This window comes from Pongo abelii, chromosome 5 (genome assembly GCF_028885655.2).
Source record: "Pongo abelii isolate AG06213 chromosome 5, NHGRI_mPonAbe1-v2.0_pri, whole genome shotgun sequence".
In the NCBI taxonomy this organism is placed as follows: Eukaryota; Metazoa; Chordata; class Mammalia; order Primates; family Hominidae; genus Pongo; species Pongo abelii.
Window position 1 is genome coordinate 130,292,189 of NC_071990.2, and position 1,153,433 is coordinate 131,445,621.

Below are 1,153,433 nucleotides of genomic sequence, written 5' to 3' on the forward strand. Positions count from 1 at the left end.
TTAAAGAGTCCATGTGTGGGTGGGAAAATGATTCTTAAGTCTCTCGACAGCCCTAACTCCTGCACCTTTTTGATTAATCAGAGTTGGGAGGTGCCTCTCTCACCACTCTTCTCTTCCAGACATCTTTATGACCTTTCTTTTGACATTCCACTATTTTCTCTCTGCCATCAACGATTTGCTCAGCTCTGCATCAATGAGATCTTTGTGATTATAAAATAACATAAGGTGTGCATGGAAAGAATTTGTTGCATATCACTATAAATGAGATGTTGCTCATATGAGGTAATGTGATATGGCAAGCCCCAATCACTGGAATGTTCTTGGTGTATTATTGAACACAACAAAAATGGAACAGTTACACCATGCACATATGACTTTGCAAATTTATTCTCAGAAATGGTGAAGTAGAAACCCTAAATAGCTGCTTATAATTTGCTGTGTTATATATAAATACAACTAAGTGTAGACTTATCTCCAGCATCTGGTTTAGTAAATGGGTTATCAGCTATCTAAGGATCTTTGCTATTATATGAATACAAAATTTGAGAATGCTTGGTTGAACTTTTCTTTTGTGCTCCTTAAAGGTAGAAATAGTAAGCAAGAATATTGAAACATTTATGAAGAAAATAAATGTTGCACAAAAAATCTGTATAGAAAATTGGACTGTTGATATAAAATTGCTGTCACTCTGAATATTTTCATATCATTATCTCAGAGTTTTTGAATATATCATTTTCTAAGTTATTCTAAATAGCAAATGGGAATCATGTACCCAGTTAATTGACAATTTAATTAGCTGAACTATGATAGTATTTTTCTGATGAGTAACTTGAAATATTAGTTAAGGCAAGCTGATGTATTGTCTGCATTTATTCTGCAGGCAGAACTGTCCTTTTACTTCTACTGACAAGAAAAATTTTTTTAACCCCTGATTTGTGACAAAGAAGGTAAGACAGTCATTTTTCTCTAACAATATCTGTGGTTGTTATTCCCAAGAGAAATTGCCTAAAGGCCCTCTTCTCCAGTTATAAGCTTTCTCAAAGACAAAAAAAATCAGTCCCTCAAAAGCCATGAAGAGCCATGGGCAAACTAGGCTTTTCCCAGTGGGTTTTCCCATAGCATTCTAGGACTACTGCTTCAGCTGTGCCCCTCACTGCTATTCAACTGGTTCTTATTTAGAAACTGAATAGAGTTATAAATTGTTAGGACAAGAGAGACTATTTGGAAATATTGGTGAGATCAGTTTAACAGTGACCAGTATGCAGTCTATGCTCTCTCAATGCTATTTAAAATTAATTAAATATGATGGGAGGCAGAACCCTAGAAGAAAAGAAAATCAATACAACTAGATATCTTTACTACTGTTTTTGATTGTTTGTTGGTTATTTTATAATGGCAAATGTAATGAAGTGAGGATTATGTGTAGAACTTTTGTGTGTGTACTTACATACACTTTGTTACATTAAGAGAACTGCTAGCTTCAGGGTGGTTCCAAGATGGCCAAATAAGAACAGCTCCAGTCTACAGCTCCCAGCGTGAGCAACGCAGAAGACGGGTGATTTCTGCATTTCCAACTGAGGTACCAGGTTCATCTCACTGGGGCGTGTGTCAGACAGCGGGTGGAGGACAGTGGGTGCATCCCACCGAGTGAGAGCTGAAGCAGGGTGAGGCATTGCCTCACCCGGGAAGTGAAAGGGGTCAGGGAATTCCCTTTTCTAGCCAAGGGCAGCCATGACAGACAGCACCTGGAAAATCGGGTCATTCCCACCCTAATACTGCACTCTTCAAAGGGTCTTAGCAAACAGCACACCAGGAGATTATATCCCGCATCTGGCTCAGAGAGTCCCATACCCACAGAGCCTTGCTCATTCTAGCACAGCAGTCTGAGATCTAACTGCAAGGCAGCAGTGAGGCCGGGGGGGTGGAGGCGCCTGCCATTGCTGAGGCTTGAATAGGTAAACAAAGTGGCTAGGAAGCTCCAACTGGGTGGAGCCCACTGCAGCTCAAGGATGCCTGCCTGAATCTGTAGACTCCACCTCTGGGGGCAGGGCATAGCCAAACAAAAGGCAGCAGAAACCTCTGCAGATTTAAATGTCTCTGTCTGACAGCTTTGAAGAGAGTAGTGGTTCTCCCAGCATGGAGTTTGAGATCTGAGAACGAACAGACCGCCTCCTCAAGTGGGTCCCTGACCCCTGAGTAGCCTAACTGGGAGGCACCCCACAGTAGGGGCAGACTGACACCTCACACGGCTGGGTACCCCTCTGAGATGAAGCTTCCAGAGGAACAGTCAGGCAGCAACATTTGCTGTTCAGCAATATTCACTGTTCTGCAGCCTCTGCTGCTGATACCCAGGCAAACAGGGTCTGGAGTGGACCTCCAGCAAACTCCAACAAACCTGCAGCTGAGGGTCCTGACTGTAAGAAGGAAAACTAAAAAACAGAAATGACATCCACACCAAAACCCCATCTGTACATCACCATCATCAAAGACTAATGGTAGATAAAACCACAAAGATGGGGAAAAAACAGAGCAGAAAACTGAAAATTCTAAAAATCAGAGTGCCTCTCTCTCTCCAAAGGAATGCAGCTTCTCGCCAGCAATGGAACAAAGCTGGACGGAGAATGACTTTGACGAGTTGAGAGAAGAAGACTTCAGAAGATCAAACTTCTCTGAGCTAAAGGAAGAAGTTTGAATCCATCGCAAAGAAGCTAAAAACCTTGAGAAAAGATTAGATGAATGGCTAACTAAAATAACCAGTGTAGAGAAGTCCTTAAATGACCTGATGTAGCTGAAAACCATGGCACAAGAACTACGTGACAAATGCACAAGCTTCAGTAACTGATTTGATCAAGTGGAAGAAAGGGTATCAGTGACTGAAGATCAAATGAATGAAATGAAGCGAGAAGAGAAGTTTAGAGAAAAAAGAGTAAAAAGAAACAAACAAAGCCTCCAAAAAATATGGGACTATGTAAAAAGACCAAATCTACTTCTGATTGGTGTACCTGAAAGTGATGGGGAGAATGGAACCAAGTTGGAAAACACTCTGCAGGATACTATCCAGGAGAACTGCCCCAACCTAGCAAGGTAGGCCAATGATCAAATTCAGGAAATACAGAGAACACACAAAGATACTCCTCGAGAAGAGCAACTCCAAGATACATAATTGTCAGATTCACCAAAGTTGAAATGAAGAAAAAAATGTTAAGGGCAGCCAGAGAGAAAGGTCGGGTTACCCAAAAAGGGAAGCCCATCAGACTAACAGCGGATCTCTCGGCAGAAACTCTACAAGTCAGAAGAGAGTGGGGGCCAATATTCAACATTCTTAAAGAAAAGAATTTTCAACACAGAATTTCATATCCAGCCAAAGTAAGCTTCATAAGTGAAGGAGAAATAAAATCCTTTACAGACAAGCAAATGCTGAGAGATTTTGTCACCACCAGGCCTGCCCTACAAGAGCTCCTGAAGGAAGCACTAAACATGGAAAGTAACAACCGGTACCAGCCACTGCAAAAACATGCCAAAATATAAAGACCATCAATGTTGGAAGAAACTGCACCAACTAATGAGCAAAATAACCAGCTAACATCATAATGACAGGATCAAATTTACACATAACAATATTAACTTTAAATGTAAATGGGCTAAATGCTCCAATTAAAAGACACAGAATGGCAAATTGGATAAAGAGTCAAGACCCATCAGTATGCTGTATTCAGGAAACCCATCTCACATGCAGAGACACACATAGGCTCAAAATAAAGGGATGCAGGAAGATCTACCAAGCAAATGGAAAACAAAAAAAGGCAGGGGTTGCAACCCTAGTCTCTGATAAAACTGACTTTAAACTAACAAAGATGAAAAAAGACAAAAAAAGCCATTACATAATGGTAAAGGGATCAGTTCAACAAGAAGAGCTAACTATCCTAAATATATATGCACCCAATACAGGAGCACCCAGATTCATAAAGCAAGTCCTTAGAGACTTACAAAGAGACTTAGACTCCCACACAATAATAATGGGAGACTTTAACACCCCACTGTCAACATTAGACAGATCAACAACAGAAAGTTAACAAGGATATCCAGGAATTGAACTCAGCTCTGCACCAAGTGGACCTAATAGACGTCTACAGAACTCTCCACCTCATATCAACAAAATATACATTCTTCTCAGCACCACATCGCACTTATTCCAAAATTTACCACATAGTTGGAAGTAAAGCACTCCTTAGCAAATATAAAAGAACAGAAATTATAACAAACTGTCTCTCAGACCATAGTGCAATCAAACTAGAACTCAGGATTAAGAAACTCCTCAAAACCGCTCAACTACATGGAAACGGAACAACCTGCTCCTGAATGACTACTGAGTACATAATGAAATGAAGGCAGAAATAAAGATGTTCTTTGAAACCAACGAGAACAAAGACACAACATAACAGAATCCTTGGGACACATTTAAAGCAGTGTGTAGAGGGAAATTTATAGCACTAAATACCCACAAGAGAAAGCAGGAAAGATCTAAAATTGACGCTCTAACATCACAATTAAAAGAACTAGAGAAGCAGGAGCAAACACATTCAAAAGCTAACAGAAGGCAAGAAGTAACTAAGATCAGAGCAGAACTGAAGGAGACAGGGACACAAAAATCCCTTCAAAAAATCAATGAATCCAGGAGCTGGTTTTTTGAAAAGATCAATAAAATTGACAGACTGCTAGCAATACTAATAAAGAAGAAAAGAGAGAAGAAGGAAATAGACGCAATAAAAAATGAAAAAGGGGATATCACCACCGATCACACAGAAATACAAACTACCATCAGAGAATACTATAAATACCTCTACACAAATAAACTAGAAAATCTAGTAGAAATGGATAAATTCCTGGACACACACAACCTTCCAAGGCTAAACCAGGAAGAAGTTGACTCTCTGAATAGACCAATAACAGGCTCTGGAATTGAAGCAATCATTAATAGCCTACCAACCAAGAAAAGTCCAGGACCAGATGGATTCACAGCCAAATTCTACCAGAGGTACAAGGAGGAGCTGGTACCATTGCTTCTGAAACTATTCCAATCAATAAAAAAGAGGGAATCCTCCCTAACTCATTTTATGAGGTCAGCATCATACTGATACGAAAGCCTGGCAGACACACAACAAAAAAAGAGAATTTTAGACCAATATCCCTGATGAACATCAATGCAAAAATCCTCAATAAAATACTGGCAAACTGAATCCAGCAGCACATCAAAAAGCTTATCCACCATGATCAAGTGGGCTTCATCCCTGGGATGCAAGGCTGGTTCAACATACATAAATCAATAAATGTAATCCAGCATATAAACAGAACCAAAGACAAAAACCACATGATTATCTCAATAGATGCAGAAAAGGCCTTTGACAAAATTCAACAGCCCTTCATGCTAAAAAGTCTCAATAAATTTGGCACTGATGGGAGGTATCTCAAAATAATAAGAACTATTTATGACAAACCCACAGCCAATATCATACTGAATGGGCAAAAACTGGAAGAATTCCCTTTGAAAATTTGCACAAGACAGGGATGCCCTCTCTCACCACTCCTATTCAATGTAGTGTTGGAAGTTCTGGCCAGGACAATCAGGCAAGAGAAAGAAATCAAGGGTATTCAATTAGGAAAAGAGGAAGTCGAATTGTCCCTGTTTGCAGATGACATGATTGTATATCTAGAAAACCCCATCATCTCAGCCCAAAATCTCCTTAAGCTGATAAGCAACTTCAGCAAAGTCTCAGGATACAAAATCAATGTGCAGAAATCACAAGCATTCTTATACACCAATAACAGACAATCCGAGAGCCAAATCATGAGTGAACTCCTATTCACAATTGCTTCAAAGAGAATAAAATACCTAGGAATGCAACTTACAAGGGATGTGAAGGACCTCTTCAAGGAGAACTACAAACCACTGCTCAACGAAATAAAAGAGGATACAAACAAATGGAAGAACATTCCATGCTCATGCATAGCAAGAATCAATATCGTGAAAATGGCCATACTGCCGAAGGTATTTTATAGATTCAATGTCATTCCCATCAAGCTACCAATTACTTTCTTCAAAGAATTGGAAAAAACTACTTTAAAGTTCATATGGAACCAAAAAAGAGCCCACGTTGCCAAGACAATCCTAAGCCAAAAGAACAAAGCTGGAGACATCATGCTACCTTACTTCAAACTATACTACAAGGCTACAGTAACCAAAACAGCATGGTACTGATGCCAAAACAGAGATATAGACCAGTGGAACAGAATAGAGCCCTCAGAAATAATACCACACATCTACAACCATGTGATCTTTGACAAACCCGACAAAAACAAGCAATGGGGAAAGGATTCCCTATTTAATAAATGGTGCTGGGAAAACTGGCTAGCCATATGTAGAAAGCTGAAACTGGATCCCTTCCTTACACCTTATACAAAAATCAATTCAAGATGGATTAAAGACTTAAATGTTCGACCTAAAACCATAAAAACCCTAGAAGAAAACCTAGGCAATCCCATTCAGGACATAGGCATGAGCAAAGTCTTCATGTCTAAAACACCAAAAGCAATGGCAACAAAAGCCAAAATTGACAAATGGGATCTAATTAAACTAAAGAGCTTCTGCAGAGCAAAAGAAACTACTATCAGAGTGAACAGGCAACCTACAGAATGGGAGAAAATTTTTGCAATCTACTCATCTGACAAAGGGGTAATATTCAGAATCCACAAAGAACTCAAACCAATTTACAAGAAAAAAACAAACAACCCCATCAAAAAGGGGGCAAAGGATATGAACAGACATTTCTCAAAAGAAGACATTGATGCAGCCAGCAGACACATGAAAAAATGCTCACCATCACTGGCCATCAGAGAAATGCAAATCAAAACCACAATGAGATACCATCTCACACCAGTTAGAATGGTGATCATTAAAAAGTCAGGAAACAACATGTGCTGGAGAGGATGTGGAGAAATACACTGTTTTTACACTGTTGGTGGGACTGTAAACTAGTTCAACCCTTGTGGAAGTCAGTGTGGCGATTCCTCAAGGATCTCGAACTAGAAATACCATTTGACCTAGCCATCCCATTACTGAGTATATACCCAAAGGACTCTAAATCATGCTGCTATAAAGACACATGCACATGTATGTTTATTGCGGCACTATTCACAATAGCAAAGACTTGGAACCAACCCAAATGTCCATCTATGGTAGACTGGATTAAGAAAATGTGGCACATATACACCACGGAATACTATGCAGCCATAAAAAATGATGAGTTCATGTCCTTTGTAGGGACATGGATGAAGCTGGAAATCATCATTCTCAGTAAACTATTGCAAGGACAGAAAACCAAACACTGCATGTTCTCACTTATAGGTGGGAATTGAACAATGAGAATACTTGGACACAGGGTGGGTAACATCACACACCAGGGCCTGTCTTGGGGTGGGGGGAGGGGGAATGGATAGCATTAGGAGATATACCTAATGTAAATGATGAGTTAATGGGTGCTGCACACCAACATGGCACATATATACATAGGTAACAAACCTGCACGTTGTGCACATGTACCCTAATTTTTTTAAAGAACTACAGTCACATCACCTTGACTGTTGATGTATTTGATGAAGCCAGAAAAAAGCCTTACTAAAATGGGAGCCACAGTCTGTACGAAACATGCTAATGCTGATAATTTATTTCTACTTCCTTTGCCTTTCTTAGTCTTTTCGTCAAGACTTGGACCACACTAGCCTTGAACACAAGTTAAGTTTGGAGTAAGAGTTACAGAGACATCAATCCCTCAGCCCCCATCTGGCACTGTCACAGGTGCCCCATGTCATTCTGCTCACTTAAATACTTATGTTTTCATTTACTTATTCTCTGAAAATCCTCTTTTTTTTTTTTTTTTTTTTTTTAGATGGAGTTTCACTCTTGTTGCCCAGGCTGGAATGCAATGGTGCACTCTTGGCTCACTGCAACCTCTGCCTCATGGGTTCAAGCGAATTTCCTGTCTCAGGCTCCCGAGTAGCTGGGACTACAGGTGCCCACCACCAAGCCTGGCTAATTTTTTGTATTTTTAGTAGAGACAGGGTTTCACCATGTTGACCAGGCTGGTCTTGAACTCCTAACCTCAGGTGATCCACCCCCCCTTGGCCTCCCAGAGTGCTGGGATTACAGGCATGAGTCACCATGCCCAGCCTCTTCTGGTAATCTTTCGCTGTGGCAGTTGCTTCCGTTATCATTGAGAAGCCCCTAGAGGACTGTGAGGGCCCATCCACCATGTCTATCCTTAGAATATTAATGCAAACTTATTTTTCTCACCAGTACTCACATTTTTTCCTCACCTAACTGCTATCACAGAATACTGTAAATTCACAGAATTGCCAGAGATTTTCTTGATTGATTTCAGCATGACTGACCAACAATGTGTCATTGTATTTCTCAATGATTACTGCACTTTATCTTCAGCTTTATAGTCCTTTTCATTGAGGTTACAAAGACAAAGCGTAACAAAATATAAGAATACTCTAAAAAATATTTTCAAAAATGTTCCTTTGGCACTCACGTATGTGGGCCTTTTGAATCACTCTTCAAGAAGAACTTGCTGTTTAACTGTAAGTAGTGCAGTGAGCTGAGAGCCTACAGCTGTGAGCACGTTCAGTATCTTTTGATCCAAGTCCATACTATTCCCAAACAGCCCCTAGTCAATGACTGAGCATGGTCTGGGTAGTGGTCCAGGTACATCTGCCCAGAACAGGACTCCACTAAGGGACAATCTTTGCTCCAGAGTTCCCTGTTGAGTTGGTTGAGATTTCATCAGATCTGTGTCACTGCTGAGAGATATCCCTGCCCAATCCTTCTTACAGCTCATTTTTCCTTTTGTAAGTATGAGATTTTCTTTGTGACCACAAGCCTCTCTCTGCCAGATTCTGCTTCTTTCAACTCTTATCTTTTATGTGTATTGCCTCTCAATAAAACTCTTGACTGCCTATATTTGTCTGAGTCTGCTTCCCAAAGAACATAGAATTTTACCTGATTTGTTTAATGCTTAAAACATTTGCTGTGATTTATAATCTAATTCCCATTTTACTCTCTTAAGTTCTTCAAGAAGCAAGTTTGAGACCTACATCTGGAGAGCTTATTTGCTAAGTTATTCTAAAGAATAGGAGTGGACGCTGAACAGAATGAAACAGATAATCCAAGAGTAGTTAGTCAGGTGGTCACTGTGAGCTACTGGAGCAAAGTACTATTAAATACCTGTTGAGGAGGCTGGTCAAACCCTTTCAGAACTGTTTGCTGGAAGAATGGAAAGAGGGAGTTGATATGACTTGGATGTCTTTCCTTACCCAAATCTCATGTTAAATTGTAATCCCCAGTGTTGGAGGAAGGACCTGGTGGAAGGTGATTGGATCATGGGGATGAATTTCCCCCTTGCTGTTCTCATGATAGTGAGTAAGTTCTCACCAGATCTAGTTGTTTAAAAGTATGTAGCACCTCCCACTTCACTTTCTTCCTCCTGCTTCTGCCATGCAGGACACGTCTACTTCCCCTTCGCCTTCTACCATGATTGTAAGTTTCCTGAGGCCTCCCCAGCCATGCCTCCTGTACAGCCTGCAGAACCATGAGCCAATCAAACCTCTTGTCTTTGTAAATTACCCAGTTTCAGGTATTTCTTTCTAGTAGTGCAAGAGCAGAGTAATACAAGAGTGATTTTCATCACCCCCCGTCCCTACTTGGTCAAAGGTTGCCCTTAGGGTGTTAACTCATTTGTACTGCCTGGTTTAACCTGTGTATCCTTATATCCAAATTATTGAATGGATTCCTGCTGGCAACTCAGGAGTGGGATAGCAGATAATCCTTTGCCAGGAAGTGAGAGACAGGAGGAACACCTGAAGCAAGATGCTATCATTTATACCTCTGTACAGCTGTTTGCTGTATTAATGGTTAAAATTAAAAGGCAGGTCAAGAGAATATGATGTGTGCCCCAAGAGGTGCCTAATATACCTTCTTTGGAAGCTTCATTACAAGTTAGGTTCAGTTTCTCTTATCTTAAGGACTTCTGGCAATTTTCCATCTTTAAGCCTCTTTTCACCGTATTAAGAAAATTTTGAATAAATACAATTATAAAAAATGATGTAATAGGACGCTACGTACCCAGCTTTAACAACTGTCAATATTCCGCCACTCTTATTTCATCAATTGCTACCTCACCTTTTTTTCTGGCACATTGTAAAGCAAATCCAATGCGATATATTAATTTTTATCTATAAGAACTTTAGTATATATCTCTATCAGATAAGAACTTTAAAATCTAATCACAATATCATTGTTACACTTGGCAAAATAAATGTGATCTAATGCCAAGTTCATGTTCATTTTTTCCTTTTTCCAAAATGCTTCTTATACAGTTGCTTTATTTGAATTAGGATCTTAATATTTCATTTGGTTTGATTTTTTTTCATTTAATATATAATATTGTGTGTGGGGTGTGTGTGTGTGTGTGTGTGTGTGCGCGTGTGTGTATACCTAACACCTCATTTATTTGTTGAAGCAACAGCAACTGGATCATGTGTCCTGTGGAATTTCCTATACTGTCTCACTGGCTGTTAATGATTCCATGGTGTTTGTATAAGATACTGCTCCCTAACAGAGTTTTAAACCTGGGTATCTCAGATCGATAGAACTCAAGGAGTCTATTACTATGGATTGGATAAAAAGCATCTTTATGTTCCCTGATGACTAATAGAAATTTAGCATTTCCTTTATATCGAATGTAGGCAACCAATCACAGAAATATTAGCACTGCTATATAGGCTTCTATTTGTCACAAGTAAACAAGTAAATATTTCCATATAATATTACAGTTGTTGCAGATATCTTGAAATGCTATTTTCCTTTATTATTCTTCTATTGATTATTTTACATCAACATTTAACTGTGGATATTAGATACCCTACTAGAATATAAGTAATCAGTCTTCTTGTCCACAATCCTCGTTAGCCAACTAGGAACCAAACCTGAGCCTAATGATTATTTATCGACAACACCATGCCTTGGTTTGGATAGACTACATGATAGTACTCAACTCTGTTTGTGTTATTAAAAGGCAGTCTTTTGTTATACAAGCTATGAATGTAGACTATGCAAGTTCAAACATATCTTACAGTTGAGGTAAATACCATGTTTGCTATTTAATGTAACTTTTTATTACTACAATTAGATTGTGTACTTCCAGCTCTAAGCTTTGTGAGTAGCAGAGGCTTTTCTTGTTTATCTTTTTTCTTGGGACCCTTTGAACACTATCTATGTCATGAAACAAAAACTTTCACATACTAAAATATTAGCAGTGAAATTCAATTTCAGGGAGACTCTATATATGTGAGAAAAATCTTGGAAATTTATGTGTTGAAATGGATTCTGATGTATTTCTTTTGACAGGTCTAAATCAACTAAAAATTATTGCACCCAATCTGTGTCACTTGGAGATGAAGAAAATAAAAGGCAGTGAAAAAATATTCTTTGTTAGAAAGAATTCCTTTTTACCATTTTATTTAAAAATGTATAGAAATTCTTAAGTTGTTGAAAATTATTTATCAAGTTATAGGTGGCAAGAAAACATTGGGGATTCTTATTGTACTTGTCTTTCCTTCCATATAGTTCCTAGGTGAGTAATTTTCTTTCTTTAGTAAGAAAAATAAAACATGATAAAATGATGAATTACTTCTACATGATAGTAAGGTGAGTGTATATTTTATCATTTTTTCCCTGTATTTTTAAAATTTTCTCAGTATTAAAAAAACTAAAAAACAATGACACCATTGCTACCCTCAAGGAGCAATGCAATAAAGAAGAAAAGCAAGTAAAACACCAATTTGGAAAGTGTGTGACTCATGCTATGTTAGAAGGACAGACTATGTGCTATGAGAGCAGAGAGGTTGGGTGCCTAACTGATAGGAACTAGGGAACAGCTTCCCAAACGCATGGCCAGCAATTAAGAGATGAGAAGGAGTTGATGAACTGGGAACTGCAGGTTGAGTTTCTGGTGAAGGCAGTAAGAAGAGTATTTACAAAGGGAAGACAGCTGGAGAGAACATGATATTTTGGAGGAACCGGAAGGAATTTTTAATGTCTCGGGTTCAAATGGTGTGTGAAGGAGTTGCGAGAGTAGGGGCTGGAAAGGCAGGCAAGGGTGAGATGCTGAAAGGAAGTAGATTCAACTCTCAGGAGTTTCAAGTTTATCCTGGGTGAGGGAACCCACCAGACACTTTTCATTAGGGCATAATATTACCAGGTGTAGATTATAGAGAGATCATTGCAGGGAGACCAAATAGCTTGATCTTATAATAGGCTATTTGAGAAGTGATTGTCTGAACTAGGGAGAGAAGCAGTAGGGCATAGGGGAGGAAATCAGATGTAGGAAGCGAAAACTGTAGGACTAATTACATGTGACTGTGTGGAACAGAAAGAATAAGCAGATGACTAGGTGAGTAATTTTGAATGAACTAGGATTTTTATCATTGTTTGACAAGTGTTACTAAAGGTATGCAGTATAAATGTGACCTATTACCCTGCATATTTTTTGAAAGACCACCTTAAATATTTTAAATGTTAACCAAAACTAGATTTTGAAGAAAGTTACAACTTCTTAATAATTATCAAGATTTAAGTACTATAATATTAATGAGTTGCTATTTGCTACACTGTAAAATTTAGAATCCAAATGATAATGACAACTTTGCATTTTGACATCAACTGTTATTAAAATAATACCTGAAGGAAATCATTAAATGTATTTATGAGATAAATAGCTCCTTCTCGCCACATACTTTTTCAGTCATTCATTTAATGTTGAAATTCTCAGATTTGTACTGAATCTAAATCAGGGATTCTCAAACTTTAGCCTGCATCAGGGTCACTTGAAGGCTGTTAAAACTCAGATTGCTGGCCCAGAATTGTTAATCCAATAAATTTGGAGTAGCATTTGGGAATGTGCCTTTCTCAGAAGTTCTTACTTGATGTGGATGCTGATGGGCTAGGAACCACACTTGGAGAATCACTGTTGTAAAATGTTATGTGAGTTTATTTAGTCGTTAATTCAACCACTGTATGCAAATTTAGAATAAGTACCTACTATGTATCAAAACCTAGAAATAAAACAGTGGGAAAGCTATATTTTCTTTACTGGAGGTGATTATTCTGAGTGAGTGTGTCAGTTTGGTTTATATCACAAATTAATCCAGTGTTTAGCTACTACTTGCACTTTCATGTTTCTACAGTATTTTTATGTCACTCAATATTTTTCTATATGGAATGAATCAGTATTTTATTTATCAAATCAAGACAATCATACTTAAAATGAAATGTAAAGCTATTTCACTAAATCTGAAAATGAGATAGATCTGTAGATCTTACATTTATAAATAGTGATTAAGATACTGTGTTAGCTTACTACGACTTTTATAACAAAATTCCACAAACTGAGTGGTTTCAACAACAGAGACTTATTTCTCAGAGTTCTGAAGATGGAAAGTCTAAGATCAAGGTGTTGGCAGGACTTACCTTCTTGTAAGGCCTCTTCTCTTAGCTTGCAGATGGCTGTCTTCATGCTGTGTTGTCACATGGCTTTTTCTCTGTGCCTGTGCCTTCCTGGTGTTTCTTTCTCATCTGACGAGGACGTGAGTCATTTTGGATTAGGGCCCCACCCTACTCGCCTCATTTTAACTTCACCCTGTCTTTGAAGGCCCTATCTCAAGTACAGTCACATGGATGAAGGTCCACACTTATGACTTCATTTCACCTTAATTACCTCTTCAAAGGCCCTATCTCTATACACACTTACATTCTGAGGTACTGCGGGTTGGGACTTCAACATATGAATTTTGGGTAAATGCAACTCATCCCATAACAGATATTCACAGTTGTTACGAGAAAACATAACCTTGAAGTACAACTTTAAAATTGCCCCCTTTGAATTTGTATCTAAAACATTTTCTTTTCTTTTTCCTACAATCAGTCCTTCTATAGCCATATATTAAGGGCTACTACATTTCCAGGGCTACCATAGGAGCCAAGGGAATAAACGAAGCTTATTTTGCCTTCATTTTCCAAGGTTATTTCTAAATATTTATTTGTAAATTTGCCTATTAGTGAATTACAATGCATAGTCCTATAGGAGGCATATTTTGTTAAAGGATCGGTTTCTCAGAAGATCTAAAACAGTACATTTAATTTATAATGAGATTGAACTCTCATATAACTCACAATATAAACCAACCTAATCCCAGTTTGGGCTAAGGATAAATTGGATTTTCTTGATGCAAGTGGTGAAACAATTCACACAAGGTTGCTCAAAGGAAGACTCCTCTGTAAAGTAACTATTTAGGGAGATGTGGACAGGGTTGAGAAAACAAATGAGATCCACTGAAGTGCACCAAGCCTAGCCATTACCACTCTTAGATCAGAAGGTTCAAAGGCAGGAAAGTCTGTATTGGAGCCCGCTGAAAACTGGAATGAATCATGGAGGAAGGGACACACAGGGGGAGCTGTAGACAGGTGGGTGAGTTAAACTACTCACAGAAATATGGCCCAAAGCAATGGAGTAGTGAAAATATAACACTTAATTTCTCCTTCTTTCTGCCCTCTGTTCCCCTGATGGTGCATTCTTTTACTCAAATCCCATAAGAAGCCAGGCAACAAAGGAACTTGTGTGATGTATTCCACTGGGATTGGCAAAGAAAGAAGTAGAATACATGAAGACAGGGGAGGGCCAATGAATAACAACAAATAACCAGTACAGAAGCTGCAGTGAGTCTGAGATTACAGTCAGCACAGCCATTCGATATGTTATTTACAGACAAGAATATGTGTATGTCAACTATTGTTGGTATAAAATAAGCTTGTATTCTTCTGCCTCTGAAATTGAATCACGGAGAAGACTAAGAAATATGCACAATAGATTACGAAGCCAAAAAGAATAAACAATCATGAGCTAAGTCATGTACTGAGGAAAAAAAAAGTGGAGGCTCAGTCCAGGAGAGTCACTGGGGGTCACAGATTTATATTTTAACAATAATCAGTTGACCAATTTATTTAATGATGGCTTAACTGGTCTCCTGAGCTTATTATGCTCAGTGTCATGGTAGCTCAATGGTTGATGTAAGATATTTCCCCAATCCTTGTGGAGGATATGCCCTACTGGAATCTACTTCTTTGAGAAGCCTTTGACAGTAAAGTCTTGGCAGTATTCTCAGAGTGACCAAGTCTTTCTATCTTTGGAAAGAGTTATACAGTTTCAGAAACTGCTAAGGTAGCTGTGTGGTACTTGAGCTCTATAGGTGGATAGTGTAAATTTGTTACTTGAGAAGATAAATGAATACCATAGAGTAATAGGAAATCACCAAGTTTTTTTTTCCTCTGACTTTTAAGTTCAGGGATACATGTGCAGGATGTGCAGGTTTGTTACATAGGTAAATGTGTGCCATGGCCACACAAATCGTCTCATCACCTAGGTATTAAGCCCAGCATCCATTAGCTATTATTCCTGATGCTCTCCCTCCTCCCAATCCCCACCCTCCAACAGGTCGCAGTGTTTGTTATTCTCCTCTGTGTGTCCATGTGTTCTCATCATTCAGCTCTCACTTATAAGTAAGAACATGCAGTATTTGGTTTTCTGTTCCTGCATTAGTTTGCTGAGGATAGTGGCTTCCAGCTCCATCTATGTTCCTGCAAAGGACGTGATCTTGTTCCTTTCTATGGCTACATACTATTCCATGGTGAATACATTCTACATTTTCTTTATCCATTCTATCATTGATGGACATTTAGGTTGATCCCATGTCTTTGCTATTGTAAATTGTGCTGCAAGGAACATATGCGTGCATGTATCTTTGTGATAGAATGATTTGTATTCCTTTTGGTATATACCCAGTAATGGGATTGCTGGATCAAATGGTATTTCGGCCTCTAGGTCTTCAAGGAATTGCCACACTGTCTTCCACAACAGTTGAACTAATATATACTCCCACCAACAGTGTAAAAGCATTCCTTTTTCTCCACAACCTTGCCAGCATCTGTTGTTTTTAGGCTTTTTAATAATAGCCATTTTGACCAAGTATTTATATACATAAAAAAGCAAAAATTAGAAATACCTTCATAAAATATTTTTACCTCATTTATCAAAATAGTTGGAACAATTATAAGTAAGAGAAAATCCACCATCTGATTAATTAACTCTTATCTTTGCACAGTTTCCAGGCTTTCTAAAATGCAACATATTATTGACAAAACATTCCATCTTTTAAACAAATTCTACAACTTTATCTCCTCTGACAAATATTTCTAAGTTCAACCTAACTGAACCCATAAGCACTAGAACTCATTATTTCTTTAGTGAATCATTTGGACAAATATACATCACTGCTGGAAATAATTAGCTAAATTACTACATTTAATTCTATTCATATAATTGTTTGATATCTGTCTCTTCAAATATTTGTAGTAATTATTTTATTTTTATTTTGCTAAGTTTTAAATTGGAAAAGGACAGATATGTTGGGAAGACTCACACAGTGATTAATCCTGTAGGCTTGCAGTAGAGTCCACAGATTTGAGCTTTGGCTCCCTTCTTGCTGGTTACTTTAATGAAGCTTTTAAACTTCTACAAACTTTACTTTATCTGTAAAATGAGGAATAATAACAATATCTCTGCAAGAATTATGAGGAATGCATGAAAAATATATCTTGATTGGTCAGCAATTTAAGTATTTAAATTATTATTGCTATTGTTAGTACATATAGCTAATGTTATACACATCTAAAATATCAAAATGATAATATTTACTTATTTATAAGTATGTAGTTTTTTGATGTTTATATCACTGGATATTATCACAAACAACACAATATGCAATATTCTCATACTTTAGACTGACACATTACTTAATTTAGTGTATAATATGCCTATGAATAACAGTAAATTAATATTTTAGACTTAATATTTCTCTTTTACAATTATTGATCTTTTAAAATAATTTATTACTGGTGAATTGAGAGATAAGATTTTAATATTAAATAGTCCATCTTATAAAAAACATATAATAGCTTAGTAATTTGGGTGGAATTTTAGAGAAAATAAATTCCAAAATGTTAAGAGCTTCCTGGCTGGGCATGGTGGCTCACACCTGTAATCCCAGTCCTTTAGGAGGCTAAAGTGGGAGGATCACTTGAGGCCAGGGGTTTGAGACCAGCCTGGGCAACATAGCATGACCCCATCTTTACAAAAAATAAAATAGAAAAATTATCCAGGCATGGTGGCACATACAAGTAGTCCTAGCTACTTGGGAGGTTGAGGTGGGAAGATCACTTGAGCCCAGGAGTTTGAGGCTGCAGTAAGCTATGATTGCACCATTGCACTCCAGCCTGGGCAACAGAGTTAAGCCCTGTCTCTAAGAAACTTTGTAAAAAGTTTCCTCTAGTCAAATTCTGAGGTGTTCTAACAAATCAACATTTCCATCTGTTCTTTCTATCATTAGTAAAGCAGGTGGTGTATGTAATATCCAAGGTGAAGTAAAAATCATTTGGGCTTTCAAAAACTCTAATATAAGTTTGTAAGAAATTAGTACTACTCCTGTTTAGAGAAATTTTTTAATGGAAGATAAATAATTATAGTAATAGATATTTTATTTTCCCCCCATAAAAACAGTGGAAGACCTTAGGCCATTTGTGCCTAATCTCATGTATTTAAAAAGTAGGCCTCCAAGGAAAGATAATTCTAGAGATCAGAAATTCATATCCACAACTAGTATGCCTTGGCTTTTCTACCATACTTTACTGCATTCCTCATGTTGCATGTAACATACAGACACAGACACCCAAGAGAAAGTGGCTTAAACATTAAAGGGGATTTATTGGCTTTCATAAATATGTAACCCTGGAAGCCCCTTGACTTTCTGAGTTGGTTTTGATTCAACAATCTAATGGCATCTTTACGGACCCAGTTTTTTTTTTTTTTTTTTTTTTGGTATTTATATTCGCCTATAGTCAGCTTTATCTTAGAGCTTTCCTCATGATGACAAAATTGCTGCAGCAATTCTAGTGTTTATAACCATACATCATCCTGAAATAAGAGTGTTTCTTTCCCAGCATTCTAAGCAAGAGTCCTAAAATTCACTTGTCAAAGTTCAGCTTCTGATTGGATCAGTTAAGATTACCTCCATACCTTTGAAGTAACCACTATGCAGGGGATTAGAAATGTGCTGATTGATTTAGGTCAATCAGATGCCATGCTCTCAAGTTTAACTTTCTTATAGTATCTGGGCTACATAGTGGAATGGTATATATACAAACTGAAATTCATAACGCTTTTAGGAAGGAGAAAGGAGTCAATAGATGCTGACTAGGTGGCCAATTAATTCACTGCAGGGACTTTTTTCAAAGTCAAAAAAAATCACAAAATTCAAAGAACCCAATCTCAGAGATTTTGCTAATATAACTACATCTTAAATTACATCTAGAAATAAATAAAAACACATGTAAAGAACAGGTCTACTAATATTACAGTAATTATTTAACTTTTCTTTTTCTCAAAGCGAGACTGTATTACCAAGGGTTATCAATTTTTTTTTAATGTAGATCTTACTGAAGCATATAGGTCTTGGGATGCAAAAGTCTTAAATGACTGTGACCAAGTGTATATTGGGCAGTGTGTTGCAATGGATTGTACTATTAGTTACATAAATTGGGTACATTTAAAAAAAACTCCTAATAAATAAATAATATAATAGATAAATCTTCTAAAAATATCCACTCCTAATGGCATCTTGGAGACACTTGTCATGTGAATCCATCATGCTCAGTTCAGATACCTTTTCATCTGGAAACATGATAATATTGGATTTCTAGTTCTGGTTTAATACTGGATGGTTTAAGAATGCTAAAGTATAACATATATGAAAATTATATATGGTTTTATCTTTCCCATTTCTCTGGTGCCATCAACAATCACACCCCTATTTCAAATAGACCTCCAGGACTGACAACTAACTGTGTATGAAGAGGGAAGGAAGAGTTAACATTCCTCTTCTGTCTTTTTGGTTTTAGCACAACCACTCTGGATGGGTTGAGGCAAAACTTCAGTTAGAAGAGGCTTGAGAATATTGGGCCAATACACAATACACATATTAGTCAAGGTTCTCCAGATAGTCAGAACCAATAGGTACTGAATAGAACTTATGAATATTATAAGGAATTGGCTCATGCAATTATGGAGGCTGATGAGTCCCCAGATCTGTAGGTGGCAAGCTGGAGACCCTGGAGAGCTGATGGTTTTGTTTTAGTTGAGTCTGTAGGCCTGAGAACCAGATGTAGTTCTAGTATGAAGGCTAGTAGGTTTCAGACCAGGAAGATCCAGTGTTTCAATATGAGTCAGAAGGCAGGAAAAAACCCATGTCCTAACTCAAAGGCAGTCAGGCAAGAACACTTCTCTTACTCAAGAGAGCCTCAGCCTTCTTGGTCTATTCAGGACTTCAACTGATTGGGTGAGTCCACTGGGTGGGGACCCACCCACATTATAGGGAAGACAGTCTGATTTTCTCAGTCTACCTATTCAAATGTTAATCTTATCCAGAAACACCCTCATAGACACAATGATGTTTGACCAGATGTCTGGATATCTCATGAGCAAGTAAAGTTGACACATAAAATTAACCTTCACACAATATAAGCTCAGGATGGTTTATGTGAAAAGTTAACAGATGCTGTGAATTCTCCTTTAGGGACTGAACAAAGCAATTCTGTTCAATTCAAATGTACAAGATATGAAGTTTTGCTCCAAATTTTTTAAGGCTTTAGAGCCAAAATTCTTCAGTACTTTGTATATTTTTATCCACATGTAATGACCTACACAGAACAAATAAACATGAGTTTGTATATGACTGCATTTGGAGGAAAGAATTAGGAGGATTAGGAGGATTAAGGATATAGAAAGTGTTATTTAGCCTAGAAAGGAGTTCCAAAAAGGACACCTTGAGAATGTGCATATCTTCAGGCCAAACTATGCTTAAAACTTTCCAGAAAGTTTATTGGTGCTAATATTTCTTAAAATCCTCCAGAAGAGTAGGCTCAGACAATAATTTGAAAAAGGGAATTGCTGGTAAGTTAGGCCATGCATGAGCTGATTTACATGAAGAAGAAAGGGCTTGGTGGTAGTTTATGCTTGGTTGATGCTGGAGGTTGGAGAAGTGCAGAGAAAGACCCCCTTGACTGCATCTCAGCCTATGCACAGAGAGGCAGCAGCTAGTAATTGAAAGAGCCCTTTTTATAAAGGATTCCATGAAACAAGGGAGGCTTGAGCATTGTCAGTTCAGGCCTCTGGTCTGAAATGTGACTGAGAGAGAGCAGTATATTCTACTTGTTTATTTTTTCTAAGCAACACAGTGTGACATAGACATAGAGAAGACTGAAGGAAATTCAGTGTCATTTTGTTCCCTAGTGAGTTTGCAGCTTTGTAAGCAATAAGAGAGGTTACCCTTCTCTGGAAATAATATTTTCATGAAGGGCACACACAGCAGCAGCAGTGTGAGGGGCCACCCTCAGAGTGCTTTGGTCGAGAGGGAAATTCAGGGAGATGCTGGACTAAGACCAGAGAATTGGTTGTAAGCTTACACAGGACAAAACAACAGGGGGAGAGGACTGGGTGGGGATGTGGGATATTTTTTATAGACAGTTGGAGTAGTAATCCAGTGGTATTTGAGTTGTTGCTGTTAATAAGATTACTTCATATTGGCAAGGGATGTATTCAATAGCCCATTTTTTAGCTTTATGATCGTAAAAACTAAACAAACAAATATAAAAAGAGATAATTAATGAACCTCAAGGCAAAGAATACTTGTACTTATGCTATGGATTTCAAGGGAACTCTGTTTTCCTATTACATTACTTCCGTGTCAGTGACTTCTAACGTCAGTTGTAAAAAGGATTGTGGATTACTTACCTTCAGTTTAGAGGTTAGTTTGATTGCCTGAGGCATGGAGAATTAAATGAATAAAGGAAGACCCAGGAGTTCTCTTTTACATTGTGGGAAGCTAGCATTTGATATGGAAACCTTTAGAGAGTAATTCTTCTGATTGGCTAACATTGTTAGAGATGAGAAATAGTTACTTATGAGAAAAACATGGAATGTCTTTGATGGGTTGGCATAAATGACTTCTCTACATGGCCCTAATTCTGATGTTTTTTGATGTTTTAAGTAGAACTTTTTTTTAGTAAATTGCAGTATGTGAACTATACAATAGTCTTTCAACACTTTTCTTGTTCTGCTTATATTAGAACTGCGGGTTTCAGGTATTCAGACAAGAACTGTGTCTGGTAAATGGATCATATTTTCTATGGAGTTGCTAAAAGACACATACAGCTTTAACACTTGAGTATAAATAAATTATTGAATTTGATGGGATTTGGTTCAGACTGGTTCTTTTGACTCTGAAAGTTTTCTTTTCTCATGTTCATTGCCTCTTGACTCCATCAACTTTGTTTTAGAACTGGTTTCAACACAAGAGAAGAAAGAGTAAGAACATGTTATTCAGTAGATTGAGGCTCAATATTATCATAATGGTCATCAATCTAGCTCTCATCTTTTACTTATTTCTGAAAATTGGAATTCTGACTTGCTCCTGTTAATAGGATACAGGAATTAATTAAATTAACTCATTTTTCAAGGATGTGAACATGGTCAAACTCCCTACAACAATAACATCGTGGTGTCCAAGTAAGTAAGTTTGAAACCGTCCTTAACTCTACCTTCTACCTCATACCTTCTATCCCATATTTAGTTGTTTATCAAGATCTATGTTTTCAATGTTCTCGTGAACATTGATGGTGTTTTGCCCATATCCCCTTGGGTTTTCTTGTCCTTTCCATGTAAAATGACCTGATTTCCAAAGGCCATTTTTGTCTAATGGCAGCCCTTGTGTTGTTGAATCCATTTTGCCCTCCTGCTACTGAATCCACTTCACAAAGTAAGAGTTGGAATGAAGAGATAAAGAATAGAGATTCCTGGGAATTAGCATCCTTCTGGAAGGAGCCCTTAATTGCTAAGTAGCATATTGGCTAAGGGTCTGCTCTTAAGGGAACTCCAAAGTTATACACTTCTTCAAATGTTTTACCATAGCACTTTTCCTCTGTGTTTCTTAGATTTCATTATAGAACATCTATTAGATCTTATCTCTTTTGCCTCCTCCTCTCGACTGCTCCAGCAAAGGGACTTATCTCTGCATTTCCACGATCTTGGGCTAAACTTGGCTTATGATGGACCTTCAACAAATGGCTACTGAAATGAACTGGGATTATCCTTTGTGTCATCGAAATCCCTCAATCACCCTTTTTAGTCCTCTGATTTCTCTAGAATTGTGGAGTGTTTGACCCTGCATGGACCATAAGCTTCTCTTTCAGGGAATGGACTCTTGTGCCTGAAGTTCCAACTCACGACTTTTGCCTTCTAATTGATGACAAGTTTCATTTTATTTGTTTTTCTGATTTTCGCTTTCCTGGCTAGTCTTTCAAAAAAAAAAAAAAAAAAAAGAGAAGAAGAAGAAAACAGAAATGAATTAAGAAGAAAGTGAATGAGAAAAAAAGAAAAGGAGAAAATAAATGAACGAAATGAGAGAGAGATGGCAGTGAGAAGGAGGGAGGAAGTAAGATGACAGGAAAATTAAAATAGAGAAGAACGTTGAGAGTTCGTGTTAGATGTTCTTCCTCTTTTCAATAAAGTTGGAGAGAAAATCAATTGTCGAGATAAAGAGGTAAGAAGATATAGGTTTGAGTGGAGTGGAAAAGGCTTGAGAAACCTGAAGAGGAAAACAGTGCAGATAGATAAACAGCAGTGAGGCACAGTATTGGCATTTCTTCAATCAGTGAAGAATTACAGAACACCTATTATGTATCCTGTCCCATACTGAGCATGACTGAGATAAAGAATACACATCCGTTTCTTTATATCAGTATTTTCATTCTATTATTCCGGCCAAGTTTAGCCTCCAAAGCATCTAAATAATACTATTAGTCAAAAATATGAAAACACTTATTTAAAAAGCACAACATATATCAAATATTTAAGCCTTGAAACTAAGCGTTCCTCCATTACATAGAGCTGCTACCAATGTCAGAATCTATTATTTTGCTATTTTGTTGTCCAGTAAAGAGAAAAATACCTCTGGCAATATCACTTTCTTTATTATCTTTCCTGAAGTTATCCAGAAAGCAGGATATTGAGTCATTGTCCCAAAGCAGAAAAAAATACCTGCTGAGGTCTGCTCAGAGGTTTACAATATATTCTAAAGTAAAGTATAATTTTATAACTAGAGTCTTTTGACTCAATTTCACAATTCTAAGAACTTTTAGGCCTATGGCCAAAATCTTAATCTACTGGTTCAGGTTTTAAATTCAATCATAATCTTACATTCTTCTTCCATATGACATTTCCTTAGTGCTTTATCAGTTTTCCCCAAGAAAGAAGGCAATATTATATGTCAAAATTACTATGTACACTATTTACACTTTAAACCTTGTGCAAAGTTAATTATGCAATTATAAACAATGTACATAATAAGTAAAAGGGTGGAATTGGCATCGGACACACCTGAAATGAATTTTTTTTCTGTCACTTATTAGCTGCGACCTCAAAGAAGCTATTTAATCTTGTTATATTTTAGATTCTGCTCCAAAAATGGGGTAAATGGAGTAATGTAAGAACCAAATGAACTAATAGATAGAAAACTAATAAAAAAGTGGCTGGTAATAGCACAAAGTTGATAAACGTTAACAATTTATACTGAATATTTGCTTTTCTTTTAGTTTGTTTTAAGCTGTTCATTATGTGGTCTACTTTCCCATATACTGAGAATTTCCAACCTAAAACTCTTGGTGAGGGAGTCTACTTTCTTATATAGAAATGTAAATGGCAAGCATTTATGATGTTTTCTTGTCTTGCCTCTCTCGCAGTTAGGCTTGGAAACCAAGTGCCGTGTGGCCTATACTTTGAATTAAGATAATGTTGCAAAGAAATATACACGGAGGTGAATCTGTCTTGCAGAAGAAAAAGACAGCCATAGCAGTGACAACTACCTTCCAGAGGCAGCAATAGCTGCCCAATAGGAGTCCCAGCAGACATTTAGAATTGTTAGTGGTGCTTCCTGTGGCCTTGAATGTGTTTCAGCAGTGGCAACAGTGGCAAGAAAAGTGGCAAGTTCATAGGGTATCATTTTGGCTGCTGGTCTAGCTGTGTGGCTGCTAAGCCTGGTTCTCTAACACCACTGGAATTATTTCAAAACATGCTTTTCTTTTGAATCAGCCAGGGTTAGTTTTTGTTGCTTTCAATGAAGAGCCTGGATTCATATAAAATTGGGACCAGAAATAATTGCAAGCAACAAGCCTAAGGGAAAATTAGGGATGGATGTTGGGGGGTTGAGAAGTCTGGGATTTGTTAACTGGCTTGGAGGCAGAAAAAAAATCTAGTACTAAAGGAAAGAACTTTGGTAGTCAATGGCATGTGGTACCCAAGCCACTAATTAAATTATCCCCTGTGGTCATCTACTATGAAATAACCATTCAAAGAAAGGCTGTGACAGACCCAGTGGCTATTACAGTATAGTACGAAGGGCAATTCAATTAGTATGGAAGACTTTTTTTCTGGATATATGGACATCCTAAAAAAAGAGAATGGTTTTCTCAAATTCCAAAATTCTTGGCTTAAGGCACAGACTGTCAGGGAATTTCTATGTCCATGCTGATAGACGAAAAGATATCTATCATCTTTTGCTACACATAGCTAAGACACTGAAAACAAAATGTAAACTTGAGTTTATGTATTGCTGAATTGTGTTGAGTAAATTCATTGTTCATACTTCTATTAGTGCATGCAAAACACTGTCCAGATACAAAGATAAATTAAATAGGTGTTGCTTTTCAGTACAGAGAGGCACAAACAACTTAATCATAGTTGTTTAATCACCCAGATGAACCCATCTGTTTCTGTTAGGATTATATTTGCCTGGAAGTAACAAAAGTCCAACTAGTGTGGTTTGTACCTAAACCAAGAAGCCCCGAGGTAAGAAGTGTTCAATGTGTTCAAAAGCTCTGTGGTGTCAGGGCCTATGGCTCTGTGTTTCACTTTGATGTTCCCTCATGTCAAAGGATGGCCACTGCAATTCTTACCTCTTCATTTACGTTCAAGGTAGGGCCATGTTAAGAAAAAAGGGGCTAAATCTGCTGTGTATTGCCCCTTTTATCAAGAAAGTAAACATTTCAATACCATCAATCTTACACACTTCTGCTAAGGTATCATAGTTAGAACTGAGTCATGTGTGTGTGTCCACCCTGACAATAAGAAAGTATAGAAAAAATCAGGGGTTTGTCATGATGCATTCCATTGAGCTACACACATTGCTCTCTGAATCAAAGTGAGAGTGTTAGCAAGAATGAGGTAAAGAATGAATATTAAGTTGTCAACTAATAAGGTATGCCACATTATCGTGCATTTATTTTGCCAGATTCTGAGTATATGATTGGAATACATATTTTTAGTAACTTGCAGCACCTCCATTTACTCATCAAAACCATGGAATAAAGGTCACTATGACAGAAAGGACCAAATGCAATCTATGGTGCTTTCGTTTCCTAGCAAGATAATGAATTGAAACCAATACCCTATCCCTGGAGAAAATACCATTATCGAAGACTTGAAAGAAGCCCAAGATACAATAATCTGCCATTCTTTGGAAAGGATCTACTGGCATGCCTCAGACTACTGATATATCCCCCACCTCCACCAAATTTCAGTGATATGGTAGACCCCTGATTTTTCGTAGAATATATTTTCTCTCTTCTGCAGCTGGTTTTTCTCACCAAGGTTTCCAGAGTGATTGTCTCTTATTGCTTATCTGGCATCTTTAGCATAATGTCATTGATGTATAAGTAAACTCAGTTTTGTGCAGTGTCCTGGGGCTTCAGGTCCCCTCAAACTATATTGTAAGTGTGTGTGAGAGTTAACAGAGATGAAAGACAAGCATTTAAATGTATATGTCAGGAGTCACATCAGTGTGCTTACCTATGCTTTGGGTTTGAGGGCCTGGTGAACGAGTCACTTGAGTGTTTTGTGTGTGTGTGTGTGTTATTATGGGTGTGTTTGCAAAGACAACTCTAATACAGTTACTGGTTTATTTCTAACTATTTTTTCATAAGTTATTTGGGTTTTGGATTACCATTCCTAAAGGGAACACATATTGTATTTTTAATTAGATTGGTTATTAGGCCAGCCCATACAGGCCAACTTAGTCTTGTTAGACTATGAAGTAGGTATAGTGTGATTGCACTAATGAGCATTTTAGGTCCAATGAAAGGGAAATCATGAACTGCAGTGGAAGAAGAAAACAGAGGCATCTTTCTGTCGTTAGGACTAAAAAAAATAAGAGAACCAAAACTGTTTCTGTTCTACTTCCTGGTTATTGATGTGTGGCAGTCATCCAACTTTACTGTAAGATACAAAGGTATACACATTCCAAAATTATTGACTTTTAAAAATTAATTTACACAATATTTATAGCACTGTATTTGCTAGTAAATATGAAGATGCTTTACATTTGGGTTCATAAAGCGCTATTTTGGTAGGCTGGCTCTACCTATAGGTCTACCCCCAAGGTTGGCTCGCCAGACCTCTTCTGCTTTCTGCACCTTCTTCTTTTTTCCAATTCTAAATACATAGATAATTCTGAAACCTTATCTTCTGGAGATTCCTTTGGTGGCACAGCTTGGCTTCTAAGAATTGGGACAGTGGATAAAGGTAGATGGTTAAAATTTTGGGATTATCTGTACATTGAGTTTTAGTGAAACTGAGGCCTGTTTAAAAAAATTATCTTCATTATTAAGCAGATATTGTCATTAGAAAGTCCTAGTAGTTTTATTCAGAGGCCCCTGATGCCCTAGGAGCTGCAAGAAAGCGTATTGCGGACCTCTGCAAGGCAAAGAAGGAAAAGAGGAGAGAGCTGTTCAGTGGGCAGGGCTCCAGCTGTCTTCTTTGCTTGAAGAGTTTTGCGAAGCACTGGATGATATTTAATGCCCATTCCGACTCCAAAATTCAATAGCTTGATACTTACAAACTCACCACTTATAAAATCTTAATTTTTTTGAAATGTGTATATTTTGTGAGTATTGAAAAATATTTGGTGAATTTGAGAGAATTAAGTAAAATGAATTTTAAAGTTTGATTATTTTTATTTATAATTAAAATCAGTAATAGATAAATACATTGAATTTTAGAACAAAATAAGAGTCTTTTTTTTTCTTCCAAGGCTTGATAGATTAAAGCAGCATTAAATCCCTATTCCACCATTTCCCAGCAACGTGAACTGGAAAACTGTCTTGAACTTTTTATTCTTTAATTTCTTCATCTGTAAAATGAAGATAATGATGGCATCTATCTAATGGTAGGAAAAAAGTCATAAGACATTTAAAAGCTTTAGGAGAGTGGCTGAAAGATAGCAAGCACTCAATATAAACTATAATTTTTATTATTGCTTATAGTGAAATTATCAACTTGATATGGCTTGACCACTGAAAATTAGAGTGACTAATTTATGCAATTGCAAAAAAAATAGGACATCTAGAATAGTTTGAAGTAGAAACGCAAAAAGGAAAACAGATGGGCAATATCCAGTAAGAAAATTTTGCTCAGTATTGCCCATCTGCTTCTCTCTGCCTGCATGCTTTGCAGTAATATAAATTTTCAAAGAGCCAAGTAATATAATTCTCAATCTAGTTTAATTTGTGTTTGCACTTCATTGGCTACTGGCAAGGGAATGGTTAGATTCAGATTTGATGATAATGCCACATAGTCCTCATGTTTATCCCATGAGAGGCAAAGCTGTACAAAAGATTAAAATTAGTAGGAGGCAATTATTGTCCTTATTAATCAATTCTAGACACATTTGGCAGCTTTTTTCTTGCAACAGAAGTACTATTCAAATAAAGGCGGTAGAGACTCTTTTCAAAAATGTTATTTTAATTGAAAGTGTCAAGCTCTCTTTAGTAGACCATAACCTTCTTTGCCTAAGAATGTGTTAAGATTAGTATTTTTTCATTTAAAAATTGCATAGTTTTCTAAAAGCATGATCATTATTCATTTTATTATTACCTTAAAGCATGCTTCTTCACAGTGAAAATAAATAGAAGCTTATTTGATTCAGGAATTACAAAATAATGCACTTTCCACCTAACAGGAAAAAGTTGGTATTATTTTGATTTCTTTTAATAAATGGCCACTCATGCAGATCCAGATTAGAAATTGGATGACGGTTTTCCTAAACGCAAGACTGAAATAAAGCTTCTATATTTAGTAAGTGGTTGCCAGTTTTTGCAGAAATAAAGACAGAGATTAAGTCTGTAGATTACTAGGCCACATGATCATTTTTCTGTTTTAAGAAGTCCATTCAAGCAGGCACTTGGGAATGAAAAATAAAAGACAGTAATTTTTGGTTTACTTGTACTCCAGAAGGGGAAAGTGTGCTGAAGGCTTTTCCTCTCCTTTCTCCTGGATAATTCTTAGTAGGGATAGGCATGTAGGGATAGGAAGGTAAGGATAGGAATGCTGTACTGCAATCAAAGACCCCAACCTCTCAAGGTCTAGCAACAGCAAATGTTTAGATTTTATTTACACTACATGTCACTTAAAACGGCATGGGACCCAGGTACTGCCTTCTCCGGACCACTGCTAGTCTTCATGACAGAGTGGGGAAAAGCATGCTGAAGAACACAGAAATGACAAATACCACGTTTCTTATTTCACTGGCCAAAACAAGTCACATGGCAAGCCAGGGTTCAAATCAGTGAATTGTAATGTCCCCAATGGTAGGGTCAATGAATTACCCCTTTCAGCACTTATCGCAAATACAACTGAAAGAGACCTTGTCAAATCCTCTGCAGACCTGCATCAGAAAAGTAGGAGGAGAGAAAAATTCTAGTTGTGTTGTGTTGGTCATTTTTCTAGTGTGGGAAGAGAGAGAAAAGACCCAATAAGAAGTAAAAAAACTTAAAATTGACCTTTATCCTCTAAGCCTTTCCCAAATTACTCTGGTTAAGAGTGTTTTGAAATTATATGTCCTGACATGAACAGGGTGGTTCAATTTTTTAAGGGCAATTTACTCACTAACTTAAAATTCAGAGTCTGTCAAATGATTTTCTTTCTCAATACCTCTTTTGATACATGTGTTCTTTCAGTTGAAAATTTTTGTAACACTATGCCAGTTACAATGAATCTATAAGTACTTCATAATTCTTTCTATATTTCTTGTCATAATTTTTGCCTCCATGTAGATAATGGATATATTTTGATCCTAATTGAATTATAATATGGTGTGAGGTAAAATAGGTTGGTGGGACATTTGGCTTCTAAAGAATATTATTTGACACTTAAGATATAAATTTCAACCCTTTTTTCTCCTTCAGAGGAGTGCTGATTCAGGGAGCCATTCTACATTCTTGAACCTCTAAGTCAGGGTTAATGATGTATTTTATGTTCCATACAAGGGTTTTATCTACTGCAGAACTTTTGGAAAACAGTCTGAAAGAAAAGAATTTCCTTTACAATGGTAGAAGCTGTTCTACGGCATGTGTTGTCAATTATATTCATAACTAGGAGCTCATTAATTATTTTTTGAAATGTTTTTGCCTTTTTGTGGCAGCCTTCTCCTAATTAAAAATTAAAATCCTCACTGACTCTTCTGGTACACTTCTGCCTTTCTCAGTTTCCTGACTGTCTTTTCTCCAGGAGAAGAGGAGAAAATTATCTGGTTGATAAACTGAGGAGTAGGAATTGGGCATGTAACGCTGTGGCTTTGCTATTTCTGATATTTGACTGCTTGCTCAGGTCCTCTGCTCCATAAATAAGTTTTCTTTGGGTGGAGCTCTGTGAAGTGGTGAGGGTGATGCTTGTAGTTTCCTGGAATTGACTGCTAGTTGGTGGAAGTGCCTCACTCTGGGATTTGGTATTGAAAAGCTCTCCTGGTTACACAACAATACTATGGTACTTTCCAACAATACGATGGCATATACTGATTTTTTATTTCTTCTCTGTCTGGCTCCTTTGTCTATCTTTTAACAGATACTGAACTCAGGCAAAGAGAAAATTTTTCAAATCCTAAACATCCATTCCTCCTCTAACCAGCTCCATCCTAGGTTCACTGCTACAGATTAGTCCATCCAATTTCCCTGCTACTCTTCACTAACTGAACTGGAATTGCTGGAGGTGGGTCTGGAAATATATATTTTCAGAAAACTCCATATATATTTTGATATGCTCACAGGTTAATGAAGATGTTGACATATTGATTATATGTGTTGCATATTTTTTCAAGTTTATATTTATGTTTTCATATTGTTTATGATTTTTGACATAAAGGTTTGAAATTTACTGATAAGGCTATTCACCTTTATATTTTTCCATTTCTATCTTACTCTTTTCTGGGAGTTGAATATTTTCCTGCAGATTTTTAGGGTTTGAATTTAAAATAGGTTATTTAAAATCACTATATGAATGCCTGCATATTGTTTAAAAAGCCCTAAATTGTATAGAAACATATTTATTAAAACACAAAAATTGCCAATTAATAACACTTCCAGCCTTACAGGCAACCATCAGGAACAATTTGGTATATGCAGATATAGCTTTGTATTTCTAATTTTAATGTTAACATATATATTCCTTAATAACTTTCAAAAGTGTTTTTAATTTTGTCGGTACATAGTGGGTATATATATTTATGAAGTACCTGAGGTGTTTTGTTACAGGCATGCAATGAATAATAATCACATCATGGAAAATTGGGTATCCATTTCCTCAAGCATTTATCCTGTGTGTTACAAACAATTCAATTATACTGTTTTAGTTATTTTTAAACATACAGTTAAATTATTATTGACTATAGTCTAACTATTTTTTTGTATACATCAACCATCTCCATCTCCCCACCCTCCATCACCCCCTACTACCCTTCCAAGCCTCTGGTAATTATCCTTCTATTTTCTACCTCCATGACTTCAATCATTTTGATTTTTAGGCCCATAAATAAGTGAGAACATGCAAAGTTTGTCTTCCTATGCCTGGCTTATTTCACTTAACTTAATGACCTCCAGTTCTATCCATATTGTTGCACATGACAGGATCTCATTATTTTTTATGGATGGATAGTACTCCATTGTGTATCTGTACCATGTTTTCTTTATCCATTCATCTGTCAATGCACACTTTGGTTGCTTCTAAATTTTACCTAGTATAAACCATCCTTGTATTCCTAGGATAAATCCCACTTGGTCATGATGAATGATTGTTTTAATGTATTGCTGAATTTGGTTTGCTAGTATTTTGTTGAGAATTTTTGCATCAGTATGAATCAGGGTTATTAGCCTGTAGTTTTATTTCTTTGAGGTGTCTTTGTCTGGTTTTGGTATGAGGGTAATACTGGCCATGTGAGAATGAGTTTGGAAGTATTACCTCTTCCTCTGTTTTTTGAAACATCTCGTACATCAGTATGATTGATATTAGTTCTTCTTTAAGTGTTTGGTAGAAACAGCTGTGAAGCCACATCAGGTCCCAGGCTTTTCTTTTTTGGAGAACTTTTATAATGGCTTTATATTCTTGTTACTTGCTATTGGTCTGTTCAGGTTTTGGATTTTGTTATGGTTCAATCTTGATAGGTTGTATGTGTCTAGGGATTTATCCACTTCTATATTTTCCAATTTATTGGCATGTATTTGCTCCTAGTAGCCACAACTAATCCTTTAAATTTCTGCAGTATCAGTTGTAATGTCTCCTTTTTCATTTCTGATTTTCTTTATTTGGGTCTTCTCTCTTTTTCTTAATCTGGCTAAAGGTTTGTCAATATTGTTTTCAAAAAACCAAATTCTTGTTCATTGATCTTTTATGTTGTTTTCATTTCAAATTCATTTATTTCTGCTCTAATTTTATTATTTCTTTTCTTCTACTAATTTTGTATTTGGTTTGCTCTTGCTTTTCTAGTTCTTTAAGATTCATCACTAGATTATTTCTTTGAAGTTTTTCTTTTTTTTTTTTTATGTAGGCACTTACAGATATAAAGTTTCCTCTTAGTACTGCTTTCACTGTATCCCATAGGTTTTATTTTCTTCTTAATTTCTTCATTGACCTACTGGTCATTCCAGAGCATATTGTTTAATTTCCATGTATTTGCATAGTTTCCAAAATTACTCCTGTTATTTATTTATAGTTTTACTTCATTTAAGTCAGAGGAGATGCTTGATATTATTTCATGTTTTTGAATCTTTTAAGACTTATTTGTGACCTAATTTATGGTCTATCCTTGAGAATAATTCCTGTGCTGAAGAGAAAAAATGTGTATTATGCATCCATTGGATAAAATGTTCCATAAATGTATATCAGATCAATTTGTTCTGTAGTACAGATTAAGTCCAATGTTTCTTTGTTTATTTTCTTTTTTGGAGATCTGTTCAATGCTTAAAGTGGGTGTTAAAGTCTCCAGCTATTATTGTATTGGGATCTATATTTTCTCTCTTTAGTGCTAATAATGTTTGCTTTATATATCTGATTGCTCCAGAGTTGGGTGCACATATATTTAAAATCGTTATATTCTCTTTCTGAATTGATCCCTTTATAATTATATAATGACCCTTTTTGTCTCTTCTTATATAATGACCAGTTTTTATCTTGATATCTATTTTTGTCTCATATAAGTATAGCTACTCCTGCTCTTTCTTGGTTTCTATTGGCATGGAATATCTTTTTCCCTCCCTTTATTTTAATTCTATGTGCTTCTTTATAGGTGAAGTGTGTTTTTTGTAGGCAACAGATCATTGGCTCTTTTTTTTTTTTTTTTTTTTTTTTTTTTACCCTTTCAGCACTCTGTCTTTTAGTTGGAGAATATAGTCCATTTACATTTAATATTGTTATTGATAAATAGGGTCTTACACCTGCCATTTTGTTATTTATTTTCTGTTTGTTTTGCAGCCTTCTCTGCTTTCTTTCTTTCCTTCCTGACTTCCTTTAAGTGAAGGTCATTTTCTCTGGTGATATGCTTTCGTTTCCTTCTTTCATTCTGTGTGTGCTTTGGATGTTTTTCAATTTGAGGTTACCATGAGACTTGCAAATATTATCTTATAACCCATTATTTTAAACTGATGAAAATTTAACTCTCATTGCCTAAACAAACATGCAAAATTAAAACTAAGAAAAACTCTACACTTTAACTTCGTCCCTCCTCTTTTTAGCTTTTTGTTGTTTCTCTTTATGTCTTTTATACTATGTTTTGAAAAGTTGTTGTTGTTATTATTTTTTATTGTTTCATCATTTAGTTTTTCTACATAAGTCAGGAAAAGTTTACACAACATAATTACAGTGTTATACTATTCTGTGTTTTTACTATTACCAGTGAGTTTTGTACCACCTGATGATTTTTTTCTTGCTTATTAAGATTCTTTTCTTTCAGACTGAAGAATTCCTGTTAACATTTCTTATAGGACAGGTCTGGTGTTGATAAAATCCCTCAGCATTTGTTTTTTTGGGAAGTTCTTTATTTCTCCTTCATGCTTAAAGGATATTTTCACTGGATATACTACTCTAGAGTACAAGGTTTTTTTCTCTTAGCACTTTAAATATGTCATGCCACTCTCTCCTGGCCTGCAAGGTTTCCACTGAAAAGTCTTCTGCCAGATGTATTGGAGCTCCATTTTTATTTGTTTCTTTTCTCTTGCTGCTTTTAGAAGCCTTTCTTTATTCTTGACATTTGGGAGTTTGATTATTAAATGCCTTGAGGTAGCCTTTGGGTTAAATCTGCTTGGTGTTCTGTAACCTTCTTGTACTTAAATGTTAATATTTTTCTCCAGGTTTGGAAAGTTCTCTGATATTATCTCTTGGAATAAACTTCTACCCCTATCTCTTTCTTTACTTCTACTTTAAGGCCAATAACTCTTAGATTTGCCATTATGAGTCTATTTTCTAGATCTTATAGACATGCTTCATTGTTTTTTATTCTTTTTTTTTTTTTGGTACCTTCTGACTGTATTTTCAGATAGCCTCTCTTCAAGCTCACTAACTGATACAGTTTGGATATATGTTCCTGCCCAAGTCTCATGATGAATTGTAGTGCCCCCCACTATTGGAGGTGGAGCCTGGTGGGAGCTAATTGGATCATGGGGTAGATTTCTCATGAATGGCTTAGTACCACCCACTTGGGGTGTCCTCATGATAGTGAGTTACTTCTCATGAGATCTGCCCATTTAAAACCATGTGGTAGTTCACTTTCTCTCTCTTGCTCCCGCTTTCACCAAGTGACATGCCTGCTCCCCTTTCACCTTCTGCCATTCTTCCTGAAGCTTCCCTAGAAGCTGAGAAGTTGGTACCATACTTCCTGTAAAGCCTGTATAACTGTGAGCTAATTAAATCTCTAATTTTATAAATTACCAAATATTAGATTTTGTATAGCAATACAAGAATGGCCTAATATACTAATTATTTCTTCTGCTTGATCAATTCTCTTAGTAAGAGACTCTGATGCATTCTTCAGCATGTCAATTGCATTTTTCAACTCCAGAATTTCTGCTTGATTCTTTTTAATTATTTCAATCTCTTTGTTAAATTTATCTGATAGAATTCTGAATTCCTTCTCTGTATTATCTTGAATTTCTTTGAGTTTCCTCAAAACAGCTCTTTCAATTCTCTGTGTATACATCTCTCAGGATCAGTCCCTGATGTCTTATTTAGTTCATTTGGTGAGGTCTTGTTTTCCTGGCTGATCTTAATGCTTGCAGACGTTCTTCACTGTCTGGGCATTAAAGAGTTAGGTATTGATTGTAGTCTTTGCAGTCTGGGCTGTTTGTGCTTGCTCTTCTTAGGAAGGCTTTCCAGGGTTTTGAAGGGATTTGGACCCAAAGCCCAATAACACAGGGATTTTTGCAGACTCGTAGAGGCCTTAGAGGTCTTGCATAAGATCTGGAAGAATTATCTGGATTACCAGGCAGAGACTCTTATTTTCTTCCCCCTACGTTCTCCTAAACATAAGGAATTTTTCTCTCTGTGCTGAGCCACCTAGAACTGGGGGGTGTGGTGATACAAGCACCCCTGTGGCCACCAATACTGGGACTTTACAGATTCTGACCTGAAGCACAACATTGGGCCTTATCCAAGGCCCTTCCCTTCAGGGTGTCCAGTTCCTCCAGGTCCCGAGCATGTCTAGAGATGCTGTCAGCGAGCCAGGGATTGGAGTCAAAATCCTTAGCAATTTATCTAATGTTCCATTCTATTGTGGCTAAGCCGGCACTCAAGCCACAATACAAAGTCCTTCCCCCACTCCTCCCTTCCCTTTCCGTAGGCAGAGGAGCTTCTTCCTGTGGCCACCACTTATTCATGGGTTGGGGGGTTTCTGCTAGGCCACCACCAATGTTCACTTAAAGCCCAAAGGCTCTTTTGTCAGCTTCTGATGAATGATGCCAGGCCTCAGACTCACTCTTTGGGGAGTTGGCTTTTTTCTGGCCTAGTACAGTTCCAGAAATGCTGTCCAAGAGCCTTGGTGTAGCCTTGGGAACCCCAAGAGCCTGCTTGTTGCTCTACTCTACTGTGGCTGAGCTGGTATGTAGGGTATAAGACAAAGTCCACTTTAATTTTCTCTCTGCTTTTCTCAAACAGAAGGAGTCTTACATCATAGCTACCATAGCCGGGAATGTGCTGGGTCTCCCCTGCAACCAGGAGTTCTCAGAGCCCGTGGCCCATGGCATTCCCTTCTGGCCCACCAAAGGGAGCCCTATTCCTTGAAGGTTATATCTAGAAATGCAGTCTGGGAGCTAGGGCCTGGACTAGAAGTCTCACAACTTTGCCCAGTGCCCTATCATGCTATGGCTGAGCTGATATCTAAGATGCAAGACAAAGTCCTTTTTACTCTTTGATCTCTTCTCCTTAAGTAGAAGGAAGGAATCACTTCTATTACTGCAAGCTGCACTGCCTGGGATTGGAGGAGGGATGGCACCAGCCCTCCCTTAGCTGTGCCAGCTAGTGTCTTCCTAGGTCGTGTGCCACCCTACTTTGCTGGCTCTAAGCCCAGCCCAGCACTAGGAGTTGCCTAGTTGTCTTTGTGTCCTAGGTTGCCCTTCACGTTTACCTAGAACCACAGAGCACTTTGCCCTGCAGTGGAGAGGTTTGCCAAGGTGTGCCAAGAAACTCAAGTTCTGATGGCTGGAATGGACCGTTCCTCTCTGGATAGTGCTGGTTCAAATGCTCTCACCATGCACAGGCACTGGCTGAGCTCAGTATGACTTTATTTTCTACTGTGAAAGGGCAGCACTGAGTTCAATATAAAGTCTCCTGGTTGCTGTGCTCTCTCGACCCAAAGAACACAGATTCTCTCTCTGTGTGCCACTGCCTCTGCAGGGAGAGATGGGGAGGGATGGTGTGGGTGATTCAAGACTGTCTCTCCCGCCTTCCTCAATCCCTGTTTACATGATATGAAGTTAAAACCAGGTACTGTGATTGCTCACCTGATTTTTGGTTCTTGTGACAGTGCTTTCCTGTGTTCAGATAGTTGTCAAAGTTTGCTGTTCCAGTGGGGGAGACAAACAGTACTGGCTTCTATTCTACCATCTTGCCTTAGTAACTTTTTAAAATTAGTATATCTTGGTGAAATTTCCATGCCTATGGAACTACTTCCTTTTGATAATGGCGCAGTATTCTCTAGAAAGGAAAGACCATAATTTTTAAAATTCCCCCACTGATGGACTCGAGGTTTCCAGATATTGACTATTGCAGACACACCTTTTGCAAGTACAAGCTTTTTTTTTGAGCTCCTAAAAAAAGAGCCTCATGTTCTTCAAATTAGTGCAATTAGGATGACATGGCATAAAATAGGATTGTGGTAGACCACTCAATGACTGTGCACCTTTGAAACTAGAGCACCAACCAAAACAGAATATGGTACTTGGGGAAATAATGTGAGCTGCCCAGGCAAAAGAGCTCTTGTGTTTGGAGGCTGTCACAGTGGATATTAAAAATGTACAAAATCACTAAATGGAAATGCTGAAGAGTAGGTGCTGAAAGAGTGCAGTTGAAGAAGAGCTGTGAGCTGGATGGAGGCCCTTAACATGGGCAATGAAACCTTTGTTAGATGAAGGCTACATGAGGCTGAGGGCAGGTCATCATGGGAAGCTGGCTGCAGGCGCTGCTTCTTAATGGAGTCCTGATACTATTGAATCAGCCCAGCTGTAGGCTTTTTCCTTTTATACTGGAGGTTGTATTTCTATTCATGCTTTCTGTACTTCCTTTGGCTGGAAAAAAACCATGTGTTAACCCTACACAGATTCTATGTGATATTTGCACCCATTATCTTATTTATGAATCAAGTACTCGTAATTCACATTAGAGAAACATGGGCTGAGGTAAAACAGACTGTATTTATGAATCATATGTTTCTACAAGAGGAATAATTAGGACAAAGGAGATGTATGTTTTAAATGTTGTGGATTCTGCCAAATTGTTCCCCAAAACAATGATAATAATTTACAACAACAGGGTTTGAGAATATTTTTTCTGCATGTTCATCAGCACTAGGTAGGATTAACTTTTAGGTTTTGTTTGATCAATTTATTTCACCCACCAGAGTAAAAATAGATACTTCATAATTAGAAAATATCTTATCTGAGATAAGTAGTTGAAAATTTTTTATGTCTTTTTTCCAATTGAATCTTTGTTCTTGTGAATTATTTATTACTATTCTTTGCCTACTTTTACATTGGCTTGCTTGCTTTCTTCTTTGTAGTTCACAGAAACTTAAAAAAAAAAGTATATTAACAACGCACCCATTATATGTTGAAAAACATTCCTCACAGACTTTGGTCTGTAACTTAACATTGCATGTGGGTTATTTTCACATGAAAAAAATTTAACATTTTTATGTGAAAAATTATGCTAATTTTTCTCTGGTGGTTTGGAACTTTATAATTTGTTTAGGAAGTACTTTCCTACCCCTATATTATTCACATATTCTTTTATAATTTTCATGTAGACTTTTGAAATGCTATCATATTGTTAAAATTTGAATTTATTTGGTATTTATTTTTCTGTAAGATATGCGATAGTCATCTGTTTCCTTTTTTCCCTCAATTGATACATAGTCAATGGTCATAGAGCCAACCTTCCTCCCGTAATTCATAAGGATTTTACCTATAAATCTAAACATACACTATTAAATTGATTTATTTCCAATTGCTGAAGTGTTAATGTCTTCCCTGGTTGTTCTTCTTTTTTTAATTGAAATTTTGTTTTGGCTATTTGTAATCCATTTCTCCCCTAAAAGAACTTTTTTAAGGTAACTAAGACGCCCTCCTTGAGCAAACCTTAGTTAGGTTCTTATGAGCCCTCTTCTGGATAAGGCCTTGACCCTGGACTTCCATGTCTGTTCTTGCAGAGTCCAGGTTTAGCAAGAATCCTGCTAAGTCTGAGTGAATCCCCCACCCTGATATCAGATCACTCTGGCATAACTTTAGCAAGAATCCTGTTAAGTTAGTTTAGCAAGAATCTCCCTGCCCTTGATGTATCCTTTTAGTAAGTTTTCATCCACTGACCCCACAATCTACTCCTTGGCTATGAATCCCCACTTGTACTTCTTGCATTCAGAATTCAAGTCAATCTCTTTCTCCTATTGCAGCAGCCTTGACACATACAAACAGTCCTCAGTTAAGTGTTCTTATCTTTTTAACAAATGTCAGAATAATTTTTTCTTTAACAAGAATCAACTTGTCAGATTTCATAAATAATTCTAGGGTTTTAATTAGTATTGATCAATTTTGAGAATAATATATGTAATATTTGATTTTTTCTTCAGGGCACATAGTCTGTATCTCTATTTTAGCAGGTCTTGAGCTTCTTTAAAACAAAATCTGTTACATGAGTATAATTTTATTTTTATAGGTCTAGGTATGTGCATACAAATACACATTGTGTAGTTTTAAGCTTTAATAATATCAGAAGTATAGGCATAAACTTACAAAACATATTTAAACATTCATTTAATTTTTCTACTTTTTTTATTTTTGGGAATTTGAATAATACATTTTTAATTCTTTTTAGTCAGTTTGCCATCTTCAATCAGAAATACTAAAACAAAATTAAAAATAAATTTATGATTCATTAAATTAAATGCATGTATAGGAAATGTAAACAAATAAACTTTCAAATGATTTTGGGGATAGGTTTGTATAACTTATAAAAAGGCACAACATTTCAAAGTAGATAGAGGGGAAAGGCTTTTCTTGACTTTTTATCCTGAAAATGAGACTAAAAATATAAAACAAATATTTATCTTATGAAAATAAAAGATCATTTTAACTGCTCTTATTTATGGCATACTGAAAGAATGAAATGAGAGTGTTTTGTTGTAAATTTTTCTGATAATGTTGTGTGAAAACATGATATAAAATCATTTATTTCACATTTGGCATTTGTAACAAGGTCCTTAAACAGGCCAGTTTTACTTAAGTATGCAAGCTTGGTTTGTTAAGCACTTTGATCTTAAAATCATTCTCTTTTAAAGCATTCATCTTGTTACTGTCCTTTTTCGTTTCCTCTTCTTTAATTGCTAACTGGACTAATTTAAAATGATCTGGTCTGTACCTTAGGTAGTTCCCAAGGTCACTTTCAGTGACTTCATGCAACATTATAGTTTTCGCATAATTTTCATTTTCATATTATAATTGATTTGTATTGTATTTTTTACTGTACTATTAGAAGTAATTTCTAATAATCAATAAGAGACTGACCAATAATTTAGCGTGACATGCAGGGATATGCTTCACTGAAGTTTGGGAACTAATTTTAAAATCGAGGTATTAAAATAGACTATTTTAATGTTATAATGATTTAATAATGACTTTATTTTTTTCTATCTAATCTTACAACTGTGGAAACTCAGATAACTTTTACCCACACAATCATATCCTTTCATCACGTGAATATTATCCTGTGTTTTTTTCAGTCAACTTCCTTTTTTGGGTAACTTTTATATTACATTACATATCTTTCCATGTTAGGGCCTAAAAATATACTTTGTTCTTTTATGTGGTATATATGCTTCATAGGTTTATCAACTCCTCTGTTGGTAGATATTTAGGAGACTTCCCATTTTTCACGAGTACAAAGAACACTGTGCAGTGTTCTTAAAATTATTATTATTTATTATTATTATATATTATTATTATTTATTATTATTATTATTTTCTTTTTAGAGGGAACACCCAGATCATAGCTTTTTTTAGTTATATGAGAATATTTCCTGGTAATAGACATGAAATGAACTTGCTGGGTTGAGATGTTAGGTATTTTACATTTAAGCATATTTTGTCAATCTGTACTCCTCAATGTGTTTGAAATTTTTGCATTTCCATAGACAGTACATGAGCGTCCCATATTATGCTTTGTCCAACTCTTGAATATTTCCAACTTCTTGTTTTTTGTTTCCAGCCTGATGGATGAAAACTGGCATTTCATTGTTTTAATTTGTGTTTTCTTACTAACTGGCAAGGGTGAGCATCTTTTTCTATGTGTATTACTCTTTCCATTTTCTCTTTTGTGAATATCCTCAACATATATTTTGCTAATTTTTTCTGTTGAATTCTTTGCCTTCTCTTGTTCATTTCAAAGAATGTGATACATGTTTGAAGTACTAAGCTTTTATCTCATATACGTTACATATACTTTCTACCTGTCTGTTGCTTATCTGTTAATTTCATTTATTGTAATATTAATATTGTTTATGGCTTTTTAATTTTGAGGTGTTAAGCCTTCCCTATCTTCAACTATATTTTCTTCTAATGTTTTTATAATTTTATATTTAACAGTTTTAACATTATCTTTAAAACTTAGCTTTAAGTTAAGTTTAGGTTCTTAATGTCCTGGAATTTTGATTTTGTGAAAAATGTGAAGCAAGGAAAACCTGTGGGCTCTATCTTTAAAATATGCCTAGTATCCGTCTCTTCTCTCCACTTCAGCTACCTTCTGGTTGTAGACACCATCACAGTTACAGATTTCTGCAATAGCCTGCTAAGTGATCATCTTTTGTCTGTGCTTGTTGCCTTCAAGCTATTTTAACACAGCAGCCAGAGGTATCTTTTAAAAATGTAAAATACACATTGGGAGGCTGGGTTGGGCAGATCATGAGATCAGGAGTTTGAGACCAGCCTGACCAACATGGTGAAATCCTGTCTCTACTAAAAATACAAAAATTAGCCAGGCATGGTGGTGCACACCTGTAATCCCAGCTACTCAGGAGGCTGCGGCAGGAGAATCGCTTGAAACCGGGAGGTGGAGGTTGCAGTGAGCCAAGATCACACCACTGCACTCCAGCCTGGGTGACAGAGCGAGACTCTTTCTCAAAAAAAAAAAAAAAAAAAAAGTAAAATAGCAATAGCTGCTGTTTTCACTCAGAATAAAACCAGTGTGTTCATAATGGCTAACATGATCTGGCCCTATTCTCACTGACCTGTCTTTTATCATTTTGCCCACCCTTTTCTTCATTCCTCAATGTCTTAAAGTCTACATTGGCTTTAATTTATACACCACCTCAGCTCTATGCACATATCCCGCTTTCTACGCAGAGCACCTAAGGACAACCTGCTCTGTTCCCATAGGCCTCAAGCTAGGTTGCTGCTATAACAGCTTCTTCTGCTTTAGACTGATTGGCCTGCTCTTGCTGCTGTTCCTGGTCCCTCTTTAACGTATGAGCACAACCTTTCTTTTGCTTCTTTTTTAGGGTTCCTGTGTTGCCACTAAGTTTCAAGACATGGGCAGCTCTTCGCTCTTCATTTAACTAAGCACCCAAACTTGTGCAACTCAGAAGTGTGGGGAGTAATTCCTAAATGGCGAACTTTGACAAAAGGGTGATGGAGTCAGTGGATAAATTATTTTTCCCTTTTCCTCGTTTTGGAGGCAGAGTAGCTTAATGAAATTTCTGAAAATGTCTTGCATGGCTAAGCAATTGGCTAACTATAAATCTGTGTCCAGCTCAATGATATTTTCTTTTATTGTCTTCTGTCTAATTCCCTGCTTTACTTCATTTTTCCAGCATTCCTGCTTCTCTGGGATTGTACTTCATAATAAAATGTTAGCACAAATGTGTTTCCTTCAGGGTCTGTTTTCTACAGCACCATGGCTAAGACATACTTTTCTGCAATGTCATACTTTCACTGAAGCCTATCGCAGCCACCTACCTATTCCAGGCACTGCTCACCCCCACAAACCTCTTTGACTTTTTCATTTATTGTTATCTAATGTATAATTTACTTAATTATTATAATTATTACTTGTATCTTCCCTCCTTCCCCATAATAAAAGCTTCAGTTTATAGAGAAACAGAGATCTTTGTTTTGTTGATAGCTGTATCCCCAGCACCCAGAACAATGCTGGGCACATAGTAGGCCCACAATTAATATCAGTTGAATGAACTGAATTGAGGCCTGTTATTGATACTACTGATGAAGCATCACCAACATTTCCACTATAATAAATTTGAACTTACCTCTGCTGCTTTATACTATCAGATGTAGGTTATGAGGCCTGTTTGGGCAGGAGCTTCTGATTGGCAATATTTAACACTCTTTCCCTTATCAGCTTCCAAGAAAGTGGTTTCTTTTCTGTATTGGATGACAAGGCTCCTCTTTCTACCAAAAATCAAATAATAGTTGGTTTCCCAAAAGAAGGATGAGCTGAAAAAAAGAAAAAAAATTCCTTAAAGGATTGCATTAGATTTACAAATTAATTTGGAAGGACTCTTTTTTTTTTGTTTTTTTGTTTTTTGTTTTTTTTTTACTTAGAATAGGGGTATATTTATTTAAAATTAGCAACTTCTACCCAGTATTTGGTGAATCTAGACCAGTGGTTCTTTTTTTTAAATTTTATTTTATTATTATTATACTTTAAGTTTTAGGGTACATGTGCACAATGTGCAGGTTTGTTACATATGTATACATGTGCCATGCTGGTGTGCTGCACCCATTAACTCCTCGTTTAGCATTAGGTATATCTCCTGATGCTATCCCTCCCCCCTTCCCCCACCCCACAACAGTCCCCAGAGTGTGATGTTCCCCTTCCTGTGTCCATGTGTTCTCATTGTTCAGTTCCCACCTATGAGTGAGAACATGCGGTGTTTGGTTTTTTGTCCTTGCGATAGTTTACTGAGAATGATGATTTCCAATTTCATCCATGTCCCTACAAAGGACATGAACTCATCATTTTTTATGGCTGCATAGTATTCCATGGTGTATATGTGCCACATTTTCTTAATCCAGTCTATCATTGTTGGACATTTGGGTTGGTTCCAAGTCTTTGCTATTGTGAATAGTGCCGCAATAAACATACCTGTTCATGTGTCTTCATAGCAGCATGATTTATAGTCCTTTGGGTATATACCCAGTAATGGGATGGCTGGGTCAAATGGTATTTCTAGTTCTAGATCCCTGAGGAATTGCCACACTGACTTCCACAAGGTTGAACTAGTTTACAGTCCCACCAACAGTGTAAAAGTGTTCCTATTTCTCCACATCCTCTCCAGCACCTGTTGTTTCCTGACTTTTCAATAATTGCCATTCTAAATGGTGTGAGATGGTATCTCATTGTGGTTTTGATTTGCATTTCTCTGATGGCCAGTGATGGTGAGCATTTTTTCATGTGTTTTTTGGCTGCATAAATGTCTTCTTTTGAGAAGTGTCTGTTCAAGTCCTTTGCCCACTTTTTGATGGGGTTGTTTGTTTTTTTCTTGTAAATTTGTTTGAGTTCATTGTAGATTCTGGATATTAGCCCTTTGTCAGATGAGTAGGTTGCGAAAATTTTCTCCCATTTTGTAGGTTGCCTGTTCACTCTGATGGTAGTTTCTTTTGCTGTGCAGAAGCTCTTTAGTTTAATTAGATCCCATTTGTCAATTTTGGCTTTTGTTGCCACTGCTTTTGGTGTTTTAGACATGAAGTCCTTGCCCATGCCTATGTCCTGGATGGTAATGCCTAGGTTTTCTTCTAGGGTTTTTATGGTTTTAGGTCTAACATTTAAGTCTTTAATCCATCTTGAATACATTTTTGTATAAGGTGTAAGGAAGGGATCCAGTTTCAGCTTTCTACATATGGCCAGCCAGTTTTCCCAGCACCATTTATTAAATAGGGAATCCTTTCCCCATTGCTTGTTTTTCTCAGGTTTGTCAAAGATCAGATAGTTGTAGATAGGCAGCGTTATTTCTGAGGGCTCTGTTCTGTTCCATTGATCTATATCTCTGTTTTGGTACCAGTACCATGCTGTTTTGGTTACTGTAGCCTTGTAGTATAGTTTGAAGTCAGGTAGCGTGATGCCTCCAGCTTTGTTCTTTTGGCTTAGGATTGTCTTGGCTATGCAGGCTCTTTTTTGGTTCCATATGAACGTTAAAGTAGTTTTTTCCAATTCTGTGAAGAAAGTCATTGGTAGCTTGATGGGGATGGCATTGAATCTATAAATTACCTTGGGCAGTATGGCCATTTTCACAATATTGATTCTTTCTACCCATGAGCATGGAATGTTCTTCCATTTGTTTGTATCCTCTTTTATTTCATTGAGCAGTGGTTTGTAGTTTTCCTTGAAGAGGTCCTTCACGTCCCATGTAAGTTGCATTCCTAGGTATTTTATTCTCTTTGAAGGAATTGTGAATGGGAGCTCACTCATGATTTGGCTCTCTGTTTGTCTGTTATTGGTGTATAAGAATGCTTGTGATTTTTGTACATTGATGTTGTATCCTGAGACTGCTGAAGTTGCTTATCAGCTTAAGGAGATTTTGGGCTGAGACAGTTGGGTTTTCTAGATATACAATCATGTCATCTGCAAAGAGGGACAATTTGTCTTCCTCTTTTACTAATTGAATACCCTTTATTTCCTTCTCCTGCCTAATTGCCCTGGCCAGAACTTCCAACACTATGTTGAATAGGAGTGGTGAGAGAGGGCATCCCTGTCTTGTGCCAGTTTTCAAAGGGAATGCTTCCAGTTTTTGCCCATTCAGTATGATATTGGCTGCGGGTTTGTCATAGATAGCTCTTATTATTTTGAGATACGTCCCATCAATACCTAATTTATTGAGAGTTTTTAGCATGAAGCGTTGTTGAATTTTGTCAAAGGCCTTTTCTGCCTCTGTTGAGATAATCATGTCGTTTTTGTCTTTGTTTCTGTTTACATGCTGGATTACATTTATTGATTTGCGTATATTGAACCAGCCTTGCATCCCAGGGATGAAGCCCACTTGATCATGGTGGATAAGCTTTTTGATGTGCTGCTGGATTCGGTTTGCCAATATTTTATTGAGGATTTTTGCATCAATGTTCATCAAGGCTATTGGTCTAAAATTCTCTTTTTTGATTGTGTCTCTGCCCAGCTTTAGTATCAGGATGATGCTGGCCTCATAAAATGAGTTAGGGAGGATTCCCTCTTTTTCTATTGATTGGAATAGTTTCAGAAGGAATGGTACCAGTTCCTCCTTGTACCTCTGGTAGAATTTGGCTGTGAATCCATCTGGTCCTGGACTCTTTTTGGCTGGTAAGCTATTGATTATTGCCACAATTTCAGAGTCTATTATTGGTCTATTCAGAGATTCAACTTCTTACCGGTTTAGTGTTGCGAGGGTGTATGTGTTGAGCAATTTATCCATTTCTTCTAGATTTTCTATTTCATTTGCATAGAGGTGTTTGTAGTATTCTCTGATGGTAGTTTGTATTTCTGTGGGATTGGTGGTGATATCCCCTTTATCATTTTTTATTCCGTCTATTTGATTCTTCTGTCTTTTTTTCTTTATTAGTCTTGCTAGTGGTCTATCAATTTTGTTGATCCTTTCAAAAAACCAGCTCCTGGATTCATTGATTTTTTGAAGGGTTTTTCGTGTCCCTATTTCCTTCAGTTCTGCTCTGATTTTAGTTATTTCTTGCCTTCTGCTAGCTTTTGAATGTGTTTGCTCTTGCTTTTCTAGTTCTTTTCATTGTGATGTTAGGGTGTCAATTTTAGATCTTTCCTGCTTTCTCTTATGGGCATTTAGTGCTATAAATTTCCCTCTACACACTGCTTTAAATGTGTCCTAGAGATTCTGGTATGTTGTGTCTTTGTTCTCGTTGGTTTCAAAGAACATCTTTATTGCTGCCTTCATTTCGTTATGTACCCAGTAGTCATTCAGGAGCAGGTTGTTCAGTTTCCATGTAGTTGAGCAGTTTTGAGTGAGTTTCTTAATCCTGAGTTCTAGTTTGATTGCACTGTGGTCTGAGAGACAGTTTGTTATAATTTCTGTTATTTTACATTTGCTGAGGAGAGCTTTACTTCCAACTATGTGGTCAATTTTGGAATAGGTGTGGTGTGGTGCTGAAAAAAATGTATATTCTGTTGATTTGGGGTGGAGAGTTCTGTAGACGTCTATTAGGTCTACTTGGTGCAGAGCTGAGTTCAATTCCTGGGAATCCTTGTTAACTTTCTGTCTCGTTGATCTGTCTAATGTTGACAGTGGGGTGTTAAAGTCTCCCATTATTATTGTGTGGGAGTCTAAGTCTCTTTGTAGGTCAGTCAGGACTTTCTATATGAATCTGCGTGCTCCTGTATTGGGTGCATATATATTTAGGATAGTTAGCTCTTCTTGTTGAATTGATCCCTTTACCATTATGTAATGGCCTTCTTTGTCTCTTTTCATCTTTATTGGTTTAATGTCTGTTTTATCAGAGACTAGGATTGCAACCACTGCCTTTTTTGGTTTTCCATTTGCTTGGTAGATCTTCCTCTATCCTTTTATTTTGAGCCTATATGTGTCTTTGCACATGAGATGGGTTTCCTGAATACAGCACAATGATGGGTCTTGACTCTTTATCCAATTTGCCAGTCTGTGTCTTTTAATTGGAGAATTTAGTCCATTTACATTTAAAGTTAATATTGTTATGTGTGAATTTGATCCTGTCATTATGATGTTAGCTGGTTATTTTGCTCGTTAGTTGATGCAGTTTCTTCCAACATTGATGGTCTTTACAATTTGGCATGTTTTTGCAGTGGCTGGTACTGGTTGTTCCTTTCCATGTTTAGTACTTCCTTCAGGAGCTCTTTTAGGGCAGGGCTGGTGGTAACAAAACCTTTCAGCATTTGCTTGTCTGTAAAGTATTTTATTTCTCCTTCACTTATGAAGCTTGGTTTGGCTGGATATGAAATTCTGTGTTGAAAATTCTTTTCTTTAAGAATGTTGAATATTGGCCTGCACTCTCTTCTGGCTTATAGAGTTTCTCCCGAGAGATCTGCTCTTAGTCTGATGGGCTTCCTTTTGTGGGTAACCCGACCTTTCTCTCTGGCTGCTCTTAACATTTTTTTGCTTCATTTCAACTTTGGTGAATCTGACAATTATGTGTCTTGGAGTTGCTCTTCTCGAGGAGTATCTTTGTGGTGTTTTCTGTATTTCCTGAATCTGAATGTTGGCCTGCCTTGCTAGATTGGGGAAGTTCTCCTGGATAATATCCTGCAGAGTGTTTTCCAACTTGGTTCCATTCTCCCCATCACTTTCAGGTACACCAATCAGATGTAGATTTGGTCTTTTCACATAGTCCCATATTTCTTGGAGGCTTTGTTCATTCTTTTTATTCTTTTTTCTCTTAACTTCCCTTCTCGCTTCATTTCATTCATTTCATCTTCCATCACTGATACCTTTTCTTCCACTTGATCGTATCGGCTCCTGAGGCTTCTGCATTCTTCACGTAGTTCTCGAGCCTTGGCTTTCAGCCCCATCAGTTCCTTTAAGCACTTCTCTGTATTGGTTATTCTAGTTATACATTCATCTAAATTTTTTTCAAAGTTTTTAACTTCTTTGCCTTTGGTTTGAATTTCCTCCTGTACCTCAGAGTAGTTTGATTGTCTGAAGCCTTCTTCTCTCAGGTCATCAAAGTCATTCTCCATCCAGCTTTGGTCCGTTGCTGGTGAGGAACTGCATTCATTTGGAGGAGGAGAGGCACTCTGCTTTTTAGAGTTTCCAATTTTTCTGCTCTGTTTTTTCCCCATCTTTGTGGTTTTATCTACTTTTGGTCTTTGATGATGGTGATGTACAGATGGATTTTTGGTGTGGATGTCCTTTCCGTGTGTTAGTTTTCCTTCTAACAGACAGGACCCTCAGCTGCAGGTCTGTTGGAGTTTGCTAGAGGTCCACTCCAGACTCTGTTTGCCTGGGTATCAGCAGCAGTGGGTGCAGAATAGCAGATTTTTGTGAACCACAAATGCTCATGTCTGATTGTTCCTCTGCAAGTTTTGTCTCAGAGGAGTACCCGGCCGTGTGAGGTGTCAGTCTGCCCCTACTGGGGGGTGCCTCCCAGTTAGGCTGCTTGGGCGTCAGGGGTCAGGGACCCACTTGAGGAGGCAGTCTGCCCGTTCTCAGATCTCCAGCTGCGTGCTGGGAGAACCACTGCTCTCTTCAAAGCTGTCAGACAGGGACATTTAAGTCTGCAGAGGTTACTGCTGTCTTTTTGTTTGGCTGTGCCCTGCCCCCAGAGGTGGAGCCTACAGAGGCAGGCAGGCCTCCTTGAGCTGTGGTGGGCTCCACCCAGTTCTAGCTTCCCAGCTGCTTTGTTTACCTAAGGAAGCCTGGGCAATGGCGGGCGCCCCCGCCCCCACCCCCAGCCTCACTGCAGCCTTGCAGTTTGATCTCAGAGTGCTGTGCTAGCAATCAGTGGGACTCCGTGGGCGTAGGACCCTCCGGGCCAGGTGTGGGATATAATCTCCTGGTGCGCCATTTTTTAAGCCCATCGGAAAAGCGCCGTATTTGGGTGGGAGTGACCCGATTTTCCAGGTGCCTTCTGTCACCCCTTTCTTTGACTAAGAAAGGGAACTCCCTGACCCCTTGCACTTCCCGAGTGAGGCAATGCCTCGCCCTGCTTTGGCTCACGCACGGTGTGCTGCACCCACTGTCCTGCGCCCACTGTCTGGCACTCCCTAGTGAGATGAACCCGATACCTCAGATGGAAGTGCAGAAACCACCCGTGTTCTGCGTCACTCACGCTGGGAGCTGTAGACCGGAGCTGTTCCTGTTCGGCCATCTTGGCTGCCACCTGGAAGGACTCTTTATAACTTTGAATATTCTTATCTAAAAGTATTGAATAACCTTTTACTTATTTAGGTCATCTTTTATGTTACTTGGATGTTTTCAAAATATTGCTTTATATCTTTGCCTTATGCATTTCTTGTTGTATTTATTACTAGATAGAATTTTTCAAAACTAATATGAATACACTCTCATTTTCTAGTTGATTGTGTTTGGTATGTACCACAAATGTTTCTTATTTCTATAATAACTGTGTATCTATCTTCCTTGCCATACTCATTATCATTGTTTTAACTAATTTGACATTTCTCACATTTAATTACTCAACTTATTTGGAGTTTTATGTATGACATTTAGTGAAGATCTAACTCAATTTTATTTTTCCAATTGCTCACCCAATTGTCTAAGCCGTTATAGTTGATACTTCTGTTTTCTCCTCATTAATTTATGATGCAAATGAGCATATACTAAATTATTTTGTGTTTAGGCTAGCCATGTTTTTTAATTATGTCCTCCACATTCATTCCTCAACTTCATAGAGAAATCTATCCCCTTGATTGTGTGCTCTGTCCCTAGATGACTATGAAATGCTTTCATAAGAACTAAAAATAACCATCTGGACATCTCCAATGGCAATTACTTCAACATATCTTACTCACACATGGCAGGCTTTCTCTATGTCCTATCTCAGTTATTAACACTGCCAGATGTCCAGTTGCTCCAGCCAGAAACTTTAGAATAATCCTCAAATCCCTATATCCGGTTGGTTAGGAAGTCTTGTGGATTCACTGTCCCAAACATGTCCAAAATATTTTCTCTCCTCTCCACTGACACTGCATTCATTGTACTCCTGTCGGCTGTCAGATCTCAGCTTAAATGTCACCTCCTGGGAGAGGGTTTCCTGCCACCCTGTTAAAGAAGCCTTCACCTTATAGTTACTGTTATATCACCTCATTTCTTTCCTTTATAAATGTTCTAACAGTTTGTAATGACTCATTTAAAACTTAAAACTTTTTATTTTATTAATTTATTATTTATTTCTCCAGTAGAATGTAAGTGCTGTGACAGTGGGCCTCATCTATTTTGTTTTCTATAGTAACTACAGTGTCTAGTTTTTAGCATATAGCAGGCACTATGTAATTATATGAGAATGAATGAATGAAAGAATGAATGACACAATGCCTTTTTATTAGGTTTATTTGCTTCCACCTGTCTTAGTCATTTTCTTCCAAACAACGTCTGCACTGATAGAACTGGTTACCAAAATAGAGATCTAATCATGATAAATGTCATCTTAAAAACCCATCCCTGTCTCCCTAAGTACAAGATAGATACTACCTTCCTCAGCCTATAAAAAATGATAGAACTGCTTTGAATCTACTTTAAATGAAGTTTTGAGTAGAATTGAATATATGATATTAGATCAAAATCTTAAAATTCATATTTCTGTATTAAATTCTGTATTTAGAAAAACTGAGTAGTTTTAGAGGGAAAAAACCAACATGAGTTAATCCAGATTATGTGAATCCTTTCATCAAAGATGTTTCCAACTTATTTTTTCTCACATATTAAATTCTTTTATTTCTATTCTCCATAGGGATTTTTTTGTTTCTATTAATTTTTTTCTATATTTTAGAATCTTAACCCTTAAACACTATTTGTTTTTCTAGGTAGAACTACAGAAATCCTACAGAAAATAATCGTGTTTTGAGATTAGACGGTGAGGTTGATTTCTCTTATGCCATTTTTCCTTCTACGGATAATAAGCCAGCACTGTGCGATAAAACTTTCAGTGACAAGGAAAATATGCTGTGTTCACAAATACTGTCCACATGTGGCTTTTGAATATCTAAAATGACTAGGTGACTGAAGACTTGAATTATTAGTTTTATTTTAACTTATTTAAATTTAGCTAATCATGTGTAGCTAGTGGATACTGCATTGGACAGTACTAAACACTCCAGGAAGAAGGCAAAAATTATCAGCCTGTTTGAAAAAGCAAGATTCAATTATCAGCTGACTATAGGAGACAGCTTTTATACATAAAGATGGAGGGTGAGAAAAATATGCAAAGCAAAGATTAATTATAAAAAATATAGAGTGGATATATGAATATCATGCAAATGGATTTTAACAGAAAAAATATTACCAGAGATAAAGAGAGATATTTAATAGTGATAAAAGATCAGATTTTGAGGAAGATATAACAATAGTAATGTGTAGACACTGATAATAGAGCTTCGTCATGAGTAGAAATATTATGATGAAGAACTCTTAATCTTAAAATGAAGAAAAATCTTATAAGATTGTGGTGGTTTTAGAATATATTCACATGTTTTCTGATCCTCCTCCTTTGTAAGGTGTAACCTAATTTCCTGTTTCTTGAGTGTGATCTGTACTTATTAATCTACTTATAGGAAACAGAACTTGATGGAAGAGGTGATGTGTGACTTCTGTAACTAAATCACAAATGGCATTATGGATTTCTCCGTGCCCTCTTTGTCTCTCATATCATTTGCTCTAGTTAAGCCAACTGTCACATCATAAGGACACTCAAGGACCCTTATGGTGAAGCACATGTGGCAAGAAGCTAAAGCCTCCTGCCAATGGCCATCTTAGACGTGGATCCTCTAGCCCCATTCTCTAGCCTTCAGATGACTGTAACCCTAGCTAACATCTTTATTGCAACTTCATGAGAGACCCCGAGTCAGAACTACCTGAGTAATTTATTTCTGAGTTCTTGATCACAGTAACTCTGAGATAATAAGTGTTCACTTTTTTAAGCTGCTAAACTTGGTAGCAATTTTTTATTAAGTGATAGATGACTAATAGAAGACATAAAAGGTGAAATAGAAATAGCCACAATTATAGTTGGAAGATTTCACCATTTATCTCTTAGTAATTGATAGAACAAATTAACAGCAAATGGTAAGTATAAAGAAAAATGCTATAAACAAACTTGACTTAGTTAATGTTTATAGAACACTCCACCTAAGAAAGGCAGAATACTATTGTTTTCAAGTGAATATAGAATATTCACAAGTATAGATATACCATATGCTAGAATAAAAAACAAGTTTCAGTAAGTTGAAAAGTATTGAAATCATGCAGATTATGTTCTCTGACCATAAATAAATTAATGAGACATTAATAACAATAAGGTATTGTTATATCTATCAAAAGATTTTTGCTAGAAATTTCTAGCAAAAATAATAATAACATTATTATCACCAATAAGATATTGTTATTTCTAGCAAAAGCTCAAAAAATTGAGTATTAACAACATACTTAAAAATAACATGTAGGTCAAAGAAGAAAACACAAAAGAAATATTTCAAGTTTTTTATTGAATAAAAAATTTTTAATTTTCAAATTTGTGTGATACATCTAAGACTCTACATAGAGGAAAATTTAGTGCTTTAATACCTAGGAAAGAAGAACAGTCTACAGTCAATGTAAGCTTCCACCATAAGAAGCTATAATAAAACGATGAGTGAAGTAATCCCAACATAAGTAGAAGGAAGGAAATTTTAAATATTGAAGTAGAAATTGAAGATACAGAAAATTAAAAAACAATAAAATAAAAACTAGTAAAGCCAAAAGCTGATTCTTTGAAAGAATCAACAAAATCAACAAGCCTCTAGTTTGACTGATGTTAAAAAAATTGAGGAGAAACAAATTACCAATATCAGGAAAAGGGGTTATCATTAAAGATCCTATAGACATTTAAAGGATAATAAAAAACTATTTTGAATAACTTTTTGCCAATAAATTTGATAACCTAAACAAAATAGATGCATTCCTTAATAGGTACAAATCACTAAAACTGATACAAGAAGAAATAGAAAATCTGAATAGTAATTCTATATTTACTTAAAATATCATGATATGATTTGGCTCTGTGTTCCCACTCAGATTTCGTTTTGGATTGTAGCTCTCATAATTCCCATGTGTTGTGGGAGGGGCCTGGTGTGAGATAATTGAATCATGGGGCGGTTTTGCCCATACTGTTCTTGAGATAGAGAATAGGTCTCATGAGATCTGATGATTTCATAAGGGGGAGTTTCCCTGCACAAGTGCTCTTTGCCTGCTGCCATACAGGTAAGACGTGACTTGCTCCTTTTTGCCTTCTGCCATAATTGTGAGGCCTCCCCAGCCATGTGGAATTGTGAATTCATTAAATCTCTATCCTGCATAAATTATCCAGTCTCAAGTATGTCTTTATTAGCAGCATGAAAATGGACTAATACAGTAACCTGGTACCAGCAGAGTACAGCACTGCTGAAAAGGTACCTGAAAATGTGAAAACGACTTTGGAACTGGGTAACAGGCAGAGATTGGAACAGTTTGAAGGGCTCAAAAGAATACAGGTAAATGTGGGGAAGTTTGGAACTCCCTAGGGACTTGTCGAATGGCTTTGACCAAAATGCTGATAATGATACGGATGATGAAATCCAGGCTAAGGTGGTCTCAGATGAAGATGAGGAACTGCTTGTGAACTGGAGCAAAGGTGATTCTTGTTATATTTTAGCAAAGAAACTGGTGGCATTTTGCTTCTGCCCTAGAAATTTGTGGAACTTTGAACTTGAGAGAGATGATATAGGGTATCTGGTAGAAGAAATTTCTAAGCTGCAAAGCATTCAAGGGGTGACTTGGGTGCTGTTAAAGGCATTCAGTTTTAAAAGGGAAGCAGAGCATAAAAGTTTGGAAAATTTGCAGACTGACAATGCAATAGAAAAGAAAATCCCATCTTCTGTGGAGAAATTCAAGCTGGCTGCAGAAATTAGCATAAGTAACAAGGAGTTGAATATTAATCACCAACACTATGGGGAAAATGTCTCCAGGGCATGTCAGAGACATTTGCAGCAGCCCATCCCATCACAGACTAGAAGGCCTAGGAGAAAAAAATGGTTTGTGGGCAGGGCCCAGGGTCCCTCTGCTGTGTGAAGTCTAGGGAATTGGTGCCCTGTGTTCTGTCTGGCCCAGCTGTGACTAAAAGAGGCCAAGGTACAGCTCAGGCCATGGCTTCGAGGGTGCAAGCCCCAAGCCTTGGCAGCTTCCATGTGGTGTTGAGCCTGCCAGTGCACAGAAGTCAAGAACTAAGGTTTGGGAACCTCTGCCTAGATTTCAGAGGATGTATGGAAGCGCCTGGATGTCCAAGCAAAAGTTTGCTGCAGGGGCAGGGCACTCATGGAGAAACTCTGCTAGGGCAGTGTGGAAGGGAAATGTGGGGTCAGAGCCCCCACACAGAATCCCTACTGGGGCACTGCCTAGTAGAGATGTGAGAAGAGGGCTACTGTCCTCCAGACCCCAGAATGGTAGATCCACTGACAGTTTGCACTGTGTGCCTCGAAAAGCCACAGACACCCAACACCAGCCTGTGAAAACAGCCAGGAGGGAAGCTGTACCTTGCAAAGCCACAGGGACAGAGCTGCCCAAAATCATGGGAACCCCCGTCTTCCATCAGTGTGACCTGGATGTGAGACAACCAAAGGAGTCAAAGGAGATCATTTCGGAGGTTTAAGATTTGACTGCCCCCATGAATTTCTAGCATGGGGCCTGCAGCCCCTTTGTTTTGGCCAATTTCTCCCATTTGGAATGGCTGTATTTTCCCAAAGCTGTACCCTCATTGTGTCTAGGAAGTAACTAACTTCCTTTTGGTTTTACAGGCACATAGGTGGAAGGGACTTGCCTTGTCTCAGATAAGACTGTGGACTTTTGAGTTTATGCTGAAATGAGTTAAGAGTTTGGGGGACTGTTGGGAAGGCATGATTGGTTTTGAAAAGTGAGGACATGAGATTTGCTAGGGGCCAGGGGTGGAATGATATGGTTTGGCTCTGTGTCTGCATCCAAATCTCATCTTGAACTGTAGCTCCCATAATTCGCATGTGTTTTGGGAGGGACCTAGTGGAAGATAATTGAATGATGGGATGGTTTCCCCCATACTGTTTTTGAGGTAGTAAATAAATCTCACTCAGATCTGATGGTTTTATAAGGGGTTTCTACTTCTGTGTCTGTCTCATTCTCTCTTGCCTCTGCCATGTAAGAAGAGCTTTTCACTTTCTGCCATGATTGTGAAGCCTCACCAACCATGTGGGACTGTGAGTCCATTAAACCTATTTTTCTTCCCAGTCCCGGGTATGTCTTTATTGGAAGCATGAAAATGGACTAATACATATTATATTTGAAATTTATAATGAAAAACCTCTCAAAAAAGTAAACTATAGCCCAAAATGGTTTCACTGGTAAATTCTATCCAACATGATGTAGGGAAGGAATTATAGAAATCCTGTATGAACTGTTTCAGGAAGAAGTATGCTCCAACTCATTATGTAAGGTCATCATAACCATGATACCTAAACCAGATAAAGATATTACAAGAAAAATTACGATAGACTGATATCCCTTATAAATATAGAAACAAACATACTTTCTTAAATAGAAAAAGCTTTATTCAAGTATAATTGATATACAAAACACTGTACATATTTAATGTATACAATCTGATGAGCTTGGACATATACATACACTCGTGAACCAATGCCATAATCAAATAGACATGTCTATCACCTCTAAAAGTTTCCTCGTGTCCCTTTCTTCTGTGTGTGTGGCAAGAACAGTTCACACGAGATCTGCATTATAAAATGTTAAGTGCACAGGATAGTATTGTTGACTATTAGATACAAAAATACTTAACAAAATATTAATTAATCTACTCAGGTGCACTCAAAATGGGTGCACTAAAATCTTAGACTTCACCACTATATAATTCATTCATGCAACCAAAAGCGACATGTATTCCAAAAGCTTTTTGAAATAAAAAAATTATTTGTTTAAGAAAAAAATAGTAAATCTAAACTGGTGATGTATAAACGGATAATACATCATGACTCATTGGGGTTTATTGCAGGACCGTGAATTTGATTTAATGATGAAAATCAGTCACTATAATTCATCATATTAACCAAACAAAGAAAACAAATCATGTTTATTTAAACAGATGCAGAAAAAGCATTTACCAAAATTTAATATTATTTTGTCACAGAAACTCTCAGCAAAAGAAGAGAATTTCCTCCACTTTATACCGAGCATCTATTGAAAACCTAGAGCCGTCATCATAATGGTGAATGAATGTTTTTTCCCTCTGATAAGAAATTAGGCAAAAACGTCCACTCTCACCATTTCTATTCAACTTTTTAACTGGAAGTCACAGCCAGAACCAAATAGCAAGAAAAAGTGTAAAAAGCATACAGATTGGAAAGACAGAAATAAAACTGCCTTTATTTTTAGATAGCATAATCCTATATATAATAATCCTAAAGAATCAACATATAAACTACTTACAAGTGATTTCAACAAGTTTTAGGATCTGATGTATATAACCTATATCACTTATATTACTATGAAACTAAATTTATGAAAAACTAAATTGAAAAATATTTACAATAGCACTCAAAAACTTGAAACACAAGTTAAATTTTAGAAATCATGTTGACATGTACATGAATGGGAAGCCAAGTTGGGAGGATTGCTTGAGCCCAGGAATTCGAGAATGGCCTTGGCAACGTAGTGAAACCTTGTCTCTCCCCCCGACCAAAAAAAAAAAAAAAAAATTAATTAGCTGGGTATGGTGGCATATGCCTATAGTTCCAGATACTCAGAAGGCTGAAGTGGGAGGATTGATTGAACCCAGGAGGTTGATGCTGCAGTGAGCCATGACTGTGCCACTGCACTAGAGTCTGGGTCATATAGCGAGACTCATCTCAAGAAGAAGCGCAGTGGCTCACGTCTGTAATCCCAGCACTTTGGGAGACTGAGGTGGGTGGATCACTTAAGGTCAAAAGTTCAAGACCAGCCTGGCCAACATGCTGAAACCCTGTCTCTACTAAAAATACAAAAATTAGGTGGGCCTGGTGGCACACATTTGTAATCTCAGCTACTTGGGAGGCTGAGACAAGAGGATGGCTTGAACCTAGGCCAGAGTGAGATTCTGTCTCAAAAAAAAAAAAAAAAAAGAAAGAAACCCAAAAGACATGTACATTCAAAACTATAAGGCACTGCTTAGAATATTAAAGATGTAAATAAATGAAGATGGAAGTCTAAATATCAATTATCAGATATCAATTATCCCACAATTTATCTGTAGGTCCAACCTCATTACAATCATGTTCCCTACTCTCCTTTTTTGGGTAGAAATTGATAAGCTGATCTTTAAAATTATATGGACTTAAGAAAACTAAACATATTCTTACCATATGATCCAGGCAATTGTGCTTCTGGGTATTTACTCAAAGGAGTTGGAAACTTGTGTCCACACAAAAACCTTCACACATGAAATATGGGAATAGTTATAATCTATAGTGACAAAATTAGATCAGCAGTTGCCTTTTTCTGGGAATGGAGGTTCGGGGATTTATTGCAAAAGGTCAGATGTTGATAGCAGTTGTATCAATAATCGTCAAAACTTGGAACCAACCAAGGTGTTTTTCATTAGATGAATGGATGAGTAAACTGTGGTACTTCAAGATAATGAAATATTTTTTCAGTGCTAAAAAGAAATGAGCTATCAAGCCATGAAAAGGGGACACTTAAATGCATATTACTAAGTGAAAGAAACTAACCTGAAAGGCTATATATTGTAAGATTCCAAATATATGACCTTTTGGAAAAGGTAAAACTAGGGGGACAGTAAAAAGATCAGTGGTTGCCAGTGTTTGCAGGTGGGAACAGGGAGGAGGCATGAATAGGTGGAGCACAGAGGAATCTCAGAGCAGTAAAATTACTCTATATGATAGTGTAATGTTGGATACGTGTCATCATAAATTTAATGTAATTATAAAGTACATTAAACCCTAATGTAAACTATGAAATCTGAGTGATAATGATATGTCAATGTAGGTTTTCAGTTGTGACAAATATATCACTCTGATGAGACATGTTGATAAAAGGGGAGGCTAGGCATGTGTTGGGTCAGAGGGTATATGGGAAATCTCTGTACCTTCTGCTCAACTTTGTTGTGAATCTAAAACAGCTCTAAACAATAGTCTATTAAAATTAAAAAATAAAATATTCAACTTTACCAATGAATAGACTTTTACCTAAATATTACATAACATGTGAAGAACCTAAAATCGTAAATAAAGATAATTTTGTTTTGTAAAACAACATTATAGGATTTACATTACCTAACTTTGAGGCTCACTATAAAGCTACAGTAACAGAGACTGTGATAGTGGAATAAGGATATATATATATATATATGCCAATGAAAAGGGAGTCCAAAAATAGACCCACACATGGTCAATTGACTTTTGAAAAAAGATCCAAGGTAATTAGACAAGGAAATTATAACTTTCTCAACAAATGATAATGAAGTTAATGGATGTCTACATGGAAAAAGAAAGCCCTTACCTAAGCCTTTACTTCACAGCAAACACCAAAATGTGCTGGAAATAAATCATAGACCAAACTGTAGAAGCTAAGACTATAAAATCTCTAGAAAAAAAATAAAGAAGATAATGTTCACAATTTTGGTGTAGGCAATGATTTCTGAAAGGTACAAAAATTATTAAGCATAATGAATGATTTAATAAATTGTATTTAATCAGAATTAAACACTTCTGTTCTTTGAAATTACTCCAAATGGAAAGTCAAGCCACAGATTGAGAACAATACATATTATAGTAAATGTACTTGACAAAGGTCTTTTCTCTAGGATATGTATTTAAATCTTATTAATAATCTGGCAAACAAAGCAAAATGAGCAAAGATTTGAAGAATTTCACAAAATAAGATATACAAATGACCATTAAGCACATGAAAATATGTTCAGCATCATCAAAGAAGTGCAAATGACACCACCAATGAGGTATCACCACACAAGCACTAGAATGGCTAAAATGTAACAATATTAGATGTTAATAAAGCCATGGAGCATCTGGAACTCCTATATATTGCTGTGGGAGGAATGTAAAATGATACAACAACATTGGAAAAGAGGTCCACAGTTTCGTATAGCGCTAATTACATACCTGATAATATAACTCCTAAGACTTGATAGGAATAGAGAAATATGAACATGTCCATGCAAACACTGTGTTTAAATAATCATAGCAATGTTATTCTTCATAGCCCCAAATTGGAACAACCCAAATGTACTTTAATAGTTGAATGTATTAAAAAATTGTGATATATCCATATGATATAGAATGATAGATACTATTAGAATGATAGAATATTACTCAGCGATGAAAAGGAATGTACTACTGATATAAGCAACATGACTATACCTCCAAAACATGTTGCAAAGTGAAAGAAGCCAGACACAAAAGATTACTATTTTATTATTGTATTTACATGAAATATGAGAATAGTTATAATCTATAGTGACAAAATTAGATCAGCGGTTGCCTTTTTCTGGGAATGGAGGTTGGGGGATTTATTGCAAAAGGTCAGAAAGAAAACTTTTTGAGATTATAGAAATAGACTATATATTGGGTACTTTGTCAGATGAGTATTTACATCTAAAAAATGTTTCAAATAAGCATATTTATTGTGTGTAAATTGTACCTTATTTAGGTTTATTTGGAAAAAATATAGCTCTAAATATACTGGTTCATTTTAATTTGGGTTAAATATTTAAGAATTTTTTTCCATGTGCTGAATCAAACAAGTAGAGTTGACAGTGGAGATCGTAGTCTTACTCTCAAGGCATTTTCATGTAAAATGGGAGCTCAGGTAACTGCAGTAACTGCAGAAAAGCAGGTACAAATATTAATTATAAAATCCTGGGAAAATGTAAAGAGGAAGGGGATAGAGGGAACACGGTATATTTTCATTCCACAATTAGAGTTAGCAGCTGCATCATTCTGATTTTCCTTTTTATTCATTTCAGATTAACTAATTTGAGTTGAGGCCACAACACGGTTGAATAAAAATAATCATTCTGAGAATAGCAATAGGTTTAGAAGGTTAATTTAGGGTGCCTCTCTGTTATTAGATGTATCTGAAAAACACTTTTAGGCAAAATTAGACCAAATTAAAAACACTGGGGTTTCAATTGTAATAAACTCTCAAATATAAGTTTTATTATTGTTTATTATAATAATAAATAATAAATAACGTACAAGTGTGCAGACATGGGCAGACTACATTTTGCAAATTTCCACAGTAAGGTAAAAGGATTATAAAGTTTTCTGGTATAACATTAACAGAACTAAAAAACATGAATAATATTAAAGAATGGGCTTTGGCTAGTGATTTTCAATAAATTCTCTTCGAAGCAATACTCTGTTAATTTTACTGAAAGAAAATTCAACTTTAATATAATATTTAGATAAATCAATACAATAGCTTAACTATAAAATAAAAAAACTATCTATATTAGACAATATGTATTTCAATATATAAATGCTTGGGTAAAACTACCTTAGGAGGCAAAATAAAATAAAAGTTTGCACCTATTCTTAGATGACCCCAGTGTAATCGATGGGGTGTTGATATTGTGCTGGTGACTCAAGTACCATGGGCAAGGTTGTCATCAGTGATGTGCTTCTCTGAAAGCACATTTTTACACTCATTGACAAATGGGTGTAAAATCCAAAAAACACAAAGTAAATTATCTTCTCAATGTATATAGTAGATGCCTCATGGAAAAAAAAACACACACACACACAAAAATTTGATGTGGAAACAAACTTAAATTAGGTTTCAAATATAAGGCAAGGTTTTGTTGTTTTGTTTGTTTGTTTACTCACTACATAAATGACCAGTGACCCATTCAGAAGTCTAAGGACAAAATATGTTGTAGGACTGTCCTGACCACTGAGGGACAGCTCACACCCTGACCCCGCAGTACACTAAGGCCTGCAGTACCCACCATTCCCGGAGTAAACCAAAAGACATCCTGCGACTCACAAAATCCATTAAGGAGTTGTTTTAAACCTTATGAGAACCACTGACCTAGACCATAAAAAACAAACGAAAAAACAACAAAAACTAGGAATGGCAGTAGTTCTGTTGAGTTAAGGAGGAGAAAGAGGAGAAACCAGGACTGGAAGAGATGAAATTGTGAGTCTGGAAGGAAACTATTGCAAAGGACTTTATTACCTTTAAGTAAATGTCTCCTAACTGAACTGAAAGCCTTCATTCTAACCATTAGTTTGGTCAGGAACATTTCAGGGACGCCAGGGGGGCTGTTTTATTTTGCACTCCCTTTACTGCCCTCCCAGCAGCCTACCTAGCAGTAAGTTCCCCAGCCTGCAGTGTCCCCAGAGGGCACCTACCCTCGGCTAGTAACTTCTCAGACACTCTGGCCTTGGGGACGTCTTGGATCTTCTAGGTAGACAGTGGCTGCACACAGTTTTGCCAGGCCTTTCTCAAGAGGTAAAAGTTCCTAGCTGTTTGCATTTCCCAGAAATAATGTTTTCCATGTGTAGGGATTTTACAGATTTCAAAGTGCTTTTATGTCAATTACTTTCTTTAATTTAAAAGAAGTTCAGATACCAGGTCAAGCTAGGAATGATCCGGTCTCAGAGGGAAGGAGCGCTCTAGGAAAGGAGGATCCTTTAATAGAGGGCCGTCCTGGGGCCGCGTGCCCGGGGAAGGCGAGAGTGGAGGAGTGTCCTCTTTCTCCCCCACCCTCAGGCGGCGGCCCGGCCAAAGCCAGAGGGGGCTGTCTCCTCCTCTTCCCCAGCAGCTGCTGCTCGCTCAGCTCACAAGCCAAGGCCAGGGGACAGGGCGGCAGCGACTCCTCTGGCTCCTGAGAAGTGGATCCGGTCGGGGCCACTACGATGCCGGGAGCCGCCGGGGTCCTCCTCCTCCTGCTGCTCTCCGGAGGCCTCGGGGGCGTACAGGCGCAGCGGCCGCAGCAGCAGCGGCAGTCACAGGCACATCAGCAAAGAGGTACAGTCGAGGCATGGGTTTGGGTTGCATCCTTTGCCGGGACCGAGACTCCTCACTTCTTCCACTCTTCCGAGACTTGCTGTCTGGGGACTGCCGTCTTGCTTTGCCTTCAAAGAGTGCGCTTTGGGGCAAGAGGAACTTGAAGCAAGTTCAAGTTCAATGCCTTGAGAGAGTAGTGTAAGGGGGAATTACCTAAGTCCTGCAAAAGGAACGGGGAGTGCTTTTCATTGTTCATTCGTTTCGAAGAGGTCTTGCTATCACGATACATCCTGTAAATTGATTTTTGAAATCTTTCCAAGAGGAAAACTTTTTCTAATTGGAAAAAAAAGAATTTCTTCAAATCAGACCCCATCCTGCAAAGAAAGGTTTCCCAAGCTGTGTGGTTCATCCTGGGACTTCAGGGAGGGTAGCTGATGCATCTAAAAAAAAATTACATACATATATGTAAGTTTTACAGAACTTTGTTTTCAACTTTTAAAACGGGATTTCTAAAGAAGTTATGTGTTTTTTTTTTCTTTCATGGCAATGGCGCCTCCAGCCTCACCTTTTTCAAACCCACATCTTATCTTCATATCCTATTTTACTGTAGTGAAATCGTGAAATTTCTCCTTTTGCTTAAATGCAGAGGAGACTTCTATGTCACGTGTACTTTAAGGCCACAGTGACTGGATATACACTTTGGAGGACTTTGGAAGATGGCTGTATTTAATGTAACTTAAATAACTTATTTTCCTCAGAGCCTCTTAGTGTTTATGTATATATATCTCTCTCATTTCTGAAACTTTGGGGAGTCTTTGAAGAGTTATTTTATTATCATGAATTTTACAGGAAGCACATGTGTAGCATTGTAAGACATACTTTGTAACACATTATTTCAGCAAACAATTCTTTAAGTTGGAAAACTTGTATCAAAGTAAAAAAAGAAAAAGAAATATTTATTATTCGGTTTTAAATATCAAAATGTTTAAGGTAAGAGTACAAAATCTGTAGGTTAGAAGCGTTTAAAAGTTTTAATGAGGCTGAATCTGCTTAAGTTTTGAAGTATATTATCCTTCTTCCAGTTAACTTCTAGCCAAGTCAATAGTTCTGATATTTGTTCTTATAATCTAGCATTTTTAGCAGTACTACTTTTTAAGGAGTAAAGAGATATCCCAAGCTCTTTCTATAATAATAACTCCCTGATTAAAATTCTTGGAATAAAAATGACCTTGCATTCACTATATAACTTTTTTTCTTCTATTTTTGCTTTTACTTCTCTGAGAGGTAAAATGGGGCCAATATGACTTAATTAATAGAATTTATGAGAGTGATTTTAAGAGTATCTCTGGCCACTTATTTTTAAAAATTCTACTTTTAACTATTAAACTTTGCTCAATTACAAGATGTGTTTAAACAAGACATAATACTTTAATAATGTTAGGCAGCTGGGAGAAATGAGGGGCCAGGGGCACCAATCCTTATGTCCACTTGGAATGGGGCAGAAACTCAAAGCATGCAGAGTAGGGATCAAGTAAATTGTTGCTAAGAATTATCCTGAGCACACACAGGATTTCTCTTTTTTCCTCTCCCTTCTGATTTACTCTCTTTTCAAATAGGTAATATTAACTCTGATTTCTATGACCCAGGCATAAGATGAAGTGAATTCAGGAGGAAGGGTTTATACTACCATTTTGTCAAGATACCACTTAAATGCTACATACAATAAGGAATTTTATTCAAAATAGCTACAACATACAATCTACTATAGGCTGCTATAATCTGCATTCTAGTATATATTATTGTCTTTGTCATAGACCATTTACAATATATCTGGAGGTTGGCTCAAGGATAAATGACTTAAACCTGTTAATGTTAAAAGTATGTAAAATTCATGAAACTTTAAAATTGGATAGTGATTTATGATTTAAAAATGCCTTATGTACATGATCTTTATTTGCCTTCAGATACTATTATTCTCAAAGAACAAATTTAGAACTTAGACTTCCAGTAGTTGTAATTTAAGTTTACATAAGAATAACTTCATTTTCAACAACTAAAACACTTCCGGTATTGTTTGTGCTGAATTCCCTTTTTTATGGTTCCAAGGTTCCTTTCCATTAATTTTTTAGGCCGTGTTTTCTTTTCAGTGTTGTTCCATTGAAGCAAGTCCTCTGTGAAAATCATGGGATATGAGTTTGACTGGAGAAGGGTTTTCCTGGCTATGATCAGCTTTTCTGTTTTCGATTATACTAGCACTGACCTTTCTAGGCAAGCGCTAATTGTGCAGAAGTTCTATTTCCCCTTATAATTCGACGCCAATTTATTAAGAATTTTTGACATGAATCAACCAATTTTAGATGTTGCAATTGAGTTAGAAACATAACCAGACTTTTTGTTTTTTACTTTTTCTTTGAAATCTTATGTGGTTTCTATAGCATACTCGATTGTAGTATGAATAGCATTGATTCAGCAAGAATGATATTCCAAGGAAATTCTTTAGCTATATTTAAAATTGACAAAATAGAATGATGTAATCAAAATGACTCTGCATTTCAGCAAGGCAGTGTCTAAAATGTTTTCGGATATTCTTGTGAATAATAAGTGGAAACTGAAGCATAATGGTAGGTAAATTGCAACTGATTGAAAAATAGTTCACAAAGAATATTGCATAGTGGATTAAGGTCAATCCAGAAAGAAGTCTCTAGCAGTGCAACAGAGGTTTTCTTATGCTCAGCTATCTTGGTAATGGCTTGATGGAAAATGTAAAATCCAAGCTTATCAGAACTGCAGGTGGTCCAAAATTGATACAGGTGGCTAAGCTGGTTACTAGCAAGTTCAGAAATTTTAAAGGTCTCTATAGCCTGGACCATGAATGGCATCTACATGAAGTTCCTTTTATTATTCATATCCACATGTTAAAAAAAAAAGTCCATTTGTGCTCTTCTGGAATTTAGTTATATCCTTTATATGTTTAGGAATGAATATGAAGACAGGAAGAGAAAGGCCACTCTGAATTGCAGCAAGTTCGATATGAACATATAGTGTAATATAGTGACAAAAAAGGTTGGCTCACTTTTATACAAAACTCATAGAAGCACATAGGTCTGTTGGTTAACACACATTTAGGTATTTCATTGACAAATGGGTGTAGATGCAGAGAAGGGAGAGCAGAATGGTTAAGAGTCTGAGAAGATTTTCAGAAGAGGAATGTCCCTAGTAAAATCTTTCCATCTGAACAAGGAAAGATTTAGGGAAGGCAATCATAGGAAATGTCCTCAAATTTTCAGAAGAGTCGTTATGTTAAAGAGGGACTATTCTAAAGGCTGCAGGTGGATCCATAGAAGAACATGACAAACAACCAGGTTTGAATTTTATAATATGGAGAAAACGGCTCCTCTCCTCACTTCCTCCCCACATCATTTTGAGTTGTTCAGAAATAGCTGAATTGTGTTTGAGCAGCTTGCTTCTGGAAATGACCATGCAGTGATCAGATGTACAGTTAGTGAGGGATGCTTTATGAGGGAATGCCTCTACTGAGAGGAAGTTAAGACTCATCAACTGTCTAGCCATTTTTCAATTCTGAGATTCTAATATTATAGTCTATTGCTTTTAGAGTGCATACTTGTATTTAAATTTCTGAATTCTTAAAATGTCAAGAAAATGTTAAATATATAAAAATGTGTTTTTAATTCCCTTCTGGGATTTAAAATAAAAACATGTTTGAGACAATCCTCACACATTTTTGGCAAGAATACTTAGATATTTAGCATGCATTTTCCACATCACCATCAATTGCACAGTTCTAAAACATCTTGTGTTATAACATGCAAGAATACTTTACAAATTACCTGAGAAATTTTCAGGGGATTCATAGTGGCCATAAACCTGGAATTAATTTTTTTAAATATTTTTCTTTGCTGCATATGTAACTTTTTGGCTTGTTTGCCATATACTGACCTAATCGTTTAGTAAAAATGATTCATAACAGATAAAATGCATGGCATTTCAACATATTCAAAATATTTATATGAACATATTCAACACTGAATATTATAGATGTGATAGAATTAATAAAATTTATATAAATTTTATATTATGTTATATTTCACATATCAATGTGTACAGATTTCTGGTCTATCTTAAGATTTTTCTACCCTAGGATTTCATGCAAACTAATGAACTGGATCTATATCAAGAGATGCTGGGGGCTGGGCAAGGTGGCTCACTCCTGTAATCGCAGCACTTTGGGAGGCCTAGGTGAGTGGATCACCTGAGGTCAGGAGTTCAAGACCAGCCTGACCAACACAACAGAAACCATGTCTCTACTAAAAATACAAAAATTAGCCAGGTGTGGTGGCATGTGCCTGTAATCCCAGCTACTCGGGAGGCTGAGGCAGGAGAATCACTTGAACCCTGGAGGCAGAGTTTGCAGTGAGCCGAGATCGTGTCATTGCACTCCAGCTTGGGCAACAGAGGGAGACTCTATCTCAAAAAAACAAAACAAAACAAAAATTTAAAAAGAATTGCAACTTATCATCTGTCCAGTTTACAGTAGGGCCTTATTTAGCATCTAGAAACCATGTGAAAAAGATCAGGAAGAAATTATTGTAAATAATTATTGTAAATGGTTGCACAAGTGGTTTAACTCCTAATCTAGAAGATTCGGGTTTAGGATTTGTTTACAGTTGCAACTTGAAACTTGATAGCTAAGCAGGAATTTAGGCAGAAGCTCAGTTTCAGTAAATGAGAAAACAAGATAGAGTTTAGAGAAAGATAAAAGTAGATTTTCCAGGCTTAGTATATACCAAGCAGATAGAAATAAAACTAATTCTAGGCTTTCTCCATTGGTAAGACTGAATTTAGAGGTCAGAAGTTGTGAAGGAAATTGGTGGGGTTGGGCCTATATGCATTGGAATGTGGTAAATGAATGAATGTTTACAGTGAATAAAGAAGATAAAAAAAATTCCTGCTCTTGTGGAACTAATATTTAGTTGGGATGGAGATGAGCAGACAGGACTATGATGAATATATAATGAAGCAACATAAGAACACCTATGTTGTATAAAATGTAGTTGATGAAAAATGCCCTGGACAAACAAATACAATGGGGTAACGACAGTCAGGAGTTCTAGGAATGGAGGGAGGTTGATGGCTATTTTAAATAGTTGGTAAAGGTTGACCTCTTTGAAAGGATCTCACTTGGGCAAACACTTGAAGGTGACGTGGGAGTGATTTGTGCAGTTATCAGGGGGAAGAGTACTCTCTGTACAGGGAGCAGGCCTGTGAGGATCTAAGCTTGGAGCATGGTGAGAAGGCTCAGAGGAGAAATGGGAAACTGGAACACATAGCATTGTTGACCTTAATTGTAAAGATTTTGCCTTTTTGTCTGAGTGAGAAGAGGAGGCATCGGTGGGTTTTAACAGAGTTAAATAAATGAATAAAATCACAGTTATTTTTTTTCTCAAATACGCACTAATCTGTGGGACTAGACCAACAGTCCAAGCATAGAATTATTTTAGATTTATCTCTTGTCCCAAACACTCCATTGATAGAACACATTTAAGTGACTCTACGTTCAAGAGCATTCCACTTCAACCATCTTATCATGGTGAAGCTCAGATGCGTCTTTGTAACACTTCTTTTCTTCCCTTTGGCAACGCAGTGCTATTCCATTATTCAAAATATATCAGAACCTCAGAAACAACTTGTGTGCAGGGAACTTCCACAGCTTTTAAAATTTTTGCTCCAGTGTAGTTAGAAATATGACAGATTTTTAAGGGTAATTTTAAATAGTATGCACTTTAAAACAAAAATGAATTATTCACAATCCCGCATGGACATATAGGTACTTTGGAGTTCCCTTTTTTATTATCTATTTCAGTATGAAACGCTAAAGTTTAGACCCAATTGTTGAAAATGACATAGTGATGTATTGATCTGATGATTTCTTTTATGATATGAAATTTGAAATGCTACCTCTTTTACATTCAGAAACTTATTCTATGTTCTGTTTCCATTTTTGTTACTGTTTTAAGAATCACTTGTAAGCTTTAGCAATAACCTTTTGGAGTATAGTAATGCAATTTTGGCCTAATTTAATTCTGTCATTTAGAACAAAAAATGCAAAAAAATTGGATAGCTTTTCCTTCTCTCTCCCTCTCTTCTCTTTCTCCCTTCCTTTCTTCCTTCCTCCCTTTCTTTATTTTCGTTTTCCTTTAGTATTCTTCCTGTGAATAAAATAAGGTAATTAAAATAGATAATTCTAACAAATATAACATTTAGGAAGATAGTAAGGCAAAACTTTACTTAAATCTTTCTTATTAAAAGCCACAGGTAATTACTATCTAAAGATAGCTTGAGACATATTTTCAGGGTTAGTTAAAGCTAAAGACATTTGCTTGTCAAAGATGTATAATATGGGTTTAAAAATGTTTTTCTCCTAAGTAATCTTGAGTGTGGATCTTAATATGGGAACTTTATGCTATTTGGATTTTATTTGGACATGTGACATTTGCAAAAGATCGTTGAGGATTGCCTATTAATGGGTTATTATTCATAATATCGGCCTCTGCGACATGCCTAATCTAGTTCAAATAACAAGTTAATCTATGCAAATTCCTGATGATGAAAACCTCAGGAGCTATTTAGTGCCTGGCACTTAGGAAATGTACCTTGTGCAATGTTAAGTATGTCTCTGTATGTGTAGTCCACTCAACTGACCCCCGAACTGTGTACCTCCCCAAGGCTCTTCATTTAGCTGCGTCTTGAGTGCCAGATGGTTTAGATTGGTATAATAATATGTAGTGCATTGTGAGCATTAACACGTTTACTTACATAGCAGAGCTGTTTAGTAGATTAATATAATTATCCTCAGTTTGTAGAAGGAAAATATGCCCAGCAACTTGTCAAGGACAAACAAAAATTCCAATGCTTATTTTAGAGTTAGAAATTAAATTACGGTCCTGGTCTTGACTTTGTGGATCCTAACTATCATCTGTTTTGGACTTTTATATATTTATGTTTTATAAAATACCCTGAGGAAAAAAAATATCCATTTCTGAGTTATGTTAGTCTATCATAACCAGAGATTCATTTGGTAATATGGAAGAACAAAAAATAAAATGTGTAGTCTTGAAGGGTCTTTTTCATTTAAATATACACACACACACACACACACACACGCTGCTTATTACTATGTAGACATATACACACGTGTATTACTTAAAACTATGCATTAATTCAAATGCATTCATCAGATTTTAGTGTTTACATCCTTAGAACTTTGATTACTGGACACTAGGCTATAAGAAAATATTAATTGATTCTTTATTGGCTTTTCTGAAGTAACTTTACAGAAGTTACTTCAGCAAGCTAGAAACACAATGGTATTTATTATACTGTATAATGAACTCTTTAAGAACAGTCAATGTGTAAATGTCAGTAAATGAAAAGAGCAAGAACCAAACAGATATACCTAAGAATCAGAGCAAGGTTAATCTCAAAATTCCTTCTGAAAAGATGAAAAACTTTGACATGTTCATAAAAACATTTAAAGACTTTCATTTGAAGTTGAACTCAGTTAAGACAAAAGTTTTCTAATCTCCCAGATTTTGAGAGGGTGTGTTTGTGTATGTATGTAATTGCAGCACCAGTGCACATGTACCATTTACAGCCTAGCACTCACAGGACCTAATTTGTATATTTAGTATGTTGTCTGTTTGATTTTTGTTGTCTTAAGGTATTAGATTTTGTTTATCAAAATCTTTGAATAAGAAAATCTAAAAATTGAATTTCTAGAAAACTCTAGTTGCCTTGACAAATGATTATGGACCAAAGAATAAATTATAAATGAGACAATTATAATATTCCATCCAGTAGCTATACTGTTAAAATTCCAAGGTATAATCCCTTTCGAGTTGCTTATAACTTAGAAGGTCCTATTCAATAGAAGAAATAGAGTTACTAGAGTTTGCTGCATCAAATATATTTTTTCAAATGCCTACATATTATAGTTGACACAATTTCCTGGCTTATTGCCTTCTGTGCAATTTTCAATTACTGGATGAGACTGAAAGTTTGAAAGAGAATATGAAGCAGTGCAATTGTCATTTCAATGAGCTACCTCGTCTCATTGGTTTGTCGTGGTGCATATGTAAAACACTGAATATAAAACATGAAACATCTAGTAATGCCTCAATAAATGTTCATTTTCAAAATGTCTCAAAAAATGAATTAAACCTAACAACCTAACATGACATTCTCTGGCTGAAAGAAACACTCTTCTCCAACATCATCTGGTATACCAAATTCAGTTGAGACTGTTTGTGAACGAAGGAATTTGCTTATATACTTGAACACACAAGTATTTGAATTCTGTTCTAATTAGAATTTGTGCTGCAGTATTTCTTTATTCTCAACTTTATAGCTTAGCCTACAATAAAAACTCTTATCAATACGTACCTCTTTATACCTTTAGTTTCCACATACAGTACTCTGCTTTGGAGGTAACTGAATCGTAGAAAACGTATGGACTTAGGAGAAGGCTAGAATCGGATTCATACCCAAGTCACCACTTTACTAAGATCAAAAGCCTGAGTCAACGGAGTTAAATTTTCTATTTGTAAAATAGGTTTAGGTTAGATAGTAAATGTGAAAATACTTGCCAGCTAATCAGTAAATACTAGGTCTTTTCTTCTTTATTTTATGAGCATAAAACTAAAAGAAAAATATTTGCTTTGCATATAACATATCCTTTTTGCTTAAGAACGGCAAAATATTCTAAAAATTTCTTTGAGTAGACCCTAAGAGACTATAGATGGCAAGCTATTTATCTCATTGCCAAGAGATTGAATAATTCTGTTGAGGTTACACAGCAAGTCAGTAACAGAGATAAGAAGAAACACAAGTTCCTATAATTAGCTAACAGTTATATTAGTAGCTCTGTGTGAGAAGTGATTTAAAACAGGCAACATGATGGAAATTTTTGCAATAATTTGTAGTTATTCATACTTCAAATGTGATACAATAAACATTTTTTCTAGGAATCTCATTGTTGAATATGTATTTATTTTGTTGATAAACTATTTTTTAAAAACTTCTTTAATACATATATGTTTAGATAAATATATGGCATATAGTAAGCACTTCATAAAGGTTAGTTATTATTCTTAGTCTATGAAGTATATGTTTTCATTGACACCTGCTTGGGTAGAGATGACAATTTGGCATGTTTGACACACAATGTAAGTTAATTTCAGCATGGCCTTCAGTGGAAAGTCTAATTGGATTGCAGAAAATCTCTCAATATAGATTGTCTTTATTTGGACTCTCCCTAATTACTATAGCAAAAAAAATTCTTGGAATACATTATTTAATACAACTCTGGATAGGGAGGATTTTTAGTGTGTCTACTTGTGTATTAAATTTTTAGTGTGTCTATTTTGTATTAAATCTACTATTAAACAAAAAAACCACCAAAAAACAAAACCAAAAAACCTACTTCAGAAAATCATATACTACTCTAACAAATCTCTAGAGAAAACTGCTTTTCTAAACTTGAGAACGCTGGATTTTGAAAATATTTCAGACAAAACACTTCTTAAAGGCCCGTTTACCATCAAAAAGTTTCAATCTTGCCTAACACATAATGTGCAACTATTCATGTTTTCATTCTGATAAATTAGAAAAGTCACTGGATTTGTAATTGGAATTCCAGAATATAAATTTTCCCTCTAGCTCTTCCTAAAGAGATTACCTTAAACATGGATAAGTCATTTAACTATTCTGAAATTCAATTTTCCATCTAAAAAATGACAATATAATGTTCGAATCTATTTCATGGGGTTGTTATAAGGGTTAAATAAGGCAGACCATACAAATACCATTATTAATACTAATAAATGACAGAGTTGGCCTTAGGCATCATTGGTTATGAAGTTTTCCTCCACCCCCTTTCTTTGTTTTTTTTCCCCAGTGGCTCCTAACCATTTGTTATTAATTGATAATGTTATGTATTAATATACATATATGTATTAATAATGTTAATAATGTTAAGTATTAATATACTTAGTTCTCCTGTTTTCAAGGACCCATGACACATAGCTTTCAAATATGGCACAAATTATTTGTTTAGTAAACATATACATACTACTGCATAAGAAGAAAATATGGTATCTGAAAATGTACATCAGTTTCCTACAAACAAGTAGCAAATAGTAAGTATTCAGTGAAATTATAAAACTATCATAAAAATAATCTAGGAGCTCTGAAACATTTTGTGTCAAGATTCCTTTTTATCCTCTTAAAATAATTGAAACTTTGATTTATGGTATATCTACTATTTGATTGTATTAAAATTAAAATTGGGAAATTTTAAAATGTTTACTTATTAATTTAAAATACCAGTAATAAAACAATTACATGTTGACAAAAAGAACATAACTTTATGAAAAATAATTTTATATCCAAAATAAAACTCTTCAATGTCTGGCTTAATAGAAGAGAACTGGATTCTCATTTCTGCCTCTGCATTCAAATTATTACATGTTATTTTAGTTTAAATTATTTTGGTTTAAGCATATTAAGAAATATATAACAACAAACATAGATAAGCTGTTGGAAAAAAGAGGAGTCTTTCAGTGCCTTTTAAGATAGCTGTAAATATTCTTTGATTCTATACCAAAACTCAGTAAGTGGTAGTTTTCAAAAGATTGGCTGCAGTGTGGTATCTGAAACTGCATCAAAGATATTTTTGTACTCTTTTATATCAAAATCCACAGATCTATCTTGCACTTGGAAAGAATTTTACCCATGTGTGATGTTATAGCATCATTCATAGATCATTTGGAAGATACTGATTTACTAGTTATGCAGATCACCCACAACTTGACAGATTTTCTTATAAAATATTTTTAATCACATTTTTCATCACTATTGATCTCACCAGAAAAGTCCCTAAATATTAGAAGCTGTTAATCTCACAATGGTAGAGACAAGTTTTTCGGAATTTTTATTTTCATTTGTAAGTTCACGTAGTTATTGACAAATTTTGTTATTTTTCTTGAAATACAGTTACTTTATTCATTCTTAAGAAAATGTTTATCAAACAAATGAGTCTTAAAAACCATAGTCAGATACTTTTTGTAGTACATAGGGTATTCCACGAGAGAAGTGGCTAGTTTAGCTTGCAGCTGAAAACAATTGTACAAATGCTTTTCCTCAAATCAACCATCATGCTTCAGTATACAGTTGATGTTAAAAAGATGTACCCAAGATTTAATAAATTTAATCATTGTTACTACTTCATCAAGTACATTCATCTATGAAACTAGTTGTTTATTCTTCTGGGAGTGTGTGGTGGTGAAAAGTAAACTGACCACTAGCATGGTTTAGTACCCCTGCCCATCAGTGTTTCCCACCACTATTGCTTTTGCACCATCAGTGCACATGTCAACACAATGAAAAGGCAGATAATAATTAAATCTTGTTACTAAAAGGATTTTTGAACTTGTGTACCTATGGATAACATCTTGTGGACTTCCAGGGATTCACAGATCTTTCTTTGAGCTCTACAGGGTTGGACTATAGTTAAGTTCCTCACTGCCTGCCTCTTCACCAATTCTACAAAATCTATAGCCATATGAAGGTAAATTTTGCAATCAGAAAAAGCCAAAACCACTTCAGTTTTTACCTCAGATCTAGTCTAGGAGAGTGATACCATTTCTTTTTAAGGGGGAAGAAATCCAGAAAAGCTTCTTCTGTGGAAAAAGCAGGAAGGGTTAAAACCAGCCAGACATACATAATAGAAATCAAAATCTCTGCCATATCATCTGCCCTTCTTTCTTTCCTTTCACTTGCCCAAACTAGAGTAGAGATAGTGTACTTACCCACAGTTGGACATAGGATGTTATTCCTAATAGATTTAAAAAGTGAACTCATGGCCGGGCACGGTGGCTCACGCCTATAATCCCAGCACTTTGGGAGGCCGAGGCGGGTGGATCACGAGGTCAGGAGATCGAGACCATCCTGGCTAACACGGTGAAACCCCGTCTCTACTAAAAGAAAAAAAAAAATGCAAAAATTAGCTGGGCGTGGTGGCGGGCGCCTGTAGTGCCAGCTACCCTGGCGGCTGAGGCAGGAGAATGGCGTGAACCCGGGAGGCGGAGCTTGCAGTGAGCCGAGATCGCGCCACTGCACTCCAGCTTGGGCGACAGAGCGAGACTCCGTGAACTCATGAGCAAGGCTTAGTACAAAGGAAACATACTAATATCTGTAATTCTGAATATTAGCAGAGGAGATTTTTATTCCTTGCTGAGCTCCTGAACTCACATCAGGAGGGGTCCTTTGTACTTTTCATAGAAAGAATTCCTGTTGGAAGCACTGGATATCGTATTTCTCAAAATATGGAATTTCCTTCATTTATTTCTAGCCTTTGAAGTTTTGTGATTTCTAAAGCATTTAAAAGGTTTTGTAATGTTGAGAACCTAAAACGTGATTCTTTTCTCTGTGCCCATCTCATACCATTATATGTGTGTCAAATGGTGGATCTGGTTTCTTTTTCTTATTTGTTGGGAGATGTCCAGAGACTCAAGGATCTATCCTTTGACCACATTTTTCACTCTTCAAGGGCCTCATACTGCTCTGATTTCAGATGTAGAGATATATTGCTTATCAAACACTGATGGGTCTGAACATGAGTGGTAGTAAGATATTTCCAGATTAAGTAGACAAATTGCACAGAACTTTTTAGTATCACAATTTAAATGACTAAATTTTTGAGGTTTATGTGTTTCCAGCCCAATATGTCCTCTCCTTATCTAGTATAATTTATCTTTAAAAATTAGACTGGCTTTGCATATGTCAGATTTTGTATTTAACAGACTTTTTGTATATTTCTTTGTTAGGAAGTGTTCAATGTTAGACAAAGTGAACAGATTACTTTGGAATCCGTGTCCTGGTCCTGCTGAATAACATGCCCTCACCCTCCTTCCATTTTTTTTTTTCTGCCATACACATTCCAGTAAAATAGAAAGAGTTAATTGATGTGTCCCATATTTATTGTTTTTGTAAATAGCTATAGATACACTTTGCATGTAGATGATGGTATGTTTTAAAATTCTGCAAAAATACCTTTTCAATTCTCTTTGCTCTCTTTCTCAAGCTTTGATAAAATATTTTTCATTCAACTTTTAGGGACCGATTTTCTCCATAGAGTTCCTGATGTGGTGCTACTGGAGTGATGCTGAGAAAACATTATTCTAAATGTTTTTTAGAAACATTTTTTAGAAAACATCATTCACCTAGAATCTGAAATTTTATCTTTATTTATTTATTCCTTTGGATAAAACATTGCCCTCACAGGCTATTCTTTTCTAAGATGTTTGCTGTGCTGTTATTATTCACTTTAATGGAAATTAATTTATCTGCTGACCCTTTTTGACAGTTTAGGACTGTATTAAGTTTTCAGATCTGCTTGGTGAGAAATAGTGAAGTAAAACTAGTTAACATCTATGGAATACCTAACTATGGGCCAGCACTGCTGTAAGCATGTCTCATGCCTTAATTTATCAAAGGTAGATACTATTAATCTCATTTAACAGAAGAGAAAACTGAAATGCAAAATGTTAAGTAACTTTTCAAAAGCCAAACAACCAGTGAACTGGTAGAGACCAAGATTTGGACCAAGGTAGTTCTACTTTGTGGCCCGTTCACCTGCCCATGGCAGCGTGTGACCTCAACCCTGAAAGAGCACAAATTAGTAAGTAAAGGGCTTCCTTTAGTGACATACTGCAGAGGTGATTTTATTTCCCATTTTTGTGAGGTTTCCTATGAAAAGATTAACAATTTAAACAATGTTTACCATTTAGATTCAGCACTATGTCCTGATATATCAGAAGAGTCTATGAACTTTTTTTTTTTAAAGACTCCTTGGAGATAGCAATGAATAAATTCTTAACTGTGTCAGGCATGCCTGAATTTTTTGAGTCATATAAGAGTTTGTAGCACTCCTAGAATTGTTAACTTAATTGGTAAGAGTATGCTTTTTTTCTCTTTGTTGTTGTGTGAAGTGTTAAAGCAAAAATAATCAAGGCCCACGGCTTTTCCTGGTCAATTAATGGATATATGACAAGTGATGGCAAAAGGATAGTTAAAGTTATTAACTTAATCATTAATTGGCCCAGGGTATCCCCAAAACCGCAGCTGGAACTGAAGTGCTACAAAAATGACCGTTTTGTTGTTATAGCTTTTCTTTACATAAGGAAATAAATAAGCAAAAAGAGGGAGTATCTTATCTATTTGTTGATCAAATATCTTGTAATTCTGCTTATGGTAACTCCCAGAGTAGAGAATATCATCCAGTTGGCCCCCTTTATGAACTTGGATTGCAATGGAAGTCCTATCGGCCAGTTTACTGGTTAACAGGAGCTGTAGTACTGGAGCTATGACTGCATCAGAAGTCCAGCAGTGTGGGCACAAAGCAGCACAGCACTTTTGAAGTTAGACATCGAGAGTTTGAGTCCTAGATTTCACAACTTCCTGGCTGAGTGATGTTGCAATAGTGCTGTTGAGCGAGTTAACTTCTTTAAACCTGAGCATCCTCACCTTTAAAAGAATGAAAATAGTAGTGCCTTTTTAAGGATTAAATGGAATTAAGTATTTAATTTGTATTCAGAAGAGGATGGAATCATCATTTAAAGACTTTACAATCAGTGGTGTTTTCAGCATGGACAACTGGAGCTTTAACTTAAAAGATCTAGAAACTGGGCTTGTTGGCCATAGTTTTAGTGTGATTAGAGGTGGTCATAGGCTAGTCTAAGCTGCCGCTATCCTGGTTATGGATGGTAATAGAGCTGCCTATTTATTTGATGTCTTCGCTTAGTTGTCTCTTAGGTCCTTCAAAGCGAACATTTGCCAGGATTGAACATAGGTACTCCGCATTTCCTCAACTCCTTTCCCATCAGCTTTTCCCAACTCAGAAAATGGTACCATCATTCACCCCTTGAATCAAATTTGACATCTAGAAGTTACTATTAACTTCTCTCTTTCCTTCACCTCCCAGATTGAAATAATCAGCATATCTGTCATCCACACCACCAGAGTTTATTCCATAAATATCCACATCTTTTTGTCCCTATTGCCTTCTAGACCACAGCACTCTTTTTTTGCCTATGCAACTTCAGCATCCTCCCAGCTGCTCTCCCTTCTTTTCTCTTTTCCATTTCACAATCAATTTTCCACGCAATAGGCAAAGTGAACTCTGAAAATAGTAAATCAGATTAGGTCTTTCCTCTGCTTAAAACCTTTCAATGCATTTCTATTATAAGAATAAATTCTAAATTCATTAGATTTTAAGGCTATTCATGACAGCTCTTGTAATTTTCTCTGATTTCAAATTATTCTCTTTTTCTGCTATTTTCCAGCAACGATAAAGACTTTTTTTCCATCTCAAGGCCTTCGTCTTTGCTGTTCCTCTGTCCAGAGCATTGTGCCATTAGATCCCTGATGGCTGTCTCCTTCTCAATATTCCAATCTCATGTCAAATGTCACCTCTTACAGAGGCCTTTCCAGAGGACCACTTTAAATTAGCTTCTGTCAGGCACTCATCTCCCTGTTGTAATTTCTTTGAACAATTAAATGTTTATCTTGAATACCCTTGTTTATTTACTTTTCTTCTTTGTCGTTTGTCTCCCCAGACTTTTGGAATATGAATTTTGTTATAAAATGGGCTTCGTCTCCAGAGCTGAGGAGATACATAAATATTTTTTATTTTGAATTAACACATGGCTGTGTTCAGGCTCTTCTGAATGTAATCCCATGGAGGAGGTCAAAAGTGGATTCCTGTACGTAATGAATCTGTCCTGTTTGTGATTTTCAGTTATATAATGAGTTTGAAGACCAATCCAATCATATTTCAGATAAACCTCAAGAGCAATTGCTATGGCAGAGAACTAGAAGGGTATTTAATCAACTAGTTCCTCTTCCAAGATCTTTAGCTCTTTAACAGTTATAAATTAATAAAGTATGTTATATAATGCTAGGACTTTTTGTCTTTCATTGTTTCTGTTGCTTTATCTCCAGCTTCTAGTCTGACATATGGTAGGCACTCAAAAATTGGATGAAGAAGCAGCTCTTTTTGGACAGACCAAGAGTGTTGCCTTTTAAAACATTTTATGTGTACTTTTTCCCCTTGATCCTTTTATAGTATGAATGAATGTTTGTATAAGACATAAATTTCTACAAATACTGAAACACAGTATGGACAGATATGAGTTATTATTATTAATATCACCTAGATAATAGATAAAATATTTTAGAAAGTGAGGCTACCTTAAATTATCTTGCTTCTTAAGTTTTTTTTTCCCCTCTAAGGATATTCCAGTAAGAGTTGAGCAGTATTTAAGCTTTGGATAAGGAATGCATATTTCTTGGCTTAGTCAGAACTTTTCTGGATGGAAGGTCTTTTTGGATGAGAATTACACTACACAAGATTAAAATGCCCATTTAAGATGTAAATTCTAGGGATAAAATATAGATAACTCACATGGGGTGATTTGATTGACATCTGTTTTCATTTTTCTTTGTTTCTTTTTAGATACCACCAAAGTCCTTCCTATTTCAGGCAAAAAGATATGTTTTAAAAACCACTCACAAGGCCTCTACGTATGTCAGATAATGCATGTGCGTGCATGTCCTTGGATGTGTATGGTCTCTTGCTTGAAGTTATCAGCCAGCAAAATGGTGAAATACTTAGAATTAATCAAACGTCTGGAGGTCAAGAAACACAGTACCTATATTCCTGTCCTTATTTTGAGAATGAAACTAATAAAAAATAAGGCAGAGCTGGCCCTTCAGCAAAGGAGGGATTTTTATTATATGAGTGAATTTGACAGAAAGGGGGACAAGAAAAGACCTTTGAGATCAGGGCCCAGGTCTGTTTTGTTACTACTGTATTCTTACTGCATAACACAGTGCCTGGCACCTAGCATGGTCACAGTAAAGATTGAATGATAGAAAAATAGAAAAGGAAGAGCTAACTTTTAGGAAGGAACACTTACTTCCCACTTATAGTTATTGAAAAAAATATGAAGATGGTTAACATTATGATACTGTCAGATGTAGGCAGTTACAATTTCTACTCAACAATAGAAAAAAGAACTAAAGAGAATTTACCACGACATGAAAGAAAGGTGTAAGATCATGGATTCCTGAAACAGGATGTTCCAATTAAATATTTAAATTTAAGTGAGGATTGTAGGAGTTTAACAGCTATTTAAAATATGCCCTGCTGCTTTCATTCTTAGGTTCTCCACACCTTCAAAGCTCATCACTTGGACAAGACTCCTCTTTACTTTTTCCAAGTTAATCTGGTTCATCCATTTTTTGCAAAAATGAAAACTCCCCTCTTTCACTAAGGTATTTGAGCCATCAAGAACACCCTCCTGTCTAGGCATGGTGGCTTACAGCTGTAATCCCAGCTCTTTGGAAGGCCAAGGCAGGAGGATGGCTTGAGGCCAGGAGTTCAAGACCAGCTTAGGCAAAATAGTGAGATCCCTGCCTCTACAAAAATAAAATGAAAAAATTAGCTGTGTGTGGTGGCACATGCCAGTGGTCCCAGCTACTCAGGAGGCTGAGATGGGAGGATTACTTGAACCCGGGAGATCGAGGCTGCAGTGACCCATGATAACACCACTACACTTTAGCCTGGGCAACAGAGCGAGACCCTATCTAGGAACAATAAATAATTCATTATTCATTATTTAATCCAAAACAAAAACATGTTATAGATTATAGATTCAATTTTCAAAAATCCTATGCTTCTCATCTCTAAATATTGTTATAATGCTGCAATTTTCAAATTAGCTTTCACCTTTAAGAAATGCTACTTTCCATATTGGAATGAATAATTAATATAGAACCAAAATGCATGTCTGGGATTTAGAAAATCTTGGGATTCTGTTTCTATCCTTGGTTATTTTTTATTAAGCTAAGTCATTCATTTTAAGAAGTGATCCCCTTTACCCCAACTATAAAGGTATATACTACCTTATATACTACTATACTCAAAAGGTTAGTGAAGAGGCATAGAAATAGTGAAACAGTGAAACCTTGTAGATGCCAGATGCTATACAAATGTGAAGCATATGACACCAACATGGTGAAAAAGGAAGCTAATTAAGACCATCAGATAGTATTTGATTTTATTTTTCCATAGAAATCATGATAACTATAGTTACTGAAATTTAGATATTAAGTTTCTGGAATCTCTCTCACAGTTATATTAGCTAATCACTAAACAGAAATTTTAAAAGAAGTATTTAATATTAATTCTCAGTCTTAGGATAATATTTAACAAATAATTCTACAGTTGACTGCAGAGTTTATTCATTATTTCATTCATAATGTCTTTTCAATCACTTTACTGTTTCTTGATTCATGAAGAATACATACCAAGTATATTAGCCTGTTCTCACACTACTGTAAAGAACTGGCCAAAACTGGGTAATTTATAAAGAGGTTTAATTGACTCAGTTCCGCATGGCTGGGGAGGCCTCAGGAAACTTACAATCATGGCAGAAGGGAAAGCAAACATATTCTTCTTCACGATGTCAGGAAGGAGAAGTGAAGAGCGAAGTGGGGGAAAAGCCCCTTATAAAACCATCAGACCTCATGAGACTTACTCACTATCATGAGAACAGCATGGGGGAACCGCTCTCATGATCTAATCACCTTCCAGGGGGTCCCTCCCCCAACACATGGGGATTACAATTTGGATTACAATTCAGGATGAGATTTTGTGAGGACACTGAGCCAGACCATACCACCAAGAGAATAAAAATTAACACAGAATGCCAGTTTTCTATTCCCTTTAAATATTTCCAGTTGAAAGTATTTCCATGACCTAGTGAGTTCTTATAGAATTCAATCACTATTGATGTCCCAATTGGTATAATAAAAGAAGAAAACTCATAATTTTGAGACAAATTCCACCTTTCCCACACTCTCAGCATATAAACACATAATCAAAGCAAGAAAAATGAGAAAAAAATCAAATACATAATATGATGAAGAATTTTACACTATTCGTTATGATATTGGGGCGAAAGTGACAAAAGTAATTGGACAAAGGTAGACTCAGCAATGAGGACTTGGAAGAAATGAGCTTTCAGCCCTATTTTAAAGTAGAAGAGAAGGTAGGGTATCAAAAGTAGGGTGTGCTAAGGAAAGTGGAGGGTATTTTTGTTGTTGTTGTTTTTAGAGACAGGGTCTCCCTCTGTCACCCATCTTTGCCCATTGCAGCCTTGAACTACTGGGCTCAAGTGATCCTCCTGCCTCAGTCTCCCACAGTGCTGGGATTACAAATGTGAGCTACCCAACGCCCAATGTTTTCTTGATTGTAAAAGAAAATTGATGGTTTCTCATGTTCACCGGAGGGAAACATCCATTCATTTTATCAATGTGTTTAAAATAATTCTTACTCCTTCTTTCACTTTAAAGTGTTTAATTCATTTTTGTATTCTATTCATAAGTATGACCAGTCACAACTTAGAATATGTATACTGTATTATTTCATATTAACACACATTTTGTTCTTCCATAATAGATTTGGGTATGGTTTCATATATTAGAGTGTTAAATGTTGAATTTATTATAATTTACTTAGTGAAATATTGATGTTAACATCTAGTATGTTTATTTGAGGGATATAGGAGGCTTACAGTGAAATCATCCTTTCACTAAGATTTCTTTGTAAGACACTATTACTGGAATTGTGCTTTGTGCATTATATTTCATTGACGTAATTTTAAACTTCCATTCTACTTCACTACAACTGGAATTTCATTATATCTGACTCCACAATAAGTGGGTTCCAGAATCGTTGACATTTAGTAGAATTACAGATCTTAGTGTCTTTGTATATTCCACATTAAAATGCATTATGTGCGCTTTCAATTCTGTTTTAAAGAAATTGCCATTGATTTACATAGTCGTATGGAAGAGTTTTGTTTAAATGCCATTGCCTGATTTCCTGGTGGCTTTTATTTTCCTTCTGAAATCATTTACAAATATTTCTTAGGGTATTGGCTATTGTTGGTTTGAAATGAGATAAAACTTATGGATTATAAATATGTTTGTGTAAATTTTCTCTAGCAGTAAGTCTTTCTAAAACCTTTGTGGACATTAAGCTGTAATTGTAGCTTTCTCTTGCAAGTTTCTTTATTCTCTGCTTTATTATTCCCTTGTAGGAAATTAAGTATTTTATATAATAATGCTTAGAACATCTTTCTCTTTTAAAGAGGGACATTAAGATAAAGAGCTTGGCAAATATAGGATCTTTCCTGGATTGTATGTTTCTGAGATTTGGTGACAGAGCGTCTGCTGTGGAGGATGGGGAAGGACAGATCTGGGCTGAAGAAGTAGACAGAGACAGTGGACTTTGGTTTTAAGAGGACTGCTGCTGGGATCTTCTCATCCATCCCTAGCAGAGCTCAGAAGTAGGCATCCAGCTGCAGGTAATTGTGTTCTGGGCTCAAAGGAGCCCTTAGAGTGCCAGACCTAAAGAGGCAACTCCCGATAAGAGTTTCAATAGTTTTATCCATTCTAGAACCGCCATTTCCTTAAGAGTCTGAGGCCCAGGGACCAATGCCCAGGACATATATACACTTTGATAGGAGGAATATTTCAAATCCATCCAGGTCAAGATCACTCACTAGGTCTTGTGCACCTCCTCCTCCTCTTTTCTGTCTGGAGTTAGTAACCACCTCAAAAGACAGCTTTCTGACTCGTCATTATACCACCCACAGTCTTACTTTTAGCTTGGTTTGAGGGTGTCCTGTTCATTACTTACAGAAACAGATTTGGAGTGTGAATGCCCTTGATACCAGCTTTAATAAGCATTTTTAATTCTACAATAATGTGATTCAGAGAATTTTTTTTCCTTTGTCTCTATCTCCCTAGATAGAAACATGTGGAGGTTGGATTTCCTGCTGAGTTTCTTTATTTTTTTCCTTTCTTTCTTTTTTTTTTTTAAGATGGAGTCTCACCCTGTTACCCAGGCTGGAGTGCAATGGCGTGATCTTGGCTCACTGCAACCTCCGCCTCCCGGGTTCAAGCGATTCTCCTGCCTCAGCCTCCTGAGTAGCTGGAATTACAGGCGAGCGCCACCATACCCGGCTAATTTATTTTTGTATTTTTGGTAGAGATGGGGTTTCACTATGTTGGCCAGGCTGGTCTCGAACTCATGACCTTGTGATCTGCCTGCCTTGGCCTCCCAAAGTTCTGGGATTACAGGTGTGAGCCACAGTGCCCAGCCTTCCTGCTGAGTTTCTTAGCATTATTGCCAGGTCGGAATTTAGGCATAGTAACATGAAACATGTTCTGCATCTGAAGGCCAGAATATAATAAGCATTGTTAATTTAGTTAAAGGAAAAGGCAGCTGTTGAAGGTTAGACTTCTTGTGTATGTGTGAGAGATAACAGGATAATGTCTCTTTTCCAAGATGCATATGGTTTTCTTTTGCTTATGTGCCAATTTTAATCAATGGAGAAATTAATATGTTAAATGAAATAATTAACCATTTTATAATTTTAGTTGGATATTGGTTGACCAGTACTTATATGATGGTATAAAGTTCTAGAAACTGGATAACTTTAAAATCTTTCCATATAATGCATTATATTCTGGGTCATAGTTTCCTATAACTACTAAACAAGATAAACCAATTTTATTTTCAAAATCAATCTTTGGGGTAACTTCTACTTAGAGCCCTGACCTAATAAATGATGTACGTGTTTATTTCTGACATGTATTTTGATAATCATTTAGATTAGTCTTATTTATGTGGATATGTGTAATAAGATTTCTTTGGAAAATATGGTTTGTTTATTGAGTTTAAACCTCTTATCTCCATTTAGCTTTCCTAAATTTTAACTATTTTTTCTGTTCTATTGAAGGCATAGTACCAATTTTGTGTCAGGCATTTTATTCATTTTGTTTCAACTGTTCTTGAACTCCCTGAGGATTAGGACTATTGTATTGCAGTTATAAGTCTATAACTGAGGAAAAGAAGCTTATCTGGACAGGAAGATATTTACAGTATGATATAAAGACACAGTCTCTTTTTTAAAAACAACATTTTAAAGGTATAATTTCTACAAAATAAAGTTTTTTTACACATAAGAAATGTATGTGACATTTGACAAATATATATATACCCATATAACCGTCAGCCCAACAACAACAAAAAATAGAACATTTCTTCTTTTCCAGAAAGCCCTTACTGTTTTTTTGCTGTCTTCTTCCACAGCCCTGAAACTCTTATCTGATTAGTTTCATCTGTCCTAGAATTTCCTTTATATGAATCACCAACTATGTACTTTTTTCTGTCTGCCTTCTTTCACCCAGTCTGCTGTCTGTAAAAATCATTCATGTTTTTGCATCCATCAATATTTTGCTCCTTTTAATCGCTAACATTTTCCGTTGTATGAATGTACCTCTATTTTTATTTTATTGGCCTGTTGATGACATTAAGACTGTTTCCAGTTTTTAGTTATCATGAATAAAGTTGCTATATACAAGTCATGTACAAGCTTTTTTATGAACATGTGTTTTCATTTGTCATATTTATCTAGGAGTAAAATTCCTGGGTTGCATGGAAAAAATGTTCATTTAATTTTAAAATAGACAGGTTGTTTTCTAAATAAAGGCATGATCTTAATCTAGTAATTTTTATTTACTTCTATCAACATATGTGTTTGGTAAGTTAATTTTTTGGATAATGAATGATACCATAACGGATATTTTTTCTCACTACTTCTTCCTTTCTCCCTCTTTTTACACATTTAAAAAAATAAAGATAAAAGTTGGCTCTATAGGGAAAGATTTTATTTTTTACGTTTCTGGCAAATTTGACATTTCTATAAAATTCTTCATAGGCATATAAAACAGAGTGAGTATACTTTGTTTAGCTTTTAAACCAGGGTATTATTCATTTGTTAGTTAATTGTTTAAAATCTATTATAATTATGGGTAAGGCAATGATACAAAAGGAAGAAAAGAAAAATCCCAATTTATTCATTAAATAAGAATGTGTCAATGCATTTTGAATGAGAAAAGTCATTTTACACTCCAAATTCAAAGATGAGCAAGACAATTTTTTAACCTCAGGAATGGTATAGTAGGGAAAAAAGTAAATGTATATATATGATTAGATTCATACAGTCAGACTGAATGTGGAAAGGGATTTAAGAAAGTTATTAAAATTGTTTTTAAATTCTAGGGAAGTAGAAACATTTCCATCTAACGGGAGTAGGGCAGTTTCACAGAGGAGTTGGAATTTGGACTGAGTTTCGAACAGAAGAGAATTTTGATGGGCAGATCAGGAAAAGAGCAGTTCAGGAAGAGGGAATGGTGGGCTGTGGAGCATGGGCGACAAGAAAGGCAGATTAAGTTAAAATAGGGTTGACAAATTGGGAGAACACAGGATTAAGGGACTGGAATTTAAGTTTAGATTTGCTTTGATAAAGAAAAATGTTACTTTGTGATGAGAGAAAATACACTAAAAATTAAAAATTTAAAAACGTATCCACTCTGAGAGATTAAGAAAAGTAAAGATGGGGTCTGCTAATGTGTTACTGAAGTGAACTGCAGAGTACAGTCACTGGCATTGATGAGTCTAGATGCTGTGAGAAAGATCATTACCGCATTGACAATTCTAAGTAGCTGGAGACCTTTTAAACTTTCAACTTCCATATTTTTAGTAATTTTTCAAATGTGATTAATTTAGCCCATGAAGACACACCCCATCATTGATATAACCAATCATTATAATTATTTATTTGACTGGTGTACTTTGTCTCTAAATGACACATTTCTATGAAAAAAGATCAGTTTCACTAACTCCTCAGGCTTCTGGCTGTGACTTTTCATAAATGTCTGTATGAACGTAAGCTATAACTTTGCTTCATTGTTGTTTAGATGACATTAATAATTGGTTTTACTTACTGACTACAGTCGTCTTAATACAAGATTCCATTTTAAAAGTGTGTACTTGTAGCTTATCGCAACACAGTGACCAAAGACACCATATTCTTACTTCTGGAATCGATTTGTGGGCATTGTTAACAGTATCTTCACAACTGCACTGGTCAAGCAATCAGAGCTAAGCTTTCAGAGCAGATTAGAGGAAGCTTATTAGCAATAAAATATAGTCAAAATATACCAGGCATAATCATATTTTTATGTAGTGGAATTACCTCAGCACATAGAGAATCTAAATTAAATGAGTTTATAATTGAGGTTTGTGTGCAAAAGAAAAGAAAATTCATCTGTTATGGAAACTCTATATATTTTTTACATTATAGCCAAAGTCTTAGTCACCTTTTGAGGGTATCTGTAGGTGCCATTAAATTCAGCTATCCTCTTCTACTGTGGGTATAAGCACATGGCAAACCCAGGCAAAAATTAGAAAAATTAAAAGGATTGTAGAGAAATGGAATATAAAAAATTAATAAGAGAAGAGGCAAGCTAACTCCCTTATCCATTTTTTTCCTCAAGGTTATTAACAGAAATTATTTCCAACATAAATGTCCATAAATAGTTTTGAAAAACTAGAAAGAAATTGCATTTCTACTTTAAAAATAGCTTTCTATGGCTGAAGGTTTGCTTCAGTTGTTTTACTGTCACAACTCCCAAAAGCCAGCTGGTTCTGGAATGTCGTAACAATTTGATACTTCAAACCAATAGTTTGTGCTCATTGGCTTCCTGGTGCAAACAGGGAGATAAATGCTACTTAAATAGTAGGTGAATGTAATTTTGCACTTTAGAAAATGTCTGCATGTTTATTAGAAAAGTGAATGCTGAAATCAGCGAACAAAATGTAAAGTGAGCAACTAAGAAATACTACTTATAAGAGCTCACTTGTATTATTTAACTGTGTAATCCTCTATCTCATATATATGTAATACTTGCTTCAAGTTCATTATAGCTCCTGGGCCCAGTACATCCTAGTCCAGTTCCAAGCATGTCTAATTTTAAAATAGCTATGCTCACTTCAAACGAAGATGTTGCTATAGCTTTATTTTATTTTATAGGCTTCAATTTTAAAGTTGTATCACCTATAGATAACAAAGACAGCTTTCATGGACACCTCAATTTAGAAGAGTCTTATAGGCACTTTGTGAGATAAACTGTAAGTGTATGTGCTAATCAGATAATTCTTTTACTAGAGCTTTTAGGTGAAGATAGCAAATCTTCTAAAACAGACTGATAATTAAACTGGGTTGATCATTATTGGGTTCATTATTATCAAATTTAAATATGCTTTATTTTGTCATGTTTAAAATGTGTTCTTAAATTCAGTAGAATATTAATATTATATTATACTTTTCCATTTTTAAATTGTATTAAAAATAGCAAAAATATTACTTCTTCAAAAATGCTTTATACTTCATGTACATTACTGATTTTAAGTAAAAGAACAATTAAGACAATTAGCCAGACCTATTTATGAGTAGCTCTAATTGGAGCAGCTTGTTGCTGGACCCTATTTAGTGGTAGAGATAAGGTTGAGATGGCTGAATAGTTCATCTAATTTGAAATATTTTGGTGTCACATGGACCTTTTCCTGAATACCATAGCTATGTACTTGCTATTTGGCCAAATGCTGAAAATGAACATATATTTGCCTACGTCAAAATGTTTTGTAAATGTTCACTAGACATTGACATAAACAAGGCAGAAAGATTAATGGAAAAAAAATCTTTTTCTTTAAAAAACTACATACACGTACGCATTTTCTCTCTTTCAGTTGCTAGCCTGCTTTTTAGATTAGTCCATGGTTGTCTTGGAAGAGGGGTGGGAGAACAGAGTGAGAGCTAAGGAAGGAATTCTACCCAAAGCGTTTCTGATTCTCTTAGTATTTTGTGGAACAGCATGAGACATGTCTTCCAGTTGTGTAGGATAAGTACAGCCCACTGAACGCTGCTTACCAGCAGTTTACCACAAGCTAGTTATAATGTCAAAAACATCGGAACCCTTTCTTTTCTTCTATATTTGAATAATGATAAATGCCTTCATGCTGTGTGAGCACTATTGAAGTGTGTTTCTCTGCAGGTAAACTTGGCAGTGTCTTATATAACTACACTCGATGGGAGTATTACTTAAACAGTGTGAAATACATTGTCTGATAAAAATTGTATCACAATTTGGAATGATGTTTATGCAAGTGGATAGTCTGCCAGTTACTTTATAGTTTAAAAAAATGAACCTGTAAGGCTACAATATAAAATCCAAGACTTTATAGTTGTATATTATTTGTAGTGAAAACAACCGTGGGGGAATAATATAAGCTTAATCATTTGGTGATTAGTCTACCAACTATTTATGATGAGAGATAACCTATCTGTTCTTTATTTCTAAAATAAGATGTGTAATACAACTAATTAGTCACTATTTTTTTTTTTTTTTTTTTTTTCACTCAGCAAAGATTTATTAATTGTCTATTACATGCCAGACTGTGTTGAAGGTGCTGGGACAACACTGAACAAAACAAAGTCATTCTGTTTGTGGAATTTCCATTCTGGTAGGTAGGGAAGATAGATAATAAATATGTATCATGTTAGATGGTGATAGATGTTATGGTAGGGTGGTGGTTGTTGCTGTGGGTTGCTCTAATTAGTCACTATTTTAAAAGGAATTTAAATATGGTTTTCACTGAAATTCAAATATTTAATTGCATGTGTACCTAATGCCTAATTATTTACATGTTGGCTGATGTTCTCTATTATCTAACTGCTGTGCTGTTCTTAATTGCTGCTAGTTCATCTCCGCCCATCTCCCTTGGTAATGATAGTCCTGCATTTCGTGGCAATTTTCAATAGCGGTTTAATGGTCCTAAGTGGGTAGCATAATAGCCAGGTGAACAAAAAAAAAATTTTTTTTGACTAATTAGGATATGAGAATTGAGGCCAAAACTTTTAGTCCTTGTGAATTTTTTTTAAAACTTCAATTATCTTGATTCATACTCCCATTTGTTGGGTTGGTAGGCACTCCAAAATAAATATAATAATCAGAGAGAACACTAACTGTAGGTACTAGTTTTAGCAACTGAAACAACTGGCGTTAAAAATCGCTGAGCTTCTGTTACATGAATACCTGAGTATTATGTGGCTACTTCTGAAATGGAGGATGCAGTGCTCTTATAATTGGGCATTTCAGTTGAACACTGCTTCAGTAAAATAACTGGCATTTCAAGTCTTCCTTCTGTAGTGATTGCTTTGTCTTTATTCAATGATTGCTTTTTTAAGTTAGAATCTGGTTGCATAGTGCTCCATGGTTCTTTCCTATGGAGTGGTGTTTCTCAAATAGTGTCGATGTGGAGAAGACAGGAGACATCCTACAATTCTGAGAAGCATTTGATGTTGGCAGCAGTGGCTGTGAGGTAAGCCCATGAACTTAGGACTAGAGGTGAGTCTTAACCTTCCGATTCAGCATCTTTTCCATCTGAACATTCAAGTCAAATTGGACACCTGTTGGCCCTCCAGCTGGATCTTTCCACTGTTTTAACTGGAACGAATTGGATAAGTTATAAGGCAGATGGTAAGATTGGATCTGATGGGATGGAGTTTGGCGAAGTGGAAACTTTTAAGCATTAGGTTTGAGATAGCTAGGGAGTGTTGACTTCTCTTTCGCCCTGACATTGTCCTAACATTTGTTTTTATTCCATCATATCTACCTTGATCCACCTGATTCTTGTTTTCGTTTTTTTCTTTCATTCTCTTTGTGCTGTCTTTTTTTCCTTTTTTAAAATCCCATGGTATCTCATCATCTCTTCTTATCCTCCCATTCTACAAATAGAACATGAAATTGAAGCCCGTCTTTAAAAAAAAAAAACTAATTACAGAAGTAATATATGTTTACTATGTACTTACTGCAATTAGAATCTATATATAAACAAAAAAGAGAGCTTGCCCATCAATCCACATGTGAAACTGGTTGAGTACCTTGAAGATTTGTAGTAGTATAAGAGAAGAACATTATTTTTCTTAACTATTTAAAAGTGTGTTCTGCATTCTCAATTAAAAGTCATTTTATCTTTTACTTTCTCTTTTATTCCTTTTTATGCAACAAATGAATTAAATTTCCATTGTTTTATATATGGCCTATTAACCTCAATGGAGAAAGAGGCTCCCCTTGCTTGCTTCAGCACTTACATATTGGGTTTTTTTTTAAATTTATTTTTAATTTATTTTTATTTTTTATTATATTATTATTATACTTTAAGTTTTAGGGTACATGTGCACAATGTGCAGGTTAGTTACATATGTATACATGTGCCATGCTGGTGTGCTGCACCCATTAACTCGTCACTTAGCATTAGTTATATCTCCTAAAGCTATCCCTCCCGTCTCCCCCCACCCCACAACAGTCCCCAGAGTGTGATGTTCCCCTTCCTGTGTCCATGTGTTCTCATTGTTCAGTTCCCACCTATGAGTGAGAATATGCGGTGTTTGGTTTTTTGTTCTTGCAGTAGTTTACTGAGAATGATGATTTCCAATTTCATCCATGTCCCTACAAAGGACATGAACTCATCATTTTTTATGGCTGCATAGTATTCCATGGTGTATATGTGCCACATTTTCTTAATCCAGTCTATCATTGGTGGACATTTGGGGTGGTTCCAAGTCTTTGCTATTGTGAATAGTGCCGCAATAAACATACCTGTGCATGTGTCTTTATAGCAGCATGATTTATAGTCCTTTGGGTATATACCAGGTAATGGGATGGCTGGGTCAAATGGTATTTCTAGTTCTAGATCCCTGAGGAATCGCCACACTGACTTCCACAAGGGTTGAACTAGTTTACAGTCCCACCAGCAATGGAAAAGTGTTCCTATTTCTCCACATCCTCTCCAGGACCTGTTGTTTCCTGACTTTTTAATGATTGCCATTCTAACTGGTGTGAGATGGTAGGACTTACATACTGTTATAGTTAGTCCTTAGGTAAATGAAATGAGAACAGCTTCACATCAGCACTAGTTCTTCCCCATGGAATTTTAATTTCTCCACAACCACTTTACTGAACGTGTATAATTGTAAGAATTATTTCATTTTCTTACAACTTTTTATCTTTATTTTATACTCTCACCCTATTATCTGTCCTTTTTCTTTTCTTTTTTTTTTTTTTTTTTTGAGACAGGCTCTTACTCTGTTGCCCAGGCTGAAGTGCAGTGGCAGGATCATGGCTTATTGCACCCTTGACATCTCAGTTTCAAGCGATCCTCCCACTTCAGTATCCCCACTAGCTGGGACTACAGGCTCTTGACACCATACCTGGCTAATTTTTCTATTTTTTTTGTAAAGATGGTATTTTGCCGTGTTGCTCAGACTGAACTCCTGGGCTCAAACAATCCTCCCCACCTCGGCCTCCCAAAGTGCTAGGATTATAGGCATGAGCCACTGCGCCTGGCTTTTATATTCTTAATATTTCTTGTTTCTTCTATTTATTTTCTTTGCTTTAAACTCATTGTTATCAAGTGGTATGGGTTAATCAAGAGTGATGGAAAGATTAGCTATTTTTTTGTGTGTGTGAGTGAAAGATTTAGAAGTAAGAAAATATAACTATTTTTCTTCCCAAAGTGATGATGTTTACCAAAACACTGGTAACATTACTTTAAATTTCCTAAATTTATAATTCAATTTAGTAAAGCAGGACTTCTGAAATGGATATTTAGATATATTGGGGAAAAACAATTCAGGATCTAAGGTAAACTTTTTAGGATGTATATATATTTGCATGCCATTCATGGTTGTGTTTATCTGAAAACCTAATACATTTTTATCATAAAAATCTACATAATTATAAATCATCTCAAGTGAAATTAGAATTAATATAAAGAAATAAACAAATATTGGAAGTTAAAATTTGCATATTTATTAGGTGTTAAACTGAATTTTTCATCTTCTACTCCTATCCTTCCATAAATACTATCTAGAAAATTGTCACCCAACCTATTGTAGAACTAGAAACCTAGTAGTCTTCCTCATCTTCATTTTCTTCATTATTTCCACTACACGAAACATTCCCTTGTAACAAATATAATATTCACAGCATTGTGCAAAAAATGTACATTTTAAATTTCTAGTATAAAATTTGATTTGTGACTCTGAGCCCCCAGTTTCCTTAGGGCAAAAAATGTGGGTGCTTTCAGTTAATTTTAGTCCAATCCAGTAATTTTTCAGTTACTTTTCCATTTAAAACAAGCAGTTCGAGGTTCAGCCTTCTGATCGTTTTCCTGATATGGAATCGGGGAGCAGCAGGGAACATAAGTAATGTCACGGTGTCAGGATTGGGAGGTGTGCATTTTGGATCCTGATTAAATGTATCAATGTAGGTAATATATTGTGATTGTTTCAAATAGTGGAGATCAGAAATCCTTCCTGGTACAAATTCTGTTCCCCACAGTAACCTCAAAATTGACTTCAAACCTACTGACTTCAAATCTGACTCATGATGTTTCTCCTCTCCCATCACTTTTCACTGTGTTCTGCTGATCTCCATTCTGTTTCCTCAATGATGGGCCCACAAAAATGCTGGAAGTTTTCTTCTATTTCCCTCTTTGAGAATCATGGGGCACTCATTGGGATTGTGGTTCTGGGGTTGTTTCCATCTTTTTTGTGTGTATTTATGTATGAGCCATATACAATCAACTGTTCTCTCAATATCAAGAGGTAGCAATTTTAGGTGTTCTATGTTTTAAACTTTAATGTATAACTTATGTCAGTCAATCCCGATAATACCACTATTCTCACTAGTCATCAACATCATTATCATCATTGTCATCATCATCATGTAACAATTATATAATGGTTAATATTGGCCACAAATCCATCCTAGTTCCTTAAAATCTATTAGTTGAGCCTTATGAAACTGCCCTTTTTGTCGGTTCAAATGGTGAGTAGAAGCAATTTCATATGGTTCAACTTATCATTACTTCAATTTCCTTACAGGCTTACGACCAACACAGTGATTCAGGCCACCGTCATCTCACAACTAGAAATCATCACTGTGGCCTTCTAATGGATATTCTTGCTTGCAATTTAGCCCTCCCTCATTTGTTTGTTGTACTTCAGCTAGATTAAGCTTTATAAAACACAATAGTATTGAGCTATTCCTCTCTCTAAAATGCTGTCATGGCAACTGATTGACCTGAGTATAAAATCCAAGCTCTGTTAATGTGATTTATAAGTCATGTAGCCGTACATCCCAGTTAGTCTCCGACAGCCCTGGTTTACAACTGCTGCCCCAACCTAATTAATAGTGGTGCTCCCTTTATTCTCAGAAGTGGACTGGTTTAGATGATGAATTATATGAACACCTTATTTATGAGGTACCTCATGCTCTGGCCTGTGCAGTTCTCTCCAGCCTCATCTCTCACCACTTTTTAAATCATAAAAATGAGCTGTATCCATTCTGAATTCCTTTGGATTTATAGAATATATCACTGTCTCTTTCAGTTCAGAGCCTGTGCCCATAATGTTGCCACTGCCTAAAACATCTCTCTGTTAACCTGACTAATGCATGCCAATTTTCATGCTCATTTTTCTTTTTTTTTTTTTTTTTTTGACAGAGTCTTGCTCTGTCACCCAGGCTGGAGTGCAGTGCTGCGATCTCAGCTCACTGCAACCTCCACCTCCCGGGTTCAAGCGATTCTCCTGCCTCAGCCTCTAGAGTAGCTGGGACTACAGGCGTGTGCCACCACACCCAGCTAATTTTTGTATTTTTAATAGAGACAGGATTTCACCATGTCGGCCATGTTGGTCTCGATCTCTTGACTTCGCAATTCCCCCGCCTCGGGCTCCCAAAGTGCTGGGATTACAGGCGTGAGCCATGGTGCCAGGCCCTCATGCTCCATTTTTATAGTTTCTCCAAGAAGCACTTTCTGACCTCTAGACTAGTTTGAATTTTCCTATTTTTTGTACCCGTATTGGCTCTATTCTTCCCCTAATCAAACCCTTTTCCCAATTAACCATGTTTATATCCTAGTTTATATGCTTCCTTTTAGCATGTACCATTATTTCTCTGAGGCCTTGTAAGTATTTGTTATAGAGACATCACATATATATATATTATATATACATGTGTGTATATATATGCATATATATGCACACACATATATGAGAGTATGTGTGTGCACACATGTTGAACAAATTCATGAGACAAAATACAACTTTAGGTTGCTTTTGGACTTTGACATCTGCTTTTGACTTTTTATGTTGAGAAAGGGATGTTGAGAGTATGAAGCGCTATAACAAGGGAGAAGAAGAGAAAGAGAGACCAGAAAAGGGCTGATTATTGAATATCAAGAAAGGAACACATAGAAAACAAGTGAGAGGCTTTGAACTGACAATTTGGATGGACAACTACATTCCATTTCTGATCATTGATCCTGTCTTTGCACTGTTGCTTGCACTTGTCTTAGCAGGGGCACTTAAAAAGCCTGAAATGCATATCTTGCCTGCAATGTACAAACTTATCAGAACATCTTATATAGTAACATAATTTTCAGTATAAGTATAGATAGGAATTATGTTTGAATTTGAGTAAGTATTGGACTAAGATTATCTCTCCTTTTTTAAAAGTTGGTAAGTTATGTTAAACAAAAACAAAACAATTTCTAAAATAATGACTAAAAGTAAGGGTTGTTTAAATCCATTTTATAAGATTTACTTCCAGAAGATGAAAGTGGGAAGCTGTAGTGGCATATCATTTCTAAGCTATTTTTGTAGGTTGAATTGCATCCTTCAAAAAGAAATGTTGAAGTCTTAACCCCAGGTAACTATGAATATGACCTTATTTGCAAACAGGGTCTTAGCAAATGTAATTAAGTTAAGGTGATGCCATACTGGTTTAGGGTGGACTGTGATCCAATATGACTGGTATCCTCATAGAAGAGGGGAGGAGATACAGAAGTACAGGGAGAAAGCTGTGTAAAGATGGCGGCAGAGATGGGAGTGGTGCATCCACAAGCCAAGCAATGCCAAGGAAAGAAGCATGGACATTTTTTATTACTGTGTCTAGAAGGAACCAACTAGGCTGACATTTTGGTTTCAGACTTACAGCCTCCTGAACTGTGAAACGAATGTCTGTTGCTTTAAGCCACCTAGTTTGTGGTCATTTATTATGGCAGTCCTAGAAAACTAAGATAACTAAATTAGGAAACAAATGTAACTATTTTAAAAGGTGAAAATATATCCAATATATTTAATACAGAAAGGATGAAGATATAGATAGTAGAATGATCAGAGGAATAATAATTTTTTTCCCACTGTTCTCAATATCACTGCTAATTCCTATAAGAACACAATTACTCAATCACTAATCTGCTGTAGTAGTCTGATCGATGCTAAGCCATGCTGCAGGAATGAATAAACCCCCAAATCTTAAAAGCTTAGCATTACAGAGGTTTATTTCTCAATGATGCAATGACAAATACAGGTCCATCTGGTGACTCAGGGTCCCAGTTGTCCTCCGCTTGTGATGTTTCCAACTCAGGAAATGGCTTTTATGGTTGCTATGGCAGAGGAAGAGAGGAGTGGGGAGCTGGCACCTAGGTCTTCAGTGCTTCAGCTAGAAAGTCATAGTCATGACTCCGCGCCACATTTTTACAATCTAAGAATAGTCAGATACCCCTCTTAACTGCAAGGGGCTGAGAAGTGTAGGGAACACAAGAATATTTTTTGAGAGCTGCTATCTCTGCTTACATATAATGGCAGAAGAAAATATCCTCCAAAATCTATTAAAATCATACTATGCTCTCAAAGATTCTAGCTACTCCCTTAATTTGATTTTTTATCCCTGTTATAGTTTTTACAAGCTTCTTTTCGTATATATATACACACACACACATATATATGTATTTATGTGTGATGTATGTATACATAGCTATTACCCAAGTCTTTCCATTAACATGGTGTTATATTTGTCCTTACCAGAACTACTGACTACTGACAACATAAAACTCTTTTCCATCCAAAATCATTCCTATTTAAACATTTATTAGTGTTCAATTCTAATACCATTGAACTGCTCATAAAGGAGAAAGAGGAAGAGAAGGAGGAGGAGGAGGACAAGTTTTCCAGTTAAGTTTTTAGAGTAAAGGAAACAACACACCATTTTGATTGTTTTGAGTATCAATTAAATTATCAGTTAATAATTCAAGGAAATATATCCCAGGAAAAAAAATCCCCTATATAATAAACTAAAGCTTTTTTAACATCCTTCTTAATCCCTCATATGAAAAATTTATACTCCCCTCTTAGATATTAGTAAGAGCTCAATGTACAGGTAGCTAGGGTGCCCCCTCATCTTCCCCGCTGGATTTGTAGGTTCCGCTCATGCAGAGGGGTTATTTCCCAGCATGTGGATGCTCTGTTTGACTCCACTGTAGGCCAACCACCCCTTCTCATCAATCATGTTGCAATTATTCTTTACACGATTACATCTTCTTTTAGAGAAGAGAATTATTTAACCAGAAATAACATCAACAAGCCTTTTACAGAATATACATGCTTAAGTTTCACACCATATTGTTGAGATATTTTAAGTGTTTAAAAAATAGTATGTGAATATATTTCGGTTGTAAAAAATTCAAAGGAAGCTTTATACCCATTAGGATGGCTGCCATAATTTTAAAAATGGAAGGTAGAAATTGGTGAGGATGTGAAGGAATTAGAAGCCTTATGCATTGTTGATGGGAATATAAAATGGTGTGACAACCATGAAAAACAGTATGGAGGGTCCTCAAAACATTACAAATAGAATTACAACAGGATCCAACAATTCCACTTCTGGGAATATGCCCCAAATAATTAAAAGCAGGGTCCTGAAAAGATGTTTATACATCTCTGCCATAGTAGCATTATTTACAATGGCCAAAAGGTGGGAGAAACCTGGCTGTTGACAGACGAATAGGTAAATAAAATGTTGTGCATGTATACGATGGAATATTATTCCGTCTGTAAAAGAGAGGAAATTATGACACATGCTACCATATGAATGGACCTTGAGGACATTCTGCTAAGTGAAATATACCAGTCACAAAAAGACAAATACTGTTATGATTCTACTTAACTAGAGTAGTCAGAATCATACAGACAGAAAGTATAATGGTGATTACTAGCGGCTGCAGGGAGAGAGGAATAGGGAGTTATTATTTAATGAGTACTGAGTTTCAGTTTTGCAAGATGAAAAGCATTCTGGATGTGAATGGTGTTGATGCTTGTACAACAATATGAAGGTACTAATACTACTGAACTGTACACTTAAAAATGGTTACAATGATGAATTTTATGTTATGTGTATTTTACGATACTTTAAAATAATTCAAAATTAACATCCTCACTCACAGTGTTCTATACAGAGAAAACCAATGTCTTTATTCTTTAGTTCTGCATTTACATAGACACAAATTCTCACATAGCAATATATGGTTTATTCTTTGATTCATTTTGTTTTTCACATAAATGCTATCTTAATGCATATCTTGTTCTGCATGTTCAACAATGTCTCAGTCTTGCTATGAGAAACAGAGCAGGGAAACTTCCTGGGCCTAAACTGAATAGGCCATTTTATTCTCTTCTCTGCCACGTTCTTTGTGGTTCTGTCTCCACTGGACTGGGACTCTCCATTGGTCCTTCACCAATGAGCCATTCTATTCTCATGAAATATTCATGAGAATATTTCACCAGATCTAGGATTTCTACACAGTACTTCTAACATTTCAATATTTCTTTGCCTAAAATTTTCCATTCTATTTGAAAATTGTGTGCCTTTTTTCTTTTTCTTTTTATCACCTACATGGGGAGGTAGAGTGTTGGCTTTCAAAGGTGAAATTGCATTTTTCCACAACTCTCAGTTTTCTTAGTTTTGAGTCTGTTCTTACCTTCTTTTAAAAAAACTCTTTGGTCATGGTGGCATTAGAGGTTAGAGTATGAACACCAACTCCTCTCGTTTAGGTCTCTGTTCTTTAGATATGGTCATTTTATCGCTCCAAGGATCAGAATATATCACATCCCAAATTTATAATCCCCAGAGGTAACTCAGATATGTATAATTCTTTAATAATAATCTGATTTGTTCTCAATATTTAAAGTGAACCCAAGATGAAGAGTTGGAAAGAAAACTTTTAAAACTCTAATGCTTTAGTAGGCTCTCAAACTGCTGACAGCTCAAATCTTCTGTTTCTTTGGCAACATATAAAAATCCAGAATAACAGTTAAATATTCCATAGCTAACTATTATTTAATACTAATATTATGTCTTGGTTAATGGAAGACACCATAGACCATATTTTGAATATTTATGCTCCTTTTTAATATTGGTAATCCTCCTTCTGAGATAAATTCAGGAAATCCGACCTTTCTCCTCAGTCCTTTTGAAATAAAGACCACTTTTCCAATTAGGAATATCTAATGTAGTGTTAAAGCTCAGAGTTGAAAAGATGTTTTAGTATTCACCAGATATAATGTTGTAGTATTATTGGTAAGATTGTGAAACAAATTCCAGTACACTTCAGCTCTGCTAACAAAGATGAAAAAGAGAATAAAGTAGGTGTATGCTGAATCTTATTAAGGTTGACATCCAGTTTGAATACATTCATCCTCTAAGGTATAGTTTTGGGTATAAACCATCGAGCAAGCACAAAATAGTGAAGCTGAGAGCTGCAGAACATAGAGATCTGGTGGATTCTAAAGGACTGAGAATGATCGATGGCTACTGAAATGAAATGTGAAATGGTATCCATGGCTGATATTTGTCTTTAACTGATAACATGACTAAAGCATTTCCTGGTCAACATACCACTCTCCCTCCTCTCTTCTCATTCCTCTAGAACAGTGGCCTTCAAACTCTTTTCTTGATAAGAAATGCACTTAAATTGGAGAATCTCTCTCTTTCTAACACATACACACATAATAAAAATGTCATGAGATGTCTTAAATACTTAGACATTTTACATTCAGTGTACTCCAATATTTCTATTTTATATTCTTTTTTAAATACTGGTTTTGACCTATTAAATGGACTTCAAGAAATTTTTCAGTCTCATCTAGGCACACAGATTTAAATATTACTTCTATGTTAGTGACCTCTTCTGTGAGTAAGCTCCGTCTCTAACTTTCTATCTCCTTTGGATATCCTTACTCGCATATTCCTTCCAGAACTTACAGCTTAACATGGCTTAAACTTAACAGCTAAACATTCTCCCTCTGAAGTATCCCATTCTTTCCACAGTCCTCACCCAACTCCATCAAGTTATTTTCCTCCTATTTCCAAATTTCTGCTGAGGGTCCCATCAGTCTCCCAGGTATAAACCATTAGATTCCTACTAGATCCCTATCTTTCTTCCCGTTATTATATCAATGAGCAAGGTCTTGATTCTATTTCGTTTTTTGTCACAATTAATTTTTATTAATAGAAAATAAACACTTATTCCAGTTTCAAAGTTGTTATACTTGAAGTTGCTAATTTTAAAAAATGAATTTTAAATAATCACTTAATAATCCTGCTTTGACTAAGACAATGAAATGTGGCTTTAAAAAAAGTAAACAGCACCATTTGCTCATAGGTCTTTCAGAATTTGTCCGTAAAGTTTCTGGAACTTTCCTCTCTGTAAAGTACAGGAAATACTGAGCTACATTGGAAAGCCTCTCTGGGACAGGCAATGGGGAGTTAAGCAGTCATCATAAAGGAATCAATGTACATTCAGCATAGTGACTTGGACTACACAACAATTCCTTCTCCTCTACGGTAGCTCAAGAGAGACATGCTTCTAAGCACAGAGGTATGAGGAGTCTCAGACTGTTATTTGCTGTTAGAATTGATCTCCCCATCTAATAACAGTAAATCTCTGGCACAGATGCTATTGGTCCTTAATGTCCTGTGATTTTAGGAGATAGTTTGGATTTAGTTTAATTTATTCAGAAATCAAACATGTTTAATTAGGTTCACTACACTGTTAGAGTAAGGGTATGCTGGTTTAGTATCTTTAGAATATATACATAATGTGTAGGTTAATCATAGTCTTAAATCATACTTAGAATACTATATTATTTAAACCAATATCTATTTCAACAAAATGTTTATAAATAAAAACAGCTGATGAAACTAAATCCAAAGGTATGACAAAGAGGACTTAGCTCTATGTTGCTTAAAGAACATTAAAAAGCATGTGCCCATAAAGCCATTCCAGGAGAGGGAAGGAGATCCCCTTCTCCTTATTCTTACGATAGAATTCCTATTGGGGCTGGGCCAGAAATGAGCACTTCTAAGTATTTCAGAGAAGTCCAAAGTGTTAAAAAGTCTTTTATGCAAAACAGCGTCTTTCTGAATCAGTGAATAGTAATGCTCATCAGAATTTTCTAATAACACAAAAACAAAGCCAAGTCCATACATTTGATCAGTTGTCAAAGTAATGGGAGGTGGACTATTAGGTCAACCTTAGTCAGAGCTCCTGCTGGCTTCTTCCTATACACTGTTCACCAATTTGTGTAAAGTGGACTTTGTGAGAGAATAGTGTTTGATGGCCAGGACCTCTTTTGGGCATTTCTTCCTAAGTGGAATACACAACAGATAAGGGAGTAGAGGAGGTAATACAGGGAAGCTACTCATTCCAGCTCAGAAGGAGCAGAAGGAGTTGGATGAAGCCCATATATGCATTCAAGAAGCCAATGGCATCCTCTAGCTGTGGATAGTGGCTAATGTGGTCATCCAGAATCCACACTGTGGACCACAGCAGCGTTTTCCCGTACAGCTCCAAAAACTCTGGATAGGGATTTACAGGTTCCAGTGGCCAGTAGATAAAATGAATGGGGATAGTTACAGAGGCAAGAGCTCCCACCCAGCGCCTTCTGAGCTTCTTTCTCTGATTGATGTACTGTAAGAGACCGTCAATGGCTAGGTTCCCGTCATTGATGCGGATCCCTGCCCACATGTCCCACAGCTCACTCTCACAGGGCCAAGTATACTGCCCAAAGACTGGGGTGAGACCTCGAGAGAATACAAAGTTCATCAGTCGTGTGAGAATGGGTGATAGCACACCTCCATCTTTGAGTAGCTTTTGGAGAAGGAGTGGACGGTGAGTCTCAGGAAAGATACCTCCATTTGGCAGTCAGACTCTTTATGGTATGCCGACCAGATCGATTCTGCTTGTACCTGTAGAGAAACTCCTGAGCGACAATTATCTCCATAGTCATGAGACTTGATCCTGCGATTCTGGAGCCCCAGATGCCGCAAAAGCGCTTCCACGATGCTGACCTGCTCAAATACGGAATAATGATGTGGTCTCGGTTTGTCACTGAAGCCAACGCCTAAGAAATCAAGGGCAATCACCCGATGAAACCTCAAGGTCAGACCATCCCAACTCTTGTACCAATCGTAGCTGGATGTTGGAAAACGTGTAAAACCACAACTGTCTCCTGACTTCCAACCACACCCACAGAGTCTTGGTAGAAGATACGCAGCCTCTTGTAAGTGAAAAACTTGCCTGAAGATTTCCATGAGTGAAGATCAGGTGGCAGCTGAGTGTGTGGGATGTGCAGGTACGCAGCAAGCAGGAGCACGGCCCACAGCCCCACCTGGACCCACCACTCCCTCATCCTGCGGAGGCGATCTCTGCGCACGGCGGCGTTATCCCATGCTGCCAGCCGCAGCGTTGCGGAGCACGGGGCGCCGTGGCGCCCGCAGCCCTGCAGGGCCGGCCGGTAGCGGGGTCTCCATCAGCAACCCACAGCCAGCACAGGGCGACGCTGCGCCCGGCAGCTACAGCCACTCTGGCGTGCACGGCGGCACTGCGTTTGCTAGGCGCGACTGCCACAAGGGAAGTGCCCGGGTGTGCTGGTTGCCGTGGCCTCTATTTCTAAAGTATTTCTTATATTTTCCTATTTCTTTTCATTCCTACTGCTTACACCCTCATTGACTGAACTATTGCAACCGCCTCTTGAGGTGACTGAAATATTCATAGATATTCCAGTTATTCTCCTTTTGGGCATATAGTAGGATTACATTTGCTCACCTCTGAAATTAGGCATAGGCACAGTCAATGAAATGTGAACAGAACTGACATGCTTTACTCTTAGATTGAGTATGGGTTTTACAAGCCAGTGCATAATTCGCCATGCTATAGAGACAGATGATCTTCCAGATGGATGCCTGAGTGTAGAATATATAGATCAGTTCCCCCCAGCCTTCACACATGGGCCCAAAATGTACACGGAGCAGGAGCAAGAAATACACGTCCTTGCTATCTTTGTTAGTTTAATCCACAGAGACTTTGGAGTCTGCAGTTACACAGCATCCTAGCCTGTCCTGACTGATATGATCCCTTAACTGATTTGTCTACTCAAAGTCTCTTCTCCCTCCGATTATTCTACATCACTATCATATTAATCTTTCTGAAATAGAAGTCTAATTATATAAATTCCTTATGAAAATCTTTCAATATTTCCCTGTTATCTTCACTGGCTTTCAAGACCATCACAGTGTGCATCTCAACTTCCTTTTAAGACACCCACGGTTTCCCTACATGTACACACACACTTTCTAACACGTTGGCTTTTCTGTTCCTGTGATTCTAGGATGCTGTCTGCTAGTCCTGTCTAAGTGCTACCTATTCTTAAGTAACAGTTCAAATGCCAGTATCTCTTTGAGGCCTTTTCTGGATCTCTGCAAAAAAAAGGGACAAGAAACACCTTCCTCCCAAAGGAACAAAGAATGGCAATTACTTATAAGTAAGCCAGATTTTAGCAATTGGACCATTTTTGTCTTAAATATAACTAACCTGTCTCTATAGCTTACAAGGTATTCATAAATTCTTCAAACAAAAGAAATTTATCATAAAGGATACAGGTAAATAAAATTTCTGTGAAATTGTTTAAAAAAAACTAAATAAATGAATTCCCAAAGGACTTTGAGTCTTTATTGTAGTTCTCATCACACTTTGCAGTGGCCATTTCTAGCACTTTTCAGGCAGTAAATAGTCTTCTTTCACTTCCACATTATTGAAAATTCTTTTGCATAACGCCTAGCAAATATCTTAATGTTGAATATCTGAATGAATGAATGAAATTAAGGTTACATTTTATTTTAAAACTGCCGCTTTTTTCTTCAGAAGTCACAACGAGGAAAATGTTGCCAATAAAATAGTTATTAAGTTAAAAAACATAAATATCTGAGAAATGAACTGAGAAAAGGAGAAATCCTTACAGGACTTGAATGGTACAGGAGAATAGTACATATCAAAGGGTGAACTCTGGGTCACAGCTTGTGGGATCAGGCAAGAACATGTCTAGTCATAATCTTTCAAACAATCTTGTCAAAAATTATTTTTTCTAAGATCCACTTTTACTCTTTTCTCTGACTAATTTTATTTGGCTTTCAAGCATTTCTTTGTGACTTCAGTTTTTAAACAATTTAAACAAATAAAAATTACATTACAGAATTGTTACTTTTAAACTCTTACTTTCCACTGGGAGTGTTATTGTAAAATCTGTTCTTATTCTTTTAATTTAACTCCATTATTTTGTTTTAAATGTAATGATTTTTCATTATATTTTTCTCCAACTGCTTTAAAAGCACCAATACTTCTTTTCTGTATATGTATCAAAGTCCATAAATATTCTTTGACATTATCCTAGCCTTGAATAATAAAAGGAAAAAAAACCTCTCACAACTTTTTATTCTACAAAGTAGTATTAAAATATGCCCCTATTTTTACTGTAAATGTAATCTTCACAGCAACAGTCAAGAGAACTAGACTGAGTCATTCTTCATCACACATTGCAAGGGCTATGCCTCTTCTGTTGTGAGCCCTGCAGCAATATTCTCACAAGTGGAGCTCTGGGTCATTGACTGCACTTTTGCTAATGAGAAATCTTCAGTAGGAGTGACTGGGCCTTATGCAAATCTCTCCAGTAGTTTCTTCCACTAGTGGTGCCTTAGAGCCTCAGAATCAATCACTCAGCAAGTGTTTACTGAAAGCTTACTGATACCTAGACCTTAAACTCTTACTAAACAGAATACCAGATATAGGATATAATTCCAGCCTGAAGAGTTTATGCTCAAGACAAGACTTACATATATTACAAAGAAGCATAACAGAGCAAATGATTAAGTTCTAAATTTCACTGTACACCCTAAAAAAAGGATAAATTGATATGGAATACGAATAGTATAGGAAAATGGTCCTTAGGGAGGCCAGACATGAGAGGGTGAGCTCTAGGTGACCACCTGTAGGATCAGGAAAGAACATATCTAGTCCTGGAGTTAAGATTTCTATTTTTTCTAGATTTATAGAGATATAATTGACAAGTAAAAATTGTATATATTCTAGATATGCGTGATGATTTAATATACATATACATTGTGAAATAATTACCACAACCAAATTAATTAATATGTGTATCACCTCACATAGTTATCACTTTGTGTGTGCGTGTTTGTTTACGCATGGAGGACATTTAAGATCTGTGTTTGGAAAATTCCAAGTAAACAATACAATATTATTAACTATAGTCACTATTCTGTACATTAGATCCCTAGAAGATCCTTATTCATCTTATAACTGAAACTGTGTACCCTTTGACCCAAACCTCTCGTTTACCCCAATTCCTGGCAACCACCATTCATTCCACCATTCTACTCTCTGCTTCTATGAGTTCAACTTTTTAGATTCCACACGTGAGTGAGATCATACTGTATTTGTTTTTCTGTGTGTGGCTTATCTCACCTAGCACAATGCCCTTCAGGCTCATCCATGTCGTTGCAAATAGCAGGATTTCCTTCTCTTTTACGGCTGAATAATATTCCTCTATCTCCCTCTCTCCCTCTCTTTCTGTGTTTGTGTGTGTGTGTGTGTGTGTGTCTGTGTGTCTGTGTATGTGTGTATACCATATTTACTTTATCCATTCATTCACTGATGGATACTTAGGCCATTTATTTATCTTGACTGTTGTAAATGATGCTGCTATGAACATGCAGATGCAGATATCTCCTTGAGATACTGATATCACCTTTTAAAATATATAGCTAGAAGTGGGATTGCTGGGTCATATTGTAGTACTATTTTCATTTTTTGAAGAATCTCTGTGCTCTATGCTGTTTTCCATAGCAGCTATGCCTATTTACATTCCCACCAAAAGTGTAGAAGGGTTTCTTTTTCTCTGTTTCCTCACCAACATGTGTTATCTTTTGTCTTTTATATAATAGCCATCCTAATAGGTATGAGGTCATGTCTCACTGTGGTTTTGATTTGTATTTCCCTGATGATTAATGATGTTGAACACTTTTTAATATACCTGTTGGCCATTTGTATGTCTCTTTTCAGAAACATTCTGTTTTTTAGATATGTTTAAGTCCTTTGTCCACTTTGAAACTGACTTATTTTGTGTTTTCTTGCTATCGAGTTGTATGAATTCCTTATATATTTTGAATATTAACTCTTGATCATATATATGGTTTGCCAATATATTATCCCATATCACAACTTGCCTTTTTATTTTGTTGATTGTATCCTCTGCTGTAGAAGTTTTTAGTTTTCTGCAGTTACATGTCTTTGTTTTTGCTTTCATTGCCTGTGCTTTGGGTGTCATACCCCAAAAATCATCACCAAGACTGATGGCAAGGAGACTTTTCTTTATATTTATTTTAGAAGCTTTATGGTTTCAGATCATACATTTCAGTCTTGAATCCATTTTCAGTTGATTTTTGTGTATGGAATAAAATAAACATCCAAAATCATTCTTTTGCATGTGGATATCTAGTTTCCCCAATACAGTTTATTGAAAAGACTATTTGTTCCCCACTGTGTAGTTTTAATGGCCTAGTCAAAGATTAGTTGGCCATATATTTGTGGGTTTATTTCTGGGCTGTTCTGTTTCATTGGTCTATATGTCTGTTTTTATAGCACTACCACACTGTTTTGATTACCATGGCTTTGTAATATTGTTTGAAATCAGGACCCATGATGCTTCTGGCTTTGTCCTTCTTTCTTAAGATTGCTTTGGATATTTTGGGTCATTTGTGATTTCATTTGAATTTTAATTATTACAATTCTTATTCTTTTTTTTAGAACTGTTTTATCTACATTTTCTTTCTTTTTTTCTTTGTTTTTTTGGGGCGGAATTTCCCTCTTTTCGCTCAAGTTGGAGTGCAATGGTGCAATCTCAGCTCACTGCAACCTCTGTCTCCAGGGTTCAAGTGATTCTCCTGCCTCAGCCTCCTGAGTAGCTGAAATTACAGGTGCACACCACCATGCCCAGCTAATTTTTTTTTTTTTTTTTGTATTTCTTAGTAGAGATGGGGTTTTGCTATGTTGGCCAGGCTGGTCTCAAACTCCTGACCTCAGGTAATCTGCCCACCTCAGCCTCCCAAAGTGCTGGGATTACAGGCATAAGCCACAACACCTGGCCATTTTTTCTACATTTTCTAAAAAATTGCCATTGAACTGTTGAGTGACTGCATTGACTCTGTAGATCATTTTGGGTAATGTGGACATTTTAACAATATTAGTTCTTCCAATTCATGAACACAGAAAATCTTTCCATTTATTTGTGTCTTCTTCCATTTCTTTCTTCAATGTCTTATAGTTTTCAGTGTACAGATCTTTCACCTCCTTGGTTAAATTTATTCGTATATATTTCATTATTTTTGATGCTATTGCTTTGGTTTCTTATTATTATTATACTTTGAGTTCTAAGGTACATGTACACAATGTGCAGGTTTGTTACATAGGTATACATGGGCCATGTTGGTTTGCTGCACCCATCAACTCATCATTTACATTAGGTATTTCTCCTAAAGCTATCCCTCCCCCAGCCCCACACCCCCACAACAGACCCCAGTGGGTAATGTTCCCCTCCCTGTGTCCATGTGTTCTCATTGTTCAGCTCCCACTTATGAGTGAGAACATACAGTGTTTGGTTTTCTGTCCTTGTGATATTTTGCTGAGAATGATGGTTTCCAGCTTCATCCATGTCCCTGCAAAGGACATAAACTCATCTTTTTTCTGACTGCATAGTATTCCATGGTGTATATGTGCCACATTTTCTTTATCCAGCCTGTTATTGATGGACATTTGGGTTGGTTCCAATTCTTTGCTATTGTGAATAGTGCCGCAGTAAACATACATGTACATGTGTCTTTATAGTAGCGTGATTTATAATCCTTTGGGTACTTTGTTCTTTTTTGGATAATTTGTTGTTAATATAGATGCACAACTGATTTTCATATGTTGATTTCATATCCTGTGACTTTATTGAATTTCTTTATTAGCTTCTAATAGCACTTTAGATGGAGTTTAGGGTTTCCTTCATGTAAGATCATGTCATCTGCAAACAGAGACAATTTACCTTCTTCCTTTCCAATTCAGATGAATGTTATTTCTTTTTCTTGCCTAATGGCTAGCCACAGTACTATGGCTAGGACTCATAGTACTATGTTGATTGGGAGTGGTAAGACTGGGCACCTGATAATGTTAGGCTTTATGTCCCCACCCAAATCTCATCTTCAGCTGTAACCCTCATCATCCCCATAATCCCCAAATGTCAGAGGAAACCAGATGAAGGTAATTGAATCATGGAGGCCAGTTTCCCTGATGCTGTTCTTGTGATAGTGAGTGAGTTCTCATGAGCTCTGATAGTTTTATAAGGGGCTCTTCCCCCTTTGGTTAGCACTTCTTCTTCCTGCTGCCTTGTGAAGAAGGTGCCTTGCTTCCCCTTGGCCTTCTGCCATGGTTGTAAGCTTCCTGAGGTCTCCCCAGCCATGCTGAACTGTGATTCAATTAAAACTTTTTCCTTTATAAATCACCCAGTTTCGGGCAGTTCTTTATAGCCTTGTGAAAACAGACTAATATAGCACCCTTATCTTATTCCTAATCTCAGAAAAGCTTTCAACTTTTCACTATTCAGTATGATATCAGCTGTGGACTTGTCATATATGTCCTTTATTATGTTCAGATACATTCTTTCTATACCTAATTTGTTGGGAGCTTTTATCATGACAGGATGTGGAATTTTGTCAAATGATTTTTCTGCATCTGAGATGATAACATGATTTTTATCCTTTATTCTGTGAAAGTGGTATACAGTAGTCCCCCTTTATGCATGGGGGATACATTCCAGGACCCCCAGGGGATGTCTGAAACTGCAGATTGTACTGATACCTACATATAGTATGATTTTTATTCTATGTATATACCTATGAAAAAGTTTAATTTATGTTAGGCACAGTGAGAGACTAACAACAATAGAGCAATTATAACAATATACTATAATAAGAGTTATGTGAATGTTGTCTCTCTCACTCCCCCTCAAAATATCTTATTGTATTATACTCATCTTTCTTCTTGTGATGACGTGAGATGATAAAAGGCCACCATGATTAGATGAACTATGGTGAACGACACAGGCATTGTAACATAAAGTTAGGTTATTATTGATTTTCTGATGATGCATCAGAAGGAAGACCATCTGCTTTGAGCGACCCTTGGTTATTGAGCTATGACAATGTTGATGGTTGGATGCCAGGTGCATATGATGTCAATGTCCAACAGGTCACTTGTGATACAGTTTGGATACCCTGGAAAAAAGGAATGGTTCATCTCCCAGGTGGGAGGAAACAGGACAGTGTAAGATTTCATCCTGCTACTCAAAATACACAATTCAAAACTTATGAATTGTTTTTCTGAAATTTTCCATTTAATATTTTCAGACCATGATTGAGTATAGGTAACTGAAACCATGGAAAGTGAAACAAAGCATAAGTGAGAATACTATGTCACATTTATCGACTCACGTATGTTGAATTATCCATTTATTCCACGGATAAATCCCTCTTAATCATGGTGAATGTTCCTTTTGATATGCTGTTGAATTTGATTTGCTAGTATTTTTTTGAGGATTTTTATATCTGTGTTCTTCAGAGATATTGGCCTGTAATTTTCTTTATTTGTAGTGTCCCTATCTGGGTTAGCATTATATAATAGTGACCTCATATAATGAGATTGGAAGTGTTCCCTCCAAGTGTCTGGTCTTGGATTTTTCTTTATTGGGAGATTTTTTTTCTGATTTATTCTCCTTACTCATTATTGGGTACTCATTATCCAAATTTGCTCAGATTTTCTATTTCTTCATCATTCAGTCTTGGCAGATTCTATGTGTCTAGCCTTTATCAACTTCTTGTAGGTTATTGTATTTATTGGTGTATAATTGTTCAGAGCAGTCTCTATGATCCTTTTTTATTTCTGTTGCAATGTCTCCTCTTTAATTTATAATTTTATTTAGTTGAATCCTCATTCCTTTTTTCTTGGTTTGGCTGAAGGTTTGTCAATTTTGTTTATCTTTAAAAAACAACTCTTAGTTGTATTGATCTTTTCTATTCTCTTTCTAGTCACTATTTTATTTATTTATGCTCTAATATGTATTATTCCCTTCCCTTTTCTATCTTTGTCTTAGTTTTTTTTTTTTCCTATTTCCTTGAGGTGTAAAGTTAAGTTGTTCATTTGAGATCTTTTTTTTTTAATATAGGCATTTATCAATGTAAACTTCCCTCTTAGAATGTCTTTTGCTGCATCCCAGAAGTTTTGGTGTGTTGTATTGTTATTTTCATTTGTTTCAAGATACTTTTGATTTCTCTTTGGATTTCTTCTTTGACCCATTGGTCATTTTGGAGTGTGTTGCTTACTTTCCATATATCTGTGCTGGGATTAATATTTCTGACTTTTTAGCCAGGCAGCCTGTATTCTAATTACAACTTCACCACTTACAAGGTGATTAGCTTTAGGTAAGCCATTTAAACTCTCAGCGCCTCAGTCCCCTTATCTGTAACAATGAGGAAGACAGTGATGATAATAATAATAAGAAGAAGAAGACTATCTACCTCCCTGACTGATTGTGAAGATGAAATGCAATCGTCAGTAGAAAGTAGTTAGAATAGTTTACAGCATACAGTATTTATTCTTTTTATGTATAACTAATGTTTTATGAGGTCCTTAGAGTGCTAGCCACTGTTTGCATGAATTATTTTACATGATCTCACCACAACCTTATAAAAAAGTTTTTATTGTCCCATATTTTAGACGGAGTAGTTACAGGAGTTACTTTCAGCCACCAGTTAGTATATAGAGAAGCTGCTAGGCAAACATAAGATTTTTTTAATCTAGCACAAGGACCTGAACTTTACCACATCTGTCTCCCCTGTTGACTATGAATTCAATGCCTAGATCCCATGAGGGAAGGGTCAAAGCATTTGATGTTAAAATGTACAACTCATGCTTCTCAGAGGATGTCCTTCTGAGAAGTATTCTTTCTCTTACTTATGTTTTGTTAATTTTTGCTTGGTTTTGATTGTTTATAGACATCAGTTTGTAATCAGAAGTGAAGGGAAGGTCCTGGGAGTACCAACATTTAAGAGTGACCAAAAGAATGGAAGCCAGCAAAAGGGATAGAATTCTATCGTCTTGACTCCCAAACCTACTCCGTGTTGATAGTCTTAATCTTAGTTAATGATCCCTGCTGCTTGATCCAAAAACCTAACAATGACTTCACTCATTTCACTCCTTCTGCACTGTTGTTACCTCTTCAGAGACAAAACTTCAATACTTTCCACTTAGACTTTCACTACTGACTTCTAACTCATCTTTTTGCTTTCTCTTATTTTGAGCAGTTATTCAGCTTACCCTAAGTCCAGAGTGAATTTCCAAAAAATCAGAGGTTCTGCAACTTTTCATTTCTCTTCAATTCCAACTCAGGTTCACACGTTTATCACCTAGTCTAGAAGGGCTATCCTCCACAATTTTGCTTGGCAAACTCCTTTTCATCCTTTAAGACTCAACAAAATTGTTGCCTTTTCATGAAAATAGATACTCTTCCATCCTTCTGATATTAACAATTTTTTCTTCTTGTGTCCATGATAGACTTTGTCATAATGTATTACAGTTTATCCTGGAGGAAAGCACCACAAGACCAAGAATTTCCTTTTTTTTTTTCATCCCAATGCTTGATACATAGTAGGCATTTGATAAATGCATGTTGAATGAAAGCATGAATTTATAACATATTTACCTTCACTTGACTTGGAGTTTCATAAGGAATGCAACAGCTTCCAATTCATGTACTTTCTTTTTGCTTAACAAAGTATCTGACACATAGTACAAAAGTTAAATATAATAAATAAAAGATTAATTGCATAGATGTTTTTAAAGGAGAGAGAAAAGATTTTAATATCCAGGAATTCCACCCAAAGATGAAAGACCTATAGGTGGTTACAAGTAGGTAAGCACAGTCCAAAATGTAGGGTCATTTTCAATGGCAGAGAGGAACAGGAGAGTCAATAAGAAGCAAATGCTCAAGGAGCTTGAGTAGAGACTGGAATAGGCATCTCTTTATTATCTTATTGGCTGATTTATACTTCTTGTAAAATAATTAGCTTAAGCTAATTATCTAAGAAACAAGAATCTCTCCTAGGCAGATTAAGTTGCCTTTCCTGATTCTCCCTGAGTGCTCTGAGTAAGCCCCACCATTGCCTTCTAGAAAAACTTTCTTTCTTCTTTCTTGCCCACTCCAATCTGATCCCTTCACTGCATCCAGAGTGATGATCCAAAAGTTTGGGTCCAAATGTGATCCAAAAGTTTACAGTGGTCTACCATGATTCCTTTACAAAAAAAGACCAAAAATGTTCTGCCTTTCTTGCTCATCATGATTTTGCCTCAATTTTTCAAGTTATGTTTTGTTCATAATGGATTTTTTTTTTTTTGGTTTTCTGAATGTGTTCTGTTCCTTCTGCTGCCTTAAAAAGCCCTTATCGCTGAGTCTTCCTACTACTTCCTTCACCTCCACTTACCCTACTGAATTTTCAAACTGCAAGTCAAATATTACTTCCTTAGGGGAATCTCATCAGACTGTCTCCCTAGAACACCACACCCCACCCAACAACTAGATCACCTCCCTTTATTAGGGGTACTATTTTTTCAGTATAATTGCAATTGTAATTTTTTTATTTTATTATTATTATACTTTAAGTTTTAGGGTACATGTGCACAATGTGCAGGTTAGTTACATATGTATACATGTGCCATGCTGGTGCACTGCACCCATTAACTCATCATTTAGCATTAGGTATACCTCCTGATGCTATCCCTCCCCCCTTCCCCCACCCCACAACAGTCCCCAGAGTGTGATGTTCCCCTTCCTGTGTCCATGTGTTCTCATTGTTCAATTCCCACGTATGAGTGAGAACATGCGGTGTTTGGTTTTTTGTCCTTGCGATAGTTTACTGAGAATGATGATTTCCAATTTCATCCATGTCCCTACAAAGGACATGAACTCATCATTTTTTATGGCTGCATAGTATTCCATGGTGTATATGTGCCACATTTTCTTAATCCACTCTATCATTTTTGGACTTTTGGGGTGGTTCCAAGTCTTTGCTATTGTGAATAGTGCTACAATAAATATACGTGTGCATGTGTCTTTATAGCAGCATGATTTATAGTCCTTTGGGTATATACCCAGTAATGGGATGGCTGGGTCAAATGGTATTTCTAGTTCTAGATCCCTGAGGAATCACCACACTGACTTCCATAATGGTTGAACTAGTTTACAGTCCCACCAACAGTGTAAAACTGTTCCTATTTCTCCACATCCTCTCCAGCACCTGTTGTTTCCTGACTTTTTAATGATTGCCATTCTAACTGGTGTGAGATGGTATCTCATTGTGGATTTGATTTGCATTTCTCTGATGGCCAGTGATGGTGAGCATTTTTTCATGTGTTTTTTGGCTGCATAAATGTCTTCTTTTGAGAAGTGTCTGTTCATGTCCTTCGTCCACCTTTTGATGGGGTTGTTTGTTTTTCTCTTGTAAATTTGTTTGAGTTCATTGTAGATTCTGGATATTAGCCCTTTGTCAGATGAGTAGGTTGTGAAAATTTTCTTCCATTTTGTAGGTTGCCTGTTCACTCTGATGGTAGTTTCTTTTGCTGTGCAGAAGCTCTTGAGTTTAATTAAATCTCATTTGTCAATTTTGGCTTTTGTTGCCATTGCTTTTGGTGTTTTAGACATGAAGCCCCTGCCCATGCCTATGTCCTGAATGGTAATGCCTAGGTTTTCTTCTAGGGTTTTTATGGTTTTAGGTCTAACGTTTAAGTCTTTAATCCATCTTGAATTAATTTTTGTATAAGGTGTAAGGAAGGGATCCAGTTTCGGCTTTCTACATATGGCCAGCCAGTTTTCCCAGCACCATTTATTAAATAGGGCATCCTTTCCCCATTGCTCGTTTTTCTCAGGTTTGTCAAAGATCAGATAGTTGCAGATATGCAGCGTTATTTCTGAGGGCTCCATTCTGTTCCATTGATCTATATCTCTGTTTTGGTACCAGTACCATGCTGTTTTTGTTACTGTAGCCTTGTAGTATAGTTTGAAGTCAGGTAGTGTGATGCCTCCAGCTTTGTTCTTTTGGCTTAGGATTGACTTGGTGATGCGGGCTCTTTTTTGGCTCCATATGAACTTTAAAGTAGTTTTTTCCAATTCTGTGAAGAAAGTCATTGGTAGCTTGATGGAGATGGCATTGAATCTATAAATTACCTTGGGCAGTATGGCCATTTTCATGATATTGATTCTTCCTATCCATGAGCATGGAATGTTCTTCCATTTGTTTGTATCCTCTTTTATTTCACTGAGCAGTGGTTTGTAGTTCTCCTTGAAGAGTTCCTTCACGTCCCTTGTAAGTTGGATTCCTAGGTATTTTATTCTCTTTGAAGCAATTGTGAATGGGAGTTCACTCATGATTTGGCTCTCTGTTTGTCTGTTATTGGTGTATAAGAATGCTTGTGATTTTTGTACGTTGATTTTGTATCCTGAGACTTTGCTGAAGTTGCTTATCGGCTTAAGGAGACTTTGGGCTGAGACAATAGGGTTTTCTAGATATACAATCATGTCATCTGCAAAGAGGGACAATTTGACTTCCTCTTTTCCTAATTGAATACCCTTTATTTCCTTCTCCTGCCTAATTGCCCTGGCCAGAACTTCCAACACTATGTTGAACAGGAGTGGTGAGAGAGGGCATACCTGTCTTGTGCCAGTTTTCAAAGGGAATGCTTCCAGTTTTTGGCCATTCAGTATGATACTGGCTGTGGGTTTGTCATAGATAGCTCTTATTATTTTGAGATATGTCCCATCAATACCTAATTTATTGAGAGTTTTTAGCATGAAGGGTTGTTGAATTTTGTCAAAGGCCTTTTCTGCATCCATTGAGATAATCATGTGGTTTTTGTCTTTGGTTCTGTTTATATGCTGGATTACATTTACTGATTTGCATATATTGAACCAGCCTTGCATCCCAGGTATGAAGCCAACTTGATCATGGTGGATAAGCTTTTTGATGTGCTGCTGGATTTGGTTTGCCAGTATTTTATTGAGGATTTTTGCATCAATGTTCATCAAGGCTATTGGTCTAAAAATTCTCTTTTTTGGTTGTGTCTCTGCCCGGCTTTGGTATCAGGATGATGCTGGCCTCATAAAATGAGTTAGGGAGGATTCCCTCTTTTTCTATTGATTGGAATAGTTTCAGAAGGAATGGTACCAGCTCCTCCTTGTACCTCTGGTAAAATTCGGCTGTGAATCCATCTGGTCCTGGACTCTTTTTGGTTGGTAAGCTATTGATTATTGCCCCAATTTCAGAGTCTGTTATTGGTCTATTCAGAGATTCAACTTCTTCCTGGTTTAGTCTTGGGAGAGTGTATGTATCGAGGAATTTATCCATTTCTTCTAGATTTTCTAGTTTATTTGCGTAGAGGTGTTTGTAGTATTCTCTGATGGTAGTTTGTATTTCTGTGGGATTGGTGGTGATATCCCCTTTTTCATTTTTCATTGCGTCTATTTGATTCTTCTGTCTTTTTTTCTTTATTAGTCTTGCTAGCGGTCTATCAATTTTGTTGATCCTTTCAAAAAACCGGTTCCTGCATTCATTAATTTTTTGAAGCGTTTTTCTGTGTCTCTATTTCCTTCAGTTCTGCTCTGATTTTACTTATTTCTTGCCTTCTGCTAGCTTTTGAATGTGTTTGCTCTTGCTTTTCTAGTTCTTTTAATTGTGATGTTAGGATGTCAATTTTGGATCTTTCCTGCTTTCTCTTGTGGGCATTTAGTGCTATAAATTTCCCTCTACACACTGCTTTGAATGCGTCCCAGAGATTCTGGTATGTTGTGTCTTTGTTCTCGTTGGTTTCAAAGAACATCTTTATTTCTGCCTTCATTTCGTTATGTACCCAGTAGTCATTCAGGAGCAGGTTGTTCAGTTTCCATGTAGTTGAGCAGTTTTGAGTAAGTTTCTTAATCCTGAGTTCTAGTTTGATTGCACTGTGGTCTGAGAAACAGTTTGTTATAATTTCTGTTCCTTTACATTTGCTAAGGAGTGCTTTACTTCCAACTATGTGGTAAATTTTGGAATAAGTGCGATGTGGTGCTGAGAAGAATGTATATTTTGCTGATATGAGGTGGAGAGTTCTGTAGATGTCTATTAGGTCCGCTTGGTGCAGAGCTGAGTTCAATTCCTGGATATCCTTGTTAACTTTCTGTCTTGTTGATCTGTCTAATGTTGACAGTGGGGTGTTAAAGTCTCCCATTATTATTGTGTGAGAGTCTAAGTCTTTTTGTAAGTCTCTAAGGACTTGCTTTATGAATCTGGGTGCTCCTGTATTGGGTGCATATATATTTAGGACAGTTAGCTCTTCTTGTTGAACTGATCCCTTTACCATTATGTAATGGCTTTTTTTGGTCTTTTTTCATCTTTGTTAGTTTAAAGTCAGTTTTATCAAAGACTAGGGTTGCAACCCCTGCCTTTTTTTGTTTTCCATTTGCTTGGTAGATCTTCCTGCATCCCTTTATTTTGAGCCTATGTTTGTCTCTGCACATGAGATGGGTTTCCTGAATACAGCATACTGATGGGTCTTGACTCTTTATCCAAGTTGCCATTCTGTGTCTTTTAATTGGAGCATTTAGCCCATTTACATTTAAAGTTAATATTGTTATGTGTGAATTTGATCCTGTCATTATGATGGTAGCTGGTTATTTTGCTCATTAGTTGATGCAGTTTCTTCCAACATTGATGGTCTTTACATTTTGGCATGTTTTTGCAGTGGCTGGTACCGGTTGTTCCTTTCCATGTTTAGTGCCTCCTTCAGGAGCTCTTGTAGGGCAGGCCTGGTGGTGACAAAATCTCTCAGCATTTGCTTGTCTGTAAAGGATTTTATTTCTCCTTCACTTATGAAGCTTAGTTTGGCTGGATATGAAATTCTGGGTTGAAAATTCTTTTCTTTAAGAATGTTGAATATTGGCCCCACTCTCTTCTGGCTTATAGAGTTTCTGCCGAGAGATCCACTGTTAGTCTGATGGCCTTCCCTTTGCGGGTAACCCGACCTTTCTCTCTGGCTGCCCTTTACATTTTTTCCTTCATTTCAACTTTGGTGAATCTGACAATTATGTGTCTTGGAGTTGCTCTTCTCGAGGAGTATCTTTGTGGCATTCTCTGTATTTCCTGAATCTGAATGTTGGCCTGCCTTGCTAGATTGGGGAAGTTCTCCTGGATAATATCCTGCAGAGTGTTTTCCAACTTGGTTCCATTCTCCCCGTCACTTTCAGGTACACCATTCAGACGTCGATTTGGTCTTTTCACATAGTCCCATATTTCTTGGAGGCTTTGTTCATTTCTTTTTATTCTTTTTTCTCTAAACTTCCCTTCTCACTTCATTTCATTCATTTCATCTTCCATCACTGATACCCTTTCTTCCACTTGATCGCATCAGCTCCTGAGGCTTCTGCATTCTTCATGTAGTTCTTGAGCCTTGGCTTTCAGCTCCATCAGCTCCTTTAAGCACTTCTCTGTATTGGTTATTCTAGTTATACATTCGTCTAAATTTTTTTCAAAGTTTTTAACTTCTTTGCCTTTGGTTTGAATTTCCTCCTTTAGCTTGGAGTAGTTTGATTGTCTGAAGCCTTCTTCTCTCAACTCATCAAATTCATTCTCCTTCCAGCTCTGTTCCATTGCTGGTAAGGAACTGCATTCCTTTGGAGGAGGAGAGGCGCTCTGCTTTTTAGAGTTTCCAGTTTTTCTGCTCTGTTTTTTCCCCATCTTTGTGGTTTTATCTACTTTTGGTCTTTGATGATGGTGATGTACAGATGGGTTTTTGGTGTGAATGTCCTTTCTGTTTGTTAGTTTTCCTTCTAACAGACAGAACCCTCAGCTGCAGGTCTGTTGGAGTTCGCTAGAGGTCCACTCCAGACCCCATTTGCCTGGATAACAGCAGCAGTGGCTGCAGAACAGCGGATTTTCGTGAATCGCGAATGCTGCTGTCTGATCGTTCCTCTGGAAGTTTTCTCTCAGAGGAGTACCTGGCCATGTGAGGTGTCAGTCTGCCTCTACTGGGGGGTGCCTCCCAGTTAGGCTGCTTGGGCATCAGGGGTCAGGGACCCACTTGAGGAGGCAGTCTGCCCATTCTCAGATCTCCAGCTGTGTGCTGGGAGAACCGCTGCTCTCTTCGAAGCTGTCAGACAGGAACATTTAAGTCTGCAGAGGTTACTGCTGTCTTTTTGTTTGGCTGTGCCCTGCCCCCAGAGGTGGAGCCTACAGAGGCAGGCAGGCCTCCTTGAGCTGTGGTGGGCTCCACCCAGTTCGAGCTTCCAGGCTGCTTTGTTTACCTAAGCAAGCTTGGGCAATGGCGGGCGCCCCTCCCCCAGCCTCGCTGCCGCCTTGCAGTTTGATCTCAGACTGCTGTGCTAGCAATCAGCGAGACTCTGTGGACGTGGGACGCTCTGAGCCAGGTGCGGGATATAATCTCCTGGTGCGCAGTTTTTTAAGCCCCTCGGAAAAGCGCAGTATTCGGGTGGGAGTGACCCGATTTTCCAGGTGCCTTCTGTCACCCCTTTCTTTGACTAGGAAAGAGAACTCCCTGACCCTTTGCACTTCCCGAGTGAGGCAATGCCTCGCCCTGCTTCGGCTCGCGCATGGTGCGCTGCACCCACTGTCCTGCGCCCAGTGTCTGGCACTCCCTAGTGAGATGAACCCGGTACCTTAGATGGAAATGCAGAAATCACCCATGTTCTGTGTCACTCACGCTGGGAGCTGTAGACAGGAGCTGTTCGTATTCGGCCATCTTGGCTGCCCCTCGCAATTATAATTATTGACCCATTGAATGAGTTGATTCATGTCCCTTCCTTCTTTATTATAAGCTTTAAGAGGGCAAAAACTATTTCTGTTTTTCTTACCATCTTTCCCTCTTTAGTGCTTCCACATTGTCTGGTACATTGCAGACACCTAATAAATATTTGTCGGAAGGAATAAATATTAGTGAGAGAATAAATGGGTAATGCATTCATGAGTGAATAAGGATTATATCATTTTTTTATGGTAAATATTTTGTTTACCTCCAATGACTGAAACAAAGAGTTCCATATCCTGAAATATGACCTGAAAGCCAAGGAATGAAAAGTTTGATAAGGCTGGGCGTGGTAGCTCACACCTGTGATTCCAGCACTTCTAGAGGCCAGGGTGAGAGAATCGCTTGAGCTCAGAAGTTCAAGGCCAGCCTGGGTAGCACAATACCTTGTCTCTACAAAAAAAGAAATAAAATTAGCTGAGCGTGGTGGTATATACCCTGTCATCCCACCTACTCCAAAGGCTGAAGTGGGAGGATTGCATGAGCCCAGGAGTTCCAGGCTGCGGCATGCTGAGATCATGCCACTGTGCTCCAGGCTGGGTAACAGAGCAAGAGCCTGTCCCCCAAAATTTTTTTTTAAATAAGAAAGTTTTGATAAGCAGAATATTAGTTTAATTATGAATGAGAAGAGATGTATAGCATTTGTAGGGGTACAGAACCATATATTCCATAAAGGAAGAAGTTAAGAACAATGATGTGGAATAAGCATGGGGCTTTTTAGAACTTGTCTGAGCAGAGGGTATTCTTTGGTGAATAGTTGAAAAAATAAAATAAGGCTTGCTGGAGTGGAGCAAGTTAATGGAAAGCCTTCACAGTTAGGAGGAGCATTTACACTAAATGATTTTATTTCGAACATTCAACAAACACTGACTGATTGTCTATTGGTTACCAGCCATATAATGTTAGGTGCTGGGGAAATAGAAGTAAGTAGAATGAGATTGGGGAGGTTCATTGTGGCTCTTGGAAAGGAAAATACATAATCAAAGTTTGTTTAGAAGGGTCAATCTGAAGGCTTTTGAAAAATGGATCTGGGATAGGGAGGATGTTTGTTGAATGAATGAATCAATCAATCCAATTAATTCAATAAGCCAATCATGATTTTAGTGAGTATTCTATGAACCCTCACTTAGTTTGATTACCTTGACTGTGACATTTAACTTTGTATTTCACTACTTCTTTGCTTCTCTTACATTCAGTTAAAAATATTTTTAAAATACAACTTTCAAGGTTCAGAAACAAAAAAATAAATGACATTCTGGAAAAAATAGATGTGCTTAGAGCTAAAAAATAAAAATAATGGAGATGGTAAATATATAAGTGAGAAATATGATGATGATTTTCATTAACAAGATACACCATTAAATATATTCTCACGTGGTCCAAAGTAATTTCATTCTCTGTGCCCAGCAAGTTGTTATCTACTGATGGTGGTTTTTCAAATGCACCGTGCAGTTAGAGGTCATCACTGAGACCTCAATAATAGACCTCCATCACTGAGAAGTTCAGAGGTAGAAGATGCAGGGGGACAAATGTTGGCCTGCATTAATCTTAGCTTGAAAAGAGGATCTTTAGATAACACTATCTAAATTTAGCTGTGTTCAAAATGCTCCACCACAAAAGAGCAGCAAAAAGCAATCTCATTAAAACAAGCTCAGAAAACAATTCCAAGATATATGAGAAAAAGCAAACTAAACAACGGAAGCACAAATAGTATGACCTTCTCTTGACTTCTACTTGCACAGCTCTACTTATTCAAGCTCTGTTTTGGACATTAAGCTTTTTTCATAGCCATAACTTTTGTGTTTTTTCCATCATCCTATCTATTATATTTCCCCTTTTATATTTTATTGAGTTCTTTTAGGAGAAATTTGAAAAAAAAAATCTTTATAAATGGAGGTTTTTTACTCAAGAGCTTTTAAAATAACAGTACATCACCAGATCATTTTTTAAAAAGTGTTCTATTGTAGTTAAGTTACTATTTGTTGAAATTTCTCTAGTCTTCGTATTGAAGACTACAGAAATCTCTTTCTTCCAGTTGAGCTCAAAAGGAAAAGCAAAAAAAGATGGACAGAAGCCAGAAATGCTGAATAAATTAGTGTCCTTTTTATTTACTTTTTAAAAACTATGAATTGGCTCATTTAAATAGATTCTAAAAGTATTTGTATGTGGGTCTAAACACTGTTGTCATGGAGATTAAAACATTTTTGTTGTTGTTGTGTACACTGGAGATGGCAGTTTTCTTCTAGTTGATGCTTCTGTAGAATAAAAAAAAAGTTTAGCTGAGAAAGGTAAGTCTTAATAGAATTGTAAATATGTAGTCTTATTTTGGACGCCATTTTAAAATCACTTATGTATTTAATCTGTGAATTGTAGAGCATGCTGGAAAGTTATCAATTCCATTGGTACCTGCCTCAGTTGCAGTTCAGCCTTAAGCACTTACCAAAGGGAGCTCATTTGGGGTGGCAGGGGTAACTGAAAAGTGTGGGAGCTGAGATATTGTTTGAGAGCCTGTGGGCAGTGTGACTGCTCCAATCGTAGTCTCAGTGAGGAAGAGCACCATCTGTGCAAGATTTTCTCAGATGTCCTCTATAAGACTTTCATTGTCATCAGTTCTATGTGCTCTAAAATCATTGCTTTTTCTTCTTTATTTTGCACATAAGCTATTTTTTAAGACATATAGGTTTTATTTCTGTGTGATCAAAAACTATGTCTCAGGCAACTCCTACTTTTTGGAATTAACAATTATTTTCTTTGTGGTCTTGTGTGTGTGTGTATATATATATATACACACACACACGCACAAGAAGACTGTCTCTCTCTGTTTGTATATATACGTATATGCATGTATAAATACACAGAGAGAGTGTGTGTATATATATATACACAGAGAGAGAGAGAGAGAGAGAGAGAGAGTCAGTCTTGCTCTGTTAACCAGCTGGGGTGCTGTGGTGCAATTATGGCTCACTGGAGCCTCCACCTCCCAGACTCAAGCAGTTCTCATGCCTCAGCCTTCTGAGTGGCTGGGACTACCAGCATGCACCACCACACCCAGTTAATTATTGTACTTTTTTTTTTTGAGGAGACAGGGTTTTGCTGTGTTGCCCAAGCTGATCTTGAACTCCTGGGCCTCCAGCAATTCTCCTGACTTGGCGTCTCAATATGCTGAAATTATAGGCATGAGCCACCTTGCCTGACCATCGTCCATATATTTTTGAAAATGACCTAGGAACAATGAGACTTTTTGAAGTTTTTTTCCGTTTGCTAACTTATCAGGGAAAACTAGTGGAAATAATATGAAAAAGAAATCACCAAATGCTACCCACGGATAATGTACAAGAAAACACAGCAAAATTATTTGGCACAGATGAAGAAGAGAAGAAAAATGTCTGCTTTGTGAGAATACCATAGTAGGCCCTTCAGACAGGAGGTACTTTATTAAGAAGGAGCAATGCTCATTAATAAAGATTTAGAGAGATCACTTATAAGACGTATTTATGGAAGCAAGCTCATTTGGTACATATATGTATGAGGAAATCAAGATCTGAAAAGATTTTCATCAGTTAGAGTGATACGTCTGTTATGATGCAATTAATTGTGATATACTCTCTACTGGAGATTTGTTCTCCAAAACCTGACAATCTAATACTTTGTAGGAACTAATGTGTATAATCTTAGGGGACTTAGTGGACAGAAAGTTCATTAGCTGTTGGTATTGTGATAGAGGAAAAAGCAAATGGGACCTGAAACAATATGAATAGACATGGTTTCTCAAAGAATAGTCTATGGTTCACTTGAGTACAAATCACAAAGGATGCTGACAATGCACGGTTAAGATATCCCACCTAGATTAAATGAATTAATTTTGGACTTGGGTTTGGATATTTACATTTTTATCAGGGCTTCTTATGTTCACCCCAAAGTTTGCAACATGCACATCTAAAATAAGAAAGATGATAGGCCTCATCCATCTTCTGTTTACTAGGTTAAATCTGGAAAGTATAAACCTCAGGTGCCAGACTTCAGAGGGATATAGAAAAGCAATTACTTTTTGCCTTAGTCCATTCTTGCATTGCTAAAATCCCAAAGACTGGATAATTTCTAAAGAAAACATGATTAAGGCTGGATGTGGTGGCTTACGCCTGTAATCCCAGGATTTTGGGAGGCTGAGGTGAGCAGATCACGATGTCAGGAGTTCGAGACCAGCCTGGACAACATGGTGAAACCTCGTCTCTGCTAAAAGTACAAAATAAAAAAAAAAAAAAAAAGAAAAGAAAGAAAGAAAAGACGATTAAGTGGTCCTAGATTCTACAGGCTGTACAGGAAGCACAACAGCATCTGCCTCTAGGGAGGCCTCAGGAAGCTTCCAATCATGGCAGAAGGTCAAGGGGGAGCAGGCATGCCACATTGCATAACAGGAGCAAGAGAGAGTGGGAAGGTGCTACACACTTTAAAATGACCTCATGAGATCTCACTATCATGAGGACAGTTCCAAGGAGAATGGGCTAAACCACTTATGAGAAATCAGCCCCCATTATCCAATCATCTCCCACCAGGCCCCTCCCCTAACATTGGAGATTACATTTCAATATGAGATTTGGGTAGGGTCACACATCCTATATCACTTTTGGAGAAAGAATGGAGGTAGCTCTGAAGGTTTGTTACATCATGGCATTTGAGGAATGGCTGGGGTGGTGGCAAATGTTTATCATATAGAAGAGCAGGCTCAGAAAAGATATACCAGTTGTTTTCAAATATCTGAGAAAATATCATTAAGAAGAAGTATAGTCATGAGTGTGCCTCACTTGCCTAAACATTTTGATTAAAAATGCATTTTAGTAGATTTAATTATGCCTTTTTCCTCTGGTGACCATCTATTAAAATTTTCAAAACCTTGACCTATGAAAAAATTTGTCAGTAAGATGCATTTGTCGTACCAAACTTCTCAGTTCTGGACTTTTTAATCAGTGTTGTTACCATCGGACTCACCCACCAGCTTGCCTGCTAATCCATCTGATCTGTGTCACTCAAATACAGCAGAGAGTGAAGAACAGCTGCTTTTTCTTATTTCACTCTCCTTCTATCTGTCATAAAATCCAGGTGCCAATAACTAGGGATAAGCGTTTTACCAAGAGCAGTTATTTCAACAGCTTGAACTTAAATACCAGATTAATTTTCACAGAATAAAAATAATTAGTATAAGTTTTAATAATGGCATGTAGATGAAATATTTGGACTTGGTGACTTTTAAGTTGTGGTTGCTTTTTAAATGACTTCTCTGTTTGAGGACTTTGTGTATACACAAAGTCCTATCACATTTGTGGTAGGAAGATTCTAAGATGACCCTCAAGATTCACAACCTCTGGGGTACACATCCTATATGATCCCCTCCTGTTGAGTGTGATTGGAGCCTGTGAGTATGATGGGACATCATTCCCATGATTAGGTAACATTTTACAACAAAGTAGAAGATGTAATTCAGATATAACTCAGGTCCCTAATTAGTTTTCTTCGAGCTATTCAAAAGGAAGATTATCCTGAGGGCACCCAACTTAATCAAGTGAACTCCTAAAAGAGTGTCTAGTTCTCAGAGAGCTTTTCCTGCTCTTGAAGAAGCAAACAATCATGTTGTGAGAGGGCCACACAGCAAGAGGCTCAGGAGGCCTCTAGAAGATGAGAGCAGCACTGGATTGATAATCAGCAAGAAAGCACAGCTGAGCTAACACGGAGACTGCAGCCTCTCTAGGTCGACAGGAACATGATTATCAATGAATGTTGTTTTAAGTCATTACGTTTGTGATAATTTATTATACAGCAATAAAAACCAAATACAAAAGATTAAAAACAAATCTAAGTTGAAGATATCTTAAGCCGAATTGCATTTAATACACCTAACCTACTGAATATCATAGTTTAGCCTAGCCTACCTTAAACATACTCAGAACACTCACATTAGCCCACAGTTGGACAAAATTACCTGGCAACACAGTACACAGTGGGGTATTGGTGGTTCACCCTCATGAACATGTGGTGGACTGGGATCCTCAGCTCGCTGCCCCTGCCCAGCATCACAGAGAGAAATGTGCTTCATATCACTAGCCTGGAAAAATATCAAAATTCAAAATTTGAAGTATGATTTATATTGACTATGTATTGCTTTGGCACTATCACAAAATCAAAAAATACCAAGTTCAACCATCGTAAATCGATGACTATCTGTACCGCCAAATAGCCCATTACTCAAATCCTCAACTTTTTCTCTTTAATGTATGTGACCTCTATTTATACAGTCAATACTTCTTGATTTGAAAAAGGATTGGATGATAATAGAAGTGAAAAGTTTGAATGATTATACTCATTTTTCTTTTTCTTTATCTATAAACCAGCATCCAGTTGGAACATTTCCATGTTTTAGTTCTAAGGTTGTAAATTGCTGAAAGTTTGGGTTTTCTTATTGATGATTCTCTGCTAACATTTGATAAGTAGGTCTCATTGAATATCACAATTAATCCATTTAAGAAGGTTGAGAGATATGCTGTTAAACCAAAGGAAAAATGGTAAATGAAATTACAATTTATATTTTTCCCCTAATTCATGGGCATTGAATATTAACTTAGTGGTCTGCACTTGTAGCTTGTTAATTGTTTGACATCTAGCTGAAAAGTAAAGTGTTATATCACAGATAGCTTTTCTAATTGCAAACACATCACCCTGTTTATTCATTTGTTCACTAATCTTTAATTAGGTATCTATTCTGTACCAAATGGTATGCCAGGGGTGAGGATACAAAGATAGAATAGAACTTTTTAGTACAGTGTGAAGAAAGAAACATAAAGAAATAAGACTGCTGAAGTATTTTAACTACCAGGTTAAAATTGCACATTGACTTCCTTATGCTTCATTTGGATTTTCTGAGGCTTCAACGTTTTCCGTTTTTAAGACTAAGCTCAAGGGTCAACTCTTTCATGAAAATTAATTGCTATTTATGTTTCCATCTATAAGAAGAGTGAAATAAACAATGAAATCTAATGACATTGAAAAGTGCTTTCAATGTACTGTTGAGTGGGAAAAGCCACATTTTTAACTTGTATATTCAGTGTGATCCCAATTTTATAATTCTACTCTCAATCCATATATGTGAATATAATACATAAGAAAGAGGTTGGAAGTAATTCAATCATGAGGTTAACAAGTTTTATCTCTGATGAGATTGTGTGTGATTTTTAAAAATTATATTTATTCTACCTAATAAGCATTTATTACTTTTATAACCTGAGAGATAAACATTATTGAAAAAGAAGAGCATGAATTTAAAGTGAGGATGTGAGACTGTGGTTGTTACATATTTTTTTGGTTTGGACTTTGGATAGGAAGGCAAAGAGGGACAGAGATTGTGGGACATAGAGGGAGATGCAGGCCTGAGGACAGTTACAGTGTTATAAAGGGAGAGGCTTAAGTATCATTATAATATGAGCAGAAATTGCAAAGAGAAGCTAAAATGGAAGGGAGACGATAAATAGCTCAGCAAGGTTTTTAGGGAAGCAGAAATGACTCAGATTTGAAATATAGGTGACAGAATTAGCCCTAAGGAGGAGAAAGAAAAGATCTTTTGAGACTATAAGAAAGGAGGTGAGAGTTGATGTAGCCAAAAAAAATACAGCGATGAAACAGTGGGGAGTTAAAAGAGCCAGTGTATGTAGCCTAAATTCTTGCTATGAACTAGAAAGCCAGGTCATTAGCTGAAATTGAGAATGGGATAGGGGTGGTCTTGGGGTGGTTAAGGCTAGAAAAATCCAAGCAAAGCAGGTAACAAGAGGACTTGATTCCAGACTGTGAACAGATTTGAGGCAGGGTCAGAAAGCCACCCTGAGATTTCAGTGCTATAAACCTGTAGTGGGAACTCTATAGGAATACTAATTTCTCCCTTCATCGACAAAGATATTGTACTGGTCCTGTGAAGAGGCTTAGGTTTATGTATTTCAAGATTATATTCCTAAAACACAGAAGTTTTTCATTTTGCTCCCTAACCTGACCCCAGTCTACCTGTTTCCATCCAAGACTATCACTACCACTTCTAAACCACCTCCGGCCACACAAAAAACACACACTATGCTTGAGTCATTCCAAATTACACACCTTCCTCTAAACATTAGTGTGAAATTAGGACATTTGGGAAATGTGATTGATATTATTTGCATGTTTGCCCCCTTCAAATCGCATGTTGAAATGGTATTCCCAGTGTTGGATGTGGGGACTGGTGGGAGGTGATTGGATCATGGGGACAGATCCCTCATGAATGGTGTAGCACCATCCCCTTGGTGATAAGTGAGTTCTCTGTTAGTTCCCATGAGATCTGGTTGTTTAAAAGAATTGGGATCCCCCCCTGCTGTCTCTTGCTCCCACTCCCTCCATGTGACATGTGTGCTCCAGCTTTATCTTCTGCCATGACTGGAAGCTTCCTGAGGCCCTCACCAGAATCAGATGTCTGCACCATGCTTCCTGAACAGCCTGTAGAACAGAGAACCAATTATATATCTTTTCTTTATAAATTACCCAGCCTCAGATGTTTCTTAAAAGCAGTGCAAAAAATGGTTTAACACTGTGATATTTGGTATTTTTAGTCCATTAGTGCACATCCCCCCGATGTAGGATAAATATGGTATGAATATGAATATTTTTATGAGTAATAATTAAGCTTATTGAATTATCACAACTCCAGTGAGATAAGTCTAATTTTAATATCATTAGAAAGGTGAAGAAGACAAGACCAGCGAGGGCTACTAACTTCTCAAGGACACGCTCATCCTCATGTGACAGCTGGAACTCAAAACCAGACCTTCACTTTGTCAATATGCACGTTTGGTTCCCAATCGGATATTAGGTGCAGATTCTTCTCTCCTTTAACCAAGGGCCAAATAACACACCCTCCCACCCCGCCCTGCCCCAGCTCTGCTTTTAGAACCAAACTGTTGCTCTCTCAATTTAGTGAGGTGGAAGGAAGACTATTTCAAATTGACTGATGAATTAACCCTATCGAAGGTCAGAAAAATGTTAGATAACTTATGGGGGGGGAAAAAGGAAATAAATATCAAAATGTGGAAATGTTTGAAAAAGAAGGACAAGAAGGATAGGGGAAAATAGAGAAGAATAGAGAGAGAAAGGAAGAAAGGAAGAGAGAAGGGAAGGAAGGAGAATGTTTGATGAGCTTATAAAAGATGTCTCTTTGCAACTGAGTGTGTGAATTCAGATGGGATTACATAACATGAAACAAAATGAAAAGAAGAAAAAACAGATACATTCAGTGATTTGAAAATGGGGTAATTCTTTCTGTTTTTATTTCACAAGTCTTTTGTAACTTATTTTAGAGTTTTAAAACTTTGTAGACATATTTAAAATGTTCAATTTTCACTAAAACAATCACATTTTTAAACATAAGGGCATATATTTGGTGTGACAACCTAACATTTGCCACCAAGTGTTAAAGATGAACCAGTTTTAATTTTAACTAGACGATTTGAAACTTTTTTGATATACTTGAGAATTTGGGACTACCAAAAAACCCTTAAATATGATCCTTTATATTTTTTATTACTTCTAAAATATTTTGATTCTAAACAAATATATGTAAATACTATGTGGAGAATTTAGATACTAAAAATTTAAGTAAAATATTGTTTAAGTACTTACAATATGCCCAGGACTGTACATGATGCTAAAAGTAGCCAGATGCAATGGTTACTGACTTCGAGTGGCATCTTTTGAAACAGAGGGCAGAAATGAATAAATCTGAGATAACATGATGTGAGCTTGTTCCATACTGGTGAATGGGGCACTCAGAGAAAAGAGTGTGTGCAACTGCAGGTGGGGAGAAGCTTTGGGTTTGGCACTCCAGGAAGATATGTTCAAAGCAGAAGGGTAAAGGGCACTGATTGTTCAAGAAATTGAGTAGTCTGGAAAGGATCATTATTTCAGAAGCAACATACCAAGAAGGAGGCAGGAAAAGAGAAGACAAAACAGCAGCATGGAAGATGGGTGAGGAGCCAGGCCACGTGGGTAGAACTTGAGTATCATAATGTTTCTCCATCTAAATTCTACTAGGACTAGACGTCTTATGGACATTTTATTTACTCTACAAAGTGCCCACATCAGTGACAGATAAAGAGTCAACATCTGGGAGTAGCTTAGGTGGGTTCCACATTGCCCAGGATTGAACCTCTTTCTCTCACTTTTTAGCTGTTTGACCTCAGTCAAGTTATGTCACCTCTCATGCCTCTGTTTTCTTGTCTGTAAATTGGGAATAATAAGGGAATAATAAGTATTGTGAGGATTACATATACATGTATATAATAATACATCATATATAACATTAATATATATTAACACACATATATAATCTGCACATATATTTATTAGGTATGCCCCCATATATATTACATTATATATTATATAGTCATGTATACATATACATGTAAGGTGCTTAACAGAGTCCCTGGTACCAAATAAGCACTGAATCAACATTAACTATTATTATTTAGTTTACCTGAAACATTCAAATGGTATAGCACTAAGGCCATGTAAAAATATCGTGTATTTCAACTATTGAAACTTTTTCAGATTTTTGGGTATCTAGGATAGAGAAGGGGAGGAAGGATCTAGTCACATAGTATTTGAGAGTCAGCAAATTGTTTCAACAATAATGTGATTGTATTTGTCTGTGTGAGGTTTCTATGATGGTCATTTTCATGGAGCCAGTCAAGCATTGACTTTGAAATTAGGCAGATATGAATTTGAAATGTAGTTTTCCCTCTACTAGCCATTTGACCTTGTACAAGTGACTTTAACTCATTTTTTATTATTAAAAAAATAGGGATTTTTCTTTGTAAGATTTTTCAAGAGGATTCAATGTGGTAACAGGTATAAGTGCCTGTTAGAGGGCCTGTCATAGATAAATCCTCAATGAAGGGTAACTGTTACTAAAAGGAAGATATAAGGGGAGATATGACACTACTTCCAAATAAAAACCCTGGTTCAATATTGGAGCAGGGGGACCCCCTTTAAGAGAAGCATCCTCCCAGCATAATGTCCAAAATGAAAATATTTCATTTGTAAGCATAAGAAAGGAGTCATTTGAAGTGAAGTGACCAACTTATCAAGCCAATCCACTGAACTGTAGCTTGGAGTCTGAGTTACAAAGTAATCTATAGTGATCGGAGGGAGTAATACAAACTCCAAGCTAATGACTGTAGAATAAATTCTACTGATATTTGCAGTCTAGTGTCATCAAGGCTAATTCTCCTTTAAAGAGGCAAAAGCTTCTTATTGTCCCCAAAGCTGTTGATATAGTATGTAACTCAGCATGTCACAGAAATGTTGTTTATCCACTTTGGCTATTTTGTTTAAAAAAAAACTTTTCGACCCTTTTTATTTATTTATTTTTAAATTTCTATATTTCATAAGTAAACCAAGCTTCAACACTCTTTAAAAAACATTTCAGGCCAGGTGTGGTGGCTCACACCTGTAATCACAGCACTTTGGGAGGTTTGTGCAGGAGCATCGCTTGAGGCCAGGAGTTGGAGACTAACCTTTGCAACATAGAGAGACCCTGCCTCTAGAGAAAATGAAAAATAATTAGCCAGGCATAGTGGCACATGTCTGTAGTCCCTGATACTTGAGAGGCTGAGGTGGGAGAATTGCTTGAGTCCAGGAGTTTGAGGCTGCAGTGAGCCATGATCTTGCCACTGTGCTCCAACCTGGGCAATGGAGCAAGACCCTGTCTTGAAAAAAGAGAACAAAAACAAACCATTTCAAATTCAAACATATTTTTCTGAATTAAAAAAGAAAAAATACTTTCTTTAAGTATACGAAAAAACAAATGTCTTTCCTAGAGTGTATTACATTTTAACAGCTCTTGAAAATTCAGTTAAGTGGTCTAGTGCTTGCGGTAATCTGGATGTTAGCTAACAAGAATAAAAATTAATTCCATACGTTATCAACAGCAAAGAATTTTGGAGCAGCTACCGTAAATAAGAAACTGCTTTAAATGCTGGAGATCTAAATTTGGTAAGATATAATTTCAGCCCTCAAGGATCTAGTTTGTTGAGAAACATAGGCATCATAACAAATAAATGTTCTTGAATTCAACAAAATTAAAGCTTGATTGTTCAGAAAGCAATTTCATCTATATTTAGGAGATGTTTACAGGTGTTATATTTTATAATGCAGATCTGAGTTCCCTTTTTGTACAAGTAGAAGGGTCACACTTTTATATTAATAGTGATAATATTATTAACACTGTTGGATTTCTTCCATGTACTGTCCTAGATATTTTATCTATTCCTAGAATTTTATAGAATAGGTCGTTTTGCTTATGTTAGCCTTCAGTTGCAGATGATAGAAATCCAAACTGAGCATCTATTGACTTCTCTATTGATCTGTCCAGGGAAGTACAGAGGAGACCTGCCTTAGCCATCTGTTGACAAGAGGATGAATCACATCATCAGGACTCTCCCCTCTCTCCTCTCAGCTTTCCTCTTTGTTGTCTTTATTTTCACTAGGATTTTCTTTGTAGGGTGCCTAAAATGGCTATTAGTAGCTACAGGTTTAGGACCTGGTCCTTAGCAGTTTAAATCGGAGGAGGAAAAAGACCACATGTTCTTAAAGTCCCTATTAATCTCTGTTGGCCTTGCATGGGTGATGGGCCCAACCATGTAGGAACACAGGGCAGCTTAGGTCACATTTCCATAAATATCAGAGAAGTGGTATTGCCTGGTATATATTTCATAGCTAGCAAATAACAACTGGAATTGAAGTCCATGCTTCTTCCGAGTGATCACTGTCCCTCTATTTGAGGTCCTTTCAATTGAAACTGTTTCCTGGCATTACTTTAATTTTGTGTGAAAAACTATCTTCTTGATTTTAAGTAAAAGCAATGAAAAAAGGCCCTCTAATATTTTCTGCTCACAAAAAAATCAACTTTACAGATAGTAGACTTCATCAGTAGATACAGTCTTTAAGGAAGAAAAACATAGTTTGTATAAAATATTACTATACCCTTTATTATGTAATGTCTCCTGGATTCTATAATAATTGATAGGCTGTGTGATCTGCTTGCCATCTTCCAAGATGTGCCCCTTATTGAAAAAACAAAAACAAAACCTGTGTCTGTAGTATGTATATTTGTGCATTTAAATGTTTGTGCCCATGGACTTGTATGTGTGTGTGTGTGTGTGTGTGTGTGTGTATGTGTGTGTGTGAATGTATGTCTATATATATATGTATGGTGTTTGTGTGAGAGGCAAAGAGAAGAGAAAAGAATATGATGTTAGCTTATCAATATATTATAATAAAATTGTGTTGACTAGTTTCTTTATCTTTCTCTTCCAAACTGATAAAAGGACAATTTTTGGTGTGTGGTTTAAAAGAAACGAACTTTTCCCCCTATACTGAGGGCAATTTTAAAAGAAGGTAGTTTCTCAAGTGTTTCTAGTCAAAATGACAAACCTACAAAGTACATTTGCATTATTTTATGTATACTTTATTGGTAGTGTCCTTTAAATGTTGAGTTCAAGCTAATTTTTCTTAATCTTCAAAAACTTTAGGGATCAAATTGTATCCTGCAGATTTTTGTTATGCTAAATTTCATTTCATCTCTTCTTCTTTAGTTCTACAGAGAAATTAGGTCAAGATTGTTTGAAAGTAGACTTGAGTCCAGAAACTTGTCTCTTTGACCAGTGGATTATCTACCAATTTAAAAAAAATATAGCATGAATGTGGAAGAAAATGTTACTTTTGCATGTCAGCATGTTGTCCTTATTATTAGAAGAACACATCTTTCAAAGAAAGAAAATACAAACTCCATAATGATGTCTGATATTATTCTTGAAGATGGCTATCATTTTAGCTGTTATAAAACAGGAAGGAACATCATGGAGCATTAGATTATAGTATCTATAGTCCCACTAGCACACCATTAAATAAAGTGAAGGTATGAATATTTAAATTAGAATTTGTTTTTTATACTATATTATGTCAGGAAGAAATTGCAAGCTCTGGAAATTCTTTGTGTCTTAGGAGAATAAGATTCTATTTTTTATAGCTCTTTAAAAAAAAACCTGCATCAGCAGACAATTGGTAACAGTCATCATATTTGGTGTTATTTAGCATTTCTCAAAAACATGGCAGTTGTTTTTATGTGGGTGTGGCGTGTTGGCATTTTTACATTATCGATTCCTTGATTCAATTTCTACTCTGTGCTGACCTGTCATATGTGATAAATCTAACTACAGCAAAGCTCTGTTCTTCTTCAGTATAGTACAACAGATAAGTATAAGCCAGATATAATACATTTGGGTGAGAAAAACTACAAAATCATAGAGGGGGATCTTTTTAAGAGCTTTTAAAACAATCTTTTGGTTTAAGGCAGAGAAGTATTCTACAATGAAACACTAGATTGCATAAGATAAGCCTGTGCATGTTCCAACTTAATTTTCTTTGTTACTCTAAGAACTCCCCATATATATGTAAATTTCAGCAGTGTTAATGGGCTTTCTTTGGTGTGTCAGAAGAAGAATGTAATTTGTGAACTAGATAAATCTATAAGGCACAGGTGTGAGCAAAAAAAAGTAATAAGAATCACTCCTCACAAGGAAATACTAAATAACAATTATTATTGAGATGGTTCATGCATTTTTTTATCCATAGTAGTAAGTACTACTATCTCTATAAAGAGGAAAAGTTCAATCCAACAGTCATTAAAATTGTTCTATTAAATGTAGTGATAAATCTTCGGTTTGTATTTTTAATATAAGATCTGAGGGATAATCAAAGCAAAGGCTTATGTGGATAGGGCATTTATTACATACCAGGAAATGTCCTGAACTCTTTACATATGATTCATTAATTTTCTCAATTGCACTTGTAGATAGGAACTATTGTTATCCTCATTTTATAAACAAAGACACAGAGATAGAGGTTAAGTATCTTTACTGGGGCCACACAGCTAGGAATTGGCAGAACCAGGATTTGGGCACTAAAATCTGTTTATTTAACCACTAGCCTACATGGCCATTGGAAATGAATTATACAGAGATGAAAAGTTTTAGTTATAGATTCTCTCGTCGAAACTCAAAAACAGAAGGCAAAATATGTAAAAGAACTCAAAACTGAGAATATTTTAAAAAATAGAATAAAATGTCATAGAAAAAAAATCACATTTAATAGTTTCTTTCTTCTATTACTTTTGCCATTGCAGTTATGGGCGTTTGGATACAGTTTGGGTTTAATAAAACCCCCAAGTTTGGTTTTTATTAAAATAAGCCAATCTATCATTGGTCAATACATTACATTTATCTCTCTTTTCTAGTAGTGTCAAATCTGAGGAGCAAATATATAGCTACTATACAAAAATCAAAGATTTAAAAGTTTTAGCATTGCATTGAACTATTAATCACTGTAAAAACATTGTAAATGCCTCCATTTTTTAGATGATAGCTACACATTAAAGATGGGGTGTAGGTAGGGTGGTTGATCAGTGTATCTAAATAGACTATAGTACGCAAAAACATACAGTAAAAAATGTTCCTTGAGCAAGAAGAAAAAATAAAGACAGCTGATCAAAACACATGAATTTATATGACTCAATAATTCTTACATTATCATAAATTTTGCTACCACTTTTATGAAAGCAATTCACACAACTCACAGTGTGAGGAGCAATTACCATCAAAGATACATAATAATATGCCATGCGGTGTATGGAGCCACAGGACGAAGATGGCAGGTTTTCTTGGGCCACCAATTTTACTCAAGGGCATTTTTAAATAATATTTTAATATTAAAGGAAGCATATCATGCTGTAGAATAAAATTTATTTGAATTTTTAAAATCTCCAACCTGACTCTTCTATGAAATTTCAGAGCTGTGGCTGTTAAATTGGAACTATGCCACCAGACCCTGGGGTATGTCTATTTATTCTTTTCTGCCTTTAGGGAATTTTTTAAAAAAGTTCAAGAAGCCGTGAGATAAGGCAGCCTTCATAGTTATTCTGTTTGTAGATTGGTAGTAAATTTTTGATACTTATTATGAATCCAAGAGAGGAGGTGAAACATAGCACCGGATATTTTTATATGTGTTGGTCTATGTCAATCAAATAGGAGAGAGAAAATGATAGTCTTGTTAGTGAAAGAAAATAGGGACAATTAATGTATAATAAACTTAAAGTTACATGATATGACAGCATAGAATTAAAAATATGTCTGTCTAGTGATTTTTCTCTCCTTCACAATTATTGCTTTCTTCATAGGCTTTTCCTATTGTTCTCTGTGAAGACACTGCAGTCTGTTTTAATCATTATCATCTACTGCTTCTATTTTACTTGTCATGTCATACAAATTCATGTTTGGTTCTCAACTAATACTGTTTCAAGAGGTCACAAAGAAGGTATTTTTTTTTTAAAGGAACACCAAAATCGAATGACGGTATGATGGATTTTATGTGTGACTGAGCTTGTGTGGAGTGAAGAAAAATTCAAAATAAATTGCTCTCTGAGACGCACTGCATGGAAATATCAAAGCAGTGCAATTCTTTCATAAATTAGAGGTTATACTCTCATTCTGTTTTGGGTCCATCCAGAAGATGATAATGTTTCGAGGGCAGCAGTTTCTCAGGACACTCTTCTGTGTTTGACTGTGGTACCAAGAAATTTGCCAGGGAAAGAAATGATTTGCCTTTATTCTGTCAATATTATCAAATTAAGAATGTTTTTCCAAAAATTCTTTTAAATTATTGAGTGTTTATTATGAGTATTTATGATGTGCAAGGTGCTAGGCTAATTGCTGGTTGTATATAAAGGTATTTGGACTCCAGTACTATTCTATTTTTATTTTGTAGTCTGTGTGAATTTATAAACCACTAAATCTTATAGGTTTAATACTCAAAACTCCTCTTGTCTTCAATATACCTACCATAGACTGTAAGGGATTATTTCGAGTAGTCAGTTGGGCTTTGATATGGTGTTAGTTCTTTATGCATTTACATCATTCTATCAATTTCAAGTGTGTTCTTTTATTCTTTTTCTTTTTTCTTTTATTTTTCCAGGCTGAAATAGTTATCTTTTAAAGTCTGTTCTGCAGCAGCTGCTCCAGCACAGTCATTGCCTTTAGCTTTCTCTGGATCGCCATTAGGCCTTCTCGAAGTCGTGCTTATTACAGATACGTGAGGAGTGCTTTTTGGTGGCGGGGGAGGGGGGAAACATGTAGAATAATTCTTTTTTGTTGTTGTTTTTAACACCCTTTTCTATGATGGCCAGTGTTTCACTGATCTTGTTGGCTGTCTCCGTGGCTAGATGACTTGTCGTGAAGAGCAGTTTACATTCAGTAGTGACCAGGTCCTTGAGAGCTCTTAGCTCATCATCCTTTAGGTATAGTTTGGAGTATTCTTCCCAGGCTGTACTACTTCATGCATTTTTTTTTTTTTTGCCTATTGTATTTAGAGTTTTTCCTGAAATGAATTTCTCACTACGTATTTGACTATCAAGAAGAGTTGTATCATCTGCAAGTTTGAGGTTTCACTTGAAAATCCTCTTAGCCCATACAGGGAATAATTCATTCCAGTAGGTTCTTAATAGCCCTTTCCTGTTCCCTGTTTCTAATCCATTTACTGCTCTTTAAAGATTACCATATACTCCTTTTTCTTATTATAAAATATTGCATATTCATATTAAAATCTGGAAAATTCATAGAAGCAGAAATAAGTAATCTAATGAATCAAAGACAATGTCAAGTAGTGTTTCTTAATCATTACAATTATTTATGAATTTTGGTTTTAATTTTTCAACATTTGGTCTACTTGATGTGTGGCACACATTGTTCTACGAAATCCAAACAGTGTTATTGTAAAGTCTCTGGGCTTCTTAGAGCAAAAGTTTTAAAACCATCATTTATATGTTTAATACATTTTTATCTATTTCTAGATTTATTTTAAAGGCAGTAAAATAATATAACAGGCTCCTGGGTACCCATAGTGTTTATTATATTATGAAGAAATAAAATATTACTCATACAGTCGAAACCCTACCATTAAATTCCTTTCCCTCTCTTCAGAGAGAACCTATTATAATTTGTGATTTGTGATCATGAATGATTTCAACTAATTTTTATGATATTTGTATTTATTCTGCACCTTCACCCTCATCATCATCCTTACAATAGGCTTTATCTTCTAGAAGTACATATAATATTGATGTGCTCTGGTTTTAATCATCACCTGCCTCTTGCCTCAGCAAGCTCTAGGTTGTATTTTAAAGGAGATTAAATATATTTTCACTGAATTTAATTGTATCTAAGTAATACCTTTCGAAGAGTCAAATAATACAGAAAAGCTCATAACAAAAAGTTGTGATTCTTCTATCCCTCCTTCACTCTCAGAGACATGTCTGATCTATCTCAGCTGTTTTTTCTAGCATTTACCCCCGGATTTAAAAATAATATATTTAAACAACTGTAACTTAATTTAAACATTTTAGACATTATCTCTTCCTTTCCTAGTATGGAAGACAAAGATTGAGCACTCTCATCTGACCCTCACACATTTCTGCCTACATCCTGCAACATATACTTAAAATAAATATTTAATGCTAACATTATTAAAACCATATAAATATTACTCACAGCTGAGCTCTGTGGTGCACTGTGTCTCTCTTTTCTTTTTTGTACCTTGTTGCCTGGCATTAATAATTGCTTTGTTTTTAAAAATTAGTCTTAGTTTACTATATACATTTTACTAATTTTAAACTACACTCTCTGACAGAATTATTAAACTCCCTTCAGTATGTTTCATCACATTTGGAAATCTATTAATTGATGATTTCTGTTATTATTTGTGTTTCATTGTTAAGAAAACCATCCTGATGCTTTTCTCTCCCACATTTTTGTAGCTTCCTTAGAAAGAGTGAAGAAAAGGTAAATGTTTTTAATAAATTACGTGTCTGAAGATGCCTTAATTCCCCCCTCTTTTAGATATCAGCTGGCTCTAGAATTCTAGGTAGAAAGCATCTCTTCTCAGAATTTTGAAGATGTTGCTTCATGGCTCTCAATTCTTCACTCATCTTACCCTATGAACCCCGGGGTCTTTACATCCCTTGAGGACTGAAGCTTGTTTCCACTTCAGGTCCTTTGCACTGGCTGGTCTTCTGTCTGGAATGCTTCTCCCCAAGATATCTTCTGGCTAACTCTCTTTTCTTCTTAGAAAACTGCTAAGATGTACCATTCCCAGTGAGCCACCTCTTGTCCTTTCATTTATTTTTGCAAACTGCCCCTGCCCACTGCCATTCCTGGTCTCCCTAAACAAGTCTTAGTATTTCTTCCCTTTCTCTTTTCATGTTGAAATACACTATATAGTTTACTTATGTATTAGGTAAACTTTTCATTGCCTCTCTCTGTACCCCCCAAGCTACTTCTTGACCCTTGAAAAAATGTAGATTGCATGATGGTATAAAATTTTTATTACTTTAAAAAATTTTCTAAATTAATAAATTATAAAAAATTAATATATTCAAAGCAACTAGATATATGCCTAAACACCTAGAAAAGTGCCTGGCGCATGTTAGGAATTAGAAAGTATTTGCTATGAACAGTTTTATGATTTTCCACATTGAAGTTGAAGAGTCTTGCCAATTTCCCCCATCTTACATATGTGATCAGATTTTTGCCTCTGTAAACTTTTAGGATTTTATCTTGACCCCAAATGTTCTGCAGTTTGATCACAATATGACCTGTGCTATGAATTTTTTGACCCGGGAAATTCATACATCTAACTTATGGATTTTAATTTTTCATTATTAATTATTTAACAATGTGTTATTTATCTATGGAACTCTTCTTAGTTGGATATTGAATTTCATAGATTAATCCCCTAGCTTTTTGTCTTTTGTTTATTTTTATTACTTTTTTTTTTCCTTTTTTTTTTTTTGAGACGAAGTCTCGCTCTTGTCCCCCAGGCTGGAGTGCAATGGCATGATCTTTGCTCACTGCAGCCTCCACCTCCCAGGTTCCAGCGATTCTCTGGCCTTGGCCCCCCCGCCCCCACCCCCACCCCCACCCCCATGAGTAGCTGGGATTTCAGGTGTCTGCCACCACACCCGGCTAATTTTTGTATTTTTAGTAGAGATGGGGTTTCACCATGTGGGCCAGGCTGGTCTAGAACGCCTGACCTCAGGTGATCCACCCGCCTGGTCCTCCCAAAGTGCTGGGATTACAGGCGTGAGCCACCACACCCAGCCGATTTCTCTTTTCTTTTATTTCCTTTTCTTTATATTCTATTGTTTCCCCTGGGGAGACTTCCTCATCTTTGTCTTACAACATTTTTAATATTACCATAATTTTAATAACCTTTTTGTGCTTTGAATAGCCTTTTAAAAATTAATATCTCATCCTGTTCTTGTTTCATGCATGCCATATGTTTTGCTAGTTCTCCGAGAATATTGACTCATTTTTGAAGTTTTTAATATTATTTTTGCCTTTGTTTCCTCTGAATGCCTTCATTCTATTTCTCTGTTTTGTTTTCTTTCATGGGAGACATAAAATTTCTGGGAAAATTTTGCTATCCAATAATGTTTAGCCGAGACACTAAAATTGTTAAATCTCTGTCAGAAAAACCTGTTAACTCAAATATGAACAAGGTATCATTTCATTGGAAGACTCCCAAATATCCTCTCCGTAGGCTATTTTTATGGACAGGTACTTTCCAATCTTTGTCTGCTAGCATTTCTGTTGAGAACGGAGTATGAGCTAAGGATGAGAATAATCACACTCTACAATATGTAGATTTTCACTTTTTCGTTTTTAGTATGAATTCTTATCCTCACCCCTCGTCCTTCACTGCATGGTAATTGGACACTTTCTTATTAAATTTCCCTAGAGAATTGTGTTAGGGTTCTGTAGAGGGACAGAACTAATATGATATATATATATATTAGTTTATTAACTTACACGACTGCATATATATATACATATATATACATGTATATATACATGGGAGTTTATTAAGTGTTAACTTACACGATCACAAGGTCCCACAATAGGCTGTCTGCAAGCTGAGGAGCAAGGAGAGCCAGTCTGAGCCCCAAAACTGAAGAACTTGGAGTCTGATGTTTGAGAGCAGGAAGCATCCAGCAAGGGAGAAAGATGTAGACTGGGAGGCTACGCCAGTCTCTGCTTTTTACATTTTCTGCCTGCTTTATATTTGCTGGCAGCTGATTAGATGGTGCCCACCAGATTAAGAGTGGGTCTGCCTTTCCCAGCCCACTGACTCAAATGTTAATCTCCTTTGGCAACACCCTCACAGACACACCCAGGATCAATACTTTGTATTCTTCAATCCAATCAAGTTGACACTCAGTATTAACCATCACAAGAGTAAATTCCCAGGGGTCTCTTGCCAGGTCAGCAATGGGATAGTAACTAGGCTTATAGGGTTGGCAGGGGGATCTGGATACCTAACTAAGATTTTGCAGCCTCAACACTTACTCTAGCCTTGTAAGTTATTTGGTACTTCAAATTTCAGAGACATTCTGGGGATCAGCAGCTCAAATAACACTTCTTGCTGTGGTTTCTCCTCTCCTTTGCAGACACATCTTATCTCCAGCTTCCTCTGCTCTGGGCTAGTACCACTCACTCCATCCTCTTTCCTTCCATCCTGTATTAATTTGTTGACACTTCTTTTCTGTTGTCATCCTCTGGACCATATATATATATATACACGTATATATATATACGTGTATATATATATACACACACACATATTTATGACTTAACTCTTATTTTAGAAGATTTGTAGGTTATAATAGCATTTAAGTGTGTGTGTGTGTTCATGGTCAGGTTTAACCAAAGTCTTAGGCCTGAGTATTTCAATGTGAAGAACAAACAGATTATGATATTACTTTCGTACCTCTATTTTTGATAGTCTGTGATTCTGAGCCCTATCTATGCTTTCAATCAAATTGCCAATGGTATAAAACTCTTTAATTTTGTGTGTCTCACATTTAGAGGATGGCTTAAGAGGTTCTTTAACTGCATGACTATTGTGAAGAGGATACTTATGAGTTGTTCTTCATTTCCATGGGGACAAGGACAATGAAAATACAGTATGATACATTCAGAGTGTTATTAGAAGTTAGGTAGTACCTTTTAATTGTTTAACAATAAAGTAATAACATCGCTCATACAGGCATGTGCTTATAAAGACAAAGAGGCCTGATTTACTGATTTAGTAATTTAGTCCAAGGCTTTGACATCCATATGATGTGGACCTGTGGGTACTAAAGTCTATAAATCCCAATCACAACTGTGATTAATTACAAAAATCTTATGCATGTATTTCTTTAGCTAAAGACAGAGGTAGAATCAATTAAAAATTACTCCAAGTTTACTGGCTCTATTTCTCTTCATTTGAAAACAGAATTTTCTCAAAAGGCAAAGGGAAAGTTTGTCATCCACATCTCTTATTAATCAAAGTGTAGCAATCAAATACATTTCTCCTTCTGAATAAAACAAACTACTGATGAGAGCCTAAGATAATTATTTTTAGTACCTCTGTTGTCTTTTAAATATTCCTTTTTTGGAAAAGCAAAACAAGACATGATTATATTGGGAGAAGAATGGTGACCCAAGAACTAGATGGCCTTCTTCTGGTACAGTTCTTTCACTATCTGGTATATCTCTGAAGTGTGATCAAAGGTAACTGATCATAACTAGATAGTCTTTAAAGCCCCTATCCTCCCTCCCTTTCTGTATTTTTACCTTTCTTCCCTTATTGATACTAAGACCTTGATACCAAGTTGTTCACAACTGGCCCACATTCTAGGGTGAAAAGATGGTGCATGTTGGAGACAAATGTACAAATAAATACCATATGGTTATATTACTACTGTGAAAATGTATCTAGAAAATGCTGGGGTAATATGGACTATTTTCTTAATAATCTAATTTCTTATCTAGTAAACAGTCAACATTTCCAATCATGGAAGTGAACTAGTGTCCACATAACTGAAATCCTTCACATCTGGCTATCTTTAGGCCCTAAATTATGTGAAATTCACTGAGTATTTTCCACAGAGTGCTTTGTTTACTGTTGTAAAATCTTAAATCAAAATGTTACATCAAAGGAAGAGTTGCATCAAAAGAACTTCAGCAAAACCTCAAAACAACCAAACACTCCACTTGTCTGTTTAAATTATTAGCAAAAGCAGCTCTGTTATCCCAGCTTCTAAGCTAACCAGACTCATCATTTTGGCCTTTCATGTATACTTTTCCCATGGCCAAAACGTCCACAAATTACTAATAAATGCTGGCAAGGAGAGAGGTTAAAACCAGGAAGCCATGCGTTTTAGCTGACAAAACATTCATTGAAATGCTATCTGGGTGAAGCACTGAGAAATTAATCATCTGAATAGTCTAAATTATAGTACATGAAGAATGCAACTTGCTAGGGAGATATACCTTCAGCATTATTCGAGGTTAATTTAAACCAACATGTAGATGTTTGTATGCTTTATGTGTGGTATCCCAAAAGGTTGTGTTTTCTCTTTTGATCTTTTAATATGCTGATCACCTTTCATGAACAGTGGCATTCAATGCACTTTGAAAAAAACACAATCTTTTTCTTTGAAGGTAAGTTGTAAGAAAGAGAAATCATTAAAGCCTGGAGTGCAGAATTGTTGTTGACTGAAATGGTACCAAGTGAGTTGAATGCCCCATATTTTAAAAATGGGCATGATCTCTATTATTACTAACAAAAAAATCTGCATTTTATGTGATATCTGACATGGGAAAGGGATGCTTGATGAGTAGCCAATGATGTTGAACTGGCTGTATTTTCCGACTGACTTGTTTTGCTTGTGAAGGCAACATTTTAGTAAAATTGTGTTTGTCTTTCTTTCTGATAGGCTCTAATTGAAGTTTGAAGGTTCATTACACAGTTCCTGGGAATATGTTGTCAAATACAATTCACCTCTCCCACAGTGAATGTTGGCATGATTTTATAGGACAGGGTACTCTAGAGCTCAGCTGTCATAATATTTGGCTCCAATTTCATTCATTATGGACAGAATATCTACAGTGTTTTGAATCCCTACTTTCAAATTTCAGTACACTGGAACAAACATTAAAGAATGGGTTTGAATCTAAGTAGATGAATATTTCCTTCAAGCAACATGTTATAGGCTAAATGTTGTTTCCTTCAATTATGTTGAAATAATGTAACCTTAAATGTTTCACAGATGTATCACTTGAAATCCAAAACACATGCTGCTCATCAAAGTCATCTTTATTTAAGCTTAGGAAGAAAAATAAAAATCTAAAATGTTTGCTCTTAGTCCACACACACTTCTCATCTGGCAGGACATTTCTGAATTTATTTGGGAAATTGAATATATGTCAGGTAGGTTTGGGTTGCTGGGTAAATGAGTGTACTTCAGTGTCAGGACTGTCTTTATTAACAGATTTTATAAACTGGCTTGGTAGTTTCCAGTTCTGTGGCAAGAACAATCTATCATAATAAACCTGTAACATAAATGTACAGAATACATTCCTGTTTCAAGAGTCTGTAAGAGGAGTCCCCTCATGAACAATTTATATGACAGGATTATAAAATGAAGTTCAGCAGTAGCACAAGCAACTGCAGTGAATGGTGTGTTGTTAAGGTTCTTTAAATCATGAAAAAAATATACTTTCAAGGATTTATTAATCTTACTCCAAATATATGTATTTTGGTAAACAGCAATTGGAAAGAAGGGTTTGTATTTCTTAGAAGCACTGAGCTGACCAATATATTGGAAAACTAAATAAAGCAGGCCAGTGATCTCTGTTCTGAGTGAAATATTTTGCTCTGTTTGACATCTGGGTGCAATGATGGCTATGTCAGTGTCACTTTATTTTTCTCTCTCGCAAGTTTGATAAAACTCTTTAAATACTAATGTGTATTTTAGAAAACGCAAATTCTGTTATATTCCAGGAGGAAGGAAATTGCCTTAGGATATGAATCAGATTTGATAACGTGATCATAAGCTGAACTATCTTATTTATTTAATTATTCTAAATTGAAAACATCATGAAAGATAATTGGGATTTTTTCATTTTTATTTTACTCTTGTTTCTTGCTTATTTGAAGCATTCGTTTTATTCTTCTTTCTACTCAGGCTAAGCTCTCAAAAGGAAAGGAGAAGTAACTCAATGTGTGTAAGTTTCTAAGTGTAGGTATTTTTGAACAAACACATAAACAATCATCGTTGACATTATTACTTATGTCACATAAAAACTGTGTTTAAACAGATTAAAAATATTTTCTGGTGAGTTTTATTTATTTTACAATGTTTACAAGTGAATCATCAAGATGTCTCCCAATATTATTTCCTCTCCAGATAGCAATCTTTAAATCCTGCTTAAGTCATCTTTTATTCCAGTTTTCCTTTTTTTGAGTGTAAAGGCAATAAATTATAACAGTACAAGACTTACACTCTTTGTCCCATAGTTTCTCTTTTCTGTTGAAATATAGCTTGCTCTTTGGAATATTAACATGTAAACCAGAGGTTTTTTTTTTTTTTTTGAACAATCTGACTATTCTAAAACACTTTTTAGGATATCACTAATTGTCAATAAGGAATTGAGATCCACAGATACACTTATCAGGAACAGAAAATTCTTTTGAATACATTTTTAATATTAAAATAGTCACAGATCAGAACTAAATTTTTTTTTAAAGATTTTGTTAAATAGGTAGGACTTCACATTGGATTCAACCTGGTATTTAAAATGCAAATACTTTTTGATTTCTCTTTTTGCTAAGTAATATTCTAAGAGATTAGTCATACATTTTAAAATGTTGTGACTGTTTTTATGTTTCATGTTTGTATAAATGTAGAGATTAGACACTTGTTTAAGATCCTTAAAGATCTGAGGTAAGTTATTTTTGGGAAATACAAATTTCTTTCTGTAATTTCTACCTTCTGTGAACAACTTCTTGAAGACTGTTCTGTTGCTTTTGGTTTATATGCAGGTCCCTTAAAATAAAAAAATAAAAAATAAAAAACAATACATAAGGACAAAGACTGGAAATAAAAGAAAAATAATTTAAACTTCAGGGATTTTCTTGGGAAAGGTCTCAGAGAATGTTCCAGCTGTTCTTAAGAAAGGCACTGTATATAAAGGCCACATTTAGCTGAATAGATTGAAAAATCCTTATTATTTTGAGAAATGATTCACTTGTTGTCTCAATGCTAAATATTCATAAAAAGTATCCATTCATTAATCCTTTTTAAACTGAAGTAATTAGAAAAAGCAGGTCAATGTGCAAATAAATGGGCTTTTCTTCATCAAATGGTTAATTCTTTATTAAATGGTTATTCTTTAAAATGAGCAAAGATGAGCTCAGCAAATAAGGTACTTGTAATAATGAAAGTACTATATGCAGGAATACTGGCTTTTTGTTTTTAATCTGCAATTGGTTAATTAAATTTCATTGTAGATGTGTTGCATAAAATACATTTGAAAAGCACCATTCTTCCTCATAATACAATGAGCAAAGGTCAAAATTTCAGTGACTCAAGTGTAGGTGGGAAAAAGTCCTCACAAACTTTACGCAAATTGTTAGAAAAACTTATGTAAACATGACTACTATGAATACAGACCAGGGATGTGCCCCAGAGTCAATGGGTTCAATTCACTTGCTGCCACAATGCTTTCAGGCCTAGGCTCTTTGCAGACAGAGAGCAGCATCAGGGAATGGTTGTTACCTTTGCTAAGCGGGGTTTGTTCAACTGCTAATGGTCAAGGTAGATTCAAGCCCTCTATCATTCCCAGAGACATACAAAATCAAATATTGACTTAAAGAGAAATATAAATGAAATAAGTTCTAAAAGGAAAAGAAAACAAAGAAATGTCTTTTACAAGGCACTAAAGAAAGACACAAGGGAACGTTCATATAGATTATTTTATTAAATATTTATTGAGCAAAATATTTGTGCCAGGCACTGTTAGATTGGCCGCATGAGCTTTGCATGGGCACCCACTTGCTCTACATCAGGCTTGGAAACATACTCCTGACCAGCGTTTATGCTAGACGTGATTTCTGTCTCATACTGTGCTAAGGGGGTGACTAAAATCTATATTGACCAATACCTGATGAGTATATTTGACAGATGTTTAAAAGTTAACCCTGCTCAAAAATGTAACGGGATCTTTGCTAATCAGGATCATAGGTTTGCATGGGTTCCTAGGAGGAAAAGAATGAGTGGGACCAGTTTATACACCAAGCATCAAAGGACTCCATTCTCACCCAAGGAAACACGGATTTTACTGCTCAGTGGATGATGAAAATTTGATTCTGACTTTTACACTCAGATTATTTCTAAGTTATTCAGTCTTAGCCTAAGATTCCCAGCCCCAGGTCCATCGTTGCTCAAGGGTAAGATCACAGACCTAGTGCCTGCATTATTTCCCTTCTGCGCAAATCGTGAGGGCCAATTTTGCTCCCTAAAAATTTGCATTAAACAAACCAATCACTAGATTCCTTCTACAGATCAAAATGCATTTATTCAATCAAACAAAAGGGAATCCATGTGAGGCAACTAAGGAAGGGCTTTCCCTCCAGTCTGGTGAGCAGTGGCTGTGGCTCTGCTGGCTCTATTTTGGGAGGTCTTTACAAACGACCACAATTAAGCTGTAGATGTACTCATGCCCTAGATGTAACCATCTGTTCTGGGGAATATGGCTTGATAAACCCATTGATGTCTAACACTTATTCATGTCATTCGTTCATTCATTCATTCATTCATTTATTCAAACAAATATTTTTGAGCTCTTATGAAGTACCAAGCACTGTTCTAAGCAATGGGAAAACAGGAGTAAACAAGTCCCCATTCTTATGATGTTTTTATTTTAGAGGGGATAGGAAGAAGGAGAAAAAGCCAATGAATAAGGAAAGAAATAAATCAACAGATAATTTCATATAATGCTAAGGATGGGAAGAAATGAAAACAGGTGTTGGAATAGAGCATGCGGTGGGAGTTAATTGAAGGGGTAGTTAAGAAAGGCCCTGCTGAAGAAGTGTTGGGTTGGTTAGAGCCCAGAGACGGACTTTCGAACTCTGGAGATGTTTGTAGAGAAATGCAGAGGTCCTAATACAGGAATGAACATCTCATGTAGGGTATAGCTTCTCATGTTTGAGGAACAGAAACAAGGCCCTAAAGGCTCTAATATTGTGAGCCAGGATAAAGGCAGCCAGGATAAGGGCAGATGACATCTGGAGACAGGTAGGGGCCAGGTAGGACCTTGTACTGTGTACATAGGAGCTTGTACATGTAGGAGTCAGATCACGTGGGACCTTGTGCTTCGTTTGAATTGTATTCTAAATGTTGGGAATTGATTAGGTGATTTTGAAAATAATGCTTGCTTAATACTGTGTCACTCTGCCTACTCTTTGAGAAACAGATCATAAAGAGACAAGGGTTGGAGGCAAGCAATGCTTCTACAGAAGACTTTGGTAGGTTCGGTTTCTATAATTTCCAAACTCTGCAGGAGACCACTACAGCTTTCTCCTCAGTTACTCTTATTTACTTATGGGCCCAAACCCCTGAGCAGATAAAATCTGGCATCAATAACACTATCAATTCTGGCTAACACCTTGGCCAGTCAGAAGGGTTAATATAACAGGAGGGAAGATGACAGACGGAAAACCATTTCTTTTACCTCTTTTTTGGTCTCCACAGGTTGACAATAACACATTGTGATAATCACATGTATGCAATTTACCAGAAGTTTTGAAATCTCAGATTACCACTAACATTCCAATTTCCAAAGGCAGTGGACATGAATTCCTGCAGCTCTCTGAGAATAGATTTTAGCTATTAATATTATATTACAACTTCCTACATAGTTTTAAAAATTTACGTTAATGATTCCTGTGAGTTTATTTATTTTCATTTTTTTGAAATGGGGTCTCACTCTGTTGTCCAGGCTGGAGTGTAGTGGCGTGATCTCAGCTCATTGCAGTTTTGCCTCCCAGGCTCAAGCGATCCTCCTGCCTCAGCCACGAGAGTAGCTGGGATTACAGATTCACGCCACTACACCCAGCAAACTTTCGTATTTTTAGTAGATATGAGGTTTCACCATGTTGCGCAGGCTGTTCTCAAACTCCTGAGCTCAAGTGATCCATCCACCTAGGCCTCCCAAAGTGCTGGGACTACAGGCATGAGCCACCTGTGAATTTAAAGTAAATTAATATCATGTACACAGAAGTTACAACAAAAATGCTTCTATTTGGATAAAACAAAAAAAATTAAAAGTACTGTAAAAGTGAAAGATACTACATACTTTAGGAACAACTGGTATTCGTATGCAAGTGGGCCTAAATCTAATGTTGTGTGAAGATCAAAGCCAAGTACAATCATAGCTCATTTTGCAGTTATTTCGAGGTTTCAAAAGGGATAACAAAAATCTATAATAAAGGGATAACAAAAATCTATAATAGAAAACAGAATCTGGGTTAAAATCAGTGAAAATAATTTTTATTTCAGAATTAAATAAATTGAGTGAAATGAAGTATCTGGCTCTTGGAGGAAAATATGATATCTTATTCTTTAAATATCTTTACATTTATAAGTCATAAGCTGCAAGTCACTAGCATCATTATGTTGATGAATTACCCGGTTTAATTCTTATAAAAATTGAAATTATCTTCTGAACTCTAAGTCATATTTTAGCCACAGGTATTTTTTTGTTTTGTTTAATCAATAATTCCTGAAAGAATGAAACTAATTTGACTTTTATTACGTGACAAGGTTTAAAAAAATTTGCTTGAATAAAACATTATGGAGTCTGAATTCAAAGCATAAAGGCAGAAAGTAAAGTATGAAGACCTTTCAAACGTCTGTCACTTTTAATAATTTTGTTCTATGTTATATGACCTACGAATGTTAAGAGTCTGTAAGAGTTTCTTCAGCTGCATTTGATTTTACCAACACCCTGTGGGTACAGTTAAGAAGATGACTTATTTGAGGCTTCATAACTGAAATTGGATATGGTTCAAACGTTCAACAGATATAAACATATTTTAATTAAGAATAAATATTTTTATAAGATTGCTGAAATGACTCCTCTCAAAAATCTATGCCGGAACATCAACAAATAAATTTACATTACAAAATAGAAAATTCAATTGTGGAAAATCATATTCTAACTTATTCTGATGATGTAGTTCCCTTGTCAGGAAGCTTTTTCTTAAAGTGTGTTTTATGATTTGTAATAGAATTACCATCACTAAGTCGATCATTGCCCATTGGTTAGTCTACATTTACTGCCTTTTAGTGACGTGAGTTCAATTCTAATTAAGAATGAGAATAGCCTATAACTATGAACAGGGATAGCTACATGTGTCTCTAGTGAGAGGTACTAGTCCTCTTTGACACTTCTCTTAAAGCGGAATTTATTTGGGCTACTGATGGTTTGACTGGTAGTCATGTGGGAAGATAAGAAAAGGAGGCCAAGATATTCATTTCTACTGCTGGCATGTGGAATGCTCTTTTCCTGCTCCATGCCAGTCTCTCACTTGATTCAGAAAGATTTGTGTGTCCTTAGCTTTGACCATCAAGAAGAGTCCATCTCCTTTGCCTTTCTGTGCCTGGTACCTGAAAGACCTAGTGAAGACTGAAAGAAAAGTTTTTATTTTCTTACATAGTGAAAGCACTTCGAAGCATTTTGTTACACATATCTATAATTTAACATGATACTTATATTGATGATTTACAATTCTACACATTATTTTAGCAAGTAATGAACTGTTCTTAAGTGCCTAGTGTTGTCATAGGTATAAATCAAGTAGGATACCTGCCCTCAAGAAAGTGTATAATTTTATGCGTAGAGATAAGAGATGAGTACTTTCACAGAAACAAATGAATAATTATACACCAACATGGAGAACTTAAGCTCATAGGTGAATGTGCGAATATGGAGGAGAATGAAAATCATTGCCAGGTGAGTGATCAAAGAGTGCATTCTAGAAAAGGTGGTACCTGTACAGGGGTTTGGAGGATGCATTGGTATTAAATAAGAGAAATTAGAGGGAAGACAGATCTTCCAGGCAGAGTGTCTAGAAGCAGAGCCAGCAGCAGATTTTAGTGTAGGCAATTTATTGAAAAAGTCCTCTCAGAAGATATCTATGAGAGGGTAAGAAAAGCTGAAAAAGGTAGGGGAGAAAGTGGACAAAGATGTGATCTCCAAAGTTGAGCCTCAGGCTGATACATGGCATGGCCTGGAGGGAAAATTGCACCACAGAAGGGGGTACCCCTTAAGGAACAGGATGCCAGGATTTTACCCCTCATATCTGTCAGTTATCGGCTACAAGTCCAAGGGGCAAGGGGAAGTGCAAGTGATGTATCTTGCTGGAAGTCTCAGGGTGAGGAGGCTCTCATTCAAAGAGGCAGGTCTCTGGAATGATGCAGCTGCAAGCCATTAGCGGCCAACCCTTGCCTCAGCTGAGATGGGTACCAGGATGAAAGGCCTGGTAAAGGTTTATGGCTGTGCCACCAGTGGAATTTCCTACACTGGGAATATATATGCTAGGTGCATAGAATGTTAGGTGTGAGAGGGGAGACCAGCCTGTTGGAAAGTATTCATTAATGCATATTTGCCAAGAATTCTAGCTGATAACACTTTATTAAACAATAGATATTGCTATTTTATGTGCTTTGAAGCAATTACACTGTTTGAAAAACCTTATTTTGTAAAAAAAAAAACCGTTCTATTCACTGTCTCACAAATTTAGGACAGTTTATTAATTAAGAACACTAGATTTCAAGTCAAACAGATCTGACCTTAAACCTTGACCTTGTTCTTTGCTGTATAAATGGTTTTGTATGAGTTACTTAACCACACTGAACCTCAAATTCCCATCAGTTATATGTGGATTATAATGTCTGCCTCATGCTTGTTGTGAACATTCAATGTGATCATTCATATGAAGAAGCAGTGAACACAGGGTCTGGTGCACATAAATGTTCAACAAATGATAGACATTACTTCCTTCTGGATGAGCAAAACCTTGATGCTTTCAGTAGAAGGTATTTGGAACTATGGTTGAATCTTTTCTTGGGGTTATTGACAGGACTAGAGTCAGGATGAGGTGGATGAAATGCCAGGCACTTTCATTTGTATGACTTGAGAGTTTATGCATCAAATTTTGCAACCTCGAGCACCTCTCTCACCTCCACGTTGAAAAAAATACATGCCGGATTAAAAAAAATGAAATTGGAAAGAATGGTTTGTAGAAACATTACAGCATCCATAAAACCTATTACAAAGGAAAATATATTAGTAATGAAATGATTTTAGTAATACCTCGGGAACCACTCTAATTCCACATCATCTCTCTGTCTCTTGTAATGGCTTTCCAATATTCTTTGAAAAATATTGAGGTTATTTTAGTTATGATATTGGTACTTTGATTTAGTTTAAATATCCTTTTACTCTTAAGATATAAAATTTCAACTGAATGGCAACTATGACAGAGTTGAAAATGTACAGAAAAATAAATTACAAATTAGTCAACATATTAATTTAAAAGCAGTTACAAGCAAGTTGCTATATTGCAATGAAAAAAAGTTCCTAAAATTGGTAATTCAACTATTGCTGTCCTAATAGCTGAAGTCATTTTTATGTAGGCAATCCTAAATCAAAGTCATCATAAGACACTGCAGACCTCTTAATAGCTTGGTTCCAGTGCTAATGAGCCCAGGACATTAGAGCTCATTTGAGAGCAGGATTCAAAATTTTTTTTACTGTGCAGTTTTCCTACTTCTGGCTTTGTCTCAAAGACATAGCCACACATGGAGGACACTGATAATAAGAGAGTTTGACATTCTTTATAATTTTTCTTTTGCCAGGATCCTTATAATCCTTGAATCAAAATGATTGAATCAGTTATTTTTAAAAATAGAAGCTAGATTTAAAATGTATTATTTTGTGCCTCTTTTGACATTATTTTGTTTAGAGCACCTTTAAAAACTCTACTGGTGATTAAAATATTGAAACTATAACAGTATTTATGGCATGATTTTTAAATACTTCTTTCAGCTATATACTTCTCTAACTTATTGGCTTATTATTTGATTTAATTGTCCTTAGGCAGCATTAATTATGAGAGTTTGCTGAGTTTCTTCTTGGGAATTTGAGAATAAAGGAAATGGGAAAGAGGAGGTGGGTGGAGGATGGATATAAACTGTTTTTTCAATGTACTGAAGGCATTTCAGATTACCAGAAGAATCACAGAGACAAGGGACCATTTAGCCATAGGGTTAAACCTGTCACTTTACCTACCCCACAAATAAGTAACTATGGCAACTCACTGAAAGTGCTTAGCCACCGTGGGAGTGGATGCAGTTCTTGCTTTGTGGGGACAATGCTGTGGGACCTCTATGCCCCCATCTATAAGGGACCCTGGGAATTGCCTTCTAGCAGAGAGGCCAACTCACATTTCAAATAAGTATTTTTCCCTCCTCAACTGCTTTTTTAAGCTTTGCACATTAACACTGACCTAGTGCACCATTTAAAAGTCCTAAATATATCACACAGTCGCCAGCCCAATCAAGGTAAGTGGTCAGACACCAGCATGCTGTGCACAGTATGCTAGTTGGCCTTAGAGTAATACAGCGTACACCATTTATGTCCAGTTAACCAGGTGACCCTCTAGTTGCTTTATTAAGCACAGGCTTGACTGTCAAACAGGTCGCAAGGAGGACAAAAAGTGTCCTTGCATCCTATGAAAAGAGTTGCTTGAAATCACAGAATACCCCCTATTAATTGCTAAAATCCAATTTCCACCTGAAGACATGCCTCCATGACTTGTGAGAAAAATCAATCCTTTAGGTAAATAGGATCTGCAACTCAAACACTCAGACCTATTAGAGTATCTAGCAGCATGCCAGGAGATAGACTGAGCTGCAAGATAAATGTGGAACCATCTTGTGGAATATAAATTTTAATTAAAGGTTTTAAGGAGTATATAATAAGGAAAGCATTGTTTTATATTAAAATGTATTCAATTATATTATGGGATGGAACTGAAAGTTCACATGCAGTTTTCAGATGTGTCCCCCAAAGTTAATGTATTTCCTGGGTACTCATTCACACTCTTCTGCCAATAGTATTAATGCTTTGGGAAATGTTTGAGAAGTGCTGTTCCAGTGGAAATGAGTCTGTGGGTTCACTGATTCATTTATCCATTCATTCATTTATTCCTTCATACAGTATATAGCTTTCAAGCCACTTTTATGGACTATTTTATTAACTTTGAATATCAAAACCAATAAAATAGACTTTGTGTCTGCTTTGTGACACGATTTAATGAGTAACAATTTTTTTTTTTTTTTTGAGAAGGAGTCTCACTCTGTTGTCCAGGCTAGAGTGCAGTGGCATGATCTTGGTTCACTGCAAGCTCTGCCTCATGGGTTCACTCCATTCTCCTGCCTCGGCCTCCGGAGTAGCTGGGACTACAGGCGCCTGCCACCACGCCCAGCTAATTTTTTTGTATTTTTAGTAGAGACGGGGTTTCACTGTGTTAGCCAGGTTGGTCTCGATCTCCTGACCTCGTGATCTGCCCACCTCCACCTCCCAAAGTGCTGGGGTTACAGGCGTGAGCCACCGCGCCTGGACATGAGTAACAATTTTTAAAATAAAAATAAATAGCAAATGATGAGTTAAGTACAACAATAAATCAAACAAAATGCGATTAGGACCATATGGCAGAAAAACAACAGAATCTTAGAAGAGTTAGGGAAGACTTCCCAAAGGAAGTGGCAATTAACCTGAGATTTTAAGGATGAGCAGGAGAATTTCAGGCAAATAAAACTTGCAGTGGGGTTGGGGGTAGGTGGATGGACCATGATATTCCAGGTGAATAATTGAGCACTTTAGCTTGGGAGGAGGGCCCTAAGTGAGAAAGTATATGACCTATTTCAGGAACTGAAAGAAATTTGGAATGCTTGGAATATAAAGTGTGGGGCAAATGATGGAGGACAAAGAGGCAGCAGGGATAATATGGTTTGGCTGTGTCTCCACCCAAATCTCATCTTGAATTGTAGTCCCCGCAATTCCCAAAGGTCATGGGAGGGACCTGGAAGGAGGCAATTCAATCATAGGGGCAGGTCTTTCCCATGCTTTTCTCGTGATAGTGAATAAGTCTCACGAGATCTGATGATTTTATAAAGGGGATGTCCCCTGCACATGCCCTCTTGCCTGCCGCCATGTAAGACGTGACTTTGCTCTTCAATTGCTTTCTGCCATGATTGTGAGGCCTCCCCAGCCATGTGGAATTGTGAATCAATTAAACCTCTTTCCTTTATAAATTACCCAGCCTTGGGTATGTCTTTATTAGCAGCGTGAGAATGGATTAATACAAGACATTAGAGGAAAAGAGTGGGGAGAGGTAAAGTTAAAAGACAAGCAAGAAGCAGATCATGAAACACTTTGTGAGCCTTGTTAGTGAGTTTCAGGGAAATCCCTCTGACTGCAATGTGGAAAACAAATTGGAAGGGTCAGAAGAGGAAAATTCATTAAAAGGATATGAAGTAATTAAAGGGATTTAGGATAATGGCCTGAACTAAGATGGTGGCAGTGGGAATGAATAATATGAATGGACTGACAGGATTTTTTTTGTATTTTGATTCAGCAGGTGTTGGTAGCATTAGATATAGAGAGTGGGGAGGAAGAAGGCTTTAGGCATGATGCTCAGATTGCTGATTTGGTTAAAAGAAGCACAGAAAGATACATTTGGAGAGGAGACAAGAATCCCCACTTTTTGTTTTGTTTTTTCCAGTTCCTGATAGATAGCCATGCTCAAGTGTCCGAGTGGCAGTTGATTATTTAGAGTCAAAGCTCAGGGGAGAAATACTCACTGGAACCCAGGGAAATGGGAGGTAATATCCAGGATAAGCTTGTAGAAGGAAGAGACTGTGTAGTAGGAACACAGAGAAAGATATCAACACCAGAGAGGAAGAGATGCTTTGCTTGAGGGTGTACTCTACATTTAAATTTTTCTCTTTGAGAGAAGAATCATGACAACAGGAAATTTGATTTATTCCATATTTCAGATTGTTTTGAAAGTGGTATCTCACTAATGAAAGGTGTGTGAAGTGAATATTGTTGACATTCCTGACGAATGTATCTGGGGGCCTTAAAATCTGTAAATATCATAAATATCATACTAATCCTAAGAAATTCTGGGATTTAAGGATGAGTGGGAGACTTAGGTTCTTGGTTCTGAGTTATGTTATTCTCCAAGTGTAGCAGGACCATAGCACTGATGGAAATGATTTATACAGTAGTCTTATGATCCAATGCCCATGTATAAACAAAGGTTACTGTTCCTGTCTTCTAAATTGGGGTTCCCAGTGTAATACAGAAAGACTACCGTGTGCTAGTAAATAGAAAGCACAATCCACATTTTACCATATTTTCCTCGTTGGATGTGTTTATGGATATATTTTATTCTGCTTTTATCTGTCTGAGATTAATGCCTTATCTGGCCTTTTTTCCTATGAGTACCTTTGGTTATAAAGAAATTCGCATTGCTACATTATCAATTTTCAGCCTCTCTTCTTTTTTATTTTTTAATTTCTTTGCCACCTCCTCTTAATACATAATGCTCTTTCTTCCTTCCTTCCTCCCCCTCTCTCTTTCTTCCTTCCTCTTTTCTTTCTTTCTTGCTTTCTTCTTTCTTTTCTTTCTTCTTTCTTTCTTTTTCTTTTCAAGGTCTTGCTTTGTTGCCCAGGCTGGAGTGCAGTAGTGCAATCATGGCTCACTGCAGCCTCAACCTCCTGGGCTCAAGCAATCCTTCCACCTCCGCACCCTCAAGCAGCTGGGACTACAGGCAAGGGCCACCATGCCCAACTAATTTATTTTTGTTTTTTATAGAGATGAGGTCTCACTATGTTGCCCAGGCTGCTCTCGAACTCCTGGGCCAAGTGATCCTTCTGCCTCAGCCTTTCAAAGTGCTGGGATTACAGACATATGAGCCACCTCACCCAAACTTTTCTTTTTTTTTTGAGAGATTCTTAAACTAGATTGTGCTTATGATAAATGTTGATTGATTCCTTACCTTCAACAGTGCTTTCAGCCTCTGATGGTTCAGAGAAATGATTGTGTATACTTTATATTTCACCTGAATCAGGTTTCGGTTGAGACAATAATTTTCTGAGTATGTCTCCACTTCACAAAATTAATTTATTTTCAACTTTTCTCTAGTTTTACCACTGTTTTGGTAAATAATCTTATAGTGGAGGAAGACTTATTGAAACAATTTCATCGCTTTTTTTTCTCTTGTTTGCCTCAGAGTATGGTTGATTCATTCTCTCCCTAGGTTGGAGCCATTGCAAAATCAATATTTTACTTTTAACTGACTCTAAAATATATACATTCTAGCTAAGTACTTTCAGCATTATGAGTTGTCCTTCTTTCAAAGAGAAATTTTTTTTAAATGATATCATTAAAAACAAGCCATGTCATGAGTTATTGTGTAAGAGAAGATAAGTACGGAGTTGTAAACCTGCAATAAAATAATACCCTGGATATCCACCTTCACTGATTAGTTTAACTGACTCATTCTTACCTGTTAACCAAATGCTTTTGAGAGTCAAAGGCAGGGCTTGAGGGGAATTATCAATGAATATTTGTAATGAATCATTGAGGCTGCTTGTGAATAGTCGAAACTTCCAATATTAAGGCTGTGTAGGCCAAGAATCTAGTTATCCTTTCAGAAAATTTTTTTTTTCTGACCACCTACTCTATGCCTTAAGCAAAAGTACCTGCTCTTCTTTCTTTCTTTCTTTCTTTTTTTTTGAGAGCATGGTGTGGTCTCGGCTCACTGCAACATTCGCCTCTCAGGTTCAAGCGATTCACTTGCCTCAACCTCCTGAGTAGCTGAGATTACAGGAGCCTGCCATCAAGCCGGGCTAATTTTTGTATTTTTAGTAGAGACAAGGTTTCACCATGTCGGCCAGACTGGTCTTGAACTCTTGACCTCATGATCCGCCTGCTTGAGCCTCCCAAAGTGCTGGGATTACAAGCGTGAGCCATCATGCCCAGTCAGTACCTGCCCTTCTCTAAAGACACTTGCAGTCTTTGGAGGAGATAAGCTTTGATCAACTCATCAACCTAATGGCAAGTATCATTTGACATGAGAAAGGATAAGAAACAGGGTTCTCAATAGTGTGATCTACAAGATAGACAGCAATCAGTAGACGCTTGCTTCTCTGAGGAAGTGACTCTTGGAAGAATTAGTAAGAGCTAGGTGGGCAAATTGGGGTAAGTCAGAAGGTTGAGAAAGATGTTTTCAGAGAACCCTCCACAGGAACATAGTTCCTCTGCTGCTATATTATGGAGAGAATATGGAGCCTTCAGAGATATAGAAATGTCATTGTGGCTGGAATGCAAAGATGAAGGGAAAGAGTTTGAATTGAGGAAGGGGCCAGAGCATGCAAGGATTTAAAGATTACTTTAAGAATTTGGTGCATTATACTCATTAAACGATGTTTGCCACTTAGTTCAACAAACATTCTGTAAAGGCTTAGATAGTAAGTATTATAAATATCGCAGGTGGTATGGTCTCTGTTGCAATTACTCAACTCTGCTGTTGTAAGGGAGAAGCAGATATAAACAATATGTATGTGTGAGTGGATGTTTCCATAAAGCTTTATTTACAGAAACAAGGCATGACAGTATCTGGCATATCCCCTGATTAGATAAATCCTAACGTTGCTGCCTTATTTCCCAATGTCTCCATTTGAACTAGTGCAGGGATATTTTGGAGACTTAGCAATGCCTAGTCAGCAAGCATCAGTGTACTTTAGACATTGAAAATCGGGTTAAGAAAAAAAAATATGAACTCCTTTGATTTTCCTTTGAAGTAATGTCACAAGAAGAAAACAGCAGGCTGGTTCATTTGCCAAGAAAGGAAGAGCATGAAAGACAAAATGAAATGACAGAAACTAGGTACTAGAGGAAAGGAGTGCTAAGAAAATGTTCAAAAGGGATCTTGAAAAGCAAAGATCACTTGGTAGGTGAACTTGTTCAAAGTGTTCACTAACTCACCTCTTGCAAGAACAAACTATCTTACAAGGCTCTGCTCCAACATGTCTGATACACGGCACCTGCAGTCAACAGACTCTGTAGTTGCAAAGTATTGAGTTTTGTGCTCAAGCTATAGAAGTTAATGGACTGTCATAACATTGATCAGATGAAACCCAGCAAAGCTTAAAAGACTAAGGTGGATTTTGCCTCCTCTTTTAATCCAGTACTAATTTCTTTGAGTAATTTCAGAAAACTTTTTTATGCTAAAGTGATTCATTTATAAAGTTCTTGTCAAAACAACCAGTGTATTTAAAATATTTTGGAATTATAATACAGGACACAAATGAAAGAACATGTTTACTAGGCAGGATGCGCTAGGTTATGCTGCAATAATGAACAACCCCAAAATCTTAGTGGTTGCAAACAAACTTTTTTCCCCCACTCATAATACAGGTTCATCATAGTCAGCAGGGGGCTCCAGGAATTATAATTGCTGATATAGCTACCTGACAAATCAGTAACCTTCTCAGTGTTGCTGGTGGCCATGAGAAAAGGCAATAATCATCTTTCATATCAAATATTAGAACAATGCAAGAGAAATATGGTGATTTTACTCTCAATATCAATATCACACACTCTAACATTTGGTGTGCATTTTAGAATATCTTGCTGGTTCCCAGTAAATATGTCAGCTTTTTGCACTATATACCACTTGAAATGTCAATACTGCACAAATACACGTAGTCTGCTGACAGTAACCTGCCAGGTTCTAGACTTCCATATTGATTACTGTTAGCAAAATGTGTAGGTGAAATTTTTGTAGGGTATGCACGTGATCATTCACAGAAGGCAAGAGGTTCTCTTTGGAATTTAATTTTCTGTGTGAAAAAGAAATCACTTTTTTGTGTGTGTGGAACATTTCTCATGGAATAATGGGTCATATTAGGTTAAGTTTAGGAAACTGATGTTTATTGAGCTGTGCACATATCTGCTAAAGGAATTTCACATCTATAAATAAATAAGCTTATTTTTCCATGGTGCCAGAGAGATAATGAGACTTTCATATAAAACTATTTTTGCCAGCTGAAATATCATGATTGTTATTCTAATATTTCCTCCACAAAGACTTAGTGAACTGCATGTCCATTTTAGAAAGTTGGAGTAGATATTTTAATTTTTTCTTGCTTCTTGAGAGCTACTATCAGCAATAAAAAAAGCTTTGATTTTAACGTGTATATTTTAAGATTTCTTTTGATCAATACTAATGAAAATAAATCTGAAATGCAAATCATTGGACAAATGTGAGATTTTTCCTTTAATTTATACATTAATTGATGTAAGATAGTATTTAGAAAGTTTCAATCCTTTCCAGTTACAATTGTAATTGTCACTTACCTCAAACTAAACAAACGGACTCTTTCCCATATTTTTCTACTTGGTGAAGGACATTCTAATCACCTAGATGCCTAAGTCAGAAACCTAGGCATCATCCCGTCATTTTTTCTGTTCCTCACAGTCACACTTAATTAATTGAACGATTTTCGGTCCCTACATACTTCCTGATTTCCTCCTCTGTGCCATACTGCTTCTCTCCCTAATTCAGATAATGATTTCTCAACTATCCTATTTTAAGATCAAGTTATTTTGTCTCCTTGCAATGATCTCTCTATAACCTAGTAATATCACGCCCTAATGAAAAGTCTTTGGTCGGCTTCTGTCACCCAGGATAAACTTGAAACTCCTGAGAGTTGGATGTACTTCCTTTCAGCATCTCACCCTTGCCTGCACTTCTAGCCTCCACTCTTAAAACTCTTTCACACATCATTTGAACCTGAGACATTAAAAATGCCTTCCAGGGCTCAGTGCAGTGGCACACACCTGTAATCCCAGCACTTTGGGAGGCCAAGGCCAGCAGATCACTTGGGCTCAGGAGTTCGAGACCAGCCTGGGCAATATGCGAAACCCCATCTCTACCAAAAAAAAAAAAAAAAAAAATTGCTGGGCTTGGTGGTTGAGCCTGTTTCCCAGCTACTCAGGAGGCTGAGGTGGGAGGATCCCTTGAGTTCAGAAGTTCAAGGCTGCAGTGAGCAGAGATTGAGCCACTGCACTCCAGCACAGGTGACAGAGCCAGAGCCTGTCTCAAAAAGAAAATAATAATAATAATGCCTTCCAGTTCCTCCAAAATAACATGTCTTTCCTTGGTAAATACTCTTCTTACTGCTTTCAGCAGACATTCAACCCGCAGGTCCCAGGTCGTTGACTCATTCTCATCTCTTAATTGCTAGCCAGGCCTTTGGGAAGCCGTTCTCTATTTCCTACTCAGTTAGGCACCCAGCCTCTCTGCTCTCATAGCACATAGGCTGTCCATCTAACATAGCATGAGTCACACGCTTTCCAAACTGGTGTTTACCTGCTTGTCTTCTTTACTGCACTGCTCCTTGAGGTAGCAAGGATGTCTTCTTTATTAGCTTTTTTATACTGAGAAAATTTTAAAATACAGGAAAAGAAACATGATAAAATATATACCCACATTCCTAACTCTTAGAAATAACTGTTGACATTTTGTCATGTTTTCTTTTCTTACCAGAGAAAGAAAATGAAATAAAACTAACCTTCATTTCTATCCTACTTTTCTGCCTGTCTTAGAGGCAAACACCATCACAGGTTTGTTGTCAATTTCCTTCCCATTAAAAATACTTTTACATTCCTACTATGTGTCTATAGCCAACAAATCTTATATTTATGTGGTGTTTGCATTTTTCCAATTTTAGAAATGGTTTCCTACCTTTCTTAACCTGTGACTTATGACAATTTTATTTCAAAATTATGCCAATATGTATAGATCTCAAAAACATAATATTGAGTGAATATGCCAATAGGTAGAACGTCATGTAAAGTTTAATTTTTGTCAATTTTATGAGTGAAAATTGTATATCACTGTTGTTTTTATTTACCTTTTTGATGAATAATGAGATTTAACTTTTTCCCGTTGACCGTTCACATGTTCCCAACTCTGAATTTCTAGTAAATTCATGTTTTTCCAGAGAATGAAAGAGTGAATGGCCACCGTCTTGAGGAAATGGGAGTATTCTAGATGCATAGTCAGGCAGTGTGATTAGTATAGTGCCAGAATGGTAGGAGAGGATGGAGAGGACAATGGGAAAACACCTTGCTAAAAAGTTTGGATTTTATCTTCTAGTGATAGAAATGTACTGATGGTCCCTGACATGGGTAACAGCTGCTTTAGAGCTGAATTTCAAGAATCAGCTTGTGAACAATGCTTTGGAGATTGAGACAGTAGGAAGGAGAAGATTTGAAGCAGTAAAGTGATTTAGAAAACTATTGCAATGGACCAGACAAGAAATGGTAATGGCCTGAAATCAGTGGAGGGAGTGGAAATGAAGTCACATGGCTGCAGTTGCCATTTATTGGAGAAACTGAATTTCAGGGATTTGGATCAGGTCAGGGTATATTATGCACATAAACCAAATATTAATGATATTTATTTAGTGTGCACCAGTGATATTTGTTTTTTCCTTCGCTAAACTGAAGATTAAGGCAATCAGAACCTAGTAAACATTGCTGAATTCACCATTGTATCCCCCAGTGCTAGTACATGAAAAGTGTCAATGAATTCTACTACCTACCTTTTGCAATGTGGCTATCCTTGCAAATTTCACCCTTTCCCTTCCTTTCAGTCATTCTTGTTTCCCCATGCTCCATATATCATTTAGCCCCCACATCTTTTTGTGTTATTTTGTTTTCTGCAATGATGCTCGTACAATTCAGAACTACTAGCAAAATCTCATCTCTAGCTTGATGTGGTATTTTCCTGTTTATAAACTACCCATGTTCTTGCTGTGCTGTAGTCAATATGTGTAACTCTTCTGAGGCCTCCTCATTCATTGCAAATGTTTGCAAACTTACCTCTCTCCCTAAGGGCCCATTCATATGTACTTAAATAGGAAGATCATTAGAGACAACTATTCACTGTGAACTCCTTTAGCTACTGTTCTTTTCTCTAAATTTCTCATTTTCTCTGTTCAAAACATTTCCATCTTTCAATTTTGTGGACACTTCTGGAAAAAAAGAAAGTCGTGTCTTAACAATTTTGCAGAATTGAATTACAAGTTTCTCATATTAAGACATATTTCTATGGAAGAAACAAGGTTCTTTTGTAAAGATGAGAATTTAAATGATTTTTTTTTTGCAATGGGAAGAGAGATTTCTCACTAGTCTTACTGGTTTTCATCTGACTTTATAGTTTAAACTTGATAGCCATTTTGATGGCAACAAACATGGTTTAGTTAAATTTTACTCCGTCCTCAGTTTTCCTGAGGGAGTATCAGCTACTATGTTTTCTTTACAAAACAACATAAATTACATGTATTCACCCTGGGAATCACTTCACTGCATTGAATCTGGATAGGAAATAAAGATTCATGAATATTTCACAATTTACTAGCAACCATCACTTTCTTGCTCTTCTGTGTGGATTTTCTACTAATTAGTTACTTGGTATGTCTAAGATATGTTATTTTTATAATACAAAGACTGTATCACTTTTTATTCCTTTGATATAAATCATAATATAGTGTCTTATAAGTACAGCTTTTTAAAAACTCTTTTCATAGGCTGCCTTATTCTTTTCAGATTTAGGCCCATGATGTGCATGGTCCTGAATGTGGAGTGGGTCTCTCTGAAGAAAAGTGGGTCAGATGGTTGCTTGTGCATATTGGAAAGAAACTGATAGCTTCCTGGTCTCTTTTGAAGGGTGCTGTTGTAAAATACAGATTAGTCAAGGTTTACAGTGCTGTTACTAGCCTGAACCCTTCAAACCACCATGCAGTTTAAAACTATTCAGTGCTTATGGCAAAATTCAGGTCTTTTGATGTTGGGGTAGGAGTAGACATTTTATTGGAATGTAAGGCAAAAATAGAGATGAAAACATTGGATCATTTTTGGTGGGGGGATTGACTTACCTTAATAATAATTTTTTATACCATTAAATCCAGAAATGTCAAGAAAATGACACACAAGAACAAAACAAAAGAAAAATTCAATTTAGAGCCCACTTAAGAATCTGACATTGATCTTCCAATGCCTTAAAAATGTTTTTATTATGAAAAAATTTGAGCATATAAAAAATGGAAGATATGGTATAAGGAACCCTCAAGTACACATTACTTGCTTCAATAATTATCACCCATCAACTAATTTTTTTTCATCTGTAACCCTACCAACTGTTCTCCTTTCCCACTGGAATATTTCGAAGCAAATCATCATATCATATAATCTGTAATCTGCAAATATTTAAGTATGCATATCTAAAAGTTAGAATTCTTTTTAAAATCATAATCTCAGTATAATGACACACTAAAAAATGAACAATAATTATTTCATCCCGTCAAATATTGACAAGCTATTATTCTTTTACTATATATTGGCTAGAATTTTACGTAAAGAAAAGCTTTTCACCATTGACTCTTGTTTACCTACAGGTAGAATTCAAACAGGAAAGCAGATCAAATACTTGATTCTTTCTTTTTATTTCCCAGTTTTTAGAAAAAATGAGTTGGTTTACTAGTATCCTTTAATGATAACCAGTTTTCTTTTTGTATCTCTATGAACTCATAGATTTTAAATATATTTGATATGTTTCAATTCATTGCAGTTATGATTCCTTTCAATAATCAAATTGTCTCATCTTTGGTTGGTAGGAGTGTCTTCAACTTGGCTTTCTAGTCATTTAAACTCAGTTTTCCTTAATGATTCTCATGCTTTTCAGTGTTAAGATGTGGTAGGATTGTTTTGCATATTTCGTGTCCTGGCTTTAGAAACAGTCATTTCTTGGAGGATCCCTGGTTCTTTATAGTGAAAAAGGGTATTTCAAGACCACAGGTCTGTAGGGCTGTTCGCTGCTAATATGTAGCTGCTTTCTAGGTCTTTTCAGTGGATCAGGTGGGAAATATGTATTTCAAATAGAAAAAATACATTACAGTTTATTCTGACATGCCCATTTAGGAATACGAGGCTTATAGTTAAATTCATTAATTTCATATTTGTATCTTTTTTCTCATCCACTGAAAGTTTAGATTCCTAATAACTTATTTGCTCTATCATAACTCTCTCTATATCATTTCATAATAATAATAGAAATATTATCATATACAACATAGTTGCTGAAATGACTTTGAAAGATTTCTTAGCCATGATTTTATATTTCTAAAACATCCCACTAGGCATCTACAATCAAATTACCTTTTTTAAAAAAAAAAATCACTTGAAAAAATTATTTTATGGTTAAGCCACCAAACAATTTCGTTTGCTTCATTTGACTTTTTGCCTGAAAATATTTTAAATATTTGTTTTATAATGATGTAAAAACTTTTACATAGTTTCAAGGTCAAATTTGCAAAATAAGTTATATTCAGAGACTAGACTCTCTAGATCCATTCATCCTGTTTTCTTCCTCACTAATGTGTAGCCATTTTATTTAGGGTTATTTTTCCATTTGTTAGAAATACTACATATAAAAATAGTTTGTTTAAACAGTCCGCTTAAGAATATTTTTCTAGTCTTTTGCTGCTACAAATAATCTTGCAATCAGTTGTTTTGTGCATGTGTCTTTTGCTTTTTGTCATTGCATCTTTAGGATAGTTTTTTTTTTTTTTTTTTTTTTTTTGAGGCGGAGTCTCGCTCTGTCACCCAGGCTGGAGTGCAGTGGCAGGATCTCAGCTCACTGCAAACTCTGCCTCCCGGGTTCAAGTGAGTCTTCTGCTTCAGCCTCCCTAGTAGCTAAGACTACAGGCATGTGCCCCACACCTGGCTTTTTTTTTTTTTTTTTTTTCTTATTTTTGGTAGAGACGGGGTTTCACCATTTTGGCGAGGCTGGTCTCAAAGTCCTGACCTTGGGACCCAACCGCCTCGGCCTCCCAAACTGCTGGGATTACAGTTGTGAGCTACCGTGCCCTGCCAGGATAGATTTCTAAAAGTGTGATTACTCAGTCAAAAGGTAAAAGTAGATAAATTTATTAGATGTTGTCAAATTCTTCTTTGGGGGTAATGCCATTTTCCAATCCTAAGATCAGCATGTGAGAATGTGTTGTGTTTCCATAGGTTCTCCAACAAATTATATTGCCAAACTTTATGTTCCAAAGCTTTGTGGGGATATGTCTGGTAGTTGATTGGGGCAGAGAAAATGAGAAAAACTTAGTATGAAGGAAAGAGTCTTAGGCTTGAAATTAAAAGACACAGGTTTAATTCTTGACCACTGCTGATCACTTGTTTCACCTTAGACAACTCAGCTAACTTTTTTCATCTGCTCCGCAAATCTGTGGTAAGGATTAAATGAGATGACATCCATGAAATATATGATAGAATACCTTGCCATAGTGGTTACTCAGCATGTAAGTTTTTTGTTTGTTTGTTTGAGACAGAGTCTCCCTCTGTCGCCGGGCTGGAGTGCAGTGGCGAGATCTCTGCTCACTGCAACGTCTGCCTGCTGGATTCAAGTGATTCTCCTGTCTCAGCCTCCCGAGTAGCTGGGATTACAGGCACCCAGCACCAAGCCCGGCTAATTTTTTGTATTTTTAGTAGAGACGGGGTTTTACCATGTTGGCCAGGCTGGTCTCGAACTCCTGGCCTCGGGTAATCTGCTCATCTTGGCCTCCCAAAGTGCTGGGATTATAGGCGTGAGCCACCATGCCTGGCCTAGCATGTAGTTTTTAAAAGGCAAAGCAATTGAAATTTGTAAAGCATTTGGATATCTACAAAAATTATTTGATGAGAACATACAAGTGGACATCTCTTATGGACTAGTGATTTTAGGATTGTCCACTTGATGTTAACTAAATATCCTTCCTAATGCCAAACCAACACACAGGGTAAGAATATGTGATGCTGGATAAAAAAAAAAAAATTTTGATTTCTCTATCAAATGTACTTTTAGGTAAAACAAAAAAAATATGCAAAGTATAAAATATTTGTATGGGCAAATGTTTTACTAAGGGTGTTTGGGTTATTTTCTGTTGAAAAAACCTGCTAAACCAGCATAAGATGCACTGAACTGAAGTGCAGCAGAGATGCTACTGTCAGCAAGAGAAGGACTCAAAGAGAGGAAGCCCAATCTAAGCATTACCTGGACAATTAAATAGTCAGTTATTGGGATTTTCACAATTCTTAGAGTTTAGACTAAGTTAGCTTTTTTAACTTTGAGCTTTAAAAATCATATGATAGAGAGAAATTTAGTTCTTAACTTTTATTTTCTGGGCATGATGGAGATTAAATTTCATCAGAGATGAGCTAAACAAATTAAAACTGAAGCATTTAATTTAGAGAACTCAGAAATTTCTTCAGCCTAAAATTGTTCATTTAAACAAGTTTATTAGATTCTCAAATTAATAGGATACTGAATAAATATGAAATTATTCTTTCCCGGAAAGTTAAATGGAAAAACAGGACAAAATCGCTATTTTATAAATAATACATATTAAGTCAAGAAATAGTAAAGGATTATTTGTCTGCAAGAAAACATCCTATAAAGAATGGCAATGTTGGTGGTATATAGATGTAAAATGCTTAAAAAGAATGATTATCTAGAAGATGTTATAGATGTTATAATTATCTTTAAGTCTGCCTTCTCTAATTCCATGTTAAACACAAATATTGATACTTTAATTTTTAAAATATTTTTAAAAGTAGCTGAAAATGGGGCTCCATCCTTCAAAGTTCTAACAATACTATTTATAGTAAAGAATATGTATGAGAAACATTTGTTCTTAGAAGTTCAGAAAAATCAAATATATAATATGAAGACAGAATAATGTAGAGAAGTTAAAGAGGAGAAAGGGGTGACTGATTCTGAATCAAGTGAGTTTTAGCTTCTTTTAAGTGAAATCATGCATGCTCCTCACATATGCTAATGTATAAAACATCAATTTATAGAACAGCATTTGAATTACCTGCCTAGGCTTTGCAAGCCTAGACCTTTGAATTTGCATTCAAATTCTTGATGTACATTTTCTAGCTGGGGGACTAGAAAGCAAGACACTTTCCTTTCAGTACCTTGGGCTCCCCATCTATTAAGTGGAGATCATTAAAATCTGCCTTGCACCGCTGGCCTAAGGATTTGAGATAAAACACACAAAGGGCTTGGCACATAGTGGGTGCTCCTAAATGGTAACTTTATTCTTCACATCAGGCTTTGCTTATACTTGTAAAAGCCAGTTTTGTAGATAATTTGCTGAATAGAACTAAGAATAGTTATAAATATTGGCTTAGTTTATTTGAGCTGCTATAATAACATACCATAAACTGGATGGATTATAAGCAATGAAAATTTATTTCTCACAGTCTGGAGGCTGGGAAGTCCAAGACCACAGCAGTGGCAAATTCCGTGTCCAGTGAGTACCTGCTTTCCTGTTCATAGATAGCACGTTGTTTTTCTGTAGCCTCACATGATGAAAGGGAGCAAGAGGAACCCCTTTCAGACACTAGTCACCTCCCTAAAGCCCCACCTCCTGATAGCCTCACATTGGAGATTAGGTTTCAACATATGAATTTTAGGGGGACACAAACATTCATAACATAGAAAATACATATTATTTTAAAATGCTTTCTTATTCTTTATTATGACCACTATTAAAACCAAACAGAAAGCTGTAGAACTAGCCAAGGTATCTTACAGAGTTTTGTTTCAGAGGAGTGTTTATTAGATTCTGTTGTATACACCATTTGTTTAGCTTTTTCTGTTTTTTAGGTCCTCGGCCTATGCTATTACAGAAAGAATATTACTCTCTTTTGTATTTACTATTGGTTTCCTGAAGGAAGCAATTATTTTAATTATTGATTATTTATGGTTTAATGGGGAACCATTTTATTCTAACTCACAGGAATAAAACAATAACAAATAGGATGCATGCAAAATATCTCATAAATGTGTACGTAACAAATAAAACATCATCTTCAAATATGAATATGCATTTAGAGCCTGGCTTGCTGTCTGAGGTCTTAACTTGTTCTGTGCTTCAACTCCCTATTATAATGGATGCTGCACATGGAAGCTCTTGGGTCACCATTGGAGGTAATAGCGCCCTATAGAGGTTTGTGTCTGGGAGGAAGTGGACTTTGTAGTTAGGCGATTAAATATTTACCAGCTTGCCTTAAGCCAAGTACATGTTAAAGGACTATTTTGTATTATTATTTTGTTTTTAAATAGGCTTCTTTCTCTCATATTTATCTTGCCTTAATTAGGGAGTTTATTGTTTATTAAAAAGCTTTAATCTGAACTACTTTCATTGTGTGGGTGTATGTGTGTGTGTTGTTTGAAACAAATTAACTAAAAATGTTTTTAATTGAGCTACAAGTGAAGACTTGTCAGTACACAAATTATACAGTATTATATATCTCTATATATGCATAAAGAGGATATTTTAGTCAGCACATGTCCCTGTATTTAAAAGTTAAAAGAACCACTCTACAGAGCTAAGAATACAGGTATTTTAATTTTTTAAATGATTATAACGGGGGAAATTCCACTGTTGTTTCTTTAGTGTTTGATGAGAGATTGTAATCTAATCAGTTTAAACAACTATAAACACAGAGATGATCATTTAAGTTGGATTTTGATTCGAAAAATAAGTTCTTGGAATTTAGGGTATTGCACAATCTGTCCCATACTGGGGAAAAAAAAATCACCTACTTGTGACTTTTACTAATTTTTTTCCCTGAAAATAGAATCCCGCTGGGAAGCTTATTTTATTCTCTTAGATTTGCTTCCTCCTTTTTCTCCCCCTCCTGAGAACGATGACTGGTTTACAAATAGCAATTTATATCAACTGACACAGTCCTTTTTCCTTATACTGTTGATCTCAAAACTGTTCTGCAGTCCTGAAGTATGAAACACTATTGCCATTTTTTGGTACAGCCAGTGCTCTCAAAAATGCAAATAGATGAAAGCGATTCAATCTATTATGGAAGCAGAAACATCTTCCTATTTGCTTTACAAATTTTTTGGAGTAAAATACAGTCAGGTTTGTAATATTGCATAAAAACTTGTTTTAGAATTCTTTACAATAAATTAAAGAAGATAAAGCAATCTGCTTTTCATACTAAACAGTGAAGTGAAAAGCATTATTTTAAAGAAATATTTCTGTTTTGTTAGTGTACAAAATTCTGTAATCATGGCTAACTTCTTTAGGAAACTTTTTAGGTGAAACTTATGATTGCCTATGAAATCTATTCTGGGACAAAATAAAATGAGAATAGAATTATAAGTCTAATTAAATGATGAGATATCTAGGCAAACTAACCATTCAAGTTTTAATTTTTATGAATACTTTCTATGTGCCCCTGACATCTGTACATGTGTTTAATTTCCAGTGAGCTCAAAATACTTCAAGTGATCTCATTTGAGTATTAACTAGGGAAATATATTCACAGTCTAAGCAATTTTCTTTTATGTCTACATTATTTTTAATCATAGCATAGATTTTCCACTGTGCTTTATGACCAGAACACATTTATTTGCAGAGTATTTCACTTATCTTATATTGTAGCATATAGTATAGGACAATTGATATGGCCAACTGTTAAAAACTTCAGATGCAATGATAGAGCGTTGGCATTTATAGATGTAGCATTCACAGTTGCAACTCTTTCAGTTTCAGACATTTGTGAGGAATCTCATAGGTGTGTAATATGGTTTGAAATTTGTGAGGACAGCAATTCGTGCTCTGACTCTAGTCATTGGCGGCCAGTGAGCAAGCACAACTGATCACCCAGTATCAACTTCACAATGTGGTTTCCACTAATCGGCACCTTATATTAATTTTTATGAAATAATAAAAACCTTATTTCATAGCAGGAGCGGGTACCCAAAAAGTAGTTAAATGGCTAATCCTTTACAGTTTTTATGTTTTTGGAAATTTGTGATCTCAAGACTATCTCTCAAGAATGTCAAGGTTTTGCTGAAGTTAAAGACATTTGTTATTCTGTGGTCAGATTATTTCAGTAGTTGAGATGTAGTCTCACATTAAAGGAGAAATCTGCAAACTAGAAATGGTTTGCAACTGGCAAGGCAAAGCATTCAAATAACTGTTAACGTGTGATAAAAATCTCTTGGGTTTCAGGATGACAAGGTACAGGGCCCAGGGACTGGCATTTAAAGAGAACTCCGATATACACACTTAAATTCAACAAAAAAAGTCTATATTCTATAATATCCAATGACCTTAATTGTATAGTGGGGAAAATGAAGAGTTGAATTTCTGGTTAGCTAGATTAGGGTAGGAAGACACCAGCTGTTTGTTTGCTTTGTGCTTTGACGTTTCAATTTTCCTGCTGGGCTTTGTCCTTCTGTCTTCCCTTGCCATTGATGATTTTGTTGTAGGTACATCACTTCCTTGAATCTACTGATATGAAGAGAAAGCTATAACTAAAGTTAGGACAGTGTTAAAGTAAGGTCCAATTCTCAGTTTTCTACAGGGCTATCCAAAAGAAAAATGGAAATTTCATTTAAAATAGCTGCATCTTTTAAATAAGAATATTTTGGACTATTATATGCCAAACCCATCACTGGTGCTATTTAATTTCTCCTCCCATCAATGAGAGCTCTCCCTGAGACACATTGTGAGATCTTTCTGAGGATGAAATCACTTAACCCCAGCAATGCTGCTGATTATTTTCAACTACAACAACCACACTTCTATGCACATATATCAATCATGCCAAAAAACATTCTGACTAAAAAGCTCAAAAGAAAATAATTAAGCATTCTCTTTTCCATATGAAGATATTACTGACCAGCAGAAAGTGGAAAAATGTATACACAATGTTTATAGATACTGACTTAACAATGAGTGAACAGTTGCGTCTCACAAATTTCAGCAGCGTTGTCTTGACAGTGGTTCATGGTGCTTTTGTGTTGCTAGGCAACCCAAGAGGGGATGGAAAATTTAAACTCAAATTTACTTATATATGTTAGATTTTAGACATATTATATTGGGAGTGTATTACACATGTCATTACAGGCTAGTTGTACATTTCTATTCTGTCTTTTATGTGAGCTTCTCAGTATATACATGAAAGACACTCTGCCTGTATCCTTGCTCCTCTATTTTTGAAAATTAACATAATCCTAATATGCATTTTTATGGTTGACAGTCATGGCTATATGAGAGAAAATATGTAGCCTTTGATGTAAAAATGATTGTTTTTAAAAAACATAAACTGTACAATATATGCTTGTGTGTGTCAGTCAGAGGGGGAGGTGGAGAGAGGCAGTGTTTCTGAAACAAGAGATCTATGAAAGAAGGGAACAGTCTGTTAGTTCCACCTGGTTCTTCTCATTTAATTACTATAATTAATATAAGCAGAAGAAAAATTAATAGGGTTCTTAAATCCAGGGAGATATTAAATGTCAAAAATGTGGATATTTGAATTGAAGACTAATCAACTTGAACAATACATTATAATGTTAAAGAACTGGTAGCATATTAATTTCAAGTGAGAGTTTTAAACTTGATAACTGCAGTGGTTTTGTGAATCCAATTTTAAGAATTAAATGTTGTGTCAATGCCATGAATCAAAGAATAGATATTTGTAACAAAAGATCTGTATGAAATGATACATAATAGATGGTGATGGCTGAAGCTGCTGAAAATTGATGGTCTAAATCAAAAGCATGGATTAGGAATCTTTGCAGAATTATTACACACCTGTAGTTTTGTGAGAAAAGCAGGGAATGTCAAGGTCTTTTACTTGAAGGAGGATTTGTAGTATTTGGAGGTATACATTATTGTATTAGCTTAGTCAGTTTACAGCTAGCTAGACAGTGCAAGCTTGTGAAGGAGGATGTTTTCAGTATATCACACTAGGATTGTGGCACCAGTCCTGAAGAAGTAGGGGGAACTTTTGATCTCCATCATACCATATACACACCCATGTGTGGGAAGGCTAATGGGATAGAATCTGTTACAGTTAGGGTCTGAAACACTTTGAGTTCCTTATGGTACTTTGAATCAATATTTAGTTGAGTACTTCTTGTTCATTTATTTGTATTATCCTCATTAGATTGAACCTGTATAGGTTTATCTTTGAAACTAAAGTTTAAATTGAATGTAAGTTCTACTGTATTTTTTATCAAGATTATTTTTAAAATAGCTTGTATTACAGGAATCCTGAGTACATACCTAATACTATCCTCTACTGTATAGAAATTTAGTAATAATGAAAAAGTATAGTCCTGGGTTTGGTTTTCTGGACAGAGAAAATTAAAAACTTTAAACAGGTATCATGTAGAGTAATATACTCAACAGAAATTATTTTGTGGGTGACAATTTTTATAGACATTATACGTCAGATGAAATAGCTAATTAACATTAATTCTATTATATTTAGCATAACACCCTATACACCTGGGTGAATAAAGAGATTTCTAAAGGATGAGTTTGAGAGGTATTGATAAGGACCAGATATTTAGCAAAGAAATCCCATGATTCCCTAGATTTGTGACTCTTCAGTGACACATTTAATTAGTTAATGCTTTATGTATCCCAGAATTCTTTGTAAATACTGTGATATACCATATTTTTGTCATAGTAACAACAATTTAATTCTGATTCTCCTATAGATGAATCTCTGCATTCCATCTTTCATGCTACCTTGAATTCAGTTTTTAAAACTGAATTTAAATATCACAGTACTCATCATATGATATTCAACAACCTAACTGATTTGTTTTCCATTTTATTTTATTTTATCAACTTTTATATTAGGATCAGGGAATACATGTGCAGGTATATATCACACAAGATACATTGTGTGATGCCGAGGTTTGGAGTATAAATGAATCTGTCATCCAGGTAGTGGGTATAGTACCCGATAGGCAGTTTTGTTTTGAGACAAAGTCTCACTCTGTAACCCAGGCTGGAGTGCAGTGGCACAATCTTGGCTCACTGCAACCTCCACCTCCTGGGTTCAAGCACTTCTCCTGCCTCAGCCTCCATAGTAGCTGGGACTACAGGTGCCTGCCACCATGCCTGGATAATTTTTTTGTATTTTTAGTAGAGACGGGGTTTCGCCATGTTGGCCAGGCTGGTATTGAACTCCTGACCTCAGGTGATCCGCCTGCCTTGGCCTCCCAAAATGTTGGGATTACAGGCGTGAGCCACTGCACCTGGCCCCAATAGGTGGTTTTAAACCCTTTCTCTTTCTCTCTCTCCCCTCTCTTGTATTCCCCAGTGTCTATTGTTCCCACTTTTGTGACCATGTACTTTTCTTCTTTAAATCAGTAATTTTTTATGTTGTTAAAATCAATTTTTGCATAGATTAGAATTTATTTGGCCTAATTTCTCATTCTTAAGTAAAACAAAATAAGGACATAATTTATAGACTTGATATATACTGATTTTTTGGTATAGATTACTAAATAAGTACTGAACTTTTTTCTACAGGACGTTTAGAGTTTTTGACAGGTATATAGTCAAGCCCTACTCTCTTTTACTTCCTTTTTATTCTCTCTGATGATTTGTATATGAATTCATTCTTTACTGATAATATCAACATAACAAAACATACAAGGCCTTTGTCCTAATGGATCTTATAAATCTAGTGCAGGAGGCAGACAGTAAGTAACTAAACAATATAATTGTATATGTGGTAAGTGCTATGAAGGAATTAAACAAGGTGACACAACAGAAAGTAGTTGTGTCGGGCAATTTTAGATAAAATGATGAGTGAATGCTGTGCAGGGAGGTGACATCTTGCCAGAGACAGGAGAATGAGAAAGAGCTTGACATGTGAAGATCGGGGAAATGAGCACATGGGGCAGAGTGAGGGAAATGTGAAAAGGCATGATGGTGGGGAGTGATTGGTGGGTAAGAGAAACTATCATCAGGGTAACAGGCAACCTACAGAATGGAAGAAAATTTTTGCAATCTATCCATCTGCCAAAGGGCTAATACCCAGAATCTACAAGGAACTTAAACAAATTCACAAGAAAAAGCAACCCCATCGAGAAGTGGGCAAAGGATATGAACAGACACTTCTCAAAAGAAGACATTTATGTGGCCAACAAACATATGAAAAAAAGCTCATCATCACTGGTAATTAGAGAAATGCAAATCAAAACCACAATGAGATACCATCTCATGCCAGTTAGAATGGCGTTCATTAAAATGTCAGGAAACAACAGATGCTGGAGAGGATGCGGAGAAATAGGAATGCTTTTACACTCTTAGTGTGAATGTAAATTAGTTCAGACATTTTGGAAGACAGTGTGGTGATTCCTCAAGGATCTAGAACCAGAAATACCATTTGACCCAGCAATCCCATTACTGGGTATTTACCCAAAGGATTATAAATCATTCTACTATAAAGACACATGCACGTGTATGTTTACTGCAGCACTATTCACAATAGCAAAGACTTGGAACCAACCGAAATGCCCATCAATGATAGACTGGATAAAGAAAATGTGGCATGTATACACCATGGAACACTAGGCAGTCATGAAAAAGGATGAGTTCATGTCCTTTGCAGGGACATGGATGAAGCTGGAAACCATCATTCTCAGCAAACTAACACAGGAACAGAAAACTAAACACTGCATGTTCTCAGTCATAAGTGGGTGTTGAACAGTGAGAACATATGGACACAGGGAGGAGAACATCACACACCAGGGCCTGTTGGGGGAGGGGTGGGGGGCAAGGGGAGGGATAGCATTAGAAGAAATACCTAATGTAGATGACGGGTTGATGGGTGCAGCAAACCACCATGGCACATGTATTCCTATGTAACAAACCTGCACATTTTGCACATGTATCCCAGAACTTAAAGTAGAAAGAAAGAGAAAAAAGAAAGAAAGAAAGAAAGAAAAAAAGGTAGGTAGAGAGGGGATGGCCAATGTTACTAGAGTGAAGTAAGAGAGGGGAAGAATAGTATTAGTCAAAGTTGAAATTGAAGACACGAACTGGCTGTTCAAGACTTTATGTCCGTGATGTGGCCAGGCATGGTGGCTCACACCTGTAATTCCAGCACTTTGGGAGGCTGAGGCAGATGGATCACTTGAGGTCAGGAGTTCCAGACCAACCTGGCAAACATGGTGAAACCCTGTCTCTACCAAAAATGCAAGAATTGGCCAGGCGTGGTGGCACATGCCTATACTCCCAGCTACTCGGGAGGCTGAGGTAGGAGAATCACTTGAACCTGGTAGGCAGAGGCTGCAGTGAGCCAAGATTGCACCATTGCACTCCAGCCTGGGCAACAGAGCGAGACTCTGTCTCAAAAGAAAAAAGAAGTTTATACCTGTAATGAGATGAGAAGTTCAGATTTTCCGGTGTGTGTTGTATAAATGAAGGACCCAATTTTCTCAGACAGAAGATAAAAGGAGTTGAGGTTCATAATGAGGTGATTTTAAGGATGGATCATAGAATCATCAAGCCAGGAAGGAGAGAGTGAAATCAGGGAGAAGGTGATGGATGGGAGAAAGGACCCTGAGTTATATAACAGAGTCCAAGAGTCAGAGAGCTGCACAAATGGGGCGGGGTATGCCAGGCCAAGGGAAGAGCCATGGGAGTGGGTGCCTGATGCAGAGAGGAGGAAAAGAGGTCAGCGAGGAGGTGAAGAGCCTGGGCACAGTCATGTTGGTAGATTTTACAGTTACACAAGGAGAGGTAGGAAGGAAGATGGCGAACCAGACAGTAAGTCATTAATAATGGCTGGAAGGTGGTTTTATGAGGGATGTGGATTTTCAGAGAGAAAGAGGAAACTGATTAAGAAGTAGCACCAAAGAGGAGCAAAGTTGATGCACAACCTATCTCTAGATCTTGAAGGTCTTATAGAATATTGTTTCTAAGTCAGAAGTATGATGACGAATGGTCATTTTCCTTAAAATAAAATCATATATCACTACTTACTGACTTGCACCTATATGTACTTCTGGGAAATTTAGCCAGCATGTATTTCCACAAGGGCAGAGATAGTTTTTGTTCTGTGGATTGCTGAATGATCACAGCCTAATGTATTGCCTTCTCAGTAAACACACGTTGACTTAAATCAGTTGGGTAAATTGTAAACTCAATTCCTTACTTTGACTTTAGTTTGCAAATTAAGAATAGTGTACTTTTCTTATTTTCAGGCCTTATTTATAATTCCTAATGCTATACACTATTATGTTACAGCCTGCACTTGTATTTTGACACTTTCTAATTATTGTCAAATTATAAATACTACTAATTAATATATCCTTGATTCTTCATAATATTCTGTTAACCAGCACTTAACACCTTTTTCATAAAACACTTTTCAGGATGTATTTATAGTTAGGGCTTGTTGACACTATTTCATCTTGATTTCAATTTATGCAATCCAAATTTTCAAGTAAAACCTCATGGAATTATCAGATTCATCACTAACTTTCAAAACTTTTATAAAACATCTGCTGAGTTTTCAGACATTTATTCTGGAAAGAAAAATCATGCTGGAAAGAAAAATTTTACTTACTCTAATGTGTTTTATTTTAAATAAAAAGTCCTATAGGTTATGATTTTACTGTCCTCTTTTTTTTTCTGAAAAACATTAAGGTTTCTTTCCCAAAGCTTTTAGTTAATTGTCAGTTTTTATATAAGCCCATGAGGTTAGACCTGTATAAGGCAGTAATTTTTAATTCTCCCTCTCTTCCCACCCTTCCTTTTTTCCCTTTCTCCTTTATTTTCTTCCTTCTTCTTTATTAGTTTTTAAATATGCATATCTCTTTTTATAGGAGAAAGGATGGATAATGATTGCAACATTCTCTGACCACTCTAATATCTCATCCTAGAAATTTTAATAAATGATTTACTAACATTCTCATCAGGCTTTTTATTATGAAATAATATCAAAGAAAACCTGCTTTTAAAAAAAAATCTTGATACTTGTATTTTACCAAATTCATGGGTATTGATAACTTTTTGATTTCTCATTACTTTCAAGTATCTTCTTATTCTAAAATTTTAATCAATTTTCAGATCTTATGCTTAACACATAAAAATTAATAAATTGATGTCGAGGGACTATCACATTATTTTATTCTGATAAGTTGTTCAATTATTCTAAAGTTCTATATATTAATCCAAAGCTGTCTCTACTTGGAAAAATGTGTGTGTATGTGTGTGTATAATTTTTTGGATCTATCTATCTGTCTATCTATCTATCTATCTATCTATCTATCTATGAGGATGACTGCCTTATTACAAGTTTCAGTACAATTTATATATATATAGGTTATATCTACATATATATTTTTTGGTTATATATATTTTTATATATATAAATGCTTGGCCATTTTGTCTATTTATTTACCTATCTACCTTTAAACTCCAGCATTTTTTGTTTGGGTAATTAATATTTTGAAGTTTTCTCTCTTGTTTTCCTTCTTGTTTGAGACTGTGTTTTTAACAAAAGTATATGTAAGTTTGATATACTTAACCTTATTTTTTGCTAAACAACAACCAAAAAGACCCCCTAATTTTGAAAAGTGTCCATCAATATCACTGTTTGGCAGTTTATCATAAAGATTCAATCAGTATACGGTAAATCTATAATTGAATAAATAATATTAGCAGCAAATATCACAGGCTAAGATCAGCTTAAGAAATCTCCAAAATGTGAGCCTACATAATTGAGACCAAGAGACACTTCATTTGGTGTTAATTAACATATACTGTGTAAAAATGGTATTATTCTTTGCCCAACAATATTTTCAGCATTTAATGTAAATTTTAACATGCTTTCTGATAGTTTAATATCTTTTAACTTGTGCCAATAGATTTTTTTAGCAAGAAATGAGTGATAATCTTAATTTTATTTTACCCGATTCAAACATTCTTGCCTTGATCTTAGAGGCTGGAGAATAGGCAGCACGACCTCTCATCTCTTCCTTTCCTTCCTTAGTCTTAGTGAAGGGTGTCCCATTCACCCATTTATCCATACCATGAGCCACACTGCGGATCATCCACTCAGCCACCAAGTCCTGCAGGTGCTGCCTCTTTCCAATTTTACAGCCACTGCCTTCATTCAGGATCTAAATATTTCTGCCCTTGATTTCTGAACTGCTTCTGCAGTTAGTCATCTGCTGCCCTCTCCTCATTCCTTTCATCTTTCTATCATTCCTGCTTAATACTCTCCTAGGGCTCTCCATTGTGTCCAATATAAAATTGTACAGAAACTTGTAATCAGGCCAGCATCCCCTTTATAATCAGATCTCCATCACCAGTCCAACCTGGTTTTACCTCTTCTCACTGACATTTTATGCTCCTGTCATGCTGGACTCTGCAGTTGCTGGGCAGTGTACCCGCATGCTTTCCTGCAGGCTATCCCATCTGACTCTCTTCTCCTAAACCTCACCATATTTGCGTGGGTAACATGTCCTCACCTTTTAAGAATTTCCTGAAGCTCTCCCTGACATCCTGATTCCTGAACAACCACCCCTTTGTGCTCACAAAAGTCTTTGTAGATATATTATTTATCATACAGTATTTCCACTGAAAGTTTAAGTGCCTGTTCCCCATCGTGGCTCCTGAGTAGCTATGCAGAGGGCGTAGCGGAAGCAATCTGGTGGAATTGGGCCAAGGAGACTTGTCTCTAAGCTACATTGGCAGAGCAATGTTTTACTTAGATTATATCTATTTAGGATGGATTTAGGGAGGCTCAGGGAGATTATTGGAGAGAGGGGAAATATGAGAGACCCTAAGCACCTCTTGGCAGCACTGCCGTGTTTCCTCTACTGTGGGGTGAGCTCCTGGAAAACAGGGACTCTGTCTGTCATCTGTGTGTTCTCTGAGCACCACATAGTGTGTGCCAAATAGATTGTATGCCTGCTACATAGTAGGCTCTTAATAAATAAGAAGTGAATTGAGGATTCTAGATGCTATTCATCTTCCCATATTAAATTGCTTTCAAAAAGTAAATCCGCTGTGGCACTGAAGTCTATTTAAAATACGCTCTTCTTCCAAATAAAATGTCTGCTCCAGGCGATTTGAGGAAGACATGTGGGCTCAAATAAGATTAAACCAAACCATTGTCATGTACATGTAAATATTGCATGAGTAACTAGTGTTACATTTTCTTCACTAATGGGGATTTATTCTAAGGAACTTTTTTGTTCAGTATTTTCTGATGAAGGAATAGTCAGAAATATCAAAAGCCTTCTTACTCCATTTTAGGCTGCCATTTTTTTCCTAACAGCTGTTATACATTGAGCATACCTAAATTGCCTTTCTGAAATACAGGAACACAGTGTATTGTCAGTAAAATGGTCTGTGTTGATTAGTTTGTCTTTGGGGTGTACTTGATTCATCAGATGATGGAGATCCTGCTGGCATTTCATGCAACCTGCTATGGTATGTGGGCTTTATTGGCTTCCCAGCAGCGACTCTGACACAAATTGTCAGATTTTATGGGCAGTTTTAAACCTAATGAAATACATCCTTGAGAAGCTTCCTTCACCATTTTAGTAGCTGTACAATTTGAAAGAAAAAAGTCAATGTACACACACAGGGTAGTTCACTACTGAAATCATGGAGGACAATGACAACACGCTTATTTTGCTCTTGAACATGCTGCCATTAACTGCACGATGGGATACTGATGCTGCCTCAGAGGCTGGTATTAATCTTTGTGCCAAACCTCACAGAAACTCTGTGTGCATTTACTGATGTAAGCATTGCTCTCCATCTCTTTGATCTTAAGATTACTCCTTTGGGGATAGAAGGTAATATAAGGCTGCTGAACTTAAAAAAAAAATGCTCAAAGTGAGTGAAGGTAAGAGATGTTCATTTTCTTCAAGTACTGAAAATTAAGAGTACAGACCCACATGTTATTATACAAGAGAAAGTAGTCCTATGTCTGCTGGATAATTTACATACATTATCTAATTTATCATAACCCTGGGAGAATGGAAATATTGCTATTCCTATTTTACTAGTGACAGACTAAGTGACTTGCTGGTTTTTGATCCCAGGTCTACATGAATACAAAGATAAATCTTTAATTAGTTCTCTATAGGGTCCCAGAGCAGTCATTTTACTAAATTTTTGATCTTTATTAAACATAGATGCAAAAGTAATAATAATATTTCCACAAATAAAGAGATGTTAACCAAAATTAATGTTCAAGAATCCTTTCAGTGTTTTTCTACCTCTTTAAATATGCCAGAAATGGTGATACACTCAGGAGCAATATATTGCCAGGAACTTTGGCAGGATGAGAGATACTTTTTGGATAGAATCAGTTGCAGGAATTTTCCAAATGATTCACACAGCATCAAACTTAATCTTCTGGAAAACATTTTAGGGACCACAAATACATATTGTACCCAGGATGTAGTGTACTTACTGCAGTGTGTTCTATGATTTTTCTTGGCATGCATAATTCAAAGACCCAGATAGAAATGACTGATTTTAGCACCTCTAGCAATAAAACAAAAGCTCTTCTACAGGAGAATATCTTCATTCATGTTAAACATATCAATATCTCAAGTAAATATAATGAATTTTGAGATAGGGATCATGCCATTGGGGTCTCATCTGGTGGTCATGGGGAAATGGTCCTCTTTCTTGGGTATCTTTGGAGAGTATAGTATTTGACTCTTTAGTTAAACTGAGGATCAGTATTTTAAAAGTCTATAAAATGCTGAAGCCATCTTGTAGAAATAAATTGTCTTCCCACCCAGACCATATCTCTCAAATAATTATTAGGAATTTTCTTTTTCCTTTCAAGCACTTTGGAATTATAGTTTAGATTCTTTAAAAACTGAGTTTTATGACTGTTTTTTCAAAAAAGCCTCAAAATTTTGGCAAATGTTGCATTTTGTTTTCTAATTAGGATAAGTATTTCAAAAAGTCACAACATGCTTCAGCCAAAAATCCACTGTGAAAATAGAAATTAGAAATGATCTTTCAAAAAAATTAAGAAATCATTTTTTGAAAAAGTGTGGAGTCATTAATTAAGTGTTTGACCTTTTGTGGCTTCTCAAATGTCCATTTTCAAAAAGATAGAAGCAGTTAGAAGGAAAAGACTATGAATGTAGGTTCAGGGCCAGAGGACAAAAACTGTTGAAATTGCCTTGATATAGATTCATAGATTGCAAATGAGCACTTTTTAAAATTTAAACCCTTGAATATGATATCTCAGGCACAGAGTGAGTTCTTTATATATACAAAATGCGATTCTTACCGCCTACCAGCTGTCTTCCGATTTCACCAGATGACCTTCCCTATAAGTTTGACACGTAACTCATAAAATGCATGGCTCTGGAGAAAAATTATCATGACGGGAGTATGCTTTCTTGATTCTATGGCGGGATCCTCTTTCCCACCTCTGCTTTTGAAGGATATTAAAGGTGAGATTAAAAATGCTCCAGTTGTTCTGCTTGTCTGAGTGTAACAGTGAAGGAGACAAAATTGATTCTAGCTTATGGCTCAGTGTTTCAATGTTATTCTGCAGCACTTGTTTGCCAGCAGCCGTAAGGGATTATTGCAGGTTTCTTTGTCAGGAACAGTGTGGCAACAATAATAAATCAGATTTAGACTGGCTACTGAAGGGGTTTGTTTAAAAGATTTAAAAGTCTCTTCAGAGTCAAAGATGTTAATTCTACCTGGTGAACCAGAATGATCCTGCATGTATCTTGGGACGGACTTATATTTTCTAAATCTGGGTAATGATCATATATGCACTGAAAAGACCATCTTTTCCCAGAAATATACAACACTGAAAGATTCTCTAGCAAACATGCATGAAAAGATAGCAAAGGTACAATATTTCTTTAATTTTTTTCTTTCCTCTTTGGTTTAGGTGAAATAGAGGATACAGCTCTGATGATTAGAATTTCATATGGCAAACGCTCACACACATAGTGGATTTGAGGAAATCAATTTTCACTAATCTAGAAAATTCTCTCCTCAAGAGAAAAGGGATTTAAAAACTTTCATGATGTATTTAAATTCAACATATCTTTTGCCTACTTTAAATAGGGAAAAAGTGACTCTAAGGTCGTAACGTGAAATTGACTTTACCCTTCCTGGTATAGAATGGCATTTCACATTGAGAAAAACTAGGGAGAAGCATTGAAGAATTAATGGGCAGTGGGGAGAGAAATGTAGTTCATTACTTTATTATTTGTCATGGTAACACATACTTTATACAATCTATCACTCCTACTTGTCCAAATATGTGTTTCTCCTGAGGTAAAATTTCAAAAATTCTAGATGATGTTTTGGAGGTTCTGTAGAGAAGGTGAATGGTATAGAGCTAAAGCAAATCTTGTATGATTTTTTATTTAATATGTTTACTTCCTATACCTATGCCTTTACTGTGTATACATATACACCCATATCCCTACATATTCACGTGTTCACTTTTGATTTCGAATTTTGTTTGTGAAAAAAGCAGATTTATTCTTTTTTTTTGAGATGGAGTCTCGCTTTGTCACACCCTGGCTGGAGGGCAGTGGCTCGATCTTGGCTCACTGCAACCTCCGCCTCCCAGGTTCAAGTAATTCTCCTGCCTCAGCCTCCCGAGTAGCTGGGACTAGATTTATTCTTAATCCCATTTATCCATGTCACCCTGCTCATTTCACTTTGCAAACAGACTCACTATTCTTTTTACCTCTCTCTTTCTCTTTCTTTTTGCTCTGTCACTAATAGAGCTTTCAGCGACTAAGATACACAGGAGTGCTTTCTAGAAAGTCACTGAAATTAACCACATACATCATTTTGGTGGCAAACCTCACAGCCACCAGTCATTTATAGTACCAAGTCCCTGCTCTTTGGGTAACAGTGGATAAGAAATGCTACACAAGCTCCTTATGTGGAGAAAAGACTGTTCTCCTATTTGGAAGCCTTGTGCCCACATCCATGCCCTTTGCACATTTATCAAATAACCATGACTTGTCCTTTATGTCTTTTCAAGCATTTGTATCATTAGGCAAGGCTCTGCCTAATGGAAGAGATTTACTCTTATTCTGTACCCAGGTGGCTCATCCATCTCTGGGTATTTTCAAGCATCAGAGGTGGCAATAGTGTGCTTAGCCTCAAGACTGAGCAAAGAAAAGAACTTTCCAGAGATTACTCTTAAAATATCCCATTCTGAGAGAACATGTTTCTCTTAGTACTGTTTACTCAGGACTTTCAGGGTCAGTAGGCAAGCTTTTCAACAAATTTGGTTTCTTTTAAAAACTGTTTTTGGTAGTTTTATTAAATGTGTCTGGTAATTCATTTTAAGTGGAAAAGGAATGGAGATAAAGGGTAGGTAGAATTCTAAATGTCCTAAGGCTCTTTTATCATCCTATGTTTTTAATAAGTTTTATCTGGTAACAGACAAACATTGTAAAAACAAGAATGGGTTTAATGTTGTTAAATAAAGAAAATGTATTAAAAGAGAAAAAGAGGCACTGGGCTCTTCTACTCTTGTTTATATTCTTCACCCTTGTGTTCCTTCTATTCAGGACTCCACTGTAAATGCTCAGGATTAATTTTTTTGTCATTTGATGCAGTTCTATACTGTACCTTGTCTTTCTGCAAAGCAAAGATAATATTGTAGTTTAAAACTTGGCTATCCATCACCATGACGGAATATGCTTCTATTATTTTTCTGCAGAAACATTTAAAATTTCTTCAGCTATATTTTGTACTTACCTGAATTTTAAAAATAGAATATAGATAATACATTTCCCTATTTTTGTGACTCACTCACTGTTATTAACAGTTATTGTTCTAATTTGAATAATATTATGCTTTGTTAAGTTATTTAGAACCACTTACCTCTATCTGTAAATAATCCCAAACTCCTATACTGTCATCACCTTTGTTTCTTCTAGCATGCTGTAATGTAAAATCAAAATTATTAAGTTGTTTTAATTATTTACGATATAAGAAGTATTCTATGGATAAAGTATACATTTATTTTGGATATTTAGAATAATTTTTGTTTGTTTTTGGCATAATTCCTTTTTCTTATTTACAGGAAATAGCTGGTTATAGTTTTTACCTAAGTCTCATTCGAGATAATGGATTATGCAAATAAAGTTTGCTCACTGAAGGACAAGAATATTCTGTATTTTTTTTCTGGTTCTTCAAGGTGATAATTCATAAAGAATATGTTCCATTGACAAAGTTAGTTATGTATTTTAGCTTATTAAACTAATTTAAGGACAAAGAAGAGAAAATAATTTTCAAACCCACTGTGCTTGGCCCTCACTAATTATGTTTTTGCCTGTGAGATATGGATTTTGGAGGCTGTATTTACAATAAGTGACACATACACAATTTATAAATGATAAAATATAAAATATTTGTCTTAAATAGGGAGATGCTGTAATGTCTCTTTCCCCTCTTCAACGTTTCATATTACAGTGATTCCTAAATGAGCAGCTGAATTTCCACCTCTTCTTGATGTATTACCTATCACCATCAGGCTATGTTATGAAACTCACTTTTAGAGATAAAGCAAATTGTCCAAATGTCGCCAATTATTGAATCTAAATGTGGGCATACAGGTTTTATTTGAAGCAGTCTTTCAGCTTTTCTATATGATTACATTTTTATTTAAAAATTTTGAATAGGCCACGTATGGTGGCTCACGCCTGTAATCCCAGCACTTTGGGAGGCTGAGATGGGCGGATCACGAGGTCAGGAGATCGAGACCATCCTGGCTAACACGGTGAAACCCCGTCTCTACTAAAAATACAAAAAAAATTAGCCGTGCGTGGTGGTGGGCACCTGTAGTCCCAGCTACTCGGGAGGCTGAGGCAGGAGAATGGCGTGAACCCGGGAGGCGGAGCCTGCAGTGAGCCGAGATCGCGCCACTGCAGTCCGGCCTGGGCGAAAGAGCGAGACTCCGTCACAAAAAAAAAAAAAATTTTTTTTGAATAAATAGAATAATGTGATAGCAAATGGCTAGGCAGCTATTAAGGTGGTCAAGGAAAGCCCACTAAAAGAAACCACCATAGTATTTTGTATGAGCATAGAAGGTGTGGGTTAGAGAAATCCAATGTCTCTATTTTAGAAAGAAATGTCATCAAGGCGGACAGGGACCAGAACATGTAGCACTTTGTAAGCCACAAAAGGCATTTTCATTTTATTCTTGTAGATTTTAAGTAGAGATGCAGCTTTCTTCTCACAGATTTTAGAAATATTTATTTGGTTATCATATAGAGCCAGTTCTCATATAGAGAATTTATCATTGGGGTGCAAGATCTAAAATAGGAAGACAGGTTATGAGGCTGTTGGATCCCTGTTATAATGGCAGCTTGGATGAGATAGATTTCATGAAAATGGGAAAAAGCAGACATGTGTGGGATATTTTAGGCAGGTAGAATCAATAGTACTTATTAATGGCCTAGAGGTCTGGGTAGTAAAGGAAAGAGGAGAAACTTCAGATAAGGCAGTTAGAGAAGGAAAATCAAGGATAGATTCTAGATTTTCGTCTTGAGCAATTGCATGGATGGTGATATCATTGAATGTGATGGAATAGATTGGGAGGGGTGCAAGATTTTTCATGGAGTTAAGGCCAGAGAATAAAGAGTTCTGCTTTAGCCATACTGAATTTTAGGCACCTTTTAGACATCTAAATAGAACTAATGATTTAATATTTGGATATGTAAGTCTCATCTGTATGCCATCTGTTCTGGCTATCTTACGTTCGGATCCTGTGTATTTTTTACACTGGCCTGGAAAAGCTGGCAAAACCTCGAACTGCATTTGTCCCCTCTGCATTTATACCATTTCAGTTGACAGGTCTAATTTTAAGTTCCACCTTTTCATAATTGATTATTCATTTGTACACATGTATTTGTTGAGTACCAGAAATAGCATTTAGTCATTTCAAGCTTTAGTTTTTCATCATCCTATTCTCCAGATTTCAGCAGCATCAGAAGCCATATAAACACTGCCTTTGGATGGCCCTTAGATGGCCACCAAGATCCCCTAGTTACATTTTCTGAATACAAAGCAGAAGAAAGATGTCCTTCATTCTGTACACAGTGTGCTACATTGTGGTTTAGTTTATTATTAAAGAGCATAATTAAAAGAAAAAATATGCTATTTAGGTTTGGATTTCTAATTTTAAGATTAAATGCCTTTATACCATATTTCTTTGAAGCTAGACATGTATTCAAACCTCAGCTCCCCCAATAATTAGATATTTGAACATGGTGGAAATAGTGAACCTATCATCATTAAAACAAAGAATATAAAATCTAGTAGAGTGGATAACATGATTATAATAAAGATATAAAGATTATAAAATATTAAAAGTTCAATATTGTCATTAGACTCTAATCAATAATGAGTATATCAGGTATTATATTCTGACATGAAGAACTATCTAGCCTTAGAGCTTTGAAATATAACTAAGAAATCTATTAAAATAAATTAAATAGAATATATTCCAAAGTAACTAATGTTTTTCCATATTAACTCAGAATAACTTTGTCTGAAATTAAACTCAATATATATCATTTATAGATACAAGCATAGAGTTTAAATTCAGGTAATCTTATTTGGATGTACAAACCATGAATTGAGACATTAAGGAAAAGTAGTCATAATTAATTATATTGAATCTTCAGAGTTCACACCATTCCTCTTCCTAAAAACACATACAGGTTTAGGCTGATCAAGATATCAATGTCTGCTCTGAGATCATCAAAGTAATGCATCCATTCTAAGAAGCACTAGTGGCATATAAGATCATGGTAAAAGAGCAAGAAAAGGAGCCCTCACTTAGAACCCTATAAGACAGGAAAGATACAGCATCGGCCTGTCCTCTCCAGTTTATCTGTATTATGGATTGTATGAGTGTTTTGAAATAATATTTTACTTAGTAAAGTAATATCCACAAGCATTTCGCCATGAAAAACATTAAACATTTTAAGTATATAATATGAAATATACCATCTCTGATGATTATTTTTATTGACCATATTCTTGCCAACTCTGAAGTACTGTAACACTAGAATTTTAAACTTGCTATATTTTTTACTTTGGTATGAATGTCAAAGAAAGGTATTACCTGTAAGTATTAGAGCATTCCTCATTGTTCCTAAACAAAGAATTTCTTTTTATGTAGTCTGAACTAGGAATTGGAAATGATGCACATAAAATACAGCTTTTTAATCTGCGAGATTGCTTATGCATCTTAGGTTTGCTTAGTTTTGCAAATGCATGCATTTAAAATCACCATTTGTATTTTGTACTCTTCTGGCTTTTGACTGTAGTGGAAATTTGGATTGAAGACAATGGAAGCCGTGAGGTACAATATATAAACTTGCATCCAACCGAGAAAAACCACTACTCTTATCTGCACTTCAATCAGCAGGAGGTTCTTTTTCCGTTTGTTTAGAAAAAGTAGGGCCTGTCATCTGCATGGCATACAATCTTTGACAGATAAATTTTCTTTTGCCCTTTGTGTTTTAACTACTGAGTACTGCAGAAACTTCTGTCTAACTGCAAAACAGTTTAAGGTATCATCTATGACAATGTTAAAAGTAAAACCCAATCAAAGTTTATATTATCATGCCTAATAGACCAAGCACCACTATCTGAATACCAAATGGGGCCAAATAATTCTCTATGATTCAGATGAGACATAAAATCACTTTAAAAACAAGTATGTGGTATAAATCACTTTGGAAAACCTTTGGCATTATCTACTGAAATTAATATGTGCCTACTCTATGATGTTGCAATTCAACTTGTAAGCATATACTCAAGAGAAATAGGTGCACATGTGTACAAAGACATATTCAAGAATGCTCATAACAGCACTATTAATAATATCTAAAGCTGGAAATAACCAAATGACATCGCTATTGGCATGAATAAATATTTTGTAGTATCACCATATTAGGAATACTATAAAGCAGTAAAAATGAACAAACAACTGTTATACCCAACAGGATGGGTGAACCCTTAAACATAATCTTAAGGAAAAGAAATTAGACATAAAAGAGTATAGAGTGCCTGATTCCATTCATATAACATTCAAAAACAGATGCAATTCAACTTTCATGCTAGATAGAAGTCAGGATACTAGTTATCTTTGGAAAGGGTAGAGATAGGGAGGATTCTTAGTGTGGGCAATATTCTCTTTTGATTTATATGATGGTTACATAGGTTTCTATATGTAGGTTATTAAAATAATATACTGATAATATGATCATACATCAAGGCTTTTATTTATTACAATAAGTTGAGATTATACAAAGGTACATTTGTTCATTTTTCTATACATATATATACATTATATATTACATATACATATATATACCAATTTTTAAAATGTTCTAAGAGAAAGAAGAAAAGCTCAATAAATAAAAACACCCCATTTCCTTTTCACTAGAAATGAATTACTATTATGTTCAAGTCACATATACAGCATATTTTTTATATATGTATCTTAAAATATGCTGAATAAGCAAATCAACAACTACATCTAGACTTTCTTCTGCATCGCAAAGCAGAACTACATTTAAATGCATTTTATTTCATACTTAAAGAATTAAAATAAAACTCTTTTCTGAACAATCTTCCAATATATTGACCATAAGTAAATTTAATATGAGTCAATTATTTTAACTGTTTTGTAACTCAATGTCTGTTGGATTTATCTTGATTTTTATAAAGTTCAGCAATTCAATTCAATTTCCACATTTTCTTTTGTTTCTATTTTTGTGAGGCACTACAGTTTTTATATAATAAATGTTACTGATAGGGCCTCCTAGTTAGAAAAATGTTGTTCATGAGAGTACATTGATTTTAGCAAAATTTACATATTTACATATGTACATCCACATGTTTGCATATGTAAAAATATAGATTATTTACTTACTATTGAAAAAGTGTATTATGGAAGATAAAAGGTTTTCATCCCTGTCATACAACAGCTGAACTTTGGTAACATAAGGTCTAGCAAAGTTTTATTACTCCTACATATATATATATAAAATGGTTTTTCATAATTTCATGGTCTGCATCATCCAAGAGAGTGATCACAGTGATACTAATTACTGCCATTGACTAGCCACCTGCCACATGCCAGACACATGGTGACATGGCTGATGATACATGTGATAGGTGTTTCCCAAGAGAGTCCCTTTAAACAAGGTTTTTTTCCTGTCTTCATATTGATGAAGTGTTTTTTCTAAAGCCATTATTTCATTTATTCTATGAAAGACAAAATTGGCATTTTAAAAGTAGAACACAGTCTTTTGATACCTGTCATCTGAGATACTTAAAGGATTTGTTTTTAAGTTAGCATCAAGGGTAACTAATAACAAATGCAGTTATTTTATGTTAGATCTTGTAGGTCTAAATATATGCACAGCAATATTTAACATCCTGAAATCAGAAATTTTGTTTCTGATGGCATCTCTTTCCATTATGTGATTTGAAACATTTTAGGCATATTTTCCTGTCTACTTTGCATGGAAAAAACTACAGACTTTGCCAAATCTAGTTGCCTTGGAAGAAGAATGAATAAGAGGAGATGTGTTAACCATTATAAAATATTTTTGCTATTTCAAGTTTGAATTGATCTTGAAATAATAGTTTCAGGCTAAATAATACACTTTCTTTTTAGGAAACAAAAGTGAAGTATTTTAGCAAAAGACATTAAAGAGACTTTATTAAAATAGAGGACATGATGATCTTGTTTGTTACTTTAAGCAGTTTATGTAGTAACTTTAAGGTAGTAGAAAGTGTCAGGAAATCAATTTGAAGGCAAATCTTCACATATGAAAAGAATCAGAAATGTTAACTCAGGTCTTAAATAGAAAGGAAGAATTAATATGATATGTTAAAAGTGATATGAAAGTCAAAGGAAAGATTGATGAGACTTATTATGAAATGAGGTTTCTTCAATAAATATGTAAGTTCAAAAAAGTTAAATTGTATTAAGAAACTTGAGATTTAAAAAAAAAAAAAGCAAAGTATTTAAACCACCCCTCTTGAGCTCCCAGCCACATTCCTCTTAGTTGTCTAATAATAACACTTCTTGGCTATTTCGTTGGATATTTCTAAATGATAGGGTCCTACTCATATATCTCAACTTGTCAATTTTTGATATCATCAGTTGACATTCCTTTTTTAGAAATCATGACTCAGCTTTCTTATACTCCATCTTCAGTGCTTATCCTTCTAATGTAATACTATCAAAATTTTATTTAAATACTGTATGTCTTTTATGACGTAAATATTGTCTAATACTAAAACATCTACTATTCCATGTTTATGTGTTTTATCTTAAGAGGTTATTTTTTATTTGTTTATTTTTCCTGGATTTTTAGCTTTTCTTGTACTTCTTGTCCTATTTGCCATTATTATATTATTTTCTCACTAACTTTTCAAAATATTAGTTATTCTAAATAGTCTGACTTTTCTTTAGAGTTCTTCACCCAAAGTCCTCTGTGTTCTGCCCGAATTAGGATTGATTATTCCCTACGCCCGCTGTACTGTTTTCCTACATTGGATCTACCTTGTCAGGGATCCACACCTTCCTCCTTCTTGGTTTACTTTCTCATTTTGCTGGAGCACATCCTCAAGTGGCTTCTTAAGAAATATTACAATTTCTGTTCTTTTACATTTGCTGAGGAGAGCTTTACTTCCAACTATGCGGTCAATTTTGGAGTCGGTGTGGTGTGGTGCCGAAAAAAATATATATTCTGTTGATTTGGGGTGGAGAGTTCTGTAGATGTCTATTAGGTCTGCTTGGTGCAGAGCTGAGTTCAATTCCTGGGTATCCTTGTTAACTTTCTGTCTCATTGATCTGTCTAATGTTGACAGTGGGGTGTTGAAGTCTCCCATTATTATTGTGTGGGAGTCTAAGTCTCTTGGTAGGTCCCTCAGGACTTGCTTTATGAATCTGGGTGCTCCTGTATTGGGTGCATATATATTTAGAATAGTTAGCTCTTCTTGTTGAATTGATCCCTTTACCATTATGTAATGGCCTTCTTTGTCTCTTTTGATCTTTGTTGGTTTAAAGTCTATTTTATCAGAGACTAGGATTGAAATCCCTGCCTTTTTTTTTTTCCATTTGCTTAGTAGATCTTCCTCTATCCTTTTATTTTGAGCCTATGTGTGTCTTTGCACGTGAGATGGGTTTCCTGAATACAGCACACTGATGGGTCTTGACTCTTTATCCAATTTGCCAGTCTGTGTCTTCTAATTGGAGCATTTAGTCCATTTACATTTAAAGTTAATATTGTTATGTGTGAATTTGATCCTGTCATTATGATGTTAGCTGGTTATTTTGCTCGTTAGTTGATGCAGTTTCTTCCTAGCCTTGATGGTCTTTACAACTTGGCATGATTTTTCAGTGGCTGGTACCGGTTGTGCCTTTCCATGCTTAGTGCTTCCTTCAGGAGCTCTTTTAGGGCAGGCCTGGTGGTGACAAAATCTCTCAGCATTTTCTTGTCTGTAAAGTATTTTATTTCCCCTTCACTTATGAAGCTTAGTTTGGCGGGATATGAAATTATAACAAACTGTCTCTCAGACCACAGTGCAATCAAACTAGAACTCAGGATTAAGAAACTCACTCAAAACCGCTCAACTATATGGAAACTGAACAACCTGCTCCTGAATGACTACTGGGTACATAACGAAATGAAGGCAGAAATAAAGATGTTCTTTGAGACCAACGAGAACAAAGACACAACATACCAGAATCTCTGGGACACATTCAAAGCAGTGTGTAGAGGGAAATTTATAGCACTAAATGCCCACAAGAGAAAGCAGGAAAGATCCAAAATTGACATCCTAATATCACAATTAAAAGAACTAGAAAAACAAGAGCAAACACATTCAAAAGCTGGCAGAAGGCAAGAAATAACTAAAATCAGAACAGAACTGAAGGAAAAAGAGACACAAAAAACCCTTCAAAAAATTAATGAATCCAGGAGCTGGTTTTTTGAAAGGATCAACAAAATTGATAGACCGCTAGCAAGATTAATAAAGAAAAAAAGAGAGAAGAATCAAATAGATGCAATAAAAAATGATAAAGGGGATATCACCACCGATCCCACAGAAATACAAACTACCATCAGAGAATACTAAAAACACCTCTACGCAAATAAACTAGAAAATCTAGAAGAAATGGATAAATTCCTCGACACATACACCCTCCCAACACTAAACCAGGAAGAAATAGAATCTCTGAATAGACCATTAACAGGCTCTGAAATTGTGGCAATAATCAATAGCTTACCAACCAAAAAGAGTCCAGGACCAGATGGATTCACAGCCAAATTCTACCAGAGGTACGAGAAGGAACTGGTACCATTCATTCTGAAACTATTCCAATCAATAGAAAAAGAGGGAATCCTCCCTAACTCATTTTATGAGGCCAGCATCATCCTGATACCAAAGCCGGGCAGAGACACAACAAAAAAAGAGAATTTTAGACCAATATCCTTGATGAACATTGATGCAAAAATCCTCAATAAAATACTGGCAAACCGAATCCAGCAGCACATCAAAAAGCTTATCCACCATGATCAAGTGGGCTTCATCCCTGGGATGCAAGGCTGGTTCAATATTCGCAAATCAATAAATGTAATCCAGCATATAAACAGAACCAAAGACAAAAACCACATGATTGTCTCAATAGATGCAGAAAAGGCCTTTGACAAAATTCAACAACCTTCATGCTAAAAACTCTCAAGAAATTAGGTATTGATGGGACGTATCTCAAAATAATAAGAGCTATCTATGACAAACCCGCAGCCAATATCATACTGAATGGGCAAAAACTGGAAGCATTCCCTTTGAAAACTGGCACAAGACAGGGATGTCCTCTCTCACCACTCCTATTGAACATAGTGTTGGAAGTTCTGGCCAGGGCAATCAGGCAGGAGAAGGAAATAAAGGATATTCAATTAGGAAAAGAGGAAGTCAAATTGTCCCTGTTTGCAGATGACATGATTGTATATCTAGAAAACCCCATCGTCTCAGCCCCAAATCTCCTTAAGCTCATAAGCAACTTCAGCAAAGTCTCAGCATACAAAATCAATGTACAAAAATCACAAGCATTCTTATACACCAATAACAGACAAACAGAGAGCCAAATCATGAGTGAACTCCCATTCACAATTGCTTCAAAGAGAATAAAATACCTAGGAATCCAACTTACAAGGGATGTGAAGGAACTCTTCAAGGAGAACTACAAACCACAGCTCAACGAAATAAAAGAGGATACAAACAAATGGAAGAACATTCCATGCTCATGGATAGGAAGAATCAATATCATGAAAATGGCCATACTGCACAAGGTAATTTATAGATTCAATGCCATCTCCATCAAGCTACCAATGACTTTCTTCACAGAATTGGAAAAAACTACTTGAAAGTTCATATGAAGCCAAAAAAGAGCCCGCATCGCCAAGTCAATCCCAAGCCAAAAGAACAAAGCTGGAGGCATCACACTACCTGACTTCAAACTATACTACAAGGCTACAGTAACCAAAACAGCATGGCACTGGTAACAAAACAGAGATATAGATCAATGGAACAGAACAGAGCCCTCAGACATAACTCGGCATATCTACAACTATCTGATCTTTGATAAACCTGAGAAAAACAAGCAATGGGGAAAGGATTCCCTATTTAATAAATGGTGCCGGGAAAACTGGCTGGCCATATGAAGAAAGCTGAAACTGGATCCCTTCCTTACACTTTATATAAAAATTAATTCAAGATGGATTAAAGACTTAAACGTTAGACCTAAAACCATAAAAACCCTAGAAGAAAACCTACGCATTGCCATTCAAGACATAGGCATGGGCAAGGACTTCATGTCTAAAACACCAAAAGCAATGGCAACAAAAGCCAAAATTGACAAATGGGATCTAATTAAACTAAAGAGCTTCTGCACAGCAAAAGAAACTACCATCAGAGTGAACAGGCAACCTACAAAATGGGAGAAAATTTTTGCAACCTACTCATCTGACAAAGGGCTAATATCCAGAATCCACAATGAACTCCAACAAATTTACAAGAAAAAAACAAACAACCCCATCAAAAAGTGGGTGAAGGACATGAACAGACACTTCTCAAAAGAAGACATTTATGCAGCCAGCAGACACATGAACAAATGCTCACCATCACTGGCCATCAGAGAAATGCAAATCAAAACCACAGTGAGATACCATCTCATACCAGTTAGAATGGCAATCATTAAAAAGTCAGGAAACAATAGGTGCTGGAGAGGATGTGGAGAAATAGGAATATTTTTACACTGTTGGTGGGACTGCAAACTAGGTCAACCTTTGTGGAAGTCAGTGTGGCGATTCCTCAAGGATCTAGAACTAGAAATACCATTTGACCCAGCCATCCCATTACTGGGTATATACCCAAAGGACTATAAATCATGCTGCTCTAAAGACACATGCACACGTATGTTTATTGCGGCACTATTCAAAATAGCAAATACTTGGAACCAACCCAAATGTCCAACAATGATAGACTGGATTAAGAAAATGTGGCATATATACACCATGGAATACTATGCAGCCATAAAAAATGATGAGTTCACGTCCTTTGTAGGGACATGGATGAAATTGGAAATCATCATTCTCAGTAAACTATCACAAGGCCAAAAAACCAAGCACCGCATATTCTCACTTATAGGTGGGAATTGAACAATGAGAACACATGGACACAGGAAGGGGAACATCACACTCTGGGGACTGTTGTGGGGTGGTGGGAGCGGGGAGGGATAGCATTAGGAGATATACCTAATACTAAATGATGAGTTAATGGGTGCAGCACACCAGCATGGCACATTTATACATATGTAACTAACCTGCACATTGTGCACATGTACCCTAAAACTTAAAGTATAATAATAATAAAATAAAAATAAATAAATATTACATGGGCAGTGAATTTTCTGAGTCCTTCCATGTTTAACTCATTGCAATATAGAAAATGGCAGGCCCATTCAATTTATATACTTATTCCTTCAAGTTTTGGTAATTTATCTGCATTATTATTAAATAGTATATTAATATATTATTTAAAATATAAATTCAAATATAAATTCCTTCTAATTTCTCCAGTCTATTTTTTTGAAACTCCCGTGAGTCAAATTTTTAGCTTTTTGTATTGGTGATTGATATTATCATTTCTCTCATATTTTCAATATTTTTTTGTTTCTCTTTTGTGGGTGATGTCTTCAAATTTTTTGTCCAAGAGTCATATTAAAACTTTATTTTAAAAGATTTGCATTTTTCCCTTTTCAATATTATTCTATTTTTCTTCTTGAATCTCTTCAAAAATATTAATTAGCAGTTTGCTTTTAAAAATATTATCAGTTTTTTTAATAAGCATTTGTCTTCCAGATTTTTTCCCCTGTTTAATGTTGATTCTTCTTTTCCATGAGAGACTATTTACTCAACAATCTACATAATCTTTATTCCCTGTTAACATTTAACTGTGATATCCTAAAATGGCCTGATTGAGGAACTGATTGAGGTGATTAAGAGCTCTGTAGCAGGGCACGGTGGCTTACGCCTGTAATCCTAGCACTTTTGTGAGGCTGAGGCAGGCAGATCACCTGAGGTCAGGAGTTCGAGACCAGCCTGGCCAACATGGCGAAACCCCAGTCTCTACTAAAAGTACCAAAATCAGCCGGGTGTGGTGGCGGGCACCTGTAATCCCAGCTACTCAGGAGGCTGAGGCAGGAGAATTGCTTGAACCTGGGAGGTAAGAGTTGCAGTGAGCCGAGATTGCACCACTGCACTCCAGCCTGGGTGACAAGAGCAAGACTCCATCTCAAAAAGAAAAAAAAGAAATAGAAAAAGAAAAGAAGAAGTCTGTGTATAAGGCAGGACAAAAGGTGATTTGGTAGAAAGCTAGCTGTTTTGCCAGGCAGCATCAAATGTAAGAATGTGCAGATTTTTTCCTCTGGGATCCTATCATTTCTCCAGAATGGTAATCTCCATACTTATCCCTGGAGGAGAGGTGGTTACAAGTATTCTGGGGCCACAGCTATTCTTGACCTTTTGTCTACCCCTGAAGATTCCATCACTGGAATAAACTGGACAGTTAGACAGATTAACAGGAGAAAAGGCATACACATTCATTACACGCACATGTACCTGGAAGGCAACAAAGTATGAGACTTAAAGAGGGGCCAGATGGTTGAAATTTAGATAGCATCTGGAGATATGGAAGGAAATAAGGACTTAAAGTCTCTTAGTAGGTGGTGGCAACAAGCTGTGGGAGTGCGAGGAGAGGAACTGCATGGCAAGCAAAGGTTGTCATATCATGAAGATAAAGTCTCTAAGGTAGCAATCCTCAGAAGAACACGTGAAAAGATGTCCCAAGAGTGGTGTCCTGGGAGTTTCCTCTCCTGAGATAGGATTTAATCTTCTCTAGTTCATGTACATTCCAGGGAAGGGGTTCATGACAATTACATTCCTTCTGGAGGAACTTCCCTTAGATAAGGGGGAACTTCAGAGAAAGCCTCTCTCTGTGCTTGAGGAGAGGCAGAGGGGCGAGAGATGGGAGTGGAAGGCAAGTCAGAGAGAACTTGGTTCTAAGGCTGCTTCTTTAGTCCAAAGTCCTCAGCTCCTCAAAGTGCTATACTTTGGAGTACTATTTTCTGAGCCCTAACAGCCACAAATGGAAGAAGTATTCCCCTGTACAGAAAAGTTTGCATTTCTTTTGTCAGATTATTCTCTTAATATAATCACATTTTATGAATAAGTTTTATTTCACTTAACTGATTTATTTATTTCTTAAAACCACAACTTTAATTCCCAAGTAACTCTCAGAAGTTTCTCCTTTTTGGATTTTCATTTTGATGTTTAGTAGGCTTAAATTCCAGTATTTAACAAAACCCCCAGCTTTTGAGTCACAGTTTATTTCATTATAGTAGACCCCTGACTGCCAAATTACAATATTTTATGAACTGGGCAAAATGTTGACTTATTTAGGACATTATGTTACCTATTTATTCCAAAATATTTCATTTGAAAATCAGCTACATTCCCATGTAGGCTTTTCTTTATACACAAATTAAAATAATTACAGAAAGGTAAATTGTTCTGATGCTAAAATTAGCCTTTCATTGATTTCAAGTAGATTGTAATTGGCTAGGATCAAATACATGCTTTATGTAATACAGTTTATTTCTTAAAATGATACAGAAAGTGCACATAATTCTGGAAGTAAAAATGTTCAAAAGCTAAGAAGCTCTCCTGTTATTTTTCTTCAATTTGCTACAAACATATATAGAGTGTAGTTACTTTTCTAGCCATAAGAATTAGCAGAAGCTTTGGAGAGAAAAGGTAGGAGACTGAATGCCCTGAGCATCCCTTTGAATAGCTCAGTCAAGAACAGGTGCTATTATCCCAGGAGGAGACTGTAAGTGACTTTTGTGTAATTGGAAGTGTGTCCTGCCCTGATAAGGACTTGTGGGTAAGGAAACAAGAGACTAGTAAATAGCCAAAGGGAAGAAAGCCAGAAAAGCTTGCTGTGTTCCTCCACTTAAATATATGTTATTTCTTTAGGGTCTGCAGGTTTTATAAAGAGATGAAAACTAATTTGGAATGCTACTTACCTCTGTTTCCAAAAGAAAAAGTCTCCTCCAGAATGTGGTTTTAAGTAGGCCATGGACCAAAAATAGGCCACAAGGCATGGCAGGCAGCTTTATGAACTTCAAGGTTCTAGGAAATTTCATCCATTGGAGAGTTCTCCAGTGCTTTAAACAATATTAGAAAGAAAACAGCAGTACAAATCAACCATGCTAGTAAAAATCTCTCCTGCAAGACATTACTGAGTGGTGAAGACTAAGTGGTTTTGCCATTGTTGTTGTTGTATTGCTGGTTGGATGGTTTGCCTTGGATATTTGCTTGCTTCTTTTTTGTTGATTTTTAGCATATAAATAAAATTTACAAGCCCAACAAAAGAAAATAAAGCAATCTTTCAAGAGGCTTTAAGATAACATCATACATTTTTGAGGTTTTTAAGGCTGAGATTCTATTTTGTTTTACTTAAAAGGAATGTTACAATGCTGTTAACATTTCTGCTTATTCTACATTTTTGCTTATTCATGAAACTCGGAAGAAATTCTGTCTATTGACAGGCTCTCATTGTGTATTCATCACCACAGTAACCACTCATTTACTCCGAAATTAAGTGCTCAGTGATATGCATGTTATAAATTCATTCTCAGTTGCAAAATTTTCTTGGTGCTTAAGAAATTGTACTTTAATCGCTTTTAGCCAAAAAGTTTAGCAAAAATAGTACTTTGACATAGTACTGACAGCCTGTGCTTAGATTTTGATAAATGTGGACAAAATCAATAGATAGATGCATAAGGAGTGCCCAGATAAAATCATCATACTCCAAAAGCTTTTTCTAACATAACTCACAGCTGTAGACTTTTCCTTTCAATAATAAGCAAAAACAATTTTCATAGCTAGAAACCGCCGACACAACTTTCTATTCAAAGAGGACTTCTTTGCAGGAGGCAGAACAACACCTCAACAAAATAAGTAGAATCTCTAATTTCAAAATACTATTATACCCAAAAGTAATGCGAATTTTAAAAATTATTTAGTGTCTCCAGTTTAGATATTTAAGAACACCACTCACATCTACACGCCAAATAAATTGACTCCACCCTCCACCCCTTATATCAGGGCCCCCCTCCATCCATTGTCTTTTTTCTTAGTTATATCTTGATATGTCACCCTATTAGTTTTTTCCTTGCAGCATTTCACTTGCTAACTTCTTGCCTTTTTTAAACAAAAATTTATGCACTACCCTCCCTGCATCCACGTTCCTGCTGCCTCATATTCATTCATTCTTCAGCTGGTAGCAATCAGCATTCAGTTTCTCTCTATAAAACTGTTATTAAATCCAATAAGCCTTTCATTTCTGAATCAAGTGAAGATTTTTCTCTATCTTTGCTGAATTCTTTATGGCATTTAACATGTCTTTTCACTCCATCTTTCTTTGGGGACTCTCTTCCATGACTTCTAAGACAACACTTTTTAATTCTCTTCCACCATTTTAGGTTTGTCCTTGTAGGTAACCTTTATAGATTCTTCTGTATAATCCTTACATACCAATGTTCTTCTGAATTCCATTCTGCTCCTCTTTTTCCATTCCACAGAGTCTGATTGTGAACTCGCAAACACTTCCATGGTATCTATTTCAAGTGTATTTTGAAAAGTCTAACGTCTAGGCTTTCAACTTAATCTGTTGTACTTTCTGTATTCTATACCTGAGTGTCAGCAAAGACGCCTGGGGGCTGTCTTTGAGTCTTCCTTCTCTCTTACCTCCATATTTAATGGATTACCATTCTCATTGATTTTACCTTCTTAATTTCTCTTAAATTGATTTTCTTTCTCTATATCTAATGTTAGTACCTTTCTGCCATGTTTCTATCTGGTTTACATTGCTGGAACAGTGCCTGATTTGCTATCTTGTTCTTAGTCTTGCCATCCCAACTTAGTCCATTCCTCTGATGTCTTTCCCTTTATACAGTTATCATACCATTTATCAATTTATACATCTGATTTTATTTACTATATATCTGATTTTATTTACTTATAAATCTTATATTATCTGATTTTATATATCTGATTTTATATACTTATAAGTCTGATTTTATTTACTTATATATCTGATTTTATATCTGATTATTATATATCTGATTTTATTTACTTATATATCTGATTTTATTTACTTATGTCTTTATATATCTGATTTTATTTACTTATAAGTCATGTTCTTTGTTAGCTCATTAGGTACCAATTTTATATCAAAATTATTTTTCTCTTTGTCATTCAGTCCATTTTTGTTGTTGTTGTTGTTGTTTTGTTTTGGTTTTAGAGACGAGGCAGGTGAATAGGTATAGACTGAATGCTCCTAAGCTAGATGATAATGACCAAATGATTACTGAGACAGGGATGAGCGATGATCAGTGAAATTGAAAGTATATTTTAGCAGCTGCTTTAACAAGTATCTGGGAAAAGTTCAGTCTCTTCCTTGCATTTCTGAACGTTAATTTGTATTAAAAGCAGCATGACTCAGAAATTTTATATAAAACTCAAATAAACCTCAGAATTAGATCTTATCAAGTATTGTGTTATATAGAGAATATGTGGGATAAATGAGTCAAATGGTATGTTAACAAAAAGTAGAAAGCATGATAGACTCATTTCTTAATTCCTAGAGGAAATAGAGTTATGTCCAAGGAACAGATTCAACCCAATCACTGTACAGCTGTAGCTTTTTCTTTTCTTTCTTTTTTTTTTCTTTTTTTTTTTTTGAGACAGAGTCTCAGTCCATTTCCCAGGCTGGTGTGCAATGGCATGATCTCAGCTCACTGCAACCTCTGCCTCCCAGGTTAAAACAATTCTCCTGCCTCAGCCTCCCAAGTAGCTGGGATTACAGGCACCCGCCACCATGCCAGCTAATTTTTATTTTATTTTTTTGTATTTTTAGTAGAGATGGGACTTCACCATGTTGGCCAGCCTGGTCTCAAACCCCTGACCTCAGGTGATCCTCCCACCTTGGCCTCCCAAAGTGCTGGGATTACAGGCATCAACCACCGTGCCTGGCCAATTTTTCTAAATAAATTAACGTTACGATGGTAATGGTATATCCAAATAGCTACCCAGTTTTTGATTAGGCAGAAGTATGCTTATGGTCAGTCAGAGTAAAAAGCGAGACCAGCATGGTGGCATGCACATGTAATCCCAGCTACTTGGGAGGCGGAGGCAGGAGGACCCTTTGAGCTTAGGAGTCTGAGGCTATAGTATGCTATGATTATGCCTATGAATAGCCACTGCACTCCAGCCTGGGCAGTGTAGCAAGACGCTATCTCTGAAAAAAAAAATCAAAGGTCTTAAGAAATATTTTATTTTTACCTCAGAAAATTTAAAAATTAACTTAGAGCTAAATAGTTTGGGTTTCATAATGTGTAGAAATGAATCTTGCAAAAGTAACAGTTTCCCATTACACATAATAAGTGTCTGTTTTGAGTAAATTTGTTGAGGAGTCTAATTTAGTTTGAATCACCAGGAAAAGACACAATTGAGGTTTTATAAAATGTAAAAAATCAAATGAACTCTGTACTTCCACTTTTTTACGTAAAGTAGATCTTCCACTTCTAGTTACAACAAAATTTTTTTTCTCACTCTTGAGTTGTTTATCTGTAATAAGTAAATTTGGGAAAAGTGCAAGTATTCATATACATTGTTTTGCATTTAAAAGAAAAGTGATAATGTTCAAACCCATGCTATTTACAAAAATCAAAAGCTCAAATCATGAATTTTGTTTGTGTTGAGGATTTTAAAAAATAGTGGCATGAGAATGGTTATTGCTCTTTAATAAAGATAGAGATACCACATTTTGCTTTAACATATCTAGAGGCACCTTTTTCATCAATAGCTTTATTAGTAGGTCAAGGAGAAATCATACTTAAGTAGAAAGGTCCATGGAGAAAAGAGACAAACCATATCAGAATTAAAATTAAATTGAAAAAATTTAAATCAAGGAAACCATTTTCGCTTCTTTCGATATGATGTGAAATATCATGCATTTTAAATGGGAAATGGGAAATTTCATAGCTTCTTAGCAATGATGTGAGCTCTGTGGTCTGAGTGGATGCAGGGCATGTGGGTGCTTTTGCTCATTTAAGGAAATTGCATTTGAAACATTCTCACTACATTATGTAGCCACAAGAAAATTTATAGTGATTTCTTTTTGGTGGAACCAAGTATATGCTCTTTTCCAGCTCAGGATCCTTTTCCAGTCTTCCTACACTTAACAGCCAGTACAAACTTAGTCTATAGAATGTATTTGTTGTGCACAGACCTGCACAAACACACACACATGCAAGGTTTCACAAATCAGGTATGTATTTTGCGTATGTGTCAAACTTAGCCATCAACTGGAATTTGTGTTTTAGTTTGGATGCTAATTTACCTCATCAGTAAAATGCCCTTCACTTACTCTCCCTAGACATAGACTATTTTCCATAAAATATGTTAGTGATTTCATATTTAATGTGATATGGAATAGAATGAGAGGTTGTGTGAAATTAAAATCATGATATCAATTATCTTTCTGTCATGCAGAATAAAATAAGTGCTTTGGCAAGATATAAAAAGTATTTATGGTAATTAAGTACATTCATACCATATCAGCTAAATTTGTAGAATATTGATTTCTGTATTAAATTATGTAACATTTTAATTAAAACAAATATATTGTCGAGTTGTGAGCAGCACAGTGGTAAGAATATTTTGCATGAAGATGGTTGCATAAATGTGCACTAAAATTGAGTCTAACTGCAAAAAAAAGAATGCAGTATCTACACATTTAGAAAGAAGTTCTAAGAATAAAGTAGTTTACAAACAAATAGTATATATACATGTATATGCTTTGTTAGAAGAAAGAGAATTTATTGTGAGTGGGATACTTTAACTCTTTCAGATGTAAGGAATCTATTTCCCAAATAACTTCATTCATGTAAGCAGTATACTTCATATGAGTCAGGTTTTATTTTCTAGGTGTTTTCTAATGTGGGAAAGTGAAATACTAGGGTTTGAAATGGTTCTGGGGATGCAGTCTTTCCTGTCAGATTCCAGCAGATGCTGATATAATTTAATATTCGTGGAAGACAGGGCAAATATAGAATAGCATCAAATTGGTTTTGCAGAGTTTTCAAGCCAGATGTCCCTTGGCATTTACATGGAAGAAGTCTACTGTGTACCAAGTTGCATATTTTTGTGTGTAAGTTCTCAGCCATGGTGTGTAGTCATTGGTGTTTTGACAGCCATCTGCTCAGACCTTTATTTCTCCATTCAGCCATAACTAAAATTGAACATTTTTCAAATGTTCCAGGTAGTTTCAATTTTAAGATAACAGAAAACTAGTATTCAATGGTTAAAAAGAAAAAAAGGAATACCTATCTTTGGCTTAGTAATAACCCCTAAATTGAAAGATAATTTCTTATAAATAGCAGCGCAAAATGAACAAACTTTGAGAACAGAGGCCTCACCGTATTATCAAATGAGTTTGTTTTAATCATGTGGAAGGCTCTCAGCTAGATACTGAGGAAGTTATAGAAATGAGTAATTCCAAGGTGACTGTTCCAAGGATAGCCTTGTCTTATACATAACAAGCACTTCGTCAATATTTGCTGAATGAATGCATATGTCAGAATCCGTATGTAATAGCTTGTCCATTTGCACATATTTTCTTATTTTATTTTATTATTATTATACTTTAAGTTTTAGGGTACATGTGCACAATGTGCAGGTTAGTTACATATGTATACATGTGCCATGCTGGTGTGCTGCACCCATTAACTCGTCATTTAGCATTAGGTATATCTCCTAATGCTATCCCTCCCCCCTCCCCCCACCCCACAACAGTCCCCAGAGTGTGATGTTCCCCTTCCTGTGTCCATGTGTTCTCATTGTTCAATTCCCACCTATGAGTGAGAACATGCGGTGTTTGGTTTTTTGTCCTTGCGATAGTTTACTGAGAATGATGATTTCCAATTTCATCCATGTCCCTACAAAGGACATGAACTCATCATTTTTTGTGGCTGCATAGTATTCCATGGTGTATATGCATTTGCACATATTTTCACCCCACTCATAGTTTTTAATATGTGGAGGTACACATACACATCTCTGTGTTTTTTGTGGGTGAGATATGTAGGCTAACATGTTGTAAGGGAATGAAACTGTGTTTGATAAGAACTGTCAAGTGTTGACTATGCACCTATTGAGGTGCTAGACATTCTGAAGATTCAGAAGAAGTATACAACATTATTTCTAATGTTGTGATTACATCTACAGACAAAGAATCGAACAATGATTCTTTTTAATGGTGAGTTGTGTTGTTTAATGTTAAAGATATGGGCCAAATGATAAAGAACAGGAAAGGATGAGTTTTTTTCTCTATCAGAAGGATAGATTTTGAGCTAATCTTGAAAGAAATACTAAATTTAGACTTATGGAGAATAATTTAGGAAAGCAATTGAACACTACCCAGGGGAGGTGGGAAGTGAGATGCTGTGTTCAGAGTGAGATAAGGAAATAATTTGACCAGAGCATGGGATTTTAATTGAGAATATTAAGAGATAAAATTATAATAAATGTAGGGAAGGTGTATCAGAGTGAGATTATGATATACTATACTTGAAATATCTAAATGAAGTACTTATGTTTACTCTAAAAGTCAAGTGAGAGAGATTCTGGCGTGAGACAAGAATGTGAGGAATGGGGACTTCTGTGGAGTTTAATCTATAGCAATGCACATGAATCTGATAAATTATTATAATCTTTGCTTTTAGTAGAAATGGAGATTTAGAGTACATCAGTACAGGTGGCGAAAAATGTGAATTTAAAACATATTTTGAAAAACAAGGATAAGAATTAGTGTTTAAAAGCTAAAAGAGAAGAATTTGTGTCAGATAGCTGCAAAATAAAGTAAATACACATACACATACACTACATACATGCTCACAATTTAAATTACAAACTATTTTATCACACTCTGCTGTGTAAGTTTTTCTAACTCATATTGTATATCAGCCATGTTGTATTCTTGCATTAATTAATGTATTCACTAAATATGTCTTCAGTACTTTTTTGGGTCCAGCATTACATTAGGCAGATATATTATTAAGCAAGTTTTCAATTTAGTTCAGAGAAAGAGGGATGATACATAAATATTATTATGAGTGTTTAGAAATATTAAGACCCAGAATCCATTTATCAGTTTCATAACAATGATTTTCAAGCTTGTTTCATTTCTCACAGGGTAGACAAAGACAAAATATATATCTCATAAAAGTAATAATTTACCAGGCATGTTTGTTGTAGCCAAGCAAATATATAGAATTCTAAAAATATTGTTTATAGCTCTTGTTTCAACATGCTTGGGACAAGTTAATGTTTACAGTTTTGTGAGTGAATGAATCTATATACTGAAAACATTTCATTCAATAAGTTGACCTTCTTGAGGTTTGAATAAATTTTGGAGCCTGAGGGAATCAATATGGTTAAGTTGGTTTTTAAGATCTCCTAGGTATGTCTAAGTTGAAGCTCTTAACATAATTATCAACCCTTTATTATTTTAATATTTCATTACATTAATTGTCTTTTGGAATATTTTCACTGATCAGTAACTTCTAGTCATAAGCCATTCTGGTACCAATCATCAAATTTCATATTTGTAAGAAAAAACGACTAGCCTTTGGCTGTCTTGACATGCCCAAATCCACCAAGTATATATCTCACTTCCAAAATAGTCTCAGGATATGTTTTCTAGATATGATTTTAGATGATGGAGTGTATTGTTAAATTAACAAGTAGTACAAAAATAGACAAAATGTTATTAAAAATACAAGGAGAAAGGAATATGTTAGAAACAAGTAAGAAGTTCCATAAGGAAAACTGATAAGAAATTTGTTAGAAGCAAAAATCTCATGACGCTAAAACAAGATGATGAAGAAATTACTCTGTGTGCAAGTGTGGAGAAAAAATAGCTTGTGATACCATAGTGATCTTAGAGCTCATTATACATCAGCAATGAAGAGCTTCAACTACCATGCAATTAAAATACTAGAGAGTATAAATAAGATTGTACCATGTGTATGTGGCAGCATATAAAAACTCAGAAGTGGAAGGAACTTCAGTCAAGTGTTACTCTTGAAAAAGCAAACTGATTAGGAATATTTAATTGGAGAACAACATAGACACCTTCTGTAATATTATTCAAGTAAGAATGTCTCATTTTGGACATCTTACTTATAGTCAGATTGATTCTCAAAACACTTTTTAAATGTCTAGAAATATTTACAATGGTATTTATCCTGAGGAATGCTAAAAAAATTAGAAAATGTAAAGGTGACTGAAGTTAGGAAATAACATAAAATTGGTAATGATGAGCAATTTTCTTAATGACTGTTCATATTGGAAAAAAACCAGATATGCTCCTAAATATATGAATTGTGAGATAAACTGCAGTAAAAGACCCCAATAAATTGAGGGAAACTATGGAAATGATTGTAGCGAGTGGTAGCAAGCTATTTTTGTTTGCATTTTGAAAGCAGTTTTTAGAAATTTCTAATTTTGAAAATCTTAAATTGATTTTTAGGAATTCTGGGGCTACTTCTTTCTCACACCTCTAGGGCAACCAATTGTAGAGACTTCCCCCTTCTGTTAATTGACTCAGATCTGCTTACATATTAAAGGCCACCTCTGGTTCTCAGCTGGAAAAAAGAGTTCCTCCCTTTTGAAGCAGTTGACTTAGAATCAGGTCATTCCTTTAAGATCCTTATCTTTAATTACTTTGTCTTCAAACCTGAGGTCCTATTCTTTGCCTAGGAATTTAAAGTAAAGATTGGTCGAATCTTATTTCTCTTGGCTTGTATCTACCCTTACTTTAGCTCACACTCTGGGCTTTACCTCTAGCCAGTCTCACTTTGAGTATCTTTGAAACTCTCTCCTTATTGTCAACACCTTGCTTTGATTTTTTTTTTAATTTACTGTTTCCAATATAGAAATGTATCTCAAAAAATTATGCAGAAGTTCTATCATATAATGTTCTTGCATGGGTTTGAAGCTCTTTGAAGGCAAGAGGCCTTGCCTGTGTTGTTCATTGTTGTGTAATTACTGCCTAGACGAGTGCTTGGAAAGGTGGAGGGATTCAATGAATATGTGTTGCATATAGTTTAAGAAGAACTGGGGCTGGAATTAAAAACACATGATCCGTCTTTAGCAAATCACCCATCATTACTAATCTTCCATTATTTTATCTATGATATTGAGCAAGTAATGCCTATCCCATCTATGTTATAGCTTTGTTGGGAGACTCAAAGGATAAAATGAAAATACTTTGTAGAGTTCAGTGCTACGCATTTATTATGATCAATGAACTGCATTATCCAAACCAACATTAATTGTACATAACATGTGACAAAGAAAGGCTTATGGTTTTGGAGTTTGTTTATTTTAGAAGACCAGATAAACTAGAACAAATATTTTCCATGAAGAATTTTTTTTTTCATGTTAGAACTCATGTGATTAAATTGATTCACAAAATTTGAGGTCATTTATTAATTTTATGAATATTTTACTGAGCACCTATGTGATGTCAGTGACTCTGATTGTCTCTGAAAATAAAAAGATTAATAAGTCATGGCTTCTGCCTTCAAGGAACTTAGAGTTTAGTGGTTATAGAATGTTGGTTTAAAAAAAAGGCAAAAATAAAATTCTGACAAAAACTCATTATATCTGAGAGTTTATATGTGCTTGCTAAATGAAAAGAATTATTAGCAATACTATGCTGAATGACTGTAAAATTCTGACTTTTTACTTGAAATATTTACAAGAGGAAACAGAATATTTGTGGGTTTTCCTGCATATTTATGTGTGTGTTCAAACAGCTGCTAGAGAACAAAGTGTTTTGCTATAAACACTGTCAAATCTCACTTTGAAAAAAATTTGTCTATAAAACAAGTATTTTCATAGATATACTAAAGCTGCATAGAATTTGCTTTTATAGCATAAAACAGAATTAGATGCTTGAGTCAGCTATGAAGTACTTTTTCATGCAACACTTATTCTAATTCTTTATGCATTAGGCTGAGGCCTGGTGTAATTTGAAAGTGATAATGCAGTAGAGAAATTCCAGAAGCTGGGGGTGGGGGGAATAGACTGGAATATTGCAAAATGCATCAATTAGTCAATCAAACTCCTAATTTATCAACCAAACCAACCGAATCCCATAGAGAATTCAAAGTGACTCACAAAAAGACACATGAAAGAAGAAATATTTTGTTTATTTTCCAAGATGGAAAATATAAACTATCCAGAGGGTAGTGGTATGGGTTTAGAAAGACAATTCACACAATAAATTTTAAGGAAATAATGGTTTTAGTCTTTGATGCTAACATTATTTCTGGGCTTCCAAGTCACTAAAAAAATACCTACATCTTTTTAAAATGTTATTTTTGTTGTGTTGTTTGGTTTCGTGTTTTAGTCTTTTTATTTGCTGACGAAAGTTTGCCATGTCTCCAGAACAGGCACACAATTTATGTACTAAATCCTGATATGAATTTCTTTCCTTTTCTTTTCTTTTTTTTTTATTTTTTGAAATGGAGTCTTACTCTGTCGCCCAGGCTGGAGTACAGTAGCACGATCTCTGCAACCTCTACCTCCTGGGTTCAAAATGATTCTCCTGCCTTATCCTCCCGAGTAGCTGGATTACAGGCACATGCCACCATGCCTGGCCAATTTTTGTATTTTTAGTAGAGACAGGGTTTGGCCATGTTGGCCAGGCTAGTCTTGAACTCCTACTCAGGTGATCCTCCTGCCTTGGCCTCCCAAAGTGCTGGGATTACAGGCATGAGCCACCAGGCCCATCCTCTGATATGAATTTCTTATTGGAGAATCCCTTTATGTGTCCAGCCCTGTGGTAGGCTCTGAGAATACAGTAACGAACAAAGTAATCAAAACATACATAGTCTCTCCCATCATGAAGCTTACATTCCAGCAAGGAAGCTAGACCTTCGATAGATAATTATCATTTAAAATTATACCTTGTAATCAGTGCTATGCAAGAAAAATAAGGCAGAATTAGGGGCTGTAATGAAAGGCCTGTTTACAAAGCATTAGGAAAGCCCTCATGGAGGAAATAAGACAAGGAAGAAACACTTGTGAACAATAGGAAGGTATGTGGAGTGAAGGAGAGTTAAGGAACAGAGATTTCTAGACAAGCCCTAAGCAAGGAAAAAGCAGAGCTTTATTCTAGAAACGGACTAAAGGCAGTATTCTTTGAATGTGATCAGAGGACATTGTAAGCCAGGATAATCATTTTGAATTTTAACCTAGGTACAATTAGGATCTATTTTTAAGAGGACTGACTTGATCAGATTTGAATCTTAAGAAAACTCATTATGTAAAAAAAGGGCTAAAGAAAGGATAAGGGTAGTCAGCAGGCCATTCAGGAGGCTATTGCAGACGTCCAGATGTTACAAATGCTTGTGACTTGGCCCCAAGTATTGGCAGTGACACTGGAGAGAAGCAGATGGATCTGATATTTATTTTGGAGTTAGCATAATATGAAATGATGCAATGGCATCAATAATGACTCCCAGTTTTCTCTATGAGACACTGGGTGGGTAAACTAAAATGTGTTGAGCTTGAGAGAATTCAGGAGTAGCTAAATCTGGGTGTCCCTTCGGGTGGGGATTAGAACGCTGAAAACCACGAACTCTACTTTGAAGAGTAATATTAAATTTGTGATTTTCCTGAGACATCTAAAAAAATGGAGATTTAACCAGGCATTTGGATGTATAGGTCTGTACTTTCAGAAAGATATCTGGTCTGGAATAGAATTTGGGAGTTATTGACTCTACAGATGGTGTGTAAATGGGTTGGAAGTGGATAAAATTTGGGGAAGAGAAGAATAAAATAAGAAAATGATCCAGGATTAAGCCCTGAGGAACGATAATAGTTACTGATAAAAAAAAAATGAAAAGAATGAAGTAAATGAATGTGACTTTTCTGTTTCATTTTGTCTAAGTCTTTTAAGCCAGAGAAAACATAATGTGGAACAGTGTTTTTATGTGTGTTTTATCACTAGAGATAAGAAATTGTCAAGCTGTCCTTAAGGAGCAGGGAGGGCCCATGGGGAACAGCATCTTTCCTGATGCTGTTGTATTCATCAAAGCATAGATTAGTCTCTTCTGATATTTTTGTTTGAGGAACATGAATATAAGCTCATGCTCCTAGCATAGCAATTAGTTTAGAGATTTATCATTGTTTTATTTCTGTTTTTTGAATTATTTACTGCAGACATAGCCCTAAATTTTTTTTGTTTTCTATATCACAAATACCTTTTTTTGGTTTAAGTTTCTAAATTTCATTTTCCGTGACTTGAAACTGTTTTGCACTTCCTCTCCTTGCTTTATATTTTGAGTTTACACACTAACCTGCCAAAGAGACATCTAGTTTATATGCTTGATTTTGGAAGGCAGACAGAAGAGAGCAGATACTGAACATATGTTCCGCTGATATTGATGAAGTGAGGTTGGAAGAAGCTTGGAAGCAGTCTATTTCTCTCCAACTGCCACCCCCTCAATGAATATTTTGGGTACCCTTATGCTGGAACATTCCAAATAAGTGCCCCAGCTATGGGTTTTTTTTTTTTTTCTCATAATGATTCTGAAAGACTTTGGGATGATTTAGGATTGTTCTACAAGTGGAACATAAACCAAAACAAAGCAGTTCGTCGACTCTGATTTTAAATGGGTGATGGATGAGATTGCAATGCAAATTGTAAAGACTGAAAATGATGTGACCAGAGAAGTGCCCCCTAGATAGTAAGTACTCAATAAATGACAGAAGCAGGGTGTAGTATGAACCTGTTTCTTTGGAAAATAGACTTGAAGTTAGACAAGAATCTATTTAATCAAACTCTAGATATGATCTTTTGCTAACTTTTGTTTTTTGTTGCTTTGGTTTTTTGGAGTTTTTTTGCACTTCAAGAAGTCTTTTTGATCTGAGGTAGGGTAGTCAACTCTATTAAGCATAAAGTGATTGGTTACAGGTTTTTTAACAAGTATTTGGAGGAGTTTGGGGAAGTCGAAGTACGAACACATTATTTGAAGTCACTGTTACAGAGGTGCACTATTGTGTCCTTCCTGAGTGTAGCTGTTAGTGTTCCTCCAAGAAATCTGGATTATCATGACAGTTTTTTTTTTCTTTTTTCCTTTTTCTTTTTTTTATTTTAGATTTAGGGGATACATGTGCAAGTTTGTGACATGGGTATATTGTGTAATGGTGAGGTTTGGGCTTCTAGTGAACCTGTCACCCAAATGGTGAACATTGTATTGTCAGTAATTTTTCAGTCCTCATTCCTCTCCCAGGCTCTTCCCTTTTGTATTCCTAGGTGTCTATTATTTCTATCTTTGTTTCCATGTGTATCCATTGTTTAGCTCCCACTTAGAAGTGAAAATGTATTCAATTTTCTGCTCCTGAGTTATTTCACTTAGGATAATGGCCTCCAGCTCCATCCATGTTGCTGCAAAGGACATGATTTCATTTTTTATGGCTGTGTAGTATTCCATGATGTTCATATACCACACTTTCTTTGTCCAACCAACACATAGATTGTTGAGCACATAGATTGAGTCCATGACTTTGCTATTGTGAATAGTGCTGCAACAAACACACAAATGTAGGTGTCTTTTTGCTATAGTTAGTTATTTTCCTTTTGGTAGATACCCAGTAATGGGATTGCTATATCAAATAGTAGTTCTCTTTTTTGTTCTTTAAGAAATCTCCATACTGATTTCCATAGGGGTTGAACTAATTTACATTCCCATCAGCAGCGTATAAGTGTTCCCTTTTCTCTGCAACCTCACCAACATCTAATATTTTTTGACTTTTTAATACTAGCTATTCTAATTTGTGTGACACGGTATCTCATTGTGGTTTTAATTTGCATTTTCCTCATGATTAGTGATACTGAGCATTTTTCCATTTGCTTTTTGGCCACTTGTATGTCTTTTTCTTTTCTTTTCTTTTTTTTTTTTTTAGAAGTGTCCGTCAATTTCCTTTGCCCACTTTTAATAGAGCTATTTGTTTTTTCCTTGTTGATTTGTTTAAGTTTCTTATAGTTTCTGGATATTAGTCATTTGTCAGATGCACAGTTAGCAAATATTTTCTCCCATTCTGCAGTTGTCTATTTTGTTAATTTTTTCTTTTGCTGTGCAAAAGCTGTTTAGTTTAATTAAGTCCCATTTGTTCATTTTTGTTTTTCTTGCATTTGCTTTTGCAATTATTTACCTAGGCCAATGTCCAGAATAATTTTTCCTAGGTTTTCTTTTTATGGTTTCAGGTCTTGCATTTAAGTCTTTAATTGATCTTGAGTTAATTTTTGTATATGGTGACGCATAGGGTCCAGTTTCATTCTTCCGCATAGTGCTAGCCAGTTATTAAATAGGGTGTCCTTTCCCCATTGCTTATTTTTATTGACTTTGTCAAAGATTAGTTGTAGGAATATGGATTTATTTTTGCATTCTCTGTTTTGTCTCATTGCCTTTTGTGCCATTTTTATACCATTACCATGCTCTTTTGGTTACTATAGCCTCATAGTCTCAGAGCATAGTGTGAAGTCAGGTAATGTGATGCCCCCAGCATTGATCTTTTTGCTTAGAATTGCTTTGGCTGTTTGGGCTCTTTTTTGTTTCCATATTAATTTTAAAATTGTTTTTTCTAATTCTGTGAAAAATGACATTGGTAATTTGATAGGGATTGCGCTGAATCTGTAGATCGTTTTGGGTAACATGGTCATTTTAATGATGTTGATTCTTTCTATCCATGAGCATGGAATGTTTTTCCATTTGTCCATGTCATTTATGATTTCTTACCTCAGTGTTTTGAAGAAATCACAATCAATTCCTGGTAGAGATCTTTTACCTCCTTGGTTAAATATATGCCTAGGTATTTCACTTTTAATAGTTATTTTCTTTTATGTATGTCTAAATTTTAATCACAGCAAATTTATGGTGTAATCCTATCTTAATTAGATGAATGGTGTCCTTTGTTGGGAATTTAATGAAATCTAATACTGCTTAGCTGGACCTAGTGGATAAGATGACATTTGAGTCTATAGTGGACCTGGTAGCCCTTCTTTTATTTGGGGTATCTACTAGATAGAGAAAACATTGGTATTCTATAAACATGCCTAAGATCCATTGGAGTATGCATGGTTAGCTCTGTTTATTTTCTTTTTGGTTACAATAAAAATACTTAACATTTTCACTGTAACCTGTTTGGAAGGAAAAGGGTAAGCAATTTTAAAAATTAATTCCACAGAGAAACGTGTACTACTTTTTCTGATAAAAAAAAAAAATGAAGAAGAAGAAAAGAGCCCACAGCAGCTCAGAAGCCTCCAAAAATACTCTTTTATTTTAGAAGCTGAAAAGGGCAGATCTAACTAACAGTACAAGACAAATTGAAAGTCCTATAAACAGGAATAGAATACATACTCTCTTTGGTTTTGTTTGCTTCTGAAAAACTGGATTCAACATTCTTTCTTTCCCCCCAGCTCTTAGGCATTGTTGTGTTACGACAGCTATGGTTCAAATTGGGCTGATTTTCCAGTTCTATTAAACCCTTCATCTGCATCGTGGATCAAATACATTAACTAGCTGTCTGCAGTGCACAGCTGGAAATCATTCTCTTCCACATTTTGCTTTGTGCCATTTTCGTTTTATACCAATATGCTCTGACACACCCACATAGCTCAGGATTTCAGCAGTCAGTTATCTCCTTTTCTTCCTTGATAGGTCTTAGAACATTTTAAATTTGTGTATTCTCTTTTGTCTTTTAAATATTGAATCACTTGCAAACATCTCTGCTTGCATGAATATTTTTCAAAATGCTCCATAGACCTAGAGGCTGAAATGGAAAGTTAGAATAATTCAAACACAAATTTGATTTTATTCCTTTGAGAGATGATAGGTGCTTGGCATGAACTAGCAGGAGAAATATTGTCTACCAAAAGTAAGATGAGAGAGAGAGGAAGACAGAGAGACAGAGACAGAGAGAAAGAATAAGGATCTGCCATGTATTATTGTAAACAGTATATGATATCTTAGAGATTATTTTAAAATGAATATATTCAAGTGAACTGTTGCATTGACTGAATGGCTTTTCCACAGAAAGACTCCAACTATCATCAGTTATCAATTACATTATTGGTGGTCTTTACAAACTTGACTATAAATGTTGAGACATTTTTTGAGAAATACATACGTGTGTGTGTGTGTGTAAGTATCTATTGGTATCTCTGCATGTTAGTTAAAAATATAATAATATGCCAGGTACAGACAATGAAGACAGCTGCTCCACAATATTCATTTAATTTAATTTTTTTTTTTTTATGAGACGGAGTCTCGCTCTGTTGCCCAGGCTGGATGGAGTGCAGTGGGGCAATCTCTGCTCACTGCAAGCTCCGCCTCCCAGGTTCATGCCATTCTGCCACCTCAGCCTCCCAAGTAGCTGCAACTACAGGCGCTCGCCACCACACCAGGCTAATTTTTTGTATTTTTAGTAGAGACAGGGTTTCACCATGTTAGCCAGGATGGCCTTGATCTCCTGATCTCGTGATCTGCCCACCTTGGCCTCCCAAAGTGTAGTTTAATATTTAAGCTGATAAAACAAGAAAATATATTTAAAAATTTTTTTGCTAGACTACATTAGAAAGATTTTCTTTAAAGATGTGAGCTAGATAGAGGTCATTTTAAAATGATGATTTATCAAATTTTACACAGTTAAAGATAGTGAAAATAAAGAGCACACTGAAAAATAACTAGATGGAAATTTTCACTGTGAAACAGAATTTTTGAAGTGACACTGTGTTCACTTCTGATCACGGTCACTGTACAACCATTGAGTCTTTGTATAATTGCTGTGAGTAGTGTCACTACCATTTTCCCTTCACTTTTTTTCTATAAATATTTAAATGAAGCAACTGTATACATATTTATTCATTTTGTCAGTTATAATCAAGTTATTCTCTCCTAATCTATCTTCACTCTGTGTGTGAGTATGTGAGTGTGTACATAACATGTGATATTTATATCCATCTTCCTTCTTGATCGTGAGCAACAGAAACCACCAATACTATTTTACTTAAGCAGAAATACATTTGAAATATACCATATAACTTGCAGAGTTGATGGGAAAATTTGAAAACCAGGGTGAGAAGATGACAGACATCAAGGTCATCCCTAGGTTTTGATACATGTACAGAATAGTCATTGCTTACTGCTGCCGCCATCACTACTTCCTCTTTCATTCCTCTGATATGACTATCTCTACCACTATCATTATCTGGTTTTCCTTATCTCTCTGGTCTGTGCTTCACATGCTTAAGATTCAAATTCCTAGGCCAAAGTCACGTGTACATGCCCTAACTGCTGTAGGGTAGGGAGAAGAAAGGTCTCCTCTATTTACATTTCCTTGGCAGGAGGTAGGACACTGCATACCCTCAATAGTAAACACAATGCCAATTACTCAAGAAAAGAAATGGAGGATAAATGTTGGACAGCCAAGAAATGATGAAAGTCTGACACATTTTTCATATAGGTTGGCTTTTTCTTTGAATGTTTTCACTTAGCTAGTGTACCAAAACAGTTCTACATTTCCACCAAATTAAGGGTCTGATTAGTTTAATGGCCTTCATTTGCCATGTTTTTCTCAAGAAAGATTATACAGTGCATGAACTCATTCTCATTCAGTAAATTTAAATTTGAGTTGCATTATATTCCAGCTAGTGTTATCCATGCCCTCAGTAATTTTATAGACTTGAGAGCCACCGTAAAAAATACTAAAGTTACAGTATGATGAGGGTTCTACTAAATATCAACTAAGTAATATAGGGACACCAAGAAAGAAACAGAAAATTCTGTGTGGCAAAGTCAGAAAACACTTTCACAGAGCAGGGAATATTTGAGCTATGAAAGATGACCATGCAACAAAAAGGGAGAACATTCTTTGTTGAAGAAACAAGATAATGTCATCACAAACCATTTTCAAAATGCCTGCTATATTTGTAAATAGAAAGATATCAGTTCACTAGATGTATAAGAAGGCATGAAGGAGGATAGCAACAGATGAGTTCAGACAGGTAGAAAGCGGGCCTGGTTATAAATGTTCAGATCACCAAGGAGTTTGTCTATGACACTACAGGTGACAGGCAACTCACAAAAGTCTTTAAAAAAGAAAGTGAGTTTTGGGGAAGATAATTTCAACAACAATGGGGAAGATTAATGGGAGTAGAGTCATGCAGGATGACTGGGAAGGGCAGTGGTGCTCAACCTTTTTGGCACCAGGGACCAGTTTTGTGGAAGACAATTTTTCCATTGACGGGGTGGAGGCGGATGGTTTCAGGATGAAACTGTTCCACCTCAGATCATTAGGCATTAGATTCTTATAAGTAGCTCACAACCTAGATCCCTCGCATGCACAGTTCACAATATGGTTCATGATCCTGTGAGAGTCTAATGCTGTTGCTTATCTGACAGGAGGCAGGGCTCAGGTGGTAATGCTTGTTTGCCAGCCACTCGCTTCCTGCTGTGCAGCCCTGTTCGTAACAGGCCACAGGCTGGTACTGGTCTGCAGCCCTGGGGTTGGGGACCCCGGGTTAGGATGCTACTATAATAAATGTGAAGTAAGGTTAGGATATCTGAATATAAATGTTGATGTGTGTGTGTGGCGGGGAGCGATGTGTGTAGCTGAATTTGAGGTAGAGACAAAAAGTAATTAAACTGGAAGCAGAAATCTTAGAATGGGGAAAAGTAAGACATAATTTGTTCACAAAGTATCTTTTAACGTTTTCTGATTTCTGTGGAGTCACATTTTATTAATGCTGGTTGACATTTATCTACCTAGAAAAAAATGACAGAAATTTCAGGAACAAAGGTGACTGTGAATTAGGTACCAATATTTTTGTGGATGGTCTCCATGAAGTCAGCCAATAATGGAGATGAGTATGTGGAAAGGGTGGATTATTTGGACTTTTTGAAAAGAAGTTATTGGGTGAACATGATGGCTTATGCCTGTAATCTCAACAGTTTGAGAGGTTGAGGTGGGAAGATCACTTGAGGCCAGGAGTTTGAGATCAACTTGGGCAACAGAGCAAGATCTATCTTTACAATAATTAAAAAAAAAAAAATAGAAATTAGCTGGATGTGATGGCTTTCACCTGTAGTTCTAGCAACTCAGGATGCTCAGGCAAGAGGATCAGTTGAGCCTAGGAGGTAGAGGCTTCAGTGTGCTATCATCATGCCACTGCACTCCAGCCTGGGCAACAGAGTGAGACCCTGTCTTAAAAAATATAAACAAATTAAAAAGAAATGAAGTTATTGAGTGACAATGAAAGAAACTGATTTGTCAGTGGCCTTCAGGAGGCAGAAGGAAGCTACTTGTCTTTCCCCAGTGATTTTATGAATCCATTGAGGAGATCTGCAGAAGTGGTGTCACTGCCAGAGGAAACCAAGGCTTCACTTGCAAAAAGGAGTACTTTCTTAAAATTGAGAAATTTGGAAATAAATCATAGGACTTGTAAAGCTGTGATGGAAGTTAGCCCATGAGTGTGTTTATAGAAGGCAGAACTAGATAGCATAAGACTCAGGGATGATGCAGGAGGTGATAAATGTTTTTGTTTAGAGTAGGGAGGAGAGTGAAACACAGTAGATCTTTAATAATAAAATTTTCACTCATTTGGAATTATGAAAATTGTGTTTGAAAACCAGCTGTGCCATTTAAATTCTGGGCATACGTTTCTTCATTTGTAAAATTCAAGTTTGAACTAGGCTTCTTGAACTAAATTCTTGCCACCAGACAACAACCTTCTTCTTCATCACCTAGAGGAACATTGCCTGAAGCCTAAGGAAGCAGCCTTCCCTATGCCACACAGAAGACCCCTTAATTGTTCAATAAATTCCTCATTGACTTGTATAGTGCTTCAAAAGAAAACATTTACACATCAAACATGATTCTAAGTCAAAGTTCTTCATTTATATGAGATTAAAGAACTGGAAAACTGTACAAGAGAAATAGTCACCTGCTGATTGCAGGCCTGTGGGTTTCTTGGAAAAACTCAGCAATTTTGCTTATCCAGGACTATCTTTTTTTGCCCAGTTCCTCTGATTCTGAAGGAAGTTGAAAAGATAGTTTTCCTTTGCTGTATCCAACATCCTTTTCTACATTTGATTTAAGAAATGTCAATTTAACTTTCTATTGATACTGTTATTGAAAATACATAAAATCCAAAGAATGAGATAAATCTTACATATGTGTCATATTTCTATAGATTTTTTTGACCAACACTTTATTTTGAAAATTTTCATGCACATGGTAAGGTTGAAAGAATCATACAGTGAACACTATGTACTCGAAATCTAGATTCTAAAATTAGGCCAAGCATAGTGGCTGATGCCTGTAATCCCAGGAATTTGGGAGGCTGAGGTGGGAGGATTGCCTGAGGGCAGGATTTTAAGACCAGCATGGGCAACATAGTGAGACCATGTCTCTACCAAAAAAAAAAGTAAGCCCGGCACAGTGCTGCATGCCTTTAGTTATAGCTACTCAGGAAGCTGAAGCAGGAGGATTGCTTGAGCCCAGGAGTTCAAGGTTGTAGTGAAGTATTATAATCATGCTATTGCACTCCAGCCTGGGCAACAGAATGAGACCCTGTCTCAAAAATAATAATAATAATAATAGTTAATGCCAGGCATGGTGACTTATGCCTGTAATCCTAACACTTTCGGAGGCTGAGGCAGGCAGATCAGTTGAGGTCAGGAATTCAAAACCAGCGTGGCCGATATGGCAAAACCCCGTCTCTACTAAAAATACAAAAATTAGCTGGGTGTGGTGGCAGACTCCTGTAATCCCAGCTACTCGGGAGGCTGAGGCAGGAGACTCACTTGAACCTGAGAGGCAGAGGTTGCAGTGAGTTGAGATCATACTAATGCACTCCAGCCTGGGCAACAGAGCGAGACTCCATGTCAATAATAATAATAATAATAATAATAATAATACTGATAAATTAATTTAACATGTTTGATTAGGGAGGAGATATGTGCTTTATCACATATCTATCCATCTGAACATATCTACCCATAAATCCATTTTATCTTTTAATATACTGCAAACCTCATTCCTATACACATGATCATGAATATCATTAACTGGAGTTAAATACTGCTATTTTTTTTTTCAAGCTCAAATTTATCTACATTGAAATGCATAAATTATCACCCCATGTAACATTCACTCACTGAATGTAATATTTAATTAACAAATACATACACCATTATAATACAAACTGCTATCAAGAATATTATCATCATCCCAGAAATTTTCTTTATGCCTCTTCCCAGTCAGTCTCTGCCCCCAAGCTCCCAAAGGCAACCATTTTTCCTGTTTTATTTTCCCAAAAGATTAGGTATGTTTAAAAAGATCATATAAATGAATAATTGAGTATCCACTCTTTGGTGTAAACTTATATTATGTGGCATAATCCTTTTTGGAGTCATCAGCATTGTTGTTTGTATCAGTAATTTGTTCCATTTTTATGTTGAATAGTATTTCATTGTTTAAATACACCACAATTTTTGTATCATTTCTCCCATTCATGGAAACCTAAGGTGTTTCCAGGTTTGGCTATTATGATAAAAACTTCTATGAACATTTTTATTTAGGTCTTTTTATGGACATGTAATGTCATTTATCTTGGATATGTACCTAACAGGGGAAAATGTGAAGGACTTTTATATTTATTAAAAACTACCTGTTTTCTAAAAGGGTTGTGCTAATTTACATTCCCAACAGCAATGCAGCAGACTTTTGGTTGTTCTACAAACTTTTTAATATTTGGTGTTGTCAATCTTTTTAATATAATGCCATTTAATCTAAAACATGAGAACTTTGTCAATATATAGGTCCAGTTACTATGATCTCTCACCCACCATTTCTTTATTGTAGTTGTCATATATATTCTATCTACAAACATAGGCAATGATGTGATTTTTTGCCTTAAATATTAATATGCATTTAAAAGAATTTAACAGGGAAAAAGTCTATTGACTTCAAATGTACTTATACTGTCTTTTATCATCACCAATTTTCTATTATCACATGTAGTAGATTTTTTTTTCATTCTAGATACTGTGTTACATTTTTCAGTTACAGAATTTATATTCAATATTTTTTGTTGTTACCATTCCTTTTTTGCTACAAGAATTTTCGTATGTGTGTGTGTCCTTGAGTATAGTTTAAAAGCTGCTTGAAGATGCTTGTTTGTTTATTCCAGCATCTGGTTGATCTCAGTACAATCTCTGTTGACTGCTTTTTCTCATAAGTATGAGTTACTTTTTATTGCTTCCTTGTATGTCTAGTATTTTTTTTTTTAATTGCAACCTGGATGTCATGAATAGCACATTGTAGAAACTCTGGGTTTTGTTATGTTCCTCTGAAGAGCACTCACCCATTCTTTTTTGTTGTCGCATCAGTTGGTTAACTTGACTGGGCTCAAAGTCCCAACTTTTTTCTTTCCTGTAGAGTGAAGGACCTAAAATCTCTGTTCAGTTTTTCAGCGCTACTTGGAATCTGCCTAGGGCAGCTGTAGGTCTGGCATCAGTGAGCAATTTGGACAGAGTTTATGCACAGATTGAGGCTCCTTTTCTGTGGCCCTCTCTTTACACCTGCTGTGGCTATTTTTAGTTTTGTTCACTAGTTCTTCAAGCCAGTAAAACTGTGGGTTTCTATTTGAGTTTTAGCCATTCTGGAGCTCATCCAGTGCCTTTTCCTTCTAAGTATTCATAGCCTTCCTGGCTTACCTGTTCTTAGGTGCACTCCAGGTATCCGGTGTTTGCTGTGTGTGTGTATATATATATATACACACACACACACACACCCCAAATATATACACAGAATTTATAGCTGTTATCTATGGGAGCTTTGCTCCAATAAAAGCTACTTCACAATTATTAAAAATAGAACCTCCATAAGTAGATTTTAAAATGTTTCTGCCATTTGAAACCAAAAAGTGGGATTTTGAGAATGTAGATCATCAAAATCATGCCAACATGTGTGAACATACTACATTATTTGAGAAAGCAAATATAGTATAAACACATCCAAATAAAAACAGTGGAAATTTGGTGATTTTTTTCAAATGTTTGCCATATTATAGCAGAATTTCAATTTTTCAATTTTTCACATGATATACACTTAGCCTTTTTCTAGATATTCTATTACCATATATATATATACACACTACAGAACAGAATATATTATTCTAGGTATAATATGAATATTCTCATCTCTAATAAAATATATAGTATAAACAGAATATTGTTTGATTTTTGTTCAGACATTGTTCCTTATAACAAGAACTCCAACTAAATTTATTTAGTCTAGTGCTATTCAGAAAAAAAATGTCAATCATAGTTGTATGGATAATGATCACTGGCTTTTATGTCATTAACATTACAGGACCTTAAATTGAGTTAAGAAGCTGTAAGTCAATACTCTCTAAAGGTTCATCAGCTATTTATAGCTAATTTACACTCCTAATGTTTACATAATCTTAACCAAGTAACACATATTGAATATGGAAATAAATATTGCCCTGATGCTTTTGAATGGGAATAAGTAGGTACAGCATAATAGATTTAACATATAATGGAAAATGGGTTACAATCTATAATAAGACATGCTGAACATTCAATAAAAGCTCAGATATTGATTCATTCTTCAAATTGGTCATTAGCAACTAATTGGAGACCTTCGCTGACCAATATGCTTAACTGATTTTTAAAAATAAACAGCAAAATAGCTGATGAAATTTCATAAAGCAGCTGTTCCCTGACCATAAAACAAGGCAATTAAATTGTGCAAAGGTTAATTTTGAGCACATAATCAGTAACTGTAATAGAAACAAATCAAAGAAAAGAATTGAAAGATCTTAAATGTAAATTTTATTAGTATCTTTAGTTTTAAGTTTAGAAAACTCTATGAAGCAACAATGGAATGGTGAGGGATAAGTTATTTATTTTATTAAAGATTTAAATAAGCTTTGCCAAGGACCAGATTTTGGTTCTTCTACTTTAGGCCCTGACAAGAAGTCTTTTTTTTTTTTCATTGTAGAAATTTTAAGAGTTCTTTTATTTATTTATTTATTTATTTATTTATTTATTTATTATTATTATACTTTAGGTTTTAGGGTACATGTGCGCAATGTGCAGGTTAGTTACATAGGTATACATGTGCCATGCTGGTGCGCTGCACCCACTAACTCGTCATCTAGCATTAGGTATATCTCCCAATGCTATCCCTCCCCCCTCCCCCCACCCCACAACAGTCCCCAGAGTGTGGTGTTCCCCTTCTTGTGTCCATGTGTTCTCATTGTTCAATTCCCACCTATGAGTGAGAATATGCGGTGTTTGGTTTTTTCTTCTTGTGATAGTTTACTGAGAATAATGATTTCCAATTTCATCCATGTCCCCACAAAGGACATGAAATCATCATTTTTTATGGCTGCATAGTATTCCATGGTGTATATGTGCCACATTTTCTTAATCCAGTCTAACATTGTTGGAAATTTGGGTTGGTTCCAAGTCTTTGCTATTGTGAATAGTGCTGCAATAAACATACGTGTGCATGTGTCTTTATAGCAGCATGATTTATAGTCCTCTGGGTATATACCCAGTAATTGGATGGCTGGGTCAAATGGAATTTCTAGTTCTAGATCCCTGAGGAATCGCCACACTGACTTCCACAAGGGTTGAACTAGTTTACAGTCCCACCAACAGTGTAAAAGTGTTCCTATTTCTCCACATCCTCTCCAGCACCTATTGTTTCCTGACTTTTTAATAATTGCCATTCTAACTGGTGTGAGATGGTATCTCATTGTGATTTTGATTTGCATTTCTCTGATGGCCAGTGATGGTGAGCATTTTTTCATGTGTTTTTTGGCTGCATAAATGTCTTCTTTTGAGAAGTGTCTGTTCATGTCCTTCGCCCACTTTTTGATGGGGTTCTTTGTTTTTTTCTTGTAAATTTGTTGGAGTTCATTGTAGATTCTGGATATTAGCCCTTTGTCAGATGAGTAGGTTGTGAAAATTTTCTCCCATTTTGTAGGTTGCCTGTTGACTCCGATGGTAGTTTCTTTTGCTGTGCAGAAGCTCTTTAGTTTAATTAGATCCCATTTGTCAATTTTGGCTTTTGTTACCATTGCTTTTGGTGTTTTAGACATGAAGTCCTTGACCATGCCCATGTCCCGAATGGTAATGCCTAGGTTTTCCTCTAGGGTTTTTATGATTTTAGGCCTAATATTTAAGTCTTTAATCCATCTTGAATTAATTTTTGTATAAGGTTTAAGGAAGGGATCCAGTTTCAGCTTTCTACATATGGCTAGCCAGTTTTCCCAGCACCATTTATTAAATAGCGAATCCTTTCCCCATTGCTTGTTTTTCTCAGGTTTGTCAAAGATCAGACAGTTGTAGATATGTGGCATTATTTCTGAGGGCTCTGTTCTGTTCCATTGATCTATATCTCTATTTTGTACCAGTACTATGCTGTTTTGGTTACTGTACCCTTGTAGTATAGTTTGAAGTCAGGTATGCGATGCCTCCAGCTTTGTTCTTTTGGCTTAGGATTGACTTGGCGATGCGGGCTCTTTTTTGGTTCCATATGAACTTTCAAGTAGTTTTTTCCAATTCTGTGAAGAAAGTCATTGGTAGCTTGATGGGGATGGCATTGAATCTGTAAATTACCTTGGGCAGTATGGCCATTTTCATGATATTGATTCTTCCTACCCATGAGCATGGCATGTTCTTCCATTTGTTTGTATCCTCTTTTATTTCCTTGAGCAGTGGTTTGTAGTTCTCCTTGAAGAGGTCCTTCACATCCCTTGTAAGTTGGATTCCTAGGTATTTTATTCTCTTTGAAGCAATTGTGAATGGGAGTTCACTCATGATTTGGCTCTCTGTTTGTCTGTTGTTGGTGTATAAGAATGCTTGTGATTTTTGTACATTGATTTTGTATCCTGAGACTTTGCTGAAGTTGCTTATGAGCTTAAGGAGATTTTGGGCGAGACAATGGGGTTTTCTAGATATACAATCATGTCATCTGCAAAAAGGGACAATTTGACTTCCTCTTTTCCTAATTGAATACCCTTTATTTCCTTCTCCTGCCTAATTGCCCTGGCCAGAACTTCCAACACTATGTTGAATAGGAGTGGTGAGAGAGGGCATCCCTGTCTTGTGCCAGTTTTCAAAGAGAATGCTTCCAGTTTTTGCCCATTCACTATGATGTTGGCTGTGGGTTTGTCATAGATAGCTCTTATTATTTTAAGATACATCCCATCAATACCTAATTTATTGAGAGTTTTTAGCATGAAGCGTTGTTGAATTTTGTCAAAGGCCTTTTCTGCATCTATTGAGATAATCATGTGGTTTCTGTCTTTGGTTCTGTTTATATGCTGGATTACATTTATTGATTTGCATATATTGAACCAGCCTTGCATCCCAGGGATGAAGCCCACTTGATCATGGTGGATAAGCTTTTTGATGTGCTGCTGGATTCGGTTTGCCAGTATTTTATTGAGGATTTTTGCATCAATGTTCATCAAGGCTATTGGTCTAAAATTCTCTTTTTTGGATGTGTCTCTGCCCGGCTTTGGTATCAGGATGATGCTGGCCTCATAAAATGAGTTAGGGAGGATTCCCTCTTTTTCTATTGATTTGAATAGTTTCAGAAGGAATGGTACCAGTTCCTTCTCGTACCTCTGGTAGAATTTGGCTGTGAATCCATCTGGTCCTGGACTCTTTTTGGTTGGTAAGCTATTGATTATTGCCACAATTTCAGAGCCTGTTATTGGTCTATTCAGAGATTCAACTTCTTCCTGGTTTAGTGTTGGGAGGGTGTATGTGTCGAGGAATTTATCCATTTCTTCTAGATTTTCTAGTTTATTTGCATAGAGGTGTTTGTAATATTCTCTGATGGTAGTTTGTATTTCTGTGGGATCAGTGGTGATATCCCCTTTATCATTTTTTATTGCATCTATTTGATTCTTCTGTCTTTTTTTCTTTATTAGTCTTGCTAGCAGTCCATCAATTTTGGTGATCCTTTCAAAAAACCAGCTCCTGGATTCATTGATTTTTTGAAGGGTTTTTTGTGTCCCTATTTCCTTCAGTTCTGCTCTGATTTTAGTTATTTCTTGCCTTCTGCTAGCTTTTGAATGTGTTTGCTCTTGCTTTTCTAGTTCTTTTAATTGTGATGTTAGGGTGTCAATTTTGGATCTTTCCTGCTTTCTCTTGTGGGCATTTAGTGCTATAAATTTCCCTCTACACACTGCTTTGAATGCGTCCCAGAGATTCTGGTATGTTGTGTCTTTGTTCTCGTTGGTTTCAAAGAACATCTTTATTTCTGCCTTCATTTTGTTATGTACCCAGCAGTCATTCAGGAGCAGGTTGTTCAGTTTCCATGTAGTTGAGCAGTTTTGAGTGAGATTCTTAATCCTGAGTTCTAGCTTGATTGCACTGTGATCTGAGAGATAGTTTGTTATAATTTCTGTTCTTTTACATTTACTGAGGAAAGCTTTACTTCCAAGTATGTGGTCAATTTTGGAATAGGTGTGGTGTGGTGCTGAAAAAAATGTATATTCTGTTGATTTGGGGTGGAGAGTTCTGTAGATGTCTATTAGGTCCACTTGGTGCAGAGCTGAGTTCAATTCCTGGGTATCCTTGTTGACTTTCTGTCTCGTTGATCTGTCTAATGTTGACAGTGGGGTGTTAAAGTCTCCCATTATTATTGTGTGGGAGTCTAAGTATCTTTGTAGGTCCCTCAGGACTTGCTTCATGAATCTGGGTGCTCCTGTATTGGGTGCATATATATTTAGGATAGTTAGCTCTTCTTGTTGAATTGATCCCTTTACCATTATGTAATGGCCTTGTTTGTCTCTTTTGATCTTTGCTGGTTTAAAGCCTGTTTTATCAGAGACTAGGATTGAAACCCCTGCCTTGCTTTGTTTTCCATTTGCTCCATCCTTTTATTTTGAGCCTATGTGTGTCTCTGCATGTGAGATGGGTTTTCTGAATACAGCACACTGATGCGTCTTGACTCTTTATCCAATTTGCCAGTCTGTGTCCTTTAATTGGAGCATTTAGTCCATTTACATTTAAAGTTAATATTGTTATGTGTGAATTTGATCCTGTCATTATGATGTTAGCTGGTTATTTTGCTCGTTAGTTGATGCAGTCTCTTCCTAGTCTCTCGATGGTCTTTACATTTTGGCATGATTTTGCAGTGGCTGGTACCGGTTGTGCCTTTCCATGTTTAGCGCTTCCTTCAGGAGCTCTTTTAGGGCAGGCCTGGTGGTGACAAAAATCTCTCAGCATTTGCTTGTCTGTAAAGTATTTTATTTCTCCTTCACTTATGAAGCTTAGTTTGGCTGGATGTGAAATTCTGGGTTGAAAATTCTTTTCTTGAAGAATGTTGAATACTGGCCCCCACTTTCTTCTGGCTTGTAGAGTTTCTGCCAAGAGATTCGCTGTTGGTCTGATGGGCTTCCCTTTGAGGGTAACCTGACCTTTCTCTCTGGCTGCCCTTAACATTTTTTCCTTCATTTCAACTTTGGTGAATCTGACAATTATGTGTCTTGGAGTTGCTCTTCTCGAGGAGTATCTTTGTGGCGTTCTCTGTATTTCCTGAATCTGAATGTTGGCCTGCCTTGCTAGATTGGCAAAGTTCTCCTGGATAATATCCTGCAGGGTGTTTTCCAACTTGGTTCCATTCTGCCCGTCACTTTCAGGTACACCAATCAGACGTCGATTTGGTCTTTTCACATAGTCCCATATTTCTTGGAGGCTTTGTTCATTTCTTTTTATTCTTTTTTCTCTAAACTTCCCTTCTCACTTCATTTCATTCATTTCATCTTCCATTGCTGATACCCTTTCTTCCATTTGATCGCATCAGCTCCTGAGGCTTCTGCATTCTTCATGTAGTTCTGGAGCCTTGGTTTTCAGCTCCATCAGCTCCTTTAAGCACTTCTCTGTATTGGTTATTCTAGTTCTACATTCTTCTAAATTTTTTTCAAAGTTTTCAACTTCTTTGCCTTTGGTTTGAATATCCTCCTGTAGCTCGGAGTAATTTGATCGTCTGAAGGCTTCTTCTCTCAGCTCGTCAAAGTCATTCTCCGTCCAGCTTTGTTCCGTTGCTGGTGAGGAACTGCGTTCCTTTGCAGGAGGAGAGGCACTCTGCTTTTTAGAGTTTCCAGTTTTTCTGCTCTGTTTTTTCCCCATCTTTGTGGTTTTATCTACTTTTGGTCTTTGATGATGGTGATGTACAGATGGGTTTTTGGTGTGGATGTCCTTTCTGTTTGTTAGTTTTCCTTCTAACACACATGACCCTCAGCTGCAGGTGTGTTGGAGAACCCGACTGGCCATGTGAGGTGTCAGTCTGCCCCTGCTTGGGGGTGCCTCCCAGTTAGGCTGCTCGGGGGTCAGGGTCAGGGACCCACTTGAGGAGGCAGTCTGCCCATTCTCAGATCTCCAGCTGCGTGCTGGGAGAACTGCTGCTCTCTTCAAAGCTGTCAGACAGGGACATTTAAGTCTGCAAAGGTTACTGCTGTCTTTTTGTTTGGCTGTGCCCTGCCCCCAGAGGTGGAGCCTACAGAGGCAGGCAGGCCTCCTTGAGCTGTGGTGGGCTCCACCCAGTTCGAGCTTCCAGGCTGCTTTGTTTACCTAAGCGAGCCTGGGCAATGGCGGGCGCCCCTCCCCCAGCCTCGCTGCCGCCTTGCAGTTTGATCTCAGACTGCTGTGCTAGCAATCAGCGAGACTCCGTGGGCGTAGGACCCTCTGAGCCAGGTGTGGGATATAATATCCTGGTCCGCCATTTTTTAAGCCAGTCGGAAAAGCGCAGTATTCGGGTGGGAGTGACTCGATTTTCCAGGTGCCATCTGTCACCCCTTTCTTTGACTAGGAAAGGGAACTCCCAGACCTCTTGCGCTTCCCGAGTGAGGCAATGCCTCACCCTTCTTCATCTCGTGCACGGTGTGTGCACCCACTGACCTGCGCCCACTGTCTGGCACTCCCTAGTGAGAGATGAACCCGGTACCTCAGGTGGAAATGCAGAAATCACCTGTCTTCTGCGTCGCTCACGCTGGGAGCTGTAGACCGGAGCTGTTCCTATTCGGCCATCTTGGCTCCAAGAGTCGACAAGAAGTCTTGTAAGCTTTTAAAAGAGCTCACTTCAAACGTAATTATCAATCTTACTCATTCATAACTTTGTGCATATCATTTATCTTCTCTGAGCTGCACTTTCTTCATTTTTATAAAGTGGAAAGAATTAATAAAATTTATACAATGGGTTATAAGGGAATTAAATAATATGAAGAATATAAAATACCTTCAGAATCAATGTTTCTTGTACTCTGTAATCCCTTTGTAGCTGTATGCTTTAGCTCTCTTTATTTATTTAATTATGTGGGATAATTTGTATATAATCCAATTCTATATTTTCTGAACATACAACAGAAAGAAAATACTTTATCCCTGGCCTCTTTTCTTCTTGGCTTCCTCCCATGATTGCTCAGGCCTGGGAAAGTACAGGCCTGGCCTGCTCCAATCAGGTCTTTCAGGGCAGACCAAAGCAGCGCACGGGGAGTCTTACCCATACCTGCAAAACAGGAATGAGGCCATGGTCAGGGTCAGAACTAGTCAGTGCTGAGGGAGGAGGCAAAAATCCAAGAGAAAAAGTGACTATGCCCTGGCAAAGTTTTAGAAATGTTAGCACCTGCCTGAGATGGCTTTTGTGTAAGTAAGCTGGCTGTCTTTGAAGGGGGCAGATGGAGCTAGACTGCTTAAACTCATCATATAAGCAAGCAAGAGAAGTATAATTTTGCTCTCCTGTAAACAGAATTCCCAGCATGTCTCTTTGTTCTTACTACTTATTTTTCTATACTGTAAATTAAATTTTTAAAGAACTGGAGAAAAGTCCACTAAAACAAATTACTAACAGTGACAAATAAGCAGTGCTTTATGTTAATATGTAAGTGCACCATTGTATTAGTCCATTCTCATGCTACTAATAAAGACATACCCAAGACTGGATAATTTATAGAGAAAAATAGGTTTAATAGACTCACAGTTCCACATGGCTGGGGAGGTCTCACAATCATGGTGGAAGGCAACAAAGTAGCAAAGGCAGGTCTCACATGGTGGCAGGCAAGACAGCATGTGCAGGGGAACTGCACTTTATAAAATCGGCAGATATTATCAGACTTATTTACTATCATGAAAACAGCATGAGAAAAACCTGCCCTCACGATTCAAATACCTCCCAACATGTCCCTCCCACAACACACGGGGGTTACAGGAGCTACAATTCAAGATGAGATTTGGGTAGGGACACAGCCAAACCATATCAACCATTATGTATATTCAATGTGTAACCTATATGTATCTGTATCTATATCTACATCTATATCCAGACAATTACATAATCTTATATGTTGAAACAATTACAGATTCAAGTACTCTGACTCACTCATCATTTACATAAGCTTTCAGCATAGAGATCATACTTATTATATGCCATTCCCTCTGCCTGATATGTTTGTTTTTTCTTTCTTCATTTTCCCTAACAGATAAACTTCTATTTCTCCTTGAAAATTCAGCTCAAGATTACTTCCCATGATAAGCCCATTTTAGTAATATTTTTATTCTCAGATCTTTTACTGTCTGGCATGATATGTGCTCAAAACATATTTGATGAAGGAATAGTTGTACAGTTAAATGCAAAATGGTGATGAATGACAAAAGAGAAAGATATACAGACAAACTTTATTTAATCGCATATCATTTATTAACCTAGAAAATAAAATGTCTAAGATAGATAATGGCGTGGAGACCATATAATTATTTTTAAATTTGTAACCTGACAAATGTCACAAAATTGTTAGAAAGTTTCCACTAAGCCTTATATCATGGAAAAGATAAAAAAAATAAGATAAAAACTTTTATATGGTACTCTACTTTTTATAAAACATTACATTTTCTAATGAAATAAATAATACTTTATGAATGTTTAATATTTCTCTAACCAATGATTACATTAGCTTTGCTTATGTCACATTGACAGAATGTCTCATTGTGTTGGGGCCAGAGAGCACAGAGATGCGGGGGGAATAAATTTATCAGGAACAATAAACAAGATAGTGATTAAGTGAAATGTAAGAACCATTGGCAAATCAGGAAAAATTGGGAACCTCAACTTTCAGCTGGAGAAAAACACAAGGCAGGAGGCCAGATGAGAGTTGGGGGGGCACTATTTTGGACGAACAGGATCAAGGGATTTTAAAGATATATGTGTAAGGAGGGGGAAAAGAAAAAAAAGATTGTTTGGGTGCAGCTCTTTGGGAGATCTTAAGAATGACTGAGACAAGAACTGAGTTGGCACTTGACCTTTTGAATTCATTTACCTGTGGAATTTTTTGGAGTGATTACAATAAAGATTTAAACTATTTATAATTGCAATTTTTACTGTACTATTATCTTTTTTAGTGGAAAAGAAATCTTAATAATCAATACATACAAGTCTAATAATCAAATATTATAAAAATCTTCCTAATTTACTTTCTTTTTTAATTTTTTGTTTCTTTCAATGCAATTCTAAGACCAACCAGGTCCGCAAGGTAGCACTAGATCTATGCTGGTTTCATACAATATTGTAGATGCCATTCAGTGGAGTGATTAAGAGGATAGACTCTGGAGCCAGATTGCTTTGGTTCAAATCATAGCTCTGCTACTTGCTAGCTGTAATCATGGGCGAGTTACTTAACACCTCTCTGCCTTCTTAATAAAATAGAGATAATAGTGGTATGAAGCTCATGTGGATGTTTCGTGTAGCAAATCACTTCCTGCAGAAAAATATTGTAGGAACAGTGTCTGACAATAGTGCTTGGCACATTGCAAACATTCAACGATGCTGGCTATTATGATTATAATTATTATTATATGCAGATGATACAGACAAACATTTATGAGTCCAATATTTATAATCTAATTATTCGTTTATTTTACAAATACATTGAGTGCCTACTCTGTCCCTACTATGTGCCAAGCTTTGAGGATAAGGCAGAAAACACAAATTCAAGATCTAGGGATCTTGGTAAAAAAGGCAGAAAGCACAAACTCAAGATCTAGGGATCTCAGTAAAATATCAAGCCATGAGATTTAGTCAGGAAGGTTTCTTTCTTTCTTTTTCTCTCTCTCTCTTTCTCCTTCCTTCATTCCTTCCTTCCTTCCTTCCTTCCTTCCTTCCTTCCTTCCTTCCTCTCTCTCTCTCTCTTTCTTGACAGAGTCTTCCTCTGTCTCCCAGGCTGCAGGGCAGTGATGTGATCTCAGCTCACTGCAACCTCCACCTCCCAGGCCCAAGCAATTCTCCTGCCTCAGGTTCCCAAGTAGCTGGGATTACAGGTGCCCACCACCACGCCCTGCTAATTTTTGTATTTTTAGTAGAGACAGGGTTTCACCATGTTGGCCAGGCTGGTCTTGAACTCCTGACCTCAAGTGATCCACCCACCTCAGCCTCCCAAAGTGCTGGGATTACAGGTGTGAGTCACCACACCTGGCGAGGAATGACTTTCTATCAGAAGTTGAATTGATATAGACCTACTTAGCACATATATAGAGCTGAAACAACCTAGATGGTCGGCATATTTTCCCCATAAATAGAGTCAAATTATCTGTAATTTCAAATGTGCTTTCTCCAAGAACAGATTTTTCAGTTAAAGAGTGGCTTTTGATGAGTGACTTTGCTATACTGTTATTGAAAAAGGGTCTATAATATGCAAATACTAGACGTGTATGAAGCACAATTGACATTAACTTACAGGAAGAAAAGAGACTGAATTTGGTTCTCAGAGGGAATAAAAATACCTCCCCTGCCCTACACTTAGATGGACCTCTGAGATTGTATCTATGAAAGTCAAAAACTTCTATTATATCTAAGACATAATTACTGGTGTATGATCATGTACTACTATAATGGCTTGTTTCTGGCAATATATTGCTTTATAATATTGCTGGATAGTATGGAAAGCAGTAAAAATTTGTATTCCAAAATAAACATTATCTATCTTCTCTAGTCTGGGATAAAGAAGTTTTAATAATTATTTACACTAAAGGATAATTGGAGCATGAAATGACCATGAAAAAACATATTTGCATAGTTGTGCAGAAACATTAACATGCAATTATGTCTTAATACTAGATATAAAATATCTGAAATGGAAGATGGAAGATTTAGTGAGATCTTTTACCAATAACTTCAGCAGAAGATTTGTGTTTTAGAATGTGTCCTAGAGACAGGACCTTCTTCCTAGCTAAATATTAGAGATAAAAAATTAAAAAGAGCCTTAAAGTCCATACTTAAGACCCAGAAAGAAAAATAATATTCTTTTGATAACACATAGTATTTATGTAGTATACTGAATTGTCAGGTATTTATCATTAATTATCTCATGTTGGGTTACTTTAATGCTCCGAAAAATATTTTATCTCAATTGCTTTTAAAATGCATCAAAATCATAACTCTGTTTCTGGTCTACACACCTTCATTTGTCCATCTTTTTCAGGTTTATTCCCTGCTGTCCTCAATCTTGCTTCTAATGCTCTTATCACGACCAATGCAACATGTGGAGAAAAAGGACCTGAAATGTACTGCAAATTGGTAGAACATGTCCCTGGGCAGCCTGTGAGGAACCCGCAGTGTCGAATCTGCAATCAAAACAGCAGCAATCCAAACCGTACGTATTTTAGTATGTGTGTGTGGCGCTGGGTAGGATCTATAATTGTGAGATGTGGAGGCCAAGTTGCATTAAATTCAAGGGTTTGTAATACTAAGAATTCCTAGAATTCTTTTTACCACTAAGAGCTTCTTCCTGGCCCCTCTCTATCATTCAGCAAACATTATTGGACTTCCTGCTATGTGCTAAGTACAATGATTGGAGATGATTCGCCAGCTGAAGACCTGTGGCAGTCATTGGGTTTACTAACCCCAGATACCAGAGTGGTTTCTGAGGATGTGGTTATTAACTCAGGCTATCGTCATTCATTGGTAATTTACGTGCCAGGTATTGTGCCTGAGATCCAGGAGGAATAAGGTAGGATATGTTCTTTGAGCTACTGATATATAGTGTGGTAAGTACAAAGGAAAGAATGAGCACAGGGTTCTGCAGAAGAGAGAGGATGGCCACAAAGTCAGTCTTGGTGTAAGTAAAGGCTTGCCAGAAGGAGCAATATCCAAGCTGATAAACAAGGACATGAGCTAAATAAGGGTATGAGATAAACAGGTAAAGAGGTGAGGGAAGGGAAGAGGAGAAGTCATGCTGGGAAAAGAAATCAGAATTAGACAGAAAATTCTAGTTACTCAGGGAGCTACAAGTAGGAATGTCTAGAACTGAAAGTGCCAAAGGGCAGAGAGTGGAGATGAGACTAGAGCAGAAGGCTGGAGCCAGATTATGAAGGCATTTAACAACCACAGGAGAAGTGATTTACGGAGAGGCACCATGTAAAGCCCTCTTTCTGGCCTCTATGAACCACAGTGATACCTCAGACTCATTGATGTATTTATTCAACAGGCCTTTGAACACCTCCTATTAGCAATGCATTGTATTGGAGCATAATGTTAAATTACACATAACCCCTGATTCAGAGGACCTAGAGGGGAAATAGAGGCAAAAGAAAAGTAAATTCAGTGCTAAAGGAACATGAATGCTCCATGTAGATGCTAAAGTCATCTAAAGATTCCTGGCTAAGAAATCTTTATATCTATGTATCTCTATCTCTATCTGTATCTATCTTTCTGACATGCTTTCTTCTCTTCTCCTCCCTTACCTCTCTCTCTCTGTATATATATAATATATATAAAATATATATAGAATGTAGATATATACTTATATGTAATCTATATAAAGGTAAATATATATATTATTTATATTATTATTTATATTATTTTTAATAAACAGATATATTATTTTATTTTTATTTTGTTTTTGAGGCAGAATCTCACTCTGTCACCCAGGCTGGAGTGCAGTGGTATGATCTCAGGTCACTGCAATGGCCATCTCCTGGGTTCAAGAGATTCTCCTGCCTCAGCCTCCCAAGTAGATGAGATTACAGGCACGTGACACCATGCCTGGCTATTTTTTGTGTTTTAAGTAGAGGTGGGATTTTGCCATGTTGGCCAGGCCGATGTCAAACTCCTGACCTCAAGTGATCCACCTGCCTCAGCCTCCCAATAGATATATGTTTTGTTAATATTATTTCATATATAATATATTAAAAGGTAGATATATATTATATATAGAGAGATATATTTTATGTATCTATAGATATATCTATATATCTATATATATCTATAGATATATCCATATATATATATCCATATATCTATCTATATCTATAGATAGATATATAGAGGCCAGAAAGTAAATGAATTCATGGATTATTTAGTTTCAGATTCATTAGGCAAGATGATAAAGCCCGATGATAAAGCCCGATGGAGGGATAAAGATGATAAAGCCCGATGGAGGGAAACCACCATTTGTTCAGGGACTGGTGGCCTTGAAAATTTCATGGAGAATGTGAGAAAGCCCACGGGCATGAACGGAGTTGTGGGGAGGAGGTGCGAGTGTGTAGATGTGTGTTTAGGATGGGCTGTGCAGACAGGGAGAATTAGAGAGATAAAACATGTAAAACCGTAGTGTGTGTATATGTATGCAGGTATGTATGTATGTAGAGAGAGAGAGAGAAAGGAGGTTAGTACAGTGAATACTTAATGCCAAGTGAGGTGAACTATGATGGGGGTAAAGCTTCACAATTATATTATTTTAAAATTTGCTTAGTATTTCTTCTCTCTCTTTTTTTTTTTTTTTTTTAGACGGAGTTTCGCTCTGTCGCCCAGGCTGGAGTGCAGTGGCGCGATCTCGTCTCACTGCAAGCTCCGCCTCCCGGGTTCACGCCATTCTCCTGGCTCAGCCTCCCCAGCAGCTGGGACTACAGGCGCATGTTGCCACGCCCGGCTAATTTTTTTTTTTTTTTTTTTTTTGTATTTTTCGTTGAGACGGAGTTTCACCGTGTTAGCTAGCATGGTCTCAATCTCCTGATCTCGTGATACGCCCGCCTCGGCCTCCCAAAGTGCTGGGATTACAGGCATGAGCCACCGCACCCGGCCTCTTTATCTTTTTAAATAGACCTTATTTTTAGAGCGGTTTGAGGTTCACAGCAAAATTAAGAGGAAAGTACAGAAATTCCCCATATTTCCCCTGCCCCAACACGCGTGGACTTCTCCATTACCAATATCCACGTCCAGGGTGCTACATTTGTTACAGTCCATGAACCTACATTGACAACAGCATCACCCAAAGTTCATAGACTGCATTAGGGTTTACTTTTGGTGTTGTACCTTTTATGGGTTTGGACAAACTTATAATGATATATATATCTACCATTAGAGTATCACGCAAAGTGGTTTCATTGTTCTTTTTTTTAATTATAAAATGTATAAAATGAGAGCTTTTTCTCACAATTTACATTTTTTATCCCAAAAAGAAAATTGAAAGGCATTTTCTTGGAGCTGGTTAAAGAGAGGCATGCATAGTCCCCTCATTATATAATTTAGGAATGCAGAAAACATTACTATATTTCAGCAATTGACACTTGTTTGATTAAAATTAGTGGTCATATATATCACAGAATATTAGAAAACATGTTAAGACACCAAAGAAGGCAACCACCAGAAACCTTTCCTATTAATGACTCTGGTTAATTTCTTTCTTTTTTGTTTTGTTTTGTTTTGTTTTATTTTGAGACGGAGTTTTGCTCTTGTTGCCCAGGCTGGAGTGCAATGGCACGACTTCCGCTCACCGCAACCTCCGCCTCGCGGGTTCAAGAGATTCTTCTGCCTCAGCCTCCTGAGAGGCATGCGCCGCCATGCCCGGCTAATTTTGTATTTTTAGTAGAGACGAGGTTTCTCCATGTTGGTTAGGCTGGTCCCGAACTCCGGACCTCAGTTGATCCAACTGCCTCGGCCTCCCAAAGTGCTGGGATTACAGACATGAGCCACTGCGCCCGGCCGACTCTGGTGAATTTCTTGGATGTAAGTTGTTATGGTATGTGTGTAGGAGTGGGGAGTATAGTTGCATACCCATGTGTTTGCTAGCTCTTGTATAGAATGTAAGAGGAAAGGACATATGTCAGAGCCCTTTGCTTTTAGGTAAAAGCCAAGGGAGTTCAGGTAAATGGAGTCAAGGAAGGCAATAAAGGGAAACAGATTTCAAGGAAAAAAGATCAGGAAAATGAGGCATTACGTATGTGATGAAGGAAAGAATTTTTAAGAAGAAAAAGTAACAGTTTTAAATGCTTCCAAGATAATTGGGTAAGAAAAGCATAAAATAGGTTTCCCTTGCTTTTGACAACATGGCCATCCATTGATCACCTTTCTAAAGTACTCAGTAGATTTATGGTGGCAAGAGGCACACTGAAGAGGTAATAAATGAATGATGAAGAAGAAGAGGGTACTATAGAAATATTATCTCAAGTATCCTTGATGTGAAAGAGAATGAAGGACAGAGAAAGTTGTGGAGTTGCAAAGGTTTTCAAAGATGAGACATTTGAGTTGGTTTAGATGCTTAGGGGGAAGGGCAGGGAAGTTGAAGACCAAGTAGTGGTGGGTGTGATGTCTCTCTAGAAGTAAAAACATATGGGTCATTAAGCATAGGCAAAAACCTTATATTAGAAGATACATACTTTTAACTCACCGAATCAGAAAGAAGGAAGAATGAATAGCAGCAGTCAGCAGGAAGTGTTGGGAGAAATTTCTTATTTGATGATCTTGGTTTCTTCATTAAGATGTAAATCTAGGTTACCTGCTGAGGAAAGAAGCAAACATTTAGATTATGAGCCTCTCAGGGGAATAGGAGGGGCTCACTGAGCCATAATCAGAATAAAGTGGCAATTCCATATGGAGTAAAATAAAGAATCAAACGTGTGGACTGATACTGTTGGAGTATTACAGGGAAAGTAGAATGGAAGGAGAAGATGGCAAGAAAATTGAAGAAAAGGCCAGAAAGTAAATGAGTTGATGGATTATTAGTTTGAGGTTGATTAGGCAAGACGATAAAGCCCGATGGAGGGAAACCACCATTGGTTCAGGGACTGGTGGCCTTGAAAATTTCATGGAGAATGTGAGAAAGCCCAGGGGCATGAACGGAGTTGTGGGGAGGAGGTGCGAGTGTGTAGATGTGTGTTTAGGATGGGCTGTGCAGACAGGGAGAATTAGAGAGATAAAATATGTAAAACCATAAGTGTGTGTATATGTATGCAGGTATATACATATACTTAAGTATTTATTAAATATTTAAATTAAACATGAAATATATGATATGTTATGTAATATAATACACTTATATAATATTAAATAAATTTATATAAATAGTATATGTATGTATATAAGTATAAATATTAAGTATATATAATATGTACACATGTGTATATAATATTTACACCAGAAAGGCAAGAAATAAGAAAATGTATCCAATTATAAAAATGGGATGGAGGAATGATACAAAGATTGGGGTAGAAAATAATTGGGTTCTCCACTCAATTATTTTTATTCTTGGCTGGAAAAATGGATGAGATGCATTGTCAAATTGAGTCCAAGAGCTATTCTGTTTTTCACCCTCTTGAAAGTTCTACATTCAGAGTATCTTTTGTCTCGTGGAAGATATATATATTCAGCCAATACTATCCATGTTTTCACATTGAAACCAAAAATGAATAAATTATTTCAGTAAAGCGAGGTGTATATAAGTTATGATTTGTATTTCCCCATTTTTATTTACCTGTAGTGTTTTTTAAACCAGTCACAGTCTGGATTTACTTTACATTATTATTATTAATTATTATTATTATTATTATTATTATTATTATTATTATTTGAGATGGAGTCTCACTCTGTCGCCCAGGCTGGAGTGCAGTGGCGCAATCTTGGCTCACTGCAACCTCCGCCTCCCAGGTTCAAGCGATTCTCAAACCTCAGCATCCTGAGTAGCTGGGACTGCACACGTGCACCACTGCGTCTGGCTAATTTTTTTGTATTTTTAGTAGAGATGGAGTTTCACCATGTTGGCCAGGCTGGTCTTGAACTCCCGACCTCACGTGACCTACCTGCCTTGGCCTCCCAAAGTGCTGGGATTACAGGTGTGAGCCACCTCGCCCGGCCTGCATGATTATTTTTAAATGACCAGATTCATTCCACATTTCCAGATAATGCTTTGGTACTAGAAATTTAGAAAGAATAAAACCCCACAAGAGTAAAAATCTAGCAATCAACTGCATGAATATATTTTAGTAAAAGTTGGAGCAACAGATGATAAAATTCCACAAATTCAGTGAACTCTGAGAATAAATATGGAAGGTCCGCAGTTAATTACCCTGCAAAGAAAACGAACCTTGAACTTTCTGACTGTTAATAGACTTTGCTTCCCAATTAAAAACTAGCAGTTTGAAAGGTTTACCTCATCAGCGATTCCCTATCCAGTTTTCAGATGCAGTTAGCCCTTGGATTGACTTGCATATTTATCCCTGTTGAGGATGTTATACGTTTCTATCTCCTTTTAAATAAGGGAACTTTGCCAACAATTCATCAGTATTTGCAAATTAATTATGATTAAACTTTCATAATAGGGATTATGGTTAATTGTTGATTCATCTCCCAGTCCTCCTTTTTGTGACTCAGTCTCTTATCAATTTGACCTGAGGTGGCAGATACCACAATTTCCAATTAGACAACTTCTCTCACAATTACGTAAGAGCCATGAATTTGATTTAGAAATGGGGTTGTATGTGTGTGTTTTTCTATCACATATTAAACGCACAATCTGTAAAAAAGATTCAGGAGGATGTTTGGGAAATGTTTTCTGTGATATTTATTTTTCTTCAGAATAAGTGCCAACAATATTTCATTTATGGTTTTGATTCCCCATATGCCAATTTCAGCACCCCCTTATGTCACCAGGGTCATTTATTTGGTATTTAGTTATGCTTCTGATATTTGCTGTCATCATAAAGACCTGACATCTTCCCTAGCTTCAAAAGAACAATTTAACTAACGCTAACATTTAAATATATTCAGAAATTTTACTTTTCATTAATGAGACAGGAAGCCTCATCTCTGTGGACTGCTAACATGATGATTTGGTGGAAAATAAAGTCCAGCCAGCTGTTAAGTTGAATTAAAAAATTTACCAATAACAATGAAGTATTTTTGCCCTGTCTTGTACAGTCATATTAAGATTTGCGATATGAATATCCATATCTGGAATAGGACTATCATACCATAAATAGCTCAAAACATAGCCTTTATGTTTTCAGTAAATGTTATGACAGTTTATTATATATTAATTATAAATTAATATGTAATAAAAATCTTCACAAATCTGAAAATGCCAAATTTAGTGAATATTCAGCTTTTTAAATTTTGAAATGGAGTCTCACTCTGTCACCTAGGCTGGAGTGCAATGGCTTGATCTCGGCTCACTGCAACCTCTACCTTCTGGGTTCAAGCGATTCTCCTGCCTCAGCCTCCCAAGTAGCTGGGAATACAGGTGCCCGCCACCATGCCCATGCTATTTTTTTTTTTTTTCGTAGAGATGGGGTTTCACTGTGTTGGCCAGGCTGGTCTTGAACTCCTGACCTCAGGTGATCTGCTCACCTCAGCCTCCCAAAGTGCTGGGATTACAGGCGTGAGCCACTGCACCTGGCCAATATTCAGCTTTTAATAAAATTTTTCTTTTAAAGATGATTTTACTTTCTATCAGATTCCTATTGCATTGAGGACTTAGTTTTGCTTTATTTTTATTGTTTTTTCAAATGTTTTACCAAGTGCAACTTGTCTCTAATTAAGATTCAGAACAGTGTACATTTTGAATAGATGTATCATTTATTTTATGTATATGCATAATAATGGTTAGAATGCTCACGGTTATACTGTTCATCAGTAACCCTGTGAATATAGGGTTCACATCCAAGATGTTCTCACTGGTCCATGGCAAAGTAAGAAAATGAGAACAACTTTCCACATTTTTCATAAAAATAGAAAGGATACAATTTAAATAATTGTCCTCCATTTTGATATTATGGTTTTTAAAAACTATTGATGGTTTTTAAATGCCCTTTGTTTCATGAAATAATAATGATGCTTTATTAAATGATAGAAATATATTGGAGGTTATTATTACTTGGAAAAACTAAGAGCTAGAACTCCTATATCAATTTCACAAATCAATCACACATTTATTTTTAATTTCATATTTTTCTCTGAAAATTATGAATCTGGAAACCACTGCTGTGAGCGGAATTTTGTTATTCCTAGATCAGAGATGACACATAATGTTGAAGTGATTTGTCTGTGGTCAGTTACGTACTAAGTGGTGGAGCCAGGAGGAATATCAGCTACCCGTGTGCCAGCACCTCATGGTCCCCCTCTCTTTCATCACCATTATTATTAGAATACATAGCTAGATTGCAATATTAGGTAGGAAAATTGAGAGTCCATGTTTGTTCCTAATAGTGATGTGATTTGTTCATTATGTGAGGTATTCCTTCAAATTTAAAAAGGATTGTGTTCTAATCTAAAAGGTCATTCATAAGCCACTCATTTGAAACATCTTCCCAGATAATTAGTTTTATGAAATTCTCAAGACTGACACCCGAAAGCATCCTTAATCTATAATAAACACAGGAGTACAGGGAAGCTCACCTCCACTTTGTTTACATTTCTATGGGCAAATGTGCCAACTTTCTAGTGAGATGTGAGGAATTTAAGTGCCCTTACTGCAGCCTTGGGAATAGAAACAGGATCATCAACAACCTCCACTCCTGCCATCCTCACCCATGCATGAACAAGGCCTGTTTAGAGAGGGAGAAAGAAAAAGACCTTATATCACTTGGAAAATGAGGAGCAAAGATTTTAGACAAGAGCCAATGACTGAGAACCAAAATGCAACGAGGGCTTGGCAGCCCAGGAGTAGTGGCTGCTCTTGTGAGACATGTGGAGCTAAAATGGGAGAAATGAGAAACTGTGAGCTTTGAAGATTGTAAGAAGGAAGGGAGCTGCAACAAAGGTCACAGGTCTGTGGGGTTGCCACGCCTCCCATTTTCTATCTCTAATCTCCCTTTTGATTTTCACAATTGGTTCTCATATGTCTGGAGTGAAAGTAAGGGAAGATCTGTGGTTTTTTGGTAGGATGGAGTTTCATATGCCATCATCTCCTTCCTTGCCATTATTGTAAAGATTCCTCCACTAGAGTTAGTGATGATGGCAACAGACAAATGCTGGATGAGAGGTTTGGGTTGTCTCTCATATTATTAAATAGTGATAGAAAATTGGCAAGTTAAAGACTGGCTGCAAAAAGCTTCTGTAAGGGCCAAGGGAAAAATTCCCTTTTGCCCTCTGAAGGTTTGCTGAAAAATCAGCTGAAAAAAGTTAGCTTGATAGGTGAAAGGCATACAAAATGTATTTTAGCATGCATAGCATGGAAGAATCACAGGAGGATGATTACCCAATAACCCAATGGGGGCATAGATGTAGATATACCCTTCTTCACGGGGGAGGGAAGATGGGGAAAATATGGCAATTTGCAAAATAGTAAATGATTTTTAGGGGAATTCAAGAACATACAATGGCCTGGGATGAAGTCGGTTGGGCCCACAGAGCAGATAGTGGTTTGTAACAAAAGTCTGTTCAGGTGTGCTGACAGACTTCAGTCTCTCTTCATGTGAAATGAGTTAAATTAATGAGAACTTAGGAAGAGGGCCAGAGGAAACTTTTCTTCCTGGTGGGATCAGACTGTAAGTAGATACGGGAGTATCAGAATAAAACTTATTTCAGCATTTGCTGGTCTCCAAGAGCTTTTAATTTAAAATAATCAGCATACCAGGATGCTATATTTTCAGGTGTTGGTTTCTGAGCCTCAATATCTCATAGAATGAATTTAACAGCATTTTATATTAAAACCAGATACATATTGGACTCCCTATATCTTAATAATAATGAATGTGTCAGAAGGGCAAGTGTTCAAGTATCTTTCAACCACAAGTCAGGATTTTATGTTTCTGTTAACGAGGTTGATGGCATACTAGAGCTGTCTCAATAGTTAGTTGTTGCTTTTTTGAATGATTGACAAGTCAATTAGATTTTAACATTATATCTTTACACTTAATTTCTGTAGTTACCTTTAAAGTTGCCCATTTTGGTTGATGGCCAGAGTGCTGACCAGCTCGTTCCCCTGCAGCCTAAGCATTTAAACATTTCCTGCTACCTTGTATGGTGCTATGAGACAGCTGTCATTGAAGAAATTCTGTTGAGAATCTGAATTACTCTCCTTTTGTATTATTTTAATGTTTGATATTCACATGATAATTGTTTTAACAGTTTTATTTTTTTTACTATAAAGAAAAAGCTATAAATTAGTTATATGATCTTTTCTTCCTCCTTTCACATGATGCTGCTAACTCAATAGAGAGACACCCGATTACAAATGCTATTGATGGAAAGAACACTTGGTGGCAGAGTCCCAGTATTAAGAATGGAATCGAATACCATTATGTGACAATTACACTGGATTTACAGCAGGTATAGTTCCTCTTTTTTTTGTCATTTCTACTTTTGAAATCGCATTTTACATTTGCTATTTGTTTAGTTAGTGGTTTGTGGGTGAAAGGATACTCTTTCTTATCACTCTCCATTGTTTTCTTGATAAGATGAACGAAGGGTCCTATTCATATGGCATATTGTTATTTAAAAGTATTCGGCATTTAATTCTAAAGCACAACTCAAATGGAAGCATGTGAAGAGCTTAGAAATGAATTAGGTGGTAACTCTGTTTTAGCTAGCTGGACTTAATGATGAAAATATGGATCAATAAAATTTTACATAACAAAAGTATAATAGTATCATTTTTAACTTTTAAAATAATACAGCTCGCACTGTGCTGATGGTGTGTGCACTTAAAGGTTCTTGGATAACAAAGCTCTTGAGCAAATTGCCTCTCATTACTGAGAGTTGAGAAAGCTGTGACAGTTGCTTTCAAATTAAACTTGGGTGACTAAATGAAGTAACAAGCTTTATAGTTATACAAAATTGATGCCAGAAGTTGTTCAAGTTTGTCTTGCATAGGCCTGGGTGCCTTCTATGCTTAATCTCTTTCTTCCTTCTCTTCACAATATTCAGGTCAGGCTGAAGTTATTAATCAGGAATCGCCAGCACCTCAAATTATTTAGGCTTGCAATTAGGATGGAAAGTGGACAAATGCCACATTCCATCCTATTTGTATGCCTAAATGATGTGCAGGGGTGATGGTCAGGATAGTTAATGACAGACACCATACACTGTAAAGGTCATGGTTTTTATAAGTTGTCACTGTGTGGGGAAGCCCCAGCCAGTGGGCTAGATCAGCACAAGACATTTTCCTAATGGATGCCATTTGCCACCAGCTTGAGTACAATCTCCCTCCTCCAGTGTCTAGGTTCATTTTGGTGAGGGCTGCATATATTCAAGAGCCACAGAAAGCTGGCTGGAGCAAACAAGCTGGCAGGTTACACGGTAGACCTGCCTTCTACCCATATGGGCCTCCTCGGGATATGAGGAACTGGTGGCAGCAGGGGCTCAGTGCTGCAGCTTATATCACCAAATGGCATGGACTTATTTCTACCTTCACTAATATACAGCAGCTGAATGTCAGTCCTGAGTTAATAATATTTCTCAGGAAGTCTCAGAGCACTATCAGAGAAAGGCAGGGCAAGCTACCACACTGATCAATCATGCTTTAGGAAAATTAATCCTGTGCATGAATACCCTGGGGATCTTAGCCTTAAAATGGACTGCATACCGCTCCTGATAAAGACAACTTGGTCCTTTATTGGTCACAAGAGTTCTCCCCCTTCATGTGATCATTGAAAGTCTAGTCTCCCAATCAAGAGTGAGTCTGCTGTGCATTGACTCAGGTCATCTCCAGGGACAGGCAATCAATAAATAGTGATGCTTTGTTGTTCTGGTTTACTCTCCACTTATTCTTTTAGATTGCACATAGAACAATGGAGTCAATTATTAATAAAATTTGCACAAATCACTTATACTACTCTTTGAGCTCAACAGCAATATTATTTACCTGTTATCAAACATGGCAGCATTTTTCCCCTCCTAATTTATAACTGGATGGTGCAACCACAAGTTTTTACTAAATCGTTTCTAACTTGCCTGTTTTTATCAACTCAGCAAGTCAAAGAGTTTACCTGAAAGCCTATTTTTCAGTGATATCATTGATATTTTCCTAAATTTACTTTGCATACTCACTCATCCATTCCCACACAGCATCTTAAGAATTATGTGGATTTGTCTTACTGTTTTCTCTTCCTCCCATTTAGTTTAATGGAGGTAAGATGAATGAATATGCCAAGACATATTTTATGCTTCATTCATCATAACAAAGTGCCAGAATTCTGTATATAACCCAGGTCTACTTGACTCCAAAGTCTGAAATTCACCAAGTGTAATTGGTACAGAGGATATGTGTTCAAATTGTCCCATATTCCAGGATGGTGTCCGTCCATATCCTTATTTATTCCAGCTTTCTATTTCCTGAAAATCAACCTACTGTGTGTGTAAAAGAAGGGGAATTCAAGTAATCTATAAAAATGTAATAAATCCTTATTTCTACTTGACTCAAGATTTTAATTTAGTCAGTTATTTAATGATGTGAAAAGTTAAACAGGTTTTGTAATCAAGTTTCGTGATAGAACTTCTCAGACAAGAAAGAGCTTCAGACTTCTCATTTGGCCTCAGGCTTTGGAATAACAAGCTGTGAGACGTGTTTATAATACTTATTCAGCTATGGATGGTATATTGTACTGCATTGGCAACAGAGAAAATGTGGACATTGTTATTATGTAACTCCTCACAATAATCCTGAATAAGCCAGCTAATATTAATATTCCTATTGCATAGTTGAAGAACACTGTGCTTTAGAAAAGTTCAGTGACTTGGCCTTCTTTCTAAAGCTTATTATGGGCAGGGCTGGGGCAACATGAATAGTATGAATCCAGACCCAAAGTACACTAGTCTTTTCTAATGGGGATCTGAAGATATAATCCTAGGGAGCTCAGGATAATTTTTATTATATATTTTCAAGGGCTCCAAATGTAGTTCAGGTTCAAGAAATATTGCACTATCTTCTCCTGGCTTCTATGGGATAATATAGCCAACAACCTGTTTTGTTATAAAGCAGGGGACTAGAACCCTCATTTTCTAGTATACTCTAGTGTGCCTCTAAAATGGCAAAGCTTCTGTCTTTTCTACCTACAGCATGAAGGATTAATAGGTCATTCGAAATAAGATGAGCTATTATCCAACTGGGAGTAAAGGGCAGTAAAGTTATAATGAATAGGTAAATATCACTAAATGTTTGTCATTTATTCAGCAAGAGGCTTGACCATTTATTAGTTCTTCTTTTGTATAAATTTCAACAAGTGCCAGTATTGTTGTTGATAAATGCTTGGCTCCTCTGTGACACATTTTTATAAATTAGTATCTTAAACATAGCAGAAACTATTGCATTTATTTGATTAAATCACTATAGATTACAGTGGGTTTTTTTAAATATATTTTAACATTCAAGATAAGCACTAGAAAAAATAGCAATTTGTTTGGAAGAAAGTAGCTACTTATTTTATGAGTAGATTGTTCTTAGATACGTATTACCAAGGCATTATTAACTTTTCTCATTCTGTTTACTCATAGCATATTTTGAACAAGTGATTTAATCATGCTGTGCCTCAACTTCTAGATTAGCAGACTAAATATTACAATATCTTGGCAAGAAAATTAAAATAATGATAATGGCAATATAGCAACTAAATTCCATCTCACAATTACAGCTATTAAAAGGATCTAGAGTCAGCATGAACTTAAAGAAAAGCTTAACTGTTCCAGTGACATGTATATAAAAACTCAATATAATCGCGAACAAAAATATACAACAATTTAAAGGAGACAGTAATAGGGACTCAAACGTTAATAAGATGTCTAAAACATTCTATTTTAGTCTTTTGCCTACCAGATTTCACCAGAATATGTCATTATGTCTGATTTTATTTATTTCTTTTAAAATCTGGCCATTATCTCAGTCATGCCCTTTGATTTGTTTCAGAAGAAAGCCGATTGCCAAGTGGGGTAAAACAGAGGGAGGCAGCTTTTCAGTAGACTTTTCAAACACGTATTGAGGTGATACTCACTCCTGGCTAATCCAGGAATGCCATTAATTAGTTAAGCTCATGTCTTAACTAGGAGCCTTCTTCTCCCGATAAGCAATTGACCTCTCTTCCTGGTCTATCCCTCAAAACTAAGAATGCGTTTACCAAACAAGATGATCTTACAGCTACAGAGATCACACTCCACATATACTTAACCTAAATATTTTATTCACTGATCTTGCAGAGAAAAATTTGTTTGGGCAAGTTAACAGTTTTAACTGGAATTTATGTTTTAGGAGGAGGATAAACTAGTATTTCTATGCAAATATTACTGTACTTTTAGAATCCGTGTGAATAGTATAAAAAGATTTTTTTCTAAAGCCTAGAATCATTAATGTAATGGTTAAACATTTCTGCAATAATAAAACATAAAATACATGGAAATACTTTATATATTCAAGTTTTAACAATCATTTAAACATATTAAAGGTGATCCAATTTTCAGTCTTGAAGGAAGGTCATTATTCTTTCATGTCAATTCTTTCCTCATGCTCTTCTTACTGATTCCTGATTACTGATTAAAGGATGTGTTGTACAAGGAGGAAATTTTGAAAAATTCACAAATACATGGAAATTCAACAACATACTCCCAAACAACCAATGGATAAAGAAAAAATTAAAAGAGAAATTTAAAAATAACTTGAGACAAATGAGAATGGATATACTAACACTGATAAGAAGAAGCAAAAGCAGTTCTAAGAAGAAAGGCTATAGTAATAAATACCTATGTCAAAAAGAAGAAAGATCTAAAATTAACAACCTAAGGTTACACTTCAAGAAACCGAAAAAAAAAAAATGAAGAAAAGAAAAAAGAAAGAACAAACTAGGCCTAAAAGTAGCACAAAGAAGGAAATAATAAAGGTTTGGGTAGAAATAAATGAAATAGAGACTAGGGAAACAATGGAAGAGATTAGCAAAACTGTCACTTGGGTTTTGGAAAAGATAAGCTAAATTGACAAAACTTTAGCTAAACTTTCTAAGAAAAAAGATCAGAATTGAAAGAGGAGACATTACTACTGATACTTCAGAAATACAAAGGATCATAAGCGACTACTTTCAACAATTATATGCCAACAAACTGGATAACCTAGAAAAAAATGGAAAAATTCCTAGACACATAACCTACCAACACTGAATCATGAAGAAATAGATAACATGAGCAGATCAATGAAGAGTAAGGAGATTGAATCAGGAAAAAGAAATACCCTATCAAAGAAAAGCCCAGAACTTGATGGTTTTACTGCTGAATTCTACCAAACATTTAAGGAACTAATACCAATCCTTCTCAAAATCCTCCAAATAACTGAAGATGAGGGAATACTTCCAAACTTATTTTATGAGGCCAGCCATTAGCCTGATTCCAAAGCCAAAGGCACTATAAGAAAAGAACATTACAGATCAATATTTTTGATGAACATAGATGCAAAACTCCTCAACAAAATATTAACAAACCAAATTCAGCAGCACATTAAAAGGATCATTCACTGTTATCAAGTGGGATCACTCCCAGGGATGCCATGGTTTAACCTTTGCAAATCTATAAATGTGATACCTTACATTAGTAGAATGAAGGACAAAAATCATATGATTATCTCAATAGATGCAGAAAAAACATTTGACAAAATTCAACGTTCTTTAATGATAAAAGCTGTCAACAAATTAGCTATAGAAGGAATGTACGTCAACATTATAAAGACTATATGACACATCCTCAGCTAACATCACACTCAATGGTGAAAAGCTGAGAGGTTTTTCTCTAAGATCAGGAATAAGACAAGGATATCCACTTGCACCACTTCTATTTGGCATAATACTGGAAGACCTAGCCAGAGAAATCAGGCAAGAAAAGAGATAAAATTGGCATCAAAATTGAAAAAGAAAAAGATAAACTGTCTCTTTTTGCAGATGACATAATCTTATATATAGAAAATCCTGACTCCACCACAATAACTGTTAGGACTAATAAACAAATTCTGTAAATTAGCAGGATACAAAATCAATATACAAAAATTAGCAACATTTCCATAAACTAACAAGGAACTATCTTTAAAAAAATCAATAAAATAATCCCATTCACCATAGCTAAAAGAAAAATAAAAAACTTGGTAATAAATTTAACCAAGAGGATTGCTATGATTTGGCTCTGTGTCCCCACCAAAATTTCATCTTGAATTGTACTCCAATGATTCCCATGTGTTGTGGGAGGGACCTGGTGGGAGGTGGTTGAATCATGGGAGTGTTTTCCCCAATGCCATTCTCATGGTAGTGAAAAGTCTCATGAGATCTGGTAGTTTTATCAGGGGTTTCTGATTTTGCATTTTCCTCATTCTCTCTTTGCCTGCTGCCATCCATGTAAGACAGGACTCCTCCTTGCCTTCCACCATGATTGTGAGGCTTCCCCAGTCACGTGGAACTAAAAGTCCAATTAAACCTCTTTCTTTTGTAAATTGCACAGTCTCAGGTATGTCTTTATCAGCAGTGTAAAAACAGACTAATACAGAGATGAAAGACCAGTACACTGAAAACTGTGAAACAGTGATGAAAGAAATTGAAGACACAAATAAATGGGAAAACATCCTGTGTTTTGTGGAATAACTAATATTATTAAAATGTCCATACTACTCAATGTGATCCATAGATTCAGTGCAATTCTTGTCAAAATTCCAATGACATTTTTCACAGAAATAAAAATAAATCCTAAATATTTTATGGAACCACAAAAGGTGCTGAATAGCCAAAGCAATCTTGAGCAAAAAGAACAGAGCTGGAAGCATCACACTATCTGACTTTAAAATATAGTACAAAGCTGTAGTAATCAAAACAGTATGCTGCTAACTTAAAAACAGATACATAGACCAACAGAACAGAATAAGAGCCCAGAAATAAATCTAAGCATTTATGGTCAATTGATTTTTGACAAAGATGCCAAGAACACACAATGGGATTGAACTGTCTCTCCAACGAAGGGTGTTTGGAGCAGTAGATGTCCACGTGCAGAAGAATGAGTATAGACCCTTATCTCACGCCATATAAAAAATCCATTCAAATTCTGAATGAATTAAAGACTGAAACTGTAAAACTACTGAAAGAAAACACAGGGGAAAAGTTCCATGACATTGGTCTGGGCAATGATTTTTTAAAGATATAAACCCCAAAGCACAGGAAACACAATAAAACATAGACAAATGAGATTACATTAAACTGAAACACATCTGGATAACCAGGGAAACAATCAACATGGCTGCTCTTCAAATCACTGAATTTATTTTTTTGGTACTATTTGGGTCACTGCTAAATTGGTGAATACAAAACTAACACAGAAGAGATTATAATATACATGTTCCAAATGTAGATTATACCTTACCTGGATATACCTTGTTTAAGTACAACAGAATATAATTAAAATCACAGTTCTTTACCTGCTTTAGTTGTATATAGATTTTTAAGATCATTTGTTCAGTATCACAAATAGAATCTGTGGTTAATTAGAAAATATATTTTCCCTTTAAATGAATTTGTGCTGACTTTTAAAATCATTAATAAAGGTGACAGCTAGCTTTGGTGTCTACATTGAAGAAAATGTTCATCCTAATTGGTTTCCATTTGTCTACCCTTTGGTCTGCTTTCAACACAGCAGTCACAGCAATCTCATTAGTACAGATCACATAACACTTTCCATTAAAAGTGGAAATCTTATTAGTACAGATCACACAACACTTTCCGCTAAAAGTCTCTACTGGTTTTCCATCACATTCAGTGGGAAAAGCACAATGATCCACAAGGCCTTAAGGACCTTTTCCTCACCTCTTTTCATCTCTGGTCTCATCTGATCTCTCTTCCTCAGTTGCCCAGCTGGTCATCCCGCTATGTCTTGAACACTCACACCTGCCTCAGGGCCTTTGCACTTGATATTTCTTATGTCTAGAATTACTTTCTGCAATTTCAATGTAGCCTGTTTCCTCACCTCCTTTTGGCTTTTACTCAAGTGTTACCTTCTCAACAAGGGCCTCCTTGACAACTCTATTTAAAATTGCAGCCCCCAGCCTGTCCACTTCCTAAACCACTTTCCTGCTTTATTTTTCTCCATAAAATATATCACCATCTAACTTACTATGTACATTTTACTGTTTAGTTGAATATTTATCTTTCTAAATGCAATTTTTATGTGCGTGGAGCTATTTGTTTTTGTAATCATTGCTTTCTAAGCACTTAGAATAGTGCCCAACATATAGGAAGAATTCAATGAGTTTGTATTAAGTTAATAAATGATTGAATGAATAACTAATACAAACCACCAATCCATAATTTAAGAATCTTATTGAATCTGAGAATTAAAGGATTAAGCGATTTCACTGTGCTTCTTATGATAAAACACACTGCACTTTTTCTAATTTATGAAATTTCCTTTAAGGTTGAATGGCATTGTTTTAGTCTGTTTGGGCTATTATAACAAAGTACCAGATGAGGTGGCTTATAAACTGCAGCAATTTAGTTCTCATAGTTCTGGAGGCTTGACGTCCAAGATCAAAGCACTGGCAGATTCAATGTCTGGTGAGGGTCTGCTTCCTGGTTCATAGATGGCCTTCTTCTTGCTGTAGCCTCACATGGCAGAAGGGGCAAATAAGCTTTCTGGGGTTCCATTTATAAGGGTACTAATTCCATTCTTGGGGGCTCTGTCCTCATGACCTAATTACCTCCCCAATCCCCATCACCTAATACCATCACATTAGGGGTTAGGATTTCAACATATGAATTTTAGGGGAACAGAAACATTCAGTCTATAGAAAGCGTGAAGTAAATTTTCCTCCAGTTCCTATGCATGTTCTTACTCTGCTTTTAAGCATATTCTAAATTTCAGTCATATCTGTCACTATGTGACTTTACCACACTTACAGCTTTATTTAGGAAAAGAGATGTTAATTATTTTAACTCTTCTTTTGTAACAGAGAAGTCTGGGACTGTCATTTTTTTTTTTTTACTTGACATTGTATTTTTTCCTCATAGAACAAAAGTTAGTATAAAAGAAAGGGAAAAAAGGCCATGCAATGATGCTGTCTAAACAAGAGTGTAAATGTAGGATATGTATTTTGATCTAAAATGTTGATAAACCAAATTCTAGCAATATCATGAAAATGTAAACATTTTGGAGACCCAGATCCTATTTCAAATAGAGTCAAGATGACTGCCCTAGAAAATGCTTCTTGAAGTCATGGAATAAATTAGATGATTGTTTATTTAAAAAAAAAGAACAATAATACATGGAGAGGAGATCTGTTAAAAAATCTGTGAAGAAAGAGCTGTTAAAATGTTGAAACCACATGAATTCTGTTATGGAAAGTCTGAACAAGACTTTCTAAAATAGATTGAATGTGGGCAGTTTTCACAGCTGCCTGATGACTTCCACACACAAAACATCCACATTTCATCCTTTTGGTGGAATACTATGTATTTTCCAATTTTATTCTTAGAGTTTAAATTTTTACTTACATATTATGCTTCTGTATATCATATTTGTTATATATAACTAATATACAATTATATTATTTAAAAATAATAAATTAAAAACAATTATATTATTTATTTTTAAATAAGGAATTACAAAATAAGGAAGAGACCATGTTTATTATAGATCTTGAAACTGCGACTAAAAACCCCATGCACAGAGAAAATTCTTGTGTGAAATGGCTTCACTGGTGAATAGAAGTTAGAATACTGGTTATTGTTACAAGGAGAGGGAAGATAATGACTGGGAGAGGGTATGAGGAAAGTTTCATTTCTTATTTTTTATTATATATATAATTGTACAAGAATAATGTGTTAGTACATAGAACTAATATAATTGTAAATAAGTATGATTATATTATATAATAAAATATACAAAATATATATAATCTATTGTATAATATATAATTACATACAATATAATAAGAATATGATAAATAATATTGTATAATATATAATTATATACAATTATATTAATTATATGTACTAATGTATTAGCTATATGTATTTATATGTACCTATATATAAGATTTTTTCTAGAAATTGACTACATATTTGAATTGTGAGACAGCATATATGTTTTGATTCATAGATATGTTTCCAATATTACCCAAATCTCTAAAATACAAATATGTCAAAAAAGGCTGGAGTGAGACTAAGGAGAAAGGAGGAGCTATAATTGTGCCCAGATTCCATTTCTTTACCTATGTCTTATGCGTTAGTACATTTACCTTAGGTAACTTGTCCCACTTTTATGCTCTTCAATTTGGTCATGTGTAAAATGGAGCAAATAGGCCCACTTCCTTATTATGAGGGATATTATAAGGATAAAGTGATGTGATATAGGCAAAGAGCATAGCACACTGCTGCTCTTTAGGTGATACTCGGAAAATATTACTTTTGGTCTTCCACATTGAAAATAATGGTGAATGGAGAATAAGTGGGCTAGAGTTGTAATGGGAAAAATGGAAAATAACAAAACAAAAGCTCAAAAATACTTTAATTACTGGATATTGAAATGATACCTATGAGGTTCACTTTGTATATCACCTAAGAACATTATTTTACTTAATATATTTTTAGTACTTTATGGACATTAATATTTCTATGGAGAAAGCTTCAAAAGTGTCACTTGTGCATTGAAACTCTTTTGTAACAGCTTCTTTACTCTTCTGTTGTTGTTATGATATCCTCCAGATTACTTAAATTTTTAACCAAGAAGTAACCTTACTTATTACTAGTATGCTCTTTCCTTAAAAGCTTTTCTGATTGATATTATTTTACTTATATCAATCTTGTTTTGTTATTATTTACAGTTTTTAATTCTTTTAATAATTTCAACCTTTCTGCAACTTTCCATTTTAGGTATGTCTCATTAATAGCATATAGTGAAGTTTTGGTGTTTTGTCTATTTTGGCAGTGTTGGTCTTTTAACGAAACATGCATTTTCAGTGGATCTGTGTGTATCTAAGTGAAGCATGTACTCAGAAAAGGTGACAAATAAAAGTCTGAGAAAATTTTTGCTAAATGAACCTTCCCAAGTAACTACTACTGAGACAAAGATAACCAGCAACCCAGAAACTTCCCTCATGCCTTTTCCAATCACTATCTTGCCTTCTCCCCTAATAGTAACCAGTATTCTAACTTCTATTCACCAGTGAAGCCATTTGATCTAGGAGTTTTCTCTATGTATGGGTTTTAGTCACAGATTCCATATCTATAGTAAATGTAGGACTCACTGGAGTTTTCATTTCTTATATTTTCAGTTTAGTTGAGTTGGGCTTTTCAAGAAATCGATCCACTTCCCTAATTTTTCAAATATATCGACATGAGTTGTTAGTGATATATCATTATCATCTTTTAATTTACAATGATCTGTGGTGATGCCCTTCTTTTATTCCAGATATTGTTGTGTAACCTTTGTTTTTCCTTTACAGCTTTAATAGGTCTTCATAATTTCATTAGTCTTTTCAAATAGCCAGTTTTGGTCTTGATTGATTTTCTCTATCGTGAAATTATTATATTGTATTGAATCCTGCTCCTATATGTCTTGCTTTTTACTTCTCGTTATTTTTTATTCTAGTTTACTACATTTTCTTAGCTTCTTGAAATTGATGCCTATGTTATTAATATTTCAGTTCTTCTTTCCTAATATATTTATTAAAGCCTACAATTTGCCTCTACATAGGGCTTTAGTTGCCTCCTACAAGTTTGATATATTGTATTTTTCATTATCATTTATTTTAAAATATATTCTAATTTTCATAGTAAATTTTTCTGTGGCCTCTGAGTTATATAGACGTGAAGTGCTTAATTTCTGAACGATTGAGTGTTTTTCTAATCGTTTTGTTTTTGTTGTTATTCGTTTCCTCACTAATTCCACTATGGTCAGTATATTTTCAATTCTTTGAGACTAAACTTTTTGAGACTTGTTTTCATCTAACATATGGCAGTGACTTGAAAACAATGTGGACACGTTGCCCTGGCTCACTCCTGTAATCCCAGCACTTTGGGAGGCCAAGGCAGGCGGATGGCTTGAGCCCAGAATTTCAAGACCAGTGTGGGCAATGTGGTAAAACCTCATCTCTACCAAAAAAAAAAAAAAAACAAAACAAAAAACTCTAAAACAAATTAGCCAGGTGTGTGCCTGTAGTCCCAGCTATTCTGGAGTCTGAGATGGGAGAATCAATTGAACCCAGGAGGAAGAGGTTGTGGTGAACCGAGATTACGCCACTGCACTCCAGCCTGAGTGACAGAGCTGGACATCAGACCCTGTCTAAAAAAAAGCAAAGAAAAGAATGCAGATTCTATAGTTGTTGCTTGCAGTACTACAAATATATCAGTGAGTTATATTTATATATATATTGAGACTTTTAAATGAGACATACAAATTTAGGATTATTTAATAATTTAAATTTTGTATTAACTCTTTTGTATTAACCACCTTTTTAATACTACTGCCAGCAGTACTTCTATTTTTTTTTAATTTTTTTTCTTTTTATTATTATTATTATTATTATTATTATTATACTTTAGGCTCTATGGTACATGTGCGCAACGTGCAGGTAACTTACATATGTGTACATGTGCCATGCTGGTGCACTGCACCCACCAACTCGTCATCTAGCATTAGGTATATCTCCCAATGCTATCCCTCTCCCCTCCCCCCACCCCACAACAGTCCCCGAAGTGTGATGTTCCCCTTCCTGTGACCATGTGTTCTCATTGTTCAATTCCCACCTATGAGTGAGAATATGCGGTGTTTGGTTTTTTGTTCTTGCGATAGTTTACTGAGAATGATGATTTCCAATTTCATCCATGTCCCTACAAAGGACATGAACTCATCATTTTTGATGGCTGCATAGTATTCCATGGTGTATATGTGCCACATTTTCTTAATCCAGTCTATCATTGTTGGACATTTGGGTTGGTTCCAAGTCTTTGCTATTGTGAATAATGCTGCAATAAACATACGTGTGCATGTGTCTTTATAGCAGCATGATTTATAGTCCTTTGGGTATATACCCAGTAATGGGATGGCTGGGTCAAATGGATTTCTAGTTCTAGATCCCTGAGGAATCGCCACACTGACTTCCACAAGGGTTGAACTAGTTTACAGTCCCACCAACAGTGTAAAAGTGTTCCTATTTCTCCACATCCTCTCCAGCACCTGTTGTTTCCTGACTTTTTAATGATTGCCTTTCTAACTGGTGTGAGATGGTATCTCATTGTGGTTTTGATTTGCATTTCTCTGATGGCCAGTGATGGTGAGCATTTTTTCATGTGTTTTTTGGCTGCATAAATGTCTTCTTTTGAGAAGTGTCTGTTCATGTCCTTCGCCCACTTTTTGATGGGATTGTTTGTTTTTTTCTTGTAAATTTGTTTTCTTGTAAATTTGTTTGAGTTCATTGTAGATTCTGGATATTAGCCCTTTGTCAGATGAGTAGGTTGCAAAAATTTTCTCCCATTTTGTAGGCTGCCTGTTCACTCTGATGGTAGTTTCTTTTGCTGTGCAGAAGCTCTTTAGTTTAATTAGATCCCATTTGTCAATTTTGGCTTTTGTTGCCATTGCTTTTGGTGTTTTAGACATGAAGTCCTTGCCCATGCCTATGTCCTGAATGGTAATGCCTAGGTTTTCTTCTAGGGTTTTTATGGTTTTATGTCTAACATTTAAGTCTTTAATCCATCTTGAATTGATTTTTGTATAAGGTGTAAGGAAGGGATCCAGTTTCAGCTTTCTACATATGGCTAGCCAGTTTTCCCAGCACCATTTATTAAATAGGGAATCCTTTCCCCATTTCTTGTTTTTGTCAGGTCTGTCAAAGATCAGATAGTTGTAGATATGTGGCATTATTTCTGACGGCTCTGTTCTGTTCCATTGATCTATATCTCTGTTTTGGTACCAGTACCATGTGCCAGCAGTACTTCTATCTTTAGAGTGTACTTTTGCATATAGATTCACTAGCTTCCTTTTTTTTCTGTGTTTGCATGATATAGGTTTTCTCATATGTTGAGTGTACTTACATTTAAGGTGTATCTTCTGTGAGCAGCATAAATTTGAATTGTTTATTTAACTAATCTAATAATTTTTCCTTTAAATTGGATACTTAATTCATTTACATTTTGTGTTACTATACTGATATATGGATTCAAATTACCATATTCTCATCTGTTTTCTGTTTGTCTTTTGTTTATTTTTCTTCCTCATAACTTTCTTAATTTTGGAATACTAAAGATTTTTCCCTATTTAATTATTCCATTTCTTCTTTCATTAGCTTGTCCTCTGTGAAGTCTTTTATTACTCATACTAATTACCATAAATATGGTAACTTGCATCCTTCATTTATCAGAACTTTGTAATACTTTACCTCAGTCCCACCTCCCCATCAGATTTAATTCTACAGTTCTCATATGTTTAATTCTATGTATATATTAAACTCCATAGGAAGTAATTGTTACCATCATAAACATGCAGTATTCATCTAATTTTAAACACCTTTAACTTTTTTTGTTTATTTTTTGTTAGTATACTTTATTTATTTCTGTTAGTATACTTCCATCAAGAAAGTATCCCATTTCTTTTCCGCCTTTTTTAAATGAAGGCCTGCTAGTGATAAATCTCTCATCTTTTCTTTGTTTGTTTTTTCACTTTTCTTTACTTTTGAGACTTACTTTCCAGTGAGTATAAAGTAGAATTTCTTGCCTGGTTGGAATTTTATTTTGTTTTGTTTTGTTTCCAGCACTCTAAATATATCCTATCATTATTACTTGTTTTTCATTATTTCTATCATGAAGTAAGTGGAAAGTCTTATTGCTGGTTCTTGGAAACAAGATCATTTTTCCTTTCACTCCATTGAAGGCTATTTTTTTTTTATTTTGCTTTTGGTGTTCAGGGGTTTACCACAATGTACTTAGGAATGATTTTATTTGTATAAATACTGCTTGGGATTCAAAAGCTTCTAGATTCTGTGGATCAATGTCTTTCACCAATTTGGGAAAATTCTTAGCCGATATTTTCTCGAATGTTGTTACTGTCCATTCTTTCTCTCCACTGTCCCTGAGACTTCAGTCACATCCCTGCTAGACTGTTTGCCGTGCTCATTATGTATTCTGTGGCTTCTTTTCATTTGTCTTCTCTTCTTTTGAGGTTTCTCAGTCTGTACATTTTCTGGGTGACCTGTTGTTTGGTATAAATAATCCCTTTTTTCTGCTAGATTCAATTTCTATTACATACATTTACTGGATTCTTAATTTTTGTATTTTTATTTTTTAGTTTTAAAATATCCATTTGATACCTTAAAAAAATTAGATTCCAAATACCGCTCCACTTAGTCATCTGGAACATATTAATAACAGTTATTTTAAATTATATGTCTGATAACTCTGACGTTGGAAACAACTGGGAGTCTGTTTCTATTGTCTTTTCATGCATTCATGTTTTACTGTTTTATGACAAGCTTGGTAGTTTTTGATGAAATAATGTATGTGTCTGAAAATGTATAAAAATTCTGGAAGATGTTATTTTTCTCTTAAAATGATTTATTTTCATTCTGTCAAGAGTTAGTGTAGAAGCAAGTTGCTGTGATTCAGTCAGCAACTCAAATGTTTTGTAGCTTAGTTAGAGATTCTGATGGTTGTTTCTAGTTTACCATTAGTTCTAAGGATAGACTTTCAGGACTCCAGTGGAAACCCCACCTTGTTTACCACACTCTTTCCTTCTTGGCTGACTCTGAACTCCAAAGTTTTTCTTCCCAACTCTGTGAGACTTCCCAAAGATCTTCTTAGTTTTTCACTTCTCATGAGCTCATTTTTGCATGATGTTTATCTTCTGGCTCCTTACCACTTAGAAATTGGAAATCTCTTGAACGCAAAAGCTGTGAAGAATGTAGGTCTCATTTCTCTATGAATTATGGTCCCTCACATCCTAGCTGACTTCATAGCCCTGAATTCTAATGTTTATCTTCTTATCCTGTGAGATTGCTGAACACGCTAAGATGTAGCTTTCTCTATGACCCCCTATTCAACTGTCAGCAAATTAGTAAAAGTACCCTGAGAGGAAAATGGCTAGCTTACCTTAATTTGCTTCCCTTTACTTAAGTCTGGCTGCCTTGGTTGCTTGCTGTTGCCTTCAAACAGCTGTTTTGAGTATTTTATCCAGCTTTTATGGTTGTTGTCTTTGAGAGAAAATGGAAAGAGAAAAAATATTTATTTTATTTACAGTTTTAAAAACAAAAATCAGCATAGTATCTGATAAAATTGTTATTGCTTTTTGTGAATTTAAGGAACATTCTGAATTATTGCTTCAATATTAAAACAGTAATTATTGGAATATTTTGATGGATTATGAAGAAAGAATATGTAAAATTGGGATCATGTGGAAAATCTGGTATGCATGAAATTGGCATATAAAGTAGACCTAAACAAAGTAGGTGCTATTCTTAGTAAGAAGCATCATGCCCCTTATGGCATATCTGCCCTGAATAATACATAAAGAAAATAATTGAACAATAATGCATCTGAAAAATATTTATTGAGCAACTACTGTTTTTTAAGCAGTGTTCTAAGCCCATAGGTCTGCCCATGAAGGAGACAGGAGTCCTTGCTTTCCAGGGTTTTCAAGTAAACAATTTAGAATAGTGCAAGTTCATGAAAAAAAAAAAAAGCATAAGATTATAGACGGTGATGAAAGAGCTAATTTACATGTATGTTCTATGTATGCATTTTTGAGGAAGTGATATTTGAGCTGAGAATTAAAAACCAGAAAATACCAGTAATAGAAAAATCTGGGTAGAGTTTATTACCAGCAGGAATAAATGTGGGGTGCTGAGGAAAGGAAAGAAGGACAATGTGGCTGGAACCTAGTGATCAAGAGCGAAGGTGGCATGAGATGCTGTCACGGAGGTCTCCAGGTCTTCTTAGCTCCTGAAGGGAGTAGTCAGTCATGATAAAGAGTTTATATTGAATTCTGGGTATAATGAGAAACCTGCAGTGGTATTTAAGCAGGTGTAACATGATTTCCTTTATCTCATTAGAAGTACCATTCTGCTAAATGGAGAATGATTATAGTGAGATAAGTGTGAAAACTAGGTGGCAGTCAGGAAACCATAGGACTTTTTTAGCAAAGAGATGATGGTAACTTGGACTAGAGTGGTAGTAGCAGAGAGAAGTGGCAGGCTGAGATTTATCTGGAGTTCGGCATCACCCAAATTGATAGTGGAACAAATGTGGAGAGTGGGGCCAAAATGTTGACTCCTAGGAGTTTGGCCTGAAGAAATTTTCCTGAAATAGTATGGATTGAAGGAGGAGCAGAATGGAGATACTGAGTGGCAATTAAGGATCTGTTTTAACATGTTATGTTTGAAGAATTTGAGTGGTGCTGGGCATGGTGGCTCACTCCTGTCAGCACAGCACTTTGGGAGGTTGAGGTGGGAGGATTGCTTAAGCCCAGGTATTCGAGACCAGCAACCAGCCCGGGCAACAAAGTGAGACCCCCATCTCTACAAAAAAAATCAAAAAATTAGCCAGGCATAGTAGTCCCAGCTACTCAGGAAGTTGAGGCAGGAGAATCACTTGGGTCCAGGAGGTCAAGGCTGCAGTGAGCCATATTCACGTCACTGCACTCCAGCCTGGGAGACAGAGCGAGACCCTGTCTCAAAACAAAACAAAAAAATTATTCAAGTGGAAATATTAAAGGGACAACTGGATTTATGAGTCTGGAATTGAGTGATATGCACTGGGAAAGAGACCGTACTTAACAGTAAAGGCCTGTTTAAGATCATTTAGAAAGCAGGTGTAGAGATAAAAAGAGGGCCTATAATTGAATCCTAGGCACTTCAAATTTAAAGGTGGTAAGATCGAATACATCAAGAAAGAGGGAATCTTCAGCTATGGCAATGCAGGTGCTGTGAGGTACAAATTAAACCACTCAGGTCTTGGAAATACCTAAACATAGAGGGAAAAAATACCTAAATTGTAATAAGTATATGTATATGTATATGTATATGTATATATGTATATATTAAATTAGAGAATCTTTAATAAGAGGTGAATGGCTCCAAACACAGATTTAATTTGGAAGCTCCCACCCTAGTAATACCTACTGGTGTTCATTCTATTTATGTAAACATACAAATGTTGACTATGTAATTTTTCAATTAAGGAAATAGCCAATAAAATTGTGTGGAAAAAAGATAGTGGTAGCAGATAATAGCATCTTTTACTTACTAAAGAGATTGTGTCTAAATATCAAGAGTAATACATTCCCTTGTCAAAACACTTCATTTTTGTTTATTTTCACAAATATTTTAATGTGGATTTTGAGTCAAATTTTCTGTAGGAAGGTCCTGTCAAATTAGCTGAAACAATAAACACAACGAAAAGAAAAATCAGCCTTGTAATACAGTACAACTAAGGAGATCAGTTTAGAACACTAATGAGGAGTTGCCTCTCAGCACTGGGTCATTATGATTGTACTAATATAATAAGTTAGGTTCAGGTTAGAAAGCAAAGATGAATAATCTTCAAAAGGCACAGTAAATAGTCAATTTAGTTGTCTACCTTCATAGTATTTACTGTTTCCATACTAAAAGCTTACAGTGTGGGCTAGAATATATGATATTCATGTAATAATATTTAAATTGAATTTCATTTTTTTGCTTCTTCATTATCCTTACCTCCACCCTCCTCAATGAATTCATCTCAAATGATAAGCTTTTCCATCCATCATTGTGAAGAATAATTTATTTACTTAATGATTCTGGAAATATGGGAATGTTTATAAAATGAAATACAAAAATTAAGAAATGGAGTGGGCAAGTAAAAAGACATTTTCCCACTGATTTTAGAATATACTCAAGCAAATTAAACTAGTGACAAAATAGATTTATTTAACTTATAAGCTAATTCATAAATTAATTGCAAAATTTATCATAGTATACATAACTGAGATTTTGCAGATTTTTTTTGTAAATAGATAACATCCTGATACAATTAACAGATCTCCATCAGCTGCATTAGATTTCAAGTTGCCCTGTTACCATTGTATATATGCACATAGACAAATATGTACATGTAGTGCAACACAGATGAGAAGATATAAAGTTGTTTTATTTTGTTTGAATATGTGATATAGAGAACCCTATGTGCTGTATAGCACCTTATACATCTTTCTTTTAAGAGAACCTCATAGGACTTCCAAATTCTTCACTGAAATAACTCCTACTTCTTATATTACCTTTTGATATGTCAGAAAGATTCTTTTTCTGGAAGCTGTTGTTCTCATCCACATCATTGCACAGGCTGACAATCAAGACACTATTTCTCACTTTCTTTAAAACTAAATCAGGATTTGGGGGATTGGAGGGATGACTAGGCAGAGCAAAAGGATTTTTAAGGCAGTGAAAATACTCTGTAGGATACTATAATGATGGGTACACGTCCAAACCCACAGGAGGTGCAAGGCCAAGAGTGAAGCCTAATGTAAACTATAGGCTTTGGGTAATTTTGATGTGTCAATGTCGTTTCATCAATCATTACAAATGTACTACTCTATTGGGGGATAGTGATAATAGGGGAGGTTGTACGTTTATGTGGGCAGTGAGTGTATGGGAAATCTCTGTATTTTTTTTTTCTTTTTTGAGACAAAGTCTTGCTGTGTCGCTCAGACTGGAGTGCAGTGGCGCAATCTCAGCTCACTGCAGCCTCCGCCTCCAGCGTTCAAGCGATTCTCCTGACTCAGCTTCCTGAGTACCTGGGACTACAGGTGTGCGCCACCATACCCAGCTAATTTTTGTGTTTTTGGTAGAGACAAGGTTTCGCCATGTTGCTCAGGCTGGTCTCGACCTCCTGACCTTAAGTGATCTGCCCACCTCAGCCTCCCAAAGTGCTAGGATTACAGGTATGAGCCACTGCACCTGGCCAAAATCTCTGTATCTTCCTTTCAATTTTGCTTTGAACCGAAAATTCTCCCTAAAAAATAAAATATTAAAAAATAAAAGAAACTCTATGTACCCTACTGACTCTTTGTCAAAGATTATCTATTTTTTTTCTCAACTCATGCAATGTTTAACACTTTGGACCACATTATCGCTTATGGTTAGCCTCTTATAATATGCTATGGCTATTTTTTAAAAAGTCATGGTAAAATGAAATAACAAACAATTTTTTATCTTAGCCACTTTTAAGTGTACATTGTTGTGCAACCGTCATCACCATTCAGCTCTATGATGCTTTTCATCTTGTAAAACTTGAAATACTGCGCCCATTAAATAATAATTCCCCATTCTCTCCCCCTAGCCCCTGGCAAACACTATTCTACCTTCTGTCTCTATAAATTTGATCATTCTAGGCATGTCGTATAAGTGGAACCACACAGTATTTGTCCTTTTGTGACTGGCTTATTTCATTCAACATAATGTCTTCGAGATTCTTTCATGTTGTAGCATATATCAGAATTTCCTTCATTTTTAAGGCTGAATAATATTCCAATGTGTATGTATAAGTAGACTCACACACACGTACATATATGGCACATTTTTTGTCCATTAATCCATCAATGAACGCAGGTTAATTCCACCTTCTGGCTATTGTTATTAATGCTATGAACATGGGCATATGGGCTTCAATCTTTAAGTTTCAGTTACTCATGGTAAACTGTAGTCAGAAAATATTACATACAAAAACATTTTAAGAGAGAGAGAGAGGCTACATTCACATAGCTTTTATTATATTATATTGTTCTATTCTATTTTTTATTAGTTATTTTTAAATCTCTTACTGTGCCTATTTTATAAATTAAACTTTATCAAAGATGTGTATGCATAGAAAAATACATTGTGTATATGGGCTTCACGCATTGAATGAGGGTCTTAGGATGTATCCCCTGAGGATAAGGAGGGACTACTATAATTCTACTGTTAATTTTTTGAGGAACCACCGTATTGTTTTCCATAGTGGCTGCACCCATTTTACATTCCCATTGGCCATACACAAGGATTCTAATTTCTCCACACCCTTGCCAACACTTTTTTTTCTGTTTTTTTTTTTTCTTTTTAAATAGTTAGCATCAAATGAGTGTGAAGTGGTAGCGGTTCATATTTTCAGTCATCGTTTTCCAGTATTTCTTGAGACAATTTTGAAATATTGTAAGAGATATAAAATAACTTTGATGTTGGAAAGAATAGCAGTGAAGAATGCCCATGTAAAATTTGAGAATCTTGAAACATGACAGATACAACATTGCATTAAAGGAAATTAAATCCTGGACAATTTTGCTTAGCTTGTAAGTACATATACAACACATATTCAGATACACGTACCTGTAAGTACATATAAAATATATCCTTTCTAAATTTGGCTATATTGTCAGATACCTGAGAAAATTATTATCTTTATAGCCTCTGTGATATTTCGCCAATGCAAGGCCCATGATAACTCAAAAAGAGTCAGTTAGTAAATGAACTCTTTTATTATTTGTATAAATTATAGTTTTTATAGTATAAATGTAACGTATGAATACTTGTGTCTGGAATTACAATAGACACATTTTTATCTCCAGGGAGTTACTACTGGCACTTTTTGAAATCCTGTTTTGTCCTAGACACTGGACAAAATATTTTACGTAAATTATCTTATAGAAATTTTCAACTCCGTAAGAAAGATACTATTATAATTAGTACATTTTGGATCACAGAAATTAAACAACTTCCTCAAAATTACACAGTTAGAAAACAATAGAGCACAAGCTGAATCCAGTTCTTTCTGATGCCAAAGCCTGCCCTGTATACTCCAGGTGACCTGAACCTTAGAGTAGCTAAAAGCATCAGGGCTTCTCTGATGTAGAATTGTAAGACTCTCACTAAAAACAAGATTAAATTACTACAGAGGAGTCTTAGGATTTAAAACTCTAAATAGTGAAACTTAGGATTTACCAAAAATGTTTCTAACTTCTCAAATACGTGTATGGATATAACCTGAAATGCTGGGTTGATTATTGAAATGTCCATATGAACTTACAAATTTACAAGAAAAAATCAAACTACCCCATCAAAAAGTGGGCGAAGGATATGAACAGACACTTCTCCAAAGAAGACATTTATGCAGCCAAAAGACACATGAAAAAATGCTCATCATCACTGGACATCAGAGAAATGCAAATCAAAACCACAATGAGATACCATCTCACACCAGTTAGAATGGCAATCATTAAAAAGTCAGGAAACAACAGGTGCTGGAGAGGTTGTGGAGAAATAGGAATGCTTTTACACTGTTGGTGGGACTGTAAACTAGTTCAACCATTGTGGAAGGCAGTGTGGCGATTCCTCAGGGATCTAGAACTAGAAATACCATTTGACCCAGCCATCCCATTACTGGGTATATACCCAAAGGACTATAAATCATGCTGCTATAAAGACACATGAACACGTATGTTTATTGTGGCACTATTCACAATAGCAAAGACTTGGAACCAACTCAAATGTCCAGCAATGATAGACTGGATTAAGAAAATGTGGCACATATACACCATGGAATACTATGCAGCCATAAAAAATGATGAGTTCATGTCCTTTGTATGGACATGGATGAAGCTGGAATCCATCATTCTCAGAAAACTATCGCAAGAACAAAAAACCAAACACCGCATGTTCTCACTCATAGGTGGGAACTGAACAATGAGAACACTTGGACACAGGGTGGGTAACATCACACACCAGGGCCTGTCGTGGGGTTGGGGGACGGGGAAGGGATAGCATTAGGAGATATACCTAATGTAAATGATGAGTTAATAGATGCAGCACACCAACATGACACATGTATACATATGTAACAAACCTGCACATTGTGCACATGTATCCTATAACTTAAAGCACAATAATAAAAAAAGAAACTTAAAAAAAAATGAAATGTCCGTGTGTTTTCTTGATTTTTTCCAAATGTTTTGAAGAAAGTTATTGTATTATTAAATGCTATTCATTGGTCAATTTAAGTAATCTTCTTTTAAGAAATCATTCAGAAATTGTGGGTCCTTGATCATAATTCTTTTTGGGTAATTTCAATTGCAATAGGCTAAACACTGTGCTGGAAGATTTGAGAAAGATTATCATTGATCCATTTTGTCAAAATCATCTCCAGAAGTTTAAGTCCTTTTTTCTTCATTTTTAGTGTGATTCATTGATTTTCCTGAGGAAGAACATTCAACTTCTCTCAGTAATCACAAGGAATACCTGCCTGAATGTTTACGTACCAACAGAGGATTTAAAGTTCTTATTACTTATAAGCATTAAATGAATTCAGTACTTCAAATTTTATAGAAGAAGCATTTCTGAAGATAGAAAACAAGGAAAATTTTTAAACACAAGAAATCACATGCTTTTTGTATCATTATCAATGTGGAAAATGCTAAAACAACTTGCTATTAAAAACCATTTATCAGAAACTTGTTTAATTAATATGTCAAATATCTGGGTTTTTAAGTCATACATAACAATCAAAATATTCCTAAAAACATATTGAGAACTTTAACAAAACATTTTACATTTGAAATGAAATTAGTACTGGATGATTGGATTAAAAGCCAGTAGAAATTATATATTATCCTATTTAAATGTAGGACTATATGAGTTCTTGGTAATCCTTTTTCATATTTTTATTGCTTTTTCCAGTACCTAAGTGGATACTGGTGACTGGCATATAATAAGTTACCAATGAATAGATATTGAATAATGCATTGCTTTGCTCAATTTTCTCATCTCCGAGCTTTCCCGTCTGTGTTACTGTAACATTATTTTCTTAATTATATTCTCTCACTCCACTACAATAATATTACAGAAGTTATTCCCTGATTAAGAATAGTATAAATTGACAATCCAACCCCTCAAATGAAATTTTTTGATGATCTGAACGTTTTAAGCATCCAATAAAGATAAAACATGCTAGTTCTCCAGTAGGCACCCATTTTCAAGTTTCCAAAAGTTTCAACAAAAACATTTATTTATTTCTCTATTGATTGCATAATGTGGAGATTCTGTTTTGAGAATGCACATAAAGTATATTATATTCTGGACTGTAACAAAATGAGACTCTAATTTATTCACAGTCCTTTTTAAATTTGTCTGTATTTTTGTTTTCCTGAGAAAAGTCTTATCTTTATAGCCTCTCTGGATATTGAATATCTTGAGACTAGCTTTAATTCTCTTGATTTTTATTAAAACTTCGAATTCCAACTTTATTCGTGAACTATATGCTTATATAAAAGTACATTTCATCAAACAGCTTTCTCTTTATCTCTTTAAAATCATTACATTTTATTATTTTCAGTATGCTTTAAAATTAATGCTTTAAAATTTTATCCTTGAAACGTTTGGTTTTTCCATTGCTACTTTCCTATTGATTGTTTTCCTCATATGTAGATTGAGATTTTAGTCTAGGTTTTATAACAAGCATAGCTATATTTACAGATATTTTTTCTATAAAGTTTTTAATATAGATTCTGATTTTTTTATCTTATAAAAAATAGTTAACACCATTAACATTTGGATTTATTTCCATCTAGCTCTCCTCTGCGCGCGCACACACACACACACACACGTGTACACACAAATACATATATATAAAATGGGCAGAACACTAATAAAGATAAAAATAAACTTTATAAAGTTTTACATTTTTTAACTGGATATTAGATTGTGAACAACCCCATATAACTGCATAGTATTTGAAACTTAGTTATTTAAAAATTAAATTGCAAACGTATGATCTTATAGACTATTTTCCTGCTTCCAAGACTTCTTTGGAACTGTGGACTCCCTGAAATGCCAGGGTAACATAAGTGAGACAGAACAGCTAGCAGAACCTCAGGGAACACCACTGACTTTATGGTGTTAGCCAGTATCATGAGAGCCCACAATGTTGCCTTTCAAACCAAATGATACATTTCTATCAATAATTAAATAAATTTGAAAGTACACTGCCATTGCATTTGCAATCTTCTTTCTTTGTTCTTTATCCATTACAATAATAAAAACAAACAAACAAAAACAACACCAAATCAAATGACTGTTGGTGGGGGAATTATAAGAATAGATGGGAGTGAAGACCTAAGCTGATTTTACCTACAACCCGAAGATTTTTATCCACTAATCTAATTTCTCTTTCTCTCTGTTTTTGTTAAAAGTTTCAAAGGAGAGGGGAGGGATAGCTTTAGGAGATATACCTAATGCTAAATGACGAGTTAATGGGTGCAGCACACCAGCATGGCACATGTATACATATGTAACAAACCTGCACATTGTGCACATGTACCCTAAAACTTAAAGTATAATAATAATAAAATTAAATTAAATTAAAAAAAAGTAGATGTAGGTTCTCTTGCCAACTTGATACTCGTGTTCTTTCCTATTCAAGATTACATAAAAAGTATAGCTTAGATCTGACGTATCAACCTGGAATAGGTGAAAATATCACTACTGGTTATAACTAGTATTTAATGAAGCTTAATATGGACCAAACACTGATCTAGGTATTTCATATGTATCATGTTTTGTAATCCTCACAACTTTGTGAAGGAAGTGTACGATTATTTCCATTGTCCAGATGGAAATAAGCTGGGTCACAGAAACGTTAAGAAACTTGCCTAAGTGCCAGAGCCCATTTAACAATACGCTGCAACAGTCGCTCAACCAGCAATTCCACTTGAATGTCTTTCTGATGGAGCATCACAAAATTTACAGCTCAAAACAGAATCCTTATTTCCTTCCTTAAAACATGCACTTCTCTCAGTGAATAGCACCATTCTTAAGCCAGTTGTTCAGACAAATAAAAACAAACAAAAACCCTGGGAATCATCCTGGATTATTCTTTTCTTTTCTTGCCTTTTAGTCAGGTCCTGTGAACTCTACCTACAAAATATACCCCGAAACTGACTACTTATCTGAACCGCTATTATCTTTATCTAAGCCACCATCATCTCTCTCACCAGAGCCACTAGTATCACCACATATCTGGTATCTCTGTTTCCACATCCCCTCTCTATAGCCCAATCACCAAACAGCAGCCAAAGTAATCTTTTAAAAATATACATTAGATATCATCACCCCTCTGCTCTAAATCTCCAAATCCTCCAATGGCATCTCAGTATATGTAGTCTGAAATCCATACATACAACATCCTGTACAGCCCACATTACCTGACTCTTGTGTGATTCTCCAATGTCATAACTGACCACAATCTGTTGCTCCTATTTTATTCCGGCCACATTGGCTTTCCTGAGATGAACCAAGTTTATTCCTGCATCAGGGTCTTTATACTTGTTCTTTTGTCTGCCTTAAATGCCATTTCCCAATATCTTGATATGGCTTCATCACTTGAGTCACTAAGGTCACTGCTCAAATGTCACCTTCTCAGATGGTCACCATCTATTATAGAAACCTCTACCTAAAATTGTATTCCTTATTCATTTTCCTTGTTTGCCATTGCAGCATTATCCTGAAAAATGTTGACCAACTTGTTCTCTCCAGAGGATTTCAAAAAGTAAAAATAAACATGATTTAAAGTGTTAGCCAGTTTCCATGGTGTAAATACTCCCTTCATGACTGATTTCAAGGACCAATGTGATGTTATTGGACAAGGAGTTGAGAAAAGATACACACGATTAGATTTTGAGAGCCAGTGCAAACTGCACCGCATGTGTATTGCCTGTTCAAATTTTTCTTTACCACCCTATATTAACACCTAAGTTAAAGGCTGGCACAATAAGTAATGTGTTGCTTGATAATATTTGTAAAACAAATGGATAGTGAACAAGTTAATATGTCACTTTGTGGTCTTTAAAATATATATGGAAATGCAGAATATTAAAATCTGTAATACATATTTTGAAAAACAAAGGTGAGAGTAATGCTAGCCAAAGTAGGTTTGACTGCAGGCACAACTGTCCTTCCCACTCTTCTTAATTGAAGAGTCACCTCAATCCCCATTTGAATGTTCTCTTTTCAACCTCCTAAAAAGATTACTGAGAATGTAGATATTTAAATGTATTCTGTTCATCTTTAAATAATTTCATTTATGTTTAAGCTGCAAAAATTGATCTGAAGTTAGTCTGGTATATTGTGTACTTTAAGCATTTGATACATTTCTAAAATGTTGTTCATGTCAAGAATATCTACAATTCAAATCATGACCTTCTTTTGGCTTGTATTCTAATTTTGAAGTTTCTGACCTAGACACAAAAATGATTAACTCAAGAATTTTAATAGTCGTACTGTTGTTCTTCACTTCTATCAGTGATGATATTTGATAATGTAATATGCTGAGCAGGCAAACAATGAAAAAGTCCCCTCCATGCAAAATGTATGTAAAATCAGCTTTCAATAAGTGAACAGTATTTACTACCTGCTGTTTCTTTTCACTATTGGCAGTACCATTCTTAGACTCACTGCAGGCATAAACCCTGGGATAAGGAAAAGTTAAGCCTTCATTCTTCATACCTCTAGTAAGGCTTTGCCAATAGCTGCAATCATTTTACAACCATCCACTTATGTTTAGGTTTAACAGAGTCTTGGCTTCATAATGAAACACTTCATTAAAGTATTTTTATGATATCTGTTTACACATATGTTCATAGTAGAATTGCATGGTGTTCTGTTATCCAGTCTTTGCCATTCACATGGACTCAGTTTATAGTGTCTGGTTATGCTACTGAAGATCTTCCTGCTTTACCATTTGCTGTTAAGTAATTGTAGTCAGTCAGACTGCCCAGGAAGCCCCATGGACTCAGTTTTATCCCTTGGGCATCACAAATGAGGAAGAGTTTGATTCCATATTGGTGAAATACTACTTCTCTTTCCTAAAGATATGTTGTTTTCTAAGATTTGCGTCTAGATTTTGTGACTAAATGTTTTATTGGACAGGGATTTCAGAATCAGAATTTCATGACATTTTGTCCTACTTTAATTGGAAATGTCTATAGACTTTTCTAGTGAAGGCTTTTACAAATCATGTTAAGGGATGATTGAATGCTCACAGCAGGACACCTGGCATTACAGAAAGTCTCCAAAATTATTCACCCTTTTGGGGACAATTATAACCATGATTTTTTGTGACACTCATAACCTGTTGAATTGGAAAAATATTAATGTTAGAAATCTGTTCTCATGTCACTTTTAAAATTCTTTTTCTTTTTTGCCTCCTGTAGCATGAGTCCTAGTTTGATTAAACTAGACACTTGATTTTCTCCAATGGTAACATTTTTAAAAAAGGACTTTTACTCTGTTGGAACCAATTAGGCCAATGTGAGGAACTTTGGAAGGACCATAAGCAGCCAAACTTGCTAACAGCAAAACATATTTTTCTGAAGGCAGCATGAAAAGGACGGAGGAGTTCTCTAAGTACTGTGAGTTCCATGGGTCCTTCTGAGCTTCAGAAATCCAGCTCTCAGCACTTCATAAATCATTTCTGACCTGATGTCACTGAAGTTGTATTATTATGTGGTTAGTATCAAATTCAGAAAAATTGGGAGAAAATACAAAGAGAAGAATTTGCAGGGTGATTCTTGTAAGAATTTTATCGTGTCCTCTTAAAAATGGTAGCTTTTCAGAAATATTTGTTAACTGTTTTGCATTTCATCTTGAGAAAATGTCTGTACAGTTAGATGAGCATCATCTCCTATCCTTGTTTTTAAATCACATCCAAAATGACATCAGGCTTGCAGCCATCTCATTTTTTCCTTTCATTTACACTCTTCACACTTCATTGGCAATTGAGGTCACCACTTTAAAATTTAGGGTGAAGGCTAAAGGCCAGCTTGACAAACTGTTGGCAGAATGCTCTTTTTCGCAAGTCTTCGTTTTAAAGAAAGAAAGTGTGATTTAGAAATATTTAAGATTGTCATTTTGGTAGAATTTCTCATCTATCAATGCAGGGTGTGGCATTCCCATTTATTAATGTTGTGTTGGTTAGATATGTTCACCCATTAGGTACGTGCAGAGGTACCTCAAACTATCTGAGAGGTGGCATCCCATTTTTCATAATCTATTCAATTGAATTTTTAAAATAACTAAGCATCTTTTATATACAAGACATTAACAGACATTTATAGTCTATGGTATTTACTGCTAGCAACTTATAACAGTTTGGGTGGTAAAATAAAGGCAAACTTGCTTCATAACAAAACAAAATTAAATTATCAAAAAGAAATGCTCACTTGTTAATTTAAAATATAAAATGAGACATGAGAATAACCTTAGGTTAGAAATTCAGATGTAGAAAATATCTGTATAAAGAAGTTAGTTGAAATACTCATAGGCATGAAAGGTATTATGCAAAAAGCAAAAGTAGACAAAACTGGATCTTTGAAGTTGCTCCATAATGTACTAGTCAGGTGAAGTAGCACAAGTTACCTAGTTTATCAGTTTTCTATTGTTAACATAACAGATTACCACAAACTTAATGGCTTAAAACCTCACAAATCTATTAGCTCACAGTTTAATAGCTTAGTAGTCTGACACAAGTCTCACTGAGCTGAAGTCCAGTGCGGGCAGTATTGCATTTCTTTCTGGAGGCCCTAAGGTAGAATTCATTTTCTAAAATTCATTCATTTAGGATAGAAGCTGGAAGAATCAGTTTCTACAGGCTACCTGCATCCCTTGGCTCATGACCCCTTCCTCCATCTTCAAAGCCAGGAACAGGTTGAATCCTCTGTTGTACCACCCTAACCTCTTCTTTTGCCTGCCTTTTATACTTTTCAGGACCCTTATGATTACATTGAACCCAGTGGATCATCCAGGATCATCCTTTCATCTCAAGGTCTTTAACTGAATCATGTCTACAAAGTTCCCTTTGCCATATAAAGGTCATATTCACAGGTTCCAAGAATTAAATATAGACATCTTTGAGGGACCATTGTTTACTCTACCATAACTAGCCTATCTCGTTTCAATTTTCTAATCAGTTACTACCTGTCTCTTAGAGTTCTTGTTAGCAGAAATAAATTTCTGTGTAATAAAGTGCCTGGCAAAAAGTAGGTCCCAAATAAAATGTTATTTTCCCCAAGGAAAAGATTATTAGGAACTAGAACATTGGGACACACCTTTGTTTAAAAAGCTCTAATTAACAAGAACCACAGCAGGGGCACACATACAGGGGTTGGAGAGAAATTCAGTTAGTGCTGTCTTCTGGACACTCCTTCTATCTTCATTCTCTCCTCTGCCATTGTTAACCTTCCATTTTAGGCAAGGAGCTGTATTAGGAAAATGTGGTTTCCTTTTATTAAAAGAAAATCTCTAAATTATTAATAGATATTTTCCAAAGAAAGTTTCAGAAAGGAGAAGAACAACATAATCAAGATCTGTGGACACTTTAAAGATGAGGATGATGGAGGAAGACTGAACTTTGCAAGCAGGTTATAATAACTCCTGAGAATGATTATAATAGGGTGATTAGGTCATGCATGGGCTACAAGGGATTAAATAGAAAAGGAGTGGTAAAGTAATAAACAGCAGAGGATACAGGCTACTCTTAAGAAAGTCCCTAGAGAAGGATAAGAAAATGGGGCAATACATAAGCTTGAAAATAGATGATGATATTTCATTTGCAATAGCTAAAAGTGACTAAGCGTTAAGTGACTCTGATCTGTTGAAAGAATTCATGAACCAATATCAGAAACTTTCTTCTGTCTTTGATTTGTTATTCTACTCTGTTAACATTAGACTTCTAACACTTCCCATCACTACAAATCTTTGCTATTATTCCCCAAATGCTTTAAAGTAGAGTGATTCATTTATGTGTGTAATGTCATAAATTGGAGAATGTGTAGGTTCTTCTTACCTTGGTAACTACAGAAGCACAAAAAACAAAGGCAATGCCGGGTATTTCCCCAGGGTGAATAAATTTTAGAAGGCAAATTTAAACTGTCGTATTTCTGATTGCCTGTGATTCACACCATTGTTGTACTCTGTGACGGTTTCATTGAAAGGACTGTCATGTTCCATGAGGGACTCAGCCTACCTGCTCTTTTACCAGTAGCTGGTGGGAAAGCCATGCTGTGCCAATGACTTATTCACAGGAGGCAAGTCAATCTTTTGAAACCATAGATTGTTTCAAATGAGAGAGAAATATGTGAGAAGAGAATAGATGTCAAGGGTAGTGCTAAAGACAAGGAAAATGCTTGCCTGGGTTTTCCCTGCAGCTAACGTTGTTAAAAATGATAGCAACTTAATGAAGCATGGAGTACTAAATGCATTAATAAGCCGAGGGAGGACCTTATTCATTCCAATTTGGACTCTGCTCACACATGTTGCTCGTTTTCTTAAGACTGGACTAAAATTGTAAGACCTTATGGGCCAACGATACCCTTTAGAGCTGATAATTAATTTGAAAGAATTATTAAAGCATATTTCTTGAGCTAAGAATGCAGTGTATTCACAGTAAGAGGCAGAGTTAACCATTTATCAAGATAATTAAGAAAATGCATTAAATGTTTGCTCTGTAAGAGCAAGCACTAAATTACCAGTAGTAGTAATATTATTATGTGAAAGGGAATCAATAGTTTGTTTATTAAAATGAGATGTATTAGCAAGCTTTTTTATTCTGATATAAAAATTTTCAAATATACACAAAAGTATAGAGAATACAATGGACTCAAATGTACCCAACACCCATCCATAAGTATTAACTCAGGACCCCTCTTGTATCAGTTTTCAACCCATCCATATCCTACTCCACCTCTCCAGATTATTGGGAAGCAAATTCCATATGTATTAATCACTTCGTAACTACTTCATTATGTATCTCAGAAGGATAAGACTCTTTTATAAAGGAAACCATTGTCACATCTAAAAATTAATACTATTACTACTGATTCTTTAATATTAACAAATATTTACTCAGTATTCAAATTCATCACACCTGCTTCCAAGTTTTTTAAAAACAGTTGAATCAGGATTCACAAGAAGTCACATACTGCATTTGTTCGATATATCTAGGTCTCTCAATCAATAACATTTTTACTTCCTTGCAACTTATTTTTTTGAGGAAACCGCATTGTTTGTCCAGTAGTGTTTCTTACATCCTGCATTTTGCTACTTAGGGTTCCTGTAGTACTGTTTGCATATTTCTCTACTACTATATTTCCTGAAAACTGATAGGTAAATTTAGAGAGTTACTCTGATTCAGGGTTCATATTTTTGGCACAACCACTTTATAGATTGTGCTACGTGCTTTCATCACACTGCAGAAATTATCTGGGTGTCTCTTTTTTGGGGATGTTTCTGGTCATTGATCAGCATTAATGGCCACAGGTTCATCATTTTATGGGGGCTCCCTTCATAGTAAACTGCATAGTAAACTATACACAGTGAACCTTGTGGTAAACTGTAGCATCCTGTGTACTATAGAAATTTACTCCATGTTGCTTTTTTCATTTAACAATAAATCCAGCTATTCATTGCTCTTCCATCTCAGGGTTTTCTTGCTTATTATTGCTTGTTAAAATTCTTCCAAATCACATTTATAATCAAGTTGTTCAGCACTAAGGAAAAAAACTAACATTTTCATGAAAAAATGAAATTGCATTACATTTATATATTCTCTTAGGGACATTGAAAATAACTCTTGCTATTTTTCAGAGCTAGACTTTGAGATTTGCTTTCTTGCAGAGTGAGATAGAGAAGTCCTTCAAATACTGTCCCTTGAAGAGTTAGGCATTGATTTAAACCCTTTTGAAAAATAATTGCAACAAATAATTGAAAATGTTCTCTTCAAAGTATTATCATTAGTCATCCAGTTAGATTATTATTATTAGGAATTCTGGGGTGGTGGAATAATTCATTTTCCAATGTGTTAACTTCTCATGAGTTTAATGTGAGTATAAAAAGTCTGTTTTAATTGACGGCAGAGTATTTCTTGTTCTCTTATAATACAGGAGCCAGTTACAACACAGGAGGTGAAATGGCCTGTTTGCTTACCTGCAACTTCAGGAATTTCATGCTTAGCAATTAATTGCAGTACACACTTGCGGGGGTAGGGGTAGGAGGTTGGATAAGTGGGTTGCGCCTAATAATTCAGTGACAATTACAAATCGTTTCACTATGTGAAAGTATTTGAAGTAAATTTACCTGAAGATAGAAAATATGGGTGGGCAAGCTCCTCCTGAACTCCTCACCACATTATTCTAGGTTTATTGAAGTAAATATAAACTTATAAGGGGACATAAAACTCACACAGAAAATAATAATTCGACGTATTTCCACATTAATGTTTTTAAGTTTAAAACATCATTTAAAAATTTTATCACTGATGCTTGATTTAAACAAGTCCAGTTATAGCATTGTCAGAATCTGTGTAAGTATCTCTTCATGGAATTTTTAAGATGAGAGTGAACAACTAATTTTCTGAGATTGCCTAGACATTTTTGTTACAGAGTAAGAGCCAGGTTTTATGTGGCTTAGGTGGGGATGGGACTTTGAGTGAATCCTCTGTTGTACACAGACTTAATACATTCTCCATTTTAGCCCACTTTTCACCTCTGCTTTCATCAGACCTACCTCGGTGAGGTTCTAGACTTCTGCTCTGCTGCAGCCACTCAGTACTTTAGGCCATGACCTCTGCTCTCCTTCCTCAGCAACTCACCATAGACCTTCTGGAAAAATGCTAAACCTTTCTCATCCTTTTCTTGTTATTGGTTTCTATTTTCTTTCTTTCTTTTTTCTTTAGTGTCACAGGGGAAGAGCTGATAATCTCATTGGCTATATGTATCAACTCAAACAGAGAGACATTACCTGCAGTTCTATAAAGATTCCCAGATTATTCCAATGGGTATTAGGCTTGAAAACGTGATGTCTATGGTCCTTTCTGGTTCTGATATTGTATAACTCTCATCACTTAATGAAAGCCACCGTTCCTATTTGGATAAATAAGAGAATTGAAAAACACACTATTAGAACTAAGAGTACAGATGAGCTTTCCAAATGTATTAGAGATGGCATCACAGTACATGGAAATGTTAAAATCCATAACATGGGCAAGAGCGCATACTAGAAAAGTGCAGAGCCTCTTTAGAAGTAAAGCATTTTTGTTCCTTGTACATCAATTTGCTATAGGAGTTCAGGTACAAATAGAAATGTGGGAAGGAGGCAGAGCTCAACATTGAGCAGAAATTAGACACATGCTGTTCTCTTGAGAGATTAAGAAAGAATAAATAGAAGAGAGCAAGTCAGGTCCTCTGAGAAGGATAAAGCATTGTCTTCCATAGAGAGTGACCTTCATTAATATTTTTACGGCTTTTGTGGAGATCAGCCTAAGGAAACAAAAGTCCTATGGACTTATTACATCATTACAGAATCACACTTTGGCTGGGTCTCTTAGCTGCGTAACAGTGGTGCCCAAAAGTCTCTGTAAATCTCCAAAACACAATACTCTTTAGCAGGATTTCTTAGATTTGTGATTCTTCTGAGGACAAAGGATCTCGGATACAATGGGTTCCCAAGAATCGTAGTAGAGGATTTTTTTTTTTTTTTTTTTTTTTTGCTCTCATTGCCCAGGCTGGAGTGCAGTGGTGCGATCTCGGCTAACTGCAACGTCCGCCTTCTGGTTTTCAAGCGATTCTCCTCCCTCAGCCTCCAGAGTAGCTGGGATTACAGGCGCCCACCACCACCCCCGGCTAATTTTTTTTGTATTTTTTAGTAGAGATGAAGTTTCACCATGTTGGCCAGGCTGGTCTCGAACTCCTGACCTCGTGATCCGCCTGCCCCAGCCTCCCAAAGTGCTGGGATTACAAGTGTGAGCCACCATGCCCGGCCGAGGATTTTTTTTTTTTTTTAATCAAGACTTAGCAACGCATGTGCTAGAAACTGGTTCTGGTTTTCAGACTTACTGACATGGGTATAGGTGAGCTAAGATATTCAGCTGCAGGGAAGGGTCTAGAGTAGCTAGAGTTCCTGGGCTGCTCACTTCAGGCTATGAGGTCTCCTGAACACTGGTAAAAACCCCAGTGCTGTACAAATATCATTTTATCTTAGCCATGATGTTCAAGATTGGAAAGCATAACTCCATGTGATGATCATTGTCTGTTGCTTATTATTTTGAGACTAAAGGATTCTTAAGAAAGACCCTATTCTCCATTTCCACACTAAATGAGATCAAGTTCTTAATACTCTTCTTATTATAGGAGGAACATCTAATTCAATGCTACATCAGTAATTAAATGATATTTTGTTAGATGACATGCAAATGAGTAACAAATGGAATATGAAATAGAAAGTTCCCTTTGTTACGTAAATTGTCAAACACTTGGTATTGTTTTTAAAGTTATTTGGGATTTTTTTAAGACACCAAGTTTGTAACAAGTGCCCGTCAACAGAAAAGACACTTGGATATCATGAGATGTTCTCTTAGGTTCCCCAAAGCCTAGCAGTCATAGCATTTTAATACTTATTAATGGGGTGTCTGCCTTCCTTGCTGCACACCAGAACAGATTGGGGTGGGGGTTAATCATCTGGAAATGAGGTATTATAACTACTGATTTTGAAGAGGCTTTATAATGAAAACAAGACACGGTTAGTAAAAGTAGCATAGAAAACATTAGAGAGTTATTTTATTAGGGCCATTAAATATTTGGAGTACAGTACTTAGAAAAATCTCTGTTAAAATTTTTACAGTTACTCTCTGAAGCCTGCTAAGAATACTGCTATTTATTACATTTTTAATAATGCTATTCACTACATTTTAAAAGTTTACTCAAAAACTACATGACTTTCAAGTCATTTAAGAAGTCCAAAAGAAATTCCATGCCAACGAATTTAATTAATTTTGCATGGAATGTGAAAGAACCCATAGAAAATAAATGAAAGAGGGATATTGTTTTGAAATGGGACTCATTCAGTGTTCTCTAAGGCGGTGACTGCTTTTCCATGTCACTTACTGCGGGCAGTTATGTTGAATTATAGAAAGAGTCTGTGGGGTCTCTAGTAGAACTTCTCTTCGTGGATTATTTTTGTCTATTATTCCAGAGCCAACACAGGAGCTATGAAGTCATAAATCCACATTGTAGCTCCATGAGAACTTGGCCTTATCACATATTTGCATGCTGAGTGCTTTCTAAGCAAAGTTCTTTATCCATAACCTTAGTGTAGTCTTATTTTTCTTAGTGAGTACCTGTGATCTCTAATATGCTTTGTTATCTCTCTTTTTGTTTTATATCTTTAAGAAAATCTCTATGTTTTTGTTTTTTCTGGAAGGAAACAGCCTCACTTGGAATATTTACCTAGATTCTCTCTTTCACAAGAACACGCAGTATTTTGTATTCATTATCTCATTATCTCTTCCCTGGTTGTGTCTTTAGAAAAGAAACAATGGACAACAGAGGGTAAAAGAGTTTAAGTAATTTTCTCAGCTCACAGAGACCTAATAGGACAAACACTCCAGGAATGTATGCCTTAGTTCCTGCAGATGACAATGTATACTAACTGGGATTCAAGCTCTAACAAACAGGCAAGACCAATGTCAAACTAATAACCATAACATGGAAGCACATTACAGTGATTTTGGCTATCCAACTAAATGTAATAAATATCAAATGCCCACCATTTCAGAAGAATTATAATAAGGAATATAGCATCTTTAACCCATTTCTCATTTGCCTGAAGAATACTCACAGACAGCATTTGTGGCTGTAGTGTTTACCCCGAGATAACTTATGGCTTACTGTCCTAACCTTATCCCCAAAGTTTGCCACGAAATATCTCACTTTTATTATTATTTTTGCATTGCTCTAGCATATTGACTTTGGAAACAAAAGACATCATTCTATTTATAGCATTCTGTGTTTGATAGTAGTATTTCCATGTACAAAATATAGTAATTATTGATTGCTGAAATCAAATCCTAGAAAATACAGCATTCCTATATAAAAAATTATTAAATTCTGATCATCATATACATTTCTGTTACATTAGGATTAGAGATAAGTTTTATTTAGAAATAACTCTAAGAACAGTTTTTATATTTTATTTTCACATTGAAAATAAGTCAGATTTGCTTCAGCCTCAAAAAATGTGTTTATGTAAAATTAAATGAGAGCTGGCAGTGAGCTGTACATTTTTTTTTCCTAACGGGAAATGGGTTATGGGTTAAAGATGTACGAGCTGGCCGGGCACGGTGGCTCACACCTGTAATCCCAACACTTTGTAAGGCTGAGGCAGGTGGATCACCTGAGGTTAGGAGTTTGAGACCAGCCTTACCAATATGATGACACTCCATCTCTACTAAATACAAAAAAAAAAAAAAAAAAAAAAAATTAGCCAGGCGCAATGGCACCTGCCTGTAATCCCAGCTACTCGGGAGGCTGAGGCAGGAGAATTGCTTGAACCTGGGAGGCAGAGGTTGCAGTGAGCCAAGCTTGCGCCATTGCACTCCATCCTGGACAACAGAGCAAGATGCAGTCTGGAAAAAAAAAAAGTGTAAAAGCTAGAGGCCCTGGCCTCTACAACCCACAATTTAGTTATTCTTCTTCTTTATGATTTTAAGACCTTGTCAGGAATACTTTGGGATTACCAGTAGTTAGGACCAGGATATTTCATATTTTATAGCAGAGACAACTCTATCTATGCATTTTATAAGATTAATCCATTGGTATGTTTCTTGTTGAATTTCTATATAAAGACATTCTACATGATGAGTTGTTCAACATGAACTGTCTAAAAAACAATTCCCTATGAATAATACCTAAAAATGCATAAGTAGCAAATATCTTTTATAATGGTTGATGTAACATGTTCTATGTTGTTCCTACTTTTGCCCTTTCTCTGTTACTTATTTTACTTTGTCTTTATTTTAAAGATAATTTTATTTAAAAGTAAAACATTTATGTTCATACAAAAAGTATAGCAGAATACAGGATGGGAAATAAAAGTCCTTCTCCTCTTTCTTTGACTCCTAAAGGTGGCACCTTTAATATGTTCACATAGTTCCTCTCCCAAAATGTCTTCGCATATTCAAGCAGTTACAGGCACATACATAGATATGTGTGTCTATCTGCAGTTATACTTATCTATATGCCTTTGTAAATATAAATTCATCAGTATTTCTTACCTCCAGTGATAATAAAACAGAATGCTCAAAGCCCAGACCCCTCAGGACAAATATCTTGGCTGTCCTTGCTATGCTGGGGTCAATCAGATAGTCTCAGGGGAGAGGGGCATTCGGGAGGTTGGGCAGCAGTGATTTGTCAACAAGTACAGAAGCATTTCAGTATTTTATCCACTAGTTGTTCCACAACTGTGCCTAAAAGGCTAATGCTAACCCTACTTTGACTCATTCGATGGGTGATTTCCCCTCCATGGCTCTCAAGCATGCATGCATTCAAGTAAACATCTCGAAGGGCTAGCGTCAGAGCCACCTGTATTACTGCATTCCATACCAAATTTTTATATTTTTAAATCTAGTCTCTTAGGGTATGCCATAGATCCTATACATGTATGTATGAGTTACCATGTCAAAACTATGAAGCAAATAAAATTTGTTTCTAGAGCATCCCTTTCAGGATCCCCTCTGTAGCTCAACAGGACTGTTAATCACATTGTAGTGAGCCTGTCCTCCCAATTGTGCCCCACCAGTGACCTCAACCATGGAGAGCTTAGAGCTGCCAAGCTCTCATACCTCATAGCATTTACTAGTCAAGAACATATCATACTGTTTTATTATTATAGCACTTTTCGTTTATCTCACTATTACAATATATTAACAACCCATTGATGGTGGAATAGTAATTTAAACTAATTCACATCTGTCTTTCTACCTAGAACATTGTACATAAATATCATTCCATAATATTTCTTCACTATTCTTTTGGACTACATTGGTAAAGACACAGACATGCACTACCACAAAACATCTAGAATATTTCTTTTTTTACATCTTCAAATTCTATACAAATTTGTAAATAGAGCATTGCCACATTCCTCTCCATTGTCATTCTGTTGACAGTAACAATACCTGTCTTTTTTTTCTGTTACGTCACTTTCTTTTTTTTATTTTATTTTATTATTATTATACTTTAAGTTTTAGGGTACATGTGCACAATGTGCAGGTTAGTTACATATGTATACATGTGCCATGCTGGTGTGCTGCACCCATTAACTCATCATTTAGCATTAGGTATATCTCCTAAAGCAATCCCTCCCCCCTCCCCCCACCCCACAACAGTCCCCAGAGTGTGATGTTCCCCTTCCTGTGTCCATGTGTTCTCATTGTTCAATTCCCACCTATGAGTGAGAATATGCGGTGTTTGGTTTTTTGTTCTTGCGATAGTTTACTGAGAATGATGATTTCCAATTTCATCCATGTCCCTACAAAGGACATGAACTCATCATTTTTTATGGCTGCATACTATTCCATGGTGTATATATGCCACATTTACTTAATCCAGTCTATCATTGTTGGAAACTTGGGTTGGTTCCAAGTCTTTGCTATTGTGAATAGTGCCACAATAAACATATGTGTTCATGTGTCTTTATAGCAGCATGATTTATAATCCTTTGGATATATACCCAGTAATGGGATGGCTGGGTCAAATGGTATTTCTAGTTCTAGATCCCTGAGGAATCGCCACACTGACTTCCACAATGGTTGAACTAGTTTACAGTCCCACCAACAGTGTAAAAGTGTTCCTATTTCTCCACATCCTCTCCAGCACCTGTTGTTTCCTGACATTTTAATGATTGCCATTCTAACTGGTGTGAGATGGTATCTCATTGTGGTTTTGATTTGCATTTCTCTGATGTCCAGTAATGGTGAGCATTTTTTCATGTGTTTTTTTGGCTGCATAAATGTCTTCTCTTAAGAAGTGTCTGTTCATGTCCTTTGCCCACTTTTTGATGGGGTTCTTTGTTTTTTTCTTGTAAATTTGTTTGAGTTCATTGTAGATTCTGGATATTAGCCCTTTGTCAGATGAGTAGGTTGGGAAAATTTTCTCCCATTTTGTAGGTTGCCTGTTGACTCTGATGGTAGTTTCTTTTGCTGTGCAGAAGCTCTTGAGTTTAATTAGATCCCATTTGTCAATTTTGGCTTTCGTTACCACTGCTTTTGGTGTTTTAGACATGAAGTCCTTGCCCATGCCTATGTCCTGAATGGTAATGCCTAGGTTTTCTTCTAGGGTTTTTATGGTTTTAGGTCTAATGTTTAAGTCTTTAATCCATCTTGAATTAATTTTTGTATAAGGTGTAAGGAAGGGATCCAGTTTCAGCTTTCTACATATGGCTAGCCAGTTTTCCCAGCACCATTTATTAAATAGGGAATCCTTTCCCCATTGCTTGTTTTTCTCGGGTTTGTCAAAGATCGGATAGCTGTAGATATGTGGCGTTATTTCTGAGGGCTCTGTTCTGTTCCATTGATCTATACCTCTGTTTTGGTACCAGTACTATGCTGTTTTGGTTACTGTACCCTTGTAGTATAGTTTGAAGTCAGGTAGCGTGATGCCTCCAGCTTTGTTCTTTTGGCTTAGGATTGACTTGGCGATGCGGGCTCTTTTTTGGCTCCATGTGAACTTTAAAGTAGTTTTTTCCAATTCTGTGAAGAAAGTCATTGGTAGCTTGATGGGGATGGCATTGATCTATAAATTACCTTGGGCAGTATGGCCATTTTCATGATATTGATTCTTCCTATCCATGAGCATGGAATGTTCTTCCATTCGTTTGTATCCTCTTTTATTTCACTGAGCAGTGGTTTTTAGTTCTCCTTGAAGAGGTCCTTTGCATCCCTTGTAAGTTGGATTCCTAGGTATTTTATTCTCTTTGAAGCAATTGTGAATGGGAGTTCACTCATGATTTGGCTCTCTGTTTGTCTGTTATTGGTGTATAAGAATGCTTGTGATTTTTGTACATTGATTTTGTATCCTGAGACTTTGCTGAAGTTGCTTATCAGCTTAAGGAGATTTTGGGCGAGACAATGGGGTTTTCTAGATATACAATCATGTCATCTGCAAAGAGGGACAATTTGACTTCCTCTTTTCCTAATTGAATACCCTTGATTTCCTTCTCCTGCCTAATTGCCCTGGCCAGAACTTCCAACACTATGTTGAATAGGAGTGGTGAGAGAGGGCATCCCTGTCTTGTGCCAGTTTTCAAAGGGAATGCTTCCAGTTTTTGCCCATTCAGTATGATATTGGCTGTGGGTTTGTCATAGATAGCTCTTCTTATTTGAGATACATCCCATCAATACCTAATTTATTGAGAGTTTTTAGCATGAAGGGTTGTTGAATTTTGTCAAAGGCCTTTTCTGCATCTATTGAGATAATCATGTGGTTTTTGTCTTTGGTTCTGTTTATATGCTGGATTACATTTATTGATTTGTGAATATTGAACCAGCCTTGCATCCCAGGGATGAAGCCCACTTGATCATGGTGGATAAGCTTTTTGATGTGCTGCTGGATTCGGTTTGCCAGTATTTTATTGAGGATTTTTGCATCAATGTTCATCAAGGATATTGGTCTAAAATTCTCTTTTTTGGTTGTGTCTCTGCCCGGCTTTGGTATCAGGATGATGCTGGCCTCATAAAATGAGTTAGAGAGGATTCCCTCTTTTTCTATTGATTGGAATAGTTTCAGAAGGAATGGTACCAGTTCCTCCTTGTACCTCTGGTAGAATTCGGCTGTGAATCCATCTGGTCCTGGACTCTTTTTGGTTGGTAAGCTATTGATTATTGCCACAATTTCAGAGCCTGTTATTGGTCTATTCAGAGAGTCAACTTCTTCCTGGTTTAGTCTTGGGAGGTTGTATGTGTTGAGGAATTTATCCATTTCTTCTAGATTTTCTAGTTTATTTGCGTAGAGGTGTTTGTAGTATTCTCTGATGATAGTTCGTATTTCTGTGGGATCGGTGGTGATATCCCCTTTATCATTTTTTATTGCGTCTATTTGATAAATTTAGATGAATGTATAACTAGAATAACCAATACAGAGAAGTGCTTAAAGGAGCTGATGGAGCTGAAAGCCAAGGCTTGAGAACTACGTGAAGAATGCAGAAGCCTCAGGAGCTGATGTGATGAACTGGAAGAAAGGGTATCAGTGATGGAAGATGAAATGAATGAAATGAAGCGAGAAGGGAAGTTTAGAGAAAAAAGAATAAAAAGAAACGAACAAAGCCTCCAAGAAATATGGGACTATGTGAAAAGACCAAATCGATGTCTGATTGGTGTACCTGAAAGTGACGGGGAGAATGGAACCAAGTTGGAAAACACTCTGCAGGATATTATCCAGGAGAACTTCCCCAATCTAGCAAGGCAGGCCAACATTCAGATTCAGGAAATACAGAGAATGCCACAAAGATACTCCTCAAGAAGAGCAACTCCAAGACACATAATTATCAGATTCACCAAAGTTAAAATGAAGGAAAAAATGTTAAGGGCAGCCAGAGAGAAAGGTCGGGTTACCCTCAAAGGGAAGCCCATCAGACTAACAGCGAATCTCTTGGCAGAAACTCTACAAGCCAGAAGAGAGTGGGGGTCAATATTCAACGTTCTTAAAGAAAAGAATTTTCAACCCAGAATTTCATATCCAGCCAAACTAAGCTTCATAAGTGAAGGAGAAATAAAATACTTTACAGACAAGCAAATGCTGAGAGATTTTATCACCACCAGGCCTGCCCTAAAAGAGCTCCTGAAGGAAGCACTAAACATGGAAAGGAACAACCAGTACCAGCCGCTGCAAAATCATGCCAAAATGTAAAGACCATCGAGGCTAGGAAGAAACTGCATCAACTAACGAGCAAAATCACCAGCTAACATCATAATGACAGGATCAAATTCACACATAACAATATTAACTTTAAATGTAAATGGACTAAATGCTCCAATTTAAAGACACACTGGCAAATTGGATAAAGAGTCAAGACCCATCAGTGTGCTGTATTCAGAAAACCCATCTCATGTTCAGAGACACACATAGGCTCAAAATAAAAGGATGGAGGAAGATCTACCAAGCAAATGGAAAACAAAAAAAGGCAGGGGTTGCAATCCTAGTCTCTGATAAAACAGACATTAAACCAACAAAGATCAAAAGAGACAAAGAAGGCCATTACGTAATGGTAAAGGGATCAATTCAACAAGAAGAGCTAACTACCCTAAATATATATGCACCCAATACAGAAGCACCCAGATTCATAAAGCAAGTCCTGAGGGACCTACAAAGAGACTTAGACTCCCACATGCTCCTGAATGACTACTGGGTACATAACGAAATGAAGGCAGAAATAAAGACGTTCTTTGAAACCAATGAGAACAAAGACACAACATACCAGAATCTCTGGGACACATTCAAAGCAGTGTGTAGAGGGAACTTTATAGCACTAAATGCCCACAAGAGAAAGCAGGAAAGATCCAAAATTGACACCCTAACATCACAATTAATAGAACTAGAAAAGCAAGAGCAAACGCATTCAAAAGCTAGCAGAAGGCAAGAAATAACTAAAATCAGAGCAGAACTGAAGGAAATAGAGACACAAAAAACCCTTCAAAAAATTAATGAATCCAGGAGCTGGTTTTTTGAAAGGATCAACAAAATTGATAGACCGCTAACAAGACTAGTAAAGAAGAAAAGAGAGAAGAATCAAACAATACCTCTTTATTTCGCCTCTTTTCTTGCATGTTTACCTTTTGTAAAGAGAAGGTACAAAAACCCTTCATTTAATGTGTTTCAGGTTCAATCTGTTGTCTTCATAACACTGGAATTTCTCCTCCATTATTTTCAATTTGGGGATGTAAAGGAATGGACACTTATTGAGGATTTACTGCCACAATGCTAGAACCACAATCTGAATATAGGAAGGTGTTTATGTTGTTTTTGCTGTACCATACTAACTCCCTCTAAATGGCACTTTTTTGAAGATTATGTGATATAAGTAAACATGTTTTCTACACTATCAAGCACTATTCACACTGGGAATTTCTAGCTTGTATTTTACAGTCTTTAACACAGTAAGGTGAGTAAATTGGTATGTACTATTAATAAATGTTTTAGATGGTAATAATTATAATGGAACTTTAAACATCAGGTGAAATGTTGCCAATGAGTTGTTACTAAAATCCAGTCTTAATCCATTTCTTTTAAAGTCATGGTTGTCAAACAAAACATCACTTCTTAGCAAAAAAAGTTATTAAATATGAGCCTGTAATAGTAAAATCATTTCAGAGAACATTATAAGATTATAGAACAAAATCTGAAATAAAATCTACTGTAGCATTTAGACTTATATTTGACATAAAATGATGAGAATATTTGGGAATTCAATGTTATTGTTGTTATTCTTCCCTAGGTGTTCCAGATCGCGTATGTGATTGTGAAGGCAGCTAACTCCCCCCGGCCTGGAAACTGGATTTTGGAACGCTCTCTTGATGATGTTGAATACAAGCCCTGGCAGTATCATGCTGTGACAGACACGGAGTGCCTAACCCTTTACAATATTTATCCCCGCACTGGGCCACCGTCATATGCCAAAGACGATGAGGTCATCTGCACTTCATTTTACTCCAAGATACACCCCTTAGAAAATGGAGAGGTAAGATGAGAAAACTCACCATTTAAGCACATTTGAGACGGCGAAATAGGCCTGTCAGAAAGACCTGAATGTATCAGTAATTAATGTCAGGGAGATTTTAAAATAGGATTTAGCAAAAGTACATTTAAATGAGTTATTAAATAAAAAAGGAAAACCCGAGATGATTAGAATTTTAACTACCTCCATGTGTCTCCCATCTCCAGTAAAGATCAGAGAAGAGGAAATAGGTTTAATCTGGAAAGTCAGTGATTAATTTTACATATAAAGAGACTTTCTCAACAATGAGGATTGCTAATGATTAGAGAAGGATTGGAGACCTTAAAGGTGGCCTTACATTTGAGTGTACTTCGGTCTGAAGATTGGAGACAAAAGAAATGAATTTGTGAAGAAATGTAATCCACATGAAAGACCCAAATGAAAAGTAATTCTTTCAATCTTTTGATGTTTTTCTGCTGTCACCACATAGGGCTACAGTGGGGTTTCTTCCCTGGGTCGGGCTTTGTGGAACAGTAATGTGCAGGAAGTCTTAGGTTCTCAGTGATGTGCAAGCTGGGTTATATGCTTAGTTCAAATATGTTCTACTTCTCCAGTGTCTTTCATCCTGTGATTAAGATTTTAGATTCATTCATTGATTTTAAGCCACATATTCTAACCATGGCTTCAGTTGTTATTAGTTTATTAGTTGTGTGTGGGGGCAGGGGGGTTGGTTTTTATTTTATTTTTTTTCTGTTTTCTGGCTTAGTTGTGTGTTCTTGATCCAGTTACTTAAATTCTCTGCACCTCAATTTCATCGCCCATAAATCAGGAATAATAATAGTTCTTACCTCATATAACTGCCAAGAAGATTAAATGCATTATTGTATTTAAAGCATTAGAACAATGCTGAAATGCACACTAAGTACTCTGTAAGTGCTATATTTATTGTTTTATTGCCATTAAGGAAATAATAACCGTTACTACTATTATTTTTATTATTATCCTTAGTCTTCTCTCAAATACCCAAACTTTGACTTAGTGATTCTCTTGGATTATCCAATACTTCTTTAGTATATTTCCCTAACTTGTCTCCCTTTAGTATATGTGACCCACCTCCTTTCATCCTACCTAATTATGTACATCTCCATTGATACTAATGTCTGATATTCTCTCCCACATAGTCCACACTTCTGAAGCTAGTATCATCATTTATATTTACATTTTCAGAAAACCCATATTCACATTCTATCATGCCCACCTCAGCCAATCTAGGGTTATCTCTCAACACTTCTAGGAAAAATTAGGTGTTTGGCGTAAATCTGTCAGACCCTCATTAGACACTATTTTTATATTAATGTATACCAGTGCTTCACTGTATTTCAAATTCCATGTTCAAAAATGCCAGTTTTGGGGAAAAACATTCCAAATGGTACTCTCAGCAGAAATCTCAATCTGCCAAATGACAAGGACTCAAATGCAGTGAGTCAAACAGCTGTTCAACTTGCTTTGTGCCTAGAGGCATCCAATTCCTGGCCAGTTTGGCCTGAGGATATGGGAGTAGGGAGTGCAGAAAGAGTTTTGAGTTGAATTTTTATTATTCTTTATCCTAGATTCAGTTTACATAAGACTAATAATTCTCTAATAATTTAAGACTATTCTATACCTTTAAAAATGATTCAATTCAGAAATTTATTAAGCAATATAAAATACACTTAGGCAGGTACGTAACATGCATGTCACAAGCATATACCCTACCCATTCTCTCCCTTCATTAATAATGGTTCTCCATTCCTTAAACCAAGTCAGCCTGCCAATATGAAACAAAAGACGTGTTTGTTAGTTAATTAGTTAGTTTCTTTAATTGGCTGTATTGTTTTCACTCCTAAACGACACTTACTAAAAACTACGTATTGATGGTAACTATTAGGAGCAACTGACTGAACTATCTCTGTGACATGTTTCCTTACATCTATTTGTCACTCATAGGGAAGTGAATGAAATAAGGAACAGAAAGTAATTCAAAATATTTGCAATAGAATGATAAGATTGAAGAATAAGAATTAAATTCAGACCTCTCCTAGGCTATCTATTCATTTTATATAGCTTACTTTGTGGAATATGTTACTTTTTTGAATAGACAGGTGATATTCTCCAAGACTCTCAGCTCAATGATAATATAACTGAAATAATAATTGAGGTCTCTGATTCTCAGGTAAATATTTCATCCATAATCTGGTAAAGACTAGAAGTTGACTTTTAAAAGTTGACAGTCGCTAAACTTAAAAATGGTTCAGAGGAGATACAGTATTGCTGGATCTAATGTAAGTAGAAAGAATCCTAATTCTGAGATATCATGGCATAGAAAAAGACACATGGGATTAGAAGACCTGGATTCTGGTACTGGTTCCAGTTATTTGTGGGACCTTGGTCAAGTGATTTAATCTCTCTGGGATGAAATTTCTTTAATAGATGAATTAGTTCAATGCCCAAATTGTTTGAAGGCAGCATGATATTTTCTAAAATAATATAGCTTTGGCTATCATACAACATTTGAGGATATTCTAAAAGTTTTGGATACTTTTATCTAACATTATCCAGACAAAGTAGCTGTGGAATAAATCTCACTCATCAGCTTTAGTTTTAAAATTATGTACTTTCACATAATCCCTGGAATTCAATTATTAATTGTTTATGTTCAAAACTTTACAGAGAAGTGACAGTCAAATAAGAGAAACAAACATATAAACCAGTAAATAAAACATGATTGCATAAGTATTATAGCAGTAGTGTGTACAGAGAGTGATAAATCTCCCCCTGCTTGAGTGGAAGGAGGCACATTGAGAAGATAACTTCTCAGAATATGGGAAAACCAGCGACAACTCTTATCTCAAAAGTCTCAAAGCCAAGATGCAAATTCATCTCCAATAATGCCTATGTGTTAAATTTGGTACATACAGAATTTACCTCCATTGTTGAGGGTTATTGTTATCAGATGTAGAATTCTAGGTTTGCAGTTATTTTCTTTTGGCACATTTTATTATTTTCTGATTTCCATTGCTTATGTAGAGAATGCAGCTATCTGATTACTATCTTTTGGAGTGACTTTTCTCTGATTTATTTAAATATTTTTTTCTTTATCTTTGTTCTTCAGTAGTTTTACTATGATGCTTCAGATCTTCACTGCCCACTACAATAGCCACTAGCCATATGTGGTAATTCAAATCTAGATTTCAGTTAATCAAAATTAAATTAAAATTCCATTTCCCCATTGCACTAGCCACATTTCAAGTACTCAGTAGCCACATGGGACTAGCAGCCACCACACTGGATTGGGCAGAAAGCAACATTGCCATTATTGCACAAAGTTCTGTTGGGCAGTGCTACTTTAGATTGTACCTTTTTATTTTCTACATATCTGCAGAGTGATGTCTTTCATCAGTTCAGAAAACTGTTCAGTCATTACCTCTCTAAATATTGCTTCTTCCACATTCCCTCTGCTCTATGATTCTAATTAAAAATGACTTGGAACTTTTTACTGTATACACGATGTATTTTAAACTCTCTTCTTTAGTTTTCATCCTTTTGTCTTTTCTGTATCTTCATTCTAGGTATTTTCTTCTGGATTACTTCTAGTTCACTAATTCTCTTCTCAGCTATGTAAATATTGCTATTAAAGTTATTCATAGGATTCTTAATTTCATATATTTTTCAGTTTCAAAATTTCTCTGGTTCATTTTCTTTTTTTCTTTCTGTCTTTTTTTTTTTTTTTTTGAGACAGAGTCTCACTCTGTCACCCAGGCTGGAGTGCAGTGGCGCCATCTCGGCTCACTGCAACCTCCGCCTCCCGGGTTCAAGCAATTCTCCTGCCTCAGCCTCCTGAGTAGCTGGGATTACAGGCACGTGCCACCATGTCCACTTGATTTTTGTGTTTTCAGTACAGACAGGGTTTCACCATGTTGGTCAGGATGGTCTCGATCTCTTGACCTCGTGATCCGCCTGCCTTGGCCTCCCAAAGTGCTAGGATTACAGGCATAAGCCACCGTGCCCAGCCTGGTTCATTTTCAAATAGAAGTTGTTTCTCATTTTACCTTGAAATTTTATATTTATAGTAAAATTTTAATTTAATAATATGATTTATTCTAAAATTTTCAATATTCTATTTTTAATCTCTTTGACCATAAAGTAAAAATTATTTTTAAAAGTTTTTGTCTGATAATTCTAATATATGGCCTTTTTGGATATATTTTATTTTCTGTTTCATCTGCTGATTCTTTTTATGCTGTCTTACATTCTTATGTGCCTGATTATCTTTGTATAACAGAAGTTGTATTTGAAAGAGAATGTGTAGAAATAATTTGAGAGCTAGTATATTGTCTTCATCCTGTGTGAGTTTTCTGATGCTACTGCCAGGCAATGGAAATCTGGATCATCTTAATTCAGTTTTAGGGATTCAAATTTCTGGGACATTCAGATGATTCAAAGCGTTGCTATAACCCAATGACAGCTGCTTTAATTCCAGTATACACTCATTCCCATGCTGCTTGTCTTTGGAGTCCAAGCCAGCGTGTGTGGGAATTACCAAAGTCCCACCCATGCAGTCCTGGAATCCAACTTTTGTCCTCCTAATACAGCAGGGCTGTCAAAAGTGCTGCTCAGTCTCTCAGCCATGTCTCTGGACAGGAAAATGCTCACAGGACAAAAGCTGTCACAACGTACCAATCACCTGTCTAGACATCTCTTTTGTCCTTGATGTTGAGAAGGTTATCTTCACTCTCTTGATAGCCCTCACATGGCTTTAAACATGTTTTTGTATATTTATCCAGTTTGTCTAGTTGTTATCATTGAGAGTGTTGACTCTTACTGTATAATCTACCATAAATAGAAGCGAAGTTGCACATGCATTTAATTTTTTTTATTTTGGAATTATGTTAAGTTTACACACATGTATGAAGATTATAGAGAATCCTCACATTTCCTCATCCAGCTATCCCTAGGAATAATATCTTAAATAATGACAATACACATGTTAAAACTAAGAAGTTAGTGTTGATACATTATTGTTAACTAAACCACAGACCTTATTCAGGTTTCATTCATTTTACCAATTTCACTTTTTCTCTTCTGGGATCCAATTCAGGTACTATTTTGCCTTTAGTCATTGATCTACGACAGTTTTAAGAGATATTTAGAGATATTTTATGGACTATTATTCAATTTGGGTTTGCCTGATGTTTTTTCATGGTTAAACTGGGCGTCTGGATTTTGGGAACCAATACTACAGTGGAAACAGTTTCTCATTGCATCAATCATTTTTTATTAATATATGCATATATTTTTTTCTTTTTTGTTGGTCTATGGGGCTTGTGCTTCTATTAATAGGTAGATTTTTAAAATGTTTTTATTTTTAATTTTTATGGTTACATAGGAGGTATATATATTTTAGATAGATTTTTAATGTGGACAACAGTATCTAAATATTTACTGTGATTTGTAATGTATATTTTTGACTAAGCATTGAATGGTCATTTTCTTTCAGACCTTCAAAATATTCCTTAAATATGTCAGAAATCAGAAAAACAAGTCCTTCCCTCCCTTCCTCCCTTCCTCCCTTCCTCCCTTCCTCCCTTCCTCCCTTCCTCCCTTCCTCCCTTCCTCCCTTCCTTCCTTCCTTCCTTCCTTTTTTTTCTTTCTTCTTTACAAACAGGTTCTCATTGTGTTGATCAGGCTAGAGTTCAGTGGCATGACTATAGCTCACTGCAGCCTCAAACTCCTAGGCTCAAGAAATCTTCCTACCTAAAAAAATCAACCTCCAGCTAACTTTTTAAAATTTTTTGTAGAGACAGGGTCTTGCTATGTTGCCCAGGCTGTTCTCAAACTCCTGGCCTCAAGTGATCTTTCCACCTTAGTCTTCTAAAGTTACAATCTTCTGAGATTACAGACATGAGCCACCATGCCTGGCCCAGAGGGATTTTTAAGGCCCACCCATGTAACAAGGCATTATGAAATAAATATGTCTCAATTGTTACACACTAGTTAGACAACAATGTTCATGTTTTAGGCTTAGAACATTAATAGGAAATAGTTTTCTTGAGACTAATGCCAAATCTACTGAGTCTAAAGTTTATTATATTTCCACTTGTCTAGAGAATTTTTGAGACATGTGCCAAAATCTTTAGAACATTAGAGCTGAAAGATACCTTAGGTAAATTTCTCATCAATCTATTAAAGGATATTCAAGCCCTCCATTTCAGCCTCTGTATCCAAACTTCAATACTGCCCTATGTCCGTATCATCACTGGAGAGGTCTAGCCTTTCCTTATAGCCTCTTTAATCTTAATTGCATCATCTCTGATGTTTTATTTGGCTTTTTTTGTTACTCCAGCTACTCCCACCTGTTTCCCTTCATGGTTTGGTTTGGCCCCTTCTCTGCCCTCCACTCCACATTGATTTCAAGAGATCAACAAATGTTAATCATGTGGATTTGCCAGTGCCCTAGAGAACTAGGTTCAACTACTACCAAGAAAGAGCTTAACCCTGAAGCCAAGCATCCTAGGCCTGCACCCAAAGGGAGAAGAGAAGCTCATTCTGAGCTATGAGATAATCATAAGGTATCACGTCTCAGGGCCTGGCAAAGGAGGGATAATGGAGGATATAAGCGAGATAATAATATGACTGGGTATGTCGTTATCCAGGCTGCAAATAGAAGGAGGCTCTGAGCAAAAGCCTTAAAACAGTTTTATTTTAGAAGGGCAATTTTCTATCATCAATGCCAAGAGAAGGCTCAGCAGGGACCCTACTTTGTCCTGCTTTGAGCAAACGATACTGAGCTCCCTAATAGGAGTTGCAGGGTATGAAGCAACAGACTGCAGAGGCCTCCATTATTTTGGGGCCAACCACAGAGTAGAGCTCTTGTGGGAACAGCTACATAACATGCATGTCCAGCAGTGCCCCAGGGAACCAAGCCATCGAGAGCTACTATCACAGCCCAAGTGCTGCCTCTGCAGAAAGCAGTAGCCCAGATGCTACTGAGAACTGCTTACAAGAACTGCCACTTGGAAGCACCCTGAGAACTTGGCTTTACTTGGAAATCACCTAGGAGCATTTGAAAAATAGCTACTCCTGAGACCAGAACTTTTAATTCATTAGATTTGTCAGAGGCTCAGGAAGCCCTATGTATATTTTAAACAAGTACTCTTGGTGATTCTTATGTCTGTATTCCTGGCTTAATGTTCAGCTATTTCCAGCCTTTTAAACCTTGTAGGAGAACAGGGCACCAGTTATTTAGGGAAAGAATATTGGTCATTCTAACTACTTCCAACTGAAGAAAGAGACTAACTTTTTCTGTCAACAAATGTGATAGGTTTTGTTGGACTGAGTCTCTTGGCAGGTTTGAGTTGAGCAAATAAACTTCCAACTAAAACTAGGTTATTGATGGTCAAAGGTGTAGCTGAGAGAAGAATCATAGTAATAATATTGAGGAGAACGAACTCTCTAGATGGCACTGCTTTAGAGATCCTAGAATTAAAATTATAATATTTTTCTGTTGTATGAGACTGTTCCCTTTCTTTGACTCACATTATTGCTTTTAATTTATTTGGATTGTCACTAGACTGCTAACTAAATATTCATGGTTACCATAGTGATTTTGCTTCCATTTCCTCATACAGAGGCCTTTAAGTTATTTACATATGATTTCATTTCCTTCTTACCACCACCTTCTCACTCTCCTGGACTGCAGCTCAATGGAACTTAGATTCACTTTGATTCTGCTTTGAAACATGGCAGGCTTGTATAAAAATCCCTGGAGAAACCATCATTAAATCTTGAAGACACTTTTTTTTTTTTGTAAACTGTATGTAGAGCTTTGATATTATTTTGATTTCCTATGTGACAGAATTTTATATATACAGACAGAATATTTTTCTTCCTCTTTTCATCATCTGACATTATGGTGATCCTTAGAATTGCAAATACAGGAGAAGGAAGACACAAACCCAAGACTGTATTAAAAATGTTTCAGAAATTCTCCTTTGATATAACATTGTTAAGGTTATAACATGATTTCGCATGTGAGTTTGTATGGAAATGAGGGAATGGAAATGAAGACCTAGCCTTTCTCAATTACCCTTGCAATTGTTCCTTTAGGGAGAAACAGCGGAGTATTACTAATTTGTATTGGTTTTCAATAGAAATTTAGGTAAATAATTATCTGGGGTTTCAGCTTCCTTTCTCTAAAAATAATTCTTTTTAGACCAATGTGGGGCCAGTCAGTACCTGGTGCAACAATATTAAAGTACCTCCTTACAATGAGGTTTATACGGAGTCCTCTAAAAAATGAAATGTTTCAACTCTGGTTGGAATACACAGAACAGCTGAAATATTTTGGAATGACACACACATAAAATACATAATTTATTTAAGGTAATTTATTGTTATATTTTAAAAATACATCTTTTTAATAAAATAAAGATAAAATTAAGAGGATTATATTCCTCCTTTTTCTCTGTTGATCAGTTACTGGACTCCCTTACTCCTCCAAAAAAAAATATGTATTATGCCCAGAAAATATCCACAAATCCCTGTTAAATTAATGCAGTATTGTTGAAAAACAAAGATGGCCCGAGAAACTGAATGAGAATGGAATCCTGAGGAGAAAACACCAATATTTAAGAGACGTGGTTCTCTCAGTGTTGTGGAACAGGATCCACTGAGATGGAACAGAAGGGTAAGCTTCTGTTAAGCTAGGTAAGGAAGCTTAGGGTTGTGAAAGAAGGTACAAAGACACTGCACACTGACTTTTGGGGAATTACCTGGATTTGGCTTTCAGGTAGCTCTGCCAAGGATTAACAATAGGGTTCAGAAAGAAGAGTAAACCATCTAATATGTGCCCCAGCCAGTTTACATGGTTATAATAAAGATCAATTTAGATTTTTATGGCAACACTCTCTTTAACCTCTACGATATGATAGTATTTCCAGCCTTTTCATTCTCAAGGTTCAGTAGCTAACATTGGCTTAAGCCCACTCCTAACTATGAAATGACTGAGGTGGCTCAGCCTGGAATGCGAGTGGGGAGCATGAGAGGGACACAGCCATACCACATGAGGCCATGGCTAGGGAAGGCAGAGGCTACTGAACAAGACTGAAGGAATAAGCAAAGCAAAACACCACAAGCTTGCTGAAGTTGGAGGACCAGAAGGAATAGGTGAGGGTCTCAATGCTAATGTAGGGTTAATCCAGGGCCAAGCAGACAAAAATAATAATAAAACCACAACAATAATAATAACAATAACAAATGATGGCCAGCATTTGTTGCACATTTATTTTATGGAGGGTGTTAATCTAAGAAATTTCCCATATATAAATTCATATATACTAATAGTTGTCCCATTTTACGGTTGAGAAACAGGTATTACAGAGAGGTCCAATAACCTTCCCAGGGTTCCACAGCTACTAATTTTTGGAGCTGTGATTTGAATTCAGTGTATTCTCAGAGCACCAGAAAGGTACAAAGCTAAAAGTTTTCTTCTGTGTCTGGGGTTTCCTGGAAAATCTGCTCTGCCCTATAAGCTCAGGAGTCCCCCCCTCCTAGCAGGTCCTGCTGAAGCTCTATGTGAGATTGCACAGGCCTGAGTTTGAGCTGCTGCATATTTTTTATTTTGGGGTTTTAGTATTTTCATGTTTTAGGTTAAAAAAATTCTTTACCTTTTAGCTTTGATGAATTACTTCATTTTTATATCTAATAGGTTTTTTTAACCTTCACTTTAATTGATTTCTTAACCTCTTTATCTTGCTCATTTTTTAATCTTTTTAATGATTTTAAAATGCTGATCTTAATAATTTTATCTTGGCATATTTATATTTATCAGTTTTTCTGCTTCAAGCTTTATTCTGGCAAATGATGTATATTTATATTTCTTTTGTGTTGTTTTTTAAATATTTTTTATTTTTGTTTCTGGAATTTAATGTATTTCAATTGTGCTATATACTTGTCAGAATTTTGTTTGCTTTAATAATTTTTAAAGTGACTTTTTGCATTACTTTTGATCATTTTACTCTTAGCCTATTTTGAGCTTTTGATGTCTAAATATAACTTTGTCTAGTGTTTTAGTGTCTTTATTCATTGCTTCTACATGGCAATAGGAGATATGACCATAATAACCTCAGTGAAAGTAACCCACATTTAGAGAGGGCTTGTATTCCTTAATCCCGCCCCCCTACACACCTCCCCCATTCGACCCATCTGTAGCCTCCCTTTCAGCTGTTCTTAAAAGACCTTCCCTTTTAAGGGAACTTACATTTTCCCTTCAATACTAAATCCCAAAAGCTAATAGCAATACAGAAGATCCACTGACCAACATTTCTTCCCAAGACAATAATAGTAACTTATATGCATAACTGTTAAAGCAATTTTAAGATTTTGTTTTGTTTTTTTGCTATCCAAGTTCCTAAGACATGTTATTCCTCTAAAAGTTTACTATATGAAATGATTGACTAATGGTTGAACAAATACTATAAACATATAAGGAAGGTGATATGGGTTTTACTCACAGAAGATTCCTCAAAACGCATACCTGATTTGGTTTTAATAAGGATCACATTAAAGGAGATCCAATAGAAGCTACTTAAAAAGGGCTTTAGAAAATGTTTTTAAACATTAATTTGCATCCACTATAGCATTACTATTTGAATTTAACTTCCTTCCAATATACCTGTAGAATGAGCTATTGAGTTTAACTTCTTTTCAGGCATGGTTATGGAGCCTGCTAGTGTGTGGGTGTCCCAGGGGCCACACCATATTAAATAGGCTAGTGATAAAATGGATAGGACAAGATTTCTCATCAGGAACATTTTAAACACAGAATCTGTTGATTCTATGTTGGGGGCAGAGGCTGGGAGAAATAGGGAGATATTAGTCAATGCATTACTTTTATAAGTGGGCAACAGAACCCATGTTGTGTGGTGAAAGTACTGCAGAACTTCTCAAGCATTGTACACGTTTCAGTTTTTGACTACGACTTTAATGCTCCACAAGGAAGGCCTCTAATAATCTTTTTCTTGTCCATTGCTATAAAAGAGAACAAAATGCTGTGTTAGACATAGTTGAGACCCATTATAATAATGTCACTACATTTTGAAATAAAGTTCTGAAATGCCTTAATACATAAATCCTTTTATGAAGTCTTTAAAATTGGCTGCTAAAACCAATAAAATTATATTTTTGGAACATAGTTAACCACTTTGTGCGCATAAGTGATGTTGTAGAAACTAGGGTTTTAAATGACTTAAAAGAGATATATTTCTAAAAACTGTATGTAATTATATCAATATTATCTTGACAGAGATGTAGTAATTCTCCATCTTATAGTAAAATTTATGAAAACATTAAGTAAACCAACAGGTAAATACATTTTTGGTCAAACAAAACTTTAAAAATTACATTTTTCTTTTATTTGGCTCAAGCTTATTCTTTCTGTTGTTATTTTTATTATTAATTGACTACTCATGTAAAATTCTATCTGAATTGAATTGACATCATCGATCCCATTGTCAGAAAAGACAGCCCTCTATCCCATTAAATTTATTAAACTGCTAATCTTCTGGACTTTTCTTCAAAGCTTGTCAGTTTTGATCCAAATAAACTTCAGATTTCATTGTGTAGACCTGTTACTTCTTCTGTGAAAGACAGTATGGTTTCATAGAAGCCACTCTTGGCCATTGTTAGTATTGTACAGATAGGCACACAAGCATTTAAATATGCTAGCACCTTACTGCAAAAAAAAAAGTTCTACTTATATTCATTGCAATTTATTATAGAAAATGTTTTCTGAACTGAAAATTATAAACTGTTGTCAATATTTCAGGTCCCAATTCTGAAGTGTATTGAGATTACCAAACTGTGAAGCAGGAAAAATATTTATTCTCTACATAAAGAAAGAAAAGAACTATTAAATGAACTTGATATTATAAGAAGTACTTCAGGTTGTCAAAACTCATATTATGACATCTATAATCAGGCCTAAAATCACAAGCAAACATTCCATGATGGAATGGCAGATCATGCTAGATTTGCTGGTTATTATCAGTTTTATTTTATGTTACCTAAGTAGAGTTTAAGCCTTTCAGTTAAAATATGACTCCCAAGCAAAAGGAAGAGGATTAATGGATTAACTATTGTTTGTGTTATCAATAATATTGGCAATAACCATTTGTCTATGGTGCTGTGTCAGTTACAAGGCACTCTGCCATGCATTCTTCCATCTGATCCTCATCTGATCCTCCATCACCTTGGAGATACTTGAAGCCAAAATTGTTATTATTCTCATTTTACAGATGGAGGTGAAGGAACTGATTTGAGGTCACATTGTGGTAAATGTTCAACACTAATCTCTGGTCCAGGTCCAGTCCAGATCTTCTGATGTCAAACCTTATAATCATTCTACTTCATAAATGGAACACTTAGGTCCAATCAGTCGTTTTCTAAATGTGTATTTACCATTGGTCACAAGTGTTTGTGTGACACTGTGTGGATAATTAAATGCCATCCACCGCCTCTACTCGGAAAAACCCAAGGGTGTGTCAGTTAATCAGTCTTACACAGGAAAGATAATGTACTATTATCATTATGGCAAAAGTATACTTGAAAATACAACAAAGGATATTGAAGCTATTAAAATAAGCTTCTGATCCTTAGGGAAACTATTTCAACACTAGAGCTATCATCAAAAGTCCTTGAGACAAGTAACCCAGGAGTGGAATGGTTATGATTACACTTTATAAGCAAACTTAAAAAGATATCAGGATCTGCTTTACTAGGCCCCCTGCTATGAAGTGAAAACTGGAGAAAAATCTACAGCAAAGCATTCTAGCCTGAGGATGTGTACTATTTTGCACCATAGCAGACTGACTACAGCCAAATATTTTCATTGGAAAAATGTAAATGAAAAATGTTGCTCAATTCTGCTACCTGGGTGGTACATAAGACATATAATTTAAATTCTAATCATGGATAACAAAAATCCTATGATACTTATTTTGCAAAGGAAAATGGCAGTCCTGGCAAGATTATAAGTTAGAAAATTATATTTCCTTTGTGTAAATTTGTTCTTTAGCTTCATTCAGTAATCAGAATTATTTATTTCCTTATTCAAATTGTAAGTGCCTTCTAAACCCAAGCCTACTACTATTATGTTGAGCCATGGGAAATTGCCAATATTTGACTATTTTAGTCAATTAAAATGCAGTTTCATATGGTTTAAAGTAATATCTGCCAAAGCATGAATATAAATACTTGCAGGAATACTGTCCTAAGTATAACCTCAGATGTACACAGTATTTTAGCAAGAGCATCAATGGGAAATCAGGCAAGTCCTTTCACTGAAACAATTTATAAGTATAATAATTTATTTTGTGAAGGCCTTTTCTTTACCACATTACTAATATGGTGAATATTAAACTAAACCTGAGTCATACTACATTTGTTTTTAAATTTTGTAGGGAAGGGGGGAATAGCAAATCATATTTTATACTAATAATCAGACATTATATCAGTTGTTATAAGGAACTACATGAAAGTTGGTGGTATACAGGTTACCAGTAGTAAGTTTGGGAACTGTGTTGTTTTGGCTCACAGAATATAAAGCATGTATGTATATACCTGTGTTTCCACATAGACACACTCTGTTACCCTTATATGTATTGTATAATCACATGTGTAGATGTTCACTGTATCTGGAGTGACAGTTGACACCTTTTAGGGGCATTTTACATATTTTGAAACCTGACATCCACTTACAGCACTTATCTACTACTCTATTCAGGATAAACTACCTTTATTGCAAGACTGTTGGTAGAAATTCTTAGATTATGTCAAGGGAAAAAAATCCTCTATTGCTTTTTAAAGAAAAAATTATCAGAACGATTTAATTTTGAGTTATTTTTTTATCTCCACATTAGTTTGTTATTCAGTGGATTAAAGACATTTTTCTCTTCCATTATTTCAATTTGTTACTTTGCATCCATTTATTTTATAGAAAGATAAACTTTTGTGTTGAGTTAGCTGTGGAAGACGAGTTCACACATTAATCACTACTAAGCAAATGCGTTACAAAAAAGAGAGGACAACAAAAATGAGCTGGAATACAGTTTCAGTTCAACCACCAAATGATTTGATATCATGAATAAATTTCTTGGGTGTATGTAGCCAGTGAGTAGACCTCAACATTTAGCTATTTTTTTCAATAAATAAATATTGAGCACTGTCTTTATGGTACACACTGTCTTAGGTGCAGGGGATAATGGACATTATGCTTTGGGGGGATTAGATAAGAGATGAAATAAGTCAGAGAAAAGATCTCTAGCACAGAAAAGTCTTGGTTACAAGATTACAGAGAGAGAGAGAAAAAAAACTGTAGTGACCTGTCTAGGGAACTGTGTGGTTGCCACATAGAAAATGTGGAAGGGAGTGATGGGAGACAGGCTATGTTCCTAGCAATTGCCTTGACTCACCATAATTATTTCACCTACTGAATAACCGAATAAATTGAGTAGAGAGGCTGCTTGTACCGAACTGTAAAACAGTTTCAGGATGAGAAAATTACATTTTAAACATACACTTAGGGAAAACAAAAACAAAAACAAAACACCTGCCTTGCAGAAACATGTCATAGAAACAGATTTTAGGCAGAATTATTTCCCTGTACAACAATTGTGATTAAGTAAATGTTAAAATAAAAAGAAGGATGTTTAGCAGCATAAGGAATAAAAACATTTGGAGTTTTAGCTTTAGTTTATACAGTGCATCCTGTTTTATAATTGTTTTCCAACAATGTTTACATAATGTGGGGGTCACTCTTTAGCATGAGAGGCTCTGTCACTAGAGTTGCAGTGTGTTAGCCCCTCATTTTCTCCAGTTTTTTTTTTAAATCTTTCCATTGACAGTCTTTTAATAATTCCCAAAACAATCAGGGGTAATGTTCAAATTCTAAGTTCTTGTCATAAATGAATCAATCCAGTTGGCAGGAGATGGATGTACTCTTTTTGCTGGTGTTCCATGCTAAGAAAAGCACACACATTTTTCTTGAGAGTGTGGCTAGCCGAAAAGCATCTGAGAATTGATGGAATCCTAAGGCAGACAGAAAAGCCAAAAGTCAAGTAACTGGTTTTGTCTTCAGCACTTACAGTTTGTTGTCTGGGTGCCATGACATACCCTCTACTAGTTAATTCCATTAAGCAACATGGGCCATTTAAATATAGGCAAAACAACAACAAAACAAAGCAAACAAATAAAAACTCTGTGACCACAGAAAGAGCCTGTAACATAGACAGAAGACTGCAAATAGCGTTCTTAGGAAGATAAATCATTAAGACAGTAGCAAAATGAGGAGGAATGGTGTCCTGGGCAACATAAAGTGTGTATACCGTTCTACCTGCACGAACACTCAACTGAAATTTGCCAAGGCTCACTAGTGTCTTTGAGGCACCCTAGAGAGGGAAGGCTAGAAATAACCGTCATCCTCAGCCGTTCCATGGTAAGGCCCTACACTAGGGCTCAGAGGAGAGATAGTTTGGAACATTTTATCCCTATCACTGGAAAATAGCACAGTTGGTGCCTAACTTCCTTTTGTTGAAAATAACACAGGTAATTTTTTAGCCAAATGAGATTTTTATCAAAAAAGCAAACAAAGGCAGAATGTGAAAAGGAGCTGATATCAGTAATTCCAAGGATACTAAAATTTGTTTTAAATAATAAAGAAATAGCATCTTTGGGCCCTCTAGACTTTGGACTCCAAAACTGGATGCAGATCAAATAGGATATTTATATATTAAAAAATCCCAAGAGAACTTGTACAGCATAAGGTAAATACAAATCAAGGTTGAACAGATATAAAATAATTAGGTCAAGAGTAATCAGCAAAATATATGCAGAACCAAACAATACTTTGATATTCTGGTCTGGAAAGAGGATTTGAGATTATTCTGAAAAATAACGTCACTACAACTCTGTCCAGAACCCACAGCTGCAGAAACGAGTAAACAAGTCATCTTATTAGAAGACTGCAAGGTTAAAGAACAGCTAAAGATTCAAAACTAAATGACATTCTTGGTAGTTCCCATTGATACGATTATAACTCATACAATTCCCTAAAGGAAAACTACAAAAAGGATGTTTCTTGAGATGAGAATACAAATAAACTTTTGCTTGTTTGTTTGTTTTGTTTTAAATCCAGAGATAAGAATGAATGTTTTCTGTATTTGCTTTTTTTAAAAAAAAACTCTATATTTTATGTGCAGACATTTAACATAAAATCTTTTCCCAATGTCTTTTCTTAGATGATTAGGTAGTTGAAAGACGCTACTGTTTACCAGGCATTGCTAAAAGCTTTTGGGTTCCATGAGGGAGGGGGCCATGACCTACTCCTTTGTACATTTCCCCACTCCTCAGTTTACATCACATAAACATATATGTATGGTCTTCCATGCAGTCAGCCAAATCAGACAAATCATGCCTGGGAGTTGAAAGTGGGAACTGATTTGTCTAGTTTGAATATTCTGATTAGTGAACTAGCTAGCTTAGAATTTTGTGGTATTTGCATATATCATTCATTTATGTACTACAGCTACACCTAAATCCCAGAAAAATCGATAACAAAATAACCTATTATTCTAGATTCAAATTTTAAAATCTACATAAGAGTATTAATAACACAAATTATTTGTATGACAATGACTTCTATTTTTTTCATTTCACCCTCAGAGATCTATATACTTCCTCTATCCAAAAACAACACAGAAGCAAAATGTTACAGAGATACCAGAATGTTGCCCAGAAAACCGTGCATTAATTACTCAAGCCAGGAAACTCCCAATTTTGCAACTCTATTTTATCATTTAAGAGAGATCTTTCCACATGTGTGTTCTAAAAAAGAACAGAGAAATAACCAGTCTTCTGTAGCTTAGCAAAAATATAAATTGGTGTCTCCACTTTTATTTCTCTTTTTGAAATCAATTTTCAGCTTGGCTTTCTTTTGCCTCCGGTATTCTGGATGATCATTTTGTAGCATCTGGATAATTTTACATTAACATCTGGAGTTGAGGATCTTTTTATTTGTCGGATGCATATAGAATACTTCTGTAAGAAATGTATTTTCCCAGCTGCTGTTTATTCATTTTAAAGAGACATGGTTAAGTGAGTGTAACAGCCTCCTTAGGAAATTCAATTCCTAAATTCCTTAGGAAACACAAACCATGTTTAATCTGAAGTCCTGCCAGTCTGTTTTCTCTCCTACCAGCTTTTCCCATGGCAGAAATGGTTGAGATCTGTACAGAAGGAGGACTTTAGTCTGGTAACAGGTGGTGTTGCTGAGTGCAAAGGCCTTTGAAATCAGGCCTGGTTTGGAATCTTGGTCCGGCAATCAATAGCTGTGTAATCTTGGGTAACTCTTTGAAGTTTAGTTTCCACATCTAAGAATGAGGAAGTATAAATACATATCTGCCCACGTTGGTTGTATTAAATGAGATAATTTACATAACACATCCGGCTAAGGTGCAGATGTAATAAATGACAGCTGTTATTATCATTTATTTCAGCATGTTGCAGAAAGCAACTCACAATTTCTTCTTTTCCTGACCTCCTAGGGCTTTTATGCATGCAATTAGCAATTTGGGATTTGCACAAGGTTTTTCCAGAGTACAAGATTTTTGAGAGCTGTGACTGAATCTTATTCTTTAGAAACTTGCTCTTTGAGTGGAGGAAAAGGAAGAAACTAAGTTGACTAATGACATTATAAAAGCAGGTAGAGAATCATTTCTTTCTGAGCTTCTGTAGCACAGGCTATGAAGTGTGCTAGTAAAGTAAATACAATTTTAAGCAAAGTTTCAGAAATCACCATAATAAAATTAAGTCTATAAGTCCCAGCTATTAAACTGGCAGGGACCTACATTCATTAAATTAAAAGCAATGTGCAATGTTGTTCGAAAGTTGTTCAAAATGTTTTTAGAATTTTTCTTGGAGTTGATTGTTTTTATAACGATGACTTCATGTTTTGACTCTCAATGATTTTGTTTGTCTCCTTAGCCCCGAAATTATTCACCTTAAAAGATGAAATTTGGTAATATTAAGACAGTCAAAGGAATGTCCTGAAGTTCTGATCATGGCTATGAATAGTTCTAAAATCTTCTAAATATTTTTGGGATATGTATAGAACCAAAATGATTTGTGTGAAAGGTTTTTCCATTCACTTAGTTGCATTATATTTTAAAATAATTGTTTAAAAAAGATTCATGTTATAGTCGCAGATTAAAAGGCAGTTTTTAAAGGAGATGAATTAACAGAGTTTCAGAGAAAGAATTTTGATAACATGCATTTTATACATTTATTTATTCTGGAAACAGTAATTTTCAATATACTATTTTCTCATAACCACTTTAAAGAAATTAAGGACTTGCAGGTTGTCTAGTTTTTTACTATTTTTCTAATACATAGCAAGGTTGGTGCTCAATAATACTAGATGAGCAACTGAATGAGGAGATGACAAAAATAAATGAATTCAATACCACTGCATGTTAAAGAAGTGTACTTTTTTATGCTTCTCTTTGAGAAAAGTGTCAAGGTGGCATACATGACAAAAAACAACTTTAAAATGACAACAAAAAATTAAAATTTCACTGAACAAAATAAAATACAAGAAAAATGCATACTAGCTGCTCATCTGGGATGAGTTAGTTATTGCAATTCAACTTGTAATTTAATGCAGAATTTTCAGACAATTAGGGCCAAAAAAGAAAATGTTAAATTAGCTAGTGTCTGACAAAGAAGAAGGCTCTCAAATTTTCAGACGAACATTTTATTGGCAATGAATTCTCAGGGCAAATTTAATGCAGTCCTTATGTAAGGACGTCAGATAGAAAAAAGTATAAGGATTTCAAGCATCACTAGTGCAAAGGACAATATTACTTGCTTATTTCTGCAGCATAAGAAAGCTGAAGATATTCTCTTAAATTTTTTACTCAATGGTGATTCATGTGTCTCTGAGGAACTAAGATAATATGATTTAATTCTGTAATTTTGGGACAATCTAACTTAATTCATGAAGGAGTACAGGGGATGGGCGCTTTGTGTGTCCACTTTGTTGTCACTCTCAAATGTCAGATGTGCAGGCAAATTCTCAGAGTTAAATTACTTGACAGGAACTTAAGCATCCGTATTTGTTGCCAGGTAGTCTTCCGTGTGGTTAAAGTACAGAATGTACTCCTACAAAAGCGGAGAGGCGGCCCATTGCCACAGAAAAGTGTTTTTTCAGATGGCTTATGGTTAGAACCAATATATATTTCCAGCATACAGTTTGAGTGATAATAGCTCACATTCCCTGATCACATGCCACGTGCCAAGTACCATTCTAAATGCCTTGCATCTTGTAACTCATTAAACCTTTACAGTAACCTCATGCAATGTACACTCATTGTTCCCATTTTGCAAATAAGGAAACTGATGGGCAATATTACCTTGCCCAAGTTTATACAGCTAGTAAGTGGCAGAGTCAGGATTTGAACCCAGGCTGATGGTACAGTCTGCGTGCTTAGCCACAATCATGAACTTACCCTCAAAACTGCCTGTGTTTGCATAAGCATGTGGATACTACAGGATAGATACTTTAGACTCATGTAGGAGCAATAGTGACATGAACCATCATAAGAGGAGCATTAACTAAACTTTGCTTGTCTTACCCATGAAAGAACATCAATGTGACTCCCTGCCAAATATCTGATAATGAAAAGAAATGCATTGTGATCAGCAGGATAAAATGAAGAAAATAAAAATGTACACTGAAATAGCTAAAAGAATGAATTAACAACCTATTTTACAGCACTGTGCTGGAGAAGAATGCTCATCTTACAGAAGTGATTGTGTCTAATAAAAACTGCACTGGATTTGAAGTAAAAAATAAAAAATAAAAACTGGATCTAATTTCCAATTCTATCACTCGTGGTCTCTGTAACCTCCTAGTCTCTTTCACTGGGATCTTAGATGTGCCTTCTTAGAAGCTAAATTTTCTTATCTGTGAGTTGGTTTATGATTCCTTCTTCCTCTATCCGTTCACTTTATTGTGATATCAAAATAAGATAGCGTATGTGCATATCCTCGGAGATTTTAAAGCTATCTGAAAATGTGCCATATTTAAACATACTGAACATAGTTAAAAGACATGCATCCGATTAATGTAAAAACTATACCAATTTATTGTAGTCCACTTGGAAAGACAAGTAGCTTACTTAAAGATCTATTTTGTTGCATTTGAAGTTGGAAATTAACCTGATATAAATCTTTTCCCAACTACTGTGATCCTGTCTTTAATACAACTTTAATAGACTGGAACATATGCCAAGAGTATACAGTCAGAATCTCTCTAAGAATCAAAGACGATGAGAAACCTCTGAAAGCTGTGAAAAGTGTGTTATTGTTTTTAATTGCTTCCCTAAAGAATGAGAGAAGGCGAAGCCGGGACGCTAGTGGTGTTGATGGACTGTTGCTCCTTATCCATGATGCGTAAGAGTGAGGAACTAAGTCTGAAAACTTTTTAAGGGGAAAATAGCAGTATAGCATACTGAAAGTTTTGTTGTAATATTTAAAAATGCCAATTAAAAAATAAATAGTGCAAAATTGTATAAAGCAATTATATGAGAATTGTTTTGGGATCAGCAGTCCAAAGACAAAGAAAGTCCCCTCTTCTCCCCATGTTCTTTTCACTGCTAGCAGCAATTAACATTTGGCATATATCCTCCTAGATTTCATTTTCTATGCATAAGTGAAGACATATGAATAAAATGTATTCTTGTTATATTACATAGTTCTTGTTTTAACACAAGTGGAATTATCCTCTATATGGTGTTTATGATTTGCTTTTGTACTTATGAGGTTGTATTTAAAATGTTGTACATTTTTTAAATTTTAACATTGGTAAATTTACTTTGTTTTTATTTTAACAGAGTATTCCATTGAAATGTAAGTATACTGCAAATTATTTATCATATCTCCACTGATGGTCCTTCAGGTTATTTCTAACTTTTCTTGATTATAAGCAATGTTGTAATGATTATCTTGTACAAGTATGTTTATACTCTTCCATTAATACTTATGTAAATAAATCTGATAAGGGAAATTGTAGGTTAAAGGATATATTATACATTTTATTTTATTTTTTATTAATTAATTAATTATTTAATTATTTATTTATTTATTTTTGAGACAGAGTCTCAATCTGTCACCCAGGCTGGACTGCAGTGGCTCAATCTTGGCTCACTGCAAGCTCCGCCTCCCAGGTTCACGCCATTCTCCTGCCTCAGCCTCCCGAGTAGCTGGGACTACAGGCGCCTACCACCACGCCTGGCTAATTTTTTGTATTTTTAGTAGAGACGGGGTTTCACCGTGTTAGCCAAGATGGTCTCGATCTCCTGACCTCGTGATCCACCTGCCTCGGCCTCTTAAAGTGCTGAGATTACAGGGGTGAGCCACTGCTCCTGGCCCACATTTTATTTTTGATATGCACTGGCACAAAATTGTGTGAAGAACCAATTAATAAATATGTCTAAGGAATATAGTTTCCATTGTTTTAATTATCAAAAAATTATCACTTACATGGGCTCTAGTTATACCCATGATATGACCAATTTAAGAAACTTGAAAATATAATTTCTAGCACGTGTATACTAATGCAAGATAGAGAAGTTTTATTTACAACCAGAAATTGTTGGACCCATAAAAGAAACAAATATGTCTAGAACATTTTAAGTTGCCAGAGCAGATTTCAAGATATTCCAGCCTGAGTCCCTCAGATATGTATTTTGGTGATTACAAAAATATCAAAAGAAATTATTTGTGTCCAAAAGTCACAACATGTGCGAGTCATCAACACAGTAAGATAAGGTTAAAATTGAGTTTCAGATATTTTGGGATTTCTGAAAAAAATTTATAAAAATCCATAATGTAATCATTTGTAAAATTTTAAAGTTTATCATTACAAAAAGGAAAGTCAAAATCAAATGAAATAAAACAAGCTTTGTTCCATGGGATATTGTCAGTCATAAAGACTTACTAGTTAGGTGCTAATTCATTTTGAGCTTACAGGGTTTTATCAGGATCAGACTGAGTAAAAATGTATAATTATTTTATAAATAAAAATGTTTTGGGGTTTCAGATTTAAAAATCAAGAGTAAGAAGTTTTACAATATTTGCTAAAGATAACGATTAGTATACCACAAAACATCTGAACTTTAGATATTATTTATATGACCTTAAAAGTCACACCTTTCCCTGCCAATGACTTAACTTCTGTCTTTAGTGCTATTTTGTTTGAAGGCTTATTTATCTGCTATGAAGTGATTTTTCTACGACTTTCTACATGTCTCTTCACATTGGGTTAGGAAATCTTCAAGGAAATTAATATCCTCAGGTATACACAACCTTTTGCTATCGTGTTTGCTCTGACATGGAACAAAGGCAAAAGATACGGGAAAATGTAGAAGTGGGCATTGTAGAAGAATCCAAATGTATCTAATGTCTTCTTCATACTAATTCCTTCTAGCCTTTATTAAAAAAATAGCTTCTGAATTGCAAGGATATTTTTAAGCCACATGAATCAGTATGCCCCTTCAGCTGTACTTTTCAAGGAGACTGTGAATGCTGAAATGATTAACATTATGTGAAGCTAAATTGCACTGAACCATGGAACCATGTGGTATGGCAATAGTGGGTGGGAAGACGTATTAGTCTAGAGGTCCCTGCTGAGCAAAAGACAAAGACCTCCTTCTCCATTGTCCCGCACTGATGGTGGGCTTGGGATATATTTTCGGAAATAATTATTTGCAGGGAACTTATAAAAACAAATGAATCACCCTCATCACTGTGCTTGTTCCGTTTTGGGATGTTTGTCTACTAGACTTTCTAAATTGGGAGATTTAGAAATTCAGTAAGAAAGATATTTAAAAATTTTTTTTGAGGTCCTCAGTGTCTTCTGCAAATACACTTTCAATTTTTATTACAGACAGACTCTCTTGATGCCCTTGTTTACCATTGCATTTTTATTTAACTTGAATATTTTAATTTAGCATGAGTCATTCCCATGGATTAGCAACTTTGTATGCTAGCATATCTAGTTGTATCTTCTGTGTGTTTTCAGTGGTGTGTCTGCTACTCCAAAGATCTTCCTGAATTTTACATATTAGAAGTGGCATAGCCTCATGACACTTTATATCAAGCAGGAAGTTCTGGAAGGTGATGCTAACAAATACCTCAAATCTGGAAATTGTATGCTTTAGAAAAATAAAGTCATCTTGTTAGTGAATCTCTATATTAGACTTTCTAATACCTTATAAACAGGTTTTCAGAAATTAATTATATTGATAGCCTCAAAAACTAGGGAAAAAGCTGTATCTCAAAGACATTATTACAAAGCAGTAGTCAATTATAAACAATATATTTTGAATTCATAATTAAAATTAATGAGTCAATTTTCTGAGGCATTGACCTATTAAAGATTTATGAGTTACCTAAAACCCCAAATCTTCCCTGAGGTAATAGCTTCAGTTGAGATAAAGGGAAGGTATCTTATTTGTCGCTTCACTGCAGGAAAAAATAAAATTTGTGATTATGACTCATTATCATGATGCCTATTGCAAAATTACAGCTCACTCTTAAAATTATGTGAAAAAAAGATCATTAAATGTTTTAGACATTTCTTAAAACTTATAAGCAAAACTTTCAAGTTTTTTAAACCGATTTACTGGTTGTATATGTAGCTAATTGTCTATGAAAACTTTAAGCTTAACTCTTTGTAGACCTTCCATTGTACCATTGCTTTATAAATTATTACCAGAATATTGAAGGAAATAGACTTTTTTCTAGCTATATTTATACAATCAATATTTACTAGGTAGTTTTTGTAAAAATCTTATATGAGAACTTATTCCTTGTATGCCAAATGTTTCTTCATGGAACACCACCAGCATAGACATTTTTGTTTACTCTGTGCAACTGGATTTCATTCTGGGGAGCTTCAATTTGTACATGAGCTCATGTTCACAAACCATCTTACTGATACTTAGAGTCCAAAGTGAAATTCAGGAACTATGGCCCAGCAAACCTTCATGTGCTATTCTTTGCTTCATGACTTTGGAAATCTATGGGAGACCCTGTATCACTAGACAGAATACTGAAAAGCAGGATTACATATGAAGTTTACCATCTGATTTTTTTCCTAAGGGTTTTTACACGAACGTTTATTCCTTGTCTTTTTGTGTGGATTCAGCAATCTCCAGGTTTACTGAACAGGGGTTGTGAAGGGCAGTTGTTCACAACTGAGCTCATTCCCACTGTGTTGATATACTCCGGTTCCCCCACACAGCTCCACCCCGCTAACTCCCAACCTCATGCATAGCTCCACCACACTATTGGGCTTGAATCTAGGCTCTGCCACTTCCTAGCTGGTTCTTGAGCAAGTTCTTTAACTTGTCTGAGCCTGTTTCCTCATCCACAAAAAGGATGAAGAACAAAAAGGATGAGCCAATACCTTCTTAACACTGATAATTAAATAAGATAAGCTTAAATTATAAAATCAGCACAGAGGGAATGCAAATTGGTGCAACCATTATGGAAGGAAAAAAAGTAGGAAGGTTCCTCAAAAAATTCAAAATGGGACTGCGAGGCCGGGCGTGGGGCTCAAGCCTGTAATCTCAGCACTTTGGGAGGCTGAGGCAGGCAGAGCATTTTGAGGTCAGGAGTTCGATAGCAGCCTGCCCAACATGGTGATACCCTGTCTCTACTAAAAAACATCCAAAAATTAGCCAGGCATAGTGGTGCATGCCTGTAATCCCAGCTACTTGGGAGGCTGAGGCAGGAGAATTGTGTGAGCCGGGGAGGCAGAGGTTGCAGTGAGCTGATATTGTGCCACTGCACTTCAGCCTGAGCGATAGAGTAAGTCTCTGTCTCAAAAAAAAAAAAAAAAAAAAAAAGGAACTACCATATGACCCAGCCCAGCCTTCTCACTTCTGCATATATATGTGTGTGTGTGTGTGTGTGTGTGTATGTATTCAAAGCAATTGAAATCAGGATCTCAAAGAGATATCTGCATTCCCATGTTCATTTTAGCATTATTCACAATAGTCAAGATATGGAAGCAACCTAAATATCTGTTGACAGATGAATAAATAAGGAAAATGTGGTATATACATACAATGGGATATTACTCAGCCTTAGAAAAAGAAGGAAATCCTGCCATTTCAGACAATGTGAACGGCATGAAGGACATTATGCTAAGTGAAATAAGCCAGGAGTGGAAGAACAAATATTACATGATATCATTTATATAAGAAAACTAAAATAGTCAAAACTCAGAAACATGAGAGTAGAATGGTAGTTACCAGGGTCTGGGTTGGAGGGGGAAACAGGAAAGTATTAGTGAAACGGTAAAAAGTTTTATTTATACAAGATGAATTAAGTCCTCGAGATCTCCTGTACTGCATAGTGCCTAGACTTACCATTACTGTATCGTATGCTTTAAATTATCCTAACAAAGTCAATCTTACAAATGTTCTTTTCACAAAATAATAATAATAAATAAAGAGAGTAAGAGAAAACTTTTGGAGGTTATCGATATATTTGTGGCAGAGACGGTGGTGATGGTTTCACTGGTGCATACTTATCTCCAAACTCATTAGGTTGTATACGTCAAATACGTAAGGCTTTTTGTGTGTCAATCAACCTCAACGTGTTTTTTTTAAAGCAGTATAGAAATACCTATTTTTTTAAATTATTACAACTTAAAGCCTTCTAACTCGTGGTGTTTTCTTGAAATAATAAACTTACCTTGGTTAATAGTTGAGATCTAAAAGCTTAGGCCTAAATTCAGATAGAAATCTTGGTACATCTGTTGTAAGTTTTAAAACCACGTGCACAGACCATCTTTGTTCCAGACGATCTTCTCAGGGATGTTTGTAAAGTGAACAGCCTTGCAAGGTAGAGATGGTGTCTCCCTGGGAAGCAAAGTGTAGGTTTACTCATAGCTTGGGAAGAGAGAGATGGTGTCTCCCTCCAGATAAGGGGAATATGTTTACCACCCATAAGAAAAGATTTGAGCCCGTTAAGCTGAGGGTTCCTCTTCTGTAACACCACCCACTGTGAGTGGAGACATCAGCTGGCCTGCTTTCTATCTCTCTGCAGGAAGTAGAGCTCAGGCAACTGGCACCAAATACGCCAAAGCTTATGCTGCTTCCTGGGCTGTGAGTAATAAAGTCCCTTTTCCCTCTTTTAGAAGTCTCATATATTCTGCCAGCAGCCACCAAGCTGTGTCAGGCTAAATTGCTGTCTTGCAAGTAGAATAAAATTCCAGACCCTTTGCAATCTTTTTCATAAAAAAATATTTTAAATACCATATATTTACCACATACAGTTCAGAATTATTTATTAATAGTATGTTCACAGAGTTGTGCAGCCACAACCACAATCCAATTTTAGATCATTTCAACAACTCAAAAAGAAACCTTGTACACGTTAAATGTCATTCCTCTACCCACTCCCTGAAAATCTGCTTGCTCTAGCTGTGTTGGATTGATGTCAGAACACAGGAGGGAAGGGCAAACGCAAGGGAGCAGGTAAGAGGCTTTCACAGCAACTCGGGACAAATGATAGCGGCTTGGAGCAGGGTAGCAGCATGCAAGTGGTGAGAAGTGGCAGAATAGAAGATACATTTTCAAAGTGGAACCAATAGTATTTCCTGACCAATTGGCTCTGCCAAGAGGATGTGCTGATCAATTTTCCGTGAGGTGTGAGGATGAGATGGCTGAGGGATGAGTCCACGGTTTTGGCATGAGCAAAGAGAAGGATTGAGTTGCTTTGAAACGAGTTGGGGAAGACTGTGGGCATAGCAGGTTTTGACAGAGAAGAATAGGAGTTCAGCATTGCATATGTTAACTGGAAATGTCTATTAGACATTTTGGTGAAGCTGAATAGACAGTGTATAGTATTCTGGAATTCAGATGAGAAATGCTGCTTAAAGATATGAATTAGAGAATTTAAAATCATGAGACTGCACAAGATCACCCAGGAAGTAAGTACAGGAAGACCTAGAAAAGTAACAGTCCTAGAACTGAGCTCTAAGGGACATCTACCTTTAGAGGTCGGAGAGATGAAATAGAGCTTGTGAAACCAAGGAGCAAATACACACAGTTTTGGACAGAGAGATTTCCCATAAGAGCATTGCAAGCGTTACATATTCTCTTTGTTGGATGTGAAAATAATCTTTTGGGAAATGTGTGCTTAGACCTTGATGTGATGCATACAATAAGCAAGGGACAAATTGCTAATTCTATTTGCTTCCTAAGAAAATGAAATGTTACTAAATAAACAGTGTCAGGGCAAGGAGTCCAGGTCCATAAAGAAAAACTTGCACAGCATCGTGAATAAAATTAATAATGGTGTATCGTAGATTTCAAAATTGCTAAAAGAGTAAATTTCAAATGCTCTCATCATAAAAAATATTAGTATTTGAGGGAATGGGTATGTTACTAGCTTAATTGAATTATTCCACATTGCATTCATATATTATAACATCACTTTGTACCCCATAAATTTATATACTTAGAAATTGTCAATTTACAATAAAAAATAAAAAGCCATCAAAAAACACCAGGCAAAAATATGTGATATACTTATACCCATATTTAAACCTACACCATAAATTATATTTAAATTTATAATTCTGCCTGCTGCTGTTTTCAGTAATTAATATCATTAAGAAAGCACAGGTTACATCAAATTTCAACACAGTATCATTTCAGTATAAAATCTCATATTTTGAATAAAACAAACCATACCTTATCTTTACACATCATTAAATGAACTATGCTGACAAATTTTGTTTCTTTTTTTGAGAACCAGAAAAACAATTATACTTAGATGGGCCATTTAAAATGTCCTTCCAGCTTGTGGAATAGGTTGTGTTTGTTTTTCAATGAACATCTGTTTGACAAATTGAAATGCTAATTATGATTTATCATTTCCATGACATCAAATATCCAGATAGTAATAAACGTTGATGACTAACTATGTTTTTCAGTTTCATCCAGATGTTTGGCATCACGTAAGACACCACCTTAGTTTTACATAAAAATAAAATGTTTCTTGAGTCTGGCTTATCATAATGGGGAGGAAACTAATATGAATGAAGCAGAATGGTTCATTTTTTTCTCAATGTGTACAATTCTGCTGATAAGACTTTTACAATATCATAAATAAAATTGTACTTTAAAATAAATGTCTTTCAAGCTTTTACAAATACAAAGAAAGCCAGAATCAAAACCTAATTTTGGATATCAAGTGTTAAATATGAATATCAGAAACTGAATATATCATAAATACACATTTTTTAAAAAATAAGTCTGTAAATTCAGAGTTTATCCCTCAGATGTTATTTCAAGCATATATCATAGTGACATATCCTTGAATATATATTTAAGATCCGATAGGGACTGGGCACAGTTGCTCACACCAGCATTTTGGGAGGCTGAGGCAAGTGGATTACTTGAGCTCAGGAGTTTGAGACCAGCATGGGCAACATGGTGAAACGCCACCAGCTCTACAAAAAAATGCAAAATTAGCAAAGTGCGGTTTTGTGCACCTGTAGTCCCAGCGACTTGGGAGGTTGAGCTGGGAGGATTGCTTGAGCCTGGTAGGCAGAGGTTGCAGTGAGCTGAGATTGTGCTACTGCACTTCAGCCTGGATGACAGAGGCAGACCCTGTCTCAAAAGAAAAAAAAAAGAAATCTGGTATGATAATTTAGAATATGGATCCTCAGGGCCGTAAAACAGCATATGCTAGTTTGTTGGCTTTTACTCACCATGCTGTGCACTAAAAGTTAAAAAATAAAAAATAAAGCCCATTTTTTTAACTGAGATTTTGTACCCTTTGACATCATCTCTCCATTCCCACAGCCCTCAGCCTCTGTAACTTCCATTCTGCTCACTCCTTCTGAGAATTTGATTGTTTTAGATTTCACATGCAAGGGAGAACGTGCAACCTTTCCAAATGACAGAATTTTCATTTTTAAAGCTAAATAGTATTTCATCGTATATGTGTACGACATTTTCTTTATCCATTCATCTGTTGATGGACAGGTTGATTTCAAAACATGGCTATTGTGAAGTGCTGCAGTGAACATGGGAGTGCAGATATCTTTTCGGCAAAACTGATTTCACATATTTTGGGTAAATACCCGGAAGTGAGATTGCTAGATCGCATCGTGATTCTACTTTTAGTTTTTTTAGAAAACTCCATGTAGTTTTCCATAATGGCTGTACTAATTTACATTCCCACCAACAGTGTACAAGAATTCTGTTTTTTCCATATTCTCGCCAAGATTTGTTTTCTTCTTTTTGATATTACTTATTCTGACAGGTGTGAGATGATATCTCATTGTAATTTTAATTTGCGTTTCCCTAATGATTAGTGATTTTTTCATTTATCTTTTGGCCATTTGTTAGTCTTCTTTTGAGCAATGTCTATTCAGGTTCCTTGCTCATTTTTAATTTTTTTTTCTTCCTCTTAAGTTGATGGAACTCTTTATATATTTGTGGATATTAACTCTTTATTGAATGTATGGCTTACAAATATTTTCTTCACATTCATAGTTTGTCTTTTCACATTGTTGCTTCCTTTGTTGTGCAGAAGCTTTTTAGTTTGATATGACCCAATTTGTTTATTTTTACTTTTGTGGCCTATACTTTGGGGGTCAAATTCAAAAAATTATTACCCAGATCAATGTCATATAGTTTTTCCCCTGTGTTTTCTTCTAGCAATTTGGAGTTGCTGGCCTTATACTTAAGGCTTTAATTCATTTTGAATTGAGTTTTGTATATGATGTGAAATAAGGGGCCAATTTTATTCTTCTGCATGTGGATACCTAGTTTCCCCAACACCATTCATTGAACAGACTATCCTTTTCCCATTGTGTATTCTTAGCATCTTTGTCAAAAATAAATTGATTGTACATGCATAAGTTGATTTCTGGGCTATTATGCTGCATTGACCCATATTTCTTTTTTGCCAGTACCATGCTGTTTTAATTAATACTACAATAGCTTTGTAGTATTGTTTGAAGTCAAGTAGTGTAATGTCTTTATTTTTGTTTTGTTTGCTCATGATGGTTTTGACTGTCCTGGGTTTTTTGTGGTTCCATGTGATTTTAAAACTCTTTTTTCTATATCTTTGAAAAATGACATCAAAATCTTGATACGGGTTGCACTGAATCTGTAGATTGCTTTGGGTATTATGAACATTTTAACAATATTAACTTCTTCCAATCCATGAACACAGGATATCTTTCCACTTATTCATGCCTTCTTCAATTTTTTTCATCAACATTTTACAGTTTGCAGTGTATGCAGGTCTTTTCAACTCCTTGGTTAAATTTATTCCTAAGCATTTAATCTTTTTTATAGCTATTGTAAATGGGATTTTTTTAACTCCAAGTTTATTTCACAGATGGCATTGATATAGTAAAATCCTTTATTCTATAAATGGCATTTATATAGTAAAATCTTTTCCATGGTGAATGATTATTAGTCTTAAATGAAATACAAAGATTTGATTTTATAAGTGAAAATATTTCTTAAGTAAACTATCATTGGTTGCCAGTTTCTTTCTTAAAACTTTAATATTTCCCAGCAGCTTCCTGTGGTTGACTCTTAAGGAATACTGAAGCTGAAAGGAGCCCAGCAATTCTGGGTGATGGAGGAAATACGTGGCCAGGCTTGCTCTCTGTATCTTCCTCAATTTTCAGCTTGAATTTTATACTTCTACTCTGACCTTTAATTTTTGTGATCTAATTTCCTTTTCCCCAATAATATTTGTTTTTGAACTAGTCTTCCTCATGCCATTTAAAGAAAAATTTCAGGAATAAAGAAAAACACAGGAGTATTAAAATGGAGAAACATCAATATTGTTATAAACAGAGCACCCCAAAATAATTATTTTGAAAGAGAGGCACTCATTTGAATTTATAAACTCTGGAATGCTTATCTTAAAATTGTTAACTAGTGTGTTAACCTACATACAAATTTGTATTTTTACTTGAAGGGAAAGCAGGATTGCTAGTAGTGTACATGTGCTTCTGTACAGATTGTACACATTGAGGATGATGTTTATGCCATCAGAGAATCATTTCCTCTCTTTTTATCGGGGCCATTACATCATTTCTCAAATAGACCACTGTTAGGAAGTAGGGATATATAAGTATAAGGGAAGAGACTCAAGTAAAAACAGAGTGGTGCATATCCTACAAATTGAGAATAAGGCATATTTTATCTTTTAAAATAACATGTTTTAGAGAATCAGTAGAATAATTTTAAAGGGGCAGAAGTACAGATGTAGCTGTTAGGAGGAAGCATTATTTCAGCTACAGCACATTATTGGAGGATAGGAAGAGCATGCGGTATTCCAGTGAAAGAGCTTAATTATAATAGAGCAGAAAGGATTAGAAACAGAAAAGAAGGTGGATTATCAGGAATAAAGTCAAAGAAGGGACTGAATATTGATCAGATTTTCAGAAAAACCTACAAACAAACCCCACCACGTACTAGCACTAGTCATAGGACTGAGATTTGTCAAAGCTGGCTCTCTTGGGGTGCACTCTGGTTCACTGTGAATATAAGTGGGCCATAGAGTGTGACCATTGTGGTCTCTGGCCCTAGGCCATGGAGTGAGATAATTGAGATGAGAAGTCTGTATATCATCTCTCCACATAAGCAATAGAGCTCATTGGGCTGCCTGTAAACAAGATTTTAGAGATTCACTTTTCTTTTTCTTAAAACACTGCCACACTTAGCCATCTGATATGGAATGGCATCTCCTCTTAATGAGCCTGTGTCTTTATTTGCACCTTATTACACTGGGAGATACTGAAGATGGCAGTGATGCTGATAGTGGTGAGACATGGAAGATGTAGAGGAAAGCTACAAGGAAGCCCGAGATGGGAGAGAAAGGGTAATTTTTAGAAGTAGATTGGGAGAATTGCATTCTGGGCAATAAATATTCACTGGACTTACAGCGTATTCCTTTTTTTAAGGAACCAAGTTCACAGTTGTTAGAACTACAAGAGCACAACATTAGATAATCATGACATCAAATAAGCATAAAAATAATGCTTATTTTTAACTTTTACAGGTGTCATTTTATAAACTATCTCTATAAAGAGATTAATGTTAGCTTCTTGTTTTGGAAATAAGATAATGGGAGGGAAGGATAAATGAAACAGTTTTGTTGCCATCTCTCATTGTGAGCCAGTTTAGAAATGAAAACAAACAAACAAAACAACTCTTAAGCCCAATAGCAACATTCATTATAATTTTCCTAATTACACTCCCTTTTCTTTTTGCTAAGAAAGAACAGTTGTATTTTTGTCATTAATAGAAAAGGGAACAGTGCCTAAACAACCTATTATAAATTCTTCTGGGAAAGCATATTACAAATAATTGAAAACAACCCTGATTCTGTGAACTTGGCAGCAAATGTATAAAAGAAAGCAATTCAGCCCTGGCCCCTGGATGATTGATTAAATGTTTTATTCTTTTTACCTTTCATTCATGCTGTGTTTGTCAAGAGGAAAGAGAAAAGGAATGTTGTGAAACAAAGTCCACTTTAGACAAATAACTTACAATAATGATCAATGACCTCTCATCAGCTGTTTATTCATTTTTCTTAAGTTGTAATGTTTCTTAATATTAGCTATCCTGCATGGACCCAGCAGAAAATAAGGTTCTGAGTTTTAGCTTGTCCCCAGCTCCCTGCCAGCTAACCATCAACACAAGCTGTATCTGAGCTTCTTTGAGGGCATGGCCCTGCAGCTCCCTGGGGTCAGTTATTAGTCTGAGTCCAGCAAAGGAACAAGAACAGTGTGTGCTTGGTAAATCTACAGAAAACTTCATCTTCTGGTTGTGTGGGAGGAGAGGTCCCTTTGTGTACTCTGTTTCTTTGAAGGAACTAGGGATCTGTTGGTGCTGTACAGATGTCGAGGTGCACAGAGCCAATACCCTACAAACCTAGTAAATAAATGATTAAGATCCAACTCTGTACGGAATAATGGTAAGAACCTAAACTTTGGGATACTGTTGACTTGTATCAAAATTGTTGTTGTCCTATAAGCCATGTAAAATTAACTACAAATCTCCTCGATGAAACACTTTCTTAGAACTTTGATATTTTTAAATGATATCTAGCCATCTGTGTACATCACAATGTTGAGCTGCAAATGTGGTGGCTCTAACAAAATTTTAAGTATGAAGTCGGATGTACAGAGGATCCCTTCTCCATCACGTTCTTCTGTTTTTCATTTCCCACCTCTCACAAACTACTGCCCAGATGTCAATAATTCTACAATCTCCTCTTCCTGCAACCTTTGTGTTGGTCCTTGGTCATCTACTCTGATCTCAACCGCAAAAGTCAGGGGATGAGACTATAGGCCATCCCCAGAGCAAGAGCCTCAGCACCTCAGCACAGATCTGGAGGGGATTTGAGCTAGAAAGGACTCTGACCTTACTCTTTTTTTTTTTTGAGATGGAGTCTCGCTCTGTCGCCCAGGCTGGAGTGCAGTGGCACGATCTCAGCTCACTTACAAGCCTTGCCTCCCAGGTTCATACCATTCTCCTGCCTCAGCCTCCCGAGTAGCTGGGACTACAGGCGCCCACCACCACGCCCGGCTGATTTTTTGTGTTTTTAGTACAGACGAGGTTTCACTGTGTTAGCCAGGATGGTCTCGATCTCCTGACCTCGTGATCTGCCCGCCTCGGCCTCCCAAAGTGCTGGGATTACAGGCGTGGGCCACCACGCCCGGCCTCTGACCTTACTCTTGATTGCTTGCCTGAAAATTGGATATGGATAAGAATACAAACCCAAGAACATGTCCTGCTTTCCTTGATGCACATTCTGCTATTGACGTTCAGTGACCTTAGCATTTCCAGAAGCACCTCTTTATTGTGGATGGAAACTTACTTATTCATGTTGTCTCAGGCTGTCCAGGTTGGTAACAGGTAACTGCTATAAAGGGTGGAGCACATCCTGCTAAATGGAGAGATCCAGTGTCATTTACATTTTTTTTAACTCTTTCAAGGGTAATGGCAACTAGCACTAGTTTCTCCTGTGTGCTAGATATTGTTCTAATCATTTCACATAAATTATTTCTTTTAATCCACCAAACAGCACTATAAGATAGATATTATTTTTTTTTACCTTTGTTAGAGAAAACTGAGGTATAGAGAGATTAAGTAAATTGTCTAAATTCACACAGATAGTGAGTGGAGGAGCCAGAATTTGAACACAAGCAATTTGTCTCCAAGAAATTTGATCTTAAACTATGGTTAACTCTCTGAACACACACACACACAAACACACACACGTACATGCAATCACACAAAGTATCAGGCACATGGGGATAGACAATATTAGAAAAGCATATATATACAAACATCCCTACAGTTGTACACATAGACTTAGGTTTATAAGCCCACTGAAATGAAGACTCATCATTTATGAAAATATACAATTTTGTTCTGCAAAATAATTTAATTTTTTAAAATTCCTTGTGCAATGAGAAAAGATCAGAGAGGCCTGCAGTTTCCTTTTACAGAGCTAGGCTAGGGGCTATATTTAGAGTAATTGAACACATGATTTTACTTGAAAGTGGAGAAACTTGACCAACTGTGAATATGCAATTTCACTCTACAGATGAAATAAAATTAAACAGGGCAAAAGTAAAGAAGAATGGAGACTAGGTAAAGTGATGCAAAGAGACACCAAAAAATTAGTCATGTGAAAACAAAACTAAGAGGAGAGGGAAAGGTGGCAAAAGAAGGGAACATTCAGAGAATGTTGATATATTGAGAGGTGAGAGTAGGGAGTTGGTAGGCAAGTGTCGGAGTGTGGGAGGATGGTGACAGTCACTAGGAGCTCCAGTTTGCATACACACAATGTTAAGAACATTAGAAATTAGCTAGCCAATGGAATGCTCAGTCTTGAAAAGCTTGTGTCTCTGCTTAAACTCCTGTATGCGTTAGTATGATTCCATAAATTTAAAGTCTCTGACATCTTGAGTTTTAAGCTTTCTGAACATTAAATCAGTTGAGGCTGCTAGTAGCTATCCCGAAATGCTGCTTCTATACATATGAGTAAAAATCCGAATTAATGTATTTATACAGCTTTTCATTTGTGTACTCATAAAATACACACAAACACACACAGAGACAATTCAGCACACACACACACACACACAATTCAATTTTTCTCTGAAGAACTTTTGAGTCAGAGAATGAGAATGAAGGAGACTGAATTTCTCTTTTAAGTTCCTGTCTAGGTTTTGTTCCAATCTAATGACACAGGATCTGGCGCTGTATTTAGACCTCCTGCTCCAAGATTTTATTTTTATTTTAAACAAGTGTTCCCACACGGGGACCGAAAACAAAACAGGAAAATGTTGCTTAAGTTTTCCTTTGAGCTGTTGTTATCTGACTTTCAAGTGTACTGATTGTTCCGTCTCACCAATGTAGGTCATTGTACTCTCCGTTACTTTGTTTTCTATCGGAACTTTCCACATTAAGGGAGATCATGTTATTTCACATATTTATTTTTGTTATTAACATATTTTCTTCATCTCCCTATAATTTGAGGTTTTAGCACTTTCTTCTTTGTAGAATTTACCATAAAGCATACGTATTTTTGAAAATTAGGGAATGGCTTTTACTTACTAAAGTACTTAAGTACTAAACCTATCATAACCAATTTCATTTATTAAGACGTTAGTAAGACTTTAGGAGATGTTGGTTCTTTTCCGGAGAATAATGCTTTAGCCCAGCAGTCCCCAACCTTTTTGGTACCAGGGACTGGTTTTGTGGAAGACAGTTTTTCCATGGAATTGGCAGGGGGGATGGGGAGTGGGGATGAGTTTCCAGATGGAACTGTTCTACCTCATATCATCAAGCATTAGTTAGAGTCTCATAAGTAGCCTGCAAGCTAGGTCCCTCACATGCACAGTTCACAATAGGGTTTGTACTCCTTTGAGAACCTAATGCCACAGCTGCTGATCTGACAGGAGGTGGAGCTCAGACACCTCCTTCTGTGCAGCCTGGTTCCTAATAGGCCACAGATAGTACTGGTCCATGGCCCAGTGGTTGGGGACCCCTGCTTTAGCCCTCAACTCTTAGGCATGTTTCAGTTCTGATTTTGGTCAGCATAGAGCTTTGCTTCTATTTACCAGGAAGGTCTCTACTGATATGGATCAATAGCAGGAGGTGATATTGGGTCTGGAACTATCCTTTGGCTTAGTGACATTTGTACTCTAATCTGCCTCACTCCTGCCCCTTCTCAGGGGACCTGGGCACCATCAGATCCCACGACAGGTCCTACGTGGTGACCTAGGGCATGGTAAAAAGTCTACCCCAGGAAGCCTAGAATGGATAGAATACAAATTCATCCAACACAAATTCGTGAAGAAAAGCCAAGATCTGCAGAAAATCAAACAGTAAAGACTATTCCAGAAGAGCAACAGCAGGACAATAGTGGAGATGGAGTTAAAATACTGGGTCTGTCATAGACAGGATTGGAATGGAATCCCAAATCAGATGATACAATGAAGGGAAGGTACATGGACTAGACTCTCACTAGTGGTGAACTTTCTGTCACTACAAGTCTTCAAAACAGGCCTAGATGACCAGTTCTTTTTCATCCAACAAATGCTTATTGAACCCTTCCTCTGTGGTTAGTGATGAGCGCATTCAGTGAATTCAGACTGGAATCGAACACACTGTAACCATTAAATGAGTTAATCTTATATGAGTTCATACATACAGATCACATGCAAGATTGTCTCATATCCAGTAAGTTTGCAAGAATAACTACTATTGTTTTTATGTACAAGATCTTGTGTATTGTAATTTCTGAAATAGCAATGAGGTTGGAATACATAACTAATGATTCTATTCTCTTATGATATCTCTGGTTGGGGCACACCCAAAACAAAATTTGGAGCAATGCAAATGTTTGAGGAGAGTGAGAGAACTTCCTTCTGGTGTTTTTCCCTCATGACTTGCTCTGAAGCTACTCCTCTTAGATTCTTTCCTAGCTGTGTATTCCTATATAGTCTTAGCTTAACAGCACAAAGATTTAACAATGGTGTCTGCATTTGATAAAATGTAAATGAGAAGCTCCCAAAAGAGATTGAGAAGCCCTATTTTGACAACTCTTCTTTTATCTGTGTAATTATTATATACTTTAACTGAAGAAAGAAAAACACAAAGATAAATACAATATTTCAACTTCGAGTACTTTTTAAAACTTATTTGAAAGCATTTAAAAATGTATGTAAAATGAACTCCTATATGTCAAATTCCTTTCAGAGAAAAAAAAAGTGAGAGGGAAGGGGGAAATTTGCATTTAGTAATTTTTTTGTTTTTTTGAACATTTCAGGCACTTAGTAATCACTGTTCCTTTTGTACATCATGCCCAATGGGAATGATACCAGGATCTTTCATTCAATTCTATGGATTACAGGTCACCCACTTGGGCGTGTTTCAGATGAAACTAACCTAAGCTCATCTTGAATAAGGGGCTTAGAAGTAAATGCTTTGTTGGTTGCTTTGAGTTGTACAAAGCAGGACGACCACCAGAGGCTTCCTAAGAAAAAGAATCATAGAGACTTTGAGAAAAGTGGAACTCCTAAAAGAGCTGAGGCTTTGCTTCTATTTTTGATCGTTTTTAAAAACTTAGTTCTTCTGGTGTTCGGTAGTTCCATAGTAGTTAGAAAGCACTGCCACATGAAATCTGCTATTGGTACAAAAAGAAAATGTTGCAGCCAACTCTAATACAACATGAGAGAGAGAGAGAGAAAGAGAGAAGGGAGAGAAGAGACTTGTTCTTCTTTGACCAGCAGGAAAAAAAAAAAAAAAAAGCTGCACAAACCTTTTAACTAGTTTCACTGGGAGAAAAGAAAAATAAAAATATAAAATAGCAAATACTCTTTAAATAAAACTGATTTTCTTATTATGCTGAAATTTATTAAAGACTATTGCTTTGACTGTAGAATATGTTTAAGTATTTTGTGGAAGGCAAAGCTTTCATTCAGAAATGACAAGTGCAAGGACTGTAATTCTAAAGAAATTAAAGAAAAGGAGAATGGCAATTTAAGTTCAAGGACAATTGGAATCAAGCAGTAATGATTTACAGCTTTTTAAAATTTTCAGGCACTTAGTGGTCACTGTTCCTTTTATGCGTTATGACCAGTGGGAAGGATACCAGGATCTTCCATTCAGTTATTATGGGTTACAGGTCACCCATCAGTGACCTGTGGTCGCAGTGTTAGGTATCAAAAGCATAATACCTTCTTATGTAACAGGGAAAGACCTGTTAAGTCTAAGCTTAGGGGTAGAGTTGTCAATGATACAGTCATATTTGTTGAACAGTTCAAGTTGCCATTTCCTTGTATTCTTGGAAGAGGTAAGTTAAAGAAGGTTGTGCACAGTTCTTGACATTTTATTATTACAGCACTACCTTTCAAGTCACTCGGTAGTCATCGAACATGTAAGAATAGTTGTTCTGTTTCGTCGTGTAAATTTCTGGTGACAGTAGGAAAAAAAAAAGACCTTTATTAAAGACCTTCCAAACTAATTCAGTGCCCTACATGCTGCATGAAAACGGGGTCTTTCCAGTTCTCAGTAGAAGGAATATTAAGGCACCTGAAGGGACAAATCCATTTATAAAATTATTTTTCTCTCTGTGATAAAAATATAAATGGCTCTGCTAGTATACTAAAAAATATAAATGGCTCTACTAGTATATTTAATAGTCCTTTATTGATTTACCTAAATGTATGAAGATACCCATATAATATTTTTTAAAATACTTAAGTTATTGTAGCTCTAAAATAATTTATTAGACTAGAATAAATTTATACTAGAATTTATGATGAACAGTCAATAAATGGAATTAAAAATAAAGGTAAAATACAGTTAAAATATATACAAATTTTAAGTGATACATGCAATGCACAAATTGTAAATATTTGATTGAGGAAAGAGTTAATTCATCAGAAGCTCTATTCCAGTCTATAGTATTTGGGGACTGCTATTGATGTGTTCATTCAACAAGTAATTACTGATAATATAGTATGTACTGAAATCATTATGCTAAACACTGAGGGTATACAATAAATAAGAAAATATGTACCTTCATTGATCTTAAATCTAGTAGCAGACACAAGCAAGTAAATTGGCAATAAAAATAGGGGGGAGTCAAGGGAGTTTGGATACATTATAGAAGGAGCTCCTAGACAGTCCATGGAGGTATTTGTGGGAGGATGGAATTGGCAACACAGTTGAGATTTTAAAGATATATAAAGTACATCTGTGTAAATGGCAAGCAGTGAGAACACAGAAAAGGTGTTTGAGGAAAGGGCCTAAAGATAAGATAGACCATGACACAGAAAGGAAAGTAAAAATGATTCAGTGACCATCTAGTAGATATCCAATATATATATTTGAGTGAATGAGTGATTGACTGACTATATGAATGGGAAATATTGAAATATAAAGAGGAAGGCCAGAAACAAAGCTCTGAGAGGTAAGCATATGTTTTAAGCCTTCAGAGTACCTAATTTTCTGAATATGCAAATGAGCAGGGTTAGAATTAATAAAAATAACTAAAAATGAGAACTCTTGGTTGGAGAAAATAACAAAATATGAAGTAAAGGAAAATTGACAGAATACTTCAAAAACTGTGCCTGATATAATTGGAAATATTGCCTGGAAACAGATTGAGTCCATAACCCTGTATGTGTTCATTAAGGCCAGGAAGATTCTTGATAAGGAAATGTCTAGTCTGAAAGGTCTAAAGATTTTATTAATCTGTATAATAAATTATATCTTATGAAACTCTTGTCATTTATCCAGTATATTTGAATTACCCGTGCATTACTGTTTCATATATTCATGGTATTTTCATATTTCATAACATTTAAAAATATTTCAATATTCCATTGATTTGAATAAGATTTTTTAAATTACAGTGAAAGCTTTCTGATAAGGTATGATAAGATTATTTTTCAGTAATTATGCTGATACATATAATAAAGCTACTGACAATTCATAAAGATGATAATACACTTAGTGCAAACTGAGCTTCAATGGGATTACTAAATGAGTATGTGAGGACAGAGCAGAGGAAAAGGCCAAGGATTGAGCACTGTGGTGCTCTATTACGAGAAAGTTAGGAAGGATTAAAGTCGGCAGTGAAGGGGATTGAGAAGGGGTAGCTGAAGCGGTAGAAGGAAAACAAGAACAGTGTGTCCTGGAAGTCAGTGGAGTAATCACTTGTCTCAAATGCTGCTAATAGGTCAAATATAGTGAGAACTGAGAATTGGACATTTCATTTAGTAATGTGAAGGACATTGGTGACATTCCCAAGAGCAGTTTCAGTGGAATGGAGGAAGACCAATGGAATAATAGGAGCATTGTGGAGGAACACACCAAAATGTACCTATTTACCATCTGGAGCCAGACTCAGAGCCTTTACTCTATGCTAGAAACACAATGACCAATTGTTGCATTGTTCCCTTTCCTTGAGCTTTCTACAGCTCAGCTGGCTTCTTCAAACATATACAGTCAGACCTCTGAATCTGTGGATTCCACATCCATGGATTCAACTGACTGCAGAAGAAAAACATTAGAAAAAAATCTGCATCTGTACTGAACATGTGCAGACTTTTTTCTTGTCATTATTCCCTAAATAACATGGTATAACAACTATTTACATAGCCTTTACATTGTATTAGATATTTAAAGTAATGTAGATGTGATTTAAATAATTTTGAAGTATGTGTATAGGTTATATGCACATACTATGCCATTTTATTTCAAGGACTTGAGCATCCTCAGATTTTGATATCCACAGGAGGTCCTGGAACCAATCCCCACAAATCCCCTGAAACTATAACTGATGAGGGGTGATGGTACTTCTTTTTTTACACAGTCAAAATAGATTAGGCTTATTTTTGTTATTTCTCCCCAAATAATGCCATATTGAGCATGACTGGATTTAAGAGGTTCCCAGATGTCTCAGCCACTCATTTACGTACAAATTCTTTGTCCATATCTGTACATCCTTAATCTCAAGCTACACATATGGATTTACTGTTCTGTCTCCTGAGGTCAGCTTACTTTCAATTTGTTTTACCTGTTTCATTGGCACACTTGTAGAGATTGATAATACAAAAATGTTTTAAGAGACAGCATACCACACATCAAGTTGTCAACTTTATCCACTTCTGCTACTTATTTCAAAGTTTCTGATACTTATTGTTGATCTTTCAGTAGCCTTCATTCTCCCATCCATCCATTCACTCAAGAAACTTGTATTGTTAGGGAAGGTATTAGAATTATAGCTCTTCCAGCTTTCCAAAACAAACGTAGCAACATAAATAGACAAGCATAATAATGGAAAATCATCTATATGAGAAATCTAATTATTTGTGGCATAAATCGTTTTTTAAAATGTATTCTAAAATAAAAATGCCATAGAGGCACAGAGGTCTTAGTAATCTGTAAAGCAAACATGATTTATATAGTATGCTTACATTAGTAAATCAGGATTATTTGGGTGAACAGAGTATAATATTGATATAGTTATTTGGTTATAAAAAGAGATGTTTCTGATAAGGTTCCCCCCCCACCCCCGTATTTGCCGTGGAAAACAAATTTCAAAGAAGAGTGTCATTTTAAACTCTAAAAAACCAGTTGATAACCATAGTCTGATATTTTCAGTTGGAATGAATTCCTGTGACAGCATGAACATACACCCACCAACACGTCTGTAATAGAAACCACTTTGGAAGACACTAGAGGCTGCCACAGATTTCTCAGGTCCTCACAGCAAGACAGTGGTGGTCTTGGGGATGGATATGTTTCATCTTCCTTGAAGACAGATACCACCCTCTGGTTGTCACCCCATAGGAAATCAGGAAGTATGCTAAACTATCCAGTGAACTTGGAATTACACTGTGCTGTGCTAGTGGAAATATCCTATCCAACATTATGATTTATTTTGAAGGAGAAAGGAAAAAAAATACACACAAAACGGTGGAAGGAAGCTGCACACAACATCGCCAAACAGCTGGCTTGTTTTATATCCCAGAAACAGCTTGGGACTAACTATATTCACAAGATCTCTTGGCAGAGTAGCTTGATGAAAATACCAAAGCTGTGAGAAGTGTTCTTTTGCTGAATCCTTCATGTAGCTATCATACGGTTTATTAACCTAAATGAGAATATGTACACCTTTTTTCCAAAAAAGTCCTTTGTATGTTTAAGTGAGAAACTTACTGATTCTTTATATGGCACAAATATGATTCACCGCAGCATTCACACCAAATAAACTCTAATAATGTTCAGAAACTGTAATCCTAGACATGTAGTGATTTCCTCCTTTCTTTCAAGTAGTATTTTTGGGGACGGTCAAGGGAGAATTTGATAGAAATGTAAGCATGGGTTCAATGGCACTGGTGACTTTTTGGGTGCCAAGGTTAATCGCAGAGGGAAATTATTTTTAATGGCTTCATCCATATATTTATCCATTCTTTTAACATTTAACTTTAACCTCCTTAAGCCAAAAATATAACTCAATTCTAAACACATTTCTGGCTCACCTGCTAGATGCCAGAAATGTGGATCTTGAGGAATATACAAGACAGATTCAGTATTTTAGAAGACCTTGCATTCTATTCCTTACTAAGTATCCCAGGTAGATTCAATTAGCTGGAACATATTCATATTTTTATCATGAGGCATTTTGAGTCTATTCTTTGTGACACCAGAATTAGTTTCTCATCTCAGAGTTTGCTATATTTCTCTGGTGACTCAAGTAGTTTATTGGCAGTCAGTTTGTAAAAGGCTCCCTGGGATTATCTAAATGCAGGATGTTAGGAATGGAAATACGTATCATTGCCTCTCCTGTCAAAAAATGTAATTAACACACATGATATATCATCTTACAAAGTGGATGAAAATTCCAGTGGGTGACCTTGAGTCACAGCTCCCCAGTGCACACACTGTCCTGTACCCAAGCATCTCCCAGACAGCACAGAACTCCCACTTCCTGCATCCCTGTACCTTTAGCACTGTGTGCATGTGTGTATGCATGTTTGTGTGTGTATGTGTGTGAGTGTGAGTGTGTATGTGTATTTTCAGTTCAAAATCTACCACTCAATTTCACTTTAACAATTTTGGTTTGATTCAATTTGTTGCATAGGTAATAAAAATCCATTTACAGAATACAAAAATAGTGTAAGTACATGCTTCTTCCTATCTGTATGTTGAGAGATTCCTCATTCTTTTTTATGGTTGCACATAATTCATTATGCAGATATACAATTTATTTAACCAGTCCCATATTGATGGATATTAGGTTATTTCCAGTCCTTTGATGTGACCAAAAAAGGTAATAATCAAAAATGCTGAAAGAATAATATTGTCTTTTTCAGTTTGGGCGGCCATAAGAAAGTTCCATAGACTAGGTGGTTTGTAAACAAGAGAAATTTATTTCCCGCAGTACTGGAGGCTGAAAATCTGAGATCAGGGTGTCTGCATGGTTATGCTTTGGTGAGGACTCTTTTGGGGCTTGCAGACTGCTGACTTCTTGTAGCCTCACATGGTGGAAAGAGAGCTAGCTAGCTCTCTGGCCTCTTTTTATTAGGTCACTAATCTCATTCATGAGGGCTCCACCCTCAGGATCTAATTACCTACCAAATGCCTCGCCCCCAAATATCATCACATTGGGGATTAGAGTTTCAACATATGAATTTTAGTAGGGGGGATGCAGACATTCAGTCCATTAGCCGTATTCAGTTCACCTGTAATATAGTATCTGTATTATTTTATGTCTGTAGAATAATTCCTAGAAGTGGAATAGCTAGCTCAGAATTACTGTGTGTTTCTAATTTTGATAGTTACTGCTCAATTGACTTACTTGAAATTTGTATCATTTTACACTTATACCTGTAAATGTAAGAGATATGTATCTACTCTCTTAGTCTAACCATTAGAGAATATTACCAATATTTGTGGGATTTGCCAACCTGAAAAAATGGGAATTTTATCAGTGTGTTTTTAATTAACATTTATCCTATTATGAGGGAGGATCAGTATCTTATAAACTTTTAACAGTCATTTTAATTTTCTTTTCTTTGAATAGGGCCCTCATATATTTGTGCATTTTGTTATGTTGTTGGTGCATTTCTTTATTGATTTGCAAGAGTTCTTTGGGTATTAGGAACATCCTTCCTTTATCTGTGCCAACGGTACCTTTTATTTTGTCACACAGTTTATTCTTCATCAGAATTCTTTGCTCTTGAGAAGTCCCTGTGAGAGCCTGCCAGCCTTGTACACCTTTGGAGGGCAGTTTGTTGCAATTTCTCAATTTTTCTTTCACATAGAAAATGATCTGACTGAATTTTATTTCTCTTGGTGTCAACTGTGCTGAATTATTGTCTTAAAAAATTCACCATTCCGTTCAGGTTTAACATATTTTTTAGAGTGTGATTTTCATAGAGTATGTTACATTCTTGGTGAAGTTTTGTCTTCTTGACCTATTAATTACTAAAAAAATACAGATAACGACAACCTAAAACAACCTATTGAAATATCTCACTGTGATGATAGATTTGTCTAGTTTTCCTTGTAATTTTTGTTCTCCATATTTTAAGGCTATATAATGTGATGTTTTCAAGTACAGAATTATTTTAAGTTCCTAATGGGTTCCTTTTTTAATCTTATATTTTATAACTTTTCCCCCAAGTTTTCTAGTTTCCCACCATACCCCAGATTCTTAAGTAATTTAGGGCACAATAATTTTCAGAGAAAGAATGATTAAGAATTTATGGAAATCTTAGGAAGGTCAAATTGACACAGTGCCTTGGAAGAGAGAAATATGGGTAGTTGAAGTATATAGAGAAATGCCTATGATATACACAAATTGCATGTACATGTATTAAGACTATAACATATGTCAGTTACTTCACTAGATGCCAGTGCATAGGCATGTACCTGAATCTGCCTCACTAATTGGGCAGATTAATGGGAAGTTAACTTTATTTTTCCAAGAAAAAGAAACAAAATCAATATTTAAATTTTGGAAAACATAATTGTTAAATTATTTTTCATATTGTGTAGATTCACATCTCTTTAATCAATGGGAGACCAAGTGCCGATGATCCTTCTCCAGAACTGCTGGAATTTACCTCCGCTCGCTATATTCGCCTGAGATTTCAGAGGATCCGCACACTGAATGCTGACTTGATGATGTTTGCTCACAAAGACCCAAGAGAAATTGACCCCATTGTCACCAGAAGAGTAAGTTATGATGAATCACATTAGAGCCTACAAATGATATCCCACTTTTTTGTCTGTTAAGTACTTTAAAAATGTTTTCAGTGATTTGTAGGAGTGGTTATTATCAAATTTTTATTTTAGAATTATGAATTATTTTTATTATTATTATTTGCAATTTGGCAGACTTTCCTTTGTTCAGATCCAAGCTGTGCCACTTATTACATGTGTAACATTTATCAAACATTTTAGCCTTCTCAAACTTTAATTTCTTCTTTTGTAAAATGAGAATCACAATGTCTACTTAATAATCTTATTTTTCAGAATAAAATTAGCCTTTGTCACTTTAGGCGATCTGTACTACTATTATAATTGGCTTTGGCGAGTTACTACTGGAAGTGCAGGGGCTTTGAAGCATTTTTTTGCCACAACTGAGCCAGTATACACACGTTCACACATACAGAGAGCAGTATGTCTTAAACCTTAATGTGCATGGGATTAGCCAGTGATCTTGTGGAAATATAGGTTATGATTCAGTAGGGCGGAGCTGAGATGCTGCACTTCAAAAACTTTACACGTGATGCTGATGTTGCTGGTTTGTGGGCCATCAAATAATTTGGTTTTATGCTTGGTTAATAAATCACAAGCCATAGTTTTAAAAATGCACTGCTATAGGAGAAAACTGATTCTACATACTGTTTTATTTTCCTTTACAAATAATATATTAGGGGAAAAAAGTTTAAAGCATCTTTTCAAAAGCTTTTTGAACACAAGAGCTAACAGAAGTGCTGTCTTCCAGTGTTAAACAGGAATTTGTGGGATTACAAGATAGATGATCAACCCAGATTGCTATGAGTGATAACCGTGCTTCCTCCTGTCTACCTTCTACAATATTCACTGGTTTATGGCACCTCCCACATATGCTGCTACACAACCAAAGCATTATTACCAGGGAAGTCAATTCAGCCATAACTCTATAAAGCAAACTCCTGTGAATAGAGTATCTACTGTATGACTAGAGGTATAGCTAAGAGAAAATACTATAGGGAGAAATTAATATTGTAGGACAAAGCACTTAATTCTAGAATGATCCTACTAAGGTAAGACCACGGTCATCGGTTGCAAAATTGCTGAATCACTAGGGTTAGTAGTTACAGATCCTAAATACTCCTCACATGTTTTCTTTTCTTGTTACTTAACTTCCCACACCCATCCTCTCCATCATCACAAGATAACTTTTAAGGCTTTAGTTAGTCCCATGCAACATATGTCAGGTGTTTTAGTGCCCTGTATTTTCCAAACTCGAAATAATTTCCGTTTGTATTATATCTCAACATATTGTAAATTGTCTCATGCAAAACTAATCATTATTTTATAGCAATGTTTAGATTTTTCACTTGTTTAAGAAAACATTTCCAATTCTAATTTTGGCGTGACTTAAAAATATACACCAACGAAGACTGGTGTGAAATTGGAGTGAAATTTAACTTTCTTGACAGTATATCTATCAGAGAAAAAAAATCAATGAAAATAAATTAGTGTTCTTTCTATCATCTTTTGCAGGAAGTAGAATGGGGGTTGGGGTACACATCTATTATTTATAACTTTATCATACATGAGTCTTTAAAATAGTGCAGTATAAGTCAACATATAAATATGTTTTTTTGAAAGTACTCAAGTTCAATAAACACTACATTTAAATATATAAAAATAAGATCGCAGATTTCAGCTCTTCTTCATGACTCAAAAGCAAAGCATTATACATTTATATTTAAAATAGATTTCCCAGTTTTAAAAGCATTTACAAATACTACTGTATCAGCTTTTTAAGCAAATATCTCTATTTGTATCTATATTATTAAGTGATGAGGTTAAATGAAAAAAATATTTTTATACTATCCAAACTCCCTAGCCAGTTCCATTAGTTCAAGGTCTAGGTATATCAAATAAGATAACATAACAAAAATATTTTCAAAGACACTATATGTATGTAACAAAAACAAATAATAGGAAAAAGAAACAAAGAAGTAAATTGGAAAAAGGGGATTTTTAGTCAGGGAACTCAGATATGTGTCCACCTACATATTCTAGCTAAATCTGTTTTTTTTCTTTTGTGTGTATAATTGGAATAATAGAACTATCTAGCACTAAGATGGTTATTTGAATATGATAATGTAAAGTGCTCTGACAATTATAAAATGTTATATACACATTAATTGAAATTTTAAAAATAGTCCAGCCTCCATAATTATCCTTTAAAAATAGCTGGGTAGATTAAAATAATTAGTAACATAGCTCTATGTTAACTTCATATATAAAGGTAATTGTATGGACTATATTACATAGTAATATAAAAATGCAAATGTTCCGCACAATAAACTTACAGTTAATGACTTTTTAATTTTCTTCTTAATATGGTTAAGGAATATATTGTTATAAGCACAATTTCTCCCTCAATTTTGTTGGTTCTTTTCAAATCCATCAAGTAAAACAGTGTGCGTATGATTTGTGAATACTGCAGTTCCTATAATCACAATAAAAAAGGGTTTCTTGCAAGAAACTATGTAAAACAACTTTTATGAAGAATAGCTGTCCTTAGCCCCAGATAAAAACTACTGTCAGCCACAGGTACTCTAGCATGGACTTGGTACTGACTGGGAAAAAGATATTTCTAAAATGCCCAACTAGCTTAAATTAAAGGCCACTCTTCCTTTGGGCTAAGATTACAATGCTAGGAGTTACTTTGTCAGTTTTGTGAGTCCTCACTTGTCCTCAGGAAACACAAATGTCCTTCAAACTAAGGATAAAAGCAGAAAATAAAGTTTTTACTGAATGTCCCCTTTTGTTACTTTCACCTTGCAGTCATCTTAACAGGATTTCTCTCTGGATTGCCTTTCACAGTACTACTACTCGGTCAAGGATATTTCGGTTGGAGGGATGTGCATCTGCTATGGTCATGCCAGGGCTTGTCCACTTGATCCAGCGACAAATGTATGTATATTTATAGGATGCTTAGGCAAAATGAAGCCCTGAGCTGTAAAATGTTTCATGAGAGTCTTTGCTGACAGAGAACGCTGTAAATGGGTGTCAGGTCCCCACTTAGACAGTGTAACAGAAATCCATGCCAGGGTGAAATAAGAGCTGGCAGTTAGGATGATAGACTTTGAAATCAGCCATCACAGTATCAGAAAACAGATTAGTTTTTCTTTTTTTTTTTTTTTTTTTCCAAAAAGGCTCCAAACTGGTCTATCTATTTTGAAACCTCTCTAGCTATGACAGCCTGCCTCATGATTTAGCTTTAGAGAATGCCTGCCATCAATCAACCTGACCATTTCTTTTAAAGTTTCTAATCAAAACATTAATGCAAATGAGTAAAAAAATGTGCAGGGAAGTAAATATATAAGTGGCAATGGAACAGGAGGATAAAATAGGGCAGGGGCAATAAGGGGGTTTAGGGGGTGGAGTGGGTGAGAGAATCAAGAGAGTACTGATAGTGGCAAGCCAGAAAATGCCAGAATGCTTTTGGATAGAATTTTTTCATTAATGACAATGAATTAAGTGAACATAACCTAAAGGAGAAGACGAATGAGCATGTATTTTTCCTGTCATAGACAAACTGGTGAAATTCAAACTCATCTTCTGTATAGTATATGGAAAAATACATTGAATAGGAAGATCAGTAAATGTAAATCGGGCCACATTTTTTTTTCTCAAATATTGTAATGCAAATGACATTATACTCAAAGCTAGTTTTCTGATTATTGGATTATAATGTTATCGCCTAGGAAGATTAAAGTACACTAACATATTTTTATGTGGAAAGCTGCAGTGCTGCTTTCTGCCTGGTATGGGTGCTTTCTTCTTTTTTTTTTTCCATTTTTTAAAATTTTACTTTAAATCCTGGGATACTCGTGCACAACATGCAGGTTTGTTACATAGGTAAATGTGTGTCATGGTCGTTTGCTGCCCCTATCAACCCGTCACATAGGCATAATTTTCCACAGGCTTTACAGAGTCCCTTTGTCTCACTGGCTTTCTGCATTTTGAAAATCCCTTTACTGTTATTTTATTTGGAGGAAGTGAAAAAATGCATATGCCAGCATGGAATACTACACTGCCATAAAAAGGAATGAGATCATGTCCTTTGCAGGGACATGGATGAAGCTGGAAACCATCATCCTCAGGAAACTAACACAGGAACAGAAAACCAAACACTGTATGTTCTCACTCATAAGTGAGAGCTAAACAATGAGAACACATGGACTCAAGGAGGGGAACAACACACCAGGGCCTATCAGATGGATGGAGGCAAAGGGAGGGAGAGCGTAGGACAAATAGCTAATGCATGCAGGGTGCTTTCTATCAGGTGTACAGGTGAGCAGTGTTTCCCAGGCTTTAAAAGTCCACAAGACAGCCTTGGAAGGCCAATTCCATGTGGTAAATTGAGACTGTATTCAGAGCACACACAGACAGGAGATTTAGTCCTAGAGACATTAGATTTCTGATTTACCTGCACCCCTAGAGGCCTAGGAATCAACTCCCTCCTTTTTGCCACATCCAAAAATACTAACAACATTTTGAGGGGAGCCTTAAAACAAGCTAATCGACCCCAAAAAACACATAGATCCCAGGCATCAGAGAAGAAGAATCCAGTCTTCAAGGCCACTCTCAGCTGGGCCTTCCTGCTTTCTTCTGAGCCTAAAACCAGCGATTCCAGAATCAGCCTGGACTTCCTTAAGCTGATGTTGATCAAATATACCCACTTCAAGCCTGGCACCACTTTCTTCCCAGGCTGGCTAGTTTTACATTTTAGTACATAGTCCAGATGTTTTCTCTTTTCTTCATAGTACCATTAGAGAGAGGCTTCCTTTATGGTTCTAAATGAGGCTAAAATTTGTGCTTCCTCCCTCTTTTTGACTAGAAATCTCGCTGTGAGTGTGAGCATAACACATGTGGCGATAGCTGTGATCAGTGCTGTCCAGGATTCCATCAGAAACCCTGGAGAGCTGGAACTTTTCTGACTAAAACTGAATGTGAAGGTATGTTCTTTAGAAGCCAACAAAATATGTCATTCTTCCTTTCCAAGAAAAAAAGCCAGTAATGAAAAATAGTGAAATGGCTGGTTATGCAAATGCGTCAACAAATACTCATTTATATTATCACTTTGAAGACAACCCATATGTCTAGCTTTTCCTAAAGGGAAATATCTAAGAAATGTAGCAGATGACTTCATAGCCTAATAGTGACAACTGGTCTCTTTAGGTGACAGGTATCATGGAGAAACCTGTGTTTCTGGAGATTTTCTCAACCCAAGAAAAGACGTAAAAATAGTCTTGGGCTGAACTGCAAACCTAAACTAGTATGAAGTCCAATTCAACTGAATTCAAATATTAATATTACAGTAAATCAGCCCTAACCACATTTTTTTCAGCTCACTAAGTATATGTGGCCTTCAAAAACAGCTTGATCGACATTTTAAATTAATACCAACACTATATATTATTCGAATAACAAATTAACTCAACTCACATTTATCATGTACAACGTGTCAGACATGACAGGTCTTTAAAACTATTGAATCATAACACACCTTAATCATAAAATGTTCCCCAGCTATAAGATATAAAGTCGGCCTTCCATATCCATGGTTTCTCCATCCATGGGTCTAACCAACTGCAGATCAAAAATGTTTGAAAAAAAGTTGCATCTGTACTGAACTTGTAAAGACGTTTTTCTTCTTATTTCCTAAACAATATAACAACTATTTATATAGCATTTACATTTTGTTAGGTATTATAAGTAATCTAGAGATGATTTAAAGTATACAGGAAGATGTGCATAGGCTGTATGCAAATACTATGCCACTGTATAACAGGAACTCGAGTATCCTTGAATCTTGGTGTTTGAGGGAGGTCCTGGAACCATTCCCATGGATATTGAGGGATGACTGTATTTTCTTTTTAATTTGAGATTCTGCATATATGCTATTAGGTCTCCTTATTTTCCACACTCACTTCATTTGCTTTTGGATTTGTGTCTGCCTGCTTACAAAGATATTATGGATTAGAAATCTCCCATTATTACAGAAGCATATCTGGAGGCATGAGCCACCATTGGATCATCACTCACCGTGCATGGTAGGGGACCATTGGAAGCCCAGGCTTTGTTTCCTTCAACTACTTCCAGCCATGTTCTGGCTAATCCCTTAGTTCTCCACAGCTTCTCCATGGAGAACAGACATTTGTTCTTAATAGTAACTTTAAATGTAATGCCACCCAGGGATGTTTGCTCTCGAGCTCCTTTAAATTTTAATTAAATTTCTCTTCTGTTTGTGGAATATCAGTAATCATAAGTGGGAGCAGCACTTGAAGGTAGGGGTCTTCCTGTTGCCACTGACATGCTTTCACACAGTGATAATTATGTAATGTTAAGTGGCTCTGCAAAATCCTTTACCACTCTTTAGTTGTGTTTCTATGTTTAAATACAAAACAAAAAGAATAGAGCAACTTGTTAGCAATAGAGGTAGACTAAGCAAAGCAAGACATTTCAAACTGCTACTGTACACATTTTTAAAATAGTGGAATTGTGAAACATTTTTTTTCTTTCCCTGTAGGGAAGAGGGGAGGTCATATTTCCAAACTGAAAAACAAACATTTTAAAAACCCAGAAATTCAAGATGGGGATCTTAGCCATAAAGCCATACATAAAAATCACACTTTCAGCAGTGAATACATTCCTAAAAGCTTAAGTAAAAATTTTCTTTTCCAAGTCAAATCATATTCCAATCACCTTAATATTTAGAAAAATCCTTCCGTGACATGACAAATCCCTCCATAAAATGAATAATCACATTCTAATTCATTTGAGTTTAATTTGGATTTTCATCAATCTAGCTTACATAAGGCAAGATAATATCTCTAAAAAGCATAGAATATTCATTCAACTGCTAAGCCTTTACTAAAGAACAGTTTCATATGATATATCTTGGACATTCTGTGAAATAGTAAGTTGCTGATGACAGAGCAAAAACATGGCATCATGATCAGTTACTAGCCATATTCTTGAAGGTTACAGACAGAGCTGGGTAGGCTGCAGCCCACAGACAGGAAGTGGGGCTGTAGGTGTAGGGTCCTGGCTGCACAGTGTGTGAAGGACCGTTTCTTTGGCATCAGTGTTTTACCTACAGTAGCTCGTAGTACTAAACACTCTTGACAACACCAATTCTAAATAGTGTGAGAATAAGTCTATATTACTTTATGTTTTCCTCTGCTTATACTGGCAGCAGAAGTTTTGACTGTTTCTTGAAATACACTATTACAACAAAGCTTTTAAGAATTCATAGCCAGGTCCAGTGGCATGCTCCTATAATCCCAGCTACTGAAAAGAAGCTATGGTGGGAGGATCTCTTGAGCCCAGGAGTTTGAGGCCAGCCTGGGCCACATAGTGAGACCCTGTCTGTATTACTCCGTTTTCACACTGCTGTAAAGATACTACCCGAGACTGGGTAATTTATAAAGGAAAGAGGTTTAGTTGACTCACTCTTCTGCATGGCTAGGAGGCCTCAGGAAACTTACAATCAAGGGGGAAGAGGGAGCAGGCATGTCTTACGTGGTACAGGAGAGAGAGGAGAAAGTGAAGGGGGAAGAGCCCCTTATCAAACCATCAGATCTTGTAAGAACTCACTCATTATCACGAAGACAGCATGGGGGAGCTGCCCCCTTGAGCCAATCTCCTCCCTCCCTCCATACGTGGAGATTACAATTTCAAATGAGATTTGAGTGAGGACACAGAGCCAAACCATATCGCTGTCTTTCTGAAGAAAAAAAAGGAATTCTTGTATGTTGTCCTAAAGACATAAAACTGCTTACAATGCCTAGTGATTTGTATTTATCACTATGTGTTCCCTAACGTTTGAAACTCTCCATTAACATAGCAAAACTACTATATTCTAAATCAAATGTCAGCAGGTTGGGAAAGGTATTTACAACAAACATGACAAGGGGATAATAACCTTTCTGTATTAAGAGATCTTACGTATCAATAAGAAAAAAGTTAATTAACCTGTTAGAAAGATCAAAACAGGTATTCCTCAGAAATGACGTATAACTTTGTAAAAAGATAATGACACTCATAATGAAGGAAGTATCAATTAAGACAATGACATTATTTTTCACTTATCAAAGTGTTTATTCTTCTACTCAACAAATATTTGAATGCTTATTATGTCCAGGAATTGTATTCAAGAGTTGATAACACACAAGGTTGGTGGCTATGGAGAAACTGTTTTATCATATCTACTAGAGGAAAAGTCATTTGTCATAGCGTTCCTGGAGGGGAATTTTTTAAGCGATTAAAATTTAAATTTTACATATCCTTTGACTAGAAATTATGCTTCCGGGAATTTACCCTATAGATATATTCATATAGATGTACAGGCATATTATAATGATCCTCGTCATTATTATACAAGTGCTACCACTACTGCTACTAACATTTATTGAGCTCAGTATTTAGTATGTTTCAGGCATTCTGCTAAGCATTCTCAAAACATGTATGAGACAAGTACTAAAGTGATGCTAGGACTTGAGTTTTTGCCTCAAAGTCACTCAACTGGCAAATAGGAAACTTTTCTAACATTAGAACCCCTCCCTCCTCCCGGCATCCTTGTCCTCCCAGTATATGTGCGGTGTTATTTGTAAAGGGAGGAACATGGAAACTGTGTAACTGTTCATTAATAGGGACCTGATAAATACCTTCATTCAAGTAGTGTAGTACCCTGTGTACCCTTAGGAGATACACATGCTAATATGGAAAGGGCTTCATGATTTACCGTTAGTGAAAGGAAACGGTTCTAAACAGTATACAAATGCCGCTTCCCTTTTGTAGAATAAATAAAAAGATTGAGCTGTATGCATACAAGCACACCTTACACACACACACACACACATACACACACACACACGTGGAAATAAATGTAAGTACTCCTAAGAAACTCAACATGTCAGGTAGGAAGGAGACTGCATTGGTATATTTCCCTGGTTCTATCCTGATATAAATTCTTCATGTTTAGAAAAGTCTTACCCAATCCTTTCTGGAGAAAGTGATTTTTCACTTCTTTGAATTCTTCTAATGTAACATGAAAAAGACAAGGAGGAAGAAGAGAAGAAAAATCAATTGTGAACTTCTTTATAAGACATTACGCTAATGATTTCACATGCATTATCTCACTTGTGCTTTTAAATATCCCAATCTAGTAATTACTATTGACCACTCCATGTTTTATATGGAAACTGAGCCTTCGTGAAATTAAGAAGTTTCCAATGTCATATGACTGCTAAGTAGGGGAGAGCACACCCACATCCAAGACAGTTGGGTGCAAAATAGCATGATCTTAGCCACTAGTAAACTAGCTCTCGGTTTGTCTTGATTCCTTGGCACCTGCCATGTATCTTATTTCATTCACCAGGTAGAATGTGAAGGGATTCTGGCAGTCTTTAGCAGTGCATACTCTGGAGTCTGGCTTCAGAGGTTGGTTTCCAATACTGATTAGAATATCTTTTACACATTATTTCACTTCTCTGGACTCAGGTTTCTAGTATACAAAAATAGGTTAATAATAATAATACCTAATTCCTAAAAGCATTTTTGAGGATTAAAATCATTAGCAACAAATATGGAGCATTTAGAACAGTGTCTGGCATTGAAAAAAACCTAAATACATTTTAGTTATTAGTATTAAAAGAAAGGAATTATATTATACATATTTTTCTTTACCCATAGGCTCTAATACAGAAATTTCCATATAGTAATAATTCATTGCAGATTACCTAGCTGTTAATCATTCAGTGCCATCATTCAATAATTTATTATTTATTTATAATAGGAAATTGTAAGTTGAACCATATAAAATTGCACGTTAGTCAAAATCAAATATTGGCAATTGCATATGATTGAGCTTAATTTATATGTTTTAATTATTTCAAATTCCATTAAAATGTGTGAATTTATTAATACCTCCAATACATCCAGATACTTTCTAGATACCTTTGTGTGTGTGTATGCTAAATGTAATTTCCCGTATGGTATAAAAGTCTAGGCCAGGTGCAGTGGCTCACGCCTGTAATCCCAACACTTTGAGAGGCTGAGGTGGGCAGATCACGGGTCAGGAGTTCAAGACCAGCCTGACCAACATGGTGAAACCCCGTCTGTACTAAAAATACAAAAATTAGCTGAGTGTGGTGGTGCATGCCTGTAGTCCCAGCTACTCGGGAGGCTGAGACAGGAGGATTGCTTGAACCTGGGAGGCAGAGGTTGCAGTGAGCCAAGATCATGCCACTCTGCACTCCAGCCTGGGCGACAGAGTGAAACTCTGTCTCAAAAAAAAATCTATTATGTATAACAGAAATGATTTTCAAATGTATCTGAAATCTGAAATTGATGTTTATTAATTTATTTTTCCTCAATGCAGCATGCAATTGTCATGGAAAAGCTGAAGAATGCTATTATGATGAAAATGTTGCCAGAAGAAATCTGAGTTTGAATATACATGGAAAGTACATCGGAGGGGGTGTCTGCATTAATTGTACCCAAAACACTGCTGGTATAAACTGCGAGACATGTATTGATGGCTTCTTCAGACCCAAAGGGGTAAAGTATGCTTTTTCTTTCATAAAGAGTTATGTTTTTGCTTTTTCATACAAAAATGTTTTATACAAAAAAATAATAATTTTGAAATCTTCTGTTAACAGTTGAACTTCAAATTAAAAGGTAAGTAGGAACATTCCGTGGTTGAAACTGACCTAAATCTTTGAGGATGTAAGATAAAACATTTCCATCACTCTAGAAAGTTTTATCATGGCTCCTTCCAGTCAAGGAGTGGACCCGTAGGCAAACTCTGTTCTGATTTTTAGAACATAAATTAGTTGTGCCTCTTAGAGAATTTCATAAAAATGAAATCATACAGTACATACTAGTCTGTCTTTTTTCACTCAACATAATATTTTAAGATTTATTCATGTTGTTTATGCATCAGTAGTTCTTTTTTTTGAAATTGCTGAGTAGTATTTCTCTGCATGAACATATCAAAATTTTAAATCCATTCTCCTGTTGATAGAAATTAGGATCATTTCCAGTTTTAGCTTAGTTGCTACAAATAATTTTATACTAGTTATTTTATAGTCATATTTTTATTTACCTTGTGTAAATACTTAGGAATAGAATGCTTTTTTCATAGGATAGGTAGATGCTTAACTTTGTAAGAAACCGTCAACATTTTGCCAAATTAGTAATAATGTATAACATGTTCACCAAAAAGTTATATGAATTTCAGTTGTTCTATGTCATCTCTAATATTTGATGTTGACTATCTTTTTGGATTTTAGTCATCTAGTGGGTGTGAAATGGCATCTGATTATGGATTTAATTTTAACTGTTAGGGTTTATTGACCGTTCCTATATCTTCTCTTATGAAGTAGATGTTCAAAGTCTAAATATTTTTTTATCCTAAAAACCAAAATTTTAACTTACAGAGCTATTGCCCATATCAAGTAAATGTTTGTGTGTGGTGTGAAATAAGTAACCAGATTTATATGGTTAACCTGAAGTTCTAGCACCATTTGATGAAAAATCAATTGATCATATTACATGGATCAATTTCTAGAACCTTAGTTATCTATATTTCCAAGCATCTATTTTTCCCTCTATGTGCTAATACCATACTATCTTTGTTGCTTTAATTAGTCTAGAATTTAGGTAATATAATGTACCAACTTTATTCTTTATTTTCAATATTGTTTTGTCTATAGTAGGGGCTTTTTTGTTTGTGTTTCTATACAATTTTAGAATCAACTTGTCAATTACAGAAAAATTAGGATTATTGCTTAGAATCTATATACAAATATGGAAAATGGAGCTTGAGGAGATATTGGTCAAAGAATATAACATTTCAGTTAGATAATAGGAATACATTGAAGATATTTATTGTACAGCATGGTGACTATAGTTAAGAACAATATATTCTTGAAAAATGCCGAGAGTAGATTTTAAGTGTTCTCACCAAAAAAATTGATAATTATGTTAGGTAATATGTTAATCAGCTTGATATAACCATTTCACAATTTGTATATATGTAATGTATATATACAGTGATATTCAAAATATGTCACACATGATAAATATATACAATTTTGTCAAAAAAAATTAAACTTTAAAAGAAAACAGGTATTGAGGCAAGTAACATCATAATAATATTGAGTCATTTAACCAATGAACATAGCATATCTCTCCATTTATTTCTGTCTTCTTTATTCATGTCAGTGTTCCAGTACAGAGATCTTGCATGTCTTTTGTTAAATTAATCTTTAGTATTTTGCTTTGCATTATTGTAAAAAAATTGTTTTTTAAATAGCTTTCCAATTATTTAATGTAATTAATTAAAGAATTTTGAATATTGACTTTATGTCCTATAGCCATCCTTAATTTCTTTATTAATTCTAGTAGTTTTAAACTACATGCTTTAGAAACATACACATAAACAATCATTTTACCTGCAAGTACATTCAGGCTTACTTCTTCCTTTGCAATCTTTGTGCCAAGGTTAACTAAAAATGGTGAGAGCTGACATCTTCACTTTGTTCCGAATTTTAAAGGGAAACCTAATATTTCACTATTGAGTATGATGTGAACTGCAGATTTTTTATGGACACCCTTTATCAGATTCAGTAGGTCCCCTACTATTCCTAAGTTGCAGAGAGTTTTTGTAACAAAATGGTTTTGAATTTTGTCGTATGCTTTTTGAAACCTACTGAAATGAACATAACGATTTTCTCCTTTATTCTGTTAACGTGGACAATTTACGCAAATTGAATTTTAAAATATGAAGGCAGCTTTGCATTTGTGAATTAATCTCCATTTGGTTATGATATATTATCATTTTTATATATTGGATGACTCAATTGACTAATGTTTGGTTAAGAATTTTGACATCCTCTCATAAAAGATATTGGATTGGTCTATAATTTTATTTTCTTATAATGTCTTTGTCAGATTTTTTTATTGGGGTATACTGGCATCAACAAATGATCTGGGAAATGAACTTCCTCTTCCTCTGTTTTCTAAAGTAACTTCAGATTAAAATTAATTCTCTTTAAAATGCTTGATAAAATTTCCTAGTGAAATTATCTGAGCCTCTAGTTTTCTTTGTGGGAAGAACTTTTTTTAAATGCATTGGCTATTTTTTATTAGACATAAGGCTAGATAGGTTTTGTATTAATATTTTTGAGGAGAGTCAATTTTTGATATATTGTATTTTTCAAGTAATTTGTTCAATTCATCTAAATTGTCAAATCATTGGCAATTTGCAGTTTTAAAAATTCCCTTATTATCTTCTTGAAGTCTATAGCATCTATATAGGTATCCCCTCTGTAATTTTTAAAATGATTAAGTTGTGCTTTTCTCCTTTTATTGATCACTTATGTTAGGGGTTTATCAATTTTCCTAATCTTTTCAAAAAAAACTGCCTTTTTATTTTTTGTATTTTTATTGATTCTGTTCTATTTATTATATTATTCATATGACCTGTTTTGGTTTTAAATTTCATTTTCTTTTTCTACCTATCAATTTGGAAACTTAAATTATGATTTTAAACCTTCCTTCTTTTATCATATAAACTTTTAAATATAAGTTTCCTTCTAGCAGTTCTTTAGCTGCTTCTCATGAATTCAGAAATGCTTTAAGTTCATTATCATTTATTTAACATAATTTCTAATTTGTGATTTATTTTTTGCTGTTTAACTTCCAAATATTTGAGCTTTTTAAAATATTATATTTTTTATTTCTACACTGGATGTTTATGATCTGAGATGTTTTTTTCTCAGATCTGAGATGTTTTATTTCTACACTGGATGTTTGTGATCTCTAAGATGTCAAACTTTAGAAGTTTATTGAAATTTAACTTATGATTTAGTGCATGGTCTCTCTTGGCAAACAAATAAATGTGGATTTTTCCAATCTGCGATTATGGATTCCTACCTTTCTTTCATTTTTTTTCAGTATTTCTTCATGTTCTTTGAAGCACTGTTATGAGGCACATACATATTTAGAATATTTTGAATCTTTAGATTTTTATATCTTATAAATTGATATTTTGATAACTGTGAAGATCCCCACTTAATCTCAGATATCACTTTTTGTCATAAAGTCTACTTTATTTTTTATTAATATTGCTACAGAAGTTTTCATATGCTTACTCTGTATGGTATGTTTTTTCTGATTTTGTTTAACTTTCAACCTATCTTTATTTTCATTTAAAAGGTTTCTTATAAAGAGTAAAATAGATGGATTTTTTATCCTGACAATTACTGTGTGTTTAGTCCCTAAATTTAATATAGTTAATAATATGATTGGGTTTTGCTATTTGTTTCCTATTTGTGTCACAAAATTTTTGTTCCCATTCTTCCTTTTCTGTCTACTTTTATGTTAAACAAATATTTTTCAGTATTCCATTTTATTTCCTTTATTATCTTTTTAGCAGTACCTCTTTGTATAATTTTCCATTCCAACTTTTATTTTAGGTTCAGGTAGTACATGGATAAATTATGTGTCATGGGATTTGGTGTACAGATTATTTCGTCACCCAGATAATAAGCATAATAAAATTTTCAGTCTTCACCCCCCTCCCACCCTTTTCAAGTAGGCCCTGGTGTCTATTGTTGCCTTCTTTGTGTCCATGTGTACTCAATGTTTAGCTCCCACTCATAAGAGAGAACATGCAGTATCTGGTTTTCTTTTCTTGCATTAATTCACTTAGGATAATGGCCTTCTGCTCCATCCATGTTGCTTCAAAGGACATGATTTTATTCTTTTTTATGGCTATGTAGTATTCCACGGTGTATATGTACTACATTTTCTTTATTCAGTCCACTGATGATGGTACCTAGGTTGATTCTATGTCTTTGTTATTGTGAATAGGGCTGCAATGAACATAAGCATGCATGTGGCTTTATGATCGAATGATATATATTCCTTTGGGCATATACCCAGTAATGGGATTGCTGAGTTGAGTACTAGCTCTGTTTTAAGTTTTTTGAGAAATCTCCCAACGGCTTCCCACAGTGGCGGAACTAATTTACATTCCCACCAGCAGTGTGTAAGTGTTCCCTTTCTCTGCAACCTCACCAGTATCTGTTATTTTTGACTCAGTAATAGCCGTTCTGACCAGAGTGAGATGGTAGTATTTTAAGCTCATGATATAGTGATATGGTCCTATCTTTTGGACTATTGTTTTCATATATTGCACATAATTTGTAAGCCACCAATACAATGTTGTAAATTTTGTTTGAAGTCACAAAACCATGAAAACAGTCTTAAAGAAATGAAAAGAAGGAAAAAAATTTACATTAACCATACCTTTCCCATTTGCCATACTCTGTGGTTCTAGCTTATATATATTGCCCTCCTGCTTGAAAAATTTCCTTTAACATTTTTTTTTTGGTAGTGCAGAGCTGCTGGTGACAAATTTTCTCAACTTCCCTTTATCTGAAAATGTCTTTAATAGACTTTCATTATTGAAGGATATTTTCCACATAGTTACAGAGGTGTGTGTTTTCTTCTTTGTTTAGCACTTTAAAGATGTGGCACCATTATTTTCTGGATTTCATTCATTCTTATGACAACATAGCCATTATTTGTTTCTTTGTTCTATATATGTATCTTTAATTCACTAGATGATTTCAACATTTTTTTTATATCCGCCTTTTGACAGTTATACCATGTACGATAAAACTTTGGCCCGTAGACCAAATCTAACTCATGGCCTGTATTTGTATGACCTGTAAGCAAAGGATGTTTTTACATTTGTAAAGGTTTGTTAAAAGGAGAAGTAGAAGAAAGGGAGAATGAAGAGAACTAGGAGGGAGAAGAAGACGAGGAGGAATGAAGAAAGTCTTCATATGGCTTATTTTACTATCTGGCCCTTTACAGAAAAGTTTTCCAACCTCAGAGTTAAACTATGATGTGTCTATGTTTGGCTTTCAAGCTTACCTTGCTTGATTCACAAAGCTTCTAGGAACTATAAATTGAGATTTTATTCCACATTTAGGAAATTTTAGGCTTTTTTTTATTTTTATTTTTTTTTTAGGCTATTTTTTTAAAACCTGTTTTTTGACCAGTGTTTTTCCTTCTCTTTCTAGGACTCCAACTGCACGTGTGCTAGGGTGTTGATTGTATCTGAGGCAGTGCTAATTAATTTTTTTTTCTTTCTCTGTTCTTTAGATTGGATCATTTCCCATTTATCTGTCATTATACTTTGGTCTACATATAATGTATCTTTAATTTACTAGCTGATTTTAAAATATTCTCATTCGGCCAGGCACAGTGGCTCACACCAGTAATCCCAGTACTTTGGAAGGCCGAAGCGGGCAAGTCACTTGTGGTCAGGAGTTCAAGACCAACCTGGCCAACATGGTGAAACCCCGTCTCTATTAAAAATACAAAATTTAGCCAGGCATGGTGGCGGGCACCTGTAATATCTCCTACTCAGGAGACTGAGGCAGGAGAATAGCTTGAACCCAGGAAGTGAGGTTGCAGTGGGTCAAGCTTGCACCAGTGCACTTCAGCCTGGGCGAGAGAGCGAGTCTCTATCTCAAAAATAAATAAAAATAAATAAATAAATAAATTCTTATTGTATTTACTTTTAACAATTGTACCAAGTTTGAGAAAACTTTGGCCTGTAGGCCAAATCCTGGCCTATGGCCAGATGGCTACAAAAGTAGTCGTTAGGTTGACTACTCTTCCTCCTATCGTCTCTACCTGATGTTAAGCATATCCAGTGAATTATTAAATTGAGGTATTTTACTTTTCAGCTTTCTGGAGTTCTTATGTTCCTTAGAGCTTCCATTTCTCCTCTGAAATACTCCATGCCTTCACTCATTATAAACATTGTTTCCTTTATATTCTTGGACATATTTACAGAACTTACGTTGACTTCCTTGTATGCTAATTTCAATATCTGGGTCACCTCAGGATCTGCTTTTATCAACTTCTTTTTTTAATAAGGACAATATTTTCCTGTATATCTAACACAGTAATCCTCTTTTATTCACAGAGGATATGTTCCAGGGACCCCAGTTGATACCTGAAATCACAGATAGTACCAAACCTATATATACTATGCTTTTTCTATCTGATACCTGTGATGGGACTAAGTGACTAACAGGAGGGTAGTGTCTATACAGCATAGATATGCTGGACAAGGGGATGATGCATATCCCTGGTGAGACAGAGCAAGATGGCCCGAGATTTCACCACACTATTCAAAATGGCACGCAAATTAAAACTTTTCAATTATTTATTTCTGGAGTTTTCCATTTAATATTTTTGAACTGTGGTTAACCATGATAACTGAAACCTCAGACAGCAAAACTACAGATGAGGTGAGGACTACTGTAATTTATCATCTCTACAGGACATTTCGGAGAATACAATGCAGACACTGGTTTCTGTTATGTTCCTTTGAAGATTTTGAATTGGTTCTAATTAGTAATAAACTTGCTGAGTGATCACCATGAAGTCATGAAAGTTTACTTTCATACTTTGTTAGGACAGATTAATGGAAAATTCCAGGTATTCATCAAACATTTCTAATGTAGTTAACTTAAAGTCCGAATTCTCTTTACTTTATGGTTGGTAGCATCTGAAAACTCTTCTCACCTTGTTCAGTTTACCAGTGGTTGCTTTCCACTGAATTTCCTAGAATCTCCTGAGTGAATATACAATAAAGGGATCAGTTAAGGCTGGGAAGGGTATTGTTATGCAAATTTTGTGAATTGCAGTTTAACAGCTAAAGAATTTATCTCTATGATGTTCATAAAATTATTGTCTTAAAATTTGATTTTAGATTTTTCCACTTAATAACATTTAATTTATATGTGTATATAAAATATGCCTTACCTATTCTGTGCACAGTCCTAACTTCATAATGGGGGAATGAATGAATGTGTCTTAAACAAATGATGATTGTGAAACTGATCTGTGAACTTAGTTAATTGAGATTCAGTCAGGTATATAAATAAGTCTAATTTTAACACTCTGATTTATAGTAGCAAACAAGTTTTCATTTGTAAATTAAGCCTAGATATATATACATATGAACTATATTTAATAGGTGCGCATTTCTTGGGCAAATAATTTAGTTTTTTTGTTTTTTTCCTATTACATCTGGAAAATAAATCTTGTATATACAGTATATGAACACAGTGTAGGTTTGTTTAAGTAAACTAGCTGTGTTGATATACTACATATACAAGATAAAAAGGAATGAAACATGAAAATATCAATAATTATTGAATCTAAGTAACAAATATACAGGAATTTATTATTCTATTATCTTTACTTTTGTGTAAGCATGTATAAGAACTGGGTTTTAGAAATTATAAACATGTATTAAAGGTAATTCTTATAATTTTCTCGATAATTTGCTGCTCTGTATTATTAAAACTGCTTTGTCTATAAAAGTTTGCTGAAATGAAAAATATTGCTGTTTTTATTACACTTGGTTAAATTCATTTTAATGTTTTTGTTAGGTATCTCCAAATTATCCAAGGCCATGCCAGCCATGTCATTGCGATCCAATTGGTTCCTTAAATGAAGTCTGTGTCAAGGATGAGAAACATGCTCGACGAGGTGAGAGCTGCAGCAGAATGTCACTGCTCTGATAAAAGGACAACTAAAAGCCAAATATGATTATTTTCAGAAGAATATTTTGCAGTAAACGTCACTCATGTAATAAATTTATTCTTTATCAGTGTATTAGCATTCCCTCCAGGAAGCAGTTTTTAAATTCATCTCAATAATTACTTTCATGTTTAATTATAATGTTTTCATAGCAAGAAGAGTTGAATTATGTATTTTGAGATCACACACACACACACACACACACACACACACACACACAAAGAGAGAGAGAGAGAGTCAATCACAAATCTGTGGTATATGTAATTTTTTCATATCATGTTATTTATTAGATTGTTTGTAGCTTCTATGAGTTCTAGCATGAAATGCCAGTGTTCACTGAGGAATGTGTGTGCTGTAGTGGGAAAAGCAAATAGAAGAACTCACACATTGAGATGTAGGCAATAATATAGAAAGCAAGAAGTGTTCATAAAGGACTAAGAAGGTAGTAGTCATGAATTAATGAACAGAAAGAGGCTGGCACTAATTTAAGCTAAACACTTCCTTTGAGGAATGAAATTCATGAACTCCAAACATTAAGGAATCAAATGCCAACATAACTTCTTGATATAAAGCGTTTGGGAGCTACTTCCGGGGCAGTTGCTCACCAAGTTTAAGTAGTAAATTCATAGAATGCACTGGGACACTTCTTCTCTAGAAAGACTAAAATTAATCAAGGCTACAATGTAGTTTTTTTTTTTCCCTAATGACTTCAGCGTTAAAAGACCAGCAATGTTTCTTAGGTACAATTCTTATAACCTGCTTTCTTTATAAAACTGTAGGATTATCAATCTGAGCATTACATGTAGACTAAATTTTGAAATATTAAAAAGCAGATAAGTTTTGATAGTCGAAGGATGAATTACTGAGCTCACTTTTCGTTTTAAGCCTTCTTTTCTTTTTGTGGTTACAAGTAAATCACAATGTTGTTTTCATTAATATCATTTAACTCTTCCCTACCCCTTTTTGAATAATGAGTATATGATCACAGAATAAAAATGGAAAAGTAGAAAAATAAATATACAAATCAGTGGTAATTCAGGAGAGATACCACTATTGACAGTTTCATATATTTCTGTCATAATGCGTACAAAAATTTCTGATATTGCTCCTCTTAACTTTATGTGATGAGTTTCCCCAAAAATCTATGAAAACTTTCTCTGAAGTCTGGTTTCAGCACCTAAATAACACATTACTATATGGTCATGCCATAATTATTTACCCTCTCAACTTTATATGGACATTAAGATTGTTTCAAATTTTTGTTTATTGTAACCAATCCTTTAATAATTATTATTCCATATAATTATTTCTCAATTATTATAAAAACAATACATAGTAAAATAAATTCTTAATAGTAAAGAAATAAAATAAGTGTCCTCTTCAACCTATTTATCCCAGTCTTACTTCCAAATTTAAAAATATTGAGCCTTTTTTCCGATTCAGTTTTTCAGTGAGTTACCTTTAATATCTAAATAATATTCTTATCAGTACTTTTATCACCATTACATATTGTCTATTGACTCTCTGTCTTGAAAGGTGAAGAAATATATCGTTCACAACACCTCCCTCCTTCATTCCACCATCCATACATTTTTATTATGTGTTTCTTCTATGATATCTTTATCATGTTCAAGAGAGCTTACATGTCTATTTCATCATTGACTACATTTAGACTTTCTCTTGAGGTCCTACTATATAAGATGTGATAAAGACTATCATCCCTACATTCTTTGCCACTTGTCAGTGTCTGTCAATTACATATCTCTGAAATCTTTTCAAAGATTTTCACAGTTATATTCAGCTCCGGACCAATAATTAATGCTTATAATTCAAAAATAGAAATATAATAATCAAGATTGCAATACTGTAATTAGATACAAATTATTTGATACAGGCTCGAATTGCAAAATTGGACACATATTTGTAGGTCATTTTTATCTTCATGCTTACTCTGATAACTTATTTAGGAAAGACTGTAAGATGTGGTGTCATGGTTTGCACTTCTTCATCAGATTACATAACCAGATAGTAGAAAAGGATATTTTAGTGTATTACTGGCATTCATTTGATTACGAGGGAAGTACAATGTATTTCTTTTCTGATTTTTCTTTTAGTTTTCTTCATTTTCTTTTGGTAGAAGGAAGTTTTCTCCCTCGTAGATTTGTAAGAGCGCTTTAAATATTAAAAACAGTGATAGTATGTCATTTTTTAATAATCGGTGTTCAGATTTGCTTTGTGTCTCACTACTGTTGATAATTTCTAATGCACAAACCAAAAATTTTATGTAATCAGCTATCAAAGTTCAGGTAAAATTCTTCACTTATAATAATGATACCATCCCATGATTATTATAAATTTTGATTTTTTTGATTATTTCTTACATGCTTTATAATCCTAGAACTCTCATCTATCCCAAGATTAGAAAAATGTATTTGTTTTCTTCATCTGTATGATTTCATTTTATAATACTTAATTTTTTAATCCATCTAGAATTTATTTTGTTATATTTCATAAGGAAATTTTCAAACTACATTTTGTTTTTCAATACTCTTTTTTACTCACCTACATTTAATATTACTTTCAGCTCTTTAGACATATTAAATATATTTATTTTATTTTCTGAATCTGTTAGAAGCACTCTGTTATTGAGTCTGAGTCTGCATTTTTATTTCTCTTCTAACTCTTATTCATATGGACTTCATTTTCTTATGTGTTTCATAAGTGTGTGTGTGTGTGTGTGTGTGTGTTTTGTGGATGTATGCGTGCATATGTATTTCTTAGTTTATTCTTTCAGAAGCCTTGAATTTACATAAAGTTATGTGATAATGACCTGCCTTATATAGGACCTAGAATTTTTTGTTGTTCTTCTGTAAAACCATGCTCCATGAACTGTAGTCTAGTCATCAGAATTTGCCAGTCAACTCCAGGAAAGACATTGTTTTAAAGAATGACGTAACCTTTCTAGAAGTCAGTTTTGTAGTTTCTCATCTCCAAGGGGTTTCTTTATTTCATACCAGCACAACCATTCTATTATCTGCCATCTATCTTTCAATCTATCTGTCTACCTACCTACCTACCTACCTACCTACCTATCTATTTTTCTACATTTAATTTTATTCTGTATCTTCAAGTGTTCTGAACAGGAGGGGTTTTTTGGACATCTAGTCTACAATACTTCCAGAAATAAAAGTTAAGATAGGCATTGTTTAATACATGAAGTACTTCTATATTTAGCCTCAATTTCTGGAAATTTTAACATCAGAAATAAATGTTAAACTATTTAATGCCTTTGCAAACTTTATTAAAATTATCAGATTTATTTCCCATTTGGTCTATTGGGTAATCTGTTAGAAATGAACTTATTAATATCAAACAATATTTATATTACTAGAGTATGTTCTACTTGGACATCATAGAGCATCCTGTAAATGTACTTTAGGATTCAGTTTGGTGTTTTGCTCATCTGGATTCATAAGTTAAATTGCCTGTGACTCAGACACCCACCAGTTGTGCTCCTTTGGCAAATCACTTAATTTCTCCGTGCCTTAGTTACCTTATCTGTGAAACGGGAGAAATAATAGTGTCTATCTCATATAATGTTTTGAGTACTAACTGAATTAACCCCTGTGTTTCGTGTAATGCTAAGTATAATGACTACCATAAGATAAGTGCTATTTGAGTCTTAGCAGTTTTGTTTATTTTGGGTTATCGTTTTTTCTTTTGGGTATCAAGTTAAAATTTGCTTCATAAATTGAATTACATAGCTCTCCATTTTTATATGACCATAAGAGTTTCAAGTTTTGAAAACAGTCTGTAAAAATTAACTAGCATTACAGAAAACCAAACACCACATATTCTCACTCGTAAGTGGGAGTTGAACAATGAGAACACATGAACACAGGGAGGGGAACATCACACACCAGGGCCTGTCGGTGGGTGGGGGTCTAGGGGAGGAACAGCATTAGGGGAAATACCTAATGTAGATGACAGGTCGATGGCTGCAGCAAACCACCATGGCACGTGCATACCTATGTGACAAACCTGGATGTTCTGCACATGTATTCCAGAACTTAAAGTATAATAATAAAAAAAATTAACTATCATTAAAACAGGTTTGTGGTAGTTCTTTGATAATTTGTCCTCTTTTGATACCCTTGATTAGCTTTGTTTACAGTTTCCTTTTGCTTGCTTTTCTTTTTTTCAAATCTCTTTATTTCCTGTGGTGTTTATATTTTCTCTTTTTTACACTTAAATGAATTAAATTTTAATTTATCTGTATTTTTTAAAGTAATGGACTATTTAAGCCTATAAGTTTATTTTTGGGTACAGTTTTTCCATACTCAACAAAAATTAAGTTCCTTTTTTACTGCTATTATATTCTACCTAGATAGCTATTTATTTTTAATTGAAGTCTTGATTTTCTCTTTCACCCAAGAGCTATTAAAGAGAAATATTTAGGCATTAATTTTTAGAATAGTTGAATTTTACATAAAATTCTCTCATCATGTTTGGTATTCAGAATTCATTTAATCCTAATTTTTGTGGCATTTGATACACATCTAAAAGTAGTAATTTATGTTAAGAAAATAAGCCTTAGATAATTTCTGCTTTGATAATTGAATATTTTGTATAGATTAGTCAATCACAAACTGTGGTAAATATTTATAGTTATATACCACATAATATGTAATTTGATATTATTAGATTATTCAAATTTTCTGTTTTTTCTTACTTCATCTGTAAATACTTAAGTTAGCATCATTTTCAGCCATTGACTTTTAAACTTTTTATTTCCAATATATTTTGTTGTCTACATATTTTTGTACTGATAATTAGTGCTTATTTGAAGCATAAACATAATAATTTAAATCGTGTTTTTATTATATTTTTATCAATGTAAAATGAGAGCTTGTCTTACTGAACCTAGTTTATTTTAGTTCTACTTTGGCCCTAATTAATATTTCACAACTTTTTTTTCTTTTCCGTACACTTTCTTGATACACGTTCATTTTCTTTTATTTGTAATATTCCTGTTCATTTTGTGTATCTCTTGTGCACATTACATGTTTATGTTTTTAATAAGAACAGTAAGACTGCTTAACTCATTAGTATATATTTAGTATGCATTTCTGACACTAATTCTGTCATTCTGCTTTTTGCTTTCTCTCCCTAATGTTTCCTTGCTTTTTTTTCCCTCCTCCTTTCTTCTTTCTGATGGACTATATATATTACTGATTTGCTTTTATCTTTCTCCAGATTTTGAAGGTCTGTTAGTTGTATTCATTCATCCTGTATTATTTCTATTTTTTAATCAAAGACATGAATAAACATTGTGTTTTGTATTTCTCTATGTTAAAAAAGTAAATTTAAACTTTTCATTCCCCTCATCTATTGCTTCTTATCCCCAAAATATCAATTCCAGTGAACACCTTTATTTTCTTTAATAATACTGCCAGTGGCATGTTCTTAGAGTATCATTGTTAAACTGTTATTTTAAGTAATATATCTTTATTCCCAAGGCTACCTTGCACCTGTGATAGTCTGGTGGAACAGGCTTGTTCCGTGAGCCACTAGTTTTGCATTCATTACTGCTTATTCTTCTCAATGTAGCGTCATCAGCATGAGCGTTTGTGGAAATTACTCCTTGGTCATTGTTTTCGATAGCCATAGTTTGGTAGATGCTTTGAGATTTCATCTTTCTTGTTTACATTTTTAATATTTTTATTGACACTTAGAAGATGCTATGTTCACCTAATCATAGAAAGCTTTTAATTAAACCCTCTACTCTTTGGTTTTAACTTTTCTTTATTGATGTATATCAAAAATCTATTTTTGTGTCAAAATAGCCTTTTAAAGGTTACTATCATTAAAACTTTAACAACCAAATTATGTACTTGTTTTAGAAATGTTGATATGTGGCTCATCTTTCTTTAGGTTTGGCACCTGGATCCTGTCATTGCAGAACTGGTTTTGGAGGTGTGAGCTGTGATCGGTGTGCCAGGGGCTACACTGGCTACCCAGACTGCAAAGCCTGTAACTGCAGTGGGTTAGGGAGCAAAAATGAGGATCCTTGTTTTGGCCCCTGTATCTGCAAGGTACATTGTTTATTCCAGTAATGTCCCACTGTCAAGATAGAAGGTTATTTTTCTTGGCTTCTCTGTTAATTTCCTTGGCATTAAGCAATTATAATGACTTCTGGAAGTATCCATTATCTATTCTATACATGGTGACCCTATAAATGTCTTTAAATGCCCACCAGGTTCACTGTAGCAGGATGTTTATAAGGCACTTATCTAAAAGCCTACAAATGCAGAGAGGATAAACCACATTTAAAGGCTTGTTATTTTATAACAAAAACACTTTCACCCCATTGCCCAACTAGTGTGTTAATTTAAAAATATACGGCACTAGAAATAGCAACCCTTTAAAACTAAAGTGCATTCAAATCTACCTTTGCATCTAATTCAGAAATGAATTCTGTCAAGGGTTTTATTCTGAATGTTAAATAATCCTCTAAAGTATGAACCCAGATAAGTCTTAAAATACTCACTATATTCAAATTTTTCTCTTTAATTATAAAAAATATACAAAGCCCTAATGGAATTAATTAAAGGCTCAATATTTTCTTCTAAGATTACTTTTAGAAATGCAACTTTATTTGTTGTACATTCTCACCTAATAACAAATCATGTTAACACCAAGGGATGCATTACATCTGCAGCTTATAAACATTATGAAACATAGAGGCATGCACAAGTGAAAAATGAAAAGACTGATTTACTTTAGCTATAGTAATGAGTTCTATAACATTCTGACCAGATGGTGTATAACTACATTAGCTGAGAGAATGAACCATTCTTTGAAAGAGTTAGCATACCATACTAATGTAAAAATGAAAGTTAGTACTTTTTTCTTTATTTTCAATTAAAGAGGGACCCTTATTAAAAATATTTTTATTGACCTGTTAGTCTTATCTAGGCAGCTATAAAATATTATATAGTTATATTTGATACATGTGAGCATATGCATACATATACAACCATTAAGCCATAATATAAGTAGCAAATATTAATTTTAATGAAGTGTTTATGAATTGGGACAAGAATGTCTGGAAATATCAAGCTAAATATAATGATAATAGTTACATAATAGGTATATGTTACATCAGGGGCAATTTAGGTTCCTGTTTTGAACTACTGAAGTAATAAAACTCCTGTGGACACAGTAAGCAGAAAAGTCCACCAACCCATAGTAAAAAGTTGCCATGTCCTGGAATATAGTAAATTTTCTAATCTATTTCATTTCATTCCAATATTATCTGAAATGAAAAATTGCTTGAGTCGACCAAGGTTGTGTAGCAGTGTGTGAGTGATCGCTTGCTTAAGGACACCTCCCATCTCCATTTTGTATGTCTCTGTGGGCAATCCTGCAGGCTCTTAGTGCATCTTCTCTAGTATTTATCAAAACATGTCTTGTGTGTGCTTTATTCTCTTTTCAAAACTCCACAGAAATCTCTAACCTTTACCACTCGCTCAAATAAAGGACAGGCAAAACTAAGCTTAAAATGGAAAAGAAACCTCCTGAGTTTCTAGAATGTATAAAATCAAACAGGGAAGAAAAAGAAGTGTTTTTCTACACCTACCACTCATACAATTGTGATGTCTGGTATTTGCAAGGAAAGGGAGTAACAAGCGAGTTCATTTTCTTTAGTAAATACAACGAGAAAGGCTAGAGCAAGAGAGCTGTAGTGATTAGCAGGGCTCCAAGGGAAAGCCCCTTGAGCTACTTACTGCCTGCTCTCAGCCGAACTCAATATTGTACTGAGAATTATTATAATCCTAATAAGAAAGATGCCTCCTGTGTAGACACTTGAAGCTCTACACAGACAATTAAAATGCAACAATAAACAGCAATTAATAAATCATAAAAGAGAATGAAAATTAAGTAAATAGCGTTATTAAAATAAATGCCTTTCTACCATGTGATATCTTAAATAGAAAACTGTAAGTTCTTATAAACTAAATTGTTTCAGGATTAAAAACTTGCAGAAAGCAAGTTTCATAAAACATCTACATAGTTACAAAAATCACAAATTATATGCATATAACATGAATTACATCACAAAATTATATCATATCACAATAATATCATAATATGCCACGATGAGTTACATCAAAATGTGCATGCAATGTACTACAATTAAGTTCCTACAGTCTCTTGTTAAAAAAAAATAAATAACCTAGCATTTCAACAAAATATGCATACAATTTAGATACTGAAAAGACACTTAGTGTAGTGTATTTAAATACTGAAAAAACACTTAATGTAACAGTTCATACTGTTTCACAAAAACATGATTTGACATAGATATGTCAACTGATTGTAAAAACAGCATGGATCAAAATGCTGCTTAAGAAGCAAAATTTTATTGACAGACTAAAATATTGGAGATATAAATTCAAATCTAATGACAGATTTTTAGCAGAAGGGGAAGAATATATACATAAGTATCCATATATTTCTATCCAAGTTAGTAACTTTAAATAAGTATTTATCTGTAAATAGAAATAATATAAATCACATATGAAATAATGTGTATATAAGTATTCATCTCCAAAATGCTTATTAACCTTAAACATTTGTACCTTTATTCTCTCATACTATAACATATGAGTTGTTACATAATTTTTTTTATCAGAAAGAAATATCTCACTGAAGTGTGAAGACATTCTTAAAAAGGGCTTCATTAGGAAGTCTTGGGCCTAATTGTTTTTTGTCTTTTAAATTTTAAATGACTGCTCTGTGATGAGCCCATTTCAGTTGAGGCTGTATTATTTTTCCTGTGGGTAAAATGACATACTGAACTGATATGGACATCACTTCTCCCACTTTTGCTATTTTAAAAACACAGATATGCTGCATAAACATAGCAAATAGATTTATAAACATTTAGATTCAAGAAAGAAAGGGAAATTCCTGGATGTCAGACCGAAGAGGGAAATCTAAGTTAAGCATAAGCAAAAGCTCAAGCTAAACTGAGCAACTGGGGTCATGGGGTGGAGGGTGGGAGGCAAGTCTTAGTTCTAAGATCAGGGCTAAAGTTTGGAGTTTTAATGCCCTCCCTAGGACTTGACACTAGGATTTGGACCCACAGATGGAAATTGCAGCTGAACTCACTGAAGCAGGGACACTAGAAATGCTTTCAGACAGTGAAATGGGGGCTAGAAAATTCTTCCTGCAAGCCTACAGAGGCAGCTAGAAAACTTTTCTCTTAGGGGCTCTGGGTGGGTAAATGTTACTACCTTGTGTAGGACCAAATCCCCAAACCTGTGTGCCACATGGGAATGGGATCCATTTTTATTCTCCCTTTATGTGCTGGCGTTCTTCAACAAGTCAAGGAAATGGTATTCCCATAGGAAAAATAATACAGCCTCAACTGAAAATGATCTCATCGCAAAGCAAGTAAAGTACACAGAAGGAAAATAACTACAAAAGGAAACCAGTAGCCACAAAAATGAGAATATTTGTACACAAAGAACTAGAAAGGGTAGTCTGAAATAAATTTTGTATTCATAAAAATCTGTGATCATATTCTTATCACATAAATCATAAAAATATGTTTAAAATGTACAATTGTAAAAGCATTACAATTAGAAGATTGAAGAATAAACAAAGAAGGAATAGAAAAAAATAATATAAAATAGATGCTATATTAAAATTCAAAAGTAACCAGGTTTGGAAAAGAAACATGTATAATTTACTTCCAGAAATGAAAAAATATATAGTCATTGAAATTAAAAATTCAATGATTGGGTTAAACAAGGGATGAGAAACTGCAGGATAGAAAATCAGAAACATAGACCTGAAAAAATTACCTATAAATTGACATAGGGAAGTAAATAAATATGATGCTAACTGACTCACAGAATGATAAAATTGAACGGAAGTTTAGCAGAAGTTGCCAAGGAAGAGATTAGAAGAAGTTGAGGTGAAACAATATTCAAAAAAATAATGAAGGAGAAAAGAATGATTATGAGTTAAAAACTATTATAAATCCTCAGTTTGAGGATGATAAAAAATAAGTCTACCCATAGTAGGATACCTGTCAACCAGCAAGACAAAGAGAAAAATATTAAAACTGGGGCAAATATCTTTATTGTGAGTGTTTACCACTCACAGTCCAACTTCATGGAAAGAATATTAAATAATATATGTCCTTTAGTAAGAATATTGAACCCATAAGACAGTTTCACTACATTATAGTCTAGAAGAATCAATCTATAAAAAGCAGTAGTATTTCTATATGTCAGTGACAAGCAAATAGAAAATGTAATAAAAATATTTAGAATATCAACAAAAACTTTGTGATACCTAAAAATAAGTGTTTGTAAAATTGAGATAATTTTTAAAGGTTATTGTTGTAGAACATAAAATTCTAAATAAGGAGACAGCTGACCATGACCAAGTACCAGTGAAAATCTGTGAAATTTGAAATGTTTACCATTTCTATTAATAGAGTTAATTAGTACCACAATTTAGGAGGGCAATATGGCATTATCTAGTATCTTTGAAGGTGGTAAAACCCTGTCAACCAACAATTCCACATCCAAACATTTACCCCAAAAAACTCTTACAGTATGTACAGAAAAACCATCTAAAATGTGCTCAACATAGATGTACTTACTATGATGAAAATGAGAAAATAAATAGCAAAAATAAATTGTAATATTTCCTTTAATCTGATAAAAGAAACCATTAAAGTGGTTGAAATAGATCTTCATGTATAAACAATGATAAATTTCAGAAACTTCAGGTGGAAAAAACAATGTCATTATGGTATTCTTTATGTCAAGTTGTAAAACATAAAACAACACTACATTGTTTGTGAACACATATATTATATTTTAAAAATTTAAATACACTTGTAGGGTAAGTACTAATTTCAGAATAGTAGTTACCTCTAGAGAAACAGGAAAGGGAATAAAACAGAAGTGAAATGAGATTCATTTGTATCTAAGTATCATTGCTTTAAAAATATATCTGAGGCAAATATAAAATATAAATGTTTTGTTACCTCTAGGTTGCATGGGTAATACATGTTATATGTGCTTTTTGAATGTCTTAAAATAATTTCTAATTTAAAATTTCTTTAATTGAATGTAAAAAAGAATTCCAGATTTCAAAAGAGGTGAATGAAATTTTTAATACAATGTCAACTACATTATTACATTTTACACATAAGATTTTCTCTTCAACAATATTAGTGAACATTATCACCATTATATTTCAAAATGTGAAAGCAGTGCTAGCTCAAGACACTTAAATGTTTATAATATTTTTGCATTGTTAAAAATTTTGAAATTTCTGTCACTTATGAATTACAACAGGCAAGTCAATCTCAGATATATGACAAGTCATTGACTGTAAGTGCTGTCTGACTCTCAGTATTTGTTTATTTCAAGTACCATATGCTAGAAATGGGCTCTTTTGCAGTTTGGTGTCATATTATTTATGCAAAATCAGTTGGTTTATAGAATCTCACACATAATATAAATTGACCTTGATCTAGGTAGGAACATGTGCTTTTATTTTTATCAAAGTCTTATAATAGAAAGATAAATAGTGAAGTAGAAGACTAGAAATCAAAGTCTGTATTTTCATCTTGTTTTGCTTTGTTTTTATTGCATTTTCCATTAAGTCCTTACAGGCCCACGAGACGATGTGATCTGGCCTTGGCTTACCTCTCCAGAATGTTCTTGAGTTTCAGTCACTGTTTTTCAGATTTGCTTAAATTTCTTGAGTCTCTTAGTTCTTTGTAGCATCTGGAATTTTATAAGTTCTATTCAGATTGCTTGGGAAACCTCATTTCTAGCCCTATTCCTTTGCTTAGCCAGGCATTTTTAATGGCTCGGCTTAACTTCAACTTTCTCAGGAAAGCTGCCCCTGCATCCTCAAATCATATCATTCTCATGGCATAATCACTTTTCAAACTTTTTCTTTTCTTTTATGATCTCATAATGAGTAATTCTATTTTATGTCTATCTTACCTCTGGTGATGATATGGACCCTATATATTTTCTTTATCATTGCACAATAAGAAGATAACACAATGACTCATACAAAAGAAAGAAGGAAGGAAGAGAACTAAAATCTCATGAAGCTTTGACAGTCATTTAGCCTTTCCGATTCTATTTTATAATCTATGAAATGGTGTTATTGAATCTTTTCTGCCTCTCAATAGGTATAATTATAACATTGAAGCCTTGTACAAGTATAAAGTAGAACCATAAATACCTACTGGGTTACTTTTTATTGTTGTTTATACTGCGTTTCCCAAGTAGAGAGAAGTTTCTGTTCTTTTTCTCTGAAAGGAATTTTATGGTGTGTTAACATTTTTATTGGTTTTGGATTTCCCTCTTTTTCATTTGTGTACAGGAATGGTCACTTCATTAACTTGTAGACTGGATTCCTGGGCATTTTTACAAATGGCCTTCAATGTGTACATTTAATCCTGAATCTAAATTACAGATGTAGAATTTTTGGCATAAAAGGTTCACGAATGAATGGATTTATCTCTTGCAACAGCTACAGTTCAAATAATATTATGTTAGTCAGTTTTTTACATTGACAGACTCTCTCCTTGACTAAACTTTGGAAAGGCTTCTCTGAGTCCTCTTTTTGATGAGGCCTCATTGTTGAGCCTTGTCCTCAAACCTAGCTTGGTTATAGCAAGAATTCTGCTAAGTCAGTGTGTTAAGAACCCCTTGCCCTTGATATCTGATCCTTCTGGCCTGTCTTCAACAAGAATCCTGTTAATTTGGTTTAGCAAGAATCCCCCCTACCTACCCCTGATGTCTCCTCTTAATGATTGTTCGCCCCCGATCCTTGCTCATGGCTATAAATCTCCACCTGTTCCTTGGCACCGAATCCCTACTTGTTCATGTTGTATTGGGAATGGAGGCTAGTTCTTTACTAAGCTCGCTTTTTCCCTATTGCAATAGTTTCTCACTGAAGCCTGTTTTCATCGTTTTAACTACTGTCCAGCTCTGGTTCTCTTTCACAATATTAAAAGCTAAGCTTGTGAAAATTGAGAACTAATGTTTATGTATTTCCTTCTCCCTCTCTAACCCATCAACTATTATCTAGCCTTGGAAAAATGTGTTTTAGGAGTAAGTCCTCAACAAATACTGCTAATTAACTAATTATCCTTCTTTTGTTAACTTCTTTTAATACTAGGATGCATTAGTCTAAAGCTCATAACAGAAGAAAACCTGTAATTAACTACAAACTACCAAAAAACCAAGCATGACTGAGAAATTCCTGAAGCAATTATCACAAAAAAAAATAACTTAAATGTCACTGGAGCTATTCCTGGTAACTTTGTCAGTAGTACTCCCAGCTGACTAACAATCACAGTTCAATATGTACTGCTGAACTTGTACCTAGTTTATAAGGCAGTAGCTTCTATGAGAAAGAATACAAGAAAACTACGGTGACTATTTCTCCAGAGAACAACTGTATTGAGGAAACTATAGCAAAAAGAAAATTGATGTCAACACAATACTATCTCACTTCAAGAAATCAAAAACAAAAGAACTTAGTAAAATTTTTCTAATTCAACTTTGTTTTTAAAGGGAAAAGAGAACTAAAGAAAAAAAAGGCAGCCATGATTTTCTGTAGGGTAGGCCACAACGTTGAGCTATGTTCAACAGAAATAGATGTCTAAAGCACACATTTCTTCCTAAAAGAATGAAAATTGGTTCTTGGGGAACAAAAATATCATATTGATTTTATGTAAAGGCAAACATTCACATGGTGCATCTGTACATAAAATATATCTGGAGTATTAAAGTTTCATGGTGGGGATGATTATGAAAAAATGACTAGGCTCCATAGGGACATGATAATAAAAAATAGATTAAGTAGATTGAAAACACTAGTCTAAAGTGAAGTGAAGTGTTTTAATATCATAATATGTGAGAATATAAAAGTATGTATGGATTATTTACAATGGAAAAATGCCTATTATCAGTTCATATTTCATTTTATTAATGTAATTGATTAGAATAATGGTATAGAAATAGCAAAAGTAGAATATTTGATTTTAAGAAAATATGGTGATATAAGGGAATGAATATTAATTTCTAGAGTGGAAGTCTGTAACGTTCTAGAAATTACCGTGTTTTATAGGCTGTAGTGTGAAAAGTATCATTAAATATGCAAATTGAAAAGAATCACTAATGGACTCTACACAAATAAAGTGTTAAAATGAATTTATTGGATCAATAGGAGCTTCCCAGTAGGAATGCTGAGAGGTTTAATAGATTAGACTCCATTTTGTTTAGATTAACAGTTAAAACAACTTTAAAAATTTTTATTAAATTATGTTTTTGCAACCATTGAAGTATAGATAAACAAAAAAAGAAAAAATTAATTATATGTTAACAACTTTTAAAAATTCATCAGTACAAATAAGTTATAGAATTATAAAAGAAAATAGAAATCTCATGATGATTAAAATAACATTCAATCTGGAAGGTACAAAACTTTTACCTTCATCATTTGATATTTAGGGTCAATTATATTTCCATCTATGCTTTAGGGACTGAATTGGATGGTGGTAATAAGGTATAATATATGGTCTGTGTCAATCTTATGGATGGCAATGAAAGAATAAAATTATGGTTTTACTGTGTGTACTTATTTATTTATTTATTTCAATAAATGCCCTTTAGTAGATATTTTTACATTTGGAGACATTCTTACATCTGGAGGAGGACAGTAGCCTATTTTAATCTTATCATGAAAATCTTGGGATACATCTTTTTTGCTCAACTCCATGGTTTTCCTGTCTTATTTTTTTCTTCGGGGCATAGTGGACTCTGGTGATGAATTTGGTGTCAGATCCAGAACATGTTGTCTGTACCCCTCTTACAGCAGTGATTTTCTTCCACCTTGTAATATACTTATCTGAAGTCAGCCTCATCAGAAAGTACATAGGGAAACTATCCCGTGACTCTATTTCTCCAGGTAGAAACTGTGCTAAGGGAACTAAAGCAAAAAAGAAAATTCCTACTTCCTTTGCTATAATCCTCTTGAGGGCATTTTTATGTTCCCTCTGATATCTCATATGTCTTGTACATAGTAGTTCAGCTATGAGTTGATGAACGAATAATATAAAGAATAAAGCAACAATAAGAAATAATGAGCAGAGTATTTATTAATAATTTGATATTGATAACAGAGGAAGTTAAATTATTCAAAGAGCTCAACCATAAAGCAGATGGCTTCACTTTCAAGCTGGGAATCAAAAAAATTTAAGTCCTAGAATATTCATGTCAAGAGGATCTTCCAAGAATAAGCCAGGAATGCAATTAGGGGCTGACACATGGATGACAATGGTTGATGAGTCACAAAGAAATTTTGAAAAAACAGTCATGTCCCTGGGGACACATAGAAAGAATTGGAACTAGACTGTCAAGATCATGTATATTAACAAGCTAATAGAAGGTGGGAAATTTTGGTCTCTATGAAGATGTGCACAAAAGTCCCAGAACACTGTACTTCTGTGTTGGAATTGTGCTACTCTAAATTATATAAAATATACTCTATAATGTAGTAAAGAAATGTTTCTTTATGCCAATGTCTCACATTTTATAGACATTTTACCTGCTACTGCCAACTTAAGTGACTCAAGTATAGTTCTGTTGGTTTATCTCCTAATGAACAACCGCTAATGACTTACCAATTCTTAGGATGGCCTTTCTGAGGGCAGGGCCCTGGATTTCAAGTACCAAGTGAAGTTCTAGCATATAGGAAGTATTAAATACAGGCTGAGTATCCCTTATCCAAAATGCTTGAGACCAGAAATGTTTCAGATTTTGGATTTTTTCGGATTTTGGAATATTTGCAGAATACATACTGGCTGATCATTCCTAATCAGAAAATCCAAAATCTGAAATGCTCCAATGAGCATTCCTTTTGAACATCATATAGGTGCCACCAAAGTTTCAAATTTTGAAACATTTCAGATTTTGGATTTTCTGATTAGGGATGCTCAACCTGCACATTTGTCTTGAAAAATAAATAATGAATAAGCCTCCAACTTTTAAAATGAATTCTTGTTCCCAATGTCTTTGCTAACATCGGTCTCTCATTCTATCTGTGTCCACAAGTTGAATTTTTAAACCATGCTTCAAGGATCAGGTCAAACTCCACTCCTGTCATAAAGCTTCCTTAAGCCTTATAGCAGAAATTAGTGCTTCCTCTATGTTCCCGTAATTATTTATTTCTCAGATGCACTTACCACATTCCACCTTGCATTATAGTTGGTTGTGAGTATATCTTTTTACCCAACTAGATATTGGCTTTTAAAGACAGAGACCTTGACTTATTTATCTTCATAGTGCCTAGGATTCCTACCCTAATGTGTTGCTTCAGGTTATTAAATAAAATTGAATATGAAATTATTTAATCATATTTTTTCAAGGTCATTTTACTAGACTAAAATGGAGCTAAGGAAAATGTAGCTAATGTCTGCAAATTTCTAATTGTTGAACTTAGTCTGAATCTCAGAATAGTGGCATTATAAGCTTTCAAATTAGAGTAAATGAAAAGTAGATTAGACCAAGCGCATGAGAACACAGTGTACAGAACAGCTGTACTGTGTCCTCAACGGGATAAACTAAATCATAATTACAGATGTGTTTCATCTTTCTTGCTTTTATACTCTTTTGAAGATGCTCTCAACTTCAGTGCTTTGGGGATTTATTTGTCACTATAAGTCTGAAATTAGTTTGATTAGTTTTGCTGATATCTATCATTTCAAAATGTCTGAAATCTGCCTTAAAAAGTAAGCTGGCAAAAATCTTGGGGCAGTGCTTATTAAGGTTCCCACATAGAAGTGGCTGAGTTTGTAAATGAGTCATAGAAATTCAGTATCAAAAAGTTAATTTAAAACAAATTATTCTCTTGGATATAAGGAGGACCGCTTTGTTTATTCTTAAATTTTTCTCCTTAATTCTTCATGCTATTTTTCTCTTCTCTTCTGATTTTCCTTATATGTTCTCAGATTTTATCATCCCTATCTTCTGCTCAATCTGGGTTTGTTTAAAGATGTTTTTATTCAGCTCGTACTATGTGTATAGCACTTTGCTATGCATGAAAAACATGACTGCCAAGAGATTTATTTGAACTTAATAAATTTTATGAAGCTAATGCTCAGTGCTGTACCAGGAACCATGTTATTTTCTCAGACTATAAAGTTAGTAAGACAGAATTTCTACCTCTGAATAGATTATGGTAGATAGCTAGAGAGAACAATCTTTGAACAATACTTGTTTGTGATTGTGATAGGGTAATGTATAAAGGGCCACGAAAACTACATTGAGAGAGAAGTTAGTTGTCCAAGGGAATTTTTTAAAAAGGCTCAGAATTGATAATAAGGGAATTCAAGGAAGAGGGGAAATGTGGAGAAAATGTGTATGTAGGGAATATTAGAAATCTGTTTCCTGGAAAGCAGGATGCCTTCATTTAGAATTGTTAGTCAAGATTAACCACTCTTTAAATTGAGAGATTACATCCTTCCCTGTTTTTCATTACATGGTCAGCTTTCACTGGCCTGAGTCCACATTTTAAGCTCAACCATATACAAATAACTTTTCAGTATACTGAGAGTAGGATTAATGAAATCAGTCTGGAGAGCAGTCACAGAATGAGAAGAGATCTTTCCCATAGTATCACTATGTGACTAACTGATTATACTGATGTGTTACAGAAAACACTGTAAAAAGTTAACCAGGGGAAAACTTGGCTACCTTTCTACTTTAACTGATCTTTACCCCGGTTTCTCTACCTGTCAAGTTCCTATGCTTGCCTCAAATGTACATATTTTTAATCTGAAACGTGAAAAGTATTTATAACTGGTATAATATCAATGTTCTATTATACATCCATGTATTAATGTCTTTAATTTTGCCATAAAATTAAATGAAGTACCTCAATAACAGAACAGTGAACTTTACATGAAGTAGCTCAATAACAGAACAGTGAACCTAACTGGCCCCATTTTAGTCAATCTAATACATTCCTGCACAGGTATTTATCATGACATTTACTCTACGCTCAACCTACATGAAGATCAAAAAATCTACTCTCTACGAGAGTAGATTTGCATCCCGTAATCTTTCTCACCAGTGTAATTAGAAAGGATACAGCTTAACACAGAACTTTTGAGCAGATTTTTAAAAATATCATTATACGTTAAATATAGTTGAGAGGGTAAAATGAAGAATGTGCAGTTAATATTTTCCTTATATAGACATGGACACAGCTCGTAATGTTGAAGGATACCTCTGTTGCTGATACAACTCTTTATTTGCAGGAGAATGTTGAAGGAGGAGACTGTAGTCGTTGCAAATCCGGCTTCTTCAATTTGCAAGAGGATAATTGGAAAGGGTGCGATGAGTGTTTCTGTTCAGGGGTTTCAAACAGGTGTCAGAGTTCCTACTGGACCTATGGCAAAGTAAGCAAGCACCATTTGGTTCTGTTTGCTGCCCCATCAGCCTTCTTTGTTGCTTTCATCATTGTTCTTTTGTATGAACAGTTTCTGATAGTGAACTTCTACATAAAGTTACATGAAGAAGTAATGGAATTTTCTTCAAATGCTGTTGTGTATTTTTGCTCAAAGCCTTTGAGGTTGTATTTGTAATATTGTGTAGACTGGAATTTCTTAGAATAGGTAGACATAGTCTTTTTAGTGTCCATGATTACTCTATGAAACAATAATGCAATTAAGGTTTCGACTCCAAGGGTGCATGATTTAAGAGAGAAAACACGACATTGTGATATGAATTATATTTTCCATTTACTAGTATGTTTGTATACAAGTTGAGAAAAACTCTTTATCACCTATATACATAATACATATTATCCACCAGCCCTTTAGTTACTATTTGATGTTGCCTAGGCTCTTTCATTATTAAAAGGGGACATTAAATATAGGCAATACCTTCATTCTGAGTTGGTTTGAAAAATTATTACTTAAACTATTTAATAGCAACTGAAATTTTCTTTCTTTAACATAAGTGTGTTTACCTTTCTAACTTCACTGCCTACACTACCCACTGCCTTTTCAACTATGTGCAAAGAGCATGTTGTCTCCCCATACAGAAGAGGGTCAGAGGAAAATGGGACCTTCTGGGAATTTCACACAGCCTGTGTGGCTGGACCTAAGAGTGCAGAATGGTGGGAAATGGGCTGGAGAGAGAGAGAAGTCTAGAGGGGAGAATGAGAATCTAGAACTTATAGGGTTGAATATGCTAAGAATTTGAGATATTTTACTTGGAGTGTCATTGAAGAAATTTAAGCTAAAGACTGACATTATCAGAGTTGTATTTTATAAAGACTACTATTTAGATAAACTATTTCCTAAACACTTCTCCCTTTCAACTTTAATCAGCGAACTAATCCTGAACAGAGCTATAAAATATTTTCTCTGCCTGTAGTGCTTTTAAGTCAAGCCTCGTATTATGACATATTATCTATACTTTATCAACTATATTGCTTTCAGAGCAGACTTCAAAGAATCAACCACAGATGGACATCTAGTCTAACTTCCTTTTTTGTTTATAAAGTCCCACCCCACCCTCCAGACTGCTCCACTGATAGATCAAAGTTTCATAGCCAGCCAAGGGGCAGAGCTGGTACTCAAGCTTTGATCATCAGATGCTAGAGACACAGAATCCCACTCAACTGTCTTAGAATGCCTCAAGGGTGACCTTAGAAAGGGAAGAAGAGCAAGGAATATATTACTTGTTGTCCAGCAAGTCAGCAGGTTGTACCTGGTTTCTATTTCTCATTTAACCAAGGGAATCGCAGTGATTTCACAGCTTTGGGATAAGCAGAGTCAAATAATCTATGAAGAAATTTTAAAAAATATTTCAGCCACATAGAGTTACCCTTAGCATTCTGCTTCCCATCACCCACAACATGAAGCAGTTCATGCATGTCTAGTAGGTTCCTGGTAGCTGGTACCCTAAGCCCTCAGTAATCAGTGTTTTGTCCTGACTAGGTAGGATGCTTTAAATTAGACGTGTAGCTGTGGGCCTGACCTTAGCTTGAGCATAAAGATGTAAAAACAAATCATTATGCATTCCCTGATTCCTCCTTTAAGATTCCTTCCATTTCTGGGCCAGGGATCTAGGTTGTGGGTCCCCACAGCACTTCTGACCCTATTTGAAGGAATATGTACAGTATTGCCAGGTGTTGTCATAGCACCAAGGCTGGTGGGTTCAAATATCCTTAAGCCTCAAAGTAGAAATTTTAAAAAGTGGGAGGGGTGGAAATGCTGAATGAAAAACCACCTTTCAGGTACTTGCATAGTTTCTTTCTTTTTCCCTCTGCATTACAAATACATATGCAATACTTTTTCAAGTCGTTTTTTCCAAAAGCAACAATAAATTACTAGTGAAGTAAAAAATATGGAACTGAAAGTCCAACTGTTTGATTAAGTGTATGTTATAACCGTTGTATGACTTTGAGTGAATTTCTGTTTTTAAGAAAGTGGTATTTGGAACCACAATTTTTTTAAAAGCATAGGTTCAATGAAAACAGATTATTATAGAATACCTCGGGAACTCCTAGAAACATCAAGGAAAAAAATAAACAATGGAAGCCTATGTGAGTACATATAATATGTCTAATGATATTCTTAATGCTCAGGTTTTTTTCTAAATCTTTGTAGTTTTTTTTTTTGTTGTTGTTTTTTAATTTCCAAAAGTGAACACGACCAGGAACATGAAAGAGAAAAGAAGCTGATACATATTTTTTTAAAATTAATGATGACCGTGTGTTTTCTCTAAGATACAAGATATGAGTGGCTGGTATCTGACTGACCTTTCTGGCCGCATTCGAGTGGCTCCCCAGCAGGACGGCTTGGACTCACCTCAGCAGATCAGCATCAGTAACGCGGAGGCCCGGCAAGCCCTGCCTCACAGCTACTACTGGAGCGCGCCGGCTCCCTATCTGGGAAACAAAGTAAGTCCACGCTTGCTTCCCGCTATTCTGCTTTAACTGACTGATCGTGAGAATGAGTTTTAGTTGGTAATTCTTTTAAAGAAAGACAAAATCAAATACACACTGAATTGGATTGCCAGAACCAGCTAAATCACATTGAGTTGGGCGTTTCTTCCATGTTGCACAAGACCTTAACGAGCCACGGCATCCTTAATATGCAACTTTGTATAGTTGATGTTCAATGTAAACCTTTTGAATGGGCAAATAAATTAATGAAGTCTCTAGGGTATTTTCGTAAAGCAAATTATAGCTATTGGAAGAAACTGTGTTGTGTTTATGTGAAAAGAGCTGTTTTCTGGAGTTGTCTGTGGTGGGATACTTACTGAAGTTTTTCTCATCGGTTTCTATTTCATTTCAAAACTGATACTCAAGAGATTTACTTTTCCTTCTACCTGATATGAATGTTAATTGGAAAAGAAATGTATTACATAACTAATTAAATGCTTGCCATGAGGCTTATGTAAACAACATATTTGCTGGAGCTCAGACAGAAACTACCCTAAAAGTGCCAGATTGGAAGCACATGTTTGTTTTAAAGCCCACACATATGTAAAAACATACACAGATAAACAAATGTAGCAGCCTCAGAAATACAGGCTTATTTTTTTCTGTTGTGGATTACATCTATCTAGATAGATATCCTGGGGTTTAGAATTGTATTTTATCTTGCCTAATACTGAAAATATGGAACTGAAAGTCCAACTGTTTGATTAAGTGTATGTTATAACCGTTGTATGATGGTGAAACAAAATTTGGTGACTTTTTTATAAAAGTGAATACTTGCTTGTTCTGTGAAAGTTAATACCTTCTCAGCTGATAGTTAAAATACCTGATCACACCAGAAGGTGTGATGGGAAAATCCTTTCCTAAATTGATACTGTTTAAGCCTAGTTTACACCTAACAAAATACAGCATTATTTATGAAGAAATCATCATTGATTAAGCAAATAAAAGTACGTTTATAGTCAGAGGTTTTCTTGCATGACATGTGAGTAATGAAATAGAAAAACTTAGTATCTCATATGCTACTCAGTGAATGGGAACTGGTGGTGTTGGCTGGTTGAAACATTTTTAACTCATGGCCAGTTTCTTATATTTAATAGACCTCTGAATGCTATTACAAAAAATGTGTAAATGTCTAAAACACATTTTCAATGAACAGGTATTTTAAGAGACAGGGTATGTTGCATAAAATTCAATAGCTGTAATAAAAATCTAATTAAACTTTTATTTGCAAGGCCCTTTACAGCAAGAAGTCATTTTATCCTATTCTATTTAGGAAACTCTGGTATTCCCAAAAGAACAAAATAGCACATAAGACTTGAATTTCTACTGCTTAAAATTGCCAAAAAAAATATAAAAATGTACTGTCAATTTTAAAAAAAAAAAAACTACTCTGAGGAGCTCCAAGAAGAGCCTTAGGTCAAAATTGGATGAATTTCAGAGGCCTTATTTCTTATATGATGGCAACACTTACTTAAAATAGCTTATAATAGAAATATTCTTTACCAGATTTTCCATCCTTTCTTCTTTGGTCATATGCCTTTTTTTTTCTTTTGGCTGACAATCAAACTGACAGAAGGAAAGCAAGCAAATGGAATATTCGATAGAATCAGAACAAAAAATCTGGACATCCCATTAGTAGTTGTTGGTTCCCGAAGATAACTTCCCTTATCCTGGCTGAAATGTTTCTTTCTCATAACCCACAATGAAGTTCTTCATATTCCCCTACCAATCATTTTCACATCAAAACACTGTTCTTGCCTGTGCTGCCGTTTCCATTCAGTGAACAAAATAACAGTAACAGGATGTGCAAATTGTTTGAATACGGAGGACATTTTTAATGTAACGTGGAAGCCCTTGGTGGTTTACTGTCAGGCATCTCAGTATGAATGAAACAATTTGCCTTAATAACTGAACCATATAAATTTTTGATACTACAATAATACTGCAAGCTCTCAGAAATTACCACAGTACATCTTAACTGTCATGTCACATCACGTAAATTATAGTCATGATGACATGCTTAGCTTGGTTGATTTAATATCTTGCTAAGGAAATGGAAAATTGTAGGGCCTTGTTGCTAAATTCAATAAAGCTACTTTTCTAAATCGTTGAGGCTAAATTCTTTATCAGTAATTGCTGTTCGAATCAGAATCATTGCCAGAATCTGACAGAAATAGCGTATCAAGGTACAAGTGCATCTGCTTAAATATTGAATTTTATTTACATCCATGACCAGGAGTCTATGGTACATAATCCTTCCTCTGCTTTTTTAGTGTTATTTCCTAATTGGAAAAAAATTATGAGATGCTATTAGCTTTTCCTAAATATTTATATACAGACTTTCAAACATTTTCCAAGTTGCTTGGTTATAAGGCTTCTTCTAACAGAAGGGAGATATGCTGTGCATGTTCTCTTATAATGGAGATGCCACATGCCGTTATTCTTTTTTTAGGAGCCTAATCCCAAATAATAAAAGTGTGCTCACATGGGACACACTTTTGCTAACATGGATGTCTGCCTGGTTGTAATAAAACTCAAGAAAACTAGCCAATCTAGCAAAGGAGTGCTTTGTATCCTGTGAAACATTTTTCACATTTTTACTCTTTTGGAATAATGAAGTATAAGTAAGTGATTGTAAGTGTATGTGTGGATAATGGATGAGGCCTAGAAAAACTTAGCACGTTTTTATACTTTCTATTTTTGAAATTCCCACAATCTCAGCTAGGAATTATTCCTCAATTTTTTTCCCCTATGTACCAGTGAATATTTGGCACAACTGGCAGAATCAAGTGTTAATTTTCCCGCCTCGTTCTCGATAGTCAAAGAGAATTAAATCAGGCACCCACAGGGCTATCCTAGGTGCATTTAGTTTTCAAAATGCTTGGCAAATGTTAATGCTTGGTTTTAGGGCATTTGTTTAAGCAACTAGGCAGCAGTGGAAAGAGCTAGAGGACAAAGAATCCTGCTGGTTTGCTGCAGGCTACAGCTATTCAGAAACAGTTTGGGAATTTCAGAGTTGGGATAATTTACTGCCCTAGTAAACTAAGTGCTACTGGAACATTGCAACAGTCATTTGCTTAAGGTTGCCCTAGTGGTCTGAAATAGTTAATGCAGCTTCCAAAAGCAATTCTCTTTGCATCTGTAAAGTTCTGAGAGAAGCTAGCTTGGCTTGTCTGCTGTTCCTGCATTACCATTAAGGTTTGAAATTCTGTCTCTGAATATTATTAAATTAATCTTATGTGATTTGTTCTTTACCAAAACATGCTTATTTTCTACAGCATTATGCTGTCTTTCTGTTTCTAGCTTAGAGAAGCCTTTAAATTTGTTCATGTAGTTGCCAAGAATACCTATAGTCTAGTTTAAGATGCGCATTAGGAGAGTCTGCTGACATAATAGCATCTGGCTTCTAAAAGTAATCTCTGGTAAACTCTTTTGTTGTTCTTGCTTGACTTTCAGTTCTACTTCACGGATCTCAAATTAAAGCTGTAGATTTGAAGGAGGAAATTGATATTTGAGATTTGTAGGACAGGGTAGATCTCATCACATAAAAGAAGCTCAACAAATACCTTGTAATTGATGCTACATGCTTAACACAAACAAACAAAACTCTAAGAAATTGTTTTTTTTAGGTTGCTCAGAAATGCCCATTGAGTTGGATTTGTGGGAGATGAAAGATGAATTCTGTCTTGCTTTACAAAATAATTAAAAACTCGCTAACAAATATGTTCCACTCTCCTTTGAGTGGCATATTTTGTATTTGTGACTTCTTTGCTCCATAGTCCTCAAAATTATTCAAAAGTGGAGTTCAAACCCCTCCTCGTCATCCATAACTTCCTCCTATTTAAATCTTGGATTAAATGGGTTAGTTAAGAAGATCATTATGCAAGTGAAGAATGGCATGGCTATAAAAGTAAATAGGATAAATCAACTGTGGTTGATTCTTTATTCCATAAATCAGACCCCATCAAGACTAACTTGGCAATGGAGTAGAACCAGGAAGAAGGTTTGCTGCCTAGAATAAACTGAATGAATTTGTAAACCAAAAATAAAATTCTAAGCCCCCTGACTGAACGGACCCCCTTCTTGGCCAAGGAAATCCCAAAGAAACCTAAAGAAACCTGAACATCATGGGAAGGGACGATTACACATTCCTCATTATACCCTGCTCCCTTTGGAGTTTAGACACAACAGACCAACAGTAACATTAAAACAGAGATTTTAAAACTGACTAGACAGATGCTTTACAGCAACAAGATACCAAATTCCAACCTCACTCTGGTATAGCATAACATAACAGATAGCAGGCCCTAAAAGAAATCAAAGTATTTTATACCAAAATATATTTCTTTGACATATTCTGAAATGACCTTGCAAAGCTGTCTCTTGGGGAAATTTGCATTCTATAGAGAATCTCCTTCCCTTACTAAGTCTTTTCTGGAGAGTCAGATACCTTTTAAGGTCTGGTAAGAGACATTCACCATCAGCCTGCTACTTTAGCCTACTACCTTGAGGCTTCATCTACATGACAAGGACCATGGCTTCCACAACCCACCCTCTTAACTCAAGCTGACTTCCACTGTTCGGGCAGAATTTTACTCTTTCGACCAATTGTCAGTCAGAAAATCTTTGAATCCATCAATAACTTGGAAGCCCCCACCTTACTTCAAGATGTCCTACCTTTCTGGACCGAACCAATGTATAACTTAGTACTGGCGTATGACTTTGCCTGCAACTTTCGTCTCCCTAGAATATATAAAGCCAAGCTGTAACCCAATCATCTTGGGCACATATTCTCAGGACCTCCTAAGGCTGTGTCACAGGCCATGGTCTTTAACCTTGCCAAATAAATTGATTTAGACCTGTCTCTGATACTTTTTGGTTTACAAATTGTTAAGGATAAATGAGAAAATAAGTATTAAAAAACAAAAAACATCAAGGACTTGATTTATTTCCCATAGCTATGATAGAATCTGCTGTGTAAAAGTAGCACAAATGCAGGAGCTCAAGGTCAAACATAGAAACCTCTGTCTTACATATCCCTGTCATAACATTCTCTTGACATTTTTCCTAATTAAATTTATAAAGCATTAGTTTTAATGTTAAAAATTGTTATATAAAAAGCATTTTAATATTCACATGCGTTCTGTCTACAGTGTTTTACATTTTGTTTATAATTTGTCAATTGAACGAATACTAGATAGGAGAATGTTCCATTTAATAAAAACTCGTGAGAAAAATAAAATAGCTTACTTAACAGTAATTTCAATATGAGTTGGTTTGTGATGTGGTTGGCAACAAAACTTACATAATCTAGGGCTACATTGGCAGGAATTTACTGGTCAGGACAAAGGAGGTAGTGTTTATACAGATTCTGCACAAAACACATGTCACCTAATATTATTATTTAATATTATTAAACATTATTAATATTTAGCTTACTTGTGAATTTCTCTTTTTATCTTTGTTAATATACATGACCCAAGCCATCAGCTAATAAACCAAGAAATCCAAATTAGGAAGAAATAGAGCCAGGATTACAATCCAGATGTGTCTATAGCCTCTTCTAGTTAAGCATTTTTTCAATCAGTTAAGTTTATTAGTTCTTGAAAGGCACTGATCTTTGGAATAGAGATGTTGAAGCAACTTATTCAAAAGAAAGGGAACAACAAAGATATGAATTTATATAAATACAAATGAATGAGATGAATAACAAATGTCAATAGAGAGGACACAAATCCAACAAGTTTTTTAAATGGTTTCAAAGCTCTGGCAAGATTAATCAAGCAAAAAGTGGGTAAAACACACATAAACAATTTTAGAAATGTAAAAATGAGCATAACTGCAATTACTTCAAAAATGAACAAATAAGGAAGTATCAGAAAATAAATTAAGAATATTATGAAAATTTACACACAATAAATTAGAATACAATTTAGAAAAAGGAATATCCTTCTAGGAAAATGCAACTTACTAAAACTGACTCAAAGAAAAAAAGTCTATAATGTCAGATAAACATTAAAGTAATTGAATCAGCAGTCAAATAAACCTGCCAATGAAGTTAACTCCAAGCCTATTTATTTGCAAGTAATATCAATCAAAATTCAAAATTTTTTTAAAGTGCAAAATTATACAAACTTTCCAGAGAATAGAACAATTGGGACCTACTCCTCAAATAATTTTATGTGGCGTGATATAAAATCTTGACAAGAGGACTATGAAGAAGAAAACCCCTACCCAAAGTCACTCATGAATATAGATGAAAATATCCTAAAATAAAACATTAACAACCCAAATCCATCAGTTTATAAAAATAGTCAGGCTAAATTGGCAAAGTGGATTTTATCATCAGTGTTTAAGGTTACTTTAAAATTAGAAAACCAGTTTAAGTAATTCACCATATTGACTGATTAAAAGAGAAAAATATCAATTATCTCAATAGATACAGAAAAAGAAATGGGTAAAATTAAACATTCTTCATGTCTGAAAAATTTTGAAAACTAGAATTGGAAAAGCACTTTAACTGATGAAGGCTATCTACATAAAAATCAATAGCAAATATCTTATTTAATATAAAATGTTTAAAGTATTGTTTAAGATCACAAACATGAAACAATTCTATGACGACTCCCATTTAACATTGTTCTAGAAGATGTGGACAGTGCAGTAGATAGGAAATAAAATATATAGGGATCAGAAAGGAAGAAATAAAACTCACTTATGGATGATATACTTATCTGCTTGTAAAATCAAAAGAATCTACAAATTCTTAATCAGTGAGTCAATAAGGAGACTATATGCAAAATTAATATACAAAAGTCAATCATGTTTCTTTATATCGACAACAATTTTCAAAAAAATTTTTAAGAGGCCATGTATAATAGCAATAAATATAAATAGAACCAAGGATTAAATTTGTATGGAAAAGACAATGGCCAAGAATAATCAAAAGAAATTATAGGTGGGGCATGATGGCTCACGTATGTAATCCCAGCACTTTGGGAGGCCAAGGCAGGTGGATGACCTGAGGTCGGAAGTTCGAGACCACCCTGGCCAACATGGCAAAACCCTGTCTCTACTAAAAATACAAAAATTAGACAGGTGTGGTGACAAGTGCCTGTAATCACAGCTACTCGGGAGGCTGATGCAAGAGAATTGCTTGGACCCAGGAGGCAGGGGCTGCAGTGAGCCAAGATTGGGTCACTGCACTCCAGCCTGGGGCATACAGCGAGACTCTCCAAAAATATATATATATACACACACACATATATATATATGTATACACATGTGTATATATATGTGTATACATGTATATATACGTATATATATACATGTATACACATATACATGTGTATATATACGTATATACGTATATATATACATGTATACACATATACATGTGTATATATATGTGTATGTACACATATACATGTATATATATGTGTGTATATAGATATATATATAGAGAGAGAGAGAGAGAGCAATTCTAAAGGAAAGAAGTGGGGCTTTCTGGAAAGTGATTAGGTCATGAGGGTTCTAATCTCCATGAATGGAATTAATGCCCTTATAAAAATCTTATCTGATATAAAGAGTTAGGACTTACTTTAAAAGATATAATGATTAAGGCAAAATGCTATTAGTGTGAAAATAAACCAATGGATCTGAAAAAATAGCCCATAGACATCACATACATAGATGAATACTTAATTTTTATTGAAATAGACATTGTAGATCAATGACAATGGGATAGACCCTATACAGTAAATGGTCTGGTACCACTGATTATCTAGAGAAAAAAAATAAAATTTCTGCATCCTTACTCCACATTATACATAAAAATAAACTCCCCTTGAAACAAATCATAAATTTTCAAAAATTATGCTAAAGACAAACCTTTATAAAGACAGCACATTGGGATTTCTGCTCCTGACCGTAATTGAATAATAGTATCTAGATTTCCTTATCTACCTTAAACAACAAGAAAACCTGAGGGGGAAAAATGTGGAACAACAGTTTTTAGACACTGTTCCACAGATAGCATAAAACTGTGATCTCTGAAAAAGAGAAACAAATGCGGTGAGGTTTACAATTGCCCCAAGATTATTGCCTGGGGACAGTCTCCAGGGTGAAGTGCATTAATATATTGAGAAAAATGCCAAACACAGCCTGGCCTTGCCAAATTGAAAGACAGAGGTTAGGGTTGGTGGAGGCCAAGGCAGCTAGCATTTGTGAGGCAGCATACGAGGGAAGAGGAACCTGACCTGCACAGAGAGAGAGAGACGAGGAGAGAGCTGCAGATATCTGTAAAGAGAAACCAGAGTACTGAGTTGCAAATATGTGAGAGAAAACTACTAAGGCTAATGAAAGAATCACTAAAAAGTAGTAAAAGAAACAATTCCTGAGCTGATACAGGGCTGGTAATAGTTTATTTTCCTAACACCCAAAGTGGAATGTCTTCATAAGAGGGATTAAATTAGCTCCAAACTACAAGCTACTCTAGGTTCACCCCAACAAATCTTGAAAACAAGCCTTAAAAAAAGTCAACTTATTCCAAATAAATTAACTGCATGCCAGAACAAAGTCCAATACTATTTAATTACAACAAAATCCAGCACTCAACAATGTAAAATTCATGATATTTGGCATCAAATCAAAAATTACCAGGTACATAAACAAGGAGAGCATATAAGCCACAACCAGGAGGAAAATCAATCAATGGAAACAGAACTCCAAATGGCAAGAAAATCATGTCAAGACATATCAGAATCAAATTATTAAAAAGATAATTGGAAAATTGTAAAAGCAATCAGAAAAAACTAACATGGCCAGGCGCGGTGGCTCATGCCTGTAATCCCACCACTTTGGGAGGCCAAGGCAGGTGGATCACGAGGTCAGGAGTTCAAGACCAGCCTGGCCAATATGGTGAAACCCCATCTCTACTAAAAATACAAAAATTAGCTGGGCATGGTGGTGCACACCTGTAGTCCCAGCTGCTCGGGAGGCTGAGGCAGGAGAATCACTTGAACCTGGGAGGCGGTGGTTGCAGTGAGCCAAGATCACACCACCGCACTCCAGCCTAAGCAACAGAGTGAGACTCTGTCTCAAAAAAAGAAAGAAAAGAAAAGAAAAAAACACAACAGGTGCAGAGGAAAAAGATAAGGAAGAATAGTCTCTTGTCAGACACTATATGCTATGGTCCAAATGTTGGTGTCCCCCTAAAACTTATATGCTGGAACCTAATGCCTAATGTGATAGTATTTAGAGGTGGGGCTTTTGGGGAAGTAATTAAGTCATGAGGGCTCTAATCTCCATGAATGGGATTAATGCCCTTACAAAAGAGGTTGAGGATGCTGCCTTGCCCTTTCCTTTACGTGAAGGGGCAGCAAGGAGGTACCACCTTGGAAGCAGAGAGCAAGCCCTCATCAGACATCAAATCTGCTGATGCCTGGATCTTGGATTTCCCAGTCTCCAGCACCGTGAGCAATGTATTTTTAGTGCTTAAAAACTACCTAGTCTGTGTTATTTTGTTGTAGCAGCCTGAATGGACCAGGACACTTTGCAAGCCAGAGTACAATACAGAGATATGTTAAAGTATTAGGAAAAAACAACACAAGCAATCAAACAAACAAAACAAATACTATCAGTCTATAATTCTTTACCAGGCAAAAATATCTTCCAAAACTGAAGAAAAAACAAAGATTGTTTCAGAGACATAGAAGTTGAAAGAATGTATCACAGACTTATGTACACAAGAAGAAATGTAGAAAGTTCTTCAGGCAAAAGAAAAATGATAGCAGATGGAAATTTACTCCAAATAGAAATTAAGTGTATCAAAAAGGTGAATAGCAACGCTTTGTCACCAGTGCTAGCTATCACAAGACCTCTAGCCAGTCATGTTTTTAGCTGTAGGGCCTAACACCATGGTTGAGGAATGGATACCTAAATATACAAACTTAAAGTGGAACTTCAAATACTTCCTGTATAAAATTTTCTCTCTGAAGTTATAAAAAGAAAGACTGGGTTGTAAGAAGAGTATAAAAAAGGCTTGCTTCTCCAGCTCTCATTTCTCATTTCAAACCTAAAGAAAGAAAACCAGCACCAATTTGAAAGTGTTTCAATCAACTCTGAATGTAAAACTTCACGTTGTTTTCTGTAGCTTTTCAGTAACTTCTTACACTCATGTTCTGTGTGCGGCTCAGTGGGGAACTATCTGGATCCAGTGGGTTGTTGGTTCTGACACACTAGCCTACGTGCATATGGGGCAACCCCCAACATGCTGGCCGCTGCCACTTGCAATAGATCAGACCCACCTCTTGTGGTTGAGTGAGGCAGTATTATGCCAATTCTAAACCTGGCATTTTGTTTATTGTTGTTGAGTGTTGTTGGTAGTGGGAGAAGAAAATGGGTCACAGACAGTGTGAAGACACAAGGAGAAGACAGCCATCTGCAAGCTAAGGAGAGAGGGCTGCAACAGCTTAATTCCTTGTAGTGTTCATAAAGAACCAATCCTGCTGACAGCTTGATCTCACACTAGCAAAATAATACATGACTTTTTTTCCTCCTTCATTTCCATGAGAATTGGGTGATAGTTATTATTCATATAAGCAGATAACCTGATTCTCTTATTTTTGTGGTTACCTTTGATTAGTGTTTTGGTCTTTATGCGTTTCACAGACCTGATTCAAATGCTGGATCTCTGCTTTATTAGCTTTGTGATCTTGGACATATCCCTTAATCTAGTTGAGCCAGACTCTCATTATCTGCAAAATGAGGGTTCTAGTACCCCTCAGAATTGTACAAAGCTCTCGAAAATGTCCTTAGCACACAGAAGCTGTCCGATAAATGCCAATTGCTTTATGAATTTCTGTAGTTGTATGCTGCAGTAATTTATTTTGGAGCTCATCCTTATATCAGTAAAAGACATTTGTTAAAAAACGCTTTGTCACCTGTCTGACATAGCATCTGGTGGTAGTAAGGATAAGACATCATTAAAAATAAAAATGGACAATCAGAGAGAGTTAATTTTAGCAAGTAAATAGATTATATGCCTTTAATGGCAGCTTTGCAGCAAAGTGCAAAACATAAATAAATCAGTTAACCAGCTTTGTGAAATACCCACAGAGCATTTTAGACTTTATTTTGAAGGTGCCAAATTAGAGCTAACATGCATCACTTCATGTCTTCCCAAGAAAATTACGTGATAAATATCTAACTATCTCTGCTTCACTGACAACCTAGCAGTGAAAGGGATTTGAGGTTTGTGCCCATCAGTAACTAATTAGAGAAGTAAATGTTATAACTAGTCAGTATTCTGTGGCTACAATGTGGCAAGTTAAAATAAGATCCTTAAGATGGGCACTAACGCAATATGACTAGTATCCTAATGAAAAAAAAAAAGGACAATTTGGAGATAAACACACAGACAGGATAAACACTATGTGAACATGATGATGGCCATTCACAAGCGAAAGAGAGAGGCCTGGAGCAGATTCTTCTTAGCCCTCAGAGGGAACTAACCCTGCCGGTACCTTGATTTCAGACTTGTAGCCTCTAGAACTGTGAAACAATACATTTCTGTTGTATAAGCCACCCAGTCTGTGGTATTTTATTATGGCAGCCCTAGCAAACCAATACAAATCATAAAACATCAATTATTTTTAAAATCTCATAATTTTCATTCTTGTTATATATATATAAAACAAATAAAAGGTGAATCTCTCTAATGTAGAAAGAAGTTAAAGAAATTGATAACAGAAAGGCCAGCAGTCCAACAGAAATGAATGAGCAGTTTATAGAGAAGGAAATTTAAATGGTTCTTAAATGTATGAAACAGTACTCAACCTGACTCACAGTATGCTAAATACACTGAGAAATCATTGTCTTCTAACATATAGGAAAGTCAACCAAATGAATACCACATGCCATTCCTGTGGCTTCTTCAGGAACAAAGGTCCTCATAAATTGGTAGTGGGAATATACATTGATGCAATCCAAAAAAAAATCCGAAGTTATAGCCGGGCGGGGTGGCTCATGCCTGTAATCCCAGCACTTTGGGAGGCTAAGGCAGATGGATCACAATGTCAGGAGATGGAGACCATCCTGGTTAACACGGTGAAACCCTGTCTCTACTAAAAAAAAAATGCAAAAAATTGGCTGGGCCTAGTGGCATGTGCCTGTAGTCGCAGCTACTTGAGAGGCTGAGGCAGGAGAATTGCTTGAATCCAGGAGGCAGAGGTTGCAGTGAGCAGAGATCACGCCACTGCACTCCAGCCTGGGTGACAGAGCAAGAGATTCCATCTCAAAAAAAAGAAAAAAGAAAAAAAATCCAAAGTTATAAATGCACATAGTCTTACATACTTCTGAGAATTTATTCTGTAAGTATATATATGTATATATACACACACACGTGTGAAATGACATATATGCAAAGTGATTCATTCCAGAAATGTGTGTGATAGTCACCACAAAGCTGTCAATCACTGAGAGACTGATTAAATGAGTTTTGGTACGCTCGTGCCATCAAACACTATAAAATTATTTAAAAAAGGAAGGAAGATTTTTGTATAATAATATGGAATGATCCAAGGTATATTTTAAATAAATTAAACTTAGGAGGCCAGGTGCACTGGCTCACGCCTGTAATCCCAACACTTTTGGTGGTTGAGACAGGCGGATCACTGGAGGCCAGGAGTTCAAGACCAGCCTGGCCAACATGGTGAAACCCCACTCTACTAAAAATACAAAAATTAGTGGGTGTGGTGGCGTATGCATGTAGTCCCCACTACCAGGGAGGCTGAGGCATGAGAATCACCTGAACCCGGGAGGCGGAGATTGCAGTGAGCCGAAATTGTGCCACTGCACTCCAGCCTGGGTGACAGAGTGAGACTCCATCTCAAAAAAAAAAAGAAAGGAAAAGAAAAAAAGGAAGGGAAGGGAAGGGAAGAGAAGAGAAGGGAAGGGAAGGGAAGAGAAAGGAGGAAGGAAGGAAGGAAGGAAGGATGGAAGGAAGGAAGGAAGGACAGAAGGAAGGAAGGAAGGGAGGAAGGAAATTAAACCTAGGAACAAAGTAGTTTATCTATCTAATCTATATGTATGACTACTATTTGTCTTTTAAAGTGGAGAAACGAATATGTCCTTGTAATTATAAGGTGACTTAGCTACTTAGAGTCACATCTAGCATTTGCATCAAGGTGAGTTTGTCTCAAAAGCTCTGTTCTAGTGCCCTACTCAAGAACAGATATTGTCAAATTTGTAAAAGATATTTTAACTAGAACACACTTGATTTTTATTGCTGATTTAATCTATTACAAACTATTGCTTTTCTATTCTAAGCTATTGTAAAAATTATTGCTTTAATATGATCACTTAATAAGAATTAAGTGCCCCAATCCTATCTGCTAAAAATTGTTTGGCATGTTTAATTGATCACAAGGATTTGAATAGCACTCTTATCTTTCCAAGTATCTTCAAAAAATTCTTATTTTCAGCAGGGCGTGTTGAGGAAACATGAAGCTTTCATTTTTTATTCCTGATGTCTTCTCATCACTTCCAACAGTAGCCACTGAGTCAAAGAAGGTGCTCTCTGTCCTTACTTTTTCTAAAGCTCTCCCTCTATATTAGCCGTGTCTGAGATTGCAGGCAGCTAAAATCCAACATTTGGCACACTGAAAAAGGGGCTATGTGACAGGGCCTCAAACTGAAATGTGATGAATTATTAAACAGGTAGTTTGTTGGGTGATTGAAAATTACCTGCGAAAGAGTGCCTATCTCCTTGAGGCACGTCGAAAGCTAACGAAATTGAGCCAATTAGACTGACTGTCTCTTCAATGAATTGTGACCTATCAATGGTAATAGCTTATTATGATGATAAATGAACCCATCTCTCAAACTGAAGCCTGAGTACACACTTCAGCAGTTTCCTTGAATCATGAGGCCATTACCTCTCAATTTCAGATCGACAGCAGTGACAGCCACAGGAGCAGAGAGCATGGATGACTAGACACAGATGATTGTTTTACTCAGATGAATATATCTACAGCTATTTCCAAAGAAACAGGCCCTTCTTTTGCATTGTGTATTCGTATCTGAAATAGTTACCATATTACGTTTCCTTCATTAGGAAGAGAACCTCTCCCTGGCTGTAGCATTCTGAAATAACTGGATTTTGAAGGTCTTTTTTTTTCTTCACTTTTTGTTTATTGTTTACAATGTTTTAATTTCTCATTCTTGTGAGTAATAACTCAACTCCTGGCTGAGTAAAATTTCAGAATAAAAATATTGTTTTATAGTAAAGATGCTTGTAATATCAAAAGTGTGTTTTTAAAAAATTAATTTCATCCTATTACATTTCACATTTTATATTTGATGTGGGTTGGAGGAGACCCTTAGAGATTATTTTTTCTTTGTAGAGAAGTTTTGTAGAGATCAATAGTGTAAGAATCATACAAGTGTAGTTTTGTTTCCTTTTAATTTTTAAAAATTTTTGAAAATTCTTTAAGTAGTTACTGAAATTTGGTGAGTTCCATGTGCTGCTATATTGATATATTTTGTTTTAGAAGAATTAGGAGCAAAAAGGTTATTTTTTATAATGAAATACAATCTTCTAGTTCCTAATAAGTATCAGACACCTGTTAGCTGCCAACTTCCCAAAAATACCCCTGAAAAAAAAAAAAAACTGTTGGTGAAGAAAGTTCATGAAGTTATTACAGTAAAGAAGAACATCACCTTGATATTCTTAGTGATGTCTCAGAAGGTGAGGGTCAGGGGAAGATATTTACAGGCTTTAGGGAAAAGGCTGGGTGATTTCAAGGCAAATCTTGCATGAGAGGGAACTGGGTGGGATTCTGCAGGGTTTATTATATAATAGTTTTGGATTTGTCACCGGAGTGAACAAACATTGAAGAACATGTTTTGAGTCTATAAGGAAGTTAGCTTAGATGGATCACAGAGCAGACAAGATTTTCTTGGAGATTGCTCACAGCATTCTTAAAATAGGGGGTGGAAATTTTTCTTACTCCCAGCATTATTTAGCACAGGAAAGGAAATTGTGTTAGCGTTACAAGAAATTGTGTTTGCTTTAGTTCTTACAGACATATATTTACTTAATCTTCTGTGCCACTGTTTCCTAATGTATAAAATGAAAATAATATTAATACCTACTTTATAGTGTTATTTTGAGGGTTAAATGAATTAACACATATGCAGTACTCAAGATGGTGTCTGAAAATGATAAGCATTTGGTATTAGCTATTATTATTAACTCCAACTGGGCTTAATTTGAGGTCAGGCATTATTTTGTTGAAATTTTAGAAAGGCTCCCCTCACACATAAACAGACAGAAAGAGAGAGAGGAAGAAAGAAGAAAAGAGAGAGATAGAGAGAGGCAGAAAGAGAAAAAGAAAGAAAGAAAGAGAGAGAGAAAGAAAAGGAAGAAAAAGAAAGAAAGAAACAAAGAAAGAAGGAAAGAAAGAAAGAAAGAAGAAGGAAAGAGGAGAGGGAGAAAGAAAGAAAGAGAAAGAAAGAAGAAAGAAGGAAAGAAGAGAGGGAGAAAGAAAGAAAGAAGAGAGGGAGAAAGAAAGAAAGAAGAGAGGGAGAAAGAAAGAAAGAGAAAGAAAGAAGAAGGAAGGAAAGAAGAGAGGGAGAGAGAAAGAAAGAAAAGAAAGGAAGGAAGGAAGGAAAAGGGAGGGAGGGAGGGAAGGAGGGACGGAGGGAGGAAGGAAGGAAGAGGAAGCAGGGAGGGAAAGGAAAGGAAAAAAAATGGAGAGAATAAAGAAATAAATACAGCAGGAAAGGAAAAAGAATAGGAAGAATTTGCTCATATATGTTTAATTTTTAGGATATTTGGATATACAAAGTAACTGACTATCAGGACCTGTCTTAGAGATGATCTGGTAGGACAGTAAATGGCTTTTCTTTCCAGTTTTCATCTGGGGCTGGGTTTGAAGTGATCATCAGCCTCAGTGTTCTGGAAATAAGTCATTTATAATGAAATGGAACTGGAAATAACCCACAGACAAAAAGCTTTGCAAGCCATTGAAGTTCCCCTAGGCCATTTACTGCCTTAAGCTTGTTTTTACTCATACTGCAGGAAGAAAAGTGTGAGTAGGGAGGTGGTGTTCTTATGTCACATAATTTTAAATTAAGATGTGATGGTTTTATATAAAAGTAAAAATGCTTTATTTTGCTTTTTTTGTTCAAGACAAGTACAGGGATAAAATGTAAATATGTTAATATCTAATCTTAAGTCTGCTCTTGATCCGAAACTCTTTTGAAACTTTACCTAGAAAATGATAGAGCAATTTAACGTGTCTCACGATCTAGCAGAGATTTGGAGGGTGATGGATAGAATAAGGGCTTAACGCGAGAAATAATTTCTGTTATACCAAGCGCATGAGCTTTATGCATGGTGAAAGATATTTAGGCTAAAGAAAATGTTAACTATGCAGGGAACGAAACTCGTGACAGCTTGATCCCATAAGACTCAGCAAGGATGAGGTTTGACTCTGCATCCCTGACTTACGTAGTACAGTATGTTTATTTAAAGGAGATAAGCCAGGTTAAGGGGTTCAGCAAAACTGTTAAATTAACTCCTTTAAAAATCTAGTTATTGCTATGAAAGTCTCTCAAGTGCGGTGCTCAGGCTTTTTTGCATCAGTCATCTGGAGTCTTTATTTAAAATGTTTATTATTGGCCGGGCGTGGTGGCTCACGCCTGTAATCCCAGCACTTTGGGAGGCTGAGGCGGGCGGATCACGAGGTCAGGAGATCGAGACCATCCTGGCTAAAGCGATGAAACCCCATCTCTACTAAAAATACAAAAAAATTAGCCAGGCAGGGTAGCGGGCACCTGTAATCCCAGCTATTCGGGAGACTGAGGCAGGAGAATGACGTGAAGCCGGGAGGCGGAGCTTGCAGTGAGCCGTGATCGCGCCACTGCACTCCAGCCCAGGCGACAGAGCAAGACTGTGTCTCAAAAAAAAAAAAAAAAAAAAAATGTTTACTATTGACCCTTACTCTGGATTCACTTACCCAGAAGATCTGGGGAAATCTACGTTTTTAATCAGCTCCCCAAGTGATTCTTCACCCATAAGAATTTGGGGGGGCGCTCTTTTATGACTACTTTTTAAATTACTGATGATTAATTATCTGCAGATAGTTCCCTAGACTTTGACTTTCTAAGACTTTAAAAAAACAAACAAACAAAAAAACCTGCAGTATGCTTTTAGTCTGAATTCAGGGATTGACTTTCTTATCCAATAGTCTATCCTGTACAAGGGAACCCTAAAATAACCTCTTCTTAGCCACCACCAAAGACTATGTAAATACAATTTTATTTATCAGTCTCATTAGAAACCGAGCCACGCATGTTCACGCACACACACACACACCACACCAACCACACATTTACACTGGAATAAAATGAATCTTAGAAAGCAGCTATTTTTTTAAAAACAGGAAGTCTAACATGTACTGCCATTAACATTTGGAATGAGAGAGAAAGGAGACTTGGCAGAACCAGAATATTGCGTGAGGATTGGAGATAGCTTCAGATTCTAGAAGAGTTTCTAGCTCTTCCTGAATATGTGTTAACAGTTTCGCTGTTTGAGTTCTGCTACCCACTAGCCAGGTATAAACACAGGTAAGACCCTTAACTTCACAGGGCCTGTTGGGAAGAGGTTATAATTTTTTAGCAACAGAAACTGTTTTTCAAACAAAATCCTAATTAGAACACCCAAAAACAAACAAAATAAAGGATTCAAATGGGTGACATGGCCAGTCCTGGTTACAGTATGAGACAGATGCCGGTTACAGTGGCAACAGAACAGATGCTGGCTACAGTGGTTGACAGAGTTCATTTTGGTTCAAGCAGAAGGTAGGGCTGGTGCTTGTTACAGTGGCCAGTAGGGCTGGTTTCTGGTTATAGCACATGGCAGAGTTAGGAGCTCTACCTACATTATGCCCTCATGGCCCCATCTGTGGTTTCCCCATAAGAAAACTACCTTTTGGGGAAACATGTTATGAATACAAACAGATCAGATGAATTAGAAGGTCTCCTGCAGATTTAAAATTTTATGAATATAATGTCAAATATAATCTTACACTCAGTTGACTACTAATAATAAATAACCCTACAAAATATGGTAAAGTGACTCCATGACAACAATTGAAAAGAAAATAATTGCACTCAGCTGAGCTATTGTCCATATCTAGATGCACTGATGATACACAAACCCAGCCACAGAAAATGTGGAATGTGTCAGAGCAAAGCAACTAGAATGATTCAAGACACTGAACAGCCAGTGTTCAAGCTACGTAATTTCTTACCTATATTACAGGAAAAAACCATCTAATTTTTTTCTACCTCCAACCTCCCTCCTCTGAAATGTTATTCACATACCTGGTGGAGAAGAATCTTTATAAAACTCAAATTTGATTACCTTAGTCCTCTGTTTAAAATTTCAGTGTCTTTCAATGAAAGCTCAGAGACCATTCTGGACTTGTAACTCCCTTGCAGCTCAGAAGGGACCTGTGGTCCAGTAATTAAAATGCCCATGGTAAGTGTTCAGTGCTCTCTCATGCTTTTCTTCTCCCAATGTCCCTTCAGTACGGGATTTCTTTCTACCATTTTCCTGAGTAATTACCTTCTAGTCATCATTCAAAAAGCATTTAAGCGTTGAATTCTATAGGAAATGTTTCTGATCACCCTATCCCCCAGCTCTGGCTGAGTTAGGCCTTGTCTGCACAATTCCCATGAAACCACCTACCACCCAGCAGGCAGAAATATCCCTCTTTGACTTTCTCACTAAACTGCAAATTCCTGGTGAGTGGCAACTGGATTCTATTCTTCTTCTAACCTCTAGAACCTAGCAGATTGCTTTGGAGACCTTAGGAACTTAATAATTCTTTGTTGAGTGAATAAAGGGATGCTTTTTGTGGACAGCAGTTATTTGTGTTTCCACAAAAGATAAACAAGAGAAAATACAGGTAAAATTATCCTAAATTTTAAAAAATTTGAAACTTAGAAAAAGTGTTGGATTTAAGTTCCTTTGTCTGGATTTCCGAAATATTTTTAAAAAATTTTTTCTGGGATCATTTAAGGCCACATCTGTTCAGAACCAAGGCGAGGACCGAAATAGTATGCCAAATTCTTTTCCAGCCCTCAAATTTTATGAGCCTGAGTTGCATTGTGTGGATAAAAGTCTTGTGCTCTGTGGATCAGGAGGAAGTTAGATGTTTTGGATATTTACATAGAAACAAAGAATTTGAAGACTGGAAAGAACTTGAACAGGACTCTATTAAATGTGTTTTGTGTGAGATGCTTTTCACCCTGTGTTCTTGTGGTTCCTCCATGCTAGGGGCAGGAGGTAGGATGGAGCAGATAGGGAGTCTCTTTTCCTCTTAAACCAGATGTTTTTTTAAAATCAGTTTTATATGTTGACAGTCCATGGAATGGAATGTGGAAACTGAGACCCTGAAAGATTAAGTCACTTGAACAAAGATATACAGCTTCTCCAGAGACCAGGCAGACATTAGGTTTATGATTCCTAACTTCCACTGCAGATCTCTTACCATTTTTCTATGCAAGACATAAAAAAAGAATCAGCTATTTACTTTCTAGTCAAGGTGGTTTAAATTAAGCCACTTGTTTTCAAACATCGATTTCGGGTTCATGCCATCAAATTAAAAAATTCGCTTAACTGAGTTTAATTTGCTTTCACTTAGGAAGCAGCTGCCTTTCAAGATAATAAAATAAACAGATACAATAATATTTGGTCAGCTGTGGCTTTTAATTTAAATGTTTGATTTAATGTTGTTTAGTTTGCTGGATTCCAAAATATTCTCTGCAAGAGAAGCATACACATTCTAAAGCATTTCAAATGTTTATTATGATGTCCTAGAGGTGGCTGTCTTTCTGTTGCTGTGCATACCCTGAGCAGACTTAATATTGCTTTGGAAGCACATGTTTTCTGATAGACATATTACTCTCATAATCTAAAATTTTTCAGAAGTGACAAAAGTGGGGTTGGCCATTTTCTTCTTCACTGTCTCCATGATTTTGCGTTTTCAAAGATGTCATGTAGTTAGAATCATACAATGTGTTATCTTTTCAGGTTGGCTTCTTTCACTTAGCAATATGCCTGTAAGGTTCCTCCATGTCTTTTCTTGCCTTGACAATTCATTTCTTTTTAGCTCTGAATGCTATTTTGTTTGGATATAACCACAGTTGAATTATCCATTTACCTCCTGAAAAACATCCTGCTTGCTACCATGTTCTGGCAATATGAATCAAGCTGCTATAAACACTTGTGTGATAAGTCTTGTGTGGATATAAGTATTCAACTTATTTGGCTAAATACCAAAGAGTGCAATTGCTGGATCATATGGTCAGAGTATGCTGGTTTTGTAATGAACCGCCAAACTATCTTCCAATATGTTGTATAATTTTGCATTCTCACCAGCAATGAATGAGAGTTCCTGTTTCTCCACATTCTCACCAGCATTTGATATTGTCAATGTTTTAGATATCAGCTATTCTAATAGGTATCTAGTGGTATATCATTGTTGTTTTAATTTGAAATTCTCTAATGATGTAAGATGATGAGCATCTTTTCATGTGCTTATTTTCCATCTGTATATAAGCTTTGCTGAGATATCTGTTCAGATTTTTTCCAATTTTTAAATTGGGTCATTTATTTTCTTGTTGAGATTTAAGAGTTCTTTGTATGTTTTGGACCATATCAGGTATATCTTTTGCAAATATTTTCTTGCAAATGGTAGTTTCTCTTCTTATTCTCTTCACAGTGTCTTTCATAGAGAAGATGATTTTTAATTTTAATAAAATCTAAAATGAATTTTTATTTCATGGATCTTGACTTTAGTGTTATATATAAAGAGTTACTGCAAACTCAGGGTTATTTAGATTTTCTTCTATGTTATCTTCCAAGAGTCATAGTTTTGCATTTTATATGATCCATTTTGAGGTCTATGATCCATTTTATGTTAATTTTTGTGAGGGTCTGTATCTGGATTTATGTATTTTTCCACAAGTTATCTCAATCAATTTTCTGTTGCTATAACAGAATACCTGAGACTGGGTAATTTATAAAGGAGAGAGTTCTATTTAGCTTGTGATCCTGGGAGCTTGACTATGAGATCCACGTTAGGACAGGTGCATTTGATCAAGTTCTGGTGAGAGTCTTGTGCTGCATCTTAACATGGTGGACAAGTGGAAGAAAAAGTGGGCATGTGCAAAATGACCAAACACAAGACGGAGCCTTCCTTTTTAACAACCCAACCTCGAGGTAGCTAATCCAGTCCTACAAGACCAAGAACTCACTCTAAGAAAGGTATTAATTCCTTTTTAAAAACCTAGTCACCTCTCCAAGGCACCACCTCTCAACATCATCCCATTAGGAACCAAGCCTCACTATGGATTTTGATTGGGACAAACCATGTTCTAACTATAACACAAATGATGTCCAGTTTTTCTAGTGCTATTTGTTGAAAACACTTTCCTTTCTTCATTGAATTCCCTTTGCTCCTTTGTGAAAGATCAGATGGCCATATTCATGTGGGTGTATTTCTGGGCTTGCTATTCTGTTCCATTGATCTAAGTGTCTTTTTTCTCACCAGTACTATATTGTCTTGATTACTATAATTTTATACTAAGTCTTGAAGTTGGGTAGTGTTAGCTTTACAAGTTTGTTCAATATTATTTAACGTTGTGTTGGCTGTTCTTGGTCTTTCCTCTCCATATGAATTTTAGAATCAGTGTGTTGATATCCAAAAAATAACTTGCTGGGATTTTGACTGGGATTACCTTGAATCTACGCAAATTGGGAAGAACTGACATCCCACCTTGAGTCTTCCTATTTATGGACATGGAATACCTCTCCATTTATTTAATTTTTCTTTGATTTCTTTCATTGGAGTTTTATAGTTTTCCTCATATAGATTTTGTACATAATTTGTTAGATTTATATTGAAGTGTTTTGTGGGGCATGCTAGTATAAATGGTCTTGTGTTTTTAACTTCACATTCCAATTTTCTTTGCTAATATATAGGAAAGCAATTGACTTTTATACCACCTTTTTCTTCAGACAGATGGAATCAAGTGACTTAGAAATTGGCTTTGTTGCTCTGCCTGAGTATCTTGAAAATTCTCATCTTCCTTCTGAGAACCATTACCTACATATCTCAAGGTTATAGATAAAATGCTACCTACAAAATCCTTGTAATGCTTATGGTCTAAAACACTAAATAAGGCCTTAAGAGATTATTCAAAATCAGAGTTGTTGATTCCCAGTAGATTCATAAAGGGCTATGTTATGTTAGCCGCAATTCTAATCCAATATCAAAGCTTCTGACTTCCACTCCCCTATATCTAGGGAGGTTTCCCTCAACAGTTAAAAAATAACTGCAGATACTGCTTTGCCATTCCATGCCACAAAAATGCATTTCTGAAGGATGCTGCAGAGAGATATATATTTCTTAAGCCCAGCTCATATCTATTTCTCAAGGCTGTGTGATATCATGGAAAGAACGATTCAGTCAAATAAATATTTATTTATTTATCAGTCAAATAAATCTGATTTAATTTTTTAGAACTTAACATTTAGCAGCTGTGAGATCTTACAGAAATTTCTTCACCTTGTATCCTTTTTCACTTTATCTATAAAATGGAGAGTGTAAATACTACTTCTTAGAGTTATCATGATTCTTTAATCTAATAACACATGAGACACTGGATATATAATAGGAACTGAATAATTCTTAACCCCCTTGCTTTCCCTTGACATTTCCAGAAAATAAAACTTGATTGAGTATCTAAGATTATATGATAGAGCCCACTAGACTAAGTGAATCTGAGGGAAGAAGTATTTGTCACTTTCCTTCTCTTCTTTGGTTTTTAAAAAGTATCATTAGAAATAGAATCAGTAACTATAAACAAATTTCTGCATACTGATCCAGTATTAACAGAGAAAATAATGGTTGACTGTACCTTACTGTGCAAGGCAAAAATGAGCTCAAGATATTATCAAAGTCATGAATCAGAAAGAAAATTTCATTTTACAAATGATGGATAGCCACAAAACAACTAGGACATATAATCTCTGATTACACAACTACAGTCTATAGCTACATTCTGCAGATTAAACACCACTGTAGAGATGGAAACTTTATTGTTTATATTTTATGAAAACTGTTCTCTTTTGTTTTTATGTCAGTTTGAGAGTAGAAGAATATCCTGGAGGGCAAAACATGCCTTTCATACATTAGAGCTGCCTAGAGTATAGTCTGGCACATTATATAAATATTAAATAATTCCTATGATTAAACTGATGTTCTTTGGAATGAGGATGGAGACACATAGTTATCTGAATTGCCTTAAGCTAGTTTTGCAATAAGTAGATTTTTACTATTCTAGAATATGTAATGAATGAATCATGCTATGTTACAAGTAAGTATTAATTAATGGTTGAAATACAAAAACATCTTCCTTGAATTATATGATAATCTACATCACAGTGAAAGGAATTTATCATGATAAATGCTAGTCAATGTTGAATCACAGAGGGCTATATGAGATCCATTTTCGTTCTTAAAGAAAATTATTGTATCTTTTTGTTAATATGGTGAATATTAACTCAGTAAATAATAAAGAAAACCAATATGAAGTGCAATTTGTAACATTCTATTTATGATGCATGATTTTTGTTGCACAATTAGAAAATACTTAAGTTCTTGAGAATAGTTGGAAGGGGTTGTAATGATCAGAAACACATATTATACCTAAACGTGTATTAGGACCTTGTTTTAAAAATTAGATCTTGGAGCAAGAAGGTAAGCTGTATAATTACGTTCTTAGAATACAGGGTTGGGCGTGGGGGCTCATGCCTGTAATCCCAGCATTTTGGGAGGCTGAGGCGGGTGGATCATGAGGTCAGAAGATCAAGACCATCCTGGCCAACATGACGAAACCCTGTCTCTACTAAAAATACAAAAATTAGCTGGGTATGGTGGTGTGTGCCTGTAATCCCAGCTACTCGGGAGGCTGAGGCGGGAGAATCGCTTGAACCCAGGAGGTGGAGGTTGCAGTGGGCTGAGATTGTGCCACTGCACTCCAGCCTGGTGACAGAGCGAGACTCTATCTCAAAATAATAATAATAATAATAATACAGGTAAATACGAGGAGTGTGTTTTGAATACAAAATATCTACTTTTAGAATCTCAAACCCATGAGTTACTTTCTTCCATATATAAGTCCCAACATGTTTTCTAAAATCAGTCTATGTCTATTAGATGTGTAATTATATTAATTATGTAAACGCACATGAATACCAAATTATTTGGTTAATCTTCGAATTTCTTTTAGCAATTATATACTCTCCTCCAGGTTAGATTGAGCTTTCCCTTCAACTCAGAGAAATCAGTGTCAACAGGCTACCTTCTATAAGACTACCAGAGAGCTACGCATTACTCTGTACAAAGGATATTTCTCCTATAAATGTTCCCACAGTGCTTTCAATAGAGAAAATCTGTTATCATGTTGTCAGTAAATTCAAATATTTTCTCTTTTGGAATACTCTGTTCCTATTAAAACAAGAGCTGTTTCCTTCTTTGAAACAAGATATTTAGATTTATCTGGTTAAGCTATCCTATCTTAAACCATAAAACCTTTTTGAATACTTTACATAGAGAAAAATGAAAAAAATTAAACAAATGTCACAGTTGCTGGGAACCCCAGGATATAATCTACTGTGGATTGTCATTCATAGACAAAGACACCTCCTATTTATAGGCTTGGGACAGTTCAGCTTCTCCAACTTGAAGAGAGTTTTGAAGATCAAATACAAATGGGTCTCGTGAAGTTTCGAAAAACGTTTCTCAAAGTCCTTTGAGAAAAATAAACTTGGGCCAGTAGCCAATAATTTGTATTCCAGGCTTTTAAAAAAACTTCAAATACAGAAACATCAGATTTTCATTGCCATAGGGGTCATGACATATTTTAACATAAGTGCAGAAACTATCTGTAATGAATCAAAACTTAAACCAGATGACATTAAGACCAGCTTTGCTATTACCACAGATGGCATCACAATTAACTTTTAATATATCAAAAATGTGAGTGTACTCATATATTATCAGTCATTTAATCATGATATTCCAACATTAACATCTTAGTGTATTGTGAAAATGATTCATTTGTACAATATTTTTCCTCTTCTAGACTTTTAATTTCTTGAATGAAGGCACAGTATTTTACTCATCTTGTGGTGACCCTCCCTGTACATGTTGCCTGAGACATAATAACTATTCAAAAATGTTTACAGTATTCAATGAAATTATATAAATCTTGGTTTAAAAAGTTTGATATACAACAAAACATACTTGGGCAAATTATAAAGCTGTTCCTGAAAATGAGCTAATACATATTTAGTTGTTAAAATTCTGAGGGGAAAATGTAAATTAGATGTGAACTGCCTCTACAATGTAAAATAGCAGTAGGCTGTAAGTTAAAATATTGGTTTTTCTCATTTTTCAGTAACATTCATTTAATACCTGATACAATTCTGTACTTTCTGAAAATTGACTATAATGAAGAAATCCTGGCCATTATAAAATTGTCATCCACTCATAGGTAGAATAAATGAGAGAATTATGGTGATCTAAATATAGAAAGCATTTAAATTGGAGAACAGATGAAATTGTGCTTCTAAAACATTTCAATGTTGTTCATTTTCTATATGTTATATTGAAAAAAGTAATACGGAAATGTAATGTTTTCATTTGCAGACGCTTAAATTTAGATACATGTTTAATACTGTAATCATTTTGATCAAACAGCAGCTATTATTTATTATCCAATATTTGTATGTAAAACCGGAAACTTTCATCTACCTTAATGATGGTATTGTGATAAAAGTACCCATGTATCACCAAGACTTGCCAATTCTTTTTATTCCTTAAAGAATGTCAATTTGCTGGTTTGTATAAGTTTGAGTTAAGACACCGTAATAATGTCCTGCAGTATATATGTCAAAACACATGGGTCAAAAAGATACTCTAAGATAGCAGTCTCCAAGAACCCAGGAAGTATATGATCCATAGGAGTGTACATATTTTATTTTCTTTAAAAAATAAGACCATTAAAAAAAGTTCATCGTATGGATTGACTCTGGCCTGCTCCCTGGTGGAGTACCAGCTCAAGATGTTTTGAGGAAAAAATTTGCATTTACCAAATGTGAGGATTTATAATGGTGATTTCACTTGTTCATTGATTTAGACATATGAAATATTATATTTTTTGCACAACTAAGTTGGCTTTCAGATTATATGACATATTTTTAACTAAATGAAGCTTTGCTGAATAAATACATGAGTTAATATATTCCTTCAAAAAACTTATAGTGAAATAATATTAACTACACAAAGATAAGCAATGAACAAAAAAACACTAGTGCTTACCACTGCTCTTGGTAAGAGCTTTCCTTCAGGCACAAAATGAGATAAAAGTAATGACAAGGTAAAACTGGATGAAAAGTTGGTCAACAAGTGAGGAGTTAACTGCCTTACAAAAGCAGTTTTTATTATACAGAAACCATTTTGAAAGCAGTTATTCAGAAAGTTTCTCTCAGTATATGATTTGTAGCTCAAATTATTGTTGGCCTATCAATCACAAATACTATTTTCTGCATAATGAAGCTAGAAAATAGAATTATCTAACCTATTTTTAAAGTCTTCTAAACATGAAGTTTCAGTGAGCTTTGAAGCTTTTTGTTAAATATGTTAAAATGTCATACTTTCCAAATAGTTTCCAATTATAACCAATTAGCATCAGAAAATTTATTAGCCAAATTTCATCAAGAACCTAATTTGTGAGAGAATTGAAAAATGAGTACCATAATTTAGTATGCCCAGCCACTGATGTAATTCTTATAATGGGACCTGTGTATTTTTTGTCTGTGCTGTATCTCTTTTCAGCTGTGAAAACCATTATTACTAAGTATTAAAACAAACTGAGGGCAAGGCACGGTGGCTCATGCCCATATTCCCAGCACTTTGGGAGGCTGAGGCGGGTGGATCACTTGAGATCAGGAGTTCAAGACCAGCCTGGCCAATGCGGTGAAACCCTGTCTCTACTAAAAATACAGAAATTAGCCGGGCATGGTGGCACATGCCTGTAATGCCAGCTCCTCGTGAGGCTGAGGCAGGAGAATCGCTTGAACCTGGGAGACAGGGGTTGCAGTGAGCCGAGATTGCACCACTGCACTCCAGCCTGGGAGACAGAGCAAGACTCCATCTCAAAAAAAATAAAAATAAAAATAAAAGCCTGAACCTAGAAACGGACCTACAAATGTCAATACTTAGTAATATTTTTAATTATTAAGCCAAGATTTTCAAAAATAAGAAAAGCATAATTGATTATACTGGTTTCTTTTCTTTTTTTTTTTTTCATTTAGAACATATAATTGAGAAAGCTTTAGTATCAAGCATATGTAAAGACTCATAAAATAATAAGGAAAGGCCAAACCGCCCGATAGACCAAAAAAAAAAATCAACAATAAACATTTTACAGAGGAGAAACAGAAGGAGAAACATATACAGCTAAAAACGTATGGAAGGATCTTGAGTCTTATAGCAATATTGATGAGCAAATCAATACATAGAATAGCAAATCAGTATCATTATCAAAGAGATAATGGATATCTCTTTATACTCAATTTATTGGCAATAATTAAGAATTTAAACTACAGAAAAATTGAAAAGTATTTGGATCAACCAGATTTCTTATATAGTGCTGGTATAAATTGGTTAACCACTTGACATTATCTTTTAAACTTTAATATTCACACACCCTATGACCCAACGATTTTCTACGTGTATATACTAAAGGAAATTATTACATTTGTGCACCCAGATAAACACATAAAAGTGTTCATAAAAGTACTGTTTATAATAACAAGAGCCGATAGCAAATGCCTATCCAGAGGTAAAGAAATTGTAGTATATCTGGAATAACTTATTGCAATGAAAATAAATGAACTACAGGTATACGTGATAATATGATGCTTAGTGATAGCAGGTTCTCAGGTGATCACAGCATGATGGTCTTTATAAGCAATAACATTTTTGAGCAAACATATATTTGCTACAATTATCTTTTTAAAAATGCAAGAAAATAATATAAACACAAAATTCAGCATGTAAGGGTTATGCAGCAGGGTAACAGGATGGTGAGGATTGTATACATAGGTGCAAACATTGCTCATGTTCAAATTCTTGGGTTGGGTAGTTGACTTTTATCACTAACAAAGTAATAAGCCAGGGAATACAATGGGTAAATGAAAAAATAAAATAGAGTCACGATTAGGCCAATGATGATAGTATATCATAAATCAAGTCTTCTCATCTTTAAAATGGAATTAGTAGGAGTACTTAGCTTCCTAGTGTTGTTATGAAGGTTGAAATTCTTAGAATAATGCCTGGTACATAGCAAGTTTTTTGTTTTTTGTTTTTTATATATGTTAAGTTCTAGGGTACATGTGCACAATGTGCAGGTTTGTTACATATGTATAAATGTGCCATGTTGGTGTGCTGCATCCATTAACTCGTCATTTACATTAGGTATATCTCCTAATGCTATCCCTCCCCACTCCCCCTACCCTACGACAGGCCCCGGTGTGTGATGTTCCCCTTCCTGTGTCCAAGTGTTCTCATTGTTCAATTCCCACCTATGAGTGAGAACATGTGATGTTTTGTTTGTTGTCCTTGTGATAGTTTGCTGAGAATGATGGTTTCTAGCTTCATCCATGTCCCTACAAAGGACGTGAACTCATCCTTTTTTATGGCTGCGTAGTATTCCATGGTGTATATGTGCCACGTTTTCTTAATCCAGTCTATCACTGATGGACATTTGGGTTGGTTCCAAGTCTTTCCTATTATGAATAGTGCCGCAGTAAACATATGTGTGCATGTGTCTTTATAGCAGCATGATTTATAATCCTTCGGGTATATACCCAGTAATGAGATGGCTGGGTCAAATGGTATTTCTAGTTCTAGATCCCTGAGGAATCGCCACACTGACTTCCACAATGGTTGAACTAGTTTACAATCCCAAAAACAATGTAGAAGTGTTCCTGTTTCTCCACATCCTCTCCAGCACCTGTTGTTTCCAGACTTTTTAATGATCACCATTCTAACTGGTGTGAGATGGTATCTCATTGTGGTTTTGATTTGCATTTCTCTGATGTCCAGTGATGATGAGCATTTTTTTATGTGTCTGCTGGCTGCATAAATGTCTTCTTTTGAGAAGTGTCTGCTCATATCCTTTGCTCATTTTTTGATGTGGTTGTTTGTTTTTTTCTTGTAAGTTTGTTTGAGTTCTTTGTAGATTCTGGATATTAGCCCTTTGTTAGATGAGTAGATTGCAAAAATTTTCTCCCATTCTGTAGGTTGTGTGTTCACTTTGACGGTAGTTTCTTTTGCTGTGCAGAAGCTCTTTAGTTTAATTAGATCCCATTTGTCAACTTTGGCTTTTGTTGCCATTGCTTTTGGTGTTTTAGACAAAAAGTCCTTACCCATGTCTATGTCCTGAATGGTATTGCCTAGGTTTTCTTCTAGGGTTTTTATGGTTTTATGTCTAACATTTAAGTCTTTAATCCATCTTGAATTAATTTTTGTATAAGGTGTAAGGAAGGGATCCAGTTTCAGCTTTCTACATATGGCTAGCCAGTTTTCCCAGCACCATTTATTAAATAGGGAATCCTTTCCCCATTGCTTGTTTTTCTCAGGTTTGTCAAAGATCAGATGGTTGTAGATGTGTGGTATTATTTCTGAGGGCTCTGTTCTGTTCCATTGGTCTATATCTCTGTTTTGGTACCAGTACCATGCTGTTTTGGTTACTGTAGCCTTGGACTATAGTTTGAAGTCAGGTAACGTGATGCCTCCAGCTTTGTTCTTTTGGCTTAGGATTGACTTGGCAATGCGGGCTCTTTTTTGGTTCCATACGAACTTTAAAGTAGTCTTTTCCAATTCTGTGAAGAAAGTCATTGGTAGCTTGATAGGAATGGCATTGAATCTGTGAATTACCTTGGGTAGTATGGCCATTTTCACAATATTGATTCTTCCTATCCATAAGCATGGAATGTTCTTCGATTTGTTTGTATCCTCTTTTATTTTGTTGAGCAGTAGTTTGTAGTTCTACTTGAAGAGGCCCTTCACATCCCTTGTAAGTTGGATTCATAGGTATTTTATTCTCTTTGAAGCTATTGTGAATAGGAGTTCACTCATGATTTGGCTCTCGGATTGTCTGTTATTGGTGTATAAGAATGCTTGTGATTTTTGCACATTGATTTTGTATCCTGAGACTTTGGTGAAGTTGCTTATCAGCTTAAGAAGATTTTGGGCTGAGACAATGGGGTTTTCTCAATATACAATCATGTCATCTGCAAACAGGGACAATTTGACTACCTCCTTTCCTAATTGAATATCCTTTATTACTTTCTCCTGCCTAATTGCCCTGGCCAGAACTTCCAACACTATGTTGAATAGGAGTGGTGAGAGAGGGCATCCCTGTCTTGTGCCAGTTTTCAAAGGGAATGCTTCCAGTTTTTGTCCATTCAGTATGATATTGACTGTGGGTTTGTCATAAATAGCTCTTATTATTTTGAGATACATCCCATCAATACCTAATTTATTGAGAGTTTTTAGCATGAAGAGTTGTTGAATTTTGTCAAAGGCCTTTTCTGCATTTATTGAGATAATCATGTGGTTTTTGTCTTTGGTTCTGTTTATATGCTGGATTACGTTTATTGATTTGTACATGTTGAACCAGCCTTGCATCCCATGGATGAAGCCCACTTGATCATGGTGGATAAGCTTTTTGATGTGCTGCTGGATTCGGTTTGCCAGTATTTTATTGAGGATATTTGCATCGATGTTCATCAGGGATATTGGTCAAAAATTCTCTTTTTTTGTTGTGTCTCTGTCAGGCTTTGGTATCAGGATGATGCTAGCCTTATCAAATGAGTTAGGGAGGATTCCCTCTTTTTTAATTGATTGGAATAGTTTCAGAAGAAATGGTACCATCTCCTCCTTGTACCTCTGGTAGAATTTGGCTGTGAATCCATCTGGTCCTGGACTTTTTTTGGTTGGTAGGCTATTAATTATTGCCTCAATTTCAGAGCCTGTTATTGGTCTATTGAGAGATTCAACTACTTCCTGGTTTAGTCTTGGGAGGGTGTATGTGTCCAAAAATTTATCCATTTCTTCTAGATTTTCTAGTTTATTTGTGTAGAGGTGTTTATAGTATTCTCAGATGGTAGTTTGTATTTCTTTGGGATCGGTGGTGATATCCCCTTTATCGTATTTTTATTGCATCTATTTGATTCTTCTCTCTTTTCTTCTTTATTAGTCTTGCTAGCGGTCTATCAATTTTGTGGATCTTTTCAAAAAACCAGCTCGTGGATTCATTGATTTTTTGAAGGGTTTTTTGTGTCTCTATCTCCTTCAATTCTGTTCTGATCTTAGTTATTTCTTGCCTTCTGCTAGCTTTTGAATGTGTTTGCTCTTGCTTCTCTAGTTCTTTTAATTGTGATGTTAGGGTGTCAATTTTAGATCTTTCCTGCTTTCTCTTGTGGGCATTTAGTGCTATAAATTGCCCTCTACACACTGCTTTAAATGTGTCCCAGAGATTCTGTTATGTTGTGTCTTTGCCCTAATTGGTTTCAAAGAACATCTTTATTCCTGCCTTCATTTCGTTGTGCACCCAGTAGTCATTCAGGAACAGGTTGTTCAGTTTCCATGTAGTTGAGCAGTTATGAGTGAGTTTCTTAATCCTGAGTTCTAGTTTGATTGCACTGTGGTCTGAGAGACAGTTTGTTTTAATTTCTGTTCTTTTACATTAGCTGAGGAGTGGTTTACTTCCAACTATGTAGTCAATTTTGGAATAAGTGTGATGTGGTGCTGAGCAGAATGTATATTCTGTTGATTTGGGGTGGAGAGTTCTGTAAATGTCTATTAGGTCCACTTGGTGCAGAGCTGAGTTCAATTCTTGGATATCCTTGTTAACTTTCTGTCTCGTTGATCTGTTTAATGTTGGCAGTGGGGTGTTAAAGTCTCCCATTATTATTGTGTGGGAGTTTAAGTCTCTTTGTAAGTCTCTAAGGACTTGCTTTATGAATCTGGGAGCTCCTGTATTGGGTGCATATATATTTAGGATAGTTAGCTCTTCTTGTTGAATTGATCCCTTTACCATTATGTAATGGCCTTCTTTGTCTCTTGATCTTTGTTGGTTTAATGTCTGTTTTATCAGAGACTAGGATTGCAACCCCTGCCTTTTTTTGTTTTCCATTTGCTTGGTAGATCTTCCTCCATCCCTTTATTTTGAGCCTGTTTGTGTCTCTGCACATGAGATGGGTCTCTTGAATACAGCACGCTGATGGGTCTTGACTCTATCCAGTTTGCCAGTCTGTGTCTTTTAATTGGAGCATTTAGCCCATTTACATTTAAGGTTAATATTATGTGTGAATATGATCCTGTCATTATGATGTTAGCTGGTTATTTTGCTCATTAGTTGATGCAGTTTCTTCCTAGCATCAATGGTCTTTACAATTTGGCGTGTTTTTGCAGCGGCTGGTACTGGTTGTTCCTTTCCATGTTTAGCGCTTCCTTCAGGAGCTCTTTTAGGGCGGGCCTGGTGGTGACAAAATCTTTCAGCATTTGCTTGTCTGTAAAGGATTTTATTTCTCCCTCACTTATGAAGCTTAGTTTGGCTGGATATGAAATTCTGTGTTGAAAATTCTTTTCTTTAAGAATGTTGAATATTGACCCCCACTCTCTTCTGGCTTGTAGAGTTTCTGCCGAGTGATCCGCTCTTAGTCTGATGGGCTTCCCTTTGTGGGTAACCCGGCCTTTCTCTCTGGCTGCCCTTAACATTTTTTCCTTCATTTCAACTTTGGTGAATCTGACAATTATGTGTCTTGAAGTTGCTCTTCTCGAGGAATATCTTTGTGGCATTCTCTGTGTTTCCTGAATTTGAATGTTGGCCTGCCTTGCTAGGTTGGGGAAGTTCTCCTGGATAATATCCTGCAGAGTGTTTTCCAACTTGGTTCCATTCTCCCTGTCACTTTTAGGTATACCAATCAGACATAGATTTGGTCTTTTCACATAGTCCCATATTTCTTGGAGGCTTTGTTCATTTCTTTCTACTCTTTTTTCTCTAAACCTCTCTTCTCACTTCATTTCATTCATTTGATCTTCAATCACCGATACCCTTTCTTCCAGTTGATCGAATCAGCTACTGAAGCTTGTGCATTCGTCACGTAGTTCTCATGCCATGGTTTTCAGCTCCATCAGGTCATTTAAGGACTTCTCTACACTGGTTATTCTAGTTAGCCATATGTCCAATATTTTTCAAGGTTTTTAGCTTCTTTGTGATGGGTTCAAACTTCCTCCTTTAGCTCAGAGAAGTTTGATCATCTGAACCCTTCTTCTCTCAACTCGTCAAAGTCATTCTCCATCCAGCTTTGTTCCATTGCTGGCGAGGAGCTGCATTCCTTTGCAGGAGGAGAGGCGCTCCGATTTTTAGAATTTTCAGCTTCTCTGCTCTGTTTTTTCCCTATCTTTGTGGTTTTATCTACCTTTGATCTTTGATGATGGTGACTTACAGATGGGGTTTTGGTGTGGATGTCCTTTCTGTTTGTTAGTTTTCCTTCTAACAGTCAGGACCCTCAGCTGCAGGTCTGTTGGAGTTTGCTGGAGGTCCACTCCAGACCCTGTTTGCCTGGGTATCAGCAGCAGAGGCTGCAGAACAGTGAATATTGCTGAACAGCAAATGTTGCTGCCTGATCGTTCCTCTGGAAGCTTCGTCTCAGAGGTGTACTCGGCCGTGTGGGGTGTCAGTCTGCCCCTACTGGAGGGTGCCTCCCGGTTAGGCTACTCGGGGGTCAGGGATCCACTTGAGGAGGCAGTCTGTTCATTCTCAGATCTCAAACTCCATGCTGGGAGAACCACTACTCTCTTCAAAGCTGTCAGACAGGGACATTTAAGTCTGCAGAGGTTTCTGCTGTCTTTTGTTCGGCTATGTCCTACTCCCAGAGGTGGAGTCTACAGAGGCAGGCAGGCATCCTTGAGCTGCGGTGGGCTTCACCCAGTTCAAGCTTCCCGGCCGCTTTGTTTGCCTACTCAAGCCTCAGCAATGGCGGGCACCCCTCCCCCAACCTTGCTGCCACCTTGCAGTTCAATCTCAGACTGCCGTGCTAGCAATGAGCAAGGCTCCGTGGACATGGGACCCTCTGAGCCAGGCATGGGATATAATCTCCTGGTGTGCCGTTTGCTAAGACCATTGGAAAAGCGCAGTATTAGGGTGGGAGTGACCCGATTTTCCAGGTGCCGTCTGTCACAGCTTCCCTTGGCTAGGAAAGGGAGTTCCCTGACCCCTTGTGCTTCCCGGATGAGGTGATGCCTCGCCCTGCTTCAGCTCACACTTGGTGGGCTGCACCCACTGTCCTGCACCCACTGTCCGACAAGCCCTAGTGAGATGAACCTGGTACCTCAGTTGGAAATGCAGAAATCACCTGTCTTCTGTGTCACTCACGCTGGGGGCTGTAGACTGGAGCTGTTCCTATTCCAATTATACTGGTTTCTAAAAAAGGTTGTAATATATTGTTGAGAGTAGAAGGGAGTTTTATATCAATAATTAAATTATTTTAAAATATTGTTTATTTCATTTCTCATACTTTAAATTATTTATTTACATTTTAATAATATATTAATATCATAACACATGTATATAATACAGCTAGAAAGAGAGAGCATATATACCCTGAAGGCATTTTTAATTATAGTATTGTAAAACCAAACTCTAAAGACTCCTGTTCTAGGTAATTAATTAATCCAGTAAATGCAGGCATAAGAAAAATGTATGAAATAGATGACTTTAATCTTTCATGCACAATAACACTTTTCTCCAGCTGTGGCTCTAACTCTCCTGATGGATTCTTTACTGCCCTCAACTAATCCATTATATGGTTTTAGACATTCAGGATAGACACTGAAAGGAATAACTATTACGAAAGTAATTTTAAGAGGAGCATTTGATTGACTGATGCTCCTCTTATGTTTTCATTGTGTGTATGTATTGAATGTGTGTATTCATTGTATGTATTCAATATTCAATGTATGTATTCATTGATCCTGCATGTACTTGATGATTTGATTGGTGGTTTGATTCCAGTTATATTAACTTGCCAGAAACTTTCTAGTTTCCAAACACTGAATACAACTTAGACCTCATGAAGCTTACATTCTAGTTAGAAGGGAGAATATTAATTAGATAAGCACATAAAATATGCGTTTGTTAGATAGCGATAAATGACAAGAAAAAAAGTAGAGCATGGAGGGCCTAGGAAGGATGATAGTGGTTGAATAGACTTTAATTTTAGATAGAATATTAGGTCAGAGAACTGAAGGTGACTAGGAAAAAATTATGTGGGTATCTGGAGCAAGAGCATCTTAGAAGAAAGAGAAAGTAAGTGCAAAGGCCCTAAGATATGAATGTGCCTGGCATGTTCAAAGAACCTCAAGGATGGGATAAGAGTGGGGAAGAGTTGAAGGATATGGGGAAGGGGAAAATATTGTAGGCTTTTGGCACATTGTAGTTAATGTCTTCACATTTTTCTTGCAATGCAATGAGAAGCACAGAGATGTAATGATCTGAGTTATGTTTTAATAGGGTTAGTATGATTGTTACCTTGAGAGTTGATTGAATGAGGACAAACAGATAGACCAGTTAAGAGACTTGGCATTCATCCAGTCATTAGCTGTGAAGGCTTGGACCACAGTGATAATGATGAAAATGATCAAGTGTGGTTTGATTCCAGATACATTTTGAAGGTAAAGCTGAAAAGATATGCTAATAGTTTGGCTGTGGAACATGAAAGAAAGAGAAGAGTTGAGGATTATTTCCCAACTATGGACCTGAGCAACTAAAAGACTTGTCATTGACTTAGATGGGGAAGACTGTGGTAAAAACAAATTTTTTATGGAAGATCATGAACTCAACTTAGCTAATTATATAAAGTTAGAGACGCCTATTATATATCGAGGTGTAAATGTTAAGGTGATAGCTAGTATACAAGTCTGAAGTTCATTGGGTCAGGAGCATCTGAACTGAAGATGTAAAATGTTTGAATCATCAATCCATATGTCATTTAAACTAGGAGACTAGATGTGATAACCAAGAAAATGAATAATGAGACAAAATATGAGATCTAAGGATTGGGCCCTATAGCACCCCAACATTTAGAGGTTAGGAAACTGAGGACGAACTATAAAGGAGACTAAGAATCAGTGGCCAAAAAAGTAGAAGGAAAACCACAGAAGTCGTGTATTGAACGTCATTTGAATGAATCAAGTGATCAACTTTGTCAAATACTGTTGATGGGCCAAATAAGGTAAGAAATGAGAATTGACCATTGGATATAGCAATGCATTCGACCAATGACCTTGAGAAGAGTATTTCAGTGGAATGAAGGGCAACATGGGAACTGGAGTGGATTTAAGAGAGAATAAGAAGAAAGAATATGGAGACAGCAAGTGTAGACTTGTCTTTTTCTAGAAAGAAAATAAGGGCATAGATACTTTTATGGGGGGTGGAATGGTGCTGGGACATGTGGAAGTCTCTTCTATTGGTCTTTATATTCTTAGAAAATAGAAAATAATTGAGTATGAGAATATGGGAGGAGAATGCTGAAGATTCAAGGAGAAAGGAGAAAGTATGAAACAGTATCCAGGAACATAGCAAAGAACATGGACCAGACAGCATTAGGGATCTATATGAGTTTAGTAATCATGAATTTGAGGCAAGGTCAGTCAACAGGTACTATGAGTTTCTTCAGATGTATCCAGCTCAGCAGTTGCAGGTACAGAGAAGATAGAGGCTAGATTTAACTGACGTTGTGGTTAAGCCAAGTGAATACAGTAAAACTAGAGATTAAAATAATTGACCATGGAATCTAAGACAGTGATGAGAAACCCTCAAGCTACAGCGATTTCCCATTGTCTCCCTAAATGCTATTGGTACTGTAGTCAAGACAAGTCTTTGTTTTATAGGACTATACAAGGCCTTAGAGAATATTTAGTATCCTCGGCCTAAAAGATAAAGGTAAAGTGGTACAGTACACATTTAGTGTGCTGTACACTAAATATCAGTAGCACTTTGCCACAAATTAAAGGAACAGTATATAATCCTTGGCAGTGCTTTAACTCCATTGCATTTCCTTCTTTTTTAGAATGGAGTTTTTTTCTATATGTTCCCCAAAGCAAGGCTAGTTTATATAACATTAAATTACTTATGCAAATGCAAAAATTAATCTGAACATCTATTTATTATATCCAGCACAAAACATAGAAACAAAGAAGGCATAGGTTAATATTTTGAAATTATGCTTTACTGAACACATAGGAATTGCTACCAATCGTTTAAATAGTTGCCTTATTTCTTAGACAAATAGTAACTGAAATGTATGGAGCATTCATGTATATATTTGGAATGTATTAAATGTTCATGTGTATACCTGGCACAGTGTTAATTTTTTTGTCTGCCTTATCTGATTTGATTTTCCCACAGTGCCCTGAAGTATGAATTATCATTATCACTATTATATAGTAAACAGTATACAAATGTGCCTATGACTTGGAGAATGGAAAAATGTTTTACAATATTACATTCTGGTTGTTCACTTTTCTTCCATTCATGTTGACATTGAACTGTTCTAGGCTGCTAAGGCAGCACTGTCAGAAGCCACGTTTTTTCTAGGCATACACACACTTTATTCCTTTGTCCTTTGGTTCCTTAAACTACCCATGCCCTTTCCTCCTCTTTCATTTTACATTGATGATTAAAATAGTGAGCCTAAATTTTTTTTAATAAAAACCAACTGAGTTTTTTATTATTTGGAGGAACATATGCCCTCCGAAATATCATTTAGTGTTTAGTGCGTCTTAGACATTAAACAATTTAACTGCTTGAAGAAAATGTCCAGCTTCTGAAATGGCATGCCATTAGATATTAGTGACATTTATTTATAAACAAATAAATGTCTTCAACCTCTATGTAGTTACTATCAAAATAGCCATGCAATATATATGGAGTTCCAAATACATTTGAAAAAGTAATATAGATACAGTAGTGATCACTTATGTCCCTTTGATTGAAACTGCATTATACGAAGTTCTTTCCTTTCAGCACAATAACCTGAAAAATATAGCTGTCTATTTAAAGAAGACATTTTCTTGTTTGGCAGAATATTATCATCATGCAGCATATGTACAATATGGTCCTAATTTGTGTCGATATGTGCTAGGCTTAGAAAACTCACTTTAAGTTTTACTAAATTTATTTTGGAGTTTAACTCTTACTTTTGACATGATTTATATTCTAAGGAGATCTCAGCTTCTTCCTACTTAAATGACATTACATAGATAGAAAGGTATATATTGTTATTATAGCAGTGTCTGCCAGGGCTGCAGTCCTGTTGTTAGAAGGCTGTCAGAATTTTAAATGTAAGCCTTCCTTTCCTAGGTGTTATAATTTAATCTGCTAACTCCTATTAATTTCTGAAGACTGTGCGGCCATCCTGTATCTTAGAACAAAATCTAGATATGTACATTCCTGATTTTTTTCTCTATATTTACCTTCCCCCAAATGTTTTAATTTTATTATTTCAAAATTATAATAATAGCAATGGATTTCAAATTAAAATTCTGGCTAGTGAATCCCTCAGGTATTTCTTTATATTGACTGATTTATATGTTGTAGGCTAAATAATGCCCTCCTCCAAGATACCCATAGCTGAATTTCCAGAACCTGTAAATATGTTCCCTCTTACATGGCAAAAGGGACTTTGCAAATGTGACTAAGTTTAAGAACCTTAAGGTGGGAAGATAATCCTGCGTTATCCAGGTGGACCGAATCCAGTCACATGAGACCTTAAAAGTAGAAGAGGGGGTCAGAGTGATGAAACAATGGAAGAAGAGGAAGGAGAAGTTTGAAGCATGAAAAATATTTCATTCATCATTGCTGGCTTTAAAGATGGAGAGTCCCTTGGACAAAGGAATGTGAATGACCTCTAGAACCTGGAAAAGAGCATTGGCTGACAAACAGCAAGGAAATGGGAACCTCAGTTCCACAACCACAAGAAATGAATTCTGCCAACAACCTGAATGAACAAGGAAATAGATTCTCCTCTAGAGCCACCAGAAAGGAATGTATCCATGCCGACACCATCATTTTAGTCATTTTAGCTAAAGGAGACCCATATTGGAGTATTCACCTACAGAACAGTATTCCAACAAGGAGGCCCATGTTGGAATATTCACCTACAGAACCATGAGATAATATATTTGTGTTACTTTCAATTGCTAAGTTTGTTATGGTAGCAATAGAAAACTAACGCAATGTACAGTTGACCCTTGCACAATGCAGGGATTAGGGGTGCTGACCTCTACACAGTTGAAAATTTGTTTATCATTTTTAGCTCTCTAAAAACATAACTACTAAGAGTCTACTGTTGAACAGAAGCCTTACTGATAACATAAGCAATTTATTAACATATTTTTTATTTCATATGTATATATACTGTATTCTTTTTTTTTATTATTATACTTTAAGTTTTAGGGTACATGTGCACAATGTGCAGGTTAGTTACATATGTATACATGTGCCATGCTGGTGTGCTGCACCCATTAACTCGCCATTTAGCATTAGGTATATCTCCTAATGCTATCCCTCCCCCCTCCCCCCACCCAACAACAGTCCCCAGAGTGTGATGTTCCCCTTCCTGGGTCCATGTGTTCTCATTGTTCAATTCCCATCTATGAGTGAGTACATGCGGTGTTTGGTTTTTTGTCCTTGCCATAGTTTACTGAGAATGATGATTTCCAGTTTCAACCATGTCCCTACAAAGGACATGAACTCATCATTTTTCATGGCTGCATAGTATTCCATGGTGTATATGTGCCACATTTTCTTAATCCAGTCTATCATTGTTGGACATTTGGGTTGGTTCCAACTCTTTGCTATTGTGAATAGTGCCGCAATAAACATATGCATGCGTGTGTCTTTATAGCAGCAAGATTTATAGTCATTTGGGTATATACCAGTAGTGGGATGGCTGGGTCAAATGGTATTTCTAGTTCTAGATCCCTGAGGAATCGCCACACTGACTTCCACAATGGTTGAACTAGTTTACAGTCCCACCAACAGTGTAAAAGTGTTCCTATTTCTCCACATCCTCTCCAGCACCTGTTGTTTCCTGACTTTTTAATGATTGCCTTTCTAACTGGTGTGAGATGGTATCTCATTGTGGTTTTGATTTGCATTTCTCTGGTGTCCAGTGATGATGAGCATTTTTTCATGTGTCTGCTGGCTGCATAAATGTCTTCTTTTGAGAAGTGTCTGTTCATATCCTTCGCCCACTTTTTGATGGGATTGTTTGTTTTTTTCTTGTAAATTTGTTTTCTTGTAAATTTGTTTGAGTTCATTGTAGATTCTGGATATTAGCCCTTTGTCAGATGAGTAGGTTGCAAAAATTTTCTCCCATTTTGTAGGCTGCCTGTTCACTCTGATGGTAGTTTCTTTTGCTGTGCAGAAGCTCTTTAGTTTAATTAGATCCCCTTTGTCAATTTTGGCTTTTGTTGCCACTGCTTTTGGTGTTTTAGACATGAAGTCCTTGCCCATGCCTATGTCCTGAATGGTAATGCCTAGGTTTTCTTCTAGGGTTTTTATGGTTTTAGGTCTAACGTTTAAGTCTTTAATCCATCTTGAATTAATTTTTGTATAAGGTGTAAGGAAGGGATCCAGTTTCAGCTTTCTACATATGGCTAGCCAGTTTTCCCAGCACCATTTATTAAATAGGGAATCCTTTCCCCATTGCTTGTTTTTCTCAGATTTGTCAAAGATCAGATAGCTGTAGATATGCGACGTTATTTCTGAGGGCTCTGTTCTGTTCCATTGATCTATATCTCTGTTTTGGTACCAGTACCATGCTGTTTTGGTCACTGTAGCCTTGTAGTATAGTTTGAAGTCAGGTGGCATGATGCCTCCAGCTTTGTTCTTTTAGCTTAGGATTGACTTGGCGACGCGGGCTCTTTTTTGGTTCCATATGAACTTTAAAGTAGTTTTTTCCAATTCTGTGAAGAAAGTCATTGGTAGCTTGATGGGGATGGCATTGAATCTATAAATTACCTTGGGCAGTATGGCCATTTTCACGATATTGATTCTTCCTATCCATGAGCATGGAATGTCCTTCCATTTGTTTGTATCCTCTTTTATTTCATTGAGCAGTGGTTTATAGTTCTCCTTGAAGAGGTCCTTCACGTCCCTTGTAAGTTGGATTCCTAAGTATTTTATTCTCTTTGAAGCAATTGTGAATGGGATTTCACTCGTGATTTGGCTCTCTGTCTGTTATTGGTGTATAAGAATGCTTGTGATTTTTGTACATTGATTTTGTATCCTGAGACTTTGCTGAAGTTGCTTATCAGCTTAAGGAGATTTGGGGCTGAGACAATGGGGTTTTCTAGATATACAATCATGTCATCTGCAAACAGGGACAATTTGATTTCCTCTTTTCCTAATTGAATACCCTTTATTTCCTTCTCCTGCCTAACTGCCCTGGCCAGAACTTCCAACAGTATGTTGAACAGGAGTGGTGAGAGAGGGCATCCCTGTCTTGTGCCAGTTTTCAAAGGGAATGCTTCCAGTTTTTGTCCATTCAGTATGATATTGGCTGTGGGTTTGTCATAGGTAGCTCTTATTATTTTGAGATATACTGTATTCTTATAATAAAGTGTGTTAGAGAAAAGAAAATACTAAGAAAATCGTAAGGAAGATAAAATATATTTTTGTTAATCAAGTAAAAGTGGATCATCTTAAAGATCTTCATCTGCATCATCTTCATGTTGAAAAGGCTAAGGAGGAGGAAGAAGAGGAGGGGTTGGTCTTGCTGTCTCAGGGGCGGCAGACAGAAGAAAATCCACGTATAAGTGGACCGGACCTGCACAGTTCAAACCTGTGTTGTTCAGGTGTCAACTGTATATGAAGGCTTTCTTCTTTAAACAGAAAGGAAGTATTTTGTGCCCAAGACTTGGAGAAAACAATGGGATAAAAATATCATACAGATTTCATGGTATTTGTCCTTTTTTTCCTTTTCCCCTTCACTAAGGGTCTTGAAAAACTGGTTTGAAACTCTGCTCCAGTAGATCAAAAAGAAGAACTGAAAGTTAAGAAGATATTTTTGTGAAAAATGGTATGAGACAAATTTTGACATGGGGTTGAAGAACTCTTTTTTTCCGCATCTGACCAAGAGCAGGCTTGATATCCTGAGGGTTAAGGGCAGCTTTGCCTGAAGCAAAGTTCTCACTATGGGAAGTAGCAGCCGAGTAGTGAAGAGTTATCTTGATGGGAGGCTGGAACAAATTTGCTTTGGAGACGTAAAGGGGCCTAAGAACTATTCTTACTGGACTCCAATATGAGACTTTATTTCTATCTATTGGTTTGCAAGGCCTGGAGATATATGTGTTAGATAAAAAGACTGTATTTGTAATTAGAAAAGCCTCCAGTAATTAATGTCCAAATATGCAACCAATTTAAATGATGTCTACATAATACCACACATAGATGAAAATCCAAAAAGTCAAACATTCATTATAATAATTCTTCCAATCTAGTTGTTATTATGTGGAAGCCCCTCAGAGGGCACCCCATTTTGCTGAATTTCTTGAGTTTTTTACTTATACCACAGAATCAGGATGTTCAAAGTATAACAAAGATGAGAGGTAAGTTGAAAAAGAATTATTAGTGATATTTCTTCTACCATATACATGTTATCTTCGAATTTTTTGGTAATAAAAAATCCATTAGCATAAATACAGTTTAAATTGAATAAGTAAATTTCATTAAAAACAAAATATTTATTTGGGGGTACATTTTATAAATAGCTGCAAAATCAAAACTGCATTTTTAAAATGTAAGCCATATTGATGCTAGTAAGTCAATATGCTCATTATCAATTGTGTATGTACTTTTATGTTATTTAGAAAATTTAATTACAAGTATGGTGTTTTAAGTATTCAATAGATAAACCACCTAGGAATATAATAGGGGGCATAAAATATATCATCGACTCTGTGTCTTTATGAAACCAGATAAAGCAAAGAAAAATCTGTCAATTACTCAGCCAGTTTCATCTTAGTAGCCTACTGTAAATTGAGGTCTATGTTTTTGAGTGAATGAAATCTAATGAATTAAGTTCATCAGGTCTTATTCTAGTTTATTTTAGATATAAATGTATGATTTTTAAAAGTGGGAGTAAAATCTTACACATATTTCTGAAATGCTAAGAAGATAATTTCATAGTTCAAACCTGTACAAGAACTTAGTTTGCCTATCTGAGCAAATTTTACATTCACTGTTGAATGCCCATGTGAAAGACAAGCAGGAAACTTCCAGGGGCCAAGGGGCTTAGAACCAACTGAACTGGAACAAAATAAACATTAGGTATTTCAGTACGTAGAGTTTGTGGACAAAAAGAATAGGCTGTTACCAATTACTATGCTACTAGAATATCCAATTTCGCTTTTAGCAAGCCTTAGTGAGAAGTGAATGAATTCTACCAAGAAGACTCAAAGACACTGGTGATCCTGTGTTTCCCTTCACTTATTCTGCTGGGTCAACACCTCTTCAAAAGACCAAACTTTGCTTCACCCCAGCATTTTCCATTTGTTGATAGAGCTACCGGGCTTTTCTATCTTTCTACCATGATATAAAAGAGAGATTTATATTTTCGTAAATCGTACCAAAATAGAAATGTATTGATTCTCTTTGCTATATTCTTAGATTTATACATGCTTTGGAGAGGATCAAGCTTAACACCAAGCCATATATAAAAATATGCCTATTGAATTACCTAATAATAACTAAAATTATAGTGGAATTTTATTTGGTCCGGAAAGATGATCAAATTTTCTTGAATGTCAGATATATAAAGTAAGATATTAGAAAATTTAATAATATGATATATGTGCTTGCCTAATGATTATTATACACATTAACATTTCTTCAGTTCTCATTAGCTAAATATAATGTAACTCTAAAAATGTCTATTATCACATTAATTTGCTGAAAATTTATTATGCAACTTACCTTGCATGAAGAATATTTTGCCTGGATGTTCTTTCCTCTTTCTTTTTGAACTTCTATTAATTAATTTAAAGTATATTCCTAGATTTTATCACTTTTTTAGAAATAGTGAAATTTCTTGTTTTTGTGTTGTTTATTTGATTCTTAATTATTTTAAATAAATAAATTACACAATTATACAGGAAAATTTTTTTAAAGAAATTTGACTAAAAAAGTAAAGGCAAAGTCACTCTATTCTGGGATTACAAAAATAATATATGAAAAAGATGGAATAATTATAGGCCCCAAAGAAAGATTAGGAAATAAAGCTATAGAACAGCCTAACTTCTGACCAGTGGTAGCTGAATTTATTAAACTAGCCAGGTACACTACATCAGACCTAAGAATGTACCCATTATCTATTGACAACTTGATTAACAAACAACATCAAAATTAGCAGTGTAAAACAGCTATTTTAATATGCTCATAGATTTTGCAGGTAAAGAATTTGGACAGTGCATTGTAGAGATGGCTTGTCTTTACTCCATAGTATCTGGAGTCTCAGCCAGGCAAACTTAAATGGTAGGGGTGAATTGAATGGCTGGAGGCTTCTTCACTGGCATGTCTGGTGCCTGGGCTACAAAAATTCAAAGGCTGAGCTCAGCTGAGATAGATAACCAGGCATCCCACGCATGACCTAGATATGTAGCTTGGGCTTCCTCAAAACGTGGTGGCCTGAGGTAGCTTCCTTTAGGGCTCCAAAAGAATAGGTACTCAGAACACAAGGCAAAAGCTCAGTGGTCTTTTATAACCTTACCTCAGAATCTGCAGACCATCACTTCCACACTATTTCATTGGTCAAAGCAATCACAAGCCCATTCAGATTCAAGAGACAGAATGAAGACTCACTGGAATGAGCATCAAAGAATTTGGGACCATATTTTAAAACCATAATAATGAAATAAAATGGAATAGAAAATATGTTATCCCAAACAAACAGTATTTATGAACACATGTGGAGACACAGAACTGAAAGCCAAGACCAAGACACTCTGCCATTATTTGCAATTTGACTTTGGGCATATTGTATTTCTTTCCTGGCACCATTTTTTCTTTCTTTCTTTTTTTTTTTTTAATTATACTTTAATTTCTAGGGTACATGTGCACAATGTGCAGGTTTGTTACATCTGTATACATGTGCCATGTTAATGCACCCATTAACTCATCATTTACATTAGGTATATCTCCTAATGCTATCCCTCCACTCTCCTCCCACCCCACAACAGGCCCCACTATGTGATGTTCCCCTTTCTGTGTCCAAGTGTTCTCATTGTTCAATTCCCACCTATGAATGAGAATACGCGATGTTTCGTTTGTTGTCCTTGCGATACTCTGCTGAGAATGATGGTTTCCAGCTTCATCCATGTCCCTACAAAGGACAAGAACTCATCATTTTTCATGGCTGCATAGTATTCTATGGTGTATATGTGCCACGTTTTCTTAATCCAGTCTATCATTGATGGACATTTGGGTTGGTTCCAAGTCTTTGCTATTGTGAAATAGTGCTGCAATAAACATACGTGTGCATGTGCGTTTATAGCACCATGATTTATAATCCTTTGGGTATATACCCAGTAATGGGATGGCTGGGTCAAATGGTATTTCTAGTTCTAGATCCTTGAGGAATTGCCACACTGTCTTCCACAATGGTTGAACTAGTTTACAGTCCCACCAACAGTGTAAAAGTGTTCCTATTTCTCCACATCCTCTCCAGCACCTGTTGTTTCCTGACTTTTTAATGATCGCCATTCTAACTGATGTGAGATGGTATCTCATTGTGGTTTTGATTTGCATTTCTCTGATGGCCAGTGACGATGAGCATTTTTTCATGTGCCTGTTGGCTGCATAAATGTCTTTTTTTCTTAATGATAAAATAAAGTAAGTGGTTTGGGGTTTTAAAATATATAAAATGCTTTGACAGCTGAGGAAATAAACGTAATCAATAACATTTTCTGGGAAATTTTTAATACACAATTACTTTCAGAATTTAAGCTGCAGCTTCTGAATTGATAAAAAGTCATTCATTTGTCAAGCTACTGCTTATTCATCACTGAATACATGTCTACCAAAGATCAGATGGTGGAACATATAGGTTTTCTTTATAATTCACTTTTAGTGAATTTCTTTATCATTTATATATAATTTAGTGAATTTCTTTATAATTTCTATATAATTTCTTTATAATTCACTTTTAGTGAATTTCTTTATAATTCACTGATATTTTAAAATATAAAATGATCACTTCAAAGAATTACAAGTGGCCTAAGTTTAGGAGACAGTTAAAGGTCAGTATTTTTATGTCTCAGAAGTTAGGGTATACGTTAACAGAAGGAGGTGTTTTCCTTCTCCCTCAGTGGGAGGGGACATTTTTGTTAAATGAACCAGAAAGCTTATGGAGCTTTGAATTAGGAAAACCTTTGCTGTTGCCATTTCCACGCAAGTACACGGGACATTATACATTTAATTGGAAATGTTTTATATTAGTCGTTAGTAGCCAGAGATAGCCTTCTGTTTTAACTGATAACACAAGTCCCATGTATTTTCACATACCAAGATCTAAATGGTAGCTCAAAGAGAAAAATTGATGAGGAGCCTGAAAATTAATAATACATAAAAGCTTTTGACTATGACCTTGAGATGCAGTTTGGTATTTAAGATGTTAAATTGCTTGCCTTCTTTTAAATACAGAAACAGCTGGTCTGTGTGGGAAGGATGTTCAGTTAAGATTGAGCAAAAAGAGAGAAACAACAGAAATTCTAAGTTTTTCAAAAAATACTATATAAAATAAAGTAAATACTACAAAATCCAACGCAATATGTTAAAGTTCACAAAATACATAAAGGTTGTCCCCTACAAGAAGTATACGATTGCTCCTCTGATGTGAAAGCATATGAAGAAAATAAGTGTCCAAAGCTGCATAAATATTTGCACCCGTGTGAGAGTATGAGAAAGTGTGTGTTTTATGTTGTGATTGATAGGACAGCTTTCATGGCCCACTTTGAACTCTTAGCAGGAACTTTGGAATGTCCTGAGGGTCTGTCTGCCTTTGTATGGCAGGAACTCTGTTTTCTTAGAAAACAGTAAAGAACAGTTTGTACTCCTTTGTTCTAAAGGGTACCTATAGTTTATGGGAATTGGAGAACTTAGTAGAAAAATCACCAACTTTCTCATATTTCTCATAAAAAATGCTCAGCTTTATTTGGAAACTTTGGCCATTGTTTTCTTTTTCTTCTTTCTTCTTCTCCTTCCTCTTTTGAGTTAAAAAGGCCACAGTCTGACCTACTTATATGTGTGATGAAATGTGCAGACTCTGCCAAGGCTATTTATTCTAATGATTTCTGTACTCAAGATAAAAAGAAATAAAGTGAAGACAAATCTAAAATACTGTGCAATGTACTTACTTGAAAGCAGTAAGTTCTCATATTAGAAAATTTACCTATTAAGCAAGAAATCTTGAACACTTCATTGAAGTCGTATGATCTGACTTTTATTATCACTTAAGTCAGGGAATTTTAGAACTGAATGTGTCAATTATAAAACTGTACATATGTATAGCCTCCAAAATGTGTTAAACATTACTTCATATGAATCTCAAAATACTATAACACAGTAAAATGAGCAAGAAAATTTTTGAAATTTGCACAGTAGAGATGATGCTGTTAATGTTCACTGAGGTAAATAATTTGTCCAAAGTTATATTTCTGTGAGATACTCAACTGAGACATAATCTCAGCTTTTTTCACTTCCATATTCTCTATTTTGGTTTTCATTTTGTTCTTAAGAAACAAATATTTTTAAAATGAAACATCTAGTTTCAGCAGTGCTGGCTAATGCTCAGGACTCCCTTCCCTTGTTTTCTTCAATGTCACCCTTCTATAAAAACCTCTGAATATCTGAATACGTTTTAAGAGCACCCCTTATAAAACACTTTTTGTATCGTTATAAGTTTCATTTTGCAGGTGCCAAAGTCACAAATATTCACCTCATTCAGATATTCCAGGTAGTAATGCTGATATTTTTATGAGTCATTTCATCTGACAAAATTAATTTAAGAATAAATAACATTGAAATAGTAAGTAGCATGTATTTTGGACTTAACTCTTATTTTCCCTATTTCTGTTCTTCCATGTTTTAATAGATTAATATATACTCATATGTATATATGTACATGCACACTCACCTACACACATATAAGTATATATATTTATTTTTCCTCATCTTATACAAGTGGAAACATACTATACACATTATAAGAGCACAGTATAATTTTTATGTAATATAATTTGAAGTTAATTCCATATTGGATAGTTTCTTCATTATATGTGTAAGTATATGTAATATATCATATGTATCTATGATTGTGTATTTCATTGAATGAATGCACTCAAATGTGTTCAGCAATCAGCATAGAGGTTAAACATTGACTCTAGTACTAGACTGTGAAGGTTCAAATCCTGCTTTCACCACCTGTCATCTTTGTAACCTTGAACAAGTTATGTAAGTACTCAATTCTTCAATTCCCTCATCTTTAAAATCAATGTAACAGTTATAAGATTCTTACCACATATGGTTGTGTGTGTTGTTTTGAGAATTTAATGAATGAATGTATCCAAAGCCACATTGTAGAGTGCTTAGCACTTACAAAGCATAATGTCAGTGTTAGCTGTCATTTCCATCATCATTTTTAACATGTTTAATTGCAACCCCTATTGATGGATGTAAGGAAATTTTCAATATTTTTTACTACAAACGTTGTTATACATTGTTTTTCTGTTGTTGTTGTTGTTGTTGTCGTTTGAGATGGATTCTCGCTCTATCACCCAGGCTGGAGTGCAGTGGTGCGATCTCGGCTCACTGCGACCTCCACCTCCCGGGTTCAAGTGATTCTCTGCCTCAGCCTCCCGAGTAGCTGGGATTACAGGTGCTTGCCACCACGCCCAGCTGATTTTTGTATTGTTAGTAGAGACAGCGTTTCACCATCTTGGCCAGGCTGGTCTTGAACTCCTGAACTCATGATTCACCCTTCTAAGTCTCCCAAAGTGCTGGGATTACAAGCATGTTTCAATGAATAGCCATGTGCCCAGCTGTTTCTCACATGCACTGTTATAAATGTGGGATAAATCTCTGAAGGTGAAACTGCTATGTCAAAGTAAATATGCATTTATAATTTTAACAGATATTGCCAAATTGAACCCATATATTCTAGACATGCTACCACCAATGCATGAGAGTACTTGTTTCCCTAAACCCCTCTCTAATAGAGTATATTATCAAACTTTTGGGTCTTTGGCAATCCAATGGGTGAAAAGTGACATTTTGGGCTGGGTGTGGTGGCTCACGCCTGTAATCTCACCACTTTGGGAGGCTGAGGCAGGCGAATCCCTGAGGCCATGGGTTCGAGACCAGCCTGGCCAACACGGTGAAACCCTGTGTTTACTAAAAATACCAAAAAACAACAAAAAAAAAGCCAGGCATGGTGGTGCACACCTGTAATTCCAGCTACTTGGGAGGCTGAGGCATGAGAATCACTTAATTGCTTGAACCTGGGAGGCAGAGGTTGCAGTGAGCCAAGATAGTGCCACTGCACTCCAGCCTGGGCAACAGAGCGAGACTCCATCTCAAAAGAAAAAAAAAAAGGAAGAGAGACAATTATATTTTTTTCACACAAGCATTTAAAATCTAATTCAAAAATCTATTCTGAACTTACTGAATCCCAAGAATAATTAGGAGAGGAAAATAATGTTTAAATGAATTCTATCTGCCTGTTACTATAGAACATGAAGAATGGGTTCTGTGTTCCTCTTACGAATTTCTTTTTAAAACCCTTCAAAGTAGGTATTTTCATGCCCTTTTAGACATAACATAACTTATAATTCAGAGTTGAATTAATTTTCCCAAAGTCACCGTAAATATATAGACTACAATTAGAAAGTGGGTAAGTCTCATTCTTAAACACATACCTTTGCATTATAGTCACATGAAACCACTAAGCATGTATGTGTGTGTGTGTGTGTGTGTGAGAGAGAGAGAGAGAGAGAGAGAGAGAGAGAGAAAGCCCAAGAGTGAGAGTTTGTCTTGAGGAGAAGTGTTTAAAAGGAATACATAAATCAAGGATGCACTACAGTATCACCAAAGTAGCGGTGTGAAATTGAACAATTTAACCTCTTAGAGCCACGATTGCTCCATCTATACAACAGAATAATAATAATAAACCTATATTATACAATTTCTGGAGATTAAATGAGGATGAAGAGTACTTTTGAAATTCTAAAGTTCCATGAAAATGTTAGCTTTGATTACATATGGTTCAGCAATTTGGTCTCCTTATTTTTTGAGATCTACCTTTTTTTTGTATTATCTGTAGCTTGCTAAAATAACGTACCAGATGTTTTTGTTTTCAAATTTTAAAAATCCAGATCATACTGATTTGTTGCAATGGTATAGTAGTCAGAGAATCTTGCTCTGGGCAGTTACAATATTTTGGAGATTGTTTTACATAATAGCAACAATAACAAGAGCAATGATAACTGCTAACTTGTCTACATTTACAAAATGTCAAACACTATTCTAGATTATTCAATTGAATCATCACAACAACCCTAGGAAGTAGTTACTGTTACATTGTTTTGATTTCCCTGATGGTGACTTGACACAAAGAGAGACTAAGTAATTCACTCCTGTCACACACAGCTAAAAAGTGGCAGAGCTGAGTGTTTTACCCCAGGTAGTCCAGTTCTAGAACTGTCCTCTTTTCCACTATGCTATACTATCTTCCTAATACTATCTGTACAAGAAATGTTCTCCTAATGAAATGTGTTGCTGTACCCTATGTAAGCTTTAGCTCTAAAATTGCAGAGCAGGAAGCAGGTGGATAAAGCTAATTGCTATTCTATTACCCTACAATAGAAATTGCAGTGGACTAACTCTAATATTTAAATAACCCACTGTTAATAAACTGGCATGGTACAATTGCATGTTTCCCAGTGAGATCAGATCTAGTCCAACATCTCAGCAGATATAGGAATTCCTTTTCTATCACCCCAGACAGGTGGATCTCTACTCATATATCTTCAGAGAAATGGATACCCTACCAAGCAGCACATTCCATTTTCAACAGCTCTAGATATTATTTTATTTATTTATTTTAGATGAAGTTCTGCTGTGTTGTCCAAGCTGGTCTCAAACCCCTGGGCTCAAGCAATCCTCCTGCCTCAGCCTCCCAAGTAGCTGGAATTATAGTTGTGTGCCGCCGCATCTAGCTCTAGTTCCAGATTTTAGAAGTTAATTCTTACACAGGGTTCTCTGGAGGGACAGGACTAATAGGATTGATGTATATATGAAGGGGAGTTTGTTAGGAGAATTGACTCACATGATCACAAGGTGAAGTCCCACAATAGGCCATCTGCAAGCTGAGTAGCAAGAAAGCCAGTTCGATTCCCAGAACCTCAAAAGTAGGGAAGCCAGTGGTGCAGCGTTCAGTCTGTGACCAAAGGCCCGAGAGCCCCTGGCAAATTACTGGTGTAAGTGCAAGGGTCCAAAAGCTGAAAAACTTGGAATCTGATGTTCGAGGGCAGGAAGCATCTGGCATAGGAGAAAGATGAAGACTAGAAGACTGTGCAATTCTAGACCTTCCATGTTCTTCTGCCTGCTTTATCCTAGCCAAGCTGGCAGCTGATTAAATGATGCCTACCCAGAATGAGGGTGGTTCTGTCTTTCCCAGCCCACTGACTCAAATATTAATCTCCTTTGGCAACACCCTCACAGACACACCCAGGTACAATACTTTGCATACTTCAATCCAATCAAGTAGACATTCAATATTAACCATCACATTCTCCAACACTTTCTCATACAGGTTCTATTTCTGCACTATGAACAGTGAGATTTTTTTCTGGTATACTTGATAGGCCTTCAAATGTTCCAAGAAAACAATCATGCTTTTCCTAAGTCTTCTCTTTTTAAATACTCCTATTACCTTTCCAAACCTTTTGTTCAGCTGTTGGGACCATCAACATCCTGGTCACACCTCTATGGATGAACTCTAATTTGTCAACTACCCTCTTAAATGGTGGTGTCATGAATTGATCACAGTGCTCTGGATGTGCTCTGACTAGCTATGACTGCTACTGGATCACCGCTTCCTTTAATCTATACACTACGTGTCTTCCTAATACAGAGAGTATGTTGTTTGCCTATATATCATAACAAATTGAAAATGCATTTATAACTTATAAAGTATATATTACTAGGTGCTAGAATTTACACTATTATCCTAATATACAGAAGCTGGGAAAAGTAATGCCATATAGTTGATTTATGTGTATAAATGTCTAAGTGACTTAAATATTGATTTTTCTCCTTCAACTGCAGATCAAACTTCCCAAACGCTAAAGCTTCCTTATTTTAAAACAAATGCATTTGTGGTTCACCAGTATGCAGTTCAGTGAGCTTTTTATAAGTAAGCTCAAATCACCGAAAAGCTCAAATAGATACATCTCCTTTAGCCTATTTTTAGGACTGATAAAGCTAAGAACAGAGAAACCAATAAAGACATATTTTAATGACGGCAAGGTATCTCATGGGGTAGTACAAATTTATCCCAGTTTTTTATGCGTTCTCTATGTGTAACACATTGAAGTGATATATGGTGTTGCATGTGATTAAAATTCAGCAGATACTTATGCAAGATCTACTATCTATAAGTTGCTTATGCAAAATTCCGTAGGGAAACATTAAGACGTGAATAAAATCTGAATTGGGCGATCACTATGATCTCTCCCCAAAACATGGGATTTTCAAGTGCATTTAGAATTATGAAATAAACCACTAGGTTTTTAGTGTGAAATGTTTACAGCATTTTAATTTTGAAAACTATACTTATTAAAACAGTATGACACCATTTATTGAATACATGTTATGTGCTAGGTACCAAGTGAGGACTTTTATGTTTATTTTCTCATTTCATCCTAAGAACAAACTTCTGAGGTAGGTGTGATTCGTCTCATTTTAGTGAAAATTTACTGATGCTCTGAAAGCAAAATTAACTTTCCCAAGGGCCTTGTAGTGCTTAAAGGCAGAATCAAAATCCACAACCAGCTCTGGAAAATCTCCAGAAATGAGCTTAATTTTTTGTGTGATTTATATATGACTCCAATATTAACAGACATGTCAAACAAGTAACACAACCCTTTACCTGTTTATTTTGGAAGAAGACACTTACAATGTATTTTATTACCCTGTTGATTCTCCTCTGGAGTGTGACTTAGTATCCACTGCACCTTTGGGATTCTTATCTTCTAAAATTCACAACCACTTTCTACTGCTGTAATAAGGAATCACCTGCAGAGTTCACGAATGAGGGAAGAGTGAAAAGGGAATAGTGGCAGATCAAAACCACTTAGCATCACATCAAAATAGTATTCCAAGGCTGGTGTTCTGGCTTCTGCTTTTGTGGCAAATACATTGTCTGCTATTTCAAAATGCCCTCCATCTGAATAATGTAACCTGAAATTCATTCCACTCATATTTAGCACTTTAGGCCATATCCAGGGTTGTGGAAGGTGTAAGTAAGCAATGAAGATTGCCTACAAGGCAAGATGAGAACTCTGTTTTCTATACTTTCTATTGTTCCTCCCTTTGCAACAGAAGTAGAAAGGGCCATACCATAGCCATCTACTGTCCAACGTCATGAATATCCTTAAAGACAAAATCTTTAAGCAGTAAGTGAAAGGTTAACAACAATTCTCATTTAAAAAGAAAATTGCATTGCTGATATCTCTTCATTACAGCATTCCCATAAATTTTCCACAAGGATTATACATTTTCTTTTTATTCACTTGTTATCTATTTGACAATAGTAAGCCTGTTTCTCTTTAGCTTAAAGGAACTTGGATTAAAATTTTTTCTGCTATTTTAGTCAGCATTGATGTTGTATATTATGAGCGTGTGGTTTTTTGTTTTCTTGACAGAGACCTTGAAAAAATTTTGAACCCTAGTCAATAAGAAATCTTATGTATTAATATAAGTATTATATTATACTTATGTATATATAAATGAAATATAATACATATTTCATTTCATATTTCATATTTCATATTTCAAATGAAATATAATACATATTTCATTTATATATACATGATATATATACATGTATATATACATGGTAAATATACATGTATATATACATGATAAATATGTATATGTATATATAAATGATATATACATATCATTTATATACGTATATACATGATATATACATATACATACATATATGTATATATACATGATATGTATATATAAATGAAATATGTATATATAAATGAAATATATGTATATAAATATACATGTATATTTATATAAATATATATATACATATATATTTATATAAATATATATATACATATATAAATATACATGTATATAAATATACATGTATATAAATATACATGTATATTTATATAAATGTATATATAAATGAAATATGTATATATAAATGAAATATGTATTAATATAAAACCATAACTTATGGTTTATTTGATTAGATCAATGTTTAATTATGGATAGCATGTATTTTTTGCACTGAATATTTACACACAAATTAATCTAGCCCATAGTAAGAGTGCTAATGGAATGTTTCATCCAAACATGTTAGTAAATGGAAAACAAACAGCTGTTGCAAAGACCCTGTTTTTGGGTCTGGGCCTAATAGCACAAAGCGCTTCAGAGAATTTCACCACTACCATTTACTCATATCTGTTGAGATTGTACTATTTCAACTCAAGATTTGATCAGTGTATGTCATAAAGTAACAAGTAGTACTCTAAGTCAGAAAACTTAAAGGAAACATTAAATACTCATTTCCTATATGGAATGTTGCCTTTCTAAGCACATCATCTTCTTCTATGTGATGTTTTGCAGATCTATTCATAAGAGATTTATATTTTCAACTGTGCCCAAATGGATCTGTGTTGGGGAAAGATATGTGAAATAAGAAAATTTAAAAAAGCTAATCCATTTGTTTTAAAATTTTGTCTGCCTACCACATTTTGTTGGACTTCTTGTTATATGAGAACTCCTAATTCTCTGGTTTTCAATTGCAGCCAAAAGCATTCTTACCTGATCAAACTCTTCAAATTCTATTTACTTTGAATTATAACTGAGTACATGGAAAGTATAATTGGGCCTTACTTTGTTACACAGCAGACAAAACATATGCTCAAGATAGGTCAGTGCTATTCAAGTGAATAAACATTTTAACAAAAACTTGTATGAGAAATTCATGTTGGCCTCTCATTCCTCTCTACATGTCTTTCACAGTTATTCTTTTTCCCTCTGCCAATCAAAACACTATAATGAATATCTCTTGGCCTTAACAATAAGAAACATTGTATATGAATATTGACCAGGCTGTATTTTATGAGAATGTAGAGTTATATGAAATGTGGGAAGAAAAAATATGAGTGAGTAATCCTGTGGGCAGTGGAAGGGCTGAGCTTCTAGGACACTGATAAGCAATCAGTGTTAGTTACACATGAGGCAGTATCTCTGGTGGTCTGTTCCAGGACTATGTCCTTGACCCTGTCACATTCATACTTTTCATCACTACTTTTTATACTTCTGCAGTTTAGGTCACCCAATACAGATTATCTTATCAGGTTAAACTGATTATAGTGGTCACGTTGAAAAAGAAAAAAAAAAATCCCAAATTCAGGACTTTTCCCAACCAGTTCTAATTACTGCACGTGTAAAAGGACATAGTTATTGTGAAAAGAAATGCTATCAAAACAGTCTAATGGCTACAAGAAGAAAAAGAAAAGAAGAAGAAGAAGGAGGAAGAGGAGAAGGAGATGAAGAAGAAAGCTAAGGAGAAGATGGGTAACAGGAAAAAAAAAAGAGGGCAGGAAAAGCAGATAGGAAGGAAAAAAAAGGAGGAAGAGAGAAATGAATGCAGGCAGGCAGGATGTTTTCCTCGAGGTTTTTTATTTATATCCCCTGGACTGCATAACTCAGTTTATTCCTTTCTAAACCAACTTTTCTAGAATGTTTTGTCTCTGTTTGACACCTAAAACTCTGGTTCCTTTTCTATGCATTAAGGATGATGTAACTTTAAAACCTCTCATGTAAATTCTGCCTGTTCTCTAATTCTACAATCCTCTTGTTCATGTTCTATTCTAATAACTATCGAGCTTTTAAAGAAGAGAAATCTGTTCTTAACTCAAATTTATACATACACTGAAGGAAATAACAAAACCTTGAAGTAAAACACTGTTTCTATGATAAAAGAGAGCTCTACAAATAGATGCATGAATAAACACTTTTATGGGAGGGATACCTTTTCAGAGTTTAAGGCTCGGGGGCTTTGGGATCTAAGAAGATGAATCGCTTGCCCTGTTTGTGATCCTAAATGGAAATTGACAGATATGTTTAATTTATCTTGCTCAGTATTATAAAGCCTTTTTCTCATTTGATTTTTGTGTATCCCTCCTGAAATATTTGCTCTGGTAAGCAAAAGCAAATATTAGGTTTTACACCCCATTTAGTGAAATAACAGTGATGATAATCTGACATCAGAGAACCAAATGTTCCAGGCTTATTTCATGAAAAGGATTTCCTCTCCAGATACATTGTCCTCAATAGGTTATCCCATCCTTCATTCCTCAATTCATATTTCTTGAGATTGAGAGGGAAAAAAAAAGAGGCCGGACCACAAGTAGCCTACTGCTAAATTCTTTTATGAAGCTTAGTTTTATGAATTACCTTTTAGCCTTCTCCAGTCATGTGGGAAAACTTTCCTGCCTCATTAAATATTAAATGCAATGTGCACCATGCACACTGTATTGTTATTTGTGACATTAGGTTATATATTGCATGGTAACTATAATATTACTTGCAAACAAGCTGGTTTTTCCCCCGAAGGTAGAATTAAAACAGGTACTCATGGGAAACAGCTACTTGCGTTGTTCTTTTCTTAATGGGGTGAAGCTGAAGAACAGGAAAGTGAATGGCTTAGCCCAGAACCATCTCTGGGAATGGAGGTAAATTTTTTCCTGCAGTGCTTTCTCAATTTGATATCTGAATCTCCCTGAAGAGAATTTGCCTTAGTAGATATGGAGAAAGAGGGTAAAGGCCAAGCCTTTGGAGACACTTATGAAATGGAATGAACTGCTCTCACTAAATTCACTTTCCCTTTGTATTGAAAAGAGATATAATTTTCATCTCTAGTAAATATAGTCTAATCCATCCAGTAATGTAAGAATTGCCTCAAAGTGAACTAAAATTACACTTATTCCTACCTGTGGAAAACCATATTTCTCTAGCCAATAGAACAATGACAGCTTAGTTCCTAAATAGGAGGAGAAAATGAAATGTTCTATTGGCTGAACACACAGTGCTCTGTAAAATCAGAGAAATCAATATTGTCCCCAAAATGAACTAATTTGAAAGTCTCAAAGATGTTCAATTTTATGAAAGACTCATAAAATTAATAAATGAGTCTGCAAAGTCCAAAAATGTGGAAAATTACAGTTATTTACAGTACATATAACTTACCAAGACCACTTATATTTTGTTAGAATTTTTCAATGAATGTTAATGGATGAATTTTTTTTATACAGATTCTCCCTGTTTGGAATCTTTTAGTTCCCTTATTTACTGTGGTTGCCACTGACTCCGCATCAGGCTTTGGAAATATCACTAAAAAACTTTTTTTCTTTAGTCTTCTTACTAGTCAAACATCAGCTAAGCAAACAAAGAAAATAAGCGTTTGAATGGTCAGAGAGCTATAAGAATGAGAATTCTGGCAGGAAAATTCATTTTTAAAAAATCTAAGTAACAGAATGGATAAATATAAAAAGAGGCTAGATCAGACATACCCAAACGTTCTCAGTTCAGAATGTTCATAGCGTATTCATAATTTTTTCATAGCGCCTCCTTGACCAACAGAAATAAGCCACAGTTCTATTTCTTAAGTAGTTAGTGCCAAACAACTTAATAAATATTCATGTTTTAACAACCTAGCAATTGTTTAAAAAGAAAATGAACAGAAAATAATAATTTTTTTCTTAAATAACCAGAATTACTTACTGATGTGATGTGGTAACTTTGGGGTAGTATATACCTTCTCAAACTTGAGTATCAGATTGGATAATGCTATCCTTATTTCCTTTTCCACATTGACTTTTGTGCAGTTCTTGCTTTTAATTACAGTCTACTCTGAAAACCTTTCTTAATAAAGATATAAAGTGGCCTAAAGTACAAGTAAGCAAAAACGTGGCTCAAAATGTTGAGAACATTCTTTTTTTTCACTTTATTATTATTATTATTATTATTATTATTATTATTATTATTATTATACTTTAAGTTTTAGGGTACATGTGCACAATGTGCAGGTTAGTTACATATGTATACATGTGCCATGCTGGTGTGCTGCACCTATTAACTCGTCATTTAGCATTAGGTATATCTCCTAATGCTATCCCTCCCCCCTTCCCCACCCCACAACAGTCCCCAGAGTGTGATGTTCCCCTTCCTGTGTCCATGTGTTCTCAGTGTTCAATTCCCATCTATGAGTGAGAACATGCAGTGTTTGGTTTTTTGTTCTTGCGATAGTTTACTGAGAATGATGATTTCCAATTTCATCCATTTCCCTACAAAGGACATGAACTCATCATTTTTTATGGCTGCATAGTATTCCATGGTGTATATGTGCCACATTTTCTTAATCCAGTCTATCATTGTTGGACATTTGGGTTGGTTCCAAGTCTTTGCTATTGTGAATAGGTGAATAGTGCCGCAATAAACATACGCATGCATGTGTCTTCATAGCAGCATGATTTATAGTCCTTTGGGTATATCTGTTGGGCACTGCAATAACTAATTCAAGGTGGTTCACAAGTTGAAATCTTAGAACATACTATATTCCATTTAAGAATGTTCTCTGGCAGTTCCTCACCAGAGAACATTCTTAAATGGAAGATAGCATGTTCTAAGATTTCAACTTGTGAACCACCTTGAATTAGTTATTGCAGTGCCCAACAGATATTTAGTATTGCTGTGTTTCCTTCAAATGTTTACAATATTCCACTGTGCCTTTGTGAGTTCACTGCAGCACCCTGGGGCACCTCTACACACAGTTTGTGAACACGGGGGTAGATAGGTCCTAGAGGCATTGAAACTACACAGAAACTTGAATGATGTTAGGGATCCCAGAGCCACTGGGGAATCCTCATTAGGGAAGTGCAACAACATATGTAATAGCTCATTAAACTTTCCCTATCAAAAAAACTGAAGTCAGAGAGATGAATTCAGATACTTGATGAGAACCTACTTGGTGTGATATGGCATTGGGAAAGGAAAGTTAGACTAGAAATATTTCAAGAGGATAGATTGAAGGACTAATCTGATATAAATAATAAAGTTAATAAAATAAGATGCACTTATGAGTTTTCTCATTTAAAATAGAGAAATAAAGCATTTGGTTTGACCCAATTATGGAGGTTGAGAAAATGATCAAGTTTGGCTCCCAGAAAGATCTAGATAATGAGATTAACTTAGGGTATGTTGAGTGTTTGAGACATTATTGGAAAGTAATTCAGTATAAGACTGTTATGGGCTAGATTGCGTTCCGTCAGAAGTCATATGTTGAAGTATTAATCTTCAATACCTCCAAATATGACTCTGTTCGGAGATAGGATCTTTTAAGAGGTAATTCAGTTAAAATGACGTCATTAGGGTGGGCCCTGATCCAATATGACTGGTGTTCTTATAACAAGACACAATTAGAGCACAGACACACTTAGAGGGAAGACCCTGTGAAGAAACAGAGAAGGCAGCCATCCATGAGCTAAGGTGGGAGGCCTCAAAAGAAACCAACTCTGCTGACAACTTGATCTTGGACTTCGAGCTTCTAGTACTGTGAGAAAATAAATTTCTGTTGTTTAAGTCACTTCATCTCTGGTACTTTTTTATAGAAGCCAGAGAAAATTAACAGAGAAACACAGGACCGGCCAGAAGGTATAGATTGGTGGACCGGGTATAAATGTAGAAGTTAATCTATGAGAATGGAATCCATATGAAATGATAATCAAAAGAGAGTGAGAAAGGTCTTAGAGATATCAATTGCTGAGTGGAGAATAAGAAAAAAAAGTGTCTATAAGTGAGACAGAGTTATGACCAGGGCGGGGGAAGGAGTACCAGGAAAATTCAGTGTAATGAAAGACAAGGGAGTCAAGAATCATAAGAATCATCTATCATATAAAGATCAAGAATAAAACTCAACCAAAGGGCCGTTAGTGGTTGCTACACAGAATTTATAAATGACCTTTCAAGATGCACTTCTAATGGAGTAACAAAGGTAGTCAATAGGATACAGAAGATAAAATTAGAAAACATGGATGTATGGGAATACAGAAACTGAGTGTAATGCCCCATATCTCTAAGTTTGATAGTGAAACTAATAAATAACCATAGATAAGAGCTAGAGGAAACAATAAAGATTGGCAGCCCTGTGCACATTGGATTTGAAGGAGAGAGTAAATGTTAGGATACTGAAGGGATTCTAAGAGAGTGCAGAAGCGAGGGCAAGGAGGCACCAAACAAAGGTGGCATCTGGAACATGGAGGAGTGGGCAGATGGAGAAGAGGCAGAGAATTCTTCATCTAAAGCAAGAGGAAAGGGCAACATATACTCAGAATATTCTCAAAGGTTTTTCCCTGAATAATAGCATCCTTCAGAAAAGAAGTCTTGTAACTGACTCATTGCAAAGTCTCTTACGCGGTGGTATGTACTCTTTGGAGAAGACACAACTGGAAACAACACCAGGAAAAGCTTGATTTTACAGCTTATGGAAAGATTGCAGAGTTGAAGGAAAAATAGAAGGAAAGAAATTTTAAAAACAATAAGTTAATATTCCTAGGGGTACATCCTCTAAATTGCAGAGTGATATCTTAAGCAATCCTTTTAAGAATTACTTAAGTGCCTGAGCATGGTGGCTCACACCTGTAATCCCAGCACTTTGGGAGACGGAGGCAAGTAGATTGCTTGAGGTTAGGAGTTCAAGACCAGCCTGGCCAACATGGCAAAATCCCATCTCTACAAAAAATACAAAAAATTATCCAGTCATGATGGCACATACCTGTAGTCCCAGATACTCGGGAGGCTGAGGCACAAGAACTGCTTAAGCCTGGGAGGAGGAGGTTGCAGTGAGCTAAGATTGTGCCACTCCACGTCAGCCTGAATGACAGAGCAAGACTCTAGGTCAAAAAATAAAGAAAGAAAGAATTACTTAAGTAAGTACTTGACTAACTGGTTATATAAATGTGATCATAAATGCATACCTTTAGGGTAAATGAAAAAGACATTGATTCTAATACTGTGTAAATGGGTACTTGTGGCTTGGGAAAAAAACATCTAGTAACAGTATCCTGAAAATTTTTTAAATGGTCTGTGTTTCACACAACTTAAATGGAAGTAAAACAGCTTCACTCATGACAATTTTCAGGCAATTCAAAATACGTTGTAATAATGGCAAACATGAGTATCAGAGATACACAAAAGAGTTTAGAAAAAAATCATTTTATGAAATATGAGCTAAAACAATGTTTTACTATTATCACTATTATTATTAGCCCTCAGCAGAATAGGGTAAATTATTTCTATTCCTTAGTTCATGTTTTATGTTATCGCTGACCTGCATGAGGAGCCCCTATTTTTCTGCGTATTTATTTGTTCCTCTTTCCCCCTTTCCCACCTCTAATTCCTCTCTCATAGTATTTTAGTTTATGTCAGGAATCCCCAACTCCCGGGCTATACAGGTCTGTGGCCTGTTAAGAATTGGGCCGCACAACAGGAGGTAAGCATCAGGCAAGTGAGCATCACTGCGTGAGCTCTACCCACTGTCAGATCAGCGGCGGTGTTAGATTCTCAACAGGAGCAGGAACCTTATTGTGAACTGTGCATGCGAGGGATCTAGTTTGCACGCTTCTTATGAGAATCTAATGCCTGATGATCTGATGTGGAACAGTTTTATCCCAAAACCCCTCCTCTATGTCCATGGAAAAACTGTCTTCCACAAAACCAATCCCTGATGCCAAAAAGGTGGGGACTGCTGCAAGTTTCCATTATATGTGACTTTATTATAAATAGGTATGAAAAACACATTAGCAAATCAAATATCATAGGTGATCTTTTTCTACTTCATCTATAGTCTTAACAGCTTTGGCATTCAAATTACACACACTTTGACTCTTTTTATTGACAAAATGGAAAATTATCCTTAATTCAAAATGTATTTTATTTGAACATATGTGGTGATTTCATATATTAAGTTGATATTTTTCTTTCCTTTTTAGAGAAGCCACATTCAAGAAAAATAGCATGTAATTCAAATTTTAAATAATCAAAATAGATTTGGAAGCTCAAAATTTTGGAACGTTATAGGCCTATGTCCCAATATTCTTCCCAAACCTCCTTTCAAATGTATTTATTAATTTAGAAAATTCTAAATAGTTCAGTCCTTTTTTGAAATATATACAACATAAAACTTTTTTTTCTCCTGCCTTTCTAGAATCCTTTTATTGAGAAAATGTGTAGCCGATCTGAAGAAGCATGCTATGTGAAATTTTGAATGTTTATCTTAATAGAACCTAAAATCTTCTACATAGGTTCACCCCTCATTACTCACAATAATGCCAAGTGCTGTAGTCCAGGCAGATATTTATTATTTTATATGTGAAAAGACATTTGAATAAGGCCATTTCTCAGTGGATTAGGGGAATCAGAGTTTTCTGAATTTAAATTCCTTATAGAACCCCATGTAATGAGCTCTTAGAAGACATTGCAGAGCTGCAATTTAAAATCCTGTTTAATCAGCTGTAGTGAGCTATGTGCCATTCTCTGTGGAACACTAAGAGGAATCAGGGTTCCTCCTCCTCCATTCAGTACACTCCCAACCAGGAATTGCTTTCTGGTCAGGGTCGGCCGTGAAAGGCCATAGAGAGCCAACCCTGCGAAGCCAAGTCTCCGCATGTCAGCACAGAGCAAGCAACAGAATACAGATCATCAGCTTTGTTTTATGAATGTCTCTATTTACAGTGCTGGAGTGGAATTTTAAAAAAAGGATTGCAGCATTTGCATTGAATCTGTCACTCACAACTTCAATTTTGATTCCTGTCCTATAAATGATCTTGCTTTCCTATTTTTTTCTTAATTTCTACATGGTGACTGTCAATGTCAAAAAATGTAAACCTCAAGTGTACATTGCATGGGGCTTGGCATGTATATTAGAAGGAAAGAAGTTTGCTTAATGAAAAGAGGATAATATTTATTCAAACTAAGCCTATTAAATTGCACAGAGGAAAGTATACTTTCTTTGGCTGTTTTGTTTGAATTTTAATATAAAATAAAATTTGCTGCTAACCTTTTGTTTTTCTTTGACCAATAACATTTCTCAGCTTAGTGTATGGGCTATGTAAAGTGCCTGTCAAATGGAGGGATGTCTTTGTTGAAAGAATCCAGACTCACAGTAAGTGAGTGACTTTCTGGTCAGATGGGTAGAACTCTCCCAATTTTGACAAAGATTGTTCTCTGTTTGGGATTTGTAAAGCTCAAACTATAGACTAAGAAGATGACAGGAGGATCTGATGTTTGGCTTCATGGAACTTAACCTATTTCAGCAAGCCTGCATACTGGGGAAAAGAATACATACATTTATGTTTATGTCAGGCTTGCAGTTGATAGGTAAGGTTCGTAAAAGGTTACTCCTAAATAAATGCCTATCATTCCCACTTTGTACTCCAGTGATTTCTCCTTCTTGCAAATACTGCCCTATAGAACAATAAAATTCTTATACAACAATAAGTAAAATATAATTTAATAGCCCATCTCCTATCCTGTAATGATTATGCATCTTCTGTCTTGTAGCTCCCAGCAGTAGGAGGACAGTTGACATTTACCATATCATATGACGTTGAAGAAGAGGAAGAAGATACAGAACGTGTTCTCCAGCTTATGATTATCTTAGAGGTAGAGTACTAAGAGCATGTTCACCTGTGTTACTTCCTGATGTTACTTGAGGTTACCAGTACTGTATTTTTTACCTGCCTGGTTTGACAATGACTTACATGACTACTAAAAAAAATATACCTTAGGAGTTTTTTATGCCACTCTTACGTTTCACTCTGAGACATATCTAGAAGATTGAGTATATTTGTTGGGTTTGAGTGATAAAGGAGAACTTTAGACCAGACTTGAAATTAAATTTCAAACATAAGGACCATATTTCCAAAATATAAATATTATGAAAGTGTTTAGGTACATGCTAATTTACATGGTTGTGTTTTTCCCATTTTCTCTTCCTTCCAGATGGATTTTATTGTCTACTTCCTTGTTTATATTAGATAAAATAAAATGAAACAGGAAACTTGTTTATTTAGCTATAGTTACATCTTGACTTCAGAATCCTGTTTTAGGTAAGAAAGGTACAGGAGAAACTGCGTTCAAGATTTGAAGGGCCATAGGCAATTTCAAAATGCTCGAAGCCTGAAGTTTCCTTAGAGGCTCTCTGCCACCCTTCCTTATCATATCCATTCTTTCCAATAATGTATCCCCTCCCGTTGACACTGATACATATTCAGAGGCACACACATGCATGCATGTTCATTATTCCAAATGGGTAGAAGTTAATTTAGCACCAGGCTCTGTTGTTTTCTGTCTTGAAACTTTCATGCATGTGAATCTATGACAAAATAAAAAATTCTTTTCTCAAAATGGGCATTTTCCAGTATTGGATGAAGTGGTCTGCTCTCTCTCTTTCTCTCTCTCTCTGTCTCTCTCTCTCTCTCTCTCTCTATATATATATATATATATATAATATATATATGTATATAATATATATATATATGGCAACTAGATGTATACTTTGGAATTCCTTTAAGATGAAATGATTTCTCTAAATGTAAAGTGTTGAGTGAAATTATGTAGCATTCATGTAGGTAAGACAAGAAGGATTACCTAAGTGTCACAGGTCATTCAATATACTCCTTAGATGTCATTGTCCTATTTTGAGAATTAGACTACAGTCTTTTTTATTGTTTGTTTTTCCCCATGTAGTAAGTTCCTTTAAAATAATAGCTTAGTTCAGTTTTAAGTTTCTTTCCCTATTGTTCTATACAACCCACATCCATCTATATTTGAAATATGTAACTTTTGTGCACTTTTGTCAATTCAAGGTGTTTGTAATCGCATATATGTTTATGAGTCATCAGGTAGCTATTATTTTAGTTAACAGGGAACTAAGATCATGCCAAACCAAGAAGCATATGCTTCATAATGCATTTGGCTAAGGCTAATATTGAAATTGCATTGCCTTCCCTTCATGTATACCACAAATATATTCTCCGAATGACAGGAAAAGCCAACCTGAAAATAAAAGTCTACTAAGGCCGGGTGTGGTGGCTCATGCCTGTAATCCCAGCATTTTGGGAGGCTGAGGCAGGTGGATCACCTGATGTCAGGAGTTTGAGACCAGACTGGCCAACATGGCAAAACCCCTGCCTCTTCTACAAATACAAAAAATTAGCCGGGCTTGGTGGCAGGCGCCTGTAATCTCAGCTACTAGGGAGGCTGAGGCATGAGAATCGCTTGAACCTGGGAGGCAGAGGTGGCAGTGAGCCAGGATCATGCCATTGCACTCCAGCCTGGGGGATACAGCGAGACTCTGTCTCCAAAAAAAAAAAAAAAAAAACTAAATAAAAAATAAACATAAATTTTAAAAGTTAAAAGTCTATTGAGGGTGGAGGATCCAAATATAGATATGTTTGACACTTTTGTACCGTCTTTTCAGTTTTACCCTTTTTTATTTCTTTCTTTTTCCCCCTTTAGGGTAATGATTTGAGAATCAGCACAGCCCAAGATGAGGTGTACCTGCACCCATCTGAAGAACATATTAATGTATTGTTACTTGAAGAAGAATCATTTACCATACATGGCACACATTTTCCAGTCAGTAGAAAGGAATTCATGACAGTGCTTGCAAATTTGAAGAGAGTCCTCCTACAAATCACATACAGCTTTGGGATGGATGCCATCTTCAGGTAAAATCAAGAACTGCAGCTCCAACGTTCACGCATTTACTTTGGGGCAAAGGTGCAGGGGCCGCCCCAGGAGTGAATTTTTTAAGGCACCTAGGATTTGCTGTCTTCAAAGAGCAGATAAGAAAGGAGCCCTAGTTTTCTGAAAGATTTTTCTCTTAAACCTTTACAGTTTTAAATACGCAGAATAAATTTGTCTCTGTTTTTATTATTATTGATGATTCTTTCACAATTGTCAGAACATGTGATCAATAACGATTCCTATATTGAGAAATGTTATATTGGAAAATAAAGTCTCCTTTATGATGGCTCAGAGAGTGGGAAGCTAAAAAGATATAAATTCCAGGGCACCCCTATTTGGAAAGTGGTTTTTAAAATATTTCTTTCCAGTAGTTGTTAACTAGTTTCTGGCTTAATAGTATATAGATTGTAATAAGAAAAGTAAGACTTTTCATTTAAGTAACCACCCATCTCACTATAAAACACTTTAAGACTATAACAGCCATATGGTATAAAGGAAAGAATATGAACTTTGGAGCCAAACTGAATAGAAATTCAATAAGCTTTATTGCTTATTGTCTGTGTGACCTTTGGCAAGTGATTAAGCCTTGAGGAATGTTTCTTTTCAGTGTAAGGTGGATATACTAATGCCTACTTCTCAGAGTCTTTGTTAACATGATATGTGATAATTACAAAAGTACTCATCACCTAGAACACTTTCAGTTTTTTTCTTGTTCTCCCTGCCCCCTTTTTTTTAAAGAGTGAAACCCTGACTTGAACCAAATATGCTCGTGTCGGATTAACTGCTGAAGGCGGCTTTTTTTATTATTTTTAAAACAATGACATTTTTATCTGACAGAATTTTAACTTCAACTGTGTCTGAATGAGCTCTTTACACTTCTTGTTTTCTACTCTAATAATAAATAACACAAGATGTCATAGGAACTTCCTTCTAAATAAGGTTAAGTTAGACATTCAAATGTGACCCCAGCCTGACAACCCGGTATACCTTTAATGAAAGCAATGTCTCCAATATTGGAGTTTTTATTGCTAACACCACCACCTCTCACCTCCCTGTCCCCCATCATTTCCCTGTGCTGCCTAGTTTGCCTTTCACTGGTAATATTTCAACTTAGTCTAATCATCATTATCATTTCCCAAAGGAGAGAACTGCAGAATCATAAACAGAATCATTGCCAAACAATGTACCTCTTTTGCATAGGCAATTCTTCTAGAAGCTGGGTTAAAATGCCATGGAGATGAGAAGCAGCACTTAGGAATCAATTATGTTTTCCCATTTAGCAAATAGAGATTGTCATGATGTTTAAACAGTACAAAGAAATGAGTCCTCCAGCTTTCAAAATGAATGACAACCAAATCGACAAAAAAAGTGGCTGGGGGGCTTATTTATTTTTGTCAGCATTGCTTTTCAGGCTAGTTAATACAAAGACATTTCCCCCTGATTTATGTTGGACAGTTTCAGTGTCTACCCATCTTAAAATCACTGGTTTCATTTGCAGTCTTCTGAGGTTTCGCCATACAGGAGGAATGCATTCACAGTGCGGCTCTGTGAAATGACACAAGAGCTAATCCAAGTAGGTGGCTACTTTCTGTCACCTACATTACCTAAAGCCCTGTGGTTCAATAAGTAAAAGCCAACATCAGATTTGATACTCCTACCCACTCAGGTGAGCTGAAAGTTGGCATGAATCCGGAGTCAGTCAGTAAGCTTGTTATATTTTATCTTTGATCTGCTAGTAGATTGAGTCATATTTGTAAAACATCACTTGAATTGATTTCAACTTGTCTTGCACAGTAGGCTTCCGACTTGTATACTGTTTGTGTGCAAGCACAAGTAAATTGAAGCTCAACAAAAATTCATATTTAGACTTATTTACAGTGGATTTACTTCCGTGGCAGTTCTTTCAGCAAATGGGCTTAGGTTCCTCCAGTTATATGGTTAGATGGAATTGTATCACAGAAGGAGAACTGGACTGCGGGTCAAGGATTTTGACTTTTGTTTTCAACTCAGCTATTTAATAGTTGTAAACATAAGTATGGCTTTGACCTCTTTGAACTTCAATCACTTCATCTGTAAAATAAGGAGGAGGACAATTGCTCTGCCAACTTCAAAAGGTCGCCGCAAGAATTGAATTAGAGAGCTGCAAAAGCACTTGGCTAGTGGTAACCCAGCACACAACTATGAAGCATTTCTATCTTATCCACTTCATCCCAAAGGATCACATTTTCTCCAAATACCATTAAGACTTAGAGACCTCCAGAGAAAGGCACATATTGGTATTTCCATACATATGACAGTTCTTACTGTCATTTTTTTCCAGAATGCTGAGACCCATTAGATAAAATTAATTTATTTTCTTCTCGCTGTCCTCACTAGGGAGATGAAGGCACAAGTGGAAAACTTTTCATTCTTTTAAGAATATAAGAGAAATCGACCTAACTGAACTGTGCATCTTTCACCTTTAAATTCTCCAAGCCTTGGATTTAGTAACATCCTTGATCTTTAAATCAAGAAAGGCTTTTATGAAGCACCTATATTAGATATAAAACTCTGCACAAAGTGTATTTTCCTCTTACTTTACAGTAGACATTAGTAGAGTTCGCCAAATTTCCAATCTCATCCATAGGGGATATTGCATTTCTCTAATCCTGGAGGGTAGATGTGTCACATGACTTGGTTTAGCCAATGAAATGTGGCAGAAATGATGTATTTTTTTTTTTCCTGGGGTAAACATTGAGTTTCCAACGTGAGACTCTCTGCAGCTTACTCAGCAACCAGAAGATTAAAAAACAGCCTGGGGCCGGGCACGGTGGCTCATGCCTGTAATCCCAGCAATTTGGGAGGCTGAGGCAGGTGGATCACGAGGTCAGGAGTTCAAGACCAGCCTGACCAGCATGGTGAAACCCCATCTCTACTAAAAATACCAAAATTAGCCGGACATGGTGGCACGTGCCTGTAATCCCAGCTACTCAGGAGGCTGAGGCAGTAGAATCGCTTGAACCCAGGATGTGTAGATTGCAGTGAGCCGAGATCACACCATTGCACTCCAGCCTGAGTGACAGAGGGAGACTCCGTCTCAAAAAAAAAAAAAAAAAAAAAAAAACCAGCTTGGAATACTGATTTAGCACACTGAGGTCAGCTGCCCTAACAGTCACCCAGGCCTGTAGAGGATTTTACATAAGTAAGCTTTTGTTTTCTGTTAAACCATTGAGATTTTGGAGTTGTTACCACAGCATAACCGAGTCCATCGTGACTTTATCATGATACAACTCATGAGTATTGCTTGAAAATAAATACAAAATATTTTCAAGGCAAGATATTTTTACACAACTTTTAGTGTATATTTTAGGGTTTGGGATCAAAAAAGATTATACAGAATTTATATAATAAATAATCTAGAAAAATTCCTTTGTAAACAAAGGAGTCTTTGATAATCATAGAAACAGTATTGATAGGTACACAGTATACCTCTGCCTTCTGAAGTTAATGATTTGGGTAACTACATTTTGAAGACATTTTACTGATAACACTAGGACTTAAAAAGATTTTTGCAGCTCACTTGGCATCCGGCTACTGGTAAGAGGTGCAGCCAACATTTTACCCTACGTTTCCTTCCCATTATCTTTGACTACCTCCCAATGCTGTTCCGTAAGTGTTGGATTCGTTCGGTCTGCAAATATTTACTGAGCACCTTCCATGATTATCTCTGTAAATCTCAGTTCCTCTTGTATACAATGGCAGAAACAATGTCTAAATTTCAATTGGCAATTGAGCAAAAACATAATGTATGTTAAGCACCTGAAATAGTATCTAACATATGTTGGGAGGCAATGCAGGGTAACAAGGAGAGCTTTGGTTTTGGAGTCGTGCTTGGGTTTGAATCTATGCTGCACCCTTTGCTGATGGTATTATGTTGGACAAGGCTCTTTACTCCTCTGAGTCTGATTCTTCATTTGTAAATGTGAATAGACACTCTGAGTCTCAGATTCTTCATTTGTAAATGTGAATAGACATGGGTTGTTACATTGTTTATTGATACTTAAATGAAATGTCTTTCCAGCCTGTATCATAGTGCACAGAAGATAGTAGACAGTAAGTAGTAACTATTAAGAAGCAGTCATTCTAGGCTAGGCTATAAGGATACAAAGGTGGACAAATGATCATTCAATTCAAAGAAGGCATTGTACAGTAGAGAAGACAGATATACATATACATACTGTACATTTATGATAATATAAATAGTACAGAAGAAGTGTGCACAGTGCATATAAGTAGTGCAGAAGAAGTGTGCACAGTGCATACTGGTAGAACTAAGAAGGAAGCGATGAATTCTTGTGTTAGCATTTAATACACTTTTAATAAATGGCTGCAAAAGTATCAGTTTCTGTCAGTTACTGCTCTTACTTGATGTGGGATTAAAATGTTTAAAGAAAATATCTTGCTATATATATATATAAAACAAATTATATAGCAAATATATATAGAGAGAGAGTGGGTAGAAAAAAGACAATTGTAACATCAAGGGTATTTTTGTTGTTTTAAAGTGTCATGTTTTGTGCTGGTTGTTTTAGTGTAATATAGCATATCTTACTCTGATGGGAAATGTAGTAAAACAAAAATATTGAGAACAATCTTTAAGGCAGCACCAAAACAATGTTTCTGAAATAGTTCCAATATTATTCATAGTGGCTTGTATAATTATGTCCTCTCTCTTCATCCATCATCTTTTCTGTATTTTCAAGGCATAAAAATAAGAAGGAATAGTCAGCTAAAGCATTTGACTTAGTTGACAATTCTTTGATAGCTCATGCATCTCTAAAATTTAGTACTTTATTATTGCCAACATTATGTATTTAAATGAATGCCGCTTGATATCAAGAAAATGACCATACTGAAGGGAAAAAAAAAAATAAACTGCAGCCTTCTTCATGAGTAACACTTGAAACTGTTAAACACATTAAAATCCCATTTAACAAATAGCAGAACCTAATGAACATTGGGATTGCTCAGTGAATACTAATGTGGAATATTACTGGGAAAGATGTTTGAGTGTTGAAGTTTCTCATAGCTCAAAATGGTTACACAGATTAAGGAGGGGAACATCTGTTCAAAAGACAAATGAAATTTGTCAGTTCACTGAAAATATTTTTGTTTTTGTATCTTCTTTAAAACTGTTTCTTAAAGTAGCCAACTGCTCATTCTTCTATTTTGAAATTTCCGGAACTCTTTATTTAAGTTTTGCATGTCAATTTTATATCAGAAATTCTTGGACTGTATCTAGATACAGTTAATCAATCTGCTGTTTAGTAAATTGTGGTGATGGTGATCTATTGTATGATAATCAACTAGTGTATCAACCATGAAATCATCTAATTCTGAAATTAAAATGATCAGAATTATAGGTTTATCAAGTGACAGTCCATTAATTCCAGGCAGTTAGATTTCGCAATACATTCAGGTGAGTTCTGGTCTTTGGCCTCAAGTTCTAATGATAACAGTTTCCGTTTATTTTCTATGTCAAATCAAACAAGTAATTTGTCTTTTACTTATCTGATTTTATTCATCTGAAATGTGGCTAGTAGTCTTTATTATATCCTTTGCCATGGAGTTTGTTAGTCATTGTTTGTAATAGAACTGTTTTCCATTCATCTATTCATTTATTATTTAAGTATTTAGTCAGTTACTTTTGTATACATCTATCCGTCTATCTACCCATGCATCCATCCATCCATGCATCCATCCATTCATCAATTCACCCATTCAACAAAAGTCTACTGAACATGTGTGGAGATGATCATGCTGCATATATAGATGGCAAGATAGGTTTCTGTTCTCAAGGAGTAGCCCATAAGCTCATGCCAACATAAGTACTGTCTTTAGTAACTCTTCAAAACTCTGTTGTGTTAAGGATACTTATCAGGCCCAGAAATTCTGTTTCTAGATATATATCTAAAAGATTTGAAAATAGGTATTATGTGTTCATGAATATGAATAGCAATATTATTTATGATAGCTCAAAGTAGAAACAATCCAAATATTCATCAACTGATGAATGAATAAACAAAATGTGGCATGTATATGCAGTGAACATTAGTCATTAAAAGGAACGAAATACTGATACATGCTGCAATGAATATCTAGAATAGGTAACTTCATAGCAACAAAAGCAGATTGTTAGCTTACAGGGGTTAGAGGAAGAGGGGAATAGAGAATGACTGCCTAATGGATTCTGGGTCTTCTTTTGGGCTGATAAAATGTCTTAGAATTAGATATATGTCATAGTTGCACAACATTGTAAATGTACTAAATCACAGAATTGTACAATTTATTTTTTAAATTTTAAATAGTTTTGAAAATTTTCATCCTACCCCAAATGTCAAAGTTCCTCTCTATGAACAACTTAAAATGCTTAATTTTATATGATGTGAATTTCATATAAACTAATGACAAGGAAAGTAAATGCCTGTGACACTGCATTTTTCATTGACAGTGTTCCTTGGTGAAGGGGAAAAAAAGCATTTAATGATTTTCAAATGACACATGTAACCTAAACACTATAGACAGTGATATTTGCCCAATCTAGAACCTTCTACCAGGTTGTCCAAGATGTGCCCCTAGAGAATATAGCACTCAATTAATAGTGTTGGATGAGTTTATTTACAGGTAAAGATAATTTGCTTGTGTTTAGAGGGTGCCATCTAGCACTCAGCAGCTAGGATGATTCCATCCAACGGCCTATATTTGGTGATTTCAGGGTTAATTTCCTTTTCTGCTTCCTGATCATATATGAGCTCATACATATTCAAAAGTACTGTCAAGTGTCTAGGATTAGCAAAGTGGGGGTAAAAGCAATGAAAATTTTAGAAATCTATTGCTGAAAAGCTTACAATTTGGATAAAGATCATCACTTTTGAAGGTACGTTTACACCTTGTAATGAGCCTTTTAGCTTTGCTCTCTGGCTTGATTCCCAAATTCCCAGCATTGATTCCCAAATCTAACAAGTTATTTGTTAAGTGTGAATCACTGATCAACAAAAATCTACCATCACTCCTGAGAAAGGAACTGAAAATGCAGGCCATAGCAGAATCAGTTGCTTCTTTCTTATGGTTACAAGTTGCCATATCATATGCTATAAAATGTCTATCAGTAATTTTTAAAACTGTAATTATTATGAGTCAATAGTAGTCATTTAATTATGTGCTCTTAGAGTTTATTTAAAATTTATTTTCATACACTAAAATGATTTGGAGATACAAATAGTGAAAAGTATATTTCTTGTAATGTTCTTGTAGTCATTTTTATTTGGTTTCAACAGTCAATGAAAATAGGTTAATAAATGTCTAGTATTTCATAATAACCTACTATGTGTTACATATTATACCAAGAAGTTTATATTCATTTTTCCTTTTAAATCAAGCTCATGGTGTATGGACTATTATATTATCCCCATTGTATAGAAGAAAAAATTGAGGCCTAGAAAGAATAAGTTATTTTCTTCTAGGCTACAAGGCTGGTAAATATCAGAGACAGGATATAAATCTTGGTCTATTTGACTCACAAAACTGTATTCTTAATAATTAAGCTTTTAAAATGTCCTTTTACACAAAAATAGGAAAAGCAAGTAAGATACCAATAACATTTATTTAAAATGTGAATGCATAATAAGAAAAGAAATATGTGTGTGACAGCATTTTTTCCAATTTTCCATTTGGCCAAACCAGCTTTTCTCTAAAATAATGAGTTATGCCAAATCACTCTGCTAAAATCACCAGGTTGTACAAAAGTACCAATAAAATGAAGGCCATAGATACAGAGGACAATGGATTCAATTATAGGCCAAAAACAAATTCCAGAGATCATTCTAAGTCAGTCAACTGAGCACTTTGAGAAAGTTTAGCTTATACTGACTACAAACAAGCAGGTTTGTCTCTAAGAAAAAGAAAACAAAATTGTTTTCATCTTTTATTTCAATTTAAAAGCTAAGATGGAATATTAATATTGTCTATTTCTGCTTTCCTCGTTTAAGCACTAAAAGAAATCAAGCAGTCATTGGAATGTTTTCTGTTTTAAAAGACCTTTTAACTATATGATTTTAAAAATGTCTATCTCCAAAAAATGAAAATCAAAACATATAGCCAAGAGCCAAGAGACGAGGAAGAACATTCTCATATCTGTTCAGCATTTGGAGGTGGTGGTGATTGTCAGCACTTTAGACTTAGCCAACTTGACCTAATATGACAAACGACCAGAGCTTTTGGTTATGGTATTCATCAGCTTCCTTTCTCAGCATACATAATTGGCTTATATTTATGTCATTGTTGCTGTACGATTCCTACAGCTGTATAATACCTAAGAACTTTACTTATTCACCATCTCTTTTTTCCTCTGCCATAGGTTGAGCTCTGTTAACCTTGAATCCGCTGTCTCCTATCCTACTGATGGAAGCGTTGCAGCAGCTGTAGAAGTGTGTCAGTGTCCACCAGGGTATACTGGCTCCTCTTGTGAAGTAAGCTTACAAGAATGTATCCTCAGTGCATTCAAAGTTCCCTCAATATTGCTTTCAATAACCTAGCCTAATAAGAGCTGTTTTTTTCTATCAATAATTACACAAATAATGTGTATCACTTAAAAACAAAACTTGAATGTCTACCAAAAGCCGTGGCTTTCAATTAGGGTATTAACCACATAATTTCATCTTGTAACTCTTTCTCTCTGAGATATTTTGCCTATAACTGAAAATCTGATGTTTCTGTCTTTGCTACATATTTGATCTGTTGTATGCTAGATGGTAGCAAAATAGCACTTCAAAATATTTTCTCTTCATTTTCATCGTAATGTTATCCAAAATTTAGCACTCTATTTTTTTTTACTTTTCTCTCATTTTTTAATTCTATGTATCACACTTTTCCTCTACTTCATTTCTAAGAATACAACCAAATTACAATCATCTGAAGCATACGATCGTCAGAATGTCAAGAATATAATATACGGAAAAAATATCTTGATATAGAAAACTGCCTACAGGTCTTTGATTTGTTTAGCACCTAATGTTTGAGATATTTATTGTTGTCTCAATATCCTAGATTTATAATAAGATTGATGGTTCTTACTTAATACCACAGTGTGTCATCTTAAGGTAACAATTTTTATTTGCTTCTGTGTATTTTCTTTTAGGTTGTGTGAAAACTGGTTTTACTTGAAACCCGGTCAAAAAATGTGAACACTGTTTCCTTGACAGAGCGCATGGCTTGCAGATAAATAGGAGCTTAGTTTCTTTAAAATGGTGCCTTTAAGGAATCATTTGAGTGTACTGAGATGTTCCACTTCAGAACACTACCTCATTATACCATTTATAGAAATACTCTAGGCATTGCTTTGTCAGTTCTCTAGTACTTTTAAAATAATGCATACATCTAGAGATACGCAGTCATATTCATGACAGCTGTGTTTCCTTTAACCGAGCTCAGATTCACCTTTCTAGAAATAAAACTAGATATAACTTATAGAAGTACTGGCTTTTCCAAAATTCATGTAGATAAGAGAAAAGTAATTATGGATATCAATTAGCTATGTCAACCCAAATTTGATTTTACATATAAAATACACCCTGTATTTGATGAAACAAGAGCCTTTCGCTCTTGATTCCAATCACACTGCTCCATTTGAACTTTTAAGATCCTCTCTCAATTGGCATAATAAATAACTTAATTCTACTCTTGTTTTAATGCTTTTTTCCACATACGTTATTCTCATCCTTTGCATTATCTTTTATACAAGTTCTAAATGCCCACTGAATATAAAATTACCTGAATATTACAATTGCTTAATTGACTATGCTTCTAGTCTCTTCCTTCTCTCCTTCAAAAATATTTTTGATACATTCTAGATATGTTTGATAAATTCTGTAAATTTACCTGTATAAATTATCAATAAGTACATACAACATAATCCCTGTCCTTATGGAGCTAACAATCTGTTTAGGGAGACAATAAATACCTATGAAAAATGGGATCTCAGCACTATATAATTAAGGAAGCAGTATGTACTACAGAACGTATATGCAATAATCATTCAGAGGGATGAACTACTGCAGTGGAGAGAGATGTAAAGTGTCCTGGAGTGGAGAAATCTTAAATTGGATGCTAAATAATGGTAACAGATAGATAGAAGCATTTGAGTGTGGAAAAAAAAAAGGAGAGATAATAAAAGCTTTCTGTGTCTGTCACACAATAATTATTTGATAAGTAAAGTTACTTTGTAATCCATAAAAGAACTTAATTGAATCAAGAGACAATGAATTTTGGAACTTTGGATTTTCTTTCTGACTTCTTCATTTCTTCTACTCTCTAAAATTCATTTTTTCTTTATCAAAACTTTCTATCCCTAAATTCGCTATTATTCAGTCCTATCCTTTCATTATTTCATTTACTTTTCAATTAAGTGTAGTTCGTATGGCCAGTCATTCTAGCCTTGTTATCGCTAATATCCTAGGATCCCTTAAAAGCTGAGTAAACGCCAAAGACCATTAATTTCTTAATTCCAGCTTGCTGAGAACCTCTAGCCAAAAACAGGTCAAATGACTCCATTGTAGACATTCTCTTTTACTTCATTTGGGGCCACAGTGTTGATTCAAAATCTTTTTTCTCATTTCTACTTGACTTCTTATGAAGTGTTCTACAGTTAAATCTTTCAAAAATTTTCTTGCTTTCATAGTGCTGTCAGCATAGATTTCACTTGACAGATGAGACAAGTGGTATACTATTAAAAAGAGTTTTAGACAATCTCAGTTTCTTCTTCTATGTAATGGAAATAATATTAACCACCTCATAGAATTGTTTGTTTGTTCATACTTTCATTTAGCTGACTAGTATTTGATGAGCATGTATTTTGAGACAAACAAGACCCTACACATGGAAAATAGTGCCATTAACAATACAGATATTGTCCCTGTCCTCAAGGACATTGCATTGAGTGGTGGCATTAACAATATGCCAGAAAGCAAATATAAATAAATGTGACAAATTCTATGAAGGAAATAAACAGGGTGAAATAAACAGGGTTCTATGATAAAGTTACTGCAAGTGGTTGTATGAAGGTTAGAAAGTCTACTTTGTAAAAGTTTATCAGGAAAGGCTTCCTGAGGTGGTGACAGCTAAATGGAGTGTTGAATGAGAGGGACAACGATGTAAAAAGAGCTGCTAAGGAAGCGGCGTAGATCATGGAGTCTGTAAGGACTGGAAAGAAGGAGCATGGCTGGAGCTTTGTAAGCAAGGGGAAAAGTGGGACAAGATGTGACTGGAAAAGCCAGGCCATGAGGAGATTTGCACATATGATAAGAAATTTTATTTTATTCTCATGGCATGGAACATCATTACAAGCCTTTTAGCAGAGTAGTGGAGTAGTGTAATGATCTGATTTACATTTTTGGGTTTTGGGGTGTTTTTTGTTGTTTGAGACAGGGTCTTGCTCTGTCACCCAGGCTGGAGTGCAGTGATGCTGTCATGGCTTACTGCAGCCTCAAACTCCTGAGCTCAAGTGACCCTCCTGCCTCAGCCTCCTGAGTAGCTGGGACTACAGGTGTATACCACCATGCCCAGCTATTTTTGTTTGTTTGTTTTAATAGAGACAAGATCTCAATATGTTGCATAGGCTGGTCTCGAACTCCTGAGCTCAAGCAATCCTCCCACCTCAGCCTCCCAAAGTTCTGGGGTTACAAGCATGAGCCAACGCACCCAGCCTGAGTTACGTTTTTTTGAAGAAGGCATTATGGCTACAGTAGCAAGAAAGTGTCTTAGGAGGGCATGAATGATAGGAAGGAGAAGGGTTAATACGTAGTTGCAGTGGAACACAGCAATGACAGTGGTTGCTGTTAGGATCATGGCAGGCGATATAAAAAGAGTTAGCATATTCTATATATATTTTGATAGTAGAACCAATAGGACTTACTGATTCAAGACTGTATGTCAGGGGAGAGATTAAAGAAATAAAGAGTTTAAGAATGAGTCATAGATGACCAGTTTGAACGATTGATCAGTTGGTTGTGGTGTCATTTACTGAGCTGAGGAATAGTTGGTGGGGGTGGGGGGGCATGGAATCCATAGTCCAGTTTAGAAATTTTAGGTTTGAAAAGGCTGTGAAGTGTAAATGTCAATGTATATTTATAATATTCAGGTCTTAAATTCAGCATGTCTGTCTGGTCTAGAGATATGTTTTTGAAAGGCATCATAAACTATGGAACTGAATAAAATTACCCAGGAGAAAGTGCAATTGATTTAAAAAAGAGAGAAAAATAACCCAGCCCAAGCCCTGAGGAGCTCCTGACGTTAAGAAGCAGGGTCAAAGCAGAGGAGACAGCTAAGAAATATGGTAGAAATTTGGGAAGTGTGATGTCATGGAAGTTGAGAAAAGAAATTGTGGGAGGAAAAGGAGTCAGCTAGGCCCAAGGCTGATGAAAGGTTGGATAAAACGCAATTGCAGAATCGTCCATCGAATTTGGCTGCGTGGAATTTGGTGACAAGGACAAGAGCAGTTTTAATTGAGAGGTGGTAACACAAAACAGATTAGAATGGAATGAAGTGTGAAAAAGAGGTGAGGAATATAATACTTGTTAAGAATAGTGTTACTGAAAAGAAAAACATAGATGACTAGAAAAGTTATATGAGGCTAACAGGACAGTTTTGTCATTTGTGTTTTGTTTATTTTTGATGGAGACACTAGATCATATTTTTTTGTGCTGATAGTAATGACCCAGTAGAAGGGAAAGTTATTACTAATGCATCAGAGAGAGTGAATATTGAGAAGACAACAGATTTTGGAATCAGATGACAAGTGGAGTAATATTCCTTTAGGAGGAAGGACCCCACATTCCCCACATCACTGGTTTGGAATGGGAATATGGCAACAAGGTTTGGAGATACATGCTTAGATCTCCAGACTTGTTAGTGCAAAGACAGCTTTAATTTTTTTCTGTGAGTAATAAGTTAAAATCACTGGCTAAAAGAGAGGTGTAAGGAGTTGGGAAGTTTGAAGAAAGAAGACGTGGTATGAGTACTGCATTTGCAGAGTATTAAAACAAAACAAAAAAACTTATTAAGGAAAACTTCATGAATATCTGTCTGAAGACAGTAGATTAGTTTTCTCCCTTTTCTCAACATCCTTAATTTCTACCCTCTTATGAATATGTAGCTTCACCAGCTTTTAAAAATGTATATTACAGAAGGAAATCACTTCTATAATGAATCTAGGGAGGCAAAAAATTTAATGGGGAGAAATGGGAAGGGATTTAATTGAGAGAAATGGAAACGGGACAGGATAGAAATTTGACAATTTTGGGTTGGTTGTGGAGGTTGAACAATGAGAACACATGGACACAGCTGTGGAGGGGAGCATTATACACTGGGGCCTGTCGGGGGGTGGGGGGCTAGGGGAAGGATAGCATTAGGAGAAATATCTAATGTAGATGATGGGTTGATGAGTTCAGGAAACCACCATGGCACGTGTATACCTATGTAACAAACCTGCACATTCTGCACATGTATCCCAGAACTTAAAGTATAATAATAATTTTAAAAAGAAATTTGACACTTTTTTTTGGTACTGCTCAAATTAAGGGGAAAGTTTATTTTATTTTATTTTCAGATATGAAGTATCAGTACATACATTTTTTTATGTGTTTGTTATTGACGTTCAAATTTGAGAGTCCTCATATCCTGAGGCAGAAGGAACATTTCCACGGACACATAACACAATTCTACATCCTTTATTACTTCAGTGGTTTCTCTTTTGTTTCCTTTTTCAACTGGAAAAGAAGGGCTTGTCATGATATAGGATGTTGTACTCAACCATCCAGAAATATAGTAAATAACCCACAAGATGCAATTTCACTGGAGGGGGATCATAAGCTCTTAGAGGGCAGCAGTATTTGCCTCGTGCTTATTTTGCATCTCATCCACTTTGTAGTAATCCCCACAGATGGAAAACTTAATTAAGGATGATGGGGAACTTAGAGCAGGCACTGACACAGGGAATCTAAGATTCAAATACCCTGTTTTAATCAGAATTCAGTTTTTATATAATAAAGTGTTTCACATTTTAAACAAGGAGTGAAAAATACAAGCAAAGTTATAGAAGAATGCCATAAAATAAGCTATCAAGAATGTGAGAAATAAATCATAAACTTTTTGTGTAAATTTGAGAAAGCATAATAGGATGGAGGAAATTTAGCATGAAATACATGAATTATATATGTGTAGAAATTAGCTGTGTATGTGGTCAAATATAAGTGTGGGTGCTGCCTTTCTTCCAAATCATGTCAAAGATTTTCTGGAAACGATGAAGTTAAGGGCAATTAGTATATGGGCAAGTGAACACATTTCAGAGAATCAAAATTGCTTGGGATGACATCGGGTACTCTCTTAGGCTAAGACTATATGATGAGTCCTTTTATATCAGTTGCCTTTTTTACAGCACTTTTTCTTCTATTTTCCTGTCTGTGCTTTTTTCTTTGAGACTGTCACATTTCAATTCTTTATATCTCTGCTTTATTTTACCATTTCAGAAGCAACACCAAGCTAATGCTTCCTCTAATCTCATACCTGCCAATAACACTAAGGTCAGTGCAAAGCCCCAATGTCAGGAGGAATAGCTCTGTCGCAATGTTTCAATAATGCCAATGCTTTGACAAGCACGTTTGATGAGTTTCCTACCTGTTATTTTCTATTATCAGAAAACAAACACAAACAAACAAAAACACCTTTTTGTTTTAATCTCCAAGACTGACTAAAGTCTTATCTTTCTCTCAGTCTTGTTGGCCTAGGCACAGGCGAGTTAACAGCACTATTTTTGGTGGCATCTGTGAGCCATGTCAGTGCTTTGGTCATGCGGAGTCCTGTGATGACGTCACTGGAGAATGCCTGGTAAGTGCTCTCTTCTTTGGGGATGCTGATTGACAAGGCTGAAATCACCTCAATAGATGCTACAATTCAGTTACTACCCTGGGGACCTATACTTGAGTCAAGAAGTGCTTTGACAAAGATCTTTGTATTGAACTGAATTGGAACTGAGAATGCTCTTTCATATGTGATCTCCCTAATGAATATGAGGAAGTGTTTATTCATATTAATCCAAGAATTAATAAATTAGAATCAGATATATTTTTGTAAGGCATAACTTATGATTGGAGGTATAACTACCATGAATATATATGGTTTCACTTCCTTCCATAAGTCTATGAAAAGTACAGTGTACTTTTAAAATAGAAAATAATTTATATCCCCATAACATGAAAAGTGTAAAATATAATCTTCATAGTAAACATAATTAAGTTTTCTTCATGTTGAACATGAAAACATACTACATATTTTTATTTAAAATGTTCAGAATTTAACTAAATGCATAGTGTCATTTGTAGATTAAAAATAAAAACAATATGTAATACATATTCACCAGAGCTCCTTCTCCTTTGCAATTAAGTCTAAGCTTTAACCAGAAAATAGGCTTTACAAAGTGCAAAGCACTTTCCATCCTGCTAAGAAGCCTTAGGATTGGAGAATTACACTGAATAGACCATTCTGATTAACTCAAGGGCACATTAGTTTTATATTGTCTGACATGGCATGAAGCTTGAAACAACACTTCTCATTTCATTAGTCTTGCAGAAACACAATTTAAAATGGTGCCAAGTTAGGAGGATATCATACTCTCATTTCCCTGAAGAATTTAAGGCGGGCTCTGTTATCTGTAATTCTTAATGTTCTATCTTTCTCTTGCTCATTTTCCCCCATTTCTCTTCTACTTAAAAGCTTCTGGGAAAAATCCAAAATGAAAATTCAGGGCTTTTGTTTCAGTGTAATTTGGCATTTAGGTTTATTGATGCTCTTTCTCTTTTCTCTATATAAGATTTTGTTTAATTGCATTGCATTATAAAGCATGAGAGCCTCAATTTGTGGATCAGTAGATTTCTGAAATGACATTTTTATGAATAGAAAGACTAAGTGATTTTCATTTTAATTATGCCATAAGTCTTTTAAAACGTACTTTGGGAAAAATATTTAGTTACCTTTAAACACTTTGCTAACATGCAGTAGGAAATAATACTCAGCCCAAAACTGACATGGAATTGTTCTACTTACCCTAAGAAGACAAAAATAAGTATGTCATAATACCAAACTCATAATGTTCCATATAGTCATATTTCATGTTGAATTCATTAGGATAAAATCAAATCAAATTTTCATGCTGAATTCATTAGGATGAAAGCAAATTAGTCCATTTGGTGATGTGATATTTTGAAAACTAGAAGCCTTTTTTAACTAATAAAACAGTGTCATTCAGCATAATTTTGAGAGAAGGAAGGGAGAGAACAGACCCTACTAATGACGCCTAGTTTACTGATTTTGTTTCACGAACAGAGAGATAGGAGGTCTCCTTCAAATAACAGAGCCATCTTGAGGAAACAGTGGACATCTTGATGATAAAGACAGAATCTGGTGTTTCCTGAATTTTCCATCATAGCTAGTAACTAGGTGATCATGTAGGATATACTGACTTTCAAGTGCCCTTTCTCCAAAATAGTATTGATAACTAAGTGCTGATATTCCATTTTGAGTATATGGGTTCTGATATAATACACAAAGAGAAGAATATTTGAATGTTGCTCATCAAGGGCATTCTTACTGTTCAGTTGACCCTGCATTTTAGCTTCTTGTTTATTTTTCGTGGTTTTTACCCAGCATTAAATAGCACGGTTTTAACCATGAAAAATAAATTTATAAATTTATAAAGCTTAGCTTGCTTTAAAATTTGATTATAAATTATCTGAAAAATATTTTTGGCACCAGAACAAAATCTAAACTTCTGCAATAGTGTAGGTCTATATTAAAAAGACATTTTAACTCAAAGTACATTTGAAGTAAGCCAGGAAGTATTCAATGTCACATGGGAAGATTGCATGCTTGCTTCTTCTCATGGTTCTTGTGATATGTAATGTGAGCAAAATTTTGTAAAGCACTTTTGTAACAGGACACCTGTAAAAATAACCAATCCATCAGAGTGAAGCTTCCATCTTTTTGTTTTGATTTCCATTATATAGGTTGTCTGATGATAGTTTTCTGGTTTCCACTACAAAAATACTTGAGTTTTAAGATGATTTTTATTTAATGAAATGTGACATTAGAAAATGTAAGAACTACATGTTATTTCTTTTTTAAATCAATAATTGGAAATAAAAACCCTCTCAATTATGCAAGATTTTCAGTTGAATTTAGAAATACCATTTTCAACATGTTTAAGGCAAAATTAATTTTTGATTCAATTTTTTAAAACCCTTAAGTATTTGAAGACATAATTTTAGTTGTATCAGTGAGATAACAAGCAAATAATTTTACAAAAAACAAATAATTCTTTAGTAATAGCTTAGTTTAGCTAAACTTAAAATTGAAAGGAAGTAAAACAAAAATCAAATCAGGGGAAAAATCTTTCTTCAAATGGATCCATGTTTTGCAAATTAAATCCCAATATACTGCATTATTAAGGCAACTATTCATAGTGAAGCTGACCTTAATGCTATCTTTTTAAAAGTTTTGTTAAAAATAAATTTGAGAAAGAATTTTAAATAACTTAGAGAAAAGCCTGTTTTCAAATATCACCAGTTACTACAGAAATACATATTCACATTTAGTTGATGAAACTGGCATGTGATGTTTAAAATTTTTCAATTTTCTCAATGTTTAATTATGAGTCAAGCAAGCTTCTCACAGATGTAATACAGTAGTGCATTGTCCAAACCATCAGCGTCCACTGAGGCCAAAATTCATGTCTGAGCTAAGAAGGCATAGCCCCGGAGGATTTGTATGATTAGCCACGGTTCCCATTAAATCAGCAATTTCAAGCTGAACAATTGATTGTTACCTAGAATCAGCTACAATTTCCATTAAACGTATGTTATTAGTGCTCTATGACTACACACACACGCACACACACACACACACACACACACACACACAGGCACAGGCACGCAATATCATGTATTTTCTTAAGGAAAATAAAGAAAAAATGAAGTAAGATTTGCATAATGAAAAACATTAAAATGAATTTCAATCATCTTTTTGTAAGTATGCATATGCTGAAACTACTGTGTTGTTTATAAGCTAGATATTAAATTAACTTTCAGTGCTATTTCCCTGCTGTAAAATTGACCATTTAACATGGAAAAATTATTCTTGCTGGCAGGGAGCAGACTAATGACTTCGTAGACCTATTTTTGTCAACATGTTGATCCCTCACACCAAAATAATAAACTCTGATGCTCATTTCTTTCTCAGAACTGTAAGGATCACACAGGTGGCCCATACTGTGATAAATGTCTTCCTGGTTTCTATGGCGATCCTACTAAAGGAACCTCTGAAGACTGTCAACCCTGTGCCTGTCCACTCAATATCCCATCCAATAAGTAAGTAACAAACTTAGCCCATGAATAAGTTCAGCATCCATTTCTGCAAGTACGCTTTTCATAGCAAATATACACTTCCTCTTATCTCATGTAAATAAATAATAAACACAGACATGAATTTTTTTCGGGAAAATTATATGAATTTTTTCAAACCTAAGACATTTAAAACTATGAGGATTTCTAAGAATTTGTAATTTTTTTAGCTCTAGTTTTGGTGATTTAATTTCTAAGAGTAGAACTCAAATAGAATTTCTACACCAATTCCAAAGAACATAAATATTTTATACAAACACATACATGTGCATGCATGTACACACCTACACACAGACACATACCCATCTTCATACCTTAATAAAAGGATACAAATACAGCTAATTTGGGTTCTACCCATATACTATTTTTTTGTGAATCTTGGGCAAGTCATAAACCTCTCAAAAAGTAAAATGAAGGGACTGATTTAACTGACTTTTAAGCACCCATTCTATCCCTTCTTTTTAGAAAAATTCGTTGTTCACCTAGAACAACCACATCTTAGAGCAGATTTAAAAAAACAAACAACAACAAGAAAGAACACTTGACTTCCTCATTTCCTTACCTTTTAGGGGAATGCTATATCCGGCTGCTTGAATTCACATTCCATCAGGGCAGCCTCTCTCAGTAAACAGCTAAGCACACCCCAACCAAAAATGTTGTTTTGTTTTTAAATTGGGATACTTTCTTTTTTTTTTTTTTTTTTGAGACAGAGTCTCGCTCTGTTGCCCAGGCTAGAGTGCAGTGGCGCAATCTTGGCTCACTGCAAGCTCTGCCTCCCGGGTTCAAGCCATTCTCCTGCCTCAGCTGGACTACAGGCTGTGTTGAATAAAAATCAACAATTTTTGCACTGTGACAACACTGACAGAGCAAAAATTTTCAATGATCTTTAAGGGAAATCTGTCAGCTATAGTCTTTTAATGTGCAGATGTGATCAAGTAGGTCATACTTCAAACTCTTACCCAGAATGCACCTAATTAAAATGGTCTTTTGTTAGATTCAATGAATAATATAAGCTAAAGACTTTGAGATAATTCTAACATTAAATTTAAATGTTCTCCTTGGAACTGTGCTTCCTACTGTTAATCCACATGAAATGCTTATCCTCCCAATGACCTTCTTTACTCAGAATTTTTTTACCTTACTCATTGTTTGGAAAAGAAAAGAAAGCACTACTATTTAATAAAAGCAGACTACTATATTCTAGGCCAAACACTATATTTGGTATTATTTCACCTTCAACTATAACTCAGTAAGGTATATATTATTATCCTCATTGTATAGATTAAGAAATGAAGGCCATTAGTAGAAAAATGGCATTATGGTGCCAATTCTAGAGACAGACTCTTTGGTTTAAATGCTGGGTTCCATACTTGCCAGCTGTGCAACTTTAGGCAAGTCACTGAAACTCTCTGTGCCTCAATTCTGTCATCATTAGTTATAATAATAGGACTCTCATAGGATTGATATAGGAAAGACATAATTAAAATGTGTAAACCACCTAAACTGTGACTGGATATGATGAACCCAATCTAAGAGCTGATTGTTATTAACCTGCTCAGTCATAAAGCATTAAAGTATCAGAGTTGGAATTTTAGTTTTAAAATCCATGTGCTTTCAAAATCTCTATGGTCTACAATGAAGACTTCTTTAAAAAAAAACACACACTGCATTTTAAGTGATAACACTAAAAGCAATAATTAATTCATTGGATAAGTCAACTTATCTAGCAAAGTTTTGAGAAAATAAGACATTGGTTTAATGCAGGGGTCCTCAACCATCTATGGCCTGTTAGGAACCGGGCTGCTTAGCAGGAAGTGAGTGGTGGGCATTACCATCTGAGCTCTGCCTCCTAACAGATCAGGCAGGCATTAGATTCTCATAGAAGCTCGAACCCTATTGCAAACTGCACCTGCGAGGGATCGAGGTGGCATGCCTCTTATGAGAGTCTAACTAATGCCTGATGATCTGACGTGGAACAGTTTTATCCCAAAACTCCTCCCCTGTGTCTGTGGAAAAATTGTCTCCAACAAAACGAGTACCAGGTGCCAAAAACGTTGGGGACCACTGGTTAATGTATATTAGTGATCAGAACATTTCCAGGGCTTAAGGCATGAGCCTGAATGGGCTCAAAACTGAAGATTCTTTAACAACCAAGGATGTTAGAGAAGGAAGGAGACAAGAGAGAAACCTATTGAAAAATAATTAATATAGGAGAACCAATGAAATATATTCCTTCATAATTAAAGGCTACTCAAGCGTATGATAGTCATAACATGACACAAAACCTGCACTCTGGTATATATGCGAAGGGTTAGATCACCCAATACTCATTTGCTATGGCTGAATGGCATTCTCTTAACCATCCTCATTTACATGAAACTCATTGTTCATGACTAACTTGCATTTGAGGAAAGCAGAAGGATTGCGTCTGGCCACTTGTGTTGCATCTCCTTCTCAGCCAAGGTGTCACGAGCATTAGCACCACTATCAATCCAGCAGAGCTGGCTGCCCATTGCACCGTGTGAATTCCAGCTGAATACATATTAGAATTATATAATTGATTGAGTATGTAAACCCTATGGATTTACCCTCAAGTCTGACCAACATTACTATAAATGCAGAGGAAACATTAGGGAGATAATTTTGCTTGGATAATTATAGGCATTCATGACCCATTGTTGTCTATTTATTTGTTGTGCGTTTACTTGGATAATGGGTTCTAATTGTTGTTCTTGAAAAAGAAAGAAAGTCTGCAAGCATTAAAACACAATCCATCAGTGCCAAAGGGATTGGGGTTCCAGTGTGCAATAATGTTATTTCCTAAAAGATGTGTATTCTAATTTGGTATAATTACGTTGATCCTGATTTTTAAAAATGCATATAACACAGTGATAATAATACCAGTAACACCAAGTATTTAATGATTCTTTCGTTTTCAAAATGCTTTCAGAGTAATTAATGATTATTAGTAAATATTAATAATTACCAAATTATCAAATATTAATATTATAAAATATTAAAATTAGCAAATTATTAATAATAATTTTACTTTTAGTAGTAGAATTGGGACTAGAATAGCAATCTATTTTAAATTCCAGCTTTCAATGTGGTATTTTAACAAGTAGAGAGGGCAGTGATAATTCACTTAGTTTATAAATCCTAGAAGTTTTGTTGAGAGGATTATAATGTCTTTCACATTTAAAACAATTTTACATTTAAAACAACTAGAAAATTATCATAGTTTAGCTGCACAACTGTGATGAGAAAAATCCATTTTCATCTAACAACCTGAAATGTTTTAAAAAAAAAATCGCTAAACAAGACACTTAATGACCTAGGGAAACTATCCTTTTTAAAAATATTTTATAGAAAACATTACTGTTATAATGTGAGCTAGAAACTCTGAGATATGAATTGAATATTTGCATATAATCCTGAAGACAGGATTTTAATTTCCACAGGTTATTCAGAGAAAAAAAAAAAGGGGAGCTAAAGGTTGCCGCAACCTTCATGAGAAGTCTAAAGCTTAGTGATAGTTTTACCTTAGTGATTTATCTATTTAATCCCTGGTCATAAATCTTATAGATCACAAGCATTTTGGCTTCAAATTCCTTAGATAATATTGCTAAATAAATCAAATATGTAAGAAGATAGAGATAGATTGGTATAATTATTATGATGTATGAATACAGAGAAGCATATAATATTTAAATTATACATATATATCAACTTCATCAGCTATTTACAGTGATCACTGTGCTTGGCCTTCTCATCTTGTTGATGTATATATTCTAGCTATAGATTGTAACTAGGCAGTAAAATTTATCTGGAGAGAAGAAAATAACAATGTAACTATTTCAAATGTTTATATTCATTAATTTCTGGCATCACATAGCTTATAGGTTAAATAAAATATGAAAGACGTGAATCTCTGCCTTTGAATACTTAGGATGTGTTTGAATATATCATATTATTAAAGTTGTTATAGATTTTCATCAGTTATATAATAAAATATATTATTGGCACAAGGCTGGACAGAGACAGGCCCTCAATAAGTTCTGTCTACTAATATCATTGTAAATACTACTGGTTTGTGTGGGTCAGGAATGCTAAATTTTAAGTTTTTGAAAGAATGAAACTCAAATTTGAGTTGACCTTTGGGCTCACTCAAGAGATCGTATTGAATGCACATTGTTAAAATTAGTATAGAGAAATATATTCCAAGACAATAGGTAAATTTAAGGAAACATTCAATTCAACCATATTCTCTAGAAAATTGAGAATGCTCTAGATGTTTTAGTGCTCTTTCCTACACATTGTTTTATGTCCACATGGGAGATTATGATGGGTCTTCCTGGTTCCATATACCAAAGGAAAAAACTAAAGTTCAGAGAAATTAAGTGCCTTGATAGTGATTATACAGCTTGCTTGTGGCAGAACCAATATTGGAACTCATATATTTTGACTCACCTCTCTGTGCTTCTTCCAATGGGGCTACAGTAATAGAAACAATTACAGAAACATTGAAAAGATGCAAAAAAAAAATCAATAGAATTTAATGTCAGACAAACTGTAAATGTTCACTGTAAAAATCAGTAAATCTTCACTGTTTGGCAAGAGTTATGTTAACTGTGCTACACAGTTACAGTTATATTAACAGCTACGTTAATATAACGGGCTAGAGCAGGATGAGAAAACTGAAGATTTAATTCTTTAACTATTAACTAAATACTTTTAACGTTAAATCAACATATCTTAATTTGTCTAAAAATTTGTAAAAAAAAGGCAAAGTTTTTTTAAAAATTAATAAATTGTATCTATAATTTATTATGGCACTATGCTTTCATACTTTTTCAGTATAAAAGGGTTTATCAAGTCAATCACATTATTCCATTTTGCAGAATGGGAAACAGGTTTAGAGAAATATATCGTTCAAAGACATACTTAGAAAATAAATCAAGTCTAATTAAAAAATGCAATTGTGGAGATTAAATCAGATTTCATAGTACTTAAAGGTAATTAAAGAAATAAGTGTTTGCTGAATGATTCTCCCGAGAATAAGTAGGAGAGATCATTGAAGAAGAAGAAACTTCAGAAATTTATGACGCTAACACCAAAATCATGAAGTCAATGAATTTTTTCTTTTTCTCCTCTTCCTCTCAGTCCCTGCCCCTTTTCAGTTATGTGTGAATGTTCTCATTACCCTCATCTCCAGCTTCTCCACTGACATTGTGTAGCCACTCAAAATGGTTTCTCTTTTCCTACCCAACTCTTCAAGATAATAATTAGTTGAAAGGAGTCCTGATCCCCTGTTGTGTGTGCAAATACAGAACATGCCCTGATTTTCTAACCCTAATGATGGAAGTTTTAATTTTATACCCATGATTAAAGGAGTGCTTGTTTTATATCACATACAATCCCAAGAAGCAATTCATTATATTTTATTTCAAATGCATGACAGTTAAAGACACACAAAATATTCTCACACATTGACTTAATATGTGTTTAATTTTATTTTAGAGTATTGGATTAACTCTCTGTGGGAGCATTTTACGTTAGAACTGAATTTCAGGACCCACAGGAGAAGTTTCCCTAATGTCTGATAATCAGGAATTGTTGAGCTTCTATTGACCAATTGTTTTGCTTTTGGCTTCTGGCTGCCCTGAATCATTTACCTGTTGATTGTTCCCTTTTGCATTAGCTGTGAAAAACCTCAAAGCCAAATGTTGATCCACCATTATCAAATGAACATACGTTATAACATGCATTTTGAATTCTAAATACACCCTTGAGTTTATCTTTTTTTTAGTATTTTTTTCTCTTTAACCTTGCTTTATTCTTAATGCACATATTTTGACAGATAGAATTAAATTCTTTTTAGAACAAGGTTAATTGTTTCTGTATGCATTCACATACATAAACATATATAGATTGACATAGTCACATGTATACACATGTATGTGCACATATATATGCATACATATATACATGCTTATAAGTAGATCATTATAAAAATAAAAGTATATATTCAGCCATTAAGAGAGATTATTTTCATGTCCAGCTTTTTATTGGTTATCCCAATAACAGCTTCCCTTCCTCCCCTATTTGTGGAAAGTGCCTGCTGCTGTTGGCTTTCTTGTGTTTCCTGTGGCATGGTTTGGATAATCCAGGATGAAGAACATTTTCTGCTGGTGTGGACCTAGCCAAATAGAGTTAAATGACATAATCTTGGAATCACTTGAGGTCAATGCTGATCTCACAATTTCCTCTTTGTGTCACGGAACAATTAGCTTCATGTCTTGGCCAAAATCAGTGCTAAGTCACTGCATTTGCCAATGCAAATTCTGTAGACATTTTTTATTGTGCATGTTTATTTCTCACTCTAATTTTATTTTTGTTGTTGAATGCCATCTTCTGCCGTAGCTGTAACTGCAATTACAGCAATAAGAGAGTGAATCTTCAGTTTATGTTGTTGAAAGAATATCAAAGCACAAATGCAGATATATTTTATGAGAAAGTTTTATTTGGATGCATTATGTCGAGTATCTATATTACTAGAAACTTAAACTTACTTAATTCTTACCAGTAGGTTTCAGTGACAATTGGTTATAGGAAGAAGAGAATATCACATTAAGAATCTAAAATCCTAGATCCCATACTAAATTCTCCTGGAAATTTTGTATATGACCTTGGTTAAGAAAAACTGTGCCTGCCCCAACCAGCTCATAGGATTTTGTGAAAATGTGATAAAATTGTAAAAGTATTCTGAACTGTAAGGAACTAGTCAAATCTAACATTTTTATTGCCTAATTTTTTCTTGAAAAAGTGTTGATTTTTGTCAGTGAGCACCTTTTATTTATGTTGGTTTTAACTGACATGTGAATGTATTTAAGAATCTGAAATCTATTTTATGAATAGCTTTAAAGTGTCAAGGCCAGGTGCAATGGCTCATGCCTGTAATCCTAGCACTTTGGGAGGCCAACGCAGGTGGATCACTTGCGGTCAGGAGTTCAAGACCAGCCTGGCCAATATGGTGAGACCCCATTTCTACTAAAAATAACAAAAATGGGCCGGGCCTGGTAGCACCTGCCTGCAATCCCAGCTACTCAGGAGGCTGAGACACGAGAATCACTTGAACCCAGTAGGCAGTGGTTTCAGTGAGCCAAGATCGTGCCACTGCACTCCAGCCTGGGCAACACAGCAAAACTCTGTCTCAAATAAAATAAAATATTTTTTGAAAATGTCAGAAGCCTTGTCAACCACCATGGACAAGAGTTATGATAAACTGATTTAGGATTATAAAAAATAATTGGTATGGTTTTCTTTCAATCAGTGCAGTCCCACAGAGGTGGGAAACCCAGTGCTTCTGGTTGGAGTCAGTTTCTCAGTAGATGATGAGATAGTTACAGAATGCCAATTTTCAAAGAAGACATATATATGCTACAGAGATTGGTCAAAATGCAGTTCTCACTTTTATGTCTGAAAACAGTAACAGCAAATCACCGGATGTGGATGGGAGGAAATCCTTTTTTTTTTTTATTTTAACCTGTGCATCTTCAGTGCAATCGCAATCCTGTCAAGAAAATCACCCATAGTGAACTGTCTTTGGGTCATGCGTAGCAAAGTACAGGATGCTTTATAAAAGGAGGTTCTTTACTCACAGTGCACACGCTGGGTATGTCTTGTCTGCTGTTCATGACAGCTACCAGAACTCCTTAATGTGGAATCTTTGATCCAGGTAATATTTATAAATTCAAAGCATCCCAGACCAGGCTTTATCTCCTTGATCCAGCAGATTCATTTAGACTTTCCACTGAGTTGAAATGTTTAAAATGATAGACTTACCTGGTCCTAATATCTTGCTAGTATCCCAAAAATAGGAAGAACTATTAAATCTTTACAGAACTATCCTGAGTTAAGCCAGAGAAATACTATTCAGAAATAGTGTTCATGATCTGATCTGCACCAAAGTTAAGAAAGTATTTCAAAGTAATTCAAGTGTCAGGAGCAGGATGAAATCAGGACTTGCAATGTTTAATTTGTTGTTATTTCTTTAATTCATTTAGCCATCAAGCAAGTCTCTATTGAATTGCCCTGTCATATATAATAGAAAAGAAATCTACTTAGGGAAAACATAATAAGAGAAAGATTAATTGAGGGCATTTCCCTTTAAAACGGTAGCGCAGTAGACCTTACAGAATTCAAAATGGTTGATGGCCATTCAGAGAGCCAGTCGAGGACCGCGTTACCGTGTGTCAATCTTGGGGTAGGGGTTCATGTATGAGAGGTGCCTCTCACAAGGCAAAGAAGCATGGCTGGAGTGAAACATGTTGCTGAAGGCTAAAGCTAGCACTTGAGTTCTCTGTTGGTTCTTCATCTGGTGTTCAGATCTATTACTTCAGACCCAAATTAGAAATATGTGCAAAGAGAGAAGTGAACTTTGAAACATGCCAGAAGGTATGAGATGGCAAGGTTGCTTTTGTTTGGTTAGGATTATGATAAGTTTAGGCAGAATATGCACACTCGATCTCTTCTGAAAGCTTTCCTGAGGATTCCATCAGTGTGAGGGCATACCTGCAAGGAAGCACATGCCGCAGCCTGCAAACAGGCACGCCCCACTATGGCAGTAGCTGAAGAAGGAAGCACTGCCACCACCACTACCACATACTGAGATTTCCAAAATCACTAACAAATTTCTCCAGGCTGCTTCAAATTCAGAGGGATTTGGCTACAGAAGAAAGTATGTGAGGCTGCATATGTGCCAGGCCTGGAGGAATTTCTAAAAAGCAGCTATACATTTCCACTTGTTACTGATGATCACGACCCAGAGCAGTCGAAAGTCAGTTAATAACATGTCACAGGGATACTGCTCTCCACTGGGCTATATTCACGTCTGCAGAAATAGCAATATCATTTCACCCTCCATTGGCCAGACCCAAATCTCCGTCTCTGGGGCGAGAATGACCAGCCTGTACTCTTTTGTCAGAGCAGTGGTGGAGAGAGAGAAATGAGAAAATGCTAATGACTTTGTGTATGTCCTTCTTCCTTGTCCCTGTTTTCCACAACAACATCAACATAGCTTTAGCCCAATGTGCCATTTAGACCGGAGTCTTGGATTGATCTGTGATGGATGCGCTGTTGGGTACACAGGACCACGCTGTGAGAGGTAAGCGTGTACTACACTGTCTTGCAAAATGATTTCTACCTTGGGAGTTATAAAACCACAGATACAATCATCCTTTGCATCATCCTTTGGAGAAAAATGGCCACACTCAATGAGGTGAAATAAAGTTTCTCAACACACTTGTCAAACGAATGCATTATATTTTTGCAATTTATTTATTTTTCAGAAATTGCTTCATAAATCTTCATTCACTCAGAGAATATCTGATTAATGTTTTAATCTTAAAGGTTAAGTATTAACCTACAATCTTTGTAGAAAGTATTGCTCAAGTGGAAAGTCATGCACTTTAAGATTTATCTTACTGTCTGTGTAGGCACCATTTATTTTTCATAATTAGCTTTTTGTCCTTAAAATGTAGTTTAAATGCATAGTTCATAGTTCAGCAAGTGGTTCATAATTTACTTTAAAAATACTTGAAAATAGAAACAAAATGTGATTTATTATCATGATTTATATCCTCTTCTAATTACTCCTAAACCAGTATTTTAATTCCTGTTGATTTTACTGGGTTGCTTTGCAGCGGAAACAAGAGTATTATTTTATGGAATTTGTGTGATTATATTTCCTCCTGAAATGTTTTTGAAGAAATAATTCTTCTATATATTCAGCCTCAGCATAAAAATGATACAAACTTCCCCCTTGACATCATTGCCAAAAACAAAAACCTCCCTCTGGTTTCAGCACTGGAAATAGTCCCTGCTGCTACCCTTCCTGGGAGGGAGGGGTGCAAAGGAAATGACCTGCTTTCAGTCATCATCACTGAGGCTAACCCTGAAGAGGGCTGTTTCTGCCCGTCTTTTCCTGTCATCTTGGCAGCTATCACCCCTGTTTCAACCAGGATGCATAAAATTAATGAAGCAGGAGCCTATCACCCAGAGAGAATTTAGCTAGCAACTAGCAGTCTGTGGACAAGTGCCAATGACAGTTCCTAGCAGCAACAAGTACTATTTGTGAGTATGGAAGCATCTGTAAATTAGGAATGGAAGAAAAAAAAATGAAACAAGCAGCATTTATTTGCAATCAAGAAACTAGATATCTTTAATTGTGTGTGTGTGTCTGTGTGTGTGTTTAAAGAAAGGCATGTGCATATTACTTACTATAATAGGAGAACATATCATTGCCAAGACAGATTTACATCAAGTGCCTAAACCCCCCAGTTCACTACAGGCAACCTTTTTTTAGCAACTGGAAAATGACAGCTGCTCTGTCATACAAGGCTATTAAATCCACTTATCTAGGTGAGCATAATCTCTGATGTATTTATATTGCTTTGCTTTATGTACTATACTCCCTATACATGTTAGACAATAGTTTCTGAACCATCTATAATTTAAAACCCTACATTTTATTTAACAAACATCTGTTTAGCAACTACCATGTGCTGGGTACAGGGCTAGACATTGGATAGAAATGGATGCATTTTGCCATCCTTGCCCTCAGCACCTCACATCTTTCTTTAATGCGAGTGAGGATGGTTGCTTGTATTCTTGGGAGAATTCTATTTGAATAGGAAAAATCACCAAGGAGAGGAATACCTGACAGAAAGTATGATTTCCTGTCTAAAATCTATATTAATCTGATTCAGAAGATGGCAACATGCATATGCAGTGTAATGAATGGCATATCTTATCTCCAGCTCAAGTTTTTCCACAGTTGATACCATATTTTTCTAGCCAGAATTTAGATTAGGGTTTTCCAGGAATATTTAAGATTTATAATTTCGTTGTATTTATGTAAGCCAAAAGAACCCCTTAGATAGATCTAAAATATGAGGGAAACATTTTTTGTCTGAGATGTGCCTGTTGAAGTAGAAGAGAGGGAAGATAAGGGTCAGGGTAAGGAGGAGATATTGGTTGCATTAAAAATCTTGTAATCAAAACCATTCTGTAAGTGATTTGTGTGATCAGCTTATGCACATCATCTAAATAAGACTAGAATTTAAAAACTAAAGCAACATTTCCCAAATTGTAGATGTTCCTGGAATAAAGAATTCTGTGATCACATAAGTTTGGGAAGCATCCATTTGCATGTTAAAAGTTCTGGCGTGTCCTACAGTGTGTAATGAAGAAATCTGTTCAATTTGTTTAGCTCAGCATTTCCTAAACTTATGCGGCCATAAACCCTCTGCTTTAACTATATAGCAAGAATATATCTCAGACTACAGCTCAGGTGGGACAAGAGTTATAACTTTATAGTCTTTATCACAATTTAATTTCTATTTTGAGACCCCTTGCTCTGTATGTGGGACCTGTGAGGTCTTAGAAACATAATCTGAGCCCGTTTCAAGTTGTTTTCTTCTCCTCTCTCCCAGCTTGAATCAAAGTTCTATTAAGCTTACCTAGTAGCAAAGGCCTTATATGCAAGGGTAGAGGGGAGGGTATAATGTCTGTGTGTATGTGTTGAGCAAGGGGACATGTGATAGGGCCAGCCAGTACTGAGTATTTCACCCAAGCATGTTTCTGCTGACCTATCCCTTTTTCTCTGTCCTCCTAATTACCTTTCCTTTCAGGTCTAGAAAGTCTCTCAACTACTTTCATTCCATTCTTGGAGGCACAGGAATCATTCAGCTTCTTTCATTCCATGCTAAGACCCACCAACATCTCTACCATCATCATTTTTCCATCTGCCTTTCCAACTCCATCCCATTTTCTATTTGAAAAAGGAAGAGCTATGTTTGTGGAACTGGTGGCTTTCAGGACTTGGGGTCTGGCAGATTCCTGTGTCTCTGGCTTTTGCCCTGTCAAATCCCTTCATTCAAACATGTAGCACAAGATGGCCTTGCTTCTTGAATCGAGGGGGTGAAGAAAAACAGTGAACAGGGGAATGGCCAAACAAGATACAACAAAACATGGAATGGTATTCTGTCACAAGTAGAACACTAGTTACAGCTTGGAAAACATTCACTTAGGGCCAAAACACCACTATTTTTGAGGTATCACTGCTTTGCTGGGGAATGATTTAAACAAAGGAAAAAGAAGAGTCAGAGAGTGAGGGGAGAAGGTATTCATGATGATACCTTTGCTAAGATTCTAGACTTTTATCATCTGGACAAGAGGAGAACAAAAATAACAAAGAGACAGAATCTTGAAGGGCTAAAAGGGATTAAGTAAGCATAGGAGTATCAAGAGCAATTAAAAAGACTATTGAGCTAAAAGTGAGTTAAATGCTGAGGATACCTGCCTGATTGGACACTAAGTTACTTTCAAAATAAGTTTGTAACCTCAGCAACATGTCATACATTATGGAGAAGGCATTTCAAAAAGACAGGCAAGTTCATCTGGTGGATTCTATAGGACAACATGAAACTTGATGGGATACATAGACTTCTCAAGCCCTCCCCGCTCCCCAGCTGGCAAATTTTTAACAACTCCTCCTTAAGTGATGAGAGAGGGGTCAAAAGCCAGGACTAATCTCACAATTGCCTCTGAAAATGTGGAAGGTATTTGAATCTGATTGCTTAATATTTTGAAAATTCATCGACAGTTTTATCCTCAAGATTCATACTAGATATCAAAGAAATTCCTTTTGGCTTCTTAAATTTCAGTTCCAAAATCCCATTTAGATTTTGTCTGCTTCAGAATGTCTGAATTCGAGTGGAGTCTAATCACCCCTCTGATTTCTATGCTCATGAGACCTTCTATTCACTTCTGAGTCTCCTTGTGCCTTTGGGTCCTGAATGCAGAGCATGGGCTACAGAAATAACAGAGGAGGGGCAGTTATACCTACTCATAGTACCGTTAGCAAAACTGTGAGTCCAATTGAGGTGTCAAGAGGCCACTCATATGTGGTTGTGCAGTTTGTACACTGCACAAAGGCACTTAGGGAAGGCGAAGATTGAGGGTTTGAATCCAGTTTGCCCTATTCTTTTCCATGAAGTCCCTGGGTGTCTACTCTCTTTACTTTTTCTGCATATGTCTAGAGAAGACACTTTCTTCCAACTTGCAAAAGGCACCATTTGAGCAGGGAAACACCCTCAGTCTTTTGCTGATTATGTCAAATGGGAGGAAGTAAGAACACAGCGTTACAGCCACGCCTCTTTACACAGCAGCCACCCTCTTCTGTGCCTTTGCCAATACTGTTCCCTCTGCCTGGAAGACTGCAGCCCTTTCACTCCTCCAGCCGAGACTAACTAATCCCTGTTTAGCTCCCAAAAGTCAGCACTATCATCCTGAAAATGTCCTTGATTAGGCCTAATCTGAGTTGGTTGCCCTTTTCTGTGCTGCCATAATAGCATTTGCATATCTCCAGTTGTTCTACTGCTACATTTTAAAATGTGTGTTCATTCTCCATGGGCTGTAGTATGAAGACTGTACCTTATTTGTATTAGTGCCGTGTAAAAGTGCTCAGCTGATTTTTTTTTAATGGGGTGGGAGAACCAAGAGCTTTTCTAATTTGCTTGGCTAGATTAAGCTAGCATTATATTGTTTCATTGTTTTCAGTGTATAGATAATAGAAATGTCAGCCATGATTTTAGCCAAAAGTTGCTGAAAAAATGATGGGGCAGAATGAGATAAAAGTCTCATCAGTGCAGTTGCTTTCTTCTCATTGTTGCTTCTCTGCACGTCCTCTCTTTTTCTACCTCTCCCTCTCTCTCTCTTCCTCTCTCCCTCCCTCCCTCTAACATTGTTCCTAAATTATCAATAGCAGCAAGCGTAACAAATAACTTCATGTGTTATCTGGAGTCTTATTTACATTTAAACGGTCCTTTTTCAAAATATTGCAATTTGATTTGAAAAAGTTAACAGATGTGGAAAGGAACAATGCCTTTGTTATGTCAAGATGTCCGTTTCTAGCAAAGCATTCATTCAATAAACTATTTTTTAAAATGCACTCATTCTGCCTTGCATATGAAAATGAGAGGGCTTGACATTTCACATTACAATTATTTTTGGTGGAGTGAAAAACCAAAGGACTGTGATTTAAACTAATTTTAATTAGGTGAATCCAACTTGATCAGACTCTAACACACTATTTTTATTAATAAAAGTTATATGATTAGCCATATTATATTCTCTGACCCTCAAATTACTTTTTAATTCCTAATGGAACACCTTCAGAAATCTCTAATACTGTTCTCTGTATAGAAACACACACCCATACACCAGTAATGTGCTGAAGTGTTGCAGAAAATAGTCCCGCTTTCAGTAACATAGCATATGAATTTTCTATCACGTGCATTCACAAATTTTCCTTACATGTCCTGCAAGAAAAAATAAATAAAAGACAGATGCTTCTTTAGTTATTCTATTTAATTATAGTTATTTTCCTCCTGAAATGAGTTTTTTTTTATTATGGAGAATTTCAGTCTTATTAATTGCTATCTAAGTTAAGAAAAATTCCCAGATTTCATTATATAAAGCCATCTCTCCGAAGGGCAATAAGTCATCTTGAGGAAACTGAGCTGAAAATAATAGGTTTTTGTTTGCTGTGATAACGATCATGGTATATCCTTATTCCAGCGGCGCAAAGTCACTCTCTTCGTGGTAAACGAAATGAGATGTGAATATATGTGGATGTGATCATAAGCTCTGAATATTAAATAAGACAAGAAGAATCAGGTTAAAATTCAAAATAATCTTCTTCTTATCTTTATCAAATGCCTCTCTTGAAGGGATTTTGGGGGAATTTTATGCACTCAAATTTTATTGCATATTTTATAATAGAGAATCAATGAACAATTATATCTGTGGTTGGCAATATTCTTCTAAGCAGTATTTATACAACTCCTAAGTGTATAAAATCTTTTGTGAATATAAGTAATTTCATTTTAAAAATTATGATAAAAGATCAAATCTATGAATTATAGTACCTAAGTACCTACACATTTTCTAGAAAACTTAGAATCATCAATGTATCTGCACCAAATTAATGACTCTGCCCCAGAACTGTGATTTGTTAAAGTACTCTCAATATAATGTACTGGATTTAAACCATTTTTATTTCAAATGGTAGAGAGCCTTTCTCTAAATAATGACTGCATATCTGTGAGTAGATGAGCATAAAAGTGGTGTACTACTGAGGAAATTATATTCTCCCACATTGTTTTTGATCCCCTTCAATTTTGACACTTGCTGCAAAAGACTTTATCTTGATAAGATGGCAAAGATAACAGAGCTAGCCTGACCGTAAGATTCAGATGCTCTGTTCCGTTTCTCCTTTGGCAAATGTGGCTTAGTATAAAGTGTGAGCAAATGTCATTGAAAGAGAAGACAGAGCAGAATATAAATAGGCGCTGCCTATAAGGACGTTTCTGCACACCTGTAGCAGTAAGTTGCATTTTAAAACATAACATTTAGGTCAGAGAAAATTTGCTGCTATGGTTTTTAAAAATCTGCTTTGCCATGCCCTATAAACAAACTTTTGTTTTTCCAATAATATGTAAATAGTTTTTGGTAAGAAAGAAAGAGAGAAAGAAAGAAAGAGAAAGAAAGAAAGAGAGAGAGAGAGAGAGAGAAAGAGAAAGAGGAAGGAAGGAAGGAAGGCAGGAAGGAAGGGAGGAAGGAAGGAAGGAGGGAGGGAGGGAGAGAAGGAGGGAGGGAGGAAGGAAGGAAGGAAGGAATAGAGAGAGAGAGAGAAAGAAAGAAAGGGAGAAAGACCTGGAGTTTGCTAATAGAGTTGGCAGGCACAGTTCAGTATCACCTTATGGCATATTCCCATAATATGCAGGCATGCTTTCTCAGACTTCCCTTTAGTAAAGCCTTCAATGAAAATTTGCCTCTGAATTCATATGCAAATACATACAAATAGATTATTAATTCAGATATACCCACAGCTCCCACCCAATTAATAAGAATCTTCTGAGTCACAATTTCTAGTTAATAAATTCTGAACTCTTATTACTGAATTTCCTTGCGAGCCTGTTTCCTCATAACAAGTTCTGGCTGCAACAACAACAAAAAATGTGAATCTTACATATTTGTAGAGAAAATAACCAATTGGAGTAGAGACATATGATGTGTTGTACTACAAAGGCTTTCCAACATGGACCTGCATTCCTCCAGAGTGCCAGCAGCAGATTCTTATTATGCTTTGGTCTCATTTTCAGTGTCAGTGACAAGATTATATATTTTTTTGGGGCTGAAATCTAATTACTAGTGGGCTGGCAGGATATCATCTTGTATCTACACTGCAGTTGTAGAAAAACATTTTTTTAATCACTTTTGCGTTTGAGAAAAGGAACACTTAAAAGGAAAATCCATCATCCTGGGAAAAGGGGAGAATGAAAAATATGTAAACATTGCCCCAACTGAGGTCCCCCCAAAGGCTCACTGATGAAATTTCTTGCCTTAGGTGTGCAGAAGGCTATTTTGGACAACCCTCTGTACCTGGAGGATCATGTCAGCCATGCCAATGCAATGACAACCTTGACTTCTCCATCCCTGGAAGCTGTGACAGCTTGTCTGGCTCCTGTCTGATATGTAAAGCAGGTACAACAGGCCGGTACTGTGAGCTCTGTGCTGATGGATATTTTGGAGATGCAGTTGATGCAAAGAACTGTCGGCGTAAGTCCTGAACTATTGATGCCCCTGACAGAATTGATGTATTGTACCTCAAAGTAGCTGATGAGTTCTTGAGTGTGGATTGAAGAGTAGGAAATTATGTGGAATACATGGTTGATAGATGCACAGAATATACAGTCTGCATATTCCAGAACATTTCCTTGTACTAACTAATAGAGTAAATCCTTTTAAAATTGCTGTGGTATTGAAGCGTCACTGTTTTCCAAATGATAAACATGTTTTTATTTACATGCAGAAGGAAGATTTTTTTAATGAACTTATGTCCACAGCAGGAAAGAAGAATTCGCATATTAGATAGACACCATATATCCTTTTTTTTTGTTTATCTCAATTCTAATCACTTGCTTTAAATAATTTTTTCTGCCCATGATATTTCAGTAGTGGCCATCAGAAGGTGTTAATCAGTTATGCTTTCATATGTTAACTTTACAGTGTCATATTTTGTAATAGGTGTAAAATTCTGCCAATATTTTCACACATGGGCATTTGTCATTGTTGAATGATTAACCTCATTTTAGTTTCATAATAGTCATTTAAGGACTATTTCTAGAATGCTCTTTCAGTGTTTTCCTTCCACAAAATTAGCTACTCTAGGGCTTCATCCATGTTAGTATAATACATTTCTCCTCTCTTTACCTTTTTAGCTGTATTAATACTACATAGAATTTCCAAATCCTTAATGTCAGTGGGATTATAATATGAAGGCGGATCTTGTTGCAGAAGATCAAATAGAATGTGAATCCAGTGTTAGCATTTGGCCATCATCAGCTTCATCTACTATCATAATGTTTAAGCAGAGTAGGTTATGAGACCAGCCTATCCATTCACTTCTGTCAAATTTATGTGAGAGACTCTTCCAATTATTCAGGTGGGTCCCAGGACATGCAGAATTGTAGAAACCACTGTAAATGTAGCCTATCATCAACTCTACTGTAAGCAGAGTACAAAGACCCAGTAGGGTACCCTATTTCATTAAGAAATGTGTCTCTCTCATCACAGGTTTAGAAGATGAGTTCTAGCTTTTTGTTATTTAATAATGATAATTTGTTGAATCAAAACCAAATCACTCTCTGGACCAACTGGCACCTGTTAATATAACCTGTAAATTTATCTTTTTTTAAAGCAAAATTCACAACAGCTCAGTGCCTTTAAACACTGGATTCTTGACAAATGGGCAAAATCATAGAGAGCCTAAGAAATTCTTCCTTTCCCACAGGTCTTCTAGGATCTACATTTTCTAGCTGTGTGCTCCTGAGCAAGACATTTGACCTCCTTGAGACACAGTTTTCTAGTCTACAAAGAGAGTCGTGAATTTTCTGTGGGGACTAAAGGATTTGGCACATAGAGGGTATCCAGTGAGTTCCCAAGTCCTGGAGATGCTCACACATGGTAGCTGTCTTTGGTAGCAGTGCTCATAGTAGCTGTGCATATCAGTTGTTCACCAGTGAATTCTAAGGCTAAGTTAGTCATTTACTGACATTTTATCCTGTCTTCCAATAACCCCTACCCCCATAAAGTTAGGGATATTATTCCACTTGTTTTATTATGGTAAACTAGGGATCCGTGGCATGAAGTCTTAAGAACATAAAAAAGAATGTGAGAATAAAAACATTTTGACCATTACCAGTTTCCATACTACTTGCCATGAGTATAGATGTGATTATAATTTTTAATGCTTTTTGCCATATAATCACAATTAAAATTATAAGAAGCACATTTATTACTTATTTTTATAATTTTTCATGGATACAATATCACTTCTATGCATAGGTGGTAAAACCTCAAGGAAAGAAAGTTCATGAAAATACATTATTTTTGTTACCTATAGATTTGTTCAAGAAAAGCACACCACTACAAAGAAATACATTTTGCATTTTAAATTTGTGTATATTGTTGGTGTCATATTTTTCCATTAAAATGACACTTTAGCAAAACTTTATGTTGCTTTGTTATTTTTAAGATAACATTAATTTATTACCAACATATTTATGTTAAATTTAACTTTGTAGTTTACACGCTAAGAAAAAGTGACTTCTAAAGAATAAATAATTTGATATTTTTAAAATGTATATATGATATGCATAAGAAACTTTCATAAAATAATAAAAGTATATACAAATTCAATAAATCAGATGAAAATGGATATTTAAAGGAAAAATTTTCAGCCTTTCCTTATATTTCAGCTATAGACTATCCATAGGCTCTTTCAGTTTCTCAATGGCCCTTATTCTAGTATCCCCTTGGCAGACACTGAAGACGAACTTTGCTGGAAAATAAATCAAGCAGTTTTTAGAAAAGCAGTTGTTTGGTTGTTTATTTGTTTGTTTTTTAAAAGGAGAACCTAGAGCCAGGAGAATAAAATATTAGCATAGGCTGATAGAGTACCTGTTTATAACATAATTTTAAGTTGTGTTCAAATCAAAGTATTCAGAAATTTAACAAAATCATCTATGAGTAGCCTAAATTCCCATGTCATCTCCTCCTTGTATTTTTATTCTGATATAAATGCAATTATATGTACCATTAAAAATATAGGGTACATAGTAAACAATTAATTACTATTCTATTTGTGAAAAGGCCACTTAAGCTTTAGACTCATTTACTCTACGTTTTAGAATAAACTCAGACAGCTTTATAACAAAGCAAAAAAGACAAAACATTACCTAAATTAAATATGTTTTCTATGTTTGGAGATAGCATATAAACTGTAAAATAAAAGTGATTCTTAAATGTTATAATGCTATAGTCTTAAGATACTTGAAATGATGTTTTTGTTGTCTTTTGAACTTTTGAATCTTAAAAAAGGCATAAATATTTATTTCACCGCAAACCGTTTTTTAAACTTAACACAAAACTGGCACATAGTAAATCATTAAATCAAAAAAAGTAACTAAATTTTTCTAGATTAATAGTAACATTAAAATTATGCCAGGGTGCTATTAATTTTGATAATTCCTCAAAATTATTTTAGTTCTAAAGTCAGTATGCATTACTTACAATGGGATAATAGTATTTTAAGTGTTACCCTGATGTATCTGTAGAGAACTAAAACAGCATTACACCTTGAGTCAAGAACTCCAAGTTCCCGTCACGTCCTGGACTCACCTATATGACACAACAGGCATGTGGACTTGTATAAGCTATGGCTTCTTTGAATTTCAGTGTCTTCATGCTCAAAATTGGAATGATGATGATGACATTAATATTTTAATGGCATATGATGAGCTAGACATGGTGCTAAAGCCTTTACGTGAATTATCTCTACAGCTTGTAGAGTTGTTATAGGGATTAAATGATAGAATGCCTAACAGGGCACTTAACAAATCAGAAAACATTCTGTTACTGAACTTAGGTGTCCATGTTACCATGTGGGGTATATTATTATTTAACAAGCCTATTAAGACTATTAGAAAGTTTTCCTGACCACAGGTCTCTCTTCTTTTTGCAGCCTGTCGCTGTAATGCCAGTGGCTCTTTCTCTGAGGTTTGCCACAGTCAAACTGGACAGTGTGAGTGCAGAGCCAACGTGCAGGGTCAGAGATGTGACAAATGCAAGGTAAGGAGTAGAGGCTGACCCATAAATTACTTTCTCCTTGCAGATTTTCACTGGCTTTTCATGACATGTTTTGTATACCTTCGTATATTAAAAGGAAGGTTTGGGATTATCTAATTCTACAATTGAAATGACTGTGATCAGTGAAAAGTTTTTTTCAAACTAGAACAAAATTAATTGTACATTACCATTTGACCTTAAACATTTTTTTTTGGCAGTGAATGTGTATTATATTCACTTTAATTCAGACATTTCTGAAACAAATAGCAGGCAAATTTAATCTTAATCTGTGGAGAGACTCTTTCCTTTGCCTTTACATTTTTGGCAGAATAAAGTGTTACTCTTGGGGCTGGGTGTGATGGCTCACGCCTGTAATCCCAGCACTTTGGGAGGCCAAGGCAGGTGGATCACGAGGTCAGGAGTTCAAGAACAGCCTGGCCAAGATGGTGAAACACCGTCTGTGCTAAAAACTACGAAAATTAGCCAGGCATAGTGGCAGGTGCCTGTAATCCCAGCTACTCAGGAGGCTGAGGCAGGAGAATCACTTGAACCTGCGTGGCAGAGGTTGCAGTGAGCCAAGATCATGCCACTGCACTCCAGCCTGGACGACCGAGTGAGACTCTGTCTCAAAAAACAAAACAAACCAAAATGTTACTCCCTTTTCTTTTCAGCAAACACCTTCTTCTAGTTCCATCATTTAAAAGCTACTTCCTGTGAGCAGTCTACCTAATAGAAGTTTCAGTAGAGAAGTTAATCCAGATATTTTTAAAAATGCATTATTTTGCTAAAACAAAATATTCAATTAAAATAGAGCATGTTGTTCTCAGTCCCTGAACATACCGATTGCCCTGCTTTCAGTACGGCAAGCAACTTCAGATTCCTCCATGAGGGCGGACAGATTTGCTCTAGCACTTTCACAAAAGTACATTATATTTGTGATAAAGACAGTTAAGCAGAAGCAAGCATTTCTCCCATGTCAAACTGGCCTTACTGTAGGAAGTTTGAAAATATCGTCTGCTTCTGTCTCTTGAATAATATCATTGCTCTGTTTTGTTTTTATTTTATTTTATGGTTGGTTTTTAAAGCCCCATATGTGGCGGGATCCAGAGAAGCGATTCTGTGTGCTATGTGACTGCGATCCCATTGGCTCTGTGTCACCGCAATGTGATATTACAGGAAGATGTGTCTGTAAATCAGGCTTCGTAGGGAAACAGTGCAACCTCGGCAGGCAGGTGCACCAACAGGAGGAGCAGCCGCGGAGAGCGCAACGGGTGCTGGGTTCTCCTCAGAGGTGGGCTATCGGCAGCTCCAGCGGGTGCCCTCGGGGAGCCTATCGGGCCCCAGCTCCGGTAATCCCAGAGGCGCTGCATGGCTCATGCCTCCGCATGTTGTGTTCTGTGTGCTGTGGCTGAAGTTCCCTGGTGGCATTTTACCAAATAACAGTTGCTAAGTGTGCAAATTGCAAATGCAAAAATTAGACAATTCCTAATTAAACCCTTGCCCTTTTAAAAATAACCATCCATATGCTTTAAAAAGCATATTCAAGTTCATAGGGTCATAAAACTTTCAATTAACCAAACTTTCAATTAACCATGAATATGTAGAAATCAAATAAAAATCTACTTGAGAGAACCTATAATCTTAAAAATGGAAGAGACTTCAGGCATCCTTTGGAGAAAGCTTTTATAAGTGAACAAATGAAGGAAAATCTAGCAGAGAAATTGATTTTTCCAAGAAAACTCAGCCCATTTATCAGGCTGTCATCATAATTAAGAATTTTGTTAATTTCCACATCAATTGTGCTTATGTGTACAACAAACACAAGAAACACATTTTCACACACTATAAATGGACAAATACCAAAAACGGGGAAAGTTGTTTCTAATTACAAAAGTGTGGTTCTCACATCACAGGACAAAACAAAACAAATGCTGGGGAAGAAGGAAGAGAGGGAGGGGGGGAAGAAGGAAGAGAGGGAGGGAGGGAAGAAGAGGTCCCAGGCTGAGCTGCAGAAGAGTAGGAGACAAGACTTACCAGTATAGAGTCAGGACCTGTAGGGAATTGAGGATAGGGCATAGAAGAAGGAGAGAGGGAAATAAAAAGTAAAGAAGAAGAAGTGAAAAACAATTCATGGTTTTATTTCTTGGCTCATTATCACACATTTTTTAAACAACAAATTTTGATGTCAGACTGCCTTAGATCAAATCCTGGCCTCATTACTTCCTAGCTATAAATTCCTTGAATCTTTCTATAATTCAGCTGCTTCATCTGTAGTAAGATCCACTTCAGAGGGTTTATGTCTGCTTACATACTCCAAGAAGCAAATGCCAAGAGGTTTCCTGGGGGAGAGGCCAATGAAGCATAAAGTGGGAGACAGCATAGCCTTCTGCTGCAATGGGGTTCTGACTCCCGGGAAAACACAGAAAGAAAGACTGGGTAGGAAAAGCCTTGTTTTGTGCATTTTGTCAAATCTTAAATTCTTGGCCAAGCCAATGGGATATACCCAAGCAAATTTTACCCACTAAAGGAATCCTGAATTGGTCAGGGAGGTTCTAGTATCTTACTGTAATCAGCCTGAGAGAAAGATACTCTTGTGGAAGCTCATCTTAATTCGTTCAGAGTGCTGTAAGAGCATAACATAGACTAAGCGGCATGTAAACAGCAGAAATTCATTTCTCACAATTCTGGAGGCTGCGAAGTACAAGATCCAGGTGCTGGCAGATTTCCTGTCTGGTGAGGGCCCTCTTTCTCTAGACAGTCATTTACCCACTGGAACCTCACATGGTGGAGGAACCTCTCTGAGGCCTCTTTTATAAGTGCAGTGATCCCATTCATGAGAGCTCCGTTCTCATGACCTGATCACCTCCCAAAGGCCCCACCTCCTGTCTATACAACCACCTTGAGGGTTAAGATTTCTACATATGAATTTGGGGGGCCATAAACATTCAGTCCATTACAGATCACCTCTGGTGGATCCAAAAGACAAGAAACTGGAGGCTTTCAGTCAGTAAAATTCTGCACTGTTGGTTGTCTTTCAGGTAGATCAGATGAGGCGCCTCCAAGGCTGTCTCAGGGTAGCAGTGAGAACAGTGCATCAGGCAGGAGCACAGAGAGTTTTTAGTAAATGTTAGGCCTGATTACTATTATTATTACCAGTGTTGTTAAATGAAGAAATGTTTAAAATAATTTTTTTCAAAAACAAATGCATACATTTACAATAAAAGAAAAAGATAATAACTGATTAAAATGTCTCCAAAATATAAATTTAGCAGAAAGTCAACATTCATTCAAGCCCTACATATCTTACAGTACTATTGTATGAAGCAGGGTTTTGTCCTGAGACTATTTTTTCCTCTGCAGCAGTATGTGTGAGAGCTAAGAGCTCAGACTTGGGAGCCAACCTAGCTGATCTGGAATCTTGACTCCACAATTGGTTAGCTCGTGACCTTAGGCAATTTACTTAACCTTTCTGTGCCTCAGTTTCACCACTCAATAAAAAAGTGGTGAGAATGACAACTGTCTGCCAGGGTTGTCCTGAGGAGTAAATGAGTACATATTTGTAAAGAGTTTAGATTTGTAAAGGGTTTAGAATTGTGCTTTGCAGAAAGGAAGCACAATATATGAATGCTAGTTCTTATTATCCCGAGAGAGACACATTTATGGGAACCTATCCAATTTCTCACTGGGTCTGGATAGACACTCTCTCCCATATTTATTTTACCTCATTAATCTCAATTACTGACCACGAATGTCTGCTCCTTAAGTTTGTTTACTAGTGGGGTTTTCTTTAGCCTTTGAAATAAATTTTTGAACAAATTTGTAAACATTTTATTACTGAAATTTGGTAGTATTTATTTTGCTACAACTTAGCCTTTAAAGCTACATTATTTAAATATTTAAAAAGTGAGTTAGAGCCGTTTCTTCTTGTATATTTCCTTACATAATCGACTTTGGAATTTTTAAAATGATAGCTATAATTTGGAATTTCATTTGATATTTGATTGATTTAAAGGGGTGTACACACACCCCTTTAATAAGTAAATCAATATGAGAGTGTGGATATATAGATGTAAATATATATGAGTATATGTATATATATATGCGTGGGTATATATATGTGTTTATACATATATCGGCATAGATATATGAGTGAAGACAATTTCTGAAATAAAGATGAATACAAAGTATTATTTCTATGACTCAGATATTTTTCAATACTGTTTTAATATGTTTAGTCTTTTTGTCTATGTATTTCTGTTTCTGTTTGTGTGTCTGGTGGTATGGGTACGTAATTGAAATTTACATAGCATTCATATAATTTCGTATTTTTGTTTAATTTCTATTTCATGCTATATCCTAAGCATATTTATATCGTTAAAACTGCTTCAAAACAGGATTTTAATTCTTGCATATTATTTCATAATGTGGATGTCATCATTGAATTTATTCAACAATTTTTATAACATTGTACAGTTAAGTGCCTGCATAGTTGTTCACCATGATAAATAATATTGTAATGGGCATGCTTTTGCTTTAATAATTATTCCAATTTCTGATTATTTCTCTAAGCCAGGTATCTAAAATTTTACATGAATTTCTTTTTACCAATAATAATATTATATGGTTAGTTTTTTTTATATAGGTGAATTTAATTTCAAAGTCATGTCATCTGTTGGAACTGTTACATGCTTTTTTCTTTAATCATATACCACAATCTGAATTAAAACTAGAAATAAAAATAAAACCAACAGTAAATGTAAAGATGAGAATGATCGTCAAACTTAGTCAACCCATTTTACATTTTAAAAATAAAACTATTATTAGCTACAGTCATTTTAAAAATCTAATTTTCAGTGTGATTTCATTTTTATAACTTATTTTTAAAACTACTAACAATAATATCTAAAATATATAATGAGGCTTATTAATTTCTCTTTGGGTGGCTCACGTTAAGTGGCAAGATTTTTTTTTTACCAAGAAGCAATTATTAAGTCTAATTTTCTAAAATAAAAATTATTTTTACAAAGAAGTAATTACCGAGACTAATTTTCCAGATTAAAATATCATAATAATGTGACATGCTTTATATTTTTAAAAAATAACCCTGAAGTATTTTAAGCAGGATAGATGATTTTCATTTTTCTGCTAGGAGTGATTTTTTAATCCATCAGCATTTTCTAACATTTCATTTTAAGCCTGATAACACGCATTTCAAGAAAGTCAGCCGAAGCTGGTAATGCAAACTTGACCGTAAAAGATGATTTGTTATAGACAGATAAGAGATATGCATATGAATAACTCATCAGAGAATGAAAGTTTCCTTTACTTACCTGATCTGGTGCTTTAATACATGTTCTCACTAATCAATTTCAGTTGTTAGAATGAAACCCTAGGAATCAAATATTTGTTGAACCAATTATTTGATCAGTGTAAGCATAACCTGAAAATTATATTTATAATGTGAACACTATAGCAATGATTAAAAGTATTTATGGATATGTGACAAAATTCTATTAAATATTAGGGTGAAAAGGATTATTTTAACTTTAGGCTGCTGGTCAATAATGTTGAAAGTATTTTTACCAAGTAGGAGTCCATAGATCTGAAAGTAATCAATTCAGATTACTAAAAATGAATCAAGTAAAATTTTAAATTAAGACTAGAAATACCACCTATAGGTCCTTTCCATATTGCTTTTGGAATCTTGAGAAGTACTGGGACAGGCTGGTGAAAATAACAACGAACAGTAAAGGAAGCGCCTAATTCTGCAGTTAATTTTGATAAAATTTCAGAATAATTGAACTTTTCTCTTTGGATATCATAGAAAAGGTCCATTTGATTGAATGAAAACCCAATTGTCATAACATCAGTGAGGAATCCTGATAACTCCTAAGTTCCTCTTTTCCCACCCGATCTTTGGTATTGTGCATCTTGCTTCACTTCGAGTTAACTGATTTAAATTTAATTTTTCTCTCCTCTTCCATTGCCAGGCTGGGACCTTTGGCCTACAATCAGCAAGGGGCTGTGTTCCCTGTAACTGCAATTCTTTTGGGTCTAAGTCATTCGACTGTGAAGAGAGTGGACAATGTTGGTGCCAACCTGGAGTCACAGGGAAGAAATGTGACCGCTGTGCCCACGGCTATTTCAACTTCCAAGAAGGAGGCTGCACAGGTCTGTAAATACGACTTAAGTCCTACATATTCACTCTGATTGTTTTAGGGTCTGACTTCTGTAACGGTTTGTTCTTTTAAAGGAAGCACAGATTGATACAACATATTTAACATAATGAGTAACGTCTACTTGTTTTTACGTTACTTAAAAAATGAAATACATGTCAGTTTGAAACACTGCCTTAATAACTGTGTGCAAGTACTGAATAAAAATCAGCAGATGCTCATTTGGTTGTGTCCCTCCCTGTCTGTGACTTTCATTCAGCCAGTCACTCAAACACTGCTACAGCTTGAAAGTTAAATGTTCGATTTTTCTGGTACCAATCTTATCTTAGTTTAAGCTCAAACCCCACACCAATGCATTTCAACTTTCCCTTTTTCCTATTGCAAAATTGGTATCCGGATCAAGAAAAGTCAAGGTGTTTTTTTTCCTGGTACCCCAAAAACACCTTTTCATCTACTTTTGGCTGCCTTGAAAACTATGATGTTCTAAGAGAGAAATAGGTTGGCTCTAGATATTTAGTTCATCAAAAAATGCAGGCAGAGGCTTCTCACCATGATTCCCTCAAGCAGTATTCTTATACATCCAGCCACAGCCTTCACCCAAATCACGAGCTAAGAAAATATCACTTAGCATTCTGCAGATGAAAGTAAAGATTGAACATTATTAGCCTTGATTTATATGCCACTAATTGCGAATTGACCCTTATTCCAACAATCACTAGTTTGAATATTACCTTTGCTTACTAATGTCATGGATTCGACCTGGATAATGCTCACATACTCTCAGCACCATGGTAAGATTTTAAAACATTATTATTCACTGTTGTGGCAAATTTAAGTAGGAAACAGTAGGAATAATATTTAAAACTATTTAAAGAACCAATATCTTTCAGACATTCTCCAGCACTTTAGATATGTGGATTTTACCATAAATTAAGCCATGATAATTTATTCTAATTGATAAGTTATTCTAAATGATAAGTTTATAATTGTAGATCCTCTAAGAATCTGTATATCTCTAAGCCAATATCTGTATAACTCAAAAATTATAAAGCTCTATTTTAAAATATACTCTGTTCTTTAAATCCAAAGCTCACTGACATTTTTACTTAATATGAATTAATGAGGTAGTATTATACATTTAAATACATATAGTAACAAATTATAAATGAGACCATGAATATTATTTTAAATTATAGAAAGATGACAGCATTTAATAAATGCAGACCTACTAGCATTCTGGCCCAAAGAAACACCATAGAAAAAAAAAAAAAAAGCACAAAACAGGAAGAACAGTAATTGTCTGAGGACATGACTTGCACAAAATAGCCTGGATTTGTCTAATGGCTCCCTCAGTAACTAGTTCTGGGACCTTGACTGAGTGATTTTGTTTCACTTTCCACCTGCAAAATTCATCTATTAAATTAAGATAATAATAGTATCTACCACACATGGTTTTTGTTACAATTAGTTGAGTTAGTGGCTATAAAATATTTAGAGCAATGCCTAGCATGTAAGTGCTATGGAAGCATTTATCATTATTATTATTATATTTATTAGTTTTATTAATTGTGGTATACATTGTGCTTTGGCACAGGAAAACTAGCTAATTACTCAGGTCTTCTTTCTATTTAGTGTTATGATTCTGCTGAAGAACTACTTAAGATAATTTCTCTTTGCAAGTAATGATTTGGACTGTCCCATGACATTTTTTAGCATATAAATTTAAACGTAATGGTAACTATTTTTCTTCTTCATGAAGGACACATCTAAAATAAATCATTTGGCTTAAAATTAGCAACAACAGTAATAACCAAAACAGCAATGACTAACATTTATTTAGTGTTTACTCAGTGTAAAGTATTTTTCTAAACACCTTTCACAGCTGGTATGTAATGCTGTGAGCAATGAATATTGTAATCTCATAAAAAGTGAATTTAGTCAAATATTCTAAATATATTCAGTGAAAATGATTTAGTCATAATATAACCAATTAAAAGTTTACTCATAACATTAGTCTTCCATTTGAATTCAAGTATTTGGGTTTCTTCACTTACTTACATTTCTTTGACATGAAATGCTGTACTAGAAATATTCTTAGCAGTTGGGTCAACTACCGCTATGTGGCATGCATTCCTTGTCTTGGATGGCTTTGAAGATATCCTCAAACATTATTTTTGCAATCTTTGAAAAAGTACAAAAGGTAGATAACTTTGTACCCTTTGAATATTGCATGATAGCAACAAAAATGAAAAATCTATAGAAAAAAGTCAGGTGGTAAATAAAAATCAAAAGTATCTTTATATATAAACAGTGTCCATAATTCAACCATTTTAAAGTATTTGCAAAATTGGATTATTCTGTTGTGTGCATTTCTAACTATATACATGATGTATCGAATTTAAGAAGCTTATTAGGCTTATTGGTTTTTACTGCAGATAGGGCTCATCAACAAAACTAATCCATACAGCATAAACAAATTAGAAATGAACTTAAATATACAAACAAAATAGTAAACTTTGTAGCACCTGAACATAAGGTATTACAGTTAACATGGAATCTGATAACACCAGTTCTTTCCTTTCTTAAACTTCATAGGAAAGCTAAAAATACTTTAACTTTTGAAATTAATAAATGAAATACATCTTATAGTTATTGAACAGCTCCTTTCTGAAATACATTGTACTATAATATAAAAGATGAATGAGGTAAGTTTTTATTTCCAAATATCCTTAAGTATAGAACTGAAAAGAAAATAAGACAAACCAACACAATATAAAACTCAACACTTTGTATCAAATTTTTACTATTTTTCCCCTTCTTTGTTTTCCCTCTTACACCGGTGAAGCTTGTGAATGTTCTCATCTGGGTAATAATTGTGACCCAAAGACTGGGCGATGCATTTGCCCTCCCAATACCATTGGAGAGAAATGTTCTAAATGTGCACCCAATACCTGGGGCCACAGCATTACCACTGGTTGTAAGGTGAGTGAACCACTTTTTTGCTCTGATAATTTTTTTGGAGAGATTTTTGTTTTGTACAGCTCTATAATTGGGCATTTCAAAATTCAATATTATATCACAAAATAATGTAGAAGTATTACTATAATGTGATTACAGATATTAATCAATATCTTACAGTTTACTTGTAGGAAAGATGATGAAGTAAATATACATTTATGCAGCTGAACACTTGAAATCTACAAGAGGGATAAAAAGAACAAAAATTCTATAATAATACCAGAAGAGAGTTATAACCTCATACCTAGGCACAAGGACATACATCTGCAAAGCATGAGGATATGAGGAACTAATTAATTTTCCAAAAATCTATAGAAATTTCCCCTGAATTATGACTAGGTTTTAGTTTTCAGGAAGTAGTTGAGATCATTCTGAAGAGTCATTTTAACAACATTTAGCTTGGAAAATAATCATTTTTTCCCATTGGTAGACCATACAAATTGACATGGCCAGAGTCATGTTCAGAGAGATCTATCTAGCATCAGCAGGGATGGTAACAATTTATAAGGCTGTTGAAGAAATATTAATAAGAGATGCCAGAAGCCTGGACCCAGTCAACGAGTATCAGTGAAGATATATAGAGCGCGAGTTAGGTTTTAGAACTCAGGCTGATACAGCCTGGTGAATTCGTTGATTTGGGAAATAAGAAAGAGAAGGCTTAAGGATGGCTCCCAGGTTTTGCTTTGCAATGGAGTAGATGATAATAAGTACCATTTACAGCTATAGGAATTATAGGAGGAGGAGCAAGTTCAGGAAGGGAAGATAATCACTTTGCATTTTTATCAGCTTTTTGTGAGGTATTAATAAAATAAAATTCACCCATTTAAAGTAATGAATTTTAACCAGTGATTACAGTGGTGTAATCATCCCTTGTGCCCCATTGCAGTGAACTCCCCATCACCCCCCATGCACCTAGTGTTTTGCCTTCTAACATTGTAATTTTGCAATTTCTACAACTTCTTAAAAATAGAATCATAGTCTGTTTTTTTGAGGGGTGGTTGTTTGTTTGTTTGTTTGGCTTCCTTCACTTGGTGTTATGTTTTTGTAATTCATCCATATTGTTGCATATATCAGCAGTTTGTTCTAAAAATTGCTTAATAATATTCCATTTGTATAATGTACAGCGACTTGCTTATCTGTTTACCATTTGATGGGTGTTTGGGTTATTTCTAGTTTGGGGTTACAATTTTGCTGTGAACATTAGCATACAAGTCAAAAGCATATTTATAGACAAATGTTTTCTCTTTTTTTCTTAAGAACACTCCACATCTTTGCCAACTCTTGGAATTTTAACCCTTTTTTAATTTTAAGAATTCTGATGCATGCGTATTTCTCTTGTTTGCATTTATTTAATGCCCAATAATGTTGGGAATCCTTTCATTTATTTATTTGTCATTTATACATCTTTTTTGAAGTGTTTACAAAGCTTATGCCCATTTCTATTTTGAGTTGTTTGTTTCCTTAGTAATGCATTGCAAGGATTATTTATATATTCTGGATACATGTTCTTTAACGTATGTTAAAGCTTGCTTTTCATATAGATTGCTTTTTACCTAGTTTCATCATCTAATTTTTATAAACACTAGCTTATTATCTTTTTCTTTTATAGTCCATACTTTTTATGTTCTACCCAAGAAAGACAAGGTCCAAAGATTTCTCTCCCATGTTTTCTTCAAGAAGTTTTATAGTTTTAGCTCTTAAATGTAGGTTTGTATTCCATTTTGAATATTAATTTTTCTATATATCAGGTAATGGTCAGAGCTCATTTTTTATGGATATCCAATTTTTCAAACATTATTTGTTGAAAAGACTCTCCTTTTTCCCATTGAATTACTTTGACTCCTTTGTCAAATTCTATCAACTATATATATGTTTATGCATTTCTGGACTCTTTTCTGCTTCACCGATCTATTCTTATGTTAATACTAGTTAATATGTTAATTATTGTCGCTTTCAAGCAAGTCATAAAATCAGGTATTGTAAACTCCTCAACCTCATTCATCGTTTCCAATACCTTTTGAGTACTTTAGCTCCTTTACATTTCCACATAACTTTTAAATTTAGTATGTCAATTCTTTACCAAAAAGCCTGCTAGGATTTGGCTGAAATTATATTGAACTGATAGATCAATTTGGGAAGAATTGATCTTAAAAGTATTAGATACTTAAAAGTATTAGATATCCCAATGTATGAACATGGCATAACTGCATTTTTTTAGGTTGTTATAATTTTTTCTCAGAAATGTTTGTAGTTTTTGATATGCAAGCCTTGCATATATATTGTTAAATGTATCAGTGTTTCATATTTTTTATCAAAAGCAAATGCTACTGTGTTCCATTTCAGTTTTAAATTGTTTGTTACTAGAATAGAAAAATACAATCATTTTTATACCTTATCCTTCTATACTGTAATCTTGCTAAACTTATTAGTTCTAGTTACTTTTTGGTCCATTTAGTGGGATTTTCTTGTAGATAATCATGCCATCTGCAAAGAGAGATTTAGTTCCTTTCTAATCTGTGTAACTTCTGTGGCATTTTCTTGTCCCATTGCAGTAAACTATTGACTAGAAGTGGTGGAAGCAAATATCCTTGCCTTATTCCTTATGTTAAGTGGAAAGCATTGTCTTTTACAATTGAAAATGATGTTGGCTATATTTACCCATAGGTGCTTTTTATTGGTTTGAGGATACCCCCTCATGTTTTTAGTTTGCTAAGAGCTTTTATCAAGAATATGTGTTCAATTTTGTTAAATGACTTTTCTGCATCTGTTGAGATGACCATATTTCTTTTTAAGCTGTTAATATGACAAATTATACTGATTGATTTTCAACATATCAATCCAGTCTTACAATCCTCAGATTAATCCTGCTTGGCCATGGGGATTATCCTTTTAAAATTATGTTGAATCCTGTTTGCTAGCATTTTCTTAATGATTTTGGATCTATGTTTATAAGAAATATTGGTATGAACTTATTTTTCTTGTCGCATTGTCGTCGGGTTGAGGTACTGCAAGCTTCATGAAATGGATTCAGAAGTATTCCCTCCTCATAATTTCTAAAAGGGTTTTCACAATCAATGAAGTAGAAAACAGAAATACTTTAGAGGAACCTAAAGGCTCGTTATTTGAAAAGATCAATAAAGTTGATAATATTCTAGAAAGGTTAATCAAGAAAAAAGAGAGAAGAAACAAGCAATCAAAATCACAAATAAAAGGGGGACATCACTATAGATCCTATAGACATTAAAATAATAATATGGTAGTAATAGGAACAACTTTTGCCTAATAAATGTAATAACTTGCATGAAAAGAACATTCCTTCTTTTTGCTTACTTTGAGTTTAATTTTCTCTTGTGTTCCAAGTTTTTTTTTTATTTTTTATTTTTTTGAGACGGAGTCTTGCTCTGACCCCCAGGCTCGAGTGCAGTGGCACGATCTTGGCTCACTGCCAGCTCTGCCTCCCGGGTTCACACCATTCTCCTGCCTCAGCCTCCCGAGTAGCTGGGACTACAGGCGCCCGCCACTAGGCCCAGCTAATTTTTTGTATTTTTAGTAGAGACGGGGTTTCACCACGTTAGCCAGGATGGTCTCGATCTCCTGACCTCGTGATCTGCCCACCTCGGCCTCCCAAAGTGCTGGGATTACAGGCATGAGCCACCGCGCCCGGCCAATTGTGTTCCAAGTTTCTTAAGGTGAAACCTTAGATCACTGATTTGTAATCTTTTTTCTCTAATATGGGCATTTTATACAATTTTTTCCAGAAACTACTTTGTTTGCACTCCACATATTTTGATATGCTGTGTTTTAATTTTCACTTGGTTTAATATAATCTTTAATTTATTTCAGGGATAATGTTTAGTTTCTAAATATTTGGGGAATTTTCAAGGTATCTTTACTGTTACTAGTATCTAGTTTAATTCTAAATTGTTCTGAGAACATAATCTGCATTATTTCAGACCTTTTGAAAATTATTGAGATTTGTTTTATGGCCCAGAATAGTGTTCAGTTTGTTTATTATAACATGTGCACTTGAAAATAATGTGTATTCTGGAGTTGTTGGATGAAAACTTCTATATAGGTCAATTATCCTTAATGGTTTTTAGATCTACATGTTCTCTCAGTTACTGAGAGTGTTGGACTATAACTTTGTCCGTTTCTTCTTTCACTTCTCTCAGGTTTTATTCACATGTATTTTTGAGCAGTGATACTAGGTGCATGAACATTTAGGATTGCTATGTCTTTTTGAAAAGTTGATGGCTTTTGACATTGTGAAATGTCCCTCTTTATTCCCGGTAACATTGCTTGTTCAGAAGTGTACCTTTTCTGATATTTATATAGCTATTGCAACTTTCTTTTTAATGGTGTTTGTGTGGTATATATTTTTCACACCATCATCTATTTCATCTCCCTTTTTAGTATTTTAATGTGTGCCTTTTTTTTTTATTCTGAGACAGGGTCTTACTCCATTGCCCAGGCTGGAGTGCAGTGATGTGATCTCAGCTCACTGCACCCTCCACCTTCTGGGCTCAAGAAATCCTCTCACCTCAGCCTCCAGAGTAGCTGGGACTACAGGTGCATGCCACCATGCTTGGCTAATTTTTAAATTTTTTGTAGAAATGAGATCTCACTATATTGCCCATGCTTGTCTCAAATTCCTGTGCTCAAATGATCCTTCTGCAAAGTTCTGGGATTACAGGTGTATACCACCACGCCCAGCTTAATGTGTGTGTGTGTGTGAGAGAGAGAGAGAGAGTGTGTGTAAATAACACATATTCAGATCTTTATTTTTCAACGAATCTTAATAATTTGGCCTTTTAATTTGAGGAGTTAAATCATTTCCACTTAATGTAAATATTGGTATGATTGGATTAAGCCTGCACTTTGCTATTTGCTTTTGCTTGCCTTATCTACTCTTGCCTTCTTTTTTTTTTCCCTTATTGTCCTGCCTTCTTTTGCATTAATTTGTATAACATCTTCTCTTGACTTTTGGATTATTAAATATACCTATTCATTTTATTTCTTTGGTTTTGTCTAGGAATATACATCTTTAACTTTCCAGAATGTACATTAAAATAATATTATACCACTTTACATTTAGCTTAAGAATCTTACAACAGGAAACCTCCAATCCCCTTTCCTATCCTTTGTACTATGTTGTCATATATTTTTACTTCTATATATTATACATCTGACAATATAAGCTTATGATTTTGATTTCAATAGTCAATTATCTTTTCAAACAAGAAAAATTTCTCCTATAACTATTTTTCCATGTATATATCAATTCTAATGCTTTAAATTCCTTTGTGTACATTAAAATTTTCATTTCATATCATTTTTCTTCTTCCATTAACTACTTCCCTAATCTTTATCATTTTATTCCTGTTGTTTCAAGTCTGCTGACAATAATTTTTTCTTTTTTTTTTTTTATTCTATTCCAGAAAGGTTTTTTGTTTTTTTTTTTTTCCAAAGATGTTTTTGCAGAGTATGTAATCCTAAATACTGGTTTTCAGCAATTTAATTATGCTTTTTGTTTTCTTTTTGTGTGTTTAATAATTATTTTTTCATGGGATTAGTTAGATCTGTTGGCCCTGTAGGATTATAGTTTTCATTAAATTTGGAAATGAAAGTTGTCAGCCATTATATCTTTAAATATTTTTTCATTCTTCATTCTTATTGTCTCTTTCTGGAAATCATTTTTTGTATGTTGGGCCAATTGATATTTTCCCCCATCTCACTGAGGTTCTTATTTTTTTTATTATTTTTGTATCTGTATTTTTTATTTCTGATAGTTTCTATTGTTAAGTGTCCAAAGTCACTGATTTTTTAATGCAGCCTAACTTGTTTTTAATCCAATTGAGTCTATTTTTTATTTTAAACATTATTTTTTTTTATCTTTTAAATTTCCTTTTGGACATTGTATATCTTTTATTTCTCTACTATATTCACATTTTTTCATTTATTCTTGAAAATATAATGTTTATAAACATCAGCATTTTTAAAATGGTCGTCTGCTAATTCCATCTTTTTTATTGCAGGACTATTCCTATTGACTGACTTTTCTCCTGTTTATGAGTCATATTTTCTTGATTCCTTACATGCCTGATAATTTTTATTTGGATGCCAGACATTATATACTTTTCATTGTTGTGTATTGGATTTTGTTGTATTTCTTTAAAGAATGTTGAACTTTATCCTGGCAAACAGTTTAGATCGTCACGGGTCGCTTGGATTCTTTTGAAGCTTGCTTTTAAGTTTTGTTAGGGAAGACTGTTTTGTTTCAGAACAGTCTGAAAGCCCTTCTACTAAGCTGTGAAACTTCTGTGAATACTACCTAGTTGGTTACTATGTCTCTTTACTCTGGCTGTTGAAAATATGGCTGATTCCAAGCTTTCTCCGGGCTCTAAGAATTTTTTCAGCCTAGGGTTTTCCAATGCTGTTTTCCTTCATCCCTTGCATGCACCTATCAGCATTCAGCCAATGACTCAAGCGAACGCTTCTACGCATCTCTGGAATTACCTTTCTATCTAACTTCTTTCTTTTTGAACACGTATTCTATTTGCCATCATAAGTTTCAGCAGTCTCAGCTTCCTCAAACTCCACTGTGTCTCTCAACTCAGCTATAATGCGGGCTTTGGGTTTACCCTCTCTTTGCTGCAGCCTAGAAATTGCCTCTGTACACTGCTTCATGTTTTTTTCCTTCTCTCAGAAATCAGAGTCCTGTGCTTCCTATAATTCAATATCTAAAAACAATTGTTTCTTTGTTTGTATTTTTGTTTTATTTGGTTGTGTACTTTAACAGCTTAACAAAGAAGAATAAATACTGGAAAAACTAAGAAAAGGCTGTTCAAAAGAAGAATATTCTTCAGTGCCTAATGCAACACAAAGGTCAAGTAGGATTAGTGCTGAAGTTGTTCATTAAATTGAAGAGCAATAATAAGGGCATTTTTTTTATGTTAGTGGGAGTCATTCCAATTGATTCCATTGGCTTGTGAAATATTGGAACATGATGACCAAGTGTGGTCCTGTTTGACTCTGTAGCATTACCCTACAGAGATGTAAACTTTTTTTCCACTGAGTTAGCACAGATGAAATAATAGACTCTAACCATCTTCACATGTATGATAAAACATTTCAACCTTGTCTAGAATATGCTGACCTAGAGGAAAACAGGCGTATTGATAATTCTTCAAGGAAGTTCAGATGTCTGACTTCAATTAGACATGTGATTAGAAAAAATAAAAACTGAACAGGACATTCATTTTTCTATTGTCAACAACATTATTAAGTTTAAAATTCAAGAAAGCTACATTTTTAGAAACAAATCAAAAACTCTTCAGAATTTCAAAGTGTATCTGATGAGTGTGAACAATGCTATAAGTGTCTATGACTGACTTTTGCATTTTCAGCTTCAAATCCAAGCATCCACTGTATCACTTGGACTCAGGAGTAAGCCCTAGGGAAACTTACAAGAGTTCCATTTTATCCACAGAATGCTGTGATATAGCCAAACTCTAATTAAACTCTTGAAATTGAAGTTGATACCTCATGTTCAAGATATAAATCAGGATAAAATACATTCCAAGTTTCTATAAAAACGTAGTTATATGTTTGGTACTATCATTTTTACTGATCATTAGTTACTCTGTTGACTAAAGTTGACTGAATTTTTTGATTACTTTAAAATCACCATTAAAAGTCTAGACTTCTGAATCGAGAAACACTTCACCATTATGAAGAATTACAAAAAAAAAAAAAAAAAAAACTCATAGAGCCTGTATCAGACAATTCTTGCATTGCTATAAAGAAATACCTGAGACTGATTAATTTATAACAAAACAGGTTTAATGGGCTCAAAGTTCTGGAGGGTGTACAGGAAGCATAGTGGCATCTGTTTCTGGTGAAGGCCTCAGGAAGCTTCCAATCATGATGGAAGGCCAAGCAAGGACAGGCTTCCACATGGCAGGATCACGAGAAAAGCAGGGATGCCATGCACTTAAACAACCAGATCTTGCCAGTAGGCACGCACGGTCAGGAGGACAGCACCAAGCCCTGAGGGATCAGCCCCCGTGATCCAAACACCTCCCACCAGGCTCCACCTCCAACACTGGGGATTATATTTTAACAGGAGAATTAGTGGGGACATATCAGAGCCCTCTCAAGTAATTTATTTATGAGCATGTGTTTTATTGCTTTTAAAACTGGGATGATTTTAATTTAAATGAACAGTGATTTGAGATTTATAGCTTCCCTTTCTTTGTGTCATGGATAATTTCTCTGTGCTAAGGTGTGAGCATACACATCATTTGAGCTGTTATTGAAATAGAATACGAAGCCTGCCTTCTTTCACTAGCAGGGGAATAGTGAGGAAATTCTCTATTGCTAAACACATATTACCTCTAATTATGATTTAAGTTTGTTGTTGGCCATAGTGCTATCTAAACACATGGTTAATGGTCTGGTTTATTCTCCACTATAACTTCCTGAATAAACTTCCTGATTTGGAAAGGTCCCAATGTCTATTTTTACTGTCAACAATTTTGTAAAAATTCGTGCTTTGGTTTTATACAATTATTTGGATAATTTCATATTTTAGTTAAAGATAAAGGTGCCTCACAGGATAATTTAAATTTATTATATGATTATAGTTTTGATAACATATCATAATTTTCTATTAATACCCGATTATGGCCCATTTTGTTTAAGTGAGTTAATACATACTCAAAGCAGTTGGCAAAGAAAAACTATGTAAGTGAATATGTAAGTCATCCTAATTTTGAAATTTTATTCACATCTGATGTTCTTTAAGTTACTTGGGGGTGAGGTTAGTGGGTTATTCTATGCCTTAAAAGCTTTGTCCATAGTTGTAATATACAAATAATCACATTTTAGATCTTTGGGTTTAAAATATCTTCTAGTAGTAGCCCCTATTGCAGCCTTTCTACTGATTAGCAATAATTAGATAGAAAAATGCTTACCTATAAAGACAAGAAATAAAGCTAATCCTGATAATTATTTTAATATCACAATCTGGGAAGATTTTTAACCAAATATCTGGGCATGAAAGACAATAGAGGAGGAACTGGTGATCTTAGAAATGATAATCTCATAAACAAACTACTGTTAGCAGGAACAGAAACATAATACCCCTGGTAGCAGTGGATATAAGAATTAAGCTGAGGGAGGAAAGTGTGAGATACACAGTGAGATGCAGCCAGACTTGGATCTGGGAATTTGGCAAGGTGCTATGCATATGACTTTACTACTGAGCTGTAGATCTGAGAAGGATAATAGAACAGCACCAAAAAGAGTTAAGTCACAGACAAAGTGCATACACTATATGGTGGCAAACTCGGACAGAGAGAGGTGATACCCTTTGTAATGCCAAGTCATGCTCTGCTTGGGAGCCAGAAACCACACTGGTTTTTTAAACAGTGAAATGGAACTGTTAACTGGTAAAAGGTGGTTGGTTACTAAAAAAGGATAAAAGAAAGCTATAAGGGGTCCCGAGTACAGGTACAGAAGAGCAGCTACTCCCTCTAGGATGAGGGAGGGAAGACAGTGAAGGAGTTAAGGGCTAAGAGAGGGCATGCTCCTTCTGCCCACCTGCAGCAAAACTGAGGTTCAGAGGTCTTTGAAGAGGGCGTTGCTGTCATAGGAATGTACAGCCTATGAGTGGTCAAACAAAACCAAAAACAAACATGTCGGAGTTTGTAGGCAAATGCATGTCTGTAGAAGCTGCCCACCGTTCTTGGAGGATGGGAGCATGCTGGGCTACTGAGAAGCCGACTTCAAGGTCAGAGCGTGTGTGCAGACCAAAGCTAGTCAGAAGGGTGCCTATGAAGAAACAGTGTGCCCTCCCAACTAAAGGCACAGCTGGGATTCTTTTCTGGGCCACTGGGCTCCCATGCTAAATAATACAAAAATAATGATGAAGATTCTTTTTTTTTTTTTTTTTTTTTAGACGGAGTCTTGCTCTGTTGCCCAGGCTGGAGTGCAGTGGCACGATCTCGGCTCACTGCAAGCTCTGCCTCCTGGGTTCACGCCATTCTCCTGCCTCAGCCTCAGGAGTAGCTGGGACTACAGGCGTCCACCACCACGCCCAGCTAATTTTTTGTATTTTTAATAGAGACGGGATTTTCACCCTGTTAGCCAGGATGGTCTCGATCTCCTGACCTTGTGATCCACCCGCCTCGGCCTCCCAAAGTGCTGGGATTACAGGCGTGAGCCACCGCGCCCGGCCTAATGAAGAACCAGAACTGAGCTTGGAAGTGTGGTGGGCCGCCATTATGGACTTATTGGGTCCTTCCAGGGCCTCTGTTGACTAAGCCTATCATTCTGCCACACGATATGGAGTGGCACAGCTGGTCCCTGAAATGACTTATTCCAAGATCCTAAATGACATTTTAGAAATTCACTTGGCATTTTTATTAAATTGCAAGAAGATATGAGCTCTGTAAATCAAGAGCAGAAACCTTTAAAAGGAGAATATAAGACAAAAAGACAAATGGATAAGCAGAAATTAAAGATGAGAGAAATAAAATAAAATTATTCAAAAGAAGTTAAGATTGCAATAGGGTAATGAAAATAAGCATTGGTGGTATGTGTATACAATAAAACCTTTCCTGTAAAACAGGAGCTGTAAAAGTAGGATACCAATTTGAGAGGTAAATACAGCAAGAAACGTAAAACAAAGGAAAATGATTGCAGAAGACATTAGGATATTATAGATTTGGCAGAGAGATCAGTGATGTACTTTAAGAATTATAGATGATCCTGGAAAAGAAAATTGATTAATTAGAACAGATGTAAATATCAAAAACAAATCTGAAGAAGAAACAGTACTGAATCAAAACACAATTATGTTCCCAAACTGAAAGAACTCACTATGTTCCAGTAAATTGATGGAAAAGAAAAACCAAAACCCAAGCTTCAGAAAATTCTAGCAAAAATGTGAATTATGTAAATAAAGAGAAAATTGTGTATACATGTTGGGCAAAGAAAAACGTTACTAACAAAGACCTCAAATCAGAATTGTATGCAAGAATAAATGCCAAAAAACAATATACTAGATGTTACTTCTCTTCAAGCTCTCCTTGGATTCCCCAAGTCTAGTTTGGTGCCCTTTGTATGTTCACATAGCATTTTGGACTTCTCCTATTATATAATGCTTATTCTATCATGTTATGCTAACATATTTACTTGTCTCCCTCTACTAGACCATAAGGTATGTCTCCAAAGAAATGTTTAAATGCTACAATTATAAGATAATAAGGTAAAATAACTTTGTCTAAAATTTAATCTTTGAGACAAAGCAGTTGGAAAAAACCCATACCCAGCCCCTCTCTACCTCAGAAAGAGAGAAAACACATTTTCTTTCGAATTCACATAGCATTATGGTTTCTGGACGATCATATATTTCCATAAATGCAGGAAGCAATTTTAATGTTTATGTTCACTGATGTTTCCCAACTGACTAAACTAGAATAGTACAAAGCCTATAACAGATACATGATTAATACGTGTTTAATGGAAGCATAGAAACATTAGAATTAAAATTTTAAGATATTTCCCATAAAGTTGTGTTAATGGTTGCTGTTTTTATCTCCTCCATAGGCTTGTAACTGCAGCACAGTGGGATCCTTGGATTTCCAATGCAATGTAAATACAGGCCAATGCAACTGTCATCCAAAATTCTCTGGTGCAAAATGTACAGAGTGCAGTCGAGGTTACTGGAACTACCCTCGCTGCAATCTGTGTGACTGCTTCCTCCCTGGGACGGATGCCGCAACCTGTGATTCAGAGACTAAAAAATGCTCCTGTAGTGATCAAACTGGACAGTGCACTTGTAAGGTATGTGCTGCTGACATGCAGCTAGGGAAAACCTCCCTCAATTCTGTTTCCATTGCTCAGTTTTAACTTCATTCAGTGTTTGTTATACCTGCTTCATTAAGCTAAACAAACAGATGGACAAAATCTCATTGCCAGACATGGAGTTTTCATTGATACGCATTTGTTGGCATACCGATAAACACTGCTTTTCTAGAACTTATTTTCAACCCAAACCCACCTTTTTTTCTAGTTGGTAGAGATGATGTATTTTCAATGGTAAAGTGATTTTTTAAAAAGTATATTAGATTTGCTTCGATAAGGACAACCTGGGAGGGGTGGCAGGGAAGACAGTTCTTTTAAGCATCATCAGAGAAAATCACAGCTAAATAATAAGGCTTATAAAAACCATTTCTCCAAAAATTAATCTGCAATCACTGTATACTAGAAAATATATTTACTGCTGTGGAAGTTTAGTAAAATTTCAACACATATAAACGCTGTCATTACAAACAGTGACTATGTGCAAATTTCAGCCCTCATTAATATGGTTAAATGATGTAGAAAAAGAGCCAATTAAAAAGGATAAAAAGGATTTTTCCCCTCAGATAGTTCTGAAAAATCAATTCCAGGATAAATGCAGTTTAAACTGTGTCAGAGGTATCTTTTCAAGATAAAATCTATGCAAAGAGGGACAGAGGAAACAGGAGGATAAAATCTGGGTAATGGTTGTTAAAATGGCCTTGAGAATTGAGGAAAATGGCAGTTTCTACTATCAAGGGCTTCGGCCAATGCCGAGTACAATGCTACATTATTATATCTTGCAATTATGATAATATATTTAATACATGTTATGTGTGTATATATATTACAATAATTATATAAATTGATATTTTAACCTGCTGCCTATTTCTTACAGCTTATAATAGCACCACTGTTTAAGACTCAATGTTTTTATGTTGCTTTTGAAATTTTCAGGAGTCTTTCATATTGCTCAGAGCAGAATTGTAGAAACTGTACCACTAACATTTAAGCAACAATGTACAGGCCGGGCGTGGTGGCTCACGCCTGTAATCCCAGCACTTTGGGAGGCCGAGGCGGGCAGGTCACGAGGTCAGGAGATCGAGACCATCCTGGCTAACAAGGTGAAACCCTGTCTCTACTAAAAATACAAAAATTAGCTGAGCGCGGTGGCGGGTGCCTGTAGTCCCAGCTACTCCGGAGGCTGAGGCAGGAGAATGGCGTGAACCTGGGAGGCGGAGCTTGCAGTGAGCCGAGATAGCGCCACTGCAGTCCGGCCTGGGCGAAAGAGCGAGACTCCATCTCAAAAAAAAATAAAAATACCTTTAGTCTTATATCTATTTAAAAATAAAGCTTTTTAAAAAGATCCATGAACTCCTAACAATGAGGTTAACTACATGTGCCATTTGAGATGTGAGTCTAATACTCAGTGTTCTTTTGTTTCGTTTTAATTTTTTTAAAAAGAGTATGCTCCTGTTATGCATTCTCAAGGTGATTTCTCCCCTAACTTTGCCGTTATAAACTCTGAGGGTCTCTTGTCTTTCCTCAGGTGAATGTGGAAGGCATCCACTGTGACAGATGCCGGCCTGGCAAATTCGGACTTGAGGCCAAGAATCCACTTGGCTGCAGCAGCTGCTATTGCTTCGGCACTACTACCCAGTGCTCTGAAGCAAAAGGACTGATCCGGACGTGGGTGAGTAGGGAACTGCTGAGCCACGTAATGCTATAATGTTAGTTCCTGCTGGTGTCTTTTAGTCAGGCACTGAGGGGTAGTAGGAAATGGCAAAACATTTAAGTAACCTTTTCCTCTGTGAACATTTAGGAACAGCAAAGGGGTCACGTGCCATTAGAGAGTTGGAGTAAATGCCTTTCTTATTTGTTCTTAAAAGTAGTTCACTTATTATTGATAAGGAAATAGATGCCAAGTGAAAAAGAGGAACCTTGTCCGGAAAGCATTATGTTTTGAGATGGGAAGACTGAGGGCACCAGAGCATGAATGTTGATGTGAGCTAACACACCAGTGAGAACCAGGACTTGTCACACATTCGTTCCAACCAACCTTAGGCAATCATGATTTTTGGAGTGGAAACATGTTCATTTTTGATTTTCCTTTAACTCTTTCTACATTTAGATTCAATTTGTGTTAGTGTGAAAGGCTCCAGTGTCCACAGATATTGTGGCTTTCACTATGTGAATTAGTCAAAAAGATTTACGTCCTGCCATGCTTGCCCACTGTGTGTGAGTTCTGTTGCTTGTGAGAACATCATCAGAATGGGGATAGGAACTGCAGATAGACATGCAGTTCGTAACTTAGTTTTAAAGAAATGTCCAAAAGCGTAAATTCAGCCTTCTCCTGTATTTTGACCCCTTGCAGGTGACTCTGAAGGCTGAGCAGACCATTCTACCCCTGGTAGATGAGGCTCTGCAGCACACGACCACCAAGGGCATTGTTTTTCAACATCCAGAGATTGTTGCCCACATGGATCTGATGAGAGAAGATCTCCATTTGGAACCTTTTTATTGGAAACTTCCAGAACAATTTGAAGGAAAGAAGGTAAGCACAAGAACTTTAATGTCAAGTGAGAACAAGATAAAATCTTGTTTTTAGAATCCCACCATTTGGAGATTTATCCAATTCCTCGTTCTTCTTCTTATTTTGTCAGTTGATGGCCTATGGGGGCAAACTCAAGTATGCAATCTATTTCGAGGCTCGGGAAGAAATAGGTTTCTCTACATATAATCCTCAAGTGATCATTCGAGGTGGGACACCTACTCATGCTAGAATTATCGTCAGGCATATGGCTGCTCCTCTGATTGGCCAATTGACAAGGCATGAAATTGAAATGACAGAGGTAAAGTTATTCATTGTTTGGTGCAAAGATGCCAATGGTTTTGCATTCAGTTTTGTCACAGTGATTTCTCTTCTTGTTAACAGAAAGAATGGAAATATTATGGGGACGATCCTCGAGTCCATACAACTGTGACCCGAGAAGACTTCTTGGATATACTATATGATATTCATTACATTCTTATCAAAGCTACTTATGGAAATTTCATGCGACAAAGCAGGTAAACTCTAATAGAAAATATTCAAGCTCTTATTTTAGAGTCTGTAGGGAAGGTTATTGACCTACAGATATCAGATAGGAAAGATTGGGAAGTGGTAGGTTTTGCAGTATAATGATAGAAGATAAACCATGGAGGCTTCCCTGTGACTGGAAGAAGCTACTACCACTCATCAGAAAAGAAAAATAGCATGAGAAACAAGTTAAAGGAAAAAAAAATATGGAATTCACTGCAGACATAGTTAGTTTAAGATGCCAGTCATAAATTCAAGAGATCATGTACTGTAGGTCAGGTAAAATTAACTGTTGTGGTATAAATGGATTATAAGAGCACTGAGAAAGCGACCTTCTTCACCCATCAGGGGAACCAGGCAGGGCCAAGTTGGTCCAATCTCCTCCAACTGTGAGCATTCTCATCTGTTCACCCCAGTGTGCCATACAATGTTGTCATTTTCCCTATGCATCATGATGAGAAATGATTCTGAATCACTTTGAAACAAATCACACAGAACAGCAAGAATGAATGCAATGTTGTCAAACCTACATGATGGGAATACTTCAAGGGAGTATTCCATGTTTTCTTATGACCAAAACTGGCCGAATGAAATGAGGCTTGTTGGGTCTGACACTTAGGACCACACTGGTAACATTCATGATACCAGTGTCAGTGTCCTGGGGCAGAATTAATCTCAAACTTTCAAAGAATGTGACACATGAGCCCAATATTATGAGTGTAAACTATTATTTTCCTTGAATATAATTGTAAAAAGAAGGAATAACATAGTGTCAAAAGTAAAAAGATGATTGTTTAATTTGAAAGAGTATGTTTACAGAACATGAGAAAGGATTAGTAATGAGGAAAATATTAAAATATAAAATAAAGAGAGAATAACTAATAGAGGAACCAGGAAACTTCCACATCATGGGCCCTCATGGTCATATTCCTTGAGTAGAAGGTTCACCTTATCCAATGGGATAAAATGAGAAATCATACAGATTTAGGTAAGTTTCATACCATGGAGGCAGAAAGTTGAACTGAGTTCATATATGAGACCTCAATTTCTCTTTCATGTCAGTTTCTGTTACATTCTGTGAGAATATAGAATCGATAGATGTTTGTAAATAGTCTTACATAATAAATTATTAGACCTGCCTAGGAAAGCAAAACAGAAAAATTATGAAGTCTCTCAATGGCCAACTAATGAATATAAAAATACTATTTTTCAAATGTTTATACTGGAATAAGCACACAAGACAGCAGAAAATCTTTTATTTCATGCAGAAGATCCATAATGCTTTTCTGATTGGTGTAGAGACTTTCAGTAAAAGAGTAATCAAGGACCAAAATTCACTTTTGTATCTGTATTCCTTTGGTTTCCTTTTGATATTTCTCACTATAACAGGAGATTATTTTTATATGAAATAATTAAAAAGCATATACTTAAAAAACACTGTCAGCTATACTGTTAATTATTTTAGAATATCAAATGTAAATTAGGTGGCAGAAGCCATAGCAGATTTGCGTGTCTTAGAAAATAGCAGGTAATTTCGCGAGTTTGCAAATAGATTATTTTGCAAATGGTTCTGTACTGCAGTAAAAGAGTTTGGTAGTAAGCAGAACATCTTGTTAGTGGAACTGATAGAAACGATATTGTCATTCATCTTTAATTATACTTTCTTTGCTTCTCTCACACCAATTTCACCTTCCTACACTGTGACACTTTGTCTTTTTTTTTCCCACCCTATGACTTTTTCTTTTGTCACACTGTTTTACATACCTCACCAAATGAGATCCTTTGGTTTAAGTGACCATTTTTTTGAAACTTTAGAATACATTTTTCCTAATCTCAGTAAAAACTAGGGTCATAGTCTCACAATGCTAAGAACAAATAAAGCATGTCATCAGCATTTGATTTTGTAAGGCAGTGGAATTGTGGCAAAGGTTTTTAAAAGGTTTGAATAGTCCCCCTAAAGTAATTAAAATAACCTTGTATCTTTATTTATTCAATTATAAATTTAAATCTCAAAAGCAGAGAGTTTAAGAGTTTATATGCGATTTGAGATTTGAACTTTGTACCTTATATCAGTGGTGGCATTATCTTTTTCCTTTGCTTTTGTTTTCTTTCATAAAGTTTAATTTAAGGAAATAGCAACTTTTGCATTTCAGTAGTTATTTAAATGGAAGCTGGTGTTTGGCCAAATCCCTGATGCAATCAAAGCCATTGCTGTCTAATCCCCTGAAAAAAAAAAATGGTGTATTGCAAAAATATTTGTTGTTGCTGCCATTCAAGCTTCACTTGATTTGTAAACTCTTGCAGATCTGTTATGTGCATTCGTGTGCAAGAGAAAGGAGAATGAAGCCAGTAGCTCCTCGGGCTATAAAATTCCACGGGGATGCCAATGCAAAGTTACCTTCTTACTCCCACAGAGAGCCCAGAGAACATAAGGGAGAAGTTTTTCTTGCAGAAGGGGAGTGGTTTGTTTACAGCTCACCACCACTGTGTGTACTTACAGGAAGCAGAGAGTGAAACCTGAATTTTAATTGAATGTGTGTTTCATCAAGACCAATCTTCAGAGTGCAGATTACAATGCTAGCAAAGCCAGAACATGCGTTCATAATTCAGTTTCAAACCTACCTATGCTTGTTATAAAGTTTATGATTCAAACTCCTTAAACTCCTGGAGGTAACTTTTATTTGAAGCAAAACTATTCATTGTCACATTTTAAAGTTTATTTCCCAAGCATGTTTGTGTTACCAGTTAGTGCATCATAAAATAGTCCCAGTTTATGGACTACATGTATTTTTTAATGAAAAGGGTATTAATATGTTATTTTCAATTATGATTTTCTTTTCAATTATAATGACTATTTCACCATCAGAAAAGGTGAGTTAAGTTACTTGAAGGAATTATTTAATAAAGTTAAGAAAATATTATTTTGAAACATTATCCTCAGGAAGAAATCAATATTATTAGATTATGCGTGATCATTATTTTCTAGGTGGTTTTCTAAAGTTCTTGAAAGGTCATTCAGAGCATTGGGAAGAAGAAATTTGGGATAGTAATAAATTAAAAGCAATTTCACCAGTGCCTGTGCGAAATAATTGAATGGGGAATGACCTTGGGTTGTCTGTTTGCAAGAATATAAATGTCTAATTAATTGTCCATGTCTACCTGAAGCCACTCACATTTTAAAAAGTGGGGGGAAAGTCTTTATAATAACTTCTCAACAGGATATCAGACATCCAATATACTAAACTTCTTATGATTTATGTGAATATTTTGCTAATATGTACTCTTAACATTTGAGGAAGCAAAAATGCAATATTAGGATGTGGTACATGAGCCCCAGAAATTTAAACAGCTTCAAAACAATGTTAATTATCTTGATTTAATCATCCCACAACTTATCTATGTATCAAAATATCACATTGTTTCAATAAATATAGTTGACCCTTGAACAACATGGTGGTTAGGAGCATCAACCCCACCTCATGCAGTCAGAAATCCACATATAACTTTTGATACCTTCAAAACTTAACTACTAATAGCCTCCTGTTGAACAGAAGCCATACTGATAACATAGTAGATTAACATATATTTGTGTGGGTATTATATATTGTATTCTTATAATAAAGTGAGCTAGAGAAAAGAAAATGTTATTAAGAAAATAATAAGGGCTGGACTCAGTGGCTCATGCCTGTAATCCTAGCACTTCGGGAGGCCAAAGCAGGCAGATCACTTGAGGTCAACAGTTCAAGACCAGCCTGGCCAACATAATGAAACCCTGTTTCTACTAAAAATACAATAATTAGCTGGGCATGGTGTTGCACACCTGTAATCCCAGCTACTCAGGAGGCTGAGGCAGGACAATCACTTGAACCTGGTAGGGGGAGGTTGTAGTGAGCCAAGATTATGCCACTACACTCCAGCCTGGGCAACAGAGTGAGACTCAGTCTCAAAAAAAAAATACAGAAAGAAAGAAAAAGAAAAATAGAAAAGAAAAGAATAGGAAGAGAAAATATATTAAGTGGAAGTGGATCATTGTAAAGGTCTTCATCCTCATTGTCTTCATTTTGAGCAGGCTAAAGAGAAGGAGGAAGAATAGGAGGGATTGGTCCTGCTATCTCCGGGTAGCAGACATGGAAGAAAATCCGCATACAAGTGAACCCATGCAGTTCAAGCCCATATTGTTCAAGGGTCAACTTATGTACAATTATTATTTGTCAATTAAAAACAAAAAGACAATAGAACATACTTGAGGTTGACAAAAACATGAGAAGGATATTGCTGTAGGATTGATTGTTTACTAGGTGATCTTAACTGACTGTCATGGTAATCTAAGTACATTCTCGCTGTTTCTAGGATTTCTGAAATCTCAATGGAGGTAGCTGAACAAGGACGTAGAACAGCAGTGACTCCTCCAGCTGACTTGATTGAAAAATGTGATTGTCCCCTGGGCTATTCTGGCCTGTCCTGTGAGGTAAGCTACCTCCTACTAACCTGCTTAATCTCAACTCACTTCAGGAGCTAAATGGAAATACTCCCAGAAGTACCTTTACTACATACATATTCTTAATCTATTTTATTTAATCTTCCACTCACAGTGTGAGACACAGTGGCAAGAGGATAATGTTATTGATACTTAGTACAAATCACACCTGAAGGGAAATAGTTGATCAAAAATTCAAAGATTTGTGAAAATATTTAACAATCAGGAATTAAGAATGTTTTAAGAAGCCTATTTATTATAGCTGATCTATTTTCTTGGACCACTTCTGAAGAGTTAGAGACATTTAAACTGCAATGATTAGGAGATAGGATTATACTGGGTTATGAAAATATTTTTATATAGAACACGACAAAACTTGTGCACTAAATAGCAGGCTGTTCCCTTTAACATAAGCTTCTCAGGGAAACATATATTTGTTCGAACAGTGCTGCTATGAGTCATTACAGTTATAAAACTATCTTTTTTTTTACATTTCAAAAGTAATTTTAAAACTGCTTTTTAATAAACTTTCTGGGATATTCTCTTGTCTGCCTTCAAGATTGTCAAATTTCTTAGGATCTTCATCTTCTGAAAGTTGATTTAATTTCTATAATTATGAAATATTAATGGGAACGGTACGATTTAAGGGAAGTGGAATGAATAGATGAGAAACTGGCCTGGGTTTGAATCTCTACTTCACCATATAGTAAGCCCGAGACCCTGCACAGGGTGTTACACCTCTTTAGGCTTTCGCAGGTAAACACCAAGTCCCTGAGTAGCTACCACTACACTTTCACCTCTCCCACAGACCCCACAGTCTGAAGCCTGGCATGCATGGGGCCTCCAGGACTGCTCCAGCCCTACAGCTGGGATTCCTTCTCATTGGTCAGGCTGGCTGGTGCTCACAGCATACCAGTTAGATGTTATTAATATCTCCCTCACCTACAGCCTGAGTCTTATGAAGACTAAATGAGCTGTGAATGTTAAGGATTCATCACAGCACCTGGTGTGCAGATGATGTAAGTTTTGATGGTTAATATTATTATTAATGTAATCACTAGTTATATACCCATGTATTGATTCAGTTATAAATAATTTTATACATCTTATTTTGTAAATAGGATTTGAGAAGTTTTATTAAGTATGGTACATGAGACAGATGATAACACTAGGTCAAAATTGAAGTGCAACTTAAAAATAATGAGTATATATTTCCTGAGAGGGACGTGGCATCATGAAAAGAAAAAGGAATTTGATTTCAGTGAATCCTACCTAGCTGCACTACTTGGACAGGATACTTGCTCTGTTTCTTGCTAAATCTTGGGTTTTTACCTATACATCCTAAGGATTGATTTAAATGGAAACGTATGTGTGAAAGTCCCGTTACAAACTGACATGCCATTCAGCTTAGTTACCATCACATGGATTCCACATAGTTCAAGGAAAAATTTTATAGAATAACTGCAACTACTTTGTGACACATGCTTAAAATAATTTTCTAGCCTTTTGTGTGACTGCTCTGAAGGGCAATATTTATTTACATGTGTCCATTTTGAGCTAATAAATAATCAAGTAATCCATCTCCTTATTAAATCATATCTCCTACATCTATTTATACACACACCAGTAAACTTATACTGGTACGAACTGCTTATCCAGTAAGCACTGCTATTTCCCATACACATAAGTACACATAGTGTATGGGTAAAAACTGAGACCATGTGGCACATATGAAATGAGTGACCTTTCCGGTGAGCATTGAAGATTTTAAAATGGAGGACAGAAAGAATGTGAGATTTTTCTGGACAAGAGATGGAATTTCCTTTATCCCAGGTAGTGTTTGGTTTTACTTTTAACTGTGTGCTCTTGATCAATGCTCTTAATTGCTGTAGACCTTCGTTATTATATAGCTATCCAATCTATAAAATGACAGATTGAGTTGAAGTTCCAAAATTCTCTGATTCTGCAATATTATTTTGCTATAGAAAATATTCAGTAAGTAGTCAAAGTTGACCTTTAGATATCTTGAAGAGAAGGTTATTACAGCTATATTTTTCTGCATTTATTTGAAATAATACTGTTCACTTGTGAACAAAAATGTTAGTAGAATGGCAAAATTATTTTCATGCAACCAACCTTCCATTCTGGATTTAAAATGTTAAAAACTTTTCTTCATATGATTGATAGACTTTTTGAACAGTACATTCAAATACACGCTTTCCCATTAATTTGAGTCATTTTCCATCATTATATGAAAATGTAAATGAGCACAAATAGAACAAATGATAAATGAAAATCAAGAAAAACTAAGAATATGTACAAATGTCATCTGCATTAGTGGCTTCACCGTCCCATGACTTTCACTTAAGCATCTATTTACAGACAGTAATTGCAGTAATATCTTAGTAGAGAGATTACAGAGATAAAGGCCTATCTCTCATAATAAGGTACCTGAAGTGTTTTCCACAACCCATGGCCTCTAATCCATTATACATCTTATTTATAATTCATCTTGATTCCTAAGTGTAATTACCCAGGCATAAAATCTTATCATCAAAGCAAGAGCTAAAGGCAGTTTTGAAATAATACATCCCATTCCAGTAACATATGCTTTGGGTCATGAATACACAAAGCAATTCCTCTACAATATTTTTACAAAATGTATAGTATTCTAGAGACATCTGCATCTACAGGCTATTTTATTTCCTGTTTTTATCAACAATATGATCGCAAGTAAACAAAATTAAGTATCAGTTACTGCTAAAATATAGCCAGTTGTAAAGACTCTTAGCCTTTGCCTGTTACCTGTACTGTTACGACAGTGCAGCCCTGGTCATTAAAAATGTTAGTTTTAGAAATGCCTAATTATTATAATTTACTATTTGCAGAAGGGGCCAGATTACCTTCAGGAGTCAAACAAAGGACACCATTTCCTCACCAAATTTCTTGGTGTTGGAGCCATTGAGTTTGTTATACTTTATTTAACCTGTCTTTGAGTTACATTAAATGTAGGTTATTGCCCAAACTGATCTAAACTGAGCTTTATGCAGTTGAAAGGTTATATGCAGGTACCGTTCTTACTTATGACTTTCTTTCTTAAATATGGAAAATATTCAGACTTGCATGTGCAGCTCTCTGCAGTAATAGGGAAATCAGAAATTTGTCGATGATCTCTAGGTCATGTTTTGATAGTTTCAGCTTCTATCCTGTCTTCCCATATTTTAATAGGGCTTTAGGCTTGCAGTTGAATGGCAGGTGTCTATTGGATCACCACTCAGAAGCTGTCCCTTGTGGCTATTAAAACTGATTTTTTAAAATCTCCAAATAATTTATACCTATCATCAACACATAAAGCCCAAAAGGCAAAATGTGGAAATAGTCTTAGCTACTTACACATGCACACATCTATCCTTTATCACTTCTGTTGCACACCAGAGACCCAAAGTCTCTGTTTTCATGTACAGACAAGTGTTGAGGAACATGGCATGGTAAGTTATGTTATAATTTTGTTTACAAATATAACCTAAAACAATCATGGTGTCTTTATTTTTAGTTTATTTCCAGCAAACATAGAAAAAACTATTTGAGAGAGAGAAACCTGTTGATTTATGTATGTCAATTATTAAACATGCTTTATCTCAAGTAATCCTCAGATCAACCCTATGAAAAACAGAACCTACCATTGATTGAGTGCTTACCGTCTCCTGCACACTTCCCAATACAGTTACACCAACATCATCGACTATAATTTATGATCCCCATTTTACGGGTGAGAGAATTGAGGCCCATGATCACACACCTACACAGCAATTCAAACCTCAATGAGTCTGTTTCCAAAACCTAGGTAAACTTGTACTCAGCTGTTATATTATGCAGTCATGTGCTGCTTAACGACAGGGATACGTTCTGAGAAATGTGTTGTTAGGTGATTTCCTTATTGTGCAAACATCATAGTGTACATACACAAACCTGAATGGTGCAGCCTACTACACACCTAGGCTACATGGGATAGCCTGTTGCTCCTAGGCTACAAACTGCACAGCATGTTATTGGTACTGAATACAGTAGGCAACTGTAACATAATGGTAAGTATTTGCGTATCTAAACGTATTTAAACATAGCAAAGGTACATTAAAAATATAGTTTTATAATCTTATGGGACCACTGTCGTATACATGGTCCTATCGTTGACCAAAATGTCATTATGCAGCAGCACATGACTGTACAATATTCCTACATTCCAGGTGAGGAAACCAAGGCACACAGTATTCAGAACCTTACTACATACAAAGTGGTGAAACAGGAATTAAACTCGAGTCTGCCTGATTGCAAAATCCATGCAAAGATACAAGATAGAGTGTTTTTATGAGCTCCAGCACAAGTATCTATTTTTATTACTAAACTCTGAAAAAAGAAAGGAGCGCAGTGTGCAGCCCTGAGCCTAGGATATGATGGGTCTCTACTGTCTGCTTCATTCTCTCCTCTCTACCCTCCCACATTTTTGTGTACCTTTGATCTAATTTTTTGATGAAACAATATATTATGAAAATAAATTAAAGATAGAGGAGAGCAGAAGAAAATTGAGCCATGAATAATTTCAACAGTGGGGAAGAGAACTTTGAAAAAGTTTAAATTAGAGTAGAAATGGGTAAGAGGAGCTTAGGAAAGTATTTATTTACTTTTCTTTAATTCCCCATTGTGTTCCAGAAAGGATTTTAGATGGGACTCAAAAAGTAACTTTTTTGCTTCCAGTTCCAACATAATCATTCTCATGAACTTTGTCTCAGTTCACCAAGAGGAAAAACATTCAATATTGACAAACACCCTAAAATTTTTTTAAATTGAAAGAATAGTGCAAAATAATCAAGGAAAAGACAGAATTTGTTTTTTTTTTTAAAAAAAAAAAACACGTTTTAAGTTTCTAATTTTTGCATTGTCAAATTCTCTCTCTCTCTTTTTTGCTACCTCATAGAAATTTCATCCATCAGGACACAAAATAAATCAAAACTAATCTGAAATGTTAAAATTGAAAGACACTTTAGAAGTCATCTGAGTTAACCTACTCATTTGTGGGATGAGGAAACTGGGTCTCAGAGTAACTTGCCCATATCTCTCAGACAAAACTAACATAAAATCAAAGCTTCCCTATTCATTCTTTTTATAGTACCAAGGAGTGGTATGCACTTTTTTTTTTTGAGATGGAGTCTCGCTTTGTCACTCAGGCTGGAGTGCAGTGGCTAGATCTCAGCTTACTGCAACCTCCACTTCCCAGGTTCAAGTGATGCTCATGCCTCAGCCTCCAGAGTAGTTGGGACTACAGACAGCATCACCACACCTGGCTAATTTTTGTATTTTTAGTCAAGACATGGTTTCACTATGTTGGCCAGGCTGGTCTGAAACTCCTGACCTCAAGTGATCCAGCCACCTCAGCCTCCCAAAATGCTGGGATTACAGGCGTGAGCCACCATGTCTTGTTTTGTCCATGTGCCCTTTTATATGCACACTTGCACAACAGAGAATAAGGAGCTTGCCAGTGATGCTGCAAGTTCTAATTGTCTGTTAGAATCTTCTAAGAGTTTTAAAACAAACTTGGGCCTCAACTCTCCCCCAAAGAATTGACTCCACCTCCTCTAGGGCTGCACCGGACCACAGACTCCCACTATGGGTGCTTGTCTGTTGTGTCAGGCTGCCTGTCGGGGAAAACCACAGTAATAGGAAAAATGTGTTGTGCGTTAGAGTAGACTTCACCTTAGGGCTCACCTTCACGTTTGGACCTACAACACTAAACTGTACAATTCCTCGGTGAGGAGTATTACTTCTTGTCTTTCTTTTTCTTCTAAGATTTATTTTAAACTTTTGTTTGAATTTAAAGTGAAGCTAGAAACTTCCTCTCAATTTGTGTGATTTTTTACACAAATTTTTACAGATAGTAATTACAGTAATAACTTAGTAGAGAGATTACAGAGATAAAGGCCTATCTCTCATAGTAACACACATGCATGCACCTAGCAAGTATGTCAATAACACAACAATTTTATATATTTTTATATACATATTTATATATTATATATATATAATTTATATATATATTCAAGGATGAAATCCATGCACAGAAAATCCAGTTTTATTCAGTGGTCAGCTTGCTAAAGAGTTGGAATAACCCACACTATGAGCCACTTTTAAATAGATCTTGGTTTATTTCTTCAGTTATGCTTAAACTAATTCCTCAACCATCATTTCCAGGACTTATTCAATAATAATGGCAAAAATGAACCTTGCTTTTTAAATAATATATATAAACTTTATTAAATTATATGACTATGTCCACCATAAGACAAATAAGACTCAAAATATTTTGAATACTGTTCTCAGTTTTATCAGCTTGCTCAAAGTTGGGACATTATTAAATCTCATTAGAATTTCTTTCAGGCTGTGATAAAAGCAGAGAGTCTCTTGATTAAGTGCTTAATTGTGGTACTTTTGCATTATCCAAATCAAAATAAACAAGGAGGGTGCTGGCTATTAAGCTAGATCTTTTTAAGGAGATTCTTTGTATATTTGCCTCTGGACTGTCTAGGCCAGAACCAAAGGGATATGGAGGCACTAGAAAGTTCTTAATCTGATATTTTTTCTTGCTTAGTCAGCAATCACTTTTCTTTCATCAATGGGCATAAGATTTTTAAGTGAAAAGAAAATTCTACTTAACCAAGGTGGTAAAATAGTCCCCTTGTAATTCTCCATGGGATTTGAAAAACTGACTCCTACCTTTTATTCATAAATCAAGCAATGTCTGCAGCTATGCATGAGGAGAGGACTGAGCCTGAAACACAAGACGGTTCTCATCTTCGTTCCAGAGCTGTGGACTACCTTCCAGAAAGCCAGAGATGTTTGTTGATACATTTTCATAATAAACCCAAATGAAGATGGAAGTCTTGATTTTGCATATGTCAGCTTCACTAGAAGTTTTCTGTTTGCTTTCAGATTTTTATTGCAAAAAGAAAAAAATTATATCAGGGAAAGATAAATTTTATTGGTGGTCTAATAGTTGCAAGACATGTAGAGCTTTTATTATTTCGGATTTCTTACTTTTATAGTCTTTATATCAGTATAAATAATGCATCCATAACACTTTTTATTTAGTTTTTTGCTGTGTTTCATTGGACATTTGCTAGTTATCCATCAAGCACAGTAAAAGCAGATTTTAGGTGTTAAAGACATTGGAATTATGTTTATTCCATATGACAATGTTATTTAAAAACAAACATCTTTTTCAAGAAAAATACTCTTTGGAGCTTTTTCAGGCTGAATTGTATCTACAGATAAAAGCTTTCCTTGGTTAAAGTCTGATTACACATGGATGCCGCCCGAACACCTTGGAGACCAGGAAGAAATACACATTAGGTATCAAAATCGGCACTTGTGTTTGTAAGTGATGTTGCCCCTGCCGCAGGTAGGGGAAGGCCAGTCTGTCTTTGTAGCCACTGAAGAGCTCAAGCGTTGCTAATGCAAAATTTCTAACTTTGCTGTCCTAATTGGCTTCCTTTTCTTTCAGGCATGCTTGCCAGGATTTTATCGACTGCGTTCTCAACCAGGTGGCCGCACCCCTGGACCAACCCTGGGCACCTGTGTTCCATGTCAATGTAATGGACACAGCAGCCTGTGTGACCCTGAAACATCGATATGCCAGGTAGTCCTCTGAGCCTTCCTTGAACAAGGTCCATGTGCTCATTTCTCTTTACACATGCTCAGCATGTGCACGCAGAGGCCAGCTAAACTGCAAGGGAATGCAACTGTGTGTGTGAAATAAAATATGTAAGGGAAAAAGATACTCACAGATTCTACATTTTAAAAAGTGAGGAAAAAATAACTGGGGGAACCACTGAGCATGTCAAGATATAGAATTTTAGCAGCATCTTAGAAGAGCACCAGAAGACATACCTATTTAAAAATTACGTGTGCCTTTTTTTCTGATTATTTTCTTATAAATAAACTTTCTATAAAATTTGGAAATTACAGAAAAGAATTAAGAAGAAAAAATTCACCCGAAATGCAACATAAGATAAAATTTTAATATTTTAAGTATTTCCCACCAATTTTTACATGTGTTTATGAATAAGATTTATATAACACCATTGATGCAGTTTTATGTCTTGTCCTTTACATTTTTACCTATCATGAGGTTGTATTATGTTGTTAGATATTATTTAAAATCTTTATGATCTTTGTTTGGATGTCCCATAATTTACCCATTTCCCTTAGAATTGAGGTACCTCTTATTTTTTTATGTTTCTGCTAGCACCCTGCACTCTCTACCACCACTATCTGCATTAGAACAATCAGAACAATCATGTGTTCCACCCTTTTTATTGTAGTCACTGTAAGAAATTCAGGTTGCCCCTGTCACCACTTGTCCCTCAAGCTGTAATCTGCCCACAGCTCATCTTTGTTAAGCCCATCTCCCACCTCTGCTCATCTTCTGAAACCATTCTACTGAGCTTTGTGGAACTCATGGTCAAAACAGGCAAAATCCCCCGCAGAATCCTCCTCTTCCCTCAATGTTCTCTTTATCGTGCTCTGACTGAAACCCAACTCTCACTTTGCATGCTACTGTCCGGGCAGCCCTCTTAAGGAGTAGCCATCACTTTTTTTTTTTTTTTTTTCCTGAGACGCTGACGCACTCTGTCGTGCAGGCTGGAGGGCAGTGGCGATCTTGGCTCACTGCAACCTCCGCCTCCCGGGTTCAAGTGATTCTCATGCCTCAGCCTCCTGAGTAGCTGGGACTACAGGCTCACGCCACCACACCTGGTTAATTTTTTTTATTTTTAGTAGAGACGGGGTTTTACCATGTTGTCTAGGCTGGCCTCGAACTCCTAACCTCAGGTAATCCACCCGCCTTGGCCTCCCAAAGTGCTGGGATTACAGGCATGAGCCACCACGCCCAGCTGCAGTCGCCATCACTTTCTTTCACTCTCTTCATTCCACTCAGTCTGAAGATGGGGCAGGTTTTCCTGCTCCTCGCTGCCAGTTTCATATTATCCATCCTCCTCTACATCAGGGCCCACAACCCCTGGGCCACAGGAGGATATTGATCCATGGCCTTTTAGAAACCAGACCACACAGCAGGGGCAAGCGGCAGGCAAAAGAGCAAGCGCAGCTTCATTAGCATTTACAGCTGCTCCTCATTCCTGGCATTACTGTACTGCCTGAGCTCCACCTCCTGTCAGATCAGAGACAGCATTAGACTCTCATAGGAGCACAAACCCTATTGTGAACTGCGCACGCGAGGGATCTAGGTTGTGCGCTCCTGAGAATCTAATGCCTGATGATCGATGATCTGTCACTGTCTCCCATCACCCCAAGATGGGACTATCTAGTTGCAGGAAAACAAGCTTAGGGCTTCCACTGATTCTACGTTATGCTGAGTTGTATAATTACTTCATTACATATTACAATGTAATAATAATAGATAGTAATAATAATAGATAATAAAGTGCACAGTAAATATAACATACTTGCACATCACAAAACCATTCCCCAATCCTAGTCCTGGAAAAATTGCCTTCCACGAAACCAGTCCCTGGTGCCAAAAACATTGGAGATGCTGCTCTACAGCACCCAGCTTTGACTCTCATGCTTCCCTCTATGTGCCTGCTCTCCATCTGCTTGTCGAAGTCACCTACTAACCTTTAAATACCCCACATCATTCCTTGCTGATTTTCCCTGTCTCATTGTCATTTTCCCTAGCACTACTCCTGTCATCATTCTTAGTGATTTTAATGACCATGAACTTAACTCTTCCATACTCTTCACTTTCAGTTTCTTGTGCCTCTCTGGTCTCCATTTGAAGCGTTTTTTTTTTTGTCGTTGTTGTTTGTTTTTGTTTTGTTTTGTTTTTTACCACTGTGTCGTTTCTCTCTAGTTTGCTTCTTCTAAATACTTCCACTTCAGCGTGTGTATGTCACAATTGATGCACACACTTTTTTCTTGTTCCTTATCTCATGCTTTCACTGTAGTAACCAGCTTAATAGTCATGATCTTTCATTGGTATTACTGCTTTGCAACGCTCATTTCCCTGGCTACTCCTTTACTTATTTTTTACTCAGTTGAACTCCAACACTGTGAGAATCCTACCATCTCCTCCATACCTGCACCTTCTTTTTTTTTTTTTTTTTTTTTTTTTTGAGACAGAGTCTTGCTCTGTCTCTCCCAGGCTGGAGTGCAGTGGCACGATCTCAGCTCACTGCAAGCTCCGCCTCCCGAGTTCAAGCCATTCTCCTGCCTCAGCCTCCTGAGTAGCTGGGACTACAGGCGCCCACCACCATGCCCGGCTACTTTTTTTGTATTTTTAATAGAGTCGGGGTTTCACTGTGTTAGCCAGGATGGACTCAATCTCCTGACCTCGTGATCCATGATCCACCTCCTTCGGCCTCCCAAAGTGCTGGGACTACAGGCGTAAGCCACTGCGCCCGGCCACCTGCACCTTCTAAGCTGAACGTGGCTGTAGAAAAAGACAATTGTGCCATCTAATCTCACCTTAAATTCATGATCACTCTCTTCAAATGGACCCTTTGTGCTGCTCTGCAATCATGCCACTTTTCTCTCATCCTTTTTCTTTTCCACATTCCTAGGTGATTATTTCATACCTTCCCCTCCATCCTCAAGCCTAAACCTCTCCTCTCACCCCCTCCCGTCCTTACCCTCAGTTGATGGTGTTGCCTCTTATTTCATTGAGAATTTAGAAGCTGTCAGAAGAGAGGTAACAAGCTCCCACTACTGCATGCACCCACTTTTCTGCATATGTGCCCAATTATTATGACTCTTTTCTATTACTTTGGATGAATTATTCTTGTTTCCAGAAAAGATCACGTCTTCCCCATATGTTCTCAGTTCTACCCTCCTCCCGCTTGATGACATCACTCTGGCTAATCTCTCCTCCTTCTTATATTGTCCCTTTTTTTTTCCACCTTAAAAGCAAAAACAAACTCTCCTGACCCATTTCCCTTCTAAGTAACCACTTCATTCTTCTCCTTCCATACAATGAAGAGCTGTCTATCCCCTGTCTATAATTTCTCTTCATCCATTCTCCTTTGAATTACTAAAAACAGGCTATCACTTCCTCTTCTATACTGGATTCAATGGCTAATATACAGCCACCAGTGTTCACCTTACTATATCTAACAGCCAAGTTTGCCACTGTGAATCACCCCACTCTTCTTGAAACCGTTTGCTCAATTTGCTTTCCAGCCCATGGCATTCTGGAGATGTTCAAATTCAATGGCTGCTCTCTCTCAGCTTTCTTCATTACTCTGAAATCTACATAATGGTATTCCTGGGACTCAATCCTCGGAGCCATTTGTTTCTCTAACTACATTCATTCAGATGGTGATCTTACCCAGGCACGTGGCTTTCTGCACTGAAATATTTTGATATTGACATCCCACAGTATTTACTATTAAGTTTATGATTTAATTTAACATCCACTCATTACTATGGTGTGGGGAGGGAATTTTTCTGCAGATATATATTACCACTGTAAAGAAACATTTACTGATTAATATTTCCTTTTCCCCTTGATACATTATTGTATCTGAACATACACAAATTTATTTCGTCCATATTAAGATACGTTTCAGTATAATCCATTTTGTTTTACTTACCTTTTAGCTCTTATTACAATGTTCTGCTTACCTTCATTTTATGTTAACATATCTGTAAAGCAAGGTCCTTTATTTCTCTTCTCTTCTAATTAACTAGATGCTCTTACATATTCTTCCAGCTGACATTTTTGTGCACTATTTCAATCTCTTCCCCAAACATGTTACTGGAATTTTGATTGTAATTAAATTAACCTATTTGTAAAGAATTGCTATATTTACACTAGTCACTCTTCTCTATTCAGATATTTTATGTCTTACAGTAAACTGTTTTAAAGTTGTCTATATCGAGCACACATTTCTCATATAAAAATTCTTTCTATGTATCTTACATTTTCATTTTAATGGTAGTAAACATTACCTGTTTTGTTTCAACATAGTAAATGTCCTAACTGATCATTATTGGTAAACCTTAACTATTAGGATAGGTGTTTTTACGTGTATTTGATATCCAATAACTTTTATTTTAGTTCTAGAAGTTTATCAGTTGATTCAGTTATTGTTATGTTTACAATTTTTTTTTTTTTTTTTTTTTTTTGAGAGGGAGTCTTGCTCTGTCACCCAGGCCAGAGTGCAGTGGTGCTATCATGGCTCACTGCAACCTCCACCTCCCAGGTTCAAGCGATTTTCCTGCCTCAGCCTCCTGAGTAGCTGGGATTACAGGCACCTGCCACCATAACTGGCTAATTTTTGCATTTTAGTAGAGATGGGGTTTCACCATTTTAGCCAGGCTGATTTCAAACTCCTGACCTCAAGTGATCTGCCTGCCTCGGCCTCCCAAAGTTCTGGGACTACAGGCGTGAGCCACCACGCCTGGCCTATAATACTATTATTTGTAAATATTATAATTGTGCTTTTACTTGTCAAAATCTGTATCTGTTATAATAATAATTTCGTGTTTTTAAATTGTCTCCCAAAATAATAAGCTTTCTATTTTATTATTGATTTTAATATGATTGCCTTAAGTCTTTCACCATTAAGTATGATGCTGATGGTTAGTGTAAGAAAAACATTTCTTGTCATGTTAAGAAAACTGCTTTCTATTCCTAGCTTCTTAAAGATATCCTCTTTCAATCAGGATAAGATATTTAAATTACTCATATGCCTAATTGTGGAGAGTGGAGTGGGAATGTAGATGCATTTAAGAGGTGATCATATATAGGTTTTTCACCTTAAACAGAACTATAAATGATATTATTGACTAAATAAATAACTAATATTAGCCATCCATGAATTCCAGAAATAATTACTATCTTGCTTTAGTATGCTATTTTTTCATCAGCTGCTTGACTGAAAAATTCAATAGGCAATTTGGGGGGAAGGGGTTAATCTATACACATTCTTAAGCAAGAATTAAATGTATTTTTCTTATGCAATCTTCACTGGCATTTTTAGCACAGTTATATTTGCTTTTTATGATTAATTTAGAAGCATTTATAAAGAATGCAGTTTAATTTCATTTTTGTTAGGATTAAAATTACCATCTTTATACTGTCCTCTTTTGACCAATTGACTATTATGACTATTTTTGTTCCCAAGAATTCTAAAAGCATGTCTATTTTCTGAGAAATCCCTAGATGAAATATAAAATAAATACTTCCATTAAACAAACACAGCTGGTATAAACCGTTATGCTCCAAATTTTTATATTTTCTTTCATGGAACTCACAACTTTTGAATTTAGGCAACTCTGTTCATCTTCGAAATGGCCTCATGAGGCAAATAAGAACTAGCTGTTATTACTCCCACATTGTAACTGAGGAAACTGAAGCATACTGATTTCTCTTTTATGTGTAATATGGATCTCAGTTTCATATCATATCCATTATACAGTGCAATGCCCTCTACCTTGGTATGGTGGCAAGCGTGAACTCTGCAGTCAGAGTGCCTTGATTCAAATCCTAGCTTCACCCCTTACTGGTAGTGTGAGTCTACTCAATTTATTTAACCTTAATGAGGTCTTAATTTCTTCATTTATATAATGAAAATAATAATAGTGCCTACTCACAGAGTTTTTGTAAGGATTTGATGAAATACTCAATAAAAGGCTTAGAACATTACTTAGTGCATGGTATGCTTCATAAAAGCAATTATGATAATGATGATCATAAAGATGATAGTTACCATACACATTATGTATCATTTATAGTCAAAGAACCAATCGGTTGATAATTAATCAAAAAATAAGTAAAAAAAAAATGATGTCTACCGCTATGCTAGATTTTCTTGCTGTCTTAGTCCATTTAGGATGTTGTAACAAAATATCATAAACTGGGTAGCTTATAAATAACAGAAACTTATTTCCCACAGTTCTGAAGGCTGGGAAGTCCAAGATCAAGTCTCCAGCAAAGTCAGTGTCTGGGGAAGGCTTCTTTCCTGGTCATGGATGACCCCTTCTTTCTTTGTCTTCACGTGTTGGAAGGCACTAGATAGCTCTCTGGGGTCTCTTTTGTAAAGGGCCTAATCCCACTCATGAGGCTCCAGCCTCATGATGTAATCACCTCCCAAAGGCCCCATCTCCTATTACTATCACATTGGGAGACAGGATGTCAACATACAAATTTTTGGAGAACACAATTGTTCAGGCCATAGCAAGCCTTAACCCCCAACATGATGATATTTGGAGATGGGCACTCACTTATCTTGTTTTTCTTTTTCTTCACACATTTCCCTGAAAATATAAAGTGCATAGGAAAGAAAACTGTAGAAAGCTTTATAGACTAGATATTTTAAAGAAACCCAGATCACCTTGTAACTATGCTGCTCATCATACCTAATGATACTTGCCAGATAATTGTTGCTTCATCCTAGGCATTAATAAATCCTATACATAGGCATGTTATTATGAATAGCTCAGTGACTATTGCTCCTTAAGAAAAAAAAATTTTTTGAAGACTAAAACCTATGTGATACTGAATCCAAGGGGAGAGGGGGAGGTAAGTGAACTAACAGTAACTAGTACACACACATAGGTAGTAAGTAGGTAGATCGATAGATAGATAGATAGATAGATAGACAGATAGATAGATAGATACAGAAGGAAGATAAGATATTTTCATTTAATCATTGCTACACCCTGTAGTCAGATTATTTCTCCTATTTTTTTTCACATGGGAATATTGAAGACAGCTAGCTCAAACAACTTTTTAAAGATAAAATAATTTGTGGAAATATTATTTTCACTCTATCATAATTCTTATTTTACAAAGAAAATAATAAAATAAATCTCTATAACTGATCGTTGCTGTTGCCTGAAACATTTAACCAATTAACCCTATCTTCAGTAAATAGACAGATTTGTAACTAGAATTCACAATTTTTTTGTTTTGTAAACCTTATTTAATCTACCTAACAACCTTGCCAAAATAGAGATTGTCAGCATTATACTAAGTTCTGAAAATTAATGCTAAGAAAATGTAAGCAACCTATAAAGCCTTAACCAAAAAGTATTAGAAGCAGGTTTCAAATCCACCACAAACTGCGTTCTCCAGACGGCGAGAGAGTGTAAACACGCTCTACTGATTAAATGAGTTTGATTTTGCAAGCTCAAGTGAATTATATCTTAGAGTTGGGACAGAATCTGCAAAAGTGACTAGTGGTCATGTATGGAAAACACTTGAGAAATTGTGAGAACATAAAATTTGTCACAGGATAGTAAGCAATAAAACATCTTTCCAGGTTTTATAAAGGAAAATAAAATGTAGGAAACTGATTGTGATCTCCAATGAAACTTAAGTATTGCTTACTTAACAAATATCTGTCAACTGTGGAAAAAATAAACAGTGCTCATTAGAAATCAGAATAGGTTCACTTTGTCAGAGGCAATGGCTCATGCCTGTAATCCCAGCACTTTTGGAGGCCAAGAGAAGAGGATCCAGGAGTTCGAGACCAGCATGGTCAACAAAGGCCCCGTGTCTACAAAAAATTAAAAATTAAAAAAAAGAATAGATTCACTCAAAATAACATATATCAGACTAAGTGCCAGGTTTACTGTATATATAATATCTGAAAACCTGGTTTTCTAAATCCCAGTAAAATGTCAAGTTTATCAGACAATGTGATACATCATATCTCAAATTCAGCAAAAATAATAACCGCTATTATGTGTCCAAAACTGTGTATGTACCAGGACCAAAACAGGTCACTGTACAGAGATTATCTCATTTATTTTTACAATAAACTTATGAGATAGACAAGATTATTTCTTCTTTTATAGTTGATGAACTGATGCTAGAGAAATTAAATAACTTGCTTAAGCCATAAAACAGCAGAGGCCACATCCATGTTTCAAATGCTGGTTTGTTTAAATAGATGTTTGATGAGCTATTTCATAGTATCCTTGCACACAAGATTGAAAATATGAGCCAGATGTTAGCCAGCTGATAGGTTGATGGGCATATATGTTGCTAAAAAAATGTGACCCAGAGTACACTCTAGTGATATCTCCAATGATGAGGCATAAGCTTTGTATTTGACCTTGTTGTGTTCAAAATATCTGTAAATGCTTTGGATGATATCTATCAAATGTTCAGATAACATAAAGCTGAAAGTATTATCTAATGTGTTGGATGGTGGGAAAATATCCTGACAGATGAAACTATGAATTACAATTAACAAGATGAGATTAATAGAAAAGATTTGAACTCAGGTAAGCTCACTTGTTTGTTCATTCCTGTGGCATCTGTTAATTATGTTTCCAACATGCAGGTCTATGGCCAATGGTAGATAGTAAGAATATGAAGACTGCATGGGTCTTGCCCTCTTAGGAGCTTATTTTCTAGTTTAGGGGAAAGAATAGAGGAAATGACACATATTAGCAATTCATGTGAAGTAAGAGTCCTTACTTGATTGCAGATTCACTAGGTGCCAACACAGGGCATTGCTACTTGTATAAGATCCAAATCAAGGGAGGAAGTACATTTAATATATTTGCAAGTCACAGCTAGAGACTTATAACCTACTATATTTTGAAAGAAACCCTGAGTAAGATTGCTAAATGTTTAGCTTGAAACAAAGATTTAGGAAGTAATAGTATTCTTAGATATTTGAGGACCTTCCCTAGGAAAAGGGAATTAGACTTAATTTTCATAGCTTCAGAAGGCAGAACTTGGATCACTGACTGAAAATTAGAATGCAACAAATTTTTATTCACCGTAAGGAAAAACTTCACAGCTTATGCAAGACGAAAAAAACTGTCTTATAAGAATTCATGCATTTAATGATATCTCAAGGAAAGTATAGAAGGCATTCCTGTATGGCAAGAAGGTGAGATTAAGTAATTTCTCACCTTAGGCCTGTGATACTATAATATTAATGTTATACTCATTTGATTTTGTAGAAGGAATGTATACCAACAGTTTTCCAGTTTGCAAAAAAAACTTAACAAATCTAATATATTCTGATGTATTATTTAAGAGATACTAGCACATACCACTCTTGAGAATATAATTAAACTTCTCATTAGGCATGCAAAATATAGAAATTTCCCTTAATGGCTAATTTTTGTATAAGAAAAAATATTATTATGTACACTATTTCAAAGCAGACAGGAAAGTCATATGAAAAGGGTATGTCAAAAAAGTTTCAAAAAGAGGATCCTGATTTATGTGTTGTGTGTTTGTGGACCTAACCAGGACATTTGATTCAATTAACCAAGTTTAGTATGTCAGCAACCCTCTGAAAGATTGACAAGATTGACTGTCCAGAGAAGATTACAATATTTGCTTTCTCTGTTGAAGAAATTATGTAGACTTACAGGTATAAGAGAAACAAAATCATATTTTTGAATCTCTGTCTTTTTAGTAATAATTATTGGCTTTAAGGATTTTAATTCAGTTACTAATGTTATATTTAGGTTACATAGAATAATTCATTATGCGATTATTTTACTGCAAAAGCAAAATGCTGAAAATTATTGTTGACGATCCCATGTATTTTTGGCACATTCATCTCTATAACTATAAAATATGTTCTTAAAACACTCCCCAGTTAACACTTATTCATCAGCATGACACCTTGCTGAATGACTTGAAATTAGAATTCATAGATAATTATTTTATCTTGGAGCCATTATGTCTCATAATGCTACTGTTTAATATGGAATGGCTCTTTTATTGCTAAAAAATGGCGGTTCCTTTGGATGGTTGAATAAAAGAGGATTATGGCACTTAAATCAATGGCAAAATATGACAAATCATTTTGCCCTGCTAACCACTTTTCTGCAATGACACTTGAAATTTGGGCTTTTTCATCTGAAAAAGCCTGACCAGTTTCATCTATACTTCCTGGAACATGCATTCATTCATTCAGTCACTCAAAATAGTCATCGAATGCCTCCCATGTTTGATGCACTAAAAGGAGCATTTAAGCCAGTTTTAGGTCATCAGGGAATGTTTCTCAAAGAAAGTGACATTTAAAATGAAAGCTGAAATGAATAAGTGCTAGCCCGATATACACTGGAGAGCTAAGGATTTGCAAATGAAAAGTCCCAGCAGTGATAAAGAGTATCCGCATAATTTGAGAATTTCAGATGGCCCCATGTGGCTACGGCATTATATGCAAAGAAAGCAGTGGCTACAGCTACATATGGAGGGGTAAGCACAGTGGTGGTGAAGGTGGGGATGGGGCGGATGGCAGGTAATGAAGTTCTTCCTTGCCATGCTAATGATTTGTTATTCATCCTGACTGCATTTGGTAACTAGTGTAGGCTTTCAAGCAAGAGAAGGGCGTGGTTTGATATGTTCATAGGATGATCACTCTGATTGCAGTGTGGAGAAATCACCAGATAAGAAAATATGGAGACAGGATCTTTAGCTAAGAGGCTATTCTAATAATCCAAATAAAATATGACAGCGGCCAGATGAAAATAGTAGCAACAAGAAAGTCAAGAAACAGAAAGTAATAGACTCATGGAACTGATGATCTAATGGATTCCTTGGATAAGAGAGGCCTCTAGGTTGCTGACCTTGGCAATTGAGTGAATGACAGTGACCTCAGGTGAAATGAGAAATACAGGAGTATTAGAAGGTTTAGCAAGAGATGAATTTCATTGTTGTCATTTCAAATTTAAGGCGCTTCTGTGTTATACAATATTTATTCAAGAAGCAATTAGAAGCGGAAGTCTGGAACCCATTAGAGATATCCAGGCTGAATACAGGAAATACAGAGTTTTGGGCATACCGTTAACTGAAGTCATAGTAATGGATGAAATTACCAAGGTAAATGTGGAAGAGAAAAAAGAGATGAGGACCAAAGTTAGAATTAAGGGCATCAATTATATTAAACAGAAAGGGAAGGAAGAGTCGATAAAGGAGAATTAGAGTAGCCACAGAAGTAGGAGAAACATCAACTGGCTTACTCTTAAAGAAACCATGGGGGCCGGGCATGGCAGCTCCCGCCTGTAATCCCAACACTTTGGGAGGCCAAGGCAGGCAGATCACGGGGTCAAGAGATGGAGACGATCCTGGCCAGCGTGGTGAAACCCCGTCTTTACTGAAAATGGAAAAATTAACTGGGCATGGTGACGCATGCCTGTAATCCCAGCTACTCAGGAGGCTGAGGCAGGAGAATCGCTTGAACCCGGGAGGCAGAGGTTGCAGTGAGCTGAGATCGTGCCACTGCACTCCAGCCTGACTACAGAGCGAGACTGTCTCAAAAAAAGAAAGAAAGAAAGAAAGAAACCATGGGAAGAGAGTATCCAGAAATATCAATGGCTACAGAAAACCTACATATCATGAGGCCTGATGATTGTAAGTTTTGCTTTAGCAACAAAGATCTTATGGGTCATCCTGGTATTATGTTTAATGGTGAAACCAGAAGCCTGTTTAAAGGGAGAATGGGAGACGAAAAAGTAGAGACCAGGAATGTAAACAATGTCTTTTTAAAAGCGTATCAAAAATAGGATAGAAATTGTCAAGCAATTTGAGACTTCACAGATTTTTTTAAGACAGGAAAGGCTTGACCAATTTCAAATATTAATGAGAATGAGCCCGCAAAGGAGGGAATAAAGATGCTGGAGAAAATGGGGAGGCAGGAGGAAAGGAAACCAATTTAGGAGTGGAGTAGCTTCAGACAAAGGACGGAAACAAATGTCAAAGGGATGGAAAATAATGTGGTGAGATACTGAATTGTTTGCCAGGAAACCAAGGGAGCATCCAAATTAGAGCTTTCTTATCTCTTAAAATAGGGGGCCATCACTGACAGAGGATGAGGTGTAGAAGTAGAAGATTTGAGATTGACTGGGCACGTTGGGAGGCTGAGGTGGGCGGATCACCTGAGGTCAGGAGTTCAAGACCAGCCTGGCCAACATGATGAAAACCCATCTGTACTAAAAATGCAAAAAATTAGCCGGGCATGGTGGCATGTGCCTGTAGTACCAGCTACTTGGGAGGGTGAGGCAGGAGAATCCCTTTACTCAGGAGGCGGAGGTTGCAGTGAGCCAAGATGGTGCCACTGCACTCCAGCCTGGGTGACAGAGCTCTGTCTCAAAAAAAAAAAAAAAAAAAGAAAGAAAGAAAAGAAAAAGAAAAAAGAAAAGACTTGTACCTTGTCATATTGGAAAACCGGATTCATTTCACATTGTTATAAAATCTGTAAATGTCACAATATACTTTCAAATATAACACCAAAAATGTAAAAAATAAATGATCTAAAATTCACTGTGGCAATGTCATAATTTCACTGCAAGAAATAGTATAAAGTCTCAAAAAGGGTTAATAGAAGTTTTAAACAAACATTAATTCCGTGGCAATATCTGTGGTGGAAATGACGTCAGCTGTTGTTTGTTGTGAATTACCACACATTCCCTACCAACAATTGTCTGGCCATTAGAAGACACATGAAACATAAATACATTCTTCTTGATTGATTAAATGAAGCAGAGCGCAGTCTATGGGATATCATCCAAGTTCAAGCTGGCGGCTTTGTGGCTCCAGCTGAGATTATCAGGAAGTCAATTCACTAACATGTCCATCTAGTTTGTTACTGACTTTTTTGTTTCTCAACTTTTCTTTCGGTATTGTTTATAAGATGTAAGTCACTATTTTGACCACTCCAAATCCTGTCTTACAAAATCCAGCTAAAATCCAATTCCAAATTCCCTTCTTCCTTTTTCTCAACTCTCAAATGCAAGGATCGCATTCCCACGAAATAACATTCAATGTTGCATTCTTGCTGCCATGTTTATTTTTTGTCAGGTGGTTTTTTAAAATTATTATTTTCCCAAAGTCTAAGTAAATTTCCAGAAGATAGGATGTTCTTTCATTGCCTGTTTCAGTGCATTCCATGTAGCTCTTCCTAACTCCTTATTGCATAACTGATTATTGTGTTAAATATAATTCTGCTTCATGAAAATTTTAATTTGAAGCTATTTGCACACTATTCTGAAGCTATTCTCATTTCTTTGTGGAAAGGTGTTAAAGGATATCACCCCAATGTCTCTTATTATGCAAGCATAAGAAAGAAGATGTTGATCTGAGATTGCTAGTTTTAGATTGACTCCTCTGTATTTATGAAGAACCACCTACATCTATGCTTTCCACCTTGAGGTGGTTTCGGAAAGCCCACTAGTGGGCATGTGCCAAGGTCACAGTATTTATAGCACCTTTTTCTAACATCTCATAGAGCTAAAACCTGGGATATGAAGAAACATAAATGCCTAGAAGAAATAATAAATTTTAGAGACTCTTGAAGTCTATTCCCCAATTTAGAGTAGGAGAAAAATTTACATAGAAATTGATTCAGGGAAAAGAGAATAGCAACTCTTATTGTCAGGTCAGTGTAGCTACAATAGCACAGTATTAGTTTCTCAAATCAAAGAACTTCTTTAAAAATATTTATATCAAAGACTGAGTTCTCTGTCAGTGATAAAGTGTGTGTGTGAGTGTGTGTGTGTAAGAAAGTATATGTGTTCATAGACACACATTCATAGCTAGGGACTGTATGATAAATTACATTCTAACTCTCACTAAATTAAAAACAAACTTCTTCTCCCTTTTCCTTTACAGAATTGTCAACATCACACTGCTGGTGACTTCTGTGAACGATGTGCTCTTGGATACTATGGAATTGTCAAGGGATTGCCAAATGACTGTCAGCAATGTGCCTGCCCTCTGATTTCTTCCAGTAACAAGTAAGATTGAGAAATATAACCATATTTCCCAATCAGAAACGCCATCTGTCTAGCACATGGGCTGTCTATGATTTGGCTATTTTTTCCATGTAGACAAAAATCTCAATTTAAGATAGAGATATTTTTAATAATATAAAAACATGACAAAAGTGAGTATATAATGCTCTATGTTTCATTTTTCCTTTGAAACTCTGTCCCAAGTAAATAATACTTATTAATTAAAATTTAAGTACCAATATTAATGTAAGACATATTTATAAAACAAATGATATATATATATACAAATATGCATGGTTTCATGAATATACCGGTCTAATGTTTGCATATAGCTCTGCCCATAATATCAGCTATGAAGGATTGTTCGGGTGCATATTATATAATTTTTGTGGCTGTTTCCGTTTATTTTATGTGTTTAATTCAAGATTGGGAAATAATTATCAAGAAAACATTGAAAAATTGTACAATTAAAGCAGGTGACTTATTGTTAGGCTCCAAAAAAGTCATCTCCCGGAATCACAGCCTCCTTTTTCTTAAGATGGTCTGAGCTTGGTACCATGGAAACACAGCCCTAAGAAGAAACAAAAGCTGGAATATCTTATTTCAGTGCTGTCTGAACATTCTGCTCTGGTTTATATATTGATGAAAACCCCTAGGTGTTTTCATTTACCTTTTTGCCCAGACTACCTGCACTTTCTGTTAAGTGATTTATAGACTTCAGTAAGGCAGAGTAGTTTTACTCTAAGAATTTGCTTTTGAAAATAATGTATGGCAGTTTGTTCAGAATTAGAATTCGGGACACTTTATCTTGAGTGTTAAACAGCCACAGAGCAATTCGGACAACGTGATCTTTGCACCTGTGCCTACTCACTTTCTTCTTCATCTTCGGCTTTGTATGCATTCTGAAAACATTTCCTGTAAATCATCTCCTTTTCCTCTGAAAGCTCCTCTTTTTTGTTGGCTGGAATCACAAGCCTTTTACAGGGTGTCAAATGTGAAGTTTTAGGTAAGCTGGATATTGAAAAGGATAATATACACGGTCTTATTGTTCATCCAGGGACCAAGTAGTAGGTGTATGAAAAATAATATTATTTTTGTCTCTCTTTCCCTGATTTCTCCTTGATGCCCCGATTTATTTAACTGTTTTAAAAAGTAAGCCATTTGGATTAGAAAAATTTAATAATTAATTGATAATTCCCTGGTGAGTACACTATAATAAAAGCTACAGGAGACATACAAGAGAAGCATGCCATTTTTTGGAGGAGCTCACTGTAAAACCTGTGTGTTAAGGGGTTTCAACTTAAATGTAAAGAAAATTCAAAGGCACAAAACACCACACTTAATATTGGAAGCTTCAAGAACATATGAAAAGAAATAGTAGCATGTATAATGGATCTTAAACAATTAATTTAAGGATTTTCACTGGTGGGAATAGTAGGAAATTATATGGGCAAATGCTTAGAAAATACAAGGCATGTGCAAAACCTAGTAAGTAACAGAATTTGGAACATGGCGTTCAGACACAATTTCATGATCACAGATGAAAATGAATCGGAAAATAAAGACCATATTATAGATATCCTTAAATACCAGTCTAAGAAATAGTTATTTAATTTTCTATGTAATAAGGAAACACTACAAGTTTTTATTTTGAAAAAAAGGTTAATATGATTATAGCCACATTTTAGGAAAACTATTATCATAGAATTGAGTATAATGAATTGAAACAGGCAAATGAGAAAAGCATAGAGACCAATTAAAAGGCTAGTTTACTAGTGTGGGCAAAAGATAATTAGAACCAGAAGTAGGTAATAGTAACAAGAATGGAGACAAAGGAATGAATGTGAGAAAATGGTTTAATACAGCTCTACAGATTTGAAAACCAATTAGATGTGAGGGGTGAGGGTCCGGGCAGAAGTTGAAGACAGGTTTTTAGGCAGGTTGCCCCCAAAAATGGTGGTGCTATTAACTGAAATGGAGAAACCAGGAGAGAGCCATTAGAGAAGAAAGATAATTTATGTTTCAAATAGATTCAGATTGATAGAACATATCTGTCTGAATGGAAATATGCAAATAGCTGCAGGAAATGGAAATCTGAAAATTGCAGGAGCAGATGAAGGAAGAGATATGTTAATAAGTGAATTAAAGTTGGATAAGATTTCCCAGGCTAATGTTATCCAAGGCAAGTATATAGAAAGAACGAAAGACAGGACTTTATGTTGGGAAAGGAGAAAAAGAAGAGCCAAGGCAGGAGCAGTCAGAAGAGAGGGAATCCAGGTGGCACTGCCATTGACACCAAGGGAGAGAAGAGCAGTGAACAGCATCAATTGCTGCTCTCACAAGGGAGACCCAATGAATATGGTGGCAATTGACTATTGTAATTGAGCAAATAAATGGGCTTGCTGCCTGAAGCACATAGAAGCCAATAAGGTTGGCATTGGCTTTGGAGAAAAGAAAGGCTTTATTGCAAAATTGGTCAGCAAGGAGGCAAGAATCAGGTTCAAATCTGTCTCCCTAATTTGGGATATGGGGAAAGTTGCAACAGATCAGAAGGCAAGGCAAAGGATTTAGAAATGCTGGCTTGGCAAAGTCTGATTGGAGGGCTTCAAATTTGATCACTTACAGTAAGGTATATTGAGGCAGATTTTAGCCCTGGATCTTCTGGGCCAATGGACCCCTCATTTCTGAAGGAGTTCCAATGTTCAGGTTTTGATTTTGTCCCGTCTTGTTGGTTCAAGGGGAGGAATAGTTGGTTCCTGGTGTTGTTAGAGGTCAAAATTTTTCTATTGAACATGCCCGGGCTACATGACTTGCAGCTTTTGGCTCTGTTATACCTAAAAGGTAACTTGACATTTTGTTATCAACGGAGTAGGTCCAGTTGTGGTTGGTCCTGTGGTTACACTATAAGAGTCATTGACAAATTTTGACCATCAATAATGAACGCAGAATTTGAATTTACAGTTTTAAGAAATTTCAAGAATAAAATGATAGAATACTACCCTGATTGGTTAGCAGGATCAATAACAGGGTGTGTTTTCATTTTTGTTTCATTGTTGTTTTATATGATTTGTATAATTTGAGTAAATTTTTAGGCAAAAGACCCCAAAAGAATCAAAATATCAAATTAAAATGGCAAGTTCAGTGGCTTTCAAACTTTATTGATTGCAACCACTGTAAGAAACACTTTTTTATATCATAAGCCAGAAACACACAAAAACTTGTGTGTGTAGATATCTAAATATATGTATTATACACCATGGCGTTTATTTAATTTTGTTATTTTACATTTTTAGAAAAAAAATTTTAGCCAAAACCTACTAAATGAATTTCATGAGTCACTTATATCACCATCTAAAGCTTGGGACATATTAGGCTAATTAACAAAGTGAAGATCTATAAATGGTGGGAAGAGAAGAATTAAAATGTGAAGCAAAGAAACCAGCCAGGGCAAAGAAAAGAGGCACTTCTCCCCAAGATATAAAAACAGATTCTGAGGAATAGATGGAGGAGGCTGACTCAATTTATGACTTCAATCTGTGCAGTCAGTGAGAAATATGGAGGCATGATGAGTGATTACTGACTCATTTCCACGGCATTAGTTCAAGTCCTCATTATCTCTTACCAAAACAAATATGGTAGAAATTTAACTCTTATGACAGAGCGGCAGTGCTCACACACCCTTAGAAGTTTCCAGTGCCTTTCCGAGGAAAGATCAGACTCTTTGAGCATTAGAAACCCTCTGTAATCTGACTACCTTTCCAGGCTCCATGCCCTCAACTCCATTCTATATAATGCCAAGTTTGGCATTTCTTGCACTTATCTAGACATCGTTAGCAGTCTGCTCTTGCTATTCCCTGAAACAATCCCTGTGAAATCTAATTTATTTTTAAAGACATTTTTCAAACCCTACCTCTGCCGCAAAACCTGTCCATAGCACAGCATGTATTTTGTACATTTTATATACAACTAACACATTTTACTATACAGAATTATTTCAATCATTCTTTCAGGAGATGAACATTTACTAAGCATATACTTCATCCCAACACTATGAATAAAAGATAAAAGATATGTGTCCTGTCCTATATGTGTACATATCTGTGTCTCACACAGAATTGTAAATTCTTTGAAGGTAAACATAATGTTTATTTATTTATTTATTCAAGAAAGAGTTAATGAGGGCCCAACTCAATGCTAGGCATGGCTCATCATACTGGGAATATATAAGTGAACAAAATGACCCGTGTTTCCTAGCCTTCTGGAGCTTATATTTTTTATAAGAGAGTAAGATGAAGTAGATATATAATGTAATATCGGGTAATGACAAGTACTACCAGGAGAAATAAAGGAGCCTCAAGGAACTTAGAGTGATGAAGGTATGATTTTAGATGAGGTGGTCCATGATCTTCACAAACAGATGAGACTTGTACGGAAATGTGAATGGTGTTAGCCATGTGAATACCTGCAAGAAGAACAGTCCCCTCAGAGAAAAAAGTCACTGCACTGGCCCTGAGACAGGCCTATGCTTGGCAGACAACAGGAGGCCAGGGTGGTTGGAACAGAGTGAATGAGAAGAGGGGGCTAGGAGATGAAGTCAGCAAAGCTCTAACGAATATCTAAATGTTCTGAAGGCTAAAAATCTTCCAGTGGCAAGAGGTGGCTTGGTACAGGATAATCCAGTGGTGTTATTGATGGAAGCACCAGCAGCATTTGCAGGTAGGAGATAAGTGGAGCGTGAGAGAGGAGACACGGTTGACACCATGGTTTTTGGCAGAGCAAATGGAAACATGGAGTGGCTGTTGACTGGGATGGGGAAAATTAGGGAAAGGTCTGGTGTATTTTTGGAGGGGGAGAAACTTACTTTTAAATCTGTGAAGGTAGGCGCAATATTTAAAGCCCTTAGGACTAAGTGAGATCATTTAGAGGAGAGAGGAGAAGGGAGCAGAAATCAGAAAACTGAATTGTGAAGCACGTTAAGAGATCAAGGACATGCCATAGATCCAACAAAGGAAACTGAAAAGGAACAACCGATGAACTGGGATAAAAACCAGAAGGAAATGGTTTCCAAGAAAAACATTTATCTCTGCAGTGTCCATAGGAGATGACACAGAGAGCAGGCTCTGTAAATTTTAAAAATTCTGTTGAGGGGTGTTTGGAATTAGCAGCCATAAGGAAATGTAAAAGATGGTCTCCATGAGAAAAGCACAAGGATTTCTGAGTAGCCCTGCAGATGAAATGAGAATTGAGAGCAGATTAGGGAGTTGTGAACAGAAAGAATAAACTCAAGCTTCAAGTGAGATGGAATCCCTACTCCCTCCAGAAGACCTTTTATGTGATATAAGGAACAGTGCAATCCACCATAATATCATAATTTGAAAAAAATTATATCAACTATTCAAGAATTACTGCATTCCTATACAGTAAACACTTTATTTATTATTTTTTATTGTCATTTCATTATTTTACTATAAAGAAATGTAATTTAATCATACTGGCTCTTTAGAGTTTCACTTGAAATGTCTAAAATCTGTTTCTTAGAGCCCATATATGTATAAGAGTGTGTGTGTGCGCGCGCATATGCGTGCATGTGCGTGAGTGCGCATGCACAGATGCACTCAGTATCAGGCTTTAAATGAATGAGCTAAAAATTTGGCAGAGTGTGTCAGTTATAAGTTTATTTTTTGTGAAGGCAAAAATAAATTTGTTGGATGAGTTTGTGAGTAGTAGATCAATTTGTTCACATATTTTGCAAAAGTTAGAGCCTATTACTCATTCATGTACTATTGATGTAACGCATTAGAAGACAGTTAACGTTAGGTCCTAATGGCACCTGACCAAAAGGAGCTGTGGGCCCGGCCTATACACCTTATTGCATGTTCAGCATCAACTGATTTAGTGAAGCAGCAAAAAGGAAAATGGTGTGTGCAGCATTATCGTTCTGCCACAGATACATGTTTTTAATTTACAAGTTTCCAATGCATCACTCAGTTTTATCTAATGGGAATGCAGCTGAGAGAAGTTTGTAACAACCCAAAACTGCATGCTAATATAGTTTAGTTTTCAAGTCTTGTGGTGTCTTTTTTTAATGGAATAAGATCATCAGAAATCCTGGAGCAAGACAGACTGGCTGTGGTCTACCAGCATTGTAGTAAAAACATTGCGGAAGTTATATAAGACCTAATTATTAGAAAATACCATAAAATAGTCATTTTTATAGAAAAAGCTTTCCTTTCTTTCCTCACACTAAATCACATTACTTTGTGTTCAAAGTAAAATGTAGTTTGAAATCTGGATGTAAATTAGAAAAGATATTATTTTATTCCAAGTGAAACATTTATTCACACTTCACGTCTTGAAGCACCAGTGGCCATTTGGGCTGAGTTTTCAAGAAAAAAAAATTACATAGATTTTATGCCCTTTTTTTAACCTAAAAGATATTAAGTAATAGCTATTCCACTATCAGACAATGTGCATAAATTCTAGTCAGATTTTTCTTTTGATTAGTGAACAATAGGACAGTTTTGCTGGATGTTTAGTATATTCATGGCTGTCACATCATTATTAAATTCCAGAATATTAACATGCTTTGTGTGATGCATTTTTAATCCATCATAAACCAAACAATATGTATTTGTTTACTATTATTAATGGTTTTTCATTGTGATGTCCTAGCCTTAAATAAGAACTTCAGCAATAATTATAAAGATGGCATTTATCACTACCTAAAAGTATGTCCCAATAACCTTGATAATGGATAGGAATACTATTTTATAAAATAAATGGATTAAACTTTTTTGCAATCCTTTTCTTTCTGATTCAGTTTCAGCCCCTCTTGTGTCGCAGAAGGCCTTGATGACTACCGCTGCACGGCTTGTCCACGGGGATACGAAGGCCAGTACTGTGAAAGGTACCAACAGCCATGAAACGTACAGAGTAATGATATGTAGGGATTATATGGTAAAGGGTCACAATAGGAAAACATTCATTCTTTGAAGAACTTCGATATTTGCATATCCTTTAGAAGTTTAAATGACAATGCTTTCAAAACCACATATGTATCTTAGAATTTGCCCAAAGAAAGTTGTTTATTTCCACCGTATGTTTAGACTTTATCAAAGATTCCAAACTATTTCACAATTATCTAACTTATGCTTTAGTATATATATATGTAATTTTATATGTAAATATATAATTTTATAAGAATAAATCAATTTTCAAAAGCTTAGCAGTAGTTACTGCTAATAAAAAACTGGCTACACTTATTTGAATGCACTAGAAAATATTGTCTGGAAGCAACTGCATTCACGTCATTGTTCTGAACACTATGGCACTACACCAGCAAGTGTATACATAACTCAAAATATAAATAATATCAATAATTTTTAATTAGTACCCAGACAATAAAGTATTTGTTATTCAGTTTTCCTTTTCAATAGGCAAACAATATTATTTATATGTTTTCTCTTACCATATTGCTTATGAAATCTCATAATACATGTATACAGCTGTTAAATTGAATTCTCAATGTAATCCAAACGGTAAATTAAGGAGTATAGTTCCAAACTGACTGTCTAGAAAAGTTGCAATTAATATCTTCCAGATACATATTTTCTGTAAGATCAGTATCCTGGATATTCAAACTTGTCACCACCACTTTTGGTACATTTTAGGTATTATCTTTAACATAACAGAGAAATACTAATGTTAACTACTAACATTATACACACTTGATAATTTTAGCATAATTGATAGCAGTATAAAATTTTATAAAGAGCCATAGACTTCGCTCAATTCCAACAGTTTAGCTACATTCCATTTTCCTCATCTATAATCTCAGGAATCATTGATAGGCCTCCTACTTTACACTAATATTGTGAAAATAAGTGTGTAAAGGGCACTGTTTGTGCCCTGCCTAGGCACCTACACTGAAGCCTTCTCTCCAACAGAAGAGGCAGAAAGGCCTGAGTGCTTACCCCACCTTCCTGCAGTGGCCCATGACTAACCAGTGTGAGAGTACAAAAGTCCAGCTCTTTGGCCCCTAAGTGGAACAAGTTTTGAGATCTTTCTTTTATGCTCCAGAACACTCCATGGAATCAGGCTAAGACTGGGACATCACCTGAAATCACACCCTTGATTAGAGTTTTTCTTTTCCATGTCCTGCTTCACCCACTCCTTTGTAAGATTCTCCTAGGAACACTTAAATGATAAGCTTCTTTGTAAATATAAACTAATACTAATTATCAGTACCCACTTAAGAGTCTTGTTTTATATAACCAGCAACAGCTGTATTAATCATGGCAATAAGTAACTAAATAATTAGGCTTAAGCTTTATAAATCCCAATGCAATTTTTATACATTTGTAAAATATATTTCTAAATAAATCCGTATGTGGTAACTCTAAACACAGTATCCAATATTTGCATATATATAAAACGGTGGATTCACAATTTCCATGCCAACAGAAATTAGCAGCAATTAAATAACTCACAGCAACACCAAATCTAAAAATATTTCCATTTGTTCTGAAGATATGTACATCTTTTGGATATAGATATAGGTGATACAAGTACATACTTGTTAATACCCACCAGTGAGCTTTGGTATTCATGGTTAGACTAATATTTATTTCCTGTACCTTTAAACACCAGTAGGATGGTGACTAAAAGCATTGCTGGACACCAAAAAGATTATCTACAGTAATTCATGAAAAAAATTATGGTATAGCTACATTTATACACTGTAGTTACCATTTTCTACAAAAGCATGTGTATAGAAAAGGCTAGAAGGGTACACTAAAATAACAATTATTGTGTTAAAGCAGAGTGATTACAGAAAACTTATTTTTTAATATCCAGTAGTATTTAATCGATAAAAGCCGTCGGTTCGTATAGCATAGAGATGAGCAGGGCCATACAGTATCAAATGTGAGTGACTTAAATTGTTTTTCCAGTCCTCAAACGTTGTTATAGCTTTGCATTCATCATCTCTAACATATAAATGGTCAGGTTATATTTCTCTGAAAAATTGCTTTATTCAGCTATATTAAACCAAAGTTCTTGGTTAAATTTTTATTGTAACCTTCCAAATAAATTTGTTCCAGTGCTGAGAGCTTCTTAAATCATTTAAATCATCTTTTGACCTGCCCAGACTGATCAGGTTAGGTCTAAAACTGCTTAAATTTCTTGAGTATCGCTGTAATATAGAAACCTCTCCCCATACTTTATTTTCAATACTCTTGTAATAAACTCTTTGAACATTTAATCAACCTGAGTCTGCTTAGAATACAATTATTTTACCTGTAAATGTTAAGAAGCCATTTAAGTGGACTTACTTAAATGCTTTCAGTATTTGTAATCTTTCATTGAAAAAAAAAAAATCAAAAACATAAATGTATAAAAGCCTAATGTCACAAATCATTTTCTTCATGTTTTGCCTTTTCTAACCAGCACAGGGTGAATTAACTTTCACAGTCAGCCATGCAGATTTCACAGTCTCAGGCAGCTAAAGATGGTCTATGATTATCTTGCCAGTATTTATAGCTTTTGGCTCCAATCCCCTACTGTCTCTCAACTTCCTCACATACTTGCCTGTTGAACAAAAATTCTAACTATTGGTTATATTTACACTGACCATATATAAAACTTGTTGTCCAATCTGGGACACTATATTAAAAACAGGAAGTGTTTTCAGCAATTAAGCCAAAACAACAGGTAATAGGAAATTGTCCTGGGCAAACCAGAATGTATGGCCCTGCTAGCATTGTGTAAAGTTACCAAACTTCCAGTGTCATAACCTGGAGTGAAATACACTTAGGTGAATGGAAGCATAGATAGGTGGAAGAGTCAATTAATGGACTGCATTTAGGATTCATCCAGTTGGATTCTCTTTCTAATTTTCCAAATCAGTGTTATATATTTTGTTTGCATATCATTAACCCACTTCCGCAGATACACATGAAAAAATGCATCTTGAGGAAGATATGGTGAAAAGAAAAGATGAATAAAATTAAACAGAAAATCTGAGTAGCCTATTGCCACTTAACTTGCCTCTTTTGCCTCGTTAGTAAAATTAATGGGTTGTATTATTTGGTTATTTTGAGATCCAAAATTCATGAGTATAGGGAAGCTCCAGGAGTCAATATAGAATTGCATTCATCTCTAATTATACAAGAGGACTTAACAAAAAAGTTCATGATCTAGAGCAGTTACAGACAAACTATGACCCACAGGCCAAATTTGGCCCATTTCTGATTCTGTATGGCACTCAATTAAGAACTGTTTTTACAGGTCAGCATTTACAATCAATTTGATGACAGGAGGCACTAAATTATAACCCAAATGAAGGATAATTTCAAACCTCAGGAAGAATCCAATTCTTCTCATTAGTAGCCTGATATTACAAAGTAATTTGACATTATTATATTATTATTATTATGTTTTCAATTCCATCAACAACAGCAGAATGCTTTAGAATTTTATTTCTTTTTCATGGCATAATCTTGATTTTTCCTATATCCTGCAAAGCCTACTATTTACTATCTGACCCTTTACAGGAAAAGTTAACTAATGTATGGACTCTTGCTATCAGTTTTGTTTCATCAAAACAAAAGACCACACACAACAATGTGGAGACATGACTTGCTATTAACCTCTTTTGCTTTGTCACTGTTTCGATTCAGGTGTGCCCCTGGCTATACTGGCAGTCCAAGCAGCCCTGGAGGCTCCTGCCAAGAATGTGAGTGTGATCCCTATGGCTCACTGCCTGTGCCCTGTGACCCTGTCACAGGATTCTGCACGTGCCGACCCGGAGCCACGGGAAGGAAGTGTGACGGCTGCAAGCGCTGGCATGCACGCGAGGGCTGGGAGTGTGTTTGTACGTATACTAACTTCGCTGTTAGTTTTGGAGGCCTTGATTCCAGTTCTGTCTCATTTCCAATGAGAAAGACTGACTCTCCCTGCCCGCCTTTTTTTTTTTACAGTAGTTAGTTCTATTCTTCATTCTTTCTGACACTATCTATCCACCTTCTGCTGTTCACCTGCTGATTTCGTGTCCATCCTGCTGAGCCAAGAACAGCTGAGAAAATCCTCGGTGTGCTTTAGTCAGTTCATTGAAAGACCTACAATGAAGCTCCTGGAGGCATTTTATTTGATTTGTCCATCTCAGGGTTTCCAGTTTTGCCTCAAGTTGGCATTGCCTTTGTGACAGATTAAAGATCTGAGTATATTAAAAAATTTAGAATCCTCCTGAATTTGTAATCAACTGGACAGATACTTTAAGCCTTGAATGATAACTGATGTTTCTTTTCCCAGCTTTTATGAAAATCCATGGGCATACTGCTTCATAATTTTCTCTTGAACTACAAAACCCGTAAACAGTAACAATGAAGTCAAGTATTTTTACTCATGTACAATAAGTGGAGAGCAGTTTGCTCTCTTGCTGTCTCTCTTTTTTCTTACTGATTCTGGATTCGGTAGTGCCATATTGAAAGTACATTGAAATCAGTAGCTAAATATAATTCTCGGATCTTGCATACATTCAAATCCAAAATAGGTTATTTATAAATTTAAGGAAGGAGTGCTGTTCTATAGTATTCTTTTCCTCAAGGAAATTTATTTTAGCACCTTTTATTTCAACATTTACCTATTTTAATAGTATTTGTGCTTGTCAACGTTTCTTGTTTTAGCATATTGTTTGAGTCTAAATCTTAATAGTATCTTAAATAGAAGAATTTTTGTTTATATTCTAGTTTTATAAGAGTTAACCTCAGAAGCTAAGGCTGGATTAAAAAATACACCAAAAAGTTAAGACTGGGTGTTATTTGGGAAAATAGATTTTAAAATCATTTTTTCTCTGTATTTTAACCATCTTTAATGAAAATGTATTACACTGAAAATAAATGTGAAGGTAGGTGAGAGGGGAGGGATTAAATGTGCTGTCAAATACATTTATATTGTCATATTTAGTTGATAGTATATACACACTCATTCTTCCCAAGTATAATGATATATTTTAATCATAATTAAAGAAGTAGACTATCAAAATATTTTATAATATTGCTTTCAAGTTGAATAAATTATTAACATGCACATAATTAACTAGATAATATATAGATATTCTTAATGTAAACATGAAACAGTTCTTGAATTATTAATCATCACTTTTATTAATTATCCAGAAGCAAACTTGAAATAAAAAGATCATATTAATGTTAAGCACAAAAATTAAACAATAGCACATTAAAATCTGGGGTAGATAATATAATGGGATTATTTGGGGAACATTTCTTTTAAAGAGAATTGGCATTCTGCCCATCAACAAGTTTTCATTTATTGTTGATGATCAATACTCTTTTAACATTTTGAATACATTTATCATTAGAAATCGTAACTCATCTTTTCCCTGTCACATATATGGGTTTCTAATCTCCACTTGTCCCATGTGATATTAACAAAAGGGCCAATCCTCCAGTTACAAAGCTACACCAGTTTTATAATGCTTATTTGCTTTATTCTTGCCCCACAAGGAAATGTATTTACAGGGGTTATACATGGTATTTAGTTCAGTTGCTAGACTGGAAGTGTTTATATTCTTTTTAAAAGAATAGCAATTTTTATTCCAGAAAAAAATATTAAATTATAGGATTGTTTTTGATATCTAGACCCTTTTTCTAAAGCACAATTAATTATCTTATAATTATGCTGTATAGATTTTCCATATACTGCTCTTAAGCATTAGTGATTTCCACTTCCTTCTAGGAAGGTTTTCTCTTCACCTTTCATTAAACTAACTCTAAGAATTGTTACACAGAGTATCTTGAGACTTTTCATCTTTTCTCTTCTTCTAAAATTTCTCCAGTTATGGAAAAATATGCCATGATTCTATGATCTTGGCCTTTCCCAGGATTCAGTTTCTACTTCTACTCCTAGTTTTGAAATGAGATAAAATAAGAAACAAGTGAGGATGTAATTCTGACTTATTCTCAATTCTCCTTTTAATATATTTCTGTATCCTCAAGATACAGAAATTAGTGTGAGAGACTAAAAAATGGATTCACCTGGCGTGTTTGATTTGCAGGACCTGTTTTAGCACATGTGATCATGGTGGAATTGTATAAGGCCTGGGGGTGAGAGTAAGGGAGGTAGCTTGGCTCTAGCAAGAGAATTTAGATGTAGTAAGAGAAATGTCTGTGGTGCTTGTTGTTAATATAGTACTGACTACAGAAAATAAACTTTCTCCTATTACTTAGAATAAGTAAACACTCAGTTTAGTAGCATGTATTGTACAAGAGTTAATTTTGCTTCCTTTAGTTACTTCGCTGGGAAATATAATTTAGACTGATCCACATCATGGATTTGTGTATTTCAAAAAAAAAAAAGAAAAGAAAGAGAGAGAGAAATGCATGATAAATGACCTAAGCCTGATCATTGCATGATCTCAGGTAATTTGCGTATTGGTGAAAGGAATCTGTACACTCACTATAAATTTAGTTTAGGCTCTTATTTCACAAAGTATATAAAATTCTGCTGAAGAGATCAGGCAAAACAAAGCCAATGCAGGAACTGTGAAAGGACTTCCCTTGGACAACTTGGTCCCTAAAAGATACTTATAGCTTCCGGGGACAGTTGCCAGTGACCAGGCCTGGATTTTACTGGATCCAGAATGGAATTTTTTGCAGCACACAGGCCTTTTATATGTGGATTTTCACTACTATCATGAAGAATTTATACAAATAATCTGCATCCACATTAGGAACTATTTAGACATCACAGTCTCTCATAGTTAGTGACCTAAATTCAGCCCCACCAAGCAGAGTCAGTTCCTGGGCATAACTAAGCAATTTATTCACCTTCAAATTCCAGGCATTCTCTAAAGTCCCTTTTACCACACAGGGTTCATCATAATAGTAATTTTATTTAAAGGCTCACCTTGACTGAGAACTTACCATTTGCCAGGCACTATATTAAGCATTTTACATGTGGTTCTTTTCACTCTTGTAACATTCCCATTCCTTATCATCCTCACTGTGTGATAAGAAAACTGAATTTAGGTAGGTGAAGTCATTTTCTCAGTGACTTTTCAGTAGATCCGTGATTTGAGCATGGGTCAGTCTTACAACTCTTATTTTCTTAACCTCTATGCTGGCTACTGATAAACAGAGAAAGCAAACGTGGTTTAGCCAATATATTCAACATTAATGAATTCAGCCCTTTATTCATTTACTGCTTCCATGTTTAGAGCCCATTCTACCTCGATTAAAAATAAATATAAAATGAGCTAAAATTACAAAATGAGAAATTTTAAGTATATATAATCTCAATAATGACATTTATTTTCTGCTAATCATTGAGACTCCTCTAAGATTTAAAACATTATGGCATCTATGGTAGATTCCTTTTCATCAGAGATTGTCAAGTAGAGACTGTCTTCTATGCAGAAGAAAAGACACTAGCTGGGTGCCCAGATTAACTTCACAGCCTCTTATTTTCTAAAAGGAATTATTTGGGACAGCTTTACAATGTTATGTATGTTGGTGAGTTCTGAAGAGATATTTTATTAGTTTCCCAAATTAAGATTTCTTCTTAATAAGTTAATACAAATCCATCCTCCTCTTTCAACTGTCATTCATAGTTCGCATGTCATTTTATAAAATGAGAACAACTAACCTGCCTTCAAGAAACTTAAAAATGAACAAAGAAGCCATTATTTGCTTAACAGTAAAGTTTAGTATTTTGAAACACAAAACTTGGATTTGTTCATATCCTATATTCTGTAAACTCATATAATTAACACAGAGTAACTCATGTGATGTTTAAAATAGATTATGAGTGGCATAGTAAAATGTATTACTCTCCTAGAGAACAGAAATTAAAGTTAGTATCTGTTGGCAAGATATTACTTCATAAAAATTGCCTGAAATAGCATTTTATAAATATCAAATTGATGTTGCCTGTTTTTAATCACTGCATAGTGGGGTTTTTGGGATATATCAGCTTTTATTATTTATAGTCACAATTTACTTAAATTCTGACATATATTTATTTAAAATAAAACATACACTTTGCTTGCCAATTTGCAAAAATGATCGCGAAGTATGTTTTCTACTTGCAACCTGAGATAAGCCTAGCTAAATGTGGTAACTTACCTTAACTCTGTAAAATAGGCAACTTCCAACCACTTGGTGAAACCCAAAGTCTGAAGTTTTATCCTATCTTGATCTACAGAGATATAATCAACATTGCTGTTTTTAATAGCCAGTTGCCACCAAAGATCTGATCACAATAATGCAGAGACCTTTAGATATTATCACTAGAACGCTATTGTACATTTATAATCAAAAATGATTAATAATGGCAGTTATTGCTCCCTATATATGGGAGCAGAAACAAAATAGAATGTGGTTAGCACTGTAATGAAAACAGGACTTACTATTCTAAAAGATGATGATAAACATCAGTTGATCTCCAGATGCTGATTATTGATCTAACACTTTGCTTGTTGTACCCCCTAAATGTCATCCTCTCTCTGCTCCTACTCACTGCTCAAGTAAGTTCTTATTTGAAAGGACAGTAAGTATGTTATAGTTTTCTATAGTCTAAGCTGTGTCATGTTGTTCACATCCAGGTGTTAGGCAATCTATCAAACATTTTCTGTTCACCTTGTTTGCACCTTCTACTCATTTGTTTTGTTAGTAAAAGATATTTGAGTTTCTTGTTGTCAATCTTAACATTGGTCCAGGCTAACAATGTGTGGAATGGCAACTATCACTGTGATTCTAGATGACTTTCCTAGTTGTTAAAGATCAGTCTCAGTGGTTTGTGTATTTTTGAGGAAGCTGTTCTGTTAGCTGATTAAGGAGTTGCACAGTTGAATTGTCGTATAGAGACAGCTGATCACTGTTGCCTTTGTTTTCAGCAAGTTTTATTTGAAGAGTAAACTAAACTCTACTTTGATTGCAATTTCTACTCTGGCAAGGCCCAGGAGGTTTTATTGATCTTGAAAGACAAACTAAAATCTCATAATCTTAAAGTTGGAAGAAATAAGTAAACTAGTCTAGCCTTCTCTTTTTCTGTGACATCCACAAAACAGACGGCATCCTAATGCGAGGAAGCATGGTGTTATGAAGTGGCTACAGAAGGTTTGAAACCTAGCTTGCAATTTGTGCGACATTATTTAACTTCCTAAACCTCATTTTCATCCTCTGTAAAACGGATGTAAAATACTACATACATGTATGTGAAGTATCTAAGCATAATAGGTGCTCAATAAATTCTAGGCATTGTTATCATCATTGTTATTATGTGACCATTTTTTTCCCCAAAGACCTGATGTTTTGTGCAACTCATCAGTTTCTGATGAAATATTTTCTTTAGTTTAGGCTGACTTTCAGTTTCCTGTTATTATCTCTAATTCTAGGCTCTTCAAGTCACTGAAAACCACTTTTATGGCCACCTTACATTTCTCCTGTCTTTAAGCCCTTCACATGCATTATTTATAGATTTATAAGCACTCCGGTTGTGACTATTTTTCTCATCTGTAAAATGAGGATATGAATGATACTTACCTCATAGAATTGCTTTAAATATTAAGTGAGATAATGATGGCAAAATATAATACATTGCGAGTCATGTAGTGACTGTTGTGTAGATAAAAACTATTATCCCATTATATTTATAGTACTTTCAAAGTTTCCATTAGTGTTTTGAAGAGTTACACCATCTTTGAACCACATTGAACTTGTTTTCCTATGTATTATATATAGAATTTTATTTAATATATATAAAACATATATCAATATTTAATATATAAAAAACATATATATAAAACATATACATATAAAACACATATGTAATAAAACATATATATAAAACATAAATATCATTACTTGGTATGTCAACAAATTCATCAGTCTCAGCTGAAGTCTACAGCTTTCCTCTCTATTCAAAGAAATGACAGGTTAAAAGGCCTTCTTAATGACTCTGGAATCAAATTTTTATTTGAGAAGATATTTATTTTAAAATAGAATAACTAAATACATCTTAATAAGCCCTAAATATATGCTAATGTAAAAGTTGCTTTTTGAAGGAGATAAAAGGAAATGAGAAATAGAAAATTCAGATCCGGGGAACCATCACTGGCATTCATCTAGGAGAGTTAATTTAACATACACACATTAACACATAATTTTATCTTTTGTTAAAAATGTGTATTTACTCATTTTGTTCCTATTTGATTAGAGCAGAGAATTTATGTATCTCTACCTAAAATTGGTTAATAGCTTTGGCCCTTTCAAAAATACTCAGTGTCCTCATTTTAGCTTCAGCTTCTTTGGTTTGGATGCAGTGTGTGATTTTTTTTGTGACAGTAAGCCAGTAGTTATTATGCATGGGGAATCCTGGTAGAAATGCAGTATTTTGTACTAATTGCTAACAGAAAGATCTGTAATACTGGCTGCATGATTTGCCCCTTACATGTGCCCAGCTATAACAATCTGAATTTAGTACTGTGTTTGTTAATATTAGACACAAATTTATCCTGACACTTTTATAGGCAAAGCCTCGGAAACATTTAGTCATGTAAAATATAATCATGATCTTGAAATATTTGCTTTTGCTCTTGTGCATTTTAGGCAGGATTTCACTTTGTAACCTTATTAGTATTGCTGAATTTGGAGAATGGTTTGGAAAGGTTCTTTGAGGTCCTGATTGTAAGATAGGTGTTAATTTACACTGAGCCATTATTGCACTTTATCAAAGAACAGTTGTTTACAGAATGTGAATATTCCATGTCTCTACACACTCTTCAGATCTTCCCTATGATAGTAAATTAAATTTGGTTTTAATTTGCATTCCATTTCCAATGTTTGTTGCCAGACACTTTGGACTTTTTGAGGGCAAATAAAAGTAGCTTCTGGTGTAAGTGAAATATTTTGTGTCAGAATAAAATAGCAAACCGTTATGTAAAGGGCACTTTCCCCATGTGTTTACCTTATAACTGCATGAGCTTGACTTGTACAGAAGCTTTGAAAAAATCCCCATGGCTGTCATATTCATAAGTCTCTCTGACCCATTCAGACAGATGTTAGTATATTGCTTGGAGAATACTATAAAACTTACCTTTCACTTATGGAAATGTGCTTGTACTTTGTTCCCCAAAAAGCAAATACAGATACCATAAGACATGGGATAATAATAAACCTTTGGACACAGAAACATAAAATGGAATGTATGAGCCCTTGAAAGAGCAATTAAATACATTTTCATTTCAACAGCTGAAGATGAGGAACCAAAACAGATGGGCAGGGGATAGAATAAATGAGAGAAAAATCAGTATTCATCATGCCTCTTGGCATTCTACTACACCAATTTACTCCATAGCATCTTACAGTACATCAGCTCTAGTTCTGCATTCCGGTCCCTGATTTATTCTTGTATGAAGTAAAAACTGAGAAAACGATAGGTACTTTCCTTGGAAATTTCTGGAACCATCTAGTAAGGAGTATCTAGCCATGCTGTTATCAACAAACTGATTCAATTCCTTCTTGGAAATAGGTAGGTTATATATTATTAAATAAATTAAAGAATAATTTAGTGTTTGCTGTCAAAGGCACACACTGCCCTAAAAAGCATGGTGAAACATCCTATTATCATTATCAAGTATCCTTCAAGATCTTGGAGGTGAAAAAAGAGCAAATTGCTTGCTTACATCCTAGGAACATCTGCCCACAATACATCTTCACTAGAGGTCAAATGGAACTTTTAAAACAATGATGAACTTCGGCTCAGTGGGAGAAGAACCTTCCTATTCTTCATAATTCCTAATAAAATTATAATTGTTACTACTGCTGTTTTTAACCTATGAATTGCAACTTGAAAGTCTCTGATCTGAATCACATGTGCAAAACTTGAAAAAGTGTGTCAGTTTTCGACTGTGTCAGTTATACATTCCAAAGTTTAGTAGCTTAAAACAAGTGCATACACTCTCATGATTCTGTAGGTTGGCAATTTGGGCTGAGCTCAGTTGGACAGATCTTCCACTGTCATGCCTAGGGGCTCCCAGATGGCCTCAAGCCCAAGTTGGGGCCTCAACTGCCCTTTCTTCTCTCATGTTGCCTCCCTTCCTCAAGGAGACTAACCTGGGATTGTTCTGAAGGCAGCAGGGGTCCAAGAGTGTGAAAGCAGAAACTGCAAATTTCAGTATGTTGCTCTGCCACATTCTGTTGGTCAGAGTATGTTGCAAAGCTAACCCAGATTCAAGGGGAAGGGAAGTAGACTTCACATCTTAATGGGAGGTGCAGCAAAGAAGTATTAACAGTAATCTTTTTTTTTTTTTTTTGAGATGGAGTCTCACTCTGTCACCCAGGCTGGAGTGCAGTGGCATGATCTAGGCTCACTGCAGCCTCTACCTCCTGGGTTCAAGTGATACTCCTCCCTCAGCCTCCCGAGTATCTGGGACTAGAGGCACATGCCACCACACCTGGCTAATTTTTGTATTTTTAGTAGAGACGGGGTTTCACCATGTTGGCCAGGCTGATCTCAAACTTCTCACCTCAAGTGATCTGCCCATCTCAAGCCTCCCATAATGCTTGGATTACAGGCCTGAGCCACCACACCCAGCCAATAGTAACCATTTTTAATTCTCCCCAGAAATGAGCATCACTTTGATCTATCAGTCATGGTGTTATTTCTTTCCTCCTAAAGTTTTGTGCTGATTTTCTTCCCCTCCATCTCTCCATTGCAACATCCCTTTCCTGAGTCAAAACTGAATTCCTTCAGGCAGGTATCTGAATAGTCATTCTTGTTGATCGGACAGTCTCTGCCTCTGCAATCACAAGATAGTTGTCTTTCTCTCTCTAAACCATTGTTTTTAATGTATTCTCCTGTTCCTCACACATCTGTGAGGTTTTCTATCTTGTTCTCACATTCAGAAGTTTTCTTCCGGCCAAGCCCAACCTCTTCCCTCTTCCCCTCTCTCTTCCCTCCTAACATTCTACCTCCCTCATCTTCTCACCATTTCATGTACTTGGGCACATGCCGTGCTCAAACATTAACCCCTGCCGTTCTCTTTGTCCAAAATGTTTTGATACCCTTCTTTCACAAAAATATTAGCCCACAAATATTTACTGAATGTTAACTGTGTACAAGACCCTTTCCTAGGCACCATAACCAAGGTGTTTAAGGTCCAAGGTGTTTAAGGTCCCTTCTTTAATGAGGGAGAAAGAATATATAAATAAATAAAGTAATAATGTCGCCGAAACAGGCATGAGTGTTAAGAAAGCAAAGGACTGCTTTCTTAACTGCCTGCAGTAGTGACTGGCGCAGGATATGGGGCAGAGAGTGGTGGGGAGTTTCAGGTAACAGTAATTTTAGAATCATCAGGGACTTGCCCTCTGAAAAAGTGACGCTTGAGCACTTGACCTGAACACCCAGGAACCAGGTGGGAGAAGACCCAGGGAGAAGAATTCTAGGTAGAGAAGACAGCAAGCAAAAGGACCTCTTCCAAATCCTTGCTCCCTTGAAGATTGAGCATCTCTATAATTTATCACCTGGTCCAGTGGTTTTATCATTTGGCTACATGGTTTTTCAAATACTGGAATATTTTCAAAATACAGTGGCTCACACCTATGATCCCAGCACTTGGGGAAGCTGAGGTGGGGGCATCACTTGAGGCCAGGAGTCTGGCATCGGCCAGGGCAACACAGCAAGACCCCATCTCTACATTAAAAAAAAATAGCTGGATGTGGTGGCATGTGCCTGTAGTCCCAACCACTCAGGAGGCTGAGGCAGGTGGATCACTTTAGCCCAGGAGTTTGAGGCTGCAGTGAGTCATGATCACACCACTGTACTCCAGCATGGGTGGCAGAGCAAGACCCTGTCTCAGAAAAAAATAAAAATAGAAATACTGATGCTTAGACCTTACCACAGACCCATCAAAAATCACACTCTGTGGTGGTGAGGAGGGAAAGAGCCCAGGCATCTGTATTTTATAAATTTTCATGTGATTCCAATGGGCAGCCAAAGGTGAGAACCACTGATCCACACCAATGTTGTCACATTCTAATGTGCAGAGATAATGTGGGACGCAGATTCTGATTTCCTAGATCTGGAGTAGAGCCCGATTATACGTTTCTAATAAGCTTCCAGGTGGTGCCAAAACTGTTGGTCTGATTGCTACTCAAAGTGTGGTGCACAGACCAACAGTTATCAGTATCACCTGGGAGCTTGTTAGAAAAGCACATTCTCAATCAGAGACTAAGAGAAACCAGGTAATCAAATCACCTCCTGATTCAGAAATACTGGGGGGTGTGGACCAGCCCTCTAGGATTTCCGAAAGTCCTACAGGTGATTCTGAGGCCCACTAAAGCTTGAGAACCAGACTGCAGATCTTGGTGTTTAGATACAGTCAATTTGGCACTTAATTGAGTTCTATGTTGTGTTTTCTGTAATTGTTTAATGTAGACAAGTCTGTTGAAGTTTGCATTGAACGGGGCTATGAAGCCAAAATAATCTTTTCCTTTTACTTGGTTTCCATGCAGTGCAAATTCTGTTTCATTCTGGCTAGGAGAAGAGTAAGAGATACAGCCCTAGTTCCAGACTTCTGCTCTTGCCTCCAAAGCCTCTTTGTTCACTCAGCTTGTGAAGCATCAGGAGCTTGCAAAGCCCCTGCAGGTGACGCTCTACAGTTGCAGGTGTCACCTGCAAGAAGCTGATTTATTAAAAGCCCTGCCAGGGCAGTTCAATCCCTGTGAAGTGATATTGTAACTCACCTCTAGCTGCTGTCCTATCAAAAAATCACCCTCCGTCCTCCTTCTCTTTGTTTACAAGCACCAGTTAATGGTTTTCTCTCCATTAAGCAGCTCAGGGGACCGCTGTTTAGAGACCTAATTGAATTCTTGCCAAGTTTGGGCATGATCCAGAGCTGCTCCAATTCTCGGTATTTTCCATGTTGTGTATTTTCCCCTATTCTAACACGTATATAGCGTTGATACCTCTATCTGCAGAATGTAAGAAATTGTAACTGTATACATGAGAGTATATTATAAATGCGGTAATTCCTGCTCCTTGGCATGCAGATACATCTCATTACTCTGCAATGCAAAAGTAAAAATATACATGTTTTTTTAATCTGCTAAAAGAATCAATATATGTTAATTTTGGAAATTATACTACTATTTATGAGATCTATTCCACGATGAAGAGTCAACAATCCATTTGTCTCTCTACCAATTCTGTCACCTATCCTGGCCCCTACCACCAAATTTGAATAGTACCTCTTTGATGGCCGAAAATATTATGGTGAGTGTATTAGTCCATTCTCGTATTGCTATAAAGAAATGCCTGAGACTGGGTAATTTGTAAAGAAAAGAGGTATAATTGGCTCATGGTTCCATCAGGCTGTACAGGAAGCATGGCTGGGGTGGCCTCAGGGAACTTTCACTCATGGCAGAAGGCAAAGCTGGAGCAGGCATCTTCACACAGCCAGAGCAGGAGGAAGTTAAATAACCAGGTCTCATGAGAACTCTGTCATGAGAACAGCACTAGGGGGGTGGTGCTAAGCCATTAAAACCACTCCAGTGATTGAATACCTCCCACGAGGCCCCATATCCAGTATTGGGGATTACATTTCAATACGAGATTTGCATGGGGACACAGATCCAAACCATATCTGGTAGAATATTAGCATTCTTGGCTACTTAAAGAATATAGTTTTTCTAGCCTTTAGCAATTATTTATATATAAGACCGAAAGAGGTTAATCATCAAAGTAGGGATTTGTGAGACTGCATCTAATCATGGGTGGTAATAGACTGAAGGAATAAAAAGGAACAGTTGGCAAATAAATAAGTCAATAAATATTATCATAAGGAAAAAACACTATAGAAAGAAAAGTTATTTTTATTTTGACTTTCTTTTTTTTTTTTTTTTTTTTTGAGATGGAGTCTCAGTCTGTCGCCCAGGCTGGAGTGCAGTGGCGCAATCTTGGCTCACTGCAACCTCCGCCTCCCAGTTTCAAGTGATTCTCCTGCCTCAGCCTTCCAGGTAGCTGAGACTACAGGGGCCCGCCACCACGCCTGGCTAATTTTTGTGTTTTTAGTAGAGACAGGGTTTCACCATGTTGGTCAGGCTGGTCTTGAACTCCTGACCTCAGGTGATTCACCCACCTCGGCCTCTCAAAGTGCTGGGATTACAGGCGTGAGCTACCGCACCCAGCCTTCTTTAGACTTTTTTTTTTTAATTATTCTACTCAATAGATACCAAGCTAAAAATTTATATTCTTTTTGAATGTGTAATACATAAAGCATGTGGAGGTCAAATTACTATGATTTTCTCCAGTGCAATCTAATGGAGCACCACACATTTAGACTCTGGAGCATGTTTTATTCCCTGTGGACAAGTTCCTTTCGATTGCTCACGTAGGGATTTAGGGGGTGTTTTTAATGTTATATTCTATGCCTTAAAGGAAATCTTCAATACTTGTGCAATACACTTTTTCTCCCCAAATCTATTTGCTCCTCCTCTTTGGTCCCTCAGTTTATATTATCGCCTCTATTTCAGGTTCTGGGCGACAAGCATATCTGTTCTTTTGTTGTTGTTCTTATCTTTTTTCAACCATCATCCATTTGATAGCATTAATATTCTGAAATGAGTAGTTTCATCTTCCATGGAATTATTCTTGGACCATCAAATATTTCATAGTTGAATTCTTTGAACATCTGCCTGGGATGTTTAGCAGAAGTAACTACTCTTTGTCGCTTCTCTTTCGCAGTTTGTGGAGATGAGTGCACTGGCCTTCTTCTCGGTGACTTGACTCGCCTGGAGCAGATGGTCATGAGCATCAACCTCACTGGTCCGCTGCCTGCGCCATATAAAATGCTGTATGGTCTTGAAAATATGACTCAGGAGCTAAAGGTAGGTTGGTGCAGTCACAAGCAAGGGCCAGGGACAAGGTGACAGAAGCTTCACAAGCGGTATTGGCCGTAATTGGTAAATGTTCTTCCCACAGCCCCAAATCAAGGGACACAGCTGTTAGGGAAATTCAGAGACTTTCTTAACCAGTGTTTTTCAAACTCAAGACCTATAATATACAGATTTCTATTAAGAGAAAAGAGTCTCATGTACCCCCCAGTGTCTGGCCTAAATCAGTTTTATTATGTCACTTAAATATGTGCAAACATAAAATCAGGTATAAACTCTTTATACTTATAGCTCTATAAAATTAAAACAAATTAATCCTTACAAAACCAATAAAATTCAAATTAAAAACATTAATATAAAGTAACATGATTTTGGCTGAATGGAAATTGCTGCTTGCAACAAGAATAGGATATTGACTATTTCCACACAGTTCTTCCACCAGAAGTGATGTGGTAACTCATTTCTCCTACCTTACCACATTTGAACCAGAGAGCCCCCTGCAAAGGGTCCTGGAATGAATGTGGGAATCACTTGACAAGTTTATGTGACTAACGTGCTCAGTCTGCCATAGGATCAAACACAGGCAAATGTAGACACTGAGATCAGGTGACCATATTCATATCTCAGGTGCCTAGCCTGGGATCCAGAAATGCTTACGTTAATATTTAAGGTTATCGTCAAAATGAAAACACATGATTAGAATCTTGTACTAGAGAGCTACAACTAGCAGACCTTTAAAAGTTCTTCAACAAGCACCAGTTTGATAAACACTGTTCTAAATTGTGGTTAAAGCTTTTGGTAGTTAACGAGGTAGGAGAAAACATTAAGGAAATTGGGGTTGTTTCACCTGATTAAAAAAGATGAAAGGTGTCAACTTACTGTCAGCCAATTATCAGATATTTATTAAGAAATTATAGAATACCTCAGCATTGCACTTGGTTCCCTGGGGATTTCATGACTCTTTTAATATCTTCACTACCCTTAGGAAATGTAGATTCTATGTGCTTTAAAAATAATCATTAAACAATTATCAAGCAATTAGCAAAAATGCATAATGACCATGTGTTTTACAAACATTCAAAGTACATTAGAGTACAGAGACTGGAGAAATCAGTAAGATTCAGAGTAACCAGGGAATGTACCATTACTGAGAGTATAATTTCTGTTGGAATTTGAAGTGTAGACACAATTTTAATAGAGAAATATTTGTTGCTTTAGAGGAAGGCATCTAAGATTTATTCACTAGGCATTGGTAGATATTCTTTCAGGAGATATATTCTTTAATTCTGACCGTAAACTTTAAGGTAAGTAGTATTATCCCTATTTTCCAGAAGAAGAAACCAATAATGATGATAACAAGAATAACATTTATTGAAAAGCTAGGCAATTGACTGAAGTCTTAAATGGATTACCATACATAGCTTTTACAGAAACTCCAAGAAATAGGAAAGAAGTTGTCATGGTCTGAATATTTACATCTCCCCAAATTTATATGTTGAAAGTCTGTCACAGTCCATTGGAGCTGCTATGACAAATACCATAAACTGATTAGCTTATAAACAATAGAAATATATCTCTCACAGTTCTGAAGCTGGGAAGCCCAAGATCAAGGTACCAGCATTTTCAATGTCTAGTGAAGGCCTGTTCCTCATAGAGGGTGACTTCTTGCTGTGACCCCACATTTAATTCATTTAATATCTGGATACTGAGGAAAAGGATAGCTAGCTCTCTGGAGACTCTTTAATAAGGGCACTAATCCCAATCATGAAGGCTACATTCTCATGACTTAATCACTTCCCAAAGGCTCCACCTCCTAATATCATCACACTGGGAACTAGGATGTCAACACATGGATATTGGAAGGACACAAACATTCTGACTTCTGCCGTGTGAGGACACAGGGAGAAGGCAGCTGTCCTCAACAGATCCATGTGAGCAGAGGCAGTGGTGTGCATTAGATCTGTCTGGCAGATATTAAAAGTCAGACCTGCTAGTGAAAGATAAAGCTGGAGACTTCAGTGAGGCAGGGTGATATGATGGACAACCTTGAAAGCCAGGCAGAGGAACCTGAGTTTACCTTGTGGTCCTGGTATTCAGGGAAGTGAAGAGTTTTAATGAAAAGAATGCTGATCAGTTATTTTCCTTGTATATGGAGAGAATACAGAAAAATAAATTAAACCAGAAAAGCAAACATTTTAGTTGAACATAAAACATTTTAAAAGTAATACTTAAGCAATGGATGATGAAGTAAAGAGGATCCTATAGAAGAGGCTCCAATCTGTGAACATCATCTAAGCCAAGGGATTAAGTGACCCATCCACTTCTGGCTGGATATTGATCCAGATGACCTGGATTATCCTTAAATTCTAGTCTTTCTTGATTCTTTATTTTGTTCTTCTTCTATCATTCACTTGACATTTGTATACTGAGGATCACCTTTTGATATTATAAAAACTTAAGTTATTTCACCTCTTTGCTCAATTTCGTTAACTATGTCAGTGCTCCCCAAGCTTCAGCCAAAGACCATCAAGGACACACGTGTGATGGAACAAAGTGGGATTTATTAACTTGTTGCAACAAGGGGCACTGAACACCATGGGGGAATTGTGGGCTGTCTCAATAAGAAGGTGGTAGGAATAACTTCTAGTATTTGAGGTTGTGCTAGATAACTTAAGGTTAGCACTCAACTGGGTGCTATTCGAAAGTGGGAGTAATTCTGTGAGTATTTTGTGAATCCTATCTAGAGGGAAGGAACAACAGAGGGAGGATAAAGCTATGATTAATAAGGAGGCAGTGTTCATTCATATTAGCCAGGAAACGGGAGGTTGGGGTAGTTGTGTGGTCTGCACAAAACCCACTATGGTTTTGTCTGCGCTTAGACATTACAGGGTAGTATCTTTTTTTCTGTTTCATTCATCACTGGTTCCGAGTGACCTTGTCTAATGTTAGTGTCCTATGAGATTATTTATGTTCCATAGGAAAAAAATATGGCCCTGCTGTTAGGCCAGTTCCTAGCAACACCGAGGACAGGCCAGTTAGCGCCTAGCCAGGTCTCTATGTTAAGGCCTGCCATTCTCTTTTTTTTTTTTTACCCGCGATCTGTGTCTCTGTTAATTGGAATGGGAGCCTTAAATGGGCCAGGCAAGGAGTTTATCTTAACTCTACCCCTTACTGACTGTGTGATCTCGTGCACATTTTTAACTGTCTTCAAGACAGTTTGCTCTTTCATGAAATGGAATAATACTTACCCACCATAGAGCAGTTGTGAAAATTAAATGAAAAACAAAACATAAAAAGCCTGGCACATAGTAATTTCTCAATAAGTCACTGCAGTTTTTATTATTTGCCTGAATATTTGGCATGACACTCAATGTGTAAGTGCCCAGCTGAAATAGTTTCCTTATCTTTTCTTTGAAGGTGAGAAGGCTAAGTTCCTTTTATATACAAAAATGTGTTCTGTTGAACACTATCACTGCAAGGCCATTTACTAAAAATGTTTATGGGATGGAATCTTTTTCAGCACTTGCTCTCACCTCAGCGGGCCCCAGAGAGGCTTATTCAGCTGGCAGAGGGCAATCTGAATACACTCGTGACCGAAATGAATGAGCTGCTGACCAGGGTAAGTTGGCAAAATTATGAATCTTCTGAAAGCAGATAGATTATGTCAATGAAGGAAAATTACTTCGAAGTTCTGAAATGCAAATCACCTTCTTCCTAATTCCCAATTTGGTATATAAAATAGATGTATTCTGGCTAGCTACTTCTGCTTCAAATCAAATCATAAAAATCAGTAGCATGTAGAAAAATTGGGGATACCTGGAAATTGTCAAGAACAATGACTAAAAAGTCCAGAATGACAGTGTATTTTGAGAACTTTATTCAGTAGCCTCCATGGTAAAGTTTTTATCTGTTCTGATTTCCAAAATCACTATCTTTGATTGTGTAAAGAGAAAGAAAAACAAATGAAAATACTTGTGGGTCTCTTTCATCTCATCGTGGAATTTTTGCATTAGTATAGAAATACAGTGTAAATCAGTCTTTCTACACAAAAGAGGAAATCTTCTCTATTGTGAGACTCCAAAGTACTTAAGACACTTTCTAAAGTCAGAATGTAAAGTCCGTGTTGCATTTATCAGGCTTTTTAAAGAATTGGAAATTTTAAATTTTCAAAACTGCGATGGTATTAAAAACTTTTTGCTGCTAGAGAATGAAGAAAACAACATAAAGCCCGCCATCTTGTGGCCGGAAATATGCATGAAGCGAGAAACGGGGCTGCAAAGTAGAGATTTAATTTGATTATCTAAGAGCTTTAAATGATAAAGAATGTTGGAGCTAGAAGCTTCCTGGGGATTATCTAGTCCATTTTGTATTTTAAAGAAGAGCTGCCTCGGGCCATGACAGTGAAACGAATTAACGATGGCCATACAATTTGCTAAACCCAGGGACTTAAGCTGGACCCAGTCTCAAGATTCCCACTGGCCCAGTACTTTTTCTACATAGCCTGCTGTCGGTTTAGGAAAATATCCACAGGGAAATCAAATAGGCTTCTGAGCACATAATGCTAAACAATGGCCCTGATGCTACAATAGCGTACTAAACACTTTTTCAGAATCTCATAGCAACAATATAGAATGTACAGATACAACACGGAGTTTCTTGCCAAATGTGTGTAGACATTAGATTAAATTGAGTGCATTTATCTCATATTAATTTAATATGAAATAATTCATATTTGTTATAAATAGGAATTTTCTAACAGGTCATGGCAGAATAAATCAATTTAACAAGCACACATAAATGTTCATAACATACAAAGCCTAAGTTAAGTGTTGGCAGATAAAAAATATGAATGAGGCTCAATCTGTCTTCAAAGAACTTTGAGATGTGTGTGTGTGTATGTTTGTGTGTACATCAGCATTTAAGTGTATGGAGGACAATATTAGACAACTGCATGCAGGTATATAATAAAACATGAAATAAAATAAAGTTGGAAGAAATTCTTGAGAAATATTTAATAATAGAACAATTTCATCTACTTAGGGGTAATTAGAAAAAATTTCATGTAATAGATGGCATTTCATTCATTCATTCACTTAACTAATACTTTTTGGGGGTCTCTCATGTTCTAGGAATTATGACACTGGGGATAGAGGTGTGAGCAAAACTGCGCAGTCCTTGCCCTCATTGGCTTAGTATAGTCTAATGATCTGACCTTAGAGACACAAGAAGTATTTCTTTTCTTTTTTTGAGACAGAGTCTTGCTCTGTCACCAAGGCTGGAGTGCAGTGGTGCGATCTTGGCTCACTGCAACCTCCGCCTCCCGGATTCAAGAGATTCTCCTGCCTCAGCCTCCCAAGTAGCTGGGATTACAGGTGTGTGCCACCACACCTGGCTAATTTTTTTTGTATTTTTAGTAGAGATAGGTTTCACCATGTTGGTCAGGCTGGTCTTGAACTCCTGACCTTGTGATTCTCCCGCCTCGGCCTCCCAAAGTGCTGGGATTACAGGCATGAGCCACCGCACCTGGCCACAAGAGGTATTTCATTAAAAGTGTCAGATCTTTATTATGTCTCAGCCTATACTCTTTATCCTTTCCAGTGGATTCTCTCACGCTATGTTTTTTAAACAGACTTTATTTTTTAGAACAGCTTAAAGTTCAAAGAAAAATTGAGTGTAAAGTTCAGAGAGTTCTCATATCTACTCCCTGCCCCCACAACCTTCCCCACCAGAATGGTACATTTATTATAGTCGATAAACCTAAGTTGACACCTCCTCATCACCCAAAGTCCATAGTTTACATTAGGGTTCACTCTTGGTATTGCACATTCTATGGGTTTGGAAAAAGGCATTATGACATGTGTCCACCATTGTTGTAAAATATAGAAAAGTTTTACTGCCCGAAAACTCCTCTATGCTTCACCTGTTCATACCTCCCTCCTCCTTGACCCCTGGCAACCACTCATATTTTTACTACATCCATAGTTTTGCCTTTTTTGGAATATATAGCTGGAATCATACAGTGTGGTACTTTTTCATATTAGCTTCTTTCCCTTGGTAATATACACTTAAGGTTTCTCCGTATATTTTCATGACTTTATAGCTCATTTCTTTGCAGTGTTGAATAGTATTTCATTGTCTAGACATATCACTGTTTATTTATTCATTCCCCTACTGAAGGACATCTTGGTTGCTTCCAAATTTTGACAGCGTGAATCAAGTTGCTGTAAATATCTTTGTGCAGACTTTTGTGTGGACTTAAGTTTTCAACCTATTTGGGTGAATATAAAGGAGCATGATTGCTGGATGGTATGGTAAGAGTATATTTAGTTTTGAAAGAAATTACCAAAATGTATTCCAAATGGTCTTTTCTATTTTGCATTCCCACTGGCAATAAATGAGAGTTTCTGTTGCTCCACATCCTCACTAGCATTTGGTGTTTTTAGTGTTTGGATTTTGTCATTCTAATAAGTGTGTATGGTATCTCATTCTTGTTTTAGTTTGCAATTCCTTAATGACATATGATGTCGAGCATCTTTTCATATGCTTATTTGCCATCTGTATATCTTCTTTGGTAAAGTGTCTATTTAGGTCTTTTTCCATTTTTTCATTGGGTTGTTTTCTTGTCGAATTCAGAGTTTTTTGTATATTTTGGGTAATAGTCCTTTATCAGGTATGTCTTTTGCCATTATTTTCTTCCCCTCTGTGGCTTGTCTTGTTCTCTTGAGAAGTGTCTTTCACAGAGCAGAAGTTTTTCATTGTAATGAAGCCCAGCTTATCAATTAGGTTTCTGCTTGTTGAGCCTTTGGTGTTGTATCTAAAAACTCATTGCCATATCCATGGTCATCTAGATTTTCTCCTATGCTATCTTCTAGGAGCGTTACAGTTTTGCATTTTACACTTAGGTCTATAATCCATTTTTAGTTAATTCCAATACTATTTTAAAATAAACTTTTTACTTTACAGTAGTTTTAGATTTCAAAAAACTTGCAAATAGAGTACCAAGAGCCTTCACATACTCCATTCCCAGTCTCCCCATTGTTAACATCTTACATTAGCATGGTACATGTGTCATGACTGATGAGCTAATAATATTGATATATCACCATTAACCCAAGACTATATTCATATTTTTTCAGTGTTTACTGATTTTTTTTTACTGTTTCAGGATCCCATGCAGGATACTACATTACATTTAGCCATTGTGTCTTCTTAGGGTTCCTCTAGATTGTGACAACACTGTCAAAAATACTGTAACAGTGTTTCTGATGACTTTGACAGTTTGGACAGGTTTGTGTGTTTGGTAAGCTGTCCCTCAATTGGGGTTTGTCTCATATCTTTCTCATGATTAGAATGGAATTATGAGTTTTTGTGGGAAAAACTTCAGAGGTAAAGTACCATTTTGATCACATCAAGAACCCATGTGACCAATATGACTTATTACTGTGGATATTGATCCTGATCACCTGACTAACGTAGTGTTTGCCAGATTTTTCCACTGTAAAGTTACTCTTTTATGCCCTTTTCATACTCTAATACTATTTTTATCTGCCCATTCTTCAGATTCAGTAACATAAAAGGTGTAGAAATAGGAATACTGAAAGCAAAGATCACTTTGATGGGTTGAGAAGGGGGAGGAAATGTAAATACTCATTAATTACTTTTTTCCTACCTTATTTATAATTAGAAATATATCTTCCATGCAGACCATAAATACTCAAGTCAACATGACCAATTCTCTCTTTCCCTGTGGTCAAGCTGCATGACAATCAAAAGGTGAATTAATACAGATGGAATTATAATTAGACAGTTAGATGGTTTCATTATCCAAAATCAGGCTAAGTACGCTAATGCCTCTATCTCAGAGTCATGAATGATCCTGCAGTTGTGACCAGGGTATGGGAAATGCAGTGGCCACAACTTCCAATTACCCATGACTACATTAGAGGAGACAGTGCCCTAGACTAGGACTGCACATTGGAAATACCAGGAGCCCTATCTCACACCCATAGGTTGTGATGCAGTTGGTCTGGGGTAGAGTCAGACCACTGGGATATTCAAGAACTCCCCAGATTATACTGATAAAGAATTACTGTGATCCTCTAGTTACCTAATAGCTAAGACTCTCTTCCCTCTGGAAAATGCCTTAATTGGTACTGCCAATCATTTTTTTTTTTTTTTGAAGCAGAGTTTCACCCTTGTTGTCCAGGCTGGAGTACAATGGTGTGAACTCAGCTCACTGCAACCTCCACCTCCTAGGTTCAAGCAATTCTCCTGCTTCAGCCTCCCAAGTAGCTGGGATTGTAGGCACCTGCTACCATGCCCAGCTAATTTTTTTTTTTTATTATTATACTTTAAGTTTTAGGGTACATGTGCACAATGTGCAGGTTAGTTACATACGTATACATGTGCCATGCTGGTGTGCTGCACCCATTAACTCGTCATTGAGCATTAGGTATATCTCCTAATGCTATCCCTCCCCCGTCCCCCCACCCCACAACAGTCCCCAGAGTGTGATGTTCCCCTTCCTGTGTCCATGTGTTCTCATTGTTCAATTCCCATCTATGAGTAAGTACATGCGGTGTTTGGTTTTTTGTCCTTGCAATAGTTTACTGAGAATGATGATTTCCAATTTCATCCATGTCCCTACAAAGGACATGAACTCATCATTTTTTATGGCTGAATAGTATTCCATGGTGTATATGTGCCACATTTTCTTAATCCAGTCTATCATTGTTGGACATTTGGGTTGGTTCCAAGTCTTTGCTATTGTGAATAGTGCCACAATAAACATACGCATGCGTGTGTCTTTATAGCAGCATGATTTATAGTCCTTTGGGTATATACCCAGTAATGGGATGGCTGGGTCAAATGGTATTTCTAGTTCTAGATCCCTGAGGAATCGCCACTCTGACTTCCACAATGGTTGAACTAGTTTACAGTCCCACCAACAGTGTAAAAGTGTTCCTATTTCTCCACATCCTCTCCAGCACCTGTTGTTTCCTGACTTTTTAATGATTACCATTCTAACTGGTGTGAGATGGTATCTCATTGTGGTTTTGATTTGCATTTCCCTGATGGCCAGTGATGATGAGCATTTTTTAATGTGTCTTTTGGCTGCATAAATGTCTTCTTTTGAGAAGTGTCTGTTCATGTCCTTTGCCCACTTTTTGATGGGGTTGTTTGTTTTTTTCTTGTAAATTTGTTGGAGTTCATTGTAGATTCTGGATATTAGCCCTTTGTCAGATGAGTAGGTTGTGAAAATTTTCTCCCATTTTGTAGGTTGCCTGTTCACTCTGATGGTAATTTCTTTTGCTGTGCAGAAGCTCTTTAGTTTAATTAGATCCCATTTGTCAATTTTGGCTTTTGTTGCCACTGCTTTTGGTGTTTTAGACATGAAGTCCTTGCCCATGCCTATGTCCTGAATGGTAATGCCTAGGTTTTCTTCTAGGATTTTTATGGTTTTAGGTCTAATGTTTAAGTCTTTAATCCAACTTGAATTAATTTTTGTATAAGGTATAAGGAAGCGATCCAGTTTCAGCTTTCTACATATGGCTAGCCAGTTTTCCCAGCACCATTTATTAAATAGGGAATCCTTTCCCCATTGCTTGTTTTTGTCAGGTTTGTCAAAGATCAGATAGCTGTAGATATGCAGCATTATTTCTGAGAGCTCTGTTCTGTTCCATTGATCAATATCTCTGTTTTGGTACCAGTACTATGCTGTTTTGGTTACTGTAGCCTTGTAGTATAGTTTGAAGACAGGTAGCGTGATGCCTCCAGCTTTGTTCTTTTGGCTTAGGATTGACTTGGTGATGCGGGCTCTTTTTGGTTCCATATGAACTTTAAAGTAGTTTTTTCCAATTCTGTGAAGAAAGTCATTGGTAGCTTGATGGGGATGGCATTGGATCTATAAATTACCTTGGGCAGTATGGCCATTTTCACGATATTGATTCTTCCTACCCATGAGCATGGAATGTTCTTCCATTTGTTTGTATCCTCTTTTATTTCACTGAGCAGTGGTTTATAGTTCTCCTTGAAGAGGTCCTTCATGTCCCTTGTAAGTTGGATTCCTAAGTATTTTATTCTCTTTGAAGCAATTGTGAATGGGAGTTCACTCATGATTTGGCTCTCTGTTTGTCTGTTGTTGGTGTATAAGAATGCTTGTGATTTTTGTACGTTGATTTTGTATCCTGAGACTTTGCTGAAGTTGCTTATCAGCTTAAGGAGATTTTGGGCTGAGACAATGGGTTTTTCTAGATATACAATCATGTCATCTGCAAACAGAGACAATTTGATTTCCCCTTTTCCTAATTGAATACCCTTTATTTCCTTCACCTGCCTGATTGCCCTGGCCAGAACTTCCAACACTATGTTGAATAAGAGTGGTGAGAGAGGGCATCCCTGTCTTGTGCCAGTTTTCAAAGGGAATGCTTCCAGTTTTTGCCCATTCAGTATGATATTGGCTGTGGGTTTGTCATAGATAGCTCTTATTATTTTGAGATACGTCCCATCAATACCTAATTTATTGAGAGTTTTTAGCATGAAGAGTTGTTGAATTTTGTCAAAGGACTTTTCTGCATCTATTGAGATAATCATGTGGTTTTTATCTTTGGTTCTGTTTATATGCTGGATTACATTTATGGATTTGCGTATATTGAACCAGCCTTGCATCCCAGGGATGAAGCCCACTTGATCATGGTGGATAAGCTTTTTGATGTGCTGCTGGATTCGGTTTGCCAGTATTTTATTGAGGATTTTTGCATCAATGTTCATCAAGGATATTGGTCTAAAATTCTCTTTTTTGGTTGTGTCTCTGCCCGGCTTTGGTATCAGGATAATGCTGGCCAAATAAAATGAGTTAGGGAGGATTCCCTCTTTTTCTATTGATTGGAATAGTTTCAGAAGGAATGGTACCAGTTCCTCCTTGTACCTCTGGTAGAATTCGGCTGTGAATCCATCTGGTCCTGGACTCTTTTTGGTTGGTAAGCTATCGATTATTGCCACAATTTCAGCTCCTGTTATTGGTCTATTCAGAGATTCAACTTCTTCCTGGTTTAGTCTTGGGAGAGTGTATGTGTTGAGGAATTTATCCATTTCTTCTAGATTTTCTAGTTTATTTGCGTAGAGGTGTTTGTAGTATTCTCTGATGGTAGTTTATATTTCTGTGGGATCAGTGGTGATATCCCCTTTATCATTTTTTATTGCGTCTATTTGATTCTTCTCTCTTTTTTTCTTTATTAGTCTTGCTAGCGGTCTATCAATTTTGTTGATCCTTTCAAAAAACCAGCTCCTGCATTCATTAATTTTTTGAAGGGTTTTTTGTGTCTCTATTTCCTTCAGTTCTGCTCTGATTTTAGTTATTTCTTGCCTTCTGCTAGCTTTTGAATGTGTTTGCTCTTGCTTTTCTAGTTCTTTTAATTGTGATGTTAGGGTGTCAATTTTGGATCTTTCCTGCTTTCTCTTGTGGGCATTTAGTGCTATAAATTTCCCTCTACACACTGTTTTGAATGTGTCCCAGAGATTCTGCTACGTTGTGTCTTTGTTCTCGTTGGTTTCAAAGAACATCTTTATTTCTGCCTTCATTTCGTTATGTACCCAGTAGTCATTCAGGAGCAGGTTGTTCAGTTTCCATGTAGTTGAGCGGTATTGAGTGAGATTCTTAATCCTGAGTTCTAGCTTGATTGCACTGTGATCTGAGAGATAGTTTGTTATAATTTCTGTTCTTTTACATTTGCTGAGGAGAGCTTTACTTCCAAGTATGTGGTCAATTTTGGAATAGGTGTGGTGTGGTGCTGAAAAAAATGTATATTCTGTTGATTTGGAGTGGAGAGTTCTGTAGATGTCTATTAGGTCTGCTTGGTGCAGAGCTGAGTTCAATTCCTGGGTCTCCTTGTTGACTTTCTGTCTCATTGATCTGTCTAACGTTGACAGTGAGGTGTTAAAGTCTCCCATTATTAATGTGTGGGAGTCTAAGTCTCTTTGTAGGTCACTCAGGACTTGCTTTATGAATCTGGGTGCTCCTATATTGGGTGCATATATATTTAGGATAGTTAGCTCTTCTTGTTGAATTGATCCCTTTACCATTATGTAATGGCCTTCTTTGTGTCTTTTGATCTTTGTTGGTTTAAAGTCTGTTTTATCAGAGACTAGGATTGCAACCCCTGCCTTTTTTTGCTTTCCATTTGCTTGGTAGATCTTCCTCCATCCTTTTATTTTGAGCCTATGTGTGTCTCTGCACGTGAGATGGATTTCCTGAATACAGCACACTGATGGATCTTGACTCTTTATCCAATTTGCCAGTCTGTGTCTTTTAATTGGAGCATTTAGTCCATTTATATTTAAAGTTAATATTGTTATGTGTGAATTTGATCCTGTCATTATGATGTTAGCTGGTTATTTTGCTCGTTAGTTGATGCAGTCTCTTCCTAGTCTCGATGGTCTTTACATTTTGGCATGATTTTGCAGCGGCTGGTACTGGTTGTTCCTTTCCATGTTTAGCGCTTCCTTCAGGAGCTCTTTTAGGGCAGGCCTGGTGGTGACAGAATCTCTTAGCAGTTGCTTGTCTGTAAAGTATTTTATTTCTCCTTCACTTGTGAAGCTTAGTTTGGCTGGAGATGAAATTCTGGGTTGAAAATTCTTTTCCTTAAGAATGTTGAATATTGGCCCCCACTCTCTTCTGGCTTGTAGAGTTTCTGCTGAGAGATCCACTGTTAGTCTGATGGGCTTCCCTTTGAGGGTAACCCGACCTTTCTCTCTGGCTGCCCTTAACATTTTTTCCATCATTTCAACTTTGGTGAATTTGACAATTATGTGTCTTGGAGTTGCTCTTCTCGAGGAGTATCTTTGTGGCATTCTCTGTATTTCCTGAATCTGAATGTTGGCCTGCCTTGCTAGATTGGGGAAGTTCTCCTGGATAATATCCTGCAGAGTGTTTTCCAACTTGGTTCCATTCTCCCCATCACTTTCAGGTACACCAATCAGATGTAGATTTGGTCTTTTCACATAGTCTCATATTTCTTGGAGGCTTTGCTCATTTCTTTTTATTCTTTTTTCTCTAAACTTCCCTTCTCGCTTTATTTCATTCATTTCATCTTCCATCGCTGATACCCTTTCTTCCAGTTGATCGCATCGTCTCCTGAGGCTTCTGCATTCTTCACGTAGTTCTCAAGCCTTGGTTTTCAGCTCCATCAGCTCCTTTAAGCACTTCTCTGTATTGGTTATTCTAGTTATACATTCTTCTAAATTTTTTTCAAAGTTTTCAACTTCTTTGCCTTTGGTTTGAATATCCTCCTGTAGCTCGGAGTAATTTGATCATCTGAAGCCTTCTTCTCTCAGTTCGTCAAAGTCATTCTCCGTCCAGCTTTGTTCCATTGCTGGTGAGGAACTGCATTCCTTTGGAGGAGGAGAGGCGCTCTGCTTTTTAGAGTTTCCAGTTTTTCTGCTCTGTTTTTTCCCCATATTTGTGGTTTTATCTCCTTTTGGTCTTTGATGATGGTGATGTACAGATGGGTTTTGGGTGTGGATGTCCTTTCTGTTTATTAGTTTTCCTTCTAACAGACAGGACCCTCAGCTGCAGGTCTGTTGGAGTACCTGGCCGTGTGAGGTGTCAGTCTGCCCCTGCTGGGGGGTGCCTCCCAGTTAGGCTGCTTGAGGGTCAGGGGTCAGGGACCCACTTCAGGAGGCAGTCTGCCCATTCTCAGATCTCCAGCTGCGTGCTGGGAGAACCACTGCTCTCTTCAAAGCTGTCAGACAGGGACATTTAAGTCTGCAGAGGTTACTGCTGTCTTTTTGTTTGTCTGTGCCCTGCCCCCAGAGGTGGAGCCTACAGAGGCAGGCAGGCCTCCTTGAGCTGTGGTGGGCTCCACCCAGTTGGAGCTTCCCGGCTGCTTTGTTTACCTAAGCAAGCCTGGGCAATGGCGGGCGCCCCTCCCCCAGCCTCGCTGCCGCCTTGCAGTTTGATCTCCGACTGCTGTGCTAGCAATCAGCGAGACTCCGTGGGCGTAGGACCCTCTGAGCCAGGTGTGGGATATAATCTCCTGGTGCACCATTTTTTAAGCCCGTTGGAAAAGCGCAGTATTCGGGTGAGAGTGACCCGATTTTCCAGGTGCTGTCTGTCACCCCTTTCTTTGACTAGGAAAGGGAACTCCCTGACCCCTTGTGCTTCCCGAGTGAGGCAATGCCTCGCCCTTCTTTGACTTGCGCACGGTGCATGCACCCACTGACCTGCGCCCGCTGTCTGGCACTCCCTAGTGAGATGAACCAGGTACCTCAGATGGAAATGCAGAAATCACCCGTCTTCTGCGTCACTCACGCTTGGAGCTGTAGACCAGAGCTGTTCCTATTTGGCCATCTTGGCTCCTCCTCTACTCATTGTTTTTAAATGAAGGAACCTAATTCCCTAATATCCCTGGGTAAAGAAGACATTATTCCACCCAAGAACTCATATTTAAAATGTATTTTGATATATTTTAATTAATGTATAAAGTAAAAAAATTACATAATCATATATCTCTTTCAATGCATTTTGATTTGTTGCCATTTTATTTTACTCACTGGAAGAACCCAAGTTCCTCACATATGAGAATCATGTTTAACATATTCAAACTGCCCTACAGTATGTGTGAAATATTAAGATGCTTTTTGATGATGACTCTGCTTACCTCTATAGCTATTGTCCTTAGCTCCTTTCTTTTCTCAGAGCCAAAATTTTTGGAAGACTTGGAGACAAGTCTGTATTTATTTCTCACTCCACTGCTGCCTGGATTTTCACTCCCAGCCCACTACTGAAACTGTTTTTATAAGATAACCAATGACAATCTGGTAACTAAATCCACTGGATACTTATTAATTTTACTTGAAATCTCTGCAGCTTTGATCTTTCTTTCCTTCTTAACATACTGTCCTCTCTCTGTTTTTCTCTTAATTCTCCAACTTTTCATTCTAAGGCTCTTCCTCTCATCATCCCTTCAAAGTTGGTGTTCCTTGGGGACTAGGCCTCAGTCCATGTTTCCCCTCACTGTATAACTCTTTCTTAGGTCTTCAATTGCCATGTATAAGCTGTTAATTCATAAATCTATATTTTCAAGGCTGACTTCATTCTCATGCTTTGGTCCTATGTGCCTTACTATGGATTGGACATCTCAAACTAAACTCATCATTTCCTCTTAAAGTTCATTAGTTCTCCTATTTAGAACATCTCAGTGTTTTATCCTCCAGTATGTGCCCAATCTCCCAAAGAGAAATTAGCAGGTTGCCCTTCACTCTCCTCCTTCTTTCACCCTTCATCAAATTCAGTTTCCTTGTATGGTGGCTCTTTGTAAGCCTTATGCAACTCCAACCAGTTGTTATTTATCTGGCAGAGTGAACATTCTAAATTACAGATCCTATCATGTCATCCTCTTCCTTAAATTGTACTATGGCTTTCCACTTTTTTCAGGATGACATTCAGCACTCTCCCACCATGATCTAATCTCTGCTTCTCTCTCATCTCTCCCCACTACTCATGGTCTGGTCATCTGGACCCCTGTGGATTGAGGGTATAAGCCAGAAACCTACAAATTTTCTTTGGTGCCTCTTTCTTCCTCATGATGCTCCTGCTTATCCAATTCATTATCACACACTGGGCTTCCACTTGTGTGTATGGCATTCATCTCTACTACCCCACTCTCATCCAATCTCATATTGTGTAGTTTGGGATTACCACATTTGTTTTTTAGCTGGTCTCTCTGCTTTTACTCTTGTTCTCCTCCAAATCTGTTCTCCATAATGTAGCCAGAATGAATGTTTGCTATTCCAAATGTGAATACGTCATCGCAGTGCTTACAAACTCTTCCCCTGACTTCCCTTAGGCTCGTAGGATAAAGACCAAAATTCTCCCCTTGGCCACATCTCCCACCACTTGTGCCCCGGCCATCTGCACTCCAGCCATACTGTCCCCTAGCCACTTTGTCCCACCACAAAGCATCGCCACACATTTCTTTATTTTGCCTTAAAGGTAATCTACCTCTCCCTACATTTTGTTAATTTCTATTAATGCCAGTATACCTTTCAAATCTCAGCTCGTGAAAGCCCTCTATGCCATCACAGGGGTTCCAAGATTCCTCCTGTGCTTATCTTATACCACTATTTTTCCTCTAGTTTGTAGTTATAAGTTTATCTACATGATCATTTGACAAATAACTATCTAGTTCACCAGACTATAGACTCCTAATGGGCAAGAAACCTTTTTGTTTCTTATCAGAGTATCACGAATATTATACACATAATAGGTGTTGAGTCAATATTTGTTTAATTAATTGTGAATAATTTTAAAAGCATTGAACAACAAGATGAAATGTAGACAAACCCAAAATAAACATTGATTTTGCATTCTTTAAAATGCATTAAAATCAGGCATATATTTATAATTACATTGTTGAATATTTTATTTTGATTGATAAACACCTCTTAACTGTTTATATTCTGTAAGGGGAGAATGCTATGTAGTAGACTGAACTGTATAAAATATTAAAATTTAGCTTCACTTATATTGTATTTTATTGCCTATTGAATATCAAATTTAATGAAAATGAAGCATTTCCAAAAGGATGAAACTAGTTTTTAAGTGATTTAAGTGCCAATATTATAAGTTTACAAGATGTTATTTATAGTTTTTAAAAGATTTCAACTGCTAACAGTGTTTTTTATTTCTCCTTTTATATTTTTAAAAGATATATATATAATATAAAACAAGTCATATCTTTTTGGTTTGGAACTTTTAAAATTGGCACGTGAAATATTTAGGAAGAAATTCCACGTGGAACTGGCTCATTGTCATTCCATGGGGTCAGCTGGTTGCTTCTTCTTTCGCTGTGTGTTGTTGGTCCTTACGGCTTGCCTGATGAGTGCTTCACTACCACTTAGACATATGGAGCTGGTAATAATGGAAGATGACCCTTGAGAGTATCATATAAATGATTTGATCTGAAATTTAATTTTATCAGGAAACCATATGAGTCTGCAAATGCAAAGGTAGACGGTATCTAAGCAATGTTATCTATTCAGTAGTTAGGTTTGCTCCATTAGATTCTAGTTTTAACATAAAGAAGGCAGAAAATGAAACACACTGGTAATATCCAATCAAGAAAATTATGGGCAGATTTTAAGAGGCACAGCAAGAACTGCTTGAGCTAAAGCAGGAAAGTAATAGCTACATTGTTCGGAAGTAAATTAACATATGCCTAATGGTAATGCATGCTGCCTACATATAAATACTCTAAAAAACAAAACAAGAAAAAATAGAAAAAGAAATGGGAAAAAAGAAACCTAGCTGAGTGAATGTCAACATAAAAAAAAGGTAATCAAAGGCAAGAGAGATACAAGATACTGTGTAAGGCATCATTTACAAAGGAACACTGTAAAGATTGCAGAATAGAGGTAAGAGGATGTTAAAATAAGAAAATCCAAGATAGAGAATGAAAGGAAGATTGTACAACATATTAGGATAAATGAGAAGTTATTTGTCAAATACTCAAAGGACAAGATAATAGTGAATAAGAAGAAGGATGACTAAGAGATGGAGATGGTAATTTAATAAAACACAGAAAGAGCCAAACTGAATCAGACAGATAGTTCCTATCATGCAGTATTTAGCATTCATTCGTAACGTTGTCAATAGCCTGTCCTGGGTAGGACTGATTTTTGTGAATTTTGCTTTGACAGTGATACCACTGTCTATCACCACTACCCGTAGGTGATAGTGCATTTGTCATAGGCTTCTTTATGAAGTCTCTCGTGGATATTTTTGACAAGGGTGACTCTTCGACTTAATTACTGTGTAATGAGACATGATTTTTAAAAATATATCTAGATGATGTTCTGATATTATTTTGAGATGTGTTAATTCACTGAAAGCCAACGCTTATATACTTAAAGTATACATTAACTGGAGCAGTGTCCTCCACTCACCTAGAATACTCCAGTTTTTCATGTATTTTACTACTCTTTCTGGATGTTAGCCAAACACAAAATAATGTTGGGTACAAACAAAATATAAGTCTGTGAGACAAAAAAAAAAGTGTATTTCATCTCCAATTCCCTGTACATGTAAGTTCAGATAAGTCACTTAACCTCCTCATACCTTCATTTTCACCTGTGTAAAAAGAGGGATGATGCCTTCTATATATCTCTAAATTCAGGAAGAGTAAGTGAGACACACGAGAGTGCTGTAAGCCTTTGCAAACATGTATATAAATTTGGCATAACTATTCACAATAGCAAAGACAATGGAATCAACCTAAGTGCCCATCAATGATAGACTGGCTAAAGAAAATGTGGTAGATGTACACCATGGAATACTATGCAGGCATAAAAAAGAATGAGTTCATGTGCTTTGCAGGGACATGGATGGAGCCGGAGGACATTACCCTTAGCAAACAAACACAGGAACAGAAAATCAAAGACTGCATGTCCCACTTATAAATCGGAGTTAAATGATGGGAACACATAGACATGTAGAAGGGAACAATGTATACTGGGGCCTACCAGAGGGCGGAGGGTGGGAAGGATGAGAGGATGGAGAGGATTGGGAAAAATAACTTATGGGCACTGGGCTTAATACTGGGGTGATGAAATAATCTGTGCAACAAACCCCATTATGCACATTTACCTATGTAACAAATCTGCACATCCTGCACATGTACCCTTGAACTTAAAAGTTAAAAAAATATAAAAAATACAAGTAATTCTGAGGTACAGCTGAGCCTGACTGTGTGTAACTCATCCTTTAGTGTGCTAACCCACATTAAGTTGATGCTTTTGGTGCCAGGAACCTCACATCTCCTCCTCTTCTGGAATGTAGCCTAGAAAGGAAGCTCTTCTTCTGTGTTTAGAAGGAAGGTATCTCCTTCAGTAAGCACTGTGCTGGCCCTGAAGAGTCTTCCTACCCTCTTCCTACCCACTACTCCCGCTCCCACCCCACCAGTGTGGAACTTGGTGTGTATTCAAAGGCCCAGTTTGAATTACTGTGAGGCCAGTGGCTAGAAAGCAGTGTAGTTGGGACTGGAGATTCTCATGCCTGGCTCTCCTCCCAAGCTTCAACTGTAGCTGTTGAGCAGCAGCTTCCTCTGAGCTTCTAAAAAATGCCCAGAAAACTGCCCAGCCAACCACGTTTGCTGGCAAGCATAGCACCAGGCATATGGTCAGTTTGAGTGCTGTTAGATAGGCTTTAGAATTTCCAAGGGATCGTTGGTTTGATTGTCATTGTATCCGCCAATCACCCAACATCTTTGACCCACGACAATTTGCCAGACACTATGCCTGGCACTCTGAGGAATAAAAAGTAAGAGAGATCCCTAGCCTTTTCTAATCTATCTATCTAATGGAGATATGGCAAAGCACCTAACAAAGTTACTACCCATTAGAGTTGTGAATAGTGGTAATAATAATTATTTTTGAAAATCTAAGAAAAGAGAGCATGTGCTAGAATAGGTAAGGAGGGCTTCACTGAGAAGATGGAGTTGGAATTGAATCTCGAACGCTGGACTTATTTTGGATAAGTAGAGAAGAGTTAAGAAGCAAAAGTATGAACAAAATCTTTTTTTGAGAATGTTCCAAAAGAAAGTAGGCAAGAAGAATGGTAATAAGGTTGGCAAGATTGGTTAGGAAAATTGTTGTTTAGTCCTGTATATAACAACATTAGAGAATATTTACTGTAAGTTAGGCATCATACTAGGAGCTGGATATAATATGATGAACAAAACAGACCAAGTTCTCACCCCCTTAGAGCTTACCTTTGAGTTGGAGAGGTTGTCAATAAATAGGTGAGCCAATTACTAAGTAATTCTCAAATCCACGGTGCTATGAAGGAAACGTCCTGCTGCAGGAAGTGTGGAAACCTAGGTAGCACCCTGGGAACGGCCACACTAAGGAGAAGCACTTAAACTGAAAGCTGATGGGTAACAAGGACCCAGTCTTTAAAGGTGTTGAGGAGAAGCTCATTCTAGGTAAAGACAATGGGATACAAGAAGGTGCTAAAAAGGGATGAGTTTTGCCTATTTAATATACTAGAACTATGCCAGGGAGGTTGATTGCATAGGGTCTTAGTGCTAATTTTTTGAACTTCTTTCTTATCATGGACTTTGTAGGATTCTTGACAATTTAGTATTGAAGTAATCATATAATCAATACTAAGAATAAAATGCATGTGAATGATGACTCTTACACATTACTACGTAAATGAAATAACCTGTACAACAGATGATAAGCCAGAGGAAGTTAAGACAATGAATATGATCTTGATCATCCAGAATTTAAGAGACAGTGTATGATACACATTTACTTTTTAAAATTTAGGCACTTTGAATTATTAATAAGAATTGGTCCACTTGGTGTGAAATTATGATCTTTTGGTAATACAGAAAATATATTGATGAAGCAAAAGAATATATTTTAAGTTTAAATTATAATGTACATTTTCTGTATCGTAAGAGACACTAGTGGTATTGATACATTAATCCTTAAGGTAAGATATTGGAAGATGACCGAAATATAGATCAAGTTCCTTAGTATGGTGTTCAGTAATATGTGAAAGTAAGAGTGGTACCATAAAGTTCAGTCAAGTCTAGACTAGAAAAATATCCAAAGCAGTTTAGACTACCAACATCTTTTTTTTTCTTTTTCTTTTTTTTTTTTTTTTTTTTTTGAGACAGAGGCTCACTCTGTCGCCAGGCTGGAGTGCAGTGGCGTGATCTCAGCTCACTGCCAAGCTGTTGACCTTAGTTAGTGATTCAAAAGTAACGTTTAAATAATTAGGTATGAGTACGTGTGTGTGTATGTGAATGTGTTTATGTATATGTGTCTGTGTGTAAAAAGTTATTTGACCCATCAGAACTTTGAGTGCAAACACATGCAGGAGACCAAGTTTAAGGAAATTAATGGAACGTAATTAACAACACTCACCACAAAAGCAAGGATTTGAGTAACCTAGGGATTGGATGCAAAGTTTATCCCAAAAAATTTTTTAAATCCAAAAGTGAAAATAATTCCATTATTAATATTTTAGAAGAATAAATCCAGAGCATTATAATACATTGCTTAATACTCTCCAAATTATTGTGTATATGTACTGCAAATTATACAGAAAAAAATTTAATTTTCCAATGGATTCTTATCCTTTCATCCTTTCATTTGTGATGTTAACACTTGCAGGTTGAGAAGTTAGATGATAATAGTTGGACTTTATATTCCTTCATTTGTGCAAAACCTTGAAAACTTTCATAAATTAAACCTCTTGCTGCCCTTGGAAAATCACAAAATGCAGTACAATTCCTCTAGCGTCTTTTACCATGTTCTGTGCTGGCCAGACATTTAGTTCTATTTAAAATCCACTTACGTATATTTTAAATATTAATTCTCTGGCCATGCCTAGTATGCAAGCACTCTGGTACAAGATTCTAGAGTATTAATATGCTGCCAACTTGGACCTTATTCAAAATTATATTGAGACAGTTTGTGATTCTCTAATTCATTATCTGTAGTTAGACTATCCATATCTTTTTAGTAAAAGAGAAGGCTTATATATTAGCATATGCAACACATAGAAAAATGAAGTGTAAACCTTTCAGGGTACTCTAAACCTTGTAATTTTTAAAGAAACAATGTTATACACACACCATTTTTGTTAGACTAAATATGGTATATTTTAACCGTGAACACATTGAATGCATTCCAGTGTGTAAAATGATATTTTAAACCTGAATAGAGGTGAATGTGCCTGAGAATACTCTTTGGGAGGTGGGGCTGTTTTGGGATTCTGTTTTACTTTGCTGACAGTGCTGCATGATTCTGTGATTAACAAGCATATTTCTGGTGCTATCATATGGAAAAGTTAGCATTTATTCTCCCTTAACGTTTTATTGGCATCTTTGATGTGTTATAAAACAGGCATTTACTACTGAGTAGCTAAGCATTTCCCCCTCTTTGTTTCTTTAATTAACATATTGATCTAAAACAAATCTATAGGATCAAGCTTATTGAGGCAGACAGCCTGTTCTTCTCTCAAGAGATCATTGCTGCACTCCACACACTTTTTCAGTAAATAAAATATGGACAAAACTGCAACATGTGGAGGCTGAAGATTCCATTAAGGACTTTTGGCAACTGTACCTTAAAGATATTTCAAAAATAATTGTGCTTTATTGCTTCTTCTGTGCCATAGTATATAACGAGGGTTTTTTAAAAGACCAAATACAGCTCTCTGATTTCCATTTAATGGAAGAAGTAATAAAGTTTAATTGTATACTTGAGCATGGGGCATCATTTCCAATACATCTGATCAATAATTCATCGATTGCCGTTGGCTCAAAGTAATATTTGAAAGAAAATGCAGCCAGTGGGAGCTTATCTAGCTGTAGCTTCATCATCTCTATTAATTATGCTTTTCCCAAATTTGGATCATTAGGCTACCAAAGTGACAGCAGATGGCGAGCAGACCGGACAGGATGCTGAGAGGACCAACACAAGAGCAAAGTCCCTGGGAGAATTCATTAAGGAGCTTGCCCGGGATGCAGAAGGTATTAGAAAGAATCACATTTTAATCATCATTTCTCCCAACAGAAAAACACAGAAAGGGATGACACAGGACTGGAATTTCTCTTGTTATAAGTGACATCTGTAAAATCAAAGGTTGAGTTTCAAAAAGTAGTGTGGTTAAGATATTCAAGGATATTATCTGCTGAGAACCTGTGACATACAGTGTTAAATTAGCAACAATAGTCAGTGAATTAGTGACAAAGAGGGCAGAATAGCAGTAAATTCTTGAAACATGGCTATTATAATTACATAAGAATAGGCAACTTTTGTTTTGTTATTGTTTTTATTTGTAAGTATTTAAAGTATTTTTCATTTTCAAGCAAGCTAATGTCATCATTCCACTTGATACATTAAAGCACCACTTTAGTTTCTCAAAACGGCTTTTCAAATACTGGGGACTGGTTTTTAATGAACATCTGTTGCTTGGGATTTGGATGTGCTACTTTATGAGAAGGTCTGGTGCATTTAGCTCACAATTCTCTAGGAGTTAGTTCTTGACATCTACTAACATGAATGAGAAAGTGGAAGCCATTTTTTGGCAAAAGCCCAAATTAAGAAACTCAAAGAATACAGATAATGCCCCTCCACACTCGCCCCCCAAAAAAACCTAGTCCTTAAATATCTGTTAAAATATAATAAACATGCATGCATGTTTAGAAATTGGGAAAAAATGCTTTTTGTTGTTTTTTGCTTGAAGCAGTAAAACATTTTTCTTGCTCTGCAATATTATGCATTTTAGATACTTTGCTTCATAATGTAGCCAAATAAATAAGGATGTGAGATCAACTTCAAGGCAGATTCTGACTGATAATTCTTAGGCATCACTGGCCAAGAAGAGACAAACTCCCAAATATTCACCACTGCAAGAAGCAACAGGGTTTTAATTTGAGAGCTAATTTGAGGCAAAGTTATGAGGTTCTGAAACAGAAATTATTTCTGCCAGAAAAATCTCAGTTAATTCACTGTGGTTTATCCTCTGATAGATGAAGCTGTTGTACTTTCCCTAGTATTATTTTCCATTAATGCTACTTGAAGTGCAACCCAAAACAACAACAACAACAACAAATCCCACTGCAGGTAGAGCATCTTCACTCTGAGCGGATCCCCAAAGGCCCTAGTCAATGCTCCAGGAACTTTCCTTTTCTTTCCACTGACATTTCAAACACCCAACATGCAGCAGCCCATCCTGGGGACTCATTTTCAATTTGTTTCAATCAAACACTGGTATGAGAATAAATGCTAGCATATGTTTTAATAGATCCTATTATCAACACTGCTTACTTTATTCTCTGCATTGAACCTTCCATCTCCCGCCAAAGAGAGATGCATGGTTACCTCTTTGGTCAATATGAATATTTGCTTCTTCTGGGTGCCTAGGGCCTCTAGGTACTATTTGTACAATTTGTAGACTAACAGGAGGCAGACTGGAGATGAGATTTATCTCAGGCTTGCTCACCACCCCAAATCCCAAGTCTATACACCAGAGAAAGTATTATCCATCATCAAAGGTGTCTCTCATTCCCTAAATTATGTGTAAATCAGGTGGTCTGATTGTGTCTGTCCAGATAGGGCACCCTTTTCTAATTTATGTGAAGTGCCATGTGGGATAGCTATACTTTAGGGAAATAAGAACACTACTCACTTTTGCATGCAGGCACTATTTGGTAGAATTAATCCAACTGTTAAAATTGAATGAAAGTTCAAATTTAAATTGTACCAGAGCAACACTAAATGTTCATTGAGATGTAAATCAAAGCTTGGCAGTTTAATGGAGAAAAAAAGAAAAGGTGGGGGAAGGAACGGAGGGGAGGGAAAGAAGGGAGGGGAGGGAGGAAAAAGGAAGGAAGGAAGGGAGGGAGGGAGGAGAGGGAAGGAAGGGAGGAGAGGGAAGGAAGGGAGGGGAGGAAAGAAAGGGAGGGGAGGGAGGAAAAAGGAAGGAAGGAAGGAAGGATGGAAGGAAGGGAGGATAAGGGAGGGAGGGGGAAGGAAGGGAGGAAAGGAGGAAGAGAGGGATGAAGGGAGAAAGGAAGGAAGGAAGGGGAAGGAAGGAGGAATGAAGGGAGGGAGGGAAGGAGGGAAGAAGGGAAGGAGGGAAGGAGGGAAGGTGGAAGGAAGGAAGGAAAAGAAGGAAGGAAGGAGGGAGGGAAGCAGGAAGGAAGGAGGGAGAGGAAGGAAGAGAAAGGAAAAAAAGGAGGGGAGGGAGGAAGGAAGGAAGGAACAAAGGAAGGAAGGAACAAAGGAAGGAAGGAAGAAAGGAAGGAAGGAGGGAGGGAGGAAGGAGGAAAAGGAGGGAGGGAGGAAGGAAGGAAGAAAGGAAGGGCAGAAGGAAGGAACAAAGGAAGGAAGGAAGAAAGGAAGGAAGGAGGGAGGGAGGGAGGAAGGAGGAAAAGGAGGGAGGGAGGGAGGAAAGAAGAAAGGAAGGGCAGAAGGAAGGAACAAAGGAAGGAAGGAAGAAAGGAAGGAAGGAGGGAGGGAGGGAGGAAGGAGGAAAAGGAGAGAGGGAGGGAGGAAGGAAGAAAGGAAAGGCAGAAGGAAGGAACAAAGGAAGGAAGGAAGAAAGGAAGGAAGGAGGGAGGGAGGAAGAAGGAAAAGGAGAGAGGGAGGAAGGAAGAAAGGAAGGGCAGAAGGAAGGAAGGAAGGGGGAAGGGAGGGAAGAAAGAAGGAAGAGAAAGGAGGGAGGGAGGAAGGAAGGAAATGGAAGGAAGGAAGGAACAGAGGGAGGAAGGGGGAAGGGAGAGAGGAAAGAAGGAAGGGAAAGGAGGGAGGAAGGAAGAAAGGAAATGGAAAGAAGGAAGGAAAGAGGAAGGGGGGAAAGAAGGAAGGGAAAGGAGGGAGGGAGGAAGAAAAGAAGAAAAGGGAAGGAAGGAAGGAAGGTAGGAAGGAAGGAAGGGGAAATAAGAAAGGGAGGGAGGGAAGGAAGGACTCACCAAAGGCTTTAAAGTAGGTTGTACTACATATCCACACCTCTTTTTTTCTCTCTCTAAACTATAATAATGAGGGATAACCATCAGTACTTTTACATTTTTGTTAGCGGTAATAAATTGCTGTGGGAAAAGTAAATGCTTCAGGCTGACATTTATCTATTTCAGCTTTATGTTTGGATAGATGTACTGTTCATCTTATCTTTCATTATGAGTCATGACCTCGTTATAGATAATCAACTTCCATTCATCAAGGCATTCTTATCTCACTATAATTTTATAATATCTACCATGCTATGACTCCTGATTAGTTCATAAATAAACTGTTTTATTCCACGCATTATTAGAATTAATGAGTGGACATAGGTAAACCCATTAGTGTTTATTTCCTGACATACAGTAGGACTTAATCAATGATAGACACCTTTTCTTCCTGTTTCTCAGATCAGACTATTACTTTCTATTCTTAATAAATTTACCCATCAGAGGATTTTTTTTCAGACTTAGTATGAAAACAGTTTTGCTTCTCCTGAGGAATTTTTACTTATATTTATAGATACTGTGTACCTCTTAAGAATCCTGTTTGTATTCCCTGCTACGCATAGGCTACTAAGATGCTTAGTAGTGGACTTAGGATGTACTGCATTGAACGTTATGGCATGGTTTTCTGTCTACTAATTCTTTCCCTAATTTACACAATTGTTTTTTTACCTGTAGCGCTATTTCCTTTTATTTTAATTTTATCTGATATTAGGATTTTAAAAAAATTACCTAAATCCTCCTTTGAATTAAGTTGGAAATAAAAAGTAAATTCCAAAGATATATCTTTTGCAATCATTTTCAATACTGTGGGAAAGAAAATATATCGAAGTGATAGTGCATACTTTTGAATAAGAGATGAAAAACACATTCATCTTTAAGAATGCTCAGAGAAGCTCCAGATCCTATTTATACATAGGATCTGGAACTATATATATGTATATAAACATAAAAATGTATGTTTATATATGTCTATAAAGAGTGAAACAAACTTCTATTAAAATGATGCTTCCTTAACTTTTTTGGCGGGGAGGATTTCTAAGAAAATCATATTGCCTAGCACGTGATAGATGCCTATGAGAGAAATGGAAAATGACAGCATTTTTAAATTTAACTTTCAGTAGAAAAATAATGGAAATAAAAATTAAACTAGACAGTTCACCATACAAAAAGAACGTTAAATGAGGGTAAGTAAAGTGCAGTGAAATAATCTGGAAAATAACTATAAAAATTTAAAACACTAATAATAAATAAATGTTATCCAAATTAAACTGACAAGTTTTAATGGGCCATATGTAATTTATCTGTGTCCCGATGAGGCCATATTTTTCTCCAAAACCTGTATCTAAAATTTGTTTTTCATAATGAAGATAAAGTAGCACATATACCAAAAACCCATTTGAAAGATGCTATCATTTAATCCAAAAAGATACTGAAGGCCCATGTCCATTTTGGGGAGCTTGTATTTTTTTTACATAACATGGGTTGCAACAAAAAGCTGGCCATGGAATAGCAGTTTATTCCATAAGCAGCCAATGTATTTGCTAAAATGTTTATTCTTTTAGTCCTAATCACATTGCAATCTTCTGGGACTATTTCAATAACAGTAATTGCAACAATTGATAATATCCAACCAGGAAAAAAAAAAACAAACAAAAAAAACCTCATGACTGAGCTGCACAGTGATGTCCTATAGAAACTTTATGGGGTATGTGTTGTATTCTTTGATGTTTTTCTTTTTTTTTCTCTCATGTTCTTATTTTCCTTTTTACTTTAAGTTCTGGGATGCATGTGCAGAATGTTCAGGTTTGTTACATAGGTATACCTGTGCCATGGTGGTTTGCTGCACCTATCACCCCATCAAAAGAAGATGTTTATGCAGCCAACAAACATATGAAAAAAGCTCATCATCACTGATCATTAGAGAAATGCAAGTCAAAACCACAATGAGATAACATATGACACCAGTCAGAATGGTAATTATTAAAAAGTCAGGAAACAATAGATGCTGGCAAGGCTGTGGAGAAATAGGAACACTTTTACCCTGTTGGTGGGAATGTAAATTAGTTTAACCATTGTGGAAGACAGTGTGGTGATTCCTCAAGGCTCCAGAACCAGAAATACCATTTGACCCAGCAACCCTATAACTGGGTATATATCCAAAGGAATATAAATCATTCTACTATAAAGACACATACACATGTATGTTTATTGCAGCACTATTTATGCAAAGAGATGGAACCAACCCAAATGCCCATCAATGATAGATTGGGTAAAGAAAATGTGGTACATATACACCATGGAATACTATGTAGCCATAAAAAAGAATGATATCAGGTCCTTTGCAGGGATATGGATGAAGCTGAAAGCTTCAGCATCCTCAGCAAACTAACCCAGGAATGGAAAACCAAACACCGCATGTTCTCACTCATAAGTGGGAGTTGAACAGTGAGAACACATGGACAGGGAGGGGAACAACACACACTGGAGTCTATTGGGGGTTGTGAGGAGAGGAAAAGGAAAGCATTAGGACAAACAGCTAATGCACAAGGGGCTTAAAACATAGATGATGGGCTGGGCATGGTGGCTCACTCCTGTAATCCCAGCACTTTGAGAGGCCAAGGCAGGCAGATCACCTGAGGTCAGGCGTTCAAGACCAGCCTGGACAACATGGCAAAACCCCATCTGTACTAAAAATACAAAAATCAGCTGGGCGCAGTGGCATGCGCTGTAATTCCAGCTACTCAGGAGGCTGAGACAGTACAATCACTTGAACCCGGGAGGTGAGGTTGCAGTGAGCGGAAATTGTGCCACTGCACTCCAGCCTGGGTGACACAGCAAGACTCCATCTCAAAAAAAAAAAAAAAAGAGGGGGGGGAGGAGCCAAGATGGCCGAATAGGAACAGCTCTGGTCTACAGCTCCCAGCGCGAGCGATGCAGAAGACGGGTGATTTCTGCATTTCCATCTGAGGTACCGTGTTCATCTCACTAGGGTGTGCCAGACAGTGGGCGCAGGTCAGTGGGTGAGTGCACCGTGCGCCAGCCGAAGCAGGGGCGAGGCATTGCCTCACTCGGGAAGCGCAAGGGGTCAGGGAGTTCCCTTTCCAGGGGTCACAGACGGCACCTGGAAAATCGGGCCACTCCCACCCGAATACTGTGCTTTTCCGACGGGCTTAGGAAACGGTGCCCCAGGAGAGTATAGCCCGCACCTGGCTCAGAGGGTCCTACGCCCACGGAGTCTCGCTGATTGCTAGCACAGCAGTCTGAGATCAAACAGCAAGTCGGCAGCGAGGCTGGGGGAGGGGCGCCCGCCATTGCCCAGGCTTGCTTAGGTAAACAAAGCAGCCTGGAAGCTTGAACTGGGTGGAGCCCACCACAGCTCAAGGAGGCCTGCCTGCCTCTGTAGGCTTCACCTCTGGGGGCAGGACACAGACAAACAAAAAGACAGCAGTAACCTCTGCAGACTTAAATGTCCCTGTCTGACAGCTGTGAGGAGAGCAGTGGTTCTCCCAGCACGCAGCTGGAGATCTGAGAACGGGCTGACTGCCTCCTCAAGTGGGTCCCTGACCCCTGACCCCCGAGCAGCCTAACTGGGAGGCACCCCCCAGCAGGGGCAGACTGACACCTCACATGGCCGGCCAGGTACTCCAACAGACCTGCAGCTGAGGGTCCTGTCTGTTAGAAGGAAAACTAACAGAAAGGACATCCACACCAAAAACCCATCTGTACATCACCATCATCAAAGACCAAAAGTAGATAAAACCACAAAGATGGGGAAAAAACAGAGCAGAAAAACTGGAAACTCTAAAAAGCAGAGTACCTCTCCTCCTCCAAAGGAACGCAGTTCCTCACCAGCAACGGAACAAAGCTGGACGGAGAATGACTTTGACGAGCTGAGAGAAGAAGGCTTCAGACGATCAAATTACTCCGAGCTACAGGAGGATATTCAAACCAAAGGCAAAGAAGTTGAAAACTTTGAAAAAAATTTAGAAGAATGTATAACTAGAATAACCAATACAGAGAAGTGCTTAAAGGAGCTGATGGAGCTGAAAACCAAGGCTCGAGAACTACGTGAAGAATGCAGAAGCCTCAGGAGCCGATGCGATCAAATGGAAGAAAGGGTATCAGCCCTGGAAGATGAAATGAATGAAATGAAGCGAGAAGGGAAGTTTAGAGAAAAAAGAATAAAAAGAAACGAGCAAAGCCTCCAAGAAATATGGGACTATGTGAAAAGACCAAATCTACGTCTGATTGGTATACCTGAAAGTGACGGGGAGAATGGAAACAAGTCGGAAAACACTCTGCAGGATATTATCCAGGAGAACTTCCCCAATCTAGCAAGGCAGGCCAACATTCAGATTCAGGAAATACAGAGAACGCCACAAAGATACTCCTCGAGAAGAGCAACTCCAAGACACATAATTGTCAGATTCACCAAAGTTGAAATGAAGGAAAAAATGTTAAGGGCAGCCAGAGAGAAAGGTCGGGTTACCATCAAAGGGAAGCCCATCAGACTAACAGCGGATCTCTCGGCAGAAACCGTACAAGCCAGAAGAGAGTGGGGGCCAATATTCAGCATTCTTAAAGAAAAGAATTTTCAACCCAGAATTTCATATCCTGCCAAACTAAGCTTCATAAGTGAAGGAGAAATAAAATACTTTACAGACAAGCAAATGCTGAAAGATTTTGTCACCACCAGGCCTGCCCTGAAAGAGCTCCTGAAGGAAGCGCTAAACATGGAAAGGCACAACCGGTACCAGCCACTGCAAAATCATACCGAAATGTAAAGACCATCGAGACTAGGAAGAGACTGCATCAACTAACGAGCAAAATAACCAGCTAACATCATAATGACAGGATCAGATTCACACATAACCATATTAACTTTAAATGTAAATGGACTAAATGCTCCAATTAAAAGACACAGACTGGCAAATTGGATAAAGAGTCAAGATCCATCAGTGTGCTGTATTCAGGAAACCCATCTCATGTGCAGAGACACACATAGGCTCAAAATAAAAGGATGGAGGAAGATCTACCAAGCAAATGGAAAACAAAAAAAGGCAGGGGTTGCAATCCTAGTCTCTGATAAAACAGACCTTAAACCAACAAAGATCAAAAGAGACAAAGAAGGCCATTACATAATGGTAAAGGGATTAATTCAACAAGAAGAGCTAACTATCCTAAATATATACGCACCCAATACAGGAGCACCCAGATTCATAAAGCAAGTCCTGAGTGACCTACAAAGAGACTTAGACTCCCACACATTAATAATGGGAGACTTTAACACCCCACTGTCAACATTAGACAGATCAACGAAACAGAAAATCAACAAGGGTACCCAGGAATTGAACTCAGCTCTGCACCAAGCAGACCTAATAGACATCTACAGAACTCTCCACCCCAAATCAACAGAATATACATTTTTTTCAGCACCACACCACACCTATTCCAAAATTGACCATATACTTGGAAGTAAAGCTCTCCTCAATAAATGTAAAAGAACAGAAATTATAACAAACTATCTCTCAGATCACAGTGCAATCAAGCTAGAACTCAGGATTAAGAATCTCACTCAAAACCGCTCAACTACGTGGAAACTGAACAACCTGCTCCTGAATGACTACTGGATACATAACGAAATGAAGGCAGAAATAAAGATGTTCTTTGAAACCAACGAGAACCAAGACACAACATACCAGAATCTCTGGGATGCATTCAAAACGGTGTGTAGAGGGAAATTTATAGCACTAAATGCCCACAAGAGAAAGCAGGAAAGATCCAAAATTGACACCCTAACATCACAATTAAAAGAACTAGAAAAGCAAGAGCAAACACATTCAAAAGCTAGCAGAAGGCAAGAAATAACTAAAATCAGAGCACAACTGAAGGAAATAGAGACACAAAAAACCCTTCAAAAAATCAATGAATGCAGGAGCTGGTTTTTTGAAAGGATCAACAAAATTGATAGACCGCTAGCAAGATTAATAAAGAAAAAAAGAGAGAAGAATCAAATAGATGCAATAAAAAATGATAAAGGGGATATCACCACCGATCCCACAGAAATACAAACTACCATCAGAGAATATTACAAACACCTCTACACAAATAAACTAGAAAATCTAGAAGAAATGGATAAATTCCTCAACACATACACCCTCCCAAGACTAAATCAGGAAGAAGTTGAATCTCTGAATAGACCAATAACAGGAGCTGAAATTGTGGCAATAATCAATAGCTTACCAACCAAAAAGAGTCCAGGACCAGATGGGTTCACAGCCGAATTCTACCAGAGGTACAAGGAGGAACAGGTACCATTCCTTCTGAAACTATTCCAATCAATAGAAAAAGAGGGAATCCTCCCTAACTCATTTTATTTGGCCAGCATCATCCTGATACCAAAGCTGGGCAGAGACACAACAAAAAAAGAGAATTTTAGACCAATATCCTTGATGAATATTGATGCAAAAATCCTCAATAAAATACTGGCAAACAGAATCCAGCAGCACATCAAAAAGCTTATCCACCATGATCAAGTGGGCTTCATCCCTGGGATGCAAGGCTGGTTCAATATACACAAATCAATAAATGTAATCCAGCATATAAACAGAACCAAAGTCAAAAACCACATGATTATCTCAATAGATGCAGAAAAGGCCTTTGACAAAATTCAACAACCCTTCATGCTAAAAACTCTCAATAAATTAGGTATTGATGGGTCATATCTCAAAATAATAAGAGCTATTTATGACAAACCCACAGCCAATATCATACTGAATGGGCAAAAACTGGAAGCATTCCCTTTGAAAACTGGCACAAGACAGGGATGCCCTCTCTCACCACTTCTATTCAACATAGTGTTGGAAGTTCTGGCCAAGGCAATTAGGCAAGAGAAGGAAATCAAGGGTATTCAATTAGGAAAAGAGGAAGTCAAATTGTCCCTGTTTGCAGATGACATGATAGTATATCTAGAAAACCCCATTGTCTCAGCCCAAAATCTCCTTAAGCTGATAAGCAACTTCAGCAAAGTCTCAGGATACAAAATCAATGTACAAAAATCACAAGCATTCTTATACATCAATAACAGACAGAGAGCCAAATCATGAGTGAACTCCCATTCACAATTGCTTCAAAGAGAATAAAATACCTAGGAATCCAACTTACAAGGGATGTGAAGGACCTCTTCAAGGAGAACTACAAACCACTGCTGAAGGAAATAAAAGAGGATACAAACAAATGGAAGAACATTCCATGCTCATGGGTAGGAAGAATCAATATCATGAAAATGGCCATCCTTCCCAAGGTAATTTACAGATTCAATGCCATCCCCATCAAGTTACCAATGACTTTCTTCACAGAATTGGAAAAAACTACTTTAAGGTTCATATGGAACCAAAAAAGAGCCCGCATCGCCAAGTCAATCCTAAGCCAAAAGAACAAAGCTGGAGGCATCACGCTACCTGACTTCAAACTATACTACAAGGCTACAGTAACCAAAACAGCACGGTAGTGGTACCAAAACAGAGATATAGATCAATGGAACAGAACAGAGCCGTCAGAAATAATGCCGCATATCTACAACTATCTGATCTTTGACAAACCTGACAAAAACAAGAAATGGGGAAAGGATTCCTTATTTAATAAATGGTGCTGGGAAAACTGGCTAGCCATATGTAGAAAGCTGAAACTGGATCCCTTCCTTACACCTTATACAAAAATCAATTCAAGATGGATTAAAGGCTTAAATGTTAGACTTAAAACCATAAAAACCCTAGAAGAAAACCTAGGCAATACCATTCAGGACATAGGCATGGGCAAGGACTTCATGTCTAAAACACCAAAAGCAATGGCAACAAAAGCCAAAATTGACAAATGGGATCTAATTAAACTAAAGAGCTTCTGCACAGCAAAGGAAACTACCATCAGAGTGAACAGGCAACCTACAAAATGGGAGAAAATTTTCGCAACCTACTCATCTGACAAAGGGCTAATATCCAGAATCTACAATGAACTCCAACAAATTTACAAGAAAAAAACAAACAACCCCATCAAAAAGTGGGCGAAGGACATGAACAGACACTTCTCAAAATAAGACATTTATGCAGCCAAAAAACACATGAAAAAATGCTCACCATCACTGGCCATCAGAGAAATGCAAATCAAAACCACAATGAGATATCTCACACCAGTTAGAATGGTAATCATTAAAAAGTCAGGAAACAACAGGTGCTGGAGAGGATGTGGAGAAATAGGAACACTTTTACACTGTTGGTGGGACTGTAAACTAGTTCAACCCTTGTGGAAGTCAGTGTGGCGATTCCTCAGGGATCTAGATCTAGAAATACCATTTGACCCAGCCATCCCATTACTGGGTATATACCCAAAGGACTATAAACAATGCTGCTATAGAGACACATGCACACATATGTTTATTGCGGCATTATTCACAATAGCAAAGACTTGGAACCAACCCAAATGTCCAAAAATGATAGACTGGATTAAGAAAATGTGGCACATATACACCATGGAATACTATGCAGCCATAAAAAATGATGAGTTCACATCCTTTGTAGGGACATGGATGAAATTGGAAATCATCATTCTCAGTAAACTATCGCAAGAACAAAAAACCAAACACCGCATATTCTCACTCATAGGTGGGAATTGAACAATGAGAACACATGGACACAGGAAGGGGAACATCACACTTCGGGGACTGTTGTGGGGTGAGGGGAGGGGGGAGGGATAGCACTGGGAGATATACCTAATGCTAGATGACAAGTTGGTGGGTGCAGCACACCAGCATGGCACATGTATACATATGTAACTTACCTGCACGTTGTGCACATGTACCATAGAGCCTAAAGTATAATAATAATAATAATAATAATAATAAAAAGAAAAAAAAACAAAAAAAAAACTGGTTGACGGGTTGGTAGGTGCAGCAAACCACCATGGCATATGTATACCTATGTAACAAAGCTTGCTTTCTTAATACATGATCGTTTTGCTAAAGCCATTTTTGTGCACCTTAATGATTTCTTCTACTTGTTTACAAAAGGTTTTAATTTAAAGAAATTATGTATGCCATCCAAAAGATACAGCCATATTTGCCTTTTCCCTTTCTCTATCTGATGTCATTCTTTTTCCACCAGATTCTTCTCTGTAGAAGTTTAGCTTTGAGACTAGAGCACAAGAGAAATAGTGAGACTCTGTCTCTCATTTTTCCCTTCCTCTATACTGCCTAGGCCCAGAACCTAAATTAGTTCAAATTTCAAAAGATATCTCTTATGAAAGCTGATTTATACACACGCACACACACAGACACACACACACGCACACATATTCATTTAACAAAGAAAAAACACACAGCTTTAGCAGGTTGGGAAGTGGCATTTATTAATATCATCTTCATTTTAAAAAGTGAGTACAAATTATATCAGTAGTTACTTACATGCTGCAGTTGGTTAAAGTCAACTATACAGATAGCATGCACTCAGACTAAAGGATGAGACAGTACCATAAGTAGAGCCAAATCTGCTACTGCTTTCTTGAAATCTAAGAAGCAGAAAGCTTCTTACATTTAACCATTGGTACTCTGGAAGGCTTCCCACCTAGTTTGCTGGACCAGGGAGCTTTCAAACTAATCAGCCTATGGTTATTGTGGTTCTGTAACAAAATTGAGACACAGCCTAGGTGATGTATCTTACTAACAATAGCAGCAAAATCTTGGGAGGGTTCTTTGGCATATGTCAAGATATGAACTGTTAGGCAGTGGGTCAAGAAAGAGCCACCCTCACTAACTTCTAGGAATACAGCACCTGACAATAACTTCTACCACAGGGCTAGGAATGGCTATATTTGTTCTTTAAGACATGTGATTCAAATATTTCTGCTAATTAAACCATGGCTGTCTTAGCCCATTTGGGCTGCTATAATGAAAATATCATCGATTTTGTGCCTTATAACTGAAATGCATTTCTCATTTGTGAAGGCTGAGAGGTCCAAGATCAAGGTGTTGGCTGGTTTGGTGCCTGGTAAGGAGCTGCTTCCTGGTTCAGAGATGGCTGTCTCCTTGTTATAGTTTCATCTGGTAGAAAGGGCAAGGGAGTTATCTGGCATCCCTTTTATAAGAGCACTAATTTCATTCTTGCCCATATGACCTAATCACCTCTCAAAGGCTCTGTATTAATCTCTTCTCACACTGCTATAAAGAACTATCTGAGACTGGGTAACTTATGAAGAAAAGACGTATAATTGACCACAGTTCTGCAGGCTTAACAAGAAGCATGACTAGGAGGCCTCAGGAAATTTACAATCATGGCAGAAGGCAAAGGGGAAGCAAGGACCTTCTTCACGTAGTGGCAGGAAAGAGAGAGAATGAAGGGGGAAGTGCCACACACCTTCGAACAACCAGATCTTGTGAGAATTCACTCACTGTCACAAGAACAGCAAGGGGGGAGGTTTGCTCCCATGATTCAGTCACCCCCCCACCAGGCTCCTCCCTCAACATATGGGTATTACAACTTGAGATGAGATTTGAGGTGGTGGGGGGGACACAGAGAAAAACCATATCAGGTTCTGCCTCCAAATACCATCACATTGGGAATTAGGTTTCAACATATGAATCTGAGGAGAACATAAACATTCAATCTACAGCATTGGCTATCAGGGTTAAAGTACTGACTACAGGAACTTTTAAACCAAAGACATATATAATGAAAAAAGCATTATAAAGATGCATTGTGGAAAGGGTATATTAGACATTGAAACTCAATTCTTTCTACTATCCCAGTGTTTCTCAAGCTCTAGGGTACATCAGAAGCTCTGAGAAGGCTTGTTAAAGCCCAGATTGCTGGTCCTCACCCCCAGAATTTCTGAGTCTGTAGGTTTGTGGCAGGACCTGAGAATCTGCATTTCTAATGGGCTCCAAGGTGGCGATGCTGCTGCTGCTTATTGGGGACCACATTTTAGAACCACTGTACTGACCCACCTTCTCACATACCCCCCTGCCTGCTCTGCTTGTCCTGACTATGTACACCTGTTTCAGGAGCTCTGCCCAGTGCAAAACTCTCTCCACGAATAGAAATTAATTTTCAGGAATCTCTATGTCATAAGGAGATCTTCGGATACACCCTTGAATGGTAGAAAATGCCTCTTGGCCAACCCAGACCCCTCATTCTAGGAGTTTTCAAAAGGTAATATTACAGAAATAAGTATTCAGCTGACAAAAGAGTTTGAGAAAACATCTCTCTTAAACTCACCACAAAAAAAGTCCTATAGAACGCACTCCAGGAAACTTTAGTCTAAAACTAATAATATAACTGTGTAAATGTTTCAATTCACCATTTTAAACTTTTATTTGACATAGAATTCTTTTTTCAAATGAAATCCTGCCCAGAACATCAGCCTATAAAGCAGATTCCTGGCAGAATAGACATCATTTGTAGAAAACCTGAGGCACCTGGAGAATCCTATGATTCCAAGGAGCACAGTTTGAAACCCCATTTAATGCATAATAAACACAGACCCTTGTGAAGGATGCTATTGCTGGAAGGTGTCGTTGAAGCCTAATTTATAACCCTTCTCCTAGAAGGGTTATAAGCCTAGACCAGTGCTTCTTTCTTCACTCCTTTAAAAAATGAACACAGGAGAACTATGTGGAAATACAAGGGCAGGTTCGTTTTCAGAGATTTCATCACGGAGTGTATTTCCACACTCAGTATTTTTAAACTGACTGATAGCCACTGCTATGACTATCTTATCAGCAATGCAGGGCTTGTATTTCCAGCCTCTGAGTGTTATGCTACAGGTCACTGTTTTTTTTAAACTCTTACCTGAATATGCTTCGACCTACTTCTTTATTTGTAATTCTTTCTTTCTTTTGAGGTTAGAAACACCATGCTTTAATTGCTGTAACCCCCAAAAGAAATATAATATTGAGAAACATATTACATTTCCCTGTTTGTTACTGATTGTTGTTACTGTTGTCTTAACTGCCTCTGTGTTTCCCAGCAGGAACATTTAACGGCAAAATACTCTTCATTTGGAGATGAAGAGTGCCCAGCAGATGCTGAATATCATGTTTCATGTGGCATTTTTTGTTTACTAATTTACAAAATTTGTTTTACCCCCTGCAGCTGTAAATGAAAAAGCTATAAAACTAAATGAAACTCTAGGAACTCGAGACGAGGCCTTTGAGAGAAATTTGGAAGGGCTTCAGAAAGAGATTGACCAGATGATTAAAGAACTGAGGAGGAAAAATCTAGAGACACAAAAGGAAATTGCTGAAGATGAGTTGGTGTGAGTAGATGAGTTATTATTTTTTCTTTTGACGAACTGAGATTTCCAGATAATTTACGGTTTTCTAAATTTTTATCACAGGTATAAGTAAAAGATGCTTTGTTTTTCCAACTTGGAAATATTTGCTATGTTATCTATCATCTATCTATCTATCTATCTACTACCATCTATTATTTATTCATTTACTTATGTAATTGTACTTTACCATTGTTCCAAAATGAATCAAAAGCAAGTTCTTGCCTACATATAATCAGTAAATGATCTTTTCTGGTGCTGCTCCTTCTATAATTAGGCTAATGAGTTTGTTTTGTTAATCACCTGCATTAGGGACTTTTGGACTATCAGTTGATTTTTGTTTTAATAAAAATACCTTTGGATAAACAAAGTTATGTCTTTACCATTCATGTATTGGCCAACCTATACATTTTGTCATCTTAAGAAATGCTGAAAAGAAAAGTCATCAAATAATAAACACCTAATACTTTCAAATAAGAGTTGCGAATATGAGGGTTGGGAAAAGTGATAGTGATTTTACTCATGCTAAAGAACTTTTATGATAACACACTCAATAAAATAGATACATCTCTACATTCATAGTCAGCTAACTTCAAAGTGGTAGTATTACTAATACTTAAATAATTTATACTAAACCAGCAACATCAGCACACCAGAGAACTTGTTAAAAATACAGATTGTCAGACCCCATCCCAGACCTCCTGAATCAGAAACTTTAGGGATGGGACCCAGCAAACCATGTATTAATAAGCCCTTCAGGGGATTATGAGGCATGTTAGTTTGAGAATTACTGTCTTTCAAGTATTTAGAGTTTCTTAATGACACGGAAATTATCACTTTAGAAAAACTAGGTAAGTTAAATCCAAAAAACTTCCAGATCAGTCAGTTGGAAGAAAAAGAAACATAGATTAAAATTATGCTAGTCTACTAGCATGACAATGACCTAGAATTCTGTTCACAGTTTCTGAGCAAACATATCAATATTCATCATTACATTCAAAGTAATAGAGAAAATGTCTCAGTAGGATGAAACAAGTGGATTGTTTGATTTTGATATGTGAAGTGAATCTTAAAACTCATTTCATCAGTCAGATTCCTAGAATGACATGAGACCCCTTCTGATTCAAAAAGTTATTTTACTTACAAATTTGAAAGATTTCTTACAAATCTGTTTTGCTTTTATTTTATTTAATTATAAATGGTCTCAGGTACCAGTTTTCAACTTGATTTAGCACACAGTGAATCTATTTTACATGTTTTCTTATTTTCTCATTCTTTTCATGTTAGCATCTCTTTGTAACATGGTTTAATACCAATAAACCCTAAGGCAGTGACATGAGCTCATTGTCTATTATTGGGCTGGGGGTGGTTGCAGAGCTGCAGAAGCCCTTCTGAAAAAAGTGAAGAAGCTGTTTGGAGAGTCCCGGGGGGAAAATGAAGAAATGGAGAAGAATCTCTGGGAAAAACTGGCTGACTACAAAAACAAAGTTGATGATGCTTGGGACCTGTTGAGAGAAGCCACAGATAAAATCAGAGAAGCTAATCGCTTATTTGCAGTAAACCAGAGAAACATGACTGCATTGGAGGTGAGTCTTAGGGGCACTTTTATCTTAATCTCAAAAGGTTGGGGACTGTGGGGGCAGTGTTGAACATGGCTGGACCATTCAAGTTGATGCACATTTACAAAGGTCAAGATTGACGACTCTGAAAGGGGACTTCTAAGAAACAACAAGAAATGACTTTTTTGTTTTGTTTTTAATGACCAGTTACCATCGCCCAAAGAATCAAATAAAATTTTGATAAATTAAACTGTTGAAGATATTTAAGAACACTGTGATACAGTGGAAGAAGTTCTTTACAGGGAGTCAGGTGACCTTGGTCTCAATGACAACTGTGCCACTAACTAGATACACAAATTGGGCAAGTCAATTAACATCTGTAAGCATCAGTTCCCCAAAACTACAATGAGTGAATTATACTATAGCATATAGGGTATCTTCAAATATTCATATCATATTGTTTTGCAGCTTTCCCAAACTAATTCACAAACCTTGTTCCGAGATCTTGCTGCCAAAAATCGTAGACGTTCCCTACACTTCAAATTCAATCTGAGCACATGACAAATAGCTCAATGAATTGAGACCAGAGCTTGGAAAAAGTTTGGTTCCCCTTTTTCTATGCACTATGTTCTATGCAAATGATCTTTTAAAAGGAACTAACATGAATAGATCAGGTCTGGGTTATTTTCTCCTCCTTTTCCACACAGATAACCGTTACTTCTCAACTCAAGAAATTATGGGCAGCCTCTATCTTTTTAAGAGTGCTGATGGAACTAAAACTAAAACAGATTCCTCCATTATTTTTTTCTTCTTTTTTTTCAATTTCTTTCTTAATCTTAACATAGTAAATAATCACTTTTCCTAAGAGTAAATTCTGCACATGTAACAGCAGAACCCTGTATTTGATATTAATATTTAAACAACAACAACTTTCTCCCCAGAGACAAATTTACCTTTGCTGTTTTCAAAGTATCTGACTCCAACAGGTCAGAAAACAGCAGCAGACCTATATGTCTTCTAACACATAATTTCACCTTCAACAGTAACTCAACACCCTCTGGCATATAGTATGTATGTAGAAATGTTTGTTAAATGACAGTAACAATTGAATACAATGAACCAGGATTTTTTTTAATCTACTCATTTCTATTTTCCTTTGGATTAAGTAGTAAGAGGATGAATTACATTTTTTTAATATATTTTATTTCTGGGTCCCTCTTCTGGGACTTAGCCTTGTCATTCTGGTAGAATATTGAAGAGGCTTACATTTTTTCTTCACTGATGCACCTAACCAATTTGGAGTCTACTGACATGCTAGCAGTATTCCAGAAATACTGCTGTGGGGCAGGATGCTGGGCCACTGTCGTATCACAGGCTCTCGCATGATTCGCCCTGCTCGGTGACACACCAGCCATGTGACTTACCCGAAGGTGCACCTCTCTATTTTATGGCAACAGCTTGAGAAATGAAAATTACCTGTGTGGAAAGCATAGTAAGTATTTGAGAAATATTTCAAGAAGAGTTATATGGCACAGTCAATAGTACCTTTAGCTCTTCGTTTCTTTTAGTGATGTTTAAAACCAGAAGTCATCATTCTTGGGCACCCCTACAAATACCTAGAGCTTATGTATAGTCAGTATAGTCAGTATTGAAATTCTAAGTGGTCCTTTTTGGATTTTCCTTGTATGTGCAACGCTTAACTAAAGTCTTGTTAAAAAGTTACTGGATAAAATAGATAAACTAACTGAATCAATATGAATAAGGCATAGAGTATTTATGGTTGCTTAAACCAAATAAATAATTTGGTTGCTGCCAAAATGGCTGAAAATCACATGGAGTGTTTGTTAAGCCAACAGGTGTCATGGACTCCCACCTAGAGAGTCTGTGTAGGCTGCTCTGGGGTTTGGCCCCGTGTCTGCATTCTAACACTTTCCCTGGGCTAATCTGATGCCTATACAGGTTCGAGGAAAACTGACACATTACATCTATTTGATTGAATAATAAGCTGCATTTTAAATAAATAACTCCCTTATAACTGTGCCCACAGTGAAGGTAACATAATTAATACCCAACTCAAAAACGTTTTATTTAAGGTGGTATGTAGTTTTCTTTTTAAAAATTTTATCAAGCCTCTAATTCATTCAGGAAACATGCTAGACACCAAAATTGATTGTGTCAATGATGAGGCCCCTTAGAGCAGCAGCCTCAGCGTAACCTAGCAACTTGTCAAAAAGACAAATTCTTGGACCCCATCCCCAAATGATCAACTCGGAAACTCTGAGAATGGGTCCCAGAAATCTGTGTTTTAAAAATCCCTCCAGTGATTCAGATGCAGCCTCAAGGTTGAGAACCACTGGTATAAACACTAAAACACCATCTCTGATTACTTCAAGTAACTTGTATTTAGTGAGAGGTACACATAAGCCAACCACTCCATACACTACCATAATGATCATAGGGGTAAGCAAAGGAGGGAGTCTAAGTCACCCCTGAGCTTAGGAAGAGCTTTGTAGAGGCCCTGACACTTGTGCTAGATCCTAAAGGGTAAGCACTGGGCCACAGAAGAAGAAAGAGAAGAACATTCCAGAAACTGGGAAAAACATATACAAAGGCATAGAGGAAAGAAAATGACATTTTGGGGGAAAGTTCAGTGGTTTGATAGGCTTGGAAAGAAGACTGCATGTGAATGACTGAAGGGATAGAAAGACAGAGAAGATAAGCAGAGTGCAGACCTTCAGTTATAAGAGAATTGCATTGTGAGACTAAGCTAAGGAATTGGTTTTTATCCTGAAAGCTATAGAAAGCAATTGAAATATTGCAGTCATGGGTTAAAATAAAACATTGCGGAATTTTAGTGGCTCACTTAAACTGAAGAAATGGTTTTTTATTGGAAAATAGTGTGATATTAGGCTAGAAAAGTAGGCTGAAATAATATTTATCTAAATGTCTGTCAGGTACCTACCATATCAAGGTACTGTTGGTAACCAGGGTATTTGAGGTTGAATAGAAATGATTCCTGGCCTCAAAGAACTAACAATCTCCTGAAAAATTCAGACATGTTAACCTTTCATTCTACATAATACTATGATAATATTGACTGGGAGATTGAGCAAAAGTTTCACAAAAATGACAGCATCATAGCAGAAGTGGAGAGGAATTGGAAGAAAGACAGAGCAGCAGGAACCTCAGCCAGAGCTTTCGAAGTGTAAGGTGATCTTAGGAAGTGTTCAGTACAGCAGAAAAACTTTCAAAAGCTATGTAAAAATCTGTAGCAGAGAAGACTCTGGAATTTGGAGCCAGATCATAGAAGGCTTTGAATGCAGCCTACTAGATGGTGATGGAGTTGGAAAGGCATTTCCAGCAAGGGAGAGAGGACTAAGGGAACTGGGGACCTCATGGGCAGAAAAGAGAAGACGAATAATTCAGTGAAGCAAAAAAATATGTATTTAACAGTCTATCCCCAAATCTACCATTATAACCTTGCCAAAGAAGGCAGTGCGGATCAAGTAAAGAGTAAGTTGCTACATAAAGAATACACAGGCCAGCCTGAGCAACATGGTGACACCCTATCTCTATAGAAAAATACAAAAATTAGTCAGGCATGGTGGTGCATGCCTGTGGTCCCAGCTACTTGGAGGCTGAGGTGGGAGGATTGCTTGAGTGCTTGAGCCCAGAAGTTTGAGCCTGCAGTGAGCTGTGATCATGCCACTGCACTCCAGCCTGGATGACAGTGAGACCCTGTCTCAAAAAAAAAAAAAAAGAAAAAAGAAAAGAAAAAGAAAATAAAACAAAACAAGAATAGACAGGAAGATAGCTTTTGCAGGTCCCTGAAGAATCTACCACACCAACACACCAAAAAAAAGAAAGAAAGAAAAAGAAAGTGTTCAATTTGCAAAGCTCTGGAATAAATAAAGATCTCATTAATTACAAGTTAAAAATAGAAATATAATCAACCTTCATATCCCAACAGAATAATTGAGCAATTATACTTATGCCATACTTTTTGTAGAATAATTCTCCCTATACATAGGCCTTCTTTCTGTTTTTTAAATACTCTAAGTTTCCTAGGTATTTTATATGCTACATCATTTTCTATCTGTGCCTCTCTGTTTTTGTTGCACTCATCTAACCTTTCTTTAAGAATATATTATATATTAATTTACTCATTCATTTTGTCTCTCCTCCAGACAAGCCATGAGGAACATGTGTTCTTCCTCACTTCATCCCCCAATCCTAGAACAGTATCTAGCAAAGGCAAAACAGATTTTTTTTTAGTGAATAAATAAAGTGCCATAGAACAAACCCAAATACTCTATACTTTTATCAATATTTGTGAGCTCCAAATTTCCATCTTCTCTTGGTTCAAAGCTAGAACCCATCAGTATCTAATCTGAAAATAAAACACCTCTAAAATTTCTTTAACCTCATCCCAGCACTTTGGGAGGCCAAGGCAGGAGGATCACAGGGTCAGGAGATCGAGACCATCCTGGCTAACAAGGTGAAACCCCGTCTCTACTGAAAATACAAAAAAAAAAAATTAGCGAGGCGTGGTGGCAGGCCCCTGTAGTCCCAGCTACTCGGGAAGCTGAGGCAGGAGAATGGTGTGAACCTGGGAGGCGGAGCTTTCAGTGAGCCGAGATTGCTCCACTGCACTCCAGCCTGGGCGATAGGGCGAGACTCCATCTCAGAAAAAAAAAAAAATTTCTTTAACCTCTTGATTATCATTTCTGATTGAGTATGATAAGAAGCACATTTTGATCTCTGCATGACAATTGATTCCCTAAAGTGACTCAATTAGAGCTTTTACAAAAGATTCTAACTCACTACTTTATTGAAATCAAAATATATATAGCTCTTCAATTAACATATGTGTGGAAATATTTTCCCTGTTTCCAGTGGCACAGCCTCTTAAATTACCTTGATCCATTAATTCAAACAAGCCAAGTTGTAAAAGATTCTTGTGTTTCTGTACATGCTATACTTTTAAGTCAGTTCATACAAAAGCTAAGGGCTAAAATTGGCAGTTGTATAAAAGAATGTTAGACCCTTGGAAGATAAGATATGACTTGTAATCAGGGACATTGTAATCAAGGACATTAGGACTGTTCCTACATTTGTTGTCTTTGAAGAGTGAATGACATATCAAAACTTCCCCTGTATTAGTGATGGGAGTAGCTGAATGAGCCAGGTGTCACCAACACAAGTCCCAGGAATGGACTTCCTTTTCTTTTTTCTTTCTTTTCTTTTCTTTTTTTTTTTTTTTTTTTTGAGACAGAGTTTCACTCTTGTCAGCCAGGCTGGACTGCAATGGTGCAATCTTGGCTCACTTTAACCTCCACCTCTCAGGTCAAGCGATTCTCCTGCCTCAGCCTCCCGAGTAGCTGGGATTACAGGCATGCACCACCACACCCAGCTAATTTTGTATTTTTAGTAGAGATGAGGTTTCACCATGTTGGCCAGGCTAGTCTCGGACTCCTGACCTCAGGTGATACACCTGCCTCGGTCTCCCAAAGTGCTGGAATAACAGGCATGAGCCACCGTGCCTGACCCATTTTTGTTTATTTATTAAAAAATATTTATTGAGGAAACTCATCTAGGTACTAGAGATAGTGATACATAAGACTGTCTTTATGGAATTTGTGTTACAGTGCAGGAGACAGTCACTAAACCAATAAACAAGTATAAGATACGACCATAAAGTCTGGATGCATGGGCTGATACACATAAGTTGTTTATTGATATGTAATACATGGCATGTTGCATGATATTGCTTAATACATTCAATGTGTTGTCCTTCATTAACAATGTATAGTTCAATAGGCTGTGCCTTTCTGCTAGTCCCTGTATATGTATCTGTGATGCATTGGTATTTCTGATTTTTATTACATAATTTTTGTTTTTAGCAACTCCCGGCAAATGTAATCAAGACAAATCAATCTATATAAAAAAGAAAATAATATTATCTATGTTTCTATAGTTTTGACCACTCTGTAGAATATAATTCAGATAAATGGGTTCTAAGAAGAACAAAATAAGGTAATTATAATAGTTAAAATTACAGTGTTACTGTGTGCTAGGCAGTGTTCTAAGCTAATTCTTTTCTAATTTTACAATGTCTATCAATCACTTGGGGTTCTTGTTAAAATGCAGATTCTGAGTCGGTAGTTCCCAAGAATGGATTGAGATTATGCATTTCTAATGAGCTTCCAGGTGATGCTGATGCTGCTGGTGAATGGGCTGCACTTGAGTAGGGAGGGACTAAACATTTTATATGAAAGTAAATTACTTCCTTAAGGTTTCATAGCTTGGGAGTGAGCAGAGCTGTGATCCCAAACCAGAAGGGCTGTCACTTGGATGTAGCTTTTAATCACTGTGCCCTAGTATAGAGAGAATGATTGAGACAAGGATGGGTGCTAGGTAATCAGAGGAGTGACAGGTAATCAGAGGAGTGGCTATTACCAGAATGGAGGGAGAAAACAAGCCAAAGAGTGGGAACAGCACATAGTGGGAAGATCTGCAAGTGCAAAGGCTTAGAGGCAGGAACTAGATGCATGTACCCGGCAACATGCTGAATTGGTTGGTGAAGGGAAGGAAAGAAGGGTATGAAATTAGCACTAGCCCAGTGCAAATTTTAAAACTGTGATTTCTATAATAGAAGAGATAATATTTTCATAGTCAAGGACCCAGGATCTATCATTAAGTTGACAGGGGTTTAAATCTTAATCACACTGTACTATGTGACCTTAAGGGAATCATTTAGTGTCTTAGTTCATCTGAGCTTATATAGCAAGAGACCAAAAACTGAGTGGCTTGTATGCAATCAAAACTTATTTCTTATGGTTCTGGAGGCTGGGAAATCCAAGATCAAAGTATTGGCAGATTTGGTGTCTGATGAGGGACCACTTTCTGGTTCATAGACACCATTTTCACTATGTCCTCACATGGTAAAAGGATGAACAAGCTCCTTCAGGTCTCTTTTATAAGGGCAGTAATCCCATTTATGAAGTCTCTGCTTCATGACCTGGTCACCTCAAAGGCCCCACTTCCTAATCCTGTCACCTTGAGGATTAGAATTTCAACATATGAATTTGCAGGGGACACAAACATTCAGACCACTGCCCTTTACTTGTTCAATTTCCCACTTACGTAAAAAGTGATCAACATAGGATCCAAAGATTAGAATAACAAAATGCCTACAAACTGGCACATATTGAGATCTATATGAATTAGCATTATTGTCTATAGGAAAAAACTACAAGTGGTCAAAGCTTAAAATTATAATTGATGCAGTTAAATCTGTAGGTAGAATGGTGATTTCAGGAATAGGAATGAATCAGAAGTATAAAGAATAAAATAAGTAAAAAATATGCCCCAAATGGAGAAATAGCAATATTTGTCTCTCGTTGATTTTACTCTTCTAGGCCAGGATTGAGTTTCATGTAGTTTCGAGACAAGCTATATGTTCCAAAGAAAAATTATAATCTGTTCTCTCATGAAACAGTCCATTAGGTTGATTCTTCCATGTGATAGTTTCTCTATTCCTTAAAAAGCATTTTCCCTAAGTTTCCTTAAAAATCTCACTTCAAATTTCACAGAACTCCCATTAAATACATCTGCTTATGTTTATGATCACAAAGTACTCATTTGTATATAGATTCTAGAATTCAATATGTAGTACCAATGTAACTATTCAGCACTTACATTTTAGTTAGAAATGGATGCTCCATCTTTCTTTAAAAGTAGTTTTAATTCCTCAACTAGTATCGCATAACTTTTCTTCACTTGGATGACTTTCTCACAATGAAAAGGAGAAATAACCTGTACAAGCCACTACATAGAAGAACTCTTGAAGGACTGGCTAAGTAGTTTATATTATTCTCATCTAGCCACATTGTCAATATGATGTACCTTTTTTGCCAAGCTTTTATTCAAACAGCTCAGGAAAGTCAGGAATACAAGGGGTAGGATTTTATGAAAATGCAACATTGATGTCTTGTTCATAATGGTCTACAGAAAAAGAAGGAGGCTGTTGAAAGTGGCAAACGACAAATTGAGAACATTTTAAAAGAGGGCAATGACATACTCGATGAAGCCAACCGTCTTGCAGATGAAATCAACTCCATCATAGACGTGAGTATTTGGTAAAACTCACAAGAGAGATGATAATGAATAAATGGGAGCCAAAGAGAAAGCTCAGTAATAGAAGCAAATACTAGTATTTGTTTTCTCGTGGAGATAAAATTATTTTTGCATTATTCTGCTATGACCATGCCTATCTATTGGTGACAATTGGAATATCACTTTGTTCTCCCAATGGACATGAGTGTTTGTGTAAGGGTACTCACACATTCACACATATCTGTTTTTGTCCACAGTGATGAAGGACATTTCTTGTTCCTAGAGCAGCACTTACAATCTGCTTCAATATTTATATAACATTAGTTTAAAAAGAAATGTAAATTTACAAACAGGCTTTTAACATGTAATGTCTAATGCATTACATAGAGTGATATATGGTCATAGAAATGCAAATGGCCTAAGAGATCCTAATGACATGTATACCTATGTAGTGGCATTGTTTAAATAGATAGGCTTTTCTTGGTGTAAGTTGGCTTCTTAAATTTCCTAGTCTATTCCATTAAATAATGACTTTAATTCTCTATTCTTTTTGCTATGTTAGTAAGTTTGAAGTTTCATTTTAAAACTAAACATGTGGGCCAGGCGCGGTGGCTCATGTCTGTAATCCCAGCACTTTGGGAGGCCGAGGCGGGCGGATTGCCTGAGCTCGGGAGTTCAAAACCAGCCTGGACAACATGGCAAAACCTCGTCTCTACTAAATATTCAAAACGTTAGCCGGGTGTGGTGGCGGGCGCCTGTAATCCCAGCTACTCAGGAGGCTGAGGCAGGTGAATTGCTTGAACCGGGGAGGCAGAGGTTGCAGTGAGCTGAGATTGTACCACTGCACTCCAGCCCGGGCAGCAGAGCAAGACTGTCTCAAAAAAAAAAAAAAAAAAAAAAAAAAAAACTAAACTAAACGTGTAGTTATGTCTCATAGAGAAATGAGTAAAAGAGAGGAGACTTGAATTCACTTGCTTAAAATGCCCTCTTCTCTACATATCAGTATGTTGAAGACATCCAAACTAAATTGCCACCTATGTCTGAGGAGCTTAATGATAAAATAGATGACCTCTCCCAAGAAATAAAGGACAGGAAGCTTGCTGAGAAGGTGTCCCAGGCTGAGAGTCATGCAGCTCAGTTGAATGACTCATCTGCTGTCCTTGATGGGTATGTCATTTGTTGTTGGAAATGTTTGTGTATTTTGATGCTTGTCCAAAGGTTTTGACTAGCATAAATAGTAGAGAATCATTTTCAAATCCTGATTTCTGTTAATTATGAACACACTAGCTATATGGCCTTTCTGTGGATAGGCTTAATTAGGATGGTCTGGGCAAAGCTTTGCTACAGCAGCATCAAAAGTCTGAGTTACAAGTAGATTCAAATATGGCTTAGTAGGAAGTGAACATAGCCCTAGGCTACACTTAGAAAAAATTATTTTCTCTTCTTTATTAAAAAGCACAGTGGTTGCCTTATTAGCATTTTAAATAACATATATAAAAACACATTCTGTTTCAAATTTCAGTTTCATGTTTCTAATGCAATCAAAACAATTTATTGTTAAAAGGATGGCTTTTGAACATTTGTTCCCATACATAGCCTTTAAGTCTTTTTTTTTTTTCCTCTTTAAGCTCCAGGGAGATATTACATTTTCTCCTGTAAAATAGCAGCTTATTCTAGCTGGAATTATTACATAGGTTATAGGAGGGAGAGTAAAGAGGGAAGTATATATTTGACTTACAAACAGCCTTCTGTGTATAACTGATATGCTTCTCCTACAATTTTGGGATTGTTGTAATTAATAGCGGTGCTATTAGCCCCAAGAATAATTTGCCCAAATAAATCTGCATCACATGCAAGGCTTTGTTCTCGTACTTAATACTTATTGTTATAAAGAAAAAATACTAATGTTTGAAGACCTTGGACAATATATGAACTATCATTTTATTTTATGTCAAACTTTTGCCACTTTATAATGAAGGGTGGGTGGCAGATGAAACACAAAGCTAGATATCATCAGATCCAGGCTCTAAGTCCTTACTTGGGGACATATTGGTCATTTGGCCTGAAACAGGCCATTTAACCTTCTGAAATTCACTTAGTCTCTTCTGGGAAGTGCACCTACCCCAGAAAGATTTTGTGAAATTAATTCCAGTAATGTAGTACAAGTTCTGTGAATCTCACAGCATGCTTCACAAATAAAGTGAAGAATTGTCTCATATCACACACCTGCTAGCGCACCTGGTTGCAGAGACTTTTGGAGGATGCTATGGGTATTTAAGATATGTTGGTAGTATTTCATAGCTGAATTATTAGAAATATAAGTTTAGGTTATAAAAAACTACAAGACCATATAATAAGTAGATACTTCACTATGATTTGGAATTGTCATAGATATATTGGCCATGATCATTTGGAAGCCAGATTTCTTATAATCAGGACTTTCTTCATTTGAGTACCATTGAGTGCCCTGACATTCTTTTTTTGAATCATCCCACCAGAATCCTTGATGAGGCTAAAAACATCTCCTTCAATGCCACTGCAGCCTTCAAAGCTTACAGCAATATCAAGGACTATATTGATGAAGCTGAGAAAGTTGCCAAAGAAGCCAAAGATCTTGCACATGAAGCCACAAAACTGGTAAGAAACAAATGGCACATGTGCTGGGAATGGAAGTCAACCTTTTTGAATTTTTCAAATGTCAGTCAGTCTGAAAAATCACAGTAAGTTGGCATATTTGTTTTGGGTTATTTTTGAAGACCTCTTTTAAAATTTACCTAAAATAAATTCTCAGTATGCTATAATTATAGCGGAACTCTTTTCTCAGTCACCCACTACTACTGTTAGGGTTTTGAAATTATCACAGAAACCAAGCAAGTTTGTGCTACCAACTCACAAAATAAAACAGGCAAAGAGAACACTATGGATAGGGAATTTTATCACCATTATCTCAAATGTCATTAGTAAAAAAGAAAAAAAAGTAACCATTGCATATAATCACACACAAGTTAGTTACATATGAAGTTTGACTATAAAATGCACTTTTTTATAAAACATACTGGATCATATGCTTCTAAACAATTTATACCATGTTTATGAATTAATGAATTTTTATGAATTTTTGAATTAAAAAGCTCTTAACCTTTGGCTACAATCATTGTTCATAATACATTTGAAACAAGTATTTTAGAGTTTGGGCATTCCAAGTTCTATCACATTATTTGAATGCCTTCAATGGTGACAAATCTTTATTCTTTAGATGTAAAGCAACATTTTGTACATAAGTTGTGTGATAGTAAGTTGGTAGTACTATTTCAGGTTAAAAAATATCTCATAGTAATCATCCTGAATAAAATGTTCAGAACCATCATTTATTTATTTTGTTTCACATAGAACCTACCAAACACATGAGAATTTTTTTGGGGAGAAACCTGATTGGACATTTGACTGTGAGTGAAATACACATAAGCAATGGTGTTAAAGAAACCAATCAATATTTTCTTTGCTTCGGTGTTGGGCAAAAATACTTTCTAGGATTTAGGGGATATTAGAGATATCCCCTAAATGAACCAGTCTTAGCAGGTTCATTTTGTGGTCATAATGAAACATCATATTCTATGAGCAATTAGTACTGTTTTTGGTTTCTCTTGAGTGAGCTCTACTAATGCCGTATGTTCTGTTGACTTCTTATTCAAAATAGTGGCATGATCATTGCAGAAGCATTTCCGTGTTCAGTTATCCTTTCAAAATGAATCTACTTTTCAAATCTAAACTAAATTTTAATCCATCTTCTGATAGATAATTTTCTATTTTAAAGACCCTAATTTCAAGTTCACCATTTTCATTTCACCTGTTTTATTGTATGATTATTTTCAGCACCTAAAATGGTGCCTGGCAAATAGTAGGCACTTATGAATGAATGAGTGAATTTTTTCATTATAATTGACACCTTTTATGCCTATTCATAATCTTTTATACCAATAAAAATGTGCTATAGTAATTGCTTCATCCTTATAAATTTCTTGTCACATTTTATGTTAAGGAGGTGTTTAATTTTACCCTAATTTAATACCTTCAGGAAAAATCATTTTTTGCCAACATGAAGTGTGCACTTACTTCTTACCGCCCATGCTTATACATGGTAGGCTAACCAACCTCAAACAGAGAGTGATGGTGAGTTGTAATGCATTACACCGTGTCTGCTGTTATCATTATTCCTTCTCTCTTTCCACAATCATTTAAAAATAATTAAATGTCTGAAAAATTACAAAATAAGTGCTATAGAGAATCACTGATTTATTAAATGACTATCGGATAAGAAAAAGAAGACAATCTGTCCCAGAAATTTTATTGGAATGTTTTTCATGAACAGAATAAATAAAATTTTAGTTTTAATAAATCAGTATAATATAGTTCTACTTTGCTGGAAAAGAAATATATTTGAAAAGCATTAAGTTGAGTAATTAGATAGGACTAACATCCCATAAGTATAAGATATGATATATAAGCTATAGATCAACAGAGAAGAATGAGATTAAATGTATTATTAAGTATAGAAGAGTTCAAAGCTTAACAATACAGAAGAGTCCTCTACTCCTTTGAGTCTAGCCCTATAAAGAAGGAAGAATGTTTTCAATGAAGGAAGAATATTTTCAATAACTTAAAAGGAAAAACAAAGAAACAAATTATACATTTGCAGGAGAAAAGGAAAAGGTCAAGTAATAAAGCAACCAATGACCACTATGAAGAAAGTGGAGGCCAGATAATTTGAGAAGAAAAAAAGCATTGAAAATACCATAAGAAAAGAAACAAAGAAATGATAGAAATAACCTCCAGGCATAATTAAGACAATGTTTAAAATCAACTTTGATTTTTTAAAAATTTACTTGTCTCCCTATATATAAACACACATAGACAATCAAGAATCACATTGAAAGGAAAATATGAGTGAGAAGGAAGTGGATCCTTTATAAGCAGGAGAAAGCTAATACGATTTGTTTGTAGTGCAGTATTATTTTGTAAAGAGTAATAGCTACTTGTCTTGCATAAATAATTTCTTTAAATATCAGAATGAAATATTATCTTAAGAATTTAGACATCATGAAATAACAAATGCTATTTTTCTATTGGTGTCAGGTGAGGAAAGTACTATAAAGCATTTGTTTTCCTACATATAATCGCCAAGAAAATATCTCATTTAGTACTTCTCTAGAGGGTGCAAGGAAAACCGAAAGGAGATATGTCACTCATAAAATGGAATAAAAATGGAATATGGACATCAGTAATTTTTTCTCATCTTAGTTGCGTTGATCCTATAAGAGACTCTAAAATAACAGAGAATTAGATGTTTTTAAAACATTTCCAGGTCATAGATAAACTCAAAGTCTACATTATCTACCAGATCAGATTTTTAAAATTGATGAATGTATTAATGTTCTCTAGAAGGACAGAACTAATAGGATAGATGTATATAAGAAGTGGGGTTTATTAAGGAATATTGACCCACACTATCACAAGATGAAGTCCCACAATAGGCCATCTGCAAGCTGAGGAGCAGGGAAGCCAGCCCAAGTCCCAAAACCTCAAAAGTAGGGAAGCTGACAGTGCAGCCTTCAGTCTGTGGCTGAAGGCCTGAGAGCCCCTGGCAAACCACTGATGTAAGTCCAGGAATCCAAAAGCTGAAGAACTTGGAGTGTGATGTTCAAGGGCAGGAAGTATCCAGCATGGGTAAAAGATGAAGGCTGGAAGAGTCAGAAGATCTGCTCTTTCCACTTTCTTCTGCCTGCTTTTATTCTAGCCACACTGGCAGCTGATTAGATGGTGCCCACCCACACTGAGGGTGGGTCTGCCTCTTCCAGTCCAGTGACTCAAATTTTAATCTCCTTTGGCAACACCCTCACAGAGACACCGAGGAACAATACTTTGCATCCTTCAATCCAATCAAGCTGATACTCAATATTAATAATCACAAGTCCACCCCTTGTCAACATGAACACATACACATCTCCTGAAATCATACATAATCTCCAAATAAAGACAATAATAACGTCATAATTATACCTAACATAATACAGCTATCCCTTGTACAATCAGAAGCACACTAATCCTTAACCTAAATGCTGTTACATAAAGTTAACAACACTTAAATGCTGATATGAAGTCAATAAATTTTATGTCACATGATAAAGGAAAAAGAAAGCAAATGAAGATATTTTCCTAGTACAAGTGTATACCTGCACAAACATATTCTTAACAGAATAAGGAGGAAATATATGACAACTACAGTCTTCATTTCTGCAACTGGCCACGTGGTTGTAGCTGGTATTGATGACTACCTTCTTCTACTACCCATTATGTATTCCCTTTGCCTTCTGCAAGCACCTCAGTGGGTCATGGCTTTTTATCTGGTGGGGTGACCCAAACTTTATTCTGGAAGGGTCTGTGCCATTTGTAGTCCTCTCTGGACTGGGTTGGATTGGGTTGTTGTAGTTTCCCATTGACCTTAAACACAGGATGGTAATATTAAGAGACACCCTATGGGATCTCCTGTATTCCACACATGCTCTTCCTTGCCTTCATTGTGGAATAGTAGACTGATTTCACCTTGATATTGTGGGTCAATCACCCATCCAACACTGTAACTCCCTTCTTAGCCTGTTGACTTGGAAGTAGGAGGGCCCCAGTTGGCCAGGTGGTAATCTTAACTTCCAGTTGAATGGAATCATTGTTGTATCCCTTGGTGACAGCATTCTTCCCTCTGGAACTAAGATGTCTAGGTCAGCAGAACATAATGTTGAGGGAACAGGAAGCAAAATTTTGCTAGTGGGTCACTAGGGGTGATGGTGAGTTGTGCCACTTCCACTTCCACCCCTTGATTCCGGGACCCATGAACCCTGGCTATGGGAGAAACAGTACCATATTTTGGACACTGATTCAAGGCATACACAGCCTTCTGGAGAACTTTACCCCAGTCCGGCAAAGTATTGTCACCTAGTTGGCATTGTAATTATGACTTCAAAAGACGATTCCACAATTCTATCAATCCAGCTGCTTCAGGATGATGGAAAACATGGTAAGACCAGTGAATTCCATGAGCATGAGCCCAGTGCTGCACTTCTTTAGCTGTAAAGTGAGTGCCTTGTTCAGAGGCAATGCTGTGTGGAATACCATGACAGCAAATAAGGCATTCTGGGAGTTCACGGATGGTACTCTTGGCAGAAACATTGGGCGTAGGATGGGCAAACCCATATCCAGAATAAGTGCCTATTCCAGTGAGGACAAACCTCTGCCTTTCCATGATGGAAGAGTTCTGATATAATCAACCTGCCACCAAGAAGCTGGCTGATCTCCCCAAGGAATGATGCCAGATGGAGGGCTCAGTGTTGGTTTCTGCTGCTGGCAAATTGGGCACCCAGCAGTGGCTATAGTCAGGTCAGTCCATGTTGCTGAGCCTATGCATAACCTTCATTCCTGCCACTATGGCCACTTTGTTCATGAGCCCATTGAGTGATGACAGGGTGGCTGGGGAAAGAGGCTGAGTGGTGTCCACAGAATGAGTCATCCTATCCACTTGATTATTAAAATCCTCCTCAGCTGAGGTCACCCGTTGGTGAGCACTCACATAGGATACAAATATCTTCACAGGTTTTGACCACTCAGAGAGGTCCATCCACATACCTCTTCCCCAGATTTCTTTGCCACCAATTTTCTAATCGTACTTCTTCCAAGTCCCTGACCATCCAGCCAAACCATTGGCTACAGCACATTAATTAGTATATAATTACACATCTGGCCATTTCTTCTTCCAAGCAAGTGCACAACCAGGTGCACTGCTCAAAGTTCTGCCCCCTGGGAAGACTTCCCTTTGCCACTGTCCTTCAGGGATGTCCTAGAAAGGGGCTGTAGTGCTGCAGCTGTCCACTTTTGGGTGCTACCTGCATGTCTTGCAGAATCATCTGTGAACCAAGCCCTAGTCTTCTCTTCCTCTGTCAACTGATCATGGGGCACTCCCTGTGAGGCCATCAGTGCAGGCTGGGAGAGAGAAGGCAGGGTGGCAGGAGTGGAGGCCGTGGGCATTTGAGCCACCTCCTCATGCAACTTACTTGTGCCTTTAGGACCAGCTCGAACCTGATCATGTATATACCACTTACAGTTGATGATGGAAGGCTGCTGTGTATGCCCAACTTTATGGCTAGATGGGTCAGAAAGCACCCAGTTCATGAAAGGCAGTTTAGGTTGCATGGTGACTTGATGACCTACAGTCAAACGTTCAGTTTCTACCAAAGCCCAGTAACAGGCCAAGAGTTGTCTCTCAAATGGAGAGTAGTGATCTGCAGAAGATGGCAGGGCCTTGCTCCAAAATCCTAGAGGCCTCCACCTCTAGGAGTCACCTATGGGAGCTGGCCTTGCTCCAAAATCCTAGAGGCCTCCACCTCTAGGAGTCACCTATGGGAGCACGCCAAAGGCTTCAAACAGCATCCCTGTCTGCCATTGACACCTCAAGGACCACTGGATCTGCTGGGTCATATGGCCCAAGTGGCAGAGCAGTTTGCACAGCAGTCTGGACCTGTTGCAGAGCCCACTCAAAATTGGCAGTCTTTCAGGTCACTCAATAAATGGGCCCATTGTAACACACCCAGGAACAATGCTTTGCATCCTTCAATCCAATCAAGTTGGCACTTAATATTAACCATCACAGTGAATGAATAGATTTTCTATGATGTTGGCTCCTTGGAATGACCACCAGAGGCAATAAGCATACTCTCAGTGGCACGAGGATATGAGGCCCTCCTTTGCCCATTTCCACTGGAAATGTCTTAGATGCTTTGCTTTTCAATCAGGTATATCCAAACAACAAACAAACAAATAAAATAAGACTAATGAAGAATTAATTCCATAGTTCAGGTTCTTAAAGATAATGGAAAATTATCACATAGTCTCCACCTGTTTTGAAACATTATCTTCTTTCCTTCCTTTCCTCCCTTTCTCCCTTTCTCTAAGTCAGTGGAAGGTCCTAGTTTAACTTTGATGTGGAAAATTTAGGCAGTCCTCAACCTCTCTAGGTATGCTGAATTAAAAAAAAAAAAGAATCACATTTTTACTTCCCATGGCAAATGGAGTTCTCCTTCTCCTCTTTCTTCTGTTCCTCTTCTTCACCTTGCAATGACTGTCATTTTGTAAAACTTTCTCTCCGTCTCTGTCTCTCTTACACACACATACACTCACAATATTCCTTAATATCTTCTAATCCTGAATTTCCTTTCTCAATTTGTTTAATTAGATCTTCACTAGAAATGAGTATTAGAAATTGGGAAAAGTTTATACTGGTTGTATTAGGGTTCTTCAAATAAATAGAACTATTAGGAGATGGATAGATAGATAGATACATAGATACATTGATTGATAGATGACAGATGAATGGATGGATAGGTGGATAATAGGCTGGTAGATGATGGATAATAGATAGATATAGATAGATAGATAATAGATTAGATGATAGACAGAAAGAAGAAGAGATTTATTATGAAGAATTGGCTTACGTGATTATGGAGGCTGCAAAGTCCCAGAATCTGTGAGCTGCAGATCCAGGATATAGTTCACTTTGAGTCTAAAGGCCAGAGAATCAGGGGAGCTGATGGTATAAACCACAGTTCAAGAACTAGAGAGAAAATGAGATGAGATGAGATGTCCCAGCTCAATCTGTAAGGCAGAAAAAAAGGGGAAGGAATTCCTCCTTTCTTTGCTTTTTGTTCTATTCAGCCCTCAAGAGATTGGGTGATGCACGACCATATTGAGGAGGGCAACCTCTTTTACCCTCATCCAGAAACACCCTCACAGACACACCGAGAAATAATATTTAATCTAGGTGCCCATGGCCAGTCAAGTTGACACATACAATTTACAATCACACTGGCCTTCAACTCCAGCGCACAATGTGGTCTTCCTCTTTATTCTCCAATTTCAAGTTCTCTCACTTGCTAAAATTATCCGTATTTCTTCGGAACCAACATTCTAAAAAATGTTGACCAGGGCTTTCTTAGGCATTTCTAGGAAAAATAATATAAAATACAGAAGAAAGTGAGGGGAGTTTAGATATAATGCATTTTTCATAGAAAAAATGATAGTGGGATGGTTAGTAAAGAACTGTGCTGTGTAAGCAAGATGCAAGCTTTGGACAAAGTGAAGAAAAGGGAAGAAGCCTAGAAAAAATGATATTATACAGAAAGAGAATATTCTTAAATATATGAAATTCTCTTACAGCAAATTTCCCAGTGTTCATTCCTAATACAAGGAGAGTAAAAACTCCATAGAAACCTCAAAAAGAGCTTTTTCTTGCAATGAGGTTAGGTGTCTAAGGAATAAACAGGACTTTTGAAACTTTACTCTTATGGGACAGATCAGTAAGGAGGAAACACGCTGCTAAGAAGCACTGAACTACTACAAATATGCTTCATTTGCTATAAATACACTTCATTCGCTATAAATACATTTCATTCACTGAACTATAATAAAATTCACTTCAAAAGGAATGTGAACAAAATGAAAAGACTTGGATATTAAAGGGGCAAAAGTGAACAAAAAGAAAATGTGTACAAATCTAAGTAAGCATTATGAAAAGCATAATGATAATAATTATTAAATATGTGGAATTAAAAACAAAGTGGAACTAAAACACAAGAGACTAATAAAATGGAAAATGGGGCAGGTAGTCAGTTATTTAATAAAAGTTTTTAAGATTCTTGAATTCTGGGGAGGAAAGCAAAAAGCTAATTAACTCTAGTTTTTACCAAGAATATGTATTAAACATTGAAAAACATTCTAGAAAAATAAAATTGACAGTATTCGAGTTCTCCAGAGAAACGGAACAAATTGGAAGTGTATATATACACAGATATATTATATATTTTAAAGAATTGACTCATGAGATTGTGGGGTCTGGCTGCAGGGAATAGGTGAATATTGCCGTCTTGAATCCAAAGGCAGTTTGGAGGCAGAATTTCTTCTTCTTCAGGGGACTTCAGTAATTCCTCTTAAGGCCTCCGACTGTTGAATGAGGTTCCCCAGCATCATGGAGGGTGACCTGCTTTACTCAAAGTCTACTGACTGAAACGTTAATCACATCTAAAAAATACATTCACAGCAACATCTAGACTGCTGTTTTACCAAAAACCAGGTACCATAGCCTAGCCAAGTGGATATAAATTAACGATCACAAACAGCTAAACATTCCAAACAAGCAGAGAGAGAAAAAAATAAAGAAATGTGAAGGGAAGGAGAATTTTCGATCAGTTCTGTGAAAGACAAAAAAAAAGAAAAACAGAAGCAAATCATAAATATAAAATATAATGGAATTAAATCCAAATACAGCAGTCAGGGTAATTATCACCAGCTGCCTCAAGAAATAACCCCTGAAATCTCACATGATGGACATAATTCAAGTTCATGTCTCACATCACAACCCAATGTGAGTTATACCACCTTTTGCATCTTGTAGTGACACCATACGGTGTAGCCTCCAAGGCAGGGAGGAGAAAAAAATGAAGAGACATGCCGGCCCCTACCATACTGGCTCATGTGGCCTGGACCACGTCTGGTCTGAGTCATTGACCAGAAGTAGCCATGTGCCCCAAGCTAACTGTAAGGGAGGTCTGGAAAAGTAGGAGGCACATAGGATATATGATGAGCACTAACTGTCTCTGCTTCAGGTTGTCTTCATAATAAATGCAAACATTAAAATTGACAGGTTACAATGATTTTTGTATTGGATTAAAACGTCTAAAACAAAGGCATTCGTCTATGTATGACTTACACAAATACCGCAAATCTTAGGGGAACAGAAAGACTGAAAATGAGAGATAAGATACACAATGCAAACTCTAACCAGAAAAAAGCTGGTATGCTACCATTCATAGCAATCAAAAAGACTTTAATTTTTTTAAAAGAGTTATTAAGGACAAAGAAAGTGATCATGATAGAATAAAAGGAACAAGGAAAACTAAAAAATTATGAGCCTGCAAGGTCATAATAACAAAGCCTATGGATAAATAAAGATAAATATATCAGAATGAGAACATTTTCATATATATAATAGGGAATGATTTTACCATATCTCTCTTAAAACTTGATAGGTCAAGCAAAGAGACACAGATTTTAAAAGTACCTTACACAAGATGACTTAATGGCCTTATAGAACTCTATGTCAACTAGATAATTAATTCTACATGCCCCATTCGATGAAGTAACTCATGAAACAAAGGACCACAACCTAGATCACAAAGCAAGTATCAGCAAATCCTAATGATCCAATAGCATCTAGACTACATTCTCTTATCATAATGCAATACAATTAGAAATTGGTGCAAAACAATTGACAAAAAAGTTTTAAAATAAAAAACACACTTCAAAGTAATCCATGGTTTGAGAAGAAAACACAGTTTAAATTTACAAAGTATTTAATAACAGAATGGAAATAAAACTTCACCTCAAAATTTGTGTGTGCAAATAAAGTGGTACCAACAGGAAAATGTACAGTTTGGAATGCAGATATTAGGCAAGGGTAAGAACTGATACTAATTATCTAAGGTTTCTGCTCAAGATGTTTAAAAAAGTACACAGAAAGAAATAAAAATAAAAGCAGAAATTAATGACCTAAGGAAAGGCATTAGACAGGGTTGACAAAACAGCAAGTTGATTCTTAGAATAAACTAGCAAATAAACAGAAGACAAGAACAATTAAGCAAACAAAGAGAGACAACACAAATGAATAAGATCAAGAATGAAAAGGGGATCATAACTGTAGATACATTATACATTGAAAAATAAAAATGGATATATTGTAGTATATGACCAACTTTATTCAAACACATTTGAATACTTAGGTGAAGTAAACAATAAGTTTAGAGCAAAATTTACTCAAAAAGAAATAGTACACCTGAGAACTATAGCCATTAAATAAATTGAATCAGTAGTTAATACAACAAAATAACAATGTGTACAAAAATGTCAAGGACCCATTATGCAATTTGTTCCAAAGAATGGAAAAAGAAGAAAAATTTCCTCAGCTTATTTTATGAGGCTGATACAATCTTGATGGCAAGCCCTACAGAGGACAGTACTACAGAGAAAAACTATAGGCCAGTTATTTAAATAGAGAAGCTATAAATGAAATATTATAAAACCCAATTCAAGTGTACATATTTTAAAGATCTGTAAATATACAGTAAAACATTAACATTTGCCAGATATGGATAATGGGAATAGAGGTGTCTGTATTAATTTCTAATCGTATCTATATTATTTCCTACTTAAATATTTTAATTAAAATGAACCTCGGAGGAGATAGAAAATCGGTCCTGCAATAACATCTGTTCTAAAATAATAAAGAAAATAGGTCTAAAATGGGTCTGGAAATGAAACAACAACCCTTATCCTTTACACCAACAAGAGGTTCTAAATTTCTTTCTTTTTCTAAATTCATGATGCATGCATATTTTAATTTCTTTTAAATAATCAGAGGCTGATAATTGCAAGCAACAATCCCCTAACCTAACTTTTCTCTCAACTAAGCTCACAGCTCCAGGATCAACAATTCCAAATCTTTCAAATATTTCTTCTTTTACTACATCTCTTAGTAATATTATTGTGCCATCATGTATTTCATTAAGTGGGGCATTATCTATTTAATTACTGCTATGATGAAGGAGATGTAGTTCACTTACAGAATATCACATCACATTTTCCCACCCATCAGTTTCCCAATATAGGTACATTACTATGCTTAGATTCTTCATTTTTAACCTAATATACTGAGAGTGTTATTTCCTGTATAAATGATAGACTCTACACTCTTTAAGATGAAGCTATTTATGTCCTCATTCTTCCCTTTAGCTTCCTTTTTTCTTCATCCTCTCAGCTTCTACCTCTTTAACTTTGATATTGTGATAGTCAATAACATTTACATTTTATCTATAACAATAATTGTGCCATGGCAGAATACAGAAGTCCCTTCTCTGAAGTCATTTTATTCCTTAAAGGACTCCCTTTGATTTTTTTTTCAGTGGGCCATTTGATGCTTGATTGCCAGTTGCTCTGTGCAGGAGAGAAGGGGTATTTTGTTCCATAAAATAACTTGCAGTGAATTATTCCTTTTTATTCTCACAACTGACTCTCATTCTCTACCTTACCTGTTCTTTCAGAGGCCTGGCCTTCTCCAAATTTTTTCTACCTCCTTGCTGGCATAAACCCTATAGTGCAAGTTGTGGGTACAATAACTGCAAAAATTGAGGAGCAGGAACTATCTAAATAACCATGGTGGCTGGGTGCAGTGACTCATGCCGGTAATCCCAGCACTTTGGGAGGCTGGGGTGGGAAGACTGCTTGAGCCCAGGAGTTTGAGACCAGCCTGGACAACATGGCAAAACCTCATCTCTACTAAAAATACAAAAATTAGCCAGGCATGGTGACACATGCCTGTAATCCAAGCTACTCAGGCGGCTGAGGTGGGAGGATCCCCTGAGCCTGGGAGGTCAAGGCTGCAGTGAGCCAGGATCATGCCACTGCACTCCAGCCTGCATGACAGAGCAAGACCTCGTCTCACAAAAAAGAAAATAAAAGGCCCATGGTGGTGTGGCTAGGAAAGAGTGCCAACCCTGTCCAAAGGGAAGCTTTCTTTGCTGAAATTATACACCTTCTTTGATCAACTTCTTTTTACTCCGTCATAGTTTTATTCCCCACCAATCTCCCCCGGACAGTCGCTCCAGTTTACTTAGTCTCTGGGTACTATTCTCAGAATTCAAATTTTAAATTAATTAATCTATATTTCTGAAGAGCTGTTTGTTTTCTTACTGTATATTTTCCTTTCTCCATGGGAAAGATTTGCTTGGGAGCCTCATGCAGTCTTGGTGGGAGTTATGTAACCACTGGGCTAGATAGGTCAGGGCACACAGCATGGTGAGCCATTCCCTGGCCAGTTCCATCACCCAGAGCCAGACCCTTTGGGCCCTACACAGACTGCACAGCCCCAGCATGTGGGGGCTTGTATAAGGGAAGTTCTGGTGTCACAGGATCCTTGGAGTGTTGCTTCACCAGCTGGAAACCTCTGTGGCCGGTGGCACCTTTGCCTGAGTTTTGCTCAGGTCCACTGGGCACATTCCACCCACTCAGCCTGGCAGGCTACACTTGGCTCACACTACCACTACTGGGCTGGATCCCACGCCTGCCAAGGGTGATTCAGGGCAGAGTGGCAAGGGGTGTGTGAGTGAGCGTGGGGTCCAGCCACTGTGCACAGCTAAGCGTGCCAGCTGCAGTGGGCTGGGCAGCTCCAGGTCCTGGCTCTATGTGAGGCTGTGGCTGAACCAGACATACTACAAGTGGCTTCCACCACTGGTATCAGGGAATGCGGTGGCACCCAGGAGCTTGGAGATGCCAGGAACCACAGAGTCTGAAAGAGGGTCTCACAGCCCTGGCTCAGGGAGCCCTTAGGTCTCAGCTCCCCAAAAGGCCACAGCCCTTCTCTCCTGCTCATTGCTGTCAACATGGTGAGCTGGGGAAGGGGGTGTGTTTCAGCCTTGTTTGTGTTACAGCTCTCTCATTTCCACCATTTGGGGGGGGTCCCAAGTTCTTGTCCCACATCCAGGAAGAATGAGGTTTGCAGACAACTGGAGGGTGAGCAAGGTGAAGAGGTGCTTTATTGAGTGACAGTGCAACTCTCAGGAGGCCCGAAATGGGTAGCTCCTTTCCACAGGCAGGTAATCCCAGCATCTGTGCAGCACCCTCAACAGAGGTGAGACACACAGTGGGTAGCTCCTATCCACAGGTAGATCATCCTGTTGTCTGCCCACGTCTGGCTGAGTCCGGGGTTTTTTATGGGCTTCAGAGGGGAGGAAGTGTATGCTGATTGGTCCATGGGTGGCCATGAGCTGGCCCAAAAAAAGCACCATAAGTTCTCACTCCAGTTTGTGGAACTGACAATCCAGCCCGCTTCCTTCAGGCAGTCCCTGGCTTGAAGGTGGAGCTTCAGTGAGGGCCCACCCCTTTCCAGCCAGGAGCCTGTATGCCTCCTGCCACCACCAACCTGCCATCCACGGTGCCCACTGGCACCCAGGCTGTTCATGCCGAGGGTCACCTTCAGGCCCACGCAGAGCCACCCTCAACTCCCCCTTGGCCTCCCTAATGTGCTCCTTGGCACCCAAAATCCATAAGGGGCCAAGATAGCAGGGGGCTAGAGTGTCAGTTCCGCCCCGAGCATATGCACACCTAGCTGGGTTGCAACAACCTCAACTTTTCTCTGAAATCAGCATGCGTGCCGGGAACAGGGAGAGGCCAGGAAGAAGGAGCAGGCACTTCTGAGCCTGTAGGGGAAGGAAGGTGGCCCGAGAGCACAGGGATGCCTGGGTCCGCAGCTGGCTGGGTGGCTGCAGCTGCACCCAGTAGGGCAGGGCTCCCCCACCTTCAACTCGGAAGGGGACATGGCTCCCACTCGTTCCTGGCTCCCACCAGCTCTGTGGACCACAAAGCCAGACAGGCTGACACTGCCATTACTGAGACCCTCTTGCTCTCAGAAGAGTTTTCATGGCCTGCTGCCTTTGTTTTCACTGCTTGGTGACTGTGGTGTTTGTTTTGTTCCTATTTCCTTTTCTCAGAAAAGAAAGTCCTTAGAATTAAAATTTAAGCTGACAATAGATCCCCTCTCCCCAGGGAGTGGAAATATGGATATCCCTAAAGGTCTTGAGTGTTTCCGTCTTTCACTATTTTACACTCAGTATTCCATGATTTTTATCTAGATATGCCTGGTGGACAACAGGTGATTGCCAAATATAGGTTGTCCCTCCCATCTCCAAATTCTGATGCTAGAAATCAGGAATGGCTATGATAGTCCAGATTTTCAGAATTGATAAGATATTTATATTACCCTAAGAGATTTGGAAGTTGAACAGAATAAAAAAATTCAAAATAAAAGTAAATAAAATTACTTTCTTTACCTGTTTATTTTGAGATCATGTGTAAATATCAGTGAATGTGATGTCATATAGGATTTTTTTTTATTGATCAGAATTAGGTTCAAGTTGTATTCTGGAACCTTCTAATCAAATTGAGGGAAGATGCTAGCAGGTCAGAATTTGGGAATTAGATGATCTGGCTCCAAATTCAATACATACTGTCTATGTAATTAGCTGTGTCACCTAATGTACCAATAATGCCTTTTCAAGAAACATTGTGCAGTCTGTTCTGATTCCTCCGTTGGCTTAATTCCTATAATAAATATAGTTTCCAAAGTTTATAACTTAATTTTCAGAATTTATTTATTTTAATTGACAGATAAAAGTGGTATATATTTATCATGTACAACATGATGCTTTGAAATAAGTATACATTGTGGAATGGCTAAATCGAGCTATTTAAAAATATGCACTACCTCACATACTGGTCATTTTTTTGTGTTGAGAACACTTAAAATCTACTCTCTTAGCAAAGCCACACTGGCTTTAGTGATTTTTTTTTTTTGTACATGATACTCTCATTTGGGCCAATAATTTTTTTAAAAGTCTATTGGAAGCAGAGAAGTAAATTTTTTGACCCAGCCTTAAATGTATTTAAAAGTTCAGGGCATAAAATGATAGATGTCTCAGGGTTTGTGTCATCAGTCAGAAACACAGAAACTCTTTTGAACAATGCCACAATGCAATCTAAGTTTGATCTAATTTTCTTCAAGACAACGATGCTCTTGGTGCCATCCTACCTGCTCTTTATGATTTCTGCCCATAAGTAGAATAATCAAGAGGTGAGATTGATGTTGTATTTGATTCTGGACATTAACTAGAGGGAAAACTTGAAGCCCTCTAAGAATGGTGTCTAACTTAATGGACACCTCTCCATTACCTTTACTCAAAACCAAGACTCTTTGTGGTATCTGCCCACCCCACCTCTAGTAGCCAGCTGCTAGTCCAGTGTCTGTCTCATTGAAGCAGTCTAGTGGTACACATAGCTGCTGAGCAATTATGTCTGTCACGCTGTAATTGAAGAAAACCATCCTTACTTAGTTTCATGTTTTTGAATGCTCCCTTGATTGTCCTTCTTGGTGTTCCCATCAAGCTAAAAATCCGCACTCACAAATTTTAAATTATCATGAGCAATTTGGAGGATTTCCTATTTCATCTCTGAGTCTCCTTTGCGTGCTCAGCTGCTTTCAATCTTGACAGAGACTCATCTGACCCATCTACCACCCTTAGGATATGCTATGCAATGCCAGGGACCTACAGCCTTTTAAGAGATTTTTGACCAAGGCCATCTCTTTGGGGTGTTTCTTGACTCATTTTTTACTCATTATTTAATTTTAATAACCTATAGTACTTAAAAATGTACAGTACTATATAAAGCACCTTAAAAATTGATGCATGGTGATTTTCTTATTTTAAAATTGTGTATGATTTTTTAAATTATTACAAAAGCAGCTTATGTCTATTAGAGAAAATAGGAAATACAGAAAAGCAAGAAGGAGAAAATATAAAATGTGCATACGAATAATTACTTTTGTAATATCATTGTATATCTACTCATATCTTTTCCTATGCAAATAGTTTTTGTACAAATGGGTGATATTTATATAACTGTTTCATAACTTACTATAGGAATTAACATCACATACATATTTTTAAAAAGAGTCTCAAAAATATATTTTTAAAATATATATTGAACTAGATTCCACTATTTATTCTGAGAATTTACATTATTATAGTAAGAACATTATCCTTGATTTTGATTCATAGTCTAACATACCAAACTCTAAATTTCTTCTGTTACTCACTTTACATAAACACATTGCAGCCAGTCACCAACCCTTACATATATCCCTGCACAGTTTGAGCAGTTTTCTTTATTGAAAATAGTTTAAATTTAAAATCATCTAAGTTTTATATTATCTTGGCACATTAACCCCTGTGGAAATGTGTAAGACTTCTCTTCTAAAATAAATTATTTCATAAAGAGAGAGAGTAATAGAATAAGTCATAAACCATGCTGATGAATTTTTAGTTACTACTGTCTTTAAAAGGTAAACAAAAAAAAAAGAAAAGAAATATTTTACATCTTCTTTTAGAGGCAACTCTTTCAATGAATTCAAAAAATTCATCTCTAATAAAAAAGTAATTTGAGGAACATTTAGGAAAAAAGCCATAATATATAAAGCAATGTAAACAATAACTTTTAAACTTGCTTGTTTAGAAAATCACTGGGGTGCATTACGGGTTAGTCAGCCGGATAAACTCTAACTTGCCTTCACGTCTCATCATCACACCTTCCTCCTCCAACAGAGCCTCCTCTGACAGCCACACATCTAGGCATTTCTGTGCTTCATTATGGTAATGATTGTCTTTTTTTATAAGTGACTATATTTGTTTGTCTTTCCCCTTCCCTCCACTCCAGTTCCATTAGGGAAGGCATAGTCTTTCCATTTTGAATATTTGGTGCTTGAGACAAATAAAAAGTTTTGTTGGGTAAATAAATCAATTCACTTATCTATTAATCAATGGCAGTATGCTTTAGCAAGAGTAATTATGAATATCTAATGAATAGTAGAAAGAGGAAAACTAACATGTATTAAAATGCAATTAAATGCCAAGCCATCTGTGGAATCCTAACAGACTTTATAATTTCATTTTTTCCTACTATAATGATGTCTTAAATTATCTCACATTTTCATAAACAATTATTAACTAATAAAAACATACAGTAACTTACATAAAAATAGACTGTTTTGCATGATATAGTTGAAATTTTTATATAACTTGTATATCCATATATATGAACATATATATGTATACAGACACAGAAAGAGAATACCAAGAATTTATTGTTTAAAAAAAAATCTCTAAAAAGCAAGAAACAAAATATCTTGCAACTCAAAGAATCTCATTTATATTTCACATATGCTGTAGACACAGCTCAGGAACTCAGATGTGATGCTTATGAATATGTATAAAGTATAATTAGCTTAGAAAATGCTGCTTCATCACCTGTCCCAATATTGTTGATGTGCTTCAATAACTTACCAAGCAATGCTGGAAAAGGTTCTCTCCAAATTCCAGTGAGTTGAAACGGTGCTTTTCACCCATAACATGTTAGTGTTTTCCATTCCCTTATCATATGAAAAGCCTGTCCTTTAAACCCGGATTGCTGGCAGACTGCTTGTAACTGACAGTTGTACACCATAAGCTCTTTACTTTAATATTTTAGAGAGCTTCTTGAAACATTGAGGCAATGTTTCAAGAGGAAAATGAGATTTTCCTCCAAATCTCTTGACTTTTAACCTCTCAATTCCACGGTGCTTGCATGAGGTGACTACTCTCTTTTCTCTGGCCTATACTATTACAATAACCAATTGATGGCTCCTTTTTTCCCACACAGCTGCCCAATTCATCTTCCTGGACTACAGCTCTGATCACACTCTCCTACTCAGAAACTTTCAATGCCGCCAAATTGCTCATTGCTCAGTTTCCTTACTCGCACATTCAAACTTTCCAGAAATTGACTCTGACCTGTCTAATAGCCTTACTTCTCCACATTGCCCTTGACGAAGCCTACAATCTTAGAGAGCTGAAATACTCACTCTCACATCCACGCATCAAAAGTCCCTGCCTGCCTCCCTGCCTTTCCTTATAGAATTTCTACTATATCTTCTACATTCCTGTATATACTACCTGCCTCCTTTCATCTGAGCAAGGAGTGGTTGATTAAGGATCCAGGAAGAAATCACTGACTTCCTAAAAAGCAGGAAAGAAAAAAATTGCCTGGAAGCAAAGAGCAGGTGATATTCAGAAATGCAAGAAGATAGAAAATTAGCAACATGGAGGTCTGTATCAGTAGATAGCCTTCAGTCAGGGCTGTCATGTTTCTGGATGAAGGTGCAAGAGCCCGTGGAAAATCAATACATTGATAATCATCCAGCCAGACTAATCAGAAAAAAATCAGAAAAGTCACCAACTACCAATATCAGGAATACAAGAGGTGAAATCACTACAACTTCTGCAGATAGTAAAGGATGTTAAGAGGATATTATGAACAATTTTATGGCAATAATTCAACAATTTGGGTAAAAAGGGCAAATTCTTTGAAAATCACAAACTACCAAAACTCACAAATAATCTGAATAGTTCTATATTCATTAGAGAATTTAATTTGTAGTTCAAAACCTTCACACACACAAATTCAGTTCCAGATGACTTTACTTGTGAATTCCACCAAACATTTAATGAAGAAATAATAAACTCTTTCAGAAAATTGAAGAGGAGAAAATACATCCAACCTCATTCTACGAGGCCAGTATTACTCTGATACCAATGTCAGACAAAGATAGTTTTTAAAAAAGAAAATTATGTTATATAACAATATCCCTCCATGAGCATAGATGCAAAAGTTCATGGCAAAGTTATAACAAATCTAATGATTTACTCAAAGGATTATACATTATCACTAAATGAGATTAATGCCAGGATGTAAGATTGGTTTAATATTTGAAATTAGTCAGTGTAATTTACCATATAGCAAACTAAAAAGCAAACTATATGATCACCTCAATTGATACAGCAAAGGCATTTGACAAAATGCATCCTTTTTTTAAAAAAAAAAACTGCCTACTAAGAGTAGGGGAACTTCACTACCTGATCACTATAAAAACTTATTTTTTTAAAAAAACCTAACAGCTAAAATCATACTTAGCACAAGACTAAGATTAGGAAGAAGGCAAGGATACCTGCTTCCATTATTTCCATTTAACATTGACTAGAGAGGCTAGCCAGTACAAGGGACAAGAAAAAGGAAATAAATGGCATCCAGATTGAAAAATAAGTACAATTGTTTCTATTCACAGATACTATAGAAGTCTAAGCATAAAATCCTGGTGGTTCATGCCTGTAACCCTAGTGCTTTAGGAGGCTGAGGCAGGTGGATCGCTTGAGGCCAAGAGTTTGAGACTACCTGGGCAACATAGCAAGACCTCATCTCTACAACCAAAAAAAAGTTTAAAAAGCATAAAATAAAATGCTATCTATTAAAAAAAAGTTACTAGAACTAATAAGTGAGCTTACCAATGTTATAAGGTACAACATCTATACGTGAAAATCAATCATTTCAAAGACTGGCAAGGATACGTTGGAAGTTGAAATTAAAAGGTTACAGTTTATGATAGCATTAAAAATGTGAAAGACCCCCTACACTGAATACTCTGGAGATAAATTAAAGAAAATCTAAATAAATCAAGAGATATACCATGTTCATAGATCAGAAGATTCAATATTCCTATAATCCTAGTTTATACATATTGACCTACACATTCAATGCAATCCCAGTAAAAATCCTAGCAAGCTTTTTTCCTAAAAATTGACAGGTATGTTTTAGAATTCATATGGAATTGGGAAAGAGAAAAATGTTGGAAAGGTTATACTACCTGACTTCAATACTTACTACCAAGCTATGGTAATCAGAAAGTGTGGTGTTGGTATCAATATTGACAAATAGATTATTAGAATAGATTAAAGAGTCCAGACATAGATCCAGACATGTATGGTCAAATGATTTATGACAAAAATACAAAAGCAATACAAGGTATATTTAACAAATTCTACTAGAGGAATTGAATATCCATGAACAACAACAAAAAAAATGAACTTCAGTCTGTATCTTGCACCATATTCCAAAATTAACTCAAAAGAGATGCTAGACCTAACTGTAAAACATAAAAATATAAAACATCTAAAAATATATAAGAAAAATCTTTATGATCTTGGGTAAAGCAAAGATTCTTAAATACAACACCAAAAGCATATCCTCAAAAGGAAAACAAAATTAACAACTTAAACTTCATCAAAATTGAGAACTTCTTCCCTTCAAAAAAAAAAAAGCACTTTTAAGAAAATGAAAAGATAACTACAAACTAGTAGAATATATTTCCAAATTACATATCTGATAAAGGACCCATATCCAGATTATTCATATATATCATTCAAAACTTAAAAATAAGAGCAAATAACCCAAGAAAATTTGAACAAAAGATTTAAACAGGCCACCAAAGAAGGTGGAAAATAAGCAAGTGAAAAGATGCTCAATGTTATTAGTCATAAGGAAAACACAAAGCAAAACCAAAATGATGACCAGTTAGAATGTCTAAAATTTTAAAAGACAGGTTATACCAAGTATCAACAAAGATGTAGGCACATGCAGCTCTCATACACTGGTGGTGGGAATATAAATAGTTCAGATACTTTAGAAAAGAGGTTGATAATTTCTTAAAAACATAAACATAAATTACCATATGATCTAGCCATTCTGCGTTTATGTATTCACTCCAAGACAAATGATGGCGTATGTTCACCCAAAAATTTGTACACAGATGTGTACATATCCCTATGATGAAATACTTACCAATAAAAAGGATCAAATATGGATACACACACAACATGGATAAATGTCGAAACTATGTTGAGTGAAAGAAGCCAGACAAAAAGAGAGTATATGCAGAATGGTTCCATTTATATAAAATTCTGTGAAATGCAAACCTACAGTGATGGAAAGCAGATCAGTATTTGTCTGGGGGCAGAGGGAAGAGAAGGAAGGATAGAAGGAAGAGATTCAAAAGAAATGATGAAATATATTCTCTACCATGGTTGTGGTAATGGTCTCATGGGTGTATATATTCAAAACTTATCCAATTGTAAATTGGTTTGCATGGTTTATTTATGCCAGTTTTACTTCAATAAAAGTATTAAACAGTATTAGTCATCTCTGGTCATAGTCCCTCCACAATTTCCACAGCTTAGATTTTAGCCTCTTTCACTGTTGTTTGGGCCATCTTCCTCTTTTCTCTCTTACCAATTCCATTTATTTTCTTTTTTAAATTCTTTTTACATTTTTAATTTTTGAAACTTGTATTTTAGGTTCAAAGGTACATGTGCAGGTTTGTTATATAGGTAAACTCTTGTCATGGAGGTTTGTTGTATAGATTTCATCATGCAGGTACTAAGTCTACTACCCAATAGTTATTTTTCTCTGATTCTCTCCCTCCTCCCACTAGCTACCCTCAAGTAGGCCTCGGTGTATGTTGTTCTCCTCTTTGTGTCCATATGTGCTCATCATTTAGCTCCCACTTATAAGTGAGAACATGCCGTATTTGATTTTCTGTTCCTGCATTAGTTTGCTAAGAATAGTGGCCTCCAACTCCATCCATGTTCCTGCAAAGGACATGATTGTGTTTGTTTTATGACTGCATAGTATTCCATGGTGTATATGTACCACATTTTATTTATCCAGTTTGCCACTGATGCTATTCCTTATTTTCTTATGTTCAGCAAATCAACCTTTTCTCCCCACTTTAATCCTGTGCCTCACTTTGCACACCTGAAGTTAGCTTTAAAATTATGACTTTTAAATGCTTGTCAGATTACATTCTTACAAAAGGTATTCACACTCCAGGCCTGGGGAAAGCTGTTTTCTTTTTTTGTCTAGTTTCATCTAGTACTATAAATGGCCCATATTATCTTGACAATTCAGGATTGTATTATCATCCTTTGTCATTTTCCTACAATAAGGTTGGCATCTACTGAGACCTACTTTACTTCTATACATTTTATCCCTTTCCAAATTGACTCGGACTCCTGAGCTTCAAAAATTCTTCTCTCCACTTTTTAGAGTTTTCTCTTGTCTTTGCTCATTGTCAGACAGATTGTCAGCTGTCACTTCTGCTGTTTTCATGTGTTTGTTTAGAGAATCTTCACACATTCTTTCATTGTAATTTCCTGTCTCTAAACTGTTTTGATTCAGAAAACCTATAACCAAGGGAGTAAAAATGATATGTAAATTTGGAACAAATATAGAATCTGAGTGGGTAACCTGAGGCTTACTTTGTGAGTTAAAGTGCACTGCATCTGTGCCATTAATTTTGACACTGTTTGTCTTTTCCAAGACAAATGACACATATGTGATGTTACTGTATCTAATTCCCAAGAGAACTGTAGCAATGAGAATTCCTGTTTTTCCCAGTGGAAAACATCATCAGTTTTCTGGAGAATAATTTGTCAAGGTTGTCTTTTGCAAGAACTATGTTCAGTGTTCTTTTTTATTTATGTAGATGTTTCCAATATATCTTTTTGTAGATATCATAGTATTGTACAATCATTCTGTTCTATGAGCAATCGATTATTTACCTGAAAGCTGTTAGAATCATACATTAAAATAAATTTGACCACAGCCATACCAAGTTCTGTAATCTTTTCTAGTTTAATGTTCAAATAATGTGACTGATAAAAATAATGTAACTAAGGCAGTCCAGATGCCTTTAACGAGTGTTATGTCTGTGATAATCTGAGTTCAGATTTATATCTTCAACAGTAAATATTTAGCATTCTCCAACCCTTCTTGCACTTGCAATACTTTTCCAATTTAAAATTTACACATAAGATCCTATTTGATTCATCTCTTGGTATATATGAATTATGTAATGATTGCTGAGGAGCAAACACTATTAAAATGGGTAACTAGACATTCAAGTTAAACATTCCTTTTCCCATATCATTCTATTAACTTTGTGTCACCTTTTTTAATCTAAATCTAAACAAATATATCTTTGCTTGGAGATAATTGTGGCTCAGAGATTGTCATTTAGAAGAATGTGTTTTGCCATACCGCTTTAAGATGCATTTTTTAAAAGGAGCAGTGTTCTTTCTCATTTCAGCACTTGGGAGATACAGGCAATGCTCCCCTCTCAGTCCACAACTAGAGTGAAATTTGCTTAAGGATAAAGTCAGGGGATGTGTTTAGTTCTTAATTTGCTTGACTTCTGCAGCACGTCATAATGCTGCTCAGTTATGTCCTTGCAACACCGCCAGTTATCATGCATTGAGTCACTTCTGCATCTCTTAATTTCCATAGTGTCATGCTCTCCTAATTTCTCCTTTTCCTCTGTGGAATGCCAGTCACCTTGCCAGCTCCACCTTCTCTGCCTACTCCCTAAACATTGAAGTTCCTAAGAACTCTGTTCTAGATCTTCTTCTCATACCATAATAAACAGTCTCCTAACTTTAACTACCAAATATGTGCTAATAATTTACAATTCTATATCTGCAGCCCAGAGCTCTTTCCTGAAGGCAAACTCTGTGTACCAACTGCCTTCTGGATCCCTCCACTCCATTATTCTATGGTTTTAGATGTATGACATTTGTTTTTCTGTCCACAGGCAACAGGTCCTCGGGGTTTATTAAAGGAAGATGCCAAAGGCTCTCTTCAGAAAAGCTTCAGGATTCTTAACGAAGCCAAGAAGTTAGCAAATGATGTAAAAGGTCAGTGTGGCCATAGTTTTTATTATATTCCAGTTAATCAGGTTGTTACTGATAAGATATTCTGTCACACTATTGGAGAATATAATTTCTTTAACATGATTTTTGTGATGATTCTATAATCTATTTAATGCAAGTAAACTCTCTCACTAGTTTTACAAAATGTTGTCTACCTATCTCACTTCAAGTAGGGTAATATTTCATAATTTGTAAGTCTTATTTCTATAGCATCACTTCATCTATATCTAATGTATAGTAACTTTTAGTGTAATAAGTTTTTAAGAGTATCAAACCCAGGCCAGCCATAGTGGCTCACACATGTGATCCTAGTGCTTAGGGAGGCCGAGGCAGGAGGATCCCTTGGTGCCAAGAATTTGAGACCAGCCAGGGAAGCGTAGCAAGATCCCGTCTCTACAAAACATTTTTTAAAAATTTAGTCAGATGTAGCACTGTGAGCGCATAGGCATAGCTACTTGGAAGGCTGAGCCAGGAGGATCACTTTAGCCCAGGGGCGTGAAGTTACCGTGAGTTGTGATCACACTACTGTACACCAGCCTGGGTAACAGAGTAAGACCCTGTCTCTAAAAAGAAAAACAAAATTAAAAACATTTTTCTTTTTCTGAGATGAAGTCTTGCTCTGTCAACCAGGCTGGAGTGCAGTGGTGCGATCTTGGCTCACTGCAGCCTCTGTCTCCCAGGTTCAAGTGATTCTCCTGCCTCAGCCTCCTGAGTATCTGGGATTACAGGTGCATGCCACCACACCTGGCTAATCTTTGCATTTTGAGTACAGACAGGGTTTCACCATGTTGACCAGGCTGGTCTAGAACTCCTGACCTTAAGTGATCCTCCCACCTCGGCCTCCCAAAGTGCTGGGATTACAGGCGTGAGTCACTGTGCCCGGCCCTAAATACATTTTTCTTGTATTTTATTTCGATTCAGGAATCAAAATACACAAAATATCTACTGCTATATTATGGGTTTTATGTTAAGAATATATCATTAAACATGGGTGCTCTCTATACGAGCCATTCCATTTATTATTTCATGCACATATCTCTTGTCTCCCATTTGAACTGCCACCTGTTTCTCCAGTTTCATTCCCTACCATTTTCTGTCTCATATCTGTCTCCCTACCCTTACCTAAGTATTCATAATTCCTCCCAAACATACTACTATTCCAAGCCTTCATGCTTTCAGTATTATTTCTTCCCCTTGGAATGCCTCATCCTTCACCTCTCTTCTTTGTCTAACTGCTTTCTTCCAGACCTTCAGGATTTAGTTCAAATGCCATCATTTCCAGGAAACCTAACACCTCATCTGATTTACATGCCCCGTCTCTGGTATAGTTTTCTCATAGACTTGTCAAACCACCACAATCATGGACTAATTAATATTGCATCTTCTTTTACAATTTTTAAAATTTTTTTATTGATGCATAATAGATGTGTAAATTTTTGGCATTCCATCTTCTTGAGGAAAGACATGGGGTTTTGCTAACTGTGTATTCCTAGAATGCATAATACTGACTAGCTCAAACGAGGAAATACTTATTTTTTACAATAAATGGTGTTGGCTTATCTTACTTATCTTAGAAGAGGTTTTAAAATCATTTACATTTGGCACGTTTTGGTCTAGTAGAAGCTGATATGGAATTTCAAGTTCTATCTCCATTATAAGTAAAATTTTAATAGTACAATTCTTCAGGCTGTGTATTACAGGTGAAATAAAACTCCCTACACACATAATTCTGCTCAGCAGGTACCTCTTATTACAATCTGAAGAATGACTATAAAAAGCCAAAACCTGTGTTCCTATTGGACAAATGGACTCAATCCCGTGACTTTGTGGTCACTCCTTCCTATCTCATACCCTTGCCCGGGGCTGGGAATAGGGAGGAAGGGAGCGACGTGATTCATGCAAGTGCAGGAACCAATCCTGTCTTTAAGATTTTAATAATACCAGGGCTGTGCCCTCGCCTCTTTTCCCCACAAACACTGGTATTATAAAAATGAAGAAAGAATTTTATTTTCAGGAATTTTTTTTCCAAGAGAAAAAGAAATCTAAAGGCAAGCATTGTAGGAAGGGTTAGAAGACAGAAATGTTTGTTAGTTTAAATTTCTTTTTTTTGTAATTCAGGTAGTACATTATTTAAAGTAATGAAAACCCACAAACTACTCAAGTAATAATTCCTCTAGAAAACCAAGCCAAGGCTATGACGGAGATGGGAATGTTTTCTCGCTACATTATGACATTTCTCTGATTTGTGGCCAATTACAGAGGTTATAAAATGGCTGTTAATCAGGGAAATGCCATATATTACCACCAGGAACTGCTGAAATAGGCCCTACAGAGCAAAACTCTTGACAGCAGCTATTAAAATAGAGATTTAGTCATTTCTCTCTCTGTGGTGCCTGGAGTTAGCAGGAATAAAAATGGTGAGGCCAGTATACCCTCCATATTTCTAATTGGTTGCTTGGTTCAATTCAGTACAGTTCAGTTAGTTCGTGAGCTTCAGTCATGAATGACTTAGTACTGCTCCCTGCCATTTTTATGCTGTCCTTGCCTTGAGGGAGTCTGAACTTGCCAGGAGCAATTTGTTTTGCTTTTTAATTTTTGAATATACATCTGTTAAAAGTAAATTTGCCCTTGTGTGAGTTTGAGATTTGAAGCCTGTCTACATTGCACTGATTGAATGTTTGTGGAGATAAAAAGTATTTTGTTGATGGATATGAGGCTTGGTACAAATTGATGACTGAAAGAGTGAAAAGATGAATTAGTACCACCAGGTGAATGAATACTACTTTGCAGATGGACAAGAAATTTCTTTAGGCCGGGCGCAGTGGCTCATGCCCTGTAATTCCAGCATTTCGGGAGGCCGAGGCAGGCAGATTATTTGAGCCCAGGAGTTCAAGAACAGCCTGGGCCACATGGTGAAACCCCGTCTATACAAAAAAAATTAAAAAGAATCAAAACTTAGCTGGGCGTGGTGGTGCGCACCTGTAGTTCCAGCTACTCAGCTATTTGGGAAGCTGAAGTGGGAGAATAACTTGAGCCCAGGAGGCAGAGTTTGCAGTGAGCCAAGATCGCTCCATTGCACTCCAGCCTGGGTGACAGAGTGAGAGCCTGTCTCAAATAATAATTAATTAATTAATAATAAAAATTAAAAAGAATTTTTTTCAGTAAAATGCCACCTTCAGGTTCTCATGGAATGTGTACAAGGCAAGGAAGAAATAGACCTTGGTTTATTAAAAGTTTGAGAATATTAAGATTTTAAAATTATGCTTTTCAGTTTTATTTCCTTCTTAATTTATCCCCAATTTTTGTCTTTGCCCAAGATAAATGAAATTATTTAATTACTTAGAAAAATAATAGGTAACATGTTGGCCAGGTGCGGTGGCTCGCACCTGTAATCCTAACACTTTGGGAGGCCAAGGCAGGCAGATCACCTGAGGTAAGGAGTTTGAGACCAGCATGGCCAACGTGGTGAAACCCTGTCTCTACTAAAAATACAAAAATTAGCTGGGCATGGTGTGGGTGCCTGTAATCCCAGCTACTTGGGAGGCTGAGGTAGGAGAATTGCTGGAACCCAGGAGACGGAGGTTACAGTGAGCTGAGATTGCGCCACTGCACTTCAGCCTGGGCAACAGAGTGAGACTCTGTCTAAAAAAAAAAAAAAAAAAAAAAAATAGGTAACTTACCTATAAAATAGATAACACAGGAAATAAAAAAGACCTGTTCCCTGGAGATCTGTGACAGCTCATTTTAAAGGAGGTGGTTTGTCTCATACCACTGTAGCCTGTGGTATATAATTACAGTTAACCCTTGACCAATGCAGGAGTTGGAAAACATGGAGCCCTGCACAGTTGAAAATCCATGTATAACATTAGACTCTTCATAAACTTGACAAAAAAAAATCTATTCCCAGGCCCAAAAATAATGAATCAGTGCATTGCTTGACATATGGTGCTGTCCCACACAGAGAACAGTATGAAACATTATTCCAATCATTAAGTTTTGTCAAACCAATTGAAGCCTTCCTTCTATACAATGGTCCTCCAAACCCTCAGTCATTCTGTTCAGACAAGTGGGTCATGAAGATTCTGATATCATGGATGTAATACACTTGCAAATGCTAACCTGTTGAGATTCTGTGTTATTATTTTATATTTTAAAAATAAGAGAATAAACTGGAATACTGCAGTGCTGCTAAACCAAAGTATGTTATAGGAGTGCAATTGTGACTAAGAGATCCTTTTATTATTAAAGATACACTCCTTTTGAATTTGCATATTACCCTTTGCCTGAATCAGCCTTTCCATAGCAGGCATGTAAAAGACAAGCAAAATCTGCTCTATTGACAACAATTTTAGACTAAAAGGATGAAATTAAGCCTGGATCCCCTGGCCTACTATGGTCTGGAGAACAAAGCAATCTTTTCCAGGTGAAATTGCTGATCCCTCATACAAAGTTTTGATTCCTCCTTAGAGTGTGAATGGTGGAAATAAAAAAATAAAACCAGGGTGGACTTCGATTAGAGAAAAAACGAAAAGTGGCAAAATAGTGGCAAATATAGAGGGGCAGATTCTATTGGAAACATTATCCCTAAGAGTGAGACGTAGCTTGTCATATCCAACCCCACCATGTGAGTAGAGGACAAGAAACAAACATTCAGAACACTCCTGCATATCATCTCAGCAAGAGACAAAGTCCTGTGCAATAAAAATGGGGCTTAGAGATAAAAACCCATCTGGGCTTTGTTGTGTGTTCAGAATCAGGGTCTGAGATTCTGTGGCGTTTTTTGCAAGTAAGTTAATTTAGACCAGAGATAAACAGAAATGCCTTCAAGAGACTTACAGATAACATAAAGGGATGGTGGGGCCTGTGTTAAACCAAAGAGTATTTGTCTTATTTAAAGGTATTCAAACTCAATTTTCTTGCTGGGCAAAAGAAAACAACCCTGCAAGCCCACAGTCAGCATGTCCTAGAGGAGCCAAATGCAGGTGTTGATGTCTGGTGGTTTTAGTTTTTCATTCCACTGGCTGCAGAGGGGACTCCCTTTTATCCCAATATCCTAAATCTTTGCAGAACCTGCTACCAGACAAGTACCCCTTCCCTCCTTTCCTGAAGCTCCTACTATGACCCCCTAATGGGAGGAAGAGCATATGCAAGCACGGTGCTTATTGCGAACAAGATCTAATTTCTTACTTTCAGATCAGAAGAGGGTTTCTCCATAACCTGACTCCCTGTGAAACAGTCATCTCTGAGGTTCCCATATGTGGTCACTCTAGTATGTATGTCTGTCTGTGCAGAATAAGTAATCAAGATATACAGCACATCCCAAACTTGTGACAGCTACTAGGGAAAGGGAAGCACAGGAGTAACAATCATGAAAGAAGGCTAGAAATATAAAGGTTCAGGAAATGATACCGTTCCGAATCATTGTCACTAAATTCAATGATTGCCTGCATAATGCGGAAAATTGGAGGGATTTTTCTAAAAAGTACAAAGATGGGGTATAGCAACCTTATCAAATCAATTTGCTGGAGACCTAGGAGAGAAATACAGTTGTAGATTTCACCTTCTATTCTTCCTCACTCGGGTGCTCTTCTTTCCTACCCAGGTCTCAAGATCCTCCTGCACTGGGTATTTAGGTTGACTTAGGGGACAGGGTGTTTAGAAATTTCAAGAAGCCAAAATCTGAACACAGTGGCTTATGCCTGTAATCCCAGGTCCTCTCAAAAGTAATTACATTTCCATGAATTTCACCCTTGTGAATGGGGCATTCTTTCAGGGCATTTATTTGTGCCCTACTCATATTAATAAAAAATAAAAATTCCATTTGAGAAACTCAACTGGATGGAATTTGAATAGTCAAATTAAATATTTCCATTAAAATTTATAAAAATCATCCTAATATTTAGTTGAAAAGTGAGGAATATATACATAGGTATACATATGCTTAGGAAATATAAAAAGGAAATAAACTTAGGTTCTGGACCAAGTAATTTAAATAAAAAAGAAATAAAGTCATAAATAACATTATTATAATAAAAACTGGTAAAACACACCAGGACAATTTTCAAACCAATGTCAGTGTATTACCTTTTATTTACTGCCTATGGTAAATCCAGCCCTTTCTCATACATCTCCCAGTTTATTTCTCATATCAGTCACATGAAGGAAGATGTTGTCTTTATTTGCCATGTGTAAAAAGGGACAGAAATGACATTTGAACCCACATCTTCCAACTCTGTGTCGTCCTATAATGATTTCATTGTACCGGACTAGATTTCAGAGAAATACTGTGTAGCAGCTTTATTTTGAGATCTTACATAGTTAGTTCTAATATAACTAAGCCCTAATTTATATTTAGCATCATGTCAGAAACATGATAAACAAGAGTAACTGCTCATTATTAATGCAAGTGACTTGCAACTCTGCCCTGCGATTTTTATTCTGGATATATCTATCTTGGGCCATTTCAATGGGCATGTGACAAAGGAAGATTACACTGTCAGTGTGTTCCCAGTCGACCTTTGCTACTCTGCTTCTTCCATTCCCTCACTGTGAGTCCTGCTTTTGCCAAACTAATTCTTGGACATTTTTCTTCTACTCTATGAGGAGGAGATGAGAAAGGGAGAGCCAGACTTAAAGACATATGTGTGTGTAGCCTTTGAGTTTTGGTGGATGTGATCTTTAGAGAGAAAATAGAGAGAATGACTAGGCTTCTGTTATTGGGTTTGAGAGCTGAAGGAATAAGGAGAGGGAACCTAGAAAATATAACTGTGGATTATAAATTAAATCTTCTTCTTATTCTCCAGAAATCACAAGTGAAATAATTCAGTTGGATTTTCTTTTAACTATTGATAATTCTGTTTCTTCACCCTTGTTACAATCCAAACTGAACCACAAGAGTTCTTTCTTACATTTTAGTTATGGATACACTATGCCTCCTCTGTCTTTTAGTTAAAATCAGCCCAGGAGTGCTTATTTTTCTAGGTTTTCCTTGCTATTATTTTGTAAGTTCCATTTTGAAATCTGCAATTCTTCTCTGAATAGCTTCTACTCATCTAATTCTATCACCAAAGCTACAAAATGTTTAGTGTAGTTCAAGAAATTCCAGAAACTACTTTAGAAAAAAGTGATCAGCGTAAGAAAGGGCAAATTAATAAGGATCAGAGTCAAGCAGCTGAAACATTAAAAAAAAATCAGAACAGGTTGGAATATACACATTGTAACTTGCTAGTACCAAAAAAATACAGAGAATCAAAATTAGTGCTTTGGAACTTGATGGGCAGCAGTAAAAATATTCTTCAGGTCAGTCTTCTGAATAATTGGCCCAATTGTTCAGCCAGTATTTTGCTATCAGAATGCAGAAAGTGGTATAAACCCAGGGATGCCCTTCAAATTAATGATGTTTTTCACCATACATGAATATCTTGCTTGCCAGAACATTTGAATGCTTCATTATTTTAAAAACTAAATCCAATCAAGAAGCTAAGAAATGAAATTTGTACAGTTCCATTTTCTTAAGTGTTGAAGACTTTCAAGCTAATATCAAAAGAGCAGCCCTTTATTCTCAAAGAATTTGTATAGATATCACAGTCATAATCAGACTGGCTTTATTTCAGAGAGTATGCTTTTGGTAGCCTATCCAAAGATTTTATTTTAGTATAAACAGTAAAAATAACAGAAGTATTATAAGACAGATGAATTGTGATTGACAGAGGAGAAAATTCAATTACTTGGAAAGCATATTTTGTGAGATTAGAATTGAAAATAATAATATATTAGTGACTGAAGTAGACATATTGATGTTTTAGAGCTGTGCTTTGCTGGAATATTTTATGCTTTGTTTTTCAGTGATGTCAGGTCTTCGGCTTGGAATTTAACAACAGACACTTTAAACAATGTTTTGTGCTTATATTAGTATAATCAGTAGTATAACAGAAGTTTAAGGTGTCTGCCTATAAAACTCTTTATATGAAATGGAATGAATCATTAATTAATATGTCCAGTACTCTTCTTCACATCCAGACACCGATAGTTCAGAATCCTCCATCTAGCCACCTTTCCCTTTGCTGTTCTTCACAGATGCAGGCCAACAAAGATGAGGATAGTTCTCCAGCTGCCCGTGGCCTTCACAGCTCCTCTAATGAGCCACATGCACAACCTCTGAGAGGGGTGTGCACACAATCAAATCAAGACTGCTGTAGCTCTATTCTATGGGGCATATTCTCTCCCACCTGCCTTCTCTGGGTACCAGGAAAGTGATGAAAATCAGTCTTGGTGTTGACAAATAACAGGAAGATAGCAAATAACATTCTTCCCCAGTTAGGTGGTTTAAGTTTTTTAAAAAATTGAAAAACAGAAATATATGCACACAGAAAGCAATTTAGCCAGCGCAACCAGGTATAAAATGAGAAGTTTTAGTACATTGTCCCTCATGGCACTATTAACTGCCTCATTCATTCCCAGTTTCTACTTGCTATTAATTACCGTAAAGGTTTTTGGCATGTTCTTCTCTACCCAGCTCCCACCAGCCCCTACCATGCCAAATACTTGTATATGTGTCAGCATATATATGGTGCATCTTGCTTATTTTCATGGAAAGGTCTTAAGGTTTATTTCACGTCCACATCCGCTCATCTACTTCTTTTTATAGATTGCACATGTACCATGTATGAACATGCTATGTGGATATAAACAGTACTTTAATCTTATTAGGGTATTTTTATTCCCCCCTCCTTTTTTTATTACAAATGAAGAGCTAATGAGTATCCCCGAAGATAAATCTTTTACAAGTATATTGTAGGGTAAATTTCTGTCAGTTGAACTGCCAAACCAAATACATTTCTATTTAAAATTCTAATAAACTTATTAACTTGCTCTTCAAACAATGGAATCAACTGCACTTCCACTAGCACTCTTGTGAACACTTGGCATTATCATACATTTAATTTTCCCCAATCTCAAAAATAAGAAATGACATCTTACTGTTGCTTAGTTTTACAGTTCTTTATGATAATCTTGAGTGCTTTTTGAGAGTTTCATAATTGATTATGTATGTTTATTTTATTGTGAACTACCTATTCTTATATTTTCCTCATTATCCTTAAAAATATGGAACACTTTGCATATTTGCCTGCCAGTTTTGCACATAGACAATGCTATTCCACTCTGAATAATTACAACTTGGTTATATATGTTGCTTAGGTGAGGCTTCTCTGATTTCTGTAACTGTGACCAATTTCTTTAAGACAACAAAGGAGAAAATGAGAGGAAGACAAAGGAAAGGAGGAGGACAGGAAGAAAAGGTTGAGGGTGATGGTGGGAGGGGCATTACTACCCAAAATGCTCTACTAATCCCTAGTTTTGACTATCAATCCCTGGTAGAATGCAGTAGTTAGCATTGTTTATGGAATGAGACTATGTGGATTTGAATACCACCACTGCCATTTATTAACCATGCAAGCTTAGGAAATTTACTCAACTTCTCTAAGTCTCAATTTCTTCATTTGTAAATTGGAGATAGTAATAGTATATACATCATCATATACATCATACATCAATGTTATTGTAAGGATTAAGTAAAACAACCCACTGAAACTGAAGAACACTAAATGCATGTAACATACACATTCAATGCTTGTCAGGCATTACTCTTACTAAATACTGGTCCATCCTATCCAGGAGGGACTAGAACACCTCTTTCTTGGTCCTTTCTCAGTGGTCCTCCTTACTTGGGGACTCTGTCTTGTATTTACATGTTGCATTTCTGTGGAGCTAATTTAAACAATTAGTACGCATGTCCCAAAATATTTTTTATGGCATAAGAAACTATTAAAAATTTACCTACAAAATGATCTGTTGTATCCAGTCAAGAGAGGTAAATAATATTGTGGGAAGTATAGGATTTTTCATATTTTGTTTTTTCAATTTGAATTTTCACTAATAAATGATGTACGAAAAAGAAGACAGATGAACTCCATTTCAGTCTTAAGATATATTTGCAGTTTAATGCATACCTGAGTAAGATTTCTAAACTTATATCAACAGATTGGATCTTTATTTTCTTTCCCCTTAATGATTTCAAATTTTACTCTTTATATTGTTGTACTCAAATTTACACTGCTTAGTTACTATTACAATATAAATTAATCTAAAGCTTAGAGAATATTAAAAAGCTAGTGGAAAGCAGCTAGAAAACGTATATATGTAATATTAAATTATCTCTAGCAAACGGCATTTTTGAATATTAAAGATAACACTGCTAAAGTAGCAAGAGAAAAAAATCTATATAAAGTTTATTGGACCAAATTTGTAAAAATATTGTTTTCTTTATGAGAAAAATGACTATTATCAGATATGTGCTAAAAGTTGTTTTTCCATTTCTTTAATGTGCATTTTTGTCCAAATAAATGTTAACAAATATTATTATACTGAAGTTGGAGGATTCTGCTAAACAATTGTATCTGAGATTTTGAAAATCTAATCCAATGATTCATTTTGGTAATAAAAGTTTTTAAATAAGTGGAATCAATGGGAGTGATAACAGGAGGGCATAATTACAAATGGAATAAAAGACTAACTCTTTGGAGGTTTCTTCTCTATAGGAAGATATCAAATTAAGTCAGATAAAGATCAGATACCAAGAAGAAAATGTCATTGTTCAACATGTAGAAGCATCCAATAATTCAATGATAATAAAAACACATTTTTAATATGATTGGAAATATATTTATGTATAGATGCCAATAAATTAAATACATTTTCTTGCTTTTAATTAATTTTATATTAAAATAACCTGAAATTGCACTTCCAAGTATAAGCTCAGAGAGGATAAAACTTATTTAATCCTTTTTTTTGTTTTTTATTCACAGAAAATGAAGACCATCTAAATGGCTTAAAAACCAGGATAGAAAATGCTGATGCTAGAAATGGGGATCTCTTGAGAGCTTTGAATGACACTTTGGGAAAGTTATCAGCTATTCCAAATGGTAAGCATTCAGGACACTACCAACTGTGTCAGTTGACCTGAAGTTTTGAAGACTGTTGTTAACTTTTACCGTTTTTTTCTGAGATTATTCTGGTACTATTATCTGGAAATTAGATACTGGTTTTCTTACTTATGAATTCTTCTTTGTGAGAATGAGAAACTAAACCATACTTTGCATTATGGTATTTTTTATCTTTTATTGCCTTTAGCCAGTATCCTTAGGAATGTGTTACAGAAAGGAAGATACAGACATCTTATTATTATAAAACTCATCCTTCAGTATTGGCAGGGGATTGGTTCCAGGACCCCCCCACAGATATCAAAATTCTTGAATACTCAAGTCCCTTTTATAAAATGGCATAGTATTTGCATATAACCTATGCATAGCCTCCCATATACTTTAATCCCTAGATTATTTATAATACCTAATATAATGTAAATGCTATGTAAATTCTTACAGTGTATTGTTTAGGAAATAGTGACAAGAAAAATGTTTGTCCATGTTCAGTACAGACACAACCATTTTTTTCCCCTAAATATCCAAATATCCAACTCTCCAAGGTTGGTTGAATTTACAGATACAGAGCCCACTGACACAGAGGGACAACTGTATTGGCTTCTGTGTTTCAGCCCAAGAAATCGTGTATTAGTGAGACAGAATAAATCACATAGACACTATTCTCTAAAATACTGATGTATCACCACAAAGGCACAGTTTATTAAAGTACCTGCAGTAATAGGTGAGAGCCCACTGCGTTCTCTCTTGATGAAATTCAATTTCTTTAGCTATTCCAACAAAAACATTAGTGGTCAAACCATGTCCATAATATCTTTCTACCTATTAGAACTGCTGGAAATTTTTGCATGGTATTAGTTCCTGAAAGTACACGTTATTTTACAGATACTACTTTTACTATTTTTATGTTGTTAAAGCATGATATAATAACAACAAAGATTATAAACACTTATTGAGTACTTAATATACTTATGTTAAGTGTATGTAATCCTCATACCAATTGGAGCCAAAAAATTTGCTTCATTTGCTCACATCAGTTGGTGTGAGGATTACATACACTTAACATAAGTATATTGAATATAGATAACATAAGTATATTATACATAAGTATAATATAGATAACATAAGTATAGGTAACATAAGTAACATTTAGAATAGTCACTTCACTACTTTTAAGAGCTAATCAGGTATTCATACAGATACAGAACCTACTGACACAGAAGGACAACTTGTCTTCTGTGTATAACATAAGTTAGCACTAACACTTAACATCAGTTAAGATACTGTTATTATCCCACTTTACAGGTGAGAGACACAGGATACTGAAGGCCATTGTTAAAAGTGGCACATAGGAAACTTAAACCCCACAGTTTGATTTCAGAGCCTATGATCTTAACCACTAACCTGTACGCACTAGTAGTCATCTATAGGTACAAGATACAAATTAGGATCAGGAGACAAATGCACATATTTATACAACACAGTTAATATTAAAATCTAGGTGGTTTTTACTTTTTTAACATTTAAAAACCTGAGTAACTTTTCAGATTTTCATGTCACTTCTTCAGTAATAAGTATATAGAAAATTTCCAATGCTGAAAACAAATATAAATACACAAATGCATGGCTTAACATACCTGAAAATGTTTCTCTATACTAAAATGAAAATATGTTAATTTCCCTCCAACCCCCACCCCAACCTCTGCCCCGCTGTGGAAATGCAGATTAAATCTTAAGCCTCGTTTTCATGAAGCTCATGTGGATAAATTTATCTCATTAATAAGTTCAGCAGCAAATCACAATATGACCTTATACAATGAATATTTAGAATAGTCACTTCACTACTTTAAGAGCTAATCAGGTATTCATAGCAAAAGTCCCTGAGAACATTTAATTTACCTAAAAAATTTGCTTCATTTGCTACACCTGAATGAGACAAAGTTCAGCCTTTTCCCTTTGTAAATGTGTCCGAGGTCAGCCAGCCACAGCCTCGCTTTGTCAAGCATGGATTAAGCCACTAACTCCAGACCCTTTGTTTTGTTTTTCATACCCTCATCTGCTGACAGACACAGCTGCTAAACTGCAAGCTGTTAAGGACAAAGCCAGACAAGCCAACGACACAGCTAAAGATGTACTGGCACAGATTAAAGAGCTCCACCAGAACCTCGATGGCCTGAAGAAGAATTACAATAAACTAGCAGACAGCGTCGCCAAAACAAATGCTGTGGTTAAAGATCCTTCCAAGAACAGTAAGATCTCCTTTTTCATTGTGATGATGTCATTTATTTCCTCTCACTGTAAAAGTATCCCAGACTCGTAAATGCTCGAGTTGGAAAGACCCTCACAGTGGTGTAGTCTGCCTTCTTTGCTTCATAGATTGGCCTCAGAAATCGAGTGTCATGCAGTTCCAAAGCTAGAATCCAAGTCTTCTAGCTCTGCCCCAGTGCTTTTTTCATCTGAAATTTTTCCAGTTGAGAAGAGATTAGGAATTCTCGAGGTGTGCCTAACATTCAGCAGAGAGATGCCAAACACTTTTTAATCCGTGTGTGTAATTAAAAATACAGTTGTACTTGGGTAATTATAGCCTCAGAATTGGCGAAGTGTCATGGAACATAGAGGTTAAGGGGCACGTTCATTAGCAGACTTGTTAGAACAGGATATGAAAATGATATCAACTTGAAATGCATTAAAATTTGAAAATCTTGATATTTTATTAGATTCCAGTTATTTCACATTTCCGGGAAATAAAAATAAAGCGTTTATCTAGTTTCTAAAGACTATTCACATCTCTTATATATTGTATCCAATTATATTGACTTAAGGACTTACTGAGAAAACCTGAGAGAAAATATCACAATTTATGTTATTAGTTAAATATAGTCAAAATATTAAGATTTTAAAATGCATTTTTCCTTTTCTGTCAAATGATTCAAGGCTATATTGGGCCAGATACAGTGGTTAACACCTGTAATCTTTGCACTTTAGGAGCCTGAGGTGAGAGGATCACTTGAGCCTAGGAATTCGAGACCAGCCTGGGCACCATAGCAAGACCCCATCTTTACAAAAAATTTAAAAAATAGCCAGGCATGGTAGTGACATTGCACCTGTATTCCCAGCCACTTGGGAGTCTGAGGCTGGAGGATCCCTTGAATCCAGAAGGGTGAGGCTGCAGTGAGCTGTGATCACGCCACTGCACTCCAGCCTGCGTGGCAGATTGAGATGCTGTCTCAAAAAAAAAAAAAAGGGTTACCTTGGTACCCTTGTTACATGGTTTCAGCAAAGGAGATGCTTGGGTAATTTGTGCTTTTCACTTTCAAGAGACTAGCCCTCTTTATATGCCAACATTTTTGGGGGGGCATAAAAATATTTGGAGTATAAAAACAAAAGCACTGTAATTGGTATTATATGCCATAAAATTCAAATGCTGTTTGAGTGGGGAATGGGGCCTAATTTCAGCATCCTAGCCTCAAATCAAATCCTATAGATGCTATGATATAATAGACATTATTAATATGGCTCCTTCATGAGCAAGGAAGAGAACAAACACATATCACATAAACTTCAGAGCCAGGGAGAAAAAGGGAGATAAAAACATTTAAAAAAAATTTTTAATGTAAGCCCAGAAATGGCTTCTCTTGTAGCTCAAAGTTTCCATAATAACTTCTTATGATTTATGCCAAATCACAATATTCCCACTAAAAATGAATGAAAACAAAATTTTAATCAAATATTACTATCTCTGCTGCTTACTTCCTAATTTAAGATATATTTTTAACTTTTATTTTAAGTTCAGGTGTATAAGTGCAGGTTTGTTACATAGGTAAACCTGTGTCATGGGGGTTTGTTTGATGAATTATTTATTTCATCACGCATGTATTAAGCCTATATTTTTCCTGACCGTCTCCCTCCTCTGCTCTCCGCCCTCCAAAAGAATTCCATTCTATTTTAGATTGATTCTCAACTGGTAGTGGCCTTTCATCATATCTCTGTCTTAATCCTATCCTCTATTATGAGAAATAGTTAATTATCTATACATATTAATTAAATTGGGTCTTGTTGCGGGAAGTCAGGGACCCCAAACAGAGAGACCGGCTGAAACCATGGCAGAAGAACCTGGATTGTGAAGATTTTATGGACATTTATTAGTTCCCCAAATTAATACTTTTGTAATTTCTTATGCCTGTCTTTACTGCAATCTCTAAAGATAAATTGTAAAGATTTCATGGACACTTATCACTTCCCCAATCAATACCCTTGTGATTTCCTATGCCTGTCTTTGATCTTTTAATCCTGTCAGTCGAGAAGGATGTATATTGTCTCAGGACCCTGTAATAATTGCGTTAACTACACAAATTGTATAGCATGTGTTTTTGAGCAATATGAGATGTGGGCACCCTGAAAAAGGAACAGGATAACAGCAATTGTTCAGGGAATAAGAGAGATAACCTTAAACTCTGACCGCCGGTGAGCCGGGCAGAACAGAGCCATATTTCTCTTCTTTCAAAAGCAAATGGGAGAATTATCGCTGAATTCTTTTTCTCAGCATGGAACGTCCCTGAGAAGGAGAATGCGCACCTAGGGGCAGGTCTCTGAACTGGCCCCCCCGGGGTGTACCTGTCTCTTATGGTCGAGATTGCAGAGGTGAAATAAACTCCAGTCTCCCATAGCGCTCCCAGGCTTATTAGGAAGAGGAAATTCCCACCTAATAAATTTTGGTCAGACCCGTTGTTCTCAAAACCCTGTCTCCTGATAAGATGTTATCAATGACAATGGTGCCCGAAACTTCATTAGCAATTTTAATTTCGCCTCGGTCCTGTGGTCCTGTGATCTCGCCCTGCCTCCACTTGCCTTGTGATATTCTATTACCTTGTAAAGTACTTGATGTCTGTCACCCACACCTATTCGCACACTCCCTCCCCTTTTGAAAATCCCTAATAAAAACTTGCTGGTTTTTGTGGGTTGTGGGGCATCACGGATCCTACCAACATGTGATATCTCCTCCGGACGCCCAGCTTTAAAATTTCTCTCTTTTGTACTCTGTCCCTTTATTTCTCAAGCCAGCCGACGCTTAGGAAAATAGAAAAGAACCTACGTGATTATTGGGGCAGGTCCCCCAATAGGGTCTGTTTTCTATCTTACTAAAACATAGAAATAATTTTTAAAATACAAATAGTGGCCACTAAATTATATATTTTGTGTACTTTTATTTGATAACATTTGTTTGAGTTAAAATGGGGTGCATTTATAAATAGTACCTGTTATGAAAAGTACCATTTTTTAGTCACTACTTTATAATATTTATAGAAAATACTTCCTTATGACTTTTCTAATTTTTTTGTTTTGCTTCCATGTGAAATTGCCTGCAGAAATCAGTATGTATATGTTTACTTATATACCTTTTAGTAACGCTCATGCTTCATTGCCGATTGCAACAAGTTTCAGCTTTGCATGTACTATATTTTGGTTTTGCTTTAAGCGTTGCATAGCTATTCTTTCCACTGTCACAGTATTAATGGTAGAGATGTAAAAGGAATCTTCCTTTATAAAAAGGTCATATGTGGATAAAGGTGATATAAAATGTTTTTAATAGTGTTATAAAAAGTTTGGTCAGGCGAAGTGGCTCATACTCTAACCCCAGAAATTTGGGAGGTCAATGTGGGAGGATCACTTGAGGCCAGGAGTTTCAGATCAGCCTGGGAAACATAGCAAGACTCTATCTCTACAAAAAGGAAAAATGAGTGAAATATCTGTATGATAGCCGCATAAAAGTGGAAAACTGAATTTCTCTATAGAATTAACTAGATTATGCTGTTTCTGATAACACAAATTCACCCCGACACACAAATGACTTAATTGCAAGAGGATTAAAATAGATTAGGTCTACATTGTTGTTGTTTTTACCCCCCGAAGCTCACTTTTTCCTCTCCTTGTAATTATTCTCAACTTCTGTAGAATTATATTTGGAGAAACACATAATAAAACTAGGTCTTAACAAATGAGCAACTACTGGGATATCAAAATGTTCTCTCTTAAACATTCCATAGTTTAAATTGAAAGTCAAGATAAAACTGAAAAAATAGCTACAAAAAATAATAACAATAATAACAAAATTTAATATATCACTATTTGAAAAATATGACCAAGAGTGTCCTCAGTGGAAAATGAGAGCAGCTACATTACTAAACCATCATTGAAATAACAATTCCAAACAATCAACTTTGGTGACTTTAGAAAAAGCAGAGTTAACTTAAAGAATGAAAAAGACGGAAAAATTAATGAATTTGAAGACAGAAAATAATAGACCTGATAAATCTAAAAGGTGACTCCTTAGGAATATAGATTAAAAATTAAGTGATTGTCAAGTTTCATCAAGAAAAATAAAGGACAAATAGGCAAAGCTCTAAAAGAGGTATCACTAGACAAGGGAGGAAATTTAACACATAAGAGATTACTTGGAAAAACTTCAACTGCTCCAGAGAATAGAGGAAAAAGAGGGGAGAAGAGGAACTTCCAAGTTTCATTTTGAAACATTTGGCAAAAACTTCTGAGAACTTGTGAATGAAAGGGTCTGTAATTTGCCTAAGTCTAAGTAGTCTTTGTTTAACTACTTTTGCTCTTTCTCATTAATCTAAATCTAAATCATTTTGCCTCAGTTTTAGAATAATTTGTAAAATGTCAGAATAACAATGGAGAATTAAAGGAAGGGAAAAATGAACAAACGGCTTATTAAAAGTATACAAAATAAAGGGATCACTGTGTTTATGCTATCTGTATGATGATATAACAAACATTTCTATCCAGATAACATGCATTTCAGGAAGAAAATATTGCACTCAGTTCTTGATATGGCAAATCTATTAGTTAAATTTAATAATAGACCTATGTTCTTTTTAAGTGCCGCTAACAGCATAAGTCATACTTATGAGTATGAGTTCAAAATACCTACTTCAAAACCTAATTTTAAAAAAATAATAATTTACTTCCCTTTAAGCACATGTGATTCGTTCCTGAGGATTAGTTCTCAGTGGTTGTATGTCAGCCGCAGAGCAGATCATTCAGAGTCTAACATGGCATGTAGCCTTGAACCTTAAGTAGTTTAACTTTTTCATCAGAGTCACAATGACAGAAAGTTGAACAATACACACTTAATCAGCTAATAAATGACATAGTGTGGATGAGACTGCCAGCATCCCAGCAATAGAATAAGTGGTTTACCACATGGCATAGGCCCTCCCTTGAAAAGCACATACTGAAAGTCTATGGATCAGTGATGACCTTCAACTATTTTAGGGTTGAAACTTTGAAATTGCCAATATGTAACCCTTTATTTTTTTTAACCTACAAAAACAGCTGTTTAATATGGGTCAATCTAATATATAACACAGGATAATCAACTATTCTCAAAATGAAATTGAACTGCACCATGAAAGATTTAATTAAATATAGGCCTTTAGTCTAAGGGTTTTTCAACATTAAAATGTTCTTCAAAGACATTTTGATAGTTTCTCTCTTTAAGATATGCAAAAAAAGACGGTGAGAAAAAGAAAGAAAACCAGTTTTGTGTAAAAACCCTGATTTAAATACAGTTCTGGCTTGGACAGACTAGGTGACATTTTAAAGATGCTTTCATTTCCTTGCTTCTGTGACTAAAGTTCTATTCTGTAAAGGTTAACTTTTTGGCTGAAGTTAGAAATTAAGCATTGAATTAAGTTCTTCATATTCTCTACCTTCAATGCTAATTTTTACCTTAATCACAAAGAAAAAGTGGTGGCCCTCTGTCCTAACATCTACTCCCCTGGCCTGCTTGAGTCTCAACTAAAATATTCACATTTGCCATCACACATTTTGCTTTAGCTGTTACGGCCATACTTTGTCACGTTAATAAGATGAAATTGTTTGGTTAAGCATACTGCTATTCTAATTCTGTGTGTGCACGTGTGTGCATGCATATACGTGCACACTAATTTTGTTCTATGCAGTTGCCGATGCAGATGCCACTGTCAAAAATTTAGAACAGGAAGCTGACCGGCTAATAGATAAACTCAAACCCATCAAGGAACTTGAGGATAACCTAAAGAAAAACATCTCTGAGATAAAGGAATTGATAAACCAAGCTCGGAAACAAGCCAATTCTGTAAGTTCTTTTTATTGTCAGTATCAGTAACTGATTGTAATTGTTGGATTATTCATAGAGGGAATGTCTTTCCCCAGGATTCCCCGTTGAATGATCTTGGGTCCTTTTCCTTTAACTTGAAGCGATTTGGGGTAGGAGGGGTTGGAGTGGGGGAGAGGTTAGTTTTGTTTTGTTTGTAAATTTCAAAAGACATTTCATGAGAATGATAATCACCACTTACTGTTTTAAAACTGGGAATTCTGGTATATTCTATTACTATTTGCATAGAATAATACAAATAGCAAGAAAGAAAACCTTATTATTGTATACTAAAAAGCCATGGATGAGAGTACCTTCCTTTTGCTAAAAACAAACCAAAAAAAAGGCCAACTAATGGGGTTATGGCAGGAATGAAGGAACAATATATGGAATAAGAGCAAAGAGAAACAAACATTTTATATATATATTCTTTTGTCTGGTATAAACAACAATAAAATGGCTTTGGTTATACTTTTTACATTTATTTTTTGTTTTGGAGTAGATAGGAAATAGCTGATTTGTCTCAAAATTTTGCTCTTTACTTACCCAATTAGAAGTTTACTAGGATAGAGACAGAGTTTTCTAGAAGGTAGCATACTAATGAGCCAGGGCAGAGTTGCTAAGTGCCAACGTGAAACTTTAGTCAAAGGAAGGAAGTAAGGGAAGGGGAGCAGAGGGGAGCGGAGGGGAGGGGAGGCGAGGGGACGGGTGGTAGAAAGAAAGAAAGGAAGGGCAATTTTCTTGTTTTCAGGCCTGAACTCAAACCTTGTTAGATACCTAAGTTTTCCATGTCAAAAATTCTGTTTTTTGAACAACTTTGGAGCTAGGATGATCAGAAAAGCCCTTTCTTAGTCCATCAATTTATATTTTTAGTAGTATTTAAGAATATGATGCTCCAGTAACAGTATATTCTTTTTCCTCCTTATTCACATCTAACACTTCTAAACAACTCCAAGACAGTAAGTTCAAGGTGAACATTGAAAAGGAATTCACGACTGACTGAAAAAAAACTTAGAAAACAACAAAAAGATTAGTGAAGATGATGTTACATAAGATCAGAGTAATAAATCAGTGAAAAGATCTGAGAAAACATATATTCAGCTAGAATGTGAAAGCCAGGCAGTATCGTTGACAGGTGATCATTATGTATGTAAAGCACAAGATTAAAAGAAACCAGATGTTACTTCAAGGTTTGAAGTTTATGTAAGATTTAGCCAACATGGAAAAAGCCTCTACTATGTTCAGTGTTACTTTCTGTAAGGTACACAAAGACGAATAAAGGAGTTCTTTCACTCACAAAGTTTATAAAATAGTAGGGAAAATAAAATATGTACACGTACCTTGTCACATAATGCAGAATGTTATGCCACATTATAGAAGCCGTGAGAAGTGACATAAAAGTTCTAGAAGGAACAATCACCTCTACTAGGGCCTGCAGATTTCCTGAAGGGAAGGATTTGAGCCAGGCATTGAGGTGGGATAATGCTGGGGAGTTGGGGGTGGAGTCAGGTAACAGGGAGAGTACTCTGAGAAGAGGGAGTGACTTAAACCAAGGCAGTGGGAGAAGGAAGTTTTAGGGTCCATTTAGGAAAAAGAAGTCCAGTTTGCCCAGAGTAATTGATAAAGGAAACAGACCAACAGAGGCCAGGTCTTGTCAGGCCTTCAATAATCAGTTAAGCAATTTCATTTAACAACACTTGTACTTGGGATAAGCCTCACTGGATAGGATAAGCTGAAAGCTTTGAGCATGGAACACAGTATAATCAGAGCTGTGCTTTTAAAATATAAATCCAGAAGCAGTTTGTGGGGTAGATGAAAGAAAGATGAATGAAGGACCCAACTATAGCTGTGGCAAGAGAAAAGAAGAACGTGATGTACCACTCCTATATTTTGCAATGTTAACTTGGAAGAAGCAATAAGAGTAAATATTATTTTGTGAATCTCACATTTAGCCACATTTTCTGACTTAGTCATCAAGTGGAGCAATCTAGACATTTTTATTATTTCTTCATTGTAAAGATTTCTGAGTGCTTTTCCCCTCCTCACAAAACGGTGAAATTCAGACATGTAAGCATATAAAACCTGTCTTAAAGTACAAAATAAAAGAAAGGTATAGGCCGGGCATGGTGGTTCACGCCTGTCATCCCAACACATTGGGAGGCTGAGGTGGGCAGATTGCATGAACTCAGGAGTTTGAGACCAGCCTGGGCCATGTCACAAAACCACATCTCTACAAAAAATTGAAAAATTACCTGGGCATGGTGGTGCATGCCTATAGTCCCAGCTACTTGGGGGGATGAGGTGGGAGGATCACTTGCTCCGGAGGATGAGGCTGCAGTGAGCCATGTTCGCACCATGGCACTCCAGCCTGGGTGGCAAATAGAAACCCTGTCCCCCCCCCCAAAAAAAAAGAAAAGAAAAGAAAAAAAGAAAGGTACAAAAGTAATGTAAGAAAAAGTAATCATTGTCCATGCATTTCAAAGAAATTCCCAATCACTTTTGGAAATGGAATTACAACACAATGCCTTATTTTTTGTAAGACGTTAGAAATATGCAAGTAGCCAATTTTTTTCCAAATGAGTTTTGTACTAAATGAATATTACATTTTCTGATTTGTAAACATGGATATCTGGATATGACCTTAACACATACTTGACATGACCAAAACATTAAAGACATTTATTTTAAAGTAGCTTTCTCTGGGTTTGTTGATTCTGAAATTGAGTGGCTGATACTCCTTTAAATGAATGACCTACTTACTGGATGAGAAATACAGTGAAAATCCAATAGATATAATAATGGGATACTCAGTAATGTTTGAGTTCATGATGATTAACTGGTAAATAATGTTTTATTATTGAAACGCCTTAAAGATACTTAATGCTTAGTGATTTTTCTTTAGATGTCTTACTAAGGATCTGCATTAGAAATAACAATAATTGATAGAGCCAAACATTCTAAAAGGATGTTTGAATTTCAGAAATTTCTTTCCTCTTACAAGAGGGATATATCCTAAAGATTTCTTCTAGAGATATAATATTTTGATTTACCTGATTTCTTCTAGAGATATAGTATTTTGATTTACCTGATTTCTTCTAGAGATACAGTATTTAAATTTACCTGTTTTAAGTTGGTTAAAAGAAATATCTATAATTGAAAATCAAAACACAAAGTATTCAAAAGGAAAAGACTACTAGTTATGTACTGGCTGTCAACAGTTTGGGCTAAGTGAATGTTTCAGTTTCTGAGAGTATATTCAAAACCAGAAAACAGAAAGCAGGTAATCCAAGAGTATTTTCTATATGAATGTGTGAGAGCTGGGCAATAGGTTACTGTCTAGTCCACTTCATGCTGCTATGACAGAATATTACAGACTGGGTAATTTATAAAGAAAAGAAATTTATTCTCACAGTTCTGGAGACTGGGAAGTCCAAGATCAAGGTACTGGCAAGTTAGGGACCTGTTTTTCTGCTTCCAAGATGGCACTTTGAATCCTCAGGAGAGGAGGAACACTGTGTCCTCATATGGCAGAAGAGCAAGAGAGAGAGAGCTCTCACCCCTGTAAGCCTTTTTAATAGTGGCATCAATTCATCCATGAGGACAGAGCCCTCATGACCGAAACGCTTCCCAAAAGGCCCCCCTCCCAACACTGTTGCACTGAGGATTAAATTTCAAACACATGAATTTTGTTGGACATGTTCAAACAATAGCAGTTACTCTGTAGGATTAATTGCTGGCATATTGAGTATAACAACATCATTTTGTTCCAAGAATCATATTTGTTAGATATGTATTCTATACAATAGATTGGTTGTAACCTCTAGTGACATTAGATACTCAGTTTTAAAATGGCTTCTCCCTTAGACTTGGAGTTCTCAGATAGAGCAGTTAGATTTTCGTGCTGCTGCTCTGTCTGCTACACTTTTTTTTTTTTTTTTTTTTTGAGACAGAATCTCACTCTGTGGCCAGGCTGGAGTGCAGTGGAGCAATTTCGGCTCACTGCAGCCTCCGCCTCCCAGGTTCAAGCAATTCTCCTGCCTCAGCCTCCTGAGTAGCTGGGACTACAGGCACGTGCCACCATGCCCAGCCAATTGTTTTTGTATTTTTAGTTGATACATGGCTTCACCATGTTGGCCAGGATGGTCTCGATCTCTTGACCTCGTGATCCGCCTGCCTCAGCCTCCCAAAGTGCTGGGATTACAGGTGTGAGCCACCACACCCAGCTCTGTCTGTTACACTTTGGCAACCCCCTTTTCAACACACTAATCATGGAATCTCCTGTTTTATTTTTTTTTTTTTACCAGGCTTACCTAAGCAAGGACTGAAATTCATTCTGTGACCAAATGATCACACATTACATTTATATTGAGTCATCTCTTCTCTAAATAATAACTCAGGGATATTATTCAATTGTGTTTTGTTTTGTTTTGTTTTGTTTTGACATGGAGTCTCGCTCTGTCACCCAGGCTGGAGTACAGTGGCACGATCTTGGCTCACTGCAACCTCTGCCTCTCGGGTTCAAGCAATTCTCCTGCCTCAGCCTCCTGAGTAGCTGGGGCTATAGGCACGTGCCACCACCATGGCCAGCTAATTTTTGTATTTTTAGTAGAGACGGTTTCACCATGTTGGCCAGGATGGTCTCGATCTCCTGACCTCGTGATCCACCCATCTCAGCCTCCCAGAGTGCTGGGATTACAGATGTGAGCCATCACACCCAGCCTCAATTGTGTTTTTTAAACAAAACTGATTTATTAGGAATTTAACTAGCCATAATACAGCCATAGGGCCAAGCTATAAAGCGTTTATGAAATAAAAATGAAATAAACTACATACAGTCACTTTGACTACTAATTCAGCCCCATTCGGAATTGGATATGATTGTCTGCCAGGGATAACACACTATGCTATTCAGTTCTACTCATGAATTCCAGTCAGATATTGGTTTCTTGTTTGCTTTGATCCTCTTATGATGTCAATGGTACTTATAGCCTGCCTCAGATATTAAATTTTCTCAATGCCAAGGTCTTCTCTGATAATGATTTTGGTTCACTTTCAGCAAATTGCTAAAAAATCACTATATCTGACACCCTTTCCTGAACATTAAAAATATCTGAAGACCATATTTTTCCCACCTGCCCTCTACTGTGCTGTCTTTCTCTTGCTTCTCTCTTTTTATCTCTAATCCCTTGGATGACCCTTGGTATAGCTGCCATTCTATCATAGAACACCCTTTGCCAACCTGCTCATTGCTCATCCATTGCTCACCCATTGCTCACCTGCTTTGCCATATTAACATCCAAGTAAAAATTGTACATTTCCTACCTCCATTGTTTTGCAATTCATTTTCACTCACCTACTCTCAACACTGTATGTAGAAGGGAAATTCCATGATTTGTGAAGCAGGAACTAACTTCCCAACTGAAAACCACCCTATCCAGAAGACTGTCTCCCTAGGACACAGAACAAACACTCTGAGGACCACAGTTGGCCCTGAGTCCTGCACCCAGCAGTTGGCAGGCTGGCCCCACCTTTTTGGGGAAGGCAAGAATAAGAAAGTGGTTTAAACAGTAGGCTTCCTGGAATGTCCAGCCCCAGGCCACCACACTCAGGCCTCCAGGAGTCACCCTCCTCTGGGTGGTGGAGGAAACAGCCCCTGTTTCTCTCCAGAACACAGTTTCCTCTTCATGGAGATACAATTTGATTAGCAGGTCAGGTGAGGCAACAACAATAAACAAATAAATGACTTATGCTGGTCTGTGGGAGACGTAACAGATCTTCTGTATCCCCAGAAGCTCTCAAATCTATATGAATTTACCTATTGCAAAAATCCCTCTTTAGCCTTCTCTTTTGAATCCAACCAATTTGGCACCCAACCTTTGCGGTATGCTTTCATGACCCTTGGAGAAGGGCCACAGTTCTGCCCATACTCAAACACAAATGAGGCTCTTGGAGACACCTCCTGGTGTCATGATCATATGGAGGCTGTTTTGGTTTCTAGGCTATCTTGTTGGGAGTCTGCACAGCCCTTCCATGGGGGTAATGATGATGCTAGTTGGTTTTCTTCCAAATGTGCAAATTACATGGGTAGCACAAAATGCTAGAAGAAATGAAAAAAATGGAAATTCACTGCTTGTGAAGGCCAAGAGGGCATTTGAACAAATGACAAAGAGAGATTTTACATCTTCACCTCTCTCTGCCTCCTTCTGGAGCGCTATCAATGAGCAAAGTTACAGATTCTCTCTGAGTCCAAGCAACTATTTTGCTATCCTGAAAGTAACCCTTTGATGGTGATTTTCCATCTGACCCTACAGAAATTAAATCAAATAATCAACTAGTGTTATTTATGATTGAAGGAAGGCTCTCTAAATATAAGTAAAAATTGGTATGAACAGTGTTACTCTATTCATATAGGCATTCCTTTTTTAGCAATTTATAGTAATTTTTAAGGTATTATTCAAAAGAAAAGGGAGCTGTTAAATAAATTAGTAGTGATAGCCATTGGAAATTATTTCCATTTCATTTCCTGACAACTTCATGAAAAGGTATAATTTATTCTGAAATGTATGTTCTGAGTGGAATGATTAATATTCTTCTTATTGTTAGAACATCTAGAACAAAATCTGTTTGTCCTCTTTCAACTGTAAGCGTATAGGAGGGTTGGTAATTTCCTCTTGAAAACTAAAAGAAAAATAGTTTCTTAGTTTAAGTGATACCAAAACCACTGAAATTTCAATTGTAAAATTTCATTAAACAACCTTAATGAAGATCATTCTCGTTAGCTCCATGTAAAATCACCTGCCTAAAATGTTCCCATATTCATAAAGAAGAAAGGTACGACATTAGAAGTTTGTTAGTTGCATGCTTCAAAAAATAGTATGCTAACAAGACATGGAACTGTGAACAGCTCATTGTCAAAATTCTAGTGGAAAACTGCTCTTCTGTGCCCTCATTAATGAGTATAATGGTGTCTGCATATGGGTGTTTAATGATAGTATTTGATGATAGAAAATAACTTCAAAGAAGAAACGATGATGGCTTTGTGGTTGTATGGAAGCTACCTCAAACTTTCTGAGAGATTTACTCTTGGTTCTTTGTACCTTGTTTTTCTTAAAGATCAAAGTATCTGTGTCTTCAGGAGGTGACTGCATTCGAACATACAAGCCAGAAATCAAGAAAGGAAGTTACAATAATATTGTTGTCAACGTAAAGACAGCTGTTGCTGATAACCTCCTCTTTTATCTTGGAAGTGCCAAATTTGTAAGTCTAATATTCAACTTTTCATTAGGCTGCTGTATGTGTATAGCTAGAGGTTAATCCAAAAATGTATAGAATCCAATTACATGGTCCCCAAATGGTCTAACGTAGGCTTTCAGATTTGAAAACTTCAACATCTTACCTTACAAAATTCTGAAGTGTCACATTAAGTTAGAAGTCAAATGAAAGGAAGAAAACTACAGTGTTTAGTCACACTTTCATTTGTCAGTATACCATCATCTCTGTTAAATTATACTTTCAGATCCAGCGATTTAAGAGTGCTAATAAGAATAAAGCTATTTTATTTACTTCTTTTTTATTTATCTTATTTACTGTTCAAACTAAATTACAATAAACTCTTCTGTTAATGAAATGAAAATAGCAAAGTGTGTACTATTTTTTTTACCAATGAAAACTCTTCTAACTTGTGTTGAATTTATGACCTGAACTGAAATAACACAGATTATATCTACAAAAGCCCACCCATAAAGTTCTAATTTCTTCCATTTGAACTATTTGACTTCGCATGCATGGGGATCTTCCAAAATGAATATGACTTCTTAACAAATCATTCATGGCATAAGTCAATATTTGCCATTTGGATAAGGAATTCTGGGTCAATTTGGGAAATAAAATCATAGCTGCCCCCTCAAAAATGTCAGTGTCCTTGGTGAAAATGATAATGGATTCCGAATTTAAATATTTGTTTTTATCTTTACCACAAGTATCAGAGTGAGAAGGGCTTTGGTCTCAAAATTAGACTTAATTAGAATTGGTAAAATTAGCAAACATGCCTGAGCATTATGGACTTTTTTTTTTTGCTTTAAGAATATAAAAATAAAATATTATTTTAATAATGTATAATAAATAATATTATTTGACAAGTATTATCATGAAGCTCCTAATTATTTCACATGTCTGCAAATGGCACTTATTGAAAAACACTCTGCTGGTCTCCTCTTTAAAGGTGCTTTATATCTGATATCTCTTGTTTTTGTATTTCTCTGAACTAGATTGACTTTCTGGCTATAGAAATGCGTAAAGGCAAAGTCAGCTTCCTCTGGGATGTTGGATCTGGAGTTGGACGTGTAGAGTACCCAGATTTGACTATTGATGACTCATATTGGTACCGTATCGTAGCATCAAGGTAACCAACTTAATAAAGATTAAGATAATTAAATGATAGAATTTTGAAGTCGTTTCCCAGTTTATAAGAAAACTCCTATTTCCATTTCAATAAGGTAACTGTGTATGCATGTAGACACATGTGTATGAATTTTATACATGTCTGGGAGTGGGTATGTTTGTCGTACTTCCTAGGAACTGACAAACCTTCCAGGTATTGACCAGAGGAACAACTCCATTTCTGACCCCTTCATCTTGTGTCTGGTAGGAATTTGGGGGTGTTGCTGTTTCAGGCTTCCTATTTTGCCTGAAGAAAGTACTGCCACTTATTCTTATGCAATACAAGCCAAAGCATAAGAGCACCATTATTGCCTGTCTTTGTGGTACACAGCTCCTCCTTTAGTCTACATAGCCACCATAGAAAAATGCAGTTTCAAAACACTGAAATTCTTATGTAACATACCAGGTCCACCCTACTTAAAATGGGAAGTAACTGAGAACTGATTCAGTTATTCTATCTTTGGAGCTTTAATGCAATTATCAACATCTAGTACCATATAGATTATTTATAGAACTATCCCTGTCTTCAGCACTTCCCTCCCATTTTCTCTTCTTGTTTTCCCAATTCTCAACTCCCTGTTAAACCCAAAGCAGCTAACAGTTGAAAGGTATGGTTAAGGGCCTAGGGCTAGACATGAAGCTGATCAGAGATAGAGAAGACTTAAAGAACTGGTAATTGTTGACTCTGGGTGATACATAGAGTTTCATGCTGTTTGTAGATACTTAATTTTTTCCATAATAAAAAGTTTAAAAGAAAGAGCCATGTGCAATGCCATGTGCTGTAGTCCCAGCTACTTGGGAGGCTGAGGCAGGAGGATCACTTCAGCCCAGGAATTCAAGGCTGTGGTCCATGATGATCATGCCTGTGAATAACCACTGCTGTCCAGCCCGGGCAACATAGCAAGACTTCGTCTCTTAAAAAAAAAAAAAAGTTATTAAAAAAATGAGAAGCAATATTTTTAGTTCTTTTTAAGAAAGTTTTTCAGCAAAAGTGTGTGTGCATGTGTGAGAGAGAGTGACAGAGTGCTTGCGTGTTTGGTGGTGTTGAGGGAATTAAGTACTTAACCGGGTTTAAGGACATTTATACTCATAAAGTACAGTTCTTCTTTCAGAAAAGATACATTCTGTTAAAGAAGGTGAACCTTATTTGATAAATTCATTCTTTTGTTACCATGTATTTCACTTAACACTGCATCCTCAAAGAAAAAAAGATTACCAAAATGAGACAGCAGGGAGAGAAATATGACATCGAAGTTTTGTTATGACTGCTTGTCTCAAAAGAGAGACCAGATTTTCATATTTAACAGCTCATGGAAATCAATCACTTAAAAAAGAAAATGAAATAAAATGATAATAGCTTTCAAAATTCTGTTAATTGAATTTAAAAGTGAACTTCTATGCAATTTGTACACTGAAATCTGAAGAGTGAATATGGTACTATATACATTAAGATGCTGTGCCAAACAATAAAAGATATACCATTCTAGGAAGACTACTTCAACAAACTGGGATCCAAGATATTATAAAGAATTTTAGGAGAAATCATGCAGCTTATGATATGGAAGGGTGGCTCATTTGGGGTCCACTTGCTGAATTAAATTAGACAAAATGCTGAATAAAGTAATATAAACTTGCATAAATTGTATGTGTTGGTAAATAGTAAATTATTATGTAAGCCATAGGAAAAAGGCTTTCCACTTAACCAATAGCAATTCATCAGTTAACTGCTGCTGTGTCATTTCATGTCAATGAACACACACAGAATCAGGATATGGTGCTCACTGGTTCTGGTTGAAACTGATGTAAGTGTTGAGCCAAGATCAGACTCTGAGTATTGATTTGAGATCTAATGAATTTGGAATGTTAGAAACTAAACAGCCAGTTTTCTCTTAAATTCTTAAAAACAAATCTCTGCATTTTATATCTCTTAAATCTGGAATTACCAGAAATGTGATGCATATTTCATTTTCTGTATGTTCCTTCCCTTCACTTCAACACGTACCCTTGAAGAACTGGGAGAAATGGAACTATTTCTGTGAGAGCCCTGGATGGACCCAAAGCCAGCATTGTGCCCAGCACGTATCATTCGACGTCTCCTCCAGGGTACACTATTCTAGATGTGGATGCAAATGCAATGCTGTTTGTTGGTGGCCTGACTGGGAAATTAAAGGTAATGTGTTCATCCTCCTCCTGTTCTATTTCATCTTTGTTGACATCTCCTGATATAATTACTTCAGGAGAAGGTATGATAAAGCTCTGTAAAACTTGATCACGTTTTACTTAACTTGCATTTATGAAAACATGAATTTATTTTGAGTAAGAATTTTCTTCTTTGAAGATTCAACCTGGAAACACAATATTTTTAAGCCTATGTGTATTTATTTAAACAGCTGTTGTTTTGTCTTTATCTGTGGCATCAGTTTTTTGTATATTCTTGTTTTAGTTGCCTCAAGAGCAAAGTGTTTTTTAAGTATACCTCATCTTCTGAATCGATGTGTGATTTATAGATATGAAGTGCTATAAAGTTCATACTCACATCTAATGAAAAGATTTATGAATACTTTGGGAAATATCACAGGAGCTATAAGCTTTCAAAACATGATCTGGTTTTTAAAGTTTTCAAGTTGCTCTTATTCTTATAGGGTGATGCACTTAATATTCATAATTGCTTCATGACAGTCCTTGCGCATTTCAAATTGCAGAATGCCTGCCTTTTAAAGAAGCTTGTGTTGATTAAATGGAATTAGGTGTTGGGAAACAACTATGGGTGAGATGCAGGAGCACAACCAAATATAATGGATAATCCTGGGCTTGTCAGAATCACCTTGAGATGAGATTAGTCAGAAAATGTGAAAAGCCAGGGTGACTCCAAATTTATGAGGACTCAACCTTCACATAGAATGAGGTTATTTTATTTGCTTTGAGTACGAGATGTGACTCTAAAGTATGAGAATTTATTCCAAAACCACACGCTGAAGTTATCCTCATTTCTTAGAACTTCATGTAAATGTATATGGTACATAGTAATATATAGTCATATTATCAACTTTCTCTCCTTCACAGATAGATAAATATAGGGTTAGCACACAGTAGTACAAAAGCCATGAATTTTGAAATCAAATCCAGGTTGGATTTCCTCCTCTTCCACTTACTAAAATATAACCTTAGACAAGTCACTTAACCCCTTGGGCTTTGGTTATCTCAACTAGAAAAGAATGATAAAAATATCTACCTTGCTTGCATATTGTAGGATACAATAATACATTTTTTAATATTCTTATAACTCTTCCTATATGCTAAGTAATGTTCTCAGTAATTTACATGAATTAACTTGTTTCATTTTTATAACAACCCCAAAAGGTATGTCTTAGTCTATTAGGGCTGCTATAAGAAAAATACCATGAAACTGGGTAGTTTATAAATAAACAAACATTTATTTCTCACAATTCTTGAAGCTAAGAAGTCTGAGATCAAGGTACTGGCAGATTTGGTGTTTAGTGAGGGCCAGTTTTTCATAGAAGGAGCCTTCTTGCTGTTCTCACATAGTAGAAAGAGTGAACAAGCTCCCTTGGACCTATTTATAAGGGCACTAATTCCATTAATGAAGGCCGTGCCCCTCACCATCTAAAACTCACCTCTCAAATGCCCTGCCTCCTAATACAATCACTTTGGCGGGTAGGATTTTAACATATGAATTTTGGGAGGGACACAAACATTCACACTATAGCAAGGTAGATACTAATATTCTGTTCATTCTATAGTTAAGGAATCTGAAGAAGAGAAACGTTAAATGTCTTGACCATGGTCACACAGTAATTAGCAGAGCTGGGATTTGAACTTAGGTTAATAGGCACAGTGGTCTTCACTCTCAACATCTTGCTTCACTGCCACGATGAATAGTGAGACACACACTACCATAGGGTGTGTATATAAAACATATGGCAAATAGCTGAGATGTGGTAGTCACACCTTAAATTGTACCTTAATAATTATTATGCAAATGTAATTGGCACAAAAACAGCATTCTGTCAGTCTCAGAAAAAGAAAGAAAACATGAACAAATGAAATCTATAGAAAACCTTAAGAAATCATTTTGGCCAAGAATTTCGAGGCTCCTGCCACACCAGAATATGAACCAAAAGCTGAAAACAACTAAATGAACTTGCTGATGAGAATTCAAATGAGCAGGAAAATCTCTCAAATATAGCTTTTCAGGATGTGAGAAGAAGCAAAAAACAAGCAGAATTCACAAGTAGGATAATCAATCTCTAGAAAATTAAGAGGTTCAGACTGATGACAGAGCATTGCAAGGACGACTCCAATGTGCAAGTCAGGGGCTCTGATCAACAATCTTTCTATGCGGCTGTGCAACACGTGGTCCCAGCAGTGGGAAATGTGCATTTTGATGGGTTTAACCTAAAACCATAGCAGTAGGCTATACCATAGAGCCTAGGTGTGTAGTAGGCTATACCATCTAGATTTGTGCAAGTACTGTACAGTCTATGCTTTTAACTATTCAGTAACTGATTTTAGTACTTAAAATTTTAACTATTCAGTAACTGTTTTCTTATGTGTGTTCTAAAAACCAAATGAGTCAATGCATGTTTTTCCCAGATAATCTGAGTAAATATGGGTTCACTTTGGCACAGAGTTTTTAAAGTTATAGGCACCAGAATATAGTACAGTCATGTGTCACTCAATGACAGGAATACATTCTGAGAAAGATGGAATTAGGCAATTTCCTCAACGTGCAAACAGTACTTGCACAAATCTAGATGGTACAGCCTACTACACACCTAGGCTTTATGGTATAGCCTACTGCTCCAAGGCTACAGCCTGTACAGCATGTTCCTCCACTGAACGCTGTAGGCAATTGGAACTCAATGGTGAGTATTTGTGTATCTAAACATAAACAAGGTACAGGAAAAATACAGTATTATAATTTTATGGAACCACCATCATATATGTGATCTGTCATTTACCAAAACATTTGTAATATGTCAATGCCAAAACAGTTGTTTCAATTTACAACAAACTTCTCTAGGAGGGACCAGGTCATTCTCTTTCTTCATGATTGTGTATCAAGCCTAAGACTTTTCCTGTGAAAATGACACCAGGATTGAATTTGATCAGATTATTTGTCGATTCTCTATTTGACTCCAGGCCCTGTGCTGTGTATACAAGCAAACGACACCAACATGGTCTCATTTCCTACAAAGTTGCTTACTTTTTCTTTATTCCCTTGAACTTGAAATCTTCTTGGCTGTGAACAGAAATTAAAAAATTTAGAGCAGCACTACCATAGAGTGATTTATACAAGTGCTTTTAAAAAATCTCTTCTATGTCATCAGCGTGTCCCCTTTCTTCTGATCTCAGGGGAAAAAGCTTTGTGTATGCGTGGCCCAAATTTGCCCAAAGAAAATTATGTAGGAGCACTAGCATTTATTGAACACCTTCTGTATATCAGGCACTGAGATTGGTGCCATAAATAAATTATCTAACTTTATTCTCACAAAAATTCCACATTACAGACAAAAGAATAGAATTGTGGAGAAGGTCAGCAGCTCACCTAAAGTAAGAAGCCAGGAAGTGTTTATTTACTGATGATGAAAACTGGTATAGCAAAAAGTAATCAGCATTCGTGGATTAAATAGTTGAGCTTTTCCCCTGTTGTTGACTCATCCTGTAGTAGCTCTAAGGATACAGATATAATATGATGAAAAGATGAATATGTACATATGCCAAAATATCAGAAAGAATGGATAATGATAACTTTAGCTTCTGCTGATAATAACTCTCATGGATAAACCAAGATTATTTGTGAGATTCCAAATTCTAGCAAATACGATATTTCTTTCTGCAGAAGGCTGATGCTGTACGTGTGATTACATTCACTGGCTGCATGGGAGAAACATACTTTGACAACAAACCTATAGGTTTGTGGAATTTCCGAGAAAAAGAAGGTGACTGCAAAGGATGCACTGTCAGGTTAGTTGAGATGAGAACTCTCCCAGGGTCTGTCCTGTGCATAATAAAAGCTTCGATTTTGTTGCATAATATTCTATTAGCATGTGGATGATGTGGAGCAGGTTTGAAATGATTATGCTCAGAGGTGGAATTACCACAAAACTAATGAATCTTCTAGTCCCTGCCTGCATTTGCACAGGCATTTTTCAAGGCCCTGGGAGGTACACTAGCAGTACATTTGCATAGTCATATGTTTTTATAAAATTTGCAAAGGTAAGAGATTTTGACTACAATCAGTTAAGTTTCCACTCCAATGTTCCTTCATGTCGAGGGGGTTTTTTGTGTCTGTGAGTACCTCATTGTTATAATTTTTTTTTCCTAAAGAGAGCTTTCCCCAAACTGATTAAGTTTCAGGTCTTGCTGAGCATGAATTCACTCTATTTATGTTTATAACAAAATTAGAACCTCAGCCTAGGTTTTATCTCTTACAGGATTTTTTTTTTAATTGACACATAGGATCCTACAAGTGCTTCAACTGGAGACCTATGGGATTTAATGATTCTGCTTCAAGAGAGAAGGAGAACAAGGGGCCGAGATAGTCCAGGAGGAAAGTTCCTAATACATGACCTCAATTATAAGATACAGGGTAGAATGAATAGGAATTTGAAAATATTCAACATCCTATCATACTAAGCATGTGTAGAGAATAAACATTTTTATATAAAAATGAATAGAGGATATAAAATATTTAGCTAGAAGTAGAGGATTTCTCAGCATAAAAATCTTAGAGCCCACTGATCACCCAAGCCTAAAGCTATTTTATTAAATTAAAACTATAAAACATACTTTAAATACCTGCAAACTTAACATGTCATAACAGCAACTCAAAAACCATTAAGTGCTAAGGAGTTTGTGTTATTTTCCATTTAAAGGATATACATACATTTCTAGGACCCAAATCCTAGCAGAGTACACTTCACATTTCTTTCTCTACATCTCTAGAGTTTCATGGAAGAAAGTAGCCCCAAAATATTATCCCTCTAAAAGTCTTAACTTCCAACTCTTTGTTTCTTTTTGACATCATGGACTTGTCAACGTGAAATTGAGGATAGTTTGGAAGCCTGACCCATTCATTGTTTAAAATGGTTTTGTCAATAATCTTCAACAAAATATAACATGGAAGGTTGTCTGTAAAATTCTTTCAATACATGAAAGACAATGAAGCCCACATTAATATTCTGCTACTCACAAACAAACACCAACTTTTCCCTAAGCGTTTCTTTGGTAAACTTCTAAGTAGCATTTTCAAAAGTCTATTTTCAACAAAACATCTAAGGCATTTAAATATCCATTCAGCAGTTCATGTCATGTGAAACTGTAATATCACTAATTATCAATTCTGCAAAGATTTTGCACTTCAACATATAAAGTATTATGCTAATTTATGATTATAAGAGTATTCCTGTATATACGTAGGGTGTTTTGTAGGTTGCAGAGATTCACGTTTACAACTTCCTGACACTAGAATGAATACAGCCTAGTCCTGGCCAAGAAGAGACATCACCAGGAAGGGAGGAAAACACAAATACTAAAATAGTTCAAATATCAGGCATAATAAAAATCCCTTTAAAAAGGCACATTCGGAGTATACTACAATTACCCACATCAGATTAAGGGCATCATGATCTGCTTCACAGAGGAGGTGACATTTGAAATGGGTCTTGACCTGAGGTAAGAGTCCAAAAAGAGGAGATAGCAGATGAAATGTGAAGAACATTCTAATTCCTGAAACCAGTAAGAGCAAAGGGAGGAAGAGTGGGAAGCCGGAGTGTTTTTAGAAAAGAACAAGTGTGAATTCACTCATACAAGATTGGCAAATGGGAGAATGATTTGGGTAAGATGCAGTGGCCACATAGGTTCATACACAGTTCTTCCCAGCATAATCGTTTGTTTTTTCCTACCACATAACGGTAGCTGAATCCAAAGTAAACCAACATAGCTGAAGACAGCAACCTCAAAGTACTGTGCCACAACACAGCCTGTACACAGTGTCCATTCACCCATATGCCTGCCTTCATCTTGATTTAGCCAAGCACTCTATCTCGGAAATGTTCGTGGCCCATGTCTTTTCCATCATTGTGCATTTTTGCCCCATTGCTAACACTTAGCAGTGTCAACCCTTTCTTATACCCCTTGTTATCAAACTATCTTTACATTTTCCTTTTAAGGTGAAGTGATATATATCCTGAAGTAATCCTATATTTTTTAATGTTTTAGTGTATCTTTTTGAGCTGTGCTAATACTTTGATCAGGATTGTTATTGTTTTGTGAGTTCTCTAATTACACAGTTGTGTAAGTTTTTAGCAGTCGACCCAACCCTATTTTCCCATAAGCCCTGTTATTTGTAAGAATAATTTTTATAGAACTCCTGGTGTGTGTTTGTTTGTTTATTTGTTGTTTTCAGGAAAACACATCACATTTGAACATAAAGAGCAATCATTCCTACTAAAGAGCAGGAGTGATTTTATGGAGCAGTTGTAAAAATGCGGCTAAAAGAGGTAGACTAAGAAAATGTCATAAAGACCTTAGAATGTCAGTTTTAGAAATTTGCATTTATTCAATAGTCAGTAGAAGAGATAAAATTGTTGTTATGCTTTAGAAAGAGTGATCTGTCAAAGATATTTTTAAAAGTGTATCTTATTTTTCTCATGTTTCTAAAATTCACATTAAGATTAAAGTAAGGGGGAAAAAAGCTGCTACAAGTAAAATGTAGTTAGCTGAGCATTGAAATGATGATATTTTAATAGACTAAGCCCCAACATTCACCTAGAACATAGCTGCTCCAAAATAGCATAATTAATCTATACTAACTTTACCAGACATCAAGGTTCAAAAGAGAAACAAAAGGCAAGTTAAGAAGCCTAGCATTTATTAATTATGAAAGAGTAGGGACTTTTTTAGTAGATGTATTCAGAATGAATAGGATAACTCTATTCTATTCTATGTCAAAATATTATAGAGTATACCTGGAAGGACTCATATTTTTTCTCATCCCATAGTCACCAATTCAAAGCCAGACTTACCTTGTTTCTCCTAGTGTTTGCTAATGAATTAAATGAACTGGGGGGATCTACAGCTCTATGTTTAGCCACTCCCAGCCCACAACTCTTTCCCGCAGATATCTCCACAATCGCAATAACATCAGACAGATAGGTAGGTAGATAGAGAGATACATAAAAATAGCCTCGTGTTTAGAAAAAATATTTTAAATGTATTCACAAGACTTATCTTAGATATTCATTAATTATGCATCCAATATTGATTAAACATATATTCTCTGTGAGGCAATTTGCTATACTAAGATCTTTTTCATCCTACAAACATCAACTGGATTCTAGGATCCAAGTACTGTACTGTATGTACTAGATGTTTTGAGTTTGTGCCTGACATAGGACCTAGCCCATAATCTCTTAGATGGTCTCATGAAATTTACATTCCAGTGAAGGAGACAGAAAAAAAATACAAATAAATACAGGCCTCCTTAATTGTCTGAATCTAATTTGCTCCAGAAAAATTTGTTGGAAGGCAAATATTCAGAGTAGGATCCTATATATAAGAAGTGTAATAATGTATTCTCAGCCCATCCAGAAACCCCGCCCCTTTGCCCAAATACCACTAAGACACCCTTAAGCATCAATATAACTATCTACTACCAAGTACTTCTACAAAACATAGAGCACTTAAAAAAACTACTGACTTAGTTATTGCACACCTCATGAAAGGTGAGAGATGGTTTTTCCTTATTCTAGCACGGTGGCAGTAGAGATGGAGATAAGTGGAAGGAACGAAGATGTATTTAGGGTATTTCCTGCCCTACAACAGCCTATAGTCTCATTGCTATTCAGTGATGCATTGAATAATGACAGACCAAATAGATATGATCTGATTCACGTGAAATGTCTCTCTTCTCAGTCCTCAGGTGGAAGATAGTGAGGGGACTATTCAGTTTGATGGAGAAGGTTATGCATTGGTCAGCCGCCCCATTCGCTGGTACCCCAACATCTCCACCGTCATGTTCAAGTTCAGAACATTTTCTTCGAGTGCTCTTCTGATGTATCTTGCCACACGAGACCTGGTAAAGATCATATGCATAGCAGAGTTTCTGTGACGAAAATGTGTTTGCTTCTTTTATCAGTTATTGGTAAAATTATCAGTTATTTTCTAAAAAGCCTGGGATGGCTGTCTGGCAGCCAAGAATGGGTGATACAGATAGTGCTTATATATTTTCATTAATAACTTTAATCACAGATACAATTTAATTACTATTTATTTTCAATACAACTCCCCACATAATCTTTTAAGCAATACATCCTGTAATAATTTTTCTCAGCATGGAGCCATGCAGCAGCAAAATGCTTCCTTAACCTTCTTTCAGAGACCTAAGTTGAAAAGGTGATTCTAAATATTCTTTGGCCTCATTTTTTTCTGATCAGTATTTCTTACTGAATTCTTTCAGGGAACATACCTTTTGGTTCACTTAATATGTTTTCAAATGAACTCACATTTTACTACTGTAATAAAAGGGTATGTCTTAGAAATTTGGTTGTGACCATGTGCATCATAATATCACCGCCACAAAAATTCAGAAAATAGTAACATCAATTCTATTTTCAAGATGGATTTCTGTAACAGAGTGCCATATTCAGCAATTTAGCCACAAGACCCTAATATAAACCACACAAAAAAAGCGAACACTCATATATTTCTCTGTGTATCTAATCCCTGGTGTATGTTTACTCTATTAATAGAGAGATTTCATGAGTGTGGAGCTCACTGATGGGCACATAAAAGTCAGTTATGATCTGGGCTCAGGAATGGCTTCCGTTGTCAGCAATCAAAACCATAATGATGGGAAATGGAAATCATTCACCCTGTCAAGAATTCAAAAACAAGGTGAGTTTTTACAGTAATAATGCAATATGGGCCTTAATCATGAAATCCAAAGTGCACATGTACCTGATCAAGAGGAAGACTCCGTCTATAATTTTAGCTACTCACAAGTTCAGTGAAAAATTTATACAGTCATTTTTTTGGCTTAGATTATAGGTGATTTGGGTTAGACATGACTGATTGAAGAGCCAAATGCTTCTCTATCATTTTCTTTTGAAACTGAGAGCTTAATTTGAAAGCATAAAACTGTCTTGCAACTTGCAAAATTATATCCTGTAATATGTTTGAAAAATGTTGGGTGCTTTCCTTTTCTCCCTATTCTGTCAAGATGTTTCCCTTAAAGTGGCCCACAGTGGAATCTGTAGGGGTGGTAGGGCATAGTTATCAGTTCTTTGCTCATTTAAATTGCCAAACATTTGTATGCGTGCAAGTGAATAATTGATCAATAGTAACATGACATGTTTGTGATTCGGGGACATTTTAAAACACTTTCACAAACATTGTTTTATCTGATCACATAAGCAGGTATTTTGTTCCAGTGTTAGAGAAAGTAAAATACACACTCAAACTTTTATGTGGTCACAGACAGATATATATAAAAGATCTCACAACCAAGACAGAAATCCAAGTCTGTTAGTTCCGAGTGCAGTGCTATTGCTTTTTAAGTATATAATTGCACTAATTCTGTGTAGTATGGCATTACCAATATCTGCAAATGAGACTTTGTTACTTCTGCTAATATAAATAGGCTTAATTAATGTTGCCAATGCCAATGTGACATTTCATGACAATTTAAATTTAAATTTAAATTTGTACCGTCTTTCATTTCTGTATTTAATACATATCTGCCAAGCACCTTCTAAGTACCATGTAAGAACTAAATGAATTTCTAAGTTCTTGCCTTCAAGGAACTTGCATCAAATTGGGGAGAGAGACAAGTATCAATGGTTAGAGGATAGAGAGCTAACTGCTGTGATAGAGATGTATGTAGCCAGCGAGCAATCTCAGAAGAGAGACACTTGAGTCAAACAGAGAGGTCAGTTTCCACTGGAGTGCCCCTGAGGCACAAGCTGGATGAGGAGTTAGCTGGATGAAAAGCATGTATGGACATTTCAGAGTAGTGAAAGTTGTGTGAAAGCCTGGAGTCATCAGAGAGCATAACACATCCTTTTCCAGCTGCATTTCCAACAGGAAACTCTAAAGAAATCTCTCATATGGGACAAAAACTGGCTTTGCAGTTCTTTATTTTGGAGTGCTGCTGCATACATTGTTCCTGTGTAAGAGAGGCACAATGCACATTTGCATGTCAGAAGCTCTGTGTAATTAGTTGTTCAGTAAGAAGAATGTTTAGCTGTTTAACTCAGCAATTTCCCAAATTTCTTTAATCAGAGAAATCCTTCCATTCCTGTAATACTAGCATTCCACTGAACACACTTTGGGGAATGCTTTAGTAACTACAAGTGAATCCATAGCCTACATGCGTGAATGAATGTTGGCAGGAAATTATCAGTAGGGGCCAAGAGATAACAGAACCAGTGCATAAGGGGACATATGAGCTAAGTGAGTGAGTTTCAACTTTATCCTGAAAGCTATAGGGATACCGAGAACTCTAAGAGTTTTAAGAAAGGGTGTGATATCATAAGACTTGTGCTTTAGTAAGGTTTCTTTAGCAGCAGTTTGGAGATGTGTAACAATTTAGGATGCTACGGAGTCTGGTGAGCCTAGTGTCTCCCCACCAACTTCTCTTCTATAGCAGTAGAATAACAGATTTGAAGAAAGAAGGAGAAGATGGATATGCATTATAAAAGAAAAAAAGACAACCTAAATGTCCATCAACAGATGACTGAGAAAAGAAAATGTGGTATATATATACCACAGAATACTATGCAGCCATAAAAAAGAAGGAAATCATGTCCTTTGTAGCAACAGGAATGGAGCTGGAGGTCATTAGCCTAAGTGACATAACTCAGAAACAGAAAATCCAATACCACATATTCTCACTTACAAGGCGAGAAGCTAAACAATGGATACACGAAGACATGAAGATGGAAACAATAGACACTGAGGACTCCAAAAGGGGGGAGGGAGGAAAAGGGGTGAAGGTTTAAAAATCGCCTATTGGGTACAGTGTTCACTGTGTGGGTGATGGGTCCACTGGAAGCCCAAACTTCACTCTTATGCAATATATCCATGAAACAAACCTTCATATGCACCACCTGAATCTAAAATTTTAAAATAATAAAAATAAAAATAAAATTCGGAACACAAAGCTGAATTGGCTAATGCTATAAACTCTAAAGATAATAATATGCTTGGTAGATGTATAGTGTAACAAACAGGGATAAAATGATTCAACAACTTAGGAGAACAATTTTTACAAATGGTCACCTTGGAAACGCTAATTTCCACAATCAGTCTGCTATCTCAACTTTTATTCTATCCATTAAAACAAATAAACAAAAGATCTGTGCTCTGAATCAATGTTAGTCAAAGGTCAAGTTACAGAATCATATAAATTTGAAAGTAGTTAAAAATATGTTTTAGGTTTACTGTAACTACAACATTCCATCAATTCAGAAAGTTCTTCCCCCAGTAGGTCTAATTTTTCCAGATTTTACTAGAGCTACTAACTGTTACTGTTACTGTTACTACTCTGTGGTCCAGAAATCAGAAAGAATTTTCCTTTATCCCAGCCTACTCAGTATCTTCTGTTACATTTCTGGTTTCTAGTTCAATCCCTTTGACACGGTTGGCTGATACCGTCTCATTTATAAGTCTTCTCCTTGGCTTTCAAATTGACTCTAGACTCACATTGCTTTTTGCCTTTCTGAATACTCCTGTCAAATGCACCAAGCAGTCATTCTCACTTTTATTTTGGGTATTAATGACATGAACCATTCTCCTTACTTCTCTAATGTATCACCTCTATGGTATCACCATTAAAAAGAAATTAAGCCCTATGAGGTTTAGTTGTTCAGAATTTTGATTCCTAAATTAGACTGGGAACTTCTACCTTCTGCCCATGGTTGTTACCCATTCTCTATTCTCTCTGGTGTCTCACTACAAATTTCTCAAGTTAAACAGGTGAAATTTTTTATTATAATAAAACTATAGCTGTTCTGTTTTTCCACATGTATTCTCATATATCCAATGTATTTTCTCTAATACTTTTAAAGTATTTTATTACTATAGCAGGTCAGTTAATATGTATTAATTTTTCCTTATAAAAAGAAAAGCATTGAAGTCACAATGGAAAAGGCAAATGTTATAAACAATTCACAAAAGAAAAACGCAAACTTCTTACATAAAGTTGAAAAATGCAGTCTCAATAGATTACAAGCATATGGTCATCGACTTGCAGTAGCAATATCCAAAGATCACACTTAAAGCAGTAAAATCTAAATTTAAAAGGAAAAGAAGAAAGGCTTGGCAAAATAACCTTACTACCTGCTTTGATAAGATTAGCTCTTACAGGACACATTTATTAAATACCAACTATGCATCAGATGCTGTGCTGGATCAATGAAGATGCGTACGGTTCCTACCCTTGAGTAACTTACCTGCTGCACAAGTAGCAAATTACTGTATCTGTTTAGGGTACAGTAAACACCAAGGGAGATATATGGAGGGAGAGAAATAAGGCACTAACTGAGACCTAAGTCCTTTTTTAGTTGAGGGGGTAGGAGGGGTGGAAGCAGTTGCAGGCGATCCAGGCCAAAAAGCATCATATGAAAAGATAAAGATGTATAAAAACATGGATTAGTTGGGCAGATGTTGTAATCAGTTTGAATTATTGGAGTTTAAATTTCAAAAGAGTGATAAAAGATAATGCTGGGCATGTTGGCAAGGGACAGATTACAGGAAGCTGTTTAAACTATGTTGAGGAGTTTGCAGTTCATCTTGATGAACTTGATTTTAAGTAGAGATGTGACAGAGTAATTTCAATTTAAGTATATTAGTCGAGGTGTCAATGTGGAAGATATATTGTCAGAAGACCAAACTGAAGACAAAGTGAACAATTGGGTTCAATAATAGTCTAGGCAGAAGGTAAATTATGCTTGAAGTAAGAGATGCAGTGGGAATTGACATCAAAGAAATGCAGAATAAATTCACCATGTGATACCACTACACAGCTGTTAGAATGACTAAAATTAAAAAGACTGACCATACTCAGTGCTGGCAGAAGGTGGAGACACTGGAACTCATACACTGCTGCTGAGGATATAAAGTGGCATAACATTGGAAGAGGTTGGCCATTTCTTAAAAGACTAAATATACATCTACCATACAAACCAGTCATTTCACTCCTAATTATTCACCCAGGACACAAGAAAGCATATTTTTATACAAAGACTTGTACCAAAATGCTCACATTACTTTTATCTGTGTTACTCAAAAACTGAAAACAACTCACATATCCATCGACAGGTAAATAGATACACATAAATTGTGGTATACTCATACAATGGAATACTAGTCAGCAATAAAAAATAAGAAAGTATTAATATAGGTACAAAATGGATGCATATCCAAATAGGCAGACAAAAAGGCAAATTTTGGCAGACAAAAAAAGAGTACATTTGTTTAAAATTACATAGAAAATGTAAACTACAGTCACAGAAAGCAGATGGATGCTACTTGTGAATGGTATATGTATGAAAAGGCAAAAAGGAGGGATTACAAATGAGCATAAAGAAACTTCTGGGGTGATGGATATGTTCATTGAGTGTGGTGGTGGTTCTGCAGGTGTATACAATTGCGTGTTATAAACATGGTTTAAATTATAGCATGTTAATTTTTCCTCAGTAAAACTGTTTTAGAAATAGGACAGATATTAGAGGTATTTAGGAGAAGAAATTAGTGAAGCTGTTGATTGATTAGATGTGGTGAGGAGAAAGTCAGGATGACTCTCTAGTTTAGTAGATTGGGTGGGAGTTCATAAGACCAACAACAAAAAGTAGGTTAAGTAATACAGATTTGGGAGTTAGATGATAATTATTTTGATTTGAAATGTTTAGCTTAAAGTACACAAGGAAAATATAGATGATGGTGTCTCACCTGTTGAATGTGGACTTTTAGGCAAAAATCAGGTCCAAGCATACATACATTTAAGTCATCAATACATTGTAAGTAGATATAAACTTGAGTTTGCCCAGATGGCTGAAACCTGAGATGTGGGCAAAGGAAGGGATATTATAAAACATCAACATTTTAGAAGTGTTCAAAAATAGACCCCGGGGTAGGAGATTGAGAATGAAAGGTAAAAGAAGCCAGAGAGCTTGACATTATGGAAGCCAGAAGAAATTTTCTATAAGGAAGGAAATGCTAACAGCATTAAATATTGCACAAACATGGATTCAGATAAAGTTTAAAAGAACTCCACTGAGTTTGGGTATAGGCAGGTCCCTGAGGACTTTAGCAAGACCAGAGTTCACAGAGTAGTGGGAGAGGAATTGAAATAAGGCTCCAGCAGTGTGGATCATTGCTCCTTTTCAGTGACCAGATTATTTGTTTTATATGAATTATTCTCAACTAGTTGGCAAGAGCACTGTCTCTTGAAATTCAAGTACAGTCCTTCAGGAGTGTTCTCCATCTTCCTTGAGTCAGTTACAGAACCACAGTCCCTGACAGAAGTGTGCCCTATCCCCTAAATGCATCGACTAGGATGCAAAGTTGAGAACACTCAATTAGATTTTCAGTGGATCAAGAAAGAGAACAAAAGAATAATAGCCAAAGTAAAAACAATTAGCTTATAACAACTCAGCATTGATTATAAAATATTTGTTAAGTCCCTACTCTGTCTATTATTTAATAAAATCCTTATTTCCCTACCTACTTATAAATCACATCTGAACTCATCAACTGTGAAATTTTGTGTCAATAGCCTACTTTTCTATTCTGTAAAGAAAAGAAATAGGGCAAGAAATAAAAGCAAGCATTAGCATTTACTAGCATTTCCTGGTAGAACCCACTTCATCGCTATCACTCATGAAGGATAGAGTAAAGCACTTCCTTTAAGTCAGTAAAAATATGCCATCCTGTCTCTCTGCCAGTTACCTTTTGGGCCAGTGAATTTCAATTCAATTGTGTTGCTGCTCTTTAATCATTTTTTCTTAGAATGATTTCTAAAAATGCATATATTCATTCATGGATAAGGAGGAAAACCACCTCCAGTCACTGGCTTGCCTGTGATAGAGAGGCAGAATCTCATTTTCAGACACCATTAAAATACCCACCAAGTCTCTAGAAAGAGACTATTTTCATCTCCTAGTCAACAGCCCCATATGAAAATATCTTTGCCAATCTAGATAAAAAGGAACGTGTATGAAAAAGTCTCGAAAACAGTTTTATAAATCTATTTTCTTTTAGCCCCAGTCCAGTCAAGGGGATATATGTGTATGAAACTAATGATGTATATAAAAATAATAAAATAGGTGTGTGAAAGTAATTCAATTTTAAAATCTTGCTAACTATATTTGATAGGACAATTATTCTTTTAGGTATTTTTCTTGTTTTTACAAAAGTCTGGTTTGAGGTGTTCATTGGTATGTGTATTTTTGTCCTTTTTTAATAAGGCAATTGTGTTTGATTTTATTGAAGATACATCTTTTTGAAATGATAGGGCTATAAACTTCAAGGGAATTTTGGAATTTGATGTTTCTCTGTGTTTTCCAAAGAACACTGATTCTGAAAGATGATGGGTTGAGTGAAAATAATAATATTTCATGGTTAAATAAATTTGGGAAATACTTTTTGCTCTATGTCCTTCTCTAGGAACATTGCATTGCATATTAGCATGCTGAAAGATCTGGGCAGCCATAAAATTAAGAAGATACATGTTTAACTTTGTATAACCCAGTATTTGTCATATTTATTTGAGCCAGGAACATCCAAGAAACTAGCATCCTAAAGAATAAACATTTAGAAATTCCCTTATAACCCACTGGTTCAAATGCCCATTTTCAAACCCTTGCTAATTTAGATCCTACATCAGACAAAGGTTTAGAGGCCAAATCTATCATCTTAAGGAATTGATGTCAATATGCATCAAGGATGCATATGAAGTAGTTAAAGGCTGGATCTAAGGACATGTGGTAGAAAAGCATGTAATTCAGAAAAAGCCTAGCTTGACCCCTAAGAAGGGGGCGGTAGTGAGGGGGATCAATGAGATAAGGAGTTCCTGTCTGCTTTCTAAACAATGCAGTTTGAACAAATAAGTGCCTCATCTTTCCTTTTTTCTATCTATCTATTTCTGAATTCTTATCTTCATCACATTAAAAATACCTTGAGAGACCCAAAAGAAAAGCAAGAAGGCATGAGGACTGTACCTCTGTCACAACACTTAGCATCTGGTCTAAAATGTAATTTACAGTGTACCTGGATCTCACCACTTCCTTGTACAACATCCCCTTCCACTTCCATGTACAGTCACATTTTACAACAGTGACACTTTGCAGATGAGTCTAAATCCCAGTAGTTCCTGTGGATAGTAAAACTTACAGAAAGAGCCATAGATTAGGCATGTTTCTAATTAATTATCTGATTCCTAATTAGATATCTTCGTTATTTAGCATTTTTAATCTTGCTTTATTTTATAACTACTTATCTAGATTATAGAAAACTACATCAAATGGATCTTTGATGTCCATTTATAGTTATCTCTTTTATCTTCATTGGTTTGCCTTCATTGGTGTTCAAGCTATTATTTTCATGCTCTTTGGGGGATAGTTTAATAATGTATTTTATTGATGTTATTTCTGTAATTATTAAATTGCTAAATATAGTGCAAGTGCTTGAGAAAGTCAATGTTAATTCTCGAATTAAACCAAATTTGTCTTGAAGTATTAATGACAATATAGATGTGGTTGATATTGCTTAAATAAAATGTTAAACTTTCTATCTCGTTTACAGCCAATATATCAATTGTAGATATAGATACTAATCAGGAGGAGAACATAGCAACTTCGTCTTCTGGAAACAACTTCGGTCTTGACTTGAAAGCAGATGACAAAATATATTTTGGTGGCCTGCCAACGCTGAGAAACTTGAGGTAATTTAGTTTATATGTAAAGCTAAGGATTAAGTTTTAATTAAATGACCACTATGCTCACTAGAGTTCTGAAGTTTAATTACAATAGGAATGTCATATAACCGTTGGTTGCAGAAAGGCCTAATGAAAAACATCATGTTGCATGTTAGAACAACACCAGGATTTAGAAACCAAAGGACTAATTTGACATCTTTGTTGAAGAGATGGATTGGAGTCGCTGTTTCCTTTATATGCACCTGCTGAAAAGAATTATGAAAGTAATTAAAGGTAGAAGCCAGAGTTGAATGTGGATCTTGTAATTGCTGTTCTCCTTGTACACTCACTGGAGATAATGGCACTCTGACATTGCTTAGTGTTCTGAAAATTAGTCAGTGTTCCAGGATGCTATGAGTATAACCTATTTTATTGCTAAGCATTAGCATCATAATGGCATGTTTGAGCTTTCCCATATGCCTAATACAAGAACTATATTAGTTGTTCTCATGCCCATGCCAACATTTTTTTTTAATTTCACATATGCTTTTTAGCTAGCAGTATGGGGAGACACATTTGCTTCCTAATTTAGTTCAAAAAATAAAGTAAAAAATGTCAGAAAATACTCACATGCTATGTAGTTAATTTACTGCTTATTATAAAACATAAGATAGTCTATAAGGATGGTACTTGGTGCTCAATAAATGTTAATTAAATGCTAATTAGAATGGGATTAATTGATTTGGTTAAACCATAAGAGTTTATTACAGACTACCATGTTTTTAATTTTTTGTTTTAATTAGTTTGGTAGTTTTTAAAGGGTATAAAAGTTCTGTCTAGGTGTTTCTACTCCAAAAAGACAGATTATGTTTGGAAAAATCCCAGAATAGCTGAAAAGTGTGATGGTCAGTTATTTTCATATTTCTAAATGAGCAGTGAAAGTTCAGTCTCATTCTATGACAGCTAGTGTGCAGGCTGAAATTTCTTCTCCCCAAATCTAAACTCATAGATGAAGCAACTGTCTAATTATCTGATGAGCTTCATGGTGCAAATAAATTGGCTCTGCATTCATTGTAATGTATTTGTGTTAGAAAAATAAATTCAAAGTGTGAAGTCAGAAAAACATTACAATCAAATTTGAATAGTACCACAGTTATTACCTAGAAATTCATTTACCAGTCATTCACCAAAAGTTTGTTGAGTATCTACTATGTGACAGGCTCCATACTAAATACTAGGAATCCAGTGGTTGTTCAAATCTAAGATTTGCTTTACAAGATCATTAACCATATATTATTGAGTGGATTAAATACAGCCAAACCTAAGGTTATTCAAATCTAGCTTCATTGATTCTAGTGATGATTTTAATTATCATAAAATAATTTTTAGGAATTATCTATAAAGGTGTGCCTGTTAAATTCTATAAAATCTGTTAAAATCTGAATCTGTTAAATGAATCTTTATCACTAAAATGTTTTTACTTTCATGGTACAGCGTTGCATAATTACAGTATACTATTTCCATAGTGTGGCGCATTATTTCAAAACAGCCGTTAGAAGTATATTTGTGGTTGATAAAGGAACCAAACATTCATAGTTACCTGTTATTTTGCCTGCAGACAGGTTCTCAGTATGACAAAGTGCAAAAGATGTGGTAACCATAAATTATTTTTACATGCATTGTTAAGCTCAAGCTCTTTGAGAGGCAATATTTATAAGCCATTCATGAACACTACAGAATAGTGACATTGTACATTTTCCCATTTATTAGACTGATAAGAACAGGTACTTTAAATTCATATTTCAAAGTAAAAATTTTCCAAGTTGATAGCATGAGCTACAGTCATATTTTGATTCTAATTTCACTGCCGTCAAGGGCATATGTCTATTTTTAGTTCTATTGGGGCTTTTGCATTTCTTTCCTTTGTAGATCCCTGTGAAATGATTTTTTAAAGATTTATGATTAAAGTTTATTGTTTTACTAAATGAAAATGTAATTATAAGTAAATTGTTTTTATTTTTGTTTTTTTTTTCCTCTTTCCCGTTACCTAGTATGAAAGCAAGGTAAAATTTAAATTTATGCATGCCTTCTTCGAGTGCATGGGTTGGGTAAATGTGGCTTCTTAGATAAAGCAGCCATGCAGAAGCAGAGCAACACCAGTACAGCTTTGTTCATAGTATGTTTCACGAGCGAGCCGTGCATTCTGTGAGAGTTCTCCTGCTGCCCCTTGCTGGCCGACATTCTGCTGCTTACCCACCATCAGTTGGGCTGCAATTTGAGTTGTCTCACCAGCAGTGATGAGATTTGCTCTGCTCACTTGTTCAACCATCTGCACACAGTGCCCCTGGTGACCAGCAGCACACACTCAAAAGGCAGCTGGTCAATTTCTGGTACACAGTCTAGTTCTGGGGAACACAGTAAAGTGGTCTCTTGAGTTGAACCCCGGGCCCTGGCCTCCCTAGTGCCATGCTGTCTGCTGAAGAATCAAACTGCGCTCTCACATGCTTACCACTGCCTTCTTGCTTTTTGCAGGCCTGCAGATATGCAAACATTTACACAGCCTTTGTACCTCTTGTCAAAGCTGTTTATCTATTGACATGTTTATTTAAAACTAGCTATGGTGCCAGGTGAAGGAATCTCTGGAAATACTATATTTAAAATAAGTATTTGCGTTAATAGTAAAGAAGTGTGAGATAGTTCTCCTAGCTTCTCAGGAGCATTTTAATTCTTACTTGCATTAGCATAAAAGCTGTGAGCAATAGGCCTCCATAAATGGCTGAACAAACCTCAGAGATGTGCAGGGCTGGTATCCTCTGGCTAGAGCTAAAGCCTGGTGTTTTGGCATTTCAGAGCCCAGCTGTGCCAGATTTCTGCAAAGAAGATAATAAAGCCGAACTGATCCAAGAAATTTTTAAAACCGAGGCTAGATTTTTAATAAGAGAAATAGAATATACAGAAATGAAAGTAGGGAAAAATAAACCATGCGTTTTATCATGATACAGTTGTAAGACCACTAGTTGTGCTACGTTTGCTGAGATGGCTAAAAAGCGAAGGCTGGCTTTCATGGAAATATATGTTAATAAAATTCTGGGATGGCACTGTGTAGGTTTATAATTTTCCTTTGAGTGGTGACCCTCAAGAAACAGGGACCCATGGTTACCATTGAGTCCAGTCACCTTATGTGACTATTTATCCCCTGTAATTGTCCTAATATTGAAGTTGCTAAATCATATTTTGGAATGGTTCTTTGTGTTTCCATAAACAAGGAACTATATAACTTGTAGGAGTGATTTACTTTAGTAACAAGACCCCTGAAAAAAATGGCGATAAGTCAGTCTTTCCATAAAGGAAAATATGGAAGCAAGTGAACACTGTTAATGAAATTCACCTTCTCTTTGCATTATGCAAGAAAAATATAAGCGAAATTCTCACCCTACAGTTGGGCATGTTCTTTATAACAACCAGTTGACTGAACGAAAAGAAAACCTTGGGAACAAGGAAAAATTATCAATGAAAATAAAGAAGTTCCAGAAAGGAGTCGGGGTCGGGGGGGCGGTGGAAACAGACAGATACCTGACATGAAATAAATCAACTGATATACACTGCCAAGGTCTAATTTGTTTTTCCACCTGTTTTTCCTCACGCCATGTGTTTTTCATTAAGATAAAAAAAGGAACTTGGCATCATGGGACAATGAGGAGAGAATTAATCATCACCATAACAACTACAATATATTGATGCCGACTGGACAGTTTTTACCGATGCTGATTAACACCACATAAAGAATTATCTTTTTCATTTCTATATACTTTCACTATTCAAAATAGTAGCCACAAGTTACAGTAGCTATTTAATTGTAAATTAAATCAAATAAAATAACAATAAATATTCAGTTTCTCATTGGGACAAGCTACATTTCAAGTCCTAGTAGCCACATGTGGCTAGTAACTACTGATTTGGACAGCGCAGAACAGACAATATCCATCATCACAGGAAGTTCTGTGGAACAGCACTGTTATAATTAAAGAAGTATCATCGTCACTGACATTCTGATAGCCTTTGTTTGTTGAGCACTTACTGTGTGCAGTGCTATTCCTTAATTTATTAAACCTTTGCAATTTGATTATGTAGATACTATGATTATTATTATCGTGCCCATTTCACATGTAAGAACACTGAGTCTTGGAGAACTTAGATCACTTGCGACATCTGGACTCAAAGGCAAGGACTTCATTTCCTAATCTGCTGGCACACTTGTCCCATTTTGTGAAGTAGTATGCAAAAGTAAACATTCAAGTGTAGTTTGAGTACAAAAGTCATTTTTCAATTCTATTGAAAAAATAAAATGTATGGGTTTTTGCATTTGGTTGCTTTATTTCGTTATTGTTCTAATATAGAATACAGACTTTGGGGTCAATCTGTAAACTAAGCTAATCTGTTAAAAAAAAACATTTTTTTATTTTGAGACAGGGATCTCACTCTGTAGCCCAGGCTGGAGTGCAGTGGCACAACCATAACTCACTGCAGCCTCGGCCTCCTGGGCTCAAAAGATCCTCTCTCCTCAGCATCTCCAAGTAGCTGGGACTCCAGGCACACACCAACATGCCCAGCTACTTTTTTTGGAGGGGAGGGCAAAGACAGGGTCTCACTATGTTGCCTCAGGCTGGTCTTGAACTCCTGGCCTCAAGTGATCCTCCCTCTTCGGCCTCCCAAAATGCAGGGATTACAGGAATGAGCCACTACACCCGGCCAGTAAACCTAATTTTTAAACATCTGTTTTTTAGACTATATAATTCAAAAGAATGTTTCTTAGACTTTGTTTTACTTAAAAGCCTTAAAGAGATATGTAATAGTATCTTATTTTTTAGCTATCTCCCAAGAAAAAGCCTCAAGTAAAAATCTTTTTCAAAATAAACATTTTCAGATTTTTTCCTAACTTTTGAGCAAGGTTTTTAAAAACTTTTTGGTATGTAGTTTGTTTCTGCTGCCTATGCAATTATCTTCTCTTTGGTGAAAAAAATAAAACTTATTTCATTACACATATAAAGCATTAATAAGAAGTCAGTTAATTCCTGTACCTCATGTTTAAATGCTGTGGATGAGATTATTGTTAAAAGGAAGAAGAAGGACTACAAAAAGACTCCTTCTGCAGGATAACATTAACGTCCACTTAGACCAACCAGTAGATGATGGAAACCAGAGTTTTCTGGGTACACGTGTGCACAGTTTGATAACATGTGCCTGCATGTGTCTGCTCCATAAGGCTTCCTTCCAATAGTCAGAGACTACACTACCATCACCCTAATGATATTCCTTTTGCTTTCCATTTGACTATTCAATAGGCCAGAAGTAAATCTGAAGAAATATTCCGGCTGCCTCAAAGATATTGAAATTTCAAGAACTCCATACAATATACTCAGTAGTCCCGATTATGTTGGTGTTACCAAAGGATGTTCCCTGGAGGTTGGTCTGTTTTTGAAAGTTCTCTAAACACATTTATATCAGATTTCACTTACTTACTGTGGCTGCTCCTACAAGGATCAGTCTTTTGTTAATATATTTTACATTTCTACTGATCCTACTCTTAAATGATAAAGCAAGATTAAAGCATTCTCTAAATTACCATGATAAAAAATGGTATTATGAAGTCCTAGAATTGTGATCCAATTTCCCAAATGTATAGCTCTTCATAGCACATATCATTAATACTAATCTCTTTTCTGTTTTTCTCTTTTTTTCCAACACTACTTTTCTCTTTTCCTCATTTTTGTCATCCATTTTAAATTTATTTTACTTTTATGTGTTGCATATAGCTTTATTAGCAACCTTACATTTTTTCTGGAACCATTCGAGTTTACACAAGTAGCAAGTAGTAATTTACACCGTAACCATTAGTGCATAGTCTGTTGTCTACAACCTTGAAGTCTAGCCCCCTTGTCTTTGAAATAACATAGACTGGGACCTGTGGCAATCAACTCTGCGAAGACTTGTGTTTGACATGCCTGCAAAGTCCTTTGTTAGCTGATATCCTCAGTAACTCTTCTTTGATGCTAAAGCATCCTAGCATTCCCCTATTTTCATTTAACTATTTTGCACTGTTTCTTCAGTTGACACTGACCCATATGTGAGAAAGACCCCAGCCATAGCTCTACTCTCTTAAAATATCCATAAGCAAGAGTCAATAGTCAACAGAAAATATTGGCAAGAATTTTATAGAAACTCAATAGTGATGAGCTTGTTTTAAAATGAAAATGTTAAATATGTCATTCTCATACATTTTTAATTATCCTACCGTAATACAATTACTCATTTTGGCTGCTGCTTCTAATTAAAATTATCTTAAACCACTCCAATAGAATTAGGGAAATGAAGGGAAAATGTGGGTAAAGAAAAAAGTAAATCCACCACTTGAATGATGAGGTTTAAAGACTGGAACAGAACTTTCAGGATCTTCATTGTTCATAGCTACAGGCTCCAACTTGGAATTGGCCATAGACACCCACTCTGAGAAGTTTGGGAATAAGAAAAGAGAAAATACATTAAGAACTAAAACTGTAAGGACCCATACTGGCTTCTTAAAGGAAGTTTTGCTGAGAATTTTAATCTTCAAAGCCTAACTCTCATTCACATTCAAAAGATATATACATGAGGATGGAAACTGTCCGGAAAATGAATAGCCTCTGCACGTGGAAATTATGATTCCGTAAAGGCACTTTTCAGTAACCAGGAATTATTTTGCAACTAAAATATGAGGCAGAAATTTGATGTGGATAAATATTGAAAAGTCTGCACAGTAGTTTTATCTGAACTATCTAAAACTCCATGATTTGAAAATTGGAATAGAAAACAGATTATACATTTTACCAGCTCTTGTGTCATTTAACTGGTCTTGAAACACTGTGGGAGGAAAATAGCCTACATTAAAGGATTCTTTGCTTTTACTCCTACAAAATCTAGGACTTTAAAAATGAATATTTTAAGCACTTTAAATTCCTAACTACATGGGCTTGCTTAAATAAATACTAGCAAATTCATACAGTAGAAAGTCCTCCTGCCATTAAAAGTGACTATCTACACTTACTGAGAGAGTGATATCTTCCACATATATAAGAAAAAAAAGTCATTAGGAATGAACATGTCTATCAAGATTCATTTTAAATATAGGGAGGAGGAGGGAGGAAGATGGCAAGGTTGTGAAAGAGTGAATGAATGAATGAATGAATTATAGAAAGCTATATGCTTCTGCACAGCTTTGAGACTGAGATGGGGAGCTGATTTTCTCCCTTTTGTACCTTATTTACATTTCTATTTGAAATGTAACTGTTTTAATTTTATACTGAGCAAGGACAATGGTATTACTTTAATATTGAGAAAAAACTAGACTATGCGGCGTTTGGTTTATTTATTTTTAAGGTTTGGTCTTATCACTGGGGAAAAATGCAGACCCAGATAACGGTCATACCCATCTGTAAAACATAAACAATTAAGTGATAGAGTTTATTCAAGAGATATTAATTACAGTGTTTTCAAAGGAAACTTAGGGACAATCTCCCTAGACATGTACCTGCTTGTGTGTCAGTTTGGCTTAAATCTTTGGTTTAAACAACAACAACAAAAAAGTACCACAGTGATGATCTTCTGTATTTAAAATCAAAAGCTCTAGAATAAACATAGAGGCTATAATTCTGATTTTAACAAAAAATGCTCAGAAGATTTGAAGTTATCATATAACTAGAAATAATATTTCTTCAACTGCTCTTAAACTTTCCATGTTTTCCTGCTTTCTATAACTATGATCTATTTCATAATCACATTAATTGCATCGAGGAGGGCGAGTGAGATGGAGAACTTATTTAAATTTTCATTTCTAATGGTTTCTACTCTTCTTTTCCTTTACTCACAGAATGTTTACACAGTTAGCTTTCCTAAGCCTGGTTTTGTGGAGCTCTCCCCTGTGCCAATTGATGTAGGAACAGAAATCAACCTGTCATTCAGCACCAAGAATGAGTCCGGCATCATTCTTTTGGGAAGTGGAGGGACACCAGCACCACCTAGGAGAAAACGAAGGCAGACTGGACAGGTACCGTCACACCTAGCTGATAATGCATTTTCCGTAATGCTTATATAAAGCAGTTAACTTACTTTTATATTTTTAGTCTTGTGTCATTTATTTCTGCTCTCATCTTGGCTAGCAAGGACTGAACATTCCATTTTTCCATGCTGGCCTCCTATTCCACTCGCACCATCTCCCCAGGACAATTGTCTTCTCTAGGATGTTCCTGTTGATCAATTGCAGGTGCAAAGTCACCCTCATATTTGCACCTATATTTCCTATGGGTTTAACATATGCATATGTAAAGAGGACAGCTTAAAATATATTCGCATTATCTTAATTTCTACTGTCTCCATGTCCGACTCCTTACCAAATCTGTAGACAGTCAACTTCGGTCCCTTAAATTTAAATGTAAATTCCTCTAAGATCATTTTCCCAGTTGCACGAGCTGAAGTAATAGTCTTTTGGGCCTGATTCATCCCATCCTCTCTGGATACAAAGAAGGGCAGAAAATGGATCTGGGAGAAAGAAAGTAGAACACAACCAACACAGACAGGGACAATTGTATCCCAATAGCATTCAAGGATGTTAAAGCCTAAAGAATATCAACCAGCCGGGTGTAGTGGCCCATGTCTGTAATCCCAGCACTTTGGCAGGTTGAAGCAGGAGGATCGCTTGAGCCCAGGAGTTTGAAACTAGGCTGGGCAGTATGATAAGACCCTGTCTCTACAAAAAATTTTTAAAAATTAACTGGGCGTGGTCGCGCACGACTGTGGTCCCAGCTATTCAGGACTGCTATTCAGCTGTTCACGCCACCACACTCTAGCCTGGATGACAGAGTGAGACTCTGTCTCAAAAATTTTTTTTAAAAAGAGTATCAATTTTGCAAGGACATAAACTTTAATATTTATATCCCCTGTCCATTTGATTCTGTTAAAAGCAATCCGTCAACTGCCCAGATTTAAGCATCATACCTCTTATTGCCTTGGTATTCTTTAATATCTTCAATCACATTTTTTAAAATGTAATTTTCCATTTAATCTAGTTTTTCTCAATGAAAGGGTTCATAGGAATTATTTTGTCTGCCATGACCAAAAGGACACAATGCTTTACAAATATATCCTTAAGTATGCACATACCCTTGTAAACCAGATCATGTTATTTGTGATTACATGTTTTAAAAATCAATTTTAGTATGTAACATTTAGTGATCAATCATATTATGTAACAAATCTTATTTATTTTTCTAAAAAATACAAAGCCCACACAAAATATTCACAAATAGAACCCAAAGATGTATAACCACGAGTAACTTGGATTATTTCAGGAATGCAGAAGTGGTTTAATATTAGAAAATCAAAATACTGGCCAGGCACAGTGGCTCACGTCTGTAATCCCAGCACTTTGGGAGGCCGAGGTGGGTAGATCACAAGGTCAGGATTTCGAGGCCAGCCTGGTCAACATAGTGAAACCCTATCTAATTTGTATACTAAAAATACAAAAAATTAGCCGGGCGTGGTGGCAGGCGCCTGTAATCCCAGCTACTTGGGAGGCTGAGGCAGGAGAATTGCTTGAACCTAGGAGGCCGAGGTTGCAGTGAGCCGAGATTGCGCCATGGCACTCCAGCCGGCGCTACAATGCGAGACTCCGACTTGAAAAAAAAAGAAAAAGAAAAAAAAAGAAAATCTAAAAATAATATAATCTTGTCAATAGTAAAAACATTTGGTAAAATTTAACAGTCATTCACGATTTAAAAAAATACTTAAGTAAACTAAGAGGAAGGAACTTCCTTAGCCATCTATAAAAAAAAAACTATAACAAGTATTCCTGATTTAAAAAAAAGACATTATAAACATTTGCTATAAAATCAAGCCCAAGAAACAGATGACTATTTTAACTGCACTGATCTTAGCTAGCATAGTAAGAAAAGAACAAGTAAATATAGCACAAGAACAAGAATAAGAACAAATATATAATTTAAGAATCATTATAACAAAATAGACATAAAGCCCATATGGAGAAAATGATAAAATTTCATTGAATGATACCAAAGTATTCCTCAATGATTATAGTCAATAAATTGGTATCGTCAACATGTTAATGAAGATATTAAAGTCTCAATATTAAAAATATGTCATTTCTCCCCAAAATGATATGTAGATTCAATTATAATAAAAAATCACCTTATTTTTCTGTGAATCATGACAGCTTATTCTAAAATTTATATCAAAGATGAAATTCCTAGAATAGAAGAATAGCATAGTTGGGGCTGTTCCACCAGATATCAGCACATTAGAAGGTAAAGTTTTGTATTGTGGAACTATCATGTTAATTCATGTATAACTGTGCAAATAGGAAAGAATTGAGAACCCTGAAAATACACAAGCATAGATGGAAACAACATTTGACAATAAGTGGCATTGCATTTCATTTAAAAAGGACAAGAGTGAACTGTTCAGTGAATGATTTCAGGGCAATTGGTTATTCATATGGAAAAGATGAAACTAAATTTCTTTTTCATATCAAACCAAAAAATAAATTCACAATAAATTAAAGTCTTAAATATGGAAGGACAAAAATCTTTAAAATTCTTAGAAGAAAATATACCAGGATTAACTTTTGACCTTCGGGAAAAGAACACTTGATTGAACAAAACAAGATTATAAGTGGAACTGCATTAAAATTAAACTCTTTGGTCATCAAACAACACAAAACACACGCCTCAGTCTGGAAATGTACAGTATGTATAATCTACAGGGAATACAGTCCTTGTCCCCAAAAGGGGAAAAGCTCACTGTAGTTTATAATGGGATATCGAAACCATACTGGTTGCTATAGTATTAGAAAGAACAATATTGGAAAGATGTGAATCAAAGAGTGCCCTTGATCACTGCTGGTAGAAAAAGTAAATTTCTAAAGCCACTTTGGAAAACAATTTGGCACTATCTTCTGAAGTTGAACATGTGCATACTCTCTACAAGCCAGCAACTCCACTCCTGGGTACAGACCCAGATTTTTGCACATGTGCATAATAAGACATGTACAAGAATGTTTATAGAAGTATTCTTTATAATAGCAGAGAAATGAGAAACAACCCAAATGTTCATCAGCTGGAGAACAGAGAGGCAAACTGTGGCACTTTTGCATAACGGGATATCAAGCAATAAGAAAAAGGAATAAATTATAACTAAATATAACAACATAATAAATAGAAAATAAATAAAAATGAAAAATGTGCTATATGGTACCATTTTTGTAGATTTCTCATACAAGTAGCACTAAACAACATATTGTTTACAGACACATGTGAATTTCAAAAATATTTTTTAAAAGTAAGGTAATGATAAACGTAAAATCCACATTTGTGGTTACCTCTGAGGTGGAGAAGCAAGGAGATGGTATTAGAAAGAAACTCAAAAGAGATGCAATGGTATTGTTTTTGAAATTTGGTGGTAGATTTACAGGTATTCATTTTATTATACAGTGTTAACGCAGCTTCACCATTTACATGTATATCACTCATATTGTGAAGAATATATCAAATAGTCATAATAAAAATATTTTTGAAGAGTAGAGGGAGAAAAGTGTTATTTTATTTCATTTCTTACTACACATAATAAGCGCTAAATAAGTGTAAAATACAAATGCCCTCGTAAATTTTTTTGTTTATCTTGAAAAATAAACTTTTTTCTCATATTGCAAATGATAAGCTAGTTATTATAAGAATACCAGATCAAATATTCTGAAATAGATTTCCACTAAAGGATACCTGATTCCTTCATCATTGCCAGATATTTAAACACTGCCTACTGGCTCCAAATTTCTCCTCTTCAAGACAAAAGAAATGAATGTGAATCACCAGCTTTCAGGATAGTGCTTAAAATAAAACAGATTCCTATTAAAACAGTTACAATAAGAAAACACTAAGTAGTATAGTATAAAGTAAGTTAAAATGACATTTTAATGTTTTAACATTTTAATAACTCATATCTAGTTTATAAAATATCATAGTATATGCTATCTGAAGGAGGAACCAATGTTAAATAGTGTAAGTCTGTTAGACATAATTAGATTTAGATTCAGTGCTGGTTAAATTGACAAGTTTTATATTTCAAAGCTAACAGTTTTGATACCCATAGAGTTATTTGTGATTCCTTTCTGCTAAATGGGTTTGATATGTCAAACCATCCATGAGCTAAGGAATTTTTAATTGAGTGAGTAGTTTGTGATTTCTCTTTGACAGATGGTGAGCACTTATCCAGATCCTCAAAATGTTTTGTGGTGGACACGTAACTACATACATGATTTAGTAAATTATTGGAACATGATGATGTTTGATGGAAACTGTCTCTACCACCATAGATGACTCATGGAGAACTGAGCCATCACTGTGTGGCAGGTGCCCCCGTACTCCACAAGAAAGGGAGAGCACGTGGCATCAGCTCTAGGGACAAGGACTGCATTCAGGCTCCCTGGGGTTCATGATGGGATATCAAAACCACACTGGTTGCTATAGTAACAGTAGCAAGAAGAAAGCAGGCATGTTTGTGGATGAAAAATTATCTTCCTTCTTTCTAAATGTGGGAGGCAGGTTACATGTTTGTGATAGCAATCTATTCTACCAGCTCAGAGAACAAATTGAAGTCTAAATACTCAGAATGCCACAAGGTTGAGAGTCAGGCCTGATTCTCAGAAGCTAGCTGTCCACTTGTGAATATAAGGGAGAGGGATTTTGTTGACACCCTTTGTCTCCTGATGGGTTTTATAAGTTAGAGGACCAACGCAAGCACAGCTGTTACTTTCAGCATCACAAATCTGCTTTGCAGAGAACTGCTATATTAATATATCCACTTTCCAGATCATCTCACAAGCAAAAATGGTAAATGATTAGAAAGATATTTCCAGCTGTTTTCAAAATGGTTTGAGAAAATAAAGTCTTAATTTCTCAGGTAAGATCTCAGAGCAGACGAACCTGTGGTTCTGCCAGGGAATCTCGAAAGCTAAGCCATAAATGAGACTTCTGTTTAATCTTCAATAACCACTTGCTGTTGCAGGCCTATTATGCAATACTCCTCAACAGAGGCCGTCTGGAAGTGCATCTCTCCACAGGGGCACGAACAATGAGGAAAATTGTCGTCAGACCAGAGCCGAATCTGTTTCATGATGGAAGAGAACATTCCGTTCATGTAGAGCGAACTAGAGGGTAACAATAGCACTAAAATATTTATTATTGTAACTCGGGTGAACTTCCTTTGCTAGCATCGGTATCCATCAGTATCTGCCTGAACCTCTGTGTGTGTGGACCTACTATGCATTGCAAAAGGATACCGTAGCTTAATTCCCTCTTCTTTACTTTTCATACTTCCGGAACCTCATTTGCCTCAGCCCTTAGGAGTTCTACCCTTAACGTTTTTATTCGTGCAGTTATCTCCACCTTTGGAAAAACCAAATGCATTTTCTGAAGCTATAAATAAGAAAAATCCCTCCCTCTGCCCCTCTCAAATATTACCTCCTCAAATAAGGTACGCACACAGCAAAACACACAAATCAGCTCCACTGGAGCCAGCAGGCTTTGGAGGTTTTTATCTCATTCAGGTTCCAAAGCAGTTATGGCAGCTGCTTAGCTGTCACAGATACAGAGTGTGGCAGCAGCTGCAGGACCTACTGAGCCTATTAAGTGCATATCCTGTCCCTGTCACCCTTCCCAAGATTTGCAAGGTCCCTGCAGAGTGGCTTTCTGAGGGAACAGAATCAAGGGAGGGGAGGAAAATGACTGCTGCCCTGAGACTGGCCACCTTTCTACAAATCTACCAGAGCGCTTGCCCCCAGCCCTGGGCCAGGGAATTGGCTTTACTCATGCACAAACTGATGACTTTCTTTAGAATGCTGCAATACTTTATACTTACTTTATTAGGAAAGTCATCTGTATTTTTCATCAAAATATTGTATGACAACTCAGAGAGATAATTAGTTTAGAAGGACAATTAGAGAAAAAGGAAACAGAAGCCTAGAGACTTCAGGGGTTCAGACCTCCAAGCCAGCAATCCATTTATCAGACTGAAGACATAGAAAAGAACTGGAAATCCAATTTGATGAGGCCTCAAAACACAGAGGATACTTTTAAATGCAACGAGTATGAATATGTAGCAGTAGTTCAGCCAAGCCAATACCATCCTGCTGTGAAAGACCTACATTTACTAATTATCCTCTTGTGGAAAACATTTAGATAAGTAATAAAGATTTCTTACCTTCTAAGTAAATAACAAAGCTTTCCTCAGTTTTTATTATTATTATTATTATGTAGAGGATTAGGCTGTAGGATGAATTGATACAAAGCATTCATGCAGAATGGCTACTGAGATGTTTAGAAACCATGATTGAGACAAATGAGGGATCAATATTTGGACAAACTGAGAACTTTTACTAATCTAATAGCCAGATATTGTAGTCATGGTCTCTGAGGAGAAATGCGAACCGAATGCTCTCATTTGAATCGTAGAATGCTTTAGAATCCTGGTTTCACATGTCTTGTAGATTAGATGTTGGGCCCTTTGACAAACTTTCATCCTTTTCATTGTGGAAAGGACTTTTTAAAAGATTTAAACTTTAGCCGGGCGTGGTGGCTCACGCCTGTAATCCCAGCACTTTGGGAGGCCAAGGCAGGTGGACCATGAGGTCAGGAGTTCGAGACCAGCCTGGCCAATGTGGTGAAATCCCGTCTCTACTAAAAATGCAAAAACATTAGCCAGACCTGGTGGTGGGTGACTGTAATCACAGCTATTCTGGAGGCTGAGGCAGGAGAATTGCTTAAACCAGGGGGACAGAGGTTTCAGTGAGCTGAGATCGCAGCACTACACTCCAGCCTGGGCAACAGAGCAAGACTCCATCTCGGAAAAAAACAAAACAAAACAAAAACATTTAAACTTTAAGGAATTTCAATAAGTAACTGCAGATTTGAGAAATTAGTTGACCAAAATCACTCAAAATGTGTTATTTTGTTGAGAAAGAATTCTGGAATTCCCAAATGCATTACACTGTTGTACCGCTATGTCCTTTTAACAGGTTCTTCTTCAAGAGGGGCATTTTATTATGCCAACTTCACAGCTGTTGACCGTCAATCCAACTTTATTTGATTAAGCTCAGTATATAGCACATCACTGGAAACTAGTCATTTAGTTAATTGGCCATATAAACAAACAGTTTTGCCATTCATTGTTAATTACAGGATCATATATTAGACATATTAGTGTGTAGTCACTGAACTCTGTGCCAAAACAAGAATACATTTGCTACCATAACGGCTCATTCGGCACTCTAAGGTTAAAATGCAATCTACTCTTTAAGCAAGTGCCACATTAAACGGATTAACCAGAGATCGCAAGTGACCATGAGAACTTCACCCAGAAAAATTTTTAATGCTTTATATGCCTATTCTATGGCATGATTTGTGTCACATACTAGACAAAGATGATTTGTTTTAATTGTTCTGAATGTATGTAAGATCTGTAATAACATCCTTTCATCACAGATGAGAAAATATTAACTAACTTGCCCAAAATCATATACTACAAATAACAGGACCAGGTATTAAATGAGATATATTTGACTTAAATACCTCCATCTATGCACAGCCAATAGATTATTCTTATGTTTTTGTGTGACCATAAAGGTTTATATTACTAAATGTTGATTATGATGTATGATTATTAATTTGGAGATATTTGCATTATCCCAACACTTTTCAGACTATGCATGTCAATCATCATTTCTTTTCCTAAAATTCTGGACAAAATGATAGCTTTAATACCGCCTCACAAAATAATTGGATTTTTACCAAATTAGGGGTCAAGCTTCTCAAGAAGCTCCTTCTCCCTTGTCCTCTGCCTCTCTTTACTCCTTCTCCCTCATTCTCTCTCCCTTCCACCCCTTCATCTGGAAAAATCTCCCTTCAGTCACTTTGGTATCTAATTTCTTGGCACTCCAGTGACCTCTGCCTCCTGTATCTGCTTTGTCCTCTGATCCTTCTCCTGGCGTCCGCCTTGGTGGCCAGCAGTTCTTACTGGACAAAAACATCAAACCCTAAGAGCCTGAAGTAGTTACTTAAGCAAACAGGACAATCAACTGAACTGAGTTTTTCTTCTGGGAAAGCTTTCTTCACATAGGTACAGAAATAGGCTAAAGGTCAAGAAGTAGGGTGAGATATTTTAGGAGTCATTTGGGGTTTCCAGAATGAGATAAAGATTTTAACACTGAAACCTAAATATTTTCTTTCTTAACATCCAAAGTATGTTCAAACAGAAAAAAGATTAGATTCTATTTATTATGTAAATTACAAACATCAGGACACTTATTTCTCTTAATATCTTCTTCCACATATGCAATCCAATTGATATGGTTTTAAAAAAAAATCTTAAACCCACATTCCAAACAAATAAGAAATAGGGTATAAGTAATCAAGTAATTATGAAACTCTAAGAATCAGCCATTGAAACTGTAAAAAAAAAAAAATAAAGCCGACCTATTACAATACTAAAGTAATACAAAGTTTAATGTACCTTTTTGCACATAGTAGGCCTCAGTAAAAAGCTGTTAAATAAATACTTTTTAAAAATGGAAAACACACCAGAATCATAATGGACATATTGGCAATGTCCTTCTCAATAAAAACTAAATAAATTATCTAGATTTGATGTTCCTAAAAGGTAAAATAGGAGCAGGATTTAGCTATAGTTTTCTAGCAATGCCCTTATTAAGTAATACAGCCTCAGGGCAATCCCTTAATTAATATTTTCTGCTGTTTGAAGTAGGTATTTTTATCTCCATTTTATAAATGAATGAAATGGACCTGAGCATGATTAAATAACTTGCCCAAGGTCACACAGCTAGTAAGCTTCCACACTAGTACTTAATTCCAGTATGTTCTTCCTGAAAGCCCACACTCATTCTCCATCACCACCCTGTGAACTCGTTTAAAAAAAAAAAAGGGTTACTATGATGGTCCTTGTGGCAGAACCACACTACAGAGAGAGGCTACACCAGAAAGAGGAAGGCCTCTAGCTTTTTAAAATTCTAATCAAGAACAGAGATTTACTTTCCTTGGACAATCTTTAATAGAGGCTTATATCCCTCATTAAAACCCTTAGGAGCCCTGTGATACCATGTTGCTAAGAGGCTGCTTTCAGCTAAAGGGGAAAAAGAGTGTAGGGGAGGGGCTTCTCAGTGAGTCACACATACCCGGAAGTGAGTGGTTTTTCTGAAATTCTCGTCTCAGAAAACCACCGACACTCTTAGCAAGGAAGCTGAACCTCCTGGGTTTTGCCAACACATTTTTCCATAGTTTGGTAAAGAAAGAAACCTCGAAAGTATGTCAATTCCCCCTATTTTCTCTTTGAAACTAAATTTTACCGGTCTCTTCTTCACCCCCTTAACAGTGACATTTTGAGCCACAGTGAAATCCATTTTTTGTCCCTTTCTCTTACTTTTGAATTATCTTACTTGTAAAGTGCCAATTCAGAGCATCTTTACCCTGGCTTATTGTTTTTTCCAGTTCTACATGTGGTTTTTCTTCTTTATAAAATCAAGTAAGAGGGCACTTTAGGACTGAGTTTCCACCCAAGTACTTGGGTTTTCTCTCCAGATATGAAGTAAGTTTTCAGTAATCCATTCATGATCCCCGGGCTAGTGACTAATGCTTATGACTAATAGCACCATGATGACTGTTAAGACCGAAACTCAAAACTTGCTTCCGGAACAAAAGAGAAAATGCCTTTGGTCATTTTCATCAGAACTCTTTGTCTCCTTCTGATTCTTGGCCCAGGGATCCAAGGATTGTTGTAAATAAGTAGCATGAGGTTCTCAATTAGCAGTGTTATCTCTCATAAGCAAATTAGGGAAATTAATGAAACAGCCACTAAGGAAAATCATTGCAAGAAACAATTAGCAGGGTGTCCTTGCCTGCCTCTTCTATTCAAAAGCCATCAGCTACATTCTTTATAAAATGTGCTTTAAGTGTTTGCTGTTGATTCCTGCAATCTAAGCTCTCAGGAGCATGGTTTGTTCCCTAGCAAGAAGATAATAGCCAGCACAACCCAAGAAAAACCCCATGCTATGCTAAACCCGCCGATCCTTATACAGTTAGACATTACTGCACACTGCAGAAGCCTCAGTTCTCACAGGCTCGTGTGTTGGGCTGCACAGCGCTGTTGTCAGCTCTACCAGAGGCAAATGTTGTAGTGCGCCATGACCTGGTTTCAGTAAACTTTCAGGAAGAGTGAACGAGGGAGTCATGGGATGAGGTCCTGAGAACAGCGTTTGCTTAGTGTAGAATTCCTAACCATCCAATTTTGGCTCCCTTAAAAGCTATGATTGAGAGGGGTGAAGGGTGGCAGGAAAGAATTTGATTTCCAACTGTATTGAATGAGATGGGATTTATACTTGTTTATTTTTAATATTTATCAGCATCTTTACAGTTCAAGTCGATGAAAACAGAAGATACATGCAAAACCTGACAGTTGAACAACCTATTGAAGTTAAAAAGCTTTTCGTTGGGGGTGCTCCGCCTGAATTTCAACCTTCCCCACTCAGAAATATTCCTCCTTTTGAAGGCTGTGTATGGAATCTTGTTATTAACTCTGTGTAAGTGGATCTCCTCATTACTACTACTAATTTTTTATTTTTATTTTTATTTCTTGGTATCGGGGTCCCAATGCATCTTCATTGTCTACAGCTATGCAAGGGAGAAGGGAAACAACGAGGATCTTCAATTTAGACTGAGAAAAGCACACTAATGGACTTAAAAAGGCATGCGGGGGATCGGGCTTAATTGTAAGGAAGCAAAAAAATGAAAAAAAAATCTTATTTTATTACATTCTATTAGCCCCATGGACTTTGCAAGGCCTGTATCCTTCAAAAACGCTGACATTGGTCGCTGTGCCCATCAGAAACTCCGTGAAGATGAAGATGGAGCAGCTCCAGCTGAAATAGTTATCCAGCCTGAGCCAGTTCCCACCCCAGCCTTTCCTACGCCCACCGCAGTTCTGACACATGTAAGTGTTTATATTATCCCCATTGCTTTCTAATTTTTACCCAGTATTCTGAGTCATTTCAGAAGGAAGATTATTCAGGATATCTAGTATGCTCTGATATTAGAATTGAAAGAAATATAACCTGTCTGTCAAAACCTATTCTTACATCTTCGTTGAATGACTTACCTGTATTTCCTCCTTCAATTTTGTTTACAAAACAGTACATTTTCAGTTGAAATGTTGGAAAACACAGAAATATCCAGAATCACAAATAAAAGACACCTATAATACCATGACAGAGGCAACCATGTTGGTTTTCAGGCCCTTTTATCTGCACAGTAGATGTCCTACCTTGTATACAATTTGGTGTCCTGTTTTTAGAAACTAGTAATACACCACTAAAACTGTTTCTAGGCCAGGCGCAGTGGCTCACACCTGTAATCCTAGCACTTTGGGAGGCCAAGGCAGGCAGATTGCCTGAGCTCAGGAGTTCGAGACGAGCCTGGGCAACCATGGTGAAACCCCATCTCTTCTAAAATACAAAAAAATAGCCTGGCATGGCAGTGTGTGCCTGTAGTCCCAGCCACTCAGGAGGCTGAGGCAGGAGAATCGCTTGAACCCGGGAGGCGGAGGTTGCAGTGAGCTGAGATCACGCCACTGTACTCCAGCCTGGGCAACAGAGTGAGACTCTGTCTCCAAAAAATAAAAATAAATAAATAAATAAAAACTGTATCTAAACATCATATAAATGTGTATGTCTAATATGATTTTATGTTAAGTATATATACACAAAGAGACACACAACTATTTTATAGTATTGGAGGTCATATAGCCTTGATTAGAGCATCGGCTCAAGTCAGACTGCTGGTGTTCAAATCCCAGCACTGTAATCAACCATCTGTGTGAATTTGGGAAAGCTACCTATCCAATCTATTTCTCAGTTTCCCATCTAAGTACTAACCAGGCCCAACCCTGCTTAGCTTTCGTGATCAGAAAAGATCGGATGCTTTCAGGGTGGTTTGGCCGTAGACTATTTCTGTTTCCTTATCTGTCAAATGAGGATATTAACAGCACAGACATCAAAGACTTTGTATCAGAGTTTTAAAAGATAATGTTTGTTAAATGACTCACATATACTGAACGTTTAATAAATGGCATAAGTACTATATAGTAATGATAATAATGAGTACTTTCACCAGCCCAGGGCTAAACAATTTTCATTCAATATTATATGTAATTCTCATAACGGCTCTGTAAAATATAGTCTTTCTACTTTTAGTCAAGTTAATAAGAATTAGCTATCTTAAGCAACCAACCCACTCACACCACTAGTAAAAGTCAGAGTAAGAATTTTATTCTAGCGAGTCAGACTCCAGAGTCTGACTCCTTGTCTCTGGAACACTCTGCCTTTCCCATTTATTCTACTTTTAATAGACCATGGTAGGCTATTGAGAGTGTTTCCACCTTTTCACTATTAGAAACTATACTCTGATGAGCTCCTCTATGCATCAAACTTTTTCATTATTTCCAGTGATTCTTAAAATAGATAAGTAGTTAGGAAATTATAAGGCCAAAAGATGAATACGTCTAAGGTGTTCAATACACATACCTGAATTGTTTCTTCCACAGGCTATGCTAATTTACATTCTTATCACTGATACAACAAAGATGGTCACGGTCACTACACTCTTTACAGCTCATGTGTTGTGGTTCTATTCCATACCAGTAATGGGCGGGAAATGTTGTCTTGAGTTCAGATCTTGAAAACTCTTGAATATCTCATTCTCTTCCTTAGTGTCCACGATGGAATTGGTTGAGCAATGTGCTCCTTGCACTAGAAATAGTTATTCAATGAGAGGCCAAATAACCATCATTCAAGAAAACTGGTTATTTACTCCAAGCATCCTTTCATCCTTTGTAAAATAGGGATATTTCATCTATCTTGCCTACAACATAGAGTTATTATGAAAAATCAAGTGGGATAATGTATGTGGAAGTTATTTGAAAACTGGAAAAAGCATACCCACATAGACACTCTGAAGAATCCCTGCATTTAGTGAATAACTACTATGTGTCCAGTACTCTGCCAGGCATTTCATATCTGTTATTTCATTTGATTCCCACCCTATTAATTGTTTTATTTACATTTATTTATATTGCTGGAAGTATTATATTTCACAAAGGAAAATACCTAAGATCACACAACTAGCAAGTGGAAAGCTGTCAGTCATGTGGGGGTTAGTTCCAGGAGTTGATTTCATCCTAAAGCATTCCTGAGATCTGCCACATGGATTTCAGAATGTTTCCTCAGCTCTTTCATAATTCAGCCACAGGCTAGATCTTTGCTTAGCAAAGGTAAGGTTAATGATCCTCCTGTTCACCCTTATATACCTGAAAATCATATGTTTCTCAGACTCATAAATGCATTTTCAGTTGAAGAATTAGAAAACATCATGAGTTGAATAAACTTTTTTGACCTTGGATCCTAATGTCCACTTATAAAAATGTTTCTAAGAGAAAACAGAGCCTAATTTCTAAATGACTAATTTAAAATTATAAACTAAAATTGGCAAGAGCCCTAAAGATCATCTGGTCCAATCACCATCTTAATGCCTGGGTTCCTTTTATATGATACTTACAGCCTTTGCTTGAACATTTCATTGACAAGATTTTCCAGTGTTATGACAAGGCAGGCTCGAGTTGTTAGAAAGCCATTGGGTACATTAAGTTAAAACTGAGTCCCTAAAACTTCTATGTAATGATTGTTATTTCTATAGGCAAACACATTACATTTATGTGTCCTCTGTCTAACATCCCTTCAAGAATTTGAAAATAGCTAAGTCTTCTCCTTCCCTAGGCTAACCACTTCCCTAGCTTAGGTATTCTTTGTATTATCTCATTTCTAATTGCTATCCCTTCCATGATCAGTATTCTTAAATTTAAAATATTCCCTTCATAATATGGCACCTACTGCTCAAAAGGAAGTCACCAGCTCAGGGGAAAGTGTGACCCCTCCCTCCCTTAAATGTTACCATATTTCTATTAATGCACCTAAGAATGTTTTAATGTTTTTAATAGATATATCATGCTACTAATTCCAAATCGGGTACCATATTCAATCAAGCAGAACCTCATGGACCTTCTTATCTACCACTAGAACATCCTCCAGGCAGGTCTCTCAGCCTGTGCTGGTTTGGATTTTTAGGGATAACCCTGCCAGCCTCCATGGATCACCTTACTTTTCTAAGTACTTACACAAACTTCATTTTATAGGGCCTCTCAAGCACATTTTTCTGTGGTATTTAGAGATCACACTTTTTCCTTTTTTCTCAAAATAAAGATACTTGCCCATCTGGGAATGGAGATTTTTACTCATTTAAGGTTCTTTTTTTTTTTTTTATAACCTTCTGTTCTAATTTCGATTTCCATTTCCTCTCAGCAGTGTATGTTTTAACTTTTCCGAAAACAGAGCATTCCACTTAGTAGATGAGACAGAAGCAAAAAGTTGAGTAGCACTCCAAATTGGTTGGTTTAGAAAGAATCACAGAACATTAGAGCTAGAAGACACCCTAAAGATTCCAACTCTTAACTTGCACATGAGGAAAGAAAGCCCTCAAACTTACAGCATGGCCCAGGGGGTTACACACATGAGCGATAGTTGGCACTAAAACCCAGATATCTAAATTCCAACTGCTATTTCCCCTTCTTTTTTTTTTGAGATGGAGTCTCACTCTTGTTGCCCAGGCTGGAGTGTAATGTCACAATCTTCGTTTCACTGCAACCTCCACCTCCTGGGTTCAAGCAATTCTCCTGCTTCAGCCTCCCAAGTAGCTGCGATTACGGGCATGCACCACCACTCCTGGCTAATTTTGTATTTTTAGTAGAGACAGGATTTCTCCATGTTGGTCAGGCTGGTCTCGAACTCCCAACTTCAGGTGATCTGCCCACCTCAGCCTCCCAAAGTGCTGGGATTACAGGCATGAGACACTGCGCCTGGCCTATTTCCCCTTCTTTTGCACATTATAATTAGTTATGACTGTGTGGTCAGAATTAGATTTTTTAGAACTTTCCATCTCTATTAATTGTATTATATTTTAGAGTTCAGATCATGGAGCCACACATATCTTCTGTTTTAATTTGATTCCTTTCTTATGTTCTTTTTGTGTGTGTAGGGGGGAAAGGGTGTCTTCTTTGTAAAGGTTACTAAAAGTTAAAAGTTTTACAATTTATTTTATAACAAATATTTATTAAGCACCTACTAAGTGCAAAGATGAATACGATACTATCATTGCTAGTCAGAGAAAAAGGGGGAGAGTTGCTTTTTCTGCCATAGCCCTCCCACTTTTATTCCATGAATTCTGGCAGGTTACTTGTCCTTTCTAAATGTAAAATAATTAACAGACAAATAAGGATAATAATATCTTCCTTCTAGGATTACTGTTATGAGGGAATAAGTTATACATTTTATGCAAAGCACCCAGCACCATGCCTGGCTCAAAGTAACATTCCACCTCTTTGTTTATTCTTTTGTTAGTTTAACTTCTGTGTTTCTTTAACTTAATTATTCTAGTTAGTTTAACTTTTCACATTTTTAGGGTGGGTGGCAGGTGCTGGAAAAAAGGGATGTGGTGAGTATTCAATTTTTAAGCAATTCCAAACCCTTTTATTGGTTTGATATGTAATGATATATACATTGTAATGATGTGGTTATTAAATAAGTCCTCTATAATTTTCAGTTCTCACCATTTTCCATTTTTGTATCGGAATTTAGATTCTTTATTTTTTTTTCTTGCTCTGTCGCCCAGGCTGGTGTGCAGTGGCGCAATCATGGCTCACTGCAGCCTCAACCTCCCAGGCTCAGGCGATCCCCATGCCTCAGCCTCCTGAGTAGCTGGGACTACAGGTGCATTCCACCATGCCCGGCTAATTTTTGTATTTTTAATAGAGATGGGATTTCGCCATGTTGGCCAGACTGGTCTCGAACTCTTGGGAAGTGATCCACCTGCCTCAGCCTGCCAAAGTGTTGAGATTACAGGCATAAGCCACCACGCCTGGCCCAGAATTTAGCTTTTTTAAGAGTTATTTAAGAACTGAGACTTAAAAGTTAACTCCTGAAGTGAGAACTGCCTACTTATGAGCTCCATATTTGTGCTAGCACAGTTGACAGAAAAGATCTCCTATTCTCAGTGCCCTTCTTTTTCTTCTTTACACCCTTCACACCCAATCCTGCCAGCAACTTACAGCACGAGGACAACATTAACTATACTACAGGGCAATGTAAGGGTGTCTTGAGAAAGCCCTGCCCTGTGAAATGGATTATGTCAATCTTATGATTAATTCATGTTGAACACGCTAGATTAAAGAGCATTTCATGCATATTATCTCATTTGATATTATGGTAGCTTGTCTTCTCTTTATACTTCTGTCTTATTCTTTAGCCCATTGAGAGCTAGAGAAAACATTTCTACATGTTCTATTTGTGGATATTTTTCATGGAGGATGGCAGGAGGTAGAGGTAGATAAGAGGCTGAACTTCAAGTATTACAGAAATTTGTTGACATGTGGAAACGTGACAAGTTCTCTGCAAGTATGTGCACTGTTTAGACCAAGTCTTTTTAACAAGGATAGCCTGTGTGGATTTGTAGATAATGAGCTGGCTGCATTCTTTTACTTGAATTTTATTGAAGAGTTCAGCTGTGAACCTCACAGTTTAAAATGTGAAAACTAAGAAAAACAATACAAGTAGCCATGGAGAATTCTTGTACTGATGAGCTCTCTTTGGGATTTGGGGAAAAGAAGTGAGCAGAGAAGGAAAGAATAGAGGAAAGGAAAGTGATTTGCCTAGCAGCTTTAGTGCTACACCTTTAAGAGCTAAGTACAGTCAAGGCCAAAGGATAAACTGATTGGATACTGATATGTATTTAAAGAGAAAACATACATTTTCCACTTATCAAGGAATCCCTGTTTAGACATTAATGTATAAATATTACTGTAAATGCCCAAGACCCACCAAAAGAGCTTAAGTAAGTGCAGTGTTAACAATAATTCAGTTTCTCAATAAACATCTTGAGTAGGGCTTTTATATTTTATAAGATTAAAGTCAGTGCTATAAAAAGTATCTTCCACTTATTCATCCATAAAGAAAATCATGACAAATAAGCATCAGATGTGATTTTAGCCCACATTTATTAGAGAAATTATTGACTCATGAAAGAAGAAAATTATGCAATTTCTATGATGATTCATTGTTTGGTGCTTTCAAGAACAAACATGCCAGTTTTGATAAATGTAATATAAATCTCTGCTCAGGACCTAGGAAATTCAAGAGATGCTTATCAACGAATCATACGCACTCCTGAATCTAAGAACTCATTTCCAAATGTCAGCCACCAATCTGCAGTTAGAAAAGACTGTTGCTTTATTCTGACCTGAAGTTAAATGAGTGACAGTGTGAGGGTGAAAACGTTTTGGCCCCGTTACTCATTTGGTGCACTATCTACTTCCTTAAACAAGGCTTTGGGAAGCATGGCTTCCTCCATAATTATTCCCAACCACATCACTGCTCTAATCAACAGGTGCACCACCACGCAAGACTCCCCACCCAAGTCCTGTCTGCCTACAACTTGTAACCTGCCAAGCAAAGGCAAATGAAAAACAAGCATATCTGTCCTCCTTTCATACCCCATTTTCCCCATTATCTATTTCTAGTACTTTTAAAAGTCCCCACAAGGTGGCAGAATTGTAACACGTTGAGATTGATGAGCCTCTACTGAGACCGTGAATTTTTTTTTTATTATTATTATTGTTGCTTTAACACATTTGAGAGATTAGTGTGTCCAAAACAACACAGGTAAAGCATCACATCCATAGAGATGAGGACGCCTTCAAGTATACACTAGCTTAGAAAAGGATGATTCATCTTGCAATGACCATTCTTTAAAAGTTCCTTAAAATTACCTCATTAGATCTTTTCTCTTACCCTTTTTTCTTAGCTTAGATTTCAGTGGCAAGCAGTGTTGAAAACATCCTTAGTGGCAAGATCATTTTATTTCTGAGCAAAGCACAGGGCAGTTTCTATTCCATCTCACTTGTTCCCCCTTTAAAATGCTAGAAGGAAAAAAGAAGCTTGAGCAGCTGGATGAGCAGCTCCACCCACTGTGGGACGTGAGGCAGAAGGAAGAGAAGAGGAAGCAACACCGGGCAAAGCAATAAACTGGTGCTGCCCTGAACCCATCATGTTTTTTTCTTTTTGAGACAGGTTCTTGCTCTACTGTCCAGGCTGGAGTGCAGTGATGCAATCATAGCTCACTCTGACCTTGAACTCCTAGGATCAAGCGATTCTCCTGCCTTAGCCTCCCAAGTAGCTGGGGCTTTCAGCGTGCAACAACATGCCCGGCTAGTTTTTTATTTTTTTAATTTTTTTGTTGTTGTTGTTCTTTTGGAGAGACAGGGGGGCAGGGGTCCTCACTTTGTTGCCCAGGCTGGTCTCAAACTACTAGCCTCAAGCGATCTTCCTGCCTCAGCTTTCCAAATGTTGGGATTACAAACATGAGCCACCACGCCCATCCCTTACACCCATGAGACTTGGTTTCAGTTTACCCAAGGAAAAGTGATGCAAGGAAGACATCCCTTAACCAAGGAAGGGGGAGATCGAGATTTGTACAAAACACTATCAAATTAGAGGGTGGGGAATTTTTGTCCCATTTAAATCCTAAGGTACATATTTTTAAAAACCCTGTTACACCAGCACTTCTCAGTCCTTTTCCAACTGCCAGTTTAATAAAGGAAGGTGATAGAAGTTTTATTAAAACAATATCCATCCTGTTGCAAATCAATGATAGTAAACATCACCTTGGATGTCCTTAAAAACAAAGGACTATACACCATAATGGCTTTAAACTTTGAGGTTACATGTTAGAGTGATCAGTTTGGTGCAACTCTTTTCCGTAACATTGGCTCATCTGAGAACACCATTTTATTAAGCACTGCTTCTGCCTGCTTCTTGAGGGCTGCCCGTTGCAGAAATAGAGGATCTAAAACAGGAGGTGTTCTTCTTCCTAAATTTCAAGTGGATGTAACCTGTAAAGATTCTTAAAAGAACTTTGACAAAGTCCCTGTCCTTTTCTGGTCAAAGGTTTTTTTCTAAAATGGCTTGACCAGTGCCTTGTCCATCTAGAACATCTCATAGTATACGACGAAACAACAAAATAAAAACAAACCAAAAAACTGCTGCTTAGCTCAGGACCAGTTTTGGATACACCTGTCCAGTCTACCAGCAATCAAAAAGTTCCCCATAACATACAGCTGCTACCAGGAGTGTACAACTGCCACCTTGAAAATTGTTTAAATTTTAATAGAGAAGTTATATTGACATTTACATATAGTAATTAGACGAGTGATTGTAACCGCAATAATATGGACATAACCCACTGGTGGTTCTCTTTTAAGCTACATGTAAGTGTTTCCTAATTCCTCAGCATCCATTCACGTTTTTTAATCCCTCAATTTTCAGAGCTCAGGGTGTAAAGATGTTTCAGTGAAATTCTGCCCCCAGTGGACTCACAGTAGATAGGATTATCTTAGTGATTTCTGAGGAAGACTGCAGGCTGCGTGTGTTTATCGAGATGGTCCTCTGTCCGGGAAATATAGTGAGAGGCTGATAAAAGATCCCAATTCTATTAATAGAAGTATTCATGACTGAGATCTTAAGCTACCGAGGCCTCTCAATTCGGGCTCTTTTTGCAGGCAGCGTAATAAGAAAGGTGCCACATGCTGACTCTAAAAGAGGCCATTCAGCTGTGCGAATGAATAGCATTTTCCTGTCCTACCCGTGGGGTTTTGCATAGCTGTGTGAATTTTGGCCACAGTCTGCTCTTTATAACTGACCATCTCCTGGGAAGCAAGAAGGGAAATACTTCCACGAAGACCAATTTTATAGCATTTCAAAACACTTTAAGCCTTTTACCTGCTGTGGCAGAGAGCTTCGTTTGACTAAGATCAAGAGAAAAGAGAACAAGGCTTTTCCTCATCAAGTAAAAATTTCCTGTGTGCTGATGAGTCATCTCTGAGGTACACTCTTTGGGAAGAACACTGTGCATCAAAAGCCTGCCTTGGGCTGCTTGAGAACCTCTGCTGAGTCAGCACTCACTGGGGCAGTGGCCCAGCCAGAGCTATTAAGTGCAGATCTTAAAAACAGATGTGTTGGTGAGAGTGTGCAGGTTATTTTCTCATGTACTGCATGTTCTAAAAGACGTCATAAGCAGCCTGTATATCGACCTATCTTGTGAAAATAGAGAACAGGGAAAGGAATTGTGGCTTTGGTAATTTAAGGAGCCTTGATTATTTATGGAGCTGTGTGTTATGGTAGCCAAATGTGATCTACTTAGCCAGGACTGCTGTATGCTTTGCAAGGCCCAGTGCAAAACTGAAAATGCAGGGCCCCTCACTTGAAATTATTAAGAATTTCAAGATGGTGACAGCAGAGCATTAAACCATGTGACTGCACAGCCCCGCACCTAGCTCTCCCCCTCAGCACCCTAGGAAGCTGATCTTTGAACAGTGGCAGTTGAAATGGTGTATGGTGGGTTACATTTTTAAAATGTGCTGGGTTGCCTAGCAACTGGCAAGGGCCTGAATGGGCTGACGTGCAGGTTTAGATACACCATCTTGAAAGTCTAAATTCATGGAAACCTTCTAGTGGACTGATAATTTTCAGGAAAAAGTAATATAGTGGGAGATGGAAATGGGGAGGGCAAGAAAAAACACATTTTTCTACTCTTATAACCCAAGTGGCTAGCTTGTCATTTTCCCTGTTCGATCTTCTGAGAATAGAACTCTTCATACGTGAAGGAAAAATGAAAGGGAAATTCCAGTTTTCTCAGAAATATAAATAAATCTTTAGAGGATAATGAAACTATGAGTTAATCAATAAATATGTCTGAGCACATTCCTTTAGCAATTCAAGGGTGTGATATAAGAAAACTGATTCACACTCACTGAGCACTCGATAATAAGTACTTGCTATGCAGTAGACTACAGAGATGAATAAGGTATAGTTTTTATTCTTAAAGAATTATGCTAATATGTAAGAAACAATTAGACAGCATCGTTACCTTTTTAAAGAACAGTCCATAATCTCCTGTCTTTCTCTCCTGGGTATTTTACAGGGTCCTTGTGCTGCAGAATCAGAACCAGCTCTTTTGATAGGGAGCAAGCAGTTCGGGCTTTCAAGAAACAGTCACATTGCAATTGCATTTGATGACACCAAAGTTAAAAACCGGTATGTATCATCCTGAGACACTGGGAAAGAACCGATAAATGAAGAACTGAGTATTCGTGTTTAATCAAGTTGAATCTACTGCACTTATTAATTAATGAAGTTAGCTTTTCTTTTAATTCACTGAGTACAATAGAGAATAGAATTTTATTTGTCTGAGCCTGAGGAGCCCAATTTAGGAAATCAGTAGCCCGGTAAATTCCTCATCTCTGAGAAGGTTTTACTCTCCTTTATGAAAATGCAGCCACGATCTGATACTGCTCCGTTTTAGCATGAGAATGCTGTTGTTTTTCTGTTTGACTTTGCATGCTTTTGTTTCAGTCTCACAACTGAGTTGGAAGTAAGAACCGAAGCTGAATCCGGCTTGCTTTTTTACATGGCTCGCATCAATCATGCTGATTTTGCAACAGTTCAGCTGAGAAACGGATTGCCCTACTTCAGCTATGACTTGGGGAGTGGGGACACCCACACCATGATCCCCACCAAAATCAATGATGGCCAGTGGCACAAGGTAATAGTCCCCTGGATATTGGCAGTACCCTAAGGGAATTACTGAGTGGCAGCCATCAGCATTCTCCTGGTGCCAGTATATTTTGCCAGGGCAGACACTGACTCCGGCAGAAGCTAAAAATAAAATGAGTGCCATATACAACTACCACAATCTTGGAAAATGTGTTCAGACCTGTGTAGGTTTACATTTGACTGCTGACATGCCTCATCATGGTTCCATCACTGCTATATGGCTGTGGATCTCAAACATCTACCCATAAACTGAGGCCAGGTGGCTGAAGACATTTCCACTGCTCTAAGTGAGAAACGTAGAACAACAGAGTGTATTCACCATCAAGCTCGATGTATTCAATTTTAAGGAATAATATTTATTCTGAGATTATATTACAGCATTTTTATGGTGGCTAAAAGGCCTTTCTATTATGAAATAGTATTTGCCAAAAGCAAAAGTTGGCAACACTAAAATGGGTCCCAAGACTCCCCACCTAACCACACAGTGGTCTGTGAAAACCAGGAATCCAGGAATCTCTGGTTGATCGTGTTTAAAGGGCTCTAAGGTATCATTTCTACTGACAGTTATTTGGAACTACTTTAAAAACGTTGGCCTTACACCCAGAAACTGGTACTATTATGGGCACAGAAGGCTCGTTTGCCAGCTTACTGTCCTCTTTGGCATGACTACAAATAGATAATATACTGCCTGATTAAAACAAAATCTCAACATTTGTCTCTGCACCTGTGATAGCCTATTAAAGTAAAGCTTCCCTAGGTAGACCAATAAAATTTTTAATTTTCGGAGTACGATATTATTAGATGTTAGATTTGGTTAATGTTAACATACTTTGACTTGTCATATTCTAGAAAGCCAAAGAACCTTAAAAAACGCAAAGCCAACCAATTTGTTATCATGGAAATAAGAAAAGGAATCTTCGTTTTTGCTGGGAGCTTATGACTAGCAAATACAGATCCAAATGAAGGAGCTCTCATTAAGATTTCTTCCATATCTAGCTAATAGAATAATAAATATGACATTTGAGAAAAAGACATATTGTTGAACCACAATGAGGCTGGGATTAAGAAAGGGAACTTAAATACTATAATTAGTCAAATTAATAACGGATTTTATTTTTGATGGTTTTTAAAAATTACTTCCCAAACCAGAATAGATATGTGTAAAATGAAGTGTTAAATTACTCTAATCCTGACCCAGACTCGTTTTTAAACCATCGTGGTACTTTAGCATTTCACAGGCTTTCACGCTCTTTTACCTAAATTCAGACTCAAGGTTTTTATACTCCAGCCAGTCTTTACACCCCTTATTTCATTCTGTCTCAGAAGATAATTCACTCCACCGCCCTAATTTCAGCCTCAGTCAGTTCTCTATCTTCCTCCCCCACTTTGTACTAATCAGGTTCTGCAGAAAGAAGTGCAGCTTATTTGTGCCGCTCCTTCTTTAATTCTGCACGAGAAGGGCCTGTTAGGCAAAGGGATGCAGCATATCTGAAATCGTGTTGGGAGCCCAGGCTCTTTGCTCAATCAAACTAATGCACTTTTAAAACTGTACATGAATTTTGCTGCCCACTTAATTCATGAAAGTGCTATTCGTCTGCAGGGTTCCTTACAACATTCCTCCCTCTCCACACATATCCACACTTGGCAACCTACCGAGGAGACTTCAACCTAAAACTGACCCAGGAAAATTTGGTATTTTTTTGGTGATAGTACTCATGGAAAAGACAGAATTTGAGATATTCTGTAAAATGGGTTTAACTTTCCCATATATAATGGGCTTAGCACATACTAAGCACTGTGTAAATTGTTTCAATTCTTCTTGGTAACATCGTTAAAGTCCTTATGTCTTATACTCTGCATATTTGAAATTTGTTCAGGATTGGCATTAATGACTCCTTTCTTTTTTGTAGATTAAGATAATGAGAAGTAAGCAAGAAGGAATTCTTTATGTAGATGGGGCCTCCAACAGAACCATCAGTCCCAAAAAAGCTGACATCCTGGATGTCGTGGGAATGCTGTATGTTGGTGGGTTACCCATCAACTACACTACCCGAAGAATTGGTCCAGTAAATATCTGATTTCTTTTTTATTACCTAAATATATGGATGATTCATTTATTGATATATTTTGACTTATTAGGTCACATGGGCCCATGAAAACTGATAGGTGAGTAGGAAGTCATCTTTTCTGATAAGGGACAGAAGGGTTTTTTGTTTGTTTGTTTGTTTGTTTTGAGACAGAGTCTCGCTCTGTCGCCCAGGCTGGAGTGCAGTGGTCCGATCTTGGCTCACTGCAAGCTCTCCCTCCCGGGTTCACGCCATTCTTCTGCCTCAGCCTCCCTAATAGCTGGGACTACAGGCGCCTACCACCACGCCTGGCTGATTTTTTGTACTTTTAATAGAGATGGGGTGTACTTTTAATAGAGATGGGGTTTCACCGTGTTAGCCGGGATGGTCTCGATCTCCTGACCTCAGGATCCGCCTGCCTCAGCCTCCCAAAGTGCTGGGATTACAGGTGTGAGCCACCGCACCCAGCCGACAGAAGGATTTTTAGATAGATTAGATTATGAGAGACAATGCCACGGAACACTGAGTGGGGAACCTGGAGCCAGACTGTCTTGGTTTGAATACCTATTTAACTATTGACTAGCTGTGTGTTTTGGAGCAAGTTAATCTTTTTTGAACAAAGATTTCTCTTTTGCAAAATAGGGTAATGATAATACTAAACAAAAAGGATTGCATAAAGATTAAATGAGGTAATTTATTTAAAGTGATTGGGTTAGGTGTGGTGGCTCACACCTGTAATCCCAGCACTTTGGGAGGCCAAGGCAGGCAGATCACTTGAGACCAGGAGTTCAAGACGAGCCTGGCCAACATAGCAAAACCCTGTCTCTACTAAAAATACAAAAAATTAGCCAGGTGTGGTGGTGTGCGTCTGTAGTCCCAGCTACTTCGGGGGCTGAGGCATGAGAATCACTTGAACCCGAGGGGCAGAGGTTGCAGTGAGCTGTAATAGCACCACTGTATTCCAGCCTGGGCAACAGAGTGAGACCCTGTCTCAAAAAAAATAAAATAAAATAAATAAATAAATAAAAATAAAGTGATTAGAAGAGTAGCAGGCATATAAAAAGCACTGAAAGATGAAAATGATGGTATGTATTCATGGTGTTTCAGGCATAGAGATTTAGCAAATATTGAGAGATGCAGTAGTTACAGTTATCCAATTTTGGATTCAGAATTTAAAGCCCTCACAGTTTTGTAAATCAATATTCACAAAATAATTTTTTATCAGACCGTGTATCCTAGTTTGCTTTGGAAAGTGTTACTCTGAGAGAAGCACGGGGGATTGATTGGTGCTTTTAGAGAACACACTAGATACAAATGTGATACATTTCTATACTCAAATTAGAACACATGATAATGTAGATTTGTTCATTCATCAAAGACAATCACCCATTATAGTTGTAATTCTCAGTATTTGGCTTCTCTTGTGGATGATCAGTATTACTTTCCTTTCATAGCTATTGGATATGCTTTTTAGGTCTATCAAAAACAAGTCTCTGAAGTGACACTGGTACAAGCAATTCACTTGAATTTCTAAAAACAGATAAAATATGATGGACCAGAGTGTGATTGAGTTACTTTTAAATTTCTTGAACCCCCAATGTGTCATGCAAACTTTCAAGTTTTATGCATATTTGCATTTTCTTAGGGGAGGGTCTGCTGCTTTCATTAGCTATTCAAAAGGAAGAAGCACTGAACCAAACCTAATTACCTTTACAAATAGAAATTGAACATAGACTATGACAAAATGGGTATATAGTAAGGTTAATGAACTATTAATAGAAACATAAAATCAGGAACATAAGAGACCAGTTAAAACTTATGATACCAACATGGGGCCCATAGCTCTGTCAAATCAATGAAGACATAGTGTGCAGTATTTAGACTATGAGAACAGTCATATTCCAGGATAGATACATCCAAGTTGAGAAGCACAACACAGGATTTTCTGCATCCATGCCAGGCAGCCTGGTGGTTAACAGAGAACCCAGGCAGCTTTGGGGGATGTCCTATCTTAAGACAACTGGCCAATAACTACACACATAGAGCACCCCACAAATGACTGTATTCTACATAAAGGCAAAGTTCTGCTAAAACCTGACATTTGTTTCTTCTGATCTGAATGTTTAGGTGACCTATAGCATTGATGGCTGCATCAGGAATCTCCACATGGCAGAGGCCCCTGCCGATCTGGAACAGCCCACCTCCAGCTTCCATGTTGGGACATGTTTTGCAAATGCTCAGAGGGGAACATATTTTGACGGAACCGGTTTTGCCAAAGCAGGTAAGGCTCTTTCATTTCCTTCCTGTTGATTATTAACTAGATACAAATACTAACTTCTTGCTAGTACCAAATAATAAAAGTTCCTAGAGTCCTAAACTAGTATCCTTTATTTAAGCCAAAAAGAAACTTATGGAAGTAATTTCAAAAATGCCTCTTAAAAATTCATGTATCCGATCCTGATAAGAATTAATAGAAGAGATAAAGTAAAAGGTCTATTTAGAGAATTTATTCCATCTCCTTCACTGGAGATTAAGAACAGCAAAATAAATAATTTTGCAAGAACACTCATATGTTTATACTATGTTGTTTTTCTACCTTCCAGTTTCTGGAGATGAGATATGATTTTTTTCTTCTTTTCAATTCCCTGCAAGGCTGTATTTCATAATCTCCTCCCCATCAACACACACCCATACACAATGCACACCCGTGTCCATTTCTTGTTGATGGTGACAATGACTGGCATCTTTCCTGGCTTTCTCCACTCCGTTTCCAATGAACATTTCCAGTATGGTTTTATATCACTGGTCATGAAGGTACAGTTAGGAAAAAGAAATAGGAAATAACCTCTACATAATAATTTTTTAATCCTCTAATTTTTAATTTTTGTGAGTACACAGTGGGTGTATATATTTATGGGTGACCTGAGGTATTTTGATGTAGGTATGCAATGCATAATAATCATATCAGGGTAAATGGGGTATCCATCACCTCAAACATGTATCCTTTATGTTTCAAACAATCAGATTATACTCTTCTAGTTATTTTTAAATGTACTTTTTTTTTTTTTTTTTTACTGTAGTTACCCTTGTGCTAGCGAATACTAAATCTTATTCAAACTATTTTTGTATCATTAACCATCTCTACTCCTCCGTGCCACTAACCTTCCCAACCTCTGGTAACTATCCTTCTACTTTCTATCTCCATGAGTTCAATTGCTTTAATTTTTAGCTCCCACAGATAAGCGAGAACATGTGATGTTTGCCTTTGTGTGCCTGGCTTATTTCACTTGACATGATGACCTCAAGAACCACCCATGTTGTTGCAGATGACAGGATCTCATTCTTTTTTATGGCTTATTCATATCCATTATGTATATGTACCACATTTTCTTTATCCATTAATCTGCTGATGGACACTTAGGTGGCTTCCAAATCTATTGTAAATAGTGCTGCAATAAACATGGGAGTGCAGATATCTCTTCGATATTCTTTTGGGTATGTATCTAAGAGTGGAATTGATGGATCATATGGTAGCTCTATTTTTGGTGTTTTGAGGAACCTCCAAACTGTTCTACATAGTAGTTGCACTAGTTTACCTTCCCACCAACAGTGTACAAGGGTTCGCTTTCCTCCACATCCTCTTCAGCATTTGTTATTGCCTGTCTTTTGGATAAAAGTCATTTTAACTTGGGTGCGATGATAGCTCATTGTAGTTTTGATTTGCATTTCTCTGATGTTCAGTGATGATGAGCACCTTTTCATATACCTGTTTGCCATCTGAATATCTTCTTTTGAGAAATGTCTATCCAAATCTTGTACCCATTTTTAAATAGGATTATTAGATTTTTTTTCCTATAGAATTGTTTGAATTCCTTTTATATTCTGGTTATTAATCCCTTCTCAGATGGGTAGTTTGCAAATATTTTATCCCATTCTGTGGGTTGTCACTTCACTTTGTTGATTGTTTACTTTGCTGTGCAGAAGCTTTTTAACTTGATGTGATCGCATTTGTCTATTTTTACTTTGGTTGCCTGTGCTTGTGGGTATTACTCAGGAAGTCTTTGCCCATTTCAATGTCCTGGAGAATTTCCCCAGTGTTTTATTGTAATAGTTTCATAGTTGGATCTCTTAGATTCAAGTCTCTAATCCACTTTGATTTGATTTTTGTATATGGCAAGAGATAGGGATCTAGTTTCATTCTTCCGCATATGAATATCCAGTTTTCCCTGCACCATTTATTGAAGAGACTGTCCTTTCCCTAATGTATGTTCTTAGAACCTTTATGGAAAATGAGTTCACTGTAGATGTATGGATTTATTTCTGGCTTCTCTATTCGGTTCCACTGGTCTATGTGCCTGTTTTTATGCCAGTACTATGCCGTTTGGGTTACTATAGTTCTGTGGTATAATTTGAAGTCTGGTAATGTAATTCTTCCAATTTTGTTCTTTTTGCATAGGATAGCTGTGGCTATTCTGGGTTTCATATGAATTTTAGGAATTTTTTCTATTTCTGTGAAGAATCTCATTGGTATTTTAATAGGGATTATATTAAATCTGCAGATTGCTCTGGGTAGTATGGACATCTTAACAATATTGATTCTTCCAATCCATTAATATGGAATATCTTATTTTTGTGCCCTCTTGAATTTCTTGCATCATTGTTTTATAGTTTTTATTGTACTTTCCTCTAAGATCTGGAACACGACAAGGATGCCCACTCTCACCACTGTTATTCAACATTGTATTGGAAGTCCTAGCTAGAGCAGTCAGACAAGAGAAAAAAGTAAACGGCATCCAAGGAAGAAGTCAAATTATCCTTGTTTGCAAATGATATGATTTTGTATTTGGAAAAGCCTAAAGACCCCACCAGAAAGCCATTAGGACTGATAAATTCAGTAAAGCTGCAGGATACAAAGTCAACATACAAAAATCAGTAACATTTCTATATGCCAACAGCAAACAATCAGAAAAAGAAATCAAGAAAGTAATCCCATTTACAGTAGCTACAGATAAAATAAAATACTAAGGAATTAACCAAAGAAGTGAAAGATCTCTACAATGAAAACTGCATAATAATTTTTTAAATCTGCACTTAATATACTTTAAGATAGAATATTCAGTCCCGTGGTATCATAGAAATATGTGTATGTTCATTAGAAATAAACTAATAAGCACATAATATGTGGAGATTATGATGGGAAACAGAGAAATAAGTAACATAGTTCTTTCTATCAAGAATATATTATCAACTGGTAAGAAATTGAAAGAAGGCAAGTAAAAATAATTAAAGACAAAAAACCACAGTTCTGTAGATACTGAGAAAAAAGGATTAATTTTGTTTGGGGAAATCAGGAAACGTTTCATGGAGGAATCAACATTTAAGCAAGGCTTCAGGTGATTTTAACACTCCCATACGAAGTAGTGGGTGATAGAAGAGTAGGACCCTCCACCAAAATACAGGTAGGAAACCCCACCTACACGGAAGCAGAAAACAGAAAAACACAGGATATGTTCAATATTGAAACATTACAAGTTATGCTGAACCCCAAATTCCATGTGCTATGAAACTCTAAAAGCTTCCCCCAATATTTCTGCAAATTCACAGATGGCTGGCATTCTCTTAGTCAAATTTTATGACAAGTTTCAGCTTCAGCTTTTGCACTTAATGGATTGACTTGCCATCCTGCCTGGGCTCTTATAATTCTGGATCAAACCAAACCAGAAAATTACTCACTTCCTCTGTTTCTAACGGCCCTTGCCATCCCCTGAACACACAGTGTAATACAATTTACATAAGACTTGGGTGGTCAGAAGAGATCACTTCACTGGAAAACATACAATTCATCTTAACCTTTGACATCTTTGTTCTTAAAAGTTTTCCAGCGACCCAATCACTGGGGCTTTTTATTGGCCTCTTCATTCCTTCTGTCCTCAGCCAAACTTCCTCATGTCATTCCTCTCTTCTCCTTACTTCTCCCTTTTTGTTTTATTTTGCAGAACAATTCAGCTTCTTCCACCCTTTACTTTATTTTTTAATTTATTTACAGAAGGGGTGTCACTATGTTGCCGAGGCGCAACTGGCTAGCTTTTATTCATAAAATCTGCTATAAACCCACCTTTGCCAATCCAAATCCATCAAGGTTCTCAGTAGAACAAAAGTCTTTCACGTAACAGCTACCATCCTTCACTGGAGACAGCCGTGGCTACACATAGCATTTATTTCTTGCCTAATAAATAGAAGACTTGGAGGAAATTCCCCTGAGTATTTCCCTGATACTCAGTTCAGTTGGTGTGGTCTAGACAGATCTTAACATATCACTTTGTTCCTAAGTGGCGTATCTTAAATACTTGCTCAAAGATTAAAAAAAAAAAAATCAAAGAGTCAAATATGGAAAATCATAGAGAAAAGAATTAACTGGATGAACAAGGTAAGTCTATGTCCCAGAAGCTTCCCATCAACATTGTACTTATAGTTTCTCTCTTTATTAATAAAATGTGTGGCGACTTTTGAACCCTTTCAGATGACTGTGGCACCATTTAGTGTGCCCCACTAAAACTTTACTGAAAAATAACTGAAATGTTTTTCTTAACCCAAAAGAGAGACTTCTAAGATAATAATACCTGACAGTGAGATTCTTTGAGTCAATCTCAGTGTGTATCCATTTATTCAAATAATACATATTAAACCTTCATGTTGTGCCAGATACTTTGGTAAGCACAGGGATAAAATGGTGAAAAACATAGACAATGCCCCTGAGCTCATAGCACGTACATTCTAAAAGGGAAGGTAGCCCAGAAAATAAGCAATAACTATGGAGTGTGTTACATGACGCAATGGTGGAAGATAGGCCAGGCAGGATCTGAAACTTACAGCCCTCATTAGAATTAGCTAGCATTTGAATTGAAATATAATAAAAAGTCATGCATTGTACATGTTTGAATTAACAATCCCCATACTGTAATCCACAATATTTTGAAATCTTCATTTTACAGTTGGTGGATTCAAAGTGGGATTGGACCTTCTTGTAGAATTTGAATTCCGCACAACTAGAACGACTGGAGTTCTTCTGGGGATCAGTAGTCAAAAACTGGATGGAATGGGTATTGAAATGATTGATGAAAAGGTGAGTGTCAGCCATGCAAACGTTTCTGATTTCTTCATGATATTGTTGATGTGTAGATATCATTCATGTGTGGGGAACTCGAATATTTCGAAGCCCGGCTGTATTCTTTGTTGGGAGAAAGCTAAATTGTATGTTTTCATCCTTCTGGATTATTTCAATTTGTGTATGTTTTCAGCATGTTGTAGGCCAGTATAAACTTTAAATGCATTAATTCTACAGCAAGCCAATTATGTTGACTAATAATGAACCAAATAGTTTGAGATGTCAAGTTCTTACTGTGTTGCTATAAATACACTCTTATTCTCCTCTTAAGGAACACACAGTCTATGAAACTATTGACTCCAGTGGGAGAAAAGGCAGAGGTGTGGATCATCTAAAATTAGTCTGCCTCTTTTAACAGGCTAGGCATCTCTTAGAAGTCAAGGTAGCCAACTGACATATCAGTTTCTCAATTTTTTTAAAAAAGCATCCAGCTACCATTTCAAAAAACAGCAAATTTATAAAAGTAGTGTGTCAGTTTGATAATAATTGATAATCAAATTCCAAACACCTCTTTCAGCCCTGCAGTAAGACAACTTTGCACTATAGGCAGCAGGTAAAAAGAGAAGGCAAAACAAGAAATTTCACAAGTTTTCTATTTGGTTATTAAATAGGAATCGTACTTCAACTCAGTTCATGTTTCCACCCTTAGTGTTGCCTCCCAAGAAGAAAAATCACATAGTGACCTAAATTATTTTTTTCTTGCTTTCTTCCTCCTTCCGCTCAATTTTCAAACTGTCCTCCAACAAAGGTAATATAGGAAAAAAGATCCACCAGCTTAGAGGTAAAAAGGAGTGAACAAATAAGTAACACTCAATAGTTTTACCAAATTTTCAAACAGACCTTTACTACATCTTTTTCAAGTATGCTTCATTTCATCACGTGCTCTTAAGGGCAGTTACCATCAATATGTCACTATCATGTGCATTTCTCACCCAGCTCCTTTTACATGCAAAAGCCTGTTATGCAAACTCCACCCAATATAGTAAACATTTCATTAATAATTACATCACTAGAGTTTACAAACTTTTCACCTATTTACTTGCATTTTTAATCTTCTTTTCTAAGACTTCATTTCTGTTCTTTTACCTTGTCAAATGTCTTGCCAAACTGACTAATGTTTTTAATGTTTCAATATGCTTCGTTTCTTCACCAGCTTCAAAAGAATTCTGTCATCTCAAATTTCAGGGGCTTTTCCACATTACTAAAAACAGATTTTTCTCATTTAGACCAGAACTTCTAATCTAAGTTCTTCATTGTTAGGAATTTAACTGGCCTTCTGGCTCAGGTCTTTGGCACCTGTGACATGAAACAGGCTCCAAAATGTAATTTATGTAACTCTCAATCTTGTATATAAAATGAAATCCATGAAGGAAAAAAATATAATTAAAACATCAAAAGTTTAAAATTTAAAAAATCCTTTACTTTGAATTTGTAAACCAAATTAATGAGTCACTTTAAACAATATCTTTTAAGAAAATTTTATAAGGTTCAGTAAGAACTCTCACATTCTAAAAAGATCTGAGGTAGAATTTTTCCCTGTGTACACCAGGTCCTTTTCTTGTACCTGGCCTCAAATTTTTCTGAAAGCAGAATTATTACCAGCTTTACGTATCTTGCCTATTAACTCCCAACAATGCCCCAAAGCAAAGAGCATAATTTGTGACTCCTGGTGATTAGATTTATACTTTAATTTGTCAAGTTTTAAAATTTTTTTCAATATACCCAGTTACATCCATTTCAAATGATTCTGGCTGATGTCTTTCCTAGAGACCTGATCATTTGTATGTGTGAACCATCATGATATTTCTTTAATGAAACCATCTGTGACTATTCTATTTCCTGCTTTCCAGTTGATGTTTCATGTGGACAATGGCGCGGGCAGATTCACTACTGTCTATGATGCTGGGGTTCCAGGGCATTTGTGTGATGGACAATGGCATAAAGTCACTGCCAACAAGATCAAACACCGCATTGAGCTCACAGTCGATGGGAACCAGGTGGAAGCCCAAAGCCCAAACCCAGCATCTACATCAGCTGACACAAATGACCCTGTGTTTGTTGGAGGCTTCCCAGGTGAGTGTTGGCTACCCCAGCAACAATTTCTTTGCTCTCTTATGTTAGTGGTTTTGAAAACATTTATATTTACATGTGTCTAAGAATATGTGCTTATGTGTACTTGCTTCCTAGCTTTAGAATCTGCTTAGAATCTGCACCTTACCTAAAATTTCCAGTGTGTAAAATGAACATATTACTTACATAAACCACATGGGACTGAACTTTTCATGAGAGCCCCCAAAGTTTCCTTCATGGAGAGACTGAAGCTAGAGGAAATGAATTTGGCTTATAAAAGATATGAGGCATTTAACAGCAATTGGAGCCAAACTTGGTGTTCTTTCTGATTTTTTTAAAATTAATATACCAGAGGAATCATAAAATGTTATGGAACTTATTTCCTCAAGTTCTGGAAATCATTGGGTTAAACATAGCTAATTTCCCCCTTATGTTATTGTAGAGTTTATATTTATATTACAAAGAAACCCAAGCAATAAATCCTCATTCAAAATCCTTCTCTAGCCCATTAAATATAGCATGTGAACTGTAGAGATTTACCTAAAGTGCCCATAAACAAGAGTGGCCAACTTGATGAGAAGTAAGCCAAGTGCCTCTTAATAAGTACTGTAATAACATAGCCTCCTGGAATGGTCTTTCATCATTTTGTCAAGAGAACTTTTGTCCCTGTTTATATAAAGCTCCTCTGCTTAATGAAACAAGCAAAATGTATATTCAGCAATTGTTGACAGAGCAATGTTGATAGAAATGCAATGGGGGCCCAACGACAGCTCCTCTTTCCAAAGTGGCTTCTGTGTTTTAAAAAGATCTTTTGCTTCAATCAGGATAAATTCCAAGATATTATGAAGGAGGTAATGTACTTCTCCATTCAGTCTATGAAATGGGATCCTAATTAACACCTAGTAGGCCTACTGAAACAAGCACCTCTATAATAAGAGGAAGATTCTACATGAATATCCCACCTACTTAACCTTTAGGGATTTATTTTTACAATGTAAGAAAGTGATAAAGTCACCTTCAAAAAGTTCTAAGTCAGTACTTAAAAGTATTTGATCAATTGCTTTGTTTCATGAAGTAACATTTTACAATTTTAAGTCACAACTGTAAATGTGTTCATCCCAAACCAAGTTATTTCATGTCTTAAGATGTGTAATTCTAGATGTTTTCATATTTTATAATATATAACTATTAAAAAGTTGAGGCTGGGCATGGTGGCTCATGCCTGTAATCCCAACACTTTGGAATTACACTTTGGGCATAGATGGGCAGCTCTCTTGAGCTCAGGAGTTGGAGAGCAGCCTGGGCAACACAGCGAAGGGAGGATCGCTTGAGCCCGGGAGGTTGAGGCTGCGGTAAGCCTTGATTGCGCCATTGCGCTCCAGCCTAGGCAACAGAGCAAGAACCTGTCTCAAAAAATTTTAAGTTGATCTTTCTCTACAATTCTATTAGTAAGGCTAAAAACAAAACCACTAACTTTGCATAAAACAGCATTCCAATTTAATCTCAAGCTAACAGTTGACTTTGAAACATGCTCTTAATATTTGGTGCAGGAGCATTTCAAAGCTGAGCCCTCTTGCATTGCCTTTTTCAGATGACCTTAAGCAGTTTGGCCTGACAACCAGCATTCGGTTCCGAGGTTGCATCAGATCCCTGAAGCTCACCAAAAGCACGGGCAAGCCACTGGAGGTTGATTTTGCCAAGGCCCTGGAACTGAGGGGCGTTCAACCTGTATCATGCCCAGCCAACTAATAAAAATAAGTGTAACCCCAGGAAGAGTCTGTCAAAACAAGTATATCAAGTAAAACAAATATATTTTACCCATATATGTTAATTAAACTAATTTGTGCATGTACATAGAATTCTTTCTGTATTCAGATGGTGCTAATTCAGACTCCAGACTGAATTTTAATTCAAGTTCTTTCTCAAGTCTATAAATATTAAACTGATGATTATTTCATTCTAAATAATTGCCTGTTTTGTGTGATTTTAAGGATAAAAGGTAACTGGCCATAAATTGTTGAGTTTGCAACATGCCCTCCAGTCATCTCAAGGAAAAGAGTTCAGATGTAATTTATGGAGGCAATTTTTTTTAACTTACTCCTATTAATACTTTTATCATCCTTTACCATGTATGACAGCTTTGGCCTTCTGTCCAAGCCACTGACAGCAAGTGAATTTGGCATGTGTGATTTGGAGGAAATCAGTTCCTTTACTCTATTATTTATGAAAGAATTAGCAAATCATTTTCCTGACCCAAGTTCATTATTAGAGAGTTTAACTAGCCATATGAGTGAATAGCTTTTTATGCTGAAGGTAGAGGGTATAGATCAGATTCAGGCCAGAAAGCTTAATTACTTGATTTTCTTATTTGATAATGATTTATGGGCTTTGGGGAGATGCCAGAACCAAGCTTATGAATGACAACTAAGCACACATTTGATACTACAGTACTAAGATCTGGGGCTCTCTAAGCCTACAGTGAATATCACAATTTACACCTAGGTGGAGAGGAATAATGCTGAAATGCATTTGTGCTTATCAGGAAACAATAAACCAGAAACTTAAAAGGCATACTTCATCGAGTCTTTTGGAGTTGTAATTTGACCTAACAAATTCATTTTCTATAAACGTTCTGTGTTTTGTTCTCCTTTTACCCATGGTTTCAGTCATCTTCAAAGAGCTCTGTGAGAAGACTGGCCTTGATTTTATTCACCAGCTTAAAAAGGAAACGTTTCATTTGCCATCTTTAGTAGACAATGGTTGCAGTCTAATAATTCAGAACATGTAAAAGAACAGGAAACTCCTTTCTCCTATGGAAATTTTAGCAAAAAAGAATAATCCTCTCTGACAATGTTATCCACTAGGGAAAGGAAGGTGCTGTTTCCAATCGAGGTGATGGTTGACATACTCACTATTTCACCACCGTCCTGTTGCTTAATACAATTTGTACACACAACTTTATTCTACAGAAGCAATTCTCAACCTTAGCTCAGTATTTTTAAAAAACTGCCTATGTTTTAGAAAAGTGCCTAGGGAGTTTTTAAAAATCTAGTACCTGGTCCAGTGATTCTGATTTTGTCTAGGACATAGCCAGAGCATAATGATTTTTTTTTTTTTTTTTTTGAGACAGGGTCTCATGTTGTCAACCAGGCAGGAGTGCGATGGCACCATCTTGGCTCACTGCAGCCTCAACCTCCCCAGTTCAGTGATCCTCCTGCCTCACTCCCCAAGGAGCTGGGACTACAGGTGGGCACCACCATGCCCAACTAATTTTTATATTTTTAGTAGAGATGGGTTTCACCGTGTTGCCCAGGCTGGTCTGGAACTCCTGAGCTCAAGCAATCTGCCTGCCTCAGCCTCCCAAAGTGCTAGGATTACTGGCATGAGCCACTGTGCCCAGTCAAGCGTGAGAATTTTTAAAAACATTCCCAGGCAATTCTAATGTGTTGTCAAGGATGAGAAGCACTATTCTAAAAAGAGACGTTATCCTCCATGCCAACAAAGAGTTTTATAGTCATTTGAGAATTCTACTATTAGCTTTGTCTTGGCCATTTCCACACCCATTAAAAATAATACTATTATAGGCCAGGTGCAGTAGCTCACACCTGTAATCCCAGCACTTTGGGAGGCTGAGGCAGGAGGATCACTGGAACCCAGGAGTTTGAGACCAGCCTGGGCAACATAGGGAGACCCTGTCTCTACCAAAAATTTAAAAATTAGCCAGGCATAGTGGCATGCACCTATAGTCCTAGCTACTCCAGGAGGTTGATGCAGGAGGATTGCTTGAGCCTGGGAGGTCAAAGCTGCAGTGAGCTGGTGATCATACCGCTGCACACCAGCCTGGGCAACAGAGCAAGACCCTGTCTCAAATGAAAGAAATATCTTTTTATATCAAATATTGAATCCAGTGAATTTAATATATAAAACATTGAATCCAGTGAATATCTTTTAACCAAACTTTAAGAAATAAAATTTTTTGAAAACCAATGTGTTTTAAAAGTGGAAACATACATCTGCACTAAACACTGACATGACTTTTTGGGCTTAATCTGGACACTGAGTGGGATAAACAGGAATAAAGATGTTGGGTTCCTTAGATTAAAAGCTAAAGCCTTTCTTTCTTGAGTCCTGCACAGAAAGATATGTAACAAAATGGAAAGCAAAGGTACTTAAATTGGTACTCCTATCAGAATAAAGTCCTGCTTCAGTCAATTTGTAGGTAGACGCCTTAGAATGATAGAATGATAGAACTGGAAGTGAATTGAGATCAGCGAATACAGTGATTCTCAAGTCTAGCTAGATATTAGAAGTGCTTTGGGTGCTTAAAAAATCTACATTTGGGCTGGGCACAGCAGCTCATGCCTGTAATCCCAACACTCTGGGAGGCCAAGGCAGGAGGATCGCTTAAGCCCAGGAGTTTGAGACCAGCCTGAGCCACACAGTGAGACCTTAGCTCTAAAAAAAAAAAAAAAAAAAAATTAGCCTGGTGTATTGGTGGTGCATGCCTGTGGTCCCAGTGATTTGGGAAGCTGAGGTGGGAGGTTCACTTGAGCAGGGTAGGTTGAGGCTGCAGTGAGCCAGTGATCGTGACACTATGCTGCAGCCTGGGCAACAAAGCAATACCTGTCTCAAAAAAGAAAAAAAAAATTGACATCTGGGTGTCACCCCAGCCCAATTAAACTATAATCTCTGGGTAGGGCCCAGGCATTGGCATTTTCTAAAAATCCCCACTTGATTCAAATGTGAAGCCAAGACTGAAAACCCCTGGGCTCCTGTCACCTCCACATTTTATGGGGAGGAACTAGAAGGAACTCAAGGATATTTTGATAACTGTGCTCAAAGTCCCACCTTAGTAAAGTTTCCCAATGTAGTCCAGACAGTTGCATCTGGATCCAAGCAGAATTCACTGAATTAGGTTTGGGCAAAACTTGTCCCATGCAAAATTCATACTCCAGAGTGACCCACGAATTTGGATAACCAAAAATTGTCCACATTTTAAGGTCAGAAATAAGGACATTTTGGTTGGGCACGGTGGCTCACGCCTGTAATCCCAGCACTTTGGGAGGCTGAAGCAGGTGGACTACCTGAGGTCAGGAGTTCAAGACCAGCCTGGCCAACATGGTGAAACCCCGTCTCTACTAACAATAAAAAAATTAACCAGGTGTGGTGGTGGGCACCTGTAATCTCACCTAGTCGGGAGGCTGAGGCAGGAGAATCGCTTGAACCCAAGAGGCGGAGGTTGCAGTGAGCCAAGATCGTGCTACTGCACTCCAGCCTGGGTGACAGAGTGAGAATCTGTCTCAAAAATAAATAAATAAATAATAAATAAGGACGTTTTATGAACGGGAAAAGTTTCTTCTCTAGTATTTTTTAATTAATTTCTGACCTCAAAAATCAAATTAGTTCTTATCCCAAAACAAGATAAAATATTTTCTCCACCCAACTTTGTCCCCTCAATGATTTCCTCACCTCCTGCCACCCACAGCAATTATGAAGAAAGCAGAAGACTTTTCATTTATTTTCCAAACACCCACTCCTACCAGGTTGTCAGCCTTCTTCTTTAAAAAGGTGCTTTGCACTTTAGAAGAAAAACATTTGTGAGGGGACTTTTATTGAAGTTACCATGGTGAACACCACTGACTAAAGAACAGAGCAGATTTCAGCCCCAAAGCACCAGAACACTGGCAGACACTTAAGGCTTCAATTAGCGCTTTAAAAAAAATCATCACTATTTTCTCCCACTTTGATTTAACCTATTGTCCCCAAATACAGAACGCTTCTAGATTTCCTACTTAATGACAAAGGAAAAGAGGACTTTGACAAATTGAAAATCTCTTGATGTTATATGAATTATTTGTGAATTATTTTGTGTATAATATAATCTATGATTAACATGAAAACAAAACACAATATCGTAATCCATTTTTGCAAGCCCTGAGTAGTCTTTTTTACTACCACTTGCAAAGGATATGACTTAACTGCTAATGCCACTTTTTAATCTCATTTTTAAAGTCTTTTAATCTCAGTTAAATTAAGAGAGATATAAAAACATATGCACTTTTTTCCTTTGCTCAACTGAGATTAATACATACCTCACACCCAAAGTGAACCTGGAGGGAAGCGATGCCCCAGGCTGGACCCTAAGTTCCAACATGATTTAGGAATCTTGGCATGCAGGCGGTGGCTCAGACTCATTCTTTTGGCCTTTGTGCCAGTTACCTAACTGAGCATGATGTTTGTGCCATTATTGATATGAGGGTGTCATGGGCTGAACTGTGTCCCCACAAAACTCATGTGTCAGAGTTCTAATAAACCCCAGTACTTCAAAAAGTGACTCTATTTGGAGACAGGACTTTTATAGAGGTAATTAAGGTGAAATGAGGTCACGTGGATAGGCTCTGATTCAATACGACGATGTAAGGATTTGAGAAGAGATTAGGACACAGATAGGCATAGAGAGAAAACCACGTGAAGGTGAAGAGAGAAGACAGCCATCCACAAGCCAAAGAGAGAAGCCTCCAGAAGAAACTGAACTTTCCGACACCTTGATCTCAAACTTCTGCCTCCAGAATTGTGAAAAAATAAATTTCCATTGTTTATGCCACTCAGTCTGTGTTACTTCATAATGGTGGCTCTAGAAAACTAATATGGAGTGTTTCTTCACTAAAAAAAATACAAATAATAATATTTTAAAATTTGAAAGTATCAGCACATTTCAGGTTCTCTGAAGAGTGACATATAGATCATAGAAATCCATTATTTTGAACAGTGACCACTATCACTTATGTAATGATTAGAAAAAGTTTGAGAATAAAAAAATGAAGGCACATTCATAACATACTTAAGAAAGTTGTTTTATATATTCTTGTGGATATTAGAAATAGCTACATTCAGTCATAAATCAGGTAATTAATACTATCACTTTTTGAACGTTTTGGTAGAATGGGCTCTCTTGAGAGCTGGTTTTGAATCTTCAGGTTTGAAGAACTGCTCATTCACCCTTGGACAAATTAAGGCCCTGTTTTATTTAGAAAAGTTATCTCCCTGAAGCTCTACATTTCTGCAGGAACGCACCTAGAGATAGAAAAGGTGGTAGCAGTAAAAGAAGTGAGAAGTAGTTAGACACTGATTTATTTTGAAGGTTGAGTTAGGCTATTTTTGCATCACTATAAAGAAATATATGAGGCTGGGTAATTTATGAAGGAAAGAGGTTTAATTGGCTCACAGTTCTGCAGGCTGTAGAAGAAGCATGGTGCCAACATCTGCTCAGCTTCTGCTGACGGTTTCCGGAAGCTTACAATCACGATGTAAGGTGACAGGAAGCCAGCCCATCACATGGCAAGAATGGGGAGCAAGAGAGAGAGAAGGGGGAGGTCTCAGACTCTTAAACAACCAGATCTCCGTGAACTAACTGAGCAAGAGCTCATGTATCACCAATGGGGTGGTGCTAAACCATGCATGATGGATCTGCCCCCATGATCCAATCACCTCCCATGAGGCCCCACCTTCAACATTGCAAATCACATTTCAACATGAGATTTGAAGGGGACAAACGTCCAAACCATATCAAAGGTGGACTAGTGCTTCCTGAAGGATCACCTATGGAGTGCGACAAAATAAGGTTCTGATAACTCGTGATCATCTGGAAGGATAGAATAGGTATTACTGGGGGATGTGAGTGGAGTAGGCTTTTTGTGGAAAACATAACACAGAATTTAGTTTTAGACATGTTTAAGCCACCCGGTAGGTATCTAACTGCATCATGCCACAGGCAGTTGAACATAAGTGTCTGCAGTTCAAGAAAAAGATCCAAACTACAGATATAAATATGGGAATCATGAGAATATTGATGTTATTTATAACCACAAGACTGAGCGAGATCACTAAGGGAGTGAGTGTAGAGGGAGGACTATGGATACACTCCCACATTAAGAGTATTAAGACTATGGGTATAAGAAACATTATTCAGAACTTAGAAATAGGCAAAATAAATGTCTGGATATTCTTTCAGTGCAGTACTTACCGGGCTTGTCTTTCTATCAACTGGTCTGTTTTACAACTCCATACAGGCAAAGGTTAACTTGTAGGTTTTTGGCTAGCAGGGATGCAAACAAGTTCTGTCTGGCGGAGAGATAACCCCAAAGGTAACAGTTTTGTATCAAGAAATCTTATCCTAATATTCTTTTATGAAATGTGTGACAGTGTGTGTGTGTGCATGTGTGTGTGTGTGTGTGTGTGTGTATGTAGCTTCTCAAATTCTTATACAAGTTTTAACATTTTATTGGTTCCCTCATGGATTAAGTTAAATAAAATCTTTGACATGAGTTCACACTATCTTTGCCTGAGAGTCATAAATTTTTTAACTTTGACAACTGGGAAAAAGGGAAAAGGAGTAACCAGCTGAATTTGCCCAGGTTAATTCAAAACTAAAAACCAGTTCACACAATGTTTTTATTTATGATTGAATTTTCTAAACACCCCAACCTTATGTTTCCACTGCTATATTTCTTATGAAGTAAATAGTACTTTTGAAAGTTACTTTAACGCTAAGGAGGTAAAAAAAGCTTAAGCTTAAGAGAAGAATTTTGGCTTTTTATTTCACTTTTATGGGCAGTTACCCTCTCCTGTTAGCCTCAGCTTCTAGACACACACACACACACACACACACACACACACACATCCAGTCATCTGTTTAGTAATGTTGGAGCCAAGAACAGATTACCTGTAGCCAAGTACACCACTGATTTTTATATTTCTTTACGGAAGTGTAGACTGACTTTGACACTCAAACTCTTGAATAATAATAAAGGATTGAAAAAACAGAACTTTTAAATCATTTTGTTACTTTTGAATTACATAGGACAGAACAATAGTTTTAAGTAAAAAAATTATGTCAGCATATTATTTAAGATCATTTTATGTAGTTAATTTATATAATATTTAAAGTCTATTATCTTACATGTAACTTAAATAAAATTATTGACTTTAACATCACAAAAGAAATATCTGAACAGACTTTCACCAAATTTGGAGAACGTGTTTTGGATTAGCTGAATTAAAATGCAAACTATACAACATTACAGAATTCACTGGGGCACCCTAATGGGCACCTCAGGGAGATGGGCAATCATCCCTGAAACTGAAGTATCCACATTAGAAACTGTTAACTGCTTATGGAGGAAAATACACCATACATATTAACGCGTGGTGAACAGAAAAGAAACATAATATCAAGTACGAGTTCCAAATCAAAATTCACCAAGCAGATGCTACAAATTTTAGGTGCTGATGAGTCATTGTGCTATATTTTGCATTGGCAACTCTGTAGAGTATGTTCCAGGGTTAGAACCATCAAGGACTTATTTAAATAAATAAATGATGGTTCATACATCTTTCAAGAAGTGTAGAATAGGCCAGTTAACTTCTTTGTACATAAACAGATGGAGATGGAGGACGGAAGGCTAGAAGGATGGGAGGAAGAGGCAGAAAGAGAGATTTAGGCTTCTCCCATTTTAAAGGTGATAGCCCCTTTCATTTAAATATGTAAATAAAAGAAAATGTATTTATAAATTACTTTTGTTTGGTCTCATACCAAATGCATATTAATATTTTCATTGACATTTTAACAATGTGTTGGGGAATCAAAAATGGACCAAAACTAACTTTATGATCTGATGTTTGTGATTCTTATATTTTTATTCCTTAAAATATCAATTGGATTATTTAGATACTCTTCATTTTTTGATTCTTAATGATAATTAAAATAAATGTTTACACTACTATGTATAGACACTTCTCAAAAATAACACATTGTTTCTATGAAGAGTTTAGTCCCAGTAAATAAAATATAAACTGAATACAATTTAAAATTTTATTTTCTTTTATAAATTGGTTTTTAATGTATTAGTGCTAATCATAATGCCTCCTATAATGAGGTGAATGTAAATTATGGATCTGGTGAGGCAGCTGAATGTAAATTATGGATCTTGTGAGGTAGATGTGCAGAAATTACTTCATAACAGTCAAAACAATTAAGGTGTTCAGCATCACTGTGTTGGGTAGTTAACAAAATGAGTAACTGAATCATAAAATTTATCTGGTTGTCATTAATTGGCATGCATACTCACTTGATGTGCTTCCAGTGGGCTCTAAACAGTGCAGCTATTAAGTGGAAACTTTTAATAATTTTATTTTGTATAATGCTCTTTTAGATGGAAATAGACGTATTTGCCATTTTTGCCTTACAAAGACAAGAATTCTCTTGAACACAATCATAAACCCTAGATGTACAATATCACTAGTGAGAAAGTACAGTTTAGCAATAATTTTCAAATGGTATGTTGAGACTTGTCAATGGGTCATAAAATCAAATTACAGATTTGTAAAAGAGCAACTTTTATAACATAGTAGGATGGAAGAAAATGAATAGAATAGAACACAATAACAACACCAAAGTGCACTGTACAGAGGAAGTATTGTTTTGTGAAACTTGTTTTCTGTATGAGTATGTTTCTGTGAGTATACACACTGGGTCATAATGTAAAATATATTTCTTTCTATGGGTTATAATTTTTAAAAGTTGAAGTAGAGGATATCACAAAATATGGGAAAATAAAATGGGGGAAAAAGAAAGGGATCAATAAGGAAATTATTTCTTCGGGGAGATTAGAACAACAAATTTGTAAAACATATATACTAGCCCAATAAAATCAGCTTAGTAATGTAATATAGACCATCAAGCTGTACTCTCAAACCTCACTAGGATGTTCCATTAAAAAGTGTAGCTTAATGAAGACTCTCCAATTGTGATGACTCTGACTCTACCAGATAGCAAGGGCTTCAGCTGAATCCAAAAACTCGTCTCTGAAAAGAACAGAAAAAATGTGGTAACAATAAAGAAGAGTCGTGGGAGAACAAAGTTATTGAAGGAATAATGGAACAGGAATATAATGGAAACTAAAGACAACCAGATCCAGCACAGTAAAACTAGGAGTTCTTTTTTTGAATTAAAACATTGCCAAAATCTCATTTCCTTAGCAGACTCTGAAGAGTAGAGCCCCCATAAAAGAATTTTTTTAAAGGCAAATAAAATACAAAGAAAGATTTGTTCAGATCGACCTTTGGGTTAAGAATAAGACATTTCTTAAGATCCTTTTGTAAAAATCACATTCAGACATAAACTAACAAAAATGTATGCAGCAATTATAGTAGCTCATGCATAATTATAATACTGGATAAAATAATATACTATTTTGTATGGGTTCTTAAAAAAATCTTTTTAAGGTAAAAGAAAGGTACATTTCTTGAATGTTTTGCACTGCAGAAGAAAACTGCCTCAGATCTATTCTCTTTACTTCTGGAAAGAGTTCCTTATATTTTCTTCTTCCTTTTTTTTTTTTTTTTTTTTTGAGATGTAGTTTCGCTCTTGTTGCCCAGGCTGGAGTGAAATGGCACAATCTCGGTTCACTGCAACCTCTGCCTCCTGGGTTCAAGTGATTCTCCTGTCTCAGCCTCCCTAGCAGCTGGGATTACAGGCATGTGCCACCATGCCCAACTAATTTTTGTATTTTTAGTAGAGATGGGGTTTCTCCATGTTGGTCAGGCTGGTCTCGAACTCCCAACCTCAGGTGATCTGCCCACCTCAGCCTCCCAAAATGCTGGGATTACAGGCATGAACCACCGTTAGGGACCTAGTCCTTTCACCATCCCTATGCCAGAACTGGGTGCTAGTAATTCAATAAGTGAATTCCATTCCGCCTCCTGCCTACAATGCTTGAGGTGATAAGGAATCTAATCAGAGCCAGTGAGGTTTTTGGTAAGGCTTATTTAAAATGATGCACCCCTCTCCTGAGCTAAAGCACAGTGTGCATAAGGATGTGACAGTTGGAACTGTTGTATCTGATTTGCTACTAAGTAGGGACAGCCCAGATCTGCCAAGGGACCATGGGATGCATCCTGAGGATGAAGATGACATTGCAAGAGGCAGAATGGAGAAACTACACCTCCGGTAAAACCTCATCTGAAGCCTGTCATAACTCCACCCTTTTCACCTACGTGCACCAGAATAGTTATTTTGTTGTTAAAGCCAATATTGGAGTTTCCTCTCACTTGCAATATTCGGTTCTAACCGATAGATCTGCGAGCCATGTGCCAGGCCCTGTACTGTGCCTAGCAGACACAATTTCCTAGTAAATGTCCTCAACAGTCCTTTGTGACAGCACTGTTATGGTCCCCATTTTAGATATGAAAAAACAGAGGCTTAAAACAATTAAGTGACTTGTCCAAAGTCACCAAGCCAGGAGGTCCTGAAAACATACATTTATATTTAAAACATTCTCATTAGGTTCAATACTTTCCAAAAGTAAAATCCTATATTACTTTTCTAACTTTTCAATTATTTTAAAAACTAGAACTTTCAGGATAAAGGTTAAGTAGTGTTGGGAGCCCAGTGCTGTTCTCATTGAGAAGAGAGGTAAAACCAACGTTCCTGACCTTTCTTTCCACATACATGTAGTTAAATCCTAAAATATACAGGCACTCTTGAGACAAGAAGTATATCTTGTCCACAGTTCTTTAGTAAGTAAAATCTTCAAACCAGGCAAAGCAACCCAAGGGTGTTTATTATCAAAATATCAGGGTTTTTCATGGAACCCAAAGGAAAAACAGAGAAGCCTGAGATCCTAAGGACATGTAATCAATGACTGAAACTATTAGGGCTCGTGGCAGCTATTCTACCTCCATCTTTGCTTCCTTCCCATTGTGTTTCTGCTTCAGTCTTCTCTCTCTCCAGATGGGATGCCTGGCTTTGGCTGCATGGAAATAGACAACCTCTGATTATAACAGTTATTTTCAAGGGGCCTATGGAGAAGAACCAGCTGCTCTTTATTCAAATTTTAAATTCCCTAAGAAGGAAGCATGATTGGCTGGACATGAATCAAGTGTTGACCTCTTGTGATCCGAGCACTATTGCAGGATCAGGTGGCATGAATAACCACTCTCAAGTGGCTGAGAGGTGAGGTGATCCTAGAGAGGAGGAGATTGGCTACACAGAAATCCAAAAAGCTGTTTGACTATAGGATTAGCATTAAAACAAACCAAGACAAAGTCGGAGCTAAATTCAGGATGCACAGAAGTTCAGGGGAGAACTGTGGGGCTGTCAGGTAACGGTTTGAGTCCCCAGGGAAACTTGAACTTGGTCATAAGAGATTTGGGAAGAAGACGGGAAGGTAATCCAAATAGGGAAATCTGAAACCTGAACAACAGAATGTGATCTTATGAATGAATGAAAGAATCATTTTTAAAATAAAATATGTAACAACAGAAGGAGACATTGAAAAAAAAAATGAACTGATGTTAAAAGTGGAGCTTTTTGGATATCCCTAAAGAGGTAGTAAGAATTATGTGGTGTCTCTTCGAATTCTTCCAGAAAGACAAGACGATAAATGAATTTCTTGACTAAGTGCTGGTTTTGAAGTGAAAGCTTTATCACCACAACTAAAAAATATTAGTCATTGATTAAATGATAATGAGTTTTTAAAATCCTTCTTCTTTCTCCCCCTGCTTCTAAACAACCCCATCTGCCTGACAGATCGATATAAATTGCTCCATAATTTAAAGGCCTAGTGTTTACTCAGAATGTTTGGTTTGTGTGTCTATTGCAGTCCACGTAGTGCAAATATGAAAAAAAAATCTAATTTTCTTAATGGAAAGTCTATAATTGATTCAATCTAATGTATTTCTGAAAGATTAATAAAGCTGCTTTTCATCATGGCAATAAGACAAATCTTAAACAAAAACTTCTCTCAGGAGTGAATGGTAACCCCAGTGACCTCCTTCTCATGATCTGCAAGCACTTTATAAACACATCCAAGTGGGATGTGATGGTTGGATCGACAGTCATCTCTCCTGAACTAAACTAGATTGCTTTCCCACTCAAGTGTAATAAAAATGTAAAACACAAATAATGACCTTTATTTATGCTTTCTAGATCAAACATTATGATTCTCAGAAATGATTTTTCAATTAATTCTAAAACAAGGTTATTAATATTAGTAGCTTGATAAATTATAAAATGCCTCTTTCTTTTCCTCTGTCTTCTCCCTTTTTCTTTGCCTTTCCATTATGTCACTCTCTTGTTTAAAAAAAAAAGTCCAATCTTGGTAAATGCCTGATTGAGGTCAATAGACACGGCTATGAAAAATGAGAACAAGAAAAGTTATCACTCATCTTTCATCTGGCACCTAAGTTTGAGAGCCTCCTGTATGTAATGCGCTGATTAGGTGCTGGAGACACAATGTGGAATAATTAAGACAGAATCCCTTGTCTCTTCTCTTCCTCTGGGATAGGCAGGTAAGTAGAGCAGTGAATAAAATAGAACTTTGTTGGGAGTGCTGTAAAGGAAACAAGGGACTAAAACAGAGAGAAATGGGAAAACCAACTTTAGAATGTATGCTCAGGAAAGCCTTGTCTCATTTTAGGTGATATCTAAATGGTATCTCATTTTAGATATCATTTGGGTGATACCTAAAATGAGAAGAAGCCAATTATCTGAAAAGTATGTTCTTGTGTGTGGGCAAGGCAGGGTGTCACCCCTCAGCAGGCAGTTTGAGCAGAACTAGAACATGGAGACTCTGAGCTGAGACAGGATAGATGGATTCTAGGAAGCAGAAGAAGATCAGTGTGGCCAGAGGTTAACAAGCCAGTGGAAGGATGGCATGAACTGAGTTGGACAGAGGTTCAGGGCCACGTCATGCAGGGTTTTATGCGTTATGGGGATGAATTTGGGTATTGGTTTTAAGAGCAGTGAGAAGCCACTGAAAAGATTTAATCACAGGACCTGATTCAGTTTCTGTTGCTGCTACCTGAATACAGGATTGGAAGGGCACAAGAGCAAAAGCAGAAAGACCCCTAAAGTAATTGTGGCAAAAAGGTGATAGTGGCCTGGACTACAGTGTGTTTGCAGAAATATAGAGAAGAGGATACATTAAAGAATATTTTGAAGACGGAGCTAGACCTAAGATGGATTGGGTGCAGGGGAGGTATCTGAGGAATAGGCAAGGAGGGAGATTTCAAGGACAACTTTTAGATTCGGGACTTGAATGATCATGTAGATGATGACGATGTTATTTATAAGACTAACGAAAACTAGGGAGGTAAGAGGAGAGTAACAACTAGGATGCTTTGGGCTACAGAAAGTCCAGGCTTAATGTGCTTTAAATCTTATGAAAATATGTCATTTAACATAACTAAGAGGTATACAGCAGCGCAGGATCCAAGTGCTGGACTTTAGGGCTCTGAGTCCACCGCTCTGTGGTTCTCTTAATTCTGCCCTGTTCAGTATGGGTCTATCCTCAGACACAATAGCTGCGACAGTTTCACGTATCAGTACATTTTTAGACAGAAGTGGCCATCTTGACCACTGTCTCCTTCCTATAAGTGAAGAAAGATTTTCTAAAAGTTTTGCAGAAGTCTTTACTCAGTTCTTATCGGCAGAATATAACTATCCCCAACCAACTGTATGCAGGAAAAAAGAGATCTTCATATTTTCTTGTATCAATAAGGATATTTTTCCCAAATTGAAGATAGAATTCTCTTCCCAAAATATGTTAGGAAATTGCAAATCATAAAATACAATCAGGATTTAGGTATTTACCCAAATGTATTGAAAATGTGTGTCCACTGAAAAACCTGCACACAGATGTTTATAGCAGCATTATTAACAATTGCCAAATTGAGAGCATCCAAGATGTCCTTCAATAGGTGAATGGATAAACAAACAGTGGTATATCCATATAATGGAATATTATTCAGTGATAAAAAGAAATAAGCTATCATGCAATGAGAAGACATGGAGGAAACCTCAATGCACATTTCTCCTTTTTTTAACCATCTAGCTTAAAATGTGATACATGCATGTTTCTAAGTGAAAGAAGCCACTCTGAAAAGACAACATACTGATATTCTGAAAAAGGGCAAAGCTATAAAGACAGTAAAAGGAATACTGGTTTCCAAGGGGCCAGTGGGGAAGAAGGGGAGAAATGAGTAGGCAGAGCACAGAGGATTTTTAGGGCAGTGAGACTATTCTGCATGATACTGTCATGGTGGATACATGACATTATGCATTGGTCAAAATCCACTCTGTACAACACAAACAGTGAAACTTAATGTAAACTATGGACTTTAGTTAATCATAATTTATCAATATTGGTTCATCAGTTGTTACAAATGTACCGCACTAATGTAAGTTAATGCTGAAATAGAGGAAACTCTGTAGGGGTTGGCAGTGGAGAGGAATTTATGGTTTCTGCTCAATTTGTCTGTAAACCTACAATTTTTTTTGAGACAGAGTCCCACTCCGTCACCCATGCTGGAGTGCAGTGATGCAATCTTGGCTCACTGCAACCTCTGCCTCCTGGGTTCAAGTGATTCTTGTGCCTCAGCCTTCCTAGTGGTTGGAACTACAGGTGTGTCCCACCACACCTGACTAATTTTTGTACTATTTGTAGAGACAGAGTTCCACCATCTTGGCCAGGCTAGTCTCAACTCCTGGCCTCAAGTGATCCACCTGCCTTGGCCTGACAAAGTGCTGGGATTACAGGTGTGAACCACCATGCCCGGCACCTACAATTACTTTTAAAAAAAAATAGTCTATTAAAATAAAATCAGGACTCTGCCAACAAGAAATACAGAATAAACAGAGAGTTGCATAGGTGGCTAATGATGTCTACAATGGGTGAGGGAAAGAACTAGTTTATTTTTAAACATCTTGAATTTGAAGTGTGAAGTATCATGTCGAATGTGTCAGGTAGGCAGTCAAATGTATGAATCTGACAGTCAAAGGATAGGCCTGGGCAAGAGATATGAATTTTGAAGGCGAGGGGTCAAAAATTCACGGGAATTAGTAAGACCTCTGTATTAGTCCATTCTCATGCTGCTATGAAGAAATACCTGAGACTGGGTAATTTATAAATAAAGGAGATTTAATTGACTCACAGTTTCTTTTTAAATTTTTTTTTAATTTTAATTAATTTTAATTTTTTTTTTTTTTTTTTGAGATGGAATCTCACTGTGTTACCCAGGCTGGAGTGCAGTGGCGCGATCTCGCTCGCTGCAACCTCCACCCCCCAGGTTCAAGAGATTCTCCTGCCTCAGCATCCCGAGTAGCTGGGATTACAGGCGAGCTGTAACTTTTGTATTTTTAGTAGAGACGGGGTTTCACCATCTTGGCCAGGCTGGTCTTGAACTCCTGACCTCATGATCCACCCGCCTCGGCCTCCCAAAGTGCTGGGATTACAGGCGTGAGCCACCGCGTCCAGCCAACTCACAGTTTCTTATCGCTGGGGAGGCCTCAGGAAACTTATAATCATGGCTGAAGGCACCTCTTTCCAGGGCAGCAGGAGAGAGAATGAGTGCAAGCAGGGGAAATGTCAGACACTTATAAAACCATCAGATTCTCACGAGACTCACTCATTATCACGAAAACAGCATGGGGGAAACTGCCCCCATGATCCAATTACCTCCACCTGGTCCCTCCCATGACACATGGGGATTATTATAATTCAAGGTGAGATTTGGGTGGGGACATGGAGCCAAACCATATTAACCTTCTAGGGAGAGGGAGAAAAACAGACGGTTCCAGGACCAGGTTTGAGAAACTGTGGCAGGAGAACAGGGTCTGGAGGCAGGGAACCCAGGCTGATTCACTCTGACTACTTAAAACTGAATGAAAAGGAAAACCTCACCTTTGCACACCCAAGTAACAAAAGAATCAGGGCTTACTCCCTTTGCAACCCACCCCCCGACCTTTTTTCTGCCTTGCAGATGAAAAATTAAAGTACCTCTGATTGGTCCCTTCCTGCAACCAATCAGACTGGTCATAGGCCAAGTCTTCATGTGTAACGTTGTAACTTCACTTCAGCCTCTGATTGGTCACCTTCTACAACCTATCAGACTGGTTGCAGGCCACTACTTCATTTACATAGGGTGTAAACCAAGTAACCAATGGGAAACTTCTAGAGGGTATTTAAACCCCAGAAAATTCTGTAACAGGCTGTCTTGAGCCACTTGCTGGAGCCCACTCCTGCTCTGTGGAGTGTACTTCTGTTTCAATAAATCTGTGTTTTTCTTTTGTTGGTTTATGCATTTTGTCTAATTCTTTGTTCAAAACACCAAGAACCTGGACACCTTCTACCAGTAACAGAACTACCACATTCAGAGGTTGAACTTGAAGGTGATGGCAATGAAGGAGAATGAGAAGGAGCAGGCAATGAGATTTTAGGAAAATGTGATGCCAAGAAAGCTAAGAGAGGAGAGTGCTTCAGGACACAGGGAGTGTCAAATCTTATATTATTAATTGGTTGTTGCTGGGGTTTCTTGGTTTTGGGTTTTTGTTTGTTTGCTTGCTTGTTTTTGTGGACAATACTTATTTTGGTTTAATTCCTTTTTTTGCTTACTATCCTTTCTTGAATTCCACGCCTTCCATCTGGCTTATTTTGTTTTTTGTTTTGTTTTGTTTTGCTCAGGAATTAGATAAATAACTCATTTAGTGAGGGTGAACTTCTTGGTTTGTGTCAGAAAATATGTTTGTTCAGCTCTTAATCTTGAGTGATTGTTTTGGGTATAAAATTCTAGGTGGACATTTTCCTTCAGCATTTGATGATACGATTACATTGTCTTTCTACATCAATTAACGCTAATAAAAAGCCTACTTTTATTTTGATTAGTATCTTTATAGGTTTTCTTTCTTTGGTAGTTTTTAAGAGTTTCTCTTTGTTTATGATAATCTGTAATTTCCTTACGATGTATTTAGGTGAAGATTTTGGTTTTGCACTATTCAGAACTTAATGTACTTTTTTCAACTTAAGATTTAAGTCTTGCAATTTGAGAAAATTTTCTAACATATCTCTTTAAATATTGTCTGTTCCAAATTTTTTTATTCTCATTTGAATCTTAGTTAACTTAAATTGGAGCTTCTCATTTTATCTTCCATGTGTCAACCTGTCTTTCATACTTCCCGAGACAGATCCAGGTTTTTTGGGACCTGCAGTTTAGACAATCTGGGAGTCTTTAAACTTAGACTCCCAGAAAAGATCTGGGAAAGAATACAAAAGTACGAGTAGAAAATTAGATATGAAGTACATATTTCTTTAGAATGAGAAAAGTAAATCAAATTGTAAATTGAAACAAAACAAACAAATTCTACAAACATAATAAACTCCAGAAAAATATTGTAATATGTATATTAACTACTGGAATACCTCCATAATAGTTTTATTCTTCTTCTTTTTTGGGTGCATATTTTCCTGTGACAATAATTATGTAATATATTTTTCAATTGAGGGAATGAAAAATATTTAATCTCTCCTCTAGCTTGGTTATTATTGACAGTTTTTTTTAGTGCCACAAGTCATCATTGGTCAAAAAATGTGCATGGACTCTTGAATGCTATCTAACATAAGAAAAGTATGACAGAAGCCAAGCGGAATGAAAAATTTCTGCAGTCTTCATCAATTGCAGTTAAAAATCTCACTTTGCAAATTTGTTTAGCAACATATAACAGTATAAACACACTGCTTAGGAGGAGCATATGCTGAAGGGTCTATGCAATTGAGGGGCCCTAGAGCTTAAGCATCATTACTTCATTATAAATCCGGTAAATCAGTCTCTGTATATTTCCTGTTTATTTCTTTCTGCAAAATTCTATTTTGCATTTCATTAATTCTCTTTTCAATGAAGTTAGTCTACCATTTAGCCCATCTATTGACTTTTTCACTTCAATGACTTTTTTTAATCTCTGAAATTGTTTTTTCTTTTTCACGCCTTCCTATAATTTTCATAAAATAATATCTATTATTCAGTTCATTCTTCATATATTCTAAACATTTTAAAGATACTGATATCTTAATTTATCCTAAGTTGCTCTATTATCTGTAATTCCAGTCATTGGAATGCTTCCAATCATTACAGGGGCAGACAATCACAGCGTGGTAGACTGCCTTGGTGTTTTGTAGCTTTTGATTGTATGCTAATTATGATGACAGTCTTACATGTGTCCTGGCTTATGAAGGCATCTCCATGGAGCACTTTTCTGTTTATCTTTATGAATACAGCCCAGATCTGATACTTTGTCATACATAGGGCCTGCAGTTTTGACACCATCTCTGCACTAGTATTAAAATCCCATCCTCTTGTTGAAAACAGATGTAAGATAATTTGCTCATTCAGGAAATAGCAGATTTAGGAGGATAAATATTGTTATTTTTCTATGGATAGAGGTAGAAGTTGATACCACTCACCAACACAAACACACATAGAACTGGAAAGATGGTCACTAGCAGCTCCCAGTATCACTTTCCAACAGCTTTATGACTGGAGAGAGAAATAAACTTCTATCTTCCAGTTTCAGTTTGCAAATTCCAGTGTACAATGCTCCTCTTGAATGTGGTGTTCAGAACCAAATGGCCTGATGTGAGCCAAACATCATTAAAAAAATAATAACTCTTATACAATTGAGATTGACATTCTAATTCTGTTTACATGATTGCAGAGTTTTCTTGCAGCTATTGGCTGATGTTTTTAATCACCTGTTATTTTTCACACGTGGACACAAGTACTCAACATAGGAATCCTCCGTTCTGTAATTGTATGATTAATTTTTTACACCTAAATTTAGGGATTATATGTATCCCTTTTACATTTAATCTTACAACTTTCCCCACATAATATCCAAGGTTTTTTTTGGAATATTTATTCTACCATCTGGGTGAACAGATGGATGGATGGATAAAACATCTAACATTACTCCACTCAGTAGAGCTGACTGTTTTACAGTCAGCAGTGCTGTTCTAAAACTATTTCAAGCTCTGGATCCTGCTTCTATTATTTCCCTATCATTGCCCCACTTTCTCACTTTTTTTTTGGATATTGCAAGCAGCCACCACTAGCAGCCAAGGAAATTGCAACTGAAGAGAAAAGCTTATCATAAAGAAATAGTAATTTATGAAGTGGTACCCCAGTGGCCTGGATTATTAAAGGCTCCCAATGAGCCTAACTCCCTTTGGAGGAGCAGTTTATGCAGTAGGAGAAGCTGATTCAACAGATTTCTGATTCTGTACCCCCTCCTGGTATAGGGTATGCTATCACCAACTCTGCTAAGTGATCAAGTTTCATGGCACATGTAATGATAGCACAGCGGGACTTCAGTAAACAACAAAAATTAAGAGGTAGCTAGAGAAAGCAAACAATTACGGAAGAGAAGACTTAAGGATGGGGAGAGGTGGCTGCTAAGGCAGAAAATTCTTCCTGTTTCAGGCTTAAGTCTAGGGAAACATAAATACGGTAGTCTATTGTACAACTGTCCAATCAGAATGGGTTTTGGCCACTATCAGCCTGGGAATGTTTGTAACAAGCAATTGTAAGAGTTATTTGGCTGATTATTAGTCCCTGAAACATTCTGTCATTCTGTGCTAAATAATAATAGTAATAATCATAATAATAATTTCAAATTCTTTTGCACAATGATCTTTTAAAAACTCAGCATACTCTAATTCCTAGCAAAATATTATTTGATAAGGGATATGGCATCATATTACTAATCTCTCAAAAGCTCTTGAGGGATATCATGTTATCCCATTGGCTATCTCTGACTATAGTCTTGGTTAAATGAATGATCTCCCTAGAGATGATGAGTCTAACAGGTATAAAAGACTTGATTCTTTTATTAAGTGATTTTTTTCTCAAAACTGTAAAGTCCTCTGTGTGTATATTTAAACCCTAGAATTGATTGTATTTCCCCTTATATAACTCCCTTAAAGAAAAAAAGTCTATAAACCTATCAGAGTTCTCTTTTGGGGGATCTTCACTCGTGTTAATGTTTCTGCCATGCCTCCAAAAGCTCCCTTCCACATTCCCTATTTCCCCTTCTTTGTATCTTCATTTTTTATTGACTTATTCATAGAAGGAAAATCTGTTTCTTGGTTTTCTGGTGGTGCTTAACCCATATGTTCTTTCAATAAAGTGAATATTTACGATGAGACATTATTATAGATATTAAAATGCTGACAACACCACAAATATCATAAAATCCAGAAAATAACAAAATAATTAACTGCTTGGCAATCACCATAATCCTTTTGCTGTTGTCGTTGTTGTTGTTACCTACACTTTGTTTCTTGTTTTTTGTTTGTAAAATACATGTAGCAGAAAATGTATCATACTTTAAAATGCTAAAGATTAGCATTTGTGATTCACTATATGCTGATTGTTTTGAAAAGCTCCTTCATGGGTCCTATTTCATGTTTGAAAGATGCTAGCCAAAATCCCTCTTAAGCAAAGAGGAAATTGCTTCTTCTTCCTTGATTCTGGATTGTCTTCTTCATCCTCTTCAGGAATAGAGAAAGCAAGGAGGCTGGGCAAGTCAGTGAATCCCAATTCCCATGTAGCTGTCAGCTGCAGCCCTGACAAAGCCTCTGCAATGTCTTTCCTAGGGGGCTTAGCTGAGCAGTGCCTGAGCTGTGCAGCCCTCCCTTGGTAGCAAACGTCTGCATGTGCTGATTTCTTGTCAGGGTAATGATTGCCCAGGATGGTGATTTCTTGTACAGGATCGCTGTTGTGTTTCATGAATATGTGAGTATGTTGGAGCGGGGTGTTGGAGGAAAGATCTTTAGCTCAGCAAACAACAAATCAGCAAATCTACCAAAGTCTCAGTCTCTGCCCCAAGATAGTGAAGAAGTATAAATTCTGGTTTGATTTTAATTGACTAGAATTAGATTTAAAAAGACAGATTTCAGTTTTTCTGTGTTAAGACTAAGTGCCTTTTCATTTATGTTGTTTATTAAGTAATATACACGGAAAATAAATACAGATGAAAACTATGCTGACCTAAATAACTATTTGCCTTGTCTTCTGCAGATGTAATTTGAAAGCCTGGATAAAGAAAATAAAGTTCCTTAGGGTTTCATGTGATTACAAAGGAAACACTCCAGAAAACTAAAATGGCAAATATATTTAAGGTAATTCTCAGTGAATAGACTTGGGTTGCCACGATCCATTTTATTATTGCTTTTCTAAATTGCTTTCTTACCGTTCTCTACCAGAGCCTCAGATCAATCTCTATGAACTGTTGCGAGAACTTGTCCAATGTAATGACACCTGGCACAGAGCTGTAATTATTTTACGTGCAGGGCATGTTATGCTGTGCACTAGGTCTTTTGCTTCATTAAAAGACTTTGAGTCTCATAGTAGGCTTTAAGCACAAAAGAGGGCACCATACGGCAAATGTTTTAGTTTAAGTAGAATTTCTCCAGAAAGCAAGGAGCGCAAGGTCATGGGCATTTGGGAAATGAGAGGTGGTGGGGAGGCATCTAGAGCACAGCACATGTTATTGATTTATTGCCTCTCAGCTCCAAATCCTCCTTTCTTTCCATGGAGCTGAATTCTGTAAATACCTTCCCATCACCAGCTGGCCCAATGTTCAGCTCTGTCAGTGGAGGAGCACTGAAGGAAAGAGTGTTTTCTCTTGTTCTGCTGTACTCACCTTGTTGGGCTCCTGCAGAGGGTGCAGTTGTTTCAACAGTGCCTAGGGGCCAGCAGCAAGTGCTCCCACCTGTGGCAGCTTCCCCAGCATACCCTTGGGATCTGAAGCGCCTCACTGCGGCCAGCTTTCCAGCACTCTCCTTTTGGGCCGCTTCCTAGGAGAAGGTCCACTCCAGTTCTCTGCACACTTCCCGAGGAAGCTTCATAATAGAGTATTAGTGAGCATGGTTTCTCCCCTAAAACATTTTCCCCAGCTCCCCACAGTCTGTAGAGTTCTGAGGCACAGCACCTTCATGAGGACAGCTTCCCTCGAACTCCAGGGGGAGGATTTCCAGCAAGTCCCACCAGAGCGGTGCCACAGTGAACTGCTCCATGCCCCTCCACAGTCGGCATCTCAGCCCTGGAGGAGCGGCCTTTTTCTTGGGTGCTCTATTCCAGCCCCAGGGTTGTGTCTCCCTATGTCTACTGTTCTTTACTTGTTCACATTCTCCATGCTTCTATTAGCTGATTCCTCATTACTGAAATCCCCTATTACTTATGTTAAACTTTCCCTATTTTTATGTGATTTCTGTCTCCTGTTGGACTCTGACTGATAGAACCCCTCAGTGATGAAGAAGAGAGAAAGGTTCTCAGTGCTTCACAGAAAGAAATGCTGCTTTTCCCCTGAGCATTTCTGTTCCATTTACCCATCTTCCTAACAACACCCTCCCTGCTCTCTGTGCTTGGTCATCAATGGCTTAACCCCATTGAATATTCTTCCCATAAAGTTCTCCTACTTCCCTCACTCCCCATTTCCCCAAATCTGTGCCTGTCTTAGACAAAATCTTGGGGGGATGAGTAAGAAAAATCACTTAATTTCTCCATGAAATGTACCAAAGTAAAACCTGCACCTTGACCTTTAAGAAAATTCCCAACTTTATATTCTGTAACAGATACTTGAATAAGACTCTGACTTGATCAATATTGCAAACTGCCAAGTCTGTGAAAGTTCCTGAAAATCATGCTGAGAAACAGCAGAAATTTGTTCATAATATGAAGGTCAGTTGAGAATTTCTGAATTGCATTGGACAGGATCAGAGCCACGATGGCCTGGTTTGACACTATAATCTGTCTCAACCGTGGCACACAGAAAATCGGTGTTCATTATATAATTTTCCAGTGCATGACCAGAGTAGTGACAAATTTACTTCCCATGATGATTATAAATAAAAGAAATGCACTGTAAGTGAAAGTTAGAGATGCTGAAATATACACTACACTTACTTCTTTGATCTGATTCCTCTACTGGCCTTTATCCTCTTGGCCCAAATAGACATGCACTCCAATTATTTCTCTAGGTGTAGGTAACTTTAATCTCACCTACAAAAAGAAAGATTCATTTGAAAAATTAGCATCTGAGCATAAAATATGAAACAAACAATAGACTTTTGTCCAATAACAGAAATACGTGACCAGATTCCATTTCACAAGCATGCTGCAAAGGGTATAGAGCTATTCATTTTATATCTGAAACCCATTCATTTAAGAATATGACATAAAACCCAGTTCCCAAAACCTGCATAAATATTGTACTGAGGCTCAGCCTAGGTAGTGCTTGGCTTTGCAAGTTTCATTTTGATATACATTATGGTCTGTTCACCTCTTCAATTAGTCTCAGAGGTGAAAGACATAGAGGATTTTTCTCTTGAAGCACTATGAATCTCAGAGGGTATAGTAGCAGAAGGGTTTTAGGGGGTGGAAAAGGGTGAGAGCTGAATGGGGCCCGTATAGGGGATGTGCAGAGTGTCGTGTGGATTCGAGTGCTAAAGATGAGGATGGCCTTGGCCTCTGGAAGTAATCAGCATATATAGAGATGAATGACACCATGATATTAATCCTGGCCGACCCTAGTCAGATAGCAGAAACAAGACTTTGGATGCTGAGGAGTAGAGAAGTCAAAATACAGAAAATGCTAGAAAAAGAACTTAACAAAGATAAATGTGGAGAGTGGGACGAGTGGTGCAGAGGACTGCTATTTTTTTAAGCCATTAATTTGTTAAAAAGTAAAATGGTCTGAAAGGCATCATTTTGATAATAATTTTAAAAACTAATTTTGAGCCACAGATAAAGATCCAATGAAGCCTCTCAAACCCCACCAACATCTCTGAAAGCCTAAGGCCCTGTAACTGTGAGTTACAGTGCTTGTTACATTCCAAACGTTTATCTCAAACCCAGACCTCCCTCTCAGTTTCCTACCCCACATATCCAAATGCCTTTTCAAAATATCTACTTGTATGTCTAATAGGAACCTCAAATTTTATATGTCCAGAACCCAAATCCTGATCTTTTTCTCCCTATTATCACCAAAACTAAAACTAAAACAAACTCCTGCATAGAAGTCATACATAACCAAATTGCTCAGATCATTTCATTGCATAATTCCTTCCAAATCCTTTGCCCCCTTGCGCTTTGTTTGTGGTCTTATGTTTTTTATGCTTTTTAAAATTTTTTGACAAAATATATGTAACATAAAATTTATGATTAACATTTTTAAGTGTATAATTCGGTAGTATTAAGTACATTCACATTGTTGTGCAACCATAACCATTATCCATCTCCAGAACTCTTTTCATCTTGCAAATCTGAAACTCTGTACCCCTTAAACAACAAATACCTTCAGCCCCTGGCAACTATCATCTAATTTCTGTCTCTATGAATTTAACTACTCTAGGTATCTCATATAAGTGGAACCATACAGAATGCATCCATTTGTGACTGGCTTATTTCACTTAACATATTGTCCTCAAGGTTCATCTATGTATCAGAATTTCCTTTCTTTTTAAGGCTGAATAATATTCCATTGTATGTATACACCACATTTTGTTTATCCGTTCATCTGTCAATGGACATTTGTAATGCCTCATCTTTGGCTATTTGAATAATGCTTCTCTAAATGCAAGTGTACAAGTATCTGTTTGAGACTCTTCTTTTAATTCTTCTGGATATATACCCAGAAGTGAAATGGTTGGATCAAATTGTTTGGTATGTTCTTTGGCAAAACTACAACCCTGGTCAAATTCTCTCTCTCTCTCTCTTCCCCCACCCCCATCCGCCCCCGTCTCTCACTCTCTCTCTCTCTCTCTCTGTGCCTAATTTAACCCTGCACTCCTGCAGCTGTTCATGGCAGCAGAAGAAAAAAAACATTAAATTCTCTCAATTCCTGACTAAAAACTAGTATGACCAACCATCCTGGTTTGCCCAGGACTATTCCATTTTTAGCACTGAAAGTCTAAATCCCAGAAAACCCATGAATTCCAAGCAAACTGGGACAGTGTGTCACCCTACCAGAAACCTGAAACAGGCCTTTGATCGCACCTTGCAATCACATTATGCTTTCCTAGGCCTTTTATCCTCCTACTCCCTCCATCTCCCCAGTCCTTTCCCTGCCAACCCCTAGTAACCACCATTCGACCCTCTGCTGCTATGAGTTAAACATTTTAACTTTTTGAATTTCTACATATATGTAAGATCATGTTGTATTTGTCATTTCATTCACACCTTCTCCTCACTCCTTAAGCCTCCAGCACATCTCCTCTCCTCACTCTCAACTCATTATCTTGATTCCTATTCCAATGATTAAACAGAAGCATCCAGAAATTAACTTTCCAGATTCCTACCACCATCTACCCACTTGCCATGGTCTATACCCACAATCTTTGACTTCCCTCCTAGTACCTATCTGTAAATTATCCATTTACCTAGAGAGGAACTCTCCGTGTTCCTCTCTAAAGCCACTTCCTTGTTTTGTGAACTACATCCCATTCCTTCTCATCTACTGAAGAATCTCTCTCTAGCAATTATCCCCTCATTTTAAACATCAATTTCTCCTTTACTGGGTTATTTCCAAAAACAATAAAATATTCTGTTATTACTCCTGTGATTAAAAAAAACAAAGAAAAAAAACCCCACTTCCCCCGTCAGCTGTTAGACCATGTCTCTAATCTTTACAAGCAAAACTCTCTGAAAGCATTTTCACATATTTTCTCCAATTCTTCTCCTCTCAGTCTCTCTTAAACCCTCTTGAACCTAGCTTTTTGTTCCCTACCATGATATTAAATCTGCTATTGTCAAAATTCCCAATGATCTTTATGTTGCTAAATTCAATGATTGATTTTCAGCCCTCCTCTTACTTGTTAATAACATTTGATAAGTTAGATGAGTTGCATCTGATAGGTTGATGTACTTGGTCAGTCCTTGTTATCTAATACATTGCTGGGTCTTCCTCCTGTCTCCTCATTTCCTTTTCTTCTCTTTCTTGACTTCTGAAAATCTGGCGTGCTCTGTTCTGTTTTTGGCCCTTATCTCTTTTAGATTCAAACTTTTTAAGAAAAAGTTATTAATTTTAAAAAATTGAAAAAAATGTAGATATTTATGGTGTACAAGATGTTTGAAAACATACATATATATATGTAGTGGAATGGCTAAATCAACCTAATTAACATATGTATTATCTCACATATTTGTGATGGTAAAATCTTTCTTATCAATTTTCAAGCATATAATACATTGTTATTTTTGTACAATAGATTTCTTGAACTTGTTCCTCCTGTCTAACCAAAATTTTGTAAACTTTGACAAACATCTCCCCAATCCCTTCCCTGCCAACCCCTGGTAACCACCATTCGACCCTCTGCTACTACGAGTTAAACATTTTAACTTTTTGAATTTCTACATATATGTGAGATCATGTTGTATTTGTCATTTCATTCTTGGCTTATTTCACTTAAAATAATGTTCTTTAGGTTCATCCATGTTGTCACAAATGGCAGAATTTTCTGTTTGTAAGGCTGTATAGTATTCCACTGTGTATATATCCCACATTTTCTTTATCCACTCATCCACTGATGGACACTTGGGGTGATTCCATATCTTTATCTTGGCTATTGTGAATTGTGCTGCAATGAACATGTGAGTGCAGGTGTCTGTTCAACATACTGATCTTATTTCCTTTGGATATATGCCCAGTAATGGGATTGCTGGATCACATGGTAGTTCTATTTTTAATTTTTTGAGAAACCTCAATACCAGTTTCCATAATGACTGTGTGCTTCCCACCAACAGCGTGCAAGGGTTCCCTCTCCTCCACATCCTCACCCACACTTGTTATCTTTTGTCTATTTGATAACAGTCATTCTAACAGCTGTAAGGTGACAGCTCACTGTGGTTTTAATTTGTATCTCTCTGATGATTAGTCATGTTGAAAATTTCTTCTATATCTGCTGGCCATTTGTATGTCTTCTTTTGAAAGATGTCTATTGATGGGGTTCAGGACATGCTACCTCAAAATATGACATGTCGGCATTTTGAAACCACCCTTACAAGGCTGATGAGAATTATAAGCCAAGATTTCAGCAAAATTATAGTTAGGCATTAATCAGGGTGCATTGGTGCACCTAGATCCACTTTCTTACAGCTGCTGACTAAGAAACTACATAGAGCATGCTGACTCGGCTTCTGCATTGTTCCTGTAGATAAGATTTGTGATATAAAATTATAAAACCTTTTGTACTCAATAATTGCCTAAGGTATTTTTTGTTTTTATTTTATTTTTTATTTTTTATTGAGATGGAGTCTTGCTCTCCTGTCCAAGCTGGAGTGCAGTGGCACGATCTTGGCTCACTGCAACCTCCACCTCCTGGGTTCAAGCCATTCTCTTGTATCAGCCTTCTGAGTAGCAGGGATTACAGAGGCATGCCACCCATGGCCGGCTAATTTTTGTATTTTTTAGTAGAGACGGGGTTTCGCCATGTTAGCCAGGTTGGTCTCGAACTCCTGACCTCAAGTGATCCTGCCTCAACCTCCTAGAGGGCTGAGATTACAGGCATGAGCCACTGCACTCAGCCAAGAATTGCTTAAGGTATTTTTAAGTCCTTAATTCCAGCAGAATGGCTGATGCTAACCAGTCTGAAGACTCCCCTTACAAGGGAACTGACTCAGCACAAGAATGCAGTTTCTACATCACCCTGTCCGATGATTTCACATCTCACTTCTTGACCAACTGGCAATCCCCACACTTCAGCCCATTCCCCATCCAGACCCCTTAAAACCCCTACCCTCAAACCTCTTGGGAAGGTAGATTTGAGGTTTCTTGTTGTTAAGCTGCCCTACAATTATTAAACTTTTTTTCTGTTGCAACCCCTGGTGTCCCGGTATATTTACTCACTGTGCATTAAGCAATGAACCTATTACAGTTACAATTTGAGAAAACAGCAGAAGCAGGAAGGTCTCTCTGACTGTCTCCCACCCTCATGCCCTGAATAAGGCCTTCATTCCAGAGGCGCCCATCCTATACACAGAGAAAAGGAATGTTCTTATCTCTGAAGACATACAAGAAACAGTGAAGAATCTGAACAAACAGGCCTTGTTAAGTTTCTCCTAGTTTATTACCATTAGATCATACCCCTTTTATCCAATTATACTTCTCTGTAGCTATCTGCTTTTTCATCAAATTTAGCATAAAAATACACATTCTCTGTTTCTTTGGGAGTTTATTTCCAAAGGCTCCCAAGTCACATAAAACTTATTTTAAATAAATTTGTAATTTTTAAATTAATCTGTCTTCTGTTATAGGAGCCACAATCATGTACCTTGTGGTGAGTAAGGAAAATATGTTTCTTTTCCTTTACTATTCAGGGTTTTTGTCCATTTTTAAGTGTGGTTATTTATTTTCTTGCTATTGTGCTGTCTGAGTTCTTTATACATTTAGTATATTAATCCCATTTCAGATATATCATTTGCAGATATTTTCTCCCATTCCAAAGGTTGTCTTTTCACTCTGTTGTTTCCTTTGCTGTGCAGAAGAATTTTTAATTTGATCTCATCCCATTTGTCTATTTTTGCTTTTGTTACCTAACCTTTTGTTAGGCATTATTTGATCCACACTCATTCTTTTGGTGATCACACCCAGCTTCCTGCCTTTAAAGATGCTGACTGCCCTCAAATTTACATCTCCAACCCAAACCTCTCTCCTGAACTTCAGCTTCACACACTTTAGTTGCCTAACTAGCATCTCCATTTGGAAGTTAAATAGACATCTCAAATATATCCCAAAACTGAAATTTACAATCTTTATTATCTCATTCTGAGCTTTTTCTCCCTAAAGGCTTACCTGTCATAAATGATGGTAAATGTATATTTTCAGTCTCTTAAGCCAAAATATTTGGAACCATCCTTGAGTCTTATATATTTCTTTCACAGTTTATATCCAAATTATCAGAAAATGCTATTTGGTCTACCTTCAAAATACACCATGTTGCAGTTGGTGTTTTGCTGGTGTTTCTGCTGTTCAGTAAGGGGTGGCTGTGACATTTTCCTGGCAGTTTTTCTGCTTCAGCTTGGGTAATTTCAAAATAACAGAAAAATAGAGCAAGCTAATGAATCAAAGGGTATAGCATGGGTGTGATACTTTAATTGCTTCTAAGAATTTCCTTTTTTTCCAAGAAGTTATACTTAGAAACACATACACGTAGCTGAAGAAAGATGAAAAGTAAAGTAAGACTATAGCTCTGGTACAATGGTTTAATATGTTCTGTACAGGGTCTATCACATTCAGTGCTTAATGACTACTCACTGACACAAATAATACTATATTACATTTATATAGTGGCTTTCTGTGTGCACAGTGTTGTTATATGCATCTCATTCAACACACTTACTCTTTACAACAATCCTACCAGACACTGAAGTCCTTGAGGGCAGAGAGTGCTTTGCATCCCCAAATGCTAGCAAAGGGCCTGGCGCTCAGTGATTGCCCAGGAAATGTTTGTTGAAGTGGTTGACTCACTGACATAGGCTTATTATCCTCATTTTACAGCTGATAAAATAAGACTCAAAGAGATAGAATGACTTGTTCAATATCACCAAGCTAATAACTGGGAGTCAGCCATCTTCTAATTCCCAAGTGAGTGTTCTCCACAATAATCACAAGCTATAATTACTTCGGAATGAGTTATGGCATCTCTGTAAAGTGGGATATAACACATTAGAGTAATAATCTAACACAGTATGATTGCTAAAGATTTAGTGCAGATCTCTGCCACAAAAGCAAAGCTAAATATTGGGGCAATATTTTGCCAGAGATCTGAGTTATTTGCTTTTGCAACAAAGAGTCCACACAACGAGAGAATGCTATGGGGCTTCCAGAAAGATGGTCATCTCACCTCTATTTGAATACTGCTCCCGGACAGTCCACTCAATATTGGAATCTTTATTGTTAGAAAGATATTCCTTATTTAATATAACAAATATCTACTGAATTTCTACTGTCACTGAATCAAAGCTAGGTCTACTCACTCAGTGCAATACAGTGCACTAAAGCCAAACATCCACAGAGAGGTTTTACAGCAAGAGAAAGGAGGGTGTTTACTTGCAGGACACCAAAAAAGGAGAATCAGGAAGCTCATGCTTAAGACTCAACCTCCCTGGTGATTTACAAGCAAGGGTTTTTAAAGGCAGGGGTACATTTAAGGAAAGCAGAAGTTAAAGGCAAAATCATGAATCAATACATGGAGGTTATACACTGATTTGGCCTAAAAAGGCGGGATATCTTGAAGTGGAGGCTTACAGGTCATAGGGAGATTCAAAGATTCTCTGAATCGCTGTTGGTTAAAGAAGAGAAACTTTGTCTAAAAACTTGGGGTCAGCAGAAATGAATGTTAGGGTCTGGCCTGTGGGAATGACTTTCTCCAGGCCTCTCAGGAAGAAATTTAGAACATACAACCGCTGTTGGAGTTCAGTCCTCAGTTCCCCCTTATCTGAGGTCTATGTGCCAGCAGATGGCATTGTCTATTTGTCGGGGTCTAGGTTTCTGAAAAACAACTCAAGGACATATGTTAAGATGTTATCTTTAGTTTCTATAGAAAAACAAACATCTTGTGACTCTAACTTCCTTGGCTATTTTCTTAAGTTATTATTACTTGCTTGCTTATCAGGTTGCCTATTTCCTTCTTAAGGCTAGGCAGGTGCTGAAACTTTCCTTGAAGGAACTCAAGATTGTCCTTTATTTCTGTGCTTGGTGGTTGAGGGAGCAGCAGGCCCCCAAGAGTGGCGGCTGCTCTAACTACTATCAGTCGTTTGGAGTTTTCTACTCCATATGTTTAATCTTTGTCTACCTCCCTACCCTACTCCACCTACCTTTTTAAATCTCTGAAGACTACTATCATACCTACTCTAAGTAGCCCCATTCCTTCCTTCTGGGTTATTTTCAACCATGTTTCATGTGACATCATGTCCATATTTCTCATCATCCTGGTCCTCATGCTCTGAATAAAAATTAGATTATCACGAGTCCTCTTAAAATATACTTAGCAGAACTTAATACAATTCCTCAGGATAATTTGAAAATGCAGGCTAGGTCTTCTCTTCCTTGACTCTCCCTAAATTTAGTTGACAGAATTTCAAATAATTGCCTTTTTCCCAAATGTATTGCTTCATGTAGAGTATACTAAATGTGTGTTCAACTAAAGAACAATTTTTTCAATTCACAGAAACTTTTGCCCAGAGAGCTGCACCAAGCCTGTGCACTCACAATTTTTTAAAGATCCTAATAAACAACTTCGTAATTTTCTTGAAGTTCATCTTCATTGTTTCTGTATAGCTTTTGACATTGAAGGCTAAACACACCAAGTTTGCAGGCCAATTTTACCTAAACAGTAATTCTTCCTCAACCACAGGTAAAGTCCTGGGCTTGGGCTATTCTACCCTTAGCAGCTCTTGGTAAACTACGCATTACTCAGCCCATCCTTGAAACCTCATATCCCACAGGATTTGCCATAGTCCCCTAAGTAGGACCCATTGGACAGAAGCACTTTCCCCACAAGCCCTCCTGAAATCAGCATTTGCATTACTGGGTTTGACCTTAGTTTTCTGATTGCTAGCCACCTCTGTATAAGTGCTTGACCTGATTTTCTTTATGTTTAGCTATTGGCCAGGGTCATGTTCTAACTAGGTAGAACACTTGGCATCTCAACTTCATTCTATCACCTTCTATATGAAAATTTCACTGGCTCTGTTCTGCCCACCAGATTGGACTACCGTAGATATTGATAGCTCCTCAATCGAGCTGAGGTTCACAGTATCCTTTCGGACAGGTATCTGGACTGCAGGTCTCCCTTTTCTAAGAGTGGCCTTACAGCTGGATCACGTCCCCTAAGTCCTGGCTTCATCCCAAGTTCTAGCCTCCATCTCTCCTAATCTGCCTGTGTACATCTATGATTTCAGCAAGCCTCAGTCCAAAAGCAAGCCTGCTAAAACTCCTGTAATAATCTTTCACTTGACCTTGTCTCTCATAAACTGTCGTCTACACTTTGTTGATTTGATAAGCTTATTTTTTTCTTCACTCAACTTGTGAACAACATCAACAAAAAATGTTGTTCAGTCTTTTCCAGTACAAAAAGAAAGAAAAAAAACTGTTGACTTGAGCTATGTCAGCCTGCGTGAGGCTTCTCTCTAGTTTTCAAAACAATCACCAATCAAAACTGTTTGGGTAAGGTTGCTTAAGCACACTATAATTGAATTCACATTTTACAATTTTATAGTGGAAACAAGAAAGATGTAGTCAAATATTTGCCTAATTTAATGCTATTTCTAGGACAGTCTCTTAATCCACTAATCCTAGTTTAAAAAGAGAAGAAAATGAGATTTATTTAGCATGAGTTCTTCCTAGTGAACCTATTTTAGTCCCTCATATACATGCTTAACGATTTATACTTATTGCAACTACAAACAGGTGGAAACAGCCTGGGATTAGTTAAATAGTGGCAAGAGATGACTCCTACAGGTAACAGCTTCCCTTGACAGAGAATCACAGCACCTTTTTTTTTGACCTCTTTGAAATATGTTCCTTAAGTAGTTTAATAAATAAACAACAAGGGTAATGTAGAATTTTTAAACAGAGTTTTATGTCTTCTCTCAGAATGAAAAGAAAGACGAATTTTGGCATTTGTCAGAACTGGTTTCAACCTACAACTAGACAGCTACATGACCTGAACGTCTTTAATTTTGAATTTCCCTGTGTGTCAATGAGAGCATAGTATCTTACAACTTGATTGCCAGGATTAAACTAAAATGTAAAGTAACTAATACGTAAGAATTTAATAAAGGTAAAATCCCTTTCTCTTCATTCTCTTCTAAATGTTAATCTAAAGTTTCTTATACAATTAATTTTCCTCTTTAAGATTTAGTTTCCTATTCTATATAACAGAATAAAACTTTTATAAAACATATTGTCACCATTATCTCCTTTCAATATCTTCCAACTTATCCTAAGTGAATACTAGTTTCCAACTTTCTTCAGCCATATAGAAACGTGGGAAAAATTAGTAAAATAGGTATATGCTCCCCAGTTACTAAAAGGGTAATGAAGTGCTCATACTAATGCTTTTGAGAATATCCTATTTTATTTAGATTGGGTATATGTGATTATATTAAATAAACAGTATTCTTTTAAAACATGTAGACCTTGCACAAAACTCTCCATATTTGGGGGTGGAAGGTGGGCTTTCCGAATGTTCCCCTCTCCACCAGCCCATTTCTCCCAGACTACTCTCTTTAATGGGTTATTCCTGTCACACATTACTAAACTTCTGACATCGCCATTTTTTTCCCATGGAAGCATCTAGTTAAATCTGCTACTCCTGCTGCCATTTAGGGGATATTGTTTCATCTCCACCTATATGTATACCTTATTTAAAAAAACATTGTTTTCATTTTCCAACTACTGTCTGCAGTCATCCTCTGATGCCTTCCACATAGTGGGGACTCAGCAATCAGGACCAGCTTATTCTCTCCTGGATCTTTTGCTCCCCAAAATCCCCCCCTATTTTTTCAGTGCTCTCAGGTGGTCCACACTTGATGCTTCTAAAGCCAAAGTCTCATTCATGGCAACAAATAACCAAGCAAGCCCCATGCCATGTCAGCCAGCCAGGGCACCCAAATTGTCTTCTTCAATGGCCATGGCATGACTTTCCAGGTTCAACCAATCTCAAGGCAGCTTTGGAACAATCAAGAAACAGTTATGCCCTAGGTTCCAACTAATCTGTGGGAGGCAAGCACACAACAAATAAGAAAGAAATTGCCAAAGAGTATACTATTTACAATTATTTTCTTTATGTTACATTTTATACAACCTTACAGAGCTTTGTAATGGCTAGAATGTCTAACAAGCCCAGAAAATATTCTCTACCCCCTCTCTTACCTTGAGCTGACATTTTTTTAAAACAAGTAATCAATTGAAAGACTCTCGAGTACCTAAAAGAAGCAGGGAAAGAACTGGGAGCCCTGTGTTTGAGTCAAATTCAAAATTTGCTTAATGACCTTGGGTAAATTGCTTTGCCTCTTTGAGTCTGTTTCCTCATCTATAAATGAGAATGACATTATCTTCTTCCTAAGACTATTGTGAGGGATAAATGAAAGTATATTTGAAAGGATTTCAGAAAATATAAAGTGCCAAACATATGGTAAGTGCTATCATCCAATTCCAGCAAAATAACAGAGTAGAACCACCCATCAGATGAGGGGGAAGCTACAAAATGTGCAGTTTGGATCAGCGCATGAATTTCATTCCCCAAACCACAAAATTATCATCCCTGCTTCAAGTCACCATACTGGTCTCTCACATCTTATAGAATGTATATTTTCAAAGACAATGTGTAGAGATTTTCAGGGCTCTGGAAAATGGAATTGTTACCCTTGGGAGTTTAAGAAGAGAAATACAAATCTTGATCTTAAAATAAGCTCCTGTGGCATTTGTTAGTGTTGACTAGAGAAATAACAAAAAGATTTGATGTAAATGTGATTTAATCTCTCATGGAGAATTAATGTCTTCTCATATGTAGACATAGATAATTTTCTAAGGTAAACTATATTTTTCCTACTTACTTTGCAATCATTTTTAACATATTTCCCAATCACCCCTCACCTCCTCCACTCTAATCCTATGGGAAAGCCTTTGTCCATCCCTGTCCTTTCGTTTGCCTTATCAGTTTGCCATCTATTTGTTGTCAACCCCCAAATATATATCTCCAGCGCAGACCCCGCTCTTGATGGACAGACTTTGATTTCTGACTGCCACTCAATGCTTCTACTTAAATGTCAAACACGTCTCAAATTGAACTCCTGATCTGTGCTCTCTGTACCCACAGTTTTCTCCATCTTAGTTAATGGGTACTCCATTTTCCAGTGGGTTAGACCAAACACTTTAGAGTCACATTTCCACACTCATTCTATCAGGAAATCTTATTAGCCCTACTCTTCAAAACAAATACCAATCTAACCACTTCTCACTGATGCTACAGCTACCATTTTCGTCATAGCCACCAACATCTATTGCCTAGGATACACAATAGCCTTTTGAAACTTACATCAGTATATGTCATGGCTCTGCTCAAAACCCTTCGGTGGTAACCCATAGTACTCCAGGGAGAGCCTGACAAGAGCTGGTTCTACTGGTACCTCTATGACCTCATTATCCTATTCTTCTACCCCAGCTCACCCTGCCTCAGCCACACTGGCCTTTTTACTGTTCTGTGAATATCCAGGCACATTCCCTTCTTATGACCTCTGTACTAGTGTTTTTATCTGCCTGGTGAATGCCCTAAGAGATCCATATAGCTAACTCCTTCACATTGCTCACTTTCTGGAGGAGGACTGCACTGACCATCCTATTTAAAATTGCAATTCCCCTCCCTGGCACTACAGATCCATCATATCTTCTTCTTATTCTTTTTTTTTTGTCTTCTCTAAATGTATAGTACTAATGACTCCAATAAGATCTTTATTTTTTTTTTCTGTCTTTCTGTATTCAAAAATAAAACCACAAGGGCAATGTCTCAGGTAGAGTACCTGGCACTTGAAAGATATTTGTTAAATAAATGACTTCAGTCTCTCAGTTTTCTAGAATCTTGAAAGTTGGGTCATGGGATGTATTTGTTTCCTATTGCTATTCTAACAAGTGACAAGTAATTTTGTGTCATAAAACAAGACAAATTTATCCTCCTGCAATTCTGAAGATTGGAAGTCTAAAATAAGGTTTTCAGCAGGATGTCTTCCTTCTGGGGACTTCAGGTCTCTGTTTCTTTGCCTTTTTCAGTCCTAGAGATTCCCTGTGCGCCTTGGCTTACAGTCCCTTCTTATCACTCCACCTTCTTGCTTCTGTTGTCATATTTCCTACTACTCTTGCTCTGATCTCCTGCCTCCCTCTTAAAGTATCTTAAAGAAGCAGTAAAAGGTTGAAGTGATTAGGGCCATTAGTAGGGCCATTATGAGAGCCATTAGACTTGTGATTACACCAGGCCCACACAGATAATCCAGGATAACTTTCCCGTCTCAAGATCCTTAATTTATTCACACCTGTAAAATCCCTTTTGCCATATAAAATAACATTCACAAGTCCCAGGACTTAGGACTTGAACATCTTTTGGGTGGAAGGATAATATTCAACCTACCAGGTTGAATATGAGAAACAGCTAAAACTACAACAGCTGAACAGATGTGAATGAAACTACTACAAAACTATATTTGCCAGTGGAGCAGGCACAATAAGGAATAGCCAAAGTGGGGTTCAAGCTTTATTCAAATAACTTGGGAGACAGATAATACAATTTATATTTAGGCACCTACTGAAGATAGAAAGAAAACCAGTAGATTTGGGTTAGAGAAGTTTTGATCAAAGAGCTAAGAGACAAGAGTGAGAACTTGGTCTAGGGTGAAACACGGCAATTCTCCTAAGCCACATAAAGGATTTTGGACTTGGTTCTAAGGGAAATTGGAAACCACTGACAGGGCTTACATAGGAAAGTGGCCTAATAAGATATACATTTTGAAACATATCACTCTTGCAATAATGTGGGAAAAGAGTGAAGAGCAAGAGGATATGTGAAAAGACCACTTGGGAGAATGATGCAGTAGTCAAGGTGACAGAGGCTTGCTATTGTATTGAGTCTTAGTTTCCTCTCTGTCAAATGAAGATCATATTATTATCAGCCTCACTTAGCTTTTGCAATGATTCAGTAAGAATACACATAAATCACCATGTTGCGTACATAAACGGTGCTGGCTACTGGCATTGTAACTCTGTGTTATCTATTCATAATACAAAATTACAGAGCTACTGCTTAAAAGGAAATAAGGTATTGATTATATCTAAAACAAGGTATTTAAAAACCGATAAAACATTGACCTAAGCACAACAGGATAAGAAGCTGCCCTCTGCACTTCTTAGGTTGAGAAAATAGGTCTTTCCACAGCTCTTGCTAATAGAAGTAAGAGATGACAGCGAGCTCAGAGGGAACTTTGGGCCCTGGATGTTAGTAACAGGGAAACAGGGAGAAACGAAATCACCACAGCGACATTTGGTTGCCAAAGATGCAATATTATGAAAATGAACAATGTTGAGGATCTCAGAAGTGCTTTTCCTTGTGTCGTCAAGCAATGAGGTCGAATAGTATTGAGTATAGGAATAGATTTGGGCATGGCAAGTGAGCTCAAGTTGTGGCTCTCTCATTTACTAGGCTTACCATTGGGAAAGTAATGTAAACTCTCTGAGCTTCAGTTACCACTTCTGAAATTAAGATAACAACAGAAATATATTACATAATGACTTTTCATCAGAATTTAATGAGAAAATGCTTGCAAAGTGCTAACACAGTGCATGACACAAAGTACTCAAATAGTTATATTATTTATGCTGTAGCCTTTTTCTTTTCTTGTATGTTGTTCAGTCCAGTATCTTTCAAGAAATTGTGAAATAGCATCCTGAAAGTTAAGGGAGGCAGGAATAGAGACCAGAAAGGAAGCAGCAGAGAGAATGCTAGGGTCAATATCAAGTCATCTTTACCAAGCAGAGAACACACTCGCCTATGACTCAAGCAAGGATGGGAAATTGTGTCGCAGTCAAAGTGTGTCAGCAAAGAGCAGACTAAGAGCCAGCAAGGGAAGATATAGCCCAGAGCCAAGGGGAAGACACAATGACAGTATCGACAAGAAGAGGTCATCTCCTGCAGTGTCCGGCTCACTGTCACCAGGAATCCAACAGCCCACAGGAGGAGGATAAATGAGAACACCGGGCATACTCTCGAACTGCAGCTGCCTTCTCTGAAAACACAGGCACATTAACTCTCCTTAGATGAAAAGGGGAAAGAAACTCTTTGTTTGCAGTCTATTCCAGAGAGGATTGAGTGCCTCCTCTTGGAGTGCGAAAAAGAACCACTTAAAACAAGACTGCTGTTGTCAACAAATAAAATTAGGAAGACAAATCTCATTAGATACTATCAAGACTAAGGGAGACTAGTACTTCTGAGCTTTCCAATACATTTGGACTGCCAAGGTTTATAAGTTGCATATGGCTAGGAAAATAAAATAGGTAATCTAATTTTCCAAAAGCCAAGGGAGTGTGAGTCGAAGATAAGAAAAGAAGGCTTACATAAATAAGCCTCCTCAGGAGGAGAATGGGAGAGTTGCCTAATCCACATTCTTCCCTTTTGATGTCCCATGAACTCAGGCTGAGAAGAACACATTTAATGCTATGGGAAGGAAGAACTTGGATTTTTGTCTCAGCAAAGTATGTAGAACAGGCACTTGGAATAGCTGCCATAAGATGAATTTAGATATTTTCAGAACTATAAAGTATAAGATGTCTTCAGCAAACTAGATATGATTGGTTACAGGTTATGCCCATACAAAAAAAGATTTCAATGCCTCCCCATTGCCTAATGATTACAAGATCCCCCCCGCCGCCCCGGTTTTGAAAAACCTTCCCTTTCTCTGTTCAGTCCCTATGGTGGGATAAGGAAACCCTGAGTGTCCCAAGTGCCATTTCCCCTGTGTGTGAAGACTGACAAGAGGACACCCAGTCCAAATTCTAAATTCCCAAGAAAAAAGGACTGTCTACCTCAAGGCAAGCATCCACTCTTGGTCCAATTACAGATAGTGAGCCCCACACCACAAACATGGCTCCCAGAACATGTGCAATGGGGGAAGGAAACTGTGGATTTGTTAGAGATCCTAAAATATGTCCAGATTACTCTTCCCTCTCTTTATCTCCTGATTGCTACACTCAATCACATTAGACCTGTTGGAAAAATAAATTACACAGGACTTCAAGGCCAAGGTTTGGAAAGTGGTCAGTATATGTGCTCAGGTTCATAAATCTTAAGTAACTTCCTAAGCTTAAAGTGCATGGGTCTTAGTAAAAGTGACAAAATCACATCAAGGTGGGGATGTTCAGGGTGCAGCTTCTCTGGTATGTGCTGGTTCCTTACCAGGGAACAGGTGTAGATGCCAGTGTACATGTCATGGAAGGCTGGCACTGGGGTATTTCAAGTCTCTTTTAAATCTATGTCACTTTGAAATGATAGTGTTGTTACCTTAAAAAGATCATCAGTGCCATATGGTTGAAATAGTCTCAGTTGATTTTTGCCTAAGTCTCATGCCTGTAGCTACAGAATAGCACCTAGTTCTCATAGATGAGTGATCATTCATTTGCAGAGCCACAGGGCCCAGGAGGTACTGAGCATGACAGACTTGGCCATGGCCTGTCACACAGGTCCCACTCAGTGCCCCCGCAGAAAGAAGCCTCTTCCTTATCCTTCCAAGTGCTGCAGTATCTCCCTCTTTCCCATCACTAGAACACTGGTTTTGTCTCCTGGATTAGGTTGTAAACATTACGGCACTGCTTTGCTGTCAGTTTGAATCCTGGCTCAGCCACTTAACCATGTGACCTGGGAGAGAGAGTTGCCAACTGAGAAAAAGGAGATAAAAATATCACCCTCTTAGGTGTGCTGTGAAAATTAAAAGGCAATATATATAAAGCACATAACATGCTGCCTGGTACAAAGGAATTGCCCAATAAAGGCGAATAACATCATTATAATTTTTTGAGAGTAGAGTCAGTATCTTACTGCTATTTGCGTGCAATGCCTGTACCTAAGTACAAAAACAATAAATTAAATAGAAAAATGGCCACTCCAGGACAATGCCTCCAGCCACCTGACACAGAGACTTGACAAATGCCTAACGTGAGGACACAGCATTGGCAGGTTGCTGGACTTGCCTATCTTCTTTGAATCCCTCTTTGGTTGCTAGACTTGCCTGAGTTTTTCAAATCCCTTTAGAATCCTACCTATCTGTGGATGCTAGACTTGCCTCAGTGGTTGCTAGACTTGCTTGTCTTCTTTGAATCCCTTTAGAATCCTATCTATCACACGTGGGTAAGTTCTAGGAGTGTATTAGCCACAAATATCCACTGAGCACCTATTATGTGCGAATTACTGGCTTTTAAACATTGGAGACACCTGATGAGAAAAAAAAAAAAGACCCTGTTCTCAAGGTGCCAACCACCTCATTCCTGAATGCATTATCTACTTTAACTCTTAATGTTCACCTCGTGTTCACGAATCCAAAAATTTACACAATTCCGTGGTTTGCAATGATTTCAGATTTTCCAGCTGAAGCAGCAGCATCTTTTCCAGTTGACAGCATCCCTCAGGCCACCGCTGTCAGCCCTGCTCTTGCTCTGTTTCTGTTACAACAGCATCAGGGCCACTGCTGTCATCTTAACTAACATTCACAAATGATGGGCACAATTTACAAAGTATTTTGTGTAAATTATCTCATTTATTGTATCCAGATGGGATACATATGTGTTGCTTTACCATAGTTCTATACAGCACAGTCTCTGCTGGTTTTTAGCATCTTTTTAAATAAGCCTAGATGCTCAGTTTTCTTTTTGTCCACAACAGGTCGCTGAGTCTTTGTCTTTATGTAACAATTTATATGTTATCCACCAAGCTTCTCTTCTAGGTTCAGACTCAGGGTAACACATTTTGTGTTTGAAATTTTGTGTTTCTTCCAAATCCATGGCTTTGTACTTACCATCCTTTGAAGGTCATCTGCTACCTTTGCACCCATTCAGAGTTTGATCATTCTTACAGTCCAAAGTCAGATCCCAAAGCATCTTCATTCTGAAATGATCTTATGCTGCCCTAGGAAGGAAAGTTTCTTAATTTATTTTTATTATTTTTATTAATTTTTATCCACTAAACATGTATCTTGGTCATAACATTTAAAATCTTAGTCATTACATTTCTCTACCTACAGAATTCATTTTCCTTATTTTCTTCTGTGGGTAGTTTCCTAACTAAACGACTCTGACAGAGCCATAGCAGTTGCATGTGTACCAGGATATATTTTGGTGTAAAAGTTTGAGAAATAATTTTAAAATCTCAAACACATCTATCAGTTTCCCTCTACCTAAATGCTTCTTCACTCTCACTCAGGATGATGCAATACCGCTCTGTGGTGAATTACCGCGGCCATTCTGGTGGGTCAGTGCTCATGCCACATTAGTGATTGAAATTTGACTATCACTCATGTGTCCATAAGTTTATGTGTATATATTTTGACATAAATAGACCATTTTTAAATATCATTTAATTTCTTAGGGAAAAAACTGATATGAAATCTCAAGTTAAAAATGGCTAAAAGAAAATTCTATTCACCAAGTAATTCCTGTACATAAATCAACATGTTCAAGGAGAGGATGAGGATCAACATTATTTGTAACTATACCAACTTTCCAAGGACAAATAGTTCATAATTTCTACGGAAGTCTTCTATAGTAATCATCTCAGGCTACCATAACAGAAGGCCAAATGGATAATTTAAACAGAAATTGATCCTCACAGTTGTGGAGACTAGGAAGCATGAGATAAAGGTGCTGGATAATTCAGTTCTTGCTGAGGACTCTTTCCCTGGCTTGCAGACAGCTGCCTTCTTACTTTACCTTTCTTCCTTGATGCATACACATTAAGAAGAAGGGAGATCTCTCTTTCGTCCCATCATAAGGCCACTAATTCATGATGAAATCTTGCATATTAAAAAGAAAAGCCACTAGTCCTAAGAGACCCACCCTTATAACCTCACCTAACCCTAATTATCTCCCAAAGCCCTCATCCCCAAATTAACAAATGAATATTGGGAAAATAAAAACAGTTCATAACACCTTCTTTATTGAATAACAATCTCTCAGCTCAGAAGAACTCTGGAACACCAAGGCAAAAAAAAAAAAAGGCAGCATTATGTTAAAATAAAAACATTTAAAGTCAAATTGGAAGAAATATTTATCATTGTAATAACAATGCTTCTGAGTTTGGTTGACTTATACATTATTTACTGCGGGCCAGGTGCTCTTCTATAACTTTTCTATTCTCTATTATATATACTCATTCAATGTGCAAATATGATAAATCTAACGGTCCTAAATATACAGTTTATATATTTGTTATAGAGTACATAGAGTATATATAACTAGTACTGTAACAGAGAAACAAATAATATAAAAAGATATCTCTCCTGGTTTTATGAATTCACTAACAAACATATGAGACATTATTAGCCTCATTAGTTATCCATGAAATGCAAATTAAAACAGCAAAATGTCATTTCTTCACCCATGAAATTAATGAATATTAAAGAAAATGATGGTGAGAAGACATTGAGATTATCACTCAACTGCCATTGATGGAAGTATAAATTAGTATGACTTTCCTAAAAAGCAATTTGACAATATATGCAACAAGAGCTTTACAGATTTTTCTCCTCATCAAGCCAGTAATCATTTTCTGGCATACTTTCAGAAATTAAAAAATGAATGATTCTAACAGCTGGGTAATAAATCCTTATATAAGTCAGACTGTTTCAAAAAATACAAAGAAGGATCTAATAATTTTGAGACAGAGATCTATGATTTTTTTGGGGCATATAATGAACTTTTTAAAAATTCAAAAAACTGAGTATCTCTGAGTATCACTAAAATAATTGCAATTAACATTTGATTGTGAAAAAGTTCCTTGGTGTCTACACATATATAATTGAGAAAGAGGACTAAATTGATGCTGAATTCATTAGGAATAACATCTATCCATTGATAACTAAATTTTTTAAAAACTGAAACCCTTTCTCAGAACCTAATTTTCAATAAAATTTAAATGTTTTATTACCTTTATCAAAATGTGTGATATATTTTTGTTTCATCAACAATAACTTCAACATATATACTTATTTTGCTGTAGAGAAACACAATTACTTTGTATCATTGAATACATTACTTTAGGATAAACTTCTAAGGAAGAAAGTCTAATAAAAATAGGAGTTCAAGGGGAAAAAATGTAGAAGTTCTTGCTATTAATGATGAGCTTCCATGCATTTCTTAAAACAGACAACAGGGTATCAGAGATGATTCCAATGGAATCATCAAGTCCTTTTGACCTCATTCTGCAACATCTGTCTGCCCCGTTCTCACTTTTCACTGCCACAACCCTAATTCTGAGCCTCATCATTTCTGACCTGATCTAGTCTTCAAAATTCTAACTGCGCTTCCAGCTTAAGTACCACTATCTCCATTAACAATTACCCAACTAACAGTGTCCTTTCTCTATCCTCCCATTACATTTTACCCATACAATCAGTTGTACCCATATCTGCTTCCCTCAAATCAAAGCCCATTTGCTAGGGATACATTCCCCATCAATCCTATTCACAAATATAAATCCAATCTCCTTGTGGAAATGCACATACAATTGATTTTTACATCATCGCAACCTAACTTGTGGTATAGCACATAGCGAGCACTAAAATGCTAAGAAAAACAAATGGATAACCATTTTTCTTTCAGAAACTGTAGAGTATTCCTTATCAAAATAACATTGTCTAATGAACTCGGTATACTTTGATGTATTATCTAGTTACGCCTAACAGTTTCTTAAGAATAAAGAATCTTAATTCGTTTTATTTATTTATCTATTTTTGAGACGAAGTTTCACTCTTGTCGCCCAGACTGGAGTGCAATGGTGCAGTCTCAGCTCACTGCAACTTCTGCCTCCCAAGTTCATGCAATTCTCCTGCCTCAGCCTCCCAAGTAGCTGGGATTACAGGTGCACACCACCATGCCCAGCTAATTTTTGTACTTTTAGTAGAGATGGGGTTTCACCATATTGGCCAGGTTGGTCTTGAACTCCTGACCTCCGGCAATCTACCCACCTCAGCCTTCCAAAGTGCTGAGATTACAGGCATGAGCCGCCATGCCCGGCTCCTTCCCTCTTCTTAATATCATAATTAGCATAAGGATGAATGAAGCATGTCCTAGAACATGTTTCAGGATTCTTTGACAAATGGAGATACACAATCTCTCACTTAATTCTTCATGTTCTCAGTAAAACTCCTTTTGTTTTTGCCAAATATTTGACAAAAAATAACAAATATAAGAAGTCATGTTTACTTGCCATCATAATTTTAGTCCCCCTGATTCTGTTACTAAGTATGGATCTCCAAAATAATGCCTTAAAGACATAAACAAGATAGAGCACACAGCTCCCCACATCTCTTGCCTAAGATATTACATTCCTTAAAAAATAAATGAACTTGGTCCTTACCTGTTCTTACACATAAAATCATGCCTGCCAAGATCAACAATTATGTTCCCACAAACTATAACCAAATATACTCTTAGGCCCAAATTTTAATATAATTTTATACATACTGGATCTTCACTCCCTACATAAAAACTATAATTTAAGCTGCATTTAAACAGTCTAACAAAACGTATCTCTGGACAATTTTCCAAAATACAATCCTCAATAACACACTAAATAAATTTTAATTCTTTAAACATCTAGTATTTCTTTAGTCAACAATACAAACTGGGTGATACAAGCAACCAAAGCTAAGACACCCCAAGATTTTCCCCATTGAAATGAGAGTTGTGAAGGCACAAATAATGATTAAATCACTCCCTTTTTGTGATTGTAACAAAGCTACACTCAGTTGAAAGAAAAATTTAACTGATCGACTGCTCAGAATTGGGCCACTGTCTGTGACTCTCCTTACGAACTGCCCTCCAGGGGAAATTCCTTGTTCACTTTGGCCCTTGCTGGAGGGGAAGGTGACTTGCAGCAGAGATTACACGAAAGCTGTTATTTTGTAAAGGTTACAGGAGATGCAACAAGAGGCAGCGCTGAGCTACCCAGGTGCAGTGAGAGGAGAACATCAAAAGAGGAGTAAAGACAGCACAGAGTGGAGCTGCTTTCTCTGAAGCTTATCTGAGCTCCTTCAGTTGGGAAATCAAGACTTGCAATCTCAAGATAAAAAGCTTGCTTGTGACAAAGCCAGTGTTTCTTGACTAAGTTGGAAGTACCACAGAAGCAGTTTTTCTTGCAACCAATCTATTTCTCATATACAGTATGCAGCTACATGTGAAAATAACTCATGAAATTCTTCCAAGAAACCTTAAGGACTTGAAGAAATGCTTGTATGGAAGGAGGGGGTTCTAATGTTTCATCTGGAATCCTTTCTACCAGAGCCAACCGACTGCATACACAGCTTTAGGACACAAGTGAAAAAGAGAAGCTGGATGCCAAGTCCAGATTCCAAGATATGAGGCCAATTGAAATGGGAGGGAAATTATTATTGCCATTTAATATGTATTAAATATAACATTTGAGAGATCACAGACCCAGAAACACCGGGGCAAGGAATTGGGACTTCTGCCAGCAGGAGCAGCTAACGCCAACTGAAAGAGCCCAGGATTGTCCCAGGAGTGAACAACGTATCAAGACAGAAAATGAACTGGATAAGAGTTTTTCTTCCTAGACCTTCTGGTCTGAAATGCAGGGAGAGAACTCTGTCTTTATGCCAGCTTATTCAACTTAAATGAAACAAATAATATTCAAAGTTGAGCTGAGCTCACGGAAGTAGAAAAAAGGTGTTCTCACAAAATTATTTCTATGCCCTACGGTGCCACCGATACTCCAAGGAAGAGTTACTAGCACTGATTTCCAGGTGAGATAGTGTGGCACTGGAACCAATAACTCCAAATGAGATAAAGAAGGACATTCCATAAATATCCAGTAAATGACTCCTAACTTGGGGAAAGGAATATTCATGGGGGATGCTATCAGAATTACCCTTCAAGGGAGAGCTGGTTATTTCTACATACAGGTGCTGCCCACCCTTCCGCCATTCTCTCATCTGTTTATTGGGATCTATTACTGATAGGTCTGTTACATCTTTTCTCTGTATTGATGGGAAAAACAGAATATGGCAGAATTTTATATATATATATATATATAAAATTTTTTTTTTTTTTTTTGAGACAGAGTCTCACTCTGTCGCCAGGCTAGAGTGCAGTGGTGCCATCTCAGCTCACTGCAACCTCCAACTCCCTGGTTCAAGCAATTCTCCTGCCTCAGCCTCCCGAGTAGCTGGGATTACAGGCATGCACCACCACGCCCAGCTACTTCTTGTATTTTTAGTAGAGACGGGGTTTCACCATGTTGGCCAGGATGGTCTTGATCTTCTGACCTCGTGATCCGCCCACCTTGGCCTCCCAAAGTGCTGGGATTAAAGGCATAAGCCACCGCGCCGGGCCTAGAATAATATATTTTAAAATCATTAAGGTACAGCTCTGATACTATTGAGCATAATAACAAATAATAAAAATACATTTATCAAATCCCATCAGGCAAGTATGTCACTGAGCCCTTTGTATGGATTATTTAATTCTAGTAAGCTGCTAAGAAGTAAATATTCCTATTATTATCTTTATACAAAGTATAAAATGAGGCACAGGTAAGTAACTTGTCCAAGATCACATGCATTACCCCAGGTAGTCTGGCTCCAGTATCCATATCTTCTCAAAATATTACTTAAATTTGAAAAAAAAAATGCTTAAAATTGAAAAAAACTCTTTTGCCCAGCATCAAAGGCCCTATGTAAAGCACTTCCAACTCTTTCTTCTGCTAGTGCCTTATTTGCTCCCTTGTGTAGCAGGAGAGCTGCTTGTAAGTGCTGTCCATACTCAGTCCCCAATTCTCATTCTCTTAACCCAGCTATAAGCATCTTTATCACTTTACCAAAACTGGTAAGTCTACTAAGGTCTACTGAGACCTCCACATAGGTAAAGCCAGTGATTAACTTCTGCCCTTTAACTCATTTGAACTATAAGTAGTATCTGATACTACAATCACGCCCCCCCTGCAGTTGGCTTCTGGGACACCACTGTCTCTCAGTTATCTATAAGGTTACTTATTTTCAACGTCTTTGCTAGTTCTTTCTTTTCTAACCACTAATGTTGGGTAGCTCCAGGACCGAGTTCTTGGTAATTTTATTTATTATACCCAGACTCACTCCCTTGGTGATCTCATGCAAGGTCATGGTTTAAAAGTCCATATGCATGCTGATGAATCCAGCCCAGACTTCTCTCCTTAATGCCTGCTCATGTAACTGCCTACAAAATATTGCCACTTGGATATCTAACAGGCACTTCAAATTCCATACATCCATGACTGAATTCCTGAATCCCTGCTAACAGTACCTGATTTACCTCCACTTCCCTATTTTTCTTGTTGGAAAATCCATCCTTGCAATGGCTCAAGTCTAAAGTCTTGTGGTTATCCTTGATTAAAAATCCTCTCGTATCAGAAAAAATCCTATAGGCTCTACCTTCAAAAATATATATCTAGAATCTGGTTACTTATCACTCCACATTTACTGCCTTCACCAACAGTGCCCTGCTTCACTCTCAGAAATGTCCTGATTTGAACAATAATCGCCCTAACACAAAGCCCTCCATGATCTCATTCCCCATCATGGTGTTACTTCTCTGCCCTGCCCTGTTACTATCACCGGCCCTGAGTCCACTCCAGCCACACAACCTTTGGTAACAGGCACATATCTACTTTGCACCTTTGTTCTAGTTGTTTTCTTTGCATAGAATATTCTTCCAGGTATCTACATGGCAAGTTCCTTGAAGACTTGCTTCCAGTCTTTGCTTAGTTGTTAATTATTCAATGAGACTTCTTGTGGAATGCTGCAATGACCCTATCCCTCCACACCTTGTCCTATTTGCTCTGCTCATCTTTTTTGTCTCCATTGTACTTACCACCTTTCAATATGCTATAGAATTTTATTTGCTCATTAATATTTCATTATCAGTCTCCCTCCACTAGAATGTAAGCTCTATGAAATAAAGGCTTTTTGTTACTTTGTTCACTGATGCATCTCAAGGGTAGAACATGTCTGGCATATACGTAGGTGCCCAATAAATACTTGTTGAATGAACACATATACACTAAAAAGTCAGAGTTCACAGTGGCTAGCAAGATGGCCAAATAGGAACAGCTCCTGTCTGCAGCTCCCAGCAAGATCGACATAGAAGGCAGGTGATTTCTGCATTTTCAACTGAGGTAGCCTACTCATCTCACTGGGACTGGTTAGACAGTGGTACAGCCCATGGAGGGTGAGCTGAAGCAGGGTGAGGCATTGCCTCACCCAGGAAGTATAAGGGGTCAGGGAACTCCCTCCCCTAGCCAAGGTAAGCTGTGAGGGACTATGCCGTGAGGAACAGTGCATTCCGGCCCAGATACTATGCTTTTCCCAGGGTCTTCACAACCCACAGACCAGGAGATTCCCTCAGGGCCTACACCACCAGGGCCCTGGGTTTCAAGCACAAAACTGGGTTGCCATTTGGGCAGACACTGAGCTAGCTGCAGTTTTTTTTTTTTCATACCCCAGTGATGCCTGGAACGCCAGTAAGACAGAACCGTTCACTCACCTGGAAAGGGGGCTGAAGCCAGGGAGCCAAGTGGTCTAGCTCAGTGGATTCCACCCCCACAAAGCCCAGCAAGCTAAGATCCAGTGGCTTGAACTTCTTGCTGCCAGAACAGTAGTCTGAAGTCGACCTGGGAGTCTAAGCTTGGTGGGAGGAGGGGCGTCTGCCATTTCTGAGGCTTGAGTAGGCTGTTTTCCCCTTACAGTGTATACAAAGCTGCTAGGAAGTTCTAACTGGGTGAAGCCCACCACAGCTCGGCAAAGCCAACGTAGCCAGCCTGCCTCTCTAGATTCCTCCTCTCTGGGCAGGGCATCTCTGACAGAAAGGCAGTAGCCCTATAAAACTCTCACCCCCATGGGACAGAGCACCTGGGGGAAGGGGCAGCTGTGGGTGCAGCTTCAGCAGACTTAAACATTCCTGCCTGCCAGCTCTGGAGAGAGCAGTGGATCTCCCAGCACAGCACTTGAGCTCTGTTAAGGGACAGACTGCCTCCTCAAGTGGGTCTCTGACTCCTGTACCCCCTGACTGGGAGACACCTCCCAGCAGGGGTTGACAGACACCTCATACAAGAGATCTCTGGCTGGCATCTGGCAGGTGCCCCTCTGGGATGAAGCTTCCAGAGGAAGGAACAGGCAGCAATCTCTGCTGTTCTGTAGCCTCTTCTGGTGATACCCAGGCAAACAGGGTCTGGAATGGACCTCCAGAAAACAGCAGACGACCTGCAGCAGAGGGGCCTGACTGTTAGAAGGAAAACTAACTAACAGAAAGGAATAGCATCAACATCAACAAAAAGGACGTTCACACAAAAACCCCATCCGAAGGCCACCAACATCAAAGACCAAAGGTAGATAAATCCATGAGGATGAGAAAAAAAAGCGCAAAAAGGCTGAAAATTCCAAAAACCAGAACACCTCTTCTCCTCCAAAGGATCACAACTCCTCACCAACAAGGGAACAAAACTGGATGGAGAATGAGTTTGATGAATTGACAGAAGTAGGCTTCAGAAGGTGTGTAATCAAAGACTCCTCCAATCTAAAGGAGCATGTTTTAACCCCACGCAAGGAAGCAAGAACCTTGAAAAAAAGTTAGAGGAATTGCTAACTAGAATAACCAACTTAGAGAAGAATATAAATGACCTGATGGAGCTGAAAAACACAGCACAAGAACTTCATGAAGCATACACAATTATCAATAGCAGAATCGATCAAGTGGAAGAAAGGATATCAGAGATTGAAGATCAACTTAATGAAATAAAGAGTGAAGACAAGATTAGAGAAAAAAGAATGAAAAGAAACAAACAAAGCCTCTAAGAAATATGGGACTATGTGAAAAGACCAAAAAGACCAAACCTACATTTGACTGGTATACCTGAAAGGGATGGGGAGAATGGAACCAAGTTGGAAAACACAGTTCAAGATATTATCCAGCAGAACTTCCCCAGCCTAGCAAGGCAGGCCAACATTCAAATTCAGAAAATACAGAGAACACCACAAAGATACTCCTCAAGCAGAGCAACCCAAAACACATAATTGTCAGACTCACCAGGGTTGAAATGAAGGAAAAAATGTTAAGGGCAGCCAGAGAGAAAGGTTGGGTTACCCACAAAGAGAAGCCCATCAGACTAACAGCAGATCTCTCTGCAGAAACCCTACAAGCCAGAAGAGAGTGGGGGCCAATATTCAACATTATTAAAGAAAAGAATTTTCAACCCAGAATTTCATATCCAGCCAAACTAAACTTCATAAGTGAAGGAGAAATAAAATCCTTTACAGACGAGCAAATGCTGAGAGATTTTGTCACCACCAGGCCGGCCTTACAAGAGCTCCTGAATATGGAAAGGAAAAACTGGTACCAGCCACTGCAAAACATACCAAATTTTAATGACCATTGACACTATGAAGAAACTGCATCAATGAATGGGCAGAATAATCAGCTAGCATCATAATGACAGGATCAAATTCACACATAACAATATTAACCTTAAATGTAAACAGGCTAAATTCCCCAATTAAAAGACACAGACTCGCAAATTGGATAAAGAGTCAAGACCCATCAGTGTGCTGTATTCAGGAGACCCATTGCACACGCAAAGACACACATAGGCTCAAAACAAAGGGATGGAGGAATATTTACCAAGCAAATGGAAAGCAAAAAAAAAAAAAAAAAAAAAAAAAAAAGCGAGGGTTGCAATCCTAGTCTCTGATAAAACAAACCAACAAAGATTTAAATAAATGCAAAGAAGGGCATTACATAATGGTAAAGGGATCAATTCAACAAGAAGAGCTAACTATCCTAAATATATATGTACACAATACAGGACCACCCAGATTCATAAAGCAAGTTCTTAGATACCTACCAATAGACTTAAGACTCCGACACAATAATATTGGGAGACTTTAACACCCCACTGTCAATATGAGATCAATGAGACAGAAAATTAACAAGGACATTCAGGACTCGAACTCAGCTCTGGACCAAGTGGACCTAATAGACATCTACAGAACTCTCCACCCTAAATCAACAGAATATACATTCTTCTCAGCACTACATTGCACTTATTCTAAAATTGACCACATAATTGGAAATAAGACCCTTCTCAGCAAATGCAAAATAACTGAAATCATAACCAATAGTCTCTCAGAATACAGTGCAATCAAATTAGAACTCAGGATTAAGAAACTCACTCAAAACCGCACAACTACATGGAAACTGAACAATCTGCTCCTGAATGACTACTGGGCAAATAACAAAATTAAAGCAGAAATAAATAAGTTATTTGAAATCAATGAGAACAATGACACTACATACCAGAATCTCTGGGACACAGCTAAAGCAGTGATTAGAGGGAAATTTATAGCACTAAATGCCCACTGGAGAAAACAGGAGAAATCTAAAATTGACACCCTAACATCACAATTAAAAGAACTAGAGAAGCAAGAGCAAACAAATTCAAAAGCTAGCAGAAGACAAGAAATAACTAAGATCAGAGCAGAACTGAAGGAGATAGAGACATGAAAAACTCTTCAAAAATCAATGAATCCGGGAGCTGGTTTTTTTGAAAAGATTAACAAAATAGACAGACCACTAGCAGATTACCAAAGAAAAAAATAGACACAATAAAAAATGATGAAGGGGATATCACCACTCATTCCACAGAAATACAAACTACCATCAGAGAATACTATAAACACCTCTACACAAACTAGAAAATCTAGAAGAAATGGATAAATTCCTGAACACATACACCCTCCCAAGATTAAACGAGGAAGAAGTCGAATCCCTGAATAGACCAATAACAAGTTCTGAAATTGACACAGTAATTAATAGCCTACCAACCAAAAAAAGCTCAGTACCAGACGGATTCACAGCCAAATTCTAAAAGAGCTACAAAGAGGACCTGGTACTATTCCTTCTGAAACTATTCCAAACAATAGAAAAAGAGGGACTCCTCCCTAACTCATTTTATGAGGCTAGCATCATCCTAATACCAAAACCTCGCAGAGACACAACAATAAAATAAAATTTCAGGCCAATATCCCTGATGAACATCGATGTGAAAGTCCTCAATAAAATACTGGCAAACTGAATCCAGCAGCACATCAAAAAGCTTATCCACCACGATCAAGTTGGCTTCATCCCTGGGATGCAAGTCTGCTTCAACATACGCAAATCAATAAACATAATCCATCACATAAACAGAACCAATGACAAAATCCACATGATTATCACAATAGATTCGGAAAAGGCCTTTGATAAAATTCAACACACCTTCATGCTAAAAACTCTCAATAAACTAGGTATTGATGGAACATATCTCAAAATAATAAGAGCCATTTATGACAAACCCACAGCCAATATCATATTTAATAGGCAAAAGCTGGAAGCATTCCCTTTGAAAATCAGCATAAGACAAGTATGTCCTCTCTCACCACTCCTATTCAACATAATATTGGAAGTTCTGGCCAGGGCAATCAGGCAAGAGAAAGAAATAAAGGGTATTTAAATAGGAAGAGAGGAAATCAAATTGTCTCTGTTTGCAGATGACATGATTGTATATTTAGAAAACCCCATCATCTCAGCCCAAAATATCCTTAAGCTGATAAGCCACTTCAACAGTCTCAGGATACAAAATCAGTGTGCAAAAATCACAAGCATTCCTATACACCAATAATAGACAAACAGAGAGCCAAATCATGAGTGAACTCCCATTCACAATTGCTATAAACAGAATAAAATACCTAGGAATACAACTTACAAGGGATATGAAGGACCTCATCAAGGACAACTTCAAACCACTGCTCAAGGAAATAAGAGAGGACACAAACAAATGGAAAAACATCCCATGCTCACGGATAGGAAGAATCAATATCGTGAAAATGGCCATACTGCCCAAAGTAATTTATAGATTCAATGTTATCCCCATCAAGCTATCATTGACTTTCTTCACAGAATTAGAAAAAACTACTTTAAATTTCGTATGAAACCAACAAAGAGTGCGTATAGCCAAGACAATCCTAAGCAAAAAGAACAAAGCTGGAGGCGTCATGCTACCTGACTTCAAACTGTACTACAAGTCTACAGTAACCAAAACAGCATGGTACTGGTACCAAAACAGATATATAGACCAATGAAACAGAACAGAGGCATCAGAAATAACGCCACACATCTACAACCATCTGATCTTTGACAAACCTGACAAAAACAAGCAATGGGGAAAGGGTTCCTTATTTAATAGGGTTGGGAAAACTGGCTAGCCATATGCAGAAAACTGAAACTGGACGCCTACCTTACACCTTACACAAAAATTAACTTGATGGATTAAAGACTTAAACATAAGATCTAAAACCATAAAAATCGTAGAGGAAAACCTAGGCAATACCATTCAGGACATAGGCATGGGTGAAGACTTCATGACTAAAACACCAAAAGCAATGGCAATAAAAGCCAAAATTGACAAATGGGATCTAATTAAACTAAAGAGCTTCTGTACAGCAAAAGAAACTTCCATCAGAGTAAACAGACAACCTACAGAATGGGAGAAAATGTTTGCAGTCTACCCATCTGACAAAGGGCTAACATCCAGAATCTTCAAGGAACTTAAACAAATTTACAAGAAAAATCAACCCCATCAAAAAGTGGGTGAAGGATATGGACACTTCTCAAAAGAAGACATTTATGCAGCCAACAAACATGAAAAAAAGCTCATCATCACTGGTCATTAGAGAAACGCAAATCAAAACCACAATGAGATACCATCTCATGCCAGTTAGAATGGTGATCATTAAGAAGTCAGGGAACAACAGATGCTAGAGAGGATGTGGAGAAATAGGAACACTTTACACTGTTGGTGGGAGTATAAATTAGTTCAACCATTGTGGAAGACAGTGTGATGATTCCTCAAGGATCTGGAACCAGAAATACCATTTGACCCAGCAATCCCATTACTGGCTATATGCCCAAAGGATTATAAACCATTCTACTATAAAGACACATGCACACATGTGTTTACTGCAGCACTGTTCACAATAGCAAAGACTTGGAACCAACACAAATGCCCATCAATGACAGACTGGATAAAGAAAATGTGGCACATATACACCATGGAATACTATGCAGCCATAAAAAAGGATGAGTTCATGTCCTTTGCAAGGACATGGATAAAGCTGAAAACCATCATTCTCAGCAAACTAACACAAGAACAGAAAACCAAACACCACATGTTCTCACCCATAAGTGGGAGTTGAATAACGAGAACACATGGAGACAGGGAGTGGAACATCACACACCAGCGCCTGTCAGAGGTTCGGGGGCTAGGGGAGGGATAGTATTAGGAGAAATACCTAATGTATATGACAGGTTGATGGGTGCAGCAAAACACCATGGCACATGTATACCTGTGTAACAAACCTGCACATTCTGCACATGTATCCCAGAACTTAAACTATATTTAAAAAAAAAAAAGTTAATTATGCCTTCTTATCTTAGACATCCCTTCACTTACTTTCCCGGTTCACTGCCTTCCTTCTTGTCATAATCCTTCTGCTTGAAATGGACGTTGTCAAAAGCCTAATTTCAGCTTAGAAAAATGTCCTCTTCTACCGTTCTTCCCATTCAATGGATTAAGGATAAAAGCAGACAAACAGATTGAACATAGAAACTGTGAAATTATTTACAATTTCAGAATCGGTAATCAAAGCAAGAGCTCCACAGTGTTCTTACCTAATTGCCTTGCAGATCCCTGGCACTGAGTCTTAGCAACTTCCCTATGAACTCAGGTTCATTTTAAAAAACTTCCCGTAGTTTCGATTCAAAGGAATGCCTGACCAATACTGCCACCTACTGATGAGTAGGTGAGAAACCAGGACAATCAGATGGAGAGTGCAAACCAGTTTAACGAAAACGACAGACAATAATGAAAAATTCCTTGAAGTCGGTAAAATAATCTGCCTTTCCCAAAGAGTACTAGTAAGGAATGTACATCGAATCCTACAGCAGCATTAAGCAAAGATTGTGTAAGTGCAAAGAATTAGAATGACCTCTGATATAGTCTGGCTCTGTGTCCCCACCCGAATCTTATCTTGAATTGTAATCTGAATTGTAATCCCCATATGTTGGGGGAGGGATCTTGTGGGAAGTGACTGAATCATGGGGGCAGTTCCCCGTGCTGTTCTCGTCATTGTGAGTTCTCACAAGATCTAATGGTTTTGTGAGGGGCTTTTCCCCCCTTCACCCTGCGCTTCTCATTCCTCTCCTTCCTGGCACCATGTGAAGGACATGTTTGCTTATCCTTCTGCCATGATTGTAAGTTTCCTGAGGCCTCCCCAGCTATGTAAGTCAATTAAACCTCTTTATAAATTACCCAGTCTCAGGTATTTCTTCATAGCAGTGTGAGAACAGATTAATGAAGCCTCGTTCAGAAAACAGCATCACCAACGTTAACAGGACAACCAGTCCTCCTTTAAGAGTTCAAATGTTTCAAACTCAAGGCAAATATATTTGTTTTTATTTTGTCTCATACACACACAGAAAAACAAATAAAAATCTAGCCTGAGATTTAAAACTCACTAAGGAAAAAAAATCACAGCAAAAGCAGTAGGTTAACATCAGGATATTTATAATCAAGGCTCGATGGTATCAAGTTTTTTTTCTCTTTAGAGCCAGGCATGGTGGCATGCACCTGTGGTCCTAACTACTTACAAGGCTGAAGCAGGAGGTTTGCTTGAGCCCCAGCGCTTGAGGCTGCAGTTAGCCGCGAATGCACTACTGTACTCCAATCTGGACAACAGAGCAAGACCTTGTCTCTAAAAAATTTAAGATTTTTTAAAGTCCATATTTTTTGGTTATTTAAATGTGATATTATTCAACATTGATGAACTTGGGTCGTGAGTTCTAAAAGGGATTCAAAATACAATGGCATTTTCACTTTTTAAAAATTAAGATACTTTTTCATGATCAAAAATATGTTGTGTCTCCCTCCTGAACCTCCTTTTCAGGTAGGTAGCAAACGTTCTGAAATTTAGTTGGCATATGCTTCAGACAAACTTTTACTTACATCATTATCCTCACTGCTATCTTTTTTTTTTTGAAGTTGTATACTCCTAAAATGTTTTAAGCACTTAATTTTTCTTTTATGTTGTTAATTGTTTTCAACCCACTAATAAGTACCATTTTGCTAATTGGGAAATTAATACATATTGTCAAAGAAACAGACTAAACTGTATTTTGAAAATCCTAAAGAATAAAAATTTGTAAAAGGAAAAAAACTAAAGATGAAAACATATTTATATCTCCGACATCTTCCTACTTTAAAAATTACAAAGAAAATAGCAGAAATAAAATAGAGGTGACTTTTAATAACAAAAAGAGTCCATTTCTCAATATTAATAAAGAAAAAGCAAAAATACTCATAAACACATAGGATTAAAAGTAATGATTCCAAGAGAAGATAATTTAGAAAAAGGCATTTAATTACAAAATTTTCTTTTAAATAAAAAAGCAATGGCACGAATCACTACGAAATTATTTAAGTGATCATATCCACAGGCTGTTCTTGTAATTATATGCTAAAAATTTATGACTGTTCTCATTAACAGCATTCCCCCCCCTTCATTAGAGACATCAAGAGCTTCTGAGAATGTGTAATTTTTCCTAAAGTACTACTAAAAGTATCATAAACACCGTTTGTGCAGCATTCATTTACATCACCTTTTATTTACTACATTCTAAACTCATAAAATATTTAACATTTCTCTACTTCATTTCTCTTATTTACAGTACAGAGGCTCATCTCTTGTCACAATATGGTTTGTGCATTAAAATCCCTGGGAATAGTACTTTCGAGAACATTTTAATAAATTGACTCCAATTATTTAAAATAAGAACACAAACAAAAGCTTTTTCACCCAGAAGAATAATTCTTCCCGTAGACTTATTCAGGACTTAAAAAAAAAATCCCTGTTTAAGTAAAATACATTCTTCAACCATTACTGGATTATACTATCATGCATATTTATAATGCTAATATGACAACACGTAAAGCCAGCTATGACTTTTAAAATTCCATTTAGAAGAGTACAGTAGACAGAAAGTGCTTTGGCTTTCACTCTCTTGTTATCCATAATCCAGTTATTATTTCACATGGGTATATTTTATTTATTCTTAGTACATAAGTATTTAATGGTTCAGTAATAACTGGCAGCTTCTGACAGTCCTATTTTCTTGATCGCTGATACAGTTCTGTGAACATAAGTCAGATGAACTGAAAAAAAATGCAAATCACTTCCTGTGATACAGCAGGAAAAGGTGGAATGTTATTATTTGAGCAAATGATTCAAAGAGATGAATACTAATATTCTGTCGTGACAGGAATACTGTGAAATTAGGTATGTTTTAATGCGCTGTCTTCACAACTTGCCATACCTGGTATTTGTTATCTTTTTGGTCAAAAAGCAAACCTAACTGGGAAAGGGCAGATGTGAGGAGGTAATAGAGGTGAGAGAGCATATATAACAGTATATATGATTTTAGGAGAAAAGAGTGGGAAGAGAATATATTTTCACATATTTAAAAAAAACTATGTCACATCTGGACACATTTCACAGAGCATATGAAAACTGCCCATAAGCTAATTAAGCCTCTTTACTCTCACTCCAGAAATTTTTTTTCTAATAATAACATTAATAATAATTAATATAATTCTGGCAGCAGCATAAATCTATTACTTTTTAAGGCTTGAGAGAGTCATTTTTAAATAGTTGGGTACAACTGAATAATAAGAGTCCTGCCATTTCTTTTATTTACACTCTTGACTCAGCAAGAACTATGACAGAAGTCCACATGGTTATCTGCAGCTTGTTAAGTCTTCTACAACGGCTTTGACTTTATAACCCACTCAGCATTTGGGTTAAGCTGATATAAATCCTTCATATAAGTGTCATCATCAAGGCAGCGTTCCCCTGTTAAAATAGATGTTGTGTCAGTTTAATACAGCAGGTAGATTGGTACGCAATTTTAAACTTAACCTTAATTATTTAACTCTTAAGTCTTGGACTTCAAAATACTTATTCTACTTTGGGAGGCCGAGGTGGGCAGATTGATTGAGATCAGGAGTTTGAGGCCAGCCTGGGCAACATAATGAAACCCCGTCTCTACAAAAAATACAAAAATTAGCTAGGCATGGTGGCTTGCACCTGTAGTCCCAGCTACTCAGAGGGCTGAGGTGGAAGGATGGCTTGAGCTCAGGAGGTGGAGGTTGCAGTCAGCTGAGACTGCGCCACTGCACATCAGCCTGGGTGACAGAGGCAGACACTGTCTACAAAACAAAACAAATAAAAAACAAAAACAAAACTTCTCATTCTTTCCTGTTTCTCAAAATATTGTAAGAATTGGCCAACAATTGGAAAAATAAATTTGGTAGTCTTTCTCCAAATGAATAGGTTTCAAATTAATTTAGGAAGCTGAAAATACTTTGTATGATAGGCTTTTAATGGTTCCTTAAAAGCTTAATCATCTTATTAGGAGGGGCAATGGTTTTGAATCCACCTAAGAAACTACACTTAATTACCAAGATCTAAAAGTAAAATAAGAAATCAAATATATTAATATTTAAATAACCTTTACTGATAGAGTTAACAATTCCAGGTTTCTAGTGTCATGGCCCATTTAAATTTAAGAATAAACCTTCACATTCCTATATTTAACTTTTAATATTTACTAACATTTTTAATTCCCACAAAAACATTCTACAATATTGCAAAATTATTTTTAATTACTATTTTGAACTTAACATTATTTCATTTATTTCTTAATAATTTTACCCTTACCATTTCCAAGAGTCAAAAAAGAGAAAAAGATTACTTTAAATTTTTAAAAAGAGATGGGTAAGACTCACTGATAATTACAAAAGGGTAAAATATAAAACAGTCAAAATTAATTCATTCCATTTTTTAAATTACTAATGTGAATTTGAGTGTGTATGCATGTGTATAAAATTTAGCAGGAAATCAACTATGGCAAAAGTAAATCTGCTTTTACTAAAAATATCTAATACTGTACTATAATAAAGTGTTATCTTAGCCTTATATAAGCTCAGCTACTTCCTTTACTATGTGACATGAGTATATTAAAAAGAAGAGAGTTTTGAAAAACTTGCATCATTAACCATTCCAGGAGTTATTCTTACTGTATAGGGAACTTGCCTTTGCTGAAATTGAACATAGATGGGCATTTGTACAGGAGCTCAAACAGAGCCTGAAGAGAAAGGTCAAACCATTAAAGAAATCCACAATATTCAGCAACTTATCTAAAGCATGGTATATTTTACTTCTAATTTCCTGTTCTTCCTCCAAAGACATAAATAATAACCACTGGCACTATCAAAACAGCAAATGAAATTCAAAGAGAAAAAAACGTGCTTACCAATATTTCCTCCAATTTCATACAAAAAAACTTCTCCTTTCTTGAGAGTCTGGGCAATCCCACTATGAGGGACAAAACAAATGGATTAGTTGTATCATCAAACAGCTTGCAAGTAAATCACTTTAATGTGCTTGGGGAATTCTGGCTGGTATGGAAAATTCATAACTTAGATACACTGTGATTATCTACATGTTTGTATTTTCCCATCTGTTAAATGTACCCAATAGGTAATAAAAGTGTCACACCTGTAAATTAAAATAAACAAATGGAATTATACATCTGAAGGCAAAATAGTAAATCAGTATCTAAATTTGTAATATTCAAAAGAAAAGTTAATGTAACATTTCAGCTGCCAATCAAATTATTAATATGATTATCCACTTTGTATACAAGCCAAAATGGTCCTCATAAAACTATTAAATGTTTCCACCTTAGTTTTCACATTATGCTTATTCAATAAGTATTTATCATGGGTTTGCTGTGCTGACAACTCCAGTAGTGTGCAAGATGCATGTAAAGAATAAGACATGCTTCTAGCTGGGTGTGAAGGCTCATGCCTGTAATCCCAGCACTTTGGGAGGCCAAAGCAGGTAGATGGCTTGAGCCCAGTCTGAGCAACATGGCAAAACCCCGTTTCTACCCAAAATACAAAAAATTTAGCCGTGCATGGTGGCGAGTGCCTGTGATCCTAGCTACTCGGGAGGCTGAGGTGGGAGGACTGCTTGAGCCCAGGAGATGGATGTTGCAGTGAGCTGAGACTGTGCCACTGCACTCCAGCCTGGGTGACAGAATGAGATCCTGTCTCCAAAAAGAAAAAGAATAAGCCATGCTCCTCTGTCAGTTGTGCAAATGAGGGCAGCACAGACCCTCAGAGTGGAAGCAAATTATGTCAGTATCTTTCTGTAAAAGAATTACCTGAGAAACCTGCTAAAAATTCAGATTGAGAGCTCTAAAAACTCAGATTTAACTGGTCTAGGATAAAGCCTAAGAAACTGCTTTTCAAATGCTCTATAGTGGATTCTGAAGCATGGCAAGGTTAGTGGACCACTGAGATAAGGCCCTGAAGACACACTCTCTGGAACTGAGACGAGAAAATCAGGTCTGACTTGTATTCAAGCCATTAGGAAGAGCATGGTACAGCAGCAGCACTCCTCACCACCCATGGAATGGCTCATCTGGTTCTCCTCCTTTCTCTCCCTGCCCTGTGTCCCTGGCACACTGGACACTCAGGGCTCTCTGGGCCCTCACGCTATGTTCCACCTGCTGCACTGCATCTGATCCACTTTGTTTCCAATTACGGTGTAGTTTTATCTTTTAAATTAAATAATTTAATCATTATTATTTTTGTTTTTAATCTAGTACATAACACAATCAACTATGGGTCTAAAAAGAGTCACTGTTTCTGTGAAAACCAAATTGAATGTTTCAGGAGACTTGATTTAAAGAAAAACATCTAGTTAGATATTGCTCTCAGACTGATTCTCAAGTACCTGTGTTCCACTTTAAAGAAACAGGAACTAGATTTCCTGGTATATTCAGATTTTTGCATAATGCTAATCAACAAATTCATCATTAAAGGCAACAATCCTTTACCAAAGAACGAATGAATGTGCGATTATACCTATTATTGTATGTCATTCATGTATCCATTGGCTTCAGTTGAGGAGGTGGGGGAGAAAGAGAATGGAAAGATATAGTTTCTACCTGCCCCAACACAGGTGGAATACAAATGGAAGAAGCACAGGAATGTGGCGGAAGAAATATATCAACATTTACTGAGAATTTCACTTACTATGTGGCCTAGACAGACAGTGCTATATGCTGCATGGTCATTTTCCTAGTTAATTACAATACTAGATGCTATTCCGGTCCATTCTTATAAATGAGGAACTTGATACTTAAAGAGATGATAAAAACTAGCTGAAGGTGAAACAGAAATAGCTTTGAAATCCAGATTGCATCCCCAAGCATAAGGAAAGGGGCTGAGGACTGGGGGCAGAAGTGAGGTAAATGGAGAAGTTTACCAGACTTCCACCTAGGTGGAGAAGGAATAGGAGGAAGAGCGGGAAGAAGATACCCTGCTCCGGGGGTAGCAAATGCTTATTTAATACAAACACAACAAGCAGAAAATCCAAATTTGTCAGAGGATAGTTGTCACAAGCTGGTGCTTTCTATAACAATATAACTATGATTGTTTTCATGCTATACCTTAAATATGAAAGTCACAGTTGAATGTGGGGTACAGCTTCATAGTCTCATATTATTAGCAAGTAGAGGAACAAAAGTACAGACTAAATTGAGCACTTGGGTCCTGAAAGTAAATGTAAATTAACTGTGTCTGGCTGGAAAGAGCTGCTTATATCTGAAGTCTCGCCAGGTCTTCAGGTACACGTTCTGGGAGAGAATGAAAGCATGGCTGGTGGGAAGAATGGCAAAAGTTAGTATCTACTAAGTCAAGGTAGGGAGCAGAGAGGATGTGGATTGACTTTGCAGAACCTGCAAGACGCTATAGGGAGCAAAGACATCTGAGATCTTCCAACTGCCCTCAGGACATAATCCCCAAAAACCCATCTACTCTGTCTCTGCACTAGTGGTTCCCAGATCTATGATGCTCTGTAGATCCTCCAGCCATTGTGGAGAATGGTTAAGGGACTACCTTTGGAGGGAAACCACAGACTTAGAATTCCAGCTCTACCACCTATGAAAAATGTGTGACCTTGTAAATCTCTGTTTTCTTATCAGTGAAGCAGATGTAATAATAGCACTTACTTCAGAGTGCTGTTCTGAGGGAAGTTTACGCTGGCTTATTGAAGCCTAGATATTACCAATAAGCCTCTCTCTCATTTCATCACCATCTGTTAGCTGCACAGATTTATCCTTTCTCCCAATTTATAAACCCTAAGGGAAGGTACTTTAAAATATATGTTTATATCTCCCCTTCCAATTATGGTACTAGAAGTATTTAATATGTTTCTGTTCTGTTTAAGGCCCTGTGCTTTAGCAGAAAGCTTGATTGAAGCCCCCAAATGTTAGAATGAGGAGATTAAATTCAATGAAAGACCAAGACAGAGTATTCGTAAACTGAGATGCCAATGCCCTGGATGTCCCTCTGTTTTTAAACATTTAGTTTATTTCAGTGACTGAAAGTGAGGCTAGAGGAGGCATGAAAACATGACTTCAGCTAAAAGAAAGAATTCAAATGGCAAAACCTGAAAATACAATATACTTGTTAGAATCTCTAAAATATAAGAAAAGACACTGCAAAGTGTTCTGGAAAGGGCATACTCTAATATAGTGAAAGGGATACTAGCAGCTTTCAAATGACTCTCCCTGCCCCATCAACCCCAAAATATAGATGAAGGGCCTGTTGTCCTTAATGAGGATGGTATGTTCTCCCTTTGAGACTTCAGCGCTCAAAGGCCTGGTTTTCCTCTTTCAATTCTTTATGGTTTGTTTTTAAATTTGACCATTTTGAAATCCATTATATTTCATAGAAAAAGTTGTGTCTTTTCTTTATTTTAATGCCACTGCATCCTAATTAGTAATTTTCCTTACAGCCTACAAACAGTAATTAACCTCCAATCAACATATCCTGGAAAGAATATTGAGTGGTCTCGCTTGGCAAGCCCATCACAGGCCCAGTGAAGGAACACTCAGAAATCCTGCTTGAATCAGGCTCAATCTGAACACAAGCCACATCAAATGAACTAAACTCATTCCAACAGTCTAATGGTTAAGTCTGCTGTTCTCTTCTGCTGGGAAGACAATATTTTTAAGCATTTCATACTACCCCACAATTTAAAAAAAAAAAAAAAAAAGAAGAAGCGAAGGCGAGAGAGAGAGCAAGTGACTTATGCCATGGAACAATTAACACAAAACAGGCCTCTACCTTTCTTGGCTGAGAAACCTGGCAAGTACATCACTGGCTTTTAGTTCTTCAGTTAGCTGTATTGCCATGGAAACTTTCGAAAGATGGGGAGCTTGCACTCGAATCACTCCCTGAGGAACGTCAGCCTGCAAAGCAATAATGACACTGGAACAAAGCTGGCAGCAGCTGGAATGTGTAACTCCACAATGCATTATATAGTAAGTATGCTTAACTACTACGCATTTTACTTCACTACATAAAAACCTTAACTACTGTATAATGTAATTTGCCAAATTACATCAAACCTCAAATATCCTCTTAATGGTGATAGGGGAACTTTATAATGCCTGTGCAGTAATGCTTAATTATTTTTAAAGATGTAAAGAATGACAGCAATAACCATTACTGCCATATTAAGTGCTGATTTCTGAGTATTATCTACTAGAGGGTGCTTCTTCATGTAGCAATTTATGAAATTGAATCAGAAAGAAGTTACTTTGTGTGCTATTGCAGTATGTGCATTTGAAAAATCTTCCAGGACATTCACAAAATTTCACAAAATTTTTTTGTCTCTGAATGTTTTATAAAAAGGAAACACACTTTTCTATTTATATTATGTCTGTCCCCCATTTGGTTAATGAGCTCATGCTTTTTGGCTATACACTTTGAACTTACGATGACCCCCTTCTAAATCTTTTGCCCATGGATGTGAAAAACATTTTATGGATTCGAGGATACCATTGAAAGTTTATGAGGTTTGTAATACCAAAATGTCAGCTATAGCATTAGAAATATCAGGCTTAATTAATTCCTAAATGGTTTTGCTAAAATAAATACTATTATTTATAACCATTATGACTTAGACCTTAGAATAAACAGCACGCACAAATCATGTTCAAAAGATAATGCTTTAAATAATACAAATACCCTGTTCAATTGAACCAAAATTTATTAAGCATCTACTGAGTACCAGATATTGTACTAGGTTTACTTACCCAGTAATAAATAAGAAACAAGTCCTTTACTGCATAATTTTGTGCCCACAATATCATGTCCTTTTTTTTTTTTTTAATGTACATGGTCTTGAATTGTTTTTTTAAAAAACAAACATCTCAGGAGTTTGAGACTAGCCTGGCCAGCATGGCGAAACCCTGTTTCTACTAAAAATACAAAAATTAGCTGGGTGTGGTGGCGCCCACCTGTAATCCCAGCTACTTGGGAGGCTGAGGTAGGAGAATTGCTTGAACCCAGGAGGCAGAGGTTGCAGTGAGCTGAGATGCACTCCAGCCTGGGAGACAGAGTGAGACTCCATCTCAAAAAATAAATAAATAAATAAAAATAAAATAAAATAAACGTCGAGCAGAGATATACAACAGATGCCATTAATTTGATTTCTTTCAAAGTTCAACAAAAATAATATACCTTTAGAATCAGGCTCTGTAAAAATGTAGGTACCCTAAAAGATTTAATACTGCTTCTCAGTAATATCAGAGATTTAGTGTGTGAATAACAAGGAAAAGAAGCAACACGGTATAAGACTGTACAGTGAGTATGGGATTGTGGAAGGCCACGGACTGCAAACAACAGCTAGACCTGCAAAGGTATCACAAAGGACCTGACCATCAACCTCAGAAATCCTGCTGCAGAGTGGGTGGTGCCCCACCTGCCTCCTTCCTCTGACCAATCAGTGAAGGGCCACAGAACACATTACTCCAAACCTGAACAAAAATGGACAAAGCCTTCCAGGGCCTTACACTTATGAATTTGCTGGGCTAACCTTAGTTATAGCATCCTCCTCTAACTTCTCTTGCAGGACATATTACGCTCAACTCAATCTGTGAAGGACAACTAATTCCAACCTCCCAATTCCAAGCCCCCAATTCCAACCTGTGCCCACACCCCTCAATTCCTGCTTCATCTTTCTATCCAGCCTGAATCCTTGGCTTGGTTTTTTGACTTATTGATACTTTAGTCTATGACCTTGACCTCATCCCTAGGATACAAGTATAATTTCCCGTTGTCCTTGATTCTGTGACAGGCTTTATTTTCACTTGTAACACTTTGGAACACGTGCTGCTTCTTGCAATGGATGGGGCATTTCATGTGGTACAAAGCAGTTATTAAATCAATGGTGTAACATACAACTCAGCGACTCCATGAACTTCTCCCTTGGGTTTGAACTCTAGGGTATTTCCCACTATGGCCATTTAACCTGTTTGCATGGCCTCACCTACCTGTTGCCTCATAGGAGGTGGAAAATAATAAGTGGCATGGACACCTTTAACATTAGACTGAAAATTGTAATAGCAACATCTGAAGCACTGAGACTGTGCTCATAAAACCCTAATCCACCTTGTCTACTCAGTAATCACAACAATATTGGTATTTTGGATTCTGTTAGTTTATCACTATTATTATTACTATTGTTTTGTGGAGGGACTTGAACGGCAGGCTAGAGTTTGCAGATAGCCATGTGCTTTATATTGAGGTTAAAAGTTAGGAAATCCTGGTTAAGTCATAGTGTCAAATATCCTTATATACAGGTTTATCAGGGACAGAAATTGTTCCCATAATCACATCTTACCCAGTCCTAGAATATCAAGAAGGCAGCCAAATCTACACTGACATTTAAAGTGAAGATGACTGGATTAAGTTTTTATATAGAAAGTCCATAATAAATGAGTTGCAAAACCAAAATGATTCAGAAAATAATATATTACCATAAAGAGTTCAGGGATGTGGCAATCTTAGTCAGCTCCTTGCCTTTTCCCCCACTATTTCTTGTAGAACCTTCTACTGTTTGGATAAAAAGGCCCATCAGCACTCCAAGCTTTCCTATCTTTGTGTACATTCTACTCCCCCTCCCAAATATCTCTCTGCTAACCATTTTCAAGGCTCAGCTCAAATACCTCAAACTCCATGGAACTTCCATGCTCCACAGAGTCAAAAGGAATCTCTTAATTCCGCTGACTCTCCTTCATAAGGGTCCTACTATATGACCTGTATTCTGGTTGTATGCCACATATCTGACTCACATCTGTAGCCACCCATCAATGTTTATTGATTAAATGAACCATTCAAAATTACTTATTTTTTGTTTGTTTTTACTAACAATGATAACATCAACAAAGTAAAATTTCTCTAGAATAAAAGAAAGTATGCCAAGGGGTATTTCCTTAATGGCAAAAACTCATCTTAGGAACACTGTCTAAAAGAAACAAGTTAAGGTGCCTCTATCTACCATATGGTATTCCCTCCACTACCAAGAAAAGACAGGAAGGGAAAGAAAGCAGAGAAAAGGAATTAAGTATGTTACAAGAGATAATTCAGTCACTGTAGAGAGCCAAAGAGAAAAGCCAGAGTTACTAACATTAGCATGTACCTGCCTGGGGATGTAGTCTCTTTTCCCCTCCAACACATCTCATGAAGAGCTGAATGTATTAGTCTCTTCTCATGCTGCTATGAAGAAATACCCAAGACTAGATAATTTATAAAGAAAAGAGGTTTAATTGATTCATAGTTCCTCATGGCTAGGGAGGCCCCAGGAAACTTACAATCATGGCAGAAGGCACCTCTTCACAGGACAGCAGGAAAGAGAAATGTCAAGCAAAGGGGGAAAAGCCCCTTATAAAACCATCAGATCTCATGAGAACTCACTCACTATCACAAGAACAGCAGCATAAGGGTTACCACCCCCATGATTCAATTACCTCCTACCAGGTACCTCCCCACAACACATGGGGATTATGGGAACTAGAATTCAAGATAAGATTTGGGTGGGGACACAGCCAAACCATATCATTCCATCCCCAGCCTTCCAAAATCTCATGTCCTCACATTTCAAAACATAATCATGCCTTTCCAACAGTCCCCCAAAGTCTTAACTCATTCCAGCATTTACCCAAAAGTCCAAGTCCAAGGCCTCATCTGAGACAAGGCAAGTCTCTTCCACCTATGAGCCTGCAAAATCAAAATCAAGTTAGTTACTTCCCAGATACAATGGGGGTACAGGCATTGAGCAAATGCACCCATTCCAAATGGGAGAAATTGGCCAAAACAAGGTGGCTACAGGCCCCACGCAAGTCCGAAATCCAACAGGGAAGTCACCAAATCTTTTTTTTTTTTTTTTGGCAATGGAGTCTTGCTTTATCACCCAGGCTGGAGTGTAGTGGTGTGATCTCAGCTCACTGCAACCTCTGCCTCCCGGGTTCAAGCGATTCTCCTGCCTCATCCTCCCAAGTAGCTGAGATTATAGGTGTGTGCCACCATGCCCAGTTAATTTTTGTATTTTTAGTAGAGAGAGGGTTTCACCATGTCGGCTGCTGGTCTTGAATCCCTGACCTCAAGTGATCCACCCGCCTTGGCCTCCCAGAGTGCTGGGATAACAGGCATGAGCCACCATGCCCAGCCTAACCAAATCTTAAAGTTCTAAAATGATCTTCTTTGACTCCATGTCTCACATTTAGGTCATACTGATACAAGAGGTAGGCTCTAACAGCCTTGGGCAGCTCTGCCCCTGTGGCTTTGCAGGGTACAGACCCCCCTCCTGGCTGCTTTCACAGGCTGGTGTTGAGTGTCTGCAGCCTTTCCAGGCACATAGCAACAGCTGTCAGTGGATCTACCATCCTAGGGTCTGAAGGACAATGGCCCTCCTCTTATAGCTCCACTAGGCAGTGTCCCAGTGGGGACTGTGTGTGGGGGCTCCAACCCCACATCTCCCTTCTGCACTGCCTTAGCAGCAGTTCTCCATGAGGGTTCTGTCCCTGCAGCAAGTTTTGCCTGGACATCCAGGCATTTCCGGACATTCAGGCATTTCTATACATCCTCTAAAATCTAGGCGGAGGTTCCCAAAACTCAATTCTTGACTTCTGGGTACCTACAGACTAAACACCACATGTAAACTTGCTAGGCTTGGGGTTTGCACCCTCTGAAGTAATGGCCCGAGCTGTACCTTGGCCCCTTTCAGCCATAGCTGGAGCTGAAGCAGCTGGGATTCAGGGCACCATGCCCTGAGGCTGTGTAGAGCAGGGGGGCCCTGGGCCTGGCACAGCAAACCAGTTCTCCCTCCTAGGCCTCTCTGACTGTGATGGGAAGGGCTGCCTTGAAGGTCTCTGACATGCCTTGGAGACATTTTTCCCATTGTCTTGGTGATTAACATTTAGCTCCTTGTTACTTATGCAAATTTCTGCAGTGGGATTGAACTTCTTCCCAGAAAATGGGTTTTTCTTTTCTATCACATTGTCAGGCTGCAAATTTTCCAAACTTTTATGTTCTGCTTCCCCTTCAATGCCTTGCTGCTTAGAAATTTCTTCCACCAGATACCCTAAATCATCTCTCTCAAGTTCAAAGTTCCACAGATCTCTAGGGTAGAGTCACCAGTTTCTTTGCTAAAGCATAGCAAGAATCACCCTTATTCCAATTGCCAACAAGTTCCTCATCTCCATCTGTGACCACCTCAGCATGGACTTCTTTGTCCATAACACTATCAGCATTTTGGTCAAAGCCATTCAATGAGTCTCTAGGAAGTTCCAAACTTTCCCACATCTTCCTGTCTTCTGAGCCCTCCAAGTCTCTAGTTCCAAACTCTTTCACATTTTCTTATCTTCTTCTGAGCCCTCCAAACAGTTCCAACCTCTGCCTGTTACCCAGTTCCAAAATCACTTCCACATTTTCAGGTATCTTTATAGCAGCACCCCACCCACTCTATCGGTACCAATATCTGTATTAGTCATGGTTCTCTAAAAGGACAGAACTCATAGCATAGATGAGTTTCTTAAGGAGTATTGACTCACACGATCACAAGGTGAAGTCCCCCAATAGGCCGTCTGCAAGCTGAGGAGCAAGGAAGCCAGTCCGATTCCCAAAATCTCAAAAGTGGGGAAGCTGACAGTGCAGCCTTCAGTCTGTGGCTGAAGGTCAGACAGCCCCTGGTAAACCATTGGTGTAAGTCCAAGAGTCCAAACGTTGAAGAACTTGGAGTCCAATGTTCCAGAGCAGGAAGCATCCAGCCAGGAGAAAGATGAAGGCCAGAGGACTCAGCAAACCTGTTCTTTCCACTTTCTTCTGCCTACTTTTATTCTAGCCATGCTGGCAGCTGATTAGATGGTGCCCACCAAGCCTCTCCCAGTCCACTGACCCAAATGTTAATCTCCTTTGGCAACACCCTCACAGACACACCCAGGAACAATACTTTGCATCCTTTAATCCAATCAAGTTGACATTCAATATTGACCATCACACGAAGAAGGCTTCTAGTAATATGACCATAAGCCCATGCTTTCTAAATGAGCTCAGGTACCATAGCTTTGGGGAGTATGACCATGTCATGCTTCCTTATGAAATGAGGTGTTGAGTTCAGGGTGGTAAAAGGACTTGCACAGAAAGCACTACATCTGACCTGGGAATCTAGGATCCTTCTGATAGTTAAGAGTTTTAATAGAAGAGTCCCAAGATACTAGCTTCTGGGGGCAATTGGGAGTTTTCATGTATATGTGTAATGTTAGGTAATTGACATATTATGGGGTACACAGGCTGGTTTTTGCCAAGATGGGAAGCAGCATGAGTACTCTCCTACAGATTCCTTCTGGCTATGAAATAAAAACATTTCCCACATCCCTTTCCCTCAATGAGCAGGGGATGAGGTTAAGCCACCTTTGAGCTCAGCAAGAGCCCTTCCCAAGCTACAAACTGTAATCATTTTGACTCATTTCACAAAGAGCTGGAATATCAATATCCTTGGAAAGCATTTTATTAAACCAACAATGGTACATGATTTTCATTAAACCTTCCTAGGGTGACATTCTCTGACCACTAGAGAACCTGTATTCTACGGCAGGGAGAGAGAGTGTGTGTGTGGTTTGTGTGTCTATGGGATATGAACATTTCTCAGCTTGTTTATTTCTGTAGTGATTCATCCCATCCAAATTCTTACAACAATACAGAGATTGAGAGTTTGACTCAATATGGATATACAATGCTCTTTATCTCTGAAGAAGAAACGAGTTTAACCAGTATATACAATGGTAAAGCTAAAGAGTTAACGTTGTTTCTGGGAAGTTTTTGCTGGATATCTTGACAAGGAAGGCCAAATGATATTTACAAAGATGATAAACAATAAATTATGCCAAAGCCATCATTTAAATGGTGTATGACAACCACTATTAAGTACTAGAATCATGCTGTATCGAATACTGAAGTTATTAGTATACTAATTACATTGAGCTGCCAAGCTTTGAAAAGACACAACATGCCTGATCGTTAAGCCAAACAGTCTGTTCTTAACTTGAGCCATAATAATAACTGAATCTGTACACAGTATGATCTTTATAACCCTTCTCTTTCACACATTTTAATCTAAAATTGTCACTCTGTCCCCTGCTTTTTTTTTTTTTTTTTTTCCATTGAGACAGGGGAGGAGTGTGCTTGTGAACTGCAGTTATGTGAGGTACAACAGGACAGGAGAAGGGCAGTATTTGACTAACACACCATCAAAGAAAAGTCATAAAGGATTTTACAACTTCAAGAGTGTTAATTTCTTATGCATGCTAAGATTATTAAAATAGAGGAAATGACCTTATATGGTCTACACATGTTTTACATATTGAACTAAAGTTTATATTTCTAAACCTGATTTTATTATTATCTGGTTAAATAACAATTTTAGCATTTTTTCATAAGGTATATAAAAACACTGCATTGCTCATATTTTTGCACTATAGAGATTAGAAATTTAATGTCAGACCCGTAGAAGAGGTCTCTTTCTTTTTCATTAAAAGCTAATTTAAATGTAAAGCTGACATTTTTTATGCTACAGAAAACCCTTTTTATCTTTAAAAGGGCAAATTGGAAATACAGCTTTTTCAAAAAGAAGGCCAGATATAACACATATTTTAGAAAATTAAACAAGGACATTTTAGCAAGGTATCTTAAACTAAAATGGTATATTCATCACCCTAGTCTGAACTGACAATACTGGGAAGTGGTGATATAAAAGGAATTCACTACTATCTTGAACTATGTGCTAATTATAATTGGATCTTTGTTATCCAAATGCCTTAAACTTTTATCCAACTCACAGATTCAGAGGATTTTAAAGAAAGGCTTAAAATAACTTCCATAGTTAATAAGCATTTAATTTCCAATGACATAAGTTCTAATATTTTTTCTTTTAATGTGGTATTTTTATGCACTATTAAAAATCAGGGAATGTCATAAAAAGAAATAAGATTTTGTGCTTGATATTGTAATCTGATTTTCCACTTGGGTCCCCAAGTAAATCCAGACACTATTTCCAGACCTAAAGCAGATGCTTGAAACAATACCTGCAACAATGCTTTGCAGCGAGAACTGTTAAATGAAATCAGAGATGCAACTCTAAAGAGAGTTGTGCATAAAGGCACGCAACCCTGGCCACAAACAACTCAGCATCTACACTGCACTGCTGCCAATGCCAGGATTCTTCCAGTGGTAGCAACAGATTTCTTTTTCACATCCATAGCCCTACACTTTAAAATGTGACAACATTATTCTGGAACTTTCAGCAAGTCACATAAGCTCTCTAAAGCTTGAGTTCCTCCCTGGTAAATTAAGGGTGTGATACTAGCATGTCACAAGTTAACACTAACATTAACCCTATGAGAGAAAGCCTTTTGTTTCCTTGACCTATGAGGTCAGATGTGGTGAGCAGCATGGCATTTTTGACAGAATCTCATAGAGCCACTCTTTACCCTCACTCTCATAAATGAACAGCCTCCCTTTGAGAGGTGAGCTTGAATGGCAGAAGAAACATCATACAAACCTAAGTCACAATAACCCTGAGGCCTGGATGAGTCAACAAATCATAACCAATTGTTCATCAAAGCTGCCCCCACATTCTTAGTAGGCAGAGATGCAATCTGAGGTAATTATAAGATATCCTTTAAAATTCTAAAAGGAAAAAACATGTGGGAGACAGGATGCAACAAGATCAGAAAAATGTGTTCGATTGTTGATGATAAAGGTTTTGGGGGGCTCATGTACTATTCTTTCTACTCGTGTGTGTTAAAAAAAGTTTCATGATAAAATTAAATATACATGTGCATACACACACACAAACACACCAATAGGAAGAGGGAATTACCCTTCCAGCTTTTAGACAATACACACGCCCAAGTCCTGCCCTGGGAGAGTCTGACTCAGTGGGTCTATCAAGTCACCCAATCACAGTTTGCTTTTTGTTTTGTTCTAAAATAATATTACCAGGCCAGGTGCAGTGGCTCACACCTGTCATCCCAGGTATGAGAGGCTGAGGAGGGAGGATCACTTGATGCCAGGAGTTCGAGACCAGCCTGTGCAACATAGCAAGACCCTGTCTCTACAAAATAGTTTAAAAATTAACCAGGCATGGTGATGCATGCCTGTAGTCCCACCTACTCATGAGGCTGAGGTGGGAGGTTCCCTTGAGCCTGCAACTTTGAGGTTACAATGAGCCATGATTGCACCATTGCACTTCAGCCTGGGTGACAAAGCAAGACCTTATCTCCAAAAATGAACAAACCTTTAAAAAATTAAATATTACAGATGCCTCTATTGTGAACTTCTGGTTAAACACCATTAACCTGATCCTACCCTATCATTTTATAAAAGACACTGAAGCTCACAGAGGTAAAATGACTTGTCACACTCACTCGTGGCAGAGCTGGGGCTATATCCTCAGGCCACATGACTTCTGAGGTGTATGTGTGGGTGTAGATGTGTGTGTTATCAATCCCGACAAGTTAAAGGCTATCAGAAAATGATTATTATTAATGGTCTACAATTTTCTTATTTTTCCTCCAACTGTTTCTTCCTAGTATAATTAATGGATGAGACATACTAGTATTTAAGAACATCTACATTTGGACCAAACACTCAGTATGCTGTAGTCACTAAAAACATTTGCCTTATGAGGTAAATTGAGTACATCTTAAAATCTGGCTCAAATTATTAATTACCTAGTGTAGTCTAGCACGTCTTAATAATACAAATGCCCAATTATAAACAGTTAGCTTTAATAGCATACGAAACTATTATTTTTTTAAGAGGGGTGTCACTGTGTTACCCAGGCTGGCATCTAACTCTGGGCTCAAGTGATCCTCCTGTTCAGCCTCCCAAGTAGCTGGGACTACAGGTGCATGCCACTGCACTGAGCCAAAGCCTCTTAAAAATATTACCTTGAAGAATGTTTATAATCTATAATCTCTTTCACTCTCCAATCCCTGGCAATCTAGCTTTTTCCATAAATTATCATTGACAATGCCTCGGGAAAAGTAATAATTAACCTTCAAATTCAAAAACCTTTGTCCAGTGTTAACCTTACTCAGTCTCTCTGCAGCATTTGGCACTACTAACCAAGCTCTTTTTACTTACTCTACTCTTCCTGCCTTGGCTTCAGAGAAAATATACATCCTTCAACTTTCTCTTACTTCCTATTATTTCCTAGCCTCCTTCACCAGCTCTTCTTGAATGGCCCATACTTAAATCGTGGAATCCCCTAGAGATCTCTCTTTGTCTCTTTATTTTCTTACTCCATATATCCACCTTGTGTAATATGAACCACTCTATGGCTTCAACAACAATCTCTAGGCTAATCCCAAAGGTGTGCCTCCAATGCTGGATGCTCCTTGAAATTCAGGCCCCTGTAGCCGACTCACACAGGTACGTTAACCCAAAGTGTCAAAAACTCACTTTTAAGTCTGTCCCCCTTTTGCTTGATGCTAAAGTCACCCAAGGCAAAATTTGGCAAGTTATTCTAGATTCTCTTCTTCTTCCACAACCTTCACATCCAACCAGTATCCACATCTTGCAGGGTTCCTATTGGCTCACATTCTAACCTTCTTTCGATTCTCAACTGGGCCTTGGCTCTAGCCCAGGACCATTTTAAGAACTAAATATAAAACATATTTTGTAACAGCAGTAATCCATGTTCATTGTATTACCACCCATAAGCCCAGAGTTTTGGTGTATATCCTTCTTAGAGTCCTTCTGTGATCTATGGAGAAACAGAGGATAATGGTGAAGAGTCCATGGATTTAAAGTCGTATAGATTTGGTTTCAAATTCCAGCTCCACTAATTGCTATCTAGATAACCTTGGTAACTTTAAGATTGCTAATTCTCACTTTCCTCATCTGAAAAAAATTAGACAATAATACACCCCAATTAGACTACCATAAATATTACATGAGACAATGTTTGTAAAATGTTTAGCATTGTGTCTGACCTCTGCAAAGCATTAAAATCATAGCTATTACCCCCTAAAAATATAGCACTACACCATTCACTGACTCGTAACTTCTTTTTTCACATAGTAACATATCACGAATCTCTCCAATGTCAAGATACACATTTGTACACTTTCATGGTATTTCGCTGTATAGATATGCCATAATGTATTTAACAAGCCACCTCTACTCTTTTGAATTATCTCTAATTTTGGTCAGTGTAAGAAAATGGCAATGAACTTAACCATAAATATTTGCACGTTCATGCTATTACTCTCTTTGGAGGAATTTCTGAGTCCAGTGAAGAGCATGGCTTTCAGGACTTTGCCACATGCCACTGTTCTCTGGAAGGACTCTACCAATTTATATACTGCCATCAACAAGGAAATTACCTACCATCTCCTACCTACCCTCCAATCTTACACTCCCTCAAATCTTTCCTTCACCTTTCAGCAGTTCCCTGTCATGCACAGAATAGAAACTTTGCTCTCAATCTCTCTTGAGGCTCACTCCTGCTTCCCCTCCGCCCCGTCTCTCTATGCACCTAAGTGGCCAGTTAGTATGACCTGATTTTCTCTCCAAACATTTCAAATATCCCCCACTTAAATGTCCAGTAGACATCATACTCAATAAGTCCTAAATTGAAATCATGAAATTGAAAGCAATACCATCCTTCCAATTTCTCAGGCCAAAAATCAGAGTCATTTTTGACCTCTTTTGTTCTCCTACATGATTTCCATCAGGAAATCTCAATGGCTCTAACTTCAAAACAAAATCCAGAATCCAACCATTTGTCCACTTTCCAATGCTGATACCCTGGTCTGAACCACCATTATCTCTTACCTGGATTACAAGAACCTCCCAAATGATCTCCCTATTTTTCTTTGCTTCTTTGCTTCCTTATAGTCTATTCTCAACACAACAGCCTAATGAATCATTTTAAAACATAGTATAGATTTTCAAGCCTTTGCTTCAAACCCCCATTTCACTCAGAGTAAATCCGAATTTCTAATGGTGGTCTGTCTACAAGGCCCTATGCAATCTTGCCCCATTGCCCCTCTGACCTCACTTCACACTACCGTTCCCTCTGCTGGCTTCACTCCAGCTACACTCACTCCTTAAGGTAAGTTCCTGTCTTAAGGTTTTTTCACAGACTATTCTTTCTGCCTGGACTGAGTTTCCTGAGATATACACACAGCTCAACTCCCTGCCCTTCTTCTTGTCTTTGCTTAAATGGATAATATCCAGACTATCTCAACTTCATAGTGCCAGGGGATCTCCTTCCCAATTCCCCTTGTTCTGTTGTTTTTATTACTTTTGGAGGATAAATCACATACTAACACATTATATTAATTACTTCCTAGATTTACTTTTATTTTTAGAATTTAAGCTCTAGAAGAGCAGTGATCTTTATGTGTTTTGTCCAATAATTTATATTTCAAGTACCCAGTAATTCCTGGCACACAGTAGGCACATATCAAGTAACTGTTTAACAAATGAAAAAAGCTACCCCCAGGCAATTTCATGCCCTATAGTTTCATATTGCACATTTAAATGATTTGGAGGAGAGTCAAGAAACTAAAGCAACCAGACAGAATGAAGGAGGGGGCGTGGCTGACAGCAAAGTAGATGGTCCATGTTCCATGCAAAAGGAACGGCTCCTACTCAAATCCAGGCAACTGCTACCCTGCTGGAAAGCAGGCCCCTTACTGCCAAAAGATGAGGGATGCCCCAACATCCATTTGTCATTAAGATGATGGTTCAAACTTTCACATTAAATCTTTTAGCTTTAGAATTCTGGCAGTTGCCAGTTGGAAGCAACATGCAAAAAACTCTTGTTACTTTGTAACTTACCACATATCCACAGTATTTGAACTTAGCTTGCACCTCTACTTGTTCTGTAATTGCTTTCTGTGTCTATTTACTCTCCCTAATAAAATGCCATAATTCTTTAAAAAAAATTTTGGATACTGATTAGAATTTTTTTTTTTTTTGAGATGAAGTCTCACTCTGTCACCCAAACTGGAGTGCGGAGGCACAATCTTGGCTCACTGCCTCCCAGGTTCAAGCGATTCTCCTGCCTTAGCTCCTCAAGTAGCTGGACTACAGGTGTGCGCTACCACATCCAGCTAATTTTTATATTTTTAGCAGAGATGAGGTTCCACTGTCTTGGCCAGGCTAGAGATTAGAATTTTTCTACCAAAATGACAGGCCAAATGGACCTCTACCATGTGCTGTGATGTCAGAAAGCTTCCACTGCAGCTTAGATGGCTCTTCTCTAGTGACACCTGAACAACACTGATTTATTTTTCACATCTCAGCTTGACTCCCCAGTGGAGCCTCTCTCATGCTTACTTCCTGTTTTGTAGATTACGGTACCCTGGTCAGGCTTCCATCACATACCTCTGAGCTACATCCCTTCTACATCCCTTCTCCTGGCTCATCGAGGGTGAGCACCCAGCTCCCTGACTCCCTGGGAACACCTAACATAAAGTGGGGGCCTAGCACCAAGGTGGCAGTAGCATTTTGTTAGATGAGTAACTGAATTTCACATAAGGAAAAAAAAAACAAAACAAAACTCAAAGAGGTAAAGTTACAGCTAATATGTGATGAAACCGATATTTAAATCCCAAGCTTTAAAATGACAATACAGTTTTTAAATAGTACAGAGATCATTCTCAGACCAGATCATGTCTAACTATGCCAAAGTGCAAACTAAAGAAGTTAATGCTTTTTTTTCCACAAATGACAAGATTACTAAAATATTCCATCTCCAAAAAGTAAACGTTTCAGTTTTTCTAAATATTATTAAAAAGGTACACCCCAAATGTTTCCTTAAGTAGATCCTGAGCTTCAGAGTATCACGGCTAAATGCCCTATAAAAAGACAAGACTAAAAAGTCACTTAATATGAAAGAGAAGGGCTACAAAACAGATTTTATTCACATATTTACAATGGTCTTAGAGGTAACAGAACATTCTAAAGTTAACCAAAAGCCAAAAAAATGCTCTCTAAAAGCCTTTAGGATAATATCAAGGCCTTTCTAAAAAAAATAAGCATAGGTACAACTTCTCTTTATGTTTTTAAAGATATTTAAAACTTGATTTAAAATGTTTTACAATGCCAAGAAAGTATCATTTTTTAAGAGTAAGAGCTATAAATAAATCTAAGAGAAAAACTTTGTTTTTATGATTACTGGATCCATAAGCAGGCCAAAACCGAAAATTCAGACAAAGGCAGGTAACTGCATTTTCACATTATTCCACAAGATGTCAGCATGTAACTGAACAACTTCAACGGTGGTGGTTGTAGGGAGGAGGTGGATTCACTTAAATAGAACAATAGAAACCCTTTCATTTCATGATCTTACGCTACAGCTTTGGTAACTCACTTCGTAAACGTACATCCATGTATATTTTATTATTGTAAACCCAGTTCTTAATATATTCTTACAGTAGTTTATAAAGACAGATATTTAGGTATTTCTTTTTTGAAACACCTTGATTTTTTTCTTTCCAATTTAGCTCTCAAAATTCTGATCAAATTAAGAACCTTCAAATACTTATTAAAGTCCAGGAATAATCCTAGGCACAACACAAACATTAACCTGTTTATCTATCTGGATTAGTTATTTTTCCCCATTCTACAGATGAGAAAAATTTAGAAAAAAATGTCAGTGGTTCACATGAGGTTATTTACTCACTATAGATTATATATTCAGCAGGCGACTATAGTCTCTGCAGGAGAGGTGGGGTAGGGGTGTGTGTGTGTGTGTTCAGTCTTGTCTTGATATCTTCCTTTGTTCCCCATTAACAACTCACATGCTGAGTCAGCAACACCTGACCAACTGTCAATACTGATTATTAGCAGCAGTAGTAGGAAGACAGTTACTGATGTCTTTCACTTACAAGTAGTACCACAGCCTAATAAGTGGCAGAAAGTCATACTATGAAAACATTAAATAAAAAATTTTGGTATTAAAAAAATACTTAAAATCTGAATAAATACATATCTCCACTATTTTCTTACATCATTTGTACTCTTATCTTGCTTTTCGTATTTTTCTCGGTCATAAGCCATTTTCTTCAGCAATTTCTTCATGGCTCTTTTATCCTTTTTATGATTTTCCGTGTTTTGCTTCCTCACTTGGTTTACAATAAACTTGGGAATCTATAGAGAAAAGGAATTAAGCTTAGAGAGGAAAAAGAAACGCCACCATGTTAAACTACAAAAAAAAAAATTGTATTTTTTAAATTTCAAAAAGAGTAGTTTCTCTTTTTGATAAGACTGCCATTTTACATGCACTATTCATTAAATCTGTGAAAAGAAAATGCTTCATGTTATTCACTTACCAGGTGTACAGGGCATCCACGTGGTGTAATTTACCACCCACTGTGGAAGGTTCCAAAAGAGGCTTTGTGAAGTTCAAGGACATAGTGGCCGTCTTCCATGCCAGACTGGAGACCCCCTGAGGTGACGAGCAGTAGAAGCCACCTCCGTAGGTCTTTCCTTTTGCAGCCTCCTACCTACAGCCCTGCTATCTAACCTCAAGTCCCCTTCTAATAACCAGCTAGCTGCTGCTGTCATGAGAGAAAGAACTCCCCAAGAAACAAGAGCTGATAGGTAGCTAGCAAAAATGCAGGACAAATTTATCCTAAGAAATCACATTAGCAAAAACAAAATATTTTAAGGTATCAAAATGTAACCATGAAATAATGTTGACATTTCAAACATTGAGATTTAATAAATGGACATTAAATTTTATTAAAAAACACATTTGAAATCATCTACATCAGTTGTCTTTTTATGGATTATAAAAATAAAGACTTCAGGATCGAAATATCATCACTCTGTCTTTTTAACAAATTAATGTTTGGCAGTTCCTCAAATAAGAGATTGAAATATTCAATATTATAATTTTGCTTGGAATTCCTTTAGGTCATTTTTTCCTAAATGCTTATAAGATGCCTCCTGAAAAATTATAAATTTCATTGGAAAATGAGCACCTAATCAACGAAGCCTCTCATCCACTACCATCCTCTGATAAGCTGTCAAAACAAGCTCAACGTAAGTGTAAAACAGAGGAAACCATTTTTAAAGATGTTCTCAGTAATAAGGGTACAAAATGCATGCATCCCTTTCAATAAAGTGTCTATGAAAAACAACTGAATAATCTGAAACCAAGTTAGCATTGGCTTTTAAAAATACAGCAGGCCTAAACACTGAGAAATGGGAAAATAGGCAGAAGTAAGTAAAAAGTACTTCTTACAAGGCATGTTGTGACATAATTTTAAAACAGAAATTCACAGGGCCCTCCTTACCTATATGAATAAAATGTCTTTAATATTTTCTGCACTCACAAATTTTAAATGTAAATTAATAAAGCTAATAACAAACATGCAATTTGTTTTTTAAACTACTAAGACCAAAGCATATGATATATACTTACTGTCCACAGAAGTTTTTGGTACTTAATCAATAAGTGCATGGTATTTGCTGTCCCAGCTGCCATTACAAATTCTCGCTGTTCACTGGACTTCAATCCCAATGCATGACACATAAAGAGATTCGGGGCCATGACCATTGCTACATTCATGACTGTCATTTTATTTTTTTCTTTATTATCTATTACTTTTTGGAGAAATTCAAGAAGGGCCTGAAACAGAAATGACTCTTTGAGATTTGTGTCACATATGAAGATAAAAGATTAAAGCACTGTAGCATATGCAATTTTTTATTTCATTAAAAAAACAAGTTGTGTATAAGCACAGTCAACTAATCACATCCAACAGGCCCTGTTACCAAAGCTTCTCCATTTGGTTGATGCTCCCTGGAGATGGAAATTTGCTTCTACTAAGGACCATGGCGCTGGGGAATGAAGCAGAGATGGCACATAGCTGAACTAGAGAGCAGAGAGAGGAGTGGGGAAGTGTCAGACCTCTGGCCTATGGAAGTCATGAAGAGATGAAAAGTAATGTAAAACATCATACAAACATTATTTCAGGAAATGCTGCACTTTCCAATGTAGAGATTTTTAAAAATTCCCTCAAAAAGGGTCATTCAACTTCAGTTTCATTTCTTTAAGGCAATCAATATCTGGCTGACATGGAATTATAAAGAATGAGCCAGGCACTGGACATGGTGGTGCATACCTGTAGTCCCAGGCACTGGGCATGGTGGTGCACACCTGTAGTCCCAGATCGGTGGGAGGATCATCTGAGCTTAGGAGTCTGAGTCCAGCCTAGGCAACAGAGAGAAACCCTCTCTCAAAAAAAGAAAAGAGAAGAGAAAAAAAAGAAAAGAGAGAAGAAAAGAGAAAAGAAAAGAGAGGTGAGAGAATATTGTGATAGAGAAAGCGGGGAAATGAGGAAAGACCAAAGAGAATCTTTCTTTTTTTTTTTTTTTTTTTTTTTTTTTTTGAGACCAGATCTCGCTCTGTTGCCCAGGCTGGTGTGCAGTGAGAGATCATAGCTCACTACAGCCTCAAACTCCTGGGCTCAAGTGATCCTCCTGCCTCAGTCTCCAGAGTAGCTGGGACCACAGGTGCATGCCACCATGCCTGGCTAATTTTTTTGATTTTTCATAGAGGCAAATTCTTGCAGTGTTGCCCGGGCTGGTCTTGAACTCTTGAGTTCAAGAAACACTTCCACCTCCTCCTTCCAAAGTGCTAGGATTACACAGGTGTAAGCCACCATACCCAGCTGAGAATTTTTTAAAAAATGAATGAGAAGGAACTTTTCATCAGAACAGGTTAGGTTATGCTCAGCTTGATGCCACGTACATCTGCCCCTACTGCAGACACTCATTGTCCTCTGAAACTACCTTCTCCAAAAAGCAAAGGCAGCTGAGGTCACCCTACTCTAACAGGACTTAAGGCTTCAGATTTTTCTTTTGCCTTCTTCTTTTGTTCTAGAACAACAGTAACTATAACCGCACAGGTATTCAATGTTCTCTATGAATGAGGCAGTTTATGAAGCACGATAGAGATTACTTAATCCTAACTTGGAGACACACGCTGTAATTACCTCCATTTTACAGATCAGAAAACAATGTTTGGAAAATGTAAGTAACTTCCTGGTGGTCATACAGCTAACAAATCCTGAGAAAGAATTTCATTACAGGTCTATCTGGCTTTTGTTTCTAAATTCTTAACTATTAAAAGAATCATTTTTTCATAGCCTAAAATCCCTACCCTAAAAAGGCCAAATATACTATACTAAAATGGAAAAAGGAAAAAAAGTATCTATCTTCCAAAGAATTTCAGGAAAAAAAAATTCCTGTAAGTGCTTACAGGTTGCTTTTGAATCAAGTGTAACTGCTATATAGACCTTGAAAATTTGAAACAAATTAAGGACAGAGCTATAATATCTAACAATGAGATGTATGTATCTAATTTCTAGTACAGTGCTCAGGAAGTTAAATTGTAATCCAAGCATAAAGTTATATAAAACAACATGTTCTCAAATGAGGACAAAAGATTAATTGAAGTTTGGAAAAAATATTTAATTTTGTTAAATTAATTTTAGAATAATTGTTCAGGGACCAATGTATCTCTTTATGAGCATAAATTACAGCGATTAGGTAATAAACTGTTTTAATTGTGGTGTGCATATGTAATAACGTTACTCAAAATATTACTATCAGAATACTAGAGAATAAGATAGAGAGTTGACATAAAATTAACGAGATGTTAGCCCAGCTCTTGCTGAAGGAACTGCAGAATTTTCTATCTGAACCTTAAGAATTTCCCCTTTATATATATATATATATATATATATATATATATATATATACACACACACATATATATATATAATTTCAATAGTTTTTGGGATATAGGCGGCTTTTGCTTACGTGGATAAGTTCTTTTGTGGTGATTTCTAAGATTTTGGTGTGCCTGTCACCTGAGCAGTGTATAAGCTACCCAGTATGCAGTCTTTTATCTCTCACCCTTCTCCTATGCTTCCGCCGAGTTCCCAAAAGTCCAGTGTATCATTCTTATGCCTTTGCATCCTCATAGCTTAGCTTTTACTTATAAGTGAGAACATGCAATATTTGGTTTCTCATTCCTGCTTTACTTCACTTAGAATAATGGCTTCTGGTTACATCCAAGTTGTTGCAAAGGTCATTATTTCATTCTGCCTTATGGCTGAGTAGTATTACATGGTGTATGGGTGTATGTGTGTATGTGTGTGTGTCTGTATGCATCTATCACATTTTCTTTATACACTCATGAGAACTTCTCCTGTTTCAAAAAGTATTTACTTTATCACCGGTCTAGTGGTATCAATCTATCACCGGGTTCACTCTCTGAAAAGCCAGGTTTAGTCCCAGCACATTTACTTATTAGCTGGGTATGATGTTAAATCTTTATATACCTCTGCTCTTTAAAGTTTTCTTATTTGTAAAATGGGAATACTTATCTCTCAGACTGAAAGGATTGAGACAATGTATATAATGAGCTTCTTCAAACTACAAAAAACATAAATGTGAAGAATTATATTAACATGGATCCCCTCTTACTATCTTAAAATCAGTCTTCACTATTGTTTCAAGTCAAAGGTAGGTGTGATCATTGGTCCAAATGCACCATAATTCAAAGTAAAAAGTAACTGTAGTTAAGCAGCTGCCCAAACACACCTGCCACTTTACTACCACTCCAAGATGTGGTATTTAACATGGTGCCTCCTAACCCTTAGACTTGCCGTAGCAATATTCCAAACAATCATGCACATGATTCTGTCCTTCAAATGACAACTGAAGGCGTGTTGCTAGCACTGGATAAATCAGGGAATTTTGCGTTAGACTTCCCGAAATTACATCGCATTGGAGTTTCCCTTCCCTTTTACAGAACTAAATTTATGGCTTATTCTTCGCACATATGGCATTCTTGTTAAAATGTTCTATTATTAAAGTTCTAGTTTGAAACCTTCAGCAGAGCTGGCTAATTAAGTCACTAAAGCTTAAGTAAACATGTAAAATTACTTGTTTGCATCTTCCAGTTTTTTTTTTTTTTTTACCAAAAATAGTACTCCCCCCCTTAATTATAAAATTATGTTTCCAATAGCCTCATACACAAAATGTACGAACTATCCTATAATTTAAAAAATATTTTTTAACAGAATTTTTAAAAGAATATGCCTGGGGCTTTGAGGGCAAAGTCCAAAGAAGAGTTCCAGATCAGCCACACCCAAAGCAGCCATATTGAATTGGTGCTTCCTCCTACAACTACTTGAACTCATTTGAATGTAGGGGTATCTTAAGTAAATCATAGGTTTTCCAGTACCCACCGCACACTGGGCATTGATAGGGTGGTCAATGAGTAAGAAAAAGATGTTCCTCCCTATTTCTGAGTAGTTGAAGCCCTGTGTCGAGAGCACTGCTGACAAGCTGAGGACATGTTGGATCATCAGCCCCACTTTGTCCTGGGTCATATGTCCCTGTCTCAGCCACAATTTACACACACTTACACAGTAGCCCTGGGCACACACTCTTCGAATATAACCCTTTCTGAGTTGACCTCTGTCTCAAAAGCAAATTGAAATAAAACCTAATGCTGTCTTCTGGGTTATTCATTTGACAACCAGTGAAGCAAAAGGATTTTTTTCTGATTTAGGAAAGGGAATAACCCTTTAGAAGTTCTCCTGTAGCGGATGTAGCGTTTTACCTCCAGTAATCCCCATAAGCTGCTTCATCAAGAAAAGCTGAGTATTAATATTCATTCCATGGGCATTAAGGAACTATCACTCATGCAGTTACAATTCAAGGAGTTTTAATGAATTACGGGAAAAAAATTCCAAGATGTACCAACTAGTAAATTTGTTTTCTTAACTTGAAAGCTCTTGTCATGAGATTTCATCTTAAATAGAAAAAAATGAAGAGGGTAAAGAAGCCCTCTACCCATATAAAAAATGTTTCCCTTAAGGGAAAAACTTAAGATAATACTTTTACTAAGTTAATTTTTTTTCCTTTTTCTAAGAGTTTATAATTAAACCTTTTACAACTACTCTATAAACTCTGCTGTTAAGGAAAATAAATCAGTGTGGCACAATCCCTGATCATAAGAGCTTCTGATAACACTTAAAGTAGATGATATTAAGTTATATAAACATTAGAGCAAATCACTTCAAAATGGTGATATAAATCAGAAACGCCACATAAACCCTTAGAGAAATAACTAGAATTTGTTTGAGTTGGTCTATCTTTTGGCCAACAAATGTATCAAATCACCATTATGACTTACTTCAAAATCTACCATTTCAAACTACAAACTGTCATATCTTTAGGTAATAGTGGGTTATATTTGATAAGACTTAGGATTTTTGTTTTAAACATTTATATTTTACCTTACTGCTACCTGCTTATTAAATATAATTTGATAAATGCAAAAAAAAGAAATAAGAAGGAGAAAAAAAAACAAAAAACCACCCACGTTTCCATTAACCAATGAACCTCAATCATCTGGTTTGGAAGAAGAAATGTTATAGTGAAAATTAAAAAAAACAAAAACTTATAACATTAGTAACATAACAACCTCATAAAGAGTTAAAGACTTTCACCCTCTGTCCTTAAAAGTATGCTTTTTCTTTATAGACTTTTCTGACCATGTCCAAGATACACATCTTATTGTTTTGCCACAAATAATGAAAAATTACTGTGCTTAGTTCTAAGGGATATTTAATGTAAATTAACCGAGCTGACCTTCAGTGTGTCCCTGTTTGCATCAGGTAGGAGGATGACAAGAAGGTTCAAAGCCTGTAGTTGCTGCTTCTTGGTTGGAAGATCTGCAGACAAATTAAATAAATCTGAACTCTTTTCTTCAGTGAACATTTTCCTTTACTTTCTTTTTTCACTTTTTAAGAAAAAAGTTATTTGGCATAAACATGACTGTAAAATGTAAGACACAACGACTGAGCAGCAAGCCTTGTTGAGAGTGTGTTTGTGGGAGATCAGCAGAAGCAGCTGCTGTTAGGAGCTTCCTCTCTCTCAGAATGCTCACTTCCAACTGTGATCATATGACGCGCGGCCTTATGTTTGCAGACACACAACAGTGCTTTGGAAATAATTTTAACTTCTGCGTGATAATTATTCCCCAATGAAAAGACATAGAGGATTGGACCTTCCATGATACAGTATCAGGGTGCGTCTGTAACAGTGGTTTGTTTCTTTTAATGGCGAGTGAACAAAGGCATGGTAAGAGTCCATCAATTCCAACAGGAATATGTAAAATAGGGCCTGGAACACAATAGGTGCTTATAAATGCCTGTGGAATAAATTAGAAAACAAAGCAGCAACTCAACAGTCTAAGAGGTACATTATTATCATTGATGCTATCATTTTCAGCAGCCCTTACCCCATTTAAGTAATACTCATGGATATTTAGAATCATTCTAGCATGTCTTTTTCAGCAATAAATTTGGTCCTTTAATCCATATCCAGGAAATGTATGCAACGTAGCACAATTTAAACATTAAAAAGTATTTCCCACAGAAGGTAATTTATTCTGTTTAAAGAAGAAACATGTTAAGAAAAAAATACTTTAAACAGAAGAGATTTCAGTTCCATCTCTCCTAGAAATTCTGAAGAAATGTCATGATACGAGATGACTCATGAAACCATCTCAATATTGTATGTGTTAAGAACAGCCTGGCACAGTTCTGGTTGAAACTGTAGCTCACCGCAATTTATTCTTTTTTTTTTTTTTTTTTTTTTTTTTTGAGTCAGAGTCTCACTCTGTCTCCCAGGCTGGAGTACAGTGGTGCGATTTCGGCTCACTGCAACCTCGACCTCTCAGGTTCAAGCGATTCTCTGGCTCAGCCTCCTGGATAGCAGGGATCACAGGTGCGCACCACTATGCCTGGCTAATTTTTGTATTTTTAGTAGAAACGGGATTTCACCATGTTGGCCAGGTTGGTCTTGAACTCCTGACCTCAAGTGATCTGCCCACCTCAGCCTCCCAAAGTGCTGGGAGCTCACCATAATTATTAATAGTGCCCCTCTTTCATTCTTATAAGTGTCCCTGTTTAAAAGATAAAGATACAGTTACTTGAAGGCAGTGATGGCATTTTTACTTTTCTTCATGGCCTCCAGGTGTAAAATGGATAATTAGGCCAGTAGATAAACCTTATAAGATCTGGGTTCACTGGAAAAAGACTCGAGAACTATTAGAGACACTAATGTGTAGCTTGCCCAAGACGACAAAATGGCAGTACATAAGAAGCAGCTTGTGACCTCCCACCAATGAGGCAGCAAAATGCTTTGCTCTACGTTTCTGCGTGACAACCTCAGAATTTAATTTTTCAAGAAATGCTCACAGACTCTACCACTTCTCCTTGTGCTTTTATGATAACTGTTCATCCACAGCTTCTCCAGTAAGTTGCTTTTTAACACTTGGCAAGAAAATTGTATCAGAGATCTTATGTGACTCATTCTATTATAAGAGAAACGTGAAGTTTCCAGGTTTTAACACTGAAATATATTGTATTGCTTAAATGTCATGCAATTAATCTGTACCCAAAGAGAACATTCTGTTATCTGTTTACTCAGAAATGCATATTTATAAGAAAAACAGAAAACAATGCATGGCAGCTGAGCACCCACTGACATCAGTTTAGTCAATATGTCCACCCAAATACGTCTGAGTTGCGTTCTTTGTGATGCCAAATGTCATTAAAACAATTAACATAGATGGCACCAGCAGAAGGACTGCTTCAAAGAGGGATAACACTTACTCTGGACAGCCTGAAAGGCTTTGAGATACTCCACACTGAGCAGTGGCTGGGGCAACTCCCGAATGAAGAGCTTCAGCAGGCTGGCGGCATCATGCTGTTTGACACTTTCCCAATTAAAAGTCCCTTCATAAAACTTTGCTTCTAGTTCTTGGCAAAGATTCTGATAGGCACAAAAAAAAAAAAAAAAAAAAAAAGCAGCAGCTAGAAGTGCATTTTTTTTCCTGCTGAGAGTATGATACATTTTCACTTTCAAGAGATTCTGCTCTTTAGACAAGACAAATCAGACTACCAAAAGTCAATATTTCTTTTACTCAGGAAAAAAACTACTCCTCTCCTCTAATCCAAATGTACTTTACCAACAAAAAACTGTACCTAAGGCCAAAAAACATTTTAAAATTTATACTTTTTCCTGGATATTCCACAAACTGTAAGTAATAAAGTTTTAATTAAGAGATTGGTTAAAATAATTGTTCCATTTGGGGGCTTCATCTACATATTGTAAATCTTCATTAAATTAAGAAAAAAATCATTAAAAAAGAAGTATATGTTTTAAATTTAGAAGTATGTTACATAAAAAAATACATAATCAATCTCTGGGACTAAAACAGAAGGCTACTTCTGATTAGTCACCTACGGGAAATGGAAAACCCAATTTTATAGTAAACGAGGCAAGAAAATACATCAATATACCTGTCTTTAATGCACAGCCATCCTGCTGCCAGCTGCGGAAAACAGTCTGAGTCTATGCAGAATTAGAAATATCTAGTTCACTTACCTCAGAACTCTACAAAATTTGTCAGGCAAATTATTACTAATAAATCAATTGAGTTTTGTAATTACTATTTTTTGTATACTTCTTTACTATACATAAATCCTATCATGTTAAAAACCATCACAAGTTTCTGTCACTTTCCTCTGTTACATGAAACCATTCTCCCAAAGTATGTTCTTTGTTTTCTTGTAAGGCAAATTACCACATTTTCTCTTCCTAACACAACAACCATTCTCTACCCCCAATTATTTCTGTAATTGATGAAATAGGTGAAGGGGAGTGGCAAAGACAGAAAAAGAAATAGGGAGGAGGGAAGAGGGAGGGAGAAAAGGAGGAAGAGGGAAAAAAAAAGAGGAGGGAGAAAAGGAGGAAGAGGAAAAAAAAAAGAGGAGGGAGGAAAAGATAGAAAAAGGGAGTGGGAGATAAGGAGGGAAGGAAAAGGAGAGAGCAGGGACATGGAGGGAAAGAATGAGCAGGGAAAGAATGAGGGAGGAAAGGACAACAGAGGAAGATCCAGAGAAGAGAGGCAGAAAGAATGGAGGGAGAGGGAGAGAGAATAGTACAGAGAAATTTGGTGGGGCCAGGGGGAAAAGAGACAACCAAAATTTTTGCATATTATCTTTTAAATTATTTATAATGGACCAGCTGCTGCATAATTTGGCATATGACAACAGGCTGGGTTGAAGAGTTGAGCCAGCTGAATCCACTTAATTGGCCTTCTTAGAAATTACACTTAGTTAAACTTGTCCTTCTGCCAGCCTTCTCGTTGCAAAGTAAAATCTGCATTATATTCACTATTCTGTACTAAAGTAAATGTATTTTTGCCTCCTGTGAGCTGGCCATTGCAGTCTGCTAGTGAGGGCCCGAGTGCTTTGAACGGTGAATTGAGCACTATCTTGCCAATATGAGTAATATGAAGTTATGTTTGTTACCTGTTTCTGAGGAATTATATCTGTTAGTGAATGTACTTAAAAGAGCTTGTCTCAGAATCACACAATGTCCATTAGTGGCAAACGTGCCGTAGGTGTTACATGAAGTGAGACAATGACAAGCTATGAAACTTACAAACACCACAGTTTCAGGGACCTCTAAGTACCAGACACCAAACCCAGGGGACACAAGTGGAAAATTATGATCAGAATATATCAGGCTACTTGAATCCTATTAAAATGAGATCACTATGTAGTAAGAGCCAAGGAGGCCGAAACTGGTGTCCTAAATCAAGGCAACTTATCAAAATAAGCAGGTGATGCAAACTGTGAAATGTATAAAGAGTAATTCCAATCCTGGCAACACCAGAGCCCATTAGAAGCAGGCCAGGACAGTGTGCACTCCCCAAGAAACACTTAGTCCTGATTCAGCTCTAAAGATTTCATAAAGAATGGGGTTATGAAGATGAAGCGAGATTATCTCTCTTCTCTCCTATTTTCTCTTGGATTTTCAAATTCAGGAAGACAATGTATTGGATGTGGGCAGTGGTTACTCGTGCTATCTCAGTGCAGAGCTAAAGGTGAATTTGGAACATAGGGTAAAAGTTAATAGTTAATGGCTGCTTCCAGATACAGCTACAATTCCAAGTATGAGTCCCCTTTACATTTAAATCCCCTGAGGGGATATGTAGTATGCATCCCCTGTAGGGTAATTCCATCTTTATCATGCATTCATTGGAAGCTTTATCCCCCAGGGCAAAAAGTGAGGCACAAAGATGACAGCAGGAGGACAGGTGGTACCCTGGAACAGTAGGAAGAAAATGTCATCCAGAGAGAAGAAAAGGCAAGGGAGAAGGGAGGGCTCAAATTGGGAAGTCTAGGAATTATTTCACCAGCCAGACTCAGGCTACCCTGGATGCAGCAAGACAGGGAACTGTGTGAATCAGGAAGGTGGTTGAGAGTGTCTCGTCTGGCCGGCTCACTAAGACTAATTATGCAGAGGATGTCAACGCCCCCATCTGCTGGAGTCTATCATCCTGGCCTTTTTTTTCTTTTCTTTTGAGACAAAGTCTCGCACTGTTACCCAGGCTGGAGTGCAATGGTGCGATCTTGGCTCGCTGCAACCTGTGCCTCCCAGGTTCAAGTAATTCTCCTGCCTCAGCCTCCTGAGTAGCTGGGATTACAGGTGCCCAACACCATGCCCAGCTAATTTTTTGTATTTTTAGTAGAGATGGTGTTTCACTATTTTGGCCAGGCTGGTCTTGAACTCCTGACCTCGTGATCTGCCCACCTTGGCCTCCCAAAGTGTTTTTTCTTTTATTTTTAAGAAACAGGGTCTTATTGCTCTGTCACCCAGGCTGGAGTGCAGTGGGACAATGACAGCTCACTGCCACATGGGACTCCTGGGTTCAGGCAATCCTCTCTGCTCAGCTTCCTGAGTAGCTGGAACTCCAGGTAAGCGCCACGATGCCTGGCTAATTTTTTTAAATTATTTTTTGTAGAGACAGGGTCTCACTTTGTTGCCCAGGATGGTCTTGAATTCCTAACCTCAAGCAATCCTCCCGCCTTGGCCTCCCAAAGTGCTAGGATTACAGGTGTGAACCACCACGCCCGGCCGTGACTTCTGTAAACTCAATTGCTACTACTCATCCTGGCTAAATCTATCACAACTATCCCCACGCCATTAATGTTTTAACTCATCACATTCTTTTGTCATAGTATTATTATAGGTAATATGGTGATTTCGAAAACAAAACAAAACAAAACTTAGCAAAAACCAGAAGGGACTGTAGAAAAACTAAACTGAATGGTAAAAGGTTTTATTGTTTTATTTTATCTACTTTACTAACAATGGAAAAAAGGGGTAGAGAGGACAAGTTAGCTTTTAAAATGCATGAGTGTAAATAAACAATAAAATGTTTACATTAGTAGAACCCAGAGATTACCTTGATTCTAATGGCAGCTCCAGGGATCCGTAAGAGGCCTTCTGTTTCCAAACCTCCCTCTTCAATTCGAGAAATCAGCTGTGCATAAACAGAGAAACATTCTAATTTCCATATTTGTAACAGGTACAATTCCAAATTTAACATTTGTTTCACATATAAATAAAACTGATTACAATGACATGTAAACTGGATTTTATGAGGTTTTGAATGCTATTTCACTACCACTGTCCTTCAAAACAATAAGTCCAGAAACTTTTGTTTTAATTTAGAAAAAGTTGGGCCTTATGCTACTTTATAACAGAAGTGCGTAATTTCACACAACAGCTGTGGTACTCCAAACAAACAGAATAAAGATGTTCATTGTTTAAAAGCAACTAAGAACATCTATTTATTCTGCTTTTCCAGAAACCTACATTCTGCAATCAAATAAATCTTATGAAAATCTAGCATTTGCATATTTACATCTCATTTTTAGCTTGTTCCAAGAAAGAATTATTTATGACATGCAGAAAAAAAACTGTTTGCAAATATTCATTTTAAGCCTTTGGTGTTAAACAAAGAAAAATGTCCTTGTATATGGCCTCTAAGTCATACCTGATGCCCAATGAATACGCTGATCTAACTCCAGATTCCCACAAAAAGCATTTTTTTGTTTTTCTTTTTTAAAAAGGCAGAAACCCGCAAAAAGAAGGCAAACGGAGAAATTACAATGACTATTGGAGGCTAAGAAGATGATAAGAGTGGTCAGATTCTTGATAAAGTGATCTTCTCAGAGTAGGCATTCCCTGAGCAGTACACAAAGGCTTTATAGAACATATTCTGCTATTTTAAGAAAATCAGTTTTCATGTCCTCAGTTTGAATATAAGGCATTTCCTAGCATCATATAGGTTTTCCTCCCTGGCACCCACTCTCATTTCACAATTGCCTTCTCTACTTTATAAAAGACAGACCTAGTCTTCACTCATCCACAATCTTACTATAATATTCTCTGCATGCCCTAAGGCATAAAATCTTCTAGAGTATCAAAAGAATGTAAAAAAAAAATTTTTCAGGGAAGCCTCCTTTAATGATTAAACAAGGCTCTATAAACTACCTAGAGCTTACTGTTTTTCCCTTGCACATAAAAGTGTCTGTTAGGAGCAAAGCATCATACATGAGGTATTTTGACCTTTGTCTCGATATTCTGAAGTTAGATATATTCTAGTATGTGGACACCGGAAGAGATGTCAACTTTTCTTTAAAGACTTCACCTCTTCTATTCCTGCGTTATATTATGGCCAAAGATGCACTGATATTGAGGAAGTCAGGTAAGAACTAAGCATAGTAGTCTCAAAATTCTCCTAAGGATTTATATTAGGAAAAGAGAAGCATCTTTGATCAGTCAAAGCAGTACAGGATTTTTAAAAATTCTTCTGGAGTAGGCTGGGCACGGTGGCTCACACCTGTAATCCCAGCACTTTGGGAGGGCGAGGTGGGCAGATCACAAGGTCAGGAGATCGAGACCATCCTGGTTAACATGGTGAAACCCCGTCTCTACTAAAAATACAAAAAATTAGCCGGCCGTGGTGGCAGGCGCCTGTGATCCCAGCTACTTAGGAGGCTGAGGCAGGAGAATGGTGTGAACCCGGGAGGCGGAGCTTGCAGTGAGCCAAGATCGCAACACTGCTCTCCAGCCTGGGTGACAGAGCGAGACTCTGTCTCAAAAAAAAAAAGAAAAAAATTCTTCTGGAATATTTTCCAAGACCACATTTTTCAAGTAACACTGGATAAAATCCCATGGCAAAAATTTTAGGCGAATTATTTTAGATCAGATGGGCGTTATTCAAAATAAAGCATTTAAAACCAAATTTAAGCAATATTCAATGTATAGCCAATTTTCATTTTATTTGAAATGTTTAAAATGTTTCTAGTCCTATTAACAAAAAGTACAATTGTATGCTAGCTGCTGGAGCAAATTAGTTTTCAGCAATATATGCCTTTCACTTTCATTAAGTACACAGGAAAAAGTGATTGTGACTTCTAAATAACTGAATGAGCGTAATTTCTGCATTTTAATATTTGAGTCCTTTTTATTATTCTCTAAGGCTAAAAACCAGCACCCAATAGAGTTATGTACATATATCGTTAGAAGGAATGCCATGTGTTTTCTATCTCACTGAAAATAACATTTTTAGCTACATTATATTACATTAAAATATAAATAATACTTTATAGCATTCCTTTTATTATCAGGATTAAAATAGAGATGAAAAATAACTATATTGACCCATACATTTTAATGATGCTGTTTTTACTAATTTATCTATGTTCTGTAATTTATCAGTAATTTTCATAGCATTTATCAAAATATATATTACATACTTATGTGAATTGAAAAATGAAAACACACACTCTTTGACACAAAGTATGGCTGAGTTGGCTGATTCATTTGACAGTGAAAACACTAGATTTGATAATTAGGTTATCAGACAGACTTTTTTCATAGATTAAAATTAGCAATATTTCTATTTCCTTCACCCTTCTGAGAACACAAGGTTTAAACAATGTACCTCTGAGTAAAATAATAATATAACAGGTACAGGTTCACAGATATTAGATAAGCTTTGTTAGTGTCCTTTTCGGGTATATAAGCTCAAAAATTAAATTATAGTCCTCTAAAGACTGGTAATGAATCTTCTTGCAAATCAGTAGTTTCTAATTTTTTCCATTTTACAAAATAGAGATATGACCTAATTGAGTTGTCAGCTGATAAATCAAAACTTTTTTTGTGATAGATCACTGTGATTTTTTGCTTTAATTCACAAGGGATGCAAACAGATGAGTGTTATCTACAAGTAAACTTTTTATATGCTCCTTTATTTTTTATAGAAACAAAAATACTTTAGGGCCATTATCCAATCCTTCAAACAGATAAGACAGCCAGAGTCTGCAGAATGTTAAGGGACCAAAAATGTAAAATAACCAGCTAAATAAATTAAAAAGAAAAACTTCAAGAGAAAATGACAAAGGGAGATTTTTCTTAATAGACTGGATGCAATCCTCAGCCAGATCACGTGGCATCATTGAACCTCCACAGAAACTGAAGCTCGCTGTATTTCTGCGGTGTGATGGTGAATTTTGTGTGCCAATTTGGCTAGGCTATAGCACCCAGGGGTTCAGTTCAAACAGCAGTCTACATGTTGCAGTGTCAGATTTTTTTTTTTTTTTTGGTTGTAACAGTAGACTTTGAGTAATGAAAATTATTTAATACTCTCTATAATGTAGTGGGCCTCATCCAAACAGTTGAAGGCCTAAAAGATTTTGGTTTCCCAAAGAAGCAGCAATTTCACAGGGGTTCAGTTCAAACAGCAGTCTACATGTTGCAGTGACAGATTTTTTTTTTTTTTTTTTGGTTGTAACAGTAGACTTTGAGTAATGAAAATTATTTAATACTCTCTATAATGTAGTGGGCCTCATCCAAACAGTTGAAGGCCTAAAAGATTTTGGTTTCCCAAAGAAGCAGCAATTTCGCTTCAAGATTGCAACAAAGAAACACTGCCTAAGTTTCAGCCTGCAGAGTTTGGACTCAAGATGGTAGCATCAACTCTTGCCTGAGCTTCCAGTCTGCTAGCCTGCTCTACATATTTCAGACTTGTGAGCCCCACAATTGTGTGAGCCAATTAAAAAAAAAAAATCTCTTCATCTCACTCTAAATATATGCTATTGCTTCTGTTTCTCTGGAGAACTTTGACTAATACCCCAGGAAAGGATGCTGCTGAGATCCCTGCTTTGTATAGGCTTTGGTGTATCGTAAATTGCAACTGCTACTGACAGAAGAGTTTGAATATATAGCCTGTATTTGTCAGCCTCCTCCTGTTAATCACAGGTACTGCTGACAGCTCTCCATAGATACATGTTCTGCATGCAGTGGCTAAAAGAGGCTGACGGGTGGGATAAACTGTATAGAACAAAGTTTGTCAGGAGAAATAATGAGATGCAGGTTTGAATGTAGTGGTAGATATGAGGGGAAAAAAGCACCAAAGGTTAGTAGGTAAGACAGGGAATTAATTGACTGGTTTGGAAGAGGGGAAGAATAAGTGCCAAGTAGATTGAGCCTTAGTACTGGATGAGTTTGCTGAGCCAATTAACTGCAAATCAATTTCTACTGTCCCAAGAAATTTCAGAAACGGCGATATGCCTGGGCTGCTGCAAGGAATCTACAGCTTGGGTAGTTCACAACTGAGTTGACCTGTCTTCCTCACTCTGCATTCCTTAGCTTTTCTCAAATGTAATCTGTGTTTCTGAACATTGATGGCTCAGAGGTTGGATGGAAATTTTTATATTGCCACAGATAATCCCCTTATGAATAATTGAGTGTTGACTACACAAGTGACTTAATAGTTTAGCAATCATTTTCTAATTCTACTTTATGGTTTCTTTGCCTACTTTGGAAATAGGCACTGGTAAATTAAATTGGACATCCTCACTGTAAATAGAAAAGCTGAGGAAATATACACAGGCATGAAATATTCATGAGGATGCAATTCCCTAGAAATTTATAAGCAGTTCCCACTCCTATGTATTATAGAATTGAAATCTCAATTATACAAAGCCAGCTAATATAAGACAGGAAAATGATGCCAGGTAATCACAGTTACAGTAATAACACAGAAAGCATCACCATGAATATAAAACTTATGAGCCCTTGAAACAAATTTGCTTCCTGAATAGAAAATCAAAGTACAAAACATGACAGTATATCAATTGGAAAACTGTATTATAATAATATGAATACAAAAACCACTATTAGCTTAAGTATGTTCTGTCTATGCTGACCAATCCAAGCCTACTTACTTTTTGAAAGATCAAGGGTATTCGCGTTCCTGGTACTTTCCTCTGATCTTGTTCTAATAGCACTGTCAATGGAATGCAAAAAAGACCAGAATCTGCAAGAAAAAAAATGAAATTTCCTCACTTTTGTCAATCTATAAAATATTAATATAAAAATGTTAAAGCATAAGATTTCTGATACTGTCAATCAGACAACTATTTATTTAGCAACTACTAAGTGAATGACAGCATCTCAACATTATATATATGGTGGCCAATAGCAAAATCCTGGCCCTGCCTTATAGAGGAATGTAACAAGGAAAGACAACTAAACAAATGATAGCAAATAATTACCAACATAATTAGAAAAGTGCAAACTGCTGCATAAGAGAAACAGAGGGCTGTGAGAGCATGCAAAATATCCAAGTAATTTACTAAATGTAATCAAATTAAAAATTCTTACTTAAAAGCAAATATTGGCCAGGTGCAGTGGCTTATGTCTGTAACCCCAGCACTTTGGGAAGCCAAGGGGGGAGGATTGCTTGAGCCCAGGAGTTCAAGACCAGCCTAAGCCTGGGCAACATAGTGAGACTTTATCTTCATGAGAAATAAAAAAAAATTAGGCAGGTATGATGGCAGGCTCCTATAGTCCCAGCTACTTGGGGGGCTGAGGTTGGAGGATAGCTTGAGCCTGGGAGGTTGAGGCTACGGTGAACCGTGACTGCACCACTGCACTGTAGCCTCAGTGACAGAGCTGTCACCTTTTTTATCACCAAAAAAAGCAAATATCATTCATCTTTTCCATATTAAATAGACATTGAACACTTTACAATACAGCAAAATATAAATATTTGCTTTCTAAGAAATCAGACAAGATCATGATCTTGTTCTACAAATGTTTCTCTTTAGAAAATAGATACTTGCTACTCTTAAATTTAACTTTGTGATTGTATATACTTAGAAATAGCTCCAGAAAAAAATGATGGCAATAATTTACAATTTTTCTAAATTAAAATCATATGCCTTGAGTCTGGTATGAACATGGCTTTGACCAGCACCTCCACCCTGCCCCCATCACTGAGTGGACGGTTAGCACCAAAGTGATAACTTTTTCCTGTATGACGTATATCAGCATGGAAATGAAAATCATCTGTGAACATGAAAAAGGGGATTATCTTGTGGTATGAGGACAGGCATTGGATATTGTGACACTTAATCGAGATGCCATTCAAAAGAACGCCAGTAACCCAGTAAATAACTTTTCAGTTTGGGAATTCGGAAAAGATGCAATCTCAAGGATGCCAAGGGTCTAGGGTATAACATAAAATCAGTATCTTGGATAAGACAAACAGGTATTAAATAAAAATGAAAAGAAAGTCTATTAACAGTGATAGCCTTGATATAAACAACTTAATGTTTCTTTGCCAGGATGCAATTCTAAAACATAACATTAAAAAAAAAAAACTCTCTGAGCCACTTTAAAAATCTTGGGCACTGACCCACAACTATTTAAATTGTATTTCTATTTTATGTTTGGAGAAGGCTTTGTGATGAGCTTCTCAGAAAGCATCTTAAGTCTTCATTGTCCACAATGGACTTATGAAAAAACAGAGCACCATTTAACTCAGAAATTCACCATCCTAGGCTTTAAGCTAAAATACTCAAAGAACTAAGCACAGAATGAGGTCTTCTGGGGCCCAGCATGACAGGACCAGAAGGGAAGGTACACTTCAGTCCTACAGAGTAATTGCCTCTAAAACCTAAATCAGGTGAATACTTGTCTTTGTGAAGGTTACCATAGCAATTCAATAATCCTCATTCTTGGTTTCTCTTTAGGAGATACTTCTAAAGTTAAATAAGAGGACAAAGATTCCTAAAGTAAAGCCTTGTCAACAGAGAATGATGTGGATTTCAAGATCAATAAATTACTGGAGAAACAAAAACTGAAGAGGTGTCTGTTCTCTATTATATCATTAAAAATAAACTGTTTATTTAATGGGTAAAGCAAGGTACTTACAAAAAAACAAACAAAAAAAAACCACTCCATATTTCCATGATAAGTACAATCTAGTGGTATTGTTTTGTCACAATGGTGGTATTTTATTAATAGGGGAAAGAATGTCTTTGCAAAATAGGTAAAATTAGAATGTCCAGGAACAAAGGGCGGACTACTAACTAGCCCATTTATTTGCTATCCAATGAATAATCAAAAGTAGTCATTTAGAATCCACTGTCTTAAAGTCATTTTTCAAGATCTGACTCTGGAAATAAATAAGTATGTGTACCAAATATGTATCTTTTTAATATATAGTTTTTAAAGGAGAAAGCAAATGAGTTAAGAGTCCTTGCTTCAGAATTTCCTTCTATGAGAATTAAATTATTTGACTATGCCTTTATTCTCTATAGTCTAGGACACAGTGTATCTCTATCCAGTTATAAAACTTTTGAAGGTAACATCTTAGAATATAAACTTTAGATGTATTCAAGTGTTGGTTTATTTTGCAGGTGTTTTCCCTGTCTCCCAGAAATACTGCTAAAAAGCCAAGTCCATCCTTGATATTTTAGAAATAAATCCAAGGGTTTATCATTTCATGATTACCTTTTGTTTTGATTTTCACAGCTTTTTGTTGTTTCAACTCAATACCCAATACATCATAGAGGGCAGTCAGCTCAATTAGGGCTAAATGGCAAACTTTCTTCATGTCCTGGGGTGCGAGGTCACCAATCCTTGTGGTACCCGTTTTGTCTTTTGGCAATCTGAAACTCTAAAATAAACATCATCAATATAGTAAAAGCTTACAGTACCTAACCTCCATTGTAATGCAGGAAGGAAAAACCAACTACAGAAAGAAGTTATACTCAGAATAAGTGATAAGAAAAGCCACAGAATTTCTCCAGTCAGAATGAAGAGTGATCTTGTCATGATGACGACCCCTAAAGCTGTGGAGTGCTCGGGAGTCAACTTCCAAAGTCTGACAGACAATGGGACCAGACCGCAAACTCGGAGTATTAATACCAGTGGCTCAGAGGACAAGAAAGACAGTGAACTAGGAGAAAAAGACTTCTAGTTAAGTGACCTTCAGAAAAGGAAGGCTAGAAGTCAAGCACAATCCATGAGGGGGAAGGGGAAGAAGAGGGGGGAAGGGAAGGGGAAGAAGAGAGGGGAAGAAGAGGGGGGAAGGGAAGGGGAGAGGGAAAGGGAGAGAGACGGGGAGAGAGAGGGGGAGGGGAGGGGGAAGTGGATGAAGAGGGGGGAAGGGAAGGGGAGAGAGAGGGGGGAAGGGAAGGGGAGAGAGAGGGGGAAGGGAAGGGGAGAGAGAGGGGGAAGGGAAGGGGAGAGAGAGGGGGAAGGGAAGGGGAGAGAGAGGGGGAAGGGAAGGGGAGGGAGAGGGGGAAGGGAAGGGGAGGGAGAGGGGGAAGGGAAGGGGAGGGAGAGGGGGAAGGGAAGGGGAGGGAGAGGGGGAAGGGAAGGGGAGGGAGAGGGGGAAGGGAAGGGGAGGGAGAGGGGGAAGGGAAGGGGAGGGAGAGGGGGAAGGGAAGGGGAGGGAGAGGGGGAAGGGAAGGGGAGGGAGAGGGGGAAGGGAAGGGGAGGGAGAGGGGGAAGGGGAGGGAGAGGGGGAAGGGAAGGGGAGGGAGAGGGGGAAGGGAAGGGGAGGGAGAGGGGGAAGGGAAGGGGAGGGAGAGGGGGAAGGGAAGGGGGGAGAGAGGGGGAAGGGAAGGGGGGAGAGAGGGGGAAGGGAAGGGGGGAGAGAGGGGGAGAGAGGGGGAAGGGAAGGGGGGAGAGAGGGGGAAGGGAAGGGGGGAGAGAGGGGGAAGGGAAGAGGAGAGAGAGGGGGAAGGGAAGGGGAGAGAGAGGGGGAAGGGAAGGGGAGAGAGAGGGGGAAGGGAAGGGGAGAGAGAGGGGGAAGGGAAGGGGAGAGAGAGGGGGAAGGGAAGGGGAGAGAGAGGGGGGAAGGGAAGGGGAGAGAGAAGGGGAAGGGAAGGGGAGAGAGAAGGGGAAGGGAAGGGGAGAGAAAGGGGAAAGGGAGGGGGAGAGAAAGAAGAGAAGGAGAGGGAGGGGGAGGGGAGAGGCGAGGAAAGGGGGAGGGGAGAGGCGAGGAAAGGGGGAGGGGAGAGGCAAGGAAAGGGGGAGGGGAGAGGCAAGGAAAGGGGGAGGGGAGAGGCAAGGAAAGGGGGAGGGGAGAGGCGAGAAAAGGGGGAGGGGAGAGGCGAGGAAAGGGGGAGGGGAAAGGGGGAGGGGAAAAGGGGAGGGGAGAGGCGAGGAAAGGGGGAGGGGAAAAGGGGAGGGGAAAAGGGGAGGGGAAAAGGCGAGGAAAGCGGGAGGGGAGGGGAGGGGAAAAGGCGAGGAAAGCGGGAGGGGAGGGGAAAAGGCGAGGAAAGCGGGAGGGGAGGGGAAAAGGCGAGGAAAGCGGGAGGGGAGGGGAAAAGGGGAGGAAAAGGGGGAGGGGAGGGGAAAAGGGGAGGAAAAGGGGGAGGGGAGGGGAAAAGGGGAGGAAAAGGGGGGAAAAGGGGGGAAAAGGGGAGGAAAAGGGGGGAAAAGGGGAGGAAAAGGGGAGGAAAAGGGGGAGGGGAGGGGAAAAGGGGAGGAAAAGGGGGAGGGGAGGGGAAGGGGGAGGGGAAAAGGGGAGGAAAAGGGGGAGGGGAGGGGAAAAGGGGAGGAAAAGGGGGAGGGGAGGGGAAAAGGGGAGGAAAAGGGGGAGGGGAGAGGAAAAGGGGGAGGGGAGGGGAAAAGGGGAGGAAAAGGGGGAGGGGAGGGGAAAAGGGGAGGAAAAGGGGGAGGGGAGGGGAAAAGGGGAGGAAAAGGGGAGGAAAAGGGGGGGAAAAGGGGGGAAAAGGGGGGGGAAAAGGGGGGGAAAAGGGGGAGGAAAGGGGGGGAAAAGGGGGAGAAAAGGGGAGGAAAAGGGGGAGGGGAGAGGAAAAGGAGAGGAAAAGTGGGAGAAGAGGGGAAAAGGGGAGGAAAAGTGGGAGGGGGGAGGAAAAGTGGGAGGAGAGGGGAAAAGGGGAGGAAAAGGGGGAGGAGAGGGGAGGAGAGGGGAAAAGGGGAGGAAAAGGAGGAGAGGGGAAAAGGGGGAGGAGAGGGGAAAAGGGGAGGCAAAAGGGGAGGGGAAAAGGGGGAGGAGAGGGGAAAAGGGGAGGGGAAAAGGGGAGGGGAAAAGGGGAGGGGAAAAGGGGAGGGGAAAAGGGGAGGGGAAAAGGGGAGGCAAAAGGGGAGGGGAGGGGAAAAAGGGAGGAAAAGGTGGAGGGGAGGGGAAAAGGGGAGGAAAAGGTGGAGGGGAGGGGAAAAGGGGAGGAAAAGAGGGAGGGGAGAGGAAAAGGGGAGGAAAAGAGGGAGGGGAGAGGAAAAGGGGAGGAAAAGAGGGTGGGGAGGGGAAAAGGGGAGGAAAAGAGGGAGGGGAGAGGAAAAGGGGAGGAAAAGAAGGAGGGGAGGGGAAAAGGGGGGGAAAAGGGGAGGAAAAGAGGGAGGGGAGGGGAAAAGGGGAGGAAAAGAGGGAGGGGAGGGGAAAAGGGGGGGAAAAGGGGAGGAAAAGAGGGAGGGGAGGGGAAAAGGGGGGGAAAAGGGGAGGAAAAGAGGGAGGGGAGAGGAAAAGGGGAGGAAAAGAGGGAGGGGAGAGGAAAAAGAGAGGAAAAAGGGAGGAAAAGAGGGAGGGGAAGGGAAAAGGGGAGGAAAAGAGGGAGGGGAGGGGAAAAGGGGAGGAAAAGAGGGAGGGGAGAGGAAAAGAGGGAGGGGAGAGGAAAAGGGGAGGAAAAGGGGGAGGGGAGGGGAAAAGGGGAGGGGAAAAGGGGAGGACAAAGGAGAGGGGAGGGGTGGGGAGGGGAGCAGAAAAGGGGAGGAAAAAGGGGAGGGGAGAGGAAAAAGGGGAGGGGAGAGGAAAAAGGGGAGGGGAGAGGAAAAAGGGGAGGGGAGAGGAAAAAGGGGAGGGGAGGGGAAAAGGGGGAGGGGAGGGAAAAGGGGGGGAGGGGAGGGGAAAGGGGGAGGGGAAAGGGGGAGGGGAAAGGGGGAGGGGAGGGAAAAGGGGGGGAGGGGAGGGGAAAAGGGGGGAGGGGAAAGGGGGGAGGGGAGGGGAAAAGGGGGAGGGGAGGGGAAAAGGGGAGGAAAAGGGGGAGGGGAGGGGAAAAGGGGGAGGGGAGGGGAAAAGGGGGAGGGGAGGGGAAAAGGGGGGAAAAGGGGAGGAAAAGGAGTAGGGGAAAGGGGGAGGGGAAAAGGGGGGGAAAGGGGAGGAAAGGGGGGAGGGGAAGGGGGGGAAAAGGGGTGGAAAAGGGGGAGGGGAGGGGGAGGGGGGAGGGGAGGGGGAGGAGGGAGGGGGAGGAGGGAGGGAGAGGGAAAAAGAGGAAAAAGGGGAAGGGAAAGCGGAGGGGAAAGCGGAGGGGAAAGGGGAGGGGGGAGGGGAGGGGAAAGGGGAGGGGGAGGGGGAGGGGGATGGGGAGGGGGAGGGGGAGGGAGAAGGGGAAGGGAAAAGGAGAAGGGGAGAGGGAAAAGGAAGGGAGAGAGAAAAGGAAGAGGAGAGGGAAAAGGAAGGGGAGAGGGAAAAGGAAGGGGAGAGGGAAAAGGAAGGGGAGAGGGAAAAGGAAGGGGAGAGGGAAAAGGAAGGGGAGAGGGAAAAGGAAGGGGAGAGGGAAAAGGAAGGGGAGCAGGCAAGGGGAGAGGGAAAGGAAGGAGAGCAAGGAAGGGGAGAGGGAAAAGGAAGGGGAAGGGGAGGGGGAAACAGAAGAAGATGACATGAAGACGACAAGTAGGGGGAAGAGAAAGAGGAATAGTAGCCATGAGTGTATGCTTAGAATGTGCCAGGTACCCTTCACATACACTTATGTATCTTTTAATTGTCACAAAAGCCAAGTAAGATTGGTCCAGAAAGGCTACAGCCCATTGGGGTAAGAGGGACACAGGGGAAACGAAGAACATGGACTTCAGAGCTTACCAGTCACCTATCTACTTACTAGTTGTGTGACTTATGGCAATGGCTTAACTTTTACTTCTGTAAAATGGGAGATGGAGAGGGAGGGAAAGGAGGAGAAGGGCAACAAAAAGAAGGAAGAAGAGGATGGGCCACTGAATTCAGAGGGCTATTGTGAGATTTAGTGCCCAGCACTGCCCAAGTGCTTTTATTTGGTTGCTACTGCAGGTTGAGTACACCTCATCCAAACTGCTTGAGACCAGAAGTGCTCTGGATTTCAGATTTTGAAATATTTGTATATACACAATGAGACATCTTGGGATGGGTCCCAAGTCTAAACACAAAATTCATTTATGTTTCATATACACATAGCCTGAAGGCAATTTTACAAAATATTTTAACTAATTTGCATGAAACTAATTTTGTGTTAAGTACTTTGTGGGATTTTTCACTTGTGGCATCATGCCAGTGCTCAAAAAGGTTCTGATTTTGGAACATTTAGAATTTTGGATTTTTGGATTAGGGATACTCAACTTGTATATTACTTTCACTGCTGAATAAAGTGGGACTAAGATGTTACTTCATAATCACAAGCACATAGTGGTGTGTTTTTCTGCCTTTCTCAAATATCATCTTTTAATATTAAACACATTAAACATAAGAAAGCAAACCACAAATGTTCATTAGTGTGTACATTTAATACAAATTACAATCCCATTGTGTTTACCTATTACTAAAACTGATCATTCTCTTACAGTTTGAGTTTACCTTTGAATTTTTCATTTAATTCAATTGCTGATTAGCTGATTTAACTGCACCTATTTTATTCCCTTTGCTTTGGTACTTCTTGCATCTTATCATTAACACTTCATTGTCTAAATACTAGGGCAAAAGACATGTCCTAAAGCAGTAATTCTCAAAGTGTAGTCCAGGGACCATTGGGGGTATCCAATATCCTTCCAAAAAGTTCAGAACTATTTTAATAATTAGTAATGAGGCATTATTTTGCCTTTTACACTCTCATTCTCTCATGAGTATACAGTTTTCCAGATGTAAATGAGTGCTACTGCAACAGACTGAATGCAAAAGTAAATATGATAATCCAGCTGACTTCAACTAAAGCCAGACATTACAGACTCGCTAAAATTAAAACTATGATACACTTAATTTTTTTTAGAAAATATGGCTATTTTCCAGTTTGAGAAAAAGATATTTATGTTAACTATAATATTGTTATATTAAATGGATTAATATTTTTTCAATTTCTCAATTTTATTTTCAGATATGGTAAGTGTCCATAGGTATAACCCACATAAACAGAAGGTTTTTGAGGCCCTTAATAATTTTTAAGTGTATGAAGGAGTTGTGAGATGAAAACGTTGGAGTCACTCTCCTAGAGCAATTTGTAAAACCTATGACTTTTAGTAAGTGAGAAGCTAATTCCCTTTAAGCAAACTCAATTCAAAAGAGAGCCTTCAAGTCCACTGTAAGAGGAAAGGGGTCTTTCTTCATTGTTTGTAATGTGTTTTTTTTCCTAGGAGAACATCAAATAAACAGCAATGAACATCACTGAAGATGGGGCCTAAGCAAATTTCCAGCAGGGGGCAGGATGGCCTCCATGGGGCACTGCACAGGTTTCAAGAGAGTGGAGTCAGACTACAGGTGGCAAATCCTGTTTTCATAACTTACTATGTGACCTTTGGCAAACAATGTCCCCTTCTGTGCCTTAGCCTCCTCATCTGTGAAATGAGAACAACTGAACCTAACTTATAAGGTTGTGGCGAAGATCAAATGCTAAATAGCACTCAAAAAGTATTACATATTATATTTTTTCATGGAGCTTTTAAAATAATATCAACATTTCATGGTCTTCCTTTATTCCTATGTTTCATGGCAAGGTAAGAAAAAAATGATAATAATAATTCTGTTATCGAAAAACCGTTCATTTAATCCTGCAAAAGTCCTAATAAGATAAGAATTATTATAACATCTTCTAGGTGGAAAAACTGAAACTCAGTTAAGTGCCTTAAACATGGCCACAAAGCCAATGATGTCATGAAGATGCAAATTCAGTTCTCCTAAATCCTAAGTTTTGTAACCATTCTTGTTCTACTCCATTTTTCCCATCCACCAGAGTAGGCAGGGAGATATCTAGGTTGATAGGTGTTGATGTGGTACTGTGAGCCCCTCAAGGAGGAGCCACTTCTTAATCACTTCTGTAACCCTGTTGTACCACAGATCTGACACACTATGGGTGGTCTGTCATGGTCCACTAAATGACTGGAGACACACATCCCACAGGGAGGAGAGCATAGTAACAAACTCAGTGAGGTGGAGGGCCACTGGCTTCATGTTCTCCTGATTTTCTGTGATTTCTACTGAGTTTTCCTTTTTAAAAATCACACAAAACTGGTCACATTTTTCCCATGTTTGGTCCTACATTTCTGCTAATTGCTTCATTTTCTGAATGCTGAACCAACCATATTTACCTTTTTTTTAAAGCCCTAAATGTTTCATTAAAATCAGTTGCTTTGGGTCTAATAAGCCAAACACATGTAATACAGCCATTTAAAGCATTACCCAAGGTAAATGTTTACAGAATCCTGAAATATTATTAATTCAAACATTTGATTTACCTAGCGATATATGTCATGAGCTTATTTATTTATTTATTTATTTAAACATTGTGCTTAATGAAGGAGTTAGTTCTTTATCCCAATGTTTAATTCATAGCAGCAGCTTTAAATATTTATGAAGTTTCCTGTCGTTTTTTGTTCAGTTAATAGACTGAATGGTTCAGTTCATTGGCTAAGAGAAAGCAGTGAAATTTCAGCAAGAGAAAAGTTCTCTACCTCTTGAAAAATGTGTTTAAAGAAAAGAATAAAACCGGGCATGGTGGCCCACGCCTGTAATCCCAGCACTTTGGGAGGCTGAGGCAGGTGGATCGCCTAAGGTCAGGAGTTTGAGACCAGCCTGACCAACATGGTGAAACCCCATCTCTACTAAAAATACAAAAACTAGCCGGGCGTGGTGGCAGGTGCCTGTAATCCTAGTTACTCAGGAGGCTGAGGAAGGAGAATCACTTGAACTCAGGAGGTGGAGGTTGCAGTGAGCCGAGATCACGCCATTGGACTCTAGCCTGGGCAACAAGAGTGAAACTCCGTCTCAAAACAAAAAAAGAAAAAAGGAAAAAGAAAAGAATAAAATAAAAATTTTCAAAAAAATATATATAAGGTCATTGATTCCCATGTGTTACCATAAATTAACTAGGTAGCTTTCCCTGGCTGTGTTGCTCTTTTGTAGGATTTGCATGAGGGGGCCCTTAGGCATTTCATCACTAATAATAAACTTGACTTTTTTACTCATCAAATCACTCTAGCTTTGACTTAGAAAGCAAGAGAAAGGTTTCAAAAGCGTAGTCATTAATGTCAAGCCTCAGCATGTCAAGTTACCTCTCTAACATGTTTCCATGTATGAAAAATAGGGGTATCTACCTCCTAGAGGTCATCTAATAAATAAAATAATTACAGAGCATAATTTCTGAGATATAATGTGTATACACTAAGTAGCTAAATTTTCAAACTAAAGCAAATTAAAGGTTATAAAACCTGATCTCCAAATTTAAGAGGAGAAATTTGAATCCACGGTGAGAGATCATAAAGAATTAACAAAGACTGCTCGATGCTGTGAGGAAAAGGAAGTGAATATGAAATGAGGTCAACAGAGAACAATGTATTACATAAAGCCTACTGCTTATTTACAGAAGTAGAGGAGCATGGAACAGAAGTGGAACTTAAGGTTGTATCTACTTAGACACCTGCCTCAGAGTAGTGAATACAAATCTTACTTTTTCAACCACGGGAAAGACTTGTAGAAATTTAACAATGAGTCCATGCCTTCTAGAAGACAAACAGACTAAAAAAAAGTTTGTATAGATGAGTATATGCATATTTGCATAAAAAAATACATGGACAGATTAACAATAATGTCTAAAGCATGCAACCTAAATCAAAGGTGATTTCATATATTTATTTGATCTAATATAAGCTCACAATCAGGAAAGACTGAACGGGAAAACTGATCTTGAGCTAGTCTCTGAAAAATAAAGTTTCCTTGGCAAATATGGAACAACAGAGGGGTAGAAATGGAGAGGTCATTTTAAACTTTGGGCACGACTTGAATATAATTAAGAAGGTCGGTGAAAGTAAATTAGTTAAACAGAGAAAAAAATGGCAGAGGGAGTTTTGTTTTGAAAGCTCACAAGTAGAGATGAATTACATTTCATTCCACTGTTTGAGTCAACAACTTAAAAGCCAACAATGTCTTCATTTTGTTTAATTAGATTCTACTGTCCTTCAATTTAAAAACCTTTCCATATTTTGTGATGAAGACTGTCACTTTGAAAACATACTTATCAGCCAGGTACAGTGGCTCACACCTGTAATCCCAGCACTTTGGGAGGCCGAGGCGGGTGGATCACAAGGTCAGGAGTTCGAGACCAGCCTGGCCAACGTGGTGAAGCCCCGTCTCTACTAAAAATACAAAAAATTAGCCAGGCATGGTGACATGTGCCTGCAATCCCTGCTACTCGGGAGGCTGAGGCAGGAGACTCACTTAAACCCAGGAGGTGGGGGTTACAGTGAGCCAAGATGGTGCCTGGGTGACAGAGCAAGATTCCATCTTGAGAAAAACAAAAAACAAACACACACACAAAAAAAACATATTTTTCCTGAGGATAGTCTGGCAGAGTGGATCATCATTTTGGGCCACATTTGCATACTCTTTTACTTTTCCCATTAGGTATAAACACAGATTTTTAAAAATATACAAGAAGGCCAGGCACAGTGGCTCATGCCCGTAATCCTAGCGTTTTGGAAGGCCAAGGCAAGTGGATCACCTGAGAAGAGGAGTTCAAGACCAGCCTGGCCAACATGGTGAAACCTCGTCTCTACCAAAAATACAAAAATCAGCCAGGCGTGGTGGCGGGCACCTATAATCCCAGCTATTTGGGAGGCTGAGGCAGGAGAATTGCTTGTATCCAGGAGGCGGAGGTAGCAGTGAGCTGAGATCGCGCCATTGCACTCCAGCCTGGGTGACAAGAGTGAAACTCCATTTCAAAAAAATATATATATATTATATATATATGTATATATTTTACATACATAATATATGTGTATATATTATACATACATAAATATATGTGTATATATTATACATACATAAATATATGTGTATATATTATACATACATAAATATATGTGTATATATTATACATACATAAATATATGTGTATATATTATACATACAAATATATATGTATATATTATACATACAAATATATATGTATATATTATACATACAAATATATATGTATATATTATACATACAAATATATATGTATATATTATATATACATAAATTTATATTTATATATTATATATACATAAATTTATATTTATATATTATATATACATAAATTTATATTTATATATTATATATACATAAATTTATATATTACATATATAAATATATAAAGTATATAATATATTCTATATAATATATAAATATATTATATATCTCAAATATATATATCAAATATATCTAGCTATATATATACACACACACACATATATATATACACATATACACACACACACACACATAGAAGAAAAGCCTGGAAACAATTCAGATGTCCACCATAGGGGGACTGACTCAATAAATTATGATACATCTGTACAATGTATCTAATAAACAGAAGTGAGAAATATTTCTCTATACTACTATGGTATGATTTCCAGAACATACCACTAAGTCAACAAAACAAAAATCAAGGTGGAAGAAACTGTGCATAGTGAGCTACCAGTTACCTAGGAGCAGAAGGATAAACCATGATATTAAAAGGAAAGAAAGTTTGCCACTAAGAAGAGGGATTGAATAGGTTGGTAGCTGAAGGATAAAAGCTAGACTTTTAATACACTTTGTTTTTCGACTTTACTATTGGACTATATAAGTATTTTACATACTTATAAACCAAAATGAAATTTCAAGAAAAGCAATCTCTAAAAATTGAAAATAAAATAAAGTAAATTAACTAAACCAGTTATGCAGTTGATGGCTTAACGATACAAAGAGTAACAATCCTAAGCAACCTAAAACACAATAATTTTACTGTATAAAATCCCTTTTAGGATGTACCCCCAACACACACACACACACACACACACACAAATTAAAAAAAAAGAAAAACAAGTTTAAACCATTTCTAGTAATCATATTGTTGATGGTAGTATTAGCATATTCTGAGAATGCTGTGCATTAACTTAAGATTAAGCAAACATGCAATTATGTGATATTCTAAATATATCATCTGCCATTTCCTGAGAACTACAATTCTCAGCATGGAAGACAGAAGATGCTCATGTACGTCTGTCCTCTGAAAAGGCTCAAAAGTAATGACCAGCTCAGAGAAATGAACACTTCTAGAGTCCTGATCATAGTCACAAAAGTCTATTTCTACTAAACGGAATCAGAGTTTCCTGCAGAAACATATCAGTCTAGGTCTGGAACAGAAAATACACCAGACAAGCCTGTAAAATCTTGTCCAGGATCGTATCAAATATGTGTAAATCCATGAGTTAAGACTATTTTTACAAATATATATAATTCCATGAGTTAAGACTATATTTTACAAAGTAAATTAAAACATTAATTGGTCACAGGTGAAAACTGTTAATAAGTCAACAATTTCTGAAAACAAATAGAAGGTAAAAATGACCACTTTCAGAAACTTGTTCTCAAAGAAATATCCAAATTAATAAATAAAAAGAAAATATTAGATCATAATTCTGTAACCGTTAATAAATTAATGGATCCAGGTATTGATCGCAACAGCTGCTACATTGACAAAAAAAAGACAAACAGATATTATGAGCTTCCCAACAGAAAACACACAATCACATATCTGACGTAGTCTTGACACCCCCAAAAAAGTGAAACTGAATCTGATCAATTTAAAGTCAACTAATTAATAAGAAACAAAAGAACATATTAAACTACACCAGGGGAATAGTCAGAGGGGGAAACTCTCCACAATTTAATAACCAGGTTTCTTTAATAAATTAATGAGGAGGGAGGAAGGAAAAATAGTGAGAGAGAGGAAGGGATAGAGGGAAAGGAAGAAAGAAGGAAGGAAGGAAAGAGAGAGAGGGAGAAAGAAATAGAGAAGGAGATTTAAAAATTATTAAAAGATGTATTAACTAATTGCAATACAACACATGAGCCTTATTTGGATCCTGACTCAAACTGTATAAAAAGATTATAAAATTATGTCATATAATTTGAAATTTGAACACTGCTTAGATATTTGAAATTAAAAATTGTTAGCATTTTTGGTACAATAATGGTTATATGGTTATGAGTTTTAAAATCCCCTCTTTGTCTTTTAGAAATATAGATGATAAAATATAATTCAGAGCTGTATTTCAAAATAACACAGAATAGGGAACTGGGTGGGGGTGTGAATAGGTCAGGATTGGCCATGGGCTAATGAATGCTGGGGCTGAGTGCTAAGTATTTGGGGGTTCAGAATACCATTTTTTTAACTTTTGCCTGTGTGAAATTCTGCATAATAAATGTATTTTTTAGAAAATACAAGATATTCAGTAGCAATGAGAACATTCACTACACAGAGCTTGGTTTCTAAATACAATTTGATGCTAAAAAGTACCAGAGCTTCTTGGAGAAATGGATGCTTTCAAGTCTGCAGGGAGAAAATTACAAAGAGAGCCTGGAACATCTTGTGCTAGAAACTGAAGAAGCAATTACAGAAGACTGTGTCAGCCAGTAAGTGTAGAAGGAATAATAGAATTTTAAAATAGCCATTTCTTAAGCACCAGGTTAGCTGTTGTTTCAGGCAAAGTTACAAATGGATGGTGAAACCACTGGGCAATAGGCTTTATTGACATATAAGATATTTGCCCAGTCTCAAGGATGACAAATTATTATTAATTGCATGTAGGAAAGGTATCTTTTTACAATGGGGAGATATAGTGAACATCTCTCCTTAGACAAGTTGGTGATCAAACTTCTGTCACCAATAAAGGGACCATCTGATACCATGCAACTCTTCTGATGATGCAATCGAAGGCATAAACATCCTCCATGCAGTAAATGTGGTTAAAAATGTGTAACTTGAATCCAGTCCTGAGGAAACAATCAGAAAACTGATTTGAACTCTTTGATAATATTGAAGAAAAGCAGGAGACTAACCTAGATTCAAGAAAACCAAACAGACCTGACAACAAATACAGTATATGACCCCTGTTTGGAACCCAAATGGGAGTGGAAAAGGGAGAAGCGATAAAGAACAATATTGTGACAATTGGGGAAGTTTTGATATGACTGTATATTAAATATGATTATCACTTCAGTTTAAATTTCTTAAGTAGTAAACTAAAAAAAAAGTTAGTACATATAGATAGATACAGAAAAGAAAAAGAGGTTATAAAATGTTAATAACTGTTGAATTGACCTATGAAGGCCAAATGGTGTTTGCCATACTATTCTTTCAACTTTTCTGTGGGTTCTACATTTTTAAAATAAAAAGCTGATGAAAAATATATCCTGAGCCAGGTGTGATGGCTCATCCCTGTAATCCCAAGACTTTGGGAGGCTGAGATGGGAGGATCACTGGAGCCCAGGAGTTTGAGATAAGCCTGGGCAATGTAGTGAGACCTCATCTTTCTGTCTGTCTGTCTGTCTCTCTCTCTCTCTCTCTCTCTATATATATATATATGTGTGTGTGTGTGTGTATGTGTGTGTGTATGTATGTATATGTGTGGGTATATATATGTATATGTACATATATGTATATTTATAAACAGTGTACTACGTACAGGTAACGTGGCATCATCGCCTTTGCTCTTCTGGATTTTCTCCTTGGAGCTCTCTTTCTGATTGAGTGCTTGCTCGGCAAATGATACCTCCAGGTTGATGTCTGTTTCAGGAGCAGGCGTCTCCTCAGGTGGGATCAGCTTCTCTTCACCAACAAGGTTAGATGCCTCGTCTAGGGGCCCGGGGGGAAAGAATCCAATTCATATGCTTTATTTATTTCTTTTTTTAAAAAAATTCTAATGCATTCACTACATAAAAACATTTGGGAAGAGTACTATTTTCTCTAGGCAATACTTAGCCGTTATTTTAGTAATAAAGAGTATACTCAAGAATCCTATCAATGGTGCATGGGAAGTGGGCAGGGAGACTGTGGTGACTAGCAATCCATAGTTCAATTGTGCAATCTTTGAGACCACAATCCTTAAACTGGGTTCCAATTCCAAAACATTGCCGGAAGATAGTAAACTTTTAATGAAAAATCTCAAAAGGTTTTGAAGTATTAATTGTTGTTTTATTCTACACTGAGAAACTAAAAGCAAAAAAAGAAGGAGGTGATGAGCAGTAATCTCTTGTAAAGCTAGTAATTCACCATTTAATTAATTTCCTCAGAGTGGATCAGATTCCTGGAAAAACTTCTTCCACACCCTGCATTTACTTTCTGGAATATTACCTACCTATCATAGTAAAAATTCCAAAACAAGAGTTAGTGCCAAAAAATGATCACTATGCGAGTCAGGTCTGGACGTACCTGGTACAGGAATGGTTGGGTTTGTACCTGATCATGTCAAAGAGTATAAAAGTTCCTACAACTGTAAATAACAGTCAAATAATTTTCACATATTTACATCAAGATTTCAAGGATATAGTAAGTTTAACTTTGTTTTGGCTTTTTTGGCTTGTTGTTAATCCCCCAGAAAGGAATTTACATTTAAAAATCTCTTTGCTGAAAACACCAGGTTTAAGCTTTGGAGAAGATACTTCTAAATTTGATTGTTTGGTAAATTTTTTGTTTTAATGCAATTAACAGAAAAAAACCTAGAGCCAATAACCAAGATTACTGATTTTCTTACTGCTGACCTTTGAATCATAGTAAGAAGCTCTGAATTACAAAATATATCTATGCAGTGTAGACACATGCTTACATACTAACAGGCTCACATACGAATACAACAAAGTGATGGAAGCTAAAGTTAATTTAAAAATTTAATTGATAAATGTCATAAATACATATATTATTAAAAGTCTGCAGTTCAGAAAAATAATGTTTATATTCATTTATATTAAAAATGAAAATGCCTGTTTTAATCAAAATCAAGTTCAGAAGTAAATATGAATCTAGTCTTATTCAGTCCCATTCAATATGCAGGGTAGACTTTGTGGGCATGAGACCCGTGCAGCCACACAGGGCTCCAGGCTCAGGAGGGTTCCACACTTGGTTTAATGCCCTGCTGTTACATCCTGAAATGTAAATAAGAGGCCCTATATTTGCAGTTTGTCCCTGACCTTGCAAATTACATAGCTGGTCCTCACGGAATCTCACAGTTAAGAAAGTAAGAATTTACCTGTGCCAATTCCGAAACTAAGAATACATTTAAAGCCCGTTGATATTATTAGTATTCATCTGCTGCCATGTATATTTATGTTTCTCAACAGCCTGTGACCATTTTTTAAATTAGAATACCTATACCTCTTGATGATTAATTTTTTAAAGTATCAACGTGAAAGTCAAAGCACAATTTTAATTTTATTTTCCCTCTGGTTTATACTCTTTTATGTTTTACTGTGACTATGTACACTGGTTTCCTAGGAAACTATTCTAAGAGGAAAAAAATGATTAGCCATTTTCTTAAATTAGAAGCTACCTTTCTAGCAGCTGAGTAGTTGTGGGCAAGAATTTCAAAACTACTCTTTCTTCTCACCGCCTCCATGTCAGGGTTACAATAAATACCCCCACACGCACTCCCACACCAACGGACTACGCCGAATGTAAAGCTGAGTAATTATAATTAAGGTAGTACACATTTAACACACATATTTCCTTCAAAAGCACGGCAAAAAAAAAAAAAAAAAAAAATACCGCATATCAAAGTTCTGGTTAAAATAGAAAATTGAGCTGAAGCACAGCACAGAAAAAACAGTTTCAGGGTTGAAGAGGGGTACTGCTACAAGAAATGGATGATTACTTGGCTAATAAGTGATGATTTAATTATCTACTCTCAATAAGAACAGAATGCTGAGATCAACCTTTTGGGTCTTAAGGTCCTAAAATAAATAAAATTTCTGTCATCTAGTCTCTTTTTAAGTGCACAATAGCACTGGGTTACAAACATTTTGCAAATCTCCCTTAAGCTTTTCAGTTGTCCAAAATATCCTGAAATGCCTTTAAAATTTTTTTTTAACCACCTGACTTTAAGATTCAATTGCTTCTATTTAAAAAAAAAAAAAGATTTTTCTTTCCTCTGTAGAAATTCAAAAGAAAATAAGAAACTACACATATCAATATAAAAGTTTAAAAAATTATTGGGGTATTATTAATATTTCTAAATGTATTATTAAATATTGGGCCTTTCATAGAGTTTATGATTTAATGAAAAATGAACATATTACAGCTAATTAATTAATTTGGAATGTGACAACCCTTGCAACTATAAAACTTAACAACTTTTTCATTTAGAATAAGTATCATTGGCAGAACATGTTTAAAAACTCAAATGTGGGGAAAACATTTAAAAGAGACTATGTCACCCATGCCTTCAAATTTTAATCAGAAACAGCCCCACTTTTGAACCTGAGACAATGTTTCCATGCATTTCATCCTGAACTTTCCAATGTTTGGCTTACACCGGTTAACTCACTGGCTAGTGAAAGAGCATGGCATTGCCCAGAACAGGTGCAATAGGGAATACTCAGTGACTTGGATGGCATCACACATTCTCTTGTTATTCTGATTGGAGGCTCTATGCCCAGTATGTAGCATTCCAGCAAAAGCAGATGTAAATCAAGCAGCAAGTTTGTCACATTTCACTTGCCTGCTGCAAGCTAGGCAGGAAAGTGCTCACATTATGAACTTGTCTTCCAGAGCTTTTGTTGATATAGCCTACATCATGATCCCTGGCAAGGGAGGAAAACACCAAGAAAAGGACAATGTTTTCCTCAGCTTCCATTCACCAACTGCCAGTCACTCTTCCCCAGAGCCCAAAACATATTGACATTGGCACAAAAAACCCATCTGTCTCTCCTGATGACCCAGCCCTCTAGCAGGCAGGGTAGCTAAGCCAGCTTGCTTGCCACTTCAACATCTGCAGGTACATACATTTGAGAAAACACCTAGTGATTTCATTCAGACACAATACATACAACTGAAGAAACATCCACAGAATAATAAAAAGCAAGTATTTTTATAAATATATATGTGTGTATATACATGTGCGTGCATATTATCTTTAAGGCAGGGGCGCCAGAGAGAAGTTCTGAGAAAAGTATGGAAGGAAAAGATCCCATATGATCTCGAGTAATGTAGGATTTTTATAGGAACGTTGGGAACACTCCTCAGTCCTCCACAGTTTACCTAATACCCCTCCCACTACTACTTCCAAACCAAATGCAACACTATTAATGGCATGAACACTCCAGTTGCTAAATTTTAGGAACATAAACTTAAATCGCCTTTGTTTTAGTTTGTTAAGTAACAATTAAGGACTACATTTTTAAGCTTAAATCTATTAACTTCACTTAGAATATTTTCCCTTTCTGTAAACAAATGAAATAGCTATAAATTCTTTCTTAGTAAGTACTAATAAAGCCTTAATAGTAACTTTTGGCTGGGTATGGTGGCTCACACCTGTAATCTCCGCACTTTGGGAGGCCCAGGCAGGCAGATCATTTGAGGTCAGGAGTTCAAGACCAGCCTTGCCAACATGGTGAAACCTTGTCTTTACTTAAAAAAAAAAAAAAAAAAAATTAGCCAGACATGGTGGCACATGCCTGTAATCCCAGCTACTGGGAAGGCTGAGGCAGGAGGATCACTTGAATCTGGGAGGCGGAGGTTGCAGTGAGCCAAGACCACGCCACTGCACTCTAGCCTGGGAGACAGAGCAAGACTCCACCTCAAAAAAAAAAAAAAAAAAGTTACTTTCTTACATACCTCGAGTTTCTAATTCAAATCTGAAATAACAAATGTTAGCAGAGAAACATGAAAAGTAGAATTATAATCAATTGCCCATAAAAATCTTAACTATTTTAAAAAGTTTTCCTACAATATCTAAAAAATTACTCCATTTATGAATTAGGAGCTTGTGATTTAAGAACGATGCCGCAAGTTTGTTGGCTCAGTGACTAGCTGTGTTGCATTGGAAAGTGGCTTCACAGCTCTAAGCCTCAGTTCACTCATGTGTAAAATGGGTTAAGAACAATAACCATTACATGGTTTTCAAGTGTATTAAATGAGGTAAACATCTCCTGATAGCATCTGGCACATGACAAGCACTCAGGAAGACACGTATATGCATTTTGAATCAGAAAATAGGGATACACATTAAAAGAAAATTGAAGGCCAACTATATGCTCAGCCTCAAGTAATGATCCACTTGAGACCTTACATTAGCATTTTAATAGAATTTGCTTACTAGAATTGAAGGTAATCTTTTATAAGACTGTAACTGTTTGTTATACTAATTAAAGGGGGAAAAAAAAAACAAGAGAACAGGTTCAACATACCATCTCTTCCTTTGTATTTGTTTTCATTCGTTCTAAGTGACTGCGATTCAGTGCCATCTGAACCCTAAACAGAAAACAGACCATTTAGTCATTTCCAACCCAAAACCAGAGAAAATGGTATTGTAAATAATTTTGTTATTAATCTTTATAGTACAAGAAATGTACTCAGAATTATAACAATTATAACAATCACAGTGAAAAAGGGGCACTAAGGTAATAATCAACAAGCAATCATCCAAAAAATATTTTATCACCTACAACTTGTAAGAGACAATAGTAGGCCCAGTGGGAAATATTCAAAAAGTCATGAGTGTGTCCCTGTCATCAAGAATGCTACTATTGAGTGGAGGAGAAAGAACAAACATGTTAAAAAATTAGTGGTAGCTATTAATTGACAAATGGATAAGCAAAATGTGGTCTATCTGTACAATGGAATATTATTTGGCTATAAACAGAAATGAAGTATTGATACATGGTGCAACATAAATAAACCTTGAAAATACTATGCTAACTGAAAGGAACCAGGCACAAAGAGCCACATATTCTATGATTCCATTTATAGCAAATGACCATAATATGCAAACCATAGAGACACAAAGCTGACTAATGGTCACCTAAGAGTAGGGAGGGAAAGATGGGGAAGGACTGTTAATGGATACAGGTTTTCTTTTGGAGACAATAAAAATATGCTAAAACTGATTGTGGTGATCATTGCACACTGTGAATATGCCACAAAACATTGAATTGTGCACTTTAAGTGGGTGAATTGTATGGTATGTGAATGATATCTCAATCATGCTGTTATAAAACTATAAAAGTACCTGTCCCTAATAAAATAGAAATTCTTCAAGTTAAAAAAAATAGCAAGAAATAAATGTGAGATAAGTAACTAAATTACCAAACCAGCAATAAGACCTAAAACATCTGAAGGAATTCCTGTTTTCAAGCGGTCGGGGCAGTGATGCCCAAAGAATGGGGCCTCACTTTTATGGAGATGGTAAACCATGGCTGACTCTGCTCAGCAGTAAATGTGGCCAGACAGTACTTCCTCCTTTCCAGGTAAGGCTTCAGAAGGAATTCAGAGGTCAGGAAGGAGAGTCTGGATCAACTACAGAAAGAGGTCTATTCAAATTATTTTAAAAATAATATTGATAATTCTACTGGATTTTATCTCAGACAGAAAGTGGCCATTGTAGTCTCACCACACATTTCACCTCAAGCTGTTGTCCAAGAAGGACTTCATCCTCCACCTGAAGTCTAAAAAGAGCCTAGAAAAGCACTAGGCTAGGGACGTCTAGGCTATTAATGCACCACTTAGAGATGGGGAAAACCCAGGACAGTGTTACAGTGACTACCAAGTCACAGAAGTGGTACGTGGGTACCCAGCATCACTTTAATCCCTTGAAGGACAGAGCAGTCCCATTCTCCTTCCCTCCTCCCACAAGCCGGCAGAGGCTGGCCCTGCATGGCACAATGAGCAGAGTGATTCCAGTCTCACAAACGAACACATATTTTGGAGCATGTGGTCGGAATTATTTTCCTTAGCAATTGAAGATGGCAGTACAGATGGTGTTCATTTCTGCATTATATTTCCTAGTGTCAGCAAGGCCTTCATGAGGAAGCATTTAACGTGGAAGAGCTGAATATACACTCACTCAAAAACAGAAGAACTGCAAGTGAAGATGGCTGGCCCCAGTTTGCTTGAGGGATGGGGGAGATAAAGCACTTTTCTAATGGGTGGCAGTGTTTCAATTAAAGGCATGCAGTGTAAGCAAGTTAACATTATTTTAATTTCCTTTTGCTAGTTCTCTCTTAATGACTCCATCAGATGATACAATCCACCAGTTACCTTGGACTCAAACCATGTGGTTGTGACACTGCCAGAAACTTGCTGGAAAAATGTTGTTTCTAGCACCAAGTAGCAACATCCTCTTGGAGACTGGCAGAAATCCCACAATTTATATTTTGCTTAGGCTCAGCTCTCTGTTCCCTCCCCCTTTTCACTTCCTCTTAACTCCCTTAGTGAGGGTTCTCTAATTGGAAAGAAAATGTCATAATACTAAATTTCCTTACCATTCATTTTTCTTCAGCTGGAAACCTAGTCCAGTCCTTTAACACAAGTGGATATCCCAAATAACCACTGGGTGGTAAGCAAGTGCTTAACTTAAGCAAGTGCCTGGAGCAATTTAATGACCCCAAAATTCCTGTAAGATGGACTGGACTTGATTCGAAATTGGTCATGCAAAGAAAGTAGCAATCTGCAGCTAGAAGGGCTTTCTTGCAAGAATAAAATGTCTACAAAAAGCAAAAGAGTGTCTACATGACAGGAAGATACCTTAAATATAAACCCTTTCATTCCTTTTCTAAAATAAATAATCATTCAATTTTTGTTATCTTTTATAGTGTAAATAGAATCTCATATTCAGGATGCTTAATGTCAGAATCATGTACAAAACACAAATATAGCAGGATAGAGACTGGTTAAAAGCATGTACTTCAAAGTCAAACAAATTTGGGTTTACTATCTACAGGACACTGAGCAAGTTACTTAAAATCTGGCCAGGTGCGACGGCTCACACCTGTAATCCCAGCGCTTTGGGAGGCTGAGGCAAGCAGATCACCTGAGATCAGGAGTTCAAGACCAGCCTGGCCAACATGGCGAGACCCCGTCTCTACTGAAAGTACAAAAAATTAGCTGGGCATGGTGGTGTGCGCCTGTAGTCCCAGCTACTCTGAGGCTGAGGCAGGAGAATTGCTTGAACCTGGGAGGTGGAGGTTGCAGTGAGCCGAGATTGTGCCACTGCACTCCAGCCTGGGTGACAGAGACTCCGTCTCCAAAAATAAAAATTAAAAAATATAAAATCTATGAGCCTCAGCCACAGAATGGAAATAACACCTCACTCACAAGACAGCTGTAAGGATTAAATGAGATAAAGCACATAAAGTGGTTAGCACAGTAAGTGTTCAGCAATGGTGGCAGCAACTGGTATTGTTATTATTATTACAATCATTGTTCCAGAGTCCCATTCCATGTTCATTCTCATTCCATCTACCTCACTGGGTCTTCTAGGCCAGAGCTACTCAAGCCAGAATGTAAATCAACTTTGACCTCAAGAACACCATCTAGATCCGCTGATTTTTTACCTTTTTTCTGGCAGCAAGACTTTTTTGATGAAAGAAAGAAGGATCATTTATATTCTGTGCAAGCTCCTGATGCCCTTACAGATAAGTAATAGGTAATCCACCAACTGGCTTATTTGAGTAGCAATGATCTGAGCCACACTGTTCTTGTACTGTTTTGTTGTTGTTGTTGTTGTTGTTTTTTGAGATGGAGTCTCACTTTGTCACCCAGCCTGGAGTGCAGTGGCATGAACATAGCTCACTGCAGACTCGACCTCCAGGGCTCAAGCAATCCTCTGGCCTCAGCCCCACAAGTAGCTGGGCCTACAGGCACATGCCACCACACCCAGCTAATTCTTGTGCTTTTTGTAGAGATTGGGTTTTGCTATGTTGCCCAGGCTGGTCTTGAACTCTCCAGTCTCAGCCTCCCAAAGTGCTGGGATAACAGCTGTGAGCCACCATGCCCAGCCTCTCAAACTTTTATCATGCCTTCTCTGATACCTCTCTTCATTCATCAGTCCCACAGTCTCTACCAGACTCCACAGCTTTCATTAATAAGTTAATCACCTAGACAAATATTTACTCAATCTTTTGTGTGCTGTCACTGTGCTAAAGCTAGACACCTTAAAGTTTAACCTAAAGCTGCCTCCTTACATGTCTTACGTTCATCCTAAAGGGTTTCTCTGTATTTAGTGAACTCTAACCTAACTGGATGTGTAAACAGACTGTAACCTACTTGTGTCAATCACCAAATTTTGACCAATCAAAGGTGGCCAACTGTTCAAACCATATTCAAAAAAGGCAAACACAAAGCTGTAACCAATCTCGCTGTTTCTGTACCTCACTTCCATTTTCTATAGATCACTTTCCTTTCCCTGTCCATAAATCTTCTTTGACCACATGGTAGCACTGGAGTCTCTCTGAATCTGCTGTGATTCTGGGGGCTGCCCAATTTGCAAATCATTCTTTGCTCAATTAAATTCTGTTAAATTTAATTTGTCTAAGGTCTTTCTTTTAACACCACAAAGGAGAAGTTACTTCATGTCTCAAAAAGTTCCTACTTTGTAATTCAGCTGCAATTAGCTCCCTCACACTCTACTTCATCCATCCCCAAACCAGTCTAGGGAAAAATCAAATATTCCTACAAGCATTAATAGATAGGGAAGAATACCCTAATCCTACTTTTCTCTAAGTAACTGTTGGTAGTCACATTGTCTGAGAAGCTGTCCCTGTCACCCCTAGTGGAGTTAGAGTCACTTGTAATGCTCCAAGGACACCCTCTTCTCCTAATGCATGGATTATCATGCTGAATTTTAACTGGCTTTGTTTTCTGCCCCATCAGTATAACTTCCAGAAAGGCAGGAAGCAAGTCTCTCTCGTTTCCTGCAAGCATAGAGCTTTGGTGCCTGGCATAGAATACGTGATCATTATGTTTTTAATCATTTGAATTAAACCAGATTGATCCAATTAATTGTAAGCAATTATTCCTTTGCCTTAACATCAAAAAAGAAAACCTACTGTTTCTTTCGATTCTCTCTGTTGAGCAAATATGTCTCTGACGTCAGGAATCTGGTACTGTTTGTTTTTTTTCCTCAAGGTCTGGGATACCGTCTCTACTCGCTTCTGAACTGCTGCTGCCTGGGTCCGGGTCAATGTTGATAAAAACACCATGCTTTCCTGTGGATCTCCAGCAGACTCTCCGAAGAGATTGGACAAACCGGCCTCTTTAAGCCACTGTTCTTCCAATTCTCCCTCTAAGACAGCAGAGAAAGGTGGTACTTAAATCACAAAATATAAGAACCTTTACATTTTTTAAGCTGTTAAAAATTCTTACTACAACTCTTCTATTGTAATCAAACCACAGTGCTAAGAATCATTATCTAAAACTTGGACAACTGCCATACACTCCAGCCACAATGACATCAAATTTTAGATCGATTTCATATATACTCAATTAAAATTTTTAAATGACTTCACATGTAATTAACCTCTATAACTTCCCTGAAGATTAACCCAGAGGATGATACTGTTCCCCTTCCAGAGATGAGCAAAGAATAAAAAGATAACTTACTTCCATCAAGTTACAGAAGGAAGTCAATGCTAGGGCTACACATTAAGCCCAGTTTCTTGGCTTAAATTCAGTGCTACCTCAGAGTCCAACACTAATTTATGGAAAGCCTTGTTTTCTCTGTTCACTGTAGCTGACAGGAAGTGCAGCAAAGAAGTTAACAGCATCAAAACATTGGGAACTAATCAATTTCAAATTAGTTTTTCTAATCTTCCAAGTCAGCACATCAGATTATGTATTTTTACAGTTTTTTAAAAGCACACTATATCCAGCAAAAAAAAGTTTATATAGGAAGATAATTAAACAACAATCAATTCAAAACACTGAAAGCAGGAAATATTCATGCAAATATTGTGTAAGATCTAATGAAAGTTATTTAAAAGCAGAAGGATAATGAGAATGGATTCTTTCCAACCATCATATTTATAGAGGAAAATAAAAGCGATGAATTGGGACACAAAAGACCTGGATCTGTACCCCATTTCTGCAACTTGATAGCCAAGTCTCTTTGGACAAGTCACTTAGCCTCAAATTGACTCTGTTTTCTGATCTGTAAACTAAGGCACACCTCTTCCAGCTATGCCATAAGCAAAGGCGAGAACGTTATATGGAAGGAGCTTTGAAAAGCCCTGAGATAGACTGTATCACATGGTATAGCACCTAGTCCTACCTGTCTGTCTTTCTATACTATATAAACTTCTTGACGGCAGACATCAAGTATTAATAACTTTGACTTCAAGAGACATAAGCCAGTGCTAGGCACTGTGCACACCAGACAACAAAAACAGTTTACTAGCATAAAAAGTAAGTCAGCAAGGCCGGGCATGGTGGCTCAGGCTTGTAATCCCAGCACTTTGGGAAGCCAAGGTGGGTAGATCACTTGAGGTCAGGAGTTCGACACCAGCCTGGCCAACATGGTGAAACCCCCTCTCTACTAAAAATACAAAAATTAGCTAGGCATGGTGGTACATGCCTGTAATCCCAGCTACTAGGGAGGCTGAGGCAAGAGAATCTCTTGAACCTGGGAGGCCGAGGTTGCAGTGAACCGAGATTGTGCCACTGCACTCCAGCCTGGGCGACAAGTGAGACTATCTCAAAAAAAAAAAAAAAAAAAAAAAAGTCAGCCATTATTATTTATGCTTTTAAGGTAGAACTCAGTATTGGTGTATAAAACCAAATTGCCAGAAAAAAACCTGATATTGTTATACAACAAAGAAAATAAACAAGATTACTATGAATAGTCATTTTTTCCATTAAAAAGTAGAAGTAAAACTTAAACAATTTAAAGTCTAAGAAAAGGTGTGGGCATGTAGAAAACATTCCCAATCTTCTTGATGATCACACAGTGCATAATAATCAGTGAATCTAATTAGTGTTGGAGAATTATCAAACAGCTAATGACATACTTCTATGTATCAGGCCTAAAAGCCGCTTTCTCAAACATATTCTCTCCTTATTCAGCGAACTAGTATGCTACTTCCATCTTGAAACATGGAGAAAGAAAGGGTGAGAGATACTATTAATTATCACAAATAAGCTTGACTTTATTGGTATCATATTTGGGAAACAATGAGAGAAAAATAACAAGAAGTTAAAGAATAAGTTAACCGTAGTGTTCTTTTAGATCTAAGAAATTAAATTAAGAAAAATCCCCAAGTCTCCTTTTTAAATTAATGTTGGTAGATTTTTCAAGCAATGTTGTAGCCAAGGAAAAAAATCTTATTTATATAGATTTTGCTACTTAATTAGATCCTAAGTCATTTAGTTAAGAAGTCACTGTGTTGAGAAGGAAGTCTCTATTAGTGGATCACAAAGCACTGATTGGGGCTCTCACATTTTGGCATTTATACATCAACTTATATAAACATACTTACAAATGTATAGATGGCACAAGGCATAGAAAGAAAGCTAATACAACAGACAAGAGAATTGGACATGAAAAACTTGGCAACTGCTTGAATTTCAGAGACTAAAAGAAATGGTACAAAAAAACTTTTAAGTAAAGTTTTACATGTTTCCCCCAGAATATCAAATATTACAGCAGAGAATGGGAAATATGGCTGGAAAGTGACTCTACAGAAATTATGCACCAAATACAAGAAAGAAGTAAATATGGAAGCTAAAAACGGTAATGTCACCATCTACTGTCCAACTCTATATTTTTAGATTAGTTGGCTAAACATGAGCCGTTGCATCCAATCTGGAGAACTATACTTTGAATGACAAAATAGCCAGGACCACAACAGGTCTTTGAAAACCACCCACAAAAATTGGTTTATGTGAATTTTCTTTCTAGAAAGGTCTTGGCTAGGAACAAGATAAATATTCTCAAATATATGAAAGGCTATCATGTAAAAATAGAAGAGCCTTCTTCTGTTCGTCCCAAAGGCATAACTACAGCAAGAGAGTCAAAGTTAGAGGACAGCAGATTATAAATCAATAAAACAAAGATCAAAAGAACTCAAGCTGACTGACCACTGGAAAAACAGTATCACTGCAAAGCAATGCTCTTTCTATCACCATCTGCACTCACTAGAGACCAAATGACAATGTGGCTACCACATTACAGAAGAAATTTAAAGGGAGGTTAGATGGTTTCAAAGACGAAGTCTAACTCTAAAAAGCTATGATACAGTGAGCTTAGCCAACAACATTCCAGCCATATCTATGACTAAGCTAACTTACTTATGCCACTTGTATTTGGCAGTTGCACCCATAAATCTGCCTCAAACAAGTATGTTTCAAGTTGAAAGGCAGTATCTTTTTTTGGTGGTCCTAGCTTTAATTTTTTTTTTGTTCTCTTCCTTTCTATGCATTCATTTTCTATAAATACATATACAAACAACAAAAGCTTTATTTAGTTGGTTATTACCATCAGGCTCTTTGACAACAACCACCTCTTGATCTTCTTGTCTGTTTTCACTAGATTTCTTGATATTTTCTAGTTCTATCCAATAGTCTTCCATAGATAGTTCATCCAAAGAATCCTGGGAAATTGATCGATCAAATGGAGGCTTCTCCATAACTTTGGTGGTGGTGCTTTCCTGGTTCATAGTGTACTGGCCATATCTGCGACTGTAAATTCAAAAGAACACATGGTTTATTTTAGTACAAAAGGAAGCAGTATAATTTCTAAAATATCACAGCAATAAAGCTGGAGAATTTGTTAACTCTTTAAGTTCTCCTTAATAAAACTAAAGGAATATATATTTTGGAACTGTTTACTCTGGATTATAATATGCTTGTAGAATAAACAGTTTCATGCTCCACAGAAAAGATGGTGAAGTACAAATAGCAGCGTGGTAAATTATTTTTCCATTTACATTAAATGAAGACTCATTTTTCAAATATATTTTTTAGCGACAAGGTCTTGCTCTGTTGCCAAGGTTCGAGTGCACCAGTGTGACCATAGCTCACTCTAACTCCAAATTACTGGGCTCAAGTGATCTTCCCACCTCAGTCTCCTGAGTAGCTACTACTACAGGTATATACCATACTGCCCAGCTAATTTTTTTTTTTTTTTTGGCAGACATGGGGTCTTGCTGTGTTGCCCAGATTGGTCTGAAACTCCTGGCCTCAAGTGATCCTCAACTGATCCTCCCACCTCAACCTCCCAAAGCACTGAGATTAAAGGCATGAGCCACCACACCCAGGCATAAGACTCATTTAAACCTGAAACTTTGTTTTTAAAAAGCAACACATTAAATCTTGATTACAGACTATTAATTGGGAATGAATTTTATATAATTTTTGTGTTTATCATTTATATTCATAAACTAAACTTTGTCAACTCTTATACAGCAAATATCTTCAACTGATGAAGCAGTATTTGAATTTCCATTTTATTTTTGAAATCAAAATATAAATAGGATGATTTAAGTTTGCTGTTATAATCTACTATAGAAAGCAACTTCTAATCTTTATTTATAAATGGACCCATGATTTATATGTATTAAAAATTCCAAAATGGGGCAAAAACTCGTTTATTAGCAATTCTGAATAGCTTGGAATTACCTCAAACATTTCTCTCTCAGATATTATCTATGAAGAATAAATTGAATAAATAAGAGTATTTGTATAACTTCAAGTAAACAGTGTTTTTTGTTATAATTCATATCTTACCTACTTCTAAAATTGAATTAAAGGAGCTTATAATAAAAACCTATATATAATAAAATAATAATTTTTTGTTTTATTATTATTTATAGAGAAAACCATGCCCGATTCCTTAAAAGAAGAAATTTTTCAGCTTTGATGCCTCTCCTTTATATACAGTTGATATGGTTTGGGTATGTCCCCACCCAAATCTCATCTTGAATTGTAGTACCCATAAGCCCCATTTGTCCTGGGGGGACACAACGGGAGGTAATTTAATCATGGGGGCAGTTACTTTCATGTTGTTCTCATGATAGTGAGTGAGTTGTCATGAGATCTGATGGTTTCATAAGGAGCTTTTCCCCTTTTGGCTTGTTACTTCTCCTTGTTGCCATCACGTGAATAAGGGTGTGTTTGCTTCCCTTTCTGCCATGATTTAAGTTTCCTGAGGCTTCCCCAGCCATACTGAACTGTGAGTCAATTAAACCTCTTTCCTTTACAAATTACCCAGTCTCAGGTATGTCTTTATAAGCAGCGTGAGAATGGACTAACAATAAATTTTTTTAAAGAATACAATTTGAATGAAGACAATAGTTGAATAACTGTTTTGCTATTCTAATTTTCAGATTGCTTCTCTCAAGAAGGACTTCCAGGAAGTCATTCTTTGTTTGCCAGATTGGTTTTACTTACTGTACATATTGAAAATAATTTTAAAATTACAACAAAATAATAGTGTGTGAACATTCACATTTAAACTAGCCTTTCCCAAAATTGTTTAAAATAGTAGGATTTTAATAGTACATAAGGGAGAGGGTCACTAAACTCCGGGCAAATCTATCCAGCAGCTTAATTCCAACTGGTTTGTTAGAAAAAGTCAAGGAACTTAATTGTTTATTGCTGCAAATAAATGCAGTATAACTGAGCACTTAGCTTTAATATGCTAATAAGCCAGTTTTATTCCTTTAAAGATGATTCTTCCTGCCTTGATTACAAACTTTATTAATGCTGGTTGCATACATGAATAAACAATCACTATACTCTCTCCCCAGTAGCAACCTTGGGGTGGTGATGGGTGGGAATTAGGACAGGGGCCAACAAGCCTAAGTCTAGACATGTTTGTGAATCTCTTTCCTTAAGTCTCCATTGTTCATTGTTTGCCTTCTTCATCCCTTAATTCAAGGGGTACTTCCTCCTTCTCTGGCCTCAATCGTCCTGTTTACATCTCTGTATTCCACCTGGGTCCCCATATCCAGCCCCAATGGCCACTACATAGCCAGTATTTTTCTTGTAGAGTTTTCACTCCTGATTCTTAAATTAACATGTAAATGAGAAAGTCATCCCTCTCTTAAAAATAAAAAATATATATTTTTAAATTTCTGGTTCAGCAGCTCAACTTATCTATATTGTTCATATTCCTTACTTCTGCCTTACCAGGATAGCTAATGTTAATTTACAGATGACTGCCAGATTCATTTCTCGTATTGCATGTCAAATATACAGATGCCTTATCCTTTTGTTTTCTCTCTCATAGTGTGAAATTGACCACCTTACTTCAATCCCCTTTAACTCTTACCCCCCTGTGAGACCACAATAAGTACTGTAAACTGTGTGAAGTATAATGACTAACGCCAAATAATTTGGTTTATCTGCTCACGGGAAAAAGGTGCAGTTGAACTAGAAGTACATTAAGCCTTTCACTCCTGAAGGAATGTGTTTATTCTGGCAAGAATTTTCCAGTAAATTTCCATTAAGATAGCATGTGCAGAAAAATGCAAGGTCATTGAGTAACACCATTGTTACATAAATACACCATCTATATCAAGCCTTGCTTTCAAAACATGCATAAAGCAAAAATTGAATAGCTTAGTGCTGATGAATTGACTCAATATTTTGACTTTAATAAGATTCAGAAGCTGAATAGGTTTGTGATAACCTAAAAATACTGAGTCATGGAAAGGAGGAATTTTCTTTTTCTTTCTTCCGTATTTTTTTTTTTGATCACTGGTAAATACTGCAAGAACACATTTTCATTTTTAAATAAGAGGGGATGAGGAGTGGGAAGGAAGCAGCCATTCAGTAATAGACTACCCTCCTTGGTCAACCTGCCATGTATTTTTTAATTTGTCTAAAAATGTAAGTGAACATTCCTTCAGTTTACATCAATGAACATGTTGTGTTACTTCCTTTCTTTGTAGACTATATTCTACTTTTGTATTTCAGACAGGCAGTGACTAAAAGTCTGGACCTTCCTAAAACTGTTCTGCTAAGAGGCCAGTTAACTTGTTTCCTCTTTTCTGTTTTTAAGAGTATGTTATATGATATCATGTTCATTCTGCAAAGGGGGTTCAAAAACATAAAGCAACATCTGCTAGATGTAATGAAGTACAGAGCAGAAATATTTTGTATTTCCAAAAGATCCAAGCTGACACATGGTGTTGAAATCAAAGAAACACAGTTTATACCACAGGCAACTACCAGTGACCCCTACCTGACTTTCTAGCAAGCAATTATTCCAAGTTCCTTCCTCCTCCCTCTCCCTCCAGAATTCTGTGTGCTAATCGTGCCATGGATATGCTTCAGAAGCTCCCACATTTCTCACCTTTTACAACCATAATGACAGAACTAGACACTGTCCTCTAAAGGAAGTTGCCAGAGTTGCTCTATAAAGAATCGCTTCCTAGCTTGCTGTACAAGTCACTCTCTTTCCAATACACCACAGTATAATCATTTTGCCTTTTTTTTTTTTTTTTTTTACCATGAACACTCACATCACAAGCAAATATTCACTTTTTTTACCATGGACACTCACATCACAAGCAAATATTCACTTTACAGACCCTGATGGGCCTTCCTGGAATCTTCTTTTCCATCTTGCTAGCATGTCCTCCATGCTCTGTTTACAAAAATGAGGGCTTTGTTTTGTTGTATTTTCCCCAGGTATATGCTATCCCATTTTCCCGTGATACATTTTCCACCTGGTCAGTGAATTTCAAAGGCACTGATATCGTTCAGGGTATGAGAAATAATGCCTGTTATTTATTTTGTCATAGCAAATATTAAACTGGCCTGACGTTTTTTCTTTACAAAGAGGTGGGGGTTGCCATTGATTATACTGAGGTCAGCTAGAAGATTGATGATTTCTTCTGCTATCAATGCAGTCAGCTCAGTCAGCAAAATGAAATGGAAACGTGGAACTGGGAGTCTAAGAACCAAATGATACCAGTTCTACTTAACTGCAATCTTTGGTAAATCACTCACTTTCTCTACTCCTGACTTTTCTTATCTAAAAAATGGGAAGAATAACAATGGCCTTGCTTGGTTTGTTTGTTGTGAAAATTCTTACTGAAGTGCCTCATAGGTAACCATGAAAAAGGTCCCCTATGTAAACTTGTGCTGTACTAACTGCCCCTCCCACTGTTTAATAAGTTCCAGAGGAATCACATATCCTCTAGAATATTCTCAAGCTTTGTGGTCTCAGGACTCCTTTACACACTTAAGATTGTTCTAAGACCCTCAAAGAGCTTCTGCTTAAGTAGGTGATATCTACTGATATTTATAATATTAAACACTGAAACAAAAAGTTTTAAATACTATTCATTTAAGAATAAACATCTTCACATAGATAACATTAAAAAGGCCATTTTTCAAATAAAAATAGTGAGATGAGTAGCACTGTTTTATATTTTTGAAACTGCCTTTAATGTCAAGCTTAATAGAAGACATCTGGATTCTTACATCTGCTTCTGCGTTCAATCTTTTACAATATTACAGTTCATGTCGTCTCTGGGAAACTCCACTGTATTCTCACGAGAGAATGAGAGTGAAAGAGGCAAGTAACATCTTAGCGTTATTATAAAAACAGTTTTACTCTCCTAGACACCTGAAAGGGTCTGGAGAGCCTCAGGTGTTCCCAGACCCCACTTTGAAAACCACTGTTTTAAGAATTCTCAAAAACACCACATAGTGGGTCTGAAAATGCACATTTCAATTCTATGGGCAAAACTCCAGAAAGCCCTCTGAGAGAAACAGACTTGCTTTCCTAGTGACTGGACCTATTTCTTTGTTTTTGTTTAGTTCTGTATCTTTTCACAAAAACTGGGATTTATTCCAATATATCCATATTTAATTTATACTATAATGACAAAGAATTAAAACATCATTTTAAAAAACCCCTCCCTTGCCAATATTGTTAATCATTTGCCAGTGTCCATTATGTGTAAGGGGCAGAAGTTCTCTCTGGGCATCCCCTTTTGGCCAGTATATTTGAAAATGTGCCTTAATGTGCCTTTGTCATCCCTACCCTCTACCTAAAACTCCTTCAGGGCAGATTTATTTGTAAGTAGGATGTTTCTTCTGAGCTTGTATATTTAACTATCTGGTCCAATTTCTACCTTGTGTTCCCTACCCTGTTAAAAGTCCTATCGTGATGCTTTATATCCAGTCTGTCTCCTGATTCTGACCCTTCGAGGCATTTTTGTGGCCCAAAGTCAGCTTTCTTGAAGACCTCTGATCCTATCACCTGTTTTGTTTTGTTTTCTTACAAGATCCTTTCTAAAAAGGATATACTTTCTTTCATGTTCCCTATCCCACTTTTATATCCATGCAGGATAAGAAGTGACTGAGTTGGGATATACACACAGTATAAGACAGAAGAATAAAGTTTATTTTTGTTTTGGCTTTGTTCTGTTTCAATGTGTAAAAAAAAAAAAAAAAAAAGGCAGTGGGGTGGAGGTTCTTCCTCAGGTCATGACTTATAAACCATAATGACTAAGAATATTTTAGAAAAGCCATATGTATTGAAGTGTAAACATTAGAATGCTATTGCACCTCAGAGATTTAAACTTATCCCATCATTTTCTAGATGAGGTAATGAGGCCTCAAGGTTAAATCTTCCCCAATTTTACCCAGCAAAGGGGTGATGGAATCGAGATTAATGCCCTCATTTCTTCTTCAGTGGTCACTTTAATATGTCAAACAGACTAAAAAGGGTAGGATTTACTTTGTTTTCCCCAGATGCATCAATCTTTCTGAGTTTGTATTGCGTATACAAAAGGCAAAAGTAATCTTGTTGACACAGTCTATAATTTGCACTTTTAAATGACCATTACACTTATCAAGAAAAAAATACATTTAAAAATCAAACCATATTTTTTTAAAAGGGATGAGAATTCTTTTCCAATGCACTTTTTTTTCTTAATTTTTCAATTTTTTTGTTTTTTGAGATGGGGTCTCGCTGTGTCTCCCAGGCCGAAGTGCAGTAGCACAATCATAGCTCACTGTAGCCTCGAGCTCCTGGGCTCAAGTGATCCTCCCAACTTAGCCTCCCTGAGTAGGTGGGACTACAGGCACACACCACTTCACCTGGCTAACTTTGTAGAGATGGAGTCTCCTTGTATTGCCAAGGCTGGTCTGGAACTCCTGGCCTCAGGCAATCCTCCTGTCTCAGCCTCCCAAAGTGTTGGGATTACAGGTGTAAGCCACTGTGCCTGTTCAGTGCACTTTCTAAAATATGGTTTGTGGCCAGGCACAGTGGCTCACACTTGTAATCCCACCACTTTGGGAGGCTGAGGTGGGAAGAGTGCTTGAGCCCAGAAGTTCAAGACCAGCCTGGGCAACTAATAAGACACCCATCTCTATTAAAAAAAAAAAAAAATTGTGTCATGCTGGGCATAATTTTAAATATTCTGTTTTTTAAGAAACTTTGTTTTGTAAATTTTGAAATTTTAAAATTTAATACTGTTTCTTTACATTATCTCTATGTTGAAAAAAAAAAGCATGTTTCTCATGTGTAGATTTCTCTTTTGTTTCAGCAGTGATATTAAAGAACTACTATGATCACTACCATGGTGAGATGGTAAAGCTATTAACACTGTGTAATGGCCCTGTCCATCAGAATACGCTGAATTTGAATGACTATGAAGAGCTGCAGCCTACAAATGACCCAAGTCATTTTTACCCCTTCGAAGAGAATGCCTACATGTTGTTTAGCTGAAAGCAGTCATTATTAGAAGTGGCTCTGACATCCAGGAAGAAAGAACATTGATAATGCCTGAAGGCAGTAAGAAGTTGATTAGAAAGCAATACCACATCACTCACCCCCACACACACCCATGCAACCATCAGAACCCAGAGAAAGAATCTAATCTCTTCTATCTGACTCAAATGCTGTAGTCTTAAGGATGTACTGAATTTCACATAAACTTACTTCTTTTTCCTCTTTGCATATCTTACCCTTTTCATTTTGGGAAAAAAATGAAATTTACTTATTTCTTTCAGCTTTCCTTTTCTTTAAAAATAAAGGTCGCGGCCAGGTGCGGTGGCTCACGCCTATAATCCCAGCACTTCGGGAGGCCGAGGTGGGCGGATCACGAGGTCAGGAGATTGAGACCAGCCTGGCCAACATGGTGAAACCTCGTCTCCATTAAAAATACAAAAATTAGCTGGGTGTAGTGGCGCACGCCTGTAGTCCCAGCTACTCTGGAGGCTGAGGCAGGAGAATTGCTGGAACCCGGGAGGCAGAGGTTGCAGTGAGCCGAGATCATGCCACTGCACTCCAGCCTGGCAACAGAGCAAGACTCTGTCTCCAAAAAAAAAAAAAAAGGTCACTTAACATCTTGTATAGCGCTTTATAGTTTTTCAGTGTTCACCACTTTTTGCTTTGTTTTTTGCTACTCACTTTTGACAGTGGGTAGAAAAGAAAAAAAAAATCCTCAGCAGAACAATAAGCAAATGACCTGATTATCCTGTTTATGTCACATTACCTAAGCAAAACTGAGAAGAGAAGCCCATTAATGACAGTTAAGAGCTAGCTTTGAAAACTTGGCTTTATCACTTTTAGAGAAATATATGACACAACCAATTCATAGGTGCTGGGTTTTTTGTTTGTTATTTATCGTTGCGGCTTTCACTGTACTTCTTCTTTTTTTTTTTTTGAGACGGAGTTCCACTCTTGTTGCCCAGGCTGGAGTGCAATGGCGTGATCTCGGCTCACCGCAACCTCCACCTCCTGGGTTCAAGTGATTCTTCTGCCTCAGTCTCCCAAGTAGCTGGGATTACACACATGTGCCACCACACCTGGCTAATTTTTTTTTTTTTTTTTTTTTTGTATTTTTAGTATAGACAGGGTTTCTCCATGTTGGTCAGGCTGGTCTCGAACTCCCGACCTCAGGTGATCTGCCCACCTAGGCCTCCCAAAGTGCTGAGATTACAGGCGTGAGTCACCGCACCTTGCCTCACTCTACTTCTTGACATCACTAAAAGAATAGGGACATAGTAACCACCGCCAGGTCTGGTAGAAAGAAGGGAGGGAAGGCCTAGAAAGAAAGGAATATGGGAAAGGCAGGAGACAGCCGAGGCAGGTTTCAAAAATTCACTTCCTTTTTAGATACAGACACAAGGAACATATAAGGGAAAATGGTAGACTATCACTGGCCAGACATAGGTTTCTTGCTTTAGAGCTCTGGTTCTGGGTAGAAGTGAGATCCTTTTTGTTCCTGAGCTCGCCAAATCTCTCAGGAAGCAGTTTTTCCTCCTCAACTGGAGATACAACTCAACAAGTAGCCAAATGGGAACCTGGGATTTTAATGTCAAAATCATCTTCCAAGACAAGGATGAAGGTGTCTGTAGTGGGACTTTGACATAAAAATCTCAGGATCTTGGAACATGAGTTCAAAGCATATCCACTTCATTCAATTATCTGTCACCATGACTTGCATCAACCTGATACCCTGGACCTGATGTTCTTTCTCCAGGACCCTCTATCTTTTTCTTGTTCTGCCAAGCTGTAGAGCCATCTGAAAATTAAACACCAGTAGCTACCTTGCACTTGGAGCGTAGGCTCTCCAGTTTGATCTGTTTTCCAGCTGTCATTACTCAATTTCATATCTCAGTACCTTTCTCTGTGGGGCTGGAATAACCTTGCTTCTGCAGCCTCCCCACATCCCTTACTACATCCTGCACTGTGATGATCTGATCATGCGTGTGTCCCCACCATTAAATTATGTGTTCCTTGGGGGCAAGAATCCATGTTTCTTTTTTCTTTTTTTTCCTCTTAGTATCCCTGGGTTCAAGCAAACTGCCATAGCAGATGTTGGTCAACTGTTCAATTATTAAAGTACTACTGCCTCTGAAATAATTTCTAAGGCATTTCTTATTTAATTGCACAAAACTACAAAGAAGTAAGAGAGAGGGTTGAAAAGTAGATAGTAAAGAAATCAGTCATTAGGAAACTCTAAAATTAATAAGGTAAATGTTCTATGTCTCCATGATGTTACTTGTGGATGTTTAGTCTACAAGTAGGTTTCCTAAAGGAAACAGAAACATACAAAAGGAAGGGCTGTGGTTGCATATGAGATTGTAACTAATATTAAATTATAAACAAGTTTCGGCTTAGAGTTTTTTTAAGCACACATTCCATAATTCCATTCATCACCTTAATCTTTAAAACAAATAAATATTTACTGAATGCCTTACTCTCTGGTTGGATGCCTTATCACAGATGTTGCTTTAACCAAGCTCTTCAAACATTTAGTGCGAGGTAGATGACAAAAGACACCAGCACCAGTTATGGGTGGAATTTTCCAGTTCCTCACTGAACTAGTGGCCCAGACAACTCTTTCCAGCATAGGCCTCCAGGTCATGGCCTTTACTTCAGGATTGTCCCTAACACTCCTCAGGCCCTGCAGTGGTTCACCATTCCTTCTTCAGTAAGAATTTCATCTCCTCTCTGCCACTGTTATCCTCTCATTCTCAAGTCATCCCCTGCTCAATTATTTCCCGAGATTTAGACCAATAATTTGAGGTAACATCTACAGCCCCTTGCTCTGGCCTAAATGCTACTTATTCCCCCACCAAATTCATATACTGCAATCCTAACTCTCAAGGAGATGCTATTAGAAAATGGAATCCTTAGGGAGGGGATTCGTGCTCTTTATAAAGGAGGCCCCAGATGGCAGCCTTGCCTCTTCCACAATGTGACGGACATGGTGAGAAGGTGCCATCCGTGAGAAAGCCAGCCCTTCCAGACACCCAATCCACCAGCCCTTTGATCTTGAACTTTCCAGTTTCTGAAACTGTGAGAAATACATTTCTGTTGTTTATAGGCCACCTAGTTTATTGTGTTTTGTTACAACAGCACAAACAGACTGAGATACCCTTCCTGGCATCCCTGCCCCTCCCCTGGTCTGTTTCTCAAGTTCTCCAGGGTTTGCCTGAAGCCCCCTCGCAGTCCATTATTAAAGTTGTTCTTTCCCAAGATGCAGCCCAGCTTCCTCAGAACAACTGTCTAGTACTCAGTTCTTGTTTCACAGCAATCATATAGCTTTAGAGGTAGTGATCAGCATCTAAATTTTTGTCAACCTTTACCCATTCATTTTTATTGTTCTTGGCAAATCAAATTTTTCGCCTTTTCAGTTTCAACGTTGTGCTCCTGTTTTCTTTCTGAGAAATCTATCAAGTTCTGAAGACATTTTCAGGGATGAAATGAAGAAAGATTCACTAATGAAGATTAAAGGTTTTTCCACCTCCCCTCATATTCTTGAACTGGTCACTCAAAATTCCCCATCATAATTTCTATTAGTTCAGAATCTCATCACTACAGTTTGCCAATACACCTTAAACATGCAATAATACAGATAAATTTACGCCAAGATACAAATTCCCTCACATATAAGACTTAATATACTTCAAGATCTGGGATCCAAGAAAAGTATTTAAATATCATCCAGGAATTTCATTCTGGCTGCTGACTGACTACAGATTTATAAAGTATAATACTCTGATATCCCTTCAGTTCATAAAAAGTTGCTATTGATTCATAATACCTGTCATGATATAAGCACTAACAAAATACTTGTTGACATAACACAAAATTATAAACAATGTTTTGAAATTTAATGTTAGAATAGTACTGAATATAATCATGGTTTTCCTTATTTCCTATAGCAAATATATTGCCCTTCAGTAGGACTTTTATATAACTTTCCATGCTAATAAAAACATCAACACAAGGCAATGGTGAATTTAAAAAAAAATCTGATAATAACAAAAGCTACATACACAGCATATTGTGAAAGAGACATGGGCACTATTATTAAACTCTTCTCAGTTCTTTGTGATTATCCACTGCAATAAGGTAGAGAAATCATCTCATATCTCAATGAGAGCAGGGGAGTATAAAACCAATCTTCCACCAGCCAGCAAAAGAAAAAACATAGACAAACCCTGGATGAAAATATTAAAAGTGAAAGGAGATTTGTGTTTATGTTAGAAAATATAAATGGAGAAGATATTTATAAAGTAATGTTGGTAAACAGTAATAGAACAATTAAAAACAGCAGCACTTCCATGGTAAATACCTAGATAGGAAAAAAGAAAACTGCTTCCCTTATGCTATAACTGTAATTTTATCAGTAGCTCAAAATGAATTTCAAACATTACAGTGCTCCACTGGTAAGTATGGAAGGCCAGGAAGTGTTTTTATATGCAAGGTACTAAAAGTCAGCTCTACTAGGGGGACAGAGAGGATGGAGAAATAACTTCCAGCCAAGCAAATAATTTAGCCAAGCTTAGAAACAATTCATTTATATTTTCTACTAAATGTCTTCAGCAGTCAGTAACAAAGTAGAATATGTGAATACTACTACAAAACAATCTTTCTTAAGTGAGATTATCTAAAGCCACTTTTTTCTTAGCATGTTTGAAACGCTGAGCCCAAGACAGATGTGAATGCAAGCAGCCTAAAAGATACATGAAATATAAAACAACTACTAAAGACAATTTCCACATGCAAAATGCTACTTGTGGGTTACGGCAGGGAATTTAACCTAAACATTTGAAGAAAAAAAAAAAAAAAAAGAAAATCTGACTGACCAGACTGGGCAACATAGTGAGACATTGTCTCTACAAAAAATAAAACAATTAGCCAGGAACAGTGGCATGTGACTGTAGTCCCAGCTACTCAGGAGGCTGAGGTGAGAGGATCCCTTGAGCCCAGAAGTTCAAGGCTACAGTGAGCTATGATCATATCACAGCACTTCAGCCTGGGTGACAGAGCAAGACCCTGTCTGGAAAAACATACACACACACACAACACACAAAAACAAGCATTTTCAGTAAAAGCCACTGAGCTTTGTTTAGAGGATAGGAACAGGGCTCATAGGGCAGTGAGGCCTAACATGAATATGAGGGACGGACAACGGTTTTATAGGAAGGGATTGTGGGAACCTGAAAAAGGTGAGGGGAGGAGAGGTAGATGGTAGAGAAAAACACTTTTAATAAGGAAGCATAGTTAATGCTATTCTTGTGCAATGCCACATCATCAATATGGGCATACTGAGCTCCAGCAAATGCCACCCGTAGACACATCAAATTCTAGGTGGATTAAACCCCACAAGCTGGAAGTTTATGACCCTGTCCTAGCTTAATTTCTGTCCTGATCCTTAAGAAATATCTCTACTTTCCAACCCTTAGTCTTGGGCTCATTACCAGGCTTACACTAGCCTATTGCTTACCTGTTTTTCACATGGAGTAGCAAAATTCCCACTTAACCAAAAGCAATATGGCATCAGGTTCCAAAATGTCATTCCCTGTGGGGATCTGAAACAGCTGAAGAAGAGCGTAAGTAGTTCATGGCCTCAAGTAGTTCATGCCCCGCTAGCTACAGCCAAGGCTGTCTTGGCACTCTATAGAAAGCTGATTCCGTATCAGTGTCCCATTCAAGGACTTCTGCCTCTAGTCTTCCATTTCCATCCCTCTGGTTCTCCTCTGCTTTTCCCATCGCTATATACCTGGATCCTCCTCTCTGCCCAGTTCCTATAAAGAAATGATCCAGGTTGACTGATTTCTACTTCTCCCCAAAATGCTGTCTGCTACTCACTTTCCTGAGCCCTAAATTCTGCACCGGCCAAGGCTCCCAGGACCTCGACTGAACCTCAGCAGAGGTCTGAGCTACCCATGCCCCTGCTTGTCAGGAAAGAGAGGTGGAAGAAAGAACTGTTGTGTCAGAAATCCATCACTTCAGAAGAGATTAGTTAATGAGCTATTGAATGGAAAAGAGAGGCTCGGCCGGGTGCGATGGCTCACGCCTGTAAGCCCAGCACTTTGGGAGGCCAAGGCGGGCAGATCACCTGAGCTCGGGAGTTCGAGACCAGCCTGACCAACATGGAGAAACCCCATCTCTACTAAAATACAAAATTAGCCAGGCGTGGTGGTGCATGCCTGTAATCCTAGCTACTCGGGAGGCTGAGGCAGGAGAATTGCTAGAACCTGGGAGACGGAGGTTGCGGTGAGCTGAGATCATGCCATTGCACTCCAGCCTGGGTGACAAGAGCAAAACTCTATCTCAAAAAAAAAAAAAAAAAAAGAAAAGAAAAGAAAAGAAAACAGAGCCTGTAGAGACCATAAAGTTATAAAAGATGATGAAAGGATTAAGAGCATGTAACATCCTCCAGGTCAGAAGTCAGTATTTATGCTGTATCACAGCCATGGAAGACAGTGTAGATGACAGCATCAAAAATAGAACTTCCTTTACCATCTTGCCAGGATAAGTCTACAGAAAGATCAAGGTTGTCAGATACTCTAAGGTAAAGATCAAAGACTTAGAACTTTTTCTTGTTCTTTTTTTTAACTCAGGTGTTTGAGGGCCAATTGTTAAAGACTCTTACCTCATGAATGACTTTGGTTATTTGCAAAAGCCAGTTCCGTAAAGTAAAATGCAGTTTTTGTAAGACAAATATTGTCAAACTCTAAGCATACTTTCATACGCCAACCAATCTAATAGAGAAATGCTAATTTCTTAATCCAATAGTTTTATGAATACAGTTTTACTGAATAATGCCTACATTTATTCACTGGTCTTCTCTCATTACAGATATTAATCAGAATTATGTACTTAGGTTGTATTATAAAAATCATTGCGGTTATGGTTTTAAAAGGAACTTCATCCACATAATACACATTTTCCATTTCAAGTAATACAGGAGACACTGAAAAAAACAGTGAAACTGGAATGAAGCCAACGCTTCAATGTTTTGGTGGAGTGATACTATAGAACTTGAGTTCTTGTTAATAATAAACAGATCACTAAAGCTGTGATTCACACATTCATTCAACAACTACTGACTCCCTATTAATTGCAAGGCAACTATACATGCTGATGTTTGAAGTCCAAAGAAGCACAGGGCTTTACTGCTGATCTCTGAATCTACATTTTGACAGAAGAGATAAAATATGTAGGGAAACAGTAATACAGGGCAGCCTGGCTTCACACCATATGAGTGGGACAAACAACAGGTGTTGCAGTGCTCACTGCCAGTTAAACATAGGCAAGGACAAGATGCCAAAAAGTGTTTAAAAATGTCGGTAGCACAGTAGGCCAGGTGTGATGGCTTGTGCCTATAATCCCAGCACTTTGGGAGGCCCAGGCGGTGGATCACGAGGTCAGGAGTTCAAGACCAGCTAGGCCAATATGGTGAAACCCTGTCTCTACTAAAAATACAAAAGTTAGCTGGGCATGGTGGTGCACGCCTATAATCCCAGCTACTTGGGAAGCTGAGGCAAAAGAATCGCTTGAAGAACCCGAGAGGCGGAGGTTGCAGTGAGCCGAGATCGCGCCACTGCACTCCAGCTTGGGCGACAAAGCGAGATTCCGTCTCAAAAAAATAATAAAAAATAAAAAATAAAAAAAAAGTCAATAGCACAGTAAGAGGAGGTGAGAAGGGAGATTCCAGTCTTTTGCTGTAACTCATTTTAATTTAATAAAGCTCTCTCAGAGCCAACAGTGTCTTCCTGTTGTTTGATTCAATTTTATTTCCCTCTAACTTAAGCCCATTTCCTCTGAGCAAATAAAGAAGTAATCAGTGTCCTCTTTATATTAATCCCCTCCTGGGAAAAGTTTAAGGCAGTCCTTTATTATACCTTGAGTTGGCCAATGAGTTTTACTTCTTTATTTTTTCCCCTGTATTTTAAAAAGCAATGTCTTATAAATACAACCTGAAGTACACATTCTTACTACTGACATCCAAATCATGAAGTACCTACAGATAACAGCATATCATGTTTGTTCTGAAATTTTTCCATTGGGCCTTTTTCAGATTGGCTCTTACTCTGCAAATGAAAGCTCCAAGTTCACATTAATTTTAGAAACAGGTACATATTTAGGCCCAGGTGGGAAGTCCTTGGCACAGATACCAAAGTTAAAAGCCTAATCATAAATGTTTTTTGCTTCCTAACTGAGGAAATTAGCACTGTTATTAATTGCTTTCCATGGTTCTCGTTTCTTTTTAAGAAAGGCTTTGCTAATCATTTGCATTAATATTATGCTAATAAAAGGGGATAGTAACTAGTTTAGTCTCTTCAGTAGTAACTACAGATCAAAGAGAGGTAATTTGCATGTTTTCTTAATTGGAGTGAGCTGGCATTTACACACTCATTGTCACCATTTTTGAAATTAAAAAAAAAAAAAAAAAAAAACTTAATACATGTTGGGCCAGACTGGACAGGAGTAATTTCTCCAATGGAATCATCCAAACTCAAGTATTTCAAGAGACATTTTGCTTCTAAGCATGAATCCCAAATGACAAGGATGAGTATTCAAACACAGGGCAACCATCTGCATCGCAAAATACATTTCAGTTCCTCTCTGCAGAAGGAATTCATTTACTGTGGAAGGCCATTCACTTCCACTTCTGAGTGCTTATTCCTCAAAAAGCTTCCAAGTATTGTGAGAACAATGATTAAAAGAGGATCTTTCCATCTGTGCTGCATTAGGCTGCAACACAGACCCTCCTGCAGAAACAGTTTTTGCATAATTCATTATGCCATTTTAAACCCTAATCAGTGAATTGCAATAAGCGATGGAGTATGCATGACAGAAAAGAGACCGACATTTATTAGCTGCCTCCTAAGCATTCACCTAATCCTTACTTTGGGCTATTGCTCCATGAATCATAGTATACGGTCACTCATCTTATCTCCAATAGGTTCTTATTCCCACCTGAAGTGTTGTCATCATTTTTAGCCCATACTAATGTCTCCAGAAAAAGTGTTTCTTACACCATTATCACTGTATAGTGTGGGAAGGAACTACTACTGGAAGAGAGAAGGTGGCATATCGTCAGGTCTACTGTTCACCGTGTGAGCATCGCTGATACATCCTACAAGAAACATCCTGCAAAAGGAATGACAATATCTTGTCTCGTCTTCTAAAAATCATATAGCACTAACCTGTTAGTAGTGATTTTTCACCTATAAAGCCATAATTTCACCTGCCACTTTGCCTTGGAAGTGGCAAGCAAGGACCTCTCTGGGTCCCAACTTACACCTCAACCACAGAATCTTTGTCTTGATTTTGTTATTTGGAGATCTGTTTAAGGATGCACTGGAAAAGAATTTTATGATTACAAAAAAAATTAAAATAAGATTGCCTTAGGCACCTCAAATGAAAAAAAAAACCGTAAAAGTGATAGAATCCTTAAGCTTTAAACACTGAAAAACTGATTAAGCCGAAGGTATCAATGATGGCATGCAATGTATATAATTTTAAATCGCAAAAGTAGTGAGAAACTGTGTGGACATCAGGTTTGAGGATGCGGACAAATCTTACACTAAAATTTCCCACTTTCCATTTCTAATTCCCTAGGTCATGGTAAAAAGAAAAACAATACATTTTGAGTTTTCTATTTACAGGTAACAGTAACGTCTGACATATGATAAAGTTCTTCAGTTTGGTGATTCAGTAAGAATCAAGAGAATCATCTCAAAAACACAACTTGAACTGAGTTCACTGGTAGAGTCTTCACTGAAACAAATTTAAAGTCAGTAACTCATAAGAATTGAAAACAACTAAACATCACTTTATGGAATCTTAAAAAGCACACTTGTGGGGGTAATGGGAAACCTTCCTGAGGTGCTTCAAACATGAGAAATAAATTGATATTTTAGAACAGTGCTGGCCAATAGAAATAAAAGGTGAGGACAAAAGTTATTTAATATTTTTTAGTAACTACATTTACAAAAGTGAAAAGCAGACCAAATTAATGTTAATTTTAACCACGCAATATACACCAAATATTATCACTGCAACATGTAATAAATATGACAATTATTAATGAAATCCTTTTGATTCCATTCTAAGTCTTTGAAATCCTGCACATAATTTGCACTTCCATCATAACTAAATTTGGAGCAGACAGTCCAAGTGTTCAACGACCACGGGTTGCTGATGACTACTGTCTTGACAGGGTAGCTTTAGAATGAATGAGGCAGTAGGCAGGTTCTCCTTGCAGAGCCCAGCAGATACAACTGCTGTCATTCCTTCTCACTGCTAACATGTACAAGTTAATGCCTGTTTATCTACAAAATATTTGTTTTCTCATTGACTCAGCAAATATTCAGAGAAAACCTACTTTATTCCACACTATGCCAAACTATGGAACGCAGGTGTACTTCAGACAAGATAGGCCTAGAACTTTTTTTATTTTTATTTTTATTTTTTATTTTGAGGCAGAGTCTCACTGTTGCCCAGGCTGGAGTGCAATGACGCAATCTCGGCTCACTGCATCCTCCGCCTCCTGGGTTCAAGTGATTCTCCTGCCTCAGCCTCTGTAGTTAGCCAGGATTACAGGCACTCGCCACCACACCCTAGCTAATTTTTTTTGTATTTTTAGTAAAGATGGGGTTTCGGCATGTCGGCCAGGCTGGTCTTGAACTCTTGGCCTCCCAAAGTACTGGGATTATAGGTGTAAGCCACCATGCCCGGACTGGGCCTAGAATTTAGAAGGCAACAAAGACACGTGCAACTCCATATCCTAAGTGGTAAGTGCTGTGGAAGCACATATTAGGGAAGTCACAAGCTCTAGTGAAGGGATCCATTGAAGGCTCCACAAAAGAGTGACATGAGCTGGAGGGTGAGTAGGAGTCTGCCAGGTAGAACGTGATAAGAAAGGCCTTCAAGGCATGGCAACCACACAAGCAAAGACAGAGTAGCAAGCATGGACAGTGGGTTTAAAGAACCATGAGTGCGGTGATGTAGACAGACTGCATTCATTTTCAGGGAGGTACAACCCCCTGGGGGAGGGAGAAGGCACCAGGTGGGGGGTTGGGGGTGGGGGGAATAAGGCTGCCGCCAAATCCTGCAGGACCTTGCTTGTCAAATTAAGAACCTTGGAATGCAGGCAGTACGACAATGGAAAGTTTTTAAACAAGCAAATGTCACTATCAAATTCCTGTTTTAGAAAGATAATTCTGAAAAGGCACATCCTGAGACAGCCTGGGGCCAAGATGCTGTGGAGTAAACAGATCGCTGAGCAATGATAAGGTCCTGAATCCAAAGGGCATTGGTAGAAACAAAAGTGAAAGGACACATTCAAGAAGCTTTTCCCAAAGAGAATGCCTTGGTGACCAATTAGATAAAGTAGATGAAGGAAACAGAAGAAACAAAGATATTCCACAGTTTGTTCTTGGACAGGAGGGTAGATGGCAAAGTCATTAATTGAGAAAGTGAAGATAGGAAAAAAAGAGCAGGTTTGGCAGAGAATGTGACACCCTCAGTTTGGACCTGCTGAATCTGAGGTATGTTGGAGACCCTTGCTACCTAAATGTGCCCCACGGACCAGCGGCACCAGGCATCAAGCTTGCGAAAAAGGCAGAATCTTAGGCCCCACTCAGATTTGTTGGATTCAAATCTGCATTTTAACAAAATCCCAAGGTGACGCCTGTGCACAGTCAAATTAGACAAGAACTGATCTAGACATCTGAAAGTCTAGGTTGTGCCCATGAAAGAGTTACTGGCTGGAGATAATTTTGGAATAATTAGCATATCCATGAGAGTTAAAATGATAGGAGTGAAAGAGCTTACCAAAAACAAATTTAGGATGAAAGAATCTGTGTGTGGTGTGAGGGAGGTTGCATGTTTGGAATTGAAATAAAGAATCATCATAAAGGTCTACGATGACTTTCTTGTTAAGTACATTAAAAACGGAACCAAGAAGAAAAGGAAGAGGAGGAGAAAAAGAGGAAATAAAACCTTTAAGAAAAAAAAAACCAAAAGAATCGCAATGGTGAATTAACATTAAAGCTATAAAGAACTTCTTTTTATGATTAAGACAAACTCATATTAATGTTCCTTAATAGTCAGGGATGCTGGACAACAAAAATTTGATACGAGTGGAAGCAGAAATAAATGGAAACTATAAAAAAGAAGTGGGAGCAGCCAGGAGTGGTGGCACACACCTGTAGTCCTAGCTACTGGGGAGGCTGAGGCAGGAAGATTGCATGAACCCAGGAGTTCAAGTCCAGCCTGGGCAAGAAAGTAAGACCTCATCTTAAAAAAAAAAAAAAAAAAAAAAAAAAGTGGGATACAAAATATGGATAATTTGTTTAATAATAATTTGTAAAAAAATGTTAATATATGGGATGATGAATTAAAAATATTAACAGTGGTTTGCCTTGATAGTAGAATTATACTTTGTTCATTCTACTTTACTGCTTCTTTCCCCCTATTTAATAAATATCCACCCTTTTTCTCTTTAAATGAAAAAAAAAGGACACTATTTGCTGGGGTGGGGGAATCAGAAGGCCTGGATTCTTGGCTAGTTTTACCAAGCAGCTAACTGACTTCAGGCAAGTCATTTCACCTCTGCATGCCATGGTCTCCCCAGCTGTATAATGAGGGGCTTGAGAAGAAGATGTTCTCGTCTAAGATTTCCAGCTGTGACTTTCTATAATCCAAATTGGCAGCAAGGTGAGATTCATGTGTTGCCTCTAAACTCTCCCTTGACAACACCACAAATAACGTGCAGGGTATCCATTTAGCACTCCACCCTCAGCCCATCCCAGTCTCTTCATCCCACCAGCTCACCCGGCGAACAATTTTCCTGTAGTTTTGTTCAGAACCCAACAGCTGTTTAGAGCTGGTTTCAAGTCCACCAAGCAGTCATCTGTGTCCTTTGTTTCCCAGGTGACACTGTTGTCACTACCTGGTGTTGCCACACACACACACACACACACACAGAACACAGAGCCCCTGAAACCAAGGGCCCCTCCCAAGATCCACGCAAGCTGCAGCTCTCTGAGGCATAATACTCTCTGAAGGCTCCATGCTAGATGCCAAATGATTAAAAACCATTGTGCATAATTACCATTCCATGTAAAAAGCCTTAAAATATATTTTTAATGGTTTTACTGCAGGTCACAGAAGCAAAGGCAGGAATAGCAAGCTGTGCTCTTTTATGTGGGAGGATAGCGCACATGAATACAAATATGGCAGAAGATGAAAGTACAGCAGACAAGGACAGGCTGCTCTTTCAGCAGTGACAGCAACCCAGTGTGAAGGGCCCATCAGGGCATGGTGCCTGCTTCTCAGCTCCTTGGAACAAATACTCAGTGTAAACGCACTCTCTCCTTTTGAAGTGGGTGCAATTTGTCTATTGTCATCCTCTTGCCTTAAATTATGCTCCAATATGGATCTGGAGAGGTGTTTTTGTTCTTCTAGTGCAGAAGTCCTTCACATTAGCCCGTGAACACTACTAAAGCAGTTCTTCTCCTGTAATACATGCTTCCCTCTACAGCAAAGTTGTAGTCAGATGGCCTCCTTCGAGTGATACTGAATGCCCATGTGAAGCCTTCTTTCTGTGTCACTGTGCAAGGATTCACAAGCACGACCTTGTAGCCATAGGCAAAGTTAGCTGTTTGGTTAAAATCAGGGTACCTACAGCTCACACTGGTAGAAGATTCACTGCTCTCTACGCCTTAATCAATTGGAACTGCTCAAATACAGAGAGGCACATTAGGCTAAACTGAATGTGTAAGTGAGCAACAGTACTGATTAAGCCTGCAACCTCTTAATTCCAACACATCTCAATTCCTAATAAGAAACTTAAAAGCCTAAAATCTGCCAGAAAAAGAGAATTATCATGCATTTGAAATGTAAATGTTAATTAAAATTTTACTATTTATGCTGCCCAGTTGCTCCACTGTAAGAATTAAGGGCATATTTAATAATTTGTCAGGGGCAATTATCACAATAACGAGACTACGAGGCAGTTGTCATTATAACCCCCCATTTTAAGAATGAGGAAACTGAGGCTTAGAGAAAATCAACATCACCAGGAAGGTGAAGATGCAACCCAGGCCATGTGGCCACAAAACCCATGCTCAAGACTCTATATGATAAATGCCTTTGAAATCTGTCCTCAGCAAGGGTAACACAAGCTGTGACAGGGTTTAGAGCTGAAACGACCCTAGAGATCACTAAGTCCAGTCATTCTCAACCTATCTAAGCTTCACAGCTGACTCATCTGAGGAAGAGCAGCAAATACACTGTGATTATCAATGCGCTCAAAGACATATGTGATAGATACGAATGATCCAGTCCCTATCTTGCTCTGACAACACCGGCTTTTTCTTTTTTTCTAGAGATGAAGATAAAAAACAAGGTTCAAGTCTGGTATAAAATCCTCTGCATCCTGTTTCCTAGGCCCCAGTAATTAAGTCCAGTCCTTAATTACTCAAATGTAATTATGGCAGAACAGAAAAATTGGGTGCTTTGCCCAGTAACATCCAGGTAGTTAATAGCTGCACCAAACATCTAAAAAGGTCTCCTGACTCCCAGTCAGGAAACAGCATAACCAAGTATCCTCCATTAGGACAGATTGTATCGTGACAGAGGAAACACATTACTCTTCAACTTTATCACCAGGGTAATAAAGACAGGCAATAAATACTCTTTTATTGTTAATTATTTTCACTCTGTGAACTTTGACAGCCCAACCCACTGATCTTTTGGCTAAAGAACAATTAGCCACAATGATAGCACTTCACATATTCTCCACTATATCCACACGTACTGAAATCTCCTTTGGAAAGAGCTGTTCATACTAAGATTTTAGCAATCGCAAACTGAAGTCCACCAGGGCAACCTGGCAGCCAGAAGTGTTTTGTTTGGCCAGAAGGGTATTTCAAACATTACCATGTTTTTTTTCTTGTAACATGTTCTCTGAGCAGGCAGCAGGTGCGGTGGGGCCGGCCCCTTTGAACAGGTTATCTACCTCCCAGTTTGGCACAGCCCCCACCAGTCCCATATGAAAGCTACGCTATCTATGGGTCCCTGTGGGCCTCTGGGTTTGCAGCCTCTGCTTTACTGCGTTAATATTATGGGATTAAAATGGCATGACTCATTATCTCGAACCCATCACCAATGATTGGCATCTGAATTCTGCACCAAATAGGGCTTGCTTTATCAAGACAGCAATGAACATAGCAGGGGATGGGGAGATAGGACTGAACTGATGACCAGGTAGGTTGATTGTGGTCCTTCCTTTATCAGTAAATAGCAGTATTTCTTTGATCAAGTCACCTACCCTCAATGGATCACGGTTATTTCCTCATTTGTAAAATAGGAAAGTTGGACTGGCTACTTAAGGTTTTTTCTTTTTTCCAAGTTTGAAATCCCGTGAGATGTTTCTTACCCAAATTGTGCACAAATAGAGGAATTTTCCCAGGAATAGAGATGTTAGTGAAGAGTGGAACCTGAGAAATGTGGTGTCTTAAGAGTCACCTAGACTAGAATTTGCAACTTGGTTTCATCATTTTCCATGAGATCAAAGGCAAGTTATCTAAAATTCTCAGAGCTTCAGTTTCCTCACCTTCATTCATTTACTCAAGATTGAAGTAAATGAATTTGAGCATCTACTATGTATCAGATACATTCTAAATGCTGGGGATTTAGTAGTGAACAAAACAGTCCATGGTCTGATGAAACTTACACATTCTAGTGGTAAGGAGACAAAAAATAAACACAAAGATGTATAACCAGTCAGGTGGTGAGAAGTGCTATGAAAATAAATTAGGTGGGTTAAGAGGTTGGGTGGGTAGCAGGGAGCAGTTTATTATAGATGGAAGAGAAGACCTCTCTGATGACACTTGGGCAGAGACCTGAATGAAATGGGGGAAGGGGATAGTGGGTGGGGAGTTTCAGCCATGCAGATATCTGGGTATAGACTGTTCTAGGTGAATAGTTATTATTGAAAATTTGATGATGTGAGAAGCAGAACTCTGACAGAGCCTTTAGCACTTTTTAGAAGTGTGATAAGTTCCTTTCCTCAAACCTCTTCATTCCCCACTTTCCCTCTTCTATGCCTGTTTGTCTTCGGGATCTACTCTCCACCTTTACATCAGCCCCAAACACAACACAGCAAAGTAGACCAAGGGTTTAATTCCACATTCTAACCAATGACAATCTACATCTGTCAAATCCTATTTTTTATAATCAAGTAAGAAGGCTGGTGCAGTGGCTCATGCCTGTAATCCCAGCACTTTGGGAGGCTGAGGCAGGTAGATCGCTTTGAGCTCACAAGTTCGAGACCAGCATGGGTAACATGATGAAACCCCATCTCTACTAAAAATACAAAAAAAAATTAGCCAGGTGTGGTGATGCATGCCTGTAGTCACAGCTACTCGGGAGGCTGAGGTGGGAGGATGGCTTGAGCCCAGGAGGCAGTGGTTGCAATGAGCCAAGATCGTGCCATTGCACTCCAGCCTGGGCAACAGAGCCAGATCCTGTCTCCAAAAAAAAAATAAATAAATAAAAAATAATCAAGTAAGAGAGCCAAGTCTTGCCTCCACTATGTTCTGGGAAAGAACTTTTCATAATAAAATGCTCCAAAATACAAACAGGTAGTTAATAACAACATAGAGCAGAGCAGAAGAGGTTAAGATCACAGTCTCCCTATCAGAAAAGCCTAGATCACATCCCAGCTTTGTTTGCTGCCTGCATGACCTTGATTAAGTTGCTTAACCTCTCTGAACCTCGGTTTTTTCACCTGTGAATTAGAGACCAACAATGTTACCTCTTTTCAGAGTTCAGGAGAAACTTGAATGAGATATGTATATAAAACACATGCAACTTTCTTGGCACAGAGGAAAGTGCTCAATGATGTGCATCTGTTTCTATCAGGACTTTTAATTACAAGTTACAGAAATCAACTCTGATGTCTTTGCTGCTAGTCTACTGGCAAAATAAATACATTAAAAATATAAATTAAAAGAGAAAAAAATTAACTCTGATGAAACCAAGCAGAAGAGAATTTTATTAAAGGCTTACTAGGTGGCTCCCAGAATGTCCAACAGCCAGGAATAATGCCTCAGATCACGCCATGGACTGATCCAGGAGCACCAGGGAGCAGCAGATGATGATGCTCACACCAGCAATGCTTATAACAATTGACACTGCCCTCTTTTTTCTGTGGAAAAGAGGGTTACTCTGCCTCCCAGCAAAGCTCCGAAAGCAGAGAACTCCCCACACCAGAATAAGCACTCAGATGCTGGGCAGCCAAAAGAACGGCAAGTGTCTAGCCACACCACTAGTGCAATACAGTCCTCCTCCCTCCATATCATGGGGATTGGCTTCAGGGCTCCCTGTGGATACCAAGCCCTGTGGATGCTCAAGTCACTGAGTTGGCCCTCTGTTTCTGTGGGTTCTTATTCACAGAATATGGTATACAGTATCCTCATCAAACCACCTTTGGAGCACCTACTAGTTGCTCATGCTACTTCCGTCACCAAGAATGCCCCTGGCCCTCTCCACACACTTCAGCCACATCCTGGAGGCCCCCACTCGGGGATGCCTTCAACCTGACTCCAGGGCCTGCCTCCGCCCTTCCCCAGCTACTTCTCTTGCAAAGTATCCTATTATAAACCGATTGACATCCTGACTATACCTGCACATACAGACAGCAATGCTTTTTAGAAGTAGAGATCAAAAACAAGTGTATATACAGTTGTAAATAACACATCCTGGTTTACTAATCATTTCTGTGTATATCTCATCCCACAAATAAGGTTACAAGTCTTGGTTGATTGGGAACACCGTTCTTTTCTCCTGTACCTGTTAAAAGCCTATTTCCTATTCTTTGTTGATGCTTAATAGCACTTCCTTTAAATCTGGGATGAAGCATAGTTTTTTGATACGGAGGGTCAAATGTCTAATTCATCTACAAATATTCCTTTGTTAAAAAAAAACTCGAAGTCTTATATGGAATGAGAAAAGTAATCAGTCAATATTGTTTCACAATATTGAAGCACTTACAAATTATAATACATTTTCATTTTATAAACTCATTTTTTTTAATCTAAAGGGAGTAAAAATATCTTCCCACTCTGGGAAGTGGGGGAACCTACACTGCCCCAATTTTACTAAGAAAAAAAAATATATTTTTTTTCCCATGGAATAATATCCCCATCTTGTGGGCACTGTTGTTCAATGTTTTCAAAAATCATAGCAACATTTTTAGAACAGTGACATCTCTTAATACTTCTCAGGGATAGATAGAATTGAACTACAACCCCTGTTTGGCCCATAAGCCAAAAGTTCCCTGTATCTTTAATAAACGCTTTCTGCACAAAGCATTCAAAAATTTAAAATAATCAAAATCTATAATGAGTCAGGCATCAACCAGGTCTATATAAAAAGAAAAATATATATGTGTGTGTGCACGCACGTGTGTGTATGTTGTGTATGTGGATGTATATGCATATATATCTCTAGATTCAAGCGTACCTAAAGAGAATTCCTGCCGTGAAAGGATTCTCTACTCACATGAGTAATAAACTCATTCAGGAAACATATATTGAGATCCAAAGTGTCTAGTAGGGCATTGGCTATTCCCTTCAGATCAGGATTTGCCAAGCAGAAGGCAATACATACATGGAGGGCAAGGAGAAACTGACAAGAAACTCACTGGTTCCCAGCAGGCTCTTGGCCAAGGACAGGAGGCTGATAATATCTGCCTGGGCTCTTGGCCAAGAGGAGGAAGGTTACTGAGCATTTAGAAATATGCATGCACAAAAGAACTGAAAATCAAGAAGGGAGAGGAGGGTTATGAAACAATGGAACAATGGAAAAGCAAGGGAAGAAAGCATCAGTGGTATCTTTTTCATCAAAGGGAAGGAAAGACATGCACATCTATCAAAAGGAAGTAAAATGGAAGTGAGGAAAGAGGCTAACAACAGTTTCCAACTCTTTCTCCCTCTGTATGTCAAATGTCTCTTGGATATGCAAGTAAATCTGCAACTTCAAGATACCATAGATATGTAAAGTTCCCTAGTCAGCTACCTGCCATCCATTTGGAATTATCGTGTAACAAGCTTATCTGGTTCTTGTTTATATTAATTTCCCTCATTCAAATAGTTCTTTTCTAGAGATAATGTTTCCCAAGCCAGGACATGATATAAACCCACTATTTCTGCCATATTTATTTCAGATGACCTTTTTCATTATAGAAGGGTATCACTGCATGATGGAGCACATGTGCAATATAAATACAGCATCCTCAACCCCTAGTCCCCAAACCATCAATTTACCCAAATAATCACACACACACACACACACACACACACACACACACACCCCCCTTTAAAAACAGTCTATGGACTCAGTACATTTCAACATCTCCAAAATCTCTTTTAAATCTTTCTAAACCATAAAAGAAGTCAGTCCCAGGGCAGCCTGGTCCATCTGGTCCCCAGATTCTTCAGCCTGATGTTCAAGACTCTATGAGCTCTGCCCAGCTTTTCTCCATTCCTCCTCGGGTTCCTCTCCCACTTCTCCCTTCAAGTCCCCCACTATGGCCAAACAGTACCAGCTTCCAGAGCCCACCAGGCACTTTTCCTACCCCAGAAGCCTTGCCTGTACCGTCCCCCTCCGTGTAACACCCTCCACACTTCCCTAACGCCCACACTGCAGTGAACGTCCTCCACTCGATCTCTAAATGTCTACCATGTTGTGCACTGCTCTTCTCCACCACTCACTGAATGACCACAATTATGATGAGACCCCTTTAGTGATAGTCTGCGGCTGCAGGGAGAATTGCAGGTTTTGAAGTCCAACAACCTTGCTGCTGACTGGACATTCGGTATAATATCTAACCTCTTTGAACACTTGTTTCCTTATTTGTAAAATGAAAGAACAGTACCTATCATCTTGCATGGCTGTTAAGAGGACTAGAAATATTCACATAAAGGGCCAAATAGGACTGCCTCAACTCCCGAGAAATAAAACAATTACGCGGTGTCTGTAGGACAGGCTATGTACTCTGTGAAAACAGGGCGAGGCACTACTCTCCTGTGTGGTCTCCGTACTCCAACTGCTGTGCTTCCATCTAACATGCACTTTTTTTTTTTCTTGAGACGGAGTCTCGCTCTCTCGCTCAGGCTGGAGTGCAGTGGCGCAATCTCGACTCACTGCAAGCTCCACCTTCCGGGTTCACGCCATTCTCCTGCCTCAGCCTCCCGAGTAGCTGGGACTACAGGAGCCCGCCACCACGCCAGGCTAATTTTTTTGTATTTTTAGTAGAGACTGGGTTTCACCGTGTTAGCCAGGATGGTCTCGATCTCCTGATCTTGTAATCCGCCCACCTCGGCTTCCCAAAGTGCTGGGATTACAGGCGTGAGCCACCGCGCCCGGCCATAACATGCACTTTTTAAAGTCAGGAAAAATAGGCCAGGCGTGGTGGCTCATGCCTGTAATCCCAGCACTTTGGGAGGCCAAGGCGGGCTGATCACCTGAGGTCGGGAGTTCAAGACCAGCCTGACCAATATGGAGAAACCCCGTCTCTATTAAAAATACAAAATTAGCTGGGCGTGGTGGCACATGCTTGTAATCCCAGCTACTTGGGAGGCTGAGGCAGGAGAATGGCTTGAACCCAGGAGGTGGAGGTTGCAGTGAGCCGAGATCATGCCACTGCACTCCAGCCTGGGGAACAAGAGTGAAACGTCTCAAAAAAATAAATAAATAAATTCAGGAAAAATAACTAAAATAATATGCATCAAAATGTTAATGAAGCTATATTCAAGCAATGGTTTTATAGGCAATTTATTGTTTTTTTATTTGTACTTTTCAGTATTGCCTTAATTTTCTAGAGTGAACAAATATTTTAAAAGTTATGCTAAATATATTCACTATGACACCATAATTTTGGCACACTATAATCCCTGTTACACATTGCAAGTAGAAATTACATCGATTTTGTATCTATTTATCTCATACTTTGTATAATTTTTCTCCTCAGGCACTTATGCTTGCATAAAGCTACTTTGCTGGACTGAAATAAGGACAGTTTTTATTAAAATTCCCCTTAAATTCAACTCCAAAACACCTGCTCAGAATTTTATTTGTGACTACAGTGTGTGCTAATTTGGTTATCAAGTTTGAACTTTCTCTGGTCTAAATTCAACTTTTAAAAATAGGAAATAAACCTAAGAGAGCTTACATTAGCAATTCATGGATATCTCATTATTTTGACATTCCCACTTCCTTATATGGCAGGTGTCTACAGTCACCTGGAGTTTTAGTATTTTAAATATTCTTCAATATATTATGCAAAGTTAACACAAGTGGAAGATGGAGAAATTCTCTATTTCAAAACTGAGTGGCAACAATGTGCCCATTAAAATGAAAAGAAAGATCACATATCACAGGTAACGTTGTTTCCTGCATTCTAGTAGAGAATATTCACACCAAGGATGGAGGGTGGTACCCTCCCATAATTTCAAAGCAAACAAACTGCCAGAAGAGAAGGCTACGTTGGTGGACAGTTAAATTATTTGAAAAGTCTCTTATACCACCTACTTCACATCAAAAGGAGAATCATCCAGATTCACCAAAAGTATGTGAAGTCATAACTCCCATTTTTTTTTTACTGCCCTCCCCCCACCAAGCCTTTCTCAGCCTACTCCCCTCCTCTAGGAGCTGCCAAATCACAATGCTCTGCTCCCGATTCTCACCTGCTGGCATCAGCAGGAACCCAGCTCCCCATCAAGACCCCCTCATGTTCCTCCCCTCCACACAGATCTCAACTTCCTCAGGCCTTCCTGGAGTCCCAAGAAGTAGCTGACTTTTACCCAATTCCCAACCTGATGTCAGTTTTTAACACTTCCCAGTACTAAGCCCTTCCCAAGATAGAAAACCTACCTCTTCAAATCATAACATTTGCAGAGTTACAGTATCTTAGAGATGTCAGGAGTTAGAAGCCATGGACACTCTCTAGTTCAGTGGCTGTCAACCTTAACATACTTACTTGCCTTTAACCTAATACCTATTTTATAATCTTCACCTTTATGATTCTGAAGTAAAGTTCAAGTAATTTATCTATACATAATCCTGTGTGTATACATATGCCCTTTATCATAATATTAAGGAGAAATAAAGGAAAATAATTTAAAATAGGTATTTCAATATGTGCCTGGACACTAACAGACATAAAATGAAGTGGTCAACTGTTTATATTTACCTATAGAATGAGTTCACATTTGGAAAAAAATAAGATCAGAAAACATTCTGCATGAGAAATACAAAAATTAAAAGGATAAAGGGACACGTGCGTTCATCTTCACAAATGAAAAATGTGAATTAGGGCCAGGCGCAGTGGCTTATGCCTATAACCTCAGTGCTTTGGGAGGCTAAAGTGGGAAGACTGCTTGAGCCTGGGGGCTCAAGATCAGCCTGGGCAACAAAGCAAGACCTCATCTCTATAAAAAAAAAAAATTAAAAATTACCCAGGTGCAGTGATGTGAGCCTATAGTTCTATTAATAGCTACTTGGGAGGCTGAGGTGGGAGGATTGCTTGAGCCCAGGAGCTCGAGGCTGCAGTGAGCTATGATCGTGTACGTGCACTCCAGCCTGGGTAAACAGAGTAAGACTCTCTCTCTAAAAAGAAAAAATAAAAAACGAGTTAGATTAAGCAGAGGTGAGACTGACTTGTACATGACGTCTTCTCAGGAATGCCAACTAGGTCATTCTAGACACCAGACAATTCTTTGTTTGGCAGGTCTGTCCTGAAATTGTAGAATGTCTAACACAGCTGGAACGTGCCCTACAAATGATGGGAACAACATAAAACACCCCCACAAATTCCCAAAATGCCCTTTAGAGGGCACTACTGAGAAGTACTGATCTAGTTCACCCCATTTTGCCTCTGAGAACATGGAAGTTCTGAGAGGTTAAGTGATTACAATACTCACAGCAGGAACAGGTCACAAACCATGACAAAGTGGGTTCCAGAAACCAGTCTCATATCACCACCCACATATACATACGCACACACACACACACGCTTCCTTCTCCCCTCCTTTCTTCTACTCCTGGCTCAGATTTTTCATCTATGTCCTCTGCAATCATCACCATTCAAATTTAACCATCTGTGTCCCTCTGACCCCACCCGTCCCAGGTTCTTCCTGAATTGTGTGTGCCAACCTTACTCTCCACGGTACATCAAGTCACACTAATGTGGCCACAACCTTGGCCTTGTTAACTCAGATCACAAAGATCTCTAACTTAGCACAGCCTCCTGACTGTCTCTGGGACCTTCCAGTTCCATCCCTTTATGTCAGTTCCTTCCTTCCCACTCCCAACTCAGCACCCAAGAGAACTCATTCAGCATTGCTCCCTCAACATTACCCATTATGTGTAACACAGGTCTTGGTTGACACCCACTGTTGGCTTTTTCCTTAGTCCTTACTACACAGAAGTGTGAAGTATATTAAGTTCCATATCTACACAGGCTTGCAATACTTCCTATTCACCAAACACAGTACAATTCTATTCAGTGTAGTTCTAGCTGTTTAAACATTTTTTTCCAATGGCTGTCCCCACTGTGCTGAGCTAATGCCTTATTCAATCAACCTATAGGAAACAACTTTGCTTTTATAATAATTAGGCAATAAATAATGAGGATGCTCCTTCCAATAATGTCTTTGTTCATGCTCTATGGCTAAGAAGAATGCCCTCTTTCTCAAAAAACATTTCCTTCAAAATCTGGTTCTTGTTAATATCCTCAGTAAAGCTTTCAAGACCTTAGCACGTATTGATCTCTGGATTCTCGACTTATTAACAATGACAGATTTTCAAAGAAGAAAGAAATCTACAGATTACCTAGTCAAGTCATTTTATTTTACAGATGAAGAAATTGAAACTCAGAGAAGGGAGCAAGCAGTCTCCAGTGATACAACCAGTTGTCTGCAGAGAAAGCTGCAACATGGGTCTCTCCACTTCCTGCCCAGTTTCTTTTGAATACACCAATGACTCATTTCATAGCATTTACAGACCTTTCAAAAGATCAGAATTGTTTTTCTTTAAAAATATGCTTCGGCATAAATTTTAGAAAGATAAGTCTATTACGCTTCACAATGTCCTTCATCTAGTGCTTAGAAATGGAAATATTTTTGTTTGCTACATATTTTCATACTACATGGAAATTAATACAAATATCCAGTTCCTATTTCCCTTGTTAATTTCTTTCTCGTTTTTTTTCCCCAAGTCAAAAACCATCTGCAACTTGCTTCCCAGGACAAAATAGTCATGCCAAAAAAAAAAAAGTCTTAAATAGTGTAGCCAAATCAATATCCCAAATGAAGGTTAAGTTGTACAGCATTTTGGTTTCAAACCAGGTTAATTTTACAAGTGTTTTTTCTCTTTATAGGAAGGATAGAGTAAAGGAAATCACAACATTTCTAAAGTGTGCCTGCATGCCTTAACTATTAGTCAACAATGATTCATACATTTTAAGCTCTTATCTGTCTCAATGAAACTTCTTAGATCTCAACTATTTATATGGTAAATGCCTTAAATGATCAGATTCAATTATTTCTATTCTTTTCATGCACTTATTTTTACCATTTGCTTCTTAAATTAATGTGCATCAGTTAATTCTTTTTAATGGTATCTGTAGAGAAGACCAGTCAAAAATCCAAAATAACAACTCATTTCACCAGCTTTGAAAATCTGATATTTCTATTCTTTGAGGTTATTTTATAATATATTTTAAATACAACTGCAATGCAGAAAAGGAAGTAGATATATTATCCCAAATCTACTAAACTGAGTGACAAAATAGAGAAAGTTTCAAAAGTACTGGCTCAAATTTCACTGCCTTAATCTCTAGGCCCACAGAGTCATACACACACACACACACACTCCTCCTCTTTGAAAAAGATAGACACTGATTTGTTTTAAGCTTCTTCCCAACTCTACCTCAAGCTTTTAATCTCCCCATCACTAAGGAAATATATTTTATTACAGTATTTTATAAACTGTCTTAAAATTTCAATTAACAATTTTTATCTACATGAAAAGTCTTCATTAAAATTCTCATTATTACAACCACCTGGTATTGAAGGAAACAAGTATAAGACGTTAGCAAGGAAGGAAGCACACAGGAAGATTTGTAATACATGTCCACAACTTTAAAAAAGACACTATAGGCTGCCCGCCTGGTTCCATCATTAATTGTGAAATCTTGAATGTCACTTAATCTTTCTGGCCTCCTTTCTTCCTTGTAAACCAAGGGAGAATATGAACATGATATCTGTTTAAACTTTAAAATTCTATGGTTCTAGGACACTACAAAAAATGTACTGAATTATTTTTCTGTGACATGACTGATTAAACAGCTTATATACACAGTCAGCTCTCCATGTCCATGAGTTCCACATCTGTGGATTCAGCCAACAATGGATCAAAAATATTCAGGAAAAATAAATATCCCACAAAGTTCCAAAAAGCAAAACTTAAATGTGCTGTGCACTGAGTACTATGTTGAATCTATGCAAGTAAAGTGATGTATGGGTAGTGTATTAGGTATTATAAATAATCTAGAGATGATCTAAACTATACAGGAGGATGTGCATATGTTATACTACACCATTTTATATTGGGGACTTGAGCATCTGTGAATTTTGGTGTCCTTAGGGGTTCCTGGAATCAATCCCCCATGGATACCAAGTGAGGACTGTTTATGTTTAGTTAGCCCCTCAGCAGAGGCCCTCCCCAAGAGTTAAAGCATGAATCCCTGATGTTTGTGACATCAGTTCGCTATCACGTATTAAGCGTGGCCAACTGAATCTATGATTATTTCACAAATTTTATTTTTATAAGGTGTCGCCTCCATTCTTCATTTTAAAAATTTTGACAAAATTGCTAAAGAGCAAAACAGCCACGAGGGAACACAATAATAATGAAATGATACCAGCAGCTTGTACTTACTGAGTTCTTATCATCTGCCAGCGACTCTAAACATCTGCACAGGTATTTTTGCATTTACTCCTTACAATCTTGCCATTCCAATGTGTCAGTTGAGAAACAGAAGGACAAGTGGTGAAATAACGTGGCCGATGTCACATTGTAAGTGGGAGATCTGGACTTGGACCCCAGGCAATCCACCTTCAGCTCACTCAGGTGGCTAACCCCCTCACCTGGGAGTCTCTAATTAAGAGGTTGAGTGGCGGGAGGCTGAGGCAGGAGAATGGTGGGAACCCGGGAGGCGGAGCTTGCAGTGAGCTGAGACCACGCCTCTGCACTCCAGCCTGGGCAACAGAGTGAGACTCCATCTCAAAAAAAAAAAAAAAAGAGGTTGAGTAGCAATAGATGGACGTTAGTTCAATCTCACGCTGATGAGCTACATAACCCTGAAACCCATTTTTCATATCTGCAAGGTGTGGGCCGGTGTTGGAGGAGCCTTCACATTCCATTATCTGGCAATGTAATCTGGAAAGCCCACAAAAGCATTTACCACAGACATCTAAAAAAGATGGATACTTCTCTCTGGAACACCTCTTACAGCACAGCCACCTGCCTTTTCCCTGCTTAGTATAAATGGACCTAAGAGCAAGGAAACAGCTGGGTTCCCGGCCCTAAGACATTATGAGAGAGTATCTCAGAGGGAATAAGAAATAGAGACTTAATTGTTTTTCCTTGTTCCTAGAGATGCAGGTAATAAATTCCCCTCCATATGTCCCTATGTCTACCTGTGCTGTCAATCAAATAGCTACCATTTTTAGACCAACTCCTATGCCAAGTTTAGCCAAGAGCCACTTCACTCCACTGTACTCCACCCAACCCTTCTCCATGCTTGCTTGCAATTAGAGGAGCAATGGAATCACATGTAAGGACTGATCAATAAGGGGACATGGGTCATTTTAAATGGCAGCTCTTACTTCTACTCAATGTTTAAAACAGATCCACCCAAAAAACCTGGTTGGTGCCACTGGGGCCAGGCACTTGATCCATTATATCAAGTGTCAGACTCTGATTCTTTCCTGGCTATGTTTCAGAAGAGGCTACTGAATGGTAAGAAAGGTGGGAGAGAATGAGGAGAGCTGCTGACTGGCCAAGCTTCCTCACATCTTCTGCAGTTGGTCAGTGTTCCTTTAATAGGTGGGAAAGTAGTAATCTGTAGCAAAAGTAGTCAATGTCTTCTAACGAGGGAAAGTGGTAAGGAATGTTATTTCTGCTTTCTAACCACCCACAAAGGTTAAATTACCCTAATGAGTTGCAGAGGGGGGCAACAGGTCCAGTAACACCATTAGAACCTACATCACAGGGTCAGTCTATTCAAGGGGGTTTAAGGTATTCAGAAACTGAATCTTCACTAGTATATGAAACCATCAAACTATCCAAAAATCAACTGTAGGTGGTTTATGAGCCCTCACACCCCTGGCATCTCCACAGTTAGAGCTCACATGGAAAACATTCCTTTCCCATCCTGAAGATGGAATGGAAAGACTCAATCTACTCATGGAGCTTAATATTATACACCTTATAGAGCTTCAATTTTAAATGTTACAATAATACTCTTCAAAGTGCCTGCAAAGTGTGATGCATTGAGCAAGCACTCACTGCATAACACTCATCAGAGATTCTAGGTTCTGTTCCTTCCATCACCAGCTAGACATGAGCTCCCCAAGTAGTCATTTTACCGCTCCAACCTGCATTTCCTTGGGTGTGGAAAAAAAAAGTTATACCAAATGAGACTCAAAGTCCCTTAAACACAAAAATCTATAACTACAAGGTAAAAGTAATATCATTGAAAATTATCAAACAATCAGTGGTTTACCTGAAAACAGATGAAAAATTTTTTGTCCTTTTTTTTTTTTAAAGGAAGGAAAATAGAGGATTCCGGGACAGTAACACCGCTGAATTTTTGTATCACTAAGCCTAGATAAGAAAAATGACAATGCCAGATCTAAAATGTAAATTCAGGGAGACTGTTAGAGTCCTGTGCCAAAGGTCAAGTTTAAATAAAAAGCTGCTTATGTTGGCCGGGTGCGGTGGCTCACGCCTGTAATCCCAGCACTTTGGGAGGCCGAGGCAGGCGGATCACGAGGTCAGGAGGATCGAGACCAGCCTGGCTAACACGGTGAAACTCCGTGTCTACTAAAATTACAAAAAATTAGCCAGGCGCGGTGGCGGACACCTGTAGTCTCAGCTACGAGAGGCTGAGGCAGGAGAATGGCGTGAACTCGGGAGACGGAGCTTGCAGTGAGCCAAGATCGCGCCACTGCAGTCTGGCCCGGGCGAAACAGCGAGACTCCGTCTCAAAAAAAAAAAAAAAAATTGCTTTTGTTGACTAATATACCTCCATCTACCCTTCTTTCCTTGTTCATAATAATTACACTAACCTTATGATTATGGGTAGCTAGTTTTAGCCAGTTTGGTGCACTCTCACTTTCACTAAGTATACCAATTTAAAGTTCTGACTCTAAAAGAAAAGAGACACTGTTTTAAAGCATTTAGATTGTATCTCTTGGTTATATTTGTGTGTGCTATTCAACAAACTCCAGGAAATGTCCTCATTGATGTTTACAAAACATTCAATGAAAGACGCAAAAAAACAATGGCTACACTATTTCTCAGAATTCTGTTATCATTAAGAGTACCTTGAAAAGCTGGTTGGCTCTTTCCCACACATCCCCAACCCTCTTGTCTTTTACTATAGCAACACTGTTCACAAGTCACTTCTTCCTATCATCATTTTTCCTTGTCCTTGCACAGAAACCTTCGCTCCCAAACTTCAGCACTCCCACCACTGGCTGGTATTTAAGCTTCCCATACAGCAATAATATTACCACCAAAGCTATGAGTAATTTTAATGTGGGAAAGGGAAAGGAAATGCAAGATAGCAATAATTGAAAGGTAAAAAACAAAACTTGCCTATGAGTATCATCCATATTTTCTTTATCAACTCTGCCTTACATGTCTACCAAAGTAGAATTATCCTTGTTGTTGTCAGATAACAGAGAGATGATTACATGCACACAAGTTATACCAGCTCACCCTGGGGAAGGTGCAAACTTCAAGTGTGTGTTATTTCACACCATGCCCCATTGAACCCCAGAGGTCCGTAGGGTAGGCCCTTTTGGGTCTCTGATCAATACTTACACAAAACATGAAATAAAATTCCCCCTTACATCTCTGAGCACATATCTGAACTTAAATGCATTATGGATTAGAAAGTTGCAGTTCTCTATTGATCTCTTTTCCAAATCCATGCTGATATAACATTTGTGCTCAAGAAAAGCTGTACAGGCAAAAATATTGCTCAAACATGTACAACACACTCAACAGATGCCTGGCAAAATGCAGGAGCCATTGGCATCTGTACTTATGGAGATACAGCAACCAAATACATTGTAATTTGGAAACAAAACCATGTAAAAGGTATCTGGGGGAAAATTGTGGAAATTTTAATATGGCCTTCATATTAGACCATAATTATCTTTGGTGTGATAATGGTAGAGTGCAGTGGTTCTCAAACTTGCCTGCACATTAGAGTCACCTGGGAGCTTCACCAAAAACAAACAAACAAAAAATACATATGCCTGTGACTCATGCAGGGATTGAGATTAATTTATCTGGAGTGTGATCTGAGCTTTGTATTATTAAATTTTTCTAAATTTAAAACTTCAAATATAGACATAAGATTTACATGTATTCATTAACCCATTGTAAAAATTTCTAAGTGCTTAAATTTTTCAAAATAAAAAGTTGAGGAAACAATATCAACCATCTTGCTCATGTGATCATCTTAGACAAGATACTATCTTAGGTACAAAATTCAGCATATCACAAACAGAAAACTACTTTCAGATGATAGGAAATGTTTAGGAATTCACTAAGTAGCTTAATAAACAGTGGAATAAACTCTTTTGGCTTCAATGCTTATTTTTAAATGTTTTTAAAAGTTGAAGTCCAGTGCCTTACTTACATTATTCTGAATATCAATTGTCTCTATGGAATACTGTAGGCATAGGATCCATTTGGGTTTTATCTCTACTGACCCTAAAAACACACTTTAAAGTACATTTTAAAATAAATCCTTACTATTCATCTGATTTGTCCTAATTTGCCACTTTCTCTTAAGAGATACAACAAAAATGTTCCAATTAATATTGATTCTTCAGTCAGTCTAAACTAGTGCCATCTGTCATCTGGACAGTTATTATTCATAGGAAAACTGTAGTTATTATTCATTATTTATCTCTCACCAACTTGATATTTTTCCCTGGCAAGAACATAAAAAGAATAGGGAGAAACATAGCTGGAAAAGCAGATTGGAGTCCTGATTTCGAAAATGTTCATACTTAAGCATGTACTCATTTGGAAAATATTTATTGAGAACCTACATGCCAAGTAATGTGGATACAATTATACACAAGCCAAACACGATCCCAGATTTATAGTTATGTTGGGAATACAGACAAACACGCATGACACGATTAGAGGGCTGCTTTTGGAAAGTTAATCTGACCATCAGAATTCAACTAAGCCTGGCTTGTAGTAAAAGCTGATATTATATGTAAGTAAACAACAGGGTGTTCTTTCATGAAAATTAAGTTTGGTGGTAGGGTCCTCCTGAACAAGTTGCTTTCCATTTCGTTTTTATTTCTCTTCCCTCCTGTATTGGTTTCATGTGGCTGCTATAACAAATTATCAAAATTTGGTGGCTTAAAACAAATGAAATCTGTTCTCTAAAAGTCTGGAGACTAGAAATTTAAAAGCAGGATCACTGGGCTGAAATCCTGGTGTCAGCAAGGCAGCACTCCCTCTGAAGCCTCTAGGGACCCAGTCCTTGCCTCTTCCAGTGTCTATCTGGCAGTACCAGCATTTCCTTGCTGTGGCCACATGACTTCAATCTCTGCCTCCATCTTTACATGCTTCTCCTCTGCATATCAGATCTCCCTTTGCCACCTAAAAGGATACTTGTAATTGCATTTAGGACCCAACTGGATAATCGAGGATAATTTCCCATCTCAAGATCTTAACTTAATCACATCTGCAAAGACCCTTTTTCCAAATAAGTTCACATTCACAACTTCTGTGAATTAGGTCCTTTTAAAAAATTTTTGGAAGCCACTATCAGACAATCATACCTACACAGAAAGCCTAAGAATAAAAAAGGGTAATAAGAAAAAAAGTACAAATTTACTAAGCCAGAGCATTTACAGTTCTGCTCCAAACATATCTGAAGAGTTTTTCTGCTTCTGAATAGGTCCCCAAAAGCAAGGTTCTCTACTCCTAAGTTATTTAAGGTGTTTAAGGTGAGAATTTAATTAAATTATACTGGGAAGTGCCATACAAATTAAAACTAATATTATACCTCTTTTCTCCCCCTCTCCTTCCTCCTCAGTAATAACCTCAAATTTCCTTTCGAACAGCTTCTGTAACTTTTACTGACCCATTTCAGAACTCTGGCTTGACACTGCACTGTATTACATCCTGGGAGAAAGAGCCCAAGAAACCTCAGCAAGCAGCCCCCTATACAGGCCCAGTTCTCAGGAGCCTTTAGGATCAGAATTGAATCTGGGCAAGGCCAAAGCCTGGTCTGGTGGTACCCTGGAGCCAGATCATTTCCAGAACTGGAAGAGTAACATGGCATTCATCCAGGGGACATGCTCCTTATAGTTGCTTTTCCTTAACTAAAAAAGGAATTCTTGGCTAGAGAGCCTAAAAGCCTAAAGGCAAAATTATATGGATAACCCAGAGAGTATGTATGGACCTCAGGGCTCCAAGGAAAACAGTGAGGAGCCATTATGACTTTGTACTTCAGCAATGACAGCAGTGGAGAATGGGCCAAATCTCTGCCTTCCCGATAAACCCTTTGAGCAGAACTGTAACACAGCCCACCATAATCCTGACTTGCCTCCTTCTCTAGTTTCCTGGATATGGAGAATTGCTGCCATTCTAGAATCCACTTGCTAAGATCCTTAATCAAAAGTTTTTTTTTTTTTTTTTTTTTTGAGACGAAGTCACTCTGTTGCCCAAGCTGGAGTGCGGTGGTACGATCGCGGCTCACTGTAACCTCCACCTCCCGGGTTTGAGCGATTCTCCTGCCTCAGCCTCCCGAGTAGCTGGGACTACAGGCATGCACCGCCATGTCCAGCTAATTTTTGTATTTTTCGTAGAGACAGGGTTTCACTATGTTGGCCAGGCTCGTCTTGAACTCCTAACCCATGATCCGCCCACCTCAGCCTCCCAAAGTGCTGGGATTACAGGCGTGAGCCACCATGCCCAGCCAGAAGTATTTCTTAACATTGTTAATACTTAACAGTGTCCTCCAAAAAAGAAAACATCCTGAGGTAGAAAACCTACATATAAATCAATAATTCAATGACTGCTTGTATACAAGCCCCATCTACTTTCTTCTCACTCCAGATCTGAATTAGTATACAAATTCAATCTTCAGCCTCTTAAGCAAGAATAAAAATACACATCATATACTATGATGCCATTACAAATATATTCCCATTTTATTTGTGCTATTAACTTTTTTTTGCTTGTATAAACAGAATAAATAATTCATTTCATGGCTTAAAACACAGCAACATGAAGGCAAATGCAAAATAAATAGCAAATCAAAATCCGTGAAATACTAGACAAGGGTTGTCTGATGTAGGGTAAGCACTGTGAGACAGTCCAAAGACAAAACATTGCATTTCACTTTGTTTTCAAAGAACATGGTGACCAAGTTCACAGGTTAGACAATCCATTATCCCTTCTTCCTCATTTATTGGCTTGCCTTCGCCTAGCAGAAGTTTCAGGCAGCTACACAAAAAGTCTATTGTTTCCTCTCTGCTATATCTCATCAAGTAATGTCCTTTCACTCCAGTGAAAAGCCTATACTCTCTTACTGAGCTCATCTTAGCTTATTAAATTTATAATTTAACAACTGTGCCAACACACTGTAATTACAGAATCATTACATGGTTTTTACATACAATTATTTTTTAAAGGAAGGCTCGCTGGAGATCCAGTTTATGAAAGCAGATATTACATCAATCCCCTTCATACATTCTGAAGAAAAGCTCCTTCACCTCCTACTACCCACCCTAACCCCCGGTTTTGGCTAAACCAAGGAAAGGACAATATTGGTGTCTGTTAAGTATGAAGACATGCCAGGGTCACAGAAGAAATAACTCCAGCTTTGGAACATAAAACAACCCATGCCTTTCTCTTTGCCAAGCCAGAATCCTGACATGACCACTTCTGAAGCCCCCTTGCCTCATTTCCCTGTGTTCTGAGGCTAGCTTCCCTCTCTGGCAGACCCCCAGGACAATACATGAGGTCTTAGAGCCAAGTAGTCCTACAGATCCAAGAGGAATCAAAGCATAGCTGTCACCCACACAGGATGCAAATGGCATCTCCTCATGGACAACTGGGTGCCATTATCTGTAGATGGTTACTGAAACATAGACTTCTGACATTAGCGTTAGTCGAATTCTAAAGTTTGATCTGGTAAAAATAAACTAAAACCCTAGAGACACAAAGCAACATTCTTATGTCCCAAAGCAACATCACATAATTAGCAAAACATTTATTGACTGTCCACAGCCTGCCTGGCATTAACTAGATGTTGAGATTCAGGAATAAAGAAAACAACATGTTCAATGCCTTGATGAGTTCATAGTCCAAGACGGATAGAGTAACTGGACACACAGCTGAGAACAAGGGACTGAACAATAAAACACAATGAGAATTTTTTTGAGAAAACTGCACACATAATGCATCTTAATCAAGGTAAACCATATAATACATTTTAATCAAAAGACACAGCTTGGTAATATTACTATATTCTACTGATTGTTCTATTTCTTTCTTTCTCGTTCTGTTTCTCCTTTCTGTTTTTACCACCATGGTTATTCACAGACTTATATACTTCAGAAAAAAAAAGTGAGAAATATGTTTTGCTTTTTTTTTGTTTGTTTGTTTTTGTTTTTTTGAGACGGAGTCTCGCTGTGTCACCCAGGCTGGACTGCAGTGGTGTGATCTAGGCTTACTGCAAGCTCCACCTCCCAGGTTCACGCCATTCTCCTGCCTCAGCCTCCCGAGTAGCTGGGACTACAGGCGCCCGCCACCACACCTGGCTAATTTTTTGTATTTTTAGTAGAGACGGGGTTTCACCATGTTAGCCAGGATGGTCTCGATCTCCTGACCTTGTGATCTGCCCACTTCGGCCTCCCAAAGTGCTGGGATTACAGGCGTGAGCCGCCGCGCCCGGCCTTGTTTTTTTCTTTTAATTTGAGGTGGAAGGAACCAGCACAGGGTTGTTGGTTTTTTTATCTGCCAAGTAAGGACTTTTTTTTCCCCTAGAAATGAAAAACTATATCTACTTGCATTAGCTTCATTTCATTAAAACATTGATCACACATTAATAAAAGAATTTGTGATCAAATTCATTTACGTATAAACAACCAATATCAGATCCTTTCATATTTTGATTAGCAGTATGAATTACAGAGCGGAATGATAACAAGTCAGAGAAGAAAAAAGCCCCGATGAGTCAAAAATGTAATGGAAAATAGAGGTTGGAAATGGCAAAATCTTTCCTTATTTCACAATTTTATCTGGAGCCAGCCCAATTTACCTTTAACAACAATGCAATAACAAAGCAGCAAGGTGTATCTCTGCCTTGCATGGAGTGGATATGGTGAATGAGAACACCATCAAGAATCATAAAATGATGTAGGCATACCTGGAAAGTAACGTGGAGGTGTAACCACGGGGGGGAGTTCTGCTAAGAAAGGAAAGGTGAGAAAACACTTGGCAGAAAATGGCTTTTGAAAGTGTGAATTGAAAAGAGAAGGAGCTCAAAGCCAAGAAACTGACACTGACAGCGCGAGATGATTGAAGTGCAGATTCGGATTGAGTTGGGGCAGTTGAAAAATAAAGTACAGATCTGAAAAATCTTGCAGAGAAAAAAATAACAAAGCTTAGTAAGAGCTCCTTGAGCAGGCCTGGGGAGAGAGATGTCAGTGATGACTCAGATGTCAGGAGTGGCAAGGCAGGCCAGCTGCAGGACTGCCAGTGACAGGAGGAAGTAGGAGAGGAAATGATGCATGCGATAGCTAAGAAACACTATAAATGGCTACATATCTGTGGTTTCTCCAGCAAAAATGCGTGTGCAAAACGTTCTGTATTCAGTACCGTAGTTAAAATATAACTGTGGGGAGAGCAACAGATTAACTACACAAATTGTTGCTTTAAGATAGCATGCCTAGGAATGTGCATGGGAAAAAAATACTGAGGCAAAATAAAATTCAATTGTGGTTAGCTCTAGAGTAGTATTATATTAATAATATAAGTGACTTTTGCCTCCTCCTTTGTGCTGCTATTTTTCTAAATTTTCTCTATTGAGAATTTTGTCTTGTAGGGCAAATTTTTGAAAGTTCCTAAGTGAACATGTTAGAATGCTATGTGTTAGTTTCTAAATTTCATGGAAACACATACACACCAGAATGCATCCACCAACATTAGGTATTATGGAGCTTTCAGCACACAGAGGGTCCTCCAAAACAGTATTAATATATCTGTAGAAGTCCATGTGAATCATCGTAGTTGGCCATCTGGTGACTTTCACGTGTTTAGCATATAATCAGAAGTACACAGCTTGACCATACTTTACCCAAATCATGAAAGCCAAGAAATTTGTCTAATAAATAAATTACTTAACCCAAAGCCTAATACTACCTCAAGGAATTTTTCAGTAAGATCTGTGAAATGCCCTCTAGAATCAGAGAAGATATCAGCACTAAGATATTTGAATATTAAATACAGTGTTTCATGATCCTAGAAAAGTGGAATGGGTACTTCCAAAGTAAACTGGGCAAATCCAATATGCAAGGTCACTGAAATAAAGAAACATCATTACTGCTTTCTCAGACTCCGGCGGTGGACAGTGGACACAGTGTAGTAATTAACAGGACAGCCTCTGGAACCAGGCTGCCAGGGTTTCAAAGCAGCTCCACCACATTCCTAGCATGTCACCTTGAGCAAGTTTTCTTCACTTTTGGGCCTCGGTTTCCCCAGCTATAAAATAGAGACCATAACTATACCTACTCTCATAGAGTAATGAAATATAGGGCTGGGCGCAGTGGCTCACATGTATAATCCCAGCACTTTGGGAGACCGAGGTGGGCAGACCACTTGAGGTCAAGAGTTCAAGACCAGCCTAGCCAACGTGGTGAAAACCTGTCTCTACTAAAAATGCAAAAATTAGCCAGGCATGGTGGCAGGCACCTGTAATCCCAGCTAATTGGGAGGCTGAGCTAGGAGAATCGCTTGAACCTGGGAGCCAGGGATTGCAGTGAGCTGAGATCACACCACTGCACTCCATCCTGGGCCAACAGAGCAAGACTCCGCCTAAAAAAAAAAAAAAATTGTGAAATATAAATGAGTCAATATTCAAATATAGGATATTATAAAGCACATAATACCAGGCAAATTGAAGATACTGTATAAAGGTTAGTTATTGTTATATATTTTTTGTTAAAAAGAGATGTCAAAAAAGCCCAGCCTTCTCAAAAATTTTATTCAGACTTAAATGCAACCATTAAATGTGCTGATCACGGTGACCACTTGATAGTTTTGTCCATATTCAAAAATACAAGGCAACTTTTTTTCCCTCTCCCACTTCCTCGTATTTTCCCCTCTGATCTACACACAAAAATGAATCTAGTTAATACTTAAGTTCCCAGAAGTGAGAAGTCCAGACGCTTTTCTCCCTACTCAAGCCATCCTCTAGGAAACGAAGAAGTCTTTTTGCAACAACCCTGTATGTTGGCAACAACTTTCAAAATCAAAAGCAAGTTGACTCCACTGTAAAAGAAAAAGGCTTCTTGAGCCCTTACAACTCCGGGGGTGGCGGGGGCAGAAAAATTAGAAAAGAAAAGGAAAAGTCTGTGCTAAAGGAAAATTAAATAAATTTGGGTTTTTGCAAAAGGCCCTAACACCTAGCTCTCCCGTAATGCAGCACAGCTTCTCGGAACCCAACTCTTACTATTTCCTCGGATCCCTTCTCTGGATAAAGGTTCTTTTCCCAGCAGGGCCGTTCATTTGCGTGGTAAGTACCAACATAGTGTAAAATATGAACTCCCACGCTCCCAAACCCTCCTACCATGGCTGCCCTGTGTTCCTCAGCCACTTTCTCCTTTGCACTGTCCCCTACAGGCTGGGCTGCTCATCTCCTAGTGAGCTTGCCTTCCCAGCCATTTCCATAAGACTCTGCACATTCTACAAGTGATTTTCAGGAAGCATCTGAAAGCTTACCTCACCTCCAAATCTCACCAATCAGAGGAGCCTCCAGCCTACCGCTCCACCAACAAGATATGAGGATGGAGGTTCCCTGCGCAGGTAAACTGGCAAGGACCAGACGCTTACCCAGAGCTGCCTTGGCTCCTCACAGGGCACCGACTTCTTCAAAGTTCAGTCTCTTCCCTAGGATACTGAGAAAGCCACCCACCTGGATATTCCAGAGAAATATGGGCTGAACTTCCAGAATCCTCCGATTTGCAACTATAGAAGTGTTTAAGTGTTACAAGTTGTAAGTTATATGGATTTCTTTCTCCAGATTGTTATTTTTTTCAGGAGTCAGGGGAGTCATCCTGTCATCTTTCACTGATTTCCCTCCCTAATAAAACCATTTTTTTTTTTTTTTTTTTTCTGAGATGGAGTCTCGCTCTCATGGCCCAGGCCGCAGTACAATGGCGCGATCTCGGCTCACTGCAACCTCCACCTCCTAGGTTCAAGCGATTCTCCTGCCTCAGCCTCCTGAGTAGTGGGATTACAGGCACCAGCCACCACACCTGGCTAATTTTTTTTTCTTTTTTTTTTTTTGTATTTTTAGTAGAGACGAGGTTTCACCATGTTGGCCAGGCTAGTCTCAAACTCCTGACCTCAGGTTATTCACCCAACTCAGCCTCCCAAAGCACTGGGATTACAGGCGTGAGCCACTGCACCTGGCCACAAAACCATTCTTTGCAAGCACAGTTTCATCCCTTTGAGATGACAGTTGGCTACAGATGTTCAACAGGTATGCAGGGACCAGCTTCTAGGCACCCCACCTTTAGGACTTGCAACTCTAGTTCATGGGTCTCAGAGAAGTTGTAAGTTACCAGTTTCCAACATTCCAAATTACGGCAAATGGCAGAAACTACGAATGTTTGGAAATGCCAAGAGTCTGAGGATCTACTGACACAGCATATAGCTGAAACCTCACCCATATAGTGTTAAGAAAGCGTTTCCTGCCTGTCTGGGGCTGACAAACCACAACCCTTTTCTTCTCCTCAGGCACCAAGCAGGACTCATCAAGACACCTGGGCTCAGGCTCAAAACCTATCAAAGTAGTGCTGGACTGAGGACGCATCTTCATTCTCTTCTCAGAACAAGGGAAGGAAATAGGAGAGCATCTTTGCTCTAGGAAGGCAGGCTTCAGTACAGGAAGTGGCAACAAATCATACAAAGTGCCATTCTTTCCTCTAACCCACACCTTGACCTCTGTTGACCATCTCCCTCTCTAATCACAATATCTCTAGATTCTCCCACATACTTATTGAAAACTATGTTCATGACAGAACAGAGGAGGAAACTGTCTCAGATAGCATAAGAAGTTCAATAGTAACCAAGCATTTTTTTTTAAGTTATTTCCAGTGGGCCTGTGTGCTTTAGCTCACTTAAATCTTCACAACACCACTGAGGCACAGAGATGTTTTATACTTCACCCAAGGTCAGTTAACCAATAAGGGTAGATCTGAGATACAAAACCATGCCATCTCGTCACCGAGAGCTCCCTCTTCACGCTATAATGTCAATCCATTAGAACAGTTCCAGTTCAGTAGACCCAATGATCCATGATGGAGCAATTGGGTATTCTGAAGAGTGGGCAGATCACAAGCAGATGTGGATGAAAAGAAATCCCAATTCTTCAGTCAAGATTGACCTTTAAGACCTTCCACAAAGTGGCCTCAACCTGTCGTTCCAGTCTTTTCTTCTCCTCCCCAAGAGCCACGTCAGCATCCTTACAGTATCAACTCCCTTCCAAACTTCTCTCTCTTCAGAATGTATTTACCTTCTTCCCCTAAAACCCAATCCTATCCAACTGCTCCAGCAAGATGAAACCTGAAACTTTCTCTGATCTTCTTAGTTGGATGTAAGATGTCATTCTTCTGTAAACACCTATAGCAAGGTTGTTTAAAAATGATGTAACATTATAATAATTGTAACTCCCAGTCCTGTAACACAGATATGACAGCGCTTATCATCCTTAGTAGAAAACATGGGATAGTACACAAAGCACCTGTTAACAAACTCCAAGGAGTTACCACAGCACAGTTTTTAAAAAACACGTCTTATCAGCTGGGCACAGTGGCTCACGCCTGTAGTCCCAGCACTTTGGGAGGCCGAGGCGGGTGGATCACCTGAGGTCAGGAGTTCAAGACCACTCTGACCAACATGGTGAAATTCCATCTCTACTAACAGTACAAAATTAGCCAAGCATGGTGGCACATGCCTGTAATCCCAGCTACTTGGGAGGCTTAGGCAGGAGAATCACTTGAACCCAAGAGGCAGTGGTTGCAGTGAGCCGAGATCGCACCATTGCCCTCCAGCCTGGGCAACAAGAAGGAAACTCCAAGTCAAAAAAAAAAATATGTCTTATCATTGATAGCTACTATACTGGGTAATGAAATCCAAATATAGCTGCTACCAGTGACAATGATTCCATATTTTGGAGATTCAATAGATTGATGCTAAGAGCACTGCATCTAACTATTGTCTAATATAAAAACCTCTATTTTCTTCCTGTCTCCTTGAGAATCTCAATGTCACAGAGCCAACAAGAGGCAAATTCTAAGTAATTCTTTAGCATGCAAAATGTATGTGCTATTACTCTTCTTCGTCTGGAATTTATTAAACAAGCAGAATCAAGGGAGCAAATCTGAAATTTCTAGAGGAATAAATAGGTGCTGCCACTAATGATCATCTCTGAGGTCTTGTCAGGTGTTTGGGAACAAACTGACCAGTTTCCAGCATGAAAGACACCAAGGAGAAATCTGACAGCTGAGAAGCTCCGATTTCCCTCTCACATGAGGATAAGAGAAACTGGCATATATTATTTTTTTGGTTGCTTGGATGGTTTTGCTTTTGTCTTTTTTGAGACTAAGTCTCACTCTGTCACCCAAGCTAGAGTGCAGTAGCGTGATCTCGGCTCACTGCAATCTCTGCCTCCTGGGTTCAAGCAACTCTCCTGCCTCCACCTCTGGAGTAGCTTGGATTATGGGCATGTACCTTCATAAACGGCTAATTTTTGTATTTTTGGTAGAGACGGGGTTTCACCATGTTGGCCAAGCTGGTCTCGAACTCCTAGCCTCAAATGATCTGCCCACCTCAGCCTCCCAAAGTGCTGAAATGGGCATATACTTTTTAACTACCCCAAGAAGGAGAAATGGGCATACATTGCTATGAATTTGAAAACTTCACCAGAGTACTTTCCTCAAGAATACAGGAATAAGAATCCACTTAAACATTACAGTTTTGCATTAAAATGCCCTTTCAGCATAATTGCAGGAATCCTTGTGAGTGTGTAAGCAGAATGCATACATATTGACACCTTTCTGTTCCTCTATTTCATCACTCAGAAAAGGCACGCATTTGCTTTTCACAGAAACCTGGAAAACAGCATTCCTGGAAAAACGATTCTTTGTGTACCTCCCACACTCCTGGCATCCAGCCTTCAAATTTCCATTCTGAATTCCAAAACTACAAAGAGGTTTGGCCATGTAAGTAAACTTGTCATCTAATTTCTAAAGGAGGCTGATTCATTTTTAAGTAATTACATATATTTAAATTATGAGTCTTATGTTAATAAGTAGACATACAAGCGCTTTGGCCAAACAGTCCATTTATAATGTTTTATTCATTACAAAATCAACATAAATGTTCTGCCCATGTAAACGTGTGGGTGTGTGTGTGTGTATATGTGGTGTGTGTGTAATGATTTGTATGGAAACTGTAAGTAAAAATGCACCAACAATGTATTCATAATACTTACATTATCTTCACATATGTGCAGTGCCTAAAGTGTAACAGTTCACAAAAATGAATAAAACCGCTGCTGAACTAAATATATGTTCATCAGAGAGAAACCTACAAATGCTATGCTGAAAATAGTGACAATTAATATCTGATGCGGCTTAAACAAAAGTGGTAGATTTTTACCCTCAAGTCATCATTTATTACATACAACATATAACTTCTCCAAATGCAAAATGATTCATGTTCCAAATACAATAAAACATAACAATTCAGAGACTAAAGAGAGTTGATTGTCTACATTACTCACAAGTACAATTTTAGAATCTATAGATAAGGTTCATTTTCAAACAAATAATATTTCATTTACTTTTTCCCAACATGTAATGCAAATAAAATATTACATAGTATAAATATTCACTTTGAAGATATTCAGGATTAGAGGATACATATCAATAACACAGCATTATGTAGATTTCTAGCATTTCATATTCCTCCCCTTGAAAAGAAAAACATTTCATACTACAATTTCACCAGCTTAATAACGTATGTCACAATCTAGAATATTCATGTGAGGCCAAATAAATTGTATATGCTTTCACAATTTCAAATATTCACAATATTTCGCATCTGAATAAAGCAAAATTTATATGCTTTCAAAGATTTTAAAATCTTTGTAATTGAAAATTCATTTCAATGCTATCATTACTTATTCAATACAAACTACCTTTGAATTGTATTTTTTAAATGCTACTCGAATGCAAAATCACCCCATAACAATTGTTTTGCATCTCAATCATTTATATATTGGGCTCAATGTAAGCTGATCCTTTGAGTAATACAATGCATGTAATATTATTGCACAAAATCCTCACAATTCAACTGGTTATTCAATCATTAATTTAGTCCACTAATACAAATGAGATAGGGAAGAAGCAGGTAGTATGTGTATGGGGGAAGGAAGGAAGTGAATGACCCCAAAACAGTCACCTCCAACATAAACACACACTTTCCCTAACCTTATTCCTTGATAAAGACTACACAGACTTTGGCCCCAGCTCTTATCAGCATTGGGCCCTTAGAAACCTAGAGAACTCCACTTACAGACAAAGAAAACTAGTACTCAGGGGTGGGAAAATATTGAATCATGCAGAAATGCTTTAGCATCTCGATGGACAGATCTATCTTAATCTAAAAAGAATTCTGTGCACTTTAACATTTTGCTAAGTAAGCAGTTTTTTCCTAATAAAATTCACTTTCAATCATTTCTTCAAGATGCTTAGATTACTACGATTTCAGGTAGAAATTTGAAGAGTGGCTCTCTCTAAGCATTAAAACTTACTGGCCAAGGGTTCACAGAACAAAGTTTTATAAGTGACATTTTGTATTCGAACACTATCAATTAAAATTTTTTAAAAGTATACCTAAACAAGTGCTTCTCGGGCCACCTAACCAGGAAGCATAATCTCGGAGGTGTGAACTACCCCACAATGGCAATAAACAAAAGGTCTCTGGCTGATACTACATTCACTTAATTGTGGGAGTCCTCACCCACCCACTGCCCAGTCTGTTTTCAGGTTCCCAAAAGGCTTCTGAGGGGCAACATCTACTCCTCCCTGCAGCCATGTGCTCCAGGAAGTGCTATGTCCATGCATCTGACATCCCCGTTCCTGCTCAGCCCACACTGGCGACTGTTCTTGCAAGCCACCTCCATTGCCAGGAGTGCCTCGGGCAGTATCCTCTCAGGGGCCACCTGGGCTTGGCCTGGGGCTTCCTCAGCACTGACACAGCCAGCACCTCTGTAAAGTGACAGAGGAGGAGCAACTGCCCTTTCCTTCCATAATTGTTCTCCTCTTCCAGGCCCCTGCCCATTTTTCTGTTCCTGGCCCTGAAACCCAGAGACCCCCTCTTTCTTTGAACCACAACCTTTGGGCCTACTGGCCTAAGTCAAAGGCTGGGCAGCCTGGGCATTTCTGTGGATTTTGTTTTCAGTATCTTGTGAAATGTTTTACTCTTTACAAAATGCATGCTTCCTTCCTTTCCTCTCCTCAAAGGCAGGCTGTCCAGGGAGTTAAGCTTGCCTGAGCAGACCCTTTTCTCAAGAATATTCCATCATGCCTGGGTCCCCAGTAACACAGAGTTCATTCATATTTTCCTTCTCTCTCCTTGTCCTCCCTGCACTAGGTTGGCTGACTTTGGAAGATCCCTCCATACAAATCATTTGCCTGGGTACGGAGAAATGATATCATGTCAAAGTGGTTAAAAAGGCACAGGATTTCAGGGGATAAATATGAAAGCATACAGACAAAAACATACAGACATCACCCACAGAACTCTACAGGGAAAAGGCAGCATGGGATGGCATCCTAGGAAAGCAGGAACAGTTTGAGTGGACACAGAATTCTATTTTTGCCAAGATTTGTAATTTGTGGCAGCAGGACATTTATGGGAACATGTCATGCAGGGACACCTTGGCCTGGAAATCATCTATTTATAAAACAGGTCTAGGTTTAGGACCAAGAATAAGGCAATCCTCATACCTTCGGCTTCCTGAGAAATTTCAAATTACTTCGCCTAAAAATGGAGAAGCTCCTGAAAGAGCTGCAGTGAGTTTATCACTTGGCTAATATTTATAAACTAAGAAAATCTACGTGCTATGAAAAAGATCCATGACTAAAAGATTATTACAAGTATATTCTCTCCCACCAGCCAGCCCTCATTCATCACCTTCTCAAATATCCAGTAATTTAATCAAAGGCACTTTTGAACCACCAAATAGGTCATTTTATTTTAGAACCTTTGGGTCTGTGGTAGGCCAAGACTTTAATGTCCTTGTGTCCCCCTGAAATATATAAATGACTTTACTACATGAAAAAGAGCTGTTCATCGGTAACTGTGAGAACTCCAAGCTGTTTCACACCCAAAGAAAACTGTCACTTGGATTTCAACGGAAAGTTCTCACGCAACAGCAAGGGTACTGAAACAATCTAGATTGTTGGGGAAGACCTGGAGATAAGAAGACTCACAGCCATCTTACTATACTATTTCTAAGGTTAAGAAGATCCGATTCTTCATCTTCTAAAGAAAAATACAACCATTAATGCCAACAGTAATGGTGGTGGTGGCAGTGGTGTTCTCAAAGCATATCTTGTTTCTGTGTCATGCTGGTCCCGGAAGACTTTTAATGCATCTGTGGAGTTTCCAGTTTTCAAATGATTACTAATGGGGAGAGAAGAAGGCCCCAGCCTAGGGCTTTCTCTTCTGTTCTATCTACAGGAATTCTTACTTCCCCCCCACTACAGCCATGGCCCACCCCAAATGCTGCTAGGAAGAGCCAGACCACAGCCTGCCATAGAAAGTGTCCTCCCTGTGAACTGAGGCCCCACTGCCACTCAGACACATGCACACTGAAGGGAGAAAAACAATAACTGCACTGACTCTACACCTCTCAGTACAATGAAAATGACTGAGGTTCAAATCAAAGCTGATTTACATATGGGTGATGTCATCTGAGACCAGTTATTTCATGTACCTGAGTTTTAAGATGAGGATAATAATTCTCATCTTATGAGGATTAAACAAATTTCATCTTAAAGTACTTGGAATATAGAGAGTGCTCAATATATATTTTTCTTTTCTGTGATGATACAATTTGCCCCAGTTATGTGAACAGCTGACCATGAAATGCCAGTCAACGTCAAGGCGACACAAAATTATTTACTAAATGGCAGAATTTTGTAAAAGTATTTACTACTTCATTGTAGTAAATAGCATCTTGGCACCTGAAAGCAGTTAAGGTGATTTCCCAAAGTACCTATTTTACTACCAGTGAATTGCCTAGAATCCAGACTGGCATAACCTTCTCCAAATACCAAAGGGAGTAGAGCTTTTATTACAAAAACAAACACAAACTACCAGATAGGCAAACATTCCCTTGTACTTTTAATTTGCTCTGTATACACTTGAAGAAATAGCATTCGGTTCACAAAAGATAGAAACAAAATAATTTTTCTGAATGGCACAGTGGTAAAGACCCTGACAACAAATTGCCTAGGTCTAAATCTCAGCCCTGCCAATAGCAGTGTGACCTTGGGCAAGTTACTTTACCTTTGTGCTTCTGTTTCATCATCAGTAAAAGGAGGATAATACCACCAGCCTGAACGGGTTGCTATGAGGATTAAATGAGGTTAGATAGCCTCTCCAACTCAGTGGCAGTGATCCTTACCTAAAAATCAATTTTCTGCAAGAAAATGCTGAAACTGTGCCACTTTTAAATGGAAAAACTTGTAACACATCTACCCAAGACACTCAACCAGTTTCTAAAACATACACAACAAAACTCCCGTGTTAAATAAAGAAACTGTCATATTGGAATACAAAATGCTTAAAATGCTATTAACTGAAGACCAGTTAGTAAGATTATGAGTTGCTTCTAGGCAGTGACAGTGGCATATATCCTCTTAGCTGACAGTATGTATTGTTTTCAACACGTCACTTGAGATATGTCCCCCACATTTAGGTTAAAATGTTTTATTGGGTTTGAAGACATAAATATAAATTTTCTCTATAGAAGATATAAAGTAAAAAATGTTTTGCTGAAAGACTTGTGTTCTATGAAGCTTCAGTATTAAAAAGAAATATTCTTACTATGGAAATAAATTCACCAAGGTGGAGATTCTGCAGAGCATGTCAATATCTGTAAAGCATATGGTAGCAAGCAGAAGAAAGACAGCTACAAAACATTAACAACTGCGACTATTACAAAAAAGCCTAAAATATCTCACTAATTCCAAAATGTGCAATTTTTAACATTTTTCCACATATAAAGAGACAGCCATGTTTTGGAATTTCACAAATTGTGCTCCCAAACAATGGTAATAACTATTCTGCAAAAAAATAATAATAATAATAATGGCTCTTAGGTCAAAAAAAATTTGGAATATGCTACTTGCTACAAAGTCTCTGCATCTGTCTTTTAGAGATTCAAAATATTCACCAGGATATTATACGCTACAAGAAGTCCTGCAGTAAACTATTTTTTTTCCCCAGAAACTCATCGCTTGCTAACTGCAGTAAACTTTGTTTACACCAAATATTGAACCACAAAACTCTTTTTAATGGAACACCTGTTAACAGTGTCCAATACACAATTTTGGAAACAGGGATCTAAACCCAATTTATGGAAGAAATTTTGCTTTAAGCGGATTAACAAAGTATTAGTCTCTCCTGAGATGTGTAAATAGCTATAAGAATGGGCCTTTCATTTTAAGAGCTGCTACCCTGGACTTTGCCTTCAAGCCTCAGGCTTCAAGCTAAGTTTAAAAAGGGATTAGTCTTTTTCCTCTCCCTGCAAAATGGAGATGACACAATTTTCAATTGTGTCAATAACATAGGGGATGGGAATAACATAGGGGATGTTTCAATAACATAGGGGATGGGAAAATTAGTGAAGGTTTATTTCCCTAAATTACACTAAAATCTTAGCAATTAAGTGATCTGACAAAGCATCCCATCATTTCTACAGACAAATGATTTAAATTTATGCATTAAGTCCCCACAAAAAGAGTGGCAGTCCTAAGCTGAAGATACAAAGTATTTTAAAGGAATATAAACATGTTCTTATCTTAAAGTACTGTTAAAAGAAAGTTCCTCCATTTAAGGGAAAAACATTGTCCACCACCCGCCCCACCCACCTACAGCTCAGAGGGCTTCCTAGTCACGTATCTTCTCCCTTTCTTTGAAGTGTGGCAAAAAGCAAATAGAGTTTAGTAATAAGTATAGTGAAGTGAAAGTTTCTAAAAAAGAAAGGAAATCCTACACTGATGCTATTTAAGTATGTGAAGTTTCAATGATAACAGTTATTAGATGACTGCTAAATGTAACTACTGTACTGGGATTAGAAAAACCAAGTAACTCAAATACTGGCAATTAATTTTCGTATAGCCTCTGGGATGTTTTTCACAGTAACATGTGATCTCAAAAAAATAGTACTCTAAAATACTGCATCTGTGTCCAATAGTCCCTTAGAGTAAATATCACTGGATGTAAACAAACAAGGGCCTTTGGCAACTTGGCTGCCAACAAATGAAGGCAGCAGCTTAATTTATTACACTACACAGAATAATAGCTAGCTAACATTTCACAAGAACTTCCTATAGACCCTGTCAGGTTCTTTAAAAGAGTATCTCATTTCTCAGTACTCATTCAAACTGGCACTTGTGCCTAAAATCTAAATTTACACACTTTTAGGAAAACATTTTTGAGAATCAAGCATAATTTTTAGCAGGGGGAAAAAAAGGCTGTATAATAAAGTGTCCTGCAAACAATAAATACCCAATCCTTCTAAAATATCAAATATCAATCAATTCACAAATATAGTTGAGTTCAATTATATATGGGGAATTGAATCTATATAGTGCTTAGGATAAAGAATACCGGGCCCCTGCATGAGGCATTTATGTTCATGATGAACAAAAAGATTATCCAATATAAAGTTACCAATAAAGCAAGGCTAAGAGATAAATGCACATAGGATATGCATTTATATACAGATGGAGATTTTAAAGTCAAGCTCCAGGGTACAGGGGATTCTGTGTAAGAGAAGCAAGCAAGATCAGGAAAGGCAGGTAAGGCCAGATACAAAGAGACTGGAATGACATCTGGGTAGCTTTTCACCAAAGATAACCACAATCAACTCCTTCCCCTCCCTCTGTGTGCAAGCCATTCCCTCATTGAGAAGTGTATCCTATTCCTCCATCCTCTCGAATCTAGGTTGGCCTATGATTAATTGGCCAGTAGAAGACAGCCAAGTGACAATGAGTAACTTCTGAGGTCATGAGAAGCCTGGTAGCTTCCTCCTAGACTTCTCGAAATCCTCGCTCTGGGGTAAACCTGCAAGAATGTCAGAAGTCTGATTACCTGGCTACTGCCGTACTATCAGGGAGCCCAAGCCATCCAGAAAATGCAGGAGGAGAAATGCAAGACATAACCAACCAGCACAAGTGCCAAACAAATGTGTACATGAAGAAGCCTCTGATGACCCCCACCCTAGCCCATCTTCCATGATAAAGCCCAAGAAAAAACTTGATTGTGATCCTCCAGAATCAGAAAAGAAAACTGGTATTTTTAGCCCCTAAATTTTGGAATGGTATGTTTCACAGCAACAGACAACTGAAACTACCACCTTGTCCTTCAGGATAGGGGTCACACACTAGTAGTGCCTGGGTCAGATCCATCCTGCAGATGAGATTTTTTTTTTTTTCTTAGTCAGTATTTTGGAAATTCTAGCTAACATTTTCTACCAAAACCCACATTTTTCTGAGGCCTGCAATTTCTAGTCATCCACTTCATTCATTTATTACCTGCCAGGTCTCTATTGATTCTTCTGTAAATAAACCTTGTTCTAAGAAAATAACAGGAGGCAAAGGATTAATAATGCACTTATACAATTGCCTAAATATATCCAGTGTGATGACACTGTGTGATTACACTAATAGAAAATAATTCAGAAATGCTGTAATTCCAAAGAAATTCAGTCTGGAAACATTAAAATACATCCCCATTTTCAATAATAAATAAAAAATTAACAACCAATAATTTATCTTTTAAAAAGACACTATATACATTTACTCCTAATTTCACCTAAAAATAGTCTATCCGATGATATACCATAACTTTGTATTATTTGGACAATGAGAAATGAACAGGCACACACTTAGTAACCTTAGTAAAAACATTAATTATAGAATACATTGATCGAGTTACATGTTTCTAGCCCACCTATAAATAGCCTGAGTTGCTTTCAACTTTGAGTTACCAACTTACCTTTTCTCACTCAAACTTAATCTCAATTACTCAACAACAAATTCTTTGAAAGTTTTATTCCTCAAAAGAAAGAACCATGCAAGACTTCCTAAATATGATACTAAAAAAGTTGTTTTAGAACCCAATTGAGTTGTACTGCAAGCTCCTTCAGAGCAGGAATTTGTACATTTATTTTTTTCTAGGCTTATCATTTGTACCTAGCAAAGACCTTCACTGTTGTTTAGTTAAAACATGTATTCATTTTCAAAAAATAATTTAAAATTTAAGATATCCCATGTTTACATGTCCTTCAAGCCTTTCTGGGTTACCCAAATCTCTAAATATGATTTTAATTTTATGCTGTTCAATCAATAATTCCTATTATTTTCCTCAAATATAGATGGTATCTGACAGTCATTAGCATTCAGAAATAAGCCAGATCTCTATAGCCAAACCACCAAAATTTCAAAATTCTTGTTAGTGTGAATTGCAAGATTTTTCTACAGAATTCTAATTTTATAGCAGCATGGTGTTAAAGCACTTTTTTTTTTTTTTTTTTTGCGGGGGGACGTAGTCTTGCTCTTTCACCCAGGCTGCTAGTGCAGTAACATGATCTTGGCTAACTGCAACCTCCGTTTCGGGGTTCAAGCGATTCTCCTGCCTCAGCCTCCAGAGTAGCATGTACCACCACGCCCATTTTTTTTTTTTTTTTTTTTTTGAGACGGAGTTTTGTTCTTGTCGCCCAAGCTGGAGTACAATGGCAATCTGGGCTCACTGCAACCTCTGCCTAATGGGTTCAAGCAATTCTCCTGCCTCAGCCTCCCAAGTAGCTGGGATTACAGGCAAGCACCACCATGCCAGACTAATTTTTTTATTTTTAGTAGAGACGGGGTTTTGCCATGTTGGCCAGGCTGGTCTTGAACCACTGACCTCAGGTGATCCACCCACCTTGGCATCCCAAAGTGCTGGGATTACAGGCATGAGCCACATGCCCGGCCTAAGGCCTGGCTAATTTTTGTATTTTTAGTAGAGATAGGGTTTCACCATATTGGCCAGGCTGGTCTCGAACTCCTGACCTTGCAATCCACCAACCTCGGCCTCCCAAAGTGCTGGGATTCACAGGCATGAGCCACCACACCCAGCCAAAGCACTTCTTACTTTACTAAATTAATTACATTATACAACTATAATCTGATTCATCTAAAGTCACAAGAATGTATGTCATTTTCTACCTTCCTAAATATTCCCAAACCAATGACAAATGTAGACAAGTACATAATCCCTAATAGAAGACAGGCACATGTTTAGGAGACAAAGGCATATTTATTGGAGTATACAAAGCTCCCATGTGCCTGGGGAAGGACATTGTACTAAAGTAAGATAAAACTAGAAGCAGAAAAAAATCAGAACTTTTACATCTCAGATCACAAAAGTCTGGAGAGGCAACGAAGAAACAATAGAAAACCCCAACTTAGTTGAAGATTTTATTTGGGTTGGAAAAGTTTATTTCCAAACCTGTAGTCGGGAACTTGGAATCCATTTTCCTACAGCAATGGTGCTACAAATAAATGCTGTTTTAAGTTTTCTGGCTAGTAAAAAGAAACTAATCCATCATATGGTAGAATTATAGAATGAATATCTCCATGGAATTTAAATATCATTTTTGCTATTTTTCCCCTACGAAAAATGGCTTCTGCATTTCTAATTGCATACAGCTCTATCCTCCCCTCTAGTTCATCCTTTCGCTAGTTACGTCCACACCCACCAAAAAAGTCCCCAGTCTCTTAGAGGTGGAAGCAAAGGAGCCTGCTCTTATGAGCCTTTTGTAAGCAGGAACTACCATGTTGATAAGAACTTGAAATGCAGGTGTAGGGAGGAACTGGAGAACTGACTAGGAAGACATAGCTTCCTAGCCTACAGCCTGGAACATGTAAGCAAGTTTATTATGTATTCTACAGATGAGGAGAAAGACTAACAGTACAGTTTTCAAATTTTTGTACTAAATGGGAAGGAGATGGGGCACAGAGCTTAAGAAGAACTGGGTGAAGGGAACACATCCCCCAGATCTCTGCCAACAGATACACATTCAGCTGAACTCTGCCCCATGAAACATCACTTTTTGGTTATGAGAACAGCCTAATCGAGAACAGCTGTTTTATATAAATAAATTTTAAGGGCACAAAAGTATAACAATTATTCTTTTCTCAAATACTTTAGCTATAATGATACATTGGTACTTTTGCCTGCAAGTATTCAGATAACCTAAAGTCAATTTGCTCTTTGAGGAACAGGTGCAAATAACTTTTCCTTGCTCTACACTAGATGATTTTCCATCTTATTAAGAGTAACAAACACTCTGCAACTTTATAGCTACCCAAACGGAAGCATTAAAGCTATTCAAAACAGTCACCTGGGCCTAACAAGAGTTCAATACCTTTAAACACTTTTTAGGGTACTTTTTGGATATTAAATGTAGTATTAAAATAATGTGAGCTATTTATATAACTTATCCCACTATTAGTTTTAAAATAAAGGCATTATACTGCATATGCATTAGAAGCAAACATTCATTTCCCAAATGACTTACAAATTAATCACAACAATGTTTTCCTATACTATTTCCAAATTAATTCACCAACAGGTAACAGTCTGACTGCCCTTTATCATCATCAAAAACATGTACTTTATGTCAAGCACTCATGTAAGTATGTTACATATGTTGACTCAGTCCATCCTTAAAATAAGTCTTGAGTTAGGTATTATTATTCCCAGTGTGCAGAAGGAAACAAAAAAATTGAGGCTCTGAAACATTAAATAGCCCAGAGTCACAAGCTACTACATGAAAGAAGTAGGACTTCAACCAGGCAATCTAGCTCCAAAATCTGTGTATGCAATCACTACGCCTCCTCCCACTCACACTCATTCATTCATTCAATCTTTTAGTAACTGCCTAAAGTGAACTAAGCACATTGCCAAGGCTTAGGTACAAAGGAACACCCCTCCCTTAAAAAAAAAAAAAGACAGGCAAAGTTCTCACCCTCAATGAACTTACATCTGAGTATATAATAAAAAAGTAAAATTCAAATTAAACTCAAAAGTTTAGTAGGACAACTCTGGTTAAGTGAAATGAAGTGAAATGTCTGGGGAAATTTTAAGATACTGTACAGAAAAGGATTTAGTAATAATGTTCATCTGCATAATTTTTTAACATTCTCAAACGTTACACATTTGATCTTCATGATTAACTTTGTGAAGCGGGAAGGGCATCATTACACGATATGATTTCATAAATGAGGAAACAGATAAATGGTTTATGTCCTAAATATCTTAGCAAAGATGCCACATCCTTTGTCCAGGAATCTCACTACCCACAGACCCTGCTTTTCTAAAAAGATCCAGAACAAGCCAAATCATAAGCTGCCTGGGGATGTACTATGGCCTGTTCAAAAAGATTAACTGGAAAAATCTGATCTCCTTTTAAAAATGTGAAATTAAGGCCAGGCGCGGTGGCTCACGCCTATAATCCCCGCACTTTGGGAGGCCGAGGTGGGCAGATCGTGAGGTCAGGAGTTCGAGACCAGCCTGACTAACATGGCGAAACCCCATCTCTACTAAAAATACAAAAATTAGCCAGGCGTAGTGGCAGGTGCCTGTAATCTCAGCTACTCGGGAAGCTGAGGCAGGAGAATCACTTGAACCTGGGAGGCGGAGGTTGCAGTGGGCTGAGATCATGCCACTGCACTCCAGCCTGGGCGACAGAGTGAGACTCCATCTCAAATTAAAAAAAAAAACAAAAAAAACTGAAATTAGGAAATAAAGAGATGGGTCAGTTAGCTATGAAATGTAAGATGACTCAGGAGGTAACCAGGCTGGGCATCCATCAGGAGCCAAAAGCTCAAGCTGAAATGATGAGATTAGAAAGCCAGTGGGTAGAAAAGAATCAAGAGTCTCCAAGAGAACAGAAATGCCACAAGTGTCCCCACATGACCAGCTGCTGAGGGAAGAAGAGATGCCTCCTTTCCCTATGACCCAGATCCCTGTAATAAACCTCATTTCCCATAAGGAAACCTCAGTGTTCTTTGCAGCCAAAAGGCAACTACCAAATGCATATGAAAAGGAGATGAGGTTTCATACTCTCTTTCAACACAGAAATTCAGATACTTAGTGGACTTGAGTATGGAAAAAAACCACAGGTAGTAACTGGTCACACGGGTCTCCATGGTTTCTGTTTATTTCTTGCAAAAAAAAAGGATAAACTTGGCCAGCTCACAGCAACAAACATGGAAGTCAAAAGAATGTGCCTTCAGGAAGATCTAGACATCCCTTCTGTTCCTCCTGCCCTAATCCATGCCCGACACTCTGACTCATCCCCACTCTCCTCAAATAATGAGACTTCTTATTCTCTATCCCTTTTTTATCGAAAGAAAATAAAAAAGCCCATTAAATATCAACTGAATAAAACATTTAGAACAAACCATCTTTCTCAAAGTATTCGTATGAAATGAAAGGGTGGGCACAGGACAGAAGGCACCTACAGCAGGGTTCAGGAGAGGATCGTTGTCATACCTGGTCTAGCAACCCCAAACCTACGGGGTGATCCATGCTGTTAACAACTCCCACTGAGACCCACAGCCTACAGGCCTCATCACAGTGACACCACTAGGATGATGAGAGAGCCTTCTCAGGACTCTTGGACAGAGCAGAATCAAGAAGAGGCAGGAGGGCCGGGCACAGTGGCTCACGCCTGTAATCCCAGCACTTTGGGAGGCCTAGGTGGGTGGATCACCTGAGGTCAGGAGTTTGAGGTCAGGAGTTCGAGACCAGCCTGGCCAACATGGCGAAACCCCGTCTCTACTGAAAACACAAAAATTAGATGGGTGTGGTGGCACATGCCTGCAATCCCCGCTACTCGGGAAACCAAAGCAGGAGAATTGCTTCAACCCAGAGACAGAAGTTGCAGTGAGCCGAGATTGTGCCATGCACTGCAGCCTAGTGACAGAGCGAGACTGCATCTCCAAAACAAAAAAAAAGAAGAAGACAAAGAAGAGGCAGGAGAAAGAAGACAGCCGTAGGGCATGGACCTCACAGATTCATGAGCAAGGAGTAGAGGGAACTATCCCTGTGGCCAGGGACAGCCTTGGCCTCTAGGGTGCTGGGTTCTTTTTCTAATTCGTGAGACAGATGTTTATAGCCAGCGGGGAATTAAAAAAGAAGAGTGAAACAGATCATTTGTTCTGGCAATGAGTCCAATTATCAAAAACGAGTTAAGCCTAACATCCATGCAGTCCAGTAGCAATCAGGTGCATCATTAAATGCATCAATTGTTATGAGTCTTTATTGCTTCAACACTTGTAGAAGTATGATAAATAATAACAGAACTCAAAATATTAGAAAATTCATAAAATATGAAAGCAAGCCCCACTTAGAAGAGACAAGGCAGCAAAGTGCAATCGTACAATGCAGAAGTAATAAATGTGCCGTGGACAACAAGGCAAATGTTCAGCAAGTTTCTCTAGGAGGGTGTGGGTGGGGATGGTTCTGATAATTTCTAAATCCTTATATTTGAAAGGCATAAACTTAATTAAAAGTTCTATGAAGATAATATAACTTTAATAGGCCCACAAAAATCACAGGTCTCGTCAATGAGAGGAATCAAAAGGCAAATATCACATGTCTGTGAATGAACATAAGACTTCCCCAGTTGGACACTGGGTGCAACCTCTAACAATTCAAGAAGAAACTATGGATAGGGCTTTTAAACTACAGTGAAGAAAATGCCTTTACAAAGGACTCTTATGGCATGAAATTGAAGAAGAGATTGATCTGGAAAACAGTTATCCCCATGGACAGGTTTAAATCCATTTAGTCACTAAATTCTATGGAATTAGAATGAAGAAATACACTTTAGAAGCTAAGGTTAGAAAAAATAAAATTTAAATATTACACAATTGCATTAGAAAAACTCATTACCATCCCTTTTTTTCGACAAAATATATATATATATATGATCAGGTAATACACTAATTCAGAATGAAGAAACTTTTTTAATGGTATACTACATAGGTTTTAAAAATCCTGTGAAGATTCATGTAAAAAGACTGAACTAATCAAGACAGCCAGCCATGTTCTTACTTTAATGTTTATCTCAAAAAGATGTTTCCAAAACTGAGCTTCAGGCCAGGCGTGGTGGCTCACACCTATAATCCTAGCACTTTGGGAGGGTGAGGCAGGTGGATCACTTGAGGTCAGGAGTTCAAGACCAGCCTGGCCAACATGGTGAAACCCCATCTTCACTAAAAATACAAAAATTAGCCAGGCATGGTAGCAGGCACCTGTAATCCCAGCTACTGGGGAGCCTGAGGCATGAGAATCGCTTGAACCTGGGAGGTGGAGGCTGCAGTGGGCCAAGATTACCCCACTGCACTCCAACCTGGGTGACACAGCGAGACTATCTGGAAAAAAAAAACAAAAAACAAAAAACTGAGCTTCATGTCTCGCTCAACTTACCCCAGCCCCCTTATGCCCCTCTGCAAGTCCTCCCTATCTAAATTAATGATCACTTTAACATTACAAGTTTCTTAGGGCAAAAACCTTGCAACAATCTTCAGGTATTCTCATTTGTCCATCTCCTACAGGCCCTAATGTCAAAAGACTCTGCTGCTCACCCCGTTCATTACTAAAACAACTGAAACCCTGGCCCAAACCACCACCGCCTTAACCCATTGAGCAGTACCACTGCTTCTACACTCTATAATCAATATAACAGCCGGAGGGACCTTTTAAATGTGCTCTCTTCCTCCACTGCTCAAAACCCACTCCCTCAATGGCTTCCCATCTTACTTTCAGCAAAAACTCAAGTCCTCAAATGTTCTATAAGGTTATCAACTCCCACCTTGCTTTCTTCTTCCTCCCTCTTCCTTATCCTGACCCCTGCAGTCATGCTCTTTGCTCTCTGGGTACTTGGTTTCAGACTTACTCTATCTAGGCTTATGGCTTCTACACTCTCTACCCACTACCTGCCTTAAAAACTCTTCTTCTAATTCCTGCCCACAGATATTTTGGGGCTCACCTGTCACCTGCTCAGGTCTTTATTTTCTCCTCCAGGCTACCCTCCCTGCACCCAGATGTTTGTCTGGTTTATTTCCCCCCATTACAAACCCAGTATTTAAACAACTGCCTGATACACAGTAAGAGAGCGCTCTTATAGGTGGAATGACTGAAGGATTATGCTTGCAGAACCAAGGAATGGGTGAGATATGAACAAGTCAAGAACTGAGATAAGCTTATGAAGATGACAGTCCTCTTCCATTTGGCATGCTGGGCAGTAGTAGTTCTTAAAGCAAAGGAAGGAAGCATGGAGACAGGAGTGAGTCCAGCTGCCAAAAGAGGATCCACCCACATTCTATCTTGCCATAGAGTTAATATTTGCAGACCTCATTGCCCATCAATACCCCCAAGAAAGGCCTGGTATAGGCAATTGTTACCAGTTCAAATCATAAATGGTGCTATGGATCAAGATGATATTTCCAAGGTCTTTCAAACTTCAAAGGCCTAAACTTTTACATTATGGTTCATTCTCAAATATGTCATTTTTAAAGCATATGGATCATGCCCAGGTTTCTTAACACATGACAAAATAATATTCAGAAAAACGCTTCTGAAACAAGGGAGAATATTCTATATCCTGCAAAACTCAATCCTTTCTTTCCTTTTCTTTACCTAGTATTAAGGAAAGTAGCAGCTAGCTACAAACCAGACACTCTTCTATGGGCTTGACAGAGGTCATCCCACTCAGCTGTCTTAATTAGGTGAGTAATATTACGAAGTTCAATTTATGGGTAGAGAGATAACTCCTCCAAGGTCACACTGCTAACGAATGAGAGAGCTGGGATGTGACCCCAGACAGGTTGGCCCCAGAACCCAGAGTTTCTGGGCTTATGTCACCCCTGTGTAGTGCCTCTTGTTTCTGCCTACCCAATACCAATGGCAAGTTGGGTCAACAAGACCTTACATGATGAATGCCATACATTTATTCAGAGAAGGCATAAAAATATCTCACTCATCAGTCCATTTAGTTAGCTAAGGAATTAAAAGGCCCAATAAAAAAGGTTACTTGACGTTCATATTAAAATATTAGCAAAAAATATACAAAGCAAACAACCATTTCTCTTAAAATGGGAAAGTCAAGAGAGAACAGTAAGAATAGACAAAATGCAATATTCTTCGAAAAAATTCTTTTCAAAAGTAAATATTAAGAAGGCTGCTTGAAAAACAAGTAAACAAAGTCTTATAAATATAGCTACTCATAAAAAGTGGTTTCCTTTGGAAACATTCAACTGTGTACAAGTCATCCGTGACAACTAATGTTAACATATTTCTTCAAATCCTCATGTTTTGAGGAGGAAACATACAAAAGAAAAACAAGATTCTATAAAGGGAGAGGCTCTAACCAGGAGTGGGAGGAATTCCTTAATCTGACACTCAATGAATGTTTTCTGATAAAGAGGGATAATGGAATGGAGAAAATTTTAGCTAACAAATTACTTCCAAAAATACTAATTCCCTACTAGCCCAGCTTTTCAAAAGACCAAATGGTAATAAAAAAGGACTTGGAGCTGAGTGCAGTGGCTCATGCCTGTAATCTCGGCACTTTGGGAGGATGAGGTGGGCAGATCATCTGAGGTCAGGAGTTCGAGACCAGCCTGGTCAACATGGTGAAACCCCGTCTCTACTAAAAATACAAAAAATAGCCAGGGGTAGTGGCACTCGCCTGTAATCCCAGCTGCTTGGGAGGCTGAAGCAGGAGAATCGCTTGAGCCTGGGAGATGGAGGTTGCAGTTAGCCCAAATCGTGCCACGGCATTCCAGCCTGGGTGACAGAGTAAGACTCTGCCTCAAAAAAAAAAAAAAAAAAAAAGACTTGGTATGGCTAGGCTAAAAATCAAACACTTTCAGGCTGGGCGCAGTGGCTCATGCCTGTAATCCCAGCACTTTGGGAGGCCAAGGTGGGCAGATCACCTCAAGTCGGGAGTTCGAGACCAGCCTGACCAACATGGAGAAACCCTGACTCCACTAAAAAAAAAAATACAAAATTAGCCAGGCGTGGTGGTGCATGCCTGTGGTCCCAGCTACTGTGGAGGCTGAGGCAGGAGAATAGCTTGAACCTGGGACGCAGAGGTTGTGGTGAGCCAAGATCATGCCATTGTGCTCAGCCTGAGCAACAAGAGCAAAACTCCATCTCAAAAAAAAAAAAAAAGAAACACTTTTCAATAAATATGCTAAGTCATACACATATGTATAAATGGCATTATAAAGACATGAATTCATCTCATGAACTAAATATTGGATTAAATATTTCAAAGAACATATTATTTACAGACAAAATCTTGTGATAAGAAAAGTTATACTTCTGTGCTCTCTCCTATAACTTTTAAATGGGTAGGAGGAAATGCAGAATCTAATTTAGCTTTTATTTTTATTATCTTTTTTTTTTTTGAGACAGGGTCTCACTCCCTCACCCAGGCTGGAGTACAGTGGCGTGATCTCAGCTCACTACAATCTCTGCCCCACCAGCCTCAAGTGATCCTCCCACCTCAGCCTCCTGAGTAGCTGCGACCACAGGCATGCGCTACCATTTCTAGTTTGTTTGTGGTTTTTTTTGTTTTTTTTTTTTTTTGTATTTTTGGTAGAGCTGTGGGGGTGGGGGTCTTTTTTTTGCCCAGGTTGGTCTCTAACTCCTGAGCTCAAGCAATCCACCCACCTCAGCGTCCCAAAGTGCTAACAGGTGTGAGCCATCACACCCAGCCTAATGTAGCCTCTTTTTAAGAGTTTTGTTTTGTTTTTACTTTTTTGGAGAACTTCTTTAAATAGGCATCAACCATCAACCTTGCACCTTGGAGCAGCTTCCCAGGGCTTAAAACAACACCTGACCAACCCAGCCAAAGCCAAAGCCAAAGTCCAGTTCACCGCTCCCAAACCACTATCACCATTCTTAGGTGGTTGCCACGGACCCCACCCCACCTTCAAATCCTCCTTCCTTCTATCCATCCCCTCCCCCATAGCAATTACAGTATCTCAATCCTTTCAGGCTAAACAGGGTATCTCCCAAAACAACAACAAGTTTATCTGATTCGTTAGCCCTTAAGGGTAAAAGCCAGTGAAAACTAGCCCTACTCCCTCTTTCCTCCCTGCCCTCAAACCAGGCTCCCATCTTCTCTGGTCAATATCAGCAACGATCCCTAGAACTAATTCAGTGGTGGGAAGCTGGGTCTGGTATGGGCAGGCTACGTGACAGCCAGCAAAGGAGCCCACCTGGAGCTGTGGCCCCACACAGGGCACTTGCCGTGTGGGCAGCTGCCCACCCTGCCACCTTAGTGCCTCTTGGTTCTGCTTCAGCCTAGGCAGAGAATGATCTGATCCTCTCTTGTTCGCTCAACCCTCTCAAGTATGGGCCACCCACACTGCAAACACAGAATAATGAGTCTCCAGAACTGGAGATGCAGCCCCAGACGAAGGCCTAGAACTTCAGACTTTCCAAAAACTTAACTAATCCCTGGGATTTGAGTCCTACGTGAAAATGAGAGGTTTGGACTCACAGTCCTTAAGGTCCTTTCCATTCTCACAATCAAGATCCAAGATTCAGCTCAGGTCCTCAGGCCATCTCAGGCTAAAGTCGGAGAATGTCCTGAGCTTGTATAATTTTGGCAATTTTGACTGACATGTGGAATCCAAGTTATGGCTGGGTATGGGGTTGGTGTTGCAGGCTGCTTTACTGCTTAATGATTACGAATACATTACAGAAAAATGGATGAAAACACTTCAAGATCTCTTGATTTAATGATTTAACATTAAGTCATTTAAAATGATGGAAAATGAAATGGTAACACAGCTAAGGCACAAGCACCAAATCTTTTTTATCTTTGGAAATGAATTCATTCAATGAAATACATACTGTGGATGCTATGTGAGAAACAGTTCCGGTCAGCTGGGAGTCTAACACTGAGTATTACAGCCATTCCTTTGATTTTTCTCCCTCCCTCATATTTGGGGATTTTAAAACAAATGAAAGGCAGCATTATTTCAGCTTAAGGCAACAGGCATAAGTCACATAAGAACAAAGAAGGTTTTATTATCACATTAAGCATTGAGGAGGAAATGTGCTTACCGATAACTAATTTAGTGTTCTAGGCTATTAGGTTAGTATTTGCTTCTTGCAATCTTCTAGGCCAATATTTATATCTTGATGGAGGTAAAAATGTTCAGCTAGTGAGAAGGTCATTAAGGAGAGAAAGAAAAAAAAAGCCCTTGGAAAACGGAACAAAGTACACAGATAGGGAGAAAGGTACCCTTTGCGCCTCAGTGGTCTATAGAACATTTGCCCTCTCTGCCTATAAAGTGATTTAACATTAACCACATTTCACTCCAGCAGCAGAGTGCTATCTCCTGACAAAAACTCCTTTTTGAAAGCCTGGGGAAAAAAATATCCACATACACAAAAGAATGTGAAACATATTGCCACAGGCCAGTGTCTTGGGCTTTTTGCCTAAGAGGTTTGCTTTCAGCAAAGAGAGGGGGAAAAAAAAACACTCTAACAACAACAGCTTGTACAGTACAGTGAACAGCCTCCCTGCTTTTTGGCAGACTTTCCCAGCGAACAGTTCCAGTGGCAGTGCCTTGAGCCCATTCAAGAATTCCATTTCATAGGAAAGGAAGTGTTTCAGATAGACTTATTTGATCTTTCAGCATGTGCAAATGCACCTGCTAAATAGCTAGTCTGACAGCCCATATAGCCCTCTCCCCAGTTCCTTCTTCTCCGTCTTCACCAGTAATCATATGGGTTATTTCAGACTTGGACTAGGTGAGATGAAAAGTACATAAAAATCACGCCAAACGTTGCTACTGCTGCTGCATGAGCTTAGGCTCGACGTGCAGATGAAATTCCCTTCTCCCCACGCCAACTTCCCTGTCACTTTTTTCCTGGAGCAGGTAAGAGGGTTTTGTTTTGTTTTCAGCTTCCGAAGGCTTACCTCGAAGTGGCTTCCTCCCCTCCCTTTGCATGGCTGTCCCCCACGGCCTGGTCCTTGCCGCTGGGGTGGTAAGCTGTTAGCACCACTCCCTGGGAACTGGAGAGCCAGCTCATGGTGAGAGAAGGGACATAATTTCTGCGATCCTGACACAGAGAAGGGGAAAGAAGTTCCTGTCTCGCCTGGCAACTCGCTCATTAGCATTGGCCAGCTCCTCCCCGCAGGCTGGCGATTCACACGGGGAGGGGCGGGGTCTGTCCAGGGAAGGGCTTCCTGCCTCTCCAATTAGAAGCTGCAACTCACAGCATTGTTTAAACTCTGGGCAATTGCACTCTGGGCGGCTTTGGTTAAAGGAGGCGAAGGGTGGAAGCGACGGGTTGCACCCACCCCCAAGTTAGTCTGATCAGATTAAACTGCCAGAACGTATATTCAACTCATCACTGTAACTACAAGCCGTCTTACTTAGGAAACCACGAGTTACTGCCAAGGCTTTTTTTTTCCCTCCCCAATTCCTCTTTCTATCTTATAATTTCTGCTACTTAATGTAACATGAGTAAAGGCATTTCTTAACCCCTTCATGTTCAGCGTTAAAATGAGCCATAGTGAAAAACAACGAACCCGCGGCAAAACTCTGCAATCCAGAAAGGCTTGATCCTTGTGTCCAGTTAAAAATGCCCTCATAAAAATTGTGTGTCCTGGAATGTCGTCTTTTTTCACATAAAGCCAATCTCAAATATACGTCTTGTTTTATCAAAATATTTTTCAGTACCAAAAAGGGATAGACCTACCAATGCTCTGTTAAGTGTTATTGCTGAGAACAAAAGAAGTCCCTGCCATTTGTTGAGCACCTACTATATGCCAAGCTCTCATGGACGGGGGTTTCACGTGTATTATCTCATTCCATTCAGTTCTCTCTCTCTCTCTCTCACACACACACACACAAACACCGTACAAAATAGGTATCACTATCATCTGTGTTATACATAATACAAGGAAAGTAAGGCTGAGGGACGAGTTAAGTAACTTCACTAAGATAACACAGTTGCTAGTGCCAGAAGGTGGATTTGAACAGAATTCTAGGCTACATTCCTTTTATTTTTCACCAGTATGCTGTTCTTTGTTTTGCAGATTAAGAAACAAGATCAAAATTATCATAAACACAAAAGACAGCTCTGTTCTTTCTCCCCATCCCCCCTCCAAAAAAAAAAATCACTTTTTTGGTTTGTTTTTGAATCAGGGTCTCATTCTGTCACCCAGGCTGGAGTACAGCGGTGATTGTAACTCACTGCAGCCTCAACCTCCCTGGCTCAAGAAATCCTCCAGCCTCAGCCTCCCGAATAGCTAAGACCACAGGCATGCACTACCATGCCCAGCTAATTTTTTTATGCTTTGTGGAGAGGGAGGGTCTCACTGTGTTGCGCAGGCTGGTCTTGAACTCCTGGGCTCAAGCAATCCTCTTGGCTCAGGCTCCCAAAGTATTGAGATGACAGGCATGAGCCACCACACCCAGCTTCTACTCTCTTTGACATACCCAGTAGTCTGAAGGGTTTTTTTAGATTTTTATGATTCATCCAACTATCCAGAATTCCCCTTGAACAAGTTTCCAATTCCATCATTACATAAACTTATTGCTTATACCTTATCATTATTTAAAACAGTCATGAAAAATAATTTCTTCCTCCTTACATACTCTAGAAGTATCTGAAATTTATTTTTGAACCCTCTTTCTTATAATTTACAAAAGTCTTCCTTAAAAGGAATTTATATCTTCCTCTCTCCCCCCTGCACAATTGCTCAACCTTCCCATTTCCACTTCCATAGGACTTTACTTGCTGTCTCCTTTTTATCCCCATGACCTCAACCACCTCTGGATCCTATAATGCAGTCTTAGCTCCAATCTTACAACAGCCCTTTAAGCTCATCTCCTTGTCACCTCCTTTAAATTGCTTTGACATTATCATCACACTCTGACACAGCCCTCATGATCCCTCTCCTTGCTTAAAAACCTTCATTGGCTCCCTATTGCTAACAGAGCCAGTTCCAGGCTTTTGAGCAGATCACTGGGCATTCCTGCTACCTTATTCATACAAGTCTTTCCATCTGCTAGACACAATCTTTTCAGGTCCCACTATGATTCTTTTCTCTTCATCTGACAGCTAACATAAATTTTGTACCTACTGAGCCTTCGCTAAACACTGAATGGAGGAAAACCTGAATGAATTGAAAGTATCCTTTAAAACTCTACTAAATTTTTTTTTTTTTTGAGACAGAGTTTCGCTCTTGTTGCCCAGGCTGGAGTGCAATGGCGTGATCTCGGCTCACCACAATCTCCACCTCCCGGGTTCAAGCGATTCTCCTGCCTCAGCCTCCTGAGTAGCTGGGATTACAGGCATGTGCCATGACGCTGGCTAATTTTGTATTTTTAGTAGAGACTGGGTTTCTCCATGTTCGTCAGGCTGGTCTTGAACTCCTGAACTCAGGTGATCCGTCCACCTCGGCCTCCCAAAGTGCTGGGATTACAGGCTGAGCCACCATGCCCGGCCAACTCTACTAAATTTTTATATTAAAATTGGTAATATTAGATAAGCGGTTCCCATGCACATACCAGTGCTAACCTATGAGGAAATGTTCACCAGTTCAGGCAAAACAAAAACTATAGAGAGAGGGAGGCAAAATTTAAAGTAAATTAGAATATATGTGTTTTGTCTTTTTAATGTACTTACATGGAAAAAAATGTTAATACCCAGCTCATCCTCCCCTCCTTTTTTATGTAGCTACTCTGAAATGCAAACATATGGGAATCACTATCTTATACAATTATTGATGGTAATCACTACATTATCTTTTGGAAATTCTTTTCTGTTTCCCTCCCACCCTTTTTCTCCCCCCCTTACTTCCCTCTACCTCCCTTTTTATTATCTTCCTTTTTTTTCTAGTTTTCCTTCTTCCTTTGCTATATCTTTAGCCTGTCAATGTCATCCATGCCCATTGGCAGCCATGGGCACTGCACCTCTCATGTGACAGTTTGCAGTGAAGATTTTGTCCAGTTATAGCCAAAACAATTATTTAGTTATATTTTTGCCTAATTATGGTCTTTTCACTTGTTTAATAACAAATCACAATGTACAGGTTGAAATGTAATTATTTTACAATGTCAAAATAATATTTGGGTTTGCAATAACCACCGTTTTTAATTTCTGTGAGGCAGAAAACCAAATGTGATACAAATTGATTTACACAGTTTAGTACATAAAATTTGAATCCTTCTAATTTAGTTCTCAAATACCTGAAAATCCTCTGAGCTTTTTCTCCTTTCCTCCCACCAAGCCCTGTTGCTCCTGGTCGAAGGGTATTGCCTATCACAGGCAGAGACCTGGTAGGACTGTGGCCTGGTGTTCATAGCCTCAGATACATGCTCACGTAGATTAAAAACAGTTTTCAGAATTTTCCCATGTCATCAAAGAAGCAAACCTAACTACCACTATGGTCTCTTAAAAAGCTGTTCTTTGGGAGGCCGAGGTAGGTGGATCACCTGAGGTCAGGAGTTCAGGACCAGCCTGGCCAACATGGTGAAACCCCATCTCTACTAAAAAATACAAAAATTAGCTGGTTGGCGTGGTGGTGGGTACCTGGAATCCCAGCTACTCAGGAGGCTGAGACAGGAGAATTGCTTGAACCCAGGAGGCGGAGGTTGCAGTGAGCCAAGATCATACCACTGCACTCCAGCCTGGGCAACAGAGCGAGACTCCGTCTCAAAAAAAAAAAAAAACAACGACAAAAACAAAAACAAAAAAAAACCTGTTCTTATTTCACACTGTAAACTGCACTAAGGTTTAGCTCATGTCCATCCCTTATACCATTATCGATCTTTTGCAGAGACAAATATTATGAAAAAAAAACAAAACACTTCTTTACTCCTTTCCGCAACCATTTTAAACACACACTGAGAACCCCATGACCTTGAAGATGTTAATATTCCCAGCTATTGAGTGCGTGCCAAACACTTTCCTGTTATGAAACATCTTACAAAGTAATTAACAACATCAAGACAGTTTAAACATTCATTTCATTCATTCTGTTTAAATGAGGTGTACTAGATGACACAGGAAAGGAAAAGGAAGCGGTAATTTATGTACCCAAATAGGTTGTTAAAAATAGGGTGAAGATGGTACTGCAGTCTCTGACAATTTGACACCCATGTTCAAAAACAATGAAAAAATTTTTCTTCAGTTCAGTGCTAGCGGTAGCAAAGAGTTTATTAGTTGGTTTTAATATGTTGATTTAGGAGCCTATTTAGTATTAGAAGGAATTGTATTAGAAGAGTGCCATGCAATGGAATCAGCATATAATTTATCAAATTTTTCCTCAATTGGTCTAGTTCTCTTAAAAAAAAAAAAAAAAGAATTAACAAAGGAGAATATGTACACACAATCTCTATATGATAACGAAAATCTATACAGGGACAAAAGCCATGTGAAAATGACCTTCCAAATGGTAAAATTAAACCCAATTTTCAATATTATAACAAGAACTTGAATAAATTAATCAACTGTGAAGTTAAAGTTTTACAAGGTGATAAAGGCTAGACATATGAAGTAGGATTGACTAATGAAGAGGAAGAGTTCTGAACATCCCTTACCTCAAGTTTTATCAGGACCTCGTAGGAATAGTTCTTGTCAGCTTACAAAGTTAGCTACCTCTGTGCTAGGGTACTATGACTGAAAATTTTTCCATATACAGAATCTCAAACTATTTCCTTGGGAATTACACTCATTGTTATTAATTCTGCCTCTGGAACAACAAGAAATAACCTTTTTCCCTTTCTCTGGACAGCTCTAAAAATGTCTACATTATTCTCAAAGTTATTTTCTTAACTGCTCCTCCTGGGAGAAAATACTAGCCATGCTTGGGATAATTTGTAACTGCTATTGCCAGAGGCTAATTGAGGCTTTTTGGCAATCATTTAGAAAAGATGTTTCTTACAAATAGTTTATTATCAATAAATAACAATAGCTAATATTGGGTCCTTACTCTTCGCTAGACATGGTATACATGGTCTATCATTTAATCATCACAATCACCACCAGGGATAGAAATCGGAATTACGCTCACTTTAGAGATGAGGAATATGAGGTCATCCAGTTAGTAGGTGGCAGAACCAGGACATGTAAACCTGGGTTTATGTGACCTTGGAGCCTGAGCTCTTAAGCATTATAAAGGTTACAGCAGTCCTAGAATTGACATCATTTTATTTCTAAAAAGAATCATATGAATAACAAAGTTAAATAATCTACAGCAAACCTAAGGTCCTTAATCAAATGGAATATTGATATAAATACAATGCTATGGAGATTTACACTCAATTCTTTTCTGGTACTTTGAAACTTGTTTTTTTATGTCAAATTATTGGGGTAGTGTGGCATAACATATATACTAGTCTAAAAGGTCATCATCATTGTGCCATCATATCTAAAATTGTTTCCACCGATAGAAGTGAAAAAAAGTACTCTGATCACTATGATTATGAATTTTTTTTCTTAAAAAAGCAGTTTAGATGTGCAGAACCCAAAGCTTATAGAATGTGTTAGCTATGGAGCCTTGGATGAGGCCTTATGCAAGAGCCAGACTCTGAAGATTCAATCTCATTTAACTTCATGAGAAATCTGCCCTTCATATCAAAACTAGCCTAAGCTGGAAATTATACAAGAAAAAGTGCCATGACCCTAACTTTTCTATTGGTTTTCTCTTCATTGACAACTAGAATGGAGACACATGTTGCAAACACTTGCAACTGGAAGGATGATGTATATTCTGGAGGCTAATACATACTGGAAAAGTAGAATTTTGTTTATGAATATAAGGTTCAATTTTAGAAGTCTACAATTGTATCAATATTAGATTTGCCAAATACAAAAATCCTTGTCCTGCAGTGGATTACAAAGGATGCTTATCCCCTTGTTATGTAAAAGCAGCCACTGTGGGTGGGGAAGAATGGTGAAGCTGCAGATCTAAGGAAAGGGATGAGTTGATTCATGGCTTGGAGAAAAAGAAAAATGGAAGCCACGTTTCGTTTTTTTTGTTTGTTTTGTTTTTTTTTTGAGACAGTCTCGCTCTGTCGCCCAGGCTGGAGTGCAGTGGTGCAGTCTCAGCTCACTGCAACCTCAGCCTCCCAGGTTCAAGTGATGCTCCTGCCTCAGCCTCCCGAGTAGCTGGGACTACAGGTGTGTGCCACCATGCCCGGCTAATTTTGTATTTTTAGTAGAGACGGGGTTTCGCTGTGTTGGCCAGGCTGGTCTCAAACTCCTGACCTCAGGTGATCCGGCTGCCTCGGCCTCCCACAAGTGCTGGGATTACAGGCGTGAGCCACCATGCCCAGCCTTTTTTATTGATGGTGGTTATCCACTCCAAAATGAAGGCAGTTCTTCTAATGTTTTAAAGTAGTCCCTGGAGTATTCTATTTTTTTTTTTTAACCAAAATACTTGATAAAACTGCACAAATGTCATTAAATAATAATTTCTATATTCTGAGCCCATTGGGGAATTTTCAGTCCTAGAAATGTCATCAAAAATGGTGAAGCTTTCTGCTTCCCTTCTTGAAGGTAGAGGGGAAGAAATGATGAAGCAAAGTTTCTCTGGAAAAAAGGAATCCTAGTACCCTGCTTACAAATGGAGCATCTTAAATATTCACTAGTGTACTTGGTTTTCTAGTGAAGAGATTAGATTCACATATCATCATGGATCATTGCCCTCTACAAGTGCACAAATTAGTAGCAAGAACAATTATTTTAGGGCCATGTAAGTTATCAGTATCATCAGAACTTGGGCCTTAATTACTAACATCTTAAAATGGAGTATTAAGAAACAATAGAAAAAATTAGTATTCTCTTTTATGAAAAAGCTTCATTAGTTTTCTAGAGTATATCTAGATATATGTGACTGTATTTCACGGAAAAGTTTTAGTTTTTAAGAGAAAAGGAAAACACACCCTCAAGATAATTTCAAAGAGGAATTTAATGGGCATGGGAGGTGGCTTATTTAACAGTAATTTTTTTCTGGTCAATTGAATGATTAAATCTTTTCATTCTTAAAGATTCAGAACATGCAGAGTTGTTTTGCACAAGCAGCCACTCTGTCAGCAGAGATTGGAAACAAATACTAGCCAAAAATTTTTTAATGCCACAACTGAATGCTGGCACAGAGAGGGACAACTTCTTAATGTCTCTGCAAGCAAAAAATCTCCAGAAAGTGAATATAACTTTTTTTCAAATTTGCTTTTACTCAGATAAATGGGAGAGTAACAATTCTTGGCTTACTGACATGACTTCAACTCAGGGCCTTGGGAAGATTCTAGATGAGTCAGCCTTGATCTGTGTCTAGCAGAGCAAGTTACACAAATTATTCTTTTTTTTTTTTTGACACAGGGTCTCACTCTTGTCACCAAGCTGGAGTGCAGTGGCACAATCAAAGCTGATTGTAACCTTGAACTCCTGGACTCAAGTGATCCTCCCACTTCGGCCTCCTGAATAGCTGGGACTGCAGACATGTGCCACCACGCCCATCTAATTTTTATTTTTTTAAAGACAGGGACTCGCCCGTTTCTCAGGCTGGTCTTGAACTCCTTATTTATTTATTATTTATTCATATCAAGTGATCCTCCTGCCTCAGCCTCCCTGAGTAGCTAGTATTTCAGGCAGAAGCAACCATGCCCAGCAGGTTACATGAATTCTAATTTCCTCTGCTACTATAGACCTCTGGGAACCAAGGTTTTCAGGAATTATTGTTTGCAAAATGAAAGCAAAATAAATCATATATTTAAAAAATATATAGCCAGGTGTAGTGGCTCACTCTTGTAATCCTAGCACTTTGGGAGGCCAAGGCAGGAGGATTGTTTGAGCTCAGGAGTTTGAGACCAGCCTGGACAACATAGCGAGACCTTGTCTCTACAAAAAAAAAAATATATATATATATATATATATATATATATATATATATAATGTTAGCCAGGCAAGGTGGTGTGCACCTGTAGTCCCAGCTATTTAGGAGGCTGAGGAGAAAAGATCCCTTGAGCCCAGGGGTTCAAGCTGCAGTGAGCCACGATCAAGCCACTGCATTCCAGCCTGGGTGACAAAGCAAGATCCTGTCTCAAAAACTAAAACTAAATAAATATATGTGTGTATGTGTATATATATATGTATATGTATATATGTGTATATATATGCATATGTATATATGTGTATATATATGCATATGTATATATGTGTATATATATGCATATATATATGTGTATATATATGCATATGTATGTGTGTATATATGTATATGCATATATGTGTATATATATTCACACATTATTTTGTGGAAAAATAGAATTTTATTAAAATTTATTTGGGGAAGAATTTACCTTGTCTCTTATATGACCATTATGACCATTGGGGATTTTTGTTTCCAGAAATAACCATTATTCTTTTTCATATAAGTGAGCTATAGGTAAACAAATTTTGTACTGTATCCCCTCAATTTTAAGAAACAGATTTTAACATCTTCAAAATTAGTATATACCTTAAAATCATTCAGATTATTTAATATGGTGGCAAGACTTATTTCCCAAAAATCAATTAACTTGACTCATCTTACAATTAATAGAAAGCTAAAATGAAGAAATAATGTACCCTGTCTCTGGCAAGTTTTGGTATAATTTACTTACCTACCTCATTGGGTATAAAGTATTTGCTTCATTGGTTATATATTCTTTATGCAAAAATAAATTTCTAGTAAAATAAGTAAATCACATCCAAAATTTTGAGTATCATTCATTATATGTTTTTTTGGAGCAAAGATCCGTAAGTTTCAACTGATTCCATGCCTTCAGAAAAGATTGACAATCACTGTGTAGATATTACTGTAAAGGCTTTTCACCCAAATGCCCCATACCTTACTCTAATTGAGAAAGATCTCTTTATATAATATCCTAGCACCAAAATGGTTTGTGCTCCTGAAATATGCTCTGCAAATAGCTGGAAAGGTTATTTTCCCTCATTCTATTTAATAATTTGGCTAGCTGGTTTGTTACAATGGCTCAAAGAATACAGCTATAATCACAAGGACCTTGGCCTTCTGAAATTTTAAAACAGAGAGACTTAAAATTATAGGGCTGAGGTTGTCCAGAGTTTATATCTAGTCCAAATATCTTTTTTCATAGAAACAGCTGCTAAGGAAACAAAGGTTAGGCAACAGCTGGTCAGGCAAATGGTTACAGAGGCAAGACGGTAAGATTTGAAAAAAACTCCATATCCTGACACCAAAACGCTTTCTTACAGTGTAAATTGCTCCGGTTCAGAGACTGCCTCAACACCCAGTCCCTGGCTCTATGAAAATAACTATTATAAGAACTGATGCCAAAGCCTTAAGAATCACTCATAAATAACATCTTCAAAATTTCTATTCCACCCCCACACACCCCACCAAAAAAAATGAAAACTCAGAAGACTGTCTATACTTCAGTGACAAAAATTAAATTCCACTACAGAGAGTAAAAAATATATTTTCCATCAACCCGTCTTCCCAGTAACTACGTTTCATCTTTGTATTTTTCTTTATAAGTCCATAAGATACATATTTTTCCTTTTTCTTTTTTTTTTTTTTTTTTTTTTGAGAGAGAGTCTTGCTCTATCACCCAGGCTGGAGTGCAGTGGCGCGATCTCGGCTCACTGCAAGCTCCACCTCCCGGGTTCACGTCATTCTCCTGCCTCAGCCTCTCGTAGCTGAGACTACAGGTGTCCGCCACCGCGCCTGGCTAATTTTTTGTAATTTTAGTAGAGACGGAGTTTCACCGTGTTAGCCAGGGTGGTCTCGATCTCCTGACCTCGTGATCCACCCGCCTTGGCCTCCCAAAGTGCTGGGATTACAGGTGTGAGCCACCGCACCCGGCTTCCTTTTTCAATAAAACTATATTTTTAATACAGATATGTCATATTCCTACAAGTAAGGATTAAAAACAATAAACATAATAAAATTCTGTCTAGCCATCATCCTTCTAAGGACATCACAATACATTTTATACATAGAGAGAATACCTCTAAGCACTGCAGATTAGATATATTCATCAAAAAAAAAAAAAAGCCTTAATCACAATTGGCATGAGAGTGAAGAAAAGCATGGAGAGAGTGCCTTGGTGTGACAAAGGTAGATCATTGAAGTAGTTTTAAAATTTTTTCCAGAAGGTGAATATAACCTTCCAAGTGTTTGAGTTTAAATCATAACTGTGATGTTCTGGGAAAATTATCAAGCATTCAAATCAAGGCAGTAGAGCCACATTTGGGGTCACAAAAATGGGACATATATCAGAATTCTCCTTGCTATATCTGCCAGGCTCAAAAGTAATACTTGTCTTAACCTTGCAAAGATCATCAAAATAAAACTGTAGTGGGCAAATGAATACATCAGTTGGAGAAAACAAAGTGAAATAGGCAGAGCCCTTCATGATTTTATTTCTTTCAAGAGAGACTGCCTTTACAGTATTTTATGCAGTCTATTGGGAGCATTCATGTATTAGAGGAATATAAAAAGAAATTCAGTAGAGTCACCATCAAACATTTAAAAAAGAGACTTGTTCAAAGGTTTCAGTCCAGAGCAGAACTTCTACCATCTCAGTGTGAACAAGAAGCACAAAATGATCCTGTCTGAGACTCCTCGGCTCATCCAAGAGCAGGTACCAGGCACCAGCAATGGTCTCCTCCTGTGTTTTGAGGGGAACAAGTAGACCTGCCTCCAATAAAATAATTCTCTATCAATCTGCAGTTCCACCATCAAAGTCACATGTAGGGTTATATTGCAGAGTCACTGATTCACTTCAATCAAATAGTTGTAAGAGGAATAGATGAATCAGATACAAAAATCCGGCCCCCAGGTGTCTATATTCAGTTAGGATGGACACGTGTGTCTATTTATGACATCAAGCATTAAATCATAAATGCAAAAATAAGTACACTCCATTGCTAAGTGGACATTTAGTTGTAAATATTTCCAAAATCTATTAAAGTTTAACAATTAAAGTAGTGGGCATATGTGATTTTCCCGTAAGTTTTTTGTATTCAACACTTATTATAACTAGAGAAAATTCTAGTAAACATACATCAGGTACTAATGTACTTTATCTTGAATTAGGGTGGGTAGAGCAGGGCTGTTCATAAGGAGGGGGAACAAAAGAAGCCAAGGCTGACTGCTGACACTAGGTCAAGTTATGTTCACAAAGTGCTGGGAAGCAAGCAGGATGGGGAAGCGGAGGCAGGATAGGGAGATCCGCTATAGAAATAGATAAATTTCTACCAGATGTTTAGGGCCATTCAGTGCTTTGCAAGTATTTCATCTATATTCCATAGCAGTGGGGAATAATCCAAGGTGACCGAGCAAGATAGCAACATAATCAGATCTACACAAAGAGAAAATACAGTGGTGGCTGTGTATAAATAGCCAGGGACAGGAGGAAAAGATGGCTAGGAGGTTGCCACGGTGAGGATATCAGTTAGGAGGCTCAATGATAGGACAGCAGGGGCAGATCCATCTCTGCTTCATCATCTCCCCCAGCCCATGCTACACACAGCAGGGCCAATGCAAAGACACACTGCAGCAACAGAATCTTCAGGACCTCATAGATACGTGGAAGTGGGAATGAAAGAGGGAGTCCAAAACTATCCTATGGATTTTACGCTAGATGAATGGAGATGTCTAACAAATGGTCAGAAGACAGACTTTGATAGTCCCCCACAATAGGAAGGCCTTGGGCATACAGTTTTGAAGTGTGTGGTAGAAGACAGTAGGTGAGGAAACAGTGTTGAAAACTCTCTTTTCATAATTGAGGTTTTATTTTTTATTTATTTATTTTATTTATTTATTTTTTTGAGATGGAGTCTCACTCTGTCGCCCAGGATGGAGTGCAGTGGTGCGATCTTGGCTCAATGCAAGCTCTGCCTCCCAGGTTCACACCATTCTCCTGCCTCAGCCTCCCCAGTAGCTGGGACTACAGGCGCCTGCCACCACGCCTGGCTAATGTTTTTTTTTTTTTTTAATTTTTTTATTTTCAGTAGAGACAGGTTTCACTCTGTTAGCCAGGATGGTCTTGATCTCCTGACCTCGTGACCTGCCCGCCTTGGCCTCCTAAAGTGCTGGAATTATAGGTGTGAGCCACTGCTCCCGGCCCATAATTGAGGTTTTAGATCTCTAGGCAGCCTTCCCCAAGAGAACTAGTTGTCCAAAGGATTTTTTCTGTGTCTGCCTTATTCATGAGTGCTGCATTTACCCATTTCTCAGGGATGCTTAATTTCCACACTGGGAGCCCACATAGGTGCTTTAAACTTCAAAACTTCAGGGAAGTTTTTCATTAAGGATACAGGGTTTAAGGGCAGAGCAAAGGAGGGTGGAGAAGAAAGATCAGAAAGGTGAACTTACTAAGCATCAAGTTTTAGACACTCGCTCAGCTCTTTAAGATATTTTTTTTCTCTTAATCCCTCATTTGACAACAGAGGGATGATGATACTTCAAGATGTGTCAGTGACTTGGTTGCCCAAGATGGTATAGCCAGCCTTTGGTAGAGGCTGGAAGGAGGCCAGGCTCACCTGGAAGCCTAACTGCAACTTCCAGTAACAGGCACCCATATCATTTTCATTTAGGTTTGAGGACCCTTTTTTTTTTTTCTGAGATGGAGTCTCACTCTGTCACCCAGGCTGGAGTGCAGTGGCACAATCTCAGCTCACTGCAACCTCTGCCTCCTGGGTTCAAGTGATTCTCCTACCTCAGCCTCCTGAATAGCTGGGATTACAGACATGTGCCACCATGCCCGGCTAAGTTTTGTATTTTTAGTAGAGACAGGGTTTCACCACGTTAGTCAGGCTGGTCTCGAACTCCTGACCTCGTGATCCACCTGCCTCGGCCTCCCAAAGTGCTGGGATTACAGGCGTGAGCCACCGCGCCTGGCCTGGACATTTGATATTACTGAAATAAGTTTATTTCTTTGTTACTTGATCCATTTGCAGACTAAATAGAATGTGATTACTAAACAGAAAAAAATGCTAAAGCTAAAAAAAATCATAATTGAAGATTTTCCAGGTAGACCATGAAAATATAAAAGCAATTTCCACAGGAACTTACCAGTGATTCCACTCTGGATGTTTAAGGCCTGAAGGTCTGATACCTATTGTCTATTGCTCTATCACAATATAATACTGATAACTTACTTTGCTTTTGGGTTGACACCATGGTCTGAGGTTTTAGTATTGATCTTTAATTTTCAATCCATCCTCATAGTTTTGCTCTATCCAAGCAAAAGAATAGTATGAATTGATTTATGGATCACAGTTTTTTTGACATTTGTTTTATATGACCTCAAACCAATTTTCTGTGAACAATGAAAGGAGGAAAACATCTGCTCAAAAAATGCTAGGCCAGGTGAATAATATCCTTCCCCCTTCTTCCTTTTCCTCTTATTTAAATAGAGGCCCATCCTTGTTTACAGGATGAGGGCAAGAGGTAAAATCCTTTCCAAAAAGGATGTAGCGTATGACATTGTTATTAAGTTATTCTGTAAAACTGCTACATTGGCTGCCCAAGGAGATTTATTCAACGTAAGAGTAGCTAAGCTCTCACCTATGTCAACAGATAACTGTGAGAGGCCTAATGGAACACTAGGGAATATTGGAAAAATCAAAGGCTCTGAGGAGGTCTCTCTCTTAACTCACTCATGCCACTAAACTTCTGTTTCTGAATCCATAAAATGGAAATGCATGTTCCTACCTACCAGGGCTGTTCTAAGGTACAAATCAGCTTGTTGAGGGGGTACAGAATAACAGGCTTTCATTGAATTTTGTTCATTGAATGTATGCGTAGTGCCGAAGCCTGATATGGCATGCTTTATTCCCATCATATAGAAGAGAACAGTGCAACTCAAAGATTAACAGCAGAACAAGATCTTTGCTCAAATTGCTTAGATTAAAAAAAAACAAAGCAGAGCTAGGATTCAGAATAAAGTCTCTTTGATTCAAAAATTCATGCTTTTCCCATTATTCTTTCCTATATATAAAGCACCATATGCATTGTTGAGCTTAGTTTTGTTGTTAGTTTACCAAATCTAAAAATCGACCACTTGTTAGACCCACCATTCATTATTTTGCCAACAGCTTGTAAAGAAAAAAAAAAAAAAAACCACTGCCAATAATATTATGAACCAATTGTAAGGTTGCACTGCAATTTCAGAGAAGTTTAAATGTGAATGAAACAAATATACATTTTAGAATCAATGGGAGACAGAAATAGAATGCCCAAGTAGAACCAATTTTTAAATTTCATAAAAAAGTTACAAACTTGGTTCTTTTAAGGCTTACCAGGTCTTTCAAATCTTTAATAAAGGGTAAACATAGAGCCATTTATTCAGTCAATATTGTGTACCTACTCTGTGTGTAGTCTTGTCTCAACATTCAAGGACAGCAGGTACACCAAAAAATAGCTCTGAATATGACGATAGAAGACTGCAAAGATAAGAGGGTACACAAAGCATAGAGTAGTTAATTATCCCAGGGACAGAACAAGCTGTCAATTTTTTCATGGCAAACACAAAGGTCAAGTTAGTTGCAGGTAGTCACTTACCGCCTCATCATCTTTATTACACACAAGTAACTGACGTCAAATGCAAAGCATCAATTTTATTATGAAAGCCCCTACCCTGGATTCATCTGTTTATCCTTTTGTCACCTTTAGGAAGGTTTGTCACCCTTCCGACTGGCACAGAAGTCTTTGTAATGGGACATGGGTTATTGGAACCTGCCCAGGCCTGGATTCCTCCAGACTTTGCACGTCACCACCTGTACCCATCACGTTCCTTGGCTTGGGTTTTGGGCTCCTGGATAGACTCTGGGATTGTCCCTTGGCTGACCTGCCTCTTAGCATTTTCACTGAAACAGTCCTGCTGGGATGAGTTTCTGTCTTCTAGGAGTACACGTGAAAGCCTAAACAAACCGTTGAGACCACCTGCTATGCCCTGGATCACTTGGCAATGACTCAGTTTACATCCTTTAAGTTTCTGTTTTGCACCAATCAATGAATTTATTGTAGCCTGACAAACATGTGTTAGAAACACAGTCATTCATTTCTGAATATCAAAGCCACTCACTTGTCACATTAATTGATTCAGCAAACTTCAAGTTAATTAATAAAAGCAGAAAATCCCTAACTACCTTTTGCTAGTTGTGGATTGTCTCTTAACTCTCTATTTCCTGCATTAACGTGAGGGTTGCCAAATTAGCTCTAAAATATCACCCATGGCATAAATATTGCCAATTCATTTGTTTATTGCTCTGTGAAAATGTGTTCCTTGTCTACGCAGTTTATTCATTCAGCAAATACTTTTGGCACGTACCTACTAGTGAAAGGCACTGTGATACTGACAGTGATGGTAATATGTTGATGAATAAGATGGAATAATGAACTTGCAAAAAGCTAGTGGGCTCAGATTTTTAAATCCTTGAGTTGAAAACAATATGCATTTATTAAAGTGTCAATTATATGCTATTCTGTACTATTTTTCGTTTCTGTTTTCTGAAATAGTTTCTACCCCATTGCCTCTGTTTGACAAATGAGGAATCTGAAAGATTAGTCAGAAAGATTAAACAATTTGCCAGAGATAAAGCCAACAGTGCTTAGATTTGAACCCAGGTCTCTTGACTCTAAATCAATCATCTGACTTTTTACTAAAACATGCTGCTCATGACATCTATTCAAAAAGGGGTATTATGGTATAGTTAAACATTCCAGGCTCAGGCAGATTTGTGTTGTGTTGGTTGTCATTAATGAAACCTTACAGAACAACTTAGCAGCTAGAGCTACAGTATTTCAAATGCTAGTCTTTCAACTAACAAACAAGACACCATTGTTTGTTTATGTTTGACCAAGGAAATATCATGGATCTACATTGTATTCATATAAGTGCTCCATCGATTCATTGGAACTCATTATAATGAATTCCAGGTCCATAACAAAGGATTGTTCCAAGGGTGACCCACTCTTAAGTTGAAATAACATTTGGTCCCAATAACTAAATCCCCCTGGACTGGAGTCCGCTAAGTAGCAAAGCACTTGCCTGCTTGCTTGTTTACTTTCAGAGTACTCTCTGTACTCTGTCTCACCATAAGAGGGGTATGAGGCTGTTCTTTCAGGTATTTTTAGTTAAACATGTACTGCTAAAACACATACAATAGCCTAACATTTTAAAAAAGTGACAGCCTTCATTTCTCATGGGAAAGAACTGGTTATTAATTTAGATCTCCCTTAGACACTCTCTAGAAAGGCCCAATTACCTGAAGTATGAACAACACTGCAAGGTATGACAGTTTCACCTATAACATGTTCCCATGGAATGCGTCTCACTCTTTATTCTGCTATCGTGCTATACTGAAGTTATTTATACTTCCGATAACCCCCTTCCCTCTGCTGTGCACACACATACACATATGCACACAGACTCCATAGGATTCTGTTTCCTGAGGGCAGGAAGTTCCATCCATTTCCCTACTCTCAATATGCCATCTGGCACACAGTCATTCATTGGCATTTGTTGAGCAAATATGCCGAAGTGCCAAAGTTAAAGCCACTGATCTGCCCAAGGACACAACTAAATGCCTCGAGAGCTCTGCATTCCTACAAAGGAGGTGGATGGGTCAGTGTCAACACTGAGAACAGCATAATCGAGAAATAAGGTAGCTTTAAATCCTTGCTAGAATAGTTATCTGGTTAATAAAATAAATGCTGGAAGTCTGTGGTAAGAATAAGCTGTTGCACTGAATCAGTCATTAATACAACCCTATATCACCTGTGAAGGAAAAGTAACATCAACTATAAATTCTGAAATTGCAAGGAAAAATAATCATTTTCACTCTATGCTTTTACCTCCCCTCTTTTAAAGAAACCAGAACCACTATCAGATTAGCAATGACTGATTTCTCAACAGTCACAACCTGTCTTTATCTTATTGAGCTTCAGAATACATGATAAAATTGCACCAAGAGAAGAATATGAAGTCCTTGATTCTCTACAGCACAGCATTAAACTACTACTTTAATCACTAATCAACAACCATAATTTAGCCTAATTATAAATTACAAGTATCTAATTTTAGAAGATCTTTGCTTTATAAATCCTAGACACTGGAGACATTATTAACTTAGCTCCTTGAAATTATTCCAGGGCCGGAAACATCCCTTGTACATTCTTGCTGCATATATCTGGTCTAGAAACAGACCTGTAATCAGGATCTTTTCTTCAGGTTTCTAGGGGTCAGAGCAGCCATCTATTTGGTATGAGTTGAGCATCTCTGAGAAGGCAGTTATATGCCACCCACCCAAATCTCTCTTCTCCTTATACTTGAAATATCCCCTTGGGCCTCAGATTTTATTTTAATCGCTCCCCCAAGGTACTAGTCCCAGAAAATGTGGTAAATTCAAGCCCTTATCAATGTAACAAAGACCCGAGTCAAGGAGATCCCTGAAACGGGAAAAGAAATCCCAGAAAGGAAGGGACTAATTTGTCCCAGAATATACACACGTGCATGGAGAACATAAGCCTTTTGCTTGTAGCTTTGAACTACCACCAATTATGTTGCTGTTGTGTGTTGAACATTTTCAACTAGAACTGGGACAACCGAAGTATTATCTTTGCCAGGTGTAACTACTGGCATAAAAAAAGAAAGGCAAAAACCACTGTGGTCCTTCAAGATGTGATGGGCCAGTGACATCACGCTGAATTTTTTGATTTGTAAAATGAGGGGTTGTGCTACTCCTGGGGACCCCCACACACCTTTAAGCTCCCACATGATGGGTCTATGGTATATATCTCTGATGCAAATTTCACTGGCAGTGTGATAGACCACACTTTGTACATGGGCAGGTCATATAGGTATGATGATGACAGTCGCCAACTGATTCAAAGAACAGTGTCCCAAAACTCCTGACCTCTGGAGATACTGGACAGTCAAGAGTAGTGAGCAGCAAAACAAGTGGGGGAAAAATGTTTGCTCCCCTGGCCTCCTACTCCTTGAAAGGCCTTCTATAGGAAATTGCAAATCATTGAGAAAGCTACAGGGGGCCAGGCACGGTGGCTCATGCCTGTAATCCCAGCACTTTGGGAGGCCGAGGTGGGCAGATCACGAGGCGAGGAGATGGAGACCATCCTGGCTAACATGGTGAAATCTCGTCTCTACTAAAAATACAAAAAAATTAGCCAGACATGGTGGCGGGCACCTGTAGTCCCAGCTACTTAGGAGGCTGAGGCAGGAGAATGGCGTCAACCCGGGAGGCAGAGCTTGCAGTGAACCGAGATCGCACACCACTGCACTCCAGCCTCGGGGGACAGAGCGAGACTCCATCTCAAAAAAAAAAAAAAAAAAAGAAAAGACGAGAAAGCTACAGGGTAGTAGCAGCTTTAGCAAGTGAACGCCAGTAACTTTTTTTTTCCCTGGAACATGCACAGTGGTGCTGATGATTAGTCATTCCTGATAATCACATGATGCTGAACATCACGAAGTACAACGGCTAATGTGTATGGTCTTCCCGTTAACAGAGAGGCAGCGTAGTAGGGACTTGGCTTTGGAAAAGGAAGCTAGTATTAGGAGTTTATCTTTACTGTTTAGAGTTGACTTTATTTCAAAGGATGTCAGCAGCATACATCATGTGACAGCGGGTCAGTCATGACACCTCATCTAAATGCAGTCATCATAGTACGTGGTCTTCCCACTATCTTGCCTACCGTCCATAAAGAGAGGGTCACTCTAGTCCCTGAGAGCCATGCCTTCATACCATCCACCTCCAACCAGAACTAATAATTAATCCAGGGGTAGCAGTGTGAAAAAGACCAGCGGCTTCAGGAATTTTGGTCTCCAGAACTGATAGGGATACCAATTAGCTCTGTGCAAGTTAACTTTTCTCTGTCTCCATGTCCTAAGCAAACAATGAAAGGGCTGATTAGACCATATGAGCTCTCAGCTCCCTTCCATCTTCAGTGATTCTTTGATAATAATATAAGTTATCCAAATGGTATCATTTATTATGATTGCTTACTGTGTGCCACGCACCATACTAAGTGCTTTTCATTTATCATCTATTTTAATCCTTGCAAAAAGAGAAGAAAATGACATTATCCTCACTTTATAGATTAAAAACTGGCCAGGCGCAGTGGCTCACACCTGTAATCCCAACACTTTGGGAGGCCGAGGCAGGCGGATCACGAGGTCAAGAGATCAATTGAGACCATCCCTGACTAACATGGCGAAACCCCGTCTCTACTAAAAATAAAAAAATTAGCTGGGCCTGGTGGTGCGTGCTTGTAATCCCAGCTACTTGAAAGGCTCAGGCAGGAGAATCGCTTAAACACAGGAGGCGGAGGTTGCAGTGAGCCAAGATTGCGCCATTGCACTCCAGCCTGGTGACAAAGCAAGACTCCATCTCAAAAACAAACAAACAAACAAAAAAACTAAGACTCAAAAATGGAGTTTACAGAGAGTTCTTCCCTGCTTATACCTTTCAGTCAAGGGGTGTTCTTTGTTTAAAAATCACACACAAATTCAGTGAGACAACAACAAAAAATTCACGTAAAACCAGACCGAATATAAAATAGTATTATTCTAACCATTCTATTTTATCAACTGATGACTTCACTTTTTACTTTGCTTTTTTAAACTGCCAAATCAAGTGAATAGATTCATTATTTTAAACACAGTGTTGCATAAATCTGGATGATTCCTCTGACAAGCCTCTAAGAAGGTGTATGACAATGATACGCAGGTACTGAAATCAAAAGCAGCTTTAGGAAAACTAATCTTCTGTAGCTAGGGCCTCATGTTAAAAATGCCTTCGTCAGGGGTGACTCCACTTCAGTGCCAAATGTCTGTCATTCACCTGTCATTTCCATCAAATATTAATATGAAAAAAGGCAATGTTTTTACCTGTTATAATGAGGTGAACTTTTAGCTTTAATTTGATTGCCACCTGCTGGCTAAAAGACAAAACCTTCCTTCCGCAGCAAAAACTGCTTGGTAACTCAGAAGGATAAATGCAAACAAATGAAATTCATATCATTAGCAAAGCCAGCGCTCACTTCTACCAGGTTGTCTTCTAAAAGGAAGGGAACTAATATTTGTCTATTGTATGTCAGGTGCTATGCTAGGTGCTTCAGATTACTATATTATTACATTTAATCAATTCCAAACCATGTGACATACCACCATTTTGAAGAAGAAAAAACAAGCAACTGCCTTCACATCACACAAACAAAAAGCAGCAGCAATCCAAAACTAGGTCTCACCTAGACAACTTTTCTTCATCATCAACATATCCTCATTCCATGATTCCATGATTCCACCCTACCATGGGATGGCCTAGTAATCTCATGCTATCCAGAAAATATTGGTGAGCTGAGGCTTAGAAGCAGAGCTATAATTCACTGCAGAGTCACAAAGCCTTCCTGATATTTCACAGGGAGGCAGAGGCAGACCAGATAAATACCTCAAAACATTAGCAGGGAGAGCCACCAACAATTAGTCAAAGTAAGGTAGAACGAGAAGACTGTGAAAGTCATCAATAGAAGCAACATAAGGAGATGAGAAAAAAAAGACTTGAATAATTACAAACCTTAAGTCCTTTAGCAAAAACAAACAAAAACAAACAAAAAAAAAGAAAATAAGGGGTGTTGGGTATTTTTCTTTGGTCCATTTAGGAAAGACTGATCTGCTCACCCATCTTCTGGAGGTCCCCGGGTACTGGTGCCATGTAGCACACACATGGCCCAGCGCGTGGCCACCAAGAGCTCACCATCTTGTTGGCCAGGCAAATATAAAGGAAGGCTTTCGTACTAGGGGTGCTCAGAGCCCCTCTCTCACTCTTATCTACCATCTCCTTTTGTCTTTGAGAGCCTTTACCACTGAAAAAACAACAGCTAGTGTTTGAGTGATAACTCTGTGCCAGACACTGTTCTAAGCACTTTAATATATTAACTTAATATTCACACAATGGTAAGAGATAACTGGTGTCTTTAATCTCTCTTCCATAGATGGGAGGGTAAGCAACTTGCCTGAGATCACACAGATCTCTTAATCGATGGAAGCAGTGTTCAAATCTAGGCACTTTGAGGCACTTTGTTCCACAATTCATATCTTTAAAAAATAGTTTATGTGGCCTCTCAGAGAATCATGATCACCTTGGTTTCGCAGAGGAAGACTAGGAACAGAAAGGTCAAGTGATTTATCATATGTTGTACAGTTTAGAAGCCAGCGAGGCCAGAAGTGGAACTAATTCTCCAACGATTTGTCAGTCCAGTTATCTATTATTACCATCATGTTGCTTCTGAAAATAAGAATAATGACACAACAAACAGAAAGACCATACACACCTGCTAAGGAAGTTCAGGGTCAGGTTGTCAGGAACAGAATCTGCAGTAGTAATGATGGTGGAATGTGCTTATTCCAGCAAGGCTGCTGGAGGTTGGGAGTTACCTCCAGACCCAGCCCGTCAGGCTGAGAACCCTCTGTTATCTTCGAGGCCAGCTCTACTCCACAGAGAGGCCTGACACGAAGAAAGAATTCTGTTAGTGAGAAGTGATTAATTAGACATCACAGATAGCCCCTGTACTTGGAGGAAGCATGTGAACTTCCATTTATATGGTTTATCAAATTAGAATGATCATCAACTTCTGGGGCAAATTCAAATGTCAGCTTTATGTTCTAGAGTCAATTGGAAAGAGAATAAAATTACAATCCACTTCAAACGCCACTACTCTGAAAGTAACACCCACACAAAATCATATCTTCAGATGAAGTTTTACTTGGAAGTTTTACGAGGAATAATTATCATTTAACAATCATTTTTCACTTTGTCTAAGACCACTATAATTGGAGAATATAGTTATAACTAGCATTTGCCACCAATCAAAATATTGACACTGAAGGCAGTGTTTAATGAGATAGATCAGGAATTTAACCGGTCCAGAATTAAAGACAGAAAATCACAAACTGATGATCACCAGTGAGTAGACCTAAAGGAATTTGATGAGTGTTTCTACCTTGATTACATGTATTCAATTTCATAGGACACTAAAGCTTATATGGCACTATAGTTTTAAAATTTTTTTTCCACCATATAATGTGTATGTGTTTTCCTTTATGAGGGCTATTGGATGAAGGGGAAAAAATGCAAGTAGAGAAAGGAAAAAAGTAGGATGGAAAATGTAGGAGATTCCACAGAGAATTTTATAAGAATTATAATATTCATTGTTATAAAATACTTTATAATCATGCCAATAGCTTGAAGATACTTATATCATGCTCTGCCCCTGAGCTAAATAAACTGAATTTAAGCTTTAGTGTAACATTTCAAGAAAAATATGTATCTAGAGAGGATGATCAGAATGGTATGAAATTCTCTAAATATATGTGAGAAAAAGTGGAAAGAAACAGGAATGCTTGCCTTTGAGAAGGAAAAAACCATTCGGAAATAATAATAAAAAACATCTACTGAATGTGCATTATATACCAGACATGGTGCTATGCAATTTACATGTATTATCTCATTTAATCCTTACAACAACCACATAAGGTAAGTATTATTGTAATTTACAGATGAAGAACTGAGGATTAGAAATACTCACTCTCATCCAAGATCATGAGTTCACAAATGGGGAAGGTAAAACCTACCGGCAGGTCTGCCTTATGTAAAAGACTAGCATCTCATTCAATCTGCTGTATGGCTGCAACGTAAGAAACAATTGCCCAGCCTGTATTGTAGAGACCGTGTTGATAGACAGGTTCTAGTACCACTGCTGCCACCACCTGGGAATATGACTTTAGGTAAATTATCATCTCAATACATTGCTGTCCCCTCATCTACAAAGCAGCAGTTTGGATGATCATTAAAGATTTTTATTACTTAGATTCTATAACTCCAAATATTTGAAAATGTATTGAATAGGAAATGAATGAATTTTGTTGCTCCAGATAGCAGAATCAGAAGAAATGGGCTTATACAGAAACTGATTGTCTATAACACATGGATTTTTCTGGCACTTCTATAGAATAAAATGGAACAGAGAAACATACAGAATAAGAGAATCAATAAAAATACAAGTCCCAAACTCTTTCAACATTAAATACAGTTACATTTTAGTGGTATTTTCATATATTTCCTAATAATGGTATAGTAGAACCAAAAATTTACCCTGAATTCAAATTTTACAAAATAAAATTCTAAAATTATATTCTGTGCACCTTCTAATGATTTTCCTATCTATCTTTGAGGCAGTGACTTTCAAAAAAATTAAATTCTGAATATCTTAAATGCTAAAATGATTTTAGTAATTTGAGGCAGTTAAAATGTAATTTTGCAGTGCTAATGAAAAGTGTTTTAAAACATCTATAATCCACCAAAAAAAGCTGACATATTTATCAGAATAATCCATTCTCAAATATAAATGTTTTAGATGAATTTAATTATTTTTCTATCAAACTAAGGCTACGGCAAATAAAATTTAAGATATTGAGAGAAAATCCATATTGTCTAGCCATTCTACTCTAAAAATTAACTTATTACTTCTATGGGGATGATTTGCAGTCTTGATTTCTATTCTCAATTTCTCTCCATTTAATGCTAGGTCTTGCATTTCCAGCTACCTGCTGGATATCTCTGCTGGGCATCCCTTCAACATCTCAACTCTAAATGCACATCTTGCCAGCCTGTGGAAATTACAGAAAGGTGTCCCTAAAAGAACTATATGAAATGACAGCAACGAGCAGTCCTCAGTATCTCACCCAATGTAACCTGAAGAGCAGACCAACTATCAAGCCAGCAGGACCATGCCAGTAGGACTGGTTTCTAATCCCACTGGGTTAACATATCCAAGGAAAGATCGTGTGGATCAGAAAAGAAGCATAGCCAAGACAGGAAAAGCAGATACATGCATGGGAAATGGTGGCATCTCTCCAAATGAGAGGCCAAGGACCTTATCAACTTGACATGGACACTGACTAGACCTCGTTATTGAGAGAAATACCCCAAGTCTATTCTATCTGGCATCCCTTGTTTTTGCTTACAAACTTGTTTTTTTCTCATAACATGGCTTTGCATGTTGTTCTGCCCAAAAGTAGACATAGCACTACGCAAATCAGCCAAACTCAAGAATTTCAGGCCGGGCGCAGTGGCTCACGCCTATAATCCCAGCACTTTGGGAGGCCGAGGCAGACAGATCACCTGAGGTCAGGAGTTCAAGACCAGCCTGGCCAACATGGTGGAACCCTGTCTCTACTAAAAATACAAAAATTAGCTGGGCATGGTGGTGCACGCCTGTAATCCCAGCTACTCTGGAGGCTGAGGCAGGAGAATTGCTCAAGCCTGGAAGGTAGAGATTGCAGTGAACCGAGATCACGCCATTGCACTGCAGCCTGGGCAACAGAGCGTGACTCCATCTCAAAAAAAAAAAAAAAAAAAAGAATTTCACCTTTTTGTTTTTTGTGTCACTGGTCCCTGATGACATATCAATAAAATGGCTTCTAACTTACTTGACAGAGGATGAATTGGCCATGCCCACCTGAATACTCCTGTCCTTGACAAGTCAAATAGAATACAAGAAACATGTACAAAACAGAAATACAGCTCTGTGATTTATCACAAGGCAAACTCAAGTAAACACCTCCCCAATTAAGAAATAAGATATTCAGGCCCAGAAACCTTGCAGGTCCACTGCACTTCCTTTTCTATGTCTACTCCTACTATCTGAACTTAACATGCTAACCAATTCTTTGCCTTTTTTTTTTTTTGTAGGGTTGCTACCTAAGCACACACCCCTAAAACTGAAACTCATGTTTTATCTGTTAAGTTTTCTGTAAATGTAAAGATACAATATGTATTCTTTGCTGCCTGGCTTTCTTTTGCTTCGAATTAGACTCATAAGATCCATCCATACTGTTCAGACTATTCAGATAACTGGAGTTTATTCATTCTCGTAGCTTCATAGTGCTCTACGGATAGAACACAATTTGTCTACTCTACTGCAGAAGTTAGGGCTGTTTGTGGTTGTTGTTATTGTTATTATTTTTTGCGACGGAGTTTCGCTCTTGTTGCCCAGGCTGGAGTGCAAAGGTGCGATCTCAGCTCACTGCAACCCCTGCCCTCCTGAGTTCAAACGATTCTCTTGCCTCAGCCTCCTGAGTAGCTGGGATTACAGGTGCCCACCACCATGCCCAGCTAATTTTTGTATTTTTAGTAGAGACGGGGTTTCACCATGTTGGCCAGGCTGGTCTCAAATTCCTGACCTCAGGTGATCCACCCACCATGACCTCCCAAAATGCTGGGATTACAGGTATGAGCCACCATGCCCCACCCTGCAGTTTTTATCCATACAGAAAATGTGCTACGAATACTCTTGTATGTCTCTTGGTTCACTTGTGAACACGTCTCAACTGAGTACATATCCAGGAGTTGAACTGCCATGTCATAAGGTCTGCATGTCAGCAACTTTAACAGATAATGCCAAACAGTTCTCCAAAGGGATTGGACCTATATATTATCTCAGCAGCACAAGAGCGGTCCTGCTGTTCCATACCATTGTCAACACTTGGCATTGTCAGTCTTTTGAATTTTAGTCAATGCGATGATTAATAATGAGTGTCAATTTGGTTGTATATATGTATATATCCTATTAGTTCTGTTCTTCTAGAGAGCCCTGACTAATACGGATTCAACCTGTTGAGTGGAAAAACTTAAAATCACAAATAGAGTTAATTTTATCAAACACTACATGCATCTATTTAGACAATCAGGTTTTTTCATTTGTTCTGTTAATGTGGTAAGTTATTTTTTTTAATGTTAAACCAATGTTATATTTCTAGATTAAGCCCAATTTGGTTGTTACATATTATTTTTTCATATGTTGCCAGAGTTGGAATGTATTTTGTTAGTGACCTTTGCATCTAGCTTCATAAATAAGAGAGGAATGTATGCTATGATACAAAGAACAGTGCTCACCCCTCAAAAAATGTCCAGATCCTAATCCTTAGAACCTGTGAATACATTATATTCTATGACAAAGGGATGTTAAGGTTGCCAATTAGCTGACCATGAAATCTGGAGTGCCCCAGATTAGCCAAGTGGCCCAAGGTAATCAGAAGAGTCTTGAAAAGTGGAAAGAGGAAGCAGAGGAGGCCAGAACGATGCAATATGATAAGGACTAGGCTGCTGTTAGCTTTTTAGATAGAGGAAGAGTTTTCACAGCTAATGAACGCTGGCAGCTTCCAGAAGCTAGAAAGGGCAAGAATTCTCTCCTAGAGCTTCCAGAAAAAAAATGCAGCCCTCCTGACACATTGATTTTAGCCTAGTGAGACTTGCATGGATTTCTAATTTATAGAATTGTAAGATAATACATTCATATTGTTTTAAGTCATAAAGTTTGTTGTGATTTGTCATAGCTGCAAGAGAAAACTATGATATGTGCTGAAGTGGCAATTCTACCAAAAAAGTAAGGAATTCTCAATTTCTTGTAATAACCTTCTCAGTGTTTGATATCAAGGTTATTCTGGTTTCCTTAAAAAATACTAAGCATTCCCTCTTTTTCTACTATTTCAAAGAGTTTGAAAAACACTCATTTTTTTAGTGTTTTGTGGAATGCATCAATGCAGGCATTTGGGCCAAGGGTGTTCCTAAGTAAAGGTTTGAATTATGAACTCAACTTATTTAATAGTTACAGGATGATTCCAGCGTTCTATTTTTTCTTACATCAGTTTTGTTAGTTTATATTTACTAGGAATTCATTAATTTCAACTAAATTTTCAAACATATCAGTATGAAGTTTTCATGATATCCCCTTATCTAATGTCTAAGATTTATAGGGATGTCATGTTTTCTTCTTTGAGATTAGTATTTGTGACTTCTCTTTTTCTTAATCTTAGTTTCACCAAAAGGTTATTTGTTCTTTTAAAGAATTTGCTTTTAGAATATATGATTGTTCTTTATTATATTTTTTCATGTCATTTCTTTTTTCCCCTATATTTTTAACTAAATTTGCTGGTCTTTTTACTTTCTCCTATCATACGCTCAGCTCACTGATATTTAGACTTTCTTCTAACATATAGTCATACATTTCCTTCTAAATGGGGCTTAGGTTTAGCTAATTCATCTTACAAATATTAATCAATATTATGTGCTGAAAATATCAAAATATTTTATAATTCTAGATTCGATTCAAGGGCTACTGGATACCAGTTATGTCTTTATTTCTAATCATATGGGTTTTCTCTAAGTCTCCATTTATTGATTTGTAGCTTATTTGAAATTTGATCTCCAAGATATTCTGTAGGATTTCAATCCTTTGAAGTTTGTTCAGACTTTTTTTGACCCAGTATATAGTCTATTTTAGTAAATGTTTTACATATGCTGAAAAGAAGGTATATGCTCAGTTGTCAAGCTCTATGTGCTCATCAAGTCACATTTGCTAAGTGATGTTCAAATCAAACTAATCATGCTGTTCAAATTTTCCACATCTTTGCGGGGTTTCTTTTACCTTGCTTATTCTATTAGTTCCTCAGAGTGGTATGTTAAAAATCCCTCACTATGGTTAAAGATTTATTTCTCCTTGTAGTTCCATAAATTTTATGTGGCAGTTATTTCTTATTGCAAATTAATGAACTGACATTCTGGTCTTTACTTCAGCCTTCCATGAGTGTAATTTAGATAGAGTGAGTCAGACTCTGAAGGTATCATGGCCTCTGGATCCCCACAAATGTTTCTGGGTCAAGGATTCTCAAACTTTATACCCTGAACCCCCTTTGTCAGTCTGCAGAAATTGGTAGACACTAAGTTTTTAAATGCATAAAATAATCAAGATAATCATTTCAAAGGAGTTAATTTCATCTGTTATCAATATGTTAAAAATAATTGATATTGTAACACATGAGTTTCTTTACTGTTACATTCAATAACAAGATCAAATGGTAGTTCTCATGACCTCTATAATTTCAAATTAGTTATAAGCACAAATAGCTTTAAGATATTTGCAACAACTGCTCTGTGATATGAAAATATCTGTGATCTCCATTGGTGACAAAGTAACAGATTTCTGCTAATACTACTATGGTTTATGGCCTACATTCTTTTTTTCTTTTTTTTTTTGGACAGGGTCTCACTCTCTAGCCCAGCCTGAAGTGCAGTGGCATGATCAACAACTCACTGCAGCCTCCACCTCCTCAGCTTCATCGATCTTCCCACCTCAACCTCCTGAGTAGCAGGAACTACAGGCACATGCTATCATAGCTAATTTTTGTATTTTTCATAAAGACGAGGTTTTGCCATGTTGCCCAGGCTGGTCTTCGACTCCTGGGATAAAGCAATCTACCTGCTTCAGACTCCAAAAATGCCAGGAATACAGGCATGACCCATCATGCCTGGCCTTTACAGCCTATATTCTTAAACAAATATTAAATTTGAGACAGTGAAAATAAATATGCAATTTTGTTTCTGTCCATGTTCACAGGCACCCTCAGTTTTATCTGTTAAGAGGTTCATGTTCATGGACAATAGGCTAACAACTTCTGCTTCAGGTTGTCAAATCAGAGATAAATCTTTTAGGTTTTTTAAGTTTAGGTTTTAATTTTTTTTTTTTATTTCTGAGACAGGGTCTTGCTCTGTTGCCAAGGCTGATGGACAGGAACATAATCACAGCTCACTGCAGCCTTGACCTCCTGGGCTCAAGGGATCCTCCCACCTCAGCCTCCCAAGTAAAGACAGAGAGTCCCTATGTTGCCCAGGCTGATTTCAAACTCCTGGGCTCAAGCGATCCTCCTGCCTCAGCCTCCCAAAGTGTTGGGATAATAGGCATGAGCCACTGTACTTGGCCAAATCAACCTTTTATAAAGTTCTCTAATGGTGTTCTCACCTCTAGTTTGCTAGCTCCTGTTTATTCCATTCTCATTCAGTATTTTCTTCCCCCTTCCTCATTCTTGCCATTTATTATTCTTTAGTTTATAATAAAAATAAATTCCTAGTCTTTCTCCTATTTAAGTGTCTTTTTCTACCAACTCTGCTATTTTAGTTAATGATACAATCATTTTCTTAAGGAATAGGATTGTTACCTTCTCCAAATACAAAGAGTAATCTATTCCTCTTATATTCCTTTTATTGCATTTATCATATTGTGTTTTGCATTATATTGTATACCAGCCATATCGACATTAGATAACAAATTTGTTTAGAGCTTTACTCAACTATTTCGTGAGTATGAATGCAATAGATGTTCCATAAACATCTGTTGAAATTATGTAATTTTGTATCTAAAAACTCTTACTTTTTAATTGTATTCATCATTTAGAGCTCAATCGAGTGAATAAAAAATTGACATTTCATTTTTATTGTTTTAATCTCTTTTCTTTAGAAAAATCTAAATCTAGATAAGATCTCGATTTATGTTAACTCAATTCTGGAAAGCTGCCAAATGCCCATTTATAGAAAAACTGACAAACTGTGGTATTTTCATACAATCAGCAATAAAAAAAAATTAGCTTGATACAAGAAACAATACAGGTGAACCTCAAAAACATCACAATAAGAAACAAAACAGATATACATACTTAAAAGCCAGACACAAAAGCACACATGTATTTCATTTTAAATGAAGTTCAATAGCAGACTAAAATAATCTATGGTGATAGAAATCAGGATGGGGGATATGGGAGCAGGACTTGGCTGAAAAAGGCACAGGAGAACTGTCTAGGATGATGGACATGTGCTTTTTCTTGATCTAGGTTGGTGGTTACACAGGTGTACACATTTGTGCACGTTCACTGATGTCTACATTTTACCATAGATGAATTCTGCCTCAATAAAGTTAAACACTAAAGAAAATATGCTGGCCAGCCATGGTGGCTCATGCCTGTAATCCCAGCACTTTGGGAGGCTGACGCAGAAAGATCACTTGAGCCCATGAGTTACAAGACCAGCCTGGGCAACATAGGGAGACCTTGTCTCTACAAAAATAAAAATAAAAAATTAGCCAAGTGTGGTAACACATTCCTATGGTTCCAGCTACTTGGGAGGATTGCTTGATCGCAGGAGGTCAGGGTGGCAGTGAGCAGAGATCATGCCACTGTACTCTAGTCTGGGCAACAGAGTGAGACCCTGTCTCAAAAAGAGACGAACAAAAAGATAAAAAGCTGCAGCATATAGAAGAAAGCCTACTACTAGGCACTATTCTAAGAACTGAAGATATAGCACTAAACAAAACACTAGGATATGAAAGAGAAAAAAATAATAGTATATTGTGATTGTAAACTTCTTTTGACCAGAGCAAAATATATGCCTAGTAACATAATTTGAATTGCAACCTTTCAGAAGCATTCCTTCATGCTGGTTTCCCATTTTTATTACAGTTTAATGTCTTTATTAATACATTTTTATAATACACAAGCAGTTACGTATTCATTGTAAAAATATATATATAGGAAATCCAAATAAGCATGAAGAAAATTAATTCTCCATAATCCCACCACAGAGGATATGTTTTTATATTGTCTAAATAAATTATTTGTTCTACTATTGGACTATGTCCAATAGTAACAAGGGTTTTTAACTATAAATTCCAAGATCCTTTCAACATTGAAAATATTCCATTCTTTGCCTGTAATCCCAGCAATTTGGAAGGCCAAGGTGGGAGGACTGCTTAAGCACAGGACTTTGAGACCAGCCTGGGCAATGTAGTGAGACCCCCTTCTCTTTTTTAAATTAAAAAAAATCCATTCTAATTGATTCATCAGTCATTAAAAAAACAAAACAAGAAACAGCTAGGATATGTTTTATTTACAGCTTTTCACATTAAAGGGAGTATGGATCTATGTGACATTTGTACATTTAGTACATATTTAATGTGATTGAAACTAAGTCTGAGGAGACTATATGGACTTAAGAATCCTTGACTTCAGTCACTGGATATCATCAGGATTTTTGGAAATGTTTAACACATTAAAACATCCATAACCTTATAGAGAGGATGGGGTGAAAGTAGATACAGAGTCTTAAGAATAAAATGTTCTAATGGGTCCCCAAGGCTTGCAGCAACACTTCCAATGAGGGTGGAGGGAGTGGTTAATTGTTCTGCAGTCAGTGCATTTAGGAAACAGTTGGTGCCTTTTCTCACCCTAGGAAAATCAGGAATACACATAGTAAAGTGATGCTCTCAGAAGTCCTATAGCCAGAAAGCAAGTTTGTTTTCATTGAACATTCCCTCAAACTTATTTGGCTGTCCAAACTGCTCTCTCTCCTCCTATTCCCATCTTAAGTGACAACTGGGAACATCTCAAAGGCTACACTTCGGAAACATCAGTGTATCGGGGCACCAGGTCCATCCTGACATTCCCAGCTGCCCTCTAGCCTGCCCGCCATCTTCTACACACACACACCCCCCCCCCAAAGCACCACCACTGAAAACCCACTGCCACTCACCGTTGACACCCTGGTGGCTCCAAATGCTACCCCTTGGGACATGCCATTTGCTCAGAGTGACCAGTCTGCTCCCACTTAGGCCTCCCAGCTGGTAAATGCCTTCTCACTCTTCACCAAGTTCTGGTAAAACTTGCTCGTCTCTGCTAGAGAGGCTTAGACATTTTACATTCCAGTTTTCTAGGCTTCCATTTTATATTCCAGTTTTCACCCTTCTAGACATTTCCACAATATGTGATAATTGATTGTCTTCTTGTGTAACACCCTACACACAAGTCTAAAGGTAAGATCCCTAGATGGTAGGTCGTTTTCCTTTTTTTACTAAGGTAGACTGTCAGATAAGAAAGTCTTAAATATTGGTTAAATTAATGAATCAATGAACAGTAAATTATGATACAAGCTCTTTTCAGGGAGGGAAAGCAAAATGAAATAGCAGATTAAGGTGCCTTGCTATATTCTTATTTCATCAACTAACATATGGTGTTCAAAGTCTTATTAAAAGTGTATTTCTGAGTAACCTCGGATCTCTCCATTTATTATCCAATGAAAAAACATCTGCCAGTAATGAGTTATGCTGTAAAAAAATTAAAAAGACTGGGCGTAGTAGCTCACACCTGTGATCCCAGCACTTTAGGGAGCTGAGGCGGGTGGATCACCTGAGGTCAGGAGTTCAAGACCAGCCTGGCCAACGTGGTGAAACCCCATCTCTACAAAAATACAAAAATTAGCCAGATGTGGTGGCACATGCCTGTAATCCCAGCTACTTGGAAGGCTGAGGCAGCAGAATCGCTTGAACCCAGGAGGCAGAGGTTGCAGTGAGCCGAGATTGTGCCACTGCACTCCAGCCTGGGCAACAGAGCGAGACTCTGTCTCAAAATAATAAAAAAAAAAAGAAAAAAAAGGACTAAATATCACTGAATATACATTTTAAAATGGGTAAAATTATGTTTTATATTATGTATATTTTACCACAATAAAAAAGCAAATAGAAACAAGAATTATTTTTCTGATTGTTATGGGAGAGGGAAACATACTTAGTAAACTAATACAATACCTACAATTTTTTAACCAATTTCTTTGAATAGACAATTTTTAAATGTGTTGAGCTGAAATTGAAAACAAATCTAAGGGTAAAAACAAAGCAAGTGAAATGAAGTTATGAAAGCATAGATGCATGTTTTTATTATAAAATTAAACCACAAAGAGCCCCTTAATTAGAGAAAATAGAGAGCTATTACTATAAATGACATCCCCATTAGTACTACTTAAATTGCAAGGGACAGCTTACAGCTCACGTGTGACTATGAAGTTAACTGGTTTTACAATAAAACACATTCTAATACTGTCTAAGAACTGTCTATGAGTGAGATTTTCATGTGGTTCATAAGCTTATTCCAAAAGACATCCCAGTATAGGGGTTTCTAGGGTACTTTGATATCTGAGGGACAAGTTGTAATAACAGATCCTTGAGCCCTTTGCTCATAAATTTTCTTCAAAGGGGATAATGTTTCTGCTTTGATTTAGACTAATCAGCAGTGACTTTATAGGCAAACTGCTTCTTTATTTTGGAACTTTAATCAAAAGCTCTAGTCTTTATACTACATACAGAAAAAGCAACTACATTTAAACTCAGTCCATCATTCACGTGACTTATAGATATACAGATCAAACACATTCTGCTTCTTTTATTTTTGCCATTCTTAAAAATAAAGCACTTCTTAAATTGGTTTAACGAAGATTTCCAGGTTTCCTTTATATATTATGTAACGTGTAACTCTGAAGAAAAAAATCGTCAGTGAAGAAATAGTTAATCATATTAAAAAAAGTGCCAGCCCAACCACAGAAACAACACTTTCCTAGAAATAGTCAAAGCATACCAGATAAAGAGCAGTAATAACTTTCTAAAAACAAATTCCAGAATTTTCTGTTCACCTCTTGTAGTTATTTTTCTTAATCAAATGTGGAAAAGATAAGGGAAAAAAGTATTATCTATTGACTCTGATGAGCTGGTGGCAAACAATAAGGTTAGTATTTTCTGTCACCTTTTTCTTGAGATGAGGCTAGGAATCCCTGTACTTTTCAATCCCCAGGATCTGCTATAGGCCACATGGAGTTAATGGATTTATTTTTTCCACTACTTCTTATAGACAGATAATCCAGGATCATAAAATAGAAGAAACCAGTTCACACAGACTGAGTGCAGCCAAGTGGCCATCAGTTTCTTCCTGTTCCACTTCACTGAGCAATTACTGAACAGACGAGCTGTACAGACACTAAATGAACATCATCACTACCTCTCACTTGTTTTTTGCTTCTGACCTCTTTAAAGGTTTGAACAAAGTAGGTACATTTTGTAGAGACCTAAATAACTTATGAGAGGAGTACAAAGTAAAAGCTATTTATCAATTCTGCATGGCCTGCCTTGCCCTTTCACCATCCTGGGGACATAACTTCCCCCCAAATGATTCCAGTATCAAATACCATTATTTTGTTGCTACTTGATCTACTTCTAAGGCCTAGTGTTTAGACCTTGACATATAGCTTTGTCAAACAAAGCTTCCATCCTCCCCACTGTGCAGCTTCTCTGCCTAGTCCCATGACCCTCTCTCTCCGCGGAATTCTACACTTGAATCTCTGACTCATCCCTTTGTGTTTTCTCAGAGTTGACACTTGATCTGCTTGGGCTGTGGTCCCAGCCCATCCCTTACAACTTAGCTAACTTCCCCCATACTTGACGTCAGAGATGCTGGACTTACGATATCAACCAACCTGCTCTCTAGCTGACCAAATTCCAGACACTGGCACCCCGGGCCTGCTACTTCACTGTAATCTGTAGACTGCATACTCGATACAATAAAGAGTATGAAGTTATTATGTTGGTGCAAAAGTAATTGTGGTTTTCATTACTTTTGATGGCAAAAACCGCAATTACTTTTGCACCAATCTAATATTTGACAGTAATGCCCAAGCTGTTTGGGGAGGTGGGAGAAGGGACACATTTGCACAGCTAAAGACTAAGACTTGGTAATAAGAACTCTGATCCAAAAACGAGACATATATCAAGGGAAAAACTACATCTTGTCAGCACAATGTGAAACATGCAAGAGGCTTCACAGAACTGTAATATGTGACACATCGAATAAGCTTACCTCAAAATATAAGTGGAGAGAAAGGTATCAGAACATCCTTTAAAGTACATTATACACAAAGTTAATAGGAGTAAGTTTGGCCATTTTCAACAAACCCTTTTTTTCCCCACAGATATAAAAGAATCTCTGGATAATATTACAGGAGTAATAACGGAGGAGACAACAGAAAATCACGTGCGGTCTCTACCATCCAGGTACAAATAGCAGGAAACAATTATGTATATAATAAAACTTTTCCCAACCCTCTGTAAAACCCACAGCAGAAGCAGAATGTTTGAAACTTGCAGGCTTCTATCTAGGTTGGGGGAGCTTTTCTCTGGTTATATATGTTTACCAAGAATTGGCAAGCTATTAGCTAGCTGGACCTAGTATTCTAATCAGATAAATTTTATATCAAACTGATGAAATGAGTTCAAAAAGAATGGCTTTTATAAAAACAAATTTGAATGCCACATGAATCCTTCAAAAGGCAGGTTGCCAAGAAAAACTGTGGTTGAATTAGGAGAGAGCTAGACAGCTATAAAAAAACTAGAGAGAAATTTATAAAAATCTAGAATTCGGCCAGGTGTGGTGGCTCACACCTGTAATCCCAGCACTTTGGGAGGCAGAGGTGGGCGGGTCACCTGAGGTCAAGAATTAGAGACCAGCCTGGCCAACATGGTGAAACCCTGTCTCTACTAAAAATACAAAAATTAGCCAGGCGTGGTGGTGCATGCCTGTAATCCCAGCTACTTGGGAGGCTGAGGCAGGAGAATTGCTTGAACCTGGGAGGCAGAGGTTGCAGTGAGCCGAGATCGCACCATCACACTCCAGCCTGGGGTACACGAGTGAGACTTCATCTCCAAAAAAAAAAAAAAAAAAAAAATTAAAAAAATTAAAAAAATGAAAATCTAGACTTCTACTGTGATGGCAAAAGAGGTTTTAAACTATAGTACTATATAATTTTTATTATTTATAGAACAATACAACTCAAAATATATTTATGTCCTTATGTTTCCGTATGTTATATGAGCATGGGGAAAGACACAAAGAGGTATACACCAAGTTGTAAGTATGGATTTCCTATTTTTGTACTACTGTTTGGAAAGCAGTTATGAAGACAAGGTGACGGGGGAAAAGACTGCATGTGAGAAAAAAGTCACAAAACAAATAACATCATAAAGATAATCGTGAAAGGATGATTATTGAAATATCAGTGGTAGTTATTGTCAAACAATTTTAATTTCATCCATTTCACCATTTGCGTATTTTACAATGAACATTATTTTATATAACCATAAGAAAAGGAAGCTGATTTTCATTTTGAATTTTTTTAACATAAAAAGAGTGAGAACAGAGACCATGAGGTTAACTTTTGGGGGAAAGCGGGGAATCAATGCCTAGACATTGCAGGAAAATTACTTTTGATCTTTGCTGACAGAGTACCTACCATTATACCAGAGAGGAAAGACTATAGTGAACAATCTCTATCATTTAATTTTCTGAATCTTAAGTTCCATTCTTCCGGGAATGAAGGGATCAGTCATCACAAACCTCATGCTTAGCTTTTAGCAGGACATTTTCTTGTCCATGTTTACCTGCAGTATTTTAGTAGAAAATTAGCATTGCCTGTTTATAATTAGAGCCCACAGACTTATTTATAATTCTAAGTCAACTTGTCTTCTGGTGGATTTTCAAAATTTAACTCTTGGCCAGTGCATCATTCAAGCATTGCCTGTCACATGTTATAATTTAATTGAAAGAGCAATGCACTCATTATCCTTTGACTTCCCAATAGATGTGGAGCATCCGATTGGAAGGTGCTTTGTGTTAATTGCAAGGGATGGGGCCTTTGACATTAAGTTCTAATGATACATTTCCATGTAGATAGGGAAAACAAATTCTAAGGACACCTTGATTCTTTTAAAAGTTGACTTAAAAGAAAAAATGAAATGGGGAACAAATTCTAAAAGAAAAATAACAACTTTGCTACAGTGCAAACTACTAACTCAACAACATCTGGGACCAGCGATAAGAATCCAGCTCCAAGCTGGACACAGTGGCTCATGCCTATAATCCCAGCACTTTGGGAGGCCAAGGTGGCAGGATTGCTTGAGGCCAGGAGTTTGAGACCAACCTGGACAACATAATGAGACCCCATCTCTACAAAGTAAAGTCCCAAAAAAAGAATTCAGGTCTACTTATGGTGTCATAACAATTCTTTGGAGATTTTAGGAAGTGAACACATATGTATTTTTTTTTAACCCTTTTTAACATTTTTCCCTTTCCAATACATCTCTACCTTTAAACAGTACTACTTAGAAAAATCCACACACCTCAACCTATTCCTTCTTCTCTATGAATTATTAGACAGGCTAAAATAGCCACAACCATTTAGGTGTATGGTATCTTCTGTACATCAGGTTCTTCACCCATTAGGTTGGTGCAAAAGAACTGCGGTTTTTGCCATTACTTTCAATGGCAAAAACCGCAATTACTTTTGCACCAACCAAATAATATTAACTCATATATTTGGGGAATCAAGGCTCATAGAAATTACCTAACTTGCTATGTTTCTATACAAATAGGAAGTGATAAAACTGGAATTCAGATGCATCTTACCCTGGATTCTGGGTGAGAGCAGGTACAATATACTCAAGACAGGGGCACACTCAATACCTCCACTTTTGCTATTGGCTCAATTGGTCAAAAGCTACCTTAGGAGTAATTTGATAAGATTAGGTTTACTAAAAAAAAAAAAAAAAAGTATGAAATTAATCTCTACTAAACTGGAACCACTGAGTAAAAAAGTGAAGTCCTAGAAAATAAATACATTTTTAACAGTTTTTTTAGAAGATCAGGTTTACTTTGGAGGGATTCCAGCACCTTGGTTGTGTTCCAGAACTGTTTGTCTCCAAATTTCTCCAGGAAGGTCAAGAGAAAAAAAAATTATTCTAGAGCTACTGCAGGCTAGCATCAATTTTCTAGGTCCCCTGCAAAAACACTTCCATTCATTCTGAGTTAAAAGGACCATAACTAGGGATGCTCCTGATGTGGCCTTTAGGTTCATACCAGACTATTACGGAAACTGGTTCATGAAAACACTCCCAGCGGTAGGAATCTGGGTACACCTTGATGCAGCTGCCTTTGGCTGATGCAAGAGTCCTGACAGACACTGATCTGGCCTGTTTCGCTTCCTGGCTCTTCTCATCCTGTCTTAATAATTCATTTGGTTTTACTTTCACTTACACACAAACGCACACACCACACCAGTGTATCACTAGGAGTTGCTATTAGTATACTTAATACAAATGTCAAGAGCACGTATTCTCAGCTCATCCAAAAATGCAAATGTTTTTTTCTGTGAAGAAAATATGGTTAATTCCACAAATTTTTCTTTTTCTCCTAAAAGTAACAATTAGATTGTTTAGATGCTGTATACTCTGTAATATACAAAACCAGACCTTTAAATCTCATGTCAAAAGCCGAAATCAAACACACAAAAATCAGTGAATTTATTAGCAGGATGGCATAGTTTGCAAATTACCTGCTTTCCATTTTTCTTCTCTACATCTAGTTACCGTAAAAACAGGCAACGTGGCATGGTAGAAGGATTCTGAACGTGACCATCAGGAGCCCTGGAGTCTAGGTCTGGCTCTCCCACTAAACTGTCATTGTGCTACCATGGGCAAGGGCCTTAACTTCTCTGGCCTTAGTTTCTTGATATGGGAAACAGGAAGAAAGATGAACAACCAGCTTATAAGATGCCTTGCAGACTAATCCCCACGTTGGAGACTAGTGATCCCACCTTTGACAATGCTTCCCTACTTTAACCTTTCACTTGAACTGTGAACTTTATCATTGCCCAACACCTCCGTTCGAAAAAACAATCACTTGGTTACAAGACTGACCAAACATCTGCTCTAATCTTGCAAAAAAAGAACTGAAGAAGCAGGAGACACGGAGCACTACCACCTTTTGTGTGAAATGAAACTTGTGGTTATTTGATGCCGCTGACAAAGGACATTATTACACTATTTGGAATTACAAATTAGGCTAGAGGTAGTGTTAGATATTAAGCAGGTTCTATTTCACGGTAATTAACAAGGATAGAAAACGACACGCTAAATCACATCAGAAATGTCTTTTGGCTGTTTTTCCTAGGTATGCCAGGAAGAACTTGAGTCGCTTTTATTGCTTTTCTTATTCCTGTGCTCCTGAAGGGAGAGGGGAACAGGCAGAAGAATATTAGTCATCTGCAATTAATTACTCACTGAATTTTCTAAGCCATGATCATCTTTCCTTTTGAGCTTTCATCTAAGTATCTTTAAGAACTTCTGAGTATTAATTATAACAACACTGTCTTGAAATAATTTTTGGCTTTGATTAAAAATTATGTGTCCTACTTTCAGTTACTCTCTTCAGGTGTGGAGCCTAAGGAATCCCAGAAGGTTAGAGTTTGGAAAGATGTTGAAGTACATCCGGACTGACCCCCCCTTCATATTTTACAGTTTTTGAGACTAGAGAGGTTAAGGGACTTGCCGGATTTCACCCAGCTAATCGAGAGACAGATTTAGCCTAGAATGAACCACATCCTGTTCTCCAAGGCCTCATTTGAGCTTGTGCCAAAATAACATATTTCATAATAATCTTGTAACCACTCACCTCCTAAGTTACTTTAAAAAAGTAATTTATGGATAACTTCCTTAGACACAAGGCCAGCCTGTAGGTGGAAATGCCTGCTGCATTTAAAGATGATCTGAGGACTTACGTGAAACATATTTCCCTTCCTGAAATTTTCAGTATTTGTGATATAGGCTAAAATTCGGGCAATCAAGATTAGGTTAATCATCTCTACATGGCAAGTTGGAGATGAATGAGATGAACTGTGTTCAAATGCAAGAAAGCAGCCCCTAAACCTTAAAATGTCCACTTTATCTGGCTAGTAACATTAAAACGTGGGTTCAAGCATTATGCTCTCTGTGAGGGATAGCAAAAACAGGTGAAATAGCTTCTTTTCTTAATGTCACCTACAATACGTAAATTTCTCTAGGACCACTGAGCAGTGTGGGAAGGACATAAAAGAATGATTGTGGGTGAGAAAGAAACAGGAAACCACTGAGGGGGTGCCTAAAGAATATTTTTTATTAATTCACAATATGGCAGAGGTCCAGCCTTCAAATGCAACGCTTATCTCAAGGGAACACCATACTGACATAGTTCAAAGTTGGGCCTTGAGAATCAGAACAGGCTCCTCCACTTGACACTCATGAGACCCTGGGCTTATTACTTCACCTCCTTAAGCCTCAGTTTTCTCATCCATAAAGTGGGATAACTGCCCCCCACCACAGAACTGTTGGGAGAATTAAATGAGATAACACATAAACAATGGTGATGTTAGTCATCAGAAAGTAGTACTCAATAAATAAATTCAAACTTGCTTCAAGACAATTGGCCCATCTTTACTCCAAGTGGCTGTTAATGGTTTATGTTGTTATGAAGCACAAAGATACTCATGGAGCATTCTTTTCATGATGCTATTTTTCTTCTCTCCTAAAAAGCTGTTTTAAAAATATATATATTTTTGTGTGTGTGTGTGTGAGAGACAGGGTCTCACTCTTTTGCCCAGGCTGGAGTACAATGCATGACCATGGCTCACTGCAGCCTTGACCTCCCCAGTCTCAAGCGATCCTCCCATCTCAGCCTCCTGAGTAGTTGGGACCACAGGTGCATGCCATTTCTTAATTTTTTGTAAAGACAGGGTTCTCCTTATGTTGCCCAGGCTGGTCTTGAGCTTCTGGGCTCAAGCAGTCCGCCTGCCTCAGCCTCACAAAGTACTGGGATTACGGGAGTGAGCCACTGCACCTGGCCTAAAATGAATTTTTTGTTTGAAAGAACAAGACTTCAACTAATCCTTCTGACCACCATTATTTTTTTTTTTCTCTAGAGACATACAGAAAATGAGGTGAAATTGTATTGACCTGGGTCATATTAGAGCATCTAATCTGAATACTTCATTCTTTGTCTCTACCTTGTAATATCCTTCTTTTGTTTTCTACCTTTTGTTTGTTGCCTCTTACTCTGCCTCACTAGGCTCTCCTCCTCAAAGGGGGCACAGGTGATAAAAAGTGAAAAAAGTTATGAATAATAGTTGAAAATACAAAAAAATTACATTAGAGTCCAAAGTCTGGGAGCTTCATGACCTAAAAAACAAAGACCTCTAGAGAATACATCCATATGCTTTTTGGTGATTTTTTTTGTGCTTTGTATAATGTCACAAGCCTGCGTTTCTGAAAACAAATTTTAATCCAAAAAAAGCACAGAAATTCATTTTATAGAGCTCATAAAACTATCCCTTGACTCTATCATCTTTTTCAAATACTCAATTTACTTTATTTTTGCTATGATTAGGGCCAGAATTATTTAGTAGAAATGATGCCAGGAGGTCTGTTTGGTGAATGTTCTGCCAAACATACAGAGTTGGCATTCTGCTCAGACTTTTCAAAGGACGACTCCAAATGGGAGATAAGGCAGAATTTTACACTGGAAAAATATAAGGTCAGGTATTCCTTACGTTAGGTATCAGTAGCCTAAAATCAATTATTCATTTCAGAAAATACATTATATCAGAAATTGAAATGAAGGTTGCATGTATCCTACAAATGTCCCCTATCTCTTTTGTTCTTGCGCGCCATCTAGTGTTATTTAGGGGAATATTGAGCTACAATTCTCACGCCCAATTCGGGCTGGAAAGAAGGCTCAGTCCAATACCCCGCCTTCGTTTTTCATTGAAAGCCGAGTCACTGCTTTCCGGAGGTGAAACAGATAATTACCGATCATTTTGAAATTAGATTTTATTCTGGGATACTAGGAACAGTCTCCGTTATACCCTGCTGACTCACTTTAGTGCTTATAATCACCATTTACCAAGTGTTTCAGCAGCACAGAACTGAGATATACACAGTGCTCATTGAAGAAAATTAAATATTACAGTGACTTCAAAATTAGACAAATAACTGATTTGGTACAAGGTATATACTTTATTCAGACTCAGAATGAGTTTGTTCAGACTCAATAACACCTACAATAATCACCTATAAAATGGGCATCATCATATATATTACCACCAACATAATCTATCTTAGAGGGTTATTATGAGGGTGGGGAGGAAGAATTTTCAAAGTCCCTAGTAGAGTTTATGATCCACAGAAGCAATTAATGACAGCCATTTTTAATACTGAACAAGTATTCCTATAAAATGGAGTTCTCAGAAGCCAACACTCCATTGGATCAGCACCCACCAGGATAAATCAGATATGGTCTTGTGCAATTACTAGAGTATTCTTTCTTCCGACAGTTCTTCCCCCATGATGTATGCAGTACAGTGGAATGAGTGACCGCAGTGGTTCTAGTGCTCACAGGTAGAGCTATATACACCCCAGCTCCTCCACTTAACAGCCAAGTGACCTTAGACTTTCCACGTGACTTCTCTTCAGTGCAGTTTCAATATCTGTCAAATAGGGATAATGATAATACCCATGTCACTGATTTTTGTGAGGATTAATGTGTTGAAATGTGTACCTGGCACCTAGCAATTGCTATATGATTAAGTTGTTGTTTAAGTATTAGCTGGAATTTAAAGCAAATAAAAGTTGTTTACAGGCTGGGTATGGTAGCTCATGTCTACAATCCCAGCACTTTGGGAGGCAGAAGCAGGAGGCACTTGAGGCACTTGAGGCCAGGAGTTCAAGACCAGCCTGGGCAACATAGGGAGACCTCGTCTTTCCAAAAAAAATGCAAAAAAAAAAAAAAAAAAAAAGCAAAACGTAGCCAGGCATGGTATTGCATGCCTGTAGCACCAGCTACTGGAGGGGCTGAGGGGGCTGAGGCAGGAGGATTGTTTGAGTGAGCCCAGGAGTTTGAGTTTATAGTCAGCTATGATCAGCCATTGCACTCCATCCTGGGCACCAGAGCAAGACCCTGTCTCTCTGGGAAAAAAAAAAAAAAAAAAAAAAAAACCAAAGAGAAAAAGAAAAAATTATTTATTTGGTACAAGTACTAATAACACTGTTGTAAAGGTAAGTGATATTTAACAAAACCTAAATTTTCGAGAAAAAGGCTGCTACAATACATACGTTGGTGTTTCTAATATACATTGTTAAAAATGTCACCTTGAAAGATCTTTTAAATAGAAGTATTTTTATTTTAAACAATACTAATTTTCTTTGATTTCTTCTTCTATGCCCCCCTACTGTGCTACATGCTTGTGGTTATTATGTAACTTAATTCCTATGACCACACTCTGAGGGAGGAGAGCCTGACCATTTTCCAGAGCGTACAGATGAGGAACTGAAGCCTTAGAGAAATTAAGGAACTTACTCAAGTTCAGAACTGGTATGTATAGGTAAAAAACACAAACAGGCTCCAAATCCAGGAATGTTTATAACCATTACGTTAAATGCCCTCTCCACTTATAAATGGTGGACGTGGTGTCCAGTAAATGCTTAAACATAAGATAATCCCTAGCTCCTATAGCAAATACCTTAACTTCTCTAAGTCTCCATTTTCCTTGGATGTAAAATGAGATTCAGTGGATCAGATGGTCCAAGATGCTGGAAACTCTAAAATTTGAAGCAAATATTTTTACTTCATAAGTCTGATTGGTAAATCTAGGAATTTATTTATTTAGAATTTAAAAATAAGTGTATTGTCTTAATTTGTCTTAATTCATTTGGGCTGCCATAAAAATATATCATGAATCAAATGGCTTATAAAAAGAAATGTCTCACAGCTCTGGAGGCTGGAAAGTCCATGATCAAGGCAGATTCAGTGTCCGGTGAGGGCCCACTTTCTGGATCATAGATGATACCCTCTTACTTTATATTCACATGATAGAAGGACTAGCTAGCTCTCTGGAGTCCCAATATGGACTCCAGATTCAGTGTCTGGTGAGGGCCCACTTTCCGGATCATAGATGGTACCCTCTTACTTTATATTCACATGATAGAAGGACTAGCTAGTTCTCTGGAGTCCCAGTATGGACTCCAGATTCAGTGTCTGGTGAGGGCCCACTTTCTGGATCATAGATGATACCCTCTTATTTTATATTCACGTGATAGAAGGACTAGCTAGCTCTCTGGAGTCCCCATTATGAATCCCAATAATGAGGGCTCTGCCCTTGTGACCTAATCACTTCCCAAAGATATCACCTCCTAATACCATCTCCTTGGGGGTTAGGATTTCAACATAGGAATTTTTGGGGGGACGCAAACATTCAGACTATAACAGGATTGTTCTATTGGATTCTCTAATTCATATTCTAACAATTATAAATCATCTATATCAGTATGAGAAATTGTTAGATTTGATATTATCTAATTCAAAATTTGAAAAGTATAAGGATATTTATCCTTATGTAAATAACATCACAGTATCACAATATGCAATTCATTACATTTGTATTAAAACACGCAAAAATCAGACAACTTGCTTGTTAATTTTCTCTTTTGTTAATTTTCTCTTATTCTGTAACATTTAAACATTTTATATTAAAAATACTATCACTTTAATTACTTATTAGCCAGTCTCAATTTATTTTAGTAAATGTAAAAAAAGGGGAAATGTACCACAAGTCAACCTAGGTATTAGCAACACTAAACATCATTGGCATTTTGTTTTTATTTTCCTCAAGTCAACCAAACATGTATAACAAATAGGAAGATAGTAATATTGGTACAATCTTACATTCTCTAGCATTCAATTAACACACATGCAACAGTTGGAAGGGATTACTTGCTATTATGGTACTGACATAATAGACAGTACTGAATTCAGTCTCGGGCCCCATAAATCATCTTATACAGCCAAGGCTGCAATGGCCTGGCCAAGAATGTGAATTTGGTAGTGGCCACCAAGATAAGGGAACTGAGCTCTTAACAAATGAGCACATTAGGGTAGTAGCGACACTTAATGTAGAAGGAAGATATCCCCACATTTCTGGCCATTCATTGTAAGGTTCATAATCTTTCACATACACTACTTGCATTCTCTTCATAGGACTCAGAACTCTGATATATTTATTTATTCCCTAATTTTTAGTTTATAAACAATAATTGCGTATATCTATTGTGTAGTTTTGAAATACATGTGGAATAGCTGAATTAATATATACATTATCGCACATATTTTTGTGGTAAGAACACTTAAAATCTACTCCTAGCAATTTTCAATAACTCAATACACTGTTATTAGCTATAGTCACCAAGTTGTACAATAGATCTCTTCAACTTATTCTTCCTATCTAACTGAAATATTGTGTCCTTTGAGCAATATCTATCTGCCCAATCCTTCCCACCAACTCCTAGGCCGTTGGTAACTACCATTCTACCCTCTGCTTATGAATCTGAGTTTTTTTAGATTCTTCATTGAAGTAACATCATGTAGTATTTGTCTTTCTGTGCCTGGATTATTTCATGTAACATAATGTCCTCTAGGTTCACCCACGTTGTCCCATATGACAGGATTTCTTCTGCTTTAAGACTGAACAGTATTCCACTGGGTATATACACACCATATTTTCTTTATCCATTTATCCATTGGTAGACATGAAGGTTGATTCTATTTGTTGGCTATCGTGAATAATGCTGCAATAAACATGGGAGTAGAGATATCTTTTTGACATACTGATTTCATTTCCTTTGAGTATATCTCTGGTGGTGGGATGGCTGGATAACATAGCTCCATTTTTAATTTTTTGAGGGATCTCCAAACTGTTTTTCATAATGACTGTACTAATTTACCCTCCAACCATGAAGTGTTTATCAATCATCTATCAAAATTCAGGTTCCATGACAGGAGGAATTAACCTGTCTTAACCTGTATACCTAGTATATGACCTAGTAAATAACCTGCATACCTAGTGTCTAGAATAATAGTACCTAACACATTATAGTTGTGCAGAATGTATTTACTGAGTAATGAATGAAATCATGCAAGTGGTTAAAAATAAATTACTTTCTCTGTCTGGATAAATTTTATTGCTAACACCTTGTTGATAGTTATTGTCCTTTCTACCTCTCCACCACTAAGACGAATCTCCTCCTACCTCCATTTACAAGTGTATCTTGATCTGAAAACACTTCTAGACAATGACAGACAATGATTGTTTGGTATCCAGCAACCTAACCTGCTCCTGAGCTTGGCGGATGTTTGCCCTCATGCACACACCCTTCCTTCTGGGCAAAAGGCATTTCAGGGTGGTTCTACCTCTCCTTCTGAAATTTCCTGTTTTCTCATAGATTAGATGCTCTTATTTGGCAACTTGAACTGTGCACATCTCCATCATACTTAGAGTTACAAGTTTCCTTATGAATTGAGAGACTTGTGTCTCATAAGCATCTTCACCTCTCATTAGGAGATACATACAATGTACACCATGACAGGTGTCAGATGTCCTCCTACCCTGAATCTTTGCTTTCTGAATGAAAACCTGGGTGTCATTCAGCACTGTGAGATGGACAAGCCCACATCCACAACTTGCTTCAGATGCCACCCTCACCACACCCCTCCAGCCCCTGCACAAACTTATAGTAGGTCTGGCAAGGCCCACATCTAAACTGCACATGAAGGTACCAGGCTTACCATCAGGCTTTTCTACACTACAACGCCTCTGTTTCCCTCCATTTGGAGGTAGATCCCATTGTGCTAAATCTGTGAGGAGGGCACCAGATGGCAACAAGCTGACACTTTATGCTGTAGCATAGTTTCTAAGACCAACCTTGACCTCATACTTTGGGAGTTTGTGAGCACAAGGTACACGAAGTATCATATCCCTTTGATGGGGCATGAGCAATTAGACAAATGGTAGCCCTGTTGCTATCACACTGGATCACCCTAGACTTGGATTATCATACTTGTTAGCCTGGTTATCTCCCCACTGTATCCTAAATTTCACTTGAGATCACTTGAAATAGGCCTTTTTCTTGACAACTTTGACAAATCCCACCTTACCCCAAAGAAATCTATATCTAGGCACAGACCTGCGGGCCTCGTAGAGCTCTATGGGAAAAGACTGTCATTCAGGCACAGGCTCAGTAGTACCTAAGGTGCCTTTAAAATACAGATTCCTGAGCTCCAGTCTCAAGAAATTTTGATTCAGGAAGATTCAGGTGAGGCCTGAGAATCTGTATTCTTCAAAAGTTTATTTACTACCGGCTCTTCCACCCAACCATCACTCAACTCTCCACCTCATTATGTCTGAAGTATATTCATGTTAGGAGCTCATTGACCTAAACTGCACACCTATGAGCAATGCAGAAAGCTTCATCTTGCTCTCAGAATAAGGAAGGACACATTTATTCATTCATTTGTGCATTAGACATCATGCTAAAAATCTATAGCGAAATAAATAATAAAATACAGTTCCTTTGGGCAGGACTGACTACATAATTTATAGGGTCCAGTGAAAAATAAAAATGTGAAGCCCCTTGTCCAATAACTTTTTTTTTTTTTAAGAGACAGAGTCTCACTCTGTTGCCCAGGCTGGAGTGCTGTGGCATGATCTCAGTTCACTGCAACCTCTGCCTCCTGGGTTCAAGTGATTCTCCCACCTCAACCTCCCAAGTAGCTGGGATTACAGGCATGTCCCATCACATCCAGCTAATTTTTGTATTTTCAGTAGAGATGGGGTTTCACCACGTTGGCCAGGCTGGTCTCGAACTCCTGACCTCAGGTGATCCTCACACCTCAGCCTCCCAAAGTGCTGGGATTACAGGAGTGAGCAACTGTGCCCAGAGAAATTAAGATGCCTTTTCCCCTGTAAAATAGGGCTCAAGAAATATTAAGAATTTCAGGACAGCAACAGCAGAGCATTAAACCAAGCATGGGGCCCATCTGACCTTAGGCAAAGCATGTTCATTTTGAGAATCCACTTATCTAAACTACATTCCTAGGAGCAATAGAAAAGACAACAAGTACTTCATTTTGCTCTCAGAACAAGGAGATCTCTTAGAACTATGTCCACAATGCTGGTCCAGCCTGTGTAGGAAGAAGGAATCTAGAACGTTCCCACCTGAGAAATGAAATTCCACTAACAGGCAAAGTGATGAGCCAATAAAAGAAAAATTAATGATCATTAAGAAACAGTCTCCATCTCAATCAATTCTCCTAGTTGAACTAGAATTTGTACTTCTAATGAGTATGCTTAAAATAACAACAGAATAATAAATTAGCATTCTCCATTACTTTGCGGTTTTCCCAGGTACTATAGCTTTCTAGAAGCTATAAAAATAAATCCTTAGAAATAAAATTCCCTCTTTGTTGAGCTGACCAGGGGGATATGCAGGTGATATCCACGAAAAGGAAAGAACAACAGCTCTTCATTTCTACTTAACTCACAATAGCTTCTAATATCCTTTCTAATCTTAATAATACGCAAAAAAAGTATGAAAAATTTCATTGAAGACAGCCAGGTTGAAACTCGAATTAATCCAAAGACACTTAATAAATGAGCTCTTTCATACTACAGAACATTATTCTTGTTAAGCCATTTGTCAAACTCATATGCCAACATTTCACATTAGTAATCATCGTGATTCTATAATACAGAATTATGTAGTTTAAGAAGTTGATAGCTATTTTGTTGTATGGATTTGGGGATCTATAAACCCAAGTCTTGGTATTTATTCCTATCCGTTTAAGATTAAAGAATTAAAAAAAAATAAAGGATGCAGGCCAAAAGCATGACAGAAATTCTTGCTCTTCGTAAACACAGTGCTTAACAGTTTTTTGTATGGATCATGATTGTTGAGGTTATTATATTAGCTGCCAAAGTGCCAAAGGCTTGGTTCTTCTACATTTACTGTTTCATTGTTGTTTTGCCTTATTTGTATTCAGACATAATACTTGGCTTCAGAACATTATAAATAGCAATCAACAAAATTAAAATGAGCACAGCCAGCATACAGTATGTTGAAACTGTGGTAGAGGGGAAACAAGTTCTCTAAACAAAAGCACACACAGAGTGATAAAGGGCTTTATAATGTTTAAAAGGTACCTTACCCAGCTGTTAAGGGATGTTGTCTCCTTGCACACAGAATAGGAAGAGCCAGGAAAGATAACCTCCCTAGTGCCGCAGCCATTTCTAGACGGCACTTGTACATTTAAGTTTCTTGCTCTGACACCATCTAAGAGTAGTTAAATGTGAGCCCTTCACATGCGACTGTGCGGTCAAAAGAAAATCTCACTGACTTTTAAGGAAAAGTAGAAAAGGGAACTATCAGGTATAGAATCACAATTTTACACACTGAAAACAAATTTACAAACGAATGCAGTACTTGTCAAATTTACTAAAGAAAAATAATTTTGCTGAATTGAACACCATACTTTTTGGACTATAGTTTTATTGCTGTCCACTGACAAATGTAATATCCATTCGATAACAAAATTCCAGTTTATAGATTTTCTGAATACTGATAATATAACAAAACCTATGTCGAGTTGTTGCTTCGAACTTATCAAAACATCTCATACATACCTTAACCAGCAAAGCCTATATGATAGTTCTATAAACCATGACAGGGAAGTATTCTTCGGAATCATTCTTTTAAAAATACATTCAAGCCCTGGGACTTCTGAAGTGGTGAGCCTGGGGTAAGGGCCAAGCATGGTCTCAAAATAATTTTAAAACTCTCTGGGTGATTCTGAAACACAGCTAAGGCTCAGAACCGCTGTTGCAGACAAATGGTTCTCAAAGTGTGGTCCCTAGACCAGACACGTCTGGGAACATGTTCCAAATGCAACTTTTGCAGCTCCACCCACACATACTAAATTAGAAACTCACTGTGGAGAAGGAGGAGTTTAACAAGCCCTCCATGGGATTCTGGATAACTTTGAGAATCGCTGTTTAGAGATGAGTTAGGTCAAAATCATCTGTCTTATAATTACTAAAACAAAGCTACCAGAACTTTCACCAGATTTGCTTAGATAGTTTCTATATTCATCATACAAATCAACATCAATCTTAGACATTTACTACTCCATATAAGGGCCTAACAGCAGCTACTTTGGAAATGTTTCTCCAGGCAATCACTTTTAGGATCTTAGCCTCCAGCTCTTTCTCTGAGTTAGAGCAGAGGTCAGCAAACTTTTTCTGTTAGGGTTAGATAGAAAATGTCTTCAGCTTTGCAGGCCACATGGTCTCTGCCACAAACAAGTGTCATATACAATACATATGTGAATGGGTGTGGCTATGTTCCAATAAAACTTTATTTACAAAAGCAGGTGTCAGGCCAGATTTGGCCCAAGGGCTGTAGTTCTTAGTAACTCCTGAGTTTAATAAATGATGATAGACTCGTCGGGAATGCAAAACGAAACACAACATACCACTCCTCACACATGAAGGCACACTCTTCTATGAGCACAAAACTTATCCAATCTGGAAGGACATACTTCCTTCCAGATGAAGGACAGACTAAGGGAAAGGAGAGAAGGAGAAAGTGGTTCATTTGCTCACTTACCCACATGGTAAACATTAAGTGCACACTAATGCTTGGAACCAAACACCAAAGCCCTATCCTCACAGACCCAAGTTTAATAGAAGAAAAATATAGATTGGAGATAAATAAAAAGAAACAATGCTTTAATATTGATCAAATTGTTCTGAGAGTGTAGGGTTGATTGACAAGGTCTGAAGCAGCCATGAAACAGGTCACATTAGGCCTGGGTCTTCAGGAATGAAGAAGATGATGCCTCTTAGAAAAAAGGGAGAAAAGTATTCCATGGGGAGACACCGAGTGCAGAGGCACAAAGCTCAGGATTAGTACATTCAAGGAACAAACAGAAGATCAACATAGCTGGACTACAGGGACAATGGTGAGAAAGGGGAGTCATAGGCAAATTGGAACATAGGCAAATCGGAACATAGGCAAATCGGAACATAGGCAAATCGGAACATAGGCAGATCGGAACATAGGCAAATCGGGATGTACCTTGTCTAAGGAGTCTGAAGTTTATGTGGATATACAGTATTGTAAAAGCTGGAAACTGTCATAATCAGAACCTGTAGGAAAAAAATACCCAATAGATCACTCTGGCTGTAGCATTAAGGACCAAATAGAGCATTGTAACTTCCTAAAATATTAATTGACTAAATATAGGTCAACCTAAATAACAGAGAGGCTCTCTAAAAAAAGAAAGATATTTTAGAATAGAGCATTGCAACAGGAATACACTGCCATGGTAAACCATGTTTATATTCAGGGAGGTAAAGAAAAACAAAGTTTTAAAAGAAAGAAGGAGGAGGATTACATAATTGCTTTGACATAATTACCCTTGGCTACAAAGATCAGTAACAAGGGTGATGCCAGGCTAAGTTTGAACCAGCAGTTGCTGGGCAGATGTCCTTTCAGAAGTATTTTTTGTAGAAGGTTTTAATGGCCTTTGTGCAAACTTGTGATTTCTTTGATCTTTTGTAACTTTTTTTTTAAATCAGGCATACAAGCATGAGAACCTTCCCTTCATAGCCTTCTGCAATGCTTAACAGACCCAGTGAAAGATAGAAGTTGATTGAACCAAAGTAGCGACTGGTAGAATGGATGAGAGGAAAAGTTTTCCAAGGCTTTTCTGAACTTGCATAGACATATTTTCCTACTGGATGGAAGAGAAAGAGCTAAAAAAGATTCTCCTTGATCATTTGGGAGACTTTAGAAAAGGTCAGACTTAACTGAGACAGGAAATACAGCAGGAGGAGCAAGCTTGGATTACAAATATAAACCCTATTCTGTTATCAGTATGCTGAATTTCAGATGTCTGGGGACAGATAAAGAGGTGGTCTTAAATGTTTATTTCATAAAGTAACTTGTATGAAATCACTCTAAAAGCTTGGAAATAGAATGCAAACTGTACTAGTATTTTTAATAATCAAGTCATTACACACCTATTAAATGGAACGTATTTGAAACCAGAGTAAGAGGTCAAATGAATACATTCTTAGAGAGTTATAAGGAGCTACTGCAAGATTTCTCCCTTCTATGTTTCAAGTAGCCCCTTTCTGGGGGTCTGGAGGAAGCCCACTTCCTCCTTTACTGATAAGTACTTCTGGAAAGACGAAGACTTATGAGCAAAACAAACAAACAAAAAATTTGGTCCTCTCAGCCTTTGGACCTCTTTTGGTCTACTTCAAGTCAGAGTGGTCCTCCCAAGTTCAGCCTCTTCCTAGGCTACCTCTAGTGAAAAGACGCCAATGTCATGAGAGTACTAATACCCACGTCTCTGCTAAAGCAGGATAGTGAACAAGTACAACTTATATAGAAGGTCAAAGGGGAAAATTCAGCCTTCCTAACTGCAAGGAATGTAGTGCTAACAATTTAGGTTGTGAAAGGGGTTGGTTAATTGAGAAAAACAGACACCACATAGCACAGAGCCCAGCATCTGGTGTGCAGTGAAATATTTAATAAATAAATGAAGTGACTCTGTGGCACATACGCTCACTTTCTCATCCAGTCTTAGAGCAGACATTTTCCAGTTTATTTAAGCCAAAAGAGATGTTTTGTCAGAATAAACCAGTTTCTCTGAAAATGACAACACTGGTGTTAAAAAGGGTTCACAGGACAGGTACCAAAAATGTTACCTGTAAGTTTGGGTGCTAAGACTACAGAATACTTCATTCCTTTTGAAGACAGATCCCTGTATTTTCTAAGTTTTCTGTAGGATACCAAAAATATAACAGCGATTAAGTTTGGGTGGAGGGATTATGATTTAATTTCTTTGGGGACATGTCTGTATTTTCTAGGTTTTCTACAGTGAAAGTACATTATGTTTGTAATTAAAAAATAAAACATAATTTAGAGAAGGAGGTCTATGTACTGGCTTCCACCTCCACTACTACCTCCTTAGTGCAAGCTACGAACGTCTCCTGTCTACAGCAATGACCTCTTTCCTCATCTCCCAGCTTTCCGTCTTGACATTCTCCACAGAGCAGCCATAGTGCTCCTTTAGAATGCATCCTCCAGTGGCTTCCACTGCACTTTAAAAATTCAGTCTCTATAGTCTACAGCAATGACCTCTTTCCTGATCTCCCAGCTTTCCGTCTTGACATTCTCCACATAGCAGCCACAGTGCTCCTTTAGAATGCATCCTCCAGTGGCTTCCACTGCACTTTAAAAATTCAGTCTCTATAGCCCTTGCCTAACTTTTTAAACTTATCTCCTTCCTCCCCATCTCCCCCACACCCTAGTCCCTACCTCACTCCCACCCCCACATTCCATTCCTGCCATTACCCCACCACACACACACCCTCCAGTCTGACCACACTACTATATATCCATTGCTAGAGCAAACCAAGCAACCAGAAACATGTCCCCAGACTTCAGCTCCATTCCATGTTCAAATCATACATCATTTCCTCAGAGAGGGCTTCCCTTAGTGCCCTTCTAGAAGTCACACTCTATACTATTTCTTTGTCTGCTCTTCATAGCACTAAGAAATGCAAATATTCAGATTCCAACTGGACTTTCACATTTGATAAGATGTCTGCCATGGCCCTCACTTAACCTCCATTGCTGAGCTACTTGGCAGAAACAATATCACAGAGAAACAATACAAGGCTTTACCTCAAACTTCAATACGTGTCTGTGTTCTCAAATTGTATTCCTAGCAGTGACGATCTGAAAGTCACTGGCTGGGCTAAAAGCTAACTATACCCTTGAAGATGACACAGAATCCCTGGAATTTGGGGCATGAATATATCAATCCTAGAATTAATTTCATTTTTCTGGCATCTTGCCTAGACTACACATAGTTAATGTTTGAGTATTTCCAGTTCTCTGTAGGTACAGCTATCCTTTCATTAAATTGCTAAAACCAAAGCTAGGAATCATTTAAGTAATGGAAACTTCCTTTATTACCTCAAAACCAATCAGTGATTAGCACTAGGACTGAAACCTATCATACTATACAAATACAGCTGAATAGCTATTTTTAGACTGTTATAAATTTGATGGAGGGAATAACTGAGAAAGTTCTCTATTTGATGGTGATGATGATGATAATGATGATTATTTAGAGACAGGGTCTTGCTCTGTCATCGAGGCTGGAGTGCAGTGGCAAGATCATAGCTCACTGCGGCTTGGAACTCCTGGGCTCCAGGGATCCTCCTGCCTCAGCCTCCTAAGTAGCTAGGACTACAGGCATGTGCCACCACACTGGGCTAATTTTTAAAAATTTTTGTAGATGGGATCTATGTTGCCCAGGATGGTATCAAACTCCTGGCCTCAAGCCATCCTCCCAGCTTGGTCTCCCAAGTAGCTGAGACTACAGGCGTGAGCCGTCACACCCTACAGTGATGAACCCTATAGTTCATCAATACACTTAATATCTATATTTATGTTATTTTGTTATAGTAGGTATAATTTATAGGAAAAATAATATATAACTTTTATATTAAGATAAAAACATTTCTGATCATGTAGCCATCTACTGAATGTTCTTGGGATATATTCTGGTCCCAGTTTTGAGAATAAACAAGCTATATAGCTGAACTATGTTCAGATCCTAAGCACTAGTTGAGTCCATCTCTAAAATAGTGGTAGAGAAATAAAGAGGCACACAAAAGTTCTTAATGAAGCAAAAGGCAGGGAAAACACATTAGAACAGAAGTTCTAGGACTATTTGATTGTTAAAAGGGAATTCATTATATTTCAACCATGTGCTTCACAGACTAACTCCCTCTAAGGGAGCTTATAAAATCTCAGTTATTTTCTAACTGATATGGAAGACACATGGAGGGTGGATAGTGGGGTCTGGGACAGATTAGGGACAGAGTATGGGATAGCCCCACCACAATTCTCACCCCTTAAAATGGGAAATATAATGACTTGCCCTGGAATAGTTTTACTCCTCATTGTGTCACAGTTGGGTGACAGAGGAAAGAGGGAGAGAAAGGAACAGAACAGTCTCTCTTTCTCATATTCAGATGCAGAAATCACTTTTTCCTGTTTTCTTCTTATGGCTGATCATTGAGGCCCTACCCTGGGTCACTGCTGAGTGTGGTACTCAGCATTAGAACACATTTTATGTCTAACTAGAATAGGAATGATCACTGCTGGTTAGGGACTTACCATCCCAGACAATGAGACCAGCACAGACAAGGGAATGGAAGACAGGTTTTCCTCAGTAAAATCCTGGGTCTTTGAGAGCTTCTGAGAAGGGCACTTCTTACGTTAATTTCACTAAGGGACACCTGGGTGGGACCTGAGCGGCTAGCAGCATGAAAAGGCAAAGATCAGAGGTCAAACTATTAACACCAGAGAGCTCAGACAGCTTTTGTCTTCCCATGAGTCTACTGAGGGCTCAGGAACTGGAGTGCTACTAATCATGTTAGGGTGTTGACACCCAAAAAAGGAAGCAATGGGTTTCTCCAAGCTTCTGGGTAAGTAATCAGACTTCAGAGAACTTCATCCCTTTTGTAGAACAAAGCTTGTTGACTGTATGTGGGTTCTAGTCCCTACAGAACAAACTAGAAATAGGAATTTCTAGCCCTATACAAGCTTGACCCCTCACCCTTTCTTACTAGCGGATGTGTCCTCAGGTTTGTCCCCTTCTAGCTTTGTTAGAATTTCCTGACTGGTTCCAACCATCTTTGACTCTTTTCAGGGCTGAGACGCACCTCCCTTGCCTTATGTACCTGCCTGAACTTCACATATTAGGCACGCCTTCATAGACCTGTGCAGATCTGCCACGGCAAGCTACGGAAAACAGCAAGTACATCAGTGAAGGCTTGGATTACCAGTTATAAGGAAAATTTTGAACATATTTTACAGTTTGTTTATAAAGATACTGTCACTCATTCATGGTTAAATGGGCCTGCCAGGGTATGTGTCACAAATACTAAATTATGTTTAAAAGAAGGCTTTAAAAGCAATCAACTATCCAGAAATTCCAACTTTTTTTTCAGTGAAGTATTCACCATTCAACAAGTATTTCCTTGTCTTTTTTCTTCCTCTGCATCACTGAAAGATTTTTATTCTTTTTGTTTTGGTTTTGATAAGGAAAAATCCTTTGATGCCTCAGAGAAAGAATAGTTATTATTTTAAATGAGTTGTTTTTAGTAAGCGTATATTTGAGCATGAAACAAGTCTAATACCAAACTAGGAAGAAGACATTTTTCTGCCCCATTTGATTACAGTTGCTAAATGTTAGACAATACTTGTAGACCTACTATTATCTTATTAACTTGGGATTTACTTGGAAAAGTGCTTTCTCTTAAAACTGCTAAATCTGTGAGGATGGCAAATAATAGCAATGGAAATTGTAGCTATGATTACATGACATTTTGGACAGGTTTTCTTTGGTGGCACAGAGTTAGATATGTTTATGCAGCTGCTCTTGGCTTCAGTTCCTACAGACCCCTCTTTCGCTTTTTTTCTTTGATATGAGGAGCCATATGAAAATGTTGACTTTCCACAATTTCTATCAAAAATGTTATTTTGCAAACACAAAACTACACTTTGTAAATGTTTACTTTTAAACCAATGCCTGATTGGAGAAGCCATCCTTCTCAGCACCCAAAAATGACGAGTACTAATTTTAAATTTTTGTTTAAATTTGTGTCTCCTATTTATTTCAAGAGTAAACCCTGAACACTTTCGGGGTTGTGTTGTTTTTTCTTAACAAATAACCAGATAATCATAGTGTGACTATTTCCTCTACGCAGTCTAAGTTCAACGCTGACCAAGGTTGATGCGAATGTCAAGATTAATTTTTCTCTCTTGGCTGTAACTGAAATCATAATCATCTCGAAAAGGCTATTATGATATCAGTTTACCTACAAGCATAATGTACCTTTTACAAGAATATCCCAGGAATTATTTTTAAGAAGAGAAAAGAAAGTACCCCTAACCTCATCTTGCAAATGGAGACTTAAATGTTAGGCTCAAAGCAAAATTCTACCAAGTAAATTTTAGAGTCAAGACAGACAGGTTAGTAAGAACACTAATGCTTGTCTTTAACCCCAACCTGAAAAGATTTTTTAAAAATCACACAAAAAGTCCTCTTCCCCAGTCTTCCTTAAGAACAAACTAGTAGAGTGAGGGCAAGGCTAGTTTAAAGACCTTTCCCAGCTGTATATTTCAAAGCTGATATGCATTGCAAAGAGAAAAGCATGCAAAGATGCTCTCCTTACCGGAGGTGAAAGCATTGTGCCAGCTCTGTCACTACTATAACCATCTTCCGCAAGTGGAGAGCAGGGAACGCCAGGGTCCCAAGAAGTGACGAAAAGCGATAATTAGAGCTCCTGCAAGAATCTTCCCTAAGCACTTTCTTCCGTGACACACCTACTTTGTAGCATCTACGCGCTCTTCACGGCTAACCACAATCCTGTCATTTCGGCTTATTCATCCAGCAGCTGCTGGAAGGACCGGGCTGAAGCGTGGGCACGAGAAGGGGGGATACCCGTGCGAGCGCTGAGCCGGCAGAGCGGCTGCAGCCCGCGGACTCCTTGGGCCCCTGCTGCTGAGCCGCTGCATCTGACCGTGCGAAAGCCGCATGTTATTGGGTAGAAATCAGCTTTTCAGGAACAGGCATCAGCTGTGCACGAGCCCGGCAGCATCTCGAGACAAGTGCTAGCCGGTGTTGGTGCAAACCAAAGCTTGCTGTGTGCTCAGAAAGCGGCCCCAGCTACTGAGCATGCTCGGCTTCTTCCCAGCTGCTGTTACCAGAGCCCCTTAACTGTCGACTTCTGTTGATTTGAGAAAGGGAGAATGAAGGAGTGGGCACGAGGGTGCGATTCGGTGAAGGTAATACCTTAAATTTGGAAATGATCTCTTCCGTATCCCCGCGCCCCTTCCCCACCGCAAAAATAAAATTTAAAAAACAGAGTAAGGATACACTGCTCTGCACTTAAGAATTTTTTTATTGATAGGATGATAGAGATGTTTGAAACCTACCAGTAGCTTTTAGTCTTTAGCTTTCTCCCTGCCCAATTAAGTTGCCTCTGGGATCAAGCTTGTGGTGTAAACTGCGAAAGGGTTTAATCCTAACAAATCACTGTTGCTCGAGGATTAAGTATAGAATTGCCTTGTATTTGAAGATCTAGGCAATGTGCCACAAATTAATTATCTCTGTACCATCATAATCTGCCTACTAGACAACAACTTTCTTAAATATTTTATAAAGTAATCGTGCTAGTTTTGAAATTTAAATGTTAACCTATATTATAACATACATCTTGAAATTTAAGTCTTCCAGATGGTAAGCAAAATGCAAGCAAAGAATGCCTGGCTGATTCATGACTGTAAACACAAATCTTTTCTTGGGGGCTTGGTGGATAGCCAGTACTGCATAAATGTTCCTGTGATGATGAATTGGTGAACTGATGGGTTAGATCATCTGTTAGTGGCACTTACAGGAAAGCTGAAGTTCTTGAATTTGGTATGGACCCCTATACTAACTCTTGACCTTCTCAGCTATTTTGGGCTGGTCAATTATTTGAAGAAAGAAATACAGTATACATTAGGTGTGCAATACATAAGCAAATGGCTTTTAGGTACTATTTACATTTTATTATTTTTATTATGCCTCCTTTTCTTCTTTTTTCGGCCCCCTAAGATGCTACTTTACAAGTTGAGCCTAATTCAGAGCATGCTGTCTCAGCTACTACTGAAACCAGTAACATTAACTCTCCATGGTTTGCAGATAACAAATTATTTCATTTTGAAAAACTTTTAGCCAGTCATCTCTGCCAAGTATATGGAGGGTGAATCTGAGAGGCTTTCACAGCTGAAAGGGAGCCTGAAAGCTCGGCCTGTGAGAGCCCACACAGGACACAGGTGAGAAGAAGTCAGGTATTGAATCCCTACCAGATGTCTGTCTGGCCTGGCCCATGAGTCCAGTTCCTTGGGGGCAGGAAAGTCCTCTCTTTCTCCCCTTTCTCTCTGCCCCATCCTCTGGCTCTTTTGTTTGTTTTTTTGAGATAGGGCCTTGCTCCGTTGCCCAGGCTAGAGTGCAGTGGCACAAACACAGCTGAGACAAGTGCTAGCTGGTGCAGTGTCAACCTCCCGGGCTCAAGCAATCTTCCTACCTCAGCCTCCCAAGTAGCTGGGACTACAGCCCACTATTCTGGGCTGATTTTTTTTTTTTTTTTTTGGTAAAGACGGAGTCTCACCATATTGCCCAGACTGGTCTCAAACTCTTGGGCTCAAGCGATCCTCTCTCCTTGACTTCCCAAAGCACTGGGATTACAGGTGTGAACCACTTACACCTAGCCTTCTTTCTGTCCTTTTAGGACTCAAGTGCTACCTGAGTACCTCCTGACTCCAGAGCAAGCCCACTCTGGCTCCCCTTCCCTGTGCCTTTTCAGTGATACTTTCTTCATTGTCTTTAGTTGAATCATACCCCACCATACCAGCAGCTTTGAATTTCTTAAGGGTAGAGACAATGCTGGTTTTTTGGATCTCTATGTATAATTGTACACATACAGTTACAATTATAATTGTATAATTGTGTACATCTGTGCAGTTACTGGTTTTCACATGTTGTCAAGATTACATGGAGACACAGGAGGAAGTCCTTCTATTGTAATGACCACTTAGAAAATGGACAGAGTTAGTCTAGGGACATTTCTTAAAGGAAGTGATTGCAGGAGGAGAAAGAACCTTTTCAGTATAACCAAATCAAAGATTTCATAACTGGAAAGGAAGATGCAGACCTGCTAAGAGCAGATAACTAAGGTGGGGCTGTTTTATAGGTTTTCATCCCTACTTCTCTGTCCCAAACAAAAATAGAAACAGAAGTGAGGAGACACAACTGCTCCTGCTATGGGCCCCATGGAATCATTCAAATTCATAGCAGAGATTCCTTATTCCATCTACCTCATTTACCATCTACCATTTTTTTCTTGCTATTTATTATATTGCAATGAACCTGGTTCTCAAGGGTTGCCCAAGGTGTTCTAATCACCAAAGCCAAGAATTTCTCAGTTTTGATGACAAAAATCATAATTATAACTTATTTGCACCTTATTCTCTGCCAAGCACCACTAAAATCTTTACAACTATCACATTTAATTACCATATGAAGCATTTTTAGCAATATCTATCACAATCTTACATTTTGAATTTATAGTACACAATAATGTGTTTGCTAACATCCAAACCATACAGGCACACAGACAATAATTGGTAATGGATAAGGACAGAGAATATTATCTTTAGCTTCTGATGAAACCAAGGCTTTGAGAGCCCAAGGTAAGATAGCTAATAGGTGGAGCACAGTGTGAATTCCATCCTGTTTGGTGCCAAAGTTCAACAGTCCTTAACCAGTCTCAATTATAGCCTGGCTCCACAAGAGTACCTTTTCCAAGAAAATATGGCTAAAGTTGAAGGCAGGGGCCAATTCCAAGTTGACTTGATATCACTGGGGCTCAGAAACCAATACCTCAAAATATAGCACTTCAACATGCTGAACCGAAGAAGCCTCAAGGTCTGACCTTTCCCACCCCACCTCTAACCATCTCTCCCAAAGCACAGGATGGATCTGAAGTTCCTTTATCTGTTTAACATCCAGATCCATCAAGGAGAATAGTGCTTTTTTTTTTATTCCCCCCCCCCCGCCCCCGTAAGACCAAAAATGTAAACACACCTGAACAGACCTTTCACAAAATAATGTCTGCCTCCCAAGATCATTCAGATTCCAAAGTGAACTGTTTACAAGTTAATTTCTGTCCCCAGAGTCATTCATTCTCCCTCTGATACAGTTTGGCTCTGTGTCCTCATCCAAATCTCATCTTGAATTATAATCCCCATGTGTCGAGGGAGGGAAGTGATTGGATCATGGGGGCTGTTTTCTTTCCCCCATGCTTTCTCGTGATAGTGAGTTCTCACAAGATCTGATGGTTTTATAAGCGTCTGGCATTTTCCCTGCTTGCACTTCTCTCTCCTGCCACCATGTGAAGAAGGCCCTTGCTTCTCCTTCATCTTCCACCATGATTGTAAGTTTCCTAAGGCCACCCCAGCCATGTGGAACTGAGAGTCAATTAAGCCTCTTTTCTTTATAAATTACCCAGTCTCAGGGAGTACCTTTATAGCAGTGTCAGAACTAATACACTCTAGTAATCCTATTGCCTCTTAACAGAATTCCTCTTCATCCTGTTCCCATAACCAGTTTTGTCAGGGTGGTATATAAGCTTTGAAACCCATTGGATGGTATGTAATCAAGCTGTGGTTCTCCTGTGTACATGTTAATAAATTTTGGATGCCTCTTCTCCAACTAATCTGCCTTCCTTGAGTTGATTTTTTTTTTTTTTTTTTTTTTTTTTTTTTAGTGAACCTTCAGGGGCAAAGGGGCTGTTTTCTCTTGGCCCCTGCAATGCCAAACCTGGGCTTAAACTCTGCTATTCTGTCCCACTCCTCTACAAAATTCTTTCCTCTTTTGAATTCCTTGACATCACAGTTTTCTAATTCTATGCCTTTCTTGTTTTTCCAAAAAAGTTAAGGTTTCCTTCCCATTCATTCATTCATCTCATTGTTGCTACTTGTAACAATAGTTATCACTTCTTGTGACTTCTGCATTTCTGTCTAACTAGTCACCCTGTTTTAATTTCTTACTCTTTAATCCTTCTTCCAAAAAAACCCCAAAGTCTCTTCCTAAAATTTCATTTACCATTACAATTGAGAAATAAAAGTAAAATTCTAAGTCATCCAGCTGACTTAATGGACCCCCCTCTTGGCCAAGGAGACCCCAAAGAAACCTTGAAAATTGAGTTTCCAGCCATGATGGGATGGGAGGTCAGACACCTTGTTATATCCCCTCCCTCACTAACTGCCATTAGGCTTTCATCCTTAAGGGTGAAAAAGAAGCCAGCCCTCTCAAAAGACTCCACCACTGATATCAGTCAAATGCCTGGAGCTGCCCTTTGTGGTTTCGACAAAACAACTGACTAGCATGTCTTCCTGATAAGAGACAACCATCTATAGAGTGGTCTGGCCAGTCTACAGAGGATGCACGATGAGGGTTTTGATGTTCCCTGCTTCACCTTTTGACATCAGAGGGCCAGAAACTCTACCCTCGGATCATGCTAATACTGCCATTTTTTGTAGATGGGACCCATGAAGAGGCATGAAGCTCAATTGGACATGCACATGCTTCTCCTTTCATAAGTATTCGTGACTCCTCCTACGGTTTATTGAATATATTTATATTGAATATATTTGCTCACCCCACCCAGCATAAACTCCTTTTCCTTTTGCCCCTCCCTCAAGTGTTTGTTTCCAGCTCCTGACCAGGGGCTACACTTCCCAGCCTGTCAGAATGGCCACCTACAGGCTACAGCCCTTTATGAAAACTAAAGCTCTCCTTTCTAAATTTACAAACCTCATCATTCTTCAGCTGACACAGTGAACAGTGTTGATTGTCTTGAGAGAGTTGGCTTTTCTTCTATTAGATCCCAAATTAAGAGTATCTGTTCATATCCCCAAACAGTCCATTTGCTCAAGGAAAAGTTCACTGGTCTGATTCTCATTGATCTAACAGCAACACCAAACTCTTGCCATTCATTGGTTAAGGAATGGGTATGTAACCCAATTTTAACTGATGAAAAGGCCAGGAAAGTTTGTGGCAGGCTTCAGAAAGCTGCTTCCCTTTTCTTTAGTGGATTTCTGAGATTCCCTCTTATGTCTTATATTTAAACAAGGAAGTGTACAGCCCCTAACACTACTAGAAACCATCTTTACACCTTGAAAAGAAGTCAACACTGTACAAAGTGAAGAGCACAGATTTAAAAAAGGGCTACTGGTGATATCATTAAATTGATCTACCCACCCAAATGCCTACCTTAATTCTTGATTTATTGGATTGTGAGCCAATAGAATCTGCTTAGAACCACTTGAATTGGGTTTTCCACTTACAGTCAAAAAGCCTCTTGTCTGAGATATGCATTTTTTTTTCTTTCCTATTCAAATGCTGAAATGATTAGGAATAAACTAAATCTTGTCGTATAACATTTGAGAGTTTGTTCCTGGCCCCTTCTGTCTTGGAAACTTTGTCTCCCATTATATTCTGCTATGCACTTGACACTCTGGACATGCTTGGCTGCTTGCTCTCACCATGTCATTTGCTATCCCACAGGCCCCTGCATTTGTCCTGCATTTTCTCCTACTGAAATTCAACTCTTCAAGATCCAGAGTAAAAGATACTTCCCTCTGAGATAGATTTTCAAAATTAGTATTGCTTCTTTTTATATATTCATACATGTTGCTTGTACTTGTGTGTGTAAATCTGGGTCCTCCAGGAGCCAGAGCAGCCAGGATGGAATTAAACTGCAACAATGATGTCTGAGGAAATGTGTGGGAGAGAACATGAAGAGAGCCAAGGGAGGCTGGGGGAACTATCAGACTATGATGCAGTGAAGAATAGAGAAAAGGGAAAGAAGTTAGATGCAGTATAGTTATCAAGAAAGTTCAGCAAGGGTGGTGGTAAATCCTCAAGCCAGCCTTTCATCAGAGGAGTCTGACTTCTTCCAGAAACAGGCTGCCCTAGTATGGCTGCTACTCTCAGTCGTTGGCTGGGAGCAGCCTACAGGAAGCTTGGTTTCAGTATAAAAGCTGTGATGCCTGTCATGAGGGGACCTTGTTCACTCCCTGCAGCTTTACACTCCCTGCAGCTGGAGGGTAGGAAGGTACTTGCTCATGGCTGCTATACTCTATTTATTACTCGTTCAGCCTGTCCTAAATTCTACATGTTATTTACATGAATCTCTTCCCTGCTGGATATAAACTCCTTAAGGGCAGGACCTGGATTCATCTTTTTGTCCCACTATGTGTTTTCCATAGTATGATTCCAGTAGACTGCTGCTGTGTTACTGAACTGCATTCTGGAATATATTGCCTCAGACCTCTATATTTGCAATTCCTTTAAAAAAGAATAGGAATAATACACCCCCTAAAGTCAATGAGAACTTGCTTTCATAAGATGTAAGATATTGTTCCATGATTAATAGTTTTAAAAAGTTTAATTCAGTCATACTCACCTGTCTTCTCCTACAGATCAATGTGTCTCCACAAAGAAGTTTGATTTTGAAATTTCAACGTTGATGAGGTAGTGAAGTAGAGCATTTGCTGATTAATACCCAATTTTTCATAAATTTAATCCCCAAGGCAAGTGGATGATTAAACTTGGAGTTAAATTTATAATGCACTTTAGTTTGGGCTGGAGAAAATTATTTCAGACTGGTATGATACACTCTACTATTTCTTCAACATTCATTTTTAGGCGACATGAAAATGGATCTTTCAGGTACATTTTTTTCAGATAAAAGGAAGATTAATAGTGGTCACAGAGGAATAAAGGAGATTAGAAAAATCTGTGATTATTTAAGGTATAATATGCATTATTAAGCAAGGAGGAAAAGCACGTAAATACAGGTATTTTGGCACTTCATTATACTTTGTAATGTTCTATGTACTATCAATTTAGGGTCAATCAATTTATCTATGGTTAAGATATAATAAATAGTGCTTGTATCAGTTATGGTCCAATAAGGAGACATACTGTGGTTACACAGTAATTTGAAAAGAGAATGCTTAATATAAAGAATCATTAACTATTTACAGAGAAAATTACAAAAAGGGAATAAAAATAAATTCAAGAATACCCCAAGACTGAGTGAGTTTACCCAAGAAAGGAGGCCCTCTCCAACACTGGGACTCAGAGCTCTTTGGAGTGGTTGCTGTCCCCTGGATGGTGGAGAAGTTCACCGGGTTGGACCAATGAACCAGTGGACCAGGCCAGAGCTGGTCCACAATCTGCAGGCTGATACTCACAAGCTGCAAGTCTCCTGCTGAGGTGCTCATGGGCTAAGCTAGTAGGCAGGACACTGCCTTCTGGGATGCTGATGAGATTTTGTGGGGAGCTACCTGCTGGGCTGCTGTTGAACTGGCCGCGAAGAAGCTGGCTGGGTACTGACTGGAATCACCAGAAAACCAGAGTCATCTGCAAGAGGTTTTTGTTGAACTCTCTGGGCACCCACAGAACTCACCAGAATCTACCTGCAGCAGTGTGCCACTGAACATACTGATGTGAAGCTAGCTGGGGTGACTGTAGAGCTCATCCAGAAGCTGCTGCTAGGAGAATGAGATGCCTGGAGAGCCTGCTAAGATGACTGCAGCCCTCCCCTGCAAACTGCCTTGGGAAGTACTGCTGTATCTCACTCATTACTGGAAAGCCTCCTGGAGCACTTTTGGAACCACTGCAAGACTTCTACAGCGGTGCTGCTGAAACTCCCTGGAAGTGAGCACCACTAGGTGTCCTGAATGCCAGTCCAGCGCTGCAGAAGCAAGAATGCTGGAATAAAAACACCGGAACAAGGAAGAGACATCCCATCCTCCCGCAGTGTCCCTCTAGCGCCCTCTACTGACAATGCCTAGCATCATGCCTCCTGGCAAGAAGAATGCTTCTTCAGTGTCAGGCGATAAAAGAATGGATTTGGAGCTGAGAGGTAATAAATTGATGACTGACACAGTCCTTTTGTCAAAATCACAACTTTGTATTAAAATGCTCTCTGTACTCACTTGTTTCTTCCATTAGTAGATGATGTGTGTTTCAAAAGTAAGGATACTTTTTATATTTCATGTGTAGCACAGCTCCTGGCACATATTATGTATTTACCAAACATTTGTGAAAATGTTGTACTGAATACATAAATATTGCTTCCTGTGCTAAAAGATTCACTTGATCTGAGAACACTAGGTCTGTACAAATTTAGATGGCATAAAGGGAAGCTGTTGTTTTCATTGTTTGTACACAGAAGGAAAATGGCAGCAGTGGTGACTGACACATAGCATACCTGTAGAGTCACTATTTTCTAAAAGTGGGATTTTTTTCAGTCACTAGGAATTTCAGTTAGGGTTGACTGATTGGAAATCCTCCATAAATCTCTAGGGGAAAAAATTCTCCTTTTTTGAGCAGCAGTACTTTCTACTCAGAAATGTACTGTGAAAATGAAAAAAGCAGTTATACTAGTAAGCTGAATGATGTCCATTTTACACAAACTTTAATAACATGGAAAAATGAAATAAAATAAAAACTACTGGAATATACAACAAAAGTTTATTGTGCTTAAGTATATATCAACAGGACCCATTTCTTCGACATTTTGATATAAGGACTGAATTTATGTTGAAGGTTGAATTACTTGAATGAGTTTGGGAGTTGAAGAATAGAGAGATGAAATTATTTAGTCAATATCAAGCATCAAATAAATGCCTCAAGTAGATAGAATAAGAATAAAAGAGAAAGACAGAGAGATTTATTTTAAGGAATTGGCTCACACAATTGTGGGGCGTGACAAGTCTGAATTTTGCAGGGCAGGCTTGCAGGCCAGAGACTCATACCTAATATCTCAATTTGGAGGCAGAATTCCTTCTCCCTTGGGAGACTTCAGTGTTGTTGTTGTTGTTGTTCTTTGTTTCTTTTTTGAGATAGGGTCTTGCTCTGTGGCCCAGGCTGGAATGCAGTGGCACAATCTTGGCTCACTACAGCCTCAAACCTCCTGGGCCCAAGTGAACCTCCCACCTCAGCCCCCTTGTGTAGCTGGTACCACAGGTGTGTACCACTACACACAGCTAATTTTGCTTATTTTTTGTAGAGACGAGGTCTCACTATGTTGCCCAGGCTTGTCTCCAACTCCTGGGCTTGAGTGATCCTTCTACCTCGGCTTCCCAAAGTGCTGTTACAGGTGTGAATCACTGTGCACAGCCAGTGTTTTTTCCTTAAGGCCTTCCACTGATTGGATGAGGCCCACTCACATTATAGAAAGCTAATATGTTTTACTCAAAGTCTATGACTGGTTTAAATGTTAATCATATCTAAAAAGAAAAATCTAAATTGATGACTGAATGTCTGGGGACCATAACCTAGCCAAGTTGACACATAAAATTAATCATCACAGCATCTAACTTCATTTACAAAATCACCTTAGCAATGAAAACACCAAAAGCTAACAAAGATAATTGAGACAGAGAGAAACTATTAGCACAGTGTATTAGTCTGTTCTCACATTGCTATAAAGAACTATCTGAGACTATATAATTTATAAAGAAAAGAGGTTTAATTGACTCACAGTTCTGCAGACTTTACAGGAAGTATGGCTAGAGGTAGGCCTCAGGAAACTTACAATTATGGCGGGAGGCAAAGGGGAAGCAGGCATATCTAACAAGGCCGAAGAAGGAGGAGGAGAGTGAAGGAGGAGGTGCTACACACTTTTAAACACCCAGCTCTCATGAGAACTCACTATCACAAGAACAGCAAGGGGTAAGTCCACCCCCTTGATCCAATCACCTCCCACCAGGCCCCTCCTCCAAAACTGGGGATTACAATTAGACATGAGATTTGGGCAGGGATAAAAATTCAAATCATATCATGCAGAAATCATAAAGGAAATAGTAACATATAGAATTTAACAAAGCATTACTGGTATAAAATATTATGACCAAGTGGAGTTCATTGGATGAATGAAAAATTGGGTCAATGTTAGGAAATATGTTTAAATCCCTACATAGATTGAAAGATTAAGCGGAAATTGAACATGTAATTATCATAGCAGAAGCTTAGCAGAACCATTTTTCTGGCCAGAGGAATTGAGAAAAGGGAACTTTAGGAGTCTGAGAATGTGGGGGAATCCCTGAAATGAAAGAGCTGGGCAAGAGAACTCTCTAACTATACAAAAAAATCTGACACAAGCCCCCACTTATAGCTTTTCTCTGCATGTACAGAACATACCCAAAGAAGCACAGCAAAGGCTTTGGGAATGGAACTATGATATAAAACAGGGATAAATTCACAGACTGGCCCATGCACAGGGTGGATTCATACAGCATAGTACGGCTTTGAGAAATGAACTGACAGTGGAACCATAGTCTAAGATGGAACTTTTAGTCTGAACATTGACTGATTGCTGACATCAGTTAACATTCTCCACAGGAGTTTAACAGGACCCAGAGTTTCACAATATAATATTCAAAATGCCTGTGACAAAATACAAATGTATGAAAAGTATCACAAAAATCTAACCAATTAAAGTAAATGTTCATCTACAGATGCCAACTCTGAGATGACCAGATGCTAGAATAACTGGACAAAGGCTACTATTCAGGAATCAAATAGACTGAAGTGTTGATGTACTCAATGGAGTGGCTAAATCTCAGTTGCATGTGTTAAGTGAAATAAGCTAGACTAAGAAGGGTACATTCTGTATGATTCCACTTATATGGCATTCCAGAAAAGACAAAACTACAGAGATGGCGATCTGTTAAATCAGTGGATGTTTATAGTTAGGAATGAGGGGAGGGACAGACTACAATAAGAGTCACAATGGAATCTGGGGGGCAATGAAAAGTTCTGTATCTTGATGGTGGTGTGATTACATGACTACCTGCATTTGTCCAAACTCAGAATGTACAGCCAGCCAGGTGTGGCAGCACATGCCTGTAGTCCCAGCTATTTGGGAGGCTGAGATGGAAGAATTGCTTGAGCCCAGGTATTCGAGGTTGCAGTGAGCTGTGATCACACCACTGCACTCGTGGTGACAGAGTGAGACTTTGTCTCTAAGAAATAAAATAATAATTTTTGAAACTTAGAGTTTATAACAAATAGAGTGAATTTACTTTATGTAAATTTAAAAAGAAATATTAATAATTTTTTAAATTACTCTCATGCTTCTGAAGAATGACTGAACTCTATTGATGCATCTCCCATCTTACATATTAATATTGCGGCAGCATTTTCATATTCCCTTGTTTTTATAGCTACAAACCAGTCATCACATGTATTATTATTTTATACATTTAATCTTTTGTTTTTAAGATTTATCAAGATGTAAAAAGTTCTTTTCTACTTCTCGCATCTCATTTCTTCCTGAAATTAATGTTCTCCTCCCTGAAGTACCTTTCTTAATAATTCACTCAGCTCCATTTGTAATTTCTCTCATGTTTTGTTTATCTTAATAGCCATTCATTTTGACCTGACATTTAAATGATAGTTTATCTGGGTATAAAATCTGGTTTCTCAGTTATTTTCTCCGAATATTTTGAATATATTATTTCACTGTCTTTTCACTGGTATTGATGCTGTTTATAAGTCATTATTTTGCCACATTGCTTAACATCTTCTCTTTGATATTCAGTCATTTATCTAAGTGTGTATGTAGTTTTGCTATCCTGTTGATTACTTGATTTGACTTATGAATCTTGGGTTCTATCTTTATTATTATTAAATTCTGAAAACTTCTATTTTACATCATTTATAAAATTTGCCTCTTTTCTATTTTCTCTAATGTCTTCTTATGTAAAACCAGTTATATCTATGTTGAACTTTCTCATTCTGTCTTTCATGTCTGTTCATTTTTCTCTCACATTATCTATTTTTTATATTGTGTTGCTTTCTGGATCATCTTCTCAGTACAATTTACCAATTCACTAGTTCTATTTATAAATATAATCATATGTTTAATCTATTCAATATTTTAAAAATTCTAGTGACTATAGATTTATTTTCTACAAACCCCTTTTTTTTTTGTTCTTAAAATTACCTGGTAACTTTCATAGTGATTTATACCTTTCTCTTATTCTTGTTTGTTTAGTTTATACTACTTTAATTGTTTAAACATAATCATTTTATAGTTTGTGCCTGATAATCTTATTCTTGATGTTATTCTTGGGGTTTAATCATATCTTTTTTTTTTCTCTGCTGACTCTTTTTGTGGTGCATTGTTTCCTGTGTGTTTTAGAATTGTAGATTATAAACTTATCCTCCCAGGACTTTATAGTGAGAATCCTATGTGATGTGATTTGACATGCCACAGGATTCTAATTAATCCAGGAATAAAATTTATGTTAATGTATACAGTTACCAGACTACAGAGATGATGGAAATTCAAACCTGAAACCTGTGTGATTGGGTTCATGATCATAAATTTATAAGAAATGTTTTTCTTTCTTGATTTTTTTCAACTACAGCCCTGGCTAAGACTAAAAGTTTTCCTCATCACCTACCTGTGCTACAGACAGATAATTTTTAGTCTACTCTTCTCTATGTATGTATATAACTTCAATTGCTTATCTTTCTATAGACCCAGTTCCTTACATGCTATCTCAGCATGAAATTATGTTCAGTTAATTTCCAAGCCTCTAGTTTATCGAGATTCACATGCCCCTCTCAGAAGACTGAAGTATCAACTCACACTTAATCTTGTTGTGTACATTTCTCTTTACATGTTTGTCTTCTGGAGATTTCCCTCACTTTTTTGTTAGGATAGCTATGTATTTTAAAATTATATATGCTAACTTTTATCCATCACTTCTATGTATTTTTATATGAAAGATTTTTAGTTTATGTAGATTGCCCTATTTTCAGTACACCTTCAACTTCCTTTTTACATTATATTTAAATATTTTAATTTGCCTACATTTTTATAAACACAAAATATTTGATGTTAATTTTGAAGGCATTTTAATGGCTTCAGCTCAGGATAAAAATTACATAACATGGCCAATAAATGGTTCATGTTAAAAGAATAAAGCCTAATCACAGGTTAATAAACAATGTAGTCATCTAGAATTTTTACAACCAATTTGAAGAAAACACTGAATACAGAAATGGTCAATGGGATAATTGCATAAATAACTTTTCTTGGGATAATTGTGTAAGTAACTTTTCTTCGCAGGCAAAATCTCTTACTAATAGATCCTAATTCTAGCAAGGAAATTGACATAGAATTTTTAACATCTAGTGTACAAATTAATGGTTTTGGATGTTTGCTGTTCATCAATTCTTAGAGACATAAAAATGATTTAGCATAATGTTGGCAGGCCTGCACAGAAATGAGTAAATGCTTTTATGGCTGATAGTAATATAAATTGGTGCCATTTTTCTAAAAAGCAAAAGGGCAGTATGTAACAAGATCTTGAAAATATATTTGTATCATTTGACAAAAAGAATTCTACTTTTGTGTATACAGCTTTCCTTTTATTCACCTGTTTTTTTCTTCCTTTGTTCATTGACCAACAGTATTTAGGAAGCTGTTTGTATGCCAAGCATTATGATTATTCTGTGGATAAAAAGATAATTCAGATATGCTTCTTTCCCTTGAGAAACCATAGACCTAATTGTGTAACTCACTTCTCCTCCTACTTTCACACTCCCACCTTGTTCCCCAAAGACATGCATTATCTACAAATATATATTAAAACTTGATAGTTTATTATGGCCATTTTTTTTCACATGAGCTCCTTCAATATTAATACAAAGAAATATAATGGTAACATGAATAGTGAATATGTCAGTCTACTTCTTCTATGAGGGAGTAATACAGTCCACAATTAACCTCTAGCCATAGATATCTAAATAATGGAAAACTATAAAGAAAAAAATCTTTTATTATTTATTTTTCATTTAAACATATATATTCATTGAGTATAACATGATGTTTTGAATATGTATACTTTGTGTAATGGCTAAATCAAGCTAATTAACAAACTGTCATTTTTTTTTTATGGTGAGAACACTTTAAATCTACTCCCTTAGCAATTTTCAAGAATGTAATACATTGTTATTAACTATAGTCACCACATTGGACAATAGGGGAAAAACTATTTTTCAACATTGGAGAACATGCCACACAGGACTGAATTCTGAAATGAAAATATTGATATTAGACCTCCCATCACCTACACTTTCTGCCCAGAGGCAATTCTTTATAGTGTAGATAGGAAAACCTAAACAGTCTGACAATTCTGAGTTGAATAGACCAAGGTTGAAGGTATAAAAAGATTAACCAACTAGAATTCATGGGGCAGATTACCCAAAAATCATAGGTACATGGATAAAATGTCCAGAAATCTAAGTATGGAACCCTTGACTTTTTACCTAAATACCAAAGTGTTTTTACATAGAGTGAATACTCCATAAGCCCAGACAAAAACAGCTTTCAAGAAATGGATAATTACTTACGACTTATAAAACAAAATTTCCAGAGTTCACAGAGCCAGAAATTAAGCACTCACAATCTAAGCAGAGAGATCTCATTGAAGACATGAGGCTTGAAGGAGCTTCATTTCAAACTTACAATAATGACTACTCTAGACACAACTTAAAAGAGCTTAAATGGCCAGGTGAGGTAGCTCACGCCTGTAATCCCAGCACTTTGGGAGGCTGAGGTGGGCAGATCACCTGAGGTCGGGAATTCGAGACCAGCCTGACCAACATGGAGATTACAGGCGTGAGCCACCGAGCCCGAGATTGTGCCATTGCACTCCAGCCTGGGCAACAAAAGCGAAACTCCGTCTGAAAAAAAAAAAAAAAAAAAAGCTTAAAAACAAATCTCCAAGGCAATACGCTAACCAAAAGAAACTTGATTGCTTTCCAGAAAATAACTAGAGTATTTTAAAATACAAAATCCAGCAGTCGACAATGTAAAATGCACAACATTTAGCATCCCATCAAAGCTTACTAGATATGGAGAAGGGAAATGTAACTCACAATCATGAGAAAAAAATCAGTTACAAAAGAAATGACAGATGATGAAATTTGCAGAAAATGATGTTAAAATATCTATTATAAATATGGTACATGTGCTCAAATATATGAAAGATAGTAGAATCATGATGAGGAGAGAAATTGAAAATGTAAAAAAAATTGAATATAGCTCCTAAAGATGAAAAACACAAAATCTGAAATGAAAAAGACACTAGAGGGGGTGAACAGTATATTAGACACTGCAAAAATAAAAGGTTAGTGAACTTGAAAACCTAGCAACAGAATCTATTCAAAATAAAGCACAGAGACAAAAGACAGAAAATAGTAAACAGAGCAGAGTAACACGTGGAACAGTATGAATCAGGCTAAACACGTAATTAGAGTCCCAGAAAGAAGAAAGCAGACAGAAAAACAAAATCACTAAAGATTTAATCTAAATGCAGAGGAAAAATTATACTACCAACTAGAATCTTTACTCAGTGAAAATAGGTTTCAAAATTGGAGGTCATTCTTCCACTATTCAGGTCTCTGAAAAACTTCCATCTCCCACTGAAAGTTGTAGTCTAAGAGTGAAGCCATCACATACAAGGACTTCAGGGCTAACTGTAAAGTCAGTCTGAACACTTGCATTAGTTGATCTTGTTTATTATCACAAACCTGAAAACACACAGCTCTAGAAAAGGTGGCCTCCCCATGCACATATATAATTTTTAAAAAGGAGAAGTTACTTTGTGAGGCTGAAGCAGGAGGATCACTTGAAGCCAGGAGTTCAAGACCAGCCTGGACAATAAAGCAAGACTCTGTCTCTACAGAAATAAAAATTAAAAATAAAAAAGAGGGCAATAGAAAAGGGAACAATCAGCACAAAGAGGGCTGAAATGTGCAACAAAAATCAGCACAATGAAAACGATGAATAATGAGCCCTAGAATTCAAAGAGATGGGGTACCAGTTTTCATTACATTCTGAACAACACATTACAAATAAACTATTTTTAAAAATAAAAGTGAGGGAAAAAGAAAAAGAATGTCAACCCATTGATTGAGCCCTTCATTTTCTCTTAAAATTGTTTTTGATACATAATAATTGCATGTGTTTATGGGGTACATGTGATAGTTTGATACATGGATACAACGTGTAATGTTCAAAGCAGAGTGAGATATCCATCACCTCAAACATTTATCATTTCTTTGTGTTGGGAACATTTCCAATCTTCTCTTTGAGCTATTTTGAAATATACAATGAATTATTATTATAGTATATTTATAATTTAGTATATTTATAGTATATTTATAGTAATTTAGTATATTTATAGTAAATATACTATATTTACTATATATAGTATATAATATATATACTATATATAGTATATATATAATATATATATAATATATATATAATAGTATATATATAGTATATATATATTATAGTATATTTAGTATATTTATAGTATATTTATAGTAATTTATAATTAATATTATAGTATATTACTATAATATTATTATAGTAACCCTGTTATACTATTGAACACTACAACTTAATCCTTCTGTCTAACTGTATTTTTGTATCCATTAACCAATCCCCATTTGTTCTTGATAAAGTTCAATCAAATATTTTGTGAACACACATTCTCAGGTCTTTTGGGATATGATTATCAGCAATTCTCTGACCTTCAAAGAGAAATCTGAGTGAATTCACTGGAACTCCCAACGTTGGCAGTATACTTCTCTGAGTTTCCTGAGATGTGTTGCCATTTCCACTTTGAAGTGAATCTTACGGCTATCTGCCTTTAATGTATTCTCCTTCCTTCTTATTCCCCAACTCCTCGGTTAAAGAATTTGTCTCCTGGTCAGACAAGGTGATGGTGGCTTCACTCAGTGGTCTCCTCTGAACAGTAGGTACCAGCCTAGGATATGCAGAACCTTGCTCCAGGGTTTACAAATCCACCTCTCTTCCTCACAGCACAATCAGGAAAACACCCTTTTTAGGTGAGCACCAAGACCCAACCTAAGCTAATGAATCTCTTTGTGCTGGGTGTTTGAATCTGCTGTGGAGATACAATAGGTAGGAAAGGAAGTAGAGTGAGTCATTTCAGATATAGGTGTGCATGAGTTTCCACTAAAATGTACTACTGGGACCTGTTCCCAGGAGTATGTAGGCTCTCTTCATTGGGTACTTTCCAGGTATGTTCCTCCTGTAGTCTAAAAACATGCCAATTTCCAAAAAAAAAAAAAAAAGTAAGAAAAGTAAGAATGGGGTAGCCCCTTAACTAAAAATCAGATAATACTATTTGTTAAAAATCTAAAATGTAAAACAGGCCATATATACAATCTGTAATTATAACAACTCTACAAAGTTTATATTATGAGCTTCCTTGTGGCAGAATGCAAATACTTAATCCCTTCTGAACCAAGAGTCCTATTATTCTCTCTCCCTCTCTCCCTATCTGACTTGCTGTTCATTCTATGATTTTGTCCCTGTGTCTCTCAGTTTCATGACTCAGAAGTATGGCACATCTTTATATTTTGTCTTGACTTATTCATAGATACTCCTTAGTAGTGCCTCTCCCAGGTCAGACTACCCCTTGGCTATATTTTTTTCCGACTGCAAGAGGCATTTATTCATTCAATAAACATCCATTAAGCCCCCACAGAATTCTAACTCAGCTGTGAGAAAAGTAGGTCTATGGACAGCACAGTGCTTATCACATTTCAGAACGAGTGCTTCTCCTCTGGCCAAAGCCAAAGCCTATTAGTGAGCTTGATCAACTCCTTCACCTTAAGTCAGCAAGAAAAGATGTAGCAGAATAGCATAAGTGAGGCAGATGACTTCAGTGACAGCTGATCTGAGCACATGCTTTGGTTAAATTCTAACTTTATAAATATTTATTGAGCATCTAGGCAGAAGCCAGGAATGGGAGTATGGTGGTGAATAAGGTAAACAAGATCTAGACCTTACTGGAACATACACTTTAGTAAGGCACATGGACATTGAATTAGTGGGTGATGAAAATCTTGTAAGTTGAAATGAAGGGCACTTAGCCTAATGAAGAGTGAGGGAAGATGATTCCAGGCAGAGGAAATAAAACTCACAATGACTCAGAATTAAGAAAGAGCTTGGAATACTGGGTGAACTGAGGGTGGATGGAGGTGGTGGTCTGGAACAGGGATAATGGGTGGGGGGGTGGTAAACAGGTGGAAAGGTAAGCTTGATACTGAACTGGGAGCCTCTGGGGTCTTGTTAAGAATTTAATTTATCTTGAAAAACCAGGGAATCTTTAAAGAATTTAAAGAATTTTAAGCAGGTGAGTAACATGATTAGATTTACATTCCTAACGTAACAGTGGATAAAATAAGCAGAATAGGAGACTTTTGTTCAAATATGGCAGATGGAACATGTACACCTCTAACTGCTCCCCCAGTCCTTTCTAAAATAACGGTAAAGGTATTTTTTAAGAAAGCAGAAACCCTAAATGACAAGGAGAAGAGTAAAAGTGATTCCATCAATAAGATTTTGGAAGCTGGAGAGCAGCTGGCCAAGTGGTAAATGATTTAACAGGCCCAAGAAAACCAAACCAACAGTGGAAAAGCAGAGAACCAATCTGATTTATACAATAGAATCCCCCAAAGCTCAGCAGCTAGTGCCACCAGCTGCTTCTACATGTAGACATGACAGGGACCAAGGAAAGCACCAGAGTCAGGAGCATTGGTCTAACATCTGTTTAAGAAGCAGTCAATCTCTGTTCCACGTAGCTGGGCCACTGTGTTTCACTCATCCTGGGGAAAGACTGAAGGCTTATTCTCTGGAAAGGAGGTTTCTGGACTAGAGGACACCCAAGCATGGCCAAGAAGAAGGAGTAAGATAGATATTGTCAACAGACCGGCACTGAGACCTGGCAACTTAATTCTCCACTCCTTGACAGCTAAAAGCCAAGCTTTTGTTCATAGGGCAAGAATGTGGAATGATGTCCTTTAAAGAACCTTTTCAGCTCAGGGGAAATGTCCTAAAAATACTAATATCAGAGGCTCCACAGCTGCTGTTATTGCAAATGATTTTATTGTTATGAAAGTATTTAGTGAGATTTTATTTTCCCCCAAATAGATTCCTTTAAATAATGTTATATTAAAATTTATATTAATAATTATAATTTAGTTTGCCTTTTAACATTTATATGTCATTTTGAATATTTTAGAATATAACTTTTTTGAAAATATATAAACAAAATTTTAATTTACGTATTTCATGAAAATACAGTCATTTCGTATTCAATGAAGTTAAGCTCACTTTAAATGTAATTACATTTTATTTCTTAATACTTTAGTACAAATGAGTTTAAATTGAGAAATAGAAAATATAAAAGTAGAGCTCAGGGGAAAACTAAAAAGCATAAGGAAATAAGAAATGTTCAACGGGGCAGCCTGCTTAAGTTATTAAAAACTGGAAACAACAAAAATAAGATTTATGTTGAGCATGACCCACATAAAAATTGCAAACTGGCCTGGGCATGGTGAGTCACACTTTTGTAAACAGGGCCTGGGCGTGGTGAGTCACACTTGTAATCCTGGCACTTTGGGAGGCTGAGGCAGGAGGATCTCTTGAGCCCAGGAGTTCCAGACCAGCCTGGGCAACAAAGTGAGACCTTGCCTCTAGAAAAAAATTTTTAAAAATTAGCTGGGCATGATGATGCAAGCCTGTGGTCCCAGCTACTTGGGAGGCTGAGACGGGAGGATCGCTTGGGCTCAGGAGGTCAAGGCTGCAGTGAGCTGTGATTATGCCACTGCACTCCAGCCTGGATGACAGAGTTAGGCCCTGTCTCAAAAAAACCCCACAAAATTGTAAACAAGATATTACATATTCTTTATTGTAATACATAAAGATTTAATTACTGACCAAAATAATGAAAATGAAAAAAATTATTTTTATCAAGTCCACAACTTAAACAAGTCAAATGAAATCCCTGCAATTTTATATAAATGAAGATTTAATGAAGATATTACTGTAAGAGATGGTCAAAATCGCAACATAAGTGATAGACATATGCTGAAAATAAAATAAAAAATACGTTATAACTATGTTTAAACTTTGTACAATTATCGTTTCACTCCCAAATATACTTACAGTGGCTTTTTCTTTTTTTTTTTTTGAGACAGGGTCTCACTCTGCCCATGCTGGATTGCAGTGGCATGATCACAGCTCACTGCAGCCTCAACCCCCCAAGGCTCAAGTGATCCTCCCACCTCAGCCTACCGACTAGCCGGGACTACAGGCACATGCCACTATGCCCAGCTAATTCCGTTTATTTTTTGTAGTGACAGGTCTTACTATATTGCCCAAGCTGGTCTCGAACTCCTGGACTCAGGCAATCCTCCAGCCTCACCCTCCCAAAGTGCTGGGATTACAGGCATGAGCCACAGCACCTGGCCACATATTGTGACTTTTATTAACAATTTCATTTACTATTCCTCAGCTAAGCGGCTTCACCAAATGTAAATTAATTAAAAAGTCTAAGAACTACACTGACCTAATTTGACATTAATGTTAATAGAATACAAGTCATGAGAAAATCCTAATTTTAACATAAGTAGTATTTTTTAATTTTTAAGTGTTTAGTTATTAGATGGCATTTTGGCCTCTGTTTATACCCTCTCACAGACCATCTAGTAGTTAGCAATGGACTTGAGACTGGTCAACAGTTGCTAAATCAGAACCCATTAACTTAACCAGGTGTGGACTCATTAACTTAACCGGAGGATACTGTAGACCTGATAACCACCCTTAATACTTCACTGGGATCATTTGGCAAGCAATAATGCAAGCAAATTAACCTGAAGAGATTCAGCTAGGGTGAAAGAAGTCAGAGAGAAAGGATGCATGAAAGGAAGATGGTCTCTAAATCACTGGTTCACATCAGAATCACCTTCACAAAACGCTGAATAGAGTAGACAGGGCTAATAAAATTTTTCACCCAGAAAAGGTTTTGGCCAAATAGTTTCCAGACTATTTGCAAAACTGGAGTGGTAATGAGTTGCTTGTTTACTTTTGTTATTATTTTTTTCTTAAAAAATAGTGATTCTAATGTGTGGAAGCAATTGCAATGAAGTACTCTAGATATGACTTAGTGGCATCATCTTCTCATTGAAAAAATACCCCAACCTCATCTTATCTGCAATGGAAATAGAGTGTTTCTTTAGTGCATATAATGAAAAAAATTACAACTGTCAGAAATGATAGCCTAGACTGCTTGTAGAAAGCTTCCCTTAAAGCTGTAAATCACCAGTGTTAGCACAATTCAGTAAATTTCCTTTTCGTTCCTTTTTTATTCTTCTCCCTGTCTATATTTCTCCTCCTCTTTATTTCTTTAATTGTCCGCCTTATAAGTGTTTCCCCACGTTGACATTTTGAGTAAAGCTTCTCATTAAAAATTTAAAAATATTTTCACATTTTTGAACATATGAAGCATCAAAAATATGTGGCCTTTGTGATATAATTCTTTAGATTTGTGACAGATTTGGGAAGAAGATATTTTTAGTTTTGACATTTGAGACAGTTTTTACCTGTATTAAAACATATGTTGTAGACTTCATTAGGATTCCTATTTGAACACAAAAAAAATATCAGCAAGAAAACGCAAATAGCAGCAACAGTGAAGTGCACTGGCTTAGGTCAAACAGACTTCAATTTAATCTGAGCTCCCCCTTTGCCAGCTGTGGGACATAAAACAACTGGCTTAACCGTCACTTGTCTAAATGTCCTCATCTGCCAAATGGGTGTAATAGTAGCTCCTATCTCCTAGAGATGTGAGAATAAAATAATCTGTGTGAAATCCTTGGAATTGTGTGAGGCACACAGACAAGCTTGTGGATGTTATTATTGATCTCACTGTTATTATTATTATTCATTATTTTTAACTGACTCTGATTTACTTTTATAAAATAAAATAATACATGCCTGATATGGTTTGGCTCTGTCCCCACCCAAATATCATCTTGAATTATAGCTCCCATAAATCCCATGTGCTGTGGGAGGGACCCACTTGGAGATAATTGAATCATGAGGGCAGTTTCCCCCATACTCTTTGTAGTGGTGAGTAAGACTCACGAGATCTGATGATTTTATAAGGGGTTTCCCCTTGTGCTTGGCTCTCATTCTCTCTTGCCTGCCATCACGTAAGATGTGCCTTTGTTCTTCCCTCACCTTCCGCCATGATTGTGAGACCTCCCCAGCCATGTGGAACTGTGAGTCCATTAAACTTTTCCTTTGTAAATTACCCAGTCTTGGATATGTCTTTGTCAGCAGTGTGAAAACAGACTAATACAACGCCCACAATAGAAAAATGTAGATTGTAGAGAAGCACAAAATAAAGAGTCTTCTTCTGACTGCTACCACCCACCTCTCTGTTAAGGGCTTCTTATGTATCATCTCTCAAATTATTTTAGGAACCAGTTTATATATGATCCTTTCTGAAGCTACATGCAGAGCAATCAGACCTTGCCCTCTGTTTGCACTTTTGTCACTTAACATTTTATCTTGAATGGCTTTCTCTATCCACACATCTACATCACTCTCATTCTTTATAATAACTGTATCATATTCCATTGTATACATGTACTACAATTTATATAAACATTCTTTTGAAGTTTTTTTTTTTTTTTTTTCAATTATGTCTGTTAGGAAATGTCCTAGTGTAGTAGAACTTCTGGATTAAACTATGTGTATTTTCTACTTTGGTATATTTTGCTGAATTACCCTCCCAAAAAGTTTGCATTAATTTACTTCAGTGGTATTTAATGCATTTGGGTATGGCTCTGAAAACATGTATGTAAATAATCTGTTTGAAATAGATTTTTAAATTAAATTCACTAGGGATATGATTTACTTTAACAGGGTTCATGACCCTTTGTGATAAGTTTTGAAAGATGTAGATTCTCATTTTTCTGATGATGTGCATTCAAGAAAGTGCTCAAGTGTACACATTTTTAGAGGAAGCATGTCTTTGGGAGGCTGAACAATGGCCAGCCAATAATATTCACAACCCAATTCTTTGATTTCAGCCCAGTGAAACTCACACCAGACTTCTGACCTCCAGAGCTAAGATTATAAATGTGTGTTGTTTTAAGTCACTAAGTTTATGGTAATTTGCTACAGCAGCAGTAGGAGATAAACCATTCATGTATCCCAGATGAAGATTCAGCTATGTGGGCACATGCCCTCTGTAAGAATGTATTAGAGCACAGCTTTAGAAAACCAAAAGCTGGCCAGGTGCAGTGGCTCATGCCTGTAATCCCAGTACTTTGGGAAGCTGAGGCAGGAGGATCACTTGGGGCCAGGAGTTCAAGACCAGCCAGGCCAATATGGCGAAACCCCGTCTCTACCAAAAATACAAAAATTAGCTGGGCACAGAGGTGCATGCCTATAATCCCAGCTACTCAGGCAGCTGTGGCAGGAGAATCACTTGAACCTAGGAGGTGCAGTAAGCCAAGTTGGTGCCACTGCACTCCAGCCTGGGTGACCGAGCTAGACTCCATCTCAAAAAACAAACAACGACGACAAAACCCAGAAAACCAAAAACCTTTAGTACACAAAGTAGAAAAACATTGAACCGGTCACATTTGGAGCAATACAATGGACCTGGAGGTCAGGATACTAAGCGAAATAAGCCAGACATGGAAAGACAAATACTGTATGATTTCACTTATATGCAGAATCTAAAATAGTCAAACTCATAGAAGCAGAGACTGGGTGGTTCCCAGGGGCTGAAGGCAAGAAGGGGTAAACGGGGAGGTGTTGGTCAAAGTGTACAAAGTTTCAGCTATGCAAGATAGATAAGTTCTGGAGCTCTTCTGTACAAGATAGGGTCTATGATTGACAATATTACATGGTATACTTAAAAATGTTCTAGGAGGATAGATCTCACATTAAATTCTCTTACCACAAAAGGAACAACAAACTAACAAAAAGTAAAAAGAACAGGAGGAAATTTTGTAGGCAGTAAATAAGTTTGTTGCATTGATTATTGGTAATGGTTTCAGGGGTATATCCTTATCTCCAAACACATCAAGTTATATACATTAAAAACCTACAACTTTTTGCCTGTAGTCCCAGTTACTGAGGAAGCTGAGGCAGAAGGATCACTTGAGCCCAAGAGTTCAAAGCTGCAGTAAGCTATGATAGCGTCACTGCACTCCAGCCTGGCAACAAAGCAAGACTGTCTCCAAAAGAAAAAAGAAAAAAATTTACAACTTTTTGTTATGTCAATCATACATCAATAAAGTGGTTTAGAAAGTGTTGAGCAGGCCACTCCACCTCCCCATCCTCCACTGCCCTAGACTCCAAGTGTCTCCATGGAGCGCCCAGTGTTCCAAGAAACAGACTGAAAACTATTCCTTTAGTAAATGAAACAAGCTTTCCTTTAAAATTTGAGCATATATTCATAAATCTGATCTTAAAAACAAACATTTATTTTCACTTGGTAAGTTTGTTTTTGTTTTTGTTTTTTGAGACAGTCTCATTCTGTCACCAAGGCTGGAGTGCAGCAGCAAAATCATAACTCACTGCAGCCTGGATCTCCTGGGCTCAGGTGACCCTCCCACCTTAGCCTCCTGAGTAGCTGCAACTGTGGGTGCATGCCACCACACTCTTCTAATTTTTTATATATGTATATTTTTTAGTAGAGATGAGGTCTTGCTATGTTGTCCAGGCTGGTTTCAAACTCCCAGGCTCAAGCAATTCTCTTGCCTCAGCCTCCCAAAGTACTGGGATTACAGGCATGAGCCACCATGCCCAGCCTTAGTAAGCATCATTTTTTTTTTTTTTTTTAACTTGGTAAGTACTATTTTTTTTCTATTTTCAGGGATGCTATACTGTGCTAGGCTCTGGGACACAGCAGTATACAAGACACACTTACTCTCCCTCCCCCAACCCCACACCTCCCCCCACGCCCCAGCACAAGTTAAAGTTCAGTAAGGAATGTAGCCAATTCCAATGTAACATGACAAATGTTTTGATTGATAGGGAAAGAGTAGGGAGCTGTGCAGATGAACAGAAGGGGTACTGTCCATGGTCTCATATGAGGAGCGGGTTAACAGAGATCTTCCTGAAGATGTCCAAGCTGAGAACAAGCAGAGTGACCCAGCCTAGAATGACCCAGTGCAGGCATAGAGGAAGGGACTGGGTAAAAGAAAGAGGGTGGAATGCAGATAATTATTCCCACTGAAAGAACAGCATTTCCAAAGACTTACAAGTGAGAGTCGGGTAAATTTGGAAAACCGGAAGTAGTTTGGCATGGCTGAAACACAGAATGCCATGGTAAAATGGAAGAAAGTGAGGCTGAAGCTTCTGAGGGGCCTTGCTGTTTCTATAAAGGTACTTCCGGTTTATCATCTTGTCCAGGCAGCCCTGTAGGTCTGGGGTGGAGCCTCCTTTGCATTTTGAAGAATTACTCTGGCCAGAATGAGGAGGACAGATGAGAAATAGCAGTACCGGAGGTGGGACGAGCAGTGAGGGGGCTATTGCAGGAATCAAAGCTCATCTTGGTGGATCTAGACACAAGGGAATGACTGGAAGAGATGTTTAGGTCACACACTTGGCAGGGCCTGGTGATGAGTGGATATATAGGGAATGTGGCAGGAAGAGAGAAATTCGAAAAAGACACCCAGATTCTTGTCAGGTAACCTAGGAAGCTTCTATCCTAGAAGCTGAGTTTGAGAACTTGGAGGAGGGTATTCTCTCAGAGAGGTCTAGTAAATCGATGCATAAATAGATCTGAAGGCCCAGAAATTAATTTGGGATGGAGCTAGAGACTTACGAATTACAATTCATTCCTGTTATACTTGTTACAAGCATAACAAGCGTAATGTAACAAGTTATGCCTGGTAAGTGTTGAGCAAAGCATGGTGGCTCATGCCTATAATGTCAGTACTTTGGGAGGCCAAGGAAGGAAGATCACTTGAGCCCAGGGGTTTGAGACCATCATGGGCAACATAGTGAGACCCCATATCTATCAAAAAAAATTAGCCGCTGTGATGGTGCACACCTGCGGTCCCAGCTACTGGGAAAGCTCAGGCAGGAGGCTCACTTGAGCCCAGGAGGTTGAGGTTGCAATGAGCCGTGATCATGCCACTGTACTCCAGTCTGGGCGACAGAGCAACACTCTGTCTCAAAACAACAACAACAAAAGCAGAGACAGTGAATTAAATTACCTAGGGAGAGGGTGTAGAATGGGAAGAGAGTTTAGGACAGAATTCTGGGGAAACCAAAGAATAAAGGACTAAAGGAAGAGAAGCCACCGTGAGGCTGAAGAGGAGCAGCTGCCAGGGAGGAGGAAGAAAGGCAGTCAAGTGTGAGGAAGTGGTTAGCAGAGCCAGATGCGGTGCCGTGGAGGGTTCAATACGATGATCACAGAAAACGTCTCTTGAATGTAGTACTGAAGGAGGTCTTGATCTTCACTCAAATAGTTCCAATAGTGTGATAGGGGCAGAAGGGTGACCGCAAGATTTGAAAGTGACTGGGAACTGAGATCTGGTGATAAGGGATGCAATTCAGAGCACAGGTGGAAGCACTAACCTCAAATGAGGGAAGGGAAACGCTCAACTGTAAGAGAAGGAAAAGAGGAAAAGATGGGTGCATTTATATTTTCATTAAGACAAGATTTTGGCAAGACTTCAAATATTAGAGAATGACCCTCTAATATCCAAATTATAAGAAAGTGCAATTTGCATTCTTTTTTATTTTTATTTTGTTGAGATGGGGTCTCACTCTCTCGTCCAGACTGGAGTACAGTGGTGCGATCTCAGCTCACTGCAACCTCCACCTCCCAGGCTCAAGCGATCCTTCCACCTCAGCCTCCTGATTAGCTGGGATGACAGGTGCATGCCACCACGCCTGGCTAATTTTTTGTATTTTTGGTAAAGGGGTTTTTGCCATGTTGCCCAGGCTGGAGCAATTCGAATTCTTGAGTTGTCTTATATGACAGAGACAGGACCGACAAAGATTAATTTTGGCTTTACCTAAGGAGGAACTTGTTAATAATTATAGCTACTAAAAATGGAATGCTTTTGTTAGTAAATTGCGAGTTCCCTGTCACTGGTATGACTGAAATAGAGGCAGTAGCTTCTTTAAGAAAGAGTAAAGAGTAAAATGGGGATGGCAGGGTTGGGGGTTGGAAAACAGAGGATTAACCACATGCTTTCTAATGTCCCTTTCTGTCCTTGACATTCAACCCTGCAAACTACAGCAAGCATGTTATGTATTGAGTCTCATCCCTCTTGATTCCTTTTGGCTGGTGGTGAACATTTCATCCTGCAGATCCAACCTTCTGATCCAGAAGCAGTCCCAAATATTTCAGACCTAAAAACTGCGTAGTCTCCAGGGTGGGGACTGGAATTAGGCCTCTGACCTATGCTTAGTTTCCAGAGTGTCCGAGTTGAGCCTTGGGACTCCCTGGATGCCTACAACACTGCAGCTTTCCTCCAAATCACCACAAGTGCCCATTCCAAGTGGCGTTGTCTCACTTATTGTTGAGCACCTGCTATGTTCCAGATGCTGTGCTAAATACTAAATATATGATGATGAAAGCACATTCCATGAGGACACGATTTTTGTCTAAAAACAGTTCACTGATATATCCCCAGCACCTAAAATGGTGCCTGGTACAATGCAAGTCTTGATAAGTATTTTTTCAATGAATGCCACAGACTGTCTTCTCGAATCCAGTGTACAAGACAAGCATACTTACTGACAACTGCAGTATAACATGGCAAGTACTGTTATGGAAGCTCATAGGAAGCACAGAAGGGGAATACTTCCTTAGTCTGAGGATTTTCTTTCAGTATTTTGGTTCCCAACTAGCACTGGAGCACAAGCCTGAATCAAAATCTGCCTGCTGACTTGCCAGCCTTTGCCACACTTGTCTACCCGTAAAGCAGAACCATGTCACTCTACCCTAAGCCAGTAGCTTCAGTCAAGGCACTCCTCTTGGGTCCCTTGGGACCCCTCTGCCATTGAGACACTGCCACCATCATGACCATGAGTGGATATTGCTCCTGACCAGAGGTAGGCACTCATACCTACCAGGTCAGATCACACCTACCAGGTCAGAGTCCTTAGAGAGATGAATGCCAGTCTCAATTGCAACATATTAGATGTTGTATCTTGGACACCTGGCCGAGCTCTTAGAGGGCAAGGCACATTGCCAGGAGCATGCCTCTAGCACCAGCCACACTCCTGCCCCTGTGCTGCCTGCCTTAGAGTCCCAGTATGATTCACAGCATGTTTAAACAAGTTCTCTAGGAATTAACAATCCAGCCACTAGCCCAGCTCATTTGCTTTCTAGCATGTGTTACTAGGAACACTGAAGTGTCATCATAAAGAGAGAAGGACGTGGTGGAAGGAGCATGAGCTTGAGACCCAGACAGTTTCTTTACCTCCTTTGTATGACTTTAGGCAAGTCACCTTAATTCTCTGGTTCCCCATCTCTCCCTTCTTTTTTATTTTTTCCCTATTTTGACATATCAAGCATACAGAAAAGTTGCAAGAATAGTAAAAAGAATTCCCAGAAACCTTTCATCCAGATTCCCAAAATGGCAACTGTTTCTGCAATTGCTTCATCCTTTCCTCAGTCACTATCTGTGGGTGCTTGTGTGCACATATACCATGCATCTCAATTTTTTTCTGAACCACTTAAGAATAAGTTGCAGACACCCTCTTTCCCCTACATACTTCAATATGTATTTCTAATAACAAGGAATTCCTCAAGTAACCAGAGTACAGTTTTCAAAATAGAAAATTAACATTGAAACAAATACTATTATTTAATCTACAGACCTGTTAAGGTTTCATCAGTGTTTCAAAAATGTCCCTTATAGCAAAAGAAAATCCCAGATCATGCATTTCATTCAGTTGTCATGTTCTTTTTTTTTTTTCCACTCTTCTGCTGAAAGAGAAAGTTGTCATGTTTTTAAAGATTCCTTTAATCTGGAACATTTTCTGAGTCTTTCTTTGGATTTCATGATATTGGCATTTTTATAAAGTATAGCACAGTGATTTTGTAGAATGCCTCTAAGTTTGGGTTTGTCTGATGTACCCTCAAGAATAGATTCAGAGGCTGGGCGTGGTGGCTCACGCCTGTAATCCCAGCACTTTGGGAGGCCGCAATGGGCGGATCATGAGGTCAGGAGTTCGAGACCATCCTGGCCAACATAGTGAAACCCCATCTCTACTAAAAATACAAAAAATTAGCCAGGCGTGGTGGCAGGCACCTGTAATCCTAGCTACTGGGAGGCTGAGGCAGGAGAATCACTTGAACCTGGGAGGCAGAAGTTGCAACAAGTCGAGATCGCATCACTGCACACCAGCCCAGGAGACAGTGGGAGACTTCGTCCCCCTCAAAAAAGAATAGATTCAGATTATTCACTATTGGCAGAATGACACAGAGGTGTTGCTGAGCTCTTCTCAGTGCATTGTTGCATTGTGTAAGAGGTATGTATTAGTTCGTTTTCACACTGCTATAAAGAAATACCTGAAACTGGGTAATTTATAAAGGAAAGAGGTTTAATTGACTGCAGTTCCACATGGCTGGGGAGACCTCAGGAAATTTACAGTCATGGCAAAAGGTGAAGGAGAAGCAAGCACCTTCTTCACAAGGCAGCAGGAGACAGAATAGCGAAGGAGGAACTTCCAGACACTTAAAAACCGTCTGGTCTCGTAAGAACTCACTCAGTATCATGAGAACAGCATGGAGGTAGCCGCCCCCATAACCTAATCACCTCCCACCTGGTCGCTCCCTTGACACATGGGGATTATGAGGACTACAGTTCAAGATGAGGTTTGGGTTGGGGCACAGAGCCAAACCATATCAAGGTATATGCTACTGGTTAGTCTCATTGCTAGTAGTGTTAACTTTGACCATTTCCTAATGTGGCATTCTGCAGTTTTCTCAACTGCTATATTTTACCCTTTGTATTTAAAGAAAGATCTTGTGGGGACGCCCATTACTCCTTAAACAAGATGAATCAGTTATTATACTGGCTGGCAAATGTTGATTTTTATAATTCCAACAATCTTTCTAGATGTATTGGCAGTCCCTTGTAAGAAAGAGTTTACTTTGTCCCCCAATTGGCTTGTTTTACTCGAGACTCATGAAGTTTAATTTACTAATAGAGTAAAATCCTTTAATTTACTATCTTTATTTTGATACTCAAATTGTCCCTGGTTTTGCCAACGGGAGCCCTTCAAGCTGGCTCTTTTATCTTTTTGGTATGTCCTCATCATCCTTTGTATGATGAAATGTCCCAGGTTTATCTTATTCTTTCTGTAAACTACCCCTGCTTAGCCTTTTTTTTTTTTTTTCAGAGAAACCTGGCTGTTTTTAGTGAAGAATGGTATTTAGAAAACAAGATCTAGTGCTAAGAGGTGAACCCCATTGTTAGTGGGATTTCATTTTTTCTAGGTACTCTCAGAGGACAGACCTGAGTGGGAAGGAAAAGGGGGAGTCATGGAGTTGGGGGAGAGAGAGACAGAATATATACATACATACATATACATATATACATACATGTGTAGGTCTGTATATGTGTGTGTGTCTTTGTGCACAGTATATATAGAGACAATATACACACACATACATACATACGCATATACATACATACATACATGTATTTTGTACATACATGTGTATGTGTGTATATATTCTGTCTATATACATACATACGTATATATTTTGTACATATATGTGTATGAATATATCTATTCTATCTACTGTATATATATACACACAGATATGTTTGTGCATATTCTATCTACTTTGTATATATGTATATACAGATATGCATATATGTATGTATATATTGTCTCTACTGTTTGTATGTGTTCTGTCTCTCTATATACTGTGCAGTTATATGCACAGAGGCACACACACACATATACAGACCTACACATATCTATATCCATTTGTACCAATTTGTCTATGTCCCTATGAGTCACACTGATATCTACAATTCTAGTCCCCTCTTCAGATTTATCACTATCTTCTCCAACAGTGAGAACTCTGGATCCCAATATCAACAATGTTTGTATTTATTTATTTGTTCAATTCTAGAATATACAAGTAGTTCCAGAATTACTAACCTACATTTCTGGAAAAAAAAAGAGGTCTACTAATCAGAGTTCTATATTTGTTTAGAGGTCTTTTGGCCTTTAGCCTGAAGGCAAGTAATCTAGATATTGTGTTCACCATTTGCTTGAGTTACTTTTTTCTCCCTTCTTGAGTGTGATTATTTTATTCATTTGATTTATGTAGGTCAATTCATTTGTTTCCAATTGTATTCAGTTTTAGGCTATCCTCCCTTTCTTTGTGGGTTTTTACATTTTTATTTATTTATTTATTTGAATGTGGGAAACAGTAATATTATGGGTTAAATTGTGTCCCACCTCCCATCCCCTAATTCATTATTGAATTCCTAAGCCGCAGTAATTCAGGACTCACCCTTATTTGGAAATAGGGTCGCTGCAGGGGTAATCAAATAAGTTAAGATGAAGTCTTACTGGTAGGTGGGTCAATATGACTGGTGGGACACCAATATGACTGGTGTTCTTATAAAAAGGGAGAATTTGGACCCAGAGACATCCATACAGGGAGAACATCATGTGAACTGGTATTATGCTGCTATGGGCCAGGGAAATACCAGAAGCTAAGACAGAGGCCTGGAACACATTCTTCCTAGTGCCTTCGGAGGAAGCATGGCCCTGCCAGTGCCTGGATGCAGACTTCCAGGCTCCAGAACTGTGAGGCCACAAATTTCTGCTGTTTACGCCACTTAGTCTGTGGTACTTTGTTATGACAGCCCTAAAAACCTAATACAATTAATATAGTTCCAGAAGTCAGGTCTATAAAAAGAAGGTGTATTCAGAGAAATGACCATTTCCAATTTTTTTCTTTACTTTCTACCCAACTCTCACCATGCCCAGTAGCAACCAATGTCTTTATCTTAGTCTCTGATTTTTTCTTCTTGTGTTTCTTTTCACTCACGCTTATAGTTAAATGTATATGTTTTTATTTTTTTCTGGAAATCACTCTATATTACTTCCCGCAGATCTTATTCATTCTTTTGTATAGCTCCATAGTAGTCCATTTTGTAGATATGGCATTTTGTGTGTACATTGTGGGGAAATCCATTTTGTGTGTAGACATGTCCATTTTGAAGAATAGTTTCTTCAACTATTCTCCTATGTGTGGGCATTTAGGCATTTTCAATGCAAACAATGCTGCAATGAATAACCTTGTGCATTTATATTTTTGTATTGGCGAGGGTATATCTTTAGCGTAGATTTCTAGAAGTGGGATTCTTTGATCAAAAGGTAAATACATGTGTGGTTTTTTAGGTATTGCGAAATTCTCCTCAAGAAGGGTGCATTCCCTTCAGCAACATGTGAGAGTTCCTGTTTTTCCATAGCCTAACAAATAGAGTGTTATGTATTTTTAAATGTTTCCTAATCTAATAATAAATGATATATCAGTGTAGTTTCAATTTGCATTTTTCTTATCATGAGTGAAGTTAAACCTTTTTTCATCCGTTTTTATACCCTTTTGCGAATTGTTTCTATATTTCCTTACATTTTTCATTTGGATTTTTAAAATCTTTTCACTCTCAATTTTTAAGAATGTTCTATATATTACAGAAGTTCACCCTTTTTCTGTGTGATAGAAGTGTTTTCATCCAGTAAGTCAGTGGTTTTTTTGACTTTGTTTATGATGCTTTTTGCTGTCTAGATTTTCTTTTTCATTTTTACATAGTTAAAATCATCTTTTTTTTTTTTTTAATTACATCCAGATTTGGAGAATCCGTTAGGCCTTTTCCAGCTTAAAGAGTAATTTATCTAGATTTTCTTATTGTACTTGATGGTTTCATTTTTTTTTTCTTTTTTACCATTAGGTTCTTTATCTGTTTGGGGTTTATTGTTTTCTGTCATGTGAGTTATGGATCTGATGTTATCTTTTTTTCAAATGTCTACCAGTTGTTCCAGAACCACTTATTAAAATTCATTCTTTGCCTTTTGATGTAGGATGCTCCCTTCATCATAACTAAAGTTTCAAATATGCTTGGATTTCTTTCTGGACTTTTGTTCTATTCAACCTATCTGTCAACATCTACTAATAATATGCTTTTTTAATTATAGAGGCTTTATATATGTTTTCTTTCTTGTTTTTTTTTGGAGTAGAATAAGGCAAGTATGTTTTAATATCTAGTAGAGCTAGTATTCCCTCAAAGCTTTTTTAACAGTGTTTTTCTGGATATTCTTGCATGTTTATTTTTCCATATGAAGTTTGTGAAATTTTTTAGTGATATTGCATTAAATTTATAAATTTGCTTAAAGGAATGACTTATCCTTATTTTTATGATATTGAGTCTTCCAACCCAAAAATAAGGATGTTTTTCTGTTCAAGTCTATTTTTATATCTTTCAAGAGTGTTTAAAGTTTTGCGCTATAGATTTTGTACATTAATTGTTAAATTTATTTCTAAGTACTTTATCTTCTTTGTTGCTAATGTTAATGGGGCTTTCTCTGCCCTTGTGTTCTCCAACTGATTATCCTTTATGTAAATGATTGCAGCCTGCCCACACCTCCGAGGCTGGCCCTGTAGACCAGTTGGCCTTATTTCTTCAGTGGAAACCTAGTTACCATGATGGGGTAGTTGGTGTGTTGTCACCTTGCTATAACCATAAACTTCAAAATGTGATAAGCAGCTGGCTGAATCATTGGATACAACATCCTGCATTAAGTCAACGTGTGCTTATCAAGTTCATAATAAGTGCCCATGGCTGCTAAGTGCCTGTGGAAGACCAGGAGGATCCCTACTACTCAACATCACAAATCCAGCTTTGAATCAGGAAATTGAGGCATTCAGTCTTTCTGAAGACACTTCATCAGGGCTCGCTGAAGACCGAGTTGTCAGTGTGAGTTTCCAAGTTCTCTACACGATCCTTATTACCAGTCTTGGGGTGTTCTACAATGCCAATGATGTGAGTTTCCAGAGGAACGTCGCTCTCAAACTTTCTCAGGAAGAACAGGAAGAGGCCCCCTTCATTGTTCACTATAGTCCTCCAAGCCATGCTGTGCAGGTGAACAAGTTGTGTACAAGCACATGGAACAATTCATCTTACCAGAAGGCTTTGAAGGTACAATCGTATGGGAGAGCGAAGACCTCCCCAGCTTTGTGTTAAGAAATCTTCACAAAGTGACACTGAATATGGAAGGGGGATTGTTGGAGTCATTACAGCTGGGGAGGGTGCATTGCCTCATGAATTATTGGAAGGTATGGAGGGAGTTGGAGTGGTTTTAGATGCCTTATGAAGGAGGAAAACAGCATCTATGATGATATTGTTTTTGTGGATGTTGTCAACACTCATTGAAATATACCTGCAAAATTATTGAACTTTATAGATGGACTATGGAAACAACCAACTTTGATTTGTTGCTAAAGACAGATGATGACTGTTACATAGGCTTGAAAGCTGTATTTAATAGAATTTCTCGAAAGAATCTGAATAGGTCTAATTTTGGTGGGGATATTTCAGACTGAATTGGGCAGTTGACAGAACCAGGAAGTGGCAGGAGTTGGAGCACCCTGGTCATGCTTACTCTGCCTTTGCATGTGGGTCAGGGTATGTGATCTCCAGGGACATCATCAACTGGCTGGCAGGCAACTCCAGGAGGTTATAGACCTGTCAGGGTGAAGATGTATGCATGGGCACTTACTTGGATGTCAGCCACAGGACCTAACAGATATCAGCACAGCATATGACTGTGTGAGAAGACTTGTCAGACAGGAATGTTGTCTTCCCCACAGTATTCTCCGCAGGAGCTGACAGAACTGTGGAAAGTGAAGGAATTCTGTGGTGATCCTTGTCAATCTGAAGCAAGATAACAGGATTTGAATTAGCAGTGTCTAAACTCAGGGTAGGTGATATGGTTTGGCTGTATCCCCACCCAAATCTTGTCTTGAATTTTAACTCCCACATTTCCCACAAATCGTAGGAGGAACCTGGTGGGAGGTAATCAGATCATAGGGGCAGGTCTTTCCCGTGCTGTTCTCGTAATAGTGAATACGTCTCACAAGATCTGATGGTTTTAAAAATGGGAGCTTCCCTGCATAAGCTCTCTCTCTCTCTTTGTCTGCTGTTATCCATGTAAGACATGGCTTGCTCCTCCTTGTCGTCCACCATGATTGTGAGGCTTGTCCAGCCACATGGAACTGTAAGTCCATCAAACCTCTTTCTCTTGTAAAATGCTCAGTCTTGGGTATGTTTTTATCAGGAGTCAGTTGTCACCAGTAGAATGGGGTGCTGTTGAAAAGATACCTGAGACTGTGGAAGCAACTTTGTAACTGGGTAACAGGCAGAGATTGGAACAGTTTGGAGCGCTTAGAAGATAGGAAAATGTAGGAAAGTTTGGAACTCCCTAGAGACTTGTTGAATGGCTTTGACAAAAATGCTGATAATAATGTGGACAATGAAATCCAGGCTGAGGTGGTCTTGGATGGAGATGAGGAACTTGTTGGAAGGTGGAGCAAAGGTGACTCTTGTTATGTTTTGGAAAAGAAACTGGTGGCATTTTGTCCCTGCCCTACAGATTTGTGGAAACTTGACAGAGATGATTTAGGGTATGTGGTGGAAAAAATTTCTAAGCAGCAAAGCACTCAAGATGTGACTTGGGTGCTCTTAAAGGCATTCCATTTTATAAGGGAAGCAGAGCATAAAAGTTCAAAAAATTTGCAGCCTGACAATGTGATAGAAAAGCAAATCCCATTTTCTGAGGAGAAATTCAAGCCAGCTGCAGAAATTTGTATAAGTAATGCGGAGCTGAATGTTAATCCCCAAGACAATGGGGAAAATGTCTCCAGGGCATGTCAGAGGTCTTCATGGCAGCCCCTCCCATCACTGGCCAGGAGGCCTAGGAGGTAAAAATTGTTTTGTGGCTAAGCCCAGGGTCCCAATGCTGTGTGCAGTCTAGGGACTTGGTGCCCTGTGTCCCAGCTGCTCCAGCCATGACTAATAAGGGCAAAGACATGGTTCGGGCTGTGGCTTCAGAGGGTGCTAGCCCCAAGGCTTGGCAGCTTCCATGTGGTGTGGAGCCTGCAGGTATATAGAAGTCAAGAATTGAGGTTTGGGCAGCTCTGCCTAGATTTCAGAGGATGTATGGAAATGCCAGGATGCCCAGGCAGAAGTTTGCTGCAGGGGTGGGGCCCTAATGGAGAACCTCTGCTAGGGCAGTACAGAAGGGAAATGTGGGGTCAGAGCCCCGACATAGAATCCCTACTGGGGCACTGTCTAGTGGAGCTGTGAGAAGAGGACCACCATCCTCCAGATCCCAGAATGGTAGATCCACTGACAGCTTGCATCATGCACCTGGAAAAGTTGCAGACACTCAATGCCAACCCATGAAAGCAGCCAGGAGAAGGGCTATACCCTGCAAAGCCACAGGGATGGACCTGCCTAGGGCCATAGAAGCCCACTTCTTGCATCAGCATGACCTGAATGTGAGACACAGAGCCAAAGGAGATCATTTTGGAGCTTTAAGATTTGTCTGCCCCATTGGATTTCAGACTTGCACGGGGCCTGTAGCCCTTTGTTTTGGCCAATTTCTCCCATTTGGAATGGCTGTATTTACCCCATGCCTGTACCCCCATTGTATCTAGGAAGTAACTAACTTGTTTTTGATTTTACAGGCCCATAGGTGGAAAGGATTTGCCTTGTCTCAAATAAGACATTGGACTGTGGACTTTTGAGTTAATGCTGAAATGAGTTAAGACTTTGGGGGACTGTTGGAAAGGCATGATTGGTTTTGCAATGTAAAAAGGACATGAGATTTTGGAGGGGCCAGGGGCAGAGTGATAGTGGATATGGTTTGGCTGTGTCCTCACCCAAATCTTATCTTGAATTGTAATTCCCTCAATTCCCACATGTTGTAGGAGGAACCTGGTGGGAGGTAATTGAATCATGGGAGCGGGTCTTTCCCATGCTGTTCTCATGATAGTGAATAAGTATCACAAGATCTGATGGTTTTAAAAACAGGAGTTTCCCTGCACAAGCTCTCTCTTTCTTTGCTTGCTGCCATCCATGTCAGATGTGGCTTGTTCCCCCTTGCCTTCTGCCATGATTGTGAGGTTTACCCAGCCATGTGGAACTGTAAGTCCATTAAACTTCTTTCTTTTGTAAATTGCCCAGTCTTGGATATGTCTTTATCAGCAGTGTGAAAACGGACTAATACAATAGGCAAATGATCATCCAAGTGTAAGTCTGAGGAAGCCCAAGGTTTAGCAATAGGTTTATGGTCTTTTGGGAGAGTTCTAGATTGGCACTTTCACCTGGAATCAATGTATTTCTTAATGTTTGCACAAATTTCCTTTTCAAAAATCAACTGATATTGTAGCATAAGAAAAGTTTTTATGTATCTATTGGAAGATGATTTGAAAAACACTAAATTGTTTTATAAAAGAAAAAATATTTCTAAAAATAAAAAAAATGCTGTTGATTTCTGTATGTCAGTTTAATAGCCTGCAACATTATAAAGTTTTTGATTGAGGTTGCCATTGATTCTCTAAGATTCTCCAGGTATATGGTACGTCTGCAAATAGAAAAATTTTATTTCTTCTTTTCAATTCTCCTGGCTCTAATTGATTTCTTTTGTCTGATTGTGTTGGCTGACATTGCCAGTAGAATGTTGAGAATAGTGAAAGTAGTGGCCATCCTTGCATTGTGCCTCTTATTCAGTGTTTTCTCCTTAAGTAAGGCACTGGCTTTAAGACTAAGGAATATGTATATCTTATCATGTTAAGAATGTATGCAACAATTCTTATTTTCTTGAGATTTTTTTAAAATCAGAAGAGGATATTGATTTTTTTCAAAGGCTTTTTTCAGCATTTATGGAGATAATCATACATTTTTCTTCTTTAAAATCTCAACATGCCATATTATACTAATGAATTTTCTATTTTTGAAACAACCTTGCATTCCTGAGATAAATTCTACTTGGTCGTGCTGTATTTTTTAAAATGTGAAGTTGGATTCTTTTTGCTAATATTTAGAATTTTTCCAACAATAAGTGATACTGGGCTGCAATTTTCTCTTTTTGTACTGTCTATACCAGGGTGAAGTGTTGCTTGCTTCATGAAAAATGAGGATGTTTTCCTTCATTTTCAATTATCTGTAACATGTAACAACAGAGCATTGGGACTATCTGATCTCTGAAGATTTGGTAGTGATTTTCAGTCTCTCTAGCACAAAATGGGAACAATTATAATATTTCCTTCTAGGGAGTTGTCAGAACAATTGAGTTGATGGATTTGGACGTGCTTTACAAACAGCACATCTCTTGTCATGTGTTGATTACTGTAACAGAGGCAAGAACAAAATGTAGTGCAGAATGGGTAATTAAATCACTCTCAATTGGGAAAAAGATAGATACTGAGAAGGTTTCATAGAAATTATCTTTTAGTTCAGTTTTGAATGAGGAGCAGAATTTTACTGACCCAAGAAGTAAATATTCCAGATAAAAGAAAGAGATTCAGTGGAGATATTTAAGCTTATGATTGCAAAATTTACCATATCCATGTAGTGATGTCCTGTTGACACTTTGACATAAATTTATTTCTTTGATTCTTCAAGGATAGTAGGTGATATGGTTTGGCGTTATCCCCATCCAAATCTCATCTTGAATTGTAACTCCCAGAATTCCCACCTGTCAAGGGAGGAACCTGGTGAGAGGTGACTGAATTATGAGTATGGGTCTTTCACACGCTGTTCTCGTGATAGTGAATGAGTCTCAAAAGATCTGATGGTTTTAAAAATGACAGTTTCCCTGCACAATCTCTCTCTTTGCCTGCTGCCATTCATGTAAGATGTGACTTGCTCCTCATTGCATTCCACCATAGTTGTGAGGCCTCCCCAGCCACGTGGAACTGTAAATCCATTAAACCTCTTTCTATTACAGATTGCCCAGTATCAGGTATGTCTTTATCAGTAGTGTGAAAACGGACTAATACAGTAGGATAGATATTATCCCCTTCTTAAGGTCAGAGAGGGCAATGACTTCACAAGTAAGTAACAGATCCTAGCACAGAGACAGAGAGTAGGTGCTTGATAAATATTTGGAGCATTTTCTATTGATACAAAACCACAATTGATTTTGTTTCATTTACCCTTCCTTCTGTTCCTCTCTTATTGTTGTATATTATGCAATTAAACATTTATTACCAATGGTTAGCGTTATTTTGCATGATCACATACTGGCCATTCATTACTTCATTTATGTATCTTTTATCTTCACAACCAAACTATAGGTAAAGTTGTGATACTGTTTGATAGATAAAGTAGACATTTGTTGCTCGAACTCCTTGTTGACAGAGAGCTAATTTTTATTCTCGCATTCTGCTTCTTCAAAGAGCTCATGGGTTTCAAGGGAAGCTGACACTGTCTTCCACCCTTCCACTCTCTAGTCACGGGTGAGCTCAGATTGTCTCAACACTAACCAACACATTCCACTGCTCTGGTATGGCGATGGGCACAGGATCCAGTGTGAGCCAGTAACAACAGAACTTTTTGGGAAAGAGACATCCTTGCCCTTTTTTCACTGGCTCTGACAAGAAACATGAGGAACCAGACAGAAAATACAAGAAGTGAAACTTGCCCCAAATGGAGCTCCTACAGGGGAGAAGATTGAAAAATAGAGAGACATAAACCAAATCTTTTTAAAAATTATTATTATACTTTAAGTTCTAGGGTACATGTGCACAACGTGCAGGTTTGTTACATGGGTATACATGTGCCATGTTGGCTTGCTGCACCCATCAACTCATCATTTACATTAGGTATTTCTCCTAATGCTATCCCTCCCCCAAGGCTCCCACTCCCAGACATGCCCTGGTGTGTGTGTGATGTTCCCCACCCTGTGTCCATGTGTTCTCATTGTTCAATTCCCACCTGTGCATGAGAACATGCAGTGTTTGGTTTTCTGTCCTTGTGATAGTATGCTGAGAATGATGGTTCCCAGCTTCATCCATGTCCCTGCAAAGGACATGAACTCATCCTTTTTTATGGCTGCATAGTATTCCATGGTGTATATGTGCTACAATTTCTTAATCCAGTCTATCACTGATGGATATTTGGGTTGGTTCCAAGTCTTTGCTATTGTGAATAGTGCCGCAATAAACATCCATGTGCGTGTGTCTTTATAGTAGCATGATTTATAATCCTTTGGGTATATACCCAGTAATGGGATTGCTGGGTTAAATGGTATTTTTAGCTCTAGATCCTTGAGGAATCGCCACACTATCTTCTACAATGGTTGAACTAGTTTACACTCCCACCAACAGTGTAAAAGTGTTCCTATTTTTCCAATCCTCTCCAGCATCTGTTGTTTCCTGACTTTTTAATGATTGCCATTCTAACTGGCATGAGATGATATCTCGTTGTGGTTTTGATTTGCATTTCTTTAATGACCAGTGATGATGAGCATTTTTTCATGTGTCTGTTGGCTGCATAAATGTCTTCTTTTGAGAAATGTCTGTTCATATCCTTTGCCAACTTTTTGATGGAGTTGTTTTTTTTTTTCTTGTAAATTTGTTTAAATTCTTTGTAGATTCTGGATATAAACCTTGTCAGATGAATAGATTGCAAAAATTTTCTCCCATTCTGTAGGTTGCCTGTTCACTCTGATGGTGCTGTGCAGAAGCTCTTTAGTTTAATTAGATCCCTTTTGTCTATTTCGGCTTTTGTTACCATTGCTTTTGGGGTTTTAGTCATGAAGTCTTTGCCCATGCCTATGTCCTGAATGGTATTGCCTAGGTTTTCTTCTAGGGTTTTTATGGTATTAGGTCTTACATTTAAGTCTTTAATCCATCTTGAGTTAATTTTTGTATAAGGTGTAAGGAAGGGATCCAGTTTTAGCTTTCTGCATATGGCTAGCCAGTTTTCCTAGCACTATTTATTAAATAGGGAATCCTTTCCCCATTTCTTGTTTTTGTCAGGTTTGTCAAAGATCACATGGTTGTAGATGTGTGGTGTTATTCCTGAAGCCTCTGTTCTGTTCCATTGGTCTATATCTCTGTTTTGGTACCAGTACCATGCTGTTTTAGTTACTGTAGCCTTGTAGTATAGTTTGAAGTCAGGTAGCATGATGCCTCCAGCTTTGTTCTTTTTGCTTAGGATTGTCTTGGCTATGGTGGCTCTTTTTTGGTTCCATATGAACTTTAGAGTAGTTTTTTCCAATTCTGTGAAGAAAGTCATTGGTGGCTTGATGGGGATGGCATTGAATCTATAAATTACTTTGTGCAGTATGGCCATTTTCATGATATTGATTCTCCCTATCCATGAGCATGGAATGTTCTTCCATTTGTTTGTGTCTTCTTTTATTTCATTGAGTGGTGGTTTTTAGTTCTCCTTTAAGAGGTCCTTCACATCCCTTGTAAGTTGGATTCCTAAGTATTTTATTCTCTTTGAAGCAATTGTGAATGGGAGTTCACTCATGATTTGGCTCTCTTTGTCTATTATTGGTGTATAGGAATGCTTGTGATTTTTCCATGTTGATTTTATATCCTGAGACTTTGCTGAAATTGCTTATCAGCTAGGCTGAGACGATAGGGTTTTCTAAATATACAATCATGTCATCTGCAAACAGGGACAATTTGACTTCCTCTTTTCCTAACTAAATACCCTTTATTTCTTTCTCTTGCCTGACTGCCCTAGCCAGAACTTCCAACACTATGTTGAATAGGAGTGGTGAGAGAGAGCATCCTTGTCTTGTGCCAGTTTTCAAAGGTACTGCTTTCTGTTTTTGCCCATTCAGTAAGATATTGGCTGTGGGTTTGTCATAAATAGCTCTTATTATTTTGAGATAGGCTCCATCAATACCTAGTTTATTGAGAATTTTTAGCATGAAGGGCTGTTGAATTTTGTTGAAGGCCTTTTCTGCATCTATTGAGATAATCATGTGGTTTTTGTCGTCGGTTCTGTTTATGCGTTGGATTACGTTTATTGATTTGAGTATGTTGAACCAGCCTTGCATCCCAGGGATGAAGCCGACTTGATTGTGGTGGATAAGCTTTTTGATGTGCTGCTGTATTTGGTTTGCCAGTATTTTATTGAGGATTTTCGCGCTGATGTTCATCAGTGACAGTGATATTGGTCTAAAATTCTCTTTTTTTGTTGTGTCTCTGCCAAGCTTTGGTATCAGGATGATGCTGGCCTCATAAAATGAGTTAGGGAGGGTTCCCTCTTCTTCTATTGATTGGAATAGTTTCAGAGGGAATGGTACCAGCTCCTCTTTGTAGCTCTGGTAGAATTTGGCTGTGAATCCATCTGGTCTTGGACTTTTTTTTTGGTTGGTAGGCTATTAATTATTGCCTCAATTTCAGAACCTGTTATTGGTCTATTCAGAGATTCAACTTCTTCCTGGTTTAGTTTTGGGAGGCTGTATGTGTCCAGGAATTTATCCATTTCTTCGAGATTTTCTAGTTTATTTGCATAGAGGTGTTTATAGTATTCTCTGATGGTAGTTTGTATTTCTGTGGGATCGGTGGTGATATTCCCTTTATCATTTTTTATTGCATCTATTTGATTCTTCTCTCTTTTCTTGTTTATTAGTCTTGCTAGCGGTCTATCTATTTTGTTGATCTTTTCAAAAAACTAGCTCCTGGATTCATTGATTTTTTTAAAGGGTTTTTCGTGTCTCTATCTCCTTCAGTTCTGCTCTGATCTTAGTTATTTCTTGCCTCCTGCTAGCTTTTGAATGTATTTGCTCTTGCTTCTCTAGTTCTTTTAATTGTGATGTTAGGTTGTCGATTTTAGATCTTTCCTGCTTTCTCCTGTGGGCATTTAGTGCTATAAATTTCCCTCTACACACTGCTTTGAATGTGTCTCAGAGATTCTGATACATGGTGTCTTTGTTCTCATTAGTTTCAAAGAACATCTTTATTTCTGCCTTCATTTCGTTATGTACCCAGCAGTCATTCAGGAACAGGTTGTTCAGTTTCCATGTAGTTGTGCAGTTTTGAGTGAGTTTCTTAATCCTGAGTTCTAATTTGATTGCACTGTGGTCTGAGAGATGGTTTGTTGTGATTTCTGTTCTTTTACATTTGATGAGGAGTGTTTTACTACCAATGATGTGGTCAATTTTGGAATAAGTGTGATGTGGTGCTGAGAAGAATGTATATTCTGTTGATTTGGGGTGTAGAATTCTGTAGATGTCTATTAGGTCAGCTTGGTGCAGAGCTGAATTCAAATCCTGGATATCCTTGTTAACCTTCTGTCTCATTGATCTAATATTGACAGTGGGGTGTTAAATTCTCCTGTTATTATTGTGTGGGAGAGTAAGTGTCTTTGTAAGTCTCTAAGAACTTGCTTTATGAATCTGGGTGCTCCTGTATTGGGTGCATATATATTTAGGATAGTTAGCTCTTCTTGTTGAATTGATCCCTTTACCATTATGTAATGTCCTTCTTTGTCTCTTTTGATCTTTGTTGGTTTAAAGTCTATTTCATCAGAGACTAAGATTGTAACCCCTGCTTTTTCTTGCTTTCCATTTGCTTGGTAGATCTTCCTCCATCCCTTTATTTTGAGCCTATGTGCATCTTTGCACATGAGATGGGTCTCTTGAATACAGCACACTGATGGGTCTTGACTCTTTATCCAATTTGCCAGTCTGTATCTTTTAATTGGGGCATTTAGCCCATTTACATTTAAGGTTAATACTGTTATGTTTGAATTTAATCCTGTCATTATTATGTTAGCTGGTTATTTTGCCTGTTAATTGATGCAGTTTCTTCATAGCATCTATAGTCTTTACCATTTGGCATGTTTTTGCAGTGGCTAGTACCTGTTGTTCCTTTCCATGTTTAGTGCTTCCTTCAGCAGCTCTTGTAAGGCAGGCCTCATGGTGACAAAATCTCTCAGCATTTTCTTGAATGTAAAAGATGTTATTTCTCTTTCACTTATGAAGCTCAGTTTGGCTGGATATGAAATTGTGGGTTGAAAATTCTTTTCTGTAAGAATGTTGAATATTGGCCCCCACTCTCTTCTGGCTTGTAGGGTTTCTGCCGAGAGATCCGCTGTTAACCTAATGGGTTAACCTGACCTTTCTCTCTGGCTGCCCTTAACATTTTTTCCTTCATTTCAACCTTGGTGAATCTGATAATTTTGTGTCTTGGGGTTGCTCTTCTCAAGGAGTATCTTTGTGGTATTCTCTGTATTTCCTGAATTTGCATGTTGGCCTGCCTTGCTAGGTTGGGGAAATTCTCCTGGATAATATCATCAAGATTGTTTTCTAACTTGGTTCCATTCTTACCATCACTTTCAGGTACACCCATCAAATGTAGATTTGGTCTTTTCACATCATCGCATATTTCTTGGAGTCTTTTTTTGTTTCTTTTTACTCTAATCTTGTCACTTTAGACATAATCCAAATCTTGGGCCACCATTTTAAGCTGCACCTGAAGCCAGCAGACTTACTTTTCAAGCACAGAAGCCAATAAATGCCTTTATTCTCAAAATCAGTTTCTGCCATTTTCAACCAAAGGCTTTAAAACTAATACAATAAAATAGACATGCTGTATATATCTGATATCTCTCATTAATAGTGAGGAAGCAGGCAAATAATCATTTACTGAGTTTTTGTGAGAATATAAATGTAGTACAGTGTAGCCATTCATTTCTTCATTCAATACACACTTACTAAGCATCTACAATGCCACTGGGTGATAGTTTTTCATGCAGAAAAATATGTGTGAACTACCATTAATATTTTTATTAATGTAAAATAAATGTGCCATTAGTGTTTTAAGATTTTTAGAGCTTTCTATGAATGATAATTTATTCATTCATTCTCTCAATTCAACAAAAATATTTTCAGCACTTACCATGTGCTAGTCCGATATTTCTCAGAGATGCTTCCCCTTGTGATTAGCAGAACTCATTTGTAGAAAAGCACGTTAATGACTATGAAAATGAACGCACATTACCAGTCCAAATTGCAAAACCAGAACTTTGTAACACTTGCCCAATCTTGTTTACTATATTAATAGAACCATGAAAAGAAAAATAAACTTATTAAGTTTTTATATATTTATCAAATTAGATTTAGTTTTGATTTTGTTAAGCGGTAAGAAAAATAGCAGATTCTTTTAACATCATTATATTCCTTTATTATACAAATATATCCTGTAAAAGTTGAAGTATATTTAAGCCTGACTTCATAAGATCAAGTATATTGGTCAACAGAGCATTTGTCCTCACAGCACAAAAGAACTACGCAATATTGACTGAGCTTCAGAAAATGAATCTCACCCATGTTTACTTTATATAGTATGATATATAATCCATCTTATTTGTACCACAACATTTTGAAGCTACATTTGGAACTGAAATTTCTAAAGATGAGATTCTTCAGTGAGTTTATAACTTTAGTTAACTCTTCAAATTATAATAGATACCTACAAATTGTCTTTTTGTTACACTAGTTTGATCAGTCATTAACTTTAAGTTCATAAGCAGCATTAGAAATGTTCTTTAAAATAGGTTGCCTGAATCCAGGACTTTGGGAGGCTGAGGCGGGATGATCACTTGAGCCCAGGAGTTTGAGACCAGCCTAGGCAACATAATGAGACTCTGTCTTTATAAAAGATGTTTAAAAATCAGCCAGGAATTGTGGAATGCCTGTAGACCCAGCTACTAGGGAGGCTAAGGTGGGAAAAACACTTGAGCCCAAGAGATTGAGGCTGCAGTGAGCCATAATCACACCACTGCACTACAGCCTGAGTGACAGAGCAAGACCCTGTCAAAAACTAAAGTAAAATAAAGTGAAAAACAGGCTGCCTGATTCTTCGATTTGTACATTCCACTGCCATAAATGGATATTTCCATTTGAAAATCCTACTGTCAACTCAAAAGCAGCATGCCCAGTGCTTAATCTTTCTCTGTTCCATTCCCAGCCATTCTCACCTTGCACCCCAGGCCATTCGTATCATGAATTTGATGCACATCACTGTAACAGTCGTGCCATACATCTATGTACCCATATATAATATACAGTAATATTTATGTGCATGTTAAAAATATCCATACAGAGATAAACGTGTTTTGATTTTTTCACCAACATATTTTTGAGATATATCATGTTCACTTACAACTCCTTATTAATTTCTTTTAAGGGCTATATAGTATTTCACCTATTGATTCGTTTTTAAAATCTACCTCATATCAATGGACATTTATGTTGCTCTAATTTATCTCTATTAGAAACAATGCTGTAATGTACATTTTTGTACAAGTGTCCTTGTGCATGTGTTTCTCTGGGGTATTCACCTGTAAGTTGACTTGCTGGTTATGGGATACCACAGAGGCGCAGTTACTAGATACTGCTTTCCAAAGACAGGCTAATTCAGCAGTGTTTGAACATTCTCTTTTCTTCATGTTCTTGACATTTAGTAGTTTCATCTGCATTTTCAACTTGAAATTCCTTAATCTCAAGCTACCTTTGACAAGTCCCCAAAATATCTGCAAAACAATTTGATGTGCCACTAGATGCCTCAGTAGTGTTTGGCTAATTTCTACTAAAGCTCTTTGCTGCAAGACACCTTCATGACACACAGTCAATTTTAATGAACTAAAGATTCTAATTCCATATTCAACTGCTAAACTTCCTCTCAGAATCCCATCACCAAATTTTGGCAAATACTTTCAGTCGAATATCATAAATCTAGTCACTACAGAACTTTAGTTAGGCATGTACAACCTTTTGTGTAAGCCCCCAAAGGTCATTCTCCATGGAGTACAATTAACAAAACAATGAAGAGGAATATGTATTGGCCAGGATGTGGGAACACAATCACTTTTACATATTTCTGATGGGAGTACAAATTGATTGCTGTATGGGCTTTGGTGTACCATTGACCACATCTAGTAAAACCAAAAATACACATTGATTGTATTGAGTTTTTATTTCAGCCAAATTCATTTGGTAAAAAGTAGTGTTTTATAATTACGGAAAATTAACTTTTCTTCACAGGCATATTGGCATTTTGTATTTCTTTTTTAATATAATTTCTAGTTTGTATCCTTTGTTCACTTTTCTGTTAGGCTGTTTGTATTTCCTTATTCATGTGTAACAGTACTTTCTATATTCAGGATACTCTTATTTCATATAATTTTTTGTGTATTTATGTAAATTGCAAGTAGCTTCACACTGTATTGCTTGTCTTTAAACTTTGGTTATGATGTCTTTGTCCTTTTTGGTCTGAAACTTTCTTCTTCTTATAAAATATTGCTTAATCTTTTAAAAAGTTTATGTTCCTAATCCACTTGTAATTGTATTGTATTTTATTTTATTTTATTTTTTATTTATTTTTTTATTTTTATTTATTTATTTTTTTCTTTTATTATTATTATTATTATTATACTTTAGGTTTTATGGTACATGTGCGCAATGTGCAGGTAAGTTACATATGTATACATGTGCCATGCTGGTGCGCTGCACCCACCAACTCGTCATCTAGCATTAGGTATATCTCCCAATGCTATCCCTCCCCCCTCCCCCCACCCCACAACAGTCCCCAGAGTGTGATGTTCCCCTTCCTGTGTCCATGTGTTCTCATTGTTCGATTCCCACCTATGAGTGAGAATATGCGGTGTTTGGTTTTTTGTTCTTGCGATAGTTTACTGAGAATGATGATTTCCAATTTCATCCATGTCCCCACAAAGGACGTGAACTCATCATTTTTCATGGCTGCATAGTATTCCATGGTGTATATGTGCCACATTTTCTTAATCCAGTCTATCATTGTTGGACATTTGGGTTGGTTCCAAGTCTTTGCTATTGTGAATAATGCCGCAATAAACATACGTGTGCAAGTGTCTTTATAGCAGCATGATTTATAGTCCTTTGGGTATATACCCAGTAATGGGATGGCTGGGTCGAATGGAATTTCTAGTTCTAGATCCCTGAGGAATCGCCACACTGACTTCCACAAGGGTTGAACTAGTTTACAGTCCCACCAACAGTGTAAAAGTGTTCCTATTTCTCCACATCCTCTCCAGCACCTGTTGTTTCCTGACTTTTTAATGATTGCCATTCTAACTGGTGTGAGATGGTATCTCATTGTGGTTTTGATTTGCATTTCTCTGATGGCCAGTGATGGTGAGCATTTTTTCATGTGTTTTTTGGCTGCATAAATGTCTTCTTTTGAGAAGTGTCTGTTCATGTCCTTCGCCCACTTTTTGATGGGGTTGTTTGTTTTTTTCTTGTAAATTTGTTGGAGTTCATTGTAGATTCTGGATATTAGCCCTTTGTCAGATGAGTAGGTTGCAAAAATTTTCTCCCATTTTGTAGGTTGCCTGTTCACTCTGATGGTAGTTTCTTTTGCTGTGCAGAAGCTCTTGAGTTTAATTAGATCCCATTTGTCAATTTTGGCTTTTGTTGCCATTGCTTTTGGTGTTTTAGACATGAAGTCCTTGCCCATGCCTATGTCCTGAATGGTAATGCCTAGGTTTTCTTCTAGGGTTTTTATGGTTTTAGGTCTAACATTTAAGTCTTTAATCCATCTTGAATTGATTTTTGTATAAGGTGTAAGGAAGGGATCCAGTTTCAGCTTTCTACATATGGCTAGCCAGTTTTCCCAGCACCATTTATTAAATAGGGAATCCTTTCCCCATTTCTTGTTTTTGTCAGGTTTGTCAAAGATCAGATACTTGTAGATATGTGGCATTATTTCTGACGGCTCTGTTCTGTTCCATTGATCTATATCTCTGTTTTGGTACCAGTACCATGCTGTTTTGGTTACTGTAGCCTTGTAGTATAGTTTGAAGTCAGGTAGTGTGATGCCTCCAGCTTTGTTCTTTTGGCTTAGGATTGACTTGGTGATGTGGGCTCTTTTTTGGTTCCATATGAACTTTAAAGTAGTTTTTTCCAATTCTGTGAAGAAAGTCATTGGTAGCTTGATGGGGATGGCATTGAATCTGTAAATTACCTTGGGAAGGATGGCCATTTTCATGATATTGATTCTTCCTACCCATGAGCATGGAATGTTCTTCCATTTGTTTGTATCCTCTTTTATTTCCTTGAGCAGTGGTTTGTAGTTCTCCTTGAAGAGGTCTTTCACATCCCTTGTAAGTTGCATTCCTAGGTATTTTATTCTCTTTGAAGCAATTGTGAATGGGAGTTCACTCATGATTTGGCTCTCTGTTTGTCTGTTATTGATGTATAAGAATGCTTGTGATTTTTGCACATTGATTTTGTATCCTGAGATTTTGCTGAAGTTGCTTATCAGCTTAAGGAGATTTTGGGCTGAGACAATGGGGTTTTCTAGATATACTATCATGTCATCTGCAAACAGGGACAATTTGACTTCCTCTTTTCCTAATTGAATACCCTTGATTTCCTTCTCCTGCCTAATTGCCCTGGCCAGAACTTCCAACACTATGTTGAATAGAAGTGGTGAGAGAGGGCATCCCTGTCTTGTGCCAGTTTTCAAAGGGAATGCTTCCAGTTTTTGCCCATTCAGTATGATATTGGCTGTGGGTTTGTCATAAATAGCTCTTATTATTTTGAGATACGTCCCATCAATTCCTAATTTATTGAGAGTTTTTAGCATGAAGGGTTGTTGAATTTTGTCAAAGGCCTTTTCTGCATCTATTGAGATAATCATGTGGTTTTTGTCTTTCGTTCTGTTTATATGCTGGATTACATTTATTGATTTGCATATATTGAACCAGCCTTGCATCCCAGGGATGAAGCCCACTTGATCATGGTGGATAAGCTTTTTGATGTGCTGCTGGATTCTGTTTGCCAGTATTTTATTGAGGATTTTTGCATCAATGTTCATCAAGGATATTGGTCTAAAATTCTCTTTTTTTGTTGTGTCTCTGCCAGGCTTTGGTATCAGGATGATGCTGGCCTCATAAAATGAGTTAGGGAGGATTCCCTCTTTTTCTATTGATTGGAATAGTTTCAGAAGGAATGGTACCAGCTCCTCCTTGTACCTCTGGTAGAATTCGGCTGTGAATCCATCTGGACCTGGACTTTTTTTGGTTGGTAAGCTATTGATTATTGCCACAATTTCAGCTCCTGTTATTGGTCTATTCAGAGATTCAACTTCTTCCTGGTTTAGTCTTGGGAGGGTGTATGTGTTGAGGAATTTATCCATTTCTTCTAGATTTTCTAGTTTATTTGCATAGAGGTGTTTGTAATATTCTCTGATGGTAGTTTGTATTTCTGTGGGATCGGTGGTGATATCCCCTTTATCATTTTTTATTGCATCTATTTGATTCTTCTCTCTTTTTTTCTTTATTAATCTTGCTAGCGGTCTATCAATTTTGTTGATCCGTTCAAAAAACCAGCTCCTGGATTCATTGATTTTTTGAAGGGTTTTTTGTGTCTCTATTTCCTTCAGTTCTGCTCTGATTTTAGTTATTTCTTGCCTTCTGCTAGCTTTTGAATGTGTTTGCTCTTGCTTTTCTAGTTCTTTTAATTGTGATGTTAGGGTGTCAATTTTGGATCTTTTCTGCTTTCTCTTGTGGGCATTTAGTGCTATAAATTTCCCTCTACACACTGCTTTGAATGCATCCCAGAGATTCTGGTATGTTGTGTCTTGGTTCTCGTTGGTTTCAAAGAACATCTTTATTTCTGCCTTCATTTCGTTATGTACCCAGTAGTCATTCAGGAGCAGGTTGTTCAGTTTCCACGTAGTTGAGCGGTTTTGAGTGAGATTCTTAATCCTGAGTTCTAGCTTGATTGCACTGTGATCTGAGAGACAGTTTGTTACAATTTCTGTTCTTTTACATTTATTGAGGAGAGCTTTACTTCCAAGTATATGGTCAATTTTGGAATAGGTGTGGTGTGGTGCTGAAAAAAATGTATATTCTGTTGATTTGGGGTGGAGAGTTCTGTAGATGTCTATTAGGTCTGCTTGGTGCAGAGCTGAGTTCAATTCCTGGGTATCCTTGTTGACTTTCTGTCTCGTTGATCTGTCTAATGTTGATAGTGGGGTGTTAAAGTCTCCCATTATTAATGTGTGGGAGTCTAAGTCTCTTTGTAGGTCACTCAGGACTTGCTTTATGAATCTGGGTGCTCCTGTATTGGGTGCATATATATTTAGGATAGTTAGCTCTTCTTGTTGAATTAATCCCTTTACCATTATGTAATGGCCTTCTTTGTCTCTTTTGATCTTTGTTGGTTTAAAGTCTGTTTTATCAGAGACTAGGATTGCAACCCCTGCCTTTTTTTTTCCATTTGCTTGGTAGATCTTCCTCCATCCTTTTATTTTGAGCCTATGTGTGTCTCTGCACATGAGATGGGTTTCCTGAATACAGCACACTGATGGGTCTTGAGTCTTTATCCAATTTGCCAGTCTGTGTCTTTTAATTGGAGCATTTAGTCCATTTACATTTAAAGTTAATATTGTTATGTGTGAATTTGATCCTGTCATTATGATGTTAGCTGGATATTTTGCTCGTTAGTTGATGCAGTCTCTTCCTAGTCTCGATGTTCTTTACATTTCGGTATGATTTTGCAGTGGCTGGTACCGGTTGTGCCTTTCCATGTTTAGCGCTTCCTTCAGGAGCTCTTTTAGGGCAGGCCTGGTGGTGACAAAATCTCTCAGCATTTGCTTGTCTGTAAAGTATTTTATTTCTCCTTCACTTATGAAGCTTAGTTTGGCAGGATATGAAATTCTGGGTTGAAAATTCTTTTCTTTAAGAATGTTGAATATTGGCCCCCACTCTCTTCTGGCTTGTAGGGTTTCTGCCGAGAGATCCGCTGTTAGTCTGATGGGCTTCCCTTTGATGGTAACCCGACCTTTCTCTCTGGCTGCCCTTAACATTTTTTCCTTCATTTCAACTTTGGTGAATCTGACAATTATGTGTCTTGGAGTTGCTCTTCTCGAGGAGTATCTTTGTGGCGTTCTCTGTATTTCCTGAATCTGAATGTTGGCCTGCCTTGCTAGATTGGGGAAGTTCTCCTGGATAATATCCTGCAGAGTGTTTTCCAACTTGTTTCCATTCTCCCCGTCACTTTCAGGTACACCAATCAGACGTAGATTTGGTCTTTTCACATAGTCCCACATTTCTTGGAGGCTTTGCTCGTTTCTTTTTATTCTTTTTTCTCTAAACTTCCCTTCTCGCTTCATTTCATTCATTTCATCTTCCAGGGCTGATACCCTTTCTTCCATTTGATCGCATCGGCTCCTGAGGCTTCTGCATTCTTCACGTAGTTCTCGAGCCTTGGTTTTCAGCTCCATCAGCTCCTTTAAGCACTTCTCTGTATTGGTTATTCTAGTTATACATTCTTCTAAATTTTTTTCAAAGTTTTCAACTTCTTTGCCTTTGGTTTGAATATCCTCCCGTAGCTCGGAGTAATTTGATCGTCTGAAGCCTTCTTCTCTCAGCTCATCAAAGTCATTCTCCATCCAGCTTTGTTCCGTTGCTGGTGAGGAACTGCGTTCCTTTGGAGGAGGAGAGGTACTCTGCTTTTTAGAGTTTCCAGTTTTTCTGCTCTGTTTTTTCCCCATCTTTGTGGTTTTATCTACTTTTGGTCTTTGATGATGGTGATGTACAGATGGGTTTTTGGTGTGGATGTCCTTTCTGTTAGTTTTCCTTCTAACAGACAGAACCCTCAGCTGCAGGTCTGTTGGAGTACCTGGCCGGCCGTGTGAGGTGTCAGTCTGCCCCTGCTGGGGGGTGCCTCCCAGTTAGGCTGCTCGGGGGTCAGGGGTCAGGGACCCACTTGAGGAGGCAGTCAGCCCGTTCTCAGATCTCCAGCTGCGTGCTGGGAGAACCACTGCTCTCCTCACAGCTGTCAGACAGGGACATTTAAGTCTGCAGAGGTTACTGCTGTCTTTTTGTTTGTCTGTGTCCTGCCCCCAGAGGTGGAGCCTACAGAGGCAGGCAGGCCTCCTTGAGCTGTGGTGGGCTCCACCCAGTTCAAGCTTCCAGGCTGCTTTGTTTACCTAAGCGAGCCTGGGCAATGGCGGGCGCCCCTCCCCCAGCCTCGCTGCCGCCTTGCTGTTTGATCTCAGACTGCTGTGCTAGTAATCAGCGAGACTCCGTGGGCGTAGGACCCTCTGAGCCAGGTGCGGGCTATACTCTCCTGGGGCACCGTTTCCTAAGCCCGTCGGAAAAGCACAGTATTCGGGTGGGAGTGGCCCGATTTTCCAGGTGCCGTCTGTCACCCCTGGAAGGGGAACTCCCTGACCCCTTGCACTTCCCGAGTGAGGCAATGCCTCGCCCCTGCTTCGGCTGGTGCACGGTGCACTCACCCACTGACCTGCACCCACTGTCTGGCACTCCCTAGTGAGATGAACACGGTACCTCAGATGGAAATGCAGAAATCACCCGTCTTCTGCGTCGCTCGCGCTGGGAGCTGTAGACCGGAGCTGTTCCTATTCGGCCATCTTGGCTCCTCCCCTTATTTTATTTTTGAGATGGAGTCTTCCTCTGTCGCCAGGCTGGAGTGCAGTGGCCCAATCTTGGCTCACTGCAACCTCCACCTCCTGGGTTCAAGCGATTCCCCTGCCTCAGCCTCCCACGTAGCTGGGACTACAGGTGCAGGCCACCACACCCAGCTAATTTTTTTGTATTTTTGGTAGAGACGGGGTTTCACCATGTTGGCCAGGATGGTGTCGATCTCCTGACCTCGTGATCCGCCCACTTCAGCCTCCCAAAGTGCTGGGATTACAGGTGTGAGCCACCTCGCCCGGCCACTTGTAATTTTTTATGATGTAAAGAACCCTAATTTATATTTTCCATATGGAAAGTCATTTATCGAATAATATATATTTTCTCTACCAATTTTTAATGTTACCACTGTCTTTACACTAAGTTCCAGAGCCTGCTTGGGTTTGTGCATACTTTATTCTGTTCCATTGATCTATTTATCTTTTCCAAAACCAAGATCACAATATTTTAATTACTGTAGCTTAATACTAAATCTTGACGTCACATATAGCAAATCCTTCCCCTGAACTCCTTTGAAACTTACCTGGACTATTCTTGGACTTCTACTTAAATATCAATTTTAGAATTAGTTTGGTAGATTTTTTTCATTGAAAAAATATTGATTTAGGAAATTAATTCACAGAGAATTGACTTCACAACATTACATCTCCTAGTCTATGGACATCTGCAATTATTCAGTGACTTTTTAACATATTTCAACATAGTTTAACAAATTTTCCACATACAATTGCTTAGTTTTATCATGATAATTTGAGATTTTGTTGCTAATTTAAGTAAGATCTTTATTTGTTTGGGATATTTTCTAATTATTTATTAAAAAGGGACACTATCAGATTTTGTGTGTTTATCTTATTTCCCACAACTTTTCTAGTTTTTTCATTGATTTTAATTAGATAGTTATTTATTTTTATTTTATATGTCATGTCATCATATACTCTTTCAATAATAGCCTATTAACCCTTTATTTGTTATTTTCTCTCTTATTCAATTGGTTAAGATTTTCAATAGAATATTGAATCACGGGCAAGGGATGTTAGCTTTACTTATTTTTTTATTGACACTATTATTTACAAGTCAGTGTGTGACCATTAAATATATAGTTTGCATTAGGATTTTATACCAGATAAATGGATTTCATTTTGTGTTTAGAATGAATTTTTTTTTTTTTTTTTTTTATAAAGCAAGAAAGGTGTTTTATTACCATGGCACTACTGAAAAGATCAAGCAGTACTTCTAGCAACATGCAGTATAAATTTAGACACTAACAGTTACTAAAATCATGAATGTAAAAATATTATATAAAACATAAACATAATACCCAGATAATATTATTGTTGTTATTGTAGCATTTGGTCAGCGAAGGAGTCTTCAAAATGCTGGAGCAGAATAGTCAAGAGCAATAAACCTGATAATGTTCTTAGGATTTAAAGTGCCCAAACAGTAATCTCACTAAAAAAAATGGAGGCGGTAACTATTCCTTCCTCTTTTATATGCAGTCCATTTCTGTATTCCTAAACCCTAACACAGTGCCTGGCATATAGTGGATATATTAAAGAAATTTCTTATAAATACATAAAAATGTATGCAGAAATAACCTCTTTCTATCCCTTAAGGAAAAGAAAGAAACATCAACATTTATTAGAAACCCATTATCTGTCAGGCACTGTGCTAAGTGTTTGAAATATATTGTATCTCATTTAATCCACACAGAGACTCTATGACATAGGTATCATCATCCCCCAAAAAAAAATATGGCTCTCCCTCTCCCTCTCCCTCTCCCTCTCTTTGGTCTCCCTCTCTTCGGTCTCCCTCTCTTCGGGCTCCCTCTCTTCGGTCTCCCTCTCCTTCTTTTTTCGGTCTCCCGCTGTTATCGAAGCTGGACTGTACTGCCATGATCTCGGCTCGCTGCAATCTCCCTGCCTCGGGCTCCTGTGACTCTCCTGCCTCGGCCTGCCCAGTGCCTGGGATTGCAGGCGCGTGCCGCCACGCCTGAATGGTTTTTGTATTTTTGGTGGAGACGGGGTTTCACCGTGTTGACCGGGCTGGTCTCCAGCTCCTGGCCTCGAGTGATCTGCCTGCCTCGGCCTCCCGAGGTGCTGGGATTGCAGACGGAGTCTCGCTAACTCAACGCTCAATGGTGCTCAGGCTGGAGTGCAGTGGTGTGATCTCGGCTCGCTGCAACCTCCACCTACCAGCCTCCTGCCTTGGCCTCTTAAAGTGCTAGGATTACAGCCTCTGCCCCGCCGCCACCCCGTCTAGGAAGTGAGGAGCATCTCTGCCTGGCCGCCCATCGTCTGGGATGTTAGGAGCCCCTCTGCCCGGCCGCCATATCTGGGAAGTGAGGAGCGCCTCTGCCCGGCCGCCCATCATCTGGGATGTGGGGAGCCCCTTTGCCCGGCTGCCACCCCGTCTGGGAGGAAGTGAGGAGCGCCTCTGCCCGGCTGCCCCGTCTGGGAGATGAGGAGCACCTCTGCCCGGCCGCCCCATCTGGGAGGTGAGGAGCACCTCTGCCCGGCCGCCCCGTCTGGGATGTGAGGAGCACCTCTGCCCGGCCGCCCCATCTGGGAAGTGAGGAGTGCCTCTGCCTGGCCACCACCCCGTCTGGGAGGAAGTGAGGAGCGCCTCTGCCCGGTTGCCCCATCTGGGAAGTGAGGAGCGCCTCTGCCTGGCCGCCACCCCATCTGGGAAGTGAGGAGCGCCTCTGCCCGGCTGCCACCCAATATGGGAAGTGAGGAGCGCCTCTGCCCAGCTGCCCCGTCTGGGAGGTGAGGAGTGCCTCTGCCCGGCCGCCCCGTCTGGGAGGTGAGGAGCGCCTCTGCCTGGCCGCCACCCCGTCTGGGAGGAAGTGAGGAGCACCTCTGCCCAGCTGCCCCATCTGGGAAGTGAGGAGCGCCTCTACCCGGCTGCCACCCCCTATGGGAAGTGAGGAGCGCCTCTGCCCGGCCGTCCACTCTGGGAGGTGAGGAGCGCCTCTGCCTGGCCACTCCGTCTGGGAAGGGAGGAGCGCCTCTGCCCGGCCACCCCGTCTGGGAGGTGAGGAGCGCCTCTGCCCGGCCGCCACCCCGTCTGGGAGGAAGTGAGGAGCACCTCTGCCCGGCCGCCCCGTCTGGGAAGTGAGGAGCGCCTCTGCCCGGCCGCCACCCCATCTGGGAGGAAGTGAGGAGTGCCTCTGCCCGGCTACCCCATCTGGGAAGTGAGGAGCGCCTCTGCCTGGCTGCCACCCCGTATGGGAAGTGAGGAGCGCCTCTGCCTAGCCGCCACCCCGTCTGGGAGGAAGTGAGGAGCGCCTCTGCCCAGCCGCCACCCCGTATGGGAAGTGAGGAGCGTCTCTGCCCGGCCGCCCCGTCTGGGAGGTGAGGAGTGCCTCTGCCCGGCTGCCACCCCGTCTGGGAGGAAGTGAGGAGCACCTATGCCCGGCTGCCCCATCTGGGAGATGAGGAGCACCTCTGCCCGGCCGCCCCGTCTGGGAGGTGAGGAGTGCCTCTGCCCGGCCGCCACCCCGTCTGGGAGGAAGTGAGGAGCGCCTCTGCCCGGCTGCCCCATCTGGGAAGTGAGGAGCGCCTCTGCCCGGCCGCCACCCCATATGGGAAGTGAGGAGCGCCTCTGCCTGACCACTCCGTCTGGGAGGTGAGGAGCGCCTCTGCCCGGCCGTCACCCCGTCTGGGAGGAAGTGAGGAGCACCTCTGCCCGGCTGCCCCGTCTGGGAGATGAGGAGCACCTCTGCCCGGCCGCCCCGTCTGGGAGATGAGGAGCACCTCTGCCCGGCCGCCCCATCTGGGAGGTGAGGAGCATCTCTGCCTGGCCGCCACCCCGTCTGGGAGGAAGTGAGGAGCGCCTCTGCCCGGCTGCCCCATCTGGGAAGTGAGGAGCGCCTCTGCCCGGCCACCACCCCATATGGGAAGTGAGGAGCGCCTCTGCCTGGCCACTCCGTCTGGGAGGTGAGGAGCGCCTCTGCCCGGCCGCCCCGTCTGGGAGGTGAGGAGTGCCTCTGCCCAGCCGTCACCCCGTCTGGGAGGAAGTGAGGAGCACCTCTGCCCGGCTGCCCCGTCTGGGAGATGAGGAGCACCTCTGCCCGGCCGCCCCGTCTGGGAGGTGAGGAGTGCCTCTGCCCGGCCGCCACCCCGTCTGGGAGGAAGTGAGGAGCACCTCTGCCCGGCCGCCCCCTCTGGGAAGTGAGGAGCGCCTCTGCCTGGCCGCCACCCCATCTGGGAGGAAGTGAGGAGCGCCTCTGCCTGGCTGCCCCATCTGGGAAGGGAGGAGCGCCTCTGCCCAGCCGCCACACCGTCTGGGAAGTGAGGAGCGCCTCTATCTGGCCACCCCGTCTAGGAGGTGAGGAGCGCCTCTGCCCGGCCGCCCAGTCTGGGAAGTGAGGAGCGCCTCTGCCCGGCCGCCCAGTCTGGGAGGTGAGGAGCGCCTCTGCCTGGCCGCCGCCCCGTCTGGGAGGAAGTGAGGAGCGTCTCTGCCCGGCCGCCCCGTCTGGGAAGTGAGGAGCGCCTCTGCCCGGCCGCCCCCTCTGGGAGGTGAGGAGCGCCTCTGCCCGGCTGCCACATGGTCTGGGAGGAAGTGAGGAGCGCCTCTGCCTGGGCGGCCCCGTCTGGGAAGTGAGGAGCGCCTCTGCCCGGGCGGCCCCGTCTGGGAAGCGAGGAGCGCCTCTGCCCGGCCGCCCTGTCTGGGAGGTGAGGAGCGCCTCTGCCCAGCCGCCCTGTCTGGGAGGTGTACCCAACAGCTCCGAAGAGACAGCAACCATCGGGAGCGGGCCATGAGGACGATGGCGGTTTTGTTGAAAGGAAGGGGGGGAAGTGTGGGGAAAGGAAGGAGAGATCAGATTGTTGCTGTATCTGTGTAGAAAGAGGTGGGCATAGGAGACTCCATTTTGTTCTGACTAGGAGAAATTCTTCTGCCTTGGGATGCTGTTGATCTATGGCCTTGCCCCCAGCCCCGTGCTCTCTGAAACATGTGCTGTGTCAACTCAGGGTTAAATGGATTAAGGGCGGTGCAAGATGTGCTTTGTTAAACAGATGCTTGAAGGCAGCATGCTCTTTAAGAGTCATCACCACTCCCTAATCTCAAGTACCCAGGGGCACAAACACTGCAGAAGGCCGCAGGGTCCTCTGCCTAGGAAAACCAGAGACCTTTGTTCATGTGTTTATCTCCTGACCTTCTCTCCACTATTATCCTATGACCCTCCCGTATCCCCCTCTCCCAGAAACACCCAAGAATGATCAATAAATACTTCATAAATAAAAAAATATATATATATGAATCTTGAGGTGTCTGTTATTTTCTTCTTTTTATAATGAGCACAGTTTTCTCCTTTAATCTGATATATGTTGACTTGTATTGAGAGACTGTCAAATGCGAAACTATTTTTATATCCTTAGGATAAAGTTTATGATAATGAGTTAACATTTTTAAAAGTACATAGTTTGGATTCATTTGGAAATATTTCATTTTTTATATTTTTAAAATATATCATTATAAGTTAGGTTGGTCTATTATTTTATTCTCACTTACATTTGTCAAATTTTGGTATCAATGTTAGGCCAAACTTGAAAACTAATTAGACAGCTTTTTCTCTTTTTCTATTATGATAGAGATTACCTGGTCCTTAATCATTTCATGCAATTTACAATCTGAACCAGATGTGCTTTAGGGAAAAGATTTTTTATTTTTACTACCAAATTAAGTTCCCCTAATAATTATTAATTACTTAGACTTTCTAGATCTTCTATTATTAAAAAAATTGTCTATTTTATAAAAATCTCAATTTTTAATTATATGACTCTAAAATCCTCTACTTCATCTGAATTGTATCTACTATTTTATTCCAAATATTGTTTGTTTACATTTTTTCTTTTTCTTGGTCAGCAGTGGCACTTTCCACACAAGGTAGGGGTTTGACAGGTCTGGAAATATGAATTTATTTTAATGCCACTTTGCTTTCATATTAAGAGATTTTGGCTTATTCACTATAAATTTACACTAAGTCTATTTGCTTCCTTTAAGGAAATGATTATAAACACCAGTCTTTCTCTTTTATTAACCAAATTCAGTGTCAGCAAGGCCAAATTCTCACCTGATCATGGGGAGGTTGGGACGCAGAGGGTGAGGAGAAAGTAGAGTCAGTCCCCAGATATTTTTGGACAATATATTTGCCTCAAGTTGACTAGCATTCTGAATAGTACCTTTTCCTCCATTGGATAAGTTTTTATATCTGGTTGTTTTTAAAGATTTTTATCTTTATCATCATTCTTCTTCAATTTCTGTATGTCTTGATCAGGTTTAGGTTATTTCATTTATCTGACTCGACATTTGGTACACCCTTTAACCTGCAAACACGTATGCCTCTGCAGTTTCAGAAACCCTTCAGCTATTACATCCACATATTTTCTCTTCTTTATTTTTACTGGCACGCTGATTAAATGGGTGTTGAAGCTTCTCAATCTAGCTTCCATGTTTCAACTTATCTATATTTTCCATCTCTTTTTCTGTAGTGAATTCTGAGTGAGTTTCTCAATTCTTTTTTCATGTCATTAATCTTTTTCTTCAGCCATATTTAGACAACTAATTATCTTGTCCACTTAGCTTTTTATAGCAATGACTATATTTTTCATTTCCATGATTTCTAAATCTGTTGTTTTTGTATGATTACCAACTGTTCTCACTGAAGAAATGGTGTTTCCTATTTTTCTGTTTGAGGGAAAATATGGACTATGTATATATTTGTTTGAAAATTGCTGCCTTTTTTTTCTCTCTGTGGTTGAAATTCTTCCATATCTTGAATTTGCTCTCTTCCATAGAGGTATGTTTGCTCAATTGATTTGTCATTTTTGGAAGAACTATGTGGTGTAAAAAAAATATTGTGCATGTTGTGCTCTGATTTGTGGGTTTGTGTTTTCCTTGGACCATACCTCTGTGTTACATAGGTCAGACCAAGTGTTTCATTAGAGCTTTTTGAGATGGCTCTTCTTCGTTGAGAGGGATAGGGGTGGTATCAGATCAGAGAGAGGCAAGGGGACACCCCTTAGGGACTCCTTTCCCAGGAGGCCACATCTGAGATCTCACTACTTCCTGTAGACTCTTATTTCCTTCCAAACTATGTGGCCCCTTGAAAATGGAAAGCCCTTTATTCACTTTAGGTCCTTGGGGAATTCCCAGGTAACACCCAGGGCTGGGACCTGGGGTGATGGGAATGGGATAGTTAGATCATCCCCTCCACAGGACTGAGGCAGGGAGGCAGGTCAAGGCCATTCAGAGACTCTGCCCACAGCAGCACCTAGAAGGACCCCACATTCTAGATAAAGTGATGCTGTTGAGATGAGAGGCAATTGGATTTATAAGAAATCTTCCTGTGACCTTTGCCTGAGAACTTTGGTCTGAGGGGAGTTTGCTTAAAGCTCTGCTCCCGGCGATAATATTCTCTTTTGTGAGTGATAGCTTCCAGGTGGCTGAGATCTGCTGCTAGCTTTAGCACAAAGCTTCCTGGCCTTTGGCAAGACCAAAAGTGGACATTACACTACCTTCCAAGGAATAATGTTTCCTGAACTCTTGGCACACAAGGATGGAGGAAAAGGAGGTGAGAGAAGTAGCCAAAGGATTAGAACAATTCCATAGTGAAAGGATGCTAACAGTAGGGGCAGAAACCTCACCATAGTTCTTTGTGCCAATCTATAAACAAATACTTGTGTCTCAATTACTTAGTTGTACAATGGCATGCTATACTTATTCAGTGCTTACCATACTGTACCATACTATGGTTATCAAAAAAACTTCTAAGTTTTTCAGAGGGCACCAAATAGTAATTTTTCTGCCTAAGGCCAACCTCTCATTTTATCTGCATCCTAGTCATTTTGTGACAGCAGTTTCCTAGAAAGACACGCTGATGATTCATAACCAGGTACTACTGATACGCTCATTAGAAGACTTGCTAACTACTTTAAATTTGATAGAAAACTAACTGCAAGTCTAACTCAATGACTCCTATATAAATCTTAATTTACTACATTTTTTCAGTGTTGAATAAAAGAATGAAAACCTGTAATCTTCAGAGAATAAAAGCACAGCAAATTAAGAAAAGATTGTAAAACATTTTGGGGGGAAGGACAAGGGGTAGCTATTATAGGATGAAATATATTTGACGTTATCTTCTGGAAATGACCACTTAAAACCTAATTCATTCTCAGGGTTACGGAAAATCATAAGTTATTTTCATGTTCTCAAACTATTCAAGATATAGAATGGTGCTCGATGGTGAAAGCCATTGTGACCATAAAAATAGTCATATAACATAGTAGGCATCACTACATCCAATTCCCATTTATTCTTTTTCCTTGATGCCATTAACCCAACTGGTTGCTGATGGTTTGGAACACACTGCCATTTAATACTCCACTTAGACTGTACACACAGTATTAGTTCCAGGAGACAACCGGGAGGCCTATAAAGAAAAGGGAAAGAGGAGCTGGATTGTAAGATTAAATATTTCTGAGATTGTTTCTGGTTTGTTTTTAAAGCATGGCCAGGACATTTGCACATTTAAGACCCACTGCTACTAAACACTTACGAAAGAGGGAAAAAAAAACAACTTTCAGTCCTAGCTCCAAGGTAGAAGTTAATTTTTTAAAAATTGTTATTATTATTATTTTTTGAGACAGGGTCTTACTCTGTCACCCAGGCTGGAGTGCAGTGGCTTGATCTTGGCTCACCGCAACCTCCACCTCCCAGGTTCAAGCAATTCTGCTGCCTCAGCCTCCCGAGTAGCTGGGATTGCAGGTGTGCGCCACGATGACTGGCTAATTTTTGTATTTTTAATAGAGACGGGGTTTCACCATGTTGGCCAGGATGGTCTCAAACTCCTAACCTCAAATGATCTGCCAACTTCAGCCTCCAAAAGTGTTGGGATTACAGGCGTGAGCCACCACGCCCAGCCACATTTTTTTTTAATATGAAAGGAAATAAAGACACCAACACATTGTACATTACTGCACAATGTACACACAGCTTTTATGCATGATGTCTCTGAGATTTGTGTACTTTTTCTTTTGGAATGTCCTGAGTTCTGGAAAGCTGGAATGGAGTTCATTCCTAGTCCCACTTGGGTTTTTGCCCACTTGATTGTCCTCTGGTGAATGTTGTACATGGCAGACAATGACTTTTTACAAGCCACTTTGAGATATAGCTCAAGTGCTTGTGTGTCCATGCTACCCCATGCTATGGAACGGACTCTGCCCCCACACCAAGACAGTGTCCAGTTTGTGCATCTCCATCTGGATTTTTTCTGACCATGTGTAACTGATGGATTTTTTCCCTCTCATTTTCCACTGCAATCACAAACAGTAAGTAGGTGCCCAGAGAAGAGGGAGATTAGATCTAGTTTTGACCACCGAAGGAAGCACGTTGATTACCGCCGATGCTTCTTCTCCAGGGTGAATCTTTCTGCCCTTAAAAACTCAGCCTCGAGCTCAGCCTGATTGGGAATTCTAATATCTGCAGATGCTACTATCTTTTCCTTGTAAAATGACAAGGAGATCCTCTAGATCTGCAATGGCAAATGCAGTAGCCACTGGTTTAAATTTAAATTAAATTAAATTAAAAATTCGGTTCCTCAATCACAGTAGCCACATTTCAAGAGTTCAATAGCCACATGTAGCTAGTGGCTACTGTGTAACACAGCATAGATATAGAACATTTTTATCATTGCAGAAAGTGCTATTGGATAGAACTGTCCTGCAACATACATAGAATATTTCCATTTCAGCAGCAAAATTTGGCGCTGTGAAGAGACTTGATATCTCTTGATAAGGTGACTATCTTAGAAGGTCCTTTGGGATAGGACAAAGTGATACCCTGAAGGAACAAGATTGGAGAACAAAGGATAGTTGTTCTTCCGTCAGCTAAGGATTTTGCTTTGATTACCTGTGTAAGTTAGCTGTGGTCTGAATCTGATTGGCTTGGAACATACAGGTGTTTTTTAGAGGCTGTGTAGAGAGAAGGTGAGGAAGGGAAAAGAGATCTGGCAATTAGCAGCAGCTAGGGGAGAGAGCCAGGATGTCTAATGAAGGGATAAAGCGGTATGCTTTGTCAAGTGCAATGCAATCCCTCCTCCATCTCCCCCGAAAAACCTTGTGTAAAATATTCTTTACTCACTAATGAGTTGAAAATTTAAAATGTTGTTTTTGCTGAGTCTGCTCTCAACAGGAGTATTGGGAATGTACAATGTGTCCAATTACATTGGGTTTAAACATTTTACTCCCTTGCTACTTGGTATCTTCTTTCTCCAAGGCACTCTGTGCTTGTCTTTTCCTTAGGACATTAAAGACTTTTGATTGGCAGAATCAGCTCAATGATCAGTCCCTTCCCAGGTGTGCCAGTGTTTGACACTTCCCTGGAGTCTTCCAGTTTGCAACTAATTTGATGGATTATAGCTGACTGCTTTGAAGCAAGGAAAAATGAATTTGTTTTTTCTCCTTATTTAACAAATATGTATTGCACACTTGATATGTAACAGACAGTGTTTTAGAAGTTGGTTATATAGCAGTGAACAAAATCATATTCCTGCCCTCAAATAGCTTAAATCTCTTCTCCTTTTATGCCCTATCATCTACCCAAAAACAGCTAGTTACAGATATGACAATTACTAGATACACTGCTTTACCTGTTACACTTGACCATGCTAAACATTATTTAATTTAAAGATTACCATTCATTTGTGAGGTAAGGTAAAAAGATTCATCTGGATCACACAGTTAATAAGAGATAGGGGTAGGGTTCCAACACAGACTTCCCCCTTTCTCTCTTCCCTTTTCCCCCTCTCAAGACATTATGTGCTTAGGTGAACCAAAGATGGGAGGTAGGAGAAAAATCAGATGTGTCTTTTGCTTTTATATTTCCCATAGTGCCTAGCATGATATCCCAGAACCTAGCAAAATTGTCTGACATGTAGGAGGCATTCAATAAATATTTGTTGGCTGGTTAAATAAATAGCTACATAAATGGATGGGAAAATGGCATCGTGTGCAGTGTAGGCATTTAATCCATATTTGTTGTTAAAGGCTACTCCAGAAGTAGGATAAAATTAAATTCTCCTGAATTAGATTTGGCTTACTAACCACCTTCATTTAGGTTTCAATTATGCAAATCGGTTTTTTGCAACAACTTAGGAGTTGTTTTTTTTTTTCATAAAATATAATTATTAGATGCATATTAATAGTGTAAAATAATAATTCTTAATGTTGGAAGGATATAATAAAGTGGGTATGCTCAAACTTCTGAGGGGAGAATAAATAAGTACAACCTTTCTGAAAACCAATTTGAAAATATTTTTCAATAATTAAAAAATTGTCACACCATATGACCTAATAATTCTACTTCTAGTGATCCATTTAAAAGAAATATCCAAGAATGCAAATAAAGACCTATCTAAGGTCTATCTACTTAATGTGAGGAAAAAAAGCCAAAGAATTCAAGCATCAATATTAAGGACTAAATAAATTATAATATTTATATTACAGAAAAATGTACAGCCATTCGAAATATCTTTAATAACCTGTTTAGAATATAATGTTAAGTTTTAGAGAAGCAGAATTTAAAACTATAGTATAATCCAAAGTATTCAAATAATGCACACATACATACACATATACACACACATACACAAATGTTGACTGAGATTATCTTGAATCTGAATTGTAAGATTATGAGTTATCCTGGTTTTCTTCTTCATACTTTTTGTATTTTTTTTCTTTTTAAACAATAAAGAACATAATACTGTGGCAATCTCTAAGAGTGTTAATGTACAAGAAATACACAGGCATAATAAAGAAATACAAACTCAGTTTTAGACAATGAAATGTTATATCAACTTTTAAAATATTGGTTAGATTAACAGTTTGATATTTTAAAAAGGTGTCATTTAAAATAGTTGAAATAATATTTTTGGTTTGTTTGAATTACTGGGTATGTGGGAATGGTGGTGGTGAATATTTTTCACTAAGAAGAAAGTCAAGTGGTAATAAACTGTTTTTTAGGATGTATTTGAGCCTCATTTACTGAACTACCAAAAACGTTTATAGAATAAAAGAAAATGTAAAAGAAACAGCTAAGTAAGAAATAATAAATGGAAAAGTTGTAATTTTATTGTCCTCTATTACAAATGTGAAATATTCCCACATTTTTTCATATTTTATGAGAACCGTTTATACAGTTGAAATTTTCTATAGAAGAATTACATTATCTTCATATGAACCATATTGTGTTTTCTTCCTTTTTTGACAATTTTTACCAAAGCTATATCTATGGATGTTTTGTTATGCATTTACTTACCTAGCAATTCATGTTTCTAAAGTGTGTAAAGCAACAACAGTAAGAAGTGCTTTTGTTCTTCTGTTAGATATTTGTCACAAACAAACTTCTCTATCTCGTAATATACATGTTTGCAATTTTATAGGATAATCTCTACAGCTTTAGTGATACTAAAGAGCTTTAGAATTTATCAGTTCAGCTATTAAGGTAAATTGGTTGAACAAAACCCATAAAATTTTAGATAGGAATCTGATCTTTATATTGCAAATGTGAAAATAGTTCTCATATATATTTGGGATTATTATCAGCAAAAGAAAATATACTGTTCGTTCATTTGGGACATAATTTTTTTAAGTAAAACATTATTAAAGGAGTATGTAAATGGATTTAAATATAAAATAACACAATGGTGTCATAACTTTAAAGCATATTTGTGAAGAAGTTATGCATACCATAAAAGTATTATCCTTCTTAAAAATATGAAAATATTAATCCTAAAAATATGCATCAAAATACTGGGTAGCATTCTACCAACTTATGCTTTTATATGGGACACTGGAAAAGTTAGTTAAATAAACATTACTCTTGGCCTTTGAGAAGGTTTTATTTATCATTTAAAGCAATAAAAACTAAAGTGAATATTTAGTTGATATGTTTGATATACAATATTTTTGTGCTAAAATATGCATTCTAATTGAATTTTTAATCTTTTTGTGTCAGGAGATGTGATCAAATAGACAATGGTAATCATTTTAATGAGTAAAAGAGGAAAACCACAGATTATTCCTACGATCAGAAGAAATAAAATGAAGGAGTAACACAATAGTAATTACCTGAGCAGATGGATTTCTAATCCTAGAGATAAACATGCTAATTAAGCTACACTACAGAATGACAAGATATTAAGGTCTTCTGAGTCTGGAGAGATTGTTATTCTAATTTACCAGTAGAACTTAATTCTCATTATATTAAAAAGTACTTAATCAACCAAATCTTTTTTAATTAACAAATGTATTTAGGCAGTTTTAGTGTTTCTGTAAATTTCTTCCAAGTGTGTGAGTTTTACAGGGGCACACTTCCCCATCAGTATATTCATGGTTTGTTTACTGTCTGTACTTTGCACAGAGCAGAATTGAGTTTTCTTGTCTCTCTAGCAAGGCACTTTTTCCTGTGTGCTATCAACGGGGGTTTTAATTGCAGAATCAAAGCTCATATTGCTGGCACTTTCATAGCTACTCTATGCTGCCTTCCTTAAAAGATAAAAAATCTTCATTAGTAATTGAAACTCATAGCCCCTTGACTGATCAGGTGAGCTCCAGGTTTTGTTACTTCTATGGCCAAACATTTTGGAAGAAATTAACTGGAAGAATGGGAATAATGGATGGGATACAAAAGTTTGTGTGATAAGTAATGTTAGAAAGAAGCAAAGGAGCCAGTGCCATGTTTTCATGCTTACAAGTACATGGTAAGTTTACATTTTCTAAGCTAGTAACTGATCAATACATCGCAGTTTTTGGACGGACAGATAAAATACATAAAATCAGCATGACATTTCTTATTGGGAGAATGAATGCCTTTGTGGAAGAAATGCATTTTTAGGGCAAAAAGACTCAGGAAAAAAATCTAGGCAATGGCTTAGTTTAGTTTCTCATTTGTGTGGGTGTGTGTTTGAGGGAGTGTTACTTTCCTGTCCCTTTTCTTATGCTTATATTTTAGTTGTAACCATAATAGGCACTTATTTTATATCAGGAGATACTTTAACTTATTAAAATGTGGTAAATAGTTTTACAGTTATAAATACTTAACTCATCTCAGTTTACATCCAATTCAACAAGAATTTATGGAATAATAACGATATTTTTAAAAACATAGGACTGGTTATACAGAGCTATACCAACATAACAAAATATGATCCCAATCCCAATGAGACCCTTGCTACTCAAAGTGTGGTCCAAGCACTGGCATTTCTTGGGAATTGTTAGAAATACAGAATCTTAGGCCCCAATTCCTGCCATCTGATCCAAAATCTGCATTGTAACAATATCCTCAGATAAATCAAACACACATTAAATTTTGAAAAGCACTGTGTTAGAAGACCACAGTCTAAAAAAGGGAAGTAATTTCATAAGAAATGCTCTAACAGAGAACAAATACCAGAGGCCAATCAAAGAATGTAATTCTGGCTTCAGGGATTCACAGTAGTGTTGAATCTGCCCCTTACTACATTGTTCTTTCCACAAGATACATCAGCAGCTTCTAAAGCGTGCCTCTGGTCAAATACATTTGAGAAACAGTGCATAATGTACACTATAGCTTGGAGATGGCTTGTTCATAATAGTATGTTAAAGATTTTAGCCAGGCATGATGGCAGGTGCCTGTTGTCCCCGTTACTCAAGAGGCTGAGGCAGGAAGATTGCATGAGCCCGGGAGTTGGAGGCTGCAGGGAGCTTTGATTATACTACTGCACTCCAACCTGGGTGAAAAAATCCTGTCTCAAAACAAATTAATAAACATTCGGAGAAATCCTGAAACAAATAAATCTGTTTTACTTAAACCCAGGATTTCACAAATAAACATGAAACTGTTTTTTCCTTTGCACAGCAATATTACATCGTTTAGAACCAGCCTTTTATGGAACACACTTTGAGAGACACTGCATGTTATGAGTTTGCAACGTTTTGCTTATGAAGTTTTTTACTAGAGTTGTTCTGCACTCCATTAGCTTCTTTTTTTCTTTTTATACTGAATATATTTAACTTTGAATATAAGTTTGAACAAATAATAAAATTTAGCTCTGACACAATGTATGTAATATTATAGAAATTCTGAGGCAAATTAATTCAACTGTTCTGTTAAAAATTATCCAGATCTGGATAGATAAAGCTGTCTTTGAACAAATAGTATGCTAAAGTCTGGCCTCCACATATCATTGAAATTAAGCCGGATCCTGCAAGTAAATGAAAGGGAAGTTTTGGTTAACTATCAATAATGAATAATTCATTAGTGAGATTATGAATAAGAACAATTGTCATGACTAAAATAATGTTTCTGAAACTGACATAGCATTTGAAATAGAATAGTTTATAGATTCAGCTAAGAGAGGGTTGGTATATAGTCTGAGGTTGGTAAATTGTTGCAATTTAAAACTTCCTTCAGGGAATAGGTGCATGGTTCTGTCAAATGATAGTAAGGAGTTCTTAAAACTCAGAAATCAAAGACAATGGAGTCAAAGCACAAGCCAAGGAATTCACGATTCTCAATTCTTTCAGCTCTTCAATCTGCCTTTTGTTTGTGTTGTGGTTGTTTAGAATATATTTTTTTCTAAAGTGCTTTCCCTCTAATTATAAAAGGAAAGCGTGTCTACTAGCCTGGGAAATATTTCAAGTATAGAAAATATATTTTAAAAAAACAGAATCTCACCTCCCTGAGATTCTAAACAGTTTGGTTTTATGAAAATGTCTTTAGTTCTGATTTCATTGGCCCAGTGATTCTTGTTTGTTTTAAAATATTGATCTGGCCTTACACAATTTTCATAAATCTGCTGTTCTCTGTGTGACAGTAACAGTATAACTCCCATAAAAGGTAAAGTTTCCTGAGTTAAGAACTCTGACAGGACTGCACAACTTCCTTGCACAAAGACACATGTCCAGAGTGAGACCATAAGATAGAATTTCCCAAATGTGTAGCCACCCACTGTCCTCTTACATTTAAATTTTTCACTCAAAGGAAAAAAAAAAAAAAAAAAAGCCTAACTCAAACGTCACACTGCAACTTTTTTTTTTTTTCTTTTTTTTTTGAGATGGAGTCTTGCTCTGTTGCCCAGGCTGAAGTGCAGTGGCATGATCTCGGCTCACTGCAACCTCTGCCTCCTGGGTTTAAGTGATTCTCCTGCCTCAGCCCCCTGAGTAGCTAGGATTACAGGTGCATGCCACCATGCCTGACTAATTTTTGTATTTTTAGTAGCGACGGATTTCGCCACATTGGCCAGGCTGGTCTCGAACTCGTGACCTCAAGTGATCCACCTGCCTAGGCCTCCGAAAGTGCTGGGATTACAGGCGAGAGCCACCACGCCTGGCCGCAGCAACTGTTTTCTGAGTAATCCAACCAAGATTATTGAACAAAAATAGTCATCCGACTCTTTTAGCAAATTGAACTGGCCGTTCCATTACACCTAACTTGACTCTTCCTGGCATCAAGGTGGCATATGCCATGTGACTGAGCTGGCTACGGCACGGTAAATTCTGTAGTATTACAAATAAAATCCAAAACTTGTAAGTTCTTGTTTTTGGAGAGAAAACGTCATTTCACTTATGCTCATAGCATTTCTTTCAGAACCTTTTCTGATTTATTAAAAATTTACATCTTTGAAAGACATACAAAATAAAACCTCAGTACTTTCCACATGTGTTTTCTGTGCATACTAAATAATACTGGATGAAATTACACATCTAAGACTTAACAGACATGCAAGGTAATTGGAGAATTAAACTCTAGTGAAGGAGTCAATAAGTAACATAAATAATACTAGTACTCTAAACATATAATGTGACTAGATAGTGTGATCGTTGTGGTCAATATCTGGCTTAAGCTAAACAAAAAGCTTTAGAAAAGTTCATTTTCACTTGGTTAATTTCCTGACTAGGTATATGGTTGATGAATTCAGTTCAATTTGTAAGAAAAAAATATAATTTCTTCTTGTACAACTACCATAAAGACAGTGATGTCATACATGAAGAAAAGTGAAGGTGTCACAAATATATCCAGTGTGTTATTCTCTGTAATTTTAGAATGATAAAGCTTTTGAAGTCTTTTGGTTTAATTACCTGACCCACATAAAAATATTTCCCCCATCTTTATATATAAATATATATTTATATTATATAACTATAAGGTAATATTCATATATTTATAATGCTATATATAATTATATATAACACACATATATATATAATTATTTACAACAGGCAATTGTCTATATCCTTTTGGGACCCTCCCAAAAGTGAAGATTGAACAGCTTTCCTTGATAGTCCACTGGAGTATGTTCTCTGTCAGGACCCCAAATATACATTACAAATTTGTATAAGATACAAATATAAAATATATAATATATATAATATATGCAAATTTGTATAATATACAAATTATATCATTACATGCCAGGAAAATCTCTGCTCCTTAATTTTATCTCATTTAATTCTCTCCATACTGACACAACAAATATTTATTAATGCTCTACTATGTGCCAGGCATGGCACTCAGGACTGAATATTTTATTATGGACATTTTAGCCCTTAAAAGATTTTTTTTAACACTTAAAAATGAAAATTAAGCCATTCCATAATTTTCCTTTCAAAAGGTTAAGGAGCATTTGCTATTTTCCAGTTGAGTTTAGAAACAACTCCTTTGACCATTTGTATGTTCTTTCCCAAGTCATGTCTTGTATGTTTGCCTCTGTGTGCTTTGAAAGCAATAGTCACAGAACTAAAAAGCAACAGGGAAGTCCTACTATGGCTTGTGATACTAACTGATCAGTCTATCTTCTTTTCAGTTTCTTTTTACGCTTCACATTGTCTAAATGGTGTTCTCTATTTCTGTAAGCTCTGCTCTTAACCCTGTATATTCTTTATTTTAGAGTGTGTACCCACTATAGAGGCAGCATCCATCACATCTGTGCAGTAGTAGCTTCAGGATTCTATGTAGAAGTGTCTCTGGGTGGCCATCTATGTTGAAGTAAAGGCTAGTTAGAGGACACACCTTAGTGACTCTGAAAATGCTCCTAAATTATCCAATTCTATAAGCTTCAGTTTTTACATTTGCTATATTGGAATATAATACTTATCTCACAGGACTGTAATAAAGGTTAATGAGATAAATGCAATGTCTCTGGCTTATATTATGCATATCAATGAATGGTAAGTACTATTAATATTGTGTAGGCCATTAAAATTGAGAGGCAGTTCCAGAATATATTTGGGTATGCATGCTGTTGTCAGAACAGATTGAAGATATTATACAAGATTATTGCCAAATCAATGAGTGATTTAAAAAAAGATTATATGACCTTTATATTTGAAAGCCAGATGCAACAGATTTAGAACTAAATGGTTTTCATATTTGACAAATGTTGAAATCTGTTTAGAAGCATAGAAGCATCCAACTTTGCTTTACGTTTACTTTTGTTTACTTTTTTATTTTTTAGAGATAGGGTCTCACTCTGTTGCCCAGGCTGGAGTGCAGTGGTGTCATCATAGCTCACTGCAGCTTCAAACTCCTGGGCTCAAGAGATCCTCCCACCTCAGCCTCCCAGGTAGCTCGGATTACTGGCATGAGCCACCATGCCAGGCCTGTGTAGCAGTTTATTAACACAAATAACTGTTAATATTGTAATGTTCTGTTTCTCTCCTAAATTTCTAATTACTGTTACATAATATGATTAAGGAAGAAAATAAGTAAAAGTGTGTGTAATCTCGTCTCCTGTATGTTTGCTGTTTTGTATCTTGATTTTCCTATTTCATAAAATAGAATTCTATGGAAAACATAATCCAATTTAGATTGGATTTCTTAAAAGTAAGACTGAGCTAAATGTGGTTGGCTACTTCAATTCTAGAAAATGATGATTTTAAAAAACAACAGGGGAGATTAAAGTTAGACACCTTGAAGAACTTCTCAATTGTTAAGAACTTGAAAATACTATCAAGACATAATTTATTGACTTTGTTTCAACTTATGGGTTGCATAAGGGAATAAAAAGGCTCAGAACAATGTCTGTGCTATTGCTGCTCCAAGTATGGTCTCTGGACTAGCAGTGCCGGCATAACCTGGGCCCTACCCAGACTCACTGCCTTTTTACAAGATCTTTAGACGACTTGCACGCATTGTGTACATTACAATTCGAGAAATTCTGCTCTGAGAATATACTTCTAGGCTCTTTGTATTACTGTGGGAAAAAAAAGTGGAGGCTAATTTATCTTTGTGTATTCTTATGTTCCTAGTTCTTTACCTGGAAGCTCTTTTCATACTTTGCTAGTTTCAATACACACTCTTTTTTGTTGTTGTTTCCACTTCCTTCATCATAATTTTGTCTTCATTGAAGTATGGCTTGAGTCTTGACTATTTCCCTTGAATTCTTCTAGAGAGGGTAGTTCCCTCTAGTGATCTGTAAATCAGGTTTCAACCTCTTTGTCCTACTAAAAATTCAACCTTTTGAGGATCTATAAATGTTATGAGAGAGCTTATTTAGATAAGTTGTATACAATAAGAAGTTACAGAAAACTGTGTCTTGGGACATAGGAATAAATAAAATACAGTCCCATAATAAGATGTGAGAGCATGAAGCTTTGTGAATAGATGAGGAAATGTCAGAGAAGGAAAGAAGAGGAACTGTATTGTTTGGCATCAGTTCTTTTGTGTACCTGTAACTCATACTATTTCTGAGTCTACCCCGTTGGCCTGTTTTTTACAGTAGAATCTTTGATGCACCCGTGGGCATATGATCAAGTGTGTATGTAGATTCCATTAAAAGTGCAAAAAAAAAACACTTTTTAAAGAAAGTTATATCTATCTGCTCTAGTTTCGCTCCTCATGGAAACTCAGTCCTTATTTCCTACTATAATGGAGAAAGGAGAGGGGAAGAAAGGGAGAAAAAACTGGTACAGATCAGTCTTGGAGGCAAGCTAAGAAAATCCACGGCTTGCTGAAGACTTTGCCAGAATATAGTCTTTACTGACTTTCACTCCGGCTCCTTTATTATTGACATCAATATCTGTCATTCCTCTATAAGCTCAAATTTTACCAAAAGGAGAAGTAGAGTATGCTATACTTTTTGTTTGTTTGTTTGTTTTGTTTTGTTTTTGAGACGGAGTCTGCCCTGTCTCTCCCAGGCTGGAGTGCAGGGGTGCGATCTCGACTCAATGCAACCTCCACCTCCCAGGCTCAAGCAATTCTCCCGCCTCAGCCTCCTGAGTAGCTGGGATTACAGTTGCCTGCCACCATGCCATGGCTAATTTTTGTATTTTTAGTAGACATGGAATTTCACCATGTTGACCAGGCTGGTCTCGAACTCCTGACATCAAGTGATCTGCCCTCCTTGGCCTCCCAAAGTGCTGGGATTACAGGCATGAGCCACTGCACTCGGCCACTATATTTCTTATATTTCTATTTACCGGATGTATTTTTGTTTCTAAATACATGTTAAGATAGCAGCTTCTCTCCCGTGGATGGTATCTCTCCCGTGGATGGTATCTCTCAGGGTTGGCCTGAGAGTATATTTGGGCCAAAGGAGGCAACCAGTGGAGTCCATCTTCAGTAAAACTGTGTGTTTTTTTATTATCTTAGATATTATTATCTTAGAAAGACAATAATTATAAAATCTATGAGAAAATAAAATATATTTCCACAGTTATTCTATTTAACATTATTTCTGTGCATTAGAAAATCTAAACAAGCAATTTCGATATAGCTAAAGCAGCCCACCAATATGATGTCAAGGGGAATTCCAACATAACTGCAACAGAAAAAAATGTTTAATTTCAAAACATGCATTTTTATATTTTACTCAAGAAGAAATACGTCTGTTTGGTCAAATTATATCCACCCAACAAGAGAAGTTTATCCATGTTCATGAAATCAGGTAGCCCCAAGTTGTACTTCAGTCCTGGTCTAAAAGGTCATTTGTTAAGTCAAACCTTTACAACTCTTCTCCTAGAAATAATGCTATGAATTGTGAGGTTCTCAGGTCAGCTCCCAAAGTGATGATCCTCGGGCCGTCCTGAATCCTCAATGCCTAGTTCCCTCAGGAATTCCAAACCACTTCACTCTGAAGTCACTTCTGTCCAGTAGTCATTTGTTAACATTTTCTAAGTGCCACATGTTAGATCATTAACTCATAACTTTTCTAGGTCCAGAAACTATATAGCTCATTTCAACCCTGAGGACTGAACCACCTATACTCCAAGCCCTTTTACAAATATCATTGGCTGTCTTGCAGAAAAAATTAAGCCCCAAAGTAAAATAGAGCACTTCAGAAGCAGAGTGATGGGGGCGGGATGTCCAATGATTCTTTGAGTTACTGAGGGAGGGTTTGTGTCTGTGGAAACTGATACTAGGCGATGAATATACGGGCATTGTCTAATAGCAGCGAAGCTGGGAAGTTGTAGTTCATTTGGAAATTGTGTGTTCTTCAGTTGGAGACAGATTGTACTTTTTTTTTTTCCTGAGACAGAGTCTCGCTCTGTTGCCCAGGCTGGAGTGCAATGGTGTGATCTTGGCTTACTGCAACTTCCACCTCCTGGGTTCAAGTGATTCTCCCTGCCTCAGTCTCCCAAGTAGCTGGGATTACAGGTGCCCACCACCATGCCTGGCTAATTTTTGTATTTTTAGTAGAGATTGGGTTTCACCATGTTGGCCAGGCTGGTCTTCAACTCCTGACCTCAGGTGATCTGCCCACCTCAGCCTCCCAGAGTGATGGGATTACAGGCGTGAGCCACTGTACCTGGCGGAGACAGATTATACTATCAATAGATCAGGGCACTGAAAATATGACAGTGATTTAAGTTGGTCATAAATAATAATCAACTTTGAATTATAACCTGTGGTTGGTTATCACTCATATTTTGACTGATATGCTTTAAAAAAATAAGGCAGTATAGTAAGGGAGAAAAAAATATGGTGGATAAGTAAATTTTGAGTGGATAGGTGAACAAATGGATGAAATATTCATTTACTGAGTAATTATTATCTGCTAGACACATGTCAGACAATTTCTCATTATCTAATGGAAACCTCATCAGGTTGCCCCCATTTTGTAGAGAAGGAAACTGATGTAAGAGATGTGACTTGTCCACAACTACCCACCTAGTAAAAGGTAGGACTGGAATTTGTATCTATTTTCTTTTGGCTCCAAAAATCACAGGTAGAAATAAAAACCACTTAATCTAAGAACTGGTATTTATTTTAAAATAACTATTGTTGGACAGGTGTCTGTGAATCCCCCCAGTCTTTGATCAGTTTCTGCCCTCAGGGAAGGATTTTGGAGGAAAAATATGTCTTACAGGGCAAACCTTGCCCAGTTGGTGATAAGTTGAATGTGAAAGGGAAGCATCTCTATTTCAGTTTAGTTCTGAATCAGACTGGATATTGAAAAAGAAAAATGATGCAGGGAAAACCAGGGTAATACAAATAAAGTTTAGCTAATAATAGTATTATGCCAATGTTAATTTATTAGTTTTGACAATTGTACTATGGTTATATGAAACGCTAACATTAGGGGAAGCTGAGTGAAGGGTACATGGGAACTCTCAGTTATATTTTTGTACCTTTTCTATAACTCTAAAATTATTTCAAAATAAAACACTTTTTAAAAAGTTAAAAAAACCTCCCTGAGAAGAGTGGTAGAAAAAAATTTGGCTGGAAAGAGGGATGAAGACTTTTCATCTTCAGTTTTTATCATTTAGCTATCATACAAGAATATGCAGACAACAAAGTTCTACTCAGGAAGTGGTTTATGTCCAACATCTGTTTTAATACATTTTCCTTGTTTCTGTTATTTTATTCTGCTTACCAGTTGAAGTGATGGCAACATGAAGAATAGTTACTGAAATAGCATAATCCCAAACCCATTCTTCCACAACTGGAACAAAAAGCAATCCACAAAGAAAGTAGGTGACCTCTGTTGAAACTAAAAGAACTGCAAATACAAGGAAGAATATAATTATTGAGGACTAGAGCAATGAACATTCTGAAATACAACTAGTAACAAGACCAGGAAAGCTTACTTTGAGAAGAAATTTTGGTTAGAATTTTTTAAATGTTCCATTTCCTAACAATCCTCAAATTTGGATAAAACAATTAACATATTTTATCTTTTAACAATTTTAAGATTTATAGAAAACCACAATATATCATTTCTGTTTCACATACTTTGTGTTTAACATTTTAGAAGTGAAATACAATAAAGAAGTGTTACAATATAACCAATATGTGCAAATCTGTAATTGGATTGCAAATCTCATTTTAAGATATATTAAAAACTAATGAAAAAATCCAGTTCTGAGTTTTAAGAAATGAAAAAAAAATTAAACCAAATGTAAGAGTTTATTGAACTACAACATTTGTCTGATACCAAGCACTGCCTAACTTGGAAATGAGTTCCTTTGTGTTTTTGTAATAAAATGGTTCGTTCAGATCATCACTTGGGAAACATAACTGATAACCATGGATGAAAGAAAGTCTCATAAATGACAGATACGGATGGAGACACTCTTCTAAATGCACTGGTTGTGACAGAGTAGTTTACCTGAACACGTATAAAGAGCTAGATATTTACAGGTGAGAACCACAAATCTCTAAGAGCCCTGAACACGGGATGGGTCAATCTTTTGCCTCTTGTCTTTGATATGGATCTTTAAGACTATCATGTTTTCAAAAGAGAGATCCATCAGACTTTAAAGTGACAAATATATGTGATATACCACCAAGTCCCTTTGTAAATGATACCACTTTCCATAAAAATTACCTTTCTTTCCTCTTAAAACACAGAAAATAAGTGATATGTTCATATAATTCAGGAATAAATAAATCTAAGCAGACAAACTGTATATTTTTGAAAGCAAAAAATAAAATAATCACCTTATGTCCTACTGTGCAGAAGTAATTTATTATCCAGCAAGCCAGTGATTGCAGTCAGTAAGCGAGGCACCAAGGAAGCAAGCCCCCGGTGCAATCTTTTTAAAGGCCTCACACATATTCCTCTTCAATTCTATTTAATTTAACTTAACAGGTTTCAAAAGTTAAATACAGAATTCATACTAACTCCTTTTCTATTGCACAGGAATTCCTTTGATCAGTGGAGATCAGTTCGGCATGCCCTGCCACCTAATATCCAGGAAAGAACTGTCCTGTTGTGTCATATTGACACCATCTCTTTCCATCACATTTCATTCCTCCCTCCCCTACTGGTTTACAGAATCACTACAGTATTGTAGGGAAAGAGAAATGCCTCTTTTGTTAGCATTTAGAAATTTTATAGGTTAACTTGCAGCTGCTTGGAGATAGTGATTTTAGTCTTGTACAAGCTGTATTCATGTATATTAATAGAGAATACTTATGCTTTGTTCATGATAGGAAAGAAAGCATGACTTAAAGGAAGTAATACAAAATTTGAAGTCAAGATAACAGCATTCCAGTCTCGCTTTTACAGCTTAAGAGTCATAAGACCTTGTCTGGGCACGGTGGTTCACACCTGTAATTCCAGCACTTTGGGAGGCCGAGGTGGGAGCATCACTTGAAGCTAGGAGTTCAAGGCCACCCTGGGCAACATAGCAAGACTCTGTCTCTAAAAGAAATTGAAAAAAACTTAGCCTGGCATAATAGTGTGCCCCATAGTCCTAGCTACTCAGGAGATGGAGATGAGAGGATCTCTTGAGTGCAGGAGTTTGAGGTTACAATGAGCTATGATCATGCCACTGCACTGCACTCGAGACTGGGTGACAGAGTGAATCTCTGTCTCTTAAAAAAAAAAAAAAAGAGTTATGGAGTCACTTCCAAGATGGCCAAATAGGAACAGCTCTGGTCTGCAGCTCCCAGCGAGATCAATGCAGAAGATGGGTGATTTCTGCATTTCCAACTAAGGTACCTGGTTCATCTTATTGGGACTGGTTGGACAGTGGGTGCAGCCCACGGAGGGTGAGCTGAAGCAGGGCAAGGTGTCACCTCAACCGGGAAGCACAAGGGGTTGGGCGATTTCCCTTTCCTAGCTAAGGGAAGCCATGACAGACTGTATCTGGAGAAACGGTGCACTCCTGACAAAATACTGCACTATTCCCACAGTCTTAGCAGCCGGCAGACCAGGAGATACCCTCCCATGCCTGGCTCGGCAGGTCCCACACCCACGGAGCCTTGCTCACTGCTAGTGCAGCAGTCTGAGATAGACCTGTGACACTGAATCTTGATGTGGAGAGGGGCGTCTTCCATTGCTGAGGCTTGAGTAGCTCACAGTGTAAACAAACAGGCCTGGAAGCACGAACTGGGTGGAGCCCACCACAGCTCAGCAAGGCCTACTGCCTCTATAGATTCCACTTCTGGGGGCAGGGCATAGTAGAATAAAAGGCAGCAGTCCACTTCTGCAGACTTAAATGTCCCTGTCTGACAGCTCTGAAGAGAGTAGTCATTCTCTCCGCATGGTGTTCGAGCTCTGAGAACAGACAGACTGACTCCTCAAATGAGTCCCTGACCCCCGTGTAGCCTGACTGGGAAACACCTCCCAGTAGGGGCCAACAGACACCTCAAACAGGTGGGTGCCCCTCTGGGATGAAGCTTCCAGAGGAAGGACCAGGCAGCAGTATTTGCTGTTCTGCAGCCTCCACTGGTGATACCCAGGCAAACAGGGTCTGGAGTGGACCTCCAGCAAACTCCAACAGATCTGCAGCTGAGGGATCTGACTGTTAGAAGGAAAACTAACAAACAGAAAAAAATAGCATCAAGATCAACAAAAAGGACATCCACACCAAAACCCCATCTGTAGGTCACCAACATCAAAGACCAAAGGTAGATAAAACCACAAAGATGGGGAGAAACCAGAGCAGAAAAGCTGAAATTTTAAAAAACAGAGCGCCTCTTCTCCTCCAAAGGATCACAGCTCCTCGCCAGCGAGGGAACAAAAGTGGATGGAGAATGAGTTTGACGAGTTGACAGAAGTAGGTTTCAGAAGCCTATTTGGTAATAACAAACTTCTCTGAGCTAAAGGAGCATCTTCTAACCCATCGCTAGGAAGCTAAAAACCTTGAAAAAAGATTAGATGAATGGCTAACTAGAATAAACAGTGTGGAGATGATGTTAAATGACCTGATGGAGCTGAAAACCATGGAATGAGAACTTTGTGATGCATGCACAAGCTTCAATAGGTAATTCCATCAAGTGGAAGAAAGGATATCAGTGACTGAAGATGAAATTAATGAAATAAAGTGAGAAGACAAGATTAGAGAAAAAAGAGTGAAAAGAAATGAACAAAGCCTCCAAGAAATATGGGACTATGTGAAAAGACCAAATATACATTTGATGGGTATACCTGAAAGTGATGGGAGAATGGAACCAAGTTAGAAAACACTCTTCAGGATATCATCCAGGAGAACTTCCCTAACCTAGCAAGGCAGGCCAACATTCAAATTCAGAAAATAGAGAGACACCACAAAGATACTTTTCGAGAAGAGCAATTCGAAGACACATAATTGTCAGATTCGCCACGGTTGAAATGAGGCAAAAAATGTTAAGGGCAGCCAGAGAGAAAGGTTGGGTTACCCACAAAGGGAAGCCCATCAGACTAACAGTGGATCTCTTGGCAGAAACCCTACAAACCAGAAGAGAGTGGGGGCCAATATTCAACATTCTTAAAGAAAAGAATTTTCAACCCAGAATTTCATATCCAGTCAAACTAAGCTTCATAAGTGAAGGAGAAATAAAATCCTTTACAGACAAGCAAATGCTGAGAGACTTTGTCATCACCAGGCCTGCCTTACAAGAGCTGCTGAAGGAAGCACTAAACATGGAAAGGAACAACAGGTACTAGCCACTGCAAAAACATGCCAAATGGTAAAGACTATAGAGGCTATGAAGAAACTGCATCAATTAACAGGCAAAATAACCAGCTAACATAATAATGACAGGATTAAATTCAAACATAACAGTATTAACCTTAAATGTAAATGGGCTAAATGCCCCAATTAAAAGATACAGACTGGCAAATTGGATAAAGAGTCAAGACCCATCAGTGTGCTGTATTCAAGAGACCCATCTCATGTGCAGAGATGCACATAGGCTCAAAATAAAGGGATGGAGGAAGATCTACCAAGCAAATGGAAATCAAAAAAAAGCAGGGGTTACAATCTTAGTCTCTGATGAAATAGACTTTAAACCAACAAAGATCAAAAGAGACAAAGAAGGCCACTACATAATTCTAAAGGGAGCAATTCAACAAGAAGAGCTAACCATCCTAAATATATTTGCACCCAATATAGGAGCATCCAGATTCATAAAGCAAGTCTTTAGGGACCTACAAAGAGACTTAGACTCCCACACAATAATAATGGGAGATTTTAACACCCCACTGTCAATATTAGACAGATCAACAAGACAGAAGGTTAACAAGGATATCCAGGATTTGAACTCAGCTCTGCACCAGGCGGACCTAATAGACATCTACAGAATTCTACACCCCAAATCAATGGAATATACATTCTTCTCAGCACCACATCACACTTATTTTAAAACTGACCACATAATTGGTAGTAAAACACTCCTCAGCAAATGTAAAAGAACAGAAATCACAACAAACTGTCTCTCAGACTGATCTCTCAGATCACAGTGCAATCAAATTAGAACTCAGGATTAAGAAACTCACTCAAAACCACACAACAACATGGAAACTGGACAACCTGCTCCTGAATGACTACTGGGTACATAATGAAATAAAGGCAGAAATAAAGATGTTCTTTGAAACCAATGAGAACAAAGACACAATGTATCAGAATCTCTGGGACACATTTAAAGCAGTATGTAGAGGGAAATTTATGGCACTAAATGCCCACAAGAGAAAGCAGGAAAGAGCTAAAATTGACACCCTAACATCAGAATTAAAACTAGAGAAGCAAGAGCAAACACATTCAAAAGCTAGCAGAAGGCAAGAAATAACTAAGATCAGAGCAAAACTGAAGGAGATAGAGACACAAAAACCCTTCAAAAAAATCAATGAATCCAGGAGCTGGTTTTTTGAGAAGATCAACAAAATAGACCACTAGCAAGACTAATAAAGAAGAAAAGAGAGAAGAATCAAATACATGCAAGAAAAAATGATAAAGGGGATATCACCACCGATCGCACAGAAATACAAACTATCATCAGAGAATATTATAAACACCTCTATGCAAATAAACTGGAAAATCTAGAAGAAATGGATAAATTCCTGGGCACATACACCCTCCCAAGATTAAATCAGGAAGAAGTTGAATCTCTGAATAGACCAATAACAGGTTCTGAAATTGAGGAAATAATTAATGGCCTATCAACGAAAAAAGTCCAGGACCAGATGGATTCACAGCCGAATTCTACCAGAGGTACAAAGAGTAGCTGGTACCATTCCTTCTGAAAGTATTCCAATCAATAGAAAAGAGAGAATCCTCCCTAACTCATTTCATGAGGCTAGCATCATCCTGATACCAAAGCCTGGTAGAGGCACAACAAAAAAGGAGAACTTCAAGCCAGTATTTCTGATGAACATCAATGCAGAAATCCTCAGTAAAATACTGTCAGACCGAATCCAGCAGCACATAAAAAAGTTTATCCACCAGGAACAAGTTGGCTTCATCCCTGGGATGCAAGGCTGGTTCAACATACTCAAATCAATAAATGTAATCCATCATGTAAACAGAACCAATGACAAAAAACACATGATTATCTCAATAGATGCAGAAAAGGCCTTCAACAAAATTCAACAACCCTTCATGTTAAAAACTCTCAATAAACTAGGTATTGACGTAACGTATCTCAAAATAAAAAGAGCTATTTATGACAAACCCACAGCCAATATCATACTGAATGGGCAAAAGCTGGAAGCATTCCCTTTGAAAACTGGCACAAGAAAAGGATGCGCTCTCTCAGCACTCCTATTCAACATAATGTTGGAAGTTCTGGCCAGGGCAATCAGGCAAGAGAAAGAAATAAAGCATATTCAATTAGGAAAAGAGGAAGTCAAATTATCTCTGTTTGCAGATGACATGATTGTATATTTAGAAAACCCCATCATCTCAGCCCAAAGTCTCCTTAAGCTGATAAGCAACTTCAGCAAAGTCTCAGGATACAAAATCAACATGGAAAAATCACAGGCATTCCTATACACAAATAATGGATAAACAGAGAGTCAAAACATGAGTGAATTCCCATTCACAATTGCTACAAAGATAAAATACTGAGGAATCCAATTTACAAGGAATGTGAAGGACCTCTTCAAGGAGAACTACAAACCACTGCTCAACAAAATAAAAGAGGACACAAATGGAAGAACATTCCATGCTCATGAATAGGAAGAATCAGTATCGTGAAAATAGCCATACTGCCCAAAGTAATTTATAGATTCAATGCTATCGCCTCAAGCTACCAATGACTTTCTTCACAGAATTGGAAAAAACTACTCTAAAGTTCATATGGAACCAAAAAAGAGCCCACATAGCCAAGACAATCCTAAGCAAAAAGAACAAAGCTGGAGGCATCACGCTACCTGACTTCAAACTATACTACAAGGCTACAGTAACCAAAACAGCATGGTGCTGATACCAAAACAGATATATAGACCAATGGAACAGAACAGAGGCCTCAAGAATAACACCACACATCTACAACCATGTGATCTTTGACAAACCTGACAAAAACAAGAAATGGGGAAAGGATTCCCTATTTAATAAATGGTGCTGGGAAAACTGGCTAGCCATATGCAGAAAGCTGAAACTGGATGCCTTCCTTATACCATAAACAAAAATTAACTCAAGATGGATAAAGACTTAAATGTAAGACCTAACACCATAAAAACCCTGGAAAAAAACCTAGGCAATATCATTTAGGACATAGTCATGGGCAAAGACTTCATGACTAAAACCCCAAAAGCAATGGCAACAAAAGCTGAAATAGACAAATGGGATCTAATTAAACTAAAGAGCTTCTGCACAGCAAAAGAAACTATCATCAGAGCGAACAGGCAACCTAAAGAATGGGAGAAAATTTTTGCAATCTATCCATCTGACAAGGCTAATATCCGGAATCTACAAAGAATTTAAACAAATTTACAAGAAAAAAACAACCCCATCAAGAAACGGACAAAGTATATGAACAGACACTTCTCAAAAGAAGACATTCATGCCGCTAACAGACATATGAAAAAATGCTCATCATCACTGGTCATCAGAAAAATGCAAATCAAAACCATAATGAGATACCACCTCATGCCAGTTAGAATGGTGATCATTAAAAAGTCAGGAAACAACAGATGCTGGAGAGGATGTGGAGAAATAGGAACACTTTTACCTATTGTTGGTGGGAGTGTAAATTAGTTCAACCATTGTGGAAGACTGTGTGGCGATCCCTCAAGGATCTAGAACTAGAAATACGATTTGACCCACCAATCCCATTACTGGGCATATACCCAAAGAATTATAAATCTTTCTATGATATAGACACATGCACATGTATGTTCATTGAGGCACTATTCACATAGCAAAGACTTGGAACCAACCCAAATGTCCATCAATAATAGACTGGATTAAGAAAATGTGGCACATATACACCATGGAACTCTATGCATCCATAAAAAAGGACGAGTTCATGTCCTTTGCAGGGATTTTGCAGGGATATGGATGAAGCTGGAAACCATCATTCTAAGCAAACTATCACAAGAACAGAAAACCAAACACCACATGTTCTCACTCATAGGTGGGAGTTGAACAAAGAACACTTGGACACAGGGCAAGGAACATCACACACTGGGTCTGGTCGGGGGGTGGGGGGCTGGGGATGGATAGCATTAGGAGAAATACCTAATGTAAATGACAAGTTGATGGGTGCAGCAAACCAACATGGCACAGGTATATCTATTTAACAAACCTGCACATTGTGCCCATGTACCCTAGAACTTAAAATATAATAATAATAATAGTTATAAGGTGTTGAGCAAGATTTTAACTTTTAGGTAAGTCTGTTTTCTTCTCCATAAATTGGAATATGGAGTATTATTTATCTCAAAAAAAATTGTTGGGAGGATTTTAATGTAAAATGAAAGGAATTTGCAAACTATTCTCTGCGATGCAAAGGAAAGATATTAGTAATTGGAGTGTTTTAACTGGACTCACACTTTCCAGTGTCCTTGCTAAAACTGATCTCCTGGGTGACAAAATTATTGAAACCTACACAAAACCTGACCATAATAAATACATGCCAAAGTCTCTGAGATTACTCTTATATTTTATTAATATCTCTGAGATTAGACAGGTATAGATTCTCACAGCAACAACTTTGAAGAGTTATGACATTTATCTCCCCAAACCCAAAATTAAAGATCTAATAAATCTAATACGCTAAGGATTTATTGATATCTTTGTACAAATGTTTGTGTTTCATGAGAGGAAAGGACAACTGTAAACCCTGCCAGGCATTTTGGAGATCTTCACTAATCCCTGCTATGTAAAAGTTCATCACTAATCTCTGCTATGAAAAAACACAGCCTTCTCCCATAAGCCTGTGATGTTGCCCTTTCTTTATTGACTGACCCAAAGACTAGAATTAAATAAAGACAGTTGAGTGTTCAATCTCTCCTCTACCCAAAACACACACATGGCCCATACTTGACTCTTTACTGGGACTATTTTCTTTTTAATCATTTGTGGATAGTGTTGGCAAAAACTAGGGAAGTGCCTGAAAGAAAGTTACGATAAAGTCTTAGACCTCTTGTATCTCAGAATCGAAGTATCTTGTTCTCACATATGCTTTGCTATCCAAAATTGAGTCAATAATGGCACCAAACAAGGCTGTACTAAAGCTTTTTATTTGAATTCAGTAACTCTAACTGACCAAGTTTCCTATACAAATTACAGTAGAAATCCCGTTTCATTGGCCTCCAGCAATTTTTCTATATTTGCATATTTGTACCCCCAAAATATTCTCCAATGGTTTTCTAATGAATTGTATCGTTTAAGGAATTGACAGTACATTAAAAAACAATAGGGAAAAACTTAACAAAATATTAAGAGTAATTACTGTATACAGAATGTAAGTATGCAATTTATTTTATTTTTCTCCTTTCTGCTTGTAGATATTTTCTAAGCTTCCATTAATTAATATGTTTTATGATAGAAAACATTAAAATTTTACTTTTCTGAAGATGGGGCAAACTCACCATGAAGTGCCCCCAAACAAGAATGTTTTACATATATTCAAGGTACATAGGTGTGAAGGTTTACAAACATACTAGATATTAATTAATAACTATTCAACAAAAATGCCAAATTTAAAAGAGAAATTTTGCCTTAGTGTGTTCTTTCTTATTGTTTTTCTTCTGCAACAAGTTCTATACTATTTTGGGAAGAAAAATAAAACCAAGCAGAAATGTACAAAGTAGAGAACGAAAGTTCTCTGTCATCCCAGATGGGAGATAACAGTTTGTTGCATAATTCTCCAGACTTCTTATCACTGACACCATGTATTTTACTTTATGCTACAAAAATGAAATTGTATTATGTGAACTCTTTTGCTGTATTTAATTTTCTATTTTATATCTCACAAATATTTTTCTACATCAGCACATTAAGTCATTATTCTTCCTTTTCTTTAAAAATAATGAACAAAAATTTACCCCCAATACAATGAAATGAAAATTTATATAGGAATTCTCATTCTTCTTCTCCACTTATTCCATATTACTTCACCTCCAAGGAATAACAACTTTAAAATTTTTGATGGTACTTTTCCTAATTAATTTTTGAAGTCAGATAAAATACATAGATGACTGCGAGACAGGTCTGATGTTTAAAATTTTTTTATTAAAAAATTTATTTTTAGTGGCATTTAGTTCACTAATTGATAAGAATTTAAAATTAAAACAATTACCTTTATAGTTTATGTTGAGCCATGAGGGATTTGTTTTGAAATCAAATTGTGCCAGGACATTCAACTCATGCACCCTAAAGATGTCATAAATGAAAACAATTTACTACTCTGAATGAGGCAGTTCATAACTGCACATCAAAGTGACACACATTACTATTCTCATACGAGGATAAGTCATGCGATTTACCCACATTGTGGCACATTTCAAAACTGGCTGAAATGGGAAGGAATCAGCAATGAAGATAATAATCTCTATAGAATCTTTTTCTGACTCAAACATCTCACTCTTCTTGCTAGAATTACAAGTTGTGGTAACAGTTACAGCAAAATTTCAGATCAATCATTAGGTGAGAGGGTATAAAGGTAACAAGGGACAAGGCAATGTCTAGTTACGAAATGTAAACTCACTTCAGGACCAAACCAGTAGTTCTTCAGATGTAAAATAGGTTCACCTAAATGGTGCTATAAGATATTTTTAACATTAAATGAGCTACTGTAGCAGTTAGAATAAATTAATTCAATGCTAAATACATCTCATCATGGACATATTTTTGAAATGTAATGTTGAAAAAAGTTATAAAATGACACCTATTATATGATACCATTTATATAAAAAAAACTTGCTAAGCAGAAAAAAATGAAGTGAGCTAAAAAGAGTTTTTAAAAACTGGCTGACTTGGATGACAGCCAAATAACATTTTGTCTACATTGTCTTCTTTGTCCAATTAAGTTCCACTTTGTCCACCAAGTGGACTTAATTTTATTTGATGTCTCAGCTAGAATCTTGGTAGTTCCTGCCATCAAACATGGAAGGAGAACATAATACCATGGAGACAGCAGAGGCTTGAAAAACAACAAGATACAGGTTCTAATCCTGGTGGTGCTATAACAGTGCACTTGGGCAAGTCACCTAACCTCTCTGGGCTCAAATTTCCTATCTATGAATTGAAGAGATTAATCTCTGAGTTCCCTTCCTGTTCTAAAATCTGAGTCTATAAAGCATACAGCTAGACTTTATACTATACCCAAGTTTGTAGTTGTGTGCAGCTGGCCAACCAGTTAGCTGCCTCCTGAAGCTTTAAGGACTAATTACTTCAAATTCCTCACCTCTGACTCATGTTAACTACAAACCCTTGAAATCCCATGCTCAGAGACTCCTACAGAGTCTTGCCTTCTCCTTGCCCCAGGCATAGCCTCACCATCTCCAGTCCCAGGGAAGAGGCTGAGGCTGCATGTGAGTGCCAGATACTTCCTCCATGGCCTTGCCTGAAAGCATGCTGAATAACGTTCTTTCCATTGCAAACATTGGTATCATTATTTCTTGATAGTTGCATATTGGTATTAATTCGCATATTGAAATAGAATTCCTTGCTTGCACAATGAAATTAAATTGTGTGAGCCCTCAATTTCTAAGAAATCACTTGTAAATATACATAATGTATCTCAAGGCAACCAATATATTGGCAACCAAAATCTGTAGAGACAAAATTCAACCACAGCAAGACAAAAAATTACCTGAAAAATAATGTTTTACACTTACATAAAAATGATGCCATTAAAATACATTATTATCCCATTTTGTCCTCATAATAACTCTTTTTTGGATGATTCCATTTGACAAATGAAGGCATTGAAATAGGAGATACACTGTCGTTTGGTCAAGATGATTCAGAAAATTAGTAAGAACTTGGATCAGAATGTAGGTCTCTTGCCTCCCAAAAGCTATTTCCAATATAACAGAAATTATTTAAATTGGATGTGGATGATCTTTAAGCTCCTTTCTTGTTCAAACCTTCTCTGATTCAATACCAGACCAGGGAGTAATGGGTTCACTTTCTTTCCATGAGCATCCTCCAAAGAGGTAAGTCCTAAATGATTCTATCCACTTCATTTCATGATTGTTACTTTTATCATTTTCAGTTAGAACATTTGCCTATTTTTACTTAAATAATGAAAGTAGGCTGGATGCAGTGGCTCGTGCTTGTAATCCTAGCATTTTGGGAGACCAAGGCAGGATCAGTCGAGGCCAGGGGTTCAAGACCAGCCTAGGCAACATAGCGAGGCCTTGTCTCTACCAAAAATAAAAAATAAATAAAAGTAAGAAACTATGTCTTTAAAAAGATCCACATCCTCTAATCCATAAAGACATATGAAATGTTAAATATAAACATCTTTCCTATTCAATGTTAGCTTTTTAATTCTGTTTGAAGACAATGTGCTACTTACTCAAACATCACGCAGCCCATGCTCAGGGACATGTAGTACACAGTGTAGAAAAGAATGACACATAGAAGAAACTTCTGCAAAACAACCTGTGGAGAAAACAGGCGTGAGTTCCAAGAGCCTGGGATTTTTCGCATGGTCTTTGGTAACTAGTTTGGCAAAAGATGATGAATGATCACTAGATAGTGTTGGCTAGCCTTGTATTGCTTAAAGACCCATGGGATGGGAATGATTTCAAAGTGCCCATCTTGGAGCTTCTTTAGCAGTATAATTTTCTTAAGAGTCATGTGTCTTTGGGTTTGGTTTATTCTTCCTACCATGTATTGAAATCAATTAGTTTTTCTTTTAATTTGAGCATTAATAGCCTCTAGATATTTCTAGATGATTGCTTTCATTTTGATCCAAAATAAGATGAATAATATGTAGTCTCTATATTAGTATGTATTTTCAACCATTAAACTTTTCTTATTTCTGTTAATATTAAAATTCAAATAACATTTTAATTTTTTAATACATTTACTTACTATAAAATTTTCCTTGTATAATCCAAACATGAAGATTATACTACATACCCAGAAAACCTACAAATACTAAATCTGTGTAAGACATTTGGAACTATTTTTTTAATTAAATTATAATTTGTGAGACAATATATTTGTTGACAAATTTTATATAGAGATACACTTACTTTTCCTGACAAATTTATAAAACACTACATATTAAAAAAGTGTTGCTGCCTGAAGAGGTTACCATCTTACACATTTGCACCAAGAATTAATGCAATATACAAATCCATATCTCTTATCCTCCATTCACTGGAACAAACTTCCTAAATGCCAATGTTTGTATTTTAACTTGACAAAATGATTCTAAACCCCAGCTGTGATAATAATATAATCTTGCCAATTATAATAACAATGGCAAGAACCACAGTTACTTTTGCACCAACCTATAAAAAGATGAGAACAGGTAAATTCCAAATAATATTAACAAAAAACCCACATAATAACACAATAATTAAACCTCTATGCAAGAATTTACAGAGCAATTTGGTAAAACACAATAGATGGCCCTGAAATGGTCTCTTCCACATCTGAGACCTAAGAAAGAGGCACTACAGATTAATGAGAATCAGAAAGATTATTTGACAAATGGTGCTGTGAAAATAGTCTAACTTCTAAACAAAAAAAATCCCATTAGATTCCAGTCTTGTGTCAGACACCACAATAAATTTCAAGGGGATTAAAGGCTTAAATGCCAAGGAATAGGTTGGGAGAAAATATTTGCAATATATATCACAGGAAAGGATTGATATCTATAATATATAAACTCACACAAATGTTAGAAAAAGAGAAACCAATAGAAAAATGGACAAAGTATATAAATAGGCAATTCACATGAAGAAAGACTTAAAAAGCCAATAAAAATAAAAAATGTGCCCAACTTCACTGTTAACCTTTTCAAAGATATCCTTATGACTATAATAAAGGTCCCAGCATTTCACATGAGAAATGCTCAGTTTACTCAGTTTAGTCTTTTATTTTAGAATCTTAAAGCCATTTTTGCTTAGCCCACACTCCAACACCTTAGGATTATTATTAATTTTACTTGAATGACCAATTCACCAAACTGACCACATATTTTCACTTGCCTAGGTACAGAAGGAGCCCACAGCTAGAGGCAAGAGGAGAAGGTAGTTAGTAGAGAGTATACCACAACCAATTGGCTGAATGGACCAAATTTACAGATCTACCAAGAATATGCTTCTTCCAACTATTTTTAAATGGGAGGGATGTGAGGCCTAAGAGGGCCATGAGAAAACAGGACTCTGAGGTTCTGGGACCTTCAGGATCTTCCCCCATCCCTTGCTCCCACACCATCCTCAACACCCCCTACTCTTTTGTCTATGTCCACCCCCAGCCCTGCTCACCAAGTCTCATCTCTCTCTGCCCTGATTCTCATCCCCAGTTCACTCTCAGGATCTCACATTCCTTGTTTCTTTTTTTTTTTTTTTTTTTTTTGAGACAGAGTTTCGCTCTTGTTGCCCAGGCTGAAGTGCAATGGCATGATCTCAGCTCACTGCAATCTTGGTCTCCCAGGTTCAAGCAATTCTCCTTCCTCAGCCTCCCTAGTAGCTGGGATTACAGGCATGCACCACCAAGCCCAGCTAATTTTGTATTTTTAGTAGAGTTGGGGTTTATCCATGTTGGTCAGGCTGGTCTCAAACTCCCAACCTCAGGTGATCCGCCTGCGTCAGCCTCCGAAAGTGCTGGGATTACAGGCATGAGCCACTCCGCACCTGGCTTTCACATTCCTTGTCTCTTAATCTCTCCTCCCTTATGACCTTCAGTCTCTCTTTCCTCAACCCTTGGTCCCCTCCTGTCCATGCTCCTCATTCTCTCCCTAAGACCTGCATAGCCTGTGGTTCCATGACAGCTGACACAACATGATTTTTAAAAAGGAATAAAAGGATGTGTGCAAAAGAGACCTTCTTCCCACAGCTGTCTTTCTTTTATCAGAGAGTAAAAATGCTTCCTAGAAGCCGCAAACAGACTTCCCATTATGTCTCATTATCCTCCACAGGGCCACGTGCCCACTTACTGAACAATCACAGGTAAAGAGTAAAAGGGTTTACCATGGCAGGTTTATGACATCATGACTGCGCTTCCGGGGACAGGCACCTACTGCCTCAATAAAAGAAAAACTGAAGTTCTATTAGCAGGGAAGAAGGAGTCGGGGCAGGAAACTACATCTTCCACTTGGAAGGAATCAATATGGAAATAGCTAAAAGCCCTCATTTTGTAGAGAAGAGTCTTCAAAGGTCAAAAGAAAATGTGGAGGTGTTGCCTGAGTTGAAGGCCCAAACATTGTGCCCATACATCAACTGGCTCAAATCTTCCCCAATTGCTGGGATGAGAATTTGCTGCTGGGAGGTGGGTATGTAATAGGGAGCATCTTGGAGCTTCTTCAGCACTATAATTTTTTTAAGAGTCATGTGTCTCATGCACATGTATGTTTATTGCGGCACTATTCACAATAGCAAAGACTTGGAACCAACCCAAATGTCCAACAATGATAGACTGGATTAAGAAAATGTGGCACATATACACCGTGGAATACTATGCAGCCATAAAAAATGATTAGTTCATGTCCTTTGTAGGGACGTGGATGAAATTGGAAATCATCATTCTCAGTAAACTATCACAAGGACAAAAAACCAAACACCGCATGTTCTCACTCATAGATGGGAATTGAACAATGAGAACACATGGACACAGGAAGGGGAACATCACACTCTAGGGACTGTTGTGGGGTGGGGGGAGGGAGGAGGGATAGCATTAGGAGATATACCTAATGTTAAATGGCGAGTTAATGGGTGCAGCACACCAGCATGGCACATGTATACATATGTAACTAACCTGCACATTGTGCACATGTACCCTAAAACTTAAAGTATAATAATAATAATAAATAAAAAAAAAAGAGTCATGTGTCTTTGGGTTTGCTTTATTCATCCTACCATGTATTGAAATCAATTAGTTTTTCTTTTAATTTGAGCATCAATAGCCTGTAGATATTTCTAGATGATTGCTTTCATTTCAATCTAAAATAAGATGAATAATATATCATCTCTATACTAATATGTATTTTCAACCATGAAACTATTCTTATCTCTGTTAATATTAAAATTTAAGTAACATTTTAATTTTTTAATATATTCTCTTACTATAAAATTTTACTTGTGTAATCCAAACATGAGGATTGTACTACATATCCAGAAAACCTACAAATACTAAATCTGTGTGAGACATTTGGAACCATTTTTTAATTAAATTATAATTTGTGAGACAATATATTTGTTGACAAACTTTACATAGAGATATACTTACTTTTCCTGACAAATTTATAAAACACTAGATATAAATATAATATAAAAATAATATATTTAAAAATCATTTGTAGGAAATATTTGGAAAAGCAAGGCATAATTTTTGTAAATAATTAATTTTTTTGCCTGAATTATAAATCTAGATTTTCAAATAATACTTTTCTCATAGCAAATTCATTTGCTTTTAGTATTTTCTTCCTCGAATCAACACCCTACAGAGCCTATGGAACGTAGCAATTTTCTAAAAAACAATCAGACCGTCACTTCCTCTGCTTGATATCCTTTTATGCCCTCACATCATTATCAGGATTTATTCCTCCATTTTTTTCATTTGACAAGTAGTTACTGGGCAGGGTGGCAATGCAAGGTAAATTGGATATGGTCCAAGCCCTAGAGATGCAGTTGAGCTGTGGTTCTCAAATGTACAAGCATCAGACTCACATTAAGTTCCTGTTAAAACACAGATTGCAGGGCCCCAGTCCCAGAGTTTCTGATTTGGTAATTCTGGGATGGGCTCCAGGAATTTGTGTTCATAAGAAGTTCCCAGCTGATGCTGGGTCAGCTGTACCTATTACCAGACTTTGAGAACTACTGATCTAGAGGCAAGAATGAGTCAAGAAATGGCTACAATGCAAGGAGAAGAGGTATTATTGAGGAGGGTACGGAGTGCTATGTAAGCCCAAGCGAGACACCAGCAGAGAATGGGTGGGTTATGTGTGTGTGTATGTGTGCCTCCATGCATGTGTGTGAAGGGGGCATGAACATTCCACAGAAAATCCTTGACAACATTTATTGTAGGTTTTCTTGAGTTAAGGCATCACATCTGCATTACCTCATTTACTCCTTATAAAACTTCTGAGTGGTAGAATCCTTTTTTAGAGAGAAGAAAAATGAGGCTCAGAGAGGTCTTGTAACTTTCTGAACATTTAACAATAAATTGTGGAGCTGAGACTCAAGCCCTGCTCTGACTCAACCCTTATGCTACTTATGATGAGCTGGGGCAGTGGCAGGGGTTGCCATAGGCACAAGAAGCACTTGCAAAGACCTAGGTGAAGCCAAACCTTGATGGAGAGGGGTTTTGGTAGGAGAGGTTTAAAGAGCTGAAGTCAGACGTGAAGGGAAATTTATGCCTTAATGAGGAATTTTGCATGTCTCTGAAGGCCCTGGGGAGACCGAAAGATTTAAGGAGTAGTATAGACTAGAGAGGGGCCATTAGGTAGGGAAAGCATTTAAATGGATTTGCAATGGAAATGGAGAGGAGGACAGGTATGTGAACTATTAAGAAAACAGAATGGATAACTTGTGGGGGTTAAGGGAGAGGAAACTGTTGACTCTATCTCCCAATTTTCCAAACCAATTTTATTGACTAGATGGACAATAAGAGGAGCAGGATCATTTCTAAATGATTAGAATGGCAACTGATGATCTAGCCCAGTGCTGTCCAGCAGAAACACAATGCAAGCCACATATGTAATTTTAAATTTTTTAATAGCCACACTTATAAAAATTTTGAAAGGGTAAAATTAATTCTAATAATATTTATTTAACACAATATATCCAACATATTAAGATTTTGACATAAATGAATCATTCAAATTAGAGATATTTTATGTTGTTTGTTCATACTACGTCTTAGAAGTACAAAAGGTAATTTATTTACAAGACATCTCAATTCAGACTAGCTACATTTCAAATGCTAAATGGCCATGTGTGGCCAGTGGCTGCCACAGTGGACAAGACAGTTCTCACCTCTGCCCATCCTGCTATCCTGCCTATCCCCCCAGTTGATAGCCTAACTATATTGACTCTTTATTGAAGGATTCCTATGTGACAATCACTGTACTCATATTTTCTCATTGTGTTCACCCTTCCCTGTACCCCACCACTATATGCATACAGGAAAAACTTTCTGGGTTTGGTTGTCTTTCATTTGCATTTCACAGACTTGGAAACTGAGACAAAGAGAGATTAAAGAACTAATCCCAGCTCATGTGGCCTATATGTGGCAGGGCTCCAGGCCAGATCTGCTGGATGTTTCCTCTCAACCCTGTGCTGTCCTGCCTCCCACCCGGAAGTTCACAATGAAAGCATGCTGAATAATCTTTATTTATTTATTTTGAGATGGAGTCTTGCTTTGTTGCCTAGGCTGGAGTGCCATGGCTTGATCTTGGCTCACTGCAACCTCCACCTCCCAGGCTCAAGCAATTCTCCTGCCTCAGCCTCCCAAGTAGCTGGGATTACAGGCGTCCGCCACCACGCCCAGCAAATTTTTTGTATTTTTAGTAGAGATGGAGTTTCACCATGTTGGCCAGGGTGGTCTCAAACTCCTGACTTCAAGTGATCTGCCCGCTTTAGCCTCCCAAAGTGTTGAGATTACAGGCATGAGCCACTGCGCCTGGCCTGAATAATTAATTTTAGTTCAACACTCTCTTTTTAAAAGTATGAAAACTGTGACTCAGACAAGTTGAGTGAATAGCCCAAGGACACACCTTTATTTAGTGGCCAAGTTGAGATTAGGAAAATAATTATGTTGAATTAACAAAGTAAAAGCACTTAATAATGCTGTCCAAATGAGGGAACGTTATTTTATTATGATACAATATTATTGCTGCACTCTACGAAAAGCCAATATGTGAGACTCAGAATTTGTAGCGGTCTAGATATTTGGCTACTGCCAAACTTTTTAGTATATTTTTAAATATATTTGGATCCTGAATCAAATAAACTGTAAAAAATTATGACATTTACGAGACATTTGGCTGTTTAAACTTGACTGGTTATTTAATAATGTTAAAAAATTGTTGTTAGGTTTTTAAGGTAAGATAATGGTATGGTGTTTTTTTTAAGTCCTTATCTTTAAAGATGCATAAGGACATATTTGCAGTTGAAATAATATAATGTTTGGGTTAGCTTCAAAATAAAAAGGTAAGAGAATAGCTGGAAATGAAGATGAAACAAGATTGAATAGGAGTTGATAATTTTGAAGCTAGGTGAGGGATAAATGGGATTCACTATGCCATTATACCATTTTATTTAAATTTGCATATGTTTACTTTTTTGGTAATAATTTAATTTTTTTCAATAAATTTATTCAACCAGTGAGCATCTTCACAAACCTTTAAAGCATGCTTTGATTAATACAATTTTGAGGAACATCCCTAGGGGATGTGGTAAGTGGTAACCTTTGCTTAATACCTGTATGTGCAAGATGCCAAGCAAGCCACTTTGCAAACCTTATCTCCTTTAATCCTCACAACAACATTGCCAGACAGGAAGTATGATTCATCTTTATCATTGGAGCACAGAAGCTGGCACTTCGCCTTCTTTGTTCCTCTGGGGTCAAGGACATAGTTTCAGGGGGTTTACAAGTACTCTGGCCCATTGAGATGGGGCTGGCGTGAAGAGAAGAGGATCACTGAACAAGTCCTTGGACTCAGCAAAGTCCTAGGGACCAGAGGATATGTTCTGCTGGACTATACAAGGGCAATGAAGAGGCAGGTAGCTATGCCTATTGGCAAGGAGAAACACACCTTCCCCCATTAGCAGCAGGTTAACAGGGCTCTACTAGGGGTTTGCCTGCAACCAGCGCCTCACCTTCCTTTTAGCTCCCTGGTGCCAGCCACAAGCCATTCTAGGTAATCTTCTCCTGATTTCTCCAGCTCTTCTCCATATGCGCCCCAAAACTTGCAATCCAGTCTCAGCCTCTCCCTCAGCCACCTCCTTACTATCTCCCTCTTTTCTCCCTCAAGACCTGGTGCTCCTCAGGTAGATCCCTGCAGAGGCTATTCAAGCTCTCTCTGGGATTCTCTTTCCAGTCTATTGATGGGGATCATTTTGGAAGTTGAAAAAACAAATGAGCACCCACAGCATTGAATGTTCCTCTTCATTGCTTTCCTGCTACACCAAATCTAATTACCTGGCACAACATCACCTCCAATGGAGGAACTGGTAGAAAAGGAAAACACAAGAACATCTCACAATATTATCTTGTGTATATAAGGTCACCCGTGGGTCCTGTTATTTCCTTTGTGTTCACTCTCCTCTTTGGTGCTCCAGCCGTACTTAAGTACTTCCTATTTCTGGAAAAATTCAATGCTGTTCCCCCTGTCTAGAATTAATGGCTCCTCTCTTTGGAAAACTAACTCCCACTCATCTTTTCAGGTCTAAACTGATACCTCACTTCCTCCAAGAAGTTCCCCTGACTTCTTATTCTCTACTGTATGCTCCCTAACACTCTCTCCATATAATGTTCAAACACAGATCATTATAAACGCAATTTCTTCATTAAAAAGCTTCCACCTTTTTTTTTTTTACAATCCTATTCTGAAAGTGAAATAAATGTGCACCACTCTGCAAATTGTGCACATTTATGATATAATGAATGTTTTTCCAAGTTGCTTTCAGAAAACGGTCTGCTACAACTGGTCTTTACATCTTTGTCATCTTTTTTGATCAAAATATTTTGATGCCAGCCTTCCTTCCACCGCCCTAAAAAATAAAGCAGTTTTAATAAGTTGAAATTAAGAAAAGACTATACCTGTGTAAAAAAGGATAGAGGAAAGTGCTATTGATTTGCGCTTTTAGAATCTCCCAAAACCATGAGCACTATCTTTGCTAGGGCTAGGCTGGAACCTGGATAGAATACGAGCATGTGCAGGTGGCATTCCTAAGGATTCAGAGCTTAAGTGGAGCCTGAGTACTTCAGCAATGTAACTCACTTAACTGACTTGCCAATTTCTACACTGGCTTGATGGGGCATAATTCAAAATGGAAAAGCTCACATTCATTCCACTCCCCTGGAGTTGAGAGCCACCTCTCTTCATTCAGCTCTCGAGTTTTTCTTGTTGTTGCATTTAACAACACTCTAGTGGGATGTCTTCTAGATATTATTTTATGGTTCTGCAAGTAATTGCTAAAAGATACGGGTCTACTTTTTCTATGCTACTTACCTCATTTTATTTAAGAAGGGACTAGGAGGAAGAGATGTGTCCATTTGGCTCACTAATATATGTGTAGTGTCTGGTGTGGTTCCTGGCACACAGTAGGTATTCAAAGAATATAAGTTGTTGGATGATTCATTACAGTTTTAGAATTAATAGAAGGCTGGCCCTACAGGACATTCTGGTTATTAAAGGAGAATCAGTTATGATTGGTCAGAGTCCAGGCCACACTGAACAGTACCCCAGATAAAAGCAATCTTTGCTGCACAGTGAGAGAGTCACCAATCAGGAGATAATTATCAAGTGTTGACATTCTGCCCAAAACTGTTTCAGACTTCCTGGGGATAAAAAGGAAGAGGTAAGACGAGACAAAATAATCACACAGAAAATAATTAGAACAAGCAAGTATACCTAACATTTATATGACTCTTTACTATGTACTTGTCTAGATGAGCTCACTCATCCAAATAAACATGTGGGTTAGTCACCTCTTACAGATGAAAAAACAGAGGCCCAGAGAAATTAAGTGATTTTCACAAAGCTAGTCACTGAAAGAGTTACAATTGTATATAAAATGTATTGAATCCTGGTTAGAAAGTAAGCTTTGTGGTTCTGATTACAGCTGGTCCCTGACTTACAATGGTTCAATTTAACAATGTTTCAAATTTACAACAGGTTTATTGGGACATAATCCCACTGTAAGTCAAGGAGCATCCATAATTGCTAAAAGTAGTTGCAAAACTACCTCAAAGAAAAGGGATAAGCTAGGTTTCATGAAGATCTAGGCTCTTAGGAACAATCATAATGGTCCAGACTCTTCATATTCAATATCTGCCCACACACATGGACTTTAAGTGGTTCACAAAGGTTATTATTCTTAACCCTGGTAACTGCATTTTAACAAACCTCTCAGGTGATTACAATACAAATAGCTACTGAGGATATAGGAACTGGTCTAGGTGACAAACAGAAACCTAGGCCTGTCCTAGAGTTTCCTCTCAGGCAGGATTTCCACATGGGACAGCCACAGGTCTGGGTTCCTGAGCAAAATGGGCAAGAGATAACTTTCCACTTAAAACGAACAAATATAATCTTTTACTTTACTAACAATAAAGAAACACATACCCAAACTTCATAGACACTATTTTTCTATCAAGTTAGCGAAGATACTTTTCTTTTTTTAAAAATGAATTACTTGTTCTGGTGAATGAAATGCACACTGTTCTAGACAGCCTTGCTAAAGATGACAGGGTATAGTGTCAAGCTAATGTGACATTATAACACATTTATTTCTCAATGACAGAAAGTGAAGACAAAATTTCCAAAGAACTTAATAAATATTTTCCCCAAATTCTCACAGGCAGGAACAAGGACATTTTCCTATAATTTAAAACTATTACTACACACAATAAATCCTACATGGATATAAAGTATCATGATATAGAGTTTATATTCAGATTTCCTCTATTCTAAAAATCTGAGAATTCTAGAATCAATCATATTTTCACATGTTACATTTGGTTGTCATGTCTCTTTAGTAACCTACTCTGAATTTGTCTGATGGTTTCCTCATGATCAGATTCTTTGGAGAAGAATTCTACAAAGGTAATATTGTGCATTTCCCATTGTATCTTATGAGAAGATGCATAATATGACTTTCACTATTACTGATGGTCAGTTTGATCACTTGGTAAAGGTGATATCTACTAGATCTATTTTCATTGCACTGTTCATCATTTGTAATTAATAAGTAATCTGTGGGGTGACACTTGAGACTATATAAATATCCTGTTCCCCCAAAACTTTTTAGCCATTCATTAACATATCTCATCTGAATCAATTACTTACATTGGTATTGTAAACTGATGGTTTTATTATTTTATTTTTTCTTCTACATTTCAGTAGATATTCTTCCATAAACAGATTTCCTTTCTTACCCTTGAACTTACCTATTAATTTATGTATTTATTATTTATTCATTTATTTTTGATAACTTATGGTCTTTTTTATTTTGTGTGTGCCATAATTAATTAACATCATGATTCCTGTTGATGCTCAAATTATCCCAAGTTTGACCAATTTGAGCACCTACCAGATACTGCCTGTGTTCCTTTTACATATCCCCACCATTTTTGTACTTCCTTGCTTTATGACATTCCAATGGGATACTGTCTTTTTCATTACTACATTTTCATATACACTTTTGTCTATTTGTGAGCTTTCTATTCGCTTCCATTGAGCTATCTACTCATGAATCAATACCACACTGTTTTAATTATAGAAGCTTTATAGTATGTTTTAATATCTGGCAGGCATTTGTTAAAAGGATAGAGCTTGCATTAAGTATTCTTACCACACATGCATGCACACACAGGAAACCATCAAAGGAACACAAGGAAACTTTATAATGTTTACTATGAAACTTGTGGAGGTGATAAATATGTCTATTACCTTAATTATAGTGATGGTTTCGCAGGTGTTGCAAATGTTCAAATGTATAAACTTGTATATATTAAATAAGTGCACTTGTTGTATATTAATTTATTCCTCAATAAAGCTGCTTTAAAAATATCTAGTAAGGCTAGTCATCTCTCCTTTTTCTTTTCTTTAAGGTTCTCATAGCTATTTTTATTTTTTCATATAAACTTCAAAATCTACTTGACTAGCTCCATAAAAACAACTTTGTTATTTTTATTGAGATTATGCCAAACTTATTAAGATGGGAATAAGTGATAGCTTTACTATGTTTATGAGTACCATTCAAAAATGAGAAAAATTTCCAAACTTATTCAAGTCCACTTTTGTATCTTTCAGGAGTATGTTAATTTTTTTCTCATATAGATTTTACATACTTCCTGTTAAGCTTATGATTAAATTCTTTTTGCTACTAATACAACTGAAGTTTCCTCTTCCATTACATTATCTAACTAGCTATTGTTTGTGTATAGAAAGGCTTCTTATTTTTGTATTTTAATAGTCTATTATCTTACTAATTTTTAAAATTGTTTGTGTTAGTATTTTCATTGATTGTTTTGGATTTTCCAGATACACTACAATATCAACTGTAAATAGAGATAGTTTTACTTCTATTTTAATTCTCATGGCTCTTTTGTTTATTCTGATCTGATTGAATGGAATAGTATCTCTAACATATATATTTTATATGTGTGTACACACACACACTAACATATATATATATAAAATTTTTTTTTTTGAGATGGAGCCTTGCTCTGTTGCCCAGACTGGAGTGCAATGGTGAGATCTCAGCTCACCACAACCTCTATCTCCTGGGTTTAAGCAATTCTCCTGCCTCAGCCTCCCAAGTAGCTGGGATTACAGGCACATGCCACCACGCCTGGCTAATTTTTTGTATTTTTAGTAGAGACGGGGTTTGTCATGTTGGCCAGGCTGTTCTGGAACTCCTGACCTCAGGTGATCCACCCGCCTTGGCCTCCCAAAGTGTTGGGATAATAGGCATGAGCCACTGCACCCAACCCTAACATATGTTTAGATAGTAGTGGAGTTAGTGGACATTCTTGCCTTGTTCTTGGCCTTTCTGTAAATGCCTCTAGTATTCTCCATTAAGTAATATACCAGCTTTAGAATTGCAATGTGTGTGTGTATGTGTGGAGATATACATATATACATATATATATATATATATATATCTGATCAGACAAAATCATCAGTTCTTATTTTATTCAGTATTTTAATCAGGAATGGTTCAGGAACGGTTGCCAATTTTTGTCAAAGGCAGTTTTAGCGTCTATGAAGATGAGTGAAGATGATCATATGATTTTCTGCTTAGATTTATGAACATCTAAATTATGTTAGTAGATTACCTAATATTGAACCATCTGTACATTTTTGGAATAAATGTCACTTGGTCATGATGTTTTATTTTTATGATGAGTTATTGGGTTCTGTTTGCTAATATGTTTAGGTTTTTCTGTATTCATAAGTGAGGTTGATCTATAGTTTATTTTTTGTACTATCTTTATATGGTTTAGGTGACAACATATTTCTTGTTTCATAAAACTTTCTTGTGGCTTTTCTTGTTTTTCTATACTCAAAAACGATTTAAGTAGCATTGGGAGTATATGATCTTTGAAGACAGGAGAATTCTTTTGTGAAATCTAGGCCTAGTCCTTCTGTAATAGCCTTCTCCATTTATTCTATGGAAACTGGAAGCCCTTGTGTGATTTTCCAAAGCAGAATGTTCCCATTGCCTACAGTAGCTTCACTCTTTTTTACAGAGCAAGTAACTGTATTCTCTAGGTCTGGCTCATATATCATCTTCTCACTCCACCCCTCACTGCAGGACAGAATCAATCCCTATCTTATTTTATTGCTTCCATAATATTATATTTGTCTTATAGATCTGATCACGTTTGTATTGTAGCATACCTACTTTTGGAGGTATACATTTCTTTCTCCAGTCTCTAAAAGACAGACACTGATTTGATCACAATTAATTCTTCAGCCCCCAAAATATTGGTCAGGCTTTCATAGGTATTCAATAAATGTATTTTGAATAATAATCATGGAAGGAAGGAAAGAAATAATGGAAGACAAGACCCCTATAGTAGGAACCATAGTCTTTTTGAAACAGAGTCTTGCTATGTCACCCAGGCTGGAGTACAGTGACACAATCTCAGCTCACTGTAACCTCTGCCTCCCGGCTTCAAGGGATTCTCTTGCCTCAGCCTACCTGAGTAGCTGGGACTACAGGTGTACACCACCACACCCAGCTAATTTTTGTATTTTTAGTAGAGATGAGGTTTCACCATGTTTACCAGGCTGGTATCGAACTCCTGACCTAAAGTGATCATCCGGCTTGGCCTCCCGAAGTGCTGGGATTACAGGCATGAGCCACCACGCCTGACCAGAACCATAGTCTAGTAATAAAGTATGTGGACTCTAAGTCAGATACACTGGAGTTTCTCCCCCACTTCATCACTGACAAGTGTGTGACATTGGCTGGTTACTTTCTGAGTTTCGTTCTACTCATCTACAGGTAAAGTTTCATAAGGGATTTGTACTCTGAACATGTATACAATTCTTAACATTAAGTACTGTATGTGCCCAATAGATAATACTTTTTCTCTTACTTCTCCCCATAGGAAAGCCTGCATTGTAGTTCTTTGGACAATTCCTGGAGAAATCATGAGATATGACTCTCTCACTTGTAGAATCACAGCAAAGGCTCCATCCTACAGATAAGTAGTTCCCTCTGAAATTGCCTGAATGAATGAAATTCTCCAGTTCAGGTGAACAACTCTGAGGATATAAAGGAATGTGTTGTGCTTCTGAGATTTTTACAACATTTGTTTTACAGAGGAAAGTTTACGTTTAACATAGTTAGGAAATATGTCATCTACTGGAGCAGAATACATTGTATTCTGAACAATTTAGCAGTCCTCATACTTGGGCTTTCTTCCCAGTTCTTGTGCTATTTTCCCAGACAGCAAATTAATTAAATGGCCTTTGGCCATGACTCTTTCCCTTGAGTCAGCTTTTCTCTCATTTAAAGTGTAGAGATAGGGGGGATTTAATTAGCCCAATGCCTGGCACATTGCATGCACTCAATAAATGTTTGTTGAGTATTTGAGTTATCTCTAGATGAAGGTCACTTTTGCTATTACTATTAATTTATGAGCATATCAGTAATTCTTGTGCTGATAATATTGACAGTGAACAAGCACTTAAAGAAAAGTTAACTCATAACTTATAGGGATGTATCATGAGAATTCAGATAGTCAACAACCTATCTATTTCGAACATATTCACTATTCTTCTAATGTTCTAAGGCTGTAATTCTACACATGAAGCTCAGATGATTCTAAGATAGTGAAGAACTGCAGCAACTATCTGGATATTTTCCCTGCAATGTGTGTGTGTGTGTGTGTGTGTGTGTGTGTGTCTGTCTGTCTGTCTGGTCTGTGTAAGCCCTGACTAAATATAGAGTCCCCATTCTTTGCGTAAGCTACTTAAGAGAAAGGATTTTATCTTGTAATTTTTATCCCTTCAGCAGAAGTTATTATTGCTAGTTCAATCCCAAATCTATACATAAATTATGAAGTTTAAAAACCCCTTAAAAATAAGTTTTTTAAAAATATTTTTCCTGAAATAATGTTTTACTGACCTTGAAAATTTTTCTTAGCTGTTGTCATGCTCAACATTTCTCACTGATGACATATGTGGTGATGATGGCAGTGTAAAGAAAAAGCTTGAGGAAATACACACGGTGCTGATATTTTACTAAAATGAATGTAGCACTCACTCGTAATTGTAATTTAATTTTTAAGTAAAAATCTGGTTTTCCACTATCATTCCCTTAAGGCTGGCTTGTTACAGGCCTAAAACCTGTATGAATTTACACAGCTGCTTTGAGCCTTTGCATATTTCCTTGTTTTAGATTCTTTGATTTTATTTTTTTAAAGGGGTATTTTTGCACTGAAGTAAAACACAACTATTGACACTAGCCTCGGGGGAAAAAGAAACTAACAAACCTACAGCTTGAAATGTTTCAACACTTTGCCTTTAAAATTTTGTACACCCTTTAGAAGTTACAAAAATAAAAGCCACTCCCTGCAACAAAAAAAAAGAAAAAAAGATTGAGAACAAACTGTCATGATTTCAGAAAACGATAGCAGACGTGCAGGTGTTAATACCAGAGAGCTTACCTCCCAATAAAATGGTGCCTTCTAAACAGCCACTATTTACATGTTTTAGAATCCTTTCTTGGGCATGAGTGCCTTTATATTGCCCTATTACCACAAGATGCAAGCCGTGCAGCAGAATGTTTTCTGTATGGTACCCAGCCAAAAGTGAAACAAGTTGCCCACTGACAGAGAGGCCATTTATAGAACATATTCATTTACACCAGTGCTAGGCAGCAACTGAAAGGCAATGCAAAGAAGTAATTTCTCTTTACCTTGCTTGGAGCAACTCTGACCTGGAGAGCCATGTACACATCCTACGTCAAGGAGGTGATGAAAGCCCCACTCCTTATAGCGATGACATCTGGAAGAAGACACAATTGTCACCGTGAGCTTTTCAATTACTCCTGGAGACTAAGTGTGAGACGCAGTAGTGCAGGATGATTGGATTACGCAAAACGAGACAGATGCCATCTGTGAGCCATGCGTAAGCTGCTAAGTGCCAAAATGAACATCCTTATTAAACGACGGAGTTCTCATACCATTTGTAGTTTGGTCAGATTTGAAAGATGATTTGATTGTTTTTAGATAGTGCTGCAAATAGGCAGGGACTTGGAATCCTCTCTGGCTGTATGAGTAATTACTGTCTCATACTTAAATTAGAAACATGGGTTTTCAGTTAGGTCTTGAGATTGTTTCCAAAGGATGCTGCTGCATTCATGTTGAAGCGTGGCCTGTCCTCTCTGTTTCACTCACAAGGACCACAGAGTTCTGAGAAAGAAATCATCAGTGCCTTTCACACCATGGCAAAGAAATGTAAAACTTATGACTTTTTGTTAGGAAACAAAAGGGTCCCATACTCTAAAATAATGGCCACAATACTGTGGGTGGAATGTTTTCAAGAACTGCCAGGAGGCAGTATTGGAGCTCTGTGTCTCTCTGTGTCCTGAGGCTCCAGAACCAATCCTTCATTTACAATTAATTCTCTCATCTTTTTACTGGCACCAACTCTATTATTATTTTTATTTTAATTTTTAATTGCTGTGATTACATAGTAATATAGTAATATACCCCACAGTATTTATGGGGTATATGATATATTTTGATATAGGCATCTAATATGTAATGATCACATCAAGGTAAGTGGGATTTCCATCACCTCAAGCATTTATTCTTTGTGTTACAATCAATCCAATTATACCCTTTTAGTTATTTTTAAATGTACAATTAAATTATTATTGACTATAGTCACTCTGTTGTGCTATCAAATACTAGATCTTATACATTCTAACTCTTTTTTGTATGCATTAACCATCCCCACACTCCCCCTTTTCTCCCACTACCCTTCCCAGCTTCTGGTAACCATTCTTTTACTTTCCATCTCCAAGAGTTCAATTGTTTTCATTTCTAGTTCCCACAAATAAGTAGGAACATATGAAATTTGTCTTTCTGTGCCTGGTTTATTTCACTTAACATGAGGACCTCCAGTTCCATCCATATCGTTGCAAATGACAGGATTTCATTCTTTCCTTTGGCTGAATTCTATTCTGTACCTGTACCACATTTCTTTATCCACTTGTCTGTTGATGGACATTTAGGTTGTTTCTTAATCTTGGATATTGTGAAACATGCTGCAATATACGTGGGCATGCAGATACCTCTTCGACAGACTGATTTCCATTCTTTGGGGGTATATGCTCAGCAGTGGGATTGCTGGATCATATGGCAGTCCTATTTTTGCTCTTTTGAGGAACCTCCAAACTGTTCTCCATAGCGGCTGTACTAATTTACATTCCCACCAACAGTGTATGAGGGTGTCCTTTTCTTCACGTCCTCACCAGCATTTGTTATTGCCTGTTTTGGGATAAAAGCTATTTTAACTGGGGTGAAGTCATATCTCTTTGTAGTTTTGATTTGCCTTTCTCTGATGATCGATGATGTTGAGCACTTCTCACATACCCGTTTGCCATTTGTATGTCTTCTTCTGAGAAATGTCTATTCAGATATTTTGAGCATTTTTAAATCATATTATTAGATTTTTTCCTATAGAGTTGTTTGAGCTCCTTATATATTCTGGTTGTTAGCCCCTTGTCAGATGGGTAGTGTTTGAGTATTTTTTTTCCCATTCTGCGGGTTGGTGTCTTCACTTCGTTGATTGATTCCTTTGCTGTGGCACCAACTTTAGATGGGAACTTAGCTGTGCCCTGTAATCCTTTTTCCGTTACAGCATCTTCTTAACCTCTATAAAGAGCACATTCTGCAATATCTACCTGGATACCAAAAGCAAAGGTGAAAAGAGTGCCTTCAGTCAGTCTAGGCCTTGATAGTTTTCATCTGAATATGTTACTGAATTTGGCATTCATAATGCATATTAATAACACTGTCAATGCTCTTTTATGAATATGCCTTAGATAATTCCTTTAATGTGTGGTTGCCCTGTTCTCTGCTTATATTGTGAGTTCTTGCAGAAAAAGACTTTTCTGCCTGCTAGTAACATTGTAACAGCTCCCAGTGTTGTCTTCAGATTTCGGCACACGGTGGACCCTCAGTAAATGCTGATTGTCCAAATCCCATGCCCTGCCCTATTTGTAACAGCGACGACCCAGACTTTCTCCTTAAAGAGGGCAGGCGGAGGCCAGGCGTGGTGGCTCATGCCTGTAACCCTCGTACTTTGGGAGTCCGAGGCAGACGGATCACAAGGTCAGGATTTCGAGACCAGCCTGGCCAACATAGTGAAACCCCGTCTCTACCAAAAATACAAAAAAATTAGCTGGGCATGGTGGCGGGCGCCTGTAATCCCGCTACCCGGGAGGCTTAGGCAGGAGAATCGTTTAAACCAGAAGGCAGAGGTTGCAGCGAGCCGAGATCGCGCCATTGCACTCCAGCTCTAGCAACAATGAGGGATTCCGTCTCAAAAAAAAAAAAAAAGATGGGGGCAAGTGGAACTTCCTGGGAGTCACAGCACAGCATAAAGCAGAGGATTTGTGCCTGACTCACTCTACTCCCAACACAGGCTGCTTTGTGCACAACTCAGATGCCTTCGGAGTTACTCAGGTAAACGATAACCACCCAAAAACTATCCTCTCAGGAAGTTGGCACCATACATTGGGAACTAATACTCCAGCAACTCTACTGGATAAAATACTGAAAAGTACGAATTTTCTATAATTATATTGGAAAAAAATTTGATGACCAATAGTCTAATGAGTAGAGATTATGTGTGTATGGGTATTTACATCTGTAACAAGCATCTTTTTTTTTTTTTGTCAGAAACACCACACTGGATTTAAGCATTATTTTTTGAACTGCTACTGTGATCTATTGCAAGAATAAGGCATGAGGCATACTCATACACATTTAGCCACTATAATTCTGATTTCCAAGTCTGTCATTAGGCTGATGAAATATTTACATGTGTACATTTTATATGTATGTGTGTGTATATATATATATTTGTGTACATGTATTCATTCAGCACATACTTATGATAAAGAATAAAATACATAAAACTTCACATTCTTTAGTTCTGAATTGTGCTCCTTGATGTTTCATCATATTTTAAATTATTTTCAATCTCTTTGTATATTTTGTATCCAGAGTTCTCCTTTGTTGAAATTGGACTCAGCTACTTCCTTCATGATAGAGGCATTCAAAAACTTCAAGGTACTAAAGAAATATTTTCAGGATTGTAGCACATAATTTAGAATTTCTCCTTGATAAAATCAAAGGAGAAAATGAGCTCAGATCCACAATTACTAATTGCAAATTGTTAGGCCAGATAGGCTTCCAATTTCAGAAAATTGTGAATTTTATTTAAGTAACAGGATCCATATAGTATATTATATCACATGTCCAAGTAGTCTAGAACTTCCCTCTGTATCCAAACATTGTTTGAGCAGCAAAATGTATAAATATTTGCCACAAGTGGGATGAATAAAAACTAAATAATTTTGTCAATTTGGTTTCATCACCAAATTCATTAAGGTCTGGTAATATTCTGTCACCCAAGGATAATAAATAATAAAATAGTTTCCACAGATTTTTAGATTTTTGGATTCACAAAAGGAGTAGTGGACAAACACAGATTTAATTATAAGAATCTACAGATTGGCATTGATAATAGAACTCTTGCTAAATTAAATTAAATTTGGCCTAAAGCAGCCTCTGCACATAACAAACTGCAGCCTAAGTTAAGAGCATATTCTTATAACAAGTTGCTGAGCCTCGGCCAATCACAGCAGCTGAGCTTTGGCCAATCACAGACTGCCAACCAATTAGAGCATGTCTATATCAGGCAAACACTAAGCTGTAGCTAATCAAGCTGTTTCTGTATGTCATTTCCTTTTCCTATCTAATACTGCCTCCCCATGTTGGGTGGAGCTCTCTGAACCTCTCCTGGTTCTGAGGGCTGCCCAATACATGAATTATTCTTTCCTCAAATAAACTCTGCTAAATTTGTCTAAAGTTTTTCATTGAAAAGTGTAAATACAATTTTAAATGATGTGGTAAAAATAAAGACGTTGTGTTGACAAAGTCAATTTGTCCCTAAGAAATTAAAAAGTAAAATTTCTTTGCCCTCAGTGCCAGAATGAAATAAGAGATTTCCCCTGATGCTTTCTGCTCCATTATAGCTGGCTTTGCTTTGGAAGTCTGACGGTGTTATATTTTTAGTTTTACTGATTCTCTCTAACCCATTTCTTCCCTTCAGGCCCTTCTACCACATCTATTGTTCACTGCCTTTTTGAAATTGAATTATTCTATAGGATATCACAAAATCATAAAAATATTAAGAACAAACAGACTCTATTTTATTTCAGGGAGCCATGAAAATAATGGTCAAAATTGGGGTAATTTGTTTTTCTGTTTACAGCCTTTATGGAATTTTCTTTAGATTTAGGCCCATATTAAGGCAAAGATACATGTATACACATGAGCACACACTGATTTCACTGCTTCATATTTGTTGAATAGTAAATTGTGTCTTGAAAGATAAAGGCACAATAAGGAGCAGTGCCCTATATGGTAATGAATGGCACAGCATCATAAAACAGTTGGCATGGATGACTAGTTATGAATATCCAAACTGTTATTAGATAGTAGTTTCCATACTCCCTCCCATAAACCTAAACCGGGGTTACCAATGACTGCAAATGTGGACACCTGAGTTTTGATATCTAATTTTACCTACTTTTAAGCCAGTTGACCATGTGCTGCATCTTATCATAGGTAGTACAGAGTAAAGGATCATCTTTAAGAGGATATAGAAAATATCTGGAGATATACATTGTTTCAACTTGAATTAATATTGGGAAAGGAACATACAAGGTAGAGCAATTCAATACAGTCATCACAGAGTAAAAATAAATACGAAAGATAAAGGTAGAGCCCTAATTCAAAGAATATGAATTGTATCTTCAATAGGAAGAGAAAATAGAGTGGAAAGAAGGCAAGAGAGGGCATCCGGATAAGAGAAATACAAAGTACAAAGGAAGTGAGAAGAAGTCAATGAGATCTGCTTTGCTAGAGAATGAGAAATAAGACTAATGCAGGGTTGGAATGTTGATTGGTGAAGGCCTCAAACGACAAAAGGAGCATTGTATTTTGGTTCAAAATAAAACAGCACTGTTCTTGAGCAGCAGCATGAAAGACAAAATCAGCAGATGTGAAAAATTATTTTAACAGCAATATAGGAGAAGAAACTACAAAGTGGATATATATTGGCTTATTGAAAAGGCTTGAGGTTTGATTTTGGGTCCTACAATAACTGAGCATAATTAGATTTTTAAGAACACCTTGGAAATAACAGCCTTCTTGATGAGAAACTGAAGAAGGGGGAACAAAGAAGAACAAAAAAAAGTCAGGATTTTAATGCCAACAAATTAAGGGGATTACAATGCTATTGATAAGAATAGGTTATGAAAACAGGAAATAAAAAGCAAACTGTGGGATTCAACACATTAACTTTCAGGGTCAGCTCATACATCAGTGGGCATCAGAATCACCTGGAGGACTTGTTACAACGCAGATAGAAGGGCCTCAAACCAAAGTTTCTAATTCAGTAGGTCTTGAGTGGACCTAGTGTTTGCACTTCTGAGTACCATATTTTGAGAATCACTTATTTAAATTATGTCCTCTAAGACAATTCATGATGGTTGGAGGTGAGGATGGAGGTCTGGGCCAATGACATAAGTATGAGAATTATCTATACCCAGGCTATTGTTGAAATTTCATTGTGGAAATTTCTGACTTACAGCACTTTCTGTGATTTTGATACCTTCCATCAACTGTTTCCTTAATTATATGCTCATATTGAAGTGAAATGAATGTTTATTCTCTGGCAGTTGGGAGTAAAAGGGACTGAAAGTTTAAGAAATAAAAACATTCTGAAAATAGACAATGAGTATATAAGGGAAGATCAGAGCATAGCTTTCGAAGGATGCAACAGAAACAGAACCAGGAGGGAATTGCAATCAGGCGTTATGTGATATTGGGAAAAAAGACTAGATACTTGACAATCTACTCTAGAAATTTCTTCTCACTCTCTGCAAAGATGCAAAAAGATGGAAATTTAAAAGGAAAAGTTAATAAGTCTACTTTGTATTTTAATTATTGTCAAGTACCCAGGTGCTTAAGTGAAGAGTTTCATGTACATATAAATTACTTCTGTGCCCTAGCATATTTGTAGAAATCTAAATGAGATGTTGTTCCATTTAAAATTTAAATAACTCCCTTGAGAAAATGCCAACCAGACTGCTTCAACTAGAAGCCAATGCATAAACATGTATTTGTTATTTACTTGTTAATGTGTTCAGTATCTTGATGTATTCTGGGCTTTTTTTTTTTTTTTTTTTGCATGAAAACTAAAGTCCTGTGTAATGTGATTTGATGACCCTAAAATGATGTTTGGAAAAGTAAACAAACAATATTGCGGTAGATGCAGACTATACCATTTATACAAAGGCTCCCCTCAACCCTTCAGAAATAATGGTTACAAAGTGATACTACATTGTTCCCAAAGGGCTCAGACCTGTCTGAGCTTACACTTTTTACAAAAGGGCAGGTTCAGATCCCTGAACTTATCTTTCTAAAGGATAACTCAGTGGAGGGGAGTTCTCCTGAGACTCCAGAGCACGGAAGGTGATTAAGGGGCAAACCTGGCTTTGTTTAGCAGGCTCAAGCTCATTGTATCAGCCTTGGTTCTGGCAAGGCAGCTGCTGGCAGAAATGTTCAGCCATTTCACATTCTCTGTACCTTGATTGGAATTTACCTCTTACAAGAATGATTTGAAGTTAAAATGAAGTTGGGGGAAAGTTCAAGCAATCCTTAATACTTGAAAATGTACAGCTTCCAGGCTCCAACTGGGGAAAAATTTGACTAAAGCCAGATTATATGTATATATATAAAAAACATGCCCGTAGGGTTTTTTGGACATAAAATTGTTTTTTGAAGACAACAATATGATAAGTTAAGAGTGAATGAATCAGAAACATACGGATTAAATTTTCCCTGAAATTTGCATGGATTTGGAAGTCATGGAGAAAAGGGCACTTGGCAAGATGCATTTGGAATTTTACTGAACCAAAAACATTTGAGAAATTATCTGAGGTTCCTGGGTGGATGCAAAACTGTGCCAAGTTTTTTTTCATTTTTACAAACTGCACTAAACTAAAAAAAGAAAAGTCACCTAATTGTAATTTAATGAAGACATGGAATACTGCTTGTACAGCAACTACCAAGCTTCACAGATAAGCATTAGTTTTCTAAGGGATTCGGCTGAGGGCATTTAAGCGCAAATATAAATCAAACATGGGCATTAGTTTCACAGACTACAAAGAAATGCTCAATGCCCAAAGATACAGCAGGAGTACAACCTGATGCTGTGGAGAGAATGTTTCATTTGCTTTTTTTCCTCAACCTAAATGAAACTAAAATAAACAACAACAATAACTAAAATGTCACTTTAAGAAAAACACATAGTGATGCTTATATGTATGCATTATTAGGCTTTTTTGTTTGTTTTAGTACACAACATGTCTATATCATATCACTCTTGGGGTGTGACCACGCTACAGCAAGGGCCTTCTGGGACTTCTCGTATCAGGTAAGACAAAGCCAGGTTTATACTAATCTTGGTGCTTTAGCAAGTAAAAGTAAGCTCAAGTTGCTTTATAAGCTTTTAAAAGGTTATTAACAAAATGATATATGAAGAAAACATATATTTTTAAAAAATCTCAGTTCTACTGTTTTTATTGTGCTAAATATTGTTGAGCACTAGCAAAGATCTTAGTTTAACAATTTTTCTGATGCCTTTTTTCTAGTGGATCAAAAACTAGCATCCTATTCATACAGGATCCTATTCAATGACTATATTCATGTAATAGCTTAGAAAGTAGTAATAAAGAGATTTTCTAAATAGTCACTTTTCAGTGTTTAGTTGAAAAGGAAGGTAGAAAAGAGGAATGGAATGCATGGTGAGAGCTTTTATTGGGTTGGATATGTATGATAATCTTTGTAGTATTAATCCAGGGATCTAAAATTTAAACATACCATGGACATAAGCAAGAATATTAGAAACCTCAACTTACCCCGAATTTGCTCTTGACCCTGGGTAAGTGAATTCACTGTTTTTTACTTTGCAGGTGGGTTCTAGCTTCTCAAAAGGAAGGTTCATTTCAGCATAAAACCTATCATAAGCACTTCCAGCTAATCAGCTAATAATAGGAGCAGTTTTTAAGTGAAATCTGAGCTGAACTGGGGAGTCATTTATAGATCCTGTTAGGTGTGCACATTTTTACTTGGGCAAACTAAATTAGCTGTGTAAATAACATTTAAAACATTTGAAAGTCAGTCTCATGAACTTCTTACCTCTAGCATTATCCTATCATATGCAGGGAATGAGAACATGGAGAGGGTAAACAGCCATGCGAAAGTGGATGGGTTTACTCAGAAGATGCTAAGAGACCCAAGATACGGATGCTTGACTTCTATAAGTTTTTCTTTAGAGAAGATATCTTATCTCTCTGAAGGGGATAGGCCTTCATGTTGGCAGAAAGGAAGTCCAGAGACCTCTGAATTTCCATATTTGTGAATGCCACAATAAAACACTATTTTCCTACAAAACAAAAGCAAAATCACAAGTGAAGATCTATGCACCTCTTCAGACACATGGTGATTGATCTCTCTCACCTACAAGTACATTTTTACTGGCTCTGGTACTTGCTGTATCAATTTTTCAATCTGCTTTTATTTATTTCCATACAGAACACACAAGGGAGCTCAGTTGCCTCATAGAGTGGAGCTATTGTAAAACAATTCAATAGATCATAGATTTCTATTTTTATGGCTAAAAGCCATTAATTTATTATACTGGTTACTTCATCTTCACTTCCATCTTTGGCCTTAACAATTGTCTTTCTTTCCAGGGCCTGTTTTTTAAAATAAGAGCAATTTTGTCTCATTACCAGATTTACTGCATGTGCCATATTACGGAGGGAAAAGAAGCTGCTCCAGGGTGTGGTGAATGAATGAATGAATGAATGAATGAATGACTGCACTCTTACCTTAGTGAGGCGACCAGTTCTTATGGATGAGCTCCACAGCATACAGAGCTCAAACTTGAGCCTCAGCCTGAGACTCACTTCCTTCAGAGTGTTTTCCAATACTCTTCCCCACCCCAACACATTCGCCTTAGTTAGTGCATCTACCTATGTGTTTCTATGGCACCTTGCACATCGCCCATCATAGCTCTTGTCACTTTCCATTGTGATTGCCTATTTACTTATCTTTATAACCACTAGACTATAAACCCTATGAAGGCAGGTATTGTGTCTGACCTGATTTGTTAATTTCTGCAACCCAAGCACATACAAAATGTCCAAGACACACACATGCACACACACACACACACGCACACACATTCATAGATACATACATATATATATATACACATACACACACACATCCATACGTATATTAACAGATAAATAAATGGATCGTAGGCTACATTCAGATATCTACAGTCCTTTGAGTGGAATACAGTACCTACTAAAGGACTATATACATTTGAAAGTGTGAAAACATGAATAGTAGAATAGCAAAAGTGTGCAAAAGTTCAACAACAGACTTAAACATGATAGATTTCCAGACCAGAGAGATTTAAAAAACATTTTTAAGTGTGTTTTTTCTTAAAGAAACCATACATTCCCTCATTTTACACAACCTTTAGTTTTCTTTCATTCCTCAGCATTGAATACACCGTTGACTGCTTTAGATCTATTTAACAAACAGATTGAATCTAAAAATTGTTCCTTTCAGCATGCCTAATGATATCCGTCTTTGTCTTGAGATATCACACTTATGAAATCCATAGTTTTTATCATTAATACCAACGTTTTCATTTTTCCAATTTTTATTGTTTTACAAAATAAGAAGGGAAAGGGCAGTAAAAAGTAAAATGAGTGTATAAACAGAGCTGTGCCGGCCAGAAAGGTGACAGTGCCAAAAGAGCTGAGGTTTGGCAGACAGCTTCCCCACATGTAATCCATCAAGTTCCTCTGGATCTTCCTCCAAAGTGTACATTGCATATATCAGCTTCTCTCATTTTCTATGACTATCTCCATAGTCAAGCGGTCAAGCCACCATTATCCTTCCTTATACTACTATACTAGTTCTCTGTGTCCTCACATGATCTTTTCTCTGTGTGTGCACATCCCTGGTGACTGTTCATGTGTCCAAATTTCCTCTTCTTAGAAGGACATCAGTCGGATTGGATTAGCGCCCACTCTAACAACTCTGTGCTTTTACTTTTGCCACCATATAATACCCACTTACCACAAAGCAGCCAGAAGCAGTTTAAAATAGAAGTCAAATCACTGGCTTAAAATCTTCATTGGCTTCTTAGTGCTTTAAAAAAAAAAAAAAGATTCTAATTTTTTATTCTGTCGTAGAAAGGTCTCCCTACCTGGAATGGTTCAATTGTCTGACCTCATTTGACAAGTACACTCTTCTCCTGCCCATTGTACACTTTTGTACACTTTTCTGCCACCTATTTGCCTTTGTTGCATCCCAAGTACACCAAACTCTTTCCCACCTTGTGTGGCCTTTACTTTCTGCTCCTTCTGCCTGTGATACCCTTCCCTTCATCTTTGTCACTTCTTTCAAATCTCAGGTTATCTGTCCTCTAAAACAGCCATCCAGTGACTCTAGCATACCATTCTATTTTACATCTCTGCACAGAGCTTATTGCTGTTTAGTAATTTTCTTCTTTTTGTTTAGTGTCATTTTCTCTAAAAGAATGAAGACCTTAGAGAGCAGGGGTCTTGTGACTCTTGGAGGAAGTTGAAGCTCTCAATTAATGGGTAATTCTCAAATTTTTTTTTTTACACAAATCAAAAGCTGATTACATCCTTCACAAGAAAATTATGTCAGGAAGATACCAAATGCTAACAAACTCCCTTTGTCCATGAGATTTCTTTTTTTCTGAATACACAGGCTAATTGGAAAGATCAAATTCATGTGAGGTACTGCAAAACTCACTGCACACATAGAAGGGGTAATGTGGGTGGAAACACAGAGCATAATATGTGAAAAGATTTAACACAGTCCCCAGCACATATTAGGTACCAAAATCGGTTCATTGGTTTATATATTTATCACTTATTATTTGTTAATCCCTTAATTTATTCACTCACCAGGTCTAGCTCACCAAACCCAAGAGGAGCTGTAGATATCGACTACAAAATTTACTTCTTATCCCTGTCTGCATGTCTTCAGAGAGGGATAAGAAGTAAATCCACCAAAGCAGTTAAAGTCTAGAAAACCTGGACCTGGAACTGGCTGCTTTGCAGCTTTCCAATGTTAAACAGTAACAAAACCAACAAGGAACTTAATGAGTCAGAACTGAATACACTCAACATAGAAATTTTTCTAAGAGAAATTTGATAGATGATCGTTGGAAAATTAAGCATGTGCTTGAACTTAGAATCACTATTGATTTTCAATTCTCTTAAAAGTGAGAATTAATTCATAAATTTGCCAGCTATGAAGACCTTTAAATATTATTCTAGTTATGGAAAACTTGATGGCATAAAGTAATGATTGTTTATGCCCATAAATTCTAGATCAGGAATTCAAGAAGGGTGCTGTTGGTTAGTTCTCACTTAGGGCTCTCTTGTAGTTACAGTAAGATTTTGATTGGGGTGACTGTCATCTGAAGGCTTTGGGGCTTCAGGATCCTCTTCCTAGGTGCCTTCTTTACACGTGTGGGAAGTTGATCAGCTGCTCCAGTTTTCCTTTTCAAGGAGGCACTTTAATGCCCTCATAGTATGGTGGCTATCTTCCCCCAGAGAGAGCAATCTAAGAGATCGGGGTGATACATACAATACCTTGACACCCCCGAGAGCCATATACAATCACTTTTATACTCTCTCTGTCACACAGGGCCAGCCTTGATTCATCGACTAAATCCAGAGGGAGCTATTTAAGGGTGTGGGTCATTGGGGGTCATTTTGGAGGCTAACACAAATATCATTAAATATTAACATCTTGGGTAGATAATATGATTAGAGGGTGCCTGAGGACCAAACAAGGATTTTTACATGACAAAAGTTAAGAGAAATGAATTGATTATAGCAATCAGTAATATGAGTATAGTTTTAAATAAAAATGCATAATTATAGCATATTCGTAAGAAAACATAAAATTATTTTAATCACTGAGTGTTCTATATACCTTTGTAGACAGGATCGTTCACTGATTTATTTATCCAAACATTCATTTCACTAAAATGTATTGAATAACTGGTATATACAGAGTCTCGTGAAGAAACCTGTGAAAAAAGTATGAATTTTGACATCCTCTTTTCAAATGTAACATAGGTCAATAAAGGCATTAGTTGTTTGACCAATAAATTATAGAAAAAAGAACTCTCTACATTGATTGCTGCCTCAAAAAAATTCCAAAAAAAAGTTTTAGACTATTTAGACCCATTTCTTGATTGCTTTCCACTGTTCCTTCCAATGCAAACACACAGTCAGCACCAGGGATGGGAGTAGGAAACTTAAACTTGATTTGATTAATCATTAGTTTCAATGTATAGCTTGTCTTTTATTTAAAGGCATATATGAGCACACATGCATGTACACATGCAAACACATACATCCTAAATGCATATGCCCATTAAAGTATTGATTTGCCAATAAGTTATGCAGCTGAATTTTGATTCTTAGTTTCTTCTCTCTGAAAATCAAGTCCAGATGATCTGAAACAAGCTGACAGTAAAAATGAGAGAACAGGTTTTACCAAATTTAGACCCACTTAAAACTCCATGGAATCTAAGTTTAGAATACACTGAATTTTCCAGCTCTTTCTGGGTTTTGCTTTGCCTAGCACTAGGGAGTGCATCTTTCCAGCAGTTTAAAAGAAGGAGGAGGAGGAGAAAGAGCAGTAGCAGTTTGTGAAATAACTTCTGAAGCTTTTAGAAAATAAAAAGGGTAGAGAAAATGACACCATGATAACTTGGTTGTTAACTTCGCACGTTTCTCTAGAATTCAGTTACCCCTAGGGCATGAACAGTTTCAAATGGATGGTAGGAAGGAGATGTTAGATGAAGGTCTTTTGAGTTTGAACAAACCTGAAGTATTTGAGAAGTGTCTGGAAATAAATGAGTCTAAACTACCACTGGACTTATAATAGATACTGTTACAATTTACCAGAACATTTAAAACTCAAGACAATTTCTTCCAGGTCCCTAAAAACAAAACAATCAATGGTCACTGATGAAAAATCATATTACTTATTCATTCACTGTTTTCTAGTATTTCAGTGTTTATTACTATCCAGCCTCATCTTGGTTATATTTTAAAAACCAAATATTTTCCTACAGCTGTGAATTAGCTTAAACAGTACAATGTAGTTACCATATTGTGCTTCAACTGCTAAACCTGTCATTCACAGCACTAAAAAGATTCATTTAAAAATCAAGGTTTTTAAAATATATGTTGATTAAAATGTACCACTAGAAAGGTATTACATGTCTTACAATGGAAGTGAAATGTATATAAGTATGGGTAGAAAGGCAAGTCACTAGTATGAGACTAAGACTAAAACTAAAACTAAAACTAAAATTTTCATGGTAAAATACCAGCATGTATGTACTTGTACAGTGTAAACTTCTAAACACTGAAGGCTTGTAAAAGTAAATGTGTTAAATAGAAGTTTGATAGTTTATCATAAACCTACAGGCAAAAAAAACCAGACTTTGTGTTTTTGATATTTTGTGCATTAATATATTATTACAAACATGAAGATGTTTGTGAATATTTGTTTTAGTCATTTTCTTTGAAGTCACAGCATTGTACCATCTTGATTTCTGTATAGAGCTGCTTCAATCATAAGTCATCTAGACTTCCCCTGCCTATCTGGTTTTTATGTTTTTGTTTAAGACAGTAAAATAAGTGTTTTTCGAATCAAAAAAGAAGATACTGTTACAGAATTGAGCATATTGAACATTTATAAAAAGAACCATTCAATAATACTGTTGCAGACCACACAATGCAGACAGGTGTTCCAAAAATAAGTCCATAAGCCCTGTATTTGCATTTCCAGCCCAATGTTCTTGTGAAACTCAATCACAATGACTCTTGAGCCTGGCGATTCAGCTAAGCATAATTGAATATGGACAAATTTACATGGAAAGTTTTGTGCCAACAGGAAATATCTATGTTTGCATATAGCAATGGCATTCTTGGACAATTTGAAGTTTTGCAGAAAAACCCCGTGTGAGATAAGACCTGATACATTAATTAAATTATGCTAGCTTGCTCAAATTGCTGTGATATAAACTGACATACTTTCTTCATCATGGGTTAAAAAAATAATGATCTATTACAGGAAGTGAAACCTAATTGCATGAAACCAAACCCACACAAAACTGAAGTTACTCAGATAAACAAAGTTTCCTCCAAGAAAGCTTTGCCTTGCCCTTTTCAAGACATTAACTGTTTAGACTATGTCGGATTTAAACTTACCAATCAGAAAATTACAGAATGAATATTTGTCTTATAGGAAGTTCTTTGTTCCTTCTCTTTTCGATTGCAAGGTCATGCATTTTTTTCTTCATGCCCCGTTACTTTGGGGAGCACATTTATTATGTAAGATAGAGACTTTGGAGAAAGTCTTATGATCATACACATCACTCCCTTTGTCAATGTTTAAGTAAATGTTCATTCGCAAGCCTAGTTATCCCCAGGGCATTATTTATTCTAACATAAATAGCATCAGTAAAATTAATTAGAGAAAGATTCCTCCCATTTGTCAGTTACTCTAAAGTTTTGCTTTGAATAAATTAATCGCTCAGCTCACGGTGATGAGTAAGATGCTCAAGGATTACTGAAAGGAAAAAAAGATTCTTATCAGGGCTTCCCCTTGATCTTACCAACAGAACATTGATGGAACAAAGGCAAACAAAACCAAAACAAAACAGCCAAACTGATGCTGGGAAAGAGATGGATGTGTCACCATTGCTGAGGATAAATACAGTGGAAGCAGCACCTGGCCAAGGTGAGCATTCAGATAAGAAATACCCCAAATTTAATGGTAATCCAAAGTCAGTACTTACAAAGAGATCAGACCAGGAAATGTTCCAAGTTTGTTTAGGGAAAGTTGGGGAATATGGAAACTCACAAAGAAGAATAAGAAATAAACACATAATTTCATTCCTCAGATATAATCCTTGTTAAATTTTAGACTATTAATATAAATTTTTTTAAAAAATAGAGGTCATATTTTATTAACTTTTAATTGACATTTCCATGTGTCAATAACTATTATATATTTAAAATGGCTGTAGAATGAATACTGCACAGTATGGAAGTATCATTTTATTTAACAAATCTCTTACTGCCAGACTTTTACCATACACAGGCTTGCCTGTAATTGTTGCTGTTGTTTTACTATTTTAAATGATGCTGTGATGTGAATTCTTTTATGATTGTGAATAAATATTTGAATAAAGTAAATTACTAAAAGTGGAATTGCTAGGTAATTTGCACATTTTCTAGGCATTTGTTGTGTATTGAAAATGCTCCTCCAGAAAGGTTATACTGATTGATAACCAACCATGTAGGAAAGGTGAGGTTCTTTTCAAGGCTTCTGTCTCAGCCCTTGCAATTTTGTCTCAGTGAGTCTTACAAGCATGGAGCCTGAGGCCTAGAATTTGGGAGAGAGAGGGGAAAGCCCTGCTAAACATGTGTGCAAATGTGCTTCTTTGACTTCATCTGCTTATTCTATGTAATCTTGTAAGTGGAACACATTACACATAGGAGAATTGTTGGCCAGTGCTAAATGACAGAAAGCACGATAAAATTAAGCTTCATAATTTTTATCTTAAGAGTAGGAGAGATTTATTTGATTTTTTATTTTTATTTTAAATTCTGGGATACATGTGCAGAAGTGCAGGTTTGTTACGTAGGTATACCTATGCCATGGTGGTTTGCTGCACCTACTGACCTGTCCTCTAAATTCTCTTCCCTCACCCCCTAACCCCCAACAGGCCCTGGTGTATGTTGTTCCCCTTCTTGTGTCCATGTGTTCTCATTGTTCGACTCCCACTTATGAGTGAGAACACGCAGTGTTTGGTTTTCTGTTCCTGTATTAGTTTGCTGAGGATGATGGCTTCCAGTTTCATCCATGTCCCCGCAAAGGACATGATCTCATTCCTCTTTACGTCTGTATAGTATTCCATGGTATATATGTACTACATTTTCTTTATCCAGTCTATCACTGATGGGCGTTTGGGTTGGTTCCATGACTTTGCTATTGTAAATAGTGCTGCAATAAACATATGTGTGCATGTATCTTTATAGTAGAATGATTTATATTCCTTTGGGTATATACCCAGTAATGGGATTGCTGGGGCAAATGGTATTTCTGGTTCTAGATCCTTGAGGAATCGCCATACCGTCTTCCACAATGGTTGAACTAATTTACATTCCCATCAACAGGGTAAAAGCATTCCTATTTCTCCACAGCCTTGCCAGCATCTACTGTTTCTTGACTTTATAATAATTGCCATTCTGACTGGCATGATGGTATCTCATTGTGGTTTTGATTTCATTTCTCTAGTGATAAGTGATGTTGAACTTTTTTTCATATGTTTGTTGGCCATGTAAATGTCTTCTTTTGAGAAGTGTCTGTTCATATCCTTTGCCCACTTTTTGATGGGGTTGTTTTTTTCTTGTACATGTGTTTAAGTTTCTTGTAAATTCTGGATAATAGACCTTTGTCAGATGGGTAGATTGCAAAAATTTTCTCCCATTCTGTAGGTTGCCTATTCACTCTGATGATAGTTACTTTTGATGTGCAGAAGCTCTTTAATTAGATCCCATTTCTCATTTTGGATTTTGTTGCGATTACTTTTGGTGTTTTAGTCATGAAGTCTTTGCCCATGCCTATGTCCTGAATGGTATTGCCTAGCTTTTCTTCCATGGTTTTTATGGTTTGGGGTTTTACATTTAAATCTTTAATCCATCTTAATTTTTGTATAAGGTGTAAGGAAGGGGTCCAGTTTCAGCTTTCTGCATATGGCTAGTCAGTTTTCCCAGCATCATTTATTGAATAGGAGATTCTTTCCCCGTTGCTTGTTTTTGTCAGGTTTGTCAAAGATCAGATGGTTGTAGATGTGTAGTATTATTTCTGAGGTCTCTGTACTGTACCATTGGTCTACATGTCTGTTGTGGTACCAGTGCCATGCTGTTTTGGTTACTGTAGCCTTGTAGCATAGTTTGAAGTCAGGTCGTGTGATGCCTCCAGCTTTGTTCTTTTTAGTTAGGATAGTCTTGGCCATACGGAGTCTACTTTGAGTCCATATAAAATTTAAAGTAGTTTATTCTAATTCTGTGAGATATCAATCATAGTTTGATGGGAATAGCATTGAATCTATAAATTACTTTGGGCAGTATGGCCATCTTCAAGATATTGATTCTTCCTATCCATGAGCATGGAATGTTTTTCCATTTGTTTTCGTCCTCTCTTATTTCCTTGAGCAGTGGTTTGTAGTTCTCCTTGAAGAGGTCCTTCATATCCCTTGTTGCTGTATTCCTCAGTATTTTATTCTCTTTGTAGCTATTGTGAATGGGAGTTCACTCATGATTTGGCTCTCTGCTTGTCTGTTGTTGGTGTAAAGGAATGCTGGTGATTTTTGCACATTGATTTTGTATCCTGAGATTTTGCTGAAGTTGGTTATCAGGTTAAGGAGTTTTTGGGCTGAGATGATGGGATTTTCTAAATATAGAATTATGCAAACAGAAAAAATTTGACTTCCTCTCTTCCTATTTGAATATCCTTTATTTCTTTCTCTTGCCTGATTGCCCTGGCCAGAACTTCGAATACTATGTTAACTAGGAGTGGTGAGAGAGGGCCTCTTGGTCTTATACTGGTTTTCAAAGGGAATGCTTCCAGCTTTTGACCATTTAATATGATATTGGGTGTGGGTTTGTCATAAATAGTTCTTATTACGTTCTATCAATACCTAGGTTATTGAGAGTTTTTAACATTAAGAAATACTAAATTTTGTCAAAGGCATTTTCTGCATCAATTGAGATAATCATGTGATTTTTGTCTTTGGCTCTGTTTTTGTGATGGATTATGTTTATTGATTTGCATATGTTGAACCAGCCTTGCATCCCAGGGATGAAGCTGACTCGATCATGGTAGCTAAGTTGGTTTTTTTTTTTTTTCTTGAGACTGCATTTCACTCTTGTTGCCCAGTCTGGAGTGCGATGGCACAATCTTGGCTCACTGTAACCTCTGCCTCCCGGGTTCAAGCAATTCTCCTGCCTCAACCTCCCGAGTAGCTGGGATTACAGGCATGCACCACCACACCCAGCTAATTTTTGTATATTTAGTAGAAACAGGGTTTCACCATGTTGGTCAGGCTGCTCTTGAACTCCTGACCTCAGGTGATCCATATGGTGGCTGCTTTTGATGGGCTGATGGATTCAGTTTGCCAGTATTTTATTGAGGATTTTTGCATTGATGTTCATCAGGGATATTGGCCTGAAGTTTTCTTTTTTTGTTGTGCCTCTGCCAGGTTTTGGTATCAGGATGATGCTGGCTTCATAAAACCAGTTAGGGAGAAATCCCTCCTTTTCAATTGTTTAGAATAGCTTCAGATGGAATGGTACCAGCTCCTCTTTGTAGGTTTGGTAGAACTTGGCTGTGAATCTGTCTGGTCCTGGGCCTTTTTTGGTTGGCAGGCTATTAATTATTGCCTCAATTTCAGAACTTGTTATTGGTCTGTTCAGGGATTTGACTTCTTCCTGGTTTAGTCTTGGGAGGGTGTATGTGTCCAGGAATTTATCCATTTCTTCTAGATTTTCTAGTTTATTTGTGTAGAGGTGTTTATAGTATTCTCTGGTGGTATTTTGTATTTCTACGGGGTCAGCGATGATATTCCCTTTATCATTTTTTATTGTGTCTATTTGATTCTTCTCTCTTTTCTTCTTAATTAGTGTAGCTAGCAGTCTATCTGTTTTGTTAATTTTTTTGAAAAACCAGCTCCTGGATTCATTGATTTTTTTGAAGGGTTTTTCGTATCTCTATCTCCTTCAAGTCTGCTCTCATCCTAATCATTTCTTTTCTTCTGCTAGCTTCTGGATTAGTTTGCTTTTGCTTCTATAGCTCTTTTAATTGTGATGTTAGGTTGTCGATTTTAGATCTTTCCCACTTTCTGATGTGGGCATTTCATGCTATAAACTTCCCTCTTAACACTGCTTTAGCTGTGTCCCATAGATTCTGGTACATTGTCTCTTTGTTCTCATTGGATTCAAAGAATTTCCTGATTTCTGCCTTAATTTCATTATTTACCCAGGAGTCATTCAGGAGCAGGTTGTTCAATTTCCATGTAATTGTGTGGTTTTGAGTGAGTTTCTTAATCCTGAGTTCTGATTTGATTGCAGTGTAGTCTGAGAGACTGTTTGTTATGATTTCAGTTCTTTTGCATTTGCTGAGGAGTGTCTTACTTCCAATTATGTGATTGTTTTTAGAATAAGTGCCACGTGGCACTGAGAAGAATGTATATTCTGTTGATTTGGGGTGAAGAGTTCTGTAAATGTCTATTAGGTCCACTTGATCCAGCTGAGTTCAAGTCCTGAATATTCTTGTTAATTTACTGTCTTGTTGATCTGTCTGATATTGACAGTGGGGTGTTAAAGTCTCCCACTGTTATTGTGTGGGAGTCTAAGTCTCTTTGTAGGTCTCCAAGAGCTTGTTTTATGAATCAGGGTGCTCCTGTATTAGATGCATATATATTTAGGATAGTTAGCTCTTCTTGTTGAATTGATCCTTTTACCATTATGTAATGCCCTTTTTTGTCTTTTTTGATCTTTGTTGGTTTAATGTCTGTTTTGTCAGAAAGTAGGATTGCAACCCCTGCTTTTTTTTTTTTTTTTTTTTTGCTTTCCATTTGCTTGGTAAGTTTTCCTCCATCCCTTTATTTTGAGCCTATGTGTGTCTTTCTACATGAAATGGGTCTCCTGAATACAGCCCACTGATGGGTCTTGACTCTTTATCCAACTTGCTTGTCATCATGATGCTATCTGGTTATTTTGCACATTAGTTGATGCAGTTTCTTCATAGTGTCATTGGACTTTATATTTTGGGTTGTTTTGCAGTGACAGGTACCTGTTTTTCCTTCCCAGTTTGCTCTTGCAAGGCAGGCCTGGTGGTGACAAAATCCCTCAGCATTTGCTTTCTTGGAAAGGATTTTATTTCTCCTTCACTTATGAAGCTTAGTTTCACTGGATATGGAATTCTGGGTTGAAAATTCTTTTCTTTAAGAATGTTGAATATCGGCCCACAATCTCTTCTGGCTTGTAGGGTTTCTGCTGAAAGGTCCGCTGTTAGTCTGGTGGGCTTCCCTTTGAAGGTGACCTGGCCTTTCTCTCTGGCTGCCTTTAACATTTTTTCCCTTCATTTCGACCTTGGAGAATCTGATGATTATGTGTCTTGCGGTTAATCTTCTCTGGGAGTATCTTAGAGGTGTTCTCTGTATTTCCTGAATTTGCACATTGGCCTGTTTGCTAGGTTGTGGAGTTTCTCCTTGATAATGTCCTGAAGTGTGTTTTCCAGCCTTTTTCCATTCTCCCAGTGTTCTTCAGGTACTCCAGTCAATTGTAGCTTCAGTCTTTTTACATAGTCCCATATTTCTCGGAGGCTTTGTTCATTCCTTTTCATTATTTTTTCTCTAATCTTGTCTGCATGCCTTATTTCAGCAAGGTGGTCTTCAAACTTTGATATCTTTTCTTCCACTTGGTAGATTTGGCTATTGATACTTGTGTATGCTTCATGAAGTTCTCGTGCTGTGTTTTTCAGCTCCATCAGGTCATTCATATTCCTCTCTAAACTGGTTATTCTAGTTAGCAGCTACTCTAACGTTTTATCAAGGTTCTTAACTTCTTTGCATTGGGTTAGAATATGCTCCTTTTGCTCAGTGGAGTTTTTTATTACCCATCTTCTGAAGTCTACTTCCGTCAATTCGTCCATCTCATCCTCTGGCCAGTTCTGCACCCTTGCTGGAGAGTCATCACGATCATTTGTAGGAGAAGAGGCACTCTGACCTTTTGGGTTTTCAGTGTTTTTTTGTTGATTCTTTCTAATTTTCTTGAGTTTGTCTAGTTTCAATCTTTGAGGCTGCTGATCCTTGGATGGGGTTTTTGTGGGGACTTTTTGTTGTTGATGTTGCTGTTCTTGTTGCTTTCTGTTTGTTTTTCCTTCAATGTTCAGTTCCTCTTCTGTAGGGCTGCTGCGGTTTGCTGGGGGTTCACTTCAGGCCCTATTCATCTGGTTCACTCCTGTGCCTGGATATGTCACTCAAGGAGGCTGGAGAGCAGCAAAGATGGGTGCCTGCTTTTTCTTCTGGGACCTCTGACCTCGAGGGGCACCAACTGCCTCCCTTGGCTGGGATGTGGGGGCTCCCCTGCCCCGTTGTGGCTCTCAGGCGGGCCGCCTAACCGCACTGCTCTTCCTTCCTCTCCGTGGATCACTGGAGAGATTTATTGACTTTCTGAAGGTTATATAAGCAACTCAAGGCATGACCTAAGAATAAAATGCAAGCTAGTGACTATTCTAATAATTACCAAACCAATTTTTCATCCTCATAAAAGTAATTCAGTTTAATTTCTAGGTTAATTTAAAATTAATAAAAGATGTCAGATGAATAGCTCAGAAAGCTCCTACCTTCTTAATCTACAATCCACACAATAACATGCTTTTAATAACATCATTTACAAATGAGCTGAAACTGTGTCATCTCCATGGCCATAACTCAGGACACTGGCAGAATTATATATGTCTAAGAAATTCAGTCAGATCAATTTATTGAGGCTTCTTAAAATGCCATGATGAATAGAAAACTTTGAGTGGGAGTTGGAGGGAGTTGGAGCCTAGATAGGCTACGTAAATCGAAATGATTAAATCACTTTGGTCATGTTTCATTATTCTGTGGTCATTTTGCCATAGACTCTATTTCTAAATTTGCTTTCTGGTTTTCTTAACATATTATATAACTGGGAGGCAGCAGTTTGGAGGGGCACACTGGACAGGGAAACCAGGATTCATTGTTGGCTTTCCTACTAACTGAATGACCTTGGGATCATTTCTTTAAACTTTCTGATCTGCAGTTACTTCATTTGTCATGTAATCTCTTATCTTGATGATAAGCAAATCCTACCATTAAAATATAGATATGACCCAGTTGAGTTGATGTGGTGGTTAAGATATTTGACTCTGGAGCCTGATTATAGATTCAAATCCCAGCTACCTACCACTTAATAATCACATAACTTTGGGAGATTTGCTTAACTTCTCTGTTGTATCAGTCCCTTCATCTTCAAAACATGAATAATAATAGCAACTACCTCTGAGAGTTCATGTGAGAACTCAGTAATACAGTTTTTGCCTGACAAATGGTAAGTACCCACTAAATCTTAGCTGTCAATAGTGTAACACTCATTATAAGTGCAATAGAAATGTATTATATGAGATCCTTCAATTCATCTAATCTAGGAAACCTTGGGATTAATGTTTTCATTGAATCTATTTGAGCACTATTTAGCTCAGTATCTTCACTGGCAGCAATGACTTATTCTCATGATGAAATTTGCTTCATTTTCTAAATAAGTTTTTTGTACTTAGGCCTTCATTTTATCTTTATCTTCTTGTTTCAAACCTGCTTTCAGAAAAACACTGAAAGAGTTGCTAATATTGTTATGATTATATTCGATTGGCTTTCAACATATGCTTCAAGTTTTATGAGATCCTAAAATTTGTACATTAGCTTTTTAAAAATTATTTTGAATCTCATCAGTCATTCTGTTAAATAAAAATTTTGACTATACGACCAAAGACAGTGTTGAAATTTGGCATTGTGTGGCTCTGTGTTGGTCTGCCAAGGGAGGTTAATTATCAGAAAAGCAGAAAATCCTCAGTGCAACATGATTCACCCTAAGGAGGTCCTTCAGCTGTTTCCAGAGGGCAACTGGAATAATAAGCAAGCCTTTAGTATAAAAAGAATTTTTATTAATGTAAAAAATTTTTTTTATTAGTATCCAAAATTTAATATCACATCTTAAATTACTTCAGTTCCCATATGACAAAGGTAAAATTAAATAAGATTTCAACATAAATGCAGATATGGCCCTGCACAAGTTATAATAATTTGACAATGAAATAGTCTTTCATGTCAAGAGGAAATATGTTAAAACAATACAAGGCATAAAAAGATTTCTTTATTCGAGTTGATGAAAGAGTGGCAAGTACCGATGCAAAAGAGATCTATATAATTATACCAGAGATAAAAAGGTAAACCTGTCAATATCTCAAATTTGTGACATTTTAGGAAGTTGTAGTCTTTCCTGAATTTAAATAAACAAGATAAAAATAAAACCTGACAACTCTCGGAAAAATCAGTCCTTCCAGACCACACTTTGTTAGGGAAGAATAGATTTTTAAAAAATATTGAAATGCTAATTTTTGAGACGGGTTACTGAAGCAGTTGAAATTTATGATTATTATCTTGTGTAGCCCTAATATAAAAGGGGAATGATTCTGTGTATCTTTAATTACCTTTTCATCATACCTAAGTAAGCTTAGGGTTTATTTTAAGTTTCTGATTTAAAACACACATTGCAGGGAAATCAGAGCAATAACTGGATTTTAACATCAAACATTCTGATGAAGAAAGCACCTCATCAACTTGAAGTGTTTTACAAATATGCAAAGTGATTGGAAGACATAAGTTAAAGGAGCATTTCAACCCCAATTTTTGACATAAAGCATTTCTGAATTCCATGCAATAAAAGGATCTCAGCTTTAATGTTTTCTCATAAAGCCTTATATAATTTGAAGTATCTAACTAATTTTGTCCAAACTAAATATAAAAATAAATTACATATGAAATTCATGTATTGACAGCTAAAGATGAAAAGGAATATGTTTGTGGCATTGGATCAAACCAATTAGTGCAATTTAAATTTCCAAATGTATCACATGTGAGTATAGAAAAGAAATTAGAAAATATGATCTGTGTTCTCAAGATAATCCATCCATACGTGAAATGTATGGTTTAAGCCAATATCTCAATAAAAGTAGAAAGATGCAAGTATTACTGTGGGTCTGTCATCGGGTGGGGGCTGGGGGAGGGTTAGCATTAGGAGAAATACCTAATGTAAACGACGAGTTAATGGGTGCAGCAAACCAACATGCCACATTATACCTATGTAACAAAACTGCACATTGTGCACATGTACCCTAGAACTTAAAGTATAATAAAAAAATATGCAAAGCATCTAGCTCAGTATGTGGCATGTACTGAGTGCTAATAAATGTTGGCTAACATTAGCCATGTTATTTCTTTAGAGAGTGCATGTTATTGAGTAACAGGAATGCATCATAAAATGTTTAGTAATTCACCTACATGTGTGTATTGAGATTATTTCCTCTATGGGTTGCTTTGTTTGGTTGGTTGGTTTACTTGGTAATACAAGCAACACATATTGTGTACTACACAAATATGACTACTTCTAAAGGATAGAGTGCTATAAGTAGAACCATTGGAGAAAGAGATGCAGATTTCCAGCTCTGATAGAGACTACCAAAAGGCCTACACTGATTGACACTTTCAGTATATGTGAAGGTCTATTTTCCTTTGGATATGATCCCAAAAAATGTAGTGCCAATCTGATAACTTATTTTTATTTGTGGGTTACAAAGAAGTTTAGGCTTTTTTTTCCCCAAATGTTCTAATTGTCAGAAATAGCATGTATTTTATAGTCCATTCTTTTTCCATTGCTATGAAATAAATCTTTATTATATGTTAGGTTTAATGTAGATAATGATCTAAATATCGGCATATAGACATACAAAAAAAGTGTGTTTCTTTGAAGGAAAACAATGTCTCCATTTCAGTATTCTAATTCTAATCATGTGTGATCATCCAAAGCTATGTACTGGGGCCATGTTGTTTTATTGCCCCATGAAATTCTCTTAATTGGGCTTTATTATTACCTTGCTTTTCACTGAGAGAACTTTCAAGAAATGCCCACGTGGGCACGGTGGCATGCACGCGTAATCCCAGCTACTCAGGAGGCTGAGATAGGAGGATAGGTTGAGCCCAGGAGTTCAGGGTTGTAGTGACCTATGACTGCACCAGCCTGGGTGACAGAGACTTCATCACAAGAAAGAAAGAAAAGAAAAAAAGGAAGGAAGAAGGAAGGAAGGAAGGAAGGAAGGAAATGCTTACATGAACTGCCATATCTGAAAATCCTACCTCACAATGTTCATTTGGCTGATACAGACTTCCTCCAACCTGGAAAAATAGATATGCACGACATATGACAGACAAAAGCTAACATCCCTAAAAAATGAAAAGCACTTGGTAATCAATTTTTTTAACTTACCAGACAAAGTGGCAAATGATAAAAAGCATGAAAGGCAGCTCTTAGAAGACAAAATAGAATTGTCCAATAAACACATAAATGTATGCCCAATCTTACACTTAATTTTTAAAAATGCAAATAGAAATAATGAGAGACCAATCTCAGATTCCTCCCTCCCCTGTTGATAAGATGGCAAGCAAAAAGCTTCTGGGTGTGAAAGAAATAAGCACTCTTATAGGAAAAACTGGTGCAAACTTTTGTGAAATAATTTGGCATTACTTATCAAATGTTTAAATGATTTTTATTTTGCAATTCCACCACTAAGCATTTATACTGAGTCTATCTTGCACATTTACACAGAGACAGATAAGTGCAATAACATCTATAGTAATAATTATTGTAATTATAAAAAAATCAAAAGCAATCTGTTTTATAAATAGGAGGTTAGATTGATAGATTGTGGCCATTCATACAAGGGAATATCACTCAGCTGTTAAGAAAGGTGACATCTATTTATCCACCAAGATTTATATATACTATGTATGCAAACCAGCAGCTCAGCTTAGTGAGTAGATTCTGAAGGCTCAGTGCAGACTCTGGAATCATACCTGGGTTTGAAACTTGGCACCACCATTTATAGCTGGGGTTATCTATAGCAAGTATCATAATATCCATATGTCTCACTTTGCTTGTCTATGAAATGGACACAAGAATAGGACCTCTTGCTATGAAGTTGCTGTGAAGATAAAATGATACAATATTTGCAAGGCACTTAGACAAGGGTCTGGCGCATAGAAAGCACTATATAAGTTTTTGTGAAATATAATAAATACTCACATGGAAAGTCGTTTAGAAGTAGACTTCTAAAGTAGAAAGTAAACTTGTGCAGAAGAGTATATCCATATATGGAAACGAAATGATAGAGGTGAGATACATACTTCCATATGAATAAAATATTTCTGGAAGCCACAATAAGAAATGAGGAGTTTACCGCTAGGATATGGCAAGGAGTTACATGATCTTAAGGCCCTTTTATTTTCACCCTTCCGTATCATTTGAAGCTCTTTTATTTTTATTTCATGGGGAAGAGGAAGGAGACACAGCAGCAGCAGCAACAGCTCCTGGAAGATTTCACGGCAGGTGAGAGGCTGTTTCACCCTGAGCTCACAGGTAACCTCTGCAGCGTGGTAGGTTTCATGCTGCAAGCAGCCGGGCTAACATCATCTTGTCTCTGACTTGACCAAAATACTGTCTCCTATCTCTTTGTGTGTGTGTGTGTGTGTGTCGCACACACACGTATCCATGTTAAAAAGTTAGGATCATGTGGTAAGTACAACTTTTATTTCTATTATTATTAGTAGTAGTATTTGAGATCACCCAGGCTGGTCTTGAACTCATGGAATCAAGTGATCTCCTGCCTCACCCTCTCAAGTAGTTGGGATTACAGGTGTTTGCCCAGCCCTATTATTTTTAGTTAATGATTCATTAGGGATGTTTTCTCATTTTCTTCAAAAATATGATTTTAATAACTGCATGATGTTCTATTATGTACATACACTACAGCCTTTTCTGAACAGAACTAAATGGGCCAAGTGGAGCAGAGAATCAAGTTCATGTCCTGTAAGGTCAGTCTACACAATGTATTCACAGTCTTCATTTTTTACTGCTGTATGGCATTCCTCCTCATTGTTATAAAACGTGGGAGGCAAGGATCTGGCAAGCTAATTCACTTTAAGATACAAATTACTGATATGGGGAAGATTGATACTTATACTGATATAGGGAAAAAACACTCTGCATTTTAACAAGAAGCAGACCATTAATCCAAAGGTTTAATTTTTAATGGTAGACTTTCACTTATTAGCAAGACGAGTAAGGGAAACGTTGCGGATGGAAGAAACATTTAAATGTAGCATTCGCAGATGAGACTGGGTAGATGTTGGTTGAATTGAAATATTCGGAAGCTGGCACAAATAGGCCTTCAATATGTCATCTTTTTTATTGTTGCAAATTGCTACAGCATAGAAACCATAGCCACTCAAACAAGTCACAATAATAACAACAGACCACAGAGACCCCTGGAATATAAAATACTAGTTTCCCAATTCTGCCCACTCATGGTTTCTGGCTTTGCTATTCCCTTGGGTAAGTGTACTCGACTTTTCTGTGTCTCACTTTATCAGCTACACAATATGGTCTACCCTAGAAAGACTGTGAGAAGTGAATGCTCAAAATATTCAGTTCCATGCTTCTTACTTTCATCCTTCCCTTGCCTCTCTTCCCAGAGAGAATGTTACAGTAGGTGGAACACAACACCTTTGACAAAAGACATGAATGCAAGTCTTGCCTCAAATGCTTACTTACCATCTAGGCAGGCAACTAATCTTAGCTCACTCTGCTAATCGATAAAAATAGGCTAAAATATATAAATGTATGCTTTAACTTAAATGAATGTTAATGTCTGTTGTGCCTATTACCTGACATTTTTATAGCCATTAGGAGAAGCAGCAGGAGGATAAAAATACATTTAACATTTTTGAGAACATAATATGAGTTAGCTTTTTCTGTTGCTTACCTTCATCCTCAAAGTAGCTGTCTAATGTAGATACTTTACACAGAGAGAGATGAAAGCTTAGAGTTTACCCCAACGCACACACTTCAGAAGCAGTGGAGCTACAATTAAAATTCTAAGGCCTCTAACTGCTGCTTCACACTGCCTATTTGATCTTTAGAGGTCTGTAGAGGCACATGGAATTCAAGAATTACTATTATCATATTACTAAATGGTTATAAAACCAAAATGGCATGAGTCACCAAAGTGGGAGTGACTCACCAACATCTCTATTGTGAGAACTTTTTGTTCTGCAAATCTTTCCTCAATATGGAAGGAACTAATTTATGATGAAGTGTTTCATAAAATAAAAGCATGATATGTCAATGCCTATAAGTGTATATCCCAATGATAGCTGGATTTTTAGGTACAGTTGACTAAGCTTCTTACACGTGTATAAAGTATATAGATATTTATATAGATATCACATATATAAGAAAAAATTATGTGTATGTGTATATACATGTATGATAGATATATATGTGTGTATATGTATATGTAAAGAACATATGGTTGGACTCTTACTTTATACCTGAATGATAGGGAAAATTGAGTAAAACATTTGAAAAATAGGTAAATTCAATTCCTTTTCTTTCCCTTTGTAAAGTAAGCCACACACCTTCTAGCTACTTTCCTGGTGAATCATCTTAACATCATGTCCACTCACATTATTTTGTCTTTCTCATTCATGTCATTCCCACGGAAACCAAGAAAGTGAATCTTACACACCTGTCTTCTCTTCTTCCTTAATTGTGGCCAAATGTCTCACCCTCCATGCAATAAACATGTCTGAGCTCCTGTTCTCATGCCAGTGTCTGTTCCAGGCAGAGCAACACGAGGCACTGCATGTGCAAAGACAGGAAGTCACTATTTCTACTCTCCAGGAGCTCACAATTGAATAAGAAGCTCAGTTTGGGTGGTGGAGCCAGTGAGGCTGACTTGGACATGGAGGAGGCTGGAGGAGGGAAAGTCCTCCTCCGAATGCAGAGTGAGCAGGGAGAGCCAGGGATGATTTTTTTGACAAAGTGTGAGAAAGCTGGTCAGAAAATGTAGCAAAGGCACCAGGACAATGTAAGTTTAAAAGATGTCAAGCCACATGGTTTTGGGACATTCTTCAGGTGGCTTTAGAAGGAAAGAGATGAGAAAACATCTAAATTCAGGAAAAGAACAGAGCATTGTGGCATTTTCCCCATCTTGTCATTGACACCTTCCCTACCTCCTATGCTACTAAAAATATTGGTCATCTTGGGTAAACGGCTTGTCCTGAGTCATGTGGTCACACCAGGCCCCTACATACGAGTCATCACAGCCTCTCTCACCTAGTGTGTACCCTGGACCGTGAGCTGCTGTGATAAGTGAGGCTTGACTGTTCAAGTCAGACACATGGCCCTGAGGTTTGCTAGCCTTCTCATCTCCGCTAGTGTGCTTGAATTTCCTAATCCTTGATTTCCTCATAGGTATAATGGAGATAATAATATCTCTCTCAAAATATTTTGTTTTAGTGACAATTTAAAAAAATAGTAAAGTACTTATTCTAGTGCCTGGTATATGGTAAATGTTCAAAAATCGTACTGAATATTGTTTTGCCTTAGACACATGTCATTTTCCTCCCTGGTGTTTTTTTTTTTTTTTTTCTTTTGTAACAGAATTTTGCTCTGTTGCCCAGGCTGGAGTGCAATGGCGCGACCTCGGCTTACTGCAACCTCCGCCTTCCGGGTTCAAACAATTCTCCTGCCTCAGCCTCCTGAGTAGCTGGGATTACAAGCAAGCGCCACCACTCCCGGCTAATTTTGTATTTTTAGTAGAGACGGGGTTTCTCCACGTTGGCCAGGATGGTCTTGATCTCTTGACCGCGTGAACTGCCCGCCTCGGCCTCCCAAAGAGCTGGGATTACAGGCGTGAGCCACCGAGCCCAGCCTTGCCTGGTCTATTCTTAACTTCCATGGTTGTTCATTTTATCTCCTGCCTTAGCCTCATTCCTCTCATGTTTAAAATGGATTCCTGACTTCCTCACACTGCCCAGGGCCACAGGCTCCTTCGCCTGTTGCCACATTCTCCTGGGTCCCTACTCCAATGGGGTGTCTGCGTGGGCTGGGTGTGTCCTGTTCCTCAATCCTGCTTCTAAACCTGCCCCCAGATCTCATGTTCATCCCTACGCTGGAATACTCTGTGGCTGGTTAGAAAAAAAAAAAATCACAAGTTAAAAGATGTGACTATACTGACGAGGGATGTCTAAGGTGTGTTATTGAATGAAGAAGGGGAGGTATAGCTTGGGAGGTGTGCTACGATCTCATTTCTCAAATAGAATGTGTTACTTAAAAATCTCTATGGTCTAAAATTTTTCAATAAACACATATATTTGGGACATATGTGCTCCTGATTCTCCGACTCAGAACAGGACTTATACCATTGCCTGCTCAGCACCCCAACTCCGGTTCTAGACTCAGACTGGGACACTGGCTCCCCTTGTCTGGTTCTTGGGCTGATGGGTTTGGACCGGAAGTACACCACTGGCTTGCAGGTCGCAGATCCTGAGATTTCTCAGCTTCCATTATCACGTGAGCCAACTTCTTATAATAAATGGCTTCCTATATGTCTCTTTCTCTATATAAGGTATATCCTATTGGTCCCATTTCTCAAGAATATGCTATTTTTACAATTGTGTGTGAGTGCTTTCAAGGAAATTCGTATAGTTACAGGCGTCACAAAGACTCCTGTGAAATGAAAAATGGAGGTTAACACAAAAGGATAGAAGAGGGGAGTCTGCCTAAACTAGTGTTTTGCAAAACGGCCATGGAAGGCTAGGTTTGCAAAACTCAGGATGTTAACGGCTTTTACAGGAACAAAGATCATTTAGTCAAATAAGTCTAAGAAATACGAAGTTCGGTGAAGTCAAGCAGGCTTATTTATTTAATGCAGGCCATCTCTGAGGCTTTAATGTGCTCATGCTCTGTTTGAGTTTGCAAAATGGAGAGAGTAGATGGTGTCCCTGCAACACCATCTTTTCCTATGGAGCAATGCCCGACATCGTTGTTTTTTTTTTTTTTTTTTTTTACGAGAGGGGAAACAGCCAACATTTGAGAAATGCTGACCCAAACCAACTGAGCCAGCTATTTTTCTCCTTAAATATCTCTGGGGTTTTTGTTGTTGTTGTTGTTAAATCTCTGTTCTTTTTTATTCTATTTCTACCAAGTGTTTGTATCAGACAGTTACCTTTCAGTTCAAAACTTTGCCCATTTAATAACCATATATTCAAAATCTCAAGACCTGGTGAACTTGAAATATAAATAACCTCAGGCTGTTTACAATGATCCCAAACTCCAAATCATCCAACTGAAATAAGTATCTCCTGTACTTCAAAGAAATACCTCCTTTGCTTAGAAGGGAAAATTTTGTTTTTGAAAAAATACTTTTAAATTTGATTCCTAAATGTAAAACCACCCTCATTATTGTTTGGACCTCACATTTAGAGATTTAGTTGATCTTCATCATCATTGAGTTTTCAGTTCAAGACACATTATCCTCTAAGCCCCTTTTTGAACTCCTAACCTCAGGTGATCCATCCACCTCAGCCTCCCAAAGTGTTGGGATTACAGGTGTGAGCCACTGCGCCCTGCCTCTAAGCTCCTTTCTGTTAGCTTAGTCATTAATTCATTCCTTCACTTGTTCCCTTTTGTGTCCACTTCCTGATTCCATGTCTCTTTCCTCCTACCATTCTAATATATTCAAATACATTAAATACAGAAGTTTGGGATTTTATGTTTTTGTAAAACGTGGAATGTTGTTTTTATATTATTTGTGGGAATTATTTCGGTCCTGCTGCCCAGGCTCTTATGAGATTTTGACTAGATAACTTTTAATAAAATGTTAACAATTAAAACATCACTACTAACTGATTAACTCTTCTAAGTTACGTAGGTCAACATACGCATGACATAAGTCAATGAATTTAGTAGCTATGTGTATATATTTTGCCAAGCAATAGTGAATGCAAAACAGAAAACCAACACATCCAAAGAACATCCTAGTATTATTTGCTAAAAATTGAAATGTTCATTTTATCATTCTCTACATTCTTCTTGCAACAGGAAATGACTTCTGAATACACTGCCTCATCTGTCATTGTCAAGAATTAAATATGAACCAAATTTGCAAGGTACTTTTTTTAAAGTTTGCTAGAGCAGAATAATGTCATTGTCAACACTTTTAAACATTTTATGACTTTGGAATCTTTCCTTAAAAAAAAAAAAAGCACATTGCCAAACTAATTAGAATTGGTCATGAATATTAATGTTTGAGTTGAAAACAACTGCCACTAGGTGGCAAACAATCTACACATAGACTTAAGAGAAAATTATAAATGCACTATATCATATATGCATATTAAATGAGACAGTGCAAAATAGATGGTTAATGCAGTATCTTCTGCATGTTGTTAATAATATCACTACTTGGAAACAAGCCTAACAGTACAGTGCCAAATGTAGTTTTTGAGGAGTTAAGCTTTCTTTTGTCTTAAGTAAGATTTAAAAGAAAAGAGAAAACAGAATGAAAATAGCAGATATTGACCTTAAATTCTAACATTTGTCATTATTTGGAACTGGAACATGGACATTTATTAAGTATCTCATCTGTGCTCTCCAAGTTAGGCATCTCTCTATTGTTGAAAATACACTGATGATGAAACTCTATAGCCCTGAGAGACCTTGAACTTCTTGTCCTTGGGCTTCTTGTCTGGCTTCATGGATTCTATATAGTCATCAATTTTTATACCATGTTGGATATAGGAGAGAGAAAGCACTGCTGGGATTTTTCTTTCTCCATCTGATGCAACCTTCTTGGGAATAGGAGAGATGATGCTATGTGAATAGACTTCAGTGCTAGACTGCTAGGTTTGAATATTAGCATAATTTCTCACAAGTTGTGTGCTGTGATTTTAATGTGTCCCCCAAAGTTCATGTGTTGGAAGCAACAGCCTTAAGAGGTGGACCTTTAAGAAGTGATTAGGGCTGGGTGTGGTGGTCCACGCCTGTAATCCCAGCACTCTGGGAGGCCAAGGCAGGTGGATCACTTGAGGTTAGGAGCTTGAGACCAGCCTCGGCAATGGTGAAACCTCGTCTCTACTACAAATAAAAAAATAAAAAAATTAGCTGGGTGTGGTGGCTTACACTTGTAATCCCAGCTACTCAGAAGGCTGAGGCAGGAGAATCGCTTCAACTTGGGAGGCGGAGGTTGCAGTGAGCCGATATTGTGCCACTGCACTCCAAATTGGGTGACAGAGTAAGACCCCATCTCAAATAAATAAATGCATAAATAAATAAATAGTGATTATGTCGCAAGGGCTCTGCAGTTATGAGTGGATTAACACCACTATTACAGGAGTAGTTTCCTGATAAAATAAGTTCAGTCCCTTCTCCCCCACTCTCCAACTTTCTCTCATGCACATGCCCTCTTTCCCTTCTGCATTCCATCATAGGATGATGCAGCAAGACAATTCTCACCAGATGTGGGCCCCTTGACTGTGAACTTCCTAGTTCCAGGACTTTCAGAAATAAATCTCTGTGCTGTAGAGATTACCCAATCTCAAGTATTCTGTTATAGCAGAACAAAAGGGACAAAAAAAGACAGCATAACTGTGACAGACTATTATTACTCCCAAATAATCATTTCTCCTTCTTCTAAGAGGATGATACTTCTTTGTTCTATTGACCTTGGTCTTGGCCATGAGTGTGCTCTGGCCAGTGGTATGTGAGTAAACATGATATATACTGTATCTAGCAAGCAGCTTCAAGAGCTGCAGTGGGTTTCCACCATCTCTCTTGCTTTTACCCTCTTCCAAGGAAATGATGTGTCCCTCAGAAGAGCTGGCTACTCCTTCAGCCTGGGGCCTGGAATGAGAAGACCCACAGAGAAGAGCTAAGGAAAGTAAGGTGCAGCCACCAAAATAATATATGTGAGAAATAAGTATTTATTGTTAAAAGCTATTGGAATTTTGAAGTTGTTTCTTATTACAGCATTACCTAGTGAAAACTGACTATGGCCCTCAGTTTATTAACCTGTCAAATGAAGCTAATAATATTATTAATCTCACAGGACTTGGATTGAATGAGTTAATACACAGGAAGAATGTAGAATGGTACATAACATTATGGAGGCTAGATATTATTATTAAAATAGTCTAAATGCATATGCCATAAAAGATTACATGTATTGAATGACTAATAGAGACCAGGAATGTGTTACTCATGATTTTATTTAATTATACAGTATCTTTCTAAAGTATTGACATTCTTGTTTCATAGAACAGAAAACAGAGACTCAGAAAGTCTCTTAGTTCAGTGAGACTTTCAGTTCCTAGTTCCGTGTGGCTAACTTCCAGTTTTTTTGTGTATGTTTTTTACTCTGAATCAGTCATGAACTAATAGTTTTAGAAAATACGAATAAAATTGAGTTATTAAAAAATAGATAAAATGAACAAATTTTAAAAGACATATAAGATATAATTCCAATTTTTTATTATTAGATCCCATTAGACATAAAATTATATTTTAATTAATGCCATTGGAACAAATGTTAAAAATGAAAGAATTACAAAAATTATCCATATTATTCAGTGAAAATATGTATGTAGACAACTAATACAGAAAAATCACTGTTTTGCCAATAACTTTTTGTCATTTCATAATTGTAACTAAACAAAAATATGAATGAAAAGCAACTTCCCAACTTAAACACTATTTACATACATTAAACTACCCACATACAGTTTTTAATGTGACAAGTAAGCTTGCTTCTTACTTGTTAACATATCTAATCTACTTTAATTTCTTTTTTTTCCTTTCTTTTTTTTTTTTTTTGAGGCTGGGTCTCACTCTGTCACCCAGACTGGAGTGCAATGATGTGATCATGACTCACTGAAGCTTTGACCTCCTGGGCTCAAGTGATCCTCCCACCTCAGACCCCAAGTAGTTGGGACTACAGACATGTACCACCACACCCCACTAATATTTTATTTTTTGTAGAGATGAGGGTCTCGGGGGTCTCACTATGTTGCCCAGGTTGGTCTCGAACTCCTAGGCTGAAGCTATCCTCTGGCCTCTTATGGCTGGGACCACAGGCATGTGCCACCATGTCTGGCTTTTTTTTTTTTTTTTTTTTCCGGAGAGACAGAGATCTCACTTTGTTGCCTCGGCTGGTCTTGAACTCCTGGCCTCAGATGATGCGCCATCCTCAACTTCACAAAGTGCTGGAATTGCAGGCGTGAGCCACGATGCCAGGCCTACTTTAATTTTAACAACTGATAGTAGAGAAACAAGTCTCACAAAGCTATGTTAATGGGAATGAAACAAAAGATTTTAAGGCAGTTTTAGCAATCTCAGGATATTCATTTTAAATTTTTATCCAAAATGAAACAAATGATGCTGTATATTCAGAATTTCTATCTTTATCAGAAGCCAAATTCAATAATTTACTCTGTAAAGTTACAGTTAGGTTCAAATTATTTCTTAATGAAGGAAATAAATTCTAGATTGATCACTTTTGGGTTATCATTGGCAAACTAATTTTAAGACATTGTGTTGTAAAGGTTCTGCTGCAGACAATTAGTAGGCATCTTTGAGTCCATGTAGCGTGAGTCCATGTAAAACTCATCATGTGATTTCAAGAACACCTAAACTGTTCTATATCTGCTGACTAAGAAGAGTTAACTGCTCCTCGTTGAATGTTTCAACAAGCAAGTGGTGGAAACAGATTTGTTTGCTGGTCTCCTCCGTTGTGTAAGGTTCTTCCTCTGTTGGAGGTTGTTACCCTGTAAGCAGATCACCTGAGATATGAATTATATTTGTTCTACTACCTATACTGTCTAGCAGGACCAGTGGCTAACCATACCCTGAAGCCAGCCTTAGAGACAATAATTAGCTTAATAAAAACATACAGTTGACCCCTGAACAAGTTGGGGGCAAGGAGCACTAATGCCCTGCAGTTGAAAACCCTCAGATAACTTTTGACTCCCCCCAAAATTTAACTACGAATAGCCTATTCTTGACCAGAAGCCTTAGCAAAAACATAGTCTATTAACAGATATTTTGCATATTATATGTGTATATGCAGTATTCTTAAAGCAAAACGAGGTAGAGAAAAGAAAAGGTTATTAGTTATTAAGAAAATCATAAGGAAGAGGAAATATATTTACTATTCATTAATTGGAAGTGGATCATCATAAAGGTCTTCATCTTTGTTATCTTCATGTTGAGTAGGCTGAGAAGGAGAAGGAAAAGGAGGGGTTGGTCTTGCTCTCTCAGGACTGGCAGAGGCAGAAGAGGTGGAGGAGGTGAAAGGAGAGGCAGGAGAGGCAGGTGCACTTTATGTAAATTTTATTGAAAAAAATTCACATATAAGTGGACCTGCATAGTAGTTTAAATCTGTGTTGTTCAAGGGTCACGCGCACACACACACACACACACACACACAGAGTTATATATGCATATACATACATATGTTTATATATCACATATACATATATGTTGTGCATACTTATTGGTTAAAGTGTGTATTGTACTAAATATTGCTGTCTGCATTTCAAACTCAAATAATGACTTTTAGACCTCACTTCTTTGAGTTGTAAGTACAGTTGCCATGCTGTATTGTAGGCACTTTGATGACAGAAATAAAATTTGAAATGTTTCTGGAAATCTGTATTCATCTATAATTGATTGACTGGTCAATTGGCTGGCTCGTTAGTTGCCTTGGTTACAGCATTCAAATATTTATTGGCTACCTGGTCTAAATAAGATCAAATTACAACTTAATTTCCAGTATGAGAAAAGAAAAGATGGTTTTTCCATAAAAAATTGGACAACTATGAGATTCTAGGGATCAGCCTGTAAGCACAGGCGGAGGAATTTGGATAGAACCAAAAGATATAAACCTTAGTTCCTTACTCACAGTAAGAAATAGGGCATTGTTTTAAGTGCCTCAGTTCTGGCCAGACATGGTGGGTGGCTCATGCCTATAATCCCAGCACTTTGGGAGGCCAAGGCTGGAGGATCACTTGAGCCTGGGAGTTCGAGATCAGCCTGGGCAACAAAGGGAGATGCGCCCACCCCATCTCTACAAAATACTTTCTTAAAAACTAGCTGGATGTGTTGGTGGGCGCCTGTGGAGCCAGCTACTCAGGAGGATAAGAGAGGATTGCTTTGGTCCAAGAGGTTGAGGCTGCAGTGAGCTGTGTTCACACCACTGCATTCTAGCCTGGGTGACAGACTGAGACTTGTCTAAAAGTAAAATAAAATAAAATAAATAATAAAAACAAAAATTGAGAATATGTCATATCCATATGTTTAAAACACCAGCATTTAAAAATAAAGCAATAACTTCAGTTTTTAAATTATATCCAATCAAACATTTTGTTACCATAACTGTTTTATTTATCTATGGAAATGCAAATATATAAACAAGCTTTTCCTTGACTCTTTCTACACATACTTCTAATCCATGCCTTCATGAGAATTTTACCTATATATTTATGATACATTTTTATGCTTAAAAGTCTTTTATTAGCCTATAACACTTTCAGTATAATATTTGAAATTTAAAAATTTTGTGAACATAAGGCTCTAAACATTAAAAAAATTCAATCTGGATTGAGTTATCATTATTATTAGTGCACAATTGATCCAAACATTTATTAAAACTTTGATAAATATGTGTTGAATAAAATTTATTTGCAATGCATCTTTTAATGAAATAAATGGGGCTGTGTCTATGTATGATCATTACTCATTACTAAAATTAAAAATGGCATTTCCGTTTTTCGTTTTTACAAATGTATGCCCTGAGAAACACAGTTAACCTAAATAAGTAGACGGAACTGGATGGAGTTTGTTGTGGCTCTGTTATTCAATTCTTTGAACTCCTTTTGAGACATATGACAAAAATTCATAGTGATTTATCATCAAAAATTAGTTTTTAATAATCTATTGGTTAAGAACTCCATTAGATCCTCACTGGATTTTGATGAAAATAATTGAAAAGGGAAACTCTCAACAAAAAAAATTTGCTAACCAATCATTTGCGTTATTCACTTTCTCAATACTGATACCAATACTTGGAACTGCTCCTTGCCCCACCGCCCTTTTATTGGTGCCTCAGAAGTTTTTTCAAACATTAAGAATACGATAAAGTAAAATTCAATTCAGGAAAAGTGAGTTGTTCACTTTTATAAAGTTTAAGAAGAGGGATTATAAATGGAGATGTGGAAATTAGGAAAGCACAGAAGACAGTTTTAGTAGTTTTCTGAGAGTATTCATATGAAAGTTGAAGATCTGGAAGTTGATTTCCTTAAAATCATGGTCCTATGTAGGCCTTGGAAAGGTTCCTTGTGCTCCCAGGTGTACATAAACCCCAATTTGAAGGTACTGCTCTATTGTCAGGAGAGTAATTCTTTTCTGGGGTGAAGGGGGTTTTGCTTTACGAGTTTATCACAATCTACTTCCCAGTCAATAGACCTAATAATATTATCTTACAAGTTACTCTTTTAAGACAGGTGGACAACTCTTCTTTTGTTATTGTGTGTAAAAAGAAAGCTCTTGGCTAAATTAAGTAATATAAATGAATATGTTGTTGCCAAAAGACGGAACCATCTTTAGTTCTAAAATTACCTTTCCTGGTACCCAGTTTAATCAGAGAAAATTCTTTTCTAGACTCTAGGGATTTTGAACTGTACAGGACCTGGTGAAAAGGTACTGAGAAAGCATTTTATGAAATCTTAGGCTTGGCAAAGTTTCCCTCTTCTGGGCAACCATAATTCTCTCTGCAGACCTTTATCTAATAAGAATACATTAAAATTATTTTCTTATTATCTGTCTTCTTCACCACACTATGAAGTCTTTCAGGTGAAAGGATCATGTCATACTCATTTTTGAACCCCCACTCCCCAAAACTCCTACACAATACTTGATATATACAGGTGCTCAATAAATATGTACAGAAATGAACTCTACAGAATGAAGTGAAAAAATTCTATTTGCATGGTGTGATGTGAAAGATTAGAGAGAAAACTCTTTTGCCCTGAAATTTTAACTTTCAAAGTCATTCTTAATTTATTTGATAGAGTCATTTGCATCTCTTAGAATCCTAATATTAAAAAATAAAATATGACTAAGATTTAGCTGGGAAAATAATAATAGAGGGGAGAGAAATTGTTCCCTACAGTGGGAACAATCTCTGCAACAACACTGCAGACATTGCAGGAACATGGCAAGGAGCGGAGCTTCAAGGGAGAGAATGATCTAGGAGAAGGTGAATGAAAAGTTTTATCCAGGCATGATCACCAGGGTCAGGTGTATGACTTTGGATTTGATCAGAAGCATAATAAGTAGCCATAGAGAGTATTAAGCAAAATACTGCCATGATTTTATTCGGTTATTACAAGAAACTCTGGCAGAGACTTCTTTCTCTAATAAAGTTAGCCTGGGTTAATTACACCAGTCCTTATACTAAAAGCAATAAAAACTTCTAGAAAAATAATTTTTAAAATATATTTAAAGCATCAAAAAATCAAAAGTGAATAAGGAACTTCCAGGCCAAAACCAAATAGAAAATAGGAACCCCAAGAGATCCAAGAAACCAAATGAATTCTAAGCAGGGTAAATCAAAAGAAGTCCACAGTTAGATATATCAGAGTGAAGCTGTGGAACATGAAAAACAAAGAATTTGCAATCAGCAAAATAAAAGATAACGTTTTCATTTCCTAGAGCTGCCATAACAAATGGCCACAAACTGGGTGCCCCAAAACAACAAAAACTTATTCTCTTACAGTTATGGAGAATGGAAGTCTAAGATCGAAAAAAAAAATTTGAGAGAGATAGGTTGTAGATACCTCCTTCCACTCTCTGCCTTTGACTTCACGTGGTGTTCTGCTGGGTATGGTCCATCCTGGGACAAAATTCCTCTCCATCTGTGCATCTGTAAACTGGAAAACAAATTATCTGCTTTCCAAATTCAATGATGAGACAGGCATAGGATAAACATTGCCATCCCAAAAGAGAGAAAGTGAAAAAAAATGGGATCACTGGTTCGGAGCAAGCTTCCAGCAGGGAAAACTCCATTTGTCTTCAAAGCCTGAGAGTGAACCTGTGTGGATCAATCCACTCTCTGGGCCTGCAGAGGCCTCAGGGCCCACTTCTTTAGTCTCTGTCTCTGCATCCACAGCTCTGCTTTTGGAGTCATTCTTTTTTCTTAAAGGGTAGCAGATGTTTGTAGTTCAGCAGTTCTATCAGTCTATTTTTTGTGTGTAGAATCTCAGAAATCCAACAGCTTTCCTTCATTTTATTGAGTCTCTGTCTTTCTCAGTCTAAGCTGGCATTGTTTTTGCTGCTATACCATTTTCAAAACCATTATTGGTCACTTATATATCTCAAGGAGTTCCACACCTCCTTGAGAATATGTAGAGTATTCTCCACAGATTCTGCCTGAATAACCTCATCTCTATTTCTGGTTTCTGCTGAGATGGTTGGCTGGATCTATGAGTCATAAACCTAATCTCTCCAGCAAAAGGTTGCCAGCCACACCTTTGGTGTTCTGTTTAGCACATGCTTCAGCATTTTTTGAAATATGGATAGGCTGAGAATATTCCAAATCACAATGTTCTGGTTCCTTTTTGCTTAACAGTTCTTTCTTCAATTTACGTCTTTCATGTCACATTTTACAGTAAGCAACAATAAAAACTCAGGCTGCACTTTCCACACTTTATTGGGAAAGCTCCTCAGCAAAATATCCAAATTCATCACTTATAAGTTCTGTTTTCTATGTAGCCACAGAATACAATTCAGCCACATTTTCTGCACTTTATAACAAGCATTACTTTTCCTCCAGTTTCTAGTAACATATCCTCATTTCCTTCTGAGACCTCATCAGAAGCATCTCTAACATTCATATTTCTACCAATGGCCTCTCCAAAGTAGTCTACTTTTTTTTTTCTAATAAGCACCTTAAAATTCTTCCAGTCTCCACCCATTAACCGATTCTAAAGCCACTGTTCATTTTTAGATACTTATTTACCGTATTTTAGTAAATGTTTAGGTATCTGTTACAGCAGCACCTTGCTTCCCAGTAACAAAATCTGTATTAGCTTCCAGGGTTGCTGTAACAAATTGCCACAAACTGTGCCACTTAAATAACAAACGTTTTTTCTTACATTTCTAAAAGCTTGAAGTCTGAAATCATGGTGTTGTCAGGGTTTGTTCTTTCTGGAGGCAATGAGGGAGGCTCTACGTCATGCCTCTTCCCTAGCTTCTATTGGTTGCTGGCAATCCTGGGCATTCCCTAGCTTAAAACTGCATTTCTCAAATCTCTGCCTCCTGCTTTATATGGCATCCTCCCCCAGGTGCCTCTGTCTGTCCTCTCCCCTTCTTATGAGGACAAAAGTCATTAGTTTAGGACCCACCCTGAATCCAGGGTGATTTTGTCTTGAGATCTTTAATTAACTACATCTGAAAATATCCTATTTTCAAGTAGGGTCACATTTTGAGGTTCCGGATGGATATGAATTTTGGGGGAACATTACTGAACCCAATACAGGTCCAGCAGAAAAGCAACAGCAGACTGGTTTTCAGTAGTGATAATAGAAGCTAAAAAACAGTGAAGGCTACTTTCAGCATACTGAGAGAGAAAGTGACTTCTAACCTAGTGAAAACATATTTTTAAAACAGACTCAAGATAAGGTCATTTTCAGACAGTTACAGAGTAAGCTTGCAACCAGTAGATATTCACTAAAGAAAATTCAAAAGAATGCACTTCAGGCAGAAGGAAAATAGGACTAGATGGTAAAAAGAATGAAGAGTGCAGAACAAGTTAAATTGTGAGTATATCTACACGAGCATGAACAGTATAAAATAGTAATAATAACAGTAGAATTTTTAAAAAATAAAAGTAAAGTAAATAACTAAAATATGTGAATCAGGAGGGGGTAAGTCGAGTTAAAAATGCTCTAAGAATCTTATAAAAAGTGAAAGTAGTGATTACTTTGGAATTTTGTTTATATTAAGTACACAGTTTACAATTTCTAGGGTAACCACTAAAAAAGAGGAAAAAGTGATAAATTTTAAAACAAGTAATTAAGAACAATAACACACATACACAATCAACCAGTGAAAAGGAAAAAGTAAGTAGAATAGGTGGGAAAAATATAAAATATCAGATACGTTGCTAAATTTACACAATCTGCAGTAAGTTACATTAAATGTAAATAGACTAAATGAACCAAAGAACAAATATTGTCAGAAGGGATAAAAAATACAACTGCATGATATTTGTAACAAACATAACTCAAATATGTATATACAAAAGATCGAAAATGAGGGAATGCAAAAAGAAATACCATGGAAATACTTACACTAAAAATTCTTGGGTAAAATGCACTACTGAAAAAAAAAATAAGGAATTCCTATATATTGATTAAGAGGTTTCACTTACCAGGACAATATAACAATTTTATATTTGTCTTCACATATTACAGCTTCAAACTCTATGATTCAAAACAATAATTCAATGAAATAAAAATAAAAATAAAGAAAAATCAAGTATGCTGGATGCAGTAGTTGACACCTGTAATCTCAGCATTTTGAGAGGCTGAGGCAGAATGATCACTTGAGGCCAGGAGTTTGAGGGCTTGTTTCTACAGGGGAAAAAAAATCAATTACAATGGGTAATTTTAACACACTTTTCTCGGCAGTTTGTAGAGAAACAAGTAAGAATATATTAGTAAGATCATGTAAGATTGGAAATTACTAAGACTACATAATATTTGAAAAATAAAATTAATACAATTGATGTAAAGTACAAATTCAACCATTGTTGCATACACAGTCTTTTTAAGCACAGATAAAGCATCTTCAAAAATTGACTGTAAAATGAGCCATAGCAAATTTCACCGCATTTCAAAGGGCTGAAGTAAGATAAAGCACATTTTCTTATCACATCCAATTAAACCAGATATTATTTTTTTAAGTGTAAGTAAAATAGTTCCACACTTATAAATTAAGAATAGTACATCTAACTAACCCATGAGTCACTTCTAACAAACTCTTGTGGGATAGGTAAAGTAGTTTTAACAGGAAAATGTATAATCTTAATATGTATATTAGAAATATAAGGGCTGAAATTTAGTGAGCTAAGCATCCATTGCAAGAAGTTAGAAAAAAACCAGCAAAATGAACTTATAGAGAAGAAGGAGAACAATAAAGATGAGAACAGAAGATAATTAAATGGAAGACATACAACAGAGAGGAACAATTTAACCAAAATTTGGTTCTCTAAAAGTGTAACTAAATTGACAAAAATTCTAGTACTACTAAATGTGGGTGTGTCTGTGTGTGTGTGTGTGTGTGTGTGTGTGTAAAGGTAGAATGAGAACTAAGAAGTAATTACTACTATCAGGAATGAAGAGACATTACTAGAAGCAATAACAAGTTAATAAAATATAAACAATTTTATGCCAATATATTTGAAATTTTAGACAAATTCCTGGAAAAAATGCATTTTCCTAAAATTGACTGGAGAAGAAAACTTAAGTAATTCTTTACCATTTAAATAATTTGAATTAGTAAAGATCTTTCCAAAATAAGGAAAAAATATCTCCACATCGAACTGACTTCAACTTTGAGTTCTATTCAATGCTCAACAGAGATATCATGCTACTGTTACTGTTTTGTTTGTTTATTTGTTTGTTTGTTTTAAAGATCCAGGCTGGAGTGCAGTGGTGCAATCACAACTCATTGCAGCCTTGAATTCCGGGGCTCCTGCAATCTTCTCATCTCAGCCTCCTAAGTTGATGGAACTACAAGCATGTGCCACTATGCCTGGCTAATTTGTTGTTGTTGTTGTTGTTTTAGAGATGGGGTCTCACTATGTTGCCCAGGCATGTCTCAAACACCTAGCCTCAAGGGACCCTCCCACCTCAGCCTCTCAAAGTGCTGGGATTACAAGCATGAGCATCCATGCTGGCCATATTTTTTTTTACGTATGAAAAAGAGAGCATTCCTCAAATCATTTTAGTAGGTTAACCTAACCTCCATACAAAAACCTGACAAGTACACTACCAGAAAGGAAAATTAAAGATAATTCCACCCATGAATATAGTTACAACAATCTTCAAAAGGACAACAGATCACAAACAAGTCAACATTTATATAGTCTATCACAAAAAACAATTTGAAGGATAAAAATTACACGATCATTTCAATAGAATAAAAAAGTGTTTAAATTCAGCATCTATCTATAACTTTTTTTAAATACCCTCTTAAAAAACTAATAATAAAAGTGAAATCCATTAATCCAATAGAGGCTATCTGCCAAAGCCTACAGCAAACATTCTTAATGATGAAATGCTAATATCTTTCTATTTAATATTGGGAATAATATAAGAATGCCTGTTAGCACCACTTATATTCAGTTTTTTTTTTTTTTTTTTTTTTTTTTTTTTTTTTCTTTTATTATTATTATTATTATTATCATTCTTATTATACTTTAGGTTTTATGGTACATGTGCGCAATGTGCAGGTAAGTTACATATGTATACATGTGCCATGCTGGTGCGCTGCACCCACCGACCCGTCATCTAGCATTAGGTATATCTCCCAATGCTATCCCTCCCCCCTCCCCCCACCCCACAACAGTCCCCAGAGTGTGATGTTCCCCTTCCTGTGTCCATGTGTTCTCATTGTTCAATTCCCACCTATGAGTGAGAATATGCGGTGTTTGGTTTTTTGTTCTTGCGATAGTTTACTGAGAATGATGATTTCCAATTTCATCCATGTCCCTACAAAGGACGTGAACTCATCATTTTTTATGGCTGCATAGTATTCCATGGTGTATATGTGCCACATTTTCTTAATCCAGTCTATCATTGTTGGACATTTGGGTTGGTTCCAAGTCTTTGCTATTGTGAATAATGCGGCAATAAACATACGTGTGCATGTGTCTTTATAGCAGCATGATTTATAGTCCTTTGGGTATATACCCAGTAATGGAATGGCTGGGTCGAATGGAATTTCTACTTCTAGATCCCTGAGGAATCGCCACACTGACTTCCACAAGGGTTGAACTAGTTTACAGTCCCACCAACAGTGTAAAAGTGTTCCTATTTCTCCACATCCTCTCCAGCACCTGTTGTTTCCTGACTTTTTAATGATTGCCATTCTAACTGGTGTGAGATGGTATCTCATTGTGGTTTTGATTTGCATTTCTCTGATGGCCAGTGACGGTGAGCATTTTTTCATGTGTTTTTTGGCTGCATAAATGTCTTCTTTTGAGAAGTGTCTGTTCATGTCCTTCGCCCACTTTTTGATGGGGTTGTTTGTTTTTTTCTTGTAAATTTGTTGGAGTTCATTGTAGATTCTGGATATTAGCCCTTTGTCAGATGAGTAGGTTGCGAAAATTTTCTCCCATTTAGTAGGTTGCCTGTTCACTCTGATGGTAGTTTCTTTTGCTGTGCAGAAGCTCTTGAGTTTAATTAGATCCCATTTGTCAATTTTGGCTTTTGTTGCCATTGCTTTTGGTGTTTTAGACATGAAGTCCTTGCCCATGCCTATGTCCTGAATGGTAATGCCTAGGTTTTCTTCTAGGGTTTTTATGGTTTTAGGTCTAACATTTAAGTCTTTAATCCATCTTGAATTGATTTTTGTATAGGGTGTAAGGAAGGGATCCAGTTTCAGCTTTCTACATATGGCTAGCCAGTTTTCCCAGCACCATTTATTAAATAGGGAATCCTTTCCCCATTTCTTGTTTTTGTCAGGTTTGTCAAAGATCAGATACTTGTAGATATGTGGCATTATTTCTGACGGCTCTGTTCTGTTCCATTGATCTATATCTCTGTTTTGGTACCAGTACCATGCTGTTTTGGTTACTGTAGCCTTGTAGTATAGTTTGAAGTCAGGTAGTGTGATGCCTCCAGCTTTGTTCTTTTGGCTTAGGATTGACTTGGCGATGCGGGCTCTTTTTTGGTTCCATATGAACTTTAAAGTAGTTTTTTTCAATTCTGTGAAGAAAGTCATTGGTAGCTTGATGGGGATGGCATTGAATCTGTAAATTACCTTGGGAAGGATGGCCATTTTCATGATATTGATTCTTCCTACCCATGAGCATGGAATGTTCTTCCATTTGTTTGTATCCTCTTTTATTTCCTTGAGCAGTGGTTTGTAGTTCTCCTTGAAGAGGTCTTTCACATCCCTTGTAAGTTGGATTCCTAGGTATTTTATTCTCTTTGAAGCAATTGTGAATGGGAGTTCACTCATGATTTGGCTCTCTGTTTGTCTGTTATTGATGTATAAGAATGCTTGTGATTTTTGCACATTGATTTTGTATCCTGAGACTTTGCTGAAGTTGCTTATCAGCTTAAGGAGATTTTGGGCTGAGACAATGGGGTTTTCTAGATATACTATCATGTCATCTGCAAACAGGGACAATTTGACTTCCTCTTTTCCTAATTGAATACCCTTGATTTCCTTCTCCTGCCTAATTGCCCTGGCCAGAACTTCCAACACTATGTTGAATAGAAGTGGTGAGAGAGGGCATCCCTGTCTTGTGCCAGTTTTCAAAGGGAATGCTTCCAGTTTTTGCCCATTCAGTATGATATTGGCTGTGGGTTTGTCATAAATAGCTCTTATTATTTTGAGATACGTCCCATCAATTCCTAATTTATTGAGAGTTTTTAGCATGAAAGGTTGTTGAATTTTGTCAAAGGCCTTTTCTGCATCTATTGAGATAATCATGTGGTTTTTGTCTTTGGTTCTGTTTATATGCTGGATTACATTTATTGATTTGCGTATATTGAACCAGCCTTGCATCCCAGGGATGAAGCCCACTTGATCATGGTGGATAAGCTTTTTGATGTGCTGCTGGATTCTGTTTGCCAGTATTTTATTGAGGATTTTTGCATCAATGTTCATCAAGGATATTGGTCTAAAATTCTCTTTTTTTGTTGTGTCTCTGCCAGGCTTTGGTATCAGGATGATGCTGGCCTCATAAAATGAGTTAGGGAGGATTCCCTCTTTTTCTATTGATTGGAATAGTTTCAGAAGGAATGGTACCAGCTCCTCCTTGTACCTCTGGTAGAATTCGGCTGTGAATCCATCTGGACCTGGACTTTTTTTGGTTGGTAAGCTATTGATTATTGCCACAATTTCAGCTCCTGTTATTGGTCTATTCAGAGATTCAACTTCTTCCTGGTTTAGTCTTGGGAGGGTGTATGTGTCGAGGAATTTATCCATTTCTTCTAGATTTTCTAGTTTATTTGCATAGAGGTGTTTGTAATATTCTCTGATGGTAGTTTGTATTTCTGTGGGATCGGTGGTGATATCCCCTTTATCATTTTTTATTGCATCTATTTGATTCTTCTCTCTTTTTTTCTTTATTAATCTTGCTAGCGGTCTATCAATTTTGTTGATCCTTTCAAAAAACCAGCTCCTGGATTCATTTATTTTTTGAAGGGTTTTTTGTGTCTCTATTTCCTTCAGTTCTGCTCTGATTTTAGTTATTTCTTGCCTTCTGCTAGCTTTTGAATGTGTTTGCTCTTGCTTTTCTAGTTCTTTTAATTGTGATGTTAGGGTGTCAATTTTGGATCTTTCCTGCTTTCTCTTGTGGGCATTTAGTGCTATAAATTTCCCTCTACACACTGCTTTGAATGCATCCCAGAGATTCTGGTATGTTGTGTCTTGGTTCTCGTTGGTTTCAAAGAACATCTTTATTTCTGCCTTCATTTCGTTATGTACCCAGTAGTCATTCAGGAGCAGGTTGTTCAGTTTCCACGTAGTTGAGCGGTTTTGAGTGAGATTCTTAATCCTGAGTTCTAGCTTGATTGCACTGTGATCTGAGAGATAGTTTGTTACAATTTCTGTTCTTTTACATTTATTGAGGAGAGCTTTACTTCCAAGTATATGGTCAATTTTGGAATAGGTGTGGTGTGGTGCTGAAAAAAATGTATATTCTGTTGATTTGGGGTGGAGAGTTCTGTAGATGTCTATTAGGTCCGCTTGGTGCAGAGCTGAGTTCAATTCCTGGGTATCCTTGTTGACTTTCTGTCTCGTTGATCTGTCTAATGTTGACAGTGGGGTGTTAAAGTCTCCCATTATTAATGTGTGGGAGTCTAAGTCTCTTTGTAGGTCACTCAGGACTTGCTTTATGAATCTGGGTGCTCCTGTATTGGGTGCATATATATTTAGGATAGTTAGCTCTTCTTGTTGAATTAATCCCTTTACCATTATGTAATGGCCTTCTTTGTCTCTTTTGATCTTTGTTGGTTTAAAGTCTGTTTTATCAGAGACTAGGATTGCAACCCCTGCCTTTTTTTGTTTTCCATTTGCTTGGTAGATCTTCCTCCATCCTTTTATTTTGAGCCTATGTGTGTCTCTGCACGTGAGATGGGTTTCCTGAATACAGCACACTGATGGGTCTTGAGTCTTTATCCAGTTTGCCAGTCTGTGTCTTTTAATTGGAGCATTTAGTCCATTTACATTTAAAGTTAATATTGTTATGTGTGAATCTGATCCTGTCATTATGATGTTAGCTGGATATTTTGCTCGTTAGTTGATGCAGTCTCTTCCTAGTCTCGATGTTCTTTACATTTCAGTATGATTTTGCAGTGGCTGGTACCGGTTGTGCCTTTCCATGTTTAGCGCTTCCTTCAGGAGCTCTTTTAGGGCAGGCCTGGTGGTGACAAAATCTCTCAGCATTTGCTTGTCTGTAAAGTATTTTATTTCTCCTTCACTTATGAAGCTTAGTTTGGCAGGATATGAAATTCTGGGTTGAAAATTCTTTTCTTTAAGAATGTTGAATATTGGCCCCCACTCTCTTCTGGCTTGTAGGGTTTCTGCCGAGAGATCCGCTGTTAGTCTGATGGGCTTCCCTTTGATGGTAACCCGACCTTTCTCTCTGGCTGCCCTTAACATTTTTTCCTTCATTTCAACTTTGGTGAATCTGACAATTATGTGTCTTGGAGTTGCTCTTCTCGAGGAGTATCTTTGTGGCGTTCTCTGTATTTCCTGAATCTGAATGTTGGCCTGCCTTGCTAGATTGGGGAAGTTCTCCTGGATGATATCCTGCAGAGTGTTTTCCAACTTGTTTCCATTCTCCCCGTCACTTTCAGGTACACCAATCAGACGTAGATTTGGTCTTTTCACATAGTCCCACATTTCTTGGAGGCTTTGCTCATTTCTTTTTATTCTTTTTTCTCTAAACTTCCCTTCTCGCTTCATTTCATTCATTTCATCTTCCAGGGCTGATACCCTTTCTTCCATTTGATCGCATCGGCTCCTGAGGCTTCTGCATTCTTCACGTAGTTCTCGAGCCTTGGTTTTCAGCTCCATCAGCTCCTTTAAGCACTTCTCTGTATTGGTTATTCTAGTTATACATTCTTCTAAATTTTTTTCAAAGTTTTCAACTTCTTTGCCTTTGGTTTGAATATCCTCCCGTAGCTCGGAGTAATTTGATCGTCTGAAGCCTTCTTCTCTCAGCTCTTCAAAGTCATTCTCCGTCCAGCTTTGTTCCGTTGCTGGTGAGGAACTGCGTTCCTTTGGAGGAGGAGAGGTACTCTGGTTTTTAGAGTTTCCAGTTTTTCTGCTCTGTTTTTTCCCCATCTTTGTGGTTTTATCTACTTTTGGTCTTTGATGATGGTGATGTACAGATGGGTTTTTGGTGTGGATGTCCTTTCTGTTAGTTTTCCTTCTAACAGACAGAACCCTCAGCTGCAGGACTGTTGGAGTACCTGGCCGGCCGTGTGAGGTGTCAGTCTGCCCCTGCTGGGGGGTGCCTCCCAGTTAGGCTGCTCGGGGGTCAGGGGTCAGGGACCCACTTGAGGAGGCAGTCAGCCCGTTCTCAGATCTCCAGCTGCGTGCTGGGAGAACCACTGCTCTCCTCACAGCTGTCAGACAGGGACATTTAAGTCTGCAGAGGTTACTGCTGTCTTTTTGTTTGTCTGTGTCCTGCCCCCAGAGGTGGAGCCTACAGAGGCAGGCAGGCCTCCTTGAGCTGTGGTGGGCTCCACCCAGTTCAAGCTTCCAGGCTGCTTTGTTTACCTAAGCGAGCCTGGGCAATGGCGGGCGCCCCTCCCCCAGCCTCGCTGCCGACTTGCTGTTTGATCTCAGACTGCTGTGCTAGCAATCAGCGAGACTCCGTGGGCGTAGGACCCTCTGAGCCAGGTGGGGGCTATACTCTCCTGGGGCACCGTTTCCTAAGCCCGTCAGAAAAGCACAGTATTCGGGTGGGAGTGGCCCGATTTTCCAGGTGCCGTACGTTACCCCTGGAAGGGGAACTCCCTGACCCCTTGCGCTTCCCGAGTGGGGCAATGCCTCGCCCCTGCTTCGGCTGGCGCACAGTGCACTCACCCACTGACCTGCGCCCACTGTCTGGCACTCCCTAGTGAGATGAACACGGTACCTCAGATGGAAATTCAGAAATCACCCGTCTTCTGCGTCGCTCGCGCTGGGAGCTGTAGACCGGAGCTGTTCCTATTCGGCCATCCTATATTCAGTTTTTTTATTGGAGATCTAAACCAGTACATCTAGGCAAAAACAAAATGAAACATATAAGTTTTGGGGAAAAAAGTATCACCACTGCCATAATTGCTGGCGGTATGACTGAATAAACAGGAACTTTTAAATAATCTAAATAGAAATTATTAAAATTAGTAAGAGAATATAGCAAGATTGATGAATACAAAATAAATACACAAAATTTTGTGTTATATAACTATATGTAGCAATAAACATATTAAAGTGAAATTAAAAGATATAATTTTAATAACATAAAACTATGGGTATTTAGAATATATTAAAATATGTTTAAAAGAGCTGTAGGAAACTTTTATAGAATATTATTGAACATAGTTGCTGGTTTAAAGGAGCACTCACTGGTTGAAGTTTTGACAATTTGAGCATCAGAATGAAAAATGAGATAATGACATTAAATGCACGGCATTAAAAAATAAAATTTATGAGTTCATGCTGATAGCAAAAGCATTAAAAAGGAAGGTGAGAGAATGGAAAGTTCTCTACAAAAGAATGCCAACTAATAAATGTTAAAGGGACGATAAAATTTTAAGTCACTCTTTTGCAACCTCTGTAGTAGTAATTGATCATCAATGAATGCTCAAATCACTAGATGAGAGATTACTGGGGAGCAGGATGTGCATATAATTTTATAATATCACCCAGTGGGTTACTCATTAATTTCAAAGAAAAAAGTTACATTCTCAAAGGTGACATCGTTCAGATATCACCTTAACAAAGAGATCAAACTTAACGTTAGCAATAATGAAACAAACTGAAATCAAGAGTATCTGGAGGTGAGCACTGAGCAGGAAATAAAAGCTGTCACAGAACCCCTGCCAAAACCCTTAACCAAAATTGGATCACGAGAAAACAATAACATATTCAAGTTGAAGATTTACAAAACAATGGCCTAGGTTTTTTTAAAAATGTCAATATTATGAAAGAAACAAAAAGATTGTGGAGGGGACTGGAGAACTGCTCTAGTCTGAGGAGATGAAAATATGTGAAAACTAATATATTGCATGATCCTAGATTGTTTCTGGATTAAAAACAAATGCCCGGACATCTAGGAAGGTTTTGGATTTGACCAGAGAAGCAGGACTGCTATAAGTGAAACCGAATATGGGATTTATTGTGGAGATTGGGTGGGATGCAGTTGTAGAAGCTGGTGGAGCAATCTATGCAGGTTGTTGCCTCTTTTTCTAGTATTAAGTCTAAAGTTGATTTAGGTCAGCCAGACAAGCAGTAAGGAAAGAAGAGTGCACGTGATGAGAGCAAAGGGAAACCAGGACTGAGTCTTGTTCTCACCACCAACAACCTCAATGCAGTGGGAAACCTACAAGAGAAGCTAGCCCCTTTTCCCATGGAGCTGCGCATGCACTTGGCCAGGACTTCCAGAAACTGAAGGAGATTCAGCAGGAGCTGGAGGGTCTGGATGTTATCTCATACCAACAAGGTGGGCTAGTAGAGCAGTGAGAGCGTGTGTGAACTGCCACGGTGCCAGGTGCTCAGCAGCGACCTTCAGAGTGTGACAAGATGCCTGCAGCTTCACTTCTACCTTCCCAATCTCATGCAAATTTCTCTTATGGGCAATGCCAAATCAGAACCATGCAGGAAAGAGAATTCTGAGAAATGTAGCTCCATCTTAACTAAGTCTAAAAGTGTACAAAGCAACTACAATCTACTTTTGCCAGCTTCCCATCAATACATAACTCTTTTGATTGTACTTGTCTTCTGAATAAAGACAATAACAAAATCATGCTTTGGCCTAACCTGATGAAAATATTCCCCATGCAACATCAAAACATGAGGACTCTGCAACTGACAATGTCTGTGTCACCCCAAAATTTATATGTTGAAATCCTAACTCTCAATGCGATGATATTAGAAGGTTATGGGGATGAAGGCCTTGTGAATGGGATTAGTGTCCATATGAAAGAGACTTCAGAGGCTTTCTTGCCCTCTCTCCACCATGTGAGGATACAAGAAGTCAGCAGTCTGCAATCCAGAAGACAGCCCTCACCAGACCCCAACCAGGCTGGCACCCTGATCTCATAAATCTAGACTCCCACACTGTGAGAAATAAATTTCTGTTTTTCTCATAAGCCACCCAGTTATGTTACATTGTTGTGACAGTCTGAACTGACTAAGAAAGACTCTTTTCCCAAAAGAGGAGGCCAAGTCCCTTCTTCCACCTTTGTGTGATATTCATTTCTCTTCTAGCTATGCCACACTCTCCCTTTGACATCCTATAATTTAATACTGAGATATAAGATTAATACTATTAATACATTATTTTAGAAGGTACAGGAATGGTAGCAGGGAATAAAATAATTTAAATAAGGAAGAAACACTACATTATTATAGTTCTTGTTTTTGCAACTGGTCACATGATTGCAATTGGTATTTATAACTACCTCCTTTCAGTACCCATTCCCCATTCCCTTCACCCTCAGCAAGGACCTCTGATGGTCATGGTGGGTGACTCAAACCTTCATTCATAAAGGGTGTGGGCCATTAGCTTTCCTGTATTGTGTTAACATAGCTTTCCATTGATTTAATCACAGGACAAGGGAATGCTACAATACACCACTAGAGAATCTTTTGTATTCCAGACATACTCCTCCTTGCCCCTATCATGTAGTAGCAATCCTCACTCCAGCCAACTCAGTAATCCAAAACCCTAAGATTAATTTGTGTTCTCTGCATTAATTACATAGAGATGCTAGCAAGAACAGTACTGGCCAATCGTTATGGGTGGAAGCATCAAATGAGTACAGGCAAAGGAAATGAAAAGAGTGGATATAGAAAACATTTTTTTAAAAGTTTGATGGGAAGTGGTAGAACTTGGCTAGTATAATATCACCCGGTAGGTTATAATATCACCCAGTAAGTTACTCATTAATTTCAAAGAGTGAAATAACATCCTTTGGCCACTCATCTTTTTCCAGCCAGAAAAGAGATGAGTGGCCAAAGGATGTTAGAGTGTGTCTTTGTGTGTCTGTGTAGAAGTTTCTAAATGAGAACTGTTTCTTCTCCCAGTTTAGTAAGTGGTAAAACCATGCACCCACCTGCTCAAACCAAAAGCTTAGGAATAATTCAAGTGTACTACCTTTCTTTTAGCTCTATATCCAGTCTGTCAGTGAGTCCTGATGTCTGTCCCTGCAAAATATATCCAAATACAATTACATCTTGCCACTTCCATTGACCATCTCAGTTGACAGCATTTTTCATTTGACCACTGCAATAAGCCTCCTAGCTTGTCCCTTTGCTTCCATTCTTGCTGCATTTCCCTCTCTCCTACTCCAACGCCCAGCCCTTTTTCCACACAGCAGTCAGAATGATCTTTTAGAAGAGGAATCAGAGCATGTCGCTACTGCAGTAAGCCTCCTAGTAGTTACCTACCCTGGCCTAAGGGACATTCCTTGATCTGGCCCCAGCACCAACCTCATCTTCTACCTTTATGCTCCAGCTCAGGTGTCCCTTACTCTGATCCTTGAACATATCAAACTTACTCCCCTCTCTCAGTCTTTTTTGCATTTGCCCTTTGCTTTGCATGGAATGCTTTGCCTCTGCTGGATCCTTGCGTGGCTGGCTCTACCCTTCTCACCTAGTCTCAGCTCAAATGGCCCCTCTTTAGAGATGGGCCCTCCCACCTCCCCATTCAATTGACCCATGGTGTTTTATTTCCTTTATAGCACATATCAGCATCTAAAATTATCTTGCATATATACATAGCATAGTATTTGTTTATTTTCTTCCTCCCTTTCAGTGTATAATAAACTTCCTGAAACCGAAAACCTTTTTTGTCTTTTTTTATGTTCTATCTCTAAATTAAGAAGAGTGGCTGGCAATAATAGGTGCTCAGCGAATATTTGTTGAAAATAAATGAATGAATACTTCCCAAAGGAAAAAAGAGAGAGAGATAGTACAAGAGATAGAATAATTTACATGTTAAATTGTTGTGCATTTATTCTCCCCGAGATGCAACGTCCACCCCTTCTGGCATTGCTCTGTCTTAGGAAGCTGAGCCCTGTAGACTTCAACATTCCAGTTCCTTCCTAGATGGTTTCTGGTTGGGTTGAGTAAGTAACGGGAACTGGCAAGAAGATTGAAGAATAGGAGAGAGGACAGTATTTCTTCTCCATTTCCTGGCTGCTTCATGACCACCTCCTCACAAAGACTGAATTTCCCTGAAATGATAGTCTTTCCCTCCTCTTCCCCAAGACTGCAATTCTCCAAATTCCGGTAACAGCATTACTACCACTCAACCCTTCAGTTCTAGGGGTGGTAATTCCGGACACTGCTAGTTCCTGGGTACTCTAACATTTTTCTTAGGCCTCCTAACTGTGACCAAACCTCCGTAAGTAGCCTCTTATTAAAAGTCTCTCTATTGGAAACATTTGGAATATGTAGGTTGTCTTCTGCCTGCCCTTCAAGATCCACTCTCCACCTTTCTCCACCATATTTTGTGCACCAGGAAGCTAAACCATCTAGACTTGACCAATGAAGTCCATTAGCCAAAGTCTTTCAGTAGAGTTCAGCTAAAAAGAAATACCAGCAGGAAATTAGAGGGTGAAAGAAACATCAAGTCAGTGTATTTATTCTCCCTCTTCAGTTGTCAGTTGTCTCAAACTGAATGCCTTTATCCCATTTCTTAGCTCCTGTCAGGAAGTTCATTCCTATACCCAGTCTGTACTTTTGACTCTTGTCACTTCAGACCTTGAGGTATTGAAAGCTCTCTGCTGCTACAAGTTGCAGGGTGTTGTTCCATCACGTGTTGCTTTTCCCAAGCCTTGTGCACATCTTTGCATATAGTCCCTTTATTAAACTCTCCAAATTACTCAATTTGATTGTGCCATGTGTTACCTGCCAGGACCCTGACTGGCAAATGCAGTGAGGCTCCACCATTGCCATATCAGATGATGCCTCTCCAGTGAGCTGTCAGTGCATATTAGTTTATTTCAATGCAAAGGATTGTGCTTGTTATTCCAGTACTTTTCTCTCTCACTAAGCAATCGTGACTTAATCAAACTCGGACAACACATACTTGTGAAAAGAATGGGAGATGGGGCAGCTCTGCCTTACATGAGATTCTCTGAATGCAGGTTTTTGTCCTTCAGGATACACTGAACTTTCTGGGCATCACATTGGGCTACCTGTTTGTGCTCTATCTGCTCTGCTGTGCTAAACGGAAGGGTTGTATAGACTATGGGTCAGTATTGGAGCCATTTCTTGTTATGCTGAGAATTCTTTTTTTCCCTTTTTTCAAATTTATTTTTATTGAAATAAAATGTACATATATAATTTACCAGCTTTACCATTTTTAAGTGTACAGTTCAGTGGTAATAAATACATTTATACTATTTTTCGCCCTTCATTCTTCCCTTCCCTTCCCCTGAGTGCTGAGAATTCTTAATCTCAGTCTACAACTACTTGAAGTTCACACTTAAGGCAGTCATCAATTTGAAAATGAGGCCATGCTGTGTAATGGTGAGATCATGGCAGTCAGATATACCTGGATCTAAGTCCTGACTGTCTCACTTGCCATGGATGTGCTAACAACAGCCACACACCAACACTAACACTATCTCTGCTAAAACAGAAGGATGTCCACGCTGTGACAGGCAGATCATAGTTACCTTATATTCAGAAATGACCTCTCATTTTTGGGGTCTCTTTGTGCTGCATCTGTTCTGCTATGGTGATGGGAGGGGTTTTACAGGCCAGGCTGAATTTTGAGGGGGAAGAAAACACCTTCCAGGTAGAATACTCCTTGGAAGTGTTCCCTCCTATTGTCATAAATCACTGATGCTGTGTTACTTCCTATATTTCACTGTGGAACCACATCCTCTGCCCGAAGCAATCCAAGTTGCTGCTGATTAGCATTCATACATATAATTCAAGGACTGTATTTAGACACACAGACTCAGGGTGTAAAAGAATGTGTATTAGTCTGTTTTCACACTGCTATAAAGAACTACCTGATACTGGGTAATTTATAAAGAAAAGAGGTTTAACTGACTCACAGTTCTGCATGGCTGGGAGGCCTCAGGAAACTTACAATCATGACAGAAGGTGAACAGAAAGCAAGGAATGTCTTACATGGTGGCAGGAGAGGGAGACAGCGATGGGAGAAGTGCCATACTTTTAAACAATCAGATCTTGTGAGAACTCACTCACTATCACAAGAAGAGCATGGGAGAAACTGCCTCCATGATCCAATCACCTCCCACTAGGTCCCTTCCCTGACACACGGGGATTATAATTTGAGATGAAATTTGGGTGGGCACACAGAGCCAAACAATATCAGAAGGCATGCCACATATGTGACTTTTTAATGTAACTTTTCCACATTAAAAAAAAAAAACACGCAAGGTCACCAATACACAGGCTCTGGGTGGCCTTCCAGAACAGAGCCCACATAGCTTAATCAGGCCATAGCTAAATGGATGCATGATGAGCAAGTAGAGTTTGTGTGGCCTGTTTCAGTTCTTCCGAATTCTGACCCTATTTGTATCAACTGAAGGTTCGAAAACAGTGTTTTTCCCTTCAATTAGCTTTAGGCATAACTGGAAGTTGGTGTGTGTCAGTTAGGATTTGATTGCATGCAAAAAGCAAAATATTCTCATGGTAGCTTTCGCATAGAAGAACTCAGATTTCCCACCTAACAAGAAGACTTGTCCAGGAAGGTGCAGCTACTTGATGAGCCAGGCAGGGACCCAGACTCACACTTTTTGTCCTGCCAAGCTTACCTTGTAACGTTCATAAGCACAATTATAACATGACTGCTGTAGACCAAGCAAATATCTGCATTCCTGACAGGAGGAAGGGGAAAGGGGCAGAAAGCCAAAAGGGCTGAGTTTCCCCAGAGATTTCTGATTACATTCATTGGTCAGAACTGGGTTCCATGGCCAGCCCTAGCTGCAAGGGACTCTGGGAAGATATTTTTAACAGAGTCCATAACTATTATGACAAAATTGGGGTTCTGTTACTACAGAAGAAAAGAAGAGCTTGGGAAGGCAACCAGCAGTGTCTGAGCTGTGCTAAAAATTTAATTTTTGTATTTTTAGTAGAGACGGGGTTTCACCATGTTGGCCAGGCTGGTCTTGAATTCCTGGCCTCAAGTGATACACCCACCTCAGCCTCCCAAAGTGCTGGGATTACAGGCTTGAGCTACTGCACCCGGCCAGGAAAGCCTGATTTTTGAGGAGCAAAATGTGCCTATGTAATCACATGTAAAGTGAAGATTTGAAAATGATCCTATCAAGTTAATGAATTATATCTGTTTTATTCAACTGGGCCCTCTATTCTAATCAAATTACTATTTGACTCTGCTGCATACACAAGCTTTTTAAAAAAAAAATTCGACAATTCTCTGCACTCAGCTTAATCATGTCACTTTCCTGTGATCTTTTGTGTTATTTATTAAAACAAATGATTATCCACATCAAAGTGTAGTTTTTCCATTTTCCTCTCAGACATGACATAGATATATTTGGAATAGGGATGTGCTGCTGTCCTATCACTCTTCATAAAAGGCAGAGTTGGGAAAGTGAGAAAAGTCCACAGTGTTACTTAGGATATTCCCAGATATCTTAATGCCATAAAGCAGCAAACTACTAGGTGATTATCAAGCGAAATCATCAGTACATTGATTTAATATTTTTCTTAACCTTTTTGTTGCAACAAGAGAGCTCATCTAAGAAAATACCTTAATGTTCCAATTCAAAATGATTAAGCCAGAAAGGATTTAGGGCACTCTAGGCCTGTTATTTAACTAGAACAATGAAAGTAAATATATGTCTTCTAAACATTTATTTAGTTTTTGTTTTAATAGGTAATATTCAAATGATTTATTTAAAACTTTTTAAAAAACTTGAACAAAGTAAACACTGAGAAGGCTCCCTCCTACTTTGCATTATCTGTCTCATTCCTACTCCCCCTATGAATAACTGCTTGTATTAATTGTTCATACTACTTCCTCCACTTCTTGTATAAAATGTAGATTATCATCACTTTACTCCACACCTTGAGTTTTATCTTTAACAATATTTCCCCGAGATTTTTCCTTATCAGGACATCTTATGCTTCCTCATTGTTTTTTTACAGCTACCTAATATTCCATTGTGTGCATGTACCATAATTTAATTAACCACTCTGCTGATAGACACTTGGGTTGTTTCCAATCTTTTGCCTTCACAAACAATGCCATCCTGAATAACCTTAGACATAAATCATTTTGATGTGTGCAGATGTGTCAGTAAGATGCATTCCCAGAAGTGAGACTGCTGGGTCAAAGGGTAAATACATTTGTAACTATTAAAAATATTGCCAAAATGTCCTTTGTGGGGGTTGTGTCATTGGGTTCTGCCACTAGCAATGTATGAGAGTACCTATTACCCCATAGCCTCAGAAACAGAATTTTGTTCAACTTTTTCATTGTTGCCAATCTGATAAGTAAAAAACTGGTGTTGCTTAGTGAATCTGACTTTAATTCACAGAGAGATAACATGCAATTTCCAGTAATGTGAAAGACTTTCTGTGGTTGTGATTTTTGTTTTTCATACGATCTGTGTCTGCCACACACTATCCTGAAGTCCTGTGTCACAAAATCACTGCTATAAGTGGAACTGTGTCAGTGAGGGCTTCCAGGATTTATATATCATGCCTTTTGACATAAGGCAATAGGTATGGTGTCAGGAGCCCTTGTATTCAAGCCAGGAGAAAAATGAAGCATCAAGGAGTCAAGCCCTAGACCTTCCTGTAACTGATTATGTCCTTTGAGCCAGTCATTGAATCACTAAAGGTTCAATATCCTTATGCGGTAAAAGTATCAGGAAGCAGAATAATGAAAAATGAGATAAAGCTTTAATGACTCTTGCTGAGGAGGGAGAAGGATGGGAGAAAACACCAATTTAAGGCAGCAAAATTGTGCCTTACTGATACCATCAATTGGAAATATTGGACTTGTGATGATCTGGGTAGAATAAAATAGTTATACTCTGGAGTCTATTTTGTTCCAACATGTTGAGATGTTCATATGGACCCGACATGGTGAAATATTCAGATGGACCTTTGGGATACTAAATTCTGGTTACAATGGGGCCAAGCCAATATTGAATTTAAAAGAGACTGGTGTTTGTAAATACTTTGCCTCAAAATCTATGATTGGGTACAGATTAAATTTATTATGTTTTGGAGATCGTGCATATCTTATGACCATAATTTTAATTAAATTTAAATTTCAAGCTAGTCTGCTTAAAATTGTACATTAGATTTTGGGCCATTGATATTTATTAAATAACTATCCCCTGGATGCTAAATATTTAACTAATAATATGTAATAGACACATTTTTGAAACATTTAGCTGAATGTATAGTATAATCCTGTTTCATTTGAAACCTTGTGTGTTTACTGGTAGATATTTGTATAGAATAATATTGGAGAGACTATACATTAAAAGTGGATAGCCTTTCAAACAATTCCATCTAGGTTGTAGAATTTCAAGTAACTTTAATTTTTTGCTTGCTTATATGTATTTCTATAATTTTCCCGAAAGAATATTTATTATCTTTGAAAAATAATTTTGTAAAATCACAGAACAATATTCTGAGGTTAAAGATGGGACTGGAGGGAGACTTTCATTGCCAAAAGTTCAGTTCAAAGAATTCTTGTATCTAGTCAATGCTGTTAAACCAACCAGAGGCATTTTAAAAGAGGTAGAGTAACAATTTGCTAGGTGCTTTTTTCTATGTTAGAGATCTCTCTCAACACTCTCTGTAGTGTCATTTCTTCCTTTTTTACATTTTTTATTTGAAGACAAAATAGAAGAAATCACAGAGCTTGAAGGTGAAAAGCCTTTCAACCTATCTATTTGGTAAGTAAACATAATTTTTCAACCACTTTGTTTTATGCCTCTCATGATTTCCAACAGATATAATAGGTCTTAGTTCCATTTTCTATTGTATTATAATGGCTATTTTCACAGGACGCTGTTCACAGTATCTTTTTAACTGGTCTCTGGGCAATCCATCTGACAAAAAGCCAGATTAATATGTTCCTAAAACACCACTTTCATTATGTAATTTTCCTGCTCAAAAATCTCCAATAGTTTCTCTTATTTATTGTCATGATTTTTGAGCTTTTAGGCAGTAGAACATTTTCTTCCCCTAAAGAATACTTATGTGGAATCCCTATGAATAAAACAGATGACAGTAGTGTTTTATTAGAACTTATGATAAAGTCCATCAATAAAAACCATGAGGCTATTTTGATACACACAGAAAGACAATCGAGTGTTATGGTTGAAACTGAAACTCTTCAGCATTCAAGTATATTTCCATATTTTATTCTGGTTACATAGAACTGAAAAAAATCTCCATTTATAAAAAATAAGCAGATGCTGTTAATAAAAGGTTTTTTTAATAGCTAAGCTTTAAATCACAATGAATCAAAAATTACATAAAAAGTTTACCCCAATGTCTGCAACGAAAGTTAATGTGTGGTAGAAGTCACTGTGTTAAAAAGTGATAGATCACACATTGGAGTGTGGGTGCTGATTTGCTTCTCTGTTTGTATCCTTGTTTCTTTTAACTATAGAACTTAATATTCATGAATGTATTTTTAAAATATTTAAGATCAGGTTGGTTTTAAAAAGCTTTTTAATTCATGGAAAGATTTTCAGCAAATGAGAGTCAGTTGGTTCTTTGCAGCTTTAAACTAGGCGTTCTTTTTTTCTCAATCCTATGTACACTGTCAAACATCTTTTTCTATAAAAAGACCAGTTTTGTCTGCTGAGGTGGAAAACATTCTTCCTTGTTGATCTCTGCAAGTATAGGGAATTGTTTTTTTGGTATTCACACTCTTCTCACTTTGATATTGTGCAGATCACTAGGGCCTTGAACCTATGGAAATACATCTTTCACCAAAAGTTCCAAGACCATCCATTTACTGAGGACTTGGCCTTCAAGTCCTCAAACTCTGAAAATTATCTCCTAAATAAACACCAGGATCTAAGGCGTACAAGCTTCTGAGATTGCTCCTTTGGCCTTACATGTGTGTTTTCATTGTGTTATTTTTATATTTTTCCTGATGATTATTGTCCGTTTCATTTTTTCATGATTCACTTTTAGTTCCTCAGAATCTATTCTTCTAATGATTTAACCCATGCACTCAAATAAAAAGCACAGTTTCATACCATTTTCACTTTTTGAATTATCTTTACTTTTTGTCATAATTGTACTCTGCCTTTTATTACTTAACACTTTTAAACATTCTTTTTTTATACTTATTGCTCTTGATAGGGTAAGTACTGTTTGAAAACACTTTAAAACTAAGCACACATTCACCAAACACAGTCACTTCTCAAGTACAGTAGCCAAGAATAAAATGAACACGCCAGGTGTGGTGGCTAGTGCCTGTAACCTATCGCTTGGGAGGACAAGGAGGGAGGATCAATCCAGGCCAGGAGTTCAAGACCAGCCTGGGCAACACAGGGAGACTGTGGCAAAAAAAATTTAAAAACTAGCCAGGCATGGTGGCATGTGCCTGAAGTCCCAGCTACTCGGGAGGGTGAGGTGGAAAGACACTTAAGCCCCAGAATTTCAAGGCTGCAGTGAGCTATGATCATGCCGCTGCACTCCAGCCTGGGTGTCAGTGCCAGATCCTGTCTCTAAATAAATAAATAAATAAATAAATAAATAAATAAATAAATAAATGGCACAATTGTGGATACCATCTGTGGGTGGCAGGCAGAAGTGACTCTCTACTGCCCCAGAGGCTAGCTCTGTTGTGTGTCTATGGCAGTGTGTAAGTTGCAGGTTTGTAAGCTGATTTTTCTAAGGAGTTTCTATAGTTAAGTGTACTTTTAAAAGACAATTTAAATTTTTTAAGAAAAGCAATTAAAATCAAGCATTAGCAGAACATAACTACGTGTTTAACAAGGGTTACCAAATTTATCTTATAAAGGACCAGATAGTAAATATTTTATTCTGTACAAGTCATACAGTCTCCGGTGAGACTGCTTAACTCTGTGGCTGTAACACAAATACAGCCATAGACAATATGTAAGCAAATAGGCATGACTATGTTCCAACAAAACTTTATTTACAAAAACAGGGAGTAGGCTAGATTTGGCCCACAGGCTATAGTCTGCTGACCCAGGATAGAGTATAAACAATTCTTGTTTGTCTTACCCAGTGTACATAAATAAATAAATAATCATTATGGTAGATTAAATATAGCTGCAAATTCTTTCCTACTTTTTCCACTGAGAGGTAGAGTCTAAGTTCCCTTTCCCTGAGTCAGAGTTGTCCTTTGTGACTTGCTTGACCAGCAGAATGCTGTGTAAATATCATTCTGGGACTTCTGAGGCTAGATAAGAAGTCTCATAGCTTCCTCTCGGGCCTCTTGGAATGCTTGCTTTAGAGAAGCCTCCACCATCTAACAAGGCCGACAACCCTCAGGCTGTCGTGTAGTTAAGAAGTACAAGTCACGTGGCAAGGCCCTGGAGGATGAAATATCCTACGGAGAGAGAGAGAGAGGAAAGAACATCAAGGTGCCAGAGATGTGAATGAGGAAGCCATCTTGGACGGGACCCCAGGTTGAGCTTCTCCTGCTGGTGCCCAAGCAGTATGGAGACAAACCATCCCCACCTCACTGTGTCTGAATTCCTAACTGACCCAAATAAATGCTGCTGTGGTTGTTTTAAACCATTAGCTTTTAAGGTGTTGTAGGGAGTTCAAGGACTTCAGGTGTATCAGCTATAAAGGGATTTCAGGTATATTGAGGGAAAAACAAGACTATGATGGGCAGTAGCATACAACGAGCTTTCCCTGTTAGGCACAAAAGAGTGGGGTCTGTTGGCAGGCAAAATGCAAATACTCTGGAATCAGTGAAAGAAAGCACTTCTCTGCAAGTTTTGAGAAGGGATCTGGAGTGGATCTTTTGCTCTGTTGATTAGATCATATTCTTTGGACTCTACTTTTCTCTCAGGCTGCATCTGAGGGGAGGTCCCTCACAGCAGAAGACCTCCCAGAGGCAGCAGTGAGGAGCCATCACCAGAAGGCGAAGAGGGCACAAGAACTTCTGGGGGGGAAGGGAATCAGAGAGCAGGCTAACATGTCTAGATGCTGCTGCTCAGCAGCACCGTGGGACAGAGACCTCAGAAGGCCATAGCAGCCATTTATAGCCCCAGAGTTTTTCTTATGTATGCTTAGCAGATATTGGGTGCAGTTTCTGAAGTGTGCAAAGTAGGCAGGTTCTAAATGGCCTAAAATATGCTTCTTTGCGCTATATTTATAAAAACTGGATGTGTAAAAGTTTGAGTTTAGAGCTTATGGGCTTTGAGTTAATAGCCTACTGTGAAGAAGTAAACAACATGTGGGCCAATATACAGGGGTTATCCTTGGGATCATGCATATGACAGATGGTTTTATTACACAGCAATAGATAACTAGAACAATACAGCTATGCTATATTGCAGTCTTTTCAGAGATCTCTATTTTGTTTGCCCAGTTAGATTCCACATTTCTTTAGCACACTGATGTCTTAAATGTTTTGTATAATGCACAGGATTTAACCCAATGCTTTGTAAAGAGTTTCTAAGTAATAACTATTTCGTAAATGATGCAAATTTGCAGATATTTTGATGGTCAAAGAACTCACTATCCTGATTGGTGGACACAAAAGAATGGGGTCTGTTTGCATGCAAAATGCAAAATGCTAATTCTGGAATCAGTGAAAGAAAGCACTTCTCTGCAAAGTTTTGAGGAGGTATCTGGAATTTATCTTTTGCTCTGTTGATTAGATCATATTCTTTGGAATCTACTTTGCTCTTATTTACTGACGGTTACATATGGCTTGAAAAATGTGATTACCCTGCACCAGTATGCCAAATAATATTTCTCAGTACCACGTGAAGATTTGGACATACTTAGAAAGCTCTATGCTATAACTGACATTAGTTGGTATGCACATTTTACTTATGTAGTGTATTTTAATTCTGGAGATGTAGATGCATCAACTTCTTTAACTAGCAAAATGCCACCAAGACTCATATTGGAGTTGAAAACCAAAACTGGGACATGTCCCCCATGGCTCTGAGGAGATGCCTCATTGCTCATCTCTGCATCTTTCTGCACGTCTGCTCCCTTCTCCATGCCCTCTTGACCATCTTCTTATGTTTACTCAGGATTTTTCAGCCCATAACTTCCATTTATTTGCATGTGGCTTTGTTTGACCCAGCAATCTACAATCCTAACTCTGTCGTGCGAGACCTCAGCTTCAACTATTTGGCTGATTGGCAATAGTCTTTCAGCTTTCTAGTTCCAAAATTTCTGCAAGCAACATGTGGTTGGTTCAGATGGTCTTTTATCCCCAGATCACCAGCCAATCTGTGGATGGTCTCTCCTTAATGGAGTGGACCACATCTCTCTAAATAGCTGAGGTCAGTGACAGGGTGGGATATAGAGCCAGTACAAGCTACAAGATACAGAACATGGTAGTCAAGGTCTACCCCTTTCTTCAGAGGTTGTGATGGGTTGGGAGAAAGGATCAGATGCCTCAAAATATATCCTATCAATTGTGGTTCATTGTCACCTTGACAACTGGCTACATGGAAGTTCAGAATTTGAGCCTAGAAATCTAGAAGAAAAATGGTGACATTAGCCAAAATAAGGAAAGTACATGGGGAAGCCAGTTTTGTGGGATATAGTGTTATTATGATATTGATTTTTAGAGAATAATGTGGAGATCTTTCTCTGGGTTTTCTCATAAATGGATAAAGTTCCTGAAACATGACTAAATTATATGTGTGAATCTTCAGCACATTCTTCCTTTTTCGAGTGTAGCTAAACAGTTGCTGAAAATGTTACCTATTAATTAAATTTCAAATGTGATTAACTAAAATCCATCTTATTGCCAAATAACTTCAGGTAAATAATGCCCATTGATTTTAAAATTTTGGTTATAGCACAAAAATGGCAAAAGTGCTGATCACATTCTTGAATTTATAGTGTTTCAATAATAGCATTATCAGGCCAGGCGCAGTGGTTCACACCTGTAATCCCAGCACTTTGGGAGGCCAAGGCAGGTGTTATCACCTGAGGTCAGGAGTTCGAGACCAGCCTGGCGAACATGGTGAAACCCCGTCTCTACTAAACATACAAAAATTAGCCAGGCGTGGTGGCAGCTAGGACCTGTAGTCCTAGCTACTTAAGAGGCTGAGGCAGGAGAATCGCTTGAACCCAGGAGGCAGAGGTTGCGGTGAGCCGAGATTGTGCTACTGCACTCCAGCCTGGGTGACAGAGCAAGACTCCAACTCAAAATAAAAAAAAAAAATAAATAAATAAATAATAATAATAATAATAATAATAGCATTATCCAGGCATCTCTTATGTCAAAGGAGTAAATTAAATTTGCAAGAGATAAACATTTACTTCATTGTGGAACTGTTATAATTCTGGATACGTTGACCTAGAAGATGAGGTAATGGAATAAGAAACTTTGGGCAGGAAGTAGACTTTATTTTTAAAGCCATCTTAAAAGATACAGTCATACTGTGGGCCGATGATACTTCAAGTGTGCATGGCTATTTCTTGCAGTAATGTGGTCTGATTGAGCAATTCTAGAGAAGGAACACTTAAATCACAATAAAAGAGCCCAGTAAGTTTTCAAATTGTTCTCATCACTGGAAATGTCTTCCCTAAAGTAAGTCAAATTCTGCTTCCTGTGACTACACTCACTGATGCAAGTTGTTCCCTCTGAAGCCATACAGAATAAGGGTCAGTTTCTTCCACCATTTCTCATCTGACATGATTTTCAGATCCCTCACATTTTCTTACCCTTCTGAATCTACTGGTGACTGGTTTTGCTGCTTTCTTAATGTGCTCTGAAGAAGATTCAAGTAGCACTTACAAACACAATAGACTAGAGTTACATAACTCAAGAGTTAAGAAAGACTGGAACTGGCTTTTTAAAAGTTATGTAATAATAGCCATTAGATGTTTTATCAAAAAGTAATAATGGTGGCAATGACAACTAACTCAGGTGTAGATATCCAAAGTTCCCAAAGCCCTTTCGTAGCTGACATTTTTCCCCCATCCCTATTTGCACAAGCCATACTAGTCTTATTCCTAACACCAACTCCTCAGGAACTAAGGGAAAGTTGACAGTTACTGTGTGTGGTTTGACATAAGAAGGACAAAAAAAAACCTTCTATTTCCAGAGACAATCTATAAATATGTGATCTTGTACGCAATTTGCATACATGAATTAAACTTTTTATACACAAATTGTAGCAATATATCCAATGTACTCTGCTATCACAGTTTATTTAACAGCTCACCTTCTTAAAGTATTTGGTTGTTTCCATCTTATTGGTAACATCAGTGCTGCAATGAATATCTTTGTACATATGTTTCTGCCCACATGTGCAAATTATACTTATGAAATTAATTACTCATAATGAAAATGATGTGCCAAAGAGCATGCACATTTTAAATTTTAATTGATGCCTATTAACTTCCAGTGAACATACACCAAGTGTAGGGGGGAGTGCCAGTTTCCCCCATACCCTTGCCAAAGCAGTTACCAAATCTGTTGATATTTGACAGAATAAAGGTGAAATATGATGAAATGCATATCACTTTCATTTTAACTGGCATTTTTCTTATAGTGACGTTGAACATCTTTTCAAATGCTTAGTAGTTGTACTTCCTTTTTATTTCTGGACTGTTTGTATCCTTTTTCGATTTCATTAATGGTCTTTATAAAAATTTGTTTCTAGCAATTTTTGTATGTGAAGCTATTAACATTCAGTATATAGCAAAACATAAATATCACCACCAGATTGTATATATCTTTGGACTTGGCTGAAGAACTTTGGACGTGTTGATTTTTAAAATATATTGAAAGAAAAGTTTTCTCATCTCTGAGCCTACATAAAAAACTGTCCATTTTCTTCTAGTAATAATTATAGTTTCATTTTAGTCTTTAAATGTTTGATCCATCTGGAATTTATTCTGGTAAAAGATGAGGTGAAAATTCAACTTATTTTCAGCTACTCAGTTATTCCAGAATTATTTATTAAGCATTCTATTTTTCTCCAATGATGTTAAATTTCACCTGTATTATTTACTAAATTTTATTTGGAGATTCTGTTTATAAGTCCACTCTTGTATCTCACTAGTCTATCTGTATGTGCATGTGCCATTACAACACTATTTTAATTACCACAAATGGTAGAATGAATAGTCCCTCATGGCTGCATTTTTCTCACAGAATCTTCCTGAATATTCTTGTATGCCCATTTTTCATTTTGTTTTGTTTTTTGAGACAGGGTCTCACTTTGTCACCCAGGCTGTAGTGCAGTAGCCCGATCTTGGCTCACTGCAGCCTTGACCTCCCAGGCTCAGGTGATCCTCCTGCCTCAGCCTCCCAAGTAGTGGGATTACAGATGCGTGCCACATGCCTGGCTAATTTTTTGTATTTTTTGTAGAGATGGGGTTTTGCCATGTTGCCCAGGCTGGTCTCGAACTCCTGGGCTCAAGCGATCTGCCAACCTGGGCCTCCAAAAGTGCTGGGATTACAGGCATAAGCCATCATGCCCGGCCATATGCTTATTTTTAAATGTGATGTTTACAAATGTGTTTAGTTAAAAAAAATCTATTGGTATATTATTGAGATTACGAAAAAAATACCGATTAATTTTTTCATGATTGGGTATTTATAACATACCTTGTGCTTAGGTAATGTCTTTTTTGTCCTTTAGTAGCATTTTAAATTTGCCTTTATAGGGTTTTCACATTTCTTACATTTATTTTCAGGTATTCTATCTTTCTCTTGCTATTGTATTTTCAAACTGGTTACCGTTTGTTTATAGAATAGCCCAGTGACTTTACTAAATTATGTTGTCAAGTAAAATGCTTTAATATATCTAATCTTATTTTATTAAGAACATTTTTTGAGATGAAGTCTCACAGTATATGTTTAGCATTTTATCAACTATCTTCTAAGCATCTGCAAATATGAGTATATCGCTTTTCTCCTTTGATTTATTAATGTAGTCAAATATATTTCCTAATAATGAAACATTCTTGCATTTCTGATATGAGCCTTATCTAGTCCAAATCTATTATATTATGCTTTTAAGATAGGATCAATTTTACTGGCTCATTTTCATAATTTAAAAAATCAATTCTCATAGTGAAATAGATTTGTTGTTTCCTGGTTTCATAATATCTTTCTCGGGTTTTAGTCTTGGCATTGTTCTAGTTTCTTAAAAGGAATTTTCCTATTTATTTGTTTTGGAACAGTTTAATTAGCGTTGTAGTTCTCTGTTCTTTTAAGTTTCAGAAAATCAGTGGTGAAATACCTGGGCCATGTACATTTTTAGGGAGGAGAGTGGGGATGAACTTGCTTTTTGTGAATTTTTGCTATTTTTATTTATATTTTCTACTTCTGTGATTAGCTTTATCTATTTCACAGAACTTATCAAATTATTTGTCATACAGTTGATTAAAATAATCCTTTATAATTATTTAAAGGCACTCTGTATTTAGGTTAATTTCCTAGCTTCATTCCTAATTGGCAAACTCCACCCTTTTTTGTCTTGGTTGGATTAGCGAATGCATCTCTGTTTTATTGTTTTCTTTCCTTGTTTTCAAATAATTGACTCTTAGATATACTTAGTATTTCTATTGTATTTTCTGTTTCCTAATGCATTTATTTCGAAATCTTCTTCTTTGTTATCTTAAACCTGTAATTCTTATTAATGTGCAAATATTCTTAGAAAGAGACATATTTAAACTGTTAATAATCATTTCTATCTTAGGATAAATGAGTTCCAGATATTGTTGTGGGCCTAGGTTTTGGAAATGGGAAAGGATAGTTATTAATCAAGCAATTACTTGAGTCCTAGAGAAGGGGATGGGGGTGACAACAAGTATAATCATGGAGTTCAGAATCTGGGGAGATACACATTTCCCATGTCATAGAGCCTCTCTTTACACATTCATCAGAATGTGTCCCTGTAACATCACCACATAATGGTTTGGTGTTCCAGGGAAGCAAATAACTTCGTAGGTGTTGGGAAAGTGCTTAAATAAAAAATATGGGATTCAGTGACATAAATTATGAAACATAAGTCATGGTACTTTTTGTTTTTCCATAGTATAAATTAAACAAAACCAGGAAAACAGCTTCATAGGGAGGCTTATATCTATCCAATAAAATTCCCAGTCAGGATATTTATTCACCCAAAGGTGCTACCAGAAGGGACAGAACAGATGGATGACACTGTGACAGCCCAGGGCTGCCTAAGATAGCCATGGAGTCTTCCTTCTCCCTGCACTGCTCTCCTTTTTCTAATTGAAGTTTGAATACCATCTTGCATTTTCAATATTCTTTTGTGCACTTCTATTTGATCCTAATAACAACTTCATTTATTAGACTTCTCTTCTTGTGTACTCTCTCACATCCAACCAAGCACGTCTTGCTACCTTTTTTTTTTTTTTTTTTTTTTGAGACACTGTCTTGCTCTGTCACCCAGGCTGAAATGCAGTGGCTTGATCTGTGCCCACTGCAACTTTTGCCTCCCAAGTTCAAGCTATTCTCCTGTCTCAGCCTCCCAAATAGCTGGGATTACAGGTGCATGCCACCATGCCTGGCTAATTTTTTGTATTTTTAGTAGACACAAGGTTTCACCATGTTGGCCAGGCTGGTCTCAAACCCCTGACCTCTTCCTCATCTTTTTATTTCCAGGGTTTCCTTCTGAGTTTAGAATTTTATTATTTCATTTCCAAATTCCTGTGGTAGTCTTCCATCATCCTGGAGGCACGATAGGCTAGCTGTTGAAAAACAACTCCTGAATCTCAGAAGTATAATATGATAAGGCTTTATTTCACAATTACGTCATAGTTTAATACAAGGTATGAGTTGGGGTAAGGCAGGGTCAAAAATTGTCTATGTTGTCCTTCAGGGACCTAGACTTTATACATCTGTGGCCCCACCCCCTTGGAGCCTCAGAGTTCTCCACTGTATCCTCTGCCTCTGGCTGACAGATGAGAAATGAGAAAGTGTGTGGACAATTGTGCAGGAGGTTTTCAGGGCCAGAGCCTGAAGGCGGCATACGTGGATCCTGCCACACTCGATTGGCAGGAAGTCAGTCATATGGCTGCCCCTAACTGTAAGAGAGGCTGGGAAATGCAGTCTAGTTTTGTGCCCAAGAGGAAAAGAAAATATATTTTGGTGAAAACTGCATACTTGGCCACAGCCAGCCTCTCTGCCCACCTATGTTGCATACTGCTACCAGATTAGCATTCATTCAGTCATTAAACAAACATTTACTAAATACCACTATCTGCCAGCTACTATGCTATGCACCATGAATACAAAAATGCGTAACTTCTAATTTTGCCTTCCTTGGAACTCACAAGCTAGTGGGAGATAAGAATACTAAAAAAATATGTCTACATTGAGTTAAGTAGAGTGGTCTTCCCTTATCTGCACGGGATACCTTACAAGACCCCCAGCGGATACCCCAAACACAGATAGTACAGCACCCTATATATGCTGCTTTTTCCTATATATGCATACCTATGATGAGGTTTATTTATTCATTTATTTTAGACACAGAGTATTGCTATTTTGCCCAGGCTGGTCTCCAGCCCTGGGTTCAAGTGATCGTCCGGTCTTAGCCTCCCGAGTGGCTGGAACTACATGCATAATTTACAAATTAGGCACAGCAAGAGATTAACAATAACTAATAATAAATAGAATATTTATAACTACATACTGTAATAAAAGTTATGTGAATGTAGTCTTTCCCAAAAAAACTTATTGTACTCTATTCACATGACAGTAGTTTCTTCACTGGCAGACTCAGCCTCTCCAGTAATTTTTATATTTTTCAGCCCAAACATATTCCTGAGTCTGTATAACTACCCCTCACTCGCACTAAATGGCTGATGTCACTTGTTTCTGGGGATCCCTTGCTGAAGTCTTCCTACAGGCTCGATGCTCTCTGGCACAACACATTGCTGTGAACTGGCACATGTTGCATTCATGTCTTCCACCCACATCTTTAATGCCTTTTCCATCATAATTAAGCACTTATTAAACACTGTGGCCACGCAAAATAAAACTAGCACAAACATCTTTTTCCTTCACAATTTCACAGATAGAGGATTTGTCCTTACCATAGATCCAAATCTATGGTATGAAAACTAAGCATACAATATTTTTTTCTTTCCTTATTAAGTCAAGGACTTTGATCTTTTTACGTAAAGGAAGTACTTGACAGCTTCTCTTTGTCATACCTAAATTGCCAGCTTCACTACTTTTGTGCTTTGAGGCCATTATGAAGTTAAATAAAGGTGTCTTGAACACAAGCCCTGTGATGCCACAACAGTTGATCCAATTATCCAGCCAGCTACTAAGTGACTGATGAGCAGGCAGCATCTACAGTGTGGAAATGCTGAACAAAAGGATGATTCACGTGCCAGATGGGATGAAGCAGGACTGCGCGAGATTTCATCATACTATTCAGAATGGCAAGCAACTTAAAACTGGTGAATTATTTTTAGAATTTTCCATTTAATATTTTTGACCATGGTTGACCACGGATAACTGAAACCACATAAAGTGAAACCATGGATAAAGGGTGACTACTGTACCTTGATGCACTAAGCCAACCAAATTTCCTATGAGAGTTCAAAGGGAGATGTAAAAGGGCTGTATATAGCAAATACTTCAAAGATATCAGCTTACATAAGATAGAGTTTTATTTCTATTTCATGTAAAATAAGTCAAAAGGTGGGCCCCTCCAGCTAGTACGGCATAACACTGAGTCAAGGTTGCAGACTCCTTTTATCTTGTATCTCTGCCATGCATGGCTTCCATTTTCAGGGTCATTTTAAGATCCAAAATGGCTGCTGCACTCTAGCCAATACACTTGCATTCCAAACAGCACGAAGGAGGAATTGAGAAGAAGTGAGTGCCACTTTCTTCCAAGGAGATAACTCCTACTTCTGCTTAAGTCTCATAGGCCAGAACTTAATAACATGGCCACACATAGCTACTGGGAAATCAGGCAATGAAACCTTTTTTTTGAGACAGAGTCTCTCTCTGTCACCCAGGCTGGAGTGCAGTGGCACGATCTCAGCTCACTGCAACCTTCTCCTCCTGGGTTCAAACAATTCTCCTGTGTCAGCCTCCCGAATAGCTGGGACTACAGGTGCATGCCATCACGCCCGGCTAATCTTTGTATTTTTAGTAGAGACAGGGTTTCACCATATTCATCAGGCTGGTCTCAAACTCCTGACCTCAGGTGATCACCTGCCTCAACCTCCCAAAACGCTGGGATTACAGGTGTGAGCCACTGTGCCCGGCGTATAACCTTTTAAATTAGTGCCAGAGTGACCAATGAAAAATTCAAGGTAATATAGTAAGAAAGAAGGAGAGAATTAATATTGATAGACACGTAGACTCTACTAGAGAGGGGGAGAAGCTACTTGAACTGAAGAAAACAAAACAAAACAGAACCGAGTTTCTCCAGTAAGATGAAATTTAAACTGACTCTTAAAAGAAGGATTCAGACATTACTGGCTACCTTACAGTGAGTAATGCTTGCCATTCTGAGTAGTATGATGAAATCTTGTGCACTTTTCAGTAAAGTGGTAAGGACAGATGTTTATTCCTGTGTGACTCTAGTAAGCCAATTTGGTGGCCTCATCCCACTTCACTGTTCCTCCTTTGCCACATATGCACTAAAGGCCACATGAGAAGGGAGCTCCCTAACATTTGTCGTTCAAAGTATTGGTTGTAAGCTGCTATTATTCAACCCAACACTCATCCTTTTTCTCATTCTCCATTTGACATTGTTGGAGAGCACTCTTGCCACTTGCTCTTCCAGTTTTATCCTTACTTTGTTCTTTTCACATTTGAGTTTAATCATTGGTTTTTCATTATGGGCTCAGTTTCTCCGGCTAGCATTCAGCTTTGTTATCTTGACTAGGCTACCATATATTGATCCAGGTACACATCTTGATTTGCCTTAGTTCAGATCGCCCTCATTCCCACGCTGGCTCTATGAGCCAGAAGGGGATATCTGACTGTGGAGCAGGATCCTGATTCCCAAACTTCTATATTTATCCAGACTATCACTGGGTAAGAGGCAAAATTCAAGGGGGTGGTCCTTTCTTAAGTTATGTTTAGTCTGAGATATAGTGGTGACCAGAACCTGCTGCCAAGCAATGTCTTAGCCTCTAGTAATGAGAACAGAATTAATATTACCCTGGTCTATCCTTCTAGTTTGCTCCTTGTCTAGACATATGTAGGTTGCTTACTGAGCTTTCGGGGTCATGACTTACCTATAAGTCCAGGTTGTGGTACACTTCAGGTCACCAAGGACTTTTACTGATTCTTCATCTAACAATTTCAACTTCAAAGCTATTCCAAGCTCTTGACAATCATTTCGGAAATGATCTACTGGTGCCTGCTGCTGGAAAAGACCATCACACAAGACTATACCCTTCAGTACTGGTATGGAAAAGTGTATGAAACTGCCTTTCCTATAAGTAAATGGCTTCTCACATTATCATTTGGTATTCAACCCTGATCAGCACAACATCCATCCCTGAGAATGTCATGGGAGCTAAGGAGACATAGCATTCATTTTGGTTTATGACTATCAGTGTTGCCCAAGTGCCATATAGGGAGTCTCTCAGGCCATGCTATCAGTGCCCAGGGTACCAACTAGGAATGCCACCTATTAAGAAGTCTTTTCAGAAAAGGAACCAGAAAAACTACCTTTCTATTAAGACAATGAGTAGACACTCAACCTTAGGACCAGCAGAGTCTACAGCAGCTTCTCACTTCAAGTCAACTGAATCATAATGAGCATATAGCAACCTGCTCTTCTAGATGGGTTTCAAATCACCAACTGCTAGACTGTCAATACAACAAAGTTGATGTCTTGTACTCCTATATGGATGAATAGCTGGGGTCTTCAAAAGCCAACACATCCAGGAGAACTGTGCCCCTAGAGAGCTTAGAGGTAATACAGTCCGACATAGAAATGAAGGGCCACCTTAGGAGATGGCAGCAAACCATTGTCTACATCCAGGAACTCCTTCTAGAACCCAGGAGTCTCTTAACTTGGCACCTGAAGAAAATATGGGTTAGAAGCTTTTGCTTGAGCAATAGACCTGCCTCAGCAAGCAAGTCTCAAGCCCAATTCTTTCATCTGTCATGGCCTTGAATCTCTAGTGCAGTGTCCAGAACTACACAGAAACTTCAACAATGTGTTAGAAGATAAATTGTAATCTGTGCATTTTTTATTTAAAAGCAAAGAGAGCCAAAAAGCCTATAAATAATTTAAAATTGAATGATGAAAAACATTTAATTATCCCAAAGAAGAAAGAAAAGAAGGAATAAACAATAATAATAAAATGGTGAACATTTCCCAAACATTAATCACATTTTTTTTTTTGGTAGCTGGGATTACAGGATTGTGCCACCATGCCTGCTAATTTGTAAATTTTTGTAGAGGGAGGGTCTCACTATAATGCCCAGGCTGGTCCTGAACTCCTTGCCTCAAAAGATCATCCTGCCTGGGCCTTCCAAAGTGCTAGTATTACAAGTGTGAGCCACCATATCTGGCCTACTTTAAATTTAAATGGACTACACATACCTAATAAAACATGAAAACTGTAAGAATGAATTAAAAATGCAAGACTCAACTATATATGGCCTATAAGAGATGTACTTTATTTATTCATTTATTTTTATTGTTATTACTTTTTAGCTTCCTCAGGCTGAAAGAGATGTACTTTAAATATAAAGACAAATCGATTCAAAGTACTTTCTTGAGGGAATAATAGAAAGCCAAAATCAATGGAATAGAAAACAGACAAACAATAAAGAAAATTAATACAGATAGAATTTGGTTCTTTAAAAAGACAAATAAAATTGATAAATCTGCATGTAGCCAAACTGCTGAAGGAAAAAAGAAAGAGAAATTATTAATATTGGGAGTAAAAGAGATAATATCATTACTCTAGATCCTACATACGTTAAGGATGATAATGGAATATTATAAACAACATTACACCAATAAATTCAATAGTTCAGATGGAATAGATGGATTTCTTGACGAAAATAGTTTACCCAAACCGATACCATATGAAATAGAATCTTTTAAAAATACTATGAAATAATAGTAACAAACAACACGAATATAATAACAAATATAGGGTTATAATAATTATAATATCTGAGTTGTCTTACATCTATTAAAATTTTTAATTACTTATCAGAAAGTTTCCCACAAAGGCCCCGATAGTTTTACTTGTGAATCGTATCAAACATTTAAGGAAGAAATAACAACACTCTTACATAAACTATTTAAGAAAATAGAAGAAAAGAGAATACTTCCCAACTTGTTTTATAAGGCTACCAAAGCAGAGATACCAAAATCTGACAATTATGTTCAAAAGAGAAAAAAAGAGGCCAGGCCTGGTGGCTCATGCCTGCAATCCTAGCACTTTGGGAAGCCAAGGCAGGCAGATCACCTGAGCAAAGACCAGCCTGGGAAACATGGTGAAACCCCATCCCTACAAAAAATACAAAAATAGGTCAGGTGTGATGGCATGAGTCTGTAGTCCCAGCTAGTTGCAAGGCTGACACGGGAGAATCACTTGAGCCCCTGAGGTTGAGGCTGTAGTGAGTTATAATCACGTCACTGCACTCCAGCTTAAGTGACAGAGCAAGACTTTGTCTCAAAAAAGAAAGAAGAAAGAAAAGAAAGAGAGAGAGAGAAAGAGAGGAAAGAAGGAAAGGAAAGGAAGGGAAGAGAAGGGAAGGGAAAGAGAGAGAGAGGGAGAGAGAAAGAAAGAGAGAAAGAGAGAAAGAAAAGAAAGAAAGAAGGAAAGAAAGAAAGAAAGAGAAAGAAGAAAGAAAGGGAAAGAAAGAAAGAGGGAGGGAAGGAAGGAAGGAGGAGAGGAAGGAATGAAGGAAGGAAGGAAGGGGAAGGAAGGGGGAGAAAAAGAAAGAAAGAGGGAGGGAGGGAGGGAAGGAAGGAGAAGAAAAAGAAAGAAAAAGAAAGAAAGAGAAAAGAAAGAAAGAGACAGGAGGGAGGGGAGGAGAGGGAAGGAAGGAAGGGGAAGGAAGGAGAAGAAAAAGAAAGAAAGAGAGAGAGAGAAAGAAAGAGAGAGGAGGGAGGGGAGGAGAGGGAAGGAAAGGGAAGAAGGAACGGGGAGAGAAAGAGGAAGGAAAGAGGGAGGGAGGGGAGACATTAAAGAGAAAGAAAAAAATTACAGACCAATATTCTTCATGTATGTAGACACAAAATTATTTTTAAAATATAAGTAAATCAAATCTTGAAATATATGTAAAGGATGATACACTGTAACGAAGAGGGGTTTATCCTAGGGCTTCAATAAATGAGAGAAAAAAATAAATGTAAAATAGGTGAGCAAATCAAATGTATACAGTAAGATGGTAAAAGTAAGTACAAATATAAATAATTAAATGAAGGTAATTGACTGAATGTTAAAAAAAAATTCAGACTTCCAGAATGGATTAAGAAACAATAACAACATACCACATAAATGCAATGTATATTAAAAAAACAGCAACCATATGTAGTTTACTACATATAACAAAACAGAAAAGTTGAAAGAATGGGAAAAAATCATACAAATTAAATAAAAAGAACATTGGTGTAACTCTACTACGGGTTGATTATCACTTATCTAAAATGCTTGGGACCAGAAGTGTTTCAAATTTCAGACGTTTTTGAATTGGGGAATATATATATACATATAACGAGATATCTTGGGGACGGGACCTGAAGCTAAACACAGAATTTATTTATGTTTCATATACACTTTATACTCATAGCCTTACACACTTTATACACATTGTATTTTGTACGATGTTATTAATAACTGTGTGCATGAAACAAAGTTTTACTGCATTTTGACTGTGACCCATCCCATGAGGTCAGGTGTGGAATTTTCTACTTGTGGTGTCATGTCAGTGCTAAGAAACTAAGATTTTGGAGCATTTTGGATTAGTGGTACTCAGCCTGTACTAGCAATGATAATAGACTTTAAGCCAAAAGCAGTAGTAGAATTAATAACAAGAAAGCTTCAATTCACTGGGAATGTTTAACAATTCTAACTTCATATGTACCTATAATATTTACATGGCTTCAAAGTATATCAAACAAAAATTAACAAGAGCCACAAGAAGAAATACAAAATAATGAATATTTGCCTCATTTTCTCACTTGTTTTTAATTCACTGAATTATGTTATATTTTGTGCTCATTTGTTAGTTGGTTTGAAATTTTTTTAGGACAAACAGGGATACAGCTTCATTAACTGATTTTAAAACTCTAATAGTGAGACCTCACCTAAATTATTAAAATTTATCATCATGGTCCCTAATTCCCTTCTGAGAAGCAACTGGAAGTGTGTTGTCTTGGTAAGAAAGCCCCTCCTTTGGGCCTAGGACCTCCCAACAACTGCTACTTTTTAATGAGACTTTCCTCCTTTGGTCAACAGATTACCCCTAAATTAATTGAAGCCTTAGGCCTTGGATATAAAGCAAATAATGTGACTTCATTAAAATACTAAATTTAAAGTGCCAATACTATCTTTGAAATTAAATGTAGGAGTTGCATCTCTTGTTTTTATTTTCATTTTAAATCTTATTTATTCTTTCATTTATTTGCTTCTTTTGAAGTTTATTTAATGGTAATACACACAAGAGATACAAGATTGAAAACACATGAATGGAAATTTTTTTTAAAATTCATCTCTTAGGCCTCCGCTACCCAAGCCCCAGTTCTAAATTGTGCAGGTAACCCATGTTACGGAAAGGTAGACTACCCAACAAACGTTCTTCACCTTGCTTTTTTTTTTTTACTATTTACCCTAGTCACTATTTCATATCAGTTTATCGAGTGGGTACCACATTTTTTGTAATGTCCTGCATCCTGCATAACATTCCTGCATGGATGAAGCACATTTATCTTACCTGCCCCTTTGCTATCACAGACAGCATTGCAATGAACAGCATTGTATACGTACCTTTGTGTTCTTGCTGGAGTGTATTTAAAGAGAAAAATTTTTTTAAGTGAGTTGGGTAAAACGGTACAAATGTGCATTTAATTTTGATAAACATTGCCAAATCATCCCATAGTTAAAAGTTCTACTAATGTACTCTCCCAACAATTACTGAAAGTGCTTGTGCCCCTGAACTCTTGCCAGAACAGTTTATTATTACAATGCTTATCTTTAGCATTCTGATTGGTGAAAAATAGTTTCTTGTTGTCATTTCAAGAAGGACTATTCTTATGAGGGGGTTGAGTATCTTTTAAAAATAGTATAAAATAATATTATCAAAAATATGAGTATAACTAATATAGTGTTATAATTATAAACATAATAAATCTATCATAAATATGAAATAAGTAATATAAGATATACTATTTGTCAAAAAAAATTGCATTACCAATCAGAGGAAAGCCACTGTATACCCTTCCCTAGTTGAGTTTCTCTATCTGTTTATTTCAGAAGTATTTGCTACCTTGAATTTAACATTTATCATTTTCAGGTATTTATGTAGATCTTACAACACATTTATTTACTCCCAAATTACATATATTTGTGTATATGTGTGTGCATATAAGTAGTTGGCATGTTTTTAAATTTCATATAGTGTCATATTGCAAGTATTCATCCTGCAGTGTGTTTTTTTGTCCTCGACATTATTCTGTGATAATTCACTCATGATATTTACGCAGCTCAGATTCATTCACTTCCTACTGCTCAGTAATCCATTGAATGAATATATAACCATTTATTTATTCTACTATTGATGGTCCATTTAGGCCATTTCCAATTTTTGCTCTTTGTGACAATGCTACTATGAACATCATTGTAAATGTCTCTTCATTGACATATGAGCAGACCTGCTGGGACCTGCTGGGTCACAGGGTTTGGATTCTTCAGCTTTACTACATATTGCCAAGTTGCTTTCAAATGTAACTGTTCCAATGTATGCTCTCATCGGCAGTATAGAAGAGTCCTCTTGCTTCACAGTTTTGCCACACTTGGCTTTAGAACATATTAATTTTTTGCCAATAGGATGCATTTGAAACAAAATTTCATACAGATTTAGTTTTCATATGCCTGATTATGAATAAGACTAAACATCTTCACAGGTGTGTAAAAGCCATTTGTGTTTTTCTTTTATGTAAACTACCTGCTGTGGTGTTAGCTCATTTTTTCTATTAGGTTATTGTTTTTTGTCTTATTTTTAATTGCTTTGTAGAAAGATTTTTATTTTAGGAGATTAGGTACCTGCTACCTTGACTATCATTTTTTACTATCAATAGTTTTTCTAGATTTTCTTTTTTCTTGTGTCCTTATTTGTAGTACCTTTAAAGCCAACTATTTAAATTTATATATTTTATATATATTTACGTAAATATAACTTTATATAAATGTGATCATATATAGGCATTTTGTATGTGTGAAATGTTTTTCCACTTTTTATGAGGTTTTCTCCTTAGTCTCTCCTACTTTTCCCCTCATGTGGCTTCCCTGTTCCCCCTACAAAGATAACTCGTATTATAAACTTTACATTAATTATTCCATACTTTTACTGCATTCAAATGCTTCTATACAGACTTGTACATTTATGTACATACTCTGCAGGATATTTTAATTTTGTCATTATTTGGTTTATAAACATGCAATTATGCTAATACAAATTTTTTTTTGCTTTTTATATTTTCATTTAACAATACTTTGGGAAAATACCTCTAAGTTAACCTGTGTAATTCTAACGCATTTTTCTAATGGCTCCTAAATTTTGTTGCATCAACAAAAATTTTGCTAAGCAAAAATCACAGCGTAGAAACTTACAGGGACCTAAAGAAGGAAAATTGTACTTAGTCAAGATTTTATAAATATATTTTGGATATGTATATGCATGAACTTTAACGTGACATTAAGAGGTACATTTTATTCCATAAAATTTGTTGTTGTGGAAATTAAATATATGAATGTATATGTACTTCTTTTGCTTATATACTTATGTATCTATATTATATATAATTTTGTATATGTATTACATAAATATATATTTTTTATATATTAGAGGTACCTATCATATATACTTATGATATTTATTTATATTATTTATATATCTTATATGAGGTAAATATATATTTATATATTACATAAATGTATAGTATATATAAGCATCTACTATATATGTATAATATGTATATACTATATATTGTGTATATATCTATACACACACACAGAGAAAGCGAGAGAGACAGAGACAACAGAGCCAAGCGATAGGAAGTGCACTCTACTCCTGGCTCAGTAACAGACTGTGTGGAAATGGGGGAATAATTTCACTCTGTGGACTTCAGTTATCTCTCCTGGAAAATGGAGGATAGAGTCAGGACATAGACTGCTTTTCTGACGAGCTCAAAGAGTTCCTCAAGGCAATTTAGGAGGAATCCAAGGTTTGCCAAGGCTTTACATTAACCAGCTGACATGGCGCCACCACGTGGTAATAGTGTAAACAATTTAAAATGTATTGGATCCGTCAGCTTTTAAACATGATTCATCAATGTTTAATTTGAGGAATTAAGATTATTTAAACTTTGGTGCATAAACTGAGACTTTACTAATATGTTTATTTTTCACTATTTGAAATTTGCCTAAAATGTGACTACACTGTATAGACAGGGAAGTTTTGAAATCTAACATTGTTTCTGTACCACAGAGTAACAACCAACTACATTTAAAAATGGGGAAAACATGATAATAGAAGAATTATTCACATCAGAAAGTATATTTTAAACAACAATATACAACATCTTTAATAGCAATATGGTTAAAAAAAACTTTTCAAAATGCCTAAAGTTCCTGAAATTAGTTTAGTGAGTGGGGTAAGCGCAGAGTTGGGTGAAAAGACACAAGAGTACCTCAAGAACTTTTATTGTTAGTATTATATTATCGTTTAGACTTCAAAATATTTGGGATTTACACTAAACTGAAGCACATTACACAATCTAGCAGTGAGATAGTAAATAGAATCAAAATAGAGTATCAACTTTATTTAACATTTACATACCTATTGTCATTTATTGAAATAACTGTATCAACTCTTGCTGCTTTTAGATATTTGATTCAAGTTTTTTTAGTAAATTATTAATTTTAGTACAGTTTTAGATTCACAGAAAATTTGCAAAGAAATGAATTTCCATATGCCCTGTACCCAATTTTCTATTTTAGCATCTAACATTACCATGGCTCATTTGTCATAACTAAATAACAAACATTGATACATTATTATTAATTAAAAAGTGTACTCTATTCAGATTTGCTTAATTTTAATCTAATGTTCTTTTTCTGTTCCAGGATGGCATATTACATTTAGACATTATGTCTCCTTGTGCTCCTCTTGGCTGTGACAGTTTCTCCGATTTTCCTTATTTTGAAGGCTTTGGCAGTTTTGAAGAGTATTTGTGAGGTATTTTGTTGACTGTTCCTCAATATGGGATTGTGAGATGTTTTTCTCATGATTGGACTGGGGTTCTGGTTACTTGGAAGGAAGACAACAGAGGTAACATGCCATTCTCTTCACAGAACATCAAGTATTCATACTGTCAACCTGACCTGTTACTATTAATAACCTTGATCATCTGTTAACCTTGATCATCTGGCCAACGTAATGTTTTCCAGATTTCTCCATTGGAAGGTTACTCTTTTTCCCACTTTGCCTGTAATACCCTTTGGAAGGAAGTCACTATGCAAAACCCACACTTAAGAGGTAGGTAGAGAGCTATGCTCAGTTCCTTAAGTAGGAACTATGAATATAAGTTACCCAGAATTCCATATATTTGTCTCTTTTCCACATTTGTTTATTTATTCAGCTATTTATATTGGAAGAACTCATGAATATTTATTTTACACTTTGGATTACAATCCATTACTACACTATCTATCTTGATGCTCAAATTGTTCTAGTTTGGGCCATTGGGTGTTCCTCCAGGTTGACTTCTCCTTTCCCTTTGACACACTCCCATCATTTTGGTTTTGAAGCACTTGTTTACTTCCTGACACTACAAGATGCTCCAAGCGCATCTTGTATATTTCCTGCCCCAGCCTTAGAATCAGCTATTTATTCACGTTCTGGTTCATTTCATTTGAGAATGGTATTAGAAACCAACCAAGATGTGGGCACGAGGCGTGACTTTTGTTGACTTTGGATCCTCCCTCTGTATGTATTTACATAAACGCTTTCCTCTCCGTGTCTTGATCATCTTAAAACTGAGCTTGTTTTAAATAGAGCTTTGAAATTTTTAAGAACAGTTTAGTCAATAAGACTTCTTTCACTCTTGTTAACTATTGTTTCAATTATTGCTACTGTTAACACTACTACTCCACTAATGGTAAAGTTTGTCACTCTCAAATACGAATTCCAGATAAAAGCTTTCTGGAGAAAAACATATGAATTATTTACGCACTTTTCCTCGCTACATTCCTTTTCACTAAATCAGCAGCCAACAAATATGTGTCTCTAAGTGAATAAACAGAGCTGTGTGTACATATGCATACAGGTGTTTCCCTTTAGGCTTCTTATTGGAGCATATTTCTAGAAGAAATGTGCCAAAATTATTAGACTTTGATTCACTTGCAAGCAGCACCTGTGTGTTTTCTTCATCTTTACATTTCCAAGGCTTAGCTCAATGCTTGATACATTCCAGAGGTTTCCTAAAGGTTTGCCGAATAAATTGCAGAGCCCCCTGGAACATGGTGAAGTTTACCATCAATCATTTAAATGAGTCTCAGGGTTTGTTTTTGTTGTTGTTGTTGTTTTTTGGGGGGTTTTTGGGTGATAAGTTTTTGTTGTACTTTATTTGCTTGTTTTTGCTTAGGAAGGCTTCGTTGACAGTAGTTAAAGAAATTGTGGTCACTATCACTTTTTTTTTTTGGTAGAAACTGATTTCATCTCTCTGATACTGTTTTATCTGAGCCATGGTAAATTAATCACAGTTTTAGGCTTCTTCTTCACTGGTAAAATAAACCCCAAACTGCTCATTTAAGAGAAAATGCTTGGCCAAAAGAAGCCTGTAAAACCAGAGTGTGCTTTTCCTTGATTCACAGTAAAACATGAACGCTTTATTTGAGCTCTTTATGACATGGAAAAGCATTTCTATGTATTGTGTTGAATAAGCTATTCTTCCCCCGGATGGTATTGAATTTAATTAGAAGAAAATATCTTCATGAAAATAAGGCTTTAATGATATACTGCTTCATTTTAAGACCATAAGTCATCATATCCTCTAAATGGTGGGATAATGATGCTGAAACAAAACACTAAAGAGGGAAAAAGTTACTCATTTGGTGTTCAGTCTTTCTGTGGAAAACGTGTGTTTTTATTCTTTATCTTCCTTATATTTTTACTTCCAATTTTCCACTTAAAAGAAGATTCTCTTGTATGTTCTATTTTAATTTTACTCTAGATTCAGTACAATTTCATAAAATGAAATTCATTTAAATATAATTCAGGAACCAAGCCGTCTTGAATGAAAGTATTTTGAGACAGCACTCAGGGTTTCAATATAAACACTGCCATCATCCATCCATCCATTCATTCATTCATCCACTTATTAAAAATCTGTGTGTCTGTTGCCATCCTGGTGCTGAGAAAACATGAGTGGGAAAGAGAGATTCATGACCTCAGCAATTCGCAGGGAAGAAGGAAAAAGAAACTGAATAATGTAGTAGGATGGTCCTAGCTGAGTGAAAGAGAGCATGAGACCTGGATATGACCTGAAGTCTGGTTATATAAGAGTTTGTATGAGATAGCCTCCAAAGATAAAGTATTGTGCACAAGTGTACAACAAATGGGGTAGGTGAGAACTGAGACAACCTGTAGTCTTGTTTCTGGGCACTAGTGTTTTTCTTTTTCTTTCTTCTCTTTTTAACTAACAATTAACATTTATCAAGTGTTTGCCCAAATCTGGACACTGATCTGAATATTTTGTGTGTTCTTAGTTAATACTTCATTCTTCACAACAGCTCGTCACAACACTTGGTGCACGGAGAAAGATTCTGTGTTGCCTGGAGTAGGCATTGTAACTCTCACTTCCATTTTGCAGATAAGGAAACAGAAGTACAGAGAGTTTACATAATTTCACTAAGATCATGCATCCCCAAGTGTTGTAGCCAGGCTGTAAACCCAGGCAGCATGCCCTAGAGCCTTCCTCCTGCTCTAATAATGGTCTGTACTACTTGAGCTTTAAGGAGAGGGGAGCAGCAGGCAGAAGCAGAAAGAGTTGTTTTTCCAAAGGGCTTCATGAGACAGGTAGAATCAGTGAAGAGGGGAGTGTGGGGTGCACACAGTGCTTCTTAGGTCTGTCAGGTGGCAACAGGTGACCTAGAGTCTGGGAGAGTGAATCTAGCCTTGCTCCTTGAGAGTGATGGGGTCGGAAGCCCTGAAATCCACACATCTCAGAATGGATACCATTATCATTTGGAACAATGGCGGCCCTGAGACATTCTCTGGAAACTTCAGAAGCCCAAGGATAGTGACAAAGAGGGAGAGATGTTGGGAGGAATCAGGGTATGGATGGCATGGATCAAGAAAATAAGTGTAACCTAGAAGATACTCTATGGGAACTGTTCATGATGCTGGATGTGTTGATACAGCTTAAAGGTTATTTCAGTGCGGGGGACGCTTTGATGGCCTTGTCAAAAGTGTGTAAGCATTGCTTTGTTAGTTATTGATTTGTTTTCCCAAGCAGTGCATATGACATCCCTGAACCTTTCTCTGCTTTCTAGGCACACCATGATTATGAGAGATTTATGTTTTTCACTTCGTTGAGCATGG

The 1,153,433-nt window shown here is 37.0% G+C and overlaps 3 protein-coding genes, 2 long non-coding RNA genes and 2 pseudogenes across 13 annotated transcripts; 2 read left to right on the forward strand and 5 right to left on the reverse strand.

Moving 5' to 3' along the window:
- Positions 1-61,732: 61,732 nt before the first annotated feature.
- Positions 61,733-713,977, forward strand: LAMA2 (laminin subunit alpha 2). Of its 3 annotated transcripts, XM_054558144.2 has the most exons (64): positions 61,733-62,046; positions 231,618-231,788; positions 241,566-241,678; positions 285,648-285,890; positions 331,112-331,291; positions 334,169-334,258; positions 336,189-336,306; positions 341,736-341,914; positions 349,846-349,945; positions 355,931-356,091; positions 368,379-368,519; positions 370,859-371,032; positions 435,233-435,334; positions 437,192-437,403; positions 445,818-445,929; positions 452,225-452,338; positions 455,744-455,871; positions 464,984-465,070; positions 472,379-472,590; positions 476,057-476,163; positions 482,151-482,331; positions 485,182-485,318; positions 496,968-497,204; positions 498,751-498,894; positions 499,576-499,755; positions 499,865-500,053; positions 500,137-500,270; positions 504,631-504,748; positions 512,310-512,444; positions 526,416-526,540; positions 533,358-533,444; positions 537,217-537,410; positions 550,301-550,443; positions 553,970-554,068; positions 572,885-572,996; positions 588,119-588,281; positions 589,672-589,882; positions 597,869-597,985; positions 598,977-599,140; positions 600,472-600,610; positions 624,189-624,291; positions 635,172-635,288; positions 637,370-637,552; positions 643,283-643,437; positions 650,569-650,712; positions 651,723-651,856; positions 653,905-654,064; positions 657,758-657,882; positions 661,834-661,996; positions 662,670-662,814; positions 670,723-670,861; positions 672,886-672,897; positions 676,177-676,297; positions 678,738-678,914; positions 683,942-684,090; positions 689,346-689,522; positions 689,764-689,932; positions 700,078-700,190; positions 700,509-700,698; positions 702,620-702,775; positions 704,903-705,056; positions 709,768-709,898; positions 711,791-712,013; positions 713,602-713,977. In XM_054558144.2, exons 1-64 carry the CDS (start codon positions 61,935-61,937, stop codon positions 713,757-713,759), a joined length of 9,363 nt encoding a protein of 3,120 aa, XP_054414119.2. In that variant the 5' UTR covers positions 61,733-61,934; the 3' UTR covers positions 713,760-713,977. The 3 variants fall into 3 exon arrangements, with proteins under 3 accessions (XP_054414119.2, XP_054414120.2, XP_054414121.2); XM_054558145.2 differs by lacking the exon at positions 672,886-672,897; XM_054558146.2 differs by lacking the exon at positions 368,379-368,519 and having other exon boundaries at positions 61,747-62,046.
- On the reverse strand, positions 100,682-101,693 carry LOC100458174 (mesoderm-specific transcript homolog protein-like; annotated as a pseudogene).
- On the reverse strand, positions 678,876-682,851 carry LOC129060064 (uncharacterized). The gene is made up of 3 exons (XR_008526430.2): positions 682,657-682,851; positions 679,258-679,405; positions 678,876-679,165 (listed from the first exon to the last, which is right to left on the reverse strand). It is a non-coding gene; the product is annotated as an uncharacterized LOC129060064 (long non-coding RNA).
- On the reverse strand, positions 691,400-759,632 carry LOC129060063 (uncharacterized). 6 transcript variants are annotated; one of them, XR_010140344.1, is made up of 8 exons: positions 754,449-759,632; positions 736,806-736,901; positions 735,544-735,742; positions 724,746-724,819; positions 722,765-722,873; positions 719,236-720,131; positions 700,024-700,210; positions 691,400-691,745 (listed from the first exon to the last, which is right to left on the reverse strand). It is a non-coding gene; the product is annotated as an uncharacterized LOC129060063 (long non-coding RNA). The 6 variants fall into 6 exon arrangements; XR_010140345.1 differs by lacking the exon at positions 754,449-759,632 and adding an exon at positions 739,712-739,893; XR_010140343.1 differs by lacking the exons at positions 691,400-691,745; positions 754,449-759,632 and adding exons at positions 742,817-742,914; positions 748,940-749,268 and having other exon boundaries at positions 700,090-700,210.
- A 10,728-nt stretch (positions 759,633-770,360) lies between these two features.
- ARHGAP18 (Rho GTPase activating protein 18) lies at positions 770,361-906,269 on the reverse strand. Of its 2 annotated transcripts, none has more exons than XM_024247808.3 (15): positions 871,208-871,406; positions 837,953-838,155; positions 834,531-834,766; positions 829,893-829,956; positions 825,179-825,348; positions 811,991-812,156; positions 809,416-809,507; positions 804,582-804,659; positions 800,935-801,094; positions 798,905-798,987; positions 793,653-793,859; positions 792,233-792,373; positions 776,987-777,111; positions 773,098-773,159; positions 770,361-771,635 (listed from the first exon to the last, which is right to left on the reverse strand). In XM_024247808.3, exons 1-15 carry the CDS (start codon positions 871,219-871,221, stop codon positions 771,544-771,546), a joined length of 1,893 nt encoding a protein of 630 aa, XP_024103576.2. In that variant the 5' UTR covers positions 871,222-871,406; the 3' UTR covers positions 770,361-771,543.
- A 56,650-nt stretch (positions 906,270-962,919) lies between these two features.
- On the forward strand, positions 962,920-998,218 carry LOC103890985 (UDP-GalNAc:beta-1,3-N-acetylgalactosaminyltransferase 2-like; annotated as a pseudogene).
- Positions 998,219-1,037,423: 39,205 nt separating this feature from the next.
- Positions 1,037,424-1,067,849, reverse strand: TMEM244 (transmembrane protein 244). The gene is made up of 5 exons (XM_009242240.3): positions 1,067,690-1,067,849; positions 1,051,927-1,052,012; positions 1,049,701-1,049,774; positions 1,039,622-1,039,747; positions 1,037,424-1,037,566 (listed from the first exon to the last, which is right to left on the reverse strand). The coding sequence occupies exons 1-5, from the start codon at positions 1,067,720-1,067,722 to the stop codon at positions 1,037,499-1,037,501; spliced, it is 387 nt and encodes a 128-aa protein (XP_009240515.2). The 5' UTR covers positions 1,067,723-1,067,849; the 3' UTR covers positions 1,037,424-1,037,498.
- Positions 1,067,850-1,153,433: the final 85,584 nt, after the last annotated feature.

Excerpts from the sequence above, each read along its gene's own strand:
- LAMA2 (XM_054558144.2), top strand. The coding sequence starts at position 61,935 with ATGCCGGGAGCCGCCGGGGTCCTCCTCCTCCTGCTGCTCTCCGGAGGC. Across the intron at positions 452,339-455,743 it reads ACGTCACTGGAGAATGCCTG|AACTGTAAGGATCACACAGG; the intron begins GTAAGTGCTCTC and ends TTTCTTTCTCAG. Across the intron at positions 465,071-472,378 it reads ACAGGACCACGCTGTGAGAG|GTGTGCAGAAGGCTATTTTG; the intron begins GTAAGCGTGTAC and ends TTCTTGCCTTAG.
- ARHGAP18 (XM_024247808.3), bottom strand. Across the intron at positions 793,860-798,904 it reads CAAACAGGGACACACTGAAG|GCCCTTCTTGAATTTCTCCA; the intron begins GTCAGCTCGGTT and ends TTTCTGTTTCAG. Across the intron at positions 773,160-776,986 it reads AGGTTTCTCAGCCAAGAAAG|TGGGATTGCCCAGACTCTCA; the intron begins GTAGAGGCCTGT and ends TGTCCCTCATAG.
- TMEM244 (XM_009242240.3), bottom strand. The coding sequence starts at position 1,067,722 with ATGGCTCTCCAGGTCAGAGTTGCTCCAAGCAAG. Across the intron at positions 1,039,748-1,049,700 it reads GCTCAACATAAACTATAAAG|TTCTTTTAGTTTCAACAGAG; the intron begins GTAATTGTTTTA and ends TTGTATTTGCAG. Across the intron at positions 1,037,567-1,039,621 it reads TGTTGCCATCACTTCAACTG|TTATGTTGGAATTCCCCTTG; the intron begins GTAAGCAGAATA and ends TTTCTGTTGCAG.